The following is a 981,083-nucleotide window of genomic DNA, read 5'->3' as shown; positions in this document are numbered from 1 at the left end:
AACATTGATAAGGAAAAATAAGAATTGCAAAGTGGATGTGATATGCCTTCTCCTGGAGTCACTTGAAGGACATAACCTCCAAGCTGTGTTGGGAGAGAGCTGGTTCATCAAGGAGCCACAATATAGTTGACTGGGGCAGCCATGTTGGCTGTTCACATGTTCTGTACTCTCTCCTTCCTGCCACCATGGTCAGGGGCGGAGCAAGGTGGGTGCAGTGGATGTGGTTTGCCCTAGGTGTCACCTCTGAGGGGAGGTGACAAAATGCTATGCAGCACTCAACATCTGTGAGAGACGCTGTGGCTTTGGCGCACGCAGGCCTCTGGCTCCCCCCCAAAATATGAAATAAAGTCAAACCATTTTTGCAGGCAAAAAACAAAAATCAATGTGGGAAGGGGTGACAAGAAATTTTCCGCACCAGGTACCACCTGACCTTGCTACACCACTGACCACAGTTACATCCTTGCTCACTGGTATGTGGCTGGGAGAATACTGCCTGAAGTGATTGGACACAAGGAGCAAAGGCAAGGATAAGGACTCGGCTCATGCCATCTCAGTGCCTTTTTTGATCTGACAATTAAAACTGCCTCATCTCTCCCCCCCCCCCCCGCCACACACACACACACACACACTTATATGTACATGTACATACAGGCACATTTTAAAACAAAGTTAGCTTGGTCCAAATGTTGCAGTAAAGACACAGGCCCAGGTCAGAGCTTTGTGAGTGTCATCTGAGGGAACTGAAAGAAGGGAGGCTGTTATGTACTGAAGTTCTCACCCTGGGCCAGCAGGGGGATACTGTAGATAGTTCAGGTCCACATATGCAAATAAGGGGTCGAAAGTGATTGGATAGTTACAGAAAAGGGTTACTGTTGCGTTCTAGTGGAGCTCTATATAAGCAGGCTGGCTGAACCCTTCAGTTCAGTTCAGTTCTGGCCTGTGAATAAACAAGAGCTGTTTGAAGAATCGCTGTGTCGTCTGATATGTTCACCCACAACTTAACAGAGGCAAGGATCAAAAGACAACATGGCTGCTGTGCCACTTCTGGTAGCAGAAAAATGGTCTCCTTGTCTGGTCCAGCAGAACAGCTATGTTGTTGTTGTTGTTGTTGTTGTTGTTGTTGTTGTTGTTGTTGCTGTTGCTGCTGCTGCTGCTGTTATTCCTATATTAGAAATATAGATGAAGAGGGGCTGTTAATCCTTTAAAAACCTGTAAAGTATTATAGCACCCAAAAGGAAATAAATAGTCAAGAGATGCCAGGGCATAGGAAAAGACTAGTAATTTCAGGTTTTCCCAGGGCAAGGGACATCTCTGCTCCCATTAAATTATCTGATACGGTCTCAAATGCAATAGCATACGAACTATTGTTACTCACAATGGTGTCATCAGGGCAAAAATCTTGGAGGCAGAAGTTGAGCTCTTTGCTCAGAAAAATTAGGCCCTCAAACACAGCAGGGCTTCATTTTGAAATGAAGTAACACACATTACCATCTAAAGAAGAGCCCCCTCCCCAAGACAAACCAGTTTCCAAAATTGCCTAACAGCCCCACTAGTTATCCACTGAGATGTGTGTTCATGTTTTCCTAAGTTCTGAAGGTGTGACATTAAGGATGCTGGGAAGCCCCTTTCTCTGTTCTAAAAACAATAGTGTCATTTCCCTCCCATGTCCTCTCAGGATACAGTAATGTCAGCTGGGCCTAACTGTGAACAGCAAGTGGGGGTGGAAAGTCCTCGGTCAGAAAGCTAAGTTATTGCAAGAGAAAGAGAAATGCCAGTGTACAGCATCAGACATGTGTAAGAAGAATTTGTTCTCAACATGCAGGCAGTGTGAAAAGTGAGTCTCAAAACAGCCATTGGAATACAATATTGCCCCATCCGTGCTAGAAATGATCAATGGCCACCATACCTTTCCAACATATTAGTTCTCCCTCCTTTATTTATATCAGGGTTGGGAAGCATGTGTCCCTCCAGTCAGACCTATGCAAAGCTTGTGTAAGGTCCGTGGAAGGAATGTTAGAATAAAGTTATAAACTCAAAGAAAAAAGCAGCTAGTCCCTGGCAGGGAGCCCCAACCAGCTTAGTCCTCCAAGGCCCAGGGCAAGTGTACCCAGCTGCCGCTGCACCCTCTGCACAAGCCTGCCTCCAGTTATTGATGGATCTCCTCGGACCCAGCCAGTAAAGCCAGCACTTGTAGTCTGGGATAAAGCTGGGTGGCGGTAAGGTTGGAGCTGTACAGATGCACTGGTGGAGTCAATATGGTGCTCCCACCAATGAACCTGTGGTGTCTTGTCCTCACCGCCACCTTAATCTGGCAAATGGCAGTGATACCTCTATCAGGACCACAGCAACGTGCCACCCCACTTCACCAGCCACTCCTAGTTGTAGTCCAGCAACATATAGAGGGTCACATGTTTCCCATCCCTGAATAGGGGCTCTGTTAATGGAAGGGAGGCACCAAGATCCCTAGCAGTATCTCTCATCTAACAAAACAGACAGTGGTACTGTGTACTGTGTCTCTCTCTTTCTGCATACGATGTATACTACAAATCTTTACTTGAATTAGATGGGGAGAAATGAGTAGGGGATTTTGTACTCCATATCTTGTTTCCAAAGTATCACAAGGAAAGAGGTGCAAGGAGAGCAGATACAGCTGTTGGAGAGAGTAAGCCAAAAGTATGTAGCAAGACGTTTACCCCCTTACCAGGAAATATGCATCGTTGAACTCTAGCATGTAGGGGATTGCATTGTTAGACCTGGGTGGCCTTTGAAGCAGCTGCCAATAATACAACATACGGAGTTTTTAGTGTCGCATAGTGATGAAGAAGTGTAAACTGGGACCCTCCAGTGCAGATGCCTCTAGACCCCACCTCTAGTATGTGGATGACACTTTGCAAGATTGCGGATAATATTTTGCTTGCCAGGTTTTGCTTGCAGGTTTGTTGCAATCAGAGCCGGGATCAGAACAGCTGCCAAGGCCCACTGGTGATGCCTGCCTTGAGCCTTCCTTAAAAAAGAAGAACTAGGCAGCTGGATAGCCACTTCTTAATTTCCTACAATGTCAGTGACCTGGCATCACTCAGGCATTATGGGAAATTAGGATGGCTAGAGCCAGCCAGCCAGCAGTGTTCATAGTGCTGTCACCATAGCAGGGACCATTGACATAAGAAAACACTCACCAGAGGACATTTTGCCACTGGCCATGTTGGCTTGGACTGACTGCAGTTATAGTCTACCAACAACTGGAAGGTCAGAGGTTCCCCATCCATACTTTACAATACTCCAAGATGCTTCTGCTGTTTTTGCTATAACAGATTAGCAACATATGAGTAATTTCTTTTGAAATTACTACGAATTGGAAATAACACACTCCCACTTTTGACCCAGCTGAGTCAAAAGTCCCTTTAGCAAACAGACACAGTCCCATTATCAGACAGACAGAAAACACTACCTGGCAAAATTTCTATATCAGAATTTCCAGTCGCCTCCCCAATTCATTGAAGTGCATTTTATTTTGGGGATTTAAGGTGATATTGATACCACCATGTGGTAAATGTGTATATTGCAGTTTAAAACTTTATGCAAGTTTTCAGCAGAGACTGAAGCCTTGATGTAAGTCACTATCTATTTCTCTGGTCTCCATGTTTCCCTGATGTCATTAAAACACTGTCCTAACTGAAAAGCTAGCAGAGACAAAACTAGGCCCAGGAACAGGACTGGCGACCAGATAGCTCATTTTATTTAGTATTTATTTCACAGATTTATAAAGCACTTCAAAGTCATAGAATTGTAGTTGGATGGGACCCTGAGGGCCATCTAGTCCAACCCCCTGCAGTGCAGGAATCTCAGCGAAAGCATCCATGACAGGTGGCCATCCAACCTCTGCTTTAAAACCTCCAAGGAAGGAGAGTCCACAACCACCCGAGGGAGTCCATTCCACTGTCAAAACGGCTCTTACTTTCAGAAAGTTCTTCCTGATGTTTAGTCAGAATCTCCTTCCGTGTAACTTGAACCGAATGGCCTACCCCCCCCCCCCCGAGCAGGAGAACTCAAGCTTGCTCCATCTTCCATGCGACAGACAGATATTTGAAGATGGCTCCTATACATAATAATGGCTTACACCATTGCCAGACTTCAATAATATCTTAAAAGACATTCTAGTCTGTGTTCTGCACATTTTAATGGGCTGCACTTTTTGCAGCTGCTTTTAAATTTCTTGTGAAGTTGATGGGGTATTTTATTGGTGTAAATCAAGAATGGGAAACTTCCAAGTCTCTGGGCCAAATGCAGCCCTCCAGGCCTCTCCTTCTGGCCCTCAGGAATCTCCCTAGTCACATCCCTCAGGAGCCCTGCTTTGCAATGTCCTTAACTGTTTTTGCCTGGCTAGAATCCTGCCCGTCATCTGATAATGCTTCTTGCTTGCCTCTATGGAGGGTAGAGAGGGGTGTGTGAGTGTGCACAAGAAAGCTTTGCTTCTGGTCTCACCCACCACTGGCATGTGTCCCTCAGAACACAAGCAGCCCTCAGGGTGATAATGGTTCTCCATCGCCATCTTGTGAGGTCACTGCACCCTGAATGGCAGGCTAGAAATCCTTTACATAAATGAACAGTTTGTTCTAGCCATAGCGTATTTCACTTCTGCCAACTTGCTTTCAAATAGCTGTGGAATTAAACCATCATGTTTGAAAGCGAGCTGGGAGTTAGCCAGTGTGGAAAAGTAAAGGACTCTAGTGCTGAAGTTGCAACTAGAGTAAACTATTGCATTTTTACAGCATTGGTGCAAACCTACTCCCAGATGCGTAAGTGAAAGGTATTCTCACTGTGAGAATACCCACTGTTACTGCGGTTTAGTACCTTAACTGAGTAAGCAATTGAGATGCAAAAGAGGTAGGGAACTGGAGATTTTGAGCATCCAGGTCACCAGTTTTTTTCATCCCTTCCTTAAAACATTGTTGGCTCTTGTAACAGAGGATCTGGGAACAAATAGCTGGACGGATGACAGAGCAACTGCGAAATCCCACCAGAATATTGAAAACAAGTGTTTAATGGGCCTCCAGAGCTTAGATTAGGAATACTTTACTGCTGCATCCATTATTTCTTTTACATTTTTCCATTTTCCATTTTCCACATCTTTTACATTTTCCTCTAAAATAATCCAACACAAATAACAATAACAAGATATTAAAATATTAACACAATTAAATATTAACGTAATTAAACACAACATAATAGCAATAATGCAACAGGGTGCTATTGGGATAAAATACCAAAGATACCGGCTCCTAAAACAGTAAAATCATATTTAAATTTTTTTAAATTAATATTTCATTAATAATTAGGTCAGTGATACAGAGGAGGGAGAAATTAAATACAGGTTTTTTTAAGCCTAGTCTATCAAATTCTCACTTTCTGAAACAATATAACAACTGAAACATGGCCATTTTTCAAAATTTAATCTCATCTGAATATTGAAATGCAGTTCTACAACCAATGCTTATATATGCAGACAACAACAACAACAACAACAACAATAATAATAATAATAATATATTATTTATACTCCGCCCATCTGGCTGAGTTTCCCCAGCCACTCTGGGCGGCTCCCAACCAAGTGTTAAAAACAGTACAGCGTTACATACTAAAAACTTCCCTGAACAGGGCTTCCCTGAACATGAAGTGGAAATGAATATGCAAGTGGAAATGAATATACAAGTGAAAATAGCATACTAAAATGCATTATTTCAGGAGAAACTGCATACAAAATTAGACTTATTTGCACCAAAAGAGTTGAAGAATTTCTATTAGGATTTCTTGGGGGGGGGGGGCAGGAAATTACTAAAGGCTGCAGAATTGTGGGGAGATAATTTAAGACTGGAAGAATGAGAAACTAGGATAACTGAAACTGACAAATCTTTCCACCCCAAGTGAGGGAAAGCTTTCATAATTACTTTATCACTACATAGCAGCAACTTGTCTACAAAGAAAAACAAACATTTCATTACAGAGGAAGGTGTATTAATACTGTGAGAAATGGCACCCACCTAAAAGTGATTTTGGCACTCAAGCATTGCTGCCTTTTCAGAATTTCTTGGGCGTTTTGAGCATCTGCCTTGGTAACTAAGTGTAACATTGTCCAAATCTCAGCCTGTTACTGATCTATTGAAAGACCTTCACAAGGAAGTTAGTTTCCCTTCCAGTCAACAAAAGGACTGCTGTGTTCATCACCAGGATTGAAAAGCACATGGAGAATCCCTCACATGTTCTCCTCTCCAGTCAGGCCAGTCTGCAAGTGATGAGCAAAAGCAGGGTAAGAGGCACAGGCAATCAATCTGGTTCTATTAGGCCTTATAAGACCATAGCCAGAAGGCAGCCCTGCTTGGCTGAGGGTCCGTTCCCTTTCCCCCCTAGTGCTGCCCACTGGAATTTAAACTATTGTTGGCCTTAGGCAGCATTGCCCACTTCAGATCTTTGGTTTCTGCTCATAGCATTTGACCTAACTCTGTCCTAGATTGCGCTGCTGATTTCCAGCCCAGTCTCTGCCTGGCAACTCCACCCCGTCCCCCTGTACACCAAAGCAGAGATTGAGAACTTGTGGTTTTCTAGAGGGAATTAGAACCCAACAACAATCATCCCTGACCATTGACCATGCTGGCTGAGGATTATCCAAAATGGATTCCAACGACGTCTGTAGGGCCATCAGTTCCTTATCTCCACCCTAAATTATGTCTTGAGCCTAATTAAAAATAAAATAAAATCAGTGGACTCAGTAATGCAGGCCAGGTCTCTGGCCTAACATCTGGTGATTCTCCATTGCAGCTCTAGGCTAGATTGGCAGTTTCATGAGCCACCCTGTTCACCCAGCAGTGGTTGAGGTGTATTTTCTCACCCAAAATGACAACTTCGTGGGTGAGGTTCTATAATAAATCTTGGCACCATGTATCATGCAGCAAACATTAACCAGGGATTTAGGAATACTGTGTGTTGATACCACCATGTGGTCAATGTGTGTATTGCACTTTAAAACTTTATGCATGCCTTCAAACAAGCCTGCAAGCTTTGCTGTAGCTCCATCTGCATTTATTAAAACACTTTCAGCTATGGGCTTGTCCACACTGGAGTCTACCATGTATTTGCAGCTATTTGTGTTCCCATTTAATTTGCATAGTCCACATGATATTACCCTCAAACAATACCAGTCTCAATGCTCTCCATCTGTAGATTTGCGTTAATCCAACATGTGGACAATCCGAGAAACTAGGCTTCAAACTGCTTAAGTTTGCAGACAAATTGTTTTGATGTATAGGTGAGGGTGGATCAACTGTCATTTTCTGCTATTCCCCTTTCCACACCCACTACTTCCTCAATGCTTTCATTTCTTTTCCGGCAGTGTTATTTCCAGGGTGCTCTTGCACAATACCAGAAGATTGCACAAACAATTTTACAATTGCCTGTGGCTCGTTCCACACTTCCTGGGTGGGATTTAAACAAAGAAACAGAAACAAAAAACAACAACAAGGCAGCACACATAGTTATCTGTGTGCATGCCCTGTTGCTACTTAGTTGGCAAAGTAGAATTAACAAATTAGGACTTATGGGGAAAACACAAAAGCGGATTCCTGTGGGTCTGAACCAGAAAGGCCAAAGTTGCTCTCTGTACACATTCAAATGCGTGGTCTAATTCAAATGGGGCAGGGAAAGTGGACAAGGCCAAATATGGAGACAAGCCCTATTTGGGGAGGAAATTGGCTCTGCTTGTGTACCTTTTGATGCTTTGTTTATTGTTTATTGCTACTACTTATTACTACTTTATTACTACTTTCACTCTGGAAAGGTGACACACAAATAAAATGATTGATTGCAAAAAGTGGTATGCAGTCAGTGTATGCTGCATGACCATAGGGACAATGAAATACCAGCAGGTATAAAAAGGTATGCATTGTTCCAAACTATAGTCTCTAATCTACTAAAAGCTTCAAAAACACATTCCAAGTGGCAGTTTGACTAGCAGAATTATCACTGGTGGTTTTCCCCACTCCCTCTCTACTAGATCACCCCATCCATATACTTCTCAAAGAACTCCAAAAGGTTAGACAGGACTTAGCTTTGCAGAAGCTATGCTGATCCTTCTTTAGCAAATCTTGTCCTTCTATATCGGAGTGGGGGACCTCAGGCCCAGGGCCGATTGCAGTCCTCTAGGCCTTCACGACTCTCCCCAACCATGCTCCATTCCATACCCCACCTTTCTGTAGGCCTCCTCCACACCCTCAGCTGGTTTTGCCTGAACTGTGTCCTTGAATTTCGTTAATGCCTTTTGCTTGCCTTGATGGAGGATGGAGAGGTATGTATACGTCAACCTGTGGCTTCTGAATGGCTGGTATGTAGCCTATTGTACAAAGGGCAAGAGACACACCCATTGCTCTGCCCACTTTTGCCTCTTGCCTTGCCCACCACTGGCATGTGGCTGCCAGGTTACCCCTGAGGGAATGTGGCCCCTGAGTTGAGAAAGGTTCCTCCCACTTGTTCTACATGCTTAGTAGCTTTCCCTTTATTTATGCATTCTGTCAGTTTTCCCGGAAGAGACATTAAGCCAACTTAATCTAAAGCACAGGTGTCAAACACAAGGCCCGCGGGCCGAATCCGGCCCGCCAGACGTTGTCATGTGGCCCGTGTAGCCGCCATTCTCACTGCTGTTCTCGCCCATCCAGTGCACCATCGCCTGGTTGTGCGCCGCGTCGCCTTTCAGCACGAAGGTGGAGGTGAGCAGAGAGGCTGCTCCTCCGCGCGCCCCGGAAGCCGCTGCTGGTGCCATGCTCGGCCTCCGCTGTGCCGCCGCCGGGCAGGGATGCGAGTCTGGCAGGCGAGGCGCGGAGGCGGAGAACGGGAGGGAGCGAGCCGAGATGGAGGCGGGAGCGCGACGCGAACGCGCGGCGTGGGAGACAACGTGCCAGCAGGGCTTCCACGCCCAGGCGAGGCGCAGCGCCGCCCTCTGCCGGCGGGCCCCACCGAGCCCCGGAGCCCGGCCGCCTTCCCCGACGGCTGCTGGCAGCTGGCAGCAGGGCTGCAGCGAGCGCACCGGAGCAAGTGGACGGAAGCCCGGCGCCTGGGCAAGCGAACGTCCCCCTCAGCCTCGGCTTGCCACGGAGGGCAAGGGAGGCGGCTGCCTCAGGCAGCAGGATCCACAGGGGCAGCTCGGCCCGTTGTGGAAATGTGCTTCCTCCACCAGCACCAGATTTGGGGCCGTGCGGGCGCCTTACCCGCCCCGAGCCAAGGGAGGACAAAATAATGATAACGATGCCTATTTATTCTATGGGGGGGGGGGGCACCAAAGTTTGTCCTCACTCAGGGTGGGTGCCATATTACCAAAGTCCGCCCCTGCCCCCCCTCAATGGGATTTGAAATCCAGGGATTTGAAATCCAATAAATTCCTAGGAGTGCCCCTGTCCGTACTGAGTAAGCCCATCAGCCCCTAAAAGCAGACGATACCAACTTTTCAACATTGTGATAGTGATGTTGTGATACGGTAGCGATATATTGCAGTGTTGAAAAGTAGAGGGAAGAACAAGCAGCATTGGCCCCCGTCAGAAACTGGGTTGCAACCGGCACATCTCCCCCCCCCCCCCCGCCAGCACCTGGCACAGGGAGGAGGCAGCACCAGGCGGAGAAGGAAGAGAAGGCGTAGATAAGCCCCAGCCACAAGACGCAGTCCAGTAAAGGTGCCCTCAGACTGGGCCTGCACAATGTTATGATACATCACCACAGGGGCAGACTTTAGTAATCTTTCATAACAGGGGTGTCAGGCTGAATAAAATATTGAGGGGGGCAGGTAGGCCCCACCTCACATCATCATCATCATCATCATCATCATCATCATTTATTACGGGTCAAAGACCAGCTCGAACCTCACATAATTTATCACATGCCACACACATCCCATTTAAATGTCAAAGCCCATCAACTTTGGGGGTCTCAGCCTGCTCAAATATTTTAGGCCGATACAACCGGCCCTTTGAGGGTGACCAAACTGCTGATGCGGCCCCCGATGAATTTGAGTTTGACACCCCTGATCTAAAGTGATGAAGTAAGCAGAGTGAAAATTAGGCCCAGGAACTAAGCTTGTGGTAAGATTGCTCCTGCGTTAGCAATGAATATCAGCATCAGGTCTACAAAGTGATTCTGGCACTTGAGCGATGCTGCCTTTCCAGTATTTATTGAATGATCTGAGCATCTGTCTTGGAAACTGAATGTCACCTTCTCTAACTCTCAGGCTGTTAATGATCTGTAGAAATAGCTCCACTGTAGTATCCCATGGGTTTGGGAAGGGTGCGAGGAAACTTAGCAACAGGTCTGCCCTAAGATAAAGAAGCAGGAGAAGCCAGGAGAACTTCAATAGTTGTATTTATTTGTAAACAAATATCCACATTTCAGCATAGCAGATACATAGCCACAACTATGTTCCCACTAGTTCCCACTCACCTATGGAGGGAACCATACTCATGAGGGCAGAGCAGTTTCTACTAGAGACTCAGTACATTCACCAAGGTAGTTTCTTGCCCTTCCAGTCAACTAAAGTGCCATTGTGCTCATCAACAAGGTTAGGAAGCACCTGGAGAATCCCTCGCACACTCTCATCAACAGTCATGACAGCCTGCAAGAGACAAACAGCAGTGAGAAGCACAGCCAATGGCTCTTCTTTGTGGAAAGCTGGATTTATCCTCCTACATGTTGGGTGTGAAGGATTCATTCATTCATTCATTCATTCATTTAAAAATCTATAGTACCAAATTTTGCTCTCGGTTGTCTGACCCCAACGACCAAACTGGCTGTAAGAGGATAAGCAGCTAGTCTCACTGGAAAAGGCTCTGCCTGGCTGAGAGCCTGCTCACTCCCCACAAAGTGCTGACCTCTTGCCAGTCTTTGACAACGTTGCCCACTTTGAGTCCTTTGGGCGCACTTTTTCTGTGTCGAGAACTTGACCCTAACTCTACTCCCTTCAACCCTGAATCAGGGTTTAATGTGGAGTGTCTCTGAGTTTTGTAGATAATACCCTGGATATATTTGATAATGTATGTATCATGATAAATGGTGCAGCTTTTATCATCGAACCTCACTCACAAGGTCTGTATGGGTGGAAAAATACACTTGTGGCTCCTGGATCACAGTGGAGAACAGAGCAGCCCATGAAAACTGCCAAATCTGGCCAACCTAGCCTACAGCAGGGATGGGGAACCACCAATCTGTGAGCCAGACCTAGTCTGCATCACCATTCCATCAGCCCACTGTCTCTTACCTTAGATCCTACTGCATGTAAGTCCTTGACTTCACCTGCTTGTTCTGCCATGACAAACAAGCTCACACTTTCCTGCCTGCTGGTCTTTCTGCTCTGGAAAACAACCTATCTGCACTATTTCTCCTTTTCCTCCATGAGGCGATAAAGAGAGAGGCTGCCTGGCAGGTGCATACAGGAGCTCAGAGGTTCAACCATGGAATGTATCAGCTCACCTAGAGGAGTCTCCTTGGAAAAGACCTTCTAGCTGCCATACTCCATGGTATGGCCTTTGAGCCATCTGCTACAGTATGAGTGTGCATGTGTGTGAGAGAGACATTGACTAAAAAAAAAAAAAAGTTGAGTTTTGCCTCTGCTGGTTCCAGCCCTTAACCGGTTTGCATCAAGGGAATGCACCCTAAAAAGGGTTTTCTTCCCCCAGTGATCTAGACAACTGCCTCTCTTATGTGAAAGTAACACACTTTGTGCATGCTTCCTGGGAGTGGGGGTGTCTAACAATCTTCAGCAGTTTTGCTTATGTTATTTAACTATCTTTTAAAGGAGCTCCTCCCAAAAAATTGGTACCCACCTCCTGGGTGCCCATGTCTGTCTTCACCCACCCTGGGTGAACTGCAGTACACAAAATCCCATCCTCTTTGTAAGTCAGAGACTGGCACTTTGTCAGCATGTTGAGAGCAGCCTGAAAGGGAAAGAGAGAGAAAGTGGGTAGCAAACTTCACAATGGAAAGGTTAAAGCCCCCGTCTCTTTTGTTGTGGAACATCAGCAGGAGTACCTGGGCTTGCCACAGAGTCGTTCCCTCTGTGGGAAGCTGCTGCAAATCATACTTCCCTGATAATTCTGACTAGTATTTGCAAACCTGAGCTTCTTAAAATTCACATCTGTAGAATGTGATGTGGCCCAGTGTCTTATATTTGCAAAAGAAAACTAGGACCGTGAGCTCCCTTAGATACAGCCATTTGTTTGGATAGGGAGTGTGCCCAGTAGCAGGGCAGCCAACATATTACTTGGGTGCAAGAAATGTCACCTACCTTGCTGCAGCGGTAGGCAATTACAGGCTTGGAATAGGTTGCGGGGACTAACTCAATACAGCCTAATAGAGAGGAGATGTTGACAATAGCTGCCTTGCTGCAGCTCAGCCCTTTCTGTGAACTTCCTTGGGCTGCCTTCCTTAACAGAGGCAAAAAAGCCTGAGGAAAGAGAGGAGGAGAGAAAATAATTGAGGAAAACTCAGTACCCGCTTCATTTGCCTTATGTATTTATTCTCATGTAACAATCTACACTTGTATTATAAGTAATGCTATTTTTACCCCACCTCCCCCCAAAGAGTTCAAGCCATTGTTAATGATTCCTCCCCCATTTTGTTCTACCTCCTTCTTGTGCCCAGAAAAGATGGGACACTGTTGTCTAGACAGTGCACTATTCTGCCATTTTATTCCCAGCAACACTTCATCTTCACTCATTCAAATCCTGCATAAAACTCAGGTGATGCAAACTTCTCAGTTTGCATGACGTGTTACAACTGTGGACTCTGGAAAAGGGCGACAGAGCACCCAAAGGCCAAGGAGCTTGATGCTAACTTTTTGTGTGGTTCAGCCAGCAGCAGTTCTCGTGCCACTGTGGCTCCAGCACATTTGACATTTGTGAAGACTCCCTCATTAGGCAGTGGATTCAGTATGTCAGTGGTGGCCCCTCCTAGCAGAGTTTTCAGGAAGCGTACATCTCTTTACATTCAGAAACCAGTGAAGAGTACTTTGATTACCCGGACATTCTACTGCCAACTTGAATGCTGCAGTTTGGTAGTTTTAGACCCCAGACTTAATGTAAGGGGAGCTCTTTCAATGGCAACGTGCATTACTACACTTGCTTCAAAATATGGTAAGCCAGCCCCACTGCCTTTGGGGTCCCTGCTGTTCCTTCTGCTGTCTGGAGACCCAAAGCCTGACCCTGACAGCATCCCTGTTAGCACAGTTATGATGTTTGCATAGTGACAAATAAGTGCTATTGTGAATGGTCATTATGCTTATTTGACATATATTTAGGACAGGCTTGTCCAACTTCCAAGAGACTCACTATAAAAAAATGGTGGTGATCTACCCACTGGATTGACCAAAGTTGTTGAGCTTTTTTGGGGGGTGGGGGGTGGGAGGGGTCCCAAGATCTACCGCAATCTACCACAGGAGGCACCACACGATCTACCAGTAGATTGCGATCTACCTGTTGGCCATCCCTGATTTAGGATATACCTAATTGATGTAGAGACGCTGGTGGTGCTGTGGGTTAAATCACAGAGCCTAGGGCTTGCCCATCAGAAGGTTGGCGTTTCAAATCCCCATGATGGGGTGAGCTCCCATTGCTCGGTCCCTGCTCCCACCAACCTAGCAGTTCGAAAGCACATCAAAGTGCGAGTAGATAAATAGGTACCACTCTGGCGGGAAGGTAAACAGTGTTTCCGTGCACAGCTCTGGTTCGCCAGAAGCGGCTTAGTCATGCTGGCCACATGACCCGGAAGCTGTACACCGGCTCCCTCAGCCAATAAAGCGAGATGAGCGCCGCAACCCCAGAGTCGTCCACGACTGGACCTAATGGTGAGGGGTCCCTTTATCTTTTAACTGATGTAGCATGCATTTCTTACTTTTAGTGATCTTTTGACCCAACTGTTTACACTCCCTACACCCTTGGATATATTTATCTGGAAAGGGCACTTCATGCATCAGATGAAGTGAATCATTTGACTGCTCCAAGTCTGGCATTTGCACCCCCAAGCCCCTGTACCTTGCTCACTAGCAATGGCCCAGTCACATTGGTCTTGTATACATCGTCCATGTCTTCCTCGCTCACAGTGTCTAGCGTCAAGCCTTTCAAAATGCCAGCATTGTTTATTAGCACATTCAGCCCTATGTCTTTCAGGTGGTCCCCAACAAATGCTGCAGCTTCCATAATGCTCGCAAGATTTGTAGCATCTGCAAAAGCAGAAACAAAAGAGATGGTTAGAAGCAGGAAGAGATGGGGAACACTGGGAGCAATTCTGACTGTTCTAACGCCACCTACAAAATGCAGGGACAAAGTATGAACTTCAGCTACAGCAATACAAAAGAAAGAATGGTTCTCAAAGTGCTCCCAATAAGTTCATTGTAGTTGTTAATGCCCAACTTCAGGAGGTAATATAAACTACACAGAATTATGCATTAATTTTTTTTGGAAATGGTCTTTACATATTTTAAAAACACCTTAACAAACACATTTTAGAACAAGAGTGGCCCATGTGGTATTACAACAACACCTAGAGAGCCAATTCCCATCATCCCTGACAATTGGCTGTGCTTTGGGGGCTGATGGGAATTGAGAGTAGCACAGTATCCAGAGGGCAACACATTGGAGACCCCTGCTTTAGAATAACCAACTAAACCTTACACCTCTATCTCTAATTCACATCTGTGCAACTCAAAACCATTATTAGTATAAATAAAACCCATTAACGTAAAGCACACAGTGTTAACGAACCCAGTTATATTCGGAACTACAAATATGCTTTTTTAAAAGGGTAAAACTTAGTTGGTGACAACTCTTTATCCTTTCTTGGACAATGAAGCACAAGCCACGGGCTTCTTGATGTTTATTGTCAGAAAAAGTGACGCAACAGTAATCTGCTTGCGATCAGGATCATCATCCTTATTTGAGGGAAGATCAATACATTGTTAGTCAGAGAACCGTGCGCTGTTAGTAACAGACTGGCAAGAAGAAATGGTTTTTCAAGATCCCTTGAAAATGCTAACTCCTGTATATAGTACGTAAACTCGTCTGTCTTCCTGTATGGGCAATATTCTACATTTTCAAAGGAGGCTGGAATTTGGTAGATGGTATTGTTTATTGAATCATATGCATAACAGTACCCTTATTTAATGCTACATAGAATCATAAGGCACTATTTACTTACACTGGTCTTCAGCTTTGTAAAGGATTTCGTGAGAAGGAGTTGTTATCTCTTCTCTGATTAGCCTATATCACTGGCTTTATCTTTTAAAAAAATCAAGAATGATGCCTGGTGTTCTGCAGCAGCAGGTTAAAACCTCCTGTTCTAATATATGAAGTCTGGAGTACTCATAAAAGGGGTTTATGGCAGTGAGGGGGCACAACTGCGACTATCGTGATGGGACCCTGCACTTCTGAAGTAGCCACTGTACCTGTGACACTAGGTAACAGAATTATGAAAAACTACAAATTGCAGAGGGAGGATCTGCATTAAACTTCCTCCCTCTATAGCAGCCAATGCCATATTCTAGCTAAGATGCAAATGGCTGAAGAAATAGGGCACAGATCTCTAGCTACCAGGATCCAAACCAAGAGGCTATTTCTTCCATCCTTTGGGGAGAAGATGGAATGATGCAGAAGGGTTTGCTGCAAAAGAAGGGGGAGGAGTGAAAGTGAGAGAGTCTCACGAACATTGTACGAAGGCTAAAAGGTAAGTGGGAGAGAAGGCATACCCAACTTCACCATCACAAGGTTTGGATGACTGGAAGCCAATTTCCTCAGTTCCTGAAAAGACATAAAGAGCAGAACAATAAATATTAAGAAGTAAAATTATATCAGGTAGGCTGCTGTCGGAGTATACACTGTTACTTCAGGATATTATTATTATTATTATTGTAAAAAAGAAATACTGAGCATGATCCAGCCACATTTAAGCACTCATTGGAATAAGTGGGAATTAAAACACATTTAGACTTTTTCTAGCCCTACTGATTCTTGAAGTGGGTCTAAATGCTCTGACAGGATTGGAAAACTGACGGGCATAGCAATCTTTTGCATTCAAATAAAATATTGATCATGAATATGGTAATTTATTTTGCATTGGCAGCTGGGAGGTCAAGACAATTTTAGATTAACGTTGACATAAGAATGATTTGTGGATAGCCAACCCATAATGATTTCACACCTTGTTTCATTACAGATTTGCCTTTAATGACGCTATACATGTGAGATCAGAAGTGAGACTGATCATTATCTAGCTCAGTACTGTTTTTCTCAGTATAATACAATTACTGACCAACAGCTCTCCCTCTCTCTCTCTGTATTATATATATATATATATATATGCTTTCGTAGATTTTCACGGGTACAGGAATGCAGGTTTTGGTGTCCTCGGGTGTCTTCCCGTGTAAAAGTTGGGGTGTCTAGGCGACGTTTCGACGAGGTCTCACTCGTCATCTTCAGGCTGGTGCTTTCGGCTTCTTGTTACTGGAACAGAGCAGGATCTCAGTGTTTGAGTTCCTATAAATACTGTTGAGGAGGTGTGGTGTATAGCCTCCAATGTTCTGGGCAGAGAGGAGGTTCCCAGGCTAGTGTGCCTTTTCTTCTTTTGTTCCTTAATTACTTGAGGGATATCTTGAGTGATTTCTTGAGTGATTTCCTGAATCCCACTTAGGTGGGTCATTAGGTGTGGATTAGTTGCTAAAGCCTTCGTGTCTTGAACTCTTGAACTTTGTGAAGAGTTTTTCTGAGAAGATGGCTGTACTGCACTTGGTTGTGCTCTGGCTTGGCTTCGTGTATAGGGGCGAGCTGTGGTTTTGTGGCCTGTGCCAGCCAGATCTGTGTAGGGATTGCAGGGGGGTGCAGCATCCGGAGGTGCCACCCTGGTTTGGCTACTGGATGGTGTCTGTAATTTATCTGTGGAGAGGGTCTGGGTTTGGGTCTGGTGTGGTTGATTGGTGATGGCGTTCTGTGTGCCTCTGGATCTGGTGTCAGATTTTGTGGGGAGGGCTAATTTCCAGATGTCTGGCAAGCGGGATGTGTCGTCACGCTTGTTCATGTTGTGAGGGTGTTTCTCTATCTCGATGGCTTCCATGATTATTCTCTTGTGGTGATGTTCCATGTTAAAGAGCAATTTGGAATCTGCAAAATTAATTTCGTGTCCTGTTTCTTTCATGTGTTGGAAAAGAGAGGAAGTTTTTTCTTCTTTTTTGACGGCATTCTTGTGTTCTGCGATCCGTGCATTTATTCGTCTGTTTGTTTGTCCAATGTACGTGGCTGGGCAGACTTTGCAGGGTATTTCATAGACCCCTTGGTTTTCCAACTGAATTTTATCCTTGGGGTTTCTGAGGATATTGGCTATTTTTTGGTTGGTGCAAAAGGCTGTTTTGATATTGTGTTTATGGAGGATTTTGCTAATTTTATCTGTAGTGCCCTTGATATAGCTTCGTAACCCTGTTTTGCTGGTATCCATTGGCAATTAACACAGAATCTCTCAAATGTGTTAATTGCCAATGGATACCAGCAAAACAGGGTTACGAAGCTAATCCAAAAAGAAACACCCCCCAAAAACCAAGACACAGAAGAAAACAATGGCATAGCCCTCCTTCCTTATATCAAGGGCACTACAGATAAAATTAGCAAAATCCTCCATAAACACAATATCAAAACAGCCTTTTGCACCAACCAAAAAATAGCCAATATCCTCAGAAACCCCAAGGATAAAATTCAGTTGGAAAACCAAGGGGTCTATGAAATACCCTGCAAAGTCTGCCCAGCCACGTACATTGGACAAACAAACAGACGAATAAATGCACGGATCGCAGAACACAAGAATGCCGTCAAAAAAGAAGAAAAAACTTCCTCTCTTTTCCAACACATGAAAGAAACAGGACACGAAATTAATTTTGCAGATTCCAAATTGCTCTTTAACATGGAACATCACCACAAGAGAATAATCATGGAAGCCATCGAGATAGAGAAACACCCTCACAACATGAACAAGCGTGACGACACATCCCGCTTGCCAGACATCTGGAAATTAGCCCTCCCCACAAAATCTGACACCAGATCCAGAGGCACACAGAACGCCATCACCAATCAACCACACCAGACCCAAACCCAGACCCTCTCCACAGATAAATTACAGACACCATCCAGTAGCCAAACCAGGGTGGCACCTCCGGATGCTGCACCCCCCTGCAATCCCTACACAGATCTGGCTGGCACAGGCCACAAAACCACAGCTCGCCCCTATACACGAAGCCAAGCCAGAGCACAACCAAGTGCAGTACAGCCATCTTCTCAGAAAAACTCTTCACAAAGTTCAAGAGTTCAAGACACGAAGGCTTTAGCAACTAATCCACACCTAATGACCCACCTAAGTGGGATTCAGGAAATCACTCAAGAAATCACTCAAGATATCCCTCAAGTAATTAAGGAACAAAAGAAGAAAAGGCACACTAGCCTGGGAACCTCCTCTCTGCCCAGAACATTGGAGGCTATACACCACACCTCCTCAACAGTATTTATAGGAACTCAAACACTGAGATCCTGCTCTGTTCCAGTAACAAGAAGCCGAAAGCACCAGCCTGAAGATGACGAGTGAGACCTCGTCGAAACGTCGCCTAGACACCCCAACTTTTACACGGGAAGACACCCGAGGACACCAAAACCTGCATATATATATATATATATATATGGGTTCTAACGAACTATGGTGAAGATTATAACACCATGGTCTACTAACAGTGTAGTTGTATGCTCATCTTACTCCAAAGAAAGCCTCATTAATTTAAATGAGACTTACTCATTGGTGAAGTGTATAACGGATTTCAGTCTAAAAGTGCTCTCCACCCTGGCTGGTTCTTGGCCACTTTCCTTGCTATAAATGCATTCAATCAAAGTCTCATGCCAGTGCTGATGAGACTGAATATTCAAGGTTCAAGGTTCATCTCCAGTTTTCTGCTCAAGCTCACAGTCTGTACTCCAGAGCACTAAAAACTGACGATTTACTTTATACCCCTCTTCTTGAGCTCTTAGCTAACCTAGGAGTTTAAATAAACACAATGAGTAGTGATTTCCTTCGCCTTTGGGGGTGAAAGTTCCTACTTAACACGCGACAGCAATAACTGGTGCAAAATAACTTCCTGACTCCTACGCTTTGATTCCCAGAAAGTCCCAGTCACCCGACCAGCCCCAGGCGCCACTCCTTCGCTGGGAAATAAACCCTGCTCAATTCAATGGGGCTTCCCACCGACCAAGGCTGCAATGCTGCGCCAGCTTACCGGGACGAAGCCCCAGGGACCAAAGCGGGACTTGCTTCCGAGAACCCTCCTCCGTCCCCCAAGCAGCCCATGTTGGGGCTTGAGCCACTCACCTGTCCGCGCTCCCCGTCCGGAGACCGGCTGCAGGCAAAGAGCCACTGCGGCGGGTTGGGCATATCCAGGAGCTGGCGAACCAGCTCCAGGCCGATGCCGCGGTTGGCTCCGGTCACCAAGACGCTGCGCGCTCCCAAGCTCTCCATGAGCATCTGCTGCACCGCCGTCCCGGGTCTGCCTCCGACAGAAAACTTGCCTGTGGGGCAACACCCTTCGCACCCGCCACACATCGCCCCCCTGCGGCCGCTTGCGGGAACTGGAGCCTTTCCTCGCAGCCTGATGACTGATTTTTGATAACAGTGTAAAAGTGCACTTTGCGGAAGGTCTGCCTCAGGGGCAGAGCATCTGCTTTGCATACAGAAGGACCCACCTTCAACCCCCGGCATCCTCGTGTATGGCTGGGAGAGAACCTCTCTGAAATCCTGGAGAACCGCTGCTGCCAGTCAGTGTAGACAATACTGAGCTGGAAGGAGAAACAGTCTGACTCACTGTAACAACAACAACAACAACAACAACAATAATAGGCCCAGCATGGGTGAAACAGCTGCTCATGCCAATATATCATGGGTAGGCAAACTAAGGCCTGGGGGCCAGATCCAGCCCAATCGTCTTCTAAATCTGGCCCGTGGACGGTCTAGGAATCAGCGTGCTTTTACAAGAGTAGAATGTGTCCTTTTATTTAAAATGCATCTCTGGGTTATTTGTGGGGCATAGGAATTCGTTCATCCCCCCCCCCCAAATATAGTCCGGCCGCGCACAATGTCTGAGGGACAGTGGACCGGCCCCCGGCTGAAAACGTTTGCTGACCCCCTGCAATATATCATCTAAGGCTGTTGCTGTTTACTTGGGCTCTAACCTGCACCCACTGTTGGTGTTTGAAGTTGTAGACAATCACTATCTTTCCTCCTGTAAGTTTGTGAGATATATTTCTGTTCAGTGTGTATTCCTCAAACCAGCTTCCATGGGCGTAGCCAAGGGGGGGGGGTGCCGGGGGGGGGGGCAGCTGCCCTCCAATCAATAAAAATACATAGCCAATTCAGGTCCCGCCCCCAATAAAAGGCCTGCTTCCCCCCAACAAAAATCCAATTTGAAACTGTAACCTACATCTACTTTGAGGTTAAGGTGTGTACATTTGGGACCTCCATTGCAGGTGTGTAGATGACAGCTTATTCAATAGGAGTTTGGTTTTCCCTCCCCTGCAACACCTTCCAAAAGGTAAGTGAAGACATCCCAGCCCCCTCACTGGACAGCAGTGTTCAAATGCAACTTGAAACACAGCAAGCCCCCCAACCCGTCCCCCGAATAGTCTCACTGTTTTAAGCAACCCATGTGTCCATAAGCAAAAAGTAGGGGGAAGCATCTTCTAATAATAGAAGGTAATATGATCCAACATCCTGCTTGATGCAACCAATGGGGATTTGTTTGAAGATCTCCAATAATCTTGATCTCATTCACCTCCTTTGGGAATAGGTTGCATCCATTGTCAAATGGCTCTTAACTGTTTAGGATGTGGGTGGGGGAACTGTTTAGGAAGGAGGAGGACACACCCATCTCGGCAACCTTCCAGAGGGCAAAGAGTATCTTCTTGTTAACATGACGTTTTCACAATGGGTTTCATATAAGAACAGTATATCTGGCTTGGTTTTGTTTTTTTAAAAATAAGACTCAAAATGTGTCTTCTTTTAATCAGTGAACCCAACCCCCTTATGCTAAACATTTTTATCTTATACAATGATGTCATTGTAACCAATCAATTTAATATTTCCAATCTTTAGCTTCAATTCATATTTTAAAAGTTGTTGCGTGCTGGATATATTTCATGTGATTAAATCTATGTTATAGCCAAGTATATAAAGTAGTTCATAACTCATTTTGATACCATGCACCCTGAACAAATGGACACTTCATAATCATATCCAAACCTCCCCCATGCTCCTTTGCTCCTCGCCATCTCCAGACCTCACTGTTTAAGAGATCACCATTTTACAACAGCACAACCTGGAGGCAAAACCTTTTTTAAGATGAATTGGTGAATGTTCCCTAAATGTAGTAGAGAGAGATGCTGTTAACAGGAATAAAAAGAAATGAACAGAGAAACCTTCTGAACTAGAGACCAGAGGCAACCTCCCACTCACCCTACAAGCAGTAAACATATATATTACAATAAATAAAACTGCCATTTTGCAGACAAAAGCTCAGCAGGGAATACAAGTATTAGTCCAAAATAACAAAGTATATTTTAACATCTGATTCTAACAAGGGAATTGCAATTTTCAGTTTTCATTTTACATTTCTTTTTCTTTCCTTGTCTTTTGGAGTGTTAAGTCTCCAGTCAAAAATATCTGCAGCCTCATCTTGTTCTCAGCAGCATGTGTCATGGAAGACCACAGCATAAAAGGAAATCCACGTTTGTATCTGATGTTAGCCTCACTAAGTTTAGCTGTGCAGAAATACAGTGGATGTCTTTTTTGCAGTCATAGGTTTCAAGTTTTGATAAAGTTCAATCTACCCTTCAGCTTTATCTGGTCAATTTGCCTAGGCAGCTTCAAGATGATCCTTTATAGCACTGTTTGTGAATGAATGATTATGTCCTATGCGGGAAATCCTTCTTTAGGCTTTGGGGCTAGGGCTCAATGGGTATGTTCAATTTGATCTACAGTGAGACGAATTTGAGGGAATTGTTTAGAGAACCAATCTGCTGGAAAGCCCATCATATTTTGTTTCTTCAGACCTTCTTCATCCCATCTGGCCTTCAAATTTGAACTCAGATCTGTTTTCCAGTTACGCAAGCTGGGCATCTATTTAATATATAGCCTCTTCCATTTAAGAAAAGGCTTTTTTGGACTTCATGAACATATTAAATGCTTCAGAAGCTGTTTTAGTTCTTTTATCTTTCCTGTCAGTTCTGTCACTTTTTCTTCCAAAGATAAGTCATATTTAATTTCTATTTTGAGATCTTTTTTATTAGAAATAGCTGCAAAGTGAACTTAGAGAGGAGCTCTTGGCTATCTTTTGACAGTTTTTTGTATTTTTAGTGCCATTGCTAGGTCACTGTCAAATCTTTCAATGAAACAATCAGACTCTATCTGTCCTTTCTTTAAAATATGTCTCTAGGCTAATTTCTTTAGAATTTAAATAGTACCTTGCATATCCTAAAACAAATCAACTTTTTTCTTTTCTTTTCTTTTCTTTTCTTTTCTTTTCTTTTCTTTTCTTTTCTCTCTCTCTCTCTCTTGTTCTGTTAGGCTGTGAAGAGTGAAGTCTGGGCAATTGTCCCCATTGATTCTAAATCTAAGAAAGTGGGGTAGCCTGTGTGACACGTTTCTCAAAGAAGCCTAAATCCAACCATCTTTCACCAGTCCTGTAAAACCCTACTATACACACATGATTAAATATTTGCCACTTCACTGGTGGCCATAGCAACACCGTTCAAACCACCAATCTTAAAGGCAAACATTGACATTTTATACCTGTAATTATGATGGAAGTAGAAAGTAGATTAGCAGCAGAATCTTGCGCATGTCTGCTGAGAAGCAAGTCTTACTGAGTTCAATGATGCTTAAGTTATGCCTCAGCAAGTGGTTATAAAACTGCATCCATAGTCTCTTTTCATTATCCAAGACTGCAGTTAGCGTTTGGTTTTATGTCTTATTTTGTGTTTCGTTTGTTTTTGTTTGTTTGTTTGTTTGTTTGTTTATTACTGGAGTGGGGAGTCAATGCATCACATCTCTGGTGCATGTACACATAATGCACACAAACCACTAAGGCACCTTGCAGTGTACACCTTGCTGTTTCACAACCTGCATTTGCTGGGGTATACATTTTAAATCATTAGCCTCTTGGAGGACATTTGGTTTTTCTAGTACTGTATGGTCTTCTTCAAGTTGGTGCCTTCCAGGTGGTTTGGAGTCCAGCTCACAGCAGCCCCAATCAGCACAGTCATGCACCTGCAGGGCATCAGCTTGGCGAAGGCTGTTCTTCTTATAGATATTTAACAGCTCCCCTGGGTGTAATAGTTTTGCCTCCTCATACTTTTCATGCTACAGAATGGTCCCTACTTCTGCATCACATGCTAAAGGACCATTTGGGGCTGTTTTCTGGGCTGTAGGCTTTGTGTTACATCTGTTGCAGGCATCCTGCTCTTCTTCCAAGACAACATGCTTTGATCCACATGATAATCCTGGGAACTAGTCAATGCCAAGAGAGTCTAGTCTTAAAGGCTCAGTGGGCATTTAATCCTAGGATTCCTTGATCCAAGTTCAACTCTCTGTCCAGTGCTGAAATAATGCAGGAAAACAGAAGTGAGTGTGTACAAGCCCTATTTGGCCAAATCAGAGTCCTGTGTAGCCTTCTCAAGAGAGGAGCTGAAGGGACTGTCAGAAAATGTAATGGGGGCAGGCCCATTCTGCACCAGGATGGATTATGTCCACTGCACGGCAATGTCTCTTATGTATTTTGTATGCTTGAGTGACGGGGAGTGGATTTGTTAAAGCAGGAGCAGGGAGCAGGATCTGGCCAGCAGGGCCGGATCCTGTGTTCCCTCACTCCCTGCATGTCATGTTGACGGGTAAGTGGGAGGGTTCTGGTAATGCATACAAGGTAAATTGAAGAGAGGCAAGGCAAGAGTTCAGGACACAGATAGCATTAAGCTGGAGGCTAAAATGTTGCTCCAGAAATAGGTAACCCCAGAATGAGCGTTAAACAGAGTTGCAGCTCCACCTGGGTGGCCAACTGTGCCTTTAATGAGAGAAACCTCTTCACTTAAAGGGTGACAAACCATAGACTCTTGATGGTGAAGAGGGATAGTGGTTCTGTTGGGCCTTCTGGTTTGAAGTCAGATGGGGGCAACGCAAACTTTTTGGCTAGAGAGATGCTGACAAAATGGGCTCCTCTTCTGTTGTTGCTTACAGTTGAGCAGGGACATTGAAGGCTGGCCCTGAAAAGTACCTCTCCAATCTGATGCTTCTTCCAAATGCATGGATTCATTCCCCCAAAGATGGGGAGTTGAACCACCAGATCATTACATCAGGAGGGAGTATTACGCTTATCTCATTCCTTGGGGCAACAACTGCCTATTCCTGAAGTAAAGCATTGATAACACCCTGGACCAAACTGTTCAGAGTAATCCACCTGGTAAACAGTCAAGTGCTCACATGGTTGGTGGAACACTTCCAACACTGCATGCATCTTATAGCTGGTACACTAAATCTCCAAGTGGGTGCTTGGGTAACCAATCTCAAAGGCAAGAACTGAACTTTTATATCTCATTAAAAAGGAACAAAAGATGGAGGCAGATTAACCTGGGTCCCTTGCCAGTCTAAAAAACCAGTTCCCAAACTCCTTTTCCACTTCAAAAGTAATTTAATCTATGAGTACTTTGGCATAAATAAGTGAGCAATGTAAGTCAAAAGTGCTAAACACTTATGCCCAATATCTTTCCAAAATGTAAGAGTATAACACTCCTTTTTCAACTGGCAGACAGAGAAACCTCTCTCTGTTGCAAATTATAACCATTTCAAAGATAATTAGAGAAAGGGAAGCTTTTGTGTACCCAAAGCCCATCAGTGTTCTTACAAGGCTTTGATTCCTCTGGTCTAAGTCACTCAGCCCTGTCCAGATTCCCAGGAGCTGACAGCTTTTCAGTCTCCTGACTTAGAAAATGGCTTTTTCAGAGCATCAGAGGCTAATCTCCTGTTCACTCTTACCTCTAGTGTGAATTTGATAGCCAAGATTTATGCCTGGCTATCATCAATCACCGCTTAATTATGTCCATTGGCGACTTGCCAGGGTTAGTGTTTCCTTCGAGAATAAGGCACAATGTGCTAAAGCTCATTTCCTCAAAAAGGACCAGCTTTTTACACTTATTCACACTTAGCCCTTGAGAGAGGGAGGAAATCCACACATTTGCAAATGAGATTCATCCCCAGTCACCTCACCAAGAATTCTGTCTGAATTCATTAAAACTTGTTGATTTGGCTAAGGTTACAAGTTCTAATACACAACCCAGGAAGTATGTCTAGATTAATTATCTCTTCACATATGCTAATTCCAGGGAGATTAACAGTGGCTAATCCACATCTTAAATACACATGAGTCTGACTATTACCGGTCCTAACATACCAGTTCGAATAAAATCCTAAAAAATTATTAAACCCAAGCATTTAGCACCCACAGATCTAGAACAATATATATACCTATATGAAAGCTTCTTAGATGTAGGCATAATAACTCATATGTGATTCTTACAGGGGTTTAGGGGCTGTTTTAGGTATTACACACCTTAGTTCAGGATGCTTGACCTGAGTGGAAATTGCCCATTAGTTATATACCTTAAACCAGGCTTCCTCAACCTTGGCCCTCCAGATGTTTTTGGCCTACAATTCCCATGATCCCTAGCTAGCAGGACTAGTGGTCAGGGATGATGGGCATTGTAGTCTCAAAATATCTGGAGGGCCGAGGTTGAGGAAGCCTGCCTTAAACAGAAGCATACTAAGAGCATGTGTTGTTTAAAATTCTAAATTTTAGTTTCCTGTGACAGAGAAGATAAGAGCACATTCTGTGGTTCGAAACATGCAAAGGAGATAACTGATGTGGTCAGAACAGGTGCAAAGCGTGCCATAGAGAACATTCTGTGGTTGTGAAGATAGGTCAGAGAGTTAACATGCCTTGTGCTCAGGCAGAATAATTGAAAACCAGATATACTGTGGAAATTTTAAGGATTTATTGTGATTTTAGGGGCTATATATAATTAGCCACCTGTATTGCCAGATTTTGCACAAATAATCACAAGGGGTGTATAGGGGACAAGTAGGAACTCTGGTGGCTCCCACCCTATGATGACATACAAAAGCATACCTTCAAGTCTACTTTGGGGGGGAAGGATTGTTACAGATCTAGAGTTAGAAATTAGCAATGTGGTAGCATTTAGATAATATTTGGGACATGGATGGGAAAATACAGGTTGCAGCAGTTCTCCTGAACTGTGCCAAACATGGAAATTCCTGGGTTTAGCCTATGCAAACTAGCCTGCCCAGAGTAGCTGACTGCAAGCTAATATGAAACAATGTCATCAACACATAAAATATGCAATCTTTGGGTCTAGGCAAAACAGAGTTGTCATGGTTCCTGTAGACAGAGGAAGGTTTGTGATTGAAAAAACGTCAGAAGGCAAGCTGTGCCAATGGGGGGAAAGTGTCATTTTACACAGAAGCTTAGAACAAGGAGTTCTGGGAACGAGGAGGAGGAGATAGGTAGCACTCCAAGTGTGGGCCGAGGGGCAGAATATTGGCAGGCTGGCTGAAGGCAGTCTGGGACAGAGGCATGAAGAACAAGTCCCTCTTGAGATGCAAATGCTGTAACCTCTGCACTCCCTCCACTGAAAGCTTCCAGTGCAAATATGAGTAAAATAAACCATATTTCTTAAATACACAACAATCTGTGCCACAACCCTGGGTAAATGCCTGTGTTATATACTGCAGTTCTCACCCTGGGCCAGCAGGGGGATAATGTAGATAGTTCAGGTCCACATATGCAAATAAGGGGTCGAAAGTGACGTTCAGTGATTGGATAGTTACAGAATATGGTTACTGTTGCGTTCTAGTGGAGCTCTATATAAGCAGGCTGGCTGAACCCTTCAGTTCAGTTCTGTTCTGGCCTGTGAATAAACACGAGCTGTTTGAAGAATTGCTGTGTCATCTGATATGTTCACCCACAACTTAACCCTGGAACCCCCTGGATACTTGCTACTGCTCGGCAGAGACTGAGGTGGTGGTGCACAACCTTTGTATGTGCTGGGCATAGCACATTCATAGCACATACAAAGGTTGTGCACCACATTTACAAAAAACAAAAAACAGCAACCCTGCCACTAATTTTATGGGAATTGTGCATATTGCTAGGGATCTGTTTGCATCCTGCTAGTGATTGTGGTAGAAGCTGAAAGATGTTTCAGCAAGATAGCACTCCTGAAAAACTGCTGTCATTCTTCTGCAGAACAAGAATGGTTAAGACATCTAGCAATTGAACCTGCCTTTTCTGACTTACAGCTTTAGGAGAATGTTAAAGATGCACCTCTTTACCCTGGCTTTTGACCCCTGAGGTGTATGTTTTTGGGACCCACCTTACTTTTACGGTTGTGGGTTGTTCTTAATTGTTTTTAATGTTGTTTTAATGGCGTAATCTGCCCTGAGACCTTATGGAGAAGCATGGGTACTAATAATAATATTCATGATTTTCAATGAAAAAGGCCAGAAAATGAACCTGTTAATTGGTCTATTGAAAAAAATGTTTGTAGCCATGTTGAACAACAATAACAACATTGAAAGGACAATGCCTTTAAACTGGAACCAACCAAAATATTATAGAAGAGTCAGTAGCCTTTGTATTTGCCCATTGCCTCATAACATGAGAAACCCCCCAGCATGGGTCATCGTATAATTTCAGAAATGTAGAAAATAAAATTTCAGAATTAAAATAGAAACTTTTCTTTCATGACTCAGGAGATGGTTTGCATAGGATGGGATTGTGGCATATGTGTGTGGCAGGGGACTCAAATTACAATACTTTTACCCCCCCCCAAAAAAGCCCTATGATACAACCCATCATAATATTGAGAGGGACAATGGGTTTGGTTTTCTTTGGAAGAGAGATCACTGGAGTCTCACTGCATTTTAAAAAAAAGTACTTACCCATGAACAAGTTGTTACTTTCTCACGCAGATCGAACTTACAACATCCCAGCGAAGGTGGAGTGGGAAAGATGCCAGCTTCAATTTTCTCTTCCAATGAGCCAACAGTGACTGCTTTTGAACAATGAGCCAACAATCTCCTCCCTAACAAAAGGAAGTTTATACAATGCAATGTGATCGTATATCATTTTTGCATTGAGATACCAGCCCATAATCCTTTACATTAAACCTTGACAACTTTGCTCAAAATTGCGAACCAGCTTCAGTCCTGATCTCTCCAGCTTCTTTGCACCTGTCAGGTGCTGGCTTTGAAATGCTCTTGCTCTTCCAGAAGTGGTGTCTAGGTGCCATTTCACACACCACACTCAGCTGGCAGCTGTAGCCATGATTCATATACTCATAGTGTATATTTTAAAGCATTTTGGATGTCTATCTCAAAATGTAGTGGAACTACTATGCCAACCATAAAAAGCTGCAGCTGGGCACAACAGGAGACACTAACCTCTGCTCTGTCCAAAGGCATCCAGGAAGCCAACACCAAAGGAATTCATTCCTTCCTTCAGCAGTGGGCACATAAGGGATTTTGAGAAAGTGCCAATGCTGTAGGCATGCCCTTTATCAAGTGGGGAAAGACACCTACATCAGCCACCACTGCTCTTTTCACCTCTCCTTCCCAAAGTGTGGTCCACAGACCAGGAGTGCTCCATTACCTTCATTCAGGTGGCCTGTGGTGTGTCTGTATGAGCACAGTTAAAAACCATACAGCTGCTAACACAGGGCATTACAATTGCTACAACAGGCAGAATAATCATTAAGTGGTCCTCCAAGACCCCCAGCAATTTTCAAGAGGCCAGTGCAGTGGGAAAGTTGGGAGATCACTGCCTTATATGTTGCATAAACTTGTACTACCCTACCATTTGAATAAGTGATAAGCAAGCAGGGCTCAATTTCCCCAAAAGCCTGTTATCATTTCATCACCCTTCCCTTATTCTAATCATGTTAACCAAGTAAACGAGTCCCATAGTCTCAAAAGCCATTCTTGCATAGAGGGTGGGTCAAACTTACTTGTGGACCCAGTACCCCTCGCGCCTGAGAATGCAGCGTTGCAAGCCTCAGACTGAGAGGACTCCATCATAGATACCCCACCAAGACCAGGGTCTCTCCTGCCCCTTATCTGATCTTGCTCTCCTTCAGTTCTTTTACACAAAGGCATTCCTGTCCCTCAGTGTCTCGTCAGCAGTTATATAATCCTGGTTGGAGAAGCTGAGGGCTAGATTTACCATTCGGGTTGGGTTGGCGAAGACCTTAGTCAGTTTGGCACAGGCTAGGAAGAGAGATGGCTGTGCTGAATGCACGCAGTGTCCTGGTGACTGGGTCCAATCGGGGTATTGGCTTGGAGCTGGTCAAACAGCTGGTTGGGAAAAGTAACAGGCCAGAATGGATCTTTGCCACCTGCCGGGATCCAGAGGGACCACGTGCCCAGGTGAGCTCCAGGGTGGAAGTTAGGGTGGGTTTCCCTTTGATGCCAAGGAGATTGTGCCTTGGTCAGTAGAGGTGCCTTACAAGGCTCTTTAAGTTCCACATTGCTGGGGTAAGTTAAGTGGCTTGGAGACAGTTTGCATGTTGGCTCAAGCACAGATTGTTTACCCCTTTCGGGGTGCCTTTGCTGAAATTTTTCCTTGCAGAGCTAGGAATGTAAAGCTGGAAAGAAGTTAATTACTCCCACTTGAAGAGCATTTAAACAGAGAAGTAAATATCCTGATGAGTGTTGGAGATAACAAGAATAACTCAGATCCAAAGCTCCTGAAATACATACCATGGGATGAAGATTACTAAGGAGTCAATTACATTGAGCAGAGTGATTATTTTTTCTGGGTCAAAGTGTTTAGGATTAGAATATTGCTAAACATAATAATTTGTATTGAAACAAGAGTGCCAGGAAACTGATTTGTGAGTCCATATATTAAAGTATAACACTCTGTTTTTCATCTGGGGAGTTCCTCTCCCCAGCTAAGCAAGAAGCCCTCTTTCTCCAGCTCCTTGCTAGGCAGTCCTTCCTAGGGACTTCACAAGAAGCCACAAACCCCTCTTTTGCTGTAAACAGCAGTGTAGCATTGCAACATAGAAATGCAGAACTGAGAAACGATTGCAAATATGTAGTTTTGTACTCTCCTGTTGCATGGCTCAAAGCAAACAAGTTTATTTTTAATCTTTTGGCTGGAATAGCTTGTTCTTTTAATTTATAGAAAGAAGTGGCTTGGAATTGATTTTTTGGTGGAGAAACAAAACTGCATGAAACCAGAAGCAAGTGTTCCTTGTGATCTTTTCTGAAAATCATACTTGGACCATCTTACATGGAAGCTCTTTCTCTGTTCATGTATTAGAGAATAACACTGTTTTTCATCAGGGTTACTCAGTCATATATAAAGACATGCTTGGTAGCCAAAGGCAAGAAGGAATTGCAAGCAGGCAAGTGAGTGCTCTGTCCTTCCTCTATGCCTAACTGCTAGAGGGTAGAAGCCACAAATTATATTGGGTTAAGACTTGTGGTTCTCTTGGGGGAGGCTTGTTTTATCTCTAGTGGTGAAATCTGGTTTCTCAGAACTGCATGCAAAAAGTTTGAGTCTGGAGATTGCTAAACAATTTTTTAAATATAAGTTTGTATATAAGTAGCATAAGGAAAACAAGAAAGTTGACCAATAAAATGGGGAAAGACAATAGTGCTGCCCTGTCAAATGACTGAGTGCATGCTGTTTGTGACAAGAAAAACTTAAGATCATTACCGTATTTTTCCGCTCCATAAGACGCACCTGACCATAAGACGCACCAAGTTTTTAGAGGAGGAAAATAAGAAAAAATCTTCTGAACAAAACAGTGGATGTATGATTTTTGTAGTTCATGCTGTGGCCACAGACATGTGATCTGATGGTGAATTTGGGGTGACCCAATGCAAAAATCCTGAGGATCCATGCTTTGTAACCACGTTTTTGCTCCATTGTGGCCCCATGCAACAGCGGGTGCGTGATTTTTTTGGTGCAGGCTGTAGCCATGGACATGCTATGTGATCTGATGGCAAATTTGGGGTGACCCAATGTAAAAATCCTGAGGTCCATGGGCTTTTACCTCCCCCCTCCCAGGCAGCCTCTGCTAGCGTCTCTTATCTCTCTTCCGATCCCACTGATCAACTGTTTCCTTTCAACACTCCCTTCCCTCTTGTTTGCCTTAGCGTCTTTTCCTTAGCTGGAGCAGTTTTTTGCTCCTCCTTTTCTTCTAATTTCTCTCCTTATTGCTTTACTCTTCCTGTTTCCCCCCTTTGCAAGTTTGCTGTCTTTACCTCCCCCTTCCCAGACAGCCTCCTTTATCTCTAGCATCCCTTATCTCTCTCCCTGATCGGCAAATGTTCAGCGGCTTTGTTTCAACATCCACTTCCCCTTTCAAAAAAAGAGAAAAGCATGATCTGCTTTTTGCCCCTGGGCAATTTGCCTCCAGGGACCACACATTCACTCCATAAGGCACACAGACATTTCCCCTTACTTTTTAGGAAGAAAAAAATGTGTCTTATGGAGCAAAAAATAAGGTAAATGATCCATATATCAGCATCAGCAAAACAGGATGCCTTCATTTGCCACAGCTGCAACAAAACATGTCTCTCCCATATTGGTCTCTACAGCCACAGCAGGCGCTGTAACTCTCCAAGGGTTTGACTTCATCCACAAAGGCATACTCTTTCACCGACAGTTGGTAACCGTTACCAAACATGAAATTTTTGTACTGTCCTTTATCCGAGGATCAACATGCAACTGTGAAAATTGTATTTTCTAACTGCAATAATTGATGACAGAAGAAAATTATTTCTTAATAAAAGTTGTGTGAAGGAGATTCAGAATTCTAAGTTAGTTTTAGGCTTTTTTCATTCTGGTTATACATAATTCTGTTCAGATCTGCATAAATTCATACTATTTCATTCATTTTTATATTTCCTTCCACTGTTTGAAAAGAGGAGAAACCTTTTTATAGGGGTATGTTGTGATTTGTCCAGGAAATTCAGCATTCTAAGTGCGTTTATTTTGTAGTTGAATTGCTTCCAAGTTCACTATTTCTATTTCTGCTACCTTGCCTTACTGTTAATCTTTGTTTTCTAATGATCTAATGACTGGGGACAAATAAATAAATCTGATATGACAATCAACCATTTATTTGATTACTCTTACTGGTCCAGTTGCTCCTGTGATTTATCGTGACTTTGGGTTTGAGTCCCAAATATCTGTTCTTTGCTGTCACACAGAAGGAAGAAACACGGTAACAACATGAATGCCTAGTGGGAAAGCACCCTCCTCTTCCTATCCTGTCTCAAATAATCCCGTATGAAGGACATGAAGTTCTATTTTCTCTCTCCTTTTTTTTAATATTTCAGGAATTGAAGAATTTGGCTGCTAAGCACCAGGGAGTAGAGATTCTTGCACTGGGTAAGTGCCTGCTCTCTCCACCTACCCCACCTTAAATTCCCTCATCCTAAATTACTGTCTACAATAGCTAGAATTCAAGGCCATCTCATTCAAGGTATTTTGCAGGTTACATGTGCATTGTTTCTCCAGTGCTCACTCAGGGAGCTTCCAGATGGGGGCTCAATACTTCAAATCAGTCCTTTAGATGTCACAAACAGGTTGTTGGCTAAAATAAGTATGGTTGGTTGGGTTTGTTTGCTTTAACCACTTGGATTTTCCACAGAAAGGGGAAAATCTAGACTAAATCAGGTAGTAGCAGGGGGAGGGGGGAGATGCAGACTGGCATTCTGATGCCAGCAATGTCATGTAGAAGCTGCAGAAAAAAATGCATGTATGAGAGTTCTAATGCCACAGTAAATGCCTTCTCAAAACTACTTTAGAATATAAGAACTTGAAAAAAGTGTTGGATCCAGGACCAAAGCAGAAAAGCTAATATTCTGCCAGGTAGATAAAAAAAGAGAGAGTATGTTCCTTTATTTGATATAAATTCAGTATGTTGCAGCAATTGGCATGCATAGTGAGTAAATAGGCAATGTAATAGAACAAACAGAGGCAGTGTGTACTGGCAACTGTGTAGTCAAAGCCTGGCCTTGAGCATTCTCAATCCAACACTGAGAGTTTCTCAGAACAACAAATATATTTTTAATTATATAAAAAAGGGAAAAGCCCAATCACTCAGTGAGGACTGTACTTGTGGAATGTTGTGTGTCAGTTAAAAGTGAATAACAATGGAAAAGAGACCTTTTTCACTTTCACAAATATAGCAATGCCTATAAAAGCACTGCTAATGCCATGACCCCTGAATCTAGTAGTAAGCCAGACACAGGTTGGGAGGCTGCAAAGATACCAGCTAAGGAACTGGACAAAGTTCAAGTCTCTGAGGGGCTTGTTGGGGACCAGGGGAGCATTGTGCCTAAAGCCAGGGCACTTATGAGTATCTTTCCCTGAGCCTAAGGAGCCAAATGCCTCCCACCACACTTTGCTGGTCCAGCAGTGCAGTAGGAGGCTATGGAACACAAGAGAAGTGTCCATCTTCAGGTCAGAAGGATAGCCCTTTAAGGCTCTGAAGTTGTTCACAATGGGGTGGAGGCTAGAAAAGGTAGTCTGGAGGTTAAGATTTAAAAGGTTTCAGTCTGGTCCTAACCTTCATCTGAGCAAGTAGGTCACCTAGAGCTATCTGTGGTACTATTTCTGTCCAACATATGTAGACAGAAGTTGTTACTTAAAAGTAAGAAATACCTTTATTCAGACAAATAATGGTGCAGGCTCGGCAGCAGAAAAATTACTCAGGAGTCATGATTCAGAAGTCCAGGAACAACAAAATAAATTCAGAATTGGACAGAAGTGATGAAGATGTCTCAACAAGTTTCCATACCCCACCTACCAAGCTTTTAAAGACTAAGTGTGGTGCATTTACTCATGAGATTTGCTTGCCTTGATAGAATGTTGGGTTTGCAACCAGGTGTTTCATTGGGCTGGGTGAGTATGCTTCTGTCTACAAAGGTGGCACCTGGTTCTAGGCAACAAGACTGCATGCTCCAGTTCAACTGTTGCTTCCTCTGTCTTTGGTGGCTCACAACCCTCCCCAGCCTCAACTGGGAAGCAAGGGAGAGCCAAGGGAAGTCTCCCCTCTTCTAACCCAGGATCCCACAATTCAGCCCCTCCAATTTTTCTTCTTCCCCTTGTGTCAGGGCTTGCTGTCCCAAGCTCAAACCCAAGGTGCTGCAGAGCTCATGATACCTTGCTGCCTTCTCTGTGGGATACCTGTACAGTTCTGGCAAACATGTGATTGTCCATTGTGTGCATTTCATCCGCTATACATAATATATATGGCATGTATGCATAAAAATGTGCCAAGTAAGTTGATCCATAGTCCTCTGGATTTCCAGAGCAAGAAGACTGCAGGTACAGAGCAATAGCAGTGCTGGTGAGGTCTGCAGGGTTAGATCTTCATTCACTTTCATTTCCTTTAAAATATTTTTGCTACTTTAGATACTTCCGAGCCATCTAGTGTCAAGGCTGCTGCAACCCGAGTCACAGAGTGGTTGAAGGGAGCTGGGCTCAATCTTCTGATAAACAATGCTGGGATTTTAAAGCTAAGCACTCTGGAAACAGAGACACTAGACAGTATGGCTGAGGTGTACAAAACCAATGTGATTGGTAGCATGTTGGTGACTCAGGTAAGACTCTTTGTCTCTTTGTTACATAAACTTTTTGGCATGTTGCAGAGCCCTTGACTTTGGAAGGTCATGATGCCGTTGCTTTCTGGTTGTTGGGGTGATGGGTCGGTGTGCCTTTTGAGAACATATGAACAGCAGGAACTTTTTATAGCTGCATGACACACCAAAATTTAACAGATGTGCTATTTGAGGTTATGGAAGTAAAGTGATGAGAGAAGGTTGCGCCTGATGAACAGCTTCTGCCTGGGTGAGCTGCAAGAGAACTTTGGCATGCCACTGCAAGTAACTCCTGAGCTTATGTTTGTCCTCACAGTGAGAACATTGAACTGGAGAGGAGATACACTGACCTTCTTACTGATATAATTATCTAGACCTACTCCAATCCAGGTTCAGAACTTGATTTGTGACTGAATCAGCCTTGGTTATCAGTAGAGGGTCAGAGAGAGTGCAACCTTGCTGCTCCTGCTTGATCTCTCATGACCATAGACGGTCTATGAGAGATTGGTACCAGCAGCACTATTCTGCAGTAGTTGCAGTCTTATCTGATTATTCTTGAGCTATGGAGTGCTGCAGGACACTACATGTCTCCAGAGTTATTTAACATCCATATGAAACCTTTGGGTGTGACCATATGGAGATCTCGCACAAGGTCCAGCTCTATTTGTCTGTAACTTCAGAATCAGGAATGGTGGATCAGGTCCTAGACCGGGGTCTGGATGCAGTGATAAGCTGGATGAGGGCTAATTGAATCCACTTTATTTTTCTTGCACCTGGGAGCCATAGCCACATGCCTCTTTGTTCCAGGAAGCAGGAGAGAGAGAAAGGGAGGGAAGCAAGGGAGGCCTGTTAAGCCACACCCACTGGCAACTTGTGCTCAGGGCTAAGGATAACCCTTTCATGCATGCAGGCATGAGTCAATAATTGAATATCACAACAGAAGTTTATTAGTTTTAAACCTGTCTTTTGCTAGTTGGAGGGGGGACTGTTTGAAAACCATTTTTATCTGTTTTTCTGGTATGTTTGTCAATTGCCTTTAGATGAATGGAAAAGGTGATTCATAAATTAATAATAATCAACATTCATTCTACCCTTCCCTTCTCCAGGCATTCCTGCCCTTGCTGAAGAAGGCATCTCAGGAAAGCACCCAGAAAGGAATGAGCTGCAGCAAAGCTGCTATTATCAATGTATCCAGTGAAGCCGGTTCCATTAAAAATGTCCTTGTATGGAATGAAGGGCAAATCGTTGGTTACCGTTGTAGCAAGGTATGGAGGGAACAGTGGTTGGCTCTGCAATCCAAAGTTTGAAAGTAACTCTCAGTTAATTTCACCTTAGGGTGCTGAAAAGGTTCTTAGAAAATCCATCCTAGCTTGACTGTATCCATTTTTGTTAGTAACATTCAGACACTTACATTTGTTTAGAGTTAGTGCATGCTGGCCTGTTTATTTAATTTAACAGAATATAGATTGATATATATATAAAAAATCTCTAAGCACATTACATAAAATAATAGATTTTAATATAAATATATAACATTTATTTAAGATACTGATAGCATACTTTTAAAACAAACTGACATAATTAAATAGTTGTATTTGAAAAAGAGTATAGATAATATATATATATATATATATATATATATATATATGTATATATATATAAAGTATACATAATTAGGAATGGACATATGTCACTAATTTCTGGTTTCTCGCAGCTTCTCATTTTCCCAGCCTTAAATTCAATCATCTTCCTTTCAGCTGTAATGTGATTTTTCATATTAAAAATCCTCTTGAAAATACCACTCCAAATTTCTCTTAATAGACACATTTTTGATGCAGTTTTCAACTATATACGTTTGTATGTTATTTTTACAAATATAAGAATTTTATGTGCACTTTTCTATGTATGCTATATGCTTTTTGTGCACATTGGTTCAAGAACAGAGCCGCAAAATTTAGAGAAGTGTAAATTTCGACAGAGATTGTTGTATTTCAGTTTATGTATTGGTTTGAGTAGCTTCTCATCAAAATATAAACAGAATTGAATTTCTACCTGCTTCTGGTATGTCTCTCTCCTAGGCTGCTCTGAACATGCTCACCCGGTGCCAGTCCCTGGGATATGCCAAAGACAACATCCTGTGCATTACATTGCATCCTGGGTGGTTACAGACAGACATGGGAAATAAATTGGTACGTGATTCATGTATGGGATGTTATGAGTAGTACCTCTGGTGGGGGACATGTCATACTCCTTCTGGACTAGTCTGTCCACCTTTGCTCCCCACCCTGCACTAAACTCTCACCTGTGGCTCCTAGAAACTATCAGCATGTGACCTGACACATATAGACAATTGCAAAACAATAAGGTCTGTGCTGCCTTTAAAAGGTTTTTTTGTGCTTCTGGAATTTGCTTCCTTACTGTGGGTGGGTGTTTTAATTTAAAAATCCATTCACTCCTTTTACTTTCCTAACCAACTCAGCACTATAAGGCTTTCCATTATTAAGAATCTCACACAATGGCAGCCCCTCTCTCAAGCCATTCAGATACCTTGTATTATTCACTTCCCTCTTTCCAAGGAAATGAAGCAGCTAAAGGCTCGTCACTTTACAGTTTCCCTATAGTGTTCTAAACCTCTTTTAAGCTTCATTATATCATCCTTAGGAAAAGCAAAGTGTGCTTAAAAACAAACAAACAAACAAACAAACAAACAAACAAACTGTAATCACATGCAGATTGCTTTTCTTCAATAAATTCTGTTCCTGGAGACCTGAGTAAATTCTATATTTGCTCACAGCAGAAATTTCCAACATCCCCACTTCCTCCACCCTTTAGTTGCGGGAACTATCAATATAACCTTAGTCTCTGGTTCCCCTTAACCAGGTACTAATCAATATGAGGATGTGTGCTCTCTCTTGACTTATCCATGTTTGTCATTATTTTTTCTCACTGCGCAATACATTCATTTATTTTGCACAGTACAAGTCACTCATCTATTGTCTTTCCAAAGCTGCAATGACACTCATAGACTTATCTCCCATGAATTTGATTCCCCTGGAAAAACAACAGCACCCGTAATTGAACATCAAATTTTGAGGTCCAATATAGGTTAGCCCTAGATCCTTTGGGGGCAGACTTTGTGAGAAACGTTTTGGACGTATGTAATGTCTATCAGACCAGCCTTATCAATGCATATGTAGGAGAGCTATCAAGAATATTTCTCTGTTTTCCTCTCAAAGGCTGTTATGACGGAAAGCTTAGGTAGACCAGAGGTCTGGTGGTGGGGCAGTGGAATTCCACCAGAGTGGTGTGGCTCACAGAGTGTGGGCTGGAGCATCACTCTGATTGTCTGAGAATACAGCTAGCCAGAGGGGGTTGGAGACAGCACTTTGTGAGAGAAAAAGGAAAGGAGTAGAGACGGGGGTTTCTGGTGTTCAGCTGGATAAGAGGATAGTCTCTGAGCTTTGTGTGTAACATCCATCCTGAGGAAAAGATCTACAACCAGAGAAATAAGTTTCTCAGCTTGGATCGAAAGATAGTGATTAGTATCTTTTGAGAGTACACAGACAATTCCTGCTTTTCTACTGGTGGTACTCAAGGGTACGCAGTACCCACAACTTTTTATAGAAGAAAAGCACAGGTTAAAAATGTGGCATTTACTGTAACAACTTCATGTTGTTTACCTGCAACCTTTTTTTTCTAGAAGAAAAGCACTGCAGACAAGTGAGAACTGGGTAGCTGAATTTGAGACAGGAGAAGTGGAGTTGTGAAGGAACACTCTGCTTGGGTCTCAATTCAGTAAGAAGGGAACAGATCTTCTGGTGAGAGAAGAGTAATCCCAAAACCAGCTGGGAGGGGTGTAGTGGTAATCCTCTGGTCTGGTATACTAATAGAGGAGCCTCAGGAGTGAGATTTATAGGAGGCTGGGAAAATGACAGAAAGTACCACCTTGTTTCAGAACCTAAGCTTTAAGACTTAAGCTTTAACACGTCAGTAAATAGTTTAAGAAATCGAAGGGGGGGGGGACTGTAGATACACCATCTTGATTAGAAGGTGGTGCTGTGGGTTAAAGCCTCAGCGCCTAGGACTTGCCGATCGCATGGTCGGCGGTTCGAATCCCCGCGGCGGGGTGTGCTCCCGTCGTTCAGTCCCAGCGCCTGCCAACCTAGCAGTTCGAAAGCACCCCTGGGTGCAAGTAGATAAATAGGGACCGCTTACTAGCGGGAAGGTAAACGGCGTTCCGTGTGCTGCGCTGGCTCACCAGATGCAGCTTGTCACGCTGGCCACGTGACCCGGAAGTGTCTGCGGACAGCGCTGGCTCCCGGCCTATAGAGTGAGATGAGCACACAACCCTAGAGTCTGTCAAGACTGGCCCGTACGGGCAGGGGTACCTTTACCTTTACCTTTTTAACATCCACTGAATTTAATATATATAAGTTTACTGTTTCTTGGTAAACTTGGTACCAAGTCTCAGTAGTGGCACCCATCCTATGGAATGCCCTCCCATCAGATGTCAAAGAAATAAACAACTACCTGATTTTTAGAAGACATCTGAAGGCAGCCCTGTTTAGGGAAGCTTTTAATATTGGATGAATTTTAATGTTTTGCTGGAAGCTGCCTAGAGTGGCTGGGGAAACCGAGCCACATGGGCGGGGTATAAATAATAAATTTATTATTATTATTATTATTATTATTATTATTATTATTATTAGAATTAGAATTAGAATTATAACAAACCAGTTGTACCAATTTTGTTTGTAAAATAATCTCTTTTTCCTGTTTAACTGCAAGTCGTTGTGTCACTTTCCCTATTCTCTTTCCAGGGGCAGCCCCCAATGACTGTGGACCGCAGTGTGCAAGAAATCCTGAACACCATTCCCTCTCTCTCTGAGAAAGACCATGGCACATTTGTGAACTTGGATGGGAAAGTCCTTCCCTGGTAAAACACCAAACAATCTGCTTGTCTGCACTGCAGAAGGAACCCCTCACTACCACAGGCAACATAAACACCTGAGAAGATACGCCTTTTTTCTACTTCTTAAAAAAATACATCTTCAGCTGAAACTCTCACCATCTAGCCTTCCTTTGAACTATTCTGTGTAATGAAGTTAATTCCTAGTGGCTTTTGCAGTCTCACTTGCTTGTATTTCTTTTTAACAGTGCAAGTTATCAATTAACTCATTTATTCACACTTTCAAGATATAGGCATCAAGGGTGCTAGTTAGCCTCCACTGCACACATCTTATGGATGCTTCCAGATGTAGGTGACCTAGCAACAGCCAGTGGTTGCTGTTCTGCTTCAAGCAAAAAGCAGAATAACAACTATTCACTGAGATTGCTGGGATCCAAATAACATTGTTTGGCTGAGTAGATAGTCTCCTTTCTCCCAGCCTCAAATGTTTGGAAAGGGTTATTTTGGTGGACTATGGCATGTGGAGGCTAAACCAGTCAATGGGGCAGTCTTTCTCTTCCCCCACCAAAGCATTTGAAGGGTCACAGCTAGAGATTTGCTGTATCTAATGCATATATTTGGAGAAGCGCTGTAACAGCTCAGCGGCAGAGCCTCTGCTTTGCATGCGGAAGGTTCTATGGTCAACCCTGATTCCTCCAAGAATATAGAATCATAGGAATGCCCCTTGTTTGAAAATCCAGAGAAGAAGAGTTTGGATTTGATATCCCGCCTTTCACTCCCCTTGAGGAGTCTCAAAGCGGCTAACATTCTCCTTTCCCTTCCTCCCCCACAACAAACACTCTGTGAGGTGAGTGGGGCTGAGAGACTTCAAAGAAGTGTGACTGGCCCAAGGTCACCCAGCAGCTGCATGTGGAGGAGCGGAGACGCGAACCCGGTTCCCCAGATTACGAGACTACCGCTCTTAACCACTACACCACACTGGCTCTCCAGTGAGCCTCTGCCAGTCAGTGTGGACAATACTCAGCATGATGGACCAATGGTCTGACACAGTATACCCCAGCTTCCTTCCTATGTTCCTCCCTCAGGGGCTGGCCCAACCATTTGGCAGAGGGAGGCAGCAAGTAAACAAAGCTATGTGAGCAATTAAAATCATCAAAATGAATGCAAGGAAGAAATAATTGAAGTAGGCTAACTGTTTAAGTATGAAATGGATGATTGCAGTAATAAATGATTTTTTGAATATTGGATAATTTATAAATTTTAGTAACTGTAAAAAACATGATTGGAACTTACTATGATTTGCAATTTCCTAATATTGTAAGCTATTCTTTTTGCATTTCAATAAAGTAGGTTTGCCTATCTAATGAGCTGGCATTTATCCTCATTAAGTAATACTAAACTAAACAATACATTTATTATGTTGCTATTCCATGTAATTCAGTATGCTATGTTTCCTAACAGCATTTGGGGTGAGGTGCAAGAGGAGGCCCCCAGGGCTATGTTTTGGCCATAGCCAAGGGTACTTTTGTTCAGCCCTGCATCATAGGTGTCTTTCTCAAAGTGGAAGGGTTAAAGTGGACTGCAAAGTATAAGAGCTATAGCTGAGCATAACAGGAAGAGCCAGAAACTCCATTCTGTCCAAAGGTCACCCAGAAAGCAAGGTACAAAACAATGGCTTTGCTGGTATAGCTACCTTTTCCCAACTTCTCTCTTTAAATAGGCAACAAGCCAAACTTGTAAAGCCTCTTGCTAAGCCAGTGCATGAAGGGAGCTCCCAACAAATCTCTTTCTCATTATTTCTTGTTATGTAGTTTCTGGGCTGCTGCCAGTCTGAGCTGAGTGGTAGAGCTGCTCCATCCATTAGGCAAGGTTGGGTAGCAGGGTCCACAGGGGCAGCAGAGCCAGACTTAGATCTTTATCCTCTTCTGGCCCTTCCTGCCTGCTAGTGGCAAACCCCAGCTTTCTCCTCTGCATGAAGTAACTTGAACAACACTGGATTTTTGCCAAATGCAGAGCACACACTGATACCAGCCTTGCTGGAGAAACTGAGGGCTGGAGTTAGTGCTGGAGCTGAGCTGACAGAGGGCATTGTCAGTTGAGCGCAGGCTGGGAAGAAAGATGGCTGGGCTGAATGCACGCAGTGTCCTGGTGACTGGGTCCAATCGTGGTATTGGCTTGGAGCTGGTGAGGCAGCTGGTTGGGAAAAGCAACCGGCCAGAATGGATCTTTGCCACCTGCCGGGACCCAGAGGGACCACGTGCCCAGGTGAGCCACAGGATGTGGTGGTGCCAAGACACAGCTTGTTGCACTTCCCATTCCCAGGGTCTGACTGCTTAAACACAATTTAGTGGCCCCCTTGAGTGCTTTGACAACCCTTTCTTTTACAGAATTAGGGAAGAATGAGTAGGAAAGAGATTTGGTATCTCTTACCGCTTGATCTGAAGAACATTTAAAGGAAGAAGTGATTATGCTATTGGGGGTTGGCTATTACAAGAACAGCTCAGATTTTGCAACAAATAACGTGAGTTAAACGTTACTAAATAGTCACTTCAGTGAGGATTTTGTCTGTGTCAACGTGCTTACAATTGCAATGTCCATTCGCATGCAATTGGATTGGAAGAGTATGGAAAAAGAGCCTTACAACTTGTCAAAGAGGTAATGTATCATTTAGCTTGCAGGTAGGGACTGTCTTCTTATAGTGGGGTGTGGTTTACGGATTCCAAGCCCCAAGATATGTCTGATCCCAAGGAAAGCCCCTGGGGGTTAGGGGGTGGAGATCCACCCTCTGAAGGAGACTCAGGTAAGCTCTCAGAAATGCCTCCCTTTACCTCCCTTCCAGATATGGCCCCCTTGCTTCTCCACCTCTGTCACTTTCCCCTATTATGTAAAAGCCTCCCCCTTCAGGCAAGGCTGGTGGAAGTAAATCTGATACTGAGCCAGCACCCACCCTGCTTCCGTTGCCTAGGACAGAGACACCAGTGCTGGCCCATCCCGTCCTTCAAAAGGAAGGTGCACAAGGCATGTCCCTTGTTGGTTCATAGCTTGTGCTTAGCCAAGTCTTTAATCTCTTATGTAACCCACCGATCCTTGCAACCTGTGACTAATCTGAAAATAAAAGCTAACATCACGAGTTGCAGTTAATTGGATGGGGAGAGGCAAGCAACACTTATGCAATCAAAATCAAAACCAGGACAAAAATTATTCAGTAGATCTTTGTTTGTGGAACACATAGAAAAAACAAGTACAGCGGTACCTCGGGTTACATACGCTTCAGGTTACATACGCTTCAGGTTACAGACTCTGCTAACCCAGAAATAGTACCTCAGGTTAAGAACTTTGCTTCAGGATGAGAACAGAAATTGTGCTCCGGCGGCGCGGCGGCAGCAGGAGGCCCCATTAGCTAAAGTGGAGCTTCAGGTTAAGAACAGTTTCAGGTTAAGAATGGACCTCCGGAACAAATTAAGTACTTAACCCGAGGTACCACTGTACTCAGTTTCCCTTGATTCTTTAATAAAATGTGGGTTTGCAGCCTAAGCCTGTGTATACACTATACCTTTAAAGCACCTTAAAGTTCTCTCCCCCCCCAAAAAAAATCTTGGCACTGAATTTTGTAAAGGAGCTGAGAACTGTGGTTCTGTGAAGGTTAAACAACAGCGACCAGAATTCTTTGTTTGGTGCTTCAAATGCCTTTCAAGGGTATAGAGTGTTCACAGCCACTTCCTTCTTGATTACCTAACCAAGGAGAGGTATTTCAAAAGCATATCTTGTAACCACCTGTGGGCAGCAGGATCTAGAATCCATCTAGACTAAGGTTACCAGATTTTTTTCAATGAATCCAGGGACACTTTTCAACTTCCTGTTAAATAAATGGATTTTGTCAGGGGACTGATTTGTAAATCCTGGGACTGTCCCCGGGAAACGGGGACATCTGGTAACCTTAATCTAGACTGAAAACTGTTTGTTAAGAATGAGAATGAATTATTCCAGATTATGGAAAAACTACACTTTTGTGTTACGAATGGGTTAGTGTGTACACAGCCCAAATCATCTACTTTCTTCTCTCCAATTTTAAATAATCCCACCTCCAGGGCTTGATGTTGCATCCTAAATCTATGGTCTGTGCATCTTCCAGGTCTTGAAGGATTTGGCTGCCAAGCATCAGGGAGTGGAGATTATCCCACTGGGTATGTGTTTGCCCCCCACCAAATTGCCTTGCCCCCCTCTTCCCATATTGCCAGAGACAAGAGCTGAGATTTCGCAAGACTACTTTCCTGTAGGATATGTTCTAAAAAACAACTTACCTAAATATATAAAAGTCAACTCCATTGTCAACAGTTGCTGAGAGGCATCCTCACACTGAGGATTCATCTCTTTTTCTTTAACTCTTTCATTTCCTTTCTGCCACATCAAATGATGAACTGCATGATGTGAGAAAGGGCCATTCTCCTCACGGACTGTAGGCAGAACCCCCAAACAGGCCGAGCACAATCCAGTTCAGCTCTAAATAGAGAGCAAAACTCAACATCTTTGAGCCATTCTATTTGCATTATAACTTTCAATTATATGACACACTATTCCATATCTAGGCACCTTTGTACTCCTGGCGATGACTCCACCTCTGATATTATGAGTAACTTGTAGGTGTTGCAATATTGACCGGAAAATTGTTTTTATACTAGTTCAAAGAGTTCTGGGCCTCTGCCAGAAGACTGCACCTTAATCCTTCGTGGGATTGTTGCTATTGGGTAGCTGTGCATTGCCTTTAGGCAGCTACAGCTACTGAAGAAAAAATATGTGAATAAACATGCTATTTCATGCACCCCAGTCTCTGAGCAGTGAGAGACTCCAGGTGTTCCAGTGCTTTCCTGGGATTTGCTTTCCTTGGAATGAAGGTCAACTAAAACTGCGGTGCCTTTGGGATATATGGTTCTATTTTATCACACATATATACAACTTGAGCATAGGATGGATGGGCTCCACAGATCTGGCCTCCCCATTAGGTTTCCAGGAAGATTGTCAAGGCACATCTTTGGGTCCAGCGCAGATCAAGGCAAGCCTCTGTCTCCAGCTTCCAGTATCAACCAAAACTCTCTCACACAAAGAGCTTCCCTTGGCCTATTGTTCTCCATCCATTACTGAATTGCAGCTGGCAGCCTTCTCAATGAAGAACCTTCCAGGCTGACTTTGCCTATCCTAGGCTCTCTTTTGTCACTAAAGGTCAAGGTTGCCCAGTTGTGGTTTATTACGTTCATTATCTTTGAAAGTGCATGTAGTTTTTAAATCTTTTCCAACATGGGCTTCTTATATTTAAGACAGGTAACTTGCAACTTATGTGCAACATGCGCAATTTCAACTTTATGTGATTGAAGGCCAGCTGGTTGAAATCACACAAATTAAATGCACAGAAGGCAGAGAGCTTAAAATCTCTTTTTGTGCAGGGTTTTCCCAGCATGGAAAGAGCTTTTAAGCTCTCAGACTTGCCTTCTGGGTGGAGGTTATGTTGGGATACTGCCAGGGAGACAAAGTCCATCTCGACTCCACGTCGTCTCCGGATGTCCATTGATCTCCCGTAGACACGCAGTATCAGCAATTAGCGACACGAGCTCCAGAAATAGCTTCCCACATTCCAGAGCCGAACACGCTCTATCAGCAGATATGCACTCAGCGAAAGATGCACCCAGGGCAGCATTATTTACAAGTTTATTCAGCGTTGGTCAGAACAAAGAAAAACATGACTGCCTACTTCAGAGTCTCCGGCAGAGAGAGTGAGAAACGAAAGCAAAGACACAACATAAACATCCTGTGAAACAGGAAAATACGCAGGCTGTGACACAAACATCCTGCTCCCTTTTAAGGTGGAACGGAAATATCCTAACAGGTTATACTGTTTAGTGTCCTGGCTCCAAATGTAAGGTTGCTTGGGCAGAGGCAGCTCCAAGGGTGTATGTGTGTTATGTGTATACACATCATCCCTGGAATGTAACCCCTGCATAAAATGTGAGTTACCTGTATCTGTTGTCTTCCAGTTTCTGGCAATTAAATCTCAGGAGGTGGAAATGGAACAATATTTGATGCATATCAAATTCCAATTCTTCCTTCTAAATATTATCATAAGAAAAAGGCTTATAATGTGTTGATTTGTAGTGAGAGAAAAAGTTGGACTTATGAAATTCTTCTCTTTGCTGCTGAAGACACTTCTGAGCCCTCTAGCGTCAAGGATGCTGCAACCAGAGTCACTGAACGGCTTAAAGGGGTTGGGCTGACCCTTCTGATAAACAATGCTGGAATTGCAAGGTTAAACTTACTTATGGAAGCTGAGACACCGGAAGACATGTCTGAAGTGTACAAGACCAATGTGATTGGGCCCATGATGGTGAGCCAGGTAAGGCTACGTGGTTGTTCCTCCTTCACAGAGATTTATTGTCCTGTTGCAGATCCCTTAATGTTGGAGAAGTAGGTGGCCCGATGTCACTGCTTCCTGGTGATGAGGTGATTGGCAGCTGTGCCTTTTTCATGGAGAAAGGATATGGAACTAAGCTTGTAATAGCTGCATGAGAGAATAATATTTAACAGTGCAACCTTCGTGGTAATGGAGATGATGGGGCAAGATTGAACCTGTTGAAGTAGGAGTTGTAGCTGTTATGTGCCCCCTTGGCTCAGTGCCCTGTGTAGAGGGAACTGCCTGCACTACCCTAAATCTGGCACTATGGCCAGTCTTCTCTACAGCATGTGCTGCTGTGTGCAATTCTTTTCTCTTCTTCTCCAGGCATTCCTGCCCTTGCTGAGGAAGGCATCTCTGGAAAGCCCCCAGAATGGGATGAGCTGCAGCAAAGCTGCCATTGTCAACATCTCTAGTGATGCTGGCTCCATCTCAAATCTCTTCCTGTGGGAGAATGGACAAGTTGTCAATTACCGTTGCAGCAAGGTATCAACAAATCACAGACAAGTAGTCAGTTTTGTGCAGTGTTCTTCAACCTTGGGACTTCAGGTGCTGTTGGGCTTACAGTGCCCTGTGCAACACTAATATCCAGCAGGCCCCACCACCTCTTGCCTTCCATTGGATGTCATTGCAGCGCCTAACGTTCTGCACTCAGTGCAACTGAACTGGTCATGCTCCCCTAGATACATCTTTGTCTCTGACAATTGAATAAGCAGGCTGAGGATTATAGGAGTTGTGGTCCAATAAAATCTGTGCATCCAATTTAAAGAACACTGGTTTAGTGGTCAGTTATCCAAGGGGCATGTTTCTTTTGCCTTGAAGGTGCTGGCCAGGTAATTATACATTTTTATATAAGTATTTACATATCTCCTGACCTTCATGACTATGGGCCAGTCTCCAGTTGGCTTTTTTTTTGGGGGGGGGGGGAAGGTTCTCAAGAACCAAGAGGCTAGACAACCTCAAAGACTCATGGATGAACATTATTATCGGGCCCATTTTTGGCCCATTTTGGAACACTGCTTTGGCTTTCCTGGCTGACTATCTTAGCAGGGTGACTGACAGAGTGACTATTTTGATGCTTCTGGATATTTCTGTGTGTTTTTTAATGATATTGTTGGTATTTTGCTTAAAAGACAAATAAGTTAAGGTATAATCATAAAAAGAGAATTCCCTGGATCGCTAGATCCAGGTTTGGGGCAAGTACTCTTTGGTGAGAGAACCCCAGCATGGATTTAAAATAACAAAATATGCAGTAACGTAAAGCAGGGAAATATAGCTTGTTAGACCTTTAAAATACCCCCTTCTAAGTGGCTTCCAAAGTTCCCCACTTCCTTTAGCATAGAAAAGACCAAACATTTGGTAAGTTAAAAATGGTTTACTTATAACCTCTTCAAAGGTCAGATTCATACAGCAGGAATAACACACAAGAAGTGAGAATTAGGTTCCTAAGTGGTGAGAGTTTCTAAATTATTTGTATAGAAACACAAAAGATGGCTTGCTTAAGCCACACAGTCTGAGCTTGGAGCATCCAGCTTAGACCTCCTGACTAGTAGGTGGAATGGGGGAAAGTGGGAGAACAAAGAGCTTGATAACCCTTCCTCCCAAGGACTGACCTAGCTAAGCCTGGCAGGACAAGTTTCCTAATCTAGGGAAGGTCATAGCTGGTAAACCCACTGTAGATGGAAAGCGGTACAACTAGCCACAGAAACCACCTGTGTCTTTCACGAAGGACTACGTTGCAAAATCTACAGAAGTGCAGCATTTCAGTTGAATATTGGTTTGGGAATTGGAAATAAGATTGGTTCAAATTAAAATACAAAAGGGGGGGGGGAATTATCCCCCATCCTTAGCTGTATCATTCAGCTACATGCTTCTGGTATGTCTCACTCTTAGGCTGCTCTGAATATGCTGACGCGGTGCCAGTCCCTGGGATATGCTAATGACAAAATCCTGTGCATTGCACTGCATCCTGGGTTTGTGGAGACAGACATGACAGGTGGAGGGGTAAGTTATTTGTGTCAGAATCAGATCACCATACAAAGAGCATTGCAATTATCTAACTCGTTTGGCCTACATTGAAACAAGGGTCAGGATGGATAATGAGTTTATTAACTTGTTTGTGTTTCAAAAGAATTTTAAAAGACATTCTCTAGTAATATTAGAATAAAATTAAAAATAAGAAAGCCTTTGGTCTGATGATCCAATCCAGCAAGAAAATAGTCACACACACTGGTGGGCTACAATCCAGTATTGCGTTAGGAATGCTTAAGCCATTTAAAATTTCAACTCTCTGCTGAATTGTGGCGGGATCCACAACTCTGACCAGAAAGATGCCCCCGATAAGTCAAGAATCAGTCTATGGACTCAGCTACATTCATCACAATAATGTGATTTGAATGTGTTTTAAACATGCAACATCAGATAGTGCCAGAGAGTGAGAATTGTTTAACTCTCATTGGAATTTGTTTATTTTAGTGAAAACAATCTAATTTCTGACTCATTTACAGTGCTGTATTCCTGTGTTTAAAAGGGACGCGGGTGGAAAAGGGTGGTGCTGTTGGTTAAACCACAGAGCCTAGGACTTGCCGATCAGAAGGTTGGCGGTTCGAATCCCTGTGACGGGGTGAGCTCCCGTTGCTCGGTCCCTGCTCCTACCAACCTAGCAGTTCGAAAGCACGTCAAAGTGCAAGTAGATAAATAGGTACCGCTCCGGCGGGAAGGTAAACGGTGTTTCCGTGCGTTGCTCTGGTTTGCCAGAAGTGGCTTAGTCATGCTGGCCACATGACCCGGAAGCTGTACGCCGGCTCCCTCGGCCAATGAAGCGAGACGAGCGCTGCAACCCCAGAGTCGGTCACGACTGGACCTAATGATCAGGGGTCCCTTTACCCTTTACCTTTACTTCATTCCTGTGTTTAAATCCACCCTTTGAAGGTAATGCCAATTCCCTACTATTTATTTCCAGAGCTAATTGTCTGGACAAGGGCTATTGTGGCTGATAGCAACTGACAAGCATTAAAAGCATACAATGTTTCCTGACTATCATCATTTTGTGGGAAGGATTCAAGCACATCCCAGAACACTTAGTTCTGATTAACTAAAGCGAATGAAAGGGTTCTGTTGTTCTTGTGAAACATAATCACTTTTTTAAAAAAAGAATCTGAATGTTTGTGGTTTGGAAAGTGATGGGGAGGTGTATTCAAAAGTGTGTGAGATGAATGAATGAATAACTGTTGGGAAGACATCTGCAAAGGAACAATATTACCAAGCTGAAGGGTTGGGCTTTGGTTTCAAAGTACAGAAAGTACAAAAGGCCATTTGATTTAGCATTTGTTTTTCAAGGTAGTTATTGACAGAAGAAAGTCTAGCCTGGTCTTGCTCAGAACTAAGTTCCTATTGCATTCAATGGGGCTTACTCCTAGGTAAATGGGGTTAGTGATTGCAGCCTGATTAGCTGGAGTGGGGATATTAGAAGTTCGTTAAGAGGAGGGAAAGAAGACAAGGCAAGGTATGGCAGATCTACTTAGGAGTATGCTCAAGTGAACACTATGGGAGCTGACTTTTGAGTAAAATAGTAAGGAAGGGAAGGGAAAAGAAAATTTCTAGTTGACTTCTAGAAGCCTTTGGTGTTATTGTCAAATGCTTGTGGAGCTCAAGGTGGTACGTGTGGTTCTTCCTCTCCTCATTTAATCCCCACAATAACCTGTGACATAGGATAGGTTGAGACGCGATGAGTGGTCCAATGATCTTCATGGCCAAGTGGGGATTTGAACCATGATCTCCCAGGTCCTAGCCTGACACTCTCACCATTGAACCACACTGGGTCATTAATGTCTTATTGGCTCACCCTTATCCACAGATATAGAGAGCAGTCGTCCAGAATGCTTCTCTGTTTGTGTTTGATGGACGGTGCGTGAATGTTGTCCCCTGTACTCTCAGTTGATGCTACTTATGTTTTTTGACACTCTTTTTTCTTTTCTTTTCTTTTACTCACAAGTCCCTGTGTCACTGTTCTTTCTTTCCAGTTACTCACAGTGAATGAGAGTGTGCAAAGCATCCTGAAGACCCTTTCCCATCTCTCGGAGAAAGACACTGGGACTTTTGTGAATTGGCAGGGGGATGTACTTCCTTGGTGAACTCAAGATATTTAGCTGCCTGATGTGGAGTAGGAAAGTGCCACATGGTGCACAGTCCCAAAGCGGATCACATTATTTTGACACCAGAGGCAGAAACACCCACAAGCTCCTCTCTGTCTCCCCCAGCAGTAAAAATGCAACAATAATAATATCTTTTGCTTTTGTAGTTATATCAAGTTGTTGTTGGGGATTGGTTATTATCTGGAATGCTTGCATGGGCAGGTTATAAATAATAAAATTATTATTATCATCATCATGCCGAATTGTTGTGAAGTTATGCTTTTGTTTCTGATCTGTTAACAATAATAATTTATTCATTAGTTTTTCCAATAGAATGATATCCCACACACTTTGTACCAGTCGTCTACATTCCCCCCGGAGAGATTTTTCCAATGTCTAGCTGTAATACAAGTAAATTCTACACAAATTCAGTGGGGAGTCCCTAAAGTGTTTGGATGGCACCTTGGGTTACAGATGCTTCAGGTTACAGACGCTTCAGGTTACAGACTCCGCTAACCCAGAAATAGTACCTTGGGTTAAGAACTTTGCTTCAGGATGAGAACAGAAATCGCGTGGTGGCGAAGCAGCAGTGGGAGGCCCCGTTAGCTAAAGTGGTACCTCAGGTTAAGAACAGTTTCAGGTTAAGAATGGACCTCCAGAATGAATTAAGTTCTTAACCCGAGGTACCACTGTATGTCTTTTTCCAGAAAGTCCTGCAGCCAAGCTGGTGTTAAATCTATTGCTCTGACTTCCTTTGGACCACCATCAGCGAGGCTGAGAGGGGATCTTGTCATCTGGGCAGCCCAGGACCTCCATACACACTGCCCAAGTTTGGACCCTGAGGTCCCTTGGGCAGTAGTGAAGGGAGACAGAGGCGGGGTGCAGCAGGTGTTGGGGGATCTCAGGGTGTCATGCAGGGTATGTAGGGTGGCAGGGGAGCTGACACTTTCCGTCCCTCAACAACTTTGACTGATCTCCTTAAAAAAGCTCAAGAACTTTGGTCCCCTAAAAAAACCCAACTCTGTCCCAGATGTTAGGGGGGTTGCTAAGCCACTGCTGGCCTGGACACTGCTGACTTCACCCCCAGAAGTGCGCCCCATTGTCTCTCAAGACAAAAAGATGCCAACAACAACAATTTTGTTGGATAATTCACCGCAAAATTTGGAGAAGGGCAATTGAGCAAGAACTGCGAATTAGACCATTTATTCCCCACCCCTACCCAGCAACACGCTTGAGGACAACCTAGCTTAGCAGGTGTAGGCAAGGTAGTTTAGTAGGCCCAGGGCGAATGGCAGGACTGCTGCTATCAACCCACCCACAGCATGTGCCATTTAAGTGGTTGCCTCATCATGTCTAGTGTTAACTCCAGCCCTGGATGTATCCCTCAGCAGATTATTTCTTTATTCAATACGTATTTTAAGGCTGTATTTTAAAGGTTGATCATTATATCTCAGATCGGCAGCATGAAAAGTGTTATTCCATGCTGCCACAATGTAAATAATATGGGATTTATCTCTTCCCTCTCATCACGGCCAGCATGGATATAATTTCTGTTGCTTATCCCAAGCTGCAGGTGTGAGCAGCAGACTGGGGAAAACCAACCCTGTCCAGCTGTACTGCCACCACCTTTGCAGTTCCCCAGTCCTAAACCAGGGGGAACTTAGGTTGTTCTGGAAAAGACAAGAGTGAAACAGTTCACTCACTGTCTTTTGAGCCCCAAGCCACAAAGGAGTCAGTAGTTTGCATCCAAGCAGCCAAGGTACCAGATTCAGAGCTTTAAAAAGTCATGCAAGGAATAAATGGAACACTTTATTAAGGAGGTTATAAATATAGGATAAGAACTCTTTACCAATAAAATACAGTTAAGAACGTCCAATATAAATATATATTTGGAAAGCCAAGTACAGAACAAAGTAAGAAAGGTAGCTTGCCTCATCCTAATACATTCAGAATCACAGACTCCACACCACAAGCAAGCTGTTTCCAGGCACACGTGGTTCTTGCAATGCATGATTCTTCATCTGAGTAGGGCCATTAGACCCATGTCAGAGACAAATTTATATACAAAAAGGCCTGCATACAGAAGGATAGATTTTCCTTCAAATCTGGCCAAGTGATGGAATCTTCTCTCAGCAAAAATTGACAAAAACTACAATATTCATCTCACAGTTGGCTGTGGTGGAATTTTAGGGAAGTATGCCCTCATTACCATTTATTTCAATGCAAAGGAAACACAATGCAAATGGAGAAAAAGTGTCATCCACTGTGTATTGTTTGTGGAGTGAAAACTGCAGTGAATACAGATCATATTTGTGGAAATGATTTCCTTTCCAGACATGAGACAAATAAGCAAATATTGGCTAATTTCCACTCCCAATTCCATTTCCATCATAATTATTCAATATCCTGTCTCATACTGTACATTTTAAAGCACCTTGGATGTGATGGTTAAATTGAACTCCAGGAACCGCTTTATGACAAGTTGCCTATTCTAAAAAGGTTAGCTGGGCACAACTAGAGGAGCCACCTCTTTTCATCAGTTGGGTTGCAGATCTTTCCTTGCATTGTTTAGTCTGTTATCAGCAGTTTAGGCACTGCTTTCCTTTTGAGTGAAGACAAAGGCAAAGTAGGTGTTGAGCAGTTCTGCCTTCTCTCTGTCATCCAAAGCATTTCTCTATCTTCTCCATGCAGAGGACATACTACTTGCTTGTTCTTCTTCTTGCTTCAAACATAGCTGAAGAAACCTCTTTTTAAAAATTAATTTTAACCTATCTTGCAAGCCTGGGATCATTATGAGCTTTGGCCTGCCTGACATTCACCCTGCAACTGTTGGCTACTCGTGTATACTCCTCCTTCATGATTTCTGCTTTCTTCCATTTCTTATACAAGCCCTTCTTAAATCTTAGCTTATCTGCAAGCTCTGTATGGAGCCACATTGGTTTCTTTAGATGCCTCCCACTTTTCTTTCTTATTGTCTGCAATATTTCACCCATCCATCTGGGATTTCCTCCTCTCTGAGTATTTCTGACCGTGGGATCTCACTTAAGCTTTTTGAAATCAGCCTTCTTAAAGTCCAGAGTGCATGTCTGACTGCACTCTTGTCTTTTTGTACCTGGTCTGTTGCCAGTTTGTCAGACACAGGATCTGAGCAGAGTCAGGGGGCAAGCACTTTATGTAACCTTTTGGGGGAGGACTTGAGTGCTTAAAATAGCCATCCGTGGGTGCCACTGAGCTTTCTTAGTAGACACAGGGAGATGAGAACTTCTAAATTCAGTCTGCCAACTTCCCTCCCCCATTTATCCTGTTTCCTTCTATTACTGTGAGACTCAATAAAAACCAGTCTGCCAGGTGGGAACTTGGCAAGTTACTGGGCTGTTGCCAAATGCAGAACACGAGCTGACAGAAGAACAAGCAGCTTATGTAAGCCTTGCTAGATAAGTTGAGAGCTACATTTGGTGCTGCAGTTGGGCTGACAAAGGGATTACTCTGTTCAGAGCAGGCTGGGAAGAGAGATGGCTGCGCTGAATGCACGCAGAGTCCTGGTGACTGGGTCCAATCGGGGCATTGGCTTGGAGCTGGTTAGGCAACTGGTGCGGAAAAACAACTGTCCAGAACAGATCTTTGCCACCTGCCGGAATCCAGATGGACCACTTGCCCAGGTGAGGGCTGTGCATTGGGATGAGCATAGAAACAAGGGGATTCCCCATGATGTCCAGAAGATAGTGCCAAGGGCAAGGCTTTTTATGTTTTCCATTCTTAGAGAGAGGATGGTACCTTAAGCACAGATTAGTAACCCCTTTTTACACACACACCCCTTTTCTTTGCAGAATTAAGAGAGGAGTTGGAAGGAAAATGGTTGAGTCCTTTCACCCAGTGATTTGAAGAGCATTTAACAGAATTGTCTCAATGGGTGTTGGAAATTACAAAAATAACTCAGATTAAACATTCCGAAATACATACCATATGATGAATATCACTAAATAGTCAAACACATTAACTTCATTTTCTGTGTCAAATTGCTTAGAACTGCAATATTTCATCTTCTTAAATTATGAATGGGTGGGTGCGAGGTTTAAAGAACTTTCATCTCAGCATTTTCTTGTATAAATCATATAATTGTACAACTGGAAGCAACCATGAGGGTCCTCTAGTTCAACCCCCTCCAGTGCAGGAATCTCAACTAAAACATGCTGACAGATGGCTATCCAACCTCTGCTTAAAAACCACAAATGAAGAAAAATCCACCACCTTCTGAAGGAGTCCATTCCACTGTAGAACAGCTCTCACCATCAGAAAGGTCTTCATGATGTTTAGTTGGAATCTCATTTCTTGTAACTTGAATCCATTGGTTTGGGTCCTACCCTCCGGAGCAGAAGAAAACAAGATTGCTCCATCTTCCATATAGCTTGTGTGACCTTAAACCCACCCAAGGACTTGCCACTCAGAGTAGATCTCTTTATAAAGCACAAGTTTAAGCTGACATACTTTCTGCAGGACACTTTTGCAAATGCTCTCCATGCTGAAAACCAAAACCAGATGGGACTTGATCATTTCCATTCCTATCCCATTTCAAATAGTTCAGACTTCAGGACTTGCTGTTCCATCCTAAGTCTGTACTGCCTGTATCTTTCAGGACTTGAAGAATTTGGCTGCCAAGCACCAGGGAGTGGAAATCATCCCACTAGGTATGTGTTTGTCACCCCCTCCTCAAATTCACTTTCCCCACAGTGATATGAACAACAGTTGATATTCAAGCTCATTTCAAAATATTACTTTTTAGCAAATAAAAAGTGCATTCCCTATTTTTGTTGTTTTGTTAGATTTGTTTAAGGTTTTATTGAATTATAAAAGAAAAAGAATATAACAAATAAATCCAAGTACTCTGTCATATTACAGAACCACTTATGAAGCTTTAACAGCTGAACAAGATCAACAGAGGAACACAATTTTTGTAAATCATAGTTTTGTGGTCTAAATTCATGCATTGGTACAGGCAAAGAACATTGCAGGTCATTTGGAGTAGTGTAAGTGATAAATTACGCATAAGGAAGTTTCACTCCTCCACTTGCAGCTGCTGGGTGACCTTGGGCCAGTCACAGTCTCTCAGCCCCACTCACCTCACAGAGTGTTTGTTGTGGGGGAGGAAGGGAAAGGAGAATGTTAGCCGCTTTGAGACTCCTTAAAGGGAGTGAAAGGCGGGATATCAAATCCAAACTCTTCTTCTTCTTCCAAACTCACTGAGTTCAATGGAGCTTACATCCAAGTAAAGTAACTTAGATACAAGTTAGATTGATTAGTGATAGATTTGAAAATAGTTTCTGAGGTCCTTCTCCAAGGGTCTTCTGCTGGTTCCCTCATTGTGAGAAGCGAAGTTACATGGAACCAGGCAGAGGGCCTTCTCAGTAGTGGCGTCCTCTCTGTGGAACACACTTCCTTCAGATGTCAAGGAGATAAAGAATTACATAACTTTTAGAAGACCTCTGAAGGTAGCCCTGTATCAGGAAGTTTTTAATGTTTAATGTTTTATTATGTTTCAATATATGCTGTAAGCCGCCCAGAGTGGCTGAGGAAACCCAACCAGATGGGTGGTGGAGAATAATAATAATAATAAAAATAATAATAATATGCAAATCACTGACTGATATCGTATCAAAACATCTACAGGACTCTGGCCAATGAAGAGACAATAACTATAGGAAAAGTTATAGATGGACTTTGTTTAATTCTCAAGAACCAAATATGAGATGTACATAAATATTATAGAGAAGATCCTTCCTTCTAAATATTATCAACACAAAAAGGCTTCTGTTGATCTGTGACAAGAAGAGAAGGATCTTACCTAAAAAATGGGATTTATTCTTTGCTGCTGTAGATACTTGTGACCCATCCAGTATCAAGGCTGCAGCAACTAAAGTCACCAAGCGGCTGAAAGGAGCTGGGCTGAATCTTCTGATTAACAATGCTGGGATTTTAAAGCTAAGCTCTCTTGAGACAGAGACACCAGAGAACATGTCTGAGGTGTACAAAACCAATGTGATTGGCCCCATGATGATGAGCCAGGTAAGGCCATCTTATTGTACCTTCTTCACAGAACCTTCTGGCCAGGTTGCAGGGCCCTAATGTTTCGAAACTGTACTGTTTTCATAGAGAAAGGATGCAGAACAGAACTTTAACAGCTTCATGAGAAACTGACATTAAAAGTGCATCCTTTGGGCTTGTGGAGATCATAGGGGAAGGTTGTACTTGTTGCAGCTCCCTTCTGGACGAACCATGAGAGAACTCTGGTATACCACCAGCAAGTAACTGCTGGGCTCACGGTTTCACTCACACACTGAACTTTGAACTGGTGACAAGATGCCCAGTCCTCTACATGAAGGATGCAACTGTGTGTAATTCTTTTCTCTCCTTCTCCAGGCATTCCTGCCCTTGCTGAGGAAGGCATCTCAGGAAAGCCCCCAGAATGGGATGAGCTGCAGCAAAGCTGCCATTGTCAACATGTCCAGTGAAGGTGGCTCCATCACAACTGTCTACATGTGGCATTTGGCACAAGCGGTCAATTACCGTTGCAGCAAGGTGTGGCCACAGAAGTACTGCAAGTTAGAAGCTTGAAATTGATTTTTCTGTTAATTTCACCTGATGGTGTTGACAATAGTCTTAAAATAATGCAGTCCAAAATATGCCTCCCTGACCCTTGCCTATCTTGGTAAGTAAATATCTGGCCATAGGAGGGATTCAGCCCCCACTACGGAGGACCTGGGACCCTAGAATAGATGTCTGACAACTGCCCCCGCTCACGTGAGCACCTAAGATGTGATCAAACAAAATGATTTATTTAAATTAATCAACAATGGCAGGAACAGGAAGAAACAGACAACCCCACAATGGTACTCTCAACATGAAAATCTTCCCACATCCCCTCATTGTCTAGAGGTGCCAATGAATGTATTTGGCTTCACTCACAATTAACCCAAAGAGTCAAACTATTAGCAGGTGTCCATTCCTTGCTCCACAGAAATGTAAAAAAGAAAGTACATTAAAATACATTAGCCAGTAGATGGCAGCAAAAAGGCTTCCCTAGGTTCCTGCAGCATTATCAATAAGAACAGCGAACCAAGACCCACGCTATTAGAAACCATCCATGGTTGTAAATGGCATTCAAAACCAAACCAAACGCAAAACAAAACAGGAACTCACTTGGAATTCAGTCAGAAAGAATGAGCCAACTTATTACTGATTTCTGCCAATAGAAATTACTGCATAGAATCTCTACTGCAAAGCTTATTTCATTCATTCATTCATTCATTCATTCATTCATTCATTCATTCATAGAAAGCAATATAGTTTCCAAAATCAAAACAAAATTAGAAAATATAATATCAATGTTAAGATTTAAACAAAAAATAAAAATAACCTGCTAATAGTGAGAGCATTAAAACATATCTCAGTAATATAGAAGCCTCCTTTTTAAACTCATACCATCATGTGGCACTGGGTTGCATTCTAGGAATAGACGAATCTTTCATTGTCGGCTTTTCTCATTCTTTCATATTTTTTCAGTTTTCCCCATTTTCCCATCAGTTTGTGATTTTTAATATGCATTTTTGTGTACGACTTCCCAAGCAATCCCACATTGCAAGCAATCCCACATTTTATACATTCTTTTCACCACCAAAAGCATTATTGTATGCATTCTCCCTAATAAATGCTTTATGGTACTCATGCTTTAATTGGACAACTGCATCACAAAATTCAGAGAATCACAAATGTCAAAGGATTGCTGCATTCCAGTTTAAATATTGGTTCAGGAAATCAGATAGGTTCACATTAAAATGGAGAATGGGGGCAAAATTCTTACCAATCCTTAGCTGCATCTTTCATCCCCTTGCTTCTGATATGTCTCTTTCCTAGGCTGCTCTGAACATGCTTACACGGTGCCAGTCCCTGGGATTTGACAAAGATGAAATCTTGTGCATTGCGTTGCATCCTGGGTTTGTGCAGACAGATATGGGAAGTTCAGTGGTAAGTGATTTGTGGAGGAATCTGAACTCTATGCATATTTACTGTATTTAACTCATTTGGCCTTACATTGAAGTAAGAATCAAGGTGTATAATTAGTTTCAAAATCAGCAAGGAAGACATGAATGGCAATAACCCCCCTCCCTCTGGTGCTTCAAAAGAATATTTTTTTTAAAAAAAAAGTTGAAGAAAGCCATTGGACCAATGGTCTACTCCAGGAAGAAAATAGAGTGGCTACACACTGGCTACAATCCAATATGTTATTAGGTGTGCTTAAATTCAAACTCTGCTGAATTCTGGCTGGATACCCAAGCATCGTAGAAGGATACTCCAGGTAACTTAAGGTTTGCAGTGCTCTACCATTATCTGCAGATGTTGCTCCCTGGGCAAGGAATTTATTCTCTTAGTTGTTGTGGCTGATAGCTTTTGCTAGCTGGATAAGCCTTGTCCATAAAAACTAGCAGCTATCAAAACATCCTTTGCCACTGAATAACTATGTTACACTTCATTCTGCTTTATAGATGCCTCCAGAAAATCAGCAGGGAAGACATGAGGGGCAATAGCCTTCTCTTTCTGTTCCCCTCCCTGCAAGCAACTGGCATTCAGGTTAAATTGCCTCTGGACATTGTCACATGTGTAATCATAGACATGTTGTTGTTGTTGTTGTTTAGTCGTGTCCAACTCTTCGTGACCCCATGGACCAGAGTACGCCAGGCACCCCTGTCCTCCACCGCCTCCCGCAGCTTGGTCAAACTCATGCTGGTAGCCTCGAGAACACTGTCCAAACATCTTGTCCTCTGTCATCCCCTTCTCCTTGTGCCCTCAATCTTTCCCAGCATCAGGGTCTTTTCCAGGGAGTCTTCTCTTCTCATGAGGTGGCCAAAGTATTGGAGCCTCAACTTCATGATCTGTCCTTCCAGTGAGCACAGGGCTGATTTCCTTCAGAATGGATAGGTTTGATCTTCTTGCAGTCCATGGGACTCTCAAGAGTCTCCTCCAGCACCATAATTCAAAAGCATCAATTCTTCGGCAATCAGCCTTCTTTATGGTCCAGCTCTCACTTCCAATCATAAACGTATCTCCCATGAATTTGGCTCCCTGGGGAAAGAAAATCAGCTGCTAGTGGGACAAAGAAAATGGAACAAGAATTCTACCTGTCCCCTAGGAGACTTTGGTGCCAGACTTTGTGATGATGATACCCGTGCTGTTTGTCACTCTTTTTAAGAAATATACTCATAAGTCCTTGTGTCACTCTAGCTGTTCTTTTTTCCCCAGGGACAAGCCCCACTGACATTGGATGAGAGTGTGCAAGCAATCCTGAAGACCCTTTCCCGTCTCTCTGAGAAAGACAATGGCACTTTTGTGAACTGGGAGGGAAACACCCTTCCTTGGTGAGCCCAAGATATTTTGCTGCCTGAAATGGAGCAGCCAGGTGAACAGTCCCTGAACTGGGTCAAGTTATTTTTGGCACCAGAAACAGAAACTCTGACCTCTCCCCCTGCCTGGAAGAACAAAAGCAATAAAAATAAATTACATAACTAACAATCTGCTGCCCTTTCATGACACCCCAAATCAATTGCCTGAGATGACCACCCCACTCAACCTAACTGCCTGCTTATTTACATAGTAGGGATGATGCAGAAATTAAATTCATTTCACATTTAAAGCCAAATCTATCTAAAACCTTATGAAACAATGTGAGAATGGAAACACAGCCATCCTTCAACATTTGCACTTATATGTATTTTGTGATGCTGTTCTTCAAAGCAGTTTACAAAAATGCATATACACCTACATACATATACACATAACAGTGCATATATTGTGAAGGTAACATACAAAAATGTATATATTAGTCAAAACTCAGCTTAACCCACCCCACAAAGTTGTTGTGTGAATAACCTAGGGAAAAGGAGACCCACAAATGCCACCTTGAGCCCACCTTGAACCCCTTGGTGAAAGATTGGGATTAGTGTAAATGTAACACTGAAAAATAACGAATACTACTACTACTACTACTAATAATAATAATAATAATAATAATGCATCTCTTCTATCTGTCTGTGCCCAAATTTCAATTGAGGGAGCAGGGCAGGTTTGGAATAATGAAAAAGCCCAACTTAAAAATCAAAGAAAAATGAAATTGAGACACAGTCAGGATATTCAGGTGTATAAACGTTGGGCTTTACTTGTAGATCCTCAGCAAATCCCACATGTAGCTGTCTGCTGAGACAGGCTTGCCTGGGTGGGGTCAGGGGCAGATTTAGGGCAGTGTGAGTGGTGCGCATGCACTGGGCACTGAGCTGAAGGGATGTCCTCTCAAAGCCCAGTAATTGTGGGTGCAGGACTTTGGGAAGGAAGGGGGCATGAGGACTCTTGCAGGGTTCTAGAGTCCTCCCGCATTCTTCTCAAAGCCTAGTTCATACTTTCTCAGCTTTGGGAACAAGGTGGGAGGGCTCTAGAATTCTAATGTGGGGAAGGGAGGCTGTGTTACAAGATTGTATTGGGTCCCATATAAAATAACACAAGCCCAAACAACTTTAGTAAAAAGTGTCAAAACTGTTAGAGCTTAGCCACACTTATCTTTCCTCCACTTTTTCCAGCACAGTCTGCAATATAAAACTGTGTGTCCAATTGCCCCTTTTTCTCCAGAGCTTTCCTCACAAAAGCCCACTCTTTAAAGCTCAGTCAGAGAAAACAGGAATCTGTGGAAAATCCGAATTGATGTTTGCTTTAACTGAACACTAATGAGCAGGTTTTTGCAGGGAAAGGTCAGGGGAAAAAAAAAAAAAAAACCCCAAACCCCAAACAAATTCGCAGACATGGAGTATTGAAGCACAGACTTCTGCACAGAGCGGGGTAAAAGGTAGTTGTGAATAAGCCCTTAATGAACTACAGTACAGTACTCTGTTTGCCATTACAGTGGTACCGTGGGTTACATACGCTTCAGGTTACATACGCTTCAGGTTACAGACTCTGCTAACCCAGAAATAGTGCTTCAGGTTAAGAACTTTGCTTCAGGGTGAGAACAGAAATTGTGCTCCAGCGGCATGGCAGCAGCAGGAGGCCCCATTAGCTAAAGTGGTGCTTCAGGTTAAGAACAGTTTCAGGTTAAGTACGGACCTCCGGAACGAATTACCGTATTTTTTGCTCTATAACACGCACCCGAACATAACACGCATGTAGTTTTTAGAGGAGGAAAATCCGTAGGCATGCCACCCATAGGCATTTCCTCCATAACCCGCACAGACATTTCCCTTTACTTTCTAGGAGGAAAAAAGTGAGTGTAATGGTGCAAAAAATACGGTAAGTACTTAACCTGAGGTACCACTGTATTACCTAGCTTTGGGTTTTCTTGCTCTTGCTCTTTGGGGGGGGGGTGTGACTCAGGGCCATTTCACAAATGACAGTGGGGATGGAGGGAAGCAAAAACTGCCCTTCACCCATTGACCTCTTCCAGCTCCTTTCATTCTTTTCTTTTTATAATGCATTTTCATACTGCCTTTCTTCAAAACCACAATTTTAAAATATTAACACAAATGAACAGTACAAAATATTCTCAGGTCTACTTCAGGAGCTGCCAGTACCAGCTTTGTGGCCTGGACTTCTCCACCTCTGTCTTCCCTTGAGACACACAGGTCTTAAGGAGCCCCAGGCACGATGGTCTTAAGTAGCCATGCCTGGTCTTAGACATTTTACTGCTGGCGCTGAAAAAGTAAATGGCTCCCCTCCCTTTCATTCCAAATACAGAAGATGACTGTGCTGGCAACTGAATCTTACTTCAGCACTGGGGATGGGACAGCATCTTCCACTGCATCTGAAGGCAGCCAAACACAGTGAGGTTAAGCTGGAAGTTGGAAGCCAGTTTGGCATCCCTACAAGCAGGTCTGTGCAGAGCTTGTCTGAAGCCCTAGTCTGATGCTACACACTAGTATGCAGTAACACAGGTCCAGATTTTACTATCAAAGACTTGCAGTGCGTATGGACAGGCATTTCGCCCATGGTCGTTTCACCCATTAAGTCCCTGGTCGTTTTTTTTTGTTTTTTTTTGAAATAATTTTTATTAACAGGCCAATCACATCACATTGTTCAAATCACATTAATTCCAAATTATACAGCCAAATTTTAAAATTTTGGGGGGGTACCCATACATCAAGCTCAGCACGAGTCCAAAATTCCGGATGACTCCAGACATCACTTATTTGCTGCTTTTATTAAACAGTTCCATCCAGTTCGATTCGGATAGATCTTTATTACCTTCTTTCTCTTCTTGTTGTTGTCATTTATTCCTTTCTTTGCGATCTCTGATGGTTTTCACAAACAGATTGAAGATTTAGCGTCTCTGTGTGGGTTTTATACTCTGCCAAACTCATATTATTCAGGAGCGACCTCTGTTAGTCTTCGGTCGGTCCATTATTTTTCCTCAGGCTAGCCATAAATCAGACATTATCAGGGGCTCTGTCAGGTCAAACTTGCATTCCAGCCTTCTTTCTTTTTCAAATTCCTGAATCTCCTCCCCCTCGTCTGTTCTCCTGCTAGCCTGTCTTTGCGAGACGCCATGTTTTTTTAACTGCGTCATAAGAATTTTCCTCCTTCTCGCCTTTCAATCTTCTCGTATTGTAGTCATTTCCCCCACACAGTTTTAAAGTTCTGTTTATGTTTTCTTAAAACGCGACGATCTTATTTCTTTCTAGGGTGGAGGATTATTGTAGTCATATCATGCAAAGGAATTTAAGAGGGTTTTTTCCTCCACCCCCCCCCCCTTCGTTCCAGCCTTACGTTCTCATGGTGGTAATTCATCAAGAGATTTACTTATCCATCCGTCACTCCCGATCACAGAGATGCATTGGTCAGCAGTCCTTATCTCGAGCCTTACTTGATATATGTGCTTCAGCCTTTCTTCCGATCCGTTATTGCCAATTAGTCCAATTATAATTCCAGGCTGAAGCAACCAGCACGCGCTGATTGGAATCGGCGTCGGGAAGATCTGAATCCATCGAGGGCTTTTGCCAAGTGTTCCACACCCCCGTCTCTCGGATCAGGGGGTGCATTATGAACACCGCTGGCAGGGCAGCCCCCCCCATACCCTTGGGGGGGTTTAGGAAGGCTGCCTACTTCCCATAGCAGCCCCTTAATACCTCGTATGGGTCAGAGAGATGTTATTGTCGGCCATCTTCCAACGCGCCACCTAGTGGCCCCCTAAGTCCCTGGTCGTTTGAGGGGCACATTCTTGACATGACAGTGTAAGTCCAGCAGGCCCTAGCAGGGGGCCCCATCCAAATTAGCCCTCCAAGGCTTGGGCCAAGCATACCTAGCTGCCTCCCACCCCTCTTCATGGGCCTGCCTCCAAAGTCAGCCTGTCCAGACTGCATCACTTCAACTGTGCATGAGAACTCCCCAAACATTTCCAGACTTTCCAAGTGTCCATATTTTCCAAAGATGTCCCCGATTTAGAGAAGCCATCCTGGTTTCTGATTTGATCACGGAATGCCCCTTTTCTTTAGGATGTCCCTATTTTCATTGGAGAAAGGTTGGAGGGTATAGTTATCCAACCCTCGAGCCGTCTGAAGGCAATTCTATACAGTATAGGGAAGTTTTTTAAATGTTTTATTATGTTTTATATATGTTGGAAGCTGTCCAGAGTGGCTGGGGCAACCCAGTAAGATGTGTGGGGTAAAAATAGTAAAATTATCATTATGAAATAGGGTGTCCTTATTTTCATCAGAGAAATGTTGGAGGGTATGCATTGCCCTACACAGAAAACCTAGGCTGTCAGGGAGGAAGCCTAGCTGTAACCCTTCCCTCAGACTCTGGAAAAATATTGTGCGTATAGGTCTGCCTGGCTGGCTATTGTGCTTTGCGAAGGACCCCTGTTGATGTCAGAATGGAACTGTCCAAGTTTTAGGCCTTGTGTTCTTACTAAGTTGTGGGCCTGGTTAACACTATCTGCTTGGTGACAAGCTGTGAAAGGAAAGAGTGTTGATAACTTTAATATTTATAGAAGGGGGTATGGATCAAGTAACACCATTTTGATTGGTCTGGGAAGCAAGAGGCTCTGATTGGCTGGAGATGCTAGTCAGTGAAGAAACGGCAGTTAACTGTTGGGAAAGTCAGTTGATGAGGGAGATTTGAGCAAACACCAGAAGCAACTGAGGGGAGAGCCGGTAGCTGAGCTCTGGAGATGAAGCTATTCTTACCCAGCTTGGTAGCTGTTCTTTGCTGGTGACATTCAGAAGAAGGGAGCTGGTGGCTGGAGTAGGTCAAGTGGCTGCCCTATGTAAAGGTCTTAGCTGAAGAAGGCTGTGCAATCAGGCTTTTTAAATCAGCAGCCAGAACTACAGCCAGAGGAACTTTGGGGCCACAGGCAGGTTGTCCCCAGCACAGTGCCGGATTTATGTATAAGCTAAACAAGCTATAGCTTAGGGCCCCATTCTCTTGCCCCCCCCCCAAAAAAAAAAATTGAAAGGAAAAAAACTTGTATGTACATTTCCAAAATATAAGATAAAATAAAATAAAACCTACATACAGCAACAGTGTTTTGTGTTGTGTAGGTCCATAAATTACCATATAGCATATATTCAACGCAAAAAACAGCGGCAATTTGTTGTTGACAAAGGACAGCTGGACATATAAAGGGCCCCATTACCTTCAGCAGCTTTTAGGGCCTCATCAAACTTAAATCCGGCCCTGTCCCAGCAGCTGGACTGGGTTGTGACGTGTGGATTTGGCTGGAGTGGAGACTTTGGGAAATTGGACTGAGATAAAAGCCACTTAGAGGCTAGTGTCAGTAACGGTATCTTAACTGCTTAGAAATTGCAATTGTGTTCATTTAAAATGCCTTTATAAATATCAGTGTCCTGTCATGTATCCCTTTAGTAAACATAATTTAGTTCATCCGATGTTGGTGTCCATTTCATACCTGCGGTAATTGTATTTTATCATGGTTGGAGGCAGCTTCAAAGGCATTCTAAGGAAATGGTAGCAGTAGAAAAGGGTCACATTGAGGAACTCTTAAGTTTTGGTGGCAGGGAGTTCGATAGACCCTGCAATATAAAAAATTAAGATGCACAAATTCCTAAACTGAGACTGAGGGGCTACTTTTCTTTTCGGTTGTGGCAGCAGATGAATCAGTTCTTCCCATGCAGACAAATTGCATTTTCTACACAGGATTTTTTAAAATGGAAGATAATCAGGTCAGGTTAAGCCTTGATTGTATTATTTTACCTTTTTGCAAACCGCTTTGAGGTTTTTTAAATAATCAAGCAGTGAATAAATGTTAGAAATAAATAAATAAAATGAAGAGCAAACAACATGAGAGGTTTGCCCACCTTTTCATTTGACCCCTGCAGGTGTGACCAGCACTGATACCAACTGGAGAAAGAGTACTGCACTTTGCTGTAGGTAGCAGTGTGAGGGGAACCAGGAACCAAGAGCTCCCAGATGACCCAGTAGCCAGGGCCAAAGAGGAAGTCAGAAGAACACAGGGCAAACCAGAAGCTAGGATCAAGAAGCAAGCAAACAAATAAAGTAAGTAAATATCTAATTGTATTTTATTTACTTGCAGGTATATAAACTGCTTCACAATCAAAACTTCTCAAAGCAGTGTAGAATAAAATCAAATATGAAATATGAAAGATTACAAACTCAGTAACTGAACACATTCAAACTATTTCTATGATTATACAGTTGTTATTCTATGAAATGACTAGGTCTTTAAAAGCCTTCTTTAAAAACAAAAGAATCATAGCTGCCTAAATATCAACATGTGTGGCATTTGTCTAATTTCAGTTGGTAACTCAGATTAGTTACGTTTCACTATTCTAATTAGTGTTGTGTGTAATTTTGTTCATAGATCAGCATTAAACTTATATTTTTAAATCTGTGTAGATCTCCCCAGAAAAAGGAACCAGTGTTCCAACACACATTGACCTGTAAGAAATCTGCTTAGCTAGCACTTTTGAGAACAAGTTTTTCCCTTTTGCATTTTTTTCAGGATTGAGAAGACCCTTACATTGTGTATCACTCTGAGACTGTGTTTGTGAGAAGGCACAATAGTGACACAAGACAAAAACAACTAACAGACAGGCTAGGTCATATAAAGCAACCAGAAGGAATCTCTGCCACGCAGAGCAGCTAGAAGGAAGTTTTAATATTTTCAGCAGAACTTGTTGCATTTATTGAAATTGAAGTTCATCTATTCAGGTATTTGGATTGCCCGTGGTGCTGGTTTCCCATTGCAGTGAGGACAATAACATTGTGCTTTCACCAGGGAAGGGTTTCCCCATCGATGTTTACAAAAGTGCCAGTGTTTTTCTCTGAGAGACGCGCAAGGGTGTTTAGGATCTCTTTCACACCCTCATCCACTTTCACTGGAGCTAGTATACCCTGGAAAAGGAGAACAGGTAAGCGATATATCTCTTGCACTGTGCAAATATGTAATGATGACAAATGGGTGAAAGCAACACACTATTATTTATTTTATTATTTGTTCATTTCTATACCACCCTTCATCTAAGGATCACAGGGCAGTTTGCACTTGCACCAAGTTCACGTATCAAGGGCAACCAGAGAAACATTCTCTTGACAAATGCTCCAACATTCAAACTCTGGGCATTTTGGAAGCAACGGATATCTGCCACTGGGCTGGTGTTTGCCAGGCACAGAGTTTAGAACATGTGTGCTCCTAGGGTATAGGGCGGGAACTGAACAGTACAAGTAAGTACAAACTTTTGGGCTGCTTGTTCTTCCTCTGCCGCTGCCGCCACCACAGGTTTGTGGTGTGGTGAACCAGCTTATACTCGAGTCAATAGGTTTTCCCAGTTTTTTGTGCTGAAATTAGGTGCCTCGGCTTATATTTGGATTGGCTTATACTCGAGTGTATATGGTATTATCCAGTCTGAGCCTCAGCTGGAAGCAGGCCCAGTGTTTCAGTGCATTTGATGACCTCTGGGAAGTGGAGGGCACCATGAACCACTTACTTCAAAATTTCCCATGTCTGTCTGTAACCACCCAGGATGCAGCGCAACACACAGGATCTCGTCTTCAGCAAATCCCAGGGACTGGCACCGTGTGAGCATGTTCAGAGCAGCCTAGGAGAGAAATATGCCAGGAGCAGGAAGGTGGTGAATGATGTTATAGGAATTCTAAGGTCTTATATATATAAAATAAATGTTCATAAATGTACAAGGCAAACACATACATAAGTATATAAACCACGTGTCTGAAATAGTACAGGAGAACAATCCCGAAGCCATTTTGACTCTCCCAAATTGACCTCAAATATTTCTCTGCGAGGAGGAAGGAAATATCTGTTAAGCTGATATCAGTATGTGTAAGAGATTCAGGAACTAAGTATTTACCATCTCAAAGGAATGGCCAGGCTACCCAGAAAAAGAAAAAGGAAAAGGCGCCCGTAATCGACTGGAACCTCCCAGGGATCAACCAGTCAATCCTGATCGACCTGTTGGACATCCCTGATTTAGATGGATGGGCCTAGGCCAATTTCCTGTACATGGGGGGGGGCAGAAAATTTAGTCTGCTCATAGCTGAAATGACTAGGAATATATTTGAAATTTATGAATTCTGACTGTCTGGCCATTTCAATCATACATGTGAGAGCAGGTGATTGTTCTGCTAATGACCGGGGCGGGGGCACACAAAATAATGATAACCCACATTTTTTGAATAGATATCTGTACCCCAATCTCCTGTAGATAAAGGAGGCATGTAGCTCCCAATTTTCTTTGCCTGGGGTACAGATATATCTGTTTAATACAGGAAACAAGATCCATGAGCACTGAGGCTTTAGTAGAAATTTAATTTGGCCAACTTTGTATTACAGTACAGTGGTACCTCGGGTTAAGTACTTAATTCATTCCGGAGGTCCGTACTTAACCTGAAACTGTTCTTAACCTGAAGCACCACTTTAGCTAATGGGGCCTGCTGCTGCTGCCGCGCCGCCAGGGCACGATTTCTGTTCTCATCCTGAAGCAAAGTTCTTAACCCGAGCTACTATTTCTGGGTTAGCGGAGTCTGTAACCTGAAGTGTATGTAACCTGAAGCATATGTAACCCAAGGTACCACTGTACTGGCTTTTGGTGAAAACCTTTGAGTTTCTGCCCTTGGGAAATCTGATTTTTTTTTTAATTGACCCCTTACCTTCCTTGAGTCCCTGGTAAGAAAAGCCAATCATGGCTTTATTCAAATGGTAATTAAGCCAAGAGATGCAACACTTTAATAGGCATAATAGATTTACTGAATCATGAACTTTGTATATGTACAGAGGCTATACTAGTTGTTTGACAAAGTTATGCCCTGCACTGGAAACCTTATTCAAATTTATTTATGTAAAATTGGGAACCATTGAGGGAAATGCAGTGAGAAGTACTTCTTTTGTGTGTTTGTGTAAAATTGTAGGTTGCCCTAAATAGTATTTTTCTTACAACAATGATATATACATGTTTGTATGCAGTTTTGCCTAATATACACCTTTTTGCACAGCAATATCCCCTAATATAATGTACGTTTATGTAATTCATGAATATATGCATTTTTGTGCATATTACTTGGCTGGAGACCTGCATTGCAAAATGTGGAGAAGTATGGATTTTGGAGGGTGGCTGTGTTTTGGTTCATGCATTGTTTTGGGAAGCGGGAAGGGCTTTAAAAGCAAATTAGACTGATATTCTGCCCCACTGGCAGGAGTTAGTTAACAGGAGGCATCTGTAAGAGTAAGGCAGGGCCACGGAACCTGTGATTTTCAAGATATTTCTGGACTGCAACTCCCAATAGCCCCAGTCAGCATGGCCAACGGTCAGGGAAAGGGATTATAGGAGCTACAATCCAACAACATGTGAAGAGCTAAAGGTTCTCCAACCTTCGGCTATGTTACTTTACTTTTTAAAGTAGGAGTGGATCTGGTTAGTGTCAGGAGCTCGTCCTACACTCAAGTAAGACCCTGGTAGAGTCACATGCCCAACTGGCATGTTCTCTCCCTCCTGGTCGATCATTCGGGAGCTTCGAAAGCTTTCTTCAGCCCGAACATCACAGCGACCGATGCCAACAGACATCGGCACACTTAGGGATCCGCAGAGTCTTCGCACTTGTGTAACAGACCTCAGCAACTCAGCATTTTGGCTAATCTACTTTATTTACATATAAACACACACGGAGAACTGCAATATGGCTCCCTCTCTAGTATCAGGCAGCGAAGAGAAAAAGGATAAAGGACAGTAGTCCCACTTCATGGAACACAGTAACACAAACATCCTGTCTCCGTCACTTCCTACACTGTGGAGTCAAAACATACACGATCATGTGATAAACAACAAACCCATGACTGCCATCATGGAGCAGGAATTCTAACAGTTAGTGCCTGGATGGGTGACTGCCTGGGAACAACATGGACACTGCCTCAGCAGCATAGAACAGAGAGAAAATACTGGTAATTATTTCTTAAATGTTAGAAATATAAGTTAACAGAGGTTTCCTGTTATTTCAGATTCTACAATGCTGTCAAGGTATGTTTTGATAGTTTGATATACAAAAACAAATGAAAAGAAGGAGGAGCACGGAGTATCTGCCCTCCATCAAGCTGATATCTTTGAGAACAAATGGAGGGCTGTGTGCAAAGCTGGGGAAGAGTGCATGATAATGTGACACTTTCTTCCTACATGTTAGCACAGCTGCCCTTCATTGTTTGCATCCAGAAGCATACCTACGATCCCTTGTGCCCTTCATGAGGAGCTGTATCAGAAGTGTTGATTCTGCACTTCAGAACTGAAACAATACAGGCAGCCATGCCGTAGGGGGGGGTGGGCATTGAAACAATTAAGTCCAGGTTCTAAAATCACTTACCTGCACTACTGGCAGATTCAACAGAAAGGTTCACTTCTTTTTTTAAACAAGGAGCATCAAGTGGATGCTCCAGTCCACAAAAGCTTTTGCCCCTGCACCCAGAAGTGCTGGGGGCATGCTTCTCTCCTCGACCGTTGCTGCTGCTCCCGAGTCAGCTGACAGGGACAAACGCAGCAAAAGCCAGACCCTGCCGCCACCCCCCAGTGCCACGGCAGCACTGAGTGGCTGAGATGTACTGCCACTGGAGCCCTGGAGGGGGGTGAGGAGTGTAAGAGGTGGAAGAAGAGGAGAGAGGTGCATCTGCTAAATCCTGCCTGGAGTTTGAGTCCTTTCTGGTCTGAGTGTGCCCCTGGCAGGGGTCAGCTTTGCCAACCGCTCAGTGCACCCCTCTTTGCAACACCATAAAATACCTCTGTACCTTGCTGCAGCGGTAGTTGATGGAATGTCCCACTTCCCATCCAAGTAGATTTGTAATGGAACCAGCTTCACTGGACATGTTGACAATGGCAGCTTTGCTGCAGCTCATTCCTTTCTGGGGGCTTTCCCGAGATGCCTTCCTCAGCAAGGGCAGGAATGCCTGGAGAAGGAGTGGAATGAAGGGACAACCTTATACTATGTGGGGAGATCTGGTCCTCCTTTATTATAATTATTATTTAATAAATTTATATACCACCCTTCATCCAAAGATCACAGGGCAGTTTACAATGTAAAACACAAAATTCATAATATTAAAATCCTAATAAAACTAATAAAAACACAAACTTAAAAAGCCATAGATTGTTTAACAGCCAAAGGCCTGGTTGAAGGGGAATGTTTTCTCCTGGCTCCTAAAGGTATGTAATGAGGGCTCTGGGCAAGCCACCCTAGAGAGATCATTCCACAAACTAGGAGCCACTACAGAAAAGGCCTGTTCTGGTGTTGCCACCCTTCAGACCTCTCGTGGAGGGGGCACATGAAGAAGGGTCTCAGATCATGATTGCGGAATCCAGGTAGGTTCATCCTGAGAGGCAGTCTTTGAGGTATTGCTGGCCTGAGCCATTTAAGGCTTTACTAGCACTTTGAATTGGGTCTGAGAACTAATTGGCAGTCGGTGCAGTCAGGCCAGGATTGGTGTTATATGCACTGGTGGAGGAACAGGGGTGTGGGGCAAGCGCACCACCCTCGGTGGCACGATCCCAGTAGGGTACCATCGCAGCCGCCGCCCCCCCCCGTGCCCTGGGTGCTACACCCCTGCAGGTGGCGCGCCACACGCCCGGGGCACGCGCCATGTCCCCACAGGCAGCATGCCATGTCCTTGGGATGCGCACCACGCCCCTGGGACACACACCAGCCATGTCCCCACCTGCTCTCCACCCCCACCCCCTGCCGGAGCTTGAAGCTCCACCACTGCTTATATGCTGAGACTGTCTTGACCCAGTGAACAAGCCAACTGCTGAATTCTTCACCAGCTGAAGTTTCCAAACTGTCTTCAGAGGCAGCCCCACATATAACACATGAGCCTCAAGTGACAGCAATGGATCAAGGAGTACCCTCAAGCTACATACCTGCTCCTTCCAGAGGAAGTGTAACCCCATCAAGAGCTGTTCCCCTCCCATTCATCTGATCTAGGGAACTACCCACTAACAGTGCCTAAGCTGTATCTGAATTGAGCTTCCGTTTGTTGACTCTCATTCAGTCCATCACTGAAGCAAAACAACAGTCCAGCCCATCCACTGCCACATCAGTGTCAGTTGAACATCTGTCTTTCGTTCAGCTGTTAAAGGTCCTGTACATTCGAGAAATCAAGCCTATTTATTTCATGAAATTTCTATACTGCTCAAGTGTAAAAACTAAACAAAAAACACTTTGCAAACAATGAACTCCTCACCAGGAACCACTTGTATAAATCATTCTGTTCTCCATAACTTAAGAGCTCTACAACATGCTGAGGAATGTCTGTGAAGAAGCATGTATCCAGGGATAGTCTTACCTGAGTGACTACCATGTGCCCAATCACATTGGTCCTATACACCTCAGACATACTCTCTGGTGTCTCATCTTCCATAGAAGCTGGCCTTACAATCCCAGCATTGTTTATCAGAAGATTCAACCCGGCTCCTTTCAGATACTCGGTGACTCTGGCTGCAGCAGCCTTGATGCTGTTAGGCTCACAAGTGTCTATAGCAACAAAGAAATTATTGTAAAGGTGATTCTGCTGAACCGAGTTAACCAGTAACTAGTAAGGTCTAACAAGGTTGAACATCTATCTTAAGGGCAGAAATGACTCAGTAATATACAATGGAACCTCGGCTCCCAAATGCATTGGGAGCTGAACATTCTGACTCCCGAACGTGACTGGCTTCCAAAGAACGTTCGATAACCAGAACAATCAAACAAACGTCCGGTGCAGATTCCAATTGGCTGTTGGTAGCTCCTGCAGCCAATCGGAAGCAGTGCCTTGGTTCCCGAACCATTTTGGGAGTCAAATGGACTCCTGAAATGGATTAAGTTCGAAATCTGAGGTTCTACTGTACATGATTAATTAATAGCTGTTACATTTTATTTTATTTTATTTGCTAAGTATGTTAGTTGCATTTGATATGTCAGGCCTGGATATGTTTGCTAAATAAAGCAAACTTCCAATTACACTTCTGTATTTGTCAATATCCTCAAATTATTTTTTATCATCTTGCTTTTGATATTTGAGATTCATTGGAGCAGCAACTAGATTACAATTATCTATGCCATTTGACTCTAGCAGAGCCTGAATTTTACTGCTTTGACTAATCAGAAAGAGCCTAATTCATCTCTGTCTATTTGCGTGCCTAGGTAATTGTTCACTGTATCTAAATTGTTTTTCTGCTTATCTGAATCATAAATCAATAAAAGATCATCAACATAAACCACCAAATAAGTAATTCCATCATTGTCTCTACAAGTGTACAGACATTGATCAGCTTTACTTTGCTCAAATCCAAGATTTTTCAACACAGTGTCTAATTTCTTGTTCCAACATCAAGCTGCCTGTTTCAAACCATAAATGGTCCTTTTCAGTTTGCATACCAGATCTGGATATTTCACAAAACCCTGTGGTTGAATCATGTATATTTCTTCTTCAAGTTCACCATATAAAAATGCAGTTTTGATATCAAAATGTGAAACCTTCATTTTCTTTTTTTGCTGCTATTTTTTGTTGGTTTCTGCTTCCCTCACTGAGCAGCAGCTGCATGTCACAAGACAATGTTTTCATTCCACAGTTCAGTTACTGTTGGGTTCCCACAGGAAAGGGAGACTGGATGTGACGTCCACTGGTTTCCTGTTTCTTTGTTCTGTCGTTTCTTCGTTGTGAGTTGCTCTCTGCTCTCACAGAGCCAAGATGTACATTTGTGTGTTCTCGGTATAGCGAAATAAAATAGCAATGTAGCTATACCAGCCTCATCCTTTTGTTGCGGACTACGAGATTACACTCTGCTGGGCTCAGGACGACATGAGCCATATCAGCTCCAGATGGGCCGGAGCTGAATAAACTAACATTTTTAACAATAGCCTAACATTAGAATATGTTACAGGAGCAAAAATTGATTCATATTCTTCATTGTGCTTTTGTGCAAAACCCCTTGCAACCAATCTAGCTCTAAATATCTGTACTTGTGCTTCTTCCTTTTTTTTTAATTTTAAACACCCACTTGGAACTGACGGGTTTTCTCCCTTCAGGTAAAGGTACAAGTTCCCAAGTTTCATTTTTATGCATTGCCTCCATTTCTTCTGACATACCGTATCTCTTTGTTGTTTGTGCAGGAGCATGATTGGTGGTTGATTGTGCAGCAGCTTGTTTTAAAATTCCATACATTTTAATTAGGATGAACTGCATTTAAGAAGAGGAGAAAGGTTGGTCTACTACATTGTCTCTCGAGGCAGATGGATCCCAACAAAAATTATGATGCCCTCAAAACAGAGCAGGAACCTGGGTAAGACATGGGAACTGCAAACTACAAATGAGGAACCAATACAAATGAAACAGAGATCCTGTAAATGATCTCTGTTTCATTTGTATTGCCTTAAATGACAGCACCTTTCTCCATTAAGGAGAGATAATCAAGGGGATAAGAGCACATACCCATTGGGTTGATAACCACTCCCTCATGCTTAGCAGCCAAATTCCTCAAGGCCTGAAAGATAACAAAACACAGCAAAGTGGACTGAATTGTTTGAAACAATGTAGGAAGTGTTACAGAAATTACAGGGGCGGGGAGGGGCACATCTTTAAAATTGTTAAATGTTATAAATATTATGCCTGAATCTATCCTTTCGACGACAGCTCAGGGAAGATACCTAGCTTTATAAATCATATAAAATCAACACATTTGCCAATTTCCTCCATTCCAACGCCATTTTGCCCTTGGAAAAAGGACCCTTTTCCCTGCCACCTCCCGCCATAATCCCTGAAGCGTGAGGACATGTACACCCCCCCCCACCCAGGGGTGACAATTGCTGAGCTGGTTGTTGACCATGGAAACCAAATCTCATCACCGGACTTGCAGACATGCAAAGAAAGTTCTACAGTGGTACCTGGGGTTACATACGCTTCAGGTTACATACGCTACAGGTTACACACTCCACTAACCCATAAATAGTGCTTCAGGTTAAGAACTTTGCTTCAGGATAAGAACAGAAATTGGGCTCCGGCGGCGCGGCAGCAGCAGGAGACCCCATTAGCTAAAGTGGTGCTTCAGGTTAAGAACAGTTTCAGGTTAAGTACAGACCTCCGGAACGAATTAAGTACTTAACCCGAGGTACCACTGTATTGTGCTTTGGTGAAGAGTACTTAAGAGGTGTTTGCCTATGCTAATCTTATACCTGGATCTTGTCCTGACATGTCTGCTTATGTTAATCTTGTAGAACCCTCCCCTTTCTGATGTTTTAGTGAGGTAGTAATGATGTAGCAATGTTACTGTACGAACTGTATTCTGGGATATGGTGGGAAAGTTTTAAAAGTCAATGTCGCCCCATGCGTGGGGTTCACTCGCTGCTGTTTGAACCTGTTGTGCAACAATAAAGGTTCTAAGTCTACTGACTGCTGTTTTGCTCCAACTTACTTGGCTGGAATTTCCTTCTTTTACTGACCACATGGATCCGTGGGGGATGTACCCAGAATTTTCCTTATCAGAAGCAAAGAGTTTAAAAGCACTTCCTAGCAGGTGTCTTTGTTGCTGTTGTAATGGATTTGTATTGAGCTGTCTGCTTCTTCTCCCAGTACATAAATGTTCTTCAAAACTCCCACACTATTGACTCTGCACTGGGAGAGTCCTCTCAGGTTACTGTCTCTGTCCTGGTACCCATTTTTCAACAGCAGAATTTAGTACTTTCCTCTATGGAATGGGGAGGTTTCCCACTCCGTACCTTTCTGATATCATAGAATCGTAGAATGGTAGAATTGGAAGGGACCCCAAGGATGATCTAGTCCAACCCCCTGCAATGCAGGAATGTGCAACAGTCCCATATGAGGATTGAACCTGCAACCCTGGCATTATCAGCACCATGCTGTAACCAACTGAGCTACAGAAGCTGCCATGCCACCCTGTGCTTTTCCCAGGCTCTTGCTGGCAAGGGTTGCTGCTCTTCTCTCTCCTTTGCCTGCAGTAAGAAATCTAGTCTCTTCCCCCTTCCTATGCTCCATAGCTGGATAAAAATGCAAACCCTGGAATAAAGGAAAGACAGGGATAGTGTTGTAAACAAAAATCTGCCCTTTTCCCCCTTATGGGGTATCCAAGAGCCCATATAGAGTACTTACGTAGGTTCCCTATTGGTAGGAGAAAATAACAGAGGTCAACCAGAGAATATTGAGAAGCAAAGCAGCGAGTAAGCCTGATCTTTATTGATCTGTTGCAACAGGGTCCTCACTCACCACATGCAGGAGGGAGGAGGAACCCAGAACAATGGCGCTCAAGGCCTTATATTGTTATTTAGTCATTTAGTCGTGTCCAACTCTTCATGACCCCATGGACCAGAGCACGCCAAACACTCCTGTCTTCCACAGCCTCCCACAGTTTGGTCAAACTCATGCTGGTAGCTTTGAGAACACTGTCCAAGGCTTTATATAGACATTTTAAATTCCCTGCCCTGGAGCTCAAGACCACCCCTCCACACATCATACATACATCACAGAAGGGGTGTAACCTAAGACCACCCCCCAGATACATCACACCTACATCCCAGAAAAGGCGGTCTACAGCAGAAATCGGAGTGACTTGTTTATCTTGTCTGACAGGTTACCTGTTTAATGGTCACTTGATTGGATTGCCTGGGGAGCCTGGCCAGTCTTTTGTAATAATAAATACTTAGTTCCTGAGCCAGGTCATAGGCTCACACTATATTCATATCTTAAATGTGCCCTTAAGACAGGATTTGTGAAGGAAAAAGACAATGGGGAGGTTTCCCACTTTGACCTTGCAGAGAAATAATTGAGGTCAATTTGTTCAGGACTTTTTTTCTGTGGGGTTTTCAGACATGTGATTTATATATTTATGTACAGTGGTACCTCGGGTTACATACGCTTCAGGTTACATACGCTTCAGGTTACAGACTCCGTTAACCCAGAAATATTACCTCGGGTTAAGAACTTTGCTTCAGGATGAGAACAGAACCCGGCAGCGCGGTGGCAGCGGGAGGCCCCATTAGCTAAAGTGGTGCTTCAGGTTAAGAACAGTTTCAGGTTAAGAATGGACCTCTGGAACGAATTAAGTACTTAACCCAAGGTATCACTGTACATGTTTGCTTGGTACATTTATGAACATTTATTACATATCTAAGACCTTGAAATTATTATCACAATAGAAAAAAACTACCTGACCTGGTCTCTGATACACACACCATCCAAGTTTTTTCTCTATGGGGATGTATATCTTGATTTGTTGTTGCTCTACAGAAGTGCCTGAACAACAGGAAGCTTAAGAAATGTTATCAGACAGCTCCACATAAACCCTAGGCACAATTTCCCTAGCATCAGAGGGAATTCACTAGTTTAGGCACCCAATCTACAGGATTGCTGGCCCTTCCCTGGAGCTCACCTGAGCACCTGGTCCCTCTGGGTCCCGACAGGTGGCAAAGATCCATTCTGGTCTGTTGCTTTTCTCCACCAGCTGCTTGACCAGTTCTAAGCCAATGCCCCGGTTGGACCCAGTCACCAGGATGGAACGTGCATTCAGCATAGACATCTTCTAAGTCCCCAGCTCCTCTGCTGCAGTTCACACAAATGATTGTCTTCCTAAGCCAGGTCTCCTAAACCAGGTCTGCTTTGCCAGCTGCTGGCAGCACAACAAAAAGAAAGAGGAACTAATTTAGAGTACAACACCTCTACAAACAAGTCAAAGCAAGATTAGTCAGCAGAATTGCTTGCCTGAAGGGGATTTGATTTGGGAGAAAAAGAAAATGGGGGTGGGGGTGGGGAATGTATGTGTAAGAGAGCAAGAGGCAGGCAGAGACTGCCTGAAAACTTTGGAATTGTACAGTGTGCAGGTTATTTGCCTGCCGTTTGGACTTTAACCCTCCATTCCACCCCCCCAGCAGATCTTGAGTCAATTCCTTGATTTCTGAGCCTAATGGAAAAACAATATTCCTGCTGTAGAGGTCTTCAAGGGCTCTTGCATAGCTTGGGGGGGGGGGGGATAAGCAGTTCACTGCAAATTTCAAGAGGGGAGATTTGGTAGGGTTTGCCAGAGCTGTGTGCCAAGGAAAGCTTGGCAACAATGTGTGAGATCAGTGTTTGCTCACACACACCCCTTTCCTTTCCCTCAACTGGAAAAAGAGAAGGGGGCTAAAGGAAAACAACAACCCAACTCCTTCTGTTTTGGATTTGCAGCTATAAGTAGGAGCAAGTATGATGGCCCTTCCACACCATCATGATTTTATGAGGGAGGATTCAAGTGGGTACCTGGAAATTTAGGTGTGGATTAAAGCCTTTGTGCAACAAATTCACCTCAAATTGACTTTACAGTTAGAAAAGTTGCAGGGAAATGCACTGACAACCATGAAATGAATGAAGTATAAATGTCCTGCAAACAAATCAGGATTAATGCAGGATGAAAGTTCATTATCCTATAACATCCTTGCAAACAAATCAGAACTGCTCAATAAAGATCAGGTGTAATCTAATTTCTGTGTAAATTTTATGCAACCCAATCAGGATGAATGCTGCTAAGTAGGTCATTTGGAAGAACCCTTAGTTACCGTAATTGAGGCAGCTCTTGTTCTGGCTTGTTAAAGATTAAGCATTTCTGGTTAACTGGCCAAGTATGGCCAGGGAGGTAGGAAAAAATTCCATAATGCTCTCAAAGGGAGTTTATTTGTGACGGATCTTCTTAACTAGGTCTACTTTGCCTTGGCTACTCCCATGGCTTGGCATACTTTCTTTTGGTGAGAGAATGGGTCTTTGCATAACTAAAGAGATGGTCAAGTGCAAGTGAGATGTTGGCACAGAAATTCAATAACTGGAGATCCTTCTGAACCCGCTTCTTCTCTAGCTGGAAGTGATTTCATCAAGGTATCTGCATGTGAAAAATAACAAAACTGTCAGCCTTGAAACGAGGATGTTAAAAAGGAGCACAGAGGTCTAACTTGCTTTTTGTGCGGAGCAAAATCCTAATAGGGGAGGCTGATCTGTTCAAGTGTTAATTCTGTGAGTCTTCCATCTCTTGCTCATCCCATACGTTTGTGTGAATAAGCTTTATGTGACAGAAATGCCAGCAGTCTCACAAACACACAGACACCAGCCCTGCTGTGTATGGGCAAGGGGTCCTCTGGGATTGCGCCATCCACCCACCAGAAATATTTCTGGACTGATATATAGCCACAACTGGAAGAGGAGTTGGCTCCATGCTGTTGCACAGTGTAATGGGATTGTGATCATGAAGACACTATACAGTGTACAGATTTTGAATAAATAAATAAATAAAAATTTCAAATAAAAAGGAAGGAAGAAATGCTACCAGATTCCAGTGACCTTCAGTTCTAGGAAACCAAATCCATGGTATGTGCTGGGACCTGCATAACCGTTTACAAATAAGAAACTGGTCTGTTGTGTAACACTTAGATTAGAATTTAGCCGTGGGATTGTGCTTCCTTGAACTGTACAACAAGGTATGGCTGAGCTAGAATGCAGGGAGAAATGGCAGCCTCTGTTCTGATTCATTTATGGAGTGGTTACATGACAATGAGGATTGTTGTAAACAAAAATCTGCCTCCCCCCTCCCTTATGTTGTATCCAAGAGCCCATATAGAGTCCTTACGTAGGTTCCCTATTGGTAGGAGAAAATAACAGAGGCCAACCAGAGAATAATGAGAAGCAAAGCAGCTAGCAAGCCTGATCTTTATTGATCTGTTGCAACAAGGTCCTCATTTACCACATGCAGGAGGGAGTGTAGCCTTTCTAGGCCCTTTAGAATGGATGAGAAAATGTTGCACCCGAGCAGGGACGAAAAGGAGCCAAATGACACCAAGGGGTTAAATCCAGAGAAAGAGCTTTTATTCTGCCATGGTGGGGGGGGGGGCAGGGGAGCAAGTGTGATAACTCACAAAAACAAGCAGGAGTTCACATGCATTTGCACAGAGTATATATCCCCTTCCAGTTCCCTCCCCCTTTCTCCTCCTTCTTCAAGAGTCCTGCCCATGAGTTCCTCTGAGCATGAACAGAAAGCTCCCCTGTCTTGGGACTCTTTTGGACTCTTGGCGCCCTTCCCAGGAAAGGGGGTGAGGAGGTTTTAGAGTGTTCCAGTTGTTTCATTCTTGTGCTTTGGCATGGTTCCTGGACAGAAAGCAAGTTGCAATGTATTTTTTTAGCAAGGCCAAAGGCCTCAGAAAAAGCCTGAGAAACAATGGACTGTTCTCTACCTTTGTTGCAATCTTTTTTTAGTTACAGCAAGCGGAGTATGCTTAGCTAATACTTTTCTTTTGCCTTAGAGGAAATGCAGTTTTAAAAATGCTTGAGGCGAGGCTTTTTGAGGCCTGGCTGGGGGGGGGGGGATTCACAAACAGTTTTAGGGGTTTTGGGGTAACCCTAACTGTTTCCCTTCAGGAGGAGGAACCCAGAACCAAGGTGTGCCTGCCCTTTCATCTCAGAGAGAACATACTGTACAGTGGTACCTCGGGTTAAGTACTTAATTCATTCTGGAGGTCCATACTTAACCTGAAACTGTTCTTAACCTGAAGCATCACTTTAGCTAATGGGGCCTCCTGCTGTCGCTGTGCCGCCAGAGCACGATTTCTGTTCTCATCCTGAAGCAAAGTTCTTAACCCGAGGTACTATTTCTGGGTTAGCGGAGTCTGTAACCTGAAGCGTATGTAACCCGAGGTACCACTGTATAGACATTTTAAATTCCCTGCCCTGGAGCTCCTGACCACCCCTCCATACATCATACATACATCACAGGAGGGGTGTAAACCCAAGACCACCACCCCACATACCTACATCACAGAAAGGTGGTCTAAAACAGAAATTTGAATGTTCTTTTTCCTGTCTGCCAGGTTATCTGTTTGCCTTTCCTGATTGCCTTTCCTGATAGTCTGTCACCCATTAAAATGCTGATTACTCAATTCCTGAGACAATGGGAAGGCTCCCTGAAGGCTCCCTGACCCCCTCCCTCCTTGCAGAGAAAACACCTGGTCTGTTTGGGAAGCAAAAATGGTTTCAGGTCGGTCTTCCTGTGCTGATCTATGTACGTGCTTGGTTGGTACACTTATGAACATTAAACATATATCTAAGACCTCAAAATTCCTATCACAGGATTCAAACATTCATCCTAATTCGCTTGCAGGGAATTTGCTCACTCACTTTGCAACACATTTCCCTGTCACTTTCTTTAAAAGCCCTTAAAAGTGGGCTTGTTGTCCTATGGCAGTTCATCCACTTTAATTGCACAAAAAATATGTGCTTGAATTCCTTCCACAAAAAAATTGACAGTCTGGAGGTTCCCATAGTTAAAACATCCACACACTGAATCTAGCAAAGGGTTCCGTCTACAGTGTCAAACAAGTAGGAAAGCTGTCGTCTCACCAGCAGGAGTGCCATGCAGTGTGTATGGCCCTGGCACTGAAATTTGTGTGTGCCTGGTGCCTCCATGGGGAATGTTGTGGGTGCTCGCGTACCCAGCGCCCCAGGGAGTTGGCACCTATGCTCACCAGAGAAGAGTTCTCTCCCTTCAGTTCACAAAAAGGGTCACCATCAAAGAGATGAGAAAGACTGCTCAGATGAGGAGTCGCCTCACCAGGAGAGAATGTTCCCTTCTTGTTCCTGAAAGGCTCCTGTCAGTGGTAATGATCAATTATTCAGCACCTTGAGGATGCTCTGCATGCTCAAAGATATCTGCAGAAAGATATCTGTGAGATAAGGGAAGGCAGGAAAATGGTCCTGGGAGAGAACTTTAAGGCCTCACTGACACAGTCTTCAAAGTGAGCGCAGAGAGGTTTCACTGCCGGAGGGATGTTAGCAATATTTGCCCCTCATTTACACAATTGTATATGAAATTGTAGTCCACAATGCTGTCCTCCTCATGTCCTCCTCAGGTACTGAATATTCTTCTAGAATTTATTCAGTCAAACGTGGTGCAAAACAAAAAGTTCAGGTTTAAAACAAAAGCAAAAGCCAGATATCTCCAGGAATAGAGGAACACAGGGATATGCCTTTTACTCAGACTATTGGTCCATCTAGCTTTGCGCTGTCTGCATTGACTGGCATTTGCTCTCCATTGTTTCAGGCAGGGAGCATTCCCAGAACTACCTGGAGATGCCGAGCATTGAATCTGGGACCTTCTGCATGCAAAGCATATCATCTAATACTGTGCTATAGGCATTTCTGAACTTGGGAGGTATACGTTTTCTACTGTATTAAAAAGGTTTGGGCCCAGTGGAACCAGTCATGCTGCCCTAAGGTGTTAGGAGAAGTAGCAAGAGAGTGAACATGTGAGAGTGTCTATGCATGTGTCAATTGAAGAGAGGCAGATTTATATTTTTTGTTTACTTTGATATTTATATTTTGTTTATTCAATTTTTATATCCTGTTTAGTCATACTTCATATGTTTGTAAATTTGTTTTAGATAGATAACTCCAACATCTCATGCCACCAGTGGGTTGGAACATGCTGCAGCTACACTATTCTGCCACCAGATGGCAGCAGAGTTGGTAGAAACAGGCTACAGTTAGCCGAGTTTACCACACTATGCTTGCAGTGGGCAGAAAGAGGCTGCAGTTATACTTTTTGTCACCAGGTGACAGAAAAGTACTATTTAAGGACTTTACTGACTTAAGTTTTAATACACAACAGAGAAAGAGGAGAACTGCAATTCCCAGAGACCCCAGCCAACAGGGATAAAGGCAAGAATACTGGGAGCTATAGTAAGGTTACCAGACCTCCCCATTTCCCGAGGACAAATCAGTCCCCTGACAAATTCTATCATTCCTATTGAAGTTGAAAGTGTCCCCGGAATCATTGAAAAAAATCTGGGAACCTTAAGCTATAGTCTATATTATATTAGCGACTCTTTAACTCTATTAGTTTAATAGAGTTAATTTTATTCTTTTTTATTCTGAGGGAAGTGTGCCTGTGTTGGAGGGGCGAGGCAGGGGGAATCCCCCAAACAGACAAGCAGACATCCTAACCCTTTCTGAATTTAAGAGGCAATGAACAATTTAAGTTCAGCATGTACATATAGCACAGCCCTGCAAGGTAGCATCAGTATCTATCCTGTAATAGTCTGCTGAGAGGGGCCAGTGCTAGGAAAGGGAAAATAGTCACAGCAGCAGGAGTGTAGGCATGTCCCAATGGCTGCCATGTCCATAGCAATCTCACCCAGAAAAACCAATCCAGACTTAGCTCCCAGAATGCACTGCTACACTGAGCACCACACACATGACCTATTAGTAACCAAAACACATGCTGCATAGCTCCCCACACCCCATAAGCAACTATACGTAGCAGCAACTTGTGGCATCTCAACCACAGGTGGATCATCACTGCCCCAACACACAAAAATGCCTGCAGCCCCATCACACACCAATGATACCATGGAACCAGAGAGCGCAGTGCAAAAAACTGTTCCTTATTGACAAGAAAGAAACAATTAAGCAACATACCGAAGGAGAAAAGGAGTTCATAGTAGCAAAGATTTCTGCAATCCTCGCTCCCCACCAGCCCCCAGTGGGCACCCCATAGATCAGTGGTCCAGACACGACAAGGAGCAGTCAAACACCAAGGGCTTGGCAGGCAGGTGGGGCTGCATGAGCAAAGACAGCTGGGGGCAGGAATGCAAGCCAGATCAGACCTGCTGCTGGTGCAAAGACCAAGTGCACCAGTGGCACCTTGCAAGAAGAGTGCATAACCAGGGAGATCCACCCAGGCAGACATGCCAGCGAGGCCACTGTGATCACCAGCCACTTGCGACAGCTTAGAGAGAAGCAGGGAGAGTTCACCAAATTCCTCTGTGATGGAGACCCCACATTTCTTACCACATGCAGGATCTGATTGCTCCAGCCCAAGGAGGCAGCAAAGAGTCTCTCAGTGCCTGTGGATGTGGTGCCACAGCACTGAGTGTGCAAACCTGCACCACCAGATCTCCAATACCCTCCTAGAGTGTAGTGAAGCAACTGCCACCTCTGGCCACATGCACCAACCAGCCTCCTACACTCCACAGTTGCCACAAAGCAACAAGACCTCAGCGACAGCTCTGGGTGCAGGACATACACATGTGGACAGTGACCTCCACCACCAAGACACCCACATTCTTCACTACAAGTGCATGATACACTAGCACCAGAGTTTCTGCCCTAAGGCTCCCACCACCTCCAATCCCCTTCTCCTCCTTGCCAACACTACCTGCCAAGGACTCAGTCTGTGTCTCTAACAGGGTAGCAGCATTACTCACCCTGTCATCCCCAGCAACTAGGCAGGGCTGACCTCCAAAATTGCTAGGAGTGGAAACTCCCTTCCCCCAAGGCTTTCACACACACTGGAGGTGGCAGCTCCTCCTGATTCTCTTCCATTATCCCAAGGCCCAGCTTTGAAGGTGGCCTTGGGGGCAGCAGGGGCACCAGCTGGGGGTGTGCTGCAGGTTGGAGTTGTGGCACTTCAGTATCCTATGGAGGGGTACCTGTGGCATGGTGGAGATGGCACTGAGAGAGGCAGCTGTTGGGAGGGTAAGCACCAAATCTATGATGGCTGCTGATCTGCAGAGGAACGGCATGCCTGTATGCACAAAGAAGAGCAGCAGGACTGTCAACACCATGGACAGCTCACAAGCTCATTGTCCTGGACCAGTGTCCCACATACCCTTGGAGGACCTGCCCAAAGTGCTGGATGGAGCTGTCACAAACAAGGGGAGCACACTCACTTCCAGGGCTCAAAGATTAATGGGAGAGAAGCAGCAGCCAGCCACCACAGCAATGGCACAGCTGTCCTCCGCAGGACTGGGCTCCTTTGGAAGGATGTGCAAGATACAAATTAAATAAATAAATAAAAAATAAAAATCTCTGCAACCTTAACCCCTTGACTGCACAAAGACAGCATTCCTCCAAGTTTCCCAGATTTCATGTCCCAGATGCTATCCAAGCCGTGGCCGCAGTGAGACTCCTTCCCCCTGCTCCTGCCAAAGCCAAGCAGCTCAGGTGGACAGGCAGGAAGGCAAAGCCTCAGCTAACCCAGCTGCCCCATCCTCTTCTAATGAATATATTGTTCTGTAGCATGAACTTGCTTCCACAGGCAAGACCTTCTCATGCGTTTTAATCTAGGAAAGGTGAAACTGAAATGTTTTTTATTACTCTTTAAAGCAGAAGTAGCTGACCTGTGACCCTCCAGATGTTGTTGAGATTCCCAAATCCTGTCCGCTTCAGGCAGCCAGCATGGCCATTCCAGTAATCAGGAACTCTGGGAGTTGTACATCAACAACATCTGAAGATCCACAGCATAGCAAACCCTGCTTTAAGGTGTCCCCCAACATTGTCATTTGAAGCAGCTTTTCTTTATAGATCACTCAGAGATGCAGAAAAAGCACAACCCTGAGAGCAGCATGTGATATTCCTGGCTGCATTTTGCAATGCCTTGTCTATTGAGGCCATAAAAAGACCAATTTAATTCTCTTGGAGCCAGAAATGATCATCATCATTACCATCATTTATTGAATTTATATATACAACATTCAGTGGCAAACAATTCCACAGGCAAATTGATTAGTGTGTGATGGAATTACCCGTGTCTTCTGAACCTGCTATAGATTGTGTTGGATGCCCCACATTCAAATATTACCAGAGTGTTAATAATTTATCTCTGCAGTATCTATGATTTGAGAAGCATCCCCCCTCCATTCAGTCTGGACCCCCCCCCAATTTAAGGGGGGGGTCACATCGTGGTCACATCTACTTGGCCTTCCTCATGGAAACCTGATCAGCAAATGGTTCTCTAAGTGAGAATTCACCACAGACTTATGGAAATAGCACTTTTATTAACATACAAAGGTACAAAGCAGCAGGATTCAGCCCCAATGCAAACCTGAACTGGAAGGGAGCCCCAGAGCCCATTCTAATGGCAGAATAAATGTGTGAGGGGAAAAGATTACTCCCCCTCCCAACACAACCTTCCCCACACACCCCCAACCCCCACCCCAGCCTGTGGTTCAGCTGTGCAGCTTCCAAAACATGACTTGCTGTGGGGAGCGGGGGCTTCCAGAGGCACAAGTGATTCCCAGCACTCCAATTTTGAGAAACTATCCGCTGCTCTTCCCCGCAAACACTTCTGGATCCTGGATGGTGGGGCCCATTCCCACATCTCTGCAATTTGGATTCTGGATTAACAGTACAGGCTCTGCATGTGAAGTGTGCCTTTGGCTGCGGAATTCCATTCACGGGGAAAGAAATCTCCAATAGGTGCAGGTTCTCTCCTTCTGGGGAAATATCTGAGGCCCATGGTCAGCTCAGTGACATTACAAACAGATGCTAGGACCCCAGCCAAAGTTAGAAAGAAAGCAACCAGCAAGTGCCTCTGGAGAAATATTCCAAAGGACCTGCATATGGCAGCCACATTAAGAAGCATTGAACAATCTTTGCATAGTCATCTGTCCAATTTGCATAGATTTTGCATAGTCATCTGTCCAATCCAATGGCAGTATTTTAATTTTGAAGAGAAAGAAGAGAATAAGCCCCAGGTTTCTTCTGTGTATCTCTAGCAGAATCCTTCTTTTCTCCCCGCTATATTTTTTTGCAACTATGAAGCACAAAAGATTACATGTTCAGTGATGGCCTTCATTAGAAGTGAGCATTCAGTACTGCATACAGAGATTTCTCCCACACGTATATATAACACATATATAATGATTTTAGGGACCAGCCCATTGTCTGTCACCAGAGCAGACAGCAGCCAAATGGTTCATTTGAACAGCAACATTGGGCTTTCTTTCAACTCCTCCACCCTAAACAAGGTGGCCATTCAGAGGGTTAGCTAACATGAGCAAAGAAGACCAAAGCTCATTTATCAGTAATTTGACAGCCCAGCATATGAACATATTTTGTTTAAAAAATAATGCAGAACCCAGAATACCATAGTTACTTTCTTGCCCTTTTCTCAGAAGCAAAGGAAAAGTATTTTGTATTGAAGAGTTATGTCAAATATAATGCAGTTTCTGGAAGTTCTACATTGTTATTAAATAAAAAAACGGCATTCCTGATACCTACAAATATAGCAGGACAGTGTGGTACAATGACTGATCCAATAGGATATATTTCTGCGAACTACATATCACCCCTTTTTTCCATTTGCTCTAGTTTATGTAAATGGCAAAAGGATGATAACTAGCAGACTTCCGGGGGCGGCGCGAAACCGTGATGGCGGACCTCTTCGAGCTCTGAAGAGGGGCACCGCAGAAAAGGGTTGTTCGCGACGGCGCAGCGACAACCCATCAAGAGAAACCACGGGCAGAGTGAGTCCGTGGCCGTGGGACCCGGCGGGCACCTGGAGCGACCCCGAAATCACGAAAGGAACCTCGTAAGGGGCTCCGGAGTGAAGGAGGGGGAGTGGTGCTGTGGGTTCATCGCTCTTTCTGCGGAGGCGAAGCCGCGCGGCTGTCACGGATGAGCGCTGATCCTTCTTCCAAGAAACATCGGGCTGAAACATCAAACCCGTGAGTAAGGACCTAAGATCCTACAAATTAATTCGGAAAATTTGGCTGAAAACGGGAGACGAGAAAGAGGAAGTCCGTCTTCCGGCACTGCTTGCAAGATCAAAGCAGATGATCTAAAGAGCGGAAAGCGCTGTGAGTAGAGAAGCTTTCAAGCTTTAAATTGGGACTTTCGTGCACATTGGAAACTTTCCTTTTAAGAATAAATACAGCATAAATTGGACCTGAAGTGGTCCCCCAAGGGGCAAGGGAAGACTCTAACTCCATATTCCCGGGTGGCCGGTCAAAGTTGTATAAACTGCGGAACTGTTGCAAACTTCCAGACACTTTTTGTAATTGGAAAGTGTAACTTTGAGCTTGTTTAGCTGAAGTGGATACATTTGCAGGCACCTTGCTGGAACTTTGTTACATGTTTAAAAGTGCTCTGCAGGACTCTTTTCTTAGTGCGTTGGAACTAATTCGCCTTTAAAGGTGCTTTCAAAGGTGCTTTAAAGGTGCTTTCAAAGTTGGAACAAAGGGACTTTGATGGCGGAAAAGTTACCTTCTTCTCACTAAAATTTTGGTGGCACTCCCCCTAGAGGATATTGGTAATATAGAGGCCTGGGAAAAGTTTTCTGTTTATCCTCTCTCAATGGACTGTTTTTAAATTTGGGCTTGTCTTTCCCATGGGACTATAATATTTGACCTTGAACATTGACTGATGAGTGGCGCAGGAAAGACAAGAGCAGCCAAAGCTAAAGAAGCTAAGGAGAAAGAGAAAGCAAAAAAGCAGGCACAGCTTGTTCAAACAACTTTAACTCAGGGACGCAGATTATCAGTTCCAGCTGTGCTTGCGACACAAAAAGTAGAAACCGAAAAGCCTGAAAAACCAGAGGAGGGAGATATGGCAACAGGAGGAGTTGAGGGTGTACTGAAACAAGTTTTGGAACAATTGGCAGTGATAAATCAAAAAATTGATAATCAATCAATAAAAATTGATCAATCAACATCCTCAATCCAGAAGTTGACAGAGCAGGTTTCCCTACATAACCTAGCAATTGAAAAATTGCAAGGAGCATCAGAAGAGAATCGTAAACTGGCAGGGGAAGCCGCTCAAATTGCAATATCGGCTAAAAAAGAGGTTGAGGAAGTTAAAGCGGAAGTCAAACCTCTTTACAAACAGATAGGTGACCAACAAACCTATCTCTCATTGGTGGAATTGAAAAATCGGGAGACTAACCTCAGGCTGAGGGCAGTCCCAGAAATTGAGCAAGAAGATTTGATTGGACTCTTGACAACAGAGTTTACAAAGTTCTGGGATCTAAAAGAAGAAAGTGACTTTAAAATTGTATCGGCTTTTCGGTTGGGAAGATTGGTAAGAAAAAATAGATCCAGAGACTGCTTAATAGCTTTGAGATCAAGGGAAGAGAGAGACAAAATACTAGGCCTACACTTTAAAAACTCAATTGTGATACAAGAGAAAAGGGTGGAAATTTACCGAGACATTCCCAAACAGTTATTGGATTTGAGAGCCACCTATTCAGAATTGGCTAAATTGTTGAGACTTAACACAATTCCTTACAGGTGGGAGTTCCCACAAGGACTATCATTTACTTACAAACAGAAGAAGGCTAAAATAAGATCACCAGAGGACCTACAAAAGTTCCTGCACGACCACGGAGAAGATCTCCAAAAAGAAGCAGCAGCTAATTGGCCTTTACCCAACCCAGGTGGACCAACGCCTGCACCTTCGGAACCAGAGGAGAAAGAAGGCACACCGCTCTAGGTGTGACAGAATAGTTCAGGATGTCTCTGCGGCTACTCAGTTGGAATATTAATGGCGGAAATTCCCCGGAGAAAAGAAGGAGGTTATTTCACATATTGAAGAAAGAACAATTGGACATTATTTGCCTACAAGAAACTCATGTGACCAGGCTCCATAGAAAGGTTTTAGTTAATAAAAGATTAGGCCAAGAATTTATATCGTCGGACAAAGTAAAGAAGAGAGGAGTGGTGATTTATGCTAAAGAGAGTCTGACACCTAAATTTTTATTCAAGGATGAACAAGGTAGAATTTTGGCAATTGAAATTCAAGCTCAAGGAGAAAGAATATTGATATTAGGAATTTATGCTCCAAACGATGGGAAATCAGAATTTTTCAAGAAGCTGCATGAGACGCTGCTGGACTATCTGGATTATGCTAACATCATAATGATGGGAGACATGAATGGAGTGGTGTCTACACACATGGATAAGTCTTACAATCAGAATTTAACATCAGATGGCAGACTGCCTAAAACTTTTTTTGAACTGACTGACAATCTGGATTTGATTGACATATGGAGGACAAAGAACCCCCTAGGTAAAGAAGGAACTTTCTTCTCTGAGGCCCATCTGTCCTGGTCAAGGATCGACCAAATTTGGACCTCCAGGGGGATGGCACCAAAGACTAAAAAGGTGGAAATCTGCCCAAAAACATGCTCCGACCACAACGCCTTGAAAATAGAATTTAGACTAACTCAACCCGGTTCCTTCAGATGGAGAATGAATGACACATTATTAAGAGATCAAGAGATTGTGAAAAAGGCCCAAAAAACACTAAAGGACTACTTTGAGATAAATTTGAATACTACAGTAGAAAAAAGAACGATCTGGGACGCAAGCAAAGCCGTTATGAGAGGGTTTCTGATACAGCAGAATACAATCAAGAAAAAATTCTGGAATGGAAAGAAAGATAAAATATTGGAGAAAATACACCAAGGAGAGAAAAAATTGAGAACTAAACCAAAGTCAAAGGAGGTGCTGAGAGAAATTAAATTCCATCAAGCAGAATATTCAAAATTGATTAATCAGGAGATTGAATGGAAAATAAAACAGATGAAGCAAAGATCCTTTGAATCAGCGAATAAATGTGGAAAGCTGCTAGCATGGCAGCTGAAAAAAAGACAAAAGTTAAACACGGTTACAAATCTAGAGATTGAAGGAAGGATGATTCAGAAACCAGAAGAAATCAGGAAGTGCTTCCACAGATACTTTAAAGAACTGTATGCACAGGGGCCTCAGAAAGAATCAGAGATAGATCAACTTTTAAAGACAAATGGATTATCAAAGATAACTCAAGATAAAAAATTAATCTTGAACTCTACAATAACTACACAGGAAATTGAAGGTGCCATTCAGAATATGCAACTAGGCAAATCTCCAGGCCCGGATGGGCTTACCTCCAAATATTACAAGACTTTGAAGGACTATTTGATACAACCCTTGTTGGAGGTATGCAACCAGATCATGGAGGGGAAGAGGGCACCAGAAACGTGGAAAGAAGCCTTCATCACATTGATACCCAAGTCAGAATCTGAAAAGACTCAGCTCAAGAACTACCGTCCCATCTCACTCCTAAATGTGGATTACAAAATATTTGCAGACATTTTGGCAAATAGACTTAAAAAAGTATTAAATGAAGTAATTCATAAGGACCAAGCAGGCTTTCTCCCTGGTAGACACTTATATGAAAATACTAGAAACATCATTGACATTTTGGAACTTTTGCAGACTGATAGGAACACAAGGGCGGTGTTAATCTTTATTGATGCGGAGAAAGCATTTGACAACATATCTTGGATGTTTATGAAGAAGAACTTGGAAGGGATGGGAGTGGGACGGGGGTTTGAGAATGGATTACAAGCAATTTATTCAGAACAAAAGGCTAAATTAATAGTGAACAATGTGGTGACGGAGGAATTTAGAATTGAGAAAGGGACACGACAAGGGTGCCCCCTATCCCCTCTGTTATTTATTTCAGTCCTGGAGGTGCTATTGAACATGATCAGAGAGGACCGGTTGGTACAAGGGATAGAGGTCGGAGTGAAACAATATAAACTGAAAGCATTTGCAGACGACCTAGTTTTGACACTGCAGGAGCCAGAACCCAGTACAAAAAGAGCTCTTGAACTTATATCTGAATTTGGTCGGGTGGCGGGATTTAAGTTAAATAAACAAAAAACTAAGGTGTTGACCAAGAATTTGACAATTACAGAAACAGAGGGGTTTCAGAGAGAAACAGAATTGAATGTGGTAAAAAAAGTGAAATACCTAGGGATCTATTTGTCCTCCAAAAATTTGAATTTATTTAAGGATAATTATGAGAAATGTTGGTTGGAAGTTAAAAAGGATTTAGAAATTTGGTCAAGATTGAAACTTTCCTTGTTGGGAAGAATCGCAGCTATAAAAATGAATGTGTTGCCGAAAATGTTATTTTTGTTTCAAACCTTGCAGATCGTGGACAGAGTGGATTGTTTTGGAAAATGGCAGAAGGACATATCTAGATTTATCTGGCAGGGCAAAAAGCCCCGAATAAAGTTTAAAATACTAACAGATTCAAAAGAAAGAGGGGGGTTTGCCCTGCCGGACTTGAGGTTGTACTATGAGGCTGCAGCCTTCTGCTGGCTGAAAGATTGGTTTTTGTTGGAAAACACTGATGTCCTAGATCTGGAAGGATTTAATAATGCTTTTGGTTGGCACGCATACCTATGGTACGACAAGGTTAAAGTACATAAATTGTTTAAAAGCCACATTGTCAGAAAAGCAATTTTTGCAGTCTGGATGAAATATAAAGACCTACTAGAGAGTAAAACTCCGAGGTGGTTATCACCAGTGGAGGCCAAGGCTCGAAAAAGACCCAATATGGAGGCCTACTGGCCGAAATATTGGGAACTAATTGAAAAAATTGGAGACAATTGGAAGCTGCAGAGCCAGGAGAAATTAAAAAACAAGGTGCGAGATTGGTTACATTATGCTCAAATTCAAGAGGTTTTCAAAATGGATAAAAAAGTTGGATTCCAGGTGGAAAAGTCGAAACTAGAGACAGAATTGTTAGAACCAAAGACAAAGCTGTTATCTAGAATGTATAACTTGCTGCTTATGTGGAATACACAGGATGAGATAGTTAAATCTGCTATGATTAAATGGGCACAGGATGTTGGACACAACATTATGTTTGAAGACTGGGAAAGGTTATGGAACACCGGAATGAAATTCACGGCAAGTACTGCCTTGAAGGAAAACATCATGAAAATGATATACCGGTGGTACATGACCCCAGTCAAGTTAGCTAAGATACATCACCTGTCTGACAACAAATGTTGGAAGTGCAAAGAAGCAGAGGGGACATTCTTTCACCTCTGGTGGACTTGCCCAAGGGTTAAGGCCTTTTGGGAAATGATTTATAATGAGTTGAAAAAGGTATTTAGGTATACCTTTCCCAAGAAACCAGAGGCCTTCCTGTTGGGCATGGTGGACCAGAGAGTGTTAAAGAAGGACAGAATTTTGTTTATGTATGCTAGTACAGCAGCAAGAATACTCATCGCTAAGAACTGGAAGACACAAGATCTACCCACGCTGGAGGAATGGCAGACGCAGTTGATGGATTACATGGAGATAGCTGAATTGACCGGCAGAATCCGAGATGTGGATGTAGAAACAATTGAGGCGGACTGGAAAAAATTTAAAGATTATTTGCAAAAGTATTATAAGCTGTATGAATCTTAAGATTATGCATGATTTGGAAATGATATGCTTTAGCAACTATGATTAAGTGAACAGTAAATTAAGCGAGAAAAGAGAAAAGGAGATAATATGAATTGAACATGTTACGTTTATTTTTAAAGGTATAAAAATGGTGACATAATATATTGAATTTGGATACATAACATGTGAAAGTTACAATAAGGTATGATATAAGGTAACAAATTGCTGACATTGTTAATACAAAGAATGCAGAATCGGAAGGGGTGGGGAAGTCCAAGTTAGGACTCTTTTTTTGGTTTGATTTATATTGTTTTGCTATACAAAAAAAAAAAAAAAAAAAAATGGTTTCTTGTAAATTTGTAGGTATGTTTGCAATGCACAAAATTTGGAAAGAAACGCAATAAAAAATATTATAAAAAAAAAAAAAAAAAAAAAAAGGATGATAACTAGAAGCACAGAATTCAGCAATCAAAATAAATATTTTCCAGTTACCTGGGGTGGGGGTGGGGTCGAAGAGATTACAGATAGTCATACTTCCCCTAATTTTCACTAAAGGATGCCCAGCTGAATTGACTTTTTCGATGTGGCAACACTAAATCAAATGACAAATCTTTCTGTTCTTTCTCAGAATCTACAAGTTGGTATCCGAGTATATTTAAGGCACCCTTGCAAACCTCTTGAACTTGCTTGACTTTCTGAAACGAAAGAACAGTCCTCCATGCCTGGGAGACATTGACTGCATCTCGGGAAGTGATTTGAAAGGCCTCCCTCTTCCTACTTGGCCCTTGTCCATGGGTGATATTATAGATCCAGTTTTCTAGTTTGCTGGTCAGCTGAAGACCTGAAAATTTATACATTGCCGTAATTTCCACTAAAGGATCTCGTACAAGATCTTCAAACCGGATCATCAAGTAACGATCTTTCAGAAAACTTGGAGGTTTCAGGGTTGCTGTTTCATAAATCTGAACGTGGCTTCTACAGATCTCCTGCAGGACTTTGTACTGGCCATCTTCCACTTTTGTGCCATTCATGCTCAAGACAATCCCATTGTCACGGGCAAGAGCTTTTGCTGATTGCTCCCGGGATTTCACAACAGCTCTGGGGTCACGGACGAGGTGGATGACTTTGAGGTTCAGGGAGGGGTCAGTGAGGAGAGGATAAAGCACCTTGAGGTCAAAGATCCGGACTTCCTTCAGGACAACGTGGCTATAGCTCTTGCAGGCCTCTTCCACTTTGCTGAATGGAGACTTCCCACAGACAGCCTTGCAGGCACTTTCGCTGGTGATATCAGTGCGGTGGAACAATTCACAAACAGGATCTGTGCACAAGGCACGACTCACTGCCCACTGGAAAAGATCTGACACATTTCTCTTCCATGGCAGGTAGGCATCGAAGACCGACATGTCACACTTGAAGACTGACCGGATGAGGTCCCGCACTGCCATGTGCAAGACCTTGGCGCTGTTTTGGTACATGGTTACCCACACGTGCCAGGCTGGCTCCATCAAGTAGAAGACATCAGGGTGTTGGCTGAAGAGCTGCCCGACGAAAGAAGACCCCGACCTCCAGGAGGAGAGGATGAGAATGTGCACCTGGGGTGGTTTCTCTTCAGACTGAGACATAAAGCCACCATGCTGAACACACAAAAACAGTAGAAATCCTGTCTGAATCACAAGGAAGATTGCAACTGTAGTGCTGGATATTCGGATCCTCACCATTCTGGCTGAAGCAGAGCACAACTGGAGGAAAAAGAGAGGGGGAGCTGTTCAGTTTTCAGTAGGATGACGATGACACACAAGGACCTTGCATGCAAACAAGTAACAGCCTGGGTTGCCATACATATTGTATTGATAACGCCCGGAAACGACTAACTAGTTCAGATATGCATGTCAGTGAGAGCCATGAAAAACAGCAGGCTGGATGATACAGCAGTGATGCTCAGAGAGTACAAAAGAGTTTGGAACAAACTCTTTTGTTCGGGTGGGGGGAAAACAGGGCAATGGAGGCAGTCTTTATTCAACATTGATTGTATTCTGCTGTGTGTGGAAGGACAGAATGCAAAACCCAAAGCTCAATTTAGCATTCTGAAAATCTCAAGTTATCTTTTGAAAACAGTTAGATGTGTCTTGTCTTCTAATCTGCAGGGGAAAGTGTACAGGGACTAGTGAACTGCAGCAGCTCCCATCAGCCCCAGCCAGCATAGGCAAGGTGAAAGACTTGTAGTTCAAAACATCTGGAAGGCACCACCAGACTGGCAAAGGTTGATCTCCATAGAGGTTCACCAGTTTACTAACAGGGGTTTTTCTCAGCCTAATTTTGGAGATGCTGTGGGGAGGGGACAAGAGCTAAAGGTCAGCCTCGTCTCCTTTAGCTTTGAAGTAGTTATACTAAATGAGTAAAAAGGTAAAGGTAAAAGGACCCCTGACCATTAGGTCCAGTCGCGGACGACTCTGGAGTTGCGGAGCTCATCTCCCTTTACTGGCCAAGGGAGCCGGCGTACAGCTTCCGGGTCATGTTGCCACCATAACTAAGCCGTTTCTGGCAAAACCAGAGCAGCATATGGAAACGCCGGAGCGGTACCTATTTATCTACTTGCACTTCGTGCTTTTGAACTGCTAGGTTGGCAGGAGCAGGGACCGAGGAACGGGAGCTCACCCCATCACGGGGATTCGAACCGCGACCTTCTGATCGGCAAGTAAATGTAAAGGTAAAGGGACCCCTGACCATTAGATACAGAAATGGACAAATCTGTTTTTTAAGTACTGTATTTATTTGTTGTCCATAGCTCTATCCCACCTTTATTCCAAGGAGCTCAAGGCAGAGTATAGGGTACAGTTCTAGTTCATTTGCACAATCTGTGCAGAAAATGCAAGTAACCATCACTCCCCCCCCCTAAAAACAAAACTCAAGTAACTCAAAAACTCAAAACTCAAGTAACTCAAAACTCAGTAACTTCTCCTGTGACATATGACCCACTCAGAGTCAACTTCCAAGCAGAGCCTGTGCAAAAGGATACCAACTGCAACCAGTGCCAGGAGGAGGAAGAGACCCCGGAGCTGTGCCAAGGTGAGCCATCCACCGCCAAACAGCGAGACAGGCAGTTGCAGGAGGAAGCCCAGAGCGATGCACGTTTCTCCCGACCCGAGAGCTTAAGGGCGGCTGCTTGAGATGCGCCAGGGCTTCAGCCGCGCCGTCCACCAAGAGCACGCTGCTTGGATACGGGCGCACTCTGCACGCGCTCAAAGGCCGTCGCGGCTTCCTTCGTTCTCTGAGTTACGCCTGCCGCGCCTCCAAGTCCGGCGGCGCACAGACCTCGAAGTCCTCGACGCCGCGCGGGCCTGACTCTCCGGTCCCGCACGAGATGAGTGGAAGTGGAGGAGAGCGAGGGAGGGCGGGGGAGATGGCCAAGCAGAGGGAATCTGCTGCTGCCCCTGGGAGAACCCGGTGGGGGAGGGAGAACCCCCAGCTGCCGTCCTGGGCCGGAGTCCCCGCGGCTGCCCCTTTTCAGCTCCTCACCTCGGCCAAGACTCACGAGCCCTTTCCTCAGAGACGTGGGGAATTTGGAAAACAGGGGGCAGGCGGGGCCTGGGGGTGAGACGCGCTGGCTGACTGGCTGGCTGCCCTCGCCGGGTCGCTCCAGGTGGTGCCGCCGCCGCCGCTCCGCAGACAGACAATGAGCCGCTTTCAGACGTGGCCGCCGCCGATGCTGCCGCCGCCGCCGCGTCCCGGAGCGGCCGCCGGAGGGAGGCGCCAAGGAGGGGCCGGTCCAGGGCGGGAAGCCGAGCAGCCCCCTCGGCGGGAGGTGGGCTCTGCGCCCAGGCCAGCCCCCTGCAAGGTGGTGCGCGCCGTCCAGGCTCCGCCATCCTCCATCTCCGCCCATCAGCCGAGAGCTCCAAGGACGACGGGGGCGCTGCTTCTCGCTTACCACGCGTGGCCGGCCTTTCGGCCCCCCAATGCCTGAGGCGGGGATGCCACACCGGGTGGAGGGACCCGACGGCGCTACCAACACGCGGGGAGGCGGACGCTCCGCGTCGGTGCGCTCCCGACTAGGCTGCTCGACTCGGGATGCTGACCCGCCTTTCTCGCGCACGCTGCCGCTCAGGCGCCCGTCCCGCGGCTTTAAGGGCAAGAAGGAGCCGCGTAGACCAGGCCCGCTGCTTCGTGCAGCCTGCGGCCGTAGCCCCCGCCCTGTAGTGGACTAGGAAGTAGACTCGACACTGATCGGGGTCTACCTTGCAGGGCTGCTTGTCGACCTCCTAAGGGCCTCGTGCATGCGAAGGCCATAGGACGCTGGGCCAGCGCTTTGGCGCCTGATTTGCAGTCCGTGAAAGGATGGGGTCGAGGCACAGTGGCGTAGCGTGGGTTGTCAGCACCCGGGGCAAGGCAAGTAATTTGCGCCCCCTAACCCTAACCCCCAGATGTTGCGGCCGGCCTCCCCTGCACCCCCCACGCTACGCCACTGCCGAGGCAGCTATGCAAAGTGCAGCCTGCCGCCTCTCCTCGCCCCCCCCCCAGTGTAAACGAGGCAGCTGTAGTTGCCCATCACTCTCTTCCTGCACCCCACTGCTCATTTATAAAAGTATATAAAATACTTTATCGCAGGGGTGCCAACTTTAATAAGGGGAGGTAGCGGTAAGCCCCGCCCCACATATCACAAGGCGATTGAACGGCAGTGCTCTTCAACTTGGGGGAGGGGGGACGTCGGTCATTTATTTATTTTTTTACATTCTATGCAGTTCTGAGCAGCCTTTTGGCTGCAACCAATAAGAGCAGAGACTGACTTTCCTCATAAACTGCCATAAAACATTAACAGCAAAATGGACTAAAAGCAAAAGGGAGGTGCTAAACTATAGCACAGTCTAAGGATGTGGCTTCACACATGGTTTTGTATGCAAAGCATCAGTCAACAGTCTCTCCACCATAGGGTTGGGAAAGATTCCAGTTGATAATACCAAGCTAGATGGATCAGACTCAATATAAAGCAGTTTCTTATGGTTCCTAGAAAACACCACTGGCCACAATCAGAACCTGCCTCTTAGTTTTGGATGGCTGGTTTTACACCAATTCTGCTCTATGGTGGAGTGCTGGCTGATTCCAGTAATGCACAGTTCTAGCCTAATTGAGCCTACATTACATTTTAAGGCTGTTTTACAAACTGTGCCTGCCCCCCCTCTAATTTTTTCATTCTAGTGGCAAATGACTTTGTTGCAGAAGACTTTTGGAGAACTCAGTCTTGCTCACTACTTTGTAACATTTTAGTCGATTCTAATTTATTATGCTTCCCTTGCCTACTGGAACAATTTTTTTACAATTTCCACAGTTGCCTCCTTTGCACTATTTAGCTATGTATAGGAATCTTCTGGGGGATAAGAAATTGAAAATACCTCACCAGGATACACCATTTTATGTCCAGGCGCAAGTTTCCAGGATGTCATTTTGACACCCAGGGAAGACAGTTTTGCTAAAACAAAAAAACCTAAACAAAATCCAGGCTTTTAAAATCTTCTGTTAATTACTTTCATGATTTGCATTTGTTTTACGTCTGCTAAATGCTTTTAATTTGTGGTGTTTCACTGTTTATTTAACATTTGTTTTAACATTAACTTTTTTTGTAAACCACCCTAGGAACATGCTGGAGAGTGAGAACTAAACTGTACAAACAGGCATGCTTGCTCTGCTGTGGGAGGTGGGCAGGCTTCTCCCTACCCTTGTCCTCTCAGACCGAACAGACCAGCTAATGCTGCCTTCTTGGAAATGCAATTTTATTGCTGCCTTTTCATACGGCTGTGTTTGTTTCTATGTTAAAATCCCTATGTAGGATTACAACAACAGGGGATTAACCAAACCTGCAAGCCTGAAATTCAGTGCAGTGCAGAAATAACAAAACATAATCCATTATAAAAGTATTAAAGAGAATGAATTTACTTAAAACAGTGTATCTCATTATCAACTGAAGCTCCTTCAGCCACTATCTGGGTGTGTGCAGATAGTGTTTCATATACAACTGAAGACAAAATGCAAGGCAGCAAATTAGGTTCCCAATATGCTGCTCACATAGCACCTCAAGTGGAAATACTTGGCTCAGAGAGAAGTGAAATACAGAGTTCTTTTCACTCTTGCAATAAGCCTTGTCCACAAACACAAAGGTGCCTCCTCATCTTCAATGTGCAAAGCTGCTGAAGAAAAAAGTGAAAGCATGGGATATTTATTCATCCTGTTGGGAGTTTTAGGTAATTTTAGGAGCATGTTCAGGACTGGTGCTCTTTATATGACAATCCAGGGGGAACTGGTGTCACTGGTACTGTGCTTAGTACTTGATTCTGGAAAAGGAAGATTTTTATTCTTTCAAAAATCCAAAGAAAGATCAGCAGGATGGCAACATACTGAATCCAGGCAAACTTAATCATCTCCCAGAAACCTGGCTGATATGTAGCAAGAGTCAAGGAAAATTCAATTTTCAAGTTTCTTCACACCAGTTCAGAATACACACCTCAAACACATATGACCAGCAAAATGAGAGATTAGATCTGCATCTAGAAGAAAGGTGGCTGAGAACACTCAATAAACAATAGGAGACACAATAGGAGAAACTCCCATCCCTGTGTAAATACAAGTTACGAACATAAGATGAGCCTTCTGTAACAGGTCAACGGCTTATCTAGTCCAGAATCCTGTTTTCAAAGCTGCCAAGCAGATTCGTGTGGGAAGCCTGCAAGCTAGACAGCAGTGCAACACGCTGCTCACTTGTGATTCCCAGCAATTGTATTCAGAGGCATAATGATTCTGAGAGTGGAGGTAGAACATAGTCATCAAGGCTAGCAGCCACTGATAGCCTTGCTCTCCATGAATCTGCCTAATTTTTAAAAGCCATCCAAATTGGGGCCCATCACTGCCTCCTGTGGGAGCGAGTTTAATGATGTGCTGCGTGAAGAAGTATTTTCTTTTATCGGCCGTGAATCTTCAAACATTCAGCTTCACTAGATGCCCATGAGTTGAGGCGAGAGGGGAAAAAACTTTCCTCTATCCACTTTCTCCATGCTACGCATATGCTGCAACCTTTCCTCAGTGGAGCTGCTCCATCCTCTCGATCATTTTTCCAAATCTATACTATTATTTTTGAGGTGAGTTTGTCAGTTCTTATTTTGTCTATTAAATCTACCTCTCATCAATACCATCTGCCTCAGTACCTAAGACTTAGTTCACACCCTAGGATCTCTCCTATTATCTTCCTCTACGGAGATATAAATAATTTATTCAACTTCTCCACCATATCATACTCTTTTGACACACATTTGACTCCTTTGTCATGCTGGCATACTCCTGGCCCTCAGGGTACCTTTCCTGATCTGTGATATACACTCCAGTTGAGCTTCTGATATAGTGCTTTTAAACAACTCCCAAACATTTTTGAGTAATTTGACCCTCTTGACTTTGCCTATCAGCTTTCTTTTTACCAATACTTACATTTTAGGGACATTTCCTTTTTTGAAGTCAAAAGTGACTGTGTGTTGGACTTCCCTGGCAATTGACTAATAGCACTATGGTCACTGTTCCCAACCTGCTCAACAACACTTACATCTTGCACAAGGGTGCTGGGCACCATCAGATCCCAGGTCACTGTCCCCTCTGGTTGATTCCATGACAAACTGTTTAGGGCACAGTCATTTAAGGTATCTGGAAATTTTATCTCTTTGTCAAGACAGGAATACATATGTAGCCAGTCTATGTGATGGTAGCTGAAGTCAACCACAGCTACAACATTTCCTATTTTGGATGCTTTCTTGATTTCATTCCTCTACTCAAGATAATCTTCTTTCAATCAACCACCTTTGGTGGTCTACAGTGACACTACCTTGGCCTCCAGGCAAGTTTCATGGAATTCTTTATCAGGCATTCTTCTCTATTGGTCCAACCCAGCAGCTACATTCTCCACATTCAGATTGTAGCACACTACCTACCAAGTGCCACGATTGCCAAGCACAGCTCAAAACAGCTTCCACCACTTTCATGCCAGACTGAGACCAAGCGGGCCAAACTACAACCACCTGGCAGCCAAAGGATATAGGATCAGTTCCACTGGGTAGTGGATGGTTGTCTGGACCACAAACGGTGCATCAGGTGCTCTTCCAACCACCCAGATAGGGCCGGGACCAGACAAAATTGTTGTGACTGCAAAGGAAACAACAAAGACCTTGTGGGCATTTGGTCATAATTCTGAAGTAGCTGGTGAAAAACAAGTATCAGTTAACCTAGAAAGGACTGTGCATAATGCAAACTCACCATTCCTCTCCTGATATGCTGCAACAATGTTTACAAGATCATAGTCCTGGGCAAAGGGGCTTGTACCATTGATCACAGATACCTGTCACAGTGAGAACACTTTGTATTAAAAAACAAGAACAGACATGTTGGGGCAGGCAACACAATATAAGTCTCAGGCAAGAGATAAGAGTTATGCAGACCACAAGGGCCTGTGCCTGCTTCAGCCCTAACAATACCACTTCCTATTCAGGTTAGACATGCTCCAGCTAGAATGGGTGGTGGTCAAATAGATCACTAGACTTTCCGAAGTCTCTTTAGCCTTTTATGAGATTGTTGCTTGGCAATACCACAGTACAGGTGAATTGTTGTGACATAGGTGAATGCTAGGGACGCGGGTGGCGCTATGGGTTAAACCACAGAGCCTAGGACTTGCTGATCAGAAGGTTGGCGGTTCGAATCCCCGTGACAGGGTGAGCTCCCGTTGCTCGGTCCCTGTTCCTGCCAACCTAGCAGTTCGAAAGCACGTCAAAGTGCAAGTAGATAAATAGGTACCACTCCGGCGGGAAGGTAAACGGTGTTTCCGTGCGCTACTCTGGTTTGCCAGAAGCGGCTTAGTCATGCTGGCCACATGACCCAGAAGCTGTACGCCGGCTCCCTCGGCCAATAAAGCGAGATGAGCGTCGCAACCCCAGAGTCTGTCATGACTGGACCTAATGGTTCGGGGTCCCTTTACCTTTACCTAGGTGAACGCTACGTGAAATTAGTATCTCCTCTGCTGTATAACCTGAATATCAAACAGTGCACATTTCACTGGCATGATCACACTTTGCAATTAGTGCATGACTCCAGCAGCATCAGTTGCAGTGGAAAAGACATCACAAAGGGCAACAAAACTGCTTGAAAGGACTGAAATGTAAAAGGCCACTCACATTATATCTGCTGTCCAGCCCAGTATGGCTAAGCGGCTGCCTCTGGTGAAGCTTCAGGTCTCCACTCACAAAGACCTTTGACCCTGGCAAAGGGGAAGAGGCCTGCCAAAAGGCCATGCTTTGCATCACGAATGTAGACATTCTCTGAAATGGGAGCATAGAGGGGGAGAGAGAAAAGGAAAGGTTTATGGCTCAGCCTTAATCATTCTACAAGTGATACAAACACAACACTCAGAATACCAAAGCTTCCTATTTGGTAGGCAGAGCATTGGGCTGGATGAATGTAAAACAAATGATCAAAACAATCAAATAGAGAAAAGGAGGGAATACAACTTTTTAACTGGTGGCCTGCATTATGTATTGCATTATGACTGCACCTAAAAAAATATATTTATAGCATGAACTAAACCAAGCAATAAAGCACACATGTAGTGTCCCAAGCAAGTCCTTCCATGAAATCGCATCTCTTCCCTGAAGCGTGTGGCCCAAAGTCCTCTTCCCCTGCTGCTGAGAGTCACCAGTGTGTCAGCTGCGGGTGTACATGACCCATCAAGCCCTTTCTTGGCACATGCAGCATCCCCGCCCCCACAATAGCCAGCATAAAATGTCTTTCAAGCTTAATTGCAGTTTGTGTCCATGTGTCACAGCTGGGGAAGGGAGGCTTAACTCCTCCCAACCATGACCTCCCCTCACCAAAAAACCTGCATAGAAAGCTGTTCTACTAGCTGAGCATGGGATACTGAGTAAATGAAACAGCAGCCGCCATCACCACAGCAAGTAAGAGGATTAGGCTGCCTGTCCTCAAACACTGAGTGGCACCTAGAAAGCTATGGCTTGTGGCACTCACCTGCAACTGATAGGTAAATGTCAGAATGAGCTGGATCCCAACTATTTGCTCTGTAGCTTGAAGTGGAAGCTCCAGGCGAAAATTTAACAGGTCCATCATTCCATCTTGATTTGAGTCTTCCTCTCTAGCCTAGCAAGCATAACAGGAACTTTTATTAAAGCAAACTTCTTAGCAATAATTTCAATTACATGTCAGCTACACAGATGCGACACCAGATAAAGAGGAAACACGCACCCCAATACAGATGCTAGATTCAATATAGGCCAAGGTGCCTGCACCAAAGCACCAGTGCAATGGCAGAATACAGCCAGAATACAGGATCATGCAAAGGTGATGATAAGCCCAGGCCAGATGGGAAATGTAGGCCCCATTTCAATAATCTTTACCAAAGGTTTCCCCTTTGCCTTTGCTAAGGAACTTGGAGTAGGCCCCCACCTGCCCAGTCCCTCTGTTCTGGCCTGGCCACAAAAGGCTCAGGTTCAAATTGGTCTCTGAGGCAGCCTTCAAGTCATCCAGTTTAATGCTGGTTGTTCAGAGTAAGTTTAGGATTTGGGGGCCTCCATAATTATGTCAGATTTGCTGAAATCAGTGACCTAGAAGCCAAAGACCCATGGAGCAAATTGACTCTCCAGATGTTACAGGACTCTCATCAAGAGGTGATGCCAGCAACATCTGGAGAGTCAGATCTATAAAGATCCATCAAGATCTATGGCCTAATTAACCAGTGGCATGACAGCCATGAGCCCATTTGCTCTCAGGTACCGTACTTCCTCCCACTGCTTCATTAGCAAGTCTCCTGCTGTAGGCAGACAAAGCAGAGCACAGACACTTTTTGCCTCACACCAGCAGCCAAACAGATTCATTTTAAAGGACTATGTTGTGGCAGCAACCATCTCCATCTTGGCTCACCCAGTGCAGTCATCCTAGGTGGTGACTGCCCTAGGAAAAGCATCTGAACCCCACTTGAAGCCTCGATTACCCACTTCCATGATTTTGCAATACACTCTGTGGATAAAATCACTCATCTATTCAACTTGCGAGCCACAGCTTTGACCACAGGGCCAGTCTGAGGTGTCAGAAATTCAATCATCTCCAACTTCAATCAGTGTCACTTTGTTTCATCCTCTGATATGGGAAATGCGCACTCTGATTCAAACAGCAGAGAACTGGCACCAATGAACTGGCTACCAGCAGCAAATTGGGCCAAAGTTTACCCTGGCTACTGAAAACCAGTTGGGTTAGGAAGAGGTTAGGGGTCTTTATTGGCTGAGAAAACTGCGTTCTCATCTAGACAGTACAGGAGTAGCACAGCCTTGAGTCTGCCATTATCACTTCCTAACTTAGGAGATATGGGAGCAGGTGATGTTCTTCCAAACGCACCTGTAAACTAGGAGAAAGAGCAGCCAGGAGGTGTTTCTAGGAAAAGGCTACTGTAGACCAGCAACCTCCACTCAGCCTTTCATCGTAGAGAGAACATACTGTACTGGGACCTGGGCGGGGGTTCCAACTGGGCAAAGAGTCACTCTTTTGTGGCTATAGTTGCTGTCAACTCCGAGCCCGCAGAGAGCCTGAGCTCAACAGTCATCCTCGTCAACGCTGCTCGTGCCCGGCTCCTATTTACCGGCGGATCTAAAGGGCTACTGGAGGGAGGGAACCCGTCCGAGGCCGATGCCCTGAGAGTCGCCCCCACTGGCCGCCCCAGCAAGAGGCACTTTGCATGCGCTCAGAAGCGCCTACCGAGACGAGCGGGACGCGCAGGCGGTCGCCTAGGAGGCGGTTGCAGGAGGGAAAGGAGCTCCAGCCCACGAAGTCGCCGCTCTCCATCAGCCCCACCAGCAGCACCTCGTGCCGGAAGCGGACGCTCGGCTGCTCCGCGTAGCTGCTCCGCTTCAACCAGAAGCCTGGAAGGGAAAAAGAAGCAGCGCCGGTCAGAGGGAAGGAGAGAGCAGGACAGGGAAGGGACGCCCTGGTGCCCCTCCGCTACCCACCGTGGCTCCGGTAGGCCACCAGCAGCGGCGGCACGTATGTGAGCACGCCCAGAAGCAGCAGCCCGAGCGCCGTCAGCGAGCACAGCGCGACCCGGTGCCGCCGCCCGCCGCTCTTGGAGACCACCTCTAGCCAGGCCATGGCAGGCGACAACCCGTCACCCGGGCAACGGCCGCGAGCCGCGCGCCACTGCGGGTCAGGCGCTGTCAACCAATCAGCGCGGGAAGGGCGCGAAGATGTATGCGCGGAGGGCCGGGCCTCGCGACGTGACCACTGCGCCGTCCCGCTCCGCCCCACCTTCTGGAAGTCCTGGCTCCCGAGTGGTTGCCGGGAAACGGTGAGCCGGAAGTCCCGCCCGACGTGCCGTAGTGGTGGCTGCTGCTGCTCGTCGTCGTTGTTGTTGTTGTGACGGTGGCACTACGGGCCCGACGGACCGAGAGGAAGACCGACAGGCCGGCCCCTCCCTTCCTTCCCCCGCCCGCCCGCACCGGCGCCATGAAGTGGATGTTCAAGGAGGACCACGCGCTGGGTGAGGGGCCAGGAGGAGGGAGGCCGCCGCCGCCGCCGCCGCCTTCTCCAGGGATGAGGCCTGGCCTGGTCCCCGGCCTCGGGGGGGGGGGAGGGGCGTCTCTCTCGCCACACGCGCAGCGCCGCGGGTCGGGGGGTGGGAAGGGCGGGGCGGGGGCGCCGGCCGGAGTCTCTCTCGGCCCCTCCTGACGCGCCTCCCTCGTTTGTCTCCGCAGAGCACCGCTGCGTGGAGTCCGCCAAGATCCGGGCCAAGTACCCTGACCGCGTCCCGGTAAGTCTCTCGCGGCCGCTACTTCGCCTTTCGGGGAGGAGGCCGGAAGGTCCGCGCGGGGTGGGGTTTCGGTGGGCTGGGCCTCTTCAGCATCGGTGCAGGTTGGCTCCCGTTCGAAATCCGCCCTGCGGAAACGAAGCAACAAACAGCCTGTTTGGCCCGAGCATCTTGCCCGTTTTCTGTCCGCCCAGTGCCTCGCCCGGTTGGTAGGAATCTTTGACTTAGGCCTGTAAAGCGGAGGAAGGGAGCGAGGGAAGACATTCCCCTGGATCTTCCATTCCCGGCATAAACGGGTTCCCCTTTATGTGGATGTGTACAGAAATTCAGATATTCTGAGATTTAGTTGTACCAAAAAGGGGGAACTATAATCCTCCCAAAGACCATATGGTAATGTTGTTTGATTATCTTAAGGATAACTTATCACAAAAAGGGAAGGGAAATAATAAATTGTTAACAGCTGCTAGAATAATATGCTAGAATTGGAAAAATATCATTTACTTTTCCATAGATTCTTGGCTACTCAAATAACAGTTTGCACACTGGCCAAACAGATGCTCCAATAGGAAGCCCAGGACAAGGATATGGGAGCCATAGACCTCTTCCCACTTGTGATTCACCATATCTTTTAATCAAACGCCTAAGGCCTCTGCTCCTGGTGATACACATAACCACTGTGGCTAGTAGCTATTGATAGCTATATTCATCATCTATTTGTCTAAATTCCATTTAAAGCCAACCAAGTTGGTTACCATCATAGAACTGCAGGAAAGGACACCAAGGGTCATCTAATCAAACTCCCAGTGATGTAGGAATCTTAACTAAAGCATCCATGACAGATGGCCATCCAACCTCTGCTTAAAAACCTCAAATGAAGGAGAATCCGCCACAACATATTGTGGGAGCAAATTCTATCGCTAAACTATGGATTATGTGCAGAAGTACTTTTTTTTTGTCTGTCCTATATCTTCTAGGATTTAGCTTCATCGGATTACCCCTACAGGGTTCCAATATTGAGAGAGTGGGAAACAATGGAAGTTCCAAACACCTCATAGAACACATGGCTGTGGTCTAGCCTTAATGCCATCAAGGATTATGTGACACTGGCTGTATCAGAGCCCTCCAGGAAAGGATATGGTTGGGGCAGCCACTGATTGAAGTTTGGGAAAAGGCCCTTGTGGCTTAACCTTGAGTGCCAAAGTCCTCCCTCCCTTTGAATTTCAGAGAACTGAGAAGAGGTTGTGACATGCTGTGGTTGGTCTTGTCTATCATTTTTTCTGCTGAGCCTCTCCAACTGCCATTGTGTATATTGTCCTGGTGTTAATGTTCTGATGTATCCTGTCCCCCTCCATTTTATCCCTCTCCATTGTCCTTTGGGCAGGTGATTGTTGAAAAGGTCTCAGGCTCTCAGATTGTGGACATTGACAAGCGGAAGTACCTGGTTCCATCTGACATAACTGTGGCTCAGTTTATGTGGATCATCCGGAAGAGGATTCAACTGCCATCTGAGAAGGCAATATTCCTCTTTGTAGACAAGACTGTCCCGCAATCCAGGTGAGGATCTTCCTTCTTCAAGGACAACAGCTGCCGTTTTCTCATGGAAAACAAAGCTGATGACCAGCTGTCTAAAATGGCATGGTCCTCCAGGGCACTTTGGCTTGTGTCCTGAAATAGCTGTTTCCAGTCTTTGCAGTTGTATGTTCAATGTGAAATTGGCTTCTTCACTCCAAGGGAAAGGAAGTGGTTTGCAGCCTCAGCTGAGATGATCTAGGGCAGGGGTGATTAACATGTGGTCCTTCATACATTGCTAAATTGCAATTCTTATCACCCCTCACTCTTAGTCATGGTGGCTTGGGCTGAAAGGAGTTGTAATCCAGCAATATCTGGATGGCTAGATATTTTCCATCTCTGATTTTGGAGTATGAATGACTATTCATTCCTCAGAGGAATCATGGGTGGGGAGAGTGCTGTTGCATCCAGGTCCAGCTTTCGAGCTTCCCATAGGCACTTGGATGCTAGGCTGGATGGGTTTTTGGCCTGATCCAGAATCAGAGTTGAAATGGACAATGAGGGTCATTAGTCCAATCCCCTGAAGTGCAGGAATATTTTGCCCATAACCCTGAGATTGAGAGTCTCATGCCCTACTGACTGAGACAGCTCTTACAGTTGTTTGTAAGCTGTCCGGTTCCTGGCAAACTATGCTTGCATCATACACGCATAGCCAAGCAGTGAGAGGTTGCCCAGGCATCTCCTGAATATTCTGCTTCCATTAAGAGAGGCGGGGAACTCTTGGTCCAAAGACTGGATCCATCCATCCTTAGGACCTCTGCATCCAAGCCTTGGTGTCCTTTCCTCATCCTAGCCTTGCCCTTCCTGTGCACTGTGATACCCCCACCCCATTCAAGAAACACATTCTCACTGCAATTAGGCTTTCAGAAAGCTTTATATTGACTCTAATAGAAGTCTGCTGCCACCACTCCACAGCCTGTGTGGGGATAAAATCTTCATGGAATGTGCAGCTTGTCAGGGAAGGAGTTAACCTTTTCTGCTCCTTCTCCTTTCTGGTAACTAGGGTTGAAATAAAAGCTTAAATCTTTTATTTCTAGCTAATTGCTACAGGTGGAGGGAGGAGGGCAAGGTGGTTCTCCCTGCTTTTGCCTTGGCTGCACCTTCCGCTGGCTAAGAGGGGATGTAGAAATATGCTCCCCAGTTTTAAAAAAACGAGTAGTCTTTAACCCTTTTACTTAGTCATCATAAGGGCAAGAATTTCTTTTGTTGTGGGTTTTAGCAGCAGTTTTCCTCCAGTGGCCCATGGCTGCAGCTTACACCTGGCTGGCTGGTGGGGCCAGCTGAGAGTGTATGTGGTTTTCTTATTTATGGATATACCTCCTGCCTTTCTTCTGTTCTGGAACCTGAGGCATCATACAGGTGGGCTCTCATATATTTATTTTCCTATGGGGGTGCTACTGTAGTCTAACTATGTTAGGCTATGTATAGCTGAGTTTTGATGGGTTGTGGTGTTCTAATCTTCCTCCTCAACTCTCCACAAAGTGTCTGGTTATAGAATTAAAACATGATTTAGTGCATTTTTCTCAGATAGGATACTTTTTCTAAACCATTTCTGCTCGTTTTGCTCCAGCCCCACCCCAGCAATCCATAACTTTTGCTTACTGCAGCCAATGTCTGTTCAGAGACAGAACTAGTGTTAATTCCAGTCATGAAGAAAAGGAAATTACCATGATAGTTTAGAATACACAAATGTTCCTAATTTCAGAGCAGCGTGAATAGCAGAGCTCGAGTTGTGTATACAGGAATATGCAGGATTACTCAGGTGGACACAGTGCTTGCTATAGAAAAATCTGTAATGCTTGTAACTGATTTGGGGAGTAGAAATGTTTATTCTTTTTCTTTAATCTCTCTGCCATTTTTTCCTTCAAAGTTTCCCTTACTCACATGAAATAAGGCTGAGGACTACATCTTACCCAAACCCTAGTATTAAGTCAGAAGTTAACCCCTTATGCCAAATTCATGATGTTAGAGGATCAGTATTTTATGGTTTTAAACAATTAATTCAATCCTATGCCTGCCTACTCAGAAGTAAGCCCACTAGAATTCTGTAGGCATAACTTCTAAGATTACAGCCCAAGTATAGATCTAGTGTGCTTCTGTTCATTTATTTTTGCCAGGCTTTTTTTTTAACCTTCATATTTTTATTAGATTACAGATTGAATTTCTCAAGAGGTAGATAACATTTTAATCTTTTGTCATGAACTTCAATCTTTGTAAAATGTTGCAGCTTAACAGGAATTTATATTGAGCTTAATACCAGAACAGCCTCTAAGCAGTTTACAAAAAGACAGCAAATTATTTACACACACACATAGACACACACAAAATATAAACACCAGAAGATAAAATACCAGATGAAACAATAAGATCCTGGGCAACCAAAAACACAGGATGAGAGAGAGATGTGTTCTGTAGCCTTCCACACTCTGCCTCCAGCCATCTCTCTCATAACCTCCTGAACCAGGGTGCTATCCCTTCCCCTCTCTTGCGAAGGGATATTCTGATAACATTCTGCTACCAGAAATTCTAGAGGCTGCAAGTAATCATTACAGACACACATGGTACAAGTAGAAAAGGTCCTGTTTAAAGAATTGCCTGGGCTTCCATTCAGTTTGCATTCCCTCTTAGTTGCTATGTAGACTCCTTTGATACCCTAGCAAGTTCCTCACTGTCTTGTCTTCTTACCTTCAGCCTGACAATGGGACAGCTTTACGAGAAGGAGAAGGACGAGGATGGCTTCCTGTATGTGGCCTATAGTGGAGAAAACACCTTTGGCATCTGATTGCATCTCCTTCCCTCTTGTGTCTTGTAAATAGCCTCTTGTTTGTGATCATGACCCCGGGGCACATCCTGCATCTGTCACTGGGTTGATTTAATATATGGATAGATTTTTGTTAGCCTGGTAATTTATGAAAGTTTTATTTCCCCATTGTACTCATAGCTGTAAATTCCATAGTCTCTCTCCTCTGGAACACATATACTGACATTATTTAAATACTGAAGCAAGGTAGTTGAGGGATTAAAGTGAGGGGGGGAGGGGGATTTTGAAATGAAGGTTTGACTAATTATTAATTATTACAGTTTCATAGTAAGGGCGCTTCTAGATTGTTACAAACAGTCTCAAGATGCTAATATGTTGATTTTGGCTAGTGTCTTCCTCTTGATGAATTTTGCTAGAGGAAACTGATTAAAATTCCTCTCACAAATATGTTTCAGTTCTATGTTACTTCAGCCTCACTTTCTAACACACAGTCTTATGAGGTCAATCTTTACAAGGGGTGAGCCTGCGTCTGTCCTATGACATAAGCTGTGAGCACTGAAGCAGCTGCTTTTGCAGATCTAGGCATTTCTCAGACTGTGAGAAGACCTCCAATAAGTTGCTTCACACTCTTCCTCTTTAGGAGCCAGATAAGTTTCCTTGAGCTTTTGGTGAGGGACTTTGAAGAGTGATCGGACAGGACTTTCCTTTGTAGGATTATTTAATATCTGGAGACAGGTCCCTGCATTCCTTTCTTTAACAAGGGGTGGTGGAGAGTCTTATTTTTATAATAAAGGTAAAGGGGCCCCTGACCATTAGGTCCAGTCATGGCATACTCTGGGGTTGCGGCACTCATCTCACTTTATTGGCCAAGGGAGCTGGTGTACAGCTTTCGGGTCATGTGGCCAGCATGACTGAGCCTCTTCTGGCGGACCAGAGCAGCGCACGGAAACGCCGTTTACCTTCCCGTCAGAGTGGTACCTATCTACTTGCACTTTGACGTGCTTTTGAACTGTTAAGGTTGGCAGGAGCTAGGGCCGAGCAATGGGAGCTCACCCCATTGCGGGGATTCGAACTGCCGACCTTCTGATCGGCAAGCCCTAGGCTCTGTGGTTTAACCCACAGCGTCACCCGGTCCTCATTTTTTTTTAAAAAAAATTAATAATATGTAACAACGTTTTGCAGCTGTCAGCTGAATGCTACCCATGCCTAATTATTTGGCAGTTATGGAACAGTCTTATTTCCATTTTATTTGGAAATAAAAGGGAAGATACATGGATGTATCTTTCAAGGTACACAATAGGCATGAGGCTTGCTCTGGCTATAATTCTTGATTGACAAAGGCTAATCAATAACCTTGACATCACCTTGCCAACAAAGGTCCATATAGTAAAAGCTATGGTATTCCAAATAGTGATGTATGGAAGTGAGAGATGGACCATAAAGAAGGCTGATCGCCGAAGAATTGATGCTTTTGAATTATAGTGCTGGAGGAGACTCTTGAGAGTCCCATGGACTGCAAGAAGATCAAACCTCTCCCCATTCTTAAGGAAATCAGCCCTGAGTGCTCACTGGAAGGTCAGATCGTGAAGCTGAGGCTCCAATACTTTGGCCACCTCATGAGAAGAGAAGACTCCCTGGAAAAGACCCTGATGTTGGGAAAGATGGAGGGCACAAGGAGAAGGGGACGACAGATGATGAGATGGCTGGATAGTGTTCTCGAAGCTACCAGCATGAGTTTGACCAAACTGCGGGAGGCAGTGGAAGACAGGAGTGCCTGGCGTGCTCTGGTCCATGGGGTCACAAAGAGTCGGGCACGACTAAATGACTAAACAACAACAAATCAATAACCATGTTGTAGTGATAGTATTCAGAGCAAAGACAGATATATCTAGCTCCAGTCATGGAGGTGGTCATATTTGCTCTCCACATCCAAAAAGCAGGTAGATTCCAGATGTAGCCAATTCTGTTCTAAGCACACCTTAACGATGTCATGAAAACTAGCATTACATCACATGTTATTAGTCATCTATCCGGCTTGGTGGGTACTTTGTTTATAATTAACAAAGAGGCAGCCAGCTATGGCAGATTGGATCAATTAATTACGTAGGTTTTCAGTGAATAAGCAGGATGGGCATGAGGAAGTTTCACAAGCCCTGTGACATTCTTCACCTCCCCCAAGGCTGCATTTACAATGATGGCTGGCCCCATAATCCTATGCAGTAATATGTTGGCACTCATGAGAAAATCAGGCCGCTCTTTAAATCTTTGAGGAGTGAGCTGGCCTCCTTCCCCTTCCTGCAGCAGCAATGGACTTCCTCTCCTTGGTGTTCATCCCCTGGTGCCTTTGTTGCACAGGTCTATCAATTACACTCACCTCTATGAGCCATACTAAAACACAGCTGTGTAATCCATTGCTGTCACAGGATACATTTTGAATAATGCATTCATCCTCACAATCCAGTTTAGACAGTTGCTGTGATGACCTCAAAATTCTCCAAAAGCTGATAAGCTAAATGGAATTGTTTACTATACAAAGTAGCCTAGCTTGCTTCAGTAGAACAACTCCTAAATGGCTTATTTTAACAGCACTAGGCTCTTGAGCCAGAGAAAACAAACATGGGACCCTCCAGATTGTTGCACTACTACATGGTCAGTGGTAAAGGATGACTGGATTGGTCCAGCAACATCTGAGGGCACACTGATGACCCCTGCTCTAAGCATTTATGTTTGAGTTCCAACCAGTTCAAATAACCAGCATGCAACAGTCACTTTCAATCTGTCCTGTACAGCAGGACCGCAATCTATGCTGGGGTTACGTTCCAGGAATCACACCTAAAGCCAAAAATCCTGTACAATCAAAACACATTGGGTGCAACAGTGGGTGGGATTGCCAAAGTCTTTTTTTTTTTTTTAATTGCAAAGTGCATAAAGCTGAATGCACACAAGTTAAATGTGCATAAGTTGCAGGCTTACTGTACTTAATAAGTTTCTAAAACTCCTGTCAACAAAAGCCTAAATAACTTCTTAAAATGAGTATACAATTAAAATTATTCATATCGAGCACCAGAACTGCAAACATTACACAATTGGAGATCCCACTTTTTATCTACTACAGTTAATTAACAATAGATTTGCAAAGAGCTGTTTGCAATCTCAGCCTGACTTGATAACCTCAGTCACACCCAAGTTACAGAAAGACAAAAACAAAAAAGACCATGCTGTGACAATTAAGTAACAGGGTTAATGGGCTGCTACCTTGTTTTAGTACAGTGATACCTCGGGTTAAGTACTTAATTCGTTCCGGAGGTCCGTTCTTAACCTGAAACTGTTCTTAACCTGAAGTGCCACTTTAGCTAATGGGGCCTCCCGCTGCTGCTGCACCGCCGCCGCCACGCAATTTCTGTTCTCATCCTGAAGCAAAGTTCTTAACCCGAGGTACTATTTCTGGGTTCGCGGAGTCTGTAACCTGAAGCGTATGTAACCTGGAGCATATGTAACCCGAGGTACCGTTGTATGCCCTTTTGTTAAAATGTAAAGGGTGGTGGTGGCTAAGTATGTAGCGGTCGTGGTGGTTTAAAAATAAGTTTCAAGAATATTTATCTTTCAAGTTTCAATCTATGCCTGTCAGTCACAGGAGGGACCAGTAACATCCCACCCCCTAGGTGAGGCAGTCTTGGCTCTGAGCCAGGTGTCACAGTGCAACTTCCTCCTCTCACGTGAAGTGCAGGTAATCACGACTGTTCCTCACCCAGCAGCCCAAAGCTTGGCTGTGCAGTGCTTTCCAGGCTTCTTGGTAACTGGCAGCGGCTTCCTTATACTCCCAGTAAGTCTTTAATTTCTTCTCTCTGAGGAGAAACAAACAGTCCTGGAATGGGTCACTGTCCTGCCTTGCTCCCCCCTCCCAGCTCTTTGTAAACAAAGGATATCATCACCACTCAGGCCATGCTTAGCCCAACAAATAGCAAACATTCAACAACCACACAAAAACTTCATGGCCAAGGGCTGCAATAAAACGTTTTGGTATAGAAATGGTCACAAGCAGCTCTGCCTGTGTTTGCCTTGCAAGGGAGAGGCCCAGAGGAGGCCATACGAACACCCACAAAGTGGGATACTCAGCAGCAGGAGCCAGCTTGTGTACATACCACCTACTTGGCAAGTTGCTGAAGGTGGAGGGTAGCAGGATAAAAGGAAACTTGGTGTTTTTGCAGGGACTGGAGTAGGCTGTTGACAGCTTTGGCTGCGTTTTGTGGGAGGGGATATCTGCGGACATCTGAAAGGCTGTGAGGCAGGCTGAGGCCAGAACAAAAGCTTTGCACTCAGCCAATGTTTATTATGTAACCATTATTTATTTTTAAAGCCATGCAGCTGCTGCCCACCATAGAGTATCAAAACACCAACTGTATCCAGCACACCAACTTAGCTATGTCCAGCCCTGCTCTTGCCAGCAACTTTGCTGAAGAAGGGCAGCTTTTGCTCCTCTCTGGGCACTCTGTGGCTGAACCAGAAGGGAAGTTAAGCACCCAAGGTGAACAGGGCAGAGGCCCACTGTCTTCAGCAGCTCCTGCCCCATCAAAGTGTGCAGGAAGAAGGCCAAGTTACCTGAATATAGAAATACTGCCCCCTCCTGCCCACAGGGAGGGACAACCGTGTCAAATCAGAACCAGCTGCCTGGGCACCAGTCTCTGCCTCAAGGGTACAGAGAGACAGGAAACAGGCAAAGTGCAAACAAAACCCCAGGAAATTGCAAAACTAAGCAAAGCCCAAAATATGTTTGAGGAAGGAGAAGTTATGCAAGCAGTATGGGGGCCAGCATACCTCTTAGTACACACAGCACATCTAGGCAGCCTGCAGAAGCAGGTGCTGGCAGGAGTGTGTTAGAACAGGGAAGACGAGAGCCTGGCCCTGGAAGTGTCTGCACGCAACCTCAATACAGCCAAAGCAAACATAGCATTAATGCAAAGCTTGTAAGACACCGCAGGGGAAAGCCATTCAGTACAGGGAGATGCAGCTAAACAGAAAGTGGGTAGCATACAGGAGGGAAAGCTTGGGAAAGAACAATGATACAGTGTTTTCTATTAAAAAGAAAGGATACAATCCCCATAGAACTGAGTTTCAAAACTGGCTCACAGCCTTGCTGCAGGCAGCCCAAAGGGATGGAGCAGTACAAGGCGAGAGAGAAAGAGCTAAACAAACTCAGCAGTCCAACAAATGCCAGCTGCTTTGGACTTTAGCTCTGTCCACTGGCTCACTTTTCCCATTGGTCAATTTACCTTTCAAAGGGAAAAGTTGCCAACCCCATGGTGGTAGAGGGAGAAAATGGGGCCCTCCTGCTGTCGGAGAAGTGGAGCATGCAGCAGTTAAAAGGCAGTGGGAAATTCCTCACCTGAGAGTTTTTGGCAGTTTTTCCTGTGGAATGCTGGCCGCCAGCTTCAGGAATGCATGAAAGAGTTCCACCTTGCAGATTTGAGACCTATCGGCAACAGAAGACCAAATTCTGATCATAAGTCTCATTGCAAAAGGAAACAAGGGTGCCAGCTTGTTGGTTGAAGTGCTGCTTTGTCAAGTTTCTGTCCCCAAAGGCCACTGCAAAAAAGCTTCTTGCAAGACCTCTGCTTTTTCAGAAATTGATATCTCCAGGTTGACAGGGATTCATAACACCTAATGCCCAAAGGAGACTGGTGCAATTGGCAATCTATGAGGGAATCTGCCATCATAAGGCTTTTTTCCTTGTGTGAGTGTGTTTTAAGAAGAGGCTCAAGTTCTTATGATAATTATATTAAAAAACCTTTTAAAAATAGAGGCATGCTGCCTAAGGATTGAGAAATTTAAGGAACTAAAACTGCCAGGATTTATCAGTTGAATTAGCACAGCATCTCACCTCCCCAAAATCAGATGACTGGGGTAGGTACACAAATGGCATCATCATTATGATAAGTACATTTATATTCCAAAGAGTTCAAGATGGTGTACATCAGGGGTTCCCAAACTGTGGTCCATTGGCCTCCAGTGGTTCCGTAGCTTCATTCTGGTGGGCCTGTGGATTTGTGGTTGATGATGGGAGATGGGACACCAGAATGGGCTTTTTCTGTGGTAGCTCTCTGCTTGTGGAATGCTCTCCACAGCGAGGCTCACCTGGTGCCTTTGTTACATATATTTGTTACATGTCTTTAGGCCCCATGCAAAACCAGTCCTCTTCTTCCAGGCCTTTGTTTAATTAAACCATCCATGGCCTTTTAAAGTTTGTTTGTTACTAAGTTATGTATTTTTTTGTTTTTATGTTGTAAAGTGCCCTGTGTTGGTACATCATCATCACCATAGTCTCCCAAGTCTTAGTCCAAGGCTGTGCCCACTACAACACACTGGGTCGTATTTCTCACTTGCTTCTCAACAATGTTTACGGCTAAAGTCTGGGAGTTGTAGCTATCCTGCCTCATAAGACTCCCATTTCTGACTATGCTTTCTCACGTGGGGCTGCCAAAACGGAACATGGTATTGATTCTTGATGCTTTTACATCTCATTATTAATATAATTAGTTAAGTGACTTATTTTTCATCTACTACCAAAAAAGTACCTAAGAAATTTAAGGAAAGATTAAAAGCCAAAAAGAAAAATTATAAAACAATTCCAATAATCCACAAACAAACCCAGCAGAAAAACAACAAAAGAAGATGACTTAATTTTTAACCTGGTGTCAAAAGGATTTTAATGATGGTGTCAGGACAGACCTCCATAGATGGAGAAGCCCCCCCAAAACAACTTGCCCTTGTTGCCACCCACAGGTGAAGGCCAAAGTTTGTATTGAGAAAGGAGTTCTGAAGGATATTGGGATCCTGAGCCATAAAGGACCTTCCAGGTTAAAACCAGCACTTTGAAATGTGCCGGCAGCCACTGCAGCTGTGCCAAGTCCGGTGTTATATGATCAGCCTGCCTCAAGCCTGTCAACAAGCCTGTAATGAAATTACTCTGGCCCTTAGCAACACACATGCCCCGTTTCACTGGGGCCGAGATTCCCTTCTAGAATGACTGCAGGTAACTCAGCCCCCTGGGACAGATTGTATGTCTTGGGGATTATTTTCTATTTCATGTATGTTAAGCATGCCAACTCTGTTGCCTAGTTCCTACGCGCACACATACCAGTGAGAAGCTCATGTGTCTTGCTTGGAATGCTACTGCCCTGAGTAGATTTGAAGAAAACACCGCCCTCACTCCCTCATTAATCATCACCATCTCTCACGGTTATTTTGCCACTCTCAGTATAGATCCTTGTAGGGCCAAAGTGCTACACTCCAACACCTCCCCTCACCCTGCAATGACAACTGTCCACTCTCTTCTCCTCAGAGGATCTTTGTCTCCTGGGAGGCTGTAAGCTGATCAGCTGCTGACTAAAAACTTTCCCTTGAGATGCCAAGCCTCCTTCCCCATTTCCTTAGAAGCAGCCCAGTAATAAATGGTCTCATTGTCTATGCAGCTGGTACTGTTACGATTACAGCTGCAACACTTCAGGCTCCTGCTCCACACCGTGGCAGAGATTTCTTTCCAGGGTGATTCCAACCAATGTGGGCCACCGTCCATGTTCATTTGCAGCTCATGTAAACTGTGTGTTTCAGGCATTGTTTTTCATTTAATGTATGTTAAGTGTGTCAGTTCTGTTGCTTGATCCCAGCGTTTAGACACACAGACACAAACATACGGAGAATGCTTCACAGCCCACTTGGCCACAATGACTTTCAACAGCGGGAGGCATGTTGATGGCGTACTACTAGACAAGATGGCGACATGCCTCTGATTACCAGTTGCTGGTGGGATCCTGAGTGGGAAAATGCTCTGTTTGTGCTTGGATCCTACTTGTAGGCTTCCCTTTATGGCATCTGGTTGGCCACTGTGAGGACACAGGGCTAGATGGGCCATTTTTGGCCTAATCCAGCTCTAGGGCTTTTCTTATGTTCCTATGGCAAGACCAAGCAACTGACCTGAATCATTTATCACTAACGGTAAGGAAATTAAAAACCAGACAAAATGTCTGCCATGAAACCAGTTCAGCAGAAGCAGAGTGGGGGTGGTACAGAATGAAGTCATTTGAAAGAGTCAGGCTCTTGTGGTTTGAGACTCACCTCTTCTCTGAAATTCAACAAGTCTGGCTCACTCAGCGCACACACAGAAATCATCCGAAGGACTGCATCGGCCTCTCTCTCTCACACACACCACTACCTAGCTGTGGCTCCTGCCACCTGTGACACACACCTGGACTTTGGGCTTCCAATCACTTTCTTGGTTGACCCCTGCTTGAAGCCATGTGAAGTGACATCGAGTGGGTTCTCCGGAACAGCACTCCAGCTGATAGCTGGGAGGAAAGAGAAGAAGGAGGAGTCACTTGCCGCAAATATGCAAGGGAAACACTAAGTGCCATCCTGTAAAGCCCCCAACTCAGATGGTTATTCTTTTGCAGGCAGCCCAACAGACGGTGACCTTTGCTCCTACCACTGTTACCAGCTGTGGATCACCAGCTTCGCCTTTTGCTGCCCCAATGCCTGCAACGCTATCGCTAGGCAGTAACACAATGGCATCTTCCCCCCTCCCTTAAAACCCCCAGCTCAGAACCAGACATCTCAACAAGTGCTTTGGCCATATCCCTGAGAAGAAGGCGGCTGCCCAGGTATGCGCTGACACCAAATGCACACACATTAGTTAGCTGCTGCCTCTCCTTTTCCTCTTTTCCCTTCCTCTTACCTGGTGATTTTATTCCTTCCAATGCAGCCAGCATTGCTTTCTATTATTACAAACAGCAATTTTATCAGCAAAGTTTATTTGCTGTGCCGATAATATCTGTTTATCAATCAAGTCAGCAGAAATACCCAGTAAACTTCCAGAAGGAAACCTATTGCTCCCCACTCTACCCCCACCTCCAGTTTCCTTATCATACAATTTTAGAGTTGGAAGAGACCCCAAGGGTCATCTAGTCCAACCCCTGCAATGCAAGTTGGTCTCTTTGGTTAGATGGCAACGTCCAACGTTGCCCTCAGACTTTTATGGCTCTGGTAATGCATACAAACAATAACAATTCCCACAGCAGGGTCTCTCTGCCACCACCTCCAAGCAAGGGAAGGGGAAAGCCCAAGCACCCTCATAAACACCCCTGGAGACACCCACCTGCCCCGCAGGGCACCAGCTTCCCTTGGTGCAGAGCATGGCTGGCTTGGACTGCTTCACGGCTGTGGATGAAGCCCATCTGGGACTGCAGGATTTCCACCTCCTGAACTTGGAAGCCATCTGGCAAACACAAAACAGGCAGACCCCTGGGGGACAGAAGAGCACAACCACCGTTCAGCAACATGACACGTTCCAGTGTTTGGAATAAGGAAACAAGCATGATCCCCAGAAGTAACTGCAATGGGCTGCTCCACCCTCCTGGCTAATACCCTCCCCATCCTCACAACTTGCTCACCTTGCAACAATGGCCCTCTGCAGGGCCTCCTGGCTGTAGGGACAACGGCCCACAACCAAGGCTGAAAAGTAGATGGGCTGCTGGAGGAAATGCATCAGGAGGGCTCCCTGGCAGCCAAGGACATTCCAGCGCAACAGCTTATCGCTGCAAGACATGGAGACTGTCTGGGCCCCACGGCCTGGCTTGATCCGTAGAAGCCCCACGGTGTGGTAGTCGCCACCTGGCTGCTGGGAATCCCCTGCCTCTCCCGGGACACACTTGGCCCCAGTTCTGTGGACATCCACCACTTTGGTTCCTACACGGTCCTCTGCAGGGAGCTCAGCACCACAGACTTTTTGTCTCTTGGGGAAATGGTCAGCTGCCGTCTCTTCAGACTCCCTTTCAGCTGCCAGAGGCCCACAGTCACTGATGCCCCTCTTAGCTGCCTTTGATGGCTTCAGGGGCTGGCAAGGCTGTGCTTCCATTTCCAAGACTGGGATAATTGAAGCATCCCCACCTAGAAGAAATGGGGGACGGGCTCTTAGAGGACAAAGACAAGCAGGGGCTCTCTCCCACAGAGGAAAAATTCCCTGGAGCAGAGAACCCATCCTCTTTTGGGGTGAGGCAACCAGAGCTGTACAGTCTTCCAAGCATGCTCTCCTCATAAATTTGTATAATGGCATTAAGATACTGCCCGTTTATTTTCAATCCCTTTCCTAACAATGCATAGTGTAGAATTCACCCTTTTTATAGCTTACCCACAGTGAGATTCAGTTACCTTTATATCCAGCCCAGGTGCTCAGTGATATGCTGGGCTATTTGGCAGCCAGGCTCTTTCACAATTTCACTGCAGGAACTTTCCACCTCCACCAATGCAGCACAGCCACGCCAGGCTACCACCCGGCTCCAAGGGAGGCCACCAAGGGAAGGGGAGAGATCCCCCCAACTAAAAGAGCTGTTCTAACATACTCACAAGGTGTGTGGCTGGAGAAAAAAATAAAGGTGATGTGTGGTTTGAGAATCCACTTCCCTTCCTCCATTCCTGGATGGAAGATGCTGGGCTCTTGGCACACAGCTGCCAGCCACAGCTGGTGAAGGAGGTACCTGGGGGGCAAGAGGACAGCTGCTTTACAAGAGACATCACCAGCAGTACCCCTTCTGGGGGCACCTGAATCTAATGTGATCCTCCCTGGGACTGATGAAAAACTGCCACTTCATTTGCTTGTTTTAATTTGCATTTATGAGAGTGCTGAAATAACCTGATGTTGGAGGGCAATCTTTGATGAGAAAGAAGCATTCCTATGGGGAGGGTGTGTATGACTAACCTATCTTCTGATGAAAGCTTAAGTTAGGGGAGGACAACCTAGGCAGGGTGAGCTGCTACCCTAGAATGCAGGCTTATAATATCAGGTGGGTGAATCTTTGCTAGCATACTGTTGGATTCTGTCACTGGGATGTATCTGGAAGATGCTCCAATCAGCAGAGATGGTCTACTCTGGTTCTTGACAACTATCCCCGTTGCCAATCCCCCTATTGTGGAAGGGTGATTCAGATGGTGGTGGGAGCCCACCTGCAGGCATTGTTGGATGAGATTAATTTGCCAGACAGAAACACTTTTTTATGTCCACTGAAAATTTATCCCCCCCCCCCACAAGCTTTTGAAAACAGAATATAACCAAAATTTAAAGCTGCAGAAATAGAATGGACCAATTCTATTTCTGCAGCTTTAAATTTTGGTTGACTTTGTGTTCTTAACTTTGCTTTGTAATTTGTACTACATTTTATATTCTGTTTTCTGTATGCAGCTCAGGTATTCTTTGAACGTACAGCAGTTTACAAATTCTTAAAATAATTGATCAGCCAATTCAAGCAAGTCCTGCTCTTTTCTCAGATGCATTGCAGGAAGGAAAAGTGCAAAGTTTAGCTGGCTTAAAGGGCCACAGAGCTGGAATAAGCAGGCCCCCAAAGAAGTTGCTCATTCCAGGGAATCTTCCAACCCCCGCCCCCAGTCCACCCTCAAGCTCATTGCTCACCTCTGGAAGCTCCTCTTGGCCACCACTTCGGCATGACTGTCATTGAGGATGTCTCCTGCAGAAGCACCACCACCAAAACCAACAGAGTAAGCCCGACACGGTTCCTCTCCAGGAGGAAGCCAAGCACGAAGCCACACCAGTGTGCAGCTGCCCTTGCTCCATTCCAAGGGGCTTGTGAGGAGGGGGGACCTAGCTCCAGCAGGTGGGAAGGGGGCTGCTTACCAGTCTTCCTCATTTCTGACTGCCCAATGCATTTCGTTCCAGTTCCCATGGCAACAATCGCCTTTATTTCTGAGGAGGGAAATAATGGTAGTTGGAAGAGGGACAGACAATCTCCATAGCAGGGTAGAGAAAATTTTGGGTTGGGCTTCACCCACACAAAGCCAGGCTCAGGAGCAGCAAGGCTGAAGCAACGGCAGTTCCACAGTTGCCTCTGCGGTGTCTTACCCTCATTTCACACACACACTTAAGTCCAAATAGATGATGGTCCCATGAAAGTTATTTCTTGTTATTCTGCAGGGTTGAAGGCACAATGGGAGAGCCCACCCAGGCTCCCTGGGAAGGGAGTTCCAGAGCCTGGGTGCTGCCACTGAGTGCAATGCCCTTTAGGGGAGATACCAAATCACCCACAGCTCTTGTCTCTCTTCCTTTTTCTAGAACCAAACACCCTGGCTTCACAGAATCACAGAGAGGCTCACTTATTTTTTGCAGGGGGCTGACCGGGCGAACAGTGAAACCCCTCTCCTGAAAGTCTTAGAGCTGGGGGTGGGGGGGGGGGATATTTATATGGGATAAAGTAACCAGGTCCTAATCCACCGAAAGCTTTAATGACAGTAACTGGCACAAGTGCTCTGAAAGAGACCAGAAGCTCTTGAAGCATTGGAATCAACACCCTAATCCCAAATGGAACTCTTCCCCTCAAGTATGCCATCCTCTCCAGTCAGGGGGGAGGTGATCTGCCACACAAGCCAGGGACACACCTAGGGTGACTCACTTGGGGCAACCAAGTTCTGCTAGGAGGAGCTGAAGGCAGCAGCAGCCTCCTCGGTTATATCCAGTAGCACAGCTACCCCTGCAAGGCATATCGGTGCATCAGGCAGACCCATGGAAATAGGCTGGGATGCTTAATAATCAAGAACGGCCACAGAAAGTTTGGACACCAACACCAGAAAATGAAAAACCCTCGCTGGGTTTCCCTTTAAGGCGCCCCCCTTTGGTCAAGGCGCCTCTTCCCGCCGCAGAAGCCAGAGCCCACCTGGTCCTCTCCGAGCCTCACCTGCGCTCTCCACCTGCAGCACCGCCGCCAACAGAGTCCACTCTCGACCAGCCGCCGGTTTCCCTTGCTTAGGCAGCCGGGCCTCGTAGTGGCTGTAGCACAGGGCGGCCACCTCGTCGGCGGTCCACATCCTTTGGGGCGGCGAGACGGACATCTGCCTCACTCCCTACCGGGGACCTCCGGAGGTCGCGGGGCTCCGACTCTCAGCCGTCGCCGGGGATTGTGGTGCGGGCAGCGAGAGAGAGCCCGTCCAGCAGTCCCAGACCTGCCGCAGCACGAGGCGGGCTCCTCCTGCCTCCCCTGCCCGGCCGAGCATCCCCGCTAAGAGCCTCGTCGCAACAGGCACCGACCCTCCCCAGGACCCACCAGGCAGAAGCTGCTGCCGGCCAGAAAGTCAAGAACCGGCGGAGGCCGCCGGGAGGAAGACGGAAGAGCTCTGTGGCGACAGTGCCCCGCCCCTCTCTGGGAGCGCCGGGGTCTAAGGAGGCGCTCTGCACACGCTAAGAGGTGCTCTCGCTCGGGGAAAATCAGAGCCGGTATGCCTCCCGCCGTGCCTTAGCGGCACTTCCGGCTCCCAGAGGGCCACGTGGGGCGACACTCGGCAGACGCCATAGAGACCGAACCGGACAGAGCGGCTCTTCCCTTTAGCCGACCAGAAGCAGCAAGTGAAGGTTGCTATCGGGAATCCTCGAGGCAATAAGGTATAGAGTGACCGCTCATTTATCTGCAGGGTGGACTTCCTGATTATTTTTTACATCACCTCAGGCGACCCAGGCATTTCAGAAGAGCATCACGCGCTCAGCTCAGACAACTCAAGCAGCGAAGCCCCGCTCCCCTGTGCTTTGAAGGGGCTACCGTGTGGCTTTCCGTTCATCTCCCAACTTCTAATAAGTATAAAGGAATAAATCAATGAAGCCTGGGGGAAGGCTCATAGGTTTTGTTAAAAGGGAACAGGGCTCATAAAATGGCAACATACTAACACCACAGGCCATTTCTCAGAAAGTAGCAACAAATGCAAGACCGCTGGAGGAATGCAACATAATAATAAATGCCAAGGAAGGCAACATAGCCTTTCGTCTGGAAAAGGCAGGTGACCCCAGCAGGGTGGCCACCACGGCAAACTAAGCTAGGTTCTTTCTTGACATCCTGCCCCTTTCACTATATGCTGGTTAGAAATCAACAGGGAGCTGGACTATGACATTTTACTTCTGATGTTTGCAACCATGGTTATGCTCATTTGCCCAGACACTGAGCAGATTCCCTAATGTCCATCATTCTTCATATGGCTCCGAAGACAGAATGACATTCCCAAGACACTTCGTGCTTTCAAAATAACCATTAAAGACAAGTAGAATCTGAGGGGAGACATAATGGCCCAGGCCATTCGCAGCTGCTGTGCCCCATACGCAGGGGAGGGGGCCTTTCTATGCTCCCCCCAGAAATCATGAAAGGACAAATTCATAGCAAACAGCAATAGCACAGCTCCTTTATTCACGATTGTAAAATACAGAAGCATGCCCTGGCATGTCCAAAGGCCTAGGACAGCCTCTGCCCCCTAATGCAGCCTTTTGGGTCACACAGAGGTCCCATCAGCAGGAGAATTGGATTGTGCATCTTTCTTCTTTTCTTCAGGTTTCATGGCTGGAAATAGCAACACCTCCTGCAAAAGAAAGAGGCATTTTAGACCACCAACACCTCTCCCCACCCCCCACAATTCCTGCATGAGGAGGCCTAAGAGCCACTGTAGCAAGATCTGTAGCACTTTTTAATGATGGATTAGTTGAGAGTCCCAAACTAAGACCACTTGAAATGAGAGTCATTTACATCTCACACATACTCATTGTAATAGGCTACCCTTTATCAAATGGTGATCCCAGGCAGCTTCCAACATATAAAATACACACGTACATAATATAGCTAAAAACAGTAATCAGTAAAACCAAGCATAAGTCCTCAAATGGTATATGGCACAGGCAGGCCTTGGCTTGGTGGAAGGAACTCACGAAGAGTCTGTGCCTACCTTAATGTTGTTTGAGTCAGTCAGGAACATGGTTAGGCGGTCGATGCCCATGCCCCAGCCTGCTGTAGGGGGGAGCCCGTACTCCAGAGCCGTGCAGAAGTTCTCATCAATAAACATTGCCTCATCATCACCTGCACTTTTTGCCTGGGGGAAGGGGGTGGAAATGAAAAGCTGGACCAAGGGGTCATCCTTGAAACTAGAGTCTGCAGCCATAGAACTTGCTTGGGAAGAGATTTTAAGAGGCCCCTGGAGATGGGCTTCTAAGGCTTCTCTTTGGCAACTGGGTCTACAAAGTCAGAGGACAATGGGACAGGAAATGTGGTTGAGCCCATACCTGCCACTCCACCAATATGCTCATGGAACCTCTTATTTGGAGCTGGGGGTTCATGTTGGCTCTGTGTGTCACAGTCAAATACATCACACAGGAGTTAAGAAGGCATTTGGGGGGGCAGGCTTTGCCAACTAGTGGCCATATAACTCTACAAAATATCTGGAGGGCACTAGGTTTGCAAAGACTGCCCTGATGACTCTATTTCAGCCATCTCCCCAGTTTCTACCTACATCATTTGTTTATAGATTTGACAGGACAAAGTATCCATTGTTCATTCATGTGCTTGAGGGAGACATTGTAGAAATCAGCACCTGCCCTCCCACCCAACACTGGGTGATCCATCCTCCTGCCCGTGGGTTCCTGCAACATGCAGGCCCTCCCTTGACAGATACAAATCATTAGCATTACACAGGGACAGAGAGCCTCACAGAAAAAAGCACAGCTCAAATGGCCACCTATGCAAACTTCACACCTTAGCCTGATCTTCAAAAAGCTGCCGCTGCAGAAAAGGATCATTCAATTCTGTGTAGGCATTGCAGATCTCCTTCTTCATCACAAAAAGCTCAAAGCGTTCTGTCAAGCCCGGCCGAAGGCGATGCCTGCAGAGGGACAACAGGAGACCTAAGATTTAGACCCGCAAGCTACTCAAACACACCTGGATAGCAGCAGGGGAAAAGTAATAAAAGATTTTGATACGGTCTACAGACTAATTAAACAAATTCTACTCTATAATGCATGTAACATTTCTGCACTTTCTCTAGATTCTACAATCTGATTATCAGGTCTGCGTAGTTCATTCTATTTTATAGGACATGGCAAGGAGCACAACACCCTTATTTCCCCCAATCCAGCTTTCCCAAGACTCACCAAACTAGAAAACCATAAAAATAAAAACTTGCCTTAGCAAAATACGTTGCTGCCTGCTTGCAGAACACACAGAAAACAGCTGAGCCATTCAAAACATGAGTGCACACACACCCTTTCTCCCTGCTTACCATTTCGCCAGAGGACTCATGATCTGAGGGTGATCACAGATAAATGTGGGGTTAATGCACGTAACTTCCAAACATTCCCCAACCAACTAGAAAACAAGAGGGGATGGAAGAGAGAGTGAGAGGCTTCACACTGTTGCTTTAAACAATTGTTGTCTTGGAAAGTGGCGTAAGATGGGAAAACCCTGCTGATCCTTTTCATCATCTGACGAATTTAGCCATGTCCATAGCAAAAAATAAACTTTCTGAGGACACACTTTCCGGGCTGACCCATTAACCATAGCAGGCAGTCCACTTTTTAGATTCACTTTGCACATAGAACATCAGGAAGCAGGACCCTTCTGTGTCCAGAAGCAAAAAGTCACAAACCTCAGAAGAATTCCAAAAATCTGCCTTCCTCTGGGCTTAGTAGAACAAGCTCCACCTCCAACCATCCATCCCTCTGGGCTCTGCCTCACATGCCTTTAAGGTGCAATACACTCCTTCCTGTGGCACTTTGAGAATTTTGACTAGGCCAAATCAAGGAGAGACAGAGAACAGGAGAACCCAAAAGTTAACAGAGATTACAAAGGACCCTTACCTTATCAAGGAGCCTGGCTGTAGTCCGGGGGGGCGGGCATTCAATCCCCCTCTCTTCACAGATAGCATCAAAGAATTTACGAGTTTCTGTGTGCACAGTATGGAGATATTAGTGACGCCCCTGCCTGAATCCCTTACCTAGATGCATGAGGAGGGCTGGAACCACTTGCATTTTTCCATCACTGGGAATGGTAATGGCCACCAGCAATTACTAAGCAAACACAGTATGAAAGCCATTGGCAAAAGTAGTATCAATTCAGAGCTAGAATAACATTAACCCCAAAAAACTACCCATCCCTCTTAGCAATCTGCTACACTAGCCCCCGCAACCCTAACAGCAGCCCAGGTGAGGCAGAGACATACTCCAATCCTGTTCTCATACTCAATATAAGGACCTTGGCACCTGGTGTATTTTACTTCTCTTGTATGTTCTCAACATAAAATGAACTGCTACAAACAAATCAAGATTTGTCTTCTTTTACCTTCTGTATTAAACTGATCTGCAGCAGGAAAAGTCACTCCCAATATTTTCTCCAGCTCATCCACCATACTAATTTTGCGGAAGGGTGGTGTGAAGTCTATCTCATAGGCCTGACCATCTGGGCCTTCAGGGTGGTACGTTACCTTGTAGCCGCCAGTGATGTGTTTCACCATCCCTGCAAGAGAAGAGCTCCCCTTTATGCCTATCCATGTCTGTTTACTGCTCAAATTCTCACAAAGATCTTGTCTCCACCCCCTTCTTCAATATTGTGGTCACCAACCTGAGAGCATTTGTTCTGTGATCTCCATCAAGTCATGGTAGTCTGCATATGCCATGTAAAATTCACAGGTTGTGAACTCTGGGTTGTGAGTTAAATCAATGCCTTCATTCCGGAATTGGCGCCCAATTTCATAGACCCGGTCTATTCCGCCAACCACTAACATCTACAAAACACAAAGACAGTTGGACCCACCTGCTTTGTGAAGGGGCATTTGTTTTGTACCTAAACTGGTCTTAGAAGCAAACCCTATGACTAAGACCACCTCAGGGCCCACTCCACCAGGACTCTCCTAGCTTCCCCCAACCAGGGCCAATAACTAATCTGTGAGTAAGAAGGAATCCAGAAGATTGAGAGGAAACATGTAAATAACTTGGGGGGATATAATCCAGTGTTACATGGAATAATTTGCATCTCAATATGAACAGCAGAACCTGACCCAAATATTTCAACAGAAACCAGTGGAGAGGACAAGGGTGCGGGGCCAGTACCAAGAAGAACATGATGCAAATGTGTTTTCTGCAGCATACAAAAGTAATGAAACATCTGCTGTCATAATCAGTGCAAGTTGGTCTCCATGTCCACCCAATGGTGTGACACGACTCAACTGCTTGGGCAGTTCAATAGGCCCATCAGTATGAGAGATGCACAGCCTTCAAAAACCTCCATCCTCGTGGCATTCTTATGCAGAAGTTATTCCTCTGAACTTTCTGAAATGTGTACTTTAATCAGTTCTGGCCTCAGTTTGCACATTAAGCAAAAAGGGGATGCTGTGAAATATTCACATTTTTGGTGCATCAGACCAATAGAGTGAATGTATTTTATCCTCTTTGTCTCTGACAGTTCACCTTGTGGTAGAGTTCTGGTGCTATTCTCATGTACAAGTCCATGTCCAGCTCATTGTGGTGGGTGATAAAAGGCTTTGCCACAGCCCCTCCAGGTATGATGTTCATCATGGGAGTCTCAATCTAATCAAAGAACAAGCAAACATGAATTACAAATGATTCATTGGCTCTCTCATGCAACACAGTAGCCCCCACCTTCAAAGTTGATTTTCTGAGGCATGTATTTGAGAACTGAGACTCCAGACCCAACCTCCAAAGGCTTCAGGTTTAATGGAAACAGAGAAGCAAGAACAAATATAGCTGCCTGGCTGACAAGGGTCAGAGATTATAAGCCTTTTGGGTCACACTAAGGTAAGCACACCAGTCAATCTGTTTTGTTATGGGTATTATGGGAGGACGACAAATGACTGAAAGTTGGGTGTTCCAGAGGTGAGAATGTGCAATCTTACCCCACTTTTTAGTGTGAACTTCAGAAAGTGCTGCTCCTATCTATAAATAAATTATTTTATATTTCGTGGGTGGGGTTGGCTCTCTCTGCTGTATTTCGTCTTCCTTTTGGATCTGCCAATTTTTGTTATTGTTATTATTATTATTAGTTGGTGCATCTGCAACACAGCATTAATTTAAAAACTACATCTCCCAAACAAAAACTCTTCAGAATGCTTTTTCTCTTGTATTAAGGCCAAGAGACCAAGTGCCACAAAGCCAAAGTTTGTGCGCATTATGGCATAAATGCAAACTACGTGGTGCTGCTATTTTGTTCTTCCCTCCAGCCAGCTGGGAGCAACAACCCATGAATCACACTTTATCCAGCACTCATGGGTTGTCTCTCGCAAACCACAAATGGAAAACCAAATACAATTCTTGGCCTCACATTATGGTTTGTCTACATTTATTTAAAAAGGAACAGATCAAGAGCACAAATTCAGACACCACGCTAGCACACACTTTTTTTTACTCCCAACAAAGGAAGGAGTGAAATGTGAGCTCTCAAACTGTGTACACGTTATGGTGTAGATTCAAACCTCAGTTTACTGTTACATGTGAATACAGCCCAACACACACTATATTCTTTTCTACATTTCATTAAATGGAAAAGGTCATCTTGTATGCTCTTTCAACTCAAGGAATGCCAAGCTTTAAAAACATGTAGCCCAAAGAGGCACCTTTAGTCCAACATCCCACTTTCAGAGGAGCCAATCATATTTTTTTTTAAGAAACACACTAATAACTAGGAATACGATGAAAGTGAAGTAGTAGGAGTAACATATAGCACTATCTATGCACACAATGCTTACCTCCAAAAAGCCCAATTCATCTAGGAAACTTCGAAGGTATGTTATCATTTTTGCTCGGACGATGAATTTTTGCCTTACAAAGTCATTAAGAATTAAATCCAGGTATCTCTGCCGAAATCTGGTTTCCTGCAAACAATGGCTAGATTTAGAGCATAAAACATACCAAAGGAAAACCAAAGTACACTGGATAACCTCAGAGGTTATCAAGTGAGCTATTGCAACAGCAGCTCCAAATAAGATACCTTGTCTCTCAGCCCAAAATGAAGATGAGGTAGCATGTGGAGGCAAGGAGCTAGGAGGGTGATTTGATACGGAATGATGCTCAGTTCCCCTTTCTTTGTCTTGCCAGGATTCCCTTGGACCCCAATAATGTCCCCACGACGAAGCTTGTTGTTAATGTGCATATATTCCTCTTCAGATTTGTAGTTTCTGGGGGTGGGGGAGGATTAAAAAATATTTTACTGAAACAACTCTTTTTGGCAAGCATTTCCCCAACCCCAGTTAGTCATATGTAGAGCAGACCCTTTGAAATGAATGGATATGGTTAACTTAGGTCCGTTAATATCAATGGGTCTAATACAAATTAAAGTTAGTTGGAATATAACCCATTGTAGGGGATTTCTAGAATGTGTAAAGTGAGCCAGAAAGGAAGTTCCCTTGGGACAATATCCTCAAGAACAAGTCGGGAGGCCCAAGAACATCATACTTTCATTTTCAGTTCCTTTGTGCCCCACCACTGGGACTCACAGAAGGCAATAACAGACAAAAGCAGTTAAATGTTGTTTACCTGGAGTTTGCCATAACTTGCAACTTAACTCCCTCCCCACGAAGATCATAAAATATCAACTTTCCTCCAGAGGCTCGTTTGGCATGAATCCGGCCTAAATGACAAAAGTGACAAAGAAAAATGCCTCAGATGCCATCAGTTACAATGAAAAGCCTGGAAAACACATATGAGTTCTGGATGGCAGCACATAACATACAACCTTCCACTGAGACCTTACCAAAGGTCAATTGCGCAGAATTTGTAGCAACTGACGGACAAATTGCTTACTTCAAATTCCACCTTATATCTTCAACTCCATGAAACTTACTGCAACTTTACTGTTCCCACAAGAGGAGCAATCAGTGACACTCCTTCTTTTGCTTAGAAACTACCCACACAACACTGCACTAATTCTTCACTATAAAAAAGAAATATGTGGGGAAGGTGACAATCACTTTCATTCCCAGAATGTCAACATGAACCTTTACCTGCTAGTCTCACTGTAACATCAGTAAGATGATCCCCTGCCTGTAGGTGATTGTACTTTTCTATAAAGTCTGACAGTGAGATATCCACATGGAACTTGTGTGGAAAGGGATCTTCGGAAGTGCCTCTCAGTTGCTGGATGGCCTGACTGCGGATCTTGTAGTATTGCTACCAGTACAAAGGAGACAAAGATGTTTGACAATGTACAAATTAGTACATGACGATTCGGCCCCAGAAACTTGTTTAACATAAGACAAAGGAGCACCTCACAGTAAGCATCAGTATTCCAGTGAAAGATCTGGAAGAAGCAAGGGAAGCTCTCTGCCAGATCCTTGAGAGGATCCCTTTGGAAATAACATAGTTGCATTTGCACCAGGCCACCCAAGCAGTGCCTTAACCGTGGGCGCAGATCAGGGAGCTTTATCTGGAAGAAACTCCGGCCAAAGGGTTTCTGGGGCTAAGCCCCAAGCCACAGCCACTTGCAGATCCCCAACCCACAAGGGCTCCCTCTCCGTCAAGCCACCCACTCAGTGCCCCCCTCCCCCCGCCCAGCTTGGGCAGCCCCGGCGAAGGCGGCATCTCACGTTGGGGTCGAGGTTTTCCTCGTCCTCAGCCGCGCAGGCGGCGGGCTTTGGCGGCAGCTTCTCTGCCTGCTCCTTCTGCTTCGCCTGCTTCTCGGCCACTTTCTTCTCGGCCTTCAGGCGCCGCTTCAGCTCGCTAAAAGGGAACCGAGAGTCAGCGGCGTTTCCCTCTCCAGCGGCCCTTCCCCGCAGCCAACACCCCACCCAGCGGGCCAGACACCGACCTCGCCTGCCCGCCAAGGGCCTGCCTGCTCCCGCAGAAGCTCCGCAGCGGCCAGGCCGGGCGGAGACCCAGCAGCCGCCGCCACGTTGCCGCCGCCACGCCGAGCATGACAGAGGCCGCGGCGGCCGGCTCCGGCACTCACTTCTTGCTGAGGCGGGGCTCGGCCTCGCCATCCAGAGGGTTCGTCGTGGCGGGCGCCGCCATCTTCCGGGCCGACAGGTGCTTCTTCCACCCCACAGGAAACAAAAGCGAAAGCACTTCTGGGTCAGCAGCCGCTTTTACCGCAAGCGGCGCCACGCCCTCCCTCGACGAAGCGCCTCCGCGTCTGCGCAAACTGGAGCTCGGCGGCTGCAAAAGGAAACTTTCCGGTACGTTGCCGCCGCCGTTGAAGGGAGGAGTGGGCGGAGTGCAACGGGTCAAATCGCCCCGCCCCTAATCTGAGCACGCGGATGCCCCTGAGCGCGTGCAAAGTGCCATTTCCTTTCCGGGCAGAGGAGCCCGTAGGCGGCGTCGGGTGGGAATTGGGGGGCCCGAGCAGCCGGTCGCGGGGCTCGTCCTTCCGCTGCAGCCCCAGCTGTGCGGACGATGCTGGGCACAGCGGAGGCCGAGGGTGAGCCGGATGGCTCTGCCCCGCAGCCTCGGCTGTTCTTCCAGCGGGAGGACGGCAGCCCCCTGAGCTTCTACGTACGCCCCGGGGCGGCCAAGGTGGAGCTGGCCCCGCTGATCGTGCGCCACGGCGGGCGCATGTGCCGCGTGCAGGAGCCGGGCGCGGTGCTGCTGGCCCGGCCGGGAGAGGTGCCGCCGAGAACCTCGGGGGTCTTCATCTCCGCCACCTACATCGCCGACTGTGTGGCCCGCCAGGAGCTCCTGCCGATGGAGACATACCGCCTGCAACCACCGCCGGTCACCGCGGACACGGGCGCTGCCGAGGGCCGCCTGCCCTTCAGCGAGGTGGAAGACCAGGCCATCCTGCTGCACCTGCGGAGGAGCAAGAGAGGCAGCATCGGCAGGCAGGCAGCCGGCAGTGGCAACGCTGTCTGGAAGGAGATGGAGGCGGCCCGGGTCACGCGGCACTCCTGGCAGGCCATGCGCGACCGCTACCTGAAGCACTTGCGGGGCAAGGAAGACCTCTGCCTGCCTGCCCAGAGACGCAAGCTCAGAAGCTCGTCTGAATCTGCTGCTGGTAAGCAGGGCTGCTTTAGCTGGAGTGGGCCAAAAGGCCTGCCATAGCACAGGATCAGAGCACCTGCTTGGCATGCAGAAAGTGTCCCTGGTTCAGACCCTGGCATCATCTCCATCTAGGGCTGGGAAGGAGTCCTGCCTGAAGCCATACAGAGAGTCACTGCTGCCAGTCAGGACCAGTAAGGCCTGGCAGAAGGATGCTTTCCTAGCCAGAAGGCAGCAAGGTTCAGCTAGCCACTAGCCGGCCATATCTGGCATCACTGCTACATTATGGTGAGGCAGCTTGTCTGGGGCACCCTGGCCCACCTCCTGCTTCCACCTTCCTGGTTGTCAAATACTACCACTCATCTTGCAGGTTGTTGTCCCCTCTGGGCTTCTATATTGCCCAGAAATGAAACTTTGGCCAAGTGTTGGCCAAAGGAGCCCCCACGGGCAAAATTCTCCCTTTGGGGTTCTTTCCTCCTGCCTTCTCCCTTCTCTTCACACCTTTTTTGCCTCCAAGCCCTATCATGGGGACATAATTCAAAATATATTAAAGTAGCTTCCTCCTTCCTTCTCAGTCCTGCCTTTGGTCAACACTGGGCTTCTGCCTGCCATAACATCTCATATGCTTTCAAGCTACTGCTTCTGCTTGCTGGTGACCTGCCAAGTACTTCCCCTGTGAGTTTCATGCACACACACCCCTTTCACTCCTCTCTTCTTCCCCACTACCCTTGTTCAACTCCCTACTGTCTTTGAGTATTCCCCCCACCCCCAGGCTCCAGTTTCCCAGTCCATGATCGCCTTGCCTCCGGATTGCCTGCCCCTTTGGAGGGGGATTCACTCTACTCTTAGGATTCTTTAAGTCCTCGGGCTTTTTGCCTGTTCAGTGCTGCTCCTTCTCACTTGTGTGAGGGTCTTCCCCAGCCAGTGTTCAAAACTGCCATTGTTTTAGGTGCATTTTGTGACAGGGAATTTCATTCTCGTGAGCAGTTTCTGAGCTCTGGGTGCAGTACTGCGCCTAAAGATTTCAGATTAAAACTGCAAAGTGGAAGGAAAGCAGGACCTTTTTCTGCCTCCCCACATCCAGTTATTCTCTGAAGACTGGAGAATAGACCCTCATAAGAGTATTAGGGGGGTGGGCAGGGGAAGGATGACTATGTGAAAACTGAACATAATATTTTAGCTGCAGTTCATTCATTTTCAGCTTTGTATTCTTGTTATTAAAAAGCATACCTAGACATTCTGTTGTTGCACCCATAACCTAGGTTTAAGGTGCCATTTAGTTCCTAGCTTTCATATCTCAGTCCCCAGCCTAACTGACCCTTTGTTTCCTCTGGAAAAGAGGGCTTTTTTTTGCAGTGCAGTGGGCCTGCAGCTTACACTCACTTTAGCTGCACAATCGCAACCTTACATGTGGGGGGTGGGGCGGGGAATAAATAAATCAAGAGTCGGAAAAACCCATCATTCCCTGTTCCATTAGCTAGCTGAGGCCAGTGGGGCTTCAGGACCTGAAGCTGCCATTTCCTTCTCCCATTTTTCAAGGGCCCATGGCACCAAGGTGGTGATTGGTGCATCATCACAAGGGTGGGAAATGTGGCTTGGATTACTTTTGTCACAGTGAACCTCAACATACCTTTGTCTTTAGCAGCCTCCCAAAGTAAGGAAGTCGAGGATGTCCCCCAGCCAGAGGATCAAAGCCACACTGCGGAAGGACCAAAGGTACATAGCATTTTCCAGGCAGCTAACAAAGAATTTGAAGACAATGGGGTACAGATGCCTTCGCATAAGATGGCACCGAGTGTTTCAGCATAGCTTATAGAATGACTAAAGGCAGAACTGATTACATTTATTTGACATATTTGGCCTTGGACATGGGCAAGTATAACTTGTTTGTCACTGGCTATTTAGCCTGGAATTGCTAGGTTTCATTAAGGCACTTTTTTCTGGGTGATATAGGCAGTGCTGTGTGCCAACCTGTTCATTCCAGTGTTGTCCCCTTATATTTTTTCAGACCGTATTCGTAGCAATCCAACCCCCCCCCCATTGCAGTGGCAGTCTGTGGTGCGTGCGTGCCAGTAAACACCCTTGAGGCATTTCAGGATTGCCATGTGCTTTTAATTGGAAAAATGCTCCTTGCAGCTTCAGAGAAGGAACTAGTCATTAACCTCCCCACCTCCCGCACCTGGGGAACAGGGATTAACCAATTAACTAATGATGCAGCCTGCTAAACAGGAACCATTTCAGAGGTAGAAGCTGCTGAAGGAGGCTTCTGATTAATGTTTCTATTTCACCGTTGCTGATTGCTAGACCATTCTGCACTATAGGACCCTCGTACCTACGGGACTGCCTCTCCTGGTAAGCCCCACGGAGGACCTTAAGGTCCATATATAGCAACACCCTAGAGGTCCCAGGCCCTAAGGAATTTAGATTAGCCTCAACCAGAGCCAGGGCCTTCTCAACACTGGCTCCGGCCTGGTGGAATGCTCTGTCTCATGAGACCAGGGCCCTGCGGGATCTGATTTCTTTCCACAGGGCCTGTAAGACAGAGTTGTTCCACCTGGCCTTTGGCTTAGAATCAGTTTGATTCCCTCCTCCTCTTTCTTTTTCCTTTCTCCTGTGAAGAGGCTGCATCCTAATGTTTTAATGTTGTATCTTAATCTTTTAAATTGTATTTTAATCAACTTGTTTTTATTATTGGTTGTTAGCCGCCCTGAGCCTGGTCTTGGCTGGGGAGGGCGGGGTATAAATAAAAAATTATTATTATTATTATTATTATTATTATTATTATTATTATTTATTATTATTATTATTGCAAGTGTGTGTTGTCTAGTGTTGCAGTTGTAGGGTCTCTCACTCTTCAGAGTTGAAGCAGTTGTTCCTTGCTGCCTTCAGGAGCAGGGCTGCACTCCTCTCTCTGCCTTCTTTCAGACCAGAGAAGCCCTGCTCAACTGTGGGAGTGGGTTGGGGAAAATATAGCCCACCTCTACCACACTCTGGTACAACTTACCATATTATATGCTCCCAAAAGAGGTGTGCTCTGGCTCCTTTTCCTGACTGTCTCTGAGGCTTATAAACCATTAGTGGGAGCCTTGAGCCTTGATGCCCACCTTTACCTGCAGCCCAGCCTGACTCATTACTGGTGGGGCTACTTGCAAGTAAGACCCAAGCAGCTTTCCCTTTAATATGCTTCAATCTGATTAGAGAAAAGCAGTGCATCTGCAGTGCCGAAGGACTCGAGTGGGAAAGGGGCCCCTGGTCAACTTTGTCCACCTGGCAGATTCAAAGGCCTCAGAGGGAAACTTCTCCAACCCCATTGTCGTTTTCCCCTTTTCTGTACTTTCTGTAACCCTTCACTATCTTGTTTGAGATGGAATGACTGAAACAGCATTGCCCCATCACCATCAGAGTACCAGGTCCCAGAAACTGACGATAATCTGCTCTTTGTAAGGCTTACAAAATTTAGAAAGAAACAGTGATCTTGAACTGTCCTAATTCACCTTCCTTCTAGGGAGACAGTGAGAGCCCCAGCTCCACAGAAGACACCTTTTCAGAACACATGGAGCTCAAGACCTCTGAAGAAGAAGCACCTCCTAATCCCAAAATCAGGGCGCTTGAGTTTGTATCTGGTGGAGATTCTGCTGAGCCCCCAAGCCAGCCCCCAGTGGCAGAGCAGCAGCCTGCAGCTCCCTCAGCTGTGGAGGTGGCCACGGCAGTAGAGGACATAAAGTATTTCATGAAGAAGTTTGACGTGGACCTGACAACTGTGACACAAGCTTTTTTGAAAAACAGTGGGGAAGTGGCAGCTGTGGAATGTTGCCTGCAGACGGGGCAGTCCTTGGGTGGCTGCCCTCTTTGGAGCAGGCAGGATGATGTGGACTTGCTGAAGGGGGATGAAGACCTCAGAAGCAAGCTAGTGGCAAAATATGGAGCGGAGAATGTGAACAGGCGCGTGGCATTCAGGAAAAGTTAGCTTGCAACAGCCATGGTTTACTGTAGGAGGGCAGCAAACAGCCCTCTGCTTTCTCACACACATTTCTTCAGAGGGAGTTTTCTGAGTGTCAGGCTAGAGGGAAAGTCTCTGGAGGCCAGCAACCTGCAGTTACTGTCTTCTGTGACTGAAAGCACAGCAAGCTGTTGTGATGGAGAGACCGTTCTTTGAGAATTTCCTACTCCTCATTTCCATTTGTACACAAAGCCTTCATTTACTTCACAGGAGATTTATGTGGACCTGGCACAATCAGCCTCTTTATTCTCCCTTTGCCAGCTTGCCTTAAGTTGGAACTTAGGTGTGGCAGTGGCTGATTCTGAGGTACTTGGCAACAGACAGCCACACATTTTTGGCTCAACTTTAGCCAATCCCCTAAAGTTGGAGCATTGCTTGGGTCTTCCTGTGGGGTCATCCCACCCCCCCCCCATCCCTCTCTCCAGAAGTGCTTCCACCCAGTCAAGAATACTCAGTAGCACTGATGCACTTAGTCACTGGAATGATTTCTGGAGCCAGAACATCCCCACTTAGATAGATACGCATACAGCCCACCCCCATCATTTAGGCTAACGAGTGCTGGGGGGGGGGGCACCTACATGTCCTGTAGCAAATGCAAAGTATTGCTCATCATCTTGGCTATTCACACACCAGCCTGGGATTCCTTGTAGAAGAACATTTCATCATCATTATCATTTAATTTGTATGCCGCCTTTCATACAACATTAACATGAAAAGATATACATAATAAAAACATAACAAAACTAGTCATAAACAATAAATAAAACACACCCATAATTGAACAATTTCCACACAAATCATTGTAAGATCTAAAAATAAAGATACAAAAATTGAAAATAACAGCAGCAACAACAAAAACCCAACTAAAACTCCACCTAACTTTTAAGGGTAGTTTATCTGGTTACAATAAGGTAGCCGATGACACAGAGGCTGCAGACTTAATTTTTTAAAAATAGATGTAGAGAAGGGCAAACAACTTGTATGATGGTATTGGAGTATGTGATAAATTTCTGCCACATCATGGCAAATGCACCTTGGATAGAGGTACAGTAAATATAGGTATGTATTCAGGTCTCTGTGTGTGGCACTGGCTTCCTTGAGTTGGTAAGGAAAGAGAAATCATAGCTGAACAGCCAGGTATGGGACAAATGAGTGAAGAGAATCTGTGCTCCCTTCCTCATTAAATGCCACAGCATCTGAATGTTCTGTCCAAATCATGCTGCAAAAAAGTGTTATAGGTGCCAACAGTAACTTATCTCTTTGACAGGTTTTTCAAGAGTTTTGTGAAATACAAACATCCAGGAGCTCTAAAAGATCAATGCAGCCAGATTAAGGAAGTTTACACAGCCGACTACAGCCACACTGGCCACTGCCAAAGAATATACGTTTTCACATGCTCTTAAACTTGATCACTCATCCATGAACTGGCTCTTAAGGCATTATCAAAGGCTCCTACTATGAATAGATGTGGCACTCGCCAGCCTCAAGAGGTTATGCTATGAAATGAATACATTCTATCTGACCATCACTTTTGGCCATCCCTGCCCCTGTATGATGGTGATGTTGTGGAATCTTCATGAACATTCTAACTTCTCAAAGAAAATGTGGGAGCAACCAGGGTGTTGACGTTCAGTGTCGTGTCTATGAGGCAGGTGGAAAACTGCTGTAAATGGTAGAAAACATCAGCAGAGATGGAAGGAGATGGCAGGAAACCATGACAAAAATGGTCTTTAATGGTAGTGGAAAACAGAAAAAGGGAGCACTGTTAGGATTGATGCAAGTCTCCACTGCAAAATTAATTTGGACTGTAAAAATCTTATATAAATAAGAGCACATGTGGATCGTCATAAACCCTAAAAGGAAATGGCTAATTTGGTCATCTTGTATCCAGCCATACCTCGCTGAAGCAAGTAGAACAGCAACCACATTGATTGGAACCAGGCTTGATGTGAACTTCGTTATTGAAACAGATCAGATATGTGAACTTCATTAGAGGGCTTTTCACACAGACGCCAACCATGAATTCTTCAAGACTAAATTACACTTCAACTCCTTTGCAGAGGTCTCAGGATTAGTGGTGTAGGAAGTGGGTGGCAGTGGGGGCAGGTCACCCTGGGTGTCATCATGAGGGGGGTGACAGACTGCTCAACGCGCCCGCTCCCGGCCCCTGAAAGAAAGTGACTTTGGGCAAACAACGCTGTCACGCTCCTTCTGCCGCCACTGCTGGTTGCTCTGGTGGCAAAGAAGAAGTAGAGTATGGTGGGGGTGGAGGCTGAGGGTGGGGAGAGGTCAGTGCGAGCCCGAACCTCCAGGACACCTGCCCCCTTCCTCAGGGAGGCCACATGACGGCCTGGCTGCACATGCGTCGCATTGGACTGGGAACGCACCTCCAGTTTGGGCTCGGGCAGAGGCAGGAGCAACATGCGCAGGGGCATGCTGTTCTATTTCCCACACCCCTCCTGCCTTCTCCTTTCCCCCACCCAGGGAGATTCAGGGGTGGCGGGCAGGTGGGCGTCTTCTCTCGAGCAGCTCTGTTAACTGCAAATCTCAGTGGAGAGGAAAAACAGCCCAGAAAATGGACTTGTTCTCCTCTCACGTGCGCTAAAGCCAACTTCCTTACATTTGTTGCTGGTGTTTATGCAGCGACATCATGCATACCCTCCAACATTTCTCCCAAGAAAATAGGGATGTCCTGTTACATTACTACTACTACTAATGCTAATACTACTCTGGTTGGCTTCCAATATGTATAAAAAACCATAATGAAACATTTAACATTAAAAAGCTTCCCTATACTAGGCTGCCTTCAGATGTTTTCTAAAGGTATGGTTACTTATCTCCTTGGCTCGGGGCTCCCGTGACTTTCCATGGCCTTTCTCCACTGAAAATAGGGACGTTGTATGGAAAAGCGGGGCATTCCAGGATCAAATCAGGAAATGGGGTGGCTTCTGTAAATCTGGGACTGTCACTGGAAAATAGTGACACTCGAAGGGTCTGCATCATGGGCACCATGCATTGTTTATGGGCATCAAGCATAGAGTAACAAGATAATTTTGCCCTGCCATAATGCGTTTGCTGTCTATATAGTAGTTTGAAGTAAGGGAGGCAACAGAAAAAGTAGAGGAAGTGAGTGCAAATGGGAGTAGGCCCCAGTAACTGGAAAAATCACACCAGCAAACATGCATAGGGCCAGACAGGCTCCTGTTTCCTCGTCCTTCCACAAAATCCCCACCTCAGCAGCCTTTTCCATTCTCATAATCATGGTATGAGGAAACATGAGCCTCTGTACAACATTTCCTGTATAAGCCATTCTTTGCTTCCTTCCAGCTGGCCACTATTGGAACCAGTGTTCTGAGCTAGCTAGACTGACGCTGGCTGATCCAGTCATGAGCCAGTGTGGTGTAGTGGTTAAAATGTTGGACTAGGACCTTGTAGCTCTGCTCAGGCATGAAACCTGCTAGGTGACTTCAGGTCAGTCTCTTAGCCTAACCTACCTCACAGGGTTGTTGTGAGGATAAAATGTAATTATTGGGTTACTATAATATGTAATTGAGGGTCAGAGCCAAAAGGGGCACACTCCCAGTATCTAGTTCCCAGTGTAGATAATCCACCAGGGGGACTGAAGCCATTTCTAGTTCCAGCCAAGCTGTGGATTTAAAATCAATTATGAGCCACCTAGTAGATTTTTCAGATCAAAAAACAGACTATGAATATACAAAATAAAATATTTAAACAATGTTTCAGACATGGACATGCATAGATTCCAGGTGTATATATCTTGTAACTTAAGTCTGCCTTCTAGGATCCTTCTGTGAACAGAATGTGAGTAAACTATTTTATATACTTTTATACAAGACTGTGTCGTGTCTATTCTTTTAAGAGGGAAGAAAGGGGAATTACCAGGAAACTTATTTTGGAGGCTTATGCAAGCCTGGCAAATCTATCCGCTGTGTAAGTTTAAAAGGGGAAAGTTACTCTGTTAAATCATAGAACTTGTTAACACAAGTTGGGAAGGATATAATTAAACAATATATCCTCTCCTGCCTCCCTGAACATTCCCACAGGGAATGGCAAAGCTCTCTGGCTTAGCCATCTTGTCAATTGAAAACAAAGTAGCAAAAGGAATTGATTTTAGTGATGGGATTTCAAAATTTGCAGAGAACAAAGTTAGGGAAAAAAATATTTTAAGTTCTTATGCTCACAGTGTTAAGTAAATAAACCAGAAAATAACACTTTCAACTGTAAGTTATCTTATTTTTTCTTCTTTTAAGAATTTCCAAGGGGGTGTGGGGTGTGACAATAAATTTTCCGCACCGGGTACCATCTGACGTTGCTATGCCACTGCTCAAGATGAGAGCATTCTATGGATAATGAAGAGAGGACTAGGGGAGGGGTGGTGGTTGGAGAAAAACTGCACAAAAGAAATATTTTGTTTTGAGCTGGCACTTAGTGTTTACTGTCAAGAAAGGAGTGGTTTGGACTGTGGGATATTTGGTTAGAAAAAGGAATGAGTTTTTGTAAGCACTGACTATTGGTCTTAATTAGTTTTTACTAGTACTGTTACTTTAAAATATATGCGTTTTGCTATAAGAATGAGGACCTCATTTTGCTTTGTTCTTGCCCTGTTAAGGGCCCCCATTGTGTCAGGGGCTTTACAGCTTTGGGAAATCTGAGGCCTCTTTTTGCTTCGCTGGGAGGTGCTTCAAGATCTACAATAAAGGCTTATTTTCCTCACACAGGAGGTCAACTATCTCTTGACAGCTGATTCCCCAGCCAAGGGGATCCATGCACTTTGGCATTTTCTTTCATCCAACCACAGACTCCATCCTCTTTCACACATACAAGCCATTGAATCAAACCTCCTTTTGCCATCACCCAGCATGGCCAAGGAGTCTCATCATCATGGAAGACACTATTGACTTGGTGCTTGTACTTTGGGCCAACATTTTATACCCTGCTTCTCTAACCTTCTCCTGGTCATTGCATTGTGAGAAATATACCAAGGCTTTCTGTAGGAACTCTTTCAGTAGATACGCACTTTTAAGAAAGCTTGATTTCTTGGGAGTTAGCAATAGCTCTCCGTTGTGGCTTGTAAGGATGCTCCGGGTGAGTTTGAAAGTTGCAGACACTGGACTGCTAGATTGGATGAGACGACGAACCACAGAAATCCTCTCATTTGTAGCCCCCCTCCCAATTTTCTTCAGTTACTCTCATGAGTTGAAGGCATTGTGGGGGCTACATTTCTGCACTGGCGCCTGCACAGAAACGACCCTTGACTCTGCCTTTGTAGGATCTGGGGAAGTCTCTGGGTGCCTCTATGCTCAGGTTTGTATGAGATGTCTGCCAGTTAGCCAGACTGACAGCTATTGAGCTTATTTAGGATTAGGGTAGTTTAGGATTGTCTGACCAAACTGCGGGAGACAGTGGAAGACAGGAGTGCCTGGCGTGCTCTGGTCCATGGGGTCATGAAGAGTCGGACACAACTAAACGACTAAACAACAACAAAGTTTAGGATTAGTTTTATTAGTCTCTTATAGCAGAACCAACAAAGAGTCTTCCGGCACCTTAACAACTTAGAAATTTAGTTTGGCATAAGCTTTTGTGAACTGCAGTTGGCTTCATCAGATGCACAAGGTGTTATCCTGAGCTACAGGTACAAACGTACCCAACTCAGGAGTAGGAATTGTCAACAGTTAAGTCAGAAGGGAAGAAAATGCAGAAAAGTACAGAAATAGATTTTTATGCCATTTACACTGGCCATTCCCACAAAACCTAGTTACCACACAAACATTCTGGCATTGGTAATCCAATTAACACAGCCTATGCCTTAATAAGTGTGCTAGTCTGCCATATTACCATTAAAAGACCATATTATGAAAGGGTGCTTGCTGGATTCAGGGCCTGAATGTAAGGCAAGCCCATCTCTCCCCCCCCCCCCCAGCTTTTCAAACAGAAAGGGAAGAGGTGATTCCATTGCTGTGTCCAGATCCCTGTCCCTGGGCGAAGTTTCAGCTGTAACATGCTGCAAACTTGCAGAAATGGAAGTGACAAGATTCTGTGACGAGCTGGGCAGACTTCTCCCTTGTGGGCTGTTGCATCATTATTTTTTTGCATGACTGCTGTATTTCAGGAACAGTTCAAGTCAAGCTGCCATCTTGCTGGCAGAGCCACTGCCAGTCAGTGTGGAAAATAGTGAGCCGAATGGACCAATAGTGTTAGGAAGCTTCTGATGTCTCATCTGGTCCAAGTCCAAGAAATTGCAGGTGATGCTTCGAGGCTCCTTTTGCTTTCCTGATTGACAAGAGGCGTTTGGGCATAAAAGAGGTCTAATGCCATATTCTTCTGCTCTTCCTCAGACCTAACTAGTGGATAGCCCAGTAGCTTCAAGGCATCCTTACAGACCTCTTGCAGCTTTGCTATTTGGAGATAAGGAAGGGCCTTCCTCCAAGCCTGTGACACATTCACTGCGTCCCTGGAGTCAACATCAAAGGCCTGCTTGCCAAGGCCCTGCCCATGGGTGATGTTGTGCACCCAGGACTGAAGGTTAGGAGAGAAGGGCAGTCCTGCAAAACTGTAGAGCTGAGCAGCCTTGGCCAAGGGATTGCTGGCAATATCTTCATACCGCACCAAGAGGTAGCGATCCTGGAGGGTGCTGGGAAGGGCCTGCCTGCCTTCAGTGTAAACCTCAACATGACTTTTGCAAATCTCCTGCATGGCAGCGTAGGGCTCGGTATCCATTGCATTCCTCTTGTGTCTCAGCACAATCCTCGTGTCCCGGGCCAGGCTACCTCCTGTGTTCTTGCGAGAGTGGAAAACGGCTCTGGGGTCACGGACCAGGTGGATGATTTTGAGGTTAAGGGAGGGGTCATTGAGGAGAGGATAGAGCACCTTGAGGTCAAAGATCCTGACCACCTTCAGGACAATGTGGCTGTAAGACCTGCAGGCCTCTTCCACTTTGCTGAAGGGGGATTTCCTACAGAGCGTCTTGCAGGCATGCTTGGAGATGAAGTCACTGCGCTGGAAGGAGTTGCACACTGGTGGGGAACACAAGGCCCGGCTGACCTCCCACTGGAAGAGATCTGACACATTTCTCTTCTGTGGAAGGTAGGCATCGAAGACTGACATGTCGCACTTGAAGACCGACCGGACGAGGTCCCGCACCGCCATATGAAGGACTTTGGCGCTGTTTTGGTACATGGTTGCCCAGACGTGCCAGGCTGGCTCCATCAAGTAGAAGACATCAGGGTGTTGGCTGAAGATCTGCCCGACGAAAGAAGACCCTGACCTCCAGGAGGAGAGGATGAGAATGTGCACGTGGGATGGCTCCTGCGCCCGAGGACATTTCCTGCCATGAAGCTGAAACCAGAAGGTGAGGGCAATGACCTGTACTGCCAAGATCACCAGAACTATTAACCTGGTCAGCTTCAGCATGGCAGCCCAAAGCCTTGAGGGGGGGGGGGTAAAGAGAGAGAAAGAGGGAGAGAAAGAGAGCACATTTCAGAGAATTGAACCACTATGCTCCTAGGGCCAAGACCTTTCAACACCCATCCTGTATTCAGAACTGGAGAGCTGTTTGAGTGCTAACTGGAAAAGGACATGCTAAGTAAGGGCTGATCAAATCCATTGGTTTTGATCAGCTTGGACAACTTGGACAAATTCTGGCTTTTGCAAATAAGTTGGCCAGAACAGATAATGTTCTTAGGTCCATGATGTTTTCTAAATATATGTATGCATATTCAGCTGTCACTTTGAAAGGGTGTGTTGTCAGTCATATAAAGAATGGTTAAATAGGAATTGTAGAGAAACAACTGACCTGATGGCAATCTGGGAATTGGGTCTGGGCAGAAGACAAAATGGCAGGGGATATGGGTCTAGGCAGCCCCTGAGAGCCCCACTTCATAAAGACGTGCTCAAAACAGCGTATTGATGGCACTGCATCCCAAGCATCGTGATTAACCCATTATGGCACATCAACAAAAACCTTTCTCCACAATGCTGGAGGGGTGGCAGCAAAATGAGGACATTCTGCTACACATGGTGGCATTGCCCCTGGATCTGTGTGCTCTGGGCAGGGATTCTTGCTGAAATTGCAGGAATTATGAAGCAACCAATTGATCCTGATCCCACTGTAGTCCTTTACTACCCTATTTTGTCATAACTATCTCATGGTATTTCTTCTGGATCTTACCCGTCTGGAAATTGCTCATCAGTGGGAGTCTCAGGCTGGATGAAGTATGGCAAATTGCACTATCATAAAAGTAACACAGAAGCAGTAAAGATGCAAGAACACAGAATTCTATGCAGAGCGGTGCAGGGCGACCATTTTGTTGACACGTGGTTTCTCTTCACAGTGTATATGGGAGGGGGAACACAAGATGAGACTTTGGGAAAGACCTTCTCCCACATTTATATCACTGCTATCCTTAGCAGGGAGTACTCCAAATTATTACTCTTAAGCTCTTTGAATTGCTCAGAAATTATTCATGGGCACCATGTTCATTTCACTGGTTTTGAAGAAACATATACAAACCGCTAGTTCCTGAACTGAGTGAGGAGTTGGCAGGCGAGGGGTCTGAGCTTGGCAGTCTCTGAGGTTTTTGGTGGGAGCTGTCTCAGAGACCAGGGGAGCAAATGCCTAAAGCCACTAATGCTGCCGTCCCCAAAGGGAAATCGATGCCCTTGTGCTTTTAAAATAGACATCCTTCTGGGAATTCCATACCTGTGGGGTGGGGAAGAGGCTGTATTGTGGCATGCAGTGCCAATCCCACCGTGTTGCTTGCCTTATAGATGCCACCTGACCTTTTAAAAATGAGAGTCCAGTGGGGAATTACAGGCTGGTTAGCATAATGTTGGTTCTGAGTAAACGGGTGGGAAGCATTATCAAAGACAAAATTATTAAGCAATATAGCACAGAACAGGTGCAAGAGGCACTTTTGGGAATCTAAGAATCTCTTATGAGCATCGCAAAATATCAGTGCCAAATAATAAAAACTGGTGAGCCTCAGAATCAACAATAGGCAAGCACCTAAACACCCCCAAGTGCAAATAAAACATGTGTTCACGCACGCACACACACACACTACATCCAAAAAACCTCACCAGAGGCTCCTGAATCACTAAAGGCTTCTGGGCTGCCTCCAGAGAAGCAATAGACCTCCTATCTCAGCCCTTCAATCTCAGAAGCCAGTCTTGTGCAGCCAGGGCAAATTAATACCTAAGGCATCTGGAAGGCAAGCAAGCTGGCTAGCAATGCCTCTTCTGCACAGATGAAAACATCTGCTGTCAAGAAAGCAAAACCCCAGGTTGTTGGCAGCCTCAACACAGGAGCAGAAACAGAGCCTCTTGAACAGGCGAAGCATGCAAGGTGCTCCCTCCCCTTTCCACACACAATCACACACTGCCGGGTTAACTCCAAGAGGGGCAGCTGTGTCAGGACAAGCTGCAAGAGCATATTCTGCCCAACGGTCTCTCAGCAGTCCAGATCTGACACCTGGGAGTTTTAGGAAGGTCTGTATGAATGCACCCACAATATTTTTGTGTGGCTGGGAACAGTTCCCTCCCTGCTGCATCTTCCACTGGGCTCCCACCCCATTACCCTCCCTTGGACTTCTCCTCCTGTGGCCACTGCATTCACCAGCTGCTTAAGCAGAGGACAGCCCAGGGCTGCACACAGCTGGTGGCCAGCATATAGCTTCTCTGCAGTGAAGGAAGCAGCTGCCCTCTTTGCCTCTCATCTTCCAGGGGCCGTTGGGGCAACGCCTTCCATCTTGTGGGAAGAAGGGTGGGGTTTTATTTCACTTGTTAAGCAGGCAGTAAAATACCCTGCAACGCACCCCTAGGCCTTTACCTCTGCTGTTCCTTATGCCAGATCCCTGGCAGAGTTTTCATCCGATAGGGATCACTTGTTAATGCAGGTCAGTGTCTCCCTCTTTGATCCTGGGCATCCAAGCAGCATGGCGGAAACAGACACATGCTCTCCCACTGGCAGGCGCACACTTTTCTCCCACAGAGCCTCCCGTCTCACTCACCTCCCGTTGATCCAGGGGCCTCCTGGGGTCGCAAGCCCAGCTTCCTTGAGGAGCCACAAGCAACAGGAAGAGCTGGTTGTTCCCTGGCAGCAGATCAGCCCAGTCCTGCACTGCTGGGTGCTCTGTGGTGTGAAGGCTGCTGTCAGGAGGAAAGGAGGGAACACACAGAAGAGGCACCTGTCCAACCTATGGAGGTGTGTGCTGAGAGGGCGGGGGTGGGAAGGAGCTATTCAGCCAGCACAGCTCTTCTGTGCGGAGGAAACAAAAGATGCTACATTGAGATCCAGGGAAAGGCCATGCCTCTTGTTCGCTGGAGAGGTAACCTTGCTGCTGAGCATTTGCCTGTGGGTCTGTGCATGGGCAGAGAAATGGGCAGAAAAGGTGGGGGGCACTACATAGGCAAGTGCTCTCCCTTTGCTCACTGGTTGGGTAACTTGGTACTGTAGTCCAAAATGTTAGGCAACATAGATGCTAAGAAGCTTTCCTTGTCCCCCTCCCCTCTTTGACTCTTGTGATCTCTTTTATGCGGGCATGCCTCGCCTTTTGATCTAGCAGAGTCTGCATAGGGCAGGAGAAGGCTTACGGGGATCTGGCACACCCTGAAAACCAAACTCTTCCTGCTAAGACATCAGTCTCCGTCCAACAGTAACCTTCTGCTGGGAGACTGGAAAGCAGCCAGGCCTATTCCAGGAGGTTGAGAGCCCAGGGGTGGCTGAATGGGCAGTGATGGATGGGCAGGAAGGGCAGAAAGGGCCGGGCTCCTTCTACTGCCAAGCACAGAGGCTGAGGCTTCCTCCCCGCACTTGGGCTTTTGTTCTTGTTCAGCCATCCAGCTGGTGGCTACTGATGTAGGGCAGGCATCCGCATTGCCTAAGGATTTGCCCACACTTTGTTTGTCCTGTGCCTAAAAGGTGTGTCCAATAGGTTTTCATCATGGTCATCAAACCTTTTATTGGCATCACATACAAATATCCATAGCAAATTAGTACAGAATTAGCGCCTTCCCAGTGATACAAAACATTTGTCAGATGAAAGAGGCAGAGCAGTCTAACATTACATGTCTCCAGTGAGATCAGACGTCTGCAATGTGTTTCGACAACAAAAACCAGATAAAAATATTTAGCCATTAGCTTGGTGAGCTCCTGATTATTTCCCCAAAATAGAAAATATATGACCTCTGATGGAGGGCACAAGGAGAAGGGGACGACAGAGGACGAGATGGTTGCATAGTGTCTTCGAAGCTACAAACATGAGTCTGACCAAACTGCGGGAGGCAGTGGAAGACAGAAGTGCCTGGCGTGCTCTGGTCCATGGGGTCACGAAGAGTCAGACACGACTAAACGACTAAACAACAGCAACAACTCTGGTTTCCATTTGGGGATGCAGAGTTGATCTAGGAACTGCTGGCGGAGATCAACATATAATTTACATTTAAGAACCATATGTGTAAGAGCTTCCACCTGATGGTCTTCACATGGGCAAATTCTTTCTCCTTCCACCATTCCCGAGAACCTTCCTCATAGGAGGTTTGAAGGATTTGAATTTGAATTAAACCTGGCCAGCAAAAATGCCCTTCTTTCTTGAGGATTAAGCAAAAATTCAAGATAATTGTGGTTAATTTAATGTGCCCAAGAAAGTTGAACATTAAGAGGGGAGCATGTTTTTTCTGCTGCTGCTGTTAGTTCCTGGCATTCAATATCTCACAACCTAGTTTTTATTATAGCCTTGGCAGATGGTGGAGACATCGATTGCAAAGATTCCACTGACAGCCCAAGTTGCTGTACCTTTATGTTAAACTGTTGTAGCCCTGGAGAAAGAAAGGGATCTAGCAAAACTTCACTAAGGAGAGGATCTTTATCTGTTGTGAGGCAGATGTTTAACCAGCATGTAAGAAATCTCGCCCAGCTATGGTCTCTATCTTGTGTTGACCTCCCTCTAGACACAAGTCTGCAAAGGCTACACAATGTGGGACGGCAAAAATCTTAAAAAGGAAAGCTGCCTGCACTCATTCTACCCTGGCAGCCAGACTGGAATGCCGTAGAGCAATTGAGCTATAACTTTGGCGCTGAAGACCTTGAGAGCAGAGGGGGTATGTGAATTACCTCTTGTTATAAAGAAATGCATTATGGCCTGCATAGACATCTTACTGGCATTCACCACCGTTGCACGGTGCAAGGACCATAGAAGCCCATGATGGAATGTGATTCCCAGGTAGTGGAATTCAAATACCTGCTGGATGTGTTTTCCACCAAATACCCAGCTATAGCTTTTACATGAATTCCCAAAAACCATCATTTTGCTTTTATCAAAGTTCATGCACAATTTCATTCTGGACAGATAGTCAATACAGTAATTTTACAAATGTTTTAGCCCAATTCTTGTCTGTGAAAGCAAAATCATATCATCTGCGTATAGAAGGATGGGAATGCTTGATGTGTTGAGTTTTGGGCTGTGGGCATCCACCTGTTTTAATAAAGAAGCGAGGTCCTTAAGAAAAAGATTAAAAAGAGAGGGAGCGAGTACACAGCCCTTTACACCTCTGTTTATAACGACAGGATCTGTCATTACATTCCTTGGTTTTGTTCTTATGCGACAGGTGTTCTTTGTGTAAAGGTTTTTAATCAAGTAAAGTAATCTAGCTTCCATGCCCATAGTCTCCAATTTGGACCATAACAGCCCTCTGTTGACAGTGTCAAAAGCAGCCTTGATATCAAGGAAGGCCACATAAAGACATTCTTTATGAATGTGCTTGTACTTAGTGGCTAAATGAAATAACACCAAACAGTCGCATAAACCCTGAACCCTGCCTGCTCTGGACCTATGATGTTATTCTCATCAAGCCAAGTTGTTAGTTTATTAAACATATGTTTAGCATACAATTTCCCAATGTTTGACAGTAGACTTATTGGCCGATAATTAGATGGCAGCTTTTTGTCACCCTTTTTAAAGATTGGGATAATTATAGATTGCTGCCATGAGTTAGGTATGATACCAGATCTATCTATCATAGTGAATACATCCGCTAGTATCGGAGCCCACCACTCTGGCTTGGCTTTGATCAATTCAGATGGAATAGCATCAGGGTCAGCAGCCTTTCCTGCTTTCATCTGGTCAATTAATGTTATAACTTTGGTGATGGAGACAGGGGCCCACTCATCCACAAAAGTAAAATTGGCATGGCCCTGACTATCAGGTGGAATACAGTCATCGAAGAAAACCGCATTAAAATGCTTTACCCATGACAATGATGGAATCAACGTCAGCGAATCATCCTGTGTCTGTGGGGAGTCTGCTACAGCCTTCCAAAATTTCTTATGATCTTTCTTTAGGATGGTTGAGAGTAGCGTATCCCAACATGCCTGACTATATCTTATCCGGCTGAGCTGGCTAGTTTCCCTAAGTTGTCGAGATCTGGAGAAGTAAATGTCAGGCAATCGAGAGCTGCCTGTCTCTCTGAACTCTCTATAGATTCTCCTGACCTCGGTTTTAATTGCTATGATTTCTTTGTCAGTCCAATCGTCAATCCCCCTCTTCTTAGGTGGCCTGTGCGAGTGTAAATGAGACAGTTCAGTTGTTGGAGTGTCAATAAATTCCTCAAACCGAGTGACTCCAACAACAGAGGAAAGTTCACCTTTCTCTTCTGAAAACAAATGAATCACATGGTCAGAATTCACCAAGCTGTGGAAAAGAGATAGTGTATGCTCGTTAACTCCTATCCTTGCGTGCTGGAGACTTGGTTCCTGAGGGCATGGATTAATTAACTGTTCTGACTTCCTCAATGGAAAGACAAGTTTGCAACATAGAGGGAGATGGTCACTGAGCATAGGATCACCTATGTAAAACTCAGCCACGTAGGGCATCAAATTAGTGGGTATCAGAATATAGTCCACCATACTATTTCCCTGCAGGGAGATATAGGTAAAATTCCCAGAGTCTTCCCAATCAGTTAGCCAATTGAGCCATGCCAGCGCCCTGGTGGTGGTCAGCTTGGTGAGTCGCAGACCAGCCAGATTAATTACTGGATCCTGGGATCTATGTTCCCAAAAACAGAAGTATGGAAGAACAGAGGTATCCAAGATCTCCCGTGCTTTTGTATACATTTCCCACCCTTGGCCTAGGTTTTCCACTAGGCCCATGATTTCTAGGCACAGGTCTGAGTATTTTTCTATTTGCCCTGCTGCTTTCCCTGAGAAAACCCGCTGTTTTGGAGCTGAATCGGAGCAAACATCAACCTGAAGAAAACCCAGTTGCCATTTGCTATGATTCAGTGGTAAAGAACAGGTTTCCCTAGAGGTAAGCGGTGGAGCAAGCAGAAGTGTGGACGAGCTCACAGTGGGGTGAGCTCATGGTGGGGCGTTGGACAAAATGACCCAATGGTTTTCTTCCAGTCCTGATGCTTGACAAAATTCCTCCTCTAACTGTGATATTTGCGAAACGGATAATCTGACATTACTGGCTTTGTGAACACAAAGTACAGGAAGATTAACTTCTTGGATCAAATGACAGAAAAAGAGATTAGCGCAAAGCTAGGGACCCAAATACAAGCAACTTGGTGGGAGGAGAATGAATGAAATCTTCAACGGCTGCTGCTTGGGGGAGAGCTGTCCGTAAGGGTAAGCTTCTCTGGGCAAGTTCATGGATGGTGGATGAAATACACTTAGAGTCGAGTGTGAATTTCATGCTCTTTATTCAGCTCATAGTAGCAATGAATGAAACTTTCCCCAAAAAGTCTAACTATATATACATTATTTACACAATGGGCCCCGCGTGATTGGCTGATTCCAGGCTGTTCCTGTAGGCCAATCAGGTTGCAGATTCACCTCCTCCAGAAGCCTGATTGGCTGCTCCTGCAGGCCAATCAGGTTGCTGATTCACTTCCACCTGGAGCTGGATTGGGTGGCTCCTGTGGACCAATCAGACTGCTGTATTCTGGATCTTATTGATCAAGGATTCAGCTCAGTACATAACAATGGAAAAGCTCCCACAGTGCTCCTCTTCTTGATGCCCTCAAGTGAAACCAGAATCTCAGTGCATCCCAGTGGCATCATGTGGGGGGTGACAGTGGCCATGGCCCCGGGCGCAGAATTCTAAGGGGGAGCAGCCCAGCTCCCCTACAACAGGATTCCTTGCCAAGGCTGTACGGCTGCCACCCTCCAGACCTGTGAGGAGGTGAGCCATGTCCAGGCCTCCATCTCCTTGCAGCTGGCAAAGTGTCACCAACCCCTGGGCAGAACTCCCACCAGAGGGAGCTCAGACTTTTTCCAGTCTGCACCAGTCCTTCCCTGGGGTCTTCCTGCCAGCGTGTACCTTTGGACGAGGCATGTACCCTGCAGTGGGAATGCAGAGACAATAGCCACCCATTCACCTGGAACCCGCCAGTGCTCGCCCTCACACTGCATGACCAAGAGGCGGTGGCTGGAGAAGGGCTGCGCTTGGCACCTCAGCCTGCTCTCCTTCACCCTCCTCCAAGACCTGCTGCAGCTGTGGCTTCAGCACTGCTGGGATGCCACCAAGCCTGCCAAGGAGAGCCAACCACCACTCCCACCGGGATCTCGCTGAGCTGAGAGGGCAAACGTGGCTACCATCCAACGACCTCTGCAAGGAGCGGCCACTGTAGGGGCACAGCAAATGAAGTCCACTTGTTGCCTCCAGCGTGATGCCCACAATGAGGTTAGGGGGAGTCATTCTTGCCTTGCCCCTGGCGCTGGCAACATGTGGTACCCCACTGCTGCATCCCAAGGAGGTTGCCTACCAGGGCGGGGTTCTTCCTTTTGGCCCAAATCAGCCCTCATCTCACCCAGCACCAGACAGGATATACAAGGGCCCTTGGCTGTTTACCCAGGAAATTTATCTTGCCATCAAAGGGCCAGGAGAGGCAGAAGAACAGTCCAGAAGTGACTCTAGAGAGCCAGAAATGTTGGAATGGAGAGGAATGCAGTGCGATTGGACTGGGCTGCTTTGCAGTGCTGGAAGAAGCAGGAGAAGAGCAGCCTCTGTGCCAAGCCGGTGGGAAGGTCCTGTGCCAGGGCTTAAGAGAGATTCCTGCTAATGTTTGATGGAGCCGAGTTATATGTTATTTGCCAGGGAGTGCCACCAGAGCCCCTGAATAAAATACGTCAACATATTAAAAAAGCACATAAAGAGTTATAAACTGACTCAGTGTTTACAGCTGTCAGTAAAATATGACCTTTTGTAAGAATATTGTCTTCTTTTAAACAGGAAGTTTCTCTTAGGAGGAAAGACTGTAGCTGTGTGGCAGAGCAGCTACGTGGCATGCAGTAGCTGTGCCACATTCATACACAACACACCTTCCCCAGTAGCATCGCCAGGTATGGCTGGGAATGTCCTCGTTTTGAAACCCTGGAGAGCCACACTCAGTCAGTGTAGGCAACTGAGCTAGACACTGTGTACAAGGCAGCAGCTTCCTATGTCACTGTCAAACAAATGAGAGAGGGGGAAATGCAAAGATCCCTTAACCTTTTTATTAGCAGGAGGAAGAGGAACCTTTGGGACTCCATGGGCTAGATCCTTATCCAGATCAGCCTCACAAGCCAAATTTGGTGGGGTGGGAGCACCAACTTGTCAATCACAACAAAGTCATGTGCAAGGTACTTTGAAGTCCCAAAATCAGGATGTCAAAGTGCTTCCAAAGGGGATGGTTTCTTTTCTCATCCTAGCAGGTGTAACTATAGATCCGCTGCTAAAATGATGATTTAAAAATCCATCCGTTTTAGTACAAGATTCTGATGCACACACTCTGATTCAGGAATGGGTGTGTCTCAGAACTGCCTGCTAAAAAAGAGGGGGTTGCCATAATTTTAGCAGGGGATCCTATGCAAGTTTGCATAGAAATGTCTGCTAAAACAGGGCAGGGGGGAGGCCTCTGTTTTAGCAGGAGGTTGCAGTGCAAACCATTTCCTGAATCAGCTGGTGAGTGGAGATTAAGTCCTGCTCAATTTGGCTGTTCACTGCTGGAAATGGGTGCTCAGTCAACACAAGAAATTCCACCCAACCTCTTTTTTTTGCCATTGCAGGCCCAGTTCACCGAGAAAATGATTACACTAGACCAGTTTGCATTCTGCTTTAGATGAACTTTCCCATAATAATATCCCCATCTCCAGAGAGGCGAACATGCCCATGCTAGGTTGCAGGGCTAATACTACTGCAGTAAAGGGCTACCAACAGCTGCGCTGCCCCAAAACACCTCCTCATTTTGGAGTGAAGTACAGATGGCCAGGAAAGGACCTTTCAGGATGTGTGGACCCCTGAAATGGGACTGCTCTCCCTCAGGAAACTCTGACACCTGGCAAATGACTTTTTATTTGCCTTTCTGGCACTACCTTTGTTTATTTTAACTGCTCAGTGCTGGTATATCTTGTTGTACACTATACTTCTCATCTGCTCCAATACATTAAAAGTAGTATCATGCCAATTTAAACAGTCATGGCTTCCAGGAAACAATCTAGTTTGTTAAGGGTATTGAGACTTGTTAGGTGTCCGAGGAGTCTGCCTGCCTCCTCCCACTCAGCTGCCCTACAGCTGAGGGGGAGGCAGCGGGCGGACCATTTGGGGCAGCTCGGAGCCTGCAGGTGCCCAAGCCACCACGTCACTCTCAGGAGAGACGCATGGCTCGGGCACGCTGCAGGCCCTGCGGTGAGTGCTGCCTGGCATTTTGTCACCCCCCCCCCCAGTGGTGACACCTGGGGCGCCCCGCCCCCACTGCCCCCCTTCCTCCACCCCTGGTTAGATGACACCTATTCCCTTCACAGAGCCACAGTTCTCCGAGTTTTCTGGGAAGAGGGAATTATTATAATAAATAAATAGTATAATAAATATTATAATATTATAATACATATTATAATGTTATAATAAATATTATAATAACTATAATATATTATAATAAATAAATATAAATATTATAATAATTATTAAACCACATTGCTGTTTATAGGTCTGAAGGTGTGAAGGACACTCAGAAGAGGAGATGGGTATGTCTCTGAGGCTTCCTCCCTTCTTCCTTCCACACTGCCCTTGGCCGAAATGGAAAAGCGAGAAGCAGGTGTCACTCCTGCTGGGACTCCATATCAGGCCAGGAGTCCCAGGAACTCCTGCAGTGCCCAGGCTTCCCTGAGTCTTCCCCTGGCCTTTGCTTTGCTTTGCTTGCAGCAGTGGCTGCTGCTGCTGGAAGAGAGTTTGACACACAGAGGAAAGAAAGCCAGATCTTGTCACAAGGCCAGGCATTTTTCATGCATTTATTCATACAAAAGGTATAATAACTTATGAACGTCAAACAGGCACAGGAGGACATGGGTGGGGGAAAGGGGGAGACGGGTGCCCACGGTGGCCTGTGCCAGCCCAGGACTCAGCACAGTCTCTGCAGAAGGACAGGTTGGGAGGGGTGCTGGCAGGTCTTTCTCAAGGGCATCTGGGAGGCTCCAGCAGCATCACACCACTGCAGAGGCTGCCAGGAGCACCCAGAGCCAGGAGCGCCTGCTGGAGTCCTTTGGCTGCCCTGGGCACAGGCAGGAGGGGGCCTGCAGGGGAGGAGTGTCTCTGTGGGGATCTACTTCCAGGCAAGTGTCATGGTTGTGCGGGGGCTTCAGAGGCTGTGGCACACAGAAGTGGTGTTGAGCCAGTGGACAGGGGCTGGCGAGGCACAGGCCCTGTGAGCCCAACTCCCTGCAGGAGGAGTGGAGGCAGGCAGGCAGGAGGGCGGGTGGGCAGGCAGGGACCCTCAGCTACTTGTCACATTCCAGGTCCTGGGATCCTTCGCCGCCTTCGTAGTGCCTCTCGCAGAATTGCTGAATGCGCCGACAGGCCTCCACCATCATCTCCTCGGGCACTGTGATCACCACACGGAAGAAGTTGGGGTACTCAAAACACTGTCGGAAGAAGCAGAAGAGGACCATTGAGATGGCATCAGGGGCCAGGAGCCAGCATGTGGATCCTTTCCAAGGCTGACTCCCTAAGGAGTGGTGCGAGAGCCTCGAAGCACCATCTCTGGTGCCTTGGAAATCCTGCACACACCAGACTCTGACACCAAGACCGGGTAGGATAAATGTGAAGGAGTTTGGGGTGGGCATGTTAAGGGGAGGGTCAACACCTCCTGCTTTGCATGCAGAATATTCCTGGCTGATCTCCCTGAATTTCCCAATGGAAAAGTCTGGGCAAGGGGACTCTCTCTCCAAGCGAGATTTGGGAGAGCTGCTGCTAGTCAGTGTAGAGTCGACCAAGGGCAAGCAACGTGGTGACAGCACCTGTGGTGGGTCTCTGCCTTGCTTGTTGTTCCACTCAAGGAGTACAGAGAAACCAGCTTGTCAGTTTCTCACGGACTTCTGGTCAGCCACTGTGAGAACAGGATGCAGGACCAGATGGGCAATTGGCCTGATCCAGCAGGCTTGTCCCAAGGAATGGTGCTGCCGGCAAGTGCAATGGCCGTTCTCCAAGGCCCACGTAGCAGGAGGGAGCAAGCGGCTGGGGATCTAGGGAAGGGAGCCTCATGGCACCTCACAAGGTGCCATTGTTCAGCAGCCAGGGGTGTGGGTGCTGAGCCAGCTGGCACTGAGATTGTGAAATGCAAGCAATGTCCCCTCATGCCATGCATGGTGGGAGTGCCTTGCGAATCACAAGCATCTAGAAGAAAGACTAGCTAAAGGAGAGGAAAGGCAGGTGGGGGCCAGCTGAGCAGCAGAGGCCCAAGGAAAGTGGAGCCGAGCCGAGTACCTCTTCTCTGCCAAGTACAGCTCCCGGGGCACCAGTAACTCCCAGGGCCTCCCATAACTCTCTTGCAAATAAAGATGCTCACCGTGGCCGGCAGACAGAAGACAGACTGCTCAGCAATGAGCCTCTCTGTGAACTCCACATCATTCTCAAACTCTGGAAAGTGTTCCATCTGAATGCCCACCTGCAGCAAGGAAGAGGAGGAAACACAGAGTTAGGGATGATCTGCCTGGCATTTGCCCATCGCAGGGGCAAAGCTCTGCAAGTGACAGGAAGCCACTCACCATGAGGTACATGGCCCCTGACGGCCGGACAGGCTGCAAGCCGCAGACAGTGGAAAGGGCATCATAGCAGAGGTCAGCATTGGACTGCAAAGGGAAGGAGGAAGGAGGAGTCAGGTCAGATTGCAGGCACAAGCATCCCAGGGTCCCCACTGGGACCACCCAACACGTTCACCATGGATAAAGGCTTAAAAGGGTACATTGTTGATGAATTAAAACCTGCCCACCCTGGGAACTGATGGGACCACAGAAAAGTGGCCTGCTTGCCAGCCGTGCCCACACTTGCACTGTGTTATTTTCCCTGTGCTCCCGGTGTGTGCATTCCAGAGTGCCCCCCCCCCATCCCACAGCTCTCATTTCTTTCCATGCTCACTGCCATGAATATTGGGTCTTCCCAGTGCTGAAAAGAGCAAAGCTTTTGACACAGTGTTTGGCTCTGATGTGCTATGTGGTGGGGAATAGTTCAGAGTATATATTACTACATTGGATGAAAATAAAATAGGGACGCTTAACGTTCACAAGAGCATAGGAAACTGCCTTATAACATTGGCCCATCCAGCTCAGTATTGCCTGCACTGACAGGCAGCAGTCCTGCAGGGTTTTAGACAGAGAGTCTCACCAAGCTATGCCTGGAGGTGTAGAACCTCAGACTTTCTGCATGCAAAGCAGATTGCTCTACCATTGAGCTGAGGTGCATCCTTCTGAACTAGCATATCAATGGAATCTCAAAAGGGAATCTATGCAGAGATTTCATTAATATGCACATTCATTTAACTGTAACAGTTTCACTGACCAATTCATGCTAAGCTGGATTATTAAATGAGCCAATCAGTTCCAAAGGGCAAAACAGGGAGGGGCTGTGGGGGCTGTGCTGAGCACCTCATTGCCCCCTCCAGGCCAGTGCAGCTCCCCAGGGTGAGAGGAGCCACATTGTCCACTCCCACCACCCAAGCGATGTTTATGGGCTGGGGAGCATCCCTGTTGCCCTCCAAGGAGTTGGGAGAGCTAAGCAAGAGGGGTTTTGTGAGGCATGAGCCCTCCCTGGTGCTCCCCACCCACTCTGTTTTTAATAGCTCTTTTGGTCTAGTCCTGGTTTTGCTTATGTGTTTGTTGTTCCTATTTCTTTTCTCCCTTTCCTTTCAAAGAGAAGGGATGTACCTTGAGAAAGCTGAGGGTGTTGTGGTAGAATTCTGGGGACGTCTGGCGAAGGATGCGGCTGAGAGCTCCCTGGACAACTGTGCAGGGGCCCAGGATCCTCTGGCTCAGCCTCAGGAGGCCGTCTCTGATCTGAAAGATGCACAGAGGAGAGAGAGCTCAGTAGGGAGGGACACTACCTGATCCCCAAGTTGATTAAGAGAGTGAAATCGCCCAACCTGTTCCGCAGTCACAGCAAGAGCCCTCTTGTGGCTCAGTGTGCCCCCAAACCAAAGGCAGAGCTGGGAAGGTGGGAAGGAAAGTCTGCAGCCTACCATGGGTGCAATGGACGGAACCTGTGCAGAACTCGCACTGGTGTAGAGGGCACAGGAAGTGGGGGAGGGATCTCCTGGCCCCCTCAAGAATCAGCTGCTACTCAAACCAACTTGTTCCTGTTCAGAGCCCATTTGGAGTAGGGGGCATCTTGGGCAGTCTTTCACTGACCAGACCTAGGAGGCAGGGGACACTGCCTCCTTGACATCCTAGCACAGACAGTGGGCATTGGGGCACAAAGGCTACATGAATCAGGCTTAGAGAGTGGCTGTGAAGCGCTGGAGGGCATGAACTCTTTCCCTCCATCACACCAGCTCCTGGACCGGGTGCAGAAAGTCAGGGCAGCACCGAGTTCTGCTAACTTACCTCCTTCCCAAAGATCTCCCTGCGATCATGTATGAGAATCCAGCCCATTCTCCAGCCAGGCACCAGCCACCGCTTGGCGAGGCCTCCACAGGAGAGGATAGGCACGTTGGTGCTGAGCTTTGCAAGGGACTCGTATTTGCAGTCTTCAAACACCTAGTGGGGGGGGAGGGAGTGCAGAAGGAGGAATACCAGAGTAAGTAGTGATGGAAATACCTAATGGGCGTGTAAAGCAGGTAAGGGGGATGCTAGTGCAGCTGGGAAGACCAAGCCACCTCAGGCAGACCCACCCCACTCCCTGCTTTCCCAGCCATGTGTCAGAAGGTGGGAGGGGGCTTCTCCTGGGAAGAAGGGTTCCAGCTGCTGTGCTTGGCCTTCCGAGGGGCCAGGGGTGCTTCGGCCTCACTCACCATGTCAGCATAGATCTCATCGGCCAAGATGGGGACACACTGCCTGGAGGCAACTGAGCAGGAAAAGAGAGACAGACAGAAAGAAATCTAGTCAGCCCTCTGATTCTTGTTTCTTCCCCAGAGCAAGGCCTGGGATAGAAACACACACACACACACACACACACACACACACACAGGGATCCTCACCTGCCAGGATCTTCTGGAGGTGGCTTTTGCTGAAAACGGAGCCACAGGGGTTAGATGGGTTGTTCACAATCAAGCAAGCTGTCTTGTCATCCACCAGCGACTCCATTTGCTTGAGGTCAATTTCCCATGATTTCTCTGGCTGCAGGGAGAAGAAAAAGGAGGAAGAGGTGAGGAATGCCCCCACTTCAGGACCTCAGCCTGGTGCCCATGGACCAGGCTTCCTGCTGGGGTCAGGGTGGGCCGAAGGTCCTGGGCAGGTGAAAAGGGATGGCGGCTGGAGCAACTGTCAACTGGTCAGGATACTGACCTCCCTTTTCTCTTCCAAGAGCCCTGCAACACCTCCCAGCCTGGGTTTGGGCCCAGTCCAAAGAAGGGGAGATGGAGAACAGGTCCCCAGGCCTTGAACCCGGGTCCACAGGCAGCCCTTCTTTATAACTGAGCTCTGTGGAGGGAGCTCCTGCTTGTCTTCCTGCTTGTGTCATGCCTCTCTGCAGGCAGTGGGGAGGGCATGCTGCGCCACCTCCTGCCCCAGCTTACCAAGAGGTTGTAGAATTTGACCTCGATGCCCAGGGACTGAGCCAGGGTTTTGTAGAGGGAGAAACCAGGCCGTGGCACCAGGATGTTCTGCCCAGGGTTGGCCAACACAGCCAGGGCCAGCTCAATGGCCTGACTGCAGCCGCTTGTCAGGATCACATCCTGCAAAGGAAGAGGGAGCAGAGCAGGCAGCCGTGAGCCTGGTGGGTAGCAACCACCAGGAAAGACTAGCCCAGAAGAAGCACAGAAGGGGAGGGAGGTGGGAGGGAAAGGTTTCTCCACTGGCTCTTTCTCGAAATTCCTGGCCAGGAGGCTGGAATGAAGGCGGTGGGTCTCTGCTAGCATACAGAAGGTCCCAGGTTAAATCCCCAATGGCATCAAATTAGGCTGGGAGAGACTCCCTGCCTGAAACCCTGGAGAGACGATGTTGCCTGTCAGTGTGGACAATACCAAGTTAGGTGGACCAGTTGTCTGACTCAGTATAAAGCAGCTTCCTGGGTTCCTAATAAAGATTCCAGGCCCAGGATCCTTTCTGGGCAAGCTCCAGTTCCAGTACAGTGAGTTGCGGAGGTGCTGGCCAGGGTTTGCAAAAGCTAATTTTCGCAACATCAAGCATCAAGGTCAGATGGCAATGCATGCAGCAGTCAGGGTCAGTTACCTGGGCTTCCAAGGGGGCTTCTGGGCAGGTGTAGTAGCCTGCGACCACCTCCCGGCAAGACAAGTAACCTGTGTAGAGGATTCCCAGAAGAGTTGGCATGTTAGACCTTTGCAGCAAAAGCAAAATAGGGGCTGCATACATTGAAAGCGTCTCCCAGGACTTACCTACTGAGGGGGCATAGCCATTATACTGCCCAGAATCCAGGGCCTCCTTCATCGCTTGGATGACCTCATCATCTACTGGGAGGTTCCCAAACACAGTTGGGTCCCCTGTGGGGAAACATGAGGGGAATCCATGTCAGTTGAGGGTGGGGCATTGGCAGGAGCTCCCACCTGATGGTCCCTCCATAGCCCACCTGCTTACCTATGGACAGAGAGATCAGGGGCTTCTGGTGGTTGGGCTCCACCTTCATGCTGTCCACAATGGCTCGGATGGGGTTGAAGGTCCTCTTGGACATTTCGGAAGCCCTGACGGCCCAGTGGGCCTTGCGGTTTTTCCCCTTGCCCAGAGAAGGGCCCTTCCCGCCACTGAGGCTGACGTGGACATCGAGGATGGAGGGTGGGGACGTCTTGCCATTCACGTGGATCAGGTAGGATTCCATCTCTGGAAAGGAAGTGCAAAGAGCAGGTGGGCCGCCATCCCTGATTACACAATCCTCTCTTCAAGGCTGCTGTCTGCTCAAGGCCATTGCCATGGCAGAATTGGGTGGAGACATGGGCGCAGCCAAGGGGCGGCGGTGGGGGGAGCTGCCCCCCCCCCAGATCAAGTAAAACAACAGAAATACTTAACTGACCAATCATGTCAATTCTGCCCCTCCCCAACAAAAATCCTGGCTACACCCATGGGTGGAAGCACCAGTCCTGAGCAGGCGGCTCTTAGTTCAGGAGGAGCCAAGTCAGCTGCACATCCCCCTAGCAGGACCCTGATCAAGCCTCACAGCAGGGAAGCCGGTGAAAGGGGGTGGAGATGTGTGGGGAGTGGGGCAAGAACTGCAGTTGGGCCAGAGGCCAACTTGGATGAGGGAAATGTGTTTTCCCTCTGTGCCCTCCTTCCCACAGAGGTAGGGACAGCATGTACTTGGCATGTGAATGACAAGACACCACTGTGTGTGTGAGTGTTGGGCAGGCTTTGACCGAGTTCTCTTTCAAAACATACTTATCTAGTTGTGCCTAAGTGCTGGAGGTGGGAGGACCACCCCCATTCTTCACTTTGGAGCTCATCTCCAGTATAAACTCACTGGGTGACCTCAGGGAAGCCATTCTCTCCCAACCTACCTTTCAGGGTTGCTGTTAGGATGAGTGAGAGAGTATTGTTGAAGCACTATTAGAACTGAAAAAGGGGTGTACAGTGGTACCTCAGGTTACATATGCTTCAGGTTACAGACTCTGCTAACCCAGAAATAGTGCTTCAGGTTAAGAACTTTGCTTCAGGATAAGAACAGAAATCAGGCTCCAGCAGCGCGGCGGCAGCAGGAGGCCCCATTAGCTAAAGTAGTGCTTCAGGTTAAGAACGGTTTCAGGTTAAGAACGGACCTCCAGAACGAATTAAGTACTTAACCTGAGGTACCACTGCATAAATGAATTTTGGTCTACTATGAAAAATCTTGTAAAGTGCTTTAGGCTGTTTGTCTTTAAGCCATGATTACGGTATTTTTTTAAAAGTCAAATTGATTAATTATAGAAATGAATTTAAGAACAAAAGGGAATAATTTGTCAGGAATTTCAAATGCCATTTGAGAAGCCCAAACAGAACCTGAGTATCACCACCAAGGGATCTTATGGGCAAAATCCAAGGGCTGAGTCAGCCACTGTTGTTGTAAAACACTGAGGGGAAACCCAGCAAATATTGGACCAGGAGAGAGAGACGGGAAGGGGCCCTGCACTTGCCTTGGGAGGATTATGACTTGCATTGCCCCCTTCCCTCCCTCTGTCCCCCTGTCTGGCTCCAAAGAATCTGGCACAGCTGGAGAGAGCTGAGAAGGCAAAGCTGGTGGGATGTGGCAAAGGAAGCAGCAAGGGGAGTGAGAGGCAGCTCGTGGCTCCCTGGGCAAGAAGGGCACATGAGAGCCAGGGGCACAACTAAGAAGTCTGTGCCAGCTGCAAAAGCCCAAGGAACCTCTTCACACTGGCTGAAAAGTCATTTCCTCTCTCTACTCCCAGAATAAGACAATAATCATAATATGGCAATAAATTTGATTGCTGGTGTGGTGCCACCTGCCTCCCAAGATAAAGCCAGCCTGCACCCTCCGCCCCAAGCCACCTCAAGTCCTGGCTCCTCTTGGAACAAACTACACAGACGTCAAAACCACTCTCCACAGACGCCAGAATTCCTCGGTTCATTGTTCCAGAGCCTCCGCTGGCCCAAGAGGCCAGGCCAGTCCCTTTGCAATTGTCCACCTCCAGGTTCTCTGTTGTGTCTGCTCAGGTCACTCCTGGTCTCCGGAGGGTGTACGTGCTGGGACAGGGGTGTCCCAGGAAAAGCACCTGAGTTCTGCCTCCGCCACTTTGTTGCAGCCCTTCATGCGGTGCTTGTTCCCCGCAGAGGACTCCATCCCAGGGACCGTGGACACCAGCTCGGACCCCGTCAGGCTTACAGGTGGCACCTCAAGGAGCCTCTTACCTATGTGGCAGCAGCTGCAGCTTTGTGTGGTGGCAAAGGTGGGCGAACGAGGCACCTCTGATGAACCTGGCAGGCCGCTCTGCCTGCTCTGGAGCTGCTGAATGGGGAGATCAGAGCCTTCCCTGGGCCCTTTTATGTGGGATAGGCGGGCAGGAGCACAACAGGGCCCCATTGCAGATTCCCAGCCAAGAACTGGGTGTCAGCTTGGAGACCTTTAATGATTGGCTGATAGGGAGGGCTGCACTCCCCCCCCCCATCAGGACACACAGACACACCAGCTCAGTAATAGTCTAGCTCCAAACATCTGGAGCAAACACTGCCTGCATGTTAACCCTTCGACTGCCATCTACACCCCCACAGCTCCCTGATCCCGTTTGTGAAGTGCGAGCACAAAATTGGGGTAGGGCCCCTCCCAGTCTGGCCTTGGCAGATCAAGTGAGTATGCCACCCCTCCAGTACCAGGGGCAGCTAGATTGCAACCCTCATTGCTGGAGAATATTGGGCCTGCAAAGGCTGGGTGCCCACAGTGGAGAGGGGTGTGTTAATTTCCTCAGTGCCTCAGTGGTCCAAGGCTTAGCCTGGCAGTCTTGGCCTGATGCAATCAGCTACATTCATCCCATCATCTCCAGCTCCACGTTGCAAAGCACTAATGAGTCCCAAATGTTCCCCCCCCCACCCACATCTACGCACGCAAGCAAGCGAAGAGGAGGTGTCCCGATAGCAACAACAGTCCTAACGCCCTCCTCCAACCACAGGCAGCCAGCCCCACCACACCCCCAGCAGCTGAAGATCAAAGGGTACCTGCCTGGCGAGGACCCCATTAATCTCCAGCAAAGAGGCAGATCTCATTCCTGGAGGGGTGGTGGAGAGCTAGCCTGAGCAGCTAATGGATGTGTATCTATCTCGGGCCTAGAGGGAGAGAAAGAAATTGGTAGCTTCTGAACAGCCTGGCTCAGAAAGCACCCATGAGCAAACAATGCCCACCAGTCAGTATAGCTGGTCAAGGTATAGTCACTGGCATTGCAAGGCACCCTTAATTACAGGCTTTGCCTTCTCTGGCTGGCACCAATAGTGTTTCTGTGCCAAGGAGCCCCCCTCCCAGCTTTGCAAGTGGCACAAGGTCTCTTCCACAGCCAGAACAACACTGAGGGCAGAGAACAGGATGACTGGCAGTGCCAGGTCAGCACCTGTCCCTCAAGGCCAATTCTTGGGCCCCATCAGGCTCACCCTCAAGCGTCAGGCTCTGTGACCCCTTTCCCCATTGCCCGCCCTGAAGCTTTGCTGGTGCCAAGATGATCTGCCCAGTTCTGCAGGCTGTAGCTGCAGCAGAGCGAGGCTGGCCTTGAGACATTTCTCCCCCTCCATAATGTGCCTGGCAAGCCTCCCTCCCTCACTCCCTCCCTCCTGGTTGATGCAAGCAATGACTCTGACTGTCACCTTGCAAGGTTCAATTGCAGGAGCCCTTTGGTTCAACTTTGCATCAACTGATAGCCTGAGTTACATAAGGCTGGCAGTCTGCAGGCAGGAGGGAGGACTGCTAAACATCTGGGACCTCACAAGTGCTGCCCAAGAAGCCTCCAGAAAGTGCTCCCCTCAGAAAGGCTGGGCGGCAGGCATGCTATTGGGGTAACACCACCTGAAACCTCTTTTGTGGGGCGGAATCCCTGGACAGAGCACAGAGAATGGTGAGGGGTCTATTTAGCACCGTGGGAGAAAGATTCCCCGCAATGCACACAGAATGCATCAGCAGCTCTTCCAGTAACCCATACCAGATGCTCTCCTTTCCCTCAGCCCCAGAAGTGCAAAGCCAGCAGCAGACTCTCTGGCACCTTCCTACCCAGGCTCCATCCTCCACCCAGTCTCCTCCATCCTCGGAGTTTTTTTTACGCACAGCACAGCCAGCAGCATCCACAAACTCTCCCCTTCCCCTTCTGGCTACCAGGGAGGCACCTACAGCTTGGCAGGGGCACTGATGCTGCCGCTGTAGGAAGCAGAAGTTGGGCAAGTGGGTGTGGCTCATGCTGCCTCTCTGCTCTTGAAGGGGCAAATGGGCTGCAGTCTAAGGGGCTCTTTGCAAGGCCTACCTTGGGGAATTCCCCCCTCCCCATCAGGCTTTCAGCCGCCACAGCATCCTTTGGCTGTTTTGTTCACTTTCTGGGGGTTTGCCTCCACCGCCTCCTTCCTCCCCAAACATGAGGACTGGCTCTAGGGAGGTTCCTGCTTGCAGACCCAACAGCAGCCTCTCCAGCCGTTTGTTTATCAAGAGATGCCACTTCATAGACTAGGGCGGGGGGTGGTGGTCCCCCATTCCTCTCTCCCCTTTGCAGTGCTTGGGTTTCACTCTCTTTTAGCAGGATTAAACTCCCTCCTCCATCTGCCGTCAAGCTGCACCAGTAAGAGACCTTATTTCTGTGCAGCACCAAAGATCTGCACAGGGGCCCCCCATGGAGGACAATGAACTCAGTGCTTTGATGGGTGGGGAAGGTTACCATGACTTGTGTTATGAGACTCTCCGCAGCAAGCTCTTGTGCAATGGGAAGGGAGGGGAAAGGAAGGCAGCAGGAACCACTTTCTCCCATTTGTGGAGAGCTTTCACCCCCCTCCCGCCCCCCCTCCTTTGAAGCCAAGTCAATATTGGCTAATTTCATCACCAATGTTTGGTTAGTGACTTCACATTCTCATCCTCTTGCATGGCCTGTTGTGTAGCGGCCTCTGCCCTCTTCACCTCCATGGCCTTGGAGCAGCCAGGTGCCAAGCAAACAACAGGAAGGCTCTCGGATGACTTCAAGGGGCGTCTGTTCACATATGTCACCCACTTTTTCAGCTGTCATTCTTATGCAATTGCCAGGAACAGGGCAGGCACCAACCACCTCATGTTCCCAGCCACTCCTCCAGCTCCACACAGCATAGCAAAAACAACTGTATTCCACACAGTCAGGGATAAAACTGCACACAGCCGGTTGCTTGGGTGCAGCTAAACACATTCCTTGAATTAGGCACACTGTGTGCATAATTTTGAAAACACAAATTTCCCATGTCACAGCAGAGACGTCAGACTGAGGGATGTGTACTTCCCTCAGAAACTCACAGGCTGTTGGCAGGGAGCGGGGAGGGTGGTGCTCCACTGAACTTCGTTCTGGACTCTTCCTTTCTGCTGTGGTCCCTGTGACTCTTGCTTTGATTCCTTCTCCCCTGTTTACATAACTGCAATTCTGCTCTGCTCCATATAACAGTCCATAGTGAGTTTCCACTGGCTGGAATTTGTTTCTAATGTGGATGGTGTATCTGGATCCTCATTAAAACCATCTGCATTTTAGAGGCTTGTTCCCCACATAGCCAAAATATTTCCCTAACTAAGAACTTTATGCAAAAACCAGGACAACTACTGGGTGTCATTATCATGGTCAAAGCACTGCTTCTGAAAGTTTTGCCCATCAGTTCCTTGAGTGACCTATCTTCCAAAACTTTGAAGGCAGAGAACCACCCCCACCCCCAAAACTGGAATACAGATCCTCTGTCAGAATGGACCACCCTCATATTAGATTGTCCATATTTCCTTTCTTCTTTTTTTAAGTGTAGGAATGGCTAGTTGGTGGAAATTTCCTCTCACAGTATGCAACTGCAGGAAGAAGAAGAAGAAGAAGAAGAAGAAGAAGAAGAAGAAGGGGAGTTTGGATTTGATATCCCACTTTATCATTACCCGAAGGAGTCTCAAAGCAGCTAACATTCTCCTTTCCCTTCCTCCCCCACAACAAACACTCTGTGAGGTGAGTGAGGCTGAGAGACTTCAGAGAAGTGTGACTGGCCCAAGGTCACCCAGCAGCTGCATGTGGAGGAGCGGAGATGCAAACCCGGTTCACCAGATTACGAGTCTACTGCTCTTAACCACTACACCACACTGCCTCATGCTGTTGATTGCAGAACAGCCAAGTGTCATTGCAGCTCTTCAAGGCTACTAATCAGAAACTTCCTTCTTGCAGGATCTGCCTCTCATGCTTCTCATTTAGGACATTTGGATCATTAGTGATTAATTTTCTCTTAATTACCATTTGGTATCGCTTCAGCTCCATATAGGTACCAAAGGCTGATCCAGTTGCCATTTTATTTATTTTAATACATTTACACATTAACTTTACAAAAGCTAGCAAACAATAAAATATTTTAAAAGGAGCATTTAGTTTAGACCAGTCACCACTAAATATAGTAAAGCAACTACATTACTAACTCACATAGAAAGTCAATAAAAGGCGAAACAAAACAAGAAATGTTTTCAAGAGCCACTTAATGGTAATGACTGAAGAGGCCCCCTGTATGACGGCATCATACGTTGAACTGACAACATCATAGTAGGTAAACATCAGCAAGAATGCCTGAAGCCAATTCCAGACAGGTATTGGGAGAGGAACCTGAAACAGAATGAAAAGTGCAGATTTGCCATGTCAGAAATTAAATGCTGAGGACATAGGTTAACCAAAGATGGCCTAATACCTGATGCAACTAAAATCAAAGCCAGCATTGGAATGCCTGGCCCAAAGAATAAGGTTGATGTACAAAGATTTCTAGGAATGGCCAGGATCTAGCAAAGTTTATTCCAAACATGACAACAGTAATCACAACAGCACGGAAAGAGTTATTGGCTCATGACGCTGCATTTCACTGGATGCCAAACAACAAAGGAACATTCAGGCAATTCAAGGAGCTGCTAGAAAAAGCAAAGTGTCATGATTTGAAAGAACCAGCAACAGGGATCCTTCTGTGTTGCTGCAGCCGAAAATCTTGTCTTTTGTACCTGCTTCCCTCCCCAAGCACCAGTAACCGCACTACAGGACTGCACTCAAACATTTGGCTATTAGAAGAAGCATCCACTGCTATTTCATCACCAAAAATAATGTCTGGGGGAGCAAACAAATAATAATAATAATAATAATAATAATAATAATAATAAAGAATACCTAATGCTAGAGCAATATAAGCACCAGCAAAAATCACAGCAAGGAGAACAAAATGAAGCAGGTGTTCTAAGCAAGTACCCAATGAAAGAGCAATATTTTCACTTGTCATTGGAACATGGGAAGCTGCCTGAGAGTCAGACCATTGGTCTATCTAGCTCAATACTGCCTGCAGTTACTGGCAGCAATGGCTCACCAAGTTTCAGGCAGGGAGGTTCTCTCCTACCCCTGCCTGGTGATGCTGTCAGGCAGGCTTCCTCAACCTCAGCCCTCCAGATGTTTTTGGCCTACAACTCCCATGATCCCTAGCTAGCCGGACCAGTGGTCAGAGATGATGGGAATTATAGTCTAAAAACATCTGAAGAGCTGAGGTTGAGGAAGCCTGCTGTAAGGGATTGAACCTGGGACATCATATATGCAAAGCAGATGAAAGAAGTTGGGGTGATGTTGGTGGTAGCTGAATTCCCAGGAAGTGTGTTCCTGAACTTGATAGCCACTACCAAGCAGGTCTTCCTCACATGACCTTCCATCACCTTGAATGAATCTAAGTTAGTTATGACCATTAGCTTCAGTGGGTCTGCTCAGAGTGGAACTAGCATCAAATACCAACCATTGTTTTTGTGCCTTCCTTACTTGCCCTGCAACCTTATAATACAAATACCAATACCAATAAATAAATACATTGAAAAAGATGGAAAAATATGATAGAAGCTGATGGACTCAAAGGAAGCTGATGTTGTTACAATAACATTGTGCCAATTGCCTATCTCAAAATCAAAACTTGTGGAATTTCAGAAAGTTCTGCAGATTCTAGGAAGTGTTGTTATGTGCAACACATCTCCAAGCGGTAAAGTTTCAGGGGTCCCAACACATACCATGGGTTTGGTTTCTTTGGAATGAAGGCTGCTGTGTGAAGGCTTATGGTGTCTTTGGGATGCACAATTTATTTGTATGTATGTGCAGGCAGGGTAGAAGGCAGAAGGAGTCTAAGCATAAACACTCCCAACAGCTCTTGTTCCCCCATTAGGTTTATAGTGTCTGTAGAGATAAATTAAGTCTCTCTCTCTCTCCACCCCAGTCCCATGGTAAGATTGGCAGGCTTACTGCCCCTTTCATGGACATGCACCTTACTGACCCCACCTCACACTAGGGCAGGTCATGGAAATCTAAGAAGATGCCCTTTAAACAGGCTGACTGCTGCCCTCCCTTCACCTGCTTGCTACTGAAAGAGTCAGCCAACTTCACATGAAAGGACACTAAATTGAAAGGAACCATGACTAATTAGGAGAGCATTCTGCTATAAACATGTTTGCTGATGTTTTAAAGATTTTGCTCAGCCTACAGGAAGTAACGTTAAAGCGAAACGTCCCATTCATGATGGCTGAAAATGCTGCTTGTTACAATAAACGAGAACTGATGTATCTTAAGAACCCACAGAATGAACAAAAGTATTTCCAGAGGTTGTGCAATCAAACACTGAAGTCAAGAAGCTTTAAATAAAATACTAGACACCCCCCATCCCCATGCACAATGCACTCACGACATTTTGTGACAATCTTGGCAGAGCTGAGAAGGGGCTTATTTGAATGCAAGAGAATATTTTATTTCATAAAGAGTTATGGAAGATGTAATGATAGGAAATGGGAATGTGTTTGTTAAGGGGCAGCCTGGAGGAATGAGTGGGGGGGGGCACCAGCTGAGAATGGAGACCAAGGGCAGCCAAGGCTTCCCAGAGAGTTCAGTCTGAGCAGGAGTTGCACAAATCATGTTTGTTTTGTGCTTCAGTATCATTCAAGTTTGGAACAGCAAATCTTGCAGGGAGCTTCCCACAATGACATTGCTACAAATACGTCCTAACATCCTTTCCACGTGGCACTGCTGCCCAGTCTCCTCCCACTTCCTAAAATCAGATGCAAGGATGCCATCTATGTGGCACACAAGTTCCTTCTGGCTTTGTCTTTTCAGATCCAGACAACCGCAAAATACCCTGTGCTTTGGTTATACCGGTTTCCACCTTCCCTCTTACAGTTTCATGGAAAATCCCAGCAGCAATCCCTAGCAAGGCCCAGAGGGAGGGACAACACAGCTTTGTTTGTCCAGAGCACATGATTCATAACTTTGGCTCCAGGCTGCCCTGAGGGTCCAACTAAAGTATCTCTTTCTTGTTCAAAGCCATAGGCCACCACGATTCAATACAAAAATGGTAATATAGAATACATGTGAAAATGCAGGTTTCTTAACGTACAGTATTGCATAAAAAGCACCTCATACTTAGTTTAAGTACAACTTCTCTCAGAAACAAAGGGGACATGGACCCTCCATATAAACCTGTGCCTATACACTACAAACATAACAGAGTAAAAGCACATCCCATTCACACACAGCCCCCTCCTTTTCTTCTGGCTCTTAATTTTCTAGCAGTCAGAGTACATTTTGCAACCTAGATGGTAATCAATACACCACTGCCAGCTAGCAATGTACACATCTGTAGGGGAGTGGGGTGGTGATGGTGTTCCAACAGGATACCGGTAATTATTTTATCACAAAATCTGTGCTCTTAAATGAAGGAGTTTTTTTGTTTTCTACATGTTGCCAGGCTGGGGGCCCCAATCCAAAACATGACCATGGTGTCAGGGTAGAGCAGCTTTATCTGTCTGCTCCCTGCTATGGTTCCAATTTGGATTCGGGCCTTGGAAGTTCCCCTACCCAAACACAGGCTGCTGGCTTGAGCATGTGTGTATGCTAATACATCATCTTAATCAAGTCTATACAGGGGACAAAACGGTTAAAGCCCCATATTCCCCACCCACCCACAAGTCCAGGTGGGGCTGGCTGGCTGAGGGCAGAGTGAGGTTGGTAGGGTTGCACTCCATTCACCCTAATGGAGCAGCCTCCACCATTCCACTTGGACCTTCTTATTGTGCAAAGCAGATGATCTGCCTCTAGAAATGCTGCTTAAAGTACTTTGGTCTCCAAGAGATACCTAGATGGACAAAATGCCCCTGAGCAGAAATACAAAGAGCATTTCTTAAGATGCTGAATCAGTGACCACAAATTGCTATGGAGGAGGCCTCCATAAAATGCCAGTACCCAAAATCTAGTACCCAAATGCAAAAAAAAAACCATCTTCCTCCCTCATCAAAATAATTCAATGAAGGATTCAGAGCTAAGGGAGAAGTATCAGAGCCAAACCTCGCCAGCTTCACCTGAAATGATACCATCTGGCTAGAAAAATGCAATTGGGGGGCAGGGAGGCAGAAGCACTGGCTGGCCACTAGGTTAGCATTTCCCCAAAGCCCTCAGAACCCAGATACCAATGGCCAACTCACACACACCTGAGCCCATGCTTGCCTCACCCTCACCATGAAGGCATCATGGAACTTCAGGCCATGGAGAGGAGGCAGGCCTTTGGCATGACAACCACTTGAAATAGAAAGAAGACAGTAAGTGAAAGGTTCCTCCCATCAAGCCATAGTGGCACAATGCTCTCTGCTCTTGCCTGCCCTTGAGAAACAAGGTGCCTTCAGCCAAGATAGTGGTACCTGGGGATGAGAATCTCTCAGGAGAGCCTCTGGTTGAAATTCCAGCTGGAAAGCAGAGGAGGAAGGTGGTGAAGGTGGCAGCCAGGTGGAGGAGAGAACGCAGAAAAGGTCTCCTCCTTGGATGGGCTTCAGTTGCTTTCTAGGGTTTGGCCCAGCTGCATTTGGTGAGAACCCCTGGGATACAAAGACTAATTTTTTCTAAAACCAGCTTCTGAAATCACGGGACACAGTTATATTGCCCAGATTAGCAAGTTATGTTTGTTTAAGAGAAGACAGAGAGAAAGTAAATCCCTTCCCCTTGTTACTTTTGGGTAGAGCAAATGAGCAATTGTTCCACGCTCAAAATAATGAAGGTACCAAAAGTAATTGCATTTTTTGCAGACAGACAGCCTAAACAGGGTCATAAATGAAGTCATGGGGGAGAAGAAGTCTAGCAACTGCAACTACCCATGAGCACTGAATTAAGCCTCCATGCCCAGAGGCCAAATCTGAGCTGCTGTAGGTGGGCAACATCCTGATCCTGCTTGTGGGACTCTCAGTGATGTCTGATTAGAAACAGGATGTTGGGCAAGAGGGGCTCACCTTGGCCTGATCCACCTGCTGAACTTCTCTGGTGTCAGGATGGGCTCTAACTCCTATCAGCTTCCTCTGGCCAGCATGGCTGATGGTGACAGGGATTTTGTGGTGGGCTGTAGGTTCCTCATCCCTGCCTCCTGCTTTCAGCTGAACAGGTGAGTGAATGAATGAATACCGTCAGAACAGAGGATCATCTAGCCTCTACTTTAGCTGGCAGCAGCCATGCCCTTCCCATGGGCTTAGGGCTCTTTATCTAGTCCTGCTCAGCTGGACATGTAGAGGGTGAGCCATGGATGGACAAGGACTGAGTGGCAGTGGTTCTATTCCTTCCTGTCCTGTGGTTTCTGTGCAGTCCCACAAGAATGAGGAAGGGCTGCACCGAGTCCATTTCTGCACCCCCTGATGCTCAGAATCAACACAAAGCCAGTGAGGGAGATCATCCAAGGCTGCAAAGGGCAGTGCCATCATCAGGGTGCTGAGAAGGACCTCCAGTTCTCTCCTTTCCCTCTAATCCTGGATTGTTACCAGAGTCAGGTATGGCCAAGAGTGCCAAGAGACCAGGCAGAATCCGAGACCAGGGAGAAGAGCTGGTGGAGGAAGATTGAAAGAAATTTAAAGACTATCTACAGAAATATTATAAAATTAATGAATGTTAGAATGATGTTGGATTGAGGCTACAGGGTTATTAGTAATAATGTGGTGAAGGAATATGAAAAAATGGATGGTTAAAAGAGGAAAAACTAAAGGTATAATATACTAAGATAAGGATAAGGTAGAGGGAAGGGATTTGCTGACTAAATGGCTGAACTGGAATACAAAGAGGGGAGTTGTGGGGAAGTCCGGGAAACAAGCAAACGCAAGAAATATTATAATTGAATTGTTTTTATTTGTTTTTATTTCTTTGTATTTTTCTTTTTCTTCTTTTATGTGAAAATCCTAATAAAAATATTATTTAAAAAAAAAGAGTGCCAAGAGACCGCTGCTTAGTGGGGCAATGGGCGAGAAGCCGAGTCGGGCGGGGGAGGGAGGGGCGCACCTATGGCGGAGAAGCCCTTGAGCCCTTGGACATCTTTTCCCGCTACATCCTAAAAAAAAGCCATCTTGTGGTGGGACCAGGAAGGCCAGCGGCCACCGGGACCACCGAACATCGGGCCTGGACGGGCAGCAATAGCGGTTTGTCCAGGGACTGCCTTGGGCCTTTCCAGACCCGCCCTGACTTCCTCGACGGCTGCTGGGGAAGCGCCCCTCGGCAAGCGCCGGCAGCGACTAGCCCCCTCTGTCGGGCGGCGGCTCCTAGGCGAGACGGACACCTGCCTCCCACCTACACCAACCCCGGCCAATCTCCGCCCAGGAGGCGGCGCCGCCGCGCTCACCTGGGACGCCCCACCCAGACCTCCCTGCGAGCCATGGCGGACGCCGGGAGGAGACCCGGGATGCCGCGGGACTGGCGTCACGACCGGCCGGCGGTGGTGGCGGTAGGAGAGCAGCCGTGGCCGTGGCGGCAGCAGCACCAGCACGAGCACCGCCCCCCTCCCTCCCGAGGCACCACATTGGCCTCTTTGGACGCCCCTGCCGAGGCCCGAGGCGGAGGCGGCCTTCTGGACAAACCGCTATGTCGCGCCCTGTGCACGGCCAGAGGTGAGGGCCCGGGCCGGGTTAGATGTCCCTACTGGCCCGCGATGGGGTGGGTCAGGGCGGTACGATGTCGACGACACGCCCCCTTCCCCTCGTGGGATGAGGCGCCCGGGCTGCGATGGGGGGGGGGGGAGATTGTGTTTGTAGCTCCTCCTCCTTCCCCGCCGCTGCCCGCTGGTGAGCTCTGTGTGGGCGAGGCCACTGGCAGCTTCCCTGATGGGGCGGGCAAAAGGGCTGTTGCCTCGCGGGGACGGGGTGCTTGCCAGCCAGACGCTGCCACCCCTCTCTTCGCAGGCTGCCCAAAAGTCGCGAGGGACAGGCCTGTGGCCCCACAGCTTGCTGGCGAGGGGGGCAGTGTGTGTGTGCTGCTCAGCCGTCAAGGCAGATGGGCAGGTCCCCCCCCTCCCGCCTTGCCTGGCAGGGCCCACTCCAGCCGCTTGGCTTGCGCTGCTGCCCGCTCACGTCCTGAATACGCCTATGGCCTTTCCCCACCTGGATTGAACCACTTTGCTCTTTCACAATCCTCAGGCCTCTGTGGTCTGCACAAGCTCCCTCCAGGGAGTAGGGTGGCACCCACGAGGCTGCCAGGTCACCCCAGTTTCCTCCCCGCCTAAAAGAGGGGTGAATAAACTTTTTCAGCCCAAGGACCATATTCCATTCTAGTCAACTTTACAGGGGCCATATGGCCAGTGTGGGTGGGGCAACAAATGTTAATTTATTCACACATCCCTCTCTCCCTGTGTCTCCACCAGGGGAGCAAGATAAATTATCAGAATTCAAGGGGGCATTCTTGCAGCAGGTAAAACACTGCAGGGGTGTGAGGTGAGGCTTGCATGGGACATGGCCTGAGGAAGTCCCAAAAGCCATTAGAGGAACCCAGGAAACCATATTTGATGCCTGGGGCTCCCTATCCCTGGCCTAAAACTAAGGGTGAAACATGAGGGGAGCTCTGAGGTCACTAACCTCAGGTATGAAAAGTCTTTCAATGTGGCATTGGGGCAGAAGATGCCCTGGTAGAAACAGGGAAGGAAGGATAGTCACTGCCTGCTCAGATATGCTCCCTTAACCCCAGTAAGATTTGGGATCCAATCCACCCACAAAGTTGACCTCTATGAGTGGACCTGGAGGGGCTAAGTGCCGTCCCCGTTTCTCCACCTTCCACACAGGCTGAGGCCCCACAGCACTAGAGAAATGGCGCTAACAGACCCCTCTGCCCTTGCTTCTTAGCCTGCTGCCAACAGCTCCAGCTCCTCCTCTGCATGCTGATTGTCATCTGCAGCTCAGTCTCCTACAATTCGACAGGTGGCTACACTGGTCTTTTCAGTCTGGGGAGCATTTACTACTACCAATACGGCGGGGCCTACAGTGGCCTCAGTGGAGCTGACGGGGAGAAGGCACAGCAGTTGGATGCCCAGTTCCACCAACTCAAGGTGCCACCAGCCCAGGTGGCCATGGCAGTTGGAGGGGCACTGATGGCCTTTGCCTGCTTCCAGATTGTGGCTAGTCTCTTCCGAGTACCCTGGCATTGCCCAGCCTGGCTTATAGCGGAGGCCATTCTGGATGTGGCCATTGCAATTGGTCTTGTGCCAGCTTTGTACTTCTACTACCATCGCCTTCACGAGATCTATGCCTCCTCTCTGTGCAAAGAGCGAGAAAACCTCTACCAGAGCAAAGGCTACAGGGGCTTTGGCTGCAGTTTGCATGGAGCAGAGATCGCTGTGGGCTTCTTTGCTGGGGCGGCCATTGTGGCCTTCGCTGTTGCCGTTGTGTTGGCTGTCCGTGGCTTCAAGATTGTCCGGACCCTCCAAGCAAAACCATCATCACACAGCTATGAGCACTAGCTTGGCCTCTGCTGCCTGAGTTGAAGGGAGAGCAGGATGGAGCAGCATATTAAGCCAAGCTAAGCAGTGCCTTTGAACCATGTACAGTGGTGGCAGTGATCACTTTCTGTCTAAACCCTACCTTCACAGTTTTGTAAACATTCTCCAAGCTCCTATTTCTTTCCCATCATACATACTGATAAAAAGTCTAGCAAGACTACTCCCTGCTCCTCTTTAATATAGAACGTCACCTGTAATGGCAAGAAGACCAACTTGGTCCCATCACCAACCAGCACGTGCTTTCTTCCCTCTGCATTCCTTTTTCCTTTCAGATCATGCCTTTAGAGAGCGTTGACCAGAGACTTTCAATATATGCCTTGGGGCAAAGTGCCATCTTGTTGGTACCCCCAGTAAAAAACCCAGTCCTCTTATAGAAAGCAAAATCTGTGTCTTTTTCCACCCACCCCTTCTTACAATGCCAGAGAAAACGTTTTTCATTCCTTCTTCCATTCACCTCGTTGAGCTGCTTCCTTGATGAGGAAGTTACACATTTGCCTTGAAGGCAAATGCTTCTACTAGATGTTCTGTGCAGCCTTGTTTCAAATTGTTTTCATTATGGAATATAGTACTTTTGTACAACAATAAAATCACTACCTTGGTAATTCACTTTAAATGCGTATGTCAAAAGACACCACTAGAGATCTTGGACTTTCTTTGGGCTTGCTGCATTTGACCGCCTCAATGTAGAGAAGCATCTCCTCCCCCCCCCCCCCACAAAACACCTGACAGTGATGTGCATTGATGAGGCGGAAGAGGGAACTCATTCTCCTAGCAAAAGCCAGCTCACTTCCAAGGGGTGCATTTAACTGCATTTCCAGCAATACACACAGAAGAACTTCAACACCTTGGAACACCTACATTCCCTGAGGTCCTATTTAACTGAGCATTTAGTACTCTCTTCCTTGAAACTCTAGAGCTTTTTTGGCACATTACACCAACATTCTCTCAACAGCTCATAGAAGGCTGTCTCCCAAAGCCTGGCAGTTACTGTGGTCCCCAAAGGGAAATTCTGCATATCCAAAAACATTTGTCCAATAAAACTTTTTCTGTAGCTTAGTCCCACACCCACCCCTCAGAAAGGAAGGCGAGATTTGAGAAACCTTTGAAGGAAGAGCTGGGAAACAGGGGCCCTCCACATGTAGTTCGCCCATCAGCCCCAGGCAACATGCTAAATGGTCAAGGATGATGATTCTAGTACAGCAACATCTGGAAGGCCATTGCTTTAATGTGACAAATTTTTTGAGCAATACCCAACCCAGTAGGACTGCCACCCTCTGCTACACCTACTTTAAGGGCCAGAAAGCACAATTATTGTAGGAATTGTGTTATTCAACCTATTTGTACCCTGCCTCCTGCAGGCATAGAGGTATCCTATACTCAACGTGTAACACCTCAAGTTAGACTGGGGTTTAGGTACCAGCCTGTGTTAACAAAAGCGCAACATAGTTAAGTTATTCCACACAGGCTCTCCCTTCACAATAAGTCTGGACCTTCCACTGTGGGAAATGGAGGGAGAGGAAGATGGGCCACTGTGTAAAAAGATCCTTCAGTTGAGGGGTGGGGATGCTCAACTCCCAGCTCCCATCATCAACACCTAGATGGCCACAGGTTCAATTGCCTCAGACAGCGTAGCCCATGATAAAAGCAGCTGTAGAGTTCACAGGTGGGTCATATCTCATTTCCAGCACAGTCATCAGAGCTCCTGGCTGCCTCTTACAAGGGAAGGAGATGGTGGAGTGGTTAAAGCAGTGGTTTTCAACCAGTGTGCTGTGGCACCCTGGGGTGCCTTGAATGATGGCAAGGGGTGCCATGGGCAACACTGGCCTTTGTGCCTCTTTCCTTCCTTCCCTCCTCTGATGCCCTCTTGCGTCTCTGCCTCCCAGAGCCTTGCACAGCTGTTTGTTGCAGCAGCTCCCCAAGTGAATGCTGCCTCTGGGGCTAGCTAGGGGGTGCTTCCCAGGCCTTTGTGGGTCAGGGTGAGGCAGCACTTCTTTTGGGGGCGGAGGGGGGCAGCTCAGAGACCAGGGGTGGTAGCTGCAGCTGCCTAGAGGACTCCCAAGGAGAGGGGGGAGGAGAGGAGGCTGAGGGAGCATTCCATAAGGGAGGGTGTTCAAAAAAAGGGGCTGCCAGCTCTGCAGGCAAGGGGTGACATAATTGGGCTTCTGAGCCCCACAGGGGTGCCACAGAAAGAATGTAGTTGGTCAAAGGAGCCGTAGACCCACAAAGGTTGAAAACCTATGGGTTAAAGGGTTGGACTAGAATCTGGGCTGACATCTCCACTACAACCATGACTTAACTTTGGGCAGTCACTCCAAAGTCTTATCCTTTCCTTCAGAGTTGCTCTGAGGACATTGGGGGGATGACACCCTTCAGTACTACTTTGAGCTCCTTGCAAGGAAAGGTGACCTTACTTCAACTCTGTGTCCCCTGGAGGGATACTTGTTTGTGCAAGACGAAAGGACTTGCCAACCCCCAACTGTCTGACCTGCCATCATTAGTTGCGGGGGGGGGGGGGTAAGGGAGGGGACAGAAGCCATCATCTTACAGGTTCAGATTGCAACAGGAAGAGAGTCCTCGGTGCTGCCATCTGCGTCTTGCCATACAACCAACTCTGCTCATCCTATGAGGAAGAGGAAGCTCAAACCAAATACATTTCTTAGTCTTCGGGGATCCCCAAGGCTCTTTTTGCTGTGGTGGTGAAGAGCAGACTTCTTCAGAATCTTGTTTGGACTCCACAAGCTCCACCTCCAGCAATCCAGCTGGTGAGCTTTGCGTAATAATTGTCGGCTGGAGAATCACAAGAATCCCATTCCCCACTGCCCTGATTTCATCCTGTCCTCTGTGAGAGCACAAAGCCCCATTCCCCACTGCCTCAATTTCATCCTGTCCTTCATGAAAGCAGCACTGCCAGCTGGACACACATCAAGTCTCACTGGGGGGTAGATGAGAGAGGCAGCTGACCACAGCTCCAGTCAACAGGTCCTCAGCAGCGAATCATTTGCTAGGATAGTGCATGTCTAGAGGACTTCCTGTGGCTCTTGAAGTGCTTCTGCCTGGCTCCCCCTCTCCCGTCACGCAACCCAACAGTGGATGCAGACACACCTTCTGTTTCTGTAAGGCAAACAGGCTGGCAATGAGCTTTAGGAACTTTAGCCAATCATAGATGGGAACTCTAAAGTGTTTCCCCCTTCTTTGCTGCTGCTGGAATCCTACACATGCCCCCCTAACCCACTGACTTCTGCCCTGAAAACATCTCTCTTAGGGAGTTGTCATACTTTGGAATCTTGGCCTTCAAAAACAGGAATGTCCTCTGCTCAACATCTATGCAAGGAGCTGCAAAACCAGCTACTAAAAGCAGGAAAGGTCTCATTAAACCGCATGGTCTTTATTTTCAGTGCCAATATTACAGATACAACACAAACGTCCCAGGAGGAGAACGAATTCAAATGGAATCCAGGACTCTGACAGACTCAGGAAATGAAAAGGGCTGAGGGGGGAAAGCAGCTTTGCAGTGGAGTCTTGAGATGAGTCTTTCTGCAGGCAAATGGTGCCCCCCCTTTCCATCTTTAAGCAACACACATTTCCTTTCTACCCACCTACCACAGCTGACAGCCAAGGATCAGACAAGAGGAGTTCCAAGATTTGGGGTGGGGGCACGCTGAAGAGCGACTTGCTGGAGGGAGCAGCCAGTCTCGTCCATCATGATGCTTTCTGAGAGGGAGGCACTGGCCAAAGAGAGCTTGACGTTGCTGCCTCCACCACTGAATCCTCCAAAGCAGAGCTTCTGTCCAGAACAGCAGGTCCACCTATCCATCCCCTTCTCAGACTCAAGCCACTGCCCTCGGGGTGTGCAGTCAAGCGTAGAAAAGGCCCCCCACGTCAGGGAACTCCAAGGAGAAAGGGTCACCAGCATCCTTGGAATACATTTCCAACATGAACTCTGGATGAAAAGTGCCTGAAGGTGGTAACCCGGCTAGCAAGGAGCCGAAACAAAACTCGCTTCACTCACTCACTCGCCCACGCCCACCGGAGGAGAGAAGATGGCAGGCGGGGAGAAACAGTCGCACGTGCCACAGTGCACCTCCCCTCCCCCCTCTTCCAAAACAAGGGGAACGTGGCTTCTGTGGCAAGTGTGGCTCAGCAGCCAGGAGAGGAGAGAAGAGAGAGCGAGCCAGCAAGTGTCTTAAGAGATATGCTTCATCAAGGTGAGCAAGGCCAGTCCTCCTGCTCTGCAGCAGCCGCTGCTCTCGTCAGCTCCCCTGGCCATGGTGCAAGTGGGGGGATTTCTGGAGTCACAGCGCTCTGCCCAGCGTTCCTTCGGCCAACCAGGTGGGGTGAGGAGGGTGGGGCCAGAGCTCACTGCCAGGACTGAGTGGGAAAGTTGTTGACTTCTGCCAGGTCCTGCATTGCTGAGCCCTTGTGATTATATGTCAGCTTGATCCGCATGCGGAGCTGTTGCTACAAACGGGATGAAACAAGGAGAGGTGAAGAAGATCTGGGCAGGAGGGGTGAGGGGATCACTCTTGCAGAAGCTGCAGTGGAACCACCTCAACTTCGTTCAGTTAAATGGGTGCCAAAAGGGACAGAGTTCATCCAGCAGGACTATGAAGCTAAAAGCACCACACAGCTGTTAAGATTGTGCCCATGAAGGTTCAAGCCCACCCCCACCCACTGAACAGAACAGCCACAACTAGAGGCCTTCAGAACCAATGCATGGCCTGTACCATCAAGCACTCAAGAGGCTGGGCACCACTCCCAGCCCAGCTGCTCCTTCAGCCTCCATGCTGAACATGGTAGTAGGTCACTCACTTGCTCATTTGCTCACCTTCTGGGGGTTCAGGACTTTAATGACTTGTGTGATGGTCCCTGTGTTAAATGCTGGGATGACGCTGCTACTGGGAGACAGGAGCTGCAACTGGAATGTCTGGAGGGAGGCAAACAAAAGGAAGAAGGGGGCACACTTTCACCTGGTTTTTATGCTGCAACTACTGCTGCTGCTTCAGGAGACAGGAGGCCCAAAGCTCGGGCTCAACTCCAATGATGCACAGCACCTAGCCCTCTGCCTCTCGTCAGAATGTGCTCCTTTTTCCTGCCACAGCAAGACACTTATGACCATATCAAAGGCAAAGGGCTGGTCCTAAGGGTCCATCTACAGTTTTGGAGCCAAGCCAGCCACAGGAGCTTGAAAGTCTGCCTGGAAACACTGTCTGTCCCACTGCAGCTAGGAGGCCACCAAAGCAGATGCTCCTACCCCAAAGACCAGCCTCACCTTTGGTACCGCAGCCTGGAAAACAAAGTCTGTCATGTCCAGCTCGGTGCTATTGGAGGCCTGTATTGTGATCACGGTGACGCTGGGGTTGGTGTTTGAGCGTTCAAAGGCAAAGTCAATCTTCAATCCATTTTTGTTGTAGGCCGTGATTGGGGGAATGCCTGTGGAGATGCAGTACTGGTCAGAGTCCTGGAAAGTGCCCTCTCCAACTGGCCCTTACAAAGTCTATAGTACACATTCCCCGCCCACCTCAGCCGCTGCTCAAACAGCGAGGTTCTACAGTCCTACCAGCAGTTATGTCATTGAAGATGGGTTGCGAAGAAAGTCCATCCAACAGAAATGGGGGTTGCGTTATCTGTGGGGCAGGAGCTGGAGGTCCTACAGGAGCAGTTATGAAAGAAAGGGCAGGGTTAGGCTGAAGTTCTTCAAGGCAAGGACCAGCGCCAGTGCCTCCAACAAATAAGAGATCTTGCCCAGTTTCTTCCCTGCACCCTTGAATCTCACTTCCACATGTCCAGCACCTCACCTGTTGGGTTGAGATCCCCCAGGAGATCCAGCAGCTCCCCACCAGCAGAAGCTGGTTTATTTGGAGGGGCTGTTGAAATGATGGGAGTGATGTCGTTACCTCCCAACAGGTCCAGCAAGTCGTTTGCCTGGTATGAAACACCAAATTAGACTGTTAAAGGCACTTAGCCAAGGAAACCATCTAGTCTCAAAACCTCCCTGAGCAACATTAGCTTCTGAAGGCTGGAGGGGGCCAGCAGAGAAAGCTGCCTCCTGTTCCTGTGGGGGCTCCACAATTGCTCCTGCAGCCAGCTGTGGGCTGCAAAGCAACAGTTCCCAAAGGAGTCTTTGATGCTGTCTAAGAAAGCAGCAACCCCATGCAATGTTGCTCTCTTGTTTGCAGGGAGGGAGGGAGGAATAGCTATCTTGAGTGTTGCACTGGCAGCACCTTCTCTTACCTGGCTGGTGGGCTGGAGGCCAGAAGGGGGAGGTTTGGTCTCCAGCACTGTTGGCTCTGCCTCCCCATTGGGTTGAGTGACATCTGTGGGGCCATTGGTGGTCAGTTTCTCCATAACTGGCATTCTCTCAAGCAGGGCTGACCTGCAAAGTGGCAAGGCTGTTATCTCCTGGGCAACTCACAGGCTAGGAGGAACAGGAGTTACTCCTCAGATCTGGTGTAGAGAGTGGTGAGCTCCCAACCAGTCAATGTCAGAGGCAATCTATTTTTAGTCAGTTCAAGTCCTCTATTTTTGCTATGCAAATAGGTCCAGCTGAGGCAACCAGTAGCTTCCCCCAGTCTCATGAACCAATGTAAGAGTCTCTTCAATGTCTCTTCTATGGGGCTAATGGTTTGAGGCCTATAGAGGTCACGTACTAGAAATGGTTCGTTGCAATCAGCACTGTTCCTTGGAAGGTCTTGTGAAATGTTCACCAACAGGTGTCAAGCCAGGCAGAGGTCTCCTCCTCCTCACACTGACCAGACACCAAGAGGTCTTCACCTTCTTCAGATGTGGGACCCACTTCTTAATTTACCACCATATGTTTGTAAGGTGGTGATACTGATACTATCACAGCCCTGCAGGTTTCCAACCCACCAGGCTGAAGGTCAAAAGGCATGGGGACAGCAGTGTCCTCTAACACTTACCTCATGTGATCGTACTTCTTGAACAAGGCATTGTACTCCACTGCCCTCTGCTGGAGCTCCACATCAATGCTGCTGCCGTATATGGACACCACTTTCTTAATGCGGCTAGAGATGTAGGAAAGAAATAGTGACAAGTGGCAGCAGGGCAGGGGCTGCAGCTTAGCAGGGAGCAAGTACTTCTACCAGCTCTGCAACTGTAGCTCTGCAGCTGTGTGTGTCTTGGCCCAGCCTTTGGGGTCCTTGGGAATCAACTATGTCTCCTTGGACTAGTGGCAATGACTGGCCTCTGTAACACAGAAGTACAGCTGGACCCCTCACCAGGGACTTCCTTCTCAGGATGAGAGAACATGGAAATATGCATGTGGCTAGTTTTTTTTTTAGGGGGGGGGTGCTGGTTAAGATCCACAAAGTAAGGGTTCATGAAGCTTGCACAGCAGCAAGCAATGGGATTCAGTTATCTCCTGATTATTTCAAGGACTGCAATAAAGATCAAGCAGCATAGGCAAAGCCCCCCCCCCCACTCCTGAAAATACTCACTTGACAGTGCAAGTGAACCGAGTGGACAACTTCATGATGGCAGTGAGGGCATAGCCTCGTGTGACAGACACAGACATGTTGGAGACTAGGACACTTTCCAATACATCAAGGACTTCATCCTCCGTGACCTGAGCAAGCCAAAAGGCAGAGGTAAGAAGGATGGACCATGAGCCAGATGGGAGAAAACTTCACCAGGGGTCAAGTAAAATCTTTATCCCTTTCAGTAGGCCTACCTGGATTGGCTCCTCCTCCTCACACTGACCAGACACCAAGAGGTCTCCATACTCTCCTATACACCAGGAAGCTACCTGCACCATGGGCTGCTACCAAGGAGAAGGAAGACAGGTGAACTCAGCAATGCCATCTTCTTACCCAAAGTAACAAAGGTTCATTGACACAATGCCTCTCTTCCCTCTCCCCTGCAACCCAACCCACCACCAGCATCACTTTGGGGACTTACTTGGGAATAGTCACCCATGATGGCTTTGTAGAGTCTCTGCACAGTGTAAGCATGCATCTCCATGCTGTTGGTGATAAGCTGGATAAGGTTGGGTACAGCATCGTCACGAACGTAACTCCCTGCCTGGAAAGAGGACCCAGAGAGAGGTTTACAAGCCATCCACTTGATGTTTTATTGTGCTTTTAATTCTGTCAGGAGCTGCTCAGAGTGACTGGGATAACACAGCCAGATGAGAGGGGTATAAATAAATAATAACAACAATACTACTACTACTACTACTAATAATAATAATAATAAATTATTATTTATCATCATCGTCTAAGAAAGCTAGGGAGTGGTACTCAAAAGCAGATTTCTAGACACTGTTGTAGTCAATTAGTTTTTTTATATACCACTTTTCTTAGGGTAAAGATGGCTTACATAAAAATGCAGTAAGATTTAAAGCTACAAATAACTGCACCACCACTGTGTATTTGGCAAGCACACACCCCTCCAATCAAACCAGCTTCCAAAAGCTACAACTCTTGCAAGTCTTTGGCGAGCCCTAAGTGGGGATGAGCTACTCTTGACTTCCCTCTGGCGATCAGGCCAGAAGGAATTGTGGCAAAACCCCCACTCCTGGCTGCCAATGACTTTCCTTCATGTGTCAAAGATCAACAGAGCAAGGTTTGATCAGAAGACAGTCTTTATAGAGGCTGGTCCTGGGCTGCCATTGCTTTAAAGGGTGATCTTAACCTGAAGCACCAGCACCGCGAATTGCGCCCAGAAGAACTCAGGCAGCCCCTAGAACTAATGCAGCCTTGTCCTTCATTCATTAAGTCAATAGCAGCAGCAGCAGCAGCCTGCACTTGTAGTGTAAGCTCCTACATCATTTTCAGAGGCAGCCCCCAATGCAAAATACATTGTAGCAGTCAGTCCTCAAGAGTTACAGAACTATGTAAAAATCCCTCTGTCCCCACCAAACAAGAACCCCTGGGAAGGTCCACCACCTCCACTGGTGGCTCTTGGACATAGAGAACTGACAGGCCCTAAGGCTCAGAACATCTGCTTGGGGATACAGGAGCAACAGACAGGGTCAGCACTCACCGTTGTCAAGACTCGCATGATTGTGTCTATGTGCCAGCGCTTAGAAGGAGCATATCTGAAAAAGGAGTAGATGCAAAGCTGTGAGGACATTCCTTCTCCAAATGCTCCTTCAGTTCCCAAATGTAAGGCAGTTTTGGTTTTCCAGACAAGGATTAGTCAACTGTGTAGCCAGACTTGCTTTGGCTACACCTGCATAAATTGACTCCTAAGGTGCAATGTGCTTGACTGCACAGGAGAGAGGATGAAGCTAAATCCCTGCATTCCACCAGGGGCGAGTGACAGGACCACTACCGCCATTTGGCTTACAGGGTGATGGTATCCAGGTAGCATTACCAGAAGGACAAGCATTGGCAGAGATGGGTCCAGCCTGAAGATGCTCCTCCCCAGCTGTAGATGTGAGCAGCAAGTGGGAGTGAGTTGTGGCCTCCCGAAGTTGTGACTGCAGAGCGGTTGGGGGGGGGGTAGCAGGAGAAGAAGAGGGCAACAAAGGATGAAACGAACACAAATTATTTGGATTTCTTACTTTTCTGCTGCAAGAAATATTCCCGAGGCACAGTCCGCCTTGAACTCTGGCTCACAGGAATCCAGGAAATACAGTAGTTCCTTCATCATTCCCCGGATGTTGTTCCCATTCACGAGAGCAAAGCTCAGCTCCATCGCCCGTCTGGAGAAGGGGAGAAGAAGGGATTCAGAGGAAGGCGAGAGGAAGGGATGGAGCTCTGCTGACCTGGGCCTGAGCACCACCAAGAGCCTACACATTTGCAGCCCCTATACAGACAAGTCTCCCCATCACCCCAAGGAGCTTTCCAGAGGCCACAAACGTGCTTTGTCAGCTGCTTGAGTGTCATCATTGCGCCAGGCGCTCTGTTGATGGATCACTCTTAGGCTTCATCCTACAACAGCACCAGCCAAGCCAGAAGGCTCCCACCTCTCATCACTCCAGGGTCCCAGTATGAAACCTAAGGGGTGGCCAAGTTCAAAAACAAGTAGTAAGACAGAGCAGGAGTTTGCAAGGAGAAGCAAGCTTCTTGGTTGCAGACCCAAACCCTTTAAAGCTAGAAAGTAGGTTACTTTAGGCGGGAATAAGTATTAGGGATGACAGCAAGAGGACACGAGCTATATAAAATGATGCATGGTGTGGAGAAAGTGGACAGGGCAGTGTTTTCTCTCCTTCTCTCACTCTAGAACCAAACTGGGTTATCCAATGAAACTGAATGTTAGATGATTCAGGATAGACAAAAGGAAGTACTTCACACAGTGTATACTTAAATGATGATATTTACTCCCACAAGAAGCAGTGATGGTTACGAACTTGGACAGTCATAAGGGTGTTCCCTGTGGGAAAAGGGACCATGCTTTAAACAACAATGCCTCATAAGTAGCTTCTGGCTCACAGTGGCGGGCAGAGGAGACAGGTGAGGGGTGACACGAGAATGAATCCTAGATGGTTGGGCCACCTGGACCCACAGTCCTAGCATACCAATCTGACTCACCGTTTGATGGAGACGTCCAGATCTTTTAGGCAGTCCACAATGGTGCTTCTGTGCCGCTGTACAGCATTGTGGTCAGTCTGCACAGTCTTCAACAAGGATGTTAAAGCTACATATCTGAAAAAAGAGACCTGTTGCTTTAGACTATGGCAGCTGTTCTGTGTCACAGCACACTAGAAGGCTTTTGAAGACAGCACAGCCAGGCAGCCAAGGGAGATGGAGCAAGCAGGTTGAGTGACTTGCAAGGGCAGCCATTGCAAACCTCTAGGCAATGGATTCTAACCCTCCCATCTGTATCAGAGCACCTGGAGAGTGAAAATGAATTTCTCTCAGAACCAATTCTAGTCAGGTAGCCTGCTAGACCAATAGGATGTGGAAAAAAGAGCCCAGAATTTCACATGGTGCATATGGTTGCAGCAGTACAGACCCAGGCAGTAGAAAGGACTGACCACTTCACCTGCAACGGCTGCCCTGGCCACGCCTCAAAAACAACCAATATTGCCACAAGAGACCTGGAGAAAGCTGTGCCTGCTCCAACCAGAACATGTTTTCCATCCTGGACCTGTACTCTGACCTACCTGATATTTTTGTCATTATTGAGCAAGAATCGGCCTAAGATGTTAATGGCCAACACCTAGAAAGAGACAAGCAAAGAGACATGGGTCAGGGACATCTACTTGTTGATACTTTTCACTCTCCAGCCAAAAAACTCCCAAAGGGGATTGGATCTATGAGCAACCTCAGTGACCCTGGTTCTTCCTTGTCAGCTGGTCTGCTTCCATGCAAGAGCCCTGAGCTGCTTTCATCTGACTCAAACATCATTTAGAGGTCAGCCCCCATGGGAACGCTTGGCTATGGCTGGAGAAACTGTGATGGGCCACAAAGCTTTGTTTTGCTCAGTGTCTCTCCTAGGATCCCACAAATCCAAGATTACGTACTCGCAGGCCACTCTCAGACTTGATGTCCATGATAGTTAAGACGGTTTCGTAAAGAATGGCATTTCCCACATTTTTACTCGTTTCAGTATTCGTGGCCACCTGGAACACAAGACAGACAATCTCACTTTCTAGCTTCCTCCCTCTAGACCAATGTACCACCTTCCCTTCCGCCTCCCAACAATGATTTGGCAGGCTGCACCCCTCACCTGGGCAAGGATGTCATTCATAGCTTCACTTGAGTCATCATCATTTCGGCCTAGAATTCTCAGCAATCGTAGGATTCGCACCTGAAAAGGACAAAGTTCTCCTTTTGAGCTACAATGGACCCAGAAGGCTCTGGGTCTTGAAGTCAGTCACTGCAGGATCCTCTTCATACTTGAGGGAGGAGGCTGGGGGGGGGCTCCATTCCCTGGCCAACATTCACTCCTCTCCCTGCCCAGCACGTGCCTGGCCCCAAAGCCCTTACCTGCAGGAAGGGGTCGCTGATTCCAGAAACATCATGCTCGGGGGAATAACCAGACATGATGAGGTTCTTCAGGATACGGACTAGCTGGGGCACAAGCTGCAGAGGACAAAGAGCCATCAGCCATCTGATCTACAGCCCTGCTGTTGTACCTGACATGAAGAAGGGGTCCAAGGAGGAGTCTCTCACAGGAAAAAAGGGTATTAGATTCACCATCTGCAGGTGAGAGCTGAAGGGGCTCTCATTGCTGCTCAGCCCAACCTCACTGACCTTTCCACAGCACAGAGCCAAATAAGCCTGCTGGCCCTACACAGCCATGCTGCAATATACATATGAGTAGTCTGGTGGGCAACTGATGCCTCAAACTACTAACAGGAAACAAATGGCTTTGACCTGGCTCCCACTGGCTGAAGCTGCCTCCAGTATCAGATATAGCGTTCCTCTGAATACCTGCTGCTGCAGAATATGAATGGGAGAGAGGGCTGCTGCCTATCACATGCTTATGTGTGGGATTCCCAATGGGGTATCTGGTTGATCATTGAGGAAAACAGGAAGATGAAACTATATAGTTCCTCTTTGTCCTGATCCACTTACAGCCAGGCTCTAACAGTCAACCATATAACTTCCAGAACCCTGTAGGTTCTTTCCCTTGCTGGTCTCCTTTTACAACCCTACTAACCTTCTGTGGTTAGTAGAAAGCACACCAGCACAGAGATCCCCCTGCTCTTGGTGCTCACTTATGCGGCCGCAAAGAGGCATGTGGGCGTGGCAGGTATAAGAGGGAAGTCTCCAAGCTTAGAATGCTGATGTGGTTCCCCCAGGGGACAGGCTCTGTTTGGATGAAGCAACCAAGCCTGACACAAAATCCCAGGTCAACTCTGAATCCACCAGAGGCCTCTACTATTTCACTCTCAGCCTATCCCCCTACTTCTGCACCATTTGCTGTTTTGACCACATTAGTAAGAATTGTAAATATTTGGGCATAATTTTAAAACTGCTAAATGGATGCATTATACCTATTATCCAAGTCCTATTCTTGGTCTACCCACTGAAATCAACCGACTTACTTTAATCATGTCAATTAATTTCAATGGGTCTCCTCTAGCATTGGCTACAACCCAATAATTTTAAATTGGTTAACAACTTTAACTTGGTGCCAAGACAGGATAAAGCCCCAAAGAGGATTTCCTTCTCAGTGCCTCAAGTTGAGGGGCAGAGAGCGAAAGGGCCTTTGTAAAATGAAAGACTCTGCTAAGATATGGCAGCTGGCCAAATATACAAACTTTAGACAATCTTTTAGGAAGACAGAGATCTTGCTCAATCTCATTGCAATATCTCATCGCTTGGAACCCTGCTTAGTCATGTCACTGAGGCTTCCCATACCCACCATTATTTTGCTCTAACCATGCACAAGTCATAACCAGTGATGATGGGACAAGCATGGGGGAGCAGAAACAGCTGTAGAGATCAGTCTCCAGCCAAGCAGAAGCAAGTAGGGAAGGAAGAGGAGTATCTCTGCCTTTAACAGCTGCCCTTAGCATGAAGGCAAATTGCTCTGAACAGGGGCGGTTCACTCTTCCACCTTCTCTGCTTACTACCCATCCCACACCTTATAGAAGCCTTGTACCAAGCCAATGGAAAACACCCACCACGAACAGCACAGATGCAACCCCCCTCACATCCCTCAAAGATCCATCCGACTGTAGCAGAAGCACCTGAGTTTCAAGAGGACTGTAACAAAGATCCAAGGTTGCCTTAGGTACTAGGTTTAATCAGGGCATTAATAAACTCAACTACAAACACAATTAGTCAAGCTGCAGTATTAGTGCAGTAAGCAGTGGATTGGCACAAACCTCAACAGGCCCAATGAAAGCATGCATGGGGGGCATAGGGGAGGAAGAAAAAGTGAGTGACTCTTACCTTTTCATTCTAACCCACCACAGCAGGATTCCAAACAGACAAAAGGGACAGAAGAGATGAAGCAGGCGTTAGGGAGAGGAGCAACAGCTCACAACATCAACCACCTCATCCACCTCCACCAGCAGCAGCGGCAAAACAAAGGGCAGGAAGGGTAACCAGGACAACAACACCTGAAGCACAACTGCACTCCACTCTCCCCAGCTGGACCGACAGCTTCATCTACCTCCCTGGCCAGGTCCCTTCTGTGTTGGGCAACAGTTCTCCACGCACAGCCCCAACAATGGGAGGCAGGCTGGCAAGCAGAGGTGGCCCTCTCCATGGCTAAGCAGCTGGAGAAACAGCGGCTCCTGCTTTGCTCAGGATCTTCCTGGGTTTTGAGGAATTTCCGGCTCCCTCCCCTCAAATCATTGCTGAGGTGGTATCACTTTATAAAATGGAGAAAACAGAATGTGCTCTGCAAGAGCAGCAGCTGGAGTGGCCTGGCCCAAGTGCACCACCCTGCCACTCAGTTCCACAGGAAGGGTAGAAAAGACATACCCTGACATAAGCACAGGGGCTTCCCAGCTGCAGGGCTTCCATTCAACCAAATGGATATTTTGCCAAGGAAGGACACATGCTTCTCTCCTGCAAGGCCAACCCATCAGCGACTGGAAACTGACACCCACGTCAGTCCCTCAAAGGTAGGAGCCAAGCTGCCTCAAAACTCTGCCCAGAGGGGCACATGCAATAGGGTGACAAGTCGACAAGGACTTACCTTTCTAAAATGGGCTAGCATGTCTGGGCTTCTCTCACACATTTCCGTAAGGAGGACCACAGAGGTGTGAAGAACACCTGCCAGGAAAAGAGAAGAAGGAGCCTATGCTTTACATGGCCATCACCAAGGACTCGCCACAGTTGAAGATGGACTATGAGAGACTGCAAGCTTTTAAGGCAGCAGCTTGGCAGCTTCTAACCAGCAACCTGCCCTCTGAGCCTCAGCACTTCTGGGCCAGGATCCTCTATACACAAGATAATCCTCTATATGGAAGCTAGAAGTGGTTGTGGATGAAAAAGCAGAGAGACTTCAATCCTAGGCCAAAGCAGCCAGGCCTTTTTACTTTTCCCTATGAGAAACTGCTGATAAAAGGATAAGCTGCAAGGAACTCTTTAGACCCCTCCAAAGGCAGCACTGAACTGAGCTCTGTAGCCTGTAGAAACATGAGCAAAGCTTGGTGGCAAAGGGAGCCTCAAATGCCTCTCTCCTTCAACCCCACAGCCAAAAAACAAGTGAGGCAGATGCTGCAGAGTAGGCTGAAGCCGGCTCTCCCCATTGCCCAAGTTAATGCCTCCTTCATGCCAACAACACACACTGCAGCAGGCTGGAACTCACTAGCTCACAAGATAGCTCAAAAGGCCACGCCCATAAGGCTTGCAAGCCCACTGCTAGATACAAACCATGATGGCTGCATACTGTTACTACTTCAGAGGGGCTATGCCACCAGTTGGTAGGAATGCAATGTTGTGCTCTTGTCCTGCTTGTGGCACCAGGCTGGCCACTGTGAGAACAGGATACTGGAATAGGTGAGGTTTTGTTCTGACCGAGTCTCCTTCCATTAACCCCACTCCCCTCCCTCCCTGAGCTTGATTGCACTCCCTGTTATGGGATCCAGCTTCCTTCACTCCCCTGACCAAAAGTACCTCAGTGGCAGGTGTCCCAGGTTCAATCCCTGCCACCATTAGGTAGGACTGGGAAAGCTCCCTGTTCCAAACCCAGCTGCCAGTTAGTCATCTGAGATAGGTGGCCCAGCAGGCCAACTCAGTGCAAGGTAGTTTCCACTGTTCTAAGGGAAGGAGGGAGCAAGCAACTCAGAGTCCACCAGAACTGAGTTTCACAGCACAGAAACACAAAAAGTATGCTTGGCTCCTGGCCTTGGTGCACATGGCATTTATCTACATGAGGATTTCTATGCCATTCCAAACTGCCCAAGCTTTCTTATCATAGCCCTTCAGGTCCTCATATTTCTCTAGTCTACCCCAAAAATACATAGTGCCTAGGCCTTCCCTTGCCACAGCAGGCCTTACCATGATTCTTCTCATTCAGCAGGTTCTTTGTGGCTGGCAGGAACATTTCCATGAGCTCAGGCACCTTCCTGATGACGTGAACAGCACACAGGGCTGCCTATGGAAGAATTGGGGGGTGGAAGGGGGAGTGGTCAGCAGATGTGCAGGCAGCCCTCTACACAGAGACCCCTAAAGGGGATCCCTCAAGAGAGAAACACTATGTACTTTATTTGCATTTTAACTCTAGTCCTGGTAAGTCTTAATTGTGGGCACAAAGAGACCACCCACTGCCAAGGGCCAGTCAAAAACTCCTTGCAAAGATCTGGGCAGTGCAACTTCCTGCTGACATTTGAGAGGAAGCAAACCACAATCTTAATGTAAGAAAAGGGAAGAGCTTACAGTTCAACAGATCTAGAGGACTCCCCCTCCTTTTGGGGAGGGGGTCCCCTAAAGTTGTACCTTTGTCCAATAAATAAATAAATACCTTTTTCCTCAAGTAAGAATTGGAGGTTTTCAGGAGCTTCTCCACCTCCCCGGCTAGGTCACGACACATTTCAGAGGAGCCCATGCAGCCCAGGGTGCAGAGTGCTAGGCCTTGCACATACTGTGTGCTGTGATTAAGGTCACTGGAAGAGAGAGAAAGCAGCAATGCAAGAAATGGCTGGGATAAGGCACTCCCAGATACAAAGCAGTCGGCCTCAAGCTGACAGCGTGTCAGATAACCCTGGGGATAGCAATGGGCTAGAATGCTTTCCAAGGAACAAAGAACAACCAACACTTGTCTCACTCAATGACAACGCAACTGTGTCCACCACACTAACTCATCTGTGGTCAAATCCCCCACAAGTTCAGTGGCATCTCTATTACACCAGAAAAAAATGACTTACGGTAAGTGTCTACTGAAGTCATATTACAGATGCTCCCGCCCAGATGCCTTCCATAGCTCTACAGAGCCAGGTCCAGAGACACACGGCAACAAGGAAGAGAGCTATCTGCAGCATGGTGGTGCATCTTAACTCTTACCATAGAAGGTAGCTTCAGCTCTACAAGGCAAGCAGCTTATTACCTGCCTTCCCAAACCTCCACCACCACTTTCTGGCTGCAATCCTCAGAGGAGGGTGCATGACTAAGGTGTGCTGAACTTCAAGGCTCAACAAGAATATTCCAAGCCCTGCCGGCAGGTCCACCTTTGCAGAATAGATCTCTCTTCCCACCCTAGAAATTAAAAAGGCCTTACTTCTTGATGCAGTTGGTCATGAGAAGGTGGACGTCCTGCCTCTCATCCAGCAGCAACATGGCTCCAAGGTAACCAATGCGTTTGTCCGTGAATTTCTGAGAGGCAATCAGTTTGAGGCACTCCAACTGCAAGAGGGGGCAGAGAAGCCAGAGGGAGTGACTCTCCCCAATGCTTCCAACATTTTTGTCACACTCACCATGGCAACTGTGCTACCACACCTTGGTGGTTGATTAGCCTTACTACCAACTCCCTCCATGACTCTTAGGCTGCAAAGAAGACTGACAGTTGTTGGGTTGCTTCACTGTCAAGGTGTTGAGCACATCTCACCTCCAAGCACCAAGCTGGCAAGCTGCTCTCCTGCACTCCCCTGAGGAGAGACCAGCATGAAGCTTCCTTGGCAGTGGCTGCTGCTGGCTGGAGGCACCCTGAGCAGTGACCAAATAAGTGGCCTTTCTTGCAGGGGGTGGCAGAAGGTGCTGGGTGGAGGTGCTCAGGGCACCTCTGTCCAGCAGTGCCTTAGCCAGGATATTCCCACTTGCTTTTCCTGCAGGAAAGACAGTGGTGGGTGTTAAAAACCTGGTGACAACAATTTTTGGCTTCGGGTTGTGAGGGATGCCAGATGAGAAAGGTTGAAAGAAAAGAATGAACTGTAGCTGTGGACAACTGAGTCTGTAATGAAACCTGAGGGTTCAACCAGGGCTCAGCACAGTTACTACAATGCTCAGACACACCATTACTTAAATCCCCTTCAGTACATGGGTTCAGCCATGAGAATGAAATGGATCCTAAAACTAAGCACTTCTGTGGCAGCTAAATGCCTCACAGGATCTGAAATATTTCAATGTCATTTAAAATCAATGTTTGAATTTGCTCGCAAATCCTTGCTAAAAGCAAGTCCCAATTAGCCTTGGGGCTGTCTGTAGGAAGAATGTTGGTGCCCACCAGGATAATGCTTCACTCACAATCTCTTCAGCACCACAGCATGAATCTACACAGGATCTGTACAGTCTTTACAACTGCAGAAGAGCAATAGCAAAGCTGCTTTTAAAGAATCCATTTGTTCTGCTTTCTAAATCCAGTTATTTCCTAATCACGCAGCACCCAGCTTAGGCTAAAGTTTCAGGTTAGGTTGATAAGCTCAGTTGGTTAGAGCATGGTGCTAGTAACACAAAGATCACAAGTTCATATCTCCATATGGGATAGCTGCATCTTCCTGCACTGCAGGGAGTTGGACGAGATGATCCTCAGGGTTCTTTCCAACTCTGCAATTCTATGAAACTCCTGTATGAGGTCTAGCAGAAAAGCACATCTGCTGAAGAAGAGGTAATTATGCCAAGAGCTTGTGGGCCACCTCCTAGGCTTTCCTGGTGTTCTGAACGAACTCTCCATCATGGTATGCCAGGAAGACAAGGCACAGCAGCAGCAGCAGCAGCAGCGCTTCAGGCTTGGATGGAGAGGAGAAAGGTTTCTACCTGTACCCAGCCTGTTTAAATGCCTGCCTGCTTCCTACATGCAGAGCTCAGTTCAGTAACCTGATCTGGGTGAGCTGCTCCCTTGATCTAGCTGAGCAGAGGAGGAGCAACTTTGACACCAATATATCCCATTTCAGCTGGAGCAAGAGAAACAAGCAACGCTTTTCCCACGGCCCACTCTTTCAGGCCTTTTTACTTGGTGGCTTGGGCTCAGGAAGGACCTTTTGCTGGTCTGGTTGCCTTTCCAGTTCTCAAATGAATGGCCCAGAAACACGGCAAGGCAGCAGCAAGAACACAGTCACACCTTCCCTACCCACAGAAGAGCTGCCCATTATCCCTTTGCCAACCTTTGTCCCCCTAGCCTTGTGCCCTTGCACAGAGCCCAGAGGATTGAATGGCCCATTGGTTTTAATTCCCAACAGAGAGCTGATGCACTATGAAAGAGCCATGCATTGTGGCTGGAGAGCTCCATCATGAAACTTCTGCTCATCACATGCAGAACCAGCACCTGGAAACTAAGACCTCTCATAAGTCTTCCTGTGAACCTATCACACCACACACCAGTCAATTTACAAGCAACTTAGAAAGCAAAATTAAATGCCATGAGATGAACTCCCTGGCGACAAAACAGAGTAGAACAGCTCTTGGGGAAATTTAAGGAATGGCTTGGGCACTTTAAAGATCACAAAATATATCCTTTGCTAAAGTAAGATGATGGAATAAAACCATGAGGATTGTGACATGCTCCTCCTTGGGTTTCTGTGAGGCACATGAAAATATTTCTCTTCCACAAAGGATTTCCAGCCCAAGAAAGAACTTGAGTTAGTAATACGCAGCAAGAGAAAGATAACAGTGTAGTTTCCTACAGGTTGCAACTCTGAAGGCACTTTGCCAGCATGATGAGCCTCCCACTAAACATCCAAAGCTAGGAATTTGCAAAAGGGCTGCTGCCACTACTGATGAAAAGAAGAGGGCCTACCTGTCCAAAGTGTGCAGGGTAGCCCAACATGTGCATGTAGAGCAACTTGGCCACATTCCGGCAGCGGTAAGTGTTGTCCTCTTCTCGGAAAGACGATCGGATGGCAGCACATTCTTTTTGGATCATCTCCCTTTCTTCTGCCTGGGTCCGTGCTGTCCGGATGGTCCGGATCAGCTCCCGGAGTCTGATGGGGGCTGGCATCCTCTGAGAAAAAAGATAATGGGGGGAGGGAGAGATAGTGAGCAGGGAATTAAACCTCGGCAGTTAAGTCTTTAAAACAGTACCCCATGAGAAACTGTAGAGAGAGGCTGGTAGGGTCTCCTAGCTGGCATTGGTTATACTGACAGAACTCGCTATGGTTCAATCCACGGTGTTTATCCCAAGTCAGCCGTCTCTGCCACAGCTGGGACTCCAGAATACTTCAGCCTCAAAAAGTCTGTCTTCCCTGCCAAGTGGCTTAAGATAGCTGTAGTAAGGAAAGAGATATGGCTCTGTTGCCAAGGTATGTCATGATGTATTCGCTGCAGCTCCGTCTCCACTACTGCATGGCGGAATGGGTGGCAGACTAAGGCTGGTGATAAACTGACTGCATGTGCTCTTTACAACACACACAGCTCACCTCTCATGGCAAACCCAAGAACCGGTTTCTTTCTTCCTGTGGCTGTCCCTAATCACCAGGAATTTCTGCCTAAATTTGCATACTAGCACAGATAGGAGCCTCCTCCCTCCTTCTGCCATCCCCAAATAAGGCAAAAGTCCTAGATTAATCAGCAACCCTGCACAACCTTCCTGAGCCTTGGATTAAGCCCTGCTTGTGAAAACAAACCTGAGGTTGAAGCAAACCAAATTATGCAGTTGAAGCAAACCAAATTATGCCTGCCCCAAGGTGAAGGCTTATTTACAGGATCTAGCAAACCACAGGAACACCTCTGGCTCAAACCCAAATATTCTACTTCACTCTGGATTTGCTTTTCAAATAAAGGAAACTCCCATTATATTTCAAAGCAGCCTTTGGCCCCAATGCATGGGTCACTCTCTGCTACCCTGGTCTGTTTATCTGCCAAACAAACTGAAATAAATTATCCACAAGTTAGGAGGAAAAAGTATTATTTTCAAGGCCCAGCATACACTACTGCATAATACTAATACGTACATTACTTTTACGAATGAGAATGGTCATTATGATATTGTACAGTTGTATCTTGGTTCTCAAATGCTTTGTGACTCGAATGTTTTGGCTCCCGAACGCGCAAATACAGAAGTGTTCCAATTTACAAACTTTTTTGGAAGCCAAACATCCAATGCGGCTTACACAGCTTCCAACTGAGTGCAGGAAGCTCCTGAAGCCAATCAGAAGCTGTACCTTGGTTTTTGAACATTTCTGGAAGTCAAACGGACTTCCGGAATGGATTCTGTTCGAGAACCAAGGTACAACTGTATTGTTCTTTGGAATATAAAATGCATGTGTCTGTAAATACATCTCATACACAGTAAATCATATCTAAGTTTACTGTTACCATGATGTAATAATACTTACAGAGTGAACACATTTTTAGACCAAACACGCAAACCTAAGTTTCAATTAGCCCAGCTGAACATGAGCAATAAAGCATCATTAACATTGTGAAGACAATTTTCATGCCGAAGTGACATCTTACTCCTGAGTACCTGATTGAGACAAATCAGGGTTTCATTCAAGTCCTTTTCGTCCAGACAGCTCTGCCCCTTTCAGGCTCTTCAGTATGGCTGTTTCTGAGGCCTTTTCAAAGCAAGGACAGCAGAGCCTGAGTGGGACAGTTCCAGAAGGGTGGGACATCCCCTCCCCCACTTTCCCAGTACAGCCTTAAGCAGACTACTTCAGTATACTCCCAGCCCAGTGGTTGACTAAAAACTGAGCCCAACATTCAATGGACACCAGCACTGCTGCTGCTTCTCACATGTGACCGAACCCAGAGCTGATTCCAAATGCACTTGCAGGCCCAACAGGTAGCCCCTGAGCCCAAACGATGAAACCCAGGAAAAGTCTATGCTATTATTTAAACCCATGGGAAGAAGCTAGGTAGCCCAACTCAAGGCCTCTTCTAAAGCTGCTTCATCAGTACAAGTCACATTACAGTGGGCTGTGGCTCTCTTTTAGTTGAGCATTCAAACTGTGACTACACCAATCCATTCAGAGATTACACTTGTTAAGGGTTGTGCAATAAATAACGGACAGAAATTCTAAACTACGCAGCTCTAGACTGAGCACTCAGCATCTGTAGATGCCTACATTTTTGACTGATGCATTTCATAAAAACTACAAAATGTGGTTAGATGTTCAACAAGCTACAGAAACCACTGTAAGTTCTCTCTTATTACTTGTGAAATCCACTTGTGCCAGCCCATTGGTTTCCCAAGCTGATTTTGTAAGGGCCTCCTCACATCCACCTTCAAAAGAAGGTGGCTGTCAAGTAGGAGAAACAAAAGAAGGACACATGACTTTCAGGTCATGCTGCTGCTGCTGCTGCTGCTAGCTACAGAGCTGGAAGGGGACCTCACAAATCATCCTAGTACAACCTTGCAGATGGATGGAGGAGACCTATTACTACACACACCAGCCTCGGAAGGTTTTAAAGCAGAAGCTGGATGGCCACCATCTTCCAAGGTATTCTGAACTGCCTCTCTTTGGTAGGCTGAACAGTCCTACCTGTCAAGGAAACTACAGTCAACAGGTGGGTAAAAGACATGGTCTCTGATGAACCTTTCACTTATGAAGGCAGCCCTGTATCGTGAAGTTTTTAATGCTTGACATCTTATGGTTTTATATGCGCTGGAAACCCAGCCGGATGGGTGGGGCATTATTATTATTATTATTTGAAAACTTCAGCATTAATTTTTTTCCTTTAACATTGATTTCCCACTTTTCCATCCCAAAACAAAATGTTCAAACCACTGAACCACCATCATAAATCCTAATAACAATAAAACAGCACAACTCACTCTAATGCAGCAGCAATATAAAAATCCAAGGCGCACACAGAGGAAAAACATCTGAAAAATGCATGGCTCAAGCCATACTGTTCTGACCTGTTGCCTGAAGAGAAAAAGGAGGCCATCGGCTAAGTCCATGGAGAAGAGTCTCATAACCAGGGAGCCTCCACCATCACCAAGAAAGCCTAACTGCATATGTCCACATGCCATAGGTGGGGCCCAGAGCAGGGCTTCCCTTCAGCAGCATCTGCAGCAAGCAGGCAGTCACCTACAGATGAACTGATTCCATGGAGTTCCAAACCATCCAGGTAGGGACTGAGTCTCGGTCAAGTTTTCTTGAACTCTAATAATGTGCTCTCAAGCCCATTCTTGGGATCAAATGGCTGTTTTCATTCCTGCTAGCAGAAATAGTTCCCCTATCCCGGTCCTGTTTACTGGGTGATTTTACATTTATCCAACCAACCTCATTCTATTAACTATATTTCTGTACTTTGCTTCCAAATCAACATGCAAAAACGATTCCCCTTCTTCAAAAGCCTCCCTTTCTGCTACCGAGAACAAACATGCTTCCCAAGACACTCCTCTAACACTGCCCCCCGCAACACAATATGAAGTTGACAAGAAGTCTGCAGCCTCCCTTCACAGATGGGTCCATGTGCTGGTTGAAAGCAGAGGACTCTGTTCAGGCAGAGAGATCTCATCAGAGCTCTCTACAGCCACCAGTCTCCAAACTGGAGGCTTCTCATTAAGGGAATATTTACGGTTATATATTCTTTCATTCCACAATTTACATTTGCCACCAACATAGGGACATAGTAAGTTGCCTTCTGTTTGTGTCAGTCCACTGGTCCATCAAGCTCAGAACGGTCCACACTGACTAGCAGTTGTTCTCCAGGCTTTCAGGTAGGGGCTCTCCCCCAGCCCTACCTGGAGATTGACCCTGGCACCTTCTACTTGCAAAGCTGGTGCTCCACTACTGAGCCGAATTCCTTCCCCATGCCATTATTCCTTCATGCATGTTATTAGATTATTTATGTCCCTCCACAGAGTATCCAAGGTGGTTTATGGAAAATAAACCACAGCACAAACTGCAGGTGTTGCAGGATAATGGAGACTGACCAGACTTCCAGGTCTGATCTTCTGGCGACAGAGAAGCAGAATTATTTCCCTTTTCCCAAGTGCTAACCAGGGTAGACCCATGCCTGCTAGAGAGTCTTGTTCCATCTCGTGCCTTCCAACCCACTTACTGCCAAATTTGTGTGGATTCCTTAGGAAAGGAAGCTGTTGCCATAATTACACAGGAGGATCCTGGTGGATCAGAGCAAGCACACGACCCACAGCGAGCCAGCTCCTTCCATGTTTCATGAGTCAGCTTGAGTTTCCATCCAAAGCTCCCAGTTAGGATCTAGAATCCAGAAGTACTCATGATCTAACTTCTACTAAGACGCTTTGGAAGAGCTTCTTAGTGAATCACAACCTTCCAGAGTAGCCAACATACCACAAGTGCCTCTATGACATTTTAAAAATAATCTCTGGTAAACAGATGTTTAGTAAGAAATGCTCTGATAGCTATCTGTCTAATGTGGCATTCACTCACCAGGATGGAATTTCTGGTTGCCTATGACTACCAGGTGAGTTGTTACATGCAAGGCTGTCCTAAAGCTCACCTTTAAAGCCCTAAACGGCCTCGGTCCAGTATACCTGAAGGAGTGTCTCCACCCCCATCGTTCTGCCCGGACGCTGAGGTCCAGCACCAAGGGTCTTCTGGCAGTTCCCTCATTGCGAGAAGCAAAGCTACAGGGAACCAGGCAGAGGGCCTTCTCAGTAGTGGCGCCCACCCTGTGGAACGCCCTTCCAGCAGATGTCAAAGCGATAAACAACTACCTGACATTCAGAAGACATCTTAAGGCAGCCCTGTTCAGGGAAGTTTTTAACGTGTGATATTTTACTGTATTTTTGGTTTCTATGGAAGCCGCCCAGAGTGGCTGGGGAGGTCCAGCCAGATGGGCGGGGTATAAATAATAAATTATTATTATGATTATTATCTTGCTATACTAAAGTTGACCCCACCTCTCTTCAGGTACTCCAAGGTATGAGTCACAAGATAAACCAAATATAAGAACTCTTTCAAAGTAGCAACACTCTTAACGGAACTTTCACAATTAGGGTGGGCCCTGATACATAGCAGGATGAAACAGCGTACTTCAGGCAGCATAATGGAGGTGGCCAAAGCTAGACGGAGGCTGTACTGCTCTTTGAATGGTACAGGGTTAGCCCTACAGAACAGAAATTTGAGATCTACCGCAGGTAGCAAGAGGTCTCAAGACAGCATTGTTCAGATTACAAACAGTTTCTGATTGCAGGTCCCAAAAAAACTCTCAGAAGATGCCCAAGCTGAAGAAAAAATAAGAAAACAGGTCTTTGGTTCAAAAATACCTGCAACTACTCCTAAAATCCAACTCTGCCATAAGATGGTCAACATGCAAGCCAACACACAAAGTAAAGTTTATTAACTATGTTTGGGAAGAGAGACACAGAACGCAATTCACCACCTCAATGCAGGTACACCCTGAATTAACAGCCAGGCATTGTTAACAAAAACAGTGACAGTTCAACCATACTGCTGGAAAGAAAGTGTACTACCAATACAAAAACATCCAGAATAAGCTCACAGTAGTGTTAGAAACTATGATATGTAAGTTAGGTGCCAAAGGGCTCCTTAAACCAAGGTTAGTCACCAAAATGGAATATCTAGTTGCCATTTGAGGGTAAGATGGCTCTAAAGTCTTATTTTTCAAATGATGGACTAATTGTGATTGATTATCAGTGAAACACCTGGCTAGTTCAGATGACTACCTTGAACTAGGTTAAGAACTTTGAGAACTTAAAGAAGAAAAGTCACTTGATGCAGGGACAGTCCACATACATATTGGCCTATTCCTACATCTTTTTCTTAATGGTGACACTGACCATTCATAACTTAGGGATGTTCTTCACAACTGCGACAAGGCCAGTGGGGTGGGGTAAGTGAAGACAAACTACAATAATTAACTAACGTTGCTCTTGCTCAGGCTGCACAGAAAAAGCATTTTGGTTCCTGAAATTCATTCTGATTGTGCAGATAAAATATAACTCATGGTTGCGAGTGGTCAATAGTCAGGTGCAAAATGCACCTGGCTAATTTTGGACACTTGCCCATAGCCAACAGAAATTCAACAAAGGTAAAGACCACTGTATTCAGACAAAAGACAAGCATACTCCATCTGCAATACTATTTAAAAGCAAATCTTCCATCTCATGATATATCTTTGAACTACACTAAACTTAGTCAATGTAACAATTCTGCCCAATTGTCACAATTTCTTTCAAGAGACACAGAGGATTTTCAGCATACACTAGTTAGACATTTTATAAAAGAGAGGCCCTCTGTCAGACAGGTTCTGTTAATCATTAGTTATAAGGTAGCACCATCATTCCACATGATGCTTTGCAGAGAATCACATCAATATGAGCTTACAGTTTCTAAATTTTAAATGGCAGATGAAGGAGAAATGTGAGCAAATACTCCATGTTGCAACAATGAAGGTGAAACCAAAGGCATTAAACAACAGGCTTCAAAGTGAAAATGTGTTTTGAGGAAGTGTTTGAAGAGAAGAGAAAGAGATTGTCACAAAGGGTTTCCTGCAAGGAGTTCCAGTCTAGGGGACAGAAAACTGGGCAATCAAGCTGAAGCAACTAAGGATATGGGCAGGAATATCCATATTAAAATGAAGTTAAGTTTCAGAAGATCTGCAGATGTTGAGTAACCCTCTTCCAACTGTTACTCATCTACAAGAGTACTGCTAGATAACTCCTTCACAATCATTAACCTCAGCAGGAAAGCAGCAGGAAAGCAGCTTATCTCATTTGTAAGACCCTTAGAAATTCTTCCAATGAAATGGAATAAAACTTTCGTTAAATAAAAATAAACAAATATTTCCCTCTCGACAGGAGGGCAAAAAAAAAAGGAACTGCAATGGCTTCTTCAGGTCAAGTTGACAGGTGAGCCAGCTGGCTGGACTGCCCTCTCACTTCCCCGCACCCACCCGTGGTCTTGGCCTTTCCTTTCCCCAGCGCTCACTAAAACAGGCATTCTTTGCAAAGCGTCGGAATCCACATCCAACAGCCTTGAGCCTTTTCCTAGTGTCGACCCTGCCGTAATCGGGAGTGACTCTCAAGTCTCTCTCCCCGACGAGGTGTTCCTAAGCCCCTTGCTCACAAGGCCTGTCAAGGGGCGAGGCGAGTCTCTTCCTTCAGGCCTCAGATAGGAGCCGATCCGATCGTCGGAAGCCCGGGCGAGCTGTACGGGGGTGAACTCCGGCGCGGCGCGCGGAGAAGACTCTCCTCGTCTATAACAGAAGAGGCCACAGGCACTTCCGCCGACAGCAGAGACAGAACTGGCCGGGCGAAGAGAAAAACGCCTCGAATAGAGGGAGGGAAGTCATGGGCTAAGGAGCACCGCCTAGGCTGGCCTTTGCTCGGGACGCGGCGGCGCGGAGAAGGGAAGCGGACGGAGGAACAGCCACCTCTTGCCCGGGAGGGCGAAGGGCCGCTCCGGCAGGGGCAGCAGCCCCGCCAGGCCTCACGAGCCAGCTGGCGAGTCAGACGGCAGCAACCCTCGCGGAACACGGCAGCGCGCTCCCTTCTTGCTCTAGGAACCGGCGCCTCTCCCCTTAGCCAGCCGACCCACCCACCGACCGGAAAGCGGCCGGGCCCTCGGCGGCCAAGGCTCAGTCAGTCCCGGGAGGCGGGGTGGGAGGCGGCGGCGGCTGGGCCTTGCCCCGGGCAGCGGCGGCGGGCCTAGGATCCTACTGCCGAAGTAGAAGCAGCAGCAGCAACACCTACCCTGCCTGGCAGCGCCCCTCCTCTCTCCCCGCGCGGCACTCACCGGGCCGGATCCCTACGGCGAAGGCGGCGGCGGCAGTAGCTAGAGCCTGGCATCCAAAATGGCGGCGGCGCGGCCTCAGCACCGATACCGCAGGCGGAGGAATCTGGAGACCGGGACTCACTGACTGCCCTCTCTCAGAGCACGGCGCGGCGATAGCCTGCTGCATCCATTAACGTTGCTGCGTCCTCCGTCGCCGCCGGCCGGCGCGTTTCGTGGCCAGACAGAATGCTCGGCGCTTGGAACCGCGGTAACTGGCCCCAGAACTCGTTTCCTCCGCGGAAGTATCTGTAGCGGTGTCACACGATTAGCGGTGAGACTGCGCCGTGGCAGGTAGTGATGACGTCAGACGCCTGCCTAGTCACCGCTGCGGCTGTGCTCACGACATGCGTCCGGCCGGGTCGTATTAGCGAACTTTAAAGTTCCGTTCTGGATACGGAACTTGCCCACAGCCCAAGAAGCGAAGCGCCTGCCCGTCCTTCGAGGAAAAAACCAGCTGTCAGGGCGACTGAAGCGTCTTCGCCAATTGCGAATTGCCGGGGGCTAGCCTGACAGTAGCGGGGCCAAGTCCGTACAGAGCACGTGCTTTCCTAGCAAGCTCAATCTTAAGCAAGTTTACTCGGAAATATATCCCAGTGCTTTGGACATACACAGGACTGCAGGCTTTGCACGGAGCTCCAGTGTCCCGTTTCTGAGGCCGCAGAGAGACGAAGAAGCTTGCTGGCAAGCGCCTTGTTTGAACGTGGAGAGCCTCCCGGCTCAACCTCCTCTGATTTGCGTGAAACAGTTTTCGCTAATGTGTCCGATACATCCATTTCAGCTCTGGCCTCTCTTAGGGTTCTACAGTTCCGCGGCTAGTATTAAGGTTTGGGGGCTAGAAAGCCTCGCCACGGAATATATATTGGTCACTTCAATCGTTATCTCTGATAGTCAACGTCGGCGGCTTTTTGCACTGCTTCCGCCTTCCATTAGGACATCTGGCTAATCGCTGGGAAACAGATGGGGATACTGTAGGAAGCTGTCTTAAATTGAGTCAGTCTCTTGGTCCACCTAGCTCAGTATTGCTTACACTGGTGGTCAACAGCTTTTCACAGTTTTAGGTAGGATTCCTCACTCTGGCCTACCTGAAAGTGCCTGCCAGGAGTTTAAGTCTGGTCCTGTCTGCACGCAAAAGCACATGCAGCCCTTCCCTCCTCCACTTAGTTTGATCTAACGGACAAGCAGAGCTCTTCCTAGGATCTCGCCAGACAGCGGCTTTTTTTTTTTTTAGTTGCAAATCGATGGGCGACAGAAGCCCCACTGAGAGCATTCCTCTCTTTCTCACAGACACAAAGGAAAAATAAATAATCAACTCAACATCGAGTGACAGCTCTATCCCATCCCATCTACATAGCACCAGCAAGCTGTTCCTGTCCTGGCCAGTAAAAAGCCAAGGCCACTTTTATGCTTGAAGGTTGGAAAGTGCTTCGAGAATTGTTGCCCTTGTAAAAGGAACTCGTGCCGTGCAGAGTCTGTGACTGAAGCCGCCTGGCTCTTTGCGGTTTTGGAAACACTTACTGGCTGCCTACCCGCACAGAGACCGGTTCCTTGCCAGGATAGCGTAAGGCTCCTATTAAAGGTCTCTCCTCTCTGCTTCCCCTTCCTTGATTTGCTTAGCGTGAATTTGACTGTGGCCATAATTTACGCATCTTCCTGGTTTAAGGCCTGGAATAGCCAACCGAGAAGCAGCGCCAGTTTACTCGTTCCTTTCCAATCCCAGTTTGATACCAGCAAACCCCGTGGGAGCGCTTCGGTTTTCCTGCCGCAAAGGCACGAGGCTGGCGGCTTCATCATCTTAATAAAGACGCACATCACACAGTGGAGAGACCGCTTCAAGTGCACAAGCATCGCTTATTATTTCTCAAGCCAGACCTCAGCAGTCCTTACAACAACCCTACAGGTAGACCAGTTATGGCTCGACGGAGTAGAGCTCGCGGGGATGCCGGGGCGCGACGTCACGTGCAGAGGGGAAGGGCAGGTGCGTTTGTCGCTATAGCGATGCCGCCGCCGCTTCCTCGGCTGTCGTTATGGCAACCGCAGGCGGCGACACGTCATCGCTGTGCGCTGTGCGCGCGCCGTCCTAACGTCATGAGCCTCGGCAGTTCCGGCGCGCCGTGCAAGGCGGCGGCAGCGGCGGCGGCGGAGAAGAAAGAGGGCGGGGTCAGGCCCGGGGTGGCTGCGGAGTCGGCGGGCAGAGGGATGGCACTCAGCCGTGGAGGCGGCGGCGGTGGCGGCGGGTAAGCGACAGGAGTGTCCGGGGCTCCCTTCCCCCCGCCGGGCGGAAGCCGCCCGCCTGCCCCCCCCCACCCGGCTGACCCCTGTGCTCTTCTCTGTGTCTTTGCAGGTGATCCCGCCCGGAGACCCCCTTGAGCAGGAGGAGGAGGAGGCGGCGACAGCAGCAGCAGCCCACCTTGCAGCTTCCCGAAACGAGCGCCATGAGAGCGGCTCAGGAGCGGGGCCAGGAATTCCTCCCCCCCAAGAAGCGCGACCTGCCGGTGGCTGCCAACAACGAAGAGCCGGGGCGGGCGGCTGAGTCGGGTCTGGTGGGCGGTGGCGGCAGCGAGACCTCTGTGGAATGGTCCCGGGGCTCAGCAACAGGCAGGCAGAGCCAGACACCTTCACGTTACACGGAGGCTGGTGGCAGCTCCGACACAGTGACCAGTCTTACCGTGGACCAGTACGGCTTATTGTACAAAGTGGCGATGCCCCCGGCCACCTTCTCACCCGTGGTGAATGTCAGCCCGCTGCCTCCAGCCTTCAGTATGACCTCGCAGCTGATCCCGCACCCTGGTATCCCCTACTCGCCTATCCATTACACTCAACTTCCTCCTGCTCCCTTGCAGTTTGTGGGATCACACTACTCTGTACCCTATGCCGCTGCTGTGCCTCCTGGCTTCCTGCCCAGCCACCTTCTGTCCTCTTCAGCCAGCCTTGCTGCCTCTCATATCCCACACTTTGTGCCCTATGCACCTCTCCTGGCTGAAGACTCTGCTCCTTCTCCACAGGCAGCCCACAGCTTTGGCAAGACCAGTGCCTCAGTTTTGCCTTCAGGCTCTCTGCAGCCCCATGTTGGAGGTCAGCCACTGGATGTTACACAGGGCCGAATTCCAGTCTATTATCAGATGTCCCGTCTGCCAGCAGGCTATTCATCATATGAAGCTTCTGTTGCTGGCCCAAACACTGAGCAGTCTCTGCAGGAGAATCAGCTAGATCCTAAAGTCACAGCAAACGGGGTGCAAAGGTCTGCCATGGGGGCGAAGGAAAGTGAGGCTGAAGGGCAGTGGCCAAGGACAACGGTAGAGTGCAGCACTGAAGGTACCTTCTTGACAAGCAGTCAGATTTTGAGAACAGAGATCTCTGTGCCATCTCAGCGGAGCACCCCAGATACAGACCTGGAGGTGCAGAGGGTGGTTGGAGTGCTTGCTTCCCAGGACTACCCTGTATGTTCTGCTCAGCAGAAGGATGGCTTGAGCCCTCTAAACCTTTCCCATCGTAATCCCCCTGAGCAGAAGGCAGAGTCAATGAGGAACCCAGTGGAACTTGTGGTGGCTGCTACTGCTGAGAAAAGCCACTTTCGGAGACTGTCAGCAAAGTCCCCTGAGGAGCAGCTCCGCCATCGGCAAATACTGAAAGGCATTACAATGGCCAATGGTCGGCCAGTCTCAGGGTCCCTCCATCCTGGGGCTCAGGATGGCCTGGGAGGTGCAAGTCCTGAGGGAACAGCCCATGAGGGACTACCTGACACGGAATGTGCCCATTCCCAGAGCCACTTACCCTCCCACTTCATGAAAGGAGCCATCATCCAGCTGGCCACAGGAGAGCTAAAGAGGGTGGAGGACCTGCAGACCCAGGACTTTGTGCGCAGTGCAGAGGTGAGTGGTGGCCTCAAGATTGACTCCAGCACTGTGGTGGACATCCAAGAGAGTCCCTGGCAGGGTTTCGTCACACTGCATTTTGTGGTGGGGGAGCAGCAGAGCAAAGTGAGCATTGATGTGCCCCCTGAGCACCCTTTCTTTGTGTATGGACAGGGCTGGTCCTCATGCAGTCCAGAGAGGACGAATCGGCTCTTCTCACTCTCCTGCCACAGGCTGCAGGTGGGAGATGTTTGCATCTCCATCAGTTTACAGAGTCTGAATGGGAGGCTTGTGCCCCAGGCAAGCCCCCAGAGTGCTACCCGAGAGAGACCTGGGCGGGCTGGGGAGAGTCTCCAGGAGCTGCAGAAAAACCCATTAGAGAAGGGTGGGGTGGCAGTGGGCTCCCCCCAGGAATCCACCCACCACGATCCTGTTTCTCTGCATGGTTGGGCAGGCCCCAGCTTCCAAAGGTCTGGGGAGGAGCCCCGGCCACCACTCCTCCGCCCTTCATTCATTCCCCAGGAGGTCAAGTTGTCCATCGAGGGCCGTTCAAATGCAGGGAAGTGAAGCCCCAGTGGTGGGCGAACTTGTGTGCCACGCTTAACTGGGTTCCTTCCAGTTTGGCCACTGCTGAGATGCTCGGCCCTTCCCCCAGTTGTGTGCCTAGAATCATTCCACTGACAGAGGCTCCTTCTCTCCACCCCCTGTAGGGGAGGTCTGAGCCTGGGTAGGGTAGATTGGGGTCAGCCAAGGGGAGACTCTGAAGGAAGCAGTGACTGCGCTGCTTCTGTGAGGAGAGGAGCAAGGGCTCAACATCCCCCCCCCCACCTCACTCAAGCACTTTATTGGACACTTGCTCACACATAGCAGGAGGGTGCTTTTACCAGGGCAAGGGAGCAGTGAGGGAGTTTGCCAGGTTTCTTCTGCTCGGGTCCCAAGTTAAGGATTTTTGTCTGGGCCTCCCAGCAGCCCCTCTCCAGGCACCGAGTCAAGGGAGCCTGGATTTCTCCTCAGGGAGGTAGTATTTGTATGCAATTTCCTCACATGTGTTAGATTGAAAGGAAATGGTTAATGGTCTGTTAAATTGCAAACCTGGCAATGTGTTGCCTCACAGCTCTGCAGCCAGGTAGAACTCGAATCCCATAGGTGGGAATGGTGTAGGTGTACGTGTGAGAGGATGTTCTAGCTCTGGCTTCTTCAGCTATCTCCATCCTGCTCTTAAGTCCCCACCTCCATCTTCTAGAAAGGCTGCATCCACTTCTGTTGCAGATGCCTTAGATGTTCACAGCTAAGCCAGGTCTGAATGGCCTGGGCTGACTAAGGCTTGTCACAGTGGTGGATGCCTCAAATTACAGCCAGCTCCTGCTTTTCCTTGGGGTGATTAAAGCATTTCCTATTGAGAGTTTGGAGAGGGGGCATTCTGGCCACTGTAACCAGCTTGAATGGCCCCTACTACATGTGTAAGATTTCTTTGGATATTAGAAAAATGTATTCAGGTTCTTCTGATAAAGATGAAAATTGCTCTTCTGTGTGCACTGGTGACTCAAACAGAATGAAAGAAGATACAATGTGCAACTAGTTAACAGTTTTTGAGCCGAGAAAGCTGTAGAACTGCTTGGGTTCAAGACGCTGGCTGAGTACCCTCTCCTGCACTTGTGCCCTCAAGTCGGCAGGGGTGAGCTCTAGGGCTCTGAATCATAGCCGTGACTCTGCATCAGTGCCATCCAAGTCCCACTCCAGAATAGCAGCCAGGAAGCTCCTCCCACTGCTCCAAATGGGCAGCCTTGGCTTGTTTCCCTTGGATGTTTTGTCTACAGTTGTTGCTTTTAGGCCATTGCCTACAGGCATTCCTGGCTCACAACGGGAACTGCTTTCCTGTCTGACCAGCCACCTCATCCACTCCAAGCCCTCTCTATATGAAAGGTGGAAGACTTTGCTGTTCTCCTCTGGAAGGCCCGGCACTTTGCACTATTCCGAGCCAGGTTTCCCCGCAAACCACCCTCTGCCTTCCTTCCTTGCTCTTGGGCTCCCCTGGATTGTGTGCTTACTAGACCAACGCTCATTTCCATGTAAATGCTGGCCTAGGTTTCTCCTTTGTCCTTCAGCTCCCCTGCCACCAGGGAGGAGATGTCTGCTTCATGGCATTAGGGCAGAGTGCCCTTCTACTCCCAGGGCTTCATGGGAGATGGATCACTTGCACAGCATCACAGCAGAAGAGCCTGATTGGCACCAACTTTCATTGGCACCAACTCTGGCCCTCCATGGCTATTGAGGGTCAGTTCCCCTCAGTTCATCTGGACCGCCCAACACTACTGCCACCCTGGTCCAGTGCTGTTTCAGGATAGCTTGCTGCACAGCCCTTAGGGCCCAGGACCGAGTTAGGAATAGAGCTACAAAATATGGAAGTGTCTTTGGGCACTACTCCATCTGGGGCCGCTGGAGGGTTGGGAGAACCAGCTTCCTAGAGCAATAAGCTATTTCTCTCTTGTGACACTACAGCACGACCCCTTTCCAAGCCCTAGTAAATATTTGGGAAGGGCTCCCTAATATGCAATACTGTGGGACTGGCAGCTGCACAGCTGTGTCCATTTGGCCATTCCATGGGGTAGGATGGGGGCTGCTAAAAGAGACACGTTTCAGTGTGGGGTGCCAAACTAGGGGGTGATGAACTGGGGTCCTGCTTTTCAGAAGGGCACCAACCAGATACCCTTTCCAGCTAAAAGGTTTCCCGTCCCTTCTTGCCAGCTGTTTCTGTAGCCCTGACCTGCAAGAGCAAACATCCGCTTATATTAAGTCCCACCTCTGCCCAGAAACACTGAGCGATGGCCTGACCCAGTGGCTTGTTGCAGAGAAAGTTCCTTTGCTATATCTCAAGATGCACCGAGGAAGACAGCAAACAGAGTCAGCCTGCCACCCTTCAATCCCTTGCATAGCACCTTAGTTGGGGTGGGTCACCTTCCTGTATGCAGCTGGCAAGGGGCAAGTGTGTAGCAGCCCTGCAACCAACACCAGTCATCTTCACTCCGAAACCCACTGCATCGTATCTCTAAAGCCTTAGGACTAGCTGAGTGCCCAGCCCCTTTTCTCCTACCTGATCTTTAATGAAGCATTACCAATCTAAGGAGGATAATCTATTTTGTTGTGCTTTTTTTGTACCTGTTTTAAATAAATCAATTTGTACTGTATATTTGTATTTTGGGTGAGATCCTTTTTCCTGTTTTACCATTTAAAGTCTCTGTACACACAGATTGTATTTTTATTGTTAATGCTCTTATGAATACTGCATTTAACTTGTTCTTATGTAAACAGTATATATACATATATCTATATCTATATATATATCTATATAATTATAAGCCAATAGCTTTTCCTTTGATGTGTCTGTGTCTTACTTGTCTCCTGGAGAAAATTTTGGCAGAAACACCAAAGCTCATAAAGGAAACTTCCTTAAATTCATACAGTGGTCACTAAAGCCCCAATTAGCAATCTTCACACTGGTGCAATTAGCTCTGTTCTGTTGTGTAAAAAATTTAACAGGCTGCACATAGGTTTTATGATTTAAGATTAATAGGACAGAACAGACCTGGCTAACAAGTCAGAGATAACTTCTCCTCGCTTGTGCAGCCAAGTCTCTCCCTTTTACCTAGTTTGGAAGTTGGGCAAGAGACGACACAGGCTGCTGACCAAGAAAATAAATATACCCCTCAGTAGGGTGTTCCTCTAGCCTTTGTTTAGAAGTCTGCCTTTCACTGGTGCTCCCTGGGAGAAACTGCCTCCCTTCTACCACCATCTCTCTAAGCACAAAGGCAAGAGCAGCAGCACTCAAATCTAGCTGCTTTCTCCCTCCCCAACACGTACCCGCCCCCCCAGAATGTAAAATTCTTCCACAAACCTCCCATTTGGTGCTGCTGTACCTAAGTCTAGCAGCTACTATGATTAGGCCTAATACACCCCTGTGGGTAACTTGTGAGGCTCCAAGCCGTATTATACACCTCCCTCTTCAGGACTCCCCCTTCTTTGCTAGTCCCCACTTAAGAGCTCCAGCGTGATATAGTAAGGGACAGGCTACAGAACTGCAAAGTTCCAGCTGGATCTTGCCCAGCAAGGAAGCAAGCTAGGCAAGGCAGCAGCAGCAGCTGCCTCTCAAGCTGCTGCAGTGAATTGGCCACGCCCACGAGGCACAGACTGAGGACATGTACAATTAATTTATTTCTGATCACAGCCAGTGCGCCCGCCCCTTCCTCCCTCCCTGCCCCTCTCAGACCGTTGTCACACTCCAGTTCCATGCTTCACTGGCGGAGCAAGTGGGGCCTCAGCAGACAAGAGCAGGTCCTCCTTTTTACCCTCCTCAGTGCAGGGCACTGGGACTCGGCTCCTCAAAGGCCATTTTACCAAGCAGCTGCCCCTCAAGCTCTAGCCCACCCACTGGCAGTGGGAAGAAGTTCATCTCGGCTGCCAATGCAGCCATGGCCGAGGGGTCCTGGCCAAACTGTGCCCGCAGCATCATGTCCATTTTCTCCAGCCGCCGCTTTAGCCTCTTGGCTTCACGCTCCCGGATGAGCCGAGCCTGCCGCTTCTCAGGGGTCTCACTGGCCCGCTTGAGGCGCATCGCTTCACGGTCCCGCTGCAGGCGGCGTGCACGCTGCTCGTCCGTCTCCTGCATGCGCTGCAGCCGCTTGGCCTCTCGATCCCTCATGCGCCTCACCTCCCGCTCCTCCGGCGTCTCGTTGTCTCGACGGCTCTTCTTAGCTGTGCGCTCTCGCTCCAGGCGCTGCAGCCGCACCTCCAGGGGCTCGTTCTGCCTTCGCAAGGCCCACTTGCGAACCCCTGGAGCTTGAGCTTCCAGAAGCTTGCGGTAGGCCACGCAGCTGTTGCACACCAGGAGGATGCCAGCAGGATACACTGTGGGGCTGACAGCAGCAGCAGCGCCACCACCTGCTTTTTCCTCGGCACCAGAAGAAGCCTCAGGGAGGGGAATGGGCAGGGCATCTCCACACAGCACCTCTGACACCTTCTCACTGTGAAAGTCGAAGAGTAGAAATGACGGGTGGTCGGCACAGATCTTAAGAAGCCATTGTGTAGGCTTGCAAGCTACTGCCTTAGCTGTAACCCTCCCCCTCCCTCTGGCCATGCTTACAAGCCACCCCACCCACATGAATGCTGGCCTGCAGAATGCTCCGGGCTGGGGTCACCTATTCCAGCTGCCTCCAGAAATTGCCAGGTATAACTTCCATTGCTTCCACTGAACAGGGCCCCTCCAGGACTTCCAAAATGCAGCCTGGGCCACATTGTCCCAGTCCCACCATCAGAGATGCCCACTTCTCACCTGTTGAAAGTAGCATGGCTGGTGAAGCGAGCCCCACACACCGCACAGTTGGACAGTTGGTCCTCGGAGTGGATGAGGAGGTGCCTGCCCAAGGAGCCCGGGGAGCTGAGTGCTCGGCCACAGACGGGACACAGGTAGCTCTTGGCACTGACCACAGCTGCCGTATGCTGCAAACGAGGCCGGGCTGTGAGGCAAGGGCTCCGCCGCCCTGTCCCCCTCTCAGCTGTCCCTATGAGGGCTGGCAGCCAAGGCCATGCCACGGAAGAGCTCCCTCTTCTGTTAGGGAAAGAAGGAGAGAGACCCGCAAGGCCTTCCCTGGGATGTGGTGCAAACCCACCAGGGGGGATGATTCAAATTGCATCCAATGCCAACAACCCCTGCCCCCATCCCCACCCTTTCCCAGTCCAGGATTACTAATTTCAGCCTGGAAGGAAAGGGGGAGCCAGGGCAGGGATGGTTTAGCCTTGCGTGATGGTCTCATCAAAGCCCCCTCTAAGTACCTGATAGACGTGAGTGACAAGCTGCTCCCTGCTTCCACACTCTAGCTGGCAGAGGGGACAACGAGAGAGTCCCATCAGGGTATCTGGGCTGGCATTTAAACCCATCTGCAAGCAAGGAAAAGCAGGCTAAGGAAAGAGCAGAGGACAAAACCCATGCCTGGTATTCTGCCACATGCATACACATACCCCTCCCCCCAACTGATGCTGCACCAGACCCTTTAAGACCATGTTGACAGATTCTCTACAATGTAAGATTAGCCCTGCGCAATCAGATTGAGGGTCTACCTAGTTGTGTATTGTCTAACACACAGGAGCCAAACCAAATACCTCTTCTGGGAAGCCCAGAATGAGATGACAACAGCCCTATCACTTCCCTTGCCCCCATTACCATTAGGGAACTCTAATGCCAAAAAGCCCAGACCCAATCACTTGAGCCTGCTGTAGTGATCACTTGGACACATCAATGGACCAGTCCCAGGAATCCCAGAGTGGGCTATACAGTCCTCTTTCTCCATGCTAGGGCCATCCAAGAGTCTGCTATTGCTATCCTCCCTTCCACCGAGTAACCACAGCAGCGTTGCACTTTTGCTTTAGTATATGTTGACTACGGCCAATGTGATGCACTTGCCTCATGGCCTCGAGCGACCTGCTTGCTGCAGCCCAGCTGCTCAGTAAGTTCCAGTTCCTTTTTCACTGTCGCTGATGCTCCGTCCTCCTCAGAAGCATGGGAGGAGACCTCATCTTGTGTTGTCTCATCCCCCTCGCTATCACCTGGAATACAGAACAGCTTTAGGCCTCTGCCACAGACCAGCTGACAGGATTCCAAAGCAGCATGCAGGTGTTTGGTCTCTCCCAGGTGTCCCAGAGCTGCCCTCCAGTACCAGATGGGGAAACTCACTGTTGCTGCTGCTGCTACTGCTGCTGCTGGAGTCCTTTTCTTGTGGCGGAGGTGGCAGCTGCTGCATGAGTGGTGACTGGGCTCCAAGCAGCCCAGGGAAGTCTCTTCGCATCATGGCCTGACGTGTGTGCTCTTCTAACCCAGCAAAGACTTGCTCCCCTGGAAGTACAATGGGGGAGGAAGAAGCCGCATTAGCCCATTGCCCTTCCCAAGCCCAATCATTCCTTGCCCCCTCCTCAGATGTCCAGTGATGGTCTCCCCTACCTGAAGATGGCCCAGAATGGGACTAATGCCTGGGCTCCATTCCCCAAAACAGCTTTCCCCAAACCCTTCCTGCAAAGCAACGGTGGCCTGACCAATCCGTCCCTTCGCATCCTTTCCAACATGACCTGGAAATACAAATGTCTTCAGCAGCATTAAGCACACAGGGAGGGCTCTTGCCTGCCCTGGCTCCGCCCTAGAATTTGCATGTGCTCCCCCACCCCCGGGGCCCATATTTTGGAAGAGCTTGTCCTGCCATACAGGTTCTCCTCCAGGGGTAAAGCTGTTACATGTGTGTAAAAGATGCTTTAGTGTAGGCAATAGCAAACCTATTTATCTACTTTTCCAAACCAAATTTGTGGTGGGAGACGTCTTCTGTGGATTTTGTGGTCCAGGTTTAGTTATCTGCTTTAGTTCCTCCTTGATACGTTTTCTCTTAAGTTGTGCAAAGTGGGCAGTGCTTGCCTGAAATTGCCAGACTCTTTCCTGGGCCTTTGCTATTTCAATTCTGATCCTAAAGCTATCATGGTGCCTGGAAGTCCCCTGTTCCTCATTGTGCAAGGGAGACTAGCCAGCCATTCCCAACTAGTGCTGAAAAGCTGTTCATTTGCAGAAAAAACATCAGTGGGTAAGGTGGCCCAATGAGAGACAGAATGCCACTAGAATGGCAGAGAGGGGTTCTGAGCCCCCAGACTACCTAAGGAGCCCTTAGGCTACAAGAGGTGATACGTGGACATGTCTCAGCTCAGCCAACAAATCCTCGATGCTGGGCAGGGAGGGCTATGGGAGAAGAATGCAGCAAATAGTGGAGGGGAGGGCTGTCCCCCCCATCATTTTGCGGATGAGGATGCCTCGCTTGAGCGGGGGAAGGGGGTGAAGGTGGAAGTGACAACATCCCCCCTCCCCTTATTACTCACAGTGGACTTTATTGGGGGTGGTCTGTTTCCGACGGGACATGGTTCCCCCCCCGGGGGGGGCGCACCTGCGGAAAGAAGAGCCCTGTCACCATGCGGGGGATGACCAGGGTAGGCGAGCGGGGGGCATTTAGAGATCAGCCCCCACCCCGCGCTCGAAAGGAGGCTGCCGCCGCCTCGGCCCTTACCTGACTCCGTCGCCCGGCCTGGGCTCGCCCAGCAGCGCTGCAGGAGGACAAAGGGCCGCCCGGGCTGGCAGACAGACAGACAGAGGAAGATGGCGGCACGGCGGGAGCGCCCGGCTCGTGCACGGCGGGACCGACGGACAGACAGGCGGACGGGGGCGCGCGGCGCTGGAGCCCTCCCCTCTGAGCGGAGCGCGCCTCCTGCCTGGCAGCAGGGGCGCCGATCCCGAGGCCGGCGCAGGCGCTCAGCCGGGAGGCGGTCCCGCAGCCATCAGGCCGGCGCCTCCGGGGGCTTCACGCACCCAGACCAGCCAGCAGGGCCAGAGTTGTGTCCTTCGGCGCTCTCCACGGGCCCGGCTACCGAGGAGGAGGAGGAGCAGGAGCAACTGCTGCTGCTGCAACCCGCCTCCCTTGCCCCGAGTCGCCTCCTTCCACGGGGACGCTTCTCCTCTTGTCGGAGCGGCGCCGCCGCGGTGCTAGTGGCAGGGCTGCCGCCGTCCCCGCCTCTTTTCAAGCCACGAGCAGGGGGACTCGATTGACGCCCCCGCCATGTCCTGCAAGGCGCCCGGCCATTCACGCGAGCGCCCCTACAGCGGGAGGGCTCCAGTCTGCCGCGCGACGCCCCCGGGGATGGGAAGCAGCTCGGAGGGAGGGGGGCAGTGGGCGGGGCCGCCACCTCTTCCTCCTCCTTCTCCGACGTCGTACCCGACGAGGCCGGAACTCTCCAGCCGCGGTTGAGGGCTATGGAGGGACCTCAATGAAGGTAACGCTTGTTTTAGGAAGTACGACTTTTATTGAGGTCCCTCTTTCTCCGGCGAAAGATCCCTCCGCCCGTAAAGTAGTTCCGTACAAACACAAAGCGCCCCGTGCGTCGCTGCACTGTATCTTGGAGAAGCCGCGTCGCAGACAGAGGGCCGGACGCTGCTAAGAACTACGACTATTGCTTTTGCTACTGTCGCTGTCGCGCACCTCCTCCTGAAAAGCAGAGAAGAGACGTATCCCTCCGCCTGCCCAGCTGAGGCTGGATCCGTGACGCCGCCGACGCCACCTTCGCTGCCTGCCGGGACAGACGGAGACAAAAAGACCGCCCCCGGGTAAGGCCGCCCCGGCTGACCGCCCTCGCTCGGCTCTGCGTTTTCCGGGGAGCGGGGCCGTTGCCCTCCTTGGACGACTCGAGGTCCTGCTTCCCGCCGCCCTCACAAGCCTCCCCCGCCTTCCCGGTCGCCTTTCGCCCGAGGAACGGACCGAGGCAGGGAAGGGCCCCGGGAAAGGCGAGAGAGGCCCGGAGGGGCCGCCGCCTGAAGCTGCCTTCGGCCAGCCGGTGGCGAGAGGCGCGGGCGAAGAAGCGGCGCTTCCTGGTCCGCGGCTGGAGGGCTTGGCCTCTGCCCAGCCTGGTCGCTCGCCTTCCCTTCCGGCTCTTGCTCCTGCCGCTGGCCTGGAATGGCTCCTCCTTGGGGCCTGTAGCACATCGAAACTGGCAGGCTACGGGTCGGGCGGCGCTGGTGTTTCGCCTTTGGGGTCTCTGAACCCGGAGCGGGCAGCTGCCTGTGTCTAGCCGAAAGCGAAGCCGTTGCCGGAAGAAGAGTTGGGAATTGCCTTCGTGCCTCTGTAGTTCAACTACCTGCAAACTCCCCCACCCTCTTGGAGCAAATCCTCCACCAGCTCCCACATAGGTGGGAGCTGAGCTCTCTACCGCTTCCAGTGCTGAAAAGCGGGGCAGGTTTGTCCTCCAGGGATTGAAACTGGTTAAAGAGATCCAAGGTTGTGAGCTGCCCCTTGTGCTGTATATGGTTGGGCCTGGCTGATCAAATCATGTACAAAAGGGGGGGGGGGGACAGAAATCTGTTGCTTGCACAGATGAAAGTGCTCTACACATACATACAGACAAACACACACACACACACACACACACACACACACAAAGCATTTCTTAAGTAGATAAATAGGTTTTGGCATACTGTACTATTACACACACTTGAGTCTGTATGGACTCTGTTTAAAAATGGCTGGCATTTATAGTCTATTCAAACATTTATTCTTGCTGTATACAAAAATTCACATTAAAATTACTTATATTTGCTTGTTTGCTTTATTATATATTTGCAGCGGAGATAAAACATTACAGCTTGCAACCTTTCCACATTCAAACCAATCCAGATCCTGAGATCTGAGACCATTCACTGTCTGCGTCTCCAAAAGATGTTCAGCAGGTAGCAACAAGAGAACAGATCCCCCCCCCCGCTCCAGTTGTGAAATGCTCCAGCACCATGCAAAAAATAATTTGATTAATTTAAAAAATGTCCAGTAGCACTTTAGAGGCTACCTAAGTTTGTTCTGGGTATAAGCTTTCGTACACATGCACACTTCTTCAGATACCTACGAAACCTTATACCCAGAACAAACTTAGCTGGTCTCTAAGGTGCTCCTGGACAATTTTTTTATTTTATTTCGACTGCGTCAGACCAACACAGCTACCTACCCGAATCTAGAACCATGCAAAAAAGTTATTCTCAGCATTTGGACAGTGCTGATGATTGAGATTTTTGAGAATACTGGTGTCCTGCTTGTGTAGAGCAGGGAATATTCTGTTTAGATTAATTTTTGAGCACTTTTGGTGTTTTATATTTGTATCACTTTTTTGAATTTTAAATGTATTTTGTATTTTATTCTAAATAACTCTGGAATGGCTCTGAATGTGCAAAACAATATATAAATATTACAAGTAGAATATATCTACACAGGAAACTGCTAGCTCTCTGCCTTTAACACACATGACAGTAGGCTTTTTCTCTCTTGTGTTCTTGGCAGGAATTCTACACCATGTTAGGCTCTGGGTTCAAGGCCGAGCGCTTGCGAGTCAACCTACGTCTTGTCATCAATCGCCTCAAACTGTTGGAGAAAAAGAAAAGTGAGTGGACTTTTCTACCTAATTCCTTGACCTCATCACCAGAGTAGTGATGGTAGTCATGGTGTCCCACAACACCATGTGCAGGCTATAAATTAAGAGATGCTTAATTTATAGCCTGCACATGTTGTTTCAGTGTATCTGAAGAAGTGTGCATGCACACGAAAGCTTATACTACTCAGTTGGTCTCTAAGGTGCTACATTATAATTTTTAAATTCTTTTGGAAGGATTCTCTTCAAGACTTTCTTAGATCGTATAACTTTTTTGAAGACTTGATTTTTTAAAGGGAGTTTTTAGGTTTTTAAGAAGAGTATTTTTAACTATCTTTTAAAAGAATTGTTTAAATTTATTTTGACATGTCAGAGTGTAAGTGTGGAATTGCTTGTGTGTGTGTGTGTGTGTGTGTACTGTATTTCAAAGATGCTGAGAATTGTGGTCATTGGGATGGGGGTGTGGATTCTGTGAAGAGTTCTCAGGTTTGTGGACTTGTGTCCAGTTCTAGCCCCACTATACTCATTGAATGGACATGGTTACTTAATTTCAATATGCCTAAGTATAACTTAGTTGGAGACAACCCACAGTCCTTCTTGGTGGAGCCCCTCTCTTTGCATACACAAACACCCCAGGCAGGGCCAGGGCAGGCTTCTGGGCCTCCCCTGCTGCCCCATGATGAACCCTTTTCTTGCAGCTGAGCTAGCCCAGAAGGCACGGAAGGAAATTGCTGACTACCTGTCTGCTGGCAAAGATGAGCGGGCTCGCATCCGTGTGGAGCACATCATCCGGGAGGACTACTTGGTGGAGGCAATGGAGATCCTGGAGCTCTACTGTGACTTGCTTCTGGCACGCTTTGGCCTCATACAATCTATGAAGTAAGGTCTTGGCCTATGGGGAAGAGGGTGCTGGGTGCCTGCCACGTGTCCCCTCCCCTCGGTCTGCTAGGTCTGGGACCTCTTTGTCCTCCTTGTCTTTCAACTACTTGCTCACTCTTGCCTTACTTTGTGTCCCTTCAGGGAGCTGGACTCCGGCCTGGCAGAAGCTGTCTCCACACTCATCTGGGCTGCCCCCCGACTGCAAGCGGAGGTGGCTGAGCTGAAAATGGTGAGTAGTGCCAGTTGTGTCTTGGCAGGCTGCTCAGCCTTCCTGGACATCTGGGGGCAGCAGTTGGGAAAACACTTTGATCTATCCTCACAGGATGCTCAGAGAACTTGGTGACTTTCTTGTTTGATCTGGGAGTTTAGGTTGGCTCCAGTCTCCAAACTCCTGAACCTTTTGTCCAGGGGTGCTGCGATAGTTGCTGTGCCCTGTCTTAAATAGAGGGGAGCCAGTGGTGCCTGGACTCTGTTTTGAGTGTGCCATTTCCATACTAGGTTGCTGACCAGCTCTGTGCCAAGTACAGCAAAGAGTATGGCAAGTTGTGCCGGAGCAACCAGATTGGGACCGTCAATGACAGGGTGAGTGGAATGGGAAGGGCATCATGGGGGTGAGATGGCGGTAAGGCTCTCAGGAGCTACTAACCACAATGGCTACGTCTTCCTCTGCTGTCAGAAGTGATCTGCTCCTGATGTCAGTTGTTGGGAATCGCAGGTGAAGGAGAGCACTGCTGCTGCTCCACTCAGGGGCTTCTTGTTGGGGCATCTGTTTGGCCAGTGTGAGGACAGGATGCTGGGCTAGACAGGCTGATCCAGCAGGCTGTTCTTATGGGAGGGAACGATATCAGTGCTTCATAAAGATGAGTTGCTTGCAGCAGGTGGTCCTGCCTGTGGTGCTTCACCAGGCAAGGTAGAAACTTATCTTTTTTCTGGCTTGGATATCTCTTAGCTAGGTGAAGGGCTCACTCTTCCCTCCCTCCCTTCCAGCTGATGCACAAGTTGAGCGTAGAGGCACCTCCCAAAATCCTAGTGGAGCGGTACCTGATTGAGATCGCAAAGAACTACAACGTGCCCTATGAGCCAGACTCTGTTGTCATGGTGAGTGACTGGGAGGCGGTTCCACTCTCAATTCCCTCAGTAGCAGCTCCCTTTCCCACATGTGACATCAGCTTCTTCCTCTTCCCAGGCTGAGGCTCCCGCAGGCGTGGAAGCTGACCTGATTGATGTGGGATTCGTGGATGATACAAAGAAAGGTGGCCGTGGAGGTGGTGGCGGCGGCGGCTTCATGACCCCAATGGCTGGTCCTGATGGAGTTGTGCCAATGCCAATGCCCATGCCCATGCCGTCTCCAGCTCCCCCTTTTGCATACCCACCTCCAAAGGGACCAGTAAGTCCTATGTCTTGCTTGAAACAGGAGGGGAGTCTGTAAAGTTGGGATTGGGGGTGGTAGTGGGGGGAGGAAAGGATAGCAGTCTACTGTGGTGAGTTAGCATCTGAGCACACCTCACTACCTGCTGTGTGAACAAGGTTTTCCAGCTGTTCTGGCAGGTATTTCCTATCTGATTCTGCCATTAGAAAGGGGTGCTGGTCTGACTTAACAATTTCTCCCTTTAGGAGCACTTCAACGGGCTACCAGTGGGCACCTACCAGCCTTTCACCAGCCTTCATCCACCTCAGATTCCAGCAACACCTCCAACATATGAGTCTGTAAGTACTGCTGATGAAAAACAAAAGCTGAATTGCTGGGAGGGCAAGTCCTCTCTGCTGGGACTGTTGCTGTCCCTAGTCTAGTGCTGGGTATTGGCAGGCCTCCCCACTTGGACTGACTGAGGAGTTGCCATCCACTGGATTGAGCTTGCAGCAAACTTCATGCACCTTTGATATGATTTTGATTTATTGCATTTCTATGTTGGCTTTTCATTCATTCATTCTATGTTGCTTTTCATCTCAAAGCAGCTTACAAACAATAAATAGCCATAACATAATAAAACATACTAGCATGTCGCAAATACAGCATACATCATATAAAATAATCAACAAATTATCAATAAAACATCAATAAAACAGTGGCAATCTATAAAAATCTTAAGAAAACAGCAACTAAAAAATAAGCTAAACCTCACTATTACGGCAAGTCATGTCTCTGTACCCCCATGACTCATAATTTTTCACTCTGTTCAGTTCCTTATAATACACATATATGCACATAATGCCAGATGTTGCACTGGCTGGGGTCCTTGAGTAGAGATGGTGGAGATGATGGGGCTCTTAGGCCTTAGGCCTACCGCCAGTGGTAAGGTGGATGTTGCCTGCCTAGGCATTGTTGAGGAGAAACTTGCCCAGGTCACTTTCAATAATCAGGAGTCCCATTCCCACTTGAGGAAGTCCAAGACAAGCCTGTCCCTCTGAAGCAGTGAGTGGAAACTACACTTGGTATAGAGGCCGACCAGGAGGTCCAGCAGTAGCCCTGCAGCCTGTCCACCAGGAGCTGCTCCAGCTTCTTCAGCCGCACCTTGGTTGACGATGTGGTGGTGGAGGAGGCAGCCACTGAGGGGAGCGAGCAGGGCAGCTACTTGAGTCTACCAGGCAGGAGGGAGGGGCTGTGATAATGATACTGAGGGAGCCTCAGCATGATCTCAGCAGCCTGGATGAGCTTGCAGGCAGTGACTCAGAGGTCACCTTGGTCTCAGAGTCCAGGCTGCTGCCCATGGGAGGCATGAGCAGAGGACGAGATGTGGGGGTGGGTTGAGCAGCTAGAGAGTGTGGAAATGGGGATGTGTCCACCTTCATGCACTTGCGCTTGTTCAGCTGCTGCTCTCCAGACTTCTGTGGTTGCTGGTGGTGGTGGTTCATGTCAGGTTGAAGGTGAGACCACCAGCGATGGTGAAGAGCTACTGCACCGTCAGGCCATCCTTAGGGGACATAGCCAGGGCCGCTTCCTATTCAGGTAGGCAGCCATGCTGAATGGCTCTCCCTCACCTATGGTGCCACCAGGCCAGGCTCACCACCACTGCTTCCTCCTCCTCCAGATCCCTCATTTCATCCTTCCTTCTGCTGTCTGGCCAGGCTGCATGAAGAAGATGGGAACACCAGATATGGTGCTTCTGCTGTGCATGTAGGCCTCTAGGGAGTTGTCAGGTGGTGGTTCTATGTGGGGCGCTCCATGCAAAGCCAGCTTTTTTTTTGTTTCAGATTGATGACATGGGTGCTGACAAGGAATTGCCATCGCCACAGGTGACCGGTGAGTGCAGGGCCGGAGGGAGAGGCTCTGGAGCTGGCAAGGCAGTGAGGAGGGAGGGAGGGAGGTGGTGATGTCAGGGGAAAGCTGGTGCTTGTGTTTATTGTTGGTCCCCTTCACTTGTGTTTGCTCTTGAGTTGCTGAGGTAAGAGAGTGTGTGTGTGTGTTTTGGGGGCAGAGACTGGGTCTCTTCAAGCTTGGACCCATGTAGTAACTGGTAGGAGCTGCAAGGCTCAACTGAAGTGCAGCAAGTGCTTGCTTCTACAGGACATATACTAACGGTAGTCCAGCAAAAAGAAGAATGGTCCTACCCCTGCCCCTACTCCTGTTAGGTAGACTACTGTTTTCACTGCCTTGAGCCTGCCCACTGCTTGTAACCAGTCACTCTTGTCTGCTGCAGGACCAGCCCCAAAGCCACAGCCGAGGGGGAGGCCACCAGCTGCAGTTCCTAGTACGGGCGATAATTTTGTGCTGCCAGAGTTGCCATCTGTGCCAGACACGCTGCCTGCCGCTTCTGCTGGTGCCAACACTTCCGCCTCAGAAGACATTGACTTCGATGACCTCTCTCGAAGGTTTGAGGAACTGAAGAAGAAAACTTAAAAAGAGCCCCTGAACAGGGGGCCGATGGGCCTGATTGCTGCCTCCTCCTTCCCTCTTAGCACGGCCAAGTGCTCGTTCCTCTTCTTCCGCTTGGCCTTTCTTCCTTCTGTACTTACACCAAATGCCACTGCTTTTCTGACATTCTGCTCCAGGAGTGGGGGACTGCACAGCCTCTTTGAGATGGGAGCAGGAACAATCCCTCCGAATGCATTGCTCTGCAGTCTGCAGCCAGGCATTAGAGGGGAAAGGGAGTGATGTAGGTGGCCTCTCATTTGGACAGACAGTGGTGTAGGGACACCAACCTGAAGATTCTGGGCAACGTAGTTGGACAGAAGCGCGCCCCCCCCCTCCAGGCATGTGCTGTGGAAGGGGAGCTGCTCTGGGCCCCTGATAGCTTTGTTTTGCCTGCCGCGTTCTCAGGGAGCCCTCCGGGGCCATTATGACTTTCCTTTGGGGAGGGATGCTGTGGGGCACAGGAGTTGACCAGTCTACACTCCTCGTGGCTCAGTGGTCCTCCTGCCTCTGGCTTGCAGAGCAGCAGGCACATTTTCCTAGCTTTGAGTGAGCCCAGTTCTGCCTTAACGTGGCTCTGCATCAGGCTGGGTTCAGGGCCATTGCTTGACATGTGCCATCACTCCTGGTTCTCTAGCCTCTTCCCTTGCCTATAGGGCAAAGCCATGGGTGGTGGTGGTGACAGCAGCAGCAACACATCCAGCAACTTCTGCTGCTCTTACAGACCAGCTGCAGTGCCAGCAGCCAACCTCAGCTCTCCCATGTAACACTCTGTATGTAACTCTTTCATGTGGCTTTTCTGGGACAATTTGATTGGTTTGTATCTTCTCTATTAATTCTAAATAAAGTTGAGGAATAGCCTTGACTGGGTCTGTCTCAAGTAAAACATAATATTTCCTGGCTTCTGGCAGTTGTGGAGGGGAAGCAAAGGAGGCATGGTATGTTTACAACACGGAGGGGCAGCTGCCACCAGTTCTTATCATGGCTGTTCCTTCAGACTGACAGTCACACTTCCAGTCAAACTATTTATTGAGGGAAGGGGAAATATTGGCAAAAAGAAGCATGCAAATGTGTTGCCTTTGGGTTCACAGTTATATTTTGGAACAAGTCCTATCAGTTTGGATCGCACACCTGAGGATCTGCAGTGCAGCCCACAACCACCACCCACAGGCGAATTTATGAGGCTCCCTTTAGACTTGCTTCCCACAAGACGTTGTGGGTGGTGGCAGCAGTGGCAGCTTCAGAAGAGTGGGCCACCTGTCCTGCAGGCCACGGGGAAGTGCCTGGGTGCTGAAGCAGTTGTCCTTCACTGCCGTGATGTGATAGAACTGTCAAGCCATCATTCTTGAGAAATTAGCCCTTGTCGGATTTATGCTGACATTTACAGTTTGGAGTAGGGGGATGAGTGCTTTCTGCTTGGACCAGGCTGAAGGGTCCCCTCTGGATTAAGGTAAGGGCTGCTTAAGGATCCTTGCATCTTGGAGGTTGGCTGCCTTTAAGGAAAGGCAGGATTGGATTCCTGTCATGGATTTGATCTCTCCCATTGGGCAAACTGAGCTCTCTGGGTGGGGAGGGGCAATAGTCACTCTTCTTCCCCACCCGCCCTTCTATCTCCTCCCTCTGGTTCACCTTGAAACAGTGTATCCTTTGTGCATCTCAACAGACCCCCCTTTGTCATATAAGTTCTTCAAATCTGTGGCTGGGTAGGGGAGTGTAATCTACAATTCCCTGTTTGTCTCCTCAGAGGTTAAGCCCTGCAATAGGTAAAGAGTTCCTCAGCGACATGAAAAATAACTTGATTTGTAAGGCTTAATTGATGTGCACCACTGAGTATTTGGGATTGGCTATAAATAAGAACAGCCCTCCTTTGCTCTGCCTCTTTCGGCAGAGAAGAAACTGGCTCCTGCTGTTTAGGGACTTGACCGGCCTTTGGGCTGGAAGCCAGTAAGATCGGTTTTGCTCTTCAACCTGCAGGGCAGCAGCAGGGGATTTCTGGGCCGTCAGATTTGTTCTGCCTTGGTTAGTCCCAACAACTCAAAGGCGTTGTTGAGGATAAAGGAAGTAGGATGTAGCATGAGGTAATGTTGAGTCAAGATCACATGGTAAATTAGCTGAAGAGCAGGAGGGGCAGCTTAAAAGTGGGAGAAAAGCCATACAGATTTTCTTGCCAGCCCAGCTGACCTCTGATATTCTTAAAGATAGCATGTACATTAGTGATACTTGGAAAATGGTGATCCTTCCCATTTTAGAATAGAAAAGAGCTGTCCAAATGGGGAGGTGGGATGATGCCACTTCAGTCCTGTGGCTCCTTTCGGGAAGCTGCTGGGAAGGGCGGCTGTTTCTTGATTCCAAACAAGGTGGAAATCTTCAGTTGAATCAGCTGCAACATGGATTCCTCCTTGCTGGCCTGTTGTGATGAACCGGGAGAGAGAGAGATGCCTTATATGTGAACTCAGATCCTGAGGGGTGGCTGCGGCATAAGCAGCTTCTCATGAAGGCTTAATTGCTTGAAGCTTGGCTGGTGGCGGGTGATGAGCAGCACCAGCCGCTTGGGCTTACACCTACCTTGGCAGCCTTCATCTCCCGACTGAAGGTCGTCAAAAGGGCAGAGACAAACAGGTTGATGATCACGAACACCATGGAGATGACGCTGGTTACAATCAGCACAGCGCCAAACACGGGGTCCACAGCAATGACCTAAGCATGAAGAGCACAGTTATGTCCCCTGTGTCTACATATGCACATAGCAGAGAGCTGTTGGCCGTGCTGTGCTTTGCAGGGCACAGGGAAGCATTGGCATTCTAGACCCAGAAAGCTGAAATCCATGCAGGTCTCTCTGGGTGCTGAGCTGGGAGCTGAATGGGGCTGGGGGTCTGCTGTGATCTGTGGTGTCCTGGAAGGGCAGCCTGGCAGTGTGCCTCGGCCTAAAGTGGGGCTGCATGGCACTCACCTCTTCATAATTAAAGATTCCAATGAGAAGCCCTACGATGGTCACAGCTGAGTTAAAGAAGGTCTTGTAGTCATCTACGCTCCATCCAAACATGAGGTTGCACTGATGGCAAGAGAGTGAAGGTGATGTAGGGGGAGGGGTATAAGGACACAGGAAGGGGGAGGGGTCTTCTCTCCGCCCTTGGTTGGTTTCCCTGCAGTTGACAGGTCTCTTCTTACCACAATGGCATAACCCACAAGCAGCACCAGAAGTGTGAGCAGGAAGCCCAGGACCTCATCCCAGGCTTTCTGCAGTGTCTGTGTGATGAGGTGCATTCTGGGATTTAGGCGCAGGAGGTTCCACAGCTTGATGGTTGTCAAGGCCACCAGAAAAGCAATGAGGTATGTCAGCGCAGAGTCAACTTCCACCATCTCATAGAAGCTGATGAACCTGCCAGAGGTATGGAGGGAGTTTTGCTTTAGGGTGTGTGAAAGTTGCCTCTGCTGAGTGGAGGTCTGCCCCTGCCCCTTGTTTCGGATGGTAGACACTCACTTGTTGCGGTCTTGGCGATGCTGCTTCAGGATGCCTTCTGCCAGCACACGCCTCTTCACATAAAGGCCAATAGCTGCCACACTTATGAGGATGGTGCTGGCATCCAGCAGGTTTCTCTTGCTGCTGAAGTACTTCCACTTCTGCTGCTTCAACTGCCGGCCCTGCTGGCCCCATGGAAGAAGCAGGCTTGACTCAGGCAGCCACATGTTGGGGGGGGGGGAATGCAAGTGGAAGGAGCAGTGGTGGTGTGATGCTTTTTCTCTGGCAATACAGCAATCTCCACACACCACCCCCCCCTAAAACAGCCTTTTTCTCAACCTTGGGTCCCCATTTGTTTTTGGTCTACAACTCCCATCCCTAGCTAGCAAGGCTCAGGGATGATGGGAGTTGTAGTCCAACAACATCTGGGGACCCAAGTTTGAGAAACACTGCCCTAAAACAAGGGTGGGATGACACTCCTGCGGCACTCCAGGTGTTGCTGGAATCCAAATGCCCAACTGCTCTAGGCAGCCAATGGCCAGTGGTCAGGAATGATGGGAGCCTAGCAGCACCCAGAGGGCCCCCGCAGGTTCCACATCTCAGCTCCCCTGAGCTGGTGCTGGCTGATACCTCCCACTAACCGTAGGCACCTTGAAAGTGCTGGCTAAAGCTGATGGAAGTTGTAGTCCAGCAATATCCGGAGGGTGCTAGGCTAAGGAAACTAAGCTGCCTCACAGAGGCCCTGCTCACCTGCACAAAGATGTAATATAGTATGAGCAGGAGAAAGGTGATCTGGGCACAGATAAATTGGAGGACGAGCTGGAGGTCTGGATAGAGGCGCAGAATTTGCAGCTCCGATTTGCTGAACAAGGCCCCTGCCACAGAAACAGGCACAGGGTCAAGCATGGAGGCTGCAAGCAAGGCTGGCTCCCAGGGAGAGGGAACACCTTTTCTCCTTCTCCCTCCCCAACAGCCCCAGGACAGCCATCCTGCCTCTGAGGCCCATTGCAGGGCTAGGCCCCCTTTGTCTCTACCACACGCTCTTGCCTATCCCATTGGCCTCCAAGATCAGCGTGACTGCGCAGAAGAGGTTGACATTTGCATTGTAGACAACAAACTCAATGAAGACGACTCGTGTGCTTTTGTCCAGCCAGTTGTTCCGTTCCAGATAGCGAAGGGTTCTGGTGGAAATGGTGCAGAAAAAGTTGTATTGTGTATCCACCTTGCAGTGGGAGAGAATTCTAAGGGCTGTACCTAAATCTACTGGCGGCAGGGGAAGAGAAACACAACTCTAGTTTACTATTGCATGCCCTGCCCAGTTGATCAGTTCTCCCCCAAGTACCACCTGCCAGACTTCAGCTAGCAATGCCATATTCACTACTGTTAGCCAGGACTGTGGGTCTTTAGCTTTCACCTACCCTCTCCCACAGCTTCACCAGATCAGGAGATAGTGGGCAGAGACTGAGATACACCTGCCCAGAAAGAGCCCCTGGAGCTTTCAGTACCTGATGCCTGTTCTGCAGCTCCCTCAGTCCACATACCTCCAGGCGTAGCTTTTGTTTCTGCCAAGGTTTGCCAGGTAGCCGCTTCCCGGATAGAGAGCAAATTTCCCCCAGATGGGGTACTCTTGCAGGGTGCTCTCATTCTGGAAGACCCAGGCACTCGCCTGACCTCTCCCACCTGCAGCAGGAGGCCCCCAGCTGGCCGTGGGACCCTGCTTTCCCTCTTGGAGTGGGAGAAAAGCTAGCCCTGGCTTTGGTGGGGCTCCTGTGGCTCGGATCTGCCGTAGCCGCACGCTACCCACAAGGAAAGAGTTTCCATCCATGGCCAAACCTGGGAGATTGAGAGAGGGGAGAAATGTGCTGCTTAGAAGCAAAACACACAGACGCACACCTGTTTGTACAGATGTGAAAAGCTGGGTAAATTTCAGGTTTCAGCTTTGGCAACACTGAAAAAGCCTAAAGAGGCCGTGTTTTTTATATTTTATACAGCATGTGCTGCTGGGGCCACTGCCCGGCACACCTTCCCTCACTTGAGGCTGCTGCCTTGAGCCTTCCCCACAATCCCTCCCATTGCAGCGAGTGAGCAGCAAAAAGAGACTTCCAGGCAGCAGCCCTGAGCAAGGGAAGGCACACTGTTTCAATTTATTCAGTCATTCGTTTTGTGGTGACCCGCATAAAAGCAGTCACACACAAGAAGAATGCCCATAAGCAGAGGGCTGCCTGTATACAGAAGGATGTCTCTTTTATCTCTGCTCCTTGTGCTGCTCACCTTCAGAATCGCCATGGAGGCCAGGCAGCAGAATCACCCTGATCCACCTGTACAACTCCTCTGGAGTAAGGATGTCTTCCAGGTGGGATGTGAAGGTCTTCTGGAGGGCGTTGTTAAAGTAGAACTCATTGGGGCTTCTCTCAGTATAGCTGAGGACCATCAGCACAGCCAGGAACACAAGCTGCACTGGGTGTCAGAAAAGGAAAGTGGATTGAAACAGTTTGTCCTTTTGGATTTTGCATCCCTACAGCCAGAAGACGTGGGGGGGAACAACATCACAGGCCAAATTATAACCCCTTCCAGGTCTAAGCAACCCGCCCGCTGCAGGTATGACCGGGCGTAGCTAGCTGCTCCGGCACCTGGAGCGGCGGGAGCAGGGGGGCGGCAGCGTAGTGATCTGTCCATTGAGTCCGCCTGGTGGACGCAAGCCCCCCCACGCTGCCATTTCGGGCAGCACAGGGCCCCAAGCCACCACCTCAGTCTCAGAAGACGCCTGGCTTGGGCGTGCTGCAGGCCAGGCCCCACGGTAAGTGCCACCCTCCCGCATGCGCCATTTTGTCACCCCTTCAGAGATGACATATGGGGCGGACCGCACCCCGCTCTCTATGCCGCCCCGGTATGGTGTTCCCTGCTGGTGGTTTAAAGGTTGCAAATTACATCTGAAGATTTGTCCTGAGCAGATTCTGCACCCACTGAGTTATGTATACATTGTGGTTTATAGCAGTGGTTCCCAATTAGCTAATTACAGTACTGAGGACCCCCTATTTTTCAAAAGCCAAGCCCCCTACTTTTGAAAATTTTGATAACTCTATGGTAGTTACCTGTGCAAAGCAATTTTTTGATGAAAATGAAAGGTAAGCCCAATGTTCTGACATGGTATGTGGCAGTTTCTTCCTATGTTCCTAGAGGCGAGTGCCGCTCCCACCATTCTGGCCTTGGCCTCGGTATCATTCTCTGTCTTGCTTGCTTCCTTAACCACTGATGCTTAGGAGTGTGCATGCTGAGCATATTTGACCCCTGCTTGGTGCGGGGAGGGAGCAGGAAGTGTTGCACAACCCATCCACGCCCTTGCTGGCCTTCGAGCCTGGTCTCACCTGCAATCTCTCTGATCAAGGAGTACAACTTCTTGTCTTTCAAGGCTCGTTCCTTTGGCCGCACCATTGGCTGGAGGGCAGGGGGTCTGTAAGCTGGGTCTGCCCAGTCTTTCCGCCCATAAGCTTCCAGTTGTAGGCCCCTTGCTAGAGGGAGAGGAAAGTCCCAAGCAAGAGGAAAAAGGCCCCCTTTGGTCAGAGGCCGCTCAGGCAGATGCCCTATCGAGCACTGCAGATGGAAGCGCGGGGAGGGGGGTTTGGAGAGCTTGAATTACCTGTGACGAGGCCCAGGGCCCACCAGAGCTGCTGCTCCTGCCCCTTGTCCTTCCACAACTCCCTCTTGTGCAGCAGTGAGAAGAGGAAGGTCAGAGCCAACGCCTGGGAAGGAGAGAGAACAGGGTTGCCATTGGGGGGCCCCACAGGGCAGGTGTCTGGGGCCCCTCTTAGCAGAATATGCAAGAGAGGCCCCACCACAAATGGAATGGTTAGTAACATTACACACATTACTGGTGCAGATTGGGGGAGAGATGGACAAGCATTAAACCCAGTCTGGACTTATGTGGGGTCTGAGGATCCTTGCAGACCTCTGACCTTGCTGGGTTGCTGCAGAATCACAGAACACCAAAGACATTTGTAGAGGCAGGGAGAAGAGGGGAGATGCTGGCTCTGGCAAGGGTGTGGGGAGAGGTTAACTGCACCCCAGGTAGGACCAAGTTACCTTCAGGGGCTGCATTACAAAGATGTTCTGTAGCACTGAGAGCAGGATGTTGATGGCCCAGTGCCCAGCTTCGTCCCTGCTCATTTCTAGGCTGTAGAGCACTGTGAAGAAGGCCGAAACCAAGCTGGTGCTCCCCACTGTGAGCCAGCAGGCGAAGCTGAATCTCCCGGGGAGACAGTGGGAGAACGGCGGCCTCTCCTTCTCAGGGTCTTCAAGTGGGAAACTGCTGAGCTCGCTCCTGGGCCCGGTGGGCCTGAGACACAGAGACAGGAGAATAAATGGCACCTCAGCTTTTGGGAACACCAGTGGAGGGAGGGAACTGTGCAGTGGGGAGGGCAAATGTCCCACAGACCAAGCAGAAAAAGCAATAGGCAGTTAAGAAAAAGACCATTATTGGGTGGGCTGGGAAAACTGGCTGGCTTTGGGTCTGAGTGTGACACGGGACCAGACACAGAGTCCTCTGAAGATGAACCAGATACCCTATAGATCCAGGGGCCCTCCAGGTTAGTACCTGATGAAAAACTCCTGGAACTGTCAGAACAGGGGGTGGAACAGCTCCCCCTGCCAGTCTCTGGAATCAGAGGCAGCAGTCTGCTTGCGAGGAAGCAGTCAGTGGCTGTGGATGAGTGTAGTTTAGGAGACAAGAGTATCATATAAAGCCTCCCTAGTGAGCCTTCTAGTTGCAGGAAATAATACAGGTCTCTGGTGCCTTATTTCCTGATTCTCATCGCCCTGCCTTGCTGCATTGTACCTTGCCTGAACTCGACTGCGGTGGTGACCTTGGACTGTTGCCTCACTCTGTTTCTGGGTGACATTTGAGCACTCTGCTGCATATGCGACCCCCATCCTCACTGGTGAGTCCTGGGGGGGGGGGCAGCTTCTATCTCCTGCAACTAGGACCTGCCTCCTCGCCCAGCCCCTGAAGGCATTCCCTGGAGTGTGAAGACATCTGGTTAGTTTCTTCCTGCAAGCTATTTCATGGAAGGAACTTTGGCCTTAGCTAGGTGTGTTTCTTTGTATACATATGTAGGGTGTGTACAGTAGATGCCACACAGCAGCTTACAAATGAGGAACTTGTTCCCCAAGTACTATTTTGGGTTTGGAGCAATCTCTGCATAATGTTACCCGGAAATGGGGCCAGGAGAGTGGGGAAGAGATAGATGAGGGGAGCTTCCAGATGGGGGCTACCTGCCAGGCCCCTCAGGGCTGGGCCAGGGCTGGGCCTGCTGCTGCTCTAGGTGCTGCTGGACTCTCCGTAGTTGGTCCACTGCATGCAGATGGTCATAGGGGTTAGGAAAGCTGCACAAATCCAGGCTGCGGAGCTGAGTCCCCAAGTCATTCAGCACATGGCTCAGGTAGCTGTGGAGGTTGAAGCGCCTCTCTGGAAACAAGTACAAAGAGGCATCACTCTCACCCTACAGAGCCTTAATTCCCCCCCCTCTTTCCAATTGAGTCAAGGGTTGCTCAGCCCCCCAAAGGTACAAACTGGTGCACAGAGCATGAGGAAGGGTGGCACACTCTCTGTCTGAGAGGAAGGGAGTGGTGTTCGCATCCGTTGCCAAGACAAGCTACTCTTACCCTGAGGGGGACCTTCCAGGTCCTTCTGGTGCTGGAGGTAGGACTCAATGAGGTCACACAGAGCAGACACAAGCTCTGGTACTTGCTCAGAAGTCCCAGGGAACTTGTCCATGGCTCTGCACTGGCAGAGGCTGTTCTTGTAGAGGAAGCCCAGGGTCTCCTCCAGCTCCTGCAATGGAGAGAGCAGGGCAAGAGTGCCAAGCACCCATCAGGGCAGAGGCTGGTGCTGGGAGACTGACCGCTCAGGACCTCTTGCTGACTGGAGGGACTTGTCAGGAGGGGGTCTCACCTGCTTGACTCGTGTGATGGGCATCACCTGCTTGGGAGGCATCACAGTCTGCAGGAGTTCAGGGCTGGTAGCCGGAGGCTTTGGGGCTGGGGGCTGGACCAGCTGGAAGATGTGGCTGATCAGTAGGCTCACTGGCATTAGGAAGATGGCTGTTTCCACACTCACCAGCAGCTCGTGCCAAGTCACCATAAAAGGCCCTGTCTCGGGAGCGAGGGGGGGGAGGAGGAGGAGGAGGAGGAGTTTGGATTTGATATCCCGCCTTTCACTCCCTTTAAGGAGTCTCAAAGCGGCTAACATTCTCCTTTCCCTTCCTCCCCCACAACAAACACTCTGTGAGGTGAGTGGGGCTGAGAGACTTCAGAGAAGTGTGACTGGCCCAAGGTCACCCAGCAGCTGCATGTGGAGGAGCGGTGACGCGAACCCGGTTCCCCAGATTACGAGACTACCGCTCTTAACCACTACACCACACTGGGCAGAGGAGGGGCAGACAGAGACCTTCAGTCAGGAGGAGGGGGTGGCTGAAAGGATCACTGCTGTGGCTGAGGCAGTTTTGATGCCAAAAATGCTGGGCGGGGTGCAGAGGGGGACTCCCAGCTCCATTGTGAAGCTTAGAATCCTCATTGCTACTTAGAGACACACAAGCCCTATGCATGGAAGGTGGAGCATGGGGACAGGAGCAAAAATACAGGACCCTTCAGGGCTCTGCCTTGGGGGCTGTGAGCCACGGCAAGTGGTGGGAAGCCAGCCTCTTCCCTACCCCACCCACTCACCTGCCCCCAGCCCAGCGCCCACCTGCATCATGTTGGGGCAGGGGACAAGGAAAGGCACTGGCTATGCTAGTCTCCAGCTGGCAGCCGACTCACCAGCCTCAGGGCTTCTGGACCCTGCCTCTTTTCTCCAGAACATGATGTTGATGAGGAAGGTGCAGCAGAGGAGGGCCAGGCAGCAGGAGAGCCTCTGGACACGGGTGAAGGGGCTCCAGGGCGAGCAGGTCACCACCGACAGCCACAGGTGCTCCTGCGTCAATTTGTCCACCAGCCCTGACCAGAACTGGTACCTGGTGAAGTGGGATAAGGGATGTATTTGGTGGGGGCTGAGCCAGAGAGGGTCAAGGGCCAGGAGCAGGGTCCTTTCCTGCTGCACATAATTTCTGAATGGAGAGGAGCTGGAAGCTGCATCATACTCTCTGACCTGGAAGGAAGACCCAACTCCCAGATGGGTGGGAGAGAAAGGCCCTCTCTGTGTATAGTCAAAGGAACTTTCTTCACTGGGTCTGAGATTCGTCATTCCAAGCAGATTCTGGGACAAAGCCTGCCGTTCCGACTTTTATTTTTTGATGTCTGCATATTGCTTTTTCACACAGGTGTTCTTAGCATAATTCAGTCAAAGGCAAGGTACCTGTTGGGTAGATCAGGGGCAGAAAAACCCCAAGGGCAAAAACACATTCCAGAGATGCCACAAACTGGCAGGAGGTGGGTGGGTGGGGCTCATATTTACCTGAAGGACAGGAGATCCCTCTCGGAGGCAGCAGCAAAGACTTTATCCACATGGCCGTCATCCAGGTCAGCTGCCAGCCAAGAGTCACACAGGAAATGCCACTTCTTCTTGGCAGACAGGTCACAGACAACCAGCCGCCTCACAAACCTGCAGGAGGCTCAGGCCTTTCAGTCGTTTGCCCACACATGGGTGGCACTGCCAAGCAGTCATGTGGTGCCCATTAGCTGCAGCCAAGGGATCTGCCCCCACTCCCCCATCACTCAAGAGCTGCAGGTTAAAGGGAAGCAGTGGGGATCTTTTCCTTCTGCCCTCATTACCTTGCCAAAGCAGAGAGCTGCATGTGGCTTCCTTCAAGCACAAGGAAAGCTTTGCTCCAAGTTAACCTATACATAAAGCATTCTTTGCCCAGTAGCTTTGGGAAAAGACTGGAGATGGAAGCGTATTCCCTCCCTGATGTATCCTTTATGTTTGGGGGTTCAGACCAAAGGTGGGTCATATGCATTATTTGACATGACAATGTGGCCTCTGGAGCCAAAGCTGGCCTTTAACATGGTGAGCATGAACCTTGGGTGGGACAAGCCATGCCACAGTTCCATCGTCCCCCTGGAATGTCCAACTGACCTGATGCTAGTTTTGCTACAGTTGGACAGGGATCTTGTGAATTTCTTCAGCATAGGCTCGAAAGGAGGTATCTTTGAGGACCTGGGAATTCTGCATGTGTCCAGGCCCTGGCAGCACAACCCCATGGCATGGGAGGACTAGGTATGCCAGCTGCAGTGTCCCTTCACCTACTAGCATCTGATAAGGTCTGGTGCTGCCAACGGACTCTCCCACGCCAGTCGTGTGCTTCCAACCTCCTCCTTGCCTGGCATCCCAGTTGCTGTCTGGTTCGCTCTAACCCCACCCTCTTGGCCCCCACCCTCAGCCCTCTCTGGGCCATGGACTTACCAGCTGGGGTTGGGCCCAGTGTTGTCGTGCCAGAGGCGGATGGCGTGGAGGTTGCCCAGGGACTTCTGAGTGGCAAGGAGGAAGGCATCCCGCCCACCTCGCTCAAAGGAGGGCCCCTGGGGGTGCTGTAGCAGGTGTGGCTCACTCCGGCCCTCTGCCCCATAGAGGGTCAGGATAACCTCAAGCCAAGGAGGGAGAAGGGGTCAATCAAGGAAAGGGAAAAGAGGGCGGATGCTGGGTGGGGTTCATGGATTGCTTCCTTTCCTCAGTTCCTTGCCCAAGCAGGGAGCACATGAAGGATGTCATCAAAGACAGGCTTTTGCATGCAGCCAGTCACACAGAAGCCTGCACCCCACACACCCACTCCCCGATAGGGAGAGATCTGCCAGACTCGGCCCAGATTCTGTGGGCAGGTGCCCAAGGTCATGGAACTTGATGGGCAGCACTTGTACCATCAACAATACAAAGTGGGCCTGCAGGGAAGTAAGACCCTCCCCTACCTTAGCAGAGGTCCCAGCCCCTCGGCGGTAGCCTGTGAAGACTTGCACCAGGTAAGGGAAGCAGGCGGTGGCCTCATTATCTGCTAGGATTGTGACCTTCACCTGGAGGGGGGAGAGACACACATGGGGTGGGTGGTCCTAGAAATGGCCAAGCCCCACTTCAGCAAGTCGGCTTTTCCAGGGTGTCTGGCTCTCAGCTGTTTGCTGGATAAATATCTCATACCCTAAAAAGACGGTGTAAAATGTCTTCTCTCATGACCCGTTTGCATTTCCAATGAAAAACTTTCATTGTTCCTCATTTCAGCACATCAGACAAGAAGGGCCTGAATGAGGGCAGATGGGGGGTGGGTGTCTCTGGCCTGCAAATGCTAATAACCCCAAACCACCATCATAAATCTTTTGCTTGCCCTTTCCCCTCACCTTCTTAACATCCGTTCTCTGTCTCCATCGAGCCCAAACGAGGGCAGCTCCATAGCCCAGCAACAAGCTGCTTAGCAAGGCCAGCCCAGAAGGGTTCTGGCCCACGGTGCTCAGGAGCTTTGCAGTGTTGTGAAGGTCAATCAGGTGTGGCAGGACCAAGGCGACGCACCCAAAGAAGGTGAGGTGGTTGCACAAGCACTGGGTGCTGTGGAGGGTGCTTTGGGAGCCCACCTGGGAGGGAAGCACTGATGCATTAGAAACCAACACAGGAGGATGAGGTCCCAATAGTTCTGCTCCATTTGGTTCCCCATGACATTCCGCCCTACGTTTTTTTTCTCCCAGCATGGAAGCAAAGGTTTGCTTGCCTGCCCTGCAGCCCTCTGGCCTGGTTGACCCTACTGCATACCCGGCATCCATCACTTCTCCAGGCCTGATGCTGGCTGGACCAGTAGTAGCATCCAGAGATGATGGTGTGAATGGAGAGGTTCCAGGGGCCCTGAGAGAGGGGAGCCACCTCTGCAGAGATGTAGTAGGTGCCCAGGCCATGATGCTGCAGCTCCTCTGGAGGAATCACCCATGTGTAGGTACCCTCTGAAGCAAGAGCAGTGAGTCAAAGAGAGCAGAGAGGGACCACACCCACTGACCTCACCCACACCTTCCCCCACTGGGGACACAGTCCTGCCTGGCCCCACCTCCTCAAGCCCCTCCCTCTGTGCCTACTCCCAGGTGCACAGATTTAAATCAAAGTGGTTTGGTCAATTATGTACATGAAGAAACGGGCTGATTTAACTAAGCGATTTAAATCAAATTTCCCGTGGATGTTTCCCACAGTGCAAATCTGACCACTACACCATGTTAATTTGCAATTAAATGAATTTAATGGGCAATTAAATAATTGAAACACAGCTGATTCAATCTGTATACTTTTGCAACTTTCCCTATTTATAGAGGTAAATTGTTCCCATATAGCAGGCTTCCTTAAACTCAGCCCTCCAGATGTTTTTGGCCTACAACTCCCATGATCCCTAGCTAGCAGGACCAGTGGTCAGGGATGATGGGAATTGTAGTCTCAAAACATCTGGAGGGTCGAGCTTGAGGAAGTCTGCCATACAGGTCATGTCTTATGGCTGAAACCCAGAACAGCCGGTGAAGTTAACACCTCAAAGCTATGCCCACTTACCTGAGAGTTACTTCACTGAACTCCAATGAGACTTACTTTTAAGGGGATACATGCAGCATTGTGTTGTATGTACGAGCATAAGAAGAACCTGCTGCATCAGGCCAATGGCCATTCTAGTCCAGCACTATTCTCCTAGAGGTCAGTCAGGTGCTCCAATAGGAAGTCCCAAAGCAGCACCTGCCCTCTAGCTTCCTTCTAACAAGTCCTCACCCTCTTGCCATCCACTGCTGGGCAGGGTGGTGTTGAGGAGGCTGCTGTTCTTGTTGGGCTCAGGTTGGAGGCCCAGGTGCAAGGTGATCTGGACCACTGTGCTGGATTCCACCGATACTAGCAAGGCATCCTCTACTGATGTGATGTTTACCACAATGTCAAAGTTCCTGACGTTGCCAGTCAAGTGAGTGTGAGGGGCCTCAGCACTAGCCTCAGCACTGAGCCCAATCTGGAAGTAGACAGAATGCCTATGGTCAGCCCTGCAGTCCGTCCGTCCCCCCACTGGTCCTTGAGCACATATTGTCTCCCATCAGGCCATACAGCACAAAGTGCTTATCTCTGATCCAGAGCTGGACCTTGGACAGCGCTGCTTCTCCATGCCACTTGGGTGCTGAGAGAAGAGTCCCCCTGATGAGAGAACTTTCCAGTACAGTATCCATTCTCACCTCTATTTCCTCTGCAAGATTGTGGACACCGATGGACTCTTCGCTGGCCATGAGAGCGATACTTGCCATCCTTTTGATCGGCTTCCCATCCAGGTGCCGGAAAGGATTGAATGCAAAGGAGGCCACCTAGAGTGAAGATGAGAGCAAGAGCAAGCTGTGGGGGTGCCCTCTGCCCCACCTCCACGCCCTGCCAGCCCTGCACTATGTCCCCCTACAAGGACCCAGCGGACAGCAAGCCACTACCACCTTACCTGGACTTGTACTTGAGGGTGCTGGCTCAGAACTGGCTCCAGAGCAGAGCTGGATGGGAAGGTTACGTTCAGGCCCCTTGGCTGAAGCAGGTGGAAGGAGGCATGGGGCAGGGAGGCTTTGTCACACCTGGTAGGGAGTGGGGAGAGGGGTTACTGTTGAAAGTTTGAGTGCAACTCCATTTTCAGAAGAGGGGTCTTGCGTAGGTTAGGACAGATAGAACAGAGTTCGAGACCTCCAGATTCCCAGACTACCTTTGTGTCATTAACCTCTTCAGCTCACCTCTCTTTCTCTTTTGATATTCTCAGGCTGCACTCTGTTTCACAACTTCCTGCTCCTTCTCACATTTCTCTCTCCAAGAAGAATTATCCTCTCAGATAAGACAGGAGCCAGCATGGCTACCATGCTCTAGTACAGACTTGTTAGGCTAGACTTGTTAGGCTAGAACTTTTCTATCCAACTATGTGGTTAGAGTGTGAGACATGGACGTGGGAGACCAGGGTTCAAATCCCCTCTCAGCCATGAAACCCAATGGGTGACTTTGGGCCAGTCACTATCTCTCAGCCCCAACCTACCTCGCAGGGTTGTTATGAGAATAAGATGGAAAAAAGGAGAATGTGAGCTATCCTGAGCTTTTTGGAGAAAAAGTGGGTTATAAATGTAGTAATAATTTTAAAAATAATGTAATAGACTCCTTTATTATTTATCTTAACTACAAACATCCCTGTGTGTGAGATTGTAACTCATAAAAGTCTGTCCCCTAACCAAAATGCATTCTCTGAACAATGTCTTACTCTGCGTACCAAAAGGATTCCAATAGGTAATTGGCAACCAAACAATTCATTCAGTTCCCCAGCTGCCCTGAGCAAGCCCCCCCCCCTTCTTCAGTGCCTAGGAGAGAGGAGACTGGTACCTGCTGAGGGTGGTGCTGAGCACAGGAGACACCACAGTTACTGTGGATTCCTCCATGGTGGAGCTTCCCAACAGGAGCCCCATCTGGATCAGAGGAAGGGCTTCCAATGCTGTTTCCAGGACTGTTCGTTCCTGCTGCAGAAAGGCCAGGTGTGGTCAAGAGCTGGGCAGAGCCAGGGTGGGGAGCCGGGAAGCTCAGCTCCCTTCCCATGGGCTCAGAGCAATGGGAAGGCCTGGACAAAAGGGGGTGCCTTCAGAATGAGACCCAGCCATGCAGCAGGCCTGAGCTGGCAACCCCATCCTTCTGCTGGCCTGGGAAAGAGTGAAGGAGGAAGGAGCAGGTCAGAATAGCCTCCTCCACCCGACCCCTGCAGGTCCTCTTTCTCCCCCACCTGTTGTGGGCCGAAGCTGGGTGTCTGGCTGCCTGAGGCTTGGAGGAGGTTGCTGAGGGCCTGGAAAAGAGCCTGTGATGTGAGGTCTAGGCAGGAGGCATTGCTGGCAGGGTGGTCCCTCAGTAGCTGAGAGCTCAGGGAGAGGAGTGCCTGGCTGGCAGAGGCCTGTAGGAACAAGGCAGGGCTGGTCATCTGGCGGGGCTGATTTGGGGATGCAAGGGCGAGGCTGGCTGTGCCAAGGGGCAGGCTTGCCTCTGTACATAGCCTGGGTAGAGCCTGGTTCAACCAAGGACTGGGAGAATAGGCCACAGGGGACAGACCCTTAGATCAGGGGTGCCACCCACCCACCCTCCCTCCCTCCCTGCCACATGCCAGTACCTGGGCATCGTCTGAGAGCAGAGCATGGAAATTTGTCAAATTCTCCAGCATCCGGGCTGCCTGCTCCAGTGCCATAGGGTGGTCTGGGGTCTCCACAGCCTGGCTGAACTGGTGCAGCACCTTCTCTAGGGCCTGTGGGACAGACCCTGAGTGAGAGGGGCTGGGGGAGAAGGGGGCCTGGTTGCCCTATTACGCTGTCAGTGAGCCTGCAAGTAGAGCTTATCGCTAAATCTATAATTCTAGGAAGGCTCCTCTACCCTATAGGGGGAAGATCTGAAAAGGCAGTTAGGCAGGAGGGAGCCACACATCCCCCCACACCTCCCCAGAGCCACTTGCCCCCCTTTCTGCTGTAGGCAAAACCAGTCTGGAAATCACTCATTAAGTGACTTTGAATCCCTGGGAAATCACATACGAGTCACACTCATCTTTGATCTGCACCTCAGCGTTGCTTTTTCCAGGTGCAAAGGAAGAATCCTGCAACGCACACACCACCCCACCTCCTGGCATCTCCGGAGCAGGGTGTGGGGTATGGGACGGAGAGAGAGGAGAGCCTGTCTGGACAAGGTGCTACCAGGGTGGGGGCAGGTGCCAGTCCAGATGTCTCCCTACCTTCCCCTGGTCCTCAGGGGGGAAGTCTCTAGGGCTGAAGGTGAAGGAGTCCGGGCTGGTGTTGGACTCGTGGCTTTTGGTACCCCCCGAGGTGGTTTTGCTGGTGGGCAGCGGCTGAGTGCTGGGCTCTGGGGCTAAGGGCCGAGAGTTGGGGTGAGTCTGGCTGCTGTTGCCGGCTGGCCAGGTGCTGGATGCCGACTTGGGGCTGCTCGGCGGATGGCGGGGAGTGCCGAGTTCTGGCCTGGTCCCAAGGAATGACTGGATGTCAGCGGTGGTCGGCTGGCGAACTGTGCTGCTTCTTGGAGGAGGACTGGGCGGCGGAGGAGTCGCGGCGGAGGGCTGGGCGCTCAGAGGAGCAGTCGCCGTCGGCTCTTCGGTGAGAATGGGAGTCGCCTCCGTCGGGCCGCACGTCAAATGTTGGCAGGTCGTTCTCTGGGAGACAGGGAGAGAGAGTCACCAGGGCCGGCTGCTCGGTAGTGCGCTGCAGTCAGCCCAGGGGGCGCTGCGCAGCGACGGCGGCCTAGAGAGCCTTCTCCCGTTCCTGTTCGACGGCTGCGCAGGCACCTGCTTTGGCGGGAACTTACCACCCAGGGCGTGGAAGTCTCTCGGGGCGTCCTCGGGGGGCCTGTAGCGGACAGAGAGCAGAAGGGGTTGAGCTCGGGAGGATTCATGGAAGCGGCGCTTCCGGGGCGTCAGGGATGGTTCTAGGACCTGCGACGGCCCAGCCCAGCCGCCTCGGGAGAGCCTGGCCCTGGCCCTGCCTCCGGGGTTGCAGCCACCTCTGAAGGGCGTGCTTCGTGGGGGGTGCTTCCAGAGGCGTGCTTCCAGAGAGTCTCATCCTCGGCTCAGCCACGAGGTCCTTCTCGCTCTTTGAAGCTGGAGGCCGCGAACTCCCACCCCGGGGGGTGGGCAGACTCACGCACCAGACTGGCAGATGAAAAAGTACTTCTGGTCACACTCCTCCCTCCTGGTATAGAAGTGGTCCCCATTCCGGACGAGGACTTTGCAGTGGTCTGCGGAGAGTAGGCGCCGCCGTCAGACACGGTTATCCCTCTTCCCCGCCACCCCACACTCAGCACCAGCCCGCCAGTTGTTTGCCTTTGAGGGATTTTCTTAGGATAAGGCTTTCCGGCTGAGGCTGCCCTGTAGGGCTCCGCTCCCTCTCCAGTGTCTAGAGTCTCCCAGTGGTGGCAAGTGGTTTAAGGGGAGCCTTTGCATAGGGTGAGTGCCTGGTAGCAAACCCTCGGACAGCCTTGCATTATTCTTATTTTTAACCCTCCCCACTCCTTGACTGCCTGTCACAGACTGCAGAGCTGAGCCATCAGCAGCGGGGCTTGGCATGGGAGGAGGGTTGCCACCCTGAGTGTCCTTGAAACGCTGGTGGGCGGGGTCCCTCGACGGAGGGAAGGGTCTGCAGGGCCTGGCTGGGCCCTTGAAGTGAGAAGCTTGGCTGCCCCGCCTCGATCCCCACGAGGAGACGGTGGTCCCACCTTGTGTAGGGAGGGTGGCGGTCTTGCCCTGAGGGGTTTGGCGTCTGGGCGAGTCAGAGATGCTGAGTGGGGAATAACACACATCCCGGGAGAGTATACTGGAATTGGCTGCTGCTGCCCCTCTTCTGTGGTGCTGCTGTTGGGCCTCTGCGCCCCCGCTCCGCTCTCACCTTCGCCAGGGTGGCGCACTTCTGGGAGCGCCTTTGCTGCAGCCCCGATCCAGGTTTTGCTGCTGTCGTCCAGGCGGTCGCGCAGGGCGTCCTGGATCTGCTGGTTCCACGTGTGGAGGAGCCGGCCGTGGAATCGTCTGCACAAAATCACTGCACCCAAGGCGGGTTGTGGCCACCGGAGCAGCCGATAGCAGTCCTCTCCTGCCACGGGCAGGCAGGCGGGCTCCGATTCCTCCGAAGAGACCTGTGCGGCCCAGAGCCAGAGCCACATCCCTATAGGGAGCCCCATGCCGCTCCCTCTTTGGAGCAAGCTGGCCCGGGGCCACCCTTTAATAGTCTAAACCGCCGCCCTCCCCCCCCCCCCACCGTGCACGCTCAGCCCACGAGCTGAGAAAGCAGGTGGGGGAGCTGCTGAAAAGAGGAGCAGAGCAGCGCCACACCCAGAGGCTGAACAGGTGCAGCACCTGGCGCTCCAGCTGGAGATGGGCCCTCTTGTTTGCAAAGAAGAGGGTGCCATTGTCTGCACCCCTGCAAGGAAGAAAGGAGGAGCAACTGCATTGTCTGCTGCATAAAAGGCACGCTGGCAGGCAAATGTTGAGAGCCCAGGTGGCACATCCCATTCCTCTTGCTCCAAAGAACAGTATGATAACCAAGCAGTTTGGGTGACAAGAAATGGGATTTCAAGGGGTTGGGGAGTGGGGCAGACAGGAAGGTGGCAGACTCCCCTTCATTAGAGGTTTCTAAACGGAGGCGAAGGGACCCTCCTTCCAGGGAGGTTGTGCTAGTGGGATTCCTCAGGAGGTAGGAGTAGATGACCCTCACAGTCCCTTCCAACACTACAGTTCTGATTCTTCTGGACAAGTGCTGGCGAGTCTCCAGCCAGCCACATGAGGTTTTACAATTTACTGCATGTCACTGCCAGGGGGCCACCATGGCGTTTGAAGTGGGAATGGGTGTCTGGATCTGGGCCTGGGCCCCTGAGAAGCCAATCATGAAGTCATCAGAGAGTGAAAGAGAGCTTCCACGGACACCACTGAACTGTAGCCTGCCATTTATTCGGTGTGGGCTGCGCCTAGTGCTGAATCACTTTGCAAGATAGCACACAGCACACATGGACTTCTTACTGGGGAGAGGAGGCTTGCCTTCATTGCAATCACACACAGAGTACTTAAAATTGGAATATAATAAAGCTCCATTTATTATAAGAAATATATACTTGGATAGAAAAGAGTTTCTAGTTTTAGCTAATTTATCTTAAAGCTACAAGGGAGTCATGCTTGCTCTTTACTCTCGGCAGAGATACATCCATATATGTCCTCTCCTTCAGCTTCAGAAGGAAGAGGGGGAAGCAGGAAGTTTGGTCACTGTCAGGAACCCTAAGAATATCAGTCTAATAGTAAAGGAAAGGTCATCAGAGAGATCAAAGGGCAGTTAGACAATCTTGGAGGTTCCCTTCTCTATCCACTTTAACCTCATGCAAACCCTCAGCAAGCTGAGTTGCATCCCAACTCTTTCAACACTCGGTGAGTTCAGGGTTGGCTCCATTGGCAGGTTACAGAATGGGACTTCGCTGTCCCCCTCCCATGCTGTGCCCTCCCGTTCCTCCAGAGAGATGGTCCTGGCCTTTGTACAGGTGTGGGTGACATCATGTTGGAGAGGCTGATTGGAGGTCTTGGGCACATGGCGTGGCAAAAGCCAAGGTGGCCTCGAAGAAAGTTGTCCTCCCATCACTGGAAAGAGCACAGCCTGCAATCACAGAGGTCGAAGACGTGGGTCAGGATGGGGCCCTAGGACTGCTTCCCAGCATATTTTCTACTCCCTTGGCCCCAGTCCTGGAGCTGCAGTGTCCCTTAGGATGGTTAAATTACGGGTAACCTAATATGTCTGCTCTAGTCTGACTGGCAGTGGTGTTTCAAGGCCACGAGCAAAGAGAGACTACTCGAGATCTTTTTAATGGGGAGTGTCAAGAGTTAGGAAGGCAGGGGGCCTGCAAAGCAGCTGCTCTGCCACTGGGTGGTGACTCCTCTCCACCCCACTGTGCACATGCCAGTCACTACCTTTTAGTCCCTCCCCAATCTTCTCCCCTTCCACAGGGGACAGTCCCAGTCCTGCCCGTGCAGGGGCTTCAGTTCAATGAGTTTCCTTCCTGTTTAGCAAGCCCAGGAGATGCCTAGTGTAGCCACTCTGCATCCTCTGAGTCTCCCAGAGCGGGCCCTGGGCTACCTGCTCTTGGCAACCAGAGGTGCCCACACCAGCAACTGGATTCCTCCACCAAGCCTGCATGCCTTGCCGGGCCACTCAAAGCAGCAGAGGAATGGTTCAGGTGGGCTCCTAGTCATGCCAATCCAAAGTGGAGAGGCGTGATTCTTCTCTCTGTCTGCATAACCTTCCCTTACGGGAGGTGGAAGAGGGAACAGACGTAGTACTGAAAACCCTTCCTCTTGCCTGGCCACTGTCGTGAAAGGAATTTTTTGAACTTGAGTTTGTTTTCTGCAGTGGGTGCAGGGCATTCTCAGTGCCACCTTTGCCCTTCTCTACTTGGAGGCAGTCCAGGCCCCAACCCTCTCTGGGGAAACCCCTTTCCCTTTCCCTCCTTCAATTCATCCTGCCTTTCAACTTCTGCAAGCCTCCTTCCTCCCTTTACCGGTCTTCGAGGTCCAGGGCTGCCTCATCTTCATCCTCTGCTTTCTTCAGTATCAGGGCACAGAAGATGGCAAAGCTTATCACCTGCAGTGGGTTTCATGGGAGAAGAGGGATGGGCAGGATCCGCAGCCATTTTGCCCCCCCCCCCCATCCATAAAACAGAGGGAGCATCTGTAGGCTTCCCTTTCTCCAGATGAGCCAAGCCCCTCACTTTGTGCCAAAACACCACAACAAACTGGTGTATGTGTGAGGGTGTTTTGGTTAATTTCTCCCCCACCCTCTTGAAATTCATGGGAAGAAGAGAGGAGATGCAGTGGGTGTTTGCAGTGCTCCAATGCCAGACACCTGTCCCAGGCAGGCAGGCAGGCAGGCAGGCAGGCAGGCGGCAGACACATACTTGAGATGAGGAAGAAGTATGTGCACCGTGATTTCTGCTACTGCTGAGATGTCCCCTCCCCTATGCGTTGCCAGTTGAGGAATATCACAGACCCTGAGATTTCAGGGCCCAAACCTAGGGGCTGCCCCTGGTGGCGTCAGGGGCACAGACCCTGGTATAGTCACAAGGGTCCTAGAGACAGAGGTTAATTAGGAGAAGAGTGGAGGTAGTCCCCCAGAGTGTCTATGCTATAATTTGCATCCAGCTCCTGCTGGTCCAAAGTGTGCACGCTCTATACACAGTCTTCTGTGCACACACACACACACCACTGGAACTCTCACCCATCTAGCGATTCAAGCCCTTCACCTGCCACCTGGAGGGTACTAGGCAAACCTGAAGACTTCAGATCAGACTTAAGAGGTCTGGCAACCCGACCTCCCGTGAGAAGACCCCCCCAGGAATGCTGGGTTTGCTCAGCCTGGCTGGGAAGTACCTTGAGAGGCTGCAGGACGAAGAGAGCCTGGCCCATGGAGATGGCAGTGGAGATGAGCCAGCGTTCGGTGCTCTCCTTGCCATAGTGGAAGCCATAGAGCAAGGAGAAGAAGGTGGCCACTGCGCTGAGGGAGACTAGCAGGGCCCACCCCACCCAGGCGCCCCACCAGGGCAAGTGCCACCTTCGGCTGTGGAGGAACAAGAGGAAGGCATGAGGAGGAGGCTCTGCAGGGTAGGCTTCCCTGCCTGCTCATGGAGCCTGTTTGAGCTACCTACATGGAGCGAGACCGGATGGGGCTTGCTAGCTCAAGACGCCTGGCCATCTCCTCCACACGCTGCTGCAGAGCCGGAGGGTGCTTGGCTGTCGAGACTCCTGGTTCCAGCTCCCCCAGGAGACGGGAAATGTGCCGCAGCTTCAGGAGGAGGTAGCGGTTGCAGTAGGTCTGGTGCAGCGCATCAGGGCTGGGTGCCACACTGGAGATCTTGGGCTCCCTCCCTGCAAGCAGAAGCCACAGCGTCACCATCCTCTGGGAGTCTAGCAGGGCTGCCCAAGGCAGGCAGGCATGGCTGGGCTCTCACCTGCTGCCTCCTCTTCCTCTCCAGGATCAGGGTGGATAAAACGAGCCAGCCACTGCAGAAGCTCCTCAAGGTCCATGTCGGGATGTAGCAGCTGTTGGCTCTGCTTGCTGGCTTTGCTCAGCGTCTCCACTGCCCCGCGCAGGCTCTAGGGAGGGAAAGACAAGCATGGGTAGATGGGAGAGTGGCAGGCGACTGGGGCACAAATGCACCCAACAGGCTGAGGGTAAGGTGGGCAAAGCTGGGCACAAGAAGATGTAGCAGATGGGAGAAGTGCTGTGGGAGATTTGCAGCCAAATCTAACAATGCATATTTTTGTGAGCTAGCATGTGAAGGGGTTAAGACCATAGGGTCACATTATTGAAAGACAGACTCAATCCATAGAAATGTAATTGGTAGAGATGGTTCTGTGTGGGGTCATTTCCCCTCCTCTCTTGGGAATGAAGACTCAAGGTATTTCCTGTTCCTTCCCTCTCTCTTTTCTCTTCAACCAGCAATGGAGCAGACATATATCCTATCACTCCGGCATTGGCCACATGCCTCAAGCTGTTCATACTGTAAATATAAGTATTTTGCCTGCATGTATTTTACTGCTGTTGCTGCTGAGAACAATTGCATGACTATGAGTAAGTAAACATATTTTAAACTTACTTCTCAGTCTGTCTGGTTATTTGTTAAGGGGCAACCAGCTTGCTTTGTGGCTGGACTGAATTTAATGAATGCTTCACAGCCTTTTCCTATGCTTTCTATTTTTCTGCTGATGAGACTTTGAACTCTGCTCAGCCCTGTGTTTTTAACGAAGCGATAAGCTGATCACCTTGTATGTTCAACCCACAAATGTGGGCACCTGGAGGGATAAATTACCATTAACATATCCTCTCCTACCTATTAAAAGCCACCCCATAAGTGCCACAGAGAAAAATCTCTGGCAAGCCAGTGCTTGTTGTATCTGCAAATGCAAAAACGTCTCCCTGGGACCAAGTTCACTGGTGCAAGAAGGATCCTGGCGGGCTTGGGGGAGAGGTAGCTGGGGATCGGGTGGGGGTTGTTGTCCACTGCCAGCTCAGCCTTGACCTTATTCCAAGGGGAGGCACAATGGGGGAAATGTCCTGGGTCCTGGAGAGCTCTTGTCCCTACCTCATGCACAGTGTCCAGGGTTGTTGGGCTGGCAGGGGCGCTGGGCACAGCCGTTGCCAGGCCGGGCTTTGCATGGCTCTTGCGTGGTTCAGCGTGGCGGAAGATGAATACAAGGAGCAAGTTGACGGGGAAGGTAATCAAGGCACTCTCCACACTGATCATGATGTCCTTCCAGGAGAGGGAGAAGCAGCTGCCTGTGTATCAACAGGGGGGGAAAGTGCCTGCAAGTGGACCTACCAGTCACTACTCTTCGTGCCCCAAGGAAGCTGGAAGGAGGCACCAACTGCTACCTGCACAATCAGAGGCAGGATACCTCTAGATTCAGGGGGTGGGGGATCAGGGCTTCCCAGGAGGCATCGGGTGGCCATTGTGTGAGAAGATCCCACCTGCAGTTGGCCTGATCCAGCTGCACCCAGGCTCTTCTGAAGTCCTAATACATGAACGTCCCTCCTGCCGGCCCAAAGGGTATGACTGCGTTTGTCCCTCCAGTTGTGGCAGGAGGGACTTTCCTCCACTGGCAGAAGTTGGAGCAGAGGAGTTGCACAGCCCCCTTTTCCATGCCAGTGGCCCTTGGGAGATATCCCGTGTGGCACAACCCTTACCAACATTCAGGAGCTCGGGTGAATCATGGGGCACCTCCCAGAACATGAGGCTGACAAGTGCAGAGCAGAGGAGGAGGCAGAAGCCGCAGGAGAGGCCCTGGACCCGCGTGACGGGCCGCCCGTGGCCTGTCCGGGTCAGCAGCACTGTCAGCACTGTGTGCTCCTCCCGAAGACCGCTCAGAGTCCTTTGCCGGAAGATGGGCCTGCAGAGAGAGTGGTAGATAGATGGGTGGGAGCAGGACCCAAGGCCAGGCTATGGGAGAGCCAGAGGAGGAAGACAGATGGAGTCTCCAGCTCTGCCTGGGAGGAGGCGGTTCGGAGATCCCTGCTAAGTTCATGCACAGTGGGCAGGTGGGGGCTGAGGACACCCAAACAGACTCCCCCGTCTCTTGGTAAGCCTACCAGAATGCTGTTAGCTGGTGCTGTGGAGCTGCTAGGAAATGCTGGGCGGTGCTGTGTGGGGCCCCTGCTGCTGGGACGTGCCACGGCTGGCAAGAGAAATGGAACCTCCTACTTTGCTGCAGGTCTCGCACTGTGATGTGGGCGCTTTGCCTGAGGGAAGGGGATGGGTAGTGAGTGCCAGGCAGGAGGCTGGTGCTCCTAGTGCCCCACTTGGAAGAAAGTCCTGCCAGGCAGAGGCAAGAGGCCTCCCTGCTGGATAAGTGCCAGGTGTGCTGACCCCCCCCCAGCCCCGCCTCCTCTCGGATGCCTGAGGATGGTCACCCTGACACAATAACCACCTCTGCCCCATTCAGAGAGAGGGAGAATTGTGGCATGTCCAGCAGAGGCAGGCTGGCACCCCATGGGAGGTGGGCAGTGTCCGCATGCCAGCACAATGTCTCCAAGTGGGATGTCACCCACCCACCCTACTTCTCGGCAGACTGACCAGGGCAGCTGTGGGGCGGAGTGGGGCTCCTGCCACAACCAAATACTCTGGAGCTCTCCCAGTGGGTATGGCTCCCGTAGGAGGAAGAGGCTGGCTTCCAGGGGCAGGCGCCGAGGCTTGCTGACACCAGACGATCCCTGCAGGCAGATGCAGACCTGCTGGAGATGACAGGGCTGGGTGAGCTCTGGGGCAAAGACCAGGCACCCCACCCCCTCCATCACTCAGGGCAGACCACTCACACAGGGGCTGCCTCCGGGGGCCTTCTGCTGGCCATGCAGGCAGATCTGGAGCAGGTAGCCGTACTGGGCACAGGGATCATCATCGGACAGGAGGGCTGGCCCTGCCTGGGAGAGGGAGAACGGGTGTGAGGGGTGGCGTTTCTAGGGTCATGCTCTGCCACGGAGCAGCGCAGGAGAGCAGAGAGTGCTGAAGCCCCATACATACAGTTGTCCTTCCCACTTGGCCCCAGTGAAGACCAGAATAAGGGGATCTCTTTTGCTGGCAAAAAGATATGCAAACCTTAAATCCACATGGAATCATTAGACAGAACAGAGTTAGCTGCATCTCACTCAGCTGTATGTTTATAGAGAGCACAATGCAGTCATGACCATTTGTAGCAAATAGGAAGCCTTCCCCGTCCCTAGCCAGCCACACTCTTTTGGGGTGGAGGGTGAGGAGATCAGAGTCCTTTCCTCTCCACATGACGTGGGAGAGCAGCTGGAGACCCTCCAAGGGTTCAGTCTCCAAATGGCGGCTGTTGCTGCATGACCTGCCCTTCTGGGAGCATCACCACCTGAGAGCTGCCAAGGGCCTGTGAGTTTGTGCTGCTTGCTGCCAGACCCCCCCCCCTTACCTCTGGCCCTCTCACCCCCCAGCAACTTACCTGGTGCAGGGGGCGTGTATCCAACCAGCGGGCCCAGGCCACCCCCACCAAGTAGAGGGCATAGACGACTCCCAGGACCACGACCAGAACTGGGTTCTTGTTCACCTGGCTAAAGTACTCTGCTGTGCGCACCACATCCAGCTGGACTGGCACCACCCAGAAGCTGCTGCCAAAGAAGGAGAGGTGGGTGCAGAGGCAGTGGCCTTCCGCCAGGCTGCTGCTCTCTCCTACCTGCAAACAGGGTGGGGATTAAGGGCGCTTCTGGGCAGCAGATCACCTTGGATATTTCTCACAAAACAGAGATCCAGATGCTTTAAATAAAGAAGCAGGCAGTCTGGTCTTGAAATGGGATAGAAGTGTTTTTAAGGACCAGATTCTGATTCTTCCCTGCCTCCGGCAGTAGGGGGCGCAAGGTACCCAGATTCCCTTTGTTTCTTGAACGCCAAGACTCACCTTGCAGCCTGCCTCTTGCCACTGGGCATCAGGCAGGTGCCGGGAGACGCACTGGATCCCATAGGTGCTGACATGTAAGGTGGCAGGACCCTGGCTAGCAGAGAGGTTCAGTGGCACCACCAGGAACTGAAGGGCTCCTCTCAGGTCACGAAGAACTTCCTCCTTCACTAGCCAAGTGTAGCCATCTGCAGGAGATGGGGGCGGGGGGGGGGACACAAAAGGGAAACCATTTTAGGAAGAGGTCCTCACCCTCCCCAGGTCGAAAGTGGAAGCAGAAGCCAGCTCTTCTGTCCCCTTGCTATACCCAGGCCGACGTTGGGCTCAATGGGCTCCCAGAGCTGTTCGCTCGGCTGCAGGAAGAGCTCCAGAGGCCCCACAGGTTCCAGGTGAGCGTGGATCATCAGGGATCCCCCTGTCCATGTCACGTTTGCAGTCAGAAGGAGGGCCTCCCCCAGAGAGAGGAGGGCATCTGGCTCGGCAGGGGCTGAAGGCACAACCCGGGGCAGGAAAATCTGGGGTGGGAAAAGAGAGCAGGATGTCACTGGCTGCTACTGCACCACCACAGTGAGATGAGCAGCTGCCTCAGGCTCTCACCCTGAGCAGAGGCAGCCTGACTGATGGAGGTGAGCTGTGGCGGGAGAGAGGGAAGGATGACAGAGAGACCAGACCCTGTACTGTAGGCTCTCCCAGGCTAAGCGGCTGGCCTACCTGGTGGCTAATCCAGCTGATCTCCACACCATGAGATCCTGCCATGAGAAATGATCCTGGAGGGCTATCCTTGCCCTCTGGAGATGCTCAATAGCCCACCCCCTTACAGGGAGGAAGGCTCCACTCAGCCCAAAGTCTCTAGGCAGGACATACCTGGACAGGGGTGCTCAGGTTGCTAACGCTGATCTGGCTGCCCTCAGAAAGGAGGTTCAGTTCAGCTACAGCTCCTGTGACCCCTTGCTCAGAGCTCGGGGGAAAGGGGCTGCCCAGGAAGCTCACCATCTAAAGAGAGAGGGAGAGAAGAAGAAAGGGCAGCGCCACTGCTGAGGGGGCCTGCCCCACCAACCATGCCTGCTTGGCCGCATGGCCACACTGGCAGGATGTCTGGGCGCTCCTCTCCACCTCCTCACGCTCTGCTCTCCATTTTTGGAAACATGGCTGCTTGCTGTTGGAAGCACTGGGTAGGTAGATTGAGTAGGGCCAAGTCAGGGGCATTGGTTGCAGGGGTGTTGGCAAGGGGGGTATCATGAAATGTTTGGAGTCCAACCCAGAAGCATGAGGTTCCAGAAGAGGGAGGGAGGGAGGGAAGATGCCTCTGGGTGCATCATCAAGCTGATCTGAAGGAGCCAAGTCACTTCTGAGTGCTGGGCCCCCATGCAATCCACAGAACAGCAAGGGACTCCTTGCCTGGGTGCTCTCTGCCTTCCTCCTCCTCCTGGGGTAGCAGCAGTTGGCAGAGGAAAGTTTCCGTTTCATGGAAAGGGAAGGCCCCTGTGCCCAGTCCAAAGGAGAGGGCCAGCCACACATTCCTGCTCCCTCTGACCTGCACATCCACTGGGATATTCTGTGGCATGACGGCGCCCAGCGCAGACTGCTCTGGCAAAATGACTCTGGCTGCCCCTGGGTTGCCAGGGAAGGAGAACACCATATTGCCCAGCCTAGAAGAGTTAACCCTGAGCAAGGGAGACAAAGAGAGTTAGGGTTAGAGCCAGGGCACAGCAGATGGTGCCTGGGACCAGGATGCCCCAGGAGAGCTGCCAATCTGCATGACAGCCAGGCAAATGTGAGCCAGCTGCCATGATAAGGGAAGAGCAGATGGATACCTCATGGCCTTTTCTCTTGGACACTTCCTGCCAAGATCTTTCTCCCTTCCCTTCCCGGGCCAGTCAAGCTTCCTACCTTCCCCATCGCCCAGTGGCTGCAAGCCTGGTAGCTTACCTGTGTGTATAGATGCTGATGAGAGGCGTCTCCATGGTGATGGCATCACTGCTGCCCTCCAGTTCCTGAAGAGTTTGCTCCAGCTTGTGAAGGATCTGCATCAGGGTGCCAGTCAGGGCCTCATGCTGCTGGAGGGAGAAGTGGGCAGTTACTGGGGACTCAATCTCCATCCAAGATGGGGCAATATGGGATGAAGGGACCCATGCACCGGCCTGTCCCTCCCCATCAGGGCACCCGGGAGTGTGGCATATCCTCACCTGGATGTTGACGTTGGGTGAGCAGGGGCCCAGAATGACTTGCAGGAGCCGGCTGGTGCCATGGACTGCCAGGAGGTTGAGGAGGTGCCAGTGTGGGGAGGCTGGAGGCCTCCTTTTCAGCAGGTCCTCACTGACAGCCTGAAGAAACCCCACCTCCTCTTCCTGGCATGCAAAGGCACATGATGTTAATGTTCCTCCATGCCCATGCATTGCCCAAGTCCCTCAGCACTAATGGGGCTCCCTTGACTCCTTCCGTAAAATGTTCCCCATCACCTCTCTTGGCGGAAAGAGCCTCTCAGGACTTGGCCTGACTCTTTGTTCAGGTTCCCCATGGGAGCTACACAGCCTTTGGAGTTGGGGCTCAGTCCCTTCTGGGGCACCCGCCCTCCCCATGGGCCCAATCATACCAGCTCAGAGGCACTCCAGGCACCATTGTTCACCGGCAGTGTCAGTCGCTGGAGCAGCTCCTGCAGGCAGAATCAGGAGTTTGGGCTCAAATGCTGGCAGGCAAAGGCAGACCACTGAGTAAGAGATTCCCGGCCTACATAAGGCCTGTGCTAACCACCAGAAGAGAGGTTGGCTGTCTTGAGCCAGAGGAAGGTTGGTGGCTCTGCTGTGGGCCTCAATGGGGCTGGGCTGAAGGGGGTCCCCTCCCCAGATACTCCCTCCCAGTGGGTCTCTTTTACCTGCTGCCAGGTCCTGGGAACAACATCCTGCAAGGCCTCCCTGATTGCTGATGTCTCTGGAGGCAAGAGGAGAAGTATGAGCAAGAGTCTTTTCTCCCCTCAGGGTCCCCCTACACAGAAACAGGCATTTTGGCCTCCATAAACACAAACTCTTTGCGGTGAGGCTGTCTCAACAACAAGCTGCTTCCTTTCAGGGGAAAACCACTGCCCTGACCGGCAAAAGGATCAGCCTCATGATAAGGGAACCACTGGCTACTAGTTATATTCCCGCTTTTACATTATTACAGTTGCTTATTTTCATCCTGAGCATTGCTTCAGGCTCTTTCCGTGGAAGAGGTAGAACATGGCAATAAAAGTTTATCTGAAATAAAACTTGTTAAAAACAGTTAATCACGGGTGCCTTGCCCCTTGGGCACAGCTTAAACAAATACCATTGGTAAATGTTGGAGTTGTAATTCTGTACAGGCAGATTGAAAGCATATCTTTTGGTTGTGCTGACATCTACAATCTTTTGGAAAAGATGGTCTATGAGAAATAAGATAAAATACCCCTTTCAGCCCCACAAATATTATTTTAGGGCATTTAAAGGGTTTGTTAAAATAAGCAGAATGACCCAAGATGATCAGCCTCTCACAATTGCTTATAATTGCAGGTGACCTACTCTTCAATGCATTATTTCAGAAATCAATAAATCCCCACATCACCTGGGTACTTCTGCTTATCACCCAGATGCCGCCGCATGAGCCTTTGTGGCCTCCGCCCCATGGAGGTCAGATCCTGGTGGCAGACAGAGAAAAAAGAGTGGGACAGCGCAGTGCCACTGTGCCAGGTAGGATATGTCACCCAATAGGCTTTCTTGGAAGGGGCAGGGCAAAGGGTTCCCTGTTAGGAGCTTGCCCAGGAATCATGCCCAAAGGAATTGTCTGGAGGGTGGCTAAGAGGTGGCAGACAGGCTGTTTTTATTGCCCCCCCCCCATCCTCTGCCTTGGTGCATCTGCTGGAGTTTGGTTTCAGGCAGCAGGAGGGAAAGCCTATTTGCTTTGGACTTGGAGGGAAGAGAACTGGCCACCATCACCTACCAGCTGAGCCTTCTGTTTTTGCCAAGGCCTGGAGCTGTTGGCACTCCTGGCCGCTTTGACTGGGCATTCAACTCCCTCCACAGGACCTGCAAAAAAGACCATCCTGAAAGGGAGCCCCTCCTGGGTCAGGAGGAGCAATCTCTGTCCTCAGAGGTGGGGTGGGGTGGGGGTGTCACAATCCCACCCTGGCAGCCCAGCTGGCCTCTCACCAAATTCGCAGACGAAAGGATGCCTCTGGCGGCACGTGGGCCCGGTAGCCTCCTGCAGCAGGCCCAGGTTGGAGAGGAAGGTGCAAGTGGGGGGCTGGTGAGCCCCATGCAGATGAGGCTGGGCTCCTGGGCAAAGACACAAGAGGACGCCATGGGCATGGTGGCAAGCTGGGCAGGGCAAGGTGAGGGCCTTGCCCTCTTGTAAGATCTGACCACAGTAGGCAGAGCGGGGTGGTATGCCCTTGACAGAGCAGATGAAAATAAGCAGAATTCTACACTACAAGCAAAAGAGCCAGCTCTCTGCAGCACAGTGCCCCCCACCTCCACACCCTGCCCCTCAATGTGGCTCCCCAAATCCCAGCCTTTAAGCACAGCCAAGTCAGCTGTGTAAAGGGACCTGGCCTTTGTGATAGAAACCAGGATGCACCCTCCACCCTCTGGAGTAGAAACAACTTCCCGCCTCTGCCCAGCCCTCTCTGGTGCCCCCACAGGACTGACTTACCTGCCACCGCAGGCTTGGTTGGGCCCTTGGAGACCCACCAGCCTCCAGAGGGCCCTCTCAGCTGCCCCCTCCTCCTTCTCAGAGCACCCCACGTCCCTGTCACCTCCCAAGGGACCTGTGCCAAGTGCCCTCCCCATCGGCCGCAGGCAGCCTGGGCATCCTCAAAAGCCAGTCTTTCCTGAGCAAGCTGGTAGCAATGTCCTTGGTGCTCCCTTAGCACAGCCTCAGGCGTGGTGACAGGCACAGCAGTCCTGCACAGGGCCCAGAGCAGCAGGGCTAAGCCGGGAGCTGTCTGTCGCCTCAGTGCCATCTCAACCTGGCAGGATAGGCAAGATGGTCCCAGCGGGGATCTGCTTGCTCCTCTGGCTAGAAGCCCACATGAAACACAGGAGAAGGAAGAGGCCAAGCCCTCCCGGTGTCTCTGTTTGCCCATGGAAATCAAGGGGGCAGCTGGGCAGCTTCCACAAACACTGAGCAGGGAAATTTGACTCTAGGAGGAAGAGGAGGATGACAAAGCTTGTGCGCCGAGATTGTGGTGGGGAGGGCACATAGGAATAGATCGCATCTGCAATCTTTTTGGAAATAGGTTCCAGTGAAATTTGACATTATTTTTTTGCCATCTTAAACAGAGTGTGGACACCATCACCAGAGAAAGCTTCTCTACTTTATTCTCTCTTTAAAATTATGCATACCAGCCTTGCCCAAGCCGGTACCCTTTGGACTACCACTCACCTAGTCCCCAGCTGGCACAACCTTGTGATACTAGAACTGATGGGAGTTGTAGTCCAAAGCATCTTCAGGGCACCAGCTGAGAGAGGGTTGATGTGTGTCAAATGTGACCTTGGGGTCCCAGGCTGTTTTGCATTATTGCATGTTGTTTCCCTTTAAAAATATAGTCCAAACACACAGCAGCCTTTCTGGGGAGAAACCCCTGCTTTCAGCCTCATATATTGAATGCGCTTCTTTGATCACAGTGGTTAGATAGCAGCAGTTCTGCTGTAGAAATCTGAGTGAAATTCAAGATCTCCACCAGCACACAGGAACATTATCTTTTGAATGTTTTTAATTCCTGTTTTTAACAGTCTCCTATTGTTTGACTTTAATTAACCACTTAGTTAATTAACCACTAAGTTAACCACTAGTTAACCACTAAGTGCTTAATTTTAATTAACCACTTAGATATTTTATTACAATCAAGTGGCATGTGGGTTTTGTTAAATAATTAAAGTTACCCTCAAAAGTATGTGTTCCTATCGATTAGTATAAAATAATGCCCTCCAAAATGTTCTGAGGTTGATCTGATGCCAATTGCTCCTGCTTCTCTCACTGTGCTGCCATGTTCTCCTCCTCCTCCTCACTCCCAGGTTTATTGCTCTCGCATTGGCTCCCCAGTCTCACATTTGCAGGAAGGGGAGGCTAGGAATGCATCTGGCTGGGGAAGTGTGGTTTGCAAAACAACAGGACCGGTGACAACAACAGGCTGGAGCTGGAGGCAGGTAAATTTTTTTGACTGTGCTCACCTTGCTTTTAGTAAACAAAGTTTTTATTCCCTCCACCCCCCCCCTTTCAAAAACCTGGCAAACCTGGTCAACCAGAGACAAGAGTAGAAGGAAAGAATTGAGTACAAACACCATTAATGGTTCAAGATGGGAAGGGTGTAAATAATAAAATTATTTTTTATTAATTATCTGTCTCCAGGCTGTTACTGTTTTGGGCGTGGACTTCAATACATTCCCGGCAAATTGAGGTGGTGCAGTTGAAGTGGATTGGGCCCTCTTACACAAGAAAGCTGCTTCCAAATAAAAAGGGATGTTTGCAGTAAGGAAAGCGCTGGGGCAATGCCCTGGAGAGTGTGGTATTAAAAAAATGCTTGACAAGGTATCATACAACCTCCCACAAACAAATCAGGAAGAACGTTCAATAAACAGGTTGTCTACCGAAATCAACCTGTTGCTGTTCCTTTCTCTTCATTAGTTATTCTCCATCTTCCCTGAGTTCTGGAAAACTGAGGCCCGTTGTGAACTGGGCAATTTGTTTTAATTTCTGAGATACGAGTTTTCTGATATACCACACTTGCACAAAACAGTGGTTTTTTAAAAAAGTGAGTGTGTTGCCTCAGGCCCATGGAGGCAGTTTGCCAATGAAAGTACAGGACTTAGTAACAGAGGGTATTAATAGAGGGCATCCAGAAAAAACATCACTAGGTTTTTTTTTATAATAAAAATACTCGTCCACACAATGTTGGCCTTTTCCCCCCCTTATGAAATTTTCTTTATATCCTTTGCTGCGTTATCTGTATATTGGGGAAATCCAAATTAAAGCAGCTGTGGGTAGGATTCAGGCTGCCATTTGGATGAGGACAATGTGTGGATGCACTGAATCCACTTTAAGCTGCTGTGTGTACATATCCCACAAGAGGGTGCTGAAGAGCAGGACTAGGAAGCGGGTGATGATGGTTACTCTCTTGGCAATCCAGCAAAGGCTTGAGGGTTAACCCGTTTAGCCTTGGCTCTGGCCAACAGATGAACGGCATCATGGATGGTTTCCCCCCGCTTGAATCTAGTCTGGTCGTAGAGACCTGCTTGGGCAGAGTGTATTGCTACAAAACAGGCATTATTATTATTATTTGACTGATGTTTTAACGTATTTTTAATATTTTGTTGGAAGCCACCCAGAGTGGCTGGGGAAACCCAGCCAGATGGGCGGGATAGATAGATAGATAGATAGATAGATAGATAGATAGATAGAAATAAATAAATAAATAAATAAATAAATAAATAAATAAATATTATTATTATTATTATTATTATTATTATTATTGGCACATGCTTCCTATAACATTCAGGGCTTAGCTCACGGATGGCGAAATGTTCTGCTCTTCACTAAAATAATCCCAGAGCAGGGTGTAGCAAAATACTGACTTGAAATTACATGAAGTCAATAAGAAGATTAAAACATCAAAAACAATACAAGTCACATCATGGATCCAGCGGGTAGGGATGCCCACCTTCTTCATCATGAGAACATGATGCTGGACTATTCACATACTGGAGGTTGCTGTTAGGCTCTAGTTTGGCACAACTAACAGATCTTTCAAAAAGTCTTTGGGGAAAGTTGTCACATTGTTATGCTTCCAAAAGGCTGTAATGAAAGTGGAACAGCCATTTAAACATGGTGAAACACCTCACGTGTAGGACTCTTTCACCTTGGGCACCAGAACGGGTTTGTTAAACTGGTTTTATTACATGAATCATGAACACTATCCTTGGCCAGGGCGGATACCCGCAGGGAACAGAGCACATGGGTGGAACACCAATAAATTACCTGTTCTGCATTTAAAATAAACACCTGCTGTCACCCGCTTAAAGAGATCCTAACTGTGCTCTTACTACACAAGCAAAATATCCATTTAAAATTAAATGTGAACTTTGCATTTCCATAGCCTTGCGGAGTTCCAGAAATAGCTTGCTTGCAGCATTGTCATATCTAGTCCTGTTGGAAAAGTGTATTTTTTAAAAAATTAAATGTGCAATTGCAAATCATGAAAGCTTCAAATGCTGTAGTTGGGAATTACTTTTTAATTAATGTTTGAAAGGTTGTTGTATTTCCCTTTCTGGGGGCTGCATGTTCTGTTTGCAGATAACAAAGATAGCAGAGGTGTTGCCTTCCTTCCTTTATGCTATAAAATCTTTGGGATACAGGTGGCACTGGGGAAGGGTGGGGTACCGAGAGGGCTAAATGCCCACCAATGGAATTGCTTGCCCACCATGTGTAAATTAGAAAGACAGTGAAAAAGGCTTGTTTCTACTCCAGAAGATGGTCATCTGCCAGACCAAGCTCACCCTCCGAGAGCTCCACTTGCCTCTTTTTTTGCCCACCCTGTTGCCTGAGGCAGCTGCCTCACTCTGCCCCAATTGCACCACCTTATTCTCATCACTTATAAATTTATCTGTGTCAAGATGAGCACTTGTACTACAGAATTTACCATTATACCACTATCTATTAAGCTAAAGGAGGCACATTTTCACCAGTTCACGTTATGCAGAAAAAGAGTTGGAGAGAGCAGCTGTAGCTATTGGCAGCAAATAAGGTGCTGGATCCGTAAGACAACCGTAAGAGCAGGCCCATTGAACTCAATGGGACATACTGGATCCAACAACTTTGAAAAGATGTCAGCTGTTGCTTGTAATAACCTCTGCAGTAGGAATGGAGCGAAAAGAAAACTTCCCTTCTTTTTAAACAATGTGTCTCATTCTAAGTGTTATTTATTTGTGTGTCAATCACGCTCCTCTCCCCACTGTTTTATAATTTTCCATTTGGCAGGCTCTGGTATAAGTATGTGTTTTTCCTCATTCTTCTTCCAGTGAGCTATGGAATGGGGAGTTTCAGCTGAGGCCCAAGAGAGATCTGTGGAATTCCCTCCCCCTTCATATTCTTTGACAGCCACTGAGGGAAAGGGGTAGGAGGAAGAGAACAGTGGTGGGGTCCATCTTGGGTCTTATCAGGCTAGTCAGAAATGAGTAAGTCACACACATCCCAAGCCTTTATTTCCCAGGACTCCCAACTAGGAGTTGTGTAGAAACTCTGTTCTCATAAAGGCAGTGGCATTCTCAGAAAAAACAACAGTTTCTATCTTTTTTTTCTTTTTAATAGTAACTGAAGAATTATGTGGGACTGTGTAGCACTGGCCCAACAGCACAGCCCATTCAAGGGGTGCCATTGCTTACCCTAGGACAGCCTTTGCCAACCCGTCACTCTCCAGATGTTTCAGACTTCAGCTCCCATGAACCCCAGGCAGCATGGCCATATGATGCTGGGGCTTATGAGAGCCATGTCCACAACATCTGGTGGCATCCAGTGGTGAAGCCTGCTTGAGGCTAATGGGGTGGCCAGCTTTCAATGCCTGAGTGTACTTGCTTGAGACAGACATGGGATGGTGCTTTCTGTCAGCTCTGATCTGAGAGCTTCCCAGAGCCACTTCGTGAAACAGTTCTGGATGAGGTGGCCCATCACAATACAGTCAATCAATTGTTATGTATTCATGGGAGACAGTTTTGAACTCATACACTAAACTACTTAGGAGCAGGAACATGTCACCCGTGGTTCAGGAAATTAGGATACAGTGGCCCATTCCCATGGATGTTTGCCTCAAAGTCAATATAACTGTGTTCAGTGAGGTTTGCTTCCACTTAATTCTGCAGAGGATTGCTGCGGACGTGATATAAATAAGGACAATCATGTAAAACATAATTTTTTTTCAGTCCATAAACTTCTTGCACCACCAGGCCTGTTTTGCCTCCAATCTCCAAAAGGAAAAATTTTAAAAAATTAATTCGTTTATCTGAAAACTTTGTTTCCACCATCTGATCAGGTGCCTTTGGTGACAATAAACACACATGAATATGACGTTCTTTCCCTCAAAGAAGTGGCACACACACACACAATCCGGTTGCTAATTGTGTTATTCTTTATCCAGCATGGTCAGCAGTGAGATAACTGTCAGCATCCTACTACCTCCTGGCACCTCTAAAAAGAAAGCAGGGGAGGTGGGGGAAGAGTCACCAGGTTGATGTCCACTCACTCGCCTTCTGTTATGGTGTCATCATCATTCCCAGCCAAGAAAGTCTCTGGTTTTGCTGTGCCAAAAATGGGCCAGGAAGAAACAAATTACAGTCATGTTTTTACTTGTTGTCTTGGCTACATGATTTATGAGCCTCAGTGCAGCGATTAGAGATGAAAGAAAACATTCCAGGCCCAGGACCCACACATTGCTGAGGTCTTGTGTGCCTGGCCTTCTGCAGGAGTTACTGTAAAAGCAGGCGGGAGGGAGGGGGTCATAGGAAGTGACCCCACCCTCCCAAAAGGAAAATTACAAGGGGCACACTGGTGAGCACATAGACTGGGTGCCAAGTGCCTCGTGGCTGCTGCTGCTGTATGAAACTATCCCTGCCTGGAGAGAATCAAGGGCATTTTCTAGGCCCTACTGTGGGTAACAGCTATGCAATTCTTGGCATCCATAAAGGCAACATGGGAGAGTAAGCTACATGCATATATAGATACATAATTGTATTTGTATGCTGCCTTTCCACAGTTCAAACCACGCTCAAGGCGGTTTACAACATGAATATGTAATTACAACATAACAAAAGTCATGAACAATAAACATTAAAAAAATACACAGAACAGAACCAAACAGAACAATGTCCACATAAATCACAACAAGATCTAAAATAAAGATACGAAAAACCAAGAGCAAGCCCCCCCCCGAACATTTTGTGAAGCTTCAGCTTTTGTAGCTAGAGTCAGTCAGGGGCCCACCCTCCCAGGCCAGGTGGGGGGAAAGTCTCCAAGGGAGGGATCAGGACATCTAGGACTCACAGCCAAGACGGAGGAGTTTGCATGTGGAGAAACGAGAAAGTGGGCTTAAAGTCTAGCCAGAGAGGATTCTTCTGTATGACAAAGTTGACAATGGTCATGATCCTCAGCCCAAATGCCAAATTCCTTCGATCCTTCTCTGTCATAAGACCACATGCTTAACTGTGAACAAGAGGGAAGGGCAGGAACATAGTTAAGGTTGCTGTAGAAAGTGGTTGGTTTAATGGCTGTGGTTTAACAAGCAGAGGGAAATAATCTTTACTTAAAGAATAAGAACATCAGAGAGAGAGAGATTTTTGAGGAGTAAACATCAGAGAGACAAAGGTCAGCAGCGCTATCATCAGAAAGAAAAATAGTCTGCCATCTCTTCTTCTCCTTACCTGGCTCAGTCAACCACTTCTCCCTTATGTCTGCTTATCCATGACAGAAATTTGTTGCCTTTGAAGGGTCCTGAGCACATGTATAGGGTGCTGCTGATGGAATGATTTCCAGCAGGATCATGCCCCAGAACCACTCTTATTAGTAATAAGCCACTATTTATTTGGTATGTCAGAGGAAGTTTCTGCTTTCTGCCAGAGTATTCCACAGGAACAAGGACAGTAACTGGTTTGAGGAAAGGTTTGATCTACTCCATAAGACATCAAACCACAGACGAGAAAAGTGTAACTCTGGAAGGTAGTAAAAGGACTTAAGCAAGAGCAACTACCTCTAATTAGCAGATCTACGTAGAGGAAAAGACAAAATGGCAAATAAGGTAGACCTCGCTGGTGTAATTATTTAGGCATAATTCTCCGTTCTAGCCTTCCACAAATTGGTGTCCTCCAGATGTCTTGTACTATAGCTCCCACCCACCCCAGCTAGTACAGATGTAAGTTGTGCTTAAAAACATTTGGAGGGTGCCTGGTTGAGGGAAATTGTTCTGTTGCATCCTACTTAGGGGCTTATTGATTTCATGTCTGTTTTTTTACAGCTGCTACTATCATCTGTTTTATAAGTACAATTGGATTTTTGGTTACCACTAACATGAGCCAAGTTGGTAACCTCCATGTTTTCTATGGCCAAGTCGCTGTCCATTTCAACTGGGTAATTATTGTGGGAGTTGTTTGCAGTCTAAGCTAACAATGCATACCTATGCTAGTTAGTAAATGAAGGGGTTAAAGACCACAGAGCTGTAAATTACTAGAGAAGGGACAGATAGGTCACACCCCCTCACATTTGGGAATAAGTATTGTCTGTTTCTTGTTCCTTTCCTTCTTCTGTTGAACCATGTAAGCTGAGCAGAGGTTTGAGACTTGGACTCCAGACTTAGGCCGCATGTTTGAGATTAGTGTTTGCCTTTTGTAATCAATAATATGCTGCCTGTGTTGTTTCTGCTTTTGTATTGAACAATGCATGAGTGAGACATGTGTTTACTGTAAGTAAAGCATTTAAACTTACTAAAGTTTGTGGTCTATTCACTCCGAGAAAGCTAGAGGCAGAAGAGAACTGTAAGCACATAACACTTGGACATTTAAAGGTCTAATAAGCTATATTTCCCACACTTTGCAAATGCTGCATAGATCTGAGTTTTAAACTCTTCTGGGGGCTGTTTTGGCTACAGAGTGCGTAAAGTCCCATGTTTGTTTGTTTTTATTCTAAGCAGTCAGCCGTTTTTTCTTTGTAGTTCCCCACACAAATGGGACTTCAGGAATGACTAGCATTCCCCAGTTATTTCCCAACAATTATGATCTCGATGGGCTTGTTAATTTGACAGCTCTGGTCTCCTATTCCTATGGGTAGTTTTCAAGATCCAAGTCCAATCTGTGGTAAAGCACAAGACTGAGTAGGACAACCATAAATTACATTTCACTCTGCTTGAATTTGTGAAAGGAATGTGGAACTGGTAAGGCATTTTGTATGGCTGGCCCTTGGTGGGGCTGAAACTCCCATGATCTCAAAGGAGCACCTGTTATGTAGCCATCAGAGTAGGTATCAACAATGCAGATATTAGGTACAGGATGTGTGGAAGGCTTCCAGCAGAGAAGGAGTAATATTCATGAAGATCTAAGAGCTAATTTTCAGAAATGTTTTGAAATAGAAGGATTGGTGCCTTTAAGATGTAGCACTCATACCTGAGCCCATGTGAATGTTTATAACTACAGTGGTACCTCGGGTTACATACGCTTCAGGTTACAAACTCCGCTAACCCAGAAATAGTACCTCGGGTTAAGAACTTTGCTTCAGCATGAGAACAGAAATCTGGCGGCGGCAGTGGGAGGTCCCATTAGCTAAAGTGGTGCTTCGGGATAAGAACAGTTTCAGGTTAAGAACAGACCTCCGGAACGAATTCAGTACGTAACCAGAGGTACCGCTGTATAGTAATTCAAGACAGAATTGGTGAGTTAGACAGAAATATTGTTGCTCCCCCAAAGAATCTCATACTATGGTTTGAAAGACAAGGGGGCAAATTCATCCCCTCCTCACTCCCCCCACCCCTTGGAGGGCTTTCCAGAAGCCCCAGATAACAACACTCAGGTCATCTTTCAACAAATAAGCGAACTGCTGTAATGAAGGGAATAGAACTACCCTACCTACATTTTTGTTTTTATGACTGCAGATAAGCTGGAGCCACCGTGCAGATATGGAAGCATCGTGACTGTGCGTCTCTGGCCTGTTGTTATCTCAGCCCATTCCAACCCTCTGCAACTTGATGGTAAATAAATGAAGAGGCTGTTGGGCTGCCCTCCAGCTCATGTGGTTTAACTTGCTTAACTGGAAAATAAAGAGAAATGCACATTTCCTGTGAAAATGATGGCTTTCCACACTCCCCTCAACCTGAAAATATTTCCCGTGACTGAATAAACAGAAGACAGGAAGGCAAGGCTGTCATAGGGGGATAATCAGGCAAAAAGAGAAACACACACCCCATAATTCATACAACTTTTGTATCTGAATGTGGTGGGGCCCCTTTCCCACCCATCTCCCTTGTCAATAAGAGCGGGTGAAGAACTAGAGATCACGTCTCAAATACTCAGCATATTGGCAAAGTCGTGTAATGTTACTCTGAAAGCTGATGCATGTACTTGGATCAATCACGTTCTTGCCCTCATATGCCAAGGTCCATTTGTGCAGTGATGTGAATCATTGCTCAATTCAGCTGAACCAATTGCCAAAGCCCAGAAAGCTTTTGAAATGTAGCTGCATTTTGTTGGTGAGGTTCAAATGAATGTGTGTCCTCAGTTCAAACATTTCACTGCTCAGAGACCCATGTATACATGGGGAAACAGTGACATGCACAACTCCTTGGCTTGTATCTGCTTTAAAAGTTTGTCAGGCTGCTCAGGATACAGGTTCAAGCATTTATATCTGCCCCACACCTTCAATTTTTATTTTTAAAAAAACCCCAAAATAGATTAAACTGGGACATGCAGCAACTGTTTCAGTCCAGGGTTCTAGTTTCTCTATTTAATTCACCTTCCTCAACCTCCGTCTTCCTATTCCAACCCCCACCAACTTGCAATCCATCTCAGTTCTGATAGGGCTGTTTCTGGGGTCCACCCCATGTTCCCAGCTTTTTGTTTCTCCCAGCTGATCAGTTCCTGTTGTGCTGGTGCTACTGTTTTGACAGCCTGAAGAAACCAGCATCACAGCCTGAAGACTGGAAAAAGAGGGTATGGTTGTGGTGTTGTATGAGGGTAAATGTACAGAAGAATCATTAACAGTGTAAAAATATTTGGCAAGTGAGTCACATTTATTTCAGTCAGTATTGATCCTAAGAAAGCATGTCTAGGTTTGTAACTGAGCTTAAAGAAAATCCAATTAAATTAGCAAGATATATTGTAAATATAAGTACTGTAATTTTGTAAACTGCTTAGAGATTTTCTTTCAATCAGTTGGTATATGAATGTTGTTACATAAATAAAATAAATAAATGTATTTAGGACTGACAGTCATTTTCGCACCATATGTTGAAAGTACTGTACTCTCACAGCACTTTAACTGTTATGGCTCCCACCAAAGAATCCTGGAAACCAGTTTGTTAAGTGTTTTTGGGAATTGTGGCTCTGTGAGGGGTGTCCTAAAAACAACAAGAAATTATTTTGAAACAGGTTTGTTCTAATGTGTTTGTGACATGATTGTTGATTAGTGTTTTCTAAGTTACGTTTGAAGGTCTGTTGTGTGTCCCAATGTAGTGGAGGTGGCATCTACATAGAACACTTACATTCAGTTGCATAGCCTTTGGTAACCTGGTACCTTCTAGGTGTTTTGGATGACATCTTTGGCTGTGATGGGAGCTGTAGTCCAAAACAACTGGAGGGCACCTGGTTGATGAAATCGGCAATAGCAAATGTTGCACTCTTCAAGCTCTTTAGAATTATTTCAGCCTGAGGGTTCTTCTGAAAACTCTTACGTGGACTCCTGGTGCTCCCTTCAAATCCCAGGTAAGGCAGAGGTGAAAGATGTACAGTCATACTTTGGGTTGAATGTGCTTTGGGTTGAGCGCGTTCGAGTTACACTCCGCGACAACCCGGAAGTAACGGAGCACGTTACTTCCGGGTTTTGACGCTTGCGCATGCGCTCAAAATTCTGCCATGTGCATGCGCAGAAGTGGCAAAACACGACCCACGCACGTGCAGGCATGCCGTCGCTTGTTACGTTTGCTTCAGGATGCGGATGGGGCTCCGGAACGGATCTCGTTCGCATCCTGAGGTACCACTGTAACTCATTTTCTCATTCCTAGGTAATATTGACAATCCCCTTCCTGGATCCAGAAAACCTCCCTGCCAGCAGAGTCCTTACACATACCCATTGTCATAAGGTAGGCATCCTCCTACCTATTTGACACCTGTTGACAGCCTTTTTGTTTTGGTAAGCCTATCTAGACATATATAGTTACCTTTATATGTTTTAAGTTTTATTATTTTCAATCTGTGTTAAAATGGTTATGCTTTTATGATTTTTTTAATTGTTTTGAGTCTGTATTAGTGTATCAGCTTCTCAGACTTGTGTATGTGTATATAATTTATATTGAAGAGTGGGAAGATATCATACGTACACCCCAAACAATCAATCCATCATTTCCATACAGGTAAGAAACCAATTAATATGCTATCTGCCTTGTCTACGCTGACGCCATTCCTCTCAAAAGTCCCGTATGAAGCACATTCTAGTCGTACGTATTTACGAAAAGAAAAACATGCCTTCTTTCCCACCCCCGTCGGCCGCCTCATGAAAGTAGACTATTTCATTGGCTGACAAAGTCAACGGCGCGTCGTTCCGATTGGCCTCTGAGCACTATGCCCTCCTCCACCTCATCCCACCCCCGCCTCTCCACCTGGCTGGTGAGTGGGAGGGGCCTAAGGTACGGCGGCCGCGGAAGCCCAAGAATCCCCTTCGGTCGAAGCGGGCGAGTCTGAATGGGGTCGATGAAGGAGCACGGTAGCGGCGGGGACGCGCCGGCGTCGCGCGAAAGGAGGCCCGTCTTCACCCTGGACGAAGTGGCGAAGCGAAACACCGACAAGGAGACCTGGCTGGTCATCAGCGGGCGCGTCTATGACGTAACCCGCTTCCTCAGCGAGGTGGCTATGCTAATTTATGCAAATGAGGCCCCCCACCCTCAGGAGGGGACTGTTTTCCGCTATACGGGAGCGGGGGCTTGTGGGTGGATCCATTCCCACCCAGGGACTTCCTGGGAGCAAGGAGGGAGATGCGGGGCCTTGCTGAGGTCATGAAGGCCCCAACCAGGCCTGGAGGGGCCGAAAGGGGAGACCCCAGCTGGCCTCTGCCGGACGGGGTGAGGGGGCTGGAAAAGGCTGGCCTGCAGGCTAAACATGGCGGGGTGGTGATGGTTGGGATGGCTAGGCCCCCGACAGAGCCTCTTCCAGCCTCCTGGACTTTCAACTGCAAGTAGCCTGTAGATTGGGAAAGGCAGAACACAACGTCATAAAGTCCAGGCTAACTTCTTCCAGCTCCTGACAGACACAAGGCGTTGCTTTGCCATAGCGTCCCCTGTCTTCCTTCTAAGACTCTGGGCAGGTTCACCCCCTCCCCACAACTTCAGTGGGCTGAGTTTCCTCAGTTATCCTTTGAAAATGTTAAAAATGTATACATAAAAAGTAGCAATACACAGAGAGTAAATCTAGTCAGCCAGAGTCAGTTGGAGGACCACATGGGAATGGGGGTAAAACAAATGTTTTGCATGTAGTAGGCATACAGATTCAGTCCGCAGCATCTCCAGTTTAAAGGGTGGTACACTCTTGCCTGAGATGTTGGATGGCCAGTGTGAGGGGGAAAGGCCTGGAAAAGCCTTGGAGACCCATGGCATGTCACTTTAGATAAAGGGGAGGGCAGGAAATTATCTGAGGCCCTATAAGTATTTTCAGGCTCCCAACTCCCATCAACCCTAATGACCTAATTATCCCAGTGGCCTGGGATGATAGGAACTCATTGATTTACTTCTTTATTGCATTTATATCTCCCTTTTTTCGCCATGGAGCTCAAGGTGGCTTACATGGTTCTCCTGCTCATTTAATCCCCACAACACCCCTGTGAGGTAGGTTAGGCTGAGTGAATGGCCCAATGTCACCCAGGGAGCTTCATAGCCAAGTGCAAATTTGAACCCTAGTTTCCCATGACCTAGTTCAACACACCAACTATTTCACACCGGCAGTCCAAAAATATCTAGAAGGCTGCAAGTTTCCCCTCCCCTTGAGGCAGACAGTACTAGGCTGGTGGACCCAGTGGGTTGACCACTTGGCAGCTTTGTAGGTACACACAACTGCTTATTGACTCTAAATGAGGACAGGATAGCAGCAAATGCTTGTTAAGGGTTTGCATAATTCAGCTAACCCTCTGTGTGAACATATCTTATGTTGCAGCCTCTATTAAGAATTTAGGATCTCACAGGGTTGATGTGAACATTTATATGAAAAGGATTTTCAACTATTTGGAACCCTAAAATGCTTATAGAAATAATTATTAACTGCTAGCAGCCTTGTACCTGGAATTGCTCAGGAATTCTAAGAAATCAAAACATCAGTGCAGTTTTGAAAGGTCCAGTTCAGTGTGCCATCTTGATTTCTAATGGCTTCCCATTGTACCCAAACATAGATAAAAGACGCATCCTTGATCTCAGGAACCATTTTCAAAATTTGGTTACAGTGTCTTAAGAGGTGTCCAAATGCATAGCAACCAGACAAACCATTTTCCAAAATACCTAATAGATGCCAGTATTTTAAAAAGCAAGGTAAGTTTTGCAGGAAGTGGCCACTGTATTGGAAATGTCCGTATTTCAGTGCCTGGTATCTAACATATAATATTGTCTTAAGTCTGATTAATTCCTCAACTGCTTATGAGCTAATTCCCAATTCTGGCTACTCAGTGACTTTGAAGTTGCTGTTTACTTCCCAGAAGTACTGATTAAGAGGGTTGGGGGTGGAATTGTGTGTGCACACAGACACACATGATCACTTTCCTCTTTCCCCTTCCCAGCAGTCCACAGGGTCTTAAGACAAGACAAGACAAGAAAAAGTCTTAAGCTTCTGGTAAATGCACATCCACACCATAATCTGAATCAGATCTAGATTGCAATACCATCTGCAAAAAGAGTAGTCTGGAGACTGAGGACTGTGGGTGGTCTAAATAACTGTTTATTTCACTTAAGTTTCTAGACCTCTTTTTATTGCCTATCCAGAGCAGTTAATAATCACTACATAAAAGCAACATAAAACTATACTAAAGTAATTAGTGCTTCGTTTTTAAAAAATCGATAGCTAATCACAGAGATAAAAGGAAATTTCATGAAAACATTGTACATTTGCAAAAGAGCCTCATAGGTTTGTCCTAATATAAATAGCCTTTACGCCAATTACTAGCTACTTACATGCTTTGGCCTCTTTGATAATGTAGTCTAATGGATTGAGGCCACCACTGAGAAGACCCCACTGTGTGTTTACACTTGTGTGCCTGTGTGAGTTTAAGCAAGGCCTCTTCTACTGTTTCGAAAGGATGGATGAGCTCACAAGGAAAGAGAAGTGCTTTCTGTGGGTCTTATATTGAAGCTGTAGATAGTACCTTTCAGACTCCTAATTAGTTCAGTAGTTCCCAAACATCTTCCCCCATGGACTGCTTGAAAATTGCTGTAGTCTTGGAGGACCACTTATTGATCTTTCTGCCTATTTTAGCAATTGTACTGCAATGTTCTTCAACCTGAAACTCTTTGTGCTTTCTTGCTGCATGATACATGAGTGAGATTGTGGTTCAGCCTGAAGTGCTACCACAGGCTTGTTGCGTAAAGCAGAGGAGGCCTCTTTGCAAAGAGATAATTGTGTTCTGCTCCTGGGGCTCCAGCAGCTTGTCGGTCAATGGGCCAGATGCTGATTTAGTCCTTGAAGCCTGCCAACTGCAGCAGGGATTACATAAATCCAATTCTGTTTAGTAATGTTGCAGAAAAGATTACATATTAAAGAATGAGACATTAGATAGACTTTCATGTGATAGAAGCACATTGGAATGAGGGAGAACTGGAACTCCAAAAAGCTAGGAATTGAATTCCTGGGTAGCTCAGGAGCTGCCTGTGAACACCAGCTGGGTACCCATAATGTATTTCAAGGGAGGATGCGCAGGAATGCTTGCTTCTGGGCCCCTTCTCTTGTGTGCCAAATTCTGGGCCCTCACTATGTCTCCTGCTCTAAATGCAAGTTGCTATGAGACTTTGGAAGATTTAAAATCAAACGTCTGAATAGCATTAGCTCCGGCAAAGAGCTTTGGGTTCCTATACTTGTCTAGGCTGGGGGCATCTTTGCTGGGTACTTTCCAACTTGATTTGGCATTCTGTTCTCTACTGTCTGCTTGATCACTTGGAGAAAAAATTTCTGGCTGTAAATGGCCTTTTGGCTGTGGATGAATTCAGCTTCTCAAACTGACTGTATATCAGATCATCTGTCTTACTGATCCAGCTTTTCTAAGTGACATGGAACGCCAAAACTGTTCTTTAAGGAGAAACTTAAAACCAGAAGATACCAAGAACTTAAGGCAGCATGACACACACTAGCCTAATTCAAAAGCTACCTTTGTATTTGTCTTCTCTCTCCTTCTCTCTGGTAGTATGGAAACCAGATTCAATGCCTGAGAGATTAGTTAGGGCTGAATACTATTCATTCTCAAATAAGCTTTGCTTAACTTCTTTCCATGCCCATCCTTAACTTTGCAGTTCATAAAGACAAAGGAAAGAAGTCAATTGCTGGTGCTTAAATCAAGCCCTTTTCGCTTGTTGTCCATTTCTAAGGCCTTCAGTGTCCACACCTCTTGTGTCATTCTGGGGAGAAATGTGAGCTGCCAAAGGGGGAAGCTGATGACGTCAATCAGAGATTACTCTCATCACCTCTGGCCCCTGCCTCGCCCTTGGAGGCTTCTTCTTTTTCTTTTTTTTTACCCTGGGAGCAAAATCCACCCCAGGGATCCTTCCAGCACATTGAAGGTGTGCCTGGGCATGTTTTGACTGCATTGTACTCTCTGACCTGAGATGCTGTATGTGGCTCCTGCTCTGCCAAAGTCAGTGGCATCTACGACCCAAGGGAGAGGTAGCAGGAGTCCAAACTATTGGAAGTAAAACGCAGATAGTGTAGGAAGCTTCTCCTTTTAGCACATCGGGCAATTGACCACCTAGCCTCACACTATTTATTCCAGCTGCAAGTATCTGTCCACTATTATTGCTATTATTTAGATTTCTTACCTGCCCTTCACCATAAGGTCCCAGGATGGGCTGCAGCAATTTAAAATATAGTTAAAAACAACTTTGAATCAGAAGTATAGGGTGGGCCCTAAAACATTTATTTATTGAATTTATATATCTTCCTTCTAAGGGTGCCCAGGGAGACAAACATACACACAAGTGATAAAAGACCAAATATCAGTTTGAGTACAAATGCAGACAGACAGACAGACAGATAGATAATCAGATGTTGAAGGTCTGTATAAAGAGGTACATTTTCAACAATGACAAAAGCTGTATAATGAAGACAGACACATCTATGTGAGGAGGGAATTCAATAGCTATGGGGCTGTCCTAGAGAATGCTCTCTTCCGGCCTGCCACTATCCATGTTGGGATCAAGTAAAGGGTTTTTGTTTTAACCAAAGATGCCAGCAGGGATTAAACCTGGGACTTTTTATATGTAAAACATGTGCTCATTCCTTGCATCTGTGGAACCAGAAAGCACCGTAGTAATCATAGCGATTCTAGCTTTGCTCATCCTGGCAACCCTCCATCCCACTCTTTAACTCAATCTTCACCAACCTGGTGGTTCCCACAGTTGTTCTGGACCAGAGCAGATGGGTGTCCTTGGGTGGAAAAATGGCTGTTAATATCAGAGGTACAGTTTAAAAAAATCAGATGGGTCTTAAGTGGTCTGAAAAACATTGCATTTGTTTTCTTTTATTATTTTATCTTACATTTATATCAAAGAATACTCAAGGCTGCACATGATTAAAATACAAATACAGTACTGTAAATCTCCAGGCACCTGATGTGTGTTTAAGGGACCAACATTAATGCATTTCCTGACCATGGATAGAAGGAGTAAAATCCGCGGACCTCTTGCTTGCCAGTACTAGGCTTCCAGGTTCTTGGATGGCCAGGGCCTTAATTTTTCAAGCATGTTTAAGGAAACTGGATGGAATTCTTGAGGCTTCCCATAGTGGAGATGGGACATTAAGGCTGCAATCCAACTACACTTACCTGAGAGCAAGTCCCACTGAATTCATAAGGACTTACTTCTGAGTAGATAAGTATAGGATTCAACCGAGTGCAATCCTTTGCATGTCTACTTGGATATTATTCCCACTGAGTTCAGTGGGACATGCCTTGGGTTGTCAGTTGCGTATATGCTGAGGAAGAGAAGCTGGTGTGTTTTTCTTGCTGCTTTTCTTTTTCATAGTTCCTATGTTGTTGTTCTTTGCAGCATCCAGGTGGAGAGGAGGTTCTGCTTGAACAAGCTGGTAAAGATGCCACTGAGAACTTTGAAGATGTTGGCCACTCTATAGATGCCCGAGAGATGCTTGACCAGTACCTTATAGGAGAGGTTCATCCGGTGAGGTCCTAGTATGGGGGAGAAATTGGGAATGTTTGTAGCTTTTATTTAATAAGAATATCCACCTTTGGGTACAGGCTGTGGAGCGCCAGAGAGAAGGTGAGGCACAAACTATTCTTTGCCTCTTTTGTCAAAGAGCTTGTTGTGGGCTTGGGTGGGGGAGCTGATTAATGTAGCAGCATGTGCTCTCAAATGACTTGAACTCAGCCTTTGCTCACCTCCTGCCCTCCAGTTTTGGACTACAACTCCCATAAGCCCCAGCCAGCACAACTGTGTTGGAGTAGATAGTATGACCATGCAAGCTGGGGCTGGTGGGAGTTGTCATCCAAAACAACTAGAGAGTACCAGTTTAGCAAGGCAGCTCTAATGTCCTGGTTTTATTAAATTAGAACTTTGCTCCCAGTTCATTTCTGGGAGTGAGAAGTGAAGGATGCCAGGTACCTCACGTGGCTTGGGCTCTTTCTTGCATGCCAGAAAGATTTTTTTCCCAGGAGCTTAACATCCTTTCTCTTCTTTCTCTTCCTTTTCTTCTCTCAACAGTGTGACCGTAATCCTAATGCCTCCAAGGTAAGTCACTATCCTGGTGAACTCCCCTACCTCCCTTTATTCTAGCATGGAAAAGGTTTTGGGGCACTTGAAAAGGTGCAGTGAGAATGGGCATGTTGTGTTAGTAGAATGCACCTACTCCTTGGTGAGCAGAGCTCACCTCACTTTGACTTCAGCAGGGGTAAAACAGCTGAACATAGGGTGCTGCAATGAGAGCTGCCCTGCTGCACTAGGAGTGTTTGGTTGGTTTCTGCCCTTAATTGGTCAGATTGGGGATGGGGGTGCTGTCTGTGGGCCTTTTCCTCTAGAGAGCCCAAGCCCACTGGTGTTCTGGCTGCAGGTCTTGTGTTCTGCCTCTCACGTCCTCTCTTTCTACCTTGGGGCTTCAGTTCAATGAAGAACTCTCCTTCTGCAGTGGTTCTGTGCCATGCTGCCTTCAAACTTGACTATAAAATTGTCTGTAGCACAGGACAGGCAGATCAATGCCTATCTGTGTTCAGAGGTGATATTCCTCAAAGTACAAGTTGCCAGGGAAGTTGAATAAGAATGGATTGTTGGTCTTACTAGGGTTGTTGTTAGGTCTTTAAAGGATGTGGAATGAAAATGTGCATATGCTAATTTATATGTGTAGGTGTCTCTGGGCAGTGTGTGTGTTAAGTTTTTTAAATGACTGAAGGAAGCAGAAGATTTGAGGCCTGGTGCTTAGTCCCTCTGGGCTACCAACTCCCTTGCCCTCCCTTAGGAACTTCTTGATGGGACATGTGGTTGGCCATTGTAGGAAAGAGTCTGCTGGGCCCCCTTCAGCCTGATCCAGCAGTAGCTGCAGGGCTCTTCTTACTTCCCTCACAAGATATTAAGTTCTGGGTTAAAGGTCCTGGGTTTCAGGACTGTTTACCTTTGCTGGAGGAGAGAGGATTTCCTTGTTCTGCACACAACAGCTTTCAATTGTAGCTGGTTGAGTGGGTGGGGCTGAAAGCACTCCAGGTATGGAACACATCGGAATACCTGAGCAGCCCCTTCCCAGCAAGTCTACCCGGGAGCTGACCTGGCAAACTCTGTGCTGCAGTTGTTGGGAGAATTCTGAGCCTGTCATTGAAGAGCAGTTCCCACGATTGGAGAGGAGCAGTGGGAGCCATCCGCTGGCTATGTAAACACAGCCATTGTGGGTTGCCCAAGTCCCACTGTGTGGTGCCCAGCAGTTCAATCATTTACGACGAAAGGATTATAACATTTCTCCTACCTAACTCGAAGCCCATTCTGTGTATTATCCTCTCTTTCTCGTCATGCTCCCTGACTTGTGTCAACAAAGGCTTGGGGTGACAATGAGGTCCCAGCCAACAACTTGTTGAATTTGTCCTGAGAACTTAAGCATTTGATTCTGTGCTACACTTTGCCCAGAGATGTGCCCCTCTGCCACCAGGGAGCAACCTCAGGTTATTCACAGAAGCCCTAAGTAGCTTCTCTGCTGCCTTGCTTCTTGGTCCAGAGTTGGAAATGACTTTATATGGGAAACACCCACTCCCTGTCCTTCATCTGTTGTGTTAGTGTCTCGGGAAGCTGTAAAGTCAATACCTTTCTGTGATTTATGATACCTGGGCGAGAAAAAGAGTCTTCACAATGTTTTTCCTACAAACATAAAAACACATTGCAGTAGTTTCATTTATAGAACCACCCAGATTTAAAGTTTCAGAGTGACTGGTGCACAAGGAAATATGTGTGTGGTGTGTGTGTGTGTGTGTGTGTGTGTTAGCTAGATGAGCGTGGCTAGTTTGGTTACTGCAGTTTGATGCAAGCCAACATGACAGTTACTGGGTTTCTGGGTTTTCTACGTATGGGTTCCCCCCCAAAAAACAACAACAGGAAAAAAACAAAATGCTACAGGCATGCAAACATGTTTGTACTTTTTTTTCATAAGAAGAATGCCAGGCAAACTTTTGTGGCAGGAACATTGCAAAGAAAGAAAAAGTGAGTCCCACTTAAATCTTGTCTAAGTGTCACTCCTTTCTGACAAGTGAGGGTTTTTTTCCTGAGGAGAGGCATAGAGTAGTGTGGGTGGCCTCAGCCCTGTCCCTGGAACAAAGCCCTGGTTGGCCCATCTGAAGAAATGTGCCCAGGCATACCCTATTATTTGGAAATGACTTCTGTCTGCTCTGCAGTGTCTAATGGCTTACTTGAATCAATTACTAAAAGAAGGGTTTAGACACTGAGGAAGAAGCTGATGACGTTTCTGGTCCTCTGCCTTTACACTGATTCCCCCACCTACACTTTACATGCCCTGAAAGGGAGTCCTGTTTCCCCCTTTCAGGATCCTGATGGCATGGTTTGCATCATAATTTTCTGGACTGTTTACATAGGAGACCATGGTCCTTTTGTAGCAGAGCCAACAAATGAGAGCTAGCCCTTTGCATATATGCCATATTTAAATGGCCCCTGTGTTTTCTGTCTCCTTTGCCTCTGCAGAACTTGAGGTACCCCTCTCCCATCTGCTCCTCAAGCCTTTGAGCCTGTTTTGTGTCTTTTCTTCCTCTGCCAGGCCTAACCAAAGGGGTTGCTTTTGCTTGCTCACCGCCTCTTCTTCCCCCCTAGCTGCTTCTTCAGTGTTGGTTTTCTGCATACTCAGCAAAAGCAACTTGTGTGAGTCTCAAAAGCTAATGAAATCTTCTGTAGGGGGAAACTCAATGGGTTTAGTAGTGTTTACTCCTGCTTTTTCCTTTTTAAAAAATAAATAAAATTATCATGGCTAAAGAAGGGAAATGGTCCCTTTACCTGGGGGCCAATGCAGGCATTGCCTCTTCCAGTGGTAAGGAGACATGGAGGAAGGGCCTTCATAGCCATAGAGAGTGGGAGTTTGATCCAGGCATAGATAGTGGTATTGGCAGGAGCTGGAACAGAGCACCGGGAGCTCACCCCCTTGAGCAGGTTCGAACCACTGACCTTGTGATCGGCAAGCTAAAGAGGCTCAGTGGTTTAGACCACAGTGCCACCCACTCAAAAGTATGCTATACTCGAAAGTATGCTATGCTCAAAAGCACACCAGTGTGAATAGATAAATAGGTACTGCTATGGTGGGCAGGTAAACAGCATTTCCATGCACTCTGGCACTTGTCACGGTGTCTCGTTGCGCCAGAAGTCGTTTAGTCATGCTGGCCATGTGACCTGGAAAGCTGTCTGTGGAAAACGGTGGCTCTCTTAGTGTGCAGCAAGATGAGCGCCACACCCCATAGTTGCCTTTGACTAGACTTAACCATCCAGGGGTCCTTTACCTCCCCCCCCCCCCAATAGTGGCATGGCAGGAGGTGGCTTGGTGTGAGGAAAAGGGAACAAAAAGAGATAAACGGCCCACAAGAAATCAGCTCATACAAAATGGGCAGACTAGGAATATGGTGAAGCGGAGGGAGAGAGCTGATTGGGGTAGAGAGAAGGGGGCTTTTACAATTGCAACAATTGGAGAGGGCCTTCAATACTGAGGGCTATAGTGCTTTCTTCACAGAAAGCCTTTGATTGGATTGACTTGCTATAGACTTGGATCTCTTCTTAATACTTCTGTTTGTCTTGTCTCTCTCTCTCTGCTGATGTCATTGTCTGTCATGAGTAGCCACCAAAAAATGTGGCTATTTCTAAATTGCCCTTACTGGAACAGCACCCTTCCCGCTCATGGATTGGGTTTCTTTGGTGGTGCGGCAAGTTTCTGTTTGCGAAAGGCTTTTCTTGGTTTCCAAAGCAGACCTCTCTGACTTACAGGGGCACCTCAGACGGTCTGCTGCATTGTCCTTCCAGCTTCATGTCTCAGCCTGTGGAATTCAGCTCTGTTCTTGGTCCTTAAGTCTCTTAGCATCTCTTCTCAACTTTCCACAGGTTTTTAGCTTTTCACCACAAATGCAACTGTCTTCTTGCCACTACTTCTGAAATATAGCATTGCTTAATCTGTAGGTTGAATGCAGATTAGTGGATTTCTCTTGGGCATCTCTTTTTACACTTTATGTTGGGCTATTTTATAGGGGGGAAATGATGGGAAGACTCTTTGTCATATAGTCCCCCTGAAAGTAGCTATCCATAATTTCTGTACTGAACAATCTCTTGATCAACAGAAGTAGGGCAACTCCTAGAGGCAGGTAAAAATTCCTTGTTCTGGCAGTAGTACTTCCATCTTTGATATCTGCTCTGATATTCTGTATTTCAGCCTTCCTCATCCTGATGTCCTCTAGATATTTTGGACTACAACCCACATCATTTCTAGCTAGCACAGTTGGTTGCTGTATGCTGTAATACTGAGTGTGTGTGTGGGGGGGGGGGATTCTCCCAGTCTTCTTGTAGCCTTCCCTTTTTCAATAACCTTTACATGTAGAAACAAACAGCAGTCATATAACCTACTACATAGTACAATACTGCAAGCAAATTGCTTCTGTGCTTGGTGTCTTAGACTCACAACATTTTTCATGGTCAGTATATTTATTTGCACTGCCACAGGCCACCGTAATTTTAACAAGTTAAAAACAAGGTTCTGTTTCTGTTTCTGTAGAAACTTAATAAGTTCAGACAGAATTGGGCAATGTTTATTGAAGATAGGTATAACAAGGCACATTCTTGACATGATCCAAAATATTTATTAGAGATGACATAACATATACGATTATTTTTAATGTAATACTTGCAATTTCTTTATTTTTTCTTAACTTTTCTTTGTAAATACATATGGTTTTCTAAAGGTGAATACAAATTATAAATAAATTAAGAACAAGTATTTGATAGTCACTTCTTGCCATACAATCCCTCTTGGCTTGTGCCTGCATCCTCCAAGGGGAGTTGGATAAGATTCTCCTCTCCCCTGGGCTTTTTTGCCCCATCCCAGTTTCTTATCTTTGCTACAAGAAGCGAAGAGGTCTCCTGTCCTAGATCTGAAAACACGAGGTACAAGAGAGAATGCCAGCCACTCTTTGTGGTCAAGCTGTTTGCATTGGGTGCACAGAAAGGCTACTTGAACTTGGTAAAGCAAAGAAGTTATATTATTTCAGCAAGCACCCTTTAGCATTGCAGCTCAGAGCTCAAGCGACAGATTGGAGACACGTGGGATGGGTGCCAAAGGAAGGCTTAGGGCTGGCGCTGGTGCTGGGAGTGTTAAATGGAATCTCATTAAGGAGTTATGTGCATGTTTAACAATTGGCTTCTCTTCACGCTTGGCTAGGAGATTTGGCCGGTGAACAGCACTGCTTTAGACAGCCCTTTTCACAATGATGCTGCTGTCACTTGGCATTTGCAGCTTTGCAATAAGGGAACTATTCACATCTTAAAGGCAAAGGCACCTTTTTGTAACTTCCCTCCATTGCATGGAGAGGCAATTGCTCAAGCTGGCTTTTCATGATGTCTCATTTTGAATTGAGGCCAAGTGTTGTGCTTGTAATGAAGAGTCCATGTGTGGCTGCTGGGTGTGAGGCTAAGCCAGTATGTGGAATGTGTCTTAAGGACACCAAGCTGTGTGCTTGACATAGAGTTGCTGTTAAGACATGTCTGGATGGTGAACAGTGGGGAACTCAAAATTCAGGCCAACAAGCAAGGGCAAAAAAGCAGCACAACACATGGCTTCCATTGTTATGGGAAGTCTCTGCTTGGTGATTGAGCCTTGTAGTCAAGGAGAGGAACCTTATTGATCACAGCAGCAAATAAGAAAGCAAAGGAACACACAGCAACTGGCAAACAGTGATTATCTAAGACAGGCATCCCCAACCTTCAGACCTCCAGATGTTTTGGCCTACAACTCCCTTGATCCCTAGCTAACAGGACCAGTGGTCAGGGATGATGGGAATTGTAGTCCAAAACATCTGGAGGGCCAAAGGTTGGGGATGCCTGAAGAGCTTCCGTATGAAAAGTGCCCAAGTGCTTATAGAACATGGAAGAGGGACTGAAGAGAAACTAAATGTGTGCCCAGACATAGTTGTTGGGAAGAATGGAACATGTTGAGAGAGTAAATGAATATGTGAAGAACCAGGGCAGAGAATGAAGATCCAAAAAACAATCCTCCCATTCGTTTCCTCTTCCAGGGTCATCTCAATGCTATTACCCACCTTTGCTCAAATTGGACTGGTCATATGTCACAGTAAACAACAAACCATGGTATATTGTAAATGAGCAGAAAGCTGGTGCAGGCTGCTTAATCACTCCCACTTTACTCCAACCTGGCTAGCACAGAAACAAACAAACCAGAAGGCTTGGCGTTACATGCAAACTGAGGCATGTGGTTTGTTTAGAAAGTGGGGGGGGGGACCCTAAGTCAAGCCTGGTGGTTTATTTGTCCAGCCAGGCCATGCTAAATATTCATAACCCATAGGTTGCCATGACATGTGAACCAGACCATTTCGTAACCTATAATTTCAGCTTGCATGTTTTATAAAATGTATACAAAATGTGTGTTTGTTTTGTCTTCTCAGGTTCCAAACAAGTCTCCCTCGAAAGAATCAAGGTATGGTATTCTGCTCTGCCAACAGAGTAAACAAACAAGCTTTCTCTAAGTCAGCCTGGTTTCTAAATAGATCTATGGCGCTTCAACATTTGTATGGATCAGCCTCCTGCACCAGCATCTTAATCATGCATCATTCTAGGCTTTGTTGTTACATACTATGATCTGTGGACTGACCATCTAAATTAGTCCTATAAACATTTTATTTTTACATATCTGTAAATGAGATAAATCTACCCACCTTTGACTGAGGCCAGTTCCTAATCTTGTGCCATCTTTGCTGCTCCTGTGTTGTATGAGATTCCTTACTCAGCCATGATAATGTATTTAACTGGTAGCCACATGCAGGCTGAAACTAGTGGAAAGTTCTGAAGCAACCATACTTATTGGGTAGGAATGAACTGCCTTAGGTTTTTATCTGTACCTATAAATGAATGGATAGGGACGCGGGTGGCGCTGTGGGTTAAAGCCTCAGTGCCTAGGGCTTGCCGATCGAAAGGTCGGCGGTTCGAATCCCCGCGGCGGGGTGCGCTCCCGCTGTTCGATCCCAGCGCCTGCCAACCTAGCAGTTCGAAAGCACCCCTGGGTGCAAGTAGATAAATAGGGACCGCTTGCTAGCGGGAAGGTAAACGGCGTTTCCGTGTGCAGCTCTGGCTTGCTAGAGCAGCGATGTCACGCTGGCCACGTGACCCGGAAGTGTCTTCGGACAGCGCTGGCCCTTGGCCTCTTTGAGTGAGATGGGCGCACAACCCTAGAGTCTGTCAAGACTGGCCCGTACGGGCAGGGGTACCTTTACCTTTACCTTATAAATGAATGGATAGAATTGTTAAGACTTTGCTCACAGAACTATGACAGAAAAAGATTCTAGAAAAGAATTCTCCTGTTTTAAGTGCATTTAACATAAATGTAACTTTTTACCCTCCCCTTGCCTTTTTCCTCAGTTTCTGGACAGTCTGGCTGATCCCTGTTTTGGGAGCCATAGTCTTGGGATTGATGTATCGCTACTACGTGATGGATGGGAAATCCTCCTGATTTGACCTTGCTGAAGCTTTAGGACTGGAAACCATGCCTTGCCACTGAAAATGGTGGGGTCTTACTAAATTCTGATGAACACCTAGATGTTGTCCTTCACGTGTATCAGTCAGTCCAGCAGCCCTGGTGTCTGCAAAGCCAAGTGGGAATTTGGTGGGGCCCACTGTTATCTTTCTTGTAACTGCAGAAACAGCAACTTCCTGCCATTCCATGGCATGGCATTTCTGTCACCATTGACCATGAGTCACTTTTCATCCAGCAGCTTCTGGTTCGTCGTGATGGTGCCTCTGATCCATGCCAGCCTGTCCCATTAAGTACCAGCAGAATGAGATGGCATGCTGTCAACATTCCTCTTTAGCAGGAGACCAGCAAGAGAAATGGCTCCACCAGCACAGCGCAGACTGGGAACGGCGGCACACCTGCCTCTTCTCGGGTGTTTTCCTTCAGCTTCTTTCCGTACATGGTTTTTGAAACGGTTAAATGGGTACATTTTTGTTTCAGTCTTCTGGTTTACATAGTCCTAACTGTCTGCCTTTTTAATCTGCCTGATCTGTAATAAAGGACTCTCCAATTACTCTGGTCAGCGGCCTTGTTTTCCTGACTGATTCTGCTACCTCTGGCAAAGCTGGAACTGGCCATCACTCGCCTGCCCTTCCGCTTCTGCTCTTAATGCCCTATTTGAGCGTAGAACTCCAAGAAGCTGGTGTGGTACAAAGCTAGTGGCCTTTTCGCCAACTTTGTACCAGAAAAGCTTGCTATGTTCTAAGTGCAAGCAAGTTGGTATCAACACTGAGGGAGAGAAGGAAGCTGAAGGAAATTGTGCCTCTAGGGTTGAAACAAGAGATGAGGATACCTTTTAGGTTTGTGCTTTTTCATTTGCTCTGAAGCCTGAAACAATGCAAGCAAGTAGCACAAGACAGGCATTGTGCTGGGATAATTCCCTTCCTTCTCACATACTCCCCCTAATTTTGCCTTAAGTGTGTTAGGGGAAGGACAGCCATGAAGCTAAAGTTATCCACTAAGATAATTTTGATGTTGCCTTTCTTCATGGGAGGTCAAGGACTATAGCTTCTTAAAGGAAATTTCGGCATCATAAGTAACATCTAGTGTAAAACTGGTGGCTTGTCTTGAGATTGCAGTTTTCTGTTGGATAACTTTGGGGGTTTAGAGTAGTTCATTTATGGCTCTGAACCCCTCAGGCCTGAGCACTGAATAAACCCAGTTCTTAGTATAATCTTCAGTTACATATCTTGACAGTTTGAAACTAACCCTCCAGGGTTTTTCTCTTGTCTGTTACTAGGCTGTCCACAGTCCTCACCAGTTTGACTGTTTGCTGAGATCAAGGCTGTTTTTGCTAAGGTCAGGTGACTTACACTGTTTTGGAAAGAGTCTCGTAAACAGATATGCATAATCATGTTTCTTTAAAATTAGTTTTCTAGCAATGTTTGGTCAACAGTTTTTTGCCTACATATATATCTGAGAACACATAAAAGCCTTAAAACCATCAATGCAAAAAGAAGAAAAAATGCAGCCAGAAGTTAAATTGGTTCTATGGGCGATTCTCTGAAGACTGGCTGACAGGCTTGTGTCTGTTCTTGTGTCTGTTGAATTTAGATGATAAGGGAGCTAGATATATGCATGTATCTCAGTTCTCCCTCGCTGTAAATCCAAGGTTCAGATCTTGTTGTCTTGGAAACTAATCTGTCTGGAATAGCAGTTATGATGGTAAACACTCAAGAAGCTGTCTGGTTCTGAGGAGGGGGTTGGAGTGCAGACATTCTACATGTTCACGGTTCCTTTCTTAAAACCCTGAGCCTGTGTTAAAAGTTGTCATTGACTATGTTAGTTGAACTTGCTGTTGCTGTTGCACCAGCATCTTAGAAATTAATTTTTTCATTTCCCAAAGGTGATCCCGAAGACAATTATAAATCTGGTTGAATTTGTGTAGGCTGACCTGCCTGGTTTATATCCACAAGACATTTTTTTAAACTTGATTTGTATTGATTTTTCAAGGAACGAAATCCCAAAACAAAAATACAGGAACACCAGAGAACCCGAAGAAGAGGAAAAACAATTGAGACAGAGGAAAAACCTGTCACATAGCAATATAAATGACCACAACAGAATATATATATGAATCAGAGAATTGTAGAGTTGGAAGGGACCCTGAGGGTCGTTTAGTCCAATCCCCTGCAATGCTGGAATCACAACATGTGGTCCCCCATCCTATTTGAACCCATACTGGATGCTGCTCAGCTTTGCAAATGTGCTAGCAGTTTTCTTGTTGCACCACTATTGTTAAAAAGTGTTGCAGTGTGAAATGTTCTTGTTCAGGTTTCCACTCATTCCCTTCCATTCCTCCAAAGAGCCAACCAGCATTCTGTGCCCCCACAGCATGCTCAAGTCTCACTAAGCTCTTCTGAGGGCTTTCTCCCCCTTTATTTATATTTTTATAAAAGGGTTTTGTGTTGTTTTATACATTCCCTCCCCTTGCATTTCTGCATACAGTGGTACCTCTGGATACGAACGGGATCTGTTCCGGAGCCCCATTTGCATCCAGAAGCAAACGTAACTAGTGACGGCACGTCTGTGCTTTTCGCCGCTTCTGCGCATGCACGTGACGTCATTTTGAGCGCCTGTGCATGCACAAGCGGCAAAACCTGGAAGTAACGTGCTCCGTTACTTCTGGATTGCCGCGGAGTGCAACTCGAACACGCTCAACCTGAAGCGCATTCAACCCGAGGTATGACTGTATTTTAAGATTACCCCACACCTGCTGGTACCTCCCTCAGATGGTGCTATTCTGCCTACAAAATGTCTGGTGGCTGGATAATGAATTCACTAGTAGTCTATATAAATGGAGCCCCCACAAAAAAGGTGTGTAAGTGTGGAGCCTTCAAACCCCTCCTTTCCAAGACAGGAAGTTGTCCAAAGTGAGGCAGTGAGAGTGTGAAGGAACAGGTGCCTGGTGTCAGCTGGGAAGGGAGGAAGGGAACTGGCAGGTGCCTTCACATTTGTGGTTCTCTTCTGTCCTCCACTCTATTCCATCTCTCACTTTTTCTCAACAAAACCAACAAAAGAGTGTCTTGCTGCCTTAAAGGCTAGCTGTTTTGTTGTGGCGGAAGCTTTTCTGAGCAATAACCCACTCTACTTCCCACTTCAGTGTGGCTCTTGCTGCTTTTATTACATGTGTGATGGCACCAAGAGAACTGAACTGAAATTAGGCAGAGGCTGCCAATTTATTGCCCTCCAGAAGTTTTGGACTAGAAGTCAAATCAGTCCCAGCCCACATGCCCAATGGTCAGGGATGATGGGAGTTGCAGTCCAGAACACCTGAAGAGTGTAGTGTTGGCTACCCTTGGAATACAGGGTGATTATAATGGTTGGTGAAATTTGGGTTTTGGTTCCCATCGCATGCCCCCTGTAACTCTTCATTTTTTCCTCATTAGCCACCAGCCCTGCCTGACTTGAGTGCTGTATGGGGGAAGCCTATTTCAGAGAAGAAGATGGAGCTCCTCTCCCTCTCTTCTGACCCTGTTTTGTTGAAGGGGGGAGGGGAGGGCCACAGCTCAGGGGAGAAGCATCTGCTTTGCATGCATCCCCGATGGCATCTTGAGGGAAATCCCATCTGAAACCATGGACAGCAGCTGCAAGTTGGTGTAAGGATAGTACTTAGCAAGGTGGACCAAAAGATTTGATTTTGGATAAGACAGCTTCCTGTGCTTGGTCTTGGTGTTGCTATGCTATGGAGTAGTAAGTGGGCAGTCCTCAAGAAGAAAAGTGGCTACTCAAGTTAGCTCTGTTACTTAAAGGAAAACAAACGGTGCAAAGCAAGCTTGGCACCATCCTCAGTACTGGGTTGTTTTGTTTCCCTCTCCAACTGCCCTGGGGGCAAAGATGCTATCATGGTGCTGAAAAGGGATAACTAAAACGATGAGGGAGTTTGAGCTCCTTCCTTATTATTTATTAAATTTGTATACTGCCCTTCACCTGAAGATCACGTCGGTAAACAACAAAAATACAAAATGAGAACACTAAATGCATAATAAAACCCAAAATCTAACCCAACAAACACAAGGAGGCACACAAAGAAGGGCCGCATGATGATCGCAGGGGCCAGGTAGGTTCATATGGAGAGAGGCACTCCTTAAGGTATTGTGCTCCTAAGACATTTAGGGCTTTATAGGGAAAAACCAGCACTTTGAGTTGGGCCTGGAAACCTAGTTGACGGTCAGAGCAGTCGGGCCAGGATCGGGAAGCCGCTGACCAAGCTCGCAAACAACAGCTCAGCCTCTTCTTCCCCTCCCATAAGGGAACGAAGCGGCAGCAGGAGAAGCCCCTCTGGACACCACTTTGCCCCCTCGAGGAGAAAGAAGTGGCGGCGTCAGCAGTCTGGCGGTCCTGGCCACCGAAAGCGGCGTTTGCTTGGGGTGGGGAAGCGTCTTCGTTCCCCGCGTTGCTCAAGGTCAGAGGGCTCTGCTCGTCTGTTCTGGGGGGCAAGAACAGCCCCTCTCGTGGGGCTTGAAGCGGGAGGGCAGCAGCAGGATACAGTATGCGCCCCCCCCCCTTCCGCCCCGGTGTTGGTGCCAAGTGGCCATTAATCCGCAGGCCCGCGGCCCGGACTGCGCAATAAATACCTGTTGCCGGGGGAGGAGGGAAGGGCGCCACGCGGCTGAGCTCCTCCCCCCGGGGGAGACCGATGGTCCCCAGCTCCGCACGCGGCCGAGCAGAGGAGCGCGTGAGCCCCGAGCAGCTGAGACGCCCTTCTGCCCGTCCGTCGAGCAGGCTGGACCCGCGCAGGCGCCCCTGGCACGACGTGGCCGCCATGCGCTCCATGCTGGCCGACGAGAGCGCCTTCTGCGCCGCGCCGCTGCACGACTGGCCTTGGAGCGCCTTCGGAGGGAGAGCCGTCGCCGCCGCCCCCCCAGGTAAGCCGGCCCAGGGCTGGAGCGAGCAAGCAAGCCACGGAAAGAGCCTCCCTCGAGGCTCCCTCTGGGCTCCGGCCCTTCCACCAAGGCAGCGCCTGCCTTTGCTTTGCGACGCCCAAAAGTCAGGCTGCTGGGGTCCAGCTAACCCAGTCTTGTCCTCGCTCACCGGCAGCGGTTAACGTCTCCAGACTTCCGGGCACCGGCGAAAGTCTTCCCCAGTCCGGTCTGGATGGAGCCGGGGACCGCCTACGTGCACACCTCGGCCGCGGTCCTTCCTCGGAACAGTTTTTTTCCAAGAAGAGCGCTTCCTGCTGTCAGAAGCGCTACTGCCCCGGAGGGAACGGCTCTGGGCCGCGGGAGTTGCAGGGCGTTCCGTGCCCCTGTCCCACCTTGTAGCTGTCCCGACGAGGCCCGCTCCCTCGAGTTTCCTTGGCTCAGCGCCGCTCCCACCCTCTCCCAAGCCCGAGTGCTTCGGAGAGGGCTGTAAAAGGAGACTCCCCGAGGGATTCCTGCTCTTCATTCAGAATCCATCTCGGGGGGGGGGGTCATTGAAACGCCCTCCTCGGAGACTCCTTCGCCAAGCCACCCAAGGGGGCTCGATGTGACGCCTTTGCTCAGGATCAGCCACGAAACGTGGCCATGTAGCTTCTTGCTGGGCTAATTTAATGCGGGGTTAAAGACCAGTCAGATAAAGCAGCCAGGAGGATACGCCAATGGATAAGGCTACCAAAATAGGAGGGGAGGGTTAGCAACGAGCAAAACCTGGCTCGAGTCGCCCTTAATAAAAGATCTTTGCAGCTATAATGTTGTCTAGGACAAACTTTAGATTCAAACCCACCCCCACCCAAATCAAAAACATGTATCCATGAATGTCAGTTTTTTTCTTTTAGCAATGGGGTGCAGGTATATTTTAAAGTGCAGCAGCTCATCCATGAAGTGCCCTCTATCCCAGCCATACACTATCCTCAACAAGAGTCCAGAAATGCAGGCAGTTGTGTAAAGACGCCCTTCTTTACAAAATTTAAGGAAGAGTAACTTGTAGCACATGACAACTGCTGTCCAAGGCATATCTACCTGGAAGTCAGATTCGTTGAATATGGTTCTGACTGCAGGAGCCTTAGCAAAAGATCTTCAACCAGCAACTTTAAGCTTCTAATTAGAAATGCAATCTTGCAAAGGAGTGCTACAGCCCTGCATGTCCTCAAGAGATTTGGTAGTTATAGCAATAGCATTTGATGGGGTCTGTGGTCCACCCCATTCTATTATATTCTGAAAGTCACTCCCCACACCCCACCAATCTAATTGCTTGCCAGGGAGAGGATTGCAGGTTGGTGTTCTCTTCCACGCTAGCTTTTAACATGGCTGTAGCTAACCTCCGGAGAGTCATGGGATAGAACAGATTTGATTTCTGGTCTCATCATTTTATTAATGCAGCTTGATAGGACTGAGCTGTGAGTAATTGGAGTGCAAAAGTTATATGATGCTAGTCCTGTAATTTTTAATATGTTTTTATTTTTGGTTGGTTGGTTGGGACTGTCACAAACAAATGAGAGTGAGAACAGGCAGTGGGTATGTTGAGCTGAAAACCTTCTCTTTCCACATTATTCAGGGTTTCTGAAATATTCCATCATAGCTGCTATGTAACAACCAACAAAACCCCTAACTGAAACAAATCACAGAATTAATTGAGACAATCTGGCACCTTATTTTATAATACCAGAATATTTCCAGGAACAACAAAGGCTGTAATAAGGGAGTACTATATAAAACAGCTTCTTCTCTAATCCCCTGCCTCCAAAATACATATTTCTCTCCTCTCTGTTCCGTCACCTGAATGCATTCTCTCGACCTTCAGAGCTTATTCTAATAAAGGCAATGTCCTCAAACTCTTCTGTATGTGTCTGTCTGTATTCAACAATTTTTTTGGGGGGGGGGTGCACATTGTGGCAACTTTCTTGATTCCTTAAGAGAAACAGGGGCACTTTTTACTATGACAAAGGTCCCTGTGCACCTCAACTTTGTATTTATTGCTAATCTGTAAGGCATGGCTAGGAACAGCTGGTGCTATAACCTCGGACACAAGTACTAAGAAGTGTGTGAGCTCATGCAAAATATCTTGGGAAGAGCTAGCGAGGCCTGGCATTTCCCTGATTTGATGCTCAGGTTCAAAGACAGGACTGAGTGTAGGTTCAAAGTGTAGGTTCAAAGACAAGGACTGAGTGTAGAACTTTAGAGTGAGAAGACCTGGGTTCAAATCCTGGTTCAACCAGAAAGCTCACTCTCTGTCTAACCTACTTTGAGAGGGCCATTGTGAAAAGGGGATTGAAACTATGTGGCTGTGGTGTCAGCATTGTTTGTCTGCATATGCAACTCAAGGTCAGTTTCCTGGGGTGGCAGAGATTTTTTTTTAGAGAGGGCAGCAATAAGTCCAAGGGGTACATTCCAGACTTTGTTGCAACAAACTTGGGACACAGCCCTTGAATCATGTGTTACACCCCAGCATCCTCTCGCTTGGTTATAGCAAAGATTAATGCTTGCAAAGGTGTTTCTCCAGTAAGTAAGCAGCAGCAGCAGCAGCAGCAACAACAACAAGAACTTGAAGAACTTCACACTCTACAATTCTATGATTACAGTGGTACCTCGCAAGACGAATGCCTCGGAAGACGAAAAACTCGCAAGACGAAAGAGTTTTTCGTTTTCTGAGTTGCTTCGCAAGACGGATTCCCCTATGGGCTTGCTTCGCAAGACGAAACGTCTTGCGCCTTTTTTTTTAAACCGCCAATGCATTCCTATGGGAAACCGTCAATACACATTGGTGCTTTGCAAGACGAAAAAACTCGCAGAACGAAAAAACTCGCAGAACGAATTAATTTCGTCTTGCGAGGCACCACTGTATTTAATAAAAATAAAAGTTATTTTAATACAGGGTTGGTAGTTCACATGACCCTGCACAGAGTTAAATGGACAGTACCTGTCCCAATGAGTTTATGGTTTAAGGCAGAGGTTTTCAACCTTTTTTGGTCCACGGCTCCCTTGACCAACGACATTCTTTCTGTGGCAACCTGTGGGGCTCAGGAGCCCAGTTGCGTCACCCCTTGTCTGCCGAGCTGACAGCACCTCACCCTTTTTCAAACACCCTTCCTTGTGAGTGTTCCCTCAGCCTCCTCTCTTCTCTCCTTGGGAGTCCTCTGGGGAGCCACTGCCCCTGGTCCCTGAGCTAAAAGAGAGGTGCCTCCTCACAGTGCCCCACAAAGGCCTGGGAAGCACCCCCTGACCAGCCCCAGAGGCACCATTCACATGGGGAGCTTGTAGCCAGGGCTGCTGCAGCAAAAAGCCACACAAGCCTTTGGGAGGCAGAGACCCAAGTGGGCACCAGAGGATGGAGGGGAGGCAAGAGGGACAGAGGCCCATAGCACCCCTGACCATTATTCAAGGGTGCCACGGCACACTGGTTGAAAAGCACTGGTTTAAGGCATCCTCCACCCAGGTATGTAAGAGGCATTAACACAGTTCAAGGACACCTTCCAGCTGAACACAGCTGGAGGGGGCTGTGGCTTGGGTGCTGTCCAAAGGGCCAGATGGAGGGTTGCATTTGGCCTTGAGGCCTGAGCTTCCCCACTTCTGATGTAGATGCTGGCCTCTAATCAGACGGGATATGGTTCTACAGGAAGGGGGCTTCCCCAGAGAAGTTCCTCCTTCTGACCCCCTCTGCAAATCACCGCATGACCAGGAGGGTCTTATCCAACAATCCTAGTGAGTGAGCAGGAAACCCTCCCTGGCTTGTGGGAGGACTTTCTTTGTGCAAGGGGCATATTGCACTAGCCTTGTGCAAGCAATTCCAGTCAGTGGGGAAGAGAGGAGGCCAAAGGCCCCAGTGTGGCTCATTTACTGCCTGCTTTTATATTGACTGGTGCTTCTGTTGCCACCTAAGGATTTTACTGTATGCTTTCCATGTCAGAACCAGGAACCAGGAAACCACAACTGGGGGTGTAAAAAGCAGTAAATGAGATCTTTAAAAGACTGTTGCTGCTGCTGGTGGTGGTGGTAGGGACCCGTCTTTATGGTATTACAAAACTTTTAAAGGCCTGCTTCAATAAAACACTGTTTAAAGGCAACTGATAACGCTGTCATAAGGAGAATATTGCCCTTGGTTATGAAAATGGTATGCATTTCCACAGCTACTGTATAATGGACTGAGGCCAGCTGAAATAAATATACGGGGGGGCAGAGGTGATGGGATGGTGGCAGCTCTGGAGCATTACCTAGATGCGCTGGAACATCAGAGAAAAGTCCCAGGGATATAGAATAAGAGAGAGCAAGAAAACGCAGCTATTTGAGGGTTTTATAAGCCACAGACAGGCTACAGAGCAAGGAAAGTGAAACTAGGGAAGAATTACCGTAGTAGGGTTATAAGCAGAGATAAAGGTTAGTAAGCCCAGTGGCAAGCCAGGAGAGCAAAAAGGAGAAGACGAAGTGTAGGCAAGGAAACCACTACCTTTGAGAAAATCTTAGGAGCTGTAGGTAGGAAAGGCTATGCTAAGAAAAGCAGACTAGCACACAGGTCCTGATATGATATGGGTGCCTAAGCTCAACTGGTGAAAGTCCCGCCAGGTGGTCCCTAACAAAAAGAGACAACCTGCAGCTCCAAGGATCCTGGGGACCTTAAGGAATACAATTATGACAGCAGTCTTTCTAAATCTGATACCCTCCACATGTTTTGGACTACAACTCCCATGCTGGCTCGGACTTAGTAGTCCAAAGCATTGGGAGGTCACAAGTTTTGGGAAAGCTGGTCCAAGCTGTTCTAGGAAAATAGGGAAGGGAAATAGAGACTTGGGGGAAAAAAAGGATAAGTGGGTGGCAAGACAGAAGGAGGGGGAGAGAGTGAGAGAGAAGCGCTTCTGGGCACTTGAAAGGTATAGCACTAGCATCAGTTTTTGTACTTGACCGATTCAAAATTTAATTACATAAATTACCGTATTTTTTGCTCTATAAGACTCAATTTTTCTCTCCTAAAAAGTAAGGGGAAATGTGTGTGCGTCTTATGGAGCGAATGCAGGCTGCACAGCTATCCCAGAAGCCAGAACAGCAAGAGGGATTGCTGCTTTCACTGCGTAGCGATCCCTCTTGCTGTTCTGGCTTCTGAGATTCAGAATATTTTTTTTCTTGTTTTCGTCCTCCAAAAACTAGGTGCATCTTGTGGTCTAGTGCGTCTTATAGAGCGAAAAATACAGTATTTCCTGGCTAGTGTGACACACCCACGGTAAAGGCACTTCCACATGTTGCACCTCAAAGTTAGAACACTAGCACACTAGCAGGGCTTTCAGTGTGGGTGCTACTGTTCTGTGGAACAGCATTTTTGTTGAGAGGCAACAGGGGTTCACTATCTGCACTTTTCCAGAAACTGGTGATATTTTTATTCTGACAAGCCTTCCCACCTGGATGAATACATCTCTGCCACAAGTGTCCATTTTGTATTTTGAAAAATAAATATTTGTGTTATTCTGTATATTACCAAGATATATGTTTCATATATACCATTTACAGATATGGAAGGCAAAATAATAATAATAATAATAATAATAATAATAATAATAATAATAATAGCAAATGGGAATAGTTCTGGTAGGCTGAATTTGGATTCCCCTGGTCTCAGGGTCCCCACACCTGCTTTAATTCCTCCCTCAGTGAGGGTTAAAAGACTGCTAAGGATCGTAAAATGGAAGCAGCATTTTGTGTAAACGCATCTCTATTCCTGGAAGGCTCTTGACCGCTCATCACAAAAGAACTGACACCCCACTCTTCGCGTCAAGTTCTAGCAATAGAGAACACACAGTACTGTAGTAGGTGATCTCCATAGATGTAGGGTTTTTAGAAAAAAACACTGTACACAGAACTATAGCAGCAGCTCTTTGGGTTCTGCACAAAGGCATTGTTAGCTTTGTCTCACAAGTCCACAACTGTCCTTCCTCTAAGGATGCCATGAGGGGAAAAGGCGGCAACACAACAAAGGCCCTGCCAAGCTTAGCAACAAGTCAGGAAGTGCCAGCATGGCCTGGGGTCACCGGAGCAGTTGACAGATGCACATTATTTTCCAGTTACTATTGGAAAATAATCAACTGCCTCACTCCAGCTAGTGGTATATTAAGGAAACACCTGCTTATTCTCTCCCCCCACAATTTGATTAAAATAACGACTGGCTTAAATTGTTAATTGGCTCATCCCAATCAATTTCCTGCCTTTTGTATAACATGCATGCACTATTTTCATCATAAGGCAAACATTCAAGTTGCTCTTGGTTTTATCTTATATGTACTTGCTAATAATTATACAAATAGGATTGTAATGTTTTTGAAAAGCAATTAAAATAGAACAGAGGAAACTTTTCCTATTCTGAATCAGGTCATTGGTCCATCTAGTTTAGTACTGTTTACACCAGGCGTGGGGGACCTTTGGCCCTCCAGATGTTGTTGAACTATCAGTCCCAGTGAGTATGGCACATTTCCCTTACCTGCTTAACAATTTAGAATAATTTAAGGTTTTTAATGATAAAAAGTGATGTCTAACAGTCCAGTCCTGATCCTCATCAGCATGTTGAATTGAAATGGGTGTTTGGAGCAGGGTTAGAAACATACAAGACTGGCATCCCTCATGGGAATGTCACTAATCTAAGACAATGTAAAATATTCCACAACAAAGATTAAAATGGCATTAAAAATGGACTCTCTAAACAGCTTTCAGGAGAAAGTAATGTCAGCAGTGTTAGAATGGCATCAAGTTGTTTTATTGTGCGTGTTGTAGCATTTGTTTCTTTCTCTCAGTTACAGACACAGTTTTTGTGTGTATGTCTAAGCTTAAGAACAAGCGATCGAGGACGAAGAGGAAAGCTGGGGGGAAATGCAGCCTCCCAAAGTGCGGAGGAGGCTGAGAAAAAGGGCAACAAAAATGAAAAGCCTTCTGAATGAAGGCAGATTGGAAAGATTGGATTTGTTTCTTTTAGAAAGAACAAGTGGGGTGGAGAGAAGAATGGCATGAAGAAAACTGATTATCTCCTACAATCATGGGAACATTTGCAGAAAATGAATAATGGCAAAATTCACAACTGATAAGAAGAAATATTTTCCCTGTGGTACTTAACTGGAATGCAGTAGATTCATGGCTGTGTTGGGTGTAATTGAGGCCAAGGATTTGGTGAGGAAAAAGTAGATTCCAGAATGGCAAGAATCACGAAAGCTAGGAGACTTAACACATTCACATTTTGGATGGTTTGCATACCCACACGAACTTTTTCTGTACTCTGGAATTGAACTAGAAGTGCAGGAAATTAGGCAAAGGAGGTGCCTCTTGTCACACACAGAAAGTATGTGTGTGCACATGTGACTCAACCATACAGAGTATGTGGTTTGTAGTCATCTCCTGTCTGCGGTTTAAACAGACGAGGGCTGGCATAGCTGACGTCCTGGGGGGAAGTTGGAATGCACATCCCCCTCACTTTCTCCAAAAGCCACTTCCTTCACCTGACAAGTGGTGGTGCTCATGATAGGAAACCTGTCTATATCCCTATTCTTGGCCAGACCCAATAGGATGGTTTGCACCTGATTTAATAATACTTGCATACCAAAGTAAACGATAGTATACGGTTGTTTTTCAGTGTTTGCACTATTCTTATTTCTTTAAAAATAATTTACATACTGCTTATCATTTCAAAAATCTTTACTGTGAAAAACAAGCAATATATTAAAACAAAACCACAACCTGAAACCAGTTAATCTGAAATATAAAAATACAGAAAGCATATAAAGAGAAAATAAAACAGAAATCCAGAAGATTCGGACATGTAGAACAGGTCAAAAACATAAAACGATCACTGGTGATGGTGGAAGAGAAGTGACTCTGGTTTCAGAATATGGAGTCAACAACCGTCATGTTGTTTAACTGCATGAAGTATTACTCAAACCCAGTATGACAACTTCCACCTTCTTGATAGCTTGCCTGCATTTTTCAAAGTATCACCTGTCTCCAGTTGGGCCTCTCTATACATAAAGATCTTTAGTGAAGGCCATTCTCCAGGTTCTCTCTGCTGCGGTGTGATGGGTGGCTCTTGAGGAAAGGGCCTTCTCAGTGGTGGAGCCTTAGTTGCTGAAGGTGTCTCCAGAGAGGCTCATCTGTGAGTCATCTGGATGTCAGTTTAGCACCAAATACCTTTTTGTTTTCCATGACCTTTTAATGTCAGTCTATTTTATGTCTGCTGATGGTTTTATGCTTTTGTTTTATTGCTTTTGCTGCCTTTTCTAAGTTATTTTAGGTTATAGTTTCACGTGTTTTATTGTACAGTAGTCTGATCTTTGACTGTAGTCCTCTCAAGGGCAAGGTAAGCTAATATGTAATCAATATGTTACTATTACTCCTTTATGTAGGCAACACACTGAGGAAATCTACCTGGCTTTCCCCACTGTGAACTAATTGAGAGAGCCCCCCTTAATTATCCTATGACTTCCATAGTACAAGAGGGAACAGAAAACTCATAATTGTACATTCTGATTCTCAAGAGCTTGCCTATTGAGAGTGGGGCCTCTGCACCTTTTCCCTCCAGTGCTTGCACTTCATCTCCTGTCATTTTATAGTCTCCATGTTTCCTTATAGGGTACACCTTTGCATACACAATGGCAGAGGCTGAAGCCCCAGGTTTTTTTTAAAAGAAAATAAATAAATTATAAGGACCTGAGATTCAGAAGGCAGGGGCAGGCGGAAGCCACTCTATGCACTATAAGGCCATTTAAGCCCAGTGCAGCAACAGATCTCCGTGGTTTCCAACGGGAGTGGACTTTCCCTGTAACTTGCTCTTAATTATGATTTTTTTAACTGGGACTTCAGCCTCTGTCCTTGTGCATGCAAAGGTGGTGCTGCCTGCCACGGAGCAACCTTCCTTCACCGAAAACAGCCTTGTGGCACCTTAAAGATAGATGGACTAGTGGAGCACAAATGGTCAGACAGCACAGCCTGCAAAAGCTTCTGCCATAATAAATGTGATATAGAACCACTCAAGGCAAGGGTGCTTGAAGTCAAAGGGAACACAGGACATTCGGTGTTTGACGGTGGCGTAGCTGTTTTTCCCCTGCAGCCTGGAAAAGAGCAATACCCTTCAGAAAACTGACGCAGAAGATGACCTCTTAATTCTTCCTCTCCTTAAATATTTCTGTCCTCATCTTTTGGTCAGTAGATGCGAAATAAATACAACGCACCAGTGATCAAGCACGTCAGTTAAAACAAAAGTAGCAATTACAAAAAAAAAAAGCCGGCGACGACGGCACAGCCTACAGCTCCTCACTCTTCCTAAGAGATTGCCTTGACTCTTCTTTGCTCTTCCCCCGAGCTGAATAGGAAGCTGTACAGCCACCTCCCTCCACTCTGACAAAGAGGCCTCTCTCTCGCGAATATCCCCTGTAGCGCAGGCGCAGAAACCACCCTCGAATCGACTGCGCGAGGCCCCTGTCCATACAAGAACTGGCACATGCGCATTATAGCCGCCTCTGGTTCGTTTACGCGAGCGGCTCGCACGAGTCGAAGGCTTGAGGGCACTTGTTTGCCGAGCACGGCGCAAACGCGCACAACGTCCATTTTGCGTCGCCTGTTGCCGCTGCCCCGCCGCCTCCCCCCCCCCCCCGCCCGCGGTCTCAGGCCTTGCGCATGCGCCTCCTTTTCCCGTTGGTTTTTTGTGTTTTCCTCTCTCTTTTTCACCGTCGCCGTGGCTCGAGAGCCGAGCGACGCATGCGCAGTGTCAACGGAGAGGGGGCGGTCCTGCTGGGCGACAGGCACCGAATTCCTGTCAGGAGCGGCGGTGGCTGAATAAGAGCCCGGCCCGCGCCTCCTCTGTCCCTGGTCCCGCCTCCCGCCGCCGCAGCACAGCCCCCTCCGCTCCCCTTGCCTGTGGTCAGCAACCGCTGCGGCGTCCATCCGTCCGTGCCCCCCACCGCCGCCACCTCCCCCCCGTCCCGCCCCCCCACCGCCGCCACCTCCCCCCGGCCGGGCCGCGGAGCTGCGATGCCCTCGGACTTCATCTCTCTCCTCAGCGCCGACCTCGACCTCGAGTCCCCTAAGTCCCTCTACTCCAAGGGTGAGTCTCTGGTGGGCCTCAGGGGGGCGGTGGGAGGGAAAGAGCGCCGCCGCGTTGCATCGACGACTCTGGACTCCGGAGCGGCCTCCTCGCTCGCTCGATCACCGTTGTTTCTCAGGAATTTGTCCCGACCCTGTGGGGCGTGTGCGAGAAGGAGGCCGCTCGACAGGGACGGGGAGGGGCTGCTGCCCCCCCCCCCCGCGCGCTCGACCAAGGTGAGGAAGGGGCGCAGTCGCCGTTAATAAGGTCACTTTTCGGGTGGGGGCGGGGCTGCGCTCTACACGTGCTCAGAGGCAGTGTCCCTTACTTTCATTCGCTGTCTATCAATTGCCAGATTAGCATCCTTTTTGGCGGCGGTGGCGGTTCACAAGTAAGGTCCAAAACCCTCATGTTTCGTTGAACCGAGAGAGTGTTTCTAAATAGGGCCCCGTTCTCAAAGTGTCACTTTTATTCTTCTGAATTTCCCGTCTTCTTCCGTTCCTTCCTGCCATCAGTAGGTCTGTTTACCAGCCTGTTACGTTTCTATCCTACCTTTCTTTCAAGGAGCTCAAGGCACCCTACATGGCCTTCCCCTCTCCATTATCCTTTCAACTGCCCCAAAGATGCTTGAAGAGTTTCATGGCTGAATGCAGGTTGATGCTGCCTCTCCTTGTTCCTACTTCTGTAGATGAACAAATTGTGAAAAACAAATGCTCATGAGTCTGTCGCAGCCAGCTATGGTATTGGGCCCAGTGTAGCATGCGACAGAGAGTTGGCCTGAAAATGCAGGAGTTAAGTGGGGAAGTCGTATATGTTGGCCTCCTAGGAGGAAAGAGATAGAAATGGTAGATTTTTTCTTTTCCCTCACTTCACCTTGATCCTAGTAACCCCTTGGTTCATCTTCTGAAGGAGCTCCAACAGGGAGAAAACACGAAGCAAACATTGAAGCAAGGCTAGCAACCCTGTAAAATATTTTGCCCTCAAAATAATGGCCAGGGTCAATTAGCTTGCCACACTGCCCTCCCTCCTTTACACCTATCACACAAGAGACACAAAGAGAGAATTCAAAGGAAAACAGCAGTGTACTTATGGAAATCCAGCAGGTTGTCTTAACATGGTATGAGAAAAAGATATTATGTTAAAGTTCAGCTTGTACAACTAGATCATGACTTTTTAAAAATGTAAAAATATTGCAGTTGCCTCAAAGCAAGCATTATAAACTCCTGAAACAGAGGGTTGATTCAACTCAATTTCTCATTTTCTGCACAAAATGCAGGAGTTATTTCCATTCATGCCCCCAAGGAAAATAGGTCAGACTCTCCAATGGTCTTGTGAAATCTAGAGCGACAAAATAGGTTTGTTGGGTATTCAGACCAATGTTTCAGGTTTACTCAGTATATTTCTTCACAGCATTTCTTGCACTGTTAGACTAATATCTGAATGGGCCCCCAAGGCTAAAATAAATCAGTGTAATGAAAATATGGAGCCAGGGCAGCCAATTGCCCACTTGTATTCCTATAGGCCTTACTGTTATATTTATATGATGGGTTTTTGTCCACTTAAATGTTCACTTAAATTGTGGATTTTCAACATGTGATTTGACACTTTTTTGTTCCGTTTTCGCAAAAGGGCAGGTCTGTGGTTCTTAAAATATGTGCAAGGGTATGGGCAGTTGCTGAGGTTGTCTGAGTGGGATTACAAAAGTTCTAATAATCCCTGTTTTCAGAGAAATGCAGCAGCTGTGTGAGTTATTGATTGACTTTTGCATTGAAGGGAAAAGAAGCATGACAAGTCTTTGAATGAAGTGTTTATTAAGCTTTCCTTGGCTTCCTCAGCAGGATGGGATTTCTCCTGTTTTCTAGTATGAGAAGTAGGAACTATAGTTGGGCTTCCCTTGGCCTTGTCAGTACTGTATTTGGAGCTTGTAGCATGTTGGATGTGTCAGCTGCTCCTTTAGCCAGGGCTGGCCTTGAAGATTCATTTCTGTGTGGATGACAGTGAACACAGCAATTGTTAGATTGTGGAAGAACGCTGGGGCCCAGGGACAGCAGATGCAGTTCTTGTTTGTGCTCTCCCGCTTTTTGGTAATAAACTAGAGGCATATGATTGAGGGGGATAGAAGGAAATTACTGAAAAGATGGCCTAGTTAGTAATACTGACTTTTGTTGTCAAAATATGTCAAAAGTCTGTGTAAAATTTAGATTAGGAAAAGTATCTAAAGTCTTTGATTATAACCAGTGCTTATTTTGTTTTCAATTTTCGTTCGGTGTATAAACAAAAACATTAGTCAAGGCTAGAAAAGAAAGGATTGAACATTCTGAAAGTGCTCAGATGAGAATGATTTCTTGTGAAAAACTAGTTTTGGACAGGACAGTGATAAATACTAATCTTGTCTCTCCTCTTCCCAGACCCAACAGACATCTCTTTAATAGTATAATACAATCCTATACATTTCCCATCGAAAGTAAGTCCCATCATGTTCAATTGAGCTTACTCCCAAGAAAGTAGGTATAGAACTGCAGCACAAAGTAGTGAAATTGGCAGTGGATTAGTGTACACTGTCTAACTCTAGCTAATATGTTAACATTTTTATATACCTATTCAGAAACTAAAGAATAGGTTTGTTCTTTACTATGACAAAATAGGTATTTATTTATTTCAGAGTTTTAATATCCACCTTCTTCCAGAGCAGAGCTCAGGGCAGCTTGCAACACATAATAAAGTATAAACATGAATATAGGAAAATTATGCAAGACAAAACCATTCTAAAAACAACACTAAACTTCAAGTACAGCTAACACAAACATCAAGTTCCAAAGACTTGGATAAATGGGTATGTTTTTACCTGCTGTTTCAAAGTAGCTGATGTGAAAGATTGTTGTATCTCTACAATTCTATTATCTCAATTGAGAAGGGTTCCATAAATCATAGAATGTAGAGTTGGAAGGGACCCTGATTGTCATCTAGTCTAACCTCCTGCAATACAGGAATCTTTTGTTCAGCATGGGGCTCGAACCCACAACCCACCAGGGCTTTTTTCCCCAGGGGGAACTCACAGGAACTCGGTTCCGGCAGCTCTCTGGTGGGCACCATTGTCATTCCAAGAGAAAAGGAGAGGTGTTCGTGGTGAGTTTTGGCACCTCTTTTTCTAGGAAAATAGCACTGGTTGGGATCATGAACAGAGACTCTACACCAGACCTTAATGCTTGGTGCTATTTAGCACTACTGTCCCAGTGTTACTGGTTTTACCAAAGAGTAGAAGCAACATTGGATACAACCTACTGTGGCTCAAAACTGCAGAGCGGTCACTCAAAATAAAGTGAACTTGGTATAAAAGATTACTTAGCAACATTGGAAGCATATGAATCTGTTATCTCAAACTATTTAGAAGGAGAAACTTTAAATCCTATTTGCAGACTGTAAAGTGATGGAAATAGTTTATGAAGCAGATGACTTTATTTTCAGTGACTTAAATTTACATATTACCAACCCTTCATAAAGAGCCTTGTTATTTACCGGTACTTTCATTTTTTATCCTTGCTGTTTTTATAGTAACACATCAGAAAAAGTTGCTTTAAATAATGAACAAATTAAAATAACCTCCTACTAATTAATCATCTAATGCTTTAGCTAATTGATCTACCTATTAAAGATGACTTCCTAAACTAAACTAAGATAAAACATTTTACGCTACAGTCACCGATTCTGTCATAGCTGAATCTTCACCAAGGAGAGGTTTCCTTGAGTTATCCGAGAGTTGTGAACATCACTTAATCTAAAATTGTGTGATATTTGTGGTTTTTTCCTTTGCATATTTATATTTCACCCTTGCTGTGGCAAATTGAGTGCAGTTTCTAAAAGATCTTGGCAATTCAGTTGTTGTTTTTGTGGAGTCAAATCTTTGTACTTATTATAGCAGGAGGGTTGCAGGCTCCTGATAAGGGTCAAAAGAGATGTGGCAGTAAGCCAAGACAAGAAATTGCTTTGATTGGAATGTGTTTGCCTTGTCTGTAATAGTAGAAAGTAAACTAAACTATGTGTATAGTACTATGTTTTACACTTGGTGTTCTTTGATGGATATACCGTAATTATATTATTATTATTATTATTATTATTAAATGCTATATGCCTGCAGTGTATTAATTTACTGTACCCAGGAAACTTAGTGTGATCTTCTGCATGCTTAAAAGGTACCCCTGCCCATACGGGCCAGTCTTTACAGACTCTAGGGTTGTGCGCCCATCTCACTCAAGAGGCCGGGGGCCAGCGCTGTCCGGAGACACTTCCAGGTCACGTGGCCAGCGTGACATCGCTGCTCTGGCAAGCCAGAGCTGCACACAGAAACGCCGTTTACCTTCCCGCTAGTAAGCGGTCCCTATTTATCTACTTGCACCTGGGAGTGCTTTTGAACTGCTAGGTTGGCAGGCGCTGGGACCGAACAACGGGAGCGCACCCCACCGCGGGGATTTGAACCGCCGACCTTTCGATCGGCAAGCCCTAGGCGCTGAGGCTTTTACCCACAGCGCCACCCGCGTCTGCATGCTTACTCCGCAGTAAGTCCCACCGTGTCTCATAGAATTGCTGCCTTGGTATATGTGTCAGCTGTTTGTGTGTGTGTGTGTGTGTGTGTGTGTTTTTTTTACTCTTATGCAGTGGCAACAGTTCCTAGTAACTTCATTGGTTCTTGCTGATTCAGTCATGGTTATTGTAGTTGTGGTTTGAAATCTACCATTGTCATTCTAGAGTAATTGCTTTCGTTGGTCTTTTGCATAGGTCTTAGAATCATAGAATTGTAGAGTTGGAAGTGACCCTGAGGGTCATCTAGTCAAACCCCCTGCAGTGCAGGAATAGATAAAGTTCAAAAGGAACGCCAGGAGTGCTGTATATACAGTATGGGAGAATTTTAAAAATCAAGTGGTCCTCATTGACCTGGTGCAAAAAGATCTTGTTATCCAGAGGGGCCCTGGGTGATAGCACACTATAATCCCCCACACCCTTACCTGGGAGTAAGGCCCACTGAACTCAGTGTGGCTTTCTTCTGAGTAGACGCTTAGTTATTTACTAGATGCAAGTCAGTAGCACCAGATGACCCCGCTCGGCTAGGCACTGGGGTGGATTTCACCCTGCACCTTGCAGAGACATGCCAACGCTGCCGACAGGCCCTGTACCCCTCAGCAGCATCTGAAGGCCCTGATCCACCAGGCGCTGGGGTGGATTGCACCCTGTACCTTGCAGAGTCAGGCCCAAGCTGCCACTGGGCCCAGCACTGGCAGCAGCAACAATCAGCTCTGGCTCGCCCAGTCCTACCCATTGCCACTCCACCACTGCAGTAATCTGACCTTTGGTTCTGGATCACGGGCTCTACTGGTCTAAATGGGAGCCTCAGCGATCGTCCTCTCCCACTGGAAACAAACCAGGACACGCACGTGGCAAAAAGGAGCATTAGGCCCTAGTGGGGCACCCACATACCCGCTTGTGATTGGCCAAGCAGATAGCCAGCCAATCAGATTTTAAAAAAGGATTCCCCCCTTCACTTCTCACTTTCCTCTGTGGCCCCCTAGCCTCATGCTGTGGCCCCATTTATGTGATCTTCACCTGTGGCCCCTCTGAAATATCCTGGGGAGTCCCAGTGGGCCATATAGCCCGCAGTTAGGAAAATCTGGGCTAGACTGTTTTCAATTAGCAAACATTATAATATTCTTACACTTTACTGTTTCTTCATTGTACTGTCTTCATTAGCAGCCATTTCACCTGCACCCAGCAAGTGCAAAGTGACACAGCCAATTGGCTGGGGCCAAGTATAACTTGGCTCCTCCTGTCTTAGAACTGTCTCCTGTAGGGAACATTCCACCTAATCATTATGACAATTCTAAAACTGTGTGTAAGAATTGTTTCTAAATTTGCTTATTTTTCTCCTTTCTTCCAATGATTTTTGTTATCATGTCTGTTAATTATAAACCTATAAGCAGACCCTATGCCTTTTGATTTTTGTACAGTGTCTAGAATTTTAGGTGCTTTTAAATAAGAATTGTAATAAAACACAGGATTCTGAATATACATGAATTATTATTTTCATGATCAGTCATTTAACTAAACAGTTTTCTGAGTCCATGCTGCAGCTTTTGTATTAGTCAAGTCTTGAGATAATAAAAGTTACTGATTTCAAATCTGGTAAGGAGTATGACAGCTGCATCACAAGGTGGATGACAGGCTTCCTTCTCCCCTGCAGTAACACTAGAAATCAGAGTAATCTCTTCTTACTTGTAAAGTTTAAACTCTTAAAATTTTAGAAGAGTTGTAACATCTTCATTACTTTTATACAGAATATTTATGTTCATTAGCAGGGGTGATGGGTACTTGCAAATACCCATAGAAAGAAAGATCTGTATATGTACATATATGTATACTGTTATATACAGTATGTACAGGAATACAAGTTTTCATAATGTATTTTTGGGGGTCTCCGGGGAAATTTAAAGAATAAAACTTAATAGAAGAAGAAAAAGAAAGATCTGTTCATTCTTGTAATTTTTTATAAATTGTAGCTCCCAGGCAAGTACTTCACGAATTTTCCTTAATTATAATAGTTGAAGTCAAGAGAGAGTGAGTGCTAACGTTGTCTTGATCTTGTTTATCTTCTCAGTCAACTTTGACATATTTGGTATATTGAACTGAATTCATTGCAGGCTGTAGCTAGCATATTGTAGCTCTCCTATGTTCTAAATTGCTTACAGGGTGTGTTAAGAATGATTACATTTGAGAGGTCTATAGATCTTGCCTCTGCTGTTTTGGTTGAATCTAGTTTGTAACTGAGTTGTATTGTCCTGGATTTCTCTGGGGTGAATAAATACTTAAGGACAATTGGGATCAGTTTTCTGTCCCACATAGATTCCTTACTTTCTATTTGGAGTAGACTCATTGAAATTAATGGAACTAATATCAATTAATTTGAGTAGGTCTCCTCTGAGTAGAACTAGCATTGCCTACAACCCCTTGTTTCTTTAAAAAGTAAAAAGCCTAGCTGATGGAAATAGATAAAGAAACTTGCTTGTAAATATTGCTGGAAATTCAGGTGACCAAGAAACTTATAAAACTCATCAGCCAAAAAAACAAACAACTGTTTTGGGAGATGCATGGTATAAGGTTCACTGACTGAAGTGCTAACCAACATCTTGTATCAGGATAAACTCCATCCAGAGTGTAAACTTCAGATTATGAGCCGTTATTCTGTTGCAGCAAAAACATACTCCCATAGTACCTTAAAGATTTAGCAGATTTATTTATGAAAGCTTATGCAATAATAAATTTATTAGTCTTAAAGTGCTACAGGTCTCTTCTTTTTCTGACCTGTTCCTGCAATTCCTTCAAGCTTGCTGGTGCTTTTATTTCTTTGCATACCATTGCTTTTCACAAACAACAGTCAAAAATTAATTCCACAGCAAATAGTAGTTCTTGTAACACTATGGTTGATTAAAAAAAAAAAAAGTTTTAAAGATAAATGCTAAAGCTACACCACTGTATCCATGGTCATCATTAGCCAGCTAAAAGTCTTGACATAACAGGAAAGTTACATTGATAGACTTGTTAATGTAGGCTGTGTTTACTACAGAACAGGAGACTGTAACCTGGCAAGGACTGAGCAGTAGTAAATGCTATTAATAGGCATCTGTGCTGAGAAGCACAAATTGCAGAATCTGGTGAGGACCTATGGTTGTATCCAACTAAATCCTACTCAGGAGTACACCCATTGAAATTAATGAACCTAAGTTTGTTGTGCCAATTAACTTCAAGGATCTACTCTGAGTAGCATTGGATACCTGTCCTGATCTTTATGAGAATTTTCTCCTTTCTCCTTTCTTCCGTTCCAGCATCCATACTGGTGAAGGAAAAACTGGTGTGCTGGAATTGCTAGAGAGCAAAAGGGTCTTGGGTAGGGTTCTAGTGGTTGCTTAATAGATGCTCTCAGGTGGCACTGGGCTTCTTGTTCTCTCAAGTTTAAAACTGGTAACTGAAATCCCTCTGAGAGTTGCTGTCTGGCTGTTCCGTTATTAGCCCAACCCAAAGGCAAAACAGTGGTTTGGAGAAAAGCATTTGTGGCTTTGTAGGGGCCAAATATGAACATATTTGTTGTTCATAGGGGGAGCAGACTTGGGCTTTTAGTGGCCTTGCTTCACTGAACAGGGCTCTAGCATATAACTAGAGACCATATAACGAGATCATATAACACCAGTCCTGAAAGATCTACACTGGCTCCCAGTACGTTTCCAGCACAATTCAAAGTGTTGGTACTGACCTTTAAAGCCCTAAATGGCCTCTGCCCAGTATACCTGAAGGAGCGTCTCCGCCCCCATCATTCAACCCAGACACTGAGGTCCAGCGGGCCTTCTGGTGATTCCCTCACTGCAAGAAGTGAGGTTACAGGGAACCAGGCAGAGGGCCTTCTCAGTAGTGGTGCCCGCCCTGTGGAACGCCCTCCCATCAGATGTCAAAGAAACAAACACTATCTGACTTTTAGAAGACAACTGAAGGCAGCCCTGTTTAGGGAAGTTTTTAATGTTTGATATTTTATCGTGCTTTATTCTGTTGGGAGCTGCCCACAGTGGCTGGGGAAACCCAGCCAGATGGGTGGTGTATTAATAATAATAATAATAGTAATAATAATAATAATAATAATAATAATAATAATAATAATAATAATAGCACCTAATCCATTCTGCTTCTCCATTTCCCTCTTACTTTGTTTCCATTTTTTATCCCAGCTGTTATTGCTAGATATATTTTTTTACACAATTTAAAATGATTTTTCAAACAATTGAATTCTATACACAGTAGCAGCAAAGTCTCAGTTGTAATACTAGGTAGGGTACTTCCAATATTCACAGCTGAGTAAAAATAATTGTGCATGGCGCAGAGAAGAACTATAAAAATGTGTCAAGGGCTAGGAATTTCTAGAATGAAAATTTTGAGGTTGTTAGTCTGTTCAGCATATCATAAGATGGGGTAAAGGTTAATCCCCTTAGGTTTTAAAAGCTTCCATTGATGTACTGCTTTTCTGCTGCATGTGCATTTTCATGTGCCTAGTATGTATTTGGTTGGAACAGTATAGCACATTCCAGTGTTAGCTTTGTTTGTTCCAACTAACACTCTTGAGTAAACATTCAAGTATCTGTAAAAACCTTATACATACAGTACTAGGGTGTGTTAATAGTAAACCATGTCTTCCCACATAAGCACAGTAAGAAAGTTAAGTTTCTGCATGATAACTTGGGTTTGTTGGCTTGAAAATAATGGACTCAATGCTTTCAAATTACTAATGAATTCAAGATATAAGAATGGAGATTCTGACTTTCTGACAGTAAGAGCTGTTTGACAGTGGAACAGACTCATACGAGAGGTGGTGGACTCCCTTTGGATGGCCATCTGTCATATACAATATGATACAAAATGGCCTTGGTCCTGTATACCTGAAGGAGCGTCTCCACCCCCATCGTTCAGCCCGGACACTGAGATCCAGCACAGAGGGCCTTCTGGCGGTTCCCTCATTGCGAGAATTGAGGTTACAGGGAACCAGAGGGCGTTCTCGGTAGTGGCGCCCATCCTGTGGAATGCCCTCCCTTCAGATGTGAAGGAAATAAGCAGCTATCCTATCTTTAAAAGACATCTGAAGGCAGCCCTGTTTAGGGAGGTTTTTAATATTTAATGCTGCACTGTTTTTAACATTTGATTGGGAGCCACCCAGAGTGGCTGGGGAGACTCAGCCAGATGGGCGGGGTATAAATAATAAATAATAATTTATTATTATTATTATTATTATTATTATTATTATTATTATTATTATTATCATCATCATCTAATTGAGATTCCTGCACTGCAGGGGATTGGACTAGATGGCCCTCGGAGACCCTTCTAGCTCTACAATTCTGTGATTCTAAAATTGGTTTAACATCTACTTACAACAAAGCTCTCATAGTTGGTGTGATGGGTATTCATGCAGGCAGCAATTTGTCATTAGTTTTGAGCCAGCTGTATTGCTTTCCATTAATACAGAGGAAGAAAATTACCTCCTGAATACCTTAATCTTGTTCAGAATGGCTTGCTTACTTTTTGAAATCAAAATTACAGATGAAGTTCATAATAAGAATGAGAGAAGGTATATTTCAGGTGTGGGGAACCTTTGGCCCTCCAAATGTTGCTGAACTTGATGGGGCTGATGGGAGTTGTAGTTCAGTAATATTTGGAGGACCAAAGGCTCCCCATTCCTGGAATTGATGAATCAGATGAAAGTATGCTTGTTGGGACAGCAGGCATTTCTTGGCTCTGAAGTTCTGCTTCTGTTTCCAAACCAAGTAGAGGGGTCAGGTTCAGAAGGAGAATTTACATGTAATTCAATAATGGCAAAAGGAAGAAGGGATAGTGCTAAAAACTCAGGGCACGAAATGGCACCTTAAATGTAGGTTGCAGTCATCACAACAGAATATCTGCTTGACAGGAGGTTGGACTAGATGACCCTTGGTGTCCCTTCCAGTGCTACAAATCTACGATTCTATGATCTCAACTACATTGCTTGCTCTTACAACAATTCATCTATCCCAGTATGCAAGAAGGAGAAACTCACACTGTGGAAATGGAAATGGTATTAACAGTGGACTAAGGCAGAGGTTTTTAACTGTGGTTTATGAGTTCCATTTGGGTGGAACGCTGTAGCACAGTCAAATACATCCGTACTCAGACCTGTACTTACTTCCCTTGATGTGATGATGGAGGACTGTGTGCGAGTAAGCTGGCTCGATGGAGATGTCAATCACCAACCTGGCACCCAGAAATCTCCACGTAGTCGCAATTGGACCTGCACCAATAGCAAAACACACTTTAAGGGAGACCTCTGTGATATGTTCCAAAAGAAATGAATAGGAAAACAGACATTTTGGTAACGGTGATAGTAGGAAGAAAGCTGCCTAGGTATCAAGATGATAAAAGCAGCAAAAGTTGGTCAACAAGATATTACATTGCTATATTGTATATAATTAGTTCAAAACATGTTTTTATAAGTTAATTACTTCTAAAATGTTGAAATAATGTTTAAGAAAATCAGCATATTTTATTCAAGTATACAAAAATATATATGTAAAGTTGTATTTTAGGGACAATTATGTTATTAGGGGAAATATTTAAACAATATTGATTGGAATCCAGAGAATATTTTAACCATGAAAAATGCCTAGAAGGCATTTTGACTACTTTCGACATTTTCCTCCATTTCAAAAGAGTGGTTTGCTCTATAGCATGGTAGCCTTCTGACAGAGAAGCAGAAGCCCACAGCCATATTGGTTGCATGTGCTCAGTTGTGCAATTCTTTGCGTTCGCGTTCTGACTGTTGTGTTTTGCTCTGATGGCTATCTGACTTGCTCTACTGTTCTCAGAAAAAGAGATGTGTACAGATTATGTTGACCAGATGGTAGATATTTGGCTTTTACTTAAAGGGATGGAATCCTTCTAAACCCTTTCAGCAACTGAAGATATGTATGATGTGAAAAATATGATTTAAGGAGGGGAAAGTGCTCCTCAGATATAACAAAGGTGGATAACAAAGCCCATTTGGAAAGTATGCTAGCTAAGGTGACAATACACTTCAGATTCACTGGTGTTGCTTGATAGTTGGAAGTTCTGATATTCTCTCTTCTTAGATCAAGGTCCTATACCTAGAAGCTGATGTGCTTATTTCAGCAAGCAGTACAGTAGTAAGATGCTAGAATGATTATGTGTAGAATGCTGGCAGTTATTCTTGGCTGTCATAATCTTTTAGAAAGCTAATGCGCATCAGGCATGCAACTGGTATGTTTTCCAGTGCAGTTGCCAGTCATGTTGAGAGCCAAGCTTGAAGTGGGCAAGAATGTTGTATCTTTGCAGGGCAGAAACTGTTGGCAGAATAAATGTTCCAAAACAATTGCCATCAGCGTTCCGAAGCAAAAATCAACAAAGATTCCTGGGCAAAAAGATGTGACGATTCTGCCAATTTTATATATTTATTTAACAAAATTTCTATACTGCTTGATTGTAAATAAAACCTCTAAGTATTTACAAACAACAACAACAACAACAAACATTAAAATTGGCAATAAAATATTTATTTAGAACTAAACACCTGAACTATTGGCTGTTGACATACACCTTGTGGCACGAAGTACTTTCTTAACATTAATCTTGGAATTAGGTATTATTGTCCACAAGGGATCCACAAATCGTGACTTGGCTAAGGAGCCAGCCATTATTTGTAGCTACTTCTACACCCCTCCCTTGAGTACTCCAGTATGTGCTGAGGGCATGGGACAAAGGCATGGTCATACCTAATTTGTGTGGAGTTCAGGAAATATAAGAAACAGTGAGAGCTTCTCATCCTGCTTTTGCAAGAGGCTCCTTCTGTTTCTTACCCTGTTCAGAAACTGCAGTAGAAATGAGACCTCCATGATAGGGATCTGTGTCATACCAGATGCTTTATTTGTCAGAGTGTTGGGTGCCCTTAGCTCTGTCAAACTGCTGAGTTTTACCCCTGCTACTGGAATGCCTTCGCTAAGGAGGTACACTAACATCATAACTACTGCCTGGTTTTATTGTATATTTTGGTATGCTACAATATAAATACATCATTATTTATAGTTTTTTCTTCAATGGAATCATTTGGATGAGTTGTGCATATAATGCTCTACATAAACTAAATAAATTAGGGCAGTATCTGACGAAGTAACTTAATTAAGACAATATCTTCTGGCTGTGCCAAAGAACTGCCCTCTCCTTTCCATGCACCTAAATCGGTACTGGGAGGAGGGAGATTTGAGGAGAGTAGTGGGAAGTTCTGTTGAGCAACCAGATGTCATTGTGCTAATGGAACTATTTTGTTTGATACTGCCTTCAGTGACCCAAATAAGGTAGAGATTTTTTTCTGAAGGGTAATCTGCAGCTATATATAATTGCATGTATATATAAAGTGGGCGTTGAATGCCCCGTATTGCCTGTACAATCACTAAAAGTAAGCTCTCACTGAGACTACTTCCCTAGATGAGCTGTAGTGGCTTTTAATTAGGGATAAAAGCACTGTCCAGTCATCCAGGGGTGAAAGTAGGCTTTAATTCCCTTGGGTCGAAGACCCAGTTTGGCAACCCCCCATACAAACACACACAGGCTGGAGCCTCAATGATGCCCCTCTGGAAACTTCATCTGAGGCAAAAAACTTGGCTAGTCCCCCCCCCCCCCCCGCTAGGCTCTGCATTGTCTACCCTCTTTCTTCCTCTGCTCACAGCCCTGCTTCCCAGCTGCACCAGGTTTCTTCTCTGTGCTGACAAGAACATTTGGACACCGGGTGTAAGCTGTGGCTGGTGTGTAAGGCTGGGTAAAGTAGCCACAATTGTATTGCTGTGCCCTTTAAGGCAGGCCTTCTTTCCAACAGTGCCTGGCCATTTTCCTTGTTTGCGCACTTGAGCTGCTTTGAATTGTAAAGTCTGCTTGGAACCCTATCTTTGCCTTCTGCAAGCAAAGTGTTAACTTTGTAACAATAAAGGTATTGAAGTAAGCTATCCAAAGTAAGTTTTTTTCTTACAAGGAAATTTGGGGGGCCCAAGGTGAAAGGTGGATTAGTTTTAAAGAGGCTGTTATATCACTGTTTAAAAAGACATCTAAGTGGAGTTCTTTTCTCTAAGTCACACACATTTTAATGGGGGAGATTTCTGTGCCTAAACAAGGGCAGATTTGAGAATATTCTAGGGTGCTTTGGCAAGGAGATAATGCTCACATTCATTCCCCTGCAAGGAGTAACATTTCACCTTGTTTGCATGCCTCAAGAGTTAGGGTTAGCAGAGTATCTTCTCACTCTGTACTACTAGTCATAGTGCCAACTGCAGTTCAAAGGCTACAGCTGGATCTGTTGCCCATTGTTGCCTTGTGTGGGCTGCATTTCACTGCTTCCCTCCTGGATTCTAAAACCTGAATAAAGGGCCTGTCCTTGTATGGAAAGATATTATTAATGCTAGATGAGAGTCCTTGGAGAAGGTAATGAAAACTAAATTGATGATTCATTCCAAATTTTAATCCAAGCCAGGAATGTGTTCAGGGGTTTGTAGCGTTCTTTCTACTTTTGAGGTTGGATTTTACAATTCTGTGAAGTTACTCTGTGAACCCAGCTCAGGAGAACTTCATTGGTATTTTGATTTGGGAGGCAGGCAGCATGGAATACCCTCCTCTTGGTCTCATGCAAATCCCCTCTCCTTGTGGTTGGTGTTTAGGAGCATTATTATCCAGGGTTGTTGGAGGCTAAAAACTTGCCATTTGTATGGTAATACAAAATCATGTAGCAGATGATAAATGGACATCTTTGGGTATCTGTTTTTTTGTGATAGTTTATAATGTATAGTTGAGCAAAATGAATGAAAACAGCCAGAACTTAGTGATCTATGTAATAAAAAAATGATACAGTGCATTATCTGAATCAGAAAAGTGGATTGTCTGGATCAGAAACATATATTATCTCTGTTAAAGTAAATTAGTTGCTGTTTGTCAAGAATATTGAGGACTGCTTTTATGGAAAAAACATGGATTTATATGAAACAGAACATAGTAAAAAGGAAAATTGAGTCGGCTATAAGAGTTGAGTTGATTGTTAAGGGTCAAATTCTAACCATTCAGTAGAAATGAAACTCATTGTGCTTCTTACTGGAAAAATCTGAACAGGAACCAGCAAGGAGCTTGTGTCCTGCTTATATTTCCTTCCTAGACAATCTTTGTAATACTTTCCATATAGGTTTTGTTCCATTACTCTTGCACTACCCAATATTAGTCTTTAGTTTCTCAGAAATTTTATATACCGGTAGTTTGGAGCAGGGATGCAAAGGGAGATGTGTGATAGTGTTCATGTACGCACCAAAAGCTGGTTTGTGATTTGGCAGGGTACACTTGGTGCTCTTCAGATGCTTGTCCAAAGCCTTAAAAACCATGTAAAATTTGGTGAATGCAATTGGTTGGCATACGTTGCCATAATTGCGATGGAAAGTTAGTATCTATGGAATTTCTTACAAATGCCAAAGATTTGATTTAGTCTTTTACTGAAATCCTATGTAATTGCTAGACTCTTTCAGTGCTTTTGGACTCTTATCTCTGGTACTGAGGTAATACAACCTTTTCTTTCTATCATAGATTTGAGGCATACCAACATAGCACGATTTTTAGCATTCCTGCTATTTTGGTAGCAAAATATAGGGACATTTATTTGTTTTCTTAAGACATATTTTTTCTTTCTTTTTAGAATCTGTCTATGACCTTCTCCCAAAGGAGCTGCAGTTACCACCTTCCAGAGAACTCTCTGTAGCATCCATGAGTCAAACAAGTGGTGGTGAGGCAGGTTCGCCCCCTCCGGGTGTAGTTGCTGCTGGTAAGTACTCCACTTGAGTAAAATTAAGAACATAATGCATATTAATATTGTTGTCAGCATGAGCAGTGCTGGAAAAGTTTGCAGTCTTAAAAAACCCCCACAAGACTAACACAAGACTTAGAACTAGGGGAAATTATTATTGCACATTTCCTCTTTTGCCCCTATGGTGGTGCTGGACTCCTCAGATATATTATATTTTGATGTAGTAGTTGCCAGTTTAGAACTAAATGGGAGTATTTGAATGGGCCAGAGAATGCTGCCTTGCAAACCAGGACAGAAATGAAATCTGCAGCAGTGTTCTGGGTTTGTGGCTTCTACTTTCATTTCCCCACCACCACATGGCTTGATGAAACCATGAATGATTCAGCTTACATGGCTTTCTGTTTGGTCCTGAAAGTGATTAGGTGATATGTGAAGGGATAGTTGATACCTGCTAAATGTAGGTGTGTTTGAATCCAGTTACCAAAATATTTTTTAAACTTAAGTTATCACCTATTCAGCCTCATACATTTGTTCTTTTAAAATAAAATTCCTATTGCTGGATCATTTTCTTCTGTTTAGGGGAATGACGACTGTTTTTGTTATGAAGGGGCAAACCTGAATTGGCAGTTGGCATTCAAATTCTTGTTCATCTGGAATGCCTCCAACTTTATAATACCCTCACTAATGGATGTGCTCCAGGGTTTTCCTCTCATGGGCTGAGATTGCTTGACTGACCATGTAATATTTGTAATAGAACATCATGTGTCTGGCCTAGTCTAGCCTTCTCCATAAGGCTATTTATTATCAGAGCATAGCTGGACTAAGCAATGTGTTCAGTGCATTCAATTTAGATAGGAGTGCCTTCTCTAGTATGTTCAACCCTGAAAATGAGCCTCTTGGTTTGGTAGTACAAGGCTTAAGTCTAGGGTAAAACTTTACAGCACTGCTCAATGCTGATATATTTGAATACTTTCCCTAATGAAATCTGTGGATTTAATTGTGTATCGGGGAGATTGGTAATTAGATCCAAGACTACTTTAGTTAACAAATCATCCAGTGTAGTTTCATTCTGCACTTCAGAAGCTAATTCAGTCAAAAGAGAACAACAGTTGCAAGATATTTTGAAAACTGCTAGCACTTTAAATCCACAGAAATACTTTACTGTTGATTTTCATATTTTGAGATCATTTTCAAGCATCTGATATAGCTGATGAGAAGAACTATGTGTCTGTTACTTCTAGGCATTAGTTGTCTGACAGTCAATCCACTTCCTTTCAAAAACTGAACCTATGGGAGTTCATATTAACAAAAACTAAAGAAAACTAGCATATTCCACAATATGGTATTTATATAGGGGACCATATTAATTGAATAAGAATAATTTTTCAATATTCTTTCTATCTCTTTGCTAATAGTATTAAATGTTTAATTAATTAAATGTTTCTCTGACTTTAAAAACTAAAAAACTTAAATCCGAATAATTACAATTACTGTGGTCAGCATCCTGCAGTTTGTTCCGAAGGGGTGGTTCGCACTTAAGTTTTCATCATAGAGACTGCCCCTAGATTTGTAGTTTTAAAGTTTTAAGTGAGTGAACTTGGTCTATTTAAAAAACAGTTATTTATATTTCAGCAGTGCTGAATACAGTAGGCTCCAACTCCAGATAATTTATAGAGAGGACAATCAAATTGCTGTAAAGGCTAACTCAGAAATTGCAGCCTTAACATGCTGGGAAGAGAATCAGTCAAGATAAGCAGCGATGGATACTGAAGAGAGACAGAGACAAAATAGCCGTGATAACAATATGAAGTTTGCCAAGATTTATTTTGAATTCACATGGTGCATACCCTCTTAACATTTCTCCAGTGAAAATAGGAATGCTCCATTCCATAATGATAATTTTACTATTTATACCCCACACATCTTTCTGGGTTGCCCCAGCCACTCCAGGCAGCTTTCAATATATATATAAATATAATAAAACATAAAACATTTTAAAAAATCTTCCCTGTACAGGATTGCCTTCAGATGGCTCAGGAGTCAAGCAACTCCATACCCTACAACATTTCTCCAGTGAAAATAGGGGTGTCCTAAGGAAAAGTGGGATCAAATCAGAAACCAGGACAGCTTCTTTAAATCAGGGACGTCCCTGGAAAATAGGGACACTTGGAAGGTCTGCATGGTGGGTTTGCAGTTCTGCCACCCCCAATCATTAAAAATATATTGAAGGAAACTACCTTGTGTGCAGATAGGAGCAATATTAATCAAGCATGTCTGGAATCTTGGAAGTGAGAGTTCTGCTACTTTGGGATATTGGAGAAACTGAGGAGAAAGCCCTTAGAGGAGTAAAACCTTCAGCAAATACATGAATGCTTACAAGAAGCCTTGTTGAATAGGTCACTCAGCTTAAAGCCCACAAACCCTGCTGGTATGATGGTGTATCTCTTCTTTCTCAGCAGCATGTATCTGCCATTTGGGATTAACTCAATACCATAGACCCAAAGAGGATCGTTCTCCTCCAACATGGATAAACTGAAGTCCCAGCTGAAACTTTGGGCCAGAGCATTCATGTGACTCTGCTCCTTTTCTACAGGCAAGCCAAAAGGCACAAAAAGAATATATTGTAGTCATTGGCTAGTAGTTGAGTTTTAGGAAGACCTAGCATTGGGAAATTCTGTAATTCTGGGTGGTCTTCACTAGTCTCTCATTAGATAGCATTTATCATGGAGGGGCTAATTCTTCCCAGGAGTTCTTCCCATTTCAGAGTGTGGACCACACACTCCTTCTTTGAAGATGCAGGTTGACTTGGCTTTTACAGCTGGGTGTACTAAGCTTCTCCAAAACTGGATGCAGAGTTCATTCTGCTTGACCCTGAACCATGCCAGAGTTCTTTAAGATGTTACATGTAGATGGAGGGGGACATAAATCAGCCACCACATTAACATTCAGGGTATTGTGCTCTCTGTACAGAACTGTTGTGCCTGGCCTTCTCTTCTGTAGAAATAATCATAGAATTGTAGAGTTGGAAGGGACCACAAGGGTCACCTAGTCCAACCTCCTGCAGTGCAGGAATCTTTTGCCCAACGTGGAGCTTGAACCCACAACCCTAAGATTAGGAGTCTCGTGCTCTACCGACTGAACCATCCCAATTTTCAAAGAGCAATCTAGCTAGGGACTTTGGGAAGATGGGAGTTATGGCTGTGGGATTGTGGAGGGTTTTATGAGATTGAAATCACTTAAAAAATGGGACAAAGCATCACTTTCACTCATTCTAGTCCTTTCATCAGGCAGACAAGGATAGCTTCCAATCGGCCACATTGTCAAGTGGCTGGGAGGAGAAGGTGACCTTGGACAATCTAGAACTGCAGGAGCCCATTCCTTTTATGCCCGAAAAACAAAACTCCTTATTGTTTTGTGCAAATCTGTTGTATCTACTCTTATTTATCCTGAAGGGACAGTTTTTTGCTTTTTTATAATCAGTAAGAATCCAAAAGCAACTCTTTTTAAAGCTGATTGCAGTTTCTTGAAGACCCAAGCAAATATTCTGTGTTTTGGCTCCCTCTCCTTTATTTAAGCTTTCTGACACAGTTGCCATTACTGGTGCCAATGACTAGATTAAGAGGAGAGAGCTGGTAAAAAATATTTTCCTCATTTAAGACTTTACTTCATTTGTTCTCTGCTTCCCTAGCCACAGGGTGACACAGTATCTGGCTGCAAATCAGATTGCCCCAGGTTTTTCTTTCAGTGCTTTGATCTGAGGTTCTGGGACACATAAGCAGGTTACATAAAGATTTTCTGCAGTTAACTTCAGATTTCTGGAGGAACAGGATTGGCTGATTTCAGGTATGAGGGCCTGCAGGAACAGACTGCTAGTTCTGCTATTAGTGTTTGGCTTCCAATTTTCAAATCAGTCTAAACCATTTTAAAACTGAGTCTTGCTAATTGGTCTTTTAAGAGCACATTTGATTATTTTAACATAAAAGGTGTGTTTCATATTCATCAATCCAAACATGAGGTGGTTTCTTTGTAAATTAACCAGCTATGAATTCTTAATTTTAACATAGTTCTCAGCTTATTTCTGAACTTTCATGATGAACTATATATAGTTAAGCTGGGAAGAGTTGTCTATCTTTTGAAGGCAGATACATCTTGATAACACCTCTGTGTGTGTGTGTGGAGAGAGAGTGAGAGAGAGCTTATCCTTTCTGTGCAGCCAGTCTATTTCTAAGTGTCTCTTGCCAGAAGGTGCAAACAGGTGTGTCTTAGCAGGATACTAGCATTTAATGTGAAATGCTGTGTTTGCTAAGTAGGAAGAAACAGTGCTTCAAGAATGGGTCTGAGAAATGAGCTGTCTCAAATCGGTTGCTTTTTCACTCCAACACATATCTGCCAACCTCCCTTTCACAGTTTGATATTAAACTTTATAGCATCACAACAAATGTCTTAAAACAGGGGTAAGCAAACTTTTTCAGCAGGGGGCCAGTCCACTGTCCCTCAGCCCTAGTGGGGGGCCGGACTAAATTTTGAAAAAAATATATGAATGAATTCCTATGCCCCACAAGTAACCTAGAGATGCATTTTAAATAAAGGGACACATTCTATTCATGTAAAAACACGCTGATTCCTGGACTGTCCACGGGCTGGATTTAGAAGGCAATTGGGCTGGATCCGGCCCTTGGGTCTTAGTTTGCCTACCTCTGTCTTAAAAACACCATGCAAATCTCTCTTGAATGAGAGGCCATGACTTTCAGAAGGTGGAGAAAGGTCAAGTGCCTTGTTTTTAATCATTTTGATTTGCTTGAAGGTAAAAAAAATTGCAACAATAAGTGCTCCTTTAGTTTACTTTTACCATTGGTGTAGCCTAAGTCAGTACCAAAATTTATTTTTTAATTTTCGCAAGGAACTTTTAAACTAGAAATACTAGCTCCTGTCATATTAGGAGCAAGTAGTTGCTCAGAAACTTGAGTATAAAAACACATCTTAGGTCATTTTGACTATATTTGTCCATAATAGCAAAGGCTTCATTTGTCTTCTGTAGCTTCTCTTTATAAAGCCTTGATTTTATACTTTCTCTTTTGACATGGTTAATGTGACATGAGGCTTAATTTGCATGATAATGTGCATTATACCTCAGAGTACAATATAATTCTGACAAAGTTTCAAATTCACATAGTTTAAAAACTGGCAAGATTCTACATATCAATGGAAAGAGGAGGAGATAAATCACATTTTTTTAAGATAGTGATTTATGTTGTGTGTGTATTTGTCAAAAAGGGGACTAGAAGGGATTCTTATCTGTCTTCTAAAGGCAGGTTATGTTGTTTGACATTGTGCTGCTTGATCAATAGTTTTAGACACACACTGGTACACCTACGGCTCCAGAGAGGCATAGCAGAGTTCATTGTCCAGTTAGCTTTATGAGACTTCGGTGGCTGCTTTAGGGATGGTTTCCTCATCTGCCTGAATTGCTGTGCAATTTAAGCTTAGTCATGTTCTTCACAATACACTGCACAAGGACCCTTGCTACATACATTATACCTGCTTTCTTCTTTGCACTAAATCCAGTAAAAGTAAATAGGTAGTTTGCCAGTGCCTACCTCTTTTTATCCTGTTAAAACTCTTCTCTTCTCATAGAATCTCAGAATTGTAGAGTTGGAAGGGACCGCAAGGGTCATCTGGACCAACCTGCTGCAATGCAGGAATCTTTTGCCTAATGTGGGGCTCAAACCCATGACCCTGAGATCAAGAGTCTCATGCTTTACTGAGGTTTTTTCTTGACTGATCAGTTATATTTGCTCTTGAACAAAACACATTTGTTTTAATAGGATAGATTTGGGGTGAGTTTGTTAGCTGTCAGTCTATGTTTCCACTGAGCAGTAGTTGCAGGGTTTTGCTTCTGCCTATGGTAAGAACACTAGTGAGATTATCACGTGTCTCTTACCAGCTTCATAGAATGATGACTAGTGTGAAAAATTTACCAAACTAATTATCGCATATTGTAAAGATTGGACCAGAAAGGACAGTCATTTCCTTTCTGGAGAAATGTTAAGTTTATTGATCAAGACAATGCAGCATTTCCTTGTGTCTGGAGAGGAATACTGGGCAGGGATAAATAGGTATGAGGGCTCTGAATTCATGCTTGCTGGTTGATTGCAACTGATTGTCGCTCTTGAGTGGCAGACCACCTAGTCTGAATTGGTGAACATGAATCACCCAACAAAAGTTCCAGGTAAGAAATAACCACTTGTGCATCTGTAAATATGAGTGTCAAATTATGGATTTCCCGTCTGTCAAAGCAGACTGAATCCTGTTTTTAATTGTGTTAAATAATACTTGTTTTGGCATGTGAATGTAATGGGGAATTTAAAATTGTTTGGGGTTTAATGTAAGTAACCAACCTACTTTGAATCTGCCTTGAACTTTTAAAGTAAATTGGATTGCTTTTATGATATTTGCTGGGATGCTAGCTGTTTTCTCTATTAATACACTTAACTTGCATTCTAGCTCCGCCATTCAGAGACAGGCATCGTGTGGTGGGTTGTGTGACAGTGTCTGTCAATAGTGAAGACAAATAGTACCAGAGACACTTAACCCATCCAATCTCACCCAGGGTATAGGTCGGTCTTGTTTTCAGACTTCTTCATAAGTCTTTCCTTTCTTTTTCTTTTTGTTTTGTTATAAATAGTGGATTGACTGAAGTTAAACTCTTAATAAAGTTTTTGATTTTACATCAATAAATGAAGCTGAAGAAAAGTAAGCAGCCAAAGTTGACACAGAAGGTGTCGGAAGCAGGTTTGCAGCCACTTTGTCCCGGTTCATACTTCTACCTTTGACAACACAAGGGCTCGTGTCCTTCTGTCTTTACTCCAAAACTGTCGCTCTGAATTCACTGGTCCTGCAAAATTAACCCACAGAAAGATTTGAGCAATATTGGAAGTGGAAACTGCCAAGAATAGAAAATGCAAGGTTCATAAATGACACTTGTGTAGGGATAGGCTCTGGGGATTGAGTCTATCAAAATGCCAAGGGTTCACCCTGTGTTGTTGAATGCTTATTGTTTTCATTCTGTTTTCTGAACAGCAAATAGCATGGCAAGTGTGCCAGTTTCTGGAAAGCTGTGAGTTCTTCCACCAGCTGCTTGTGCATAATAGTGGTTCATATACAGGGGCATCCCAAGGCTTAGCTTTTGATCTCTCATGTTCTCCACTTTGGAAGGTGACTTTTCCTTGCAGGGTAGCTTGCCTGTTAGTTTTCTCATCACTTGAACTGATGTTTGGTCTTCTTGAAAAGCCTTGTAGCCCTGAAGGGCTTATGTTAAGAGAAATACCTCAGGGCAAGAAATGGCTTCCTTTAAGCTCTGCCTAAAGATAGCAAATCTCTCTGAAACTAGCAGTGAGCTGATGGAGGACAGAGAATTTTAAAAGGGCTTAAAATCTTAGAGTCTTAGTCTCCCAAGGTTGTATAAAGCTATCGTAGCTTTAGCTAGTAACCCAAGCGGCCCATAACCTCTTTGATTCTCAGCTCCTAAATCTTATTCTGAGGAGAGGAGAGGCTTTAAAAAACTGCCTCACTGCCATAAAAACAAAATGCTTATTTAGGTTAAAAGCTACTAGTACCTGGAAAGCAAAGGGTCTTTGCAGACTGACATGAGCTGTCACTTGTAGCACAGAGCAGGGGTGGCCATTACTTTGCAATGCACTGCACAGGCTTGCTTTGAGTCCTTTTGTTTCTAAGACAGAACTGAAGCAGATGCCAATAAGGGTGCAGGAGCTTGTTGTTCTTTCTTGAACTACATATTTTATTTCATCTTTGACTATTGATGGTATTGGAGCTCAAAGGGCTTTTAACTTCCAGTGTGATCTCTCCTGTTTGGATCTTGGATGAGTTAATTATAAAATGACTTGCACAGATAACTGTGTATTGTAGTTTTTGTTGCCATGCCTCTGGAGACTGTCATAAAACATTCTTGGCATGTGATTGTAATTCTAAAATGGCTTTAAAATGTAACTGAAACTGAACCTTGTTAGACTGTAATCTTGTATTTAACAAAATGCAGTAAAAATATCCAACCCTCCCCAAACATCGAGTTTGTGCTTATTGAGCTGTGTCTCTTGGGTCCTAGTGAGTAAATTCTATTCTAGAAGTAAAAGGAAAATGCTTAAAGTGGGAGGACTGTGTTTCTGGGTTAAGGTTGCAAAGTGGGAATATGAGGGGTTACTTTCTGGTGACCACCTTCCTAGAGAAAGCCAATTTCCTTATGTCTTGGACTTGGCTAACTCTTAATGGCTGGCACTCTTATTGCCATGACTTGGGCTCAGTTGAGAGGACATTTTTGTTAATAATGAAAAGGGTTTGAGACTGCTTTAGTATGGAGTGATCAGTCAAGGGATTGCCATTACTTTTTCAGATTGAATTTAACACTGCATCCAAATTATGTATACACTACCTGAAAAAATAGCATTTATCTCACTGATGTGTAATGCATCAATCATTTCCTGAGCCTTTTCAGCTACAAAAGTAAAGAGGTCCGCCTGCCTAACTTCAAATGCAATAGTAGGATCTTTGGCCTGGGTTATATTATTAATATTGGTATAAGGACATATAATTAGTTCTTTTTCATTGGTGTAACTAAATTTGCCTATTTTTTAAGCTTTAAAGCTTCAAGTTTATAACTTGGCACAGCTGTGAGTACGTAAACCAAACAATTATTTGGTTCCAGTCCACATGACTGATTCACAGGGGTAGCAAAAAAATAGGGTCCTGGTAGTCTGTGCTTTTCAAATTATCTGCAAAACTATACTAATTGGAGAATTTCCTTTTAAGAAAGTTACTATTTATTTAACACAGGTTTAAAGCTACTTAACTTGGTGCTAATATTTTGCTTGATAAAATTAGCATACCTTGGCTTTCTTGGTAGGATTTTATTTTATGTGAATTCCCTCTTCAGACTGCTAATCCTGCCTGGCATAACTACCCCAGTGTGGACTGATGTGAAAGTTCCAAAATCTTCCATTTTAGATAGGAACATGGTTACTTTTCTATCCACACTATTCACAGATCAGCATAATGGGCTGGTGCCAAACACACAGCTTAAGTGTGTAAACTCTCTGCACCTTAAATCAAAGATGAGGCAGCCTCCGTACTAACGCCTGACCCTTGTATGATCATCTTTGTTTGGGGAAGAATCCAGAGATGGTCATATTCTGCATGGAGTTTCCTTTCGGGGTGGGGTGCTACTAGAGAGGGGGAAAGGATTGTCTGCAGCAATGCAAGTTTAGAGCATTCTTCCTGCATGTTTTACAGTGCATGCAGTATGCTAGCTGCATTTTTGCATTTCTAGGTGGGTGACTATTTAAAAGCAAATGGAAGTTAGTGCTATTTTAACAAAAGCTATCTAAAAAAAATAATGTCCCATAGCAAACTTTTCAACTCAAAGTGGCTGCAAATCAGCAATTATATATAGTCACTGAAATTAGCAAACTTTACATCTTTCTAAGGAAAGCATTGCATTAATGCATGATACAAAAAGGACTTGGAAAATGTTTTGGTTTTTTTTTTAAATAAAAATGCAGTTCTGAGTGACTGAAACTTCCAATTTCAGCCACTGCATTTGCCAAGGAACAAGCTGGAAAATGGAACTGGTATCTGTCAGTGGCTCCAGATTATTCCAGAGACTGGCTGGAGATGGGATGGGGGTAGTTCTAAGGGAAGAGTGCACTATTACCTGACTGATAGGTTCACATTTGAAACCGTCATAACTAAAACTAAACAGAAGATTGATCTGTTTTGCTTTTAGTCTATATTTCTTGGGCTTCTTAATGCAATACTAACATTTTCACTAGGTCAGTATGTTAGTTATGTTTTTTCTGTACCTTAAGTATATTATTGCATATTGAATGCATTTAAAAGAAAAGGAACCTGCAACAATCTTAATTCCTTTTTCTGACCCTTTCAGTTTATACACAGAAATTCTGTTCATTGAGTCATCAGAAGCCACCTTCTTTTTATAGTTAACATAAGTTTTACCAATCTTGTTTGCTCCCTTCAGCAGGTAGTACTATCAACTTAATACAACTATTTTTTAAGCTAATTATTCTGGAATAGGGAGATGTCTTAAGCTGGTGGGTAATTTTTTTATTTAGTAGCATTCTCAGATATATGCAGAGAGTTGCAGCCCACAATCTCCTTAGCTCAGAGCAATCACTTTGACTTCAGGACACTGTTGAGGAGTGAAGGCTTTGTGGGCAGTTAAATATATTTTATCTATGCATTCTTCTTGCCTAACCTGCTTTTAAGAAGCCCTAGTCGCAAACAGATATCTAATTCTTAGGCCAGCACCTACCCTGGTAGTTATTTAGCCATCAACCCCAATAATGTTCCTTTTGCTGAGACATGGGCTGCTACTTATGCCATCAGTAATGCTAGGTGGCTTTAATTCATTTTATATTTTTATGGACTTGAAGTAACACATAAGGAGGTGACTTGATCATGCCTCTTCCATTTTCTTACCAGCATGCTCTGATTTCAAATCTCAGCTGAATAATTTTTTTAAGCCATAAATGGTGATTGGTACCAGTTCCATTTTGTTGCGGTTAAGTTATTTTTGTCTTTCATTTCTCATTTAATAGTTAATATCTGGAATAATGAGCAGCTCTCTTCTCATTTATTTTCTCATATTTTTATTCCAGGATTTGCCTCTGAAGCAGGGAGTGTCTGCATTAAAAATGACCTGTAGTTCTCTGCTTCATAGGTTAGAAACTTATTTTAATACTTTGTGGCTAAGCACAGTCCCACCTTTTTCAAAAATTTCAGATGCTGGTTGATTGGCATGAAATGTGGCCTAAAAGCACTGACACATGTCTTGCATTGGGGTTCCTATCATTTTAGATAAAATGGCTTAAACTCATAGTCCAGCTGAGGCAATAAAAGCGCCCTTGTTTGCTTACAGCCTTTTTATGACTTAAAGAAAATTTAAAGAAAAAAGTCTGATTGCCACATGCACAAAAATTGAAGTATCATTTGGACACTTTTCAGAATACTTCTGTGTTGCTTAAGCCTTATATCACTTGAAGTGTTTAAATTCAAAAACAAGCCAAATTCCAAAACATTCATTTGGGGGAAAAATCAGTTCACTAATCACATTACTTCAAAGGGACTGCTATAGCCAGCACAGTTGGGATCATGTACCCTGTATTTACTTCTGAATTGTACACCGCAGATGCTTCTTCAGCTCCCTCCTCTTCCTCCATGGGCGGTGCTTGCAGCTCCTTTACCACCTCTTCCAGTCCCACCATTTACTCTACCTCAGTCACTGACAGCAAAGCTATGCAAGTGGAGAGCTGCTCCTCAGCCATGGGGGTAAGTAACCGAGGGGTAAGTGACAAGCAGTTAACCAATAACACAGCCCAGCAGCAACAACAACAGTCCACACCGAAGAGGCACACAGTCCTGTACATCACACCACCACCGGAGGACTTGCTGGACAACAGCCGGATGTCCTGCCAGGATGAGGGGTGCGGATTGGAATCTGAGCAGAGCTGCAGTATGTGGATGGAGGATTCCCCCTCCAACTTCAGTAACATGAGCACCAGTTCCTACAATGATAACACTGAGGTGCCACGTAAATCACGTAAACGAAATCCAAAGCAGAGACCGGGGATCAAACGGCGAGATTGTGAAGAGTCAACCATGGATATCTTTGATGCTGACAGTGCCAAAGCACCTCATTATGTCCTTTCTCAGCTCAGCACGGACAGCAAAAGCAACTCGAAAGCAGGAAATGGGTTGGTATCTGCCTTTAAGTTCTATCAACATATGTTTAAAAAACAAGCTAAAAGCATTACCTTAACTTTTCCCTAGTGTTCAGCTCAGGTTCACACTGAGAAATACAGGAGAGGTGATAATCTGGAACTAAGTTCAATGGTTTCTTATGCTAAAATGCAAGGTTTACATATGAATATATATTCTAGTCTGATTTAGCAACTATTGAACTAATCTGTCCTGGAATTGTTGTCTAGCTCTTCCCTGTGGAAACTGATTAGTGAATAGGAAGCTTTTCAATAAAAGCATGTTAAAAATGTAATACCTGAAGCTGAGATCGGCTCCTCCATGTCTTCCTCAACAGTACCATACAAAGCTATTTATAAGGGATCTGCACTTCGCCTACTTCTGTTTCACTCTCTCCATCAATTAAAGACAGCTGATTTTGATCTTATTATATTAACACTTACTAAAATGTTAAAATATGCTGAACCAAATTTGTGTTCCATGTCACTTCAGTTATGTATTTGATTTTTCAGAAATAAATCTCTAATCCTGTTTTGCTGTGTGCTTCTCGGTTGTGTGTGTGTGTGTGTGTGTGTTGCTGTTGTTGTCTGTAGTCATGCCTGGGTGGTGGTTTCTCATCTTTTCCACTTCACACTTTTCACTTAACTGCATCTCAATTTAGAAATAGTGGCTTGGATCCAAAGGTCCTGCTGCATGAGCAGAATACAATTCCACTCATAAGGTTGTATGTGTCACTGTTTCTCTCCATCTGCAACCTCAGTGTCAGTTTAAAACAGGCTACAGAAGGATAGGGTACCTTCAGAGTAGAGAGGTGAGTGCAGTTGCCTGAAGAATCTCTCTCTCACACACACACACTGCTCATACAGGGGAATATTGGGATCCAAGTGATTGCCCACTGGTTTCCAGTAATGTTTATTTTTGTAGCTCATAATAAAAAAGTGGGCTTATTTTATTTTCTGTATGTGTTTGTGGTATGTTCACAAAGCTATCCTTAGGTTGGTGAATATTGTGCAGATAGGAAACACCTTCCCATCTGTAGGAAAACCACCTTCAATTTGTGTACACTTTGTTGTTCCAGTTCCATACTTAAAATATAACTTTGTAAAGGTAGATTATAATAAACTCTACAGAGTATATTTTATGTTGCCACTGCAGCATTGTTATAATTTGGTATCCTTTGCAACAAAGCAGAGTTTTCCTCGGACAAAGGTGATTAAAAACTCAGAGGACAGACATAAAGTAAAATGTTTTATGCCTGTCTTGCAAATTTCAAAATTGGCAAGCATTGCCAGAATTTATTCAAACTAAAATAGATACAGGGAAGGTTTTCTTAAAGTGGTGAGTTCTTCAAAGAAGTAAGTTCGGTTTCTTGAGATTAACAGTGTAATCCTATGTGTGTCTACTTGGAAGTAAGGCCTATTGGGTTTGTTTTTGGCTTACTGATTGTGGCTTGTTGGAGTGAAACAAACCATGCTCCCTGCTTTGGAAGCAGTGCAAAGTGAGGAGGAATTGGTGTTTGTTTCCTTGGCCCATAAGCAGAGAGAAGCTAAACAGGCCTTTTTAGGTGTGATTATGGTCAACCATTAACCATGGTTTACTCTGTTGCACAAGCAGGGCTGGTGACTTGCTCAAGGACTACTCATTGAGCTTCATGGCTAAGCAGAGGTTTGAACCTAGACAGGTTTGAACCTCAATATAGTTTTCTTTCAACAAGGTGGTACATGGAAGAGTAGTGTAGCTAGCCAGTAGCATTTATAGTAATAATGATAATATAACAGAAATTATTGTTGTTAATTTATTATTATTCAAGACACATATCTGGAGTCATCCTGAATAGCTCAGTGCAAATGTTGCCATCACAAAAGGCAAAGTACTACAATGAAAACAACTGTGTTTGACTACTAGAGGCATGGTTCTGGTTTTCATAAAATAGCTGTCTAACCTACTGGACTTTATATTAACCAGTAGCACCTAAGTAAAGTGCGTATTCACATTTTAGATCCCTGGACATTGATGAGAAACAGGAAGAGAAGGAGTATTTAGCAGAGTGACACTGTGATGACCCCTTCAGCATATAGAATTTTGGAGAATTCATAGAAGGCTCTTAAAATGCCACTGTCAGTTTCTCAAGGATGAGAAGGAGAAGTTCTAGTTGTGCAGTTGATTTATGAATACTGCTTATGAACGAGCAGATTTAGGTAGAAATTGTGAACACAGATTCTTGTTTACTGTGTTATGGGCCTGCTGTCATGTACTTGAAACTCTCATGAGATTTAAAATATTTATTTTCTCCAGACCTGTCCTCAAATGCAAAAACCAATTAAACATCTTTTTAAAAATAGGTTTTCGTACAGCTGCTACTTTTGCTAGACCAGCGGTTTTTATACCTACCGCTCACTAATGCATCTTTCTTGATGGTAAAATTTCCTTACTGCCCACCAGTGCTCGATGGAAGGAGGATTCAGCTTGTGCCGTAGAACCCCCTACCGCTCACCTATAATCCTGAAATGCCCACTAGTGGGCGGTAGGGACCAGGTTGACAACCCCTGAGCTAGACCATAGCTAAACATAGAATATATCTTCCCTGCCAAGTGCCACTGAGAGAGTTTTTTCATGCTTAGATTCTATTTCATTTGTACATAAAGTGTGTTACGTAGCAGTCTTCCACACTGTGCGTGAAGCCTGGAGAGAAGTCCTAAAATAGGGTTGCCAGGATACCCCGAAAGTTGTTGAGTTGTGGGTTTTTTTGGACAAACCCCAAAGTTGTTGAGCTTTTCTTTTTCACGAAAACACAAAAGAACCCACGATTTTTTGATTGAGGTAGAACACATATCAGCATTAAACACATTTTTTCCAGGGCCTTTTGGTAGCAGGAGCACAGTGGTGGATGCAGGTTTTATGGCATTCCAGACTAGTACAGCAGACATTTCAAGCAGTATTTTCTATGAAGCTTTACTAACAAAGCTTAAAGTACTAAAGTACTAAGTACTAAAAGATCCGTAGTGCTGGAAATAGCCATGAAACTCCTGTGTTGATTGTGGCTGTTCTTGAATGATTTTCCAGGCCCTTGTGGGCTGAGATACTGAGGTCCTGATGTAGACCTACTTTTCACAATGCTGTATTGTGAGAACTGGCTTAGGGCTGCCCATGCCCCTGGTTTGATGTTATAGTGCACATGCTGGTGTTCAAGAAAGAAGACAAGTACTTTTTAGTTCACAGAGGACAAACTTAAAATATACGTAGGCACTCAGATCTGCAGAGCACACAATTCATTCCCATTCTCCCTATGAGCCAGTGAGGACTTGTACAAACAGAAGCCCACATCAGGGATAGGGCATGTTGAAACAGCATTCCTAAAAATCTTGAAGCTAGGGATGTCCAAAAGACAGTGCCCTTTGGGGGCCTTCTTCAAATTGGTTTCATTTATGGAACTGACCATTCAATGCAGTTTCTAAACAATGTTGCTGGTTAGAGGCTGAGTCGTGTTGCATGTATTACTTCATTAGAGCAGACTCAGCAGCTTAAAGAGATGGTTCTAAAAGAAATAAATCAGACTGATCCGTCACTATATAGTGTCTGTAAACTTGAACTTCCAAGGTCAGGAGCAAAGCAAGCCTTTCCTTTTACCACTGAAATATTTCTCTTCACCTTGGATGCTACACAGAATTGTACATTAGCAACAGCTAGATGCTGTTCTGTCTAATCTACTTCTGAAAAGGGCAGAGGCCCCTTTATTTGTGTTGCAAAATAGAAAAATGTTTAATCAGGTCAGCCCATGAGTGGCTCCTCCTTCTAAATCTGCATCACAGTAATAAAACATTTAATGTTTTCAGCCTGGTGAAGATTGATGTGCAGCGTTTTATTATTTTAATAACTGCATTTATGCTACAGGAAAAAATGTAGGCACAATCAATCATAGTTTAAGTGCCATTGATTTCACTGGGAGAGTTACTTATGCTCTCTCTTTAATGTGGTGGAAAGTTACAAGTGCTGCTGGATTGGGCCACTTGTATATAAGGGGGGAAATACTAATGGACAGTGAAGCAAATGTAATCTCAGGACACAAATAAGTAGCATCCAGCAGCCATGTGGTCTGGGATATGGCCTGGATGCCCAGAATAGAAATAATTTTATCACAATCAATATTGTCATTAAAGGAATATTGTATTTTAATAGTCCTAAAATGGATTTATTGGCCTAACTATATCCATTTCAAAATTCATGTTTCACTTAAAGGATGGAGGATTTTGCATATACAATGTGAGTTCTGCTCAGCTGTATGCATTTAATTACCGTACATAGTCAAGGGATTTACAGTGACCACTGTTCAAAATGGTTATAATTAGTGACGAAAACATGATGAACAGTTTTAAGATGCCTGCCATCTCATGCCATCTGACTAGATTTATACAGGTATTTTTGCCTAAATAGCAGTGTGCATTTTTCTTACATTCTTACATAAAACAAAGATTAAAAGGGCTTAAGTTTCAGGCTATATGGTTTAGTTACTGAATTTCTGTTGTGAGTTCGGTACATGAAAACACACACCCCCTTCTACATTTCTTCCCAGTTTGCAGTCTTGCGTTGTGATTTTATATTGGTAGATTTAAGTATGGCCCAGATCTGTGTTCTTTTCTCTTCCCCTCCCCACCCCAGTTGTGCTTGTTTTTTAAAGAAAGCCTCTGGTAACTGAAATCACTGGTCTGCTTTAACTCTTTAGAACATCAGAAACCCCAAAAACAACTGGAGGCAAGAAGAGTCCTATGTTATGTGGTCAGTACCCTGGTAAAAGTGAAGGCAAGGAGCTGAAGATAATGGTGCAGCCAGAGACACAGCACAGAGCTCGCTACCTAACTGAGGGCAGTCGGGGCTCGGTGAAAGACAGAACACAACAAGGATTCCCCACCGTAAAGGTAGGCCAATTCAATTTTTGGGGTGGGCCAATTCAGGAGTGTGCTGCCATTTATGGTAAGTGAAAATCCAGTTCTTCACCCCCAGCCAAACCTGACTCTGGCCAAAAGACAAACATACTAGGTCCTCCATGGCATCATGGGTTTCCCTGCAGTGACAAACTGTTGCCAGTGCCACGGTGTGTTTTTCAGTATTGATGTTGTCATTCTAAGTTGTAAATTGCACTAATTTAGAATCTGTGTATATAGTTCCATATTTCTCAGGGATGTGGCTTTTGTGTTGTTTGGAGAGTAGAGGTCTGGATGTTTCTTAGTTTAGTACAGAGCAGCCTTTCTTGTTGAGTGGAGGATGTGTAAATATAGACCAATAGCTGCTCTCAGCAATTAACGGTTAAATGAATGCACAGAGCACTGTCTATGGGGCTGTTCATCAGAAACTAGGCAAGCTGTGATGTAGTGCATCAGAAAAAGGTGTGAGGAAGCCCTCAAAGACTGTGCTAAAACTGAATGGGGCTCTGTACCTACAATGCCTTTCTAACTTTTAGCCTGGCGTATGGACAGACTTTTAGGGCATCAGTGTTTAGCCCCACAGTGCACCAAGGAATTACAAAATGCTATTAATCCAGCTGGTGGGGAAATCATTGCTCTCTGTTTTGCTCATGTTGCCCTTGAATATTTGTGGGTGTTAAACTCTTAATAGAACAAAAAATAGCATGGATTATTTGGGGAGAGATATTTCAATCACTTAACTACATCACTTTCTGAGCAAATATAAAGTTTGAAAGATGTTGTATCTTAATAGTGTACAGACTGAATTGCTTTTATATGTTTTTGTGCATGTACAGTTTCTGAAGAATTTATAATCTAGAAGTGTTTAGGACTGTTTTGTGATGGTGTTTCTGTATTTTATAACTACATGTTTAGAAAGTCCATTAATTTCTAATAGGTTTTTGAAAATGCCACTGTTTCTGAATGGATACATAATTAAATACAATAAACACACTGGAATAAAGATGAAAGGATTTCAGTTTGGGACTAAATTGCACATTTGCTATTTATAAGCAAGGATTCTGATTCCTGCTTGATGGACTCAGGGAAGTATAACTGAGATATTGCACTGGAATTAACTGGAATTAAATTGGTTTAACATAGCCTGAAACAACTGAAGAGTTGAGCTGTTATTTTGGAAAAGAGAAGACTTTCAGTGCACCACTGGGTTTTAACACTAACTAGTGTTCTGATGTTCAAAATACCTTTACATTGTAATATTTGCAAATTATTTGCATTGCCTGTTGTAGTCTATTAACGCTTTCCTCCCTGTTTTATGGTTGTAGCTGGAAGGTCACAATGAGGCTGTGACGCTGCAGGTCTTTGTGGGGAATGACTCTGGTCGGGTGAAACCTCATGGATTCTATCAGGCCTGCAGGGTTACAGGACGAAACACCACACCCTGCAAAGAAGTTGACATAGAGGGTACCACCGTCATTGAGGTGGGCTTGGATCCAAACAACAACATGACCCTGGCGTAAGTCACTGTTTTTCATTGTACTATTTCTGGGTCTCTCAGTGATTCTGTAGCAGCATATTTCCTGCTTTGGATTACCTGACAATTTAAGGTCCCTTTCAGCTCTTTATGATTCTGTTTCTACTCAGATCAGGCATTTTGAATTGCAATAAAAGGCAGTAAATCTGGGAAGTACTTGAATACACTTAAATTATTTCCTGTACATTGGCCCCAATCTAGAGCTCTTGGGATTCTGGTCTGCACAAAATGCATGTAAGCAGACACTTTTGTGTCAGAACGCTAATATGTACAGCATTTCAGTGCATGTAACATCTCCTACTGCTGAAGTTAATGGGGCAGCCCCAGCTTGCCTAGAAATCTGTGAATGTGGAGGAGCCTTTCATGTACCAATACAGTGGTACCTCTGGTTACGAACTTTATTCATTCCGGAGGTCCATTCTTAACCTGAAACCGTTCTTAACCTGAGGTACCACTTTAGCTAATGGAGCCTCCTGTTGCTGCTGCGCCGGTGGTGTGCAATTTCTGTTCTCATCCTGAAGTAAAGTAAACCCGAGGTACTAATTCCAGGTTAGTGGAGTCTGTAACCCGAAGTGTTTGTAACCCAAGGTACCACTGTACATCTTAACAGTTGAATTGGACTACTTACCAGCATGTTGGATGCTAAAAGATAGGCAGTCTGCTCCCTCCTTTGCTTAGGCTGACACATTGTATACAATGAAAACTTTTAAGACCATGTATATAAATATAATGTTTATAAAGCATTTTAGATACGTGGAAATAAGATGAAGAGAATACAAGGCAGGTAGGTGGAAGGCAGGACTAAAGTATGCCTCCCCAGTTAACACTGTGAAAGCTGCCAGTGAACTGGTGGCAAGGCTAGGTGAATGCATCAGCTGTGCTCTTGTCAAAATGCTCTTAACTGGGCTGCTATCTGAAACTAGCAGAGTTTTGTAAGATGAAGTGCTCTCACAGTGCTGGCTCAGTAGCGGTGACTCTGCTGATGAAATAAACAATGCTGTCTTTCAGTGAGCACAAAGCTCTTATAAATTGTCTGCCATGTGGAGCTTTATGTGTGTGCACTAGGAAGTTTTGTATTGCTTGTGACTTGGTCAATCTCTTTTTTTATATATATATTATATTTTTATTAATTTTCAAATACAAAAGGAAATTTATACATTCCATACATCTTAATTACATCTTACTTCTTTTTTTTTTACTTCCCTCAATTTGTCTGCCGTTCCTTCCTATTGTTACTTTTTACACATTTCTGCCCTTTTAACCCTTTCCCCTCACAGAGCTTCCGTAAAGCTTACAAACGTAATTTTATTTTCACTCAGTTTTTGCATATATTGGATAAACTTTTCCCAATCTTCTGTAAATCTTTGATCTCGTCGATTCTGGATCCTTCCTGTCATTCTGTCCAGTTCTGCATAATCAATCATTTTAGTTCTCCATTCTTCTATCGTAGGTAATTCCTCCTGTTTCCATTTCTGGACTTGGTCAATCTCAGCTTCCGTAATGGGATCTGTATTTTGACTCCCTCCCTAAAATGGATCAACCTTTTAATTTAAAAGCTATTGTGGTCTATTGATGGGATATAATAGTGTACTAAGACGAGACCAGATCATTCCTCACCTGTTGGTCCATGTAGCTGGTTTTGAGCTAGGCCTCATCTGTTGAATTGTCTGAAGTGGGAAGAATTGAGACCTATATTACATGATCCTTTTTGTGAAGACCAGTTAGTTAAAGATTTGCCATTTCCTGCTTTGATCATGGGTAGGGCTGGATGGGGGGGCAGTATCAATGAATAAACCTGCAGTTTAAACTCCATGTTTATTTTGACATAGCTGCTGTGGCCCACAGACTAGAGGCAGGTGACACAAAGTTTTTGTCCAATTCTATTCACATGTCAGCGCAAAGCATTTTCCCCCTTTTTGCTTGGGCTTTTGGCCCTTAGTTTGAAGGATTTCTGGCCTCTTGTGGGTGGGGGGCAGGATCTGGACCTGTCTTTTATTTGTATAGATGTGAGTTTTTTTATTGATGTGATTATTTTTATTGGTTTAGTATTTCTGTTCATGTTCACTTTGAGCCATTTTAATGAGTAAAGTGACTAATAAATATTATTAATAATAATGTCGGCGTCATAGTGTAGCTTGAATTTTTTCAAGTATCTGGTGAATAAGAAGTACAGCAGCTTTGTACTTCCCTCTACAGCATTTGAAATAAATTTTCTGCGGCCATCTTGGGTGGGGAAAATGCAGAATGGATATTCTGGGAACCAGAGAGAGTAATTTGAATTGAAAAACTTTTTCGCTTCATTGATGAACTGATTTCTTAGTTCATTGTTTTCTCTGTTTGCTTTATGCAAGCGACAGATGCAAAAGAGTCTCAGAATAGTGACTGGTTGCTCTAGTGATGAGCACTCAGCCAGCCAGCATAATTGGGTTGTCCAGATTCATTGCTCTTCCTTGTCTGCCACCAAATCTGATCTGCCTCAGCTGAATCTGAAGTGCTACTGCCATCTTTTGCTTTTCTGTAAAGATGCTATTTTCCCCTCTGGTATATTTGAATGCATTAGCCAACTCTCTCTGAATATTTAGGATGAATGCATTTTATAACAAATGTTCTGGGGAGGTAGCATTTAGGTGGTTATTTTAGTTTCTGAAAAAAGATATTTTGGAAGTATTTGGCCATAATACAAATTGCTTACTTTGGGCATTGTTGTGGATTCTTGGGTCATGGTTCTTGTTTTTATTTGTGCCAGTTGCATGACAAAGCTTAAAATTATTTCTATTTTCAAACTATTGTACCAAAGAAATTTGTGTATAGGTTTAAGAACCCACCTGCAGCTGTTCTTTGTTAGAGGCACATTGCATGGAAGCCAAATAAACTTTGCGTAAAGCAGCCTCTTTTGGATTTCACACTTCCGTAGTTAAGATTAATTTTCACAGCATAAAATGTTCGCAGCATAAAAATAGAAATTGAAAACACAAAATACATAATAAAAACAAAAACAAAAAAAACCAATACCCCCCTTCTCACAAACACATTTAAAAGAACATTTTAGCTACATTGAATAATATGCAAAGTGATTGCCTGCCATCCTCTTAACACACCTAGTAGGCAAGCTGCTGTGCCCCCTTTTTATGGGAGAGGTGGAGAGAGACTGAAAATGAATTTCCCAAGGCCAGCAAGTGACTGTTTGCCTTAGCAGAGGTATTAGCACACACCTCTCTCCAATTTAAGGCTTGCTCTTTTGACAGTAGCTGTTGCTGCAGAGCTTGGAGGTGAGGGAGCTTTTTGTGGCTGCTTCCATCATCTTTGCAGCTGTAGAGGCACATGCACCTGTAGTGTTTATATGGGCAACTCTCGCTTGGGTTAAATACCCATGTGCCTGGAGACCTAGGAAGTTTGCTGTTTTACATACCTTGGCAAAACTTAAGTGGCCTCTTTGAAAGCAAGTTGGGTAGGTAACTTTAATCTTGTGTTGCTAGGGTGGACTGTGTTGGAATACTGAAACTGAGAAATGCAGATGTTGAAGCTCGAATAGGCATCGCTGGCTCCAAGAAAAAAAGCACTCGGGCCAGGCTAGTGTTCCGTGTTAACATCACTCGGAAGGATGGTTCCATTCTGACCCTGCAGACGCCGTCCTCACCAATTCTGTGCAGTAAGTTGTAAAGTCAAACTCTTTGAGTCCCATCTTGCTGGGGCTTTGGGTCTCCTGTTAATTCAGTTGCCCTGCATTTCATTTTCTGCTTTAATAACAAAATAGAACGAACAACCCAAATAAACCAAATAAATTGCCTAGACCTTAGCTTTCATGTGTGTCTGTGTTGCTAGGAGTCCTCATGCTGCTTTAAATGAAATTACTTTTTCTGTGTAGGCTTATAGCATATCTAATTGGTTCCCTCATTGATCTATTTTCAGTGTTAACCAAAACTTGGGTGTAGGGGATCTGGCCTACATCCAAATTTAACAGTGTGCCCTGTCAATCCACAAGCAGTGCACATAGTTGGAATAGGAGTGTGGCATGTATCATAGGACTTTGGCAAAGGAAAATTACTGTTTCTAGCCTGAGATAGCCTGCTTCTGTGGTTTGAATTATTTGTTGCTGGCTTGAGGCTTAAAACTACAGTTGTGTTTAAAATGCCAACTTTTTGCATCTGGGCAAAATGACTAACTTTTGTGTAATATTGATATAAAGCTTATTTGTATTTGGAAACTTGCTGAAGACTGTATGTACATGTCCAGCCAATTGTTATGGACCTTGTTGTGAGACAAATTTTAAAGGCCTCTAAGATGTTGTTTATGACAGTTGGTTCATTTTTGAAACTCCTTGCACTAGCCCATTTATAAAAGAGAGAACTAGTGCTATTTTACTTCAGTGTTACCTAGGGGGGGAATGCTATGATGAGCACATTCTAGTAGACTACAGTCATGTGCCAATTCCCAGGAGAGTTGCGCTGTGCTTATCTCTGATGAATTAAAGGATGGGCATGCTTTGCTACACCCAAGCAGAATCACTGTAAGTTCTGCTTTCCTATATGCCATGCAAGCCAAATGACGAGCACAATTCAAAGTGTTGGTGTTGACCTTTAAAGCCCTAAACGGCCTCGGTCCAGTATACCTGAAGGAGCGTCTCCACCCCCATCGCTCTACCCGGACACTGAGGTCCAGCACCGAGAGCCTTCTGGCGGTTCCCTCACTGCGAGAAGCCAAGTTACAGGGAACCAGGCAGAGGGCCTTCTCGGTAGTGGCGCCCTCCCTGTGGAACGCCCTCCCATCAGATGTCAAAGAGAACAACAACTACCAGACTTTTAGAAGACATCTGAAGGCAGCCCTGTTTAGGGAAGCTTTTAATGTTTGATGTATCACAGTATTTTAATATTCTTTTGGAAGCCGCCCAGAGTGGCTAGGGAAACCCAGCCAGATGGGCTGGGTATAAATAATAAATTATTATTATTATTATTATTCCAGATTGAGACCTTGGGAGATGATGCCAACTTTTTGCATGTTGTCAGTTAAACCACTTAGAAGCCCATTTTGGCATTAAGTTGCAGGTGTGGGGGTGTATATAATAAATATCCCTTCTCTTTTTCAATTTGTAGCTCAGCCAGCTGGTGTACCAGAGATTCTAAAGAAAAGCCTGCACAGTTGTTCTGTGAAGGGAGAAGAGGAAGTCTTTTTAATTGGCAAGAACTTTCTGAAGGGAACAAAAGTGATCTTTCAAGAGAATATGTCTGGTGAGAACTATACATACATACTCAGGCTGAGAATGGAGGTGAGGGGTGGGAAGACCATTGTGGATGGAGTTGGGCTAACGACTGCCTCTGCAGGTAGCCAAGGAGGTTCTTGTGACCAGCTTCCCTGACAATGAATAAACTTAGCTGAGCTTGTGCAGTAATTCTACTCTCTTTTGCTTTCAAACAGATGAAAACTCTTGGAAAGGGGAAGCAGAAATTGACATGGAGCTGTTTCATCAGGTACATGCTTTTTAAAAATGCACAGAAATCCAGATACAGTGGTGCCTCGCAAGACGAAAAGAATCCGTTCCGTGAGTCTCTTCATCTAGCGGTTTTTTCGTCTTGCAAAGCAAGCCCATTAGCGGATTAGCGCTATTAGCGGTTTAGCGGCTATTAGCGGCTATTAAAGGCTTAAGGGATTAGCGGATTAGCTGCTAAAAGGCTATTAGCAGCTTAGTGCCTTAGAAAAAGGGGGGTAGGGAGCGAAAAAAACACCCCAGGAATCGCAAGACATTTTCGTCTTGCGAAGCAAGCCCATAGCAAATTCGTCCTGCGAAGCACCTCCAAAACGGAAAACCCTTTCGTCTAGCGGGTTTTCCGTCTTGCGAGGCATTCGTCTTGCGGGGCACCACTGTATAAAATCTTCCTTGTTCATAGTTGGGATACAGTTGTTCATTTATGCCTGAGGAATTGCTAAAGAATTTTTCCTCTTATCATATATTTGGAAGGGAGGATTTAGAAAGCATATATGAAGTTGAAATACGAATTCCAAGCACTTTATGCCCAAGTTTAAAAGGGTAAATTTGCTACAAAAGCTGCCTTCATGTGGCTTATTTTTTTGTCAAACAAACCAATAAAAACAAATATACATAATACCATAAATTAAAAACAAAGATAAAATTGTTGAAACTTTTTTTTAAAAAAAAGGTAACCATATAACATGTTTTTTGTGCTCATGCCCTGCTTCCCATGGAGGCATCTGATTGGCCACTGTGAGAACAGGCTGCTGGACTAGTTGGGTCAATGTCTGATCCAGCAAGGTGGTGATTATGTTTTTAAGAATCTAGGGTAAATACAGTTGAGAGTGGAAAAATATCTAGAGCAACCTTTCTCAACCTTGGGTCCCCAGATGTTGTTTGACTACAACTCCCATCATCCCTAGCTACCAGGACCAAACAGACCAAGTTACTATTAATTATTTCTATAAGATTCTGTGATGATAAAGTACCCAAATAAAGATATCATTACTTTTCTATTTTGCATATATGTCATATGCTATTTACTACTTAAAAACAGAATATTTCTGTTTTCCCAATATTTCTGGCTATGATTTAATTTTATAACCTGCTGTTATCATGGATCATAAATTAAGCTTAGGTTTTTGTTGGGTGAGGAAATCATTTCAGATTTAGTCACAAATAATGCACATAAACTGCTGGGTATTATGTCTGCCTCCCCATCCCCAGCAAAGTTATCTATAGAATTTCATATCACAATATGTGGTAATGGCTGTCAACTTTGACAGCTTTAAAAGGAGGCTAGACAAATTAATGGAGAATAAGGTTATTTGTGGCTACATACTACCTCTGGCCTGCTTCTGAATACTACTAGTTGCTGCGGAACCTCAAAATCACCTCCCTGTAGTTATTTCATTGCTGCCACTGCACAACCTAAGTCCCTGACTGGCATTTTGGTGGATGAGCAGTGGAAGCTATAGCAAAGCAAAACAAGGAAACAGTGACTTGCTGTTTATGTGCAGGTTTTCTGAAATTAAGAAGATTGTAATAGCAGAGATAGGAAGATTATGTTGAGTAAAGACTTTTCTCCTGTGTGCTCTCGCTACTGATAGGTATGTTCAAGAGATTCAGCTTTACAATTTGTAGCTGGGTAGATTTCCCAGCAGATCCTTGGTACCTCCAATGCAATCTTTACTTCTTATGATCAGGTCTTGTAGTGTTAGTCTGTGAAGATATAAGTTGGTAAGGTGTCTGCTCTAACAAACTTCTTCTTTTTTGGATTTAGAATCATCTAATTGTGAAGGTGCCGCCATATCACGACCAGCAAATAACTGCCCCGGTTTCTGTGGGGATCTATGTGGTGACCAATGCTGGAAGATCACATGACATACAGCCATTTACTTACACTCCTGATACATGTATGTTGAAAATGATGAAGCTGTAGAGATGGCCCTTGGCAAATACTTCTGCACAGTTTTTCTTGTATTTAATTGTTATAGCTTTGGAAGAGGCTGAGGAAGAAAGCAAGACTGTTGGGTGGGCAACACCTCTTGCACTACTTGACCTGATAGCTGCACACCAGGGACGTGCTCTCATTCTTTGAAGAGAGCCTGTCTCTCTGAAGCTTGAAGGGTTTATGGGAGGAAGATGAGTTTGGGGCTACACCGTATTACAAAGACCTGAGTTAAGGTCTCCCCCACCACTGCGCACATGAAAATAGAGATAAACCTTTAAAATGTACCTTTCACCTTACGGGGGAACACTTTGCTTTACATCTGTTCTGAAAGTCAACAGTGTCTTTTGCATTTGCAGCTGGTACTCTGAATGTGAACGTGAAGCAGGAAATACCCAGTCCAACCCAGCCTTGCTCTTTTGATGATGCTATCAAAGGTATCTAATTCTTAGCAGTGGTATTAATCTCTTTGAGTTCTAACTTACACCAATTTTCTGCAGACCTTTCAGAGAGATTTTCGTAAGAGCTTTATTGTGATCACAAATTAAGAGTGTAGTCCTTTGCATGTCAACTCAGAAGTAAATCGCTTTGAGCTCAGGGGGGCTTACTCTTAAGTAAGTGTGCATATGATTGCAGCCTAAGACTCCTGGTCGCAGAGACAGTGGTATATGCTGGGGCTTTAATCTTGCAATTACTCTAGTGTTGCTGTTTCTAATACATATTAATTCCACAAGTGGTTAAAAGTCCTGACTAAACATGAAGTTAGTGCAGATAACTTTCTAAACTGTTTCATGAAAATGTTGACATAAGAGTTGTATTGCTAGTGCAAAGCTCACCACTCAAATAAAAATAGAGAATAAATTATTCATAGTACTTGCTTTGCAGTTGTCTTTACTACTCTGTGTGTACTATAGTGGCAGGCCCTGTTGATTTGTGTGCTCTTACTAAGTGAATTGTTTGCTGAAGCTAATTAAATTTCAGAAGCTGCTCAAGAGCATGTGTTTTTGAAGCAAAGCAGCATAAATAGTAAGGTCATGAGTTCGTCAGGCTTCCAGGGCTGCAGCTGGAAAAGATTCAGCATAGCTGTTCTGGAATGTTTCCAACTCACTAGGAACAGGAGATGTTCTCATACATTCACTGATTATTTGTCGATTTAGCTCAGCAGTTTCTACATTGATTGGCAGCAGTTCTTCAGAGTCACAGACGGGATTCTTTCCCAGTCCTACCTAGAGATGGTGGGGATTAGACCTGGGACCTTCTGCATGCAGAGCAGCTACCATTGAATTTATGACACTTCTCCAATCTTGGCTTCAATTTTGCATTTGAGTGTTTCCCATTGGGCTTGTATGTGTAGGGCATATTCGTTCTTTCTCCAGAACTAATTTATGTATTGACCAGTATAATTGTGTGACTTGGCCTACATGAAGTGTGTGATGATAAATGTGGCAGTGTTGTACTTAGTTTGTTCTTCGTTATGCTTTGAGTCAAATATTTCACCCACTTTTCTGTGCACAGGATTATGTTTTTGATCCCAATTCATCCCTTCTCCTTTCCTTGTATCAGCCTGGAATTCTTGCAGTTAATTACATATGCTTCATCAGTCACAGTGAAATGCTGATGCCATTTGGCTCAAACAACTGGTGCTCATCACTTGCAGGCTTGTACAAGTTGTTTGTTGGATTATTTCTATAGAAAACAATTCTTCAGCTGATAAAAGACACTTGCAAATTACTGCTATTTCCTTCATGCCCTTATTTTACTACTTTCACCTTTACTTAAAACCCTTAATATAAGCAAGAAGTTGAACATTTGATGTGTTCTGGCAAAAGCTGATGCAATTTGAAAGAACAGAATGGGGAAACTTGGTGGCTTGCAAATGGATGGACATCAGAGATCAGGGTGATTTTTCCTGTAATAGCAACTTTATGGCTCTTCAGAAGATGAGCTGTCGCTCAGTGGTAGACCATCTGATTTGTATACAGAAGGTCCCAGTTTCAATCCTTGTCACCTCTAGGTAGCGCTTGGAAAGTTTACTGTCTGAAACCCTGGAAAACCATTAGTAAAGCTAAAGTACTGTAGATGGACTAATGGTCTCACTCTGTATAAGGCAACTTCCTAGATCCCTGTTTGGTAAGGAGAGCTGAAAGCATCAATATTACTCTTTCCATCAAATTACTCACAAAACAATCTTGTAGCATCTTAAAGATGAACACACTTACTGTGGAATAATGGGCTTGAGATCACTTTGTCAAATGTGAGTTGCCACATGGCCTTGTATTTGTTGTAGCATACTAGTATAGTCCTTGCCATATAGGGACTTATTTTACCAGATGTATAAATACTCTGTGGCAGTGCTATGTATTCAGATGCTTGTTGCTGTTTACAACCTAATTTCTGGAGAGTGGAGGGGTAGCCCTAGCAACCAGTCCTCTTATTCTCAGTCCCTGTGGCTATCCTTCAGGACACCAGTAAGACTGTGTTTGTTCTCTGCTGCAGTGAACACCAGTGGCTGTAACCTGGACAAGGTAAATATTCTTCCCAGTGCCTTGATAACGCCACTCAGGCCAAACAGTGTGATCAAGAGTGAAGAGGGTGCTCCCATGGCACTTACAGCTGAAAAAAGGGCTCCTCCAGTCTTTAAGGTAAGTGGTGGCATAGAGAGCTGGTGATTGGGGGGGGGGTTCTGCAAAACTTTTATTTGACAAAACTTTTATTAAAAGATCAACTCTACCCCTCAAGTTAATGATCTCTCAGACACGAGCTTTCCTCTTCCCACTGCTCTCTGAGCCCAAGAGTGTCTGGATTATCATTTTGCTAAATGCATACCATGCTGAGTGCTGAATGGTTGGTAAAACGGCATCCACCACAGCCTTCTTTTGCAGCCTAACTTGTTGCAGCTGAAACAAGATGTGGTGTGGGTCTTCCATTGAGTGCTTTACTTTGATGTTGAACCAGTCAATTTCACCCTTTCTGACAAAGATAATCAGATTCCTGATTCAGGGATTTGATATCTTTTTCTTGGGCTCTCTTGATTTTATTGTGATCAACTACAAATCTGTGGTGAGCTGTGGTGAGCTGGTCAACAGCATATCTAATGCCCTGCATAGCAAAATTATTTATTTCTAATATGTTGTACTCTGTCTTTTTATTCAAAGTGGAAGGTGTAGTTGATTTTTCTATTGCCAGTTCATAACTTCCATCATTTCCACCTTGGCTATTATTCATTTCTATCAGCCAAAAAAATTATTTCATTTGATGGTATTGAAGCATCCTGCTTACTTCTCTGCTTATATTTAGTAAGCCGCCTTCTTGCTGCTTGTGCTTTTTTAATTGTCCATTATGCGGGGTCATATATAACTGCAAGTACTTGGCAATCATGTTTTATGATACTCAATTTTACACACATTTTTACATATTTTTTATAAGAAGCTAAAATTTATTGGAAGTTGTACAAAAACAAAAGGTCAATATTTTATGTCGTTAGTTGCCAAGTAAAACTAAATCATATTAATTTAATCAAAATATCTTTTGAATTTCCAAGTCATTTTACAACTTTTTAGCACCCCTCATTTTTGGAATTTGTAAGTTGAAAAATTCAACGTGCCTTAATGGGATAGGGATCCAATGTTGCAGTTGGTGTGGTTTAAATGTTAAACAGTTTTCAGAGTGTTGTTTCATTGAGGCACCATGGAAGCTTATGATTGTTCTGTCTTATTACTGTGTGCTTTCCCCCCTCAGGCAACAAGTGTAGTTGGACCACCCCAAGCCACATTGGAAACCAACATGTCCAGTATATTGGGCAATGGCACTTTCTCCTCTTCTGCTTCTCACTTAGCACCAGAGAGTGAAAATCAGCAGCTGCAGCCAAAGTTATATACTCCAGAGGCAATGCCCTCCCTCCAGGCACAGGACCTTGCCCAGCCTGGCAGCTTCCCTGCAGGTTCTGGTCCCAATCAGCTGCAAAACAGTGACACCTTGTTGCAGCAGGCATCCCAGTTCCCCACCAGGGAGTCCCAGCCGAGAGAGGTGTTGCAGCCAGACAGTGCAGTCATGACTTTGTCTCAGTTGACGGAGGCGTCCCAGCAGCAGTCACCACTCCAGGAATCGGCACAAGTGTTGCAGCAGCAGATGTCGTCAAACCTTTTCTCATCGGCCAGCAGTGTGAGTCAGCTGCAGAACACAATTCAACAACTGCAAGCAGGGAACTTTCAGTCTAGCACTGGCAGCAGCAACCATGGAAGTGTAGATTTGGTCCAGCAGGTCCTGGAAGCCCAGCAGCAGCTGTCCTCTGTCTTGTTCTCTGGGTCTGACAATGAGGATGTTCAAGAGCAAATCAATGTAGAGATTTTTCAGCAGGTTAGCCAGATCCAAAATGGAGTCAGCCAAGGGATGTTTTCCTCCTCTGACACTGTCCATTCAAGGGCTGAGGACCTTCTCTCTGGGAGAAGTGAGAATGTCCATCCACAACCTGAAAGTTCTTTGTCCAGCCAGCAGCAGCAACAGCAGCAGCAGCAGCAGCAACAGCAAGCAATGGAGACTTCTGCAGCTATGGTGATTGAGATTCAGCAAGGCCTCTGCCAGGCAGCAAGTCAGATGCAGTCTGACATGTTCTCAACCTCCTCTTCGGGAAATAGAAACATCCAGCAGTCCCCAGTGTACCAACAAACTTCTCACCTGATGGGTGCACTGACAACAAATGAAGACATACAGATGCAGTGTGAGCTATTCTCACCCACCAATGTTTCTGGTAATGAAGCTGGTACTCCATCGCAGCAGCAGCAGCAGCAACAGCAGCAGCAGCAGCAAGTGGTGCCTGCCAACGGCCCTTCCATGTTTCAGTCTTCTGGCTCTGCCGAAGGTGAAGAAGCTTCAGGTCAGACCAAACAGATGCAGAACAATGTATTTCAAGCTATGGTTCAAATGCAGCACAGCGGGGAGAACCAGGCGCAGGTCAGCCTCTTCTCCTCCTCAGAAAGCATGATGGCCGTTCAGGACAATGGAACACAGCAGCAACAGCAGCAAACTGGGAGCCTCTTTCAGCAGAGTGGGGAGTTGATGTCTCTCCAGTCTGGAAGCTTCTTGCAGCAGGCTCCCCATTCACAGGCTCAGCTTTTTCACTCACAGAGCCCTATTGGGGATGCTCAGAACATCTCGCAGGAGACCCAAAGTGCTCTCTTCCACAGCCAGAGCTCTGCCTCTTCCTCAGAGCAGCTGCAGCCTCCAATGTTCCACTCCCAGAGTCCCATGGGTGTGGTTCAGGACCAGCAGGGAAGCAACCTATTCCTTCCCCAGAGCTCAGTTGCACAGGAGGAACAGATGCCCTTCTTTGCCACACAGAATTCCATTTCTCCGCTGCAGACATCTGCCAATGCTGAGCAGCAGTCGACATTCCAGCAGCAGCAGGCTCAGCTCTCACACCTCCAGAGCCCTATGCTTGCCCAAGAGCAGTCCCAGCAACAGCAGCAGAGCATGTTCCAATCACAGGTGCCCCAAAACCAGCAAGGAGCCATGTTCCAACCACAGCATTCTATGGTGGCTCTTCAGAACAGCACACCCTCCCAAGAGCAGCAGCAGCAGCAGAATTTGAGGTTCAGCAATCAGAATTCCATGGGTCCTATGACATCTCAGAAGCAGAACATGATGTACAACCCAAACCCTAACCCAATGGCCAGCCAGGAGCAGCAGCAGCAGCAACAACAGCAGCAACAACAACAAAGCCAGTCTCTCTTCCACCCACAAAGCAGCATGGCACCAATGAATCAGGATCAGCAACCCATGCAGTTTCAGAACCAGAGCCCAGGGTCTAATCAAGCTGAGTCACAGCAGCAGCCTGCCTTATTCCACAACTCACCCCAGATCCAGCTAGTCCAAGGATCCTCCAGCTCTCAGGAGCAACCTGTCACCCTCTTCATATCATCGACTTCCATGTCTGCCTTGCAAAACAGCATGAACCAGCAAGAGTTGCAGCAGCCCCCCCACTACTCTTCACCAAACAATATGGCTGGCATCCAGGGAGCTTCTTCACCCCCGCAGCAGCAGCAGGCTGCTTTGTTCCATAACACACCTGGAAGTGGTTCCATGAACCAGCTGCAGAACTCCTCCGCTTCATCTCGGCAGACCTCTGGAATATTCCTGTTTGGCATCCAAGATAGTAAGTACAGAGTATCCAGAATTGCCATTAGTGCTTTCTTCCCTTTGTGAAGCTTGTGTTGGAGGCCACATCTGTGCAGCTGTGAAAAACTATCTAAAATTGTGTTGAATTATGACTTTCTTTGTAAAGCCCATATAATCTGGGAACACACTACAGTGTTAACAGCAATTTTGACATAGACTGCTTACAGTCTAAAGCAAGGATGGGGAACTTGTGGTCCTCCAGATGGAGTTGGACTCCAACTCCCCCCATCAGGCCCAGCCAGTATAAAAGTCAGTGATCAGTATAAATGTGTACAAAAGCATCCAAATCCAATTTGTTCACTCAGTGGCATTTATGTAGCATTTTCCCAGAAGTAGAGATTCTGTAACTGTGGCAGAGCTGCTGTAAACCTATCTGCATGCTTTCAGAGCATAGCACAGCACATAATATGGTGGGGGAAAGCTCTCTAGCTATGCAGTAGATTTTATATATAGACAAAGAAGAATGAGCCAAAGGGCCTGTTAACTTCGTATGAGATGCTTTGTGCATCTGTCGGTGTCTGACTTCTTTCTACTGGTTTCTTGGGATACCAGCACCCTGATCCTAAATGCCTTAGGGGAAAATGCTCTGTGGGGACACTCTAGATGTTTATGAGGCCAGTACAATGTGAAATGCAATAGGCTTCCTTTCACTGTTCAATAAATTTGCATGGTGCTCTGAACGAATCTTGTCTTTCTCAACAGACTGTGGCCAGCTCTTAACATCTGGACCCGCTTCAATGTCAGATCAGATGATCACAATAAGCCAGCCACAGGGTGAAGCACAGTCATCAGTCACAACTCTACTATCCCAGCAGATGTCTGAAAGCCCCCAGCTGCCTTCTGCTATGACCACCAATCAGAATATGAAGAAGATTGATGACCTGCTAGTGTCTCTACAAAACCAGGGGAACAACAACATGGCTGGCTCCTTCTAACTGTCCAGGTGAGTTGGAGATGGGAGTCAAAGGCTGTAGCCAAGCCAGCATGTTCTCTTCTTATTTCTTGCAGCTAATAAAAGTCCGTCTTTTCTGCTGCTTCCCCAGAATGATAATAGAATTAGTGCCTGTCTTGAGAGTAAATAGAGCTTCCCAGCCCTCATTCTCCTGGCCCTTAGGACACTTGCAGTGGCCTCACTGAACTTGATTACCATGGCTCAGAAATCCCAGGGTGGATATGGGTCGTTTGCCTTGACTTCAGCTCAAGGCTGAAATATGCAGTTCCAAGGCAGCATGGTCAGCTGTGTTTACTCCACACAGAAATAAAGCCTTATTTTTCTGGCCTGAATAAATTATACAAAGGAAACAGGGGCTTTTACATAATCCTTTTTCTACTGGCAGTGATTGGAATCCTTGCTCTGCCTCTTGAGACATAAAAGTGTCATCCACTTGTCTGCAACAATGCTTTCAGCCATTAGCCCTCTAGGAGCTTTCTTTACAAAAGCATTAAATTTTATTATTTTAGGATGTTAAATCCTACCAAGTTCTGTGCTGCTGGTGCAGTTACAAGAGAGAGCTCAGCAGCACATGGCCCTCCCCAAGCCATAATGCTAGGATGGGCTCTCTCACACTCCAACTCCATAGTATACATCCTCTCTTCAAGTCCCAGTCAGATTTCACTGATGGGTGGCAGTAATATTACATTCAAAGAAGCCATCATTGGTAACTTCAGCATAGAGGGAAATAACCAGCTGTTGGATGCTGTTTAATTAGAGTGCTTTAGGGGGAAATAATGAGGCTCTTACTATGCTTAACTTTTGTCTTTGTGTGTTCTTTTAGCTTGTAACTTCAGAAATCCTGTAATGGACAAGCAGATTTGCAAGACTTTCGTTCTTGTGACTCTGGAATTTAGGATGTTTGGAGTTAAATTTCCTGTGTCAAAGTGCGGCCTTGGACCCAAGGGGAAATGTAGCCTTCACCATCACATTGGAAGAGTACCCATTCTAAGCCTGATGAGAAACGGCTGCTGAGTGAGAGCATCAGAGAGAGACTTCTTGAAGCTGGAAGATGCGAAAGAGGCTCTACTTTGGACAGTTGCCCCCATCTCTAGTCCAGCTGTGGGGATGCAGAGTGCAGCTGCTCATTTATCATTGCAGCTTGGCACTGAAAGAACCTGAGACTGTGTCTGCTCCTGGAACAGGCTGCAAAGCACACAGGGATATGTGTCCTAAAATAACTGGGATATACAGATGGTTGATTCACACATTTGTGCTCATCACTTGAAGACTCAATCACTTGATTTGCAGGTGTAAATGGTTTCCAGTGAAAAATGTTGCTTGGGGGAGGTGAAGGTGATTCAAGTGTTCAGTCCTCAATTGTGCATTTCACTCATGCCAGTCATTGCTTAATGGTGCAGTTATCAAGTGTTGAACATACCAGTGTGAATTAATGACTCTTTGTTAAACGGAAGCTGCTGTCAGCTTCATAGCAGTATGGAGAAAGCTGTGAATTAGCACCTAGGAAGGTGGCATATACTGGCAGAGAGTCCCCTAAAGCCACGAGGGGCGGGGAGTGGGTGATATCCAAGAATGTGACTACAGCTTCCTGGGAGGCTGAAAGATTGGCTGCTCAAACAGGGACTTCTCTGAGCCTCTGGTGCTCTGCCCATCTCCCCTTTCACAAGGGGGCAGTTTGCTATGCTGAGCAATAGACCCCCTCTTGAGTCCTGCCTTGATAGGCCATAAGCTGAATTTTGTTCCTCTTAATCCCTTTTCTGTCTCTTTCCTCTTGTGTGAAATATGCTGCCACCTGTACAAATCTGAATTAGGTTTTTTGGAGACCAGAAGGTCCATTGTAGTGGGGCTGGAATGACCAAGCTGGCTGATACCTCCTTGGTCTGTAGAGGAGGGGTGAGAGAATATTTTTGGGCATGCTGGTTTCTGCTCCTCCACCCCTTTTCTAATTGGTGCAGGTTTGAAGTCTTAAATTTAAACTCACATGCGGGGAGGGGGATTTGACAGCTTCCCCTCGGGGCTTGAAGGGGTGCCTCTGTATACCAGTTGCTGAGAATTGCAGGTGCGCAGAGTACTATTGCACCTAGGTCCTGCTTGTGGACTAGGTATCTGGTTGGCCACTGTAAGAACATGATGCTGGACTAGATGGGCCATTGAACTGATCCAGTAGGCTTTACTTATGTTCTTACATAGCTCCTTAGCTCATACGAGACAAGTAACGTCACTCTTTCAAAATGCAAATGCTAGTGATGAATTTGCATCCATTTTGGCTTAAAAGGCAGATGCTATTGTGTGCTGTCAGCACCAAGGGGCAAACTCAATTTCAGGTGCTCTCCAGGGATAGCTACAGTTTCCCTCTTCTGGATTTTTATTTCCCTCTCCTCCTTTCCTGCACATCAAATGCTGTGCGTGGTGTCTGTCACCCAACAGCTGTTGTGTGTGACTCTTGTTGGCATTGGGGAGTTGTGTTTTTTAGTAAGCATTGGTGTTCATTTTTGTTACTTTTGTGTAGAGAAGAATTTAGCTTGTACCTGGTTTTTTAGGCTACCCCTTGTGTGTTTTTTCTAACTTGTGCTCCACCTTGAGCTATGTAGAGTTGTGCTTGTTTTTTGTTATTGTTGTTGTCCTGTTAAATGCCAGTCCGTCTCTGATGTTTGCAGTCAGTGATTCGTTCTGTTTGTCCGTCTCTCTTTGAGAGGCTTGAGTTATGTTTTCAGTAGTACAGGCTATTTTGCCGATATGAAGAGAACTTTTCAGAAAGAGACCTGCTCTAGGTCATTTAATTTTGAATACAGTTTTCAATCGTTCAGGTTTTGGATGGTTTATATCTAATGTGTGTTTCATTTTTTTGGAAAGCTCTATTTTGTATTTAGAAAATGATAAACTATTTTGCTATTTGTACTGAGTGAGTACATTGGCATAAATAATATATATATATAAATATATATATACATATACATATATTCACACACATATATTCTTTTTGCCACAGATTTTTGTGGTAAATGTGTGTTTTGTTGTCTGTTTTCCCACAACATGGCATCTAGGAACCAGGGGAAGGGGGGTTGTTGTTAAGTCTTCACAAAGTATTTGAGTACTTTTTGCAGATGTGATTGGTTCATCTCTGGCCGTTCATATAATCAGGCAGCCTCTGTGCTGATTGGCTGTGAGGGCAACTTCACTGCAGAGGTGACACATGTGCATCTTCCTTTGCATGGGAGTCCCTTGACATGAGCCATTCAGCTGTTCACTCATGGTTAATGTCTAATATTTTATTGCTAGCTTTTTAATTTATAACAACACTACAAATTCACAATTGGAACCTTCTTTCCTCATTTCATGATGTCTGTAGCTGCATTGAGCTTGCTTCTCTTACAATGTTATGTTTCTTTTATTTGCTGAAAGAGTATTGAGGATGGGAAGGAGCAGCCATGTGCCTAACTATGAATGAGGAGGCAGAAAGGGATGTACCAAGCCAGAGGCTTTTGCTTTCACTTCTGGGGATCCTGCAGTTGGGCCTGGGATTGCCTGTGTCTTCTGGAAGAGGCACTTAGTCCCAGGCCATGGCAGGAGCTTTATGGGGAAGAAGTGTGTGGAGAGGGTTGAGTAGGAGCAGGTTGACTTGTACGCTGCTGTGTCTTGTTCACTTCGGTGGCATCAGGACTGTCCTCGGGGGACAGTGCTAAGTCACCAGGGACCAATCTTCTATTGAACCAAGTTTCCTGCTCAGAGCTGCCTCTTGTCACTTCTCCCCACATTACTCCAGCCATACAACGCAGGCATCTGTGTTCTGTTTGTTAAAAGGGCTCCTGCTGCTGCTCTGTTCAAAACGGTGATGTACATGGGTTTTTGGGTTGGTTTATTTCTATTTTTTCTTGGTCCATTTTAGGTCAATATTTAAATGTGCAACATTTTTAACGTGATTTGGTTACAAAAAAGTATGTATTTGGAACAAAGGTCTGCTCAGTGGCTGGCTGGTGCTGCATCTTTCCTACACCCTTTTTGTTTGTTTTCCGGGGCCTGTGGTAGCAGAGCCTACAAAAGGTATTCTAGAGTTTCATGGAGATGGGACCTCGGCAGCCTTGCAAGGTGCATCTTGTTTCCTGTGTGTTCTTGATCCCCACATGGCACTTGGAGCTCATGTTGTCCCCATTCATTTTCCTCTCTGCATCAGTCCACAAGAATCCAGCTGAGCCTTTCCACCACAAAGGGCTTCAAACTACAGGAGGCAATCATTTTTATGTACAACTCTCTCCTCACACACTCTGGATAAAGCCACATCGGGAATCAGAACTGTAAAAGCCCTTGTGGTTTCAGGTCCCTCCCTGCATATTAATGGTCAAGAGAGCTGTCCTTTCAGGCATTCCTGACTTGCTTTCCTTTCTCCTCTTGTGCACCACTCCAAACATGCCTAGGAAAGTGCTTGTGTCTTATCCTGAGTAATCCTCTAGCACACTGCATCAGAGCAGAGCCTGAAAGGCCAGGAAGTGCCTCATTTGGTCTTGCCCACCCTGGCAATGAGCAACTTGGTCATAGCCACGTCCCATTTGAAAAGGTTGAAAAGACTAGGTATATTTAGGCTGCACAAGAAACAATGAAGAGGAGATTTGATAACCATCACTAAGTATTTGACAGGCTGTCACTCTTGATCATGGGAGCAAATTTTTTGTTGTTGTTTTCTCCAGGGTTTCAGTGTTAACCAATAGGTCCATTTTGCAAAATGGTGGTCTCTTTTTTGAGCTCATAGCAGAGGATTTCCTGCATTGGAATAACTTTTGAGTGTAACCCTGACCTCTGCACCAGACATGGCCCATGTGGATGCTGCTGCTGCCACCACTGCAGTTTTCTTTCAGTCCCTGCCACCACTGCCACTTTGATCCTTAAGCCCTTAGGTAGCTTGGCTGTCATCTGGGGTCCATCGTTTCCTCTTTTCAGCAGCTTTTTGTATTGGGGCTCTGGCCCATGGAGTCCAACTTGTTTGGAATGAAGTCCCATTTGGACAGGGCAAGGTTTTGTTCTGAACAGTTTGGGCTTGGACCTGCTGAGACCAAGAATCTTGTTGTACCCCTCTGTCCCAACAGCAATTTGTGTGCAACTAATGAAGGTTTTCTCCCAGAGCTAGGCCTGTTAATGTCGCCGCAGTCCTAACACACTCCCTCCCCTTTCTTGCCATGCTTGCTTAGAACATCACTCAAGACCAGCCAGCCACCAAGCAGCCTTTTCCAATATCCTGCAATGTGAATGTAGCCTCAGATGGCCCCTTGTGCATTTTGTGTCCCTGGCTTGTGTAGGTGGGTTTCTCAGAGCACTGATAATGGTTTTGTTTATTCTATTGGAGGGGGTGGGGTGGGGGACTCATTTGCATTTGTTTTTAGCTATCCTGTGATAACTTGTTGAATATTAAGAGAGAGATATTTTGCTTCTATTGGGACATTTGTATACTTGCAACTATATTTCTGTACACAGCTGCAGTCAAGAATAAAACTTTGAAAGTTTTCATTTTGCAGTGTATTGCTACTGTGCTCCATTCTTTTCAGTATCTTGGAGTCATTTGCTCCTGAAGTGCAAGGCTAGTGTGTTGTCTGCTGAGCCCTGCACACACTGGCTAGAAGTTTACTAATGATAGCTCAGTTGGTTAGGGCATGATGCTGGTAACACCAGGGTTGCAGGTTTGATCCCCATACAAGGCAGCTGCATATTCCACCATTGCAGGGGGTTTGGACTAGATGATCCTCAGGGTCCCTTCCAACCCTACAATTCTATACATCCCTTTTTGCTCTATGGCCGATAAGCAAGCCAGCACCAGCATATATGGAGCAGGTGGAGAGGGGTGTCCCTTCACTGGACTGATGGGAAGGTGGAACCTTCTTTGTGTAAATACCTCCTTTGCAGAACCCACCATGTCTGGGCTGGCTTGTCCCATATTACTAACTGTACGGTAGAGCAGCAGACTTAGGCTTCACCACCTCTCATGAAGACACAAACAGGCACCCCTCCCCTCTGAGCAGTGCTGTCATGCGAGAATCCAACAGGTGTAATAGGTTCAAACTGTATAAATGCCTAGCACAAAACGTGGCCCTTGACGCAATAGACAGCTGCAGGAGAAGGGTTTAAAAAAGTATTTTATTCTAAATTTCTCTGCTGGCGCAAGAGAGACTTGTATAAATCTACATGACATTCCAACAAACCTGACTAATAGAGGCAACACCTGGCTTCGTTGTTAGTACATGTGAAAGTTATTACCAAAGTACAAAAATCTCAAGTAGTATTAATCCCTACTACCAGCAAGTAAACTAAGAGGATTTAAAGCAACCCTTCACCTTCCCCACCAGTTAATTACACTTTTTCCCACCCACCCCCACCCCCTGAAGCACCATTTATTGCCAGGGAACTCTCCCCCTGCCAGCACCATTTATTGCCAGGGAACTCTCCCCCTGCCTTCTTGTGCTGTGGCTGATTCAAGCTGGAGAAGGTGGGAGCCCAGTTGTCTTCACCACTCTTCCCAGCTGCCCTCTTTTCAGCTACATCTGTGGCTTGTTTTGTCTTCAGACAGATTGCCACTGCACCTCTCCTCTGGCAGCTCAAGTCTGGTGCAAGTGGTATTGACTGCCAAGTAGCTTGTTTTATCTATTGTGGATTGGTGGTCGCTAATGAAGTAAAGGCAATGTACTCCACCCACCCACCCCCACTACCTTGAGGCTACTATGACAAGAAATGGAAGAGCTGACAAAAAAGCAGCCAGGTAGATCCATACAGTTCTATACAACTACATTCTACTCTGTGCAGATGCATTGAAATTAGTGTGCCTAAGTTAGATAGTGCCTTTTACTTTCAATGGGTCTGCTCCAAGTAGCACTAACATTGGATACAACCTATGATGCTCTCCAGGCATATGCACTTGGAGAAGTGCAAGACCCAAGCTCTAAGTACTTTGCTCTGGGGTTGGACCTTCCTGCCAATTCTTCTGTCGCTCAAGGCAGTATGGTGGTACTCTTTGCTGAGATGGGGGCTGCAAAGAGGAATGTGAAAGGCTGTGGTGGTTGCCCACCTGTGGATTATAGGCTAGGATCTTAAGGCTGCAAAGAGGAGAACAGTAATAAAGCAGGCTCCATTGTGGAGTATATGCCTTGTATTACATACACAAGGTATAACTAACTGTTTTTAATGGTAGAGTGCTCAACCAGCTTTCCCATCTGGTGTGCTCCCAGGTAGTTTGGGTTTCAACTCCCATCATCCTTGTTGGGCTGATGGGACTGGAATCAAACACAGCAGAAGGGCGCGGTTTGGGGAAGGTCTGCCCTATGGGGACCCTATGAACCCAGAGAAAGTGAAAGTAGGAAACTTTTACTGCTATCATTACTACAGAAAGGCCTCTTTTTTTGTCCCAATTTACCAACGGAATTTGCTATTTCTGCTGGGCTTTGACTTGATTATCAGGCAGGAGTGGCTTTCCCAGATGCTGGCCAGTTGTCAGCCCATATTTTTTATCTTCTTGCTGTTCCTGGACCTCTTTCTTCAGAAGAAAGCCCCCAGCAAAGCTCAAATCAAAGTTGTTGCTTGGGGCAAAGCTGAGGGGCGTCTCCTCCCAGATCGTGGCCAATCTCTTCTTCCACATCTCCAGGATTTGGGAGCGGGCCTCTGGTGGTGTATGGCCAATACTGAAAGCGATCTGGGGTGCCAAGATTTGGAAACCACAGAAATGGAGAGTGCCACTCTGGGGAGTAGGAAAAAAAAACATTTGCAAATCAAATACATATTCAAATAGTGCAGGAGGAATGTAATTAGAACAAGTTCAGGACCAACAAAGAGATCTATAGTGACATTTCCAGTACAGTATGTGTTTTTGTTACCATACTAAATGTCTGCTATAACATTTTTACTCGTTTTAAAAACCTAAAATTTGTCTACAACTTTGCACACAAGGGATGTGGGCTTTCTGCTAGGATTCAGTAAACTACAGCTCTTGAAAAAACAGTCATCTCGCCAATTGGTTGGAATGCAGGATTGTAAACCTCTGGATTACACAAAGGTTCTCAAACCAGACAAGTACAGGAACCTGTAAGAATTATGTGTAAGGCAGAAGCTTGCACGATCTACTTAAGTATTACACCTTTTAATAATAATTTTTAAACTCTCTTAGAAATAGCTATGGGTTTGACAATAAATGTTGCCTTGTTACCTGTATTGGCCAAAGAAGGATGTTGATGTCCCCATTGATGCCTTCAGGGGTGTACATGGAGCCCATCCCACCAGTGGTGAAGGAAAGTAGAGTCTTCTTATTCTGTAAGTAACCAAGTATGAGTTATGCTTTACACAGCAGCTGAGACACTGTCATGCAGAGAGCAACTAGTGAACAAGGGTCATTTTGCAGAGTATTGTGAAAGCCCAGCTGATCATCATCTTGCCACAATATGGAGGAAAGGAACTGCACCTTCTCTGTCCCACAGAACAACCTTCTCTAAAATACCAAGAGGCAGGGTCATTGTCAGAATCCTCTGTCTTTTCCCACTACCACCAGAGTCTGCCATATTGTTTCATGCAGAGCACCAAAGAGGCTGACTGCAGGGCTCAAATGCACAACAGACAGGCTGCAGCTACTGGCCAGTTGGAGAGAATGAAAGGTGGTGGTGGCTACAGCAGCAGCAAGACTTCACTCCCACCAAATCCCCACTGCATACCTACCTTGAAGGGCCCCTGGTCATACATGGCACTGTAGGAGTAGGCAAATCCACCAGTGAGGACACGCTCATACCACCCTTTCAAGATGGCCGGGACACCAAACCACTGGAGAGGGAACTGCAACAGAAGCAGAGCCATAGGATAAGGATTGAGGCCCTTGTTGCACATTCATTTCATGGTACTTTAGAGTCCAGGTACCATTCCCAAAAAGCTCTTCAGTGCCCATGGCATTCCCTTAGAACCACTAGTTCCAGAACTTTGTTCCAATGTCAAGCTCTAGCAGGTGGAGTCTCCTTCTTTGGAGGTCTTTAAGCAGAGGCTTGACAACCATATGTCATGAGTGCTCTGATGGTGTTTCCTGCTTGGCAGGGGGTTGGACTCGATGGCCCTTGTGGTCTCTTCCAACTCTATGATTCAGGGGGTTAGAAGCATATTGTTTCCCCCCTGTGAAGTACAGGCCCTATGTGGACAATTTCCATGTTTGCCAGAATCCAATTTTTAAAACCTGAGCTTTAAAAAGTGTTGCTCCTACCCTCTTTACTGAATTAGGACTTCCTAAATTTGCCTCTCCAGAGTTCATTGGTCAGCAAGATTCATGGCCAAAATCCACACTCAGGTCAAACACTACAAGCCTTCTTGCCTAAGGCAAGAAGAGGCTTATGATGCAGGTGGAAAAGTCACCCCCCTCTAAATCCCCTCCCAGGAAGCCGGTGCCCATCTATGATAGTTGGAGAAGGGCTGTAGAAGGGGTAGACTCATGCCTGAAAACCTGGAGAAACAGTTCACTTAAACAACCCTGGGCTTGATGGACCAGGTGGTCTGACTCCTTAGCGTCCTATGATCTGGGAACCACCTGGAAGATGACTAGATCGGCAGCGTCCAGCTTTTTTTGCTCCTCTACGATGTCCTTGCTCAGGCGGCCTTCTTTCCATGCCAGCCCCGTTTCGGCCGGGTAGCTGAAGTGCTGCGGGTCCTTCGGCTTGCCTGAGGGAGGGGGAGAGGGGGGAAGGGTGGGTCCAGGCACGCAGGCGAGGCGGAGCCTCTGGGGGCTCCGGGAAAGGAGCGGCAAGAGGTCCCGGGTACTCGCCCCGACGACAGTTCCTCCAGGCAGGAAGGCTGGGGAAAGCGCCCCCTCCCAGCCGGCCTGAAACCCAGCCGAGCTGGCACCGCCGCCGCCAATCTGTGCAGACACACCTAGCGGAGCGAGAGGGACCCAGAGACCTATGTACCGGTGACGTCGTCCCGGGAGAGGACCGGGTTGAAGCGCATGGCGTAGAGATCCGAGACGGTCACCTTCCACCCACTCTTCTGCAGCGCCTCGACAGCCGCCTCTTTCATGGCATAGTTGAAGGATGTCCGCTCCGGGTGGGCCAGCACGATCAGCGCCTGCCGAGCTGCAAGGAGAGCAGGAGGGCAGAGCCTGGCAAGGCAAGGCGCCTCGGGCGGCCAAAGCTCCGGGAGAGCCGCCCTGCCGCCGGGCCTGCAACAGAGGCGGACAGACTCCCGCCTCGGCGCCTCCCACCAGGGCAGCGCAGCCTCGCAGGCCCCTGCCTGCCTTTCGGGGGCCCGCCAGGTGGGCGCCACCCGCCTCCTTGCAAGTTGCTGCCGGCGCTGCGGCAGGGCCTCGGAGAACCCGAGGGGAGACGCTCTCGAGGCGGGAAAGGACTCCTGCAGGGGGAGCCTGTGCCTTGGAGACTCGATCGATCCCACCCACCCCCGTCCTTCCTCTCTTTTCGATCTGCTTGCTTGGCTCCGCGGGGCAGCCTGATGCGTACTTTAGGGCCCATCAGAGTAAGGCTGGGCCGAGGAGACGAGCTACTTACCAGCCATGGCGATGCAAGCCGGGCAGCAGTTGAACTAAGCCGTCGGCGCCGCGGGTCTTATAAGAGGCGGAGGAGGCGGCGCGGATTTGCTGAGTCACTGGGGCGGGGAAACCACACTCCGGCCAGACCCAGCATGTTGCCTCTTGGTGCCCCGAGGGGAAGGCTTCGCCCCGAGGGAGACTGCCTCTGTATTGAGAAACTCATGCCCAGGAGCCATCGAGAGCCCATTCACTTCTCCCTTAATTTGGCAGCTCTCCATCTAAAGACACGCCCCCCGGCCCAGCATCCCGCTTTCTCCCAGTGACCAACCACCAGATGTCCGAAAAGGAAGACGCAAAACCTCCTGTCATCTGTGCCATTGGCATTCAGAGATAGACGCTGAAGGGTCCATTTAGCTGCCATGCTGTTAGGGGCAAGCGTCCACTCGTAGCCCTCACAGGGGAGACTGGTGACAATGCTTAATACAGTAGCTTCATTTCCAACATGGGTGTAGCCAGGATTTTGGGGGGGGGGGGGCAGGACCGACACCCAGCTTGCCCATGGTTTCCAACGTGAAATGTGCCCTTTTCATTGATGCAGTCCCAGCTTGCGGCTCTATCCAAGGCAAAACCCCAGACAGAATTTATCTCACTGGAAAGCAGATAAAACGGCACCAGAGTATGCCATGCTGCTTCACCTGCCCATTTGCTGGCAGAAAGCAGAGAAAATTTTACGATAGGAGGCCTTCTGCAAAGTGAACCTGGAACACCTGACATAGTGCAAATGAAATACATGAACCCAGCCTTGTACTCTGCCTTTCCTTAATTCTGCATGACTCCCGATCCCTGCTGCAAATGAAGACACAAGCCCCAGCCCTGCCTCAGCTGCCTTTTCTGGAAAACATATGTTGAAAGGGTGGAGAAATTGCCCTTCTAGCACCTCTTAATAAGAGTCATTGGAGTGTTTGCTTGGTCCAGGATGGGGCAAAGGTGAGTACCAGGGTAGATGCTTTAGAAGGCGTGTGCAGATGGCAGCTTTGGGGAAGGATCAGTGCTTGCCAAGGACTCCTCCCATTCTGGATCTCTTACTGTATTTGCAGATCCATGCAGCAAGCCTACACAATTTAACCCCCTCCCCTGCAAAAAAAAAGCACCTTGCTAATTGAAGATACCCATGTTGGTTCAGTGCTGAAGTGTTAAGCCAAGCTGCTAGAAAGATGCAGTTTGAACTTGTCTTTGGTGATGAAATTACAGAATGTGAATTTTACAAGAATCGCTCACAGGCTTCCAGCTAGGTATTCTTGCTGGTGGCTTTTGACATCTCAGCAGCCCTTCCCTTGCCCACAGCATTTTGGGGAAGGACTTTTAGCTCTTTTTTTGAAATGAGCAGAATCCCTCAATTATTGAATGAAGGCTATCCCTATTAAACAATTCATGTCCTAAGTTAGTGGTACATACAGTACAGGAATGAATGTAAAAAATCCTACATTAGTGCAAAGACTTAAGTAAGTCTAGAAATGGCCATTCATTCTGGAGGATATGGCATTTTCATTCAATGAAAATTGAACTGTAGACAGTGCAAAATACCCACTTAAATACTAGTTGTGAAAACAGCTGCTGTTAATCCTCTTCAGAGGCACCAAATAGCCTAGTCAGTTAGTGTTTGAATTTGTACTGTTTGGGACATCTGATGATGTGCAGCTATTCCTATATACAAAGTCAGACCGTTGGTCCTTCAAGCCTAGCAGTATTTACTCTGCAGGGCAGAAGGACAAAAGATGAGCCTGCTGGATCAGGTCAGTGAGCCATTTAGTCCCGCATCCTGTTCTCATAGTGCCCAACCAGATGCCTGCAAGCTGGACATGAGTGCAACAAGCACTCTCCCCACTTGTGATCCCCAGCAACTGGTTTTCAGAGGCACGATAGTGCAGGTACAACATAGCCATTGATAGCCTTCTCCTCCACGAATTTGTCTAATCCTCATTTAATGCCATCCAAGTTGGTGGCAATCATTGCCTCTTGTGAAAGCTAATTCCATAGTTTAACTATGCGCTGTGTGGAGAAATCTTTTCCTTTGTCTGTCCTAAAACGACAGTCAGGGCATGTATCCACAGCAGTGAGCAGAGGAGAAATGGCCACTGGGAGGGGCGCAGAGAGAAGAAATGCCATGGTGCCTCTGCTGTACCACAACCAGACATCTTCTTCCCCTGCTGCAACAAAACATGTTTCTTCCGCATTGGTCTCTACACCCAAAGTGCTGTAACTCTCCAACAGTTTGATTTTACCCAAAGGTGCCCTTTCCCATTGTCTCCCAAGACAGACGATGCCAACAACTTATTCCCGCCACCCATCCACTGCATCATTCATCAAGCTCTTTGTACAGTTCAGATTACTGCTTGGATCTTTGGAGGGAGAAATTACCAAATGAAAAAATGGGAGCATGTGAAATAGTAAGCACATGAAAGAATTAGCTCTTGCTCTTGCTGCCACATTGGGGAGAAGGCTAGGCAAATACACAAAGCCTTACCAGCTCAGGCTCCTATCAAGGGACTACTGGACTGCTGGCATTGACAACAGGCAAATGGTATCCAAAGCAATCAGAGAGAACTAGGACTTTAAGGGGGTCCCCAGGGCCCTAGATGTTGCTGTAGTCCTTAGTCCAGTCATAAACAAAGGAGAACAAACATGCTAATTAAACTCCAAGCAGGCCAAGAGCTTTGCTAAGAGGTATCTCTGTGCTCGGCGTGGCACTTGGGTCCTCACAAACACATTGAATCAGTTTCCTGTGAGGCTATTGGTGTTCCCCAACAGCCTCTGGGTGCCACTACAAAGAATCCTGTGGACAGTATTTGGAAGTAGTAAAATGATTTCAGGCTGTACCAAACTAGCTTCTGTTGCTGACCATGGCTATCTTCTATATCAGTACTGTAATGGGATGGATCCAGAGGAAGCAATGTCACATGAATTTTGGGCAATGGTCATTTCTCTGAATGCTCTGCTCTGTGGCAAGATCACACACTTCCTGGGAGTATTTTCAATACATATGGGAATTCATATTAATTAATTAGTAGAATACAATTCCAATAGGAAGCAGCAGTGTCTGCTTTTGGCGAAAGGTATATGGCAACAGGTAAAAAAGACAGGTACAAGTCACCAAACTTTGCTAAAAGTGTGTGTCTGTGTGTAAGCCTCTCCTGTGTTTATTAAGTCCTAGCCACCAAGGGCAGGTCTTTGGTGTTTGCACGGCAGATTCAGAACAAAGCAAGCAGGCTAGGCGTGCCTATGAAATTGGCAACTGCCTCCCTAGAAGATGGCAAAGAATGTTTTTGACAGCCCTTTCATTCAAGCTGCAAATGCCCAGATTAACTTTGTGTGGTGCCAGGGTGGGGCACTGTTAGCGACTTAACTAGAGCTATGCAAGGACTGGGCAGGGCCCTTTGTTTGCACTAGAAATCTATCTAATCAAATTTCATTTACCAGTCAGTTTTGGTCCCAGGTATATGTAGGCCTTTGTTGCATGTTGGGGCATAGTTAGGAGGAATGGAACAGGGGCCAGTCTGCAGCAAACTGGCCGTTGACCTTTCCTCTACAAGGAAAAGGCTTGTTAAGTGCAAGGAGGATTTGCTGTAGCCCAAGGCAGGAAGCAGTAGAAAATGTGACACAACTTGTCTTGCAAGGGGACCCACCAGAGGGCTGGGGGAGAACACCTGCGGCTCTCTCTGTGAGTGGGACGTGGCCTTATGGAGTTGCCACCAGCTCATTGCCAGGCATTTTTGCGACATTCCTGCAGTTCTCCTTCTCATGGCTCTTTAACCCCTTTTCACCAGAGAAAAGATTTTAGGCAACCTATTGTCATATGTTTTGACAATAGTGGAAGTGATCTTTTGAGTTAAACAGAGGCCTATTCCCCAGCATAGGTATTTAGACCAAAAATTAAACAGGCTTTTCCAGGTTCCTACTCTTATTAGCCCACATGGATGTGTGTTTTGGAGTTAATCAGCTATTAGGCCGTAAACTTTTCTGTTTTTGCTTTGAACAGGCACTTCTGAGAAAGAGCTTTGTGGAACTCAAAAGTTTGCAGCCAGCAATGTGATAGAAGACAGTCAAAGAGCAGTGCTTCCTCTCTAGGCATCCCAACCAGTTTACTGTATGGCTGAAGACCTGGTAGAAAAAGGCCAAGGCCCGTGCTCTTGACTACTACAGGGGAAAGGCTACCTTCAGCTCATGGGAGAAAAGGGGTCTAGTTGTCAGGAAAGGGACAAGCTAAACCACAAGGAGTTGTGCACAGACACCAAATGTGCAGACACCCTGGTTTATTAAAAAAACAAAACAAAACATGCGGCCACCGCTGCTGAGTCTTTTGCATTAGACTGCACCCAAGACCTGAGCGCAGCACATGGATTCTGCCGCACGAGGGCCACTCTCACTTTCCAGATCACTTTGTCAGTCTGCCTCCCACCTTCCTGCTGCTTGCCGTTTATTCACACTAGTGTCTGTTGCCTTGGAAGCAGAGCCAAGGGGCAAAGTCCTGCCTTCACACAAGCTGTAGGAAACAAAAGACTTGTCCTCCCTTCATTGACAAGTGGGACAGGTGGGTGGTTGCATCTCTCCCCACCTCATCTCTTTTTCACAAATTTTTTGGAGGCTGTGTTGGGGTTCAGACGCCTCCTGCCTGCACCCAGCGCCGTATCCCGGATCTGTAGATTGGCCGCCCGGCTGTAGATGTCGTTTTCCGCAAATGGAGAAACTCCTGCAATATAATCAGGGTCAAAGACATTTGTCTTCTGCCTGGCCTTGCGGGAGAGCCGTTGCTGGGGGAAGTGCTGGTCCTCTGTCAGGTGGGGATTATTTGCGTGCTTCCCACCCTGAGGAGCTGGGAGAGAGTACTGTGGAAAGAAAGAGGCACACAGTGAAGCCAAAAGGACCAATGCACCCTGCCCCACACCCCTGACAGGGAGAGGCACCTCACACTTGACTTTTATCCTTGTTATATTTTTTCCAAGTTACGGTTTTACATTTTTACTTACAGTAGTATCCAATCCACTCATTGTTGTAGCATGAGGAGTGACAGCTGCACAACAGACACCCCCCACATCTTCTCCCCCCATAATCTGTTATGGGGTTCCCCCAACTCTTTGGAGAAAATTTGGGAAGGCGTAGGACACATGCAGGGGGAAATATTGCTATACAACCATAAATCGTTGTGCTAGTGGAACAAGTTCCTTAAAGCTACACTGGATAGCACTGGCCACAGAACTTTTGCCATTGGGAGGAAATAAATAAGCCCAGAGAAGATTCTGCTGCTGGCCCCAGAAGACTTCTGCGTGGCCTGCTGCAGACTCTTACTTCTTGCCTCAGGTGCTCAGCTGGGAGCACAGGCAGCCAACAGAGAGGACAACAAGTGCGGGAAGCCCATAAGAACACTGGAGCCCAGAGCAGAGCTGCTCACCCGGAGGCCACGGGGGTTCAAGACCTTGGGATTCCGAGAAAAATGCATGTGGATGCTGCCATCGTCATCCACACTCACTGCCACCTTCTTAAGCGTCTTGTTCCCGCAATGAGGGCAGAAGAGCCGGGTCATTTCTGATGTGGTTCTGGAGGAAAGCAGAGAAGCCAGGTCAGCGGCTTGACAACCTTGGCAGCAGCCCATTGCCCAAGCCCAGGGGGCGCCTCCTGAATACGGCTAGACACAGGCCCAGCTGTTGCCCATATGCCAGAGATTGCAGCCCAGCCACCAACTCATCACATACTTGAAGCAGCCGTGGCAGCGCAGGATGTAGCTCCGGGTGTGCCGGATCAGCATGCCATTGACTGCCAGCACATGCAGGCCCATCTGCAGCAGAATGTTCTGTGGGAAAGAGACCAGAGAAGGGGAGGAGAGCCCAATCAGCACCCAATGTGCCCCCATGACGCTGGTGCAGGGCAAGTCCCTCTCAACAGACTTTGGATACTCCATAGGCTGGGGTCTTGGAAAGGGCAGGAGCTAAAATAAGGCAATGCTTGCTCTCCTTTTTAAAATACACAAAATGCTGGCTTTGGAAGTTTGCTCTTCTTTTGCTGCTGGGCTGACCAAGCTTCTCCAGTTGAAAGAGAGCCCCCAGTTTCCTCTTCTTTAGGTCTGCCAGGTTGCCCAACTCGGAGCACAAAGCGCTGCTTCCCCTCTCCCCTTCCTGTTTTTGTCCCACTGCCTGTTTGCCTTCAATCCACCTCCTGCAGCTTCTCCTCTCTCTCTCATCCCTCTGCTCTACACCTGGCCACTTCCCTTCCCTCTTCTCAGCTTCCTGCTGCCACCCAAGTCACCCCTTGCTGCTCATGAGCCACCCTTTCTGTCCCTCCTATTCTCATCATGTTCTTCCAACATAGACCATAAAACCTCTGCTGGGCCTCCAAGGAAGCCTGGACCAGGCAGCTGTAGCAGGCACAAGAATGTAGCAGGAGGCTTACAGGACTAGACTGGGTGCATGGAAGCAAGGACGAAAAGGTAAGCATACATCCTTCTCCCTCCCCTCAAGCCCTGGGGACCACCTGGTCTCACACAGCCCACACTTGCCTGCATGGCAAAGTCGGTGGTGACACAGCCAACCTGCACACCAGCTGGCTCATCAGCCTGGCCCATGCCCTGTTGGATCTGCTTGATGTTGCTAGGCGTGATCCAGCCTTCCTCGTCATCGCTGTCCTCTCCACTCTGCTCCTCCTCCTCACCACTACTCTTGTTGCCTTTGGGGTCCTCTGGCACAATAACAACAGCATCCGCTTTCTGCGAAAAACAGACCAATTGGGAGAGGATCCGCTGAGCATGGAACCTTCCCAGGCTGCAGAGATGAAGGTGGTGCCTGTGTCCCAGTGAGGCAGGAAGAAAGGAAAGAATGCTAGACTTCTTACCAGCAAGTCCTGTAGATCCTCCTCAATGCTGGGCAGAGGGTTCCTCCAGAACAGGAAGGAACCAAACTCAGAGGTTTCAGGGCCTGTGGAGTCTGCAGAGTTTCTGCTTCCCACCACGGAAGGACTCTTCTCACCTCCTGGGCACTTGGTCTAGAATAAAAGTTGGGCAGAAGAAAAGCTGACATGTATGAATTGCCAGAAGAAACAGTCATATACAAGCTCCAGATTGCTTACACTGACTGGCAGCAATGACTCTCTGGGGTGTTTACCTGGAGATGCTGGCTGGGATTGAACCTGGGACCTTTTGCAGGCAAAGCAGGTGCTCCACCACTGAGTGATTTGCCCATCCTCCATGGCCCTCTTAGAAAAGCCGTGTGTGGCTACCTCTTCCTTTAGGCTTCTGGTAGATGCCGGATGGTCACTGGATCCTCACACAAGCCAAGGAGGAGATGCTGCCTATCAAGGACTCCCAGCGCAAGGGCTCAACTGGCACACCTGGTCATTCCCAGATTACACCCCATGCAACCAGGAGGAGGGGAGGGGCAGTGAGTCATCAAGGTGTGCTACCCTCTGCTCATACTCCTTCCATGAATAGTGGGGCAGAGTTTCAGATTGCTCACAGAGGCAATTACCTTGGAAGGTAGATGGAAGCCAGCAACATGAACAGGTGTCTCAGGGTGCTGCTTTGTTGAGCTGAGTTTTACCTGCAAGGATCCAGGGTGGGGAGAGAAAAGAAAGTGGGATGTGGGTCAGTAGGGCATAGTGTTGATTCTTATAGCAGCAGCTGCCTCACAAAACCTACCATCCCAGGGTCTGATCAGCTTTTGAGCAGCAATGGCAAGAAGAATGGCGTTCAAGCCACAGCAGAGCATAGGACAGGATTCAGGCAGTGCATAATCAGCCTGTTTGGCATTTGCAGCAGCAGGAAACAGACAAAGACAAAACATAGGTTGCTAATACATGCAGCTGGTGGCAAGCGTGTCCTGCATTCACGGGGAACTGGATTCCCCCCTCCTACTGGATAGGAAGAATATTGCAACAAGGGGCCTCCTCAATCAGCCACAGAGGGAGTTGACTTCCCTCCTCACTGGCAGAAAGAACCCTTTTCAATTGCCCTGGGAGTGCACAGCTGAAAGGTAGAAGCAAATGCTGACATCAGCCAGGGGAACAAGGGCTGCAGGGTCATTTACAGTATCTCCATCCAAGCAAGGAAATATTATCTTGGCCCCAACTAGATAGTAATGCCTGTGCCCACCCCACCACTTGGTTCCTGGCATTAGCCATCTGGTCAACACCCCCCCCCCCCCCGCTTCCCTAATTTCCCCTTCTCTTGTGTGTCTTGTTTTTTAAAGTGTGTAAGCCTAAGGGAAGGACCTCTCTCTGTCTGTCTTTTAATTAATGTGAGTTGTTTGGAAGAAAACATTTGCCTAAAAAGCAGGATACAAAACCAACATCATAGTAAATAAACATTTTGCTGGAAAAGGCCCCTTCAAAAGAGAAATAATAAAAGGAGGAAGATCCACCTTCTGCTCTGGCTCTTTCTTCAAGTGAGCCACACCAACATTTTCTGCTTCCAGCTGGTAGGTCAAGGCCAGGACTTGGATGTCTGTGGCTGAAAGACTGGGGTAGTCACCCGTCTTCTTGGAAAACTCCGTCACTAGAAACAAAGGAGGATTTCAGTGTTCAAGCCCAGAGGCAAAACTAGGAAATCACAACTGGTCATGAGAAAAAGTGCTTCTCTAATTCCAGAGGGCACCAGGAAAACACATCAAAGAGCAAGTAACAATGAAGCAATTGTAGGTGATCAACTTGATTTCTACTCCTGACCGTGTGTGTGTGTGTGTGTGTGTGTGTGTCACATGTTAGTTGGGGTTATACTCCACAAAGCCCCACCCAGAGTAGATCAATTGAAATTAATGAAAGTAAGTCATGTCCATTAATCTCAATGGGTCTACCCTGAGTAGGACTAGAATTGAATACCACCCTTTGCTTTCCAGTCAAGAGCTCAAAGTTACTTACAAAAAGAAAAAGGCAAGTCACAGAAGAGGGGCAGGAAGAATAGACCACGAAGCAGAGGCTACTCACCAAGCCTTACATATTCAGGAAAAGGCTGCTTGAAGTGGAGCTCATAGGGCAGCACTGCCAACCGCCTGCGGGTCTCCTTGTCTCGGATCTCAGTCACCACCTCTCGGATTGTGTAGATATTCTTGCCAATGTCCTGCCAGTGGGGAAGACACAGCTGAGAGCTGTTGCAAGTGGGTCAGGAACCTGAGGGCTGGAAGGGAGCTGGGGCAGGCAACTAGGTTAGGGAAGAGAGATGCAGACCTATAGCCACACCTCTCCTGACCTACTACTCACACTCCGTAGGAGCAAAAGCTAATCTGAGGGTTCTGGGGTGCCCACATACCGAGAAGCATAACAGAGCGACCTGCAACCAGAGGGGACTCCAGGAGTCCCATGCAACATTCTGAGGAGCCACCTTGACTTGGTAGACCAGGGTGTGTGTGTGTCCCTTCCCAACCGCCTGAAGCTGTCAAGGGACAGGGAACAATCTCCAGGCCCACAACCCCAACCTGCCATGTGCCCTAAGAAGAGTCTCTCTCTAGGCAGCTTTCTCTCTCTACTCGGGATGGCCTAATAAAAGTCTCCAGGTCCAACAAAAATCTACCGCAAAGTAAAGCATACACCTGGGCCTGTGGTCCTTTCTCGCGGGGCTCCCCAGTGGGCCACTGGCCAAGTTGGCAGCCGTTCTCAGCCTTCTCCCACTGTACCTGAAGCGGGGCTCCACGCAGGAAAGCTCCAGCATCAGCCACGACGTGCTCCACGGGAGCCATTTTGCTCCACTTTAGACTGTGACTCCCAGGGCACTCTGGGAAGTGTAGTCTTTCCCCCCCCCCCGCTATCCATTGTGGAGCATGCTGGGAACTGTGCGGCCTCACACAGGATAGTTCGCGGAAGAAAGGCATACTGGGAGCTGTAGTTCCCCTCTAAAACCGTCCTTTCTTCCTTGACTTAAAAAAGAATAGCCAGAGCATTGCATTGTTTGAAGGCGGGGCTTTTAATCTAATACTTTTGATGCCGCCCACCCACCTCCAAAGAATCCCGGGGAAATAAACTTATACTTCCAGTCCGACAAGACCTCATAACTTGGAAAGGGAACACGCGATTTCCACTCCTGCTTCATCCCGACAACCGGAAGTCGGAGCCGCTGCAGCCACCGCTTCCTCCGCCATTCCGCTCTAGCCGTCCCGGCTCCGTAGCCTCCCTTTCCACTTCCGAAGTATGTGTCACGTGATGTGTCACTTGTCACATGACCCATGACTACAGGAGGTGGAAGTGGGAAGAAGCTGGCAACCGTCGCCGGTAAGTCTGGAGATTTGAGGGTGGGAAGCGGGGGGTCTGGCCACTGCTGTGATTGACACATACGGATACCTACACCCGCTTGCTTGCTTGCCTGGTTTCCTTCTCTCCAACATTTTGAAAATCAGCTGGAGCTTTAAAAAACGAAACACTCCTGAGTTTCTCTTTTTAAAAACAAACAAACATTCGTTTGTTTATTTATTTTTAGGGGTTGTTAGTTCCATCCCGCTTTTCAGGTTATAACAGCAACAACAACCCTCGCCCCGCGAAGCTACAGGAAAGAGGAAGGTGGCAAATGAAGGGATGAAGTAGTCAGCCAAAACCTTTAGAAACGGAAGGCCTGAACAAACCCCAAATATTTTTGCTGTATGTGTGTGTATATAATGTCGACAGGCTTGGAAACCGCAGGCACCCTGGGTCTCCAGCCCCACTGCCTGCCTGCCTTGTCCTTTGAAAGCTTTAAAGAGGGCAGGGGTTGTCTCTCTGAGTACCTCAGCAGCTGAGCTCTTCTGTTCAGAAGGTGCCCTTAAGATATGTACTGTCTATGAGGCGGACTGTTCTACGGTGAAGAGGGCCTCAGGCCCTTTAAGGCAGACTACATTAGCCTACTGCCTGCCCTTCAACAGTTTTGGACTACAACTCTCATCATCCTTAGCCAGTACAGTTGTAGTCCAAAACAACTGGAGTATACTATGTTGGTAAGAGCAGGGTTCAAAACTCCCATTGTTTTAGGTGCATTTTGTGATGGAATTTCATTAGTGTGAACAGTTTCTGAGCTCTGGGCACAGTACTGCACCTAAGATTTCAGATTAAAACTGTGGAGTGGAAGGAAAGAAGGACCTTTTTCTGCCTCCCCACTTCCAGCTACTCTCTGAAGACTGGAGAAGAGACCCTCTTAAGAATATTAGGGGTGTGTGTGAGAGCATAATGAACATAATATTTTAGCTGCAGTTTGTTCATTTTCAGCTTTGTATTGTTATTTTAAAAGTGTGCCGTTGTTGCACCCACAACCTAGATTTAAGATGCCATTTAGCTCCTAGCTTCATATCTCAGTTTCTAACACTGGGTAAGAGTTGCTTTCATATGACTCTGGACACCGGGACTTATTTTTTGGCAGTCACTGTAGAGTTTTCCCCAGAGAGCTAGGCTGCCATTAACCTACTCAGGTGTGGGACAAATTGCTATGTTTTGTGCCAGTGGAAGTGTCCAGACGGTCTGTATAGGGTGTGCTTTTCAGTTGTGTTGCTCTACAGTGCCTTGCTGTATGATGAGGCTGCATCAAACCATTGGGTGCCCTTCCTCCTTTTCTAAGGTACCCACAGAATAGCCTTTGGCTCTACTCGGGGCACCATGACGTTCCTTGGACACATGCAAAGGAGGTTCATCCACTTATTTGCTTTGCTCAGATTATAGGGAAGTTTGTATTGCTTCTTTTATTGCATTGCTTATTGTTTGGGATTCAGCTTTTCTGTTGGAACTGCTGTTTATGTGCTCACTATACATAAGCGCAAGGATTGAGACAGGTTTGCTTCTTGAATTGGCTGATTGCTGCAGCTACTTGTAAAGATATACTGTAGCCTGAGTGATACTGTTTAAACAAAGGGGTGTGTGTGCAAATGAATTGTGTAGATTCTTCCTGGTTGTGGCAAGGACTGCTGTGGGAAACATAGGGACTCTTTAATGGAGCTCCAGAGAGTTCTACAAAGAAATATGGGAGTAAAATCCTATTTCACAAAGGAGAGAGGACAGCTCTCTCTGTCATGCAGATAACAGCTGATGTAGACACGTCATGAGGCATGTTGAGTGATTTTTGCCACTGACTCTTGCATTGCTGTGTGTGAACTATTGGACTTCTTGTTTGCATCTTGCTCATTTTGTTGAAAGGAACTACCAACATTGATGTTCTCTGGGTACACTAGAACTGTAACCATATGTGGGATTGAACTAACACCACCCACCTATAATTTACCTTATGTTCTGTTTAACTCAATTTTTGGCTCATTCTCAATGCACCTGAGACCATGGAGGGAATGAAGTGAAGTGGTATGTGTGTCACCTATCACCTTCACAGAGTGCTGGGTTTGAAGGAGAGTAATAAATATGCAATGATTGAATGTGTTAATGATTAGCTGACTTGGTTTGGTTCCTCCTGAGCAGCTTGCGTGGTTGCTAGACTCACACTCTGTTGTGAACCAACTCTGTCTTCCTGCTCTTGGAGATCTGTAGCTAGTGCAAATCAACAAACTCACTCTTCTGTGGGGGATAGAAAGTGAGCGAGGAAACTCATTCAGGAGGGGGTGTTCCTGCTGCTGCTTCTTCTAACCTTACCTGCCCACTTGTCATTCAGAGACTTAAAATACAAAACTTTTTATGATCCAGAAGCTCAAGCATGAAGAAGAAGTTCCTCCTCTTTGCTGAATGAAAAGCTGCTGCTGCTCTTCATCGGAGCTTGCTGTGTGCAAACAAATGCTGGCAGTCCTTAACTGAGCTGTTCTGCACCCACTTCCTCTTTGTGTCTGTGCTCTGAAGCTCTCTTCTTCCTTCTGCCTTTGCTGTCTTACTCAGTGAGGGGAATTTCCCACACTACCCCCTGGGGCCTCGTTTTTCCGGAACTGTTGCTGGATTGGGGCTTCTGATGGTTCTCTTCAAGGAGCTCTCTCTGTTCCAGGATTCAGAACTCAACAACTGGAAAAGTTCTAAGTTTGGAGGGTGCAGTTATCTGTATGGCTGGTGAGAGCAAGGTATTTCCTGTCCTGAGCCAAACAGGCAAACTTAGAGAAGCAGCAGGAAGCATGAGTAGCCAAACTCCTAGCATCCCACTCCATCAGGCCATGCTAGCTGTGGCCATGGGCGTAGCCAAGGAGGGGCAGGGGGGCAACTGCCCCCCAATCAATACAAATCAGAGGTTCTGTCCCCCCTAACGAAAGCCTGCCCCCCCTAACAAAAACCCTGGCTATGCCCATGTCTGTGGCTGATGGAAGCTGGAGCCCATAAACCAGGTTTCCTCCCATTCCTTAGTGCTGATGCTACCAGCTCGGTGTCCAGTACCAGAACTTGGAGGAGTCCTGCCCCGACTTTTCAGACAATGTGTCACCTGTTGCTCTTTCGCTTTCATAGGCATCCAGCGATGAAATGGCTTCTGTGGGGTTGCCTGGAGAGAAATCTCCACTTACTGTGAAAGGTGAGTCCTCTTGTCCAGGAGCAACTCTGTGGAGTTTGGCAGCAGTAAGGAGGTGTTTGTTGTTTCTGGTCTGCCCCTCTGTCAGCTCTGGATGTCCTTTCTCCTTGGCTCGCCTGTGAAATTCCCATCAGCTGCAAGGATTTTTTGTGTAAGCGTAGCTGCGCCGTGGGGTTGTGTTCAGTTAATTTACAAATCTCTTTCCGTGAAGCATCTTAAAGGAATTTCATAACACATTAAAAAACACATATAAAAACAATCACACATATTAAAAAACAATTTCAGATCCATTACAGATACTGACTGGTTATCAGCCAAGTTCAGATCAGAATATTAGGAAGCTTATAGAACCCACAAAACAAGTGAGATTCTTCCTATGAGCCGAACAAACATTTATATTGCTTTATGGGTGCTGTTCTGAGCTATTCGGACTCAGAAATAATTACGTATGCTGAGCAAAAGCTTAAAAAAAACCAGTAGGGAGCAGATCATTCTGGATGAGAACATTTCATGTATCCCAGGAGGTGCTAAATATTCTCTAAAATGAAGAGAAGGCTAGTTTACATTGAGGTGGGTAACTTGTGGCCCTTCAGAGGTTGTTGGGTTCTCATTTCCCTCAGCACCAGCCAGTGTGGTCAGTAGTCAGGGATGGTGGGAGTCGTCATCTGAAGGGCAACAGATTCCTCCCCTTTACACTGCTTTTATTTTAAGCAGCTGCCAGTTAAGAAGAGCTCCAGAAAGCACTGTAGCCAGTATTTGGGTGGTCCCATGATAGTTCCTTGACTTGTTTGCTGTGGTCTTTCAGTTATTCCCAGTCATTCCCACTTGTGCTGTCCCCAGCGTAGGGATGAATTCTTCTTTTTTAGCATGACCCAGAATTTCCTTGCCTGCGAGAAAACCCTTGCCGACAGGATGACTGTGTGACCTTCTGATCTTTTCCCTACAGCTTGCCAAGATGGCCTGAACTTTAGCAGTCCCCACTCCTAACTACTGTCAGTTCAGGGTGGGGGACAAATGGGTTCTCCCATCAGTATTTGTTTGTATGTGTGTGTGTGTACACACACACATGCATTTACATGCAAGGGTGGGTGTGGGAAGAGAAACAGTTTCCCTACCGTCTAGTCATAACAGCAATGGACTTTTACCTGCTGATCCTGCAAACTTTGGATCCAGGCTAGAGAGGCATGGCTGTGGTAGGGTTATTTACCGGGTCCTTCCGCACCCTGAGAGCCACCACTGCAGGTCATCCCATCTCACCTCAGAAACTCAACTAACTACAACTGCTTACATTCATTCTACAAGGAGGAAGGCTGGAAATTGCTTTATATTGAGTCCATATAGATTAATATTGTCCACACTGAGTGGCAGCAGCTCTCCCGGGTTTCAGGCAAGGGTATCTTCCAACTCTACTGATATGTGAGTGTTTAATTCTTCACATTGCCCTCCAGTCTCAAGGGTTAAAAATGAGACCCACAAGCTTTTCTCTTGTCCTCTGGCCTGTTGTGACAGCAATGTGCCATTGGGTCATTGCTCATAAGGACTGAGAGGCAACTCTCCCCTTTCTACCCCCCCACCCCAGATTTGTTTTTCTGGCTAGCTGGTGCCCCCCCCCCCCTAGCATGAATGCTTTGCTTGCACCTCAAGCAGCTGCAGGGGGGGAGTGTATGATGGGGCCAGACAGCAGCCTCTTGCGGCTTTTGGGTCCGGCCAGCTGCACACACTGTGCCACCAGGGGGCTCCCAACACTGGCAGTTACAGGAGCATTTCTGCACAGGCTGCAGCTGCTCTGCCTTCCTCTCGTGGCTGAAATGTCAGCCCCTGGGTCTGTAGTCGGCACTCGTCAGCCTTGGCACTCTCCAGCTAGGGCTAGGCTCTGGGTCTCAAGTAACAGACCCTCTGGAATGCCAAGGGGGCACTCTCGCCTCCTTGACCAGTGCTAGCTCCCAAGGTGGGGAGGGGAGGAGAGTGGCTGTTTGAACCAGCAGTAGCCAAAGTGGTGTTGTTTGGCTCCAGCTCTGGTCACCCCCAGCGGCCACCATAGCCAGTGGTCGGGCATGATGGGAGTTGGAGTCCAGCAGTATCTGGAGGGCACTACATTGAGCTGCCCGTATTCTAGCCTTTGTTTGGATGGGAAGGGGCTGCCATCACCCTATGAACCAGCAGGTTTGCTTCCCAGGGTTCTTTGTGGGAATCCAGGGCTCTTCTATTTTCAAGTGAGGTTTCAATGTAGGCCATAGATATGCCCTTTGCCCTGCTTGTTCCTTTGGCAGTCTTGTGCTTGTATAAAGGGTGGAACCAGCAATGGAGCGTCCTGTGTAAAGTGGAGGGGTTAAAAGGGCACAGTTGGGTGGCATTGTCACTTTCCCTGGCACGCAAGTAGATCTGGCTACCCCAAAATCCCTATCAGGCTAGCCTGGGGCAGGCGTCACCCACCACTCCAGCCGAGGAGCAGCTACTGAACTTCCTCCACTTCCTCCCTCCAGTGGTGTCAGCAAAGCCCAAGGCACAGGGGCGCCAGGCTCGGATCACCTGCTTCGTGGAGGTGACGGCGGATGGGCTCACCAGCGAGACCAAGAAGACAGCAAAGCGGATCGGGATCTCTGAGCTGCTCTGGAACGAGAATCTTGTGCTGTAAGAATTTGGGGCTCTAGGGAATTGGGGTGTGTGTGTGAAACCGAGCTGGGGCAGGCACTGGCGTTGCCCAGGTGGGTCTGCTCTGGCCCAAAGGGCTTGCCCAGGCTAGCAGCTGTGTAGGAGCAAAAGTGGTGGGATGGGCCTTAGGCTCTGTGGCCCCGACAGCTGCTCTTTCCATGGTGAAGCAGGAGCCCTTGCAGAGGACAGGTCTGCATGTTATCAGCTGTGTTTTCAAACAAGGGAAGGCCCTTGGCTTCCCCTGGCTTGTCATCTTAAGCCTGTTTGCTGAAATGACTAGGCCTTGAAAGGCCTCTTCCTGGGGCCTGGGATGACCTAGTTTGCTCTTCTTATGTTTGGGAAGCCTAATGACGGGTCGAGAGCACTCACATTCTTTTCATTTATTTCTGCAGAGCCCCCTTTTCACCTTTTAAGGTTTAATTTTGTCCCCAAATTGGCTTTTACTGAACGTCCCTCATGCTTGGCACAAGGCAAACTTGATCCCACCGCCTCACCAACCTGTCTTCTTTTGCACCCTCTTCCTCCCCCAACCCCGCTGCAGGAATGTCACCTCACAAAGCCACCTTGACGTGAAACTCTGGAGCTACCACACCCTGCGGAATGAGTTGCTGGGCACAGCCTCCATCAGTCTCCCCAGTGCACTGAAGCAGAGCAAAGGGAAAGGTATGTCCCATGGCAGAGACTCTCCACAGCCCCCTCCGCTGGCCTGTCCTCCTGTTTGGGCATCACCAGGTTTTCTGCGCCCTCTGGCAGGGGGAAATAAGGCATACCTGGTGGTGGAAATGCTCTGGCCTTGGCAGAAGACAAGGCCTCATTGTGAGCGGCTGGGAGGCCTGTCAGGCGCACAGGGCTGCTGCTGCTGGTGTGTCTGACGGAGGCCACCCCTTCACCAGCCAGGAAAGCAGAGCAGCCCGCCCAGCAACACGAGGCCCTTGGCTGTCTGCTGCCATTTGTGGTTGCTGGAGTGGCCCGTGGCGGCAGCCGCTGCTGCTGCTGCTACATAAAGGCCTCTATTCAGGGGGCTCCCGGCAGGGAAAGGCTCTCTCCGTCTCCTTCAGCCCAAACTGCTCCCCTGCCCCCACCATGGCCCCCGCCTCACAGAATACAGACCTCGTATTGAGAGGTGCCGGGCCTGGAGATAGCAGATGGAGGTGGGGGCAATGTCAGAGCAACAGCCAGCTACTTTTCTGGGGCAGTCTCTTCTCCCTGGGCTTAGGCCTGATGGTCTGGTCCACTAGCTTTGAGATGTCTGGGCCTTGGTGAGCAGGCTTTGACTGGAGGTGAGTGGAGAGAGACCCCCTGCTCTGGGTCAAGAAAATGAGTGAAGGCTTACCTGCACCTTCCCTTGCAGTGTCAGAGCTCCTTGCCGCACTGGTGCCTCAGAGCAAAAGGTGGCAAGGGCTTCATGGTTGCTGGAAGTGGCTTTTGTGTGTGGGGGGGGTTAACACTGGGGCTGCCCTTTTGGGGCCTTGTAGTGTGGTTGGAGGGCAAGTGTTTGAGATCCTGCCTGGCGGGCCTGAGTCGCCCTCCGCCCTCTCCTCGCCCACCTGAGCTGCTCCTCTTCCTCCTTGTGTGCCGGACACAATGCTCCTTTCATGAGGCAAGGCGTAGTTTTGGGCGGCAAATGGAAAAGGCTCCGCTCGGTACCAAAAAGGATGGAATTTTCCCTGGCACTGGCTGCGAGGGGAGGCTTCTTAAAGCGACAGCGCAGCCACTGCCGGTGAGTGTCAGAAGATCAGGCTTTCTTTCTCCCTGTGGCTCTGAGGCAAGGGCTGCTCGCTGTGGTTGTTTTCCTGGATGAATTGCATAAGAACATAGGAAAGGCTCTGCTGGATCAGGCCAGTGGCCCATCTAGTCCAGCACTCTGTTCTCGCAGTGGGCGACCAGATGCCTGTGGGAAACCTGAGCAAAAGAGCACTCTCCTCTCCTGTGGTTTCCCACAGCTGATATTCAGAAGTTACTGCCTCTGATGGTGAAGGCAGAACATAGTCATTATGGCTAAGAGCTGTTGATAGCCTTGTCCCCCATGGATTTGTGTAACTTTCTTTTAACCTGAGTTGCTGGCCATCACTGCCGCTTGTGGGAGTGAGTTCCATAGTTTAAAGATGTGCTGTGCGAAGGAGTAGTGTCTTTTTCTTTCCTGAATCTTCATTCCACTTCATTAGATGTGCTCGATTTCAAGTGCTATGAAAGAGGGACTTCTCTGTCCACTTTCTCCATGCCAAGCATAACTCCATATTCTTCTACCATCCCTTTCTTGCCTTTTCTCTAAACCAAAAGGTCCCAAACGTTGTAACCTTTCCCCATAGGGCTGTTGCTCCATCCCTTTGATCGTTTTGCCTTTTCCAACTCCACCATATCTTTTTTGAGGAGAGGAAGTGACTCCAGGTAGAGCAGATTCACGGCTGGCACTGAGAATGGCTACTCTCACTCCTCCTTGCCCTGGGTGTGGGTGTCTGCTCCCCATCAGCCTTCCATTGAGCAAGCACCCAAAGACAACGCCCTCCCTTTCTCTCTGTGCTGGGCAGGAGGGAAGGGCAGCCCTTGTGACTGCTGATCTAAGGAGTGGGGGGTGGGCTCCTATTGGTTTAATTTCTATCCTGCCTCATTGCTAGGTCTCTGCACCCATTTCAGGATAAGCAATGCACAACTAATGAGAAAGCAATACCCTGAGACCTCTGCAAAACCACCTACGATGGCCACCTGATTCTACTAACAGGCATCTCAGATCCAAATGCCTTTCTCTGTGATGCTCTGGCTGGGGATGGATATGGTCTTGAAGGCACAAGATGGGAGATTCATGTGGCCCATCTCTCAGGCGCTGAGGACTGGTGGCATGTGTGGCCTCCCTTTTTCTGAGGAGCTGAGAGTGGAGGCTTCCTTCCTGCAAAGTAGCCTCGGTGAGAGGCCTACCTGAGGCTGCCCAATGAGCCTCAGGACTGAAGAATGATTTGAACTGGCCTTGCTGGGCTGCACTGGGAGAGGAGGAAGCCACAGCTCCTTCCTGGCACTTTGTCAGCTGCCTTTAGGCCTCCTGGAGCGGATGGATGGGCACATCTGAAGTTTTCTTGGGATCTCCAGCTGGGTCAGCAGCCTTTGTGTGCCCTGAAGATCCCTGCATGTTCCTTGAGCATCTTCTGTCCTTGGCCCAAGGATGGGCTCTGTTTGCTGCACCAGAATGGCAGTGGTGGGGTGGGGAGTTCTTCCCAGCCTAGCTGTGCTCCTTGTACATCTGCTCCAGAAGTGCTCTGCCAGAACCAACGTTTTGGCCAGGCAGCCCCAGCAGTGCTCCAGTAGGAGAGGCTGTTTGGGGAGATGGAGGGTGGGGTGCAAATTAGTTCAATAAGAGCCAGCCGGCTACTGCCTTGGCTGCAGCAGCAGCTCCCAAGTCCCTCATCGGATGCATCGATTGCAGCTCCAGATTCCCACCCACCCGCAAGGGACGCTTTGTTCTCAAGCCTGTTCTGGGCACAGGTTTACAACCCCCCCCCCCAACCTGGAGGCTGATCCCATTTCTACTGTGTGAGTGCAGCAGCTTCCTTCGTATGTCCTCTCGCCTGCCAGCCAGGCAGGGAATGGGTCCTTCTGCCAAGGCTCTTGAAGCAGCCAGCATCTGAATCAAGGCCGGACCCAGAGCAGGGGGTGTGGCTCAGAAGAAATCTCTCTCTGTGTGTAAAAACAAATCCTCATGTGGCTGCACCAATTGAGTGTGAAAACAAGGGGCCTGGAGCCTTTCGGGCTGCAGTGTGCAAACAACACCTCCCCCCGCCCCTACAATCATCACCCTTGTTCTCAGGTTGCATCAAGAGGTTCTTGTTTAGGGAGCCCCCCTTCTCCCCCCCCCCCAATGCTTTTACAGCTCCTGCAAAGGTCTGTGACTTTGCTTCTCATTCTGCCTGGCCCCAGGCAGGGATGCTGGAGCTGCAGCCACAAAGAATTCATTCAGAAGGAAGCCAGTCCTGATTTCTGCTCCCTGCTCCACACAAAGTAGTAGCAGGATCCAAGGAGGAAGGATGGATGGGCTCCTCGTTGGAAAGCCAACCTCAAAGACGGCTTCACTGAATTGTGGCCAGGCCTATGCTGGGGAAGAGTTGTGTGGGCAACCATGTTTTGGGGTCCCACATCCTGCTTTGCCCCTTCCTCTAATAGTAGCGCCTCTCCTTGCAAGCCAGCTGGCAAAGCTTGTTCTGCTGGGTGTACAAGGCTTCTTCCAGAAAGGTGCCTTGCATCTCTGCAATTGTCCTCTTTAAACCCTTGAGCCTCCTTGACTAGCCTGGAGGGCTCTTTCCCCTTCCCTATCAGAACTCCCTCCTTCTATTCTTGTTGACAGACTGCTAGCATGTAGGCTAAATGAAGCTACTGCTTGATGGATTTGTACCCAGTAGGGGCATGTGGAAGGTTCCAGGTTCAGCCCCTGGTGTCTACAACACCCTAGAGAACCATGGCCAATCAGTGTAGACAATCCTGAACTCCACAAACCAACTTTCTCTGCTCTCTTTCCCTCATCAGACAGCTTTCTCTGACCCTATTTCTCCCTATGTGTTCCTGTGCACCCAACCAGAGAAACGCTCCCCTCATTGGCTGGAGTGGTGCTTTTTCCTCGGCGACTGCTATACTGTAGGGAGCCACTGGCTAAAAGGCCCTGCCAAAGAAAAAAGGGGCCTCCCCTTCTTCCTTTCTAGGAAAAAGAGGCAGGAACTCTGGGGTCGCATCCCATGCTTTTGCTGGGAAAGCTCTTATACCCCAAGCCTGTGCAAACTGACAAGGATTGCCTGGGCCAGAGAGCCTTTGGCCTTTGTTTGATTGGCCACCATCTTGATTTTATTTATTATAGTTCTGCGCCACTTTTCATCCAAATGAATCCCAAAGTGGCTTACAAACAATAAGTAATTAGAACATGATAGAACATATTAAACATCACAAATACAGGCTCCTTCTGTTCCCCGAGGGCTCCCTGCTCCTGGTGCCCAGAAGGTGGAGGCGGAGCTCTCTCTTTTCCTTTCCCCTCTGCATCGCTTCTCATCCATGTTAAGCCTTGGGCTGCCTTCCTCTCTGCTGTCTTGTTCACATCGCTCCAGGCATGTCCACCCTGGGGCACTGGGGAGCCTGTCCAGCAGCTGGAACTTCCTTCCTTTTTCCTTCCCTTCCTTGCTCCTGCTGGCCTGACTGCTGGAAAGCGCAGGTCCTTCTCATGTCCTGGCTAGGAATTCCCTGCCAAATGAGAGCGCTGAGGCTCCAAGCGGTGCAGCGGAGGTAGTGAACTGAGGATGCCTTATGTAAGGCTGGGGCGGCCCCTTCCCCCAAATGATAACAGCCCGTCCCCCCTGCACACAAGCTGGCTTTGTGTGCGGCCGCAGAGGGACCCTGGGCTGCTGCAACAGCAAGGTCCCTTTATGTGTGCCTGGGCCATGGGCTGTGGTGGAGGGGCCCGGGCGTGTTTATTTTCTTAAAGAAAGCAGAGGGAGGGGAAAGTGGTGTTCGCTGCCCTGCCTGGAGACACAGGCACCTTGTCTCTGCCAGGGGACAAAAGGGCTCTGTGCAGCCTGCAGCAGGAGCAGAGGGCTGCCAAGGTGGGGCAGCGGAGAGAGAAAGGGGCGAGGACAGGCTCCCTGCATCACCAAAGGCCTGCTGGTGGCCCCTTGGCTGGGCCTGGCTCCTTGCGGGTCTTCCCAAGGGGAGATGGAAGGCCAAACCCTCCTGCTCCTCTGGCTCAAAACCTCCCCCTCTCTGACTCTGCTGTGCTGCACTTCACACACCAGGAGCTGCCACCGCCACTGCGGACAGAGAGGCTGGAGCCCCGTGTGCAGCTGGTGAAAGGGAGGCCCCCAGGCAGCTCAGGTGTGAACTTTGGGGGCCTGCCCAAGGCGCCTGGCCCTCTCTCTCCAGGGGCCGAACATCAGTTGCTCTTTGTCTTCCTGCCCTGGGTGCTGGGGAGGAGGAATTCCTTCTCCCATAGAGGGGCCCTGGTCACCTTGATGCCAGCTGCCTCTCAGGGCGTTTGTGCTCCTCACCTTCCTTTTCAGCCAGCACAAGGAGACTGAGGCTCTGAGGGCAGATTTGGGCCTAAGAAATGTGCTGGGGAGTAAGTGCAGGTGCAGCAGCGGGAAAAGTGTTGGGCCTGAAGTGGGCGGCCCTGAGCCTGACTGTTCTGCTGAGCATCTTCTGGGCAGAGCAGGGATGTAGGTTCAGCTCCCTCACGTTGGAAAGCCTTTAATGTCACAGAGGAGAGTTCCCTGCGCTGCTCCGTGGTTACAGAGATGGTTCTGTCATCTGGGGTGGGGAGCAAGGTACTCAGCATACGCTCCTGCCCTCCCCAACCCCCAACATTACAGTTCCCTCTGCTGAGGGGCTAAGCTCCAACTCTGCCACTGGAGGAATGGTGTGATTAAAGCGTTGGGGTGAGGCTAGCTAGGGCTGGAGTGCTAGGGAGGTCTAGGGAGTGAGGCTGCCCGACTGCCCCCACTTGCTTGTGGGCCTGTGTCCACCAGGGCCACTCTCCCGGTGTAATGGCTTTCCCCCCTCTTGTCACTCTCTGTACCTCACAGCGGAAAACAAGCAGCTGACCTTGAACCTGCAGATGGAGAACAAAGGCTGCCTTGTCTCTGGTGGGGAGCTGACCATTTTCCTGGATGGGCCCAGTGTTGATGTGGGAAGCTTGCCTAACGGCAACATCGTGACAGAGGGTGAGTGTGGCAGGGTGGGGTGGGGGAGCTGCCTGCCACTAGGGTCCTGGGCAGCCAGCGGGGCCTTTGATGGAGTTATGTCCTATGAAAGACAGGAGCTGAGGCAGACGGGTTCAAGCCAAAGGGGGGGGGGGCAGGCAGGTCTGAGCCAAACCGCCCCTGTACTCTAATCCCAGCCATGTGTGGTCTGGTGTCAGGGAAGGGGAATCACTCTGTAGATGTGCAGAGGCAGTATTTAGAGCAACATCTCAGGTCCTTGAGCCCAGCTTAGAGAATGCGAGCAGGTTCTGAGGCTGGGGCCTGACTCTGAACTGAGCCCCAGAGCAAATGTTGCTCTTCAGACCTTTAGTACCTGAGTTGTCCTGAGCAGAATGGCGAGGAGCTCTTGTGTCCTGGGAAGTGAACCTCCCCTGGCAGGCATGTTAAACAGGTCCTCCCATCCCGGGGAGGCCACCTCTCTACCTTCCCAAGGTGCTGGTCTGTCTCTTCCTGCTGCCCCCCCCCCCGAAGGGACCTGGGGCTCCTTCTCCTCACCCATCCTAGCCGAGTCTTTCCTGAAAGTGAGAGGAACTGCATTTGATGGGATGAGAGAGAAGTTGAGAGATAAACCCAAAGATGCCACAACACCACTGGGAGGTGGAGGAGGTCCACATGGGCAAAGCTGTGTTGCGGTTGTTGCCCACCAGCCTCTGCTATAGTTGCTGAATCTTCAGAGGTGGGAGGAGAGCTCAGCTCTCCAGTGGCCCTGGGATCATCCAGCTTCATGATTCTGTGAGGACTCCCATGTTTCATCGGTCATAATAACCTGTATCATTTGCTATGGTTTGCACCCTTCCTCTCCACCTCAGCTCCAGGTTACAGCTGCTTATATATATGGTATACAAAGGCAGGCTTAGAACAAACAGCTGCCTCAATCCTTGTCCAGCCACCCCTCCCTTTTCCCCACAGCTGAATGGCTGTTGCCAGGGCTTGTCTTTTGGCCTGTCTGCCAGGGTCTTATTTTGACCAGTTCTTTGCTTCCTTTTTCCTTCAGGGTCCCAGGCAGCTGGGAGGGACCCCTGTGGTCTGGCCTCATCCCCAGAGAGCAGGCACCAGGCCCCCAGCACCAACTGCTTTGGCGGCAGATCCAGGTAAGGGTTCCCCTCTGCTCTCCGTGGCATTTTGGATGGCTGCAGGTGCATTTGATGGAGACAAAGAAGAGGACGGGGAGATTGGGAGGTTGGCCAGGACAGAGGCAGGAAAGAGGCCAGAAAGGCCAGGGTGGGCAGGGGGAGACTGGGAACTGCCTTGCAAGGTTTTGAGGAGTCAGGCTGGCACATGTGCATGTGGGTCAGAGTTGGGAAGACCAGAAAGGGCTACTGCGTCCCTCTGTGGCAAGAGGAGCATTTGGTAGCAGGGAAATTGCAGCTCCAGGACACGGTTGGTAGTGGGCTACATTTGGTACCCTGCTCTCTTGCTCTAGCACCACCCATTATCTGGTGTGTGGAAAGTCCAGGCAATCATTGAGGGGTACTTTGGCTTTAGAGCAAAGTCCCCTGGAGACTGATAGTTCCCCACCTTCCAATCAGAGCCTGCTGACCCTGGCAAAAAATCCTTGCTCTGAGCACCTGTCCAGAAAGCAGGGCAAGGGGCTCTGCTTGGCCCTTCCTTCCACTCTCTGGCCACAGCTGTGTTGTGTTTGTGTACTGTTGCCGGTGTGGTGCTGAATTTAGCACCCCACTGGCAGGATTTGCTGGGCAGGAGGGAGACCCCAGACTGCTCTGCTTGCCCTGCCGTGTCCCTGAAGGGAGCCATACTGCATCTCCCGAGATGATGGATGGCCAGCCAACCTACCAGGTTCCATTCTTCCCTGCATTGCAGCACTCAGCCCCGTATCCAGGGAGGACTCTTCCCCAGTGTCCTTTTTCCTCTGGCTGCTTCCTTGTGCCTTCCTGGCTCTGTTTGTGCAGGGCCCCCAGAAGCCCCCGAATCCTCCACCAAAAGAAGTTTGATTCCCCTGAATAAAACATATTAGCTTCTGCAGATGGGAAGAGCTTTCAGGGAGTTGAACTTTTGTCCCTCACCAAGCTCCTGGAATGGCCCTTCCAAACAGACACAGGCATCTTCTGCAGCCTTCATGTGGTTCTGCTCAGAAGAACATCCTCAGAAGACCTGGCTGGTGGATCACCTAGTCCAGCATTCTGGGTTCCACAGCGGCCAACCAGCTGCCCCACTGGGAAGCCAACAAGCTGGATAGGAGGGCAAGAGTACTCACAACATTCTTGGCTTCTCCTTGATGCCGTAAGGTCTAGAGACTTGCTTCTTTTAAAAAAGTGCAACGGTGTAAAGAACCTTATGCCCTGAGGGGCAGAGCAAATTCTTGCAGTCCTGGCTCTGTGCAGCTGTTGGATCGAATCAGGGTGCTGGACAAATTCTGGATGATGAGCTCTCCATGTTAGTCTGGAGCAGTGAAAACCTCAGTCTGTCCCATGATGTCCCATGATAAATAAAAATTATTATTATTATTATTATTATTATTATTTCTCCATTGGACACATGAGTGGGCCATGAGCCTTCCTAGGCCTTATTTAGTCTCCCATGGAATAGGCAGGTCTTGCAAAGGAAAGTTCAAGCTGACCTTTGGATCACAAGACCCTTTGCATGGATGGCTGAGTGATGGGCCAAGAGGGTCTGGAGCAACCTTGATTTGCATCCTGGTCTCTCCAGGCAGCTAGCTGCATGGCCCACTCTAAGGGTTAAGCCTCTACTTCCAGGGGAAATAAGATTATTTATTTATTTATCACCATCATTACTACTACTGACATTGCTGGTCGGAGGCTGGCAACAAGGAGTTTAATTTTTGTCCCTGGCCTGTTTCTTCATTGTTCTGCAAAATTGGGCCCTTGCTGGAAAACTTTGATGCTGGGATGCCAAATTCCCTAGTGAGCAGCACTTCCCTCCCTGCTTTGGGGTGAAACTGGTGTGGGTGGGATTAGAGTGGGATTTGCTTCCATAAGCAGCTAAGGAACATCTCAGGGCAGTTCGCAAACAGGCTACAACAAAGGTGCCTGCTCTCTCCTTTTCGTGCTGTCTCTGATCAGAGAGGTTCCAAGGTGACGTGTTTGGGGTGAGTGTGTGCCCCCCCCCCCGATCTGTGTGTCTTCGGAAACAGTTTCTAAAGGAAGGAGAAAAGGGAATGGGAGGGGGGACCTTGGGCTCTGTTTTCAGAAACAAACACTTGTGGCTGGTGGTCCTCCCTCCCGTTCTACCACCACCACCACCTTTTGCACAGATCAGAGGAATTTCTCAGCCTTGCGTTGCCCGCCTAGCGGTTCCCTGGCTGAGGAGGGCTGGCAACACCACCCTGTGACCAGGATCGATCACTCGTGCCTGTTTGCAAAGTGCTTCCTTGCATATGCACAGCAGAGATTGGCCCTCTCACTGCTGGGTCCCCTCATGGGCTGCCCCTCCTCCACTGTCTTTTTCCTGCTGCTCCTTGGGCAGGGGGACGGGGGACCCTTCTCCTTGCTCTCTGCTGTCCTTGGTGTTGCCTTCCCCATTGTGCCCCCTTCCCCTTCCTACTTCCCTGAGTCCTTCTCCCAGTGGGGTTGCTCATTCCTAGCAAGGTCAGCTTGGTGCTGGTTTTCTTTCCCCCTCATGCCCTTTGCTCCTACCCCCAACTGCACTTGGAGAGAAACCGGCAGGAGGGAGCTGCTTAGACAGTGTCTTGATCAGCCAGCATATCCTGGGGATCCTTTGGTTTTGGTTGGCCACTGCGGGAACAGGATGCTGGATTAGATGGGCCCTGTTTGACCTGACCCAGCTGCTGCAGGGCCTTATTTTGATCTCACCTCCTTGACTTTGAAACAGCCTGACTCTCTGGACCCCAGGCCAGAATCTCTGGAGCTTTCTCTGCATGCATTTTGGAAGTGGGGATTAGGGCCTACCTATTACAGGTCGTGCCTCCCCTCTCTACCCAGGATCAGCCCTGCTCCCTGCCCCCCCCCTCATTCACTCTACTTATGGGGAAACTGCCCCATTGCCTGCTGTCCCCAGCCTGTTCCTCCCACTGGTGCTGCCTGCCCCCTTTTCCAGGCTCCTATTTTAAGCAGCTGCTGTTCCCCATGAGCTCTGCCATGTGACTTCCTCTGGTTTATTTCCACACGTCTATTAAAAGACAATGCCAAGTTAGGAGCCCCGTAGGAAGACAGCCTTGGCAGGATGGCTAATTTGGGCCTAACACGACCTGCGCAACACGGTGGAAATGGGCAATTTGGGTTTCTAAAAAACACCCCTGGAGGTCCAGAGGTTGTTTATCCCCAGAGGGTGGGGTGGGTGAGCCATTCCTAGTGATGTCTGCGCAAGTCCTGTGCAAAAAACCTTACCACCTCGCTCTGCGTGAAACTGTCCAGGATTTTGTCCTGGTTTTGCGTTGTTCTTCTAACCCTTAATGTATTTCTTTAAAAATTCAGACAAGCACATGGAAGCTTAATGCAGGTCCAATAAACTTGCTCTCCACATTTTGAACATTGTATAAGAGCACTATGAAAACAGACACATGGAGAGTTTCCAGCTGAGGTGGAGGTAGCGTTATAGCAGCTGGAGGATGTCAGGCTAGGATTGGAGAGGCCCAGGCTCAGATTCCCACCCAGCCGTGGAGCCCCCAGAAAGACCCACCTCCGCTGAATGCTAGTTGCTGGGAATCGCAGGTGGGCTGAGTGTGGCTGTTGTACTTGGATCCAGCTTGCAGTCTTCCCATAACAGGCATCTGGTTGGCCGCTGTTAGAACAGGATGCTGTTCTAGACGGGTCATTGACCTCATCCAGCAGGGTTCTACTTGCATTCTTAGAAATGTAAGCGTTCTTACATTCTTACAAACTTGGGCCAGTCATTCTCTTTCTCAACCTCACCTACCTCACAGGCTTGTTGTGAGGATAACATAGTATGACTTCCACACACTCCTGCTGTGTGCAGAGATGCGGAATGTCTCAAACCAGCGCAAACTCCTCTTGTCTTCTGTTTTCCTCCTGGCATGTTTCTAGTCCTTATGTCTGTTGACAGAAACCTGATGAAACCACAAAAACCTGGGTGGGGTGTCAGGTCCCTGTAATGTTTGCTTACCTCTTCCCTCCATTCCACTTGCAGTTATTACTATTATGTAACCATAATTGCCATGATCTTGCAACTACATGTCCATGGACTCAGTTTGCATGACTGATCTGTGCTATTTTGGTGCAGGACGAGGTATGGAATGTCATGGAGAACAGGCCCAGCCATCAGCCTTCCACCCTCCTGCCTACAAGGAACATAATGATCTGTGGAAACTCAGGAGACACTCCCCTCACCTCTCGACTGTTTCTTCTGCAGGGCACACAGACATGTGGCTGGAGTGGCCAGGCAGAGCACGGCCAACGGGGAGCAAAGTCCCAGTCCCAGAGCCCAGCAGCAGCCAGCAGGCAAGACCCAGGGTGGCACAGTGAATGGCACAGGTGAGAGTGGAGAGAGAGGAGGAGGTGATGGTCTCTCCTCTGAAGCTGTAAGCCCAGCCCTGTGTGCCACCTCACTTGTGGAGGACCTGCGTTGCTCTCCCACCTGCATTAATATAACTTTGAGGTGCTACCTATAGACGAAAGATTAGCTCCCCATGTCACTTCCCCAGTTTTACTTGACCGGCTATGCTCTACAGACAGAGGTTGCCATTGGGGAAACTCTGGGCCCTTTTCAGGGTGATGGCGATGGACAGGGAATGAGACCTTGGGGTCCTAGTGGAGAGCTTGATGAAGATGTTGGCCCATTGCGTGGTAGCTGGAATTGATACTAAAACTGCCCATGCTGTTCTCAAAATCTATGATGCAACCACATTTGGAATGCTGTGTATACTTCTGGACGCTTCACCTCTGAAAGGATATTGTAGATCTGGAAAGGGGCAGCCAGAATGATCAAGGGGATGGAGGAACTCCTCTGTGAGGAAAGCAGCATTTGGGGCTGCTTAGTTTAGAGACAAAACGAGTAGAAGGTGATGCAAAAGAAGCTTATAAAACTGCACATGGCATGGAGACATTGGGTAGAGAAAGGTTTTTCTCCCTCTCAGCACAAGAACATGAGGCTACCTAATGAAGCTAGATGCTGGAACATTCAGAACAGACAGAAAGAAGGACTTCTTCACACAACAGGCAGTTAAGCTATGGAATTTGCTTCCCCAGTAGGCAGTGGTGGCAACCAACTTGGATGGCTTCAAAAGAGGATTAGACAAATTCAGGGCAGGGTTACAGCTGGCTACTAGCCCAAATGGCTGTGTTCTGCCTTCACCGTCAGAGGCATCTGGAAACTGCAGGAGGGCAGAGTGCTCTTTTGCTGAGGTCCTGCTTGCAGGCTTCCCACAGGCATTTGGTTGGCCACTGTGAGAACAGGATGCTGGACTAGATGGGCCCTTGGCCTGATGGCTCCTGCTATGTTCTTAGGAGGCATCAGCATCCCCTCAACTCTGCCATAATTGCTCCCCTCTCTTTCAGTGAATGGTGAACCTGCCAGTTCCACCCTCGATGTCCCTGAAGATGAACAGGCTGTGCCACCTGAGGCTGTGTCAGGTGCGACCTCCAGCTCTGGCACAGCTCATGACTCTCCAAGGGCAGGGGAATCTGCCCCCAGCTCAGAGGCCCAGCCTTCTCAGCCAGTAGCACAGACTCTGGAGGTGCTGCCCTCTGGGTAAGTGGTATCCTGATCTCTGTTTGGGCACCTTGGCCACGGCATGAATGCCCTTAGCCAACTAGGGGGAGGTTGGGATGGGTCACCAGGGAGTTGAAACCTTTAAAAAGTATGTTTCTGAATTGGAGGCTGTTCGCTAGGAGTAAAGTTTATCCTAGCGGGAACTCCTGCTCTCTTGTTGCTTCCAAAGTTCGTTCTCTCTAAGCAGGATGGGGCCCCAGGCCTACCTCAGAAGACAATTTCAGTGATTACTGTGATCATGTCTGTGAATCCCCTTCTGCATTTAAGAAATATGAATGCTAAGTATTATCATCCTTAGAGGAATGTTACAGTATTTTTGCAAGGCCTGGAGTTCTAGGGAGGAAGGGGACTGGCTGTGACTGAGGTCCAGCTCTGAGGATGCCTGATCTGGGAGCAGAGTCTGGATTACCAGGGTTACGATTCAGTTGTGAACTCGACAGTTGTGGCTCCTCAGCTGCACCTGTTTTCCTTCCTTCCATCCTTTCTGGTCCTGCAATGTGGCTATTTCTGTTGAGCCTTCCAATGCCCAAACACCACCTCCTGACTCCTGCATTTCCGATGAAGGGAGCCATCTGTTTTCCTTCTGGCCTCTTGGTTCAGAGTCTCATGTGTGTGTTTGCATCACTTGCAGGTAATTGGGGGGCCAGCAGCTCAGAGCGCCTTTATGCCGGGCGTGTGAGCGCTACTGTTTTCAGGCCTCAGCCACTTCCTGTTTGCAGACAGCTGGAAAAGTCCAGGGCGTCTCAAAAGGCTCTTTCTTCCTGCTGGAGCTCTCCTCCCTTCCTGCTCACGTACTGTGGTGTGCCTGGGGTCCAGGAGGCAAGGGGGGCACCTGACGCCTTTATGCAGAGATGCTCCTGAAATGGAGGGCGCATCCCACAGCCTACGGCCGAGACACCCTTCCTTTAAGAATCCTGGTGCTGACGGTCCCCTGCTATATAGCGAGAAGCTTGTGTGGGTGTTGGGTGGGGACTGCGCTGTGTACAAGCCAAGTTTCCCCTGCTTCTGTGGCTGAGGGATCTCAGGGCCTCTGGTGGGGCAAGTCCACAGGCCCTTCCAAGCCCTGGTGTGAATGCGCGCGCATGCAGGCCGCTTCCAGCTCCTCCTGTTGGCAGCCCGGCAGTGTTTTGCTTGGCTGCGCCGGGCGCCTGCTTCAGGCCACTCCATTTGCATGGGCATAAACAGGCTTGCCGGGAGGTAGCCCATCAGAGGGGCGGGGGTGCTGTAGGCTGCCTTTATGCTGCTCTCCCTTAACATCTGCACTCAACGTGGCAAGCACAAAAGCCTCTCACATACATACAGCTGGAGCGGGGAGTGCAGGAGGCTGTGGAAAGCCATGGGACTAAACTGTTCCATATGCGGGGTGGGGGTGGGGTGTTCATGTTCCTGGGAGACCCACGACATGGCCCTCAGTGAGGAGGACCAGAAGGGGTGCTGCTGTGCAAAGCTGGGATCCTTGTGGGGAAGGGGCATCCTGCTGTCACACACAGGCTCTCTTGCTCACCCACTCTCCCTCTGGGTTGACGGCAGAACAGACACCTCCTCTCCCCCCGCCCCTCCCCGACCTGCATCTGGTTCCTATCAGCGTTGCTCCTGCGCGGGGACAGCGGCTCTCATTAACACGGCGGCGTGTACACCAGTTCGCGCCTCGTCTCGTGCATACAAAGAGGTGCATTATGCTCCCTTGCAGCAGGCGCGGGCTGTGGTTCTTTACGTAAGGCAGGGCGTCTCGCTTGGACGGCAAGGTGACCTCAGTACTGCTGTTTTGCTACCAGGAAGCCTCGTCTCCATTCAAAGCAGAGTAGCCCAGGAGGATGGCTAGCTGATTGCCTGGCAACCACCTTCCTGAGCCACGTCTTGGCTTTATGGCATGGCAGTGCCCTGCCCTCTGGAGTGGAAGGCATTCCTTCTTGCAGATTGGTGGCCATTTATGATCCTTGCAGAGCCTTCTGGAGTTTGGCTGGGGATATTTAAGAGGTGCACTTTGCATCTCCACAGTAACATCGTCTCATATATCCTGTTTTGTTTTTTTAAAAATAAAGTTTCTAGCCCTTATGAGTTGTTGTTGTTTAAATGGCAGACTGTTCTTCGTGAAAGTGTTGCCCAATCAGGGATTGCTCCTTAATCGTGCTGTGATTGGCCAAAGCAAAACAAAGATGGGATGTTATGTGTGCCTGCTGATGCCTTTTGGAAGCTGTGGGTCCTGCAGAAGTTGTTGGGGCCCCCAAACCTTGACATGCACCCTTGGATCTGGCTGGAGTATTGCTATACAGTTGGAGCCAGTGGGTGCAGAGGAGAGGGTCCTGTGCCTTTGCTCATAAAGTACCTTGAGTAAGGCCCTGTGCCTACTTTACAGGGCTGTTGGAGTCATAGACAAAGTGAGAGTCACAAAGTAAGTTCTTCATGCTCTGGAAAATGCTAGAAATAAGTAATAGCAACAAGGGTTGCCTTGGCTCACAAAATGGGCCCTCCGTCCCCTTCTCACTCTGTGTCTTCTCTCTTTCTGTCCTTCAGGTGGGAGCAACGAGAGCTGCCAAATGGGAGAGTGTATTACGTGGACCACAACACAAAGACCACCACCTGGGAGCGCCCTCTTCCGCCAGGGTAGGTGCTCTGACATGAGCATGTTTGCAGGATCTGGTCTGGAGATACTCAAAGGAGGGTGGCTGGGTGTGCTGTGGGAAGCAGATGTTCTTCACAAGATCCTAACATATGTGATAACATATATATACACATACAGGCACTTTATATATCTCCGAGGCCATAATTCTAGGGCAGGCTCAGTGTTCAGCTGCCCAGGGCTTGCAAAGACAGCTGGAACAAGGACAATCTGCTTGATTGTTTTCATTACAAAAGTGCACATTTTGCTCTTTGGTCCAAAGGCTTTTAGAGCTACTCGCTCTTAAAAAAATGCAAATAACAGCATTAATTAGTTAAAATAGCACACCAGCTTTGGAGCACATTTAAATCAGCTTAAAGGTCCACTTGACATTGGAAAGAGAGCAGAGTGTCTAGCAGTCAAGCCACCTCGGGGAGAGCATTCCACTGCTTGGACGGCCCTTTCCTTCCTCACCTACCAACTTTGCTTCAGAAGATGGGGGAGCTTGGAAAAGCATCGGCACTGGGCAAGGTAAGAACTAACACCTTGAGCTGTGCCCAGTGCAGATGCTTTTAAGACTGGCCAGGTGTCTTCCATATACCTGGTCTCAGTTGCCATGTTCTTTACTAGTCAAAGTTTCTGAGTCTTCTTCAAGGGCACATGGCCAAACAGTGCGGTACCTGAGCCCAGCTCACTCTCTTTCCAAGAGGAGCATCAAGCTGGCGCTGTAGCCATCACTGGTGAAAGGATCTTCAAGCTGTGAAAATTGCTTGGGGTTCTAAGGACGGGGCTGGATTTAACGGAACATCCCCCCCCCCATCCTTCAAACCTAATCCTGTAAGGGGAGTGCAGCTCTGTCCAGAGAAGGCCAAACTCCACCTCCCAAATCGGTTACCCTAAAGGGGTGTGTGGGTTGAAGAGGGTTAATTACTTGGATATTGGCAGAATTATGGAAGAACATCTGGGGTGCCTGAAAAAGGGAAAATTCTTCATCCAACCCCAAAAGCCACCTCTGGCCCAGAAACAGTCCTTGGCAAAAGAAGTTCCCATGATGGTAGAAGAGGATTCATCTGCCACGTATGTGTTTGTGTGTGCGAGAGAGAGAGAGAGAGACAAACAGAAAGATTAGGCTCTTCTTTCGCCCCTGCAGCTGGGAGAAACGAGTGGATCCCCGTGGCAGGTACTACTATGTGGACCACAACACTCGCACGACCACGTGGCAGCGCCCCACCGCTGAGTACGTGCGCAACTATGAGCAGTGGCAGAGCCAGCGCAACCAGCTTCAAGGAGCCATGCAGCAATTCAGCCAAAGATTTCTCTACCAGGTGAGGGTATTCCCAGCCCCAGCCAGCCAAACTGCACAGAGCGGCTCTGCCACCTTCCCACAGCCACCAGTCCCTTTGCTAGGCTGCAAGAGTAATGCTCTAGGCTGCAGAGAAATAGCTCAGGAGAACTGGGTACCAGGAGGGCCTGCATCAAAGATGCCTACTAATACCTGCTGGTATCTACAGCAGAAGAGACCCAGAGGAAGAGCTGCAAGGGGGCTTGGTTAGCTTACAGACAGGCCCCTTCCATAGCCCCTTCCTTTTGCGGCTTTGGTAGCCGTTGCCTGCTGGCTGCCTCGGTCCTGCCCCTGCTACAGTCTAGTGTTGCTCTGGAGCCTTCCCTTGAGGGCTCTGAGAGCCTGATTCCATTACTAATATCGTTTGTTTCATTGTCACTATCCGTAGGCAGCCCTGTAACAGAGATCCCAGGGCAGCTTACAGCAAGTAATAAAAGACAATGAAACAGTATATATTGAGAAAGGAGCAGCCAAGAGTAAAACAACATGAAACTGAAAGAGAAGGCCCAGAGGTTTCCCTCCTGGCTGCTACTCACAGGGCCCCCTGCCCCTTAGTGAGGCCAGAAACAGGCACAGCTCTTGAGCTCATGGGGCCCTGCACAATCCCTCCGCCCAATGGCCCTGTAAGAACACCACTATTCTGTGTCTTAAAGAGGCATTGTGAGTGTGGTGCCTGTGGCTTGGAGTGTGGAAAGTGGCCGGTTTTCATTTAGGCATGAGCGACTAGAAATGTCTGGTTGAAATTCAGGGGATTGGGGTAAGGAGAGACTGTGTTTCCTTAGTCCTGTGAACAGATCTGGTTTGAGGCTCCCTCTTTTGATTGCCAGTACTGCTGGCTGTCCTGAAGGAAGATGCCAGTCAGGCTCCCCTCCTGCCACTCTTGCATTAGATGATGGCGGGCAGGACTCTCCAAGAATATATGATGCAGACCCCAGTCTGGGTGCACTGCAGGGTCAGGACTTGTTGTGGAGCCTGCTGGCCTTCCTTGGCTTGGGAACCTGCTCCCCATTCCACAACACAGGAGGCACAAGACCCTGGCAGCACCGTGGTGGTCAACATAGAGGCCTGCATCTTGTTGTTATTCCCTTCTGTTGGGCCGATGGCTTATTCTCTGCCTCTACAGCCACACCACAGCCGACCACACATTACAGTGTGGAGAAAACTGCTCTTTGCCACACCAGAGCTGCTCCCTCCATGTGGAAAGGTGTTCAGAGGGCACCATTGTTCGCCTTGTAGTGACTTTGCTGGCCAGTAATGGAGTTGCTGTTCCCAGGAAGGCGACCCCAGCTTTTTGAGGGGTGTGACAGGAATGGGACTCTGAGTGAAAAGTCTTTTGACGCGAGCCTCCGGGTCCCAGGAGTTCTGTCTGGCCTGGCTTTCTCCAGAGACGCATGAGGGAGGGGGCCTAATCTAAACAGCGCGCTGCTGAGGAACTGTCTCCCCCTCCCCAGCTTGCCCAGCAGGCTTGAAATGGGTCCCCCGGCCCAGCCTGCCTGGAGTTGGATAAAGGTGCTTTGTATGGGGCCTGGACCTGTGGGGGGCTGTGGGGGAAACGCCTGTCTGTGCGGCATGAATGTTCCCTCAGTCCGTGAGCATCTCGCGCCCGGCCGTTGGGTTTCACGGTCCTCTGTGAGGGAGGCAGGGCAGGCAGGGAGGGAGGGGAGGGAGGAGGAGGAGGAGGAGGCAAGCAGCCCGCAGGCCCAGCCAGGAAGCTCTGGGCGTGGACAGGGCTTGTGGGAATGATTTCATTGGAAAGGCCTGCAATATTCCCCCCCCCCCCCGGTTGTGTGTGGTTCTTGGAGGAGGTTGGAGGTGGGACTGTGGTGGGGCTCTCAGTCGCCTCAGCCAGCACAGGGGCAGCAGCAGCTGCTTTCTTGCCTCCCTCCCTTGCCTGCCTGCCACCTGGGCTTTTGCAGCTCCTTCACTCCCGTCCTCTGCCCCAAGCCGCACACATTCAGGCATTTGCTGTTCCCACAGTTGGTTGGGACGTGTGTGCTGTTGTTTTTTTAGCCAGCCTTGGCGGGCGGTGGGAAGAGAAGGCAGGGTGGAGGGCAAAACGGCTGGACCCCATCCTGCCTTCCAGCACTCTCTCTCGTAACCCCCGTGGTGTTTGTTTTGCCCCCTCCAGTCGTCGGGTGCCCCGTCTGACAATGACCCGCTGGGCCCCCTTCCTCCTGGCTGGGGTAAGTACTGCCTGGCTTCTTGGGCTTGGGGCTGACCTTCCTGCTGCTTGTCTGCAGCTGCCTTTGGTGTAGGTGGGGTGGGTGGACTTCTCTTCCTTAAGGGCAGGCAGGCACGAAGAGTTTGTGTTACTTGGCCAGCGAGACCTGCCTGGGCTCTGAGTTCAAATCCTGATATCATGGCAAAACTCTCTCCCAAGTCCAGCAATGCTTCTGCTGCCGGTGGTGCATTTCCAACCCTGGCTTCATTTGTTTCTCTTTCTCTTATTTGGAGGGAGGGTGGGAGCTGCTCTCCTCCCTGTGTGGTTGGGCTGCTTCTGCTGGAGCCCTTGGAGCCTGCCTTGTCCCTGCTGCACCTGGGGAGAAGGGGAGGTGATGCTAGGCAGCGCAGGATATGGAGAGAGCTTGCCCATGGTGGAGACACTTTGGGAAGCAGGTAGAAGTGGCTCTTGGGATGTAGAGCCACTGTGGAGCTTGGGATGTGCCAAAGGAGTCAGGGCTCACTGATGTGATTCTTACACCCGGGGAAGGAGGGAAGTGTGTGTGCATGGGGAGAGGATGCTGCCTCCTGTTGGACCCTGAGACAATTAGAACGAAACCAAGGGATGTCAACAGTAATTCTTCCCCCCTGCCCCCTACCTTTGTGAGCTAATTCAGAAGAAGCCCAGAGGGGCTGCAGGGGCCAGATGGGATCTGTGTTGCTGACACTGAACTGTGTGTGTGTTGTGCTCTTATAAAAGGCCTAGCAGAAATGTTGTGGGAGGCCACTGGACTGTCCAGCGGGTTCGGGGAGTGGGGTCTGGAAGTCCAAACATCCGAATTGAGAGCTACTTTTTGAAACTTAGTGTGTGTTCGGTCAATTCTCCACCCCACCCAATTTGGGACTCAGGACCCAGGAGAGGCAGGGACTGCCTGCAAGGATTCAGGAGCTGAGAAACAGGACTGGGTGGACTTGAGGAGAGATGCTCTTGGATGCCAGGAGAGGGGCAGCTCTCACCAGGGGGACCCTTTGCAAACAGTCTCGAGAGAAATCATTGCAGCTTGGGCCAGCGATGCCACTGTGGGCTGCTGGGATCTTTGCCTGAGCATCAACAGCAACTTCCCTTTGCTGGAGACGGAGGAGAGGTTGTCAGCTGCTGCTACTACTACAGAGGGCTGAGCATCCAGCCTCACTGAAACTGGGTCTGAGAGAGAGACAGATGTCAAGGTTTGGCTCTTGGCAGTCTTGCAGACCTAGTGCCCTTGTGGTGGTGGTGGGGAGGTGGAAGAGGATGGACAGACGCAGCTGTCAGAATTCACTGTAGCCAGACACCTGCTGGCCATCTGCCGGATCATCATGAGGACCTTGATGGTTTTATGTGACCTTTTGCCCCTCCCTCAGCACTCATCCTGGGCAGGGAAAGACAGAGAGGGGTGGCCCTGGGGTTAAGCAGGGAAGGGGCAGTGGTGATGCACCCTCTTGCTGTTTGGATCCTCACCACGGCTCTCTCAGGGTGGTGATGGAGGTGGGGGTGGGAGCAGACTCTCTCCCTAGGAGTCAACAAATCTGCTTTGCCCTTGGCTGATCCTGCACACACAGGCCAGGCTCCCTACCCAAGTCGCTGAGTCTCCAGGACAGCCCTGCTGGGGCTGAGAGGTCAGAGGAAGGGCCAGCTGTTTGGGGGCAGTTCAGGAGGGGGGAGCACTGAGCCCCTCCCCATCTTTTGCAGGCCTGGCGTTAGGTTGCTTGCTGTGGTAGAACCATCAAGGGCTTCAGAGCTGAAACGGGGGAAATGAGCAAGCGTTGTAGTGGGGTAGAACTGAGCTTGAGTGAGCAGGGAAGGGGGAGAGAGAGGCTGTCCTGCTTGTGAGCTTGCGGAGGAAGGAGGTTATCACAGACTCTCATTCATGGGACCACCTCCCTCTCTGGGAAATGGGCACCTAAGGCTAGGCCTCTGAGGCTGGGAGATGAGCTGTGCCTGAGCCAAAGGGGTGCTGACTGCCATGCGACTTGTGTTCCCCTAGAGGAGGAGGAGAAGTGGTCCCCAACCTGAGACCTTCCAGATGTTTGAGACTCCAGCTCCCATCAGCCCTAGCCAGTGGAGTAGAGGGTACCTCCAGCTGGAGGGGTGCCAGGTGGGGGGAAGATGGATTCCTTGTGGGAAGAGGCTGGTGTGTCTTGGGCCTCTTCCATGCAAGACTTGGAGGCACTATTCTCTGCTGTCACAGGGAGCATGTCGGAAGACCCTGGCATGCCAGGCTTGTCCCATCTGAGCCTGGCTGCGGTGTGTCTGCTGGTTCTGGATTCCCCATTAGATTTTCCTGCTGGGCCCCAATCCAGCCTGGCCAGAGAGAGGGAAACTAACATTACCTCTCCATTCTTTCCTTCTCCTTCCAGAAAAAAGACAGGACAACAGGCGAATCTACTACGTGAACCACAACACCCGCACCACACAATGGGAGGACCCCCGCACTCAGGGGTAGGCTTGGCTTCCTTTTGCTGGTTTGCACTCCAGGACTCCTGTCTAGTAGCCTTGGGGCAACTGTGAGGTCTCTTCAGCCTGCAGAGGGGCATAGGAAGCCTGCAAGGGGTCTCAGGCTGTCCACCAGGCCCCACAGATGGACCTGAGTTGCATCATTCCCAGCAGCTGAAGGAGTGTTCCTCCTGGGACAGGCAGGGGAGGCTCCCTCTCAGGCCCTTGGGCATGTGCCCTGAGTTCCAAGCCTGGTGAGCAGGCAGAATGACTGTGCCCAGCAAGACTGTCTCTGCCTGCTCCTGGTTCCTGCCCAAGGCTGAACTGGAGCTAGCATACTGGGTATGGGGGGGGCTCATTTTGTGAGCTGGGTTGAGGCCGCCAGGAGCAGAAGCTGCCACTGCCTCCAGCTGCAGTGGGTGGGTCTGGGCAGGGGAAAGAGATCAGGCCAAGGTGTGTGTTGCCATTGAACTTCTTACTCTGCTCAGGATGATCCAGGAGCCAGCGCTGCCACCTGGCTGGGAGATGAAGTACACAAACGAGCGGGTGCGTTACTTTGTGGACCACAACACCCGCACTACCACCTTCAAAGACCCCCGTCCCGGGTTTGAGTCAGGGTAAGTCTCTCCAGTGTGGCGCTCTGCCTTCTCAGCACCGCCCAGCATCGCCTCCAGGTGCCTGTGGGTTTATTCCCGGATGGAGGATTCCTTGCGAGGGGGGATTTTTGGCCCTTGTTTGCCAGCCAGGCTTTGAGGGGTGGTGCAGTGCATTGTGGGAGCTTTTAGGACCTTCCAGATACAGTGCTGAAGATTGTGGGATATCCACTCTGTGTTCTTGAAGGTATCTAATGAATCTGGAATGTTCACACAAACTTAAACTGCGGGAGAGAAGGAGACTAGTCAGTCTCAAGAGCTAATAAATGTGAATGTGGCCAGGGCCCCACTAAGGCCATGTTTACTGTTGCAGGAGTAAGCAAGGTGGGTCACCTGGAGCATACGACCGAAGCTTTCGCTGGAAGTTCCACCAGTTCCGCTTCCTTTGCCACGTGAGTTGCTCATTCACCATGTTCCCAGCAGGGCAGGAGGAGAAGCTGCGAGATTCCCAGAAAATCTGTGGCTCCCGGTGGCGGGCGGTGGGTGGGGATGGGGATGCCCAAACCTAGGCAGGATGCAGGGACCGAATGTGGGTCGTTGGGCTTCTCACAACCTCTATCTCCTTCACAGTCCAACGCACTGCCCAGCCATGTCAAGATCAGTGTCTCTCGGCAAACACTCTTCGAAGATTCCTTCCAGCAGGTGATGTGAGGCCTGGGTCAGGGGGAGGGGAGGGGAGGGGAGGCTGGTCACCCCTTGGGAAGAGCACCCTTGTCCTCTCCCCACTGCACCTGCCAACCTCACTTCTCTCTGCTCAGATCATGAACATGAAGCCTTACGATCTGCGGCGTCGACTGTACATCATCATGCGTGGGGAGGAGGGTTTGGACTACGGCGGAATTGCCCGGTGAGTCGGCACAGCACAGTGGGGTGGAGGTGGGAGCTTCAAATATCCACCCTCCCTGGTCCTTCGGGATTTATCCGCCCCTGGGAAAACTGCTGAAGCAGCAGTGTGGAGGTGACTCAGGACATCGGAGTGGGATCGACAGGGCCTGGCCTTCTGCATGAGAGGGTCCCCTGGTTGGCTAGCTGTGCAGCCTGAGACTTGAGAGGCCTCCTGGTGGCCTCCTCTGCAGAGCTTCAAGTCCAGCGTGTTCCAGACGGGCTGCCACTTCGGCTCCAGACGGCAGCCACTCCCGCCCTGCAGGAGCTTCTGACGCATCTCCCTGTGTCCTGCCAGTGGTTTTACCCTATGGTAGGTTACGTCATGCTGTTCTACCACAGGGTAGAACCACGGACAGGATGCGGGGGCTCTCTGCGCCAAAGGAGGGAGATAGCCAAGAGAGAGCAGTGATTGTGGCTGCCGAAGGAGCGTGTGTGCGCAGGCCCCCGCCCACCCTTGCGCAGGACGGATGACAATGGTTGGGCCTGAATGGCTAGGCTGGGCTGGCTCTCATCAGCCATCCTTCTCTCCCCCCCCCCTCCACCCCAACAGCGAATGGTTCTTCCTTCTGTCCCACGAGGTGCTCAACCCCATGTACTGCTTGTTTGAATACGCTGGCAAGAACAACTATTGCCTGCAGATCAACCCTGCCTCGTCCATCAACCCCGACCACCTCACCTACTTCCGCTTCATTGGCAGGTTCATCGCCATGGTGAGCATCTCCTATACTAGCCGCCTCTGCCTCTGAGGGCTTTTGTGCAGGGGCAACTTGGGGCTGGGTGGGGCTTCAGCTTCCTCTCACTACCTCGGGAGTTCTGCCCTTCACCTTGACTGCAAAATCATTGGTGGCTGTGCTTTCCATAGCATTTGTGCAAGCTATGCCACTTGCATTTCGTGGGTGCTTGCTCACAGTTGTTCTCTAAACTCAGGTTGCCAACCAAGAAGTGCAGGTCATTGCACAGCTCAGTGGCACTGTGTCTGCTTTGTATGTAGGAGGCCCCAGGTTCAATCCAGGTGGGCTGGGAAAGACCCCTGCCTGAAAACCTGGAGAGCTGCTGCCAGTCAGTGGAGACAGTACTTTGCTAGGTGGGCCAGTGGTTTGTCTTGGAATAAAGCAGCTTACTGTGTTCCTATGAAGCTGCTTTAGGTCAAATCAGGCCACGGTTTGATCTATCCTAGTATTGCCCAGCCCAGCCTGGTGCCCTCCAGATGTTCCAAATGGCAGATCCCACCACCCCTAACCATTGGCTGCAGCTGATGAAGGGCACCAGGTCAGGGAAAGCTGCTGTGCTGGCTGGGTTTCAGACAGGAGAGAGGAGCCTTTTCTAGCTGGGGACTGATGGAATCCAGGCATCTAGCAAAAAAGAGTCCTCAAAAGCTCTGTTGGCCACAATAAATCTGTTAGTTTTTACATTGTCACAAAGGATCTTTGTTGCTTTTTCTTCAGGAGACTAACACAGCTACTACCTCTCTGGGATTTGATACTGAGCTATAATACTAGTGGCATTCAGGAGAGGCTACTGTGAAATCTTCAGGAGCGACGCATCAAGTGTTTGCTCTTAACAATCTCTGAGGTGAAAGGGAGGCACCCCCCTCCTCTCCCAGTAGCGCCCACTGCCATTAGCGGCCCCTTTGCAGTGTTCATCCTGTCCAGTTCCACCCACCTCACCTGGACAACCAGTGCTCTGGCAGCATTCTGCTTCTGGCTGTGCTGCTATTTCTCCACTGTATTCTGGCCATTTGTGGATCATGTGAGGAAGGACATGATGGTGTCACGGCACTAAGTGGCTGGAAGCAGCTTTGAACTCTGGTTAAATTGGGGTGGGGGGGGGATGTCTGTCGCCAAGGCAACCCTGTTGCGCGTTGGCCTGGTTCCTTTGGCAACAGGGACACATTTCTGCCCCTCCAACAGTTTTGCTGGGAAAAGGTGTACACAGGAAAGAGAAATCATTTTTTCCCCTGGAATAAAAAAAGAAAGGGAGTTTTGCAGAGTGGGAATCAAAATATTTGCGTTCTTCAAAACTAAATTTAATTCTGTGGCCAAAGACGGCTTTGTATCCATTGAGTTCCGAAATGGCACGTAAAGTCTCCTGTTCTGACTCTGTTGAGCAGAAAGGAAGCAGCCAGGAAAAATGGATCAGGTCAGGTGGCCTCTTTGTGACAAGAGTGTGTCATGGAACACTTTCTTCCCTTGTTTTTCCAGAGTTCTGTATTTTTGTTTCTTAGCAGAGAAAGGAGTGTAACTTTCCCCCCCTCCCTTGATCCTCCTGGCAAAAGGGGAGGAGGACTTGGGCCTTTGGCCTGGCCTGAGAACTCTACAGGAGGAAAAGGCAGCTGCCCACACCCAAAGAAGGGGGCTGCTTGGGAATTACCAAGAGGGCAGGCGCTGCCCCTACATCGAGTCTCGGGGCCTGATCCCTGGGTGGGCTTGCCCTCCTTTGGCCTTTGAAAGAGCAGGAAGAACTTTTCCCAATGGTTTCCCCTCCTGGCTCCCCCTTCCCCTCCAAACCCTAGACTATTACTCACCACCAGGCTGGTCTTTTCCAGACGCGCAAAAGCGTCTGCGTTATTCTTGGCTCCCAGAAGACCGTTCTGTGGCCGCAGAGTTTTGATTAAACAAACGTTGCTCCAGAGCTGTTTGGGGAGCAGGCTGGCTGCCTCAGCTCCCCAGAGGGGGACATTTGGGTACCCACTGGAAAGCAAAGTGTGGGTGGGGGGAGCTAACAGTCCCTGCGGCTCTCAGCCTTCAAAGCTCTTTGTTGCTTCAGGCGCAGGTACTGCCGAGTGCCACCAGAAACATAAGGACCCTTCCTTGGGTCATCTGGCTGAATACCGTCATACACGGGCCGGCCGCGGCTTTCCTGGATTTCAGGCAAAGGTCCTTCCCAGCCCTGCCCGGTGATGCCATTAGGGATTGAATCAGGAACAACATTCTGCATGCCAAGCAAGGGCTCTGCCACTTGTGGGTCCTTATTGTTGGCAAAGGAAGAGAGGGCTTTCTTCTCGGTGGCACCTCAGCTGGAGTGCACCTCCCTAAAGAACCATGCCTAGCACCCATTTTGTTGCCTTTTATGCATCAGGGTAAGGCACCCAATTCTCTGGGCATTGAAATGAGTTGTGTTTTAAAGACTAGAAATGGGAGTCCACACACACACAACCACTATGCTACTTTATGTGATTTTTGTCGTGTGTCGCCTGGGATTTCTGTGGGACTTGGATTCCAAAATGAACACAGGGCTAAATGTTTCTGGTATATCGGCACCTTAAATTAAATAAAAAGAATAACCTTGGAGCCTAGTGTGCAGTGGAGGTGTGTGTCTGGGGGACTGCAAGAAGAGAGTTGATGGGATCAGCTGCCCCTTTGATGTGTGTGTGGGGGAACGTGTTGCATTTTTGCTTTTCCTCTGCAGTTTGGTGCTAAGCTTGCTCTAACATACTTTTTTGGGGTGTGTGTGTGTCTCCTTGTGCTGCAGGCTTTGTACCATGGCAAGTTCATTGACACGGGCTTCACACTGCCCTTCTACAAGCGCATGCTGAACAAGCGGCCGACCCTCAAGGACCTGGAGTCCATCGACCCCGAGTTCTATAACTCCATCGTCTGGATCAAGTAAGTGCCAGCAAGGGTGCTGCTTGCCCCTCCCCTTTCCTCCTGAGCCCATGTCCCATGGAGCTGCTGCCCCAAACCGACTGATGGCTTGCACAGCCACTTTTAACCTGTGGTGATCTCATAGCACCCAGCAGTACAGCCCCCACCCCTCCTCTTGCTGTCGCTTGGCACCTTGCCCAAGTGTGCAGCGTTTAGTTGCTCTCATCTTCTGTGTTTCATGTGCCCCAAAGCCTGAAGGCTGAGGGTTGCAGTGTAAAAGCAGGAGGGGCAATCTGCCAGCCCTCCAGACCTCTCTGGGAGGTTCCCCACAAGGGGAAGTGACCCTCCAGCTAATATAGGTCCCACCCCGATGTAAAGAGGGAGGGTGACAAACAAGACAGAGCAAAGGGGCAAAGCAAAATAGCCCCTAAAGAAGAGACCTTGATCTGAATGTTGCTGTTATAATGAGCAGAAGAGGGAGGATGAAACTGGCGGGGGCTGCTTGTGGCATAGCGCCAAGGACTTGTGGTTTGCAAACCAAATTATGGCTGGGGATGCTGAGAGCAGGTCTTGTGATATCTTCTGGGGGGGAATTAAGCTACTGAGACTGCAGGGGCAGTTTTGTCTGTCCCAACTAGGGATGCCACGCATGCCTGGGACTCGGGATATCCTGCCATCTACAGCATCCACTCGGCCTGTGATCTTTAGCCCCTAGAGCATGATTCTTCTAGGTTTTGGCAGCAGCCACTGAGACCCCCAACTGTCCTCCTAGTGAAGCTTCATCTGCTGCTTCTCTCTCCCACCCTTTGCAGAGAGAACAACCTAGAGGAGTGTGGCCTGGAACTCTACTTCATTCAGGACATGGAGATTCTGGGCAAGGTGACCACCCACGAACTGAAGGAGGGTGGAGAGAACATCCGGGTCACTGAGGAGAACAAGGACGAGTACATCATGTGAGTTCCTGGTCCTCGCTTTCCTGAGGCTTAGAGGGGCTTTGAGAAGCAGCTTGGCCAGAGGCTCTTTCATTTTGCATGCCATTTGGCTCCAGGAATTGCCTCTTCGCTGGGCTGCTGACCAGGCAGCGTGGTAGGCCACGAAATTAAGCTCTGCACTCTGCTGTTATGCTCACTAGCTAGCCTTGGGCATTTGGTGCTCAGTTCCCCATCTGTAAAATGGGAACGTTGTGGACCAACTTCACTGGCTGATTCTGAGGATGAATGCGATACAGATGATAAGGCATTGTGGTGTGTGTGTTCATTAATCCATGAAATGCAGGAAATAGGGTCCTCCCAAAATCACGTAGCTGAGGTTAGGGTCAAGCCAGGGCCAGGTCAATCAGTTGCAGGTCTTTAGGTGCCCAAGGAGTGCTGAGTGGCTGGTCTGTCTATCCTTGCAGGTTGCTGACGGACTGGCGGTTCACCCGGGGTGTGGAGGAGCAGACCAAGGCCTTTCTGGATGGCTTCAATGAGGTGGCACCTCTGGAGTGGCTGCGGTACTTTGATGAGAAGGAGCTAGAGGTGAGCTGGGCTGTTGGAAGTGTGGGGGCCTCCTCTCCTACCCAGAGGGGCCTGTCCTCCTGCCCTGGGCTCTGCCTTCGTACATTGTCAGGCTGTGCAGAGGTCACAGCAGTTGAATGATCTGTTGTCTGGCTTCCAATGAGCCAACTACATGGTCATCTACCATCTTACATTCCTGCAGCCCCTCGATAAGGCTGCCACTCCTTGCGAATATGAGACCTCTGACTGTTAATTGTCAGTGGAACAATTCCTGAGAGAATGGAACATTTCAGAGGGACCTTGGTGTTTACTCAATTTGAATTTTTTATAGAAGTTCTAATTGAATCTCCCCACTGCCCCTCGCCCTCCGACTAACCAGGAAGTAAATCTTGTAAAAACACACACACATATTTTAGTCAAGTAGGCAGGTCAGGTTTAGCTTTCAGTTTGCAAGATGCCCACACTCTCAGAACGATAGAAGCCTTGCCTTGGTGGGTCTTGCCTCTGGACTCTCCCGGTGACCCGGGCTGGGCCCCCTCTCGCCTTCTTCTCCCTTCTAGCTGATGCTGTGTGGCATGCAAGAGATTGACATGAGTGACTGGCAGAAGAACACCATCTATCGGCACTACACCAAGAACAGCAAGCAGATCCAGTGGTTCTGGCAGGTGAGCCTCCCCAAGGAAGAGCTCCTGGCCAAGGGGTCCCCCGTATGGACAGGGGGAAAGGAAGCTTTGCCCTGGACAGACCCTTGGATGTGGCAGAGTACTGACACGTGCCTCTGATCATACGCAGAGTGCATTTGCCTCATCAGTAAGTCACCGTGACGCAGGACCTGTTTGCAGGACCTTTTAGTTCTGAGGATCTGACTTCCAACCAGATGTCTCTCCCCACCCTTAGCTTTCATTGCTATTAACATAGTCAGTGTTGCTTTGGGCAAATCCCTGTTGCTGAGAGCCCGAAATATTTTTGGGAAGGTGGGAGCCTGGTCTGACATCCCCCTACCCATGTTGGCTGCAGGTGGTCAAGGAGATGGACAATGAGAAGAGAATCCGGCTTCTGCAGTTTGTGACGGGGACTTGCCGGTTGCCAGTCGGAGGATTTGCTGAGCTTATTGGTATTTGTGCATTTGGCTGCCTAGGGAGGGGGAAGCAGGGGATGTCGCCATCCCAGTTGCTGAGTGACTGTGGGAGAACTTCATGGTGGGGGGGAGGGTTGTGTGGTTCTGTCTGTCAGGCTTGGAGCAGGGCTATGGGGGCACGTGGAAGTTGTTTTGAGTCTGTTTGGTTGCCTTTGCTTGTGGTGAAGGAACTCGGCTCAGTCTACTTCTCAGCTCTAGTCTTAGAGGTGGGGTGGGGTTGCCAAGATGGTTTGCAAGCCAGTTTGCATTTGAAGTGCAACTGTGTGTTCTTGTCACACCCCACGGGTACTTTTTGTGGGTTTCTGATGTTGTGCTTCTTTTCTGACAGGCAGCAACGGGCCCCAGAAGTTCTGCATTGATAAGGTTGGCAAGGAGACCTGGCTTCCCCGTAGCCACACATGGTGAGTTCCTCTGCTTTGGCCCTTCCTGCCCATGCTTTGGATGGGTGGGAGGGCACTTCCTTTCCTTTCCCCCTGCTGATTGGCTGCGCTGTCTTCCTTTTGCAGCTTCAACCGCCTGGACCTGCCTCCCTACAAGAGCTATGAGCAGCTGAAGGAGAAGCTCCTTTATGCCATTGAGGAGACAGAGGGCTTTGGGCAAGAGTGACTCCAAAGAGACCCTCCTGGGAAGCCATCCTGAATACCTGGAAATGGAGCCAAATCTCCAGGAAGGAAGGAAGGTGGAAGGAGGTGGCTTTGTGGAAGAGGGATTGCCCAGGCCTAGATCTTGTGGTTGGAGAATTAGAGGCTGCAGAAGGTGCTCCCCTTCTCTGCCCCCTTCCCCCCCAAAAAAATATTCAGTTGCTTTCCAGCAGAGCAGTGGCTGCAAGTGGTATCCACCTCCTTCCCTGTGGATTCCTTGTACCAGTTTCTGAGCTATGCAGCCATTCTGCCCCACCTATGGGCCTCATGGGCTTTTGTCGTAGCTGCCTTTTAAAGCAATCCAGACCCACCCCCCACTGGTACCAACCCACCAGGACATCCTGAACATTATGTCAAGGCATTCTGCACAGGAAAAAAGAGCACTTTTGAGAATTCCCCCCTTGCCAAGGACACTGGAGTGTGTTGCGAGCCCCTGCTCCAGATAGCCACTGGGGATTGGTAGAGATGGGTGGGAGCTAGAGGCAGGATTCCCTACAACTTTCCTAAACCCACCTCCTCTTTCCTGAGGCCTTTTCCCACTCCCTGTGCTGGTAGGTGAGGCTTCTGTGCCCTGCAACCATGCTGGTTTTCTGCTGAGAGCAGTGGGCAGGATTTGGCCCACATCCCAGGCTCCTCTCCTCCCCAAACCCATGAAGCAGAAGACAGGGCAGGGCCCCAGGCAGTCCCCAGCTGTGTCATGGAGCAGGATCTGGGCTGTTCAAAGCAGCAAATGGGTACCCCACTCAACCCCAAAGGCTATAGACAAAGAGCCCTCAGGAAGAGAGAGGATGGCCTTTGGCCAGATTGCAGGGGAGGCCAAACCAGGCTTCAGCCAAGCATGGAGAACCTGAGTCTCCTGATCTGAGCTGTTCCAAGTCTTGTTGGAAGTGGGGCATCTTCTTTTTCTGGAAACATTGGTGCCCAGTGAGCTGCAAGATTGTAGGGGGAAGCCTTCACCTTGAATGTCTACAAAACAGGTTATCCCAAGTGCAGAACTCTGAACTTTTTTGCACTAAAAGGCAGGAAGAAGGGGCAGGGGGCGAACCAGAAGAATCCCCTGTCTTTATTTCTGGATGGTTTTTTTTAAAAAAATCCTCTGATTGGAGTATGCGTGGCTGGCACACCCTGAGAACAGGGACCAGATGCCAGAGTGGGAGTGGCATACGTCTGCGTGTGTGTCCTATGGCTACATGGCGGAGGGTGGGGATGCCTCAAGCCTCCACAGCAAGGTGTATGTCTGCATATGAGAGCTGGACTGTGTGTGCGCGCGCGCGTGTTCGTTTGTTTGTAAGTAAGTGTGTATATAAAATGTGTATAAAAATGTGTATATAAATGTCTGTGGATACAAAGAATTGCAATAGCTTTTGATGGGGATCCTGGATAGTTTTGTACTGCATCATCCTGCCTCAGTGACGCCAATTTCTTGTGCAATAAACAATCCGCAGCTGCTTGTGGGCTTCATGTGTCCCTCTGTGCTTTGGGAGCCTGATGTGGCTTCTCCTGGGTGCTGGGTGGGGCGGTTCCCAAACGTGTACATGGCGAAGGTTGTTGCTGTGTTAAAGAGCCACAGGCGGGGGCACCGCAGCTCTCATCGCCCTCTGGTCTGTGTGCTTCCCCCATTCCCCCCACTGTAGGATGACCCAGTTGAGAGTTTGGCCTGACTCCTGCCTGTTTCCCTGCTTGCAGGTGGAGGTTTTTGACCCCCTGTTCCTAATGCTCTCGCTTGAAAGGGAGCAAGGGGAACATCCTGTGGACAGGCAGAGAAGGACAGCCCTAGGCAGGCCTGGAAAACCAGGGCTGACCAAAAGGGGTTAAATTCTCCTTGCTTTTAAGCATATCATCCAGCCCACTGCTGTGCTGCAAATACTGCGTCTGTCATACAACTCAGCAGCTAGACGAATCTCCCCATCCAGTCCACTTCAGCAGTGGAGAAGTGGCACACATTTTCGCAGCCCAAGAGGGGAGGCATAGCAGCTCCTGCCACCACTGCTCAAGGGCCTGCAAAGGTTTGCATGCACTCAGAAGAGTGGAGGAAGGACCCCAAGGGGCTCAGTTGCAGGAGGGCTCATGTAGGCTGCTTGGACTTCAACGTTTTTCCTGTTCGGGTTTTGAAAGTGTGTGCCCAGAAGAGGCTGGGGAGAGTGGTGTTCTTATATGCAGGAGTGCCATTGGGCTTTCCAGGATGGGCACCTGGCAGGCCACTGTCAGAACAGCAGACTGGGCTAGTTGGGGCCCCCTTGGGTCTGGTCGAGCTGCAGGGCTCCGCTTATATTCTTCGAATGCTCAGACGGGAAAGCCACATTTTGCAGCAGTCCCAGGTCGCCGCCACTGCCTTCCCCAGCTGACTTGTCTCCTGCTCCAACCAGGGAAACCAAAGAGGCCCCCAAGCTAGCCTGGCGCCAAGGGAGCCATTGCAGGCCTGGCACACAGGCTGCTGCTCTTGGCATTTGGAAGCGAAGGTGGGGGGTGGGGGAGGTGTGACCACTTCCTCCAACTCTAGCGCACAACCAGAGCCAGAATGGCTCTGCTGGGCAGCATTTGGTGCCAAAGACAAGCCCCCTGTGTTTCAGAGGAAGTTTCCAGGGCCTGGAGGGAGGGAATTTGCAAAGGCTTCTACCTGAAGGACTGTCAGAGGGGAGGGGTTGGGGCCTGTAGCGGAAAGATTTCCCCTCCTCTCTGCCGACTTTAAAAGCATGGCTTTGTCCCTGAAGGCAGAGAGCAGCCTTGTGTTGTGGGCAGAAGGAGGGAGCAGCAAAACATGTTTAGCTTGGCCAAGAGGCACAGGCTGGCTTTGTGAGCTCTGCTGCAGGGAAAGAAGATCACCCTGTTCTCTGGGGAAGCAAAGCAGCCAGAGATTCCCACTGCTGGGGGAGTCACTTTGGGAAACCAGGAGGGTGAGCCCCATGCCCTTGTTTGGCCAGTGAAACCCTCACACATTCCAAACTGGAGGTGAGCGGCCCCTGCCAGCGTTAGGGTGTGACGGCTTGGAAGGTGTTGGGGCAAGCTTTGCCATCTTCCAGGCTCTCAAGCTAGTTTGCTTTCTGTTCCATCTCCCAGGAGAAAACAAAAGCAATGGAGCCAAATAGCAGCAAAGTGACGGAGAGGAAGGCTGGGCCAAAGACAAGAGGGCAGTGGCTATTTTAGAAGCAGTGCTATTAAGGCAGCTTGCAATGGCTCTCACTTCCAAGATAACTTAAAAGTAGCCAGGGGGTGGAGAGAACCTGTGGGTCTCTAGCTGTTGCTGGACTACAACTCCCATCATCCCTGGCTATGGTGGATGGGAGTGAAGTACCCAAAATAGCTGAAAGGTCACAGGTTCCTTGCCTCTGTTTGACTAACACTTTTGAAAGCAGGGGGAGCACAGGTCAGTAGATCAGTGGTCCAACTGACCTCCACCCTGCTTGTAGCTTATAGGGCTGAAAAGCCTGTGCCCCTGTGGAGCCACAGCCAGGTGAAATAGATCATACAGGCCAGCGGAACTCTCATGAAAGGCAACTTCATCTTCTACTAGGGAGGGGCCATAGCTCAAAAGGTGAAGCACATTTGTGTGCAGAAGTTCCCATGCCTATTTTTAAGGCTCAGTAGGCAATGGGAAAGACCTGTTGCCAGGAACAGACCCTATTTGGTTAAATGGACAGAGTCTGGTCTGGTAGAGGGCAGCATCCCATTTCCCCCCTCTTAGACTGTGTATTGTTTGGGGCATTCTAAGCAGAACCAGCAGGTCGCTCTGAGCTGAGGCAAATGGCTGCCCACCCTGTGCCATGATAATCCTATAAAGTCATTCAGATGAAAAATGACACCTAGCAAACTTCCAAACTTTTGCTTTTTTAGCACCAATCTATTTACCAGTAGTTAGTGCACATGTTACAGGGGCGCGGGTGGCGCTGTGGGTTAAACCACAGAGCCTAGGACTTGCGGATCAGGTCGGCGGTTCGAACTCCCGTGATGTGGTGAGCTCCCGTTGTTCAGTCCCTGCTCCTGCCAACCTAGCAGTTCGAAAGCACGTCAAAGTGCAAGTAGATACATAGGTACCACTCTGGCGGGAAGGTAAATGGCATTTGCATGTGTTGCTCTGGTTCGCCAGAAGCGGCTTAGTCTTGCCGGCCACACAACCTGGAAGCTGACTCCCTTGGCCAATAAAGCGAGATGAGCGCCGCAACTCGAGTCAGCCACGACTGGACTGGTCAGGGGTCCCTTTACCTTTACCTTAATGCACATGTTAATTCTTTATCCAAGCGAGCAAAGATGTTGGAGAGCATCCAGCACAGCACAGCTGTGAAACAAATCTGGTGACTTCCCTTGCAATTAGGAGCCTCTCCTAATCTGTGCATGTTGCACACAGGTCTGGAGGTAGGTACCTCATTTTTCTTTCCCTAGCAACACACAGAGCTTCAGCTATTTCTCTACAATGTTCTTCACTCTACCAAAGGCAATTAGAGTACTGAATCAACTAATGAAACCAGATCTTTTGGACAGCAGCAGCCTACTGGCTTCTAGATAGTTCTATTCAACCATTGTCACCTTGATTCTCATTCCTTCCACCATCAGCTACTGTGTTCGTGTTGAATTTCTCATCTGACTAGCCAGGACTCCAAGGGGGTGGGGGGAATGTCCTTTTTCACACAAGCAGCTTTGGGCTGCTTGACTGTCTTGACCTCCTTCCTAGTTTGCAGAAAAGCCCTTCTGGATTCCATCAGCATCTTGCCAAAGCCACTTGGGAGAACTGCTGCCAATCCTTAACAGGCAGTTTCCTTTGTAATTAGAGGGGCTGCAGTGGGGGCTGAGTTTGAAGTCACCGTTGTCACAGGCTTGGCTGCTGTATCAGAGCTCTGCTCTTGCCGCTCTCGGAATTGGGAGGGCGGCAGTTGTCGTAATCTCCAATTTCACTGGTGGGCCAAAGAGCCTGTAAATTAGCAATTCTTGTCCCAGGAACAAACATCTTCCAGAGAGGTTTTGTCCTAAGCAAAGGGCCTACCCTGGGTATCTGACTTGCTGTAGAAAAGCAGATAAAAAAAGACTTCACAGGGAAATGCAGAGGTTGTGTTTGTTTCCGCACAGGTTTGAATCCTAGTTTCAGGTCTCCCTACAGCAAATGGGCAGCCACTTGAAAAAGCAAAAGCAGAAACAGAATAAAAGTTCTGCAAAAAAAGGTCTCTGTTTGGGCCTCAGACAGATGTGTGCAAAAGCAATGAGAGAGGAAGAAACAAAAATCAAGGATGCTGCGCTGGAGAAAAGTGCAGATCTTTTCCCCTCGTCTCATAAAACAAGACCTCAGGCTCTGAAACTGATTGGTAGCTGACCTAAAACATGCAAAAGGAAGTACTTCACAGAATGCAGAAATAATTCACAAAATTCATTCCAGCAAGGTGTACTGATCACAAAAGCTAGGTATTTACATATATTTACGCGTATTTATGTGTGCGCGCATGCATGCGTGTCTACAAAACAACAAACATAACAAAAAAGAAACAAAACAGGAAAATGACAAAAACAGAAGTGGTATGCCTCTGAATACCAGTTGCTGGAAATTGCAAGTAGGGAAAGTTACTGTTGTGCTCAGATCCTGCTTGCAGGCTTCCCACTGGCATCTGACCGGCCACTGCGAGAACTGAATGCGGCGTCAGATGGGCCTTTGGTCTGATGCAGCACCCAGATTCTGCCCATGTTCCTTTGTTTCATCTCTCTACCCTCCTCCTAAGTAAAGATGTCTTCCTTAAACCAATATGCCTGGGAAGTGGAAAGCAAACGACCTGGTCAAGGCAAAATATCTCTCCTTCATGCCACCTGTCTTGCAAGAGGCCATGGGTGAGGCAGGTTCCTAGTAAAGTAACCTCCTTTAGCCCCAAAAGTTTGCCAGCTTGTTCTTGGACAAGGTGGGCATACGTGGCAGTGGTAAGCAATTAACGGTCACCTCAGAGCAAGCAATCTCTCTAAACCTCTCCTGTCGTGCAACGGTCAAGAACTTGCCTCTTTTGTGGATAATGTGCAATTTTTACTCTCTTATTGTTTGATGGTTTTACTGTTGATGACTTGTATGTTATTTAAACTTTTCCCTACTTCGGGGGTTGTATTGACGAGGATTTCTAAAGCCAGCTGCATGAGTGTTTGCTGCCACCTGGCGGCTGAAGCTCATTATTGCATGAGCTCTGGCAAAGAAGTACCAGTACGTCAGGTTGTTGTTGTCTTTGCTATACTTCAGAACAAATCCAGGCAAGAGCTGGCCTGTGGTCTACCTCTGATGTGTGCATCTGGGGGTGCATAGCCATACATGCCCCCATAACAGACTTTCTTGGTTATGGGATTAAGCTTATGGTCTCACTGGCCAGACTGGATAGTCCAGTTTAGGGTGTGCATCTGTGGGGCCTGCTTTTTAACACTGTGAGCAAGACTCTGTCTTTGTAGCTGGCTGAAGAGGCATTATGCCATGCCAGGGCTGACAGCTTTTGCTAAAGCAAAGACTAACCAGGCTGTCTGCCCTAGTGCCATTTCTTGCTTCAGGCTGTATACAGATCAAGGACAGGGAACCTTTTTCAGTCCAAGGGCCACATGGCAGTGGTAGGCTGGGGCAGGGGCAAAAGTAGGTGGAGAAATTAATATACATTTCCCCTTTATGTAACAGCTTTTATTTCTACACACATTCCTCTCTCTCTCATCCATCCAGGCAATTAGAAATATTAAGAATTCTGGGACACGTTCCAGCCAGCCAAAAACACTCAAGGAGACTTCAAACAGAGTTGGTGAGAATCTCATAGAATCAGAGTTGGAAGGGAGCCTAATGGTCATCTAGTCCAACCCCCTGCAGTACAGGAATCTCAACTAAAGCATGCATTACAGATGGCCATCCAACAATTGCTTTAAAACCTCCAGAAAGCACCTCAAGGGCCATGCAAAGTCCTGGAGGTGCATTTGGCCTCATGGCTTATGATCATCCCTGCCATAGATGGTTCAGTTAAAGAGATATTGCTCAGGTCATCTCATCTTCTACCTAGCTACCCACCTACAAACCAAAGCACTTCTGCGTACCCCCCAAGCCTCTACTAACAAAAAAACCTACAGCCAGCTCCAGAGTTCAGTTTACAAGGTTTTAATATACAAATACAAAATCCTACTCTACTTCTTCTCTTTTTTCTCCTCTTTCTTGCCATCACTCTTCTCCTTATCTTTGTCTTTCTCATCCTTCCTCTCCTTTTTGCTCTCCTCTTTCTCCTGCCCCTCCTTCTTCTCTGCATCTCTATTGGCGATCTTGTTGTTTATGAGGTTGTGGAGGGCAACCACAGAGCGGATGAGTGAAGCCAAGTAGACCACCACCATCTGGTCATTGGTCTTCAGATAGAAGGCCTTGACAAACTCTTGCAAGTTGACGTCAGGCAGCAGGTTGAAGACATCCTGGAGCTGGTAGATGATCTGGTGGTTGATGGGAAGTTTGCCCATGGCCACTTTCTCCAGGTAGCTCCTGATGTCTAGAAGCTTGGAGTTCAGTCCCTTCAAGCCGTGGACCTGGTTTGTGATGCGCTGAGAAAGGGTGCCTACAGTGGTATCTTTAATATCCCTGGAACAGCCAAGAAAGGGGTCAGAACAAGAGAACCCAGTTGGCAGGAAAGGAAGAATAGAATTATTTTTCTCTGCCACATTACGGAAATCAATGCTGGGCATTTCTACAGTTGGATTAGAAATCTGAATCTCCTCTGGACCAACCAACCCATACAAAGACATGGGGGTGTAAGCGAATACCAGCTGCATTGTGGGGAGGTGCAGGTTCTGCTTGTAGGCTTCCCCTTAGGATAAGACCAGATGCTAAATGGGCACCCTTTGGCCTAATCCAGCATGGGAAATATGGTGGCACATTTGCATGGCTATGGGATAGGCTACCACTAGATCCCAATGAAGGGTGGCTGTCAGGATAAATTAAAGATGATGCCTCTATTAAGCTGGCGGGGTGTGTGGCCTTGCAGGGGTCAAAGGCATTCTGCATCCATTATTTTATATCTGCAAGATGGGAATGCCTGCCTCCCTGTATTATCTTGAGGAGTAACTATGTAAGCAGAACACAAGCTCAGAAGTCTGAAGTGACAGGTGAGAAAGGTATTTTTTTACCGTAGCAGGTGCTCCACCCCAACTTCCTCCGCTTCTTCTGCTCCAATTTCACTGGTCACATGTTCAAAGGTCTTAGAGGTGGGTGTCCCATCCTTCGGGGTGCAAGCAGAGACCAGGCATGAAAGTAATCACCTTTATTCAACTTCTGGGCAGTGTGTGTGTGTGTGTGTGTGTCTGAACCCTGGATAAACTTACAATTGTTGCATAAGAAGCCAAGAATTGCTGAAGAATAAGAACAGATCCATAACTGGCTGATGAAAGAGACACACTAACCCTAAATTACCTCCATAAGGAAGTGTGAACTGAATTAATAATAAACACTGGCAAGTTCTTTCATCCTAAGCAGTTTTTTCAGGTGCTCTGTAGGGTGCTGGCTGCAAAAGGAGTGACATGAGCAAGGTACAGGCAGCATTCCTGTTATTGGCTCAGCCTGTTTTAGTCTGGTCCTTTGGTTGACACTGAAATGTATGAGGGAAAAGCAACTTGATGTGCATAAACCCAGGATACTCACATCGTGAACTTCTTCCACAGAGATGTAGGCTTCAGTGGGCAGCCCCAGGTCCTTTGGCTTTACATCGATAATTACCAATACCTGTTTGAAAGAAACCCATTAGTGCCTATTGGTGGAAAACAAAACCTACCAGTCTCCTTCCAGTAACCTGCAGCCTGCCATTGCATAAAGGATCATCTTGCCATTTCCAACTTGTTCTTACAAGTTGCAGTAACATCAAATAGCAAGCCTTGTCAGGATTTGTAGGTTGTGAGTGGCTCTTACCGAGTTTGAGCAGTATCTTTTCATTAGCTCATTGATAGCAATGTCATTCTTGTGCAGCTTGGGACCTGTGTGGTACCATCCCACAATTCTTTCCCTGGCTAGGAAAAAGACACAGAAGAAAAAAAAAGAGTCAGAGTACACGAAGCAGCTGGAAGAGGGCTCAACCTCCAAGAGCCATTTCCTTCTTCTACAGTTTCACTGGAAGTGGGACTTTGCAGGAATAAAGCATGGTTCTACATGCAATGATATTGTATAGCAAACGGGATGAGACTTTAGAAGTTCTCACAACCTGAGCCTATCATTCATACTGGACATTGCTTACATCCAAAGTTTACTGGACTTGGACATCAGCTTCAAAATAAATTTTACAGGTACAGAATACTACACTTTGAACGTTGGCCAAATAGACAAGATATGCCCAACCTTGAGGACTTTGCCAAACGAATGAACAACAAAAAGCCTATTTACTGCACACACAAGCTATAATAAAACCCTTCCTTCAAGTAGCATGTAGTCTAAAATATGGTTTCTTTGCTGGGGCATTAGGTTAAAACATGAGAGGTTTTGCAGAATCTGATGTTGAAGGGTGACCCAGTTCCTTCATTTTCTCACTAACAGAGGTGTTCATCTCTAAAATGAAAACCTTTTTAACAACTAAGCATCTGTGAGCAGTCATAGCAAAGTTATTTAAATAACATCACTTTTTGGCTTTTCCTAGTGATGGATTTAGCTGTGACCTGCACTTCTGGCTAACCAAGCATTGCTTACCATTTACTTTCTTGAACATCCCATACATGTTCTCCAGATAGTCATGGTCCAAAAACCATACAGAGTCGTCTTTATCATCTTCGTCAAAGGGGACTGTGGGTAAAAAAAGAGAATCCAAATCATGGCATGAATTTCCAGCCTTTAAAAAAAACCCGATGGAAATGGTTTATTGAATATTTACAAATAACCTGTAAACAGTAAGAACATTGGCGGGATTATTGTAATAACCTGCAGTTTTACAAAAGTATTATATTTAAAGTAGATGAATAAATTAGAAAATTAAGTTAATTTGGAATATGCAGAAAATATAAAAAATAAATTTAAGGAACAACAAAGAGGGGGAAGGAAGTTTTGAAATGTTAAAATGATTGTAAAATTACTGAAATGAATAAAAACTGAAAATCATAAATAAATGTTAAAAAGGAAAGTGACAATTTTGCCAAGTTGCATCCCATGTGGTGGGAATTAAGAGCAGCCCTGCTGGATCAGGTCAAAGAGGGTCCAGGTAGTCCTGGCAAGTCACTTAGAATGGGATCCAGTCTTGACATTACAGAGGTGAGGATGATTTAAATTTCTATTCCACCCTTCATGAGAGGATCACAGGGCATTTGAAAATAGCAAGTTATCATGCACTGAGTAAGACTACTGGACTATCCAATCCCAGTACTGGTGTCCTGAGTGGCTACCCAGCGTCTTAGGCAGGGGAGTTTTTTATCAGCTGCCACTTGGTCCTTTTTAAATGGAAATGCCAGGGACTGCACATTCTGTGAGCAAAGCATGCATTCAATGACTGACCTACAAAAGTTCCCCAAGGAACAGAAGATACCATTATTATTTATTATATTCATATCCTGCCCTTCCTCCCAAAGGAGCCCAGGGAGGTAAACAATAAAAGAATCTTTTTTAATACAGTAATGAAGTCAATCTCTTTACCTAGGGTCTCAAAACAGCAGTCTTTCAGCCCCACTTAATACCACTGCAAGCAAAGCAGGTACTCTACCTCTGATTTAGGACCTCTTCCTACTACAGTATTGACTGTAGTATGTGGTACATGTAGTTGCAGCCCACAAGATTAATGACTAGATTACAAGTTTCTAGAACTGGGCAGACTCAGATTTAAACTAAAAAGGAAAGAATGATGATTCCCTGGAGCAGACTATGGAGAGCTAAGGCTGGCTTATGACAGCCTGAGAACTTGAGGGACCGCATTTAAGCTTTTAGCCAAACACAATCCAGCAGGTTTCTAACTGGACCCCTTTGGGTTATTATTTAATCAGAGGGCTGTTGAAAACTCAAGACTATCAACCAAGTTTCAATTGAGATTTATGACTAAGCTTTTCTGGGTCTCTCATTTTAAGGCAAAAGGTGGGGAACCTCTGACCCTCCAAATGCTGCTGATGGAACTTGGAGTCCAACAACATATGGAGGGCCCCCCACCAACAATTTAAGGGACAACCCCACATTTTCCCAAATCCATTAATGGGGTGGAAAAGGTTAGGGTAGGAAAGTACATTACACACCACATCTGGCTTGCTAGACAACCATAGAGATCTCAGGCGTCACTTTACCTGCAAAGCTGTTGGAGACATCCAAAATCTTTTTCTGCCACGAACCCAAGAGAACCCCCACAACTCGCTTCTGATTTCCAACTTTTCCTATCCTAAAATAGAAAGGCAAAATCAAAAGAAAGATGAGATACATTGATGTGCAGCATAAACTATTCCTGAACTGAATTTTTATCAACTCAGGGCAATGAAAACCAGCATAACTAAGGTGGGAGGAAAAGAGTATGTAGCAACTTGCCAAGACTCCCAACAGAAGGAGTCTTGATAGTCACCAGGGAGGAGGTAGCTGAGTGTTGATGGCTTGTCTTCTTCTGATGGTTAATGGAGGAAGTCAACATACAAAAGCTGACTTAGCCCACCAATCCACCTAGCCCCAAAGTGTGAGCACTGCCTGGCCTGGCAGTGACTCTCCAAGGTCTATGTCAGAGCATGGCCTTTCCCACCACCTGCTTCTGAAATCCATTTAGCAGGTGTGGTTTCTGGGGGAGAGATGTTGTTGAACTGGAACCTGCTGCTTGTAAAGCAAATGCTCTGCCACATACCTACTCAGTCAAGTTGGCACAGCCACGCGCTGGTTACATGTATTTCATCCATGCAGCTGTGGCTGCTACTTAGGAAGGAAGTATATTTTAAGTCATATCAGTTCACTTATATTCCGCTTTTCCACTCAAGAGTCTGGAAAAGCAGTGGCAAAAGATGAATCTCATCCTCGCTCCACACGCGGTAAACACACCGCGATAAACATAAAAAGCAAATCTGCGAAAAGTAGCATCCAGCCCCCCTCCATGAAGTCTCTGGCCCAAAGGCCCGTTTGTTGGGGTGCAGAGGGAGAGAGCAGCCGCTTGGCCTGCAGAAGGAAAGAGGTTCCGGGTTCAACCCCCGAAAGCTGCTCCGAGGAGGATCGGGGAGCCAGGCAGCTAAGACAGCCCTCTCCCCTGGGCTCGACGGCCTCACTCCGCGAGAAAGGCAGCCGCTTCCTTTATTGCTCCGAGGCCTCGCCAAACCCTGAGGGTCTCCCCAACCGAAACCCAGGGTAGGGGCACAGGCGGGAAGTTGGCCTCAGCCCGGGCCCGTGACTAAGCTGTCCTTCCGCGGCCTCCGCTCCGGCGCTTCTTTACAGTAGCTTCCTCGCAGCTCGCTGCCCCTGAGCATGTGCAAAGCGCCACCCCAGCCCTACGGCCACCCTGCCTCCCTAAGCCCTGGCCTGCCGGCCATGACTCAGCCCGGCCGGCCGGACGCCGCCTCCCTCACCGGTTAAAGTGGTCGACCACGCTCAGCAGCACCAACGGGTGGACCACCACTCGCTCCACGGCCAGCTCCGGCATAGCAGCGGCGGCTTCACGGCCTCCACGTCCTGGCCTAGTTCCTGGCCTCCTTCTCCCGGTAAGCAAAGCGCCTCTCAGTGACTCAGGGCACCGGGTGTGAAGCAAGCGATGCTGAGGGAGGAGCTGGGCAGCCTCGCCATCTTGGGAAGGGCAGCCGCAGTGACGTCACGCGACTTCCTTTCAGCCTGTGGGCGGGGGAAAGCGACGCCATCTTGGGATGGTCTCAAAGGGTACCTCACCGGCAGTTCGGCTTCCTGTGAGAAGATTTCCATCTTGGCGTCGTGGGGCTGTAGTGTCGCCATATTCAGAAGGGCAAAAGGAGGGATGGCATTATGCGAGGGTCAGTCGCCTCCAGAACATTCTGGAGGGAAGCCGTTGATGAATGATTTAAGCGTCCTTTTTGTGCTTTTCGTTCACAACCTAAGTCTGGAGGCGGCTTTAGCATCCACCCAAAGATACTTTTTCTACGTGTTTTGGGGAATTTGAGGAGGGAAAAAACCCGAGATTTGGTTTCAGGGAAGACACTGTATCGCTGCTAACACGTGCAAGACACATTTTGTTGTTGTTGTTTAGTCGTGTCCGACTCTTCGTGACCCTATGGACCAGAGCATGCCAGGCACTTCTGTCTTCCACTGCCTCCCACAGTTTGGTCAAACTCATGCTGGTAGCTTGAGAACACTGTCCAACCATCTCGTCTTCTGTCGTCCCCTTCTCCTTGTGCCCTCCATCTTTCCCAACATCAGGGTCTTTTCCAGGGAGTCTTCTCTTCTCATGAGGTGGCCAAAGTATTGGAGTCTCAGCTTCAGGATCTGTCCTTCCAGTGAGCACTCAGGGCTGATTTCCTCCAGAATGGATAGGTTTGATCTTCTTGCAGTCCATGGGACTCTCAAGAGTCTCCTCCAGCACCATAATTCAAAAGCATCAATTCTTCGGCAATCAGCCTTCTTTATGGTCCAGCTCTCACTTCCATACATCACTATTTGGAATACTATAGTGTAGCCTTATGAGGCTTTGCCCTCGGGTGGGAAAAATATTGCGCCCGGGAAAGGGAAGTGGGAGTCAACAGACACTCAAGGAATAGTTTCAGAGAAAAAGCTTTATTTCTACCATCCATGAACTGGTAGAAGGAGCAAGTGTGATAACTCACAAAAAGCATGCACGACTTCACTGTCATGTGCACAAACATATATACCCCTTCCAGTTCCCTCCCCCTTTCTCCTCCTTCTTCCAGAGTCCTGCCCATGAGTTCCTCTGAGCATGAACAGAAAGCTGTCTTGGGACTATTGGACTCTTGGCACCCTTCCCAGGAAAGGGGGGTGAGAGCCAAGGGGTCTTCAGCATGTTCAGATGTGTTGCAACTAGAGTGAGATAAGATTCGTTTCTCAGGCCTGCTTTGAACAGAGCCTATTCATTAGCTTTTTGAAGCCTTCTTGTACTGATAAAAAGTAACGGTTTTGCCTTGCAACAGCAGAGCAAATGAGCAGATGCTTAGCTGCTGAGAAAATGATTTTGAAAAGCTTTGAGAAGCTTTGAGCCTGCTTTAGGGGGGGGTGACTTCGGGCCTAGATGGGGTCACCTGTCCTTCATTCTTTATGGTCCAGCTCTCACTTCCATACATCACTATTTGGAATACCATAGCTTTAACTATAGGGACCTTTGTTGGCAAGGTGATGTCTCTGCTTTTTATGATGCTGTCCAGGTTTGTCATTGCTTTTCTCCCAAGAAGCAGGCGTCTTTTAATTTCGTGACTGCTGTCACCATCTGCAGTGATCATGGAGCCCAAGAAGGTCAAATCTCTCACTGCCTCCATTTCTTCCCCCTCTGTTTGCCAGGAGGTGATGGGACAAGTGGCCGTGATCTTAGTTTTTTTGATGTTGAGCTTCAGACCATATTTTGCGCTCTCCTCTTTCACCCTCATTAAAAGATTCTTTAATTCCTCCTCGCTTTCTGCCATCTAGGTAGTGTCATCTGCATATCTGCATATCTGAGGTTGTTGATATTTCTTCCGGCAATCACATGCTCCAAATGGAGGGCTTCCTCGGTTATTTGAAATTACGCACACGCACACGCATGCACACAAACACACATTTTCCACAATTGAAGGAAACATTTGCAACATTAAAGATTTCTATCTGTCCAGTGCTGCATTCACTCTGGAGTCATCTGTTGGGGGAGCCACATGTTTATTTCCAGAGAGAAAACTAGGAAGCACAAAACAATTTAAAACAAGAGCTTAAACAGCAACCAGCAACAACTTTTTTATATCTACAATAGTCATCCACTCCAACTCCAAAGTATTAAGGGAAGGGCTGTGGGTCAGTGGCAGAGCCTCTGCTTTGCATGCAGACGGTGTCCTACCTAAGGCTCAATCCACAGCAGCATCTACAGTTACTACAGGGAGAGAAACTCTGAAAACTATGCCAGTCAGCATAGTTAATTCTGGGCTGGATAGACCAAGACTGTATGGGGTCGTTTCTTATGCTCCTACTGTTAAGAGGGAATTGAGTGGTGGGCTTTGTCTCAGCCCACTTCTTCCAGAGCTATTATTAATATGGGCCACCTAGAGACCATGGCAGTAGAGCACAACACTTTGGTTTGAGGCAAATCACTCCGAACAGCAGAGTAGTTTAGAAGCACATAAAATAATCCACTGTGTCCTCTGGCAACCATGAGTTGGCAGCTGCAATTCATTCAGGTTCTTATACTTATTTAAACCACTCCTGAAGAACTTTGCTTTATAAGCTGCTGTGCAAATAGCATACAGATTAACCAATACTGAGACTGAGGTGGCAATTTGCCCAAGGTCACCCAGAGGTGAGACTTATTCCCCAGGTCCAAGACCAGCTCTCTATTGGCCCACACTGACTGCTGTCTCTTTTCTTTGTTTGGAATTTCTCACTGTTGCTGAGGAAAGTAGATGTTATAGAACCACTTAATTGGTCATAATTTTTACAGAAAATACCAGCCTGTTTTCTGGCTCAGTGATTCAGAATGTGTGTTAATTAATCCCTTGTAAGGCATGATCTTGATTTATAGGGATGGCTTCAGATAAGAGAAGATACTCAGATACATTCATTTGGTTCATTCACAAATATATTACAGGTCTCCGTTGCTGTTCTTTTGAAGCTCCCCTCACCCCCGCCTTGAACGGCACCTCATAAGAAAGATTAGCTTTTATGCTTTATCCTCCTTGAATACTCTTGAGTGACATCGCCCACTGCAAAAGCCCACAGAGAAGTGACTAACTTCTTTCAATGTGTTCTGAATTCAACCTCCTTCTGATGAAGGAGAAAACACATGCCAGTCCCAAGTAGTCTCTCCAGAAAGCACTCTATTGCCTCTACCTTCTCTTTGATAATGAGAAAGATCTCAGGTGCCTCTTCTCATCTCACCTGCTGCATTGTGGCATGGGAAGAGAAGTGGCTTCTTAAGTAAGGAGATCCAAGGCTTTTTAGAAATTGCAGGTAAAACTCAGTACTCTGAGCATTTGTACCTGGGGACCTGGAAGACACCAGCATAGATCACAGGACACAAATAGGAGCAAGAGCCTTGAACTGAGATGTGATTTGTAATGAAAAGTGTGCTGCAGATGTTGGCAGCTGCTTTGGCTTATTAATGGGAAAGGGTGGTACCTCAGTGGATAGAGCATCTGCTTTGCATGTAGAAGGTCTTCAGTTCAGTCCCTGGCATCTCCAGGTGGGAGAAGGAATGTTCCCTGTCTGAAACCTTGGAAAGATGTTACCACTCAGTACCACTCAGTTACCACTCAGTACTACTGTACTGAGTTAGAAGATGGGCCTCTGTTATAAGGCATCTGCCTATGTTCCTACGTAATGTGCAGATGTAGTTGAAAGAAGAACAACTATCATGGTCTTGAAGTGATGGGCACATGAGTGGCTGTTCTCAAAATCTGTTTGTGGCCTTCTCACAACAAACACCATTGGTGGGCCATGGTAATTTCTGACCAAACATTTCTTTGTTCCATGACTGAATGCTGAGAATTTGATAGGAAACCTTCTTGGGAACCTTCTGAATCAAAGGAAAGAAAGAATAACTAAGTTACACACCACCCACTCTCAGTTGGCAAGCTTGAAAGTTTGTGTTGCACCGCTTGCTTTCTGAGGATTGTATGTGCTGCCCAAAGTACTTTGCTATATCTTCTTACCCATATCTTGCTATGTCACAGTCCTCTTCCTGTCCTGATCTTGCAGCTCTGCACTGAGTGACATAATTGCACCTCTTAACAGATGCTGTTTCTTACATCTCAGCTTCTACTAGTAAGAGCCAAAGAAGAGGAAATGGGAGACTGCTTGCAGAAATCCCGGCACCTCAGACCCTTTTAAAAAAAAGTTTATTAAAGCAGCATTGCAAGATTTCATACAGATTTATCTACAATGAAGAAAGTCCTTTGGCCAGTAGTTCAACCCCGACAAGGCACTGCAACAGGAATTCGCAATATGAGGTCTTATATGGATCAATTTTAGTCTCTTAAGGGAAGGAGTTGACCTTTTATGATTTGGATTTCTGGTCAGAGATTATTCCTCATAAGAGACAGAAAAAACTTGCTACCTGATGAGACCTGAGGTTATCACTACAGGGTCCTTGCTCAAGCGCTGTTGGACAGAGGGAGGTTGAAGAAAATTCCCAGAGCACTTAATTTATTTTCTTTCTTTTTTTAGCTTTCAGTATTTTTTACAGAGTGAAGTTCAACCACGTATTTTTTTTCTGATCCTCACTGCCATTGGGTAAAATACGTTTTCTTTGGTGTTTCAGAGACACATGGATGATTCTGGAGTGTGGCTAGCTTGTCAGCTCCACCACTCCTGTTGCTGTATGGCCGACAGAGGGGATTCCTGTGACCCAGATGGGAGCTCAGGCAACCAGTAATTGACCTTCTATGCTACAGCTGGAACATCAGGGTTCAAAGTAGTGAAGGATTCCTCAGGGTTGCTGGCAGTGCTGGTGTTCTGGGGTGTGTGTGTGTGTTGCGATCCTGCTTCCCCTGTTCCTCCACCTCTAAGGAGACTCTGGTTCATAGTCTGGGTGTAGCTGGACCCTGACAAATACAGTGGTGCCTCGCAAGACGAAAAGAATCCGTTCCGCGAGTCTTTTCGTCTTGTGGTTTTTTCGTCTTGCGAAGCAAGCCCATTGACGGATTAGCGCTATTAGCGCTATTGGCACTTTAAGGACTAAAAACGGCTTTTTAAGGCTTAAGGGATTAGCGGTTTTGCTGCTAAAATGCTTTTAGCAGCTTAGCGATTCAGAAAAAGGGGTTTTGGAGCAAAAAAAAAAAAACTCAAAATTTTTCGTCAATTTTCATCTTGCGAAGCAAGCCCATAGGGAAATTCGTCTTGCGAAGCGCCTCTGCAGACGGAAAACCCTTTCGTCTTGCGGGTTTTCCGTCTTGCGAGGCATTTGTTTTGCGGGGCACCACTGTACCTGGCTTTTCTGGTTAAAAAAACCCCATAGCAGCAGATGGGAAAGGCGTCTGCCAAGTTCCTAGAGAGCCACTATAAGTCAGAGAAGAAAATATTGGGCTAGATAGTCCAGTGGATTGACCTGGGATACGGCAACTTCCCATGACATTCTTAATTTGCTTAGTTTGCCTGCTTGGATGGAAGTGAAGGAAAAGGCTGCAGGAGGGAGCATGATGTCTGAAGAGGACCCTATCACAGTTGTGCCTACGGAACACTTCTCAAGAGGGGCCTACCTGGAGCCTGCTTTTCTCTCATTTCAGCACCAGGCTAAAACCTATCCCCCCCCCCCCCAATTTCAGTATGAATTATGGATTTTAGACTGGTTTGCCATTGCTGTTTTATTTTTGTAAGTTTTATTTGCCAAACGTATTTTACTATTCTAACATTGCTTTTATGATGCTGTGTAAGCTGCCCTTGGACACTTTTTGCAGGATGGGATACAAACCCTGATATATTTTTTTTATAATTTTTTTTATTTTAACAATTAGTAAACAAACAATACAAACAAACAAATACAGAACAAAAAATAAAAACAACACAATCAAACAATATAAAATACAATGTATAAGAAAAGAAAAAATAAAAGAAAAAGTTTAAAAACGATCATTGTGCCTTTGTATTATTTAACATTAACCTGTGTCTGCGACTTCCCCAGACCTTCCCACTCTGTATTCCAAATCTTATATTCTGACAGTAAATTTTCCCCCTCTGACATTTCTATAGTTCAACTTAATCTTAATCTCTTAACATAATTACATTTCCATTTGTCTTAAAAACACTTGTCTTTCTTAATCATAAATTTTTTGCTAATATTCATTTAAATTTAGTCTGATGTCCTCAAACGTTCTTTATCTTATAATACTTCTGTAGATAGTCTTTAAACTTCCTCCAGTCTTCCTTCACCGTCTCTTCTCCCTGGTCTCTGATTCTGCCAGTCATTTCTGCTAATTCCATATAGTCGATAACCTTCATCTGCCATTCTTCCAGTGTGGGTAGTTCTTGCGTCTTCTAATGCTGCGCGATGAGTATTCTTGCTGCTGTTGTAGCATACATAAAAAAAGTCCTATCCTTCGCCTGAACCTGTTGGTTAACCATGCCCAGGAGAAAGGCTTCTGGGTTCTTTCGAAATGTGTATTTAAACACTTTTTTCAATTCATTATAAATCATCTCCCAGAAGGGCTTAATCCTTGGGCACGTCCACCAAAGGTGAAAGAAAGTGCCTTCAGATTCTTTACATTTCCAACATTTATTGTCAGGCATGTGATAAATTTTTGCTAGCTTGACTGGTGTCATGTACCATCTGTAAATCATTTTCATTATGTTCTCTCTTAAGGCATTACATGCCGTGAACTTTATTCCAGTGGTCCATAAACGTTCCCAGTCAGCAAACGTTATATTATGACCAACATCTTGTGCCCACTTAATCATTACTGATTTCACTTCCTCATCCTGTGTATTCCATTTCAGCAGCAAGTTATACATTCTTGACAATATTTTTGTTTTGGGTTCTAACAGTTCTGTTTCCAATTTTGATTTTTCCACCTGGAAGCCAATTTTTCTATCCATTTTATATGCCTCCATTATTTGATAATAATGGAGCCAGTCTCGGACTTTGCTTTTTAATTTATCAAAACTGTGTAACTTCAATTTGTCTCCATCTTGTTCTAAAATTTCCCAATACTTTGGCCAGTTGGCCTCCATATTGAGTTTCTTTAAAGCTTTCGCTTCCATTGGAGACAACCACCTTGGAGTTTTGTTTTCCAAAAGATCCTTGTATCTAATCCACACATTAAACAATGCTTTCCTGACAATGTGAATTTTGAACATTGGGATACAAACCCTGATTTTCCCCCCAGGAAAGATCCACAAGCAGAATACTATATTTCTGTCAGTGACGGCTCCTGAACCTTTCTCTTTAAAAGTTTGAATGGCTTTAATTTTGTTTACTGTGTGTTTTTGCAATATTGATTCCAAAAGGGCTGCTATGGAAGATGACGTTATGATGCAAAGCAATTCTGTTGTTTATTTACTTTATCTTATTCTATATCGTTTGTTACATTTATCAGTCACCGCATTGCAATGAGCCTCTAGGTGATGTATAACCCTGATACAAAGAGTTTAAAAAAGCACATAATAATCCAAGCCATACATTGTGATATACAAGACTAGCAACTAAATAAGTAAGCATTAACACTGGCACAATCCAATAAAAACTAAAAGACCCCCACACGCTAAAACTGAATGATCGCTGTCAAGTGAGCAGAGACTAAAATCAGATGATGTTAAGGCAGCGTTAAAATGCAAAAAGGTCCGACTTCGATCCCTGGCAGCATCTCCAGGTACCTGGTGATGGGAAAAGCCTCTCTCTGCCCAAGACCCTGGAGAGCTGCTGCCAGTCAGAGAAGTCAATACTGGGCTAGACGGGTGAATGGTCTGACCTAGAAGAACGCAGCTTCCTCTGTTCATAAGCTGGAAGAGCCCCCTAAATAGCCCTGTGTGGCCTGTGCTGAATCAGTTTGAAGTTATTGTTGTATAGTAAGGGCAGGGACCTCTTGTGGCACTTCTAGACCTTACATCACACAATTTCCTAAAACACAGTACAGTATTCTATTTTCCTTCTGGGTGGAGTCTTTTCTTCTTTCCAGCAGGGGGAGACATCTGACCATATAACAGAACTGATAATGCTGCCTTTAGAAGCTTCTTTTATCAATATACATATAAAACTCAATGCTCAAATTAACTAGTTCAATAAGTAATTTAGCTCATTGATTTTTGGGCATATCCTAAGTGCCATTACAAGCTACGGATATTTTAAATGCCATTACCTAATAGAAGGAATGTTTTAAGCACCTTCTATTGATTTTATTACTGCTTTATTTTGCTGTCTTGGTTTAAAATCATTTTAACCACTCGGTAATCAAGAAGAAATATATCGTTGGTGAAATACAGTCAATTTCCTAAAAACCTTTGACATCGTTAAATAAGGAATTACAGTTGTTAAATCATGTCAGGCAATAACCAAGGGACAGAAAAGATATACAATTCGGAGCAGCGGGCCAGCAATACCAGTAAGCTGTTCTGACCTTTGCCATCCAGACTCTATGTATGTGACAATCACACACCCGGCTTCTCTTCTTGGCTCTTACATCAGCGTTTTTGGCAAGAAGTGTGGCTGGGAACATTCATCAAACTAATCGGCATGTTAATCGATTAATTCATTAATCGCAGATTTAGAATGTGGATTTTAAATCAGAGGAATCGATGCTGGCTGCAGCTGGAGGGTGTTCACTGCTGATGCTATTAATTATCATTTCTTATATTTGGGATGATTTTTTTGAACAGAATATTTCCATCTGTCTTTGTTAATTACGTGGGAGGAACTGTTATCTTCAATACATACCCTTAACTTGTTACCTTTATAGAGGCAGCCGGGCTGTTTGCTTTAACTGGATAATTAAACACTAGTCTGTTAAACAGGACGACAGTTAATTTGACTAAAAATAGTTAATCAGTGGATAGCCTTAGTAAGAAAGTATTTAAAAGCTAGGCAGGTTACTGAGTGCTAACCAAGTATGACCAAGGGAGAGGTAGTCAGTGTTTTCATTACCTCCTGCACCGTGTCATTGAAATTAGTCTCTAGCTTAGCAAACAGGCAGTTGCGTTTGCTTGCTGATATTGCTCATAAGGTTGCAGGGTGACATTATGCCCCAAAGATGTAAACAGAGCATGCTCCTCCGAGGAATTTGAACCTCCATGCCTTTGAGACGAACAGATTAACAGGACCACTGAGCTAATCACTTGGCAGATGCAAACTGCAAATACAGTCTATATGTTGCCTAATCAAAGAATTGCAGAAGTATGTAGTGAGCTTTGAAGCTCAATAAAAGCCAGCTAATGAGATGATTAAATTGACATTTGATGTGATTTAACTATAGAGCAGCAAACATCAATACCTATATGATTTGGCAAGTGATTCTCAAATTATGATGTGAGCTTTTCAAGGGTTTCCACCATTGGAGAACACCTAGCTGTAAACCAGCATGGGGCGGGGTGTGGTGTAGATTTTGTAAAGTCAAGTGTTTTAATCATCAGTAGCTTTCTATTCACTTCTGCTGCCTAAACAAACATTTAAGGGAACTGAATGATTAGGCCCAGGTTTGTGCATGAATGAGCTCTGAAATCAGTGGACCAAAACAGAACTCCTTGGTTCTTAGAAGCTATCAAAAGGGAAACTGGTTTTCCTAAGTCCAGGAATTGCCCTGTGTTTGGGATGGCTTCCTTTCAGAGCAAGTTTTCTGCACGTGCAAAATCTCACCGGATTCCGCAGCGTAGAAGAAGAAAAGCAAATCCAAAGCACTGTGTGCCAGCCATGCTCACAAGTTGTTCCTGGGTGCTGCCTTTTGTTAGCAAGATGCAAACCTGACAGCACAGCATTTGTCCCATACATGCTTGAGTTTAGTCTTGTGTGTGCTCATGGTCCCAGCAAAACTGCTGCGGAAGTTTGAGCCTGCATCTTCCCTGGTGTCTCCCAGTTTAAATGTGTATCCCAAACTGATCACCATACCAGGTGGGGGAACCTTTGCGCCCCCCCCCCCCATGTTGCTGAACTTTAACTCATAATCTCTGGCCATTGGCCATGCTTGCTGAGGCTGATGGGAGTTGTAGTTCAGCAACATCTGGAGAGGGCCACAGATTCCACACATCACCACATGGTGTTCTTGCATGCATTACAACTACTTGTTGTGTAATATGGGCTATTCGGGGCGGGGAAACATTGGGAGAGAGTTCTAGCCATATTAAGTTACTGTTATACCTACAATTGCTTTTCTTCTTATAATTTCAGATTACCATGCTTAATGCACACGAGCTGACGCATGGAGATACATTTGGGGTAATGCTGTGTGTAGTTATGCATGTCGTATTATCACATGGCTAGATGTGGTCTATCATCCCCTACTCAGCACATCTGGTACAGTAGATTTACATGCAGAAATTCCATTTCCACATGGAGATTGCATTCACTGAACTGGGGCAAATCACTTTAGAATGGAGGTCCATTTGTGTTGCCCAGGATGAGGTTGTCACCGTAGGAAAAGATAGGTGTCTAGTATAAATTCAGGATATGGATTATCCTATCATGGCAGCTGCCTTCTGTGGTATCTCCTTTCTATAGATTAGAATTATTTTGTTGTTCCATGCAGGAGGTGAGCTGGCAGTCAGTGTCACTCTCTCTGACCAGTATTTGGAATCATCACTTTTAATAGAAACCCAACTATCACTTGCTTTGTTTAAAAAAGATACCAAACATAATTACCCAGTAATTAGAATCCTGGTCCTTTCCACTGCATTGCTGGAAATTGGGTTTCCAACATCCCTCTCCTCCTTCCCCTCTGCATTCCCAGCCCCAAAGCTTAGAAATACCAGAGCCAACGCCTGTAAGACAGAGGCATTATGCTCTGATCAGAAAGACAAGTTAAAATGGCTATTTGCTTATTTTATTTGACTCAATTCATATACTGTGGGATTGTAGTAAAACCTCTTAAGCGGTTTATAAGAAATATTAAAATCATCAATAAAAACAGTTAAAAACAATTAAAGATAATTAAAACCAGCAGTAAAAGAAACCGAAACACAACATGTCTGGATTGGCTTCATCATCTCATCCTCCTAACACATACTCCCTTTTCTGTATGAGAAAGGAAACACAATAAAAAAAAACCCAACCAGGTTTCACTTGCAATAATTTTTCCATATCTTGAGGACTAGCAAATTCTTTACTATGAGGCTTTATTTGTACAAAGCATAGCAAAACTTCAAAACCACTCAAAAGCTTTCTTATTAACTGCTGTCAGTCCTGTGATTTACAAGGGCAATAAAGATCTGGAGGGGGCACATTTATCATGGACTTCAGCGCACCAGGAGCCATTTTCTCAAGCGGTAAAGCCAAGTGATAAAATGAGTTCTTTTGTTCCATAACCTTCTTAAAATGTGTGTGTTGGTCTTTCTGGCTTGTAGCTTGGCTCTGCTCCTCTAGCCCTCCATCTCCCTGCGATGATGAATTGCTCAGGCACAGATGCTGATGATGCTTCTAGAACAGCAGATTCTCTGAGTGATACAAATTCACTTTCCGCTTTCTATTAGTTGCCAGCATTATTTATTCCTCTACTCCTAATTTTTATTTTATTTGCATGACACTTTTGAAATTGGGTAGGAGAAACTATCATATACCCTTCCTTCTTAGGAAAACTCAGATAATTCTGATTTAGGATAATATAAAATCCTCATGTTTATACCAAGAAACCATTCTCCTGATTTGTGGTGTGCATGTTGGGAAGCAAAGTCCCATTGTTCTGCATTTGACATACTCTCATAGGCAGATAATAACTTTTGTGTCTATCCTCTGTTCCTTGGCAGGAGAAAGAGAGAGAGAGAGAGAGAGAGAGAGAGAGAGAGAAAGTTAATTTGTTGCAAAAAATAGACAGCCCAGTTGGGGCTTGCTTTGTACATGAAAGAACAATACCAGTGCAACTGTTCATTGATTAACATAATTGAGCCATAGTTAAATAGTCAAGGCTTAAGCTAATCAGAAAATAAAATAAGCCTTTAAAAATGTACCTGGGCTTATTTGCAACAAAACTGAATTACACTATGACTGTTGGAAGAAAGAAAACAATGAGTACTGTCCAACTTTGTCTTCATGTTAGTCATTCTAGTACATCACAAAGATTGTCTAGTTTTCTGCAAATGTATTTCCTAAAATAATTTCCTTCTTCAGGACATTTTTTGAAATGCACTTGACTTGGCCTAGCTTTGTCAAAAAGAACAATTTACATGTCTTACAAAAATGGGAGAAGTTAAATTTCAAGGCAAATGACTTCTAGATTAGATGATGTGCGACTTGATTTACACAAGTTAACTAGCATCATGTTTGTGAGGTTTGTGTTTTTAAAATGGGGGCTGGGGAAATGACAGAGTACAATGGACCAGTTAGCAAAGTGGGTTGGTTTGCTCACAGCATGAGGATGAATTGGATGGAAGAACAATCAGCTTGGAAATGTCTTCCAATTTGCTTTTAAGGCTCAGGGCAGGTGGGTGATTTTGACCATACTTTCCAACCTTTTAAAGCTGGGATCAGGGACACGGGCACCTCTGAGAAACGATGTAGAGAAGGACCGGCAGCGGTGGCGTGCCTCTTCTCATCTGGGCTCCGGTACACTGCAGCTTCGCTCCTGGCTCAGGTCTGCGCCAGGGGCAGAAGCAGTGCAGAGAAGGCGTGGTAGCGTTAGCCCTGCGCCGCATCTCTCCTCCTTTGAGCTCTGGTATGAGAGGGAGGAAAAGGGTCACTGCTGAGCAGCTGCCACTGCCAGAGAGCACCCAGAGCCTTTTCACCTCCTGCTGCTACTCATGCCCTGACTGCCGAGTCTCATTCCTTTCCACATGCTCCGGCTGCCTTCCTGCTGGACTCATGGTCCCCCAGGGCCACACACACTGTGCACTCCGGCGAGGCTGGGCAAGGCAAAATGGAGGGCTGTCCTCCCTCCCTTGCTACGCCATCATGCTCTGCCATCACATCAACGTTGTTGCGCTCCCTGCCAGGTGCTCTGATTGGTAGAGAGCCAGATTTCTCCCTGCAGCCACCACAGCCATTTTCTTTCCCTGCTTAATTTATTAAGAGACTGAGAAGGGGAAAGTTGTTCTCCTGTGCAGTGGCCACCCAAGGAAGGACGTGTGGATCCCGGGACATTCTGGGATCCAATCAGAGACTGGGATGCCTGCTTTAAATCCGTGATGTCCCACTCGAAACATGACAGTTGCATGGTATGTTTGCCACAATCCAGCATGATCTATTCCCTATGACTCCAAGATCTTGTTCGTATTTCCTCATCGCTTAATTCAGACCCTATAAGTGTATATAGGAAATTAATATTTCTTTTGGTGGGTTGTGTTGTGATGCTTGCCTTCCTCTGACCCGAGGAGGATACACTGGATGATTATCATTGCACTGAACAGCAGTTGAAACGTTTGGTAAGATATAGGGCCTGTTTTAGAAAGAAATTGGTGCTACATAGGGAACCTCAGACAATTTTCTCTGGCGGCAACTTGCTGCTAAAGCCAGTTGGGATGCTTTGGGGAAAGTGGTTAGAGGACTGTCGCTTGCTAGAGATGGCTGAACCATCACTCACGATTTCCCCCAAAGGAGGCAGCTGTAGTGCTAGCCTTAGGCACACCTCTTAACCAGCTCTTAACCAGCATATGGAAGATGTTGGCCTTCGCTAGTCCATCATGGGTATATCAGCCATGGCAGAGAGATTTTTTTCAGACCTGTTTGCTGTAATTTTATGGCCATACTTAAAATATGAGTAGGAAAGATTTTTACCAGCCGACCAGCCTCTTTTTATATAGCTGCAAAGGGAATTGTGTGTTATTTCTGATACTTATCGTATTGTTAAATCTTTTGTCTCTGATATTTTAAGTTGGAAATTATAAGTGTTCTTTGTACTCTAGGGCCTCTTTTATACTGCAACTTCTTTAAAGTTTTTAAAGATCTAAAAAAAACAAAAAACCCTTTACTTTATGAAGCAGTTTGGGGGTCAGTTTTTATAAAAATGTGTGCTTTTATGTTGGATCGTTTAAAGACCATCTGTTAACTGAAGCCAACCATAAGTGAAGTTGCAGTTATGTTTCCTATTAGTCTTGTATCTTTCCTATTAGTCATGTATGAGAGAATACAGAGGTAGCCAACAGAACTCCAAACAAGAATTGAGAAAGCAGATGGTTGCCATCATTTTACCTTGTTTTCTTTTACAAGAATGAAAAATTATTAATAGAACAGAAAACACTGTGCCCAGCTACTTTTGCTAACCACAGCTGAAAAATCACACCAAATATGCATTTCTGAGCCTTTATTTTATAATGCAATTGAAAATTTGAACTGTTTAGCTTAAGAGACATTAAGAAGAGGAGAGGAGAGAAAGCAAAATGAAACTCATGACTGAAAGCATAGAATGAAAGACAAAATGTACTGTTTGAAATAGGTGTGTACTTTCTGGTCAGTGAAGGCTCATTTATTATATTGTCACAGTGAACTGTGATTTTTTATTTTTTTTAAGAGGAGGAAGATGAAATTTTTCCTAGGTAGTTCTCTGGCTTACTGGCAGCTGCCTTTTCAAAAGTTGTCTGTTCATTTAAATAAAGATCCTTGAGAAGACAAATCACAAATTGTTTTTCAACTAAATTCAGCTACAAGCTTCCAGGCATGCCCACGTCATACCTGGCCACAGGACTGCAGCTCTCATATGCTGCTGAGGGAATAACACTCACTTCTGCTTCACAATTCCTGGGCAATTTCAGACAGTTGCTAAGAATAGGAAAGGAAGATTTAAATTGACCAGAGAAATAAATTATGACTTTTTATACCTGATTATATAGGAAAGTGTGTGTTTGTGGTAGGAATTAGCACATAGTAGATATGCAGATCCAAGGCTCGTATTTCATTTGAAATGTATTTATACATTCCTATCCTCATGTTAACCCTATGACAATTTTTAATTGGAATATCAAACTATAGTAAAATGTACAGGCAATGTCTGATTTCACCCCAGTCCTCCACAGTGTGGGTAATAATCTTTCTGAAGCTCATTAATTCCATTTTCAGAGGGGTCAATGAGACTGAGGGTGTTTTCACACATGAATTTTTTAATCACTTCTGGCTTTAGTGAGAGTTCTAGTGCAAATTGCCCCCCGCCCCATGCATGCATTGTCCAGAATGCCCATACCCCATTACAAATGCCTCGCCCCTGCATTGACCCTGATCACCTAAATAATCCTCTTCAGAGCCGCATGTATCCACTTGTAACTGGCTTGAATGCAGCACAGTAAAGCTGTAGCCAAGCAAGAATTTGCACATAAGTGTCCCTGAGGTCCTAGGTAGCATGAATAAATGGATGGTACCAGTGACTCCGTTTCCTAGAGTGAGCCCCAAGTCCTCTTTGTCCCCTCATCATCTAATTGCCCATTGTCAATAATTTTGCCTGCCATGAACATGTGGGATGTGGGAGCCAATTTTGGTTTTGGATTTATGTGCAGAAAAGTAAAAAGAGGACCCAGTAAAAAGGAGGAAGGAGAGAGCCTGGGCTGGCCAAAGCGGAATACTACTTTGCCATTGTTTGGTTGCTGGTTTCCTCCCTACGAATATCAAACCTTGATCTGCCCTTTCCACTCCTTCATGCACAAATATTTGCCATGTTTGCTGATATAGAAATGCATGTGGATTCTCTTTGAGATTTCTTCTTCAGTTTGTGGAGAAATTTCCTCCTCGTCTGTTTTCAGACTTTGATGCTATTCCGTTTAGTTTCCTCTTGCTCTTATTGGATTTTAGAAAAGGTTAATTAGCTATCCACCAAGCTTGGTGGAAGAAGATTTTAATATTAGGCAATGTCCTATTGGGGTATGAAGGTAACACCATGAGGGGGTACTATAATTTTATCACATTTGTCCTGGTAAGTTGGTTTATTAAGGTGAACTGATTACAGCCCGCAGAGTTAATTTTTATATGCTAATACACCACAGCAAGTTGGGAACTTAAATAAAATGATACAATTAATTCAAATTTATGACAGGCAGGGAAGCTCAGTAAGGTCATCTGTAGATTATATTAACACTGCATCATCCAGACATTTCATCCCATTTTGTCTAACGTCAGGTGGCTGCGCTGTGTATCTTAATGCCCCTGGAATGTGGAAGGAAATGTGATGCAAAGTACATTGGGTGAATCTTGCTGCATGCAGAGAAGACATACACAACTCATGAGGTACTCTAAACACTGTACACATCTTATGATTCATAGTGTGAACCACAAACTTCGCAATTTTAGAAAAGTGTCTGCACTAAGCTTCTCAGGATTTTAATTCACTGGGGAAAATGTATGCCAAAATTATTCTGCTTTTTTTGTTTGTTTGTTTATTAGCCACCCCAAAACCTCTTTGGGTGACATGCAAACAATTTGAATAAATGGGTAAAAACATCAAAACAATGCAGTGCAATCAGATACAGCACTAAAATTCAATAAACAAGCACAAATATATAACTGGCAGCCACAGCCATATAAAAAATCCTACAGAGAATTAAAATATCTGCGGCATGTCCATGTTTTTCAGGCATATGAGGTGATAGTCAGTGCTGTTGGGTTCTTGATGTCAGGCATTGTAGTCTTGACTTGGACACGCACTGGTGGAAAGGACATCGTATCTCCCAAGTAATTATTCAAATTTTGCTTCTGAATGAGAATATGGATTCCTTTTCTCTCTCTAGCTTATACGCATTGCTTATGTTTTTAATTGCACAACTGAATCTTCCTGATATTGTGTGTCTGTTATCATTGACGTGATCCTTAATTGCCTTGTCTACAGCAAGGCAACATACAGAGCTCCCACTAAAGAGGGATCAGGAATAAAAATGAGGGTGGGGACTTCATTGTGCTGCCCAGGAGGAAGGTTGGAGGTGGTTCTTCCTGCATTTGGGATGGATGGATATCCTTATCGCAATAGTGTATGTGTACCCATGGTTGATGACCTAAAGATGGTAAGGAGTGTTTTATGGAAAGCACTGTAAATTTACAATGCAATCCTAACCACATTTGCTCAGAAGTCAGCTCTGTTGCATTCAGTGAGACTATGGCTGCATATACATCGAGCCATTTGTAGCACAAAAATTTAGTTTTTAAAAAATCCAGAATTGTTCATGCTTGTCCTCAACATGGCGTTTTCAGTGTAGATTGTTTTTAGAACCTGGCATGCACAGGAATGGGCATGGTTGCTTGAAACCCATTTGAAAACCGCCCCATTGGGTAGTTAAGTTATGCCTTTTCCTCTCTGCAGCTGCATGAAGAAGGAAGTGGTGATTGCACTATTGGTATACGCTCACCCACAACGTCATTGGGGAGGTAGGGATACACCTCTCTGCCCCACTGCCAGGACTGCTTACAATCTGTTTTCCAATGGACACACTGCAGGGTAATGCAGAATCAATCTGCAATGAGCTTTTATTTTTGGAATGAAACCATAAGCACTTTTCAGGGGCAAAAAAATATACAACAGATGTAGTTGGCGTGTACACTACATGGAAAAAACAAACACGTGCTCACTCTCCACTGATTTTGGAATAAAATGTGTGTACGCAGCCTTACTTCCTAGTAAGTGTGTTTTGGATTGCAGCCTCAAATGTGGAGGCACCACTTAGTTGAGTTGGTGTCTCTTAAATGAGCTTTGGTGCACTATTCTTTTGTGTGCTATTGATTTTGTGTCATTCTTTGGGACCATCATGACAACTCTCTATATTAAACTACATAAAACAGCATCTCTGTGGAGCAAGTCAGCCTTGCCCTGCTCCTAAACCACCACATGGAGGCCTTTTGATATTAAGCAGCTACAGCAACTGCCCAGGAGGGAAGAGAGGAGAGAAAGTGAATCAAAAGGTAGGACAAAACTGGAAGGGGGAGGAGAAAGAGCATAGGAGGCATTTTCTATGTAGATTGGGACTCAAGAAAAACAACAACATGTACATAAAGCAGGCAGTCTTGTCAGGAGATTATGGTTTCCCCTTTGCTTTACCAGCTCTTGTTATCAAAATGATTTTTTTAAAATATAGGTCATGGTAGCCCAGGTCATGGTAATATACTACACAGGGGTGGGAAACTTCTGGCCCTCCGGAGGTTGCTTGACTCCAACTCCCATAGTCCCCAAGGACTGGCCATCCTGGCTGGGATGATGGGAGTTAAGAGCCCAACAACTTTTGGAGGACCACAGTAGGTTCCTCATCCCCGCCGAAAGAAAAGCCTTCCTGCCTGACACCACAGACACTTCCCCATGTTGCAATGGTGCTTAAGGGCAGAAGGCCATTAATCAGAACAAGAGATTGCTTAAAAACTTTAAAAAATAAATAAATCAGATGTGTATTGGTCATGAATTCTGGTAGTTGAATGTTTTTCCTTTGAGGAAAGACTCCATTTTTGGGAGCCTGAAATCTGGATTATGACTCCAGAAACTAAATTTGGAATACACAAAGAGTTATCATCCTTTTCAGTCTGACAATTACATCAGCATGAAATTCATCAGGTTTGCATTTGTGTTAGGGTTTTTTGGGGGGTGGGGGAGGGGGGTGGGTTTCTAATTGCAGAACAGTTTCACCATAATCAGTATAATGTCAATAATAATCAGTTTTTGAAGTAAACTGGCCCTGCGATTTGGAAGCTCATCATTAACAAGAGCAGTAGTTTAGTGTATGTGTATATTTATGACTTTTAATTTTAAAAAATAATTCAGGGAGGCCGATGAGAACTTTTATAAAGGCAAATTAAGTCATTCTAGACTGGCATAACAGACAATATGTCATTATGAATTTACCAAATTACATGGACAATTAAATTTCCTTATTAAGCAAGATATAATGCCAACAATGTTACAGCAATTTATAAAGTTGAACGTTATTTTCAGCAATAACAAGCCCAGTGCCTCCAAATAAAAGGGGCTTGTTTTAGAAGCTTGGTCATTCAGAACTGGAAAGGGAGCGATTACAATTCGTCATGGGAGCAATTTAAAACTTGCAGGTACTTATCCCAGTTGTGTGGCTTTTAGTCACATTTGCTGGAGATTCTCTGAGCTGATCACTCTATTCATGCCCACTTTGAATCCAATTTGGCAAGCAGAAAGGAAGAATTGTCTGGCAGGCAAATTTGCATAGCGAAACAGTGTGCCAGGGGCTTCCCAGGGCACACTAGATAGGTTGGGCTGCGAATGTGAACCAAATCGAATTTGTGCCCCCCTCCCTCTGGCTGTGTCCGAACCGGGTGCCTCCTGCCTGCCAGAATGAGCCTGCTCAGAGTGGTGGTCAGAATGTTCTTCTCTTAAGACCCAGGAGACCAGGGTTCAAATCTCCACTCAGCCATGAAGGTCACTGGGCAACTGTGGGCCAGTCACTGCCTCTCACCCTAACCTACCTCACAAGGCCGTTGTGGGGATTAAATGAGGAGAGGGGAGAACCATGTGTCACCAACTTGAGCTCCTTGGAGAAAAATGTGGGATATAAATAAATAAATGCAAAATAAAGAGCCAGCCCCCTTTTGGCTATCCACCATGGTCCTTGAAGTGAGCTTTCCTTTTAGAACTGCTTATTAGCGTTTGCTGGAGATAAAGCGGCACACCCGCAGCTGCTGTATTAAAAGGTGAGAAAACAAATAAGAACAAGTGTTAATTCACATACACAAATCCCCTGTCTGCACAGCAGGTGGAGCGGCTGCCTCCATGCGGGGAGGGCCCCTTCCTGCTGCGAGGCTTTTCCTTCCTGTTTTATTGCCTCGGTGTTTGTTCTCGAAAGACTGCACCATGCTTATGAGTATGTTATCACTGTGGATTCCTCCTGATTATGATTTTACTTATTTTATTTTTACAAAAATGAAATGTGATTTGCTGCAGATTGGCTTCTATGAAATATTTGAGTGAAAGCAAAATAGGTGTTGCTTTGCTCCCCAGTGGAATTCTTTTGGCTGGGTGAAGAAGGGCCTCTCCGCTAGCTGGGCTTTGATGGAGCTGTTTCATTTGGGAAGAGATTGGTGCTCCGCAGTAATGGGACTTTGATATGTGCTGGCAAGTGGGGCGAGAGAAGGAAGTTTGGTGGTGCTCTGCTATCAATGTCCAGTGTGGATAATTCAGTACTGGGTAGTTCTGGACAAGTTGCTGTCCTATGGCCACAGATCCCATCTGTAAAAAAAATAAATTTGGGGGGGGGGGCAGTGGAATTGGTGGCCTCCTTCCTGAGGCTGTTTTCAGGCTCTCAAAACCCTTTACAAGCCCAGTGGGCAACCATGGAGAGACAGTCATCATTGCAGCAAGATCAAAAGTAAGCCATTTAACTAACATATATCCTGACATTTCTGTAAACTCTTCCAAACTATAGGATAGGGTGAATGAGAAAAACAGTAAGTTACGGTACATGAAAAGAGCTCTTTCTGTCCCTTGAAAAACCAACTTTAAGGATGTCCATGATCTTCATTGTCTTGCTTTTCCTCTTGAATTATTTCTGTATTCCTGTAGAAATTGGATTCATCTAAAAAATGGGCAGAGGATATATGCCTCCTATGTCTCACCTCCTCAGTCTTCATAAGTCACCACTGTGGTTTCAAATAATCTTCTTTTTGTGCTGTTAAGCATTTTCAATTCATCCACCGTTTGGGAGGCCTGTTGTCAGGCAGAAAAGCAGGATATAAATATTTTAAATCAATAAATTTACCTGTTCACAAGCAAGTTATGCACTTGCCACTAATGACAACATATAAGCTGTTTGCCTTCTTAAGAGGTGGCTGTTCCAGATAGCACTGTCCCTTTTATTGTAACCCTCACAAACCCCCAATTTACCTTATAATGCTTGAACTGATAGCTGACTGTGAAGACAGATAAGTGCAAAATCAGGAAGGGTGTATGTCAGATTAGAGCACTTTTTCCTGATTTGGGAATATGCAAAGCTTCTAGTTACACAGGACCCTTCATCAGGCAGAAGGCTAAATTCCAGGGAGAAGGAAAGAATGTGTTCCAGCTGCAAAGCTGGTGTGTTTTAGCCACTGCATTTGAATTGTAACCTATTCACTTCAAACTCACTTAATACACTGACCACCACCAGCAGGGCAATTACTATTGCAGTGACTCCTCAGGAATCTGAGGTTTCTGTTCATCTCTTTGTCCTCAGTAAGACAGTAAGTTTTAATTCCCAGGCACGTCTCTTAAAGGTGTTGTACATGTCATTTTCCAATCTGCTCAGATTCAGTTGAACATTAAAATAATTCCATTGTAGCTCTTGTGCAGAATGTTCATCTACCTGTTTTATTAATGCTGCAAAGTCCTTTGGGAGAGCCGTACGACAGCATATGAATGGGAATCTTTTTTTAAAATCCTAAATGAGCACAGCAGATGTATGAAAGCAGCAGATGCAGAAAGAAAGATGAATTGAACATAATTCATTGCATTTTTGGGGGGAAAGTTTATCCTTTAGACTGTTCTGTTTATGCCTCACATTTTCTGGTGGGGGGGAATACATTTTCCTTATGACTTTTGATTTATGTCGTTTGACACATCAGAGGGCCCGAAGCTTGCACTTTTGTATACCTGAGTCACAAAATGGGATTTTTATTTAAAGTGTGTTTTTTAAAAAAAGTTTAATGCAATACAGTGGTGAACTGATACTGTGGCACTTTAAACTGACAGATCAATAAACTTCAGTAATGACTGTAAAATTACATTACAGAATCGTGGATTTATTTTTCTTTCCATGACTTCAGAATTGCGCAGCACAAATTTTAAACACACACAAACCTATTTCCAAACCTCTACTTTACGTCTCTTAACTTTCATCACATACCACAGTTAAGAATCAGTGGATGATCTCCTAATACCAGAGGTAGTCCCAGTCTGTTTGGTTATATGGGGTTTGTTTGTTTGCAGGAATGAACAGAGTAAACTGGGTATTAATTAAGGAGGTTGTGGAGTAAAAAAGAGGTATTGTCCTACACTTTCATAACATGGCCACAATATTCCTCAATGAAAAGACAGGTGGGGAGCATCTGCCCTGACGCCAGACACCCTCAACACAACAATGCAGGGTGTGTGTGTGTGTGTGCAGGAATGCTGGTCACCTTTCTTAAACTACAGTCAATTCAGTTTATTATTTCATTTATACCCCAGTGTTCCTCCAAGGAGCTGAAAGGTGGCACAGACACTTCTCCCCATCTCCATTTTATCCTCACAACAACCCTCTGAGGAAGGCTAGGCCGAGAGTGAGTGACTGGCCCAAGGTCATAGCTGAGAGGAGATTTGAACCCTGGTCTCCTAGGCCTTAGTCCAGCATTCTAACCACTGCGCTACACTGGCTATCTTCTGACATGTTGCAGAAGATAGTTTAATACCCCGTATGACCTATCTTAAAGTATCCATTCTGTGTTTTGCTACAATATTTAAACCTGCCATTGAAACCCCATTTCTTAGAGCAGAAATGCTTACCAGAGAGGTGAGCTGTTCTGTTGTTTTCTCTGCATTTCCCCCACTAGGGGGCAGAAAAGTCTGTCTCAGGGCTTTAAAGACAGTGCCGCATTTCTTCAAAAAAGGCTCTTTAGCAGAAGGAATCATTAATTTATTTGCCCTTTCTGGAACATTAGTGTATTAAAACAGACTGTGAATTCTCAGACAAATGGAATGTCTTAATGGTCCTCTGATTCTTCTGGTCACTGGGCACCATTTCTCCCCATCTCCACACCCTGGAGAGAGATGCTCATTTGCTGGGCCCATCATCTTGTGCTTAACTTGGGCCCTGGATGCAATGTGTTTTTAATATCCAAGATTGGTCCTGGGGCATGTGGTAAAGGAGGAGAGTGCCTTTGAACATGTGCAGAGTGCATTGCGGTTGCCACTGAATTACCACAACTTGCCCCACAGACGAATGAATGTTCAGGAGTTTCCACATCTGCTTTCAAGGTAGACAGGACCCTGGCATTTATGCATTAACTGCAGGCAGGACTACCTTGCTTATGTGTTTAGACCTTTCATCTTTCCTATAAGCCCAAGGCAGCTTCTAGCATAACGGCAGCAGAACAGCAACAATAATCAGCAAGAAATTATAAAGTGCTTTAGCCACGCAGCACAACCGTATTTTGGGACCGAAAAACAATCCAGCTATTGAAACTCATAAAGCAAAGAAAATGGCCTTTGCTTCCTTCTCAGAATCCTCAGGGAAGGGAAAGGCGACAGCAGCGGCAACCACATGGTCATAAAAACTTATTTTGGGTCTTTCATCAGGAGCAGGAGCGCCTGAGTGAGGGGTCAGGTGTGTTCCTCCACTGGACAGAGGCAGGGCCTGGTCTACACCAGCCCAATCTTGGAGTGAGGCTGGGAGCCAGCAAGGAGCCTGGGGAATTGCTACAGCACTGCCAAATATGCGCTCTGCTCCCTGCACATGCCAAGGAGTGAGGGAGATGTCTTAATCTGCACCTTCTGAAATGGCTCATGTCCAGGGCCTTGTTCTCAGGCATGAACAAGGAGATGGCATGCTTTCTCTCTTTGTTCTTTAGTGCTACCTTGTGTGCTGCAACTGTCAGACCTACACTGACTGGTGTGTCAATGCAGGGGAAGGGCTGACCTGGTGCCCTCCAGATATTGTTGGATTGCAGCTTCTACCCTTCCTGGCCATTGGCCATGCTGGCTGGGTTGTAGTTCAAAAGGGCTCCCAAGGCTGTCTGGGTTGTAGTCCTGGAAGGACTCCTAAGGGTCATTTAGTTCAACCCCTTGCATGGCCATGCAGGAACCAAAGCTGAATAATCCCTGACACACGGCCATCCAACCTCTTTAAAAACCTTCATGAAGGAGAGTCTGCCACATTTGAGGTGGTCTGCTGCACTGCCAAACAGCTTTTGCCCTCAGAAAGGTCTTCCTCATGTTTCGTTGGAATCTCCTTTCTTGTAATTTGAATCCATTGAAGCAGTAGAAAACAAGCTCACTTCATCTTCCGTGTGATGGAACCAATTATTTTCCCACCCCTTTCTCTCAGCATTAGCATTCGCAGACGATGTTCGTAAGAAGAGCCCAGCTGCAGAGGGATCAGGCCAAGGGGCCCTATCTAGTTTAATAATAATAATAATAATAATAATAATAATAATATTACTTATACCCTGCCCATCTGACTGGGTTGTCCCTGTTTGTACACAAAAAATGTCCCATCAGGAAGCCCACTGGACATGAGTACAATTGCATTCTCCCCAGCAACTGGCATTCAGACACCTACTGCCTGTGACAGAGGTTGAACATAGCCATCATGACTTGTAGCTGCTGATAGTCTCATTCTCCATGAATTTATCTACTCCTCCTTTAAAGCCACCTGCACAGTGTGGGAGAGAGTCTACCACAGGGGTTCCCAAATATTCCCCCCACCGTGGGGAGAAAATTGCTGAAGGTCTTGCCATACCACTTAACGATGTTCCCGCCTGCTGCAGCAGTTGTAATTCCATAGAATTCAATCTGTAACACAGTAAAATACAATATAAGAAATAAAACGGAGCAATAAAAATACAATTATGGATATTCCGTGTGACGGATGTGCTGCCTCCTTTCTTCAACCACAAATCCACAGACACGCCATGGATCGCCTGAATGAAGCTCACAGACCACTTGTGGTCCACAGACCACAGTTTGGGAATTCCTGGTTTATGACACAGTTTGAAGCCTTTTATGTTCTTCTTTTATGTTGCCTTCTGAAGGCAAATGTCAGGGATAAGGAAAGCAGTGTTTGTATAACACATCTGAGGAGACCAGCCCAGTTGCCTCAACCAGATCACCTTCATGGTGTCACTTGCTCTTCCCCCATTTCCTTATTCTTGGAAGGACATCAGTTGCTGCTTGTGTTCAAAACTGCCCAGGTGTGTGATCTGCCGGTAGCAATTCTCCCACGGAGATTGTGATGGGGTGGCGGGTGCTGTCAGGCCAGACCACGCTGCAAGGAGAACCAGGGAGGCTGATCAGAGCAGCCATCTGCTGAAACTATTGGTATGCTTCAGATTTCCCAGGGTTATCATATGTGTGTGTATGTGTGTACACAGTACTTATTTTCAGGCTGTTGTTGCTTTTAATCCAGAAGACTCCAATCAGGTTCTGATCAAATCTCCTTTCTATAGCCTCCTCTCCAGGTAGCAGCAGCTTCAGTTGAGGTACCTTTCGAGAAGCACGTTACGCAGCTGGGAAGCTTTTTTTTTTTTAAAAAAAAAGGCGTGTAAAACAACACATGATAAAGACTCAATTTTTGTTTAAGCCTGGTGGTGATTCCCCACTCCCTCTTCTCTCCACCCCCCCCCAACAGAGCATGAAATTAAAATGCATGCACAGAGCTACATGATTGCTACAGCGCCGTGGCTCAAGCTGCGGTTCTCTGGTGGATGTCATTAGTCACGCTAAGACAGACTGGGGTGGAACGGGAGTGGCAAAAATTTGCGGCAAAGAGGATGTTTATATGGAACGATTGACTGCTATGGACCTAATCTCCTGGCATCGGCTTGCTGATAGGCATAGCAAAGGGACGTGGGAAGGATATTGTAGCACTCCCACAAGGGATGCTGTGTGGCCCCGGAATGTGAGTCGCGCTCAACTGTAACCAATAGAGGCTAATGCACCTCTCTGAGGGAAGTCAGTTTGCCATGTCGGCATCGGTGCCTTTGCGGCCACCCACAATCCTTACTCTTGACTTGGTATCTCTGCCCAGAAACAAACAAGCTATTCATAATCCCTGCTTGTAAGCACCAGAACAATTTGCAGCTTTAGGCAAGATTTATTGCAAATCCCTATTGTTTTCCCTCGTAATTGCAGATACAGATGGCTCCAGTGGTATGGAAAGAAATCTTAAACCATATAAAGGGTGGGATATCCTTAGTTTTTCGCTCAGATCTCACACATTTTTTTGATGCTAACCCCAACTCTCTAGCTTCCCCGCCATGTGAAAAGTAATAATTGACAAAGTGGTCACCTGTTTGAAGATTAAATGTTTCCTTATGCAGCAAAGGAGTGGAGTTTGCTGCTGCACAATGGCCATAGACTGGCTGCCCTTTTGTTACTCATTTTCCCTGCTTGGTTGTTAAGATGCTTAGCTGCGCCTGAGTGAATGAAATCACAGCCAACTTGGAGGCTCCCCCAGCAGCTCAGCTGGCCATTTGCAGATGGAAGAGAGACAAACCTGGTTCATAAAGCCAGAGCCGGGAGAGGAATTCACTAAACAGATTTCCCCCCAAAGGAAACATGAGGAAAAGAGCTTGTGTGTGTGTGTGTGTGTATTCAAATGTCTGGGAATGTCCTTCAGCTCACATGCCACCAGGAATAAACATTAGCTTTGATCTTTCTTCTCCCCCAATTCATATTAATAATGAGCCTACATTGTTATAAACAAGCAGCCCCAATTGTGGGTGGAATCCAGCATTCTTTTACGTTTTGATTTTGCAGAGGAGTGGTGGTTATGGTCAGGCTTTCCCTCCTTTTTTTAGTAATTGTGTTTGAAATGGGTTGTGAGTTTAAACTACTATTACGGGGTTAGGGTGGTGTTATAAAAGGTGGATAATAAAAAAAGTAATTTCTCAGGGATCTCTGTGTGTGTACATGCACATTAAAATAAAATAGGATACATAAATGCTGCTGCTTATATAATATACAAGCCAGGTTCCATAATGATGTACCTACAGTCTATCAATTTTCCAAACCAAGCAAGGAGGACACTTCCCACATCTCGGACTGAGGAGGTAGAAATGCTTCCCTCAGCTTCCAAGGATGTCCCAGGATGTGGTTTGTTGGACACTTGCGGCCGGCCCTCTCCTTAGCCAGAGGAGAGATAAGTGCCTCTGATGGCAGGACAATGGAGGGAACCAGCCATTTCCCTCTATTTGACGACAGAGCCCTGTGTATGTCACCTAGCCGGTCCTGCACCCCAAAAACCAGCCTGCTTCACTAAGGTGTGATGACGATGAACACTCTCTTCTCGCCAACTGCAAGCCCAGTTAGGTTCTGTCCTTGGAATGGAGGGATGAATATACCACATTGCCCTCGGCCAGAGGCAGTGAAATAATTTGGGCCTGCCCTGGGGACAATCCTGCCCCCTCCCTCAGCACAGGATTGAGTGAGCAGCCTTGCCGCCTGTCTTGGCCAGTCCAGTCCGCCTGAGCCTATAGGTTTCAGTAAAGTAGACAGGGGTATGTGTGGGGGTGGAGGAGGATCACAAAATACTCTGCTGCACAGAAAACAGATGAAGATGGCTTCCAGAGCATGTAGACAATTCTACGAAAGGGCTGGGCTGGCTTATCTGACAGGCAGGTGATTCAGCCAACAAATCCTACCACTGATGGTCAAGGAATGTGAAATATCTGGCTACCGAGGACATGCCCGGAGACTGGGAAATTTTGGGGCATGATCCATGAAAAGATAAAGAAAATACTAAGAATTACTTATAGTAAAAGTCCAGAGGCATTCCTATTAGGAATATTAAACGATGACATTCCAAAAGATAAAGTTAAAATATTCTTATATGCGACATCAGCGGCAAAAATCCTGGTAGCTAAGTACTGGAAAGGGAAACAAATACCTACCAGGGAAGAATGGCTATGTAAACTTTGTGAATATGTGGAGTTAGCCAAACTGACGGACATAATAAGACAAAAACCAAAAAGCTTAGTGAAGAAGGAATGGGACTGTTTGAATGAATACTTCAAAAAACAAGATTCAAGGGTAAAAATCTGGTTGAGTTTAGAAAGGGGAAGGAATACACACACACACTCACACACACACACACATATATATATATATATATATATATATATATATATATATATGGATTGAGATAATAAGGAAATACAGAAAGATATAACGAGACTGAAATGAAGTGTTGTGAGATCAGTGAAAGTCTTTGATTTATCAACTTTGGTTATGTAACAATGAATATGGTGTTGGGAATATGTTTGTTTTTCTTTTTTGTCTTATCTTTGTTTCTTTTCTTTTTTCTTTTCTTTCATTTTTAGTTTTGTGTTTTAATCTGTAAGATTTGAAATTGTTTCTTTCTTGTTTTGGCGTATTGTTATATTGTGTTGTTAATATTAATAAATATTTTTTAAAAATACATAGCATTAAAAAAAAGAAATATACGGCCACCGGAAGAAGAGTTCAGCCCCCCGGCCCAAATGTGATTATTTACACTAAAAAGGCAAAGGGTAAGGTGGCATACACATACACCCATTCCAACCAGTTGCCGGCCCCTTATGTTGGACAAATGAGACAACAGCATGTAGATTTCTCTCTCTCTTTTGCCTCACCCAACTTTAAAAATTAATAATTACAACATGCTTGCTTTGTTTTCATACGTTTGCAGTCTGTGCTTCATCAAGGGTTATTATAGGTTGCCTTTGCCATCAGCCTTTAAAACACAGACATGATGAGGAAAATGGAAAGAAATGAGAGCTTTCATCTGCCTAACCTCAGGATACTTCCCTTGCAGAGAGGGAGGAAATGAGGATGGGAATGGCTCTGGGAGCATGTGCTGCCCCTCCACACATCCACAAAGAAAAGTAAACTCAAATGCTAGCAGAATTATTTTGCCAAAGGCTGACTTCCTTCTTTTGGAGAAAAACTGTCTAAAGAATTTTTTCGCTGGGTGCCCATTAGTAAAATGCCCACCGAAGATCCAGAAATAAAATGTGTTTCATTATAGGAAGCTGCCTTATACCAAGTCACACTAATGTTTACTGTAGGGGTGGGAACCATTTTCAGGCTGAGCGCCATGTTCCCTTCTGAACAACTTTCCAAGGGGGACATGTCATTGGTGGGCAGGGACAGAAGCAAAAGTGGGTGGAACAATTAACTTGAATTTCCCTTTGTACTATATAATGGTTTCAACACACACTGTTCTCTATCCTCCATCCATCCATCCATCCATCCATCCATCCAAGCAAGAGCCATTATCAGAGTTCAAGGACACATTCCAGCCAGGCAGAATCACTCAAAGAGGGTACAAAGCAGAGCCAATGAGGGCTGTAGTCTACAGAGACTCCTGAGCTGGGATGGGAGAGAAATTTGATTCCATTCACATTCAAAGCTGAATTCATCATGTTTGTACTTTCCCCAAAATATGAAAACCAAAACCAGCCATCCTTCAGAAGTCACACTTATCCGAATTTTGCAATGCAGTTCTCCAACCAGGGTTTACAAAAAGGCAGATTAGAAGAAAGTGTCCATAAAAATGAATATATTCAAGAAAATAACTTACAAGCCTGCATTATGTTAGGAGAATTTGCTTACAAAATTAGTTAAAACTACATAAAAATGTATTTATGGGGAAAAATTAACACTAAACTGCTAAAGAACTTTCAAGAGCATTTTTAAAAAGATATTCACAAATTGCTACGGAAATGTGGAGAATCAAATTGGAAAAATGGAGCAACTGAGAACTGAAATTGACAGATCCTTCTGTTTCTGCTTCCGAGGGCCAAATAAAGAGGCTAAGGGTAGTGCTGTAGATCTTGGCATTACAAGAACAGCACAAATTATACACTATTGTTTTGTATTAGTAAGGAAGCAAATTCCTGTTCAGCTGGTTCCATGTACTGAAGGGGCAGGTTGTTCTGGTCATAGATTCTTTCTCTCCACCTCCTGCCCTGTCACTTGGCAACACATTTTTGGACTGGAGGGACATTTCAACAGCAGTTTCTGAATGAAGCAGCCAGCGACAACATCAAATCCACCTGCCACTGTCCGTTGAGTAACATGCTGACAAAATTCTCCTGCTTTTTCTTCTCCCTCTATGCATACGCACCATACATTATTTTAAAGCATAGGACATATTCCCAAAGAATCCTGAGAAATGTAGTTTGTTAAGGGTGCTGGGAATTGTAGCTCTGTGGGGTGTGTGAACTACAGTTTCCAGGCTTCTCTGCAGGGAGCCATGTGCTTTAAATGTGCCTTAAGTGTATTGTGTGTTTGCAGCCTTACAGGAAGCTGATGGAATTCTGTAGGAACAGCTAAGTGATTCTGGAGGTTTGTATGTGGTGCTAATGAAGGAGGCTAATGGAGGCCAGTCTTGCTGTTGGAGGAGACCAGCAAAGCTGGAATCTTGTTTGAATTAAAACGATGTCTGCTAAGTAAAGGAGCTCTCCAGGGCATAACAGACCATCGCTTCCAACAGTCCATACTGTCCGTACTGAACGGCATATTTATATCTTCCAGACTTGTAATTAATCACTCAGTAGGACTTTTAGAGATGTGCTTTCACAGAAGAACTTATTGTACTGCCAGGAACCGCAAGGCCAGGGCACAATTAAAATGCTGATTTAATGTATTACACCGAGGCACGGAACAGGGATGTTTTAAGTGATGTTGACAGGCCAGAATTTCAAAACCACCTATTTTTGAAATGAAAAACAAATGCTCCCCCTGCCCCCCACAATTAAATTACATTAATAGAGGGGCCCTAATAAGTTTTCTTGGAAGTGAAACAAACCTCTAGACAATAATGAAGGCTTGAAGATGCAGCATCTTTAATTAGATATTCAGTGCTTGTTAGAGGAATGAATGTTGAAATAACCTGTGCATAAAAACCAAAAAGAATGCAAAGTTGTGAATGAAACAGCCAGCATGTTCATTTTGTGTCAGGATGGAGGCTTTTCAGAAAGAAAATCTGTTTTTGTTTAAAGAAACTTTTGTAAATATTTCTGGGGTTGTTGTATTTTAATGTAATGATAAGTTTCTGGTGTTTAGGGGATTTTTTTTAGAAGGGACCATCTTAACAGGAAACGTTTTCTTTGGAGAGGACTGAACACACTGGACTCCATTTGCACTACTAATACTAATTTTATTATTTATACAGTGCACACTAAGCTTTTGATTGCCCCTTGCTTACAGGAGCATTGTGAAGGGGTCGCCTAGGAGGACAGAGCATAGACCTTTGTACCAGGCCCTGACAGTGTGGCTCTCGCCACACTTTGCAAGTTCAATGGAAACTTATGCCATGGGCCTGTGCCTGGAGGATTTTGAGGCTCAAGCCATGCCCATGCAATCGATGGGCAACTGGCTTCTTAGTGCAATCAGAACCCATTGTGTCTTTATCCTGGATGAGCCATAGCTCAGTGGCAGAGCATGGGACGCAGGTGGTGCTGTGGCCTAAACCACTGAGCCTCTTGGGCTTGCCAATCATAAGGTTGGCGGTTCGAATCCCCATGATGGAGTGAGCTCCCGTTGCTCTGCCCCAGCTCCTGCCCACCTAGCAGTTCGAAAGCACGCCAGTGCAAGTAGATGAATAGGTACCACTGCGGCGGGAAGGTAAACAGTGTTTCTATGTGCTCTGGCTTCCATCACAGTGTTCTGTTGCACCAGAAGCGGTTTAGTCATGCTGGCCACATGACCCAGAAAGCTGTCTGTGGACAAACGCCAGCTCTCTTGGCCTGAAAGCAAGATGAGCACCGCACCCCATAGTCACCTTTGACTGGACTTAACCATCTATGGGTAATTTACTTTTACCAGTGGTAGTGGCATCTCCAGGTAGGGCTCAGAGAGACACCTGCCCAAAATATTGGACAGGTGCTATTGCCAGTCAGCATAGATAATCCTGATCTAGATAGATCAAGGCTCTGACTCTGTACTGGGTGGTTTCTTATGTTCCTACTGTGGAAAGGTGAAGGAATTATCCCTTCTTTGGCTCAACCCACCAGAGCATATGTGTGTGTGTGGGGGGGTGTGCCTGGCATGTCTTCCAGAGTCATTAATAACATGGGCCACTTTTGAGGCCACTGCTGTGGGGCCCAACACTTTGGTTTGAGGCAAGTAGCTCAGAACAGCAGAGTAGTTTAGAAGCACGGAAAATAATCCACTGTGACCTTTGGCAACCAGGACTTGGCAGCTGCAACACATTCATGCTATTATTTTAACCACTCCTGCGGAACTTTTGCTTTACAAGGTGCTGTGCAAATAGCATACAGATTAAACAGTAGTGAGTCTGGGAAGTGGCAACTTGCCCAAGGTCACCCAGAGGGGAGATCTTCAGTCAGCTTTCCCTGCTTGAAACCCCAGAGAACAGCTGCTGGTCAGTGTAGACAATTCTGGGCTAGATGGACTCAATGTGTCTGACTTGGCATGTTCTCTCCTTGCCCAGCTTTCACCCCCATCCTGTTCTGCCACTGAAAGTTGGATCTTATGCAGGCCTCTCAGTGTCTTCCCCTTGTGGCCCTAAGCTTGGGAAACAGGCTCTCCTCCTGCGCTTGTAACAGCTGCTCCAACTGCTGCCCATCTCAGCCCTGATGCTTCTGCACTTCTGTGGTGCACAAAGACCATGCAAGGAGAAGGAGGTGAAGCAGCGGCATTTTGTGACCATTGGGAGTTGGAGCCAGGGTCTCCCCTTTACTTTTACCTCTGCCCTGCTTGTCTCTCTCACACAAGTAACTAAGAAAAAGTAAAGAATAAAGAATAAATAAGAATTTTTCCACACTTATCTTTCCTCCATGGTTTCTAGGTGCAGTCTGTGCTTTAAAGGTCTGTGTCCAAGCACCCTTTTTCTTGCCCGGGAGTTTTCCCCATGAAAACCCGCTCTTTACTGCTGAATCAGAGCAAACGGCAACTTGCAGAAAACCAGAATTGCCATTTATTGCACTTCAGCTTTAAAGACTGGGGCAAAAGGTAAGTGTGGATAAAAGCTAATGTGCTCTGTGTTTTCTTTGTTCAGCTTGTGACCTGGTCAGATTTAGAAAAACATTGTCTCTTCTTAGGGGCCTATCTGCTTTATCCTGTTGTCCAGTTCATCCAGTTTTGTCGCAGCATTTCTTCAAAGTCCTCTTCAAGGCCCTCCTCCATCTATGGAGATGCAGCATTGAGCAGAGCCAGAATTTCAGTGGCGTAGCATGGGGGGTGCAGGGGGGCCCGGCCGCACCGGGCGCAACATCAGGGGGTGGGGCCGCTCGCACTCGCAGCTCTCTGCCCCTACTAAAATCCACGGGTTAGGGGGCGCAAATTACTTGCCTTGCCCCGGGTGCTGACAACCCACGCTACGCCACTGCAGAATTTGGACTGCATCCTTGCAGTTATATGTTGGATTCCATCTGCTCTACCATAAGGTGAAAGGCGGACCCCCATTTATTTGGCACCTTGGCTTCCTGTCGCTTCAGAGTAGGCAATCTCAGGATCTGCCTCCTGCAAAGGGTGTGTGTGCTCAAATCTTGAAGAAGCATTACAGAGGATCCATGGCAGGGAAGATGTTGGGTGCTGCAAGTCACCCGTGCCATTTCATCCTTTACTGTAGTGTAAAGCATTCAAATGACACAATATCTCTAGGCTTGGATGGGTTGGAGCACTTGTGGTCAAGGGCTCTGTGGACTCATTCTGCATTTGTATCATTCATTCTCAAATTTGGGAACGCATCTTGGCCCCATATCCAACAAGTCCCCCCCCCCACCCGCCCCGCCCGGCCCTGTGGCTTCCAGAATTCCCCTCACTCACAGATTCTGCCTGCAATTTTTGAGGTTATAAAGTTCCATCCGGAGGTCTCCATTCTGATCCATGAGTTTAGCCAGCTGGGACAAAAGTTGGACCCCATTTTCAAAAGCCTCATTTAAAGTTTTCATTTGCTTTCTCTATAATAGATCTCCTTTTATTGCAGGCGAAATCACAGGAGCGCTGATACGATCAGGAGCGGCTGTAGAGCATTAGCAAAGAGTGTCTGACATTACTGGGAGCAAGCTCCACCCCAGCCCTTCTTCTGTTTTGACATTTTACACTTTCCCCTTTGCTCTAATCTAGAACAACAACTTCAACTTTTTTATTTCTTTGCCATAGTGTAAGTGAGATCTAAGTGGCAACGTTAGCCTAATGTTACTTTTTTGACATTTAATGTGCCTGCCATATTAATTTGATAAAGGAAACCCACGGTGAGTTTCAGCCGAAGGGGCCTGCAAGAGAAATGCTGTCCAGAGAGGCAAATGCAGTTTCATTTTAATAATCTGCACACACGCACACACACACACAGCTATAATGTCGGAAGCGGCAGGTCCCACCAGCCGCTCTGTGAATAAGATGTGATTGAGATCACAAAGACACGGCTGCGCTCCGGTGGCAGAAGCAGCCAGACAGTGAAGGGAAATCTTATCGCCAGCCCCAAAGCGCATCTTTGGTGAATGTCTTTTGAATGCTGCTGAAGGTTATCTGGGACTAGCTTGAATTAATTTGGTAATCCAATCACTTTCAAAAGTGACTCTCTGTTTCACAAAGGAAGGAAAGAGTAAGCTGTGGTCTCTCCATCTGGACAGAAGGAGCCGGGTTGCAAAGCATCACTTGCTGCCTCCCAGGCTGCTCCTCTGCAGCCTTGACAAATGCCACCTTCCAGCTCTGTCTACTGAACAACAAGTTGGGGTGGCTTCCTGACTGCAGCAAGGGCGTGATTCTCCCGACAAGTATGAAGAAGTGTACCAATGTTTTTAAGCACATGACATATCCCCTACCATCGGTCATCCTGGTGCTAATAACGTCAACTCACTGTGTTTACTCACAGGTATGGCATTCGAAGGCCCAGCTGGTGGGGCCTGCATTCTGGGGGGTTTGCCCAAATGAGAACAGCTTACCTAATCCAGGTAGGGTGGAGTGGGGAGAGGGGGCCACCCCCTTTGTTTTGTGGCAGCCCCCTCAGGATGGATGACTCAGGATTGGGGACTTCTAAGTGCAATTAATATCTCACCCACTTTCCCCCATACTTTGTTCACTGGCCTCTGACATGATGAGTGGACAGGACACAAGAGGGAGATGCCCACAAATGATATCCACTGGATGTCCTGCCCTAAGGCCCCTGCCTAAAGCTCCCTTCCCTGCTAAGCTCCAGGGAACGGGGCACTCATTCTGATCAGGAAGATATGCCTGTTGCTGCTGCCCAGCACGCAAACTTCTGGAGTGGGTTGCATTAGTGTCTGCTTGCCTTAGGGATTTTTTAACATAGGAAACTGCTTTACATCCAGCCAGAACCTTGTTCCATCTAGCTTAATATTGTCTCCACTGATTGGCAGTGATGAGTCCCCATGGTTTCAAGCAAGGAGGCCCTTCCTGCCCTACTTGGAGATGCCATCTGGGATTGAATTTGGGACACCTTCTGTTATGCAAAGCAGATGCTCTTCTTCTGAGCCAAGGACCTTCCCAGTGTCACACTGTGGCTGCAGGCAGAGATGCCTGGCAGAGCAAATGTTTAGAATTGGGATGTAAATGGCTTAATCCCATTATCTCTCTCCCTCACCCCAAGATTCCAAAGCCATATAAATTCTTGATGATATTGAAAAATTCCAGACTATTGAGAAATAAAAGGAGAAAGCATTCATGGTGACTCAGCCTTCAAAACCTTGCAAGGGAATGTCCAGAGTCGGGGAAGGAGGGCTGGCCCAGCCCAGCCATTTGTTTCTTAAAAGCTCTTAAAAGGTTATGAGGAAAACAAAACAACAGAGTAAATGGAATTTTTGAAAAACTAGAACATTAATTGATTTTTAGAAACCAGATTTGCCTGGCATGTAAACCCGTTCCTCTAGCAAGATTTAAACAAACTTTTGGCATGGAAAATGTCAAGGGATCCTTTTGCTATTTGTGGCTTGACCAGATCTAATGTTTGAAAATGAACTGGAAACCACAAACAGATTGTCAGACCTGTCCCAGGATATGTTAAACTTTTCTATGATTTACAAGATTTCTGGAGGGAATACTTCACATCGTAAGACTCCGTTCCTCCCGGGATTTAACAAGGCATTTGTTATAAATGTTTCCGCATTTTATGAAGCAGGTATTATGCCATAGACCAGGACCAAATGGCTTGCTCTGTAAATGGAGGGGTTTTTATTGTGTGGCTGATGTCACAGGTCAGGAGGCCAATAGACACCTGTTTGTTTGGTGCATGGTAAGAGCCTGGCTGGCTGACATTTTTTCAGATTTATCCACAGACTGGAAATTATATATGACAATCAATGAGATTTTCCTTTTAGATCCAGGCTTGCAAATATTTTTGCTTAATGAGCTGTTAATTCAGACCAGTATTCACCTGTGATGTAAAATATCACTGTGGTTCTTTCCAACCTGGTTTACATTCTATTATACTTTAAGATACTTCTCTCTCTCATGTATAGTCTGGAGTTATTTCTGCTCAGGGCTCCTGTCTTTCCTCACAGAGTACCTTTAATGGAATCACAGTATTTTTCCCTTAGCTTAATAGCACAGCTTTCCTGAGTGCATAGAAACATACAATCTGTTTGTGCAATATATTGGATTGCATGGAACTTTTCATCAGTCAGAACAGTAAAGGAGCAATATCTCAATGGATAGGGTGAGCCAAGCCAGTTCTGTCCAAGTGCAAATTACCATGCTTATTTTTAAAATTATTTGTTATTAAATATATTCAATAGTTGATGCATTGTTTAGCTTCACAGAACAGTCAAAGGAGGCCTGAAAAACAATGTTTGTGTGCTTGGACATGCTAGTTGCTAGTGGGACATTTGTAGTTTGAGTGAGCACTCTGGACAGTGAAGATTTTATATTTGCATTACTGAGCAAGTTGCGGGAGGGGACTGGAGAAGGGAAATCAACCTCAGGTTCCAAGGAGTAGGGAGGGCTGCTTTGACATCAGTAGGAGATGAGTTGTACCCAAATACTTGGATTTGGGCACTGATGGAGAGAGGAGAGAGCCTCTCCAAGAGGGTAGTCCTCATGAATCCTCTCTGAGCATAGAACATTAGAGGAGCCCAGCTTCTGGTTTAGACTAAAGGCCCATGTAGTTCAGCATCATGTTCTCACAGCAGCCAACCAGATGCCTCAATATGTAGTGGAAGAAGGATCTGAGTATAAGACCCCACCCCCCTCCTGGTCCCCCCATTCCGCCTCTGGAACTGGGGGCACTACATAGCCATCACAACGAATGGGGCCTGCTCTGGAGGTGGGATTCGTGGCTCCAGGCTCTTACTAATAAAATGGCTTCAAAGGTGAGTGTTGAGAGTTGTGAAGCAATTTTTGATTGCATGATCATTCACAGCTGAAGTTTTCTTTTGCATGATGGGAAAGAGGAAGCAAAGGACTAATGTTAAGGGAAGGGTTTGGAACAGTGCATATACCAAATGCATATACCGTATTGGCCCGAATATAAGCTGCACCCGAATATAAACCACACCTTTAAAATTCAAGGAGGGGGGGAGAGGAAAAAAAGAGAGACAATAACAGAATATAAGCCGCTACCTTAAAATTCCGCAGGCACTCACTCCCGTTCTGTTTTATCCTATGTCTGTTTCAGCAGCAATATCGTAAAAGCCCATTTTGTAAGGTCGCGAATTTAAGCCACACTTTAACTTTTCACAGTCGGAATATTTTTTTTTGGGGGGGGGGATTGTGGGTTATATTCAGGCCAATATGGTAATGTTGCTGTATTTTACGTAACAATCCTGATTATGTCTCTATATTGGTCAGATGGGGCCACATTCTGCCACGGAAGTAGCTGTCTGTGGCCGAAGCTGAGCTCAGTAATAACACACTGCTTCTTTCCAGTAATTTTTGCTAAGCAAGTTTGGGAAGTGATTTTAGGTCAGAAAATGATAATCAGGAATTTTCTCTTGGTTTAAAAACAGAATTGAAGTGAAAAATAAATAACCCTATGAAGGACAACCTTGGCATAGCTGTCAACTTTTCCCTTTTCTTGTGAGGAATCCTATTCGGAATAAGGGAATTTCCCTTAAAAAAAGGGAAACGTTGACAGCTATGAACCTTGGTTGGGATGTTCAGTGATATGCAGCATAAAGATGGTAGGACAGGTTGTGTGGGGTGGTTTTTAAAGGTTCACAGTTTGGTCCCTGGCAGTGATAACTAAAAGCAAAATTGGCACTTGCTCTGGCAGTAAATTGTTGGGTGTCACTTGAGCAGGTAATAGTAGCAATTGGGTAGTGAGAGTTCCGTGGAGCGGGCAGGTATCTGAGCCCCTCTGTCTGTGCACATTCCTGTTTTACTATGATCTGGGAAACAGGCTAGGATCTGGGGGACAGTCTTGCCTTGCCTTGCCACTGATGGAGGCTGCAAGTGGACACTAGTGGTGGATAAATAAAAACCAGAGGACGAGGAGAGTGTGCATATTGGACATCAAAGGTGACCATAAATATGAAAGAAACCAGAGATAAAAAGGATTGTACAGCCAAATCAGTCCATGGAGACATTGCATATTTATGGAGAGGTCTGTCGGAATAAGGGGCATTTACAAATGGGTTCAGGAGGATAATGTGTATTGAAATATGAGTCCAGGGGGATGGTATGCATTCAAAAACCTATCTACTGTATATAGCATAATAATCCCTGTATTTCATAAACTCATAGGAAAGTATTAAATAAAAATAAATTTCAAATGTCTGTGGCCTCATTGCAAATCATTTTGGAGAAGGGATGAGAAATGTGGAAACCATTTTGCGTTAAACAATGCCAGAAAACAAAATTATAATTGTATAAAAAGCAAATGTCAACTCCAGTTATTGCAGCGGCTGTGTTGTTTCCAATAACAATTTGGCATTTTATTTAGTCTGCAGCAATCTACAATTTAAATGTAAAATAAAGATTTTTCTTTTATTTCCCTCTGAGGTTGAGTGCCAAGCAAAGCAAAAGAGAGCAGGACATCTGTAGACGATTAAAACAGGCCCCGAATACAAAGTAAACATGGATTTTATCCATAGTCAACAGCATTTACAAATGTAAAGGGAGGAAGCTACCGAGTTTTTGAAGAATGAGCTGCTAGAGAGGAAATATAAGTATGGAGCAGGCAGCAGATGGCGATAATTAGTTCCATCTTGTGGAAGGCTTCGATTAAAAAGCAGGAGGGCAGGGGTGGGAGCCTGGGGTTTGGTGCTGTTTCATTAAGACAGCCCTCGTGGGCTCCCAGGCCAAGCAGCCCTTCCTAAGGGCACCCCTGGGAGTGAACCAGTGTGTGTGCAGAGGGTGGCAGATTTCATCTGGATATGGTAAGGTGTGTGGCACAGAAGCCTGCCCTCCAAGGGAAGAGAGGATGGGCCTGGTTGCTGGACCCCCTCTCACACCAAGAGAACTGAAAAGCCCAAAGCCTCTTATGCTTTTCTTTCGTGGGAAGACACCACACCAGCCATTGGCCTCTTGGGCTCTGCAAAACTGTCCTTATTTTGCAGGAGACATTCAGTCACATTCTGGAAGTTTAGATCTGCACACTTCTAGTACAGTGGTACCTCTGGTTGAGAACTTAATTTGTTCCGGAGGTCCATTCTTAACCTGAAATTGTTCTTAACCTGAAGCACCACTATATCTAATGGGGCCTCCCGCTGCCGCCGCACCACAGCCACACGATTTCTGTTCTCATCCTGAAGCAAAGTTCTTAACCCAAGGTACTATTTCTGGGTTAGCGGAATCTGTAACCTGAAGCATATGTAACCTGAAGCGTCTGTAACCCAAGGTACCACTGTAGATTGAAGTGCACAACAGATCCCCCCTCCTTTTTTTAAAAGGACTTTTTGTGGTTAGGAAAGTTGCAGGAGAAATGTACCGAGATTTGTGGGATGAATGAATGGAACAACTCTTGGGTTGGGGCAACTGGCTAAAATGTTTTAAAAGGTTCTAATTTTGGTTCCTCTGTTTTGTTTTGTTGGGTTGGTGGTTAAATGTTTAGTTGGGGTTGGCGGTTATTTCAATTTGGGTATAACTGTAAACTTTTTATTGTTATTGTTGTTGCTGTTGTCGTTATTATTGATTTCTAATGATTTATTGGTTTGTTTGTTGCTTGTATAGGGTACTTTGTTTTTTAATGTTTGATGTTTTGTTGTGCTTTTATATATGTTGCAAGCCGCCCAGAGCAGCTGGGGAAACCCAGCCAGATGGGCAGGATATATTTTTTATTTAAAAAAAAAAATCACAGGAGGAGGTGTAAACACTCTTCAAGTGCATCAGGATGAATGCAATAATATCTTCGTTGTATAACCACCCCATAAACATATCAGAAGAAATGTTCAAACCATTATGTCAGCTTTGCGCCACCAAATCAGGATGAATGCTGAAGAAACAGGCTGTCCAGAAGAGCCCGTTCTCTGTGGCATTGCAGAAGTTCTGCCCGCATCTTCAGTGGTAAAAGTTTGGTGCTGTTGTTTCAGTACAGTGAAGTCCCAAGACCTTTGGTGGGTCAACAGAGTGCTGCAGTAGAAGCCAGCTTTGTGCTCACCTCCTTCAAAAGTGATTTGTACTGTGGAAGACTTGGGAGCGTCTGTGAATCCATTAGCCAGTAATTTGCTCTAAGTCTCCTCCTCTCCTGTGGTGTCTTAGAGACTGAAACTCTTTGAGTGTGGCCTGAACTTCCATAGCCGAGAGCATCAGATGCAGAAATAACATTGTTTATTTTTATGACAGATTTTTTAAAAATCTGATTCTGCATCTGGATTTTGAAACAGGATATTTGTATGTTAAAAAAAAGGAGAAGAAACTCATTAAAACAGGGCATTACAATGTAGTATTATTATTATTAGAACAGCAAATGTGCTTGGAGAGAGATGGAATGTGGGAAATGAGAGAACTTCTAACTAATTTGGGACTCGGAGGCGTTTGGCTTGTGGCCTTGGAAAAAACAGTCCCACAGCTGTTAAAAGAGAGAAGGCACAATTTAGGGGATGAGGCTCCAGCAAGAAGGTCTGCTGAGGTGAAGAGCCTCTCTTGCCTGTGCCGGCAGCTGCTGCTGCTTTGTGGCTCTTCCAAAAACTTCAGGCTCTGGCAGGCTGAGGCCGCTTGCTCTGGCTGGTGGTGTCTGTACCAGCTCTGCCATTAAGTGCCTCTGGAATTCAAACAAGGACTCAGCTTCTCCTCCTGGCCCAATTTCCCCTCTTTACATTTTGGAGTCAAAGCATCTGGCAACCCTGTCAAATATACCTGTACGCACTGTGCAGTTCATTTGAGCCACATTCTAACAATTCTCACCATCTCCAGTGTGGTTTAAGAGTCAATCCCTCTCCACAGGGAACTCTGGGAATTGTAGCTCTGTGAGGGGGAAAAGGGGTCTCTCGCAGTACTCAGTACCCTTAAGAAACTACAACTCCCATAATCCTTTGGGGGAAGCCAGAACTGTTTAAAGTGGAATTGTGGTGCTTTAAATGTATGGTGTGGATGCGGCCTTCGTTTGCTTACATTTCAGTGCTCCTGAATTGCAAAGCCTCCCTCTACCCCCAGGTGTTGAAGATATCAAGACTCTGTTGATGTATGAAAAGCAAGATAACCTGTTAATCAGTTAGCTGTTGTTCTAACCTAAAACTATGGAGAATGAAGCAGGATTAAAGCCCATGCATGTAAACCTATAAACCCCCTCATTCCCCACCTCCTGATACTGCACTGAATCAGGCTAGTGAGAGTTGGATTTGCAAAGCCAGAGAGAGAGAGAGAGAGACTTGCAGAGCAGCAGCTGTTGAGAAGTCTTCCTGACATATGGATTTTACACATCAGGCTGTTGTATGACACTCACCAAAGCAATCTATGTAAGTGACAGCTAAATTATTTCCAAAGAGAATATTGGCATTTCAGATCAGCATCTTTCCCCTGGGCCCAGCAGGTACTCATTATTAGCTAATTAATTCATTGTCCAAAGCCTGTGCAGGTCTCAAACTAAGGAGACACCAGCGAACGCTGCTGCACGTTGGTCCAGCAGGAGATTATGAAGGCTGTTTGGTTTCTTGCCTCACGCTATCCAACTGCGGGGTGTGGAAGAACAAGTTAGATGTGTGCTGCTTTGTTGCAGGTAAAGGCACAGAAGCCCATGGATCTGTTTAATATGGGTGGGTGTGTCATTATTGCCCCCCTCACTAGAACGACTGCCGTTGTCTTCTCTAGATTAGTTAGGTTAGACCTAGAAACTTTTCTATTGTTATAAGACGTGTTATGTACTTCTTACAATAAACTACTTTGATATTTTTCTAACTCTACAAGCATCTCTCTGTGTGTGATTGAAACAGGTGAAGTCTACCCTCTACCCAGACTCACAAGCCTTGTGCTGCACATTTTATGTACCAAAGGATGTCAATAAGTAACTGGACCCAGTTTCCAGTAGCAAAACTGCTTAGAATGGGTTGTGAAAACATATAATGGGACAAAGCTGAAGAATAAAATATTTAATCCCAAGCCTTGACCAAGGAAGTGAGCTCAGTTATGAAGGTGTCTGGCTGGAAGCCATTTTCTTCCAGGAGAGCCATAGGAGAGCATTGCAGAAGCAAGATCTAATCTGGGTCATAGTGAACTTGCCTTGTGCTGGTGGCCTTTCCTCTGAGGACGAGCTGCAGCCATAGACTGACAGCCAGAGAGCTTGCACAGGGGGCTTGTCTCATGAATTTGCATTTGACCCACACTCATTTTAACACTCACATCAGCTTCTCTTCCTTGCAGCTTTTCACCTCCATGCCTTTTTAATGTGTAGGGGTCTTAAATATTTTGTATTTCACATTCCCTCTCTGTAGCTTGGCAGAACACTCTGTCTGGAACAGCAGAGTTAACAACTTCCTCTTCTGCACTGATGGAGGATTCTGATCTCCCTTCCCTGCCTCCAAAGAGGAATGTTTTTGTGAATCTCAGGCACAGATGCTGTCCAGCACTGCCCCACCCCCACCCCCAACCCAATGCAGTCAAAGTATTTGCAGGAAAGTGTCTGCAGGAGCAAACATGCCTGGCAGCTGGGAAAACAGAGGCTGACTTGCAAGGAAGTTTCTGTTTGACTTGATCTGTCATAAACAATGAGAATGCAAAAGTAAATCTCCACATCTGGCAGCCTGAATGGGGGATCCGGCGGTGTGCGATGTCTGGTGTGCATGAAGCCCAGTCTTCCTTAGCCATTGGGATTGCCCTGGTGGCGCTCTGATATTAAAAGAGGCTTTCCTTTGATTGCTAGCCAGCTCCGGAGTCTTGCCCTCTTCCTTGCCCCCTCCAGGTAAATGACTTTACCATCCTGAAAGGCTCCTGCAGCTTTGTGGCGATGGGAGCCTCCTTGTGCCTATAAATGCAAAAACCGCCCCCCGCCCAGGTGGAGAATGTTGGGAAATACTCCCAGCTGCCCCAAAGCTGTGGCCAGCATGTGCAGCCTATTACGCTTGTTGTTTTAAGATATCTTTATAATAAACAGAGAGAGATTCTCAGTAGCAGCAGCAGCAGCAGGGTGTAATTGGAGCCAGGGACTGGCTATGAGCATGCACTTGTATACCCAGCAAGCACATGATGGCTGCATATTTCCCTGGGACTCACCTGTGAATGGAGGGTGATCTCTGACTCTTTGGTCAGGGGAGGGGGCTGACCTCTTGTCTTCTGCAACAGAGGCTAGCATCTGCCTCTCCTCCCCATCTGGATTGATTATTGTGTGGTGTCCAGCCAGCAGCAGGCATGCTGTGGGTTTGGGCCTCGCTGCTATGCACTTGTACATAAACAGGTACAGTATTACAAAAGCTAGAAAACGCAGGCCCTATAGTAGCATCGGCCAAACCTCTCAGGGAAGAGTGAAATAGCGTCTTCTAGATGTCTCCATACAGCCAAGCAATTTCTGGGGCCAATGCCAGACAAAGGGGTCTCAAAGTTCAGTGGAGCCCTTTACAACACCAAAACTCAGCACCCTTTTCACACTCCATTCTAAATAACAGTTGTGGCGTCCCCTGCGGTTGTGCTCCCCTAAATCCACCTCTGCTGGGGCTTCAGTGCTCTGAAGTCAGTTTGGGCCTTGGTATTAAATCCTGAATTTCTGCACCTGCCACTGTAGCATGAAAACCCATTTCAGACATCAGCTTTAGAAAGATCCCTGAGCACGTGCAGAAAGCTTTTGCCTTTCAAGTCAGGGATGTGCTGTTCCACAATTCTCCTTGCAGTAGGGTTTGGAGAATAGCCTGAGAGATTAGGTCTTTGATGTTTAGCCCACAAACTACTGCAGCAGGGCCACTGAAGTATATTACTTATGTACTATGGAACAGAAATGGGCTTCTTTGAGATTTTGGAAACTTTCCTTCCCTAAACACCGCTTTGCTAATCACACCCAGACCAACACTGCTTGCTTCAAGTGATAGAAATGACACCATCTCCTTCCTTCCAGCTCCAGATACAATGGGGCCTAGCCGGCTGTGCCCTGTTTGTTTGTTTACTGAATTTATATCCTGCCCTTCCTCCCAAAGGAGACCAGGGCAGCACACTGATGTGCCATTTAAAACAAAAATAAATATTCTGGAACAGATTAAAACATTCTAAACATGATTACAATTAGAAACATCTAAAATCAGTTGCAGTTAAAAAACAAAAAGCAGTGAAAAACATTCTTCCATCCAATGATACTGTTGTTGATAGCTTACAACTTTGCAGTTGGTCACTGCCTCCTCATACATGACAGGATTTCAGCTGCCTCAGCGCTTAAATTGCAGGGTGGCTGAGTGGGTATAATTTGACTAAAGTGTATGTAGGAAGTAGGGGGTGAGTCTTGTGGTCTTAATAAAAGGCCTCCTGCTTTTTCACCCCTTCATTTGAGTTGCCTCTCAGTGGAAATTCTTGGGCGTCTTTCTGACTGTTTCCTGATTGAGGCACATTTTGGGATTCCCACCTTACCATTCACTTTTCCCTACTACTGCTACTACTTCCTAGGACAGAGACACAGACAGAAGCTGCTTTGCTCATATGGTTTAGGCTCCATTATGTATTCCCTTCTTCCCCCCATATATTTATGTTCTGCCCCCCCCCCCCCCCGCTGCTGTCCAATGAATCCCTTGTTCTCCAGCAGCTTGGCAGGGGGATTATTGTGGGTGGGACACAACTGCTGCTGTCTCAGGATGCTCAGGATTGCCTGACTGGGCAATCTCTCCAGTGAAGTCTGTGTGGTAGAAACCGAAAGTACCCAGGGGATAGGAATCGAGGTTTGGAAGAAAGGTGGAAGAAGAAAGGCCTCTTGCCAGGTCATACTGCTGTGAGGTGGGGGTGGGTGTCCTGCTAACACTCAATGCCTGCCCATGATTGGTTCACACATAACTTTGGTCCACATGAACAGCGCCTACTGGATTGTGCTTCCATGAATGACATACGTTATGGAGTGTACGAATTAGCCCCAAAGCTTAAAACACTTGAGGGGGCTTCTGTGACCCTTTAATGCTTTTAAACTTTTCTTTCAGACATGGGGAACTGCCTTTGATTACTTCAGACTGGTTTTCTTAGCGGAGGCCAGTGACTCTCCCAGTTATTGTGTTTTAATATTGCCATTCACATTGGGATCTTAGAGTGAAGGGTGGGGGATTAATAACAAGAACAACTCCCATCTTAGGCAGCATGCCCAGTCATCAGGGATGATGAGAGTTGTAGTCCAGGAGGTCTGGAGGGCATTTGGTTGGAAGACTGCACTAGGGCCTCCACTAATCGGCAGTAGCTCTCCGGAGGGTCTTTCCCATCAACAGTTGTCTGATCTTCAGCAGTGGCACCTTCCCTTTTGGCATTTATGAACTACAGTGATGTAGTTCATTGCATTCTGCAGAGTCATTTTTAACATTCAGCAGAGTAGTCTTCAGATATTGGGCTACAACTCCCATTATCCTCTGTCCAAGATGGCTTTATGATGCTGAGGATGATGGGAACTGTACTCCAAAGCATCCAGAAGGCATCAGGTTGTGGAGTCTGCTGCAGAGTATAGGATGGCACTGTCCGCCATATTCTTTTTGTTCCTGTGGTCTTCTTCCACTCACAGCTTCAACAGAGTGGTTCTGGGATGGCCAGACATGGTGAGGAGGACATGCTGTTGTTTCTGCTCTTGCTGATTTTCTAGTTTCCAGTAACGGTGCTCAGGATTAATATTCCATAAAGCAGGCCTGATGTCAAAAAGCGAAGCGCGCACACACCCTTCATGACACAGTCATGATTAAATTCTTTTCCTGTGCTCCAGGATGGGCACTTTGATCTAAAGTCCTGCCATTTTTCTGGCGGGGACTTGCGTGCTTTGCGATAATGCGCAGCACTCTTTCCCTTATTCCTGTAGGGAACATAAACCCCACATTAGTTCCATATTAGTACCTGACTTGGAGATGTTAAAAAGCGCCAGAAAAAGGTTAACTAGAGTCAAGTACACATAAGAGAGCCGTGCTTATTAGTGTTTTGGGAGCCATTTGGAAAAAAAGCATTTTGTGCTTTTTACAGAATAATTTATTGGTGTCTCTGCTTCTGCCTGCATTTTGCATTTTAATAAAGCCGCAGCAGCTGTGCAAAGGTGTGGTCAGCAGTTGTGGTTGCGCCCAAGGCACAAGGAGGCCCACCTGGCAATGCCATGGCACCCTCCTCTTCCAGCCATTTCCAGCTCCACAAACTTGGTGGCTACAGCAAGACCAAAGAGAGAGGCCTGGTCTGGAGAAGCAGCAGCACCTTCTTCAAAGTGGTGACATTGGGCCCAGCCTGCCTTGGTATCCCCTCTAGGGCCAATTTAATTCAAAGTAACCTAAAGAGAGCTACAAACATGAGTCTAGCTACAAACATGAGTCTGACCAAACTGCGGGTGGCAGTGGAAGACAGGAGCGCCTGGCGTGCTCTGGTCCATGGGGTCACGAAGAGTCGGACACGACTGAACGACTAAACAACAACAACCTAAAGAGAAGTGGACATTGTCAGCAAGCTTTTGGACAAATCCATCACATTTCTGTGCTAGGAATCTCTCAGCACATTCAGACTTCTGTGGGTTCAGCAGGCAGCCACAGCCAACAGCCCCCACCCCAACATACGCTCAGACTTGCCACCTTTCATTCAACTCAGGCACCTAGATAGCTGCGTGTTAACATCACTTGGATTTAATCCCATTAGGTGACTTGGAAATGAAAGATATTTGGGCAGTGTGCCCATCCGTGCTTGCAAATGGGAGCACGACAAGCCTAGTAGTGTAGTTGGCATCTCAGCTGCCAGCCTTGTGGCCCCATGCTGCATGCAACTGTTCTGTCTTTTGAGCATTTGCTTTCAAAATGTATATGGACACCATATGAATCTCCAGGTTTTTTGACTTAACTGAGATGCTTTATTATCGCTAGATGTTTAATTATTTTGGACACAAAATGTGTGCTGAGTAAAAACTGAAAGGAGTGGCTTTCTTTTCTTACCTGCATGGTTCGGGGTGAGGGAGAGGAGGGAATACCGTACAAAGACATGGCTCACCTGGGTGCTGTGCAAAGCTGAGTGGAATTGTATTCTCCCCAGACTGCTGCAGAAACTGGTTCCTGGCCAAACAGCGCCTTGCATCTGCAACAGGAATCTTCTCCTGAATAGCCCATTTAGCTACCCATGTCAGAAGCTGCTGCAAAGCAAACCCAAAATTCTGAACAAAAGGAAATGCTAATTTATTTCTACACATGATACATTTATGCCCGTACATGATAATTGGTATCTGACCTATTATGGATAATGTAAGCCAATACAGTAGATTCCAGTAGGCCTGCTCTGGGTATAACTCAGTATCCAATTACCAATATTTTAAAAGGAGATGTGACTTTGCTGCCTGGTCCCTGGCTTTGGTTCCTCTGCTACACTTTCCTTGGTTGAGCTGAAACTCCCTTTGGGGTCTTCTTGCCTTGAGTGAGTCAGGGGTATCATCCAGGGAGACTTTCAGCTGCGTGTTGGGGCAGTTTCTGGTGAGTGAAAAGATAATATTGCTTTAGCATCTGGAGAAACAGGAGTTAAAGCAAAGTTGTTCTTTTGCTCTTGTTTCTTTTTGAACTCTGCTTGCCTTACGAATCACACTGAGGTTAAAGCGTGCAACGGATTTATTAAACCAACACAACTGAGCACACCCCGAAGGCTCTGATCCACTGATGACACAGATGGCTTTGCATGGAGATTGCAAACATTCCTCTGGAATGAGGACATAACCACCAAAATCCACTTTGTGCAGGAATAACTCATTTTAATTCCTTTATAATGAAGCTGACAGAGGAATCTGCTCAGCTGGGGAGCATGCCAGGAAAGTGCCCCTGCTTCTGAGAAAGAAGTCCTGTGGCCCCTGGCCAGCTTCTTGGCAAATTCTGGATCCAGTTATTCATGATGGTGAACTAGAAAAAGGTGCCGGTCTAAATGTTAGCTCGACCAAGGACACACTGGGTGGTTTTGATGTAGAGGTTAAGAGTATGGTGCAGAAAGGCATCTTTTCCACACAGAGCGCAGGCCATTTGCCTCATTGTTATCTCTGGTCAAACAGGCGTTGTAGGATTTGAAAACACTATAAGACCCACAAAGCCCGGTTGGACCAGATACTCTGCCCATCTTCCATATTTTAGATTGCTGTTGTTCATTTAATTAGCGCAATGTTTTGTTTTTTACAATGTACTTTTGATTTTTGTATTTTCTTAATGTTTTGAAACTGCTGTAAGGGTACAAATGACAAATTGATTGATTGATTGAGTAATGAGGGCTGAAGAGGATGCAAACAAGTGTGCCGACCTTGTGTGATGACTCTCACAGCTCACTTGCAACACTGTGACCAAAATATCCTCTGGGCCTGCCCAGCCTTTGAGTCTTCATGCTACCTGAATGACTTGAAAATATTTCTCACTGTGTTCATTTGGGTTAGTGCTCTTTCTTGGCCTGTCTTTTGTTAAACCACTCTTCCTACTCCTACCCTAAGCAAATGTTAACGTTGAGGTCTCTCCAGGATGAAGGTGAAAGAATTCCCCCCTTTTCATTTTTCTTCACCCCACTAGACATTGTTTTGGCTTTAAGCAATGACTGTTGGGTTGCTGAAGGGTTTCCTCATTTTTTGCATGTAGTTATTGTGTAAAGTAAGGGGTTGTGGGAGGAGCGGAGGATCCTTAAGAAAGAACAGAAAGAAGTTGCTAATAATTATTTTTTAGGATCCATCTCCCGCCCTGGGTATGGCATATGCCCTTGCTGAAAGGCAAGGCTGTCTGAAGGAATCAATGCTTCAGTCTGCAGAAATGGTCAAGAAGAGTTGAGCTCCAGCCTCACCAGGTGGGAATCAACCCTCACTTCTGCCTTAGGTAACCCTATAAAGGGTTGGCAGCTGCCCCAGCAGCTGTGAATCTGCTTTCCACAGTTGTGTTCATCAGTGTGCATAAGTAGCATGACTAGGGAGAGGTCAGGATAGCAGCTCAGGAGCTGGCCAGGAAATACTGAACATAACATACAAGTCTCTCCCCCCCCCCCCCAATTCTTTCTATTGTGTATTTATGATTATTTGTGTCCATGATGTGATGAACCTGAAATGGGATGACTCTCACTCGGTCCTTTGCTGATTGTGCAGCCCAGGGGAAACCATCTTTCAGGCATTATTGGCATCTAAATTCCCTGGCATTTGATGCTGAAATCAGTACATGATCCAATCTAACGTTAAAGCATGGTTTGTCAACTTTATTTTCTGGGGTTATGGCCTGAGAGTGTAAAATTGGAATTATTTTTTTATTTACCTGTAATTTGAGATGTTATTGAAAACTGGACAGCTAATTTATTTTCTGGATATTTTGCCTTACGTAGGAAAAGTGATCACACCTCAGCTCTTCCTTACCCACGTTTTTATTTTTCTTTCTTTAGATAGATAGATTTGAACTTACAAAATGGGAACACTGACTCTGCATGGGGCAAGGAATTGTCCCTCCCCCCGTCCCCCCCCCCCACTTATGCATATTGTTCAGGGGTTATTTATAATAGACAATGTGAGGGGGGGGGAGATTGTTTTGTGAAATGAATTGGAAGATGGCATAATTAGAAGCTGGACATTTGTATTCTCACATTATCACTCCGTAGCTGCAAAACTGGAAGTAATTTATTTCATCCTGGTAATGCGCCTTCTTTCTGGTCCAACAATTTATCAGAAATGTTAATCCAGCGGGCAGTAAGTATGAAGTGGGGTAGGGTGTGCAAGACAGAGAGAGGGAGAGAGAGAGAGAGAGAGAGAGAGAGAGAGAGAGAGAGAGAGAAGGGATTTAAAATTAGCTTGGAAATATTGCACAACTCATTAAAAATGTAATCATGCGTAAAATGAGATCAATGAAAATTTATCTAAAAGTGCAAAGAGAAGGCATTTTCTAGTATGATCCTGGATTTAATAGACTGGATTTTAATTTAGTCGGTTTGCAACCAAAATCCCTCCAGGCTAAATAAAACAGCTTCCCCTCCCAGTTATTGTACAGACAGCTAATTTTCTGCACCCTTCCTTCTAATATTCAATCTTATCTCTCACTGGATAGAGGTTTCAATATATTGCAAAATTTGTTTTCTTTACATTTTCCATTACAGCTTTTCATTTGCATGATAAATGATCAGAGGTAGAAGCAGGATAAAACCAAGCCAAGCTCTTCTTTTATTAATTTGGGCAGAATAAAGGTAACTTCTCAACCCCGCCCCCCACTTCCCTGCCTTGGAACGAAATCATGTTCATATATGGAAATTATTAGGCGCTATATGTCGCTTGCTGTGCTCTTACAACAGACGGGCTTTGCCTACTGGCTGAGCATGAGGTGCTGATTCCCCTTTAGAGCTTTAAAAGGGTGATATTATTTTACTTTCCACTCCCTGCATTCAAAGAATTACTAAGGAGTCGGCTATCATTTGCCTTAAAAGCGAGTATCAGAGTTGTCCCAGCATTTATGGTATTCAGAATTGATTTCATTTATTCTTCTCTAAAAATTTATATTCTGTATTTTACCATAATTCAACCGCAGGATGAGTCACAACATATAAAACTATGCAAAAACAACCACAAAGTATTTGAAACATCTAAGATTCACAATCCATTTTTGCATGCAACATCCCTTCATCTGTCATCCCGCTCAGTACATAAGCCAATGCTGAAGATTCAGAAGTCAGACTGTTTTCACCTGGTGCCAAAAACTAACCTCGGGGGGAAGAGAATTCCACAGCTGGGTGCCATCACTGAGAAGACCCTATTATGAGCCCAGGCTTCTTTGGAGGGCAACAGTACTACTACCAAAAAGGGCCTCTTTGGCAGATCTCAAATCATGCATAGGTTGGTGCAGGGAAAGGTATTCCGTCATATGGCTGTCTCTTAAGCTGTCTAGGGCTTTATATGTCAGAACTGATACCTCAGATTCAGAAGTTGCTCCTAGGTGGTGCAGAGCCACCACAGGACCTTCTTGGTTGCTTACAGGGAGAGGTGGGGGGAAGGGAAAGGTGGTGGGATGGTTGGAATGGTGCAGGTGTCTTGGTGGAACATTTCATCATCATCATCATCAAACCTTTATTGGCATCACATACAAACATTCAGAATAAATAGGCCAGTGAGATCTTGTCGTCATTTCAACAGTACAGTCATTTGCCAAAGGGAAGAAGAGGCGAGCAATCTATTTCACCTCTGTGGGTCTCCAGCAAGGGCAGGATCCTGTAGCGTACTTCGGCGACAAAAAATCAAATAGAGGAACTTAGCTACTTTCTTGGTGAGCTCCTGGTCTCTCCCCTGTAATAAGAAGCGTGTAACCTCTGTCTCTGGTTTCCATGCTGGAATACATAGATGGTCTAGAAATGGTTGGCGGAGATCATCGTACATTTTACATTTAAGGGCCATGTGAGCTAGAGTTTGGTGGAGCATTTGCACCACACCAACCTTCCTGTCACATCTCCCCTCCTAGTGAGCACAGGCCAGCTAACTACCATAGGGGCTCCACCCTGATTGGCCTGTGCCTTCTGAATGAATTGGAATCAGTAGCAGATAGACAGCTCATCGCCACACACCCCAGCCCCCTGGCAGATCCAAACCATACATTTAAAGCACATGACTTCCCCCAAAGAATCCTGGGAGCTGCTGCTTCCCCCTCACAGTTACAATTCCCAGCATCCTTACCAAACTACAATTCCCAGGATTCTTTAGGGGAAGGGGATGTCATGTGCTTTCGATGTATGGTGTGACTCTGCCCCCACTGTACTCTTGAAACTGTATTACGGCTGGCTTCTATGGGACCCTGTCTTCACCAACACCCCCATTGTTGGGGCAGTCAGTGCGGGATGAGGCCTTGAGCAGGAAGAACGGTCAAGGGTAGAGCAGCCAAGTTGTTGTTGTTGTCGTCCGTACTTTGCCTGTGCATGGTAACCGCCTGGCTTTCTCCCCCCACCCCCCAGGGCCAAGACCCCCAAGCCATGCAAGGAAAGTGATACAGGCCCACAGCGGCTGACCCTCGCCCACCTGCCAGACCTGCTGCTGCTCCTGGAAGGGCCCAAGGTCCTCCTCCCAGGGAATCTGATCCATGGGAAAATCCTAAGCTCCTTGAAGTCCATGCTGCTCTTTGGCTGGGGAGCAAGCCGGCCTCTCGGTTTCAGCTCCTTCTCTTTCTGCATATTTCTGATTCTCCTTATAAATTATGTAAGCTGCTATGTTCAAATGAAAACAGATACGGAGAAGGAATTAGGAAGCATAGCTGGATGTTGACGAAGAACACATCTAAGAAGGTGAAAGATTTTGTCCATCAACTGGAACCAGCCCTCGTGTGGAGAGACAGCCACTCGTTGGGCCGAGAGCCTCCCTTGCAGGAAACAGCTGCTTGCTTAGGAGCCAAGAACAAAGGCTCTTTATCTGGACCCATGGCTTCAAAATGGCTCTGGAAACAACACAAAATCTGTCTGCCACCACCAGCTCTGGCTGTGGCAAAATTGGAAGCAAACACATTTCTTGGTACCCCAGTCAGACTGGTTCAAGAGTGGCAAAAGGTAGGATTCTCACCAACCTACACACCTTTCAGTGCATGGTTATGTGTGAAATAGGGATTCAAAAGCATGCAGATAAATGTGTATACTGTTAGTTCCCGGGTCAAAGAGAAGTACCTGAAAAGGGACATTATTTTCTGAAGGAGCAAGTGGGAAGAGGAAGTCCGTGTGGGCCTGGAAGCCAAGCAGTAATCCTGCCTCCCTGTCTGCTGCACTTAAATAAAGTGTTTCCAGACTGAGTTTACCTGAAGTTCCCGGAGTCTGTTTTTAAGAAAGGCAGCCCTGCTGGGCAAGGAAACATGGCGGCAGCTCAGTGGATTCCTGACACCCACAGCTCTGGAGAAAGTAAAGTAAAAGTATAATAGCCAAAGAACTCGGGATTGTTCCTGTCTGAGAGAGGACGTCCATTGTCTGTAGTTGAGGAAAATAGCAGCAACTTCTTTTTACTGTTCAGTCTCCAGAGCCATTTACCTTTGCAGCCCCAGAGAAGTGGCCTAGATCAGGTTGGGCAACTATAGTTGATTGGGAGGTCTTGCACAACAAACTCACTTCTTCCCTCAAAAATCAGACTTTTTGCAATAAGGAAAGTGTCAGAAAAGTGGGCTGTTGTCCTGATCTAGCAGGCTCTTCTTATATTCCTATGATAGGAAAATGTACTGGGACATGTGAGGAAAACACTTGTTTGACGCAACATTACCTAACCCCCCTGCAAACAAACCAGGGTGAATACTTGCCTGGAAGCACCCTGTTCTAGTGAGTCCTGCATTGCAGGGGCTTGGACTAGATGACCCTTGGGGTCTCACTAGAGTTATGTGATTCTGTGAAGAAGTTTTCAGTGGGAGACCTGTTTCTCAGCTTCCCACCTTGAAAACAGGAAGAAATAGTGGCAAACAGCCCCCTATGAATGTTGCATAAAATGATTTGCACACTGCAAAGGACTGCATGAAGAAGCAGCTGATTTGAACCGTCCTGTGCAGGTGCTGAGCTATCAAGATTGGGCTTGTGCCACAGAGCAACAGAGAGGATCTTGGTATCTAATCCGTGTTGCCAGTTCATGGTATTCCTGTAGCAGATGCTTGAAAAAAGCAACACTCTCCCCCATTAGCCTATCTCACTTCCAATCATTGCAGCAGAGAGGTGAGGAAGGTAAAGAGGAAACTTTAACTTCTGGTTTCTGATTCATCACTTTTATGGAACTTAAATTCTTTTGTTTTAATGCACACTTGATTGAGGGAGCATTTATTGAAGTGGTTTATGGTTTGTAGAAGGAGACAGCTGAAGAAAGAACAAATGAATCTAATGTAAATCAAATAGTTATAGCTTTTATGGAAGCCACAAAGCCTTAAATGTGTATTCTTAATGGTAATTTTACAAAACTCCACCAGGCAGCTTCAAATGGAGGTGACAGTTTGGAGATGGGCTTCCTTTCACATGCTAATCACCTGCTCATGGTGATATTTCTCTCCTTGGTTGCAGTCAGTGAATTGAATAATTTATGGAATGAATTTTGTTGTAAATTTATTGTGTCACAAGCAGGTTGTAATTTCACTAACAGTATACTTAAGTTATTAAGTAAAAAAATAATAATGTGGATGATAGGATAGCCCATTTGCAGGGATTTTTCCAGCAAGTTCTCATCTTCTGTATATTTTCAAAACAGAGTATTTGCCTAATTTTTATTCAGAACATGATCTGGAAAAAGGGAGAGGGCATTAACATAAATGGGGTTGCATTTGCTAAATCTACGGCTGGATCTGGTAGTCGTAAACAAATTACCAAAGACTTTATATAGACAGAAATAGCATTAAACTGCAGAGCTCTGTTGTCAAGGCGCCTCGGTTTCCTATTTGCTTCTGAATAATTGTCTTCAGTGAGGAAAAGATGAAGTGTTGAAGTTGCCAGCGGAAGTGATGCAGGGGGAGGAAAGGGGGCCTAAAATGTATTGAGGGGGAAAACACGCTTGCAGGTTGCCCCTTGGGGAAATGCTCTCCTGCCGCAAGAGGAGGATAAGAGCAAGAGCTACAAGAGCATCCCTGGACCCCTCCAGATATCCTCTTCCTTAGGCATTCGTGATTATCATTGTGCTCATGGTGGTATTGGAGTGGCTACATACACAATCCTGTTTTCAATCCTATTTGTGCCTGCAAAGGTTTTGGGGAGCAGTGTGGACACACTGCCTCGTTTCCAAACTGTGCATGTCTTATAACTTCCTGCTGAAATCCTGTAGCTTTTCATACAGCAAATGTTGCAGGTCTGATTGTTTTTGTCCCACTTTTGTGGCACTATAGGGTTGCCATATACTGGAGAGCAAAAAAGACGATGCTATGATGGCCATTCAAAGCCAATGAATGCAATTTGCCCCAAATATTACCCTGAAAAAGAGGGCACATGGCAACCCTAGAGGAGTGCCCCTCCAGTTGGCAGTGATGCATCAACACTGAGGAAGCATTGCAGAATAACTGGTAAACAGAATGCTGTGGGGTCAGTCCAGTATAAACCCTCCACTGTTGCATCCATGAAATTCAAAGTGCTGGCTTTAACCTGTGAAGCCTTAAATGGCCTAGGCAAGGCCTGCCTTTTACCCTGTGAACCTGACCATTCACTCTTATCTACAGGCAGGTGGTGACTAGGGACTGGGTCTTCTGTGCCTCTGAAACTCCATTTCCTTAAGATGCAGGGGCAGCGCCAATGTTAGGAAGTCACATCTGGCGTTGGATGCTGTGGGCACACGGTGGCCAGAGGCAGAGGAAGGGGGGTGCGGTGGGGGCGGGTCGCCCAGGTGTCACTGAGAGGGGTGACAAAATGCCAGGTGGCATTCACCACGGGGCCTGCAGTGCGCCTGAACCATGCGTCTCTCCTGGGAGAGATGCAGTGGTTTGGGCATGTGCAGGCTCCACACTGCCCAAATGGTCCGCCTGCTGCCTCCCCCCAGCTGTAGGGCAGCTGAGTGGGAGGAGGAAGGCAGACTCCGGAGGCCCCGCGGTGTGCCCGGCCCCCATGGGTGGCTCGCTTTATCCCCAGGCGCCTGAGCGGCGTCCTCCGCCGCTGACAGTGGAGCGAGGACACGGCTATGGCTGTTCCCTAAGGTAGCTGGTTGCTTTCAGATGCAGTAAAAGATGCTGCCCCATAATTAGTGTTGAAGTGAGATTCAACTTAGTGTGGGGGGGACGGGGTTATTGGGTTGTTTTTGTTCATTTTTTATTATGCATTTTGTGTTTTCCATCTTGTATTCTTATGTTGTGAACCACCCTGACACCTACAGATGAATAGCAGAATAATAATAATAATAATAATAATACTAATACTGTTACAGACTACACTTACAAAAACATCACCACCAACCAGTCTGGAGGGACCCACTGCTCCTCTGGGGGTCCTCAGGAGGCATGTCCTCTCTCTTTTCCACCTTCCCCGCTGTTGGGGTGTGTGGTTCAGGAGGTCTTTTGCCCTGGGGCCTGGATCTCTCCCCCACTTCCCCCCTCAGTGCTGGTGACTGACTCTGAAGCTGCCCAGAGGCATCTATATGTGTGAATTAGCATATGAAAATTTTATGTAATTTAGTGCTTGCGGCCCAAATCCTTTAAAGCAAGTTCCTCTACAGACTGCTGACTGTGGCTGCATAAGCCCCGAAGCAGGGGGATCAGGCCAGAGGATCAGCCCAGCCTGCTGTGATTCCCAGCAAACTGTATTCAGAGGAACACTGCCTCTGAACGTAGGGGCAGAACATAGCCATTGTGGCTGCTAGTGGTGGATAGGAGGGCAGAGATGGTTCACCCACAAATGCTTTATGGGTTATGGCATCCTTAAGGCTGCAGTTGCATCTGCACGTGAACCTGAAGCAATGTGAATGGTGCTGCACTCTAAAAGTGACGTGCACCCTCATGCTGCCTATGAAATTAAAAACAAAACATCAAACCCTGGCTTGAACATCTGAGGGTTGGGACCCAGCCTGCTTCTCTTATTTTTCTGAGGAGGGGAGGGTATCCTAGCTAAAACAGAGTGGGGGGTTGTGCTCATGAAACTGTGCTGGTCTTTTAGAGATGGCAGCACTGTGCTGTAGCCAAAGGCATCCAACATAGAAAGTTATCATCATTAGTGCCTTCCCCACTAGCCATCTCAGCTACGTAGGCAGGCCCTACCCTGAGGCAAAGTGAGGCAGCTGCCTCAGGTGGCAGATACTGGAGGTGGTGAATGGACAGAGCTGTGCGTGTATATACCGTGCAGCATATCCTGCATCCCCTAGCTCAGCTCAGGTACAGTGTGGGGGCACAGGCGTAGGCAACCTAAGTCCCAGGGGCCAGATGCAGCCCAATCGGCTTTTCAATCTGGCCTGCGGATGGTCCAGGAATCAGCATGTTTTTACATGAGTAGAATGTGTCCTTTTATTTAAAATGCATCTCTTATTTGTTGGGCATAGGAATTCATTAATTTTTTCCTCAAAATATAGTCTGGCCCACCACATAGTCGGAGGGACGGTGGACCGGCCCACGGCTGAAAAAGGTTACTGACCCCTGGATATTGAAGTAAGATTCCATGGAATGGACGGAGGCACCCTTTTGTCTTTTGCGTCAGGCAGCAAAATGTCTTGGACCAGCCTTGCATCTCAGGGAAGCCTCAAGGAGCCCCAAGGACAGTGTATTCTCAGGTGGCCACCTGCCCAGCCAATGACCAAGCTCCAAATTTCCCTAACTTGAGACGGCCAATGAGATGAAGCCTCTGCAAACATGGATATGGATATGGTGGTCTTCTCTGAAGTAGCTGGGCTGCCCCTTCACTTTCATTTTCCTGTCACTCTCATAATTTATTTATCCCAGAATGTACCATAAATCACTGATATCATTGTTTGTGTTTGTTATACCATTAGCTTTAAAAATTTATAAATCGCTGTGCAGGCAAAAACAAAAAACAAAACCCCAGAAAGATCCTAAGAATTATTACTGCAGGAAAGGAGCAGAGATCTTTACTCACTGCTGACCCATTAGCATTGCAAGTGTCTGCTGGACTCGCTGCAGGAGCAGCTGCCTGGTCAGGTGCGAAGGTGACGGATGTGGCTCAGACTGAGAGCTCTCAGCTTGCTCCTGAAAGCTGCACAATATGTGGCGTTTTCCCCCTTTGCAAAACAGGGGGAAGATGGTTCATTCATCTTTGCTGCTTGGAATCTTGCTTTTCTGTGAATCTCTGAATCCAGAATTTGGATGGTGATGGAGTGTTGTTTCTTGGGGAGGGGGGCATCAGAGCAGCCCTGGTTCAAAGGTCACAGGCAGTAGGGTGGTTTGTTCCTGCCCTGACCCTTCTGGGCCATCAAATCCGAGGCCACAGCTACTGGAAAATAGCCTTTGCCCAAAGTTGCAATCTGATCACTCTTTGCTTCTGATTCACTGGGGCAATTATTTGCCACACCCCCGGCCCCCAGCTGCCCTATAGTGGATCCAGCCCTTAGACTTTCCTCCCTGGGGAATTTCATGACTGTTTATGAAATTGTGTATTTGTTATTTACTTTTTAAGACAGGCCTTTAAGTTATAATAAGTACTCTTCATTATGAATGGAAGCTCTGCTTAGAGGGAAGATCAGTAGATTGTTGGTTGTAGTTTCTGAGATGGGGCAAGAACCACAATCTTGGCTTTGAACCCTCCTTCACATTGGCTAAATCTACTCAGAGCAGAAAGCCACACGAGGGGCCCACTCCCGCCTGGAGCATCCTGAGTCTCCAGCACCCCAGGGGGCTTTGAAAAATGAGCAGCCATCTCTTCTTTCCATACTTTGACCCATTTGTTTTGCTATTGATCTGGCTCCTTAATGCTCCCATCTGCATGGTGATGTTTGCTGGGTCATCAGAAAGTGCCTCCGTTGTTCCAGAAATCAAAGTTAGCCTTGAGAAGGGGAGAGGGAAGGGGGGAAGATGGTATCTATTTTGAATGAAGAAATTCATTTCCTGATCCACAAATGTTTGCTACATATCATTTACCTCAAGGGATTTGCTGTGACTCACATCTGAGGAGTATTTGAAATGTAAATAGCGTGACTACTTGCTCTCTCCAAGTGCCAGAGACATATTTTTTTTTAAGTGCTGGCATTTTGAGAATGTTGCATCCGTAGCTTGCGGAATGGCAAAAGAAGTCGGTTCTTAATTGCAACAATTGCTTAGCAGTCGTACACATGCCAGGGAGCAGAAAATCAAAAGCTGCAGATTTTATTTTGGATTGTAACCCCTTTTGTCCACCTCCTGTTCACATTCATAGGTGTGCATCACCCGCCACACCAGCGGCTCTCCTAGGAGCAGACTTAGGTGCTCCAGTGCCTCTTGCATCTTGTGCCAGGTTCTCAAATTCTGCTAAGTGAAACTTGCTTTCCCCTTCCTGCCCTGTGAGGTGAATGCCCCAAACCAGAGGAGCAGGAGGAGACATCCTCCATCTACTTCATAGTCTGCTGGGGGGGGGGGGATGTCTTGAGGGAGATCTTGGGTGGGAGTGAAGTTCAGCTACACAGAGTAAGAGGGTTGCCTGTGACCAGTAAACCATCCATGCAAATGGTGACATGGTGACTGTGTTGGGTGCCTCTTCTTCTCCCATCCGGATGTGTATTGCTGTGTGAATGGTGTGTGCCTGTACCCTCAGACTTCACCTGGCTATCATCTGCACATGTGGTGTCATCTGTGCAGGCAAAATGACTGTCTCAGATGTAAACACCTCAGCATGGCTTATAACTTCAAATCAAATGGAAGCTGGTTTGAGGGAAAGTGCATCAAATAGGAGTATTTATAAAAAAAACACACACCAACCAACGCCATGCATTCTGGTTAGCATCATGTGTACTCGGATTCAAACACAGGAGTGCTCTGGAGCCAAAGGAAAGAGTAATGTGTACACAGTCTTTTGTGACAGCTCCTTTGCAGCTGTGTCACAGTTTTGGATTTTTTGCCATTCACAGCCAAGGTAGCTGGACTTCCAACTCTGTCCTGGGTCAATGCTGCCCTCCAGGCCTCTCCATTTGGCCCTCAGAACACAAGCCGGGCCACACGCCTTGCTGGCCCTGCTTTGCACCCTCCTTGTGTGCTTTTACCTGACTGGAATGGTGTTTGTGACCTCTGATAACTCCCCTGGAGGGAGGCTAGAGAGAAGTCTCTGTGTGAGTGTGTGTAGAAACTAGGCTCTTGTACAAAGGTAATATTTACATTTGATGCTCCACCCACTTTCCCTTCTGACTCCTCCCACCCCTGGCTTATAGCTATCGAAAAGTTGCCCAGAAGCTGGAAAAAGGCTCCCCACGCCTGCCTTAAAGCATGAAACTATTTTTCCTGGAAATTTGGCAGGCTGAGAACAGAGGGGTCCCCTTTCAAGTCTCCGATGCAATCTGCTTAGGAGAGAGGCAGCCCAGTGGCTGGTGTTAACGTTCGTTAACTGCTCCCGAAATTACTAATGCTTCATGTTGCTTTAATCCATTCCGCTGTAATAGCTTTATTAGATTAAACAGCCTGTCGAGCAAGCAAGGAACAGTGGGATTATCCGGCTTCTTTCTGAAGAGCCAGCAAAGACCAAATTCAAAATAGCCACCTCAAGCCAAGCCTCTTTGCTGGTGTTCAGCTGCTTCTGAGCCCCCACTCCCCCAAAAAGGTGGAGCTGCAGATAGAAACTGGGTATTCCTGTTAGTCCTCACTAGGAAAAAAAACCCCTTTCAATCAGCCTGGAGTCAACCCCTGAGGCAAGGAAAGCAGGCCCTGCCATCATAGTCAAAAGTTCTTTCCAGACCCCCCTCCCTTTTGTGTTGTGGTAATTGTATTGTGCCCACTGCAGGGGCACAGAGATGGAGACATACAAAGTGTGTGTGTGTGTAGTTTGTACTTTGAATAATATGCCCTTGGTGAGCCGGGGACCATCTTTTATCGAGTATCTCCCAGAGTGCTGAGTCTTAATGACAGATTTATTTTAACACAAATCTAATTAGCTATTTGAAGTATTTTGTCAAGACTCAAGAGGTTCCTGATCACTACGCAAGCACACGCACACACTCTCCCTCACTCAATGGGCGGCCCTACCGGCTTCTCGTAAAAACACAGTTCCTTCACAGCATTCTCAAAACCCTCGTCTGCTGCAGCAATTTGAATTTTGTTATTAGTGGCTGCTGGAAATCCTAATTCAATAAAGGGTAATGCATTTTAAATGCATTACCCCATGCTGAGTATGCATTAGGTAATATGGGCAACTTTGGAGGCAGAGAAAACCAGCTATGAATATTCAGAGCTGCACAGAAAATTGGAGCAGCTCTCAGTATCTGCAGCATCTTCTCCTTTAAATATATATTTAAATAGAGAGATGCCTTTAAAGAGAGATGAGAGGATATGGCGATCAATGCTTATGATGGACATATATGCCCCTGAATGCCAGTTGCTTCTCCTGTTTGTTGGCCTCTGGTTGGAGAGGGCAGGACTCTCCTTGTGCAGGGCTCAAAGGTGTGTTTTTCTTCTTCTTTTTAAGTCTAGCTAGGAGACCAGACAAGCATTTGTTTGCAGCCACAGTTAACGCAATGTAAATATATTTACATTTCCCCCAAGAATATAAAAATAGTAATCACGGCTAGAGATAATGAAGATGTGTTTGATCGAAGCAACAACAGCTATCTCCACATTTAAATAGAAGCCCTTGTTTACTCCAGGGCTGTCCTCTGTTGCTGATCTCCAAGAAGCTGCTGGACATCTCTTTTTCCTTTTCTCTGTTTATGGAGGTGATGTCACAGCCCTGCTAGGGGGAGAGCTGGCTTCTCCTGGCCTGAGACTTTCACTTGTTGCAATCCTTGACATAGCCCCGTGTTCAAAATGATGCTATCTCCTAACAAAATCTTGCCAGAGGCTTCTCTTTGCTCTCTCGACCTAGTTTTGTCCATCGTAGGTAGTTTGTTTTTTTGTCTTTAAATGCATTTTAAACATTTATTTTATTTCCTTTACATGCCCCATCTTTCTCTCATCTTGGAGCTCAAGGCAGAGTCTGAAGGGGAGACATTTTTATCCTAGAATCAATGGAGACTGAGTATTTGCTTTTTCTATATAGTCCACACACAATCTAGATCCATGGATTTTTTTGCCCCTCAAAAGTGCTTCATGAGAAAATGGTTTCATTCTGAAAACAAAATCTTGTTGAGGATTGATTCTGCATTGCCCCACATAGTAGTGGGTCCCAGTGATGCAGAGGGGGCGGGGGGTGTGTGTCCACATTTGCACAATGAACTTGTGGGTGAGAGTATGCCAAGATCGGAAGCACCATGTATGTCCTTCTTCCTTCCCCTGGAGCTGTGCAGGGAGGAGAAAACATGGATAACCTAATCAAGTAACCATACCCACCCTTGTAGGCAGCAGGATCTGTCTTGATTGAAAGCAGCATGTTGAGGAACAAACATGAATGATTCCAAATTGATTTTTGTCCTACAAATGGATTAGTTTGTACACAGCGTCTCCCTTTCACACATTGGCTGGATCCATATCAGCTAAGCTTTAGAAAGATGGCTAAGGGCTTATCCACACTTACCTTTCCTCTGCTCTGTCTGAGTGACCTTTTTTTGGTTTTGCTCCAGAGATTTCCCTGTGAAAACACAGAAAATGGCAGTTTGCAGAAAACCCGAACTGACATTTGTTCCTATTGAGCGGATGAGCCCCCAGTCCTTTGCCCCAAGTCCAGTCCTTTGCCCCCAGACCAATTCACTTGGTGCCCTTGCTTGGGTAGGGGCTATTTTTCTCTACCAGAGCTTGCTCCATCTTTGAACAGTCACAATGCTTCCTTCTAACCAGCCTCAGTGTCCTCTTATATACTGTTGTATGTTTTACTATGTATCTTAATTATGGGCAGGTGTAATTTTTAAAATCTGGTTTAATATTTCTTATTTTGGGGTTGGCTTTTATTTGTGAACCTATTCTGTATGCCATTTTCTAGCAGTACAGTGGTTTATTATTATTATTATTATTATTATTTATTTATTTAAAAGTTTGAGCACCCTCCCATACCCAGTGAAATCAATAAATACCTACTGTTCCCAGATGTGCAGTTACTTGGGCTTAGAAATGTCTGCAGGCAAAGCTAGAACAAAAAGCAAAATCAAATCAATTCTAGCAAGTCCGCACACCTTTACAGAATACTTTCTGCCTCCATTAAGGCTTTTGGTGTTATTGCTTTAAACTGTTATCTTATCCTAGAGTGGACCCATCATCTCTGCATTTTATTGCTCTGAACCTTTTCCCTCCCATGTTGCTCTCCTTCACTTCCACCCACAACATACACTGACCATAGTTTGTATTCTGGTAAAGTGCAGATTTTTCAGACTAGCAAATAACTCCCACTTTGCTTTAGCCCCCCAGTGCTGCTTTCTCAGCAGGTTTCCTAAAGTTAGGTTGCCCCCTGCTGCTATGGCTCCATTAGAAGATAAAGCTGGATATAAAATCTGTTTTGAAACCTGCCATTATGCACATGTAAACCCCTCCCCCCAGCACCACCACCCCTGGAACCAAATTGTTTCAGAGCAGGTTGGAATCTAGTAATAAATAGCTCGGATGGTGCTTTGGTGTGACATGATGATGATTATTATTTTTTTAAAAAGCAAGAAATGCAAATGTTAAACGATTCCTTTTGTTTTCTAGAAAAGACAATATTTATTGGAAAACACGCTTCTGAGTTCCTATTGATTGAAATGAGAGTGCTGTAAAAGGTGTCTGTGGCCTACACAGGATGCTAAGTGGAATCCTATTAAACTGATACGGTTACCCAAATTCCCTGCTATCAATTAGCCTCTTGCTGCATGAGAGATACTGAATCATTGCCGGTTCACTCAATATATGAACCTCTGGCTCAGAATAGAGGCACAATCCTTGAGGGTTCGGAATAGAGGCTCAGAATAGAGGCATGATCCTTGGTGGTTGCACAACTCCTGCAGCACATATCAGTTGAGCTTGCATAAGAATTTCACAACACGCAAGGCCCTTGACAAAGGACGGGCAATGGTCCAGCAGCCGTGCTTGGGAAGTTGGAGCTATAAATCAAGAGCATTTTTGAGATCTGGCCCCATTGTCCTGGGGTGAAGCTGAACTTTAAGCTGGGCGATGTATTGATACATCATGGTAATGGTTTCATAATATTAGACATACCGATACATCGCGAATCACAATGTGTACGTGTGTTATGTAAAAAATCGTGTTGTGGGAAAAACCATTAAGTCAGTCACCTCTCATGGTTCTGCCACCTCTGTTGCTCTGTACTATAAAAGAAGAGTTGTAACCATAAGTTAAAGATAAATAAAAATGTATCAGTCTTAGTTCCTTACGCTTAAGGTTTCTGCAGTTGTATGGAATACATTTTACAACACCCCCCTGCCCCCAATTCTGCAAAAGTGCTCCTGGTGGCAGCCAAACTATGAAGCTTCTTTTGAAAACCCAGCCACTCTGATGCTGGAATTGAAGCAGAAACACAAGTGTGTGGGTGTGGGTGACATTATGGAAATTGAGCTCTTTAGAGTTTGTGCCTGCCTGTTGCCCTTGTGGGGACAGCCTTAGCAGAGCTTCCAAAGTTGGGCAAGGTGTTGGAGGTGGCAGGAAGCTTTTGGCTTGGTTTTTCCCATTTGTTCCTTTGTTTTACATGTGCTTCCAATTTTATAATTCTTTTATTTTTGTTAAGCTTCTTGCATTATAGACACGCCTTAAAATATTAATATAACAACTCCCAGATATTTTTTTCCAGCCCTAAGGATACTGAAGTGAGCTTTGTGTCAGCTCAGCACAGCCAAGGGCTAATCTCCTGTCCACAGTGTTTGGCCTCTTACCTATTTTAAACTTTGTTTTGTGTTTGTGGGAGAAGTTGTCTAGCATTGCCCTCGCTCTACCCAGTAAACATTTTGCAGGCGGAAAGTTTGGTTTGCACCAGAGAACAGTTGAGCGGATGGAAATTGCTTAATCCCTTGTGCTGTGTAGCATCTGCAGCGCTCACACGGACAGAGCCAGCGTGTCAAATGATGATTCACATGATGGAAAGACTGTAGAAATATTTCTTAGTAGCATCAGAAGCAAAGGAACGTTTTCCAACCCTGCCTAATGAAGAATGGAAAATATGTTGATTTAACTCTTGAAAAATGTTCAGTAGACATGGGGGCGGGGGAAACACCCAACCTCTGTGCCATATCTAATTTCATTAGTAAGCTGTAAATGGCAAAATGATGAAGAGATAAAGTTTCAAAGGGCTGAGGACCCTCACATTTTCTGTAACATTAATCATATGCTTTTAATTTTCATGCAGCGTCACTTGGTAGTGTTCTGTCCTGCTTTCATGATTCTTAGGAGCTGGTTTAAAGTATTAAGATGTAAGTGCTTCTCTTATCTCGCTGAGTAAATCTGCTCTGCTGCGCAGCTGGAACAGGCAGGGTGGGGGTGAGGTGGGACAAAGAGCCCACTGGGAATGCTGGGATGCCAAAGCGCCACCATCTCGGCCGTCCTGCCCAAACGCCTGAAATTTATGGCCTCGTGTGTCCAACGCTGAGTGCCTTTCCACAAAACCCCATGGCATCCCAAGCCTTGCCTTGGCCCCTCTCCTCATCCCGCCACCCGCTTAATGGGCCTTTTCTCTTCTACGCTATGCAAGGGCAAAGGAAAATGAATTGTCTCTACTGAGGTAATTAAGCTCCCAGGAAACAGCCTCATTAGACTAATAAAGAGTAAATAAAGCAGTAAAGGACACACTATTCTTTCAGTTAATCAGGCAAATTCAAGGGAAATGAACTACCCGCCCCCAGACACACTTACCCAGCTGCTCGTGAATTCCAGAGAATCTGTGCAAAAAATAAATAAATAGAAGAGCCCAGCCCAGCCCACCTCCCATCGCCCTCAAAGTTGTTCCTGGCCACTTACAAAGCTTTGCAAGACATTCTTCTATGGAGGATGAAACCTTCTGAACCTATTCTTCTTGGCTTGCGGGCAATATTCTCCCCGGGCACTTCCCAATGGGGCTGCTTTTAGGTGGGATGCAGTCACATACTGGCAAGTGCAGGTCACACGATTTCAGTTGATTTGGAGGTCCTGTGCACATAGAAGTCACCTCCCCGCCCCCTGCAAACTGGACTTTGCACAACAAGGAAAGTGATGGGGAAACACCCCAGGAAAGTACGGGATAACATTCACCTGACACAACAAATCAGAATGGAGCCTCGGTAAATCACTGGCAGTGTCCCCTGAAAATGTTTCTGCAAACAAATTGATGTATATACTGCTGATATGCCAAAATGCCTTCTAGGAGGTTCACAGCTACAAAATTGATACATAGTAACAATTCCATTGGGGCACTAAAACATCCTTAATTAAAATATACAATAAAACACACAATTAAAAAGCATGACAATAGAAACAGTTAAAAAAAACAGTGAGGGAAGGCTGAATCCCTCGATGTTGGAGTCTCTCTGTTCCTATTTTTTCAGTCTCATGTTCAGTTTTCCACATTTCCACATAAGTTTGCAATTTTAAAAATTGGTCTGCACTTTTGTGTGAATTTCTCTTACTATACACATTTTTATATGAATTTTTTCCTACTACAGACATTTTTGCAAAGCAGTGTCCCCTAACTTTATTTATTTATTTGTTGAACAGAATCAAATGTCTCTCTACCTACCCACTGCCACCCATTCCTCTCTGGCAGGTTGTGTTTTTCTGAGCATCCTCCCTCTATCAGCTCTACAGCCCCTTCCTGGTGTTATAAGTGCATGTGCAAAGACTTTCAAAAAGTTGTGCATTGTATCCATATTGGCTTACTTAAGCATTTCTGCTTCTTGTGTAGTTTACAGATTTACTGAAGGTTATTGTTGGTTGGACAGTGTTCTCGAAGCTACCAGCATGAGCCTGACCAAACTGCGGGAGGCAGTGGAAGACAGGAGTGCCTGGCGTGCTCTGGTCCATGGGGTCACGAAGAGTCGGACACGACTAAACAACTAAACAACAACAACATTGTTGTGCAATGCATTTCCACACCCCCAAGGAGTGTGTGTGGAGGATGGGCAGCAGAACACACAGTGACTAACTGGGGAAGCCAGCCGGCCTGCAAGTGTCGATGTCAGGCTGTGCCCCTGCTTCTGTACCCCCAAAAGGAGCTTGCCTTGAACAGCCTCTGCAGGTTCTGAATCTCTTCCATGCTCTGCCTGTGGAATGGGCCTCGCTGCTAACCTCTTTCCACATTTGTGGACTTTCTTGACCCAGCACAGGTCTCAGTAAGGCTCTTGAGAAGAGGGGGTCTTAAAGGGAAGGAAGGAAGAAAAACGAGAATCGAAAGAAGATAAATCCATGACTTGAGCCTCCACCATGCAGTGCATTCGAAGCACTGGCAGAGCTCACAAACAGCGATATGGAGAATGAAATTAGCAGCAGAAGTATTAAAATATTGATAGCCACCATTCCTAGGCCAGGCTTTGCCCATCAATAATTCAGCTTACCTTGAAAGATAGTGTAAGATTTTGGACTTTGCTTTATCATGTTTTCGCTTGGCTTGTGTTTCTCTCTCTCTCCCCCACCCCCAAATTTTCTGAGCAGGAGGTCTCTGGGAAGTAACACTCATTCTTATGCGGTCCGTAGCTGGAATTTACATTGGGTGGCTTCATAAAGGGAGAGAGAGAAAGAAAAGTTGGGAGAGGAGAGGAAGCTTTCTTTGGGACAAGCAGTTGTTCCGCTCCTCTCTCTCTCTCTCTCTCTCTCTCTCTCTCTCTCTCTCTCTCTGTGTGTGTGTGTGTGTGTGTAGTGGGGCTGAGATAACATTTTTTGGCAGCCCCCATCACCTTCCAGGAAACATTAGAAAAGTTGTGCCACTCATTCCTAAGTGCCCCTTGACTTATCCCCAGCAGTGAAGTTGGACTCACATTCCACAAAACAGCGTCAACGACACTTGAGGAAGCACCATGGGGTGGGGAGAGCCAGAGTGCAGGTTGATGTGTGCATGTATGTGATTGTGAACATCAGCAAAACTCTCCTGCCCCCTCCTAAGCAAATGTTGTTCTTCCACCTGCTAGGCAGGAATGAGCATCTATCTGACTTCACAAAAGAAGGCCAGAGCACAGCTGGTTGTGTGTGGCCTCTGACTCCAACAACGTGCCCTGGGTCATTTGAGAGAGTGCCTCCAGTTCAGAGCATTGTGGCGTCTCTGTGTTAGTGTGTACCTGTGCGCACACACATACAGGGAAGCTTTACACTACAGAAGCAATCCTGTTGAGAAGGAGGCATTTAGCCACACATACATTCCAAGCAGAGGCTGTGTACACATGACCCTTTACTCCAGCTCCCCATGTGCTCCCATGTTTGAAGCTGAGTACACATGACAGTAGTCACAACTCATACTTTATCCTGTAGTGTCTTGAGAAACAGTGCATGCAGTGGGTTGGAGTTTGGTGCAGGAAAACAAGCCAGGTACTGCACATCGGGTGAAGACATCCCCGCCCCCTCTCTGGTGTGTGCAGCAACTTAAAAGAGCAACTTGAAACACAGTGCAGGGGAAGGCGACCTCGCTGCGTTTCAAGCTGCTGATGTGTACATAGCCCAAGTCTGCTTGCACATTAGACTTTTAGCACATAGGCATTTTTAAAGTCCTTTGCTGTGGAAAGGCGGGGACACTCCCCCAGGCGATATAAAGGGGTGGGGAGTGTGCTTGTGTGTGAGACATACACACATTCACATTGACTGTGAGAGAGAAGTACACTTGGAGATCTGGGAAGCCACAGAGCTTTTTCTGGAAGTTCCTATGCTGTTTGCACAACCTACTCATGCTTAAATTATTAGTTAAGGCTGTGGTGCTGAACACTGATGTTTGGTCAATGGTTTCCTGACTGCACTTTGCTGGGAGGTGTTGGGAAATTCTTTCATGTACATAATCTGTTCTTGCCCTTTCCTCTGATTTTTTTTAAAAAAACACACATTATGGAGTGATGTCTCCTGATTCCTTTATTAAAAGTGTGTAAAGTTCAACCATGTTTCCGTAACAAGCACCTAAGTTCGCATTTAGTTAAGAGCTTGCACAAGATCTATTTTGAAAAGGCTGGAGACCGCTTCCTACTTTCCCACATATTTTTAAGAATCCTTTTTTAAGAAAAGGAAAGAAAAACCAGGAGCCCCCAAATGAGCCAAATGTTGTTTCCATGGAAGCAATTAATGGGGAGAGCAATTTATAAGACTGATGCAAGAAAAGGGGGGGGGGGGATGAGAGCACTTCATGATATCCCCCGCTGCTTTGAAACTGTCTCCAGGAAAAAAAAGTCTGTTGTGAAGGAAGTGAGCGCTCTGTTCTTCAGCAGAACAAAAGAAGGAGACGGGCAAATGAGGTCAGGACAGTGCTATTCTCTCCTAGGAAGTACCACTGGGACTCCACAGCTCTTGCGAGGCAAGGAAAAGTCAAGTAAATCCTCATTTTGTGACATATTCCTCCTCTGTGCAGCTTTTGCCCTGATGCACATCGGTTTGCTGCTTTTGAGGGCCAGAGGCATCTTGAAAGCAGCTGGATGCCAGCTCTGAACCTGGATGAAAAGACAAAGGCAGGTTGGAGAAGAGACCCCCTGCTGCCCCCTGTCCCGACTCCACTGGAATGGTGTCTGCAGCCAACAAGAGGGAGATCTTCCCCCAACTTCCTGCCCAGCATGGATGCCAAGTTCCTTTTTAATCAAAGAGGGATAAAAGCAAAGCCAGAGCTTACTTTTGCATGTGAGGCTAGAAGTCCAACAATCAATCCCAACAGTTAGTGTTGGGGTGATGCTAAAAGCAGCCCCTGCTTTCCCCGTGAAGGGGGGATCCAAGAGGGTCCTTCCAGACAGGTGTTTTTTTTATTATGGGAGTGGTATTGCTCATGCTTGCTATTTTATTTTCATTTTTTGCAGCATTCATATGATGTCACCATCATCAAAATGCCAGCCTGTATTGTCATTTAATCCAGATTTATCCTGTCCATGGAATATCCTGCAGTCTTGTTTATTATTTAATCTCATAGGCCGTTTGCAATTCCTTTCCAGTACTGAGCCCCCAATCTGGCAGTAGCCTTGATTTATAAAAGCAAGCACTTTCTACCTTTTGTACTTCAAGGGCTACACCAAAAGTGACTCAGTGGACATGAGAAGCCCACTCTTCAGAATCGTATATTGGGAATAAGAGACAGTAGAAAATCTATTACTGGACAGTGAGAAATGTTTGTTTGTTTTAAAATTATCCTAAACACGCCAGATAGATAGGTATTTTGATGTTTATGGCACAGCGCCAGCTTAGCCATATTGTGCCCTCTTGCAAAATCCAGAAGGAAGGCCTCCTGGGAGTGGAAGGAGGTTGAACCTCAGTGGGGAGACTAGCAACGCTTCCTCCCTGCTAAAATTCAGTTTTGAGGTGCCTGGCAGGAAGCACCTCTGAGCCCCCCCTGCCCCCCACTCCTCCTTTAAGTTCCAGGGTCACTTGGGGGGCCTGAACACCTCCTGGAAGCAGGTTTGTGGAATTCCCATAGCAGCCCTGAAATGACACTCGTACAGCTACTCAGTGCTTTCATAATTTAATTTAATTTTATATTTATACCCCATTTTCCTATTAAAAATAATCAAAGCAGCAGTTTTGTTTTTGTTTCTAGCCAGCTTGGGATGAAAACTTAATGGAGTTTTGGCAGCTTCCCTTTGCTACTGATTGCCCCCCCCCCCGATCTTTCTATGCCATCAGATATTTGTGTGTGTGTGTGTGTGTGTGTGTGTGTGTGTACCAAGGTGGCAAAGAAGATAAAACCATTAATTAAGTTATATCAGTAAAAACAAATTAGAAGTTAGAAATGAATGAATCAAATTAATCATCAGCTTAACTGGATCGCCCCTTGGGGAAACTCTGGATGAACAAATGAGTCTTCAGCAGGTGCCTAAGTGCCAGTCCTGAGGGCACCGCCTGGCATTTCCTGGAGCACATTCCAAAGGGCCGCTCTGGGAGCTCAAACCCTTTCCAAAGGTGTTGCGCTTTAATCTCTCCACAAGACGTGCTGGTGTGTGTTGTGTGGGTGTGTGTTTTTGTTAAGGTGTGAACAATCTGAGACAGAATCTTACCTGCAGAGGGCAGCCTTTCTCCACAAAACAGAAATTCAAAGCTCCTTGTGAACCTAAAGCAGCATTTGAATTAGCGGAACATGGATATGCATGTGTAAAAATCATTAAATCATGAAAGGTATAACCACCCCTCCCAGCAGAGCATTAGGCTATTTGAAATAACCGGTGATTAAAAAGTAGGAATGGGGGAGATGTGTGTGTGTGTGTGTGTGTGAGAGAGAGAGAGAATGAGACACACACACACACACACACACACACACACCCTGCTTTCCCATGTTGTTAGACATGATCAGAGGTAAACTTACCTGTGAATAAGCAGAATGGTAAGATCATTAGGAATGTCCCAAGACAGCATCCACCAGAACCTGGGGGGGAAAACAACAACTACACTGATAAGCTTAAATGTAGCCTTACAATACTGTTAAGACAGGTTGATAAAAATTTTTTTGCTTAACAGCTATGCAAAAACAACCCCAAGGTTTCTGTGGGTAGGTTTAAACATACAGGCATAAATATTGGGGAGCAGGGCAAGAAAATGCTTTTAAATGACGACCACGGAAGAAAACTGCTCTTTCTCGCAAGAAGGACCGCTGCTGTGGATGACACACAATGTGTTAAAATGAAGGGCAGTTTCTTTAAAGTCCCTCCTCTGGAATCTGAGCTCTAAGCTGAGGCATCCCAACGAAATCCTCAGCTAGTCCAGCTCCTGTTTGCTTCCCTGGGGCTCCTAGTTTGCTCTGGACAGAGCCAGACAGGCCACAGCAAAGGCTATTCTAGGACACACACACACACACACACACACACACACAGCACACATACACACAAACACAGAGCAAAGCCAAAAGCTTTCAGTAGGGAAGAGGAAAAATGCCATTGCGCTGTAGGGTTTACAGAAGCTCCTTTTTAGAACAACAAGAACTATCATTGTAAATAATGAGGGCCCTTCATGCTCTCTGTTTGTTCTGCACCAATTCATACTGGATACTGCAGGATTTGGGGGTCCTTTGGGCATGATACTATTTAGGGATGAGGGAGAGACTTAGTTTAGCTCACATTGTAATGCGAATCTGCCTAATTTACACTTGGGGAACAATAGGTGAACCAAAACAGGAAAGTCACACTTACCAAAGTCCCTAACCAAAAGTTGTGCAGAAAAAATTGTGTCCTTGGGGAAGGTGTGCATAAGAATGCATAAGAATAACATATAATATGCATTAAATAAGAAGAGGTGGCTTGCCAAAATGTATACTGTATATATTAGGCAAAATTACATACAAATCTTTAGGAAAAATGCATTCTAAACTCCTGATGAATTTGCAAGTTGATTTTTTTTTCCTTAAAAAGAATTGCAAATTGATGTGGAAATGGGGCAATTTGAAATTAAGACGGGGAAAACGATAAACTGAGGGAATCTGAAATGGGCGGATTTGTCCATTCCTGCTCACGTTATTATTAATATTTTGTTCCCCTTTTAAATGTTCTAGTTATATTTTTAAATTAATTGTAGTCCTTTTTTTAAAAAAAAAAGGTAGACTACTAATTGCTTTAAGGCACATTTGTTGCATTTTTCACTGCTGAATTTCAGTTATATTTTGGAAATTAAAAATGTATTTGCAACTATATATTTATATATATATTCCTTAAGTATTAACAGTCTCAAAAATGTTGAGAAGAGCAGCAAAATGGTGAGAAATGAATTGCGGCTTGAAGAAACTATTGTAAAGAACTCTCGTCAGGTTTCAAAATAAATTTCACTTTGTTCTAAGATGATTCCCTTAGAATGATTTTCTGTTTTGAAAATATAATAACTAAACTCTGAAACTTACAGAAATCTTCCATACTCTAATTATTATTTGGAAAGAGCTAATTTATGTAGTGTTTGAGTTTTCAGGGTTGGAGAGAATCAGTAGCCTCTTCTGACTCAAAATGACATCAGTGGGACTATTGTAATGAAATCCCCATCTGTTTCCGTTATTAATGCCTTATTGGCAGGTTAGTAATGCAGCTCCTCAGTCAGCTCCCAGGTTGAAACTAAGCGTGCAACTGGGTTGCGGTTTAATTTTTGTTTAACAACTGAGTGGTTATAATAATCCCATAGTTGCATTAAAAAATAGTTGTTGTTTTTTTAAAAAAAGAAAAACCTTTCTGACGTTAGGATTTCCACATTCAGATTAGCCACTTTTATTTTTTTGTTAAGCACGGGAGAAATTTGCTTTTAAAAACTAGACATGGACTTTAATTACTATTATTTTTGAAGAGGTTATAAATTCAATATGTAAAAATGTGGTTTCGTTTTATATTTGCCACTCTGAAATCTCAGCTAAATCTTTTCCCACTTTGGAGGAAGATAGTTTAATAGTTTTCATTTTTGCATGCTGTTGCTGTTATTGCTATTCCATTATTGTCGTTGACAAAAATAACAGTATTATTATTAACAGAAAGCAAATATTTTAATAGGCATCCAGAGGTTAAAATTATATATCTTTCAACTGTGGATGCTTTGACTCTTAGGAAAGTCATTTTAAAAGATAAATAAAAATGTCTTGTTTAAATGCTTGTAAGTTCTGGTTCATTTTTGGCCCTTCAGCTGCATGTTTGGGCTTGCAAATGGTCTTTTTAGTACCTGCTTTCCCCCACTCCACCCCACCCTCTGCGGTCTCTCTCTCTCTCCATCCTCAGAACGGCTAAATTCTAAATCCCCTCCGCTTGCTACTATGCCGCTTTTCCCGTTTAATTTTGCATTCATTGCGGCTGTATGGAGAGTGCAGTTTTTTAGCCTCCTTTTGCCCCTTTCCTTTCATTTGAAGATTAAAGGCGAATGCTGAAATATATCAAAAATAAATAAGGTGCTGCAAAGCTCATTCATCACCATCCCTGGTTTGCTGGCTCTTTGTTTCTGTTTCATGCTGTGTGCTTTACATTACATTTCACAAGCTTCTTTTCCTCCCTCTCGCCCTCTTCTGCAGTTTGTTAAAACCTGAGTATTTTCATAGGACTTGCAAACACATTTGTGTACAGGGAACGCTGCCCTTCGGGGTGTCCTGGGACGAGAGCAGATTCTTTTTGGCCTAACCCTGAACACTGTTTTGACTGTTCAATCAAAAATGCAATTGTTCTGCAGCCAAAAAGGCCGCTTTATGTCTGGAACCAGGCATGAGAATTCCTGGTGGCAAAGCAGTCCAGGTCAGAAGAGAGCATCAAAGTGGGGCCAGAAGACTGCTGTGGTTAAAAGCAAAAGGTCCAGCGCCAGCGGCTGCCTCCCCACCCACAAATCCACTGCCTTGCTCCACACACAGGCTGGCAGGAGGAGATGGGTTTGCTACTCAAGCATGATGTAATGCAGGGGTCGGCAAACTAAGGCCCAGTCTTCTCAAACTAAGGCCTTCTCAATCCGGCCCGCGGACAGTCCGGGAATCAGCGTGTTTTTACATGAGTAGAATGTGTCCTTTTATTTAAAATGCACCTCTGGGTTATTTGTGGGGCATAGGAATTCGTTCATTTCCCCCAAAAATATAGTCCGGCCCACCACATGGTCTGAGGGATGGTGGACTGGCCCATGGCTGAAAAAGGTTGCTGACCCCTGATATAATGGGAACCGAGTCGAATCAGGACACTACAAAGACCTAGCAAATTTGCCCATAGGTAATCCATGGTTTTGTCTGCATTGTGTTCAAGCTGCGTGAGTGAGGAAGAGGGACCCTTGCCTCGTGGGGTGCCCCTTTGCAATTAAAACTACAGTGGTACCTTGGGTTACATACACTTCAGGTTACATACACTTCAGGTTATAAATTCAGGATGAGAACAGAAATCGCACGGCGGTGGCACGGCGGCAGCAGGAGGCCCCATTAGCTAAAGTGGTGCTTCAGGTTAAGAACAGTTTCAGGTTAAGAATGGACCTCCGGAACGAATTAAGTACGTAACCAGAGGTACCACTGTACTCTCTCTAAATAAGAGCTTTTCTGCAGCAAAGGAATTGACTGTTTCTCCTATTTTATTCTAAACCTTTGTTTTTGCTTTAGTCCCCTCTGTCCTTCTGCTGCTGTTCTGTCCACTGGAGTTCTCCATGGCATTCTCACATAGTTGTTCTCCATCCCTTGGGTGGCAGTGGAATTCCCTCTCCAGGGTGGTTAGACTAGTGCCCTTCTTGCTGTCTTTCCTCTTGCAAGAAGACAGGACTTTGAAAAATAGGGGCAGACGATGCTGGCCACTGGGCTACTGTCAGGGCAAGCAGTATTTTAACTCTGGTTTCAGTGTTGTTTATTGTATTTCAACTACTGCTTTTAACTAGCTTTTTTATTAGTACTTTGTGTTTTAAAATGATGTTTTTAAAATGTTGTAAGCCACCTTGAATACCGACTTGGGGGAAAGGAGGAATATAAATACATTTAATAAGAATCGTAATCATAATTTTGCAATTTCTCAAGAGCCGAAGACGGCACATGGATGGAGGCGGGAACACCTTGATGTACCTGAGAAGTTAGTTCAAGCGGCAGCCCTGTCAGCCACACCTGGTTCTGCAGTGGGAACTGGCTTCTAAATCCATCTCAAATTGGTTTCTGGGGGTGGGGGAAGAACTGATTTGCGGTCTTTGCTTTATTGCATGACTTGGCTAGGTTTTCATCTAGCTATCTCAATGCAGACCATATTTTAGCAAATGGAAATTGCTACATGCACCCATTCTACATATTACAGCCTGCAATCATATAAAGGAATGACAGGGAAGATGTCAAACCCCAGCTTTATAGCAGGATGTAGCAAAAGTAGATTTTTTTTGTCTTGAAAAGACCACTAAAAAAAACCCGAGCAAACCAACCTCCCTGCAGATGAATGGCTTTGTGTTGCACAGTGGCAGAGAAATGGTTAAATTATGCACTAGTTGGCGTCTGAAAGCCGTCTGTCCTCCTCCTTTGCTGACTGAGAGGTTGACCAGTGTCAAGCCAGCCTGATGTGTTCAGCATACCTTCATTGCATCATAAATAAAGCAGACGAATTACTTTTTCTTCCTAGGGTGGAATAAGCACTAGGATGGGGAGAGATGGGGACTGGGGGTGTCTGCCTGATGATTTGGAGGGGGGGCTAAGAATTAGGGGGAAAGGGAGGGAGAAAGAGGCGAGCGAGCTTTGCAACTGCTCTATGAATCTCTGGATGGCAGCTGAGAACAATGGGGGGAAGCAAGCAATTACCTCCAATCCTTTCCCTTATCCAGGCGCAGAAAATATATTCCTGCCTGAGATCCCCCCCCCCTTTTATATCTCTAATTCAATTCTTAGAGGAAGGCGAGGGAAGATATAACAAAGGGAGGGGGGTGCTTCTGTCAACCAGGCCGGTTTGCAATTGCAGGACCCAACTCTCTCTGCCTTAGTGAACCATCTCTCGGATCCTGTGCGCTGGGAGGCTTCGGAGGGAACCTCTGAAAGGTGTTCCTTCCCCCCAAAACTCTTTTGCAAATCCTCGGCAGACGCTGAATTGTTAGCCTGTTCTTTCGCCTCCAGGAGTCAATTCCAATGTGTAAACACAGAGCCCTCCATATCGCATCCTCTGGACTGCAGCAATTAATGGCCTTTCGCTAATGGCTTTTTAGCCTGAGGAAGTCCAATCTAGAGAGAGTTTGCTGCTGAATTTCCCCCTCCCCTTCAATAATCCATACATGTTGTCCCATGTGGACATGAAGATGCACAGGAGCACTTTTGCAAGTGATGCTTCAGTGAACTCTTTTTGGTTTGGAATATGTTGCTTCTCTATGCTCCCCTAGTGTGGTTAGCAGAAGTGGGTGAAGGCCATTTGAAAAGAGAAGGCGCAGCCGAGGAGCAAACAGAGCTCTTCCGTTCGATTTGCAGACCTGCAAGAGGCAAAAGCTCTGTTATGCCAAAATGGCTCAGTCCATGTTAGAACCATCCCATGCCCCTAGGTTGGCTGGCTGGCTGGCAGGATTGCACCCCAGTTACCCTCTTGCGGAGGACCAGATTTGCCCCCAGGCAATCATTCCATTCATGGCTCCTTTGTGAGGGAGCAGGGCTGGCACAGCACCCACATGTCAACATAGGGCCCTCTTCCATGGCGAGATGATTTCCTCTGCCTTTTACTGGGAAAGAGCATCCCTGGAGGGTCGCACAAACTGTGGTGTGTGTTGGGGGGCTATAAATACAAATAACACATGAATAAATAAAAATACTCAAGCCGCTGATGTCCTTTGTTTATTCGAAACACTTAGCCAGGATCTGTTGGGGGCGGGTGGGCTGAAAGCTGCACGGTTTTAGAGCTATGAAGCAATGGGTGAAATGAAGATTGATGAACACATGCTCACACGGCAGACTTCTTGGCTATTTCTGTGCATTAATGCTAAAAAAGGAAGAGGCCCTTTCTTTCTGATACGTTTTGCAATATTTATTTGTTTATTGCCTTCTCCACACACATGCCTCATGGTGATGTACAAAATGCAATAAAGGCAGCTCCCAACATTTTGGGTATAAGCAACTCCGTGAACCTCCTGTCCGTAGAGGGCAGGGTTGGGACTAACAGATAGGGAAGACACCTAAGCTCCACCCTTCCTTGTGCTAGCTCTCTTTCTTTATCCTCTTATTTGCATGAAGATGCTGTGAAGGTAGCGCCAGTCATGTAGCGTAGAATCCAAGGCAAACCTTGTGAATATGAAATAACTAGTTTTTTCTTTACGAGTGGGACTCCTGAGCATTTTAGTCTACCAGTTGTCAGTGGTGTAGCATCAGTTGCCGGCACCCGGAGTGGGCATGCATGCTCTGGGCTGAGGGGCACATGTGCCAGAAAGGGAGGTGTCAGCCTAGCCTTCGCTGCTGGGGTGACTCTACCCCCACTGAAGCAAAGTGGGGCCGCGCTGAGCTGCTTGCCTGCCTGCTCATGCTGGGGGGAGCCCGGCTGGCAAACACAGCCCTTGGTGGGTGGAAAGGAGCACTGGGCCAGGCCATGCTGGGGGCACCTGGGGGGGCACCTGTTTCGTGCCCCCTCAGAAACAATGTGCCTGGGACAATGGCTCACTGGCAACCTCCATGTTACGTTCCCGCCTGTAGTATCTCAACAGGATTGGCGGACACACTTTTAAAAGCCCTGGCCTGAGTTGCTGCACAGCGGCCTCCTGAGATCTTTGGAACCTGCAGGAGAAACTCCTGAAGACTGCAGTGACCTACTGGAAATATAAGGGATAAGGCAGCCTCTCAAGTAACATGGTCCTGAGCTGAATAGAGTCTTAGGGCTTGTCCACACTTGCCTTTCCTCTGTGCCTTCCATGCATGGTCCATGCTTGAAAGCACCATGTCCAAGCGCTCCTCTTTTTCCTTCTCCATTTTTTTTAATTTTTATTTTTGCTCTGGAGCTTTGCTTATGAAAACTCGCTCTTTGAAGCTGAATTGGAGCAAATGGCAATCCACAGAAAACCCAAACTGCTGTTTGTATTTCTTCAGCTTTAAAGAATGAGCTTTCACAGTAAAAAAAAAAGAGTGCTCAAAACCAGAGCTTTAAGTGTGGAACTGTGCCTGGAAAGAGCATGGCAAAACAGAAGTGCAGATAAGCCCTTATATGTTAGTAGTAACAGCTTGAACTTGGTCTGGGAGCAGATGGGCGGACAGTGCAAATCCTGCAAGCAGGGCGTTATATGCTGCTGGGAGTCGCCTCCCACAAACAACCTAGCCACTGTGTTGGGCACCAGCTGCAGTTTTTTCTATGCATTTTGAAATCTGAATTCTTTGATTCAGAGCACGCCAGAAACCCTCCATCGCTATCCGTGGCTGTGGTGTGCCACGGCCCCTTTCACCCACACAAAGTATCTGCTCGCTCCTGGAACTGGGAAGGGAATTGCATGACCTCGGCCCGACTAGCTCCCTTCCCAGGATCTTCTTCAGACTGATTCTTGTGCTCCCAAGATTTGTGGACAACAGCAGGAGCGGCCAAAGTGCTGCCTTCCAGGTGTTGCTGGACCAGAACTCCACCATCCCTCACTCTTGGCCACGTTGCCTTGGGCTGATGGGTGCCAGAAACCAACCACATTCGAAGGAAGATGCCACAGTTGGGACACGCTGGTCTAAAGCTCCTTAAATCATCTGGATTTACAGAAACTTGCGTTATGGGCTTTTAAAAAATATAAATATATCACTAGCTCTAAAATATCTTGCAATCAAAGTCATGAGGATGTAAATATTGTTTTTCTCTAGTTGTACTTTTTGAGATGGAGCAAAGAGAATAAGAGCATTAGAGGGAATTTAGAGGAGGCTTTGGGTATTAAATCCTCACCTCTTCTGTGAGATAACATAGTTCTGTAAATCTGCACAAGACCTTTGTTTAAACTCCCCCTGCAGGGTGAGGAGGAGGGTGCCTGTATCCCCCTCCCCACCCCCCGCCCTGCACTCCTGATGCTCACTGGCTCTGCTTTACATAATACTCACCTGCATCACTGATATTAACCCTGATGTGATGGCATTATGATTGCTATTTACAGTGTGAGGCTGGTTATGGTAATCTTGAAAGGGATTAATAAAATAAATTAAATGATAGAGATATTAATGCTGTTGCCAACAAGCAACAATACTTGACAGCCGACAAAAAGGAACCTTGGCGTTAGTAGACCTGGAAAGAGAAAGTGAGAAAGGGGGGGGGGGGGCCTGTAAGAATCCCAGGTACTTCAGTCCAATCTGCCTGAAACTGCAGAGTGCTTCTCCCTCCTCCATCCTTTTCCCTTTCATGTTCTATACCCATCCTCTGAGCTACTTAAAATGTACTGGGTAAGCTGTTCACGAGTGGTGGGGAAACTCAGGCCAGGTGGGAGGGGGGCTGAATGTGGAAGATGCCAGCATAGACAGCTGCTACTAGTGGACAGTGTGCCAATTACGCCATTTTCTGGAGAGGCAAAGAGCTGAACAGGATACCCATCTTGACCACATTGAGGGCTCCCTGGAGGCACCCAGTTGGCCATGGGAGGCAGCAGGATAGCTCAGGGCCATGTGGACCTTTCGGGACTGATCCAGCACAGCTATGTTGCTTAGGGTGGTAAACCCAGCCCGACTGCTTTGCTCTTTCTTTAGCACCTGAGTTCCAGAATTCCATCTGGAATACACATGGAAGCAAAGGGAGGGTGAGCTGAATCTGAGCCAAGGATTCAGAGGGGCCCCAATTTAAGCAGATCACAGTCTGCGCAAATAGTTCACCCAATAATTGTCTAAATAGTGAGATAACAGAATACAGTATGTAAATGGACAAGGGGGAAAACAATCCCAACTGGAGAAGGTGAGCCATATGTGGCAGAGGCCAAAAGAGGGGGGTGTCCTTGTTTCTTTTCCTTCTTCCCCCGCATGTTCCTTCCCTCCTTCTCCCGCCAGCTGGTTGCAGCTGGCCATCGGCTTGAGTTTCTCACAGGGAGACTGAAAAGGAGGCTGTAAATGAAGCAGCAACACACACCTGGAAAGAATCATGTGGCCTCCTTGACCTCAGGGCTGGATGTGGAATTGGGGCATGTCTGGAGGGCGCAGGAAGGAGTGTGGGAAAAGGTGCAGGGAGAGTCACAGGCATTGGGAGGAGGAGGAGGAGGCCAAAGGCAGCCACTGGGGCTGGATCACCGCTTTTGCAACTGCCTAATTGGAAACAAACAACCCCACAAAATCAAGCTGTCTTGGGTTCTCCAAGTTTGTTCAGGTGCCTGAAGAATAGAGCTAAAATAAAATGCACATCTTAAGGGCACTGGCAGCTGCCTTAGACCAAGTTAAACCATTGCCAGCTCAGAACTACCCTAAAGGTGCACTGAGTCAGAGTTATGAAGGTGGCAATCCAAGGCAAGGAGCAGTTGGAGGACTGTGAGAGAGAGAGTGGGGAAAATGTTCTGGTTGATCCTGGCAAGCCCTGAGTTCTGCTCACCCTTTTGCCCTCAGCATCAGCTCAACCAGAGAGAGAAAACTGAGCTCCCCCCCCCCCCGCCCCAAGGTGCAGGACATGCTTGATAAAAAGGCAAATGACCTGCCAGTGGAGCAAGCAAGGCAGACCAGGAACACCCCTGCAGCAGAACTCAGGCTCCCAAAGCATGCAGAGATGGGGCAGCACTTTTTCTTTCTTGCAAACAAACACATCCCACAAGGCTGTAGGTTTTCCTATCCGGGCTGCTTGAGCAATAGTTATGATGCAATGGCAAAAGGGAATGCCAGGGAAACTTAGCTGAAATTCAGATTTTTTAAAGATGCTGTCTAAAGCCCTTCAGCAAGTACCGTACCTTCTGGGCTAAATTAACACAGAGAAGTTGTGGGATTCCAGACATAGGGATGGGGAAGAAATGTGACTGGGTTCATATTTAGAGGTGAACCTAGATAATGTTCTGAAAGAAGGAATAAACTGAAACACAAAATTGCATTGAATTTCACACTTCTCTGCACTTTGCAATGCAGTTCTCTAGCCAAGTAAAATGTATAAAAATGCATATACTTGTGTAACGAGCATCAAAATGAATGTATTAATGAAAACATACAAAAATGCACTATACTGTATTGGGAAAAATTGCTTTGCAAAAATGAGTATATTAGGCAAAAATGCATATAAAAATGTGTGTATTGGGAAAAATTCACACTAGAATGCTGGTGGATTTTTGGGAGGAGGGTTTTCTAAATTAAAAAAACACAAACTGATGTGGAAATGTAGAGAACTGAATGTAAGATTGGAAAAATGAGAAGCTCAGGGAACCAAAATGGCCAGATTCCTAATCTGGAGTTTCCCCCATTCTACGTGGGCTGTGGTCTCTCTAGACACATGCTCATAGTCTCCTATGTGTCAGGCAGGGAATGCCTCTCCGCACCTGGTGCACATTCATTTAGCCCACCTCAAAGGCCTTGGTTGGGGACTGTTTAAATCTTTCTTACTTCATTCTGAAGCAGGAAGATGGCATTCCTGCACTGTGAATTTCCATGCCATTGTGATTCTGGCATGGTTCACACAGAGGCGGCGCTAGCTGCTCCAGCACCCAGAACGGCACACATGCTGTGCACCTGGGGACGGGGCAAGCTGCCAGTGGGGGCGGAACAAGCGTCCCGGGGGGTGGTGCAGGGATGTCACACACACACCCGATGACACCCGGGAAGGACCGCACCTACTGCACCCCCCTTCCTCCTCCAGTGGGTTCACAAACTGAGTTGTGGTTTATGCTAACTGTGGTAAGTTCAAGCAAGTCAGCTTCATAACTGATGGTATTTGCTGATATACCCAGTCCCAGTGCATGTGATTCTGGAGCCCATGCTCCACTAAAAAGGAAAATAAAAAGTTCCCAAGTTCTGGGGGTGGGTGACTGTGCTAGCCTGATGCTTGCTGCAGCTTGTACATCTCTCAATAAACCATGGTTTATATGTAAATGCAGCTTAGCATTATTATAACATCCCATGTGTTGTATAAATCTAAGTACCGTCAGTCACCTGATGACATGATGGTATAGTCCTCACCGCATCTGATTTCTGGTCTGTACCATGGCATTTGCCTAAACAGATTTCGTCAGAACCTGCTAAAGAAATACAGAGTGGTGTTGCTTTTTTGTGCAGAATGAACATAGGTGAATAATGATATGTTTTTCCAAAAGGATCATGTTCCAAAAAGGCAGACTGATAATTAAGGTGAATTCTAGAAGTGTAGCTGGCTTAGTGACAACACAATTAGTTCTGGAGCATCTTAAAGACTCGCAAGTTTATTTCAGCTGGAGGCTGCTTAACCCATCAGATATGCCACCTGCTGCCATCAGTGCCCTTCCCCCATGGGCACAGGGAAGCATGGAAGACTATAAGGGAGCTGGACATTAGGAAATGGAAACATATGGAAACCTTGGAGTGTGTGTGTGAAGTATATTGGTCTTCCAGGACATTCTGTCTCTGACCTTAAGACTTTAATATAGGTGGGCAAAAATTCAAGAGAGAGTTTGAACAAGCAGCTGTGGCAGGGGAATTCGCGAACAAATTGGACACTGTGCTTCATGGTTTAAAGGACTATAGATGGTGCTCTCATTACCAGAAAAAAACCTCTTCCATTTGGAGTGGCCCGACAATGTTTTGTAGCCATGGTTTGATGCAGTAATACCTTATTCCCTGCTTTTATGTCTCACACTTCCATGATCAGGACATGTTCTTTGCATTTCTGCTGCCCCTGCCTCTTGCCTTGTTAATGTGGCTTTTATGCTCCTGTACACCTCAAGGCACATCTACCTGCTGCCCCTGTCATGCCTCTGATTTAGCAGGCCTTCCTCACTCTCTCGAGCTCGAAAGCTTGTTTCCCAATAAACAAATTAGCCTTTAAGCCTGAGATCCAGCAGGGCCCTTTATCTTTTTCACAATAAGGAGGGCAACCCATTGTTGATTTCTCAATGTGTGTGCAAATCAATTCTGGGCAAAAGCAATACTTGTTAAATTGCTAAATACGATGTAGACCTGACATGAACCTGCAACACAAGAGAAGTGTGGAGGAGAGTTCTGGTTCCCTCCTTTTTAATGCAACTCGGATGTTTGATAGTCCCTTTAGCAGAGCAAAGGGAGCCACAAGAAAATTGGAAGAGGAGGAGGAATTAAATTATAACTGAAAACAACCTTGCCAAATTACACAGGTATGGGGGGGGGAGAGAGAAATTGTGCAGGCTGACAAGTTGTTGCGTATGGCCAATAGTTTGGCTTTAGTTAGGAAAGAGTGGCCTGGCAGAAGCCAAGGTGTTACACGCAGTGAGACAAGACAGGCCAGGTTGTCCATCTCTCCTGGAGGATGTTGGTTTCATAAGGGAATATCCAATGTTCATTTCTCATCTAGTCCTGTTAAGACTGCCGAGCTCTGTCCTGCCTGTAGTCTTCCCAGGTGCATCTGGTCAGCCACTGTGAAAATAAGATGCTGGACTAAGTGGTCCTTTGGCCTGATTCAGCAACACAGCTCTCCTTAGTTCATCATCCTGTCTTTGTTTACTTATTTTGGCAAATCGTATACCTCTTTGCCTCTAAGCAGTGTACAAGAGACTCAATGAATTGCACCTTTTGAAATATGAATGATCTACCGCCACTCCGGGTCATGACCCCCTCCACCAAAGCCAGTAAGATCCTTTGCCTACATATCGCTATTCATCTCAGTAGGTAGGAGTTCCATGCTCAGCTGACATTCCATGCCCCACCCCCAAGTGGTTCTGCTCTGCATCTGTCCCAAGCCTGGAGCAGCAGCCTGAAATATAGGTGATGAGGTTCACCTGGCTGAAATAGGTTGATACTGCTGCTATTTAAAATGTCTGTCACTTTGAGTTTCTATATTTTAGTTGACTCTTAGTCCCCCTCCCCTTTGTTCCTTATCTTTGCGCTTTATCAAAATTGTAAGCTGCTTTGTGAACCCAACTGGACCAAAAGGAAGGGGGTGATATTTAAATCAGTCTCCTCCAACCTCCTGCTTTTCAGATGTTGGCTGGGGCTGTTGGGCATTGTGGTTCAAAACATCTGGAAGGCACCAGGTTGTGGAATACTGACTTAGATCAAGTAAGCAGGTTCCAAAATGTTTTACAGCCATAACTGGATTTGCAGTGCAAGTTGCCATGACCATTTTACAGATGAGGAAATGGAGGCTGAGCACAACTCTGGCTTTGCTGGGCGATCTCTCTGAGCCTTAGAATCTCTTCAGCTGGGGTGGGGCTCCCCAAGGCCAGCACCCAATGGTGCTGGAGAAGCCACAGGATGCAGACATCGTGGGCTACTGGGACACAGGCTAGGGAGGCCTTTGGGATGAGTTTGTGCTGGTAGCAGCCGCTGCTCTGAATGGCAATGGAGCGGAAACCCTGCCGGCCTCGTTCCTGTTCCCTCGTCACTTTGCTGTATTTCTGGGGTCCGTCGCTGGTTTCGTTCAGCCCTCCGAGCCAAGGGAGCTCACTGCAGGCAGGAAATCAATTCTTTTTATCGTTAACCACTTTAGTACTTACAGGAGCTCTTTTCATTCACAGACCTAAGAACTTTGCAGGAGGCTTTTGAGATTTGCCGGCTCTTCTGGAGTAAGTCTGGGGGATGCCTGGTGGAGACCCTCCAGCGCCTGCTGCTGCTGCTGCGCCTGCCGCTCTGTGGAATCCCCTCTGTTGCCTGCTGTTGCTGCCGTAACTCTGCACACCAGTGGCTGGGCTGCAGCATGCTTGTTTTCTCCTGCTCCGGAGGCTAGGACCCGAACCAGTAACTTCAAAGTTACAAGAAAGAAGATTCTAACTAAACAGAACTTTCTGGCGGTAAGAGCTCTTCAGCGGTGGAATGGACACCTTTGGAAGGTGGCAGACTCTCCTTCATTGGAGGTTTCTAAGCAGAGCTTAGATGGCAATCTGTCAAAGATCCTTTAGTTGAGATTCCTGCATTGCGTGAGATCACAGCAACCAAAATGGCCGTCATTCTCTCATGATAAAAACCTGTTTCTGTGTTATTGGGGCGGGAGGTGTTTTATACTTAAATTTGATGTTCATTTATTTCAGTTGTGCACATAAGTCACCTCAAGACTTTTTGTATTAGTTGGTAAATAAACTGAAGTAACACTGCCGCCACCGCCACCAATAATAATACAGCCAGGTACAATGTGCAGTGATCTGCTCTCCAGCTCCCTTGCCAGGAAGATTGGACTGTGGATGAGAAGTTGTTTCATGAGCCCATGTTTTGCCCTACAGTGCCTGATGTCCAGCACATGTGATCCTTTAGGTCAGCCTTCTCCAGCTTGCTGCCCTCCAGCTGTTTTGGGCAACAACTGTACCAGCAGGGACTGATGGGAGTTGTAGTCCCAGGAGGGCCCCAGGTTGGGGAAGGCTGCTTTATGTCTAAGCGGCTTGGCATGAAGGCCTTCCAGCGTATCCAGGAAGAAGTCCCAGCAGGCAGCCGAATGGGGCACCAAGCCTGGCTCTCATTAACGTGCAGGTGGAGCAGGATAGGGTTGCATTCTGGAAGAGCTGCTGGCTAGAGTGCTCGTCACAGCAGGCTCAAATAAATCATGTTACAGTAGCCCAAGCTACAGGTCACAAATCTTCTTGAAGATAAAAAGGAACCATTCCTGGCCATGTCTGAAACATAATTTCCATGTGCTTCCTGTTAGAAAAGAATGGATTCCATATTGGAAAACTTATCAACATGCTTGGACCAAGACAGAGAGAGCTACCAGCGTGTGCAGATGACCCTTTCCAGATGTCCTCCCAAAACAGCCCTTACACCTCCTTATCACTGGATTTTTTTTGGGGGGTGGTGGTGGTTCTGGCTTACATATCATGTAGTAACTGTGGAAAGGTACTCGAGGAAGAAAGGCTTCAGCCAATGCTGGTCAATGTGGAGAACGAAATTGGAGATGTGAGAAGCAGAAAGAAAATGGACGGGTGATGTGATCAAGGACACAGAGTAGCCAAATCTCTTTAATGGGTGGTTGCCTGGATGGGGTAGTTGAGCTGGGAGGGTTTTTAGCTCCTCGTTCAGCAGAACTGAAAGGGATGGTCAAGGTCCACCAGAACTGCCGGTTGCTCCTTGAGTGACTGGCTGCAGCCAAAGGACCCTTCCAGAGAGGTTTGTCGAAGGGGAAAGTCCTGTCCTTTGCTCTTTGCTGAACATAACATTGTAAATACTTGCATAAGCTTCCCAAAGCCCCAGGGACATGACTGGGGTTTTGAATAAACGAATACATTTTTTTTTAAGAGTTTGTGCAGTTGGCAACTGTAGAAACGACCCAGAAGTCACACTCCACATGGTGTGTTTGGTTAGCAACATGCAAGCATTTATAGACGACTCCTTTGTTGTGCTAGCCCCCTTATTGCTGGACTTCTGTCAGTGATCTCCTACTCAGGAAGGGTGGGTGGAGAACAGAGGAACTAATAAAATGGGGAGCGGTGGTGATATTTTAAGTGGAATGGCAATGTTACGGCTGGTTTACAGAGGAAAAACTTGTTGGAAGCCCTTGCGTTGCTAATGTGTTGCTGCTTGGACGTGGGTTTAATTGCGTCCTTCTGGCTGATGCTGATGATATCACCTAACGTGTGCATCTGAAGTGAACCCCGTCTTCTTCGCACGCTGTAGCGGCATAAGAAAATGCAGTTGAGGGCCAGCCGCTAAAGAGAAACAGATGCCTTTTGAATGGAATACCTGCCTGGCTGCAGTATCTAATCAGAAAGACGCTGGGATATGGAAGCAGAGGGGGGAGAAAAATATTTGGCACGTCTTTTGTTGAAATTCAATCTCCACCTCCCCAACCAGGCCCAGGAATCGTCTGCAAACTTTTCAATCAGCTTTTTAGGATACAGTGAATTCTGTCATAATTTTGTCAACCAGAACCAGATGTGCTTTTTCTTTTGACAGTGTGGAATAACAAAATCATATTTGTTCAAACCACAAGGCAGGTAATAAATAACTGTGGACACAGCGCTGCAGCTTAGCATTCTTCAAAAGAGGTAATGAATATTGCTGAAAAATTTAATTTGGAGGTAAAGTCAGTTTTTGAAGAGAAAGCCATCTGAAACCCCATGGCTTGATAACGTTCCTTTCCCTGTTGGGCCAAATTCAGCCCAGAAACCTGGGGTCAGAACAAGCAGGGCTGCCACACCCTGGCCATGATCCTGCCGTGGAAGGCAAACAGCTACTGCTTTCTTTGGGAAGAAAGGACTCTCGGTGATAGAATATGGGACTGCTGCAGTTGTAAGGACATTTCCTCCTAATTCTTGGGTTGTGAAACAAAACTTCTCTTGATGATCCTTGGCCAAGCTAATCTTGGAGATGCCACAAAACTTCCACAGATTCTCAGCCACAGAGTTTGCAATTGGCACCATAAGAGCTATGTATGCAGAGTCCAAATCCATGATCTGATTGATCAAGAAAAGGGACTATGAGTTTTTGTAAGCAACTGTTTTAAATCTTCCATTTTGCCTTACAAGTTCTACCACCCCCCAAACATGATTATCATTGTGAAATAAATGGACAGGATGATGCCCATGTCCCAGGAATTATGTGGGCCTGAGAGAGTGGAAAAGTTGGAAATGTTTGTTTCTTAATGAGAGATATTTTTAAAATTCCTGTTTCAAGTAAACTGATATGAACTCCAATAGTAAGAGCCTGATGCAGAGTGCCTGGAATTTGATTGGCCTGGGAGAAAGTCAAGTTTGTAAGAAGCGGAATGTGGGCTCTTGCTCCTACGAATTTTGCCTGAGCTGCAACAACTGCCTTGTGAATGCTTGGCAGCAAGTGGCTCGTGTGGCTCTTTGCTGGGGATCTTCTCTTGTAGGATGTCACAGGTAGCACTATTTTCTGAATCCTCCATCTTTGTATTTGCTTTGACCATTACAGTCATACCTCGGGTTAAATGTGCTTCAGGTTGAGCATTTTCAAGTTACGCTCTGCAGCGACCTGGAAGTAATGGAACGCGTTGCTTCCGTGTTTCACCGCTCACGCATGCGCAGACGCTCAAAATGACATCACGCGCATGTGCGGAAGCGGCAAAATGTGACCCCCGCACACACAGACACGTCTTACATTCTACTCAGGATGCAAATGGGGCTCCAGAACGGATCCCGTTCGCATCCAGAGGTACCATTGTAATGTCATCAGGGCTGGTGCTGCTGTCCAGAAGTGACATGAGGCAGGAATGGCACAGCAAGACTTTTATAAGCCGAGGCTTTTCTGCAGGGGAGGTATTGGGACTCTGCTTCAGGCAGGCCAGAAGTGGCTCACATCCATGTCACATTGCATGGTGGTCCTTTTTTTAATGATGGGAAGAATCATTTTTGCCTCCCCCTCCCCACCACAGCAGTTTCACAATTAGCTTTTCCTACCTTCTTGCTCCTTAATACTTTATTTTGTTCCTTTATAAAAATGCTTTCCTTCTTCCTCTCCTCCTCCTCCTCTAAAAGTTTTGCATTCTAGTTATGCATTAGGTTGTGCAAAGGTGACAAAGTGTGACATGAGACTGTTGGAGGCTGTTGCAAGAGCATCTCCACAGGCTGATGTTGCCTTTCAGGTCTATTTGCCAGTGGACCCATATTCTTAAAGTCTTTGAAAGCAGGTCTCTCTGTGGATTTAGTCACAGAGTCCTCTGGGTGGAGGTTAGATTTTTTAATTATTATTATTTTAAAGAAAGCATTTTTTTTCTGGGTCCAGGCACTTCCAATGAAATTCCAGTCGGAATTCTCCTAAGAGAATTTGGGGCTGTGTGTGTGTGCGTGTTTGTAAGAACAGAGAGAGGAGAGGCTCTGCTGAATAGAGGGCCACTTAAAGAAAATGCTAATGACTTAAAATGTTATTCCTTCTGTGTTTTAGAAGCAAAATTAAAGCAGTGCAGGTTCCCTGCCTGTGCCTCATCTCCAGTCACTCCTGAGAAATTCCCAGAGGCTCCCCTGGGCTCCCCTCTTTTAAGAGCATGGACCTGGAACCACTTACAGGAGAGGTTTAATAAGAGGCAAAATGTGTTTTTTATTTAGTATTTGGTTGCGTGAAAGAGATGGATTCTCTCTGGCTGCCTCCTGATGCAAGAAGGCTCAGTCATCTGTGTACACACAGGGGCTGCAGCAACCAAAGAGCCCCTTCGCCGCCTGCCTTCTCGGCCACTTACGTTCTTCTGGCCAAGATGAAATGGTTTCATTTGCAGAATCGATCAGCAGATCTAGCAAACTTATTTTTTGTCGGAATCACTGATAATTGACTTCTTATCGGATGTAAAGGGGCTGGGGACCAGAGTGTCACAGGTTGCATCTCTTCTTCAGGAAGGAGGGGTGGGAGGGCTGTTCACACGGTGGCAGAGAGCGATATGGTGCAATTGAATGTGTTTGTAGGTTTCCACCTAGGCACTGCATGAAAATTAGTGGCCAAGAAAATGGCCAGCATCCGATAAGGATTGGCAGCTTTCCTAAATGCCTCCCTGTTGGTTGCAATTAGGCTGGTGCAAGACTCGGAGTTCCTTTCAAAGACTCAAGTTTATGACTTTGTGGTGTGAGATGGTGCCAGCCCTGCCGCCTGTTTTCACTATTCAGTGTTGAGGAAACATATTACATCTGTCTTTGATCCCAAGATCTGGATTGCCAAAACTGATGGCCACAATTAAAGACAGTCCTGTTGAAAACCTGACCTCTGTCTGCTCTCAACTTCATGTAAACTTTTCAATATGGCTGTAATTTGGTATTAAATTACCCCCTGCTTTATTGCTTTCTAGCACAGCTCTGTCCTGTTGCTTTTTAAAGATATAAAGGCTAACATGAAAGAAAAATGGCAGCGTATCTGCATAATTATGTAATTATATACTTGTTTTCCTACACTTTGAGAGCCTTTTGTGTAGTTTATGCCTCTTCAGAGAAACAGTAATAGTTGGGGAGAATTATTTCTCTGCCTTTTCGGGGCCTGCACGGCATCAGGATGAGTCGCCCCCGTTAACAACTGTGACACTGCCTTGACGGGCTTGGGTGTGATTCATTTGCTTGGGAGGGAGATCGCTAAATGTGCCTCTTTGCTCATTTCACCAGCCTTTAACGGCCCCAGCCTTTCATGGCTTTCAATCTTATGCTTCAGGGCAGGGGGGGGGGGAACCCATCACCATAAAGAGAATGGGTGAGCACCAAATCACCAGTTTTGCTTTTCAAGGGCCTAAGCATTTTTGCCTCATCCTGTAACCTGCCCCAAATAGTGCTCAGGTCTCTCATCTGGCTGTACAGAATCAAATTTTGTCTCTCCTTAAATACTCATATTTGTGCAGTGTGCCTTCTTGCTGTTTTGTTGACCATGCTGTGGCATCCTTCCTTCCATGACTATTGAGTTTCCTCTCCCCTTTTTTTAAAAAATCAGCATGTGTGTGTAGGAAAGGTGGGTATGAACATTTCCACCTCCTCTCCCATCGCTACTCAATCAACAGAATCTCTTTGTTCTGACTTCCTTTTGTTTGAAAGAGACAAATGTGTGATTTTCCAGTAAGCAGTGAAATACAGGATTGTGAATGTGTGAGCGTGACATTTTCAAGTGGGTAACAGCAATAAAAGGCAACCTGTGATTTGCTTCCTGAATCCCATGGCAGAGAAACTGTTTCTTTCTGATGCACAGTTAAGTCAAGAAAGTGGAGAGAATTCCAATGCCAGGCACAAATGGATGGCAATTTTCTGTTTACTTCTGAGAGCTTTGGACACCCCAGTGGACAAAGTAATTGACAAAGGCTTGTCCAAGGAAGATAAAATAGGCTGTGTCCACACAGCATTTTATTCCAGAATCATAAATGCCAGCTCCTAGGGGCCAAATCACTTCCCCCCAATATTTTTTTGAGGGGTGTTTGGCTCCGTCTACTGGCTCCTTGTGACATCATGTGCACAATGTCAGGACATCACACCGGCCCCCCTCAATCATCCTGAGAAGCTGGCGCCTCTGTCCAGAATAAATGGAGACGGAGAACTTGGTTGCTTTTTTTTCTACATAGTTCATACACAATCTAGATCTATTACATATTTTTGCCCCTCAAATGTGCTTTTTGAGAAATTGGTTTCATTCCAAAAAAAGAACTGCAGTGTATCCATTTGAAACCAGATAGCGGTGGTCCTGGGCAGTGGTATAGCATGGGTTGCCAGCTCCTGGGGCTGTGCCGAGGGGGTGTGGGAGGGAGGGAAACAGACGGAGTACACATGCACATTCAACTGCCTGTGTCACCCAGGAGATCACAGCCACAGAGGTAAGAAAAGAAGGGTCATTCCATTGTTCGGAGAGGTCACTTCCTGGTTCACATGAAGAAGCAGTTTTCATTGGAGCCCAGCAAAGTAAGTGTGTTGAAAAATTTAGCCCCTAACAATTTTGTGCCCGGGGCAGCCACCCCGTGCCCCCATGCTACACCACTGGTCCTGGCAATGGGGATGGGGCGTATCTGTACTTGCCCACCAATGATGTGGTGGTGGGTGTACACCAAGATCACATCACCACATGAACAGGCCACATGACACAACACTTTGCCACTGCAGATGTTAAGATTCGCTGCTGGTCTCTAAGGCGCCTCTTCCTCCTTCTCTCCTGGACCCTTTCTTATTTCTACTGCAACAGAATAACTCAGCCCACCCTCTGGATTTTTATCACTAGTACTTTATCTTTGTGGACAGACAAGAGGTATATGGGATCATATAAAATGGTAGGACAGGTATCAAGAAGCAAAGTGTAACAGATAAGTTGAATAATACATTTATCTCCGTTTTTGAGATCAAGGTAAGTTATGATTCTCCCAGGAGAGTGAAATACTGAATGAGTTATTTTGGATTGGTACTTATTAAATTTCATATTATCAACAGCATGACACAATGCTAGGTGCAATAACATGTTTAATTTCTGAGATTTTGAGCAGGGAGTTTTTGCAGTAAGAGGGAGATATTTTTATTTGAACAATTCTCAAAGTCTATTGAGCTGCAGTTTGGGCCACAAGAAGCAGGTCCAGTTGCTTTTCTGACTAGCCTGGTTTTGCCTCCTCTAACAGGAGAACTCAGGCGGAATGCCTTTCACAGACCCACCCGTCACCTGTGGGCCTTCACTTGAGGAAGCTGCGTGATGCTGTACAAGAAGAAGAGCTCCCCAGGGCTCAGTCATTGTTCTGGGGCACCAGTGAATTGGACCCAAGTTGACGGATTGGGCCTCCTCTAGTTACCATCGCCAAACTCTTCTATATTGTGAGCTCAAGCAAGAAAAGGAGCCTTGGAACTGGCAGGTCCAAGAAGCTCATCAGGGGAACCAAACTAGGGTTGCCATATTTCAAAAAGTAAAAACCAGGGCACCCTGGAAGTTGTTGAACTTATTTTAGACAACCCCCAAAGTTGTTGAGCCAAAAAACCCGCAATTTTTCGGTTGACTTGCCTAAGATCCAAGACAAAGCACCGCCTTTCGGAAATTCCCCCCGGACGTCAATTCTGCCTTTGAAATCCCAGTAATGTCCAGAAAAACCTGGACGTATGGCAGCGCTAGACCAAACACTCCAAACATTCCTTTCCCCACAAGCCAGTTACAGGCTTAAGAGTCCCGCATGCCTCTCTGGCTCTCTGGTAAGGTTGTGGTTGCTCCAGAGAGGAAGCCACTAGTGGGTGCTGCAGGTCTGTCCCCGCCAGCCTGCAAAAGCAGGAGGCTTGGAGGGTGGGAGGGCTGAGCTCTCTTTTTGTCAGTAAGGCAGGAAACAAAGACCCTGTGCCTGTCTTGGGGAGCAAAGCACTCAGGAGGAGAATGTACAGCATGAGGAATGTTGGATCTGATTTTAAATGGAACAGTTTTGTCATTCTGGCTGGCGCTGAGTGCATTTCGTCCGTGCATGTGTGCATTTTGTTGTTGATTTCACAAATCCTTATTTCACACAGAGATGTTGTGCATGAGAATATAAGGCCGTGATAACATATGAAAGCAAATTATATTTTCTGGAATTAAAAAAAAAATTGTCTTCTAAATTTTTTGTCCACGACAAAGGAACACCTCGTGTTCTTGGCTGGTGTGAATTTCATACATTAGATGGAGCCCCTTTGATATTTAGAGAATGATTTTTGACACTTTAATAAGGGAATCTCCTCATCCATCATTTGCCATTCTCGTCTGTCCAAGCACCATCGTAAATTTCAGCCTCCTCCATATTCAGAGCTTGTATAAATAAAAAGCCATTGTGATCTGGGAGAACCGAGAATTTCCCTTTTCCTGTTTCTCTGCCCATTAGGAAGGTTTTCTTGTGTGTGCCTCAAACTCCCATAAGACAAATAAGTACCGTGCGAAAGAAGAAGCCCCCTTTTGTGCTCCGTGCAAGCCTCATTTGGGGGCTGCTCTGTCATCGGCAGAGAAGCCTCTTCTCCATTACAGCCTGCTCTTATTACCAGCCCTCTCTCCCAGTCCTTTCCTACGCTATTTTAGGGATTATGCAGCTTCTCTGAGATACTCTGAAATTAATCAAGGCAAGCAAAATCTCCTGCCATGTTATCCGTCACTGGAAGAGAGGTGAGAGTGGATTTTGCAATCCAGGAGGCAGTTTTGGAGGTCGTGTCTGTCCAGTAATCACTAACCCCCCTGTTCCCAAAATGAAGCAACCTTTCGTCAGAGGCTCAAAAGCAAAAATTTTGACCTAGCAGAGACTGTGTTCCAAGCAGAACGCCAGACTCTTCATTGGCATTCAGAGCTGGACAACATATGATGCTGGCTACTTTACCTCCTTTTGAAACACTCCCCCAGCTGCACCTGGATAGGGAAGGCTTCTGTGCAGTGAGAAGAGACGCAAAATCTGCAGGGATGCTTCCCCCCACCCCCACCTCCCAGCCAGATTTATATTTCAATCTCTTCCCCAATCAAGCCCTGCACATAATTTCCCCCAATAAGTTAGTCTGCATAGTATGGCTGGCAGACACTTAGTGTGATTGCAAATAATAAAAGCAGATTATCCACAGAGTTGGTTGAGTGACAATTCTGACTTGCCTTGACCCAGTGCCCAGGGAGATAAGAATTAATCTTATAAACCTCTGCACACTTCTCCTTCTGATCTCTGAACAACATGGCGGGGTTGCATTAGCCCCCCTTTGTCCTCAGCTCAGTGACATTAAAACGCAGGGGACAGACTAGGCACTGTACTATCACTCAGGCTTGGTCTAGGGCAGTGCGGAAAAGCACCCATTTGTGATGGAGGTTCTCGGCTCCATTGGCACTCAACAAACTGTTCTTAGCTTTGGCCCCGAAGCCAGGATGCCTCAGAATAATGGTGGTCTGTGTGGCATCCTAAAGAATTGCCAGCAGTCATTGTGTGACAGTGGCAAAGTGGCAAAGTAGAAAGGAAAGGTGGAGAGAGGTCACCCTCCCCCAGCCATGCAAGAAACACAGTCTAAGAAGCCTCCGAGAGGTCTTGTCAATCATGGCTTTGCAATAAATAATATAGAACATGCAGAAGCCGCAATTTCCCTCAGAACTCATTTGGCCTATAAACCATATATTTCCAGTAGGCTGTCCATTGTGTATGAAGAGCAATCTGGTATGCTAAAGCACACACATACATACACACACTCCATATAAAATGCATACACCCAAATAAGCAGCTCAGAACAAACAATGACCTTCCCTTTTATTTGATTCCCATTGTATGAAAGCAAACAAAAGTTATTCTGTTGCCACCAATTTTTTCACCTGATTATGTGGTAAAGATCTCCATAGCGGAATCAGAGGTGGGGCATGCAGAACTGGCAAGGAGGTTTACCATGCAGTTGGGCAGAGCTGCATGGGAAGCCGGTGGCACCCAAGATGCCATTTGGATAGCGAAGCATTTTAGCTGCCATAAAGGCATGGGACTGGCCTTGACAAGGAGAACTGGGCTATGATAGTGTCACTTAGCCATTCTGCTTCGTGAGCCACACTCCCCTATCGCCACAATTCCGTTTATTGCATCTTCTGAAAAGGATGTTCTCTGCTGACAAGCCGAACTGAAGGTTCTGTGCAATGTGACCCATGTGACAACAAAGGTCTTAAGGTGCTCAAATATTGCAACCACAGAATCATATAATTGTAGTGCTGGAAGGTACACCAAGGGGCATCTAGTCCAACCCCTGGGATGCAGGAATCCTGCCCATAACAGTCCCAGGATGGGGTCAAACCACCACAAATGTTAAGTTGGCATCTCCTGACTTCAGTCTGGTTTTCTTTGTTAAGGCTCTATGGGGGTGCAGGGCAGCAAGTTAAAACAAACAAAATGGAGGAAGGGCAAGTGCAGCTGAGCTGAAGGAGTAAACAATGATTCTGAGCACCGTGGAAGAGCAGGCACATTCCTTCCCTTCTGAGGTAGAGCTGCTTCTGTTTGAGATCCCTAACCCAGGCAGCATCAGTCAAGTATTTTGGTCTCCTTAAAACTGCTTCTTTCACCCACTTGTGTTAATACAGACATTAAGTCTAATAGTATCTACTTAGCATAAACAAGAAGATAAAAATGATTTCTGTGATTGAAATGTTTGTTATTTAGCATTAGGCGTCTTCATACTCTCGTATGTTTTGCATTTTAATCCACTCTATGCTTGGTTTTGGGATTGATAGATTAGTTTTAATCCCCTGTCTAATAGTGGAGGGCTGGTGAGATTTATTAAACAGGCAGGGCTTGGCTCCTGGATTTAAGAGGGCTCCTCATTATGCATCTACTTCACTCATGCATATTGCATTGGGGGATCCACCCGTGTCTCTCCTTGTCCTCAGAAGCACTTTGGAGAGGCCCATTAGCCGTGAGGGCCTTCACTTAGTCGGGCCTCCAAGGGTAGGAAGCATCTCATTTATAAATGAGGGAAATCCGGATTGCACCTGAGCGATACCAATATCTGAAGGAAGGATTCTCATTGTTAATGCACCCTATTAAACATCTCTTAAAACCATTGTGGACATTTTACAGTTGGGCTCTTTCTATTTGGGTAGAAGCATTGGGTCACAAAATGAATGTGACACACACAAATAATTGATGCAGAAAGAGTCGAGGGCAGGGAGAGAGATCACATTATCTTGTAAAAGAGGAGAATCTGATTAGAAAACACATATAAAGTAGGCTTTTAATTTTTCTTCTTTCCAAAGCCTTAATGTATCATTGGCTCTGATGACTGGCTATAATTTAGTGCATTCCGAGAATGTTTCCCTTAGAACAGGGACTGCACATGTTGGCAGCTGTTTCCATTTAGGAGTTTCTCTATCTACTAGACAGCCAATACAGGAAGTGGGACAGGAAGTGACTTAAAGAAGTGGTGCCTCCTAGTGGTGGATGACACCCACATCAGTGTACAACCTACTCTTGCCACACCACTAGAGCTTTTGTGTGTTGGGGGTGGAGGAAAGCTGCTTGAGGATATTTTACACTTCCAGAACCTCTGTCTGCAAGCATCCCTCAGTGTTTGGCTGAAGGGAAGGGATCCTGTGTTCTTAACATTCTTTTCTACTTTGCAGGGATGACTCCCAGCTTTAAATATATGAAATATAAACAAAAACTATATATAGTGATAGTTATATTAAAATTAGGCAGTGAAGCCCCCATTCCCTGCTAATTTAACCAGTCAGTGGTTCTTCCGTCAGAACTTGGCAAAAAGACAAAGAAATGGGACAAGCGCTATTTAGAGTAATTAAAAGCAAAAAGGCAACCAAGAATAAAATCCCCTGAGAGAAGGTCTTTCTCTTTAATGCTTTGTAGTGCTGAAAATAGCTCAGTTTCTTCAACTTTCTTTCATGACAGATCCGAAAGCATTTCTAAGTGTACCTAATTCTAAGTTGCACCATTCTAAATACATACACCAGCCTTTTTCAACCTGGTGCCCTCCACATGATTTGCACTATGATTCCCAGGCAGGGCTGATGGGAGCGATAGTCCAAAGCACCCTGAAGGCTGGATTCACTTGTAAGCTATCTCTATTATTGAATAATTTTATTTACAAATTACTTTCACTGGAGAAGAGGGAGATAAGTGTGAACAACACCCCCCCCCCCCGAGAGGATGGGATAATTCAGTTCAGGATTTTTGGGGAGTGAATTTTACAAAGATATGAAACCTGGTCAGTTGATCATAATTCAGCACCTCTCCACTTAGACATAATAAAAATAAACCTCACTATGAATCTATGAATCATCTGGGAAGGGGTTCAAGGCTGTGCTAAGACCACCTGAGCACATAAACACAAAGATCCCATTAATATTGAACTCTACGACTAACGTTACACTTGATTTCTGTTGTTTATTTAATTCCATTTATGAATCACTTCCTGTAAAACATCTCAAAGTGATTTAATAAAAAAAATCACACACGCACAAATATGCATATGTTTAAATTGTTGATGTTTCTGTATTATATATAATTTCATATATAATTATTATGTATTATATAACTTCCTATATAAAAACAATTTCAAATCCCGGAGAGACTGGGGAGGAATTAAAAATTATACAGTAGAAACAGGAAGTAATAGCGGTGTGTCGGGGTGTGTGTGTGTGCTGTTTGCTCCTAGAGAGTGGCTGAGAATGTTTTCTGATCCAAATGGAGCTTCCAAATTAAAATGAGGATGCCTGACTCTCACCAAATATATGTATATCCAAAAGGAATTGGACTTTTATCTAGGCTTTGACTTTCAAAGCTCTTACTGATGTGTTTGTATTGTAAAACTGGGTTTTTTAATCTGTATATCACCTTCTGGTATTTCATACACAGAGCTGTAGCTACTGGGGGGTGGGGGAGCCGGGGTTTTTTGCCCCAAGTGAAGCTTCCAGAGGAGCGCCATTGCAGCTCCCAGCCTCTGTGTGCATTTGCAAATGCGCATGGGGTGGGTGTGCCAACCTGGGTCTTTGACCCAGGTGAAATAAAGCCTATTTTTGCCCCTGTTATACAAATAGGAAGGAAGGAAATAGTTGCTTGCCTCTTCTGTCAGGGAGAACATGCTTCCAAACTGGGACGGTATTTATGAACATAGGCTTAACTTTCTGAAAACTATAGATGTTGGGAAATTCCATCAGAAACAGGAGCTAAGCTGAAATTCACATGTTTTTCAGAAGCCAAGAACAGAAATCGTGCAAGAGAATGCAAGCAGTATAATTCCTTTATTTAGTCTCCAAACGCTATGTAAATAATTAAGTTATTTTCTGCATTGTTTTTGATGCTTCCCTTCCATTGAAATGCACTGAAATTGATTATAGTACATAATTAAGTACGTTTATTTCAGCCAGAGTGGATAGTGAGACGAATGATGCAGGTTTCAGCAGAAGCCACACTGGAGTGGAACAGGAACAGCGTCTGATAAAAGCAGGACAAGACAGAAATCACGGCCTTCTTACATCCCTACTGCACGTGCAGCATCCAGTTCCTGGCGTTTTATCATGGACTTTCCTACACAGGAATGCAAAACATGATTCTCTGGAGCAGAAACACAGGTTGGATGCCAGATTTGGAGAGGCAACAGCACAGCGCTTGCCTCCTTGCTGCTTCTGTTTGAGTTCACCATGCCACAAAGCTAAACCAGAAGTTGTGGGACCTTTATTTGCAATGGTATGTGTTATTTTTAAACAGGTTGAGGGCTTATTTCTCTGCCATGGACAACCAGGAATTGTGACATGCCCACTCTGAATCTCACGTGCGGTGCTCTGCCTTTCTGGTCTAGGCGTAGTCCAGAACAGCTGGTTTTCAGAACTCTCTGCCTTGCAGGATTTCTTGGGTGTTCACTATCTCATTCTCACATTCAGGGCTAGCAAAATGACCTACAGTGTGTTTGTGCTGCTCTTAATGGGAGCTAGAGATGCTTCACATCTGGAATGTTCCTGGTCCAGTTGTAGCAAAATGGGATAGTTGTTCCATTAAAAAAAACAAACCCCACTTCCCAGGATCTGTTTTGTGCCTCTCATTCATCACCCCAGGTGTAGCAAAATGATGTACGGTGCATCTTGGCAGCCTCCGGTGATGTATGACTTCTTCACAAGCCTTTGGACCAGCAGCGGGTGCAGTTTCCACCCTGAGCAGTGTGGTGGCAGCATTTCCACAGAGACCTGTGAAAAAATGCTCCCGAATGTTTCTCACACTGAGGCTTTCATCTTGAAAATTAAATGATCAATTACGAAAAGAAAAGAATTGGGGTTTGGTGTGTGTGTGTGTGTGTGTGTGTACCTCTTATGCAAACTGTTTTGAGCAAGGGAAGTTCTGGACCTTTATTAGTTATTTTGGGCGTCTTCTCCCTCTCCCAGAACTGGGCAATGGGCATTTTGGAAATGAAGTTTCATCAGTGAATAAGATTAAATATTGCAACCGCAGCCTGTCCAGGCCCAGGATAGCTAAGCAGAAGCAGGTGGTGGTGGAGGAACCGACTCAGGAAGGCAGCTGTGCCTGATGATTGAAGAAAGGTTTGTCTCATTAGCTCTCATGTTCAAAATCCTCCTGGTGAGAAGTTGGCCAAAGTGGCCCACTTTCACGTTTCCCCATCAGATCGATGATTGGAATTAGCAACAAATCCAAGTGACTCGGTTGTGATTATTGGCAAACGCAACACACATTCTCATACAACGTCAGAGAAACTGGCCAGAAATGGGAGATGGGAATTGGACAGGTCAGAATGATCTTGCTCAGCAGCTTAAAAATCATGAAGCAAAACTGGGGTGGGATGTGGGGAGAAACCATGGAAGTGAAAATCTACTCTTGGGTTCGACAGACAAATGCGCTCCCCGGCCAGATTGTCACCAGGTTAAGGTCAATAGAGGTCTGAAGTGGAAGCTTTGATGTGTTTGCTGTGAAGAATGACAGCGTGTTGGTCTGGGGCAGGTCTTGCCCAGTGAATTTCCCAGGCTGAGCCTCTAGCCAAGGCCAGGGCTTCCACTCGAGTCTCCTGCAGAGCTGAAATATTCTACGGCATCCCTGCGCATCACCAAAGGCTCCGTACTGCTAGAGCTGCCTTTCTTTCCCTCCTTTGATTATTTCCCAAAGAGCGGTCTTCCTCTGCCAGGTTGGGCTTCTTCCCTGCTTTCCTAACCTAATTCTGGAATCAGATCCAGCTCCCCACTGGTGACTCCTTGCTCTGCTCATCAGCTGAGATTAGGCACTATTTCAGATTTGCTGCAGCACTGGCAATATACTCCAAATTGCAGATCCATAGCTGCCTCTGCCTCTTTTTCTTCTCTTTAAGAGGAAGGCAATCATCGTTAGGGCTTGACTCCTAGAAATAAAATCAAAGTGCTGATAATACTTTTGAACTGACATTTTCAATGGGTGTTGATAATGAAAACCTTTCAGCACCAAGAGGTATCATAATTGATGGCCTGTAATTAATATTTGAAAGGCACGATGGGTGATAGGCAGGTGTGTGCATATACAAAAAACCTGCATAATTGGGATGTTGTTTCCATGGTATGCAAATATTATGCATGTTGTTTGGGTTGGGGGGGTGCTGTGTGTGCAGCAGGGGGATTTCTCTTTAGTCTGTAAACATGCAATGTGAAAGGAAAAGAAATGTGACCATGAGGGGAAAACCCTGGCAGGTACTGAGAGCCCCCCCCCCCCCGTCTCCATGGAGGTGCCTTCCTTGCTTTCACTTTCTTTTCAGATCACCATGTTGGTACAAAATGAGCCAGGAGAGGCAAGAATTCTAATGAGGTTTTAAAAGAAACCAAACTGTCCCCTTTTATCGCTTCTGATTTGCAGAGGCACAGAGTCAGGCCTGGGGAATCCTTTAAGATGTATTTATAATCATAAAAAGGGACTTATTTGGACTTTTAACGGAAAAAGGGAAAGAAGGGAAATTATACAAAGGGCAAAGCAGAGAGCTGTCTCTGAAGGGCAGTTATTGCTTGCCCTTGCGCGGAGAAAAAGGCTCCCTCAATGGGATTACGTCCCCTCTCATAACCTATCAGTCGTCTGATCAGAAATTCATAATACAGGCCATCTATTTCTCAGCCCAGCGAGGGCTGCATGATTGAATTTAAATAGGCAAATGCCAGACTTGGGCTCTGACATTCTCCTTGCCTCTCTCAATCTTTCTTTTTTCGCCTGCCCTCCCAATCATCATGTCCTCTCTCCCCCCCCCCCACCCCATTTCTCTCTCTCTCTCTTTTCTTCCCTTTTCTCTACTTCTCTGTGCACCACCATTTTATATTAGGCATGAACTAGCATGATGAGAAGTTATCAGGAAATGGAGGATAGATGGGGGGAGAGGCAGGCAGGCAGGCAGGCAGGCAAGAAGGGAGGGAGGGAGGGGGCCAGGCACACACACACACACACACACACACACACACACCACGGAGGCTGAGAGAATTGGATGGCAGAAAATTGTAAATTGTTGCTGTCATGCTCTCCCTGGGACAGTAAAATCTGTTTTTAAAGGCCCTCTTCTTCCTCCACCACCTCCCCCCTCAATTATTTTTTTTCCACTATCACCCCCTCACCAAAGAGGAAATATTTCAAGATAAATTATCCAGGTGGTTGCCTTACTAAATCAGCAGAATGGCCACGAGAAAGAGCCGCTCTGTGTTCGCTTTTGCTTTACATCTCAGAGAAGGGGAAGCCAAATGCACCCGAGGCATTTAATTTGCCCGGAAAACTTTCCTGAGAGAGGCTACAAAGGAGGAGGCATCTTGTCCTGCAGCCTCTAGTGGGATGGTGATACCCACATTAGTGCTTCGGTGGTGATTGAAGCGGGAAGGAAGATTCAATGCAGACAGAGACCCTCCTCTATGCCAGCCACAAGCACATGAGCTGGACTGCAGTGGATAGTTGGAAAACCCAGAGATGCTAGTTGGGGCAAAAGAATGGAAAGTCCTTTCTGCTCGTCTGCAGTGCGTACGGTCCCCACCCCCACCCCCGTTTTTAAGAAATGGAAACAAGGAACAATATGCTTGACCAGGTTAGTTGTGTGGGAATATATGCAGGGCAGTGGGAACTGCAGTCCAAAGTAGTTTAATGGGGTGTTGATGGAGTCGTTGGATGAAGAAAGGTTCCCCAGGAGATCCCCTACCATGAAGGGGAGATGCAGCAACACACAGCTAAGGAGGCCTCGTTGTGCCCTGCCTCCTCTTTGTCCATTCAAGAAGGACCCAACTGAGGTCCTGCAGTGGAGCAGGGAGCCATCATCTTAGCAGATTTCACTGCAGGTGCTGGCCTGCAGTGTGCTTCACACAATGTGCCTCCCCCATCCCTGAGCTCAGTTGGCAGGAAAGACCTTCCTGAAGCCCCTGGGGTACTGCTTAGATTGAGGTGGGGGCATTGTGGAGCTCCCTGCAAAAAAAAACAATAATTCCCGTTGAAATAGGGAAAGTGGACTCCATTAGGAAGAGCCTTCTGTTTTCCCACAGTTGCCATGGACTTCAGTCTCATGAAATAAAAAGAAGGGAGGCCAACCCATGTTTCTCTGTGCTAAGAAGACACCTAGGTAGATATTATTACTGCTAGCCGAGGGCGTGTGATGAAGAAGCCTTTCCTTTTCCTCGCTGCCACAGTAGGGGGAAAACAAAGGCTGAGCGGAAAACAACTCAGAAATGAGTTTTGTGTGTGACATGCGGAGAACAGCTTAATAACCTCACCTTTTGATCATCACTAATTTCCACTCTCCGGGCTAAAGAGATCAGGCTGTTCTGCATTAATAAAGAGGTGACCTGTTGGATGCTGGCGCATGTCTGACAGGGTTTGCGCGTCCTCATAATCAAACCTCCCAAGGAGAGAGCGAAAGAGAAAGAGTTTGAAGGGAGGGACTCCGTGGGTTGCTCACACATTTCCCACTACAACAGAGGTTGGATTTCAGCCCCCCACCGGCTGTTGTTAAGTGTCCGTTTGGGGGATGGTGGTTATGGGGGTTTGATTTTCAAGGAGGCTCTTTGCAAAGTCTGTTCATCCTGGGATGCCAGAGAGGCGAGATTAGATCCTGGAACAAAGGACTGATTCCATCTCTTTGACATCTCTCTGTCTTCGACGGCAGTCACCATCACATTGTCCCCTGCAGGACAACTGGGACCTTGACGTGAAGGCTCTGGACATAGCCCAGGCACTGTCCTTCCTGTGTCACCCACCACCAGGCAACCTGCAGGCCATGGAAAGCTCTAGTTTGACCTCTAATGCTCTCTGGCACCGGAAGGCTGCAGTGCAGAGGCTTCAGTGTCGAATCCCAGCAAGATCAGTGACCTTGGGAGCCAATAGGATCCCATATTACCTGCTGCCTCTAGTCTCTCTGCTCTGTGCAGACTGGGCTACTTTCGCCTGCCTTGAGACATTGCCTGAACCGGCCTCCCTCCCACCGTCATCACCCCAACTTAGCACTTCTAGGGGCTTTGAAATGCATGCATGCATTGGCCATGTGTCAAGCTGGGAGGCAAAGGGCCAACACAGAGCATTGGGTTGCAGACTGTCAGTGTCCTGTTCTATCAACATGTGGCAACAGCAGCCTGGTCTGCCTGGGAGTCTGACTTGAGAAATGCCACAGATGTTTTGCGGGACCAGTTAAAAACATATACATGGGATGCAGCCCAGAACCAAATGGAAATGAAACCCATCACCACAACAACCCAGAACATCCTGTAGATGGCAGAAATCCAACATATGTTGTAGCAGGACGTGTTTGAGAAACCCACCACTCCTCACTTCAAAGCAGGAGTTCAGACCCTTATGAAAGCCGCGTCAACCAGAATCTGATAGCAGCGGAGGGCTGGGTTTTTATTATTAAGTTCACAATGGAAGTTTGGTGCCAAGCATTTTATTGGATAAAATTGACGGTTGGTCTTAAAACATCTACCCTCTGTGTTCTGTTTTAGTCAAATTGACTTTCCTAAAAAAATTATACATCAGTGAAATCAGAGTTGGACATGACTGTCCAGATGTGGCTTTCAAGCTGAATTCTGAGCACAATACTGCAGGCTGCCTGATGAGCCAAATTAGCTACAGTCACCATTCTCATGGCATGGTGTGGCTCATGCATTTGGGCCTTGGTTCTCTCTTTCTCTCTGCCCTGAGACAGATTTCTCACTTTAGCAGCAAAGGATGGGAAAATTTTGAAATGCCACTTTTGCCATTGATGGCAATGTGGAAGTAAAATATTCCACTCTCAGCTCGTTTAAAACCCCGACCCTCATTTTCACATACTTTCCGAAATGCTTTGTAAGTAGATTGACAGGACACCAGAAATTGAACTGGGTTTGTGTGTTGTGCGCTCTCAAATGAAGCCCCTCCCATTATGAGACAAAAGGCCCTAGGTTCAGCGAGCTGTAAGTTCATTAAAGAAATTGAATTATACAACAAAGCTGGCTGGGTAAAATGTATTATTTCCTGTTTCTGGTTTCTCCCCCACTTTGCCTTATTTTGTTAGTTTTCCCCCCCTTTGTTTGCAAGAGGTATTTTGAATGAAAACACATGCTTTATTTTACAGAAATACAGCGGACAGCCATTTTCTTTCTTTCTTTTAAAAAATATTTTATTAGTTGTATATAAGAACAACATATAATCAAATAAACAAGGTACTGAACTGAGACCCTCACAGGCCAGGAAAAGAAGGTGGAGGTGTCACAGATGCCACACTCAGGCCCAGCCTGAAAAACCCTCTAGTGCTTCCCACAAGATTGGCTCATTCCTCTGTAGCAAGGAGAGCTCACATGCCATTAAGAAGGTCTGTTTGCTGCCTTAAAAGCTTTGTGTTCTGGTCTCTTAAGTGTCAACTGTGAATCTTCTCCTATGCATCCTAGGGTGGAGACAAACACCTCAGGAGAGCCAAAGGCACATCTAGCCAAACACTCAGTTTTCAGTGGCTGACCATTTGCTGCAATAGGAAGCCCCCAAGCAGATCAGCAAATGGCAGTCCATGGGCCAAATCCGACCCACCAGGAGCATTGTCTAGTCGCCAGCTGGGAGGCAAGAGGTACATCCTGAGAGAGCAATAGATCATATTTGTTGCACTGACATTTAGGTGTGCAACCTGCCGACTGTTACGTGGAGCTGAGCAAGTTCTGGTTCTCATGCCTCACCTGCCAAGGAACTCTGGGCCCAGACCCTTCAATGAGATGGATGGGTGAGCCACTGGAGGCAGGATTGTAGTACCCTTGAAGGAGCAGCATTATTTTCATGTCTAAGTTATGACGCCTTATTAGAGCAAGGAGATTTCATTAGCGTGACCATAATTGTGTCTCCAGAGGGCCTCTTTAAACCTTGCTTTCCATGGCTTGTAAATGGACATTAAACATTCACTTTAGCATGCCCAGGTTGCAGCGAGAAGACGGGGGGGGCAGTGTGCTTTCCTTTGGGATATGCAGGCCCTCTCCCCTGCCTCGAGAGGTGCCTCCTGCTGCCACAATCCCTTGCAAGGTGATGCTGGGCATGAAGCTGCAGGGTGTTGCTTCAGGGTACCAAAGAGCCCTGCACTCCCAAGTGACCGCTCAGGTGTCTGGAAGATGCCAGCATTTGGTCCAGGAGACTTTAGACCAGCCTCCCCTAACGAGGTGCCCTCCAGATCTTTTGGACTACAACTAACATCAGCCCCAGCCAGCAGGCTCATATGGTGCTCCAACCTGATGGGAGCTGCAGTCCAACACAGCTGGAGGGCACCAGGGTGGGGAAGGCTGCCTTAGTGCAAGAGCATCCAATGGAACAGGACCATCACACCCCAGATTCCCTGGGATCTTTCTGACGTGGAAGCGAGAGACCTTTGATTTATTTTTCATGCTGTTCGGGCTCTAGAGGCATTCTGGGTTTCCCTGATACATTGTGCTCACAGAGGTGCTGGTTCTTTGCAAGAGGTTTCCCAGTGGTGGTGCAACCACCAGCCTTGCTGTCCCAGAAACTGTCGAATGAAATTTTTATTACAGCATTATGAGGCATTTTCTCTTTGCATCTTTAAGCTGCTCTATCGTTCTCACTTTTCCATGCACTGGGTCCAAAGAGCTGTGGGTTGCGTGAGGACATTTTGGCTCCCCCTTCCCACCCGCTGTCGCCACTTGAAATGCATTCTGAGGCTCAAGGGGCCTTCTGGAATGATGTGAGGGTGGGGGACCGGGGTGAAAGTAAACAAACAAACAAACAACCCATCATGCACTCAGCCCAGCATGGCCCAGCATATGCCAGCCACTATTTTAAAACCATTATTGCTATTATGACTTTTCTTGCCCCAGTCGAAGCGCACAGGAGCCCTTTCCTAACTAAAGTGTGGCAGCAGCATTTGGAGCAGAGGAAGGGGGGTGAAAAGAGGGAGGCACATCTGAGTGGGCATCATGGACCCAAGATGTCCCCTGTGGGGGCAAGGAAGGTGACAACATGCCCTCCCTGTGAAATCATGAATATGAGTCTCACCTTCTACCTGCCCACCTATTATTATTATTATTATTATTATTATTATTATTATTATTATTCCCCGCCCATCCAGCTGGGTTTCCCCAGCTACTCTGGGCAGCTTACAGCACACTAAAAATTGTAAAACATCAGATATAAACAAATTTCCTGATACAGGGATGCCTTCAGATGTCTTCTAAAAGTCAGGTTTATTTCCTTGACATCTGGTAGGTGGGCGTTCCACAAGGCAGGTGCCACTACTGAGAAGATCCTCTGCCTGGTTCCCTGTAACCTCACTTCTCACAGTGAGGGAACCACCAGAAGGCCCTCGGCGCTGGACCTCAGTGTCCAGGCTGAACGGTGGGGGTGGAGACGCTCCTTCAGGTATATTGGACCGAGGCCGTTTAGGGCTTTAAAGGTCAACACCAACACTTTGAATTGTGCTCGGAAACGTACTGGGAGCCTCTTATGCCAGGCAGGCAAGGCCTCTGCCTCCTGAAAGCCGCTTTATTAGAGGGGGGGGGGAACAAAACCTCAGAATCGTTTTGTGAGATTTCACTCTGAGCAGTGGTTTAATCAGGTGTACACCACCAAGGACTATTTTATTCTCATCTTGTTTTTGCTTTGGAGAGACCAAATATCTTCCCTGCCATCGTGGTTGGTTTGTTTTTTTTTTTTTTTTAATGTTTTCCCCTCATTTTTATGTTTGTAATGGGAAAGTGTTATTTTTCTAAACTAGATTTTTATTTCTGAAAACAGCTCCAATGGTAAACATCCTATTAACCCAGCATGTTTTAATGTGTGGCATCTTAATAGAAGGACAGCAGAGAGAGAACAAATCTAACATTATATTTTTTTAAGCAAGCAAGCAAACAAACAAACACACCCTGCCCAGTTATTTATCATCACCAAATCTTTCCCCACGTCGGGAAGGCAAAGCTGTCTCTTTAATAATGCAAAGGGATAGTAAATTTCAAGCTGAGGATGGGCTGTAGGAAGGAGCCCCTTTTCCGCCCTGCCCCTAATGTCAGTGGAGTGGCTGAGGAACACACCTGATTAGTTCTAACAGGCTGCTTAGCATTGGGTCACCTCTGTGGCTCCATCTCTCCCCAGCAGGGTCACTCGTCTCCAGGCTATATTTGGGGAGGGGGAGGCAGGGGGCGGGCAGTGTGTTCCCAGCGCCTCTCGCATCTCGGCTTTCTCTGCTGCTTCCATAGCAGTTTATTTTTATTTGCGATGCGCTCCCTCCCTCCCTCCGGATCCTGCTCTCCACTCTGCATAAATCGCTGGGAAGGGAGCACCCCCTCCGCCCAGGCAAGAGTGAATTAAAGCAGGAACTGTGTGTTGTGTCACCAGGGCCTTTTGATCCGGATTTCTTTTTGGCACAGAAAGCGTTTAAATTAATTTCCTGCCCGTGTGTGTGTGTGTGTTCTGCACCATTCTGCTGAATTGCCAAGGCCAGTTTGTGCTACCAGGATACCCGGGCTGGGTTGCAGGCAGGGTGGTGGCAGGCTGTGTTTACGCACACAACGCCCAAACTACGAGCCCAGCCAGCCTCGTGCGGCCGCCCCACACAAGTGGATCAAATCCAGTAGCTCCCACCTGCCTGTTCCTCCAAACGGGAAGCCTCTGGTGGCAAGGCTGCTGCGCCCAGCCTCGCCTTTACGGTGTTTTGCCTGGCTCGCAGCCTGGATGCTGCCTGTTACAGGGGGACCCTTCCCAGTGGGAAGGGTCGCGTCAGCCAAAGCAAAAAGTCAAGGCCCGGCTGCTCTTGGGCTCTTCTTTCCCTCCAGGGCTCCGGGTCTGGTCCCTGATGTGGGAACCCCAGTAGCTGGTGGGGCGCTTTCCCCCTCTGGGCTTGGAGAGCCGTAACTGCTGCTGTGGGCCTGGGCAGGAGAGCCCTTTGTTTCCCCTAGCTTAACCCTTTGCAAGCCACCCACATTGCCGCCTCCTCCTCGCATTTAACTCTATCTCTGCCAGCCCATCGCGGGCGGAAAAGCTTCCCGGTAGAGCTCCGGGTGCAGTCGCATGTCCCACAAGGTGTGTGTGTGGGGGGGGGAGATTCGCCATTTGGGCTGCCCCAGAAAACAGAGGGTTGGCCTGACCCTCTGCCCACTCCCATTGGTGTTGGGGGAGAGTCCTGCTTTGAACTCCCCCCTCCCCAGCCACAGGACTCTCCAAGCAAACCTCGAGGACGCTTGCTTGGGTTGCTGCGCGCAGCAGCTCTACAAATGCCTGCCAGGCCGAGAGCGGCTGCTACGGATGCCAGGGCAGGGAGCTCTGCTGCCAGCCAGCCAATGCCTGTCCCTCCCAAGCCGGCAGCAGCAATCAATGGCCTGCCTTTTTCCCTGCCATAAGCCAGGCAGCCCAGCGCTCTTCCTTCCCACTTCCGAGGATGTGTTTTGTGACTGCGGAAGCTAACATATGACCGGGACATTTGCCCTTCGTCAAACACCCTTCGCTGGCAGAGAAACTGGCCAGACGGCAGCCAGGAGTGTCTCAAGCACCAGCCCCAGCCCCGGGAAGCCTGGAGCGCACGCACACTGGTGTGTGTGTTGCATGATGCACAATGAGCATCTTCCCACTGTGGGGCCGACACTTGGGGGGGGGGAGGCGGAATCGAGGCTTTGGGTTCTTTTCTTCTTGCCAAGCCTGAAGCTGCGTGACCCTCCCCGCCTTCTCTCACCCCCCTCACCCTCCCGCCGTAGACTTGGTGGCGATGAAGCAGCCGAGGCTGCTGCTGCGGCTGTTGCCTGGCCATGGAGAGGGGTCCCTTGCGCGTGGGTCTGTTTATTTGTTTGTCCTCCTCCCCATGCCCCCCAGCCCCGCTTCCCCCTCCCCGCCGCCACCGAGCTGGAGGGGGAGGAGGAGGAGGAGGAGGGGAGCCCACGCCAGCCCCGCAGGACGACAGCTCTCCCACTTGCTCCACGATCGACCACCGACCTCTCTTAAGAGGAGCAGCAGCCGCAGCCGCAGCAGCAGCGTGACCGGCCGGCCGAGGTAAGGCAGCGGCGGCGGCAGCAGCCGCGAGAGGGGGCGCCTCCGCCTCCTCCGCTCATCGGCTGGGCCTGATGTGAATATGCAAATAGGCGGCCTGCCCGACACGTGTCTGCCCGCCCCTCCCTCTCCCCCCCCCCCCGCAGGGTCCTCGGCTCAGCCATGCTCGGCTCAGGGCGCTACTGCCTTGCAAAGCCGGAGCGGCAAGCGGGTGTTTGTTTGTTTATTCGCTCATTTGCATGTTGGAGTGCGGGGAGGCGGAGGTGTGAGGGCCCGTGAGATGACAGGAGAATCATGCGACAAATTAAATGTGATGGTGCTGGTGATCCCTCCTGGGTGAGGATCTGATGCAGAGGAGGCGGCTCCCCCCCTCTTTTTAATACCCCCCTTCGCTGTTGATTGAGGTGGGGGTGGTTTGGCATCTTTTTTTATTGTGATGATGACGATGATTTCAGCCCTCCTCTGGAGGGAAAGGTGGTCACTTTGAAAATGCCAGGTGGGGAGAAAGTTGAGGCACTTGGCACCCCGAGAATTACATTGCCACCTCCCCCACCCTCTTGATTGCCCTGCATTTCTTGTTCATGAATTAGGGGTGCTTGGATTCTCCAAGAAATAAAACTAAGCCTGTTCCATTTTTTAGAGGAGGAGGCAGCTTTTATTTCGCAGGGTGCCTGTTTTTTGCTCATTGACATCCCCTGAAATTCTGTTTTGTTCCTTTTGCTACTTTCTTCAGCTACGTTTTAAGAAAAGGCCGTTCGCAAAGCAGATCCTGGAGCAGCCGTGGGGATCGGGCGCTTCTCAGTGGCTGGGTCTGAATTCTGGTTTGAGCGAGCGCACGCTCTGAGCCTCTTCTTCTGAGCCTCCAGGCTGTTTTACTTGCAAAAGGGGGAACAAGGCAAGGAAGCAGCGATTATGAGCAGAATTAAATAGGAGGAAATGGGAGGAATGGAGCTGGAAGAGTAAATTTTTTTTTCTCTGTAGCAGATTTCGGAGCTTCTAACAGAATCCCGATTCTTCCTCCCTTTTCCTGCCTGTCTTCCTGATGAAACTTCCTTGCCTGGTGTGCCCCCTCCCTAATCTATTTTAAAGCCACGCAAGAGACCCGGAGAACCCTTCTCACTGCTGTCTCCTTTGGAGGATTCAAACCCCCCCCCCCCACACTTTAAAAAAGGAAAATACCAGTCCCAACTGAACTCCTGGTTCTTGGATAAATTAAAAGCAAGAATGGCTGACTAACCATCAGTGAAGGGAACAGAAATGAAAAGAAAATACCACCTTTTGTGGAAGTAAAAGAGGGACCAGTGCACATGCCGAAAACCCCTCACCAGCCTAATTTTTCTGACCCTAAAACTAATAATTGCTACTTCTCTGCCTGCACGACCACGCCATGTTCTCCCCTGTGCCTTCTTGACACAACCACCTATTTCTTGCGTTCCTGATCAGCCTTGCCTTGCCTCCCATGCTCAAGGTCTGGGTGGCGGGGGATGCATTCCCCCTCAGGTGGCTTCTATCTCATGTGCCACCATGTTGATTTCTGGGTTCCACCATGGCTTAAGCGTGGTACTTGAAGGGCCTGTCAGGGCAGGCCAAAGAGCAGGCCGGCAGAGCATTGAGCCAGCTTAGCTGTTGCAGCAGTTGCCTCTGGTGCTAAGGGCTCTCCCTTCGGTGCACCTGGGGGGTGCTGTGCACGGACCGCATCCTGCTTTCCCCAGGCCTGGCTCTTGTGTGCCAAAAAAGAAGAAAGGCAGGGATAAGGTCTGTTGTTATTGATCAGCCCAAGGGGATCATTAGGCCTCGGTTACCATCTACAAATCAGGAGCCTGGTGTCTCCTGCCTGGGCACTCATTGCCAATTTGTTCCTATTAGATGGCCGAGCCCGGAGGTGTCTGATGATGAGCAGATTGGGTCTTTATCTCGGCAGCGGCAAGGCTGGAGAGGAGGCCAGCAAACATTGAGGCAGCGCAGCCCTTGCAGATTTGGGGTCTGTGATTTGTTGGACTTGCTGAGGATGGCAGCTTCTTTGCCTACATTGGGAAGGGAATTTCTGGGCCAAATCTAGTTCCATCTATGTCTCCCCAATAAATATGATGGGAATTAAAGAGAAACCATTAACGAAGCCACTGTGTGTTAATAATATGTGGTTTATTTCCCAGTGAAATAAAATATATTTTATGATACAAAGATATTCTTGTTAAGGCCCTTTGTCAGCATTTTCAGACCCCTTGACTTGGAATCCATTTGGCCCCCAGACTGTGCAGGCTGTTTAAATCCACTGGAGGACAGTCCCAACTGCTCCTAGACATGAATGATGCAAAGGAAATTATTTCAAATAATCTATTTTTTAAAAAACAGTAACACTGATTTTTATATATAAACATATATAGTCCTAGAATTCTCACTTTGTTTTGTCCAGTATTAATGAGTCCAGGCTCAATTGCATTTCACCCTCAGTCTGTGATTTTTTTCTGTATTGTGCAAAGATGCAAATGGGAAAGCGAAGTTCTCTAGGATGTCATTTTTGGGGACTTTGAACAGGGAGGAAAGGAACGGCAGCCCCTTGTAGCAGTATTTTTTGGTGGTGGGTGATTTCTGTGATCAGCCATGTCTCCCTTGCAAGGTGGTTCTTCAGCGCAGTTCCAGTGCGTGTTCCACACTTTTGTCTGTCGCAGCTGCCTTTTTGGGTTTTACTGAGCTTTTCATTCAGAAGAGTTTGTTGAGGGCTTTAACCGACTCGGCCAGGATTTGAGTCTCAGAAGAATTTGCATGCCTACACCTTGAATCTCTTACCTGAGCTCCCCAAAGAGACATTTCTACCTTTGATTGGCACATTACCTCATCTGCCCCAAAGCAGATGGGATTTTCAAGCTTGTGAAAAGTGTATTCACCCAAAGACTTGAATTGTAGAGAAAATTATAATTTTATCCGTTGGTTAGAAAGCACGCTAATATAATCTCCGACTCCATTTTGGTTGTAAGCCAAATTTGGAGGATGAAGAAGAACATTCTAAGTGCTTATGTGTTTTTGCCTTGTCTTTTAGGAGCGCACATTCTCCCCCATTTAATTTCTAGAGAGAAATTATCCTCCTCATTTAATAACCTCATAATTGTATCTTTTGCTCAGTGATCAAGTACATCTCTTTGGTGCCTGTGACTTATAGTAGAAAAATAGGTTTGATTTATCATAGGCTAACATAACATCCAGCTTGCTTTGATCTGTATGTTGCATGGATCAAAATCAATTGGCATGTACTCGGAGGGTTTTTCTCTCTCTTAAGATTGCATTAATTTATATGTGCATATTTATATACTCTTCTAATGCTAGAGTGTATATTTCAGTTATCATTTTTTATTAGCAGAATATTTCATTTAAAGAAAACATTGTTAAAAACTACAGTTCAGTTAACTATGACTAAAGTTCCTTAAATGCAATTCATAAAGATCCATCGCTGTCTGATGCATAATCTAGGATTTGCCTGAGAGTTCCTATGAAAACCTTTGCAGATTAAATATAAACAACCAACCAACCAACCAACCAAACAAACAAACAAACGCATAAAGTATGAAGACGAGGCTTAGCCAGGGCATTTACATGCCACAGATTTAGTATTTCAGGTTCATGTCAGCTTTCTGTTTTAACAGAGAGACTGTTGCATTGTTTTTTCTGCTACTGTTTTAAATATGACAAATCATCCTCCCTGTTTATATATCTCTCTGTCTATCATTTGGGTTTAGGGTGAATTTCACATGTGAAATTTCTCCATGTAACATCTGATATGTTCTCAGCATGCTGGGGAAGGGTGGGGGGGGGATCCTTTTTAGATTAATGGTCAGTGTCTCATACACACAAATTTGTGTTAGGATGCTACAGAGAAGGTGCGAATTACTGACAAGATCTGGAATAATTCCTAATGCTGTAGAAGGGTTCATTTTCTCCTCCACATGATGGATGAGGCATAAGAAGTGCTTTTCTGAGATCATTAATGCGCATCATTCTCTTAAGTGTTATTAAAGTCCGTCTGTCTGAAGCTGCAGGAACAATATCTTTCCCCTCATTTCGCCTGCTGTGTTTTTTTTTAAAAAAAAGAATAAATCACCCTCTACCTATAGATGCTGCCTTTTTGTAAATTCATTGTCAAAGGGTTATTTATTTCATAACGGTGCACACTTTCCAGAGCTACATTTCCCCTACCTTCTTTTTAAAATATTTGATTGCTGCTTGTGAGTCCACATGTAATTTCAAGAGTACATGATTCCTAACCTTTACAATCGCAACACCAGCCCCTGAAAAGCAAGCTTGTTAGGCTCTTTCCTTGAAGGTATTGTTCTAAGAGAGCACTCGCATTCTGCACTATATCTGGGCAAAGCAGCCCTCCTCTTAATTTTGGTTTGAATGTGGCAGGCTGTGGTGTGCGAGGCAAAGAAGAAGGAAACGGCAACTCGCTGGCAGGGACAGTTGTGCTGATAGTAACCCCACCGCACTTTAAATGTGTTCGCTGCCCCTCCAGAGAAAGTATTGGCATGTTTCTGAGCTGTGGTCCAGCTGGGGGCAAGGCAAGGAGGTCACAGACAGGTAGAGGCCAGGTGCCACCATCCAGTCTCGTATTTGGAAACAGAAATCATTCTTCTTTTTGAAATATCTTCTTTCAGCCATTTTAATTCCACATATTTAAAAAACTTTGGCCCTTTACTGGGGGGGGGGGGGCTGGAAATGCAGAACGGAGCCATGGTGTAGGTGGGGGCAGGGTGGTGGTGGTGGTATCAGTAAGGCCAGCAGGGAAGAGGAGGGGTGTATGCCAGGTACTGATTGCAGATGGATCATATTAAATCAAAAGCAATTTTAGCCAAACAGGAGAATTCACTTTAAAGCTTTTTTAACCTTCCTTAAGAGCCAATTTTCCCCCCTCAAAGCCCTGAGATAATAAAATACAATATAATTTATGGAGCGCTTTCCGTGGGTCTACATTCCTAACTCTCTCCCTCTTTTTCTTTTACTGTAAGATAAAACATACCCAACCACTGGGATGGCAATCAAGACAAAACAAAATGCAGCTGATCATAAAGTCGTTTCAAAATGCCACACTCCTTTTGAAAGAGGCTTACCTGGAAAGGGTCCCCGATACACTTTTAATAGAATTTTAAAAAGTTCGAAACACAGCTGGGCAAAAGCCACAGCTGGGCTCTTGAACATTTAATTTGAGATTTGAATAATTCTCCAGATTGAGCTAGAATCATGAACGCCATATAAAAAGGCCACTCCCCACCCCCATTCCTAAATTACATTATTCCACAGATGTGCAAATACTTCAGAGGGAAAAATTACATTGATCAGATTTTAATACCCCCCATGTCACCCTTCAGTCAAAGGAGGGAAAAACTCCCCCCAGCCCTTTTCGTCTTCAGAAAGGTGCTAGATTATAAACATCTGAAGGAAATGAAAGGGGGGGTAGCCAGTCCGCCCCCAAATTCTTTCCAGATTTTCATTCCTTTCGCCAGAAGCCTTCTGTTCTCAGAGATGAGGGAGGGTTGGGGGGGATGAGACTGTTTCCTATTTAAGACTGAAAATCAAATACATTGATTATAGAGGTTACTAATTTTGATTTGGCTAATTTTGAGGGCCTTGGACCTGCACCCACAAGGGCCAGGGGGGCTTTCTGGGAATAGGAGCGACCCCCTTTCTTTGGGTCTGTATTTTCCTGAGAGTTTGGGAGCCCTGGCAGGCACAACCAGAGCCATGAGTTCAGAGCAAACACGTGTCTTCAAACTTCTTGGCAAAAAAGAAGGTTTGGCGGCCAATTTTTGATTCTTTACAGGAGACAATGAGGAGCAGATAAACCATGTGTATCAAAGCAGAAGCTTTGCCTCAGTTTTCATTTGTGAACGTGCAGCCACAAGCTGCAGCCTGCATGTGGATGTGAGAGGAGAAGTGGCGTTAAAGCGCCTTATCTTGGCTTGAGTGAAAGCGCCTTGTAGGCCCAGGCTGCTCACAAAGCCTCCGTAAGTCCAGGAGGGAATGACCAGTCCAGGTTATGGCAAGAAGTTGTTCTAATTGATTGATTGATTGATTGATTGATTGATTAATATACCTCCCTATACCCGGAGGTATCATGGCGGTTCACAGAACGAAATCAAAATATAAAACCACAATAGATATAATCAAAATAAAAACAACAACCCCCCCCCCAAAGTGTTCTGCTGTGATCATGGAATGATGTTTGCTTTAAGCTAAACAACAGGTGCTTTTGTATAATAACAGAGTAGTTTTGAATGAGATTTTTGCAGTGGCGTTGCTTGGTCCATATAGCTGGTGGGGCAACCTTGAATTGAGGAATTAGCCCATGCATTTTAACACTGTTGTACATTGCCTCAAGACTTGATGTAGGAAGATAAACAATCAGTAAGACTGGTCACCCACTTGAGTTGCATCAGTTTTGCAAAGATGGTCTCTCCTGTTGAACTGAAGTGTGGCCCCAAGGCCCCTCCCACCCAGCCTCCATTCGCTGCTTGCCCAAGTTGTTGTTGTTGTTTAAAAAAGAAGGCAAAATCAAGCCTGGCACCGTGGTTCCTTGCCTTTTGCTGTTCTGAAAAACTGAAAAGCCCCAGTAAAGAGGCGAAAGCAAAAGAATGCAGAGCCGATCACAGCGCTATGGAAACTGCTCCACAAAAATGTGGAACGAAAGCTTCGCCGGAGTGTGGTTCATGTATTGTAACAGCTGTGACAGCCTGGTACCGTTTAACACTTGTTCAATTATAAGAAGGAGGGGGAAATTCAAAAGGAAGCTTGATTTATAGAAGGCACATAATAATCTTTCAAATGTATAATGTAACTGTCCCTCCTGCAAAAAAAAAAAAAAGAAAAGGAAAAGGAAAAAAGAGAACCCACCCCCTCTCTTCCACAGTCTTGTCCCCCAACAGTGCATGGTCTGTTTGACAGTCTGGGGGAAATTCCTCTCCCATCCAGCTCCCCCGCCTTCTGGCTTGAAATAATGTTTCCTAGGGCTTGTGCTAATAGTTATTTGCAAAAGTATTTTGGGCCTAGCAAGGATTCTTGCAGAAACACATTGCTGTTTATGTTTTTGAGCATATTATTATTATTATTATTATTATTATTATTATTATTTTACTTTCTCTATAAATTATTATATTGCTATTGCATTAATGTGTTTATTTTTAAAAGTGAGCGTGGCATGAGGTCACCAGCTCTGGCCTTTTCTGCTGAGGTGGGTTGGATCCTTTGTGTGGTGGTCAGCTAACAATTTGCAGAGATGTACCACAGCAGCATTTGCTGCAGGAAAAAGAGTCACTGAGTGAACACAGTAAATATATCATTTTGTTCCAGTGATAATTCTTCTCCTGTTTAAGTTTATTGCATCAGCTGTGTCAGAATATTTAGGGTTAAGATTCCCCTAAGACTTGTACTTAAATATCTACTATTGCTTGCTACTATATTTGTGGTATAAAAACTGTGAAAATATGTATCGTATCCTTTGATTCAGGCAAACTGTTTAGTCTAGAGATAAAGCCAGCCCCATGCTTTTCCCGTGGCTGTGTGTTTGCCTTTCTTTCTTTCTTTCTTTCTTTCTTTCTTTCTTTCTTTCTTTCTCTCTCTCTCTCTCTCTCTCTCTCTCTCTCTCTCTCTCTCTCTCTCTCTAAAATTGGGACTCCATTATGCTTGCCCTCTTGCATATCCCATCTTTCTCTTTGATCTTCAGCAAAAATAGTCATATAGTAAATGTTTGCATAAGGAGGCACACTTTGTGAGCAAAGGTCACTGGCTGCCGTTGACGAGAGTTGTGGGATAGGCAGGCAGGCAGTATTTCAGCCCCCCCCCCCCCTTAATATTATCAGACCTGCATAGCATAAAAATCACTGTGTGGCTGAATGAACAGAAACTTTCTGACTGCACTCCATGCAAATTAGACCTGAAAATAAATAAATGGCTGTAGGGGAAGTCAAATCAATTTATCTCATGCCGATGGACTTCTGATACTAGGAATCCCCTTAGCCCCTCGCATGCTGGGGCAGTGCCCAGATGCCTGTAGGTGCTCCCCCCCCTCCCCAGGACCATCTATCTGCATGGAATCATCTGGACCCCCCCCCCCAGCTCCTTTGCCCCCCACCCCATGTGGGGACCGTTTCCCTCCCTGAAGGAGACAATGATAGGGTCCTTTTTCCTTTGTGTCCGAGGCCTCCTCATACACACTTGGCTTGTCAATCAACTGAATTACAAACATAGTAAATAAGAGTGGCAAATGAACTCACCTCCCACCCACCCCCTTGCACCGGTCTGAGCCGAGGTGTAAATAATTCAAACTCCCCCACCCAGAATCTCGCATGGCTTGACAAACTCAGCTTGGACTTGACTGAAACCGGGAGACTGCCGAGACTGCGAAGGCGGTTAAAAATAAATAAATCTCTGACCGCAAACAGAGAAGCCTTCGAGAGAAAACCTGTTTGCTATAAGCCATGAGAAAAGGAGGGCTGTAGAAGAGCATGGTGGTTTTCTCTTTCTTCTGATTCAACCCCCCCCCCAAAAAAACATGCATACTTCTATGCTCCTACCCTCACCCCCCCGAAATGTACAAGAGAGTCCTGGCGGTGTGCAGGGCGGGGCGGGGGGGGGGAGAGACTTTTTCAGGGCTTCCCAACAAAAACAGAATTGTTTCTTCGTGTATATTATTACGACCAAGTGGATGGTTTCCAGCTCCCTTGTCTGTTGTGCAGATAAACCGTTTCCTTATAATTCCTTCTTCCTCCTTTGCAATATCAGCCAACCGCCCAAGTAGCGGTCCATTGAAATCCTACTGAAGCCTGTTTATTGCTAGATATACCCTGATTAGGGGAGAAGGGGGGGTCCCCAGCAGCTCCTTTTAAAGGATGCAAAAAGTGCTAGAGTTGCCCATCCTGTGTTGCATGATGGAAGGAGACACAGACATGCCATGAGGGTAAACTGAGCCAGGTGGGGTGAACTGACCATGTTGTTCTTCAGACCAGGGATGTAGCCTTAGGTTAGGTGAAGGATTTCACAGCAGCTGATGAATTAGCTGGCTGGTTAAATTTCAAATGTTAAATCTCAATAAAAGTGAATTTTTGGTCATGTATCATTTAATAAACAAAAGCAAGCAGGAAAAGCGTTGGAAAGGAAGGCTGTTTTTATCCCACATACGCTCAAACACCAGAGCCAAGGTGGATCCAGCAGGATAATGCAGTAAGCCCTTTGCGTTGGTCAAAATACTTCCCACACATCTTGTTCTAATCTTCCCAGCAACCCTGCAAGGTAGGTCTCACTCTCAGGAAGGGGTGGAAATTTGATTCAGTTTGCATTTAAAGATGAACTCGCACTCTCTGAAACATGTAGTGAAACACAACTATCTTTTGAAAATTGCACTTTCTTGATTTTTTTCCAGTTCACTTCTCTGGCCAAGGAAATGTGTACATTTTGATAAAGTGTGTATTATAATGTTTGTGTAATGAAAATAACAAAAAAAAAAAAAATTGGGGGAAATTGCTTTGCAAAAATGTGTGAATTAGGCAAAATTGCATACAAACACATGTATATTGGTAGAAATTCATTCTAAAATGCTGATTGATTTTCAGAGGAGTCTTTTTTTTAATCTGCAAATGGATGTGGAAATGTGAAGAACTGAATTTAAGACTGGAAAAATGAGAAACAAAAAAAACCTGAAATGGACACATTTCCCCCCCCCCCCTTTTTTTTTTACTCTCCTAGCCAGGAGTTGCAGGCCGTAGGGGCCCTGTTCAATGTGGCTGCTCCTGCAAGGCACAAGCAGCGCCCGTGGGGGAAAGCGTGAACCTTGCGGCGTCAGGGGCCTTGCACTGCTGGCAGGCTGATCACTTGCGTCGGGGGTGTGTGTGTGTGTGTGTGTGTCAGTAGTACAGCAGAGTCGTAGGCCAGAAATAAATAAATCATCTACAGGGTCTGTGCCATTCTCCAGCCGAAAAGCTTCTCTCTTTTTCCCAGCAGCAGAAGATGGCTTTTCTACTTCCTAAGGGTGCTGCTGGCAGGCAGGACACTGCAAGGAAAGAAAGCAGGCCGACAGTCCAGAGAGATCCTCCTTTGCTGGCTCCCCATTGTTCTTTTGTTCTCTGTTCCTTTTGTCATCTCATTGTTTTATTCTCTTGCTCACTTTCCCTTCTCCTTACTCTTGGAATTCTCCCTCACTGTTTTATGCTCCCCACCTGACATCTCTTCCTCATCTTCCTTCCCCAAAATCTCTCCACTTGATTTTTTTTAATGACTTCCAAAGAAAACAGTATATATGTGTGTGTGTGTGTGTGTGTGTGTGTGTGTGTGAAAGTGACATTGAAGATTCCTTTGTTCCTCCCCACCATCCTTGACACTTCTTACTTTTGTCATGTGTCAGTTCTTTGTGAGCCTATGAACAAGGATGTATTTTTAAAGGGGGAGGGGGCTTAAAAATAAAATTAGAGCCCTACAAGTAAATAAATAACTGTAGGTAATAAGTTGACCGATCATAACAAAGATATGACCCACATAACAAAAGAAGTGGCAATTGTGCAAGAAGAGCTAGCCTGGGCCACCCCTACATTTATAGCAGGTGGGGAATATTCTTGGTGGATTGGGCCCAAGAACAGCAGCCAAAGAGCAACAAATAATCATTTGTTTTCCTCTACAGATGTGTTGTCTCCAGCTCTCCATGAAGTTGGCGGCCGCCTCTTTGTTGTGTTGTGTTTCCAGTGATTTTGTTTCTAGTGATTATGTCCTTGCAATATTCATCCAGCCTTTTGTGGACAGGAGAAGCCCTGTAAATGGCAGTGAGAGAGAAATAATATGTGTGCCATTTCATGACGGGGCCAACTTTCCTCCAGTCTGCCTTGAGGACTCTGGCCAGCTAAGAGCATCCCCTGGAGAGTATCCTCCATACACCATAACAAGAAACTCTGGTTGGCACCAAAGGGGCAGCATTTGAGAAATGAAATATGTAGAAAAGAATAAATGGAGGGCAAGGTAGGCACAGAGGTGGGTCTGCCAGTGCCGAAGTCTAGAGGACTTTCCGGGTGCAAGCAAACCACCTCCAAAGGCCACCCTTTTCAGACAGCCTGTCAGACATTTCCAACCAAGCCAGCATTTCAGGGGATTTAACTGGTCAGCCATTTCTGTGGTTTCCTTGGAATGTTATCATTCATGCTGATCATGTTTTATAGTTTCAGATGTATTTTAGAGTTGCAGTTGTTAGCTGTATAGCGCTTGCTGGAATATAAGTGGGGTAACGTTTATATTAAACAAACGGAAATGATTCTGCAAGACAGATATCCGGTTCTGTCCTTCTCAGAGTAAATGTTTCCTACCCACCCCAAAATCTGGCATCATAGTTTTCTTACCCAGCACACGACTGCTTTCAAGCGGTCTTTACGGCTGTGCTGACAGGGACTGATAGGCGCTGTTGTCCAAACCACCCTCAGGGCACCTAGGTTGCTAATGGGAGGGGCGGGCTGTCTACCTGTTGCCTGGGTTGGCCTGTTCAGAGGAGACCTTTCAGGAAATCCCTTGTTCCAAGCAGGATAGTGGAACGTTGGACCTGGACTTCATAGGGGCCATACAGTTCTTTCCCCCAAAATGGAGGGTGGGAAGGTGGCAAACTGTGGGCCCTTTGCTGAGTTGTTTGAGGACAAACACAAGGGCCACGTGTGAGTCCCCTGCCTCCTTCCTGGCTGCACCGTCTCTTTGGCGTGAGGCCGGCACGGATGGCGGAGACGTCATGAAGTTGCTCCCACGATGTTGGCGCTGCCTGCTGATTGTGTGCCACCCCCACTTCTCCCTACTTGAGATCTGAAGATGAGTGCTTGGAGGAAGGGGGGCAGCCACAAGCCGAAGACTGAGGAGGGCAGCCGCACACGTGATTATTTTCCTTTGAGTTGTTCTCTTGGAGCTCAACATGCTTGGAAGGAGCTGAAAAGAGAATCTTTAGCTGAGAATTAAGAAGGAAAACACGAGGGGGGGTGTTGATGTCAGGAGCAGAACAGGATGCTTTACAAAGGGAAGTGATGCATACTCCAGTGACTTCTCTTTTACTTCACGTTTGGTGAAGGAGATTGCTAGGCTGGGCATGTCTCCAGCTAATTTTCCAGCCTTTTTGAAATGCCAAGAGCGCCTTCCCAGGGCGACTTACCACTGCTTTCCCAGTAGATGGCATTGCTGTCTGTTCAGTAAGACCTGGCTCCTATTTTGCCTTCTGCTAGGGCTTATTTTCATTAAATGCTCTGTGTGTGTGTGTGTGTGTGTGTGTATACACACAGCAACATGTGTGTGTTTTTTCCTTGTTACCGGTAACTGCAAGTAGTAAAAGCTACTTTAATATCTGTTTCATATGACACTTATGTGTCATAGGAGGGAACACATGTATTCATGCAAAGGGGTGTTTTTTGTTTTTGTTTTGTTTTTAAAAATCAGGATTTGTCCACATGAGAGATGGTCTTTCCAGTCTCTTCTGTTCTGGACAGTGCTTCATGGAGTCTCTCCAGAACATGTTTCTTCCAATATGCTGTTGGGTAGACAACTCACTCGCCTTAATTCTGGAGCTTAATTTATTATATTTCAGTTTCTAAGGAGACTTTTTTTTAGAGCAAAGGTCAGGCAGGGGATCCAGCCAGTGACAGACTGACTTCTGAAGTGGAATCCATTTTGGAGTGCAAATTATTTGGAGGAGGCCAGCAGGAAAATCGGTGGGGTCAAGGTCAAATTCAGGCCTCTACCAGTTGTTTCCCCCAGTTATTCCCCCCCCCCCCCCGGCAATACACTTTCTTGTTTCCCCTCCTCGGCTTGCAAATACCTGATAGAACTGTAAATAGAGGGGAAGTAACGCAAGAGCTGATGTTCTGGGGTAGCTTGGCTGATGCCAGATCTCTTGTGAGTTTAAACACCCACCTCCAGATGGGCTCCCCTGGGAAGGAGCAAAAAACAAATACACACCCCACAATCATGAAATACATAAACAGAAATGCTGGCCTGGCTCTCGCCATCCTGCCTGCTTGCTGCTGCCGCAACTGGCTCCCCCCGCTCTTCCTCCCCCCACGTTCCTCCAGGCTTATGTGTCTCCCCCCCCCCCCCTTCAATGACTGAACCTGCAGTTGATCCTTTTCAAAAACGGAGGTTAGCATAGAGGGTTGGAACAGGAAACATCTGCCAAAGGGGAGAGATGGCACCTTTGCACAAACAGGCCAAATGCTTCCCTTGATCTTCTCCGCTGTGTTTTCACCTGCATTTTCAACACTGCTATGCGTGTTTAATGTTAGTTTTGCAGCCTCTCTAAAACATGTATTTAGCTGCTGTTAATTGAGGACAGCATAAATTGGTTTCTCCAGCTTTCCGCTGAAACAAGATAGCATCCCCATATCAGGATTAAGTTTTTTCCCCTCTGTATCAAATGGCTTAAAAATACTGAACTCAATTCCTTTTGAATTAACTGAGCCTTATTTTATCCCCCCACCCTCCAATATCACCTATCACCATAGTAACCACTAGCTGTCAGTTCAGTTTCTGACATTTTTCTCATTTGCTAAGATTTCAGAATTGCCATCCTCGCTGCCAACATGTCATGAACAAGGAAAAAAAAATTGCATGAAAAATCTAATGGGTGTCTGGTCTGATTGTCCTCACTTGTGGCAGGAAAGACAAAAACTGATGAATTGTGAAATGTATTCAGAAGGATTCAAGAAAAGCAAGAAGGCGCTCGGATCCCCCTCCCCCCTCCCCTCTGGCAACACCTCCTCGTTTTCATCTTGTTTTGCTTGACGCGCCTTACATGTTTGCCCTGACACTGGGGGTAGGTGGGTGGGTGTCAAAATTTAAGAGGAGCAGCCTTCACCGTCACCCTGCTGCTGGCTTCCCTCCCCCCTACCCTCCACTTTAAAAAAAGTCATCATTAGAAAATAAAGTTAGCCTGGTTTGTTATTTAGCAGCAGCCATTCCCACTCTATTGGTGCCCGACAAAATTTGCTTCGGTCACTGCTTACAGACAATTCTGTTGATTTTCTCAGTTTTTAAAAAAAGCTCTGTGTATTTGTATTCATCCGACAGAGGGGGAACCCCCACCCTCAAGCAGAAAAAAAAAGGAAATATGAAAGATGGATGACCTAGAAAGGGGCAAAAAGTCCCCCTCTCTTTTTAAAAGAGGACATTGATGAGCCTTACATTCCTTTTTTAAAATCCCTCGTGTATTGTCTTTAACAGCCTGCTAAAGAGAAATCACACTTAAACCCATTTTTAAAAAGTCTCTCTTCCCACACACACACAGAATGGTTCTTTAAAACCATTCTTTAAATGGTTCTTTAAAATAAAAGGGAGAGCAACTATTGTTGTGTTGGTGTTTCTGTTTTTATTTTTTGTATGTACATTATTTCGATAAAATAATGAAGACTTTTCTTCCACCATCGAAATCAACACATTTGTTACTGAGGAGGGATGAGGGAATCCACGTGTCCATTTTCATGCGTGGGCAGCACTTGAGATACTACCTGTGCCTGATGCCAGCCGCCTTCCCACACCGGCGCTTCGTCCACCGTGGTGTTCGGAAATGCATCTATGTCTCCAACAACTTGTTTGGGGGACAAGTGCAATCTTATCACAGCCTCTGTGTGTTTCCCTGGCTGTCTACAAATTCTGGCTCAGCGGCAGGAACTCATTTCAGAAACATAAAACTGGCTTGATAAGCAGCTGCTGCTCAGCTTGGCTCCTTGAGGAGTCTTGGGGTTGTGATCGCCTCTGCCGAATGCCACCAAATTGTTTCTCTTTCGCATTCCAGATGCTGCTTCTGAAGCTTCAACTGTTGAAAAACATGCAAGCGGATAAAGGGGGGGGGGCGTTCAGTGGGGATGGGAAGACTCTGAGAAATATAGAACATTATAACAGTTTGCGGGTGCGGTGAGGGAGAGATAAAACAATTTCTTATCGTTGCTCATAATACACATGTATTCCATGTTTCCAGGTGTCGAGTAAAAGAGCAGGGGCCTGGAGACAATTCTATGAATATACAAATGTAAACATCACAAAATAAAATCCACATTGGTATTTTTGGTAATGTGAGATTGGGGTTCCAATTCGGCCACATGCTCTGATTCGCGTTGCGTTTTATTTTTCAGTGTTGACCCTGTGGCTTCTTAGTATTCTCTGAAACGGCTGAGTGCCTGCGGGGAGCCTCTCTTTGCAGCTGCCCACACCTGCATTTGTCGGATTTTGTGCCTGTGTGCTTGGGATGCAGGCGGGAGGAGGAATTTGTGAGGTGTAATAATTACTCAGCTTGCCCAAAATTATCAGCGTTTTGGAATGAAAGTCAATAGTTTCTGTACAGTTCCTTGCTTTCCCTGAGACATCAAGCATGATTATTGATTGTAAACTGCCTATTTCACTTTTGGTAAAACAGATGCTGTGTTGATTTCAAGGAGCCAAGAACCTGGAAGCCTGTACACATTTCGATAAGCAGCCGCTGTATGTTACACTACAGCCGCCCCCAAATGCACAGCACGGGCAGAAGCATTTCTAGATGTCCTTCTGGGCTGTAAGATTTCCCCTAATCAGCAAGCCTTGCGAGGTTGGCCATGGCCGCCTCTGCCCTCGAGCCATCACTCCTCTGGTTAATTGTAAAAATTCCACACACTTTGGGAAATGGGAACGCGTCATTTATATTCCGCTTCTGTCAGGTGTATAAATATTAAAATATATTAGCCCCAAAATGGCTGATTATCCCTCAAACATTTTGCGATAAATCTCACCTTTTTATGGTGTGGGAGGGGGCTCTCGTGCCTAAATATTTTACGATGTTTGGAAATATTCTTTAAACAACCTGGATTTATTATTAATGGTTTAAACATTTATAACAGCCTTAAAAATTCCGAGGTGCTGCTCACGTTACACTCATCTACCAAGATAAAGTTATTTTTCCATGCAAAATGTATACAGGCGACTGAGATGATAGCCATTTTCTGTGATGTGTGTGTGTGTGTTTGGAAAACATACCGTGCGGCTACCAGGCAGAGATCGCTTTCAAATATCGAGGTGTTCTCAACAGCAATGCAGCATTAGACATGAAGTCACACAGAAGCACTGATAGTAAATATGTTAATATCTGTGTGCGCGTTTGTGTGTACGCCTGCTTTGTATCAGCCATGCTTACGTTTCCCATTTTGTGTAGGAGCTGCACGGAGCCAGAGGCAGATGGGCCTTTTGGTGCAGATAGGAAAATAGCCTTGGTAGTTGACACCTTGCAATTTTACTGAATTTACCTTTAAATAATAATAAAAAGCCCACATTTTTTTTCCTGTTAGGTTCCAGGGGTGGGGAGCTGGAGCAGACACATGTGTACACAATTTGTATCTCATATAGTATTCGGGACAAAGTTATGAATACATAATGCAGGCAACGGATAGAAAAGAGGGTGATACATATTTATTGACCCCCAACGTAAGTGTGTGTTTAATGAGCAAAGGGCCATCAGGCTGTGCAAAGGGAGGCAGTGTCAGACCAGGGTTTGGTAAATCTACAGTCAAATAAAATAAAATAAAAATAAAAAAAAGCTTCACCTCGCCTTGACAAGCTGACTTGGGGTTTGTGACACAGTCAGTTCATTTGATTCTCAGAACTCAGCTGGGGGTTAAATTGGAATCCAGACATCAAAGAATTCTTCCAGCAGACCCAAATTTTGCCCATATAATTTTTTTTCTTCCAGTTGTCATAATTTTAGCTAATTTCACAGTGCAATACAATTTTTTTTTTTTTTTTTTTTTTTGCCTTTGAAGTATTTCCCAAACATATAGCACCGTCGTAGGCAAAATATCACAAACTGCCTTTTGCACATACAGGTCTCTTTTCCTAGGCCTTCCTTGCTGGATGTGTGTGCACCCTGCTCTCTTCGTGTGTGTGTGTGTGTGTTTCACACACGTGTCTGATGTTACCTGAGGATTTCAGCCCCTCAGACCACTGCATCAGCTGCATCATCATCATCACCATCATCTCCTCTCAGGGCCTTTCCTGGCTTTTACTTGCTCTCTCGTTGCCCCACAATTGTGGTGTCATAAACCCCTCCAGACACGTGGAGCGGCGTGTGCAGGGAATGCTCAGGCTGCGGCTTGGCTTCTTATCGAAAGGTCAGGGCTAAGGGAATACATCAGGCTGCTATTGGGGATGGTGGCCGCTTGCCATTTAGCCTCCCCGCCTTTTATCAGATCACTTTTGTAACACAGACCTAATAAAAGAAGGAACTGTTGGCAGTAGCGGGGGGGGGGGGGACGGGGACGGACGGAGAGGAGGAACCAAAGCAGGGAGGAAATCTTGTCCTGGTTTTGCTGCCTTTCCCTGCCCTAACACTACACAGCCCTTTCTGGTGTGCTTCTGTTCTTGCCTTTGGCCTTTTCTCTGGTTCTGCCTGCTTCACCTTTCTATCCCTTTAATTGTGCTCTTGTGTAAGAGAACTGAAATTTCATTTTGCTAAAATAATCACTCAGGAAGGGGAAAAGACACCCTCCTCTTTTGTGTTGTCTTGACATTTTTGGCCAGGGCGGGCAGTGGTCTGGGAGGGGATTAACACAACGCTCTTGGTTGCGAAGCCACCATTAATATTTTCTGCGAGGCTTAGAAGGAGAAAAAAAAAGGCGACGTTCACTGGGCAGAGGAAGTTTCCTTCTGCATATATTTTATTGTGTGGGGTTTTAAGGCGTCTTTGAGGCTGATCAACAGCCTTGCTGTTGCAGAACCATTTATATGGCTTTGAGGCTGTCCTTTAATTGGAACGCCGCAGCCTGCTAGACACCCAACACAATTTAGCAAGGCCGGAGGGGCTGGGGCTGGGCTAATGTATCACTGCATTTATATTCTTTATGGAACACCCAGCAGTGGCGTAGCGTGGGGGGTGCAGGGGGGGCCGGCCGCACCGGGCGCAATATCTGGGGGGGCGCTCGCACTCGCAGCTCTCTGCCCCTCTCTGTTAGGGGGTGCAAATTACTTGCCTTGCCCTGGGTGCTGACAACCCACGCTACACCACTGACACCCAGATGGCTTTTTAGCAGGTAAACTGGGGAGATGAAAGAGAGCAAAGCCCAGTGTCCGACGGCCATCACTTTTGAGCGTGCAGGTTGGCGAAAAGGGCAGCTGAGCCGAACTGGTCACATTTCCCGTGGGGTGGGGTAGGGAGGGGGGGCAAAAGCTTGCTGAGACTCGGTTCCTGGTGGATGAATCATCTTCAGCTGGCTCTCGTGTGTCCTGCTGCCTGCCTGCCAGTTGCAATGCTTTGTGGCATTTCTCTTTTCCACGGGGGGGGGGGGCAGCCCTCCCTCCCCCCAGTCCAAGCAAATTGCATCTCATTTTATGCCTTTATGCTTTTGGGCATGAAGAAAGCTTTTTGAAATTTCAAAGCTTCCACATTCTTTTAGTTTCCAGTTTGAAAAGACAGAGGGGGGGAGGGAAGCAGGCAGGGACCTGGCCAGCCAAACGAGAGGGTGCCTGGCCGGAAGCTCAGCATCCTCATGGAGACACAAAAGGCATCTTTGGACCGTCCCTAACTGCCTGGCTCCTTTTCGGGGGGGGGGGGGGAGCGGATGGGTGGAGGAAGCCAAGTCTGAACACTTTGAGCTCATTCAGGTAGCTGGAAATTGCCTCTCGCTTCCAGGCAGTTATTAACGGATCTATTTGAGGAGAGCCGGTGTCCCAGCTGTGGTCTTAGCGCAAAATGTTTTGCTTATTACTGCCTCATGGCAGGAATTTTGTGCCATTCTCCCCCCAAGTGGAGGTGTGTGTGTGTGTGTGTGTTGGTGGAGGGAGAGTACACCCTAGTCTGGATGGGAAGGAGGGATTGCCACGTGTCTCTTTTGTTGGAAATAAACGTTACCCTTTCCATCTTTATTACTCTGTTGCCAATTTATGTGACTATTAGCCAACCAAGGTGGATGGCAGCTGCAGAAGCGCCAAGGTGGGTCTGATGGTCCTTGTGGCTATTTCGGGCAATGTCAGAAGCACTCGCACAGACATTCTTCGCCCCCCCCTCCTTTTTTTTTTTATTGTCCTCCCAGGGAGCAGAATTTGAACTTAATATTCCATGAAATAAGCCATTGTAATCACGTTGGGTTAATAGAAGAAGTAAAATTGCCTCTCCTCTCACAAGACATTAGAGCCAGACTGCGTTATTAAAGTTTTCTTGCGGACAGGCGCTTTAAAATATAGCCTCAGTGGCTGACACAAGTCTTTTCAGCAGGGATGACAGCTTTTCAGATCTTAATAGGCTGTTCCTTTCTGGCCTGTGCATTTTCCACATTTCTCCTTTCGGAGCCAGGCTGTGACTTGATGGCTAAAATCTGACATGTAGAAGGTGCTGTGTCTACCGCAGCAGAAGGAAAGTGAAAAAACAAAACAAAACAAAAACCCTTATTCGTCCTTAGAAAACGGGATGCCTGCACATTGGCACCAATCAGCAAACAATTAAAACTTAAGAAAAGGGTTCCTTTAAAATCACTGCCTTTGACTCATTTGACCCAAATGCCCCTTTTATCCTATTTATTTATTTATTGACACAATCCATCTCTCCAGAGATATGGGTGGGTGCTTACAAATCTGAATGGCTTGTCTTTTTGGACAAGAACTGGCCAAATTTGTTGGCAATGTTTTGCTCCGTTGAATTTTATACTAGACTAAACGGAAACGGCAGGTGACAGATTACAGAGCAGCCTCTTTTCTCGAATGCTGTTTTAATTTCAGTTCACTGTTGAGTTTTGGGAGGCAGCAGCGAAGGAGAGAGAAAGGGAGGCTCCCGGACACACTTGGCTTTAGTTTGCGGGGTGTAATCATGTCCAGTAGAGACAGAGTGACTCTCTACTGGCAAAGAATCCTGGGAACTGTAGTTTGTCAAGGGTGCTGGGAATTGTAGGTTTCTTGGGTGCAAACTACAGCATGTGGGATACTTTGGGGGAAGCCATGCGCTTTCAATGTACCGTACTTTTGCTCCAAGCATGTACCATCCATAGGAGAGATGCAACATCCTGGAGAGGGCTGGGTGGGCCTGATGAGCTTGAGCTCTCTTCCCAAGGTAGGAAGAATAACGCTCGTTCCCAGGTGCTTCCTGTTGATGAGTTGCCTTCTCCCCCAAAAGAGGAGCTCCCCAAAGGCCTCCTTGTCCACTTCTTCCCTCCCTGCCTGCCTGCCTGCCTGCCATGATCATACTGTGTGCATGTTGCCCACATCAGAGCTCATACTTGTTTCTTTTGTCTCTCTCTGTGTGTCCCTGACATACTCTGTAGCCCACTTGTGCCTGACCTTGGTCCAACTGCTCCAAGTCCCTGCCCTGGGATGAACACTGGCCCCTGCCAGGACCTGCTCTGCCTCATCTCTTAGCTGCTGACTTAATGGTGCTAGCATTAGTCTACTGAGCCTTCACCACGTCAATCATTCATTTGTAATTTTATTTGTATGCCATTTTTCAATAAAGAGAATCATGCTCCAAGTGCCATACAACAAAGCAAACAGGAGTACATCTCAAAATCAGCCATCACAAGAACAATGGAAAAGAACATAAAAAACCAACATAATAGTAAACATACAAATAATATAATATAATAATAATAATAATAATAATAATAATAATAATAATAATAATAAAGTACTATAATAATATAATAATGATTCAGTACTATAAATGAAACAGTATGAGGTTAACAACATTACACCTCCTGGCAATAGCAAAAATAACAATGGAGCTTCACAGTTTTACTTTGGTCCTGATAACACCTCTCCCAAGATGTTGTACTTCCAGTTGCAATTGCCTTGGCCCCAGAACCATGGACTTCTATGCAGCAGGGGCGAGGGGTCAAGGGGAGCAGTTCTCTCCCCAGCCCCACTCCCAGCCAAGAGTCACAACCCCCAGGTTCCCAGATTTCTTTTCTTTTTTTAAAAAAAAAGGACATTTCTGGCATCTGTAGAACCTGAGATACGGTGCCCAATACGCAGGCTACTATTCACATTTGTTTTGTGAGAAACTCACCTCCCACTTCAGTAGTTTAGCCCATTTGTTTGGAAAGCAGATCTAGCCAAGGTTAGAGTGAGACTCTTGCTACTAGAAGACTCTAGAGAGGGAACTTCTTGGTATGTTTGCCAAAAAAATTCCGCTGGTGGCGAAGGCATTGCTGCTGCTGCCACCCACAAAAAACAATGCAGGGATCGGGGGTTTTAGCGCAGCTGAGCTTGGAGGCTAATGTGTGTCAGCTAAAAAACAAAAGGAGGCTGCAGAGGCTCATGATCTTTCTGACAGGTCAGATTTAAGAGAGAACAAGAGATGGTAAATGTTTTAAAAATTATTCTACTAATACCAATGCAGCCAAACTCCATTGTTAGTATACACATATATTTTTTTTTTGAAAATGAAGAAACAAGAAACAGTGCCAAAGCAAATAATCCCCCCTCCCCTGTCCTAAGCCCATCTCACAATTTTATTTTTTAACAGATCAAGTCGTATACATAGCTACCCTTTTCTTGAACTATTTTTTTTACATAACATGAAGTAGTCCACACAAACACCTGAAACATCCAATTCTCTCTTTACCTAATATGTTAACTGACAGCTTTTTATTTAATTCTTCTTGATAATTAACTTGGCTCTTTAGCATTGCTGACAACTTAATCAAGCTCAGTTGTTCCCAGATCTTTCTGGTGATATCCTGCTTTGTTAGTTCACATGTAATTGGCATAGAACAGCCTTGCAATGGTCAAAACATGTATAATCTGGATCATGTAGGAATACTACACACACACACACACAAAATAACAAGCAGCGGTTCTAACGATAACTCAACTTGCAAAGCTTTCCCTTATGATTTTAACCACACAGTTCTAAAACCATTTTTCTTTAATACACCCCCAACACAAATGGGAGAAATTTCCCTTTGTGGCTTCACAAAACCAACACTTTCCATCACCAGTGCTCCTTATCATCTTTTGGCTCCTGGGCAACTGGAGATGCCATTGGGTAGCCATCTAAATACAGTTTTCTTGGTAATTAGTTGATAGAGAAAAGGAGGATCCTGAACTGAAAATATGACACCATACTTCTTTTGGAATATTTATTCAGAGGTCTTTATTTTCAAAGAGGTATGGATAAAAGAGGATCATCCAGTTTTGATGATGTTTGTTTTCCCCACTCAGCCTGCAACTTCCTGGGTAACTTTGGGCCAGTCTCTGTATTTTAGCTTAATCTAAATGGGGAGGTGGGTAGGCTTAGTCTCCCTTTAAAAAGCTGAACAACTCTTGGGGTGTCCTTGCGATGAAATAAGGTGGTAATAAAATTGTTGTTGTTGTTGCAATTGATTGATTTATACATCTAAACCACCCTCTCAAAGTAATTTACACATAAAACAATTAAAAACACAAAACAGCAGATAATTAAAACAAAACTGAAAGCCTAACAAATGGACATGCATGATAAAAACCCATTTATACAGCTGGGAAATCCTGTCAGAACAAAAAATATTTATTAATTATTATTATTATTATTATTATTATTATTATTATTTACATTTGTATACTATTTTTCATCTGAAGCGCTCAAGGCAGCTCACAGCATAAAATACATAATAAAACCACAAAGTACATAATAAAAACAAGGAAAAAACCAACCAATAATCCCCTCCCCCCAAAATGTATTCCAGTAGGAATGCTATTCCATAGAAAAGGGACAGCTACACTAAAGCAACTGTGACGATGAAGATCAAAATATTCCTGTACTACTTTGGGGGAAAGTTCCATGAGGTTTGCAATAACAAAAATACAATTAAAACCAGTGTTATGGTAACATAGAAAAGGCAAAGAAAACAATAATGAAAGCAACAAGGAAACAAAACTGAACCTTACTTTTCTACCCCAGAATTTAATTGTGCAACATCAGCTGATATTAACAGCACTATGTCTCCCCTTCAAATTCACCAGAGCGGACCTGCTTGCAATCCTGCAACGTTATATCCTTGAAGTGACGGTGAATTGGAAGCATGATCCATAGAAGTAGGCGTGTGTCTTGCAGAGAAGGGGAAGGCCTCATTGCTCTCTGTAGAGATGACATTTTTTGGAGTGTTTCTAAGAAGTGGCTTCTGTTCTTCAGCATCTCCCTCCTGAATATTGCTAATCTTGCAGTATGGGAAACTGAAGAGGTCAGACATGTTTCCAAGTCCAGTTTCATTCTCTGATAATCTGATCCTTCTCCCAACCAGGGGAGCATCAAGTGCTAGCTTCACCCCTTGATGTGTGAAGATGCTCACATGGGGGGCTAACGAGTCTCATCCAAAGCCACAGGAACATGGGAAGCTGCCTTAAACCGAGTCAGTCCCATCGGGAACTCAGGATAGCCTACACTGGTTGGCAGCAGCTGCTCTCCAGGGTCTCGGGCAGGCAGAGGTCGTTCCCTGTCGCACCTGGAGATGTTGCTTGGGATTGAATCTGGGTGCTCTGCCACGTCATGACAGGCTCTTCCTTAAGGTCAAACACAGCTTGTGAGGAGGACACTTTGGAGGCGGCGGAGAAGACTGTGGTAACCAACACTTAGCCAGACACTCAGCAGTTGTGCAAGGGGGATAAATGAGAAGAGTGGTTAGCAATGAAGTCCTTCATTCTTTGAACAAGGAATGCCAGGTTGCTACTGACCTGGGACCCTTTCCATCCAGCTCCAACTCTCAGATGAATGGAGATAGGTTGTGGCAACCATCTGGTGAGAACAAATGCTTGTGTGCAGAGGCCCTCTTTTCTTCTACATGTGCCACTTCTTTGAAAACAGGTGTGGAGGCTATGCGCTAGTGGAATTAGCAGCACAGCTGACTGACATTTCTTGCCCAAGTGGCATCTGCGGGAGGAGAGAGGGATGCAGGGTTCACCAGTGGCGGCTGCCGCCTTTGAGATGAAGTAAACATAAAGCAGGCCAGAGCTCTGTTTGGGATCTCCATTCTTCCCTTTCCCTCTTCTTCTGTTTTGGTGCTAAAGTATAAGTGAGACCTCCTTACAAAGCCCCATAATGGGACTGTGAGAATTGCTAGACTAAATGAGTGGTGCCTGCTGAGTATTAGAAACATATGTTGGGAGGCCAGAGTAATTTTCCTCACAGACAAGGAATCTCAAGATGAGCTTGAACAAACATTCTGAGCCTTGCTTAAAAATAGCAATAAGGCAGATATGCAGAAGAGCGTTTTCTAAAGTTGGCAGCATTAAATGCATATTAAGAATGCCCAGAAACTGGTTCTACTTCCTGGGATGTTTTATCAAAGCACAATATGTAAAAAGCAGGGACAGGGATATATAAATTTTTGTGACCAATTTCAGGGACTTGACAGTTTCTCAGCAGTTGGACTTTTAGAAGGGGATAGCTACTGTGTTTTGAGTCCTGAAGTTTGACTGGAGGCGAAGAGGAATGACTGTTTATTCCCCTTATTTTGCAGCAGCCTGTGTTGCATCTTCAGAGGCAAGTGCGATGTTCCACAACTTCTGTCATCAGCTCCCATTTTGCTTTCAATTTTTTACGTTAGCTATCATTGCTGGCACGTTGACTATGGGCTAAAGAAGAAGCTCCTCAAATGAAAATATCATTCTTTCCCCCCCACCAAGCCTGCACTGAAATCACGTGAATGTTTTGCAATTTTGTATATTAATAAAATCTGAAACTCTTAAATCCCACATGAGTGAAGCTATGGCATTAGTTCTTTAACTATGTGCCTTCAAACATGACAATCTGGCCTTTTCACATGGAGTCGCACAATGTGCTGTGAATTATTTTATGACAGCCAAATAATCCCACGCAGGTGACTAAAGTGCATTGAGACACTGTTCCAAAGGTTGTAATAATGGCTTCTTTTCAGAATGGAAACATGGCACTAATAGAGCCTTCGACAACCAGATACCCTCCAGCTGGTTTGGTCTACAATTCCCATCAGCCCCAGCATCATATGGCTGGGCTGGCTAGGGCAGATGGGAGTTGTAGTCTATAACAGCTGGAAGTCAGCAAACTGGTGAAGGCTGACCTCTTGCAAAAAAATGTGGCTAGAATCCTCAGGAATTCACCACAGGCTGTCTCAGATCCACAGCATCAAAGGGTGGCGAGAAAGTTATTATTGAAATAGCCTGCTAAAAGCTGCTTTTGTCATAGAATTGGATTCTTTCTTTCTTTTTCATTTTTTAGCCATGTTAGATTAGTGAGAGGCAACTCCCGAATCTGCATCTCTTTTGCTGATATTGTGTGGAAGCCAACCCTGGTAATAAAGAACTCAAGGGGACTCCGGACATTGTTGCTTTGCCAGTCCTTTCCTGAACGTATTTCATTTCTGTATTATTGTATGAAAACTTAAGTTTTAATACCATACCACAGGACACTAAGGACCCTATTCAGAGACTGTTTGTGTCCCGTGGAAGGGGCTTTTAATGTACTGTAAGTCTGATTTGAAAAACCAGCCCTCCATACGACTCTCTGGCAAACGGGAACTCAGAAAATCGGGCCGTTACTGAGATGGTCTTGGCATTCGTGCCGGCTCCTTTGACGTGCCTGCCGCAAGCCCGATAGGGGCTTCATTGTGCCACTTCCACAAAGAAAGGGAACGTCGCCTCTTTTCTTCTCTGTCAGTGGCTGACATAAGAAGGTTTTCGGAACAAAGGGCAGAGTTGTGCCAAGGAGCAGTCCAAGAGGATTAGCACTTCCGAACAGCGGAAGGCCTCCCTCGCCTACCTGCCTCGTTCCTGCTCTTCACTGCATTTTTGGGTTTGGGCTTATGGCAATTTCAAGTGAATGATGCATTCATTCTCCGCACAAATCTTATTTCTAAACTCTAATTTAATAGCATTAAACCCTAAGCTGCCTTGGTTTTAAGAGATAAAACTCCAAAGTTGATAACTGCATTTAGGAATAGTTCTGGTATTGAGTTTCTAATTTGCTTCCTGAGCATGGAAATCCCTCAGATAGTCAATATTGACGACCTTTAATTGGTAGCCGGAGCCTCCCGCTGAGCAAATGTTTTTCTCTCCAGCAGAAGGAAGAGGTTCCAGGTGGCTGGCAAGGCATCCTTGGCTGCAGCTACTCAGGACCACACTCCTCCAGGCAGGTCAGGCTTTGAGCAGGGCATCCCCTCTTCTTCTGCTGCTGCTGTTGATCTTTGCTCTTGCTTCCAGGCAGAGCTGGAGGGGATTGCCCAGAGTAGGGCCAGCAGACACCACCTGCCCCGTGAGGAGAAAGAAGAGGGGAAGGGAGGCAGACACGGGCATCAGGCCTGCTCCAGCCACACTGCCTCGCCGCCAGCCAACTTTAAATGCTATACCACTCGTTTTAATCCTTTAAAATTGCAAACCATCTTGGGTGCCTTTTGCAGAAAGGGGTGCATTTGGCAGAAAGGTAGTATATAAATGCAAGGAATAAATAAATGAATGCCTGCTTCTGCACAGCTAAAGGTAAAGCCAACTGCCTTCACTGCCATTCCTTGGGAATCCAACACTGATTCCCCATTTGTAAGTTGAGGAGGAAAGCCCAGCCTACAACCAGAGGCTGCTTGTGGGTTTGAAGAGAGGCCTGCCTTAGCCCTGCCCTCTGGAATGTGCCAATCACTGGCCTCCCACCTGGGTAAGTTTACTTTTGATCATCAAAGCAGCCACCCCCTTGCTAGCTCCTGATTGGCTCCCTGATTATCCCTGCCTATAAATGCTTCTGCAGACCCTCCAAGTTTCTGTTTTCCAGGGGCGTCCCTAATTTCTAGAAGCTGTCCCAGTTTCAGATTTGATCCCAGAATGTCCCACTTTTCCTTAGGATGTCCCCATTTTCATTGGAGAAATGTTGGAGGCTGTGGAGTTCTCTGACCCCCAAGCCATCTGAAGGCTGTATAGGGAAGGGGTTTTTTTTATAAAAAAAAGTTTAATGTTTTAATATGTTTTTATATATGTTGGAAGCTGCCCAGAGTGGCTGGGGCAACCCAGTAATATGTGTGGGTATAAATAGTAAAATTACAATAATAATAATAATTAATTTATTATTTGTACCCCACCCATCTGGCTGAGTTTCCCCAGAGTGGGATGTCCCTATTTTCACCAGAGAAATGTTGGAGGGTATGCTTTTGTTCCTATCCTGAGACCCTGCATTGCGCAGCTTGGCTTGTGATTGTCTTTGTAGGCTATGGGCACTGCCAACTTTGCTGGGGTGGGTATTGTTCCTTGAGTTCTTAGATTCATAAAAGTAAACTTCTTTTGGGTGGTTCAATTCTTTTTAAGAGTCGTATTCCACTGAACTGCCTAGTTTTTATTTTATATTTTTGGTGTGGGGAGAGGACCTTTCTTCATCCATGGGATGTCTGGATTTTTTAAAAGTACTTCTATGAAACCTGCCTATAGCCCCTACCTACAAGATTTCCACTGCATCACAAATGCAGGCTGATTTCCCAGCTAAAGGGATAAAGGTGTGGGGATTTTTTCTTAATCAGAAGCAGTTGGTGGTTTTGTTGTGTGAAGCCCTACCTGGATGAAACATCTTGAAGGCAGCCTTGGACAATTGTGAATATTTCTCATAAATTGGCCAGGCTTGCTCAGTTTGTATTTTCTTTTGAAAAGGTGTCAAAGGGTCATTCGGAAGTGCTGGCTACGAAGTGGCACCCCAGGGCTCAACTTGGCTGGCTGGGGTGGTAGTGGGGAGACAATCAAATCTGTCCCTCTCCTGCCATAAACTGTGGGGTGTCCTCCTCTGTCAGAGTGAGCTCTACAGGACCTATAGGCTTTGAAGAGCTGCGAAAACCTACCTGCCTGTCAGTATCCCTTTCTGTTAGTCCAGACATCACAAGGAGCAGTGCCAAGAAGTTAGTGCCTACCTGCAGCCGCACCTGGAAGCAAGGCCCTGACCAAGGAGAAGACCTGGCATAAGGAGCAGCCAGCCAGCATCAGCCAAGGCCTGGCAATGGATGCCTGTAAAGACAGAGGGACTCTGGAGGGAGACGTAAGGGCCTTTTCCCTACCTCCAGCCATCACTTCTGTGTATATTAAACATTAGTTCCAATGAAACGTATGTGTCTGTTTCCTTTTTTCTTTTTCTTTTTTGCTTCAGATACAAAAATGTCTTCAGGTCAGAGGACATCCACTTCCCACCAATATACGACTGATGGAAATGGGGACATTATTGGACCACTCCACCTGTTCTCATCCCACTCCTAAGTGACACATTCTGGCATGCTAGAGCAGGCACCCCCAAACTCAGCCCTCCAGCTGTTTTGGGACTACAATTCCCATCACCCCTGACCACTGGTCCTGTTAGCTAGGGATGATGGGAGTTGTAGTCCCAAAACATCTGGAGGGCTGAGTTTGGGGGTGCCTGTGCTAGAGCTATAGAGTGAGTCCTATAGGTGAGAATAGATCCACTGATGTTAATGGACATTACTCAGGTTTATTAATGTCATTCTCCTTCGCCTGGCCCCCACCTGGGAATATCCCTCATTCTCAGGTATTCCTTCTTGTTCCCAGTGGTTGCAAGGGGCAAGCAAGGATAGCATATCCTCTTTCTGTGCCTGATATTATCTTCCCCTCCCTGGCCTCTCCTCTCCAACCTATTATGACTCAAGAAACTTTTGCCTCTTTTGCTCACATCACCTTTCCTGACCACCATCCTGTTGACCTGGTCATTGCTACATTATTTTAAACTCCTTTCCCTAATCCTGGAAGAATTCTGACTGCTGTTGGACAGAACTGGAAGGCAGCAAGGCAGCGGATGGGGAGGGAAGAGGCAATCGCCTCCTTTCTGTCCCCCTCGAGCCTTTGGCTTGTGATGTCTGGAATGTCCAGAGGCCAAAGGGGAGATGCTGTATGCAGCAGAGAGCAGCCTCCACATGCTCTCCAATTATTCCCGGCTTGGCAACTGAGGGATGCTGCCCTCTCAGCCGCCCCTGAGGCTGATGTTGTCTAGGGAGGGAGTGTGGCGGGGCTGGAGAGCTTGAACTGCAATTGTCTTTGTGTGTCACTCGCAATCCACAAATGGTCTCGGTGAGACTCTGCAATGCCAGCCATGGGACCTGAAATGACCTCTAGAAATGACTTGGTGGTTGTGTAGGATAGGCTTGGAAGAGGAGGAGGAGGAGGAGGAGGAGGAGGAAGCCACCTCTGCCAAAATATCCTCCTAGTGCATTTTGCTGCTGGACCTGCAAAACCACCCTCAACCAGGAGGCTTAAGAAGCAAAATCCAACTGAAGGGCATCACTAATGACTTCCAGAGTGCTGGGTGTGTTGGGGCCAAACCAGAGATGCCCATCACACAGGCTGATCTGCATCAGGACCACATAAGAGGGCAAAAGGTTGAAGCCCTCCTGTACACACACACACCAGAGTCCCAGTCCAGATTGGAGCCCTTGCCCCTACATCTGCACAACTGCTAATTGCATGAGTGACATCGTGTATAATCTGGCACAACAACAAAGCCTCTCGTAGCACCTTAAAGACTATGACCCATTTCTAATGACAGAAGATTTAATGGGCTGGGCCACAGGGGTGGGCAGAGCACAGCCATTTCACATGACGGTGACAGAGAACAGGGTGCCTTCGGGAGGCCACAGACGGCTGAGGAATCTCCTCCGAGTGACTGGATGATGTCCACCCAGCTGCTGCCAGCTTCATTTTTTATTAAAAGAGGAACGTTTCCAGTCCCGTTTTGCTGCCCCCCTCACGACAGCTTTCCTTCTCCTTAACCCTTTTTGGGGTAGCTGTTTGGCCTATCAGCAGTTGCAAGTGATAAATAGATCAATATTGGCTAATGTTATGATTCACTAGCATTTATCAGATACACTCGGAATGATTTATAGAAGACAGCATTTCAGGCCTGACCCTTGATGGTCTCCAAAAGCACTTAAAAATAAATTTACCCTGGCCTCACTCACCCCATTTCAAAAAGGGTGACAAAGATGAAGTAATTTATAAGTCACACTTTTATTAATGCTTTTAACTTTCATATACTTGGCTTTGCAGCCCTTTGAGTGGCAGAAGTGCAGCTCCTGGTTGCAGGGTAACCTCTGCTACTTTGAGGGGGCCTTTGTACAAATGATCGGCTCGTAAATAGGTGCTGTGCTCCACATTATCCCCTCGTAAATCCCCAGGCCCTTTCTGCCTTGAGAGCAAGAGAGAAAGAGAGGCTCCCACAATGAGGTTTCTGAGCTCCGGAGGGTCTGGGTTGCTGCCCTGTGGAGAAGCAGCTGGCCAGCGGATGCTCTGGTGACTGGTGCTCAACGGGCTTTAGAGGGGACCCTGGGTGCTGAGTCAGTGCCAGGTGGGGAGCTGAATGGACAAAGCAGCACCCTTGCAGGCTAGGGAGGCAGACTCACTTCACATCAAGCAAGGGGGGAAGAGAAAAAGGGCTTTGGAGCAAACTTGGGTGTGTCATGCTCTCAGCCTGACTACCTTGCAGGGTTGTTGTGAGGATAATGCAATGTGGGATGGTCATCTGTGAGGGATTCTTTAGTTGTGAGGCTTGCATTGCAGGGGGTTAGACTAGATGACCATTGGGATTTCCTTCCCACTCTACCATTCCATGGTTCTGTGAATTAATCCCCACAAAAGCCCCGTGAGTAGGCTGGGCTGAGAGACTGTGCCTTAGCTTCTCAGGCCCAAGTCCAGCATGCTGACCACTATACCACCCAGGCAGGAAGAGGGTTAAGTAACTTCCTCCCCAACTTATGGAATATGCAGAATTATGGTGAAACTTATCAGAAGGATAAGAAATCAAGATAACAAACTTTTAAATAAAAGAATGGAAATTTGTTTAATGAATATTTACAGATAAATTGTAAACAGATAAGAACATTGGCAGGATTAGTGTAATAACCTGCAGTTTTATAAGAGTATATATTTAAAGTAGCTGAATAAATGAGCAAATTAATTTGAATATGCAGAAGGTATTAAAAAAAATTAAGGAACCACAGAAAGAGGGGGAAGGAAGTCAAATTTTGAAATGTTAAAATGATTGTAAAATTAGTGAAATGTAAAAACCTGAAAAACATATATATATATATATATATATATATATATATATATGGAACTCCTCCCCTCCCATTGCTCTTCCACCCCGATTCCTCCTTCTGTTTTGTGTGGCCAGTATAGCTGCCATTTGTTGCCTGGAGGAGCAACCCGACATTGGGATGCCTGGCTTAAATGGAAAGCCAGAGAAATGTCTGCTCTGAGACCAAACACAAACTCTTAACTCATAACTAACCGTAATGTGGAGTTCCTTTCTGTTTGCCCATTCAAATCAATACCTTGCCGCATGTCAGAATGTTAGTTTAGTTTTTTAAAGCTGCCTGTCCTGGGGTTTCCCAGTCAATGCAGTTCCACTGTTAATAATTTGAATGATGAAGTGGACTTGCTAAGAACAACAGCCGTAAAGCAAACGGAGCTGTGGGGAGGAAGGTGGGGCAGGGCATAAATCCACATTTGCCAGATGCTCAAAATGCTCCCAGCACCAGAGTGAGTAGCCAATGCCAGGTGGAAAATGGTGGCTGCTGCCCTCAAGCAGGGCCTTCAGAGCTGCTTTTGCCTCATGCTCCTCAGAGCTATTGGGAGGGTTGCAAAAGCCACCTACCTCCCCGCCCCAAGTGTGGCTTTCTACTCACCAGCCCCGTCAGCCCTCTGCACAAGTCAGCCCTCAGAGCCTGTCCCCACTCAGGGGGTTACAGGAAATCAGACAAGTCAAGCAAGTAAGCCCAGCTCTGTGTGAGGGATGGGCAGGTGAAAGGCCTTCCTCCGCTTTATTTCCATCCAGTTCGAAGGCAACACTCTACCTCCTTGGGCTGCAGTGCTTGATCAGTTAACCAGTTTGTTCAGACTTACCCAACCTGGTGCCCTCCAAATGTTTTGAACTACAGATTCCACCAGCCTCAGCATTACTTCTTTTCAAAAACATGTACATACTACCGTACCAAGAAAAAAATATCAAAGAGGTTTACAGCAATAGGTAAGGTAAAGTAACGTAAATGACCCCTGGGCAGTTAAGTCCAGTCAAAGGCGACTTTGGGGTGCGGCGCACATCTTGCTTCAGGCCGAATGAGCCGGTGTTTGTCCACAGACAGCTTTCCAGGTCATGTGGCCAGCATGACTAGACTAAACTGCTTCTGGCACAATGGGACACCGTGACGAGTGCCAGAGTGCACAGAAATGCCGTTTACCTTCCCACCACAGCAGTACCTGTTTATCTACTTGCCCTGGTGTGCTTTTGAACTGCTAGGTTGGCAGAAGCTGGGACAGAGCAAAGGGAGCTCACAACGTGACGCAGATTCAAAACACCAACCTTCCGATTAGCAAGCCCAAGAGGCTCAGTGGTTTAGACCACAGCGCCACCCATGGCCTTTTACAGCAATAAAAAACATACAACAAGATCATTTTTTAAAAGTTTAAAATCAATTAACCATTGTGGAAGGATGTTAATTGCCTGCACAGGCTTGGTGGAATAGAAATCTTTTCAGCCGGCATATAAAAGCTGGCACAGAAGGTGCCCACTAAATCTCTATTGGCAGAGTATTCCACACGACTGGGCTGAGGATACTAATGGCTTGGATTCTTGTTGTTGTCAAACACAAACGAGTTAGGTGAATCTTTTGGCCAACAAACAAGCAAGCAGAGGCTCCCATTATTCTGACAGCACCATTTTGGACATGCTACTTTTTAATATAAAAGTTGCAGGTGGGAAAAAGTACCACCTCAATAGAGGTCCCCCCCTTTTTCTCTCACAATGGAGGGAACCACCTAAAAATAGGGGAAGATTTGCTTTTAGATGCTTCCAGATGTTTTACGAGTCTGGATCCTATCATCCCTAACCTGAGGCCATGCTGACTGCTGGGAACTGTAGTTCAGCACCCCTTTGAGGGAAGCCTATGTTAAGATATACATCTAATGTGCATAAAATGTAATGTTTGTATGGGTCTGAATTTACAAAGAGAAGTTTGCATTAAGCATGGGAGGTTTCACTCTGGCAAATGTGGCAGAAAAGGTTAGATGTTTCCCTTTAAGGCTTCAGATTAATTAATGACTCATCCCAGAAAACAGAGCTGCAGATCTTTCACAGCAGGAAGGTGAAACCTGAGAACACATTGATGAACCAACTTAGGATATCTCTCTGGGATCAGAGAAAGCAAAGTTTAGTGGACTGTATTAAGGACTAAAAAGAAGATGGGACCACATTACTTGGTCGTTTAACAGCAGTGCGTTACTTTGTATCTTATAACGTTTATTTGTAATTATCTTAAGACTGTTTCCAGTAAAGCATTCTTGTGGTGGAGAGCAAATTCATTTCTACTCTGCACAAGGTTCAGATCAGGGATTCCACTGCAGCAACTGTAGCAGCCTGCTCTTAGGAGTACCTGGGCAGACCCTCAAATTTGGTCTTGGCTCTGCCTACTTTCCCCCACTAGCCTGGGAAAATTTGACTGTGTGTCACCTCTGCCTCTCTCCTACCCATCTGCAAAATGTGACCAATACCTTTTCCCTTTGCACATCAACTGCTTGCAAAACACTTTGCAATTTTTTAAAAAAAACAAACAACACCCCCCAAATTTGTGTGAAGAAAAGGAGGCTGGTTGAGATGTCTTAGCCACCAATTCCTGACAATTAACAGACAATGGTTTAGAGGGTAGGGAGGTGCAGCTCATAGGAGCCTTTTTTGTTCCATTTTTTGGGAGGGGGGAGAGTGCTCATTAGGAAGTGGGCTGGGATCGCAGGTCCTGGAAGCCAACTGCAATCATGACAGTATGGAAAGAAAGAAGGGACTGGTAGGGGCTGTGGTTCCCTCATCCCTTTGGAGTGGGAGCCCACAACAGGCTTGCTTTGTTGCTTTTTGAGCAACACACACACACACACATGCCCCCCAGAAAATGCTCTCCTCTTCTGCCTCATGCTGTGTTGGCTGCTTTGGGAACGACACAAAGGAACAGAATGAACAAAGAAATGAAAAGGTAGCAAACATTTCCCAATTTAGATTCTTGGTGGCATTTCCCAGCTCCTTCCTCAGCTGAAATTTGGGGTGTCAGCCAGAAACTGGCTTGCTGGGCTCCTGTGACACACCATGCTGGGTTAGAGGCCCCTGAGTGGCTTCACCAAGATGGACTTATCTGTCTCTTGGCAGCATAAAGACATTTGAAAGGAGGTTGATAGTGGGAGTTGAAAGCACATTTGAAGCAGAGTTACAATTCCCGGCAACCCTTCACAAACTACAGTACCCAGAATTCTTTGCGGGGGGAAAGAGTGCCTCAAGGGAGGACCTGAGGCAGACAGTAGTAACAACTAAGGACAGCTCCTCCTCCCTTCAGTTTTAACCTCCTTCATCCAGATCCCTGGGCACTGAGGCTGCAACTAGGCTTTCTACCACCCAAGGACAGATTGACTTCTCTTTTGCACCCTATCAGGATTCCTGGACTACACGTTCAAGCACTCCCCACTCTTGATTTAACACCTATTTAAATTGCTCTGCTGCAAGGAGGCAGGCGTGAAATGCCTTTGGAGGACTTTCAGTTGGAGAACCATTTCCTGATCATGAGCAGGGGAAATGCACAGGAAAGTCCACATTTTACTGGGTTCCTGTTGCGCATCAGTTCACTTGGTATTTGAACTTCCTTGTTTTCAGGAAAGGCCACAGTTCCACCATCACTCCGTTGTGCATTTTGCAGTTTCAAGGCTGCATAAGCATTCCTGCACTTGCATTACTCCATCCCAGAATGTTTAATACAAAATAGAATCTGGCAACAGAGCTGACGCTTTGATTCCTAAAGGCTCACAGATCAGGAGAACATGGAAGAGATAGCAGCTGAAAGGTTGCAATATCAGAAGAATGCAGGTATCCCAGGAATATGCAGCATTGATTCATATTAAGAATGGCTTGTACTGTAAGCTGATTTGGAGATGGTCATGAAAAGGGCCCGATCTGCCGTCAGAGTGATAGACTTGCAATTCGCAATCTAAAATTCATTTAGCTATTTATTGCATTTATATCCCACTTTTTATCCAAGGAGTTCAAGGTGGTGCACATGGTTCTCTCTCTTTAAATTCAGTTCCCACAACAAACCTGTCAGTTAGCTTAGGCTGCAAGTGAGTGAGGAGGCCAAGGTGACCCAGTAAACTTCATGGCTGAGTGGGGATTTGGTGGGACGTGTGGGTTTTGGCTTGACCCTACACCTCAGCGGGGTGAGGAGAAATGCCTGGAGGAGAAATCAGCCTCGCCCTCCTTCCCTTCCCCCCAGTATAAAACTAAGAAATGCAACCCTCGGCCTCCGAGAGGCATTCTGAGGGATGGAAGCAGCATCTTCATGGAAGCTTGAGATCTCAGTGACTCCATGTCCTGAAGGCCCAGTCCCTGCTAGAAGAGCCTGGCTGCTCTCTCTTTGTTCCTTCCCAGCTTACATTTAAATACAATATTAGATGCCTTTTGTATTTGGCCTTTTGTGCAATGCAATGCATAATTGGATCAATGTCTGCTGAGGGAAACATTCCTGCAGGCTTTCCCCGTGGATTGGATTCCTCTCTCAGCCAAATGGGACCAGACAGGTGCTCTCCACGCCTGCGGTGGGGAGAGAGAAAAGGAGCTGGGGAGGCAGCAGCCTCTTCCCATCTGTAGTGCCTCTGGTGCTCCCACTTTTGCAGTGGTGTCTTGAGACTTGACTTGCAGTGCTTGGCATTGTGTGGGATGTGTGGTTTCTGAACCTGTGCACCCTTCCTATCACCAAGCCATGGGTGTGCTTGGCCCAGTAGTGGCCAAACAGCGGCTATAGCGACTTGCAGTGCTTGGCATTGTGTGGGATGTGTGGTTTCTGAACCTGTGCACCCTTCCTATCACCAAACCATGGGTGTGCTTGGCCCAGTAGTGGCCAAACAGCGGCTATAGCGACTTGCAGTGCTTGGCATTGTGTGGGATGTGTGGTTTCTGAACCTGTGCACCCTTCCTATCACCAAGCTTGGCCTAGTACTGGCCAAACAGTGGCTACAGCTGCTCACCTTGTTTTTGTTCATTATCAGAGTTCTCTTCAAATGGTTCTGGTCACATTTGTTGTTGTTTAGTTGTTTAGTCGTGTCCAACTCTTCGTGACCCCATGGACCAGAGCATACCAGGCATTCCTGTCTTCCACTGCCTCCCGCAGTCTAGTCAAATTCATGCTGGTAGCTTCGAGAACACTATCCAACCATCTCGTCTTCTGTCGTCCCCTTCTCCTTGTGCCCTCCATCTTTCCCAACATCAGGGTCTTTTCCAGGGAATCTTCTCTTCTCATGAGGTGGCCAAAGTATTGGAGTCTCAGCTTCAGGATCTGTCCTTCCAGTGAGCACTCAGGGTTGATTTCCTTCAGGATGGATCGGTTTGATCTTCTTGCAGTCCATGGGACTCTCAAGAGTCTCCTCCAGCACCATAATTCAAAAGCATCAATTCTTCAGCGATCAGCCTTCTTTATGGTCCAGCTCTCACTTCTATACATCACGACTGGGAAAACCATAGCTTTAACTATACGGACCTAGGACCTGCTGTCTAGGTTTGTCATTGCTTTTCTCCCAAGAAGCAGGCGTCTTTTAATTTTGTGGCTGCTGTCACCATCTGCAGTGATCATGGAGCCCAAGAAAGTAAAATCTCTCACTGCCTCCATTTCTTCCCCTTCTATTTGCCAAGAGGTGATGGGACCAGTGGCCATGATCTTCGTTTTTTTGATGTTGAGCTTCAAATCATATTTTGCGCTTTCCTCTTTCACCCTCATTAAAAGGTTCTTTAATTCCTCCTCACTTTCTGCCATCAGTGTTGTGTCATCTGCATATCTGAGGTTGTTGATATTTCTTCCGGCAATGTTAATTCCGGCTAGGGATTCATCCAGCCCAGCCTTTCACATGATGAATTCCGCATATAAGTTAAATAAGCAGGGTCTGGTCACATAAGTACGTAAAAAGACCCTGCTGGATTCGGCTCATGGCCCTTCTAGTTCAGGACCCAGTAGCCAACCAGATGCCTCTGGGAAGCATGCAAGCAGGATCCAAGCGCAAGGGCAGTCTCGCCTCTAGGGGTTTCAAGAAACTGGCATTCAGAAGCATAGCTGCTTCCAACCATTGATGCAGAGCAATAGCCATCATGGTTGTGGTCAATAGCCATGACTTTGTCTAAGCCTCTTTTAAAGCCTCCTGTGGGAATGAGTTCCATAGTTTTGTGCTGTGTGAATAAGTACTTTCTTCACACACCCCTGCCAAAAAAAACCCCCATCCACTTGCTTCTTCCACTCTTGTAATGAATGGCAGTCCCAAAAGAGTCCCCTTCCCTCTCCTTCTCTTGCTGCTCCTGCTCATGTCATTGGGGACAGAGAAGACTCTGTGGTGCATTTGCTTTCTTGGCATTAGCTAGGCAGGACTGGTGAGTTGGGGGGGGGCAGTCATTCTCAAACAGCTTCCAAAGCCAGATTCTCTGGGCCACCTGTGTTGACCCCCACCTCTGTGGCCATCAGCTGGGGACTCCTTGGCTGCCCTTGGCTTTGGGAAGTCTCACACCAGAATTCCTTGCCCACCCCCCACCCTGCGGGGCTGCGTGCGAAAACTGTGGGCCTGGAGCGTCTTAGTGCCAGCAATGACGGCGGCTGCCCTTGCGGGGCAACTGGGGCTGGCCTTGACGTTTCATTATGTTGATCTTTACTGGCATGAGGAGAAGTTGCGGACAAGGAGGAAAAGGAGGAAAAAAGGAGGAGGAGGAGGGGAAGCAACCCGTAAATTAAAAGAATAAGAGTATGGGCCAACAAACAGCCCCCGCGTGCCACAAACAAAGTCATTCTGATAAATACATTTGCTTTGATTTACGCTACTGTGGTAATCCTCGGAGTCATCCATTTCTTTAGTTGGTTGTTTTGTGTGGTGATGAAGGACAAAATCAATGTTAGGGCTTTTCATTCTTTTAATAAGGAGACGAGAATTCCCTCCATGTGCTCTGCCAGTCTTGGGACTTGCCTTCAGAACCCATATAGATCTGCAGCCTTGCTGGGCATCCATTGGACAGTCTTCCCTCCCTTCTTCTTCTTCTTCTGGAGGAGGAGGATTTGCCTTGAAATGACTTTGGCTCATAAACCTGCTTTTCTACCGCTAACCTCTTTGCGTCCTTCATGTTTCTGTAAACAGAGTCCATAATTACAGGTCTTTGGTGATCTAATGCTTGGCCATGCTGTGTGTGTGTTTGTGGGAAACTCATGATGGCAGCAAGCAAGGGAAGGTGCTGGATAATAAATATGATTTCAGACGAGGAGCAAAGAGGAACTCTGAGCAGGCTGAGAAGACAACTTGGCAGGACCTCAGGGGCACAAATATTCACCTGCCCCTCACAGGATCATTTTTTAATTTTTTAATAACTGCTTCTTTCCCATATATGATTACCTTAAGCCCACATTTCTCCCAGGAAGATTAAAAAAAAAAACAACCCCTGAACTGTGCATTGTGAAGTCTAGCTTTATCTAGTGTTGCTTACATGGACCAGGACCAACACAACACATCTTACAGGGATGACAGCCCTTGCTGTTCAGGGAAGTTGGGTGGTCCTGGCAAGAATGGTGTTTCCATTTCTTGCTCCTGCTTGGCAGAGAGGCTCCGCAAGGGTTTGTTAGCACCCTTGTCGCTTGGGGCAGAAGGAGGCCATGACACCCCCTCAAAGACCACGGCATCCCTCTGTGCCACCAAGGCCACTTGACCCCATGCTTGTGAGGTGAAGTGTGCTTGGTTCAGAACCAGTTTTTCTGGGACCCCCCCCCCGTGGCCTTTAACCCAGAGAGATGAGTTTTCTCTTACTGCAAGAACAGCAGGGATAAGCCTGAATAAAATCAAACAAATGTTGATGCTGCTGGCGCTGCTGCATTATAAAGAGCCAATCTTGAGCTGTGTAACTCTTGAGTAATGGGCCTGGCCTGTGATGTCAAAAAAGTCCAAGCACCACATAAATAAGTCCAGTCACGCCCCTCCCCCCTAGAACTCCCACCCAAAGGTCACCCCACGTTGAACCTCTGCTTGCATCTCAAATTAAGAATGTGTTCAGAGTCAAGGTTAAAGGGATGGGATCGTCTTTCAAAAGCCACATGTCACAGTCTCTGCAGAGATTGATAAAGAACATTCAAGAAGGGCTATCAATTTTCACTGCTCCCCCCCCCCCCCGCCTTGCCTCTGTTGTTGTTGTTGTTGTTTAACCAAAATCTGCTTGATGATTTTGCCCCTTTGGAATAAGTAAATGCTGCATAGCCCAGCCCAAGGCAAGAGGTCTTTCCATACACTTGAGGCTTAAAGGGGCTCTGGCTAGCCAAGATGCTCATTTGCATGACAAATGCTTCTTCTGCACCTCCTTTTCTGCATGAATCTAGTAGATCATAAATACTCCCAGAGAGGCTCAAAGGCCAATTCAGCATCATGGGTGAAAAATGCCCCTTGACTTATTTCTGCTGCCTTCTTTTCTTTGAAGGGAAAAAAGGGAAAGAAGGCCCAGCCTCAAGGGAACCAGTCCCAGAGCCTTGGTGCTGGCAGCAGCTTTTAAACCAGCTCGTGCCATTAGCTTGTTTGTTTTGTAAACCCCTTTGAAGCCTGCTGGGCATTGAGCTGAGTGGTAAATAAGAAAGATTAAAAAGCAAGCAAACTAGGGAAGAAGAAGAAGAAGAGGAGGAGGAGGAGGAGGAGGAGGAGTTTGGATTTGATATCCCGCCTTTCACTCCCCTTAAGGCGTCTCAAATCGGCTCACAATTTCCTTTCCCTTCCTCCACCACAACAAACACTCTGTGAGGTAAGTGAGGCTGAGAGACTTCAGAGAAGTATGACTAGCCCAAGGTCACCCAGCAGCTACATGTGGAGGAGCTGGGAAGCGAACCTGGTTCACCAGATTACGAGTCCACCACTCTTAACCACTACACCATGGGAGACCAGTGATGACACCATGAATTGAGCCTTGAGGCAATACCTGGACAGAGACTTGGACCTAATGCAAGGAATGTTCGTAGCCCAGGATATTCCAGTCATGTTTCCCCATAGCACCAATTGTTAGATGCATTTCTTAAATCTTTTGAATGGGACAAAAGCACAAGCTCACCCACACAGCTTCTTGTGGCAGAGAGAGTGCAAGCAGAGTTTGGGCTCAGTAAGCCAGCCGTTCTTTGGGGTGCAGCAGGCTGCCTCTTTGTGTGGCTCTGATGTAGCAGCCGTGGCCTTTCGACTGCCTGCCGGAGTGCTTGTGCCATCCTTTGCCATCCTGGCACCCTCCAGATGTGATTGGATTAAAGCTCCGAACAACCCCAGCATCATGTGGCCATGCAGGTTGGGGATGATGGGAGTTGTAGTCCAACAGCGCCTGGAGGGCCCCAAGTTGTTGAAGGCTGGCATAATCTCAGCCTCCACCTGTGGGCAACCCACGTCCTTTGTACATAATTAGGCCTCCAGCAACCTCCTCCCACAGGCGACTAAAACCTGGTAGGGGCCCTGTGAATCTCTGGCATTTATTGAAGGTTTAGATTTGTAGAATACCTCTTGTGATTTGGAAATATTTATCTGGCATTGTGCCATCTGTTTTCACTTCTAATTTCTAAGGCGATCTTTTGCAGCTTTTTGGCATCCTTTGTATATTTTTTAAAAAATACATTGGAATGTATATTTTAAAATGACTGCTGGAAATGCTGAGTTTAACCACTTGGGTGGAGGTTTTCAGACCGCACAGTTCCAGCTGTCACCGAAAGAAGCTCTCAAACCTATTCTTACTTTATTTAAAACATTTATACCATGCTTCTAAAACGCAGGGACTCGTACAGTGGGTTGCAAATACAAGGGCACATTTCCAACCATTCGCTATTTCCAGATTCTGAAAGCCGACCATGGGCAGAACACCCACATAGGGTGCTTCCAGAAGGCCTTTCTGTTCTGGTGAGATTCAATCACATACCAGCAAATTCAGGTTTCAAAATTAAAATTTGTCTGGCGCTTTTGCACAGTAAACCTGCTCCCACCCCCCGCACCCCCATCAGGCTTTCTTGGGATGAGGAAAGCACCGGAAAACACACTAGAAAGTGTGGGATAGCGACTGTTTGACACAGCATTGTATAACCTCCCCACAAACAAATCAGAAGAGATGCTTAATAAATAGCCAGTGATGTTGTCTAGCCTCCCATGAACTTTGTGCAAAGATGCTGAGTCAACAGGTGGCCTGGAAGTGACTGGGGTTTTGTAGTTTTTGTGTCTGCCCTGTTGGGGTGTGTGTGTCATGGAGAGTTCTGCATCCCATCTGACAGGGGAAGAGGGGCAAACGCTGAGCTGGGTGTGATAACTAGGCCCCGGAATGGGAAATCCAGAAGAGGAAGAGCAGGAATTCTGAGCTCCTTCTTAGCACTCTTCCCCCTGCCTCAGCCACCACTAAGGCTTTCCTGGCATACCGGACTCCTGGGGCCGGTGACGTTTTGGGCTGGGTCCTGCTCGCTCCTCAGCCTCTGATTCTGCAGAAGTCGTGACATCTGTTTTGCCTTTGTTCGTGAGGCAAACAGGAGGCGGGGTGCTCTCCGTGGTCAAGGGCCAAAGTACATGTCATATTTCATTACCTTCAGTGGCTACTATAGGGAGGGCAGCGTGGAAAAGGGTTCGTTAACTCTTTAGTAGCCAGCTGCTGCTCCCGACCCTTCCTTTTCTCAATCTGCTTGCCGCTGCGTGATTGAAGAACCGGGCCTCCCTTTCCAAGCTAGGCTTCGCCTTCTTAATGTCAAGGAGGCAGAAAGTTGCTCTCGCCTGCTTTTAAGGGAGCCGCTCAGAAACATCTGGAGCCTGTTAATGAAGGCGCTTATAGGAAACCCAAAAGGGAAAGTGTGCCTAGGTTTAAGAAAACTTTCCTTTTTAGATTTTGGCAGCTGTTTGCTTTGCTTTTCCTGCTATGCGTTATTGTTTAGATGTGGGGCTTTTCCAAGCATTGCCTCCTCCACCTGAACCTCTGCATGAACATGGAGGCTTTGGCACCCAGTTCTTGCATGGGATCTGGGACTCTTTTCCTCCAGGAAGTGCATGTATTGTGATTATTATTAGTGGGGAAATGTGCCTTCACATTCCCTCTTTAGCAGAACAACTAGTAGACTGAGCACTGCAGGGCGCTGCTCATGACATCATGTTGATGTGAAGGATGGACTGAAAACCTGACCCTGGCCAGGCATGTAGGCATTCGTTTTGTTCTAACCCGTGGAAATCCAGGGCTGGTTGTGGTTGTCTTTTCTTACCATTTTATCAACAAACTTTAATAGTGGACTAAAAACTGGGAAGACAAGCTTCAGCCTGGAGCAAAGTTTTATGGATGAATTATAAACCCCTAAATATGGGGGTCTGTAGTGGAAATGCTGACACAACCTTAACTCTGGCAGCCCGAGTGCCATGTGAGAATAAATGAGGCAGACCAGCAAAATGCTGCTTTTAATTTATCATTTAGCAGGAGGAAAAGGCTTGTTTACTTCATCTTCTTTTTCATCTTCTTCTCTGCTCCTAAGACTTTCAGCCATTATTTTGAAATGCATTTTATAATAAATCCACAGTGGTTGTGTTGCCTAGGGCTTTAGTGCTCTTTTAACAGAGAGACAGAGACAGAGAGAGAGAGAGAATTTTTAAGCTGTTCTTAAAGAACGGAAAGTAAACATCTTCTGCTGACCGATTACTTGCAACCTTGCAATGTTTTTATTACAACTGGACTTTTGCAAGATTCTGTTGGGCCCCCACCCCAACTCTAAAATTCTTAACAAATGTGTTGTCCCAAATCCAGGTTTTCTCTGGTCGCATTAAAAAATGCAGGGGAGAATTCCTATCTGATCATTCTCCTCGGCACTCAAACCCCTAACTTGTCCCCTAGCCCCACACCTACAGTCGTCCTGCCTAATTCCACCCACAGTTTAAAATACTTCCACTTTGCTCTTTCCCACACCTTCTCACTTTCTGTGGCATGAAAACATCATTCCTGCATTTGACTTGCAGGAAACATGCTCAGTTTGTGTAGGATGTAACTTTCAGTATGTCTGCGAGCCTCTGGGAAGTGCCCTTTGGCCTTCTGTACTATCGGGACAGCAGGGCATGTAGTTGTGAAATGTGACTTCTTGTTTCTGTTTGTGCATCTTGTACTCACACCTAATAGTATCACCGGATGAAGTCCTCCTGTGAAGCCATGTTTTCAAAACACAGCCAGGCCTTGGAGGTTGCTCTGAGACTCCCTTTTAGTTCGGAGAAAGGGGGGCGGGGCTTGCCTCTTGCTGTCAGGCTAAGCTTAAGGATCACCTGTGTGGTGCAGACTGCAGAGCCATCCACTTCAACTTTTATTGGAAAGATGATCACCTGATCTTGAATCCTGTGAGTGTCCAAGAACAAACAATAATCTCTCAGATGTTTGGAAAACCCAGTCGCTCCAGCACAATGGCCTCATAGGTGACCCTCCTTTTTCCTTTGGAGATGTAGCCATCTAATTTGGAAGCAATTAAGGGCCTGTCCACACTCCTGTTTGTCCTGCGCTTTCTTAGAATTTGCATTGGATCAGTAGCACTGGCCTGAAAGCTTTTCATTTAGATCCCAACACAGGAACATGGAAAAGCTGCTTTTTCCTGCCTGGGAATCATCACTGCCCTGAGAACAAGACGGAGGCATCTTTATTTCAGGGGTGGAGGAAGCAGAGGCAAGAGAAGGGTCTGCTTTGCATTAAGGCTGGCTGATGAAGCTTAAGCCTGCTCAGTCACTGGATGCTCTTGTGATGTGAAGCAGAGGGCTGGGCCCGGGGAAGCACAAATCTTCCTGACTTGTGCCTTCCAGTCAAGAGAAAGGGCTGCCTTTCTGGCTGCCTCTGCAGAGAGCTGGCCCCCCACACCTTAAGAAGCAGAGAGGGGGCTTCAGGCAGGGATATAATAAGGGCCAGGAAAGAAGTGGCAGCATCAAAGGGATGACCTTTATTTGCAATCATAGCTGAGATTTACAGTTTATTACTGATAGCTTTTATAAAGAGCCATTCAGTTCAGAGGTGAGAGGTTTGTCATCTGGAAATGCAATTAACTTTAGCCCACATCCCAATCCCCCTGGTCTGAGCTTGAGAGCTGCACTTCAGCACTATCGGGATTCTGCTTCTAATTTCACCCACCCACTTTTGGTCCAGTGCATCCCTTGAAATTAACATGACTGCATTATTATTTGTGTCTGGGTGTGGAACGTGTCTTGCTGGGTTTTTCTTTTTCACTTTTCTTTCATTATTACTTCCTGCTGATCTATAGAATCGGAGGCTTAAAGGAGCTGGTAGTGGGAATAAGGATATTTCTGGGAAGAGGGACAAAGATTAAGAGACCTTATGAAAATGCCATGTCAAAAATCAACCCCAAGAAGTGAAAACCTTGATTTTTGAGACTGTAAGCCTCCAGCGACATGTAAACCAGGGTAGTCAACCTGTAGCCCTCCAGATGTTGCTCTCATCATCCCTGACTATTGGCCAGGCTGGCTGGGGCTGATGGTCCAGGGCCATCTGAGAGGTACCATATTAGCTACCCTAGGATTGAATATCTGACTCTGTGTTGCCACATTCACTAGGCCTCTAGTTAATGACCAGTTAAGGTGGGAATAGGGCCCCCCAGCTGACATCTAGCCATGTTGTCTTGGCAGGTTCTACAGCACAGGTGGCTAATTGGTGACCTTCCAGATGTTGCTGAACAACAGTGCTTCCAGTACAAATGACCAGCTTAAAATGTAGCTAGGTCATTTCCCCCCTCAATTTGGATGGTAGCTAGTTTGGAGGGAAGCGCATCAAAATGCAGTATTTCATAAGAAACTACAGGATACATGTAGATTGTGGTCAACATCATGTGCACACCATTCATTGTGTGGGGTGAACAAATGATGAACCCGAAGATTTATAAACACAATGAAGACCGGATATAAGCCAAGCTCTGTGTAAGCTTTGTGCAACAATTCAGGATGGAGAAACAGGTTGCCTGGAGGGGACTTACTGCTCCCTCCCTCCATGACTAGAGGTATGCCAACATGGACATGTTTTGGACTACAGATCCCATCAGCCCCAGCATCATAGGACAGAGAGCCTGATGGGAGTTGTGGTCCTAAATATCTGGAAGGCACCAGGTTGGCAAAGACTGCCTTAGGAGAATTAGGCTGCTGAACTCTGATGCCTTTTCACAGGCACAGATGTACATCCCATGCGAAAAGACACTCTCACCTGCCCTGCACATGTTGGCAGTCAGAGACACTCCAGATGTCGACAGGCACACAGGAAGATTTGAAACAAGAATGGTGGACATCTTTGGTGTCCCTGCAGTCTTTGTCCGAGGACTCCTAAAAAGTCTCTTTTTGTTCCGCAGCATCAGTTTTATGGCCCTCTCTTGCCTGTTAAGTCAGGTCTGTAGGAATTTAAGTGCCAGGCACAAAAACAAGAATTTAGTACATTTGGTTAGTTGGCTGAGGTACTTTGAAATATGGGGTAGTATTTTTTCCACACTGTAGGCTGCTATCAGGTGGATCGGATCCAAGAGAGCAGAAGCCAGGTCAAGGAGTGGTCACCTTTGCAAAACAGATGGGAGAGCGAAAGGAGGAGGGGCTCTGATTAGAGGCCAGTTTGTCATGGGATCCCCCCGCTCAGCCTGCCCCTGCCTTCACCTGCTATCATTATTATGTGGCATTTTTACGAGCTCTCTTTGAAGCCAGCTTTCTCAGGACTAGTGCATGCACTGCTCAGACCATTGCTGCATACGCTGGGCTCTGATGCAAAAGGGATCAGGGCAGCCAACTCTCTCCCCTGGGCTGTGGGGACCAGCCAGCCAGGCAGGCAGGCAGGCAAGAGAATGTGTTGCAGGCAGGGGCAGGGCTTGTCACTCTGATCCCACCTCCACCCGTTCCACAGATGCTCACCATCATCCAAGTACAATTGTCCTGTGAGCTCCTCAGGTTCGCCAACCTTTTCAGGCTGATAGGCACATTTGGATTTTTTTAGTGAATGTTGTGGGGGCCCCATTCCCTCTAGTCACTTCTCCCCCCGCTTCCTCCATATGTCCTCATTGCAGTCGGCTTCCTTCATTCTGGTTGGCGCCTCTGCCCTTGTGGGTTCAACATATAGTCAAGGTCAGTAGCTGAGGAAAGGAAGTGGTCCTCCAAGTTGAGTTTCCCTTCACCCCCTCTGGGTGAATTGTAGAGTTGAAAGGGACCCTGAGGACCATCTGGTCCAACCCCCTGCAATGCAGGAACATGCTGCTGTCTCATATGGGGATTGAACCTGCAACCTGAGCATTTTCAGCACCACGCTCTAACCATCTGAGCTATCCAGGATGACCGAAATAAATGAAGACAAAAGATCTGCCTCTCCACCCCAGGTAATAACAACAATGAAGCTGTAAAGCAATATGCACATTTTTACTGTTGTGGAGTGAGCCTTATGTGTCAAACAGACGTCTTGCTGCAACCAGATCAAATGCTCTTGTTCAGCTGGAGTTATTTTGAGGCACCTCCTATGGTGGCATCTCTGACAGGGACCTGGAGGCAGCATGGAGCTGCATCCTCAAAGACACCTTTCAGGGGTGGAAATGAGTGTGAATGCAAAGGCGGGGTGCCGCTGCTGGTGAAGAAGAAGAAGAAGCCTCAGCCATGGCAAATATTAAAAATCTGTGATTCTGCGTAGACTTGCTGGTGGGGCAGTGGATGGGTCACCCTTGCCATGCATTGTTGTTTTAACCAGCACATCTACTTGCTCCCAGAAAGGGAAAGCTCTTGCCCTCAAGCAGGCTGTTCCGTACAGCGAGAGGCAAGCCCTTCCTGCAAAATCAAATGCTCTAATGCATCATTTGTAAGAGCCCCCTGCATGTACTGCAACTTTAATGCAATTGTAAAACCTACTTTGGCAAGGAAGCGCGTGTGATTTAAAAATGGCTCTGTGCCACTTTCTGTCCTGCAGCAGTGGCAGTGTTTGCATTTTGGCTCTGCTCAGCAACTGGTATTCAGAGATACCAGCAGACTGCCTCCGAATGCAAAGTTTCCATACTCAGTAAGTCACCAAACTTTGCCATTCTTTGGGATGGTGAGTAGTGGCCCCTGAAAATTGTATCAGGGCCTGGGGACATCCCTCTTCATCATCATGATCCACACTGCCCAAGTTGGCAGCTGAAGTCTTGCAATGTTTTGGAGCAATGTCAGGGTGGAAGGAGGCTCCCAGCCCAGCCATCAACTTTGCTCCTGTGTTCTGCACTTTCCTTCAGACACCAGCAGCTCTAATCCAGCAATTGCTGCAGTCAGATTTCTTTGCTTGCTCATACTTACAAATCTAGGGGCGAAACTAGGCTTTATTTTACCCGGATCAAAGACCCAGTTTGGCACACACCCCACGCGTATTTGCATACAAACACAAAGAAGCTGGGAGCCTCAATGGTGCCTCTCTGGAGGCTTCACCTAGGGCACAAAAACCCGGCTAGCCCCCAAAGCTATGGCACTGACAAATGCATGGATCTGCCTTATTATTTCCAGTTTGGCACTTAGGATTCCTGGTTCTTCTGCAGTCATATTCGTATATCTAAACAGAATTTGATACCTCCCCACCCCCGCCACCCCATCATATCTCTCCCCAACATGGGTTTGCTGTTAGTTGACAGACAGGGAGCAGAGTGTAATTATGATTAGTAAGGCCACCGAGTGACGAAGAGTATTAAGCAAAGCACTTCAGGGATCAATGCAGGGCCTTCAGTTTATTATTTAACATTTTCATTAAGATCTTGGAGAAGGTGCAAATTCAAATGTGATTAATTTTGAGGTGAAGCCGCGAATGGGAGCCCCTGAGGGGATAAGAGCTGTTGGCCATGACTGAAGAAAGCACTGTGGTGGGATTCTTCTGCTCAGACTCATCCAAGCTCCTGCGCCAGGGCAGGCCAGAGATGCCAAGGGGAGCCACAGAGACATCTACATTCAAAACTCTTCCTCTGGGCAAAGGGGACCCCAGATCTTGAGCACCTCCCATGCACTAGTAGTAGTTGCAGTAGAAGCAGCAGCAGCAGCAGCAGCAGTAGTAGTAATAATAATAATAATAATAATAATAATAATAATAATAATAATTTATATGCCATCCATCTGACTGTTTCCCCAGCCACTTTGGGCGGCTTTCAACAAATTATAAAACCACAATAAAACATCAAACATTAAAAACTTCCCTACAAAGGTCTATCTTCAGATGTCTACTAAAAGTCAGATAGTTGTTTATTTCCATGACAACTGACGGAAAGGGGTTCCACAGAGTGGGCACAACTACTGAGAAGTCAGTACAGTATTTTGTTTTGTTCTGTTCTGTATTTGTTCAATTTGTTAACCTTCCCTCCTTGGTTAGGATCCCAGGGCGGTGTTCAAAAATATTGTTAATCAATTTAGCCCTAATACACCCATCACTTTAATGTGACCCAAAACCTCACCAAGCCATCTGCCCTCAAACAGCCTTTGCCTCTCCTGTAGGAGCGACAGAAGAGCTATGGACTGAGACGTCTCCAGAAACACACCAGTGAGGGTGACAACCAAACCTCCTGGTGCTCCTGGCATAGGCCATCCCATAGGGGGGTGACACCACTGGGAAATCCCTGCTTCACATCCCTGCACAACTGGCTTCTCCAGTTAATCAGACCTCACCGCCTCTGCCCCTCCCCCCAGCAGGTCTCAAAGCCTTGGCGGGCAGTTTGATGGCACCTGTGCAAGATAACTTTCTGGAACATTGCTGCTTTCTTCTCACATTATAACCAGGGTATATTTTTGCTTTTAAAAAGGACAACCAGGTAGTGACTCACTCAAAAAAACAAAGAACGAAACATCCCTCCCCCTTTGCTTCTAATTGCCTGGGTATCAACCTGAACCATTTGATCAGCATTCCTTCTAGTGGTGTAGCAATGAACTGCTAGGACTTTTGCAAAAGCCAAGCCAGACATGGTATGGTAGGACTTATTCTGTAATGATGCCATCCTTAAAAGTCTGGCCTGTTAGGTTTGTTCGCAGTGCTTGCATTCCACAGGTTTCATTTTAACGTAGGGTAGAACTAGCGTGAACAATTATTCCACTTTGAATTACAATCTGATACCCTGTCAATTTATTGATATAATTAAAGATGGATTAGTGGGATGGATTATGGCATTTTAAAAAAGACGTTTGGGAACTCCCTGGCTCGCTTCTCTCTCTCCATGTTCTCAGCTCACTTTTTTATTTTATTACAGGATTGTGCCTGCGAAGTCTGACTATACTTTGTATCCCTTTGGCTTCCCCGACTCTTTTCTTTCCAAAGAGCTCTTCCAAGGATGCTACTGAATAGTTTCAAAGGCCACAGAGAAAGCAGACACGCCCCATTTCACCAAAGGGCCTTGTGACATGGCAGGTCCTTGTGCCATAAATGTGCACAGCATTTCTCCTCTGTTACTCCAAGCAGCAGGCTTTTTTTTGGCTGGGATAAGTCATTGGTGGGGAACCTACTGTGGCCTTCCAGATGTTGTTGGACTTCAACTCCCATCAGTCCCAGCCAGCATGGCCAGCAGCCCGGGATGATGGGAGTTAGGGCATATCTGACAACAGGGCTAGGTATAGACTCTATCTGGGACTTCTGGAGTGAACATGGGGTAAATCTGCATCCTGCAACTGCAGTCCAATGAAAGACTTCGAGACATAGCAACTTAATCTGATTTTTAGGTAGTTTAAACATTATTATCATTGCACCTTGAACTTTATAAAGTCAGCTAATTGTGCTTCCCTGCTTTACAGATTTTAAATTGCAAATCTGCATGATGGACTTTAATGGAATTGCTCCAATGTAAGTGGTTTTAGGATTGCAGTCACTTTTTTTTTTTTTTAAGCTGACACTGGTTATTGACATTTGTTTGTGTTTTCTTGATAAAGCAAAATAAATAAGGAACAACAGCGTACATAACACCTTCTCTTGTGCCGAATGCGCTGCGCTGAGCCTCCTGTTCGCCTTCTGCTTTCCACATAATTCCTTCCCATTGAATAGCTGCTTGAGTCTTTCCCCAGATACATTAGCCTGCATTATCCAGCTTGTAGCTCATTTTATTGCCTGTCAATATTTCCAACTTCCCTGGGTTGCTTTGTATAATTTCTTTCCTCCTTGGTATTTCTAACACTTCTGAGTTCCCCCCTCCCCCTTCCTGCTTTCCACAGACTTCCTCATTACCCTTCAGAGTGGTAATTAAATTAAAGGTGTTAACTAAGGCTCAGTCACCCTGCACCCCTTGCTGTTCATCATGATTGCTGCTTTTTGTTTTGGTCCTTTCAAAACTTGCTCACCAAGAGTGAGCACCTTTCCCATTCCACTCCAGTCTAGAAAGAACATGTCCGAAATGGCAGCTGCATTTTCTTTCAGCTTCATCTCAGCAGGATGGAAGGAAACTGCCAAGCAGATATCCAGAGGCGGGTAGATAAGGGATGTGGCTTTGGGACCCAGGAACCTGAAGGAGCACCTGCACCCACCTGCCTGCCACACTACAGCCACTTTTAGAGGCCCCACATGCTTGAGGGGAGGCAAGTGGTAAAGGCCTCTTTAGTTGTGGTGCCTCAGCCATCAAGAAGTTCTCCTGGTTCCTATAGCTTCTGTCCTATAGTTTCTGTCCTTCTAGCACTAGGCAAAGGCTCCCTTTACTTTATCAGGATTTTTGAAGCTCCTGTGATGGCCTGGGCAGGCCGGGTCGCTGGGATTGACAAGTCATCTGACCCTCACCTGAATCGCATAGCTCTCCTGTAGCTGCCTCTGATTAGTTGTCATTTAACTCTTGGGGGAAAGAATTAGCATCACACGTTATGTACATGGAAGTTGCTGAACCAATTAACCAACTAGAAGGATTACTGTTAATACCACCAGTTTTCCTGTAACTTGATATTGCTGGATAGTTTTGATGAACTGCAAAAGCACTTTTAGTTTGCTTTCTGTTGCCACCCTGGAACTTTTCTTTATTAGTGCCACTTCGTTTTGTACGATTCCTTGCAAATGAAGGAAAACAACTTTTCTGCTTGTATATGTTGATAATATAATTTTGGTTACTGAGGACAAACAAGATGGTACAAAAACAAGATTGGGTGCAGGCCTGGCCAGGACATAGGTGTCCTGACTGTGACAAAGGTGACCTGTGTGCTTGCTTGCTTGATTAACAGCTGTTGGGAACTTCAAGGTCCCTGCTCTCCCTTCTTATGGTCTTTGTACTGGACCTGGAGACTCCAACAGAGATCATTCCATGTCAAGAAGGAGGGCAAGTGAGCACTCTTTCAAATGACAGGGCAGGAGTTACACAGAGCAGGGCCTTTTCACTGGTGGTAACCATTGTATGCCTTGCTCTTCCCAGACATGCTCTCTTTTGGCCTGTATTTTGGAGCTTTATAATTTAGGAAGACTTTGGAAGAACTGGATGACCAGTCTTATCAGTTGCTGGCGTATGAGCAGATTTTATTTGCTGCTATTCTGTGCTTCTGGTGCACCTGGGTAATAGAGTTGGCCAGGATGCCAGAAGGGATACAATTTATGATCTTTCTCCATTATCTGCACAGCAGGGGTGTTCAATCAACAGTGCAAAGGCTGAGTTGAAACATTACCTGCTGGTTACCTGCTTTCAGCAATAGGGGTCGCTGTTTGGTAGTACCCAATTGGTTAGCTGTCAGATTCTAGTGCTCTCTATTGGTGGCTCTTAGGTAATTCACAAAATACAGAGTCCATTCATAAAACACAGTGTTCATTCATAAAGCAGTAACATAAATCTCCATTGCTACATATTGGGTGTATATTTCAGCGGTTGAACATACAAGTTTATGGCCATGCTGTAGTGTAGTGCTTATGTGACTGTGAATAAAAGGTGGCTGGGCTCGATGTCTCAGGGTTTTGGGGGGGGGGAGAGGCGACAAAACTGATTTCCAATATGTGCCCCACCTTCATTTCCATAACAAGACCTTGAGTCTGTACTCTGAATGGTGACGCCAGGGACCTAGAAGGTGCAGGGCTTGTCAGTCCAGTCCCCTGCACAGTCTCATCAGGGCTGACCTTAAGAAAATTGGAGCAATTGGGCCAAATTGGGCCCCGTAGGCCGCTCCTAAGAGGGCCCCTGCACCAGGGCAATCTAGATGGATTTTATTTATATAAATAAGATTTTGCAGACTTTGGCTGTGAACCCTACAAAAAACAAAAAATCAAGTTGTGCCCCACTGCTTCAAATTGGGCCCCACTGGGTAACCCTGAGCCTAATAGTTGCTGGGCCTGAGTTGCCCTGCCCTTGCATGAAGTCTTGGGTTTACAATTGTGTGAGAGGGGAGACTGCCCCCTGGGGTGCGGGAGGGCTGGCGAGGCCCCCTAGATTTAGAGGCCCTAGGCTTCAGCCTACTTAGCCTATACATAAATCCGGCAATGGCTATAGCCCTTACTGGGATCCTCTTCCTCCTCTTCCTCTTCCCTGTAGTCTTGCCAGTTAATGACACTGGTAGCCTATCTCCTCTGAAGAACCTATTGGTGTATTAATTAAAAAACAAAACAGAGCTAGTTTAATATTGGCAAAACTGAACATTCTCTTTATTCGTGTTGATATATATACATTTGTTGCACATGTAGACTCTGTCACTTTAAAACAAACAAGTGTATTTTATCACCAGAAATGAATTCCCTGTTTTGAAGACATATTTTTTCCTGGTGGTTTTAAAAAACATTTTATTTAAAGAGAGATAGCAGAAACTGTCTAATCACAGAGATTTATCAGGGAGGCCAGAGCACTTTGGAAGGGACATCCAGCATCATTTGGAGTGCCAGATGGCAGGGCTGCCTTGACCCCCCAGGGTCAGCAGGGGATACAAGTCAACATCAAATTACCCAATTAGAGTTCCCACTGAGAATCTCTACCTGGGCAGAAAGGTGTAAAAAGAGAGAGGGAGAGAGTATTGAGATGAAGAGATTGTTGCCAAGCTTTGAAAACCATTATTCCTCAAGAAGACACTCCACGTTTTGTGTGCAACACAAAGCCCAACAGCTGGGGGGGGGAAGTATTGTGGCTTCTGCTGTGATGTGGGCCACATTCTTGAGCCAGCTAAATGACAGAGGTTATAATACATTTGTAAGGGAGCAGTTGTTGAAAGTATAAGGGAGGGTTTTAAAGCCAAGCCTCTTCGCCACTCAGGGCTGGCCTAAGAGCTTCTGGGGTCATGGATGAAAAATGAGCTCAGAGAGCTTCCTGATATTGTAAGTGACTCTGAGTATTGGCTTGTGTTTCATACAACAACTAGGAAATGGGAGCAGCAGTAGGCCCTTTGCACTATTGACACATTCTGAAGTTGCGTTGGATATTTGCCATTGCGCTAATGAGTTTACATTATGGATACAAATGGACCAAGCCAACAGTAAAGCATCGTGATGATTCAGTCATATTGCTGTTGCATTCGGAAGGTGGTGGAGATGCCTCAGACAGTTTGCTCCAAATAGGAATGGTGTAAGCATGTGTGAGTGAACTGGGCAGCAAAGACCACAGCTAAAGTGGTGCTGCCCCCCGCTTTTTCTGTGGAGGTGTCCCAATATGCATAAGTTCTCCTTCTCTCCTCTATCCAGACTGGCGTACAGAGACCATATCGGGGTCCAATCCAATCCAATTATTTATTACGGTCATAGACCAGCATAAGAAAAAAATACCTCCATGCATAAATAAAACATGCTAGATAGACAATAGGGCAACTGCAGAAGTAGAAGGTACACATACACATACTCTCAGTTACAGTAGACCAGCATAAGATAAAAACACATTAAACATGTAAATCAAACCTTCAGTTTTAGACTTGCTGTGTGGCAATATCATCCTCTGACATATGTCAATCATAGCATATCAGAGTTGAATTCCTGACTTTCTGCCAGGGTCTGAAGTAAGTCCAGGCTGGCTTTTTCCTGAAGTTGCCACAGGTTGGGATGGCATAAGTATCCACCCTTTTGCCAGCTCAGCTCTAATTAATCCTGAGTCCTTGGGTAAGCATTAGCTCTGCATGAATTGGCAGCATTAAATGATGCCACCTCTGAAGCCACTTGCCCATCAATGATTCCTTGCATTTTCTCTGGTATGTGAGCACTTTGCACTTATCTAAAGGCTACTGACAAATGACTTTAGATAATGAGTGCAAATTAATAACTACTTTTGTACGTCACAAAGGATCATAGTATCTTGATGTTATGCCCTTTGGGTTAACAGATGTGACTGGAGCCTCTTAGAGATTAATGCATAGTGTCTTGTGAGGATTAAATTGCAAAACCTCTGTTGTCTGCATATGGTGACGTCACTCTCAAGGAAAATGTACAGAGCCACACGGTGAGATGAATATTCACAAAGCACAGCTGGCAGGAGTTGGGTGGAGGATACAAATGACCTGGGAACCAGGAAGTTCCCCATTCAAATCTCTGCAGGTTCACTAGATGGTCTTTGGTTGTGGCTAAGCTTGTGCACAGCACACGCCTCTCCAATTTGGGAACAAGGCTTCCCTAGCAGGTCTGCTTTAAGAATGTTTTGAGGCAGTGGTTTTGAAACCCTCCCCACAATAGAGGTTGCCTGGCATTTAGGAGATTTTATGGAGTAAGTTTGAATTGGCACACATCCTGGATAGCTCAGTTGGTTGGAGCGTGGTGCGGATAATGCCAAGGTTGCAGGCCTCTTTTAGTGGGAAGGGATGTATTAGGCCTAGTTCTTTCATATGTATAGATGTGTTTCTAGGTTTTTATTCTGTCTTGGTTTCTTATATTTGGTTTAAATGTTCATATTACACCAGCAGGGAGTGCCCAGTTCTGCCCAGGAACTTGTAGAACCCCTCCCCCGCCCCAAATGTGTTGTTGTTTTTAATGGATAGTGTAATTTATGAGATTGGATCCATCACTCCAGAAAATGGGCAGTCATGCCAAAGTCACATTTTGCTCTGCCATCTTGAATCAAACAATCTCTCCTCCTGTCCTCTGCCCAGATTGGTCTTATCCGGATTAGTCTCTGATTTTTTAAATTTTATTTTGTTGTTGCCTTTCTTATGGTGGTCCAGTTATTCTTTTGATGTATTTTGGTGGATGTATGTTGTACACTGCCCTAAAATCCTTCAATAAAGGGCAGTATACAAATATTTAAAATAAAATGAAAGATAAAATGGAACCTCCACACTCAAAGGCAGTCCATCTGCCTCTGAAGATCAGAACATGGGGGGAAACAAAAATGGAATGGTGACTTTCTCCTTCTTTCTCTGCTTGTGAATTACGGGTCCTGGTCTGATCTGGCAAGACAATGCTCTCCTGTTTCTGGAGCGTCCAGCCGTGAGCGTCCGTGATTCTTGCAGCCTGATCTCCCTTGGCAGGCAGCCTGTGTGTGGAGAAGGTGAGCAACAGCAGAGTGGGGACGGGGGGAGGACAGTGCTGCCTGCCGAATGTGTAAATTGTGGCAAAGCAGCTTGCTGAAGGGATGAGGAAGCCTCTCCAGTTGTCCCCCTTGCTTGCTTGCCAAGCGCCTCCAAAGCAGATGCCCAGGCAGGGGGCACCAATGCAGTGGCGTCTCTCTGCTTTTCCTCCGGGCCTCTTTTCATTTCACACCCTGCAGGATTCAGTTTCACTGATTAAAGCTCAGAGTGGTTTCATGAAAACGGGCCTGTTTCTGGCACGAGCTGTTGGCATCCTGCAGGTGGCTTGTAAAACACAATCCAGGGAGCCACCTGGATTTTAGGGATGTGAGTTACCTGAGCTAAAAGGAAATTTTTCCAGCATTACGGATATTATGAGGGATTTGTTGTGGAGGCCAGAGGAGAAACCGGCTTTACAGATGTTCGGCTTTTGGGCAAATATTCTGTATCCCCCAAGTTTATGGGAACGGTCTTTCCCTTAGTGCTGGCTCCACAGAATCAATTGTACCAGGCACTGAACTTTTCTGATGCTTGTCAGAGCCACTGTTTCTGTTGACATGAGTTGGGCATTTTTATTACGTGCCTCTAGGTTTATGCAGAGTGCATTTGCTCAGTGCTTTGGTAGTTCAGTCATTAGAACATGAGACTCTTAATTTCAGGGTTGTGGGTTCGAGCCTTCTGTTGGGCAAAAGATTCCTGCATTGCAGGGGGCTGGACTAGATGACCCTCAAGGTCCCTTCCAACTCTACAATTCTATCATTCTATGATTCTGTGCTTCGCGTCTGTAGCTCAGTGGGTAGAGCACCTGCTTTGCATGCAGAAGACCCAGGTTTAATCCCTGGCAGCATCTCTAGGTAGGGCTGGGAACATCCCTTGACTGAAACCCTCGAAAGCTGCTGCCCCTCAGTGCCAACTCTGAGCTTGGCACACCTATATTCTGATCCTGTATGTAGCTTTCTACCACTTCAGGTTAGAGGACAGCCTGGAGCCCCAGCCCCTTCGTTCTGAAAAAGTGTTGAACTTAAGAAACTGGTAATCCATATTACTGCCTTGAAATTCTGAGCAGGGTTAGTCCTAAAGCACCCTTCAAAACCACATTTTTTAAAAATACGATGTGAAAACGTCTTTGGTGTCACATCTTCAAAGTTCCAGATTGGAGCAAGAGCTTGTTTTGCCTGCTATTCAGGCACCAGCCATTTCTAAATGGGAGCCAGGAGTGCACCTACAAGCTGCACGTACCCTAATTTAAAAGTATATCTCTGTCAAATGACTTTTTGGAGGCTCTTTCAGCAGTCCCTTCTCTTCATAACGGGCCGGACACATCTCATCTCTGAAACCTTCCCTCTGTGAGTTTGGGCTTTTTCTCTCCCCCCGTTTGGTGCCTCCTCAGAGCCACAGTCAATGCAGTTGATTGCTTAAGAATAATATAGTTACTTAAAAGAGATGACTTTGATTGTGTGTGTTTTGTTCCCATCACAATAACCCTTTGCAGGTGATTATTAAATTAGAGATCTTCTTTGTTTTTCTAACAAAAAGAGCCCCTTTTCATGTCAGCACCAATTATGAGTGGTAATTTTTCACATTTTACAAAAGAAATTTCTGTCCTACCTCCCCAAAGCCTCCCCCGCCCCAAATAAAACAGGGCTTTGACACTCAATGACAAGGAAGATATTTTTCCTTTTCTGCACACACTGTGCTTTTGAGTTTTCTTTAAAAAATCTGTTGACTCTATTGAAATGTGACAGGGCAATATTTAACCTGAATGGAGGCACGTTGACTCCTCTTATTAAAACTGACAGTTAAGGACATTTCGCTCTTTATTCCTTCTGATACATGCAGACAAGTCTTCACTGCTAACTAGTATACAAAATCAAAAACAAAAAAATACAGAGTGAGGACATGAGTACCTTATAAACAATATATGAATGACAATTGCAAGTTTAATCTAGCAAAGAAACCTTTTTTTATCCTTTATGAAAATTAAAGCCCTTTCAAATTAGTTTGAGATATGAAGACAGGCTGACATTGTTAATTTCCAAGTATGAATCCCCTTTTCTTCGTCTCCTCTCCTTTCCAAGGGAGACGTGTGTGCTTCCCCAGAATATTCTGGGTGTTTTTGCACCAGTGCCGATAAAAAAAAAATGGGACTACTATGTCTTGACTCTCATAGGGGAGGCAGGGAGGGGAGGCACTGAGTTGGGGCTTTCCCTCTCCTTGGAAGGGATGGGGCGTTCCTGATTGCATGCTGCTGCTGGTGGCCCTCCTATGAGCTGAGCATGGCTTGCAGTTAGTTCTTCAGGAAGGATGTGAGAGGTGAACTTGTACTCTGAAGTCCCAGGCACCCCATTCTGCAGGGATGAACACCTGCGACTGAAAACACGTGGCCGTCATACTTCCTGTGGGTGCTCAGATATCTCCCAAACCTCAACAGCTGAGGTAACTGCTTCCTTTGATTTAACTTTCCTAGGCAGGGAAGGAATGTGGTGTGTGTGTGTCAGGAAAGCTTGGGTTATTTGCAGGCCCACAACTAATCTCTGGCTTGTCCTGCAAGCCACTTGCTATAGTTTGGCTGAGATGCTTAGCCAAAGCTGCTGTTGTCCCCACAGCTCACAAGCCCAAAGAAATGCCCAAACCTCTTTTGTCTTCTTATCGTCCCAGGTCAGGAAGCTTGTGAAAGGTGTGGTAGATGCTAATTGCTAAGTCTTGCAAGAGTTACCAAGAAAGTCCCATCCAGCTGTAGCTCAGGTGTGCAGAAGGATTTGAACAGAGTGCATATGTGAAGCTTAGCCAGAGACAGAGAGATCTCCAGATCCCTGGGCAAGTGGCTGATAAGCAGCAAGGCCCTCAGTCAGTTCTGTGGTGGTCTCAGTTTCCTTGCCCCTCTGTTCAGCTGTTGTTCCTCTGGTAGAGTTGTGGGGGAGGCAGCAGATCAATGACTTCTTTCAGATCAAACTTGTTAAGGGTGATGAGGAAACTACATTTCCCAGGATTCTTAGGGGAAGTCATGTGATTGTAAATATGCTGCATGTATGGTGTGTCCTGCAGCCCTGAGAGAGATCTTCACAAAAAGACTTCAAGTTTCAGAGGGTTCTACTCTGCTGCAGATTGCCTGGGGGGGGGGGGTGCTTCCAGATGACCTATTTATTGAGCATTCATCCTGATTTCTTTGCAGAGAGTTTAGATGATGTTGACCAGTGTTTTTCCCCCCCTTAAAAAATGTTTAGGGGTACTCTCATTTTCCTACTCATATTGAAATACTGCCCCTCAAGGAGGCCAAACGTAGATTCACAAAATGTTTAGGGGTATGCGCCCCCAGAAAAAAGCACTGATGTTGACTATTTAGTGAGCCTTCAGCAAGTGTTATTGCATACTCAGGGTGTGTTTGGCTCTTGCTTAACTTCTTGCAAAAAGCCCAATATTTGGGGGAAGTGGGTTTCGTGTGAAAAATCTGCCAAACAACTATAATTTGCCTGAATTTGCCAGTATGTGACTAAATCTCACTTGAAAAAAGTGACGGTCTGGAAGTACTCTGGGTACCTTATACTGGATGCCAATTTCAGGAGGAGGCACAAGAGTCGCATGTGCATACACAACAGAACTGTTCTATTACAGAGCCGTCACAGCCCTGAGCAGACAGTTCTGGATGACGGGCAGGAGATGTATGTTTGCATTGCTTTTCTGAGATTTAAAAAAATGATTTAACATACTGAAGATGTTACCTTTTTATTGTGCATTTTGAACTACAGTAGTCTGTTGATCCTGAATACTTATAGCTGTTAGGATTATTTATTTTCATTATTATTATTTAATTAAATGGCTGTGTTTCTCCACCCCGACTGAAATGTCTGCCTTTACTGCACACTTTCAAAGTCCTCCTTTCCTTTCCTCATGTCTAACTCCCATCCAGAGGTGTAGCTAGAAGTTGGCCAAGTTGGCCCTCCACTCTGGCTTGGAGTAGCTAGGAGCCTGCTCGCCTCTTCATGTGTTCCCTGGATTGCTCCTCCAATGCTTGGGGCGGCCAAGTGGGGTACAGGTTCCTCTGGGCACCTCAGCAGATGAATCCGGCCACTGGCATGGGCCATCGCAACATCCATGCGAGGCCTCCTCAGTCAGTCAGCAGTGCTATTAGAAATGTGGGTGGAGTGCTCCACGGGGTGGGGCTCGGAGAGAAGAAAGATGGAGAGAATGGGTGAGAGTTGCAGGAGGAGGAAAAAGGGAGGGAGGGAGGAGACAGAAGGGAAAGCAGCGAGCGGAGGAAGACAGGCAGATAGGTGGACTGTTGGAGGAGGAGTAGGGGAGGCGGAGCAGAGCAGACCCAACCCCAAGGGCCACAGAGGAAGACATCGTGAAAAGGAACAAAAGCAAACTTTTTGAGTTTCTGATCCATGGTCCCTGCTAGCTTCGGAAGACCTGATGCAGCTCCTTGCCAAGGGCAAAAGGGAACCTAGGACTTCTCCATCACCTTCCTGTCCTCACTGGGAGGGGAACTGTGTTGTTGAATGCTTGCTATCTTTCTTAATGATGAAATGCCCTCCTCTCTAAACATGCCAAGTCCCAAATAACTTTGTTACTCCCCATGCCACTTGCTTTTATCAGGCAACTATTTGGGTATCTCACAGGGCAGTTTTCACCAGAACTATTTTTCTTTAAGAGCAGCAGCTGGTCCTAATTCAAGAGTGGAGCCCCTGTGAAGGTGCAAAGGGCTTTGCGGGGGGGGGGGGCATGCCTGGGTCACTCCATGCTGCTGACTGGGCAGACCTGCTAGACTTCAGCTTCCAGCCTTTTGAAGGGAAAGCTCTGATAGCTGGATCCTTGAACCCCCATTTTAACTTCTTGCTCAAGGCTCCAGAATGGATATCTTGAACCATAATTCTTTAATAAGAATTGCACTTTTATAGCTCTCTTTGTACTGCTGTAAATTTGATTGGCCAGATGTTCTTAGGTTTAATAAAAGTTTTTAAACAAACCTTTGTGTTCCCCTCCCCTTAAATCTTGATTCTTGGTGAGCCAAAAATGAACAATATGCACAAGAGGCCTTCTCCCTTTTTTCTGTTTGCACTTTACAAATTGTCTGATTCCATTATGTGCCGGTAGTGTTAGCAAAACCCTTGGTGTTGCTTTGCTAGAGGTTTTTTTTTGGGGGGGGGGGCAGGCAGCAGGTTGAGATGGGAGAGGGAAATGGTTTCTGAGGGTAGCATGTCTCTAGTGTGGAGACAGTGGCCTGGAGGTGGATTGGGTGGGCCTCGGAGTGGCACAGCTGGTAATAATAATAATAATAATAATAATAATAATTTATTTATTTATTATTTGTACCCCACCCATCTGGCTGGGTTTCCCCAGCCACTCTGGGCGGCTTCCAACAAAGATTAAAAATACATTAAAATGTCACACATTAAAAACTTCCCTGAACAGGGCTGCCTTCAGATGTCTTTTAAATGTCAGGTACTTGTTTATCTCTGACATCTGATGGGAGGGCGTTCCACAGGGCGGGCGCCACTACTGAGAAGGCCTTCTGCCTGGTTCTCTGTAGCTTTGCTTCTCGCAGTGAGGGAACCGCCAGAAGGCCCTCGGCGCTGGACCTCAGTGTCCGCACAGAACGATGGGGGTGGAGACGCTCCTTCAGGTATACTGGGCCAGGCTGTTTAGGGTTTTAAAGGTCAACACTAACACTTTATATTGTGCTCGGAAACGTACTGGGAGCCAATGTAGGTCTTTCAGGACCGATGTTATATGGTCTCGGCAGCCGCCCCCAGTCACCAGTCTAGCTGCCGCATTCTGGATTAGTTGTAGTTGTAGGCCCCACGTAGGCCAAGAAGCCTTGAATTTCTGTCAAAAAAAGCCAGTCTAAAGGTGGTGAAGTTCTTCACAGAGTCCTTTGTGGTCACAATAGACTATCTCATTTTCTTCACCCGTGATGCTTTCCCTGAAAGATTCACTTATGGGGTTTTTTTTTCTTTCCTTCAGCTCTAATTAAAGCTTAATTTCCCATAACAACAATAAGAGTTCCCAGAATTGCATCATCTTAGTTGTGAGGTAAATATTGATTGCTGTTCACATCCACACCACACTCTTATAACTGCATTAAATATACAGAGAATGGTCACATCTAACATCCATTCCTTGACTGGAGGCTGCTGCTGCCAGTGTTTAATTGGATTAAACACTTCCTCATCTCTTCTTTGATCAGGGTCTCTGAGTTAAATCCAGTAACTCCTCCTGGGGTCCCTGGAGCCTTCCCTCACCTGGAGCCCTCTGGTTATTTTGGACTACAACTCCCAGCAGCCCCAATAAGCCAGCATGGTTGTGGGTTCAGAGCAGTATCCAACTAAATTTTATTTATTTTTATTCATTAAATGTGTATAAACTGTACTTTCATATAAAGTGTCACATGGTGGCAGGGCTTTTTTTTCAGCCGGAACCCAGTTCCGGTACCGCTCAGGTGGGCACCATTGCCATTATAAGACAACAAGAACTCAACTTTCCTGCTTTTACTGAGAGATCACATCTTAAAGAATCCGCCCCGGCTTCTGATTGGATCTGGGAGTGTCCTAGGATCCATGTGTCTTCTCTTGAGCAGCTAAGGAGGCCTGCCTCTGTGGTGCCGCTCTGCCCAGAAAAGGCCTGCCCATGTAGCACTGTGGCGCTGCGAGAAGGCCTGTCCTCACAGTGCTGGCCGATGGAGGCAGCAGCAATGAAGAGAGAGTAAGGTAAGACAACTTCCAAAATACCAGTTGAATAAGGTTGATTTGCTTTACTGACAATGCCAGCGTAGCCTCTCCTTGAGCCTTATTAGAAATGTGCTAGAATAAACTTTGGGGAAAGAGTGTGCTCTCTGGATTTTCAAATTCATAGCTTGAGACAGTTATTGGCCTTTAATATATTCCCCATGGGCCATAGATAAAATGGAAACAGGATCATTTTGTTTTGGATCTCCAAAGGAAGCAAGGGGGAGGGGAAATCTTCTGAAAAGCATTGAGGTGTTTCCAAATAATCACATGTTTACCCAAAAAGCGCAGGGAGATTCTCCTCAGAAGGGAGATTCTCCTCAGCTAGGTATAGAGCTATAAGGTGCTCAAGGGATACACTCTCTCTCTTTCCCTCTCCTTTTTATGGTTGATTGTTGGACTCTCTGGTTTAAGATTCAGTGGTTGACTGTAGGACGCTTTGAAGCCCCTTGCGTTCACCTCCCCAAAGGTGCAGCCCCCCAAGTGCTTTTTTCAGGAGGAAAATGCACAAGATCATGGCTACCAAAATGGCTGCCATTCTCGCGCAATAAAAAATGAGATGTCCCAGTTTTTCACTTGCAGGGTATGACGTGGTGACTTCCTCATAGCTATGATGTGACACGTACAAAGACTCCTAGTTTTTTCCTGATTACTGAATGAGTTACAGTGCCAACCATTGGAAAAATTGGCTTCCCCATAGGACCTAGAGGGAAGGAAGCCCACAGGGAACCATCGAGAAAGCCGCCAGGCTGCGTCTGAGCTGAGAGCAGAGTGAACAGCGACAGGGATTTCGGTAGCAGGCCCCAAAGTGATGCTCTCCCTTCCCTATATCCTCTGCATCTCCACCCCCACTGTGGCAGCTGGCCAAATCTGGCTCAGCCGCACCAACACTGTGGATGCCCAGGCAGGCCTCTCATTATGCTACAAATTGTGTTTTGTGCCTTGTTTGAATGCTCTTGAGTTAATTTGTTTTATGTTCATGTTAAGCACCCTTGTACCACTAACATAGAGGAAACTGCTGCTTGCAACGGCGCCTGGCCTTGTAAAAACCAGGACACTCCAAAAGTTGTTGAGCTTTTTTTTTTTTTTACGGATACACAATTTTTTGATTGAATTGCTTAAGATCCAGGACAAAGCGCCACCTGTCAAATCCCAGTAATGTCCAGGAAAATCCGGACACATGGCAGCCCTAGTTCTACCTTGTCGTGCTGGTATATTTTTGGATCATGATTCCTTTAAAAAACATGTTTTCTATACTTCCAGCCTTTATTGATCTCCATTTGGTTGTTGCTGTTGTTGTTGAAGCATCAACAAACTTTCCAGGTAGAGGAGGGGGAATGCCTGACTCCACTTGCTCAAGGACTCAGCCTTATACTCTCTCACTCTGTCCTTGCTGTCCTCCTCCTTTGCTAATCCAGTGAGGCAGAAGAAGGAAAAAGCTGGAGGCATGAGCATAGAAAGAACTGGAAATTGTTCCTAAAACACATGGGGAATCTCGCAAGTCCTTGAGATTGTTTCAGGAGGGGAACATTAACTTAGCTTACAGCATTCCCACATAAAACAAGGGGGACACAGGCAATTTTCCATCAGCGGGGTTTTTAATTTTTTGTTACTTTTCTAAGCAACAAAAAAAGACAGTACTCACAAAAAAGAAAAAATGGACATTAACAACAAAATAATATAAATACGACATAAGGAGCTATTCGTGTTAAAGTCAAAAGAAATATAAAATATCAGGAATAAATGAACTGGGTAAAATTACAAAATTGTAAAATTATAAATGGCGTATAAAAATACAACTTACATTATACAACAAAGGAAATGGGGTAGGTGAGAAGAAAGGTCTTGTCTGTTTCCAGATGCTGCCAAATAAAATAATATTTTGAAAGGATTTGCCACCCGTATGGCGGTGTTGTCATATATTTAATAAATAACCCCCAAATAGAGGCAAGGAGGTTTTTCAAGCATGCCCAATCTGCCTGCCTCTAGGGAGCTGCTTCTTTTTTTACTCCTTGCTATATTTGAACTGCAGCAGCACGTGGGCCTCTGTTTTGTGTGCACATCTTTTTTCGGGTGTGTGTGCATGTGTTTGAACATATGTATGAATTAAGTGTAGTGGAATATTGGCTCAGCCCGGGAAACACAAGGGAGCCACATGCTCTGCCACAGCGTTGGCTGTTGCTGCGCCAAAGCAAAATTCTTCTGCTACAGAAGGCAGCCTGTTTTGCAGCTGACTCATGGCAAGTTGCCGATTCTTGCAGGAGAGAAGGTGCACCAACACAAAAGGACGGTGGAGATAAGTTGATTCTCCTACTGGCCTATATCACTGCTGCAAAAATTACTGCACATTTGGCAAAGAAACTAGTTTGAGCTCTGCTTCTTTGCCAGCATTTCTAGGGAGCTTGGAGGAGCTCACATTCTGATCCAGGAAACTATATAGAACTACTTGTTATTTCCAACTGCAGTTTATAGTAACCTCTACACTGTACATTTAAAGCACTCTTATACCGCTTTAACTGTTGGTTCTCTGCCCATAAAGAATCATGGGAACTGTAGCTTGTTAAGGGTGCTGGGAATTGCAGATCTGTGAGGGGTAAGTGATGGCTCCCAGTATTCTTTGGGGGAATCCTTGACCATTAACGTCTCTGCCTGGACCAGCAACTCCACAGAGGCTTACAGTGAATGTTGCCTTGGGCAGCAGTGAACACCAAAGGCAATGTCCTGTGGGATTGTCTTCAGGAGACATGGCAGAGGATGCTATCCCCTGGTATGGCTAACTGCTGGTTGGACTGATTCCTGTGTGAGAACCAGGAATAACCAGGAGGGTGTGAATGTACCAAACCCAGCCTCCTGGTGAGAGGCAGAAGGATGGCAAATGGTGATCTGGTGATAGCATGAAAAGTATTCATGAGTACATATGAAGGATACTTGGTGGGTGGTAATATTGTTGAGGGACTGAACAGTTACCCTGCGACCCAAGGGGGGGCGGGGGGATAATAGCATCATGTGCCTGAGAACAGGGGGGTGGGAAGATTAGAGTTCTAGGGAACTGGAGGTATGGAATATGTAGGGTATGCAATATAGAAGAGTGGGGAGTAGACACTTGACACTTGTTGCCCCTGCTCAGCCTCACTGCAACCAAAACGTCAGTAGCCATGCTGGTTTGCTCTCCCAACTGGCGGTGCTGTTACTCTTGCTAGGTCAGTCCATAATAAAAACAGCCTTTATCCACAATTTGATTGGGCTGATTTGGTATGTATTATAGAGACTTAGGTGAGTGAGCTGGAGAGTCCTGATCATACCAAGCTTTACTTGCCTGGTCATTCAGGGCAGCACAGGTCAAGGTTGGAGGGGTGAGAGAGAGGTGTGGCAGAGACAGATCAGGGATCTTGGTGGACCATCCATCCTGCAGTTCAACCACATCCTGGATTGAGCTGGCAAGGGAGGTTTGTGGCATGATGGTGGAGAACTCCATGATATTAGTTCCAGAGGACTTCAGTAAATATTCTGTGAGTGTGCTTGCTACCCTGGGCTCTTTTGGGAGGAAGGGCAGAATATTTATTTCATTTATTCTATTTCATAAAGTTTATACACCACTTAGAAGAAACAACCTCAAAGCAGTTTGCAAAAGATAAAATGGTTAAATCAAGAAAAAGTCACAAATATACTTTAAAACATACAAAAGTTAAAATACTAAAACAGGTTGTTAATATGTCAACTTTTTAAGTATCTGGGTAGACTTGTCTAAACAGGAATGTTTTAGCAGGTGCTGAAAAGTACAGTGATATTGTCTGCTTGTTCTCAATAGGCAGGGAGTTCCAAAGTGTAGGAGCTGCCACATTAAACGATTCAAGTTCTTACAAAGGCAGAATGAGTATTATGTGGCACCTGTAGTGCTGCCTATTTTGCTGACTGAAGAGGTTGGGTGGGCATGGGTGGGGTAAGGGTAGGCAAACTGGTTCCAAGCTGTTAAGGGTATAATAATAATAATAATAATAATAATAATAATAATAGCCAGAGATGGGCCATCAAGGTGGAAACAGGGTGGTGGTGGTCTTTCCTCAGCCCTTGACTCCTCCATTTACAGATGATGGCAGATGGGGGAAGACTGAGCAATCTTAAAGGGAGAGCTGAACTTTGCCATGCTGAGCACAACGGCAATGCTCCCCACTCGTGTCTCCCAGCAACTAGAATAATTCCCCGGCATTCTTCCTCAGATCCCGGAGCATGTTTGCAAATGCTTGTAACCAAGGTGGTGGTGGTGGGGAGGGGGCGCTGCGTCCCTTTAAGCGCCTCCCTTCCTCCCCTCCTTCCTTCAAGTAGGGTGAGCGTGGTTTGTCTTTTTGCGACAAGTGCCCTTACAGAAAGCACCACTTGGCAACCAACTTCACAAATTCCTTCCTCTTTGCAGAGAGCAAACTTGCTGCTGTTGCTTTTCAATGAGGCCCTTTGATTGCTATTGAGCCGCTTGCGCTGTTGCCAGAGGCGGCCTGGCTTTATGCAAAAGGCTGGCTAATTGTGCTACTTCTCTGGGCTGCCTTTGGAACAATGTCTCTTCCAGCTCTGAAGCAGCGGATCGCTTTTCATGCCTTAATGAGCAGAGGATCCGGGCATTAGATCCAGAGCCAATTCATGCATTAAAGTCTTTCCAGGCCCCCCAAATAAGGTTGTCTTTCAGAATTACATTTGGAATCAAAAGCAAATAGCAACTCCGAACCCCAGTAAGTGCATGCGTATGTATGTTCACTCTGTCAAGATTGGAGCTCCAGAAAAATCTGGGCAGGATGTAGCACTAATGAATCAGGGAAACAACACAAATACCAAACCAGTCTGCCTACAAACTTATGGGGGGTGGGTGTTAGTTTTTTTTTTTTTTTAAAGCAAGCATTTCTGTTTTCCTGCACAGTTGAAGTAAGGACCCCTCCGTCTTTGCCAGGAGACGGTACGTTTGGTGGCCAGTGGTAAACTGGGAGTGGAAATTCTCTTCTCTTTCCCCCACAACTGTTCTGTACACAATGGGGGAGCCACAGCTAATCTCTGCAGAGGGTGGGTGGTCTGTATTCAGAAGGGGCTTTAGAGGCAGGCTCCATCCCTCAGATCAAGGATGCTTAATAATTGTGCTCCTCTGCACCTCCACAACACACACACCCTACCCCGAAAGGCAAAGAAAAAGCCAGTGAACGTGTCAGAGGCAGAGTGCGAATGTGGAGAATGGCTGGAAAGTCTGGAAGAATCTCTGCATTAAAAGCAGAAGATACATTCAAACAAAATAGTGGGGGTCTTTACTGAGGCGGGTGGCGGCTCCCTTCTTCCTGAGATGCTTTGAAGCCTCTTCCTCACTCTTGTAACCTCCTGATTTGGCACGAACGTGGCCATTATTTCGTACGGCAAGGTGAAAATAATTTTTATTTCTTTCTCCATCACTGTCCTTTCCCCACTCAGATGATAGATTTGCCTGAGAGAAAATAATGGCCTGCCTTCAGAATCCAGCCTGGCAGTTGGGATGCAGAGAGTGAGCTGGCTGAGCAGGCGGTGGCGGGGGGGGACGGACGGGGACGACGACACGTCTCTGTACCTATTATGGCAAAAATCGATAATGCTTTTTGTAAATTGCCCCTCCCAGAGGAGTTGAACAAATGCTGGAGAGAAAGGAAGCCATCCTTCTGTGTGAAGGCGCCTCTGCGTTCGGACCAGGACAATAATTATCAGTAGCCCTCTTCTTTTGGCTTGCTTTTATTCTGAGGGCAGGCCAGGAAAGAGAAGGTCTTCCTTGCTCTTGTACTGCTTCTCTAATTGCAGCATCTGTGAGCGTCTCTAAAATAGGTGACAACCACTGCAGGCAGTTTCCAAGGGGCGCCCTGCAAATGGAAGCGGCTGGTGGTCCCAGAGGACAATCAGAGCGCTCTGATTAATTGCTTTTGACAAATGGCATTTTGATCTGAGACAGGCCAGGCCCTCCCCTCTTGCAGAAGCAAAACTTCTGCGTGCTGAATGGGAAGTCTTTCGTCTTTCCAAACTATAGAGGCAAAGGCTGTGTTTGGGTGAACACAGAAGCTACCAACAAGGTGATCCTGCCCTCAAAGAGGGATCACATACAAAGTACTTTGAAACAGCCACAGGAAAAAGCAATATAAAAATGTTATGATTGATACACAGCACAAATGCATTGGGTGCTTGGAGAAGGCATGTGGTGAGATCAGCTTGTCAATTCTGCATCCAGCAAGGATGTTGTCAGTCAGATCCTGCAGTGTGACAGCAAGCTGTAGGGACCTGTAGACACCCATTTGTTAGGCCGAATTCAAATGAGCAAGGAGTCATCAAAATATGTGTGCTCAACAGAACTCTCTGAGTCTGAGTTTTGAGCAAAACTGAGCAAAACTGAGTTTTGCTCAGTTTTTTTCTGTTTCCTTGTTCCTTTGGTAAAGGTTTCTGTTCACATAGACCTGTACAGGGCTCTTAAAAATATTCATACCTAAATAACAAAATGCAGCATTTGTGATGCTGCTCTGTGGGTGGGAGGGTGTGGGGGCGGTGGCAATGCTATATCACTGGTGGGAAGGTCTTCCTGTGGGAAATTTGTGCTACCACAGCAATTTCCTGGGTACAAGGACCTATGGGAGATGCAGTTCCCATGGTTTATGACAACATTATTAGGACTCAAGAAAAAGAAGCACATTTCCGCTGCCCCTCAATTCTGGGCAGTGTGGTTTTGAGGAGTTGCTGGGAATTGTAACTCTGTGAGGGGTAAATTGCAGTGCCTGGAATTCTTTGAGGGAAAGAATCTACTTCAAATGTGCTTTAAAGGCAGAATGTATACACAGCCCGAATGGCAGCATCCTGATCATCTGGCTCATCCTACCAGCAAGGCTGAGGAGCTGTCCACTAGGTTAGGGACCAAAGTGTTTGCGTTAGCAAGGGAACTGTCCAACTACTGAGAGCGGAGCAGTACGAGGTGTTGTATCAGCAACTGCTAGGCACCAGTTTAGGAGCTTTATAGCTCTCTGTCCTGTTTCTGGGGTGTTAGCAGGGCCTTGATCCTGAGCACATGTTGGCTCTGCCTCTGTATTGAGTAGAATGGATACCTTATCCTGTCAGACAGTACTTGACCTTTTGCTCTGGCCTTTCAGATTCACTGGGTCACTGATCTTGGAGAGTCTTAATCTGGTGGAGTAATATTAATGGTGGATTGGATTTCCTGAATCTTCAGCTTCCTCAAACATGGCAGTCTGGGTGTGCCCAATGACTCCCCTTTAGCCCCAGAGGTACAGGGCTAGTGCAGGTATCTGGACTGGTCCTGACATGGCAGTGACAGGTCACAAGGCCAGTCACAAGGCCTCATTGCCACTACCACCAGGGAATTTTTGGAATGGTGGTGGCCATGTGAAGTTTGAAGTTGTGGTGGTTTCTTTGGGGTTAGGGAGCTCTCTTGGACCTTCCTGTTGTGCTCTCAATGACATCAAAAAGTGCAACAGAATGTTAGTGGGGTGGGGTTTTGGGGGGGGCAGGGAGAGACTTTAATTTCCACCTGTGTCAAATTAAGACCAAATTGCCTTGTGTGAAGTGAGCCCACATTAAATTTAGCTCTAGAGATCTAACCTTGCCAGGCCTTTTGGCTACAATTATAGACTCAGTCTTAAACTGGACCCTTTGCTGGCCTTGTGGCCTCCTGCTCACCCAATAGAAGTATTAGTAAGGGCAAAAGAAGGAGGAGGTTGACATGTAGCTTTATTCACCTTCTCGACTGTTCTGGGGAAAGGGTGGGTGGCAGTGCAGCACTGATTGGCTGGTTCCTGTGATATCACAAGCCTACCTTACCTGGGTGACTTTTGCACTTTTGAAGTTTGGAGTGAGATGAGCACCGGCCAGGCATTTAGGTCACTGGCTGCTGCCTCTGTATTTCACATGCAAAGAGAGGAGGAGGAGGAGGAGGAAGCTGCATTCAGTACTATGTAACAGAAGGGAAAAAATGGTGACAACTGTTTTATCTCTGCATGTGTAATATGCCATCCTGGTGCCCTCTAAATGTTTTGGATGGCAACTCCTACCAGTACAGCACCATCCTGGGTAGGGGACAACAGGTTGGTGGAGGCTGTGATATGCAGGCAGTATTTGGAGGCAGCCTACAGGAACTACTAGGCAGAAGTTTTTGCACACGTGATACTCTGCTCAAGCCTCAGAGAGCAACCCACTTCCCAGATCCCTGCCTGCTTCTTCTGTGGAAGGAGAGCAATTAACAAAATTTGGGTCTGGTTTCTACTTATGCTGCGCCTGTTTTCTATGCTGGTACTGAAGCAAAAAGTGATGAGGCTTCCCTATGAATAGCTGTGTTCTGCCTCCTCCTTCAAAAAGAGGGATGGGCCTAAAGACCCAAAATTATTTGTTAAAACCAATAATCATCACGTCATCTTAATGCACGCTGACCAAGTTTGAGATTTATTTTAAGAAGAAAAGAAGGGAAAAATACTTTTAGAATCCATTGATATGGCTTGTGTGTGCTGCCAGCTTTAAATAGCTAATCAGTGGATCCCGCTGGAGCCCATAAAAGAAGGTAATTGTAGGCGGTAGGTAGAAGTCTGGCACCCCAGCGTGCCACAGGTCAGGAAAGGGCAGCAAGGAAGGCAACATCCATCACGCCAAGGGCGGCATTGGCAGCGGCAGCCAGGCCTTTGCTCGCTATGGGCTTCCGCCAGCGGCCGTCATCCTTCGGAGGGGAGGAAAGCCTCTGAAACAAGGCTGTGAATTGGTTTTCATGCTTGCATTGACAGATTGGGAAAGCAGTTTGTTCTACCAAATTTAACAATGATATATCATTATCACAACTTTGGGGGAAATCTATAAAATCAATAAGTTTGTAGCCTGAACAGGATTTGTATCGCTTGCTTGCTGTGCTGGTGTCAGGCGCGGGCATATGGATTGAGTCACAGCCTGAGATCAATGGAATTTGTGGACAGTGAGCTCAATAACAAGCCCTTCTGAAAAGAAATAGATGTAAAAAGCAAATTTACTAGAGTATAAAAAAAAGAGAGAGAGAGAAGCTAATATCTTTTCCGTGCCTGGCTGTAAAGTGCGGTGTGGCTGCCGTCAGCTGCTGCCGGCGCTCTGCAAGGCGGCTTGGGGATGTGCCTGCAATGCTGAGCAAGGCAGGCTGCCGCCAGGGCCTCCTCCTCCTCCTCCTCTGTGGGTGGATTGGGGTCTTTCTCTTTGCAGAGCTTGGACTCGGAAGGAAGCCAAGGAAGGCCCAGGTGGAGGAGGGGGAGATCGCCCTCCGCATTGTAAACTGAATAAAGGCTAAAAACAGTCAGTGTGTCTGCTGGGGAAAGACCATCGCGGCTTTATTTACTGTGCGCTGGCAGGGCTTGCTAATGGAGCAAAATAAAAAGGCATAATTAAATAGTTTAATGAATTCGCAGTTCTTTTGTTTGTGCAGGACCGGGAATGCGTGTTCCAGAAGGCCTCACAAAGAGCCTGGCTGGTAGTGAGTTAAAAGTAGGAAGTGGAGCCTTTGAAGGCATTTTTATACTTCATTATCCCAGCATGTAAAATGACTTGTACTAAACGATGGAGGGTTCCCCGCCTCCCACTCGCCCTCTTTCTTTCTCTTCTTTCTTTAAACAAAGGAGAACATCAGGGGGGCTGGGACAGAGTTTCCCTTCAGTGTCCAGCCGCCCACAGATCAGCTTCCCAGCAAGCTGGTGGGTCTCTGCCGCTGCTCCAGCAATGCTAGGCTTTGGGGGGCTGCTGTGAGCATGAGGGCCACCTCAGAGCCCCAGAGAGCTTGCAGGGGGAGCACGGCCTGCCTACCTCTTTAATAATAATAAAAAGGCTTCTCTCTCCACCCCCCATGCCCCATTTCCTGTAAGCAGAGGGTGGCGGGCAAGGGCTTCTGTTTTTTTCTTGAAGAGGTGTACTCCTTGCCATGCCTTGAGCAAAGGTGGTAGAAGAGGGGGTTATTCATGGCATCTTTTGATCTCTGGGGCGTCAAGTGATTATATGCACATGTGAGTGTGTAAAGATTTCAGCAGAAGCAAACTTCATTTCAGATTTGGATTGGGGATACATTTTACCACTAGTCACAGTGAATGATGCTTAGTCAGAAAGGCCATGTTAAGAACGTCAGAAGAGTCCTGAGCAGCTGAATCAGGCCCAAAGGGGCACATCTAGTTCTGCATCGTCTTCTCACACTGGCCAGCCAGATGCCTCCATTGGGAAGCCCCCAAACCAGGGCAGGGGTACAGCAGTTGTGAAATAAGGGCATCCTGTGTGTCCTTTAGACCCAGTGCCCTTGTTCTGCTCCTGAATATCCCATTTTCTGTTGCGCTGGCAGGGAGGGCTTGTGGTTTCACAGGAGCAGCACCGAAGAGTCATTGAGTGAAAGGGCTGCTTGTTCATCCACCTGTGCCTACTTGCAGCCTTTGATTCTACCCAGATGAGCCAAAGTCTGCAAAGCAAATCACTCGCTGCCCATGACTCAAGCAAGTGAGCCAAGTTACATTCTGCGAGGATGATGCAGAAGATGCTCTCCCAGTTTCAGAGGCAAGGTTTGACAGATCAACTGCATGAGCCAAATCTGTTAAGAGCTGTGCCTTAGCAGAAAAGTGTGTGTTTTGCCCTAGCCCAGGAACCCTGGGATCAGGCTGGCCTTGTTTTGCAGGGCAATGGAGGAGCCTGGGCCACAGAGGCAGCTGCCAGCAGCAGGGGACTCCCCCTTGGGGCCCGGCAGGCCAGCCAGCGGGTCGAGTGCCATTTACAAAGCCGCCTCTATTTCTTTACAGCTTGCTGTGGCCTATAAACAACACTAACTGTTTGTTTCTTGTTAAAATTTACCTCATAAACCAATTTTACTGTGTGAGTTCAAGCCAATAATTGTTTAATCCTGCTTTTCTCATATCCATAATACATTGACTATAAACCTGAGGTTTCCACTTTATAGAATTTTCCCTTTGCTCTTTGGTGCAAGATATAGAGCCAGGCAGGCGTGTTGGCCAGAATGTTATGCAGAGGGGGGCAAAGGGGGGCTGGAGGAGGCTGGCACTCGGGAGCAGCTGGGGGGGGGGGAGGAGGAGGCTATCCTAAGGACCCACCAGCCATAGGCTTCTTTGCTCCTGCATCACTTTTTACCGCCACTGCTGCCACCTGGTAGCACAAAGAAGAGGCAAACCTGGGGAGGTGGCAATTGGCACACACCTTTGAGGGCCACCTGGTAATTTGCTGCCAATGTGGACCGAAGCTCTCTGTCATGGTGTGGGGCAGTGAAATGCCGAGGAAGTGATTCTTTACATCAAGTGGAGAGAGACAGAAAATTGATTTCTCTCTCTTTTGAGGTGGTGAGATGTAGACTTAGTGTGACTTTGGAGGTACAAGTCTCATCCAGTCTTCTAAAAAAAAGATATCTACTTCTGTGCTCAAAGGAAGCTTCCTCCCCTGCCCCACCCCACACTGCACTCTAGCACAGATACATGCAATACTCCTCCTGCACGGTGCTTTAAAGGAACCGTTGCATTTACTCAGGTTCCCGCTAAATGGGTTATGGGCAAGGGTTGCTGCGGGAGGACCATTCTGAGAGAGGGAGAGAGAGAAGGGGAGGGAGAGGAGATATGTACCACTGAACCCTGGAGCAGGGAGTGCACAGCTTGCTGAAACCTTTTTCAGAATTGTTAAAGCCAGTGTTTCTGAAATATATGTTGCCATTTTTATATTTGGCTTTTGTTTTAAAGGGAGGTAGCATATGCTATCCTGCAGTTTTATGGGGAAAGGAGGAGACACACAATAGTCTGCAGTGCAATTGCGCAAATGCTGCAGGCACCTATTGGCCTGTGCCTGCGATGTCACCCTCACAGCAACTTGTTTCACTTTTATTTTAAACCATGTAAAATAAAAGTGAAACAAGTTGCTGTGAGGGTGACATCGCAGGCACAGGCCAATAGGTGCCTGCAGCATTTGCGCAATTGCACTGCAGACCATTGTGCTGCTTGGCACACTGGGGAGTGCTTAAGCCCAAATTCACACAGGTTGCTACCAGATGGGAAAGACACATCAAAAAACAAAGAGTGAAGAATGTCATTTTTGTGGTGGAAAGTGCAGATCCAGAAATATGTTATTCTATGGTGACACTGCCTTATGACTCCCATTCAGTGCTATGGAAGGGGCTGTAGCTCAGTGTGGCATCTGCTTTGCATGCATGCTGGGCTCAATCCCAGGCATCTTCTGTCAAAAGGATCTCTGGTGACAGATGGACTGAGAAGGACCTCTCTCTGCCTGAGCCCTGGATAGCCTCTGACACTCATTGTAGACAGTTCTGAACTAGACAGGCCAGTGGTCTAGGACACTGGTATTCAACTGGTGGTTTAGGACCCACCAGTGGGTTGTGGTCTGATGCAAGGCAGGTCACAACAGGAACACTACCCACTATGGAAGTGTACGATAAAAGATTAAGAAATGGTTCCCCAAATGCAAGTTTGGGTTAAAAGTGGGTCCTGGGTTTGACAAGATTGAAGGCTACTGGTCTAGGAGGAGAAAAGGCTGCCAGCTTCATACATTCTTAAGAAATCCCTCACCTCTGCTGCAGGTTTCCAATGGAAGCCTGTGGAGCTACTCTGATCACGTATTCTAATTACCTGGATTTATTCAAATCACATTCCTACAGATATAATAAGACAAAACAAGCCAACATGAATGTGCATGGTGATGCTTCACATCTGCCATATTTCAAGACTAAATGGTAAATTGAAATTGTGTTGTCCTCATATTCTGCTTATTTACGTCATTGTTTGTTTTGATTTATAATCTGCTTCCATCCACGAGGGCTGTGGGAAGGTGACAGCCTTAATGAGCACTGAATATGACAACAGAAGGCATCAATATACAAATGAGCACCACAAAATAGTTTATTACGTAGATTTAAAAGATAAAATATGCTTATCAAATGGCATTAGTAAACTGCTCAGATACAAGTGTACTGCTTTATCTCCATGCTTGCTCACATGCTCTAAACTGGATAATCTTGCTTTACTAGTCTTAATGAACAAGGGCTGTGTTAATTAGCTGTGGCTAGTTAGCCTCCCAAGGGCCACCTGAGCTCTTGGAGGTGGGTCTATCCAGGCACTGGATTTGATTTGACTTTGATATGATTTATTATATTTCTATGCCACTTTTCATTCAAATGAACCCCAAAGCAGCTTAAATAATTATAATATGAAAGAACATAATAGAACATCACAAATACAGCATAAAACTTAAAGAATAATTAACAAATCATCAGTGAAAACAATTACAATCTATAAAACTGTTAACAAAGCAACAACTAAAAAATAAGCTAAACATCACAATTAAAGCAAAAGTCCTTTTATATGAAGCTCAAGTCACCATGTCAGCTTTCCCAAGATGTATGTAGCTCATCTCGGTCAGTCACCAGCAACATTATTTGGGAAACCTTCAGCAAGACAATTGTAGGGTAAGAGCAAGAGGAAACCCTCTGAAGGCTGAGAGGCCAGCAGGGCAGTTGACCAATGGAGCATACACAGTCTACACAGATGCGGCAGTTGCCAGAGTGTGGTGTAGACTGACTCCACCACCCGCGAGACAGAGAGTCTATCAGATGATGCTTCCCTTAGCCTTGGCCATGCTTGACTTCATTTGCTTTGGAACTGGGCAGTGGAGGAGTCAGCTTGGGGCTACTTTCATTCCAGGAGAACATTGAAGTAGCTGATAAAAATGGCTGGCACCCTCTGGGAGATTTAATTGAAGGGTGGCATAAAAATACTTATTGTAAGAATAATGCAAGGAAGCATTTTATGCATACATTTAAATCCTGCTGATGTCTCACTCCTAAGCAGCAAACGAAGGCAAAGGGGAAACCAGAGCCGTCTGGATAATTCCAGGGGAGGGAGAGTGGCTGAAAGCAGCTCCTCAATGGAGGAAAAAGAGGTGCTTTTTGCCATCCCTCTCTGATGAGGGGTCCTTTGCTCCTTTTCAAGGTCCTAAGGGCAAATAGGACTGCCCCGGGGGAGGGGGGGAGAAGCACAGGTGACCCAAAGTCCCCTCCCTTTTCTGCTTTCACATCTGATGTGGATATGTTTATTTGGAACTCCAGTCGGGCACCTGCCGTGAGCCTCCCGAGGACCATAAATCTCAGTAATAATCATGAAATGATCCAGGTGGGTGCAAGGTCTCCTCTGCTTTCCATAAGCAACCCCCCTGCATTATTTTGGGAAATAGAGAGCCCCTCTTCTCTTTCCTCTCTGCTCACCCTGACCATGCCACACTCTGTGCCATGTTATTAAATTATACCCCTTGTTTAAGAGAGGACAGCGCCTTTTAATGAGTGCTTTAATGTTGGCACTGCCTGTCGCTGTCTTGGGAGCCCCTATTCTTTTCTTCCTAATGAGGAGCACCTCATTTGCACTGTTTCTAGATTTATGGAGGGACAGAAAACCCTCCAATTTATTACATCTTAAATGAACTGCTCCCAAAGCAAAAACAAAGAGGCAGTAAACTCTCCTCTCTGCGCTTTGTGGTGAGGTTTTTTATTGAACTGTGTAGCTGCGTTCTGACTACTCTCTCAACTAGGAAGAGGAAGCTGGGGCCATAATTATCTTTGGAGAACCCCACTTCCCAATAACCCTTCTGGCCCTGTCCTCTTTGGGCTATTGAACCTGTCACTTAGGATATTTTATGGCATGTGTGCGAGGGCGGTGGTGGGGTTTTTTTTTTTATTTGCCTAGAAGGAAAAGAGTCCTTTTCATCTGATACTAGATTTGTGTGAGGGAAAAGCCAGTGAATTTCTTGTCATTTCCCCCCCTTTAAGCACCATCTTTTGGGTAGGCTTCGGCCCTTTCTTTTTGTATCCTTTTTCTACTTCATTCTCCTTTGCTTTGGGGTACCTTCTTCCTTAATTTTTACTATTAGTTCTACCCTGACTTTCTAAACTGTAGTCAAGGAAGGGGTTGGCTTACAGTTGTAAAAGCAACTGAAAACAATGCCACACCCATACCTACAAGAAACCCAACAGGATCTATAAATTGTAAAAACCGTAGCAACAGCAAAATGGCCACTAAAAACAACCCCCTAGGAGAAGAAGCCTGCAAAAACTAAGCTGGCTTTGCTGACCATCATCCAGTGATCAGTGAAGAGGCCTGGGGGAGCTTGAGAATGCCCTGGCCCAAAAAGTCTGGGCACTTGTCCACCCACCACCCCTCATACAGTGGAGGAACATGGACAAGGGCAGCTTCATGAGGTGACATCTTTAGGACATGTTTGTCTCATCCCAGGGCCAGTTTCCAATCTGCACTGGCTCTGCTCCCAGGTGGCTTCAGCCCAGCACCATGTCCCCCACGCCAACCTGCTTGTGTCTGCTCTGTGGTAGGTCCTGGACGCAACAGCTGGCAACTACACTGCTTCTTCTTCTGTGATATAGGAACAGAGGAAGCTGCCTTATACTGAGCCAGATTCCTGGTCTATCTTGGGGTTTTTTAGCATGGCTTTCGACACTTGAGGTGTATATTTTTAGAACCTGCCTTATTTTTATGATTTTAAGTTGTTTTTAATTGTTTTCAATATTGTGTTTTAATGTTGTAACCTGCCCTGAAACCTCATACTTATCTACCTGGAGATGCCAACTGGGGATTGAACCTGGAACCTACTGCATGCAAAGCTACAGTCCCTCCTCTCTCTCTAGCATTTTAAGCAGGCATCTCTGGGTAGGCCCAGCTATCCCACAATGCCTGTAGGCCAGATCAATACTGGTGCCCTACGGCAGTAGAAATCTGTGTGGGTGGCCAGAACTGGTGCTGGGATGAACAATGCAAAGCCCTTCCTATCTTCCCTGAGCATTCCTTGAGTAGCATTCAAGGTCCCACAGAATCTCCCATCCCACAAATGTCTGCTTGGTTTTATTCTCTTGTTTATAGTGGGGGGCAAAGATAATTTGTGTGCACACATGTTCTAAAAGCCATGTAAATTATTGCAGATAAATTCCACTTACAAATAATTTTTCACCTCTAATATTTTTTTCATAAATCCTAAAACCTCTATATAAAATCTCTGTTTTGCTTGAAAGAAAAGAAATTCCCACATACCAAGTCTCCTTTTTTTTACACTTCAGAATGTTTGCAATATCTGCAATTTTATCTTTTGAATAATAGTAATAATAATAATTACCTCTTATATTAAATTGTAAGACGACAGGATTCAGGATTAGATCCCACCATATTATTCTAGTGAAGGGAATTATGACAGGGGTCATTTTTTAGAATTATGGAGGAGGGCAAAAGGTCCTGGGCAGCATTAGATGGAAAGGCATTTATAATTAAAGTATAATTTAGGCCTATGATTTATAGTTTTCTCATTGAGAAGCCTGGCGCTGCAGAGAGAACAGACTGTATATTTTCCAGGTATTTTCAAGTAGCAAAACCACTCCAAATTTCTTGTTTGCTGGTCTAGGCTCCTGTGGGAAGAAGGGCAAGATGTAAATTCAACAACAACAATAAATGCGTATGTTCTGCCAGTATTTCCATCAAGCAGCCTTCAGCCAGGTGGCAGTTAAATTCCTAGCTCCTCCAGACACCCTGTTCATTCATCTTTCATCCTGATTTGCTTGCACAATACTTATTTAGTGGTTAGGGACTGATGCTTATTTTGTCTGATTTGTTTGCAGGGAGGTTGTTCATCAGTGAGCATCCATCCTGATTTGCTTTTGGGGTGTCAACACATTTTCCAGTGAATTATTTATCGAACCCCCTACTTCTCAGTTCTTTTCCCCATCACTTTCCTAACTGCAAAAAGCCTGTTTTGATTTAAAGTTGATTTGTTGTGCTAGGGCAACAGAGCACTCTAATAAACTTTAATTGCAGAAACCTTAAGTTCTGCAACGCACTTGAATCCCCCTGCAAAATAGCAACATTCTGAAGGTGTGTTCCCGCCCCGCCAGCATGCAAGGGCTGTAGCTAGGGGGCTGCTTAAAACACTGCTTTGTTTTAAAATGGTCTCTAAATTGCTCAGAGGTGTTTAAAGCTCAGGAAAAGTGATACTGGAGCTGCATCTAGGGAGATTCAGGACAGACTAAAAGAAGTACTTCTTCAAACCGCACACCTATAGAACTCACTGCCACAAGATGTAGTGATGTCCACCAACTTAAACCATTTTAAAAGTGGATGAGACAGATTCTCCTTCTTGTTCGGACTGATAACTACTAGGTTGTGTCCTATTTGACAGCTTCTTCATTCTCTTTCTCATACTTCTCTCTCTTAACTCATGATGAGAGGTCCTATTTAACTATCCTCTGAAAGAACAAAGGAGCAAGCATGGCTGCCTTGTTCTTCTCGTTACTAGTTGGGGCTAGAACTCTATCCAAATTATGTACGTCGTACAATTAACAAGAAGTTTATTATTTTCTTGTGTACAAGCATCTCTCTCTCTCTATGTGTGATTGCAACAAGAAGGGCCTGCTCTCTAACCAAGGTTCACTAGCTTAAACGCTGCTCACTCTGCATACCAAACAGGGCTTCAATAGGTAATTGACCCTGTTCTCCCATTAGACAGCACTTTAGCAATTGTTAAAAAGAAACATGGAAGCTTACGTTTCCACGAAGAATAAAGCATACACGTGACCACTCCATTGCATCTGGTCTTCCCCCTTCTCTCTAACAATAATGATGAATTAATTGCTGCAAATAGAAATTTTGAGCCCCTCCAAAGGCTACGTGCCTATGTCCATTTCCTGTGGGGTGGGTGGCTAGAGGCAGCTCCCCCCCCCACCTCTCCACTTATCTCTGTGGCCCCTTGGAGCCTGCATGTGTGAGGCCAATGTTAAGCAAGGGCTGGATCTGTTTTATTATGCCTTGCACAGCATGGTGAATGGAGCATTTAGAGAAACCCGAGAGGGATGAGAGGCAGGCAGGTTCTTCCGCAGAAGAGCCTTTGGCGGCCGGCTCTGCTAACGCTGCATTCACAGACCAGGAGGGCTTGTTGCTTGAGTGCACTTACTTTAGTTCCGCCTCTCGTCCAACTCCGGGAACTTGAACTTGTCATTATCAGACACGGAAGGTCAATGCATTAAGCCACTGTGTGTTGCGCCTTTCACGCAGCCTCTCTTCCCTCTTGCTGTTTATAGAAGGCTGTGGACAGTGTGATACAGTCGCACTTGTCATTTTTGGGTCCGGCTTTGCGCTGGGGGCTGGCTTGGAGACACTTAGTGATCCTGCACAAAGACAGACGCCTGCAGAAAGACTAATCGGAAGTGAGTCTTCTATAAATAATAAACAACAAATAGGTTCCATTTAGTCAGATTAACCCCCAAATAGGTCGTGGGCATTGTTTTCGATGCCAACACAACAACCTAGCGAAGTCCCCAGGCACAGGAGTTGATGAGCCTGTGCGGATTTTCTGGACATGGGACCCCAAAACAGCCCATGCCTAGATTTTATGACTTGAAATATTTATAGTTTGTCTTTTGAGATGCTGTTTTAACATGTTGTTTATTATTAAGCAATGTGGTCAAGAACTGTTTGCAACAGAATAAGCACCTCTTAATTTGTTCTGATGGAACTGCACGGCAGTTGAAGGTGATATTGAAACTTGCGCCATCATCAAAAGCAGGGTGGTTGCAATTTTAGAATATGTTCTCTTGATATACTGTGCTTTTACTAACTTGAAAGCCTTTCAGGTAACCCCAGAGACTAACTTTCTGGAATACAACAGAACAAATTCCATGCTTGGGAGTATTAGAAAAGGGGCTGAAATGCTAGTCTCAGGGTGGCTTACTCAGGGCGGCCTAAGCTGTGTGAGCACTTTGGGTATCTCAAAAAGGATATCACATAACTGGGAAAGGTGCAGAAAAGGTGCAGAAAACCTCCCCTAAGAGGAAAGGCTGAAACATTTGGAGCTTTTTAATTTGGGGGAGGAGGTGAAAAGTTGTGTGCAAGGTTTATAAAATTCTTCAAGGTGAGGAGTCAGTAGAACAGAGAAAAGCTCCCCCCCTCTTTTGACACTAGAACTCAGGGTTATACAGTGAAGTGGATGGGCAATAGATTCAGAACAGACAAAAATAATTTAGCTATTTCTTCACACAGTGCATGATTGATTTTGGGAATTCACAGCCACTGGATAGCTGAATGGAGTCTTCATATTGAGAAACAGTCTACCTCTGAATTTGCATTGCTTGGAAGAAAACAGCAAGGGATAAGTGATGCCTTCATGCTCTGCTTGCAGGCTCTGTTGGTCTGTCCTCTTCTTAGAGCCATAGAATTGTAGAGTTGGGGACTGCAAGGCTCATCTAGTCTCATCCCCCAGCAATGCAGGAATCCCTGACAGATGGCCATCCAATCTCTGCTTAAGAACCTCTAATGAAGGAGAGTCCACTACCTTCCAAGGGAGTCTGTTCCACTGTCAAACAGCTCTTGTAAGAAAGTTCTTCCTCATGTTTGGTTGGAATCTCATTTCTTGAAGCCATTGGTTTGGGTCCTACCCTCTGGAGCAGCAGAAAACAAGCTTGCTCCATGTTCCATGTGACAACCCTTTAGATTTTTGAAGATGGTTATCATATCTTTAAGAAAGAAATTTATTAATTGGAACATGTGTACAGGAGGGCAACTAAGATGATCAAGGGTCAGATGATCAAGGGTCTAGAAGGAACAGAAGGTCTAGAAGCTTTATGGGGTACACTTGAAGAAACTGGGTATGTTTAGTCTGGAAAAGAGGAGACAGAGAGGAGATATGATAGCCATCTTCAAATATCTCAAGGAGAGGTTGGTGTAGGAAGTACTCAGGTGGTGGTGGAGGATGGTGAGGGATGGGGGGGTGGTCAGTGCACATGAATCAGAGCAGCAGGACTCATCACCGGAGCCAGAGGGGCCCCTGTCTCCACAAACGCTCTGAGGCGTAGGAAGCAGCAGGCAGAGTATTCCAGGAGGCTGAGGTAGGCAAGGGCCCACAGCCCAGCTCACTAGACTAGATGACTAGGTGGGGCTTGCTGTCTCTGGGAGAAAGTGTGTGGTTCCTCAGCTGGAGTAGGCTTGGGACAGCTGAGGGTCACATGCCTCATCAAGCCCAGATGCTGCAATCAGCCTGCAAATTATAAAAGGGCAGCAAAGCTGAGGTGCTGTGTCTGCTCATGTTGCTGGGCCTCACTTTGGATGCTCCAGGACCATGCTGCAGTTTGGACTTTGGACATGTGGCTTGATCCCAGGATTGGGGACTTGACATACTGACTTGCCAAGAGTTAAGGACAGCTGTTTCGGGGGGGTGCACCTTAACCTTAGCAGGTGACAGAACCTTGATCTCTGGCTAGCGCCCTGGTGGCTCTTCACCACTGTTGTTCTTTCCTTCCCCACTTTAGGCAGGGACTAGTTGATTGTAGAGGATCTACTACTGCTGTTTACCTTTGATGTGTCTTTTCCCTTTGCTTGCTGGTTCCTTTTTTAGAAAGAGGTTTTCAAGTGGTCCTTCATTTGTGATTGTGTGTTAAAATTTTAGTATAAGAATCTTTGGAAGCATGTGTGCCAGAGTAGGGGTGGGGGAAGCCCCCTACATAAAATATGATGTGACCACATTGATTGCTGCTTTCGTTATTTATCACCATCATCATTACCATCATCTTTATTCAAAGGAAACATGGGGAAAGGCTTGGCTTAAAGCTGTCAACGCCTTTGTCTCGTTTTGCACTGCCCAAGAAATCTTAGGAAGGCAGCAGCAGCCCAGATCACCTGCAACGTGGTGAAGGGGAGGGGTAGCTGCACAAAAGGCTGCAGAAAAAAGGGTCTCTCCTTTCAACATTTCATTTTCTGGACTGATTTTGTGGGTCGGCTGTAGCAAGTTGCAAATGATGTATGAAATGAAAAATTCCTGCCCAACGCACACGGTGAATCTGGGCCACCCCTGGGCTATTCGTTTTAATATTTCCTGAGATGCAGAACCTCCCCCTTCCCATTTTTCTTTCCAAATTCCAGTGTTCCTTATCAGCGGCTGCCATTTTCCTCCTGCTGCTGCTGTTGCAGCCTCTTCCTCTTCTTCCTCCTCCTCCTCCTCCTCCTCACAAAGGAGCAGAGCTCTTTAAACCACCTTTGCAGGAAATCTCTCTGAAGCCTGACTTCTGTTTCTGTTGCTTTCATTTGTTAACTTCCCTCTCACGAGAAAGTGTCACAATTAGGATGCACACAACATAATGTACAATTGTCATCTTGAATTAATTTCACTGCTGTGCCCTTTACTGCTGTCCGTCTGATGTGCTTTGTGGACAGCGGTGAATTCTGACTGATCTCTGTGAGCTGCAGGCCTTTGACCAAACGTGTATGTTGACTGTGTGGCTTGTGAAGTGCTTTGTTTGGAAGAAGCAACACCTGACATAGTTCACTCTCTGGGCAGTTTGCCCCTCACTTTGCCTTGCCACCTGTCCCAGCTTCTGAAAACTGTGTGAGTGGTCCCACAGTTACGTTAAATGTGTCGTCCATCATGAGCATGAGTGTGCCTTGAAAATGCTGCACAGCCGTTTCTCATCATACCAAAATATGCACACATCCACTCATGCAAACCTCTCTGTGGGTGACGGCGGTTGGTGGCCCAGGCGGCCCAAAGCAGCCTGAGCTGTTTAGAGGGGACACCATTGTCTGCTCCGTGCTTTTAATCTAGCCATAATAAAAGTGGTGCGATTATGCTCTTCCCAGCTTCCAGGCTTAGGATGCAAAGATTCCCACCCATCTTTTGCATCCTTTGCCTTTCTGCTTGATGCAAGAATGTCAAATGTTCTCCTTGAAGAGAACAAGCAAAATGGGATGGGCAGAAGAGTGGTGTGCAGAAACACCTTCCCCCACCCCTGCTAAAAAAAACCCAAATCTCTGGGCTGCAAGTGTGTTTCTGTGTGATTTATGATCCATAAGTGGATCGGTCTTATTAAAATCCGCAGGAGCCTTTTGTTCATTTTGTAGGTCTCTGGGCCAGGCACCACTCCTGTCTGTAGCAGGCCTGGTCTGCACAACAGCATCCTCCCAGTGAGGTTTCGGGTGTTTGTTAAATAACACTGTGGTGGAAAGCAATTAATTATGCTGCTGAAATGCAAGGATCATTGGCAACTGTAGCAGATTTCTGCGTATTAGTTTTGCTAGGCTAATTCCCTTTTGGGGGGAAGTTAGGAGGGCAGGAGAAAAGCTATTGGGGGGGGGGGAATTATGTACCCTTGTTGTTCGATGCTGTTTACCTGGATAGGATCTCTTCCCGTTTAGTGATGCTGGAATCTTTCAGTGCTGTAAGAAGTTATTTGTAAGCTGAATTGCTTTTCTCTTTGGAGAACGGCAGATTAAAAATGGGGAGCACTGCTTCTAAACATCCTGTGAGCCTTGGATGAAGGGTGGTATAGAAATTTAATTAGTAAAATAGCTCAACAGCTTTGGGCGATCTCTTAAAAAAGGCTCCTCCCCAGGCGCTAGTGGGGGTCGCTGCACCGTTGACCCAGCCCAGAGTCAAGAAATTCTGGCACTGGACTATTTCTAGGAGGGAGCTCCTGAGCAACCTCAGGCAGGATATTGCATGTTTCTGTGTTGTTTTCTTTTCCCTGTCTACCACACTAAGCTTGACTCGTAAGGGTGAGCCTCCTCCACCACAGTAGGATCTCCACCTCCCTCTCCTGGTGCCCAAGTGGCAAGAAAACCCTGGGTATGGGGCTGTCCATGGGCCCCTTTCTACAGAGCTGCCTTTGGATTTTTGCCTTGAATGGGAAGCAACATGAAATCGTTCTCTTTCAGTGCTGCTTTGTTTTTGACCCCTTCTGCGAATTCTCAGAGGAAAGCAACATATTCCCATCTTTTATAGTAATCAAATTTATCTGGCATCTCTCGGCCTGTTGAATTACTTATGCTACAGTTGGCCAGCCTCGGGAAGGCTTTGGCTGGTTTATTTATTTATTGTTCTAAAGTGAGGGTTTTTGACATGAGGTCCCCACTCCTTCCTTGGGGAGTTCAGGGGGAAAATGGAAAGTGGTTTCTGCCATCACTGAATGGAGGCCTGTTTTTGTAAATGCAAAAGACATTTGGCTCTGGAGAGGGAAGCCAAAGCTTCCAGATCGTATCCATGCAGCAGGACGGCTCCCCAAATGGTCTCGGCTTTTTCCAGAAAAATGCCTGCGAAACAGATGTTGTTGCTGTTTAATTGCAGAGACAGAGAAATGCCCATGAAAAGGAGCTGCACATCTTCTCCACTGGCCCTCGGGGCCTAAGGCATTTTAAAGGCGTAGTCAAATCACTCCTAATGCTTCTTTCTGTCAGCTAGTTTCCTCATACAGGAGGACCACAGAGTTTGGGTGACAGGAATTATAAGCAGAGGACATGCACAACACAGGTAGCTCTTGCTCATAATTTTTTAGCTGCGTGTTGATGTGTTTGGGGCGCTGCCCATATATAGCCAAGAGGACTTATGGAGAGAAAACAAGAGACAGGGTAAGATATTGCATTCCCTTGTTTGGTGGAACTTCCAGTTTCAAAGGCAGTCTACCACTGAATGCACTTGCCAAGGAGAAGCAATGGTAAAGGGCTGTGACCTTCATGTCCTGCTTGTGGGCTTCCTGGAGGCATTTGGCTAGCCACTTTGAGAAGGATGCTGGGCCCACCTTTTTGGTCTGGTCAGTCAGGGCTCTTGTGTTCTTATGCTCCCTTCTCTGCCTGTCCTGCCTTTATCCAATACTTGCATCCTGTTAAGAGGTTCAGTGTGTGGGCCCTTTCCCCACCTCCAGGACCCACCACTTCATGCAAGAACTGAACCAAATACAAGCCAAAGAAGGTTCTTCTCAAATCCCAGAAGGGGACAGGAATTGACCTTTGTGGACTGCAGGGTTATTCAAAATTTTATGCCTCCAGCTTCCCTGCCAGGCCCAGACCTGCGCAAGCTTTAGTGGTGTGAGATGGGCCCCCTTTGGTCAGATGGGCCCCCTTTGGTCAGATCCAGCTTCAGGGTTCTCCTTGTGTTCTTAGGCTTCCAGACAGGGGTCCTTCCCTCCCAGCTCCACCTGTAGAAGCTGAGGACTGAACCTGGGACTTTTGCATTCAAAGCAGATGTTCTACCCACCCAGCAATATTCTCCCCCCCCCCAATGACTTCTCATAATAAAACTATGGCTCTTTTTGTGGTAGGTCTTAAATCTGGGGCGAAAGTTCAAATGTCTAATGTTGGCCATAATGATAAATGCTGACAGCTGGACAGCTGCTGTGGAAGGCTTGGCCAGATTTGACTCTGACAAAAATAGTGTCTCCATTTATTTATTTATTTTTAATGAGACCTTTATGTGAGATTCTCATCAAACAGCATGCATCTTATGGATTTACAAAGAGAAATTTGATTCTCGGTTCATTGGTGTGGGTGGTGTGTGCCTTCAAAGGTGACTTGCCTTTGGTCTTACATAAGAGGGTTCCAGCTGAAATGTTTTTGCCTGGAGTTCCTCTCCAGAACTAGGATCAGGTAGACCTGAGTTTGTCAGAGAACAGCCTCTTGGCTTCCTCCAAGATGTAACATCTCCACCAGAGAGAGACATGCTGCCTGGAGAAGCTGAGCATAGTAGGTGACCTAATAAGCTGGCAAAGGTCTGTCTGAAGGAGGATGTGAAGAAGGTGGACAGAACGGGGAAAAGGAGAAAGGGCAGGTTCAGCAGCTCCACCCACAAAAGCTGTAGGCTGGAAGAGGAAGTGATTGGAGGGTGATAATGGGCTATTGGGGAAAGTGGAGAAGCAAAGCCTGGGGCAGCTGCAGCCCAAGGAGAGCCATGTGTGGCCCGCTAGGGAGAGCCATAGAGACCCACTCGAGGAGCCACATGGTTCCCATCTACCCTGCCCCGCCTGCCCCCAAGGTTTGCCGTAGCTAGAGGAGACCCTGACATAATTCTGCCTCTGGGGGTGATAATAATGAGCGACAATCAGCAAAATGTTCATGCTGTCTGTCTTTCTGGATACAGTTGCCAATGCAGCAGGATTTTATTACACAGAGAGAAATCCAGTCAATCAAATCATTGTCACTAAGGTGCTAATTACTTTCAATAAATGTATGTCACCCATTTAATGCAACGAGAGTTTAGAAAATGATACACCTTTGGTAATTACAGCAACCAAGACGTGTCCATCAATCTAATTGTTTTTATGATTCTGACTCATTTGCATCCCTTTATTTTTATTAAATGAGCTCTCAGTTATTTTGATAGATACGCTCAGTGTTAAGAAAAGGAACGGGGTATAGAGACTTGTTTCAAATTTTGTGTAAAACGGGAATGTGCACTTTGAAAATGATGTGCAAAGATGGCTGATTTTTGTTGATTTTCTCAAATTTCTGCCCTGCTTCTGTCATGGAACAGAAGACAGCTGATGTAGGGCGTGGCTCCCAGGTGGTCCAGGCACTGACCAGACGCTGGTGGTGTCCTCCTGTACCTTCTTCAGGCCAGACCCTGGACATGCTGAGGTACCACATGAGCAAAGGGAAGGGGGAGCCAGGAAGCCCTTCTCCCCAACCACACACACACTATTGACACTGGAGCAGTTGGATGAGTTGATCCAGACCTTGCTGAAGGTTGTTTCCCATTTCATTATGTGGCTGGAATTCTGATTCTTAGAAATTCCACTGACGAATTCTGCTGCCTGCTGTGGCACTAAGCCTGTCAGTGAAGGGGCCAGAGTGCAGGCCTGCCATTGCCCCATGGGCCAAAAGCTGGTAGGTTGGAGGAGCAAAAGCAGATGACCCAAAGCCTTGGTCACTCCCAAATGCTACTGCAAGAGCATTGCCCTGGCTTCCTTTGTCTTGGCCTGGGATAAAGGGGTCACAGGGGCTCTCTGTCCCTCTCTCTCACCAATCCCACGTCTCCTTTTTTTAAATGAGAGGACTGATGGGTGCCCTTTAGCTTCGTTAAATGCCTCTGTTTAAGCTCCTTTTGTTTCTGGCAACTAAACTTGAATTTATAGTCAGACGCGGCAGGTATGTATATTACCTGAGCACAAGTGGCAGGTGCCCTTTAGACCCCATCCCTGGGATTTAGTGTCAGCAGTTCTGTGCACTTTGGTAACTGGAGGCCTGGTGCATTTGTTCCTTTCCATCTTCAGGCTTGTAAATCCCATCAGCAGCACTGGCATCCTTCCTCTCACCAGTCCTGGAACCACCATAACTCTGGCAATGGCTGGGCTTGTCCCTCCCTTCTGCTACCACACCATGTTGCCACTTCCTGTCTGTACCTGGGAAATGCCAGCAGGAACAAAGGAGCTCTGGGAGTTCTATTTCTGGAGAGAGCCTGTTATGGGGGGGGGGGCACTCGTCTCTATGCCTCTTAGACTATTAGCTCTAGGGTTCCATATGCAAGTTCTCATTCCCTCTTTTTCCAGGGCCAGGAGCTCCCAATTCTGACACGATGCTCCTGCTTTCCTTCTGAGATTGCTTCCAGATAACCTGTTCATGGAGCACCCAGCCTGATATGCTTGCTCCAAGTTTGTGGGGATGTTGTAGGATATTCGCTGTTTGCTGAGCATTCATTTTTATTCATTTGTGGGGAGGTCTGTCCAACCATTGACATCTCATACTTTCCTGTACATTTCCACAATATTTTCCCTATTACATAAAGTCTGGTTTAAGAGGGAAGCAGGTTGGGTGCCCAAGAAAGCCAAATCCACTTTAATTATGCACCTGGAATTTGTTGCATAATTTGTTGAATCTCACTAACAGAATAGTGATTGCTTGGAAGCAACCTCACTTGGCACACACACAGGGAGGGAGGGGCGGGGCAGGGCGGGGTGGGGAATGGCACTGTAGCCCATACAAGGCCCCCTGTCGACAGAAAGTGTCTGGTTCCCCACCCCTCAGTTTGGGGGCATGTGCAAGGGGACTATGGTCTTGTCTCCATTGGTATTTGTGCTACACATTGATGCTTGCTAAGGATGCCAACCCGGTAAATCACAACAGCCTGATATTCCAGTAACACTGCAGTTGACAGAACTATAAAATGAGCAAATAATCCCCTCCAAGTAATTGCAGTAATTGTCTTTCATGACTGCAGAGCTTCACTGTGCTCCCACAAATAATATTTTCTGCATGTTTGCAAATTGTAGCACCTCCCAGCTCCAGCCGTGCGCAAAGGCAAGCAGGGCTTTACAACCCTCCATACGTTTGGCTCCTTCACCATCGTGACCACCAGTAACTGGTTTCTCCAGCCCTTTTCTTCTTTCAGATTGTGTTTATGCCCGGAACAAAGCGGCAGGCACTCAAGGAGCACTGAGGTGAGGTCTTGTCTTTCCTTGCCTCATGTCTGGTAGTCAGGCTTAGGAATGTGCTGAGATGGACCCACCTTCCCAACCCTCACTTGGCCCTGTTTGGATTTTGCAATAATTCAAAGGAACCAGCTCTTAGGACTGCTCAGCCTGTCTTTGTCACTGAAGGGAGCCCTCTTTCTTTCAAGCACCATTAAGTAGTTCTTCCATCCAGCGAATCAGGGGGCAGTTGCCTTCCTAGATCCTGCCCCCCTTAGCGGCAAGCAAGGTCTTGTGTCTTGTGTGCACCCAGCACAGAGTATCCTGGTCCAGCAATTGAAATCTGCATGCAGAATCAATTTGATTTTTTAAAAAATCCTGATTTACCCAAGAAAGCACTTGAAGGCTTGTGTATGCTGAATGCGGGTTCTACTGCTTAAAATATCAATATACACCAAGCTTTGACAATTAAATTGCTTGCTGGGGGTTGAACGGAATTTTGTGTGTGTGTGTGTGTGTGTGTGTGTGTAACTTAAAATCTCTCTGCTCTGCATTGTCCGCTTTGGTGCAGGGCGTGAAATAATTTTTCCATCTTTTTCCATCTCACCCCAGCGTTCTTGGAAGGTCAGACTTTCAATTGGGCTGTTACTGTCTCGCTGCAGAGTTTCCAAGCCACGTTAATTTTTGGTCTGCCATTGATGGATGAAGCAGTTTGAATTCTGACATGCAGCAGCCTGACTTGAATGACCTGCAGAGGCCGATGTCAGCCTCTTATTTCATGCCCGTTTGTCAGGCTGGGAAAAAAACAAAGACTTTTGGAGTTGTCCTTCCTTTACCTGGGGGGAGGGGGAGGCTTACACAAAGGGGAGCTTTCCCTATCTCTGTCTCTCTCGCTCTTACTCTTGCGCTCCCCCCCCCCCCGATTTAGGATCTTTAAAAGGGACTGTGCCAGATTAAAGCTCCACATCATCCACCCCTGGAGGTATTAGAACAATTCTCAGACTTTTCTGTGAGCATCTTCTTGGATTGTTAGTGGGAAGGAAATTGCATCATGACTGAGTGATAAGGCAGGGCAGGAGGATACCACACTGAGCTGGGAAAGCCCCTGGTGCCTGACCTCTTGGAGGTTTGCTTCTGAGGAATTGGACATAGTATTGCAGCCCGGTCTGGATATTTTTGTATTTGTCTGACAGTTGCTTTTTTTAAGGAGATATGAACCTACAGTGTCCAAATCAGGACAGATGATGATGATGATGATTATATCCCACCTTCCTCCCAACAAAACCCAAAGGAGTCTTTTCTCATTCCTTTTGCAGTGTGACGGGGTCATTGCTGCTTGACTATCCCTGTTCTGCAGTGGATTTTTTCTCCACAGGGAACAAATGGTTCCCCCCCCCAAAATGTGGGAGGAATGTCCTTTTTATTTTTATTTTAACATAAACCTGCAAGGTGATTTTTGGCTTTTCAGAGACACGAAGCAGATTCCCTTCCAAACATTAAACGTTCTGGTCTCCAAAGGAAAGCAAGATTACAGGTCAAATAAAAAGCAACCAAAAATCTCGCAGCAGCAGCAGTAGCAGAAGCAGCAGCAGAAGCAGCACAAAACCGGCCTAGTGAGCCTCGAAGTCTGACATGAAAGCGGAGCAGCTTTCGAGGCACAATGGAGAAGGAGATCAAGGTGTTCCAGAAAGAAAGCCAAACTGAATGGCACTTGGCAAGGTGTGAGCCTGCAGAGAAGAGCAAAGGCGAGGGCAGCCGGATGGCAAGATGCTCACAAAATCCCCTTTTGTGCTGCCTGGATTCAGAAGTCCTGGATGTAGGGCTCTTGCACGGACCAGACTTGCCCACTTGATTGGTTGGGCAGGGCCTTTTATCTGCACCAGCCAACGTGGCTTCTTTGCAGCAGCAGCCCTGGCTCCTGCCTTGCCCATGTTGGAGGAAAGGGGGCTCCCAGCCCTCCCAGCACCTCCACAGGAAGAGCTTCAGGGCCGGGTTAAAAACTCCTCTGGTTTTTAACTGAGTCCAGTGGGGAGAAATAGCCTAAGGATTTTGAGCTGTTTTAGTTCAAGCTTCAAAAATTCCCCCTCCTAAAATAAAGGGAGAAACAGTTGCTCTCCATTTCAGAGGACTTGACTCAATACTATTTTCTTAGCCAGGTAGCAGGTTAAGGAGCCTCCCAGTCAGCAGGAAATCTACCTGGGTCCCCAAATGGCTCCCATTTTGGCTCCTAGCCTCCTATGTATTTTTTTTTTTAGGGAAAATGTGCTTAGATTTCAACGTGTGCACCACTGCAACACACCTCTGTATTTTCCTTGTGTGTGCATGCAGGCTTTCTTGCTTAGAGTCCCATTCCCATTCTATGACACACAGAACACTTCACACAGTGGGAGAAAATCCCGAAAGTGGGAATTCAGTACTGATTCTCAGATACAATAATTTTGTGTTGTGATGATGTACAAATGTTGCTACTACACCCTACTAAGGTGGGGATATTTGTGCCATTACCTTCGTTATCATAACATTGTCAACTTCACATGACTTGCTGGGGGAAAGGTCTCCAAGTTCCAGAATTATGTATTTTATATTAGGGCTCATCCACACTTTCTCTTGACCCTTATTTTGATCATATTGTGTATTGATTAAATCCCCTGGGTCCAATAGCTTTTCTCGTTGTTCTGCAGCTGTGCCTTGTGAAAACCCGATCTTACCCGCTGAATCGGATCTTATCAGATGCGCAGAAAATCTGAAGAGAGATTTTGCTTAACAGAGTTTCAATTCAGAAGGTAAGATTGGATTTTCACAAGGCACAGCCGCAGAACAATGAGAAAAGCTCTTGGACCCGGAGAAATTAATCGGTACGCAATACAATCAAAATACAGGTCAAGTAAAAGTGTGGATGACCCCTTAGAAAGATTGGTGAAAACTCTGAAGACAGAGGATCAGGGGAGTCTGCGGGGAGTATCCTGGGCAGGGGAAGGAGGAGAAATGGGTCTGCTTGATCAGGCTCTGGGGTTCTAGGGCAACGTGTTTGAGAGCGTGTGTTATATAAACCCTTGACAAGTGCTTTCTGTTCAGGACATCCACCCAAGGTTCCTTTCCCAGGGGACAAAAGTGGAGGCAGTGGGACAGGGAGAAGCTTAGCAGTTGTGGCTCACCAGGGTCTCCTGCTTTGGGGGGAAACTGGCCAGCAGGACGAGTCTTTCACCACTGGATAGCGAGGGGCTCTTGAGCCAAAAGTGAGCATTGCTTCAGCAGCCGTGGCTCAGTGTGCAAATAGTGTCTGCAAAGATACATAAAATATTCATATGAAATGCCAGGAAACGGAGATACATACGAAAAGCAAACTACCAGCCCTCCTCATCTTCTGTCACTGGAAGAAAAAAAAAAGTAATTCCTTTTTCTCCAAATTCTCTTTAACCGCCCCCCCCCCAAAAAAAAAAGAAATGAGAAAAAGGGGAAATGTATTTAAATAACAGTCAGGTTGTTATTTAAACTGATAACAACCAGGAAATTAAAAGTTAAGCCTCCCCGACCCTCCCTTCCTCTTTTCGGCACTTGTGCAAATCACAAAGGGACGCCCTCTCCTCCTGGCTTTCAATTTCCTGGCTGTTGTCATTTTCTGACACTGTTGTAGAAGGCAACCTTCATTCACGTGCAGTGGAGGGCACAGCACTTCTGAGTGTGGGGGGGGCTTAAAGGGGGGGGCTTTAGCCCTGATGCCAGTCCTCTGAGTTGGGGCCTTTTTGCACAAATCTGCTATCCTGGGGAAGCAACACCAAGCTCTTCAGGTGACTGAGGCTGGGCTTGTAGGTTAGCCCAGCTCCAGCCCTAGCATAAACTAACCCTCTAGTCCTACAGTAAAGCATAGGGGATGTGGGCCAGCACCAATGGAGACCACCCGCTGTTGCTCCTGGGGGACTTGAAATTGAGAGGACGGCCTGGAGCTAGAAATGGCATGCTCACCCCTGGGGAGCCAGTGAGGCGATGTAGCCCTGGGGTGCCTTGCCCTTTGTGCAATGGATAAGTACCTAAGCCGTGCTCAGGCATTTGCATGAACACACAAACTCTGCATCTTTGGGTGGTTGGCAGGAAGAGAGAACAGGGAACATGCAAATCCTACACACACACACACACACACACACCAGCTTTGGTTTCCTAATGATTATGATTTTTATTAGGGAAATGGCATGGGGGGGAGAGTGTTAAACCACCCATTGTTCACACATTTTGGCCCTCAGAGCGATCCTAATAGTAGCACATTCCTCTGCTTGGTGTGCCTCCCACTCCCCAGCCCAGAGGTCCAGCTGCACAGGAGAAGAAGCCTGAGCATGAGACCCACTCAAATGCAGCCCGCAGCCATCAGCTCAGCCCCCTCCTGGCTGTACCTGACAGTTGGGGTGGTGAGGGAGCAGCTCCTCCGTGTTTCCCTTCCTCTGGGTGGGCTGCACTTGTTTTCCTTGGGTTCCCCCTGGGCACAGTTGTTGTTGTGTAGGCTACAAGGAGCAGCCTTTGGGTCGCGTTCTAAATTCACACCATGACGTCCCTCTTTTGGTAACAGATGACGAATGGGCTCTAATTTTTTCCCCATAACAATCCATAACTCTTCTTGTCCCAGGGCTGCTCAGCCTGGAGCCTCTCCCCCCCCCCTCCTCCCCATCCCCTCCCTCAGTCTATCAGCTCTCTGGCTTGTGGCAGGTGCCTCATTCTTTATTGCTTCGGAAAAACGAAGCCTCGGTTCTTATTAAGCTTGCAATATCTTAAATGAAATTCAGATTTATATGGGGAAATCGCGCTATTTGTAATATGAATCATCAACGTCAGTAATGCAATTTTAAGGAGCCGATTTCCCCTCTAAGAATCTGTGAATCTTCATGGTTTTCCTTTTACCTGCTCTAAACAAAGGCTCGGCTGATATCACTCTTCACTGCTGTGCAAAATTCCAATTCTGCAATGTGGGGGCAGAGTGGAGAAGGGGGGTGCTCCACATCTTCATTTTCTTTGCCTGTTTCTTTTTCCTGACCTGTGTGCATTTTGAACACATGTGAGAGTTGCTTTGTGTAGATCATGGAAAGAAAGATCTGCCCAGAGGTAGACAGCAACTGGGCAAGGGTTCATTTTATGCCACAATCTTGTGAGCACACCCACTGTAGAATCGAAACCAGATATTTTTTCTCTTTCAAGGAACTGGGGTGCAGAATGGCTCACATTCCCACATTCCCTCTGCAGATGGGCAGGTGGTGGTTGTGCTACAGTTTGCCAAAAGGAAGTGATGAGGCTGTGGGAGAGAAGGAGAGGGCAAATTCCCCTTGCAAATTGTTGCCCATTTTAAGCAGCTGGCCCACAGCACAATTTGGTCCTCAGAGATAGCCCTTCTCTGTTAATTTTGAGGCACCAGACCAGCATCCTGCTTCTTTAGGTTTCAGTGAGAGGGGCAGAAATGGTATTTTATTTGTAAAACATGGAGAATGGAGAGCAGCAGCCACGCCATAGGTTATCAAACCATAATGATTAGTGATACAATGAAATGAATTGGGTTTTGTTTTTGTTTTTTGCCAAATGTGTTGCAAGCTCGACAAAAATGTTTCCATTTCTGCCTTGGTGAATGTAATTGGAGAGCCCTTACTATTGCCAGTGCCTTAAGGAATGTCCAGTGAATAAATGAGTTGAAGAGGAAACAGCAAGAAGAAAGCAAATTACAGGAAGGAGGCTGCTGGTGGGGGGGGGGAATAATTTTAATTTCTTTGTGAATTTCCTTAACAATGGTGGCCTTTCCCGTTTTCCCAGCCTATGGCTTTGAAATGATAAAGCATCATAATAACAGTATGGCTGACTTTCATTGTTGCATCAGGGCCCTCTAGAGACTGGGGCATGTTTAACGTTCCTTCTTCTGAAGCAGCTGATTTTATGAGCGTCTGAACTTCCTTTTGTTTTGTTCGCTTTTTTAAAAGTATGTTTCTGTTGTTCTTGATAGCTGAGACCCCCCCCCCAAAAAAGATATTTTTTGAGTTTCACACAGCAGAAAAAGGAAACTCAAAGGAGCTCACCCAATTCCCCATGGTATTATGTAACAAAACGACTTCAATTTATCCAGTCTTAAAAGTGGGGGCCAGATGCCTTCGTATTTTGCAATTCTTAGGGTTGATCATAACACACTGGACACGTCTTCTGTTTGTTAAGAGATTGTAAAGGATTTGTTGGTTTCATTAATCAAACATTTCATTAATCACAGATTAAAAATGTGGATTTCAAGTGGAGCTGCCTTCTGAAAATGTTCCAGCTTTGATGGCATGGTCACAAACCATCTGTATATATCTGTATAATTCAAACAATGCACTGAAGTGTATTTAGTTTGCAGAACCTTCAGTGGTATTGCTAGCTTTCACCTGCCTTCAGAAATCCATTCAATCCATTAATTGGGCCACAGGCAGATCATATTTTAGGAGATTGTGAGTGTGTGTCTCTGTGTTGGTTTCATCTCTTTCTAAACTGGTTTGTGTTTTTGCTGGTGATGAGTTGATTCAGTTGCATGTTCCATTGCCTGGTGGAAAAAATGGGATTGCGTTTCACTAATAAACACAGGACTAAAGATTATTTTTCCATGCTGGGCCTTTTCCTAAGTCTCCCTCTATTACAAGAATTGTTTGGGGGAAATGAGCAGGCAAGTATCTCCCTGGAGAGACAGAGACCACCAGGGACATTTCTCTACCAGGTTCCCAGCTAGTGGTGTTACAGGGCCAAGGAGGGTTACCCTCAGAAAAAGGCAGCAGCACCGCATAGGGCTGAACTGCAAGGATCTCAAAGACCAGCCTGCCTGCAGCGCAAGGGATGCAGGAGGCACAGGCATGACGCTAACAAATCACTCCTCCTAGCCCAGCCAGGCCCGACGGCAGACGAAAGCCTGGGTTGTGTGCTTGTGGATGCAGACCTCTTCGTGTGACCTTCTGCTAAATTGGATCAGGCTTTTCTTTTGTGGGCGGTGGCAGCAGAAACAACATTAAACTTGCCCATTTGATGAAACCCACACAGAAAGTGGCCATATTTGGATGCTTCTTTTTAAGAGAGCAGAGCCTTTCATTGTATGCTGAATTCACGTCACCCTGTCAGCTTCCTGTATGATGGGCTTTCTACCATTATTATTATTTTTCGTATCAAATTGTGATTTTTCTGGTTCTCCATCTCCTTCCTCATTCATTTGCCAGACCTTCCCTTGCTGCAACCTGGGGCAGGCCTTACCCACCACCTCCATCGTAAGCTTGCAGCATTTGCAGTGCAATTCAGATTTCTAGGTTACGATTGCAAGGTAAACGGCAAAGAGGTCTTGGAAACGAAGCAATTGTGAGGGGGCACTTTTTGGCCTTGGTAGTTTCTGCTACCAAGCTTTAAACAAGCTTTAAACACAGCTTTAAACAAAATGGGTGAGGGGAATCTGGCAACATGTTCTAATTAATAAAGGTATTTAAGCATCCCTTGGACCCATGCAGCGAGTCGTCTGAAGAGATGAGCTTAAAAGAAATCACATTAACACACAGAGAAGAAAATAATTTTTTTATACTTGATTTGCTGAGGGTTGGGGGGTTGAATGGATGCAACTAAACACGATCTGAGCTGTCACTTTGCAGCAGGGAAACAAAGATGCTGTTTTGGAATGTTACAAATGAGTCTGATGTTAGACACTCTGTAAACTGGAGCGACAGAGGAAACCATATTTGTAAGATGATTGGTTTATTAATATTTGGTAATTGGAGTCCGTCATTTTTAAGGCATGGCAAACCCCAACAAACAACCTCTGCATCACATCAACCGCAGGAGCTTGTCATCTTATAGTGGGGGGGAGGCAGGTTGGGGGATCCAGGCTGTGCCTGTTTGGAGGTTTACACCCTCCTCCTCCAATCCCCCCACCTCATCTTTTCAAGAGAATGATTTTTCTCATAAACTAACATGTCAGACAAAGCATCTACATTAAAAAAAAAAATATTTGGCGATATTCCACATGAACATTTGATGTAAACCCTGGAGGTGTATTCCCCAAGTACCTATTACCTCCGTTTTAGGGAAATTACATTAAATTATTAGTGACAAATTTACTTGTCTGCCAATGTGTTTTTCTGGAATTTTACTACAACATCAATACTTGGCTGTTTTATACGGCCCCTCATTTACCTGTCTTTGAAGGCAGTCACCCCTCTGGGAGTGCCGGCTGTCACTAGCATGCAGCTTGCAATACTCTTTCCGTTTTACATTCCCTGTTTTGAATTAGAGGGAGAAATGTGTAGGTTTTGCCAGGTCTTTCAGCTGTGGCTTGTGGCCTTCCACTGGCTTCCTCTCATGGAAGGACCTGGATCGCTATTGGGAGGATCGTGTCCTGGAGTGGAAAAATGAAGGGAGGTGATATTCCTCCAGAGGTGCTATTCCAGGAACTCCTGTGACTTTGCTTGTGCCTGAGCACACCTTCCTAGGCCAATGTCAAAATGCCAGCAGTTGAGGCAAAGGTCAGGCTGCGAGCAAAGGTCAAGTGCAGCATTTTAGAGCCCAATTAAGTTGCTATAAAGAACAAACCGTTGGGAAGTGTGCTGAAAGCTTCTAGCAGAAGCTGGCCTGTAGTTTGTCCACAGGGAGACACCCTATTGTAGCCCACAAGAGGTTGCCCCCATCCGTAGCCAAATGTAATTCAGAACTGTACTATCTTCCATCTTTATGTCAAATTTAGGTTTGGATATTTTAATGCCAAACCTGTGCTTCTTCGGATCTTGCTCTTCTTTTGTATCTCCATCAACAGAACATCAGGACCAAGGTCCTTGCTGGAACCTCTTCCTCCCCTGTTAACAAGCAGCCTCTTTTTAGGAGTAGGAAGAAGAACGGTCTCCCAGAAAATACATTGGTACCATCAAGCTATCTTTAGAGGGAGAATGAACTTGGTTGGCAAATGAAGGTCATGCTAGCAGAGGCTGGGTCTTCCTTGGGGAAGTGTGGGTGTTTAACAGTGGCTCACATTAACAAAGGTGTAACCAGTAATCAATATAGGTAAGTTGCCCTTCATTCTGTACCAATCCTGCTAATCCAAATGGGTTAGCAGTGGTCAAAGTGGGCTTCATCCCTTTCCTTTATCAGAGCATGTTGTTTGCAAGTGACCAGTGTCTCCCCCCGATTGTGAGGTCTGTAAAAGCCCTTACAGTGAGCACCCAGAGTCCTCCTCCGTTGTGCAGGTTGTTTCATTCACATTTGCCATAGAGAAGATTGCACCGGAGGAAAGTGATTGCAAATCACTCAAAAATAAAGGCAAGGTGGGTCCTCCTTCACTTAATCTAGGCAGAATGTCTCCCTAACTCCAAGCACTAAAATATGTGACTTTGCTCAGTTAAGATATTTGGAATTATTAGGAACAAATAAGAACCTGCCTGTGAGAACAAATTACAGCGGTGTCAGGATCTTGTGTCCTCCCTTTGCTGTGGTGGCTGCTCATTTTCTGCCGTTGATTGAGATGCAGGAAGACAATATCTGCTCATAGTGTCTGTGTGTTGTGTATCTGTGTACCGAGAGAGGAAGATAAATGCCTTTTCCAGGAACAAAATACATTGTCTTCTTTCTCCGCCTTCCATTTTCTGTGCATTTCACCTGGTTTTCCTCCTCCCTACACCCTCTTGGATATGGACTCAATTGTCCAATTAAGCCTGCAGCTCTTTCCCAGGCCGTCTACCTTATAAATTATGGCTAATATTATTACCCCCTCCTGATCTCCTGGTGAGGGAAAGGATGCCTTTGGCTCAGAGGAGGGAACGAAGCCCCTCTGCCTCTTGCTTGGCTCCTCACCTCTCGTGCAGCTCAAGATGGAGGGTTTATGATTAATACAGTTGATGCAGAAAATGGCCTATTGCATCATGGCTTCTCCTTCTCCTTCTTTTAAATATCTCACGCTTGCTGCACACAGTCTCTGAGCATCCGTTAGAGGGAAGTGACAGCCGGGCTGACCTTTCTCTTGGAATCACGTGTGTGTGAAAGAGAATTAGCATGATACAAGGACTGTTTAATGTGTTTTTACCTCCCCAGCTTCCCGTTTAGAGGCTGAGGCCAGCTACCTGCATCTTCAGAATTCCCTTCTAGCAAATACCGGGCCTTTACCCCTCTATCCTTTGCATGTCTCACGGTACTGTGGCCTCAAAGGACTTTCCGGGCCCATTTCACGTTCCCTAAAGGTCAAGCTAAACATGTTGCCTCCTTTTGTATCTTTGCTGACAGAGCAGGGGGTGGGTGGGAGCCCTATTCAACTGCTGTAACAATTTTTCGGCAGCCACATCGAAGGCAGTGTCAATGCAGGAAGGTGTTATGGCTTAAATTGGCTCCTTGGTGCAACTGGAGTCCATTGAGTGACAACTGTGGAAAGTCCACAAGGCTGGGTGGTGGTGTTTTTTCCAGTGCCCCCAATTAGTGCCATTAGCGAAACTCTAATACGCCTGGCGTGTACCTGCAACAGCTGTGGCTGATACAAAGCCAGCCAATCACATTATGCCCTTGTCAGCTCTCATTAGCCTGTGATCAATTTCCAGGATCTAAGGCCAACCTGAATGAAAAGTAAAAACACATTGTTACCACAAATTTCATCAAGTAAATATGCTGGATAAGGGAACAGATCAGCTGTGACCTCTTTGACATTTTCAAAATGTTTAAAAGCTGAAGTTAATACTTTCTGATGGGCTTTCATCTTGCGTTGACAATGGAGGGGCCTGGAGTGGTGACAGCCTGTGTCAAACGGGGCTGTCTTATCAAAAACAAGACCCCCTCCAGATTTTCCGAGCCAAATATTCTCATCTAAGATAATTGCATTTATATGGTTTTTTGCTCTCTCATCTCCCCACCCCCCGACATACACCTCGAAGTCTTCTGAGCAGCATCAACCTTTTCATTTGATGCTTCCCACACACACACAAAGAACAGGATTGTGTGTGTGTGTGTGTGTGGGAAGCATAAAAAATTAAAAGGTTTTATTGCTTAAAAGAAATGCAGACTTTTTCTGTGCCAAGCCAACCAGAAGTGAATATGGCTCAGTGTTACATTTTATCTTTGGGTGTCTGACTTGGGATTTTGTCACAGATGTTGAACGTTTCATCTTCCATGCGGGCTTTTTCAGGGATCACTCATTTGCCTGTCAACTGCTTCCGTTTCCATTTGTGTTCTTTGGTGGGGGAAGAAGACTGTGTGCTTTGCTGGGCATTACTGGTTAGAATTCCCTTCTAATCTTTGCTTCAGTGTGAATCTTTCTGTGGTTAGGGTTTACAAATTTGCTTCTCCCAGTTAATGATTGTTGTTGGCACTGGGAGATTTGCATGAACCGCAGTTCTGTGCCGGAGGACCTTAATGGGTTTGAAAGACATGTTTTTGCCCTGTATTGTGTGGAGAGGGGGATTTCCCTGGAGTCAAAGCTGGGAGAGCCTCAGATAATGCTGAGAAATTGTACTGTACTGCCCTCAATAACACTTTTGCTCCCTCCCTGTTGTTGACCACATTCATTCCGTCTTGTGTCCATTTTGCTTTCCTTTGACTATATTCTGTTTGGACAAAGTTTGGTTTTTTTTACTCCATTTTTGCTTCATTGGAGTGACTGAATTTTTATAACAGATTAGGAAGAATGTTAAAAGATGTGGATAGAGCAGGTAGACAGGAGTTGCTACAGCTGAGTCTGGAGAGCAAATGGTACACAGGAACATAGGTAGTAGCTGCCGTAAACCAAGTCAGGCCTTTGGTCTATCTAGCTCACTATTGTCTTCACCGACTGGCAGCAGCTCTCCAGGGCTTTGGGCAGGGAGTCTCTCCCAATATTACCTGGAGATTGAACCTGGGACCTTCTGCAAAACAGGTGATCTACCACTGAGCTGCGACCCCTTCCCCTTGTTCTGATGAAAACCACTGTGTGTTAAAGGCACAATTTCTAATAAACGGATGCATGGATTTATTATTCATTACAATATTTTTACCCTACATTTCAGTTTTCAAAACTTCCAGAGCGGCTTACAAATATGAACTGACAATTAATACAACCAAAAACTAAAACAGCAGGAGAGGAAATAATAAAACCAGCAATTGATAATGGAACTCAGAAAGGACTGAGTATTTTAAAACAGCTGGATAAATAAAATGGCATTTGTGTGGAACCTAGAAACAGAGATTTGGCACCAGTCGAAGTTTCCCTCACCTGTGTAGAGAGGTGGCCCCACATAGGCCTTTGCATGATCTAATGGTCCACTCATTCACTTTTACCTAAATACTCTTCTTTTTACCGAAAGAAGAGAATTTTTTTAGGAAATGTTCTTCCACTTTTATCTCAAAGGTGGGGTGATTTCAGGAAAGCTGGAAGAAGCAAAAGTGCAATGTTGGCATAAAAGTGAGAATAACTCAGCCAGCTGGTGGTGGAGAGGTGAGCCCAAAGGCAGGCCTACCTTTGGAAGGTGTTATCAGAGTGAGCTCCCCAACCCCTCCGATTATTCCAAGTGCCCTGAATATCTATTGGGGTGTTCTGCTTAACTGCAGCTAGTTGAAGATTAGGATAATTCCATGTGGGCTGCCGGAGAACCAGGCAGAAGGGCTTGCCACTTGAAGGCCAGCCTCCGGTTCCTCCTCTCTCTAAAGTTTGGCAAACAGCTGGGATTCACTTGATCTTTGCTCTTCTCACATATTACATGTTGAGGTTTAATTTTTGGTTTAATTGATCCTCCTCTGGCCGCCTCTCCCTCCCCCAGAGTCCTCCCTCTTTTAATTCAACTTTTCAGGTTTTGCTGACAACATAGTTCGCAAATTAATAGTTCCTTTAAAACCTTTGCCTCCTTTTCATTTCCTTTCAATATAGATGCCCTTTCTTCACCCTTATATTCTTCTTTTATCTTTTGTGCAATTTGGTTTTCTTTCCTTTCCCCCATTTGACTGCCTTGTCTTGTGCAACTCTTTTGACTGATTTTGGCCTCAGATTCCCATTAGTAATGAGGAGGAAATTTGATGCACTTTGTATTTGCCTAAATCTACCTAAGCCACATTTTCTGAAACAATACAGGTACTAAAACACAACCAGCCTTCAAAATTTGCACTGCTCCGAATTTTGCAGTGCAGTTTTCCAGCCAGCCAGGTAATGTGCAAAAAAAATCATATACTTATGAAAGTAATATACATAATATACATTATATTAGGGGAATACTGTTACATTAAAATTTGGATATTTATCAGAATTGTACAGAAATTTGTATCTTAGGAGAAATTCACACTAAAATGCTGATGAATTTTCCATGAGGTTTTTTAAAAAATTGGAAACTGATATGGAAATGTGGAGAACTGAATTTAAGATTGGAAAATTAGGATGAGCTTAAATCAACAGATTTGCCCACCCTGTGATTCCCACCCACCCAAATAATACAAATTTATTTACAGTGCCAGGTGCCCCTCTGCAATCAGTTATACTTAAAAGTGTTTACTGAGAGCTGCATCACTTTGAGTTTTATGCTGTTCTCTTGAAAAGCAAAGGTGAAGCTTTTTCTATTCAGCAGCCTTCAATTTTAAATGTTTGAATTACTTTAATTTTGGACTACAAAAAAAAACTATAGTGCATAGAATTAAAAAGCACTTTATAAACCAAAAGCCGCTCTGGAAATGGGCAATGCTGACATTGTAATGCTGAACAGAGAAACAATGATTCCAACATTTATTTAATAGCAGTAATATTTTTTCCGCCTAACAGGCTCAAATAAATAAAGAATGGTGCAGGTTGTCCATCTAAAAGAAATTGCTACTGTTTCTTGGTCATTTCCAAGCAAAATAATCAGAACAAGTTAGCAGCTACATTTGGCCAAGGACCGAGTGCAGGATTTTTGTGTTCTCGGAAGCTGTATCGGAGGCGGTGTCCTTCACAAAAGCCTCCCACAGATGTCAGGGATGGAGAAGCTGATTCAGCCTTTGACAGGCGGAGCAAAGAATGCTGTAGTATCTTTTATTTATTCAATTATCCACCTGCACATATGGGGAAAGAACAGAAAGCTTCCAAAGTTCTTTTGAAATCGTGACGTAAATAAAAGCCTAAGAAATATCACAGGAGGCTGATCTGTTGCTCTCAGATCAGTCTCCGCATGTCATGCAACGGCTCGAAATGGAGACCACTTTGTGCAAAGCAGATCAAGACTTCCAGGAATCTGTGCTTGCCGCCCCCCCCCCCCAATTGCTTGATATCAGTTTGCACCCTGAAGATTTTACCTGTGAGGGGCCCAGTAGTTCACAAGCACCAGGCCAAATTTTGTGCTTTCTGAGGCTTGTGAATCTGAACTGCAGCCCCCCCCCCCCACTCCAAACAGCCAGTTTTTTCTTCTGGCTGGCTGCTCCCAGACTTTGGAACTCCCTTTCTAGAGAGGCAGGACTAGCTCCCTCCTTGTCCTTCCATTGGCAGCTGAAGACTTTTATTCCAACAGGAACTGACTTTTTATTATTATTAAGTAAAGTGTTTCAGTAGTGCTGTTCTGTTTTTATTATCTGTCTTTTAATAGAATTGTTTTTATATCATTTTAATTCTGTTAGATTTTAATTACTTTCTAACAATTACCTTCTATATGTTTCTTAACTTTTTGGGGATTTTTTTATCAGTGCTGTTTTGATTTATGTAAGCTGCCTTGAGTTGTGGTTTGGGGAAAAGGTGGGATATAAATAAATATAGTAATAATAGTAGTAATAATAATTGGTCAGTTTTGCTAGGCAGCAGGATCATCCCTTGTTTGTCCTGTGTGCCACAGAGGTGACACCCTGCCTGATTCCATGTGGTTTATCAGATAGCAAGGTGTTTTCAGGTGAAGCCTTCCAAGGGAGCTGCAGGTATGTGTCTCTGTGGTGCCAGTATTTGCCTTTGAGGGTTACAACCATAGAGTTAGAAGTCACTTAGAAGAGTCCAGCATCTCCTAAGGAGGCTGTAGGTTCCATTGTCAAGCCGCTTGTACAGTTTAGAAGGGGCTCCTAATGCTTAGCCCAAATCTGATTCTCTGCCATTAGTTTCACTCCTACCTTCTGAAGCTGAGAGTGGAGGGAGGAGAGTTATTATGACATACATTCTGAAAGCCAAAATAGTTCTCCTTTGCGGGGATGAGGGCTGCTAAAAATGCATTTTCAGAACAAATGCGTGAGGATTCCTGTTTTTAATACTGAGGGATGCTTTTTTAAAAAATTAAGTGCAGATTCTGCCCCCCCAATTGCTTCAAACATGTTTGCTATTATTGTAATATTATTTATTATTATTATTAATATTATTATTATTGCACTGTATTATCTGCCCTTCACCTTAAGGTCCTAGGGTGGGTTGCAACAATTAAAACAATAATATTAACAACAGTTCTAAAACATATTAATATTACAAAAATAAGATAGGCCCTAAAAATTTACATCTCAGATGTCAACCCTCAAAGTAAAGAAGTGTGTCTTCCTTGCAAGGAAAAGAACCAACAGCTTCCTAATACTATTGTTTTATAGTTCTCCATGCTTTATATATAGCATTGCATGCAGGATTTATATCATATCATGTTATCATGTGTGATGCATACACACAGTGTGCCTGTTTTATTGTGATTGCACATGGCAGGAAGTCACTGCCAAATGAGTCTACCTTCCTGCTGTCACACATGGCAAACTACACCTGGTACTTGCAGAACTTGCCTTATACAGAGTTGGACCCTTGGTCCATTTATCTCAGTATGGTCTACACTGACTGGCAGCAATGGCTCTCCAGGGTTTCAGTCATACCTGGAGATGCCAGGGTTTTGAACCTGGGGTCTTCTGCATGCAGCTCTACCTGGGCTTTACCACTAAGCTATGACCCTTCTCCATGGATGTGACTTCCATGTAAACAATTTATATTGGGGTGAATCTGGCCAAAGAAAATCAGCACTGCTGGAAGAAGTAAGTGGTGCTGCTCTTGAAGCAAACCCTGCACTGGAGGGATTGAAGGATCTGTCCACTTCAGCTCTTCTAACTGTTTTCCATTTTTCCATTCTTAAATTCTCCACATTTCTCAGCAAATCACAAAATTTGTTTCAAAAACATCCTCATGAAAGTTCCTCAGTATTTTATTGTGAATTTCTACTCATTTTGCATTTTTGTATGCATTTTTTACTAATGTGCATTTTTTTTTATTTTTGCTAATGCATTTACTTTTAAGCACACTTTCTCCTCAACTATGCAATTTTGTAAACACAGGTTGGGGGGGGAGAGCTGCACTGCAAAATTCAGAGAGGTGTGAATTTCAATGGTTGGTTGTGTTTTAGTTCTCATATTATTTCAGAAACTTCAAATATAATAGATTCACCTTGAAATGTCAAATTTCCCTCCATCCCCCTCCTTATCCTCCACTCTCAAAGTGTTAATTGGGTAGATTTCCCAGGCACTGTATGCACAAACCTCCTCCCCTAAATGGGACCTCTGTTTCAAATGGGGCTGTGCTGGACAAGAATGGAAACCATCAAGTGTCTTGTGAGGATAACCTCCCATTTAAGCTGCCCACATTTCCCATTTAGATGTTTAAAAGTATTAAGAGGAGAAAATACTTTTTTTAATTTTTAAAAGCAAGATAAGCTCTTTTAATGTGCTCTCTTAACTACTTAGCTCCTGGTGCCACTTTTTGATTGCTTCTTAGAGGAATTTCCAAAGAACACGATCTTGGATTGACCACCTTCTGCTTGATAGTGGTGTGGACAGAAGTGCAGGTGGGATTGTGTGGAGAGAATGTTGTCCAAGAAAGGTGTGCTGGAGTAAACTCATGGCATGCAATTTGCAAAATGAGAGCAGGTGGGGGCATGATCCAGGAAGCAGTAAACAAAAAGACTAATTTTCTCTTCTGCAACACGTTTTCCAGCAACCGCATCCCTCTGTACACCTCCCACACATATCTTGCTTTCTCATTGCATCACATGGAGGTTTCGGAGAGGGTGGCATGGGAAGGCAAATTCATTATGGCTTTTGCCTTCCATCAAGGGTTTTTTGGGTTTTTTTACTGTTCTGTTCTTAAGCATTTCTGAGCTGCGCAAACATTTCCAAGCCCTTTCTTTTTCTTTCTTGGGGGTGGAAGTTTTATTGGCATTCATGGGTGGATAGAGACCTGCAGATCAATAGACACATGCTATCCAGGTAGTCAGAGAGAGATGTACACCTACAGGATATACTGTATATCACACATCCCTTAAAGATGAGCTGCACTGCTTTTTAAATAATAGATGCTTGAGAAGCCAGATTATTAACTGGAGATGTGTGCATGGATTTCAAAATCCATCCCTACAACACCTTTTAAGGGAGGCCAGTCAGAGCTGCTCCCAGTCACCTGTGGAGATTTTCATGCTAGGCTGGAGGGGGCACAGAAGAAGCTCTAGCCTGATGCAAGTGAGTGAGGAAGGGCCTTGCAAAGAAAAGCGGTTGAAGAGAAAAGAGGGCAAGCACTTTGACAGGTTTTTAAAAACAACAATAACAGAATATTGTCCCTTGGGGGAAAATCATATATCAAAACCTATATCAGGAATAAGGAACTATCTGTACAGCTGCTTTCACCCTGAACTTGGCCTCTGACCCTGATCCTGCAATGACTTACAGCTCCTAATCCAGTAGCAAAATTAAGCAGACATCTCTTTACAAATAGTGCCTGCTACATGCATTTCACTCCACATTTTGACTCTGCTTAGAGGGGAAATCCAGGCTTAAGTCAATATTCCATTTGTTTCCCCTCTTTATTCTACTCCATATGTTTGTGCCAGTTGCACCCATCCCAGGCACTAACAAGACCCACACCTGCTTGGCTTTGGCCAAGACAAGAGGTTGCATCCTGTGCCTTCAGGCCCCCCAACACTTCCTTAGCATGGAAGTGTTAGCACTTTCCTTAGCACTTTCTCTTAAGTGTCCTCTTCATGGCTGAAGGGAAAGCAGAGATGCTGGGAAGGTCTCCGATCTGAGGCCACCACCTTCTTTGCAAGACTGTTGATCTGCAAATTCCGCTTTGCTGCAATGACAACAGATCCATAATCAATTCTTACCCACTACTCAGGTCATTGGTGGTCGTCCCAAGGCCTGGAGTGCTGGCTAAGGGGTAAATATTTGACCACGGCCATAGTGACCCTGCATTAATTAGCAGGGAATTTCAGGGCTTTACCTCTGATGGAATCACAATATTGTTTTTACAAGTTTATGAAGGCTTGATTGATGTGAGGCCCACTGATTCTTTAAAGGATTAAATTGTATGTACAGGGCCTGCCTGTCATTCCTTAAGCAGGAACTGAAAAGACGGGGAATGAAATAAAACAAGAGGATATATGCCTTTTAAACATGCTGATGCTTCCAGGCTGACCAGGCTTTGGAAGACTTTGGGGCTGATGATGCTAAACCATGTGTATACAGTGGTTCCTCTGGTTACATACTTAATTCGTTCCGGAGGTCCGTTCTTAACCTGAAGCTTTAGCTAATTTGACCTCCTGCTGCTGCCGCGCCGCTGCTGCCACGCAATTTCTGTTCTCATCCTGAAGCAAAGTTCTTACCTGAGGTACTATTTCTGGGTTAGCGGAGTCTGTAACCTGAAGTGTATGTAATCCGAGGTACCACTGTACTTTTCTTATTTCTATATGGGACTGCCTCTTAGGCATTTGGGATTGATTGAGGCGTTTCACATATTTTTCCAGCCTTGGGGAAGAGCTGTTTTGGGTGTCGTATGGCGAAGTGGTGACAGAGTGCACTTATCAGGAGCCCACCCACTTCATCTGGACAGCAACATCGTTTTCAGGAGTGCCAGAGAAACAGCCACACCTGGCCCAAGAGAGGTGCTCTGCTGGGACACCTTGCAACAACACACAAGGGGCTGAGGCCAAGCTTGCGTGTTTCAAGATGTGTCACTTTGGACCCCTAGAGGTGCAGCCCTGTCCAGACCTACTTGGGATTAATGCAGAGAGGCTTGCTTCCAAGTAAGCAAGCCTAGGATTAGGCTGCACCACAGACTTTGTACAACTCTTCCCACCCCACAACATGAAAGAGAGTGGGAGACAGGCTTCTCTTGCACTGAGCTCCATGTGCCTCACCTGACACTACCCCAGAGGGTATCATTGGGGGTGGGCAAATCTGTCAACTTCCATTTTTTTCATTTTCCCAACCTTTAGTTCTTCGCATCAATTGATTTATTTTTTTTTTAAAGAAAACAAAAATTTTCTTCAGTGAAAATTCTCGTTTTCTCATCAGGATTTTGGGAAGAATTTCTCCTGGTATGTGTATATTTTGCCTCATATACACATGCGTGCAAAGCAATTTTATCTAATATAATGCATTTGTGTGCAGACCTCTCCCAAGTTGCATACATGACTTGGCTGCAAGGCAGCATTGGAAAATCTGGAGATTTGTGAATTTCAAAGGATGGCTGCATTTCAGGTGCTGCATTGTGTCAGAAAGCGCAGATTAAGTGGCTTTAAATGCAAACTGAGTTTAATTCCCCACCCCCTAGCATCAAAAGAGATTGTTTCAGTGCAACCACCAGAAATGTCTCAAAATTTCTCATCCTGCTTCTATGATGCACCCCCCCCCCCAGCTCTCTCCTCCTTTCTCCCTGTGCTGCTGATGCCTTCCCTTGTTTCCTCCTCCAGTCTCCTTTACCAGGCAAATCCATCCAAAGCTGAAGAAGCCACTGGAGGGGGCTGATTGGAGGTGGGAGAGCAGAAAGGGGCATCTTCTCTCCCCTTTCTATCCATGGGGCAAATTCTGTAGTTAAGTTGGTTCCCCCCATCCTGGACCTTTAGGCTTTAAAAACTATAATTTCCCTGTAAACCTGTTAAGTTGAGAAATGGCCTGTTCCTATAGAGTCCACGGCGCATAATGAATCAACCCCAATAAAAACCTAAAAGGCACAATAAAAGGAAAGCAAAACTCAGCGTGGTCCCTGCCGGAGCACTTGGCGCTTGCCTCCCCCTAAGTAGCTGTTTAAAATGTACGCCCGTCCAGGGCGAGAATTACAGTGGCTTGGATTTACGGTTGCCAGGGCGCCTGCTTGGGAGCATGAGATATGGCCAGGGGTCCCCACCCATGCCAGGGGTGAGCTCCCCCTGACTCAGGGGCAAGGGGGGGGGATGGGAGCTGAATGTGCCTTTAAAAGCCACTGAGGGAAAAGGGTTTGTAATAGAACAGCAAGCACATCGCTATCATGGCCTGACATTTCACCCCAAACCTATCAGAGGGAAAGGAGATGGAGACTCTGAACTGCAAGCAGGGAGAAGCGAACTTTCCAGAAGCCCCACATTTTTGGAAAGCAACAATGAGGGCATGATCACTCTGCTTCCGTTAGGCAGCCCAGCTCTCTTCGCATTTGCCGCTCTTTCTGAGCTGTACGGTGGGGCTTATTTGGGGACACACACTGCAAAAACATATATTTTCTATCAGGCCTTTCACTTACTTATCTGTAGCCTTTTTGCATGCGTGGGATGTTTAATTCAAGGGTGGTTTTTTAAAAAATAGAATTGTGTTTTACTCTTTTTTTAACGCTATTTTCATGTATGTATGTGTTTGCTAAAATTATTGTAAGTTCCTTTGAGTTGCTGCGGCAAATTAGTGACTAATAAGTTTAATAAATAAAATAATAATAATTTAGAAAGATGTGTATAGCACCCAGAAACCTCTAGTTAGTGCATGAACAGCAGGCTGTGCTTTTTTTGCTGCCCATTCCTGCAGCTGAGGGATGGCAGTGATCACCATTATCATTATGATGATGATCAGTGCACAATTGTAGAAGGAACATGGGAAAACCTGACACAGGAATGATTAAAAAGTAGCAAGATATGCATGACTTCTTAGTCACCAACACAGAATGTGACAGCCAAGAAAATCTTGGTATAAGTATGCTGAAGGAGTGGGAGAATCCGTCACAGGACAAAAGAATGTTATGTTCAAAAGAGCTAGCAGGGCAAGTGGACAGGGATGTGGCCTGGCAGGGAGGAGAGGAGTTCAAGGGCAGAGTTTAGTTGAAACTCTGGTTGCAATGTTTTCTATTTGCACATTGTAAACTGCCTTGCCCCTTAGGGAACAGTAGATCATCATCTTAAATAATAATATTTAATAAAAATAACTAGTACTGTATCACACATTCTGGAATATACCTATAATGGAGAGAATTACACATAATTTAAGATTTCAACAAGGCCTAAAACCTCCAGACACATTTTATATGATTTGGCATTCCTTTATTATATATGGAATGAAGCCATCATTTTCAACCCTTGTCACCAGCCTGGCAAATCTGGAACTATACTTGATAATCAAATAATGTTGATAGTCTTTTCATGAAGACAACATTTATTCTCACTTTTTTTCTTTTATGACTTGGACTTTATTTTAACTCACATGTAACTGTGCTTATTGTACATGCCCATTTTACAGTTTTGTTTTTCATGTTTTAATTTTCCTCTGTTATAACTGTTCTGTGTTTTATATACATTGTAAAATGGGGGGGGGGGGGGACGACAGCAGCTACTAATAATAATTATTTCCTGGTGAGAGAAAATGCTTTGCCAAAGTGGTGTTTTTACCCTTAGGTAAATTGTTGTTTGATTTCACTTCCAGACAACCTGTTTACTGAGTGTTCATCCTGATTCATTTGCAGGGAGATTAAATGAGGCTGGCTATTTAATTTGTTGCTTCTCATTCATTTGTGGGGAGATTAGATGCTGCTGCATCAAAGCAAGTGTTATGCCTGCACTTTCCAGTGTGTTTGCCTGTCATTTTCCTCCTTACAAAAAGTCTGATCTTTGGGGAGGCTGATTTCTTGCACGAGACTTCCTGACCAACTGTAATAACGCAATCTGAATTTGCCAGTATGTGGTTGAATCGCACCTGAAAACAGTGACAGTCTGGAAGGACTGGATTGTCCTCATCGAGGAGGACGATTCCGTTGCTCCAGCCTGGGCTGCATTAATGCAAATGGCTACTGTGCAGAAGGATGCAGGGCTTGCGCGTGAGGTGCTCCTTGCGGAGTGTGCCCTAGGCTGGTTTAGCTGCTTGCTGCTGCCATGGGTGCTGGCAGCCGTTGCCCTTTTCGGCAGGTTTTCACGCTAATCAGGGACCACCCTTTGCTAGCTTTATATGATGTTTAGGAAGGGAATTGCCTTTTGCATTGCAGCTGACCAGGGAAAAAAGAGAATTTGCAGGAGAAGAGGAGGGAACCCCACTGCAGACAGTATTCCCTCCTCTTTTCTGTGTCTGAATTTCTGGGCTTAAGGCCGGCCATGGGAAATCAGAGAGAGAGAGAGAACTGGCAGAATCTGATGCATAAAGAGAAAGCAGAGGTTTACCATCCTGAAGAACAACAAGTGTCTTTATTGTTATGTTATTTGTGAAACCTTTGGTGTGAGGTTGCTTGGTGGATGCAGTGTCAAACTTTCCCCCTTTCCTGGCAGCCAGCTTCCCGCCTGGTGCTGCTGCAAGGGGATGTTCTGGGTTCCAAATGGCAACCAGTTAATGGTGTCAGTCAGCCAAGTTGCCAGCACAGCCGCTGCTAAGAGAGGCGGCTGGGCTGCCTCTGTGCACCACATCAGGCTCCCTCTTTTTACTGTGGCACATCTTCTTTTCTGTCTTTCTCCCTGTGAAGTGACCCCTTCAACCCTGGGCTTCTGCTGCAGCCAGCCGAGCTTTGGCCTGCTTGCCTTCTCATGAGCAGCCACCTCTCCCGTTAGACTAAGCTTGGGATGAAACTCCAGGGGGCTTGCCCTCGAGACCATGTTTTCCACCCCGTCCATTTCCCCCTCTAATCCTTTGTGCCGATTTGGAAATCTAGTGAACCTGCTGCAGAGCCGCCTTTATGGCAGGGGAAATATTGTTCCACGCAGTCCTCTTCGTTAGATCCTCACCAACACAGCTCCCAGTCCTCCCCCTGGGAAATCTTGACCAGGGACAGAGGGCAGTTCTCTGCTTTCTCTAGATGAGAGGATAATTTTGACTTTATTTCGCCCCCCCCCTTCTGAAATGGTGCTTCTGGTGAGATGCGAGGAATCCATGCACATGGAAGCAGACTTTAATAACATTTAAAAGAGTAGGCTTGTAACAGTCAGCTTAAAATAGTCCTCAGCTGATTTTTTTTAAAAAAAATATTGATAACCAAATATGCAGGGAACATTAGTTACCACCCCCAATTTAACAGATTTTCAAATACACACACACACCCATCATGGGAGAAATTGCTTCTCTTATGAATCCTGTTTTTATTTTGTACAATAATAGATTTGGCAAATTGTTCTTTCTACTCCTTTTCACTGTCTGATATTTAAGCATGTGTGTAAAAAAATCAGAAGTGTTGTTTTTTAAAAAAATGCATTTATAATTGTTCAGAATTGCCAGTAACGTTTAATAACTATCAACAATTTCTTAATTGTTTCTTTAGAAAAGCCACCCTTCAGCATGTCAGTCTAAATAGCATCAAAAGAGGCTTTTAAAGAAATCACAAAAATTAAGCTGTTTAACATCTTTTTTCAGATAATACTGATTAGATTAGAGATAATTATTCATCTTAATTTCACTAAAGGGAAAAAAATTACTCCCTTCATTGCTTCTAAATGAAATTACAGATCAGTTTTTCTACAGACATTTCTTTAGAGGAAAAACAAAGCATGCTTACAAATGCCTTCAGAAAGGGAAGACAGACATTTATGTTTTCTCTTAGAATGTCCTTCGTTAAAATCTTCAAACTTTTTAATTCTGTTCTGATTCTTTTTCTGCCAGAAAATGCCTATATGGATGAGGAATGGCAGGTAACCACTGCACTGTTAGGACTGGTAATATTAAAACATCGTATGGGCTTGCAACATGTTCTTCCAATTTCTTTCTTTTTTTAAATGTCTCCATATAGATATAAATATATAAAACCAAACCATTTAAAACTAATGGCAATTTCTGTCAATTTGCATTTCTCCCATTAATAGAAAAATGCACTCTCCTGAAAATCGTAAAGGGTTTGACCAGCGTAAGTACTTTAAAAAAGAGTTCTTAGTTGGGGCTTTTTGTCACATTGTAAATATTTCAAATGAAGTCTTTTAACACCAGAGTGGATAAGGCAGAAAATGAACTCCCCCCCCCCCCCTTAAGAACAGAAGGAAGGCTGCCTGCCTGCCTGTCCGTCCATCCGCCTGCCTCCTCCCTTGCTCGCTTGCAAGCGGGGATCCAGAATACAGCTGAGAAGCCGTAGGTACTATTAGGAACATTAGAGATGTCATTTTCCGCATTATTTTAATGGAAAGCTTACTTTTTGGTACAACAAGTCCTTTCTGACATGATATAAATGTTTTAAAATAAAAAGACATTGAGGGGATCAGAAAAACATTTTAGCCTTAATTATTCATAAATAGCTACCTCAACTCCATTTTCACAAAATGTCAGTTGACCAAGAAACATGCTTATTTTGCATGAGAAAAAAGAATATTTGTGCTGTAAAAGGATGCTAAATCAATGTATATTTAACTTAAAATGAAATTTGCAAATAAGAGACAACCGTCTATCACAGAAGTGCATTAGCTGGGCAGGGCAGGCCCGGCTGGTGCAGAGAAGCCAAGGTTAACCCTTTCGGAGGAGAATACCTGCAGGGCTTCCTAAAAGCTGCCTTGGGGGCAGGGCGTTTAGCAGCAAGAGCCTGAATGGCAACAGCAGTCTTGGGTTGTGCAGAACAGCCCCATCTGGCTGCAGAGTCCCTGCCTGATGAAGGGGGGCGGGTTAGAATCAAGGGTCAAACAAGGGTCATCTAGTCCAACCCCCTGCAATGCAGGAATAGGTGCGATGGGATTCCTACGCACTTCTCGTGCCCAAGGAGTGCTTTGTTCTTGTTAACTCTGTCGATTAAGGGTAATAAAAGAAGAGTTCGAGGAGTTTACAGGCGGAATGAATGTTCTTCTCGTCCTGACACACACACAGCGCCCCCCCCCTCCTCCCCACCCCCATCCATCTTGCGGTTTTTTTCCTCGGGACCTTCCGTGGCTGAAGTGCGTGTTTGTGTTTCCAGGTTCCGTTGGCAGACCTAATTTCAGAATCCATAATGCATGATTTTGAAACCAATTTGTTATTGTAATAAAATAATTTTCGGGATGCAGGGAGGTCCTGGAGAGGCTGGTGTTCAATTATACATGCACTGCGGCCCGGCGCCTGGGCTGCGCGCGGCGCGCAGGTGGATCTCCCGGTGACCTTGGCACCGGCGAGGGGAGCCTGGAATAACAATCAAAGTCGGGGCTGGAATTCTGGCCGTTTCCAAATATTAACAACTTCTGTCAAAGAAAGCGCTGATTTCAGCACTTATGGTAATGGCAGAGGCATCGGGATCTCTCTTTCAGAGAACCTAGAAAGGGAAGAAGCCCCGATCTTAATAGGATTAAAAGCCAGGCTCTTTCCCCCCACCCCCTTTTATTTTAAAAATGCTAATTTGTTTTCCGCGTTTTGTCCTTTCTCTCTGGCTTTGTTATTCAGGTCATCGCCAGCAACCCGATGAGCTGCCGGAAAGCAGCCCACAGGGAAGGCTTCTGTGAAAAGCCCCACAGCAGCGCCCTCCCCTCCACGCCGCCCCCCCCCCCAGGCTGTTGCAGGGAGAGGCGCTGGAGCCTTCCTCCGCGCGCGCGGGCTGCTCCGCGGTTTGTTCCGCTCGCGAATCGGCGCGTTAATTAAAACAGCCTGGTCCGCCTGTGACCCATCTTAGAGAGAGATGAACTGATCTCGCCTCAGAAGTTGGGCTGTGAAATTCAAGAGTCGCCTCTTGGCACCTGCCCGTCCGTAATCTGCTTATCTGGCAGGATTTCCCGGGTGCTCCGCGGCTGCTGTCCGTGCAGAACGGGAAGCGGGCGGCGGGAGAGGGGGGAGGCAGAGCAGGGACTCTAATTCACCATGTAATTTGTTCGGAGATTCCTTTGATAGGTCTGAAAGTGGAAGCATCCTGCCGAGGACCCAGGCCTTGCAAAGGCAAGCCACTTGGTTGCCTGCGTGGGGGGAAGCGGGGGAGAGTGTGTACGAGCCCCCCCCCCCCAGCAGGGGACCCTCCCATGAATAGACATCCGCCATCAGCAGAGCTCTTCTGTGAGATGGCATCTTCATTTAAACGTTACTTTTATTGTGGGGGTGGGATGTTTGTCCTCAGCCCACCTCAGCCCCCCCCCCCAGCTGAATGTCTGGGGTGTCTGGGTGGGGGAGAACATGCATTTCGGTCCAAGCTATTTGTTGCATCTCAGTCCTGCTCGGGCTTTGAGCCTCCCCAGCTAACCAGCGGAGCAGCCACTCCCGCCCCCCACGGCCCTTCCAAAGGCACAAAGGAGCAACCGAAGGAAGACTGAGCTCCACACAGCCAGGATGAGAAAGGATCAAAGGCAGAGAGGGATGTTTCTAATGCGTGTTAGTTGAGTTGTATACATGGTTTTCGAAGGAAAGGAACATAATGGAATTTAGTTATCTCTTCCCAGCTCCACCCCACCCCCCAAAAAACCACCACTTTTCAGGCAGGGATTCTCAGGATTCCAGGCACATTTTCCTGATTTCCAAAGGGGTGTGATTTTTGGAAGCCATAACGGATCCTGGGGGTTTTTCCCTCCTTTCCCATTCCCTACATTTAATTTTTAGATGGTTTTCCTGATATAGAAAGCAATAGATGCACATTCTTGCATGTCTGTCTCAGAGACCCTGGCCTTCCGTACAGCAGCACATTTTTCAAAAAATAAAAATAAAAAATTGCATACACTGTGTGGTGGGATGTGGGGTGTTTGCTTAGGGCAGGGGTCAGCAATATTTTTCAGCCATGGGCCGGCCCACCATGTGGTGGACTATATTTTGAAAAAAATATGAACAAATTCCTGGCCCCACAAATAACCCAGAGATGCATTTTAAATAAAAGCACACATTCTACTCATGTAAAAACACACAGATTCCCGGATCGTCCGTGGGCCAGATTGAGAAGATGATTAGACCGCATCTGGCCTCCTGGCCTTAGGTTGCCTACCCTTGTCTTAGGGGGTGCTTGTGCTTCCTGCCCACTGTGGGGAGCTCTGTTTCCAGGGCTTTCTCCCAGGTGTCACATGGATCAGGGCTGTGACATGGGGGGGGGGGGTGGCGGCTTTTCAGCAGGGGGATGAACAGCAGCCCAACTATGTGGAAGGCAGCCGACAGAAGGGGCCTGGGCCAGCCAAGGTGCCACTGTTAGCAGAGGTCCCACTGCAGAGAACAGATACCTCCAAAGTTGTGATGCAGGTGTGGTTTTGCCAAAGGCCACCCTAGCAGCTCCAATGGTCTTTGTGTTGCAAGCTCAAGGACCTCCTTTTTGGACCCAAAAACATTACCTGCTTATGCCAGGGAGGAGCTCTAGGTTGCACCTGTGTTGCCGCTGGATTATGAATCAAGCGAATATCATTCTTCCTGAACCCCTCACCTCTGTAGGAGGTCCATTCAAGAGCAATGAGTGTTCCATAAAAGGCAGAGATTCATAACATCGAGAGTGACTTTGAACACCATGTTATGACATTTCAAGATTATTAGCTTGATTTCGTAACATTCCTCTGCAGTCTTCGTGTACTTTGTCTCCTCCCCAACCCCCCAAGGTACCCAAGGCTGCTTGGTATTTTGCCGCAGAAATGCATCCAAAGGCTTTACAGCATCTCCGCCGTCTGCAGGAAGGATTTTCCACTTATCTGCCTGCAATGGTGTAGCAGCTTTGCTAGGGGGTGGATTCTGAAGTATCACTTAACATCAATCCATTTCCTCGAGATTCTTGATAACATGGTTTGTATTTCACCACTAATAAATAGGCCTGCAGGAATGTCAAACAGGAGCCTCTCTATTGCCCTCTCTCCCTCCCTCCCTCCCTCTTTCTCTTGGCTGAACAATCCCCACCCTCACTTCACAATTTGGATGGCTTTGAGTGGACATTTTGCTTTTCCTTCTGACTTGAGTCTCTGGATTCTGGGGGTTCAGTTTGGAGGACTCGCCCTGTTGCTCCCCAAGGTTTGGCCACTTGCTACAGTAGTGCCTGCACCGCTGCTTCAATGTGGCACAAACCTCTGACGTGCTCATTGTATAGCTACATTGTAGAGGAGCTTTCAGCTGGGAATTTTGGTCGTAGAACCAAAGGAGAGACCTTTTCCCCTGACCACCCACTTTGAATCCCAAGCTGCAGGACTCAGCCAATTTAAACAACTTGCAGCTCATCCACACTGGAGTTTAATGTGGATTTGGAGCTACTTGTGTGTTTATTTTTTTTGTGGCATTCTCCTCAGCCCCCACGAAATGCAGTGTTTTTTTTTGATCTGATAAAGGAAGAAAATCCAATATAAAACTGCATGTTACCTGACTGTGGAGCGCATTGTGTGGGTGATCACCCTTCCCCCATGTGTGGCAGGGTTTCACTGGGTGCCGTCTACTGCCACAACTCCTATTTCCATTTTGTTTCCAGCAGCCAAAATGGTTTTTTCTGCTGTTCATTGTTGAAGCCACATTTGCAGTGTGCCAATTTTAAAAGCAGTTCTGCACAAAATTGCTCTTGCACAAGGCAGCTGTATTCAAAATAAAAATAAAGTGTGTCCTTGCAGGTACAGGAAGTGAGAAGGGAAATAGGCAGGAAAGGAAGCAGCAGCCTCTCGTGTTAGCAATTCCAAAACCTTGACTGGCTTGGAATCTCTCTCTCTCTAACACACATATATAATCTGGTATATCAAAAAACCTGGTTTTAATTTTTTTTAAAGGTGTGCATGCACAGGTAAACAAATGCCTGCTTGCCTGCCCATAATGGACCTCAGGTTTCTGAAGCACAAGTATTTTTGTTATTATTCACTTTTCTTTTCTGCAAATCTAGTAGACTGAAAAACTTTTATTTGGAACCATTTATTATTTTTAAAGGTTCGCATGCATAGATAAACAAACACTTGCATGCATGCCCACAACAGACCTCAGCTTACTGGAATTTATGGTGGATGAGGGGGGGGGGACAGAAAGCAGCAAGACTACATCTCATCAAGCGGCGCCCACTCCTGTGGACGGGAAACATCAATACAGATTTTGGAGGAATAAAATTGAAAGTGTGTGGACTAAGACACACAAGTACAGAGACAAAAACAGCTACCCATGGATGCCTTAGTAGGGAAACAGCCTCAGTCCTTTTTTTTTTTTTACCCAGTCAAGCTCTTCCAAGTTGACTTTACTATGTAGAGAACCATTCACAGTCTGCCCCGGTTTGAATAAAAACCCGCCCCTCATCTTTGCAAATGAACCAAAACAGTGCTCAAGAGCGATGTGCCGCCTTAAGCCATTTGACAGCTGTTGAAACCACAAATAGACAATAAGGGGAGGTAGGGGAGGTCAGTCTCATTGTCTCAAGAAAGGGGCCAAGGGTCAGCCCCCAGCCAGGGGTTGGTGGTTGGTCAGGCTGGCCCCTGCCAAGAGCATGGGCCCAGGAGGGGTGCAAAAATTGCACCTCTCCACTCTGGCTTGGAGTAGCTGGGAGCCTGCCCCTCTGCATGCTCCCGAGGCCACTCCTCCACTGATCCTGGGCTGCTGGCCGAGGCATGCAGGCTCCTCTGGGTACCTCGTTGGAGAAACCCAGTTGCTGGCATGTGCCATTGCAGCTGCTAGAAGTGCGAGAGGAGTGCCCAGTGGGGCTCCAAGGGTGCAAGGGACTGGGAGGGGTGCATAATCTGGCAGCCTTGCCCCGACTTGTGGGATTTCAAGATAGCACACAAGCCAGCTTGGTTCAGGATTCAGGAATAATCCGATGGGATGCAGCCAATAATAAGCTTTTCATGGACGGTCTTCCGTGTCCAGAGACAGTCTATCTGTGAATACCAGATGCTGGTGACAAACAGGCTTGTGATCTTCCAGGTGCATCATTGGAAAGCAGGCGCCTCATCCTGATCCAGAAGCGTAGTTATGGATGCTCATAACTATTTCTAGCTTGAATTTGGCCCACTGCACAGCGTGTCCTCGCAGGCAAGCAATCTATATCCTCTATGTAAAAACAAAACAAAAACCCTCTTCCCTTTGGGTGGTGAGCAAAGGCTCCCTCCTGCTGCAGCCCCTGGGAGGGTGTGGCTCGCAAGCTCCAGGGAGGTGCATTTCCCTGTGCTGCGATTGGCTGCCAGACAAGGCAGATCAGAGGAGAACAGATTCACAAGTGAAAAGACAATTCTTGACAAGCAAGACCCAGGCTCATATTGGGCTTTTCTTTCTCTGGGGAATTCAAGAGATGAAATGTCAAATGAAACAAGCCCTTTTTAATTTCTTAGATTACATCCAGCTTTTAATAATGTGGCGCCCTGGAAATGAGAACAGATAATATTTGCCTTGTAAAACAGAGCAGCCGGGTTCCTGTCAGAAGGCAAATCGCCTCCCCAGGCTTTGTTGTGGGTTTCAGCTGACAAGTTTGCGGATGCTCTGGTTTGTAAGCTAATGGGATCCAGATGTCTATCCAGTGAGGCAACTTTTGCACCGTTGTTCCTCCTACCCCCTCCTGCAGGAGGGACAGCTGTGGCCACAGAGATTCTTGACACTTTCTCCACATTTTTGAGCATTTCAGATCACTTTTAAGCTCCTTCCTTCCTTCCTTCCTTCCTTCTGTATGGTGCTTAAAAAGGAGAAACGAAAGCACAAGACAGCCATTTGTAATGCAGATGAGCATTCTGGCCAGTTTCAGGCTTTAGATATGCATCACAAACTCTGACTGAAGGAATAACTGCTTTAAGGCTCCCAGGATCACATGGTGGCTTGTACAAGTAACACATGGTGATGCACTGAAGGTGCATGAACTTCTTTCTCTGATTAAAATGAGTGGGTCTTGAGAGCTCTTCCCTTTGGCTGCATTGTACCTCCCTCAGCCACTCTTGCTTCCTTGTAGCATACACAGACACAGGCAAGCAAGGCCAAAGACATCACTGAGGGCCAAACAGCATGGGAGAGAGGCCCGCTGCTCTGTCCTCTCTCAAAGCACTTTGTCCTGCTGCTCACAGTACTTTGGCCCCATGGCCCTTTGCATCTCAGCTGAAATACCAGAAGTGGGTCTAGCTGGGAGAAAAGTTCCCAGAGAGCAGGACTGGGGACAGAAATGGATGAGATGAAAATATGGGTCTGAACCCCCACCCCCTGGCCCTTTAAACAGCACTCTCCCACCCAAAAACATACACACCTGCTTTCAACCTGCACTTGAAGACCTGGCCTTGTCCCTCTCAAGGGTTGTTTGGGCCTGATCCTAGCTGGAGTTCCACATGGAGCCTGGGAAATTGTCCCTCCAGCAAGAGGACGGAGATGGGAGCTGCCTGAGTTCCAACTGCCCAGCTTCCTAGAGGAGTCTGCTTTCTTTCTTTCACTCTTGGAGAAACCTGTTACTCAGTGGGCAATAAAACTGAAAATAAAGATCAGAGCCAGTGGAAATGTCATAATGGCAGGGGGTAGAAGCATTAGACGTTGCCCATAAAATGTGAGAGATTTAGACGTTTGCACCCCATTATTGCGCCAGAGGTCGGCTTTCTTTCTTTCTCCACCCCCCTTCTTCTCCTTCACCTTTTCCTGGTGGCAGGCTGCTTCTGCTACCCCACCCCCTTCTGACGCACCCCTTTCCATTTACTGCCCATAGTGATAGATTTATATTTTTGCTATGCTTCCCTCCCCATTTTTTGGAACTTAATCAGCAGCATATATTCTCCCTAACTCTGTTCCCAAACTACAGAACCACCTGGGTTAGATTCCCTCCTGCCTGCCCACCCTCACCCCCGTTAACACCATTGGTCTGATTTGTACATGTGACATTTAGGTGGATTTAGCCTACAACAGGTTCATATTTTAGATAGCTCTATTTTCCCCCAGCTCCCTTTGCGTTGGCCTCCACCCTTCACCAAACATTTTCTCCTTTGCTGTTGTCCAGAAAACCTTCTCCTTCACCCCATTTCACTGAAGGAGATTGCCTTGCCTGAGAGGAGGTACGCCTAAATCCACAAATCCACAGTGAAATGAGTCTTTTGTAGGCTCTGCCTAGAGAGATGCTATAATAATAATAATAATAATAATAATAATAATATATATTTATACCCCGCCCATCTGGCTGTGTTTCCCCAGCCACTCTGGGCAGCTTCCCACCAAATATTAAAAACAATACAGCATCAGACATTAAAACTTTCCTAAACAGGGCTGCCTCGTAATAGTTAAGGAGAAGGCACCAAACACCCTTTTCAATACAAAAACCTATTTGTGGGTCAAATAATTTAAAGCGTCCATGATACAAAACCCAAATGTTTGGGACTGAGCCAAAAAAATTGATTCAGATTAAAAAACAAAACAAAAAATTCAGATTCAGTGCAAATTCATGTTTTCTTTTCAGTGTGGGAATATCCACAACCAGTGCTTTTTTTCTTTTAAAAAAATGTTTAGGGATAGTCTCATTTTGACTCAAGAAAATCACCATTGTATAGTTCAAATCAGGAAAAATAAATACAGTAAATGGACAAAAGTTCATAAAATGATTAGGGGTATGCATACCCCTGTGTCCCCCCCCCCCCGAAAAAAGCACTGTCCACAACCAATTCCTAACCATTGCATGGGGTAGCCAGGTGGATGTGACTTGGCTCTATCAAAATCACATCACTGTGAAAACAGATGGGTAGTTTTAGAGTTTCTTTCCTTCAAGTTCAGCCCAACTTTTCTTCCTTTTTACACCTTTTCACCACAACCTATTTCCCACTCTCCCCCCACACACTCAATTTGCAATTGAAATAACGCGAGACTCTTCCGAGAGAAGCTGAAGATATTAACTATGAAATTCTGAAACAACAAGAGCTATATTGTCGGCTTCCCATGAAATGAGAAATATGTTCTCTTCAGCCAACTACATTTGACAGGAGGCTTTTGAAATTAACTCTATGCTCAGATGATCACTTTCCTACTGTAATTATCAAGTGCAGTAATTCATAATAGGAGGTGTGTGAGTACATCATGCTTTCTTCAACACATAACACACATCTCCACCACCAATTCAGAAAGCAAAAGGGCCCACTTAAAACAAGCAGCCTCTCCAAGGGCATGTGTGTGTTTGTGTGTGCATGCGCCAGTGAGTAAGGTTTGCATTCTCATTCTCTCCAGACAAACCATCTGCTTACATATGGATGAAGTCACTTTTTGAAACACCTTTCCTCCACCTCTCTGGAGAACAATAATCACATATTCTCTCCGCTTTCGGACAGTCTGGGGAAGGCAGAAAAATGGATGGCAGGCAGGCAAAAGTCCCACCGGTGGAGAGCTCCACAATAGGCCCTTGGAAGTAACTGAAGATAACTTGTATTTTGAGTCTCAACTTCAGGCATGGTCAGGAGGGAGAGAAGTTAATGCTGTGATGATATCACACGAGCCCCTGTTACATATCCATGGGTCTAGGCCCAGGGGATATTCCTCTGGCTTTTCTTTCTTTGGGTCTCTCCTCTAATTCTTGCTCAAGGCTATTGAAGCAATTGGCTCTAAGCTCCATGAAATTTGTTTTTATGGTCTTCTAGTTGTGTTTGTTCTGATCTGAATTTTCTGCGTGTGCAATTGCCGCATGAGCACCTGTACCCCTGTGTTGTTTCGGTTTTGATAGTCACAATTACAGTGGTACCTCAGGTTACATACGCTTCAGGTTACATACGCTTTAGGTTACAGACTCCGCTAACCCAGAAATATTACCTCGGGTGACAAACTTTGCTTCAGGATGAGAACAGAAATTGTGCTCCGGCAGCGCGGTGGCAGCAGGAGGCCCCATTAGCTAAAGTGGTGCTTCAGGTTAAGAACAGTTTTAGGTTAAGAATGGACCTCCGGAACGAATTAAGTACTTAACCCAGGTACCACTGTATTCCATTATTTGCTGTTCACACGAGAAGGTGGAGGCCAGGGTTGCTAACAGGGAAGTAAAAGGGGTACACATGTACTAAGGCCCATGCCAGCAGGGGGGTTCATACTCTTAGCATTCCTTAGGGGGTTAAATAGGTAAATTGGAAATTTCTAAAGGAAGTTATAAATCAAAATGTGGAGATGGCTCTAAGGCTTTGGTACTTGACAGACATCGCCACTGCTAAGCAGTCTTAATGTTGATATTACAACCCCCCCTTTTTTTCCTGGCCTGCTTGTCATCACTGGGCTGTTATTTATTAATATATTTTAACCATAAAGCAAAAATAGAAAATTTTGATACACCTTACAGCTGCAGCAAGTTAAAATCCCTATGAGGTGCTCTGGACCCCTAGAGAGCAGATATTACAGCCATAGCCTTTAAAAAAAAACCTTTAAAAACTGGTGCTGTCTTTTGCAGAGGGAGGATGGCACACTGGCACCCAAAGGCTTTCCACATTATACTCCAAGACAGAAGCGGGAAAGGAAGGGAGCGATAGAGAAATAGAGCTGTTTTTGGTGCATTTAAGTGCTATTTATCAGAGGAGAATTGAAAGCAATACTATTAAGCACTTTTTTTGTTAACTTGAAGAAGTAAAAGGGGGAGATTGGCCAGTCCTGTTCTGCCTTTTTGTTAACCAGGCAAAGTAAAGAAATAGCCACAAAACCTTTAGAAGCATTCAAGTACCTTACTGACTTTCATCAGATGTTTGCTGCAAAAAAGAAAAAAAAAAGGGAGGGGGAATCGTTCTATCTTTTTATTTTTGCTTTGCTTTAATCTTATTTGATGATGTCTCAACAGGCTGGGGCATGCTTTCTCGGATGGCAATTTCACCGCACCATATGTGTCTCTCACAAGATAGCAGAGTGAAATGAGTCTTGGCAGGAAGAGAACTAAACATATCGACAAAGAAAAGGAAAAAAAAATTATTTACTTAACTCCCTCTTGCCTGCCTGCATTTCCTTCCCTTCAGCTGCTTCTGCTTCCAGTCAGCCGGGTAAAGATACAGGCCCGGCTACAGCTTTGCTTTGCAGCCATCTTTGTTAGTTTTAATCCCAAACACTTGCCACAAGGCAGCATATCAGCTCGACTGAGGAGAGCTTGCGCTGTCCCAGAATACCCAGGAGGCAGTTGAGCACAATCCGGCCCTACAGCACCTCTTTGTTGCCACCCTTCCAGTAATGAGTCTTTCCCCCCAGAATCCTTCTCCATCCCTAGCCTCTGGAATACCTGAGAGGTACTCTGGGAAACTCTGAGATGCTTGGTTTGCTGTCCATTTCCCAGATGTAAAAACTAGACCTCCTGAATCAGTCAGTTACAGATTTCTGAGTCCAAACATTCTAAGGAAGAGCTCCTGTTATACCATAGTAGCCAAAGACCATGTCCTCTGGTCTTGTGATGTTGTTCGTGAGGAGAGTCTGCCTTGAGGCTGCCTGTGATGGCCCTTTACTCTGAAGTGCATCAATCACCCAGTGGGGTCCTTAATTTCTGCTTCCAGTTCTCAGCAGACAGGGGGTTAATGGAGCGCGTGCGCTAAGGCGGGGGTGGTGCAAGGTCACTCGGATCTGCTTGTGCCTCACACTTGCAAGGGCTTTGAAAAGTGGAATTCATTTCTGTTTACAGCCATGTCACAGCCATTTGAATCATACGTATTTGTATGAGCTGGATATTTAGGAAGCAAATTGAGGCTCACTCGTGCATTTGTAGGAGAATTCTGTAAAGGGCTGAGTATTTTCCAAGCTAGATTTATCCATAACATATAGGAAAACCTTGACTAGGCCTATAATTAAAAGTACTCATCTTTTTCTTTTCTAACCATGTGAAACAATGGTTGATCTTCAAGGAATCCCATCTCAATTAGCAAATGAGTGTTTCACTAGCACTTAGAAGCTACAGAGTGCCTTAATCTGCCTCAGGACGATGGCAGAGGACCAAGAAACCTGGGATGTGCTTTGCAGTGGTTTTGAAAACCCTTGAAAGCTTTGCGGAGAAGGATAGTTAGAGCAGTCCTGGGTGTGGCAAAAAAGACCATTGGGGGCTCAGGGCTGCTGCTGGATGCAGGCTGGAGAAATGCCTCTTTGAGCAGGTTTATTTAATAATAATAATCTTTGCTAGGAGGGCAGCCCTTTGTCACTTTCCCAAATAAGGTTCTTAAATATGCATTTATGCAACATTTAGGATTTCCATTTTTCTTCATTACAGAAAGTAATATTACTTTTCTCTGTGTTATTTCTAAACTCAGATGTAGCTTTTTCCATGCCTGACATTTAAGCAGTCGCACATTACCTACTCCAGGGTGCCTGAAAGCAACTTTCCCCAACCCAGCATCATATGGTCATTCTGTTTTGGGGTGCTGGAGTTTGTAGTCCAAAATCTCTGGAAGGAACCAGGTTGGGAAAGGCTATCTTAAATGATTGTCTAGTGTCACCTTGCAGAACCTGGTGCAGTTGTATGTGTAAGCGTGACTAAAAGCCTTTCCGAAATTCACTCAGATTGCAAAGAGAGTTTTTCTTGCATTGGTTTGGCAGTGTTCTGTGTGCTATCAGAGCACTCAAAGTGCATTATGTTGGGAGCGAAAGAGATGTGACAAGCAATGAAACAAAACAGAAAATGCCCAGTTTCCACAAGTGCTAATAAATCTCAGGAAAAAGCCACTTCCAGAAATGAGCTCAAATGTACACAATCCCATTGTACTATTTACCCTCTGTACCTGATCCCTGCCACAAAGTTCCCAGAGTTCAAGAAGGTGCTTTGGCTTGAAGCTTGTTCCAGGGGCCTGAAACGGGGCTGCAGGATGAGGGCATTTGTAAGTGCCACCTGTGCCACTTGGACAAATTCTGCCTATCTGCCTGGCACATCTTCAGGGGGACACAGTGCATAGATTTTATATACCTGTATGGGGGTATATGTTAAAGTCACTTTCATTTTGGAGAGTAGGCAACTTATGAACATTTTAAATAGTAATGCACTTAAGAAAATCTGGCAATATATATTTTATATTTTTACTCTAAGAAGAGAAAATTTCCATTATTTGTTGTGAATGAATCCTTCAGGTTTGTTATGCCAAGGTATATTTCAGGGTGTAAAATGTGCTTTTAGGCAAAAAAAATCTCTCTCTAAACAGTGACAAATACAGTGGTAGCAACTTTGTACTCTGTTAATGATTGCTCGATTTAAAGATTTATCTGTATTATCTCCTGCTGTGCAGTTCCTTGGACATCATAGGGAACTGCAATGTACAAAAGCGGGAGAGGTTGTTTGGGGGGGGTGGTCCTGCTGCAGAGTCACAGCTTGTTGGATCGCTGAGGTTGCCGGATTTTACCCTACAAAGAGATGACTTTACAAAAGGGACTTCCGATCTAGTGGGGCTGCGTTTGTTCTTTCTGTTCCTGATCGCCCCCGCCCCGCGCGCGCTCCGCCTGCCTCTGGCTTTTCCTTTTCGTATGATAAAGTTCTTAATCACCTGTTCTCTCTGCAAAAGGCTGCATGGGTACACAGAGAGACAGACAGACATCAGCCATGGGAATACATTAGCCCAGAGGAACAATTCGCTGGGGAGAGGGCGGGATTAGGGGGTGCTTTGCCTATCAGCCTGATTATCATTCGCATTGCAGGATAAAAGCGTCGGAAGTGATGATGCCATCGAAGAGGCATTACCAGATTCTTGGTTCGAGACATTTGCGAAAGTGAGAGAGATCACTTTGCAAAGTGCTGGAACTTGAATGGCAGGCATGAAAGGTTTCTTTCCGCTGGGGGTGCATTCCTTGGAAAGCCACAGCCCTCTCCACAGGGCAGGGAAAGGCAACACCTTCCCTTCCGAGCACTTTAATAGCCACACACTCTTGCGGTGTGATACCCCCACACGTCTGCCAAGCACATGGTTACGGCAGCCTGTGCGTTTGTTTCTGAGTGTTCAGTGGACCGGGGGGGGGGGGTTGAGCCTTTCTTCCTTTCATTCAGCGAGGCAGAGTTCCCATGCTGAGGAGAGGCAGCTCTCAGGCTCTGAAAAATTGCATTTAAATCAAGGAAATGCAAAAGATTCGTGGAAAAACCCGGCTGCTGTCACTGGGGGAGGGGGGTGACTTGCTGGTGTCCAGCGGTTTTCTGCTTGTTTTCGTCATTGCAACTTGACCCGTGGCTTAGGAGGAGGGAGCTCTGGCGAAAATGCCGAAAATAATGATTTGGATCGAGGCTGAGTTAGATGAACTTTGGTCTCATTGAAAAGTGGGGGATAAGTTGACCACAATTTACAGCACCGTTGATTCCAAGGGCTACGAAGCGCAACTAACCCAATGTAAATTGGGAGGGGGAGAATCACTAAATGAGACAGGAATGGGTTTTTTTGTGGGGTGGGGGGCTTGTCACAAATGTGACTGTCGTACAACTGACCAGAGCGTTGCAGTCGGGTGTGCTGGGTTTGGGATGGGGGAGGAAGAGGTGTTAACATTTCCCCAGTAACAAAATATTGCATGTTTTGAATTCTGGGGAAATGCCATTTCCTTGTCATCGCTGAGTAACCACGGTGCATTCAGCACACAAAAGGGGGGAGAGGCACCATTGTGTCACGCTGAAAGTGGCTCATTTAAAACAGCCTAAATTTGAACAAGTTGGAAAGGTTACAAGCTGCCTTAGTGAGGACACGGCTGTTTCTTCAGTCAAAAGCTCTTCAGGTTTGACTGGGAGAGGGATGTTTAAATAATCAGAATTATTCTGACATTTTCTTTTGCCGTGCCACCATTAGTTACATGCTAGGTGAAAAATAATATCCTGCAGCTATTTATTCATGAAATATTTTAAATAAAGGCCAGATTCATTTTCCAGTGAATTTTGCCAAATTCCTTAGCCATTTATTAGTGACTGTTTCTGCTAATTACTTAAATATTCGTTGCAAATCAATGTAATATTCATTACTTTGAGGGGAAATGTTTCAGAAGAGCTTTGCAAGAAATGACAATTTCTCCTAGTGTGGTCTCTGCAAAATTTGGTGTCATTTCCTGTATTAACACAGAATCAGTCAATTCTCCAGAGAGGAGGAGGCAAGGTGGTAAAACTAGGATAAAAGCTTGATAATTCAAGCAAGTACTCTGCAAAAAAAAAAAGTAGCATCCTTTTGGCTTGTGGAAAAATTGAAACAGCAAATCTTAGTGAGCACCTGGGAAGAATCTGCGCAAATACTAATATATCAGTACATGGATTAAAACACCAAAACGGTCAGATAGTCCCTGCTGCATTTTTATTATTATTTTGGTCTAATTAGAGTATTGTATTTGTTCTGGTGTGCCAACTGCTATAAACGTCACCTTTTGTAATTGTAACAATTAGGATTTTAACATTTTAACTAATTCTCTCTTAGGCACTGCCTTGACATTATCGTGTCCCCCAAACCAGTTGATGGGTCTCAGATTTATTATTATTATTTTCCTCTGAAAGAGAAAGAATTTGCCTTCCTCCTCCTCCCTTCACGCAGAATAGAAGCAACAGCAGTCAAAAGATACCCAAATGCCCGGCCTTGGATCTGGCTGGGGGAACGGAGATTGCTACGGCAAAGGCAGTTGTTGGGGGGGGGGGGGAGCCGGCAGCCTCTGGAATTTGGCTGCGTTTGCAGCCTTGATTTCCAGGGGGCCTGTGCCAGCCACGTGGCTTTGCTTTGGCTCTGCCTAATCTCCAGTCCCGAGACATATAGTCACCCCCCCCCACCGGGGCAGGGGGCAGTCAGCAGCCATCTGTGCCATCCCAGGCAGGCCTCGTCCTGCAGCCACGTTCAAGTCCAGTGTCCGAGCTGTCCTGGGAAGTTTATCGTCCACTCCATCAAAGGGTCTAATGGTCAGGAGAGAGGTCTTGATGGGTCCCTGGTGACCCGGCATTAACAGAGTGGACTTGTTTAAGTGTTACGGAGGGTGTCTCCGAACGATCCCGACGCCAATCCCCGTTTCCTTCAATGAGCGCTCATTTGGGTCATGGCTCAATAGGACTCTCTCTCTCTCTTGCTGACCTGGCCGAGCCTGGAAGGGCTCCTCCGGGGGCTACCCTCCCCTCGGTGACCAGCAGACAGAAGGGCGGATCAATGCCCTCTGACAACAAACGAAACAATCGCCTCCCCCCTCCGCCCCCCCTCCCGCTCCTTCTGTCCAAGTAGCTTGGAAACGATCAAGATAAATGGTTGGGTCTGAACCTGGAGACTCCAGACCGAAGGAGCCCGAGGGCAGGCAAATCCAATTGGCTTTTGCATAACGAAAATGTGAGGTTTAGGGAGTCAATGTAGTGCAAGATTAATCCAGATTAAACTGTTTGGCGGCACTCACTCGGCTGTTCCCCCTTTTGTCCCCTGGAACGGCTGGGGTGTGTGTGTGTGTGTTCCTTCGGCTGCTCATCTGAATATGTGTGTTGTGTGTGTGTAAAGCAGAAAAGGTGTAGCAGGAGGTATTGAAGCAGTACACACTACAACTACAACAACTACTACTAATAATAATAATCACATTTTATTATTACCTTTTAACAGTGCATTTAAATTTCCCCCATAAAAAATAGTTATTTTTTGTTCCCCCCCTTTCCCTCCTTCTTTAAGAAATTACATTTGAAGTATTTTCCTTTCCCCCACCAGGATAGGAGCAGCTGTTTCCTTATGGAGAACTGTTCAAAGCGTATACCTGTAAGTTTGTTCCTTGCTATTCCACACTGTAATAATAATTTCATTTCTCATACAAATATTATTAATTGTCAGATAGCTGTATCAATTCTCTCTTGAATATTTTTGTTGCACAGTATTTATTTTCTATTTTGTTTTTTGCACCTAAATTTGAAAATAGAATATTTCCCTCCTCTGTTCTCCTCTCTCTGCTGATCCTGCACATTTAATATTTTGGGTAAAATTCATACAAAAATGTAATCCCTTCTTGGCAAGGGATTTCAAGAGATAATTGAAACAGTTTTCTCTAAAAAATGTATATATTATGAAATAAAGTTTAAGAAAAATAACTGCATGGAAGCCTTGTTTTAAATATGCTGACAGGCATCAAACATGTTTCTAAACCCAACATCCTATGAGGAAAAAACGTGGAAATAAATTGCAGAGAAAAAGAGCCAAATAATTTTGATATTTAAGCTAGTATTTTAGCAAATGTTCCATATATGAATTGGTTTGAATATGTGTGGGATCTCCCAGAGATATATGCATGGTTTAAATATTTGATTCCTTTCTTAAGGTTCCAATATATTAATTTAGCTGTACACAAATCTGTTACAAATTTTCCTAAATATGTTTAGAAAATGCTTAAATAGGATAATTATTTAGAACTCAATTAAATGGATTTTTAAATATAGAAATACAGTGGTGGCATGTGTCTGTCTATTATCTATCTGCCATCTAACCAGCTAGTTCTAAAGTATTGGAAAGCAAAGATAAACCAAGTTTAGACACAAAAGGATTTTCCCTCCTGAAAGATGGTTGGAAGGAGCTTTTACTTCCTTCTAGGTTGCTTTCTAGATTAGGTGTCCTGCATTTTCTTCTTCAAAAGAGTTGGTGCAATTAAAGTTTTTACAGAATGGGGTGCATTGGAGTGGGGGGGGGGTTGTAAAGTATATGCCATGTATCTTGAAGTGGAGGGGGGAGAGGATCTGATCAGTTGTTAGCAACCTGCATTTTTCTCTTATGAATATGAAATTCCTTCTCTTATGAATGAAGCATACAAGGGTCCACTTGAATATGGGTCTGCCTGTCATTTAAAGACCAGGGAACTAAAGTATGCAATTGTGCTGGCTTTGCAATATAAAAGCCTCTCCCTCCCACTGCTGCCACAATTCCTACATCTTTGCTGCTTATGTGAAACAGGTGCTTGCGACCCTATAGAGGGACCCCAATGGGTGCAGGTGCTTTGCCTGCCTTCAGCAGACAGCATGACCTATCCTGGGCAAGGGACAAAGTGCACATTTCAGGTGGATTGCAGTACACAGGCAAGAAAATAGCCCAAACTAGTGATAGTCTCAAATTTGGTCCTAAACCAGGTTGTTGGTTGTTGTTTTTTTACAGGGTGAGGATTGGAAGCAATTCTCAAACAATTAGGAAAATATTAAAATGTGTTATGACATATTTTCTAGGCGTGGGGTGGGATGGGGAAAGAAGCCACACACAGGGCCAGTTCACCCTCCCCAGGCCCACATCCACTTGCCTTCCTGGCGACTGTGTGCCTCCACCGGGCTTCAGCAGAGAGCAGTACATTGACAACAGATTTCAGGGCATGGGGCAGCTTTAGGAATAAATCGGAGGAGGAGACCTGGAGCGCAGAAGCAGGAACTATGTACAGAAGGAAGCGAGGGGGGGGGGGGAGGCTGCCTCCCGTGAGCTCCCCGGGTTTTCTTTTCTCCTATTTGTTTTGATTAGCACTAAGAATGCCTCCTCGCCCGCTGCAAATCAGACCCTTGCAAGGGGCTTAGATGGCAGTTCCCCCCTCCATCTAAAAAGGCTATATTGCACAAAACAGAGAGGGGATGAAGACAAGGGAACAAGGCAAGCAGCCTGTCAAGCAGATGCATGAAAGATGCAGGTTTTAGCATCACAATGTAGAATGCATTTTGCTTTTATGATTTGAATATGAAAAGCCCCCATTTTGCTCTCTCTCTGGCCAAACCTTTGGCCTCTCTTGGATTGTCTTCCCCCCAAAAGGAGGGGGGTTATATATATTTTTTCCTGTGCCTTGCGTTAACAATGGAAATAGGGAGGAGGGGTGTGTTTGTGTGTGTGTGTGTGTGAAATGACAGAATGAGAGAGGAACACACAATAGGATGACCGTGACTTTGAACAAATAAATAAAACATGCGACTCTGGTGCTCTCTCTCTCTCCCCACCCCCCGCCCTGTTCCAACTGTGATTAAATTTGCTGTGGTCATTTCCCAAATGTCTGCCTGATGAAAATAGCACCCCTTGCCTTTTCTCACACCGTGGCTTTGAGGTAAGGCCCTTCCTGTGGCTCCCAATCTGCAGCCCTGCCAATCACACCCCCTTGCACAGACATGCATGCCTCTTTCATTAGCAGAAAATGCTTCACATTTGATTGCATCACCCCCACCCACCCCACCAGCCCCGTAACTCTAACTCGCCTCCCTTAATAAAGCAGCAGAGCCTCCTCGGCCTCTTGCCGCTCACTGTGCAGCTGTAATGGGGTTTCCTGAATGCCCCCCCTGCTCCCCACCCCCAGCTTCCCTGCAAACTGCCTGGTGTGCAATAGAAAAGAATACATTTTAATAAGCCTTGGGAGGAAGGGGGGAGAGAAAAGAAAAGAAAAGAAAAATGAGGTTTTGCTCTGCCGTCTTGTTCTTTGGAATAAGAGGAAGGTGGGCCCGTTGCAAGGCAGGGAGGGAGGGGGGATTTAATATTGCCAGAGATAATAACAACAATGTTAATATCCGGAATTTTCAATGTACCATAAGTACATTTTGTTTTTCCTTTCAGCACGATTTATAATTAAAGATTTTAATCTGGCTTCACATTGAGTTAATAAGCCCTTTGATTGATTAGGATTCATAAAATTGCCATTTCCCGCTGACGCTTTGTGTTTCGGGGGATGCTCTTTTGAAAAGCCGGGCGAAGGTGACAGGGAAGTGGCCTTTGTCTCCATCAGTTCCGGGAGCTCGGAGCCGCTTGCCTTCCGCCGGCCTCCCGGCAACATCTCCTCCTTGTGCAGACACAATTGGGGGAGCCACAGTTTTGCCATTTTGAAGGATGCTTAGAATGGGGAGGGGGACAACGGAGGAAGAGAGAGCAGCACTTTGCACATCTGTGAAATCCTACACGTTAGAGCAGCACTGTTCCCAAAAGAAAAGGACCCACACATGACAAAATGTGTTGTATGTGAGCTGCCTCCCACGGCCTCTTTCCTAGCTGGCTTCTCTGTCCTTTGTCCACCTTCCTGCCCTCTCCTCTGAACCCCCTTCCATTTTATTTATTTATTTTTTAGTGTTAGGGTGGCAGAGGGGTGATGCTCACCTAAAGAGACTACGAAATGCAACAGTCGGGATGAGGATGGGCTGCAGAAGGCACCTTAGAAAGAGCAGGCAACTGCACCGTGCGTGAGGGAGAGGGAGAAACGCGGCATCTGTATTGCAGAAGAAAAGATGCGGGGCTCGGTTTCCCTTTCCCCTCCTCGTCTTAATCAGGGCAAAAAGCGGCCCCGTTTAGACCGAGAGGAGCTGCACAATGCGGACAGCGTGAGAGCAAATCCCCTTTGTGTTTGGTGCTCTGAAGGGACGCTCCATTGTTGAGCCCAGGGGCCTCTCGCAAGACCCGGCAGCAGTGCCCGGTTTGTAGCAAACGCTCGCTGGAGAAGATTCGGCTTGTCCCGCAATCAGTATAGGTCCCCCTCCTGCCTCCCTCACCCAAATTTGCTGTACCCCATTTTCCTCCCATTCCCCCATTTATGATCACTTGGTCCTTTGGTGAATGAAATAATTCAGGGGTCAGAGGGGTCAGGGTGGCCAGCAGCTAAGGAGAATGTACGGAGGCCGCTGTCCGCCTGCCTGCCAGCTCCAGAACCTGGCTGGGATGAGGCTTAAATGCCACCGGAGGCAGGTTTTAGGGCTTTTGGCTTAGAACTGGATTGGTCTCAAGTGGAAAAATTACACACTTCCTCTCTCTGATTGCCGGAACATTAATATCGGCGCCTAAAGATTTCTGCTCAGATATTTTGCCTCGTCCGCCATCAGTGCCTTGGAGGGTTTTGTTTTGAGATATCTTGTACCGGCACAAATCGACAGTGATGAAAACCTTGCAATAACGCCGGCTTTTGCTTACAAATTGACAAAAATGTCCCCACCAATCCGCAGTAATTTCCTGCATCTCCATAACTGACCTCACGCATTCAGCATCCGAAGAGCTGATTGGTGGGGGTCTTAATGTGAATAATGAAGGACGCAATATTCGGTAGAAGCAGAAAAGGGGGAAGAAAAGGGGAAGGGGGTGGAGAGAAGAGCACACACACGCACACGTGCAAATATAATTTCCCACTGATTAATAATCGTACCCAGCCTGACATATAATATACCTCGGCGCCATTACAGAATCGAAATAAATTTAAAGCAAATTCTCATCTTTCCCCCCCTAAAGCAGGTCATAGGCAATGACAGCTGAGCCAGAACAATCCCCGGTTCTCTGCTTTACAGCAGTGAAAGGTACCTTTGAATGGATGAGAGTCAGCATCTCTTTTTCTACCTTTAGTGCTGGCCGATCAATGCTTCATTAGGCCAAATTGTCTTTTACCCACGCAACCTTGAAAACAGACCCTTTAATTACCTGGGAGGAAGTCGGGGCCATTTGCTTGCTCTCTCTCTCCCTCACTTTCTTCTCTCTCATTCCTCCTCTCTCTTTTTCTCATTCTCTCTCTCTCCCTCTCCAGCAGTTGCAGAAGGCTCAGGGAAGTGGGGGTGGCTGGGTGGGGGTCACTTACATTTATTCACAGCCAGCCTGAGTACATCACTGCTTGATAGAGGAGCCGGAAGAAAAGAGAGTGGGGGCAGGGAGTTGTGGGGGAAGAGAGAGAGAGAGAGAGAGGAGTCATATCAGACCCTGAGGTGAGAGGGCAGGGGGTTCAAGTCCAGAGACTGCCGCTGCTGCTGCTACAAATGTATGGAGGGGCTCCATTGCGACAGCCAGCCAACCAGCCAGCCAGCCAGGCCTCCTCCTGCCTGGCTTTGTGGCTCTGCAAGGGAGCTGTCCAGGTCCCGCAGCGGCTGCCCCTCCGTCCCAGCCAAGCAGCAGCGAAAGAGAGGCAGCCAGAAGCAGAAGCAGAAAAGCCCTTTTGGGGAGGGAGCTGGGTGGGGGACACGCCATCTGGAACGGCGTTTCAGCAAATGTAGCAATTTTGGTCCCAGCAAGGGCTGCAGAACAAAACGTGCCTAAATGCTCTCATTTATTAAGAACAGTTAAATAAAAACCCTCAGGAAAAAGAAGAAATCTTAATTCAAGGGATTACCTAGCCCATCGAGGGAGGGCACAGAGTATATATTCTGCAGGCGGGGATTTGTGCTGGCCTGATTTTGAAGGAAAATACTTGAATGAAGCCATAGCCTTTTGCAGGAGAAACGCCGGCGTGTGTCTGTCTTTCCAGGAGCAGACTCGCCCTCCCCAGGCTAGCCTTCTTGGCAACCTGATTATTTAGGGTTTCAGGGCTCTCTGGCGTCCCAGGAACCCAGCCAGTCCACCACAGCCCATAATAATGGGAAGCTCATTTGATGACATCTCTCTCCCTCCTCCTCAGCATTCCTGCTGAACCAGTGCTTGGCCTTTGCTGGTCCTTTAGCATTTGCCGCTTTTGATAAAATGATGGAGATATCCAAAAGCCCAGAAGGTAGAAGATAAAACATAAAAGGGTGTGTGCAGGAAATAAAAAGAAAAATGGGTGTTGTTGTTGCTACTAGTATTAGTAGCAGCAGCAGCAGCAGCAGCTTAACAATTAATAACAACCACCACCACCACAACTACTTTAAAAAATATTATTATTGCCATCATCAAAGCAAATAATATATTGTGCATATTTTAATACTGATGCTTTGTGATGCTGTTATGCGATGCTGAAAAGTGAGGTTTCTCCCCCCCTGCACCCGCCATCCCCTCCCAGGGCCTACTGGAGTTTCCTCATTCAGACTTGATATAAAAACTCCACCGATTAAAGGCTGGAGCTATGGGCAGATACCTATAGCTATTCGAGCCTGCTGTATAAAAATGAAAATGTGTAATAAAGCCCCCCTTTCACTTTCTCGCCTTCTCTCTCCCCACCCCCCGCCAGCTTACACAAACAGCCACAACACAGCTGTCACCCGCGCTGTGCAGCCCCCCCCCCTTGTGTACACCTTGGGCAGAGAAATTGACACACCAACACACACACCCCGCCACCCTGGAGCTGAGCGTCCCACGTTAAGACTGATCGGCAATAAATATCCGACCTCCCTAAATCCCATCATTTGGAAGTGATCAGGGGAGCCGCGCAGCACGGCGAGGGCTCTGCCTAATGAAGGGAGCCGTGTGATGTCATTGCATTAAGCTAAAATAACCACTGAACATGAGAACAAGAGAGATGGGCTGGCGGGGGGGGGGGAGAGGCAGAGGGAGAGGCAGCGAAATAGGAGCAGGCATATTACAACTCATGTATGTGGATCACACAGCCAGATTGTGAGCAATCCCTGCGCTCTAAGTATCTTCTTAGCAGCAAAGCGCGAGGGAGGCGAGGGAGCCAGGAGCCAGCCACTGGGAGAGCGCTCCCCTCCATGCGCTGGGCCAGGGTGTCAGAGGGCGTGTGAGTGCATTTTTCATTTCTTAGCCTTTATATGGTCTGCCAAACAAATGGGATTAGAGCGATATTTACATGTGTTTGAGTAACTGTGCTGTGTATTTTTTTTCATCCTGGAGACAAGCAGGCATAACCACAGAGATAGGCGCTCTCTCCTCCTAGACGCGTTGCACGTGTGCGTAAATAAGAGAGGCTGTGTGGAAATGCCTGTCCATAGGCTGACAGGACGTAGGTGAGATGGGGCAGCAGCTGCCCTCCCCATGCCTTCCGCACGGCTGGTTCATGCCCTCAAGTGGGGCAGGAGGGAGGGGCGGACAGGAGGCGGACGTGCCCTTTGGTGGGAAAGAAGTCTGGTCTTTGGGGTGTTTCTTCTGATGGAAGGGAAAGTGCTGTTCAAAATGGCAGCCTTTGCCTGACGCGCGTGAGACAAGTCTCTTTCATCTCTGAAGCCCATCCTTCATGGAGGTGCTGCTGCCGGCCGTGGTTTAGATGTGCCCTTCTACACGTTTGTGTGCTTTATGGGCAGGTGATTCAGCCATGTGTGCACACTGACTGCATAGGTGTGAGATATGTACATGTTCTGTGGGGCCCACATTTTATTGAGTCTGGCCCTGTAGTCACTACAGGAAGACCAGGCCAGCAGACTCAGATTCAGGGCTTGGATTGAGCCAGTCAACATAAGGACTTTTTCTGAAGTTTTGGTGACAGGCAGTTTCAGGCCCTCATTCTCACGTTCCTGAGGCTTGTTAGAGACAAGACTTTCTAAGTGCAAAGAGTAGAGGGGCTGAATGCCTAAAGAGACAAAGCAGCACCCCAGGGCACATTACAGGCCTGCAGAAATGCCAGCTTCTAGAGTGGCTGTTGCTTTTCAAAAATACACTAAGGGTATATATAAAATACACTAAGGGGCATGGCGCCCCAAACATTGGGAAACAAAAGTTGTAAATGTATACTTGATTTTTGGGAGTTGGAGTGGGCTGGAGGATGGGAATGGACAACCACTGTTATGTTGGTGGGGGAGAGAAAGAGAGAGAGAGAGAGAGAGAGAGAGAGAGAGAGAGAGAGCTGTGTAGCCAAGCTGCACAGCTGAGAGCAGGCCAGTCATTTTCAGATTTGTACTGAACTTCTTCTGCTGCCGTTCTGCAACCTTTGCTGTCCAAAAGGATGGGGCTGTTGTGAACGGTCACGTCCTCTTTCCCTCCTGTTTCTGATGCATTCGCCCTCGAGAACACCAGAACGGGGCGTAGTTTCTGAAATGATACCTGGGTTGTGGGGTGAGGCGGCTGTTTCTCTGGTGCTGTCTGCAGGATGAAACCCATCCCATGCTGTCCTTGCATCCTCCTTGCAGTTGTGAGATTCATCCTCTGCTCTTGCCTCTCCATCATTAACACCTGCTGGAGCCCCAGCCAGTCCCATCACCTGCCGGTGTGGCTGGGTGCAGGCTGCCCGGGAACCATCGTGCAGCATCACCAGCTAAGGTCAGGGCAACTGCCTGCGCTGATGCTACTGCCTCCTTTTATGGTTTGTGTTATCGAGGAAACCGGAGAAAGCTCCAGCTTTTGATATTTTGACCCACGGTGTTGCTCGCACACTGCCTTGTGGTTTAGAGATTTAAAGAAATGGGATTGGGTGGAGGGGAGAGAGAGAGAGTTTGCCTTAGGTGATAAACAGCAGTGTAAGGCCAGAGGCTTTATGAGGAATTGAAGGCAGGCGGGGGTGGGGGTGGGAAGAGCCGAATGCTCTGGGGGGCTTTCTTTTTATGCAGTAAAATCAGCATTATCGAGAGTAACCAGAGAAAACGAGGAAGAGAAAGTGAGAGCATAGAACCCTTTTAATACGCCCACGCAGGCACACACCAAATATTTCCTTACACGTCTGCCTACACTTGTACCTCGAAGGGCAGGAAGATCAAGAAATCATTGATATGCGTACACAGATCCAGGCAAGGAACAGATGCAGTGCTGGATTCAGGACTAGCCAGCGGTTGATTTATAAAGAACAAAATCAGCTCGCCATCTCAAATCATTCTTCTCATAGTGGGGAGCCATGGGTGGGCACCCAAGGAGGAACACCCACCAGGGCTTGCACTAGTCAGGAAGACCCCTCACTCCTGCACGTGCTGTCAGGGGCAGGGGAGGCCAGAGGTGCAGCCCATTGCACCATTACTCGGTGGCTTTGCTTGTTGCCATTTGGGATTGCACCCATCTGCTCCACTCTATCTCCAACCCCACCCCAAATACAACATGCAACCGATGGTTCAGTTCAAACTGGGAGCCTTTTTCACCAAAGGGTAGCAGCTGTAACCAGGCTCCCTTCACACCTGCAGTAACACCCAATTAAAAGGCTGGAACAGAGGTGGCTGAGCTCTATATCTTTAGAATCACAAATTGTAGAGTTGGAAGGGACCACGAGTATCATCTAGTCTAACCCCCTGAAATACAAGAATCTTTTGCTCAACATGGGGAGATGTGATATTATCCAGACCCCCTCTTCTGGTTTCAAGGAACCAAGTGCTCGGGTGCACCCATCAGCTTCCACACAAAACTGATTCAGTGTGTGAGTTCACACATTCACCAACATAGCTAGACTCCTCATAATTTGATTATTCAACATGTGCTGAGTGTTGGCTGAATGTGTGCGGTGATTCTACCCATAGACATTTTGTACAGTACTGGAGGTTACTTTAGGTTCTGGATGCCTCATTTGGATGTGCAAGTTGATACTTGAGGGTGTAGCCACCAAGTGACCAATGTGGGTGTGTGAACTGACCCAGCAATTCTCTTACTGCTCTTTCAACCTAACAAGGCGGGGGGCTGTACCAGGCCTGTCAACGATGCCTTTCGAGAAATGTCACATGGTGCCGCCTTTCTTCCTTGGCTCTGAGCAATTTATTTTTGCTGTTTCTCGGATGTGTCATTCATTGCAAGTTACTCTTCTGTAGTCCACTGTGAAGCAGGGATGGGGGGCAAGTAGCAGACCCAGCAGAACACAGGCAGAGAGGGATGTCCCGGTCCTTGCAAAGCAGAAATGAAGTATTGTTTACATCTGATATGTAGTTTTACAAGTAAAGCTGCTAAACCTGGCAAGGGAGGGAGGCCAACTGGTCTCCTGGCCTGCAGGAGGGGAAGGGAAGGGTGAGAGATCCCAGAGAGCCTGGGCCAGCCCTCCCCCTCCCCTTCTTTGGCCCAGCCACCTTTCCTCTCTAGCGCTTCTGTCTAATTAATGTAAGGCCTGCTCAGGCACACCGTCCCTCATTGGGCCTGTCACTCGTTTATCATGCGACCCCCCTAGCCTTGGGTAATGACCTTGAAAGAATATATCAGCCCACGGTGGCGGGAGTGAAGAATTAAAGTGTTTCTCTGAGTGCTTATGGTCATTGCTGACAATTTATATGACACAGCTGCCCTAAGCCGTCCACACTGGCCATGGCAGGGTAATCATTTTCCAGGCAGGAAAGGATTACTGGCCGGACAGGTACTGCCCATGAGCCTCTGGCCGGCTGGGCTACTGCTGGTGGGGTGGAAGAAAGCAAAGACTCAGGGCCAGGAACAGACAAACTGGGAGGGAGGTGTTGCTGGATCAAGGGGAAGGAGGCACGTTTGGGCAGGATTGTGAGGATCCCACAAGCAGCTGGGCAGGGTGGCAGATGGAGGAGAATCCAGAGTAAGTTGCCGGGGTAAGAAGGAAGGAGCTATGTCTGAAGTGCCAAAGGGGAGGGCTTATGTAGAGGCAGCAGCCACTGATTCAGGGGTCTGGGCACTCCAGAATGCACAGCCAAGAAGCTCCAGATTGCAGGACTCAAGGGATCAGGGTGCTGGGTGCGAAGGGGTGATTGCCATCTTGGCAGCAAGAGGCAGCAGTAAACAGACAGCAATACAGAGGATGCTGGCAAGTAACTACGGGGGGGGGGGCAGGGGAAGGTCTTCAGCTTCATGAGTTTCCCTTGGGTCAAGAAATAAATGGGGAGAGTATTTCCTTTGAGAGAACAACACCACTGGACTGAGACTTAGCGCAGTCTGCTTTTCAATGGATTGACTAAAAATTACTGACCACATTCCAAGACAGAATTTGGTGCATTTCAACCACATCATTGCATGGGACTTAAGTATGCCAGCTGCTGTTCACTCCACTGGATTGCAGAGACTGCCTTTTGTTATTTAATTCATAGGAAATATGTAACCCAGTTTTTGAATGGCAATATTCTTGTGACGTCCTCTGGCAGTTTTTCCACCACCAAGCAAGGATTTAATTAAACAATTTTGGAAATACTTTGGAGTAGGGTGACTACAATTCTGGAGGTTTTTTGGAGGTATTTCTGGAAAGAGTGTTTTGCAGATGACATTATTGGAGACCCCAAGGTGTAATACAGTAGAGTAGTTCTGTTTATTTTATGATGAATATTTATTATTAACATTTTTTAATTTAAATTTTTTTAATTTTTTTAAAGGCAGCAATGCTCTTTTTAAGTGTTGTCTTTAATACACAGTACTTTTGCTTCTGATTATCAGAAGTATATTTACAGAAACAGCTGTGTTGCTAAAAATGTTGAAACTCATACAGAAACAGGTATTTAATTGATTGACAGATTGATTTCTATCCTTCCTTCTAACCCTTCCTTCCAAAGTAAGTACAGGAAAAATAAATAAAGATAAAAATAACACTATTTTAAATTTATTATATATATACACATGCATATGTATGTGTGTATTAAACATTTCAAAACATTTTTTAAAACCCCTGAAGTCTTTCAGAACATTTGGAACACCTGGAATCAAGCAATGACTTACTTCTGGTACCTTACAAAACTAAAGACCAAAAGAGTAGCATTTAAAATATCTACAGCCAAAAAGATTATGAAACCCCGATAGAGATGGGAGAGATGGGATTATGAAACCCCGATGAGATGGGAGCTGAATTTCTGTTCACATTTCTGTGCAAGACTTTTTAACCAATTATTATTAGAAAATATCAAACCAGTGTATATTAAAGAGAAAAGCAATATATCATAAAGACAAGATAAAAACAATTTCCAAGTGATCAAAATGCCAGCAGTGGAGAAAAATAAAATATGGTACACTGAATTAATATGGGAAGGCCTGTACGAAAAGAATGCTTCTTTAAGTAGATGCCTACCTCATATGCATATGTTGAAGAGGCTGCCTGTTTCCTGAGGTCCAAATCCTCTGTGTATGAGGACAGCCAGGGAGGCCTTCATGTCCTACTTGTGGTCTTGGTTAGGCTATACACTGTTGGAGGAAGATGCTGGGCAAGATGACTAAGAAGGGAGAGCTCTACATATTTTAGGAGTCTAAACCAGGCCAACAGACCCTCCATCTTCACATGCAGGCATACACAACTGAATGCCTGATACTGCATTTTACTTTGTCCTGCTGACAACATAAGGATTAGACACATACATAGAAGAGGAGGATACATCCATCTGTAATAACTAACCACGACATATAAGTGGAACCTGCATGTTCAGATAACTGGGGCAGAGGGGCAGCTGGCTCATCTGCTTGTGAGCTTCCCAGAGGGATCTGACTGGTCTCTGTTGGGAGCAGGGGAGTTAGGTCAGATAGGCCCTTGGTCTGCTCTGACATGGAAACTCTTCTGCTTTACAATAGAAGGAAGGTGGGGGGAAAGGGGAAAATGGTTGAACCCTGCCCAGCTCAACAGTGACTCAGGAAGTTAAATAATCTGAATGAGCCAATCAAGAAGAAGTTCCTGTTTTGGCCTAACCACCAGTGGGAGTAGAAGCAGATGAAGCTACAGTGCCACCTGCTGGCCCCGGAGTAGCAGCAAGATGGTGGCTGTTGTCCGGTAAATTACAGGGCTCAGTGGTTCATGCCCCACCCGTGCTCTCACCCCCATTTTGACAGCACAGCCAGGGAAGGCGGCAGTTGTCTATGAACTTATCAGAGGATAGCGTCTGGTTCAAATTCATCACCAAGCTCCTACATCTCTTAACATGGTGGAACCAGAGCTTCAGTTTCCAGTTGTGAGACTCGGGCCATTCTTGAAGTTATGCATGGCTCTCATTCTGTGTGTAGTGGCAGTAGCTGCAGATGGATGTGGGAGCAACAGAGGCAAGGGACTGGCAGGAGACACACCTAGGCAACCTTCTCCAGCTGGTCTTTGCTCATTGTCTACCTGGGCCATCATTTATTTCACCAGGCTGCTGCCTCTCCTGTCAGGAGGGATACTCAGCCGCAGTGATGTTTCCTGGGCGGAAGGATGCAAAGAGCCTTGGAGATGCCGTTGCCTTTGCAATCAGCCAAATGTCATAGTTTGCTGCCATTAATAAATACTTTTTTAAAAACAGCTGGAAGAAGGAGCTGGAGGCTGCCATATCTTTGTCCTCCAAGCATAGCTTTCTGCAGTGACATCTGCTCTCCTCTGAATAATAATAATAATAATAATAGTAGGAGCAGCAGCAGCAGCAATATTTTAAAATGGTTTATCTTGACAATATCAGGTGCCTTCCTCCACAGCATTTGTGTGACGGAGCAATGCCTATATATATATATATATATATATGTATGTATATATTTATATTGAGCATTCTCTTCCCCCCCACCCGCCACCCACCTCCGCCTCCCCCAGAATGTTCAGCAGAAAAGGCTTGGCTTGATTAATATTTTCCGCTGTCCGGTAACCATGGCAATTGGGTCAGCAGATATAATACTTAATTTAATCTTCCAACTGCCTCCGTGTGCATCACCAATGTCCCGAATAATAGAAAGCTTTTGCCTCTCTCCTTCGCACTCATTCTCCCCCTCCCCCCTCCCTCTTCCCTCTTTTGCTGTTGTCTTGCATATATCTTTGCCAGTGGCTCCCTCAGATGACCCTAAAGGTATAAACTGTTTTCTTCGTTCGCTTTACGCAGTTTAAAAAAATAATAATTCTGGCCATCCCTCTCCCCCCCGCCAGCCGATCCCCCACAACACACATCAGTCCATTCCCCCTCCTGCCTGCCCGCCCCACCACCAGCACCACTTCTCCAGCAGCCAATCTCCACGGTATGACAAGGGGAAACGTGGGGAGATTCGGAGAGCTTTCATAGCAGCACTGTAAGGTTTATGAGCCACCCTCTCCAGCCAAATGAACCCATGTGGATTTTCCTGCCCGTTGCAAAGCTCGCATGATTGGCCAAGACGGACGCGATGGCCCGGTCTGCTCTCCAGGTGGGTCAAGCGCCTCGCTTTGTCGCCTTCGACCCCCGCTCACCTATTTCTCATTTATTTCTTGCTCTTCCTTTCCCTTTGATAATTCTCCTCTTGTATTTCTGTTTCATTTTGTTTGTTTAAGCTGCCATGTTTTGAACAGAAAACGAACCCCTTGATGGCGGGGATCTAAGGGCTGGGGAGACCTGGTTGTCTGGGCCTGGGCAGGCTTCAAGGAGGCGGGAGGAACGGGGAGAGGAAGAGGGTCTTTTATCACGTTCAAAGAATTGCTGTGAATTCCAGGAGGCAGGTGAACTGGTGGGCGCCTTCCACCATCCTTCGTGTGTCAGAATTAAAGAGGCGATTCTCCAGCTGTTGGCAAAGCTTTGGTGGAGAGGGTGTGTGTGTTGTCAGGGGGGGGGGTGCCTTTGCACAGTGAAAGAGAGGCAATAGGAGAGGCTAGTTGGATCGAAGGGCAGGCCACATTCCTTTTAAGCAGGAGAGGAGGTGGCTATCCATTTGCTATTTGTATAGACTCCGGGCAAGAGACCTTGCAGAGCCTGGTCACAGGGTCTCTGTGTGGCTTTGAGAATGACCTGGGTCGTTGCTGCAGATGCTATTGCTTGCCCTGAACCAAAGTGGCAAGTAATTGGCTACAGCAATCGAGGCTTTCAAAGATCCCAGATCCCAGGCATCTGGGCCCACCTGACTCCCTGAGAACACAAAGTGACCCTGAGGGAACAGGCCAGGCAGGATATGGGGAGGCAAAGTCACCTTTAGGTAACCCCCGTTAAAGAGGAATTGACTGAGAAACAGATTCAGGCTGGGGAGTCGGGTCCATTTGAGGGAGGCACAAGGTGTCATTCAGGTGTGTGAGATTCTACCTGTCTTTATGGCTGTGGATATTTGTAACGGCTCAGAGTGGTCAAAGAAGCAGCCACAACATACCAAGGGCTGCTTTACATTTGTAGCAATGATGCATCACATGTCCTCCATCCTGCACTCAATAAAATTGTAGGCAGCATTGCAAACAAAAATGTATAAATTCAGAGAAATTCACATTAAAATACTGATGAATTTTCATGAGGACTTCTTTAAAAAAAATCTGCAAAAAAGGAAAAGCTGAGAGAAACCAAAATTTACAGATTCACCCATATTTCCAACCAATGACAAATCCATCCTCTGAGCGCCCAGGATCATTTAGATCTACACCTGGTTTTGAACGATGCTCATGCAGCTACTTCTGACATTTTATTCGCTCTGTCACTTGCACCCAGTGCAATCAGGAAGTGCAGCCGAGGGCCATTTGCATGGCCTGGTTTGTCCCCAATTGGTCAGGGGTCCTGCTGGCAAAACCTAGCCAGAGGCAACATCAAGGGTTTGGGCCCCTGCTAAGATGCTTCAGAAAAGGAGCTGGACTTCCATAGAAGGGCCTGGCCTCTAGCATGGTGGAGTAAGTGGTGGTGGTGGTCAAATGAGTCTTTGGGGTTTTATTACAATGAAGTAGTATATAAACGTTGTATAATAAATAAAACAAACAAACAAAATGAAGTGAGCAGGTGCTTCCATAAATATATTCGTTATACGGATTTGTCAAATTGGTACTGGTCAGAATTAAATGTGCTACTACCCTGTCAGGGGCTAAGAGTGGGAGTGCTCTTCAGGTGATGAAGTGTAAGACTCTGAAACAGAAGGGGAAGGGTATGCAGGCACCCTCTGAAGCATTCCTACCTGAGGAGCCTGCAGGGCCAGTGTCCTTCTCCTCACCCTGCAGCCAGAGGATGCCATTCTCAGGCTTGGAAGGCTCCATGGAGGACTCGTTGCAACCGGAGACTCCACTCCATTGCAGCAAGAGACTAATGGAGAGGGCTGGGCCCTTTAAGCAAAGCAGAACTTTCCAGTGCCTGCCAGGCTTGTGGTTAGGAGACAGCTGTTCTGCTGCAGCCACATAGGGCTGGGTGAGGTTCAGTTTGTTCCCTGCTGAAGCAACATAGGAGCTATGCGGCCACAGAGCCAAGCCAGAGCCGCTGCATTCAGCCAGAACCCATACCCTCCAACATTTCTCCGATGAAAATAGGAATGTTCTATTCTATTCTATTACTGTATTATTATTATTATTATTATTATTATTATTATTATTATTATTCCCCAGCCCATCTGACTGTGATGCCCCAGGCACTCTGGGCAGCTTGCAACATATATAAAAACATAATAAAACATTAAGCATTAAAAAACTTCCTTGCACAGAGCTGCCTCCAGATGTCTACTAAAGCTTGTATAGTTCCATCTTTGTGGCTTGAGGGTCACATAACTCCATACTCTCCACCATTTCTCAGATGAAAATAGGGACATCCTAAGGAAAAGTAGGACATTCCAGGGTCAAATCAGAATGGCATCTGTAAATCCAGGACTCCCTGGAAAATAGGGACACTTGGAGGGTCTGCCCTCTTGCGTCCACTCTTGCCTTGGCCTGCTGGTATCCAGCCTGAGCCTCATCTCACCTGAGCCAGTCCAAGAAGGCCCTGATGGCAAGACAAGGCTGCCTCAGGCAAGATGCAGAAGGGGGCAAGGGCACTTTTAAGAGATGAGAAGCTAAGAACCTTGTGGCTCCCTGCAAAGACAAGACCACAGTTCTGAGGTCAGGCTGGAGTCCATAGCCAGGGAAATTATCCAAGGGCTGTGAAAGGAAGGAAGCAAAGGCGCTGCTATCTGAGAGGAGAGATGGCCTGATGGGGACTCAGCAAGGAGGGAGGCCCAAGTGCTTTCCAGAGATGCCCTCTGGCCAAGAAACAACAGTTCTGGCTTTGAAGCAAGGGCAGTTGCCTGGGCCTGGGTCCAAGCCCTGTTTGATGGCTCCCAGAGCAGCCTTTGCAAGCCAGGTGGGCTTCCTCCAAACCAGTTAGCCTTGGAAGGTGCACTACATATGGAAAGAAATGAGCCCCATCCCTGCCAAACCCCAAATAGGTATTCCCCTGATTACAAGGGAGCTCTTCTTCCAAACTTTCCCTAATTAATTCTGAGCACTCATTGAGATTTTCCATTCCGTTCACAGTTTGATTCTTGCTCTGAGGTGTTTCTAATAAGTGCTGTCATAGAGTCTTCAGTAGAATTCTTTACTTTAATGGATCTTTCGAAAGTGACTCCAATTCTGTTTCATTTAGATGCTTCCTCTGATTGTCAGTTTCATCCACGCTATTGGGCTTGATTATCGACTGAGAGCTGTAAATCGCAGACACTCAGAAGGGCATCAGAGAAGGGAGAGAGAGAGAGATTTAAACTGGTTAAATGTTTCATAATGACACATTTCAGGCTTGCCATGATGCATGCATGTTCCTTTCTAGCAGTAAATCTGATCACGGCAGGCATTCTTTCTACTCCTAAACTGGACCAACTTTGCTGTTCTGGAAACTGCTCTCTTTTTTCCTTCATGGAGGAGGAGCACAAACATTTGAAGTTTGAAAGTTGGGTTTTATGGACCAGTCGATCTTAACCTCAGGGCAGGCAGCAACCTCATATCTCCCTTCAGCTATGCCATACTAGGAAGGTCAGTTGCTGCTATTCCTGTCCTGTAGAAGCTGGGCTTGTGCAAGCTCCTCCGAGAGTTTGTCTCCCCAGTGGAAGGGTGCCTATTACTTTCAGGTTCAGTTTTAAGACAAATGTGGCTGTTGAACTTGTGGCAAAACTCACCATTGGGTCTGGGATTCACCCATACAAGCCATGCTGTGACCTCTTTTCCTAGATGTACAGAGGAAGGTTGTAGCTGAGTGCTGGACTGTTGTTTTTTTTGTACAAAGCAATCCTCCGAAGCCACACATGGCATCTTCTGCATAGCATCTGACTGGGGAGTAAGATACCCACCACCCACAATATCCAGCTCGTAGCGCTTATGGATGCTACCAGTGTATAGGGACATATGAAGAGCTAGTATCTTTCCTGAGCCTGAGTTTCCAGGGAGGCAAGAAGCAGGAGGGGGCTTGTTGTCTTCATGTCCTGCTTGTGGGATTCCAGGGGCCACCCAACTGGACACTATGGAAGAGTAGCTGGACCATTTGCATGATCCAACAGGGCTGCTATTATGATCTTATGGGAAAGTCTATCCGTGGCAGAGGGGAGCAGAACTGAGATGCTGTGTAGACAATCACTGTCGGCAGTTCACAGCATCATCAAGAGGTGAATCTGTCCATCTGCAGATCTGTTTAGGCAAGCTCTGTTTTTAGCAAGCTCTGCCCAGTTTTAAAATGAAGTACAGCATCGGAACTCCTTTGTTTCCTCTTGTACAGGAGCAGGATTTGTGAGCTGTCAAGTAGCTGAATGAATACAGATGGCTGTGGCTACAAAAATTCCCAAAGGAATGTTGCAGGCCCCAGCTCTCCCAAGGGGAAACCTGCATTAGAAAACATTTTCCCCGCTGCCAATTGCTACCAAGACTGCAAACCTGAAGGTGTTCCAGCCCTGTCAGCTGCCATTCTCCATGACTGTCCCACTTGAAGCGAGACATCGCAGAATTACGGAAGCCATCCCAGCTTCTGATTGGATCCCAGAATGTCCTGTTTGGCTTCCACAAGATCACAGCCCCCAAAGACACTCGTTTTGGGGGCCCCCCAGTTATATGGCTCTGAAAAGATGTAAGTTATGCTGTCACATGAGTTATCTGGCTCTGAAAAGATGCAAGTTTTTTGGAGCTGTGTTCTTATGCGAGTCACGTGACTCACACGGCATGCAGCCCCAAAAGACATACAGCCGGATTTTCCTCTGTGGCATGTTGGAAGGTATGCAGCTGCAAAGCATTTATGGGATAGAGTGGGAGTATCATCTAAGGCCTGGTTTGCTGCTGTTTGTGGGAGGAAGGTGTGAGCAGAGCAGTGGGGAGCTGAAATCAATCATGGCAGGCCCAGGACCTCAAGAGGAGTCCTTGTCCAGCAGAAGAATCTAGGTCAACCATTCCTAGTGGCAATGGCTGCTGAAGAATCCCTGACCTTAGCAGGTAGGCCGAAGAGGCCAGAGGGGCAGTAGGCCGCCATCTCTGCAGTTGGTGGCTGTTGAGTCCTCACAGCAGTCAGTTGGGCTTAAGAGAAACGCCAACCCCAGCTCATCTGCAGTTTATGAGTGCAGCACCAGCCGTGCCTCTGAATTTACAGGGGACCATAAATCAGTGGTGTGTCCTCAGCCTGTGATAGTCTGCAAATTCTAAACTAATATCTTGCTCCTTTTCTGAACAGCATCATATTTATGGAAACTTTCCATAAATTGTGTGCCAAATGCCAGCAGCAGCACAATCCCAGAGGGATGGAGATGTACAATTGCAAAACGAATAATTAATGGGAAATAGAAGAGAATCACTGTCATGGTGGCAGCAGCAGGCAGTGGGGAGCTGGTACTTAAGAAGACTAAACTTAGCAGTGTCAAATGGATAAGCAGATTCTCTCCACCTATGGAAATCTTTGCTGCAGTGGTGGCTCCTTCATGACCCTTCCTCCCCAGCCAACATGTTGCTGAGGCTAATGGGAGTTGTGGTTCAAAACACCTGGAGGGCATCTCAGTTGGGTGAAACTGTTCCAGAGGTCAAGGAAAGGAGGAAGACAAAGGAGGAGGCAGTTCAGAGAAGGTTGTCCTGAAATCCTAGAGAGGACGTGAGAAGGTTCTCCTGAGGTCGTTGCTGTGAGCTAGTCTTTCTCGAGAGCCTTCCTAGATCTGAGGGATGTTTATGACTAACTTAAGGACTTCAGTGACGTTGGGCTGATTCTCACAAGAAAGCACACAGAGGCAATGAGCATCTGGTGTCTTAAAACTGAATGTAAGAAATTCCCATTGCACCTCCCAACCTTGTTCCATCATACTTTTGCTCACCTGCCACAGAGGAGCTGGGAGTCACCGAGGGCAAGGGATCCTGTTGATGCTTTCAAAAGAAGAATGTGAGCAGTGCTGCTTAGCATTCTGGGAAATCTTACATGTAGCCAGGACTCGGGTGGAATTTTCCCAAATTTTCTTCTCTTGTCTTCTTCATCTGGCTAGGCCAGGTGGCCAGGTAGATGTGGGCAGGGGAGCATTCCGGTATAGAGTAGCCATGCTGTTGAAGGCACACCAGAGGGCTTGTTCAGGGGAGAGATCAGAAGCAGAATCACCTCAGTTCATCTGCCCCACCAAGTAGCAATGCCTTCAAGAGGCCGACAAGGAGGGATAAGTGCTCCCTGCTCTGTGCCTGCCAGCAAATATTAGGAGCAGTATAGGCTAAACCCAGAGCATCTTCCACAGACCAACCATGACAAACAGCCATTGACAAATCTCCCCACTCACCCATGAATTCCTCTAATCCCCCTTTAAACCTCCTTGTTCTTTCTCTCTGTTGTAGGGCTATCACTGCACCCCACAGCAGTGGATCCCATAAATCAATTTTCACACAGCCTTGTGTGCCAAGAGCCCCCCCCCCAAAAAAAAAACCCGAAGCAAATGAGAGAAAGCACAGCCTGCCATTCTGGGGAAGTCCCTGTGACAGAATACCCAGTTCTTCATCTCCTGGCCTGGCCCACATGTCACCTCCAGAGGCTCCCCATCCTTCTCCACCTCAGGACAGGTGGGTGGTGCTTGCCAGGAAGATGGCAGAGAGATGCTGGTAGGCTGGGAAAGAGAAGCTTTGGTGGAAATGGGAAAGAACCCTTCAGTTAGGAGGAGGTGGTGGTTCCTTTGCCTGGAGGTTTGCATAAAAAGCACCCTCCCCTGCTTGGCCTCTGCTTGTGCTCCCCCCCCCCCCCACCATATGTGCACAACACCATTAGCTGGGAGAACCCTTGGAGGCCCCCTCCCATCCTGCAAGCATTTGCTTTACGTAAACCAGCTAGCAAACCGCTCTCTTCGTATTGATGTAGACATTACCACAAATCGCCACTTAGGGACCTGGAAGAATTGACTCGCTGGTTTCAGATCCAATACACATAACTTGATCAGACGCAAAGTTTAAGTACACTTGGCCGGCGTGCCAACTGCGCCCGACGTGGAAAGTGGCTCCTCTGCCGGCTCCTTAAAGAGGCCCTGAGGGGAAACAATGAAAAAATAAAGATCTGGGGTTAAGACATTGACTGCGGCGGTTTCTATGATGGAGAGTTAGCATAAGTATGAAAAAGTCGAGCATTGTTGTCATTGTGTGAGTGAGCTGTTCCCTTCAACTCGTCTGCACAGCTCATGAAGCCTTTCTGGGTTTGGGATTTCGTAATCTCTTAGGGCTGCCCTGGATTCCTGCAGGAGTAGAGTGGGGAGGCTGACCGCCTGTTACCCCAGGACCTGGGGGAGAGGTAATGGGCCCCCCATCCCCAGGCACAGTTTGTTCCTCCTCTTTCATTCTGCCACACACCCTGTGTCGCTTGTAGGATCGTCCTCATGCAGACTTAGTCCTCCCAGCATTGTGGGTGCCTCCTTGATTGGTGTTGTTTAATGGCTGCTGTTGTGCTGCCTGGTTTGAAATAATAACAAACAAGAAGAAGAATGTAGAGAGCGGAAAGGAATGAGAAACAGCTCAGGGTATGTGGAGTTCCTCTTTTAGTGGGTGAACCAGAAACAGGATTCAGGATGAGGTGTGGCCTGTGACGGCTCTTTACACTCCTGCCCCAGACATCCTCTGGCTTGACGCTCCTTTGAGAGGGACATCTCAGCAGCAGCAGCAGCAGCAGCATTCTCCACATCTGCTCACCTGGTTGAGTTTCATGCACATCCACACCATACATCAGAAGCACATGGCTTCCCCCCAAGAATCATGGGAACTGTAGTTTATCCTTCACAGAACTATAATTCCCAGCACCCTTAACAAATTGCAGTTCAAAGCACAAATGTGACTGCAACAGTTCAGTTTTCTTGCAAAAGGAAACACAGCATAGTTGCAGAGCAGTTGGCCTGCTGCACTATGTATGTGAAACTTCTCACGTTCTCTACTACCCCGACCCAGTAGTATGGAAAACCCTCGGGAGGAAAACAGTCTCAGGTGTAAACTTGGGGGCGGCGGCTGGGGCTTCTTGAATGTGACATTTGGTCTCCTGGCAGGGAGATCAAAGAGGCCACTCATTTTCTGACTTGCAGTATCTGCACTGTGAGAGGGTCAGCAGCCGTTGAAGATGTTGGCAGAGCATTTCAAATTCTCAGCGGCTGAGACCTTCATCCCGGGCAGGCACATTTGGGAGCAGGTTAGGACCCCCCATTGGAGGCAGGAGAAAGAAGAAGTCATGGGTTGGGACTGTTCAAAGGTGTCTAGCCCTTCAAGGACCAGGAAGCACATCCTTCCATGTTGTTGCAGGTCTCAGTCCTCACTCACAACAAAGGCGGGGGCGAAGCAGGGACAAGAACATTGTCTGGATCAGCCACTGGCACTTTGGCTCTGCTGCAACTCCATCTTCGGATTGGATTTTATATTATCCACCATGTGATCTTGCCTTGGAAAAGTCCAGCAGGGGACTGCAGACTATTTTCTTGTTACTAAACAAGGAGGCATTAACTGCACCATCTAGAAATAAAGAGAGAGATTTGGCGTGGGGGGGGGGGGAGAACAGAGGCAGGCGCCCGCTCTTTTCTTCTTGCTATTATTATTTGCGACAAAGCCCCTGGTCCATTTTTCTTCATAATTTGTAGGACTCCTAATGGGAACCGCACCTCCCAATTACCATGGCTGCCAAAGGCTAATTTTGTTAGCCTCAGGATCCACAATAGAGAAACTGTGTCAGCCCTTGGGAGGCATTTGCATACCCTACATCCCAAGAATGCAAAGCAGCCGCCTGGCCTCAGTGCCATGCTGCTTGTGGCAATTAAGGGTCATTAGCTGGGCTGGGCTCCCTCTCCTGCTTTCCTTCGCCTTGTTTTTGGGGATGCCTAGAAACTTCCTCATCTCCTTTGTCCAGAGCTGGTACCCAAGTGGCAACATGATGTCTGACAACTTCTCAGGACTTCATCCCTGCCTCCCCATCTTGATTCTCCTTGGACTGGTGTGTGTGGCGCAGATGTGTGTACCTGCGCTACAAACTCCTTGTGCAGTTAGCTCAGTAAGGGCTTTTCCAGCAATCTCTGCATGAGAGTCCCAGGTGGATTTGGACCTTTGCATGACTGTTTTCCCCACCCTGACAAAGTCCTCCTGATTCAGAGGCAAGAGTGTTGCATCCCTCCTGGCTGAAGGGCAAGAGCTACCTTGCTTGCCCCGTCCCCACACCTGCCTTTCTGTCTCTAGTACCTCTCCATTCCACACACACCTCCTTGGGCTTCTTTACTGCCTGTTGCCTCTTTGATGGCTGGCTGGCTGCTTATGAACTGGAATAGGTCCACCATCGTAACCTAAAGCCCATTAACAAAGAGCTGGATCTTTGTAGGGAGGGGCACAGCTCAGTCACACTGGCCACCCATCACATAACAAGGGGCATCATCTACCCTACAATGTGCCTGTTTCAGTGTACACACTATACCTTTAGAGCACATTTGAAACACCTTCTTTCGCTGTAGTTTATTGGCTGCAGTTGCAACCCTCTGCAAAGTGTCCCAGTGGCTAATCTGCAGCCCTCCAGATGTTGCTGAACTGCCGTGAACATGGCCCACATTTGGGGGTGATGGAACCTGTAGTCCAGGACCATTTAGAGGGTCACAGCTTAGGTGCCCCTGATGTGCCCCCTCCAGGATCTGGAGTGATGAAATGGCTGGCTGTAAAATGGTGTGAGAGGCCACTTCGAGACAACTTCTTTACTAAGGATCCATCTCGACTCATTTGCAGGCAGATTAGATGATGCTGGCCATTCAGTGAGCATTCTTTCCAGTTTGTTTGAGGGGTGGTTAGATGATGTTGCATCAAAGCAAGTGTTATCCCATACCCTTCAACATTTCTCTGATGAAAAGAGGGATGTCCTCCTCCATCTCTTCTGACATTTCTCCGATGAAAATAGGGACGTCCTATTGGAAAAGTGGGACAGTCCAGGATCAAATCAGAAACCGGGCGGCTTCTGTAATTCCAGGACTGTCCCTGGAAAATCAGGACATTTGGAGGATATATTATCCCAGTGCATTTTCTCATCACTTTCCTGATTGCAATAAAAATAAAAATAAAATAAAATAAAAAATTCTTTCAGAAAAGTGGGTTTGTTGCACAAGACCACCCAAACAACTTTAACTGTGCATCCTTCATTTGCCAGTTTGTGGCTGAATCCTACTCAAAAATCTGGAAGCGCCCTGAGTTCGTTACGTGGCTATATTCCCCAGGCCGCATCCAGGCCTATTGCCTGCATGGCTTCCTGTGCATTGCTTCCAGGAGCCAGGACTGTGCTGCCAGGGAGGGGAGAGCAAATAACAGGTATAGGATGGACACAGGAGGAGACCTGTGCCAAGTATAGGCAATCTGAAGCCTTCCTAGTCCCCTCTGCTCCTCACTTTACCCTCTGTCGTTTACATGGAGATGACAGTTTAGCATATGCACAAATTCCTATCAGCTGCTGATTTTATTGACAATGTGGATAGATTGAAAGGCCCAAAGCTTTTTGTTGTTGTTTTGTTAAGGCAAATAAGGAAAGCAGAAATGTAAATTACATCCTCGGGTTCACATTAGAGGTTTGCAAATAATACAGGGCTAATGGTTATTGCAAAGGAAAATAGCGCCGGGATCAATATTCTATACAGTCGAACGCAGTGCCTCCCTCTCCCCTACTCTCTCTCTTTCTCTCTCTCTCTCTCTCTTTTAATCACTTCATTGCAGAAATGGCATTGAAATCAGAAATCTCATTTTCTCCATTTGTACAAATTGAACATAAATCATGGTGAGGGAGGGGGATGTGGCAGGCAACTTTGCTCTTGGTGGGGCTGCATGGCTAATTAGCATAAGGTTAGGTGGGGAGCACGTGCAGGTGGGAAAGTGAGGTTGGTGGGCCTACTGGCTTTCCCAAGCAAGTCTTCCTCTTCCCCTTTGCAGATGCCCTACCTCTCACAAAAACAAAACAGTCAGTAGCTTCTATAAGGAGCCTTAAGCCTTGGATGGGCAGCAGAGAAATGGAATCAGTGAATCAAGGAGTAATGTAGTGTTGGGGTTGAGGGCCAAAAAAAATGCATCAGAGAAATGAAGGTGACTGCTTATCTTCCAGTGATTTAGGGTGGGCTTCATGTGTGTGGGAGGGGGACGCAGCTCCCACCAACCTGTGTCCCCTCAGTAGCATTTGGCAAAAGAAACATGTGGCATGAATCCATGCATCCAGTGCACTGTCTCCTCCAGTCAATGGCAGTCAGTGAACTGGAATGGTGGTGGTGGTGGTGGTGAGATCATGGAATACAGTGGCACCTGTGTCTTTTGCCCAGTAATTCTTTGGGGAGGCGGGTCTCTGGCAGCCATCCAGTGTCCCCATAAGGTGTAACCGGGCCCTTAGTCTTGCCACCTGGCAGCTGCAGGTGCACAGATGAGGGCTTCTCCTAGGCTCCATCTTCCCACCCAGATCATGCTGTGGATCGTGATTTCCAGAACTGGGTTTGAAGATTGTAGCAACAGCATGCAACACAAAGAGAAGAAAATTCTTCTGTTTGGATAATGCAGGATGGAGAACGTAAATATGAAGATCGGAAGATGAGCCTTCACCCAACATTCAAGTCTCCTCCCAGTTGCCTTTGCCTGGGGTTGGGACTGGGGGCAGGTATGGGGGCTTGACAGGCAAGAGCATTTCTTGTGTTGCCTGGAGAGCTCCTTCCCAAACCTTTGGCGGGACCTTCTCGGAAACACCAAGGTTGGTGACGAAGAGCTTTACATCTGCCGCTGCTGCTTGTGGGGCATCTTCCTAAGTGGCCTTGGAAATAATAAGTGGGGTGGGGGGGGAGAGTGAAGAGGGAGGCTTGTGGGGGGAGCTAAGCAGGGCCAAAGCCGGAGGTTATCCTGCAACACCCTCTTGATGCCCTCCTGCCAAAGTGCAGCTGCTGCATTAATGCACAGACATTTGAAAGATAATCATGATTCTGTAGATCAAAGCAGCCCTTCTTCTGACAATTACAGTGAAATTGAAGCTCTCCTCCAAGAGCAACTCCAGCCCCCTCTTGTTGTGCTTCTCCCTTAAAAAAAAAAAAAATCTTTATGAGCAAATTGGTTTTTCAGGGCTGTAGAAAGAGCCGATTGGATGCTGAATTCCACCCTCACTGCCCAGAGGTGGGATTCACAGGGTTGGATGTGTAACATCTGAAGGGCCGTCTTAAAAAAAAAAAAAAGCTATCTAAGAATAAAAGAGAGAATAGAAGGAGAAGCTGATCAGGAATGAATAAAGTCTCCTTTTAAGCTGAAATGCCCCCCCCCAACCCATTTTCCCTCCAGAAAAGCCAGCCTGTAATTGCTTGCAATCACTCGGCACAAATTGTCTGCTCGTATTTGCTTTTTAATTTTGTATAATCTGGTCCATTTCGCTCTCTCTGCCTTTGAGCTTAACCTCGCTCTCCCCCCTCCCCCTCCTCCCCCTTCCTCCTGCATGTCTTCTTTTTCTCTTGTGCTTTAATTCTTTAGTGCTGTTAAAAAATTAGTAATAATTCCCAGGGATGTTTCTATCTTTCTACTATGGAACAGCAACTTTGGAGGAAAATCCAGGGCCTTTTGAACACAGACAAGGTTGTTGTTTTGAGTATATTCATTAGGTTTTCCTTCCTTTCTTTCTTTCAGAATGTGTAAATGCACAGAATGAACTCAAAGCGAGGCCTGGGATTGGTAGGGGATGGTGTGTGAGGGGGCTGTTCTTGCAATCTTTGCGGCAAAAACCAGATTATTACAAGAGAAATAAGGAAAGGTTGCTTTGATTTCTCTCTCTCTCTCTCTCTGTGTGTGTGCGTTTCTTATTGTTACCATCTTATTTCCTCCCCAGTTCGTATGTATGGTAATGGTAATATCCTCTTCTGCATAGCCAGCCGCACTCCTTGCTAGTGGTGACTGAACTTAAGAGCCTACGACTCTGAGGCAGAAATGTTGGTGAATGTTTTTGATGTGATATGGGCGGGAGCGCCTTAGGGCTGGATCAGACCAAAGGCCAACCTAGTCTAGCATCCTGTTCATAGGAAGGCGCATTGTAGCTAAATGGTCAAACCTTTGCTCAGCATGCAGAAGGCCCCTGATTCAATCCACAATTGCACCACCTCCGATATACAAAGGTTTATATTATTATTATTATATTATTATTATATTATATTATTATTATATTATTATATTATATGCTTCTGAAAATAATAAAATTAGAAGTGGGGAAACAATGGCACCTCCAGATAGGACTGGGAATTTCCTCTAACTTGAAACTTGGAGAGCTGCTGCCAGTCAGTGTTGACAGTGCTGATCTAGATGACCTAATGGCCTGACTCAAGAGAAGGACACTTTCTCTGTTTCCTGCAGCACCCAACCAGAGAAGGAGGGACCGAACCCAGAGCCAGCAGGAGAGCAGACTCTGAGCTTTCTTTTCTTTTTTTTAAAGTAAATTTCTAGCCCTTGTAGAACAAATATTATGAAGCAAGCTGTGCAGGCCCTATTCCCCACTCCCCAAAGCCTCATGAAATATGAGCCTGTTCCCACTTTTCAGTGTTTGTAGGCTGTGAGTGATCACCGCTGTGATTGGCAAGTGCTACAGATAAATGCAGAGTGACCCACACATCAGAGAAGAGCACAAAGCAGCTCCAGCATGACCCAGGAAACCCCTTCTGCACACAATGGAGAAGGGACTTCCTGGGTCATTTTGAAGCTCTGTGGCTCAAACTTTTTTTTTTGCTAGATTCAAAACAACAGAGAAAGGAATGGCTGAGTCTTTTTGATGCTTTCTTCTTCTGTAACAGACAAGTAATTGTTGATCAGAGATAATAATTTGGAAATCCAGGATTTTAGTGTAGCAGTGACCAGGCAGCGGAGTGTCCAGCCAAACCAAAAGGGTGCAATGAGGACAGGACTTCATGCTCTTCGTAGCACAGGATTAATTTCATGTGACACCCTGCAAATGGAAATACAAATAAAATCCATGATTAGTATATCCATATTGCACGGAGGATATTATGGTTGAGAAAGCATGGATTACATCAGCCATGCAAAATAGCTCAGAGTTGCTATACTAATATTGCTAAAGTGGGGGTGACGGGAGGATTGAGAAAGAGTAGTGCATGACAACCTTGCAGTGTAGACTAGTGTTGTTATTCAGGCTCTTGGTGTGTTGTTGTTGTTTTTTAAGGGAAATACAGATGTAGATGCTGATCAGTTGATTGTAGCAGCAACATGGGGGGGGGATTAATTGCTTTCAGGAGGGCAGGTTAGGGAAATTCTTGGGGGTGGATTGTTCTGGTATACATTAATGTCAAAGCATCAAATCCTTTTTGCTAAAAAAGTAAAATAAAAGGGCGCCTGCTTGACCTGGGCTGATGACATTGTTGTACTTATTATTATGAGATATAAATAAATAACCAAAGCAAATGCTCTTAGAATGCTTTTTAACAATTTAATCTTGAATTTATGCAAGCACGGGCAGCATCTGAGCCTTGACTGCTGTAATTCTTCAATCTCTTTTGACCCCTCCACCCCCGCCTCTGTCATCTGAAATACCAGTCCTGGTCTAGCACTGAATGTCATATTGCCAGCCTAAGATCAATGGATGCAATAGCTACAGTAACATAATTGGTTTTGAAGCTCAAGAAACCCACTGGTATGGTTTAAGAGTTGGCAGTGGAGGAGAGCCAGGCTCTTTTACCTTCAACAGCTGTGTGGCAGGCAGAAATTCACTGTGCCCTTCTCTTCAGCATTCAGCTGATAGGGTCGCCATATTTTGAAGAGCAAAAAAAAAAAAAAAAAAGGACACATTTGCTGATTTCTACTTTTAAACTATGGATCGCTATGACAACTCTGCTCATGAAAAAGAGGACGTGTCCTGGAAAAAGAGAACATATGGCAACCTTAGCAGGATATCTTCACAAATACACCTTAAAACACTGCTTTTTTTACTTGAGCAGTGGCAATCCAGCACCTGAGGCTGTTGCAAAGGCTGCTAGCTGTTGCTGTTGAAGACTGTGGATTTGGGTGGCTTTGAATTTGGAATGGTTTACTTGTTAAGGTTTAAATGTTTGTATGCTGCCTTTTGAATTTACATTTTGTTTTAATAATTTTGCTTTTAATGTTGTGTGTTGCTTGGGGGAAAATCCTTATTTTGAAAAGCAGCCTAGATCCCCCCCTCACTTCCCCCACCCCCATTCCTGAGAAACATCTCAAAGCAATGGGAAATAAAATCAGTAAGTGAATATGTAGGCTGGCCAGCTGGAGTTTCCCTTCAGTCCCTGGGGCCCTGGCTTTCAGTAAGGAGAAGGGGATCTTGGGTGAGCCTCTTGACTGACCCTCACTTTACCTTCCTTTCCAGAGTGCAGCAATGGCTGCAGAAGCCAGTGGGCCAAGAGTCGGGCAGTAAATGGTCCTGGTCAGCCAGAGAGCCATGGGCTGGAGGGGGGTGCTTTGGCGCTCCTCCCCAGGGATGTTCCTTCAAAACAAATGTCTCTCCCTCAGAGCTTTTCAAAGGCCAGAAAAGTTCATTATAGTTTTAATGTGATTTGAGGGGGGAAATTGAAATAATGATTTGATATACAGACGTTGATGAAAGATGTATTTTTAAAGCAGTAAATTAAAATCTCATTAATATTTCAGTGAGAATATTTTGTGCTTCTCTGTTTCATCTCTGTTTTTGACCTATGGCTCGGAGTTCCCAGCATGAAGGCGATGGTGAAATCTGTTCACCATAAAATGTTAATTATAAGTAAATTGCAGCACAAACGTTCAATCAGCCACATTAATTCTACATAAAGTGAATTATTGTAGCAGAAAATTTTCAAATGTGACTGAATTTTGTAATCTGCTTCCCCCATCCCCTACCTTTGCTCCGAGGGCTCCACTCAGCACGGCAGAGGAGCAGCTCTTTGTGTTCCGGAGAGAGGCTGCAGCCGGCCACTGTCTCCCACTTAGGATCCGTTTAAAAATTCAGAAGTGCAGTTGGATCCATTCACACTTTGCCTCCTAAATGGTTCTTAATTACATCAAATTCGTTGTGCCCAGTGGCAAAGTGTAATGGAAATGTGAGCTGTTTAACTCTTTGCACATCCTGCCTCTCTGCCGCGTGAGACCAAGAAGGCTTAAACGGACACTCTTGAGAAGCACAAAACGTCCTCCTCTCTTTTGGGTGTTGTTGCTGGGACTGCAACAGCCCACTAAAGGCTGGGGGTTGTTGCCTGCAAAGGAGTCTCAGAAGAGTACGCACAGCATCTTGTTGGGGTTTGTTCAGCATGGACCTGCAGGCTAGATTAAACCAATTAAAGGAAGAGATAAGAGGCACAGAGTGGCCGGGTGGTTGGGCCCTCTGCCCTGTTCAGGATCTCGCATCTCCCAGGAGAGGTATCTCACCTGGCTGCTGGAGGTTTCATTTTGGTTCTTCTAAACTCTCTGTCAGGTAGAATCCTCAGGCATTCATGGCTTGCTCTCCATCCTAACTTTTGTCAGAAGCTATTTTGACTTTCAGGGGCACAAAAAGCTTCTGCTACATTGGGTAAATTTTGCATCTGGGAGAAATTGAACAGTTTATGCCTTTATCATCCTTGGGTTCAAAACATGGCAAAACATTATCTGACCAAAAATCAATCTGCATGTTGATTTTTCATAAAGCTTGTAATCCCCAGCATTGACCAAGGGACCTGAGCCTTTGATATTGAAATGCTGGCATTCAAGTGCACAGGCAGTTTGAGTTTAGAGACATGGTACAGGAGTGTTGTAGGACTCCTTTGCTGGCCATTCTGGAGCAGCCCCCAAAGAGCTCCTGAAGGGTCGTTGAACTATAAGTACCTCCTGATAGCCTGGGACTAGCACTAGCAGTGCACAGCCCAAGGACCAGCTCTGTGCCATAGAAAGAAGGGATCCACCTGGGGTTTTATTTATTTTGTTTCAATATGCAGTTTCCCAGATTTTGTGACTCCTCTTAAAGTCTCAGAATGACCCACTCTTTACAGCGATCTGTGTAAATTACACTTTCTTATTATTAGATGGCCATTAGAAACTGGTTTCCACAACTGCAAAAGCAGTGATGGTGGAAGAGCTGAGTGGGTGCTCTGCGTGACCATTCAATTATTTCACACCCACCTTCTCTGGAAGGCTCAAAGTGGATCCCAGTTGTTTTGACTGATACACCACAAACTGGGAGGAAGGGGGTTTGCTTCTGCATTTGGGGGCAGCCCCCATCCTTCCTGCCCTTCCCAGTCATTGTCCTGCTCAAGCCACCCTCTCCTACAGCCTCTGCTGTGAAGGTGTGAGCCCTGCTACGCTCTGGTTGACGTGCCCACCGTCGTCTTCTGTTAATCTCTTTTTGTGAATTACACTTCCCCAACAATGAATTTTCTCCTTAACGAAACGTAGGGACATTACTGTCTAGAACCAACCATTTCCTGAAAAGCCACAGAATTTGATTCAAAATGGTCCCTCTTTCACGAGAGGCATGGACGCTTTCATGGTAGGCAAGGCTGGGATCTAGACACGCATGAAAAGAAGAGGAAACCTCTCCCTAACTAGTGGGTTGGAGGATTTCTAATTTGCTAATGGAAGGAGCAGCTAATCTACAAATGTATTAAGGAAGAGCCAGCAGTCCCAGAGCCCAGTGAGATAAGGTGGGAGGTTGAAAAGACTGAGAGGAAAGAGTGGGGAAGCCAGTCCCATTAAGGGCAGGTCAGATGGATAGCGGTGGGCAGAGGCGGAGCTAGCTGCTCTAGCACCCGGAGCGTGACACATGCTGTGCACCCAGGGGCGGGGCCATGGGGCGGGGCAAGCATCCCTGGGGGCAGAACAAGCATCCTGGGAGCAAAATGCCCATGGGGGTGGAGCAAGCCACCCCCATGGTGGGCTGCTTCCTGGGTGGTGGCGACGAGGTGGGGGGAGGAGCCACACCGCTTTGCCAGCAGCCTTCCTCCCTTCCCTCTTCCTTTTGACAGCTCGGGGGAGGCTCCCCCCCCCAAGAAGCAGCCCGGGAGCAGGGGTCAATGGTGTGACTCCCAAGCCTCCCCTGAGCTGTCAAAACAAAGGGGGAAGGGGGGAAGGCCACTGGCAAGGCAGCGCAGCTCTGCCCCTTCCCCCAACGGCTCAGGGTAGGCTTGGGAGTCACAGGCTGGCAGAGCGTCAATGTCACCCCCCTCATTGATGACACCCCGGACGGACTGGCCCCACCCCCTTCCTCCACCCCTGGCGATGGGCTGGGGCTGTGCTGTTTCTCAATCCTGTGATGAAAGAGCACATTACCCCTGACTGGTTCAGTCTACAGTAGGTCCCCATAGGGATGCTTGTGGGTGCCTGTGCCTGCAGAGCAAACAACATATCTGCTCTTGCAGATAACTGTCCTGAATATGCTATGAGATATTAGCTCCTTCTTGCACAGCATAAGGCCAATGCACACGTTGAGGGTGGGGTTCCTGTTCCTAGGGAGGGAGGGAAGTACCAATTAAAGCCCTGTTCATCTTTGTTCACACAGGAGATGGGACTAAGTCCATCCCATTTCCAGTTGACTTCGTAATGGGAAACCCTTAAGGGCCCCAAGGAAATGGAAACCTCCACCAGCAGGTAGGGTGGCAAAGGCTCCGCAAATGGAAGAGAAAAATGCTGTCAAGCTGCAAATTCCAAGAGGCCTGTTTCCCAGCCAGCAGCATGATTGGCAAGAGGAATAAACACTAACTGGAGGCTTGTGTTATCAGCCTAATTGTATAATTGCATGTTACTTTCTGCGTGGTTTGATGTGCAGATCAGAGCGATGCGATGCGCCCATGTTCCGCTTGGGAATGTTGCAGTGAGGCTGAACACCAAGAAGTGGTTCAGCTGCTTCCTGAGTTCCTGCCAGGTTCGCATTGGCAGGAGGGAGGGCAGTTGTAGGATAAGTTCAGCTTTTAGAGTGCAGCTCACTTTTGTCCGTAGGCCCATCTGCTCCAATAGGAGATTCCTCAAGGCTTCTCCCGGCTTCCCAAATTATATGTTATCTGTGCTCTGCACAAGTGATGATTTGAGTTTGCGTGGCTGGTGACTAGATACAGATTTGCCCTCTCACAGGGTGTTGGATGTTCCCAGACCTTCTCTGGCCGCAGCTGGGCCCTCTTTGCACTTTCCTTTCTATCAGGCCTAGAAATTTGGCCCAAGGGGGCAAAGAATGTAGCAAATTTCCCCTCTGAGCGGAGTATCTGCTTTGCCAAGCAGGCATTCACAGCCTGTAGTGCGTTTCTCCCTCTGTTTCCTAATTTGACAGCTCAGTCCTCAGCATGTTTACTCAGAAGTCCCTCTGCCTTCAATAAGATTGTGCATTTAACATCTTAATTGCACCGATTACACTGGCATTTTCATTTATTTGTATTAATTTTTGCCAAGCTTTGCTGGTGATTTTTGCTTGTTCGTATGAATGAATTGTGACTTGCCGTTTAATGCTGTCATTACAGCATTGTTACTTATTCTAGTATAATGAATTGTTAGGAACTGAGTGTTTTTGTATTGATTATTGAAATTGTCTGTTCTGTGATTTTGTTTGTCTTGATTATTTATCATTTTTTTGTAATGAACTTGTTAGGGGATATTGTTGCATTTCTATCTGGAGTGCAGCAATGGCAGGGAAGGGGTATATGAAAAAGCCTGGCCTGAGTTGAGACTTGTAGATGGTATGAACATGAAAAAAATATATTTAGGATTGCAACCTGAACTCTCCTTTTGGTAGCTGCAATCCAGAAACCAGATTAGCAGATGCAGCCTTCAGATTTAAAGGCAATATGCCACTGAATACCAGTTGCTGGTGGGAAGTGGGAGGGGAAGTGGAAGGGGCCTTTAATTGTGCTCACGTGTCATACTTGTGGATCTCAGAGGTATCTGTGCAGTCACTGTGGAAAGCAGAAAACTAGAGCAGGAGGATCTGCCTGGCTTGGTCTGATCCAGCTGGGCCTTTCAGCTGTCCTCCTCCTTGTGAATGCACAGCGCTAAGTCCTATTTCTGTACATGGGTTTCCTTTGCTGGATCAGGGCAACTGCATAATTCTGCTTGTGCAGCAAGAGAGAACCTTTTCTTTGGAGTGAATCTCTTCTACCTGCATCATGAAAGGAACAAACAAACAAAGCAGGTCAATATGGAAATGTCTGGTTTGAAGCAATGAAGCAATGAGTAAATGACATACTTATTTGCTGTTTTTTTTTTATTTAAAAAAAACTTTCAGAATTTAATGAACAGCTTTAGCGATAATTAACAAATTTCCATATTCATGCTAAATCAGTATCTATAGAGATAATAGTGCCACACTTCAATATTTATGACATTTTCATAAATACAGAAAATTGGTAATTATCACAGTCATAGAAGACACCTACTCATTAATTCTTTTCTGAATGCAGCCATCTGCATTCTGTCTTTCTGTCTGGAGCCTCTCAGCATCCCAAACCCTCTTCCAAGCCTCTTTTGTTCTCTGCCTGTGCTCGAAGGTCTTCCTGGCCTTCACCTTCCACGGCACTTGTTGCTCCAGGCCCAACCGCAAATCCCACTAGGAAGTGTCAAAAGCAACACCCTCCTTCCTCTCTGAACTTTGTGTCCTTCCACTCCAAAGCTCTTACACCACTCGTTCCAACTCTGCCACCATTGAAACCAAAAGTGTTTCCAGAGCATCATCATTGGACTGGCACAGAAGTGCCATGAAGCCTGCTATTTGTCTCAGTAAAACCATTTCTGACCCCAAGGTACTGTGCTTTTTGCTGAGGCAAGCTAGTTAATATGAAGGTTTAGAGCAGGGTTTCCCAAACTGGGATCTCCAGCTGTTTTGGGACTACAACTCCTATCGTCCCTAGCTAGCAGGACCAGTGGTCAGGAATGATGGGAACTGTAGTCCAAAAACAGATGAAGGGCCAAGTTTGGGAAACCCTGGTTTAGAGGAAGCTGAAGTTCAGTATCCATCTCCCTCCTTCTGGTGTCACTATGGATGATTGCATCCCTGGAAGTGAATTCCACTGGAATTTTGGGGCTGACTTCCAAGCAAGCCTAGTGATGGCGGGGGAGCAGCTCTCCTACTTTGCAGAGGATAGGTCTCTTTTTGATGGAATGCCCAGTCCAAGCCTGGTTTAAAGATAAAGAGTCACAAGAAAGGAGAGCAGAGCAGGGGTGGGGGCTGGAAGTTCCCAGCCAGCAGTAGTGAGCAGCTCCTGGACAATAGGCTGAGCAGTCACACAGGGCCCCTGAGCACAGCCTTCTTCCCCATGGTGGTGGCATGTATGTATTTCTTTTGACGTCTAGCAATTATTTATGAATTTGCATCTATATATAAAAATCATCATGTGCAAATTATCTATCACCCTCTCTTTTTTATTGCTGGTGTATAAGTGGCCTACATCCTTGGAGTGAGGCTGCAAGCCGCCTCTCTGTTTTCTTGCATATTTTGGAACTAGAGGTGAATCAGCACCTGACACTCTCTTGAGGCTAAGTCACAAAATCTGAGGCTGATGGTTTGCAGCTGATTAGTTGATCTATAGGAGTTGTAGTAATAACAGCTGATCAGGTCGGAATGAGGAATGTTTTCCGCTGCCTATTGACAGCTGATAACTACTGACCGCTGGGCCTGACGGGGTCGCAGAGGTCAGGTCAGATCAAAGGCACTGGGGACATGAACAGCATTTCACATCCTGTAATGCAAAGTGGTCCATCGATAATGGAGGCACCTGTAGGAGCCCTCCCGCCCCCGCCCCACTCGCATTCTTGTCCTGTCTCGCACGGACACTGATTGCATCCTTCAAATGTAACCTTTGAACTCCCCAAGGTTATGTCCAAGGCAGAGGCTATTCAGCTGGATGAGATCAAAGGATGCCAGGGGCAGGGGGCTTCTGGAAGGGGGCTTTCAGGACACTTTCAAATCTCTGGCCTGGGGTAGGAGCATCAGGCAGTACCAACTGGCTTGTATCCTCCAGAAAATTTCGCCCCCTCCTCTTCCTCATTCAGGACTTGCAAATGGTGTTATCAAGGGAGGGGGACCGTGTCTGCCTGCAACGTTCCCTGGAGGGAAGCCGTGTCCTCTGTTAGGCATCTACAAACCACTCTTGGCAAGCGAGCATTTAATTAAAAGCCTCTCTGAATACGGCGGCCGCGTTGGGCATTGCTTGCCGGGGGGGTGCTGGTGAGTGGGTGGAGGGAGCTGCTGCTTGGGATTTGACTTGGTTGCTTGCCAGGGGGGTCATGGGGGGGGGGTCTTCCTCACACTGCTTTGTTCAGCTCCACCTCCTCCTGCCTGCCTGCCTGTGAGTGTTGTTAAGACAGTGGCACTTTGTCTACCTGCAGTATGCAAATAGTATTCAAATTAGGCCTCCATGTACAGACTGTCAGCACATACCCCAAAGCTCCCCTCAAGCAAATGACTAATGGGAACATGTGTTCTTTCTATTTTTATAAAGCTTGGGGAATAAGGAGGGAAGGTGCTTCTCCAAAGAAAGAGTTTGTTCCAGGAACTCAGCAGCATTTACACACACACACACACAAATACTGTTGGGACCCAGTTCTTTGGCTATGACTTACCCACCGTGCACTCTTGCTTCTTTAGGCACTCTTTCCATGTTCATGTGCCATCCCCATGCAGGTCAATGAGAACCTTCTGGTGCATTGAAGAGGTCACTGGAGGCCTCACCCAGTTGGGCCAGTGCATTGTGCTCCTTCAGCCCATGGAAGGCAGAAGGGCTGGCACTGGAGAGCAGCTGCCTGTTCTTTTCCACAGTTGGGAATACATGTAAGAAGCAGAAGGAAGCATCATGGTTGCCTGGTTCCTGTGTTTGGCAAGCTTTCTGGAGAAGGGGGACTAACCTGTTTCTTTAGCTCTGATTCTGTAATCCTTTAGTGCCACTGGGGCTGGGTGTTGCAGGTAGGAAGTGGGGTGTGCATGTCAATGGCACACATCAAGGGGGGGGGGGCTTCCTCAGCCCTCATCAAAACTTGCAATGATCCAACGTGAAATATTCTGCAGTGTTTGGAGAAGGAGCAGCTCCAGGAAACACTGGCAACAAGAGATCTTCCAGCCAGTGAGAATCTCGGCTGGGATTTGCACAAGAATCTGTGCATCAACGCCCCTCAGTGTGGCATCACCCTGCCTTCTCCACCTCCCTTGCCTGCTGATCCCTGCAGCACTTTGGAGATCAGAGCAAGTGTTGTTTTTAGCCCATGGAGAAAAGCATCTCTAGGCTGTTCTCCACTCAGCCTTCCTTTCTGTGGGGGAAGAGGGATCAGGCAGCCAGAACAAGCAGCTTGCCCTTCTTAATGCACGTGAATGCCAGGGGGGAGGATGCATTTGATAGAGAGGAGCCGTAATTAATATGGCAGAAAGAAAGTGGGGAAACAGACGGAGAGTTCAAGACCAATGTCTGTGCCTCTGACCTTGCTGGGGTCAGGAAAGGGGGAGGGCTCTGGGCATATGGAGCTTACATCTATGGGCAGCTGAAGACAATAGCCCCCATTCCCCCAGGGCTGGAGAGATCTCTGGCTGCATTGCTCCCAATGGCGGCAGGACAAAGCAAACCTACCCTCCTTCCTACCCGGCTTTTGACCGGCTTTCCTGACCTCCAATTTAGGTCTTTTCTGTGCTCTATTGAATGACTCTCTTCCCCGTTTTTGACACAGCCTTTGGGGGTTTGCTGTCCTCTCCCGTTAATGCTAACTAACGGCTGGAAAGGGAAGGCCACTGGAGCAAATGGGCCAGAGGAGCCCCCTGTGGGGCAGTCTAGGGAGGCCTGGCGGGGATGCTGTCTCCTTATCTGGAGGTGCACCATAGAGCAGCCTGCACAAAGGGCTTTGACTTAAAGATGCGTTGCTCTTTGCACCTAGAAAGCAATCCCCAAAGGGCATTTCTGTAATCCAGATGACCAGCTTTAACTAAGAGATTTCATCTGATTGCAAATTGAGCATTTTCTTAACCTGTATCATGGGAAACAACCACATTCATTTCCTCTCATCAAAGGAGAATGTCTCCCCTTGTCCAAATAATTCAAGGATTAGAGAATCTTCACACCTTATAGGAAGAGTTTCCAATGAGAAATGAGCATGCAATGATTAGCAGCATCCCTAGTGATTCATTAATCACTGACAACCATCTCCCACAGAGTCAACATCTGGTTGCATTGTTTTATTTTTGTATTTGTTTTAAAATAATTTATACCCCACTTTTTCTTCTTTAAGGAGATTAGAGCAACGTAGATGAAAAACAGTAAAGAGATATAAGCAGCACAGCTCACAGCAGCCAAAATGCGCCCTCAGCTGTGCAAAAGAGTATGTGTGTCCCCTGAAAAATATTCCTCCCATTCCTGCCTAATTGAATAAAGCAAGAGAAACTTTTATTCCCGGAACCCGTCTGGGTTTTCCTTCCATGTGCAATCTCCTCCTGATGTTAAAAAATAGACAGTTTGTATCCCAAGTGACATGTGGGGGGACCCCCCCCCGGGAAATAATTGGGCTGCCTCTTCTGAACAGGTGCCTCCCAGTATGGGGAAAATCCAGGCAACAGATAACCTGGTGCCTAGAAATCAGAGCAGAATGTCAGGGAAGTAGAAAGATTTATTTCAGCCCCATTCTGGCGCTGGTGCCCGTCTCCATTAAAAACCTGAAGCTGGCACCTAGGAGGAACTTGATATCTTTCCCTAACTCTGTGGGTGTCCTTTTGGGAGGGAAGAAGCTGCTTTGCAGGGGCTGCCTGTGGAGTGCTTAACTTTCTGCCTTTGAAGCTCAAAGCCCTGACAGGCACAATGCTGGCAAGAAGTCTGGGCTTCCTTCTACAAGGTGTGAAAGATGGGCCTCCATTTCCATTAATGTCCACACGCTCACCCATCCTCTGCCCCTTTCCTGACTCTGGAGCGGTTGCCTCTCAGAGGCCATTTCTCCAGCTCCTCTGCTGCTGCTGCTGCTGTCCATCAAGAACTGAGGGGAGTCCTTGGAGCAGAGGCTGAAACAGGGTCAGGAAGGTGAAAAGGCAACACTTTATCCATTAAGCAACACCAGACATTTATCTTTGTGCCAAATCAGCAAACACTAAATCATTATAGCCCAACTGAGGGATTTATTACAGAATTACAAAGATGGTAATTTATTTAAGCTCTCAGGCCAAGGACTTCTTCTCTTTTTCTCTCTGTTGATTTTTATTGGCATGGAATGTTTCATGCTGACTTTTCAATGTACATCACAACAACAGGGGTATTTAGATGATGCTCGTAAGAAGCTCTCTGTCTGACCAAGACAACGCAGAAGCAAAGAACCCCAGCCTGTGACTTGTTCAGTCCAAAGAACGTGGCTGTAGTTTAACTGGGCTTGTCAGCATCTTTCACTTATCCTAAGCAAGCAGAGAAACAACTGTTTGAATGAGGCACTGCACTTCTTTAGAAAGAAAGGGGGAAAACTTCTTGTAAAATAATTTACCTCTTGTTACAGTATCAGTTTCTACCTAAAATGGCTTAAGATAAATAGCTAATCAGGAGGCTGTTTGAAAGCTGCACTTAATTTCCCATCATGGGAGATTCAGGGACTTGACTCACACTGTTGCTTTCAATTTTGACCCTGGTTGTCAGTTGATTTCCTGCTCCAAAGATACACACAGTTTAACAAGATTACATTTAATTAGGTAAATTAACAGTTATGCATGTAAGACACGCAAGCAGGTTTGTTTTTCCAGTTGTACAGTGGGTGATTTGGAATAATAGCAGGTAGGAAAAGACGCAAAGCAAGAGATTAGTTGGAAATGAAAAAAAACCTGGATTCAGGTGGATTGGCAGGATAGGGCGGCATTTAAAAGGTAGTTAAAAGTTGACACAACCAGCAAGTAAGTTGTGGCAGAGCAAGACTATGGCTTTTTCCAGCTCTCTCTCTCTCTCTCTCTCTCTCTCTCTCTCTCTCTCTCTCTCTCAGAGAGAGAGAGATAGAATTTGTGATTAGTCCAGGGGACTGGAAGAAGATGGATCTCTGCATATTGTTATCCTTCAACTAGTGAGCACCAGTGGAAGCAGAGGATGAGCACACTAGGAGCACATACTTGTGACAGAGAGCAAGAGGGAGAACATGGATGTGTTTGTGAGGAAGGCTGCTCTGTGTGCCTATGTGAGAGTAAGATAGATGGTTTTGCTGCCGGTGTGTTTAGTATAGTATAGTATAGTATAGTATAGTATAGTATTTTTCCCACTGAAATTTAGCAAATTTGCTTTCATTAAAACAATGAAGACATTCTAGGACTAAAATATATACATTTCAGTTTTTTAAAAAAGAGTTAAGGAGCTTACAAATTCACTTGTGCGCCAATATGTAAGGCTCTCACCTTAACTTGTGTGACATGTAAGCGGTAAAGATGCTGTACTCTATAGTACAGATGCTTGTGTTTCACTTGTAGCAGCTTCTGTGTCCCAATGGAGTTTCTTTGGTGTTTTGGTCCGAATCCTCTGCAAGTTAGAGGACCCTAAAGATGAAGTCAGTAGTGGGTCAGTCTTTAATAAAACATATGCTGGCAAATTTTAAACTTTTAATTCTGACACCCAACGTCTTGCATAGCTTATCTTAAAATACAGAACTCAGTCCTGCACATGCTTAACTCAAAACTAATAAAGTAACTATTCAAACAGAACGCCAGGCTTGCTCTGCTTTGCTTGTAAATTCTAAACATTTAATTAATACGGCAAATGTCAATCCCTTTGCATCTCTGTGCACAATGCCAGACTTATCCACTCAGCCTTACTCATGGTGAAAGACAAACTTGTCCCATAGGAACATAGGAAGCTGCCTTATACCAAGATGGACCATTGATCCATCTAGCTCACTGACTAGTAGCAGTGACTCTCTGGGATTTCAGACATGGAGTCTTTCCCAGGTGTAGCTGGAGATGCCAGGGATTAAACCTGGGACCTTCGGCATGCAGAGCAGATGCTCTGCCACTGAGCTGCGGCCCTTCCCTGTGCTGGCCTGCCACCAGTCTCATGCCACTCCACTCCTACCATCTCTCTCTCTCTCTACATCTTGCATTTGCCATTCTTGGCATCCAATTTGTTGCTACTGAATCGCTCCATTCTCTTGAACCCAAATGAAGCATACAGGGAAATGTGTAGAAACCATTAGATATGTTTTGAGCTTCAGTATTCCCCAACCCTGCAAAGGAAGAAGACCACTAGGGCTGAAACACCAAGGGAAAATGTGGCTGCAGTTCTGTTTTAAGTGATGGTCTCAGCTGCAAGGCAAACCTCATCAGTACCCTGGACAGCTCCATGTGAGACTCAGGCGGGAGACTCCACATGAGCAAAGCTCGAATGTTGTTTCAGCACCTGTAACCCAAAAGCTGGCCCTTAAATATGAGCAACAGCTCTATCTCAGTTGCTAGCTCAGCGGTGAGAGGAACCTCTTCATTTAAAGGGTTTCAACCTGCTTTGACTCTGATGGAGCAAAGGAGACAGTGGCCCAACCATGGGTCCTGAACTGGAATCCTCTGAGTCAGAGGAGGGGAATGTGATGTCCTTTGGACAGAGAGGTGCTGGCACAATGGGCTCCTCTTGCACAAGTGGTTCCTGTTAGTTACATACATCTGGGACTGGCCTGAGGGCAGTTCCCTCTCAAACTCCAGCTCCCTAGCTTCATTCCTTGAAGAGGATGACTCCAGGGTCAAGATTGGTGCATGGCTGCCTCAGTTGTAAGAGCCTTTTAGTCTCCTTTTAAGCTTAAGGCTTTGAGTAGGCAACAGGAGCTGCACTCAGTGCCCAGATGGGCTGCTATGTCCTCCCATAATGATGTGTTTGGCCACCAAATGCAGAATGATGTTTTTGGCCTGAAGCAGCTGGGATAATTTCTGTAAAACACAGAAATTAAACACACACAGAGAGCAATCCTCACCTTTAGGTATGTCCCTTTCTGTTGCCTTCCAAAAATGTTATAACTTGTGCCTAAATATGAAAATAGTTTGTATTTCTTGCTCAACTTTACCCACCCTAGAAAGTGATAAAAAGTAATCTCAAAAGCTTTGAAAACAGCATTAGATGAAACCAAATATTTGAGGTGTCTGTGTCAAAGTCCTGTTGATAATCACTCTCCAGAAGCTACCATTTGCACCAGTGGGGAATTTCCTCCCAATGCAAATCACAGCCTCTGAGGAACAATTTCAACAGGACCACAATTTCAACTCCTCCACACCTGCTATCTTCAGTCCCCACAGCAGTTTGCTACCTTCCTTTTTGCACATTAAATGCAAATATGCAAAAAATACTCTAGTTTGAATTCCCATTATTTGCTCATTTTTATACCTTTAACAATTTGCCCAATAAAGTTCTTCTTTGCTTGCCTAGTTAGCAAGTTGCACTTAAACGATGCCTTATTTTGGCTTCTTGTTCTTGGTTCTTTACTTGCCCTGAGTTCCAGGTTGGAGGAAGAGCAAGATAGAAGAATCTTAAGTAAACAAAATAAATAATAACATCACTTTTTTGCCAGCAGTTGTGTTGGAGGAGAGAGAGAGTTTTTATTCATCCTTTGCACAAGACTTCTGCTTCCTCCCTGCACCCTCATGGCTTAATACACAGAGGCAGGGACCCGTTCTCTTTTACTTTCAAAAGGACACAGGCAGATGGATGGAAGGATGGACACTGAGCCTATTGATGGCTCCCTGTCTGTTTTCCTTTACTTCCTCCCCACTTTCTGCCTTTCTGCTCATATCATGGGTTCCCTGTCTCTGATTATGCACTGCCTCACTTATTTTTAAGGATCTGGATCTGATCGGCCCCCTGCCCTGGTGCTTCAGAGTCTGCTGTAACATTAGCCTGTGGTCGTATGTTCATTTCCCAGAGTAGCCTTCGCTGTCTTCTGTGAGATGCTAATGAATCTGTTTGGAAGGCTGCTAGTCACCCCTCCTACATTCATTTGGCCCTTCTTTCAATTGTGCAGTGGGATTGTCTTCCCTTTGCATCCATTTAGATGCCAGGTACAACAATAGATGCCTCTTTGCTTGGCTTCCATTCTGGCCAAGCACAGCTTAATGCAGCCAGAGCCTGTGGGAGCTTGGAAAGAGCAAGCACATTGTCAGCCTCGGCCAAATTCTGCTATCCATGCAGAAAAATTTGCTACACTTACTGGCTTTTACAGCCTGAGCGCCTGCCCTCCTTCAGCCCTTTTTCCTTGGAGGGAGCTTCCCACCCACCCGCCTTCTGGGAGAGAAGGGGGCATTTTACTCAGCTGTTTTTTGTTTTCTCAAAGCCTCTGGGGCTGACAGTGCGGGGCTGGATAAAAGCAATGCATTTTTTTTGCCACAAAGAGCAATGAAGAGGGCAATGGAAGGCCATTTGTACCATTCCCCAGGCTGTGCGGCTTTGAAAGGGAAGGTCTGGCAAGAGTCTCTACAACCCGCCAACTTGGGAGTGCCGTTCCCATTCCGCTGCTGCATGTGCTGCAGAGCATCTGTGGGCATGAATTAAAGATTAAAGGCAGCTTAACCCATCTCTTCTCTCTCTCTCTCTCTCTCTCTCTCTCTCTCTCTCTCTCTCTCTCTCTCTTTTTAAAGCAGTTCTTGAGTAGGGAGAAGGCCGGCAATATTATTGGGTAAGAAATCACTTATCTGAGCATGGACTGAAAATATGTTTTGCTCATCAAGAGGCCACACCTCTTGGGTTGTTTTCTCTTTGTTACAAGACCTGCTGTAAAATGGGATATGCACAGTTTGTGCCGGTTAGCTCTGGTGACAACTGGATGATGGATCCTAAGGTCAAAGGCCTGAGGAGCCAGTGGTCCTAAAGAGATCAGAGGGGAGACCCTCTGCCTTCTGTGGCTCCAGACAGAGCTCCCTCTTAGGTGAGATAGCCAGTCCAGATTTCCCACGTGGAGGGATGGGGCCGTGCAGCATGGAGCAGCTCATGTCAAGGCTTCCTCACTAGGTTCCTGGGCAAAGGGCAGAGCCCCTGTGCAGGAGCCATGCTTTCCAAGTCTCCTCCTGAGTTGAGATGTGGTCCCCTCAGTCCCAGAGAGATATTGATAAACAAAGAGGGAGATTAGAGGACAGCAACAAAGGGGATTAAGAGGCCGAAGAGATTGATTTATGAGAAAAGATTAAAGGAGCTAAATACGCATAGCTTGGCAGAGAGACAACTGCAGGGAGGGCAAGGTAACTGTCTGTAAATATCGAAGGGATGCCAGCCAGAGGGATGTCCGCAAATATCTGAGCAATAGGGGTGGGGGATAGGATTCCTGCAGGGCAGCTGCATCAAGAGCCCAGCTGCACACCCCAAAAACAGTTATCTGGCCCAGAGCTTTCCAAACTTTTCATGTTGGTGACACACTTTTTAGACATGCATCATTTTGCGACACAGCAATTCAGTTTTACTAGCAAACTTGGAGGTTAAACTAACCCCTTTCCAGCTCCGAGAGGAGTGCGGGGAGTGTTTGCGCGACACACCTACATGCCGCAGCTAACACTAACGTGTCATGACACACAGTTTGGAAAACTCTGATCTGGCCAGATCAGGCCTGCTGGATCTAGAAGCAGCAAAATGAACTCCCAGAGGGCTGGAACACAGAGCAACTTAGCTCTAAGGTGCTTGACAAAAGATCTAGAGAGCTGAGGCGGAAAGGGAAGAGGCACCGTTTAACTCTGGGAGTGGCGACGGGGTGGGGCAGAGTGGGGTGGGGGTAGAGGAAGATGACAAATAATCCCTCTCAACCTGTTGTTGCTTTTAACAGACCAAACAGGGAGTCCCAAGAGAGTGTAGCTGAAACTGAGCCCAAGAGCATGGTCAGCCGTGCTGTGTTGCTGCTGCTGTGTTCAGGATCAGCCAGTCATGGGCACAAAACACAAGCAAGCACAAGTGTAATTTCAGAAGGGGTTCCCATCCTGTGTAATCTGCAGGTGGGATGAAGAACTCAGATTTCCTGCTGGGATTAGCAAATGCTCTAGCACAGGGATTATGTTCAGCAAGTGCCTATTGGAGATGTCCTTTGGGCAGCATCTCTGGTTCAAGCTGTGTGTGTCAGGGGGCAGCCCCATATGGCAGACTCGGGCCCTTAGGGCCCCCTGGGGGAGACCCTCTTGGTTGATGCCACAGACTTCTGGAAGAGCATCTCTGTGGCCTTTGCTTCTTTCCCTCTTCCACCTGCTCCCTGCCTCTTCACCCTGGCACCTTTAGTGGAAAAGCAAAGAGGCTGTTCTCAGAGAAGGGTGTGCAGCAATAACTCTGGGAGCCAGGAGAGCACCACCCATGATTCCTTGCATGTGGTTTTGATGCTGTGCACCCATTGTTAGGAGCCACACTGTGGGCCGAGCAGAGGGAGGAGAGGCACATGCATATTGCAAAGCTGGCCTCCTTCGTGTTTATGTTTCCAGGTCAGAAGTGACAGGATATAGTGGATGACCAGTCACTTAATGAACCCCTGAGGGACCAGCCTGAGTTACTAACCATTTCTCTCCAACTCCAACTCAGGCAGCAGAACTGCAGCCCACCCCCTCCTGTCTGCAGCCTCTTCTGCCTGAGCTGCCTGCTCACTCCACACAAACACACCAATTAGAGGGAAAGATAGCAATTGGCCCCTTTCTCTGGAAAGGCTCATTCAGCACTTGGCATGCCCCCATAATCAATCAATCACATGCACACGCACACACATAGCCCGTTTCCTGAGGACTTGCACAGGGAACGCACGTGTGGAAAGCAAAGGGCAGAAGCATGCAAGAGGTGGACAGGTGCTCCCCCTCACACAGGTGGCAAGTCTGATGAAGGGTGCCCAGAAGCAGAGACTCTTCCTGAGCCCAATCTGGAAGGGCACCCCATCTGCCTGCCCTGTGGGGTTGGCCCATCTTCAGTCTGCTCCAAGGCAAGAGCCACTGCAAATGGGCCTCAGCGGAGCAGAGGCCTGGAATCCAAGTCCAGCTCATTCATCCGTGGGCTGATTTCCCTGGCATGAGTCATTGTTCCCTCACGGCGGCTTCTGCCTCCTTCCCTCCTCCCCACCGCCCCATGTAAAGTGGGCAGGAGGGAGCTGACCTACTTGCCTGGCAGGGATGTTGTGGGGGATTAATGAGATAATGATCACAAAACACTCTCTAAACGAGGGAGATTAATACCGAATGTGGCAGGAGTCGCCTGCTGCCATATGGATGCCACTTAGCATCCCTGGAGGGAATCAGTCACAAGTTGTTTTGCATATGCAAATGGAGCTGTGATTTTCGAGGGCACTTGTCAGGCTGCGCTTCCTGCCCCTGGCGCAGAATGAGGCAAGGTTGTGGTTCTGGGTAGGTAGGTGGGTGGGGGCTCCTTTTCTGGGTTGTACCCAGAATGTGGCATGGCAAACAGGTGGTTCCACACTCCAGCTGATGAGTGGTGAAATCAGGTGCCCCCCTTGTCCCCTGCTGGGCCATAAACCTTCACTGCCACCCTGCCAGGAGTAGACTGCTCTCTCACCTGCTGAGGTTTCCAGGTCAAAGCCAAGTCAAGGGCACCCCCCCCCCCCGATTCTGATGCAGTAGGAGCACCCCACTTGCTTCTTCCCTAGCTCCCTTCTAACCTGTAACTTTTGCCAAGGTTGTGGGCCTCAGGGAGCTGCCCACCATTTCCCATGGATGAGGGACAGTGCAATCTCAAGATAAGATCCGGTCATGAGGAATTTCTGACCTGGTGCTGAGACCTAAAATCCTACATGCATCCCGGATTGGTTGGCTGACTTCTGGTGATGGAATGGGCAGATGAGAGGGGGCCCAGCTAAACGTCTCCTCCTCCTTCTCCTCTGACTGATCCCAGGGCTCCTCCTTCCCACTCCTCCTTCCCCCACACCATCGATAGCTCACTTATTGGTGGCCACATCCAGAGAGCAGAATCCTACAAAAGTCAGAGCAATGAATGTGTCCTCACTCAGTCATGGTGGGAGGCGGGCACTTTTGATTCCTGCTTATGTCACTGCAGTGGGGTAGCCACTGCCTCCTCAAGCGTGGCAGGAGATGGACTCGCTGCTCCAGCACGTTACAGCTTGTCAATACCCCTGAATAAACTAATCAACCCATTTGCACCTTTATGAAAATGCATTTCAGAGTCAATGAAATCAAAGCGGCTGACATAATTCGGAAGAGGTTAGATAGCAGGCAAGGCGGAGGACGGTGGGGGAGAGACAGTGATGGGGTAGACTCCATCTAATAAGCAGAGATGCTTCCCGCTCTGTTTTGCCAAAATGCTGAGCCCGCCTCAGCCATATTCTGGGAAGGACATGACTGGACCTCTGCAGAATTGAGGCCTGGAGTAGTTGGACAGGTTCTTATAGGAGGTCTGAGATGGCACCATGGCTGCATTTTTTTGTATGATCTGAGATGTTGATGAACACAGAATGAATGCATTGCACCCACCATCCTGGGGAGCCAGTGTGGAATAGTGGCTGGCTAGAGGGCTGGGCTCAGGGTGACGAGGAGCCTGAGTGCCTCTGAGACTGTGTACATTCCATACATTTTAAGCACATGAATTCCCCCAAAGAACCCTGGAAATTGCAGTTTACTCCTCATGGAGCTACAATTCCCAGCAATCATAACAAACAATAGATCCCAGGATTTGGGGGGCAGGCATGTGCTTTTAATGTATAGCGTGAATGCAGGCCAAATGATCAATCTCCCATTATGCACCCCTGGAGGACAGCCACTCTCTCCCAGCCTAACCTACCTCACAGGGTTGTGTGTGTGGGCCCTTGAAGAAAGAAGAGTAGTATGCAAAGATATAATAATCCAACAGATTTTTGGTTCTTTCCAGTATTTTAGCCAAATAACTTAAAATGTAATATTTTCCAGATGGGAGCAAGTGAGGGACTGGCGGGGAGGATGGCTGTCACTGATGGTATAAAGAAGGGCCATAGTTCTTGGGTTCAGGTGTGGACTCTGTATTGATACTTGACTTCTATTCAGAGGCAGTTCCACAACATCTGGAGGGCAGCACATTGGCTATCCCTGCTCTAATATGCAGGGAATGCGTTGATTCCCTGCTCATCTCTGTGGGTCCAAATAGGAGAGCAGAACCCACCTATGGTGCCACAACCTGGCTTATGTAGCACCAAATCCCTGCACTCTCGTGAGCAACGTCTCTGAGGTTCTTCTTGCTCTGCAGCCTGTTTTAGCAAGAGCATCTCTGGGGAATGAGGCTCACTATAACACAGTTTGAGAATCCCTTATCTAAGCAGATCTATTGATGTTCTGCTGTTCATTTACTCTGTAACTCAAACATGTTTAGCTACATTTGCTATCTGAATAGGCAGTTATTGTGGGAGGGGGAGAGAGAGAGAGAGAAAGGGAGCCACTTGCCAGCATTTGGGACCTGCCTTTACATACCTGTGCACTCTAGTCAAGAGATGAATCCGGCCAGATGACTCCCACCCCTGCCAGAGAGCCAGAGAAAGTGGGGGGGGGGAATGAAACCTAAGGAAGGGGACATTGACAGGCATTTTAACAAGGCAAACCCTGAATCTCTCCAAGGGACAAAGGAGGCATAGAGATTTTCCAGGGACAGTCGAAGCGGATGCTTAATGTTTACTCTGGACATCCGATTAATTGGTTAACAACAAGGGAGCTAATTGGCTTACAACAAATCAAATCTGTTGTAAGCTTACTTAATCACCACTATGTTGGCAATGGGAAGGTAATGAAGCCTTGTTTTTCCGTGTGTGTGTGTGTGTGTGTGTGTGTGTGTGTGTGTAGATTATCACACCAGCGGCCTCACAGGTTGGGAGGGAGGGACAGGGACCAACCACACAAAGCGAGGACAGACCACTTGCCTCAGCAAACTTTGACTGGATCGCAGCCAGTCTGCCAGGAGTAAAATTCCCATTTTGATGGAATTTTATTGCCACAGATTCCCTGTCCCTTAACGGTGGCTTGTTATTTCTAGCATTAGAGGGCAAGGAAGAAAATAGCCCCCAGGCGTGTGACATGATTCAGAGGACTTTAATGTCAGAAATAATGATCGTGTTCAATTGGAGCTCATTATGATGAAATGAGACCTCATTGAGCCCTCTTTTGGGGGAGCTTCTTAATGAGGTTTCTTCTCCCCCTACCCATAGGTCTGAATTACTGCTATGGGGGAGAAATGGGGGAGGTGGTGCATTTAAAGGACAAGAAATGTGAGCTGCTCGAAAATCGGAAATAATGGATTTTCCACTGTTCTCACTGAATACCTTTGTTACCTTTTGAGTTACAGAAGTATTTTGAAGCTGCTTGGAATTGTCTCTGAGGCAGCTACAGGACTCCTTTAGGGCTCTCTTTCAAGGCCAACTTTCCCTGGGATGTGCACTAGAATCCCGTTCTTTCTCCTGTGCCCCCACTCCAGGTCTGGCCAGATGCAAAAAAGCCTCTGGGGACAATGGGATCAGGAAGGGGGCCTGCTCCAGAGGGCCACTGCAATGCACAATGGAAGAGGACTCAGGCTGAGCTACCAGCGTAGCTGCAAGCACCTTGGGTGGACTTATGCTGGGTAACTTTCTCACCCTGCCTCAGGGTAGTTGTGAAGATAGTGGAGTCATCTATGGCAAACAACAACAGCAATTCTATAAGGAAAGGACCTCAGCTGACCATATGGGGGTCTCCAAAAGGGGTGTCCATTATGGTGTGTGTGTGTGAGAGAGAGAGAGAGAGAGAGAGATCCATTTTTTCATTTTTACATTACCCCCACCCTAAAGGAACATTGAATGAGTTTGCATGCCTTCCTTGTGCAGGGGCTGTGGTCTCTGTATCCTTCTGATTTTAGTGCATGTGCTGCCGAAGTGAGCCAACTCTGCCCTGTTATGCCTCATGGAAATCTGCCTTTTAAATAAAGAGATAATCGTGAATCCCATGCTGGGCCAAGCCTGGGTACACTCCTCCCTCCGGCAAGGATTATAGGAACTTCAGTTTGTTAAGACTGCTAGGTGGTATTGTAGCTCTGTAAGGGCTAAACTATAGTTCCCAGAATTCCTTTGGCGGATGTGCTTTAACTGTATTGTGTTTATGCAGCCCCAGGCACAGAGGGGCCACCCTGGTGATACCCAGCAGGGGGTTGCCAGAGTCCTTTCTGGCAGTGGCAGACTTTGGACTTTACAATTTCAGTGGCATCCTGTGCAATGCCAAAATTCAGTGCACCCCTGCCTCTCGCCTTCTGTTGTTTGTCATTGTTACAGTCAGTGCTATTTTTCTAGAAAATACCATGAACACCTCCCTCATTCTTTTAGAATGGCAATGGTGCCTACCAGAGAGGTGCCAGAACCCACCTGTGAGGCGCTGGAACTGAATTCCAGTGAGTTCCAGCTTAAAAAAAGCCCTGGTTGCAGTGCCTCCAGCAGAACCCTCCCAGCTTGGCACCCAGTGCAGGCAAACCAGCCGCACTTCTGCCTCTGCCTCTGTGGTTATTCGCCAGCACAACCCCCTTTTAGGTTCTTCATGTGCAAAGCCTCCCCCCATCCCCTTATCCTGGCCTGACTGTGAGGCTCTCCCTCATCTTTCTTTCCCCCTGCACACTCCCCTATCCTATATCTATGTATTATGAGCCATTGCTTCGAAACCTTTTCTGCTTCTCCCCCCAGATTTCCAGGGAATATTTTAAAGGTGGGCATTAGCTACAGTGACCGTTCCCAGGCTCCTCCTGGCTCCCTATGTGGTGCCCCTCTGGCCTTTGGCCAGCCCAAGATTAGGGCTATAACTTCCCGGGAATAGAAATGCCAGAGACTGAGGGTAGGGGAAGGTCTGCAAAGCGCTGGGCTCAGCTAAAGCACGACATAAATAAAAATGTTTTATGTCGCAAAGGTGAGTGAACTCAGCACAATTAAAACTAACAATATCCCTGAAGAATGCCTAAGCCCCTTGGGCAGAATTACTTCCTTCTCTTCCCACTCCAGGCAGCCTTGCCTGCATCCAGCCTTCTCACTAGCTGGCTGAAGGGACAATAATTTGCACAGAGGTCCAGGCTGCTCTGCAAAGAGAGCCTGGCAGACACCCTCCTTCTTTTGGCCATGTGGTTCTGCAAATAATAATAATAATAATAATAATAATAATAATAATAATAATATATGCCGCTAATCTGACTGGGGCTTTCAGTGAAATATAAAAAGACAATAAAACATCAAACATTAAATATGTTTTAATGTGGGGGCCATTTTGTCATGTATGATGTTTTCTGACAAAGTCCTCCCATGTGTGTTGTATGTGTGTGGTTGTGTAGCGTGGATTCTCATCATCACCCTGAAACCAAGGCTTCTCTCCTTCTACCAGCTCAGCAATTGAGGAAACACTGAGCATGCCAAGCATGTCAACCCTCATCCCCAGCCCTTTCTTTAGCTAGCAATGGTTTGCTTTTGGGTGGAAAATAACTTTTTATTACAGAAATAAGCTTTCAGGAATAATAAATTTTTCCTTTTCTTAAAGGAGCAAGATTGTAATCTGCCCTCTTCATATACATCCTTGTATTCAGAGATTGTGTGCATTGTTGAAGTGTGACTGTGTGTCCATTCCCACAGCAATTTGTTTGCATTTAAAGGCAAACTTACCTAATTTGCTATTTCTACAATTAGTTGTGAATTTAGACATAACTATCCTTGTAAATTCACATTTGTAAAAAAATGTAATGTATTTCTCCAGCCAAAGTTGCATATATTAGAGTCAGGTATGCATAAATGCATAGACTGAGGAAGATAACACACCAAAATGATTTATATTAGGGGAAATTGCTTTTCAAAAAATGTGTATATTAGAAGACTTGCACACAAAAATGCCAATGATTATTATTTTTTAATCCACACTGATATGGAACTATGGGGAACTGAACTTAAAATGAGAAATAGAGACATAGACAGTTTCACCCATCCCTAGTTGTGAAAAACCAAAGAGAAACTTTTACTCCCTCCATTTTGCTCCTGTATTTCCACTGACCCAGCAACTTCCCTTGGACTCTGAAAATGCTTTTGGCTTCAGTTCCATTCAGCAAATTCCAGCTTAAAGGAAAACAGTGGCTACATTTATTCATGGTATCAAAATGATTCTATTATTTGGTAGACATTTCTTCACACTTCAAAATCTGTTATTTTCGATAAGTGCTGCATAATAAACTAATTGTGTAATTAGCAATGAACATGTCACCCGTAAGAGGGAAATGTCTTACTTTCAACATGAAAAACTACTGCTATGTTTTGGTGTGTTAGTTTTAAGACTTTTGCCGACTTTAAACAAAAAACAAAAAAAGGCACTGTTGGGTTTGGTAGATCAGATAAGACTTTAAACTATTGTAACTTCTTACGTGAGATCAGACAGCGCTGTAGAGAGGGAGCCACAGGCTCTGCTCGGCTTTAATCAGCACAGAGAGAAGGGAGGGCTTGGGCGGCACTTCCCAACAGACCTTTACTTTAGCTGAAGGATCTTTTCCCCACTGCAACCACGAGGCAGGTACATGGAAAGGTGACCCCAACCCCTTTCTGGCCAAGGCAGAGGTTCCTCTAGAGCCGATGGAAACTCTTGCAGAGAAGGGGAGGCTTTAGCTCAGTGGCGGAGCATATGCCTTGCATCCAAAAGCTCTGGACCTCAACCCCAAACAGCACCTCTGGGCAGCAGAAGTGGGATTCTCCTCAGGCCACGCCCCATTCTCCAGGCCACACCCCTGCCCTCCTCCACACCCTCCTTTTGCCTGGCTTCAGTTGTGTCCTTGGACTGCAATGCTGCCTCCTGCATATTGCCTGGATGGGGAGGTGAGTGTAGAAGCCTTGGTGTAGCTGGAATAGCGTCCATTGTACAAAGAGTCATGTCTTGGGACCAGCTTGCCTATGAGGTCGCAGCACCCTACATGTGCCCACTCGACCAGACTTGGCACTACTGAAGGTGTCACATAATTTCCATTCCGCGTTTGTAAGAACCCAATCATTTAGTATGGCAGTGCCTACGCTTTGGAACTCCCTGCCTATTGAGATCAAGCAAACACCTTCACTGTACCCTTTTTGGCACCTGCTAAAAGCATTCCTGATTAGACAAGCCTACCCAGATGCTTAGAAAGTTAAGGTAATTTTAATCTGTTTTAATATATAAACCGATGTATGTTTTATAGTAGGGTTGTAAGTTTGTTTTGATTTTACCGTTTTATCTTTCGTAAACCACTTTGAGGGTTTTTTTACAATCAAGTGGTGTGTAAACTTTATGAAATAAATAAATAGTACGACATGTCCATTGCTCTGCCTACTTTTGCACCTGGCCATTGGTCCATGGACTGTGACCCATAATGGAACGTGGCCCCCAAAATGAAAAAGGCACCCTACCCCTCCAGGTGTGGAGAAGTCTGAGCTAGCTGGAGTGGTGGTCTGACTCGGTGTGGGGCAGCTCCCAACATTCACTAGGTCCCAAGGCTAAGGTGGGCATTTGGCTAAGAGTCAAGGGTCAAGGGTGCCTTTGCTGGGTGTCACTCAAGGGCAATCAGTCTTGGCACCCAGGAGAAAGATCCAGAGTGGATGTGCCTGGCTTACAGAGCAGGTCATTCCTTTTAATGCTGAAAAACCATCAAACTGCTCTTCTGAAGGCCAGAAAGAAGTTCAGGCCTCCCCACCCCTGCTCCCTCTGCACACACATACACTTGGTCTTGTCTTAGGGCTGCACAAAAAGGCTTACAGCCCAGCCCAGAACAGCCCCCTCATCCAGGATGTCTTCCAGAAATTCAAGGCGAGCCACAAAGGTGCCTCGAGACACTTGGCCTGTGTTTGCCACCCGGCCTCCCCTTGCAATCTGCCTCCTTGCCCCCCGCCCTCTCCTGCTTCCTTGGCATCAAGTGGAACAGGCTGCAGGTCCGGTGCTTCCTTGATTGGACATCTACAGATGTCCCGCTAATAGAGTAGGAGGTCAGAAGAACAGCTGCAAGAGACTGTGTCTAATTCGCACCTTGGCACCAGCACCTTGGGGCTGACACGTCCAATTTACTGTGGCACTGTTTGACAGGTGTTGAGACCCGACAGTCACATAGAAACACACACAACTGCAGAATCAGAGAGAGGGGAAGGTGATTGAACATCCTGCAAATGAGACACCCAGGGAAAAAAAAGAAAAGCCACACACACACACAAAACAAGTCAATCGAACATCTGGGCTAATTAGCGCCTGCTGTTGCTGGCTGTGCAGCTTGCCCCTCAAGGATGCCTCGCCTTGGGGGAGTTCAAAGCATGTCAGGAGCCTCTTTGGTACCTTTTGCATGAGGAATGTGATGGCACCTGAGCACAGAGAAAGTTTATTGAGGAGGAGGAGAAGTGTCTGAATTCTCAGAGCAACATGGATACAGTTCAGGACATGTTGGCTGGAACATGTCCATGTACCACAAGGAAGTCCTTCAGACCAGCCAGAAAGCTCACAAGCGGGGGGGGGGGGAGTGTCTTCCCTGGTGGTTGCCCCACAATATTTGGTATTCGGAGGGTAGGCTTCCTCTGACTTTGAGGGTTCCATAGAGCCATCCTGAGTGATGTCTAATATCCAGTATTAGACCTCTCTTCCTTGACTGTTTGTAGAGGCCTTCTCATATGACGATTGCTGTGCACATAGTTGTGAAAATCCCAGCAAGCAATCAGGAGGCTGTGCACATATCAGAGAAACAAAGTGTGCTTGTCTGTCTGTGTAAGACTTCAGGCTTTGCATACCCCTGGAGCGTGCAGCAGTAGAGAGATTTGCAACAACAAAAATAAAGGAGACCACACGGACCTCTTGTGACTGTTCTGTTGAGCACCATGGAATCCGGGCTATCCTGCATTCAGCAAAGACTGTGGTACCCTCTATGGCTGGGACATTATGGAGAAGGGCTAGCCCTCGTAGGAAATGGGGATGGTTGTTGTGTCCTGCCACTTTATCTTGCTGGGCTCCCTGTGGATTCTCCCTTGATGTATCCTTTCATGCCTGGCCTAGGATGGGGGAGCTCCCTGGCTTCGCTGGTGGGCAGAATTCTCCGTCAGCCATGGGGGTGGGGAACTGAACCCTGGGATGGTGCTACTGCTGTGCGTGCCTCTCCTCCAGCCACTTACAGTCACCTTTTCTTGGCTACTGTTTACCTAGGGCCTGTTTCTTTTCCTTCAGATTGTTGAGATGTTGCCAAAGTTCGCAATTACCTGAGTGATGCTCAGCTGCTTAATGAAGCAAACAGCTTAATGAAGCAAACAGACCCCATAGGGGCCTTGCAAAAGTGTCATGCCCCTGGCTCCTGGGAAAGTGTCATTACCATGTTCAAGGTGCCTGAGAGAGAGTAAGAGCTTAGAGAGGGCCAGGGAGACACCCCCCCCCAACTGCCGCTACTGCCAGGAAAGCAGAAAAGGGCATTGTTTGGCTGCTGGTGGTGGGGAGCTCACAGAGACTTGAGAGGCATTTGGACCCCATTGTGCTCCCAACAAAGTAACTGGAAGCCCAACAGGATTCAAATCTCAGGGGTAAGCTTGGGAAAATAAGTTATGTTCTGATTCCTGCCCCCATCATCCAAATTCCAAGCTGAGTCAAGGTGTACCAGTAGTTGCAAGGATTGCACATATGTGGTTTGTGACAGGACCAGACTCTTGCCCAAAAGTGAGAATAGTCAGCCTCTTGGGAGGTGGGCTACTTGCAATGTTGTACATCCATGGGACATCAAGCAGGCAGTGCCAAACTCCAACTAAAGGAGACAACCTTCATGAAAGTGATAGTGACCTCAGGGTCTGCTGGGAAATCCATGATCTGCAGAGAGAGGGAGAGAATGAGGAAGGTGTTTCAATGCTGCCCAGAGACACGCATTTCCTAAAGATGCCACTTGTGGGTTCAAGGCAAAATTGGAAGTTGTTCCTCATGGAATGTGCACCCCACGCTCACACCTCTCAGAGATAATCCCGTCATTAAATATTTGTAGGATAACAGGAGAGGCCTAATTTAGTTTTTGTTTCTTTCTCTCTGTGGTTTAATCACAGATGAAAGAGACTAATAGCACTACAGAGCTTTCTGGTGATCAAAGGCCAATCAATCCTCTTTGTGGAGTAATTAACTATTTGCTAAACTTGCAGAATTGATTTCCATTTAGGGCTAAGAGAGGAGATTTTAAATGAAGACCGATTTACCAGGCGTGAGGACGGAAATCCCAGCTCTGATGCCAGGAGATATTCGGGGTGATGAATTGGAGCCTGCTAATTGGAGGCTGAAAAATGTAGTTGGGACCTGGCCCTACTTGCTCCAGCTTTGGGGGAAAGATGGGCAATAGGGAACGAGGCTGAGTGACCAGGGAGCATCTGTGGGCTGCTGGAACAAGGAGGGCACAGTGTCACGGCTCATCCACACTTTCTCTTGACCCATATTTTGACCGTATTGTGTACCAATTAATTCCCCTGAATCTGAGAACTTTTCTCAGTTGTTCCATGGCTGGATGTGTGGACTAAGATGGCTTGGGAGACTAGGGAGGGAAGCTACATTGCACCTGTATGGATACCTTTTATTCATGTTGGATTTTGCAAGTTTGTGGCTTCTTTCTTCCTCTTTTTGCACCCTCTGCCAGCAACATGGGAAGGAGCAGATTGAACTGGCCTAGCTTCCCCAACAGGCCTCCCTCTTCACCAGGAAATCCTGAGAAGGGAAAGGCAGCAGCTGAAGCATCTAGAGGTGGCAAGGTGGGGGCCCACTGTCCATATGCAGTGGAGGGCAGGCAGAGCCGGCCCAAGTTATTTTGACACCTAGGCAAACCATAAATTGGTACCACCCTGCCAAGGAAGAAGGGGTGAGTGAAGATCTACCCCAAGAACAAGCTGCGGATAAAGATCTGCATTGGGAACAAAGTGGGGAATCAAATCAACCTTATCTGAAGTGGGAATCAAAGGAGGGGAAAGGGGTCTGCTTTGTATTGCACTGGGTGGGTGTAGAGCTCGGAAGACCCCAGTGGGCAGCCCCTTCCATTTCCTCCCCAGGGTTGGGAGGAGAGCAGCAGTACCTTCTATTTGCTGAGAGGCCTCTGTAAGGGCAACATTGGGTGAAACCTCCAGAGGGACGCCATTGAGGCTCCCAGCCTGTGTGTGTGAGTGTATACAAATGTGCATGGGGTGTGTGGCAAACTGGGTCTTTCACCTGGGTGAAATAAAGTCTAGTTTTGCCCTTGTGTTAGGTTAGCTAGTGTTGAGGACACAGCTAATGATGGACGGAGGTGCCTCAGTTGGCTATCTTGTCTGTGTCACTTTCACCTGTCTTCATTTATGAATCCAATTCTGTCCCATTTTTGTACCCACCTGCAATTCATATTTAAATGTGAATTAGATTTTATCACAATTTTTTAATTTACATATGCATTTTATCTCAACGTACAGATTTATAAATATATTTCATCCTAAAATGTATTTTGTGCACTTTTTAACACGTTGGTTTGATATGTTTTTTGACCTGAGAATTGTACTGCAAAAATCAGAGAAGTGCAACATCCAAAGAATAATTACGTCCCAATCCATGCATTAGCCTGGAAGGTGCAAATTAGGTCCTGCATTGCAGGGGGGTGAACTAGATGATGCTTGAAGATCCCTTCTAAATGAACAATTCTATGAGGTAGAAGTTTATTTTGTTAAGATTTATATCTCACCCTTTCTCCCGAGGGGGAGACAAATGGGGACTGAATGAAAGCCTGGGTAGCTCCGCTGGTAGAGTATGAAATTCTCCCCCACCTTTAGAAGCATCTCTGTATAATGAGACAAGCCAGGTCTGCTGTGACCCGTGTGCATGTGTGTGCATTTCCTTGCTGTCTATTGTGCTCTTTTTAGAGTGGTGGTTCAGTGGGGCTCAAGAGGGAAGTTCCCTTCTCCTTCAGCCCAATTTGCTTGTAGGCTTCCATTAGCAAGGACCGCACAGTCCTGTGCAGACAGGAGCGGCTGAAGCGGAGGCCGTGATACTAACCTCTTCTTTTGGCTGACCAGGAGCTTTAAATGCAGGGCCTGCCATGAACTGACTCACTGCAGTATAATTACGTTAGGGACCAATGCGGCCCGTTGGAAATCAATTCTGTTGGGCCAGCGTGTTTGTTCGGAAATCCACTCAGCCAATTCTGGAGTATATTAGGCTGCAGGCCCATTGCGGTGACCTCTCCAGGATTGGGGTTGACACCTGAACGAAGGCGTTTGTCCAGTTAAAGGACAGGGCTACCAGCACACTCTTATCTCCCCTAAATTGGATTACTCAGATCTGCTTGTTCTCTTTAAAGATAGCTACTCCAGGGTTCCCCCCCTCTTCCTATCTGTCGGAGACGTTACCTAGTGATTACCATTTAGCGTGCTGTTTTTAGCTATTCCTGGACAGTTAACACTTAATGCAGCCGGCAGCAATTGCTTCCATCGACAGAACTGTGTTGTCTTCTTAGATAGGCTGTATTGTACAAGGCCATTTGGCCGCTGAGCCCTTTGTCTTTTTCTGAAGAGCAGCTTGGCTCTGGAGTGTGCGGAAAGGGTGCATCTCTCTGCCAACCGTACTTTGCAGCCTGCCAACCAAAGTGCCCCCTTTTCAGGCACTTAAGTGTGTGGAATAATACTGTCTTCAAAGTTTAGCTTGCAAGCTCAGAGCTCTGAAAGAATCTCTCCAAACTAGGTGAATGGGCAGTAAAATGGCAAATGCAATTCAGTGTAAGCAAGTATAAAGCGATGCACATTGGAGCAAAAAATCCTAATTTCACAGATATGCTCGTGGGGACTGAACTGGTAATGATGACCAGCAACAATACCTTGGGGTCATAATGGATAGCTAAAATAAGAGATGGGCTCAGCCCCTCACCCCTGGGATGTCCACTGTATTGCACACTCATTATGAGTTATGCTCATGCTGCTATTAGGGCAGCTGTGTATGATCCCACTTTCAATACTATTTGCACCTGCAAAAGTTTTGGGGTGGTCATACTGTTTCATTTCCAATGAGTGCATATCCTGTAATGGCTGGCTGAAATCCCATAACTTTTTATACTGCAAAAGTTCTGGTTTATTTTTGTCCCGCTTTTGTTGCACTGCAACCCCTCCACACAACAACGATGTGGTAGCTTTGGGGAAGCACTGCAGAACAACTAATAAAGCAGAATAAATCCACCACTAATGAATGCACTATTATTGTGTCAAGGAAATGTTGCGGAAGACACCCGCAATAAAACACCTGTCTGGAGGGACCCTCAGTTTGTGGCAGATGTAAAAAAAAAATAGCAATCATTAGCAATCATTAAGAAAGGGATTGAAAATAAAACTGTCAATATCACAACAGTGTTATACAAATGTATGGCACAACTGGGTACAGTTCTGATTGCCTCACCTCAAAAAGAATATTGCAGAGCTGGAAGAGGTTCTGGAGAAGATTGCTTGATACAGCAGGGTTCTTTTTATGGATTCTCCTTTTGGATCTAGCATTGAGGCAGGTGGTTCCTGCACACTCTCATCCCACTCCGAAGAATGCCTGTGCTATCCACTGTGACTCAAGGGTTGTGCAGAGGTCTAAAAAATTGGCCTGTAGAAGATAAGAGTAAAGGAGAGAACGTGCACACACACACACACACACACACACACACACACACTCACTATTAATTTACAGTATATGGAGTATCTTCCATCCTCTTGATTTCTGGTACTTACAAATGTGCATTAGTCTCCTGGCACTACCCATATATATGCATTGAAAACTTTTCTCCTTTTGGATCTAACATTGAGGCAGGTGGTTCCTACACACTCTCACCCCACTCTGAAGAATGCCTGTGCTATCTACTGTGACTCAAGGGTTGTGAGGAGGTCTGAAAAACTGGCCTGTAGAAGGTAAGAGTAAAGGAGAGCGCGCACGCACGCGCGCACACACACACACACACACTATTAATTTACAGTATATGGAATAGTTTCCATCCTCTTGATTTCTGGTATTTACAAGATGGCACTACCCATCTACATGCATTGAAAACTGCACCCTTGCGTCGATCAGATAGCAGGTTTGTGCATGGGTGTGATAGCATAGTGGAAGACTGTGAAGAGGAAGCCATACCCTTTTCTTATGTTATATTGCATATGCAGGTAAAAAAGGTAAAGGACTCCTGGACAGTTAAGTCCCATCAAAGGCGACTATGGGGTACGGTGCCCACCTCTGCTTTCAGGCTGAGGGAACCGCCATTTGTCTACAGACAGCCTTCCGGGTCATGTGGCCAAGGATGTCCCCTTCACAACTAGTAATTGTGCCTTGACAATTGAGCAAGCCAGATTCCATTGCAAAGTCCCCCTGCCCTCCATTAGAAAAGGAACATGAACATTAATATGGCTGGAAAGGATGAGCTGGATTCCATGCAAACATAATCCTTCTTGTGTGGATGTATTTTGGAGAGGCAGGATACCGCCGCCACCCCCAAGCAAGGCCCTTTGCAAGTTTCACCTGCAAAACAGACTAATCATGGCTCATAGGTTACAGGTGGGAAGCAGAGGCTGCAAACACACCATACACTTAAAGCATATTTCTTCCCCCCACCCCCAAATAATAATGGGAACTGTAGTTTGTTAAGGGTGCTGGGAACTGTAGCTCTGTGATGGTTCCCAGGATTGCAAAGGGGGCAGGGGTGTGTGTGTACACAACCTTAGAATGATTGGTCTGGTCTCTATCCAGAAGTGGAAGGGGTGTGGGGGGTGTAGTTAGGGAAAAGGCTCAGAGGGCACAGGTGTGGCAGGGCTGAAAAGTGATAGGGACCATTTCTGATTAGTTTTCAAGCCTACATAGGTCCTCTGCAACAAGAGGGATGGCCTTGGATGGCTCATGAAGGGAAGTGCCTCTGAGTCACTTTTGGTTGTTGAACACAGACAGTGCGGTTGAGAACCTTGTGGAATACAAAGACCTCTTAATCTGCAAAGCATAATTAATCCTCTTTTAGCGAGATGCACGGAAGAGCCCCGGTTGTCAATGAACTCTGTAAGCTTCCAGTGGTTGCAGCCACTGGCTCCTTCTCTTAGCACCAGCCCTGAGCCAACATCCCTGCAAAACAGATGAAATTCACAGAAGCCACAGGCTCAGAGAAAGGAGAGTCTCACAGAGCAAATATGGTGGGGTGGCAATCGTGCTTAAACACAACTGATAGCTCTGACTTTCTGCTCAGCTGCCTGCCAATATCAATGAATTTCTTTTTCCAGAGTCCCAGCACCTGCCTTCCCAGCCTCTGAGCTTGTGAAGGATCAGGGAAGCCATAAAAGCCTCAAAGCTATTTGTACTAGGCAGTTGGAATAAGCCTTGCCTGCATGTTGGAGGAGGGTTGAGGGCTTCCATTCACCTGAGCAATACTCGCTGCCTGCCCTGCTCCAAGAGGCCATTCTGCTCTCTGTTTGATTGTCTTGCAGTTCTGTGTGCCAAAGTGCCTTTGGAGACTCAGGAAGCCTCTGTCCTCCAGGCATGACTGTGGCACCTCTTAGGAGCCTGGGCTGTCCGGGGGTCTGCCTGGGATGTTGCTCTGCCCTGGAGCCTTTCCTGGGAAACTGAATGATGGAAGGCATTGTTTGCTTCTCGGCTCCAGGGACAAGTTCCTGCTCTTCTTCCAAGAACAGTCCCAAGCAACAAAGCTTGTCCTCCTAGTGCATGAAGGCTCCTCCTTTCTTTACACTTGATTTCTGCCCTTGCCAGACAGGGAAGCCCACACCTAGGTGTCTAATGCATGAGTAGTAATCATTTGCAGGTAAAGCAGCATTTTCCTGAAGGGCTCTTCAGCTTCACCACTGTATGCTGAAGGCATGGAAGCTGGGTGTGTAGACAAAAGGGGAGAGTGGTGTATGCATGCCCAGCACGTCAACTGACATCTGCCAAGCTGTGTGAGGAACAATGAGTTGAGCTGCTTCCTGGTGGGGATTGGAGATTGTTGCTTCTTCTACCCCTTGCCTCACTCTGGCCTTGCTCTTGTTGCCCAAGTTAGAGTGGGTGAAAGCTAAATGGTACAGTTCTATATTATTTTATGTCATGTTGTGGTTGTATTCTTATTTATGACTCTTATGATGTTTTTCTTGCGTTTCAAGTTTGTAAAGGTAAAGTTACGGTACCCCTGACTGTTAGGTGCAATCGTGAAGTCTAGGGTTGCACATTCATCTCACTCTATAGGTCAAGGGAACCAGCGTTTGTCTGCAGACAGCTTCCAGGTCATGTGGCCAGCATGACTAAGCCGCTTCTGGTGAACCAGAGCAGTGCACGGAAACACCGTTTACCTTCCTGCCGGAGCGGTACCTATTTATCTACTTGCACGACATGCTTTCGAACTGCTAGGTGGGCAGGGGCTGAGACTGAACAATGGGAGCTCACCCTGTCATGGGGAATCGAACTGCCGACCTTCCAATCGGCAAGTCCTAGGCTCAGTGGTTTAGACCAGAGTGCCACCCACATCCAAGTTTGTAAGCAGCCCTAAATTTATGTGAAAAGGTGGGGCATGCAATGGCAAACAGGTAGTGTAACATGCTCCTTCTCTCCCCTCACCTTGAGATTCATCTGGTGCCAGGTGAGGGCAGTTCTTTTTCCTGCAGGCCTTTGGACAGTTTGAATATATTGGAAGCCAGATGATGAATAAATTTGTTGATGTTTTTAATGGTACCTTATATTGTTGTGACTCGCCCCAGGATCATTTGTGATGAGGGGCACGTTGTAAATCCCATAAATATATTAAAAATTATAATGACGGTGGTGGCATTAGGCATTTCCCAGATGGAAACAGGGACAGACTGGTGTCCTTGTGATGCTCCTCACCCCAAGGTTCACATACTGTAGAAGGCATTTCTCTGTCTGTTATTTATTTACTCTTCAACCGGAAGACATTTCACCCTTTTTTTTTTACCTGAATAGGCAGTTGTGGGTTGGGTGGGAGCAAGGGGAGCAATATGGTGGCATTTTTGGGCCTTCCTTTACATGCCTTTGTATCCAGCCATCTTACCCCTAGCCAGAGACTGAACTATTTGAGACACAGAGAATGGGAACTGATACCTAAAGAAAGCCCTTTGGGTGGGAGGGCAGTGATATAAATTTAATAAATAAGCCACCTAGAGTGGCTGAGGCAACCCAGTCAGGGTACTAATAACAATAATTCATAAAATAAATATTAACAACTGCTACTAACAACATTTTAACAAGTCAACCCCTGAATCTCTCTCCAAGGACGAAGTGGCCTCAGGGATTCCCAGGGATGGTGGGAACAGAAGTCAAGGAGATGTCCTTCCTGGGTCTTCCAGGAAAACCTCCAACAGTTCACAGGAACACAGGAAGCTGCCTTACAACAAGCCAGAATAGTGGTGCCTCTAGCTCAGTGTTGTCTACATCGACTGGCAGCATTGGCTTTCCAGGGTTTCAGGCAGGAGTCTTTCTCGGCCCTGCCATTAGGGACTGCACCACCTTCTGCATGCTCTGCCACTGAGTCACAGCCCTTCCCCCGTGAGTGAGTTGCATTGGGAGGCAGAGTTTAGCTGAATAGGGCAGTACATACAGAGAACAAAGTCAGGAAGGCCTTTGCAAAAATCTGAAAGTGGTCCTGGAGGAGCCTCCAAGCTGACATGTAGGCCTCCCAAGCACCTCCTGCCTCCCCAGCCTTTGTCACTCTTCCCTGAATCCCTTCCCTACTACAGCCAGAGGTCTCCTGTAACCCTGAGCCCCTACCCCTCCTTGCTGAAAGTCAGCCACCGGCAGCATCACACAGCCCCCTCCACTGGCCGCCTCCGCCCTTCTAGCAGGAAAGGCATAATAATAAAAAGAGCTGCCATTGGTCCCAGAAGGGCTCAGGATAATGAGTATGGAAATGCTGCATCCATAATGAACTGCGTGTAGTCTTCCAACTCACTCGTGCCGAAAATTCGCACTTGCCTTTCCCATAACTTGTCACTTGTGGGTTTTCTTATTGTTCGGTATGTAAACAAGGGCGAGGGAAGCCTTTGTTCCTTTGTGTCTGCTTAGATTTGCCCATTAATCCCAGATCCCCCCCCTTTCCCCCCTTTCCCCACCAATGCGTGCAGGATTACACAAAGCAAAAGTCATTAATTTTTATCTCTGACTATCTGTAGGGTTTTTAATGTGGCCCGGCTTGCTTATGCACCACCAATTACATGTCATAAGTGCTTGTAGATGCTGGAGCCGTATCAGAGGCTGATGAATCACTGCCTTCCCCCAATTAGTATGCGCGGGGCTCCGTCCCTCCTGGAGCAGCTGGCATGACAATGAGGATCTGGCTCTACTGGTCAAGGCATGTGGACATGGATTTGCTTTAATTAAATGGCTAAGCACACAAGGTGCTAAGCAGCAACTCCATGATGGAGTAAAACTTGAAAATAAGGGCGAAGAAGGCCAGGAGGAGGGAGGGAGGTGGGATTGCTTAGGCACCTGTTGCAGCACCTGGAAATTCTCTGCTCCTTGCTGCCTCCTGTTCCTCATTATTTCTGTGCAAGAGATGCCGTTCTGGCACAAGAATGCCAAGCCAGAAAGGCCTGGGGGGCGGGGACTTGACTGATTCTCAGCAGCTTGCCACCGTGGATGTTTTCACACACCTACAATCATCAGGCACAGGACTGTTTTTGTAGGCTGAAGGCACATTGGCCTCTCTGATGGATTTGCATGTTTGTTGAAAAGGCAAGCGAGCACAAGGCGATGGCAAAGAGGGTCCTTCTCCTTCCTAGGTCTTCTCTCACTTCGTAAACAACTGTTTGTGCAATGTGTCACTCTCCCCTCCATGTCCAACATGTCAGTGACAGGCAAGGGCTGAGCCCTTGGTTTTCTCGCTGCCATCAAGTAGGGGGCAATTTCTGGATTCTTAAAATCCCAGAGACACCGCAGCAGTGTGTGCCTCTTCTTGGGTGCTTTGGTCCTTCAGAACTGTCAGAAACGGCTAAAAAGCACCCTCGTTCCTCAGCAAATGAATTTCCTGTTTTGCTGAAATCTCAGGAACAGGAATCAAAGGAAGCCCCAGACAGAAGTCTGCACAGGGATGTTTATCACAAAACCTGGTGCCAGGTTAGCATACAGTGTCATCGGTGGTGGTGTGGAAAGTCTCTGCAGTCTGGGAAGCCCTAGCTACTGCATCACCTGTCCCTTTGCTTCCAGAGAAAGCAAGAGGATCAGCATATCCTCCTCTGCTCCCCTCCCTGGGCTCCTCCTCTATCTGGCCTCGCTCCTGCATGCGCCGGCACTGAGGGTGTTCTCCGGAGCGCAACCTACGACATTCTCATCATGCTAATAGTAGGCCTAAGGTATGTTGCCATGTGAACAAGTCATCACGTCTCCATAGCAACCAGCCAGATTGCCACACACCAGCCTGAGGAGTGGACTCTTCCCTTCCCCCACTTTTCCAGCCTGGGCTCCCCCCTTCCTCCCCCTCCCCTTTTGTTAAATTTGCTGAAGGGCTCACAATAGGAGGATCCAGGCCTGCTTTCCAAGTAGCTTTTCATTTAACCTGTAAGTTGCTGTATAAACAGAGAGGCCAATTGGCCACTAGACTCGCTTTCAAGGAAGACTCAAGGAGGCCTTTGAACTCGAATCCCAGCATGCTTCAGCAGACCTGAGGCAGCCAGGCTGATTCTTACTTGGCAGGGACAAGGGGCTTTTCCACCACCCTGTAAAGGTGCAGCTGACAAGACACTCATTGGTGGGGAGAAGGCGGCTCAGCTATTGCTGGGAAATGGCATTTTTCATCCTGATTCATGGTGCTCATCACATACTATTTTACCCCTGGAAGGATGTGCATGTTCCCCTACAGCTTGCACAGCCATCACTATGTGTGCTGCACCTATTGGCTAGTGCCTGTGATGTCACTGATGACTAGCCATATAATCTTCACTTCCTCCATGCCTGTGCCGTTTTGAGAACTTTTTTTTTACAAAAGTTTCCATTATTTTTTCCCATCTGCTGCTTTAAAGGCTGGGTTCTCCTTTCATTTCCACTCCAGTCAGAATGCTGATGAGGCTTTAATTTTTTTGAAACAAACCAACAACAATCTGCAGCCAACAAGTTTCTCAAAGAACAACCAACAAGTTTCTCAAAGAACACAGGCAATTTTGGCCATTTTGGGACAGGATATTTATTTTACTGAAATATATCTTCTCATTTATCTTTATAAATAAACTCAAAGCAGCTAACATACAAATTACAAAACATCCAAGCATCAAAAATATAAATTAAGCAAGACAAAAATAGAAGACAGCAAAGCCGCAAAGTACTTAGCAACAGAAGAAAGTGGTGAACAAAATTATCCGGAAACAGCAGTAGCAAAACAAATGTCAGTAGCAAACTAGCAAAAATGATCTGAACAAGTCCAGCTGATTCCAAATGCCTTCTCACAGAGCTGACTTTTTACCTGGCACCTAAAGGCATACAATGTTTGGGTTAGGTGGGTCTCTCTGGGGAGGCTATCCCATAAGGTTGGCACCACCACTGGGAAGGCCTTGCTCCTCGTGGATACCTGCCCAGCTTCTGCCAGTGAGGGCACTGGGAGCACAATCTCAGATGTTGAATGGGTTGCATGACACAACTAGCATGAGAACTGGGGTTGTACTACTTTAGCTAGATAGAAACATCTGCTCTATTTGCTTACCAACTGAAAAGACCCTTGGCAAAAGGGGCATCTTCCTAGAGAAGTGCTGAAACCCAAAGGCAAAATTATTAGCCAGGAAAAGCTAGAGTTTGTGGAAGTCTCTGGGATCATTCATGCAGCCCCTGTGCATGATGGTTCCATCAATGGCTGCATGTACATGCTCTCTGACCATTGTCAGATGGCTGTGTGCTTGCTGCCCTGTATAGAATCACATTCCCCTTCAGGTGCATTGGAGGCCAGTTTGGCATATAGCAGCAATGGCACATGTTCAGCTGGTGCTCAGAATAAATTAAAAGCAGCATGCCTCTGAATACCAGCTGCTGGGAATCACAAGTCGTGAGGGTGTTGCTGTTGCATTCATGCCCTGCTTGCATGTTTCTAACTGGGCCATCTGGTTGGCCACTGTGAGAACAGGATGCTGGATTAGATTGGCCTCCTTTGACCTGCTCCATCTGCAGGCTCTCATTGTGCTCCCCTCTTAATGGCTGTAGATCACATAGTGGCAGGTCCTGCAGTCAGAAGCCCAGTGCCACTTCGGGCCAATGCTTTGGAGAGGTGCATGATGTGTCTTGGCCTTGGCCTGCAGCACTTTATTCTGCTACAGGCACAACCTCCCAGCAAAGGACCCATTCCCTTCCTCAGCCACTTTCCTAATTGATTTCTGCAGGGGCTCTGAAAGTTCCATTACCCTTTTGTTTAGCTCAGGGGGCCTGACTCTGTGCAATCCATTGCTGAAACTAATTACAAGATATAATTAAACTGTGACACGAAGATATTATACCGTTAGTTTACTAATGACACCGCGAAGTTGTACTGCCAGCGCAGGACAGTGATTACGCGTCATTCATTATTTATCCTTTTGCTAAATGAGACGCTGACATTTTCAAAAATTACTTTGAGGTTTCTTAATCGTCAGCAGCAGGATGGTCTGGAAGGACCTCTCCTTCCTCTCAGTTACTTAGACAAACCTCAGAAGTATTTTTAGCACAAGCAAAATTATAAATGTAAGGGGAGGGAGGGGCAATCAGGTCTTCTCAGGCAAAGAGCCCTTGAAGTGCTGTCCCAGACTCAGGACCAGGTTGGAGCCAGAGAACTCTCCCCGTGACCTCTTAGAACTCCTGTGAACATCTTTCAGTAGCTCATCTGCTCTCTCAAAAAACTTGCACATCAAGCAGAAACCATTCCAGTGGAGAAACATTGGTAAAGGTAAAGGTAAAGGTAAAGGGACCCCTGACCATTCGGTCCAGTCGTGGCCAACTCTGGGGTTGCGGCGCTCATCTCGCTTTATTGGCCGAGGGAGCCGGCATACAGCTTCCGGGTCATGTGGCCAGCATGACTAAGCCGCTTCTGGCAAAACCAGAGCAGTGCACGGAAGCACTGTTTACCTTCCCGCCAGAGCGGTACCTATTTATCTACTTGCATTTTGACTTGCTTTCGAACTGTTAGGTTGGCAGGAGCCAGGACCAAGCAACGGGAGCTCACCCCGTCACAGGGATTCAATCCGCCAACCTTCTGATCAGCAAGTCCTAGGCTCTGTGGTTTAACCCACAGCACCACCCGTGTCCCTGGAGAAACGTTGGACTATTCATCAATTACTCCTATTCTATGGGTGTTTGTACTGTGCTATGTTCAGAGCAAACAGGTGATGCAGACCTGAGCCTCATCCCCAAACAATGCATCCCTCCAGGGCAGGAACTAGCAGCAGAGAAACATAGAGATACAGTTTGGGAGATGCTCCACACCCACCTGAGTTACCAATAGAAGACAATGCTAGGTCATTCTCTCTGCAGGACTCTTAGGCATGCAGTTAACAGTCTAGTGTTGCATCCCGTCTCATTTGACTCCTTTCGTGTTGCCTTTTCCATGGACACAATAGCACCACAGCCGACCGTGTAGCTGAATCAGTATCCTGAGCACTCAAGGGGTTGTATCAGTGGGAATGAAATCCTGTTGCCAGGCTGGAAGAGACAGGCGTGCACCCTTGCACACTGGTGTGCAAGTACTTGAGAGGGTCTTTGTCTGACATGCCTGTTTGGGCCACGTGGGAGGCAGTCGGGCGTGTCTGTCCTCCTGGGTTGCATTGGACTGCCCCTCCTCCCCTGAATTCTGCTGCTGTTGCCCCCAGGAACCACAAAGTATTTCTATTTTATTCCTCTTATAAATGGTTGGGAATTAGAGTTTCCTCTGCGAGCACCTGAGGCTGGGATTTGGAAGGGTCTGGTTATTTACAGTTGTTACAGCTCTGTGTATTAACCTTTCTTTATTACACTATCATTCATCACATTCTCAGAACAACAAAAGATTCATTTACTGGCTGCAATCTGATTAGTTTTTGATGCTGTCCCTCTGCCCCCACCCCCACCCCATCTCTTTCCTGGCTCATTGGGGTCAGAAAACGCTTGCCGCAAGGTGCATTTGGTCCTCTCTGGCCAGTAACCTCTCTGTAACCCCACGGGTAATGAAATCTTCTTGTTTTCATCAGAGGCGCCGCTGGATGGCTTAAGACAAGGCTTAATTTCTTCCGAGTGTAATGGCATCCCAGCATCTATAATTATGCTAGTTTCTCTCCTGTGTTGATTAAATACGATTTTCTCAGAGAACCAAATGATGAAATACTTGAGTGGAGGGTGTTAAGTCAATAGATGGGGAAATGCCCACCACAAACAAACCCCAAAGTTGAGAAACGATTGGGGCTTCTGAAAGAAACAAAGATGACTGGCTGGAGGCTGGTTCTCCTTTCTGCTTCAGGGCAAAACCACATGGACCATTGGCGTCTCTGAACAGGCAAACGTGACAAAGAGGCAGCCAATGTTTTTTCTGGAGAACTCTGTCTGACCTGTGGCCTTTATCTGTTCCCTTGAAAACCAGGGAGAAGTCAAACCCAGCTTCTCTCAAGGGCCAAAGTCTTCCTGACACCATGTCCCCAGTTGCTCTGTGGAACTCCTGGCCACTAAAATGGTTAAAAGAAAAAGAAGAAAGGATTAGATACATTTATGAAGAACAGTCTATTTATACAGTCAGGCTACTTAGAGTCTTACTACTAGAGGCTGTGAGGCCAACAACAGAGAACAGATTTCTCTATTATGTTCTCCTCCACGTGAACTTTCCTGTAGTGTAAACATGGGCGCTGCTGAAATCAAGAGGCTGAGCTAGGCAGATCAGTGGCCTAGCCACTGTTTGCTTGCATAGCTGTTGTTTTTCTTACATTTTGGTATATCCCCTTGAGTGTGTAACTGTGTTAGTGTGCACTTAGTGTTTTGGGGAAAGGGTAAAACAAGTCCTCCAAACTCCGGCTCCTGGCTGGCAAAGTGATTTGTGAGTAAAATTTCTTGAGAATAAAGCTAACTCTGCGATGCTGACTGTTCCTTTGCGTATATGGGGTGTATGGCTCATGTGGGGCAGGCACTCGATACCCCAAACCCCCAGGTGGCTGCCTGACACCAATACCCTGGCAAAGCTCCCACATGAGGTAGCTGCCATTTAAAAATTCCCACAATGCCCTAGGGTGTTGGTGAGTCCCAAGGAATATTCTGCGCCCCTTCCTTTGTTGTCCTCCACTGCCTCCAGTTCAGCTCACAGCAGGGGAGGGGTGTGTGGGTGAACCGCGGTGACCACTTTGCCGAGGGTCTCTGAACTCTTGAGCCAGCCCCGAGGCCACCGATTATAGCAGACGCCAGTGGCAGTGTGTGGGTTGTGCCTGGCTTTGGAAAGCTGCTGTAGTTCAGAGTAATTGTAAAGCAGAATGAATGAGATGTCCAAAGCCGTTCTTCTCTCATTCAGCAGAGCTGCTCTGCACTGCCTTGAGCTGCTGGGCGAGGTGTCAGGCACACAATTCATTCCAGCTGGTGTTAAGGGATAATGAATTCTCCCTCGGCTTAATGCACTGGGCATTCCAAGCAGGCCTTCCACACCAGCATGTGGTTCACTTGGTAATTAAGGAAATTGCACTGCCAAGATCAGAAGTTTAACAAAGATAGGAGGCAGCCCTAGCAGGCAGGCTGGACCCTTCCCTGCTGGGCTAAAAGTGGCCAGTTTTGCATGGCCGGAAACAAACCTAGGGAGGAACTGAATGGGGCTGCCATTCCGACAGGGTTGGCTGGGGGCAGGCAGGGCCATTTACATGCAGCCTCCCAGGGTTCCCACACAGCCTCTCATCAATGCCTTTGGATCTCCTCCTGGGGTCAGCTGCTATTGTTCAGCATACTGGGCACAAGAGCGTTGCCTTCTCCACCCTCACCCTCTTGCTCCCTAATGAAGTCCACCGCTCTAAATATAGGTCACTGTGGGCAATTAGGCGAGAGCCACTGTTTTTGAAAGCTACTCCGCAGGCAGGAAGCCCAGTTTCCAAATGAGTTATCAGGTGATATGGTGTTTGGCCTGAGCCAGCCTGATTGACAGGAGGCCTGGGTGTTCGCAGATACATTATTTAAACATGTTGAGATATAAGAGATTTTCTGCACTAATTACTTCGAAGGCTGTATTAATCACAAGACACTTTAATACCCGATCAATACAGGCATTTGTCAACGACCTTGTAAATCACCTCCACTTTCATTCTGCGGCTCGGGGGTGGAGGGACCATTTGTGGTGGGGATGGAGGCAGGCCAGGTCCCCACTGAGGCTCCACAGTTGCAGCTACTGCAACCCCCCCCCCCCATGAAGGGCGGGGAAGGGAACAAGTCAGCTCGGACCAGGCAGGCCACAGGCTTCCTGCCATGCATTCATAGTCTGCCCCCAACTTCAGGGTTCTGTAGTGGGACAAAGGCAAGAGGTGTGAAGAAGGATCCTGTTCTGTCAGTGAACTTGGCAGCTAAAGTGGATTTGCTGCGTCTTTTCTGGCAGGGCTTCTGTGCCTGACATGAGAAGTTTCGCCCAAGATGGAGGTTCAGCATTGGAGGCTATTCTAATCACTTAGGGGCTGGGGCTGCAACTTTCCTTCCATCTGGGCCAGCTCCTCCTGTTCCTTCCATGGTTCAGTGTCAATGAGACAAAGGTTAGTTCAACAGAATGAGCAAGACTTTTTCAAGCATGCACCATGAGCTGGACTCCATGTAGTCCCTGCCTGCCTCAGCTATTGGCTAATATCTGATTGCCAAATGAGGTCATTTTACAGAGGGCAATAATCGCAGAGCTGGACAGGACCTTTGAGCCCTTGTTTCTCTGTCTTTCTGTAACACCTGCAAGGCCTTTGGGTCAGCGCCTTGTCCTCTGCTTATAGTCTTTGGCGGGCCAGCTCCACCTTTCAGGGCCCCAAATGCATCCCTCTCTGCTGGAGCTATGGTAGCTGCCTTTTGGGCGCTGTTGTCATCCATGAAGCCGCAGGAGAAGGCTGTGCCGTGCTCTTCTTCTGCTCTCCAGCTATTTCTCCTACACTGCTTTTTTATTATTTTATTTTATTTGTGGTCCCTGTCATTCTGCTGGGGCAAAGGGGTAAAGAGATCTGACACTAAGTGCGGGAAAATGCTGTATCTGGAATCTATCTTCCAGACGGCAAAAGAATAAAAATTCATGGCAGGACAGCGGCTGCTGACACGTTCCCAAAGACATATTGCAGGTAGCGTTATTTATTGTGGCATGGAGTTCATAGAAGTGCTACCTCAAAGCACCCGGAGACATCCTAAAAAGCCCATCTCCCATCAGGTGAGGCAGATTTATGGTGGCTGCTGGCGGAGGGGGTCAGGGAATGCTGCAGCTGCTCTCAGAGAGCCAGTCTCCCTCTTGATTGGTTCAAAGGAGGGTTTCAGCTAGTAATGCTGACCATAAAATTGCTGCCTATGATAGGGAGGAGCAGCAGGTGGGGATGATGGAGGGGTAGGAGGAGGAGGAGAAGGTCTGCAGGCAGCCTCTTCTGCCTCTTAGGACTTGATTTGCCTGATATGCAGCAAGGCAAAGGTGCAAAACTGCCCACATGCTCTGTCTGTTGTCCCTGCTACACACCCAAAGTCCACTTTCAAACTATTGGAAATCAGTTCAAAAATGTTAGCACCCTCCCAGTCTTTCTTGGGAGGTGGTCTGGGTCTAAGGCATCACTCAGGGCCCAACTATCTACCACAGAGACTCCTTCTTGCTTGCTGGAACAATGGACTGGACACAAAGGGCGTAGTTTTGAAGCATGTGACACTGGATTGGCATGTGCTGAGGAACATTTGTCCTCATAAATTTATCAGATGGTTTGCTAGAGTACAGGGGTCTTAAAAGCTTGACCAATATGCCTCATTGCCCTTGCAACCCTCTTTCATTTGCTGAATAGTTCTTTCTTTGTAGTCTATTACTATGCCAATAAATGTAAACAAAACAAAACCCAAAAGCAGCAACATTGAGAATATAGCTAAGAAAGTGATTTTCCAGTTGGGTTTCCCCCACTCCTAGGAGCTTAGAGTGGCACACAGTTTGTCCTCAACCTCCCACCCCCCACCATTTTATCCTCACTACAAACCTGTAAAGGTTAGGCTTAGTGGCAAACTGAACCTGAGTCTCCATCGTCTAAGTCCAACACGACCCATTTCACTAGCCTTCACCAATCAGATGCCCTGCAGAAGTTGCAACTCCAGCCGCCATAGGGAGTTGTAGTCATTTGGAGAGTACCAGGTTGATAAAGGTGACTGTTAATAATGGGTGAATCTGTCAGTGTTGACTTATCTCAGTTTTCCAGTTTTCCAATCTTAAATTCTGTTCTTCACATTAGATTGTTATTTTTTTTAAGTCCTCACAAAATTCACCAGCAGTTTAATGCACATTTCTCCTCACATACACATCTTTGTTTTCACTTCCCCTAGTATACACTTTCTGCACTTTACCTAATATAGTATAATGGATTTTGTACGTTATTTTCACCACCACATGCATTTTTATGCATACTTTAGCATAGTATATGCATTTGGGTACACATTCCTTGGCTGGAGAACTGCATGGCAAAATTCAGAGTAGTGTGAATTTCAAAGGCTAGCTATGTTTCTATTCACATATTGCTTAGGAAAGTGTGAATTAAGTAAGTTCACCTTTAAATGGGAATTGCATTTAATTTCTTGCCCATCTTGGGTGGCTGTACACCAGACTTGACACCAGTTATGCATCACATAACTAATTGAAAACTGCAGCATCTTGGTGCAGAGGACCCCCCCCCCCCGGCCCGGCTTGCAACTAGTCTTTGCAGCCAACTGTGTCTGATTCAGGTGTGTCTCATTACCTCCACCCCATCCTCCAGTGAGGTGTTAGCAGCCACGAAGGCTGGCAACAGCCTGTGTTCTGAAGCTCTCAACAGGCAGAAGTCATGTTGCAATAGAGGCGGTGGTCATCTTTTGCATCAGCAGGTCTCTCAACTGAATGCCAAACGCTTGCCAGCATTTCTCCTTGCAAAGTGGGACAGGTGTGGCTGAAGTGCCTGACCCAGGCATCTTGTCACCTTCCTTCTGCACACACACTGTGTCATGGAAGAATGACCTGAAGCTGGCACCACAAGCTGAAGTTGCCACCAGACGTCTTAAATGTTAGCAAGTTGGAGAGAGGCGGGAGAGCTATGAGCTTCCCCGCAAACAGTGCGGCAAATGGTCACTGTGTCCGGGACATTCTGTGGTGGTGCCTTAGTGCACTGTTGTTGACCCCAGAGCTCTAGAGCTTGCCCTCATTGACAGAGAAGGGGAGGAAGCTAAGTGAATGTTTTCACAGCCTCCTTTTTTCTGGGCCAACTGGAGGTTATCAAGGAGGCCAGAGGCTGCCTTCGAGCTTCATAAACCTCTTAGGTTATTCGGAGTCATGATTCTCTTATTCAACTGTCTGTGCTTTTCCTTGGGACGACTAATCCCTCAGCGTGACTGGTGGAAGCCGCAGTATTGATTTCTGTGTCTCTCTAAACCTCAGTTGTGTTCGACGCTTGTTAGACATCTGAAGGAATATCCAGTGGGCTCTGGGGGCAATTTGAGAGCAGAGCTCAATAGGCGGCACTTGAGAGGAGAAGTTTCTGTAAGGTTACTGGGCGAGCCAATAGAAAGGATTAGAGTGGAGAGACAGACAGACAGAGAGAATGGGAAGAAAAGCCCCAGCCCTCAGTAGAACTCTTGAAGGGTTTAGGCTATCCTGGCACTGTTGTCTCATTCCCCTTCCATTAATAAAAAAGCACCTTCATTTATCTGGCTCAGGGGATTTGAAGGTCTGCTTAAGGACATGTCATTGCCATCACCCAGGACACGAAGGTTTTTCTCAGATACTCCTGGCATGTTCACAGAGTTCTAGGATGTCTGGGAGCTACAATGGTACTTACTGGGACATGCATGTGTGGAGGGGCGGGGGCAGGGGTGGCGCAAAGACTGACAATGGGCTGCTCCAGTTTTGCCTTCCATATCAGGAACCATGCACAGAGGCTTGTTAACCTCTGGCATCGTGAGTTGTGAGATCTCAAGGGGGCAGCTGGTTAGAGCATGGTGCTGATAATGCCAATGTCGTGGGTTTGATCCTGTATGGGCCACCTGTAACAGTGGGTTGTACTACAATAGATGATTCGAACTCTACAATTCTATGATTCCGTGTGCCTTGGAACAAAAGAAGCAGTGGATGCCTCTAGGGCAGGGGTCTGCAACCTTTAAGACAAAAAGAGCCACTTGGACCCGTTTCCGAAGGAAAAAAAACTGGGAGCCGCAAAACTCGGCATTATAAAAATAACTTTTTTGTCACTTTTTTATTATTTCTTTGTTTGACCCCTCAGAATTAGTCCTCCTCATAGAAATAAACGTTAAATTAACAAGTTATCTTTTTTTGTGTATGTGTGTTCTTCACTCCCCTTCAAAACAGTGACCAGCGTACATGCCCCCTTTCAATGCAGTGACCAGCGTACATGCCACTTACAATGTAGCGGGCGGGTAGGCGGGAAAGTGACGTTGGGACGGTGCGTGACTAACGCACGCACTGCCCCCATGCGACGTCACAGCCAGTACAGCGCCCACCACAGTGGGGAGTGTCAGGGTGCACAATGCACCTCCTCCCCTCGCTAGTATCCGCCCCAGAGCCGCGGCAAAGGTGTAAAAGAGCCACATGCGGCTCTGTAGCCGCGGGTTGCTGACCCCTGCTCTAGGGAGATACACAGTTAAGGAAACAACTGTTATTGGGTTGTTTTTGTTTATATTTTGATTATGTATTTTGTGGTTTTATATTGTGATTTAATATTGTGAATTACCCTGATACCTATGGGTAAAGGGTGGTATACAAATGTAATAATATAATAGTATTAGCAAAGGAAACAATTGCTCGCATTTGCGTACCCTTATTTTATTTTGCACTTAAAATTGACCTAACTCAATGCCCTGTTGATTTTTTTTTTTACCATGTCTATATTTGTATTATCCAGCTGCTACTGCTTCTCGTCATTGTGAAAAATGACACACCCATCCACACCCATAGGCTTTGATATCACCTTAGAGTTAGAATCATATAATTGTCGAGTTGGTAAGGGATCCCAAGGGTCATCTAGTCCAACCCACTGCAGTGCTTACAGCTGCCCCTGGGTCGGTTTGAACCACCAAACTTCTGCTTAACAGCCAGATGCACTGACCCATTATGCCACTGGGAGAGGTTGATGGGTGGTTGCAGAGGGCAACTGTCTACCTTTTTGTCTTAAAAGTCCCACCTAAGTGGTGGTGGTAAATGAATCTAGTTGGATATGGTCTTGGGATGTGCTGGAGACTTAAGCAGAAGCCACTTAGCTTTGACTATTTTGGATTTTGGGATGTGATCTTCCTGATGTTGCTGATACCTATCTGTGTGCCACCCAAAGTCAGAGCTGGCTCCTAGTACTCAGGTTATCTTGAGTCCCCAAGAGTCTCATAATGTCACGCTGGTAATCACTTGCTCAGCCTATATAATATACATAAATAAACAGATTTTTACAAGGCCAGCATGAGCCTGCTTTACAATTGGGGCTGTGTGCTCAGGATGAGGATTTTTCTCTCTTTCTTCCCGAAGCATTACAGTAAGAGTTTGTCCTGCACTTGATGCCTCTCATGATTGCTCAGAGTCTGGAAATTTTTATGGCTTTCTGGCCTTCAGCAGGATGTTGAGGATAGTAGCTGGGCTGGTTTGTATACATAAGTTCAAAGAGACTTTGCCATCCATTACATTTATCCTTGGGGTTTTCCTCTGACTCCCCGCCTCTGCCTCCCTTTCTCTGCATTCTTCTTTTGCTACAGATAAAATCAAAGACAAGGAGATTATATGATGCGCCAAATCCAGAATGTTTCTAGCAAAGATGGGACTTCCATCAGTTGCAATTAGCAATCCCATTAGGTGCTCTTCTAATTAATGAGTGTTATTAATCAGCAAATAGGAAAGAGTTGTGGTGGATCTTGCAGCCTGACACTTTCCCTGTGGCTTCTGTGCATCCAAAAGGTAACAACTCCTGGGCCTCTTCAATAATGTGCACTAATCATGGCTCATGTTATTTCCCTGCCCTGATTTCACCTCACTTTCTGCCATTAATAATAGATCCCTTCCTCTTCTAGCTTTACAAATGCCCGCAGGCAGGGTTTCATGCTGCCTGTCAGATCAGTATCATGTTGAACTGGGCACCAGGTTGCAGCATTTTATTTATTTAAAATATTTTAAAGCCAATTTTTACAGCCACACTTTACAAAATGAGATACATACAAAGAAGGAGACACAGGTGGAGATATAGTGGTCACGTTAGAGAAGGGTACAAATTATTCTGAACTTGCTGTTCTGAAATACACAACTACTTTGGGTCTTAGATAAATGCAGCAGTGAAGAGAATTTCAGGCCTGCCAAAGGCCTGTAGTGAAGGAGCAAGATGTATATCAGTTAGAAGTTCTAAATTTGGGGGACAGCCAGTGAGAAGCCCTTCCTCTTGTATATGTCAACTTAATGGCAAGCTCTCAAGAAAGACCCCTGAAACAGATATTAGTTTGGTTGTCATCCATCTGTCTCGAGAAACAACGGAGAGTGCCTCAGAAGGCGAAGCCAAATCACTGTGGCTGCAGGGACCAGTAACTCATAACTGTTGCCTCCAATGTTGTTGTTTTTCTGTGTTAGCAGCATCAGAGGTGGATTTTGGGCAGCACAACTAGTTTCCCCACACAGAGTGCTGATCCAAGAGAACACTTTCCTGCCTCCTTCCCAAAGCCTAGTTATTGCTCACCCAGCTTTGGGAAGGAGGCAGGATGGCTCTAGGACCCTGCCAGAGCACTCACAAAGTCCAGCACCTTGCTTACTCGGCTTTTGGGAAAGTAGTGTGAGGGCTGTGGGGGGTGTCAAATTTTTGCTTCACACAGGGCACAATATTACCAAGGCCTGCCCCTTGCAGCACTGAAGTGACCTCTCCAGGAAGCAAGACTGGGCAGTGTATATGGAAGTCCTGGGCTGCCCAGATGAAAAGACCCCCCTCTTGGCCTTGCAGATGTCGTCCAAATAAAATCAGAGCAATACATTTGGCACCAGCGTGGCTGCAGGAGTTGCCGGAAGGAGGATACAAGATTTGTGTAGGGTTTATTCCTTAAGCCCAGAGCTTTCCAAACTTTTCATGTTGGTGACACACTTTTTAGACATGCATCATTTCATGACACAGTAATTCAGTTTTGCTAGCAAACCAAAAGTTAATCTAATACCTTTCCAGCCCTGGGAGGAGCACGGGGAGCATTCACGTGGCACACCTACACACTGCAGCCAACACGCTAACATGTCACGACACACAGTTTGGAAAGCTCTGCCTTAGCCTTTTCTTTTCCCAAAGATGTCCTACAAGGCAGTGGGTACAGATTTTTTCCTCTACAGCATGTACAGTTGCTGCCTTCTTGATTATTGGGCCCACTATTGGTCTAGTACGCTCAATCCACCAGAGCTGATCTTCACATGCAGGAGAAATTCCTAACTCATCAAGGGTTTGAGACATACTGGCTATCCTCACCTGGTTTGGCAGGCCAGTCACAAGTCAAACCTGAGTACAGGTTAGGGACCAAAGCTGTATAAACTACCACAGAAGGAGCACAATGTGTCCCTCACCAGAGGTACTACCCCTCCGCTAACAAACACCCCATACACCCCAGATATTAGTTTATGGGCAGGATTATATGGATGATGGTACTACTTTAGATAGCTGGATTCCTGGTCAGGACTTTCAATTGAGCACAGAAACTTACTGGTAATCAATGCAATTTTCATGAATAGGAGCCAACTCCTGAGGGCCGAGAGGCCTTTGCTCCACCCCCCCCAATAATTGAGGGGGCGAGGCCCCCCCAAGTTGATGGGCATTGCCATTCAAATTGTGTGCATGTACTGCATCATGTGATCGATTAAAAGGGGCAGGGCTTACCTCCCCCCATCTTTTATTCAAATTGCCCCCCCCCCCATTTTCATGTAACTATATCCATAACCAGTTTCACATCACTATCCAGACTGGCTGACTTCTCAATCCATAGAACCACTGTCTTTTCCATATTAAGTTTCAGTGTTTTCTTCCATATTTATCTCAGCAGTGCATTCAGACAGCTCTTCAAGAGTTCCACAGCCTCCCCTGGGATTCTTAGGTGGAAAAGAAAGGTATAGATGTGTGCCATCTGCCTATTGATGACACTGAAGCCCAATCTGATGAATGAGTTCTCCTAGGAGCTTCATATAGATGTTGAAGAATAGGAGGAATAAGATGGACCCTGTGGCACTCCACAAACCAGAGGCAATGGGGCGGGGTACTGAACTATGTTTTGGTACTGAATTTAAAGAAGGAACTAGAGACATAATAATACTATGCCTCCTAAGCCCAGGCTTGACAGTTCAGACAGAAAGATACCATGGTCATCAATGGTGTCAAATGCCACTGAGAGATGCAGTAAGTAAAATCAAGGTGGTTGCATTCCCACTATCCAGTTCCCTGTTCAAGACATCTATCAAGATGACCAAAGCTAGTCTGGAATTTAGCTTGGAATTCAGACAGGAATGGAACATAACACTCCCATCTGCTTAGTATAACAGAATTAAGATGGAAAAGAGAGGACCCTTAAGCCCTAAGCAGAATTTATGTTGGAAAAGAGCCTTTCGGGTGGGGGCTCCTTCTTAGACACTTGTACATAAAAACAAGGCAAGAGGAACAAGTCATCTCCAGGCTTTGGAAGAGGCCTTATGCAGGAGTACCACAAAGACTGCTTCTTGTTTCCTTTGTCCTCTCAAGATGTAGCATGGCAGGATACATTGGAAAATACACTGCTGGTCGATCAGACACTCCATCTCAGCCAGGATCAAGAGGCAGCACAAGCTCCTCACTTTAAAAAATTAGTGGGATTTGCTGCTGCCACAACATATATTCTCTTCTACTTGTGACCCCAGAAACCAGGATACAGACATCCAACAAATGAGAAGCCAATGGGTTTCTAGTGTGGGGAGGGCTGGATCACAATCTACACTCTACTGAGGCCAAACAAGCCGTGTCACCAAAGAGCCAATCCTGGGGAGAAGCATCCCCAAGATGAAAGCTGGGTGCCTGGGTATGTCCTCCCCCTCTCCCCCATTAGCAGCTGGGGTTGTAGCAAGTGAGTGTAATAGGCTAACACTCTACAGCACGAATCAAAATCACACATTTGATTTGTTCACTTTGATGACAGCGTATTCAGTCATACTCAGTTATCTTGCCAAGACTCTGATCTCCTTTAGCCAAAGGGCCCTTTAAATATCCCATTTCAAATAGGAAGAAAAAAGCGGTCTAAGGCAGCACCTCTCTTCTTTCGGCCTTATTAAGGCTCTGCTCTCTGAATTTCTATCACTCCCCTCCCCCCAGTCTTTCTGAAGGAGTTGGGTTGATTCCATACTTTTGGGACTTGGTGACATTAATGTATCTGTTTTATGTAACATGGAGTCATTATTATCTTCAGAATCCTAGATCATAAAAAAGGTATAACAAGAGGCAAGGAGGGCTCTCCCCCCTTGAAGATAATAGCAGTCCTGCTGAGGAAGAGAAGGGCAAAGGTCAAAGAGCTGCTTTCTGATTGGCTGTTCCTACTCTGCATTGACATTTCTGCAGTTTCATCAGAAATTCTAAACAATCCATGTGAAAACTGAGTGTTCTTTTCAGAATCTCTCTCTCTACACACACACACATAAACCCCCAATAAGCCCTTAAAGTGTAATCTTGGTTCTTGGGACATTTCTTTGTGCCTACACACTTACCCCCACCCCATGGAGAGCCCATGACTGAGCCAAATTATGGGAGCCTTCAGATGCAGATGTGGGGAGGGGCTCCTCTCCTAAGTAGCAAAGCTTAGATCACTTTTAGAGCACCCAAAGGAGAGATTTGGATCAGAAATTGGAAAACAGCCCTAAAAAAAAATTCTTCCAGAAAAATATAGCAAATGAAATGTAGCAATTTATCATTTTCTAGTCCTTTAGCTCTATTTATATTCCCAGCAGCTGGATAGTGGCTGGGAACACCCAAATCAATTGACTTGCTAAGCATTTAAATCCCCTTTTATCTCTCAGTTTTTCTGTCAGTAGGAGGGACAGAGCTTCAGTCTTTCCTATCTAAGTAAAACAAATGAGGAGGAAGATAGAAGGGGAACTGCAATACTCATCTATCTTTATTGGACTTCTGCCCGTCTTGCATTAAATTTATAAGAAGTTCTAAGCATTGAAGTAAATGAGATAATAATTTAAAACCATATTATAAATAAAATAATGTTTTAGGAATAAACAACAAATCTTTCCCTGAGTAAAATAAAAATATATAATCAGACAGATTTTATACAGTGCTTTCCTCTTAAGTGCTCAAAGTGTCGCAATAATCCTTACAACAGGCTTGTAAGGGAGGCCTATATGTTTATTCCTATAGTAAGGAAGCTTTGGAGAAACCCAGTTATTGTTTATTACATTTTTTAACCGACTTCAGTGAGTTTAGGGTGGTAGTTGGCTCCCACCACATAATATTACCCTCACAACAACCTGGTGAAGTAGGTTAGGCTAAGATGTGGTGAGTGACTCATGATCAACTCAGCAAGCTTCCTGGCTGAGTGACAGATTTGAAGCTTACTAACAGTCTGAGTTGTTTCACTTTATAAGGGAATGTCTGGATCTTGTGAGAAATCCTTAGGAAATAACAGTGTGAATTGGGATGGTTAGGTGGGATGGGAGGAAGACTCAGGGCCCAAATTGCACAGTAAAGTTGCAATCCAGTGCACACTTGGGAGCAAGTCTCATTGTTCTCGTTACTCATTCCAAGTACTGTAAACACAGATTGGCTCAGACTGCAGGCCTAGTAGACAAAGTAAGCTTTAAAAATCTCTCCGAGATATACCCAGATTAAAGCTATTGTAAGGTTACACGTCCCTCACTAAATTAATTCCCAGCTAAAAGGGCAATTTCATATCTCTTTTTCCTCAAATTTTGAAAGATGGGGCCTGGTATTAGTAGGCATTCATTTATTTCTCCACTGTCCATTGGACTCTCTCTTATTTAGGTACTGCAAATTACCACACTTTTTTAAATTAAAAAAATACCTAAATATTTCAGAAAACTACACACACACACACAATGCCTTTGGCCAGACACAACTCTGTACACACCAACTGCAGAAACCATGGAGGAAGGATAGAAGAGACTGTTTGGCTCAAAGCAAGGAGAAGTAGTAGGAATAAGGCAGAAGCCATTTCTTTCTTTCCTTGTTATTAAAGATACAGATTTGCTACTCTTTACCTTTATCAAAGGAATAAAATAACTGCAGCCATGTTATCTGTGTCAGGCTGTTGTAAAAGGCTGCTGGGATTTGAGGAATTCAAGCAAGGGAGGGGTATATCAAACTAACAAGGCCCAGGTAAGTGGGCCACCTCTTATCTGAAACAGACATACCAGGGAGCCAATGGGAAGGAGGGTTGAAGGAGAAGAGCCAATAGAGGCTGCCTGCCCCTTCAGGGTCCAAGAGCTGCTCTCTGAGGAGGGAGAAGCTCTCTGTCCTCCTGAGGCAATTCTCTTGGTGAGGCAGGCTGGGGAGCCAGCCAGCTTGGCTCCAGCCTGGCTCCAACTTCTGGGCTGTGGGCTTAACACAGAATAGTGGCACCCGCCATAGTACACATTACCCTTCCTCCTCCTCGAGTCCCTCCCTCAGGCTGCTTAAGCAGATGGGAAATATGGCCGCTCTCTCACATCACCCCACACCAACTTGGTAATTATTCCGTTCAGTTCTGAGGAAACAGGACTTGTGGGGTTTGTTATTCCTGATTAATGACTCTGGGTGCCTTGCTCCATGAAGGGACTCTGCCCCCTGAAGGACACCCTGCAGGGCCTCAAGGGACCAAAGCAAGGATAGGCAGCTGTTTGGCTCTTCTGGAACCTTCCATCAGCAACAATAGCAGCAGGATGAGGAGGCGGCTGGCCACTCTCAGCTTCCAGCTAGGCCGCACAATGTGCCAGGCCTCCAGGAGGCTGGGTGAGCAAGTGGGGGCTGAAGCCTACAAGTGGTAAGTAGTGGAGGAGGAAGGGGTGCCTTTTTAGCACCAGGAAGCATTTGGTTTCACATTTATAGGAATTGAGGACCCCATCAAATTGGCACCCCATTGATACTCCTTTCAGCACTGCTCCCCCTTTCTTGCCCTGGTATTAAGGCACTGTACATATATTAAGAAAACAGCCTAGACCATATTCTCAGGTTTATAATATAATTAAAAGGGGATAGGGAGGGAACAAGAAAACAATCCAAATTCCCTTTCTCGTGTTCCCTTAAAGCCAGATGAGAGAAGTGTAGATGGTCTAGTTATCAAGGAAACTGAGGAGCCAACCACTGAATTTGGGTTTGGGATTCTTGTTTGCTTGTCATATATATATATATATATATATATATATATATATATCTGCCATTGGTGATGCTTGCAGCAAATTTAGCTGAGTAAATTATGTAGCTGAGGGAGGTGACTTTTGCACTTCAATTCTCTACTTAAACAGAAAAGGAAGTGAAAATTTAAAATGTTCAGAATAATACTCATTGGAAATTCCTGCATTTTGAGCAAAAGCACTAGTTTTGGTCTCAAAGCATGTTGATGGTTTCTAGAAAGTTGTACTGAAACTTCTCTATCGAAACAGTATTTGGCCATTCAGATAGGAGCAGTTGTCATATTAGCTTCCAACAGTATGCAGATATTTGCAGTCAAAACACCCTATGAGCAAACAAGTGCTGGCCCTTCTTAAATAAGTACAGTTGGGGGGCTGTGGCACCAAGCTGCAGCAGTTATTGGCCTCAGGTCTCTAAAACCTTGAAACACTTTGGCTTTTCCGCAAGTGGCTGGCAATGACATTGGAAATGCCATGAACATAGTAGGGAGATGAGCCTCTCAGATACCTACCTTGGATTTAGCTAGTTGATGTATCCTATGCACACTTCCATTTGTCCTGCCACACTTCCACTTCCACTTGTACCGATTCAGCAGTAAAGAGCAGGCTTTCCTGGGGAAAGCAGTGGGCCAACCAAAACTGATTGGACCCATGCCTAGAAGGCGCAGGTCAAGTAGAAAACCCTTCGGACCCATGCTTTCTAGGCCTGGGGCAAGTGGAAGTGTGGTTGAGCCCTGAGCCATGACAGGCTTCAGTCCAAAGACTGTTCTCAGATTGGATTGAATGCCATGACTAAGGGCATTTGTGCCATGGCTGTTTCCATACTGTCTGGGATTGCCAGGCTTGCTCCTTGAAGTGCTATTTTAAAAAGGGGGTACTACCATTGCAAAGTGTCTGCAGCAGAATCTTAACAAGATTGTTTCACTTTTAAGAGGAGGGAAAAAAATACATTTTTGTACTTTTATTGATTTTCAATATTGTACAAAGGCAAGCCGTGTAAAGCAATAACACAGAAGAAGATACAGCCATTGAAAAACAATTACAGATCAAATGCCCAGTTCCTTTAATCAGACTGCAGAACCAACTGCTTTTGCTGGGTCAGGGAATATAAATGATACAGCCAAATGGAAGAAAAGCCAGGAGTTTAAAATCACCATGTTATCCCAAGGGGCTGTGGTGCATTCTTCATCACCACTACCCTCCCCCTATCGGATTTGCAGTTGGCTTGAATCTGCTGCATTCTTATTTCATACTTAGTTCAGACATCACAGAATGAGCAAGGGGTGGAGGCGAAGCAGTTAGCCAGATTCCCAGGTTTTGTGGAGTGTGTGTTGGGGGAGCAGTTTTAGCCAAGATGAACTTGCTACTTTTCAAACTTTTTGTATCTTTCACAAAAGGGGATGTCACTGTTTTGAAAGGATTTCAAGGTTGAGCAGGAAACAAGTTAAGTGTTGTACAGATGCCACTTATTACAACAAACAAACAGTTGTATGATTGTACATTTACTAATACATTATGAATTATCATCATAAAAAAATAGCAGTAAACTGCTATTATGTAAACAAACAAACAAACAAACACATTTATCCTAGCTTTTTATAACACTTGGGTGATGTCCTTAGCAATCTAAATTGCTCTTCCACAACGTTTCCTGGAGTTATTGCAAGATTGGGTTTCTTTAGTGCAGAGCAAATTCAGAAGGACCCTATCACTTGTGGCACTCACTTTGCCAGAGCTATGATGGTCTTTTTGCACACTTTTAAGAATCTTCATTCTGAAATATTTGGCATTATTCGAGTTATGACCACAGGCTCTGTATTTCATAATGTGCATCCAAAAAGCTACAGTATTTTAAAAAGTAGATTAGCTGACCTAATGAGTTATGGCAGACAAATATGTCTCTCAGTGCTGGATTGCTCCAATTACAGAACAACTTGGAGGAGGTCCTTCCTTACCATACCTAGGCCTAATGGGAGATGTGAGTAGTTGGAGGACTCTCCCTCCCTCCAGTGGCCACTCTTCTGCACTGAGAATTCATGAGTGGAACAGTCTTTGTACTGCTTGGCGGGGTGTATGTGTGTGTCTGGCCTCAAGGGTCATTCAAAGAGCATGGGCTGTTTCATTTGCATTGCCCTCCTTTTGTATATTTATAATGTGTTCTATTTTGTCAGAAGTATTTAGTCTGAATTTTTGCTCTTAACTATACTGTATGAACAAACTCAAAGGGGCAAATATAGGGCAGAGTTGATTCTTGTGTTGCACTTTCCTGAGACTTTAATGCAGCTGCCAGTTTCACATTACATTTAGGCTGCAGGGCTGTAATATGAACATTTTGGCAGACCCCTGAGTTGACTGTTGAGCATATTGCGTGTGTTGTTGTTATTATTGTTGTTGTTGTGTGTTAAGCGGTGGTGGGGAAATTTGCTATCACTCACAGGCACTACATTTGTCCTTAGGCAATCTGAGATGGTGCTGGCATTTTTCAGTGATGCCACGGTGATTTCTAGCAAAAAGGAGACCACCAGCTTTGCCATTAGAAACAAAAGCCTAATGAAAGGCAAAGCAGGCGTACCACAGAGCCTTTGGCGATTAGCTGTAATTCTTGGCAGGGAATGACATGCTCTTCCTCTTGAATTAGCACAGGGCATGGAATTGGGCATGGTGCTAATTGTGATTAGACACAAACAGGCTCCTCAGTATGTGGGCATGCAGCAAGACAAAGGCAGATGCCGTGGCTTTTCAGTGTGGCCTCCTAGACAGTCTCACATGCAGGACAGCTGGAAGGATGAAGAGGGGTTGGCTGCTTGTCAGTTTGCAAAGAGTTATCCTAGGAGTTGAGTACCAGTGGGGTTCTTCTGTGGCCATGCTGTCCCCTCCCTTTCTTGCCATTCATAGGATGTTGCTGGTACCCACACACTCTGTGGTCTGCATCTATCTATTCATCATGTCTTCTCTGATGAGGGTTTTGCTTCCCTCTGCTGCAGTCTTGGTTCTCATTGTGTAGGTTGCATTTAGTTCTAGTTAGATTACTGTTGTGCTGTGTATTAAAATCTGGTTGTAAGCTGCCTTGTGAAGATTCTGTTTCGCAAGGTGGAGTACAAATGTTTAGAATATTTTAAGATGGCTAAATATTTCCATGACTCTCATCTTGGGCCTGCACACTGTTGAGTTATCCTGAAGCAACTGGATTGGGTTTAAGGATGTGGTCAGGGTTTGCTGTTTAAGTTGTCCCATCCTCTGAGAACAGTAAAAAATAAAATCAAAAACAACAACCGTATTGTGTGAATTGTGCATTCAGTGTAAAGGTAGTTCTGGATTCTTGTGCCTGGGGGTGGAATTATCATTATGGAGAGATGTGAGCTGAAATTACAAAATGGATTCACAAAAAATAGATTACTTCAAGCCTTATAATGTGAAGCAAGGGAAATGGACACAGATAGCGAGGCTATTGCCCGTTTTTCAAGATTTTCTTCCACACGCCTTACTGTAGCATGCAAAGCTAAAACAAGGAAATGTTAGACTCTTAAAAGTTGTGCATATTTTATTGGACTAGCCCACCATAGAGTACATCAGTTGTATGTTGCAGATACCTTTTGCTGGCACAGAGCCCAGGTGCTTCTCTGCAGCTTCTATTGCTTATGTTTTTGTTGAAGACTTGTTCAATCCGCCTTGGTGCTTTTTGGAAAGTCCCAGCTTCTCTTAGCTTCCAATTGTAAATAAACACATTTTCTAGCCTCTCTGGGGCCATGGTAACTTTCAATATAACATAAAGAAATAATTTAATTTCTTAAAACCACCATGTGATTTTATAGGCCAGGCTCATAACTCTAGTATGCTTGTGGTATAAGGATCAGAAGCATACAAGGATGTCTTTGTAGCTGCTGTACTGCATACAAATATATGGAGCAGGTTGAAGGAGGCTCTGTTTCTAGCATCAGGTAGACACATCCCAGCTCTCCTTACAGCCTACCACAGGGTGAACCTGCATGTTTGGTGTAAGTGATAGCCAACATGGACTCAAATCATAGGCTTATAATTTCCCAGGTTCTCTTGGGAAACTGATGGGATGGGATTTGTAATTAAACATTGGTCAGGTGATAATATGATGTCAGTTTTGCACAGAGTACCAAAGGCTATGTCACAACCAGAACCCTATTAATATGTTACCAGGGGCGTCTTACTCATAGAGGCGCCAGGGCGCCAAGTTCTGGAAGGCGCCAGGGAAGAGGCAGAGGCTGGACGCGGTGCCTCTCGGCATCAGCTCGCTGCCCTCGCCCACCTCTGCCACGCTGCGCCGAAGCAGCACCGCGCCTGGAGCCTCTATCTGCCATGGCCACCGCGGCACGAAGCTGCCAGCTGAGCTGGGAGGCACTGTGTCCAGCCTCCCCCTCTTCTCCGCCAGAGGAGCCGCCCTCCAGCCGCTGCCTACCTCCTCCAGCCCTGCCGGCAGCGCTGTCCTCCCTAAAAAAAGGTGGACAACTCTGGGAAACTGGGGCAGGGGGCGGGAAGGAGCTTTGCACCATGGCGCCAGATATGCTTAAGACGGCCCTGTATGTTACAATAAACATTAATAGAAAGAGGGACAAGAATGTGGCTGCTGCCCTTGCTTCACTCCTACATGCATTTGGCACCATGTAGTTATGTCTGTTCACTCATGAACCTTGAATAAGTCAGTGTTCCTGATCACACATGCAGTTTGTATGTGCACCATCTCTTTCAGATATTAGGGGCATGTTTAAGAGGTGGAATTGAGGAAGACAGTGGGTGCAATCCTGTTTCTCCTCTTGTGTGTTCATCATAACATGGGAAGATAGCTTCCGACTCATCAGGGACAGCTGGGTCTGAAAGCCTCATAACTGCTGTGGGGTGGAGCCTGGAGGAGAGATTTTTGCTCATTCTGCAACCTACATTTTTTTGTTTTATAAGGCTGCAAATGGGCCTCTTGTGGGATCATCTTGTGTCTGAATGGAGAGATCAAGGGAGCAAAGGAGTGAATGGAAAATCCACTCCCTGTGGGTGCAGATTGACTTAACAGGGAGACATGTTGCAGCCTTGAAGAAGCAGATTGGAATATTGGCAACAGAAGCTTCCATAGCAGTTGCTCTTTGCCAGCATTTTTGCAACATGAAGATTCCAGAGCTCCTCTTCTTGGCTGCCTTTCCCATTTCATGGGGAAGAAGGACAAATGGCTGGATGAGGGAGAAAGAGATAGAAGAGGTAGAGGTGGGTAGCCTAATAGCAAAGAGTGCAGAAAATGTGTGACTTTGCTGAAGGATGAGTGAAAAGTGACTTGGCATATAAAGAGGGGGAACTTGTTCCATCCATATACAGTAGAGCATCATGGTGAGGAAGTTTAACAGACTGAAAGCAGAGGAGCTTTTGAGTGGAAAGCATAAGGGACTGAAAGGTGTGGGTTCATAACTGGAAGGACTGAGACTGATCCAGAAACTAGTCTTTAGCAGGGGTCTGAGGTGCATTGAGAGTTATTCTCTCCTTCCTCAAGGTGGCAATTTTCCCTTCCTCCATGCAGGTCAATGAAAAGAATGCCATTCCACTGACTTTTAGGGAAATGGGAAAGGCCCTGATTTCCCCGGTCAAGCAGGCTCCCCATTAGTGAAGCTACTGTCCCTTCCTGCTTCAGCTTTGTCTTTCAGTCATGTCTTCATGCTACTTCCTGCCTCTTTCCTATACCACTTTTTTGTTGCCTTGCCTTGATAACTGCATCAAAAATCCAGGGTTAGCTGCACTCATAGGAGCCAACTCCTAGGAGCGAACGTCCCTTTGTCCCCTCTCCCCCATAAAATATTTGAAGGGGCCAGGTTCCCCCTCAAAGGTGCTGGGCATTTCCATTCAAATAGTGTGGGTGCACCTCATCATGCGATTTATTATGTGGGGCAGGGCTTACCCCCCCTACATATTTTATTCAAGTTGGCACCCCTGGCTGTACACACCCCTTGTAGTTTTATTTGGAAAACTATAAGGGATTGATAGCTTTAAGCTGATGAAGCAGGTGATAGGTAGCCAGCACAGAGGAAAGTAACAGGATCATAATGAGATACAAGGGGGGAAATGCAAATAATACTTATAAAACATTCAAAATGTTCTAATCACTGTAAAAATATTAAATAATTAGAAGGTGAAAGCAGTTACTGGATCAGCTGCTCTGTCACTGGTTGATAAATAGGATCTTGCTGATCTACCCCTTGCCATGATGTTCTTCTTGAGAGGCAACTCCCTAACCGTCCTTGGTTTCCTGGCTGGTGGCAGACATTAGAGTGCACCTCTCTTCAGCTTTATAGCCCCAAGGCATAAGAACATAGGAGGAACCCTGCTAGACTGGGCCAAAGTGCTATCAAGTCGAGCATCCTTCTTCACACTGGCCAACCAGATACCTGTGGGAAGCCTGCAAGCAGAACCTGAGGTTATCAGCGGTCTCCCCATCTGTGGTTCCCAGCAACTGATATTCAGAGAAATACTGTAGTAACTGACAACTGGAAGTAATAATCCACTGCCAATTGCTATGCCAGTACACAGTCTTTGGGTCTTCTTAAACCCCTGAATCACTGTTAACATCTTTAACATTTTGATGTTAAAATATTGTCCTTGGCCCATTGTGGACTTCGTATGTCATACCCTGACCTGTTTATAGTGCATGCACACTTCTGTCTCTTGTGATAATCTAGCTGTTATTTGCATTTGGAGGATCTACTTAATTTTTTTTTGGGGGGGGGGGGGAATTGAATTTCCATATGGCCAGATGTATTATACCTGTTATATACATGGATAACATGCACATAATATGAAAGGAAGGGAGATTTAAAAAGAAACTACTGGAAAGGATTACAAATTAAGTAGTTATGTGTTCAAAATCAGAAAAAAGAAAAGCTGTTTTTGTAAAATTGATGAAGAATCTTGTGACACCTTGAAAACTAACAAGTTTGGTTTCAGGCTTAGGTATCTCTTCCTACTCCATCTAGAGAAATATGAATATCATGATCTTAGATTGGGTGTTATTATTTAATATGCTTAGTTTTTCTATGCCCTGCCTTTAGTTGGATATATTATTAAATTCTGATCCTTGAAAACTAATAAAAATAAACTTTTAAAACCTAACAAATTATATTATTATACTATAATAAAATATGTCTGATTTTGAGGTGCCACAATACTTTTTGTTGATTTTCCTGCTAAAGCAGCAGGCTACATCTACCCACCTGGAAGCTATTTTTGTTAATATTAATACCTCTCAGCAGTGCTTCTTTCTGGGGGGTACGCAGGGGTACCTAAACATTTTGTGAATCAAAGTTTGGCCTCATTTAGGGGCAGTATTTCAATATGAGTAGGAAAATGAGAGTACCCCTAAACATTTTTTTAGGAAGAAAAAAAGCACTGCCTCTTAGGCAGATGCTGGAAAAACCAAATAAAGAAAAACAGAAAGACTAAAGAAAACCACCCAAGTGAAGGTCAAGGAGTATTCAGGGTGGAAGATGACCGACACTAGCACCAAGGGATATCAGGGTAATGCTAATTCATGGCAAATGCCAATTATTCAGAATAATGTCACTGATCTCCTTTTTATTTGTACAGGTGATGAAAGGGAAGAACTTCCACCACCTTCAATAAGGGGTAAGAAGAGTTCCTCTCCTCAACTGAGCAGTGCCATGCTGTTGCCACAGCTTTGTCTCAATGGCTTGTTGAGGTAAGATTTATGTACACTAACTGTAATCCTGTGCATATATACTTGAAAGTAAGTCTCACTGAGATCATTTGGCCTTACAAGTAAGTGTGCAAAAGACTGCTGCCTAAGCATTCTAAAAATTCTATTTTGGATTGCTACCTTCATAAATGTATTGACTTGCACAGGAGGAACATCTTCAAGCACAGGTTTCTTTGGCCTCTGGAATGTTCATGGTGCTAAGCAAAGGCAAAATGTGTAGCCTTCTTAGAAGACAGAGTAATTTCTGAAACATACATCTGGTAGCTGTTGAATCCTGGACTCCTAGATACAGTTTCAGTTTCAGAAGCATTCAAGGCTGTGAAACAGAAGGGCTTAAAGCCATCTATGTTGGGTGTGCAGGGTGAATGGAGCAAAAATGGGATTTCTCCTAAGCTGAATAGCAGATCACAAAAATCCCATTTAGATTAGATTAGTTCAGAAATTGTGGGAAATGGTACATAGAAGATGCTAGTTTGAAACAAAGGAAATCAAACTATTGTTGATGAAGGGAACAAACCTCTTTTTTAAATGATTATGGGACAAATTACAGTTGACAGTTTTTGAAAATAATGTTTGTTTTTAGAATGTGGTGAGTAGGAGCACAAGCGTTCTTAAGACTATTCCCTTCCAAGTCACAAGATTTATGCCAACCATCACAACTTCAAACTTGTCTGGGTTCAACTCCAAGTATCTTGCATCTGATATCCATCATGACCAAACTGGGGAGGCAGCAGTACTGCATAGCCTGAGTGAGATGAAAAACACGTAGCACTTAATGTGATTACATAAATAAGTGACACTACACTCCAGAATTTCTCCAAGGTTTCATCTAGTCCCTTGTGTGGTGAGAGCCAGTGTGGTGTAGTGGTTAGGAGCGGTAGACTCGTAATCTGGGGAACCGGGTTCGTGTCTCCGCTCCTCCACATGCAGCTGCTGGGTGACCTTGGGCTAGTCACACTTCTCTGTAGTTTCTCAGCCCCACTCACCTCACAGAGTGTTTGTTGTGGGGGAGGAAGGAGGAAGGGAAAGGAGAATGTTAGCCGCTTTGAGACTCCTTTGGGTAGTGATAAAGCGGGATATCAAATCCAAAACTATTCTTCTTCTTCTGCTTGTATGAAACAGGGTGGGGGGACCAGGTAGAAACACTTGGATGGGAATGGGAGGAGATGAACAGTTATTCAACATAATCCTATTTGGTTTTCCTGACAGAAATGTGTGGTAGTGTGCTAGAATAGCTCCTCCAACTCATACTAGTTCCCCCAGACAAATTACAAACACATCGTGATCTAACAGGATCAACAGGATGCAATTGCCCTTTCAGATTTCAAAATGAAGATCATTAACTGTGATTACTAATGGCAGAAGAATGTTGAAAACCAGATGGGCAAACATTTCAAACTCTCCTAACCAATGCAAATAATTGTCTCATCCAGTCATAAATATTCAGATTTTCATGAAACCAAATTCAACTGCGTGATACGTCAAGGTAATGAAAGACAGAAGAAAAAGCAAATAAAAAGATGTGGCTTTTGGTGTGATAAATGCACATCCAACAACACTCAGTGAATCCATACCAGTGTCCATATTGCAGTTGAGATAAATGAGATGCAGTCTCGGCTTTGGTGCATATTTAATGTCATTCTTTTCACAACTATGCTATAAAGAGATCATTTTAGAGGGATCATTTATAAATTTTGTGTTGACCAATTGTGGAAAGTAGATTTATCTAACGGTGCATATTCTCTGTTTCTGTCAAGTCATATATTCCTATACCAGCTGACTTCTGGCCATCGATGATGGACTATGCAGGTCACCTTAAGCAGCAATTGGTGGAAATACAGGATACCAATTTAACAAATAAATAAGTAAATATGTTTGATCTTATTCTGTAAAAAAATGGCATTACAATTCAGCTGAAGTCAAGCACTTCTAAGTTTAATTGACTTTAATGAGAGATATAAGTTCTCACATTGAAATGAACAGAAAAGTGCTTTTGCACATTTATAATTAGTGTGTTAGCTGTGTCTGTTCCTGGAGATGTCTGATCTGGGGACAGTGATATCTGTTTTAGTTACACACCATATGTATCACTCATAGTGCATAGCTGTCAACGTTTCCCTATTTTTAAGGGAAATTCCTTAATTCCAAATAGGATTCCTCGCAAGAAAAGTGAGAAGTTGACAGCTATGCTATAGTGTGCTGTATGTGGGGCTGCCTTTGGAAAGGGTTCAGAAACTTTAGTGGGTCCAAGATGCTATGACTTCATTGCTGATTAGAGCCAGGTACAAGGAGAACAAAAACTCCTTGTTACAACAGCTCCACTGGCTAATGGTCTGTTTCTGGCACAATTAGAAGTGCTGGTTATGACCTACAAACCCCTATACAGCTTGGGTCCATGTTATCTGAAGGACTGTTTCTCCCTATATGAGCTTGCCTAAGCTTTGAGATTTTCTGAGGTTTTTCTTGGTCCCGCCACCTTCATAGGCACATTTGGTGAGGGTACAAGAGAGGACCTTTTCAATGGCTGCTCCTAAACTGTGGAACTCACTTCCATGGGAGATTAGGCTGGCCACCTCTCTGCTTTCCTGTTGCCGGCCGGTAAAGACTTTTTTGTTTAGAGGACTTTTTCTACTAAGTGGCTGTTGTGGCAGGGTATTGTATGGTTTTGTTTATTTGTTTTTGGATATTGTTGCCATGCTTTGTCTGCTCCACCTGTTCTGAGAGCTTGCTTGTTTTCATTATAGCTATTGGAAGTACAGTGGTACCTCGGGTTACAAACTTAATTTGTTCTGGAGGTCCGTTCTTAACCTGAAACTGTTCTTAACATGAGGTGCGCTTTTGCTAATGGGGGCCTCCTGCTGTCGCCGCGCCATCGCCGTGCGATTTCCGTTCTCATACTGGGGCAAAGTTCGTAACCCAAGGTAACTACTTCCAGGTTAGCAGAGTTTGTAACCCAAAGTGTTTGTAACCTGAGGTACCACTGTACAACCTTCTCTTCCAGACTTTTTTAAAAATCAGGAAAGCAAAAATCTCAATGCAGAAGAGGCTAACAAAGTAACAAAGTACCGGTAGCTGTGAGTCTGCCTCTTACACATTAGAGCAGGGAAGATTACCACTTGCTGATTGCCTGGGTTTTTCATAACTTGGTTAGTATGCTGCTGAAGCACTCTCGGTTTAACATGCCAATCAGGTCTGTGCAGGCACTCCACAGCATGGAGCTTACAACCAGACTAGTTATGCTGATAATGACTACGGAAATGCCCAAGCATTTTACTTGCCTGCTTTTTGCTTATCTTGTGCTCTCTTTCTTTTCATACACAATGCCACATATACAGCTTTTGGAAGATGGTTCAAGAATGAAATGTTCAAAGGTCTATTGTATTAGTTGATGCTGTTGCCGCCTTAACCCTCACCCATGCCCCCAAAGATTCCTGCTTGCATAGACAACACTGTTTCTTCTTCTGAGCCACCACAGAGTTTGATGGGATAAAATACAGCCATGATGAAGAGAGACTAAGACCTTGAAGAAGAGACTTACTTTGTCCTGCTCTGAAATGGCCATGTTGAACAGAGACTGGAATGAAGATAGCCAGTTCACATTCCATCAGAAAGCTTATTTTTTCTGTGTGTATGCAGAACAACAGTATTGCAGTTCCCTGCTTGGGGAGGCATTTGGAGTATTTCCCCCCCTTTTGATTCCAGGAAGAATTTATACATTTCAGTCCAGCTGGTACAGAAAGTATGTCTAGGCTTCCTAGATCCTTTATCAAAAGTGAAGTTAACTAATCCAGCCTTCCTGTATTGAAAAGTCATGGTGTCTTCAGGAGATGGAAAAATGTCTACTTCTGTTGTTGAATGGTTAATTTTTAAGACTCTTATCTTTTGTGCTCTCTTGCTCTCTGAATTTGCTTGAGGCTCCAAAAAGGGTTTTCGGCAACCTCTAGTTAATCATTACTTAGCCATCTTCTCCCAGCTCCAGTTCTTGACACCATGCTCCTTTCTAGAAATCTCCCTGGTTCCAGGGGCTTTGCCATCCATAGGAAATACAAGAAACCCCATCCAAGAGCTGTCAGAAACAGCTGGTGCCGTCTCAGGCACTCCAGCCTTGCTCATCTTTGATTTTGGCTGTGATCCAGACTGTTTTCCTGTGATCGTTTCTCTGTCTTTTTTCATAATCCCTTTTAAAACATAACCAGCAATTAGCTGCTCCCCACCCCCCTCGGCTGTTCTCCACATGTATATGTACACCAAATGCCACAACGATCTGATTTTCTCCAAGTCTAAAAAATACAGTTTTGCATTAGCTGGCAAGCAAATTATGAAAGGCTTTGTATTTACTCACTTTGTAAATGATGTTGATCCATTTAAATGTTCAGAAGCGGTGAGATGCTAAAGACATCCAGGATGACTGTGTATTCCTAGGAAGGCAGTAGAAAGCAATCTACTGTTACCTCATTGATTCAGCTTTCCTCCTTTGCTGTCAGTGAGCCAAGGAATTCCCCCAATGTTGTTACGTAGCAGATACCAGAAACATGAGTCACTTCTTATTCCCTGATCAAAAGGTCCACTGCATCTGTGCATGGAATGGCGATGGCTGGGCTGCATGTCTCCCAAGGTGCCCTGGAAGGAACACATTTGCCAGTTGAGACTTTGTCATCTTTCTTTCTGCTGCCCCCTCCTCTCCACGCTTTTACTTGCCTTTGCATTTTCCTTCCTTTCTTCCTCCCCTTCTGTCAGTGCATTGCTGTCAGCAGCAAGCCCAGCAAGAGCTGGGTCCCTCTTGCCTTCTGGGTTGTTGTTGTTTTTTGTATGTATGTATGTATGTATGTATGTATGTATATATGTATGTTGTTCTTTCTTTCCTTCTTTTTTACTGCAGCAGCCTTTGGCTGCTTACTCTGCCAGGCTGGATCACCAAAGACACATGATTCACTCACAATGAATAATCAATACCAATATTGATCTGTGGAAAATGTTTGTAAATTCCTGGAAAGAAAATCAGGAACAGGGGACAGGGAGGTTTGTGGGGGACGACAGACAGTTTGCAGCAGCGGCTTCCAGTAATAGGAGAACCATTCTGGGGTCCCCAGCCACATCTGCTTCTCCCCCACCCATTCTTCAGCTGAAATGTGCCTGAACATGCTAACCAGGAAGCTGGCAAAAGTGTGCAAAATGGATAGCAGAGGTAACATGTCTGTCCCACACTGCCTAGAGCATTTCCATGGCCCAGAATCTGGAGGCAGAAGGTCAATGTAAACAGCTATCTGCTACTACCTTACCTGCACAGTATGGTTTGTATCCAGCTAAGTTCTATTTAGAGTTGACTCATTGAAATTAATGAGCCTAGGTTAGTAATGTCCATTGATTTCAATAGTTCTGCTTGAGCATGACTAAACTTGGATACAACCCTTCTTCCTTCCCTTCTAGGAAATGGTCCAGCTCTGTGTAATATGCTCTTGGGCAGCCACACATCCTTCTACAGGTTCATGGAAAAACAAGTGAGTTCCTTCTGCTTTTCAAACCTGTCTGTCTGGTTACCTAGGGACAATTCTTATATGCCACAGGGAGCGCACTTGTTTTGGGCTTGCCGATCAGAAGGTTGGCGGTTCAAATCACCACAGCAGGGTGAGCTCCTGTTGCTCTGTCCCATCTCCTGCCAACCTAGCAATTTGAAAGCATGCCAGTACAAGTAGATAAAGAGGTACCGTTGTGGCCGGAAGGTAAATGGCATTTCAGTGCACTTTGGTTTCTGTCACCATGTTCTGTTGCACCAGTAGCAGTTAAGTCATGCTTGCCACAGGACCCTGAAAGCTGTCTGTGGACAAATGCCGGATCCCTCAGCCTGAAAGTGAGATGAGCGCTGCAACCCCATAGTCGCCTTTGACTGGACTTAACTGTTCAGGAGAACTCAATAATTATAGGCATCCTCATCAATGAAAACCTGGTTTTCCCAGAGGCAGTGGTGGGACACAGAACTTGAGTGTGTGTATCCTACCAAGCTGAGTTGTGGCTGTGCTAATTTTCCAATACTCTTGCATCTGTGAAATCTACTGTTTGTACATAGCCTACCCCTAAAGCATCAGCTGTCACCAGTAGGAGAAAGGCTGGTTTGTTTTTTGTTTTTTTTTAAAGCAAACTTCTCTCTGGCTTCTGCTAAGCTCACACAATCCAACTAGCAGAGTCAGTGATATCACAGGGGGATGAGATGCCCCTGCTCATCACAACTGCTCAAACCCAGTTATTAATTCTGCTGCCACCACATCTGCCCTGTGACATGTGTTAATTCCAGTTCTTGGCCTCCCAAGCAGGGTTGCCAAAGAAGGTGCTTATGAATATTTCATTTATTTATTAAATTTCTATTCCACTGTTCCTCCCAGAGGAACCCAGGGTTACAAACAACAAAAAATAAAACAATAACAACATATTAAAAACAATTACACTGCAGTTGCCAAATGGGAAAGATTTCTGCTTAAAGGGTTTGTTGAAAGAGGAAGGTATTCTCAGTAGGTGCTGAAAAGACTACAGAGACAGTGCCTGTCTAATATTCAAGGGGAGGGAATTTCAAAGGGGAGGTGCCATAACACTACATTATGTGGAACAGACCTCCCGATAAGATGTCTCTCAAGAGACAATGGAGTGCACCTTTGGGGGTGAAGTCAAACCAAAGTGACCTCCCTGGGGCACAAGTATGGAGGTCCTGGGCTGCCTTGATGACAACACCCCCCCTTCTCGGCCTCACTGATGTGGTCCAATGGAAAGCAGAGCAATATGTTCGGCACCAGCTTCACTACAGGAGTTGTCAGAAGGACGTGTACAAGGCACCCTCCAACCATCTTAGTGGCCTCACTCTTAGGGGTTACTCCTTAGCCTTTTCTTCTCCCAAACAAACCCCCCCCCCAGGGCAGTGAAGGTTTAGGATCAGGGTTTTTCTTCTCCTAAATGGGCTACCTTCCCAGGTTGACAAGCCCCATTTGCCCCTCACTTCCCTCTCCATCATGTGCAGAAACTGCTTCCTTGACCATTGGACCCACTATTGGTCTCAATCCACCAGTCTGTATTCTCATGCAGCGGAAGTCCCTAACTCATCAAGGGTTTGAGACCCATCAGTTACCCTCACCTGGTTTAGCCAGCCAGTCGAAACTGTTCCTGGAGTGTGGCCACTGTTGCATGTTGACAGCTTCAGTAGCCACAGGTAAGAGTGCAGGGGTGGAGACCAAAGGTGGACAGACCTCCCCGGAAGGAGCATGATGTGTCCCTCACCAGATGCGCTATCCCTCCCCTAACACCCCATGTACCCCTAAAGGGCAGTAATACCACAATTAAAGATGAGGGAAAATATGATAGGTTTTCCTTGCATGAAAGTCTGAATAATAATAATAATAATAATAATAATAATAATAATAATTTATTTGTACCCCACCCATCCGGCTTCCATAGAAACCAAAAAACACTAAAATATCATACATTAAAAACTTCCCTGAACTTAAGATGTCTTCTGAATGTCAGGTACGTAGTTGACAAGGAACAATTATGACTGCAGAGAAGGACTGACCCTCACCTAGAAGACCAACTGTGCCGGATCTGCATGGGGACCCTTCACCGCTCCTTCCTTTAGGGTCAAAGGGTCAGTAATCATGCCCACTGCCTTTGCTAGCATGTAGCGGTTCTTGTACTTGATGCAGAGATTGGGATGACTCCCACCCAGGTTTCTAGTGTTATGTGATGTGCAGATCAGCACATAGGAATAAAACCAGAGAAGCAATCATGGCTATCTTTGGTTTGACACTTTTTGCAATGCAGACTAGTTCATTTTTGCAAAGGCCTTTTCTTGTAATTGGGCTTCTGTCGATATGAATTTTTATTGACACATATCACTGTATCTCCTTCACCAGAATCTCTGATTGCCATAAACAGTAAACACTGAAAGGAGTGTTTACTTGTCAGAAAAGAAACAATCAGAAAGTTCTGCCTCTTAAGTTCTACTTTATTGTTGAGTCCTTCACCTTTGCACCACGTTTCTCAGTCAGCTAAGCAGGATTCCCTTTCTTGACTGGTAGTTTTATTCTTTCATGGAACAAGCTTGTATGGTGTAATGGCAAACAGAGGGTAGCAGAGGGAATATTGTCAAAAATCTCCCTCTCTTCTTTTCTCTCCCCTTGCTTTATTATCCTCTCTCTTTTTGTCATTTAACTCCAATTATGGGATGCTAAGTGCTTTTGGAAATTTCATTGTTAATATCTTCTTACAGTGCTATTAACGTAAATCAACTTTAATAGTGTCCCAGCAAGTGTAAAAGCAATCAAAAATTCAGTACTCACGAATCATTCTGTAATTTCAGCATAAAATGTTAATAGAAATAATATCGAATACCATAAAATATCAGCAAATTCAACTTTAAATATAGGTGATAAATGACATTTCTGTCCTGAGAAGTTCTGTGGACTTTGCACCAGGAATTCTTTTCCTGGCAAACCCATGCTATAGTGATCCAGGAACCCTCTTACCCCTCCCTCCCCTTTGGCACAACCAACATCATTTTTTGAAGAAATTCTGTTTGTGGGAATATTTCCATTTTCAGAATCTAAAACAGCATTTAGTCACATGCAGCAGCAAAGCAGTTTTAGTGGCCAGAATGCAGGGTCAGTGTTAATTGATTTTCAAGCAGCAGACACCTGCTAGTACCTGGCTGCCCTCAGGCTGCCCAGAAAAGCTCTAACTTCATTGATGTTGGCTGAGACTTGGAATTTCCCAGAAAAAAGGCTTTAGTTGAACTGGAATTAAAGCTGCAAATATCTATCATCTATTAATTAAGTTTATAAAACCCTCATGAGAGTCCTGTGGAAGCAACATTTTTGTGCTGCTCATAGTGCTGAAGAAATCATTTGAATTGCTGGAATATTCTGTCTGCAGAAGTGCAGCCCAAAGGCTTTAGGAAAGTGAATGTGCAGTTCATTCTTAACATTACAGGATCCCACACTGTGCTTCAGCTTTTCCCTTCTAGGAACCTGTGCTCCTGCCCAAGAACTTGGCAAAGGAGGTGTCACCCACCTGATCATGTTAGATGCAGAAAATGGCTGGGCTGACTCGAGTAGCTTTGAAGTTTGGGAGCACAACTGCCAACATGAAGAAACTACTTTATTTATAGCTCAGTTTTGCCAGACCAATATCAGCTCAGGTATCAGAGCATTTCACTATGTGTGTTGTCTCATTTCTGGGCTTATCTTAAATTTAAATAATGATTTCTTATAATTCTCATCACTGCTAATATCATCAAAGTTCTTTGGAAATTAATTTCTAGGCTCAAATGTTTTTCTGTAATGAAACAAGTTGCAGCTTGAGGTGACCATTTACACCAGGAAAATGCCATAGGTGTGGGAGGAGAGTGCTTTAGGCACTCCCCATGGCTTGTTCTTAAAGAAATTTAAAGAGATGTCTCACAGATCTCTGATTTCTTGTCTAGTTTGACCCCGATGCTTATAGTTGGATGTTGAGTTTTCCTAATAGTGTGTAATGAGGGGCAGCACCAGCCAGCCTGGGGCACCACCTGGTAGTGATATGGCTGCTACCACCTCTGCTGCCATTGGAGCAGCATGGTGTGGTGGGATAGCTTGCCGTCAGTCACCCCCCTAATCCCCTCCTATCTGCAGATGTATTTACCCAGCAGTAGAAGTCTTTCCTTAGGGAAGTGAGTGAACACTTGGTTTCATACTGTGATGGTCAACTGTCATATTAGATTCCCCAGTATGAGATGCCTGATGACTTCTTCAGCCATTGCCCTCTACTAGGGTGGTGGACCTGTTTGAGTAGCCTGTTCTCAGAGCTAGAGGCAATGAAGCAGACTGGGAGATTGCAAAAACACAAGTAGCAGACATCTAGATGTGGATCCAACTAAACTCAGAAAAAGCTCATTATTGAGCTCACTCTCAGTAGTGATAATGGCAGCAAATAATAGCACTTTGCCACCATAGTGTCTTTTGGAACAAGGGACACGGGTGGCACTGTGGTCTAAACCACTGAGCCTCTTGGGCTTGCTGATTGGAAGGTTAGCAGTTTGAATCTGTGCAATGGGGTGAGCTCCCATTGCTCTGTCTCGGCTCCTGCCAACCTAGCAGTTCGAAAGCATACCAGTGCAAGTAGTTAAATAGGTACTGCTGCAGTGGGAAGGGAAATGGCATTTCTGTGTGCTCTGGCACTTGTTACGGTCCTCCGTGTGCCAGTAGTGGTTCAGTCATTCTGGCCACATGACTCAGAAAGCTGTCTGTGGACAAACGCCATCTCCCTCAGCCTGAAAAGCAAGATGAGCACCACACGCCATAGTTGCCTTTGACTGGACTAACCATCCAGGGGTCCTTTACCTTTTTACAAGTGGGAACCTGAGGGGAGCATTAACCAGTTTGCCATTTAAGTGGTTGGGAGCTGCTTATCCTGGTGACAGTGGTGCACATGGTGATGGCTATTTTCTGCTTTTAAATGTTGTGCCCACAAGAGGAGCAGCAGAGGCAAGCTTCCCTTTCTCCCACTCAGAGCCAAACCAGGGTTTCAAATGGCTAATATGTAGAGAGTGCAAAAACATGATAGTGGCTGGACCAAGAGCTCTAGCTGCAGCCACTTTCATTAAAAACCTGTGGTGGCAGGCAGTGTCACTTAAAAGGGAAAAAAGAGTCATCACTGCAGAGACTGGTTTGACACTCCACCTCCTGAAATTGCCACTCTCTTTTTTTGGAAATGGCCCCCCATTTAGTGCTAAATTTTGGTATTGTTTCAGGCTTCATTTTGGCACAGAAACTATCTTGTTGCTTGGGCAGATAACCCGTAATGGCAGAAGGACGGGGGAATGTGACCCTACTTATTCTTCAGGCCAACGATCACCAACATTTTGGGGTCTAGGGGCACATTTGGAGTTTTGAGAAGGCACCACTCAGAAAATAGCACCAGTAAGAAAATGGCTCCTGCCAGAAGTGTTACACAAAATGGCTGCCAACTCCAAAACAGAAGAAAAAGAAAAGAGATGATAACATTAAATGGTTTAAACACATAAAAAAACTTTTTATTTATTTTTTGTTATCTGAATATTTTTGGTGGGAAACCTTCTTTAACAGGCACTGGCTGTAACTTTGTTTCTTACTGGGGTATTGTTGTAGAGCTGGAAATTAAAAGATAGCTGAATTGAGGAATACTTTTGAATTACTATAGCCAGCCATATTTCATATATAGTCACAAATAAATATACATACTTAATGCTGGTTGGCAAGTCTGAGTTTTAAGGAATGAAAAAGAATAAAAATACATGGAAAATACACACAAAATACATTTAAAACCTCACCATAGTAGTAGCTGAACAACACTGGCCCAGGTTAGTGGGAAGCCTGAGGCAGAATGTCATCTACTAGCTCCTCAATTTTAGGGGTGTATGAGGAGATAATGTGACTGGCAAACAGCAAATCAAAACAAATAGAGCAGCAAATGGGTGAATGCAAGGAGTAGAAAAGACAGAAGTACTAAAGTGGAGGGGAAAGAAGTAGCTCTTTAGGGCCCCAGGGATTCCTGTTACCTGGTGTCCAAACAACTTATTTATGAATCACACCTCTGACTTCATGCATAGACTAAAATCACTGAAGCAGTCAGCCAAGTTCATTTCACAGGAACTGCTTAGAAGAGTACCTGCACATTGTGCTTCATAACTTTCTCTCTCTCTAGGAGGGCTAGAGACTTATTTGCTAAAAAATGAAAGCCCAGAGTACCGGGTCCCTGCCTGGGAGCACCAATGAAGATATTTACAAGTGCCATGGCACCCATGGCTGCTTGGTCACCCCTGCTCCAGGCTCTCTCTGTGGATTCAGCTAAGTATCCTTCCTGATAGGGTTTCTGGTTTGGGAGTTGGGGCATGGTGCTTCAGTGGTTCTACTCTTATCTGGAGGGCTCACTCTGTTTCATAGTGCTGAGTGAGTTCTGCTTAACTCCATGACGTCTATTCCATAGGAACCCAGAGGGTTTTAACATCTACAGGAATTTTTTGAGTGAGATTATCTGCAGTTTTGACACTCAATGCATCTCCACAGTTTTGCTGCCGAGCCTGAGATGTTTTCCACTTATCCTGTGCTTTCTAGGCACAGGTAAAAGCGGTTTTTCATTTGTCCTGCTGCTTTCCCTGGAAAAACCCACAGTATACCACTGAATCAGAACAAATGTCAATCCACAGAAAAACCTATTGACATTTGTTCTGATTCATCAGTAAACAGCAGGTTTTCCTGGGAGAAAGCAGCAAGACAAGTGGAAGTGTGGACGAGCCCTCAGTCATAACTAGAGATGACTTCATCTTCAGCTCTAGCTCTCCTTTATATCAGATTCAGATGAATCAATAGAAATGCTGACTCATTGTCTCAAGGCTGCAATGGACCAGGAAACGTAGTCTTTATGAGATGGAAGTAGTGGTGGTGGGTACTGTCCATGAAAGTGGTATTATATCCAACCTGTCCTGAATTAGGTTCCAGATCGCTCCCGCTAAAGGATTAGATTTGCAGTTAGGGATTGCTCCAGCTCTGTTGCTAGAAATCTAAGTGGCACAAGAGGGCCTTTTACTAGCCAAGGCTGATACATGAGCTGTGATCCTGGAGAGAAAGAGCTTGGCTACAGATACCCATGTTCTGGTAACTTCCAGTTAAGACTACTGCAGTGAGTATGGGGTGCCTTTCAAGACTGTCTGGAAACTGCGGTTAGTTCAAAACACAGCTACTGTCAGCTACTAACTGGGACACATTGTGCCAGATAGCTTTGCTAGCTTCTTGGCGGACTAGCTTCAGAACCGTATATGGCCTCGGACATGGACGTCAGTGTTACGTCTTCCTCTTTATCAGCTTTACATACACTAAAACTTGCCTCATCTGAAGTGTGGAAGGTGGCTATGGGCAAGAGGGCCTTTTGGGTTGTGGCACCATGCTTGTGAAATTCTCTCCTCATGCAGACTAACTTGACACCTGTGCTTTAATGCACTAGGCAAAGGCATTCTTATTTTCACAGGTTTTTAACCTTTGATATATTTTTATTTCTGGTCTGGTTATTTTTAGTACCACCTTTTACTGTTGTCACTTGTTACTTTATTACTGTTTTATTGCGATTTACAAGCTATTTTAATTTGCCCTACAAATATATAATTGAAGGGCAGAATGGAAACATTTTAAATACATGAGTAAATAAATATATTCAGCTGCTTGCAAGAATTTGATGTGGGTGTGTATGTGACTACTTGGATTTGTAGTTTTATATTATGAGTTTAAAATTTAACTTGCAAAAGCCTTTGGGATGGTCACCTCTCCTCCTGACAAGGACGCTATAGTTGCATGTTAGTTGGACATTCTAGAGGTGAAGCGTGTATTCCTCTACCGTGCATCACTATGCTTCATTTGTTGAATTTCTGCCTGCCATGCCTCTGTTAATAAACATAAGTCTCTTTCTCTACACCCTGAATGAACCTATTTCTGTGGAGTATAAATGAAGATGATAAATAAATGAAAATGGTATTGAATAACCTTTCATTAAAATTAATTAATGGAAAGCACATTATAACCAACAGAACTTTAAGACTTCTTCAAATGTCTCTACAAACACCAAGCAAGCAAGGAAGGGCAAAAGCATGCATTTCGAGTGGTGATAAGGTGCTTTTGTGCCCTTCTTTCAGATAAAACTCATATGAAGCCATTACACGCAGGCAGGCTGTCCAATGCAAATTGCAGTCTTAGATCAAACCTCACCAGCAGTGTATTAATTCAGTATTTATGCGTATTTTGAAGTGTTGCTTAAACTGAATCACACACTTTTTTCTTGTCAGAGCCACTCATATTTCCTCAGCTGTGTTCAGCTGTGTTGCATGTGTGTAAAGAGAGAACCTGTCTTTTCTCGGGAACTTCCTAGAAATGTGGAAAATCTTGACAATTGTTCTCTGTTAGTAGTGTTGACCTGTAAACTGTATAAAATGGCATTTCATTTCTACCTTTTAGACAAGGTAAAACAGCTAGAAATCCAGGTGAAATCTTTGCTGCATCAGGAAAAGTTACCAGAAAAAGAAAAGATGCCAATAACATCCGTCTGAGCAGCTCTTGTAAACTGTTTAAAACTAGCCATTTGGAAAGTACTTGATGGAAAGGTATGCTCACTGCCAGGGAAGCTACTGAAAAGGGCTTTTCAGTCTTCCATCCAGTACTTAGGTTTCTTGTCTCCCTTAAGGAAGACAAGGTGGCATCTTCTGTGCCTGGCTGAACCTGCTGTATTTTCAGGCTGAAAAAGAAGCAATCTTTAATCCTGTCAAAGTTTGATAATATTATGTGTATTGACTGAAATCCTACAGGGTGGACATAGTGGGCCCTTTTCATTCCCATAGCACATTGTAACCTAGCAGCTACCTTTGGAAAGTAACCAATATCAAGAGGCACTTGATATTTGCAAGGATCATGGGGGTCCTCTCTCTTCTCAAGTTCCAAAATTTACAATAGTCTTAATTTAAAAGTTAAGCCAGGGATCAGTTGCTTAATCTGGAACTGGGAACCTGGGAGCAGGGGAAAGAAAGAAAGAAAGAAAGAAAGAAAGAAAGAAAGAAAGAAAGACTCCTCTTCCCCAGTCTCATATGCCAGTGTGAGCTGACTCCAGCTTTCCCAGCCAATTGTCAAGCGAACTGTTGTCTTGCTTTTAATTAAGGGTATCTGAATCAAAATTGGATAAAAAGGACTGGGAGCGGGCTTCATTCCTGCAGGTGTTGCTGAAATACACAAGGCAGAAGCAGCTGGTAATGAGTTGGTGAAAATGAAAAAGGGACATAAGTAGCTTCTTTAGCAAATCCCCTGGAAATGACACAGAGCCTCTTAGATCGATAGGACTCATCTAGCCAAGGGCTGCTGGACCCACTTACACCTCGGGGGAGAGAGGTGGATGGCTACAGTATTACCTATGAAACCGAAGCAAAGTCTCATTTCATTATTTTCTTCCTTCCCCAGCATCAGTGCACATGAGGGCTGGAGGGAGATAGTGCATAATATAGGGACATTTGATGTAGTCACAGCATGAGGAGGCCAGGTGCCCTGACAAACTGTTCCTGGAGCACCACAAAGTAGGATGTGGCATTTGAACACAAGTGTGATAGTTCTGTTCTTGGATGGCTTATCCAATTAGATTCACCCAATCTAAACAAGGGTGTGTGTGGAATCTGGCAGAGCACCTTCTTGCCATAGGTGCACAGTGGTTGCCCTAATAATACCCTGATAGACACATCCAGTGTAGCTGGCAAGTCAGGTCCTGCTCAGCACAGAGCTGGAACAAGCACAATTCCCTGACTGAACAAAAAGGCTAGTGGCAACTGCTCGTGAAGGCTTGGATTTATGAAGCAGCACAATATGCAGAGAGAGTGGATATTTGCATCTGCTGGGGATGTAGAGAGGGAGCCAAAAAGAAAGCATCAAGGAAACCTGGTAGTGTTGAAAGTGGAGATTAGCCTGGGGAAGGCTTCCTCATAGCTCCTTCCTTCATTTTGCACAGTGGTGTGCAGGGGAGTTAAAAATGTTTTAGTGTGTGATTATCTTTAGGTTATGGTTGTATTTATATTGCTTGGGACCTCACTGTTTAAAGTGATTAATTACTTAATAATAATGCAAAACTGAAACTTTAAAAGCAAAACAGAAGAGAGAGCATCTGAAAGCTAGTTGGAAATGGAGATTTGAGACAACTTGTCAAGCCAGTGTTCATATATATTTATTTAATTATTGTTATTTGTATACCTCACCAATAAATGTCTGGTTGGACACCGCAGTAGCACCAAGCACTCTGGAACATTGTTCAAATGCAAATGGATTTCAAAAAAGTAATTGATGTGGATAAAATAAAGATAAGATTCATTTTAGGGGATATTTGAAGCTTTCTCTATATCAGTTACTGGATTTTGAAACATCTTGATTTGGAAATATGTGGAAATAAATAAGCTGAGCCACTCAGCTGAGTAGCATTTTATTAATTCAGATTTTCTCATTGAGGATTAGGGAGGGCAGTATACTACATATAATGAGGCATACCATCTAAACAAGTCTGTAGTCTCTGACAAATAATTTACCTTTGAGGGGGGAAACACATTTCAAATATTTTGCTGTCCCCCCCCCCCCGTTGTTACTGAATTTTAAATGGTATTATTTCTTGTTGTGAGACCTTGTTTTAGGGCAGCCTGTTCATACTGTACATAAATAAGTTTGTTGGAATTACTTGTTATATATTATTGCCATTTAGTGAGCTATTGTAGGAGGGAATTTGAAAGCATTCCACCTACCCTTTGGAGGGCACTGAAATTTCAGAGGGTCTGCTTCATTTAATCTGGAGCCAAGGAATAGCTGGCTTTGCTCTGAGAGCACACCCTGCTGGTCAGTGTGAGCGCATCTAATCACAATCCACAAATGGACACCAAAAATTAATGTGCAATAATATAAAATTGTACAAAAGATGAGGTAGGGGGCAGAATATGTTACCAGTAGAGCCATTCATGTTCCCATATGAAGTACTATCACCTATTTTTACTCCTAGGTCACAGAAGAATGACTGAGAGAAGGCTTGACATCTTGTCGGCCTGATGTGAACTATATAATCCATGACTGATAAATAGCATGGCTGCTGCAGTCCTGAAGCATTAGGCTTAACAGGAATTTGACCTGAAGACTTGAAGAAATGGTGTGGTACCAAAGAGAAAGAAGATGCCTAGACGGGGGGGGGGTGTCCATACTTTCTAGTGACCAGCAGCTAAACAGAGAAATAAATACAGGCTGTTTAGTTGTCTGAAGGCATCATTATATTACCTATGGCCAATATCAGTCACTATCTGTTACTAATGGTGTTTTACAATCCCCCCCACACCTCTTATAGACCAAAAATACCGGTGCCCCAAAACTATTACTTCACTGTTATGGTACTCTCTCTTGGTTATCCTTTATTTCCCAGAGTCTGGTGGCTTTTAGAGTGGACTCTGAACACAGCCAGTAAGCTGAGCTGAAGCCCTGTTCAGTATGTGACTAGTTACTAGGGTTAGCTGAAAGAATGTGCATTTATTTACTGAAGGTACTTTATAAATCAATACCTTGTTTTTGAACTCAGGTCAATAGGAATAACTCAGAAAAACAACAAACAACTACAGCAGCCCTAAAACAGCACTTTCAGCATATTGATTTTTAGAATAGTATCTTTTCCTGGTATTATTCACACAAACTTGAATATCACAAGTCATAATGAATGTATAAATAAATATATATGTGAAATGAAATGAACAAACAGTCAAAGCATTGTACCTTGGTGGCTCAGCAAAAATTAAAATGTCAAGAAATGTTAGTGTTGCCCTCTCAAAATTGTGCGGCACTGAAAACGTAGTTTGGATTCACGTATGTCAAAATGCTACCAGTAATTGAGTATGAATATAATTAACTTCCTTTTAATGTGAGAATCATAACATTTACTTTCTTCATGCAATGACTACTAGAACCTTATTGTTAGGCTTAGAATGTGTGTGTACCATGACAATTTTATTGCTAGCATGTTATTTTAAGGCATATGCAGTTATTTGGGAGAAAGCCCCATTGCACCAAGTGGCCCAGTGTGCATTTCATGGTAAACCATGATTGATTTCTGGTTTCTTTGTTTCCTCCCTGCTGGCACATGAAAGAAACACACCACGACCTCTAACGTAGCATTATGTTCAAACACCATAGTTGTTGTTTTTTTGCTTCTAACAAATCATAATCAGTATGCCAAAATTAAACCTTGGTTGCAGATCATAACTTGCTGGAAGATAAACCCATAACCCTTGGTTTGGATGTGAGAGTGGTCTGTTTCTTCCACATTCTAGAAGGGAGGAGACAAACAGACAAGAAAGGCTTGTTCATGGTAAACCAACAAGGCAAATGATGAAACTTTCTTCTATGTAAATATGCATAGGATTGGGCTGCACATGTGTCAGTGTGTCACTTTCATAGAATCATAGAAGTGTAAGGTTGGAAGGGACCATGAAAGTAAACTAGTCCAACAATGCAGCAATGCAGGAATCTTTTACGTAACAGACTCAAACCCACGACCCTGAGATTAAGAATCTCATGCTTTACCAACTGAGCTATCCCAGACATCATTGAGCCTCTGTTTGTATACTTGGTGGTGAGGAGTGTACAAATGTTCAAATGGAGCTTTGACCCATAAGGTCATTTTCATGGTCAAATGTGGGATATTTTGCAATTAATTTTGGATGCTTGGAATCCAAGCTTTAAAACTATGCTTAAAGTGAAAGAAAGAATTGTCATTGAGCAAAAATACAAGACATCTTCAAGGCATATCTAGCTTAGGAGTGGTTGTTATTTGTAGAAGCCCATCTCAGCATTCTATGCCCACCCAGGTTGGTCCTACATTTCTGGCTTCAGACTGGAGGCGATGGGATAATACATTATCACACACCTTCCTCTCTTCCTGCAGGGGTGTTCCCCAGTCATAGCTATGGGTCTAGTGACTTGCTCCAGTTGCCATACTGCACCTTAAGGTGTCAGGCATGCATACGTGCTCACTCTCCCACAGCCTGCCCTTCTGAATTCTGCCAGACTCAGCTTATACTTTCTTCTCAACTTTCTGGATCCACACATTTTGACAATCCTGGAGGGAATAAGGTAACCAGGCTAGCCTGTAGCAGCAAATAAAGCAATCATTCTGTCACAATACATTTGTAAGTTTTTAAAGTGTGACAAAGCTTCATTCTTTGTACTTCTGAACTAGTCCTTCTATACTAGGAACAAGTTATATTATTTTGTTTATTCAAGGTATACAACTTGTGAGAGCCAGTGTGATGTAATGGCTGGGGAAACCCAGCCAGGTGGGTGGGGTATAAATAATAAATTATTATTATTATTATGGTTAGCCTGCAGGACACAGACATGAGATACCAGGGTTCAAATCTCTTCTCAGCCATGAAACGCACTGGGTAACCTTGGGCCAGTCACTGTCTCTCACCCTAACCTACCTGACAGGGTGGTTGTGAAGAAAACATGGAAAGGGGAAACCATGTACGTTACCTTGAGGAAAGGTAGGATATAATAGGGTTGACATATTTCAAAAAGTGAAAATCTGGACACAAAAGTCCAGATTTTCATGTACATTTAAGTAATTTCTGCCCAGATAATGTTTCCGATGGTCGAATCCCAGTAATGATTGGAAAATTCCAGATGTGTGGGAACCCTAGGATATAAATGTAATAACAATGCACAAATAAATAGTTTTTATAGTCATAAGTACTTGAGAGGGTATTGCAGGACATCTTGGTTGATTCAGGAAATACCCAACAGATAGATGCCAGCCCAGCCTCTGCATAAAAGACATGCAGCTAGGAAGAGTCCACCCACACCCTTGCTGCCACTCTTGCTAACTGGATCAATTTTTGAACTGTTCTTAAAATCAAGACCTTTATCCTAAAGCTTGGACATCATCTGTACTTCTGTAATTGAAGCCCTTTAGAACTTGTTCTGCCTATTTACTGTATTTTTCGCTCTATAAGACGCATCAGACCACAAGACACACCTAGTTTTTGGAGGAGGAAAACAAGAAAAAAAAATCTGAATCTCAGAAGCCAGAACAGCAAGAGGGATCGCTGCGCAGTGAAAGCAGCAATCCCTCTTGCTGTTCTGGCTTCTGTGATGGCTGTGCAGCCTGCATTCGCTCCATAAGACGCACACACATTTCCCCTTACTTTTTAGGAGGGAAAAAGTGAGCCTTATAGAGCAAAAAATATGGTATTTACTTCCTCAGTTGCTTTCCCAATCATTCTTGGCTACACAGGATAGTAACACCAAGGTGCAAACTTGCTTCATTTCTTGTCTTAATCCAGTGATAATTCAGTATGTGGCCTGCCTTGGGCTAGCAGCAACTCCTATTTGGCTACCAAGTTTGCCAATTTGTCATCCTTTCTTGAAACTCTAGTTGTCTACATTTACTGTCTTAGATGAACTCCGTGACCTCACCTTGAGGTGTTAAGAATTGCTAAGGGCCATCAGAACCTGTGTAAATTACAGCCACGCAGACAGCATGTTGAAAAATCAATAAGTAATGAAATAGTACTGCAGCAGAGTAGCCAAGAGAGCAATGGGTGGGAAAATCCTGAGGACTCTGTTTCATTTTGTCAAATAGAAAGGAAGATGTTCTGGTGTAATGTTACAAAATTATCCCCACTGGTCAGGGAAGAAATTGAAATACAGGAGAGGTGCGAAGCAGGTGTGATACTGCCTCTCTTGGGCTCATGAAACTCTTTGCTTTCCCTTAAGAATATAGCAGCCTCTACTTAATTCTGCACTGACTTGTCGTTTGCTTTTCTATAATGAGGTAATGAAATGGATTTCTGTCTCCATGTATTCTGGGATTGGGCATCTACTGCCTTCTTTCATCACTCCATGATTGTTGTGAATGATCACCAGCATTCAGATCCACCCAGCTAGCCATGCTGGGGAGGTAGACATATTAGGAAGAATTTGTAGAATGTAGATAATAGAAATGGACAGAACAAAATGAAAAGCAAGGCCTATTTTGAGGCTCAATTCAAAACCATGCACTCACTTTAACCCTTCCAAAGATCAACACAGACAGTCAGTTCAAAGGACAGCTGCACTTCAGTCTTCAGATTATTCAAGCAAGTCTCAGAAGAAAATAAGAATAAATATGAAGGAATTAGATTCCTGGAAAAGTGGAGAGAAGTTGGACAAAGAGAGTATGCTCCACTTGCAGAAAAACATTTAAGGTTAGATAAGACCACTGCTTTCAAATACAAAGGGGGGGGGGGTTCCAGGAAGAGAAAAACTGATCTCCTTTGCAGTGCTGATTTACATATCAGGAAGACCGTCTTAAAAGTAAGAAGAATTGGAGCAACCTTAAATGTCAGAGAATAGTCTCTGAATTATATATATTTTGAACATTAATCAATCCATTCTGTGGTCCCTCACACCTACAGTCTGATATGGTAAAGTCCATGAACAGTGTCACCATGTCTGTTCTATCTGTGAAGTGGGCCTCAGCCTGTACCCTTGTTTGTGCTTCTGCCCAACTGCTCCTAAAGTTTTTTGGGGTGGATGGGTGGCATTGCAGAATCCAAGCTTGTGACTCAATTCCTTACATGTATAGAAGGATTCATAAAGTGTTTCTAAGCATCTGAAGAGAAATACACTCTGACCTGTTCACCAGAAACAACAGAACTATTTCTTTGAACAAAAAACAGGAACTGGAGGAAAATCCAGCTGCAAAACTTCAGTGCCATTTTTCTCTTTAGAGCTCTACAATCTTGAAGAACTGCCGTCAAAGCTTTTCTGAATGAGCAAATGAGAGGATTTTTTTGTTTTGGTTGTTGCCCTCCTGGGACTCATTGGAGTAGCAGGATAAAAATTAATTAGAGGCTGTTTGGAGGGGGCTTTGGAAGATCGCCTCAGGCTACACTTCAGTCTGGTTGTTAGAAGCAATATCATCACCGCCTCCTCTCCCACTGAAGAGACCTGCCCGGGTGCGGCTGGGGGGAGCCACAGAATGTTCAACACAGACATCAGAGCCAAGAGCTTCCTCCCATAGAGATTACTTACTGCAAAATCAGTGGATCTACCTGCTGACAGCCCCAGAAATATGTCTTGTTTCATTTTCTGGTGTCTTAAAGAGGTTGCTTATGAAGCTCATAGAACACTGATTAAATATCCACTAAAGAAGATTCTTTCCCTTTACTCTTTTTCATGAATTATGCTAATCAGAAGGATGAATGGAAGGTTCTGGTAATGGAACAGTCTTTCAGTGGCTGGCTTTTTTCTAGGGAATGGACCGACACTGTGAGGATGAGGGTTACAAATATCTGTCAATCCAAATGATTGTTCATTTGGATAGGAAACTCAAATACTTCCTGGCACTGTTTTCTTCCTTACTGGAACTCTCATGCAAAGCCTGTGTGTAGGTGTAGAGCTAAACACAATGGGACTTGACTGTTGACAAGTGATCCTTGGAGGCTTCTTTGCTGGTGTGTCTGGTCTTCATGTAGTTCCACCCATTTACTGAGTTTGCTGCTTGCTGCATAGGCAGAAACTCTTCTTGACAGACAGGTAGGCATCAGTGTGTGGTAATAGGAAGCAGAATCAGGGGCAGGCAGCTGGTCAGACTGAAGTCCTGCAGGACCTGGGACAGTTCCTAGGGATAGCAGAAGCTGAAACCAGCTATGGCGGAGGTTTTCAACCTTTTTTAGTCCATGGCTTCCTTGACCAATTGCATTCTTTCTGTGGCACCCCTGTGGGGCTCAGAAGCCCAGTTGTGTCACCCTTGCCTGCAGAGCTGGCAGCCTCTCACTGTTTTTGGAACACCCTCCCTTGTGGAGTGTTCCCTCAGACTCCTCTCCTCTACCCTCTCCTTGGGAGTCCTCTGGGCAGCCGCCACCACCGCCCCTGGTCTCTGAGCCACCCCTCACCCCCCAAGAGAGTTGCCACCTCATACTACCCCACAGGAACCTGGGAAGAGGATGTCCCCAGCCTTGGTGGCCCAACAGAGATTGGCCAAAGGTGAACGTGAGGCCAGCAATGGCAGCAGTGGGCGCTGCTGGGCCTGCATGGCGGAAAGTCTCCCCTTCAGCACCGGGCACTTAGCTCTCAGGCAGGCCTTGCACACAGCAAGCACAAGAAAGGCCAGTACCCACCTTTGGAGCTTATAGTCAAGGCTGCCGCAACAGCTGTGCAAGCCTTTGGGAGGCAGAGATGCAAGAGGGCATCAGAGGAGGGAGGGAAGGAAAGAGGGAAAGAGGCCTCTGTTGCCCACAGCACCCCTGACCATCATTAAAGGCACCCCAGGGTGCCATGACACACAGGTCGAAAACCACCAAGGTATGGGCTCCACTGAACCCTTATTTCCTCAAGTAAAATCTGATGTCAGCCAGAGCCCCTTCCCCACCTCCTCAAGTGGCACAGGGATTGAACTGTGCTGCTGCTGAGTGGCCTCAGATTGTGTCTTTTGCCTTCTCCAAGGTGGGGGTGGGGGTCAATAAGAGCAAATATCACATTCAGATCCCTCTTCTGAAAGGTTTGGGCAGCCACTCCCAGATTCAGAGTTAGGTGACTCTGCCTCCTTCTTCAGGAGATATGATTGGGGTCTTCTTCAACTGCTTCTATCTCTGCTGAATTTAGAGGCCATGAGATCTCTTGGGCAATTGTTCCTGGCTCCAGTTCACTACCGGAGTAAATTGAGATCCAGGGACATTTATATATATGACTTAGATAGGATTATTCTGCCCTTCAAGAAGCATTCTAAGAATCATTGTTGTGTATGTTCAGTTTTGCTTTGCTTTTTGCCATACCTTCCTTTGCTAAACAGTTTTCAGGCATCAGGAGACTTAAATTATACCAGTTCCTTGAGAGCACCATTTCTGAGGTCTCCCAGCCCAGCCTGGCCTACTTCCCATTTTTCCACTGAGAAGAAACAGAAGTCATTATCTCATCGCAGCACTGCAGCTTTTTAAGTTCAATGTCAATAGCTAGTTAGGAAAGGGCAAGGCAGGTCAGGGATTAGGACTTCAACTGTCCTTGCTGTTTCTCTGTGGGATGATCTGCTGTTTTCATCGGTGTAATAAATAAATAAATAAGATTCCCATGCCACTATCTCAGAAGTGATCAGAAAAGGAAAATGTCAGTTTTAGAACTGACAGAATTCTGATTAAAATGTGGAAGTGTGTGAGTTTTTGTGTGAAAGAGAAATATTTTGCTGCTTTTAAAAACTTAAAACCCCCTATTTATTCTCATCTTTTTCACAAGCAGCTTGGCAGTCCCTTCCTTAGTTTCTTTGGATTGTAACTAACTACTCAGAGTAGACCCATTGATATTAATGGAATTAATCATGTCCTTTAACTTCAGTGGGTCTACTCTGAGTAGGACTAACATTGAATACAACCCTTTCCTTCTTTAAAAATATTTCTAAAGAGCACCCCTCATATAAATATCAAGGCAGTGTACAACAAAATACACAAGTACAATAAAAAATAAAATACCATAAAAACAATATTAAAAAATCATTAAAATGTCTGACTCATCTCAGAAAAAATGTAAACAACAGAACAGGACTGTCACCATAAAAAGGTCTTCAAGAGATGCCTGAAAAACAGCAGTGAGAATCCCTGCTAAACCTTTGCTAGAAGAGTATTCCACAGTATGGGGCCAGCAACATTACATGCCTGACTTCAAGCTGAAGCCAGTTGGGCTTCTGAAGCATCCAGATTTTGCAAAGAATTCTGAGGTAATTTTACTTGGCCTTGTGTCTACCATCTTTCTATAATCTTTTAATGTCATAACTTGTACCAGAAGTTGCAATCACATCCCTTCTCCCTCCTACCGAAATATAAGTGTATGAAAGAGTTTTCAGAACATCTCTTCATTTTTCTTGAATTACAAAAGTCCTATTCAGTTAGTAGCTTAGGTGATAGCTGTTGCATGAGGGGCATAGTAAGTCTGTGCTCCCTAGTCCTGCCCTCACTATTTCATCCCCTGCTGGCTCCACCATGTTGAGTGGGGAGCCTGTTCCACATGCCAGATTTAGGACTCTAATGTGGGCATGCAGAATAGGCTCCCCATTTCAGAGTTACAATTTCCAGACAGGTTTAACAATCAATCTCTCTTCACATGGAACTCTGGGAATTCTAGCTCTGGGGGGGGGGGGGAATAGGGGCCTCTGAACAACTCTCAGCACAACTCTCTTAAACTACAGCTCCCAAAATTCTTTGGGGAAGCCATGAATGCTTAAATAGGTATTATAGCACTTTAAATGTACGGTGTGAATGTGTCCCAAGACTACATTCCTAAACACTTTTTCTGGGACTAGCAGTAAATTATATGGACTTCAGTAACATTGACTTTAAAGTATAAATTGTGTCCAATGGAGCTTATTTGTAGTTTAATAGATTAATTTATGAATAGATAATCTAGTATTTTTTCTGTTTGGGGCGAGGGAATGGCAATCTGAAGGACATTTTTTATTCTTGATTTTATACATGTTGCTTTTTTATAAGCTTGCTTTCAATTTTAATGTATATTTTATAGTCTTTGTAAACCACTTATATGTTTTATTTACAGTTAAGTGGTATACAGATCTTGTTAAATAAATACATAAGCGAATTTCCATTGTTTCTCCAAAACAAGTCCTGCCTGACAGATCTCATTTCCTTTTTTGATAGTTACAAGTTTGGTGGATCAGGGGAATGCTGTGGACATATGCTTTTTACAAGGTGCCCCATGATATTCCTGTGGAGAAGCTGGATGAGGTTACTGTTAGGTGGATTTGTAGCTGGTTGACTGGTTGACTGACCAAACCCAAATAGTGCTCACTAATGGTTCCCTGTCATCCTGAAAAAAGTGATAAGTGGGGTACCACAGGGTTCTGTCCTTGGCCTGTTGTTGCTGAATGTCTTCATAAACAACTTGGATGCTCATCCAATTTGCAGATGGCACCAAACTGGGAGGGGTAGATAATGCCACAGAAGACAGAATCAGGATTCAAAATGACCTTAACAGGTTGGAGAACTGGGCCCAAACTAATAAATGAATTTCAATAGGGACAAATGTAAGGTTCTACACTTAGGCAGAAAGAACCAACTGCACAAATATAGGATGGGGGACACCTGTCTTGTATATGTGAAAAGGATCTAGGCGTCTTAGTAGACCACAAATGTAACATGAATCAACAGTGTGATGCAGCAGCAAAGAAAGCTAATACTAGGCTGCATCAATAGAAGTCTAGTGTCCAGATCAAGGGAAGTCAGACCACACCTCGAATATTGTGTCCAGTTCTAGGCACCACAGTTTAAGAAGGATATTGACAAGCTGGAATGTGTGCAGAGGAGGGTGACCAAGATGAAAACCAAGTCTGGAAACCAAGTCTGGAAACCAAGTCTTATGAGGAATGGCTGAGGGAGTTCAGTATGTTTAGTCTGGAAAAGAAGAGAATGAGAGAAGGGCTGTCACATGTAAGATGGAGCAAGCTTGATTTTTGATGCTCCAGAGGGTATGACTCCAACCAATAGATTCAAGTTACAAGAAAGGAGATTCTGATTAAACATCAGGAAGAATTTTCTGACTGTACCTTTCTAATAAAGGTATAGGAGTTGTTTGTACTATTGTTGCTTGGGAGCGGGCAGTTGGCAACCCTAGATCAAGGACCAGTGGATCCCTATCTATGATGGATTTGGAGAAGGGAGGATGATTTTTCATAGTGGCAGGCCCCCTTCTGCAAGGGTTTGCCCAGAAATAATCCTGATAGATGCACCACAGGCTAATTCTGGCCCCAAACCTTATGGGCTATCTGACTGTTTGGGAGGTTTACTAATGTTACTTGACAACCATCCCTTAATCCCAGCACTAGAAATATTAAATGTAAGTATTAAAGGAGCTCAGAAGACAAAGAACTTAACAAAACTTTCTGGAACATTATTAGAACACAAAGGTGTAGCTTAGCATCTGTGGAGTTGCATGTGAGGCATTCAGATAAATTCCTTCTTAAAACCAATGAACTGTAAAATGGACTGAAAAGTCCATGTAGTTTGGAAAGTTTATTTGAGAAAAGTGATGTGGAAAAAAAACTGCCAATATCATAATGCCATTATACATACCTATTAGTGTGACCACACGGGCTTCTGTGTTCACTTCCAGTCACTGCACTTCAAAATGGATATCATAACACTGGGAAAGGGGCAACCAACATGACTGAATCCCCTATGAGGAAAGGTTACAATATTTGTGTTTAGAGAAAAGGCGAGCAAGTGGGGATATGATAAATTATGTGTAAAATTATGTATAGTGTGGAAAAAGTGGATACTGACTCAAGAAAGCTAGTAAAGGCTGTGGCACAACTCTGCCCTTTTAAATTTATTTATTTAAAATCATTTATCTACCACTTGGTGTGCCAAAGCCCAGTCTGTCACTTTTGTATTGCCTGGTGTCTCTAGTCTTCCTGCACATCCAGGTGAAAAAGCCAGGTTTCCTCTCTGAGACACACTCTCTGATACTATCTTGCCTGAGAGGGGTGCAAATCCAGCAAAGCTTGCATTGTAGTAAGTGGCAGCCCTCCTCCCATTTGTCCAAACGGTCTTAGTGTTGCTTCCTGAAGTACATGGCCATTTACCATTGGCTGGGCTTAGCAATCTGTCACTCAAAGCCAACTGCGGAAAAAAGCTTATAAATCATCATTTATTTGTATGCTACCTTTCCATAGTAAATTATGCTCATGGCAGCTCACATCAAAATGGTTTACATAATTCACCAAGAGTTACAAAACATAAAAAATTAAATAGTTATATAAAAATGAACTAATGAAAGCATCTCATATTAATAATGAAACAATAAAATTAAAGAATCCACTGATAATTCATAAGAAGGTCTGACAATAAAAATACAAGAACATAACCCAGATGAACAGCAAAAAACCAAAAACAAAACAAAATACATTTCCAAAACCAACTCAAATTTTGGCAAAATAAATGCAAGCAGATAATAAGGGGTACAAAATATTAATAAATGCGGAGCACATCTCTGAAAACATAAGACTAACAATAATATTTTTAAACATATATTGGAAGCAGGAAACCATCTAAGGAGGTACGGTAGTTGGACTGTTGGATGACAAGTGAATTAAATATGTGCTTAAGAAGGATGATACTTGTGCCTGAGTTCTTCAGGAACAGAATCTGAAAAACTGAGGCAAATAGTGGTGACAATAGATGAAATTCTAAGCCTTACTGTCAAATTAAAATTTTAAAAATCACTGGATCTGCATGGTATCCATCCATTCATTGGGAATTGTAGCTCTGTGGGGATCTCCTAACAATTCTTAGCACTTTTCACAAGAAATTAACAAAGAGCAACCATGATCACACCACCATCGTCAGCCCAAAAAACCCAGTTATGGTTTATTCTTTGTTTGCATCATACTACCTCTTGTGGCAGAGATCAAGCATGGGAGAAGGTGTGTTTACCAAGAGCTGGAGAAGAGCAGCTCATCTATGAGCCATCAAAACAGTATTCCATGGAAAAATCCTTGTCTTTGGCTGTACCTGAACCTTTGAGGGGAGGCGTTCATCCTTTTCCTGGGTAGCTCATAGTTTTCTTGCTTGTGGGTGTCAATTTAAATGTATTTTATTGTTTTGTTTTTAAAAAACAGATCTCACTTTCTTCCAAAAAAGAAATGAAAAAGGCAGAATCTCTGGAAAATAAGTAATGTTACATTGGTACATGTCCTATAACTACCTTTGGTTAGGCAGTCTGGGGCCCAATTTGATTAAAATGATGATTGCACGTAGGATATATTGAAATCACAGATAGTTGCTTGGTTTAATTTAGAATGTAGAAACACAATGTATCTGACTGTGAGTACACTGCGTGCCACTGAATTCTAGACATTTTCATGTCATGTCCTTCTGGCTTATCTCAATGGTTGTATAGTCAATGTAAGGTGAATATATGTGATGAGAAGCTGAAGCCTTTGTGATGTGGGTGGATGACCACCTGTTAAAAAAATGTATTAATTGATTATGGGTTGCTGACAGGTTATTCCTGTTCTTTTCCTCTTTCCTTGTCAATCTAGGAATTATTTATTATTTACATTGTGGTTATAAATTTCTAAAAAAAAGTTTTTAAAAAGAAAAGATTTTGAAGGTTCCTGGGAAACATTTAGTAGTGCAGCAAGGAGAGTTGTTCCTGATACATAGATGGTTCTGCAAAAAATAATTTCCATTTACGTCTTTGGGAATGAAGCACATATAGCTGAGTGCTAAAGCAGCTCCTTTGCATGCAGAGGTCCCCAGGTTCAACATCCTCATTGTCATCTCTAGTTTAAAAAGGGATTAGGTAGCAGGCTGTGGAAATTACCATTCTGGGTAGCCACTGCAAGTCAGAGTAGACAGACAGACCTGTTATAAGGCAGTGTCTTTATATGAAAGGAAGTGCTATCAAGTGACCTTTTAAAAAAAGAAAAACTGATAGGAATGGCTATCAGATAAACTTACAGACTTCTGCAGATGTGCGTGGAACCTTGAGATTTATTTACAGAGTTTACTGCATTATAGCATTGACTCTTCAGATTTTTATTTTTTTTATAGTGATGCATGGATGAATATCTAAACTGCACATAACTTTTTTCTCAAGGTTGACAGCCTTTCACAGTACGCAGGAAACAGACAGATATATATTTCAATTGACACTTTAGGCATTAGATGTATTTGCCACTACATCTTTCATGTTGCTGGAAAGAGTTCAGGCCTGGGAGTTCAGCTTATTGACTCCTGCAGAGACTCTTAGTGGCCTATGAGAATTCTGGAGCAGCCTTTCCCCTCATCTTCCCAAGGGCTACCTAAAGGCCTGAGAGCCTTAGGGAATATAAAGAGAGTTGACATCCAGGCAAGGGAGTGTTTGCTACAATTTCTTGAAGAGACCAACAGTGGCCAAAGGAAAACTGGACAAGAGTTGTGAGGGAGTTTCCAGGGAGCACAAATGCCCGTACCCTGGAATCCTAAGGAGAGTTGAAATCCAGAAAATTTCTGCCTTGGAAGCAGATTAAGAAACAATTAGTTGACCTACTCCTGAGACAAATTTGAGTTGGGTGAGGACTCAAATAGGTGTTGTTATTAGAACCTCCAAAAGATTGCTACTGTATCAGTAATGTGATAGTCCACCACCACACATGCCTAAACTGCACTGTTGCTTGTCTTGGGACAGGATGAGAGGCGGCATCTATGGGTGCTTCTGCATAACATGGGGTTGTATAGTCATTCAGCTCAAGCACAGGGAGGAAGGTAGGCAGCTGTAGGACCAACAGGAAATGTATTTTTCTGTTATGCAATGGCCAGTGTAACTGGATATTTTCATGTTCTGTATGGCACCTGCTTTCTCTAGAATACTTCCTCAGATTCTTGTTACAGTGTCAAGTCAGAATTGCAGCCAGCTTTTGTTTGAAAGCACGTCAAAGTGAAAGTAGATAAATAGTTATTGCTCTGGCAGGAAGGTAAACAGCGTTTCTGTGCGCTGCTCTGATTCGCCAGAAGCGGCTTAGTCATGCTGGCCACATGACCCGGAAGCTGTACGCCGGCTCCCTCTGCCAATAAAGCGAGATGAGCGCCGCAACCCCAGAGTCGGTCACAACTGGACCTAATGGTCAGCGGTCCTTTTACCTTTTTAAAGTATTTTAAACTTTCATTAGAAAATAATATTTGGAATAGATTCCCTTTCTTCGTTGTTTAGTCGTTTAGTCGTGTCTGACTTCGTGACCCCATGGACCAGAGCACGCCAGGCACTCCTGTCTTCCACTGCCTCCTGCAGTTTGGTCAAACTCATGCTGGTAGCTTTGAGAACACTGTCCAACCATCTCGTTTTCTGTCGCCCCTTCTCCTTGTGCCCTCAATCTTTCCCAACATCAGGGTCTTTTCCAGGGAGTCTTCTCTTCTCATGAGGTGGCCAAAGTATTGGAGCCTCAGCTTCACGATCTCTCCTTCCAGTGAGCACTCAGGGCTGATTTCCTTAAGAATGGATAGGTTTGATCTTCTTGCAGGCCATGGGACTCTCAAGAGTCTCCTCCAGCACCATAATTCAAAAGCATCACTTCTTTGGCAATCAGCCAGCTCTCACTTCCATAGCTTTAACTATACGGACCTTTGTTAGCCAGGTGATGTCTCTGCTTTTTAAGATGCTGTCTAGGTTTGTCATTGCTTTTCTCCCAAGAAGCAGGCGTCTTTTAATTTCGTGACTGCTGCCCCTTTCTTACTCCACCCTAAAACTTATCATGCACTCCCAGGTGTGAATGTGAATAAGATTAATTAATTAATTAATTAATTAATTAATTGTTATTTACTTATGACATTAGTTTCCTGCTATGCGGTACCCAAAATATTCCTGACACAGCACATATGGAAGGCATTGAGGCATTGCTACTGGCAGGTGTAAGTTGCCCATGACTCACTTCCATAAAGCAGCATGCTCAACATGCAAACCTGGTAGACCTTCATCTTGGTATTGGTTGTTAGCATCACATTCTCCCATACCCTTTTGGAGAGGCAAGCCATTGCTATAGCTGCCTTACCAATATGATTGTACAGCTCAGAATCAATGAAAAGGTTGCTGGTTATGGTGGAGCCCAGATAGACAAAACCACCTACCACCTCAAGCATGTGGCAGGCACCAGGCCTGTTGGCAGACCAAGTCTGTGTTATAAAGATGTCTGCAAATGTGACATGTAGGTTGGCAGCATTAAACCCGCCGTGTGGGAATCCCTTGCAATTGACAGCAGTGCCTGGAGACAGACAGGTTATGTATCCACAGCCGTGATCAGAGGAAAAATGACCGCAGGGAGGAGCTCAGAGAAAATAAAGGCCATGGTACATCTGTAACAGCAAAACTGGATGCCTTCATATGCCCAACTGCAATAAAATATGTCTTTCCTGTATTGGTCTCTACAGCCACAGCAGGCACTGTAACTCTCAGACGGTTTGACTTTACTCCCAATGGCACACTCATCTGTTATCTCTTGGGCAGATGGATGCCAATATACATGCATCATAGATAACATAAGGTTAACTAGGCAACTTACAATGAATAAGTACAAAAGCAATTTAAATAAAAAATGAGACATAAAACCATAACACCCAAAGGAACATAAATAAATACAACAAACAACACCTCACCACACATCCCAGAATATTTAAAAAATTGAACTTGCATGTCAACCAGAGCTCTTCCCATATCCAGATACTGTTTCACCTCCCTCTGTGTTATGCTTGCGAAAAGGTGGGGAAATTTCTATAAGTTGTTGTCTGTAAACTCTTCATGAGTAAAAAATGAGAGATGCTGGAGCTGTAGACAGTTCACTAAGTTTTGCTGACTAATGGATCAGCAAACTTGGGAGAAAATCAAAATTATTTGCGAACAACTTAACTTGAAGTCTACATAGAGAATAGTTAAAAGATGTCAAAACCAAACAGTTAGCATCATAAAATAAAAGTAGATACTACAAGCTGCGGCATGTCACAGCTTTCAGGTAGCACAGCTCTGCAAAAGCACAAAAGGCCTTCAGTATCAGGTAATGAGGTGCAGCTAGTTACATTTAAGAAAGAACACCAAGACCTACTTGAGAACTCCGCCCTTTCTTCCCAGGGCAGTTGGGATTTAAAGCCGCTATTCAGAAAAGTGTTAGGAATTTTGGGAGCAGTATACAAAACACTGCTTTTTCCCATAGCTGGGGTGGGGGAGGGGAAAGGCTTCCTTGTCTGTTCCCTTCCTCCTCCCAAAAGCTCCCATCAGTGAAAGAGAAACAAAAAACCATATCAGGCCAAAACAAGCTTGAGCACCATGAGAAATCAAGGCTACCAGAATGGCATTTGACACTGTCAGGCTGCAGCTGAAGAACAAGGGAAACGTTTTCGTACGACTGTCACTGACCCACAGGCCCTCACTCCTAACCTTGCTCTCCCACATATGTTTCTCATTTCCTTGCTTATAGCTGGCCCAAGCTAATGATCTGTGTTTTGGCAGCCATCCCATGCTTGGCATACTGCCTGCCTTGTTCTCATTGTCCCAGCTACTTACAAAACCTCTGCCCCACCCTCTCTCTCTGCAGCCCATGCCTTTTCTGCACAGCTACCATCTTGAATGCTGTCTCTGCCACCCAAACATATCCCATCAGTAACAGCCTGAAGAAATTGCCCATGGGTGAGGGGTGAGTTAAACACAAAAACAGTGGAAATCCAAACAAATCAGCTCAGCAGAGTCTTGCTGCTATAAATACTGAGGAACACAGGCTATTTTGAGGGATGGTGGCATGGGAAAGTTCTGTCTGGAATCTCAGATCTAGCAGAGGAGACAGTTATTTCCAGTGGACATGGGAAGAGGGACTAACTACTCAGAGTAAGATGGGAGAGGGCATCAAACTTCCTGACTGAAATAGGAATCCAATATGATAACAGATATGATTTCTGTCTCCATAATCAATGAAAGGCTGACAGGGATTAGGTGTTTAACTTTCAACTTTTAGGTAACAAGGCAAGAAGCAAATAATTAAGCTTCAGTCCCTCATTATTAGTAGATCTTTCTATCAAACCAAACAGATTTCTCATATGACTGCCCCTGTAATTTGTCATGCACTATTATGGTGTGAGCCATTATTGACTGATGGTCCTGGGCTGATATCAAGCAATGCAAGGCATAGCACAATTCCCTTTCATGTGCAGTACAAAATGTTAGTGTGGGTGCAAAATGTCCCCACTCACATTTTAGGTGGTTAAGAAGATTCTCTTGGTTGCTCATGTGTGCTTGTATATGGACGGGGATCTTCATTTCATGGGCCACATTATTGCTTTCCAAGATCTGTACCCCCTGCTTTATAGCCATTAGGTCCTGTTCATGTATTAGAGAATAAACGAGGGGATTATTGATAAAAATGCTTGGTAGAATAAGTTCAGGAATATGAAAGACCATATTCCCTCATGTGAACCTACCTGGGTTTTGAGATACAGTATTCAGGGGAAGCCCATGTGCCTTCTCAGTGGTTACTCCCAGACTTTGAAACTCCCTCTCTAAAAAAGCTAGACTGGCTCCCTCCTTGCTGTTCTTCCACTGGCAAGTGAAGTCTTTCTTGTTCCAACAGGGAATTGACTGCTTTTAATGAGAATTGACTGCTTTTAATGAGAGGGCTTGTGCTGTTTTTATTGTAATTATTGGTATGTTTTAAACAGATTTTATGTATGCCTGTAGTTTCTATCAATGTTTAATTGTGTTTTAATTATTGATGTTTTTAGCAGTTCCTGTTTTTATCTGTAAGTCACCTTGAGCCCCATCAGGGGGAAATGGTGGGAAATACATACATACATTGCCTTTTTCTAAAAAAAATGTTTAGGGGTACTCTAATTTTCCTACTCATATTGAAATACTGCCCCTCAATGGGGCCAAACTTATATTCACAAAATGTTTAGGGGTATGCGTACCCCTACGTCCCCAAAGAAAAAAAGCACTTCATGCATACATGCATAGATACAAAAAACAAACAAACAAACAAACAAACAAACAAACAAAACCATTATTGTCCACATCAAGGCTATGTGTAGCTCCTCCACCCAGCCTGGTCTTTGATAGTTCAGTCAGCAGGTTGTCAGTATTAAGAAATAATGAATCCTCTGAAGATGTTTTTAAGGCGACCTTCATACTGAGTGTTCTGGGTGCAACAGTAACCATGGATATATTTATTTAGGCATTTATGCCCCATCTTTTATCCAAAAGGGTTCTCAGAGACTTACAAGCATGACCTAAATCTGTGATAAGATGGTCCCTGCCCTCAGGCTCACATGCTATACAGACATGACACAAAAGGGAAAAGTGATGAGAGGGAGAAGGGAAAAGCAGGCTCAAGCACAAGTTCTTAAAGTGCTAAAAATATGATGCCTGTTCTGGAGGTTGCAAAGTTTTAAACTGCATCCTAACATGTAGAGATGGAGTATATGTCATCTTTTTCATTTCTACATGTTATTCTGCTGTTAAGGACACAATTGCTGGGTAGTTTAAAAGTTGGGAACCAAAACTGGACTTATGGCAGGAAAAATGCAGATTTCAAACCCAGAACTGGCATCTACATGGTTAAAATATCATCACATTTCATCCATCTTAAATTTCCCATAAACATTCAGCAAAGCAATTTCACTCAATCACACGTATTAACTACTTAAATTCTCCTCTCCAAGGATGTGGATTGTTATTTTATGCCAAATGTGCTGTAATTAAGTTTGACATAAGCACATGGATTAAATATGTGGTTTGGGGGACAAATGGCAGATTTTTTTCTTTCTCTCTCTGTTGTTATGGCCATATGGAGAATGCAACCAGATAATGGATAGATTTCCAAATATCTCTTTCTTGTTATTTTTTTGTATAATAATTGAAAAGGCTCATGTTAATGCAGGGGTTGTAGCAGTTCGAGGACCAATTATTTTGAGGTGATTAAAAAAGAGGAGAAATAAGATAGGCTTTTCCATCTTACTCAGGAGCACCTTGATAGATGATTTATATATTGCAAGCTTCTGCTACTTAATAATAATAATAATAAATTTTTATTTATACCCCACCCTCCCCGGCCAGGGCCAGGCTCAGGGCAGCTAACACCAAATATGAATTACAATAAAACGTGATAGAAGAAACAACAAACAAACAAACAAACAAACAAACAAACAATTAAAATACGGCTTAAAATACAGCTTAAAATGTAGCCTCATTTTAGTAGTAGTACTTAAGGTAGGCGATCTCTGTCATAGCAGTGGCAGGGAGAATTTTGACTAGGTACACATTGCTTTGTGCAGGTATTTAGTAAAACTGAATAACTTCACCATATAGAACACTCCATTTTACATAGAGTCATTCAGGGCACAGGAATAAGTGAACATACCCTGCCCTTTTATTTGGCTACTGAGATGCCATTTTTATTCCAGGGCCAGCCATGTTATCAGTTTCTGCAATAGGGGGTAGTCCTCCATTACATTGCACCTATCAAGTCAACTACCCTGGCCAAAGACAGATGTTCCTTTATGTTTGGTGCTGGGAAGACAAGGAAATGTGTAGTGGCCAGAAGGCAGGCATCGCTGCAGAAAGATGCTTTTAAGAGATGCTGAGATTCCACAATGGGTAGGGAATGCGGCAGAATATGGGCAAAAAGGAACTAACATGGAGATCAGGGTTAATAGCAGGAGTTGTGTGTGCCTCTGGATGGCTGCCTGATAAGGGCCTGCAGGAGTAGGAATTTAATAGGTTCCAAACAGCTGAGGTCAGCTTTGTGCTGTAACCCCAGGTAACATCACCAATGGTAATATCACCAGTAGAGGAGGGTCCAGGTAAAAGAGCCTTTTTGTGCATTTCTTAATTGTAGGGATCTGCCTCTCACCACTTACTATGCCATGTGCCAATTTGCAGAGATATCTCAGTACTTTGAAATGAACTTTGTTGCTGTATGTCAATAAATTAAATCTTGATTCAGAGAAGCAAGTTGGATTAGGAGAAACATCACATCTCTTCAGCCCTAGAGTTTTGTGACTTAATACATTCTCTATTAACCTATAGACCTTGAGCTGCTTTTATAACCACCACTATAGGCAGGGAAGGAGCCCTGGCAGTGTTCGCTATTTTTACATTTGCTCTTGTCTACCTGTCCTCAATCTCCTTCTGCATATTTCCAGATATCCTATTCTTATTAGTTATTGGTTCCCCTTTTTTCATAACTAAATACTGGCAAAATGTCTGAAACAGAGCAGATACGGTGTAACTTCAATTCCTCACAGCAACAGCATACCATTTCTGCCAGTATAATAATAATAATAATAATAATAATAATAATAATAATAATAATAATAATAGGTTTCTTCAGCCACTCTGGGCGGTTTAAAGGGCTCATCCAACTAAGGGCTCATCCATACTTCCACTTGTCCTGTGCCTAGAAAGTGTGGCTCCAAGTGGTTTGACCTGCACTTTCTAGGCATGGGTCCAAGCAGTTTTCTCCTTGCCCTGCTCCCTTCCCCAGAGAAAACCAACCTTTTAGTCCTAAATTGGAGCAAACGTCCATTTGTACTCAGTTTGAAAATTTTCTGAGTCGTGTGTCTTCCCCTTTCCTCTGGCCTAAGCATGTATAGCAGGCATGTCCAACAGATAGATCATGATATACTGGTAGATCACTGGACGTCTGCGGTAGATCACTGGCTCCCCCCAAAGAAGCTGAAGAACTGTGTCTCCCCTAAAAAAAGCTCAACATTTTACCTCCTCCCTGAAAAAACTCAATAACTTTAACCCGAACCCCCCAAAAGGGGGTAGATCACTGCCAGTTTTTAACTCTGTGAGTAGATCACAGTCTCTTGGAAGTTGGCCACCCCTGATGTATAGGTTATGGTAGCCATTCCACAGGCATAGCTGTGGTGTAATCCCCCTCTCCCCTTGTGGTAATGGGTGTATATAAGATTTCCCTGACAGTGATTGCTCTTGGCTAACACACACCAACTTGGCAGCAATGAGAAACTCTGGGATGGCATTTAGATATCAACATTGCAGTCCTATCTGTCATAAACAGACAAAATATGATTTCCCAAATTCTACTGGGTTTTGAACTATATTTATTGGTGAACAGAAGATACAAAAAATAAATAGTAATGATTTGTTTAGGAAATGGTTTAATCACATGGAAGACATGGACAGAAAAGATTAACATTCAACAGGCTATTCTGGAAGAAAGATTGTCTAAGTCACTGGGTGAATGGAGAAGTCTATTCCATGGGGAGAGCTAGGAGTTAGCTTGGGAAAGTTTATGGCCATCCTCTGTGCCACTATGAATAGCCTTCTGCCACTGCCCTGAACATTCCTTCGTCTGTCCTAAGCTATATGGGAGCTCTACTGGATAGGCAGAGCTCTTGTGAATGCAAGTACTACACAGTCAGTGTTGCTACTGTGCCTAATAAAATGGGCAAGGAAAATGAGATGCTGCATCATCAAATCCGTGTGTTGAGTCTGAGATACCAAACACATTTTCCTCATTCGCATTTGGAAAACCTGTTTCTCTCCCAGCCTCATCAGATATCGTTACTCTTTTAAAATTATAACAATAATAGTACTACAACAGGGTTGTTAGTAAAAAGAAGCAAACCACATACTTAAAACTGAAAATGAACAAACTCATTTATTTTGATGTTAGTAACATTCTCTTAGGTTTGTGCACCTGGTTTCTCTTACTCTTAAATTCAGTCCTTCATGCTGCTCACAAGGCTGGAGGGGCCAGGAATGCCCCATAGCACAGACTGACTAATAAGCTTTCTCAAAATTTGGGGGGTTGCCATGCATTTTTAGGAAAATAAACATTGCTGCTGTGTTTTGGCTGGTTACAGAGCTTTGCACTAATTGGCCTAAGTAACATGTACTGTAGGTAAAGGTTTTTTCTTTGTGTGAGGAAGAACCATTTATGCATTTTTGGATAGGGAAACATAAAACAATGATCAAAAATTGTTACCTTGTAATTTCTTGTCTGTGGATTTTATCCTGATGTGATAAATAGTTTTAATAGCTGGCTTGTGGAATGTTCTTATTTCTTGAACTTGGACACAGGTCAGAGTTTGTCTTGTATGTTGAAAACTGAATGTTCCAGACACAGCTGAATTTTGATTTATGTTGGTGGCAACTTTCTTATGTGTGGCTTGCTGTTGAGGGAATGATATGATTGCACTGTAAACTTTAGACATTGGTGCCAAAAAACATGAATTGATGAGTACATTTTTGTCCTGTCTTCTTAGTCCTTGCTCTGGTCATTGTGTCATTCTGGTCATTCCAGTCTCAGGGAGAATAGTTCTATTGGTCATTTGTAAGACTCAGCACTCAGGCAGTGCACATCTGCTCCATTTCTTCAAGAGGAAGCTGAGAGGGATGAGTAAGTTTCAAAAACATTTACAGCAGTCTAAAATCCAAATAGATCTAGTTATTTGCAGGGTTAATTTTCCAAGTGTCATAAAAAGTCTTGAACAGTGCTATTTTTCTAGAAAAAGAGGTGATGGAACTCACCATGAACATCTCCCTCATTCTCTTAGAATGGCAATGGCGCCCACCTGAGAGGTGCCAGAACTGAGTTCTGGTGAGTTCTTTTTTGGAAAAAAGTCTTGAAATGTTTTATATGCTCTTATAATATTTTCCTCTTAATGAATGAATATGTGAAGATAGATGCCTAACTCTCCAGGACAGATGGTTGTGTGTGGTACACTCTACAACGAGAATACTCTTCACCTCTTTAGTCACTTCCATTTTCTTCCTCTTCATGTAAAAAGGAAAGGTGAAAGGCTGGCATAGAGTATCAAAAGGTTGGATCCAGAGGTATCCTGCATGAATAGAAAAACAGTCTTACTGTCTTTGTCCAATTTCCCAAGCCTGCTGCAGCTCCCGCACCCTATTGCATTCAGAGGGAGTGTAGGAGATGCTGGAGTGTGGGGGTGGAAGAGGAGTCAGGAAAGCATCATACCACAGAACTCGGCTTAAACAATCTTCTCTGAATCCAATATAGCAAATCCAAGGGTGTTCCCCAAATGTTTTTTTTCTGAGGAGTGGATTGCTTGCAGGGATCTAGAAAGACCTGAGTTGCCTTTTTGCAAAGCTGTTTTTTGCTTATTGTTTGGAGCCAGACCTTCATTTCCAAAATGGTTTGAAAGACGCCAGATTTGCCTATGACAGGACTCCAAGTTAGTGTAGTCCAACTAGCTTGCTGCAACAAATCTCACAAACCAAGCTCCCCTATAATCTTCTTTGAGAACTGCATTTGATGTGACCTTACCAAGCCTGTGGCCAGACAAGATCTTTGAACATCTCCTCAGAACTACCATGATAAGCTCTTTGATTACCCAGCTCAACTGGATCCCCAACCCCCACCCTCCTCCTCAGCACATCCCTTCTTCATGCACAGGCAGCTTTTAGGGGTAGACCTGCCTCCGCCCCTTTTCATTTTCCTACAGTGTTCTAAATCTCAAGACACAGTTAACCCAAATCCAGATTTATTTAGGATTTATCTACTTTATTAATTCCTGTTGTGTTGTGCAAAAGTGCTGAAGGATTCAGATTGCCTATGAAATTAAAGAGAGCTTTTCCAAAATGAAGCATAATTTTAAAAACATTGTTGTTAGCCAAAGCTCAGAATACAGCATTTTAAAGGCTACTTTGGTTGGGAATTGGCCATAATAATTTGATTTTTTTTCCTTCTAGTAAATACGCTATCAGGCTGTTTCATGAATTAATCAGGGTTTAATGTAGATTTAAACATTTACAATGCAGAATAATTTGGGTTGAAATAATCCCCCTTGATAAAGCTAGAAAGCCCCCACAACTGTCACCATCTCTGACAGCCAGGCATCTAGACCTTGAATATGCAAATCACAAGAAGAAAAATGTGAGCAAGACTTAAGATGGTGCTTCATTTCTACATCTTTGTCAGTTAACTGCTGGCACTAAGTGAGTATTAGAACAATTCTGAAAAGCAACTAAATATCAACTGAAGCCTGTTCTAGATGGTGAACAGGGAGGCATCTGATTCTGCTCCTGGAGCTGCTCCTCTTCAAATAGATCATTTGTGTCATATGATGTTCATCTGTTGATGAGATTCTTTTCTGCCTTTACAACACTGTTGGGTTCCATGGAGACCCTTTGGGTTTTTAGTTCTCTGGCAGACACTGGCACAGAGATCACCATTTTATATTGACACGGGCCCTTACTGTCCACACCAGGCATATTTGTCATGTGGTTTATTTAAATTATTTATTTGTATAAAAATTCCCTACCAACTATATTTTTTAAAAAAGGATGGCAATGAATAACATAAAATCAACAATAATAAACAATAATAAAATTATATTAACAAAACTAACATAGAATACTTCATAGATCAGATTAGTACATCAACATAATATACTAATGTACTAATGCAGATACCCCTTGGGGAATGTCTGGGTAAAAAGAAGAGTTTTAAGCAGGAGCCTAAATGCCTGCTTGATATTCACTGGGAGTGCATGCCAAAAGGAAGGTGCTTCCACTCTAAAAGCTTTGGTCTCAGTGGACATAAGAGGACATTCAGGAGCATACTGTACTTCTAGGAGTGTCTCTGCTGAGGATCAAAGTGACTGGACTGGGCTATAGAAGGTAGCAAATCCTCAGAGGTAATCTGGTCCTAAGTTGTTTAGGGCTTTGTACCTCAATAGCAAGACCTTAAACTTAGCCTCCTAGTGTATCTACAGCCAATGTACCTTTTTGTCAGTAGGGCATCTCCGTATAACTACGCTAGTTGTAGCTTCTGGACCACCTTAAGAGAAGCCCCACATAGAGCATATTGCAGTAATTCAATCTGGAGGTTACCAATGCCTGGAATATCGTTGGTCAGCTATCCTTATCCAGGAACACATGTAGCTGTCACAGCAACCAAAGCAGAAAGAAGGTGCTTGTAGCTGCTGAAACTCCTCGGGCCTCCAGTGATAGAGGTAGATCAAAGAGCATCCCCCTGCTATGTACCTGCCCCTTTAGAGAGAGTGCAACCCCATCCAGAACAAGCAGCTGACATATTTCCTGGGCCCAGGAACTGCTTACCCACAGAGTTTCTGTAGATTCAAGCTCCTTTTATTGGCCTGCTTCAGACAACCACTGCATCTAGACACCAGTACAGTTTCTGCACAGCTACACTAGCTTCAATATGGAGAAAGAGAGTTGAAGAGATGCGTGTCATCAGCACACTAATGACACAATGCTCCAAATACCTTCATTACTGCTCCCAACAGCTTTGCATAAGTGTTAAAAAGCATTGGGGATAAAATCGTGCCCTGCAAAACCGTGTAGAATAACTGTTGGGACTGACAAACACTTCTCCAATTATATAATATGGAGCCAACCCTGGAGATAGAAAAAGAACCACTGTAAAACAGTTTCCCTAATAGCTGGCCCAAAATGATACCACGGTCAATAGTAACAAAAGCCAGAGAGAAGAGGAAAAGCAAAGTAATATTCTCATTGACTCTCTTTCAATGAAGGCAATCCATCAGGGTAACCAAGGCTGATTCAGTCCCAAAACTAGGTCTGAACTAGAATAGAAGGGATGTACGCAATCAGTATCATCCAAGGGTGTTTGTAGTTGCCCCACCACCCTCCTCTCAATTGCGTTAATCAAAAACAGAGTATTTGGGACTGGGCAGTAGCTATCACAAACCAATGGGTCCAGGATGGGCTTAGGCTGGCCATACTGCTGCTTTTTGAAAGGCAGCAGGGACCACCCTCTTGCACAAACACACATTAATCACATTCTGGATTCAACTGACCATACCCTGCTGGCTTGATTTCTTCAGCAGTGTGGGGCAGGGATTCACAGGACATGAAGCTGGGTGTATTACTGCACCTTGTACATGTCATCAGATTGTGTCAGCTGAAACTCATCCCACAACATGGGGTAAGATACAGGCAGGGACTATTCATCCACTTGGTCACTCTGGGATGTTAAAGATATACATAAGAAGAGCCTCCTGGATCATGCCAACGATTCGTCTAGTCCAGCATTCTGTTCTCACAGTGGCCAACCAGGTGTCAGTGGGAAGCAAAAAAGCAGGACCTGGGCACAGCAGCACTCTCCCCTCCTCTGGTTTTCAGCAGCTGGCATGCAGATGCATACTGCCTCTGACAGTGGAGGTAGAACATAGTTATCGTGGCTAGTAGCTGTTGATAGCCTTATCCTCAGTGAATTTGTCTAATCCACTTTTAAAGTCATCCAGGTTACTGGCCATCATTACTTCTTCTGGAAATAAATTCCGTAATTTAAGTATGTGCTCTGTGGAAAAATCTCATCCGGAAAGCTCCCCAACTTTGGAACATTAATTAAAGTTATATCCAGCCAAGCCATGTCTTCCAGGTGTCCTTCAGAAATTCTGCCCTTAAAAGCTATGTAAATGCCCTGCCTTATGGATTGCAGACAGGATCTTATCTTTACCTTTACCGACAGGATCCTTCTGACATTAATAAGATTGCGGAATTCATCAGTAGTTCCGTAGCTACCAGTGGGTAGCAGATTGTCTTAAACAATCCACCCTCCACCCAATAGAATGCATGCTGTCAGACCATACATAAGTTCAAAAGTTCTCTGGACAGCAACAGGTAAAGCCATCAATGCATATGGCCATACACCTCAGTTTTTTATAGAATTGTAGAGTTGGAAGTAACTGTGAGGATTTTCTCAACAATATGACTATTTATTGGGTTCAGGATACCTTGGACAGAGGGAAGCACCTTGGAAGAAAGATAGAATAAAAATGCAGTAACGTAATAAAATAGCTTGCTATTCAGCCAAGTGGGAATAGTGGTGATGCAGATCTTGAGATTCTTTATATAAGGAGTAACCAACCATTTATTCATTTATGTTTATTTGTTGGATTTATATTCCAGCTCCCTAATAGAAGGGAACTAAAAGTATCGTATAAGGGGTTCTTAGACAGGCTGTCTTCCAGGCACTGACCAAACCCACACCTGGTCATGCCCTGAGATCGTTAATAAATGTCATTGTACAGTCAGTCAATGAACTGCTTTTCAGATGGTTATCAACTACAGAACTCATCCTTTTACAAAATCAAGATGTCTTTTTCTGCTACCAGCCACTTCCATCACTTCTGCAACTGGCAGTTTTCCAATAAAGCCAATATCCCCAACCCCAGAGGAAGTTCATCAGTGGGAAGTGGGCACTGTCTGTTTACTCCAGCAATTTGACAACAACATTAGCTTACACTTTATTAGCAGATTACTACACCTTGATCCCTGACCCTGGCAGTGACCACAGATAGCCTACTAGATAGATGCCGATAATTTGAAGCAAACTGGTAACATTTTTAAGGCCAGATATCATGACCAGCAGGCACTGGATAGTTTTAAAAAGGAATGCTCTGTACATTTTGTAAAAAAACACGAACAGGAGATTAAGCCATCTGAGCAGGACCTTCTTCATATGGGATTTTCAGGCTAAGATTTGCTTGGCATTTGAGGCAATGACTAGGGTGCCTTACCCTGAAGCTGTTTAATGTGGATGATCTCATGACTGGAGTAGCTCTTGGGTGGCTTGGTTACTTTGAGTGCCTGCACTTGAAAGTGGTGGTGAAAAAGCCTTGCACGCAGATCCTTTGGTGCCAGGTCTCTGTGATTTGCCCCTTTCCCAGGCTGTATCCTTGCAACCTGTATGGAGCTTTCTCTCCTGGAGCCAGAAAGGCATTTCCCATCAATAAAAGCATTAGCTCACTAAACAGTCTGATGGCTTTGCTTCTCTGGATTAACCCTTTGGGAGCTAGGATTCCTTCAGACTTGTAAAGATATTGATCACAGATCATGTTTGCTTTTTGTGTGCGTGAGCACATAGGTATGTGTGTGTGTCTCTCTTCCTTTCTCTCTTTGTGGATAGTTTCAGATAGTCAGCACTTCTGCTACTTGAGAAAAGGAGGGTTGTGCAACTCCTGTGGTTAAACGGACAGGGAGTGTGGACATCATATTTCTTTGAAGAGAATATTTGGACCCTTAGCCTCAGGAGTAACCTGTTGATTATTTTCAGGGGCAAATAATTATTTCACCTGGGTCAAAGACCCAGTTTTGTACACCCCCCCCCCCCATGTATGTGTACACACACAGGCTAGGAGCCTCAATGGCACCCTTCTGGAGGCTTCACCCGGGGCAAAAACCTGGCTACCCCCCATAGCTATGGCTATGATTATTTGTTTAGGTATTACAGTATTTATTTATTTAATATTTTAATCACATTTTTTAAAAAAATAGTTGTTAGTTTTGGACTAAGATCTTGGACACCAGGGTTCAAATCCACATTAAACCATGAAACTCAGCAGGTGACCTTGGTCCAGTCATTGTCTCTCAGTTTAACTTATCTCACAGGGTGGTTCTGAAGGAAGGGGGGAAACCATGTATGCTTGAGAGGAGGGAGGAAATGTTGGAAACAAATAGTAACTTCAAAACAGCCACCACCACCACCCTAAAAAGGAAAAATCAAAATAAGGAAGAAGGACATGAAGGAGACATATCAAGGTGCTTTTGACCAGATAAACTGGAAATACAAATCTGACCAAATGTTCCCTCATTTTTCATCTTTGCACTCATTCCATTGCTTTGGGTTAGGGTTAAAATTGTTCTTGCGTTTGTGGAGATCTGGAATAATTTCCCTTACTCCCATCTCCTAAATCAGGATTTCCCAAACTTGGGTCTGCAGCTGTTTTTGGACTACAATTCCCATCAACCCTGACCATTGGTCCTGCTAGCTAGGAATGGTGGGAATTATAGTCCCAAGAAAGCTTGAGACCCAAGTTTGGGGAACCCTGCCCTAAATGTTCTCTTGTGATTAGTGAGCACTGTTGACTATGTGGTATGCAACTGCCTTTTGTTAAGACTGCTTGGAGGAAATGCAGAAAAAGGCAGTGTGTCTTCTACAGCCACACTGAGACTCTTTGTCCATCTATCCCAGTATTTTCTATTCTGATTGGCAGCAGCTCTCCAGGGTTGTCATTTCAGGCAGAGAGAGGCCTTTCCCATCACCTGCTATCTTTTTAACTGGTGACGTCCTGGACCATCTTCTACATGTAAAACAACTGCTCTGCTAGTAAGTTATGCTCCCTCCCAGCGTTTGTTTTTTTTAAGTGTTCTAAGGAACAGGTACAGAAAGACCTGGGAATATTTGAGAGGGGTGCAAGTGATTTACAATTTTTAATTAGTGTTTCTTTTACTATTTTTATTTATTATGTTATTTATATTGATAATCAGTGTAGACACTTCCCGTGAGACTGGTTGAACCACTTTTGATCTACCACAGAGGGATGTCATCTATTTCAGTATTACTTTTTTAAAAAAGATTTGTCTAAGAAGGTTTTCTTTCTACAGAGGAACAGTAGCAGACATGCCTATTGGGGTGCAGATGGATCATGAGAGATTAATTGGTGAAATAGAATCCCACCCAAACTGTACCAAACTGATCTGGGGAAGATTGCACTTCAAAGTGCTGATTTCCAGTGGCAGAATTTCTCTTGGGATACAGTAGAACTTTGCACCCAAAAGTGAAGGCTTGAAGGTCTTGACCTTGAATGAGTTCTCATTAGGAAGGGGGCACTGCCCAGGATGGGGAATTAGAAAGACAGAAGGAAAGAGGGGCAAGGTCACCACATAATGAAGTGGTCAGCATTGGATTTCTGTCAGTCACACTGGTTAAGCATACAATTGAGTTCAGCAAGACCCATTAAGGAAGCAGTAGTAGCAGACCCAAGAGTGACTGAGACGATTTAAAACCAGGAGCCTGATACAGTCATGAATCTTCCACCCAGAGTCTGAGAAAGCATATGGCTGTAAAAGATCCCCACACTATTCCTAGTCTTTGGAATCAGGACCCAAGTTTCCCAAGTCTGCATGATCAATGCCATGTTCAGTTTTAACACCTAATTCTGTAAAACTGTCCACTTAATAGAAATCTTGTTTGTGTGTGAGAAAAAGAGAGAGAGAGAAAGAAAAGTTAACTTTACTCAAGTCAGAAGAGAGACTTCAGCAAGTGCAGATTACAGAAGAACCCAGCAATTAACTAATTGGGAAGAAAACTGAATATGTCCATTTTCATTTTCCAGTGCATGTAAGAAGATCGGTTCCCAATGGGGGAGAAGGGAGAGAAAATGTGATGGTGAATGCTTAAATGTGTATATCATGTGTAAATTATATACATTCTATACAAAACACAGTTTGATTCCTGGTTTTATCCCTGATGTTCTGTAGCAAAATTTTACTTTTACAGGCATGCAAGTTAAATGTTAGAAATGTGCAGCAATATCTGTGCTACTCTTTGTGGCCAAATTATACTCCTTCCACAGCGCCTCATTTGCTTATTCCACTGCCCCTGGGATATGCAAGTTTCATCTTTGCTTAGTGAGCTTCTTCCTCACTTGAACCACACCTTGAATGCTTGAATGCTTGTTTCTCAGAGGTCAGGTCTGTTTGGGTCTCACCATTGCTCAATCGCCAGAACTTTAAGAAAAGGTGTGTGTGTGTGTGTGTGTGTGTGTGTGTGTGTGTGCACATATTTATTACTCTGGAATCTTTACTTTGTGCCTTCTATCCCAGAAAAAATCCTGCAGATGCCCCTGGTCCCATGCTGTTTGCTACCTTTCAGCTTCTTCCCTCTGATATACGCAACAGCAAGGTTTTGCTTAGCAGATTGTGTGGAGCCTACGTCTTTCTCATTCTGCTCAACTGGCCATCACAACTCTTTCTGTGATCTCATCTGTCGATGCCCAGCTCTTGCTTGATGTCTCACTTCCGGAACAGAGGGAAGGCTCTGCCCCCCAAAATATTTAGTTAGCAGCTATTAACTTAAGTGGAATTGACTTTTTATCGGCTTTCCTCTGTATGACTGCCACCAGCGAAGGCAGTTTCCTCCTTTCCTCTTCTCCGCCTGTCAGTTCCCTCTACATTCCTATCGGCAGCCTTTAGCTCTGATCAATACTAACCACTGTGTAACAGCTCACGCACGGCTGCTTTAGTTCGCATCGATCAGACCTCTCTTCCAACAGGTAGCTGGCTCTTTTGAGGCAATGACTTGAGATAACTTCAGGCTAATTCATTACAGAGGATTTTAGGGAGGCCCCATGCCCTGTTTTGGAGAGAAACACAGATATCAGAAACGGAGAACAATGTCCCCTGTGCTTGAGATTCTGTCTTTCCTTCCGCTTTCTTTTAGAATTGTAAGTGTAATCCAAATAATGGCATAAGTCATCTCAGCAAAACAATTAGTTTTCAGTGGCATGGCTTTGGCTTTTGCCAAGCTGAAGGCCAAATTTTACTTAGAAATCTTCAGGGTAGGACCTCCTACCAGTTCTGCTCATCTTTTCTGACCCACATCCACAGTATTCTCCAGAGTTGCTTCTTGTCCTTGTAATTGGCACTTTAACACTAACTAACTAGAGCAGAGGGGTGATGCTGCTCAAGACCAGCATCACACAAGTGCGAAACTTGGTTTGTCAAAGAGCAGCTTGTTTTTGACAGCAGCCAAGGACCAAGCTACCTTAAATGCTTTCCCACAGGTACACAGACCACTTTTGTTTCTGCTTAGACTTTTAGGATTGAGAAGTTAAATATGAAAGTATACAAACCTGACACTTGTATATCTGCTCTCAATAAGCTTGTTAAATATTCCACAGATCAATATGTCCACCCACTTCCAGAACTCACAACCCAAAAGGGGAAGCAATTCTCACATATGTCGCTGCCTTTTCCAGGCAAGGATAGAGGGCTGCAGGGCAGTTGAGGTTGTTACAGAATTCCCAATGAAGGGAGTGTTTATTATTGTAGAAGGTTTGATGCAGTCCCCAAAAGGAGCTAATCAACAAGTAATAAGACCTCAAGAGAGCAATTTAGAAACCTCAGCTTTAACTCTCTTGTAGCTGTAGCTAAGAGAGTAATGGTTGCTCCTGCTTTTGGCTGTGCAGCACAAAATGTAGTCATAGTTGGCAAAGGAGATCTGTAGTCCCTCCCAGACAGTCCTTTCTTTCATTTTTACCCCACCTTTCTTCTGCCTTGAAATCCAATGCAGTATATGATGTTATCTGTCTAGCCCAGGACTGTCTCCTGTGGGTGGCAGTGGCTCTCCAGAGTCTTTGGCATAGAGTCTCCTGGCACCTGCTGCCTGAGACACTCTCCAGACCACAAGAGCAGTTTTAAAGTGAACAACCCTGGCTTTGGCTCTAAGCCTTTTCTATGTTCAGTCAAGGTTCAGTGGATCATCACCAGAAACATTTTGAATTGCATAAGCTGTATTATTGAGCAATAGGTCAAAAATTTATTTTGGGAATGTTGATCTTTATAGCGCATGATGATCAATGTGACAACCTGTGCAAGAGCTACAACACAGGTGACATTTCTTAAGTGTGCATCTAAGATGCTTTAAGTGTACCACATAATGATACAAAAAGTTACTGTGACAAGCATGTGTACCATAACAGGTACATTAATCAGGATTGGCTGCAGCTCCCTGTTATGTTTGTAGCCTAAGTGACAAACCAATGTTTGCCTGTGTGAAACAGTCCTAATTTCTAAAATTTATTGTACTCACAGTGAGCTTATATAATTTGCTTTTCTTGTTCCTTTCATTCTCTCTTCGACTTGCAGTGAATAACTGTCCCTTCTTATTGGTAAAATGAAACAGTCCTGCCCTGCCCAGAAAGATTAGGCTTAATTCAATAGTTTGGTGATGAGGTAATTATAATGCTGAACCATATCCTGAATGGCTGTGTGCTTAGATCTCACTGATCCTCAAATTGGATAGTCACTCTGAACCTCCTCAGCAGTGGATATGAACTTTATCCAGTGGTTTGGGGAATCTTCTGGCAACACTACTAATATCTGTATTCTTTAGTTCAGTGGTTTCCAGCCAGTGAGCTGTGGATGCCTTGAGGGGCCATGGAATTATTGCAAGAGGTTTGCAAAGTAGCGTTTTTAAAAAATCAGCATAACAGAAGAGATTAATACAATATATGAGTTATCCAGCACAAGAATACAATAACTGTTTAAAGTGAATGATATTTATTATACTGATATTGATGGAATCAGCAGCTCATGGAAAATACGTTAGGATCATGCATCTAATAGTTCATATAAGTTAATCAGATGCACATTAGTGAGTAGATGGAAGTTCATTCCAACTTCATCAGTCTAGTACCTCCTAAGCTGAGAGGTTTCCAAGTGAGTAGATACCCCGAGAATGCTACAAAGAAGCTCATGGTGGCAGATAAGGACAAACTTTTTATTTCCAATGACGTTATGCACCCAATTTCACCACCCTTTCCCAAGTACACAGGTGGTGGAAAACTCAGTCCAAAGATGACCGAATGCTTGTTAGGTCACATAACTCTGCCTACCAAGCAGCAGTAAAGGTGGTAAAGAAGAATTACTTTTCTACCTCCATTGTATCCTCAGGGAACCATCCAGCAGAGTTGTTTCAGGTGTTCTATAGGCTAGTTGTACCAGAAGTAGTGGATGGGCCTCTGGAGCACTCAGCAGCATGCTGTGATCAATTTGCACTACACTTTGAGGATAAAGTAACTTAGCTCCATAGTACCTTCAATGCCACTGTCATTGGTGTTCCAGCTGAGGTGTCCAATGCAGTGCCTTCCTATGCTCTGAGGGATCAATTTCAGTTTATGATGATGTGGACAGGACTCTTATAATGCTGCAACTGGCTTCTTGCTCTCTTGACCCCTGCCCATCTTGGCTGGTGAAAGCTAGTCGTGGGGAGTGAGGCTGGCTGGATGTTTCCAGGGTATGGTGAACACATTCTTTACAACACAGTGTGATGCCTACTGCCTTTAAACTGGTGGTAGTGTGTCCACTCCTGAAGAAGCTCACCCCAGATTCCATGGTATATAACTACTACTTCCTGGTTGCAAATACCCCTTTTGGGGGAAGGTGGTGACAAGAATGCTGGCTGTGCAGTTGCAGGAGTTCCTGGAGGATATGAATTATCTAGATCTGTTTCAGTCTGGATTCAGGTGCAGTTTTGGGACTGACTCAGTCTTGGTTGCCCTGTTAAATGACCTGAATCGAGAGTGGGACAGGAGAAGTGCCTCTATGCTTCTGCCTAATCTCTTGTCTGCTTTGATACCACTACCCATGGTATCCTTATGGACTGGCTCTGTGGGTTGGGTATCAGGGGCCTTTTTCTACTGTTGTTCTACTGCTACCTACAAAGGTGTTGCCAATGAGTAGCATTAGAAGATAGCTTTTTTGGTTTAATGGTCTTTGCACTACTGTGTACCACTGCATGCAATCTTGTTCTCAATGCGGTTCTTTCTTTCTATCATCTGTCTATCATCTATTTCAAATTTTTGTTCAACATCTGTATGAAGCCACAGGGTGCACTCTTTTGGAGTTGGGAGGCAAAGTGACATCAGTACAAAGATGACACACAGCTCTACTTCTCCATAACATCTGAGTCAAGAAATACTGTGCAAAATCTGGACCATTGTCTGAGCACAATTGTGGAGTTGAGATCCAGTAAGCTGAGCTTGAACCCTGGGAAGACAGAAGGATGGAGGATTGGTGGTCCCCATGTGTAGGAGATAGGCCAGTTGCCTGTTCTATATAGGTTTGCACTCCCTCTGAAAGAACATGTTCAGAGTTGGGGAATTATCCTGAATCCATCCTTGTTGCTGCAGGATCAAGGTAGCCTCAGTGACTAGGAGCGCCTTTTACTAGCTATGGCTGGTATGCCAACTATAACCATTCTTGGACAGGAATAGTCTGACTGCTATGATTCACTCAGGACTCTGTTATTGCTATGTGCTCTATGTGGGGCTACCCTTGGACCTGGTCTGGAGACTCTAGCTTATGCAAAATGCTGCAGTTAGACTGTTGATTGGGACAGACTATTGCCAACACATAACTCTGGTGCCTGTATGCTACCCAGCCAGGTTCATTGTTCTTATTTACAAGGCCCATAACAGCTTGGATCCAGTATACCTCAGGGATTGCCTGATTCTTCATATTCCTGTTTGATTACTGAAGTATTTGGGGTAGTCACTGTTGGTGGTCCCCCATGGCTCAGATGCACAGATTGTATCCACAAGGAGCTGCCCATTCAGTATAGTCGGCCTAATTTTATGAAACTTCCTTTCAGTTGAGATCACACAGGCCCCCTTCCTGTTGAACTCCCAGTGTTTACTGAATACTTTTTAAATTAAATTTTAATAAGACTATTTTAAATTAAATTCTGATTTTATTGTTTTAACTCATTTTAGTCTTATTGTATTTGGTTTCCTGTATACCACTTGAGATTACTGTGATTAAGTGGTATATAAATTGTTTAAATAAACAAAATAAATAAATGACAAGCAAAGTACCACAATATTTTACAAGGGTGACTTCAGATGCTATGTAAGCATCAGGACACAGAACATTTCAAGTCTTCTACCCTATGTACAGATTTACCACAATCTTCAACCTCTGCTGAAAATGATCAGCTGCAGGTTCCCCTTCCTGGATGCTGTGATGCCTGCTTAGTGCTGCTGTTGCTTATTTTCATATTCTGAATCCTGTGCATTCCCTCATGTGTTCCATTAGCTGCTCCAGATCCTTTTTTGGCTGAAGAGCAGGATTAATTAAAAAAAAGAAGAAGAAGAAACATCAGCAATCTTGCAGCTAATTGCCAGAGTGCTCCAAAAGCCAATTGAGGTTTCATTCCTGGTCTATACATGAATCCATTCATCAGCTGGTGGGCTGAAAGCTTGTAGAACACCCCATCTATGTTGCTGTTTGTGTTTAAATATCATAAACATAGGGCTGTACAAAGAACAGGTTTGACAGGTCTCTAGCCAAAGAGGTTTCCAATCTAAAACTTCTTCCATTCACCATCTTTCCAATAAAGCCTTGTCAATTGTTTCCCTGTATTTTGAATGGAATGGTGTATCCACAATAAGATGCTTGGATTTCCACCAACCGTGCTGGAAGCTGGTGGGACTGTGACAGTGCTGATGCCAGATTCCCTCTTGTTTTGAAGACGACTAACAGAATAGCAGCAAAGCACTGAAAAGGCACAAAATGGCATTTGGCCAGTGCCTATGAATCATAAAATGGGATAATAAAATCATGAAAATAATCTCCAAAAGGCAAAATAAATTACCCAAGTTACTGCTTATTTGCATGTACAGTTTGACAATAGAGCCATAACCATAAATGATTTATGCCTGCTTTAACAATACACTCATTTTACTGAAAGGTGGTCAGCACTAAGACTTCTGTGGCATGGTGCCATTTGTTGACAGGCTAATGTTTCAGCAGCAATACATTAAATTATGAATATCACTATCCAAACATGGAAGGTTATTGGCTCAATATGCTTAATTAACCCAGCCTGAACTATGCCCACAAGCCAGTGTGGACCATCCCTACAGTGCTGGAATAGGGGACAAAGATTAGAAGGGTAAGAACTCACTTCAGCTTTTATGCAATGAGACCTTAAAAGCTGAGCAGTCCTCAGATGCTCTTCCAGGGACAGTTGGGCTGTATTTTTCAAGTTGCAGCCTGTCGATAGCTGAGTCCTTATTGATAAAACTGCTAATAAGAGGAGACAGTTATTGGATGTCTCAAGTAAGAAGTAGCAGAAGGGCTATAAACTAGGCTGAGGGGCTCCAGGAGGCGCAAAAGGGTGGCTTATCTGGGCCACAACCTGGTAAGGAGATGAGTGGCTCTGCTAATAACATTAGCAGGGATTTTTTTGCATGCATCCTAACTGGAAGAATCAGACACTTACCACTTATGGCACCAAAACTTACCTTTCATTCAGTATTTCATAAAATGGAATAAAATTCTGAATCATTGGTCCTTTAATTCAGATTTTGCAAATTGTGCAATGCTTTCAGATTACTGAGGTTCTTGCCTACAACTGCTTCCTTCCTACAGTGCTGGAACACAAAACATGCTCTATTGACTTTTAGACTCTCCTTTCCATATTCTGCATGCTGTTAAACCCCATCAATATCTTCTTCCTGGGTGCTGCACTAGCTGGCTCCCATTGTATGTCCTTTCAGAGAAATATTTTTTCACAGGGAATGCACTGGTCTCAAGTATTATACATATATCCATCCCTGGATAATCTAAGACACATTAGAAATGAAGTTATATGGTAGTAGGGGTTATGGAATGGCAGTATATTATATTCTCAGTGGGTTAAAATATATACTGTAGGTAGGGAGCTGGATTGTAAAAAACTTATGAGCTGTGTTTAGTTCCCATCTCAAGGAGCCAATGTAGTCTTCTCTTATTTTAGGATGGAAGAGTCCTTACCAAGGACCTACCTGGAGAGGAGTTCAATCGCAGACTCTGTGCTTCATCCATCAGCTGGACAATCAGATGCAGAAATTATTTCTTCATCTTTGATTTATTAGACTTTACCAGAACCAAAAGATGCTATGAAACAGTAAAGGGATTGGTCTGAAAAAATTCATACAGAAATTCACCAAAGAGTCAATTAATCTGCAGAATCAAACTGTTCATGCCCACTTGGTGACTCTGGGCCTCCTTACTACCATCTGGATCTCAAAGACGCATGAAAAGAAGAGCCTAGAAAGGAAGTGCAAGAGACACCAACAGGTAGGAAGCACATGGTGCAATTTTCATTTTTTCCTGCTGAGTTTTTAATGTATTGTATCCCATCCACCACCATTGTCATTTTAATAGAAGGACGGTATAACATTTTCATACATATTGTTAGTTATTTATACCACCCTTTCCATGAGTCAAAAGATGGTTTACAACAGGTAGAGAGAGAGAGAAATCCACAAAATAACATAATCCTTAACAATACCTAACAAATCAGTAAAATACAATTATTAATACATAAGTAAATAAATCATCAAATTTTCTAAAGCAGTAACTCTCATAATACCGTGAGCCACCATTTCACATTTATCCACCCCTCCCACAATTAAATTCATAAAAAATCTTCAGAAGAGGTGTTAGGGTAGAACAGACTGAAACATGAACTCTTTTCACAGTTAGGGAGGATTGCCACTCTGTCTCTTTGTCGATAACAAGTCATTAAAATGAAGATGGGACCATAGTGCTAGGTCTTTTTACTAATCATGATGGCTATATGCTATCTATATCAAAGTGTGCCTCTGAACATCAGTTGCTGGGGATCACAAGTGAGAGAATGCTATTGCGCTTATGTCCTGCTTGTGAACTTCCCATAGGCCATGAGGAAAAATCCCTATGGGAAATCCACAAGTAGGACATGAACACAATAGCATTTCCACCCCCACTTGTGGTCCCCAGCAACTGGTGTTTAGAGGCATACTGGCTCTGATACTGGAGGTAAAAGAGCCATCATGACTTACAGCCACTGATAGCTTAATTCTCCATGCATTTGTCTAACCCTGCTTTTAAGCCATCTGTGTTGGTGAACATCACCACATCTTGTCATTACAAATTCCATAATTTTATTTTTCACAATTGATATACAGCTTAATTATGATAAGTCTCCAAGCTTACACAAATAAATCAATGCAGTGAAAATAAAAATCAATTAAAGCGATAAAATCAGAATTCAGTTAAAATACCCAATGGAACAAAAAGTCTTCATTAGGTGTCACATACTCAACAGGAAAGGGACCCATCCATCCTCTGTTGGAAGTTCCATAAAATTGGGCCCACAATACTCAGTGTGTGAAGATGCCCTTTCTTTTGTGCATCTTGAATCTTCAGCTTCATTGGGTAGCCCTGCGTTCTAATCTTATAAGAAATCCATTCCTAATTTTACACATCGATTATGCCCCCTATTACTTACCTTTCTTCTAAAGTAAAAAGCCTTAGATATTGTAACCTTTCCTCAAATAAGAATTGCTCCAAGGCACTGATCATTTTCTTGCTGTTTGCAGCTCTGCAACATCATTGAGGCACAGTGTCCAGAACTGTACACAGTATTTCAAGAGTTGCTGCACCGTAGATATTGGCAGTTTTATTTTGATTCCTTTCTTAATTTGTCTGTTTCATAGCTGCTGCATACATTGTCATTCAGCTATTCGTCACGACATTACGATTTGTTGTCACTGTCGGGTAAGACCAGAATAGTATATATGAAAGTAGGATTTTTCTTACCCCAATTTCTATCATTTTACACTTGCTTACATTGAAACACACTTGCCCATTCACCCAGCTTGGGGATATGTTTTAATCACCTTGTATGACTTGGTGTTATCAGCAGAGGGTGCTATGGTAGTGGACAGAGACATCAGGTGATGAGATGGGGCCATACTTGCACTTTGTCTCCCCTTCTGCCCTGTCTTCCATCCCCAATAACTTAGGTAGTGTTACTACTAATGATTGCCAGGTTGGTGAGTGGGAAAATACCTACTGTCTCTGATTTGATTTTGGAAGAGCATAACAACTAGGCAGGGATTGGTGAGAACTAGTTGGATGAAAAGGGGTGTGTATGTTTCCCCATTTGGATAAGGTTTCCATTTTCTGAAGGAAGCAATCTTATCTCTAAGAGCTTTCTTGATTTGGCTCATTAACCAAGCTGGCATCCTCTTGGCCTTAGTGTTGCCTTTCCTGAATGTATTATACATTCTAGCTGAGCTTCTATTATTGAGAATAACCTCCAGATATTTTGGAGATATTTAATCCATTTGACTTTCTCTTTCATATTCCTTTCTACCAGTCACCTCATTTTTCAGATGCACCTCTTTTGAAGTCAAATGTGATGGTGTTGGATTTTCTCAGCAGTTTTCCATTTAAACATACAATGCAACCTCGGGTTACAAACACCTTGGATTATAAACACTTTGGATTACAGACTCCGCTAACCTGGAAGCAGTACCTCAGGTTAAGAACTTTACCTCGGGATGAGACCAGAAATTGTGCGCCGGCGGCACAGCGGCAGCGGGAGGCCCCATTAGCTAAAGTTGTACCTCAGGTTAAGAACGGTTTCAGGTTAAGAACGGACCTCCGGAACAAATTAAGATTGTAACCAGAGGTACCACTGTTTGTTGAATTTGATAGTATTATAATCAGTGTTCCAAACCAATTCAATACCACTTGCATCTCACATCAAGTCCTGGGTGCCACTTAGGATTAAGACCAGAGTCACTGTCTGGCTGGCTGGTTCCATGACCAACTATTCTAGGACACAGAATTTTGGGGTATCTAGAAATTTTCCTTCTTTGTAGTTACTCGAACAGTCATGCATCTAATCTATGTGAAGATAATAGAAGCCACCCATTACTACAGCACTTCCTCTTTTGGCTTTCTCATTGGTGTCATGCTCCACCTCAAGTTAATCCTAGGCATTTTTATTGGGGGCACAGTAGTACATCCTCAGTACTAAACTACTTTTGAAGCCTGGTATTACCATCCACAGTGATTTTGTGGAGGAGTCCATCCCTTTTGGAATTTCTAGTGTGCTGAATTCATATGACCTCTTTGACATAAAGAGCAACACTACCTTCAGCACTCCCTTTCTGTCCTTCCTATAGAATTTGTATTTGAAGATAACCATGTCCCACTGGTTTTCTCCCTTCCACCAGACTTCCATTATGCTCACTATATTTCTGCTCTCCTCTAAGACCAAGCACTCCAGCTCACTCACCATGGCTCAGAAACTTATTGTATTAGCCTATAAACACCTATAGGGTGCCTCTCCACATTTGAGCAATCATAAACAATTTCACCCTCAATATCCTTTTAGGGCAGATTTCTCTTAAACTGTATACACCCTAGTTAGAATCATAGAATCATAGAGTTGGAAGAGACCACAAGGGCCATCGAGTCCAACCCCCTGCCAAGCAGGAAACACCATCAGAGCACTCCTGACATATGGTTCCTGCTGGTTTTCCTCTAGGGATCTGCCACCTTTTGCTTTCAGCTGGCTCAGCTCTGTTTCATATAGAGCCCACCCATAGAAGCCTAGGTTGTAGTTTAATGATGGAAATAAATGGGTGTACAACAATTGAATTATCTCTCACCATATAACCTTGTTTGTCTCTCTTGAAACCTCCTACCCTTTCTAGTGTTGTCTGCCTCTTCCTTCCATACCAACCAATGTATTGTCTTCAGGATTAACATTGATTGCATTATATGTTTCCTTGTGGGTATCTCAGCAGTGATAGGAAGTTGTAGTCCTAGCTTTTGGGGTAGATGTATGGAGCACAAAGACAAGATGTACCTCTTCATGTTGGCAGTGTGTGTGCAAGATGGGTTTCACAAGCCCCACTGATATTGGATGTAATGACTAATGACCACCAACATTCCACCATCTTTCTACCAATATTTGCAGGTGGCATTCAGTCAGCACATAGCAGGATGCTTGCTGGGCCCTGTAATCATGGCGATTCTGTTAGTGCAGTTCTAAGGAATGCTGCATGAGTGATGAAATGCTATTCAGGTTTATCTGGGACCTACTCAGGTCCTATTCTTTCAAAGAGTATCAGGATGGGCAGTGAACATCTGTAGACAGTTTTATTAGGCACTCTAATGAGCTGCTATAACCTTTCCCCCAAGAATCTGACTTCTTAGGCTGCCAGCAGTATCCAGAGGCACCAGCATCTCCCTGCCTTTCTGAGAGTTAAAATAAACAGTTTTAGGTTCTTGTGTCTTTTACATTTCCTTTAAGCTGCATGTTTTGGCTGTGGGCCCAAGTGCCCAGGGAAAGCTTCCAGTGCTAGCTCTAAACCTTGCCACATGGTTCCCAGGATAAATGACCCTTTGAAAAACTAAGGTACCTGCATGGGTGGTTCCTTCCATATTCTGGACCTGCTAGGATTTCCCTCACTTCCTCTGGGGTCTAGAAGTCCCCCTGGACTGCCTGCAGGGAACAGTCACATCAACAGTGAAAATGCTCTTGTTCTGGAGAAGGGCCCCATTTCACCTCAGGTACAAAGTATTACCATCTGAATACTGTAGAAATCCAACAAGCCCACAACAGATGTATCATGCTGAAAGAAGATGTGCATCACTGTGTGCAAGAGATGAGGTATAGGATTTTCTTTATTGCGCAAGGAATGGCTTGTGTGATAAAGGAAGCCTTTGAGACCTGAAGTGATTTATCCTTTTGCACATGCAGATAGTCAATACTGAGGGGCAGCCACACTAATAACTTAGTGCAGGAAAGCCTTATGGACAATGATCTTGGTCAGCAGGAATTTGTATGTGCAGACGTGGGGAGCAAGAAGAGCAATCTGCAAGGAGGAGGTGATATACATATGTTTTAAATTGTACATTCATAATAATATTGGGGCTGTTATATGCAACCTGGCTTTCAATACTGTTTGCACCTTCAAATGGTTCAGGGTGATCATACTGCTTTGTTTGGAATAGGTGCATGTCCTATGGCTTCCTACTGAAATCCAGTACCTTTTCATACCACAAATGTTCCAGGGGTTTTATGACCTGCTTTTGTTGTGCTATATTATTATTATTATTATTAATCAAATTTGTATATCACCCTGCATTTGAAGATCACAAGGTGGTTCACAACATAAAAATACAAAATGAGAACACAAAATACATAATAAAAACAAGAACAAAAAACCCAATAACTCCCCTCCTATAAATATATTTGAAAGGACATAGTGTGAACTATAATGCAAGAGTTCCCCTCCAGATGGCAATAACACAGTAACATTGGGGAAGCATTCTACAAATAAAGTAGAATTATGTGCAGATGGTCTAGTATATATCCATCACTAATACACTATTATTGCTTGGATGACATGTTGCAGAATACACCAGCAAGAAAACTCCAGTTTGTAGGAGTCCCAAATCACATGCAAAATTAAAAGCCCAAGTAAACAAAAAATCAGATATGAAGACTCCTCTCTTTTAAATGTGGCCCGTCAATTCTGATTTGCATTTTAATTCTTTGCTAGGCAAGATGAAGGGAGGGAGTAAGTTTGTTGCTGGGTAGGTCCATACTTGTAACTAAACACTCTTAGCAGTTTTCCCCAAGGAGGAGGCTGAGGGAAAAGAGGAGATACTTTCAAGCCAGGGAACTCAAGAGCTTGGAGGGCTGCTAAAAGCACTTTTCCTGAAACTCAGAGCATTTTGAGATAAAGGTGCTTGTTCAATACAACTTCAGAACAGGACGATTCCAGGTCCCCAGAGCCACAATTGTTAATGCACCTTATGCTAGAGGCCCCAGCAAGCACCCACTTCTTCATTTTGCCATTTTACTGTCACCTCAGTATTTTCAAAACCCACTGGTTTATAGTGTAATTCTACTTAGAAGTAAGCCCTGTTGAATTCAACAGCATTTACAGTATTCAAGTGAGTAAAGGACTGCAGCTTAAGTCACCAGTGCTATTGGGTACATCATGGAGAGGTGGCTTGCTGTACCAGGTAGTCCAGTATTGTGAACTAGTAGAGGACCGTGGTTAATGGGAGAGAGTGTGCTAGTAAACCAAATGTGTTTCCTGTGCTTCCTTGGATTTCAGTGGAAAGCACAGAACCTTTGCACGTGAAGAATCTTGCAGCATCTTAGACACTGCAGGCTCAAACTCCACACCACAGGATACATAACAAAAGCAATATGAGACTAACATCCACTGGATGAAAAAAAATCTCTGCCCTAGATGTTCATTTTATGCTGTTTTTAAATTGCAATTATATTTAGCTGTTTTTGTTTGTAAATTACCTTGACATTTGCCAAAGGCCATTCATAAATTAATATATAGTTGCATTTTTTTATTTTGGGGAAAGTTGATGTAACTGACCTGTCCCTCCAACCCACTTCACACAGCCTGCAGCAGAAAGTGCTTTCATTTTCCTTGCTAGATTGGCTCTAGCTGCTGGGTGGAAGTGCAGGAGATTCTCTGAGGCACAGGCCCCAAGGGTGGGAAAGAGTTGGTTATTTTATCCCTCTGTTGCCGGAAGCCACCAACGTGTGACTCCCCAGCTGCAGCACATTTCGTTTCTGAAGCATGATGCAATTGGATGGCCTGGTCAGCAGTGCTTCCTTAACAAGCCTTTCAGCAAAGCCTTCACATAAAGCTCAGCCAATCCTGTGATTCTGGCAGATGCTTACTCATGCAGACTCAGCTGGGAGACCTCACTGTTCAGAAAGATTCAGTCAGAGTTTCAAGTTCCTCTCTCTCCACTGAGAGACTTAAGGGCTATACCAGGGTTCCCTTTACCATTCCATCCCCCTTTTTCTAGTGTGACTGGGAGCCAAAAGCATTTGCTTTCCCTGCCCCCTCTGGGCACTTTTTCTTATCACCATTCAAACAAGAGGAATAGACATCCCATGTAGCAGATCCTGATGCCTGTGTGTTGCTATCCCATTATGAACACTCCAAGCAGACAGATTCTGTTTTGCAGAATGAAAACAAGTGTGGCTGAAGTTTAGTAGCTTGCTTCTATGAGTGCTGCTCTCTTGATGCTTAGTGTGAAAACCTGATGGCCCTCTTACCCTGCAAGTCCAGTTAGACAAGATGTCATTGTTGTCTCACCACTACCCTGATGCTGGCTGCCGAGTCATCCAGCCTTTCCTGTCAACCACGGGCAGAAGACCCAAGCCTAGAGGACCAGCAACACATGCAGCTGCTCAGAGTAGGTGCTTGTCATAGGCTCAGGCAGTGAAAAGTGTGAAGATCTCACTCTTCATGTAACTTGCCTGTAATGTATAGGAGGAATATAACAACTGAGGGACAGCCAGGTTGCAGAATTGCAGGACCCCACTGCATAAACCTGCATAAAATTCACCTAATAACGAAAAGTGTGCAGTTCTGATTCTTGGGAGGCCCACTGATGTCAGAGCCTTCCTCTCCAGTGCTGATGGCTCCTCTGAAGCTCTAGCCTACTTGATGTCATAAGAGTTTTTAAAGGGGAGGATTTCTGGGAAGTGGCTGAGATCTAGAGGATTCTAAACCCTCCCACTCCCCTACCATACCCTCAAATTGGGAGATTTAAACATGTTTCAGAGTATCTCTAAACTCCCACCAACCCACTAGTTCCCCTTCCATTGGACACAATTAAAAACAACCAGGAAGCAGATGGAAACATCATTTGTTCCTCCAGTCTCACTTATGCTGATAGCTCAAGCTCAGATAAGGGCCTTAAGCTACCTTGATAACTCACACGTTAGGATTGTGGTCTACTTTGAACATAAGAGTCTGTTGAAGAGAATAGGACCTACAAATGCCCACGCTGGCTTTTGAATGAGAAATTCAGTATATGTCCTAAATAAAATTTTAAAATAATAAATATGCATATGTCTAGTGATGCAAAGGAGGTTAGTGCAATGTCCATAGAAAATTGTAGGCTATTACTAACTTCTGCTTCTATGGTAAGGAGATTTATATATATATATATATGTATTATTATTTTGTAAAAAATATTTATTTATTTATGGAACACCCATTATATGTGCTTTTCATTTCATGTGTAGCTTAAATAGACAATAAAATACCAAAATAGAATTTACAATAAAATAACACTTTTAATATTTAATAAAGAAAATTTACAAAGCAGGAAGCTAAACAAAACAAAAAAACTAAAACCAACAAAACACAGTAGCCAAAACAATTTAAACATGGCATCAAACACAGCAAAAGAGAGCTTGGTGGAAAAATTAGAGCACCTGATAGATTGTCATTAAAAGTCCTATGACAACAGGAAGGGCTTCTTCACCTATAACTAAAAAATCATGGAGTGTTGGTGCCAGGCAAACCTCTCTGGGGAAGGCATCCCATAAGCTGGGGTCTGCAGGAGGTCCTCACCCACAGATCACAGTGATTGGGTATATACAGGGTATAGTATTTCAGGTATCCTGGTCCCATGCTGTAAAGGACTTTATATACCAAAACCAACACCTTGAACTTAGCCCAGTAATAGTTTACAGAGGTACATTCCACTCCAACCCCCTATCAGCCTTAGAGCTGTCATGTGTACCTCTAATTTACCCTCAGTGGACTGAAGCTTAGTTGACTCTTTCACATTGTGGCACCTTCAATTGCCATTATTCATATTTTAATTAAGAAATGCACTCAGGATTCTGATGTCTGAAATCTATGTCAAGACAAATTAATACAGATCTACAAGTTGGCGGTAAAGGAAAGATGGGATGGTGCTCCTGTTTCTGCCTTCTGTAGGGAGACACACTAGCACAGGATTTTTTAAAGCCAGAAACTGGGAAGAGCAGTATTTGCCTCTTGAACAAATGGGGAGAAAGAAACAACAACAAAATATTTTATTTCTTACTCTCTTTGAAGAAACTAGAACAGTAATGCCAGGCTATCCCAGAAAGCACTTGTACACACACTCTCCAACCCCTATTGGGAAAAGCAGGCTTTTGAACTATCTTAACAGACAGCTCTGAAGGCACTCGCAATGGATTGGTGGATACTGATAGGATACAGTGAACACACAGCACAGCTCCAGCTAGCAGTAAGCACTTCCCGGAAGAATATCATTCAAGTGTGCTGGCTTAAGCAGCACGATGAGCAGACGTTTTCCTGCAGCATTGGCTCTCTTTTAGGAGAGGAGGAACAGTTAAAGACTTCAGACTTTTTGCTTTTTTGAGAGGACCTCTTACCTTCTTCCTTCTCCATTTTCTCAGCCTGGCAGCAAGAGCATACTATGCCAGGTAACAGGAGCATCTCTGGACTCATACCTTTTAGCTCTATAAGGGCTAGTGTGTGTATGGTGTTTGCAGGATTGAGACTTTATAGAGATATGGGGGAAAATATTCAGACTAGTGATCATTAGTCCACCATTCCAAAATATCTAGCTGTTCCACTAGAAAACTGCAGAACAGCTTCGGTTGGGAGAGAAGGAAATAGGTAGTACTACTTCTTTAACATCTAAGACAAAAGGAAAGCCAGGTTCAGCACTGTCCAGACCATAGCACCGGAGTACAGACCAGTTAGGCTTGCCTTTCAGCTAAGGCACCTGATGAAAAAAGTAGCAACACACACACGCGCGCAAAATCATTCAAAGACAGACGGGAAGCTGTCCAGTACTGACACAGACTTTCATAAAACTGCTGTGGGTAGGGGGGCATCTCAAAGCTTGGCACCTGCAGAATTATTGGCTTTGGCACTCAAAAAGCTGAGAAGATGCCACTGCCATCCAGGTTTCAGTTGATCGGAGGAATTGTTGGAGAATCTAGGTCTCTGTAAGCTACTTTTGTAAACATTATTACTCATCCCCCTGAAAAATAAGGGGGTTCTGTTTGCAGACAAGAAGACTTGCACATACACTTCCTCATACTACAATAAATAAATATTCTCCAAGTTTAATGTTTGTCCAATGGGTTGTGCATCTAGCAAAACTATATTAAAGCAATTCTTGGCCTCATTTGATTTGAGCTTTAGAAATAAGGCTCCAGAGAGAGATGAACATATATGATCATGAGCAAGGTACCTGCAGTATTGCATCTATCAAAAGCTAGGATGCATGATTTTGTGCAGCTAGGTATCTGCATGTCAGGTAATGAAAAGAGTGGCTATTAAGAGCTTCCCCATAGCAATACATATGTGTAATTTTTTTAATGGTTCAGGTTTTCATGCAGAAAAGCAATAAACCAGGTATTTCCCAGTTACATACAAGGACAGGCAGGCAGGCAAATATACCCAGGGATCTAACTCCTTTAAAGATTTATAGGATGTCTTGTGTGTGAGGCTGTGGTTTTGAAGGTAGCTTTAGGCAGAGAAGGACTCTTTTAAAATATCATTTGATAGGTTTACCAAATCAAGTTCTAATGGTACGGGGGAAGGGAGACTGCACCTTCAGCCTATAATTCAATCCTAGGTTTTAATTTAAATCCATATTTACTTAATTTTCCTTAAACAAACAGTGCAAACTCTTAGTAACTGTGCTTATTGGGATAAATTTTAAGTCGACATCAATATAATAATCAGACAGTACCAACTAAAGCTGTGTATAAGCAAAGACTTTGAATAAGAAAGAATTTAGCAAATATTTATACTGATTAAAGTTTTTTCTCCAACAATTAAAAATGTCACATTAAATATAAAATAGTTCCATTGTATTGTCGGCTGTCATACAAGGTCTGTTAGTAACAAATGTTAGTATAACAGGGATATTAGACTAGAAACAATACCCGATTGCTGCCTCTGTACAGTATGATATAGAAAGGTGAGGCGTAACTTAATTCACTGATAGCCACCCATTCTTATTGACTACGATACTATGTGCAGGGGGGGGGGGGGAGGATAGGGTGTTCATGAAGAAAAAAGTCTCTTTGAAGAGGCTAGAGAAAACTTCTCTCAAGAAGAAATGTAAACAGATCTTCTGCTGTCTTTCTGTACAAAAATGCAGATCCCGAGTCACAACACTTTAAGCAATAACACACTTGCTGATATAAATCAGCCTTCTGGTTTGAGGAGCTTTGCAACAGTCCATCTCTCCGGCTCCCCTCTTAAGATCCCAGTGGCATTTCTGCATCTCAGCCCCAGAGGCTGCTTTGACTTGCCATGTAGAGGGAAGCAGCCCTCAAGAGTTTCTGATCTGTGAAGCCCTCACATTAATACATCAGCTCTACTTATTTAACAGCAGCCATTTCCTTTTCCTCCCCTGTGATGTGGAGTTGATTTTGTTCAAACAAGAAAATTTCCAAATCAAAATACAATCAAAGCATTTATAGACTGTGCAGCTAAATTAGGAAAAGAAATGCTGAGAAGGCTGCATACTCCTGGTATTAGGTGTTGATTGCACATATCCATTGCAAAGGAGCAGAGAGAATAGGAATTCTGATAAATATGGTACCTTCAAATAGTTTACTAGTACCATGCCTAACACTTGTTTAGCAGCAACTGTTAGGAACTTTATACAGAAGTAATATATTACTAGCTTAGTGGCCATACATCTAAGTTGACCCACATTTTCACAGCATTAGATGTGTTTACTTTTGCAAGCTGCATTCTCGCTCCTTTGCTACATTTTCAAGCAACAATAACAACATTACTGTACATACCCTGAGGTGTCTTCCAGCAAGGAAGGTTACATCTTAGAAAAGAAGCTCAAGTCCATTGACCCCAAGGCAGTATAACTTTACCATGGCTCAAGGCAACAGGCAAGTTGAGCCAATAGAACTTTCAATCCTGTAACCTCTGGCTTAAGTGTACCCCTCCCCAGTTTAATTCAGGTGCGGGGGGGGGGAGCAGTCCTACATCCGAAAATAGCACAACATTGCAGCATTTCCAATAGCTTTTATTCCACAAGTTACTTCAATTTTTACCGTTTGATCTCTTTGTATAACTCAGTTTAGAGTGAAGAGTCAGTCTCATCCATGTTTGGGACTTTTATGGATCTCCTACTTCAGTTTACAGAGGGGGACTACGGTATATTCAGCCAAATCAGTGCTTGGCAGACCAAATGCCTTACAGCAAGAATCCCCACCTCACCTTTTCTATTTCCAGCACTTTTGTCTTAAGAGACAAAAAAAGCTAAATAAACTTGCTGGTTTTCACAAGGTGCTCCTACCTATGTAGCCATTTCACAAAAGAAAAGTTTGTCATTTCTTTTATTTTTCTTTAGGCAAATATTTAATTTGGGGGGGGGGGTGTCTTACAATGTGCCTTTTTCCAGTGTTAACACCACATTTTCTCTGAATGTATGTGTTCAGTTGTTCACAGCAGTTATAGTGAGCTGTCTGCTCACCCAGGAACATTTCTCTATTAATAAGTGTATTTTTTTAATTTAATACCCATCTGGCAAAAACTTCAAAAAATACAGCAGTTCACAAGGTGTATCAAGCACCTCTATTTGATCTCTGAGATACTATTGAGCCCACATCATTTTGGGCTATTTTGTTCTCTTCTGCGTTAGGAAGAAGAAAGCTTCCAATTTCTTCCATCCTGCCTAGAAGTCAGAGCTGTTCTTCCACCTCTGCTTCTGGCACCTGCCAAAGCTTAAACCCATAGTTAGCCAGGTTTTGATTATCTCCCCTACACCTTTTCCAGAGGCAGCTAAAAATGCCCCAGAGCACACCACTCTTTTGCTACTGCATATTAACCCTTCTTCTGCCTTAGTGGTAAAAGCAGCCTTCTATTTAGGGCAACTTAGATCTGGAAATCAGAGCAGAACAAGACTGCAAGGGGGGGGGGGGTGAACAGCTGAGAAAGCCAATTAAAGAATGATGCTTGGATCATCGTATTAATTGTACAGACAGATGTGCTTTGGCATGTTTACACTGATAGAATCCACATGTGAAAGGAGATGGAAGGACTGCAGTACACAAGCCAGCTAGCTGGGCTGAGGCACATACAGACAAACTGGGGATGGAAGAGGTGCCCATGATCTCTGGATAAGACACTATTTGCAGCAAGATTAAACACCCTACACCTCCCCAGATGTTCTCTCGCTTCCTTAGTAGAAACCCAAGCACTTTGGTTTGGCCCCCATCCCTGTCCCTTTTCTGCAGAGCTCAAATGCCAAGAGTAGTAGGAGGCATTCCTGCTACACAGATTGATCATCAATTTGGATTTCCTTCCCCAGGGATGAGGGGCACAAACTATAGTTGACAAACTGAAAAAATGCACCCAGGAGCGTCCAGCACTCTCATTTCTTGAAAAATTATTTTTTAAAAAAACATTTTGCCATCAAACTAAAACAAAGAGAAAACAAACGTGTGGGTACCAAGTACCCGAAAGCGGTCACATAAATATCTGCAAGGCAGACACGGCACCTCCGCACGCCTCCTACGGATACATTCACCATTATGCATACTTGTTATCACATACACACGAATAGTGGTTGCAGAATGTCTCGAATTAAATACGTACAGTTTTAATCTGTTAGCTAGCATCTAAAATACCGAGAAAGCTCCGTTCGTTCGGTGCATTCGCTGCGACACGTTCTAAAAAGCCACCCAACCCCAAAGGAAAAAGCCGCTGAAGGATGCGTGCCTGTCCCAATTCGGCAGTCCCCGTTTACCGGTTGTCTTTGAGCAAACAAACATGTCCAGAGCCGGCCTCGCCACCCCAGCAGAAATGCAGGAAGCTGGAAGGGGAGGCAGAACGGCGCCCTTCCGAAAAGGGAATCAAAGCGCGGCGGAGGGCAGAAGATCTCCGCTCCAGCGGCTCCCGTACTTCCACGCCAGCCGCCTTGCCGGACTTCTTCGGCCATTCCGGGGGGAAAGAACTTGGGTGGTGAGGCGGGGAGGAAGCTTCCTCCAAAGGCTCCAAACCCGGCGGCTGGCCGAAGCGACTCAGCGGGGCACGAGGAAACGGCGCAGCCCGTTACGGGGGCCGCGAAGAAGCGACCTTTGGTGGGGAACGCAGGAATGCAGCTGCTTCCTCCTGCGGCGACGGCACACCCGAAGCCCGAGAGACGAGCAAAGCCGGCCAACTCGGGGGCCGAGGATCGGGGCCGCGGCCAAGTTGGGCTCCTCCCGCCGAGCAGCAACTTTCTCGGCAACTTCCCGCCGCCGCCGCTGCAGCCCCGTCCCACCGCGGGGGAGGGGACGAGGAGGCGGCCCTGCGGCCGAGGAGCCCGATGGAATGCGGGGGGGGGGGGTAGCGGCCCGGACTGGTCCCCGTTCCCTCTCTCCGCCTTCCCCCCTCCCGGTTTGGGAGAGCTTCCTCCTTTTCTCCTCCCTCTGGCCCTCCTGGCTGCCCCGCCGGCCCCCCTCCTATCTCCCTCCTCACTTGCCCGCTCCCTCCCGCGCCTCCTCCCCCTCTCTCCTCCTCGCCGCCGCCGCCACCCCCCCCCCCCTTTCCCTGCTTCGCTCGCGCGCTCCCTCCCCCGCCGCCGCCTGGGCTGAATCTTATTGATCCAGAAGGTGGCTAATTAGCCCTTCCCGTCGTGCCTGGGTAATGAGGCACATGCGCACTGCACTAATCAGCCATTTTTTGCAGGAAACTAATTAGCAGAATAAAGATCCAAAGAGTTTTTTTTCTCCCCAATCAGCAGATCTGAGCGCGGGCGCTTCCTGCTCCGGCCGCCCCGCCAGCCCGGCTCTCGTTCGCTCGCCTGTCCGGGCCCCCCGCTCGCTCGCTCGCTCGCCCGCCCCGCTTCTTCCTTCCTCTGCTCGCTCGCTCGCTCCGGGGGGCGCCCGCCCGCTCCCGAGAACGATGCTGCTGCTGCTGCTGGGCAGCGGCGGCAGCAGCAGCAGCAGCAGCGCCGGCGACGCAAGTGGAAGCGGCTCCCGCCTGGCTCTGGCCCCCGTCGCTCCTGCTCCGGTCGCCGCCTCGTCCCGTCACCGCCACCCCGGGCTCCTCCTCGGAGCGCGCCGATCCTGCAGCCTTCATGGGATCTGTAGCCCCGCCGCCGCCGCCTTCTCCCGGGATTAACCGCCTCGCCGGAGCAGCAGCAGGAGGGGGAGACGAAGAAGAAGAGGAGGAAGGAGGGAGGACGCCGCCGCCAGCCGCGTAAGTGGCAACTTTTCCGCCGCCCCGCCTGGGCTGCTTTGCATGGGGCTGGCCCGGCCAGCCCCCCGCCTGGATCGGGGCCCCCCCGGCAAACTTTGTGTCCCTCGCCCTCGCAGGTGTTTCGGACCGATCGCAAGCAGGCAGGAGAGAGAGGCGGCCCACGAGGAGAAGAAGGAGCTGCCCGGGCTGGGCTGGCCGCCGGTCAGCGGCGAGGCGCGGAGGAGAGTCCGGCGGGCGGGCGGGCTGCCTCTCCGCTTTGCCTCGCCTTGGCAGGCAGGAGTGCCTCGGCGCTCGGCTCGGCAGAGGGTAGATTGATCGGCCCATCTGCATAATCGATAGGGCAGCGAAGAGGGTGGCCGGGAAATGGCTGCGATGCCCGCCCGCCGCCGCGGCTCCCCTCCGCCGGCCTCCTCGCCGCGCTTCCCGGGGAGGCAGCCCCTACCCCCTGCTCCGGAGGCGGTGCCCAGGCACGCTGCCTGCCGACATGTCACCGGAGCCCCCGAGCGCCCTCGGCCCAGCGCTCTCCTGCCTAGGTAGGGGGCACCCGGAGAGTTGCAAGCAGGAGTCCCCCCCCCGCGCCCCAGTCCACTCCACCCTGGGGCCGGCCCCCTGTGCCTTGCTGGCTTAGTGCTGAGGAGTCGTCGTTCTGCGCTTATCTAAATATTTGCAACAGCGCCTTTTTCCTTTTTTCTTTTTTGCTGTTTCCTCTGAGCAAACCGAGTCCTTTCCGCGGGGAGGGTGGTGGTGGTGGTGAAGACCAAATGTCCGGGGGTTTGCGGTGGATGGTGCCAAGTGCGTCTTTCGCCCAGACCTTTGTTTTGGGTTCTGAGAAGTACCGACCCAAACTACCCATGGAAGCCGCTCCCCAGCTCGCCGTGGTCGTCGGGTCCTGCCTTTGGGGACGCCTTCCTCAGGGGCCAGGAATCCTGCCGTTGAGCTGAACAGGCTGGCAGCTTAGGAGGGGCAGAGGCTACCTAGAGGAATATTTCTATATTTTGGTTTAATTTTTATCTTGCTGCAGGAAGAGGGGGAAGCCCCCCTTCCCGAGCCTTGAAATTTAAGCAAATAAGGTTTGGTTTCCATATCTTGTTACAAAGCAACTTTGAATACGTAGGACATAACGCAAGACCAGCTATTCCAGTTACAGCAAACTTAGAAAGAAAGGAATGTTTCTGTCCTCATTTATTAGAAAGAGATGGGACAGGGGGAACAGGTTTTTTTTTTTAGCTATTACGAATTGAAATGTTTATGTAGATCGTAGTGAGCCGTTTTCTGATGTGTATGTGAGCACCCCCCCTTCCAGTTAAAAAACTGAGGGAAGATTGCTGCAAGCAACACACTTTATGTATTTTTGTTCCATGTCTAGGAGGAGTGTTGGCAGGCATTATGTGGTTTTCAGTTACACAATATGTTATCATAGTTTTTAATCACTAAATTATTGCAGTGGTTATAGATTTACAGTCTTAAGGTATTGCATAGAAAAGCAATGAAAGCTTGGTATTAATCTGAGAAGTGTACTTTCTATTCATCTATATTCAAAATACTCCTGTACATTTTTAGTGGTTTTACCTCTTCTTATATATAGTAAGTTTTTATATGTGAAAATCAGTGTATGTGAGAAAGATAGGTGTGTGCTTTGTGCACATGTATTTCCTCAGCGTTAGGTAGCTAACAGTTCCCATACTAGCCATGGGTATCGCAGGAGTGAGGTTTGGACCCTTTGTCAGGAGGATTATCGTTCAGGAGGCAAATGAATTACCCATACTTTATTTTTCTTTCTTTCTTTTCATAAACTACCTGCATTGAAATCAGCTCTGATTGGAAACAGCTGTGCCCTGTTTTTTGTTTGATGTTAGTGACAAAGTGTGGCCTTGCATTGCTGTCCGCTGCAGCCTCTTTTATTATTATGTAACTGAATACTTGCCAGTATTAAGAATTCAGTATTAACAACCTGGTTTCACTGTCTGGTCCTGTATGAAGTGAAATGCTGGGCTTGGTTTTGGTTATAAACAGCAATATGAATGCAACATCGGCAGAAGGGAAAACTCAGTCGAGGAGAGCTTGCGGCCTCCTCTGCTTTGGCATACTTGTGCCCCCCCCCCCATTCCGACGATGACAGTTGCAATCCCTTATTTTTATTCTGTTGGTGCTGTGTTACTGGTATGTTTCATGGCGTTTTGTGAGAGGTCTCTTATGGAAAATATTTAGAAGTTTGTTTTGTTTTGGTCTCTTCTAAACAGGTCCTCCAGTTTGCTGATGTCATTTCCTTTCCTATTTGAACTGTTGTGCCTCCTCCAGTTTTCAGCTGGAGCCTGCGGAGGCATGTGGAAGTGCAATTGCAGAGCATGTTCTGGGTTCAAAGGCTGAGGGTCGTGTGGTGCATTTTCATCACTCTGTGGTCTCAGGGTCTGGCTAAACATTCCAGCATCAACTTTGTGGCTTGTCCTTGGGCCGCCATGTCAGGCAATGATTCATTTCAGTTTCCCTTTCTTTCTTTACATTTTTCCCTCCTCCACATCTTTAATTCTCTCTTCTGTTCTCCTTCTCCACCCTTTTTTTTTTAAAGGTCCAATGACAACTTCAATTCACTTGCAAATCGGAGGCCAGCATTAGTGGGGCGCCTGCTGTGAAAAGAAGGAAAGTGTTTCAGGGTTTCTCCCCCTCCTCCCTCCACTTCTGTTTCTTGTCTCTATTTGAACATAAAATGCATTTTTTCTCCTTTGCTTTTGGTCAGTTGACTTTCTTTAGAGAGTAAAATCAACTCTGACACTCGGACTATTCTCTGCCTGGAAGTAGGCGTTTGTCGGTAACGAAGAACTGCGGGAAGGAAAAGCAGCTTCTCTTCTGCGTCTGAGAGGGCTGCTTTGTTTTAATTTTAAAAATGTTCTCTGTATATTTGGCTCTGAGGAAGAAGAGCTGCTAGGAAGTTTGCTTTTCTGCATCTGAGCAGAGGGGAAAATGAAGTGGCCTTGACACTTGACTTGATGGGAAAACCCCAGGTCACTTTCCATAGTGCTGGCCTTTTGTTCCCGGGAACTGAGCTAAGGTGCTTTTCAGTCATACCAAAGAAATCTCCGCACACAGCCTTCCCATGGTTATTGTTGGTGCACATTAAGCAGGGAGCCACTTGGTCCCGGATGAAAAGTGTAGACCTTTGTCCAGCCTTTTAAACTCTTCCTCTTTCTCACTTTCTATCCCCCCTCCCCCCCTCCTTATGATCTTGTGGCATTTCGAGTTGAGGGAAGTTAATGGAATAGATTCCCTTAAAGAAGACTGGCCAGTAGTTGAGCAGCTGTAGAGGAACCGCTGCCTCCAAAGCAGGTGCCTGGATAGGGGCCTGCATTGTTGTTGCTCGATTACCGCACTCGCTTTTTATGAGGAATGTGTTGCGTTACAAAGGCATGAGCAGGGTTGTGTCCTAACTTGATTTTAAAGCGCTGGGTAGCGTATGTTTCAACACTGTAATCCCCGATGAGTGCATGTATCCCCCAGTTCTGTCGGCTTGAGATTGGCACTGGAAATTCAAGGAGGCAGCTGTATTATTCTTGGAGTATTTCTGGTGTGGTAACTCAGCATTGATTAGCACAAATTTGGGCTTTTCCAGAAAGACAATTTGGGAGGGAAAACTCAAAATCTCTCATTTATTCTACTACAACACAGCTTTACCAGTGTAATGGTTGTGGCAATTGAGATGACTGAACAAAGCAAAGACTTATTTTCTCTCTCGTTCTTCATTCCGCATTTTTTGGGCGGAGGGGGGGGATGTTCATGGGACCCTCTCTTTACTCATATTTGTATTTGGAATTCTCCCAGGAGTGAACTAAGCAATTTAAGGTGCCTGCCAGTGCAATCTGAGTGCAATCTGAAAAAAGAGTCTTGCTAATTAAGATAAATTTTCCAGAATGGTCTTGATTTAATTTTATCTTATTTTCTGAATTCTGTTCTCTTTCTCCCTGATGTTGCAATCCTATAGGCTGTGTTTCTACCTTGTACTTCTGTACTGTGAAGGGAGGGAAAGGGAGCCAGGTGAGAAATTCTTTGTTCAACCAGTCTTTTCAAAACCAGATTTGTTTTCCTTGATTTTTTCGCCCTGAGATTGTACATTTCTGAAGTAACCAATCCACAATACAGTTGTTGTTAGATGAACGTATCAGGATGGAAGAATGGGGATCGAAACATCTGCATACAGGCCCTGTGCAGTGAATACTCGTGGTTTTGATTAAGTGGTTTGTCTGGGAAATCCTGATGCTGTGTAGCGCTGGGGTGGGCTTGGTACCACAGTCTGTACCTACAAAGAGCTGCTGGGGTGACACGTCTGTAAAAGCTAAGAAACTAAGCAAATGTTTTGTAATGTGATAGTACACCATTGTTTATGTATCGTTGTCACTCACTTTTTTGTTTTTTAATGATAAATAGCTATAAACTCAATTGTGCTGGGAAAATATACCTAAGAATAAAAATTTGGAGGCTAATGAACACTGTCACCTAGTTGAGGGGCTGTTCTGCAAGTGAGTCAGTACGCACACAGTGGGTGTGTGGAAAAACCCAGCTGGCATAGTTTGAAAAGAGAATGGCCGACCTTCTAGAGAGCTCTTAGGGAAGAGAGGAGAAAAGGGATTGTCTGGTCCACTTGTGCTCAAGTTCAGAGGAGCGCTTTGTTGTTTTGGGTTAGAGTTCTGGCACTGAAAAGAGGCCTCGACCATAGGCACATTTTCTTGCGAATTCCCCCAGGACAACTGTCAGTCAGTGAAGTGGTTATCTCCACAGCAACCACAACTTAAAGCACAATGGTGATAAAAGCTAGGGAAATATTGTATATGTTTTCGTGGGGTGCTGTAATATGCAGCTGGTGCATAGTTTCCCTTTAAACTTTCTTCCACCTTGGGTTTTCAGGCTGGGAAGATCTGCTTTCAAGGGGCAAAAGGATAGCCATGGCAACTGCTGGATTACCCGCTTGCCTACTATAGGAGCTTGCAGGATGCCTGGAACAATCTATATCCTGGAGATTTGGTGGCTATTTCCACTACTGGCTCTGAAGTGGAAGAAGTGGGTTTGGTGACTTGTATTTGGCCATGCTCTTGAGTTGGGAATTGTTGGTGGTTAGCTTCTGAATTCATCCTTTTAATGATTTGGGGATCTTGGTCAGCTGTTTGGATAGTGTTGTCAAACTGCAGAAAGCACCTAGTTAACTAAACATTAAAGCTGCACAGTTAAATTTCACATCACCCTTAATTGCACAGTTTCGTTCCCAAGTGGCTGAAGAACGTATAGCTCTAATCCTTGGATTTTGTGGTGTTTGTTTTTCAGAAGGCATTTCAGTTTGATAAGGGTTTGGATGCATATTCTAATTTGGGGTAGGGTTGGAAAAGAGTTCTCAGAAAAATCCTGTAGATTGCTGAATTTCTGGACATTCCTTAATAGTGCTAGTTGTGCCCTGGAAAATCTGTTCTTAGATATAGTCCTGGGTGTTGCTCACTCATTGCCTGAGCTCTTTTTGTGGTCTGCTTAGTTTCCCCCTGAGCTTTCTTACTCCATCAGAAGGACATGAGAGACCTCTGAGAAGAGAATGTAGTGTATGATGTATGTATCAGTCAGCTGGTGGTTAAGAGTTCGTCTCTGTTGCTCAAGGTGTAAAATTGATGCTTCTTTGAACCCTAAGTCAACTGTTGCAAAAATATACCAGTTTTTATCCTGCTCCTTAAGCCAGGTGCATTACTGCTATTCTCTTACTGAGTTCTGTAGAAATGGACAGAGACCTGCATTGGATGAATAAGTGTCTCTCCAGGCACAGTAGTTCTTGTGTGTGGGAGTGTGTCAAGAGGCTGGTTGGACTTGTAGAGAAAGGCAAGAAGCAGACTGCATATGACAATGGCTTGCAGAAGGGAATGTGTCAGGAGAATCGTTAGAGGTCTTCTAGTTTAGCGCTGATGAGCCGTAAGAGCATTTGGGAGTGTCTTCTGAATGGGAGGGGTGAGCCCTTATCCTCTTAAAAAAGAAGGTGGGCAGTGGGCATTCTGCCGATGCAAAATAGGGTGACTGATGCTCTAAAGCTTCCACAACCCAAGGTAAATTTGAGGACTAAATAGGCTGGGGAGACTTGAGGCCCCTTGTCCTGTTTCGTAGAGCCCGGTTGGCTTTGTGAGCGAAAGCACATGCTTGCTGAAGGAGCCCTTGATTGTTGTGTACCCACCATCCTTGTATCAGAGCCCCTCACTGTGCCAGACAGAACTGTAGATGTCAGGCTTTGCACAGCAAGAAGAGCAGGCGCTGAGGGAGAGATGAGCAGAGGAGCAGCAGGGCTGGGAGCTTCAAATTAACCTTCTGCTTTGTTGATGTCTAATGTGATTCTCTCCCCCCCCCCCACATTGCATGCTAGCAAATTGAGAGCCTGATTCAATTTACATAAAGCTCTTAGGGGAGGCAGTTTGGGCCTCAGGAAGACCACACTTGGGCAGCAGTGTTCTCAGGCACATCTCAGCTATATGTTCCACACAATGGTACAGGTCTAGAAAAGAGGAAATTCAGGTGCCAACCTCCAGCTTGTGGTGACTTGGGTGACAGACCAGTCATCAAGCGTGTGTGTGTGTTTGTGTTCATAGCTATAGCCTGCTGCAAATTTCGCTTTGTCAGATTCCTTTTGACTTTACTCTATCCTGCTAAACTGACACCTTTCTTGTAAATTCTTTTGCCTTCTTACCATTCATATTTTCAAGTACTCATCAACCTTGAAAATTCAAGTTTTTGGCCTTGTCCCTAGCGTGGTTGTTTGGATCAGTTTTAGATGAACGCTTGTTGTCTGTCTTCACTCTGGTGCATCAAATTTCTCTTGAGAAGGTGGTATATTGTAGCTACTGCGGGAACCTGCAGTGGAAATTGATTATGTACTAATAGCATTTGTCTATAACACTACAGGGCTGTTTGTGACGGATGCTTTCACACAACCTGACATTTCAGTTGTCAGTTACTGTGCTGTCTTCTGTGTGTGAGACAGCAGCCCCTGCTACACAGTAAAAGCCCTTTAAAACCTCATTGCCAGCATTCAACTTGTCTATTTTATTTCATTCCTGTGAAATTTGACAAATGTGTCTGGGTGGTAGAGAGAGGCTTCACAAGTAGCAGTGCTCATTTCTGCTCTAAGATCAGATGTAATCCTGGACTTGATAAGCCAGTTATTGAAACCTAGTCCTGCTATTCTCCAGTCTGGCATAAGCAGCTTTTAAGGCTGGTGGAAACAGCTACCAGGCAAAGTAGGACCAGGACTGGCTTCACAGTCCAGCCTGTGCATTAGTTGATCAGGAGCAGCAATGGAGGAGGAGGAGGAGTTGGGTCATTCTCATCTCTGAGTTCAGCAAGGGATGGTATTCCATGTTAGCTGGTCCCTACCAGAGCTGTAAGGGACACAGGTGGCGCTGTGGGTTAAACCACAGAGCCTAGGACTTGCCGATCAGAAGGTTGGCGGTTTGAATCCCTGCGACAGGGTGAGCTCCCGTTGCTCGGTCCCTGCTCCTGCTAACCTAGCAGTTCGAAAGCACGTCAAAGTGCAAGTAGATAAATAGGTACCGCTCCGGCAGGAAGGTAAACGGCGTTTCCGTGCGCTGCTCTGGTTCGCCAGAAGCGGCTTAGTCATGCTGGCCACATGACCCAGAAGCTGTACGCCGGCTCCCTCGGCCAATAAAGCGAGATGAGCGCCACAACCCCAGAGTCGGCCATGACTGGACCTAATGGTCAGGGGTCCCTTTACCTTTTTACCAGAGCTGTGCTCATTTGGAAGGACTGGTCTTTCTGCCCTGCCTATGGGCTTAGTAGCTGTTGATGGTGGTAGTAGTCTTGGTGTTGAATTTGGTGAGAAATGCTTACTATCTTTATTCTCAATAGCAAAGCTGGCCAACAAAATACAGTCATGCAAACAGCATGCCTCTTCCTCAATAAATTTATTCCCCCACTTGGCTTCAAGGGCACATTAAATGTGGTTGTTTTCACTTGCTAACTAAAAGAAAGGGGAGGCAGGTGGTCCTTGCTGGGGTGGGGATTCCAAAGGATAGCACCAGAACAGAAAAGGCCCTTGCTCTGGTTACAGACCATGGCCTTTAACTATGACCTCAACACATAGAAGGATCCATATGGGAGTTGGTGGTATTTTAGGTATCCTGGCCTTAGAGGTCATCAGCAGTCTAAAGTCTATGCAGTTCTGTAAGTAGGGATGTAACATATTTTGAGAAGTCCCCATTAACACTCTGACAGATGTGGTCTGGACCTGCTGTGTGTGGCTATCGCGTAGCTACAGGGCGGGGCGGGGGCTAGCTGGGGTTTTTTTTGCCCTGGGTGAAGCCTTCAGAAGGGTACCATTAAGGCTCCCACCCCCCACCCCCCGTGTGTGCACGCGCAAGTGTGTGTGTGTCTGCCAAACGGGGTTTTTGACCTGAGTGAAATATGGATGGATTATGCTAGGCATAATGGAGTATTGTGAACTTACTTTTTATAAGCATGGATCCTCAGATGCCTGGGTTGTGTATGCTGTTGGGCATGAGAAGTACCTCACCTGCTTTTCTTTCTGAAACATTCTATGCATATGGGGCAGGGTGCCTGGATTTTGTAAGGAAGGGAAGATCAGTAGCAGCCACTCTGGTTTCATACATACAACTGAATGTAGTGTGGAATATGCTGCTAGGGATGTATAGACAACCACTCACTACAGTAGACTAGAGCATTAACTGTAGCTATTGTGGTGCATGGGAGAAATTTCCATGACCCAAAGTGTCTGTATATCACCAGTCATGGGTATGTACAACCAGAAATGTGGGATTTTGCAGTGAATTTTGAATAAGAAAAGTTTCTGGTATCCTGTATTCAGTAAACAAAGCTAGCAATTTTCAAGCTGCCAAGCTTGCCTATTACTGTATTTGCTATTAAAATCTATTCATTATCAGTTTAAAATTGTGAAATGGAAAATTATTATGAATAGGTAGAGTACATTAGATTAATTTAGTGTGGGGCTTCCCTTGGAATTGGTCTGGAATAAATAATAATAATAATAATAATAATAATAATAATAATAATAATAATAATGATGATGATTTATATACCACCCTATATCCGGAGGTCTCAGGGTGGTTCATAGAATAAAATCAAAATATAAAACCACAAAATACATAATCAAAATAAAAACAACTCAATACCCCCCCCCCCCACTTTTTAAGAGGGCATAGGATGATAATCAAATCAACCAAAGGCCTGGTTAAAAAGGAACGTTTTTTCCTGGTGCCTAAAGGTGTATAATGAAGGCGCCAGGCAAACTTCCCTGGGAAGAGCATTCCGCAGATGGGGAGCCACTGCAGAGAAGCCCGTTGCCACCCTCTGGACCTCTCAGAGAGGATGTACACAAAGGGCCTAAGAAGGTGATCTCAGGGTCCAGGTAGGTTCATATGGAAAGAGGTGGTCTTTGAGGTATTGCGGTCCTGAGCCGTTTAAGGCTTTATAGGTCAAAACCAGCACTTTAAATTGGGCCTGGAAGCTAATTGGTAGCCAGTGCAGTCGAACCAGGATCGGTGTAATATGCACAAACTGTCTTGCTCTGGTGAGCAACTTGGCTGCCGAATTCTGCATTAGTTGAAGTTTCTGAACTGTCTTCAGAGGCAGCCCCTACATATAACGCATTGCAGAAATCTATCCTTGAGGTTACCAGAGTACAGTGGTACCTTGGGTTATATATGCTATAAAAAGCATTCCCAAGCAACACCCTCTGGGAACAACCATCCAAGGAGGACTGGAACCACCGCAAAGCAGTGCCACCCACCCTTCGTTCACACAGATGCTCCAGAAGGATACCGTGGTTGATGGTATCGAAAGCCGCTGAGAGTTTGAGAAGAATTAACGGGGATATGTTTTCCTTGTCTCTCGACAGAGGTAATCATACAGGGTGAGCAAAGCAGTTTCTGTACCAAAACCGGGCCTAAACCCTGATTGAAATGGATCCAGAAAATCAGTTTCGTCCAAAAGCACCTGGATATGGTTTGTAGCTGGTGGAGAATTCAATAACCAGCTTGTTGAGTGGGGCACCTGGATGTGCACATATTACATCTATGCTGAGGAAACTGCAGTGGCTGCCGATCAGCCATGTTCAATGTCTTCTTGTTAACGTATAATGAACAGTTCTGGACAAGGTTACCTAAAATGTCGCATGTAGACCTGTAAAACACTTAGATTATCTGGAGAAATTCTTATCATGGGTAGTGTACCCTATAGCATATCATAGGGTAGTGACCTTCCAAATATGCATTTTCTGCTGTTGCCTTTGAACTACAACACGTGCTTCTCACCTCTCTATGTGAAGCAGCAACCAGCAGTTGCTTCAGTTTTCTTGTTAAACACATATCCCACCCCCACCCCCGGCTTTCTGTGACCTTGGAATCAGAACTTGTTTTTAATTGTTAGAATTCCTCGAATTCCTTTTTTTTTTGTTTTTATATGCTTTAAGACTACTGTTTTACCAGTTTTATGCTGTATTTTTGTTTTAGTGATACTGTTGATTGTATTTATGTTGTGTACTGCTTAGAGATTTTTTAAAAAAGTAAGCAGTTTATAAATGCTTTTAAAAAAATTCTATGGAAAAATTAAGCACTGGATTTTTTTCCTGTCCCACATTGCTGCATAACCCACACTTGTAACTGAGAATGATCCTTATCTACATTTTTTTTTAAGGGCCCTGCCCATCTCCAGTGACTTCATCAGCTGGAGCTGTAATTCCCAAGATTTCTCCCTCAGGGAACATTTGAGTGGCCTGAAAAAATGGTTTTGGAGTCAGAGCAGCACAAGTTTCCTTTTTGTATTAACTGTGGATTCTGGCCTCCTAATAAAGGAGTCATGTCGCCCTTCCTCTTTCATCTCTCTAGGCCAGCCACCCTTATTTCTACTCTTATGGGGCTTTTTCAGGGGAATCATTAAGTAAAAGATACTTGAAGCTGTAGTTTAATTGATCTTTATTTTGATGGGAGGGGAAGAATATATATTTCCCAGCGGTGCTCAAGTCACCTTGGATCACCTTTGTGGTCAGAGTAGCTGGTTCTGGCAATGAATCTGTGGGTTTGTTATGATTAGAAAAATAGGTATAGGTCTTGGGAGCCTTGAGCCTGTGGGCAAAGCTCAAAAGTAGCTGGAGAGCAAATAGGCTATTAGGATGTCTGTTGAATACAGTCCCAAACAAGACAAAAGCGTCTAAACACCAGCATAAGAAACTATATAAAGGTAAAGGTACCCCTGCCCTTGCGGGCCAGTCGTGTCTGACTCTAGGGTTGTGCGCCCATCTCACTTAAGAGGCCGGGGGCCAGCGCTGTCCGGAGACACTTCCGGGTCACGTGGCCAGCGTGACGAAGCAGCATCTGACGAGCCAGCACCATCGCAGCACACGAAACGCCGTTTACCTTCCCGCTATAAAGCGGTACCTATTTATCTACTTGCACTTAGGGGTGCTTTCAAACTGCTAGGTGGGCAGGAGCTGGGACTGAAAGACGGGAGCTCACCCCGCCGCAGGGATTCGAACCGCCGACCATGCGAACGGCAAGCCCTAGGCGCTGAGGTTTTATCCACAGCGCCACCTGCGTCCCTTGATAAATGCACCTCTGCTCTTCCTTGCTTTAGTGCTGTTGTGGTTTGACAATTATAGAGTGCCAGTAGGGGACTAGGCAGTCTGCACGCCCTGGAAGTGGCATGGGGTGCATCCAGGTACACTGTTGGCACTTTTGGGTTCTGTACAATGCCTGGAGAATCATCGCTATAATACCTTCCAGTCTAATAACTTAGTTATATATTAGAAAGCAGGACAGCCTCTATTTCAGTGAAAGATTCTGACATGAGATGATGGAACTGCAAAAATCTTTTTGTTTTTTCCTCCCTGCTGGATTTGTGTAGGTTGACACCTCACACAATCTTGGATCACAAGAGGGAAGTATTGTGAGCTGCAGGACTCCACAGGAACGTCACAGTGAAAAGGGGCCCTTCTTTAGGGGTCTAGATTAGGTGATTTACCTTTGTGTTGTTCACACATATTTTCCTGCAAGGTGGGTCCAGTGTAATGAAGTCATATGGCCCTGTTCCAGACTTTGTTGTGCTTTCTCTTCTTAAGTTTTTGTTGAGAGACATTTCATTTGCTCACTAAAAGCAATTGCTGCAAGAGAGTAAGCACGCTCCTCCCCCATGTTGGACAGAGGTATCCTGCCAAGTAGAGGTGAGGGCCCTGCTCTTGCACACATGAACATTCTCTTCAGGAGGTATGGGGCACTTCCCCTTAGAGTTTGTACTCTGTTCAGTTTCTCTGAAATGAACATGGGGGGGGGGGGTTAGGGAGTGGGGGTAATACATGGCTCTTCTGAATAGAGTGCCCTCATTGATATCTGTTGCCTTAGGTCTCTTGGGAGGGAACTAGCAGGGAACTGTAGGGTAGGAGATTGCTTGGATTGGGTGAGGGCTGTGGAGTGTCTGCCCAGTTCAGCTTGTGGTTGGGGAGGGCAGGGCTAGCTGCTATGTGGTTGTCAGCTGCCATGCTTCCTAGATCGTCTCCTTTCTCTGGGCCTGTTTTAGAGATGACTGACTCAGTGACTGTTCCTGAATTTTGAAAAGCTTCCTTTTGTGTCAACTTCTTGTAGTCCCCCCCCCCCCCAAAGTATATTTGAGAGTTGGGACAACTTTTTCCTTCTTTACATAGAGGTAAAAAAACTACATTCTACCCCCACAGAAGCAAGCCTTCCTCAGTTTTGTGGGACATGTGGCTTAGTCTAGTGTCAGAGTCAGTCAGGAAGCATAGGTAGTGCTATGTGATGGCAACAGCAAGAAACCTGATTTGAGACGTGTCATGTTAGTTGAAACTATTTCTTTGGAGGGTACAGTTTGAGGTGGGGGGAGCTTTCTAAGAAGGAGAAAGGGCCCCAGGCAGTTGAAAGTACAGTGGTACCTCGGGTTACCTACGCTTCAGGTTACATACACTTCAGGTTACAGACTCTGCTAACCCAGAAATAGTGCTTCAGGTTAAGAACTTTGCTTCAGGATAAGAACAGAAATTGTGCTCCGGCGGCGCGGCAGCAGCAGGAGACCTCATTAGCTAAAGTGGTGCTTCAGCTTAAGAACAGTTTCAGGTTAAGTACGAACCTCTGGAACGAATTAAGTACTTAACCTGAGGTACCACTGTACCATTTATCTGAAAGTCTGCAAAGTTTATCAATGTGACTTGGGGTTGAGCAACTCTTCTATCCCTCACCGCCCTGCTGTTGCCCGTTTTTCTAGGGTGGGATACACAATAACTAATGAAATGCCTTTAATGTAAGAGCCTCCAGAGAGGCAGCAGCTTCCTCTGGGAATTTTGAAGCATGTAACTTCTGCATCATTGGGCCTCAGGACAAACACTCTTCCTTTCTGCCTTTAGCCTCAATCAAAGAACTTTCTTTCCCAAAACAATGGGGAGGGGGGTGTCAGTTCCCATCATTTCCAGTTATTACGACAAGGTGGCATGTGGGACGGCTGCCTTGCTTTGCAGACTAGGGGGGACATCTGTGTGCCTGGGAACATCTCATTGGCTGTCTGTCCTAGGCCTGTGCAAGAACCTGATCTTTCTGGGCCTTCATTTGGTTGCAGCACTCTCTTAGCAAAAACGTCTCAGATGTGTGGTTTTGAATGTTGCTGTCTCCTGGAAGGCTGATGCTATGCCAAATAAAGCTTGTTTGTGGCCGGGGGGGGGGGGGGGAGAGAGAGCTTGGGCCTTGTCACAGGAGTTGGGTTGGTGTTTATGCATGGTGAAGTGGCAGTAGGGATGGCAGGATTTTCATTTCATGCTGTTTTCTTTTTCTACCCAGCCACTGTTTGCTGCCTCTGATCTTTGATCTTGCAGTTAAATTATCCCCCCCCCCCTTGCTTCCATTAGCTCAGTATTGTGGTGGTTCAGACTTGACTGCACATGAGAATTTCAGTTGTGTGAAAGTTGAATGGATGTGCCATAGAGAAAAGTTTTGAAGGGCTTGGAGAGCTAACCAGCAGTAGTTACCGAGACATAAACAAGGACTTAGGGTTGGGTGCATCCTTCTCTATTCTGAGAAGTGAATTGCAGATAAAAAGAATAGAATCATAAAGCTGAAGGAAGCCTTGTAGCCCATCTAATCCTGCTCCCTGCTTGTTGCAGGAAATGCAGGGATCTAGAGCAGGGCAGTCCAAGTTTTCATACCAAGTGGGCTGTAATAGTACTTCAACCTTGAACCCATACATGGGGAGTATGAGGCTAAAATTTGACAGCCCCCCCCCCCCCAGTCCTTCCCAAAGCCTGATAGGTGAGGTGCTGAGCTTTGGGAAGGAGGTGTGAGGCTCTGACAGGGTCCTAGAGCCCTCACACCTCATCCCCGAAAGGCAACAGTGTGCTAAGTAGGCTCTCCTGCTTTGTGGAGCCCATTTTGCTCCCTGGTATACTCCAGAGCTTAGAGTGAGGAAACAGGCCTGGAGATGGCTTGAATGTGAGTGGAAGAAAATGCAATCAAATGCTGGTGAAAGCTCATCATCAAATCTACCTACTGGCAATGAGGCCATTGCACCCTCATTGTGCTGTTTGACAGCTTTTCTGGGTAGTATGGGGCCTGTTACAGTCTGGCCTGAAGGAGGCAGTAGAACTGATAGCAGCTTGCTGTGACCTGTTTCCAAAGCATTTTGAGGGGGGGGGGATCACTTGCATCCACTGGGATCTTGACTCCGCTGTTAAAGCAGATGAATATCAAATGGTGTCTAGAGTCCAGTCCTGTTGTGTTTGATGAGTTTCAGTTGGTAAGGCTTGAAGATGTGGACAAGGTGCATGCTTCAGTCAGGGCAACCAGTTGTGCTCTGGACCATTACCTCTCTTGGCTAAAAAAAAAAAAAAGTAGCAGGCAGGGGACAGCTGGCTAGGCCAAAGAGGTGATTAATACCTCCCTGAAAGATGGGGTGATCCCTACCCGTTTGAAGGAGGCAGTGGTGAAACCACTCCTTAAGAAATCCTCCCTGGACTTGGAAAATCTAAAATTACCAACCAGTTGCTAATCTCCCCTTCTTGAGCAAGGTTATTGCATCGGTGGTCGTGGACCAGATCTAGGGTGCTTTTGATAGAAACAGATCTAGGCGCTTTTGGTAGAAACATTTCAATCTGAGTTTAGGCCTGGTTTTGGCACAGAAACTGCTTTGGTCACCCTGTATGATGACCTCTGTTGGGGTAGAGACAGGGAAAATGTGTCCCTCTTAATTCTCCTCAACCTCTCAGTGGCATTTGATACCATTGACCATGATATACTTCTGGAGTGGCTGTCCAAGTTAGGGATGGGAGGCACTGCTTTGTGTGGTTCTGGTCCTACTTAGATGATCATTACCAGAGGGTGATGCTTGGGGAGTGCTCTTCAGACCTGTGGAACCTTCAATGCGGGGTTCCTCATGCTTCAATTTTATACCCTATGCTGTTTAACATCTACATGAAACCACTGAGTGGAGTTTTGGAGTACATTGTCAGCAATGTGCTGATGACATACAGCTCTATTTCTCCTTTACATCTGCAGGTGTGGCAGTGGATGTGCTGAACCGTTGCTTTGCCTGGATAATGGACTGGATGAGAGCCAACAAAACTGAAGCTCAATCCAGTTAAGACTGAAACACTGCTAGTGGGTGGTTGCCTAGACTGGATGGCTGGGAGGGGGTTACACTCCCTCTGAAGTGGCAGGTACGTTGCTTGGAGGTACTTCTGGATCCTTTGCTGTTGCTTGAGGCTTCAGTGGCTTCAGTGGCATGGAGTCTCTTCCATCAGCTTCAGTTGGTGGCCCAGCTGTGCCCCTAATCTGGACAGGAGTAACCTAACTACTGTTGGCTATGCTCTGGTAATCTCTAGGTTAGAATATTGCAACACATATGTAGCTCTGCCTCTGAATATGGTTTGGAAACTACAGCTGATGGGCCAGTTGCTGGTTCCATAAACTCGTCCTCAGTGCCACCACCCTGTAAAAAGCATTATTGAGTAAAGCTGTCTGGACAACCTGCTAAGGCAGAAAATAACACAATGAGATTCAAAACGGTAACAAATAATTGCATATTTATTCAAAATCCAATTAAAACTGTTAATTTTAATTCAACAAAATAGATGAACCTGATCCAGTGATACCAGCTTTTTGAAGTTTGAATCATTCCCTGTGATTCCCTTGCCTCTTAGTGCCACCCTAGATAAACAAACCACTCCCCAGGGGGCTGCAGCCCACACTTTCATAACCCACTGCTCTAAATGGTGGCCTATAAATATTTTTAAATTGTAAAAGTGCAAACAGTCTAGAGCGCCTTTTCTGTTGTGGCGCCCTTGCGTAGGAACCATATTCTGTTTGAGTTACAGCAACCCCCACATTGATGGTATTTCAGTGCCTCCTGACAACTCCTTTGCTTTCCCAAGCTTTTGCTGTCAATTAGCACCATTTTGTTCCTAATCTGTTTGCTTTGGATTTACTACTTTATGGTGGTTGTTATAAACATGTTGATTTTATTGTAATTTTACATTGTGCTGTCCAGTTGTATCCTTTGTAATTTTAAAAGGATAAGTGTTATAAAATATTTTAAATAAATAAATAATAACATAGTTTGAAAAAATAATGCAACAGCACAGAACAAGAGCTCCAGTCGGTTATAAACCACTGGAGCTTACAAAAATTAAAAACTAGAAGTCAGCAATGCTTTAAAGGTTCTTTGCCTAGTGCTGAAATGACAGCAAAGTAGGAGCCATGTAAGCCTCCCTTGGGACAGTTAACGAATCCTGAAAAGCACTCTTTTATTTGCTACCTGCTTTACTTCAGATGGAGGACACATCCAGAGAAGGCTCTTGGATGTGCATTTTGGCACACGGGTGTATTGATATGAGAGAAGATGGTCTAGTAGCTATCTGAGTCCTATACCATTTTAATTGAGCCTGGAGGTGAACAGGAAGCCAATGAAGTGGGTGGGATAAGAACCCACCTCCTGGGTCTTGTTGACATTGTAGCAACTGCATTCTGAGTTAATTGAAGTTTCTATTTTGACTTCAAGGCAGCCCTATAGAGAATGCATTACAGCAATCCAACCTGGATTCAATAATTTGGCTATTGAGGAATGTGACAGGCTGCCTATTGAAAAGGGCAGATCAGTTTGTTCATATTTCCCCTTCAACTGACTGCCATTTAGTTTCCATGCCCAGTTCAAAGTGCTGGTTATGGGTGCTGATTTTCTCAGGGAATGTCTCCTTCCATGTGAGTTTCTGACTCTTAAGATGTCTAAGGAGGTCCAGCTCTACTTTCCACTACAGTCATACCTCGGGTTACAGACGCTTCAGGTTGCGTTTTTTCGGGTTGCGGACCGCCAAAACCCGGAAGTACTGGAACGGGTTTCGACAGTCACGCATGCACAGAAGCGCTAAATCGTGCTTTGCGCATGTGCAGAAACATCGAATCGCAACCCATGCATGCGCAGACGCGCCGCTGCGGGTTGCGGCTGTGCGTCCCGCACGGATCACATTCGCAACCCACTGTATATGAAGAAGTTAGGCGAACCTCTGCAATTAACAGGACTTTTTCTGTGGTGGCCCTGACATTCTGAAACTCTGTTGCAGAAGCAGTTTGTTTCAACTTCCTCCCTGCTTTTCTTGCAGAGCCAGTTGAAGGATATTGTTTTCCAGAATCTCTTTAATTTCTGCTGATGATGCTTGTTCTGATTTTGTTTTGATGCATTAGATCTTGCTGTTAGTTTTACTAGGATTGGTTTTGTTATTGATATGTTTGTGAGTTACTAGTTATACTGTGTTAACCTGTTAACTGCCATGACTTTTTTATACACATCTTTCTATATAAGTAAAATTTGTTCAGAGCAAACTAAAAAAATCTGACTCCAATTTTTTCCCAATTTAGCTTTTAAATAATTGCAGTTCAGGACCAGGCAAACTGTATCCTCCCGTCGCTGCCTCTAAAGCAAGAGAGAACAGAGCCCAGGCTTGTGGGATGTACCAGAGTCCCAAGAGCCATCAACTGGAGCCATGTGCAAAAAACAAAGTTGAAATCAAAGTAGATGGTGCCTCTGTGCAGGTGCTGAGCATACAACCTTGTTTTGTCACCGGAAGTGAGCTAAGCTTACCATCTTCTCACCTTGTTATTCCAAGCCTCATCCATTTCTACAGTTTAATTTAGGGTGGTTTGGAGTCATTTGTTGCCACTCTTAAACAGGTGGGATTCTTAGCTGAGCTATTGCAAATCACCCAGAAAACTACCAGTAGATCCCAGTCGACATTATTTCCACTCATGCTCTAAATGGTGGAAGTGATTGTTTCTAGGAAAAACACAGGAGTCCAACACACTCTTACCTGGCAAAGGTGTGCTGTCTTCTGCTGTCCTGACAATAAGCATCCTTGGGTTGAGGATTTAAAAAGCAAAACCTAGAGAACTCAGTGAGAGGCTTTATCATCCGTGTTTTTGTGTGCTTACACTGGTAAGATTATACCAGGTAAGATGATAGGAATTTTGCTTTTTCTGAAAACTTTAGGGCACCCCATCCCTTAAATATCAAGTCTGAAACAACACTGCTTTTGTGATCAGCACCAGGTTTCCCTTTGGACTGTGAGCTTCATGTTATGCTGCCACCTGCAAAATGGAACCAGCTGTCTCTGGAAGCCTGAGGCAAGGGTTGGGACTTGCCTACAACCTATGGAGAGCCCAGTGAATCAGTAGATTTGGTGTCTGTGGTCAAAAGGTGTACTTTTTTTTGGGGGGGGGGAACTAATCACTTGGGCAAATAGCAGTGATAGAATTAAAAAAATGGAATAGAATAGAAATATGCTTACTAGTGATTACAAGATTAGCAAGATTCTGACTGCTTTATTCATCACAACTTAGCTTTGTCTATTCCTCATGACCACCTTTTCACCTTCTGATGGTGAAATGAATTTGTAGAACACTTTCCGGAGAAACTGCCATGTAGGGAATTCTTGCCTAGTCCTGCCCCAGCAGAAGCTCTCCCAATCTTGCATTTCCTGTTTTTGCAGAGTAGCCTGGCTAATCTGTTGCAACCAAAATAGAAGGGTTGTAGCCGTTCTCAAACCCATTTTGGTGCTTGGCGTATAGAGGCTAGTCTGTTGAGGTATAGAATCATATGTCCCAGCCCTCTTTGTACCGGTACTTTTCCTCTTCTTGGTATCCTGTGCAATTGCCTTGTGCTTCTGTTTGCACAGATGTGAGTCCCTCCCCCTCCCTCCCTCCCTTTTGAGGAAGTTGGCAGGCTGCCTCCTTTCAATGACCCACCTAGAGCTACTGTCCAGAGTAGATTTGTATATGCTAATAGCCTTGACTTGTCCTAGCTTGTTTGTAGTGATTTGTGACTGCATTTATATGCAAATACTAACAACTTGCTGCTGAGTTAATTGGTGCTTTTCTTTTTGCTTCCTACAGCTTTGGGAAAGGGTTGGTTTCTTTTTATTCCAACCCTTTCTGGCTCTATAAAGATATGTATCTACCACAGTGAGGCTGAGGGTAGATAGGGATAAGCCCTGAACACATGAGAGGTGGTTTGCAGGAAGCTCCTCCTGTCACCCTCTTGCAACTATTGGGGTGTGTGTGTGTGTGTGTGTGTGTTTAACACACTGAGCTTTCAAGCATGGCTGGAGTTTATGGAGGGTTTAGTTTTTGAGAGAGAGAAAGAGTATATCTATATCTATCCCTCCATCTATCTATCTGTATCTGTAGTGTGTTGCCCTGGATTAGGAGAGACAGCTAAATGGTTGCAGGTACTTGATACCTTGGAAAGCATTGGCCTTTATGTGCTTCCTCATAAAAATGGTACATATTATTTAGGTGATTGAGTAGTCCCGTCCCGTTCCCAATCTTTGCTTTGGGCTTTTTTTAAATATGTGTGTATATTCCCCCGCCTTAATATACAGTTCTTCACCCAAAATCAGATTCACAAATAAAAGTGTAAAATATGCAACAACAAATAAAATATGTTAAAATCACAAAAACCTCATTACTTCAGAACAATCCCAAGACAATACATTCTACTAAATGGGTTCATCTAAAATATTCAAAAACACAATTAAACAACATCATTAAAGGTAAAGGTACCCCTGCCCGTACGGGCCAGTCTTGACAGACTCTAGGGTTGTGCGCCCATTTCACTCAAAGAGGCCGGGGGCCAGCGCTGTCCGAAGACACTTCCGGGTCACGTGGCCAGCGTGACATCGCTGCTCTGGCGAGCCAGAGCCGCACACGGAAACGCCGTTTACCTTCCCGCTATTAAGTGGTCCCTATTTATCTACTTGCACCCGAGAGTGCTTTCGAACTGCTAGGTTGGCAGGCGCTGGGACCGAACAACGGGAGCGCACCCCGCCGCGGGGATTCGAACCACCGACCTTTCGATCGGCAAGTCCTAGGCGCTGAGGCTTTAACCCACAGCGCCACCCGCGTCCCTTCTAACAACATCATTAGGAGGTACCAAAATCTTCAGTAAACAGCAAAGCGGAACTCCCCTCCAGAGCAGGGAATTTTACAAGAAGAATGCCAAGGTTGAGCAGGCATTTACTCAGGTCACCACTCCCTGCCACCCAGCCCTTGCCCAATAGTTGGTCCTTAAGAAATGGTTGGGGAGGAGGCAGCTGTATAATTGTCCTTTCCTTATCACCCCCAGTTATTAGATTGCTCCCCCTCAGATTTTCTTTGGACAGGAGCAGCTGCGATTCTGAAGCCAATCATGCTGTTTGTTGCTTGGACATGCTTCAGGGTTCTTTCAGCATTAGTCTACTTTTGAAAAATCAGTGGAAGGGCCTGGAGCATGTGCTTGTGTGCAGAAGGTCTCATATTCCAACTCTGGCATCTCCACTTAGCAGCTCTCCACTGTGATACCCTTTTGCCACTTGCAGTAGACTGGGGTGGATGGACAAATGGCTTGCCTCTGTATAAGGCCGGCTAGTGTGCACCTTGAGCATACCTATCATTCTGAAAATGCAAACCTCAATGGTAGAGGACATACTTTTTGTTGTTGTTTCCACAGGATGTTTGCAGAATATCCAGTTTGCAGAATGTCCAGTAATAACTTTCTTCCAAGTGGCAGAATAGGTTGTGCTACTGAGAGAGGTGCATCTTTGAGCTGCTTCCAAATGAAGATGACTTCTGGCAAAAGTAATTTTTAAAGGAAATGATATTAAGATTGCATGTTTATGAGTATTGTATTTCATTCAGTTTTCTTGTGACTGATGTGTAGAAGGAATGGGCTGTTACTTGGGTCAGGATCCAGTTAGGAAGGGAAAACTCTTCCTCCTTTTTTGTTTCCTTTCTATGCATGGGGGTTAGGAGTCCATTTGCTCTTGCTTGGATCGAAGGCCACAACTTGTATATTTCTAGAGTCCCCTCCAAGCATTCTTTGGCTGGGGAAAGCAATGGGGACACAATTTTCCAGATAGTCCAAAGTTTTCTGGCTCTTGCAGTTTGTACCTAGAGAGTGTTGAGTCTTCCTCCTATTCTGCAGCAAAGTATTTTTTTACAGTTACTTAATCAGTGAGATTTTTTTTTTAAGCCTTTGTTTTTGCTATTGAAAAGTAGGGCTGGGCTGTGGCTTCACTGTTGCAGGCAGGGAGCAGCAGAGACTGAGCTGGCAGCGCTCTCCAATCTGTGCTGACATGAATCCCCCCCCCCTTTGTTTGAGAGGGAGAGAGCTACAGGGCACACTTTGCCTGTTTGGAGAAGTTTGTGTTGAGAGTGTGAGGGAAAGGCGTGTTTCACTGTCCAGCCTGCTGTGTCTGGCATCTCCAAAGTAGCTCCTATGTCCCAGGCCTTCCTTGCATCTGTGGTTAGAGGTACAGGGAGGCAACTGGAGGACTCGGGGAGCAGCATTTATTTATTTGCTGCTCCATATCAAGAGTTTGTGGCTAGAGGGTTGCCAGTATCCTGATCATGACAAGGAAAGAGTGGCACCTATTCCTTCTTGTGGGTGCCTCTGTAATGCTGAGCCCCGCAGCTGGCAGGCACTCTGAAGGAATTTCTCTTCCCTCTCTCTGCTTGTGGTAGGGGCAGACCCTTGAAGGGCTTGGTTTTCCTTCAACATTGTATTTTTCAGACTCCCACCCTCAAAGACAAAAGAGGTCTGGAAGTACAGACCTGTCCTGCTGCATTCCTGAGCAACTTGGTTTTGATTAACTCAAGGTAGGGGGTGGTGGGGGTTTACCTTACAGACAATAGGGATCTAAGTGCCTGAGGAAGATGCTCTCCACCCCCATCAGAAGCCCAGAGTTTGGCTTTTCACCCTTTCCTTCGTTCCATTTTGGCAACCTAGGCATATTATATGTTCTTGCTGGGCTTTGTGCAGGTTAGACACCCCCCTTTCTTTTCTCTGTGAAGAAGCACATTCTTGTGTTAATCCTGCTATAGGAAGAATGCCAGTGGCTCTCATGTTGTGCCTCTGCTGTGGCGGGTTGAGTGGGTAATGGTCCCTGCATGGAAGGGTGGATGAAAGCTCCTCTGATGTGGTCTCTTTTTCTCTCTAGGTGCTCTTAAGTTGAATGTTGACCGGCTGTGGAGGGATTTGACAAAAATGTATTAAAACCAGTGGGAGGGGTGTATGTGGCTGATTTCAGCAGTGTAGCATGGTTTGCCGGGACGCAGGGCGGAGTTTGAACAGAGCCCACTGTGCCAGCCCAGCCCTGGCCACCAGAATGACCCCCCACTGGAGCCAAGCTGCAGTGGTGTGGTGGGGGGAGCACCTGCCAGAGCGATGGTCCCGGGTGCACTATTCTGGGGGGCTCTGCACATTTGGCTTCTCACGCTGCCCTGCCAGCCATTCGCCACTTTGGGAGGCTAGAATCTGATCTGAATGATTCGCCGGGCTGATCACTGTGTGCAGGCCAAAAGTCTACATTTCTGCCAGCTTCTGCCTAACATGTTATGGGGGTTGATTGTGTGACCTTATCTATAGCAGACCTGGAACGGATCTCTCTGTGAAGTGCAAGAGGAGATCTATTGGATTCTGAGGAAGTGCTGAGCATTTGTTTGGCTGTCTTTTCAGCTGCCACCTTTTGCTTTCTGTCTCATTTCCTAGACAGCTGGAATTCCAGTTTCCTGGAATCAGCTCTTACCTGCTGAAATTTGTCAGACACCTGCCCTTGGGTTTTTAAGTACTATGTCAGGGATGTTGTCAAGTTTGCTGGAGTTGCCTTTTCAGCCTACTTTTTGGCAGGCCTTTGTTTGCCATGTGCTGGGCTTTTACATCAGAGAGAGAGTCAGAGACAGAGAGAGAAGACGACTGACTTTGGCAATAGTGGAACAATCTATGGTACCTTGTCCTATTGAGCTGTTTTGATAAAGAGGTTCTGCTCCACTGTTGGAGAAACAAAGTTGGAGGGTCTTGTTGATTTTTCATCTATTATTCTCTGGCCATTACATTTTTCTGTTGGGGTTTCCATGGTAAGGTTTGTTGATTTCTCACCCTTTGGGCATAAGACCACTCCCCTTCCCTGGGGGGGGGGGGGGAGTTGTGGGAAGGCATCCGGGAAATCACTGTGACCCGGCAGGGGGCGGAGTGATTCCGCCCGTGTCATCAGGACTCCTAGCCATGTCACGCCCCCCCCGGTTGACCAATCCGGTTAGTTAGGGGGTGTGGCTACTGCTGTTTAAATCGCATCGCAGCTGGAGGATGGCCTCTTTTCACCTCCTTCGTTGGATCACCCAGCCCACCAGTCCTCTTTTTATGCGTTGCTTGAATTTGGCCTTGCTATGGACTAATGTGCAGGGACGCGGGTGGCGCTGTGGGTTAAAGCCTCAGTGCCTAGGACTTGCCGATCGAAAGGTCGGCGGTTCGAATCCCCGCGGCGGGGTGCGCTCCCGCTGTTCGGTCCCAGCGCCTGCCAACCTAGCAGTTCGAAAGCACTCTCGGTTGCAAGTAGATAAATAGGGACCGCTTACCAGCGGGAAGGTAAACGGCGTTTCCGTGTGCGGCTCTGGCTCGCCAGAGCAGCGATGTCACGCTGGCCACGTGACCCGGAAGTGTCTTCGGACAGCGCTGGCCCTTGGCCTCTTTGAGTGAGATGGGCGCACAACCCTAGAGTCTGTCAAGACTGGCCCGTACGGGCAGGGGTACCTTTACCTTTTATGGACTAATGTCGGTCACCTTATTGTTGGGGCCAGGTAGGAATTTTCCCACTTGGCAAATTGGCACCAGCCATTTGGTTTTAACCTACTTTGTAGCAATCGTCACAACTTTGTAACGTTAGGCGGTTAGGCATTGGGTAAGCCTGGTTCATGGGAGGAGAGGTTGTTGCCTCCGCCAGCCCTTCCTCATTAAGGGTATCCTGTTAAAGGGATCCGGGGGTGTGGATCCTGTCCGAAGCCTGGGCGTGGGCTAGGCCATGCCACAACCCCATTGGGGACCCCGGGCATGCTCTCAATTGATGTATATCATAGGGCTCCCCCTATTGGTAGTTGACCCTTAAGAGACTTCCTGCAGGCGTGCAAGAGTCAGGATATAGTCAGTTTCACCCAGTCCCTAAGCCAAACTGCTCGCATCTGTAACCAATAAAGTTGTGGCCTTATTTATCCCATTAACTCAAAATATTAGTATCTGTGTGTTTATTATCTAAGGGGAACTTTGGGGCCCGGGGCCTCGCCACACATGGTACTGCTGCATGCTTGGTTTTGAGCCCTTTGCAGATCCATCTGATGGAGTGGGGGCTCCTTGCTTAGAGGGAGGTTGAAGGGGAGAAAAGCCCAGTGGCGCCTGGTCCCTGCTGGGATGAGGAGAGTAGCAGCTGTCGACCTTGGGTGAAAAGTTCAAATCTGCATTTAAAAGGCAGAAGGCCATTAAGGGCTGTGACGTCTGGGGTCAAGTTGAAATGGTTCTTGCGATTTAAGTAATTGAACCTTTCATTCAGGTTTCAAGCAGCTGGATTGCCCCCCAAATGCTGTAGAGGGAAGTGAAGCTTGTGGCCTTGTGCAGTGCCAGCTTAGCTGCCAGAAAGTGCCTGGGGAAGCCTTCTGGGTGGTGATAGTCCCTTGTGGGAATGACTCTTTGGCTCCTCTCAGAAACTGTGAGCCAGTTGTAGTCAGGTCTTCCCAGTGCCCAGGCCTCTTCTTTAATCACTAGGCCAAGCTCTCCACGCTTCCCCAGCCTGATGAATGAATGCAACTGTTTGAGCTCCATGGTAACCCTGTGCAAGATCACAGCCTTCCCCTCTGAAGGAGGTGGAGGGAGATTCATGTGTTCAGGACTCTCGTCTCCATGGTGAGGAGGAAGAGGGTGGGGGAAGGCCCAGTTTCTGAGACCTTTGCATCACGCAGTGAGCACTGGCTCTAGGGAAATTGTTGGCTTATGGGCCTGTACTGGTCTAGAGTCTTTGAGCTTCTCTGCCTTGTGTGGTCAGTCAGTAGTAATAAGTCCAATATTTTTCTCTCTCCCCCCCCCCCCCAGCAGAATGCAGAGTCTCCAGGCTCCAAGTCTTTTACATGACAGGACTGATCAGAGATTGAGACATCCCCTCCTCTGCTCTGGTTCGTCCAGTGTGCACAAGATGGCAGTCCCTCCCCCGGTGACCTTTGGTGCTTGCTTGCAGACAAATCAGCATCAGATCTTGTGTTTGCATGGTGATACTGAATGAGAGTTGGCAAATGCAAAGGATTTTTCTTAGCACTTTATTTTATTATCCATTGAAATAATTAAACCAACTCTTTCAAAAATATAGTGCTGATATGCAAAAAGCATACAAACAATACAAATGCACCAAATCCATTTGTGAAATAGCAGAAACTGATTTGGGAAAAACTATGTCTGGTCCATAGTCTATACTGTGTCATTGACTCTTGTGCTTTACAAGAGGAATTGGGTTCAGTTGGGGGCAAACAGCCTTTGGCAGTACACACACACACACACACACTCTCTCTCTCTTTATATATATATATGAAAAACATTTTATTGATTTTCCAAATATAACAAAATGAAGAAAAACCACACAAAATATCATAACCAAATTTAAGCATAATTTTTTGATCAACTTCCCTACACTCCCCCCTTGATTCCATTATAATATACTTGTTCATGCATGCCCATAAAACCTTATATACTTAACAATCCAGTTTTAAAATCATCTTCATCCTATTACAAGTGACTTTTAAAAGTTATACTAATGTAAGAATCTATACACAAAGCTTAAAAAATATGCATTGAACAGTCCCCCCCCCCTTTTTTTAATTTGTCCTGCATAGTTCAGTAATTTATTTTGCCAATCTTCTTTATCTTCTTTGGCCAAGTCTTCTTCCTTCCATAGGGGCTGGCTGGTCTTGGCCTGGCATCCAGTCTCGCATATCGGAACAAAGTCTTTCACTCAAACAATCCATCAAGCCCTATACATCTCAATATCATAACTTCAATTTTTTTAACAACAATCATTTCCCACATTTTCCTCAGATCTACCTTTGGCAGTACTTTTGACAGGCTTTGTCACTGGCACTTTGTCCCTACCATCTGTGATCTAGTTCCTTTTGGGAAAAGGGTGCTTGAGAGCCATTATTGCTCTTGGGCTCCCTTTTACCTGCTCTGGGATTACACTGGGAATGCTGCTTGGAAAGAATGGAAGCTGTTTCCTTTGAATGTGTCTAGGTTGCCACATTGTTCCCAGGTTCATTCTATAGAGGAAGGCTGTCTGAGTGGTGGTCTGGTTCCTGCACAAACTTGCACAGATGAATGGTGCAATTCCAGCAGGAATTGACTCTGCTGGGGAGATCCCAGACAGCATCAATTCCAGCAGCTGGGCTTACATTTGGTGCCAAATTTCAAAGGTGCTGAATACAAGTTCTGCTTTCCCAGGAGCAACTGGGAGCATATTTTATAGCTCCTTACGGTTCCTTTGCAGCTGCTTCTTTAACTCTCCCCCACTTGATGATATATATTATCATTATATATTATTTACTAAATTTGGTAGTCACTTTTTGTCCCTGCAACTCAAAGCAATTTACAATATTTTAAGCAAACACACACACACAGAGAGAGAGATTAACTCCCTGTCCTAATCTTCTAGTCTCCAGATATTAAGGGGTGGTCCTTGCTGTCCCCTGGACATTACTTCTCCCCAAGGGGGCAACTTCTTTGGTGTTGTCTAATGATGAAGATGATGATAATTAATAATAATGATTTATTTATACACCACCCATCTAACTGGGTTGCCCCAGCCACTCTGGGCGGCTTCCAAAAAAATAAAAATATTAGGCATAGTAAAGCATCAAACATTAAAAACTTTCCTATACAGGGCTGCCTTCTTCTAAAAGTTATATAGTTGGTTATTTCCTTTACATCTGTTGGGAGGGCATTCCACAAGACTGGCATGGCTACTGAGAAGGCCTTCTGTCTGGTTCACTGTAACCTCACTTCTCACAATGAGGAAACTGCCAGAAGGCCCTTGGAGCTGGATCTCGGTGTCCTGGCTGAACAATGGAGGTGGAGATGCGCCTTCAGGTATACTGGGCTGAAGCCGTTTAGGGCTTTAAAAATCAGCACCAACACTTTTAATTATGCTCAGAAACGTACTGGGACCGGTGTTATATGGCCTTGCTTGCCACTCCCAGTCACCAGTCTAGCTGCCACATTCTGGATTAGCTGTAGTTTCTGAGTCACCTTCAAAGGAAGGCCTGTGTAGAGTGCATTGCAGTAGTCCAAGCAGGAGATAACCAGAGCATGTACCACCCTGGTGAGATAATGCGCAGGCAGGTAGGGTCTCAGCTGGCATACCAGCCCAGTAACTGATTTAACCTCAACTCCCCTGGCGGTTGAGCCCAGGTGGGCTCTCAGTCAATCAACAAGGAGCAGGGCAGGCTCCTCTCTGCTGGTCACAGATGGAAAAATGACAGCTTCCTCAGGAGCAAGGGGTGAGGCAGCTGTGGAACAAGGCCAGTTGATGTCAAGTATGTGGTAGGTGGGTGTGGCTTGGAGAAAACATATTTTTGGGTCAAATTAAAACCTCATTCCAGTTCTCATTATGCCTACAAGTTTGTGGTTCGCCAGCAGCAGATCAAAAATTCTGGTCCTTTTTCGCTTATGGGTTGGCAGTCTTTTAAGTCAAGAAGATGCCTTGCAGTTTCACACAGTCTTCCTTGATGCAGTTCTGCTGGAAGCACTTGGCATTCGCCACCTTCTCCATGGTTTCTAGCATTATCCTGAGCTTACTGCCATACAGCTGCATTCAAACTGTATAGCATTTATACCTAAAGCCACCACTTGGACATTTTGATGTGACACTTATTTCCAGTAGGCTTCAAGGGCTCTTCAATTTCATTATAAGGAAGGGTTTATCACTTATTTGACATGGTAGAGGACTCCAAAATTGAGGGGTTGTGCTTGAGTAAATAAATCCATTTCCAAAAGCAAAGTTCAATGAAAAAAAAGGTAAATAAATAGGAAAGGCTCCCCACAACTGCTCTTGTTCTTCCTAGCCTGCCCTGTGGTGAGAGGAGTTTTATTAAATGTCCTCAAGACCTCAGATTAGCCTCCTTGCAGCCAGGAGTTTATTTGCAGCTTTGGGTGTGTTGTGTGGAATAGTGGGTAAAGAGTACATCTCTTTGGCAAAAGGGGCATTACAGTTGCTGGAGGAGCTATGTAATTTTCAGCTGCTACTCTATGCCTGGTGTTTTGGGCTGGCCCAGAGTGAACTTATGCGCCTCTGACACTAGGCTGTTCTCTTCTTTAATTGTTTAAGGTTAGTAATATCGATATCAGACCATTTGATTACTATGTATTAGTATGTATTTTATTAAGGAGTGTTGTTATTGCTTGTTTACATGGAAATACTTACACTGTGTGCTGGCTCAATGAGATGCAAAAGGGGGCTGTAAAAGGACTTTGGGCTTGGAGTAAGAAGAGAGAATTTGCAGTTTTATTTTCTCTCTCAACATCTTGACCTTGTAGTCCCTTTCAGCTCTATGATTCTATGATTATTATTCTATGACATGAATACCTCTTAAGTCATTTTCATGCAGAAGCTGGAAATCAGCGCTTTGTTGGATGTCATAGTGGTGAAGGAGTTGGAACTTCCCTCATGAACTAGAGGTTGGGAATTTGATTCTGCGCAGTGAAATAGCTGTAAGACTGGATGTTGACAACTCGCAAGACAGGATCCACTCTACATTTCCGTTAGCTGCTTTAGAACAGTAAGACCGGAGGACTTAATATGCTGTCTTCAGGGAATTGCTGTAGCTCAGTGGCGATAATCTTTTTACATGTGGAAGGTCCCAAGTTCAATCCCTGACATCCCCAGGTAGGGTAGGAGAGAGCCATTGCCAGTCAGTCCTGAGCTAGATGCACCAATGGTTTGACATAAGGCAACTTCTTATGTTCTGTATTCAAGACCAGACCATTTGCCCATCTTGCCCTGTACTGTCTGCCTTGAATTTCCAAGGTGTTGGACAGAAAATAGTCTTTAATATCTCTTGTCACCTGTTTCTAAGATAGGGACTGAATCCAGGACCTTCTGCATGCAAAGATGTTCTACCACTGAGTGGTGGTCCCTCCTTGGGATGAGGTCTGAGCCAGTACAACATGCCAGGTGAGTATGAAGGGGGTGGTGGTTGCTGCCTGGGGCAAGAGGGGTGAGGCCTGTGTAGCACAACAAACATAGGAAGGGATTTGAACAGGAGTTGGTGAGCTCTTAATCATATTGCTGGTAGTTTGTCGTCTTTGCAACAAATATACCTGCTATTAGAGGCTTAGTCTGGAGCTCCAATTGGGCAGCTGAGGCAAAGCATTGGGTTCCTGCCTGCTTTTTCTTCAAACAATATCTTCTGGCTTCCAGATTTCTGATAAATTGATAAGAGGAATTGCGGGAGTCAATAGAGTTGTAGACACTTTGCCAATATAACCGTAGTGCTATTGATCTGCCAGTAAATTAAAGTCTTACTTAGAGGCTGCCGATATTTCTAATCTCCTGCCTCGCCAATTACAACCTTCCAGCTACCTGAGAGAGACAGAGCAGGCAGGCAGGCCCAGCTGTTGGGTCCTGTTTAGTCTGGGGAGCTGCCAGGATACAAGAAAATTCATTGGAGTATGAGAGGCTGTGGCTGTCTTACCATGCTACACTCCCCCCTCAAATCATTTTAGTCAAGGAGAGACCTTTCCCATGTCCTCAAAAGGTCAAGCAGTGAGGTGACAAAAGGTCTTTTAAGTACACAACAATTTTGTTTATTTTTGCCAGTAGTTGGAATGCTGTGTTTGGTGAATCCTTGGTAATTCGTGTAAAAGGTGTTTATGGGAACAAGCACTGCTGTAGTTTTGGTGGCAGATAGCATTGTTATGACTCACCAGAAAGAGGATTCTGTGGCCACAGATGTTCAAGAGTCATTGCTGGTCAAGGAGTAGCATCAGTCACCACTTTGGGTAGTCAGTCGCCTTTTCTTCCTGTTTGCTTCACACACAGGGGAAATCCCAAACTTGCTTTTCTGGGTGTATGTAATTTGAGGGGAGAAAATCTATTTCTATTCCTAGATAATATAGAATGTGTTAAGCAACAGAATGCTTTAGAGATCTTAAATATAGCCAGTCTCCATTCTTTTGCTGGGCAGCAGCATGTGTGGGGTTTAGCAGAGTGTTATGATGTGCAGAGGCAAAAGGCCGTGTTGGGAGCACAGGGGGGCTGCCCCCTTTCTGTAGTTCTAGCCTACCCTCCTCCCCCTCCCATCACCCTGTTCCTGCTTGTTTGAAGCTGGACAAGCAGCTGAGTTACTTTCAGAGGTCCAAGAAAGAACAATGGGATCGTGGAGCTCCCTGCTGGGGGTCCTGTTTTGAGTGATGATGGTCTGAGCAGATTGTTCACCTGATAAGCTCCTTTCAAGTCTCTTTATGTTTGAAAGTCCACAGTCGGCTTTGGGAAGAAATCTCCAGATAAATGCTGTGTTCTTTCTAATACCCCAGAGCAAAAATCAATTGGAGGGATAATTCCTCCCCTTGTCCTACACAGACTTTCATGTGTATATATCTCCAGCAGCACCTTCACATATGGAAAAGACTTCTCATATTGCCCTTGGATAAAAGCTTCTGTACTGATTGTGCAATGTGTGCCCTCTGGAGGATAGGTGTATTTTCCCAGGCAGAGTTTGGCTCCTGTGTTTTCCTGTTGAATTTGGGTACAAGCAGGGAGAGGAAGCTGAGAGCTACCCAACTGAGCCAGCTATAGGTTGTTTTAGCAGCAGATAGAACTAAATGATAAATCCCCTCAACCTCACACTGAAAGGAGGTGATATAAATAAAAAACCTGCTCCTTTCCCCTTATGGAATACCCAAGAGCCCATACAGAGTCCTTTTGTAGGTTTTGTATCAGTAGGAGAAAATAACAGAGGCAAACCAGAGAATATTGAGAAGCAAAGCAGCCTGATCTTTATTAATTGCTGCAATAGGGTGCTCCCCCACATGCAGGAGAGAGGAGGAGGACCCCCAAGCCATGCGCGCAAGCCCTTATATAGACATTTTAAATTGCCCGCCCTGGAGTCGAAGACCACCCCCAGAAACATACATTACAGAAGGGGTGTAACCCCAGATACATCATACCTACATCACAGAAAAGGCTGTCTATAACAGAAATCTGAGTGCCTTGTTTTTAACCTGTCTGCCAGGTTACTGTTAATGGTCACTTGATTGGATTACTTGGGGAGCCTGGCCATTCTTTTGTAATGAAAATACTTTAATTCCTGAGCCAGGTCACAGGCTCATCCTATTCACACCTTAAATGTGCCCTTAAGGCAGGATTTGTGAGGACACAGACAATGGGGAGATTTCTGCATTTCCTTCCACCTTGTAGAGCATGGGTAGGCAAACTAAGGCCCGGGGGCCAGATCCGACCCAATCACCTTCTAAATCCGGCCCATGGACAGTCTGGGAATCAGCGTGTTTTTACATGAGTAGAATGTGTGCTTTTATTTAAAATGCATCTCTGGGTTATTTGTGGGGCATAGGAATTTGTTCTTTTTTTTTTCTTTCCAAAATATAGTCCAGCCCCCCACAAGGTCTGAGGGACAGTGGACTGGCCCCCTGCTGAAAAAGTTTGCTGACCCTTGTTGTAGAGAAATATTTGAGGTGACTGAAAAAGTCAAAATGGCTTTAGGACTTTTACTGTGGGTTTTAGACATGTGGTTTATATATTTATATATGTGTTTGCTTGGTACATTTATGAACATTTATTATATATATAAGAGCTAAAAATTCTTATAACAGGAAAGATACTAATATCTGCAACTTGGAAGAGTAAGTCTTGGTGACTGTCTGAAGAGTGGGTGGCCTGCATTATACATTGGCTGTTTCTGTGGTTTATGTGAGTTGCTTTGAACACCTCTGTTTGTGGGGAAATTTAAAAATTCAGATATTCACCCATACTACATGCACAATAGAAAGGTGATGTGAGCATTGGATTGTGTGAAATTAGAGTATGTTAATCCTATTGTTCTGAACAATGACCCAGTGCCCATTCTGGAGTTCAGACCACCTTTCTCACTCTTAACCAATTCAGTGATCTCCAAGTTAACTGGAACTGCTTACTTCTGATCAACTACCGTATTTTTCGCCCTATAGGACGCACCGTCCCATAAGGCGCACCTAGTTTTTTAGGGGGGAAATAAAGGGAAAATAATTATTTCCCCCCCAGGCATGGGGTTGGGGCGGGGGAAGCCCGAGCTTCCCCCGACCCCAGCCCCCAAACAGGCAGCTCTCTGCAACCGTGGGAGCCCAGCGCTGGCTCCCGTGCAGGCTTCAGCATGCAGGCAACTCTCCGCAAGCAGAGGGAGTGCTCCCGCTGTTTGCGGAGAGGTCCGCAAAGCCTGGACGCGCTGAGCTCAGCGCGCGCAGGCTTCAGCGTGCAGGCAACTCTCAGCAAGCAGCGGGAGCCCAGCGTTGGGAGCCCACCAGAGCAAAGATGTTCAGACAGTGTCCTAACAGCTACCATTTCCCCCAAGGTATGCTGGATAAAGATCCCTCTAGTTGAGGAAGCATTTTGGGCATTGGTGGTTCACAACACTGTTGAAAATTCCGGCAGCATCACCACCCTTGTCACTTCTGCAGAATCCAATCACTTTCACATTTAACCCCCTGATAGCTCAGTTAAAGGATTGGAATCCAGGTGAAATGTATTAAAACCAGTGGGAGGGGTGTATGTGGCTGATTTCAGCAGTGTAGCATGGTTTGCCGGGACGCAGGGCGGAGTTTGAACAGAGCCCACTGTGCCAGCCCAGTCCAATACATGATTTGTTTTATGTGATTCATGTATATATTTATTTTATTCATACCAATTGTGTGTCAGCCTAGAGGTGCTCAGCTTGGAGCATTTCACTGTAGCCAGTCTGTAAATGCTTACCTTTCTGGAGAGTTGGTGTTACAACTGGTGGGATGTGTGTTTATGTCTGCTTCTTATTTTTATTTAGGAGCATAACTAGATAAACTTTTTTTTCCAGCAAGGAGGATCTTTTTGCAGGAATTGGATGAAGTTGATAAACTACTCTCAGCCCTGGCCAAAGCCCATTACCCATGATACAAGGAACAAGTTGGAGAGCTCCAGGCAGCACTAAGCGTTTGTAGTTCTTATCTGTCCCTTAAATGGCTTTGCAGTATTTATCTAGTCTGCAGTGTCTGAGCAAACAGAATTCTGTGGGTGAAGGGGAGCTTTAGAACTTTTTGTTCCCAGGGTCTTCACAGTTAGGGTGTTCTTTCTCCCTACTGCACAGTATATTTGAGCCTAAACTCTTGCTACTTGCCATTGTATTCTCAGTTGCTCTGTTGGAGCCATTTTGCTGACTCATTGGTTTGGACTGAGATTTGTCCCGCTTTCATTACTCACCATGGCATCTGTGTTCAATCCCTGTGAAAGTCCTCCTGTCTTCTCTGCAGCCTCCTGAGTCACTTCATTTTTCTGTAGCTTCCACTGTTCTACAGACATTTTTGCCTGCTCAGTTAGCAGCATTAAAAATGGGGGGAAATGGAGTTGGGATAGCATTTGGAGGAGCAGCCTTAACTGTTTCTGGCTGAGTATGCTGAATTTGAAATTAGCCTTGATTTGTGATTGAGCTCAACCTGAATACATTGCTACGACTCAGTGCAGGACAGGATGGCGGCCTTGACAGCAGGGAAGAGAAAGTGAGTGCACAAGCAAGCAGTCTCCCCTTCCGTTGGCATAACCTGTGAAATATTGCCTCTTGTGGCTGTATCTTGCACTCTTGCTGAGCATGATGCCCAGTAGTGTATTAAACACTAGTTGAGTCCAGGAGGGCAGCTGATCACCCACGAGAGATAAGCCAAGTTCTCTGATGGCGGATCAATAAAGGTTAGTGACATCATATCTCAAAGTGAGAGAACCTGCTTTCCACAGAGCCGTTTATCAGATGACAGCCTGAAACACTGTTAACATTTTCCTTGCCAGGGACCTGCTTCCCACTAGAACTGGCCTCTATGATTACTCTGGGCCTTGTCGCTTTACACCTTTGCCTCAACTATCCTCATGTCTGTCCTCTTGTGGGTCTGTCATGAGAGGAAAGTATGCATGTTGTGCTTACCTGCTGTGTTCCTGCATAGACTGAGGTGTCCATTGGGCTTTGCTAAGGATTTGTTTCAATGGGTTTGGAAAAGAGCATTTTAGCAAAAAGCAGACAGAATTCCTATTGAGGCATTCTCATCATTCCACTGGCAGCACAGTGAAAGAGACTGAGAGCAGGCTGAGTAGGTCACAGTGACCAAAGTTCCCTCGAGTCAGCCATTCAGATTGGAAGTGCCCACATCGCCAGATATCTTCATGTTGATTGGCTTGTGAGCTGGACATGGGATTTTGCAGGACAAGACAGGCCTCTATCATAGGAGGGGTTAACTCACAGGAAGGGAGTAACAGCTGGACTTCTGCTCCCTCCCTCCTTCTCCCAAGGCCATTTTCAGAGGGCAGTGCCAGTTCAGGGGGAGGTGGGATGATGTCTGTGATCCCAGTCCCAGCTAACGGGCTGGTGTCCAAATGGAAAGTGTATTTTCAGGGTAGAAGTGCTGAGCCGTTAGTGAGGCCTGGATTACTGGGTGATTGTGCTGTCAATACTGCCGTATTGAGTCTGAGCAAGCCTTCACAACACAAGGAAACACTTAGCTCACTGCTCCTGCTTATTGAGAAGCCAATAGCAATTTACTGGCTGACACTTGACATCAGATCCATTCCCTGAGGTACAGTTCCTGCAAAACTATCGCCGTGTCCTCTCTCAACTTACCATTCCTGTTGCCCTCTTACCTGACATGTTGGGGGAGGGGTTCAGGTGTTTGCCTTTTGTGTGTGCGCCTCTGCTAGACTTTATGGCTTCTGTGGGGCAGCCACTCATTCCCATAGCATGCAGCGCACATGCTTCCACAGTTCAATAAGGGCTGCTTCCTGGGATAAGGTGAAACTTGTGTGTGTGTATGAAAAGACTTTTGCTCTGTATATTTTGGCAGTGAGGACAGGTGAAGGGCTCCTAATGTGCTACAGAAGGAGCAATACTAGCCTGAGTTTCTAAGCTGCTTGTGCCCAGGACAGGCTTCTTGGAGGTTCTCCTCCTTTTCTTCTGCTCCCAGTTTTGCCTGTACTTAATGTTCATAGAAATAAATTGTTCAGATTTTCAGTGCGGTAGGGTATAATTAAAGTAGCTCTTTATATAGAAAATCTGCAGCAAAATGCCCTAACTTCTAACAGAAGTGTTGTTGTTCAGGGAACGAGCCACACCCTCCCCCAGGATACAGTGGTAATTTGGTTGTCGAACTTAATCCGTTCTGGGAGTCCATTCGACTCCTGGAACGGTTTGAAAAGCAAGGTGTGGCTTCCGATTGGCTGCTGGAGCTTCCTGCTCTCAATTGGAAGCTGCATCAGACATTCAGCTGATGCAAACCAGAACACTCACTTCTGGGTTTGTGGCATTCCGGAGCCAAAACGTCTGAGTACCAAGGCGTTAGACAGCTAAGGTACGACTGTATTCCATTTGACACCCCACCACCACAATTTCTTGCTTTCTTTTCTAACTGACATCTCAACATATTATGGCATGTATAGCCCTCATTTGTCTGGTTTTTTTGGGGGGCGGGAGAGGGGGAGGGTTCTACAAATCTTGAGGTTCCCCTGAGTATGCTGACATAGCTACAGTGAAACAATAGGGTGAAACAGCTTCACTTCTATTGACACTCATCACCTGAGTTTACTATTAGAGAGTGATAGGATTCTGACATTTATGGGCATAATGATCACACAAAACATGTTTCAGTCACATTTCAAATGAAAGGACTAGGAGGTTAATCCTCATGTGTAGAGAGCTAGCTCATCACTTATAGCATGCAGTGGTGATGGATAGATCATGGCACAATGGTTTGATTCCAGGGAATGCATCTTCAAATGATTGTACAACATAAACAAGTTGAAAACTTAACCTTTCCTAGTTTTCCAGTTGCTTATGACTTTGGTGTAGGTGCTTTGGTTGTCGTACATCCCTCTTCTCCATATTCGGAGGGCTGGACCCAGAAACACTAGGAGGAGCTAGTGATGTCTCCATTTCTGGATTGCTCTCTTCCTGATGAACTCTGGGCATGACATAGATCTGCACCTCCTTTCTTTCTGTTGGCTGCTAGAAATCCTCTTTTCAATTTGTGGTTATATTGGACATTAGCATGAATGAGAGCATACTGGGCGGTTGGGGGTGGAGCTAAGATAGTCAAGAACAATGTGAGAAGTGATACTTTGGTCTGTCTTAGTGGCTCAGCTTGCTTGTGGAAAGCTTTGAATCTGGTGACTAGTTCCCAGTTGTTTGTGCAAAGTTCAAAATGAAACTCAGTCAGAAAACTTAATCAATTAAAGTTTATGTGTCTCCTGAGCCCCAAAATAAACTTTGGAATACCTCATATCATATAACTCCTTGACTGGGGGACAGTCTCCTACAAGATACACAAAGCTTTTCTCCAATCAAGGTTGTCATGTTTGTGCAACACACATGAATGTGTGGTGACCTCAGATATCAGCAACAAGTAATGATCAAGGAGTGTGCACTCCACAATAGGTTTCAGGCCACAAAAATCTTACACCCCATATCCAGGAGAATGTCCTTTGATATGGCATTTAGTCATATACTAAATGTCAATCATAGTCAAAATATGAAAAAATGAATAAAGAACTTGGGGTGTATACCTCAAAACTCTAATGAATAAATGATGACTTCAGATTAACATGGGTGTATATGTGTCATATTTGACACTGGCTTGTCCTGAAATAAAGCAGTGGATCAGATTTTATTCAGTGTCGTCTTACATGGGATAGTGTTCTAGAAATAAGGATGTATCAACATTTACTGTGGATGCACATCACAGCCACACTGGTTTCTTTAGATGCCTCCCACATTTTTTACTTGTTGGAATCATCTGCATTTGTGCCTCAATAGTTCACCTTTAAGAAGTTCCCATCCATCTTGAATTCTCTCCTCTCTGAGAATTTCTGACCATGGAATCTCACTTAAGCTTTAGAAATCCACCTTCTTAAAAGTCCAGAGTAAATATCCAACTACACTCAGCTTTCCCTTGCTTCTGTATCATGAAACCCAGGAGGACATGATCACTTCCTCCTAAGTTTCCCAGTACTTCCACTTCATTGATCAGTTCCTCTCTGTTGGTGAGGACCAAGTCCAAGATACATGATCCCCTTGTTTCTTCCACCTTCTGGGAAATGAAATTGTCAGCAAGGCAGTGGAGAAATTTTTTAGACCTTGCATTCTTGACAAGGTTTTGCGTTCCAAGAGATTTCAGGGAAGTTGAAGTCTCCCATGACCACTATCTCTCTCACATTGGAATGTATGGTAATCTGCTGTAGGAAGGCATTATCTAAGACTTCAGTGTGGCTTGGAGATCTATAGCAGACACTCAAAGTAAGGTCACTGTTGTTTTCCTCTCTTTCAATTTTTACCCATATACTCTCAAACTGCTTTCCATGTTCCAGGTCATGGATCTCTACACAAGTGTGTATATCCTTTACATATAATGCTGCTACTTCTCCTTTCTTGTTTGGTCTATTCCTTTTGAATAAGTTTTGCCTCTCAATTTCTACATTCCAGTCATATGTCTCATCCCACCAGGTTTCAGTAATGCCTTTTAGGTTATATTTGCAATCCTGTATTGAGCTTGAATTTGTCTTGCTTGTTTCTTATACTCTGTGAATTAGTATAGACAACTGAAGCTATGAGTCATTCCCTCCAGCTGCTTCCTTCTTGTACTTTCCTCCCCTTTAGGAGGTTTCTGGAGCACCATCTCAGTTTTCTGTGTATCAATGAAGCTGTTATCCCCAGTACCAGGTGTTCTCCTCTCATCTGTAATATTGTCTTCCTCCCACTCAGGATTTAGTTTAAAGCTCTCCTGATCAGGTTTGTGCGACTCTTAGCAAACGCACTATTGCCAACCACTGTGAGGTCCCACTCATCTTTTGCCCGAAGTCCTTCCTCAAGGAAGCAGAGACTGAATAAGGAACTGGTGGTGTACACAGTGTGATAAGCTTTGGTCCACCATAAATCATATACCCACATCACCAGTACAGTGTCTGCCATATTATATATTTATAAAAGTATTTATCTACTACTAAATCACAACACATCAAAGCATTTTACAACATTAAGAAGATAATCATGCAATAAAAGCAATAAAAAAATAAAAGCAATTTCAAAGCAAAAACTAAAAACAAGCAGCAATAAACCATTGTGGGAGATGTGCTCTTAATTGCCTGGTGTAATAAAAAAGTTTCTAGCATGCGTTTAAAAGTTGGCACAGAAGGTACCCACTGAATCTTTATTGGCAGAATATTCCACTGGACTGGGCCAAGGACACTAAAGGCTCAGTTTCTTCTTGTTGTCAAACAAGCTTCACCAACTCGGGCCCTGATCGATTATACTCCTGCAGGTGATCTCAGTGATAGAGAACATAGGGTTCAGGGAATCCCTGAGGTACCCTAAACCTAAGCTGTTCAGGACTTTGTAAATTAATACAAGAACCTTGAACCTCACTCAGTACGAGATGGGCAGCCACTGCAGCTGTTTTAACAATGATTCCAAATGTTCTCTCTGATTTTTCTTTTTTTAAAAAATAATTTTTATTAAATTTTCAAATTGTAACAACAAATTTTCCACAAATCTTAATTGAACAATTTATAAATCCATATTTCTCCCCTCCCCCCACTTTGGCTTCCCCTGTATTTCCGTGTTGATTTATTAAACAAATTCTATACCCTACTGGTATAATCTTATATAGTTGTGAAAGTTTAGTCAAAACCTGCCAATGAGTCCAAATCTTTATACTGTCTTTTTATATAGTTTATAAATGGTTCCCACTCCTTTTTGAAATTGATGTTGTCTCTCTCATGTATTCTGTCTGTCAGCTTAGCCAGTTCCGCATAGTCAATAAGCTTGGCTTGCCATTCTTCCTTTGTTGGCGTTTTCTCTGTTTTCCATACTTGTGCTAATAAAATTCTTGCTGCTGTTGTTGCATACATAAACAATCTCCAGTTTCCCTCTCTTATATCATGATCTAAAATTCCAAACAGGAAAAATTCTGGTTTTTTAACAAAGTTTTTTTTCAACATTTTTATCAATCCATTATATATCATTTCCCAATATTCTTTAACCTTTTTGCATTCCCACCATACATGAAAAAGTACCATCTTTCTCTTTGCAACTCCAACATATCTTATATCCTGTTTTGTACATTTTGTACATTTTGTGATGCAACCAACTTTGTAAAGTATCTTTCAAGTTTTCATAACTTTTTAATTTCAAACCTTTCTCTTCTTCTATTAACAAAACTCTATATGTTGGCCAGTTTCCTTTTTTATTAAACGGTTTCATTGCTATTGCCTCAACTGGAGACAACCACCATGGCATTTTAGGTTCTAAGAAATCTTTGTATTTATTCCATACTTTTATCAATGCTTTCCTTATTATATGATTATGAAACCCTTTATGTTTTTTATCTTTCTCATAGCATAAATACGCAGGCCAGCCAAATTTGTTATCATGTCCTTCTAAATCAAGGATTTCTTCTTTTTCTAATTTTATCTAATCCTTCAATCAAACAATGCATGCCACCTCATAATACAATGTAAGGTCTGGGAGTGAGAGGCCGCCTCTATCTTTCGAGTTAATCATTATTTTATGTTTTATCCTAGGCCTGTTACCACTCCAGACAAATTTTGATAGCTCTTTTTGTAACTTCTTGAGGCATATATTACCTATTATCGGGATTGATTGAAATAAATACAGCAACTTTGGCAAGACGATTCCACATGTTCTCAGCCAGAAGCTCCCTTCAGCAGTCTGGCACCACAGCATTATGTATCAGCTGGAGCTTCTGAACCAGACCCAAGGGCAGGCAACCTCATATAGAGCGCACTACAGCAATACAGCCTTGAGGTTACCAACACATGGATGACAGTGATCAGGCTATCCCTGTCCAGGAATGGCCATAGTTGGCGAACCAGAGCTTTATGTGGTGTTTTTTTTTAATAATATTTTTATTAAGACTTTTACATAGAAAAAAGAAAGAAAAATACAAAAATACAAAGATAAAAAGAAAAACAAATAAAAACAATTCCATTTTCATAGTATTTCTTACATTTGCTTATTTCCCAGACTTCCCCACACCTCCCCTCACTGTATTCCAATTCAAATATTTAATCAGCAAATCCCTTCCCTCTATCTTATCTTAATCTTTATCTTAATATATTAAACCTTTGATTCTTCATCTTTTGACCTTCAAATTTTCCATACTCCTTCGCCACATTATTACTAATAACCTTTTAACCTCCATCCGATGTCATTCTAACATTCATTGATTTTATAATATTTCTGTAAATAGTCTTTAAATTTCTTCCAACCTTCCTCCACCGTCTCTTCTCCCTGGTCTCTGATTCTGCCAGTCATTTTTGCCAATTCCATGTAGTCCATCAACCTTCATCTGCCATTCTTCCAGAGTGGGTAGTTCTTGTGTCTTCCAATACTTCGCGATAAGTGTTCTTGCTGCTGTTGTGGCATACATAAAAAAAGTTCTATCCTTCTTTAACACCAATTGGCCAACCATGCCCAGGAGAAAGGCCTCTGGTTTCTTCGGAAAGGTATATTTAAACACCTTTTTCATTTCATTATAGATCATTTCCCAGAAGGTCTTGATCCTTGGGCACGTCCACCAAAGGTGAAAGAAAGTGCCTTCCGTTTCTTTACATTTCCAGCATTTATTATCGGGCAAATGATAGATTTTTGCTAGCTTGACTCATAAACCAGAGCTTTATGAGGGCATGGAATAGTGTCTTTCAAAAAAGAAAAAAAAGTAGCTACTGAACTGAAAAGGTGAAATTCTTCTTCCTAGGTTTCCACCCACCTGCACATTAAAACTAGCATGCATTTGAAAATCAAGAGCAATCATTTTGAATGCAACTAGGAGTTTTTATGTACTGGTGATTATGGCTGGTGACTATATCTACCTGGAAAGGACAGGGTTTGATCAAAACTTCAGAAAGTGAAGATTTATTGAAAATTTATTTTGGGATATTTTGAATGGTCATAGCATGAGTATGTATCCTTGACAGTGTGTTCAGTTCAAAGAGAATTGTGTCCAATGAAGTTCTGTTTGGAGTAGGGCCATTGAAATTAATGGACCTATGTTAGTCAGATCCATTAATTTAATGGCTCTGTGTAGAACAACCCTGGATACAACCCAAAGAAAGAGTTTGCACTTTCATTTCACAGATAACTGACTTTCTTGTATGTAGTCTATGTCTATATTAAAGTAACATGTCAGGGAGAAGAGAGCAGCCTTATTGTTCCTTGCTCTTGCCTGCATATTCTGGCTACGGTTGGCATGTATACATACCCTTGGCAGTGTTTTTCCCCCAAAGGACACATTTGGCTGCGTGGATATATTATTTGTATGGGCCCAACATTTGTTTGCTGGGTTCAAATCTCACTCTTTTATTTTTGCTATTATCAGTTTGGGTTACAAGCTACTTACAGTGTCTTATACTGTAGGAAAGCATTGGGACAAATGCCATGCCACCTCATAGGCAACATATTACTGGATGCATGGATGCATGATTTATGGTGACCCAAAACTTATTTTGAGGTGAACACCCCCAGTTCTTTCTTCATTTCGTCCTTGACAATGGTTGGTGTGTGGCTGCCATATTTGATGCTGGTTTACACCTAAGGCCAGAAATGTGAATGTGTGATTTGGCACCATCAAAGTTTACTGTGGGGTGTGCACCCAGGATTTATTATTTATTTATTGTCATCTGATATCATCACAAATCGCGAGCACTGCACATGGACAACAATTTTGAATGGAAAAAATTATTGTGCATCTCAAAAGTGGCAGTCCCCCAGTTTTGTGCAAATAAAGAACTGGAACCTGAGAACTAGCAACCCACTTCATTGTAAAGGAGGCAGGTTTCTGGAGACTGTAACCCTTGAAAAAGCCTCTTCCTGTGATCCTTGCAAACCAGCAAAGAGTACTTTTCTATCAAAGAACAATAGCAGGCTTCCTGGCTTAACCTTGCCTGTAGGAGTCCACCTCTTGAAAGCAGCCTGGGGTTGAACACCACACTGGATTTGAAGCCAGAAAGTCAGTGGTCAGCATTTGAGCACTCATGGGCTGAGACATGTAGTACCTGTAACAAGTGGCAACTGTGGCATCTTAAACTGGATTGAGGAGGCTGTGAGTCCTGACTGTGGCCTAGGGTGTGTTGCCATTGAAACCTTCAGGCAGAAAGGGAAAGCACTAGAGCAGCAGGCAGCAACTGTTACTTTCTTCTGCCTGTGATATGTGAGATTCTGTAGTCCTGGTCTCCATTTGAAATTAAATACCTGAACTAGATAAAAACTTTTCTGGGTCAGACCAGACCTGTAGTCTATGTTCCATTCCATAAAGCTCACAAGAGAGGCAGTTGTTTGTTGGAACTGTCACGGGAGCCGTGGGAGTGCTGCAGCTGAAGGAAGAGTGAAGATTCCCTTCTTGGGAGGACTTCCTTTGGTTTGAATTAACAGCCTGGTGCACCTTTGCGGTTGGGTGTTCTTCCTTCCCTGTATGTGTAGATGCAGGAGTATGAAGAGGGGAGGGACTCAGACACTCCATAGACATACATAAGCTCCCAGACAGAGACTAGCTTGGCCACATTTTAGAGTGAAACATTTCTCAAGAGCAGGGATGACTCATGCCAGCAAAGTTCATGCCCTCTGGAGAAGGAGGGTCAGTATCTGCTATACAGGAAAAGTGCTAATCTTGGGTATTAAATCAAACTCTATGGGACAGACAGCTGAAGCTCAGGCACAGATAGGTAAAGTGTGTAATAAGTCCTTTACATCAGAAAACTCCCAAGCGAGAAGCAGATGGGTCAGTTGACAATTTGCATAGGTGGAGAAGGTAGTGAGCACTGAAGGAGCTCTTGGTGTTAATGTCACAAGGAGCTGCTTGGGGATCTGGCAATGGGAATACCTCTACTCTTCCAGCCCTTTGCCCACCTGTCCCCTTTGGAGCTACTTTATAGAAGAGCACTCTTTGATCCCACATGTTGATAGTTGTGACCACTAGATGGCTGAAATGCTCCACTGAAGCACTCTGCTATGTGGTGATGTGGCATGTGAGGAGGCCGTGGCTCAGCAAAGTACCTTAGTTGCAAGGCCATAGCCATCACCTGCCTGGGAGTTTCCTGTAATGATGGTGTTGTTGCTTTGAACTGGAAGGGATGGCCTCTCTCTCTTCTCCTTGGACTAAGGGCCCCTGGAAGCTGCCTTATGTTGCTATGTATGACTGGGTTGTTGTCGTTTAGTCGTGTCCGACTCTTCGTGACCCTATGACCAGAGCATGCCAGGCACTTCTGTCTTCCACTGTCTCCCGCAGTTTGGTCAAACTCATGCTGGTAGCTTCGAGAACACTGTCCAACCATCTCGTCCTCTGTCATCCCCTTCTCCTTGTGCCCTCCATCTTTCCCAACATCAGAGTCTTTTCCAGGGAGTCTTCTCTTCTCATGAGGTGGCCAAAGTACTGGAGCCTCAGCTTCAGGATCTGTCCTTCCAGTGAGCACTCAGGGCTGATTTCCTTCAGAATGGATAGGTTTGATCTTCTTGTGTATGACTAGGCACAGCCTAAGGCAGTGCTTCTCAAAGTTGGGTTTCCAGCTGTTGCAAGCAAGCAAGATCAGTGGTTAGGTATGATGGGAGCTATAGTCCAACAACAGCTGGAGACCCAAGTTTGAGAAACCCAGGCCTGATGCTTTTCAGAAACAGCCCTTTAATCTGGAGTACCCTGCAGTGTCCTAGCCACCTCCTTACAGTGAGCACCTTTGTTGCAAGGTTTCTTTCTTCAGGAGCAGCCTTTGTTCTGTCTTCAGTGGACTCCAGTGGACTGTTTCTATCTTCCATCATAGAGAGGGGCTTTATAATGAGGAAGAGTGGGTACCAATGTTGCCAGAGTATATTGGCTGTGGGAAGGAGGGCAGGCACACACCTCTGCCAGATAAGCCTTCTGGGGTACTGGCAGGCAGGGCTATGCTGGAGCTGAGATGTGTCTGCCTTCTTAGCTTGTTCTTAATTCTGACAAAAAGTTTGCATCTTAAGGGCAGCTTTGTTGGAGAATTGGTGCAAAACATATGGTTGGGAGAGGACCACTTAGTGTGCCGCCACAACCTATACTGACACAGGCAACATTGGTTTTGTTTCCCCTTGGTGGTGATTGAGGCCTGAAAGGCCTTCCTGGAAACCCGAGATCACAGCACTGTTAAGAAATCTGAATGGGCCACCAGCCAGCTGCATCCTGCCTTACACAGTTGGAGGTGTTGCAAAGATTGGGAGAAAGCAGATGGCCTGGGGCTGCCTCTGGAGCAGGCAGGTTGCCACCACCTTTCAGGGCTTGGCATCAGAGCAAGGAGGCTTTCCAGTTCCACAGTAGAGTAGCTAGAGAGGCTGGCTGTGGGCCATTATGGCAGCAATCTACCACCTCTTTGCTTCATCTCCACATGTTCGTTCTTTATTTTTGGTGTTGTTCTTTATTGGCCAATTCTTGTATAGCTGAGTGCCTGTGTAACTTGAGAGAGAGAGTTTAAGTTTCGTCCAAGCTGGAAAATAGAGAAGTTGTTTTGAAGGTAGTTGCTACATTTCTATTTCCACCTATTTCTGTGCCCTTTAATATGACTTACATTTTGCTTGTCAGCTTTACACCAGGTTGAGACACTGGCAGAACAAATGGGTGCATTGCAGGGTGAACTGGATAGGATATTATCATGCAGGCTTTAAACTTGAAGGATTATTGAATTCAGCAAGATTGCTGTGACAAGACCTGTGTCCTGCACAGGCACCTGTATGGGTGCTAGAGAGACAGAAAAAACAGGTCAATTGCAAACTGGTAGCAAAAGATGGAGGTTGCTAGCATTTTTCTTCCTTGTGATAATGTTTAAAAGGATACATTGGAATAATATCCTGTTGGGGTTTAGAGCATAGGCAAATCTTGTTAATGTGATCATCAAAGATATTGGTGGTTGACTGTTAACTCCTGTCTGTTCTGTTTGCTCACTTCAGCCATCCTCTGATCCTGCCTGTTGGTTTCAAGACTCAAAGACTTGTTGCTTCCTTTTCCATTGCAATAAATGGTACTGATTACTGCATTCAGAGCAAGGAGCCTTGCTTCCAGCCTTAAAAAAGAAGAAATAATAATAATTCCTCAATTTAACCAGCAGGCAGGTCCCAAGGGAGGTTACAATAATTTCAATTTCAGTGTTAAAAACAGTCAAAACAAATGATAAGAAATGGTGGCAAATGGATTCTCTTCCCTGAAACAGTTTTCTGATTACGCTTCCAACTGGATGTACGTTAGTTTGAGAACCAGCTTCATTCTTTTTGGCCCTTTGGAACAACTTCTAACCTTGTCATGTTTCTCTCTCTGTTGCCAGGCCTTGGAGCCAAAAGAAGCAAGTAAGAATAATTTGGTTTTGGCTTCCTTTTCACCATAGATTCATTGTGATGATGAACATTTGGAATGCTTGACGGTTTCTGCCTCTTGAGATTGATGGTGGTGGTAAAACAACTAGCTCCAAATGTCAAGGAAGAAGCTATGCACTGTTGCCATGGACAGGGATGTTCCTTACAGGAGTGCAAGCTTGAGGGTGCAGGGAAGGAATGCCCTGTAGGGCTGTACATTTCAGCTTTGAATTCTACATCGTGGGTATTTCTTGAGGAGTTACATGAATGGCTACCATGTTGGTCTCAGAGTAGATATCAACAGCTCAGACCCTGATCCTTGAGTGAATTTAGTAAGAGTGTAAGTCCTGGATTATTGAGACTTCTGCTGTGAGACTGTTTTGGTTCAGTAAATCTGCCCAGTGGTGGTATTTTGGAGTGAGTTGATCTGTGATTTCTAACAGGCTGTGATCCTTGGGCTATCTAGTTTCCAGTCTGGTGGCTGGGGAAACCCAGCCAGATGGGCGTGGTATAAATAATAAAATTATTGTTATAATTATTAACTTGCAAAATGGGGACTTTCTCCAGTTGCTTTCAGAACTTTCATTCAACTTTCTTTAATCATGCTGATGTCATACAGAAATGTTGCTGAGCCTCTCTGTTTGAATGCAAGCAGAAGCTTTTGTGTGTGTGTTGGGGTCCCCAGCAGGGCACCCTGGAGAATTTTTGCTATCTTCATCTTGCTTAGTTAGAAGCAGCAATTACTGCTCTAGCACTAATTACCTTGCCTAGCCATTAGATCACTTTACATGGAGAGCTTGGAGGCTGCCAGCAAAGGTCAACCTGGGGGCCTCTTGCTAAACTGCCCTCCAGTGACAGCTCTCATGAAAATACATTAACAAAGCAGAGAGCTTGCAAAGGTAAATTTGAGCTGTATCCAGCTACAAAGGCCATGGAGTAGAAAATAGGCAGTGGAGTCCTGTTAGAAGTGCTGGTGGGAAAGGGGCCTTGACAGGTCTTTCAGAAAGCCGAAGCTCTAAAGGTGGCTCTGAACAACATAACTTTGCTAACATGTATATTTAGCATTGAACATGTCATAGAACCAGTCAGTGTTGGAGGCCATTGCTGCTTGTGCTTTCTTCCCCGCAGAATTGCAAGTGAGATTCTCATGCAGTGGAAGTTGCTCCCAGTACCAGTCACCACATGGAAGCAGCTTAAGATCCAAATAGTTTACTGTTGCAGAAGATAAGGGTTAGTAAAACAGTTATGAACGTAGATGTATGCAGCTTGCAGGCTTTTGCAGATGCAGCTATATACAGATGCATACAGGTACAAAGTATCTCCCCTGCTCTAAATAAGTCCCAGCAATTCAAGATGTAGCACTTGACAAGAAACACAGACTAACATACAGACTAACTGCAGACTGACACTACTGAGCTGACATGCATTAATCACAGATATAGTCAGGGTACTGGGTCATTACCATAGCAACAGGTTTGGTTGACCTTGCACCTGCAGGTGACCTTGCACCATGGGGTGATTTACGCTCATGAAGGAAATTAACCCCTTCTCATTTTCAGTTACTACAGCACTATTTGGGGTCATCTTGTATATTTGAGCATGCTACTCATTTGTCTTAGCTAGGAGAATTGAATGTAGGGATGCTGAGGAGCTCTGGATATGTGAAGTGTTGAGTCTTGAAGCAAAAAGTTAAGTAAACAGTCATCTGTTCATGTCTCTGGGTCCCACCCAAGCTGTTGAAGAGTGGTAGAGATTTAAGTAAAAGCAATTGATTAGTAATGCTGTTGGGTGCTCCCTTCCTTCCCGTCCTATTTCTATGGATTCAGGGAGTAACTTGAGTTGACCCATATCTGTATTGACTTTTAGTTGCTACCACGTGCCACTTATTAGATGCCTAGTTGGCTAATGGAAGCAGAAGATGAATTGCCTTGAAGTCTGTGTACCTCTTTGCTGCGACACAGGAGGTTTTCCAGCCCCTCTGCCTTTCATCCTAATGAATATTATCCAAGTAGTCTAGAACCAAACAGGCTGCTGCTTAAGTGGGTTTAAACTGGATCTATTGAATAATCAGAGCAAAAAAGGAATGTGAAAGTGACAATTTACCCAAGGAAAGTGAGGGGTTGTACAAAACTATTGAGAGTAGTCTCAGAAGACCTTTGAAGAACATGGGACAGCAGTTGGCATGAAACAAGTCAGTTTCAAACAAGCTCCACTGAAAATCAAGAATAGCTCTTGACTTATACCTGCTTTTTGAGATGTATGGTGGATCTTGCAGAAAGAGGCCTCTGTAAGTAAACTACAGAATTGTGTCACTTGCACAAGAGAAAAGGTAGCATTTAGACCAGGGCAGCAGCAGCTGCTTGTTGTTATTGTTCCCTTTTTCTTTTTTTTTAAGCAGGACCTAACTGTCAACTTGCTCGTTTTGGGAGGACTCACTTATAAACTAATTCCACCTTTTGAGCACACTCTCCCTCTCTTCAACATAAAAAAGCAAGAATACCACATCAGTAATTAACACTGAATCAATTTATATTTGACTCTCAAACAGTAATCATTTGCTATTGGTCTGGTGAAAGAAGAAGAACCTCTTGTTTTACCTATCCAGGGAACACATGGATTCACTATATAGTAGAAATGTCATTAGCGTTGCTATTTTGATGGAGCCTGATATGAAGAGCAAAATAGCTATATCCCCACCCCCCCAATACTTCCCTTCTCTCTTAGGGCAAAGGATAGTACAGTACTGGGAGAGAGTGGGGAGCCCAAGGATCTTCCTCTGCCACATGTGCTCTCTGAGAATTGCTGAGGTTTCAGCCAGTCTGACATGGGAGGAATTTCAAGTATTTTTCAGCCCAGAAGGCGGTTTAAGTCTTGGGCTTGTTTGTGTGTGAGAGCTTCAGAAGTGTATCCTGGAATGAAAGCAGCTGATCCTAAGTTAGTGTGGAGGTCTTTGGCTCAGGCTTAGCTGATACCTGGATGATCCTTCTATTACTTTATGCAATGGGCTGAAGGCTGCACTTTGTACTCTTGCAGGGGCTCTGCAATTATCATAATAAACAGTTTTATCATCTGCTTGGCAATCAATAATGTGGCTTATGCTGCTTTAGTATCTCAGTGGTATTGATTACCTTAACAGCTGTGCAACTGCGGTCAGCTTCTGTTAACCCCTGGTCTGCTGCAGGGACCTGTCTGCCCTGAAGGGGCTGAGTGGGAAAATGGGCTATATGTGTGTAGCCCAGGCAGTACTGCAACTTGACAGACAGAAAGCCAAAATGGCCAGCCAGGTGTAACCCTTAGTCCTGAAATACCTGACAGCTGAGCCTGAAGGTCTCAGGTGGCATAGACACTGCCTGGAGCATGAGGATTCTGATCAGACTCTGAATGGGCAGGGGCAAAATGGAGCACTCTGCCTACTTGTTGCTTGGACTCCTGTTACTTTGGGGGCCTTGAAATGGCTTCTTCTTGCCGTGGCTAAAATGAGTTGTCCTGGTCCTAGGGACAAGACTTTGCTTCTGGGGTCTTTCCTGTAAGACATAGTCTCCATATCAGACCCCCAAGGCTGGGTTCCACCTACCTATCTGCTTGATGCAGATTTGAATACCTGCTTATGTTGGGCATTAAACATGCCTCATCCCTCAAAGCAAGAATGTATGGGTAGCCCCCCCCCTTTTTTTTTTTTTTTGGTTTGGGGAAGCTTCCTTTGCCCAGAGAGCTGGGTCTGACCCAGGGGAGGGCTTCATGCCCTTTGGCATTTGGACACTGGGTCTTGTGGCCCCATCCTTCTCATAATGGAATTTCCCATCATTTGCTGCCCTACTGATTTCTGATCAATGAAAATGAAATTGCATCACCTCCTCAGAGGCTCTACATATTGCTGCTGCTTCCAGCTGTTGTCAGTTCTGGTAATATAATCTCATCAGGCGTGTGAGAGGGTAATAAGAAATAAAAAATAAAGCCCTGCAATTAGCAGGAGGCCAAGCTGTAGGGTAACCATTTCAGTGCTGGTGTCCAGAACTATTGAGAGCTCTCTGCCTCTGCCCATCCCAAGGCCAAAGTAGCTCCTTTCTTCTGGTCTCCCTTGGGCATAGGTGAACAGGAGTTGATTCCAAGGAGTGAGCCCAGAAACAATGCTCTGTCCTTTGAGCTGGGTTATCCCATGGATCTACCCATGAAATAAATCTTGGGATCACAGTCGGAAACTCACCAGTAGCATATACTTAATGTGTTGCTCCCAATTTGCTTATTTTTTATTTTAACATAGTCTTAGGAAGGAAAAGGGGAAGACTGCTGTGTTGATTTATTCATTGGAATTTATATCCCACCCATACTACCATCAATTAGTTGTTTCCACTTCTCTTACTCTGTGCATGCAGATGTTCTGCTGAGCTATCTTAAATGCTTTCAGAGACCGTTTAGCTAGAAATCATCAACTATCTAGTGGCAGTGAGTTCATGGGGTGGGTCACATGTAGTGTAGTATATGGGGTGACTTCCAAGTTCTACTATTATATGGAGAAGGAGAAAACATTTTTTTTAATCACTTGCCACCTTTTTCATAAGTTTATAAGCTCCAGTTGTATGCTATCTTGTACTTAAAATGTCCCAAGCACTTTGGCTTTTCTTCATCAGGAAGTTGTCCCAGTTCCGTGAACATTTTAATTGCCTTTTTGGTGGTGCTTTCAGCTCTACAGAAAAGGGCAGTGAAAATTTTCAGAGCGTTGGAGCATGTCAGGTGTGCAGTCAAGAAGGTTCTGACTTCTGACTGTTCTTGACTTTCCTCTATAGAAGCATTGTTCTAAAGATGTGCTCCCAGTAAGCCCATTTCTGTACGTTTATTGGCTGAAGCACACTGTAACCAAATATTTCCCCAGTATTATTAGAACAAAGCTAAAAAGAAGCATTTTCTCTAACATTTATTTGGGGCAGGTAGCATGTTCTTTAGTTGCTTAGACTTAAAACCACTTATTGAATGGCACCTTTTGGCAGAAGGAGGTGTTGTCTGAGAAATCTGGCCTGACCTGGCTGTGTTATTGCCCTGGGAAACTGTTCTCCCTCTTCCTGAGCCAGGGACTCAGACCTGCTGTGTTCCCTTCCTGGGTTGTCAAACATTTGCTTTGGCTTCCTGTGGCTTGGAAATCTGTTTACACTCAAGGGGCTGCCTGAAGATCAGAGGGCCTTGCTGTGCATCAGTCTGCCTTCGTGTCTTGTACCTACTTAGGCAGGCCGTGTTGTGTCATTCTTGTTAGTTTTGTCAGCTTACCAGTTCTGGCTGCTGGTGGCAAGCTGTGGGGGTGGGGGGTTCCTGAGAGGAAAGCCCCCACCTTCCTCTTAAGTCTGTCTTGCTTTGGGCCTTTTCGCCAGTGCTGGATCTGGTAGAGCAGAGGACATGTCCCTGTGTGGTTTCTAAGGAAGCCTAAACTGAACTTGACCATTGCCCTTCTGGGAGCAGCCATTCCTCCTCTGGCTAGGAAACTCCAAGGCCCTTGCCAGGGATCAGGTCAGGGTAGAGTGGCTGTGTCTGAGGGGAGGGGCTGTGATGTGTTTGCTTTCCTGTGTTTCCTTGCCCTCCCACAACTGCTTAGAGTTGTTTTGTGCCGGGTTTTGCCTCAGCCTGTATTCTAACCGCAGTGATGAGGTTGCTACACAGTCCCTGTACTGGCTGAGTTGGCAGCTTTCAGTTCCAGTCTGAGTTTATATTTGTGCTGGAAATAGCCGAGCTGAGGAAGTTGTGCCTGGCTTCTGGCACAAGGCTGATGCCTCTGGGATTGACCCCACTTAGAAGCCATTGTTGTGCTTGCTGGCGAAGCAGGAGAGAACCTTGTTTGCAGAATAGCAGGTTTTGATTTCTCTTTAAATGTCATTGCAGCAAAACTTTTAAATCTAGTCTGCAAAAGGTGAATTGCAGTTTGAATGCTTTAGACAGTCCACTTCTTGATTACTGAATGTACTGTTGCTTACTGATGGAAAAATAAATGTCTGAGAGTCCACTGCTAAATGTCTTCTTAGAAGTAAGTCTCACTGGGTTAATTGGGACTTACTGCTAGGTAAGTGTATAGAGGGTTACAGTTTGAATGAACCAGGAATCTTTCTAAAATCAGAGCCTCTCAGGAAGCCATTATGTTTTGTATCATGCTTTAGGATCGGTACCATAAGGCACGTTTCTGGAGCTTCTTTCCTTGCTTCCCATTTGGCTAGTAATGGGTTTCATTCCCAGCATTCTGAGTGAAGTTCTGCCCTTGCTTTTTCCATACAACAAGCACCAGTTAAGAGCAACCCAACCACAGATATATTGCTGGGTTCAAAAGGTTTTCTTGCTCCTACACCAGGGGTCAGCAAAGTTTATCTTGCCTGGACCGGATCGGTCCCATGGAGATCCGTCTGTGGGCGGGTCGCGTGAGCCTGCCCGCCTGTGATTTCTGGTGCCTGCACGTGCGCAGATGCGATTTCCGGCGCATCTCTGAGTTATTTGTGGGGCATAGGAATTTGTTCTCCCCCCCCAAAAAAAAATAGTCTGGCCCACCACATGGTTTGAGGGACAGTGGACCGGCCCATGGCTGAAAAAGGTTGCTGAGCCCTGCTATACACAATATACAAAGTACAGTTGCACCATAGAATTGTTTAATGGCATGATGATATTGGCAGTTTTATTTTCTATTCCTTTCCTAGTAATAAAATGGAATCCACAATTTTCACAGCTGCCACACACTGGATCAACATCTTCATTGAGCTTTCTGCTGTGACCCCAAGGTCTCGTTCCTGATCAGTCAGTACCACTTCAGACCGCATTGGTGTATGAGTGAAATCTAGATTATTATTTTTTTGTTTTTTGCATGTGCATCACTTTACATTTGTTTACACAGAATTGCATTTACCTTATCAATTTCCAGTTACTCAGTTTGGAAATATCCTTTGAGAGCTTTCCACAATCCATTTTTGTTCTAGTAACCCTGAATTATTTGTGGTCATTTGCTATCTTAATGGTCACCCTTAATTCCAGGTCATCGATGAATAAGTAAAAAAGCACATTTCCCAATACTGATCCATGGAGGACCCAACTTCTTATTCTTCAATTGTGAGAACTTGTCTAGTCATTCTTCCTGTTTTCTTCCTGTTCTTTAACCAAGTAGCTGATCCACAAGAGCACCTGTTGCCTTATCCTATAACTGCCAAACAAGTTCAGGAGTCTTTGATGAGGTGCTTTATTGAAAGCTTTTTGAAATGTTGAGTGTACAATGTTGATTGGATCACCACTAATTATATGCTTAGTTGTAGGGCTGACCAATACCTGGTTTTCAGCATTGTGATATATCACCATCTAAACATCACGATATCCCAATATACCACAATGTCTGAAATAAGGATGGAATCTATGTAGAGGGATTGGCTGGCTTCACAATTTTTCCTACACCGTGATTTTTCTCAGCGCCTGCTCTTGTGATTCACTGCCCCCTGCATGAGGTAGGGGAGAGCTGAGGCAGCAGAGTTAACGAGCTGCAGGAATCTAGGGAAGTGTTGGCTGACTTCACATTTTTCCTCACATTGTGATATTTGCAGAGCACACACACACATACATTATGATTTGTGATATATTGCCAGGTCAAAAATTATGAAACAGATATCATGATATGGACTTCAAACCAGTTTGGGATGATATAACAATATATCGCCCAGCACTATGTAGTTGACACCTGCAAAGAACCGTAAAATGCTAGTGGGACTTATCATTGTAGAAACCATGCTAGTTCTGCTTCAGCAAGACTTGTTCTATATTTTTCGTAATTCTATATTTAATAATGTTTTCTACCTTTCCCCGGCATACAATTTTCCAGATTCTTTTTTAAAAGTGGTGTTGCATTGGCCTCTTTCCAGTCTTTCGGTATGGAGGCTGATCTTACAGATAAATTACATATTTTGTAGTGAGTGACTAGGGATCTGTTGCATCTTCGTACACAGGAAGATTTGGAGGAACTTTGGGTCTGCTGTGAACAGTTTGCTTTATACTTTGTGGATAAAATTGCTCACACTTGTTCTGATTTGGACATCACATTTTACTGTTAGTCTGGTTTAAACCTTCTGCTACTTTTATATCTTTGGATACCTTTCAGTTTGTGCAACACAAGGGGCGTGGATAGAATTCTAGCACTCTTCACAATCTACATAGGGCTTCCTTTCAAGGGTTCTACAACCAATTCATAATACAACTGCCATAATGTTGATTGGGTTGAGCTAAGAGGATGCATGAATCCAATCTTGAATCAGCTTCATTAGCTTTTAGAGGCTTCCATACTCAGTTCAGAGAGTGCTGGTTTTGACCATTAAAACTCTAAATGCCCTGCACCCTAGGCAGCTCAAGGATCCCTGTCTCCCACTTGAACCTACCCGGTCCTCCTGCTATCTGGAAGAAAGCGGAGTGTCATCTGGGGCAGGGCCTTTTCCTGAATGTGGAACTCTCCTTAGTCAAGGCCTGCTGTATCTCTTCTTTATTGGTTTTAGGCAGTAGGCAAAGATGCTGTCTTCCATAGAGCCTTTGGGACCCTCTTTTGAGTTTGAAGGGGTTTCTTTGCTTGACTGGCTTTTCCTGCTGATTAATCAATTACTTATTGTTACTTATTCCAGTTATTTATGAATACATGAGAGATATTGAGCTCTCTTAAGGAAAGGCAGTAGTAAAAAGGTACAGTATGTTTTAAAGACCTTTTGAATGCCACAACTAAATACCACATGTTATCTGGGAGAGGATTCTACCACTGCCACCTCCCCAAAGTTCTCTACTACTGTTGTGTTCTGTTTTGATCACTGTGGTAAGTTATATTTTGATCTTCAATTTTTCACCCCTCTTGGGGATGTTTTTAGTCAAAAGGCAGGGTATATATGTTTTTAAAATAAGTTGTGGTATACCTTCAAGGTGTAACAGTGGAGACAGGGATTGGGGCCAGAGGGTTCCAGGAGCAGGGATGAATTGAAGCTGGGAAGAGCAAGAGCCTGGGGGGCTGCAATGAGAGGTGGTGATGGTGGGGGCTTTAGGTTCTTAGTTCCTTCTCTCTCTAACTGAAGATCATTGATTTTACGGGAAAACATGTTTACAGACAGTGCACTGATCGACCTGACTAGTTGACTTCTGCCTCCTTAAGTAAGAGCTACCTTTTCCTTAATGACTGGCTGATAGAGAGAGATGCAGTAGTGCTGGATGTGTAGAAGGAATTTGGACAGGCAAATTCTTTGTGGGGTGAATTTGTTTAAGCTGGGTTCAGCCCCAAGCTGAGATGTGTAATCTCTGTTTTGGGCTATGAGTTCAGACAGAGACAATTCATGGGGCCTATGCCTGCAGCCACCCCATTTCCCCTTAAGTGACTAGAAGCTCCGCATGAAGGGGGCCTGGTCCCTTTCAGCACAGTTTGTGTGACTGGTATTCATGGACCTGGTTGGTTGGCAGAGCATCCTTCTCAGGGCCTTTTGCTGGCATCTGATAAGAGCATAAAAGGGGTAGGGTGGTGGCAAGAATACCTTTCCATGGTGTGTTTCCTTCATTGGTTAACTTGTTGGGTAGGGGGAAGGGCAGTCAGAGCAGCTGGGAGGCCAAAGAGCCCACCAATTAATTGGGAAGCATTTGCCGGTTTCTCTGGCCTGGCCTGCAGAGGAGATTGGCTTTCCTGTCAATAAACAAGTCCCTAGTGCAGCATCAAAGCCGCAGTCCTTTATCAATCGCAGCCTCTTCTTCCCGCTTGTTCCTGTAACTTACCAAGCATTTATGACATTGATTTTACAATCAGGCTGTTAACCCTCCCGCCCCATCAGCTCTGCCAACCCTATTGGCCCCACCTGTCAATCAGACAATTCACAGCCAATAGGATAAGTTTGCTGTAGTACCTCTGCTGAGAGTGCCAGATTTGTCCTCTTGGCTTTACAGCTTGAGCAGCCAGTTGTATTTTTGCCCCCTACCCCAGTAAAACTTTTCAGATGAACATTCAGCACTAAACCCTTAAAAAAGCAGGAAGTTTGAGGAAGTTGCTGCTGAGCTTTCTGGTCCAGCAAGATTAGATGCAGAGCTATGGAGATTCCAGACACTGCAGAGAAGTGTTATATTGCCAGAGGAACAGGACAGAACATGTTTGAAGTGGGAGCCAAAAAGGAACTCCTCCATAAAAGATCTATCACTCTGAAGAAGTCTAACAAGGCCACCTTAGAAAAGCTGCTTTCCCTTATGCCTCTGGGGGAAGGCTGCACAGCTGTGAGCTGAATTCTATCAAGTAGAACCGTGGAATGGGCCACCAAGGGCAGCTGCTGACTGGCCTCAGACAGACCTAGCTGAGCCAAGAGAGGGTTACAAGTGGAGACTGCTGTACTTGTTGTTATGCTGTATGCTGCCCTGTGCTCTAATAAGAGATAGGCAGTATATAAATAAAATGAGCAAATATTATAGTTTTTACATCTGGTGTTAATTTTGAGGACTCTGGGTTCCCTTCCAGCCAGTGTGGTGTGGTTAGAGCATTGGATTGGGACCTGCGAGACCATGGTTCAAATCCCCACTCAGTCATGAAGCTCACAGAGTGACCTTGGGCCAATCACTCGCTCTCTGCCTAACCTATCTTGCAAGGTTGTTGTGAAGATAAAATGGGGAGGAAGAGAACTATTTACACCACCTTGAGCTCCTTAGAGGACAGGTGGGATACAAATGCAATAAGCAAATAAACAAATTTTTGTTAATGCTGGAAATGTGAAGAGAGTGGCAAGAGTAGGAAATCTTTAGGTCATTCAGGAAATTCCTATGGGCAGTGCTATTTTTATAGAAAAAGAGGTCAGGAACTCACCATGAATGCTTCCCTTGTTGGCAATGGTGCCTACCTGAGAGGTGCTGGAACTGAGTTCTGGTGAGTTCTGTCTATAAAAAAGTGCTGCCTGTGGGCAGTTGACTCAGGCGGGCGTGGCGGAGTGAGTACAACAGATGCTAATGAGCATCTCAGTTGCTGACAATGGAGAGATGGCAGGAGCAGACTTTGGTGTTTCAAATTTCAGGGACGCCCCGTGTGATGCCAAAATTTGGCACGTGCCCCAGCTCCCGCCTTCTGTGCTGCTCAATTCACTACATCATAGTTGCAGCCCCCTGTGGCACCCTCTAGGCTCGATGCCCAGTGTGGCAGAATCAGTCACATTGCCCTAAATCAGCCTCTTGAATTGGGAGCTGTTGACAGGCATTGCTGCACTGAAGCGTTGCCTCAGGCTTCCCTGGTTTATTTGACTCCACCCTCTGAGCAGCCCTCAACCGGAAGTAGGAATTGACTTCTGGCAGACTGGGCAACAACATATTTTCACTGCTCTTCATCTGTGCTGTGTTGGTGACCTTAGCCTTGTGCTGCCCTGTTTCTACCTGAATTTTTCCCAGCCCGTCTATCTGCTTCATTCCTCTTTAGTTACTGCCTGCCTTCAGGCTCCTCTTCCTTCCCCCCTACTCTCAGCAGCTGTAGGCAGAGAAGAGGTATCATTCTGCAGGTAATCAAGCTTGGCTACCATATGCTAAAAGTCCAAAGTGCATTCTGTCAGTCTGTGGAACCCATTAGACTCCAGCAGGTGTCAAGTGGAATTTAAATGTGATCAAAGTGTCTCAAGATAGCTGCCAGGATGATCCTTTGGGGAAAGAGGACTAAAACGTGAGAGGCTTGAATGGTAGCAGCACCATCAATGTATATGTTCCAAACTCAGATTGCAAAGTGACAGAATTGCACACTGTTTGAAAAATACTCCCTTTGTCCTCTGCTTGGCTGAACTGGTCATGACTCTGCTGTGAATATAGATGGTGTTGTTAATCAGGCCTGATCCCATGTAACAAGGCTGTGAGTGAGAAGAGATGTTTGGCACAACTGACACACCTAAAATTCAGAAACACCTCACTATAGGACAAGGGTTTGATCTGCATAGTCAGTGCTTTGGACTTCCTCTTTTTTGCCTGCCTAATAGACACATGGCGCTTGGTCTGGAGTACTGCATAAAGAGGCAGTCGTGGATGGCTTTCTCTTGCCATCAGTATATTGCATGTTCATTATTCAGAGCCCTCCCTCAGTAGCTTAAACTCTGGAGGCTGGCATACCATTCCTGTCTAGCCTACTTCATGTTTTTGTTTTACAAGGCAGTGCATAAACTGGAGCTACTTTCAGCAAGTGCACAGATAGACCTGCTGTGCCCCCCTTGCAGGTGCCAGGGTCCAGCTCCCATTAACAAACAATTTATTTTATTTATTAAATTTCTATACTGCCCTTCATCTGAGGATCACAGGGCGGCTTACAATATAAAAACACAAAAATACATAAAATGGCAGCAAACCTAACCAAACCACCACCACCACCCCCAGTTAAAGGTCCACAGATTATTTAATTAGCCAAAAGTCTGGGAGAAGAGGAATGTTTTTTCCTGGTTCCTGAAGAAGCTTTTGGAAACAGATTTATTTTTTTTATTTTTTGGTATTTGAATGAGTGAGGGGCTTTCCAAGAGCTCCTTCCATGCTGCTTTGACTGCCATAGTGCTGATGGGTTTTAGTGTTCCTGATAAGTTCTGCCCATCCGTGCTTTCCTCCCACTATATTTTCCAGGCTTGGCAACAGAGAGTATCTGCTTTATTGGGTGAGGGGGCTGTGTGCATGCCTCATCTGCTCTGTGTGGAAATGTGGCCTATTCTTTCTCCTGACTGACTGCTTCTCTCTCTCTCTCTCTTTCTCTCTCTCCCTCTTCCCTCTTTTTCTGCCTTTAGGTCCGAACCAAACTGGGTGCAATGAACGCTCCATGCAGGCCTCGCCATGGAAGGCTGTGACTCATCTGTCATCTCGGGGAAGGACAATGGGTGTGCTATTCCTCAGCACCAGCAATGGACTGAACTCAGCAGCACCCACCTCCCCAGCAAACCTTGTAACATGGAGCCATCTGCAGCGGAGAGCCATGAAGCCCTAGACAACCGGCGGGCTCCTTTCAGTGAGCACTCCGCAGAAAGTGTCGTTGCCTCTGGCTCCAGCACTGAGCCAGCCAGCAAGGAGGTCAGCTGTAACGAATGCTCCACCTCCTTCGCCAGCTTACAGACCTACATGGAGCACCACTGCCCCAGTGCCCGTCCGCTCCTCCCTCTGCAAGAAGACTGTGGGAGTGACACTGGCGAGGAGGGAGATGAGGAAAGTGATGTAGAGAATCTGGCAGGGGAGATAGTCTACCAGCCAGATGGCTCGGCATACATTGTTGAAAGCATCAGTCAGCTGATCCAAAGTGGGGGGGTCTGTGGGGGTGGCAATGGCACCAGCAGTGGGACGCTCCCATCACTCTTTATGAACTCTCTCCCCAGTGCTGGGAGCAAGCAAGGCGAGGCAACTTCGGCTGCGCCTGTCTACCCACAGATCATCAACACTTTCCACATAGCCTCATCCTTTGGGAAGTGGTTTGAGGGCTCGGACCAGGCCTTCCCGAATACCTCAGCCCTGACAGGGGTTAGCCCTGTCCTGCACAGCTTCCGCGTTTTTGATGTGCGCCACAAAAGCAACAAGGATTACCTGAACAGCGATGGTTCTGCCAAAAGTTCCTGCGTATCCAAAGATGTTCCCAACAATGTGGACCTGTCCAAATTTGATGGCTTTGTGCTTTATGGAAAGCGGAAGCCCATCCTGATGTGTTTCTTGTGCAAGCTCTCCTTTGGATATGTCCGCTCATTTGTGACCCATGCGGTGCATGACCATCGAATGACTCTGAGCGAGGAAGAGCGGAAAATTCTTAGCAATAAGAACATCTCCGCTATCATCCAAGGAATAGGCAAAGACAAGGAACCCCTTGTAAGCTTTTTGGAACCAAAAAACAAAAACTTTCCACACCCTTTAGTTTCCACAGCTAACCTCATAGGCCCTGGACACAGTTTCTATGGCAAATTCAGTGGGCTCCGCATGGAAGGGGAAGGGGGTACCCAGGTTGGGGCTGCCAGTGGAGCAGAACAACCCCAGTCGGGCCTCTTGGCCTCTGGGGCTCTCTTGAACCTTGGAGGGCTAACAAGTTCAGCTTTGAAGACCCCAATTACCTCAGTCCCCCTGGGCCCACTGGCTTCCAGTCCAACAATATCCTCCGAGGGGAAGGAGGACCCTGGGATAGTAGAGTATGAAAAGCAAGACCTGGCTGACCAGGACAGCCTCTCAGAGAAAATTGAGCCAGCTGGGGAGGACGAGGAGGAGGAAGAGGACGAGGAGGAGGAAGAGGACGAGGAGGAGGAAGATGACGAGGGGTGCAAAGGGCTGTTCCCAAGCGAGTTGGAGGATGACTTGGAGGAAAGACCTCCTGAGGAGTCTGGGGCAGTGGCAGGCAGCGGCAGCAGCAAAAAGGACCTTGCTCTCTCAAACCAAAGCATTTCTCCCTTAATGCCTAATGTGCTCCAGACTCTGTCCAGGGGCACAGCTTCTTCTAGTTCTAATTCTGCTTCTTCCTTTGTCTTTGATGGTGCAAATAGGAGGAATTGTTTAAGCTTTAACAGTGAGGGCAGCAGGAGGCTCGACTTCAGTGATGAAAGTGCCAATAAAGACAATGCCACAGTACCAGAACCAAATGAGAGTGTTGAGGGTGAAGACGGGAGCTGCATTTCCCATCACCAGCATGTGGGGCCCCTATGTGAGCTTGGGGGTGGGGAGTGCCCTTCGGGGAGCGGTGTGGAGTGCCCCAAGTGTGACACCATCCTGGGCTCCTCACGGTCACTTGGCGGCCACATGACCATGATGCATTCACGAAACTCGTGTAAGACGCTCAAGTGCCCCAAGTGTAATTGGCACTACAAGTACCAGCAGACGCTTGAGGCTCACATGAAGGAAAAGCACCCAGAGCCAGGGGGTGCGTGTGCCTACTGCAAAAGCGGGCAGCCCCACCCACGGCTGGCACGGGGCGAGAGCTACACATGTGGTTACAAGCCTTTCCGCTGTGAGGTTTGTAACTACTCCACTACTACCAAAGGCAACCTCAGTATTCATATGCAGTCTGACAAGCATCTCAACAACATGCAGAACCTGCAGAATGGAGGTGGGGAACAAGTTTTCAGCCACACTGCTGGGGCTGCGGCGGCGGCGGCAGCTGCTGCTGCTGCGGCTGCTGCTGCCGCCACCAACATGGGTAGCAGCTGTGGGGCCCCCTCCCCCACCAAACCAAAAAGCAAACCAACCTGGCGGTGCGAGGTTTGTGACTATGAGACCAACGTTGCCAGGAACCTTCGCATTCACATGACCAGTGAGAAGCACATGCACAACATGATGCTGCTTCAGCAGAACATGAGCCAAATGCAGCACAACCGCCACTTGGGCCTGGGCAGCCTGCCTGCTGAGGCTGAGCTGTACCAGTACTACCTGGCTCAGAATATGACCCTGCCCAACCTCAAGATGGACAGCGCTGCGTCTGAGGCTCCGTTCATGATGGGCAGCTTCCAGATGGATCCCACCAACACAATAGCATCCATGGCCCCATCTCTAGGTGAGGTGACCTGAGTTCGCCCTGTGATTCTTTGTGGGGGGTTGTGCCTAGATATTCTCAGCTGGGGTCTGCCACTGGGAGGTGCCATGGAAGAAATGGTGTGCAAGAGTGGCTTTTCGTGGGTCATGAGATGTGTTCAGGTTTCTTGTTTTCTCTGGGCAGCATGTTTACATCTCTTAGCAAATTTTGTGAATTTAAGAACATCAAAAAGGTTATGAAGAGGGCAATCTGCCATCAGACTCCTACAGACATGCATATGTTAGATGCTTCATTCTTGTACCTCTGCCAACCTATTCTAAAAGTTTCTCTTTTTACATGAGGGTTAGGAATATGTTTATGAAGGAATAGGGCAAAACCCAGCTTTCAGGTTTGTTCCATGTGTGTGGTGAATGCAGCAGACTTAGTGGTAATGGTGAATTGGCAGGCCTGAATTGCTAGAAACCCGAAAAATAAAGAATAACTTATTGCCCCCCACTTTCTTTAGCATTTCAGCTTAAACCTAGGCTGATATTTATACAGGTGAGTGATCACTTGAATCATGCTGGTTTTCATATTGTCAGAATATGCATATGCCTCCATCCTTCTTTTTCTGGAGAAAGCAGGAGAGCTGTGATTATTACTGCATTCATTAGGAGAACTAACCAGACTGGTTTAAACTTTTGTTATATACTGAATATTTAATATTAAAGTGTTTTCCCACATGGTAATAATGGTAGGGTTTTTTAGCACTAACATATCACAAGAAAAGCCTATGTTTAATTCTATCATTAATCTGGTGTATGTAACATTTTTATCAACTTTATATGTACTTGGGTGAAGCACTTTTCAGTAGGGTTGATTGAAAGGGTTCCCCTACTTAAACAGGAGTTATTTCACTTCAAGGCCAATCCGCTAGCTCTTTGGATGTCTTTTGGTTGGGAGGGCTTAGTTGAAATTTGGATGTAGAAAATGGGTGTTTGTTGTTAGCAGAGTTTGCTGCTTTTAAACAACTGCAGTGGTGCGTGCGTATGGAAGTCACTATTTTTGGTAATCTGTGAAATGGTACAATTCTGAGTGTAGTGGCTCGGCAACTTCTTCCTGGAATGTGTCAAGCCAACCTCCTGCTGAGACTGAGAGATTCAGGCTGGGGGTGGGGGCAACATGACATCCCCACATTGTTAGCAAAGCAATTTCTCCCCTTCCCTATGGATGCATCTAAAGCTGTAAGAAAGGCCATCCTGTGGCTGCAACCTTGGACTGAGTGGAGGGTGTGCAGAAGAGCCAGGTTTGGCTCCAGCAGACTCGTGACCAGTGTTTTATTGGAGAAAAAGGAGATGGAGATGTCACTTTCTCATTTTATGTAGCCTGTCTTTCACATATCAATAGATACTTTCATACTGGGAGTTTTGCAGGGAAATGAGTGACTTTTCTTGCCATACAGAAAACAGTGTATAGTAGTATAATCTGCTCTGAAACAGGGCAGGGGGAGGGAGGGAGAAATCATGCTTTTAAGATTTCTTCCCCTGAACTAAGCATCAGATACAGACCTGAGAGACCTGCCCTTTGTGTCTTTCTATGTTTGAAGTTCAGAGAAATCCCTCCTTTTGGAAACTGCAAGCTTTTCAGACAACTGTGTTTATAATTTAGCTGTTCTTTCAAAGTCTCTTGTCTCAAACAGATTCTGTGAAAATTCCCAATTTTTTTATTGGGTATCTTGTGAAATGTTTTAAAGCATTGAAAACTCCATTGTTCTATGATATGAGTCCAAACTCAGCATTACTGCTGTTTAGACAATGAGAATTATAGGTAATAGTTGCTGTAGGAGGAAATGCTACAAAAACTAAGAAGCCATTGTCTGAAGAAGAACAGGTGTTTTAAAGGACTGTGGCAGAAGGGAGATGATGGAAAGTAGATGAGGGTGGCTTGAGAGTGGAAAGATTGTTTTGACTGTGATGTTCCTGCACCTAGCTGTCCAAACAATATTTTTCTTGTGCAAGATGAATCGAGGTGACTGTGTGTAAAGCATTGGTGCATATGATTTTGTAGAAGTCTGGACTAAAGTGAAAAACTCTGTGTGTGAGGGTGAGAGAAAGCATTTAAAAGTAAGGCAGTCTATGGGTTTCATTCAATGTAGCGCTAAGTTAAACTGATTTAAATTTATTATTGTTCCACTGGTGAAATGTTTTGCATCAGTGGAATCTTTTGAGTGAGAGAATGCAGAAGCAGGTTGCTGATAGATTTGTTGCACAGTAGATTGTGAAATCTATTGCACAGTATGTGACTGCTAGGACAGCAGTTCCATTGGATTCCTCTGTTGTGCAACATTAAAATTCACCCATCTGCTAGCATCACTTGCACTTGTGGACAGAGAGTATTGGATACAGCCTTATGAACACAACCTCAAATTCCTCTGCTTCTGTGCTGCATTTTTAATGTGCTGTACTGGTCTCTCATACCCTCATGAGGGGAGATTGCTTGTTTCCATTTTAAAGGTGGCAAGTAAGCTGAGATGGAAACTTACCCATGACTGAACAGGAAATGGAATAGCCCAGAGTAGGCTATTGTTATCACTGCTGGACTCCATGTTTGGGATGCTGTTAGTTTGGCTAGAGTGTACAACTGCAGTGCTGTGTTCCCTACCTAGTCCCCTTTCCTGAAAATGCAGACTTCGGGTGTTCATCATGCTTTAACAAATGGGCTAGTGGGTAACACTAGTTCATTCACACATCATGCCAAATCATGGTTTGCCCTAATCTTACAGTTGGCCAATTGTACAGCTGACAAATTTTTAGAGCTGCCTGTCTGCCTCTGTTTCTGCCTCAGAGGTCCATCTTCATCTTCATGATGCAGTAATCTCTGGAGGCAGGTCAACGACTATAGCTATGGTTTGCCAATTCAGACATGATATACTAATCCATAGTTAAGCTGTGGTTTGATGTGATGTCTGAATTGCACCAGTGCATTCCTCATGGGAATTAGTAAGACTTCCTTCCTGAACTTGTAGCACCCAAGAGCATAGCTAGGGTTGTGGCAGAGGGATTCTGCTTAGAGATGTAAAATTATTAGGCATTTTGAAGCAATGGAAGAAAACTGCTTGTTTGGGGGAGGGGATTTGGGCAGGTGATAGAAAAAGTAAATATATTCAACATTCCTTTTTGTCAGAACCAAATGTCCTTTGCTACATTAAGAACATGAAGTTGCATGGTAGTTTGATATATATTAATGTAAAAGTACGCATTCCTTCACTCTTACTAAAACAATGATAAACCAAAGGTCACAAATGGAATTGTAACTTGTTCCACCATATTGTATTAACTGCATCTATTTTTTTGCCAGGTGGGAAAATAGAAATAAATAAAAGCTGAAAATCGAAACCATTAACATCCTAGTAAACAAAAGGGGGGGGGCTTTTTAATTGAGCTTAGAAGCAGTATGTAGCCCTCAGTGTGGTTGTGCAGAAAATATGAGAGAGCACTCAAATAGAAAATAACCATCCCTGTAATATAATTAAAGAGTAATACTAAATCTGAATATTTTCAGTTAATCTTAATTGTGTCGCTGAACTCTTCAATAGTATGTCATCATATGTAGTCAGGCTACAATCCTCTACACACTTACAAGGAAGTAAGCCCCATTAAACTGAGTGGAATTGGATTGGATTGCAGGTGTCACCTTAGCTGTAGACAAAATTTAAATTTAATTTATTTAATTTATATACGATTTCATCTCAGCAAATATATCCTTGAATATACCAGTATGACTTATTTTTCATCTTAATCAGACTAAATGTCTCAAATACCACTTTTAGCTCAATGGGCTTCAGAAAATTCAGGCATTGAAATGAGCTTAAGTCTGTCATAAATTTAGTTTTCATCCTTGATTTGGGGTGCTGGTTCAAACATTTATCAGTTTAATTTGATGTAGTACAGGGGTAGGAAATGTGTGTGTCCCCCCCACAGGCCTCTATCAGGCCCTCAAAACTTTTCCTGGGCCACACCCCCTCATTGGCCCTGCCTTGCAGCCTGGGTGATTTTGCTTGGCTTGTGTCCTTGAACTCTTAACAATGCCTCTTGCTTGTCTGAATGAAAGGCAGAGAGGAAGGTCCGTAGAAACTAGCCTACTGTGCAAAGGTGCCCACTTCTGCCTCTTCTGCTATGGTAAGCGGCCTTTGGAAGGTTGCCCCTTAGGCTCAAAAATGTTCCATAACCCTGACGTACCAGCTGGAGGAATCTGAGGCAAGTGGAAAGATACATTGAGGGCTGTGTTGAGCATAGGCCATGCCACTGTGTTGTCAGGGCAATATGCTTGGAATGCTCTCAATTTAGAGCACATACCTGGGGATATTCAGCAGTGTTTGAAAGTACTTTTCCAACATCATGAGAAAGATGTTGCCTGTTGAATAATCTCATCAAACACAGCAACAATGCATATCCCTTGCAACACTCTCTTTGATCTAAGAGACTTGCAACGATGTGAACTGACAGTTACTTTTTAAAAATAAATTTGATATTATTTTAATAATCACTGCAGGGCTGTTGTTTTTCCCCCCAAAATTCTGCATTTATTATTATAAAGGGTAAAATATTTATTAGCTTTTCCCCAATTTCCAGTATGTCCATTTCAGGCCTTGGAAACTAAAAGGGGGAAAGTGGGGTTCTGTTTCCAGTTTCACCCTGTTTCTAGCTCAGGTCTTCATGCCTCAAGGTCTGTAGGAGCTTCTTTGGCCAGGACCCTTCTAGATGCACTGCTGTCATGAAGTGGGAATGAGTTGCTGCCCTCCACCCTGCTTGTTTCTGCAGAGCTTTTCTGACTGACTTTCTTCTTTCTCTGTGCAGTGGGTGGAGAGATCCCCCTGGACATGCGGCTTGGGGGTGGGCAGCTGGTGTCTGAGGAGCTAATGAACCTGGGGGAGACGTTCACGCAGACCAATGACCCTTCGCTGAAGCTTTTCCAGTGTGCCGTGTGCAACAAGTTCACCACAGACAATTTGGACCTGCTGGGGCTGCACATGAACGTGGAGCGCAGCCTGCCTGAAGAGGAATGGAAGGCTGTGATGGGGGACTCTTATCAGTGCAAGTTGTGTCGCTACAATACGCAGCTCAAGGCCAATTTCCAGCTCCATTGCAAGACTGACAAACACGTGCAGAAGTACCAGCTGGTGGCACATATCAAGGAGGGGGGCAAGGCCAATGAGTGGAGGCTCAAGTGTGTGGCTATTGGGAACCCCGTGCATTTGAAATGCAATGCCTGTGACTATTATACCAACAGCTTGGAGAAGCTGCGTCTCCACACAGCGAACTCCAGGCATGAGGCCAGCCTGAAACTCTACAAGGTAAGGAAGACCCAGTTTTTCACATGCTTTTGCTGTTGGGTGGGACAGTGCAGAAAAACTTTGGCAGCTTGCCTTGAACACTAGTTCAGTTTCATTTATTCCTAGCTTGGCTAAGAGTAGCTTTTCCAGAAGGAATTCTGAGACTGGGTGCCAGTGCAAGGATGTCAGCGGACATGAAACCCACAGAGCTGCTACTCTTTCTATTGGCTCACCACCTGCAGCCCAATTCTAGGAGAGCCTTTTGTTGAGGAGAGGCAGCATTTGCAGATACAAGAATGTCACTTCCTCCTATAAGGAAGATAATTCTTTGGGTAGGGAATGCACATTTATGTGTGGTTTGTACTAAGGGGTGGGGTGACCTGGCTGTTTCTGTTCTTGTGGTGCTGTCGTTTGTTGCTCCCATGCCTATTAGTTGCGCTGTTGCATTCGTATTTTATGCCAGAAATGTGCACATCTCCTTAGCCTTTCTCAATATAGAGCTCCAAGGCACACAGGTGTTCATGGATCACACCTGTCATTTATACATCCTGTGCAGTGGTGTACCTGCAGCAAAGTGGCGGGCCAGAGAGGAGGGATGGTTGTAATAGGGCTCTGCTGCCAAGCAGGTTTTTCTCCTCCTCTAGTATATCCTCATTGCCTCTGTCTTACCTCTCTGTCAGCTGCTTCTGGCTGCAAATTTCTGTTCCCCCCGCCCTGCCCCCACGCAATCCATGTAGGCTAGAAACCGAGAAGCTCTGCATATACAGTAAATAGTCCTTTCACTTGCACGGCAGAATTGCTCCAGACATTTCTATTGATTTTCACTGGACTTAAAGCTTCACCTTTTTCTCTAATCATCCCATAATGGCTTTAGTATGAACAATCAGGTACAAATTGCTATAAATCTAAGCAGCTTCTAAGCAGCTTCACTTCATGTACCTTCCACTCACTTATACATGCTGTCTTACTTGCTTTCATCCGTTTTCTTCAATTTTCTGTTCTACTTGTTCTGCCCTCTCACCAGCCCTCCTCCTGTTTGCTAAAGGGTGTTGCCCTCTTGGTGCTGGGTTCACTCTTATTCTCTCTTGGCTGCTTCTTGACTGTCTGGCCCAAAGTTGGCTATTGGCAAGTTTCAGGAGACCAGAGTAACCTTTTACTAAGTATTTGGCCTGGCATAACAAAGCTGCAGGTGCTTATGACTCCAAGTAGGCTTTGCTTGGTTCTGAAAATAAACCTAGGCTAAGTGAATATGTAAATGTTCACCAGGGGATGACCACTGCAGGAGACTTTACTGATGCATGTTATTGTGTGTGAAGGGGCTAGTTGAGCTGCTTGGAGCCACAGCCAGACTGTGGAGCTATGTCAGCAATGAGCACCACATGGTCTCCCTCCAGGATGGGTGGGAAATGGGAAAGGTAGTTGGGGCAATGTGATAGATCTTTTTGCCTATGCAGCGAGCTTCTGCTGATGTTACCTACCTGCTGAGGATGCTACCCATGTACAAAACTGGTATTAAATCTGCAACTTCCTCCCAAACTCTTTAAGGTATTCAAATTTTATATATGTGGAGGATTCAGGCATTTGAGTCCTCCACTTATATAAAACTCCATGTCTCCAATTTTACCCACAAGGAAGGAGACTGAGCCTGACTTCCATGTCCTTTTAGAAATATCAGGCTTAGTCCTTCCCAGTTTGGCTCTAGTGTTGGGTAGTGTCCCAACCTGGTTAGATGGATTGGTTTGTGGTATTGGTAGAAGCACTGACATTATTAGGATGATGTGACTTAGTCTAGAACAGGGGTCGGCAATCTTTTTCAGCCGTGGGCTGGTCCACTGTCCCTCAGACCATATGGTGGGCCGGACTATATTTTGAAGGGGAAAAAAGAACGAATTCCTATGCCCCACAAATAACCCAGAGATGTATTTTAAATAAAAGCACACATTCTGCTCATGTAAAAACACCAGGCAGGCCCCACAAATAACCCGGAGATGCATTTTAAATAAAAGCACACATTCTACTCATGTAAAAACACGCTGATTCCCGGACCTTCCGCAGGTCGGTTTGAGAAGTCTATTGGGCTGCATCCAGCCCCCAGGCCTTAGGTTGCCTACCCCTGGTCTAGAAGGAGTTGAGTTTGAATATTGGAATCAGGAATGTTGGGAATCATACTGACAACAAAGTCTGGCTCTTCATTTGTGTTTCTGCCCCTGTGGCTCAGAGTCTGGGGAACAATCCTAGGGGCAGCTTTTCTTTTTTCAGGACCTTGAGTTGTGTATTGTAAAATGGAGATTGGTGGGATGTTTTCCTCTTGCTAATGTAATCCATTAGCCTGGCACATGCATAATCAGTTTAGAGTGCAGTTAACTGGATGTAATCGAGTTCTTGCCTCTCTGCTGGAGAAAATCCTCTCCAGATGCTGCCTGGGTGAGAGAGCTCAAGGCTTATCATACTTGCAATCCTCCTTACCCTGCCTTTTTGCCATTTTCCTTTTAAGTTGTTATTCCTTGGCTCCATGTATTGCATAAATGGTGCTAGGTGCCAGAAATGTGTGCGTGTGTGACTGACAAGTATCAGCAGAGGGACACTTGAAACCTTGCTCCTTGAGCAGGTTGCCTAGTGGCTTTTAGTGCTAATGAGATAGCCCTTGTGGCGCTGATAAGACGTTGGCAAGCACCACCTATGTATAGCTTCAGTGGCAAAGTGGGCACAAAGTTAAGGTGGATGTGTTGGGAAGCCTGGATGCAAAAGGTAAAGAAATGCAAAAGCAAACCATTCTTGCACGACAGGGAAATGAAAGACTTTTCAAACTAGTATTTGAAACCACTGAATAATTCAACACTACATTTAAGTCTCTCAAAGAAGTGGACATTTTCATTTATTTATTTATTTATTTGCTCCATAGCTTGCTAATGGCATGGAGTCAAATGATGACCAGTTTTACCACATTGGCTAGGCATGCAGTAGAGCAAGGCTGAGGAAATGTTGTGCCTCCAGATGTTGCTGAATTGTAACTCCCATCAGCCTTAGCAAATGTAGCCAGTGGCCAGGGATGATGGGTATTGTAGTCCAGTAACATCTGGAGGGACAAAGGTTCCCCACACTTGAAGTAGCTGCTGCTCACGTTGCACATTAGGGTCATGCTGTCAGAATAGATTGCTTGCTTAATAGCTGTTTTTTGGCATTTAAGTATTCCTAATTATTCTTTAATTTGTCCCTTAATGGGACTTTCTGCTCAATGGCTGATCCCCAAAAGCAGTTTACCAGCAAAGTCACCTTTTGTACGTGTCAGGGGGCCCGTTGGAGCTTGTGTTGGCACTTGTCATTACAAGCCTGAGAGTAGTCCTGTATCTTCCTGAGGTGGCAAAGCTGTTGGAAAATAACTGAAAGTTGACACAGGTTGGACAAGATTGTAGTAACTCAGATATTCTGTGTCCCTTACCTTTAAGCCGTTCCTAAGTAATACTATACAAGACAGGCTTCCTTCAGCAGTTCTGGATGGCCATTATAATAAGATTCCATATGCAGACAGACTCTGTATTTTTTTGGTAAAGACTCTCCTCCTGGAAGAGAGGGGAGTGGCTGTGGGCGGGAACCTGAGCTCCACCTCTAGCAGGGGGTGTTAGCCCCCTGCCTTCCGCTCACTTGGCTGGCGCCCACGCCCATCGGCAGGCACCCAACCAGGTGCCTCCAAGGGGACGTGTACAGCAGCCTATATGCTGCGGCGCCAGCCCCTCCTTGGCCTCACTCTTCGTCGTCCCGTCGCGAGTCACCCACCCTCCACTCCCTTTTAGCTCAGGGTCTTAGTTTTCATTGGCCTTGCTATGGACCTTAGGTTGGTCGCCCTGGTTGTCCGGGGGGCCTGGTAGGAATTTTTCCATTTGGCATTAGGCTTTTTGGTTTTTTCGCCTACCTCGTAGCAATCGCCACAACTTTTGTGGTATTGGTGGGTAGGTTAGGCATTGGAATAATGTGTTGTGGTGTCGAAGAGCTAGGTGTGGCCATCGCCTATGCCTTCAGATTTTGGGTATTCCGTTAAAGGAATCTGGCGGTCGTGTATTCAGTCCGATGCCTGCTTGGCAGGAGGCCATGGCACGACCCTCGTGACATCAGGGGAGAGCCTATAGTTGGATTAGCATCAACAGGCTCCACCTACTGGTGAATAAACCCCCCTTGTTTCAGACTCACCCCTCTCTGAGGGGGTGGAGTCAGTCAGCTGACGTAATCCAATGCCTAAGCCAATACCTTTTCACTTGCTGTAATCAATAAAGTTGTGGCCTTTTCTTGCCCATTAACCTTATATCACGTGTCCTTGTGTATTCATTCCACTTTGGGGGAATCGGGTCCTCGAACCACAACCCCATTATATGTTAACTTGTCCCCTATACATAGATCCAAGGAGGCACTTCTCTTTGTACAGGATAGTGGGCTCTTCCCAAGTGAGAGGGTTCAGTGTTCATTGAGTGACAACAATACATTGGAGACACATAAGGTGGCCTTTTTTGTTGTGGCAGCAAAAAAGATCAGGAAGAAGGAACTGGATAAAATAGCCATAAACTATAAGGGAGATTCAGAGTACTAAATTGAAAATCAGTGTAGATGCAGGGGCATCCCTGTTATCAGCCACTGTGATCTACGCGACGGTCACCTCCAGACTGGATTATTGTAACTCGCTCTACGTGGGGCTGCCCTTGAGACTGACCCAGAAACTCCAGCGGGTGCAGAATGCTGCAGCGAGACTCCTTACGGGGTCTTCACTGCGAGATCACATTCACCCAGTGCTATACCAGCTGCACTGGCTCCCGGTGGAGTACAGGATCAGGTTTAAGGTGCTGGTTTTAAGCTTTAAAGCCCTATACAGCCTAGGACCCTCATACCTACGGGACCGCCTCTCCTGGTATGCCCCACAGAGAAACTTACAGTCTTGAATAAAAACATCTTGAAGGTCCCAGGCCACAGAGAAGTTAGGCTGGCCTCAACTAGAGCCAGGGCTTTTTCGGCTGTGGCTCCGATCTAGTGGAACAAATTTGATCAAATTTGCAGATGACACCAAACTGGGAGGGGTGGCTAACACCCCAGAAGACAGGATCACACTTCAAAACGACCTTGACAGATTAGAGAACTGGGCCAAAACAAACAAGATGAATTTTAACAGGGAGAAATGTAAAGTATTGCACTTGGGCAAAAAAAATGAGAGGCACAAATACAAGATGGGTGACACCTGGCTTGAGAGCAGTACATGTGAAAAGGATCTAGGAGTCTTGGTTGACCACAAACTTAACATGAGCCAACAGTGTGACGCGGCAGCTAAAAAAGCCAATGCAATTCTGGGCTGCATCAATAGGAGTATAGCATCTAGATCAAGGGAAGTTATAGTGCCACTGTATTCTGCTCTGGTCAGACCTCACCTGGAGTACTGTGTCCAGTTCTGGGCACCACAGTTCAAGAAGGACACTGACAAACTAGAACGTGTCCAGAGGAGGGCAACCAAAATGGTCAAAGGCCTGGAAACAATGCCTTATGAGGATCGGCTAAGGGAGCTGGGCATGTTTAGCCTGGAGAAGAGGAGGTTAAGGGGTGATATGATAGCCATGTTCAAATATATAAAAGGATGTCACATAGAGGAGGGAGAAAGGTTGTTTTCTGCTGCTCCAGAGAAGCGGACACGGAGCAATGGATACAAACTACAAGAAAGAAGATTCCACCTAAACATTAGGAAGAACTTCCTGACAGTAAGAGCTGTTCGACAGTGGAATTTGCTGCCAAGGAGTGTGGTGGAGTCTCCTTCTTTGGAGGTCTTTAAGCAGAGGCTTGACAACCATATGTCAGGAGTGCTCTGATGGTGTTTCCTGCTTGGCAGGGGGTTGGACTCGATGACCCTTGTGGTCTCTTCCAACTCTATGATTCTATGATTCTATGGAACACTCTGTCACAAGAGACTAGGGCACTGCAGGACTTGACATCTTTCTGCAGGGCCTGCAAGACAGAGCTGTTCCACCAGGTCTTTGGCCAGGGCACAGCCTGACTCCCTCCCTCGGCAATCTTCTTAGAGCTCTGGCCCAACGGTGCCAGTGGCTTGAATTTAATTAATTTTATAATGAATGATTTTAGAGTGTTGTTTGTGCTGTACTTTTGTACTGTTTTATTGTTAGCCGCCCTGAGCCGGGCTTCGGCTGGGGAGGGCGGGATATAAATAAAAATTATTATTATTATTATTATTATTATTATCATCATCATCATCATCATCATCAGATATCTCACATATGTTTACTGTTTTTATTTGCCGATGTCTGAGTTATATTTTAAGTTGACTGCGATTGTATGGAATTCTCGTGGCACAATAAACTTACTTTGATTTGATACAAGGCAGGCATCTACAGGTAAATAAGTTTGCCACCAGATCTGGGATTGAAAAAGAAACTCCTTGCACTTTTTGTTGAATGAAGCTGGAGAGATGCTGGCTCTGGGACAGCCTGCAGGAGTGTGTTGCTTTTCTTAGTGATGTGTGTTTCTTGCTACTCCATGCTCATGACTAGATGGTACATTGTGGGTAAAAGGAAGCAGTCTCTCCTTGCACCTTCATGTTTGCCATTAAGTTGTCTCTGTGGAACTCTCCTGTGTGGACATCTGGATATATCATGCATTGGTGCACTCTATGCAAGCTTTTTCACTTCAGCTGTCTTTCTACTAGCATGGTTTTCAGCCCTCTGTTTCTTTCCCCCAGATTATCCTCTTCAGGGAGGCCATAGCTGTCTGTGCATTTACTGTCATAGCTAAGATAGATATTCCTGACTCTTCCCAAGAGTCAAGCATTGGGCTCCTTGGTGAAGCGTTTTATATTTGCTTTGGCACATTGGACTTAGTTGATGGCTGAGTGTGCCTATTGAGGTCTGGAAGCCTTACTTGTCCCCAAGCAGCTGAATAGTTTTTTGTGTACCTTGATCCTCCTCCTCCACCTCTTTGCTATGGCTGTTTGCTTTCAGCAGTGGTGGTGTTGTTTCGTCCTGGATGGTCTTGTTGAGACCATTTGGCAGTGGGTGAGATGGTGCTCCCAATAAACTTCAGCTTTGTGTGCAGAATGAAGATGATAAAAGCACTGGAAATGTTTCAGGAATCAGAAAGTGAATCCTCTCAACTGAGAGGATGCTAATTACACAGCTAATTAATCCAACAGATGTTGCTCTCTCTTGGTGCAGATCATGCTAGTTAAGTAGGCTTCCTGCACACTCTTCAGAATGCCTTGGCGTACATTCTGTGTTTATCATTTTAGGCGCTGGAGTGCCTGGAGCCTCTTTGAGGTTTCAGCCTTTAAAGCTGGGGGCAAAAGGAGCTGCAGACCTTACTGTAACCTGTGGAGACTCTCTCTTCCCTCAGCCTGAATCTTTTCCATCTAACAGATAATATCCTCTAGGCTTGAATCATACCACATGCGTTTGCATGTGCTCTACGACATTCTTGTTTGCAAGTGATAGTAAAGGCATCAGTGAACAGACAGACACGTGTCAGGTGTTTGAACGCACCTAGGGTAGTAGAGCTCAATGTTCCTTGCATTGCCCTGCTTGCTCTTAAATTCTTTGGAGACTGACAGGCACTGAGCATCTCCTTAGCAAAGCCTTCAGTTAATCAGTCAGTTTACTGTGGTGGTGTTTATTATGAACATTTATATCCCACCTTTCCATCAGAATATTGTCTAATAATAAATAGAAAATATAGGAAAATACAAACTAAAAGCATTTAAAATGCACTATCAATAAAACATACCAAATAATAATATACTTCCTTTAAAAGTAAAGGAAGCATATAAGAGCAGGAGAAATTAAACATCCTGTTAAAATCACTGATGAGCCGTCTGAAAAAGAGAAGTTTGCCCTTCATTGAGAGATGGTATTCCATAGTCTGGGTGCAGCCACTCGCAGGTTTCTACAAAATTATCCTCTATACTTGACTGAGGACAGAGCTGACCCATCCATGAAGCAGGGTGAAACAGCTTCCTTGGGTGGCGGTAGAGAAGCAGTGCCAGTATTAACACCAATTTTTGAGATCTTGAAAGACCTCACATGGTGTGGGAGATCTCATGAGATCTTAGCAAGATCTTGCCATAAATTGGCACTAATACCGACAGAGATGGGTGGTGTGGTGGCTGTGTCAGTGGCACAGCTGAACAGGATGGTGCTTCCATTTCTTCTCAAGGCTATCCCTGCCAGAAGTGAATTTCTCTTGCATATCTTAATTCGTGAAAGACCACCTGCCCAGGAAGCAAGATCTTCAGGGCATGTTTAGCCTGGAGAAGACAAAATGAAGGGGAGACATGATAGCTCTTCTTCAGATACCTGAAAGTCTGTTATGCAGAAAATAGAGCAGACTTGGGCATTGGAACTAATGGATGGAAATTGCAAAGAAGTGGATTTCACTGAACATTAGGAGATACTAAGCTAGTGGAACAGACAGCCTTGGAAAGTGTTGGGTGTCCCTCCCCCACCCCGACGTTGTCCATATGACAGGGATGTTGTAGTTGCAGTCCTACATTGCAAACCCTGCACTGAGCAGGGGTTGAACTAAATTTTCTCTAAGGTCTCATCCAACTCCAATCCTCTGTGTCACTATGGCCAAGTTTGATATCACAAAGAAAAGATACGGTTGGTGCTCCAGCTGAAGTTGTGCAAATGCATTAATGCCAACAGTTGCCACCTGTGTATCCAAACACAGACTAGAATCCTGGAGTAACCCAAATTGCTAGCCTGATTCTTCAGGAGAGAATACTACTCGCTCTAAAAACCCCCGGGATAGTCTTTCTGTGTGGGTTCATGTAGATTAGTAGCTTAAACATCATGGAAAACAGAACAGAACCCTCTGGGGCACCATAGGGCACTAGCCAAGGGGCCAGACAGGAGCCTCCCAGCACCACCTTTTGGAACCAGCTGTCCAGGTAAAACTTGAACCACTGAGTGACATCTCAGGAGGATACCCTGGGCAATAATGGTATCGAGTCAATGAAAGGTCCAGCAGAACCAATAGGGATGTATTTCCTTTTTCTAGTTCCTGGCATAGGACATCAGCTAAGGTGATCAAAATTGTTTCAATCCCTTAACCAGGTTTGAATATGGATTTAAAGTGACCTTGATGATGTGTTTCATGCAGCTGAGAGACCATTTTGCAGCTGAGAGACCATTTTGTGTTCAAGCACCTAGCCCAGAAATAGAATGTTAGACTGACCAGAAATTATTAAACTTAGTGGGATTCAGGGAAGGCTTTTTCAATAATGGCTTTTTTTAGGCTTGGTGAAACCACACCCTTATGTAAGGAGGCATTCACCACTCTCCTTAATTAGCCAGTTTCTCCTCCTCACTGTTTTTACCAGTCAGAAAGGCCCAGGGACACACACACACACACACACACACACACACACACGGTAGGCCTCACCTGTCCATATCCTCGGGCTGTGCAAATTGAAAAGTAAGAACAAGCAGTTGCTCTAGGTACCGCCACAGAACATACACTAAGACTAGTAACAATAGGTTACTGAGGATTCCTCCTACTCCCCCTTAAGGCTCATGAGGCATCCCTGCCCGTGGTTACATGAAATAACTTCGCTGGATGAGACTGCAGGGCGTAATGGCGATGGGAAAGTAAGCTTGCTTTTGCCATTATTATTGCCACGGCATAAGTCCCTAAATTGTGTTCTAGTTTGAGTTGAGTTCTGATTTGTCCCGAACGTGCAACTATATTTCTAAATCATTTGCTGAGGGACTAATGGGATGTTTCCCATGACAGCCTTGCAGTTACTCCTTGAGGTGAGTTCACCTGCTTGCATAAGAGCTGTGCTTCCATGCTAGTGTGGGTGGGAGGGAGGTGCCTCTGCTGCCCCTCTGGACAGAAAGCAGGCCATTGTTGTTTTGACTGAGTATTTATCTGAAGGTGGATTTTGCCTGAGGGCTGCTGTGGCTGTAGGAACTGAGTCTCATGGAAAAGAAGGCAAAAGCCACAAACCCAGCAGGTGCTAGTAGCAGAAGAGCCGAAGAGAAGCACTTGAAAGGAGCCAGGAGAGAGAAATATGGTCCAAGGCACAGGAGTGCTGCTTGGGGTCTTGGAGCCTCCTGTAAATCACGGTTACTGCACTTGATTCAGCATAATTGATGCGGCCTCGTTGCCCACAGCTGATGAGGATTATATCAGCTTGGTTTAACAGTCTCATTTCCTACTCCCAGTGCACCCTTGTTTTAATGTGTTTCAGTTAATGAGGTAGAAGAGAGGATGAGGTGTTGCCATTTATACACAGCCAGAATCTGCGCAGAGGCTCCACCAGCACAGATATAGCTACTCTTGGGCATTGAGAAATCCATTGCTTACCTTCCAGTGGATGTTTCTGGCTCATGGCTGCAGGGGGTCTGTTGCAGGCCCCACCTGAACTATGTATAAGGCAAAGCATTCGGGGGGGGGGGGGAGTGTTTGGATCCCCTGTGCACAAAGCCTTTGTAGCTTTGGTGTCTGGGGGTCTCAAAATCAGAAATGTGTGTGGAAGAGTTGAGGCAGAGAATAGCTTCCTACCTGCTCCCCAAATCCTATTATTAGGAACTGCTGCTGAGGTTGGTGTTCTGTGGCTGTCTGTGAGGTCTTTGGCTGTGATAAGGGTTTCTTGTGCCAGAGCCTGGGAGGTCTTTGAGTTGTCACCCTTAAAAACTGCCCTCTGCTGCTTTGGTAGGGGGTAGTGTTCTATCTGAGCAGCAGCTGCCTGCAGGTGGAAGGGACACCCCCTCCTCTAGTTAACATTCTGGTGTGAAGTGTCTATAAATAGTTAAGCTGCCTGTTATCTAAGTCCTGGCCTGGTGCCAGGCCTTGGCATCAGCTGGCTGCCAGCACAGCCCCCAAGGCCTGCCTATTTCAGCACTCCTGAAGGCAAAGCTGCTGTTGGTTTAAGCAGGAATTAAATAATTACCACGTCTTAGCTCTCCCCACCTTCCCTGGGCTGACACTATAAATTGTCAGCCTGCTTGTATTTAATGCGAATTATGTCATATGGTATCCCCTTTGATTTTGACATGCCTCAGTTTGTAAATACATGAGCCTCTCAAAGGATTGTGGTTAGCCTCGGGGGGCTGAGTGGGGAGCAAGCACAATGCTTGCCTCTTTCAACAGGCGGAGTAGTGCCTGGCATGGAAAGTGCTTGCTGCTGCTCAGCATGTGACGAAGGGAGGTTGTAGGAGAGCTGGAGAGCCATGGAGTCCCCACCCCCAGCTTGGCGGGGATCCTGTTGTGCGGTGCTGTGGCTGTTTGCCTTCATGAGGCTTCTCCAAAAATGTGGGTTCCCAGGCAGATGTGTGCTGCAACTGTGCAGGCATATAAATGAGCTTTGCATGAGGCAGCTCCTTATTTGGCTTCAGCAAAGTACAGCAGAAACAGTTGGGGCCAGATGTGTGAGATTCTCTTGCCAAGCAAGTGAAGGCTGTCTCTTCAGCATGCTTTTCTGAGCCCTGTTTTCATGTTTGCATTTTTTAGTTGCTACAGGAAGGGGGCTTCTGAAACTTGACCTTAAAGTAAAATGCAAAGCTGTGATTGTAAGAAACAGTAGTTACAAGCTGGGTGTAAACCAGGCTTCCTCAAACTCGGCCCTCCAGATGTTTTTGGCCTACAACTCCTATGATTCCTAGCTAGCTGGACCAGTGGTCAGGGATGATGGGAACTGTAGTCTCAAAACATCTGGAAGGCCTAGTTTGAGGAAGCCTGGTGTAAACAAATCAACAGGTAGTTAAAAAGTATTATTCTGGGATATTCTCCACAGAAAAGTGGTGGAAACCAAACAAATTTTCTAGACTTGAAACTGATAATAGATTCCTTAAAATGTGATTCAGTGAGTGGTGGTCTACTGGGGTCAGAAAGGGGTCTTTTCTCTCACTGCATGGCAACCACTACAAACAGGGCAGATTCTTGAGTGACACTGAGATGTACCAAAATCATATTTTTTAATGCCGTGGATCGGGGGCTTACAAAGTAATTCCCCTTAAAGTCAGGTCAGCTGGGCCTAGGGAACTATCTTAAAATGTGACTTGGTTCCTTGAACTTATGAAGAGGCTGATGGCTGAAAGTCCAGCTTATCTTGTCTCCCCATAAGCAGGGCATGAAAACAACAGCCCTTCCCAACTGTGGCCCTCAAGCAACTTTCATTCAATAGCAACCTATGTCTTCTTAACAAGGAGGGTTCATTTAGCTCTGGTGGTCAACAGCAGTTGATCGGTGCATCCTCCCATTATTTTGCCTAATAAAATTTTGAAGCCCACTAAACAAGTGGCCTAGGGACGCGGGTGGCGCTGTGGGTTAAACCACAGAGCCTAGGACTTGCCGATCAGAAGGTCGGCGGTTCAAATCCCTGCAACAGGGTGAGCTCCCATTGCTCGCTCCCTGCTCCTGCCAACCTAGCAGTTCGAAAGCACATCAAAGTGCAAGTAGATAAATAGGTACTGCTCCAGCGGGAAGGTAAACGGCGTTTCTGTGTACTGCTCTGGTTCGCCATAAGTGGCTTAGTCATGCTGGCCACATGACCCAGAAGCTGTACGCCGGCTCCCTCAGCCAATAAAGCGAGATGAGCGCCACAACCCAAGTCGGTCACGACTGGACCTAATGGTCAGGGGTCCCTTTACCTTTAAACAAGTGGCCACATCTGTATATTGTGGCAGCAATTCCCACAAGTTAATGACGGAGACAATTAGGAGACAAAAACCAAAAGTTCAAAAGTGAAAATTACAATATGGATTAGAAGTACAGTGGTACCTCGGGTTACATACGCTTCAGGTTACATACGCTTCAGGTTACAGACTCCGCTAACCCAGAAATAGTTAAGAACTTTGCTTCAAGATGCTTGGGTTAAGAACTTTGCTTCAGGATGAGAATAGAAATCGTTCAGCAGCGGAGCAGCGGCAGCGGGAGGCCCCATTAGCTAAAGTGGTGCTTTAGGTTAAGAACAGTTTCAGGTTAAGAACGGACCTCCGGAATGAATTAAGTACTTAACCCGAGGTACCAATGTATAGTATTCAAATAACAGAAGAAATGATGAAATGATTAAAGAAGCAGTTTTAACAAATAGATAAGGCAGACCTGCTTTGAAGAAGACAGACGTCTACTAGGGAAGATAAGGAATTGGAAATGAAGAATATGGCGGCATAAGTTCTTTTGTAAGAACTTATTGATTTTGTTCTTTTTTCTGTTATGATTTTTGTTAATCTATTGTGTGTGTTAAGTAAGAAAACTAATAAAAAGCATATTTTTTAAAAAAAGTTAATGTCTTTGTTGTGTGAAAGAACGTAAGAAAAGACTGGCTGTAGCTGGATCAGGCCAGAGGGGGCCTATCTAGTCCAGCATCCTGCTCTTTCAATGCCCAATCAGATGCCTCTTCTGGAAAGCCCACAAGCTGGATGAGAGCAGAACAGCGCTCTCCCCACTTCTGATTCCCAGCAACTGGTATTCCGAGGAATACTTCCTCTTCTAGTGAAGATAGAACATGGCCATCATGGCTAGTAGCCATCAATAGCCTTGTCCTCCATGAATTTGTCTAATCCCCTTTTGAAGCCTTCCCTGTTGCTGGCCATCTCTGGCTCTTGCAGGAGCAAGTTCCATAGACTGCACCTGAACACATTGTAAATAAGTACTTTTGTCTGTCCTGAATCTTCAGATTCATTGAATGAACCCTGTAGGTTCTAGTATTATGTGTACAAATTCTAGTAGAATGAAAGAGAGGAGAGAAAAAAAAACCTTTTCTTTTTTCCAAAATGTTCAGTTTTATATCTGCTTTCCTACACCCACCCCCCATTTCCCCCTCTTTAGGTAAAATTACCCAAACAGTTTAGCTTTTCATTGTGGGCTGCAGGCCAAACTTCAAAGACTCTCCCCAAGTGAAAAGGGGTTATTGATGGCTTCCAAAAGTCCTTGATGTTATGGATATGTGGAAATCCTAAATGCTAATGTTAACCCTGTATGTATGTATGTATGTATGCATGAATTATTATAATATGAAGCAACTGAAATTGCTAGGCATTCTACAAAAATTTAAAGCAAAGGCTCTGCCTGCAGGCAGGCATACAATTGAAAGCATACCATGATGGTAGAAAGGTGTTCTCTGAGGTCAGTTCACACTTTAGTAGTGGAATGCTTTGTGCACAGGAATAGTTAGCTTGTGTATCTTAGCAGGTCATGGATCTGTCCCACCACTTTCTCAATTGTGCACTAGGGCAATATGTTCTTATAATATGAATCTGATGGTGTGGTAGTGCCCCTCATAAAAAAAGCATTGAGATGAAAACCAACACTACCTTCTTGATCAGCAAATGTAAAATTTGCCACATGTCTGATCTCCAAGTTATTGGCTTACAATTTAACGTTGCCTATGCAGGTGGATTGCTGCCATGAGTAAAGAAAATAGCCAAGTTGGGCCTTCACTTTAGTTGGATGCCTCTAATTTGCATGTTTTAACATTTGCACATCCCTTCTGTGAACATGGTTAATGATAAAACTAGTTGGCTGGGCTACTGAGTGTTTCACTGAAACAATTGCCCCACAAGTAGGGATTGGAACTTGGGTCTCTCCAGTCTCAGTCTGATGCTGTAACTGCTAAAAATCCATAGCATGGATGTTCTGATCCTGGACCCTAAACCCAAGGGAAACAAGCCAAGGTAAAGCACCAGGACTAGGGCTTCCTAGAGGAGACTGATTGCAGCAGAGGCCCAAGGGAGACTGAGAGATGCCCCTTCCTGGTCACTTGCTAGGTTATAAGGTACACCTGGTCCCTCTCAGGCTTTTCCTTCCTCCTAAGTAGACTCCTGTGGATGACGTCTCCTGGCAACTAGGGTCACATCTACATGGTACATTTAGAGCACTGTTATGACACTTTAACAGCCATGAAGAATCATGGGAACTCTAGTTTGTTAAGGGCATTGAGAATTGTAGCTCTGTGAGGTCAGTACCCTTAATAAAGTACAGTTCCCAGAATTCTTTGGGGGGGGAGCTATGATTGTTAAAGTGGTATAAGAGGGCTTTAAATGTATGGTGTATCGGGTGTGGATATGACCCAAATGTGAATTTCCTGCCGTTGGCTCTGGATTTCCCACATGGCATGAAGAGGTATAATTGGGTTGAGGCATGGAGGAGTTTACGTTGAGGACTGGCAAGATGCCTCAGGGTAGCTGGGTACTACCCAGCTACAGGGTAGCTCAGTGGGGGCTCAGTGGGCTATTCGGAATTGCCACTGGGGGCAAGGACTTTATGTTCGGTCCCAGAACTCCTCCTTGGATGAGTGCCTACTGAATACTTTTGTATTCTAGCACTGCTCTGAGATCACTCCCTATAATCAAGTTCATGCACTCATTGGTAGGCACTGTGCATTAATTACTATCTCATTTCTTAGAATGAGATAGGCCTTTGTTTGGCCTCCAGAAGATATGTCTTTGTTTCTGTTACGCACCATCAATTGGTTGCCCAGTGACAATATAGCTACTATATGCATTAAATAAATGACTTGAAGTAAATGTGTTTATTGGGAAATGAACAACCCAGAAGAAGATCTGTTGTGCCTTTGACTGAGCGTAGGATGGGAGAAATTGGGACTGATTCTTTCCAACAGAAGCAAGTCTCACAAAAGTTAGTGACCACAGTTCAAGTGGCCCTTGTTTCCCAGGGAGGGTTGCAGAATTGCCCCCGCTTATGTGGACCTGTTTCAACTTGCATGATGAACCTTTCCGATGTTGTGCTCCTCAGTTGTCCATAAACTAGTGACCCCTTCAATAGGCTGGATCTCATGTGTCTTACATTCTTGGTGCTTATGCAGCAAGTCCCTGGTCTCACTTGAGTGTCCAGCTAAAGCTGCCTTTGTCAGGTGCTTTGGGACTGAGTGGCTCTATGGGCTTCTTGGTATTCTGCCTTTATCCAAGACCAGCCCATTGAAGCTACTCTGGGGTCATTTCTGGAGTGCTTCTGTCTTGGGGTTCCCAGTAGAAGCTTATCTCAGAACAAGCTGTGTGGGCAAGGAATTCAGGGTGTTAGCTGGTTTCTAGATCTAGTTGGCAAAGTGTTCCTTTAGTGAGCAGTGGCCACAAATAGGCAGAGCAAGAGAGCACTACCAAGATTTGATTCACACCACTTTTCATCTCCTGGCTGAACCTCCAGATTTCTAAAGACACAAAGTTCTGATAAAAAGTAATTAATCCATGCAACTTGCTTATTGCCAGCTGGTATATAGACAGGAGGTTTGTATGATTCTGACAAGGGTGTTTGTGTGATAGGTAGAAGACAGGGTGTAAAACCTTAAGAGCTGAAGTGATGAAAATCTTATGCTGAGGTTTAATGTATGCAAGTGTTGAAGCCAACCCCAGAGCTGAGTCAGGATATCCCAGAGATGAAGCCTTCCTAGTCATGTATTTTATTTATTTATTATTTCCTTTTGGATGTATACTAAATGCAAGGATATGCAAGATCGGCAACTTGTATTTTTAAATTTAAAAAAAAAGAGTAAATGTGAAGGCATAATACTGTTTCAATAATGAAATACTTTTTTTAAAAAAAGAATAACACCTCATACTCATATTATTCCTCTTGTGTTTTTTAGTCTGCAATCCTTTTCTTTAAAAATATCCTAGGAAGGAAATTCCACAACCTTTCTAAGTTCTGCATAATTTTTTCCTAATACTTAATTTTTTTGGTAGATGTTGATATCTATCCAAGCTGCCTAGTTTTAACAGAAACCCAAGCTGTCTGTTTACAGCCTTCCCCTTCTGCAACAGATACTGTTGTTGTCTTCTGGTTTACTCATTAGATATTATTAGGTTTATTTATTGAAAGAATTTTTATCCAGAATGTGGTCTGAATTATTGGCTGATGATGACCAGTCTACTACTTCATGAGGTTTTCAAATCCTGGTTAAAGTACAACTCAGTTACTGTTGCTGCTGCTTTAAGGTTCAAGTACAGTTAAGGCTAGAGAGGGGGGTTTGTTCTACGAATTGGAGGAAGTCCCTGAACCTGCTGCATGCTCACTGTCTTTTGATTACAACTTTTTTATCATTATGACTCCGGCCTTCATCAGCCCCTGGACAGCCCTTTCAGATCTTGATGGTCATTGCAATGGTGTGTGCAGCAGTGATGTGGCACAGAAAAGCTTTTGGAAGGAAAATCTTTTCACTACTAGAAAATTATCTGCTTTAAAAATGTTTCATTGAATTGACTGATAACAAAATGAATGAACACAATACAGATCAAGTGGGGGCTGGAATAGATACAATGCCAATCATATCTAAAGCAAAATCTTAATTAACTTTTTCCAGGTGACTTTCACTAGAAAGCACAAATATTTATGCACACAGGTATAACAAAAATAATATGTTAACAGTTTTCAGAGCTTAGTTCCCCTGCCCTTTAAAATCTAAAGTCAGGGATGTGTGTTTCTATTGAGTTTGTTATGTTTTAAAACACTTTAAAGCATTAATAAAATAGCAATAACATTTAAACCATACTTTGTGAACCTTATTGATTCCCCCAGCCCCCACCAGTCAAATATTTAAGTTTGATTACTTTTGGCTATTGGAATCTTTTTAAAAGATAGCTCGGCAGCATTTAAAATTAACATGCTATGGTGTAGCATGTTTACTAAATGTGGGGCAAAGAAACATGTGAAGCAGGAAACATCCCCCCTCCCTCAAATTCCAGTTCAAATTGTCCTGGTGCTGGAATGGGTGTTGTGTGGGGGAAAGAGGATTTCCCATGTCTGGATCTCTCTTCTAGCTAGGCTACATGCTTGTTGAAAGCTTGCACCCGAGGCCAGAGGAGAATAACGCTAGCAGGTCATTCAACCTCTTTCTGAAAGAAGCAAGGCAGGAGAGCCCAGCTGGACTCCACATAGCAGCCTATCAAAGAGGTGGCATGAGAAGAGTACAAGTATCCTTATACAGTATTTCTGACTACAGTAATACAGTCCTCGGTTTGTCCTGTCTTATAACACCCACACTCTGAACAAAACGGTGAGGTAGAAGGAAACTGGGAGGCATCCAAACTAGAAATTGTAATGAATGGCCCTTTATCTACCCTCACAGTGACCAGCTAAATGTAAATTTAGGCCATGACAATGTGTCAAAATTTCTAGACATGATAAATGATTGTGTCTTAACAGTTAGCCATGGAACCGACAAGAGGAGAGGCGACTCTTGATTTAATCCTATATGATGCCCTGGATCTGGTGCAAGATGTAAGTGTTGTTGAACTGTTTGGAAACGCTGACTACAATGCTAACAGATTCTACATGCATACATGCATACTGTCCAAAATGTGTTAACATAATAAATTGATTTTCAGAGGAAGAGATGGATGGATAGATAGATAGATAGATAGATAGATAGATAGATAGATAGATAGATGATAGACAGACAGACAGACAGACAGATAGACAGACAGATAGATAGATAGATAGATAGATAGATATGGCTGCAAAAAAGGAGAGAGAGCATAGAGATTTTAAAAAACGTATTATAGTAGAGGCTCCAATAAATTGTATATTGTAAATTAGAATGAGCACAAACCAGTCCAAAACCCCAATGTCATTAAATAAGAGTAAAGGTGGCTGTAAGAGGCAAGAGATATTCCTTTTAAGAAGTAGAAGTCTTGCCCAAATATGGAAAATAAGAACACAAACTCTGTAAATGCAAATATGAATTGTCAATAATGCAAGCAAATAAGGAATTTTGAGGAGCAGTTGCTATAGATATAAAGAAAGTTATAAATAAATCAGAAATAGGAAAACAACTAGATGGATTTTTAGATGACACACATGTGAAAGGATTGCTATAGGAGGGCTGGAAGGCTGCCAAAAAGCTAAATCAACCCTCTACATCTATATTCAGTACAGATGCTGGAGAAACACCTATATTTGGACCATCATTTTAGGAGGAAGAGGAGGCACCTAACCAACAAACTGTAGTTTTGGTAGTAGTATTGGTTAAATACTGGCAAGTCATTAGGGCTGTATTAGTGCTGAGACACAATAGGTGCGCTTTTCACAAGCAAGCCTCCCCCCCCCCCCTTGGCTATTGTTGCACACCTTTGTGTGACTAGGATGTAAAATTGTTTCTGAGGGGGACATAATCTGGAGAAGAGAATGTGTTCTGTTGCCAAGGCTATGGGGTAGGGCTGATCCAGTTATGCTTGGTTGACTAGTTGGGGCACAACGTGGTGTGTGTGTTCATCTGATTGTGCATCCACTTTCTGTTTCTGCTGGTTGTGACTAGAGGCGGGTGGAGACTTGTTTTGCAGTGCTGGTGGGCAACAAAACTGCCAACATAGCTTGGCAAACCAGCTAGCGTTGGCCAGGCTACCTGAGCAAAGAAGATGTGTTTCTTCTGATGCTGCTTGGGGAGGAGAAAGGAGAGGAGAAAAATCATGTGAGTAATGGCTGTGAAAACACATGACAAAATACTTGAAAGAGTAGAAGATAAAATGTTTTTTCTACTATTTTCCACACCTCACAACAAATTGGCACGACACACTATCCTTTAACAGACATATGCAGCATCTGCAATATTAACTTGCCAGGGGACTGAAAGATGCTCAGTATTACACCATGAAGATGGGGGGCAGGGAGTCCAGGGGGAAATGCATGAAATTACACATTTCTTGTCCTATCTTCCACTTAATTTAGTGGAAAGCATTATAAAGTCCAGAATAGCCAAATATAGGCTTAGGAGTAGCTGCCTAGATGCTAAATTGGTGTGTGTAGGTATCCAGAGCTGTAGAAGCATTATCTTTGACAATAAAGAGTTAACTATCTTCTGTGTGCATTCCTTTGACTGGGAATATTAGCACCCCAGTGGTCCAGAACCAGGATCTCTTCCCCAGAAGTTCTGTGATTTTAATTTAACGTATTTATTAAAACATTTATATTCTGCCTTTCTGTTGGGGATTCTTAGTTATAAAGTTTAAAGCAATATTTTAAAAGTCATAGATAACAGAAAGAGGCAGGGAAACACAGAGAAGATTTGTTTCCAGTGCAAAGTTCCCTTGAAAAGTCAAGTTTTAGCTGCTTACCAAAAGACAAGCAATGAGGCTAAAAAGATAGGTCTGCTTGGGGAGGATGTTCCACAAGTTAGACACAGCAGTCACTAAAGCCTCACCTCATGGTCAAATGATGAATGAGTCTGCTCTTGACAGTTCCTGGTGCATTTGGAGATTCTAGAGATTGAACCAGAGACCACTGGCAGCAAAGCATGTGCTCTACCCTTAAGCTATGGCTCCTAATGATGGGGATGCTGTTAAGGATGAATCATCTGTAGTGCAGAGCAGCAGATTGTTTAGCACTTAAATGGGATCTAGGATAGCTAAGGTTGACCTGAACTGGCACATTATAGGTCTTGCCTCAGTTTTCCCAACTTCCCCAGGATAATGAATTTTGCACACAAAGTTGATGGTATACACGTATTAAATTATATGGTGAGCCTCAGACCTCTTCATGCCAGCAGCTGAGAAACAAGTACTGTTAACTCTGTCTCTGAAGACAGGATTAGATCTGTGCTCTAGGTGTTATTTCTGTTAACTTCCAAGTAAGTGTGTCCATCTTCCAGAGCTACTACACTAGTTTGTGGAGCTAAAATGTATGCTGAATTTTCACCAACAAAAAGTGTCAGGCTAAGCTTCATCCACCAATACCTTTTCATTAAAAAACTATTATTATTATTAATTATTAAATTTCTACCCCGTCCTTCCTCCCAAAGGTGGTATGGTAAAGTAGCAAAGCAATATAATTAAAATATTAAGAACATCTAAAAATATTTTAGATGTGCTGTTTGCAGCTTGTTAGAAGCTTCTTGGTTCTATGTCAGTTTACAAGCTAGGTAGTTTGGGATTGCATAGACAAAAATAATGATACAAAGTTATAATGCAACCAATCATATTTGTATTGTCACAGAGCAAAATCAGAGTAAGGGCAGGAAGCATTGCCTTCACTCTAAATGGACTGCCTAGTAATACCACCTAGCCAATCAGGTGACTTCATGAAGCCAAATCAGAGTGAGGGCAATGCTTCCTGCATCTCTTGCTGGATATTTTAGCCTATTTTGCAGGCTTCCAGAAAAATTGGATAACGGTGGTAGGGATGGGAACTTTATAAGAGGCATGTTTTTTCATAAAATGTGTACTCCCCATCAGTTCAGCCTTGCTCATAAACATGGCATGATCATTTAGGTGAACCAAGCTGCTGTAAGGATTTGTAACTTCTGAGAAGACAGTCACATTTTTATGCTTAGGAATTGAGGAGATTTATCCCAACGTTTGCTTTCCTGCCTTCTCTCATTGTGGCCAAAGAGCTGTAGAAGCCCTCACCAAAGAAATGGTCAGGTTCAAGGTACCTTCTGCATACATTCTTTGCCCCCTTCTAGCGTGTTCATAGCTCCATACCATTATTCTGCAAGAAGGCTGGCATGTGCACACCTGAAAGGGATGGTTTCTGCTTCTAGGCCTCTGTTGCTGCTGCTGGCTTCTGGTCTTTCCTCTGTGCAGCCTAAGGGCCCCGCAGCCCAACAGTCTTCTGTCTTTCGGAATGGCTGTAGTGAGTGATTAATTAGGATTCTGTGGCCTGCTGTGCAATTGGGGAAGACTTGCTTGGTCCCATCTCTACTGCTGCGTGTCCACCTGCCCCTGGGGAGGAGGCCGTGTTGCTCTCTGAAACCTGCATGCAGAGCAGCCTCGTTAAGGACTGATCTGTTTAGCTGGCTTGTGCTGCAGCCGGGCTCTTGCCTCCCTCTGGGCTTTAGCCCCTCCTCATTAAGCCAGTTGGGGCTATTGATTGGGCGTTTGTGTTTGGAAGAGTCTTACTTACTCCATGCATTATCTTGACAGATTGATCAGACCTGATTGAGAACCTCTTAAAGGAACGAACAGCTGTAATGGGAAAGTTGGACTCTGTCATCCGTTAGGGTGATTCTGGGAGCGAGAGGAACAAGGCTGACATCTTGGAGCAATTGTATTTACAATTAACATGGCTGAAAACGATTGCCTCTATTGATCCCCCCTTCCTGCAATTACAGCCCCATTGTTTACATTCCAGCACTTCAGTTATAAAAAGGAAATTCAATAATTATTGCATTATTTAAAGTTAAAGTGCCACAGAGTTTGCTGGCTGTGCTTGCTGGTTGATTTAACGTTCAGTAAAATCTATGCTGAGCTCTCCATCTTTAGGCTGAGCAATATTGGCTTTTAATGAGGCTTCAAGGGTGGAGCAAAAATCCACCTGCCGGCCGTGTGTTTCTGTTGTTTATGGGGGATCCTGACAGAGACTCCATTGCATGTAGGTGTTGGTAGAGGAACAAACCTTGGGCCGGCCAGCCATTTCTGTACTGGAATGGATGGGGGAAAGCAAAGGGGTGAGCAATCTGAAATACTGCCCTAAAATAGATTTGCCTTTTGGTTCTATGGACGGGGCAGAAGAAGGGTTCAGAGGTCCCAGCAACAGCAGGACCTTTGCTTGCTTCTGCCACTCTTAGCACAGGCTTCACAGAGCAGTTGATCATGGGGAGATGGTTGACTACTGCTTGCTGCAGTGACAGTTGCAATTTCTAATCTGCCCTGAGATATAAAAGGGAGTTTAACTATTTATAAATCTCAGAAGCCTTCTGTAACAGTGATGTGAACAAGCCATGTATGACTATGTCAGCCAGGATCCATGCAGTGTTGGGGTAGAAGAAGCATAAAAGTGAGTTCATTTTTAAGTCCTGGTTTTATGTGTCTTAACTGTGGTGTTCAGTTAATCAATAGTTTCTGGCACTTGCTGCGGAGACCTCTGTTCCCTTTCTCTAAAACTGCTTTGCATGAATTATGCTTAGTTCCTTGAGCCACCTTTTTGTTGACTTTTAATGTATACCTTAATGATGGAGAAACCACAGAGGCCTGACGGTGGCCACATTTGGGAAAAGCTGAGGGCACCATGTGAAAATTTTCTTGGCCCAGAAAAGCGGAGATGTCCTGCAATGTACAGGGGCATGTCTGACTCTACTGCATGCAAAGTTGAAGATGCAACTCCCCCTTGAAACAACTGTGTGTAGCCTACCTTCACTTGTCTCTATGCAGTTGTCCTAAAATTTTGGCAACATGAAGGCATCTGGGTCCAATATATGACCTTCACAGAACCTACTGAGTGATTTTACTGCTATAGGTTGAACCCAAAGCTTCTCACCTGCCCTCTTTGTCTCCCTTCCTCATGATAAGCTAGAGTTGGGGAGCCTGTGGCCCTTCAGCTTCCATCATCTTTGACCATCCATTGACCATGCTGACTGAGGTTAATGGGAGTTGGTGTCCAACAACTTCTAGAGGGCCAGTCCTGGGAAACCAGAATCATAGGCAAGGAACTGGCTTTTCAGTTCAAATCAGTATGTATAATTCTGTCATTATCCGTTGCCTTTAGCCTTCATTGCTTCCTTCTGTAGATTTACCAGTTCACAGTGCACCAATCACAATAGAGGCCACAACTGGCAGACAATACCCACACACCTGTCAGCTTCTAGAGTCCAGACCTAGCAGCCCAAAATAGTTTTGGTCTTGCTCACACCCAGCCCAGCATCCCCTAGACCTGCTTTCTCCTTGACTTCAACCCCTGTGTCTTACTTTGTTCTACTGGACTCCTGATCAGCCTTACAAGTGCTGCTTTCTCCTTCCCCTCCTGAGCTTTAAGTTGTGTGAAGTTTTTTTCACAGCCATTTGCTTGGTTAGCCCCTTTGGGGCTTTCTTCTCTGACATCTTTTCAAGATGCGGCTCACCACCAGAGCTTTCTTAAAATTTCTCTTTCTCAGTCATTTTCTGTCCTTAACTGTATAGCAACCTGTCCCTTAGCAATTGAACACAGGGAACTGTCCATGGGTCTTGAACATACATTTGTGGATTGTTTGGACAGAGGGCTTCTGACGTCAATGAAACATTGACGTCAGAAGTTCAGAGGCTGGCAGTCTGGGGTGGACATACTCCACAGTAGCCCTTAAACCATGAAACTCCCTCCTCACAGAGGTGCGTCTGTCACCTTTGCTATATCTTATCTGGAAAATACACCTCTTTCCCCTGACCTTTGGCAGTTAAGATTTCTGTGGGACCTGCTTTCTTGTCTGGTGTATATTTATTTTATCTATTTTCATTTTAGAACTATTTTATTTGGCTTTAACATTACACAGTTACAAATGTTGTAACCTGCCCTGGGACTATATGGTGAAGAGTCGGCAAGAAATCTAAATAATAATAATAATAATAATAATAATAATAATAATAATATATTGAATTTATATACAGCCCTATACCTACAGGTCTCAGGACGGTTCATAGGATAAAATCAGAATGTAAAACTACAAAGTACATAATCAAATTAAAAACAACAACAACAACCCAATAACCACCCCCAACACATTTTAAAAGGGCATAGGATGTGGGTTAAAAACAGTTAAAACGCTAAAAAGCAATTAATTTTTTTTAAAAACAACAACAACAACAACTTAAAAGCAATTTAACAGCATCAGTCCTTTTGAAGCCTGGGTCAGGTGGAGAGAGGCAGGAGTGAGCCCTCAGGCTCTCAGCAGGGTGGTCCTTTCTGGGCAGCAGCAGTCCAAATAAGCCTGTTGGGTACCACCCTGGTTGCAGATTGCTGGAGTTCTGTGTGGTGAGGATTTATATACCACTTGGTTGTATGAAAACCTCTTAAGTGGCATAAAAAAAGGTAAAGGACCCCTGACAGTTAAGTCCAGTCGCATATGACTCTGGGGTTGGGGCGCTCATCTCGCTTTACTGGCCAAGGGAGCCGACGTTTGTCCGCAGACAGTTTTTCCAGGTCATGTGGCCAGCATGACTAACGCGCCTCTGGCGAAACCAGAGCAGCACACAGAAACGCCATTTACCTTCCCGCCTATTTATCTACTTGCACTTTGACGTGCTTTTGAACTGCTAGGTTGGCAGGAGCTGGAACTGAGCAACAGGAGTTCACCCCATAGCGGGGATTTGAACCACCGACCTTCCAATTGGCAAGCCCAAGAAGCTCTGTGGTTTAGACCACAACGCCACTCACATTCCCCTTAAGTGGCATACAAAAATATAAAATAAAACATTAAAATTCTCAATAAAAATAATTATAAAACAGGTGTTTAAAAGCATTCTAAAGCTTAAAATCAGCAAAGCTAAAATGAAATAAAACACATGCAGTTTCTGGATAGGTTTGGCTAAAGAAAAATGTTTTAAGCTAGCAAAGGTCCTGCCTGATATCAACAGGCAGGAGGTTTCAAAGTGTGAATGCTACCACACTAAAAGATTAATTCCTTACAAGTATTATGTCGAACTCATAACAGTGCCAGTTCCATAGACTGAAGCAACTGAGTAGGCCTATATGGGGTAAGGTGATCCTGCAAGTAAACTGGTCTTTAGCTGTTAAGGGCATACTAACACCTTGATTATCTTGGCCCTGTAGCAGATAGACAACCTGCTTAAAACATATTTTAATGTTTCATTTTATACTTTTGTAAACTGCTTAGAGGTTTTCTTACCAATCAAGAGATATATAAATTTTATTAAATAAAATTAAAACCAGTGCAGATCTCTGAACATAGGGTTGCATACAGACAGGGTCTCACTGCAACCGAGCTGCCAAAACTAACTGCAGTTTCTGCATAAAGTACAAGGGATGCCCCACACAGTGTGTGTTGCAGTAACCCAATATTACATTCAGCAGTGTCTCAACTACTGTGGTCAAGGCTTCTGGTCCAGGAGCAGTTGTAGCTGTCACACCAGTCAAAGGTTGTAAAAGGTGCTTCTAGTCACTGAGGCTACTTGCACCTCCTCTGACAGAGCTGGATCCAGAAGCACCCCTGGATCCTTCAGAAAGTGCAGCCCTGTCCAGGGCAGGCAGTTGACCAGTTTCTTAGGCATGGGAATCACCCACCCACGGGGCCTCTGTCTTTCCAGGATCTAAGCTCAGCTTATTTGTAGTCAGAATAATACCCTCCAGCTCTTGTGGACTGCAACTCCTGTCATGCTATCTGCGGCTGGTGGGTGTTGTAGTCCACAACATCAGGAGGGCACAGTGTTGACTATCTCTTTTCTAACAAATGGTCCTCACTGGACTGAGGAATGCCCTCATTTTGCAGCAAGTTCTAATCCTTTGGGAAACTTCACTTGTGAGGGTTTTTATCAAATGTACTTCAGTGTGTTTCTGCTTTAAAAGTGAAGCTTTGACTAACCATGATCAATATTTTGCATTCCATGCGTGAAGAACCTGATGTTAGAAGCTTCCTGTTGTCGGTAAGGGGGAGGGGAAAGCTGTTGTGCCCCTCCATATTATGGAATTGATCAATGTACCCTGGCAGAAGTTGGTTGGCTTTTCTTAGTAGCTAGTAAAAGCCTATATTCTTTAGAAGAAATTACTTCCTAGTGAGGCTTCTTGTTTAGCTTTTCATTTTCATATTCTGTATGGATGAGCTTTGAGTAGAGCACATGCTATGCATGTAGAAGGTCCTAGGTAGGGCTGGGAGAGACCCCTATCTGAAAATCTGGAGAATCACAGCTCTTCAGTGTAGACAATGCTGAGCTATGTGGACCAGTCATCTCTCTTGATGTAAGACAGCTTTCAATGTTTCTTTGTGGTTCTGCCTATTATCCCTGAGAATTATAAGTTTCTTTTTTGGTCTAGCTCAACTACATTGAGGGGCAGTCTGCACTAAGGGCTCTCCTAGCATTTAATTCTCACATACCTTTTTCCGTAATGAATTGAATTCAGCAGGCTTGTGAAGGGAGGTGCAAACTGTGATTACTGCCCATGGGTGAAGAGGAGTGGGTTGCTGTGAAGCTGACCATAGATGATCCAGTTTGGTTTCTTTCTGTGTTTGCTGCAATGTTGGAAGGGCAGACTAATGACACCCATTTTTTCAGAGTAGTAAAAACAAAAAAAGGGAATGCGAGGAGCTCTTCAAACTGGATAAATGTGTGTTAAATGGCAAACGTGGTTCATTGTAAGCAAGTGTAAAGCAGTGCACATTGAGGCAAAAAAACAACAACCCTCCCCCAATTTTACATATACAGGAATATACTTTGTACAGTTCTCGTCAACTCAGCTGAAAAAGGACATTGTAGAACTCAAAAAGGTTAAGAAAAGAGCAGCCAAAATGACTGTCTGACTAGAAGAAGCCCCCATGAGGAAAGTTACATCATTTGGGAGCATTTAGTTTAGGAAAAAAGGTCATAATGTCTCCAGTGAGGCTGCAGTGATGACTGCAAGTGGAGAGAGTGCTCTTGTTTTTCAGGTGTCCCATCAGGGCATCCGGTTGGCTAGTGTGACGAAAAGGTTCTGGACTAGATGGGTCTTTGGCCTGATCCTATAACTCCCTGTGTCATGCACCTTCAGAGGTTTGGGCAATCACCCAGAGAGACACACTTTTTGATTGCCTATTCTTCTCAGAGACTGTGCTACACATTCACTTTAAGTGTCAGGGAGGTGTTCCAGGGGGCAGACAGGCTGCAGACTAGGAATCTACATGCATCTTTCTGTGGCAACCCCCTTCCCACCCTATTGGGGATTTAGTTTGGAATTTAGCTTGTTTTGCTTGCAAGAGACACTTCTTTCTGCAAGAGTGATAGGGTTGCTTGTAAGGTGGATTGATTAAAGCCCAGTTTTCCACTGGTGCTGCAGAGAGTTCCTAAACCAACATGCATTTTTAACAGTTGCTGAGAATTGCAGGTAGAGAAAATGCTGTTGTATTCCGGGTACTGTTTGTGGGCTTCCCATTGGTGCCTGTAGTTGCCCATTATGAGAACAGAGTGTTGGACTAGATGGGCCTGATTCTGCTACAGGGCTCTTACATTCTGATATGAATTGCTTTCTTCATCAGGCATGCAAAGTGAACTCTGGTCCGCAAAAACATATGCCAGAATAAATCTTTTAGCCTTAACATGCTAAAAGACTATTGCACTTGCTGAACAGGCTGACATGGCTAACGGTCTGGTATGCCTTCCTAGCTTTTTGAGAGGAGTGTGTGTGTATTAACACATGCTTTGCTTCAGCATGAGTTTTAATTATGTTTTTAGCAAGAGAAACTCCTGAATAAAAAGGGGATCCTTTAAAGGCAAGTCATTTTTAGTCTTTTAGGTGACAAATGATGAGTTTGTCTTTGAAATTCAGATTTTAAAAAGATGCTTCTTGTGATTGAAATGAAGGGAGTGTGGGAAAGTCTGCCTTCTCCTGCCCCCACTTGGCCTTTTGAGGTCCCCAGGATTTTGACACGCTCAGTTTTGCCCTGGAGTTTGTGTAAGTTGGTCCTCATTGCTGACCTTTTGCTCTCATTTCCTTTCTGCAGCACCTTCAGCATCATGAGAGTGGAGTTGATGGGGAAAGCTGCTTCTACCACTGTGTCCTGTGTAACTACTCCACCAAGGCCAAACTAAATCTCATTCAGCATGTGCGCTCCATGAAGCACCAGCGGAGTGAGAGTCTGCGTAAGCTGCAGCGCCTACAGAAAGGACTTCCCGAAGAAGAGGAGGACCTGGGCCAGATCTTCACCATCCAGAAGTGTTCCGCCCCTGATGCTGGTGAGTGGTATTTCTCACACGAGCAAAGTGTAGCTCTTCTTTCTGCCATTACAGTGAGGTGTGTCTGCTTCAGTGACACCAGGGTGTTGATCTCTCAATTTCAGAAGGTGAGGAACAAGTTGGTCTCCCTTCATGACTGCTGTTGGGAAGGCAGCACTGGGATTGTGGCTGGATTTTTGGCCCAGCACTCAGACACTTGTCTAGCTGAATAACGGTTTGCACTGACTTTCTGCTTGCTTGGTGGGACCAACATCAGCCAAGTTGGCTTGAAGTGGATGTGTGCGACTAGGGTTGTAGAAATCTTTCTTGCATTTCATTCTCCTGTTGTAAGGAAAGCATCCAGCTGGCCTTCATGAGTTGTTTTATGATCCATAGAGACTGCTTACTGCCTGCTGTCTGCTCCTTTTCCTTTGGGATTACTTTAGCACCAACCCTCCTGTGCCATGCCCTGGCAGGTTCCAGGAAGTAAGGATTATGTGCAGGCAGTGGGGGTGGCAAGGGAAGGAGGCAGAGGCGTAGCGTGGAAGGCTGTCAGGGTGATGGCCTTGGGCACATTTTTCTGAGGGACGCTGCACATTTGGCTCCTCACTCTGTCCTGCGTTGCAAAGCTGGAATCTGATCTGAGTGATTCACTTTGTAAGGCTGGGATCGAAGGGCGCCCTGCCAGCCCCAAGCCACTTTTCGAGGCTGGGATGATCCAGGGGAAGGCGATGCAATGCTGCCCTGCTTGGCTCTGGTGGAGGTGGGGTCACATTGGTGGTGAGGGCTGGGCTGGCACAGCAGACTCTGTTCACCCTCTGCGCCCAACTGCCCCTGATGCCCATGCCCATGCGGACACCCCTGGGGCTGGCAAAACACGCTGCGCCACTGGAGGCAATGTATTGGCCCCATACCCACCCCCCATCTAACATGGTAGAGAAGACTGAACTCCTTGTAGTGTGTTTTGTGCAGAGGCATTAATGAGAGGAGGGTGGGTTAGAAGTGTGGAAAAAGCCCCTTCCAATTCAAACTGGCCTATCCTCCAATTTGTTTGTTGGTGCATTTGTTTTCTAAAATAAAATAAAGTTTTCAAATCAGATTTGCTTAGGTTCAATGAGAACCTAAGAGAGAGAGAGTGGCAGAAAACAGATCCAGTGTGCAGCAGCCGTGAAAAGTGCAAATGCCATGTGAGGCATCGCTCAGAAAGGAATTGAAAATAAAACTGCTAATATCATCCAGCTGTTATACAAATCTATGTTGAGATCACACTTGGAGTACTGTGTATAGATAGTACTGGTTGCCTAACCTCAAGGAGGATATTGTCGACTAGAAAGAGAGAAGGCCAACTAGAATGCTCCTCATACAGGAGGAAGGGTTGCAGTGTTTGGAGCTTTTTAGTTTAGAACAAAAGGATGAGTAGAGAAATGTATAAAATTATGAATGAAGTAGAGAAAGAAATGAGAGATACATTTTTCTATCTTTTTCATACTGCTTGAATTCAGGGCCATCTAATGAAGCAGAAATGTTAGAAGATTCAAGACGGACAAAAGAAAGTACCTCTTTACACAGTTCAAAGTTAAACTATGGTATTTGCTCCCACAAGAGGCAGTGATGGCCACCAACTTGGACAGCTTTAAAAGAAGATTAGACAAATTCATGTTGGATAAGACTATTGATGGTTATTACTTATAATGGCTATGTTCTACCTTCACTGTTGGAGGCTTTGTGCTTCTGCATACCAGTTGTTGGAAGCTGCAGGAAGGGAGAGTGCTCTTGTGCTCAGATCCTGCTTGTGTGATTCCCATTAGGGTTCTGGTTAGCCACTAGCTGGACTAGATGAGCCACTGGCCAGCTCCAGCAGGGCTATTCTTTTGTTCTATTTGTAAAGGGCTATCAGGTATATCGTAGGAATTTTTCAAGAAGTTTTCTCTAGCATCTTGGCCAAAATTAAAAGTAAAGGGACCCCTGACCGTTAGGTCCAGTTGTGGATGACTCTGGGGTTGCAACACTCATCTCGCTTTACTGGCCTAGGGAGCCAGTGTTTGTCCGCAGACAGCTTCCGGATCATGTGGCCAGCATGACTAAGCCGCTTCTGGCGAAACAGAGCAGCACACGGAAACGCCATTTACCTTCCCGCCAGAGTGGTACCTATTTATCTGATTGCACTTGACGTGCTTTCAAACTGCTAGGTTGGCAGGAGCAGGGACCGAGCAATGGGAGCTCACCCCGTTGCGGGGATTCGAACCGCCGACCTTCTGATCAGCAAGCCCTAGGCCCTATGGTTTAGACCACAGTGCCACCTGCATCCTGGCCCAAATTAAGGAGAATCAAATGTATCTTCCCTTTGCTTGACTTCTGAGGCCTCCTTTGCATTTGCCTTTGCCTTTGTAGGCTTCTCTACTCCCTGCCTTCTTTGGCTCAGTTAAGTGCCATTCTCCTGTGTGACAGAATGCTGCCTTATGCAAAAGGGTCCATCCATTTGTCCTAGCCAACCATAAATAGTCTCCCTGATTTCCTCCATGGCTCTGCTATGAGGGATGGCAGCAGTCCCTTCATTTGACAGCAAACAACAGCCAATTCTTTGTGGTAAACATAATTATTTCAGCACCACTTCTAATCACAGCCTGAATCATAAGAATGCAAGAATAACGCTGCTGGGTCAGACCAAAGGCCCATCTAGTCTAGCGTCCTGTTCTCACATTCAGGGGATTTCTGCCTTTGACAGTGGAGGAAGAACTAGCAGCCATCATGACTAGTAGCCCTTAACAACTTTCTCAGTGAATTTATCTAAACCCCTTCTAATGTCATCCAAGTTGGTGACAATCACAATCTATTGTTTGAGTGAGTTCCATAGTTCAAGTATGTGTTATGTGCTTTGTTTTGTCTCTTCTGAATCTTCCAGCCTCATTGGATGGTCCAAGGTTTTAGTATTCTGGAGAAACACCTATCTTATTTCTCCACACCATGTATAGTTTTATACACCTTTGTCATGTCCTCCCTTACTTGTTTTTTAAAAAAACACCTTAAAAAGTTCAAATATTGTAATCTTTCCTTATAGAAGAGGCGCTGCAACCCCTTGGTCATTTTGTTGCCCTTTTCTAAACCCTTTCCAGATCTGCAAAATCCATTTCAAGGTGAAGCATCCAGAACCGCACACAGCGCAGTCACACTATAAATTTGTATAAAGGTATTACGATATTATCAGTTTTGTTGCCACTTTCCTAATTATCCTAATTCCTAATTATCCCTAACATGGAATTTACTGTCACACACAGCGTTGACATCATAGAACCTCATCAGTCACTGCCAGTTGAGGCTTAACCAGTGCATATGTAAAGTTACATTTTTTTTTTTGCTCCATTGACTATCACTTTACCCTTCCTTATGTTGAATCTTTTTTTCTATTTAAATGCCATTCACCCAGTTTGGAGAGTTCATTTTGGAACTCCTAGCAATCCCTTTCTGTTCAAGTTTGTTTGGTCCATATACTGGTTGTCATGCACCGCCTCACTGCTTTCCCTGAACTCCAGGCCATTTATGAACAAGTTAAAAAGCACAGTTCCTGATACTGATCCTTGGGGGCAGGGCACTTCTGCTTCCTATTCTTTAACCAATTTCTGGTCCATAAGAGAATCTGACTGCTAAGCTTACTCAGGAGTCTTTGGTGAGGTACTTTATCAACAGCTTTTTGAAAGTCTAAGTACACAATGGTCATATTGACACTACACATTTAAAGCACACATGGCTTTCCCCAAAGAATCCTAGGGACTGTAATTTGCTAAGGGTGCTGTGCATTGGGGCTCTGTGAGAGGTAGACTACAGTTCCCAGGATTCTTTGGGGGAAGCCATGTGTGCTTTAAATGCATGGATATGACCAAATGACCAAAATTAATTGGATCATCTCTGTCTATATGCTTATTTACACTCAAATAACTCTAATGGGTTGTGAGACAGAAATTAGGCTTCCAGAAGCCATGCTGGTTCTGCTTTGGCAAGGCTTGTTCTTCCATATGCTTGGTAATTCTATCTTTAGCAATGATTTCCACCAGTTTTCCTGGAGCAGACATTAAGCTAACTGAATTGTGTTTTCTCAGATCTCCACTTGATCCCTTCTAAAAAATTGGTGTAACGTTGGCCACTTTCCTCAGGCTTGGAGGCTAACCGTACGGACATAGGAAGCTGCCTTGTCTTTTCTAACCGGCAATGACTCTCCAGGGTTTCAGGGAAAAACCTTTCCCAGCCCTATCTGGAATTGAACCTGGGACCTTCTGCATGCAAGGCAGTTGCTCTAAGCAACAGTCCTTACCCTTCAAGTTACCGTATTTTTCGCCCTATAGGGTGCACTGGCCCATAGGACGCACCTAGTTTTTCGGGCTGCAGGCTGCCGCCCGCAAGCCTTGCGGATAGCTTCCTGAAGCCTGGAGAGCGAGAGGGGTCGGTGCGCACCGACGCCTCTCGCTCTCCAGGCTTCAGCGAAAGCCTACATTCGCCCCATGGGACGCACACACATTTCCCCTTCATTTTTGGAGGGGGAAAAGTGCGTCCTATAGGGCGAAAAATACGGTACATGGTTTTGTTAGAAAATCAGCAATTTAACATTCAAGTGTTTTTAAAAATTGCCTGGTGCTTCCAAACCCTGTGATTTGTCACTTTTTAATTTGTCAATAAGACCTAGAACCTTGTGACTTATTACCACTGTTCGCCTTTGTTCCTCAGACCCCCTTCCTGAGAGTTAGTTCAGGCACCAAGGATATGACTTACATCTTCCACTGTCGAGACAGGTCAAAGAATTCACCTTCTCTGAAATCTCCTTTTCCTCCTTTAGCACACCTTTGGCTTCCTTGTTTTCCAAAGGTCCAACTACCTTGTTAGCCTGTCTCCTCTCTTAATGTATTTTAAAAGTTTTTATGTAGCTGGTCTTTGCTGAAAACATAATGTGCTCCTCAAATTCTTTTCTTTCTTTTTTGCATCACTTAATGTCTGTTTGAATATCTTTTGCCAAAGTGTGTGATTCTTTGGGCAAGACTTCTATTTTGTGAAGAAAGCCTTCTTGCCTCCTAATACTTTCTTGATTTTCCTGGTTAACCACACTGGCATCCTCTTAGCCCTGACCCCCAGTATACATTCTAGCTAACTTCTGTTAGAGTAGAGTCTGTTGATACAATCCCCAAGCATTCTAGAAACATTGGACCCTCTTTACTTTCCTTTTCAACTTCCTTTTTATCAGTTCCCTCATTTTTGGGTAGCTTCCTCTAATGGAGTCAAATGTCACCACTTACATCTCACACCAGGTTCTAGGTGCTGAGGTTTTGGCAGAAGAAGAACTTCATTTGTCCTCGTGTGTTTGTGATTTGGGAGGCAAGAGAGGCAGCTGTGCCCAGTGGGTAGAGGAGGTGATGATGAAGGATATGAAGAGCTTAATCATTTTCATTTTCTGTTTTGCTCAAGGAAACACTTTCTCATGCCCCTTGAGGGTGTAGTATAAACTTATACACACACACCAAGCACTGGGTTAATGAAAGTCTCTAGTAGGAGCGCCTGGCAGGAAGGAAGTGGTTAGCAGGATTGTGGCAGGCAGAGTGAAGGCATGCTGCAGTTGCTCTGAAACGTGGCAGGAATCTCATAAACCTCCAGCTTGCTCCACCAGACACTTGTCATCAGCCGCTCATGGCTTTCATTAAGCAGCAAGAGAGGAAGCTCCAGCTGCTGACTTGTTCCAGAATGTTTTCCTTGTTCAGCTGCATCCTAAGCCCACAAGGAGCAGCCAGCTGCCAGATTGCTGAGCTGGGAAGCTTGGCAGTGATTTGGGGTCCCTCTGCTGGCTGCTTCTCATCATTAAAGGCATCCCTCCTCCTGCTGCTGCTTATGCTGCTGCTGCTGCTGCACAGGCCTGGTTCTTTTCACGTGTTGTGCTTAGCAGTCAGCCACAACATAGGTTTGACTTGGCCTGGCTGGGTCTCTGATGCTATCTTGCCCTTTTGTGCAGAGGCAAAGCCTCTGAAAGCTCTCCTGTCCCTGTTGGATGACTTGCCCAAGGAACGCAGGGCCATATACATCTTCCCAACCTGCAGCAGAAACTGCAGGGCACAGAGGGCAGCACCCCACATGGTGGTCACAGGGTTTGAAAGCCTTGGTTGATAGACAATGTTCAAATACAGAATCAGTCCCCCCTACTGCTTTGTAATTTGCTCAGACCTTTGGGAGATTGGATTCAGTATGTGGAGAGGTTGTCGCTCAGTAGTAGACTCTGCTTGGCACATAGAAGTTCCAGGTCCAACCCTTTAATAAAAGGATCTTGTAGCAGGTGGCTGAAAAGACCTTCACTGCATTAGACACAGGAGAGCCACTGCCAGACAGATGAACAAATAGTCTAACTTGGAATAAGGCAGTTAGGAAGCTAGCTTATACTGAGTCAGCCCACTGGTCCATTTAGCTCAGTACTGTTTCCACTGAGGGCAGCAGCTGTCCAGGATTTCAAGCAGGAGCCTCTGCCAGCCCTACCTGGAGAGCCAGGGATTGACCTTGGGAACATCTATATGCAAGGCAGATGCTGCACCACTGAGCACAGGCCCTTCCCAATAGTTTCCCATGTTAAATAGGTTCCTTCTGTGCTCCTTCTGTGGTCTGCTACCAGTCAGGAAGCAATTCATGCATCACCTGTTCTCAAGTTTGGGGCTGGAGGGATATGTGCCTGGTGGTGGTGGGGCATCAGGCTTTGATGTGTTCTTTCTGTCTCCTGTATTTGAGGTTTTTTTCCAGCAAGTGTTTCTGGCATGTGGCATGGTTACACTTTCAGCTTGCAAATCCTTTTGAAGTGAGTCTCCTTGCAGTCCAGTGACATCTGAAAACATTTTTAGCCACTTGTAGTTCCAGGCTGTTGCATGCTGGCCTTATCATGCTGGCTAATGAATAGCTCACTGGATACACCAAGCCAAACTTCCAGAAGCCAATAAATAAAAAGATTGGTTAGCTTTGCCTTCTGGTGCCTGACTGAATACAACACCCATACCTGTTTCTTCTGTAGCTGATGCTCCAGCCCATGAGTGTCCTGAACATACTCTTCTAGCACATTAGCATATTCACATGAAACATGTATGATTGACCTCTGGGCTCTCTAAGTAAAAGCTGATATCTTTCTAGGCACTACCACCCTGCCCTAGACCAGACCAAGAAGATTCTCCCTAATTTCTTGTCATTCTCCTCCTTCATCCTTTGGCTTGTAGCTGGGCTGGGCTTGTCCTCTGCCCTCCACTGCTTGCTTTGCTGCTGCCTTTGTGGCAGGACAATAGCATTAATTCCAGCCTTTGCAGGCAGGCAGTGCCTGTCTGTTCCACTTGACTAGTACAGCTGCCTCTGCTTTCCAGGCCACCTCCCAGGGGCCCTTCCTCCTTCCTTCATTCCTGGTGTAAGGATTCTGGGGAAGGGGAAAGGTGACTGTATGGATTCCAGGATTGGAGAGAGAGAGAGAGAGAGAGAGGAGAAGATATAGGCATATCAGTAGCTTATAAAATCAAATAAACCATGCTAGTTTGGCCGCTCTAGTGGTTCTCTGAAACCTAGTGTAGGGAGGGTGCCCTTCTCATTGTTTCCTAGAAGCAGAGGTACAAATAAGTCATTTTAGACCCTAAACATTTAATGGCCTTATAATGGGATTGTATGTGTGTTCACATTCTATCCTTGGCCCATTGTAGTTATAAATGACTTGGATGAAGGTATTGAGGGAATGCTAATCAAATTTGCAGATAGCACTACCTGAGAGGAGTAGCCAATGCCACAGAAGACAGAATCAGGATTCAAGTTGTCCTTAACAGATTGGAGAAAGGGGCCAACACTAACACCATTAATTTCAATTGGGACAAATATCAGGTTCTACACTTATGCAGGGAAGAACAGCTGGCTTGCCAGTAGTACATTTGAAAAGGATCTAGGGGTTTTAGTAGACCACAAGCTTAACATGAGTCAACAGTGTGATGCATCAGCGAAAAAAGGCTAATGCTATTTCAGACTGCATCAACAGAAGTCTAGTGTCCAGATCAAGGAAATCATAGTACCTCTCTATTCTGCCTTGGTCAGAACACACCAATATGTCCAATTCTGGGTACCACAATTTAAGAAGGATATTGAGAAGCTGGAACGTGTGCAGAGGAGAGCAATCAAGATGATCAGGAGTCTGGAAACTAAGCCTTATGAGGAACAGTTGAGGGAGCTGGGTATGTTTCGCCTGTAAAAGAGGAGACTGAGAGGAGATATGATACCCATCTTCCAATATCTAAAGGGCTGTCATATGGAAGATGGAGTTAGTGTGTTTCCTTCTGCTCTGGATGGTAGGAATTGTACCAATGGCTTCAGGTCATAAGAAAGGAGATTCTGACTAAACATCAGGAAGTCCTTTCTGACAGTAAGAGCTGTTCGACAGTGGAACAGACTCCTTTGAAAGGTGGTGGACTTTTCTTCATTGGAGGTTTTAAGCAGAGTTTGGGTGGCCATCTGTCAGGGATGGTTTACTTGAGATTCCTGCATTGCAGGGGGTTGGACTTTATGACCCTCAGGGTTCCTTCCAACTCTATGATTCTGTGAGGTGGCTATGTGTATACCTTCATTTGTAAATCAGAACATTATGACTACTACTACTACATTCCTCTGATGTGAGAGAAAAACTAAAACTAAAAAGTTTTCCAAGCCTGAATTTTTTTCTTAAAAAAATTATCTGTCCATGTTTAGTTTTGTATTTTAAACTCACTAAATAGTACCATCATGACTGTAGGAATAAATTGGAATTTCCTTTTGCTGCCCTGATGCCAAGTACATTTACTTGGAAATCAGCACCATACTGTGGTAGAAAAGGATAATATATTTTAAAGTAAAAATCACCAGATGAGCCCTCCAACTATGTACATGCCCAGCCAGTCGCTGACTATAAAATGATTTAAAAAGAAAGAAAGCAAAAGACTGAAATGGTGTTGCGGTGACCCTTGTCACCAACCACAGTAGGGCCCTATCAAGCACTTGCTTGGCCTGGTGCTGCTGATACTTGACTTTGTTGTTGTTGTGCAAGTGGCCCCCTCAACTACGGGGCCCTAGACTTCAGCTCCAAAGTCCAGCCCTAGCTGTAGCACAACTTGGATGTTGTCTAGGAGATCCTTGCCATGAAAGTTGATGTGGAAAATGCTGCACTCTCACAGAGGCTGTGGACTCTCTCTTGGATCACAGAGCAAACCCTCTGTATTGAGGGTACACAAGGGTTAAGTGTTCTCTGGATCCCACCCTCTAAAATATTTCAGTTGAAATTATTTTAACAATTGGGGAAATGTTTGAGATTCGTACAGCATGTAAAAATTACAGAATGTGCATTTTTAGCTTGCTTACTGAATAGACATCAGTCATGCTAAATCAGATCCCAATTGATTTATGATATTGCAATATTTTAAACTAAAATGTCCAGTTACAATTTTTCTGAAAAAGTGACATCACTGTATAAGCAACATGTTTCTGTCTACAGTTTTTAAAATGCTAAAAATATATTCATGTGACTATATATTCATATTCATAATAGAAATAGAAATGTGTTGTTGCTGCTGCTGCTGTTCCAGGGCTGCAACAATAGCAAAATCTGACTGTAATTTGCTTTAATTATCAGATTAATGGGGTGGGTCCTTTAAAAAAAATGGTGTCAAAGGCCAGAGTAAAGAACATACAGTGGAAGCTGTAGAATACAGGAGTACAAGACACACCGCTGTGGGCTCCCAGGCTGCTATCCCCTGCACTTCAGGACATATCCTCTGCCCAACCCAAGAAAGTCTGTAGGGGCACGGGGAGCCTTTCAGATATTTTGGGCCTAAGTTGTTGAAGCCATTGAACCACCAATGTGAGCACCTTGATTCGGGCCTGGATATGAATGGGAAAATCCATGCAAGCTGTTTTAAAACTGGTTATATGAGCTGTAAATGGAACCTTGTCTGGTAACTTGCCCACTGCAAGTTGGACCAGCTGGAGTTTCCTGAGTTTTCTCCAAGGTCAGCCTACATAGAACCCATTGCAACAATCCAATCTGGAGCACATGTTGTAGCCTTCTATCAGATCTAACCATCTCATATTTACCTTTTCACAAGACGTGTAACTGCTTCTATTTGGGTTTTCCTCTGGTTTTTTTGGTTGTTGTTGTTTTGTTAGCAAAGCTTGGCTGTGAACTTCTTGGGCTGGGTAAATGCCATTTCTGTCAATGATTTAAGAGCAGGTTAAAATGTTAGTTGTCCAATTTGTGCAAGGCAATGCTTCTCCTCAGGTTTATGTTTGGGAAGATGGCTGTGCAAAGAAACCCAAAGTGGTTTTAGATACTGGCCAAAGAGAGCTCCTTCTGTTTCTGCTCAGAGGCTGCCTCAGGCCAGGTGACAGGAGCAATTTTATTTTTTGAAACCTTGGCTTCAATGCGAGCTCAGGGCTGCAGGTGTGTGAGGTGGGGAACGCCAAATCTGTGGCTCTAGCCAGCAACAAAAGTGGAGTTGTCATCCTTCACAAGCCGTGGCTTGTTGGCCAGACAGATGGAGCCTAGTTCCTTTCCCAGTATGTCCACTTTGGCCAATGGGAAAAAGCTTCCTGGAATATGGCAGGGGCCTTCCCAGACCAATTGATGGCTGTGCACGTACACGGCAGCTCCTTCCACCCAGCCTGTGCAAATTGGCAAGTTCTAATCTGGTCATCCTTGGTGTTCTGCTAACAGGCTTCTGCCTCTGAGGGGTAATCATGCAGGCATAAATTCAGAAAGTTGCAAAGCTCTGAGCAGTCTTGTGAGCATTAAAAGTGTCCTCTTTGCCAGAAAGGTCGTTCATAACTTGGCTGCACTGCTGATGTACAGTCAGTGATATTGATTGATTAATGTATAAAAAGCACCAAATGCATTTGCTTCTATGAAAGAGAATAAAGTGCAGGCGAGTCTCTCTTTATTTTCACCTCATCCTTTTGTTTGAAGGACATTCCTCCCCCTTTTTTTGTTTTGCTGGCTTCGTTTAAGGGGGATACAAAAAGCCAGTTTCTGCCAAGTAATGTGTTCACAAAAGGAACATTGATTCACATCAGTGTCGCTTGAGTTACCCTTGCAAAGAAATGGTTCTTACATTAACCCTTCTGTTCATCAAAGATGAACTAAGACTCAGAATTAGCTCTGCCTCTCTCATCATAGAACTGGTTGCAAAAGAAGTATTGCCTCTGCTACTAATTGCTGCAAAAGGGGTCTTCGCCCACTGCACCCAGACTCGAAGATGGCTGCTTTTGCCCCAGCTCATGGCAAATTTTTGCTTCGTGGTTGCTTTGCTTTCCTCACCCTGCAGAGTCTGCTGCTTCTATGTCTACTCAATTGATCCTTCTTGGAAGGGGGGTTGACCCCAGTCTTGTTTTCCAATGGATGGTGGCTTTACTATTCAAAAACAGATTAGTCCTGATTGGCTGGTTTTGTTTCATCATGTCAAGCTGTTTCCCAATTCTTTGAAGTGGGACATGAATAGGAAGCAGAGAGAGGGCAAGGAGTGCTTAGTGGAGTCACTGCAGACCTTCAGTCAGCCAAGGCTCCAAGCCCCCACATATGCCTATTATGTGTTTGTTCATGTATGTTTCTCCCAATGTATGTGTACAAACATGCATGTGCCTGCATCTCTTGCAGTGTCCAGTGTGGCTGAAGTATAGCTATCCTTACTGTACATCTCCTGCCTTGGACTCCTTTTCCAGGAGGGAGCAGCGTGGATTTTCCCACATGACCATTAGTGCAGCACCCCGTTAGAAGTATGTAGTGCCAAGAGCAATTGGGCACCTTTTCAGTGAATCCTTTTGGGTGGGGTCTGGCATTACATTAAACTGAATATGAGCTGGGGGGCAGGGGCTGTTTCCGATTCTGTACTCAGCAGAGCAAAACCCTGCAACCAATTTGTTTCCTTGAGGGCTAAAATATAAGACGCCCACTCCCCCCACCCACCCCCTGTCTCCAGGAGGAGCTTGATTTTTCTACAGCTGCTAGGAATGGCCAAAAGAGGCAAACAATGAGTTTGAAAATCTGAGGATGATGGGGGTTGGATGCTTTGCAGTCAGCCTGCTGAGCGTGAATCCATTTTCTCGCCTCCCTCTCTGCAGAATAAATTAGAATTTGCCTGATCTAATAAAATGGCTCCATCTCTCTGCCATCTTTCCCTCCCAGCCTCCGCTGCTCAGCCATAGTGCAGGCTGTTTGCCTCTTCTTTTCCTCTTACTTGAGCCTGCTGGCTTGGAATGGAGCTCATGAGCATGCACCACAGATTGGGGGGTATGGCTGGGCAGGACATTTGTTACAGCAGCCTCTCTCTTTGTTTATTGTCAGGCCTGTTAGGTGTTTAATGGAGGTGGCTGCCAGGCTGCCAGAAGAAGCCCTTTTCTGTGGCGTGTGGGGAGATAGCAAAATAATAGTTGTGGATAACAACTGAGGATGGGCAGGAGTGAAAAGTGCCAGTCAAACTGACTCAACAGCCCTGTACCCCTGTTCCTTATCCCATCACATCTCACACTTCATGCCTTTGCTACAGGCTATGGATAAGCTTGTTGCCACTTGAACCTCTTTTCCCTTTGGATTTTGATTTCCTAAATTGTTTCACCCTGATTTTGCAGTGTGTCTTAGGATTGCTTGCTGCTGAGAAGGATCCTGCTAAGTGTTAAAGACCTGTTTTAAAAATAGACCAAACATTATCTTTGAGACTTGAGCAGGCTGTCCTCAAGGTAGCTTTCATTTTTTGAACTTTCTGATATTTTTCTTTAAATTTGGTGCTAAGCAGCTATTTTGACTCCTCCTCTGTGTTAATCTCTGGCTGGCAGTGCGCATAGCCTAGCCTGGGGCAAACCTTTCTTCATACTCCACCAACTAGATCACTAAAGCAGTTACTGATGGTGTTCTATGCCAAAGGTATGCTAATTTTGAACACTGCAGAGAATATATAATTAACAGGTTCCTGGTACGTACGTGTGTGCGTGTGTGTGTAAGTGTAATCATCTGACAAAAATGTGTCGGTTGCACAGGTAGAGACCTGGTTTGCACATATGTTAAGGCAAATTGTAGCTAAGTGTAAACAAGTGTGTGGGTGCTTGGAGGAATATTGTGGCTACTTCACTTTCCCCCCAGTCTTTCTGTTGCTGTACTACTTAGAGCCAAGCCATGGTTTGGCTTAGCATTACAGCCAATTCCAAGCTCCTGATTTGCTTCACTACACAACCGTGAGCTGTAGCCAAGGTTTGTTCTTGGCTTACTGCTTTCAGTTTGGTTTGGAGAGACAACCTGTGAGCCCAGGCTCAGACATAACAATAAGCCAAACTAAGGCTTGCTTCCAGGTAGTACAGCGGCAGTAGGACCAGAGAAGCAGCTGTGATTTTTCTTCTGAGTACCTGTACACTCACTTGTTCACACTTAATCATGGTTTGGCTTGGTATTACATATGAACTGGGTCACATTTTAATGTTTAGCATTGGATTGCATATTTAAGCCAACAAAAAATTAGGCTTTCTGTCCAAAATAAATTATTCAAACTAGTAACAAATCAGTAGTGCCACACCTTGTATATACGTTCCCTGTGCAGATACTTTATTCCAAACTCCAATTTTTAAAAAGGAATTAAGGGGATATGCTTACTTGTTTGTTTGTTACAAAGCAGTGGGGCAGAAAGGGATAAATGATGAGTGGTAGGGGAGTAGTGGGAAATAATGGTGGTGTGGTGGAGAGCCATAAGTTGTGCAGGACACAACTGGAGCCGCTGCCCTTGAACACTATGACTTTTTGCTTGCAGTTGCTTACCTGTTGTTCAAACGTATCTCCACAAACAAAAGTCCAGCAACACATGCTTAATTTTTCAAGTGAAAGCTGAGATTTCCATGATTTGATGCTAGTTGTCAGATCACACGAGCGTAGGAGTACGGCAGCCTCCCTTTGTGCAGCTGAGGGTTCTCAGATTTGCGGTCCTCCGCCACATCATGCTGTTCCTTTGTAGAGAATTGCTCGCCACAGGCAAATGCTGTAGGAGGTGGCCAAGCCCAAGGATCTGTATGTCTCAGTTGGGCTTCTGCCTATATGGAGAGCAGGGCTCCAGATGGAGTCAAGGAGGAGAGGCTCTCTTCTTTATGCGATTACATTTATGGCAGAGAAGAAAATGCTTGAAGCAATCAGCATGAAATTCTTAATTGCTTTGCTTACTTCTATTCCCCTTGTGGGATAGATTGTGCAAATGCAGGAGCTGCTGGCCCCTCATGGCCTTGCCTTCTACACTATTTTTAACCAGTGCTTTGTTTTGTAAAGATGCGCAGAGCATCCCTCTCCCGGATGCCACAGAAGAGCAGGAGGGAAGCACTTGCTGAGAGCTCCTTGAGTTGATAGGCTGTTTCTGCTCCTGCCAGGTATTTGTGGCTGCTCTGTCTGGCTTGACTGCCTCTCCTTTCTCCCATAGCTTTGTTCAAGGCTTCTGCTTTGTTATCCCCCCTCTCCCCCCCCCACCAGCCACTTCAATGTGGCCCACATCCCTCCCTCAGATGTGTTTCTTCCTTTTTGAGTTTCCAGCACGTGTCTCAGGAGGATGTGAAATCCAAGAACCAGATCTCTGAGATTTCAGAATAAAATAAAAGTAAACTCTGCTTGAAAACACTTTAGCAGGAAAGCCAGGCTAATTGTAAATCAATGAGTCTTAAAATGCAGCATTGATCTCCAGTTAGAAGTTTGAAAGGGAAAGCGGTAATTACTGTGCTCCAAAGGTAGCTTTTTCTCTCATAAGTTCTGGGCAGAAAGAAGGCTCATTAAGGGCAGCAATTTGGAATCTGGGTAATTAGTTTAAAAAGTACTTTTGTGATGTGATTTCCTGAGTTGGAAATGACTGGAGTCTTCCCACCTTTATAGTTTAGCCCCGATAAATCAAATCTTGTCAATGACTTGTAGATCCCTGGAGGTCCAGTCTGCTTGCAAAGCTGAGGGCAGCCATGGGGCAGCACCCCTTCCAACACCTTCAGCCTGCTGCATTTGTGTGGAGTCAATTTCAATTGTTCTTGGGCCAAACAACTTGTAAGCACTGTGTTCCTTTGAGGAAGAAAGCTGGGAAGTGGCTGAGACTGATCCAGCCACCCTTCCCAGATCTTCAAATCAGCTTCGTTTCCTCCTCACACTCTGTCTTGTCCAGGAACCCAAAATAAGATAGCAACTGCCCTAAAGTGTTTTCTTTCTATTTAGACACCAGACTGCTGCATTGGTGGGTGGGAAGCCACCTAGGAGGTACTGAGCCCATCACCAGGGGTGCCCCAGACCGGAGCAGCAGCAGACAAAGCCCCACAGGACTGATAGCAACTGTAGCAACCAAATACTCAGAGGAGGAGGAGGAAGACAAGCCCCTTTCCTCCCTTCTCCATATCCTCCTCCTTTGATAAGAGAGCTCCTTAGCCCCACACAGTGGACACAGAGGCAGGAACAGGAGGGTGCATCTTTGCCAGGACAAGAGGCCAGCTTCCAGGTGCAGATCTACCCCCTTGGATAGGGAGGGAGGTGAGTTGTCACCGGACAAGGAGAGGAAGGAGATAATTCATCCATACTTTTCCTGGGCCCAGACATAAGACAGCTCTTGGGGAAGGTGTGTAAGCATGACAGTGAACCTCCCTGAATAGGTTCAACAGGCTGAGAAACAGCCTCAGGCCTCAGACAATGGTTTGAAGGCCTTCCCGAAGCACAAGGCCATTAAGACGGTTTTACCCTTCCCGGAAGAATTTGAAGAGAACATTTTGAATGAATGGCAGATTCCTGGAGTCTCCAAGGCAGCACACTCTGTCATGAATTGTCTATCCCTTTGATAAGCATGCCCTTGCGTTGTTCAAGGTCCCACTTGTACATGCCCCCCCTTTTTAATTTCACATGGGTTTATGGTGTCCTGCGATGGGGATGACTTCCCCAAGAACAAGAGGGCAGAAGTCTTGCTTGCATGAAGCCTCAGCCTTTGTCATTAGGGTCTCAGAAGCAGCCTCATTCATGGCCAAAGCTTGCCTACATTGGGGTTCAGGCCATGCTGAAACGAGTCCCACTCTAGGCCATCTACCTACATCAAGGAATAACAAAACTTTCCAAGCCATAGTCCTACATGGCCGATGCCTCAGCAGATACCTTACAATTCTCTGTGAAAGCCAAGACAACAGACTTGGCAGTGCACAGGCAGCTCTGGCATATAGATGCTAAGTCAACGGCCATCCTGGCCAATGGCCCCTTTAAAGGGAGCAAGCTCTTCAGGAAAGGGCTGGAGGATGCCCTGGTAGAGACTAGGGACAGAAATAGGGCACTGCCCAATAAGTAGGTGAAGAGGAAGGGCCCAAAGAACCATTACTCTTCCTTTTGGAAGGGCTCCTTCAACTGCCTCTTTGACATACACCGTGCTGCTCCCTCCAACTGGGAAGGGCAACATACTATGGGGGAAATACCCCAAGTCTCCTATAATGCAAAGAAAAGGAGGTGGAAATTCTAGCCAGCAGAGGGGAACCTTTGATCCATCATCCCCTTCAACAAGTATGGCCAATGGTCAGGCATGATGGGAGTTCTAGTTCAGTAATATCTCTGAGTTCCCCCACAATAAAGTTTGTAAGTTTCCTGCCCTAGGGTTTGTAAGGTAACTGGTTCCCTTTCTCTTTGCCCCCGCTTTTCTGAGTCCAGCAGTGTGCTGCAGCAGCTAGTGTGTGTAATTCACTTATGGAAGAGTAACCACAGCTAAAATACTGACAGTCCTGGGCTTCTCAAAAGTTTTGCTGCTGCTCACAATTGGGTGGTTTGAGTAGCATGTGGACTTTGAGCTCATCATCATATATTTATTTATATCCCACCTTTTACCCCAACAGGGACTCAAGGTGACTTACAGAAAAAAATGAGAACAGCTAAAAACATTTTTTTAAAAAATCATTAAAAACAATTAAACATTAATAGAATTAAAAGCTATAAGATCTATTAAAACTTACACAACAAAAACAGCACAACACCAGCCCTTTCATTAAAAGCAGTCAGTTCCCAAAAGTCTGTTAGAATAAATCCCCACTTCCTCATTAAATAATTTGCTAGTTTCTTTTTGAGCTGCTTCTAGCCTATGAAAAGTGACCTTTGCATCCTTAAATATGAACTTCTTCCCTCAAAAAGATCAGCATCACCATATTTCTCTCCCTTTCCTCACCTCCCTCTGGTGTATCTTGTTTTGTGGCCTCATCACAGCACCATCTCTACCCCCTCCCCAGCTAAAGTCGTTGAATACCTTGTACCCATTGACTGCCCATGCTATAACTCCCCTTTACCCATTAGAATTGTAGATGAAACAAGTAGAGCTTCTGGATTTCCCCATATTTATTAGCAGTTTGCTCTCATGTCTGCATATACAGTGGCTTGCCTATACAGCACTCAGAAAGACCCACAAGATGTTGCAGTCTTGAGTATGCATCTGTAAGAGGATGGGTAATATATTTTCTGGGAGTGCAGGCCTTGCATGATTATGGATGTCTGTACTGATGGATTTCTCATGCACATGTGTATGTGTATAGAGAGAGAGAGCAACGAAAAGGTCGTGTATTGTGCAGGAGAAGAGGTGTTTTGCCATACAGACCCACACATGGCCAATGAGGGCCTGTGGGGAAGCTGGCTTAAGAAGAATGAGAAACCCTTGCAATGAAAGCTTCTTTGCTCTGCCTTGAACTCCCACCTTCTAACAAACAGGGAAGCGAATGGCAGCCGCTGGCCAGAAATTGATTACATTAATTGATATGCCAATAAGAGAGCTTGTTACATCTGCCATTGGTTAGGCCAACTAACAAGTCCTGCTGATCAATGAAACCAATAAAGATTTCATCCATTAATGAGCAACATGGTAATTAATGTTATCCATAAACCAATTAGCCTGGGTAGCTAATGTGCTTGTTAGTGCAGTGAATGGCAGATTGTGGTGCATTTGGGGGAGGAGGGCATCAGCTGCAGTCATGAGAACAGTAGTCCTGTTCAAGTTTGAAGGAAACAGGAATAACAGTGGACATTACTTGGGAAAGACAAAGTACAGAAAAATCCACTGTGAGGCTCTCCTCAAGGCCCTTTCCTGTTAAGCAGCACCCAGTTGATGAAGACCATCTCAGAATCAGCTGGTTGTATTTCAGGGATGCAGCAAAATTCTTTTGGAGGGGAAGAAAATTGGAGTAGCCAACATTTTTTGTTCCCCAGAAAGTCCTGTTCTCAGGTTTTGGTTTAATTTTAGAACTGTCAGTTTTTTTACTAGTCACTGGAGGCCACCATTATAACAACATAATAACGGCCCTTCTGCTATGACAGGCCAAAGGGGACCATCTAGTTCAGCATGCTGTTCTCACAGTGGCCAAGCAGATGCCTCAGTGAAGCCTGCAAACAGGACTCTCCCCCACTTGGGATTCCCAGCAGCTGACATATGAGACATACTGCCTCTGACACCAGACAGCATTTTGGTGTACTGTGCTTAAATATGTATAGAAAAACACACACTCTTTACAGAAGGGTGGGCCATTCCTGCAAGCCCAACAGCTTATTTAATTTGAGAAGCACAGGGCTAAATACACTTCTGAAGAAAGGGCAGAGGTTGTGAAAATAGATTGTCACTTTGTGCCACTCCCTGAAACTTTATAAGCCTGTATTACTAAGGAAAACATTTTTTGTTTCTTCATTACATTTGTAGTTCTCTCTCTCTCTCTCTCTCTCTCCTGCCTTGCAAAAATCCAAAGATTATTTATGCAAAAGTGGCCTAAAAGTTTTAAAAGTGATCCCATGCCCCCTTGTTTTTTCAGATGTGGAGGAGGAGGAGGAAGTGGAGCTTTCTAGAGCTTGACTAGTTAAAAGTAAGCCTTGTAGAGTTCATTAGGACTTATTCCTAAGTACATGTGATGATGAATCGCCAAAATGATTTGGAGAAACGAAGTTGGAGATAAAGTCAGTGGCACAATTTCAGGGAAGTGTTTGGGGCTCAATTTCACAAATGTTGCGTCAGCTCTAGCTTCTGCTCAACACAGTCACTTCCTTTTGTCATCTATGGAGAACTGTGTTTGCTCAATCACATTTCTGCCCTGCTCTCTTCTTAGTGCTCAGAGAGGCCAATAGTTTTAAAAATACAACACAAAGCTGGTGAGGAGAAGTTAAATTAAAATGATATTAAAATTGCCCTAAGCCCCATCCCAAATTTATTTCATAAAATTTATGCACCACTTGATTGTAAAACACTTCAAAGTTGTTTGCAAAAAGGCTAAAACAATAAAATTATCAGTAAAAATAGTTAAAAACAATAATTTAAAACATTCCAACAATAATTAAAATCTACAATAAGTTAAAAACGTATTAAAGCACATATAAACTTTCTGCAAATCTGGGTAGGCTTGTCTAAGCAAAAAAAGTTTAACAGCCACCAAAAGGAATACAGGGAAGGTGCCTGTCTAATGTCAACAGGCAGGGAATTCCAAGTCGTAAATGTCTTTTGCCCCTCCTCCTCTACTTCAGCCTTGGACTCTGAACTGCTCCCTGTCACTGGCTCTCCCTGCTCACCAAACCCTGTTGCCCCTTCAACATCCAGCCCCTCTTCCCAATCTTCTCCCTCTGATCTCTCCTCAGTGTCCCACCACCAATCCCCTGGCTCTGAGCTGTCCTCCTTTGGGGGGTTACCTGGCTGGTGCCTCCCATGACTCATCTTCAGCCAGCAAGTTCCTGACACCATAGCTGTGGTGTCAGTCACAGCTGGGAAAAGGTGTTTCTAACCACTGAGACTGACCTGGGCCTCCAGTGACAAAGCTGGACTCAGAAGCACCTCCCAGACTGTGAACCTGCTTATTCAGAGCGAGTACAACCCCATCCAGGGTAGGCAATTGACCAATTTCTCAGACACAGGAACTGTTCATCCACAGTGCCTCTGTCTCACCAGAATTCAAGCTCAGCTTTTTCTCATCCAAGCACTGGTCCAGGGACTGCACAGCCTCTCCCAATTCTGATATGGAGACACAGAGCTGAGTAACATCAGCACACTGATGACACTTTGCCCCAAAACTCCTAAGGACCATTCCCAGGGGCTTCATAGAAATATTGAATAGCATTTGAGATAGGATAGTTTCCTGCGGCACCTCATAACATAGCCGCCAGGGGGCCAAAAAGCACTCTCTTAATGCTGCTGTCTGGGTTCCGTCCTGAAGGTAGGATTGGAACCACTATCACACAGTGTCCCCATTCCCTGGAGTCAGTCCAGAAGGATGCCATGGCCAGTGGTATCAAAAGCCAACAAGAAATCAAGAAGCAAGAATAAGGTCATACTCTCACTGTTTTGTTCTCCTCAAAGGTCAGCCATCAGGGTGGCCAAGGCCAACTCAGTCCTGTGGCTAGGCCTGAACCCATTTTGGAATGGTTCTGAACAAGCAAGTCTTGAGTATTCATGGAACCACTTTAAGGCTTAAACTTAGAAACACAGCTCGTAGAAGGAAGTTCATTGTGGTTTAGTTGCTACAGTGGTGCCTCTGTATGCCTGTCCTGTGTGCTCCATGTGGTGGAACATAAAGCTATGTTTAGGGAGAGGGGTTATGCTAAGAGGATTTGGGAATATTGCTGACTCTCCCCCACCTCCACCCCACTTGTCAGGAGGTAGGCCATCATCTTCTGTGCCAGCTGGTTGTCTAATGCTTGTTTTAACACTTTGTTTAAAAATCAACATATTTATAAAATTCAGTTGAGCCCTGGCTTATTACCAGGACTGTCTTTGCAGGCAATTGCCCCCCTTCCTCCTCCAGAGAGCACATTTTAGAGATCTAGCTTCAAAGTAGCTGCAGTCACCAGATTTGGAGTATGCTTCCAACCACCTTGCTAGAGGGACTTGATGAAAGGCATATATAGTCATTGCTACTTCCTGGTGTTTCAAGCAGAGCAGTCAACCTACAAAACTGTTAAGATTCTGAACCTGAGATACCAGTGAAGCCTAAACACCACATCCTCTGTGGGTCCCTGTCATCTTCCCTCCCTCCCTAGCCACGGTTCATAAGACTGTGTGGCATTACCACTTTGGTCTTATTTAGATTCAGCCTCACTTGGCTCATCTACTTCCTTGTCTTGGCAAGTCCCTGAGTGAGCACAGACTCTGCAGACTTGGGCCAGATGAAAAAAGGCGGACTGAAGTTTTATCATCAGTAGAAAAAATGCTGAACACTAAACCATTGTATGATTTCATTTGGTGGCCTTGTATACACAAGGAAGGGGATGACATGAAGAAAACCTGCAGGACTCTGCCAGGAAGGGTCAGTTTTCTGTTACAACCACTGTGCTTTTCCTGCCAGAAATGAGCACAGCCCCTCCACATCAGTTTTATGAGAGATTGCTCAGTGCCACCATTAAGTCCCCAACCCTCATAAAAACAGCAACAGTTTCCAGAGACTGCATAGCTGGGGCTAGGGCAACCCAGTCAGATGGGTGGGGACAAATAATAAATAACAATAGGGGGTTAATCTGGTGGCTACCTGCTCTCTGCCAGTGTACTCTATCCCCCTTCCGTCATTGGAGCAAAGGTGGTATATAGATGTAGCAGGTAAGTATTGCTCTGAGAAGGAGGTGTGATTACCCTTCTCCACCCTAGCCAGCACATAATAAAGCAATAAAAATGTGGAGGGGCAACCAAACAGTATATTGTGAGTTAGAAAGAGAGAGAGCATTTATGTGATAACATGGCTAGTCTGGAAGGGGTATAGGGCCTGAGACGGCCCAGAATGATGAAGTTCACTGGAGGAGGGTGCACATAAAGCAATAACAGTGCCTCCAAATGCCTAGCCCGATACTTAGTTGCCAGCAGTTCCTTTGCATTGTTAGGAATTGACCCTAGGAGACCCCTTGTGGATTCCCTAATTGAAAATTAATACTAGATCAATGCCATGAGCAATTTGCATATTGATCATAAACAACTTTGAAGGCACCAAGTGTGTGTCAGATCAATAGGACTCTCTGTAGGCTGCGGCGGAAGTGCCTCCTTTCGCCTCAGTCTGCACTCCACATGCAGTTAATGATTTGGGGATGTCTTTAAGTGCAGAAGAAGAAAGGGGAACCAGTTGGGCATGGTGTGGATGGAGGGTGGCAATGAGATGTGAAGCAGCTTAAGACTTGGCAGCCTTTGAGCAATGCTCCCTGAGTGAGGAAGTTGGTAAGCAACAGTTATCCTAGTTTCTGGTGTGAAACTCTTTAAAGAAGGACTTTGAGGGTCAGTTGCAGTAGGATGCAGTACTATATATCTTTATTACATATCTTTAGGTGTCAGGCAGAAACACTTCTTTTTTCCTAGCCTTTGGCTAGTTAAACAATATATGGTCTTTAAAATGAGGGGGTATTGTTTTTGTTTGTTACTATTGTTTATATTTTTGTAATTTTATATTGTAAACTACCCTGCGATTTTCAGATGAAGGGCTGTATACAAATTTAATTTAATAACACACACCATGGGCAGCCTAGGGATAACCATCATTTGACAGCCCCCCCATGTGAGTTGCCAGTAGGTTCAAGAAAGCCCCATGCATCTGATTACTTCATTATAGAGCCTTTCATTAACTTGGCTGTGCTGTACTGTGCTGATGAACTGCCACTGGCTGCAGGAACACATAATTGAGAGAATGAGATTCATAGTGCAGGTGTTTCCGAGTCAGCTGTTGGGCTTGGGTGGCTAGTCCTAGGGCACCTGACATGCTGTTCTACATCTCTTGGAAAGCACAGCAGGGTCCCCCTCTGTGGAAAAGTAGAGCTTGGACTTTCTGTCTCGCGTTTCTTTAGAGTCCAACAACAGGGTCTTCAGGAAGCTGAATTCTCCTTTGCCAAAGCAATTACAAGCATCTAGCTGGTTTTGCTGCCCAAGCTGGTGATGAAGTTGCTCAATCTTCTGCGATCTCCAGGCACCCTCCAAAGCGACCAGATGCTGGGGTTTATCACTAGGGTTTCTAGATGACTGCTCCACCCATTTGGGAGCAATAGCTACTGGCTCCCATGTTAGTGCAATTTTACTTGTTTTGCCAAATTACAGTAAGTGCTTGGGCCATGCTCTGAGCAACTCATTCCCCCACCTGGATTTGCTTTAGAGAAAGATCCAGCAGCACAAGGTGGTTAGAAGCAGTTCAAGGTTAAATGTCATTCTCTGGTTCTCTAAGGAACATGCAGTGAGGGGTATAAAGCCAAGGCTGAATTCAACAGCAATTCTACATGAGTGTGAGGTATTGGCAGGAATGTGAGGTACGCACTGTGTGTGAGGTATTGCTCAGTGCAACGTATCAGTGGTGAAGCTGAAGGTTACATGTTATATGGTTCATTGGTTCAGTATAGCATGGTGAGCTGGCATGGCAAAGTGCTGGTGGATCTCTCTGCAAACTTGTTTCTTTACAATGTTTATTTCTAAGACCAGAATAACGGTATTAGAGTAGATTAGTTCATGAAGTACCAGCATCTTTTTAAGTTTATGTAGCTAGTTTGCTTATGCTTCTATTGTGCCATGAGATAATAAACACTTTATACTTTGAACTGAACTGAATAGGAAATGTGTTTTCCTAACTAGGAACTCTGGAAAAGGCTGACTACTGGAAAGCAGGAAAACTCTGGTGTTCTGCTGGAAGACTGCTAGAACAGTACACACTCTTGCTGATCACATTGGTCAAAGTGTGGTGTAGTATCAACAACAGATGGTGGTACCAAGTCTAATAGTTTATGGGCCAACTGTCTATCCAAACGGAATCATTGATGGTGCAAATCTGAAGTATATTTGCTTGCATTTCTCCTGCAAAAGCAAGCTTCTGGCCTCTTGTGACCATAGATAAATCACAATGCCTTTTTGGCAATTCCTGCTTCAGCTGGGGTGGGGGCACCTTTTGTACGGCGCTCAGTTGCTTCACATTTTCCCTGACTCATGAATTTGTGGCATGCCGAACTGTTAGGGTGTGCTGCTGTGCTGCTACTATGACTGCAAAGCCTTCTTCCTTATGATGCTCACACATTGGCTAAGAGGGTACATATGCTTGTGCCTGCTTGCTTATTGGGTACCTGTAGAAATCAGTGGGACACCATCAACATGATTCACATTTTGTTGTGAGAGTTCCTGATTACTACCTGGCTGCTTCTCTGACTTGGTGCCTTGAGATGAACGTCTACCTTTCTATCTTTCTCTATCTTCTCTCTGTATATAATCTAAAAGCAGCAGACTCTATCAAAAAGCAATATAAAATTGCCAGCAGAGATAAAACGGATTAAATTTAAAGACCTGGGAAAAACAAGGAGGCCCTCACCTATCATGGAAATAACATCAAGGTAGGTGCCTGGCAGAGTTCTTTGGGGAGAGCATTCTAAGAGCAAAACTCCCTGCTGGCTACTTGCCAGACGTCAGACGACTGATGATGGTGGTGATGATCTTAGTGTATAGACAGGCCCATATGGAGGATAGCTATCCTTCAGGCTAATACAGCTAATTGTGTTTCTAATTTGATGATTAGTATTGGGGTTTTATAAGGTTGTTATCTGTACTTAGCCTCTGTCATGAAGGGAGAGCATATAATTGAAAAAAGATGAATTGTTTTGTGTAGAGCACTGCTAGGGGTCAAGCCATGCACCCCCTTTCCCTACATAGTACTTCATTGCCTAAGAGGGAAATGTTGTCTGAGGGAGAGGTAGCCTGACCCATTGCTCTTGTCTGAGATGCTCAAAGGGTAGGACAATTTTGTGAGAAACAATCTCTCCCTCTACCACTTTGACCAGGGTCAGCCCAAAAAACTTGGTCACACTTCCAACAACTGTACCACATAATCCAAAGAACACTGGCCAGAATACTTTGCAATGAATGTCTTGGGGTTACCAGGACTCCTGGATGTGGCTACAAACTATAGGATTTAATCCCATTAGCAAGGAATCAGCTGGCACCTTGTCCTTAAACAAAACTTTTGGGTGGCACTGAGTCTGCCTTTGTGGGATGGGGGTTTTGTCTGTCCTTTCTTCTGTTCTTGTCCCTTTATAGCTGCCTGTGGCTTCTAGAAGGTTGTCTTTGGTGGCTGCATTTGGACTACCTGAGAGTATCAAGGTATAAATACCTTCTGGGTATTCCAGCCAACCTTTGGGTGGCTTCTCCTTCAGGAGTTGCTCACTGGTGTTGGGCATGTAGCCAACCTGTACTTGGCCTGAGACCTGTATTGGGGGGAGGGGAAGCAAAACACTGTGTTTTGTAGAATACACATAAGGCCTCTCTTCTGCACACCTACGCTCATGTGCATAGTGAGCCAAGGATAGATGCTCTGACTTCTATTTTTTAAAAAATTCAATCTTTATTTGGTTTATAAATGACACAGATACACATGGGGGCAGGGGGACCCCACAGCACATAATTTACAAATCAAAAAAAGGGAAAAAAAAGAAAGCAGTACAACACAAAAACAAAAATATTTCAGCCATCGACTTCCGACCTCCTTGGTGTGGTGGGTTCTTTGTTTCCTTGTTACTTGCCCCTATTTTTCAATAAACTTAACCTGTATTAAATCTTATTTATATCTTATGCAATTCCGAGAGTTATTCAAAGCATTCTAAAGTTTTAATGTGGGGACAATTTTATTTAGGTATTGCCTAAAATCTCCCATTCCTTTTTAAACTTTTGGGTCGATCTATCCCTGATCTTTTCCGTCATACTTGCTAGTTCCATATATTCAAGCAGTTTAACTTGCCAGTCCTCTTTTGATGGAATTATATCTCCTTTCCACCCCTTGGCAATCAGCACCCTCGCTGCCGTTGTTGCAAACAAAAAAATCCTCCTTTTTTCTCTTGGGATGTCTGATGCCATAAAGCCTAAGAGGAAGGCTTCAGGTTTTTTGATAAACGTTATTTTAAATTGTTAAAAAATAATAATCCCAAAAACTAACTCTTAATTTTTTTACAACCCCACCACATGTGGTACATTGTTCCCTCTAGCTCTCTACACCTCCAGCATAAATTTGAGTTGATTTTGTACATTTTGGCCAATTTGCTGGGCGTGATGTACCATCTGTATAGCATCTTCATGAAGTTTTCTTTTATAGTAAAACAAACTGTAAATTTCAGTTCCCTTCTCCATAAATTTTCCCATTCCACCACCTGTATGTTATATCCAAAGTCCTTCGCCCACCGCACCATAACTGATTTTACTTCTTCTTTCACTTCCCAGTCTAGCAATAGTCTGTACATTTTGGAAAGTAATTTGTCTTTATTTTTTAATAGACCTTTCTCTTATTCCGATATTTCTATCGCAAAACCAATTTTTTTATCTACCTTGAAAATGTCGTTCAATTGGTGGTATAGTAGCCAGTCTGTGAGATGAGATGACTTCTAGATGGCCGGCCTAGGAGTTCAGAGTAAGGAGGAGGGGTGCTGTGGTGTCAGCTGCTCCAGATGGATGCAGAGTTCTTGTCTCCTGCCCTGTGCAAGATCCAGGAAGGTCTGACCACCTGGTATGTGAATCTGACAGTCTGGCAAGTAAGGATTGGCTTGGTGTTACCTGCCTTCTGCCTGGCACTGTTGTCTTGATAGAGATAATCAGCACTTACTTTGCTGCAAATACACACCGCTATCCCTGCATTTCTTTTTCTTGTTTGGCCGATGCCCCCTTTGAAGCAGGGGCCCATTTGTGCAGCACAAGGTGCACTACTGTCGATTTCGATGGCAATAAAACTGATAATGCAGAAAACGTGATTGTATGAGCAACTTTCACAAAGACAATGTACACCACTTTGAACATGACAGAGATGACTTCCATGCTGAGGAAATGTCATGTGTGAAGTGGGTCTGGTTGGAAGCAATGTTCAGGGAGTCCTGGTCTGAATGAAGCTGCTGATCTTCTCCGCTTAAAGAGTGTAGGCCATTTGTTCAGAACTTGGAATAACTCTTGAACCGTCCCTCCTTCCTGACTGTTAACAGGAAAGGCTTCCATCTGCCCTCTAGGTTAGAGCCTGGAGCAAACAGCATCTTCAGTGCTGATTTATTTTGCGGGAATAAATGAAACCACAGCTCAGAGTTGCCTTTGTTGACTTGTCCAGTTTCTGTATTTATATCTGACATTTCATTTCTATCCAGCCTTTTTCAGACAAGGTGCACTCAGATGTAGTTGGCACTAGGGTTTCTTTGAAGATGGGTGTGTGTTTGTATGTGTGTGCATATCTGGGCCAATGACCTGGCAGTCTCAAGCTATTTGTCTCTACTGCTGCTCTCCTCAGGGAGGTTCCCAGTGTCATTCCTACTTCGTCTGTCACTGACAGTGTCATTTTAGAGGGTGAAACCTAATTTTTTTGCAAATTTCTTCAGTGAGGGGTCTTGAAAATATGTTTTGGGTTGAGAAATTCAAATCTGCTAATATTTTTGCGATTAGACAAAAATATTGTCCAGTGGTAAGTCCTAGCTTGGTAAGTCTACATTTGATGAGGAAGCACATAAACTGTCTTTGGAAAACCAAAAGATTTTAATTTTATCTTCTGAATATGTCAGGTATTGTGAAATAACAATAAATAAGAATAAGAATATTAATATGTAATATAACTGCAAGCACTTGGCAATCTTTTTAAATGATTTCTGTGCCATTTTACACACATTTTACTTACCAAGTAAAATTAAATTATATTAGTTTAACCAAAATATATTTTGAATTCCCAAGTCATGTTACAACTTTTAAGCACTCCTTATTTTTGGAAGTTAAAAGTTGAAAAATTCAACACACCCTTATGCCAGGGCTGCAGCCTGTTTATTACTGTCCAATGATGTGAGCAGTCTCTTGTTGAGGCAGCAGAATGGGGGGGGGGGTGACATAGTAGGAATTTTTCTTGCTAACGGGGTGGGTGGGGGTGGGTGGGTTATCCTTCTGTGTTTCAAAGAAGCAGCCTGTGTACAATTAAAACTTGTTTCTGGTAAACCTCATTCCAGGAAGATGAGCTTTTAACAAAAGGCTTTTGACAGCTGCAGGGTATTTCAATTTTTTTTATGCTGAATGAAAAATCAATACATTTTTCTGGGTTATACATATTCAGAACAGGCTGGATATTTCCATTATAATGGAAAATGGGTGTCTGTGCCCATCTCGCCTGTCAGAGCTGCACCATCGCATTTTCCAAGCCACTGCTAAATATTTCAAACCCGATTTGATTGTGGTTCGTGACAGCTAATGTTTCTCGGCTCTTGAGTCTACTGGAACAGGCGGGAGTGGGGAGGCAAACATGCTCTACTTCCCTCCTTTCTCGTTGTCCTTTTCCACCCCAGACCCTGCAAGCCCTTGAAGTGTTTGGACGAGGGGGCTGTCATTTTGTTAAGGGAATGGAGAGGGGGGAAAGGCTCTGTTCGCCTGGCTGTTTTCCAGATGGAAGTGGGTGGATTGTCCATGCAGGGCTTTAAGGCTGTCCGTCAGGATGTGTGAAGGAGCAGGAGTCGTGGGGCCTTTTGTCCTTTGATTGGAGGTGGGGGCTGAGGCCCATTTTCTTGACTAAGCTTAGATTGGAAATTCTGTGCACTTCACCAAGGGCCGGGAGGAGATGCCTCCTCTTGAGAAATAGGGTTTGTCTACAACGTTTGTTTCACCGGAGGCAAAAAAAACCCTCTGACTTGAGCCTTCCTTTGTGAAGAACTTTGAGCAGGACAAGCATGAAATTATTTGGATTTCCAAGTCCCACAGCTAAGGAATGATTCAGGGGGGTCAGCAAGTGCATCAGTTGTCTGGGGAGGCGCCTGGCTGGTCTCTGCCAGACAACTCCCTGCAATCTGTCCTTTTTGGTTCACACTGACCAGACCTTGCTTGGGACATAGGAACATATCCTGTCTCAGGAAGTCATAGCCTGTCTGCCAAGTTTGTAGGAGCAGAAGAGACAGGCCCTGTGGCATCCATGTGGGACCCAGCACACTTTGCAAGATCTTTGCTCACCCTTTGCTTGCCCCTCAGAGGTCTGTGGGGTTTTTGTCCTTCCTGGCCAAAGTAAAAGTGTTCCATTGGTAACTTGGGGCTGGGATAAGGCATTACAGTAAGGGCCTAAGCATAACTTGGAGGAGGAGAAGAAGAAGAAGAAGAAGAAGAAGAAGAAGAAGAAGAAGAAGAAGAAGAAGAAGAAGAGGAGGAGGAGGAGTAGGAGTAGTAGTAGGAGGAGGAGGAGGAGGTTGGATTTGATATCCCGCCTTTCACTCCCCTTCAGGAGTCTCAAAGTGGCTAACATTCTCCTTTCCCTTCCTCCCCCACAACAAACACTCTGTGAGGTGAGTGGGGCTGAGAGACTTCAGAGAAGTGTGACTGGCCCAAGGTCACCCAGCAGCTGCATGTGGAGGAGCGGAGATGCGAACCCGGTTCACCAGATTACGAGACTACTTAACCACTACACTACACTGGCTCCCAACTTGTGAGACTTAGGCTCATCTTGCTAGCTAGCAGAATTAGTCCCTCTCGAGGTGATGCTCCCCCTTCCCTTTCAATGCTGGTGGCCTCCTTGGAATGCTTATTTGGAAAAAGACACTTGGGTGAGGTGCCTACAAGGGGAGGGGGTAAAGACTCTGGGTTCTGCTGCTGAAGCATGAGCTGAGCCCAAGGATTGAAGGTGGGAGCTTTACCACATGGGCTCTTCTTTCTTTTGTTGGGAGAGTTCTCAGTGTGGTCTAGGGGAAGGACCTCAGCTCTAGGAGAATGGTATGCATCTGTGTTTGTGTGCTCACTTTATGTTGGAAAGATTGGGACTACACTAGTGACACTCTGCCTTCCAGTCTCTGTCCCCAGCCACAGAGGTCATCCATCACCACCCTGTAATTGCCCATGCCTAATGCTCTCTTTGTAGCTGCTTTAAAAAAAAGAATTTCCCATAAAGAAATTGCAGTGGAGCCCTGGCAGGAGGCAGAGGGACATCTCTCCCGCTACACATGAAAGGCACTGCTGCCACTGTTTAATGTTTTTCGGGAATCCTAGAAAGAAGGGCTCTTGAGTGCCTGAGGTCCATGCTGAGCTGCTTCCCTACCCTTTCCTTCCCACCCCAAATAATGGGCTTCTTCTGCTGTTATAACCAGTATTGTCCTCCTCCTAATGCCCCCCTGCCTCCCATTTGCAGGTTGGTTCTTGAGAGACAGTATCTCCTTTGCAGGGCTAGCCAATAAAACAAGGCAGCAGAGCGGAAGAGAGAAATTTGCAGTGTGTATCCTTGTTTTTTAATCATTTTTCTACCTTTATTGGTATTCATAGCTCACATTTTCCTGGTTACTGTCAGCCTGGGCTTTCATCCATTTTAAAGAGCTATTTTCCCCCTTGTTGTTGATGATGATGGTATAAAGACAGATGGTGTAACTGCTTATGAATGTCCTATTTTATTTCCTCTGAACCAGACAGTTTGCTGGAAGACGTATATTATTTCCACATGCTTCGGAGGGGAGCCCAGACAGTCCAGTCGCAACTTAGCAGCCAGCCGGCTGGCCAGCCATCCTTTGCTTGCTTTGCAGAGGGTGACACCTCTAGGTGGCTGCTGGGACTGCAGGGGACCTTCAGCATGGCTGGGCCAGAAGGGGCTTGGTGGGCATTTTCTTCCTTTGAGGAGCTGTTTCCAACATTTGGCTGGAAGAGAAAGACTGCTCAGGAGGCCCACATTTTCTTCTTGCTTAAACGTGAAGCTCATATGGAGCCAGTAGTCCCTAGATTAAACAGCCACCAGTCTTAACAGTAATTATTATTATTATTATTATTATTACTACTACTACTACTACTACTACCCCACCCATCTAGTAAAAGCATCTGCAGCTGGAAATTGTTCCTCCAGGCTTCACCACCAGTTCAGCCTCTATAAGCTTGTTTAAATAAGAGCAAGTAAGGGCATGAATGTTCTTCCTCCAGCAGTGCAGTGTGGTACAGTGGTTAGTGTGTTGGATGCTCCCTAGAGCACTATGGGTTCAAATAACCATTTGGTCACAAAGATCACTGGGTGTCCCTCAACCTAGTCTACCCCATAAGTGGGCAAATCTCTTTAGAGGAAGGTTTATTCAAAGCCATGGAGCTGCTCCAGGCTTGGCCCATATGCCAATGAAGTACTTTGAACACTCAAGCATTTTATAGACGTACTAAGCATTACTACATCTCCTCCTCTCCTTTCCATAGAAGATGCACAATCAGTGTGTTCTGCATCCCAACTAGCTTTATGCTTTCTCTGCTGATAAAGTGAGGAAGGAGATTCTTCTCCTGCCAGGAGGCCAATCTTAAATTCTCAGGGCTTACATCACTAGATGTTCACTGCCTATTGGATCCTTGAGGCACACACAGATTTTGCTGAGTGCTCACATGAGGGTCACAAAGTGCACACAGTGAATGGCGCGAGAAAGGACAGTACTGCTGTAGCTTCCTTTTTTTAGGAACTTGGCAACTTATACTTCAGTGAGTGTTTTGATAGAACTCCCCCACCCCACAAAAATATGTGATATCAATACAAAGCAGTTTGGCCCTAATGTTGTGCTGTGTGTGTGGTGCAATGTTTTTGATGGTTACCTAGTGCTAAAGAACAGGTGTGACTATCTTTCCTGTGTGTTCTGTTTACTTTACTGCTTCAGGCATAGATAGGATGTCTTTCTCTCACTATTCAGTCCAAACAGACTGTCCAAACCTAGGACCCAGAGGACAGGGCTTTGGGGATACTGTGTGATTTCAAGGCAAGTTTGAGACCTGACACCCCATGGGTGCAGACTGACCGCCATGTGGGGCCATTTCAAAAGCGCTGCTGATGGCCAGACCCCAAGGGTACACATCACACCCATTTTATCTGCTTGACTAGGTTGATTGGACTGAAGAGCCAAGTGGAATTATCAGATGTACACTGACTGATGATGACTACCTTTTTGCTTCCAGATGCTTGTGAGCTGATTGGCTGATGCTTTATTCAGGTTGCTTTCTAACACGGTGAAAGTTAGCTTTGTCACCTTCCCCTCCACAGCCTTGGTCAGTAACTAGCATGGGTTGTCAGTTTTCAGAGCTTTCTACCTGACTTCTAATCTCTGGTCCGATTCTGTCCTCCCTTCAGCTGCATACCAGCCCCGTCAGCAGTGTTTTTACCTGGCTGGAATATGTAGAACTCAGACAGAGCCCCTATCTTAGCTGCATAGAGGATAGAGGGTTGTGTGAGTCTGCGTAGAAATTAACCTACTGTACAAAGGTGAAAATGGCGTCCTCTCCATCCACTTCTGCTTCTAGCACTGCCCACCACTGGCATGTGGCCCCTGGAAAGTTCCCCAGAACCATACACATCCCCCAGGCTAAAAAAAAATGTTATCCATCACTGTTTTAAAGCTACAAATGGTTTGGGGCCAGGTTACTTCAAGGATCGCCACCTCCTGTATATACCTGCATGGACCCTGAGATTCCAGGTTTCCCTGCCTAATGAAGTGATGTGTGTAGTTGCTAGGGACTGGTCCTTGTTGGTGCAGCCCCAGTTATGGAATGGGCTGCCTAGAGAGGCTCTTTTGGCACCCCTGCTAGGTGCCTGGTGAAAAGACCTTTTTCTCTCAGGACACTTAACCACAATATGTACATTCCCTTGACAGTTTTAAATTGGTTTAGCTCCTGTGTATGTTCATTCATTTGTATTTATAGTCATTGTTGATTTTTGAGGGGGTTGTTTTTGTTTATTGTTGACTTACTTTATTTTGGGTTTACTGTTTTATTGTGAAAAATTGTGGATTGTATTCTGTTTTTCGATGTTTGCAAACCATCCAGAGCAGTTGGTTGTGTAGGTGGCATGCAAATGAAATACGGTAAATAAATTTGGAAGCCAAACTAAAGCTCTTCCCAGGAGATTTAGGGGATTATCCAGGGAAATAGATGTAAATTGAATCCACAGACTCCTAGCCTGAGCTTTGTATCCAGTGGGCTTGTAAGCAGTGTTAGAAATTAGCCAGGTGCCAGGTGTGCTTTGTGTCTGGTGTGGGTTCAATTGTGAGCACATGGAGATCTCTGAATTCCAGGTTGGTGACTTGACATCGCCATCTAGCTGGCCTCTCCAGCTTTCTTAAGCAGGTAGGCAACAGAGTGTAATAATAAATCCCATTGGGGGAAAATGGTGCCTAGACATACCGTGGTGGTGACCATAACCTAGGTTTAAGGTGCCATTTGGCAATTAGGTTATATACCTGAGTTTCTAACACTGCTTGTAAGAAGCAGTGGCCACATTTTCTGTTGCTCCTATAGCACCTCCTGCATGCCTCCCTGCCATGCAATTGCCAAGGCTTCTCCACCAGGACCCCCTTTGGGTCCCTTTTCAGCCGCTCAGTTTCTGCTGTGACTTGCAGTTAAAGGGAGCATGTATTGGGGCTGCACCTGAGGATTCCCAAATGAGATGGGAAACAACCCAGAGTCCATTGTAGGAGCAAATGTGGGAAGGTAGAAGAAGTGACTTAAGGCAACATTGCTGCAGGTGTCAAGTGCAGTTTTTACCTCTTCTTTTCCTTCTTTTTCTTCTCCCATTTCAGAGGAGTTGATTGAAGATGCAGAAGGGCCTCCTAGTGAGGCAGCTGCCGATCCAGAAGAGCCTGTTAAAGATGCAGAGACTGCTGTTGAAAAGGATGAGGGCAAATGGGCGGCAGGTGAGTGATAGTCAGTGAAAGCCGAGCTCTGGTTCTCTCTCACACACACTCTGGTTCTCTCTCTCGAGTGAAAGTTTTCCTACAGCGGGTTTGGAGGCTGTCCTCAAATTTGTCTTAATCATTCTCTCAGTCAGAATGTCCCCAGTCAGTCTGCATTTTGTATCACCTTGTTGATCCTGTTTTGTAAGAGCAGCAGTACATATTTATATTAGGAAAGAGGTGTTATATAGAGTGAACTTGCTCTGTTTCTTTTTTTTAAAAAAAAAAGACAAGTGAACTTTGAAGATGAAAGGATTTTTGTGAAATAATGCAAATTCTAGAGCAAATTCTAAAATTGCCTAAGCCTGAATGTGAATCACTCTGAACAGTTGAGGTGGATGTTTACCTCCTACAAACCAGAAGACTATGGCAAGAGAAATCCTTGGGCCAGTTCTGTATGGAGCTGATTCAGAGACAGAAGAGACAAAGAGAGGTCTGACCCTTTATCCAGCCAATCCTACGAATATTTTTTCTTGTGCTGGCCTGGTGCATCAGTCCATACTCTACAGTTTGGGTCTGTATTTGTCCAGCAGCAGAAGACCATCTCAAGTCATAATAGCTGTCAAAATTTTCTCAGTCCTTGAAATAAGATTTACTTGATAAGCAGGGGTTGTATCAGAAAGAAAAAAGATTTCTTAGACTTTGTTTTCAAACAAGGAGACAGTGAGCCTTTCAAAGGTGAAAGTGTTGTTCCTTCTAGTCTGGACAAATTAGTCCCAGAGCAGATACTGCTGCTTTCCTAAGGGGTGTGGTATGGGGTTTTATGTAGGAAGTTAAAAGATTTGTGAATAGTTTACAACTGTGATGCACAAAGTCGCTAAATGATTAAAAAGACAAAAGAAAATCTTGGTCCAGAAACATTTCATGTGTTTGGCAGCACTGGAACTCACCCTCAGCCTTCACAACAGGAAGGGATAATGAATTAAGTAAGCAGTAGTTGTGGCAGACCAGCTCAGAGAGCTTTTAAGTGCTCCCCATTTTTAGAGATCGGCAGGGCTCACCTAACGCAGCAATCAGTGCAACAGAGCATCCGTAATTCGCACCCATGGCAGATTGCTATTAGGGGAGGTATTAATGGGCTGCCAAGGGCTGGGAAATTGTTGCAGAAAAGTGTGTTTATGGAGTAAGAGCTGGCAGGCATGATTGCAATTGGGTTTGACATGTTTAACATAAATGGCTACTGCACAGCTCTTGCTGTTTATGAATAATTCCTACAGGCCCACTGCCTTTCTAATTGCAAAAGTAGGGAAAGGGGGGGGACCCAATTCCCTCCCCCCAAAAAAAACCAGGCCAAGGCCATCCTGACTGAACTTTCCCCTGATTTTCACAGGAAGTCATGTTTAACCAAGTCTCATCAGATGCCCTGGATACTGTGATGGGGAGGCCTGGGATGAGCTGTGCCTGGAATCTGTACCTACTGTACCTTCTCAGTGCCTGAGCATGAGGGACAAACTGAATTTATTAGTGTTGCCTGGGAAGGGCATGGGGAGCTTTGTCTGTTAAAGCCCATAGGTTTGGGTTGCTGATGATTTCTTCCTGTCCACTCTGTATCCTCTGTGAAAGACATGAGGTACAGCTCTCTTTATCCCCCAATCCATTGAATCAGAAGTAGAACAGAGCCAATATGGCTCCAGTCCACCTCCCAGTCATGCAGCATTCTGGCATCTCTTTAGATATTTGGAAAAGGTGGGTAACATCTTCCTGCTTTTAAAATTCTCTACTTTGGCTATTTTCTTCTTCTTTCTGGCTCCTGATTCATAGCTCTCTTCCTTTCAGAAGACACTGTAGCCTAGTTGTAGATTACTCCCTTGCCAGCTTTTTGTGGGCCTTGTGTACAACTCTTAGTTGAATTTACATTTTAGCCTCATTTTCCAGCTTACTAGAATAATTCTGAACATTTAGTCTATTGGTTGCATATTTTGTATTATTGGTAAACTGCCAATGCCATTGTCTAGGTAATTGAAGATGCACTGGACCCACCATGATTCTGCTCCTCTCCAGTCAATATCTCTTTCCCAAAGTGCTGCATACCAGCTCCTACTCCTGCCAAAAGCATGGTCAGCATTAAAGTGGGGAGGCAGCTTTATTAACTGGAGGAAGTGTTTATTAATTCTTTTTATCTTCCTGTTTTTAACAAGTCTTCCTCTGAAACTTGCTGCTTACCCTCCCATAGGGGCTGTTGGGGCCCAGCACAGCCCTCATGCTAAACTAGTGGCTACTCTTGGACCTCTGTTTTCAGGAAGGATGATTGTCCCACTTTGTCCACATTTCTTTATGGAAGTTGATGAGGCACAATAATTCTTTCTTGTTTCCATAGCTGAATCACTCTTTGGCATCTGTTTCCAAGACTTCTTCGTGTGCTTGAATTTCCACCAGCCCTTTTTTGAGGTGCCTTGCTTGGGCTGTTTTCCTCTCCTGCCTTCATGGGTTCATTGGCTGCGCCTGTCTTAGGGGGCACAATACAGCCTCAGGGTGCTGTGCAAATCACCCCAATGGTCCACTGGCGTGAGCATGGCCCACATAACAGCACCAGCAGTTCTTGATTCTCATTTCTGCTTAACATTCATCACAAGGCCTCCATCAAGGAGTCCAAGTGACCAAACCACACCCTGTGTAGTTCCTTTTCCATGGTTCCAGCTTCACCAGGAAGGGTGTCTTCAAAGCAGGCCCACCCCATGTCATGCCATCAGCCACCTGAGGTGCAACATTGCCACATGGTGGAGCAGAAGGACCTACCTGGTTGGAGAGCTGGGCTTCAGGGATGCTGGCCGGCTGCTGAGCTGGTATGATCAATGGAGAGAGCAAACGTCAGTGAGTCCTGCTGTAAATTTCTGGGGCAGGTGGCGAGTTGGTTTACGGAATGCAGAGAGATGAGAACCCAGCTTTACGGAAAGCAGCATGAATTAATAATCATTTAATTGGCTCCTCCATTATGCTGCTGGATTAGTAGATGGAAGTTTAGATGAAGGGGCTGTCAATGGTGCTTTAGCTCAGAGAAACTGATGACTGGGGGCAGGGGAGAGGCAACTGTCTTTAGTCAGGTAGAGTCCATCCTCTTCAGTCCTCCTACCCTGGGCTGGGCTCTTTGAGCTTCACCTCTATGCTGCTTTTCACAGCTCATGGATGGAAGGAGACACTTTCTTCAGTGTTGAAAATTTGAAGCAGTAGGAAGACTTTTTTGGTAGTAAACTGTCTCTTGCAGTGAGCTATTTATTAGGTGAGGGATTCATAGTGCACTTCAAAAGGTATAAAACAATTTCCAGGGACATTTCATTGTATTGGTAGCCTTCACTTTAAGACTTTAAGCCTCCCAGAGTGGCTAGGGAAACCTCTCTCTCTCTTTTGAGTTAACTGGTAGGACTCTGGTCCCCAAAATTTACTTTGCAGTAGGCGGCAGGAAGGTGACTAGGTGGCAGGAAGGTGAGAGAGCAACACTTATTCCTTTGGAGATGGTGCCAGAGAATCGCAGCTGGCAGATACCGTGGGTTGATAATGCCTTAGATATCCCTGGAATGCCAGCTACTTTGGACATCCCTTCTCCTCATCATCTTCCCTCTCTATCCCCAGTCATTCACTCCTCCTTCCTGTTCATTACCTTTGTGCAGAGCAAGCAGGGCAGCTAGCTTCCACTCCGCCTGATAGTCTCTCACATGATAGGGCCTCTGGAAAAGGTTTCCCATCAGTTGGCTGCTTATCTTCTCCTTTCGGTGCTTTAGCAGCTATTCCATGGATGGTGGTGGTGGTGGTGGTGGTGGTGATGATAATAAATAGTTTATACCCTGCCCATCTGGCTGGGTTTCCCCAGCCACTCTGGGCGGCTTCCAACAAAATATTAAAATACAATGGTCTGTTAAACATTAAAAGCTTCCCTAAACAGGGCTGCCTTCAGATGTCTTCTTAAAGTCTGGTAGTTTTTGTTCTCTTTGACATCTGGTGGGAGGGTGTTCCACAGGTCGGGTGCCACTACCGAGAAGGCCCTCTGCCTGGTTCCCTGTAACTTGGTTTCTTGCAACGAGGCAACCGGGCGCTGGACCTCAGTGTCCTGGCAGAACGATGGGGGTGGAGACGCTCCTTCAGGTATGCTGAACCAAGACCATTTAGGGCTTTAAAGGTCAGCACCAACCCTTTGAATTGTCCTTGGAAACGTACTGGGAGCCAATGTAGATCTTTCAAGACCGGTGTTATGTGGTCTCGGTGGCCACTCCCAGTCACCAGTCTAGCTGCTGTAGTCTGGATTAGTTGTAGTTTCCGGGTCACCTTCAAAGGTAGCCCCACATAGAGCGCATTTCAGTAATCCAAGCGAGAGAAAACTAGAACATGCACCACTCTGCTGAGAAAGTCCGCAGGCAGATAGGGTCTCAGCCTGCGTACCAGATGGAGCTGGTAAACAGCTGCCCTGGACACAGAATTGACCTGCACCTCCATGGACAGCTGTGAGTCCAAAATGACTCCTAGGCTACGCACCTGGTCCTTCAGGGGCACAGTTACCCCATTCAGGACCAAGGAGTCCTCCACACCTGCCCTCCTCCCAAAAACAGTACTTCTGTCTTGTCAGGATTCACCCTCAATCTGTTAGCCGCCATCCATCCTCCAACCCCCCTCAGACACTCACACAGGACCTTCACCGCCTTCACTGGTTCTGATTTGAAAGAGAGGTAGAGCTGGGTATCATCCACATACTGATGAACACCCAGCCCAAACCCTCTGATGATCTCTCCCAGCGGCTGCATGTAGATGTTGAAAAGCATGGGGGAGAGGACAGAACCCTGAGGTACCCCACAAGTGAGAGCCCAGGGGTCTGAACACTCATCCCCCCCCACCACTTTCTGAACATGGCCTAGGAGGCAGGAGCGGAAACACTGTATAGCAGTGCCCCCAGCTCCCAGCCCCTCTAGACAGTCCAGAAGGATGTTATGGTCGATGGTATCAAAAGCCACTGAGAGAGCAGAACTAGGAAACAGCTCTCACCTTTGTCCCTAGCCCACTCCCGGAGATGATCAACCAATGCGACCAAGGCAGTTTCAGTCCCATGATGAGGCCTGAATCCCAACTGGAAGGGATCCAAATGGTCTGCTTCTTCCAGGCGTGTCTGGAGCTGTTCAGCAACCACTCGCTCGATCACCTTGCCCAAGAATGGAAGATTTGCGACTGGGCGATAGCTGGTCATATTGGCCGGGTCTAAAGATGTCTTTCTAGAGAAGATCAACCTGTCTCCCAGTACTTTATCAAGAAGTCCCATTAGAAACGGAAGGAACGCTTGCTAAGTTCTTGTTTTCATGGGCCTGTTGAGGTCAGTGACAGATCATGAAGGTTTAAAGGCTCGAGCTCCTAGAGGTAGTGAGTGACTTCAGGAGCTGTTGCCTTTAATCCAGAGCACTGGCTACATTTGGCCACACCAAGTTTATAAAACACAAGGAAAGGATTGTTCTCCAGGTAGTTCCAATGTACTGGGGTACCCCACATAACTAGCAATGCCCTCATTTTCTATGCTTTTATAGTCAACCTATATATAGATAAATATTGGCCAGAGTCTTTCCTCAGAAATGCCAGGAACACCTAGCCTAAAGATGATCTCCGTTCAATGGAAAAGAAAACAGCTGAATATCCATTCATGCTCTCACACAGCTGAATACCTCTGAGGAACCAGCCAGCATTATAAGTCCACCCTCTCCTCTTTCTTGTCTACCATATTCCCGGTTCCATAATCCACACCAACTCTAAGAATCCTCAATGCCTCTTCTTTATCTTTTGATAAGACATGATCTGCAATGTCCCACCCCCAATACTTCATCTCCTGCAGTGATAAAATCTGAACTCTCCACTATGGTATCTCTTCTACTCCTTCAATATTTTCCTGTTCCATCCACCAACACACTTAATGAGTTGACCAGTCTGCTGTCCTTGACTTTTCCCTCATTTGTGTCCCATTGATACTCTTTACTCCTGACTCTTAATAGGCATCTCTCCTGCCATCATTACATCTCTCAGCCACACAGTCAATCTCTCTGTCACCTCTGCCTTGATGCATTCACACATGTTGTCATTTCCCCAACTTCTAAAACCTCTCCCTTAATAAATTTTCATTTCCCAGATACTGCCTGAGTACTTGTCTATTCTTTGTCTCCAAACTCCTGTAGTGTAATGCTAGCCCCTGCGTTTTTTACGTTCTTTCTTTAAACTTCTCTCTCTTGACCACTTACAATCTGGCTTCACTCTCTGCCCTTCACTGAAACTGCCCATACGAAGCTCACTGGTATTCTCCTTGCTGCCAAATGTCCATGACCACTCTGCCACTCAGGACCAGATTTCATTGGGCTCATGGCATGACACCGCAATGACTCCTGCCCAGTGCCAACCTGGTATTGCAGCTGCCTCTGCCATTCCCATTAGAGCAGGCATGGCCAAACTTGGCCCTCCAGATGTTTTGGGACTACAACTCCCATCATCCCTAGCTAACAGGACCAGTGGTCACGGATTATGGGAATTGTAGTCCCAAAACATCTGGAGGGCCAAGTTTGGCCATGCCTGCATTAGAGTCTCTTCATAGTGTGTCTGCAGGCTGTCTGTTGTTGTTGCTATTAGGTTGTATCCAGTGCTAGTCCTGCTCAAATCAGACGCATTGAAATGAATGAACCTAAGATAGTCATGTTCATTCACTTCAGTGGGTCTCCTCAGAGTAGTGCTAGCATTGGATACACCCTGTTGTTGCCATTTAATGTTATATAGACTCGTTAGTTGCTTGTTACCCCAGGGTTTATGTTTATGTTTCTAAATGTAATTACATTATCTGATTAACAAATTCATACAGAAAAACAGCTGCAATTAATTAAAATAAATACACACACAATGCCCCCCTCCCCACAAAAGCCACAGGAAGCTTTGGCAGCACACTAGTAACAAAACAACATAATCTCAGTCCATCAGTAGAGTGGGGAAAAGGTAAGTCCCCTCACGAAGGAGAGCTTTCTGCATATAGGGAACCACAACTGAAAAGTAACTCTGCTTACCCCCTCCTCTCTACAAACATGTTTGCCCAATGTTGAGAGCATTTAGCTCTGTGTTGCAGTAGGCAGCAGACATGTTTAAATTCCCCAATATGTGATGCCTGGATTCAACATTGGGCATTGGGGAATCTAATATAGTGTGTAGAGCCCATAATATTATGGAGTCAAGACCTGGCTCAGGTCCCACAGTCTGTACTGCCGCTGCTGGGTAAGCATCTGTAGAGAGAATAGGGGGATGAGGTGAATGAATGAGAACCACAAGCAGTCACAATGGGCAAGGACTGTAGCTTAGGAGGGGCACACATGCTTTGCATGTAGGAAGGTCACAGGTTTAATCCCCGCCATTGTCTCCAGGTACAGCTGGGAAGGTTCATAGCATAAAACCCTGGAGAGCCACTGCCAATCACAATAGACAGAACTGAGTTAGATGGGCCATTAGTTTGACTTGATATAAATCAACTTCCTATGTTCCTAATCAGGACCAGCCCAATACATTTGGCACTTGAGGCAAAGCCCAAAATGGTGTCCCCCTCCCCACTAGGGATGAGTGGGTGGGTGAAGATTGACATCAGGAATAAGGGGTTCCTTTGATGGCAGCAGGGGCGCTGGTCAGGTGTCTCATTGGCAGCAGGATCAGCAATGGGCCTTTCTGAGTCCCTGATGCCAGCCCTGCTGCTATCTACAGGTGAACTCTGCTTCCTGCTTGGCCCTTGCAATGTTCTTCTCTTCCTCAAATGGGGTTTCCCTTGTTCCTCTGTGATTCTCTCTTTATACACAGTCCCTGAGTGATCTTGTACAATCCTAGGTCATTCAGTACCACCCATAGGCTAATAACACCCAGCTCTACCTCTCTACCCCAGGTCCCCCTGTGTCTCCAGTGTGCTTGGATGCTTCATCACTGTCTTTAACCCATTTTGTCCCAAACCTAACTTCTCATCACTCCCCAAAAACCCTCTCCTCATCCTCCTCTACACTCCATATCCATTGACATGTGCTTGATCTTTGATTCCTCGCTCTTCAGCCTGTTGTCAGGTCATGTCTGTTCCACAGTTTACAACATCACAAAAATGTGCCCCTTTTTCTCTGCCTTCTTGACGGGAAATCTGACTCTGGCTCATGCTATGGTCACCTCCTGTCTTGGTCACAACAGCCATGTCTCAGCTTTTATCCACTTTACTTCTGTCCAGAACTTGTAGCACAGACTTGTTCAGCTATACATACATCTTACACCACCATCCAAGCTTCCTCTATTTTTCTAGATCCACTACAAATGCCTTGGGCTTACTGTGCCCAAACTCTCTGATCTTACATATTATTTATTGATTTATTGTGCTCATAGACCACTTTTTGTTGCATCATAACCCCAAAAGCTTTTCCAGTACCCTTAACAAACAGCATGTCATTTAAATACATGAAACACGTTAAACATTATAACCCATTTCTTTCTTTCCTTTTAGAAAGATTTACAAGTCACTTAATCACTAAACTCTGTAATATAATAAATAGTAGAAATATAATATTGATAACATTATTAATAAAACACATCTAAAATTGCAAAAAAACATTTTAAAGTATTGATTTAAAAAATCTCAGATAAAATCAGTAAATCTTTTAAAACCAACCTAGATTGCAGAATTATATGACTGAGTAGACTTGATGAAATAACTTCTCATCAGAAGTCTAATGAAATATAGTGTGCACCTCTGTATTTTATAATATATGCAATTATTGTAGCAATAACAGCCCAGCAATGTATATCCTGATATATTCCTGCCTGTAACCTTTGTTCCTCCATTGCCCCTATCCTTAGCTCGAAGGTCTCCTGCTTCTGCAAATGGCTTCACCCTGCCTCCCTTGCTAACAGGGATGGTGATAGTGGTTAAGGCAGTAGGAGTCAGGCTTATTTGGGGGTGGTGTGTGTGTGTGTGTGTGTGTGTGTGCGTGTGTGTGTGTGTAAAATGTTGGCATAGTTGTAGAAGAGCGCCAGTTCCCTTATCTGGTTGGAGGAGTAATGGGGTGACTCAGTGGTGCCTTGGGGAGCCTTGGTTTCAGGCCTATTTAACTTTGTGCAGGGTCCTCTTTTGTGGCTTTTGAACAAATTCCCCCGTCAGAATCTTCCTTGCATCTTTAGGGGGGGCTGGGGGGGGAGCAAGCCAGAAGCGTTAAACCGCTTAGTTAATCGGCAACCAATCCATCATGTTAAATATCCAGCTGTCATATATTACCTTTCAAGTGAAAATGAATAACTCCCATTAAGGGTGAAATGGGTTTGAAGTCGATTCGAGACAGATTAAAGTACTGTTCTGAATGTGTGTGTTCAGGGGGGCTAGGTGTAATATGCTTGTCCTTGTAGTTTTTAAATAATAGATGCCCTGCAGATTTATGTGCTCCAAGGTACAGAGTTCAAAGGTCATAAGGCGGGCATTCTGGGAAGAGCATCAACTTCCTGGAACACACCAGAATGGTGTTCATTCTGCCTTTCTGGTGTTTCTATGGGTATGTGTGACCAGTCTGGCCAGTTTTGCTATGTTTGAAAGAGACAGGGAGAGTAAATGGTGAGGGAGCTTATATTGGCATCTACGAAAGCCTGCATGCCTATCTCTAAATTGCAGCAGGAGGTTATTTATTTTTTATTTCAACCATTTGTATACCGCGTAATCAGTGAGCAGTGTACAGGAGACTAAAAAGGAGTTTAAAACTATAAAATAAGAATTCAAGCCTGCTGGGAGAAAAGTCTTCCATAAGTCCTGGAAGTTCAATGGGGAAGGGGCCTGTCTGATCTCAATGGTGATATCAAAACTGAACCCACAATAATTGAACCCACAATGATGAATGCATTGCTCCTTGTGGTTATGACCCATACATCCACACCATGGGGGGCTATGTGACTCCCCCAAAGACATCAGAGACTGAGTGAGAACATAAGGGATCAGGTGGTCCCTGGGGTATCCTGGGCCCAAGTTATTATGGGCCTTGTAAACTGACACAAGAACATTGAAGCTGGCCCAGTAGTGTGTGGGCAGCCGGTGCAAGCTTTAGAGCACTGGTGTTATGTGCATGTTTGATGCAATGTGAGGTAGATGATGTGATTGTCTTGGGTGGGTGAAAGTGTCAGAACCTCTCAAGTCGCCTGTGTCACCCCACCATCCAAACTACATGCCCTTCTCTTTGTTGACTCAAATTGTATTAGAAATCCATGTCGAGTTTTAGCTTTGCTATGTTGTCTGCCTGTGTTCATTCACCAGAGTAATTCCAAAAGCACTAATGGACATCAGTGTTATCCTGGAATCAGGCTTGGAGAGTGATTATTGACATGGAGCATGCAGGGGTGGCTGAAGAGGAAAGTTGTAGCATGTGTGACTCAGCTGGGCTCACCCACAGTGTGGCTGCATTGGTCCATGGAAGGAAAATGGTTCTTAGTCAAAGTGGAAAGGGACATTTTTTGAGACATTTTTCTCCTCCTAAAAAAACAGTGGGGAGATTAGAATGTTGCAGGGGCATTGCAGGGAGAAAGCACCAACTAGCACATATTTTATTTTATTTATTTATTTAAAAGCTTTTACAAAGCACTTATAATTTTAAAATCTCCAATGAACCATATCATTAAAACAAAAACGCAACATAAAACTCACAAAACACTAGTACAAAAAGAGGAATTTGAGGGGATTCAAGTAAAAAAAAAAGTGCTTAGAAAGCCTGGGCCAAATGGCCCTTTTTGGATCACTGCCCTATGATATTCTCTAGGGTGCGGTACCATAAGTAGAATTTCCTCAGGTGATCTAAGGGCTTATACAGGTTTATTCAGGGATCTTTAGGTAATCCAGTTCATGCTGGTTTCAGGTTTTCCACAACTGTAGCACATATCTGGCATGCAGGCACTGACCCGATTTTGATGATGATGATGATGATGATGATGATGATGATGATGATGGTGATTTGCAGCCCAAAGCTTCAAAAGCAATTCAGAATGAAGATTCAGAGCATGTTTGTGTAAAGGAATGGAATTGAGGAGCAGTGCAGAATGGGAGGCTTGGCCATCTGTGAGGAATTCATAGATGCCGTTCTTGCCTCCAGGTTCTTCCAGAGCTGAGGTATCACATAGTCATGCAGTTGTTTCTGTTCCCCCCCTTCTTCTTTTTTTGCAGCACATGTTACCCCAGCTGAAAAGGAGCTGACAGAGTCCCCAGCATCCTCTAAACGTATCTCCTTTCCGAGAAGCTCTGAGTCGCCTGTCACCAAATGGCCTAAAACATCAGATGAGACCAAGCTGGAGCAGGTGAGGCACTGGAGCAACTGGCACTTGCTTCTGCAAAGTCATGGCTCAACTTCCTTCCTTCCTTCCTTCCTTCCTTCCTTCCTTCCTTCCTTCCTTCCTTCCTTCCTTCCTTCCTTCTTTCCTTTCCAGCCATCCCTCCTTATATTCAACTTTTAAATCCACTTGGGCCCACAAGGCAGTTCATAGTGAAATTTTTATTATTATTATTATTCTTACTGTGGAAATGGGCAGTGTGTTTCCAAAGGTGTTAAAAAGGTGGAGGAAGACACCTGTCCTGCAGCCTGACCTTCTTGTTGTTTAGTCGTTTAGTCGTGTCCGACTCTTCGTGACCCCATGGACCAGAGCACTCTGCCAAAGCTTGTGATGTCTTCTTGTCCTCCAGGTATATCAGTGCCCATATTGCAAGTACAGTAACACCGATGTCAACCGGTTGAGGGTCCATGCCATGACTCAGCACTCGGTCCAGCCAATGCTTCGGTGCCCTCTCTGCCAGGACATGCTCAGCAACAAGATCCACCTGCAGCTGCACCTCACTCACCTCCACAGTGTCTCCCCGGACTGTGTGGAGAAGCTCATTTTGACGGTGAGTCCCTATATTGTGGGTGGGCAGCCTGCACCTCTCAGCCAAAGAAAGGGAGGGCAAGAGGCAAGGAGGAAATAAAGTCCCCTGCGAGCAATTGGTTTTGACTTCTTGGAAAACCAACCCATCCCACCCTGGCAATCACCTGGGGAGGTGGGAGAATGAAGAATGGTGGTGGCAGAAAAAGCGGGTGACCCCACCCACTGATGGACGTGACAGATTACCCCCAAGAAAATGTGGCCCTCAATGGGAAAAATGTTCCCCACCCCCAGAAGGCTCATCTTGCCTGCATTATTTCTTCCCTTCCTCCTCCTGATCCTGCTCCTCCTCTTCAGTGAATTGCCCAAATTCAACACACCTGCCAGTAGGCAAGCAGATACCAGGCACTGTTGAAATGCCACCTCTTGAGTAGTGACCTGGGTCAGCAATACAAAAGTAGAAATCAGGCCTTCCTTTAGCACAGTGTGCTACAAGTAGGGTGCAGCAGGGAGACATGGCTGAAGCTTATTGTGACATCACAGGCCAGGGGAACACATTTTCTTACATGCAGAAGGTATCCCAGGTTCAAACCCTGGGAATATTCCTTGCCTGAAACCCTGGAATGTTGTTGCTGCTAGTTCAAATAGACAATACTGAACTCAGTGGACCAATGGTGTGACTTGGTATAAGGCAGCTTTCTAAGCTCCTCAGGCAAGGCAGCTGGTCCCACAGGACTGAGGCCAGAAGAACTGCTTTGATGGATAGGACTGGGGTCCTTTATTGCCAAGCCCACTTTCTGACACTGACCACCCAGACGCCTCTGGAACCTCCAAGAAGGGCATGGAGCTTTTCTCCAGATCTGGTTTTTAGAGGTAGACTGCCTCTGAACATAGGGATTCCATTCTGCTGACATGCCTAATAGAAGAGGCATCCTCCATGCATTTATCACTTTTTAAAACTATCCAAGCTTAGTGTACACCTGTTACCACATCTTTTGGTAGGAAATTCCACATGCTAATTATGTATTAACTGATGAGGTGCTTTCTTTTGTCTTGTCTAAATGGCCTACACATTTGTTGTTCAAAGTTTTTCTGTTGCACAAACTTGCCTCTTCCTGTTAAGTCCCTTTTGCTGATTCTGCTCTGATTGCCCTTTGCCTTGACTTTGCCTTCCCTTTCCTCACCAGTTCTTTCATCTCTATTCAAAATCCAGCAGCAAAGTACCATATCCAGGACAAGTGTCTTGCCTTTATCTTTAGAGCTCTCCAGGGCTTTCCTTCCCTCGTTTGGCTTAAGTCCTTACTGTGCACACAGCACTACAGGGAATCCCAAGTAGTACATGTGACTGTCTCTGTGTGTCTTCATCCACTCTGTCCCCAAATTCCTCCATGTTCCCTCTTGTTGAAATCCACATTCTAAACCTGTCCCTTTGCGTTTGTGACTGTTAGGTGCCATGCCCACTGATGGCACTATTATAAACAGTTGATGGGGACCTTACCTAGGCAGCAGAAGAGCTCTCCTCCCAATTCCATAAGCTGCTGCTGACCCAGCCTCGGCACAAAAGAGCCTCTTTGCTTCCAGGGCTCTCCCAGAATGTCACTCATGATTGCTTGAAAGCGCATTCTGATCTTTGCCCCAGCTACTTGTCGTCTTGAGTTTTTCCTGACATCAGTCTGCCCAAGAGATTGGCAAGAGGATGCTGCTCCTAGAAAGGCAGGGCCCCTTCAGAGCTCTTGTGAGGGCCCCTCTCTGGCCTTTGCACTGGGGCTGGGAGAGGCTTCTGTTAATCTTACTTAATCATGTGCCTTTCAGGAACCTGCCATGTTTAATATGACTGTTGCCATAGCAACAGCTACTTGCTGATACTATGGTGTGCCGTGTATCTGGGTATTCCACAATGCCCCCCTCTTTCCCTGTCAACAATAGCAGGGGAGCCCTCTCCCCATTTCGTCAGAGGCCTGTTGTGCTGCACTACTGTCTGTGGGGCAAGGGCAATTATGAGAGGGGTGTTGTACACCAGCTGACCAGCGATTGGGGTTGGGATGAGGTTGTGAAGACCAACGGTTGCTGCTGCAGTTCTGATTGGGGATGGTGTGTTGCCTTCTCTGTGCTCAACAATGACTTATCCCCCAGCTTTTAGTGTTGTGGCTGATTCACTTTTTGCAGGACTGTGTTGATTTGGTAGAATCATCAGAGGGGCTGAAGGCAGTAAAAAAGCTCTTTTTCTTTCTTGCCTTCCATCATTCATCTGTCTTTCCTCCCCAGTTGCATTCTGGTGCTGTTTCTCTCCCTACTTGCATCTTCTCCTCTCCCCATTGTGTGTCTCTCTCTCCCTTCCACTGTCATTCGGTCATCCTCTTTTCTCCCTCATCTCACCCCCCCCCCCCCCCGTCTCATTCCCCATCTCGGATGAAGGTAATGAAAATAATCGGCCTTCATTAATTCTGAGCCCTGTGAGATGATAGCCATTTGGAGCCATGTTTGCCAATTAGATGGTCTAAATTAGAAGTGACCTTGGTATAGTGCCATCGCTTTGCCTCTCTGAGCCTAATGAAGCTTTTCTCTCCAGCACACACACTCCTGCCCGCTCTCCCTCTCATTCTTTGTAATGGAAATTGCCTCCTTTGTCTGGCTCTGGAACCTCGTCTTGTACAACTCCCCCCTCCCCCATTGCACGGACAGAGGAGATGTTAATGTGTCTTCTCAGTCAGACTCTTGCTGGAGGTTTCATTTTGGACCAATTAGATTCCAGCCGTTGTAGGGGGCAGGGAGTGCCTGAACTGACAATGGGGTCTGATACAAGAAGATAGTAGAGGAATGGGCTTCATTCCTCCCTTTCTTCATTCCTCTCACTACCTAGGGTAGTGTCTCTTTTCGGAGAAGGCATAGGGGAACACCTGGGCTGGGTAACAGCTGACACTTGGGATCTTGCAATGCTCAGACCCACACTGGTAGCTTAAACTACAGGGCATTGTCAGGTAGAAGGGGCAGGTGGACATGCCACAATGCTGCAATCTGTAGTGCAAAAGTGGGCTACGGGCAGAAAGTAAGGCTCTTGCATGCCATTTGGAAGCAACAAGGAAGGGGCTGCACACTGGTTTGCTTTCCACCAACTTGGCTCCCTCCAGGCATAAATCCCTTGATGCCATTGGTGAGCCAGCTTTGGTCACCTCTTCTGAGCAGAACTGGTGTTCCTTGTTAAAAGGATCTGTAGCTCTCCACTCATGACTACTGCTTGCTGAGCAGTATGTCCTTGAGGGAGCTGAAATGACACCTGGGGTGTTGCTCAAGTCACTTCTTAACAGGGCCCTTTGGTCCTTGGGGCATCCCTCCCCATTTCAGCCTCCTGCCTTTAAGTGCTTGGGGGGTGGGCAGTATGCCACCAGAGAAAGGGAATGAGTTAAGCACACCTAAGGTGGGAAGGAAGGAAGAACTGGTTGGCTTGCAGCAGCAGATTGAAATGCAGAGGAGCACGTGAGGTTGATGATTATATTTCAGGGAGAGTTAATTGACGGAAGGTGAAGGCAGACAAAGAATCGCTGCTTACTGCCTTCTTGAATCCCAATCAGGAATTATGATTAAAGACGCGGCAAGACAACAGACGCTTGATGAATTGGTGTCTCTCTCTCTCTTTCTCTCTCCCTCTCTCTCTCCCCCTCCCTCTCTTTTTGGTTTTACCGTCATTCACACTTGATTGACTTCAACCTTTCAAGTGCAAAAGCCTCTCTTTCCATTATTATTCGTAGCCATCTCAGTTTTTCTAATTAAAGTGTATGAAAACAATTACTGATCCATCGTACTGAGTCTGGTAGTGGGGGTGGCTACCGTCCTAGTTTTGTGGGGAAAGACCATGATTTGCTGTAATAATGTGCAACTTAAGTTAGATAACATTATTCTTTTTCTACTCCGCTGGGCCTTTCCCCCACACTTTCTTTTGAATTATTTTCATAATTTCTGTAGAGGAAGAAAAAGTGCCTTTCCTGTTGATAGTGCTACGAGTGGCACTTGTTGTTTCTTCCTGCTGTCTTTCCTCTTCCCACTTCCTTTATCTCTCAAATCCTACCCTCGGGGCTACTCTGAGCCCCATCTCTCCATAGGGGATGGTACAGCCTTGAAAATAGACAGGAATGCTGGAGGGGACGTGTTGTGCCTCCTGGTTCATCTCCCTCCAGAGACAGGATTTGTTCATTCCTGTATGGCCTCTACATGGTGTGTAGCCAGGATCCCTGGAAAAAAGCCCTCTGTGCAGCTTTCCAGGTCCACTGACTCCAGGCCTCCTCCTTCTCATTGAGCACTTGCTTATGTGAATTTGCCATGGGTATTACTAGTCAGTGGATACTAGTAGTGCCCTTCAGTGGTTGTCAAAGCCAAATAGGCAGAACAATTACAACAGGAATATACAGAAACCAGTTTGAGGGAAAGCATATTGGCCTTTAGGGCAATTGTACTTGAGACAAAACAAACAAACAAACACCGAAGAGAAGGATTAGAGCTGTTTCCTTTCTACAAAAAGTAAAAATTCTGGGAGAGTAGCTGCCTTGTTGTGTAGCAGGAGGAGAATGAAAAGTGGGGTGGCTCTATGTAGCCTGTGTAGCCCAAGTCAGAGCCCTGAGGCATTAGCCAGTCTTTGTAAAGCAGAGCACTTGCTTTTTCACAAAAAGGGGGGAAAGTCTTCCACTGGATCAGCTTTGTGTCCGTCTTTTATTTTGTGCTCAAGCAAACAAGGAGTTTCTTGTTCCCAATAGTTTTCATACTCATTTTTTCCAAATTGTGTGTGTTTAGAGCGGGAGGGAGTGTGTTTCATAAAGTAAGACAAGAATGGACTTTTGCATTCAGGTCAAAGATGAAAAAGGTTGGGATGATAGAAAAACAAAGACACTTTACAGATGAGGAAAAACTAATCTGATGTATGAAATGATTTAATAGAAGGTCAAAATATGAAAAGAGACAATATGTATGTTTCTACTTTGAAAACAAATAATACATATTGTCTGTTTTTAAATTGTCTTTATATCTTATATTAAATAATTTCATACATCAGCTTTGTTTCTGCTCACTTGTAAGGGTTCAGGACACTGGCCATCTTCCCATAATTCTTTTTCCAGCAGTTGCCTGTAGGAACTTGAAGCACCCTCAGGAGTAGGCAGCAGCCATCCCTCGTTCATTGCCACCCTTTAGTTTGCTGCTGCCTCTCAACCACCACCATGGACAAACATACAGACACATCGCGCTCATGAATTCATTTAATGCTTTTTAAAAAGCCATCAAAGAAGGAAACATTGCTACATCGTGAGGCTGTGAATTCCTTCAGCTCAGTAGGTGTTCTTTGAAGAAATACTTCATTGGTGTCAGTTTTGGACCTATTGCCAATCAACTTAAGAGTATGACCCAGATTTCTAGAATTTTTTGGCGGGTGGAGGAGGTTCCTCACTCTATCATTCATTACCCCTATCATGCCACTTGTGATTAGTCATCTTCCCCCCAGAAAACTAAAAAGTTGAACGTTTTAGCAGCCTTTCCTTAAAGAGACTCTGCTTCTCCGAGCCATGATATTATTATGTATTTTATTTTATAATTGATATCCTGTAAGAAAGGCGAGATATAAATATACTGAATAGTCATCATCATCATCATCATCTATTGGAGTCAGCCTACAATATTAATATGAGCCAGGTGCTTTGATTGTACTGGTTAAAAAAAAAACGTTAAGCAAGTCTACAAAGACATATAATTTAATTATGTTCATTTGTTTTGTTTTTAAAAGCTCTAAGGTTTTACCTATATTTTATTAATTTTGTTATCTTCTACTTTTAAAGTTGGTTTAATTGCTATTTTATTGACTTCGCTACACGTTTATGTAAACCACTTGGAGACTGTTTTTTATTAAGCAGTATAAAAATTTTGCTAAATGAAATAAATACTAAATGTAATTGGACAGGGGAGAACTTTACATAGTGACTTTAAATATGGTTGCAGCATAGATTTATTTAATGGCATAATGGTGCCTATTATTTTATTTTCCAAGCCCATATATAATGATTTCTAACTCTGGATCTGCTTATTCCCATCACCGCTGCAGCCTACAGAACTCTTGTTTGAGTGAGCAAAACGGCTGCTGTACATTCTGGTAACGTTTGCTTTTGAGTGCCGTCCTGTATGTGTGCCACTGATGCTGCCGGCTGAGGCCCAGCAAAGGCCCTACTGTTCGCCAAACAACCGGAGATGGCTGCTGCTAGAAATTAGCACAGCTTCCCTTCTGCAGAGGTGCATCATCAGAAGGCAACCATTGTGGCCATCCCAGCTATGATCTCAACTTAATCATCAGCATGCGACAGCCAATATTTTCAAGAGTACATGATGATCTTTGCATGCCTGTGTAGGGACCTACATTTGCTCCTAACGTAGACCCTTTTTTATCATCATTTATGGGTGCCTATTCAGTTCATTGTATTCTTTTCAGCCATAACAAATGTGGATGGCTGTGTGTTTTCCTCAACGTTGACCTTCTGGCCTTTGCTATCAAGAGATCTTGCTTGTTCTTTGAGCCGAAGTGAAGAGGAGGGCTGTGCTGTTGCTGCTTTTTCTGTTGATGTGCAGAAAGGGAGGCTGAAGCTTCTTCTTTGCCTGCCAAAGACAATCTGCTGTCCCTTCCATTTATCTTTCTCCTGCCTCCCTTGACACACCTCTTTCCTTTTTTAGCTCCTCCTTTTTTTGTATTAAGCCATTTTGAAAATAGTGCTACTACAGCCCTTCCTGGTTCAAAACTGCAGTGGGGTTTCCAATATGTGATTTAATTAAGAGCTTCCTTACTTTTTCAGCCACTTAAGATGGGCCTTTCAACATACCTACCTAATCAGTTGCGTAAGAACTTTCACAGCTATGGCAAAACATTATCAATGATCAAAGACTGAGCTGAGCATAAAGGAAAATATTAATAATACTATTCTTTGAAAATGTGCCCTTAATTATGTCCAAAATGTAACAGTGGGAACGTTTTGGGCTGATTTAAACACCAGTCTGTGTAGGGGCTCAAGACTGACAACATATTAAAAGTTTTAAAGACATTTTTGCCTGTCTCCTTCTCTTTTGGGTATCTACAGGTGACAACCCCAGAGGTTATGATGCCTAGCAGTATGTTTCTTCCAGCTGCAACACCAGATCGAGATGGGAACACCAGCACGGATGAGTCAGCCAAGCAGCCTGGTCAGTACCGACTTTAATTGCTCAGTTGGGGGCACTTTTTCCTCAGGGTTTTCAAATGCTCCAGAGTCTAGAAGTGACTCTTGGCATGTTTGAGCTCTTCTGCACCTTCTGTTTGGGACTCTGAGTGGGTGATGATACTTAGCCTGTTTGGCAGCAGAGGCGAGTCTTTCTGTGGTCTACAGGCCCAAATTGAGTTTCTGGTGCTTGAGCCAAAGGTAGGCAGAACTCTGTGAGTCTGGTGCATGACCAAGGGTGTATCAGTGCCATATTTAGGGTGGTGCAGGTGGTTCCCCTGCACAGGGCATCAAGCCTAGGGGGTGCAAAATCGAGGTTCCATTTGGGAGCACCAAATTTTGGCCTTGTAGAGAACACCATATTATGAAAGATTAGCACAGGTTGCCTCTGGGTGTATTTTGGGAGGGGAGCTTTTAGTGCATTCAGATCTCTATCATCTAACCGGGAACATATTTGTGTTTTCCCACACACAATGAAAAATGACCTGGAATGCCCTTCTTGCTCTCCTTCTCCCTCATGCCCCTTTCCAGCAGTCTTAATTGCAGTATGGTTGACATATTACTAGGTGTTACATTCTGCCAGTTTGGTGCCATGCATTATAGAACGCTGTTGAAGAAACACCACACATTCATAGTGTGTGCATAAAGGCATCAGAAGTGAGTGATGCCGGAGCTTTGAGTGGGAAGAGAGAGGTTCGTGTGAAGGCAGAGCCAAGGCAGAGGATAGCATGAAGGAGAGCATCTTGTTCTTCTGGTGAGAAAAGGAGAAGGTTGGGGTGCTCACCCTTGATCCATTTGAGAAGAGTCTGGTGAGAGGTCCCAACGTGTCCAGATGAATAGCATATAGCTGTTGAATCCTTAAATAGCCCAGAGGATGTGTCTTTGGCTGGCAAGGGCTTTCATGGTCTCCTCTTTGTTTCTCTCTCCACAGAGACTTCAGAGGACTTAGGCAAAGGCCTGCTACTGCCTTCTGAGAACACAGGGGAGCGTGGGGCAGAACCAAAGCCTGCTCCGCCTGACCAGGCCTCTGCCAGGGATGATGCTGGATTTCTGTGCTGGAAGAAGGGCTGCAGCCAGGTGTTCAAAAGCTCCACTGCCCTGCAAGCGCATTTCAATGAGGTCCACACTAAGCGGCCCCAGTTGCCTGTCTCTGACCGTCACGTTTACAAATACCGCTGCAACCAATGCAGCCTGGCCTTCAAAACAATCGAGAAGCTCCAGCTGCACTCCCAGTACCATGTCATCCGGGCAGCTACTATGTGTTGCCTTTGCCAACGCAGCTTCCGCACTTTTCAAGCCCTCAAGAAGCACCTGGAGACAAGTCACCTGGAACTGAGTGAAGCTGACATCCAGCAACTGTACGGTGGGCTTCTGGTCAACGGGGACCTCCTGGCCATGGGTGACCCTTCTCTGGCTGAAGACCACACTGTCATAGTAGAGGAAGACAAAGAGGAGGAGAGTGACCTAGAGGACAAGCAAAGTCCCACAGGAAGTGACTCTGGGTCTGTACAGGAAGACTCTGGCTCAGAACCAAAACGAGCTCTCCCCTTCCGAAAGGGCCCAAACTTCACCATGGAGAAGTTCCTGGACCCATCCCGCCCATACAAGTGCACAGTTTGCAAAGAATCCTTCACACAGAAAAACATCCTTTTGGTCCACTACAATTCAGTCTCCCACCTGCACAAGCTGAAACGAGCCCTCCAAGAGTCCACCTCTGGCCAGCCGGAGCCCACCAGCAGCCCCGACAACAAGCCCTTCAAATGCAGCACTTGCAGCGTGGCCTATAGCCAGAGCTCCACCTTAGAGATCCACATGCGGTCCGTCCTACATCAGACCAAGGCACGAGCTGCCAAACTGGAGGCTGCAGGGGGTAGCAGTGGCAGCAGCAACAGCAATGGAGCTGCTGGTGGCAGTGGTGGCAGCAGCAGCAGCGTCTCTCTGGGCTCTTCCACACCCAGCCCCATCAGCACAACCACCACCACCTCCTTTGCTATGACAAACACAAGCTCTGCCAGCACAGCTCCCGTCTCTAGCCTGCTCAGCCAGGTCTCTTGCGAGAGCACTGGGATCCCTTCTCTCAGCAACCCCATCAGTACCAGCTCCACCCTGGCAGCTGCTGCAAGCCCGTCTGAGCCCAAAGAGGTGAACCGTAAGAAACTGGCTGACATGATTGCTTCGCGGCAGCAGCAGCAGCAGCAGCAGCAGCATCAAGCGCACACCTTGGCGCAGGCACAGGCGCAAGTACAGGCACAGCTCCAGCAAGAGCTCCAGCAACAAGCTGCTCTCATCCAGTCACAACTCTTCAACCCTGCTCTCCTGCCCCACTTCCCGATGACCACAGAGACCCTCCTCCAGCTCCAGCAGCAGCAGCACCTTCTCTTCCCCTTCTACATTCCCAGTGCCGAGTTCCAGCTGAACCCCGAAGTGAGCTTGCCTGTGACCAGCGGCACACTGACACTGACTGGGACCGGACCTAGCCTTCTGGACGACTTGAAGGTGCAGCTCCCCCAGCCAGGCCACCCACCACTCCTGCAGCAGCCGCCACAGCAGCAGCTGCCTCAAGGTCAGCTGTCACAGCCGCCTCATTGTGTTCTCCTCCAGCAGAGCCATCACTCAGAGAAGAAGAGCAAGGCTTTTGGGAAGGAGAAGGAAGTCCAAAGGGAACAGGAGAGCTTTGAAAAGGGGGATGGCACCTCTATCTCTAAAGAGCTCCTGCCTGACACCCTGAAGTCCAAAGACAAGCCAGAGTCAGCAGGGGCTGGATCGGGCCCTGCAGAACCTTCTATGTTTCCTCCTCGTATCGCATCAGATGCACGTGGGAATGCCACAAAAGCCTTGCTGGAAAACTTTGGTTTTGAGTTGGTCATTCAATACAATGAGAACAAGCAGAAGGTGCAGAAGAAGGCTGGGAAGACAGAGCAGGGTGACAACTTGGAAAAGTTGGAATGTGAGTCATGTGGGAAATTCTTCTCCAACGTCCTCATCCTGAAGAGCCACCAAGAACATGTCCACCAGCATTACTTCCCCTTCAAGCAGCTGGAAAAGTTTGCCAAGCAGTACCGTGAACACTACGACAAGCTGTACCCACTGCGGCCTCAAACTCCAGAGCCGCCCCCTCCCCCGCCGCCCCCGCCCCCTCCACCTCTTCCTCCTCCTCTGCCAGCTCCACCTCCACAGCAGCCTTCTACGCCTACCATTCCTGCTTCGGCTCCATCCATTACATCTCCCACCATTACACCAGCCCAGCCATCACTGCCCCTCACTCAACTTTCCATGCCTATGGAGCTGCCCATCTTCTCTCCCCTGATGATGCAGACCATGCCTTTGCAAACCTTGCCTGCCCAGTTGCCGCCACAGCTTGGCCCCGTGGATGCTTTGCCTGCAGACCTGGCCCAGCTGTACCAACACCAGCTCAACCCAGGCCTTCTGCAGCAGCAGCAGCAGAACAAGAGGCCACGCACGCGGATCACAGATGACCAGCTCCGGGTCTTGAGGCAATATTTTGATATCAACAATTCCCCAAGCGAGGAGCAGATCAAGGAGATGGCAGACAAATCTGGACTGCCACAGAAGGTGATCAAGCACTGGTTTCGGAACACACTCTTCAAAGAGCGCCAGCGCAACAAGGACTCCCCATACAACTTCAGCAACCCTCCAATTACCAGCCTGGAGGACCTGAAGGTAGATTCTCGACCACCCTCTCCAGAGCCTCAAAAGCATGAGTACTGGGGAAGCAAGAGGTCTTCCAGGACTCGCTTTACTGACTACCAACTCCGAGTGCTGCAGGATTTCTTTGATGCCAATGCTTACCCCAAGGATGATGAATTCGAGCAGCTCTCGAATTTGCTCAACCTTCCAACCCGTGTGATAGTGGTATGGTTTCAGAATGCTCGCCAGAAGGCCAGGAAAAACTATGAGAATCAGGGGGAAGGGAAGGATGGAGAGCGACGGGAGCTGACAAATGACAGGTACATCCGGACAAGCAACTTGAATTACCAGTGCAAGAAGTGCAGCCTTGTCTTCCAGCGCATCTTTGACCTGATCAAACATCAGAAAAAGCTGTGCTACAAGGATGAGGATGAAGACGGGCAGGATGACAGTCAGAACGAGGATTCCATGGATGCAGCAGAGCTGCTGACCCCAACCAGTTCCTCCTGCAGCACCCCAATGCCTTCCCAGGCCTACAGCACCCCCACGTCTTCTGCAAACACAGCCTGCTCTTCCTCAGCTTTCCTACCACAGCTCACTGCTGAAGCAGACGATGACTTCGCCATCTATACTTCTAAAGCAGAAGCTACAGATGAAAAACCAAAGCAACCTGAACCTCCAAGTACGCAGCAAAACCAAACTCCAGAGAAGCAAATGCAACCAAAGCAGGAGGTGCAGCAGCAGCAGGACCCAGGCGAGCCAAAGGCCAGTTCAGCACACCCAAAGGCCTCCCCACCCACCCCACAGCAATCAGTCCAGCCTCCTCCACAGTCTGTGCTGCCACAGTCCAGTCCTAGCCCCTCACAACTCTCTCACCTACACCTCAAGCCCCTTCACACATCCACCCCTCAACAGCTGGCCAACATGCCTCCTCAGCTCATCCCCTACCAATGTGACCAGTGCAAACTGGCATTTCCCTCCTTTGAGCATTGGCAAGAGCATCAGCAGCTCCACTTCTTGAGTGCCCAGAACCAGTTTATCCACCCCCAGTTTCTGGACAGGACTTTGGATATGCCTTTCATGCTCTTTGACCCCAGCAACCCCCTCCTGGCCAGTCAGCTGCTGTCTGGGACGCTCCCCCAGCTGCCCATGAGCTCAGCCACTTCACCCTCCACACCAACATCCACCATGAGCACACTGAAGAGAAAGTTGGAGGAGAAAGCCAGTGCAAGTCCTGGCGAGAATGACAGCAGCACTGGCGGGGAGGAGCCCCAGAGGGACAAGCGTCTCCGAACAACCATCACCCCAGAACAGCTGGAAATTCTCTACCAGAAATACTTACTTGATTCCAACCCTACCAGAAAGATGCTCGACCACATTGCTCACGAGGTAGGCTTGAAAAAACGTGTGGTGCAGGTTTGGTTCCAGAACACTCGGGCCCGGGAGCGGAAGGGGCAGTTCCGGGCAGTGGGGCCTGCCCAGGCCCACAGGCGGTGCCCTTTTTGCCGGGCCCTCTTCAAAGCCAAAACAGCCCTGGAAGCACACATCCGATCGCGGCACTGGCATGAAGCCAAGCGGGCAGGGTACAACTTGACCTTGTCAGCCATGCTTTTAGATTGTGATGGAGGGCTCCAGATGAAGGGAGACCTCTTTGATGGAGCAAGCTTTGCTCACCTGCCACTCACCAGCAGCGATAGCCAGGGCATTCCGCTCTCCCCAGTGAGCAAGTCTCTGGAGCTCTCTCCTCGAACTCTGCTGAGCCCCTCCTCCATTAAAGTAGAAGGGATAGAGGACTTTGAGAGCCCCTCTATGTCCTCTGTCAATCTGAGCTTTGACCACACCAAGCTGGACAACGATGACTGCTCCTCTGTCAACACAGCCATCACAGACACCACCACAGGGGATGAAGGCAATGCAGACAATGACAGTGCCACGGGGATCACCACTGAAGCCAAATGCACCTCAGGGCCAGGTGAGGGCCTGACCAAGGCTGCCATGATAGCAATGTCAGAGTATGAAGACAGACTGTCTTCTGGCCTTGTCAGCCCAGCTCCCAGTTACTACAGCAAAGAGTATGACAATGAAGGTACTGTGGACTACAGTGAGACCTCCAGCCTGGCAGACCCTTGCTCACCCAGCCCTGGCACAAGTGGCTCAGCGGGCAAGTCTGGAGATAGCGGGGATCGGCCAGGACAGAAGCGCTTCCGGACACAAATGACGAACCTCCAGCTGAAGGTCCTAAAGTCCTGCTTTAATGACTACAGGACTCCAACCATGCTGGAATGTGAGGTCCTGGGCAACGATATTGGGCTGCCAAAGAGAGTTGTTCAGGTCTGGTTCCAGAATGCTCGGGCCAAGGAGAAGAAGGCCAAGCTCAGTATGGCCAAGCATTTTGGCATTAACCAAGCAAGTTATGAGGGACCCAAAACAGAGTGCACTTTGTGTGGTGTCAAGTACAGTGCCCGCTTGTCTGTACGTGACCATATCTTCTCTCAGCAGCACATTTCCAAAGTGAAGGACACCATCGGAAGCCAGCTGGACAAAGAGAAGGAGTACTTTGACCCAGCGACTGTCCGTCAGTTGATGGCGCAGCAGGAGCTGGACCGGATCAAGAAGGCCAATGAAGTTCTCGGCCTGGCTGCTCAGCAGCAAGGCATGTTTGACAGCCCCCCTCTGCAGGCTTTGAACCTTCCTGCCACCTACCCAGCAGCACTTCAGGGCATCCCTCCTGTCCTCTTGCCGGGCCTCAACAGCCCATCCTTGCCTGGCTTCACTCCCTCAAACACAGGTGAGTTTCCACTGCATTCCCCCCACCGCTTCTTTGGTACATGTGCTGGGGAGGAGGGATTTTGATGCACTGTGAGCCTCACAGGGTCCCTGGAGGAATTTCTGGGTTGCTACAAGCAAAAATGGCCTTCCTCAGATCCACTTTCTGACTGACCTCGTGCACAAGTGCTCAACATGCAATGACAAGGTTCCTGTTTCAGGTGGGTGGTTCTTGGTTGCTTGAGAACCTGTCACCACTGCCATCAGGGGTTGAGGAAGCAATATAGGCTCCTTGCTCCCTCCAAGTCCCAAGGCCAACTCCATTTTGTTTTTGTCTTTATTCTTATTCTGCTCTTGGACCCTGCTGGTAGCGTAATGTAAGCATTAACAATAAAGTTTATAGTTAGACCCAACAGCAAGAAATACAATTCACAACACCAATTTGATTAAGTTCAAAATGTCATTTAATCGTCTGGAGGCCGCTCCTCATGCAGTAACTACAAAGGGGAGGAAAAGGGCTAGAGCTTCCAGTTAGCAGAAAAAAATGGCACACAGCCTTCCTGTGACAACCCTTCATGTCCCTCCTGCAGGCATTTCCAAGGCCCCTGTTTGGCCTCTCCTGTTTAGTGGGCGCTTCTCTTACCATAGTGGGATGTCAATCATCATGATTTCTCACAACCAGCTTTTCTGCAACCTGAATTTGTTTGTTCACTTTCTAAACTACTTTACATCACATTTGCTCCCAGTGTGGTTTACAAATAGAATGCCTGAGAGTTAAAAGTATGAAATATAATACAAAATTGAAATCCCAGCAATATCATACAGCAGATGGGCATCATGCAGTTTCAGCTGGCCCATACAGAACCACCTCCAAGGCCTGGATGAAGGAAGTACATCTTCAGCTGATGCTGATGAACCAGATAGGGCCTCAGGGGGAAGGGGACTCCATAGCCAGGGTGCCACTGCAGAGAAGTCCTACCACGATTCACTGAATCATGGGCTGCTTAGCAACAGAACTGCCAACAGGGCCTCCCTTGCAGGCTGGTATAAGGACAGATGCTCCTTCTAGCATTGAAGTCTCAATTCATTTAGAGCTTTATAAATTAACTTGGACACCTTGAATTGGGCTTTGTAACCTACAGGTGACTAGCGCAGATCCTTGCAGAACTGATGCTCTGTAGTTGCAATTAATTCTACCACTTAACACTGAAGTGCCACTTTTTGCACTACAGGGGCAATTCAGACTTTCAGAGTCTGCCTGGGACTCTCCCATCAGAAGGCAGACAAAGGGGGTTGTTTTTGTGAAAGCACCTCAACGTTGAATTCTCTTCCTGCAAAGCTGGCGTGCCAGAGGGAAGGCTGTGCTGGAATTCAGCTTCCTGGTGTGCTGGACTGCATATAAAGCTGCTTTGTGCACTCAGGCCATTGGTCCATCTAGTCCCCTGCTTTTATCTCTGGCTGCTATGTCGAAAGCAGACATAGAGGCCTTTCCCAGACATATTAGCTGAGATTACCACCAACTTGGATGGCTTTAAAAAGAGGATTAGACACATTAATAGAGGAGGAGGAGAACGTTATCAATGAACACTACCCTACCAACCAACCTTCCTGAGGACGGGAGCTTTCTTGGCAGTCCCTTAGAATTGCTGGACGCACACACCCACACCCTAAATATGTGTGTGTGTGTGTGTGTGTGTGTACGCACGTGCACGCACACACACACACACACGCATATAGTTCGCATTTTTAATACAGAGACAAAAAACACATTCCACATCCTCTTTCCTCCACTCCCCCAATTGTACAGCTTTCATACCAATCCCTACATACAACTAAATATCTGGTGACTCCGCTTCCACCCTTTTCCTGGTTTCTTTATTTTCTATTAAATCACGTATTCCAAATTTATAATCTTTGAATTTCTTCCTCTGTTAAATTCTATTAACTCCTATTCTGCTGGATTTCCTCAAGACCTGCTAAGTTAGTTATTTGTTTATTCTGGTCCTTATATTCTTTATCCTCCTTTTCTCTTACCCTATTCGTTATGCCTGCCAATTCAGCATATTCGGGCATTTTAAACTGCCGCTCTTCCTTGGTGGGTACTGTACCCATTTTCTACTTTTGTGCCAATAAGATTCTGGCCACAGTGGTGGCATATAATATTTTTGTTGTTGTTGTTGTTTTTAGGGACTTCTGTTGTTACCATTCTCAAAAGGAATGTCTCGAGCTTTTTTGGGGAAGGTTCTTTACAATATCTTTTTTAATTCATTGTAAATTACTTCCCAGAATTCCTTGATTACTCTACAGGACCACCAAATGTGGAAAAAGAATCCCTCTACTTCATTGTATTTCCGACATTTATCATTTTCTTTTTTAAACATTTCCGCTAGTTTGGCAGATGTTAAATACCATTTGTGGGTCATTTTCATCATATTTTCCTTTAATACGTAACATGCCATAAAATTCGTATTTACTGTCCATAAATTCTCCTACAGCTCATAATCAATGTTATAAGCCACATCCTGTGCCCACTTAATCATACTTGATTTCACAAATTCCTCTTTTGTATCCCACTCTAGCAGCAGTTTGTACATTTTTTATAATACTTTCACTTTCGTATGTAATAAATCCAGTGTTTTTATCCATCTTAAACAGTTTGTTTATCTGTAACCTATCTCGGGATTTTTCCACCTTGGTTCCTGTTCAGAAAGATCTAAGATTTCTTTATATGTTAACCATTGTTTGTCCATATTTGTTCTTTTCTTGCAGTGGCTTCAATCAGGGATATCCATATTGGTGTTTTCTTTTCTAATAGATTTCTGCACTTTTCCCATACTCTGTATATATATTTTTCTGATGACATGATTTGTAAAGGTTTTATAAATTTTTGCCTTTCCATGCCATAGGCAGGCATGCCACCCAAATTGTATACCATGTCCTTCCAAATTTAAACCTCTGATATTTTCCAACAATATCCAATCTTTTATCCACCATAAACATGATGACTCAAAGTAGATTTGGAAGTCTGGTAGAGCGAAGCCTCCTCTTCCTTTCATATCAATCATGACTTTCTGTTTTATTCTGGGCTTTCTTCCCTGCCAGATAAACCTTGATATATTTTTCTGCCACTCTTTGAAGCATCTAGTGTTGTTAATTATTGGGATATTTTGAAATAAGAATAGCATTTTTGAAAGGACATTCATTTTAATAGCCAAAATCCTGCCAGTAACGATAGTTTCATTCTTTTCCATATTTCCAAATTTCTCTTTATTTATTTGCAAACCCTTACATAGTTATCTTGGTAAATATTATAGTTGTTCATTGTTAACCAGATCCCCAAATATTTAATTTTTTTCTCTCTACTTTTCACCCATACATGATTTCTAGATCGTTTTTTGCTTGGTTGTCCATATTTTTAACCATCGTCTTGGTTTTTCCTTTATTTCATTTGAAACCAGCTAGTTTTCCAAATCTGTCTCTCTCATCTATCACTTCTGGTATGCTCTCACTCGGATGTTGTAAAGTTAATAGTAAGTCATCTGCAAATACTTTTAATTTATAGTTTTGCTGTCCCACTTTTCTTCCTTGTATTCTATCATTTTTCCTTATATTTTACGCCAAAACTTCTAATATTAATATGAATAACAGCGGAGACAATGGGCAGCCCTGCCTCACCCCTTTGTGTATCTTACATTTTTCTGAAATATTATTATTTACTATAATATTTGCTGTTTAGTCTTTATAGATTGATTTTATACCCTTTAGAAAGGTTTTGCCAAATCCCATCTTTTCCTGTAACTTTGTGATAAATAGCCAGGAGACGTTATTGAAAGCCTGCTTTTCATTATGGATTTCTCAGTATTCCAAAACATTTATAATGTTCCTAACATTTTCTTTCATTTGTCTCCCAGGAAGAAAACCCGTCTCGTCTTCATGTATCAAATTTCTTAGAGTCATTTTAAATCTATTTACCAATATCAACGTAAAATGTTTGTAATCATTATTTAATAATTATATCGGTCTTTAATCTTTAGGTTCCATTAGGTCTTTGCCATATTTTGGTATCAGAGTTATATATGCTTCTTTCCAGGACTATGGTATTCTTCCTGTCTCCGCTACCTTATTCATAATATCTTCGAGTGGAAGCGTTAGCTCCTTTTGAAATTTCTAATATCCTGCCGACAGAGCATCTATCCCTGGGGATTTTCCTGTCTTAATTTGGCCTAGTACCCTTTGCATTTCCATCATTGATATTGGAGTATTTAAAATCTTTGCATTTTCTTCTGATATTTTGTCCAGTTTACATTCTTCCAAATACTTCTCAATCAGTTCTGAGCTTTCTTGTTCTTTCTTATAAAGAGCTACATATAATTTAACAAATTTGTGTCATCTCTTTTTCATTGGTTGTGGGGGTTCCATTTTTTTAGCAGACCATTGATTGTCCTTTTTTCTTTTTATTTCTTCACTTGCCAAGCTAATCTTCCCTAGTTTATTTGCAAATTCAAATCTTTTTTGTTTTATCACTTTAATTTTCCTTTCTATAATTAATTAGCATAGAGTGTTGTGCTAATATTTTAATTCTTTGTAATAGCTCTTTCTTACCTGGTTTTTTACTAAGCTCTTTCTCTTTCTTTGTTAGTTCCTTTAATACCTCTTGGATCTTTGCCTCTCTTATTCCTTTTTGATGTGTATTTTGTTGGATCTTGTATCCCCTCATGACCGCCTTACTTGCATCCCACATCACATTTGCATCTACCCCTTTATTAAGACTGAATTCGAAATATTCTTTTAGAATCTTTTCCCCTTTGGTTACAATTTCTGAGTTGTTTAATAATTCCTCATTTATTCCCCATCTGTAACCATTTTGTTTCTCCCTTAATATCTTTACTGGTATCAGATTGTGGTCTGAGATCATTCTTGGGTGTATCTTTTTCACCCTCATCCCCAAATCTTTGGAGACCCACAGTACAGTGGTACCTCGGGTTAAGAACTTAATTCGTTCTGGAGGTCCGTTCTTAACCTGAAACTGTTCTTAACCTGGGGTACCACTTTAGCTAATGGGGCCTCCTGCTGCTGCTGCGCCGCCACCATGCAATTTCTGTTCTTATCCTGAAGCAAAGTTCTTAACCTGAGGTACTATTTTTGGGTTAGCGGAATCTGTAACCTGAAGCGTCTGTAACCTGAAGCATCTGTAACCCGAGGTACCACTGTATATCTATTCTACTTGATGAATTTTGAGAACTTGAATGAAATGTGTACTCATGTTCTGTTGGATGTTTAAATCTCCATGTCTATTAGGTCCATGTTTTTTATCATATCAAAAACAGAATTTGGCAGTTTCCCTTCCTTGGATCTTGTTTCCCGATTTGACCTATCATATTCCAGAGATGTAACCCCATTCAGGTCCCCCATTATTATTATTTTTCCATCATATAATTCAAATAGACTTTCCTCTGGATTTTTAAAAATATATAGAGAAGATTCATTTCTGTTTGTTTGGGGCATATATTTCCACAATTATCCAACTTTTCCCTTCCACTTGACCTCCACCACTATTATTCTACCTTCTTCATCTTCATACCACTGTTTAGGCTCTAACTTTGGACAACTCCTAAATGGTGGGACTCTGTCTCCTGCAGAGGAGCATCTTCATTGCACAGCTTTTGCCATAAGGTGAAGATGTACCTTTTTCACCCTAGTTAAAAGTATTTTGTTCTGTGGGACCCAGCTCATTTACTGAATTTATATTGCTCTCTTCAATTTGGAACAGTTTTATATGGTCTGTCTTTGTAATGGCTTTATCTGCTTTTATAAGGATAATAGAAATAGATGGCCTTTGGCCTGATCCAGCAGGCTTTCCTTACATTCTTTAACAGGAACTGCCTGTGGGACCCTCTGCTTTGCCAATGAGCAATGGCCCTTCCCCTGGTTTTACACATGGGGCCCCTTAAACCGAGAGAGCCTTTTGAAGAGGTCTGGATAGCTCTGGACAGTTGGCATTTGGCAATTTGTAGCAGGATAGGTACTTCTACTTCTAGTCATGGCTGCTGCAGATGCTCTCTTCCTTCTTCCCCGAACTTGCCCAGAAAAGGTGTTCTAGTGGGCCCACTCCTCCCATCATCAGCTTTCCCAGAACACAGCTGGAAATGTCAATAGTTCAAAACCAGACATTGTCATGGGGCATATTCCATCCTTCCCTAAGAGCCCTCCAACAGCTCTCCCCGTTCCATCTTCCCACTCCCTTGTACCCACAATGAGCAAGAGGAAAACATCACAATTTATTTATACATTGTGTGTGGACTGGTCCTTTTGACCTACTCACAAAACAGGATATAACTTTGCATACAATTTGCCTGTACTTAAGTGTCATATACAAATTTGTGTCCTCTTGTGCAGGTGAACCACCACCACCTCACAAGTAAATAGGTATGAGTAACAGAAAATCAGCAGATGAGGCTTCTTCCATGATTTGCTTCCTTACTAGAAAAGGCTTGATCTGTTGAATTTCTGCCTACCACACAGCTGTTAAAAGTACAAGATCCTGTTGCCAGTACTAAACTATGCAAATAACTCCAGTTTATTGAGATGTAAACCAGTTATATTCTTGTAGTTTGGGGCAGGGAATCCTCTCCTAGCCGGTGAGCCAGATTCTTATTTCTCCATGCATCAAATTTGACAGGTGGATGGGGCTGCCCACCTGTCCATCACCTGACATCACAGTGACGTCAGGTGACACTGTTTTTTATTTCAGCACTGGCTATTTGAAAACTCTTTTACAAACAGCCACACATTACTCTTTGAATATACAGAAATCTGAGGTTCAAAGAGCAGGCCTGGGAGGGAGAAACTGTTGCCACTGAATTTGCTGCTAAATTGGAGATCCCTCACACACACGGTAGAAGCCACTTTCCCCTCCTGAAGCATGACACGCTCCCACTGCAGATCAGCTGATGGGTCGTGAAAGTGTACTTGTCTCCAGCAAAGGAAAATTGGGAGCTCACTTTAATCTCCCAGTTGTACCTTCGAATCTCTGCCCGTACCTGCTTCATACCTGATAGCATGTATGGCATCAAGTGTTGGGCAGGTGAGCATTGATTATCATTGCCCAAAGCATCCTTGCAGGCCAAGTGGGGAGACTTAGCTGGCCAACATTAGCCCACAGGCTAGAGGTTCCCCACTTTCTGTGGGTTAGGTTGGCAGTACAACATTCAGTGCAAAACTAAGTGTGATATTTCAGATGGCGGAGGGGAGAGGTGGTCAAAATTGGCTGAGGGTTTACAGTGGCGTGTTTAGATAGAGTCAATATTAAATTATTTAAAAGCAACACGTGCATTCTAGGAGCATTTGTTATTATTCATTTATACCTTCTAGTAATTGCAGCAATGTTCAAATGGCTTCTTTTTATTTTTTAACAAAGGGGGCATGAGCCTTGGAAATGAAGCTGCCATTAATTTATATTAGCAGCAACTATCCACCCACGATAATCCCTCTACCCCCATCCCATGTTGAACAATGAACTTTACAACCCTACCCCCACAACTGGATTCTCCCAAAAAAAATAATCCCAATCCAGCACACAAAGAGACTGTCTAACCCTGAACTACACCATAGGGTTGAGATCTATTTCTCTCTCTCAGCCTCTGCTCTAGCAAAATTAACATAGCAACTCTCAACTACTAATGTAACCCATGCTTTCTTCACCACAGTATTAAGATGGATTTTATTTGCACTTGTGTTTGCATTAACCCAGTAATTTTTTTAATGTAAATAAGCAGAAAAGGCAACATTTCTGCATTTTAAAAAAAGCTGAGTTAGAAAGAGCATGAATTTCTGCCTTTTTGCTCTTTGGTGGCCATGCTATTGCCCAGTCACAGATGGATTTTTCATTTATTTTCTCTGGACAAGAATCACTTCTCTACTAGGGAAGATGAAAACATAGTTTCAAAATGAACCAAAAAGTCCCTTCCAAATAAACCTGGCAGTCCTTCTCCATTTCCTGAAGCTACAGAAAATCTAGTGTGACACAAGCACCAAAGAAGGCTGAAAAATGACTTCAGAATGATTCAGGAAGTCCCTCCAGAAGGGACTTCCTAGGTCATTTTTAAATTTTATTTTTGGTCTTCTGTTGGGCTTGTATGACTCTGAAAATCTCTATAGCTCTATACTGTACTGATTTCACTCATTGGCTAAAATCACTGAAAAACAGGAGCAGGTTCATATTTCACAAAATTATTGCTTGAGATGATGTCTCATAATTTTGCTTCATAATGTTCACTCTACATTTTTTTATTTTTCTTAATAGAATCATAGAATTACAGAGTTGGAAGGGACCATGAGGGTCATCTAGTGCAGCCCCCTGCAGTGTAGGAATCTTTCACCCAACATGGGGCTCGAACCCATGACCCCAAGATTAATAGTCTCATGCTCTACCGACTGAGCTATCCCAGGAATACTAGTAGTCTGGGACCCCTTGCTGCCTCTGGGCCTGGAACAGCAGTACTCTCTGTTGACACCCTTGGTGCTATGGCACAGCGCTCACTGAACTGCCCTCCTTTGGGATTTATGCATAGTCTGAGCCCTCTTCACCAAAGGGGGAAGTAGCTTTTCTTCTGTACCACCACCAACAACAACAACATCAACAACAACTTCTCTCTTTCTCCAACCTGAGGCAAAATACAGGCCTTTGCCTTTCTGGGTCCATTGTCCAGCTTAGGAACAGGCCTAGCTACCAGTCTCCCACCTGAAACTTACTTTCTTTCTGTCCCTTTCTTTCTAGCTTTAACTTCTCCAAAACCCAACCTGATGGGTCTACCCGGCACAAGCATCCCCTCGCCTGGCCTTCCCACCTCTGGATTACCAAATAAACAACCTTCGGCCTCCCTGAGCTCCCCCACCCCAGCACAAGCCACAGCGGCCACGGTTCCACAGCCACAGCCACCGCAGCCTCAGCCACCGCCTCGGAAGGACAAAGAAAGTGAGAAGACAAAAGAGAAGGACAAAGCACCCAAGGGGGGGAAGGGGGATTCCCTGCTGGCACCCAAGAAGGACAAAGTGGAGGTGCCTGCCCCAGCTGCCCTCTCTGCCACGCTGCCTGCCATGGAGTACTCTGTGGACCCCACACAGCTCCAGGCTCTGCAGGCAGCTCTGAACTCGGACCCCACAGCTTTGCTGACGAGCCAGTTCCTCCCCTACTTTGTCCCTGGTTTTTCTCCCTACTATGCCCCTCAGATCCCAGGGGCCTTACAGAGCGGGTACCTTCAGCCCATGTATGGCATGGAGGGGCTGTTCCCTTATAGCCCTGCACTGTCACAAGCCCTGCTCGGCTTGTCCCCTGGTTCCCTGTTGCAGCAGTACCAGCAATATCAACAGAGCCTGCAAGAAGCGTTGCAGCAACAGCAGCAGCAGCAACAGCAGCAGCAGCAGCAGCAACAACAACAACAACAGAGGCAAGCGCAACAGCAGCAGCAGAAATTGCTGCAGCTGCAGCAGCAGCAGCCCAAAGGAAGCCAAACCCCAGTCCCCTCAGGGGCTGCTACCCCAGAAAAAGACCCTGCCAAAGAATCCCCCAAGCAAGAAGAGCAGAAGAATGCACCCCGCGAGGTGTCCCCCCACCTGCCCAAACCCCAAGAAGAGCCTGAAACGGAAAGCAACAGTGCCGTGGACTCCCTCTGTGACCCCTTCATCGTTCCAAAGGTGCAGTACAGGCTGGTCTGCCAGAAGTGCCAGGCAGGCTTCAGCACCCAGGAGGCAGCCACCGACCACCTGAAGTCCCTCTGCTTCTTCGGCCAGTCTGTGGTGAATCTGCAAGAGATGGTGCTTCATGTGCCCACGGGCGGCAGCAGCAAGGGCAACAGCTCGTACCAGTGTGTGGCGTGTGAGAGCACGGTGTGCGGGGATGAAGCCCTCCAGCAGCATCTCGAGTCTGCCTCGCACAAACATCGAACAATCCCAAGAGCAGCAAGAAACGCCAAAGAGCACCCCAGTCTATTACCTCACTCCGCCTGCCTCCCCGACCCTAGCACCGCATCTACCTCGCAGTCTGCCGCTCACTCAAATGACAGCCCCTCCCCCCCGTCCTCAGCTTCCCCCCACACCTCCAGAAAGTCTTGGCCTCAAGTGGTCCCCCAGGCTCCTCTGGGGAAGCCTCCTCCTCCTCCTCTCTCCTCATCTTCAACGGTTACCTCAAGTTCATGCAGCACCTCAGGGGTTCAGCCCTCGATGCCAACAGATGACTATTTGGAGGAGTCTGACTCGGATCTTAGCCAAAAGTCCAATGGACCGGCTAGCCCGGCGGAGAGGCCTGAGGAGCCAAGCTGCCCCAAGGACGGTGGTCTCACTAGCCTAGAAATGGACACCTTTAGATTGTAAGCTTTGAAGATGAACAATTTAAAAAAATGAATTTAAAAAAAATTAACAAACCAATTTCAAAAATAGACTAACTGCAATTCCAAAGCTTCTAACCAAAAAAAAGAAAAAGAAAAAAAGAAGAGAGAAGTGTGGGTTGTTTTCCCATATACCGATGCCGGCAGATTTTTCATTGCTTTCTTTTTGCATTTCGGCTGTGCTGTGTTGGTCTGGAAGGCCCAAGCCCCCTACCCCACCCTGGTTGCCTCTCCGGGGTCTTTCTGTCTGTCTGTGGAGCCCCAGCCCCCCCCCCTTTGAGAGCACAGCAGAGGCCGGCATAACTGTATGGGAAAGCAGACCACCTTGTTACCGTTTTAAATTTCTTGCTATCTTAGCATTCAGATACCAATGGCTTGCTAAAAGGAAAAAAAAAAGAAATGTAACGTCTTTTTATTCTCAGGTCAATCGCTCACACTTTGTTCGGTTTTCAGAATCATTGTTTTATATAAATATATATATATATAATTTCTTTTTTGGTTTTGATTTTTTTTCCAAGAAAAGGAATTTTTTTGTTAATTTAAAAATGGGCAGAAAGTCTTCAAGAGACAAACAATGTGAACTGTGTTAGCTTTCTGGGGATTTTAAGGGTAGCTTTTCTGCTGAAGCCAATTTCAAGGGGAAAAGTTCAGCACTCCCACTTTTCAGAAAAACAAACAAACCCAACAACACGCAAAGAGTGTTAAGGACTTGGAGCTTAAAAATAAGTTTTAAAACAACTGACTTTCTGTATTTATGATAGATATGACCATTTTTGGTGTTGAGTAGATTGTTGCATTGGAAATGAACTGAAGCAGTATGGTAGATTTAAAAGAAAAACCCCTTTTGTGTACATTTAGCTTTTGTATTGGTCCAGCTGACGGCTTCTCATTGGATGTTGTCTTGTTCATTCCTAGCCAGCTAGATTACAACCCATCGATTCGCTCGCCGAAGCTTCCCCTCCCCCTTTGTACCTTGACTCCCTTCTCCATCCTGTAATCTTCCACTTATGGTCACTGCCTTCATTTCTTAGAGGGCAGCTGCAGAATTATTTTATAAAAACTAAAGAAAAAATTCAAAGGGTTTCAAAGGGGGTCAGTAGGATCCCTTGCAGAATATTTTTGTTGGGGGTTCAAAACTTTTTAAGGTGTATACATGTCTGTTACCCTTGTGCACTTAACTCTGTCTTCTTCTTTTCTTTTTCTTCTTCTTTTGGCTTCCTTTCCTCATTTTGTAAATGCTTCAAAGGCTCCATTTTGGAACTGTAGGCCTTTGTTTCTCTTTGGGTAATTAGGGTGCACTTCTTCCTTTTTCCAAGGACTTTTTGTTATATATGTGTGTGTGTGTGCTTGTGCGTGTGTGTGCGCGCGTGCATGTGTGGGTGGGTTTTGTTTTGTTTTTTCTGTTTTGTTTTTCTTTCCTCGAAAAGAAAATTCATGCTTTAAATAAAATCCAAAGACAAACCCTTTTCACCACTGGTGCAGAATGAGCAAAAAGGATTCTTTTGACTTGAGGATTTGTTTCTGATTACCGCCACAAGAATCAGTTTAAATAAAGGAACTCATAAAGAAAAACATGCATGTAGGTTGTTCTCTGTGCTTCTTCTGCAAGCAGAGGAGCAACCCTTCCTGCAACTGCAACAAACAACACGATGCTCCTGCGTTGTTAGGGTGGTGTCGCTGCTAGTGTCGTGTGAGCCCCAGAGGGGCAGGCAACAAAAAGCATTTGGGGCCTGGTGCAAATCTCTCTCTGCTCCTGGTGGCATCTTCTCTGGTCCGGACATTGAAAGGAAAACTTTGTGCTGCTACAATGTAGAGTTTGGAGACAAGCAGGCCTTGCATGGTCACTTCCTAGCCAAAGGTCAACATTCCCTTCTCCCTCCCTGCACCCACCCTCAATAGTGAAAGGCCGCCCCCTCCTCCTCCTCTTCCTGGCCATCTTCCTTGTGTTTCAAAAGGGAACTAGACTGTGAATGGGGGGAGGGGGAGGGAAGGGGCACTTCTTTCTCCTTCAGACTTCTCTTCCCTTCCTCCCTTCTCCCCAGCCCGCAAACTGTGGAAGCTGCCGGAGCCCCTGGGTGAGGCTGGTGTGTTCCATCCCAGAGAGGAAGGGCGGGTGGGCAGGCAGGCAGACTGACCAATGGACAGCAGCAGCGTCCTCCTCCTCCTCTCTCCTTCCCTCCCTAAGCCAGGACTCTTCATGCCTTTTTTGTCTTTAGCTTAATGGAAGACTCAACCTTGAACTGGTGTACATATTTCTGACTAGACTGATGCACAATGCAAGTTCCTTTTTTTAATTTTTTAAGTAGACCGTACTAAAAAGAGTACCATTGAATATTCCTGCCAGTATCCAATTGTAGCATAAGGTGTCAAAAGCGGACAAAATGTTGCTGTTTTCCCTTTTTACAAAGATCCTTGTATTTTTCCCTTGCTTGAGATGAACATTTTTTAAATTTTAAAGTTGTACAGTTTTTGTTTCCATTATTTTATCTTGTTTGTAATTCTATGAAAAATATATAGATATATATATATATTTTTTGCCATTTAACTTGTATGTTACTCTGTATCATATAGAAGTTTTTTGTTTTGTTTTGGTTCTCTGTGTGGTATAAGTTGCCAGTTAAACACTAGCTTTACCTGTCAGGTTTGCGTGGTCTGCTTTGAAATCATTTTGTTTATTTCCCCTTCTCCCTCCCTCCCTCCCCCTTCCCCTGCCCCACTCCCATAGATTAATCACACAGGGTGCAATCTTCCTCCTCCCACTCCAAATAGTGTTTCAGTGCATTTTCTGATAACTCTTCCTCTGTGTGGGGGGAGACTCTCCCAGTTTGAAGAGAGACGTCTCTGTCCTAGAAGGGCAGAGCAGCCTCCCCTGCTGCCCCTCTCCTCTCTTCTGCTCCCACAGCCAACATGGAGTTCATAGAGCTCCCTGAGCCAAGCAGCCCCTCCAAGCCATCCTCTGCCTCCTCCCACCCTGCCATTTTGGGTTGTGTGGATTGGCACTTGGGTTCTGCAGAAGCTCAGCATGGAAGGAGGAGCAGCTGCACTAAGCAGCACCCAGAGTAGTGCTGGGAAGTGGGGGTGGGAATGAGGCCTCTGTGCCAGCCAGTATTTGGTGCCTGGGCTGCAAAATCCTCCAGCCTCTTATTTCCCATGGAACTGGCCTCTTACCTGAGCCACTGTTCACACTGCGGAGATGTCATTTTGTTTTTAACAGCTCTCCCTTGATGCTGGAATTTAAGCCAAGCGATAGAACGGAAAACACAAGCATGGCATTATTGAGCAGAGCAGTGTCTGTAACCAAGAGTGTTCTGAAGAAGTGGAATGTTGCTGGCTCTGGTTCCAACCAAGACCGTGCCAGGTAGGCAGGCAGGTGATGACTGAGGTGCAGCAGGGCCCCTGTGCAAGCCAGCACAAAGGGTGGCAGTCTGGGACTCTCTTAAACAGAAGTAGAAAATGAGATATTTGGTTGGATTGATGGCGCTGGAAATCCTGCCCACTGTGAAACACAAAGTTTTTGACTATTTTTCATTTGTTTGATTCGGGGGCGGGGGGTGGGGACAAGTCTGGATAAAACAGAAAGCATAAATGAGGTGAAGAGGTATATGAACAGCCTTTGCAATGTACAAAAACTAGAGCAAGTGAAACCAAAAATGATGTTCTTGGTGTTTTTCTATAATGTAGTCTTGTTAGCTTTTTTGTTACTGTAACAATGCTGATCTCGAACTGTACCAAAATACATGGAGACGGACAAAAACAGAAACCACACGGAACTCTTAAAAAAAAAAGATTTTGTCACAAAACACTTTGTTGTCATAGTTAAGTTGATTGTAGATGGTAATTGAATATACTCCTTTGAAAATATTTCATCAAGTATGTTTCCTGCTCATTGTGATACATTAAAAAAATGAGCAAAAGCTCTTGTCTCTGCTGTCCCCGGGTATGTGTGAATGTGAGTGCCTGTCTGTCCTACGAAAGGGAGCACTTTTATGTGTGGGGGACAGAATGTGGGAAGAATGTCTGTGACAGCAAATCCCCTGGGTAAGTGCATGAGAGCTGCTGCCTCTTGTTCAAATGTGTCTAAGCGCCCAGGCAGAGTGTGTGCTACAGTTCTGTGAAGCCTCAGTGGCTCTGCAGGAAGACTTTCATACCGCTAACGGGACACAGTTTGGGGAAGGGTGGCATTAGCTCAGTTTCTTGCCTATGGGAAATGAAGTGTTCCAAAATCAGAATTTCCCCAAGTGCCTAAGAAAGAATTCCCAGCCCTTCCGTTTCACAGATTACTTCAAGAGACTTAGGAGCATGCTGGGTGAAAGTGGAATGAGGGGACAGTGTCTCCATCTCAAGTGCAAAGCAAAGAGGTAAGTGGCTGATTTGCTGCCCCGTCTCTTTTGGCAGGGAGGGCATAAGAGATGTGCAGGGTGGTAGCTGATCCTTGGCTGGTCTTATAGTATGGGAAAGCCCCATAGGCAGACCTCCGAGTTCTTTCCTATCTCAAAGCCTAGAATTGTCCAGCCACTGTAAGAAGATAGACACCTGTGCACCATTTTTTCTTGTTTTATGTATTTCATAAAATTTATATACCACTTGATTCTAAGGGGAGGGGGAAACCTCAAAAGCAGTTTTTGTTTTGCTGTATTAATATGGCCTGCAGGATAGCTCAGTCAATAGAGCATCAGACTCTTAATCTCTCAGGGTTGTGGGTTCAAGCCGCCTCCCCTTGCCCGTTGGGAAAAAGGATTGCTGCATTGCAGGGGGTTGGGCTAGGTGACCCTCATGGTACCTTCCAACTCTACAATTCTTTTATTCTATTATTATTAAGAATAAGAACAACCTAAGAAGAGCTTGTTCAATCAAGCCAGTGGCCCTTCTAGTGCAGTATCCTGCTCTCACGGTGGCCAACCAGATGCCTATGAAAAGCCTACAAGCTGGACCCAAGCACAAGAGCACTCACCCTTCCTGCAGTTTCCAGCAAGTGATACTGAGAAACATACTGCCTCTGACCATCAAGGCAGAGCATCACCACTGATAGCCCTTTTTTGTCTAGTCTTTTAAAGCCATCCAAGATGGTGGCCTTCACTGCCTTCTATGGGAGTGAATTCCATGACTGCACTGCATGAAGAGTGTCATTTTGTCTTGTCCTGAATCCAACATTCCATTTCATTAGTTGTTCACTAGTTAGTGGTATCCATTGCTTTCATGCCATGCATAATTTTATACACTTGTATACACTTGGTCTGTTACTCACCTTTTTAAAACTGTTGGACCAAGGCCTAGCCAAGTCTTCTAGAAAAGGGAGTTGATCTATAAAAGCTGTAAATAGGGCAATTTTGGTGTTTTCCAAAAATTAGCATCCAACCAAAACAAAAAGCCAGAAAAACCCCACCCTTGAAGGATTCATCCCAATATCACCACCACCACCCCTCTATTTTTCATACACATCTACGTAACAGGATGCTAGTCTTCCATCCACAGAGTAGTGACTCTCCTGAGTAGTGACCTCAAACTGCTGTATCCACCTAAGGTAGCAGATGGGGGGCATTTAAGGACTATCACATTTTCAGCTGCTTTATATGAATATGCTTTTGGCATGGGGGTGCGGCTGTGCTTCCTTTGGGTTTTCTGCTTCCAGCCCAAAAGGATCTTCATCTAAGGCTGTTTTATAAGGAATAGTCATGCAGCTGCATTGCTGCTTGCACTGAGTTTCTGTTGCCCCTGAAAATAACTGCTGGTACATATGTATTTCTAATATAAACAATTTGCTTTTTAAGCAGCATTTGCAAAAGCTGCAGAGATTTCATGGAAGAGACAGAAGGGGTCCT

At 45.9% G+C, this 981,083-nt stretch overlaps 27 protein-coding genes and 4 long non-coding RNA genes across 93 annotated transcripts; 14 read left to right on the top strand and 17 right to left on the bottom strand.

Annotated features, from left to right (window-relative positions):
- Positions 1-10,375: 10,375 nt before the first annotated feature.
- Positions 10,376-44,092, bottom strand: LOC310683046 (C-signal-like; the record flags this gene model as incomplete). 3 transcript variants are annotated; one of them, XM_083452566.1, is made up of 7 exons in its annotated part: positions 10,376-10,642; positions 11,850-11,960; positions 12,311-12,469; positions 14,055-14,242; positions 15,764-15,815; positions 28,096-28,238; positions 43,987-44,092. In XM_083452566.1, 7 exons carry the CDS (start codon positions 44,090-44,092, stop codon positions 10,529-10,531), a joined length of 873 nt encoding a protein of 290 aa, XP_083308692.1. In that variant the 3' UTR covers positions 10,376-10,528. The 3 variants fall into 3 exon arrangements, with proteins under 3 accessions (XP_083308692.1, XP_083308691.1, XP_083308693.1); XM_083452565.1 differs by lacking the exon at positions 43,987-44,092 and adding an exon at positions 29,160-29,307; XM_083452567.1 differs by lacking the exons at positions 28,096-28,238; positions 43,987-44,092 and adding an exon at positions 19,408-19,650.
- LOC310683054 (C-signal-like) lies at positions 29,428-39,863 on the top strand. Of its 2 annotated transcripts, XM_083452579.1 has the most exons (6): positions 29,428-29,577; positions 32,509-32,560; positions 34,592-34,779; positions 35,883-36,041; positions 36,855-36,965; positions 39,597-39,863. In XM_083452579.1, exons 1-6 carry the CDS (start codon positions 29,431-29,433, stop codon positions 39,714-39,716), a joined length of 777 nt encoding a protein of 258 aa, XP_083308705.1. In that variant the 5' UTR covers positions 29,428-29,430; the 3' UTR covers positions 39,717-39,863. The 2 variants fall into 2 exon arrangements, with proteins under 2 accessions (XP_083308705.1, XP_083308706.1); XM_083452580.1 differs by lacking the exon at positions 36,855-36,965.
- LOC310683058 (C-signal-like) lies at positions 41,673-50,520 on the top strand. Of its 3 annotated transcripts, XM_083452587.1 has the most exons (7): positions 41,810-41,950; positions 42,073-42,206; positions 43,818-43,869; positions 45,877-46,067; positions 46,452-46,610; positions 48,018-48,128; positions 50,147-50,520. In XM_083452587.1, the coding sequence occupies exons 2-7, from the start codon at positions 42,153-42,155 to the stop codon at positions 50,255-50,257; spliced, it is 678 nt and encodes a 225-aa protein (XP_083308713.1). In that variant the 5' UTR covers positions 41,810-41,950; positions 42,073-42,152; the 3' UTR covers positions 50,258-50,520. The 3 variants fall into 3 exon arrangements, 2 of the variants coding, with proteins under 2 accessions (XP_083308712.1, XP_083308713.1); XR_014514254.1 differs by lacking the exon at positions 42,073-42,206 and having other exon boundaries at positions 41,673-41,950; positions 46,452-46,957; XM_083452586.1 differs by lacking the exon at positions 42,073-42,206 and having other exon boundaries at positions 41,699-41,950.
- Positions 50,521-53,499: 2,979 nt separating this feature from the next.
- LOC310683056 (C-signal-like) lies at positions 53,500-59,818 on the top strand. Its single transcript, XM_083452583.1, has 6 exons — positions 53,500-53,916; positions 54,891-54,942; positions 56,130-56,317; positions 56,672-56,830; positions 58,166-58,276; positions 59,549-59,818. Exons 1-6 carry the CDS (start codon positions 53,770-53,772, stop codon positions 59,666-59,668), a joined length of 777 nt encoding a protein of 258 aa, XP_083308709.1. The 5' UTR covers positions 53,500-53,769; the 3' UTR covers positions 59,669-59,818.
- Positions 59,819-63,879: 4,061 nt separating this feature from the next.
- On the top strand, positions 63,880-85,411 carry LOC310683068. Of its 5 annotated transcripts, XR_014514259.1 has the most exons (5): positions 63,880-64,437; positions 65,623-65,800; positions 66,267-66,675; positions 67,287-67,421; positions 69,774-70,278. It is a non-coding gene; the product is annotated as an uncharacterized lncRNA (long non-coding RNA). The 5 variants fall into 5 exon arrangements; XR_014514256.1 differs by lacking the exons at positions 67,287-67,421; positions 69,774-70,278 and adding an exon at positions 84,921-85,411 and having other exon boundaries at positions 63,888-64,437; XR_014514257.1 differs by lacking the exons at positions 67,287-67,421; positions 69,774-70,278 and adding an exon at positions 78,628-78,642 and having other exon boundaries at positions 63,888-64,437.
- LOC310683053 (C-signal-like) lies at positions 65,809-77,704 on the bottom strand. The gene is made up of 6 exons (XM_083452578.1): positions 77,176-77,704; positions 74,226-74,277; positions 72,099-72,286; positions 70,548-70,706; positions 67,252-67,362; positions 65,809-66,658 (listed from the first exon to the last, which is right to left on the bottom strand). Exons 1-6 carry the CDS (start codon positions 77,320-77,322, stop codon positions 66,536-66,538), a joined length of 780 nt encoding a protein of 259 aa, XP_083308704.1. The 5' UTR covers positions 77,323-77,704; the 3' UTR covers positions 65,809-66,535.
- Positions 85,243-100,821, bottom strand: LOC310683028 (carbohydrate sulfotransferase 5-like). Of its 7 annotated transcripts, none has more exons than XR_014514250.1 (3): positions 96,297-97,096; positions 93,212-94,503; positions 85,243-86,933 (listed from the first exon to the last, which is right to left on the bottom strand). XR_014514250.1 is itself a non-coding variant. In XM_083452524.1 (3 exons), exons 2-3 carry the CDS (start codon positions 95,642-95,644, stop codon positions 93,304-93,306), a joined length of 1,284 nt encoding a protein of 427 aa, XP_083308650.1. In that variant the 5' UTR covers positions 95,645-95,685; positions 95,718-96,151; the 3' UTR covers positions 93,203-93,303. The 7 variants fall into 7 exon arrangements, 5 of the variants coding, with proteins under 5 accessions (XP_083308650.1, XP_083308653.1, XP_083308649.1 ...); XR_014514251.1 differs by having other exon boundaries at positions 85,572-86,933; positions 96,281-96,467; XM_083452524.1 differs by lacking the exons at positions 85,243-86,933; positions 96,297-97,096 and adding exons at positions 95,561-95,685; positions 95,718-96,151 and having other exon boundaries at positions 93,203-94,503.
- On the bottom strand, positions 98,660-104,930 carry TMEM231 (transmembrane protein 231). Its single transcript, XM_083452563.1, has 7 exons — positions 104,791-104,930; positions 104,540-104,703; positions 102,803-102,931; positions 101,956-102,099; positions 101,045-101,126; positions 100,828-100,933; positions 98,660-99,193 (listed from the first exon to the last, which is right to left on the bottom strand). The coding sequence occupies exons 1-7, from the start codon at positions 104,927-104,929 to the stop codon at positions 99,013-99,015; spliced, it is 945 nt and encodes a 314-aa protein (XP_083308689.1). The 5' UTR covers position 104,930; the 3' UTR covers positions 98,660-99,012.
- Positions 104,931-105,181: 251 nt separating this feature from the next.
- GABARAPL2 (GABA type A receptor associated protein like 2) lies at positions 105,182-110,359 on the top strand. The gene is made up of 4 exons (XM_083452604.1): positions 105,182-105,317; positions 105,532-105,587; positions 106,966-107,138; positions 109,845-110,359. The coding sequence occupies exons 1-4, from the start codon at positions 105,284-105,286 to the stop codon at positions 109,933-109,935; spliced, it is 354 nt and encodes a 117-aa protein (XP_083308730.1). The 5' UTR covers positions 105,182-105,283; the 3' UTR covers positions 109,936-110,359.
- Positions 109,461-123,517, bottom strand: ADAT1 (adenosine deaminase tRNA specific 1). 2 transcript variants are annotated; one of them, XM_083452549.1, is made up of 10 exons: positions 122,646-123,517; positions 121,592-121,660; positions 121,370-121,424; positions 120,310-120,440; positions 119,358-119,853; positions 119,063-119,208; positions 118,157-118,256; positions 115,298-115,384; positions 111,763-113,759; positions 109,461-111,267 (listed from the first exon to the last, which is right to left on the bottom strand). In XM_083452549.1, the coding sequence occupies exons 1-9, from the start codon at positions 122,797-122,799 to the stop codon at positions 113,627-113,629; spliced, it is 1,371 nt and encodes a 456-aa protein (XP_083308675.1). In that variant the 5' UTR covers positions 122,800-123,517; the 3' UTR covers positions 109,461-111,267; positions 111,763-113,626. The 2 variants fall into 2 exon arrangements, with proteins under 2 accessions (XP_083308675.1, XP_083308676.1); XM_083452550.1 differs by lacking the exon at positions 121,370-121,424 and having other exon boundaries at positions 122,646-123,514.
- Positions 123,518-124,106: 589 nt separating this feature from the next.
- On the bottom strand, positions 124,107-132,519 carry KARS1 (lysyl-tRNA synthetase 1). 2 transcript variants are annotated; one of them, XM_083452510.1, is made up of 14 exons: positions 131,667-132,519; positions 131,305-131,437; positions 130,723-130,888; positions 130,256-130,349; positions 129,711-129,897; positions 129,469-129,594; positions 128,174-128,293; positions 127,329-127,491; positions 127,050-127,223; positions 126,569-126,654; positions 125,992-126,077; positions 125,469-125,595; positions 124,666-124,809; positions 124,107-124,305 (listed from the first exon to the last, which is right to left on the bottom strand). In XM_083452510.1, exons 1-14 carry the CDS (start codon positions 131,726-131,728, stop codon positions 124,219-124,221), a joined length of 1,755 nt encoding a protein of 584 aa, XP_083308636.1. In that variant the 5' UTR covers positions 131,729-132,519; the 3' UTR covers positions 124,107-124,218. The 2 variants fall into 2 exon arrangements, with proteins under 2 accessions (XP_083308636.1, XP_083308635.1); XM_083452509.1 differs by having other exon boundaries at positions 131,526-131,906.
- Positions 132,110-140,545, top strand: TERF2IP (TERF2 interacting protein; the record flags this gene model as incomplete). 2 transcript variants are annotated; one of them, XM_083452556.1, is made up of 3 exons in its annotated part: positions 132,110-132,707; positions 134,337-134,407; positions 136,197-140,545. In XM_083452556.1, the coding sequence occupies 3 exons, from the start codon at positions 132,110-132,112 to the stop codon at positions 136,656-136,658; spliced, it is 1,131 nt and encodes a 376-aa protein (XP_083308682.1). In that variant the 3' UTR covers positions 136,659-140,545. The 2 variants fall into 2 exon arrangements, with proteins under 2 accessions (XP_083308682.1, XP_083308681.1); XM_083452555.1 differs by having other exon boundaries at positions 134,334-134,407.
- A 2,120-nt stretch (positions 140,546-142,665) lies between these two features.
- On the bottom strand, positions 142,666-146,849 carry CHST4 (carbohydrate sulfotransferase 4). The gene is made up of 2 exons (XM_083451770.1): positions 146,720-146,849; positions 142,666-144,135 (listed from the first exon to the last, which is right to left on the bottom strand). The coding sequence occupies exon 2, from the start codon at positions 144,120-144,122 to the stop codon at positions 142,926-142,928; it is 1,197 nt and encodes a 398-aa protein (XP_083307896.1). The 5' UTR covers positions 144,123-144,135; positions 146,720-146,849; the 3' UTR covers positions 142,666-142,925.
- An 8,109-nt stretch (positions 146,850-154,958) lies between these two features.
- Positions 154,959-163,144, bottom strand: TAT (tyrosine aminotransferase). Its single transcript, XM_083452528.1, has 12 exons — positions 162,958-163,144; positions 160,702-160,941; positions 160,503-160,607; positions 160,339-160,406; positions 159,684-159,842; positions 159,147-159,285; positions 158,961-159,013; positions 158,554-158,706; positions 157,879-158,007; positions 156,724-156,807; positions 156,525-156,623; positions 154,959-155,601 (listed from the first exon to the last, which is right to left on the bottom strand). The coding sequence occupies exons 1-12, from the start codon at positions 163,127-163,129 to the stop codon at positions 155,458-155,460; spliced, it is 1,545 nt and encodes a 514-aa protein (XP_083308654.1). The 5' UTR covers positions 163,130-163,144; the 3' UTR covers positions 154,959-155,457.
- A 4,162-nt stretch (positions 163,145-167,306) lies between these two features.
- Positions 167,307-172,577, bottom strand: LOC310683074. Its single transcript, XR_014514269.1, has 3 exons — positions 171,449-172,577; positions 171,269-171,329; positions 167,307-167,363 (listed from the first exon to the last, which is right to left on the bottom strand). It is a non-coding gene; the product is annotated as an uncharacterized lncRNA (long non-coding RNA).
- Positions 172,578-173,420: 843 nt separating this feature from the next.
- On the top strand, positions 173,421-176,145 carry MARVELD3 (MARVEL domain containing 3). Its single transcript, XM_083452568.1, has 2 exons — positions 173,421-173,662; positions 174,887-176,145. Exons 1-2 carry the CDS (start codon positions 173,431-173,433, stop codon positions 175,498-175,500), a joined length of 846 nt encoding a protein of 281 aa, XP_083308694.1. The 5' UTR covers positions 173,421-173,430; the 3' UTR covers positions 175,501-176,145.
- Positions 176,146-178,903: 2,758 nt separating this feature from the next.
- On the bottom strand, positions 178,904-204,944 carry AP1G1 (adaptor related protein complex 1 subunit gamma 1). Of its 3 annotated transcripts, none has more exons than XM_083454640.1 (23): positions 202,976-204,944; positions 195,079-195,282; positions 192,628-192,752; positions 191,875-192,016; positions 191,412-191,508; positions 190,105-190,181; positions 187,434-187,529; positions 187,174-187,254; positions 186,968-187,066; positions 186,608-186,663; positions 186,033-186,146; positions 185,063-185,203; positions 184,540-184,594; positions 183,454-183,576; positions 183,227-183,316; positions 182,994-183,121; positions 182,457-182,561; positions 181,771-181,912; positions 181,335-181,461; positions 181,097-181,186; positions 180,809-180,969; positions 180,365-180,463; positions 178,904-179,997 (listed from the first exon to the last, which is right to left on the bottom strand). In XM_083454640.1, exons 2-23 carry the CDS (start codon positions 195,277-195,279, stop codon positions 179,896-179,898), a joined length of 2,451 nt encoding a protein of 816 aa, XP_083310766.1. In that variant the 5' UTR covers positions 195,280-195,282; positions 202,976-204,944; the 3' UTR covers positions 178,904-179,895. The 3 variants fall into 3 exon arrangements, with proteins under 3 accessions (XP_083310766.1, XP_083310765.1, XP_083310767.1); XM_083454639.1 differs by having other exon boundaries at positions 195,079-195,280; positions 202,933-203,255; XM_083454641.1 differs by lacking the exon at positions 202,976-204,944 and adding an exon at positions 202,134-202,793.
- Positions 204,945-205,108: 164 nt separating this feature from the next.
- ATXN1L (ataxin 1 like) lies at positions 205,109-210,235 on the top strand. The gene is made up of 2 exons (XM_083454528.1): positions 205,109-205,248; positions 205,356-210,235. The coding sequence occupies exon 2, from the start codon at positions 205,447-205,449 to the stop codon at positions 207,430-207,432; it is 1,986 nt and encodes a 661-aa protein (XP_083310654.1). The 5' UTR covers positions 205,109-205,248; positions 205,356-205,446; the 3' UTR covers positions 207,433-210,235.
- On the bottom strand, positions 210,104-215,155 carry ZNF821 (zinc finger protein 821). 3 transcript variants are annotated; one of them, XM_083454531.1, is made up of 8 exons: positions 214,953-215,155; positions 214,768-214,832; positions 213,854-213,978; positions 213,590-213,748; positions 213,320-213,462; positions 212,692-212,796; positions 212,192-212,358; positions 210,104-211,883 (listed from the first exon to the last, which is right to left on the bottom strand). In XM_083454531.1, the coding sequence occupies exons 4-8, from the start codon at positions 213,702-213,704 to the stop codon at positions 211,214-211,216; spliced, it is 1,200 nt and encodes a 399-aa protein (XP_083310657.1). In that variant the 5' UTR covers positions 213,705-213,748; positions 213,854-213,978; positions 214,768-214,832; positions 214,953-215,155; the 3' UTR covers positions 210,104-211,213. The 3 variants fall into 3 exon arrangements, with proteins under 3 accessions (XP_083310657.1, XP_083310655.1, XP_083310656.1); XM_083454529.1 differs by lacking the exon at positions 213,854-213,978; XM_083454530.1 differs by lacking the exons at positions 213,854-213,978; positions 214,768-214,832.
- A 551-nt stretch (positions 215,156-215,706) lies between these two features.
- IST1 (IST1 factor associated with ESCRT-III) lies at positions 215,707-223,439 on the top strand. 2 transcript variants are annotated; one of them, XM_083454532.1, is made up of 10 exons: positions 215,707-216,043; positions 217,758-217,857; positions 218,544-218,724; positions 218,866-218,953; positions 219,223-219,306; positions 219,712-219,822; positions 219,911-220,111; positions 220,339-220,431; positions 221,917-221,965; positions 222,363-223,439. In XM_083454532.1, exons 2-10 carry the CDS (start codon positions 217,770-217,772, stop codon positions 222,560-222,562), a joined length of 1,095 nt encoding a protein of 364 aa, XP_083310658.1. In that variant the 5' UTR covers positions 215,707-216,043; positions 217,758-217,769; the 3' UTR covers positions 222,563-223,439. The 2 variants fall into 2 exon arrangements, with proteins under 2 accessions (XP_083310658.1, XP_083310659.1); XM_083454533.1 differs by lacking the exon at positions 215,707-216,043 and adding an exon at positions 216,543-216,669.
- A 1,291-nt stretch (positions 223,440-224,730) lies between these two features.
- On the bottom strand, positions 224,731-241,671 carry LOC310683527 (polycystin-1-like protein 3; the record flags this gene model as incomplete). Its single annotated transcript, XM_083453460.1, has 31 exons — positions 224,731-224,981; positions 225,140-225,271; positions 225,525-225,626; positions 225,743-225,953; positions 226,056-226,216; positions 226,785-226,909; positions 227,082-227,215; positions 227,576-227,867; positions 228,306-228,491; positions 229,400-229,543; positions 229,672-229,774; positions 230,115-230,367; positions 231,303-231,495; positions 231,693-231,861; positions 231,982-232,178; positions 232,845-233,038; positions 233,479-233,625; positions 234,427-234,605; positions 234,927-235,028; positions 235,347-235,577; positions 235,753-235,937; positions 236,737-236,965; positions 237,183-237,308; positions 237,434-237,560; positions 238,345-238,478; positions 238,736-238,900; positions 239,114-239,245; positions 239,723-240,154; positions 240,307-240,347; positions 240,646-240,735; positions 241,383-241,671. 31 exons carry the CDS (start codon positions 241,669-241,671, stop codon positions 224,868-224,870), a joined length of 5,319 nt encoding a protein of 1,772 aa, XP_083309586.1. The 3' UTR covers positions 224,731-224,867.
- Positions 241,672-242,556: 885 nt separating this feature from the next.
- On the bottom strand, positions 242,557-255,428 carry LOC310683008 (polycystin-1-like protein 2). Of its 7 annotated transcripts, none has more exons than XM_083452421.1 (23): positions 254,090-254,890; positions 253,588-253,713; positions 253,379-253,464; positions 253,004-253,076; positions 252,300-252,355; positions 252,021-252,080; positions 251,614-251,775; positions 251,357-251,484; positions 250,962-251,091; positions 250,292-250,420; positions 249,735-249,942; positions 249,431-249,615; positions 248,978-249,208; positions 248,334-248,438; positions 248,095-248,249; positions 247,611-247,760; positions 247,209-247,411; positions 246,607-246,800; positions 245,473-245,617; positions 245,170-245,389; positions 244,895-245,081; positions 244,027-244,109; positions 242,557-243,128 (listed from the first exon to the last, which is right to left on the bottom strand). In XM_083452421.1, the coding sequence occupies exons 1-23, from the start codon at positions 254,520-254,522 to the stop codon at positions 243,110-243,112; spliced, it is 3,468 nt and encodes a 1,155-aa protein (XP_083308547.1). In that variant the 5' UTR covers positions 254,523-254,890; the 3' UTR covers positions 242,557-243,109. The 7 variants fall into 7 exon arrangements, 5 of the variants coding, with proteins under 5 accessions (XP_083308547.1, XP_083308546.1, XP_083308545.1 ...); XM_083452420.1 differs by having other exon boundaries at positions 248,095-248,252; positions 251,357-251,481; XM_083452419.1 differs by having other exon boundaries at positions 248,095-248,252; positions 254,090-254,889.
- Positions 252,051-263,156, top strand: LOC310683073. The gene is made up of 4 exons (XR_014514268.1): positions 252,051-252,213; positions 252,952-253,128; positions 255,454-255,585; positions 263,061-263,156. It is a non-coding gene; the product is annotated as an uncharacterized lncRNA (long non-coding RNA).
- On the bottom strand, positions 260,357-265,601 carry LOC310683070. Its single transcript, XR_014514263.1, has 5 exons — positions 265,500-265,601; positions 263,918-264,101; positions 262,813-263,215; positions 260,845-262,599; positions 260,357-260,626 (listed from the first exon to the last, which is right to left on the bottom strand). It is a non-coding gene; the product is annotated as an uncharacterized lncRNA (long non-coding RNA).
- Positions 265,602-265,714: 113 nt separating this feature from the next.
- CYB5B (cytochrome b5 type B) lies at positions 265,715-280,135 on the top strand. 4 transcript variants are annotated; one of them, XR_014514255.1, is made up of 6 exons: positions 265,754-266,022; positions 271,404-271,532; positions 272,073-272,099; positions 278,501-278,532; positions 279,471-279,614; positions 279,824-280,135. XR_014514255.1 is itself a non-coding variant. In XM_083452595.1 (5 exons), exons 1-5 carry the CDS (start codon positions 265,861-265,863, stop codon positions 279,873-279,875), a joined length of 402 nt encoding a protein of 133 aa, XP_083308721.1. In that variant the 5' UTR covers positions 265,715-265,860; the 3' UTR covers positions 279,876-280,135. The 4 variants fall into 4 exon arrangements, 3 of the variants coding, with proteins under 3 accessions (XP_083308721.1, XP_083308720.1, XP_083308722.1); XM_083452595.1 differs by lacking the exon at positions 279,471-279,614 and having other exon boundaries at positions 265,715-266,022; XM_083452594.1 differs by having other exon boundaries at positions 265,761-266,022; positions 279,471-280,135.
- Positions 280,136-284,193: 4,058 nt separating this feature from the next.
- NFAT5 (nuclear factor of activated T cells 5) lies at positions 284,194-343,931 on the top strand. Of its 10 annotated transcripts, none has more exons than XM_083452400.1 (14): positions 284,194-284,489; positions 309,872-309,997; positions 321,198-321,762; positions 326,487-326,679; positions 328,011-328,201; positions 331,696-331,868; positions 333,310-333,444; positions 333,632-333,684; positions 335,467-335,599; positions 335,994-336,071; positions 338,131-338,276; positions 339,373-341,785; positions 342,511-342,751; positions 343,584-343,931. In XM_083452400.1, exons 1-13 carry the CDS (start codon positions 284,261-284,263, stop codon positions 342,741-342,743), a joined length of 4,668 nt encoding a protein of 1,555 aa, XP_083308526.1. In that variant the 5' UTR covers positions 284,194-284,260; the 3' UTR covers positions 342,744-342,751; positions 343,584-343,931. The 10 variants fall into 10 exon arrangements, with proteins under 10 accessions (XP_083308526.1, XP_083308528.1, XP_083308534.1 ...); XM_083452402.1 differs by lacking the exon at positions 284,194-284,489 and adding an exon at positions 293,650-294,603; XM_083452406.1 differs by lacking the exon at positions 284,194-284,489 and adding an exon at positions 320,668-320,729 and having other exon boundaries at positions 309,919-309,997; positions 321,198-321,337.
- A 4,930-nt stretch (positions 343,932-348,861) lies between these two features.
- Positions 348,862-526,329, bottom strand: NQO1 (NAD(P)H quinone dehydrogenase 1). 2 transcript variants are annotated; one of them, XM_083452570.1, is made up of 6 exons: positions 526,326-526,329; positions 352,666-352,831; positions 352,290-352,420; positions 351,440-351,553; positions 350,937-351,038; positions 348,862-350,471 (listed from the first exon to the last, which is right to left on the bottom strand). In XM_083452570.1, exons 2-6 carry the CDS (start codon positions 352,772-352,774, stop codon positions 350,163-350,165), a joined length of 765 nt encoding a protein of 254 aa, XP_083308696.1. In that variant the 5' UTR covers positions 352,775-352,831; positions 526,326-526,329; the 3' UTR covers positions 348,862-350,162. The 2 variants fall into 2 exon arrangements, with proteins under 2 accessions (XP_083308696.1, XP_083308695.1); XM_083452569.1 differs by lacking the exon at positions 526,326-526,329 and adding an exon at positions 353,260-353,400 and having other exon boundaries at positions 352,666-352,830.
- On the bottom strand, positions 357,536-363,060 carry NOB1 (NIN1 (RPN12) binding protein 1 homolog). The gene is made up of 9 exons (XM_083452545.1): positions 362,891-363,060; positions 362,205-362,337; positions 361,643-361,776; positions 360,752-360,823; positions 360,120-360,269; positions 359,788-359,994; positions 358,988-359,085; positions 358,687-358,831; positions 357,536-358,123 (listed from the first exon to the last, which is right to left on the bottom strand). Exons 1-9 carry the CDS (start codon positions 362,951-362,953, stop codon positions 357,854-357,856), a joined length of 1,272 nt encoding a protein of 423 aa, XP_083308671.1. The 5' UTR covers positions 362,954-363,060; the 3' UTR covers positions 357,536-357,853.
- Positions 363,422-401,118, top strand: WWP2 (WW domain containing E3 ubiquitin protein ligase 2). The gene is given in 25 exon segments (XM_083452443.1): positions 363,422-363,465; positions 363,467-363,482; positions 366,597-366,660; positions 369,141-369,288; positions 369,851-369,972; positions 375,855-375,992; positions 377,026-377,122; positions 381,339-381,460; positions 382,484-382,676; positions 385,212-385,301; positions 386,447-386,621; positions 388,767-388,821; positions 391,196-391,277; positions 391,760-391,888; positions 392,238-392,316; positions 392,495-392,566; positions 392,683-392,771; positions 393,360-393,519; positions 396,281-396,414; positions 397,206-397,346; positions 397,790-397,910; positions 398,450-398,554; positions 398,907-399,003; positions 399,356-399,428; positions 399,534-401,118. Coding segments are annotated over 25 exon segments (2,631 nt in total). The 5' UTR covers positions 363,422-363,436; the 3' UTR covers positions 399,634-401,118.
- PSMD7 (proteasome 26S subunit, non-ATPase 7) lies at positions 406,737-412,354 on the bottom strand. Its single transcript, XM_083452562.1, has 7 exons — positions 412,122-412,354; positions 410,874-410,965; positions 409,306-409,398; positions 408,538-408,635; positions 408,274-408,354; positions 407,763-407,854; positions 406,737-407,217 (listed from the first exon to the last, which is right to left on the bottom strand). Exons 1-7 carry the CDS (start codon positions 412,193-412,195, stop codon positions 406,779-406,781), a joined length of 969 nt encoding a protein of 322 aa, XP_083308688.1. The 5' UTR covers positions 412,196-412,354; the 3' UTR covers positions 406,737-406,778.
- A 57,077-nt stretch (positions 526,330-583,406) lies between the features above and the next one.
- On the top strand, positions 583,407-979,178 carry ZFHX3 (zinc finger homeobox 3). 21 transcript variants are annotated; one of them, XM_083452376.1, is made up of 16 exons: positions 583,407-583,646; positions 651,312-651,359; positions 741,984-742,095; positions 747,541-747,611; positions 795,487-795,809; positions 826,093-826,253; positions 869,244-871,969; positions 876,784-877,280; positions 895,398-895,472; positions 905,584-905,815; positions 939,261-939,374; positions 950,563-950,693; positions 951,076-951,276; positions 958,352-958,454; positions 959,400-964,904; positions 973,659-979,178. In XM_083452376.1, the coding sequence occupies exons 7-16, from the start codon at positions 869,290-869,292 to the stop codon at positions 975,248-975,250; spliced, it is 11,130 nt and encodes a 3,709-aa protein (XP_083308502.1). In that variant the 5' UTR covers positions 583,407-583,646; positions 651,312-651,359; positions 741,984-742,095; positions 747,541-747,611; positions 795,487-795,809; positions 826,093-826,253; positions 869,244-869,289; the 3' UTR covers positions 975,251-979,178. The 21 variants fall into 21 exon arrangements, with proteins under 21 accessions (XP_083308502.1, XP_083308501.1, XP_083308498.1 ...); XM_083452372.1 differs by lacking the exons at positions 583,407-583,646; positions 651,312-651,359 and adding exons at positions 733,479-733,734; positions 733,822-734,029; XM_083452371.1 differs by lacking the exons at positions 583,407-583,646; positions 651,312-651,359 and adding exons at positions 733,479-734,029; positions 760,588-760,775.
- Positions 979,179-981,083: the final 1,905 nt, after the last annotated feature.

This window comes from Podarcis tiliguerta (genome assembly GCF_965153285.1).
Source record: "Podarcis tiliguerta genome assembly, chromosome: 8".
Classification (NCBI taxonomy): domain Eukaryota; kingdom Metazoa; phylum Chordata; class Lepidosauria; order Squamata; family Lacertidae; genus Podarcis; species Podarcis tiliguerta.
Note: the sequence above shows the minus strand (reverse complement) of the source record. Positions and strands in the feature narration are given on the sequence as shown.

Excerpts from the sequence above, each read along its gene's own strand:
- IST1 (XM_083454532.1), top strand. The coding sequence starts at position 217,770 with ATGTTAGGCTCTGGGTTCAAGGCCGAGCGCTTGCGAGTCAACCTACGT. Across the intron at positions 219,307-219,711 it reads TTGGGACCGTCAATGACAGG|CTGATGCACAAGTTGAGCGT; the intron begins GTGAGTGGAATG and ends CCTCCCTTCCAG. Across the intron at positions 219,823-219,910 it reads AGCCAGACTCTGTTGTCATG|GCTGAGGCTCCCGCAGGCGT; the intron begins GTGAGTGACTGG and ends TCCTCTTCCCAG.
- TAT (XM_083452528.1), bottom strand. The coding sequence starts at position 163,129 with ATGGGGCCCTGTTGTGCTCCTGCCCGCCTATCCCACATAAAAGGGCCC. Across the intron at positions 159,014-159,146 it reads CCTCCAGAAGATCCTGGCAG|TTGCCTCCAGGCAGTGTGTC; the intron begins GTGAGGATCCCT and ends TTTCCTGCTCAG. Across the intron at positions 156,624-156,723 it reads CAGGGGCCATGTACCTCATG|GTGGGCATTCAGATGGAACA; the intron begins GTGAGTGGCTTC and ends TCCTTGCTGCAG.
- LOC310683028 (XM_083452523.1), bottom strand. The coding sequence starts at position 96,644 with ATGGGCGGAGATGGAGGATGGCGGAGCCTGGACGGCGCGCACCACCTT. Across the intron at positions 94,504-96,296 it reads CGTCTCTGAGGAAAGGGCTC|TTGTGCTCTGCTTCAGCCAG; the intron begins GTGAGTCTTGGC and ends TTTTTCCTCCAG.
- LOC310683056 (XM_083452583.1), top strand. The coding sequence starts at position 53,770 with ATGGCTGCGCTGAATGCACGCAGAGTCCTGGTGACTGGGTCCAATCGG. Across the intron at positions 56,318-56,671 it reads GCCCCATGATGATGAGCCAG|GCATTCCTGCCCTTGCTGAG; the intron begins GTAAGGCCATCT and ends CTCCTTCTCCAG. Across the intron at positions 56,831-58,165 it reads TCAATTACCGTTGCAGCAAG|GCTGCTCTGAACATGCTTAC; the intron begins GTGTGGCCACAG and ends TCTCTTTCCTAG.
- CHST4 (XM_083451770.1), bottom strand. The coding sequence starts at position 144,122 with ATGCTGAAGCTGACCAGGTTAATAGTTCTGGTGATCTTGGCAGTACAG.
- ZNF821 (XM_083454529.1), bottom strand. The coding sequence starts at position 214,807 with ATGTCCCGTCGGAAACAGACCACCCCCAATAAAGTCCACT. Across the intron at positions 212,797-213,319 it reads AGGTCGCTCGAGGCCATGAG|ATGGGTTTAAATGCCAGCCC; the intron begins GCAAGTGCATCA and ends CCTTGCTTGCAG. Across the intron at positions 212,359-212,691 it reads TTGTCACTCACGTCTATCAG|CATACGGCAGCTGTGGTCAG; the intron begins GTACTTAGAGGG and ends CCTCGTTTGCAG.
- GABARAPL2 (XM_083452604.1), top strand. The coding sequence starts at position 105,284 with ATGAAGTGGATGTTCAAGGAGGACCACGCGCTGG. Across the intron at positions 105,318-105,531 it reads CAAGGAGGACCACGCGCTGG|AGCACCGCTGCGTGGAGTCC; the intron begins GTGAGGGGCCAG and ends TTGTCTCCGCAG. Across the intron at positions 107,139-109,844 it reads AAGACTGTCCCGCAATCCAG|CCTGACAATGGGACAGCTTT; the intron begins GTGAGGATCTTC and ends TCTTACCTTCAG.
- KARS1 (XM_083452509.1), bottom strand. The coding sequence starts at position 131,632 with ATGCTCGGCGTGGCGGCGGCAACGTGGCGGCGGCTGCTGGGTCTCCGC. Across the intron at positions 127,224-127,328 it reads CACAGAACAAATGCTCTCAG|GGATGGTGAAACACATCACT; the intron begins GTTGGTGACCAC and ends CTTCTCTTGCAG. Across the intron at positions 125,596-125,991 it reads ATGAGTCCTCTGGCGAAATG|GCATCGCCTTCGGCCGGGCT; the intron begins GTAAGCAGGGAG and ends GTCCCTCTGCAG.
- PSMD7 (XM_083452562.1), bottom strand. The coding sequence starts at position 412,195 with ATGCCGGAGCTGGCCGTGGAGCGAGTGGTGGTCCACCCGTTGGTGCTG. Across the intron at positions 409,399-410,873 it reads TGTCTCCAACAGCTTTGCAG|TCCCCTTTGACGAAGATGAT; the intron begins GTAAAGTGACGC and ends TTTTACCCACAG. Across the intron at positions 408,355-408,537 it reads AAAGATACTGCTCAAACTCG|GTATTGGTAATTATCGATGT; the intron begins GTAAGAGCCACT and ends TCTTTCAAACAG.
- NQO1 (XM_083452569.1), bottom strand. Across the intron at positions 351,039-351,439 it reads ATGACCAGGGGCCCTTCAAG|AATAAGAAGACTCTACTTTC; the intron begins GTAGGTATGCAG and ends GGTTACTTACAG. Across the intron at positions 350,472-350,936 it reads TCCTTCTTTGGCCAATACAG|AGTGGCACTCTCCATTTCTG; the intron begins GTAACAAGGCAA and ends CCTACTCCCCAG.
- LOC310683008 (XM_083452419.1), bottom strand. The coding sequence starts at position 254,522 with ATGGGCAAACAGAGACACCGGGAGGGCTTGGCCTCTTCCTTCTCCTGT. Across the intron at positions 252,081-252,299 it reads TTCCCAGGACCTGGCAGCAG|GAGCTGCTCCAGCGACTGAC; the intron begins GTAAAAGAGACC and ends TTCTGCCTGCAG. Across the intron at positions 248,439-248,977 it reads ATACACGCCCCCTGCACCAG|GCAGGGCCAGCCCTCCTGTC; the intron begins GTAAGTTGCTGG and ends TCCCTCTCCCAG.
- LOC310683054 (XM_083452579.1), top strand. The coding sequence starts at position 29,431 with ATGGCTGTGCTGAATGCACGCAGTGTCCTGGTGACTGGGTCCAATCGG. Across the intron at positions 32,561-34,591 it reads AGTAGAGATTCTTGCACTGG|ATACTTCCGAGCCATCTAGT; the intron begins GTAAGTGCCTGC and ends TTGCTACTTTAG. Across the intron at positions 36,042-36,854 it reads TTGGTTACCGTTGTAGCAAG|GCTGCTCTGAACATGCTCAC; the intron begins GTATGGAGGGAA and ends TCTCTCTCCTAG.
- NOB1 (XM_083452545.1), bottom strand. The coding sequence starts at position 362,953 with ATGGCTCCCGTGGAGCACGTCGTGGCTGATGCTGGAGCTTTCCTGCGT. Across the intron at positions 360,824-361,642 it reads AGAAAGAGCCAGAGCAGAAG|GTAAAACTCAGCTCAACAAA; the intron begins GTGGATCTTCCT and ends GGATCCTTGCAG. Across the intron at positions 360,270-360,751 it reads GCTTCCATCTACCTTCCAAG|ACCAAGTGCCCAGGAGGTGA; the intron begins GTAATTGCCTCT and ends CTTTTATTCTAG.
- LOC310683058 (XM_083452586.1), top strand. The coding sequence starts at position 41,804 with ATGGCTGGGCTGAATGCACGCAGTGTCCTGGTGACTGGGTCCAATCGT. Across the intron at positions 41,951-43,817 it reads CAGAGGGACCACGTGCCCAG|GTCTTGAAGGATTTGGCTGC; the intron begins GTGAGCCACAGG and ends TGCATCTTCCAG. Across the intron at positions 48,129-50,146 it reads CAGACATGACAGGTGGAGGG|TTACTCACAGTGAATGAGAG; the intron begins GTAAGTTATTTG and ends CTTTCTTTCCAG.
- AP1G1 (XM_083454639.1), bottom strand. The coding sequence starts at position 203,141 with ATGCAGCAGGCTATCGCCGCGCCGTGCTCTGAGAGAGGGCAGTCAGTG. Across the intron at positions 187,067-187,173 it reads TGAATGACATCCTTGCCCAG|GTGGCCACGAATACTGAAAC; the intron begins GTGAGGGGTGCA and ends CTTGTGTTCCAG. Across the intron at positions 184,595-185,062 it reads ATATTTCTTGCAGCAGAAAA|ATATGCTCCTTCTAAGCGCT; the intron begins GTAAGAAATCCA and ends CTCCTTTTTCAG.
- ZFHX3 (XM_083452376.1), top strand. The coding sequence starts at position 869,290 with ATGGAAGGCTGTGACTCATCTGTCATCTCGGGGAAGGACAATGGGTGT. Across the intron at positions 871,970-876,783 it reads ATCCATGGCCCCATCTCTAG|TGGGTGGAGAGATCCCCCTG; the intron begins GTGAGGTGACCT and ends TTCTCTGTGCAG. Across the intron at positions 958,455-959,399 it reads TGAGTCAGCCAAGCAGCCTG|AGACTTCAGAGGACTTAGGC; the intron begins GTCAGTACCGAC and ends CTCTCTCCACAG.
- ATXN1L (XM_083454528.1), top strand. The coding sequence starts at position 205,447 with ATGAGAGCGGCTCAGGAGCGGGGCCAGGAATTCCTCCCCCCCAAGAAG.
- NFAT5 (XM_083452400.1), top strand. The coding sequence starts at position 284,261 with ATGGTCCCCAGCTCCGCACGCGGCCGAGCAGAGGAGCGCGTGAGCCCC. Across the intron at positions 284,490-309,871 it reads CGTCGCCGCCGCCCCCCCAG|AATCTGTCTATGACCTTCTC; the intron begins GTAAGCCGGCCC and ends CTTTCTTTTTAG. Across the intron at positions 321,763-326,486 it reads AACTCGAAAGCAGGAAATGG|AACATCAGAAACCCCAAAAA; the intron begins GTTGGTATCTGC and ends TTAACTCTTTAG.
- MARVELD3 (XM_083452568.1), top strand. The coding sequence starts at position 173,431 with ATGGCGGACGCCGGGAGGAGACCCGGGATGCCGCGGGACTGGCGTCAC. Across the intron at positions 173,663-174,886 it reads CGCCCTGTGCACGGCCAGAG|CCTGCTGCCAACAGCTCCAG; the intron begins GTGAGGGCCCGG and ends CTTGCTTCTTAG.
- TMEM231 (XM_083452563.1), bottom strand. The coding sequence starts at position 104,929 with ATGGCCTGGCTAGAGGTGGTCTCCAAGAGCGGCGGGCGGCGGCACCGG. Across the intron at positions 102,932-104,539 it reads TGCGCGTCCCGCTCGTCTCG|GCTAGAGAGGAAGACTCAAA; the intron begins GTAGGCGCTTCT and ends TATGCTTGCTAG. Across the intron at positions 101,127-101,955 it reads GGCTGGACAGCAGATATAAT|GTATCTGTGATCAATGGTAC; the intron begins GTGAGTGGCCTT and ends TCACTGTGACAG.
- ADAT1 (XM_083452549.1), bottom strand. The coding sequence starts at position 122,799 with ATGTCCGTCTCGCCGCCCCAAAGGATGTGGACCGCCGACGAGGTGGCC. Across the intron at positions 121,425-121,591 it reads GTCAGAAATGAGGAAGACTG|GAGACATCCTCAATGACAGT; the intron begins GTAAGCAGCCCC and ends GTGCTTCTGCAG. Across the intron at positions 119,854-120,309 it reads TTTCTCCAGCCACACACCTT|GTGGGGATGCTTCAATTATC; the intron begins GTGAGTATGTTA and ends CATTTCTTCTAG.
- CYB5B (XM_083452594.1), top strand. The coding sequence starts at position 265,861 with ATGGGGTCGATGAAGGAGCACGGTAGCGGCGGGGACGCGCCGGCGTCG. Across the intron at positions 271,533-272,072 it reads TTATAGGAGAGGTTCATCCG|TGTGACCGTAATCCTAATGC; the intron begins GTGAGGTCCTAG and ends TTCTCTCAACAG. Across the intron at positions 272,100-278,500 it reads GTAATCCTAATGCCTCCAAG|GTTCCAAACAAGTCTCCCTC; the intron begins GTAAGTCACTAT and ends TTGTCTTCTCAG.
- LOC310683053 (XM_083452578.1), bottom strand. The coding sequence starts at position 77,322 with ATGTCTATGCTGAATGCACGTTCCATCCTGGTGACTGGGTCCAACCGG. Across the intron at positions 70,707-72,098 it reads GGCACATGGTAGTCACTCAG|GCATTCCTGCCCTTGCTGAG; the intron begins GTAAGACTATCC and ends CTCCTTCTCCAG. Across the intron at positions 67,363-70,547 it reads TCAACTACCGCTGCAGCAAG|GCTGCTCTGAACATGCTCAC; the intron begins GTACAGAGGTAT and ends TTTCTCTCCTAG.